Consider the following 1,069,804-nt stretch of genomic DNA (forward strand, 5'->3'; position numbering starts at 1 on the left):
TCTGTTCCTGGTTTTGGTGTTTGGTGCCCAGTCCAAGGGCCTTTCTCTCCCTTTTTTTACCCACACCCTGTTCTCAGGCAGGCTGCTGCACACCAGCTCCTTTCTGCTGCTTCCTCTCCTGCCACTGGGCCAGTTGTTTCTCCCAGGAAAATGCTAAAGAGACATTCTGCTCTCCAGCAGAATGGCACACTCCTATATTTAGCCACATTGTGTAATATGTGACAATAATACTTTGTACTCAGGGTGCACCTTTTATCAGAGGGACCCCATGTGCTCTGCAAACATCTCCAGCACAACATCTGTGGGTGGAAGGAACATGCCAAGTATTGGGATCTCAGGCTCCCAGCTGGAGAGACTGGGGATTGGGGAGGGGGGCATGGCCCACGTCTTCAAATCAGTCAGGAGCCAGCAAAGGACCATGGGCTACTCCCTAGGTTTTCATCAGATTTTCTGCTTTATGAACTTTTAGAGCCTGCAGCTCTCCTGGCACAGAAGCATTCCTCTGCTCACACAGACATCCCTGTGCCTAGACACACTTGCAACTTACCTTGAAAACCCACACATGCATCACAATAGAAATGCAGAAATGCTATCTTTGCTGTGGCCAGAATTTGCCTCACAGCGGTAACTCAATGCTTGGGAGAGACATTTCCACCCAAACCCGCCTTTCCTGACTCAGGAAGTTGTGGAGGACCCCAGAGAAAGTGTTCCAGAACTCTGTGTAAAGGAGATAGCCCAGATTTCATCTCTTTATAACAATGAGTGGCTGATCAGATGCTCTAATCAGGAAAGTAGCGGCACACAGCCAGTCCTGAGGTGAGAGTCACAAGGCTGGGAGAGAGGAGGCCTTCAGGTAAGTTGCTCAGGGATTTGTTGGACGCAAGCAGGATCTATTCTCTCTGAAAGAGCAAACCACATCATATGTTAGACATTCAAAACTAATTGCATTTTTGTTTGTTTGTTCTATTGTCATTGATCATTGACACCCTGTTGCAGGATGGAGAACAATATTTTTGTACTCCTAACCATGGATTTCAAACTGGGGATCAAAAATACTATTTTTCGATCTGCAGTTGGTTAAATCTGAGGACATGAAGAGCCAAATGGAAAGTAAAAAGTTATATGCGGATTTTCAACTGCACCAGGATAGACACCCACAAACCCCTGTGTTGTTCAAGGGTCAACTTTATAATCCATTACACAAGTGATAATTACCTACTTTATGCAGAGGTGGGATCTATGTCCTTTCCCCTAGAACCCAGGCAGATACTTGCAGCTTCCTCAACCACTAAAATGTGAAGGTGATGGGTGGGACTTCCATGGCTAGGGCACAGAAGGCAATAGAGCTTCCATCTGGGTGCCTTGGATTACTTCCTCTGGAAAAACCATGCTCAGAGGACACCCAGCAGCCCTGTGGAGAAACCCATGTGGAGAAGAGATAAGTGTCTCCCCTTCCAGTCTACAGCTGCTTCCCCAACACATGAGTGGGCCATCTTAGGAGCAGACTGAATTGCCCTATCAAGTCTTCAGGTGACTGCAGCCCCAGCCAACTTATGATTGCAACCACATGAGAGATCCTAAGGACAGATGCCAGGCTGAGAATGTCCTGAATTCCCGATCGACAGAAGCAGAAATTATTACTGTTTTTAAGTGACTATGTTTTGTGGTGATTTGTTAGATGGTAGTAGATAACTAAAACACCATGGAAAGTTTCTAAGCAGACGGGCCTATGAGAAAATCTAGATAGAAAAAAATCAACAAGGCCACTGTTTATAGAATGGAGCAAGGTTGAGGGCAGGATTTGACTAGTTATGGAGAATGGCCATAATCATACCTACTTTGTAGAGGCTTTATAGGTATTCTTTAAGATAGCAGATGGAAAGTGCCTGACTCGTAGAAGACTCTCCATAAGTAGCTATTATTGCTGTTATTACAAGGCAGGCTAGTCAAAGATGTTATGAGAAAGCAAGGGTAGGGGACATGAGCAAGGGAGAGCCACTTTTAAAGGTGGATACACATGCTCCTCTTCTATTTATATCTTCCTTGCTCTGGATGCTATATAGTTTAGAATTAAGTTTGGCTGAAAAAACAGAAAACCCAAAATAACAGTGGCCTGGGTAAGACAAATGTTTAGGTTTCTCTGTTCTAAAAAGGCTAGAGGTAAACAGTTCAGAGGTGGTTTGGTGACTCTATGGTGACAGCAACCTAGGCTCCTTATAATTTTTGCTTTGCTACATTCAGCTTCTGTTCTCAAGGTCATCTCATGGTCCAAAATAGCTACAAAAGTAACATCCATTACATCTGCGTTCCAGCCACTAGGAAAAAGGAAAGGACAAAGTAAAGCATGCCCCTTCCATTTAAGGACACTTACTAGAAACTTCACACTCCAATTCCACTTGCATCCTACTGATCAGAACTAAGTTACATGGGTACACCTATCTGTAAGAGAGGCTAGGAAATGTATATAGCCTTTATCCTGTGCAGCCATGAACACAATTATAAATTAGGGATTTGTTATTAAGAAGAAGAAGAATATGGACATTGGGGAAACAATAAGCAATCAGCCACAGATGCCAAAACCCCTGAATATTTCATTCTCAATGACTGAAGATGCCATGTTTCCAGCAAAAATCTAAGTAGAGGTTTGTATCAGACACCACTCATCAGATTCTTTCCTTTCCATATCTCTGAGGTCTTTGGTCACTTTTCCCATCACAGCTATTACTGTAAAACTGCCCTAATTTGCAGATGACATGATAGTATGTATAGAAAACCTTAAGGACTCCACAAAAAAACTATTAGAACTAATAAACGAATTCAGTAAAGTTACAGGATACAAAATTAATATATAGAAGTCTGTTGCATTTTTATATACTAATAACAAAGAATCAGAAGAAGGAATTAAGAAACCAATCCCATTTACAATTGCATAAAAAGAATAAAATACCTAGGAATAAATTTAACCAAAGAGGTGAAAGACCTGTACACTGAAAACTATAAGATCTTGAATAAATTGAGGAGGACACAAATAAATGGAAGGACATATTGTGATCATGGATTGGAAGAACAAATATCATTAAAATGTACATACTACCCAAAGCAATCTACAGATTCAATGCAATTCCTATCAAAATATCAATGGTGTTCTTAGAACTAGAATAAATAATCCTAAAATTTATATAGAACCACAAAAGACCATGAATAGCTAAAGCAATCTTGAGAAAGAACAAAGGAGGAAGTATCATGTGCCCTGATTTCAAACTATATTACAAAACTATAATTATCAAAACAGCATGGTATTGGCACCAAAACAGACATATGGATTGATGGAACAGAATAGAGAGCCCAGAAATACCCCCCCCCCCACTTATATGGTCAATTAATCTATAACAAAGGAGGCAAGAATATACAATGTAGAAATGACAGTCTCTTCAATAAGTGGTGTTGGAAAACTGGACAGATACATGGAAGAAGGAAGGAAGGAAGGAAGGAAGGAAGGAAGGAAGGAAGGAAGGAAGGAAGGAAGGAAGGAAGGAAGGAAGGAAGGAAGGAAGGAAAGAAGGAAAAGAAACTGGACCACTCTTTTAAACCATATAAAAAGATAAATTCAAAAAAGATTAAAAACTTGAATGTAAGACCTGAAACCATAGAACTCCTAGAAGAAAACATAAGCAGCAAACTTCTTGACATCTGTCTTAGCAATATCTTTTTGGGTATGTCTCCTAGGGCAAGAGCAGAAAAGCAATAATAAACAAATGAGACTGCATCAAACTAAAATCTTCTGCATCAACAAAACTAAAAAGTAACCTACTGAATGAGAGAAGATATTAAAAAATGATATATCCACTACAAGATTAAAATCCAAAGTATATTAGGAATTCTTACAATTCAACATCAAAAAAACCAATCCAATTAAAAAATGGGCAGAGGACATAGATACCTCTCCAAAGATACACAGATGGTAAATAGATGTATGAAAAGATACTCGCTGTCACTAAAAATCAGAGAAATACTAATTAAAATCACATATCACCTCACACCTGTCAGAATGGCTATCATCAATAAATCAACAAACAGCAAGTGCTGGCAAGGATGTGCACTGTTGGTGAGATTATAAATTGGTGCAGCCACTATGGAAAACAGTATAGAGTTTCCTCAAAATATTAAAAAAAAACAACTTCCATATGAACCAGCAATTCCACTACTGGGTATTTACCTGAAGAAAATTAAAACACATTCAAAGTAATATATGCACCCCTATGTTCATTTCAGCATTATTTACACTAGCCAAGTTATGGAAGAAACCTAGGTGCCCATCAACAGACAAGTAGATAAAAAAGGTGTGGTACATATATACATATACAAAAAAGAATGAGATCTTGCCAACTTGGACCTGAAGGATATTATGCTAAGTGAAATAAGTCAGACAAAGAAAGATTTCACTTATATGTGGAATCTAAAAACAAATCACTATGCTTTTTACTTGAAACTAATATAATATGTCAACTATACTTCAATAAAATAATAATGAAATTAAATTAACCATGAAAATGAAATAAAACTAAGGAAAAAATGGCCTTGCAAGATCAAATAACCAGTTGATCTTGACAAGAAGCTGGGGCCAGCTTGGCTGGGCATCCTTTTATTGGTTGTCCCTCTTCTCTGCCTCTCTGCCCTGCCCCCTCACTCTTCTCTCCTTGGGTTGGCATTCATAATGGAGTAGTAGACACATGATCTTGCCTCAGGCTCTGCTTTCCAGGGAAGCCAGGCTAAGACAAAGCCAGGGTGCGGTGTATATATCCCCTCCTTTTACACTCTGCCCTTCTTTTCCCCAGTGGGTACGGAGCAGATCTGTCTAAGGAATATGTAAGAAACTATTACAGAAGTCAGTCTTCTGGTAGGTGCAAGTGAATCCCTGCTTTGTCTAATGTGTCCCAATCTTTTCATCCCAGACAAACTCAGTGTCCCAAATTTAACAAGATTTCTGGTTATATTGATTAAAAAAAAAAAAAATAGCTTTGGGAATTAAAAAGTGGTTATCTCACATCAGCTTCTTTATGAAGAAAATTTATTTGCAGAGCTCCTTTTTAATAGACTGAATTGAATAAATGAAGAAATATAGGGATAGAGTCCAGATAGTTTTACCAAAAACTTCATTCCAATTTTTCTGCCATGCCCCAGCCCCATGCATTCAGGATCTGTCCTTTGCTGGGCTCATTTAGGCCCCCTGGTTGGGTCTGGGTTTCCTCACCTCTAAAATGGGGCTTATGTAACACTTAACCTTTTTCATTGTAATCTAATTCTCACTACTTCTGTTCCCAGGAAGGTAAACAACATTCTAATTTCTTGAAGAAGAAAAATCCAAGTTTAGAAATATTGGGCACTAGGTCCTACCCTGACATTTTTATTCATCAACCTACTTGTGATTTTAAAGCATATGGGGGACATCTGGCTAAAAAACATGAGTTTAAAAACAAAATGATTTTATTTTACAGGGATTACACTAAATGAGACCTTTTGTTTTCTGAAGAGTAGCCCAACTTGATGCGACTCGAGGAACCAAATATCGTTAATCTCTATGACCCCCATGGTGGAGACCCTACTGTTTGGAGCTACAAAAGTGATATTAAAAATTCAAGTCTATTAGAAGTTGGAAGTTCAAAATCTGATCCAGCAATGACCATACTTCTGGGAGTGCAGCATCCCACGATTGTTTTAATGTTGCAGTCACCCCTTTTCTTCTGTGAAGGCACCATGTCTTACTGAAAAGGCTTAAAGGACTTAACGTTGTTTTAAGAATATTTAAAACAAGTTCTTTAAACCCATTGGCAAAATCGAAACAATCCTGAAGCTTTTAAAATATAGATTGAGAATCATGAACTCTTATATTTATTTATTTTTTTAATATACATTTTTATTGATTTCAGAGAGAGGAAGGGAGAGGGAGAGAGAGAGATAGAAACATCATCATTGATCAGCTGCCTCCTGCACGTTTGCTGACTGGGATTGAGCCTGCAACCCGGGCATGTGCCCTGACCGGGGCTCAAACCTCGAACTCCTGGATCCTAGGTTGGTGCTCAACTGCTGAACCACGCCCAGCCGGGCATCATGAACTCTTTTAAAAAGGTACCATCTTTCTCTAAATTTTTCATTATCTGATTTATATACCTCTATTTCACAATAACTTATATTCTTTTTCTCTCACAATTTGTTTTCTTCAGTCAGAATGACCAAATCTAATTCCATCTGTAGTTCTGTAGCTTGTGAATTCACTCTGTCATTCTTTTAAATTGGCCACCATAGCATTAATCTAACAAGCCATTCCCTATGACAATGTCCATGGTTACATCTTTTGACTTAAGCTGCATTAAAATCTAAGGAAATATTCAAACTTTTGAAGAAAGCATTCATTTTAGTTCTTCCTTCTTTCAGATCTAAGGATTCCTAGCTACCTCCTGAATTACTCCCACCCTCCAAAGCTGCCATCTACTGATTATGTCATTTGAAGAAGCACTGTTATTCCAAGAAGTTATGAACCACTCCTAAATACGGCTTTTCTAAACACTCCTGATATTCCGATGACTTTCAGGTTGGAGGTTTTACCCAATCATGCTTGGTCAGTCATGGCATATTCAGAACACGTATTGTAAACAAAATTTCCATCCAGCTGCCAGCTGAGGGTGTGCCTCATAGGACTGGCGTCAGGTTCACTTCAGGCAGCAGGCATTGAAAAAGAACAGGGCAAAGCTATGTTATCAAGGCTAACAGGTGAAGTCTAGCTCTGACTTTTAAATTTATTATTAGAAAAAAACATTTTCTTTCCTCCTCTCTTGGCTCCCCCTTTGCTGGTATTTTTCTGAATCTGAAAAGTGTATTTGCTCTTTACAATGCCTACTTTCAAAACATAGTCTTTCAACTCAGCCAAATTTTCTGCTGAGCCAGCCAGTAGCAACAAACACCAGGGTTTATGGCAACCATAAACATGTGTGTGTGCATACGTGTTCATGGGTGTGCGTGTGCGTGTGTGGTGCCTCTAGGCTCCTCCTTCAGGATCATCAGCCAACACAATGCAAACTCCCTAAAACACAACCCACATCCCCACCCCAGCACAAGGAACTGGAAGATAAGCAAACCCTCATACCAAGGTCTCTCTCCACTCAGAGCCCAAAGAAAGGGATTGGCTCTAGATTTAAACCTGCCCTCCCAGGTCTTTATTCTCCAAGGATGAAAGAAGGTTGCCGTAATTGACTATCATGCTTCAGGCTTCAGTGTGTGATTCCTCTTTATTATTCCAGTTGTCCTGCTTTATAGGAAGAAAATGCTTCTCTGTGTTTCATGAGTGCCAGAGATTTGCAAATTCCAGACAGCTGGGTCCTAACTAGTCAAGTACAGTTTCCATGACACAGAGAGCTTGAAAGGAAGTATTTTGGCCATTCCCATGTCAGAAGCCAGAGCCTGGGACAGAGAGGAATATGGAGATGTAGTTTTGTTGTTGGTCATTGGGAGAAGCAGAGAAAGAGCTGTGAAACCCTGGGCTAACCCTTGAGTAAAAATGGCCTTGGTGGTCTCAGCTCCACCAGCCTCTCACTCACACCAGCAGCATTCACTTCCTTATCTGTAAAACGGGTATTCAACCTGAGTGCCAGCTCACTGACTGTGTGACTCTCTAAAGTTTGTTGGTATTTGATTGGTATTACTGGAATGCCAGGTTAAAAGACAACTTGGCAGCTTAGCATTGAAAATGTCTTCTGGCACAGCTAAGGAAGATGATAGAGCATTCATAGAGGAGAGGGGGACGTCTACCCTGGTCACTAGGTAAATTGATTTGTTTAATACAAGAAGAGTAAGTCCCAGGCAAAATTCTGAAGTAGCCAGAGTTTATGCCCAGCTCTGACATAACACATTTTTCTTATCCATCTGAGGAAAGGATTTAAAACCAGGGACTTCCAATTTAGATGGGTTTGAGAGTCATGTTTTTTCATCAAAGGCATATGGGCATTTAAGTTTTATTTTCAATTGTGGAATAAAAGCCCCCCTGCCCACCGAGCAGGAATTGCAGTTATGAATGAGTGGCTGGGGGAGTGTATATGCTCAGCAGATACCTTCAAGGTTCTCAAATCTGATTTCCTTATTTCTGGTGTTGGGGCTTTGCAGCTTTTAGAGGGGTCTCTCTCTTTCTCTCTCTCTCAGCAGATAAGCCTATGTTTTTCCTCAAAAAGCACATCTCAACTTTCTGTGGCCACACCATGCTGAATAGAACTGGGAACCAGATGTCCTAAGCCTTCGGTAGGATAGCTTCTTCTGAAGAAGGGCTCTCCTCCCAGAAAACAGGTGCCAGGAGTCCTGATGGTCAGAGGGCAGCTCTCTCTCCCAGAGAGAGAGCCCGAGGCTGGCACTGGAATAGCAGAGTATTATGAGCAAAGCAGGGCTCTCCTCTCTATTTGTTTGCATTCCATCTGATGAGACAGCTGGCAAACCCCTCCAACGTCTCAGCTATGTTGTAAGCATACTAGCTCAGAGGTGATGGCGTAAAGCTCACGAGAGCATCACCTGCCTCCAGCCAGGAATCCATCCGTCCCAGTGGCACCCAGAATATGAGGGAAGGATTTCATAATCCACCCCCAACCACTCCCAAAGGAATTTCCTTCTCCATTTGAGAGGAAGGCAGAGGGGAGCAGGAAAGACATGGCAGCACCAGGCACTGGGTATTTCAAGCAAAGAGAGGCTTCTTGTAAAGTAGAGAAGGAAAGTCTTTGAATCACTATTGTTTATGGCAGTCCAGGCTCATAAACCCAGCAAGAGAGAAGCGAGATATGGTCACCAGCAGGGGGTGCTGGACTGCTCTGGGCTCTGGAGAGAAAGGGAGTAAATAAGGTGGTTGGGTTTCTAGCCCAGGAAGGACTTTAGACTAGTTCTGACTCAGGTGCTGTTGTTGTTGAAAGGTGTTGATTAGAGGATTGGCTAAGACTAGAGAAATCCTGAATCAAGCTGAGGCACTTAGTTGGTCACGTGGTGCCATAATCATGTACTTAGTGAGATTGTGCCTATGCCCTGAACCATTTCCTGATATAAAAACAAATATTTGAGTTGGAAGAGCTGAGTAAAGCTGCAGAATGTTCTGTAGATTCTTTACATTTTCTTGACTGCTACTGGGAGCCTTGGAGAGCCTTATCAACACAAGAGCCTTCTTGCCATAGGTTGTTTGCACTGACAGCCAGGGACTTCATACATTAAGAATGCTCTCTCTGGCTAGCTTGCTGCCTCCACTTGCTCTTCTGTTTTGTTTGTGTAATTAGTACCTAGACAGAATTTTCAAAAGTGTCCCACTCAAAATTGAAGGGGCAGGGCATTATGGCCCAGGGACAACCCCTTAGGTCATTCTGACGCTAGCCTGATAATCTCCAGTTCAGAGATGGGGGTGAGCAAATACACGGCTATTGTAAGATTCAGGTACTAGTCCTGTCTCTGCCACAAGCATGATATATGATCTGGGCAACTTACTTACCCTCTCTAGGTATTAGTTTCCTAGCCTCTAAAAATTATGTCCAAGGTCCTATCCAACTAAACTTAAGCTTAAACATGTCTGAACTGAGCCCAGGGCATTTTTGGGTTGTGGGAACAGCTCCAAGTCTGATCTGGATGAGTCCTCCTGGGGTGGGTGTGCTATATCCTCTACCTAAGCCAGACTCAGGCTCAGGGCGAATGGAGCCAGTTCTCAGCACCACCTCAACATTTCACAGCCCTTTTATTCAGATGTTTAAGTCATGCTCCTGGGTCTACCAGAAGAACAACAACCACCATCAAACACCATCCAGATCTAGACTAAGGAGACAGGGAAATCTCTCAGAGCAATTGCTTCACAGCTGTCACTTACTATCAGATTTCCATTTTCCCAAAACCCAGTACACATTCCCTCTCTCCTCAGAGGTCAATTTTCCTCTGCCTTTTGGCATTATCCACCATGTCTCAAATTTAATCAGCCTTTTCTCCCTCCATCTTGGCAGTAGAACCACTGAGTTCGACTCTTACAATGAAGTTACATGAGTCTTGTAGTTCAAAGAGGGAATTGAGTCAGCAGGACAGGACTGACTAAGCATTCCTGGGTTGGACACACTGGGACCAATTCTCCAGTCCTTATTTTGACCTAATTTCCATTGAAATTCAATACCCACTAAGAACTACAAGCTTTATGCATATAATTATGAACAAAAGTTTATAAAAGGCTAGAGGGTAAGAAATAGGAATCTGTATCTCTGTATCAGCAATTACCCTGTGCTTATTACTATAATAGCCCAATTGTCCATGTTTTCTCTGCATAGCTCGCCCAGGCAGGCAGCCTGTCCCCTCTTGTGCCCTCTCCTAGGCCCTGCCCACTCATTGATGATGGAACCAAGGCCCCTCTCATAATGAGTTTGAGAGGAGCAATGGGAAACGGAGGGTTGGAAAGACTTTATGTGCTCATCATCCCCTGTGACTCATCACTACTTTGTGCTTTTATCACTTAGCATTTTATGCAGTAAGTTATCTTAAACAAGCACTTTACTATTATGGAAATAAAAAGGGATACCAAGTGGTATTCAAATGCTGAGTCATCATAGGTACTTGGAAGGGTTTAGAGAACAAGGGAAAATGGACAACTCTGGGTATCAACAGTGGGATATTCTGGAGATTGGTTCCCCCAAGATCGCAGCTATTTGCTCCAGAAATAAGGGCTGGAAGGGTCTGGGACAGAAATAGAAAACTCTCTAATGGTTCTCATCCCTGGCTCTACATGAGAAACACTTGGGGAATAAAAATTAGTGACGGCTGGGCCCCACCAATTGAAGCAGAATTTCCAGAATCTAGGCATCAGTATTTTAAAGGCTCCCCAAGTGGGCCCTGGTCTGGTAGCTCAATTGACTAGAGTGTTGTCCTGATGCATCAAGGTTGCGGGTTCAATCCCTAGTCAGGATACATACAAGAAACAACCAATGCATGCATAAAAATGTAGAACAACAAATCAATGTTTCTCTCTCTCTCTCTCTCTCTCTCTCTCTCTCTCTCTCAGACAATAAATAAATAAATGCTTCCCAGATGATATTGATATACAGGGAGGGCTAAAACACCAAACTATAGAAAGGCCTGTTTTCTTCGCTAAATAAGTAAGTGGGGAGATGCCTCAAACACTGAAAAGAGACTATTTTAGTACTAAGTAAATAAGGTACTGTTGATATAATACTGATAGTAGTAGCAATGAACACTTACTATGTGCCAATCTGTGCACTAAGCACTTGACTTGCCTAAGCTCTCTTCTTTTTAATACTAATCCCTATGAAGAATACATATTACCACATTTTATAGATAAAGATACCAAAGCTTAGGGAGATGCAAGGCCGACATACTGAGATCTAATATGTGGAAGGAAGATATGTCCAGGTAGCATGAAAAATGCAAAGGCAAGAATAGGCCTGACCCTTAAAGTCCTTCCTTCCAGAAGAGGAGCCAAGGGATACATACAAATGACTGAGAGTCCAGATCAGAATGTGCCAACTGCCATAGAGCTATAAAGTGTGATAGAACCTCTAGAGAGGATTAGGAAAGGCTTCACAGAGGAGTTAAACTGAGCTTTGAAGAATGAGCCCTGGGTGCTATAGACAGTGCTGGCTGGGGGGTTGTGGCAGGAAGAGGAAATACCTTGGGGGGAAAGCACAGTGCACAGAAATCCAAGAAAAGAGCTGAGAATTGGCAACTAGTCCAGCCTGATTAAGGTTTAAAAAAGCAGTATAAGGTGAGGAAGGTGAGTTGCCCTAAACTGTGGAATCTTAAATGGGATCTAGGAGACCACAGGGCACCCCTCAGGTGTCTGAGCAGGGCGTGTGATGGCACAGTGTTTCAGGAGAGCCAGGCCAGCCAAGGCCTTCAGGAGCCCTGGAAAGTTCCTCTGCAGGGAAGTGAAGCAGGCCCAAGCCACTGGGCTCTCTGTAGACTGATGAAGAACAAATGCCAAAAACACCTGGGAAAGAGTTTAGCATACAGCCCTGGTTTCTCTCACTGGCATGGAGCGACTCTGGACAAAACCTACCTTATTGTCAAGAACCACACCCTTGGCCAAGTCGGAGAATATCAGGGTACTGATGTGTCCTGTGTGCTTTGTCAGCTGAGGTTGTTGTTGTAGGTGTTTACTGTGAAAGAGAGGGAGCATGGCTTCCTCTATGTAGTTTGACTCCTGTTGCTCATGTATTTATTTAGATATTGTATGTTTTCTCAATGTCTGTGATGACTCATGATATTCAATTTTCCCTTCTAAGAAGAAAATGAGAACACGGGATGCTCTGCCTTCTGGAAACACACACCTTATGTTTCCAGAAGGCAGAGCTTTTCAGACTTTCTGCTGGAGAACTTCCATTGGGAATTAGAATTCTGGGGAGAGGGGAGTGGCCAATGTGACCAACTTAAAAAACACACATTTCTATGCAGTTTTGTGTTTTATCTTAAAATTTCATGTAAATTCTGCATTCCCACAATATATCCATCCCTTCCTGTTATGATGTACGGGGTTTACACTCTGGCTCTGTGGACCTCTGCTCACCACCATGGACCTCCCTTTAACAAGAAGCCTTGGTGATTGTTCTGTCTAGGATGAACTGGATTATTGATTTGGACATGAGTCACACAAAAGACAGCTTTAAGCTATCTATTCCACTATGATCAAAGAAAATAACTCATAAGTCTTACTTGTTTTTTGTTTTTTTTTACTGCATAGGTTAGCCATTAGCAGATGTTAACATATGTCATACTGACCAGTTGATGGGAAAATGCCCTTCAATTAAGGATCCTTTTGTTTACTACAAGGTCCATAGAGTAGATCGATATTAAAGTCTAATTACCAACTTTTCCATGGTTCGAAACCTGTGTGTGGGCAAACTGAGAGGAAAGTGGAGTTTCGGAGAGGAGAGGGGGCCTCAGTCATTCGACTGATACAGGTTGACATCAGGAAACTCCCTTTGATTGATTATCCTTTTGAACATCAGGTACAGTCTGCAGAGCTACATCTTCATATATAACACCACCACCTGCTCCAAAGGCTTATGGTCTCCCAAATATGCTTTAACTTGCTCCTCTCCTTCCCAAGGTCCTGGCTTTCTCGAAAATCTTCAGCTCCTGATCTCTAACACAGTCTCTTCAGCTTACCTTTTTAATTATTTTCCTCCTTTGAACCTTTTACAGCTCATTCACTTTTATTCTATCTTGATGAAGGAATTAAGAGATTCCATCTTCCCTTCCCCAAGTCCCAGCTTTTTTGTTCACTTGGAATGAATGAGGGCCTTTCTCCTTACCAGTTCTTGGCAGCTGGCACACCTGCCTGTGGAAGGTTGTATGTGGCAGGGCTAACCTCTCCTGGGAAATACTGAGGCTCCTCAATAACAAAGTCCTCTTGCCTGGGAGCCTCACCAGGCTCTTCCTGCCCCCAAACCCACTCTAGGGCACCTTATCTGACACCAATACAGCTTTTCCAATGACAGAATAGTATAAGGACCACCACAGTCGGTAATGGTTTGGAACTTAGAATGGCTTAGTTAATGGAAATGGAATGATAATGATTCATTCTAAATACCCTCCTTCATGTCTCAAATGCCAGCCCATCCATTTTCCTTCCTGGTCAAGCTAAGTTAGAGCAGATAAAATACATTAGTCACTTATTAAATATTTCTTGATTTTGATATGCCTCTATCAGAGAACCGTAGTCACAGAAACACTCAAACATGAGCCAAGGAGAAAAAAATGTATGGCAACTTCCCAACTCTAATATCCTACCATCCACTTCCTGTTTACTGTTCAAGACTTGATGAACCTGTATGTGCTATTGCCCAGGGCACATTAGAGTCACCAGAACCCCAGCTAATTGACTATTTGATATGAAGGGGAAGGAATTGCTCCTCTCAGACCTTGAGGACAAGTTTAAGACCACCACCTTCCTGGAGCTGGGAAGCAGCTGGAAGGAAGGTAAAAGAGAAAGTACACCTGGATTGCAAATGTAGTCTCTGAACGCAAAGAAAATGTCACTAAAGACAGTTGTCATCTGCTGGGATTTTTTTGAACATAATAAATTGTCTTGAAAGGAACACTTTTAGGGGGCCACTTTGGGGTCAGTTAAAGCCATAATTGGATCAGTTAGCTGACACCAGGGTCAATATAGAATAGTCAAGGAGAGGGGTTGGAAGCAGGAAGAAAAAAAAATGCTAATTTCTTAGGAGAGGGACTCAGGGCATGGGGAGAAGGGAAGAAGTAGTAAACTCTTCAACTCAAAGTTGTAAGTCGTGGGTTTGGGTCTGATCCTGTGCCCTGGCCAAGCCCTTCAGTTCCTTGCAGGAGACCAGAAGCCATTCCAGCAGCAGCTATTGCAACAGCAGCTCTCAGCACTGGCCCAAGTTCAAACAAGAGCAGGGAGTTTGCAGGGCACCTGATGACATCAGAGAGGAGCAGCAGAGCAGACCCTGCTTAGGAGGGCTTTCTCCAGACTCCATTTCCTACCAACTCCCAGAGTTCCTGCTAATTACAGTTGAAAATAATTTCCCAAGATATGATGGGGAGCAGGCTGCCTTATTTATACTGTAACTGCCCACCATCAGCTTTTCTAGAAAGCTACTTCAAAGCTTTCTACCCAACAATGAAAAATTGTGAATGGTCATTTCTTTCCAAAAATAAATGCAATTTCATGAGGAATGTATCCAAACTAACAAAGCTTTGTTTCTGAGTTCCATGCTTGTGCTGAATGGACCAGTTAAGTGAATCACATAGGGACAACCACTTAGAGCAGGCCCGTTGATAAACATTCTATGAAAAGGGGCCTGGAGTGACATTATACCAAGATTGTCTTGGGAAACCAGGCCTTTGCTGGTGCTTGTTGAAATGACTCACCATTCTCTACATGTGAATGGGATTTCTTGTTGTCTTGGTCATGGTTAACAGTAATTCATTTCAACATAATGCTATATGTATGTATGTATGTATGTATGTATATATATATCAATAGCGACATCAGATCTGACCCCTTTATGTCTGAAAAGAACCACTGATGACTCTCTTTGGAGGTCCTGTTAGGGTATTACGGAGCCCTAGGTTGCTTTGGGCTTGCTTTCATATAATCACTTAATCCATACTTATTGAAATCTACTATGTGGTAGATACTATGATCTATAGTATAGTATAGTATAGTATCTAGTGGTAGGCACTAGAGATACTTGAATGAGTAACTCAGTCCCTCCCCATAGGGAACTGAGACTCTGGTGGGGAAAATAAAACCCACTTTCTTGCCAAATAGCTGAGAGCGTTAAGAATTGGAAGGCACTACAATGCCAACTCTGAAAGGGTACACTGTTTAAATAAGCAGGTCTGGCTTGAGTTATAGCAAACAGAGTACCTTAGTTTCCTATTGCTACTATGGCAAATTACCACAATGCTGGGGGCTTAAAACAATAGAAATTGTCTTATAGCTCTAAAGGTTATAGTTCCAACATGGGTCTCAATGGTCAAAATCAAGGTGTTGGCAGGGCAGTGCCGCTTTTGGAGGCTCTAGAAGAGAATTCATCTCCTTTCCCTTTCCAACTTTGAGAGGCTGCCCACAGTCCTTAGCTTGTGCCCCCCGCCCCCATCTTCAAAGCCAGCAATGTGTTGCATCTCTCTGACCATTCTTCCATAGTCATGCCTCTCTCTGATCATGGCTAGGAAAGGTTTTCCCTTTTTAAGAATCCCTGCGATTAGATTAAGCCCACCACGATAAACCAGGCTACTCTTACCATCTCTAGGCTGTGAACTTAGTCACATCCACAAATTAAAATAATGTAGTCATGGGTTCTAGGGGTTGAGAAATGGACATCTTTGAAGGGGCATTGTTCTGCCTCCCATATTGGGGACAGACTTGGCACCATAGATAGTGTACATATTTATTTTGCTTTGAACTGATTTTTTTTGTATTTGTTTTACCAACCATTATCCCATGGAGACACTGTTAGATATGAAAAGACCATTTTCTGTGATGGTGGATGCAGAGATGTGCTGGGTGGAGCTAAGGGGTGGGTTGTTTCAAAATGTTTTGGTGGAATGTAGAGTTTGAAAAAGATAACTAAGTTTTAGATTTATATTTAAAAGAAACATTTAAAAAAGTTATGCTCCCATAATGCAAAATACAGAAGGAAAAGCTCAACTACATTTCCTTGGCCAGTGGAGCTAGGCAGAGAAAATGTGTGGCCTCTGTCATCTGTGATGGGAACAGGGCCAGGAGGGGTGGGGTGGACACTTTCCTGGGGGTGATATTAGACTCTAAAAGGAGATTGAAAAACACTGAGTTAGACCAGGATAAAAGCCTTCTAACTAGTCTCCCCACCCCCACACTCTCCCCAATCAACCCCATTTTCCATTTTTTCCATCTGGATGTGCTCTCCTATGAAGAGCCCTCTGCTAAAGTTTCTGATTCATGGATGTGGCTCCCAGGTTGTGTTTGGCAATACTGGGCTCAGGGCAGAGCCTCAGTAAATGTTTGCTGAGTGAATCAAATAAATTAAGTGACTATTGTTTATATCATTCCTGCTTAGAGACCTGCCATAACTCCCCATTATCCACTAAATAAAATTCACTTGTTTCAAACATGCCCCCCCCCCCCCAGTTACTTTCCTTCAGCCCCATATCCCCATGTCCAAATCCTCTCTTTTACAAGTCTACTAGTTTGTTAGGGCTGCCATAACAAGTACCACAGACTAGGTGGCTTAAACAACATGTTGATTTTCTCACAGTTCTGGATTCTGGAAGTCAGATGTCAAAGTGTCATCAGGGGTGGTTTCTTCTGAGGCCTCTTCTTGGCTTATAGATGTTCATCTTCTGTCTGTGTCTTCATGTGGTCAGCTTTTTGTGTCTGTCATTGTCCAGATTTGCTCTTCCCATAAGTTAACCAGTCAGATTGGATTAGGGCCCACCCTAGCAGCCTCATTTTAATTTAATCACCTCTTTAAAGGCCTCATCTCCAAATACAGCCACATCTTAAGACACATGGATTTGGGGGGACACAATTCAGCCCATATCAAAGGCCCATCTCAGGACTTTCTCTATCACATCTCTGATTTCTCTCTTTTTCTCATGTTCCTCTTCCCATCTTTTTCTCACCTTGTACAACACACATACACACAGACATCCTAGAAACCATCTCTTTCCTCTGAACAGCCATGGCAATGAATATTTTTCTTCTGGCACTTACCACTTTTACCTTGCATTAATATTCCCTTCTGTTATATTTTATCCCATATTATACTCCCTTATCTTATTATACAGGGTGGGACAAAAGTAGGCTTACAGTTGTGAGTATGTGAAACACAGATTTATTCTTGTATTATTTATTATTATATTATTTTCCATACAAACAAGTGTGAACCTACTTTTGCCCCACCCTGTATGTTTTATATGTATTATTTCCTCACCCAAAATGTAAACTCTTCTTGGACATAGCTTGATACAATTGAACATAGTATATGCTCAATAAATATCTGATGAATGAACAAAGATGGTGGAAGATGACTATGAAGCAGTCACTTGAGAATGAGATGAGTTAAATCTATTACAGATGAATTTATCACTTGCTTGAAACATAGTTCTTTGAAGACAAGGAACCAAAATCATGTGTGAGTTTGTGATTGATAAATGCTTTCTGACAAGACTAATGGTCATACCAGAAAAGCTAACTGGTCCCATAGCAATGTCACTCAGGATGGTTTAGGAACAAGAGATGTGTCATTGCCGAGCACCAGTTTTGGAGCTAGGCTGCCTGGGTTTGATCTCTACTCTGTGACCATGAAAAACTTGCATAACTTCTCTGTGCCTCAGTTTCCCCATGTATGAGGAATAGTTAAAAATTTTTTAAAATTCTAAGTGTCACTTCATAGTCTCTTGTGATACTTGGAATAGTGCCTGGCACATGGTCAGCATTTGGTAAATGTTAGCTATTATTATCTCCAGTAATTTCAGATGTTTTTAAAGTGCCACTCCTTCTGCCACTCAATGGATATCATTATATTTTGGAACATAAATATGAAAAGTTCTTCAAAAGCATGACACTTCTATCCTAGGACATGCAATTAGCATTGAGTATAATTCTCTTCTCTGCGTTTCTGGACATTATATGGAGAAAGCAGGTAGAACTTGTTGTGTCATGGTTGGGCCTTTGTGAAATGTGACAGCCAAGTCCTTAATTATTCCTAGAAATGTCAGAACTCACTAGAAGCAGTTGGGCTTGACAGTTCAAGGGCTAATTAACGCCAAACCCTGCTTCTAAGGTTGCCTCATTCGCAATTCTTGGTCACTTATTTTCCTAAGTCTTTTTTTTAAATGTCTTTTGCAGTTTTGTAGAAAGTGAGAATGCTGTGTGCAACCAATCAGTGGGTAGGGGGCCTCCAACAGGCCTGTGGAGGAGTTGTAGGTGTGCAGGGGTGTCCCTGCACAGGGTCTGACCTTCAGCTGAATAGGGGAACTGAAGTATGTGCAGGACACCTGCAGGAAGTCATGCCAGCCTAGTACTGAGTTTCTCCGTCTCAGAGGACACTTCTTTCTCCCCTCTCCCCTGACTGTCTCAAATGAGAGCATTTTCTAAGGCCCCACATTTTAATGCAAATGCCTCATTAAAAACAGAACAAAAATATGCTAAATGAAATAAGCCAGACACAAAAGGATAAATATTATATGATTCCACTTATATGAAATATCTAGACTAGGCTAATTCATAGAGACATAAAGTGGATTAGAGGTTACCAGGGGCTGGAGAAGGGGCAGTCGGGAGTTACTGCTTCATGGGTACAGAGTTTCTATTGGAAGTAATGTGATAAAATGGTTTTAAAAATAGATAGTGGTGATAGTAGCACAACATTCTGAATGTAATTAATGCCACTGATTGGAAATGGTTAAAATGGGAAATGGTTAAATGGTTAAAATGGGAAATTTAACCACTTAGAAATGGTTAAAATGGGAAATTTTATGTCATATGTATTTTAGCCCAATAAAAAAAGAATTTGAAAGGTGAAATAAAAAGTCACTGTCCCCACTCCTTAGTTCACACAGAGGACTGCCCAGGCTTAGGCTCGTTGATGAACAAGCAGCACCAAGTTACAAGTAGCTCAGACGACACGAGAAGCTTGCTGTCCAGCCTCTGTGCCACTGCACATGCTCTTCCCTCTACCTGAAAGGCCCTCTCCCTCCTGTCTCTCTGGAAACTTGTGTCATCTTTAGAATCCACAAGCCAATTGCCCCTTCTCTGCCTGGCTTCTCCGACCTCCTCCCTTTCCCTTCCAGGAAGAGCTGGTTACTCCTCCTGTGTGCCTCACATTCTACTGTAATTTATTTTCTTTTTAAAAACATGTTCACAACACATACAGTAAAATTTACCCCATTGAGTGTACATTTCTGCATGTTTTAATAAATACAGTTAGTAGCATAACCAACACCAACACAGTTGCATTACCTCCACAAACCCCAGCCCTTCACCCAGCTCTGACAACCATTGTTCTGTTTTTGGTGCCTCTAGTTTGGCCTTCTCCAGAATGGTGTGTATATGAAGTCATACAGTGTGTACCCATACCACATGGTCTATTGTGATTATTTTTTATTTTTGTATCTGTCCTTTGTTCTAGACCTGAGTTCCTAATATCAGGGACCTTGCCCTATTCCTCCCTCCGGGAACCAAGCATGGCTTGTGGTCCGTGGGACTGCCCTGTGCCTGTTGGTGAAATAAATGGATGAAAGCATGATGTTATATCCTGTTTCTAGTAGTAACAATCCGAGTATGGTGTCCTTGGCTGGGGGTAATGGGAGGTTCCAGGCAGGAGCAGAAGCAGCTGGTAGCAAGAAAGTCATGACTAGAAACCTCAAAAGGAGGTGTAGTCAGCCCAGCCCTTCCTTCCAGGTGACTGACAAGGAGCAGAATGTGGTGAGGCAATTGGCACCTGGCTACCTGGTCAACACTGGTCACCCCTGAGCCAGCCCCAAAAGGCCACACCCATCAGCAATGGCTGTAGACTGGACATTCTGGTCCCGACCCAGGTCACCTATTGCAGGGTGCCTGTGGGACTCCAGGTCAACCAGTCTCAGAGCAGCCCGAAGGGACCCAAACTGCACCCATCCTGGAGGTGATGAACATTAGTCTGGCGGGGCAGAGAACACCAGGCTGGGGAGTGGGGTCCTCAGAACCAGCTGACTACTCCTCTGCTATACCCTCCCCCGTTCTTACTCACCCAGCCCCATAGTCACACATAGTCACAACCCTTTGCTTGCTCTAAGACCAGCCCGAATCTGAGGGAATCAGGTATGACTAGTGCCATTTCAGTTACTACTTTGCACTGTAGTTTTCTCTTTGCCCTTCCTAGAAGACCCTCACCCCCATGTTCCAATGTTGGCCCTGTGGCCTTAATAGGAGCTAAAGTTCTGCTTTCTTATTATTTCTCCTTTCTTACACGCTTTATTAAATCTTTATTAGCTCTTCAATGGCAGCTCTTTGAAGGCAGGGGCATAACCAGGTCTTTGAGTCATTTTGCAAGCATATCCGTTATTAAAAGAGAGATCATAACAGACAAGGGCCACATGGTCAACAGTAAATAAATATCTGTTAAATAAATGAATTCAATAATTCATGATCAACAAGTATAGATCATCGAAGCTAACTACATCTTTCTCGGCCCTCTGTTTGGAATGGTTGCTACCTCTGGATCACATTCTGGGGCAGAGGAAGGAAGAAACAATTCACTTCTTATGGTACTAGTCACTTTGGGTAAATAATTAATGGGCAAGAGGTAGACAGTTATGATTAAAATGGCCTTTGGAGAATATAGTATGGATGCTAAATCTATTTCTTATTGTTGCAACAATTGAGAACTGCTCTTAAAATCACTTCATTAATTTTTCTGTAGAAGTGAAATTTTTAAAAAAACAATTCCTAGTGTTGGTCAGAAGACTGTTTTCCAGGACTTTCACAATTGAAGGGACATTTCTTTTAAAATTTGTATCCCCTGCTTCATCAGCTTCGCAGATGTTTTGCCTTTCTCTTTACTTTTTCAGAATCGTTCAGTCTGCAGAACTGAGGAAGTGAATCGCCACAAAGTGCGCTGATGGTCCTGACTTGGTGCTGCTGCTCCCAGAGGCCCTGCCCTCCCAGGCATTGCAATGCTGGAATAGAACCCAATCTTATTCTTGTGACCAGGCCACTGATCCAGGTACTCACCTCAGAACCACACCACTTGTGGGTGCACTTTATAGCAATGCGTTATACACATTAGATTTCATGTATGAATCCCACAAGCTTGGACATAAATCCCCTAGTCACAATCCTTAAAGGCTCCACAGGGGGAGAAGGCATGTACCAACAATCCCTTGAGCCAAAGGAAACAGGTGAAGATCCTTCCATCAGGATGCTGAGCAGGAGCAGAGACCAGTAGATGGTGATGAGTCATGTGTGGGATGGGGGAACAGCCGCTCTCACCAACATGGGGCAAGGGACCTGGCTTCAGATCCATATCACTACAGCTCCCACCACCCTCATGGGGCCTCATTTCTCAGTGTTGGGTCAAGTGAGCATCTTCGCTCTGCTCTCTCTTTGCTTTGTGCTTTTGACTGCTCAACTTGAAGGCCAGGCTGACCATTGAAAAGTCTTCATGTCCTCAGCCTGACTCTGTGGGTTATTTGTTGCACCAAGGAGACTGGTCTTATGCAGGGACCAGAAAACCCATAAGGCATGGGGTGATTGTCATCTCACTCACAGAACCCTGGTGGTCATGATGTCACTTCGATTTACCCCAAACTCAGACTTAATCATTATAAGCCAAATAACTGTATGACTGATAGTGTCTCTGCCTCATCAATCACACACATTCCAGTAACAGGCATGCACTTGTAAAGGGTGCCAAGGTTTTTTTGCTGTTTGTTTGCTTTTGCATTAACAATTCTGAATGGCTCGGAGGTAGTCCCAATAAGATTGATTTCCCTGGGGAAATTTTCTTCTGATGGTCGATATTGAGCTTGAAGCCTTCAGACAGATGCAGATTTTGAAAATTTCTTTTTTTCACCTGCAGCCATAGTTTTGTTTGTTTCACTGTGACAGTTCTGAGTGTTTATTACATTAGCTTGAGGAAATTAGCCCCCACTTTCTACAGTTATGTCCTTAGTCATTTTATCCTAAGACCTGAGATGAGACCACCACTGCCTCTGACCACAGCTCTGGAAGCAAGAGATGGCAACCCAGGGTGCTGCTTGCCCACAGCCTGGATGTGAACGTGTATGTGTGAATGTGAGAAGAGACAGCACTTCAGGGCTAGGACCAGGTATCAGCTCATAGGAAGTCTTCTCTTTCAGGGGCTGTTTTTAAAGTATAATGACTATTGTTCTCCAGGTAAGTCCTCGCTAGAAGCTAATGACTAAGCTGCCACTGTTATGTCCCAGATATCCTTAGGTTTGATAACGTACAGCTAGTTAGACAGATGAGAAGCCACAGAGACATGCTCTTCATTCCACACACCAAGAAAAAATCAGTGAAGTCCCATAAAATATTCAAAAAATTAAGAAATTCAGATACAAAGTAAATTCAGCCAATATGAGCCTCCTGAGTCCTTTAGCTGCTGATCTAGAGCAAAGTCAAACTGTAGGATTCCTGTAAATCTGTTCCACTTGCACAGCCCCGGGAACTCTGCCTACACTTGTCACACAATTTGGTTTGGGGTGCGCCACTGCCCATGGAAGCCGGACTATGTGTGAAATGGGTTTGGGAGCAGTAATGAGTCCAATGTGAGACAGACGGGCAAGGCTGGTCAAATGTAGTTTGGCTATAGTTTTCAACAGGTATCTTTTTGTTGTTTCTTTTCTTTTCTTTATTCATTGTTAATAGCACACTTCAGTGTCCACTTATAGGAAAGGAAGGCAGCAGGGTACAGTGGGAAAGCTCTGGGAGGGGAAATGGGCAGTGCTGGTGCTTATCCCCACCTGCCACCCCCAGCTGGGCTGGCCCCTCTGCAAGGGTCTGTTGGCTTCTGATTCTAAGTGAGCATCACATGTTTAAAAAGCAGCTTTGCAGATGAGCTCTCTCCAGTCCAATTGCTATACCATTTATTGTCAGAATTTAGTAAGTCATCCTTTTGGGTTGACTTGTGTCTCCCAAAAAGATATGTTCAAATCCTCACCTTGGGTACCCGCGAATGTGATCTTATTTGCAACTAGGATCTTGGCAGGTGTAATCAAGTTCAGATGAGGTCATACTGGATTAGGGTAGGCCCTAATCTGATGACTGGTGTCCTTATTACAAAAGCAAAATTTGGACACTGACACAAAGAGCAGGCCACATGACAATGGAAGCAGAGGAGACAGAAATTGGAGTGATGTGTCTACAAGCCAAGGACACCAAGCATTGGTGGCAGCTGCCAGAGCTAAGAGAGAGGCATGAAATGGGTTCTTCCTCAGAGCCTCCAGAAGGAACCAAACCTGCCATTCTGTTTTCCTCCCAGAGGGAAAACTCTTTGACCTTAGACTTATAGCCTCCAGAACTGTGAAAGAATGGATTTCTGCTGTTTAAGCCCCGGTCTGTGGTACCATGTTATGGTAGCCCAAGCAGACTAAAACAATGGTCATCTCACACACAGGCCAATATAACTAGAACAAGCCCTATTAGATCCTTGACATGTCAAGGAAACATACTTTGGTCTCAATGATGGCAACTTTTTTTATAGGACTAGTGTCCTCAACATTTTTTTTTCTTAAATATATCTTTATTGATTTCAGAGAGAGGAAAGGAGAGAGAGAGAGAGAGAGAGAAACATCAATGATGAGAGTGTCATTGATTGACTGCCTCCTGCACACCCCCAACTGGGGATCGAGCCCGCAGCCCGGGCATGTGCCCTGACCAGGAATCGAACCCCAATAGCCTAGATCCTAGGTCAAAGCTCAACTGCTGAGCCATGCCCGGCCGGCTTTCCTCGACAGTTTTTACTGGGTGTTTTTGGAATGCTCTTGAAAAGATTAAGTAATGTGTATGCACGCAAATATATATTCATCCAATAAGTTATATTTCTTTTTTTTAAAATATACCTGTGGAGGTTTTAATATTAGTGAATGAAATAAATAATTTCTATATTTCCCCCAAAAGGTGACCCATGTTTACACTTTTAGCATCATATTTATCAGCGACAATGTGGTATTACTGCGTCCTCTAAGAATGCTACCAACCCCCAGCCAGTGCCCTGTGCTATCAGAAATATCTGCTTACCAGCTCTGGATGGAGAAGGAAATTACCCTCTGACAGAACTGATGAGGCACCACTACTTAAAGGTGGTCTGAGGAAGAGTGGGAGGGTTAAGACTTTGATTCAGATCCTCCGGAAATTACACATTGCTATCCACACCAGAGGACACACCCACCCATCTTGGTTTATGCTTCCCCAAAAGAAGTAGACCGCTGACAACTATTTGGTGATCTGTGTAAATGAAGACTCACCAAATTTGATAACTTGGGCCTCAAAGTTGATTTTATTTTAGACTTATTATCAGGCTGAAGGATTAATTTTTAACTGATTGTTCTGATTTTTGCAATCATGACATCATTTTCATTAGCTCATTGGAACAGCCTTGGAGTTGGGCACTGACTAGGATTCAATGCTGCCTTTCACACTTTCTTTCCTATCATTGCTTTGCTTTGGACTTTTTATTTTGCTTTGTTTTCTGCTTGTAACGAATCCAAAGAAGAAGAATTAAAGGGAGATTTTAAAAGTAATTCTACAAAAGTTTATATTATCACTGGGAAATATATATAATATTTTTAAATGAAAAAAGTAGAATACAAAATCAGCTTATGATTCTAAGCAAGCGCATTTTAATCAGCTTTTTTAAATGAGAAAGTTTCAAATCTACAAATCAATTTTTAAACTAGATAGAGAGAGCTTCTGGCATCTTCACACCTGAGAACTTATGTGCCCTGGAATTAACAAGAGAGATTGAACTACCCCTCATAGTTCAGTTGCCTGGGCAGAACAAAAAAGATAGTCTTAAATAGTCTTCCTTTTCTGTAGAAAGTGTGTTTTGCAGAAGATACAGATACATATTCATCACACATATATTAAAAACAAACAATCCTGAGCATAGAAACTGAACTGAAAAAGAAATACACAAAATGTCAATGTTAGCAGAGTTATTTTGGGGTGGTAGGAATACAAGTGATTTGTCCCTTTTTTTCTACTCTTCTGTATTGTCTATAGGAATACGTCATTCTATTCCAATGCTAAGATGTAATATAATTAATTCTGATGCTATGAGTGGCCCAATTTGGTTGAAAAATGCTCACGCAAAGGCCAAAAGACAGGCCAGCAGCAGCAGGTGCTCCAGGTGAAGTCTGAGCTGGCCAATGGCCCAAAACCAGCCTTCGCAAGGCTGAAGTGTCATGGTGTCCAAACTGGCACCGTTATTGTAGCGTCAAGTTCATTTTGTCTTTAATCCTGCCTGCTTTGATGTTTTCAAATGAAATGCTGAGAATTTTTAGAGCAGAGAAAGCAATGAAGAGTATGGCTCTCCAATCTGTCCATCTGGATAGACACACTTTGAATCCAAAGAACTTCTGGCACCTTCACAGTTGAGAACTTCATGTGCCCTGGAATTAGCGAGAGAAACTAAACTGCTTATCATAGGGTATTAGCCTTGTAAGATGAAATAGATTGTCTTCAGATAGAAAAACAATACCCTTCCTTTAATGTAGAAGTATGTTTGGCAGAGGATATACCTATAGGACAAAAACATCAATCCTAACAATATCAAAGACCCTGCTAAGAACTTTCATCCATCCATTCATTCATTCACCCCTCACTCATTCATTCACTCCTCACTCATTCATTCATGCAAACAATCATTAACACCAGCTGTGTGCATAAATCCTCAAAGCAGTGGTTCTCAAAGAATGGGCCCTGGAACCAGCAGCATGGACATCAGCTGACAACTTGTTAGCAATGTAAATTCTCAGACTCAATCCCAGAACTATTGAATTACAGTCTCTGAGAAGGGGAGTGCAGCAATCTGTTCTAATAAACTCTCTACATGATTCCAACTGCTGCTAAAGTTTGAGGACCACTGGTCTTGTGATGGATGTGTGGGGTGAGGAGGAATTGCTGATAAATATTTCAAGTAAAAGAGACAAGAATAATGTGTGGAAGGAGCTCATTGTTCCAGGTAAGCACATTATGGGGGCTGTTCAAAAGCTATTTCCTTGCACTGAATGCTTGATTCTGTGTTTATTTGTGTGAGATTTAGTGTTATCACTCTCAGGATTTCAGACAATATGTGGTTTTCTCAGTCCAATATGGTATTGATTTGAAGTATTATTTTCAATTGACTTCTAGAAGAAGCCAAGGACCCAAATTAAAAATACCTCTACTCTTTCTTACTGATGTTCTCTGATCAGAATGTCTTTGTTGGTGCTCTTATGAAATGGTTATACTCCAGTCCTCACGGCCCAGTGTAGATTTGCCAAAATGTATCATGGGAACCCTAAATGGCTATCAGAGATGTCATTCGATAGGTGCTAGAGCTACACGGCTCACTTAGAGCAAACAGTTCTTACCTACTCGCAATGACATCTACTTATTTTCTCTTCCCTTCTTCCTTCCTCACTGCACCATCCATAGCCAAGACAGTAGTAATTCTGCAAAGTAGCCCTGCTGTCAAAATGAGCAGGCCTGGACACAGCTGCCTGGGAAGCAAGGCTTCCTGGGATGGAAGCCACCTCTAGGATCTCCCTGGTCAAAAGGACTTGTTCTGCTGTGGAATCAGTTGTGTCTCACATGTTTTCTGCCTCTCTGGAGAGGGATGTCCAAAAGAGCATGGCTGGGCAGTTAGCACAACTACACAATGATAGCTGGCTGCTTACTTCATTACCTCATAAGGAATTTTGGATCCTGTCCAAATAGCCATGTTTGGGATAGAAGGTGCACAAACAATTCATTTGAGGCTGCTTTTGTTGCCTCTATAGTGGACATCTTCATTGTAGGGTTCAACTGGAAGACTGAGGTTCTATTTCCACTGACTAATGCACATCTTTAATTTAAATTCCATCACAAGAGAGCCTAATACTTACAACTAGTCACAGCAGTGAAAAGTAATATAACAACTTCCATTTACTGAGTGCTTACAATGTGCTAAGCATTATGCTATTTCTTGATTTAAGCTCATAGCAACTCTGGGGTAGGTTTTACTGCCTCTTTTTAGAGCTATGGAAACTATAGCTCAGAGAGGTTAATTTGTTCAGGGTTTATAGCAAGTGAGGTACGGGACTGAGATTCGAATTCAGGTCTGACTGACCCCTGCATGTTATGAGGCCTCTCTGATGTGCCTATAGTAAAGGAACAGAACTATGACAGTACATTGGGCTGAAGAACACAATGATTCTATCATTTATAAATGTGCTCTGGCCAGGGCTCAGACAAAGCTATCTAGGTTAAATGACTGTTACTGAGATTTCTTACCAGCCTAAGATTACTTGAAGGGGAATTCACCAATGAATGATAGATTCTAGAGCTGGCAAATAAGTTTTCATCTCACCAATTCTGATTGTTAGTGGGCACCTGGATTGCTATGTTGAGAAAAAGCCTGAGGCCATATGTAAGGCCAGGAGTGCTCTGACGTTTGAGGACTATGGGACCTGGCCTCACGAGAGACAACTCCAATGAATCTATTGCAACGTAACTACCTATCTTTGGTGCATCCTAGTGGGTGTCAGAAGTCTTAAAATGTAGGCTCATATCTTGAATTTAAGTCAGTAATTATCATAGAAAATTAAGTATTATGAAGATGGGCTCAGTAAAATGTGGTGGTGTACACAGTTCTGTGTGACATGGGGACAATGGAACACCACAGTAAATGAGATTGAAATTAATGATATAGTCATGCCTTGTTTTTAGGAAGCCTAATTTTGAAAACCTGAATTCATAAAATTATAAATAAGGTTCTCAATTTTACAAAAGAATTGCTGAGATGCTTTTAAATAAGAGCACTGCTCCACCACCCATACACATCCAAGACTTTCTGGGGGGGGGGGGGTTCGAATTCCCTCTGTGAGGGAAGAGGGAGGGGGGAAAGGAGCTTCACTGTTGGGAGACATTCCTTATTGAAGAGCAGTCAGAAATGAGCATTTATAAAACTAATGCTGGAAGGTTAGACAAGGGGAACTGTGATTCAATGTCTCAAAATTTAATGTGCATGACTTTTCAAGAACACATCTATCAAAGAAAGGCTTAGCTACCAACATTCTTGAAGAGAAGGAAAATGCCAGTGTGGGCAAAGATTTTTGTACCAAATCCTTACAGTGTGTACAGTTAGGCTGATTTTCTCATATGCTCGGATGGGATGATGCAGTGTCCTCAGGGTAATTCAGTATCTCCAGGAAGCATTGACATATATGGAGCAAACCTGTCTCTGGAATCAAATCAGCACCTCAGGGACCTTTAAGCCAAGAGTGACCCAGGGCGGATGGCTAGCCCAAGACCACTTGGACCTCCTTGACCCATATAAGGCCATAGCCTGAGACAGGTTCTCGGGGACAAGACTAGAATTGGATGCTATCTATACAAGCATGCTGGAATTAACAAGAGTTTTGTGCAGTTTTGCCCAGGATACTGCAGGAAATTACTCCATTTTCTGTTTCTGGCTTTTGAATACTTTCAACTATTAAAACTATGCAAGGGTCACTGTTCACTGATTAAAACAATAATTTCATATTGAGAACATTTTGCACATTCAAAATAATTTGGGGTACTGTTTATATTTAATGATCTTTCAAAATATATCTGCAATATACTTTACTACCAGAAAAGGAGACCTAACGGCACACATCCAGAATTTGAATGTATGCAAAGCTAATTTGACATTTTATGTATTATTTACAGAGGTAGTTCTCTTTTGGATAACTGTGGGGTTCCATAACATCCTGGATGTATCCAGTGGGTCACCAAAGTCATCCTTTGAACCAGCCCTATGCAGGGACCTTCACTATATCATCATGGTCCTTAATTGCCAGGCACTGGAAAGCTCATGATAGCCTGATAAAGGAAGGAGAAACTGCATTTACCTGACTAAGAGTGCAAATGTAAAGATAGTTTATAATTGCCACCAGAATGTGGTCAATATGTACCTTTCTGCTCATGGCCCTCAGCCCAAACAGTACATTGCTGATATTTCAGCTTCACAATCAAGATGCAAATGGTTATATGCATAGGATTGACCTCAGGTTATTCCTCAATCTTTTGATACTTATGATACCTCTAAGATCAACTTAATAGAATCTATATTAAAGGATTATGCTTAGAATTATTTCATTCCTGTTTATTGTAATAAGGCTCTAAGAGATGGCATCTTGACTAGTATTCTAGTCCCTTAAATTGAAAGAAGTTGTATTTTAATAAATTTTTGAAAAGGGAGTCATAAATATATATATATATATATATATATATATATATATATATATATATATGCTTGATATCTATCTGAAAAAGCTTCATAAAATAATAAAACTCAAATTATTAATGTAGTAACTGAACTTTAGTGTTTTCATTTCAATTTTCTCTAGAGTATTTGACCACCAGGTAACAAGATTTTCTGGCTTTGTTCAAGTATGTATGAGGTAGGTTACTAACCAGGTAACAACTTAAATCTACCCCAGAACCCTGATTGTCCAGGTTGTGTGGTCAAGCCTGACCATTCCTGAAACATGTTGAATGATAGTGAATGACTCTTTTGTAAAATTTCATGGACTCCAGCAGGCCCTAAGTTATCACATCTGGCTCATTGGTGATCATGAGATAGATGATTAACGAAGTTTGGAGTGAGTACCAATGTCACTCCCTCCTAACCAATAAGTAATTGTTCTAAGGCTTGATCATAAACATTCACTACACTAGAGAGTAAGCTTCAAGTAATATTTCTTCTTAAATATATCATTTATAATTGAATGCATTTATTTAATATACATTTATAATATTAAATTTATAAGTATTTAAATATATAAATGCTCTCTCATATATATAATATGTTATATATTATTATAAGTATATAATAATGTAGTAACTGAACTTTAGTGTTTTCATTTCAATTTTAATGTGAGTTATCATGGGAACTTCTAATAGCTTCATAAAGACAAAACCTATGACCTATTTATGGTGATGGCAGTTAATCTTTTTAGAGCAAAGAAAAGTTGAATTAATTTAAGTAAAACAAACAAAAAAGGGGTTATTTTCTCTTTAAAATTCAATCCATAAACACAACACACAAAATATTGGCAGTAGAATTTCATGGTGTTTGCCATTATATACCAAGGTTGATACAGTGAAATGTTTTAAATATGTAATCCAAAAAGCTGTCACCTGATGATGTATAAGTTCTTGGTTTTCATCACACTTCCTTTGTTTTCAATTGTGTTGTTGATGTTGTCAGTTCAGTGATATCTATGGCTTACATGGGGACTGAGAATGGGAGAAGGAGAAGGAGAACGAGTTTAAACAAACTTGGCATCAATGATAACAGTAGATCTTTAAAAAATGCCTTCTTTGCCAAGAAAAGGGAAGAATTAAACTGTGAATAGATCTCATACAGAGTGTTGAAAATCAACCTGAAGTGGGGTAGGAAAGCTGCAATCAGTTGGGAAACAGAGAAGGTTGCTACTTCCAAAAACAGTATTGGTTCAGAGTCAAATTTAGCAATATGCCATCAGCCAGATCTAAGGCATGGTCACAGGCAACATTAGGCTGTTTGAGCAGATAATGGACAATGATCCCTTATGAAGGCTTCACATAAACCACCTTAAGCAAAAAGACAAGGACTGGTTTTGAACAATTGCCTCCATACTCATGGGGCTTAGGAAAGTCAGGAGCATCCTGTTCTGATCCAAATATCCTTTTCTTCTTCTCCTGATTTCCAACATTTTTTTATTGACTATATTCCCTATGCTGTACTTTACATGCCCGTGACTATTCTGTACTTTTTAATCCCTTCACTTTTTTCACCCAACCTCCAACCCCACACTTATCTGGCAACTGTCAAAATGTTCTCTGTATCTATGAGTCTGTTTCTGTTCTGCTTGTTTGTTTATTTTGTTTTTTAGATTCAATTGTTGATAGATATGTATTTATTGCCATTTTATTGTTCATACTTTTGATCTTTTTTTCCCTCCTTCTTAAAGAAGACCCTTTAACATTTCATATAATACTGTTTTGGTGATGATGAACTTTAGCTTTTTCTTGTCTGGGAAGCTCTTTATCTGTCCTTTGATTCTAAATGATAGCTTTGCTGGGTAGAGTAATCTTGGTTTTAGGTTCTTGTTTTTCATCACTTTGAATATTTCTTGCTAATCCCTTCTGTTCTGCAAAAGTTTCTGTTGAGGAATCAGCTGACAGTCAAATGGGTACTCCCTTGTAGGTAACTAAGTGCTTTTCTCTTGCTGCTTTTAAGACTCTCTGTCTTTAATCTTTGGCATTTGAATTATGATGTGTCTTGGTGTGGGCCTCTTTGGGTTCATCTTGTTTGGGACTCTCTGCACTTCCTCCACTTGTATGTCTATTTCTTTCACCATTTAGGGAAGTTTTCTGTTATTATTTTTTCAAATAGATTTTCAATTCCTTGCTTTCTCTCTTCTCCTTCTGGAATCTCCATCATGCAAATGTTGGTAAGCTCGAAGTTATAAGGAGTCTCCTTATACTGTCTTTACTCTTTTGGATGCTTTTTTTCTTTATGCTGTTCCAATTAGGTGTTTTCTGCTTTCTTATTCTCCAAATCCCTGACTTGATTTTATACTTCATCTGCTCCACTGTTGATTCCTTATATTCTTCATTTCAGTTAATATATTCTTCATTTCTTACTATTTCTTTTTTATGTTTTCTAGTTCTGTTTTATGTGTCCTGTTGAAGTTCTCACTGAGGTAATTGAGTATCATTATAACTAGTGTTTTGAACTCTGCATCTAGTAGATTGCTTGGCTCCATTTTGTTTAGTTCTTTCTCTGGAATTTTGTTCTGTTCTTTCATTCAAGACATGTTTCTTTGTCTCCCCATTTTTGCAGCCTCCCTGTGTTGGTTTCTATCTATTAAGTAGAGCTACTATGTCTCCCAGGCTTGGTAGAGTGGCCTTATGTCGTAGGTGTTCTGGAGGGCCCAGTGCATGACCTCCCTGATAACCTGAGCTGGACATTCCAGATATGACCCTGTGTGGGTTGTGTGCACCTTTCTATTGTAGTTAAGCTTTCAGTGCTGTTGGCATACCAATAGAAAGGATTTACCCCCATGCCAATGGGCTGCAAGGGCTGGCTGTGACCATTGGACCACCACTGGCCACTGTGGAGGATCAGCTGTGCAGGAGCTCACTCCTCAGAGCAGGACTTATTTCAGTTGGGTGCCCACTGAGTCTGCCCCTTGAGTGTGTCACTTGTGGAGGTGGTTGGGTGGTCTGAAGCTATCCACTGGATGTGCTGGCTCTGGAGCCTACTGGGAGGTGCAAGCCAAGGTCAGCTGCTGCCTCTGTTCTTCCCCAGGGCCACCCAGCATGAGCTACAAAGCAGTCTGCAAGTGGCTGCTACTTGTGCTGGGCTTGGAGGTACCAGGTAGAGGCCAAGCTGCAAACCAAGGTCGGCTGCTGAGTAGGCCTAGGGCCACTTAGCAAGAGGGACAGGGTACACTGAGGCCAGATGCTGCTTGTTTGAGAGATTTTAGGAAAGTCTGAAGCATGAGGTGAGAGAGGCCACTAGAAACAGCTTGGGTAGGCCTGAAAGTAGGGCGGAGAGGGTCTCAGGGAATCACCAGCATGGGGTAAACAGTATGAGTCAGGTTGATGGAGTCTCAGATATGGTGCCTGTCTGCCAGCTCTGTGTGTTTGGGGTTGCCTCAGAAAAGGAACAATGACCTCTCCTAGCACTTTTGTTTGGACAGAAAGCTGTCCTCCCCAGCTCTTGCCCTGTTTCAGATAATTCAGTTCTTCCCTGTATGTCCCTGGTTCCTTTCAAGCTGCTGCCCCAGTGCTGGAACTCAGAAGGAATGAGTCTGACTAAGTACATGCATGAGCCCTTTAAGAGGACCTGTTTGGGAGTCTAACAGCCCTTTCTCTCCCTCAGCCTCAATTCCTGCTGGTTTTTACAGCCAGAAGTTATAGGGATTTCCTTTCCTGGCACTGGAACCCTGGGCTGGGGGACACCTAGTGTGGGGCTTGGATCCATCATTCCTCAGGGGAACCTCAGCAGTCAAGGTATCCCTCCCAATTTTTATCAGCTACATGTGGGTATTGGACCAGCTGGTTCCATGTCTCGTTCCTTCTACCAATCTTGATGGGGCATCTTCTTTAAATCCCTAGTTGTAGGAGTTCCATTCAGCTAGATTTCAGGTGATTCTGAATGATGGTTGTTCTGTAGTTTAGTTGTAATTTTGGTATTGCTTTCCAAAGTTATTAAAGCAACACTGGAAAGAGACTGGTTAGCAATTAATATTGCATCCCTTTGTACTGGCATTCTCAAAGGTTTGTTGGAAGACTTTGTCTTCCAAGAGTGGAAAAGAGCTTCTCAAAGATGTAAGATTTTTAAAAATACATGTTAAGGTAAAAGATAGACGGAGATAAGGATGTACTTATCGCCGTAGTGAAGGACATAGATTATGTCTATACAGGACCAACCATATGGAGGAAAGAAATTAAGTCTTCCAGATGTTTTATCTGCATAACATGAAAAACTACTATGACTGAAATTTTCACTTTCATTTGTGTGTTGGATGTTGTATAGACAAACTCACAGATAGGAGAATATGAAAATAAAATAAAAGGTGTGCAAAAACACAGCATAAAAAATGCTTTTTGATGATAATAAAGTTCCCCTTTAATGTTTTAGAGTTTTCTTTCAAGCAAGATTTAATGAATTTTATTTTTATATAAGATATATATTAGCATGTTTTTGGCCTTCAGGAGCTGTTGATCTCTATGCCTAAAAACCAAAGAGGGGAGAGCCACAGACTAGATTTTCAAATGTCCTCATCATAAAACAGGCTTGTTCTTGGTGGTTACCTTAGAAAATAAGCCAGTAAACCAAAGCAGAAGCTAATGCAGGAAAACTAAGATTAAGGGGAAAAAATCATGAAGTAGAGAAAATGCATGTAGCAAACTCAGCAGAAGTAGGAAACTAGAGACATACAACTCTGATGGCCTGAAACGGTCAGTTGGTTGGAAACCTTACTGTAGAGAAATTTGGATGCCAGGCTCAGGAGTGTGTATTTATTTCCCTAAGCCCTGAGGAGCCATTCAATATTTATTTTTAATTTTTTTTATTAGACGCCAACAACAAAATCCACTCTGCTAGTCCAAGCTGAAGGATAATTTATCAAACAATGTAACTTATAGAATCTTTAGGTGAACCCAACAGCCAGGCTCTATAGCTAGATAGCAGGTAAACAGATACCACCAACACTCCTGAGGTTCGAGCACCATACTGCCTTTGACAGAAGAATGGATCCCTTTATGCAGCCACTTCCAAAGGTTATTCACTTTTGGTTTCACTTCTCTTGCAAAACCTGAGGTTCCCATGATTCATAGAACTGAAATCATAAATTTGAGCCTTAAATACAAGGGAGTCTGGGAGAGGAGGTTTCTGCTTTATGAAGATGTTGACCCAAAATATGCAAAGATGTTCAGTGATATTGGGCAGCCACTAATGACAAATGTCAATTACAAGGATGAGATGATGGTAGCTTTGCTTTAGGAAAATTAATTCAGTATGATTTGTATAGAAGGATAGAAGTGGGAAAAGGCCAGATGTGAAGAAAACAAACTAGGAGCCTGTTGCAATTGTCAAGGGAAGCAGTGATAAGGTGTTTCACTACAGCGCTAGTGGTGGAAACATAAGCAAGGGGGAAGATTCTGGAATCACTAAAGAGGTAGAATTGACTACATTTACCAACAATAGTGGATGCCATTAACAGAAATAAGGAAATCAAGAGGAAGTGTCATTCTGAAGGGGATGGTTGAATCCAGTCTGGGATTTATTCAATTCTGGGGAAAACAAGATATGCCCAGGTGGACAAATCCAGTGAGCAACTGGAAAGATAAATCTGGGGCTCTAGAGAGAAGTATCCAGACACAAGTAGTAGAGTCACCTACAGAGATATGATAATTAAAAGAATAGAGCTGGGAGAGTGTAGTTCAAAGTTAGCGTTTTTATTCCTTTTGAAATTGGTTTATTTTGGAGGACAATGTTCCTGATTGTCTGCTAAAGTGATTTAAGGAGACCTTAACCCAGAGCCTTTTCTCCTCCAACATAAAAGGACCAGTTGAAATTTTACTCTTACCAAATAACACCTTCTTTTCTGTTTTGAGGAACATAGCACCAGTCTTCAGATGATCTTCCAGTTCTCTGTATAACTATGTCCTGGGAATTTGAAGAGTTAGTTGTTTGTGTCCAGGTGACACGTTGTATCATGAATAAGGAAAGTCAAGCCTTGTTTTCATAGCAGTCATTTTTCACCTGGCCTGAGAAAAAATACTAATGACACAGTGGTAGATCAAGAGTACACATCACAAAGGAGAAAGTTTCTAGTCTCTAACCAGAATGAGCTTCTATGAGAAAAGAGGGGTTTGTTTCCAAGGATGTAAGTACCATAGAACTCACAGCACGGGGCCTCGCTGTCCCACATTTCCACTTCCCAGTCTCCTAACAATGAGGCCTTCTCTGAGGCCTCAGAGAAAGAGACCCTCTGCAGAGTGAATGGGAGGCTTGTTGCCCACAAAGAGTAAACTAAGTTGGGACCAGCATTTTCTTTTAAATCAAGGGACACTTTTGTTTTGAAGGACAAAACTGTCTCAGAGCAGCCTGAGCTGCCCTGTGGGGAAGGAGCCTCAGCCTCCTGCTCCACTCTTATCACACTGCAAGGTTCTTGGGACTGGCCAGAGTCAGAGTCACCAACACCCCTGGAAGGTCCTGAAATAGGGGCCAATCACCTGCTCTAGGTCATCAACTGGGGCACCATGTCACAGGTACCCTCCTTTCTTCTGAGAATTCACCTTCTGATATGGAATCCTCTGAGAAGATGCCAGAGAGAGATGGATCTATACATACAAACGGACACCCTACTGCACAACCAACCCTCCTAACATTGCCATTTGTTTTCTAGAAAGGAGGAGGATCTGCAGTTGCTAAGTGGGGAGAAACTCACTGACACCCAGTCACTGAGACCAGCTTCTCTGTGCAAACCATCCAGTTCTCTTTACGTTGAATAGTTGAGTTAGTCTTCAGAACTCTGTCTTCCCGAGAGCACTAGGAGAAGCAGGGCATCATTTAAAATCTTGGGCACCACAAATGTGTATTACTCTGAACAGTAACTGACATTGTCCCCAAGACAGAGAGAGTCCTTTATGGTACAGCTCAGGCAGGGCAAATGTGGGGGTTTCCTTCAGGAGATTGGAGGACTGAGGGGGTCCAAGATGGCTTCTCAGCTCTGATTAAACTCAAATGTCACACTGTCCCTGGGAAATGCATTCTGCCAAAGTTTTACAGATGGTTCTAGACGTGGCAACAGACTATTAAAAGGAAAAGCTGACTTGCTTGGCAGAATTTACACTTCTCAAGTGTTGACCTGGGTTGTAGACTTTGCCACTGTAGTTTTAGAGGATGTGGGACACTCACAAAGGCTGCCTTGGAGGAGCAGGAAGACAAAGAAAGAGGTGCTGCAACTCAGCCCTCAACAGAGAAAGCCAGCAGTAACCCATGGGGCAGATCGCCAGGAATAAGCCAGTCAGTGGGTATGAATCAGCATGGATTCTTTCCTTACAAATGGGGGCATATTCTCAGGCTTTTCTTGGGGCCTCTAGGGACCCCAGTAGTCACTACAGTAACACGTTGATCCCACGGTGTCCCAGGGCACAGGGTCTGAGACTCACAGTGCTTCCATTCAGCAGAGCCCTGGGAGGAGGATGCAATGTTTGCTGCAGAAACCTTTATCCTCATATCAGAGCAGTAAGCCCAAGGTGAGCTTTTCTGCCACTCAGGCACTTAGCTACAGGAAGTGAGTGCAAAAGATTTTATCTGCCTCATTTTCCTGAAAATCATGCAATGTATCCCAGACATGCTTGGTTGCATCCTCAGAGGAAAGCCAAGATTGCAAAAGAGATTGAAGGTGTCAGAAGACAGGAGTGAAAAGTCTGAGTTGTCAGCTTGCTCAAGGATTATCTAGGAGGAAAAGAAAGAGGGAGGCCTGGGGACTCTAAGACAGAGCTGCAGGGTGGTAACCCCTAGCTGCTCCTTGCTTCACACTGGCCAATATCCAACAAAGATGTCATCTACTCACCAGCTCTGAGCCAATGGCCCTTCATGGGTGGTCTGACCAAGTGGGAGTGGAGGAGAAGAGAATAAGACAAAAGATGGATAAAATGGGCCCCCTGACCTTTCATCTGATCATACATTTGAGGGTAGAGTGGTTCTCACTGGGCTTCAGAGAAACTTCAGTGGTCCCCTGCCCCTCCTAAGGATCTACCTTCTTTCCAGGACTGCCTGGAAGCCTTACCTTCATACCCATCTTTCTTCCTCTGACAGGCTGTTGATATCTGTAGAGGCATTTACAGACCACAGAACATTATCCTGTTAACCCTCATCAGAGCCCAGGGACTAGTAATTATCATCCTCATGTTCTCAGTGTAGCATCTGAGTCCAGAGAGGTTAACAAACTTGTTCAACATCATACCATCCAAAGAAAAAATTCCTAGGGTCTAGCATTTATTGAGCATTTATTACCTTCCAGATAAGTGCTTTACTTGGCTTTATGATTTCATCCTCATAACAGCCCAGGGGTATTATTGTCCCCAGTTTACAGAGGGGAAGCTGAGGCACAGGGAGCAGGCATGTACCTTGCCCTTGGCCTCAGCATTTGTGGGATGTCAGTGTTTATCATGTCAACCAGGCAGTCTGGCCCCAGAGCTCTGGCTCTTCACACCAGGGTATGCCTCTGCCACAATTAGAATCTGGTGAAGGCAGTATTTGAATGCACGTCCTAGACCACCTTTCCCAGTTCTGATCCCACAGGTCTAGGATATGTCCCATGGTTCTGCATTTTTAAGAAGCTCTTAGATGACATTGATGCTGATGGCTTGCCAACCCACTGTGAGTAATGGCCTCTGTACCACAACCATTTTTTATTGTTATCTGACCACCAACATCCATTCATTTCTGACAGCCACAGTCATTGCCCCCTCCCATACACACCACTGCCATAACTACTCCTAAATGTACCTTGTTCTTCCAATCTGACTTATTATTTTTTTTCTTTTTAAAAAATATATCTTTATTGATTTCAGAGAGAGGAAGGGAGAGGGAGACACAGAAAGAAACATCATCAGTGAGAGAATCCTCATTGATTGGCTGCCTCCTGCATGCCCCCAACTGGGGATCGAGCCCACAACCCAGGCATGTGCACTGACCTGGAATTGAACTGCGATCTCTTGGATCCTAGGCCTATGCTCAATCGCTGATCCACCTCTGGCCAGGCCAATCTGACCTATTCGATAGCTGTATCATTAGGACAGTGGCCTTTTACCAAGAATGAATATAATAATCATCAGGGAGCTATTTCAATACAAAAACACTTTCCCCTCAATTGCAGACACTGATTCAGTACATCAGGAGGGTTAGAGGTTTGCAGAGTGAGTCTTAGCCCTTTCTAGTATACAGCGGTACCTTGGTTTTTTAATGTAATCTCTTGTGGAAGACTGTTGGAGTTCTGAAACATTCAAAAACTGAGGAATCAACAGCCAACAGCTAGGCTTCAGGATCTTGCACTCAGCGGAAGCCGCATGTTTGACTTCTGAGGCATGTTCAAAAACTGAAGCATTTACTTCCGGGTTTACGGCCTCCGTAAACTGAAGTGTTCATCAACAGAGATGTTAGAAAACCAGCGTACCACTGTAAATCAATCCATCCTTTCTCTTATGCTTTCAATTTACCCATTACCCATGTAATCTACAGAAGCCCAGTAGCAAACCCTGAGCACTTGTTCATACCACACTGGATAGGCCAACTTCTCTGCCAATCACAACGTGTACATGCACAGGATTGGCTCTTCTGCCTCCACCCCACCCCCAGGGACACAACTTCCTAACCAAAGACTTTATTCTCCTGCCACAGGCTGGCTTGGCCAATAGACATAAATCTGAGCCTTTCTGAGAAGGATCAGAATCACTTCTAATCTCACAAGGGTAAGTCTAAAGGAGCAGAGATGTTTTTCTCTCTCCCTTCAATCTCTGAGCCCAGTTTTCTAGCTGTTCTGGGCCTTGGCTGAGAAATTAGAACTCTTCAAGCAGAGTTCTTTCACTATAAGGATTTTCAAAGACCACCTCCCTCTGTGATTAAGTTTCCCCTGACTTTTCTGCAATGCCAAAGAAAGCCTTGCATTGAGGAGAACTAGAAAGGCATGATTCGGGGATGTCAAATGCTCTAAGGAGTCCTTCTTCCAAAGTCTTTGTTAATTGTACCCAGTATCTATAGTGATAAATTTAAAGATAATGAAACAGCAGGAACCCAAAGACACTGGACTATTGTATTGTCCCATTACGTGGAAACAATGGGACAGAGTCTTGAGTCTAACTCCAGGGTAACAGAAAATGCCAGTCACAGTCAAGTGAACTTTCTGATGAATTTTTTAAAGTAGAGTTTCATATACTTTGTTATTTTAAAGACAGAAAGTTAACTCATAAGGGTTTATGTAAAATTACAAACTAAAAATGTATCTTTGATTTAATCCCAAATTTTCTCTTTAAGTATTTTGTTGATTTGAGATAAAATAAAATTTCATATCAGAAACAAAAAGTTACCAGGGAAAACTCCAAAACAACATATTAGTAAAAAAAAAAAAAAAAAAAAAAAAAAAAATTTATTTAAAAATCTATTTTAGCATTTAAGTATCAGCAGATCAATTGTTAACATACTGTAGTCTGCTGACATGCTGATGTATAGTCTTAAAATCTCTATTACTAAACAACTTCACTTTGCTTTGGACATCAGGCCTGGGCCTCCTGAAAAGGCCCAGGCAGTCAAATGCAAGTTAAGAGCTTTGTAATATACAGCTGAAGGCAAGGAGCACCAAATCTGTCAAAAGGAAACTGCCACAGCATCGACTGGGGACTCTAATGCCAGTTTCTCAGTTTGGCCCCATCTCTCCCTGCCTGGGTTGGTCCTCTGCACTCAGCTTTGGTTCCTTACCATCAACTCTTCTGCAAGACCACCCATTTTGGCATTTTCCTGGATGACCTCAGCATCCTCCTTTGGATATAATTTTAACTCCTTGTTCTCCAGACACATTTATGATGACTAGGAATAAAAAGTTCTAGAGCTGGACTATCCAGTATGGTAGCCACTAACCACATGGGGCTATTTCAGTGATTTAAAATTAAACAAGATGTAAAAAGCCATTCCTCAGGACCACTAGCCACATTTCAAGTGCTCAATAGCTATGTTTCCTTCATTGCAGAAAGTTCTATTTTACAGTGATTTAGAGACATTCCTCCCCTCATCATAACCCCAAGGAAATGACCAACTTAACTCAAGCATCTTCCCCCAATTCTTCAAACCAAGTAATATGAGACTGAAGTCACTGAAATCTGAGATAATTCTATTAGCCTTCTCTTGACATAGTTCCAAGAGTGGTTCAGTGTTTCTTCAGGTGATTCCAGGATGCCTGTAGCACCACTATTTCAATCTCCCATCAGTCACAAACACTGAACAGTGGGATCATCAATGAAGAAGGTTTAGGTTGAGGAACTCAGAACAGCATGGAAATGCTGATTCCAGAAAAAGAGAATACCACCATTATTACAATGTATTTGTTGTAAAACTATATTAGTCTGCTGCCTGCTTGTCTCTTTATTTGGCATAGTGCCTACCATTAGACTATGAGAGGTTTATTCTTTTGGGTTTCATGGGTATCTTCTTTAGTCTCCATCTTGGGACAGGGTACATGGACTACACCGGTGGCAGGAGAGAAAGAGACAGATCTATAGAGAAATGAAGGTAATTGTCAATGCTTTCACTTGACCTACCACCACCCACCTTGAAATAACCCTATAGGGGAGAGAGCAAGAAGGAGGTCGAGAGTGCCTTATCCTACATCACACATCATAAACGAGAAACATTTTTAAATGTTACCTCTTATATACCCAACCAGTGCTGGGGCCTATTAAGTTTTCAACACATACCTGATGGGCTTATTATAGATATTTAATTTTAAGAATGGTTTTAAGAATACTTCAACATTAGAATCCCTCCAAAGCATGTTCATCCATCATAAACTTTTAAAAAATTAACCAAAGACCTTATATGCATGTATGCATGACCAATGGACACAGACAATAGTGTGGTGAAGGCCTGGGGTGGGGGACAGGCGAGGGTGGGTGGGTAGAAGGGGTCAATGGGGGGGGGGAAAGAGGACATCTGTAATACTTTCAACAATAAAAATAAAATTTTTAAAAAAATTAAGTACCCAAAGCAAGTTTTCTTTTGCATTTTTAGCTTAATGAGCTAAAATCATCATTTCTACATCTTTACCTTCACTTCATTGACTCATTTGTTTATTTATTCATTATAGAGCTGTTTTGTGTGCCTACTCAGCATTTTCATCCCTGCAGAGGGTACAAAGTTGAATAATACCCCTTGGTCTAGAAACTTGAAAGGTGATTATGGACTCCTAATTGGGACCCACAGCTTCTAGAATAGAAGGTCCTGGCCTTGCTGTCTTTGATTTGTAATCTCCACCTCAAATCCTGGAACCCGACTCTGTCAATTAGATTTCATCTCAGGTGCCTAACTGGGGAAACCCTAAATAGCAGTGGTTTACACAAGATAGAACTTAATTTCTCTTTCAGGTGAGAAACCAGAGTTAGTCTCCAAGACTAATATGGAGGTTCCTCTGGACCCCAGGCTTCCCCCTTCTTCCAGTTTTGCCAATCTTACTTAATTACTTTATGATCTAAGAACTGTATCCTAAGCAGCAGAAAGAAGGGAAAGGAAAGAAAAGCATCTCTTCACACTTTTAGGAGGCTTTCTCTTAACTTCCCTGGGCTGAATTTAGTCTTGTGACCATACCTCACTACAAGAGAGAATGAGGTGTTTCATCTTTTTCCCATCAGGGTTCTGATCCAAAAGAGAAATTCTATCCTGGTTGGTAGGGTGATGCTAACAATCTCTGCCACCTGCCACATACTGTGTCTAGGGCACTGTCCTCCTGCAAATGTACCACCTGCAGATACAAGGGTGATAATCCATGTTCTTTGGTGAGGAAAACAAAAGCCATTAAGCTTGGAAGATATTATTCACATGACCAACATTCTTTCAACTGTATATATTGCAGGGTTCTAATCTCCTCTTTTGTATGCTTACTCGTTACTGTAAAATAAGAGTAAAATGGATGGCAGCAGACACAACTATTAAAACCTTTCATACATATTAAGACAAAACTCTTGCAGAGGCAATAACAAAGCCATAAAACACTAAAAGCTATAAAATCAGAACATCTACATTTTTATAAAATATAATAAAACTTCAAATTGGTCATGTTGACTATAGTATTTTAAATTTCCACTTATCCCGCTAATTGCAAAATCTTAGAATAGGAGATAGAAAATGGGGAAGTATATTAATATTACCACAAGAACCCAAATTTGTTAGACCATAATTTTAAAGTAACTTTGTGCCTTTAGTTTTGATGCATAAAAGGAAGAAACAGACCAGAGTGGAAAATGCTGGCATGTGTAATACTCATGGTGACAAAGTCTGTGGAGGCTTTGATGTTAATATCTGACAGAGTTAAAAAAGGACCAGCTCAGGCCTCACCTTCTGCTGATATTTGACTAGGGAAAATTAAACCACCATCAAGTTTCCCAATCAGAAAAGAGGCATTTTCTCAGATAAAGTGAAGTGCTTCTCTAAGTTCTGCCCAAACCATTCCCTAGATACGCAGAGAAAACTTCTCTTTAAAACTGGGATTAAGGAAGGTTTAATTGTTTGTAGCCAATGTTTCATTTGCTTTCACCCCAATGGTTAATGTAGGATCCTGGTACAAAGCAAATACCCTTCTCTGTCTCCAAGCACTTCTGAGAGTTCTGTGTTCCCTGTGCTCCTGGAAAAGCCTAGTTGAATTTTAGGCGGCAGCTGTGGTGGTGTTCCTTTTTTTTCAGGCTCCTCTGCATCCTGCCCTCTCCTCCCCCACAGAGTGCCAGTGACTGGTGGCCATGTCCATGAGTGCTGTGGCTCCTCAGGCACCCTGCCAGCTCTGATGGTCACTCACAGGCTCTCCAGTCTTCCACCTCGCTAACAAAAATCAGAGACTTCCAGCCAGCACTACCTATAAAATCAATAGAAATGCTGAGACATGACTGAACCCTAATAAAATCCATAAATAAAATCCATAATTTTTTGTAATACAAAATAAAGGCAGCACTGTCTAACTTCTCCTGCAGTAAAATGTAAGAGCACATGCCTAAGCTCTGACCAAAAAGATATAAATGAAAATGGAAGAGAGGGGTCATAGCCTTCTTTTCTCTTTTCTCCTCTCTGTTGGTGAGCAGGTAGATGCAGGAATCTTAAGCCATGGGATGGCCTGAAGAATGGAAACTATACATGCAGAAACAACCAAACAGACAAACAACAAAGAGTTTGGGTTTTTCTGAGACTATCTAGTAAAATCTAGCTCAGAAGTAATTGTCTCCAGACTTACAGAACATAAGAGAAAAATAATCTTTCTTGCTTAAGTCCCTGTTAGATGTTACTCGTAGCCAAATTTGATCTTAACTATATGCTACAATTATAGAGCTAGCCATAGTCAAATAGTGACTAATTGAATTGGTTTTCAACTTCTGGGCTCTCTTCCATGATCTTCTCTTAGGGCTCACTATCCTCTGATGCCTCTGTCCTGGCACTAATGCCCTCCATTGAAGCTCCCATGCTCTGCAATTTTTCTAATCACTTTTCTATCCGGATGTACCAATCCTATATCCAACCCCCCTTGAGATAAGGCAAGTAACTGACTAGGTAACATGATAATGAAATGTATATACTAAGTTACTCATGGGAAACAATGAATATTTTTATTCTAATAGAGCACTCTAATGGGGGTTGGGATGACCAGATTCCAGGAATGACTTACATGGCTCATCTAACAGATAATTATGGCAGGTATTTTCAGGCATGCAGGCTTTTTGACATTTGATATAAGAAATATAGTTCTGTAAACTGTCAGGCAACTCCAAGTTTATGTACATAGCGTGTCAGATTCAATTAAGATTCCGAGATACTTTTCTCCTTATATTGCTTATTTGTGTAAAACCATACCAGTGGTGTTCAAAATAAGACACGTGGGTGCTGGGTGAGAGAAGTGTGGAAGTGAACAGCTTAAGAACATTTCAAGTTTTCAGAAATGATATTTTTTTTATTTCCTACCATCAAAATTGGAAACAGTGTTTGTTAAAGACCCCCACATTAATGTGTGTTGAAAAGTCTGGCTCCCCCGGTAATCTCCACCAGCTAGCCCTCAACCTTGCAAATAAGCATACAGTCAAAGTAAAAACTGTGTGTGCCATATGGAAAATTGCTTCTGGACAAGTTCCCTGGCTCCAGATCTTCCAACAAAATTGCCATCCCAACACCCTTCGATTTGGAAATTACCACTGATTGACACAATATTATGTTTTTTGCTTCTTCAAACCATCAAAACCAAATCCACTAATTATTTATGAAATAATGATTTGTTGTTATTTCAGTAGCTTATATATTAATGGGCTTTTCTCTAACTTTATATAAGTCAGAGCTAGCTAACAGTCAGGAAAATATATAAAGAGGAAATACAGGAGACCACTTGAGTCATCGAATACTGCCTGAATAAACATCCACTTTTCCTTAGCTACTGTTGGTATCACTTCCACTAGAAATACAGTAACTTGAGCTCGTGTCCTGGACCCCAAAGGAACAGCTTATGACAGACATGTAATTGTAAACCAACTTCCTTAAAGATAGCAGTGCCTTGAAATGAAAGGCTGGCCTTGGAAAGTAGGGAAGCAAGTGACCTCATGGTAACCTCTTATCTTTCCTTTCACCGCCTCTTATCTTACCATCCTCTTCCGTCTCATTCTCTCTTTCTGTCCTTCTGCTGTTTACAACAATTGTTCCCTGGCAGGAAATGAGTTAAAAAAAAAAAAAAAAAAGCGCTATCAAAATATCCTGTTACCCATAATTCTTTTTAAAAATCTTATTACTTTATCCCATTAAGAAATGTCCCTTTACTGTATAATTGTTGTTTTACTGTATTTTTTTTTTTTTGTATGTGTGGTTTTTTTCTAAGCCTTTACCCTCTAAGCTCACCAAGTTGGACATCAAAGACCAGGACACAGAGTTCAGAGGCAGAAGCACACTTCTGGACTGACTTGCACTCTCCTAGGCATGTAAGGGAGTATGTCATCTGGTGACATGACTGCCACAACTAACTGGGAGTCTTCTTGTGGGAGGCAAGACAGAATGAATGAAACAATTAGAAAACAATGTCAATTGAAGATAATTAACAATGATGTCAAGCTAGAAGTCAGTTCTTGAAATAACAATGTACATGCCTAAAAATAGAGCTCAGGTGAGTAAGGAACTATGTGGGTGGAGAGGTACAAGAACTGGAAAGGTCCATTCAGGGCAAGGTGAGCCTTGCCAACTTCAGAGAGAGCTCTCAGAACTGCTGAAGGCAATTGTTTGGGCCAGAACTTGATCCTATTAAGGTCTTTGCAAAGTTTCAGTTTTGAGGAATTCAGCCCTATTTAAAAGGAAATGACTCTTTTCTATGGTCCTTCTTACTTCTCTATGAGTGGGAAAGCCACTCAGGTTACTGCATGGGAATGACCCTTAACTCTCTTCTGTACCCACCTGTAAGAGCACATGGGTTTTCTTCTTCAGCAAAACCCTTTGGGATGCAAAGAGAGGAAGGAGTGAGAAACACTTCCACTAAAAAGCTATTAGAGGGAAATAAGTGAAAATGAAATGAGGTTTTAATCTTACAGCTAAGCCACATTATGCATATATAATGTCTAATCTTTTTGTAAAATGAGCAATAATTTAGATGCACTGCAGTCAATATTTAATTACCCATGAGTTCAACATAATTTGTCCTTTTGAAAATGTAAAATTCTTGCTATGAGAAGAAAAATTCAATCTAAGGTGAATAAAATTTTGCTTCTAATTCTAGGTTTAAATAAAGCTTCCCTTTAAACATGGTTTAAATTGTTGGGTTCATCAATTTATGACTTTGTATTCAATGAGAAAATGTCCAGCACACTGGCTGACCATAGTGGGTAGTGTTCAATAAATGTTAATTTATTATTTTTAACAAAACTGTTTAATTAAGCTATAATCTGCAGTAATACAGATTTATTGAGTATTCCAAATTTTTCATTAACTCAGCCCATGTTTTTCCACTTATATGAATTTAAAATGCAAAATGGGAACTATATGAAAATGTCCAGATTTTTAATTATACTGGACCCTCCCTAAGACTCTCATCTAAAGGTTCTGTATTAGAACTAATTCTCCCTTGTGTACTTTGGTAACCACATTATCTCAGTCAAGATCTCCATTTACAACTTATCATTATCTCACCAGACAAACAGGTCTTCATTGACTGACAAGCCATCCTGCTTTTCCAAAGTGGGGACATTTTAGTGCATATGTAGTGGATGTCTGTGTGTCATTCATTTTTAAAGAAACTGCTGCCAACCTAGTTGATCTCTGTAATGGTTTTAACAGCTATTATCTTTCCGACTTTCTTTAGTGAGTGGTTAGCATCTTTGGTCTTATGCAGGAGATCGCAGACTCTCACTATAAATGTAGAGCCCTAACTGGTTTGACTCAGTGGTTAGAGCGTCAGCCTGCGGACTGAAGGTTCCAGGGTCCGACTCCTCAGGTATGTACCTCAGGTTGCAGGCTCGATCCCCGGCCCCCGTTGGGGCACGAGAGGGAAGCAAGTGTCTCTCTCACATCGATGTTTCTCTCTCTCTCTTTCTTTCTTCCACTCTCTCTGAAAAAGCAATGGAAAAAATATCCTCAGATGAGAATTAAAAATAAATAGATAAATTAATTAAGTGTAGATAACCCAAATTATTTTAAATGCAATGGAGCTTTCAAACAAATCCTCTAGCTGCTCCTTTGCAAATTGAAGTATTCTTTCACAAAGCCAATAATCACTTCCTAATGCATGGGTTTTGCAGATCTGGAATTTAATTCATCAGATTTGCCTAAACAGATAACTCTTCTTTATTTGCTTCTCTGAGGGTTGGTCTTTTGGCTTAATTTTAATTGAAAGAATAAAAGAATCAAGACCAGATTGCTCCAATCCATTTTGGTTTGGGTAGGGTTGACGACTAATGCGTAAAGAGCAATTTGGTATGAATGGGATGGAACAGAAGGTATGAGAGTGGGCCCCAGATCTGTAAGTTCAAGATCCTAGCAGAGTTGAAGTTTGAACACCTTATATTTCCTTTTTACGTTTACCAGTCTCTTTGCAGGATTACATCCTACAAAAACAAACAAACAAAAACCCGTTACTTCACAACTGATTGTGTACAAGGAGTGGTAGCAACAGAAGAGGAAAACTCCAGCACAAAGAGACATGTAGCTGAACAAGGAAATGTCTAAGCTGATGTTGTGAAACAAAACCACAAACGTGGAAAATGACAAATGAGTTGGAGAAGTATGTTTTCCCAAGCTGGAGAATAGAAAACTAAAAATAAGACCTCCTTCCTATCAAAAAAGGCTGGCCATGTCCTTTACGTTTCTCCTTTGTGCCCCTCACTCACATGCTTCTGTCTGGTGTGGCCGCCATCCAATCCTCCAGGGAGAAAAAGAATCTTGCTTTGTCCCTGCCAGACCTTCCAAGCAAATGCAGCCCTTTGTTTCAGAGCTCTTTCACCTTCACAAAATGCTGAGACAGTTTCTACAAGTCAGAGGAAATCTGATGGTGGGAGTGGGGGCAGGTTTTCAGAAAAAGAATTTCCCTTCCTGCAACCAAGATAGGATACATTTCAAGTCATCTCCCCTGGGATAAAAGCTGACGTGTAGGTGGTCTAGACCCTGCATGCTTTCAGGGCTCCTTTCAGGGACTCTGTGACAAGCAATGGAGGGATTGGGGAGGGGAGGGATCTATCCCACCTAAATGCTCTGCCCTTCTAGCTCTCTAAATTTTTCTCCAGCTTTTAGCTGAATGTTCTTTAAGGTGATGCATTTTCAAAAGGAAACCTCCAATTCTGACTGCTCAGCTCAGTCAACTCGTTTGAACTTCCTTTTCGGGTTCTCTGAATCCTCAGTGTGCCTTTCTGCTTGACATTGAGCATGAGGGCATTTCAGGGGATCAATCAAAGATAATAGAAGAGCTCTGAGCTTTTATAGTTTAAAAGAATGCTGTTTTCAGAAATTGTGAACAAGAGCACTATTATAAGCATTTAATTATTTCTATGAATGCATTACAAACTCCTCCATCACTAGAATGTAATAACTAAAAATGGCCTTATAATGAAATGTAAATGAATTTCATTCCATAAAAATGAGACTTTAAAGTCAGCCAGGCAAACAATGGCATTTTTTTTTTCCTGTTGGCTCATCAAATCTGCTGTTTCACCAAAACCCAGGAATGTTGTTCCTGTCATGTAAAATACAATATTAATATAACTTTCATCATAGTTCCAAGGCCCTAGTTATGTAATATTCCAGGGCAAGTCCAACTACTCCAAGGATATTGGAACCCCTCCCTCCTCCCCCAAAAAAAACCTTAAAAAGTTTAATATACTTCTACACCTCAATCAAAAGGTAGACAGAAGGCATGAAGAATTTTTGGAATCATCAATCACCAATTATACAAATATATTTGTTCTTTGCCAATTGCCAAGAGCCCAAAGCCCTTGGTTCTGAAGGATGCCAGATTGAGCTTTGAAGGCCAAAAAAGTAAATAAACATTTATATACATTCAACTTAAGGGTTAATTATACAATTTATGGACCTTTTGTTTTTCTTCCTGATTATACCAGGACCTTGGGCAAGATAAAATTGTAGGATCTTCCCAAGATGTTAGGTTCAGTAAGAGAGAGGATATGAGTGATATTCAACTATTCTGGCTCAGCTAGAAATAATATATATATATATATATATATATATATATATATATATATATATATACACACACACACATATGTATATATATATAGTGTATATATACAGTGTATATATATATAGCACATTTACAGTGTATATATATATATAGTGTGTGTGTGTGTGTGTATACACACACACACACACACACAGTGGCACGGTCTTATGATGGAACAATATGCAGTCACTCACTATAATACTTACAAAGCTGTGATGCTGGCAAAGTGTTTATGACCATGAAAAACAAAGGCAAGATTCCAAATTGTATATATAATATGAGTCCAAATATTTAAAAGAAATGTAGAAAACAAGACCAACGAGAGCGGGTAGTGATTAGGGTTATGGGTGGAATTTTTCTGGCTTTGTCTTTGTCACATTTTTCCTCTCTGGCTTTCTTTTCCACATTTTTCTAATGAGAATATATTACTTTTGCATTTGTGATTATAAACAAATTTTTAAAAGACGAATTCATTTCTATGACTTTTCTGGCCTCAGTTGTTCTTAATTAATCTTTTGTTGTTTTTGCAAAGCTTAGAGTTAAAGAAGCCCCTTAGGTTTTGGTATAAACAGAATCCAGAAGACCATTGTAGTCCTGACCCAGTTGCACTGAGTGTTGATCAGAGGCTAACTTAGGCAGGGTCTGTCCAGACACAGTATGTGATACAGTGTATGTATCTCTTAAATGGTCCTCACAATGATTAAGGGTTACCTTTGAATGGGTAAACAAAAGATACTTTTTTTTTTATATTTCTCCAGGAAAAGCTAGATGGCTTAGAGATGAACAACAGCTTAAAACAGAAACAGGCAGAAAATAGAAGACAGTTCCAGAAAAGAGACTTGGTGTTTATTTCAGTAGGAGCCGAGCATCAGAAGAGACCTCTTTTTTGGGTCAGAGAAGTTTAACTAAGAGCTCTGCCAAAACTGGGACCAGAATCGAGGGCCCAGCAGAAGCCCTGCTCTGGCACCCAGAAAAAACAGTTTGGCCAAGTGTAGGTGTGGACAGCGATGAGCGGGGCTCGCAGGAGTTGGGCAGAAATCAGGATGGTGGTAGATTAAAACAGTCCTGTCTCATGAGGCTGGACAGAATGTCCATGTCATGGGAGTTGAGTCACCTGAACCAAATCATACTCTTTTATTACCTCTGACCACCTGCCCGTGGACAGATTGCACCCTTGTCAATTATTATCTGGAGGAGAGTTGTTTCCGTCACCACCCTTGCAAAGATGGCCTGCGTGTGTGTTGCTGGCATGAGAACGATGACTTCCCAGGGAGAAAAGTACAGGGAGGATGATAGATTTTTGGCGAAGGGAAGAAAGAAGACTTCCCAGATCTTCAGGAGATGAAAGCAAGGACACAGAGGTCTGTGCTGTTGCAGCATACTCCTGGGCGTGGCTGCCACAAGCAGCAACGCTAATTAAATTGACATTCTTTATTGCCACTGTTGTAGCTCCTTAGTACAAATCGACACGTAAGTTTGTCCCTGGAATATCATCACTGTATTTTTTGGTAATCCTTTCCATTATATGACCAACTGTTGTGGTCCCTCTAGGGGGGCAATTTGGCTGGTCCGGTCAACTCTACCTTAGAACATATCTGGACTTCAACCCCATGTCCATCTCTGCCCCCTCCCTCCCAGATGGTCCAAGTCATCAATTATTCTTATCTAGTTTATGGTAAAAATCTCCAGATGTGTCTCCCTGCTTCTCAAGCCCCTAACATAAGGGCCCATTGTCCATATAGCAGCCAGAGAAATTTATATAAAACTTAAGTGAAATGTTGACACTGTTCTCCTTAAATCTTCCATGTTCCTCCTGCATTAACATCAAGCCACACTCTTTGCTGAGCTTCCAAAAACCTGCATAGACTACTTATATCTGGATTCTCTGGTTTCATCCTCTGCTAGCTCTTCCAGCTGAACCAAGCTCAAGAGCCACCAATCTTGTCTTTGTCTCTTCAACTCACCAAGCCTGGCTCCATCTCAGGGTGTTGACACATGCCTGTCTCTTTGCTTAAACAACTCTTATCCTTACTCATTTTTTTTCAGTTTGATTTCATCACAGATATTTTTTAAAACTGCAAGTTTTCAAATATAATTGCCATTCATAAATACTATGTAGAATGATAATATTTTGCTAGGCCAAGTGACCACAGTGCTTTGCAAGCATGTCAAAGTCTGCAAGACCACTCAATGATGTTGGGGGCATCAGCGATCTTGCCTAGGAAAGAACATAGCCAACTGCCCCCTCCATCCAAGAGGCCTCTCTGGTGACATCTCCTTAGTAACTTTACCAAAGTCCAGATTCTGGCCTTCACTTTTCCCTCTACTTTTTATGTTGTTTTTCTTCTTGCCATTAGGACTCAGCACAAATGCTCTTCCTCAGAGAGACCTTCTCAACCAAGCTAACCTCCCTTCCTTTCACTTTTCCCCATCTCCCTGTGTCATTTTATTCATAGCACTTAATGCAATCTGAATTGGCCATACTTATTTTAGCTATTGTATTAGTTTTTATGGGTTTTGCCACTCCAAGTTTCTCTGCTTCTATAGGCACTAGAAAGTGTCAGCTGATCAAAACCTCAAAATGTTACCGTTCTCTCAGAACCATGCTTTTCTTTACTTGTCTTTGTAAGTCAAGTGAGTTCCAGACTCGCCACTAGTTAGGTTAGTTGAGCTAAAAGCAAAGGCTGAAAGGAGACCATCTGCTTTAGCTAGAGAATCCATGGTGAATTGGCCATAAAAAATGATCCCTTCCAAATGGTAGGCCCCTATCCTTGATATGAAAGCTTTCTTATCTTACAGTTAGCAAAAAGTTTTTACAGAATGAAAACAAACATACCCATGGTGCTATCAATAAAGGGTAAATAGGGAGTCAGGTCAAAGACAAACCAACCCACTAAAGCATGGGGTTTACCAAACAGCTGCTCTGAGAACCACAGCACACCCCTGAAAACTAAGGTACCGATTGCTGATAATCAAGAATTTTCATTCCACACTTAGCTTCATAAAAATCATTGCAAATTCAATTTCTTTGTAAACTGGAGACTTCACATATTTGATTTACCACAGGAACTAGGACAAAATAGCATATGCCCATGTGAAAAGAGCATACACAATCTCAAATAATTGGAGTTTAAATACAGTATTTGGAAGAAAAAAACACTTCCAACAACAACAAAACCCTCCCCCAAATAGTTTTATAACTGTTTGGTACATTCCAAGGGAATCATCTTATTCAGAATGACCTGGACTGTTAATTTAATGACCATATGATATAAGATCCAAAGGACCTCCAGGTGGGGGGTAAAGCACATTCAAGCTTCCAGTACTCATAAGTCACTTTGTTCAATTTGCTTCTTGAAAGAAAATTTGAATTTAAAATTTGACAAGTACATCTTTAAAAAATGAGTTTTGGGCCACGTGCTTCAAACTTGCAAAAAAAAGAAGAGTAAAATGTCACAAGACCTGTTCAGGCCACCAAGCATTTCACAGCATCAGGACATGTGCTTAAGCTTGTCATCGTTTTATACTAATAATGTCAGTGGTGTGAACTGCTTTTAAATAAATGGTAAAATTTATTTTGATTTCTTTTACTATATCATGATGCAGAGCTGCCTGTAATCATATTTGCACAGAAAGTAGGAACACTCTTCCAGGAAAAAGAAAAACCCAAGAGTGGATTTGATGGATATTGTATCTTTAAAAGAAAGTAAACTCAAAGTTCAGCATTTTATTAAGCCAATAACTTATTTCTGGGTCACTAAAGTTACTTATCTGTTTTTTGCTGTTTGGGGAAGAAAATTATATATGCATGAGCTAAGAAGACTGATGCTTATGTTCTTCTAAAGTCTTACATCAACTCTGCATTAGTGAGTTGGTGCAAACTGTCACCTGGTAGCTTTTCTAATTGTTCCCTGCCCTGCTCCTTAATCCTTCTCAGAATTAAACAGACCTGAGTATGAATCCCAGTCACCTTGAGAGAGTTATCTAACTCATGAGCTCTTTTCTTCCTCTATAACAATGGACATAATGATATGACCTCATGGGGTTGTCTTAAAGATTGCATAAAGTAAAGTATATAAAGCTCCATATGATGCCTGACATATGGAGGTCACCTGGGGGAGGGCAATGCCATCCAGCTGCCCTTCTACCGCCCCTCCTTTTTCTTTCTATTCTCTTGTCCTTTCCTTCTCTTGTCCTTACCTTCTATATCCTTAAAACAAGCCGGTATGTGGCAGAGTACAGAAAGGTTTTGGGGAGAGATAGTCCATATTCTTTGCCCCTTCTGCTACCCCACTAAAGCTACAAGCAGTCTGAAAACTTTCAAGAGCTTCACAAATCCATTCATATCCATGATTTTGTAATTGCTATAATTCCCCTTGGGCAAGTTAGCTAAACAGCCTGGGACTAATTTACAAATGCAAGAGTTGGGAACTAGGAGGGCATGGAGAGGGTCAAGGACACGCCCTGGGCTCCTCCTCGGAAGAAGCAGAAACCCATGGGTTGCTGCCATGCTCTGCCCCTTGCCCAGGGCCTGGTGTCTGTTTTCAGTGGTCCTGCCTTTCCATTCACTCTTTGGCAAATTCTATGTCTGGGTGTTCTGCCTCTGTCTCTTCCATTTCTCTTCTGTTTATGTTTGACTTGTATATTATGTAGCACATCAAAGTATTTGGGATGAAGTGTGTTCTGGGCACCCTAGAAAGTAGTGAAAAGACAACTTTGCTAAAAATATCATGAATAATGGAGATTGCTGGGGTTCACCATTCAAATCTTCAGGCTACCACCCTGTATGTTGAGAACATCAATCAAGCACATCTTTGTTCAGTTGTTGCAGTGTTTTGAAGTTTTACAAAATAAAGCATTTGGGGGAAATCCTTCATCTTAGATTTTCTTTTTTCTCAACTTTGAAGCTGGTTTAGAACCCATGTGTGTTTTCATTTTCACACTCAATCTGAGTGTTTGTGATTTCAGTTGTTTAAAGATAGATGGCAAGATAAAAATTCCGCTAAATGGCATTGTGAAATGTGCCTTGGGGCTTTACAAGGTGTGATGAGATTACTGTACTACTCTCTCTTCCATAGGATCTTGATCCCTCTGAAGCACATATATTCCTACATTAATGTCACTTGGGCATAAGATCAGGGATGGGAAAGTGACAGAGGAAAAAAAAACAAACAGTAGGAAACATACAGAAGAACACTTCAGAAAATCCTAGCCACAAAGACAAAACAGAAAATTCCTCCCCAGAGCCCCAAAGAATTTAGAAACCATCAGGAGCCAAGGGCAGCTGTGTCTACAAGTCAGAAACACAGAAACTCCCCATTGGCTCTATTTTCCTGGCTTACCCAAGACAATTAGAATCTTGTAAAGCAATATTTTCTCAACAGAGGGAAGCTAGGAGAGTCCTAAAAGATGCAGAACCCAGCTCTGGAGCCTTTCCAATTTCTTCAGTTTAACAATCCAACTCAGTATTTATTGAGCAACTACTATGTGATGGACTCTGATAATATTTCAGGTAAGGTTAGGATTTTAGACATTTATACTGATACTTCCTTTAAGTGAGAAAAACCTAGAACCTTCTTCCCCTTAGCTCTTTACTTGGCTGGCTCCCTCTTTTCATTCAGGTTTCAGCTCAAATGCCTTCTTTTCCAAGACTTCCCTGACTATTCATCCTAAAGCCACCTCCAGCCTCCTGCCCTGTTACTCTTTATTTTATTACTCCATTTTAGTTTTATTTTCTTTAAAGATTTATGATGGTGTAAAATGGTCTTGTATATTCATTTCTTTACTTGTGGAGTTTATTGCCCATTTCCCCAACTAAAATACATGCTGCATGAGAGCTGGGCCTTACCAGGTGCCTGACACACAGTGTGTAAATGCAGGCAAAAGCAGAATACATACCTACCAAAGCAGTATCATTCAAGGGATGCCACATGGCCATGGCTGTTCCTGGTGTCTTCCCCTGGTCCTTCTGAAGCTGATACTATGATAGAGGTTTGGGTGGGGTCACAGACTACTTTGGAAGGGCACTGAGTTTCTAAGGATGAATAGCACTAGCCAGGTGATGACTCAGAAAAAAGAGACACCGGGTGGGAGAAAGAGCTCATGCAAAGGCATGGATGCCAGAAAGAATTCACCAGATTCTCAGGCTTGCAAGTTTTTTGTTGCAACTGAAGCAGGCATTTAAGGGTGAAAATAGGTTAAAAAAAAAAAAAAAAGTGAGAGAAAGCACAGGCCAAATACCAAGTGAGGCAATCTAAAGTACTTAAGATACCTTAAACTGAGAGGTTTGAAAGCAAAGAGACAAAAATATACTGGTGAAGACCAATCAGTGGCTTCTGAGTGAGTGGAACCCAGGTCCAAGTCTCAGTTCCACTATTTAAAAGCTATGTGACCTGCTGCCTTTGCCATCTCTAAAACAGGCATAGCAAAAGAACCCACCTCACACATTTGTTCTGATGCAAATTTACTGTGTCCTGTGCTAGACACATAAAAGTATGCGATCGCTTTGAACTTTGATGATGATTATTGAAAACATGATTCCTTTATACATTTTAGAGTCTTCTAGAATAAGTGCAGAAGAGATGTGATAAGCTTTCAGATTTCATGACCTGAAAAACATTTTTTAAACATTATTCAGGTACAGTTGATGCATAATAAACTGTACATTTAAAAATATACAGTTTGATAAAAACATTTTTAAAGAATATTTGGAGACCAACATAGAATGCTAATTTGTAAAAAAGGAAAAATAATGGTGATGAGCTACTATCAACCACTTTAAAAGCACTTATTTTAACACCATAAAAATAGGAAGAACACTCTCGCCAAACAAAGGGTGAACGTTTAAATTGGAAAAAAAACTACTTTATGAAAAACTCAATACATTACTTTCAATATTTTTTCACAGATCTCTGAAACTCCATCATGCACTGGCGTAATGGAACCTCTGATGTTCGGATTTTATTATGGGGTATGAGCCTGGATGTGGGAGGCTCTCTGGGTGGCACTTAGTTCCAGGAAGATCTTGTGAAGAGATGAACTAAGTTGTGGGAATGGGGACAGAAATGTGGGTGATGATTTAAAAAAACACTGAGAGGATAGAATCAGTAGGACTTGAGTATTGGGAGTGAGTGATGGGAAATGTCAAGGATAGACCATGGGAGAAGGTGGCACAACATGGGGGAGGGGGGAGCAAATGATACTTTAGTTTGTAAGGTGTTAGCTTTGGAGTGGCTGTGAGACATCCCAGAAGGGAGGTCTAACAGGACAGTTGGGATGGATGGGTCTGGAGCCCTGGGAAGCAGTCTATACTTGAGATACAAAATTGGACATCATCAGTTCAATAGGGTATTTGAAGACACTAGAGTAGAAGGTGTGCAGAGAAGAGAGAAAAGGGGAGGGGAAGGGAAAGGGAGAGAAAGAAGAGCCATTGGTATTTTGTACACACACACACACACACACACACACACAGGGAATTTTAATAAGCAGTCAGGGCAGAGAAGCACTGTCAAAGGGAGATGGTGAGATATTAAACTTTGGTAGGAACACCTCATGCTTGTAGAGCGATTTAGAGTTTACAAAGTCCTTTTGCATATATTTTTTTACTGATGTTTGCAATCATCCTCTGAGGTAGGAAGTATGCCCTGGTAAGAAAACAGGCTAAAATCAACCATTAAGAATCAGGTGTAGTATAGAAGTTGGTGAAGAAGATGGAAAGGGAGCAAAGAGGTAGTTGGAAAACCTGGAAAGGGCGATATTATAGAAACTGTGCCATTTTTTAAAATGTAATGATAGTCAGAGTTTATAGAGTGCTGTATCTATCAGGCATTGAGCTAGATGTTTTAAAACTGTTTCACTGGGCCCTGACAACAACTTCATGAAGCAGGTACTATTATTAACCATATTTTACAGTTGAGATGCTCCCAATTTACAGATTAAGTAAACTTGCTCACAATGCTATGACTGGTGGAGTTGGAATCAATCCCATGAGGCCTGACTCCAGACCCATCCAAGAGCAAGGCCGTGGCCATTAGTGCCAAAGACTCAGAGGATCAGTCAAGGTTGACCAGGCTTAAAATGTGTCCATGGAATTTGGCAGTTAAAAATCTTAGCTTGAGAGTCTGAGTGAAGTATGAGGTACAGGGTAGATAAGGCTTCCTTACCCATTCATCCATGTGTGGTCTGGATAACCATGCATCACACAACTCCAGAAGGCAACATTTGCCTCAGTTATGATGGGGGTCACCCCTTCCGGAGTTGTGAAGTATACAACCAGCACAGTCTTATGCAGCAGCCTGAGTGAGGGTTAAATGGAGTCCATGGGACATGCTCCCGTGCACTTTAAAGAAGCTGATATTAAAGGAGGAACAAGGCTGGGTAAGAGCTAGAGAAGAGCACTGAGAAATGAAACATCCTACCTTTTTGTTTTCTATTTGTTTGTGTGTTTGTTTAAAAAATGAGAGCGATTTGACGTATTTCCATGGTAAGGAGAAGTTTGTCTGAGATCATTTCAGCTTCCCTGAAGAATTATTTATAGTGCCCCCTTTCCTTTGACTTTCCCTAGTTGGGACAATATATTACATGGCCACCCTAAGTAGAACTTTATGACAGGGAGAGGCAGAAGATGTAAGAGAGAGAATAGTTTCTGGAGACAGGTAGCGCCCTGAGTCTTGGAAGGAGGGGTGTAGGGCTTCCCCTGAAGCAGGAGGGTGATGAGATAAAAGTAAGTATGGACGCTAATGAGTTAGGGACTGGATACAAATTTGTGAGATTTCTTACTTGACTTCTTTTCTGGCCGGCCAGTGTGGCTCAGTTGGTTGGATCGCTGTTGGTTGGAGTGCTATCCCATATGCCAAAAGGTGGCGGGTTCAATTCCTGGTCAGGTTCTCTCCCTCTCTCTCTGTCTCTCTCTCTCTAATGAAAAAAAAAAAAAAAAGATTCCTTCTCTCTGTGAAGTAAGAGGCCATGAGGTCACAATTAAGGGTTCAAATTCCATGTTCAATTTGCTCCATGAGGCTAACAACGTTTTCATAAATTCTACAACCTTTTCATAAATGTGGTTCCATTGGCTTCTGAAGAAAAGGGAGACAGTGTGGACAGATCTGAGCTGAGCATAAACACATAGCTGAAAACACATGCCTGAAAAGAAGCTGGTTTAGTCCTGTCACTATCACATAGGAAAATGTTAGCATAGCAGGAAAATAGTGAGACAAACCTATGCTACAAACCCTCGAAGCATCCATCACTGTATCTTATTTCATTATGGAAATTATAATAGTAGTTTATTATTGAGAGCTTATTTTGTGCAAGAAAGAGTTCTGTTTTAAATGTGTATATTTTAGTGTAATATTCTAAATGTACTCTACTTTTCTGATTCTTGTTCCTAGATGAGAAAATTGAGTAAGTCACACAATTTTACTCATCTAGTAAATGGCAGAGAAGGATTTAAGTCCAGGGCCCACATTCATAACGAATATATATTCTCCTCCTCCTCTCTTTTGCTATAATCTGTTGATTTAAGTTCATTTCAGGCCTTCTCTTTGAAGTCAAAGTTTGTCATTGTGATAATCACGTTTGAGTCCCTGCAAAAAGATGATACAGTAATCTGATATGTGGGCTCCTGGCATGGTGGACTAGACTTCCAGGCAGACAGAGCACTCCGTTTTCTTACTGCTGCTATCCTTGTAAGACAGTTAGGCATGCTGGAGGGGGCACCTGCTAACTGGATTACTCAGTTTAGTAAACATGATCATGAAATTCAACCATATGGGCAGTTGCCCAATAAGACCTGACTCAAGAACTGAATCAGCAGTGACAACTTCCCTGTCAATGTGACACATTGGAAGGCCGCAAGAGCAAACACAAGATTTTGGAGAAATCTCTCCTTGATTCCTTTGTCTGCTCTCTTAAATGTTAATATAATGTGCAGCATGATTATTGATAAACAGTGAAGCTCTTTCCCTTGGTGAATAGAAAAACACAATTTTTGCCCAGCTGGCTCAGTGGTTGAGCATTGACCTAGGATCCAGGAGATCAAGCTTTGATTCCAGGTCAGGGCACATGCCCAGGCTTTGGGCTAGATCCGCAGGAGGGGACGTGCAGGAGGCAGCTGATCGATGATTGACTCTCAACATTGATGTTTCTTTCTCTCTTTCTCTCTCCCTGCTCCTCTCTCTGAAATCAATAAAATCATATTTTTTAAAAAAATAAAAACACAATTTGAACACTGTGAAATAATTATGGATCAATGAATCAATCAAAAAACTAGTGTAAAAGATGACTGTAGTGAAGGCTATTAAGGTAGAAAAAACAGAGTTTACAGTTTGTGTCACAAGATTAGTGTTAAGTAGAGTTCTCTTGCCTCCACTGATGGAGATACCACGCTTATACAGGATTTTTTATTTAATTGGGATGAATTTTACTACTCTTGGCATTCAAAAAATGTTTTCTTTCATTGACTAACCCTACTATGGTGGGCTGATTTCTATGACAAAAACCAAGAATACTGATTGTGTTTTAAGATATCAGTTCAATAATACATTTTATACTTATTTGGGATATTTGTCATTTCTTATGACAAAATTATGTAATAATTTAACAATGACATAAAGCCATTAGGAACCATTCTGTCTTTTTATTTCTTGGAACACTTTAGAGGAAATTCATTCTCATGTACATTTGAATATTGCAGAGAAAATGTGGCTGTTTCTCAAGAACTTTCTATTTCCTCTTTTGTTCAAAAAGATGGAGACGACATCATGTGTAAAATTCCTTTCAGCCTGAGCATTGGCTGATTCAATAGTGTGGGCAAAAGTGGGGTCAGGTCAGGAAGGAAGGCATTGTGGGACATCAGCAAGAAACAAACACACAAGTTATTGTGGTGGCCTACGAATTTAAACTGAACAACATCCATGGTTGAATATTTGCAAAAAATTGCTTAAAACTTGTTGCCATTAAAAATATACTCTTATTTTTTCAAAAGTGAACTCCAGCATTCACACAAAAATTGTCTTCCTTTCCGTTGGTATATTCTTAGTCATGGGAGAACAACTGAGCTGAACCTTGAATATCATTCCTGTGTTCGTGAGACACCTCTAGGTCTGAACACAATATTAAAAGGTAATCCCTGATATTGCAGAATCACAGAACTGGGAAAAGACTTTAAAAGGCTCATCTCCTTAATGCACTTATTGACAAAGTTTCTTGGGTGTTATTGATTCACTATGTTAAGCTCTGGGGATACAAAGACCCTTGAAACTCCAGGGTCATGACAGTGAGTCTAGATTCTGCGAACAAGCTTCCAAATGAGTGATCTTATGAGGTTCATAGGGAACCAGCAGGAGAATGACGAAGGACTGCTGCTGCCATTGCTGCCAGCGTCTCAGATCCATGCCCAGAGGGAGCGAGGATGCACCCACCCCAGGTGGGGGGTGCCCCCGCTGTGTGCCAGGTAGGCCTCCTTGGTTTAATCTCACACTAGCTTGGACCTCACTGTGCTGAATGCCCCATTTCTGCTTGCTCAGGGTCAACCCTTCAAAAATGTTTATTTCTTATGCACAGAAAAAGGTTCAATCCTATAGAAATTATCAAAACGTAAAAAGAAAACAACCACAAAGTACAGGGGGTTGGTTTTTTTTAAAACCTAATAAATGAGTATACACAAGTAGAGACAGCTCCAATCTTTCTAAATATGAGGGGTTTCCTGTCTGGTTGGGGTGTGTGTGTGTGTGTGTGTGCCTGTGTGTACATAGATGTGGGTGTGTTGCTGAAGCTGTGATTGCACAGAAAACACTGTTTTTACTTGGACTGTATCTTTACTTGGAGGAGAGTTGATAAGATAGTTGTGGAGGGGCTCAGATCTTCCCTTGTCAGCACTGTGTATCACTACTGTATCAAGGGTTTATGTACATATTATAAACACATAGATGCAGCTATAGACATATAGAAGGGCTGGGAATCGGGGTGGGAATGGTCAAGTTGGCATTCTCACTTGTAGGTAGCATTCTAAGCAGGGAAACCCTTCTGGAAAATAAGTTGGTTGTGCCATTCAAGAGCTATAGAAATGCTCACAGACTTTGACTCAGTGACAACAGTTTCTGGACTCTGGCTAAACAAGTAATTCAAAGTCCAGAAAGATTTTAAATGCACAAAGAGTGTACAATTACAAACAATCTTCATGGCCTCCAAATGGACAATGATTGCATGAACTGTAGAACATCGATGCACTGGAATAGTATGCAGCCTTTAAAAACGAGAAGTAGAAGATTAGGTAGTCATTTGTAAATATGCATATGTTTTAATGTTTAAAAAATGAGTTTTCATTTAGTATTTCAAAGAAAAACAGTATATCATAAATACATGAAAACAAAAATAGTTTTTCGAGTTTCCAGAATTTCCATACCATTGATATTACTTTTTACTTTAAAAATAAAAGAGAAAATACAGACTGGGTTGAATATATATTATTCAGTAGAGTGATTAATAGTCTTCTTTGTTTTTGTAGAAGTTTATTGGCAGGGGAGGGGGGAGTGGAATAAGCTCTGTATTAGGAGTCAGCTTGGTCTCCCATTAAACTTGGTGGCTTCCTGATGTGTAAAATGAATAGCTGGGGTTTGATCATCTCCAAGACCTCTGAAGAACTTTCAAATTATTTGTGTCCAAGAGGTTCTACAGATGACAACTAACCCCTAAAATATAGACAAAAGGTAATGTTGGAGTTCAGAGGCCTTTTCCATCCTTCTAGAAAACAAATCTTATCATGACACTCCCCAGTTTAAAACCTCTTAGTGGCTCCCATTTGCTGTCAGAGTAAATCCAAACTAATTTGCAAAACCTAGATTGCAAAGCCCTTGGTGATTGGCCTCCAGTTTCTCTCTCCTGCCCTTTTCTTATCCTATTTCTGCCCCACTCCCTGCCCTTTTCTTATCCTATTTCTGCCCCACTCCCATGCTGTACTCTGAATGTCAGCCACTTCTCCTCCCTGCACCCTTTTCCTCTAGTCTAGGTTTTGGACCACGTGTTCTCTCTTCCTGACCATGCCATTGAATTGTGTACCTAAGAACATTCAAGATGGTAAATTTTCTATTATGTGTATTTTACCATAATTAAAAAAGTAGAAAATAAATTCCCTCATTTAAGGTGTTCAATTCAATGTCTTTTAGTATATTTATAGAGTTGTGCAACCATCATCATAATCTAGTTTTAGAATATTTTCATCACCCACCCCCACCCCTGAAAAAAAAACCCTCATAGCCATGAGTTGTCATTTGGGTGTCATGTGCTAATTTTCTGGAACTTGGCACTCAGAGACTCTTAGAAACAACCTTAGAGATTTAGTTCAACCTCCTCAGATAAAGGAATGGAGGCTCAGGGAGGCAGTGTCTTGGCAAAGGTCACACAGTGGATTTGTAACAGAGTCAGGCCTTTTGCTTTCCCTCGAAGTTATTTTTCCTAATACAAAAATGCCATGTCACTCGCTTCCTTCAGATTGACGTTGACAATAGATTAATGAGATCAAGAAGAGGCTACCCTTCCCTGCTGTGGACAATTGTGCTCTTTCTGCAGCCTCCTGTCTCACCTGTCTGAGTCTGGAGGCAGAGAGGAAAGATAAGAGAATCTACGCTGTGTTCGGTAATGCCCCCGTGCCCTAACTCAGGGAGGGAAGAATTACAGTGTTATTGCGAACAATGTCCCAGCTTCTCTTACAAGAGTGATGGAAACACAGCTAGGTGCAGTGACTTTACTCTTGAAGAATGTGGTCTCTTCTAGTGGTGCAGGGGTTACTGGCAGCAAACAGCAATGTCGCGTTGGAAATGCCAAGGCTGTGGGCTGGCCTTCGTGGTTGTTACACCCTTGCCATATGGCCCTTGGAATGCAGCAGAAGAGGTGTGAGTTGAAGCTTGTGTGAGTCCTGCCATGCTATGCTCCGTGCCTTTCTACTTAGAGCAGCATGGTGCCCAGCAGAACTTTGGCCAGGGCAGTTGTTGGATGAAAGTCAGTGTGAGGGGTGGGTTGGGGGACTAACTTTGTGAGCAAGAGCCTTCAAACTGTGTTCCAATATTCCTTCTGAACTCATTGGCCAATTGAAGCATTTTCAACTATCCTTAATTCTGGAGGACTGGGGAGGGGGCCCTGTGGTTGCCAAACATGGAGAATGAGCCACCAGGTACCAAGGCCATGGAAAATCATGTAGCTGTAGAACTCAGAAATGTTTACACAAAGTCGTGAGGCTTAATTGTGGCGTGATTTGGGCCTTCACTTCCTCTGTCGCTGGGTTCTCTGGGTATTTGCTCTGTCCCCCTCCCTGGTTACCAACCTGGCTCACCACAGGATGAGGTAGCCCCGAGGAGTGCTTGGAATTTGCCAGGCTACTCAAGAGACAGGCCCTCTACATGTCCTGTGAGTTTCCCTCCTGATGAGACAAACCTGACTGGAGAGGTTGCTATGGGAAATGACAAGCTGCCAGACAGTGAGTTCCCTGTGGACAGTGCCTGAATTACCCATTTTTAAACTCCTGATGCCTAGCAGTGCCTGGCACAGTTGTTTGCTGAATGGAGTAGTAACATTTCACATCAAATGATACATTATTACTTACAAAGCAATCTATTTCCACTGCATGAACGCATTCTACTTTTAACAGTGGAAGGTAGGCAACACTGTCTTACAGATGAGGTCACATAGCTATAGTTTGCAGAGGTGGCTTTCAGACTCTAAGTCTGCCGGCATTTTTACACAGGTGTCTTATTGAGACTTCCCTTCCTAAAAGACGCTGCCAAAGCACTGAGATATGAATATGGATTCAGATAGACATTTGTGGTTTCTGCATTTTGTTCCTAAATCTGGGGTAGACATAGTCTTCACGTGTCTCTGACTAATGGTATTATTTTGTGCTATTTGTTAATCACTGCAGATGTATAGGTTTTTTTTTTTTTTGGTTTTTTTTTTTAATTTACTTTTAATGTTGAAAGTATTACAGATGAAATACTGACCCCATTGACCCCTTCTACCCCGCCCCCATTCCCTGACCCAGGCCTTCACCACACTATTGTCTGTGTCCTTGGGTTATGTATATATGCATATAAATTCTTTGGTTAACCTCTCCCTACCCGCCCCCACCTTCCCTCTGAGATTCATCAGTCTGTTCCATGCTTCTGTGTCTCTGGATCTATTTTGTTCATCAGTTTATTTTTTTCTTTAGATTCCACATATGAGACAGATCATGTGATACTTGTCTTTCTCTGACTGGCTTATTTCACTTAGCATAATACTCTCCAGGTCCCTCCATGCTGTCTCAAATAGTAAAAGGTCCTTCTTTTATACAGCTGCATAGTATTCTGTACCACAGCTTTTTTTATCCACTCATCTACTGATGGGCACTTGGGCTGTTCAATTACATTTTGAGTTAAATAGAATTTAGAGGCTGGCCTGATAAACTAGTGAATCCTCATGTAGTTTGTAGTAGCTAATTTCCTGATGCAGATTTGGCACTATTCACTATTGTTTTTAATACAGTTTTTGATCATTTCATTTAACTAGATAGTAGCTTTATGACCCTGGGTCTTCAGGAAACACATGTTCAAACTGTTTCCCTCTTTAATAAGATCTGTGTCCCTTTTGAACTTGCATGACCTCATCGGAAATCAGTGATTGCTTCTGATCTTCCAAATGTAATGTTGAGACTCAGAGGAAATCACTATACAAAATGCTTTCAGATTGCAGGATGTGGAGAGCACGCTGTCATTAAAACAAATGATTCTGCTTAGAAGTAAACCATATTTTAAATCTCTATGTATATTGTACATGAGGGAACTCCTCTGTGCAGAATTCTTTCCCCCCAAATAATTTTCCTGGTCATAGCTAACCTCTGGGCCTCAGCTTGGCAAAAGCGAGCTTTTCTTTCCTAGCAACTGTTACTAGGAGGGGCGTGGCTTCGAAGTCGGGCGAGGGCGCTTGGACTACACTTCCCGTGATGCTTCAGGATGGTCTTCGTAGTGACGCACTTGGTGTCCGAGAGAGGGAGAGGGAGGGAGAGGGAGAGGGAGGGGGAGGGCGGGGGCGGAGGCGGGGGCCGCGGCCGCTAGGGGGGGCGAACTCCTTGTATCCTGGACCGCGTCCTGGCAGTCACCGCCGCCCCCGCCGCCGCCATGTTGGCTTGAGGGGCGATGACTGGAGGCGGCTGCTGCGTTTGGGACTGAGAAGTGGAGGTGGGGAGAAGAAGCCCTGAGAGGAAGCGGTTCCGGGCTGAGGAGAGGGAGGACCGGCCTCTTCCGGGGACCCGCCGGAGTCCGCGTCGCTGGAGCTCGCGAGGCCTGGGAGGGGAGGGGGAAGCAGAAGTGCAGCGCGGAGGAGCGGAGACGATGCACCCCGAGAGCCGCTGCGGCCCGGAGGTGCCCGCGGCCTGAGCCCGGAGGGGCAGTGGGTCCCTGCCTGGCCGGAGCTCCGCGTCTCCGGAGCGCCGCCCCGGGCTTCGGCCTTGGCTCCCAACGAGTTAAATGCCCTTGAGCGCGGCTTCGGGCGGCCCGGCCCCCGGCCCCGGCGGCGCGAGGTGAGCCGTTCCCCGGCGCCGGCCACTCAGCGCTCACGCGTCCATGTGTAGCCGCATAGTTATCCGTGTACCTACAGCCGGGGCATTCTGCTGCTTAATGAGGACTTGACTCGGGCGCGAGTGTGAATCACTGCCGGCCCGCGAAGGAGGAAGGCGCATTTAACCCCCTCCCACCGCTCCATGCCCGTGTGTCACTCGGCTTGGTTCACCTGGCGCGGCCGGTCCTGGGGCCACTGCTGCTGCTGACGACGACGACGCAGGGCCGCTTCCCTCCCGGAGTGCCCTCCGCTCCGGCCACCCGGCCCCTGGGGATCGCTCCTCTCCGCGCAGAACCTTGGCCAGGCCGCCGCTTTGGCTCCCAGATCACTTAGTTTTTGGAAAGCACATCACGAACTAATCGAGATTGTTAACGTTGATTTCTGTGGCTCGAAGATCTCTGCTCCTTTTTGTTTGTTGTGTATTTTTTTTTTTTTCGCGTGAACATCTGGGTGTATATCAGGCGGCAAGATGTCCAGTAATGTCCCGGCGGATATGGTGAGTGAGGGCTAAGTTACGACACCCTTTGATTTAATTGTGGTTTCCAATCTTACTTAATCAGAAAGGATGCAGACGTGGGGCGAGAGTTTGCAGGGGATGTTGAAAAGCCACTGTGCTGGGAGATTTGGAGAAGTTGAGGTTCGGGTTTCCTCCTTTTAGAAAGTACTGCTTTTAGTATGGGGTTTCTCATTTGGTTGCATTTTTTAAGTCATGAAAGGCAATGGAGAAATCGGGGAAATGTAGCGAGGTAGCTTTAAGTGGATAAGATCTCTCCTTGCTAGAAGCCTCTGAACAACTTGTATCTTGTTTCTTAAAGCTTCGGAAAACGTCAGTGACAGTGGGCAGAGCCGAGGGTGGGTGTCCCTACTAGATACAGAGGCAGACAGGAGGAAAACGGGAATCTTGCTCTGTGACACTGACTAGCTCATTAATGCACTAGGTACAAATTTGATCTTTGCGAGAACAGTGTTGTATATTTCGTTCAGAAAAAGTCCACGAGAATTTGCGGTGTCCTTTTTGAAATGTCTAGGTGAACAAGTGTGTCAACAGAAATATTAACATGTTTGAGAATTTTCACAAATATAGGCTGACCGTATTGGGATTTACAGTGAATATTCCAGGACTTTCAGTTCCAAATATTTGGTAGTACCTATTACATCATTGGACTTTTAAAAGCTAATAAAACGCATTATTGAGCCTTGATCCTTGAATGTTGAGAACTCGAAACAAAAAGTATTCTTGTTTATTGATGCTTTTCTTTTTGTTTGTAAACGTTAAAGTTGTGGGATTTTTGACTAACAGTAGTAACCATGTAGACTTACAGTGCTGGAGGTGGGTTTGTGTTGAGTGTGAAATTACACTTTGCAGTCATAGGGACAAACATAATGCAATTAACAAGATGATGATTAATCTTGTTTATGAAAAAATTGATACTAACATAGTTACATTTACTAACATTCAGTAAACATTTGAGTGTTCGTGTATTCCAGCCAAAAAAATAAAATTGAACTTTGCTGATTACATTTTAAAATGTCAGATGTTTCTGTAGGAGCAAACCTCATTTACAGACTTTAAAATAATTTTAAAAATAAGTGATTCTAAATGGTGTATTTTGACCTTGGTTTAAAGACATTTTGCTTATGGTGGATTCCCCATTTAATGTGCTATTTAAATGTGAAGAAACCACAACATTCTGTCTCTTGGGTGACCACGCAGCAACCTTACACTCAGCTTCCTGAGTCTTAAAACTCGTGCATTGTCCTTTTGGTTTTCCCTTTCCTCCTGGTGTGCACACAGGAGAATTGTCTTCTGCCCACTTAAGGAGATAGCTGGGCATGGTTTCCTCTACCCCTCTCTAGAAGTTGCCTGGAGAGGTCTCTGGACTGAGCTGGAAAATGCTATTTCTCGTTTGGTAAGTGCTTGGGCTCATCACCTCGAGCAAAAATTTGATCTCCATAAAGCCACCATTTTATATCATCCTGCACACTGCAAGATATGTGTACTATTATGTCACAGAGTTAGAATGAAATAGATTTGTGTCATTAAAACAGCACCACTACTTTCTTTAGGCCCGATGATGAAGAAAAGCTGGAATGTGCGTAGTAGCATCAGTCACAAATTGAAATGATTTGGGAAATACTGTTTCCAAGTCAGAGAGAAGGTTTGGAAGCTAATGCTTGGATCACGGGACTGGGAAGTAGGGGCAAGGTTTTATTAATAGCTGCAATTATAAAATGTAATTATTTCTGTTTTAAACCATATTTTAAGGCCTTAATGATTCTATGGTGCTTTGAGATCCCTTGATTAAAGGTGATATGCAAGGGCACAGCAGTATTATGTAATAAACATATAATATCCTGATGATGCTATTTCAGAGTGTATCTAAGGTACAGCTCAGATGAGATTGTTCTGCGTATTTTTTATGTCTTGTTTTCTAGCTGTTGAACTTGTTGAAGGTCTTTAGATTTCCCTCCCCCGTGTTAAAGCCTTTTAAACCTTTATTAGCTATTACTCGCATTTTTATTTAAGAAGTACCTTCATTTGATATGCTCCTAGAATTCTCGACTTTTTGAAATATGACATGGTTAGAAGTTGTTGATTAAGTGCTTCATATTTTTAAACTCTACATAGCAGTAATGACAGTTTGTGTTTTTGTTCATGACTTAAAGTGAGAACAGTTTTACCACTCTGAAAAGCCTCAGCCTTCTTACCCCCACCTCTTTCTACAAGCTGACATTTCCCTTTCAGCATAACTCTAAATTGACCAAGATACGTGCTCTTCCAAGTATGAATACTTACATTTTTGCTAGGTGCAGTAAAATTTTCAAGTTTCTAAGTGGTGACAGCTAGTATGTGCTATTTAGAAACAAATGTTGAGCTCTTTTCCATGTTAATAGTTCTTGTCAGTTGTATAGGAAAATCCTATTTGGGAGATGAGATGGGGCAGTGAAGTTACAGCCCTGTTTTGTTTTCATTAGAGATATTTATTCTTGAACTACAGTAATTGCTAAATCAATTGATGTTTTTGGAAAGTCTTATGGCAATCATTGTGACTCACTTTAAAATTGATTTTTTTAGCATCCTTTTTATTTTGTAAATATAACTCATATTTAAAATTTATTTTTAAACATTCAGTAAATTTTTGTTTTGACCATAAGGAGTCTCTTTTTATAATCCAAACTTAGCAAGTTGGTTTTTGGTAGGGGGAATGGAACCCCTAATGAATGTTTTTGCTGTACTCTTAAAAAAAAAATTTGCAGTTGATACTTTTCCAGTTAACATTCTGTAAATATGTCCTATAAATAATATAAATGTATTTACATAAAATATTGGCTTTTCTTTTGCTAAAAGTGATTGAGTTTGAACTAAGATTTTGCTACCATTCCAGCATAATAATGTACTTGTGAAAAAAAATCTGAGAATATCTGAACAGAATATCATTATAATACGTTGTATGTAAATGATTCACTTCCTTTATTATTTTTTTTCTCAGCCCAAATCATAGGTCATATGGGGTAGTATTCATTGTTTATAATTGTAGCATGAATTATGTTAATGACTGTAGGTTTTCTGGAAGATAATGTTTACTCTATCTGTTAGAATTAAGGCCTAAGGCTAGGTAGATAGGTAGTACTTTTATTTTCTGGATTAGGAAAGTTATCAAGAAATAAATTCTATTTACAAAAGTATTACATAAAACATTTGAGCTACTACTTAGAGCTTTAGACTTAAAATTGTACTTGATGATATGTATAAAATTGAAAACCCTACCTAAGAGAGAAATTGACAATTAGTGTGAGAATAATGGCAAAGCAATTTTGGTATTTGAAACATTTTAGATGATAAAACAGTTAAAACTGTATCTTTCTGAACTATTAATGCAGAAATTGTAGCAGCTGTAAACCTTTTTAGTCTGGGGTTAAATGAGATAATGATAATTTGAATTTTTTCCGTGCTTACTGAATTTATTATAATGTTATATCGCTTCCATTTGTGGAAGAAATAAATATTGGAGCCCTCTGGTGGACAGGATATTACTAAAATGAATTTCTTTTTGAAGTGAACTTTTATCACTTTTTCAAGTAGAATGACAGGTATAGAGTATACTAGGGGAAAAATGCCATGCTAGAAAAAGGTCCAGACAATAGAAAATTGTTAACTTTGACAAAAGAGTATAGTAAGATCTAGTGCCCCATATTTTCTGTTTACTTACAGCTCCTTTTAATTTTTCCTTCTCTTGCTAGAGCTCTTAAGACTAAGTTGAGAGGTTTTATGAATGAAGCTAAAGGGTACCACTTCCATCTATAAGTGTGTGACTTGAACAGCTTAATAAATTATGAGAATCTAACAGAAACTTTCTTTAAATTGTTTTACTTGAATGTGTCTTATATTTGGTGTTCTGAATTATTGGTTTTTGTTAAAGCAAATAGCAAATTATTTCCCTTAGCTTTCAGTGCTCTTTGTAGCTCCGAATCCTTCTCCAGCTCATGTCCCTCTCCTGTGAAAATAGTTTTTAGTTCATCCTAGCTCATAGTGATCTTTCCTTCCTGTGAAACATTTTCTATCAGTATATTTGAGATTCTTTTATGATGCCAAATTTGCATGGATATGTGTCTTATATCTCTTGTACTTTATAAAACAGAATAGACATTTAAAAACTGGTTCGGTGATTTCTTGACTCATGAAGCATTACTCTCTTTGTTACTTATGGAAAAAAAGTAGATATTGTTTCACACTACTACTACTAATGGTGTAAAATATGAAGTCTATGATGTCTGCTTCTATTACTACTTTGAATATTATTAAAAACACATTTTTAATATTAAGGTTTGAAGTTATTTAGTGGATAAAGTACTAATGGTTCCACTCATTTTCGTAATTGGAACAGTAAATATATTTTAGGAGACTGAAGTATGTTTCTTAAGTATGCTTTTTAAGAATTCCTCTCATTCTTGGGTAAAATTGAAAGTGTGACTGGAGAATTCGTGGTAACTGGGATCACTGGGTGAGAGATTCTGAATCAGTAAAATTTCTGAATACATGAAAGTTGTTTTTGGAAATATCCCAACCTAACAGTTTGAATTACTGTCCTGTTAATTGTAATATGCTATGCATAATTTAACTTATATTTGGTGACTTAGACCCATTATTTGAATATCATTGATTCAGTTCAGTTATCGTTCATTGAGTACTTCTCTGTGTAATGAAGTATCATTCTGTAAACTATTAACTGTCCTGCCCTCTGCACCTAATATAGATTGTGAAGCTTTGTGCTCCTTCACTAGTTTAGTAATTACTAACTTCCATGAGGAAAGTCAACTGAGATGTGAAAATAAAAATATTAGAACTTCTGTTTTGTGCTCCAAAAAGGGGGAAGAACTGAGCTTTTATATTAATTATGTATTGGCTCAGAGACTTTTTTGGGTCCATTATAGGTGGTTACGATGGCTGAGCGTGGTTTGTTGAGGGAAGGTGTGGGAATTCTGTAATGTAGAGGTCAACAGCAGCATCATGAGTTTCTCCAGGTTCTTGCAGTTTTTCTCTGATAGTATATTTTATAATTACTTTTAAAAATGCTTTTTAAAAGAATGTATGGTATTTGTATTGAGATGTGAACAGAGCTTCACTGTCAAAGTAATTTAAAGGAACTGTAAAACTCAAAGCTGAATTACATATTTTTATTTTACAAAAGATTAATATTCTAGATGCTGATTTTTTCCATGATGACAAGAAGCTATTAATAGTATGCTACCTAGGAGATATTTTTGAGAAATCAAAGAGTAGGTTGTTTCTTCAAGGCAAAATATACATTTTAACCAATAAATGAGAAAGTACCCACTTTTTAGAAGAAACTAATGTTATGGAGAGAACATTTTGAAAACATGTTTAGATATTTCCATTATGTTCAAAAATCTTCCTTACAGAGAATTTCAGTGGACTTTGGACCCATTTTTTTTTTTTTTTTTTGGAACATAAAAAAGCAACACATTTTGCTTTGTTTGCAAAAATATCTGACATCAAGAAAAATAAAATTTTAATAACATTGACATCAGGTAACTGACTTTTAATAAAAGCTTGTGCATATTTCATGATAGAATAGAAAAGTGATATGATTTAGTAAACCAGTAAGTGACACATTCTTTTACATGGATTTATGCATCTTTGTGAGCTAGGTTTTTCAGTTTCGACTATGACATTCTTAAAACCAAGTGTCAAAGTATATTGAACTTCACAAATTGGGAAACCAAGATTTTAGAAAACAGAATGGCATATTCAGTAACAGTGCTCTCACTTAATATAGTAATAGTATTTTTAGTGATGGCAAAATTAAAACTAATATTTTAAATAGTTAATATACATAAATATATGATTTATAAATGAATATGCATGTATCAGAGGTATATGCTCAAGTACTGTATAGTTGGGGTTTTCAGTCAAAAAAATTTAGAAGCCATTGCATAAGATAACAAGATTTCTGAGTATTTTAAGCTCTTGTGTTTCATAATTATAGTTTTTCTGTCTCCTGCCTTGTTGAGCAATTGTATTTTTGTGTGGTCAGTATGCCTACCTATCCCTCTCAACTATTTATAGTTGCTGATTCTTATTTGCTCTGGGTGTGGAAACCAGATTTTCGAAGTTTATTAAAGTGTGTTAAAAATGAGCAAATGGGGGCCGAATAGAATTTTCAGGAGATGCCCTGTGCAGAGTGTATAATCTTTATTTCATGGACAGCCAAGAGTTCTGTTTATTTGAGGGGCTTATTTTCTGGCATTTAGCATGTTTTGCAGAGATGTAGATTCTTGATAGTGACAAACTATGTAGATGATTAAAAAAGTAAAATTACATGTATAGCTTTATTTTGTGCTCATACGGGAGAAAGGCTGATAATTGTTTTGTACTTGCTATTCCCCAGGTAGATACTTGGCATTTTACATGGTAACATTTCATCTAATCCTCACAGTGACCTGGGTAAATACGTAGGTAAAACTGCTACTGCCCACCAAGGGAAGACCACCAGGAATGCATCTGTAGTGGAACAAGTTAGGTTTGTTGATTTGCTGCAGCAAGGAACAGCACATACCTGAGGAACCCTGTGTAGTCTCAGGAAGAGGGAATGAAGAAGTTTTTGGTAATGTTTGCGCAGTGCAAGATGATTCTAGTTAGAGACCAGCGTAAGTGGAGACTAGCTGTGAATGGAATACTGTCACACATGAAGTAGAAGGAGGTTAGTGATTGGATGCCTTAGCCGTCTTTGTTTAAGTGTCAGGAGAAATGAAGGAGGCTGGGGGAGATCTTTAGTTATTTTGGAGCTGTAGCGTGGCCCTGGGAGAAATTGTTATCTGTGGTCTTCTGTTTGTCTTTTAGAGACATCACAGTGTGATTATCAGCATAGATGATATTTACTTTCTCACAGCCTGAGTTCAGAGAGGGTAAGGAGCTTCCTTGAGGTCATGTAGCTAGTAAAACGTAGAGCTAGGAATAAGAATTTGGATCTGATGTCGATAGTGATAAACATACTAAGCCCTTACTGCCTGCCATGGCTGAGCAAATCTTGCTAAGTCCTTCAGGCACACTTTCCTAAACAGAATGAATACCTCAGAGTCCTTCCCAAGACCTTGTTCCATGCAGTCACTGTTGATTGCTCTGAGCTAGCATGGTCCAGTAGAGATGACATTTATTTAAATATGTTTGCAAAATACTATATATATATATATATAATCTCTGGGTTGCAATGATTTTTAATGAAGGTGGATTGTCTTATTAATTGCTAAAATTAACGGGAGCTTTCTTTATAGTTTTTGGAACTTTGAGTTGTCTTGTATATATATATCTCATATATGGAATAGAATTTTTTCACTATAAACTTACCACTTTGAATGCAGAAACTATATTGTTTTATTTGTGTAAAGCATATTGATGTGTAACAATTTAGTGCTTTTAGGGTATTTTGCTTTTTTCTTCATACTGTAACTGCTTGTATATGATGCAGATTCTCTATTGATTGATTTAAATCTATCTTATGGTGTAAATAAAGTACATATGTGAGCAATTTTCTCTGACTAGATTTTGAGAAGAAAATGTTCTTTCCACTGAAGAAAATTGTCCAAGTTAGGCATTGTATCTTTTGTTTGTGAACTTAAATTAAGATGGCAATTCTTCATGTCTAGACAAAATGTTCTCTCATAATATATGTTTAATTTTCTTTACTTTCAAATAAAATGAGTGCCTTTACCTTAGAAATATTCCTGCTTTTGTATCCTGAATCTTTCATTTAGTCATATATCATGAGCAGCTACCATACATGTAAGTATAGAACCATGTGATTTTGCACTGATTCTGATAAATTTGTTTAGCTGATTCCATATTCATAGGCATTTAAAAGCTATTATAAACACTGAAATAATGCATATTTTAAAACATATCTGTACTTGTCTGATAATTTTTTTAGGCTAAAATTCTTAGGAATATGGTTGCTATGTTTTGGATATGTGTTAAAACTTTGGTGGGTGGGGAAGATACATATTTACTAATTTCAAAGTATCCTTGAATTTCTGGATAAACCTCACTTCATTATGCATTATCCTTTTTATATGCTAGATTATATTTCATTTACAATGTTTGTAATTTTATTCATGAACAAGATTGACTAGTAATTTCAGTTTCTTGTAAAGTCTTTGATATAAATCAGGGTTATGCTGACTTCATAAAATAAGCTGGGAAATGTTTTTTATTCTCTGAAAGAGTTGGTGAAGATCAATTTTATCTCATCCATAAATGGAAGAATTCGCTAGTGAGGCCATCTGGAGTTTTCTTGGGGATTACTGATTCTATTTCTTTAATACATATAGGACTATTCACATTTTCTGTTACTTGTCAGTTTTGACAAGTTTTGGTTTTCAAGTGATTTGTCCATTTTATCTAAATTTTCCCATTTGGCTTAAACATTTTCACAATATTTTTTTATTATCTTTTTTATGTTTGTAATATTATCTGTTTTGTAAAATCTGCTTGTTGGTAATTTGTGCTTTCTGTTGATCTCAGTCAGCTTTTTAAAACCAACTTTCAGATTTGAAATTTTTAAAATTTTCTTTTGGGTACTGCTTTTACCTTTATTTCTTTTCTTCTGTGTGGGTTTTTTTTTAATTAACATGCTGTTATTTTTCAAGTTTCTTGAGATGAATACTCATCATTAATGATCAGACTTCTTTTTTTATGTATGCATTTAAGTCTGAAATTTCAATACTTTATCTAGATCTCACAAGTTGATATATTTTTATTTATCACTCAATTCAAAATATTTTTAAAATTCCATTGTCGTTTCTTCTTTGATCCATGGATTATTTAGAAATAGTATATTGTATAATATCTAAGCATTTGGGGATTTTTTTTAAGCTATATTTTTGTTGATATTCTGTTTAATACTACTGTGGTTTTAGGATTAGTCTTTCCATGGTTTTAATAGCGAGCAGTTTGTTGTTACTTGCTTTATAGTTAATTTTATAAAATTGAGTGTGGTGTGCTTAATATTTAAGTCAAATTTGTTAATTATGTTCAAAACCTATCACTACTGACTTTTTCAGTTTTTTTCATCACTCAGTTTAGAGAAGTGTGTTAAAATCTTCAACTGTATGAGGATTTTTCTCTATGTTCTTTTAGTTGTCTCTCATTTTGCCTTATATATTTTGAGGTTAAGTTAGTGTCTGCAAATAAATTTACGATTGTTGTACAGCATCTCTTGATTGCATAATTTTCTCTTGTGCCTGATATAATCTCATGTTATTTTGTATAGTAACATGCTGTATAGGCTTATGGCCTAAGAGCAGTAGGCTATACCATATAGCCTAGGTATACAGTAGGCTGTGCCATACAGGTTTGTGTAAGTACCCTTTGTGATGGTCACACAAGCATGAAATCATGTAACAACACATTTCTTAGAACCTATCCTGTGGTTAAGTGGCACCTGACTATGTTGTGAGCTTATGCGTGGCTTTTGTTATAATTCTGCATGGCGTTTGTAGAGTGTCTTGAGTCTATGGTTTGCTATCTTTTGTCACTTTGGGAATTTTCTTAGTTGGTATTCTTTAAATATTGTTTCTATCCAAATTCTCTCCTCTCCTTCTGGTGCTAAACTTACAAGTATGTTAGGTCATTTCACAGTTTCTATTCTCCGATGTTTTCACTGATCTACAGGTTCACTTATCATGTCTTTCCTGTCCAATATCCAGGTATACCTAATTATTGAGTTCTTAGTTTTGGTTTTTGTATTTTCAGTCTTAAAATTTACACAGATTCAAGTTCTCATAATGTTTTCATCTATTTTCTTGGTTATATTAATCATTGTAATGTTCTTATCTGATGAATCTCATACCTAGATCCCCCATGAGCCTGTTTCTGTTGTCTGGTTTATGATCATTTGATCTTTTTTTGTAGAATGCCTGGTAATGTTTTATTAACATTATGATGAAAAATTATAGAGGACCGGAATGATGTTATCTTTCTCCATATAGGATTTAGTATTCTCTGGCAGGCAGTTAGAAAAACATGGATCACTTTGATTTATCAGTGATTGATATGACATGAGGTGGAATTCAGGGCAATCAAGAAATTCAGATAGCCTCACTCCTAGTGCATGGCGCATCTGAAGTTTCACTTGAAAGTTTGGAATATTTACTAAGATGTGTCTTTTTGGCAAGCCCTGAATTCCAAGTATTGTGAAGCTGGTGAAAGCTGTGCTTAGCTTTTTTAGCCTCTTTGCAGCATCTTCTCACTGGGTTTTCCTGTCCATCAGTTCTCTTTATGATTCAGCATATTCCTTCTGGGAGGGCAAAAACTGAGCAGAATGTGGGGCTCATTCTTTTGTCTGGGAGCCTCAATTCCTGGCTACTGTGGTAGTACAGTATTCCAATTTTTGTCTTTCCAGCCTAGTGAGACTGATACCAGGGCCTGGATGCTGCTTTCTCCGTGGCTCTGTGCCCTAATACCTCAAGCGGAAAAAGTGGGGATCTTCTCAATGTGTTCCCTTCTTTAGGAGCTCTTAACCCCTAATGCCTTGATGCTCTTGGTTGCTCTCTCCATACCTTCAAGTAGCAGGGTTTTTTGTCTTTTAGTTTTGTATTTTAGTTCTCACTTTCATAGTTGTTTTCAGTGGGAAAGTTGGTCTGATACTGCTGTTCCCTCATAGCTTGACCTAATTGTCCTTTCTTTTTGAATAGCTAAAATTAATTAAATACTTAACTATGTTACTTACCATGGCACCATTCACCAAGTCAGACATCTAGGAGTCATCCTTGATTCCTCTCTTTCCCTCATGCCCCAAATTCAATCCATTTCAAAATATATCTGGAATCCATCAACTTTTCTTTATTTCTATACTACTACCCTATTGCAAGCACCATCTCTCCCTCTCTCTCTCTCGCTCTCTCTCGCTCTCTCTTGCTCGCTCTCTTGCTCTCTCTCGCTCTCTCTCTCTTGGACTGCTGCATTGGTCTTGGAACTAATTCTTCCACTTCTATTCACATTCCCCTGTAATACATTTTCCAGAAAAAGCTTGAGTGATCTTTATGAAACGCAAATTGAATTATCTTTCACTCTGAAGAACAGGAAACTTCAGCAGATTTCCATTGAAAAATAAGTTCTCATGGCAGAAGATCACAGATCCTTACCATGGCCTTGCAGAGTCCTGCATCATCTGGCTCTTGCCTGTCTCTGTGATCTTACCTCATTGGCTTACTATGCTTCCATTGTACTGGGTTCCTCTCAGTTCCTCAAATAAGCTAAAAGCTCTTCACATACAGTTCTTTTGCCTAAAATACTTACCAGTATTATTCTTTTGTGTGTGTGCAGTTTTGTGTTTTACATTTAGGTCTAGGACCCATTTTGAGTTAATTTTTGTGATACTTTCATACCCTCATAGGGATAATGCCTTCTGTCCTCAGAAACACTTTTCCTGACCACATCTAAAGTTGAATGTTCTCACTCCCTTGGTTTCTGTCTCAGGATCCTACTGGCTTTCTCCATAGCACTTGTCACACTTTGTAATTCATTTGTTTGTCTTTCCAGTAGGCCATAGATTCTGAGAGTAGGTATGTATCTTTCCTTTGCCACTATCGCCAGTACCTAAAATGGCACCTTTTGTGTAGTTGGTTCTTCATGAATATTTGTGGATTAAAGAAGTAAATGTCTGTGATAGGCACTGTGTCAAGCTTATTACTTAAAAGAGGTCTAATCCTCCAAAAAAGTCTCAGAACAAGCCTATCACATATTCAGGTGCTAGTGTTGGCTGCATTTTATTAATGAGGAAAGTGAGGCATAATCATGTTTGGGAATTTTCCTGAAGCCAACTTTTTTGTGTTCTTGGATTTTTTTACTTTTCTAACTTTTTGGCCATTCTTCACCTTCTTTATGTCATATCCTTATTCACTATATCTTAAAGCCAATGGCTGTGATTATACTAATATTCCAGTATTTCAACTTTAGCTTCTTACCTTCGCTTAGCAATTAATAATAGCCAAAATGTCAGAAAAGAAATTAGAAATTTGTGATGGAAGTTGAGAAAGTGTTAATACTTGAAGTGGTAAATTTGTGGTATGCCTATCAAGTATTGCGAATGATGTTCAAGATAGAAAATTATCTCATTATTTTGTAACTATAAATAGACTGTTACAATTAATTACATATATTTGAATATATTGTATCTATAAAATACATATTTGAAGAAAACTTTTTGAGCCTTTCATACTTAAAGGACTGTTTAGTTATACAGATTTTTAATTTTGGCACTCAAAATAATCAGTAGAATTTCCATGTTAGGTATCATTTTATATCCATAGTCTACATGAAATGATCCTGCTCTTTTTATTTCTTTGCATTATTTATCCTGTCAAATCAGCAAGTATTTATTGAACACATGCTGCATGTTAGGCACTGTTTTAGGCTCTGATGTACAGTGATGAATGAAACTAAATACATAAATAAAATGTATAGTATGTTAGATATTGATAAGTACTACAGATAAAAATAAAGCAGGAAAGGGTTGGAGAGTGCTTACAGAGTATGTCTATGTTGTTCAATTTTAAATAGTATTATCAAGGAAGACTACACTAAAATGTTGACATTTGTACAGAGGCCTGAAGGAGACAGGATCAAGCCATCCAGATATCTTGGGGAATCCCCCTACAGGCAGAGGGAATATTGCCTTATTTGATTTCTTTGTTCCTTTTAAGTTTCTCTCAGTTTCTTCTGCCAGTACTTCCCTTAAACTTCTGTACTTCTCATCGTTTTTGTTTTCTGCCCTTCTCTGTGATCTAAATGATTATATCTTATTCAATAATTTGTGCAACATTTATTGGATGCTATTGTGCCAGATAGATTCTGTCAGCAATTAGAGCCAATCACTTTTTCCTAATGTCTCTCAAATCAATTTCCTCCTCTTTACCTTCAACCTGGTCTTCATCCAGATATGTTCCCTTTATTTATCCATCACTGTCTGACTTTCACTCTTTCCCCAAGTTTGTCTTTTGAAAATACAAGCCTCATCATTTGTTGATTTACTTAATAAAGGTTGGCTGTCACAGGCCTGTCCAGGCCAAGTGCTTTAGGAGGTGGCATTAAGGCTCTTTGTAGTTGGGCTGAGATCCAGCCTCATCTTCTGCTGTTACCCCCTTGTATGTCCCTTATGTTTGAATTGTAATGAATCCTCTGCTTCCCCACATATCTTTCCATTAACTTTTATGCTTACCTCTTTCATCCTGGTTTCTTGACCTTCCCTTTCTGCTTAGAACGTACCTCTCCTCTCCCTTCTTGTTCCATTGGCACCTGAGTTTTGTTTTCAATTGCAGCTTTAATTTATTTCTTGGACATGACTTCACACTTTGTCAGGCCCTTGGCCACTGTAGGTATAGCACATGCTAATACAGGTATAGCACACTTTGAGCTCCAGACTCAAAGTGACAGTTGAAGCAAAGCTGTCTCCTAGGATGGATCTAAGGAAAATAGCCAGAGTGGCAGAACAGCTTTTTCCACCCCAAGAGCTGCCAGCAGTGTGAGACATCAAGTCCAGAGGGACAGAGCTAACTTAAACCCTGTTTAGGTCTAAGCATCTCTGGTTCTGACAGCCCAAAGATTTTTAGGTAGTGGTGAGTCTCAGCATTACTTGCTATACCATTGTAACACCTGAGGCCACGTCTTCAGAAAACACTAAGGAAAAAGATTGGAATCCTAGATAATTGGTCTGGAATTCAGAGCTGGGCCCCTTAATCAGTTACTCTCTCATAAATGTCATTACCTCTACTCTAGAACTTGTAAATGTTTTTGTCTTTCCTACACTATAGACAGGTATGTGCTCTTTGAAGACAGAGAGAGGCCTTTTCTTACTCATCTTTCTATATCCCTGTACCTGGCATGGTGCCTACATGTAGAGAATACTCAATGAAGGTTGAATCAGCACTGCAGCTTTGTCCAGTAGAACTTTCTGGGGTGGTCAAAATGTTCTTTGTCTCTGCTGTCCAGTAAGGTACCTGGGGCTTTTGAGCACTTACAGAGTGGTTAGTGTGACTGAGGAACTGAGATTTTTAGTCATGTGGCCAATGGCTACTATATTGTACAGTGCAGTTATACAGTTTAGTTTAATCTCTCAGTGGACTAAAGAGATCTCTGATTTTTGGGGGGGCTGGGAGGGGACCTGTATCCCAAATGGTCCCATATTGCTAAGCTTTAGGTTTTACATTGTGATTTTTTTTGTTCTCTCAATGTCAGCATCCATTTTTTGCTATTATTATTATGTATGTTGTCATCAGCCTTTTTTTTTTTAACTTTTCAGATCTTAGTCTGTATTACATAGAAAGATGTAATCAAGTTTATAGAATTCTCTTTTTTTTTAAAAAGCATATAGTCTAAGAACCTGGGAGTCATCTTTGACCTCTCTTTAACCCCAGTAAGAATGTGAAATTAGCCCTCAGGAAAGAAGAGAGGGCTAAAATTATAAATTAGTGTAGGCATTCAGTTGAAGAAAAAATAATACCAATATGAGATTACATGAATTCACCAAGAGAGGGAGGGCAGCCTAAGGGTACAATGCCTCTATTTAGAGATAGGAGAATTTTAAAAGAGACAAAAGGAACAAAGTTACAGGAAAAGTAAAATAAAATAATAACAACTAGTTTGATTATCTTGAAAGCCATTCAAGGAGAAACCCAGGGAGGAGGAGTGGTTGGGTACAGCAGATACTGAAGTGAGGTAAAGCATAAGGACATGGTGAAGGCTGTGTGGATCTTAACTCGTCAAGTGTTGCCAAAACAGTGTTTTTGTTACAATTCTCAGTTTTCTTCCATATTGAAGTACTAGGCATAGAAGAATTAAGTATGTCACTTTTTTTGAAGTTATTACTGTTTTTCACTTTCTGTGTCCATATCTAACTTTTCTCAACCCTTTCTATTTGTTAAAATGTTTTGCTTTGCTTCTGTATATAATCTGAATAAGCATTAATAATACTTGCTTTCTGCTCTGAGATTGATCAAGCCTTTTTAAATCCTGCAGAGGTAAATTTCTCTATTACCTAATAGTAGGATTGTTGGTTCCGTAGCAATCATTCAGTTCATGCTTTTATGCAGGATTTACTAAGAGATGTTTCTTGTTAAATTCTCTGTACCCAGAGAAAGACAGTTTTACTAAAAAATTGAGACATCTTTTCTCTCAGAAGTGTTGTCAGAATTCCAGCTGGCACAGGAAGCAGCAAAAGGCTCTTTTATTTCCCAGAGTATTTGTCTACCTTACTCTTTTGGACTTAGGACAGACAGCCTAAGAAGAATTAAAAGCCAGGAAAACATTTTCCTTAAATATTTTTATTATGAAGTAGAGCTAGACATGGGTTCACTCTTAGGTTGTATATAGTGCAGATGTAAGCTTGTTATTATATTTTTTATTTTCAAATCATGCTAGCACATGAGTCATTTCTGAAATCTCTCTTTTTAAAACAATTTATTGTTGAAAGTATTACAGATGTTCCCCTTTTTCCCCCATAGATCCTCTCCAGCCCTCATCGCCCCCACTCCCAGGCCTTCCCCATAACAATGTCTGTGTCTATGGATTATGCTTATAGACATATAAGTTCTTTGATTAATCTCTCCCACCCACTCCCCCACCCCCGCCTTCCCTCTGAGATCCCTCAGTCTGTTCCATGCTTCTATGTCTCTGGATCTATTTTGTTCATCAGTTTTTTTTGTTTACTTTCCATATATGAGTGAGATCATGTAGTATTTGTCTTTCTCTGACTGGCTTATTTCACTTAGCATAATATTCTCCAGTTCCCTCCATGCTGTCCCAAAGGATAAGTGATCCTTCTTTTTTACACCTGCATAGTATTCCATGGTGTAAATGTACCACAGCTTTTTTATCCATTCATCTACTGATGTGCACTTGAGAAGAATGTATATTCTGCAGCTTTGGGGTGGAATGTTCTGTAATGTCAAATTCATCTGATCTAGGGTGTCATTTAGGGTCACTGTTCCCTTTTTGATTTTCTGTCTAGAAGACCTATCCAGTGAAACCTGGGGTGTTAAAGTCCCCTAGTATGACTGTCTTGCTGTTGATCTCTCTGTAAAAGTCCTCTAGAAGTTTTTTTATAAATTTAGGTCTTGCTATATTGGGTGCATATATATTTACCAGGGTTATATCCTCTTGTGGGATCGATTCCTTTAATATTATGTAGTGACCTTTCTTGTCTCCTGTTATGGCCTTCATTTTGAAGTCGATGTTGTCCAATATGAGTATTGCTACCCCAGCTTTTTTTAATTTCCATTTGCATGGAAAATTTTTTTTCCATCCCTTCACTCTCATCTTGTGTGTGTCTTTTGTTCTGAGGTGGGTCTCTTGTAGACAGCATATATTTGGGTCATGTTCTCTTATCCATTCAGCCACCCAATGTCTTTTCATTGGAGTATTTAATTCATTTATATTTAAGGCTATTATTGATAGATACTTATCGGTTGCATTTTAATTCTTTATGCCTATGTTTCTCTCTCTCTATTTCTATTTCTAATTACAACAGTTCCTTTAACATTTCCTGCAATGCTGGTTTGGTGGTGATAAACTCCTTTAGCTTTTTTTTGTCTGGGAAACACTCTATTTCACCATCTATCTTGAATGATAGTATTGCTGGATAGAGTAGTCTTGGTTTCAGATCCTTGTTTTGCATTACCTTGAATATTTCATGCTATTCCCTTCTGGCCTGTAGAGTTTCTGATGAGAAGTCAGCTGCCAGCCTTATGGGAGCTCCTTTGAAGGTAACAGATTGCTTTTCTCTAACTGCCTTTAATCTCTCTTTGTCTTGAATTCTTGGCATTTTAGTTATGATGTGTCTGGGCGTGGGCCTCTTTGGATTCTTCTTGCTTGCTACTCTCTGTGCCTCCTGAACTTGTGTGACTTTTTCCTTGACCAGGTTAGGGAAGTTTTCTGTCATTATTTCTTCAAACAGGTTCTCTAACCCTTGCGTACTTTTGACCTCTTCTTGTACTTCTATAATGTGAATATTGTTACGTTTAATGTTGTCCCACAGCTCCCTTAAACTGTCCCTTTTTTTCATTGTTTTTTCTTTTTGGATCTCTGATTGAGTAATTTTTTTCTATCCTGTCTTCTAATTCACTGATCTGATCCTCAGCTTCCTCTAATCTGTTTATTCCTTCGCATGTATTCTTTATTTCTGCTATGTCATTCTTAATTTCCTTCATAGGAAATTTTCTTCATATCTCTTTTCATGCTGTTGAGCATACTTATGATCAGTATTCTGAACTCTATATCTAATAGACTGCTTATCTCCATTAAATTTAGCTCTTTTTCTGGAGACTTGTCTTGTTCTTTCATTTGGTGCTTGTTTTTTTGTCTCCCCATTTTGGCTGCCTATTTGGGTTCGTTTCTATGTATTAGATCTCCTAGGACTCTCGGTCTTTTTGGATAGTCTCTGGTGCACTCCAATGTCAGGTGCGGTTTGTTACTTGGCTGTGAGTACCCTGTTTGGGGCTATCAACAGCCCTTGGCTTGAGGTCTCCTCTGCTGGGGCTGGGTGCCGTTGGACAGGAACAATATGCAAACCAAAGTCTGTTTTTCTAAGGCCCAGGTCCAGAAGCAGATTAGGCAAAGACTCAAAGCACTCTGAGGTCTGCCTCTGGCTGCAGGCTGATTAATCTGATTCTCTTAATGAGCCTCAGGCTGTAGAAACTCCTCTGGGTAGGACAAGAGGTTTTCTAGCAGGGAGGGGCAGTTGCCGAGCACCCCCCCCCCCATAAAAAAGCAGCAAATTATCTGCCTGAGAACAATGTCCTCTGCAGTATGGGGGGTGACTCTGCATAGGAATCCAGATGGGTGCCTTCTGATCTCAATCTCCAGAGCCCACAACCCTAGGTTCTCATACAGCTCCAAACCACTCCGCCTTCCTTCTGCTAGAGCCCAAGGTGAGTGGCTGCACAAGAAACTTGGTGTCTTGGCTCTTTAAGAGAGTGCCTGCATTTCCAGCCATTTCGCCCTGGCAGACAGAAACCCTGCTGCTTTTCACAGCAGATGTTATGTGAGCACCTCTCTCAGTTCTGGTGCTCTGGGCTGGGGAGCCCAGCTTAGGGTTTAGGCCCCAGAGTCCTCAGTGGGAACCCCCCACAGCTGAGATATCCCTTGGGACCTTCAGCTGCTACCTGTGGGAGCCCAGCCAGCCCTCTTGTGCCTCTGCACTTCCTGCCAGTCTCTGCAGTCCCCACTTTCCCTCCTTGGTTATGAGGGTGCCCTCCAGCTCGTCTTCAGTTGCAGTTGATTATTCAGAATAGTTTCTCTATATTATAATTGTAATTCCAGTTTGGTCCCCAGAGAGTGTCAGTGTAGCTTCCACTTAGTCTGCTACCCTCTTCAATCTCTATCCGAAATCTCTTTTCTTAATTAGAACCACTGGATATACAGCTGAAGTCATCTGGAATAGTTCAAGTTGCCATCCCAGTTGGACAAAAGGGAGAGCAGTCTATCTTGAAATAATAAAATTATTTTCTTGTTTCCCAGGTGACTTGAATAACTATGTAAGTTATAGTTACCTGAGAAATACACCAAAGATAATCACAAGAGCAAAAGGGAGATGTCCCAGAATAGGTACATCAGATAGTACAAAGGCAATAGTACTCTATTTGAAAATATAGTCACATATGTGGTCATTTATTATTAATTTTTGCTAGAGTTGTTTCCTAATTTTAGACCATCCTTGTTTTGTTAATCTTAACATCTGATAGTTTTTTTAAAAAATAAACTATTTAGAAGGAAAGGTAATCATAATGTAATATCAAATAGGTTAATGTGATTGCCACTTAGCAGTGTAATTTTCCTCTATAGTATATTGAATGACATTTATCCTTTCTATGATTTCCCGATATACTTGGCCTTTTCTAAAGGGAAGTGTTGACTTGGCTTGTCTTATTTTGCCCTTTCTTGGCCATAGTCTACTTAATTTTATATATTTGTATTTAAATATCTAAACCTTATTTTTTATTGTTTTATTCTGATTGTGTTACTGATTAAAAAAGCAATAGGATTATTGTAAAATAGAAAATATTTTAAAACAAATAATGTCAGTTATAAAATTTTGTTAATATAAATGCTGTGAATGTTTTGTTTTCTTACCCTCTACAGTTGATAATTCATTTTGATATATTCTGATTTTGGGGAAGTCTTAAAGATCAAATTTGTATGAGGCAGTTTACATTAACTCATAATAAACCTTTAAGTCTTTGAGTTTTTCCAAATAAAAAACGACTTCTTTTTAGCACGTCTTATCTGTACCATTTTTCCTTTTTAAAGATGCCGTGTTCTTTCTGGGGATTCTATAGAGTTTAATATGAATGTGCCAGTGACAAGGAACATTTTACTAATTTTAATTCAGTAATCCCCCTAAAGCTAAAACAAAATAAAAAACTCGCCTAGAGTATTTTATTTCAGTAGAATCAAAAGGAGGAGGAGTTTGAGTTTATGTATATTTGAGATTTGCAGGAATGATTATTTAAAAGTCCTTGGTACCTCACAAAAGGACCGAACTTTTTTTTTTTTTTTTTTAAATATATCTTTATTGATTTCAGAGAGAGGAAGGGAGAGGGAGAGAGAGAGATAGAAACATCAATGATGAGAGAGTCATTGATCGGCTGCAGCCCACAACCCGGGCATGTGCCCTGACCAGGAATCGAACCCCGATCTCCTGGATCCTAGGTCGACGCTTTAACCACTGAGCCACGCCCAGCCGGGCCCAAACTTTTTTTTAAAGCTCCCCCCTCCCCCCTCCAATTAATACATTGCATTGTCTTATCCTATTTATAGGTTTGGAAATACATATATGGTATATAGATACAACATCTGTAAACATCTATATACAATATTTTAAAAAATAACCTTGTACTTTAAATTTTATTTATAGTTTATTTACTCCCCCTTCCACCTGTCAGAAGTAAAAAAAAATCTCTAAATGTCTGATTTACAAAATTTATACATTTTGTTTAGAAAGTCAACCCAAAAAGTTAGCATGTTCTTTTGGAAAGGACAGTCTTCAAGTTCCAGGTGAAATTAACTATCTGCAAAGCAATAAGTAGAACAATCTTACTTTATTTTCAAGTTTTTAAACGGGATTCAAACCTAGGTATTCTGTTTCCAAAGCCTATTATGTGACAATGTAGCATCTCTGGAATTCTGGGAAGGTGTACTTCGTGTATTAAATACTAAATATACTAGACATGAGGCAGTTCATTTTATGTACAGGTGATAAGATTATAGAGCAAAAAGGCAGCCTTTGTTGAACAAATTCTTGTAAATAAGCTAAAGGGTTAATTCTTTGGATTTAAAGTACAAGAAAGTAGAGTGGAAGACAACTCAAGGGGGGAAAATACCTTGAATATAATATTTTTAAATGTCTGATACTTTCTCAAATATAGGAACCATGGATGTACAATAAACTCCAGGACTGTAAGGAATCTGGGAGTAGTCTAAATCTAGAATTCATTCTGTGTTACTATAAAAAGTCAGTCAGATTCGGCTAATCTCCCGTATGTCCCTTTTGCAGTATTGCTAACATACAACTATCGCTAGGATCTTCATTAGAGAACCTTCTTTGCAGAAATGAAACAAAATACCATGTGTTGGAAGTTAAGAGACATTGTTAAGCTTATCTAAACACCATAAATCATTCTGTTAAGCTTATATGTAGAATCTGTTACATTTCTGAAGTGGTTGACATTTTATCCTTGCATTTGTCTGTAGAAAAATATGGGGGTTAGGGGATGAGGAAAAAGGATTGTTATCCTCGAGTTATCCCCTTTGACGGAGGTCTCAGGTCTTTTAATGAGCTTTGACATTAATAAGTGTTGCTCATTAATTCTTTTGAGGGAGGTTCTTGGATTCTTTCAAAATTGTCTCTCCAAATTGCTAATATGATCTTCCCCTTCCCCTTCCCCTTCCCCTTCCCCTTCCCCTTCCCCTTCCCCTTCCCCTTCCCCTTCCCCTTCCCCTCCTCCCTCCCTCCCTCCCTCTCTCTCTCTCTCTCTGTTTCTCTCCCTCTATTAAATGATGTTCTTTTTGGTAGAAAGAAGAACACATTTTATTTTAGAAAACTGCTCATAAAAAAATCTATATAATTTGTAGTTCACTAGTATTTTAATTCATTATTATAAGTAAACAGTAATTATCCAGGATTGGTTGCTGAAAACATAGCAGCTTTGTTAGACCAAATCTTCTAATTCCATGAATAGGTAGTTTAATTTTTTTCCAGGTATGTGGTAGTACCATTATAGCAGTCTCCTTAGTTTATGCATTTGGCTCACTCTTCTATTCATAGGCAGCTGTATTTCTTGTGAACACGATAACTTTTTTTTATTCCAGGATTTCTGCTATGGATGATACATACTGCAACCAAACAACCTTACTTGGCCTTTCTCTTCCATCTTGCATTGTTTATTTCTCATTTTCTGTCCCAAAGCTAAATGACCAGTTTTACAGTTGACTCAATTATTATTATTTATTTCTTTATAATTTACTTTTTATTTTTTCAATTACAGTTTACATTCAGTATTAGTTTTTATTAGTTTCAGGTGGACAGCATAGTGGTTAGACAGTCATATGCTTCACAAAGTGCTCCCCCCTATATTTCCAGTACTCACCTAACAGAATACATAGTTATTACAGTCTTATTGATTGTATTTCCTATGCTGTATTTTTCATTCCCATGACTATTTTGTAACTACCAATCTGTACTTCTCAATACCTTTACCATTTTTACCAATGGAATCAGCTCTTTTAGATTATAACATTGAGTCACTTGGGTGGGATTTTGTAAGCGCTGTTTTAAGTTTTATGAAAAATTTCAGACATACACAGAAGTGGAGAGAATAGTATAATGGAATCCGATGTATCCAATATCTCAGATTCAACAATTATCAGCTAGTGGTCAATAATGTTTTATCTGTAAAATGCTGCACTTGCTCCTCCTGGATTATTTTAAATCAAATCCCAAATATTATATATGATATTTGATGTATATGTATGCAATATATGACTCTTTAAAAACAACCACAATACTCATCAGTTTCAAAATTAATAATAGTTACCTAATATTATCAAACATAGAGATATAAAGCATATAAAGACAAAATCTTACGCTAACTTTTAGCAATATGAACTGAAGGCACTAAAAAATTAACATTTCAAAATGTGTTTAGCATTAAAGTGCTTTTATCTTATGAATGTTGAAAAGTGGAAAAGGTGCATAGTAAAGTTCTTTTTAAGTCCTACCTTAGACAATATTTTTTAGTTCCCTGTTTTTCTATATTACTTCTAAAAGAAGTAAAAAATATCTGGCTTTGCTTTTCGAATTTACAAGCTGTTAACATTGGACATTAATGTTGAGTACAAGCACACTTGCAACATACATATTATATGAAATAAGAACTTTTAAAATAAGTAACAAACTATTTTTGAAAGCTTAAAAAAATTGTGTCAAGATTTAAAGATAGTTTTTGAATAGAGAAATATTCTCAGGAGACTGGCTTTAATTTGGGAAATCACTAGGTTGCTGTCTTCCCCTTTTATTGGAAGGGAAAGGAAGAAAATAAATAGCATCTGTACCTCTGGTCAAGTGACCTAGTTCTCTTTTTCCTTTGCTCTATAATAGATTAGTAGTTCTTTAAATAATTGATGTTAAGTGTCTTTGAATTCCTGTGGTTTGAAGGCTCTACAGATACTATTAACTTTCTTTTCCTGACTAAAGAGGATGTTTTAGTATCTTTGTTTCCTTAAAGATACTAAATTTAAACTTTTTGATCATAAAATAGAAAGCTTGTGAGTGTGTTGAACTAGAGGTAAAATATGGCTATTTTCTTATTTTTTAGCTTTTTTTGCTTTTTAACTTCTTTTTTTCACTCCTTGATGCAAGTAAGGGTTAATGGAGAGCTAAAAATAAATGCTTGCAAACAGTTCAAGCTAGGAGTTATTTTTCTATTGCTCTTGAACTGAATAAAAGCAAAAGTTTAAAAAAATTCTCTGAATCAAGTTTCATTTTGAATCCTTGGCTTACAGAGAAAGCATTTCTTTATTTCAGGTTGTCATTTACTTAGCTGCCCACTCTCCCATGTCTTAAAACTCTGGTCCAGTTCTGGATTAGAGTAGGGATTGGTCACACACACAGGTTTATACATGCATTTATACGTGTACATGGGAATTTGTACTTCAGTATCCCTTTTAACAAACTTGATGATGATCTGTTGACCTGGAGTTTCATGTGTTTTGTTTTTAAATCTATGATTACTTTTTCCTTTTAGAATCGGATCACAGGATTGACATTTAGAAAATCAAAAATTTATAGAAACCCTGTCCTTTCTAATACATTTAAGCTATCTTGTTCATGGCCCTTTTCCTGTCCCTTCCCAACCCATTTTCTCATTCCCATCAATGCAATTAGCCTTATTACCATAACCCTGCACCCCTCAACCTTCAAGGGTAGGGAGGGTCTAAAGCAGTGATTAAAATATAAGAGCAAGCCTGGATGGATTAAATCATATTTTTAGAAATTCAAGGTTTCTGCTGCCTCTACAGATCTGTCAAACAGGAGGCAAAGTAAATAGAGAAATAAATTTAGTTGTTACCATTTATATTTTCATTTTAAAAGCTGTAGCATACTGAGCTATAGTAACTGGTTGCCTTTCCTCACATTGACATTCAGAATCTAAGTCTCAAAAATGCTTTTGAAATTCCTTTATTCCAGAATGAGTAAAATATAGCCAATAAGAAATTAAATTCAAGTATTCACCTTCTCCCCATGATTTTAAGGACTGAAGTAGCATTTAGCACTGTAGCTTGGAATTGAACAGTCCTCAGCACAACATGTTGGGAATAAAGAGGAAACAGCATAGCAGCATTGCCACAGTTTTGGCCTTGATCTTGAGGATTGTTACATGCAGCCAGGATAACTGTGTTTCATATCTTGAATCAAGGCATGATACAATTTAGAATAAATAATTCCTAATTTAGCTAGTGGTTATCTGTACAGCAATCCCTGCTCCCTAGAGCGTAGCCAAGACCAAGAAAATAAGACTACAGACAAGAAAAATTTTTGTAACCAACTTGATATACTTTATTCCTAGAAGATTTTCAGAATTCAACATTAACAGCATGGTTGCTCTTAATTTAGACACAATGTAAAACATTAACTCAGCCCATAGCAAGAGAGATGCTCCCTAAGTAGCCATGACTACAGCTTCTCTGGTAAAAATTTCTTACTATTAGTTGGTTTCAAAACGTTGTTGATAAAATAAAACTATACTAGTTGCTTAGGAACAGGAAATGTTTCTCTCTTGATACTGAGGCCTGAGAGAAATTTCTTGCATAGGCCTTTATTAGGATACATTGAGTAATATAGTAGCTTTCTCCAAGTAAATATAATAGGAAGTTTTTAAGGGTATAACTCCTAATCATAATGGGTAAAAAAATGATTCTTTAAAGAACAGCACTGTCCAATAGAAATGCAGTGCAACATATATATAATTTTAAATTTTCTATTAGCCATATTAAAAAAGTAAAAGAAACAGATGAAATTAATTTTAATAATATATTTCACCCAACATATCAAAAATATTATCTCAACCGGTAATTAACATAAATTATTATGGTATTTTGAATTTTGTCATACCAAGTCTTTGAAATTGACTTACAATACGTGACTATTCAGATGTTACATTTTTTTCAGGAATACTAATAAAAGATTTCATAAAATTTACAGTTGAAAAGTAAATATACAGACCCAAATTCCAAACATACTTAGTTTTCCAATAACTGAATCTCACATATCAAATTTAAATTTAATTTCAGGTGCTCAGGATCCACATATGGCCAGTAGCTACCATATTGAACAGTGCACCTGTAGAACACTAGAGTAGAAAAATCTTACCCAGAGGTACACATCAAAATCACCTGGGACCTTGAACATATGTGCCCTTGGAAACTATTTAGTCAGAGAGAATGAGTTGCATATACTTAATGAGTTGCATATACTTAATGTAACCGTGAGTAGTGGTTCCCACCACTAGGCTTTTGGTAAAGGTTTCAGCAGCAGGAATGTGAATACAGGTATTCTGCATTCCCAGCCTGAAAACTTAGAATTTAATTTTTTTTTTTTAAGTTTTTAAATTGATATTTAGAGAGAGAGGAAGGGAACGAGAAAGAAAAAAACATCTTATCGGCTGCCTCCTGCATGCCCCCTACTAGGGATCGAGCCCAAAACCCGGGCATGTGCCCTGAACAGGAATCAAACCAGCACCAGATGACCCCCAACCAACTGAGCCACACCAGCCAGGGCTAGAATTGAATTTTGAATTGGCTAAATACTGTGCCAGTTTGAAAGGGAGGGTTTACATAGGGAATAAAATATAGGAGGTGGAGAATAGTGAGTGACTATCAATAAATGAATGGAGGAAATTGTGGACTTCAGGACATAATTCCTATGGCTCCTTAGGAAAGGTCCTTGAGATTAGATGAGAGAACATTCCAAGGAAGGGACTAGTACAGTTTCAACTGATATTGGAGAAGACATTTTGAAATGAGATGCAAAGCCAGAGTAAGGGAGGAAATTTTGTTTATTCAGAGGGTAGCATGAAGACACTTGGATATTTGAGAGAGGTAGAGGAATGCTTTTAGCTGGGGGGAGGAGGGGTCTTTAAAATATAACAGTGACTATCAATAAAGGCATTTATCTTATATAACAAGAAATCAGGAGAAAGGCACTCTGGGTCTGGTGTAGCAGCTTAATGATGTCATCAAGCAGCCAGTTTTGGTTTGTTGTTTTTTTCATTATTAGAAACTGGATTTTCATTCTTGTGCTTGTTGCCCTGTGGTTTCAAGACAGCTATGTGGTTCTGGATATCACAGCCAATTCAAAGGCAGAAAGGGCAGAGGACAAAGGATGGAGTGGAGGGCATAGCAGGGACAGCTCAACTACCATTTTCCTTCAGCTCTCTTACCAGCAAAGGGTAAAATTTCCTAGAAGACCCATCAGTCTTTCTTGTACCCCGTTGTTCAGAACTAAATCACATAGCCACTCCTAGTTGCAGTGGAATTTGCTATAGTTCTGATGTCTTCTTGTATTAAACATTACTTCATTTAAAAATACTGTTACTTAGGAAGGAATGAAATGAACTAATATGACATACATCTGTTAGTATCCTTTATAGCACTTTCCCACAAGTTGTCTTGTTTGCTTGTTTACATACCTAGTATGTCCATAGCAGGTGCTAATTTGTTTTTTCCGAGTGTAGGATTAATATCATGGAGAGACTCTTACATTATTTGGGGGGAAAGAAAGAACATTTGTATACTATTGAGCATGATCACACTGTTTTAAAAACATTAATAGTCTTCAGATAGTGGAAATGTTTTCTTAACTTTTCTAATAGCAAAAGAAAACTTAAAAATTCTTCTTACTTGAGCTAACTACTAGATATAACTTTAGAGATCCTTGAATACAATTACTAACTCCCTAATAAGGGAACATGGACAATAGGATGCTACTTTACATTTTTACAGAAAGTGTACAAAATAGATTCTGAGCAGATAGACTGTTATCTATATGTAAGCCCTGTGACCTTGGGTAAGTCATCTGCAAAATGAGACAATGAGAGTGGTGTAAGTTGGATTAAAATATGAAAGCATTTTGCTAACAATGCTATGAAGCAGGTGTTGGCAGTAGTGGTGTTACAACTGAGAAACTTAGCTCCCAGAACAGTCAGGTAGGTAGTATGTCCAAGATGTCACAGCTATTGAGTGGTAGGGCTGATAACCAAACCCAGGCTGTACAGTAAACTGGAAAAATCTAGGGTTTTGGGTAATAGCATATTAGAATGTCTTCATGAACTTTACGTGTGTGCGGATGTGTTTTTAGACAGGCAATACCATGTACTTTTTTAGAAACAATGCAATAAATTTGAACTTATTTTCCTATGATAATGATATCATTGTTGCATCTCCAATTAAGGACTCAGCATAAACAAAAATATGGCCAGCAATATGTCATAAAGGCAAATATACAGCAATTGAAAGTCTATAATTATTTAAAATAGTAAGATCATGCTTTAAGTTTATTAAATGGACATATATATGTATATATATATATATATATACACACACACACACACACTGTGTGCATTGAGCATACATAGAGAAATAAACAGAATTTGGCACCATTTAATAAGTTTGATACAAAGTTAATTTGCTAGCTATACTAAATATTTAATATTAAAAGTTATGAGGGCTCTGGAATAGATCATTAATTAAAACTGCCCACACAGTGACATCTTTTCCCTTAGTTTTTTCTTTAGCAAACAGGCTTTCAGAATTCCATTATATACATTTAATACCTCCTAAAAGTACTATAAAAGTTGTTTAATGCACATTTGTTAATGATAATTATGGTTTTTAACCACTACAAAGAATTCATAAAGTAGATTATTAATTGCATAATCCATTAAAAAGCAATAGATAATTCTTTTAAATTTTTGGAAAATATAGAAAATATTTGTTAAAGTTGCAGAAAAGTCATCCATATTGTTCCCACCCAGAGATGACCAGTTTAAATATTTTGGTTTATTTGTTGTTAAAAGTAAGTCTTGGGATCAACTTTGCCATCTCTTCTTCAGAATTCCTCAGTTTTTTGTTTGTTTTTCAAAACTACAAGCAAAACTGATTATTGTTAGATCAAATACAGCCCTCCAGGAAGCGGTGATGCAAATTTCCACTTGGCAGTATGTTCACAATTACTAAACTAATTCATACTTAAATGAACAACAGTAAAAACAGTTATTATCACTACTGGAGAAAAAAGAGCTTCAAAAATTCATAGAATTCATATGGCAAACTGGATGTAGAAATGTGGTTAGAAACAGTAATTAGTTGAGGAGGAGAAAGTGAAGGGGTGAAGGCAATGAGAATTGAAGCATGGAATACTAGATCACACAACCCAGAAGCAGTATAGGGAGCTAGACCAGCAAGCTAGATTCTTGTCCAGCTCCTCATTTTATTATGGGCTGGGAGTCAGGCCATATGTAGTGTAAGACTATATAGCAAGTTAGTATAAAAGCCAGGGTTAGGAGAATCCAAGGCTGCTGACTTCCAGTTTATTTGTTATTCTCCTATACCCAAAACAGCAAAAAATCGATGAATTATATAAATGTTAACATTCATTATATGAAGTTTGTGGACCCATATTCTCTTTAACAGTAGTTGAGTCTCTGTGGAAAAGGAATGAGAAGAGCATAAACTTTCTAATTCAAACACCTAAATTCAAATTCTGACCAGTTACTTTTTGAAATCATTGATCTTTTTGATTTCATCATTTTAAGGTACTCTACATATTACAACTACTGTTTATTATAATTGAAATTATATAATACAGTATATATTAAAAATTAACTGGGAAATACTGCCTCACAGTAGGAAAAAAAATAGAGATTATTATTGTAAGACCTAAAAACTGTTCCACTGATGCACAAGCTACTGAATAAAGCATTACTAATCACACACACACAAAAAATAATTATGAGTATACAGACGTATCACTGGGTTAAGGAAGATGACAAAGCCAAGGCCAATATATCCTTTCAGTCAGTGGTCATATGATATACACAGAAGCAAATTTTGGAATAAAGAAAATGTTTTTTAGTACAGCCTGTATTTAAGCTAAAGAACTCCTCACTTAGTATCGCAATGAAGAAAAGATCTTGGTACAGTTTTAAAAGGCATTAGACTAGAGTCAATAAATGTAGTTTGTCCCAAAAAATGTATACACACACTTTGAATAATTATAAAGGCAGGGTTTATTAAAATATATTTCATTTTCAAAATTGAGCTATCAGTTGTTAAAGTATGTATACATTTTTGGGGGACGCCCTGTATATGGCACTCTTTTACCTTAGCTCTGGCCACCACCTCAGTCTCCAGCCCAACTCTTTGCCCATGACGGACATGGATATTAATCACAACTAGATTTCTCCAAGAACATCGTCTGTGTTTCAACAAGTTAAAGAGCTTAGTCCTGTGATTTATAACCAAGATGATTTTGCCCCCTAGAGATGTGTGGCCATGTCTGGGGATATTTTTTTATTGCCATGATTTGTTGAAGGACAGGGTGTCACTGACATCTGGTGGGGAGAGATGAGGGATGATATTACACATCCAACAACACACAAAACAGCCCCTACAACAAAGAATTATCCAGTCTGAAATACCAGTCATGCTGAGATTAAGAAACCCTATCAAGCCTAAGGTCTTGGACTCTGAGATAGTCAGGTCTATATTCAATCTTCCGGTTCACTTGGCAAGATTTTTTAATCTCAGTCTCAGTTTCCTCATCTGGAAAAAAAAAGATAATATCTGCTTTATATCATTTCAGTTAGCACAGTTTCTGACACACGGTGTTGTTATCACCACCAACAACAATAATATGAAATGTCAAAAATCATTAGAATGGTAAAGTTTGGTGAGTACTGTAAGAATTAGTTTTTCAATTTCTTTGCTAAATTACCCCCTTTGAGCAATAATTTAGATATACTTTGTGTAATAGCTGTGCCACAGCAGGATAAGACCACTTAGAAGTATTTTGTTTTCCATGTATTTTCTAATTATGCATGCTTCTGGCTTCCTTATTTAGGTTTAAATGATTGAAATAATAATGGTTTCAAGAATGAAAAATTTGTAGAATGATTGCAGACATTCGAGAACCTTGGGTCTTTGGAATAAGGATTATTTATTCATAAGCCCATGGGCTGAGCTGTAGCTGCTTCTTCCCAGGAGCAGCTCTTCAGTAGTTGCCGTGGCTTGTTAGAGACTGCGTTGTTGATCATGGTAATCATGGTATTTTCTCTTTCTCTCTAATTGCCCCCCGATGATGATTTTGACGCAATTAGGGAGGAGGATTAGCTGGTTCAGTACTAGCACCATGCCGTCATTAAACATGTATAATGATGCTACCACAAATACTAACTGAAAAGCAGGCTAATGGAGAGAGAAAACAGAAGGAAGTGAAGACATAGAAGGAGTACAAGGCATTGTGATTCCTGCCCTTGAGGAGTTTACCTTCTAATTAAGGTGATATAACTTACATGTATAACACTCAAAGAATTTATAGGCCTAAGTGAATGCAGACCTCCACATATAAGGTAGGAAATAATTGAGCAAGGTTAGGAAAAGGACAGATCAAGGATAACCATTTCACTTGATTGAAGCCAATTACTCTGCCTATATATGAGACTAAGTATGAGACTTTGGCACTTTAAGGTCTTAATAATTTACAGTAAATGTCCATACTTATTTTATTTGATCTTTGCTGTAGCCAAAAAGGTAAAGTTATTAAACTGTCTCCCAAATACATGTAGGTAATATATGTAATGTAAATTAAATTATAGATTTGAAAATATGTTGGGGAATATCAGTGTAGAATTAGAAAAGTAACAGTCTGTCTCCTGCACTATCCTTGCCAGTGGACATAAATGTGTTGGGAGACCTTTAAGAAGATTAGAGGTGTTCACTTGATGGAAACATCCTATAGAGATACTACACTCCTTTAATTCTAAGGTTCTGTCTGTACTCCTCAAACATTCTTTACTCAAAAACTAAATAAGCCTGTTTTCTTTACTGTCAGTATTATGTTTCACAAGTTAGTAAAGCATCTAGCACACTTTTCTCCTTTTTCTGACCTGAAGAAATGCCAGGGTGTTTTTTTGTTGTTGTTTTTAAATCTTCACCAGAAGATATGTTTTTATTGATTTTAGAGAGAGAGGAAAGGAGAGAGAGAAACATCAATTGGTTGCCCCCCCTACATGCCCTACTGGGGATAGAACATGCAACCTAGGTATGTGCCATGACTGGGAATTGAACCTGCAGAGGATGACGTTCCAATCAGCTGAGCCACTAGCCAGGGCTGAAGAAATATCTTTTTTATGGGAAGACAAAAACCAACAGAACACAGGTGCTGAACTATGGAAAATAAGAAAATTATATCATGAATTGTTTTTCTGTAGAGTATGTTTGATAGAAAGTTATGTTTTCATAGGTATTTGTATTAATTAATTTATAAATAATTAATTTATAAATATATTAACTGTTTATTCCATGGCATTATAATTGAAATATCAGTGGTTAAAGAAAAGAGACACTTAACAAACCATCTATAGGACTGTGCTCCAACCAACTGAGCCACACTCGCCAGGGCTGTATCATTCTTATTAAATGGAGTCACCGCCGTCCTTCCCCACCAATTGTTTTTAATATAGGGTATTTTCAAACAAATCCCAGATATCTTGTCATTTCCCCTTAAATTTGTAGGTATGAATCTCTGACAGATAAGAATAGATATAGCCATGACTTCATTATGATAATAATTCTTTAGTAACATTTAATACCCAGTCCATATTCAAAATTCTCTGATTAATAGTTTGTTCAAACTGACATTTAAAAAGAGTATGCGCATTGCATTTGATTGTTACTTGAATGTTTTTTATTCTTGAGGTTCTCTCTCTCTTTACCCCTCCTTTCTCTCTTTCTCCTATGCCATTGCTTTGTTGGAAGAACAGGACTTAATATCCTATAGAATATATTGCATGTTGAAGTTTTGCTTTTCCATAGTGTCTTTTTTTTTTTTCTTTCTTCTATTTCCCAGTTTTCCTGTAAACTGGAGACTCAGATTCAGGTTCAATGTAATTCCACTTCTTAAAAATTGAGGTATAATCCACATGCCATAAAATTCACCCTTTTAAAGTGTACAGTTCACTCGATGTTTAGAATATTCATATAGTTGTACAAACATCTGTTTAAGGTTATGTATTGATTGGTTGATGAGAATGTTGTGACCACAGACTCACAACCTAACCCTGTGTTTCCCTAGAAAATGTAATGGTTCAGTATTCTCTAATTCAGCCTTCCTGGGGCTGTGTAGACAGAACTACTGTAAATAACGAGAATCAACCGTACCAGGACTGGGATTGCTGGATCATAGGATAAACCTGTGTTTAGCATTTTGAGGACTGCTAAACTGTTCTCCAGAGTGGCTGCACCCTTTTGCATTCCCATCAACAGTGTTTAAAGATTCCAGTTTCACCACGTCTTTGCCAACACTTGGTTGTCTTTTTAATATAGCAGTCCTAGGGGGTTTGAAATGGTATCTCATTGTGGTTCTGATTTTTATTTCTCTGATGACTGACTAAATAATGCTGAGAATCTTTTCATGTACTTATTGATCAGTGTACTTTCCATTTAAAATATGTAATTGAGTTGTCTTAGCTTGTGATTTTTAGGATAAACACTTATAAGTTTATTTACACTGTTGTAATGACATGTACGAGGATTTAAGTTTCACCAGTTTTATAAGTTTATTTTATTAGTTTCATAAGAATTATTAAGTAATTGGAAAGATTTACCATCAGGTATAGTCAAAATAGCTAAAAGAAAAAAGGAATCTATTTAATTTATAATTACAGTTTAAAATCTAAAGAATTAATGGAAAGCTACTCATAAGTGATATATTTTAACAGATTTGTAAATTGAATAAAAATTAAAGCTAACGTTATTTATTTATTTAAATATATCTTTATTGATTTCAGAGGGAGGAAAGGAGAGAGAGAGAGACAGAAACACCAATGATGAGAGAGAGTCATTGGGGATTGAGCCTGCAACCTGGGCATGTGCCCTGACCGGGAATCGAACCCCGATTGCCTGGACCCTAGGTCGACACTCAACCACTGAGCCACACCTGGCCGTGCTAACGCTAACTTTAAAAGCTAGTACTAACTTGAATTTGTAACTTTCATAAATCCAATATTAATTTAATAAACCAAAACTGAAGTAAACTTCTAAATATAATTTTCTGTGTACAAAAACCATGGCACAAAAAAGCTGCCTCTGAGGGCTCAAAAGCAACTCACATTATTGTTTCTATTAGGCCAGCTCTAATAATGCCTCTTCCTTAGCAATGGATCTTTATCTTCTATTCTCTTTTCTGTCTATTCCATCTCTATCATAAGAATTGACCAGCAGAACTAAATTATTTTTGGTGCCATTGAAAATAAAAACTTTAAAAGTATTCCTTTTAAAAAACAAAACACCGACCCATCACTACAACCACTCACACACTTTTTTTTTTTTTTTAATTCAGAGAGAAGGGGGAGAGAGAGAAACATCAATGATGAGAGTCATTGATTGGCTGCCTCCTACCCACCCCCTTGCTGGGGATTGAGCCTGAAACCCAGGCATACGCCCTGACCAGGAATGGAACCGTGATCTCCTGGATGGATCATAGGTCGATGCTCAACTGCTGAGCCACACTGGCCAGGCATGCTCACACACTTTTAAAAAATGGCCCTCAGTATTGATTTTACATCTAATCGAAAGCTCTGACTTGGTAGGGATCTTGGAGTTTTAGTTTAACTTGTGCTAGGACCAATTGGCTTGGAACAGTATTGGACAAGTTATTTACTTGGTAGAAATACACTTTCAAGAATACCGGTATGATTCACAAGGAATTACATATTGTTTTTAGACATGTATGATTACTCTAAAGTCAAATTGCAAGTAAGGGGGAAAGGAGGTATTGTTCCTAATTTGAGGGTTCATGTAGTGTGAGCACAGCCCTGTGTTTACTGCTGTTCCACAGCTAGTCTGTTCACTTAAACCTTGGTCAAGGTCTGTATTTTTATTTCACACTCTTGTTCCCATACAGAGTGACTCAAGTATCCAGGATTGTTGACCTCAACTGTCTGCAAGTTATGGGGTCAACAAATATTTCATACTTCACACCTGGTCTTTGAGTCAAAGATTTTTCTTTTTTCCCTCTTACTTTGGAGACTGTGTGTTTTCATTTCTTTCACTGTAGTTTGAATCACTACTGAGCTTCCTTTTCTTCTTCTTCCAGTTTTTCACCCATCCCCAGTCTTGTCTTCACAGAAAACTAGTCCAAAATAGTCCCATACATAGCAGTGAATCTTTCTAATTTGAACCTATGTTAGTAGTTTCTTTGAATCTTTGTTTCTTGGGGCAAGGAGATGATGCTACCAAGATTGGTATTGCCAAGGTCAGTGGTGGAAGGAAATTGACAGAAAATGACCAGATGAAAATGTCAAGTTATAACTTTGCCCCAGTAAGTATAACATACAAGAAAACACTAAAAACTGGAATCAAAAGTAATTCAAGCCGTGGCCAGTGGTCTCAGTGGTTAGAGTGTCAGCCTGTGCACCAAAGGGTCACAGGTTCAATTCTGGTCAAGGGCATGTAGCTGGATTGCAGGTTCAATGCCTGGCCCTGGTTGGGGCCCATGCAGGAGGCAACCAATCGATGTATCTCTCTCACATCAATGTTTCTCTCTGTCTCTTCCCCTCCCTACCTACCACTCTCTCTAAAAAAAAAAAAAAAAAAAAAAAAATCAATGGAAAAAATATCCTTGGGCGAGGATTAAAAACAACAACAAAAAAGTTAATTCACTATATTTCTGGAGTGATTAGAAGTCATGGCAATATTTGCCCTTGCAGTTAACTTTCTGACTGAGATTTTTGTTTTGTGTTATTGTTTTGTTTTGTTTTAAGCCAGACAACTCAGATTTATTTATTTAGGAAGCATATGTTTTGGAGAAAAATGGGGCAGTCGAAATGCTTCAGTTTATCCAAGGGCTCTGACCATATAGACTGATCCTGAAGTAAATTATATGTATACATATGTGAGCAATTTATGGAATAATGATTGAGTGAAGTAATGAAACCTTAAAGTATGAGATGAGTCATTTGAAGTAAAACTGTGATGTACTTTTAAAATTTTGGATGCTCTACAGGCTAAACTACCTAAAGCTTTTTTTTCTTTTTAATAATTTTTTTTAAATCTTCACCTGAGGATATATTTTTTTCCATTGCTTTTCAGAGAAGGGGGGAGGAAGAGAAAGAGAAACATTGATATGAGAGAGACCCATTGATTGGTTGCCTCCTGCAGGTGCCCAGACTGGGGAGGGAAGTGGACTGGCAACCCAGGTACTTGCCCTTGACTGGAAATCGAACCCGAGACCTTTCGGTGCTTGGGCCCAAACTGTAACCACTGATGAGCAACACCAGCTACGGCTACCTAAAACTTTTTAATGGTTCTAGACAATTGAACACAATGGCTAAAAATCACAGATCCTTGACCCAGGGTTGTTTGGAGACCTTGCTCAGGTACTTCTTAGCTGTTGGCCCTTGGACCAAGTTATTTAGTCTCTCCTATAGTTTCCTCCTCTGTAAACATGGGCATAATAATAGTAATTTTTCTGTTGGTTGCTGTGAAGATTAAGTGAGTCAATTTATGTGAAATACCTAAAAGAGAATCTGGGTGTTTGTGGTTATTAATTATGTTACTGTTTTTCACTGTGTATTAGGTATATTTTAGTCATGTTATTAAATAGATTTAGGAATTCCCTGGGAAACTAACTGCTGTATATAGCCTTTTTCTGTAGAAATGTAATCCAGGTTACGGACGACAATAGATTTACAAATGTGAAGCCTGGGGACATAAAAGTTTATAAATTAGAATTGGTTAGAGTCCAAAATATTCAGTATTTTCTAGATTAAAGCCATTAATAGTAGAGTTGTTCCTGGAAGGCCTTAAGTCCTGTGTACATAAAAGGTTATGTATATGTGATCAAAACCACTAACTCCATTCATGAGTGAATAGTATGAATACTGGAATGTGAAATGGATGTTTTCGGTCTTATCACTTAGGCATGCCAAGAAAAGACTATATTGGCTCTAATAGGCAATAATCTTAACAGTTAACTTTGGGTGGAATTCTGCTTTTGTTTTTTTGCAGTCTGGATGCAGTTAATCTCCACAACTGCAGCAAGAAAACATAATCAGATGTATAACCAATTTCATGATTTCAGAAACACATATGGAACTTTACCTGCTGATTTCTATTGCTTTGGTAGGTCTTGAATATTCAAGCATTTACGTAGTAGGTCCACGATAAGTGCCTGATAAAGATTTGTTGCGTGAATGAGTTACAGTGCACAGGATCAAGATGCATGAGAGAAGGGGTACAGAATACCCAGGAAGACCAATAATGGTTTACTTAACTAGTGATAAGGGTCTAAACTAAGATGTTGACAGATGAATATGGGTGGGGGGAGAATAGATGCAGAAGGAAAAACTTTAACAACAGAAGGAAAAACATTAACAAAACCTGGTATCTGTGTAGCTAGGGAAAAATAGTTGTGATCAAAATACCATTTAAAATCATATCCACTAGCAGCCTCTCGTTGAAGAATCCATGTTCTTCATATCTTCTTCTAACTTCTAGAATCATTATTGTATTCTCTAAATTAAATTAACCTTTACCTGGTTATTTAGTTTACATCCTGAAAAAAATAAGCTAGGCCAGAAAGGTCAACATACACATAGGTATGTGCATGTGTGTGTGTGTAGTGTTATTATATATTCCCTTACCATTGTTGAATTGCTTTTGAAGAAACTGGGGAAAAATAATTTTATTATATTCCCGAAGAAAGCATTTTATGCTATAGTCATACTTTCTAAAACTTTGAAGATAGAGTAAGGAGTATAGCTTAGGGATTGATAATTGTTCAAACATTAATATCATGAATTTTCTGAAAATAAAAATCTAATTCTTTTAATGGAGAGGTCCAGAAACTCATTAAATATCTTTACCTGACTTGTATATCTGTTTTATGGTGTTAGTTATTCTGAGTTATAGTTGATATAAGTTAGCAATTTTTGAAATTCCTCACATATTCTTGCAGTTATGTTAATAGACATGAACGTAGGCTATTTTATTGATTAAAATTAGCACATTGTTCAACATATAGTCCAAGTCAGAGGATTGTCATACATAACTGATGTGCATCAATTTATTTGGATTTCCAGCTGTCTTCTGGTTTATTTATAACTTGAGATAATTTTTCTTTAACTTAAAACCTAAGTCTAAATTTGCAAAAAGTATAATGTATTTTCTAACTCAGTGTCATGGTCCTTTAGTTCCTGAATTGTTTCTCTGGAGACAGTGCATTCTGCTCTTTTCATGTCCATGTCTTTAGATAATTGTCTAATCTGCTCATAGCAATCTTTCCTGTTTGTAAATATTCCTTCTTTTGCTGTTTGTTGGTCATTTACTTTTCCCCAGGAGTTCATCTGTTTTTCTGCTTAACTATTTCTTTGTCAATTTTTTCCTTCTAGTTTTAATTTGTACTTGACTACTCTGTGGTTCTCTGTTTCCAATCTTTGAAGCCATCCGCTGCCATTTGTTTTGCTTTCTGTATTGTAATACTAAATGTTTTTGTGCTGCTGGATTTATATTCTGTAACCACTTTTTATGAGCATTCAGGGTTTTCTTGAAATGAATAGCATTCAATGATTATATTAATTAACATTCTTAGCTTAGATGATGGTATGTGCTGCGTAATTGCAGGATTTTATGCTCTAGTTTACTGGTAATTGTATTTAATATTATATACTGCTGCTGCCGATGCATTTATCACATTTGCCCATCTCATTCTTGCTTGTTGTGCAGAGCTCTACCTCTGAATAATTTGTCATGCTGATCCTAAGTAAGCTGATAAATTATTTATTAGGATTTTAAGTTTTAATAAATAATAATTAATATAACACAATTGCATTCAAGTAAGAATTCATGAGTATTCTAGAGACATTATTTTATAAATGAGAATCTCATTTTAAGAGCACATGAGGTCATGGCTATCTGGGACACCACCAAGGGACAATATCACTAGTCACAGGTTGATGCAAATTGTCTGTGCAAGCTGAATAGGACTGCAGAGCACAGGCAGCCTGAACAATCGTTTTCTTCATAGTCAAACAGAGTGTATTCTTCTTAAATAGGGGAGCTTGCTATCACTTTTGAATAATGAGTGCACTGACAAACATATTGTAAAGAATAGGATGATTAAAAAAATTTTTTTCCCCTTCTTCAGGTCAGCTGATTTTTCAGTATCACTGTGGTCTGTTTCAAGGCCTGTATTCCATGGTAGTTGTGTGTGGAAAATATTATGTCATCACCGAGCTCTGTATAACAGTAAAACATGTTACAGTATATTTTTTCTTGGTAATTGTTGGTAGGTTCACTTCCTGGTTGTACTTAAAGTATTCTGTTACCTTTACATTACTGAAATATTTTAGGAACGTTGGCTATAGTGGGATTATTCTGGTCCATTATTCACTCATTTTCCAAAATATTAAATATCTACTATTTTTTAGGCACAGGTAACTATGTAAGGTTAACTATATGAATTAATTTAAAATGTATATTTTTCCTCTTTTGATCCTAAAAGCATGATTTAATTGGGAAGCAAAACACAGACAAAAGCACCTCATCTCCAAAACCATTCTGTATCCACACATGCAAGGGACTGTGCTGTTGATGTAAGTTAGCAACTTCTGAAAGAAGAGAACTCTTAAGGAGTCTTAAGATTGATTTTCCACCATCAAGGAGCATGAGTTAATTGCAGAGTTAAGACACATACATAAACTGTCTTTTGCTTCAATAAAATGATATGATATGTTAGGATGGCTTTATAATTTATTATCTAGATTGAGATACTTTTGAGTGTAAAAGAGGGTCCTGTTTATAATAGTGAGAAAACATATGTAAATCAGAATTTTTCCCAGGCAAGCATGGACACATGGCGTCTCCCTGACCCTCACCTGTGATTGGATAGGAACTCTGAGGGAGGAATGAGCAGTGTAGGCCACAGTGGTCAGATAGGCCTCAAAGGAGGCATTAGAACTTCAATGAGAGGAAGTCAGTGGGGAAGTAAGTCATTCTTGTGATTCTTGCCAGGATAGGATTTATAATAGATATATCAATTTGGCTGGAATAGAAATTGGGTAGGGAAATATTAGTAGTTAGATTGGACCTAGAAGTTTGGGTTATGAACTACGTGATCTTCAGAAGTTACTTAATGTCAGTGTCCCAGTTTGTCATCAACACCATGGAGATAGCAATACCTATCTCATAAGATTGTACGACAATTAACTGTGTACTGCCTGGAAAGTACTGTGTTAACTACCTGTGGCACACTGAAAAAATTCTAAATTGTTGAAAGTGTTTGGCAATGTGCAGGATGGATTGGGGATGAGAGGAGCAGCAGAGGCGAATTTTAAAGAATTTAGTAAGTGATGAAGGGGAGATGAGAAAAAAGGGCAGAGTAAATTATGACTCTGAGCTTCTAAGCCTGAGTGACTGGGAAACGAGGAGGATTTAGCAGAAATAGTAAGTCAGGAGGGTTACCTGTTATTTAGGAAGAAATAAGTTCAAATTTAAACATAGATTTTGAAGGGAGAGCAGGCTATCCAGTTAGAAATGGTCAGCTGACAGTTGGAGGAATGAGAGTGGTACTCCATGGAGAATGAGTCTGGGAATGTTCCAGATAGGAAACAGTTGAAGCCTTAGCTGTGGATGAGCTCTCTCAAGGATAGTGTTGGGGAAAGAAAAGATTGATGAGGGAACCTTGGAAGCCCATAGTTAGAGTACAAGAGGGAAAAAAAAACTAAAAGAGAGGATCAGGTGTAGTACTTCCCAGAATGCGTTTTACCACACACTAGGTCTGTAGTGTAGTAACAGGGAATATAGTAAAGAAAATTGGTTCTCTGGTTAAATTCTACAACTCTATTAAAGTTAAATTAATTTGTTCACTGCAAGAATTCTCTGGGTTTTTAATATGTTAACATACATGGCAAATCTCCAAGAGGGGAATATATGAAGTAATGCTTTGCAGACTTATTCGATTTCTTCTCCCCTAGAATACTTCATAGAGGCTAGTGTTCCAGAAAACACATTTGGGGAATTATAGAAACCTAATGAGGAAAGATTTTCAAGAAGGAAGGAATTAAAATTGTCAAAGGTTGTGGAGAGACAGAGGAAGATGAGAAATGAGAAGTAGCTATTAGATTTTATTAAGTGGTCATACTGTGAACTTTAAGAATAAAGTTCAGTAGTGTGGCTTTAATAGGCATTGGTTTATAGGGAATTAAGGATGAGTTAGTGGTGAGGAAATGAAGGCAGTAGGTTTACATCATTCCCCCTGTATTAATGTGTTATTGATAGGAACAAATTGGTCATTACTGAATATTTATGTGTCCTATGTACATTTTTATTGTACATAATAAAGTTGTTATATTTCTAAATAACATGGCCTTTTGTTTAATGCTAATTAGATGATATGAGAGCTGGAAGGGACTTTAACAGTCATCTAGGATAATCCCTCAGAGAACCATTAGTTTTCCTTTTATAGGATAAAGGCACACATTAAAATTATTTTCTAACCACAGCCTGAGTCTAAACTAATTTTTCATGTATTTTTTTAAAAGTATATTGAAAATATAAGCCTTATCAAATGTGTGTTTTTAAGGTGTCCATCTCATGTGGATTTTAGTCTAATATCAAAGACCATATGTATACAGCAGTGATATATATATATTTAATTCACAGTTATGCTATAAAGGGGAAAGTCATTTTTACATCCTCTCATAGTTGGTATAGATAATTTTAATTACAGCCATTTCAACATTTTTTATGATAAAGTATTATGCCATAGGACTGATGACTGATTTTTCATTACATGTATGCCAGTTTCCACATCAACACACTATGCCCAACAAATTTAAAAATCAGAAGCAAACCTGAATTTTAGTGACCTGCTTGGGTTAGCCCCACTGCCTCCTAAGGTGGTTGAATGCTTTAGAGCAAAACCAGAGTACTGTAAAGTCAGTGATTGTTTTTTGATTATTGTATCTTCTGGAGCATCTAGCTTAGTACCTTGTTTAACAAGCATTTGTGCACTCCATCTTTCAAAGTATCCTCTTCAAGTAGACCCCTCTGGTATAGGCCTCTGTTCCCCTTGGAGAGTCACAAATTCATTTTTGGCAGATAGAAGATTCTGGGAAGTTTTGCAGTGAAGAAACTTTGGAATTTTTTTAAAAAATACTTTTTGGTTTTTAGATTGTAGTAAAATATATATATTTACCATCTTAACCATTTTAAAATGTACAGGTCAGTGGTATTCAAGACATTCATTCATAATCTTGTACAACCGTGACCACCACCCATCACCAGAACTCTTATCTTACAGAACTGAAACTCTGTGCTCATTCAGCAGTAACCCTCCCTTCCCCCTTTCCCTCAGTTCCTGGCAGACACCTTGTTTAACTTTTTTTTTTTTTTAATATCCTCACCCAAGGATATTTTTTCCATTGCTTTTCAGAGGGAGTAGGAGGGAGGGAGGAAGGAAGGAGGGGTAGAGAGAAAGAGAAACATCGATGTGAGAGACATGTTGATGTTTGCCCCACAGCACTGGCCCTGACTGCTGGGATTGAGCCTGCAACTGAGTTACATGCCCTTGGCTGGAATCAAACCCTGGACCTTTCAGTCTGCAGGCTGATGCTCTAACCACTGAGCAAAATTGACAAAGGCCCGTGTTTGACTTTTTTAACCTGGCATTTCCAAGACTCTCTTCTCTTAACGTTTGCTTATATTCCCTAGAAGTTCCATTACTCAGAGAAAAATGCAGGATTACTTTTTAGTTAGTATGTAGCAGATTAAGGAATATTTTTCTCAAAAAGTTCATGAATCCTAAGAGAAAAGCAAGCCCTTCTGAAGTGTCTATTTGAATAGGAGATGAATTTAATATTTAGAAAGATCTAAGGGGAGGTTGAGAGGGTGTTTTGGGGAGACATTGAGGTATGCTCGAGCAAACCCTGATGTAGGAGAGAGAAAAACCTGGGTTGCTGTTCTACTTTGCCACTAACTAGCTGGCATCGCAGGGCCTTTCCCGTCTATTCCCTGTGAACTGGGACTACTTGCAGTCTTAAACGTTGAATGATTGAGGTCTATTGTAAAAGGCATGGAATTTAAAGTAGTACTGAGAATTTGATACTAGCATAGAAGAAGTAGGAGGAAGAGAATCTGAGAATTGATGCCCACAGCAAAAGAGCAAACACTTAGCTCAAAGGGAATGTGGCAGAAGCCTCAAATAATGGCAAATCCAAGATAAATGAAAGAAGTATAGACATCTAAAAGATTCATCCTGTGTCCTACATGGATTTATTGGAGTAGCTAGGTGATTAGAGAGAAGAGAAAGTACTATATGGTAGGTGCCAAAATTGAATGTATGCTAGAACTACTCAAATGAGATAATATATGTAAGCAAAACTTCTGGTATATAGTTGATATTCAGTAAATATTAGTTTCCTTCCCCACGGTTTCAGGCTCTTTAGCCACAAAACTTACACCATCGTATTTCCACTAACAGGAGATGAGCAGAGAAAAGAGAATTGTCATCCTCCTGAAATACAGGAAAATATATTATGAATATAGAAAAGGCTACTCTCTCTCTTCCCTAGTGTCCTCTTTCTTGCTTTGCGTTTGCCATGTTCCTTTCTCCTCTCTATGGTTTAATGTTGTAGGTGCTTGGTTGACAAAAAGAATTGTATTGGACTTTTGTTCTTAATTAAGTGAGTCATAAAACCTAAAAATCCCCTTCAAAACAAACAAAGGTTTCCCTAGATACAAATCCTCTGTGCCAGAGAGTGCGCTTTGGTTTCATTTGAATGTACTGTTTAGTTAATAGTATGTATAAGAAATTAGACTGCTTCTGTTGCGAATTGAAATTTGATGAAAGCAGCTAGTTTATATTCTGTGTTCAAGTTATAAAGAATATCCTATAGTTAGGTTTTAGCATGATACAGAACTATATTTAATTTCAGAACCAATGTGTTTCCTCAGTTTACAGGATTTGGAACTTGAAAAAAATACATTGTTCAGTCTTCTGATGGAATTTTAATTTCATCAAAGTTTTCCAAACATTTTAAAGTAAATGTATGTTATAAAATATTTAAAGAGCATTATAGCCCGGCCGGGTGTGGCTCAGCGGTTGAACATCGACCTAGGATCCAGGTGATCGGGGTTCGATTCCCGATCAAGGCACATGCCCGGGTTGCGGGCTGCTGCCGATCAATGACTCTCTCATCATTGGTGTTTCTATCTCTCTCTCTCCCTCTCCCTCTCCCTTCCTCTCTCTGAAATCAATAAAGACATATTTAAAAAATAATAATTTTATTTTTAGACAAGTATGTATATGTAATATAGCATATTTTAAGCTGTAAATAGGAGTCTTGTTTCTAACTCATTGTTGATATGTTGAGAATCCCACTACCTCACAAGCAGAGGTTCTCTTAGGGTCTTTTATAGATTGCTTAGCTTGGCTTCAAAGAAGTAAAAAAGGTCTTTCATTATAAATATTTAAATAGTTGGTACATCATCTTTTAAAGGAAACTAGCTTACAGTTGGAACGATATCTGCATCTCCATATCACTGGCAAGAAGCTACTGTTATCCATTCCCATTCTACATAATACACTGGAAATTTGATAAAATGCCCAGAATGCTGAAGCCTAGATTTGAATCTTAGTGCTGATCTTTACAGTCTACAGTTCCTTTGTACCTTGAAACTAAAGAAACTGAAATATTAGTCAACAAATATTGGTTAGACACCTACTATGTTCCAGGCAATATGTTACTTCACTCATCAACTTAATTTTATGAGTTCATTGTTGTTATTTTAAATTTTGGACATAAGCTTCTTTCCTGAAACAGTTTTTATCTGTTATTATCAGTTTTAGGTAATTTTGACTATAAGATTTGGTCAGTTCTTAGATTTATGTATTTATGGGCTTATTCTTCTATTGTTGTATTTCCCTTCTTCCCCATTCACAGAGGTGATTAGCTTTCCTCTAAGTAGATTTTAAAATCTTACCCTGCTTTTTGTTCTCATTTTGTAGCCCAAAGCCACTTTCAAACTCTGCCACAAGCTACAAACTCAAATGTTTTCTGGGGCCACATGGGTATCATAAGTATATGAAGCAGACCAGTGTAAGTAAGTAGGGATTGGTAGAATATGTGTCAAACTGAAAAGTTCATACCCACCTGTAAACATTTTAAAAAATATTTTGAACCTGAGTCAAACACATCTAGGGCCCAGAAGTTTCCTACATTCTGAACATCTAGATAAACAAATTCTTTAGACCATTGATTTTCAAATATGAAAGTGAAATATCAGTTTACTGGCAACAGTGATGTGTACCAGTTTTAAAATAGGAAATACTGAGAACTTTGCAGCATGAATTCAAACCTCTAGATAGTGTTAACATATTTGTAGGGTGAGGTATATGTGCTGTTTTGTTTTAATATATTGTAGACATCTTTCCAGTCAAATCATATAATCTTTATTTCATATCATTTAACAACTATGCCAGTTTCCATTGTAAGGATGTATGGTCATTTCTTTTCCATTTCCATATTGATAGATACAAGGGAAAATCTAAAATGTGCTTTGATATCACCGTTACAGATTCTAAGGATTAAGTCATTTTTCTGTGGTATTTTAAAATATTATAATTTTGAATAAAAACCCAATGGAAATTAATTTTAAACTTAAAAGATTATTAAAAAAAAAAGGTAGGTTCATATAATTTACATAACTCTTAGGAAGCTTGAATTTAGTTATATTTCTTTCTTGTTAAACAAACATATTTGGCTAAACCATTTTGAGGTCACAGTTTCTTGGGCATTAATGACTAAAGGGTCTTTATATGGTAGTTTGAAGTCTTTAGGAGATTACATGTAAGTTCAGAGCATAATATATATACATATATATATATATATTAGTTTCACACCCAGAGAGATAGCCATGAATAATGATTATCTGTTAGAACTAAAGTTCACATAATATTGTATAGATAGACTTTGGACTCCTTGCTTTAAGAATCACTCATTACCCAGCAAGGCAGTCATTCAAAATAGATGGTGAATTAAAGAACTTCTGAGACAAAAAAAGCTGAAGGAGTTTAAATTACCACCAAACCAGCATTGCAAGAAATGTTAAAGGGACTGCTGTAATAAGAAGTTGAAACAGAGAGAAAGAGAAACATAGGCATAAAGAAATAAAATGGCAATAGATAAGTACCTATCAATAATAACCTTAAATATAAATGGATTAAATGCCCCAGTCAAAACATAGGATAACTGAATAGATAAGAAAACATGACCCAAATATATGCCATCTACAGGAGTCCCACCTCAGAACAAAAGACTCACACAGGCTGAAAAAACAACAACAACCAACTTCTGAAGGACTTGAAAGGGAGAGATCAACAGCAATACAGTCATAGTAGAGGACATAACACCCCACTGACTTTATTGGATAGATCTTCCAGTCAAAAAATCAACAAGGAAACAGTGACTCTAAATGACACACTAGATCAGATGGATTTAATCAACCTTTACAGAACATTTCACCCCAAAGCTGCAGAATATACATTCTGCTCAAGTGCACACGGGACATTCTCAAAGATAGACCACATGTTAGGACACAAAACAAGTCTTTACAACTTCAAAAAGATTGAAATCATATCAAACATCTTCTCAGACCATGAAATATATACACACCATGAAATAATATACAGCTGTAGAAAAGAAGGATCTCTTACCCTTTGAGACAGCATGGTGGGACATGGAGGGTATTAAGCTAGTCAGAGAAAGACAAGTATCACATGATCTTACTCAGATGTGGAATCTAATGAACAAAATAAACTGATGAATAAAATAGATGCAGAGACATAGAAGCATGGAACAGACTGATGAATCTCAGAGGGAAGGCAGGGCTGGGTGGGTGGGTGAGGAGAGACTAACCTAAGAACTCTTATGCATATATGCATAACCCATGGACACAGACAATAGTGTGGTGAAGGCCAGGAGTGGGGGATGCAGGGTGAAGGGGATCAACGGGGGAAAATGAGGCGTTTGTAATATTTTCAACAATGAAAATAAATTTTAAGATTCACTCATTGCTTGTTTACTATAGGAAATAAACAAGGTGTTGGTTTCTTACAGTTTAATCATTTTGGCAAACCACTACTTGAATTTAGTTCAGGTGGAACTTACAAAGTTTCTAGATCATATCACTTCTTTATAGCAGTATGATTTCATCAGATTTCTTCCTGTGTTAAGCTCTAATTTCATTCTAGTTAGGAAAGGCAGCAAGAAATTCATACTGGACATATATAAAGTGCTTTTCACCTGGAATATAGACTTATGTTTTTTAAAAAACTTTTTTATTGAGATAGAATGTACAATAGTTAGAACATAGTTTCTATTATGGAATCCAGTTCTACTTTATCTGATATGGAATCCAGTTACACCCCATTGAATGTAGAATTGTTTATGTGTAGCATTTTTCTAGATGAGATATTTTATAACTTCTAACATTTTCAAAGTGGTGAGGCGCTGGGAGTGGTACTGGCCATGCTGGTGATAGGTAGATCAGTGCCCTGGTGTCTTGATTGTGCTCTAGCAGGCACCAATTTATTCATTGTAGCCTTTGCCATATTAAGTATGTTTTGGTGTGTGTTTTTTGGTAAGGAAAAAATATATTGGTAACTGCAGATGAGAACTTGGGAAACCTGGGACCTGGCGCAGTTCAAACTGGTAAAGGCATTCTCTCTGTTCTTCATATATAAAGAAGCTGGGCTAGTCCCAGGGCTCAGCTCTGGACCAGACCCAACTTTTAGAAAGGTCATCTTTGCTCTCTTAACAGAGGGTCAGAAGTATAGAAAACCATGCTTGTATTTCTGTAACTTGTAGGGAAATGAATAGATGTGGTTTAAAATATATATAATGTCAAGTTAATTATGGATAAAGGTAAGAAAAAGTTAAGAATGGCATGTAAGCAAATATATATTTAGTGAGAAATGTAAATCCAGTGGATCTCAAAATTTTTTTTATTATTCACCTTAGGTTTTTCACTGAGAACCTGTGTTCTTTGTCATACATAGCTCCTCCTCCCCCTGCCAAGAAAATATATCATCATGCATTTGGGATTAAGTAACCACTATCATTGATTCCTCTATTAACCATAATAAAGGTCTTTAAAATTACAGTTTCTGGTTAATTTGTGTAGGTTTGAATAATTGTATAGGATAAAAAGTTTTATGTAATTTATTATTTTCTCTCTATTTTTCTAAGAAGATTATCAACTAAATTTTTCCTCCCATTTAGTGAGTGAGCTGCGAGTTGCCATTTTTTAAATTAGTTTTTCAATGGAAAGCATGCATTCTATACTATTAGTGATAACCTATAAAAGCCCAATTGTGAACATTGTTGGAGTAATTAAATTTAAAGGCATAATGAAGTTCAGTGTTCCTTTGTTCATGTATTGTGGCAAATATGTCTACTCCCCCTCATATATATTAAATATTGGAAATAAGATCATATGTCAAATTCCCATTCTCTAAAAAAATTGTTGACAGAGCTTAAGTAAATAAAAATGAAAAAATGGTATTATAATAATTTACAATGTGATCGAAATGAAAAACTGAGTCATTTTTTACTTCAAAATTTCAAGGTTTATATTAAAAGCATCATTGTCTTCTTTCAGATCAATTTGCGCCTCATCTTGGTAAGTGGGAAGACAAAAGAGTTCCTGTTTTCTCCAAATGATTCTGCCTCTGACATTGCAAAGCACGTGTATGACAATTGGCCAATGGGTGAGTGGTGTTTTTCCTCTTGAGAATGAAGAATGTTAATTCTCCATGCCCTCACCTTATTTCACAAACATTTTGTAAAAGTTTTAAATATATCATATGTAAAAGAGCAAACAATTAAGGGTATAGTCTCAAAGGTAAAGGGGACCACTCACTGTATGACCTTCCTTATTTTGCTCTTCAGCTACCTCACTGCAAAATGATAAAGGAGCCACTATTGCTAAGTTCTGGTTTTGACTTAGAACTGCTTGATGTAAATGAAATTTATTTTTAAAAGTAAAAAATGCAGCTAACATATACTTTCATATAAGTAAACTTATTTATATGAAGACACAAAGTGAAGGAAAAGAAAAAAAATACCTTAAATCATAATACCTTATCTTTGGTCTATTATATACATAGCCTATTTAAAATTGAGTTTGACACAAAGTTAATTTCTGATTCATGTCACTTCATGTGTTCTCTGAACTACTACAAGGTCAAGAAGGTGTAAAATCCACTTGTGCTTTGCATTTTTAAACCAGTATCCATGGGAAGGTATCACTCCTTCCTTTCTCTGGTTCTTTTCTGTGTAATAAGACATGCGTCCTAACGTGAGTCTTTAGCTTATGTGCTTCCTTTGAACTTTCCCCAAGTCCTCTTGACCCTTTTATGGCATGTACCATAGTGATATGACTATTTAAGCTGATTTCACTTAAATTTACTAGCCAAAGCAATTTGGACTTTTAAAAGACAAAACTTGTTTCAACAAAGAACACAGTATATACAAAATGAATCAATTAGATCACCGTCTCTCAACCTTAAATAATATATGGAACTCTTTTAGAGGAAGAAAATTCTTATAGATTCCCTAGTGCTGACTTAAATTATTTTTATCACAATGTCTATTTTTAAAGATAGAAACATCAAACCCAGTTAAAACTCTTTATCCTTATTAACTCATATACAACCATAAAACTAAAACAGATCTACGAGGAAAATGCAAACATAACTCTAAAATCAGTAATGTTCAAATTAACAACATTAATATGTCTAGTGATGTGTTTTACTAAAACCAATTCAGGGCTTGCATCATAAATATGGTACTGTTGAGTTGGCATGTGTGTGCTCTTGCTTGCTGAATGAGGACCCAGTCACCACAAAACCTTCATTCACACAGTGTACTAAATTGTCATTCAACCTTCATTCAGCAACAATGAATTGATTATGTATTAAGTCAACCTCTGTTCTTTTGTTGTTAGCCTCTTGACAATTAAAGAAGTTGTCCTTGGTGCCAGTTCAATCATAAACTTAAAAATATACAAGGGCGTTAAAATCGCAAGGCTATACTTGGTTATAAGGTGATTATTCGAATTGTCTAGATAACCTTTTCCAGATTATCATTAAAATGAAAACACAGTGTAAAAATTCTTGAAGAGGACTTTCAGACCCTAAGAACATGTCTTTGTGGATTCATAAATCTGAGTTTAAGAAACACTAATTGAGACAAATACTTTCAAATAACTAGATCTTTCTTCCCATTGGTAACCAAACGACAAGTCATTGTTAGTCCTGAATCAGGGAGCTACTGAAACTAAAGGTAAATATATTGATAAGAAGGAATTTCAGAAAAACTGAAGTGGGATAACCAAGGGGCTCTTGGGATATTGGAGGTTCATCATAGCCAGGCAGGAGAGATAGCTGTCAGTATGAGAAGCATTTTTAAAATACCTGTCTAGCCCTAGCTGGTTTGGCTCAGTGGTTAGAGCATTGGCCCTCAGACTGAAGGGCGCAGGGTTCAGTTTTGGCCGAAGGCACGTACATTTGTTGCAGGCTCCATCCCTGGCCCATCCCCTATCGTGCCGCATGTGGGAAGCATCCAATCAATGTGAGACTCTCACATCAGTGTTTTCTCTCTCTCCCTCTCCTTTCTACTCTCTCTGAAAAGCAATGGAAAAAATATCCTCGGGTGAGGATTATAAAATAAATAAGAGAAACCTTTAAAAAAAATAATAAAATACCTGTCTAGTAGTAATGTTTTACTAAGTATGATATAACATTACTTTTGTGATTTTTGGAGGGAAGCGAGGGTAAAGATAGCTTTTGACATATATGGATATTGTAGAAAAGATTACACAAGACAAAAAATGGTTAATCCCTCTCAAACATTTATTTTTTGATGGTAACATTATAACTTGAGGTAAAAGAAGTACTTTTACCTGTATAATTGTTTGATTTAGATATTAAAATTAGTTTGAATTCCCTAGAATATCCTGACTAATGGTAAACAAAGGTAAGACCCAAGTGCAGGTCTTTGCCATAAATAGTTGCCCAAATGAATGAACCATCTACCATTGGAAATTGATTGTATCAATCCCACGGTATTTATTTCCACAAAAAAAGTTTTTAAATATTTTTTCTTTTTTATTGCTTTTTAGAGAGAGAGGAAGGGAGAGGGAGAGAGAGAAACATCTATGTGAGAGCAAAACATAGATCGGCTGCCTCCCATGTGCCCTCTACCCAGGATCAAGCCTACAAACTCCTGCATGTGCCCTGATCAGGAATCGAACTGGCAACCTTTTGGTGTACAGGACAACACCCAACCAACTGAGCCACACTGGCCAGGGCAAAAAAGGTTTTTGAACCCTGCCTTTCCTCACTTTGTCAGTTGTACTCAACAATTTAGACAATGTAGGGAATAAAAATAAATAATGTAATTTTTATTTTATATAAAATATTTAAGTTAAAAATCTAGTTCTATATTGTATACATAATGCCCCAAAGGTCAGTAAATGTAAATATTTATTGGTGCTAATAATAAAACTGTAGTAAATATTAATTTAGTCTAATAAAATACTTTGTACAATATATTTTTTGGAAGGAATTGGATTTTCTTGGTATAGTCTTACGCAGTTTAGTTGAATATTGTTAATAGTTGGAATAGTGACACCCATAGCTGTTACTGGGTGAGAGGTCCAGAATATAATTTACTAAATATATGTTACTGGTGGCTGAAATTACTCCTTGAAGCATTGTTCTTCTACAGGTCTCTAAATTTCAGATCCTCTGAGAGGGAAGGGGAGTTAGCATATTAAACTAGTGGCATATGCGGAAATCAGGATACTGTATAAGATAATGAAATATTGGCTTCAAGTTTCTGTAGCTCAAAAATTCCTTTAATAGTTTTTAGACTATTTTTACCTGTGAATTAGATAATTACTGACATTTGTCTTTATATCTATAGTACATTTCCATAGAAATATAGAAATATTCTAATAAACCATAATTTGGGATGTGGTGGATTCAGAGTAATCCATACAAAAGTGTTCCAGGCTTATTTGACCTTTGTTCTAGAACAGGAGGAATCTGGGAGCACTAGAGTCAGAAGGAATGAAGGCATACCAGGGGGAGGGAAGAGGGACAGGAAAAAAGACAGGAGGTGCCGGGGGAGGGGGGAGGGGAGGAGGGAGAAACTACAGATTCATTTTTCTACTCACTTTTGTTGTGCTGAGTCACTGAGAGGCACTGGTTTTATCAAATTCATATTCATTATTTTGAACACATACAAAAAAGGCAAAAGGAAAGTGTTCTACTTACCCCCTTTCTCTGCTATCACTTCTGAATATTTTAAACTAGTTTTTGTGTTGACAGTTTTCATCTGATAATAGGAGTTTATAGGAAATAAACATGTCATATTAGAATTGTTGAGAAAGATAATGATGGAATTCTCAAATCTCTTATCACAATCAGAGTTTAAACCCAGCCAGTGTGGCTCGAGGGTTGAGTGTTGACCCACGCACCAAGAGATCACTGGTTTGATTCCTGGTCAGAGCACATGCCCAGGTTTTGGGCTCAATCCTCTGTGGGGGTTGTGAGGAGGCAGCCAATTGATGTTTCTCTCTCATCAATGTTTCTATCTCTCCCTCTCTCTCTAAAAATCAATAAAAACATAAAAAAAAAAAAATCAGAGCTTAATTTTATCCACAAGCCAGTGAATATTACTAACCCCATCCCTATCACATGCAGTGTCCTTACACCATCATTTTAACAGAGTAGAGTTTCATAAATTACCACTAAAATGAACTATTCTGCTACTCATCCTGCCCACCTGTATGTCCTTTGACATTCTTTGTGCACTTTCCTAGCTTCATAGTACCTTCTAATATATGGGGGGGGTTCAAGTTTCTTCTGAGTATTTGGGGTAAAGGGCATTAAAGTTGTATCTTCTGTTATGTTTATTAATGGCTTCAGAAAGACAATGAAGTAATAAGTTGCTGTTGTTCAAAAGTAAAACATTCTTTTTGCTATTCTCTTTTAAAGTGTTTGTTCTCCAGTTTTATTGAAGTGTGACTTTTTGTTATTCTCTATATCAATATATTAATTCTTTTCAAAATCTTTGTGAAACACCGTTTCTAGCCTCAAATATGTATTTTAACAGGTACAGATATTGGAATATTGGAATATTCTCTGTTAATTACTGGTAATTGAAATTAATTTTCAAATGACGTTCCTCTTTACCTAGAATTAGACTTTTCGCAGCTCGATTTTGTTTAATTTTTAAACTTCAGGGCTCTATTTTAACACTTGTTAGCGTTCTTAAAGAGCAAAAACTAGTCTTTCTGCAACTCTTACTGTTTAAGAAGAACTAGCAAGAACTGAGACCACAGTGACTGTATGAGCACTCCCTGTTCTACTTAAGCTGGAGCTCCAAGTGTCTTCCTTGATGTAGTCTGTCTGATTTGGATCAGAAGTGTAGAGCAATGCAACAGTATTTTAATTTTCTGTTGAAATACACCTAACAGTTCACTGGTTCTTTTCAGACTGGGAAGAAGAGCAGGTCAGCAGCCCAAATATTCTTCGCCTTATTTATCAAGGACGATTTCTACACGGAAATGTCACCTTAGGAGGTAATAGTCGCCTTTGTAATGGGATTTACTGTCTGTCTCGTGACAGCATTATCCATTTGTTTAATGCTAATGTCGGATTTTACTAAAAAACTGTAACTTCAGACTCAATATAAATTCTGCCTATTTTTTGATGTCCACTTCTTTACCTTTTGTATTCTGTTAAATTTAATTTTATCATTGTGGTGTTAACTACCTTGTGAAATAAATTCTATCCCATTATAGGTAGAGGTCCTATTTTATAAATGTTATTTTATTTACTTCTGGATAATATAATTTAGATGTAATATTTAAAGTTAAAGCCAAATACACAAAACTAGGAAAAGTTTTTTGATAAGTGGTTTTCAAATATAATGATGAAGGAATGTTTTCAGTTTGACTTTAACTGATGTAATGGCCGTTCATGCAAGAATAATGAGTAACATTAGAGAGACAGTATCTCGTAGTGGCTGAAAGAGCAAATTTTAGAGCCAGACTGTGCAAGTTGCATCCCAGCTCCACTGTTCACTGGCTGTATAACCTCAGGCAAGCAACTTAACTGCTTTGTGTCCAGTTTCCTCATAATAAAATGGAATAGCCATCGTGCCTACCTCCTAGGTGGGAGGGTTAAATTAGTTTATATACTCAAAGCATTTAGAACAGTCCTCATTACTACTAACAGTAATTACTAGTAACAGTAGCTATTACTACTCTTTACATGTGATTAGAGAAATGTAGCTCAATGGCGCCCTCTTATGGGTACATTTTCTACCATCAGCAGGGTTTGTTTTATTTTTAGCACGTGTATTTCAAAAGTATTCTGATCATTAGAAGTTTGTAGGCAAATGAATAATCTACTTTAATACATCTTTGTTTAAATACAGTCTGACTTTTATCTCTAAAACTAACATGAAATGCTTAGTGTGTTTTTCCTTAAAAGTAGAATATTTTCATTCATGAATTCAGCACATAGTTATTCCTATGTGCCAACACTGTGCTAAACAATTGGAGATTACAGGGTTAACAAGATGGAATCTTTCAAGGTGCTCTAGTGTTACATAGAAACAGATAAAATCCACTGCTAAAATGCAGTGTGAACAGGTCTGAATTAGATAAGTGCAAATGATGAGTTTAACAATATCAAGTAGGTAGAATATTTCAGGATACAATTTCACACATAACCAAGTTTCAGTGGCAGTGTAGTAACTGGTCTAAAAGGTGCTGCTATCTACTAAGAGATATCTGCCATTTCAAATACAGCTTTTTTGGTTTGTAGTTCTTTTTATAGCTCTTTGTGTAGTTACATGGACCAACTCTTAGTATAAGAATTGACTGTTAGCTCAATATATATTACACAGTAGGTATTAGCAATGTGTATTGCACATTCATTAAGGATGGGGCCATGCCATGTTTTAGTCTTTTTTTAAGTGTCTGTGTTTCATATAAGCTCTTGTACTGTTGATGGCTAAATGTTGAGTGAATTTTTTTTTTGTTTTTTTGTTTTTTTTTTTGGTTAATCTTCACCTGAGGATATTTTTTCCATTGCTTTGGAGGGTGGGAGGGGAGAGAAAGAGACAGAAAGAAACATCGACGTGAGAGAGACACATCAACTGGTTGCCTCCCACATGCATCCCAATAGGGTAGGGAGCTCACCCACAACCAAGGTACATGCCCTTGACTGGGCATCGAACCGGCACAGTGTTAGCCTTCGGTGTGCAGGCTAACACTCTAACCACTGAGACACATCTTCCAGGGCTGAATGAATGTAATCTCTTGACTACATGAATGAGTCTTGAGACTCCATTTGCTTTGAGTATTGATCTATGTGAGCAATTTCCCACCAACTGAATTCTTTATCTTTTGTTGTGGCCCCACAGTTCCAACTTCATATTAAAGATTGTGGAATTTGTGTTAAACTCAAACCATTGATTCATTCCTATTAAAGTCTAAATTTTAGTATTTTGGGGAAAATGTTTTGGAATAATTAACAGATTGACTTATTATAAGTATTGTCATACTGTGGTGCTGTCAGTGTTTTGAAAAACAAAATAAACCATCTCTGGCCTTAGTAGACATTCCAGTATATCTGGATGTTTGGTAAAGGTTTTGGTTGCAACTTTTCTTTTCAGTCTTCCTTTGTTCTTGAATGTGAATAATGAAGAAGACAGCACACAGAGTCATAGCAACTATCTTCAAATATTCTAATGGCTGCTGTGGGGAAGGCTTAGGCTTATGACTTGCTCTGTAGTCCTGTGAATTAGATGTAGGACCAACAGCTGGAAGCCAAAGGTAGAACAATTTCTGTTCAATACCAGAAAGAATATTTGAACAGGAAGAGCTGCCTAAAGAAAGAATGGAGCCCAGCCGGGCATGGCTCAGCGGTTGAGCATCGACCTAGGATCCAGGCGATCAGGGTTCGATTCCCGGTCAGGGCACATGCCTGGGTTGTGGGCTCGACCAATGACTCTCTCATCATTGATGTTTCTATCTCTCTCTCTCCCTCTCCTTTCCTCTCTCTGAAATCAATAAAGATATATTTGAAAAAAAAGAATGGATATCCATGGGAAAGAGTGAGATCCTTGTTATTGGTGACATTCAAGCAGTGGGTGAATGTGAAGTGGGGATACGGCCATGGGCGCGGGTCAGTCATTATGTGGATGTTAAACCAGGAGACCTGGACATTGTCTGCCACTGTTGAAATTTTGTGGTTTAATAAGTTTCAGGTTTAAATTTTTTGGTTATCAAGTTTCTTAAAACATAGTCTTGAATCCCCTTTTTTAATCTGTTGCATATAATTTCAGTCTACTAAAGAAAAGGTGTGATAACAGCCTTACTAATTGGGGGTAAAGAAGGTCAGCTACAGGTTTGACATTCAGTACATTCCAGATCAGTGTTTCCCAAAATGTGGATGAGCCAGTGAGCCTGAAACTCACTTGGACATTCATTTTAACAAGCAGATTTCTGCATGCCCTCTTTCCCCTCCCCCATCTCCCATCTTCTACTGAATTGAAGTCCTGGGTGATGTTCATGTGAAGGTTGAAAACCTCCCTTCTGGATATTATGCAGTGTCAACAGAAAGCAGAAGCATCCACAGTGAAGGAAATACAAAGCATTTCAGATCCTCGTACCCTCTTCCTTCAGCTCCTTTGATGCTGTATCAGTATCTTCTATTTCTAGTTAAAATTCAAATAGAGAGGAAAATCATAGTCCTCATCAATCCAAGTTTTAGCTTCAAGCGGCCAGCCTTCAGCAGCTTCCCAGGCCTGTCCAACATTTCTCTAAATTGCCATCCCAGTTCTCTGACCTGTTTCCTGAGATTTATTTTCCTGCTGTCTCAAAACACTGATGTTAATGATGACCATGGTAACATACGGAATGCTTTCTTTGTGTCAAGCCCTGAACTAAGCACTTTCCTTGGATTGTTTCATTTAATCAATAGAACTGTTAAGGGGCAGGTGATGGAATTACTATCTCCAATTTAGGTGGAGGAAACAGGCTTAGGGAGGGGGTCAATAACTCACAACCCCTTTCACAGTTGGTGAGGAGCAGAGGTGTGGTTTTTAACTCAGGTCTGGTGCACTAGAGTCAACAAGATGGTATGACTGTGATGCACAGCTGGGCATGTGTACATTTTAAATTCATCAGGCTTTCCCAGGACATTTAGTGAAATTTTTAATAATGTAGAGTCTGATTTGCATTTTAATGTTAAGTCAGGCCCGGAAGATTATCCAAAAAAAGCCCTCCTTTTTCTATCACCGTGTGTATTTGTGGGCCATCATGTTTCATTTGAACTTCAGAAGTTAAGAGAATAGACCAAATAATGGGCAGCTAATTTTTAAAAAGATGGAAACTCACCTTGATTACATGAAATATTAATAATATTGAAGATAATTGGGACTCTTTTTTAATCCACATATTGACTATCATCCAACAGAGCAAGATTGAAAAGGCAGGTAGCAGGAGGATCATACTTGCTAAGTAATGGTCATAAGCCTGCCTCCAGTTTGTAATTAGTGAAGAGCAAGTAGTTTGGGATGTCAGAACTCAAAGGTCACAACGATGAATAACTCTAGAAGTAAGATATGCCGGACCTTCTAATGCTAAACACAGAATAGCAAAGGAATCTACCATGAAACTAGATGTTTGTGTTTGCTTAAGTGGTTCATGGGTACATGGGTGTTTTATGTTACTCTCTCTGTCTGAAATATTTCATATTCCTAAACATTTGTTATTTATGAATGAGAAAAGCCTTTTAAAGACGTTATTAGAAAAGAGTGATTATTAATAAATCCAACATGATGATGATTCTTTTAAAGTCACCTTGTACAAAACTTATTTTCTAATTGAAGAATACAAGGTTGATATTAAACGTTTAAAATTGTGTCATTTCTTCTGTTTCTACATTATAATGGCCTGTTTGGTACAGTAATTTTATTAAGTGACTGGCACATGATTAGGTTTAGAAACAAATGTCTCAATATAAACTTTTTCCTGTATCTACAAAAAGTAGTCTTAATTTAAAAGAAGACTTTTTTTCATTCTGGAATGTAAAGCTTTTTTATTTTTTTAATCCTCACCCCAGGATATTTTTTCCATTGTTTTTCAGAGAGAGTGGAAGGGGAGGGAAGAAGAAAGAGAGAGAGAGAGATATCAATTGGTTGCCTCCCACACATGCCACAACTGGGCCAGGGATCGAACCTGCAACCGAGGTACACGCCCCTGGCCGGAATCAAACCCGGGACCCTTCAGTCCGCAGGCTGACGCTCTAACTACTTAGCCAAACTGGCTAGGGTGAGGAATGTAAAGCTTTTTAAAATTAAGGTATAGTTGGCATACAATATTATATCGGTTTCAGGTGTATACTATAGTGATTTAACATTAATATACCTTACGAAGTGATCATGAGAAGTCCAGTAACTGTCCAATACCTTACAAAGTTATTGCTATATTACTGACTGTGTTCCCTATTCTGTACATTATATCCCCATGATTTATTTGTTATAACTTTAAGTTTGTACCTCTTAATCCCCTTCAGCTTTTTGCCCATCCCCCCATCACCCAATCCTCTGGCAACTATCAGTTTGTAACTCTATATCTGTCTGTTTTGGTTTGATAGTTCAGTTGTTTAGTTTTTTAGATTCCACATATAAGTGAAATGATACAGCATTTGTCTTACTCTGACTTATTTCACCTAGCATAATACCCCCAGGTTCATCCATGTTGTTGCAAATGGCAAGATTTCATTCTTTTCTATGGCTGAGTAATATTATATTGTATATATGTACCACATCTTTTTTATCCATTCATCTATGGATGGACACCTAGGTTGCTTCCATATCATGTCTACTGTAAATAATGCTGCAGTGAACACAGAGGTGCATATATCTTTTCAAATCGGCGTTTTCATTTTCTTCAGATAAATGCCCAGAACTGAAATTGCTGGATTATATGGTAGTTCTATTTTTAATTTTATAGAACCTCTGCACTATTTTCCATAGTGGCTGCACCAATTTACAGTCCCACCAACAGTGCATGAGGGTTCCCTTTTATCCACATCCTCGCCAGCACTTGTTGTTTCTTGTCTTTATGACAGCCATTCTGACAGACGTGAGATGTTATCTCATTGTGTTTTTTACTTGCATTTCCCTGATAATGAATGATGAGCATCTTTTCACGTGTATATTTACCCCTTATCACATATATCATTTGCAAATATCTTCTCCCATTCATTAGGTTGCACTTTTGTATTGATGGTTTCCTTTGCCGTATAAAAGCTTTTTGTTTAATGTAGTCCCATTTATTTATTTTTCATTTTGTTGCCCTTGCCTGAGGAGACACATCCAAAAATGTATTTCTAAGACCAATGTCAAAGAGTTGACTGCCTGTGTTTTCTTCTAGGACTTTTATGGTTCCAGGTCTTAAATCAAGTCTTGAATCATTTTGCATCTATGGTTTAACAAAGTGGTCCAGTTTAATTTTTTTGCATGTAGCTATCTAGTTTTCCCAACACCATTTATTGGAGACTTATCTCTATTGTATATTCTTGTCTCCTTTGTTGTAAATCTAATTGATTATATAAGCATGGGTTTATTTCTATGCTTTTTAATCTGTTCCATTCACCTTTTTGTCTGTTTTTGTGCCAATACCATACAGTTTAGATTACTATAGCTTTGTAGTATAGCTTGAAATCAGAGAAAGGTTTCCAACTTTAATTTCATTCACTTCTGCTCTGGTCTTTATTACTTCCTTCCTTCTACTAACTTTGGGCTTTGCTTTATTTTTTACTTCCTTTAAGTATAAGATTAGATTATTTGAGATTTTTCTTGTTTTTTGAGGTAGGCCTGTATTGCTGTAAACTTCCTCCTTGTATTGGCTTTTGTTGCATCCCATAGATTTTGTAATGTTTCCATTTTCATGTGGTCAAGGTATTTTTTTATTTCCTCTTTGATTTCTTCATTGATCCATTGGTTGTTTGGTAGTATATTGTTTGGCCTCCACATGTGTTCTTTCTAGTTTTCCTATTACCATTTCAAGTTTCTTATCATTGTGGTCAGAAAAAGATGCTTGATATGCTTGACTTGTTTTGTGGGCTAACATGTTATCTATCCTAGAGACTATGCGTGTTCACTTAAAAGGAATGTATATTCTACTGTTTGGGGATGGAATGTTCTGTACATATCTATTAAGCCCATCTAGTCTTATGTTTCCTTGTTGATTTTGTCTGGATGATCTATCCATTGATGAAAGTGGGGGTGGGGGGGAACCATCACTTGTGTTTTGTTACAGTGTTTGTTACTCTTGTATTACTGTCATTCTCTCCCTTTATGTCTGTTAACATTTGCTGTATATATTTAGGGGCTCCTATGTTAAGTGCATAGATGTTTAAAAGTACTACATCCTCTAGTTGCATTGATCCGTTTATTATTATGTCATACAATTGTGTTTTGTTACAGTGTTTGTTTTCAAGTAAAGCTACCCCAGCTGCCTTTTCATTTCCGTTTGCATGGAATATCTTTCTTCATCCACTTTCAGTCTGTGTGTGTCTTTATATCTAAAGTGAGTCTTTTAGAGATAGCATTGTGTGCATCTTTTGTTTTAATCCATTCAGCCACCCTATGTCTTTTGAACGGAGTACTTAATCCATTTACATTTCATTATCGATAGGTAGGTACTCATTGCCATTTTGTTTTCATACTTGCTTTATAAGTGGTTGGTCTACTACCTTTATTATATGTTTGCCTTTATTAGTGGAATTTTCTTTTCTTTCATATATTTCCTTATTTCTAGTTTTGGCCTTTTCTTATCAGCTTAAGGAATTCTCTTTAACATTTCTTGTAATGCTGGTTTAGTGGTGATAAACTCCTTTAGCTTTTGCTTGTCTGAGAAACTCTCTCTCAATTCTGAGTGATAACCTTGCCTGGTGTAGTATTCTTTGTTATAGGCTTTTCCCTTTTATCATGTTGAATATATTATGCCACTCCCTTCTGGTCTGCAAAGTTTTTGTTGAAAAATCAGCTGAGAGTCTTTTGGGAGCTCCTTTGTAGGTAACTGTCTTTCTCTTGCTGCTTTTAATAGTCTCTTTAACTTTTAACATTTCAGTTATAATGTGTCTTTGTGTGGGTCTCTGGGTTCATCTTGTTTGGAACTCTCTCTGCTTCCTGGACTTGGATGTCATTTCCTTTACCAAGATAGGGACATTTTCAGCTATTGTTTCTTCAGATAGGTTTCCTGTCCCGTTCTCTCTTCTCTTGTGACCCATATGGTACGAATGTTAATACACTTAATGTTGTCCCAGAGGTCCCTTATGCTCTCCTCATTCTTTTTCATTCTTTCTGATCTTCCAATTGGGTGATTTCCACTATCCTGTCTTCCTGGTCATTGATCCATTCTTCTGCATCATCTGATCCGTTGATGATTCCCTTTAGTGTATTTTTCATTTCAGTTGTTACAGTCTTCAGTTCTGATAGGTTTTTATCATTTTCTCTCTGTGTTGAAGTTTTCTACTATCTGCAGAGTTTGATGAGCATCTTTATGATTGTTACTTTGAACTCTTTATCTAGTACATAGCTTACCTCCTATGTACTGTTTCCTAGAGCCAAAGGGTAAGCTACCTCCTTTGAACTGTTTCTGGGGTTTTGTCCCTTTTTTGTTTGAAACATATGCTTTTGTCTCTTCATTTTGTCTGTTTCTATGCATTAGGTAGATCAGTTACATCTTTTGGCCTTGAAAAAGTGATCTAATTGAGAAGGGCCCAGGGGTGGACTCCCTTCTTGTCACCAGAGCCAGGTGCTCCAGAGGTGTGGACTAGTGTGGCCTCCGGTTGTGGTTGGTCCACAGCTGTTAAGGACACACTGTCAGGCAAGGCTGATTCCTAGCCAGCTAGCTGTGAGGCTTGGCCACAACTGTTGTGGTGTGCAGGGCAGCTCTTTGGTGTGGCTGGCTGCGAGGCGCAGCCTCGACTATTGCAGACACGCTGCAGTGTGCTGGTGTCAGCTAAGGCTGCCCACCAGTTGTAGCAGGGCAGGAGCCCCTTTGTGGGGTGGGCAGCAGGGTGGGTCCTCAGGGAAACACCAGAGTGGGATGACCATTGTTAGCAAGGTTAATGGAGAGTGTCAGAAATGGCACTGGCCAGCTGCAGACCAACTAGCCCATCAGCACTCCTGTCCCTAAAGAAAGTTTCAGTAGATCTCTCTCTCTCCAGCACACGTGCCCTCAAATTAGTCATTGTGTCACCTTCACATATGACCCAGGTGCTTTTCAAATTGCTTTCTCTGTGCTGGTTTCCTATAGCCCTTTGGCTCTCACAGATGTAAGCCCCACTGGTTTTCGGTCATATTTTATGGGGGTGGCCTCTTCCTGGTGCAGGTTCTCCAGGCTGGTGCTCAGACCCTTCACTCTTTAGAGAGGGACCTCCACAATTGTGATATCCCTCCCACTTGTGAGTCACTGCGTGGTAAATGGGGGTAGGATAGGTCCTGACTAGACTGAGTCTCTGCCCCTTCTACTCATCTTAATGTGGCTTTTTCTTTATATGCGTAGTTGGAGAAAATCTGTTCTGCTAGTCTTCAGGTCATTCTCAGTGATAGCTATTTTTTATGTAGTTGTAGTTTTGGTGTCAGTGAGAGGAGGTGAGTTTAGTATCTTCCTACTTCACCATCTTGAACCTGGAGCCAGGAGCCTTGCTCTTGAATTCCAGTTTAGCTTGTCCATGAAATGTCATTCCTTGTGGTTGGTGCACTGCCTCTGTAACAGATGTGTCTCTGGATCACCAAGTCACTGCCCTCCAAAACAATTTTTTAATTCTTTTTCTCTTCTAAAGGTTATTTCCAATATTAAACAGTCATGCATTTTCTTTTGCCCCTTCCTTAAACAGTGTAGTTTATGTATCAAGCTAATGGCCATAGATGAACTTCTGAAATGTAAAAATTGTTTTTGGTAATATTAACCTAATTTTGTTTTTTAAGAGATGCTCTATCTAGGAAGCAGTTTAATCTGTTGAGGAAGTCACACAAAAAGCAATCAGTTTTTAAAATGGTTTCAGTTCTGGTTAGTGATTTCAATAGGTTGATGAATATGTAACAAATTGTTTTCTGTTTTCACACAGCATTAAAACTTCCTTTTGGCAAAACAACAGTGATGCATTTGGTGGCCAGAGAGACATTGCCAGAGCCAAACTCTCAAGGTAAGCCAGCCACTAGAGAATGGTCTCACTTGAGCCATAGAGACAGGCATTCAAAAATGGCTCAGTTTTTCTTGAACAAGAATTCTTAGGGAAAGGAAGTTTTCATAGTTTATGAGTAGAACATGTTAAGCATATAACCAAACATTCTGGAAACAAACTAAAATTAAAAGCATTTATTATAGCTTTTAATTGAAAAAATGCAAACATTTAAAAAAAAAACCCTATCTCTTATAATGCTTGGGTGTCTCCCTTCCCCCCACCGTCATTATTGGAGCATTATTATAAACAACACTTTTCTTTATTTTCTCTAGGTCAGAGGAATCGTGAGAAGACTGGAGAGAGTAACTGTTGTGTAATCCTGTAAACACTGTCTGCAAAGTGTGATGTGATGTCGTCTTTGTCTTTCATGCTGCTGGGACAGAAGAAACTCAACATTGCTTCAGAAACCCTTAGAAAGTCTGCCTGTAAAGCCATGGGACTGAATGATCACATGAACATTCTCATCTTCTCTCATGAAAGTAAAAAGAACCAAGAACATTTTTCATTATGATTTTCTACTCTTAGCATTTTTGTTTATATTGAGCAGTTTTAAAATATTGGTTTTCGAATGCAGTCAATCTCCAGGGGAAAAGTTAACAAGTTACCTTTCATAGCAGAAACCTTTCTGCCGCCACAAAAATTTTGTCATCAGAACTAACAAATCAAGTATTCCAAATACAGATTGCACTAGAAAAGTTTGACATTATTTTTTTCCATCAGCAGAATTTATATAGCATAGTTTATGGTACCTAGAAATACTCATGTATACAATTCCACACTGGAAAACACTCAGCAGTTAATGAAGTTAATTACTGGGCCAACTGGAGAGGGAAAAAATGGAAAAGAAACTAAAATGTTGGGTGAATTCTACCCAAGTCAGCCGTGGTTGCTGCACTGGCACAGACACTAACCTGGGTGTGATGATCTTCACCACAACAAGTGAAGAAACAGATGTGTCTGGTGTTTGAAGCACTCAGTGGTGAGCTGATGAGCGAACTGTTTTCCTTTAACACATGCACTCTTCAGTCATGAGTAACCGAGTGCTTGTTCACACAGCACAAAAGGGGTGAGTGCGTTTCTTAGCCTTAATGTGGGGGGGCAAGTTCCAATCACTCATAGACTTTCATGATTGGGCAGAAATATTAGAAAACCTCATTTACTGTTCAATTTTATGTATTTGAATATCAGTAGATGGAATTTTTTCATAATTTTTGCTCATCTATAATTGTGTCCAGTGTCACACTTACTCATTTGAGAGTTCAGATGAATTCTTAAAATTAAAAAATTATCCATAATAACTGACTTCTTTCTTTATGTAGTTTGCATTTGATATTAGTGCTTGCAATTGTATTAAAATCAATTCTTTTGTTTTAAATCAATAATTTAAAAATTGATATGCTAAAAACAATTTGCACAGCACTAAAGCATGAGCTAGTTTCATCTAAATCTGTAAAAATATAAAAGATTTTATATTTTTTCACTGGGAAGAAATTCTTCCTAGATGAAATTACAAATATGTGTAGATTATATTTAATAAAAACTTATAAAATACCTAACTATAGAACTTAAATATAGATTGGCGTGTAGTATATAGAACAATATTCCATATAAATAACTTTAGCCTTTATAAAATGAAGTTGCAGGCTGATATGTTCTGTATTTAAATAAGTGTCCACAGTCCTTACAAACATTAAGTGTAAAGGGATTGATTCAGATAGTCAGCTTTGTTTAAAGGTAATCAGGTTATTTTATTCATTGTTAATGCATTGATGAAAAGGCTTTATATGCAGTAGGTCTACAAAAATATTGTTCATACTGACAAATTTGTATAGAGCAGAGTTTTAAAACTGAATGTAAATAGCACTAAACATTTTCTTTCTGCAACCTGTACTTATAGATCCTTTCTGTAAACTAAATAAAAAAATATCGTAGTGCATTTTGGTGGTCATTTTAAAGGTCTTCATTATGCTGATAATTGTTTAAGCTCTGTCATTTATGTTACAGTTGTCTTTTATTTCTTAATCTTTAAAAATTTGTTTAATTACTATTCTTTTGTTAGTTTTGGGAGTTATTTACAGTGTATCTTTGATATTTAATCTGGTTAATTTGTACAGTCAAAACAATGGATAGAATTATGTAGTCTGTTATCACTAAACTGTTATATTCAGGAGATGTTAGATATTTATATGCAGTGTTGACTAGCTCAGATGTGAGTTCTGTTAGTGCTGACTAACTAATCTGGTAGTTACTTAATTGGGCAATTAAGTCATTTATGGCTCTATTCTTCTTTTGTAAAACAAAACTACTGGTAATTATTTTTAATACCTATTTTAATTCTACTTACTCTTCTGTTTTTCCATAGTTGAAGACTGTCAGCTGTGATTGAATTTTTACGACAGTTAAAAATATTCTCTACTGGTTTTCAATCTATTTTTCTGTGTGCTCCCATGTTATACATTTCCCTTTCACAAGACCTCAGTTTAAGAGTTTGCAAAATGGATAAACTTGTTTATTAGTAGAGAAATAATTGTCACTTAATATTTAATATTGTGCAAATAAAAAAAGAATAAAAAATAACAGTAAAATTATATACTGAAAACACCAAAAATATAGATGCCTTAATAGTGTATTCATGAAAATACTCAATTATCTCTTTAAAATAGTTCCTTGGACTTCCCAATGACTGAAATATGATTGGTCATAGCCAAGGCTACTACTGAAGGTCCCTCTGCTAAAATGACAGCTCACTGAAAGGTGGAAGCTGCATAGACCCAGTAAGGTAAATAAAGCCTGAATCGTGGGTCTGTGACTGCCCAGCGCTTGCTATCCGTCGCACCTCCTTTGCCTAAATTACCCTAGACTTCAAGTGTTCTGGACAAGGCTAAGCTTTCCTTCACCATTAAACCTCAGCATGTGTCCTTGATCTGAGCTATTTGCTTTCTCTCCAAGATAAGTTGTTTCTTACCCTATCATGAAAAACATAATATCTTACATCGCCATTCACATTAAATGAGGTTTTCTCATAACAAACATTAATCCTTAGTTTTATGTCATCTTGACCTTTGTTACAGTAATTTCTGTTAGCTGATTGTGGTAAACAATGTTTAATGTGAAAAGAAATTAAAAATTTCTTCATCTGTTGTAGAATACTTCTTTTAAATTATTTCTATTCATAATTTTGATGTATTTTCCTATTCTTTACCTCTCTACTGTTTTTCTTTTATCCCCTTCAATTTACTTTATTACATTCTTGAGTAAAATTAGTACTCTGTGTGCCAGCCTTTGTTCTTCTAGACAGACGAGCGATCAACAAAAATTGAGTGTGCCATCCTTAATGGTAACTGTCACAGACATGTCTTCAGTTTTTCCACTAACATTTCCATAATATAGTCGCTTGTTAGCCAAACAGTGATTGGGGTGAGATGAGGGCTTCAGAGAAGAGTATAAAATCTAGAATTATGGGGGACACCCAAGTGCAGACTGCTGCCTGTTATCCAGGCACACTCCCTGGCCGAGGTGGAGTGGGCTTCTTGGACGCAGGCAGTAGGTGACTGGCTGTGACGCTTCTGTTTTTCCCCGCCAGCCACTTGGTGCCCTTTCTTCAGAAGACTGTACCATATATGAAGCTCTTTTACAGACTTGGTGAGAGGGAGATGGCTTCTAAGAGAGTTCATGAACAAAATTAAGTGAGAAACATCTAATTCTAAGATAGTAAAATTTAAAGCCACAACTAGAATAGGAAGAGAGATTTATTTATTATTTGTTGGTCTTTGACAGTGCTATTAAAATGTTTGTTATTTTCATACTGTTTTTATATTCTGCTCCCCACCTCCCAAAATGACAACTTTCGAGAAATACAGAGTAGACATAGTAAATCAGCACTTGGGGAAAGGGAATGTCAGTCACTCCTGCAACTCAACCAATACCAAAGGAGTTGGGTAAGCACACATACCCATTTCTTAAAATGGTTCTGTAAGGGATTTAAGCCTTATGCAGAGATGAGCCTTATTTTGGTGAAAGACATCTACAATGTAGTGAGAGAAACTTCACTCTATTTTAAATTTGTTTTTAATGATTTTAGAGAGAGGGGGAGAGAATAAGAGAGAAACATGGATGGGCTGCCTCCTGCACACCCTTGACTGGAGATCAGGCCCACAACCCTGGGCATATGTTCTGACCAGGAATTGAATCGGCGACCTCTGGGTGCATGGGACATAGGATATTGCTGAGCCACACTGGACAGGACAGTTTTGCTCTATTTAAATAACAGAAGGGAACAGACTCTAGGAGGAAGTAGTGACTGACCATCAGCAGAGCGGGGACCTCAAGGTTCCATTTGATAATGTTTTCCCAGACATTCCATATAATCATAAAATACAGGGATTTATTCAGTTCCCAATGGACTATCTTTAAGATGGTTTTTCCAGCATTTTGCAGCCTGTCTTCCCTCACATTCCCATTCCTTATCTCACTGGTTTCTGTTTTTTCACTGGGAGCATTGCTTTCCTGAATTCCACTAATTTGTGTGCTGTTTCCCCCCACTGTTTCTCAGAAGCACTTTTTAAAATCTGATAACTTAATCCATTTTGACTGACACTCATTTGGTACTCAGATTTTAGAATCCCATAGGAATAGCTGGGCTTTGAGGTCAGGCCTGGTTTCAAGCTGAGTGACTCTGAACAAGTTGCTTAGTCTTTGGACTTCTGTTTTGTTCATATATAGAATAATACCTATTTTGTAGTGTTGTAAGGATTATTTTAAAATAAACATGTAGAGCACTGATATGCCCAAGAACCCATTTTGTTACTGGAAAGGGGACCTGGCCCTTAACGGGTCTGCCTAGCACTGGCTGACAGTGTGTGGGTTCTTGACTTCGTGTAGGACAGATTTCACAACACGGGTCCAGGTGATTTTTGAAAGTACGTTTATTAAAGCTGAGGACAGTGAAATATTAAGGGGCTTAGGATAGTGGAAGCAACAGGAGAGCCTAAGCAGGGCTGCCTTGGCTCTCTAGAAATGTTACAGGAAAGAAACGAGCCTTGGTGGGGCTGCTTTAGCTCTCAGAAAAGGGGCGTTGGGGACAGGTTCAGGGGGTTAGCCCCAGAGCAGTTGTGGCTGCCCGCTGCTGCCCTGGTTGCAAGCCTCCTGGGGTCCTTAGAGTTTAGGAGATGGGTGCCTGTGGGGAAGAAGAGGGGGACAGGAAAGGCTCTGGCATGTTCCTGGGAGGGAGAGCTCTTGCTAGGACCTTTGTTTTGAGGGTTTTCAAAGGCTGGGAGTTTAGGGGAGGTCTTAGGGAGGACCTCAGTAGAGTATTCATCAGCTCTATCCTGATGTGGCCAAAATGAGATTTATCCCTTCATCTGTCCCTGGATGTGGTTGGCAAATGGCACTAATTGGATTTCTGCTATCTCCCTGAGTGGGGTGATTTAAAGCTCTCTGCTTTCTGGTTGGGGAGAAGTGTAAGCCATTTACTCTTAAGTGTGCTTGTTTTAGGCAAGGTAGGATTTTGCAATTTACTGGATGGCTGTAAACTGCTTGGCTGTTTATCTGTCTCAGTTTCCCTATTCCAGTTGACCTTGGCTTACTAGCCTGTCTTAATTTGACAAACTGTCAAATCTGTCAAAGGATTTCTGTTAGAAATTAAGTACTAGGCATCAACATATACTCCAGACTTTACAAATATAGCTTACAAAAATGTCAGAAAATATGTATAGGGTCCCTGGCCACCCGAGTCCAAAACTCCCATCTTGGTACGAGCAGTCACAGAAACAGGAGCTTGGCAACCCACACAGACGCGGGAACTTGGCAACCTACAAACCCCAGAGTGACCACAAGCCCCAGCCAAACCACAACCAACCAGTGAGAACACCTGTACCTGACTCCAGGAACGACAGGAAGAACATGGAAAGAACAAACAAGACTGATTCTTTACCCAGCTCCTCATTCCCCACCCCCTCTCCCATCCAACTATGGCCTGTAAAAAACAGTCTCTTCCTCTCAGGGGAGGTGACTGCCCATTTAGCCTCACCCCACCTGCACCCAGGTGGTTTTCAATAAATCTGTTTTTAACTCTCTGCAAGCCTCGTACATCTCTCCTTTGGCAAATCCCCCTAACAATATGTGGGTGCTACTATGTTCAAAGATTTCTAAAAGGAAGAAAAGTGAGAAGATCTTAAAAATTAGCCTTAGATTAGAAGAAAAATAGAGGACCCAGTAATTCACTACTGAGACATGGCTACAGAAACATTATAGACACCAAGAGCTTGGACAATAAGCAAAGAACTGGACATGTTAACGCAAGAACATAACTGTCAACATTTGAGATGGGATTTGTTGACCAAGATACAAAAATACTCTCACAATGCATTGCTCAAAAGAGACAGGTCTGATGAGGGTAGGAAACGGCGCTAGGGCAAGAAGAGCCCACGCAGAGCTTCACAGGCCAGAGAGCCGAAGCAGGTGAGGAGTAGCTGAGTTGTGATGGGGAACAGAGACAGAAATAAGAGATGCTTCTGCATGTTTCCTCAGATTCAGGCATTGGCTTCTGAATCAGTTACCAGAAAGGGGACCTGGCTCTTGGCAGGTCTGCCTAGGGCTGGCCAGTAGTGTGTGGGTTCTTGACTTCATGCAGGAAAAATTTCACAGTACAAGTCCAGGTGAATTTTAGAGGGCATTTATTAAAGCTGGGGACAGTGAAACAAGAAAGGGCTGGGGAAACAAGCCCAGGCTGGTCTGCTTTGGCTCACTAACAAATCAGAGAAAAGGGGGCTATGGGGACAGGTTCAGGGGGTTTGCCTGGGACAAACTGGAGGGAAAAGCATGGTGTACTCCTGGGAGGGAGAACATGAGCTGGGGCCTTTGTTTTGAGGGGCTTTAAAGGCTGGACCTTTAAGGGAGGTCTTGGGGAGGATTTCAATAGAATATTCATGCTGATATACCAAAATGAGATTTATTTCCTTAACTTCATCTGTCCTTGGATGTGGTTGGCAAATGGCACTAATTGGCTTTCTGTTATGTGTCTCCCTGAGTGGGGTGATTTAAGCTATTTACCCTCTGGTTGGGGAGGAGAAGTGCAAACCATTTACTCTTAAGTGTCCTTGGTTTAGGGAAGATAGGGTTTACTAGGTGGCTGCAAACTGCTGTTTATCTCAGTTTCCCTGTTCCGCTTGCCCTGGCTTACTAGCCTGTCTCAAATCTGCCTGAGGAAGCACTGAGACAAGTGCTGTAATGATGAGGTGTTTTATTTGCTGAGAGAACCACTGACCCTTGACTGGCTGATAATGCCATCCTATAGGTTAACAGAAGTATCAGAACTGCTATACCTGGGTTCATTTGAACTCAGAGAGAATGAATGACTCCAGTGGAAATGTTAGGAGCCTGCAGAGGAAACAGTTGTGAGCTGGATTTTCATGATGACACAACTGATTAAGACAGGCCCTGGTGATTGCTTCTTCAACTTTCTCATTCTTCCTTGCTGGCTGAGCTCTGATTTTCTTGGAGGGAAGGGGACTCTTTGCCCTCCCCAATGTGGCTCAGGGAAGTGTGGCTTTAACCCAGCCCCAGGGACCAAGCCCATGTCCTTTGGTATGATTGGTTTAAGGGTGGGTCTGGGGATCTAACCTGCCCTTGACCGAAAATTGAACTCAATCTTTGGTCCCTGGGCCAATGCTTAACCACTGAACAAACCAGCCAGGGCTGCTCTAGACTTCTTGATAGGCAAGCTAATACATTTGTTAACATAAAAAACATTCAAACCTGTAGAGAATTTTTGTGAGTTTCTTTGAGCCAAACTGACAACAATTTCCAGGAAGCAATATCTCAATGGATTGAGAAAATGTTCTGGAAAAATGGCAGTTTTGCACCTTATTTTATGCATTACAATCAAAAGAGAAGGCGTAAGTGGGTTACGTGAAATCTCAGTGATAGGCTAGGGAGGCAGGAGAAAGCAAAGCGAGGAAGCCTCTGGGATTGGATAAAAAGTAAAATGATAGACATATTTCTCTTACATAGGTGGATACAGGATAGTTAACAGTCAACAATGAACACGACAACAGTAACAATAAGGAGACTTGTGGTCTACACTCTGATGCCGAGTCTGTGCTTTGAGGGGTCTGGAAAAAGGAAAATTACTTTGACATTCCAAAGGTATGTTATGGTAGATGCAAAAAGACAATAGACAGGCTCAATTAAGGTAAAGATTCACTTTTGTTGGAGGATTCTAGCCTAGGACATGACTACCTGCCATAAGCTGCTTTTAGATAGAAAGTTTTCATTTCAGACCATCCTATGTGCTTACTTTAGGTCTCTGAGTTTGTAAGGCCGCCATGCAGGCCTCCCCTTAGCTTGTCAGGTTCAGTATGTGGTCCCTTTTCATCCACACTTTCTTAGAGTTTTTTCCTACTTCTGTTACCAGTGCAAGTGGGGTTCTCACGATCCTCTGAGAAAAGGAATTTTCTAAGACTCGCACGGGAGGAAGAGATATTGTAGAAAGCTTTATTCCTGTGGAATCAAATCCCTAAGTTTCCAAGGTCCCCTCCCTCACTGTGCTGCCAAAGAAGTATGGCTGTGGCTGCAGCAGAGCTAAGATCAAAGCCGCTGTCCACGTTATGGCACAGTCCAAGGCAGAATCGGTCTAGCTTAGTTTGTGTTTCCTACTGCAGTCCACTGTGTGTGGGACCCACGCGGCTGTGGGCCACGCGGCTGTGGAGGAAACGTGGGCAGTAGCAAAGCCAAAGGAGCCAGAGAGCCAAGAGAAAGCGCTCCTTTGGCTAGATTATGTACTCCCAAATTTTCGAGGGTTTGCAATGTCCCTGCCCCCTCTGGCCAATGATCTTTATTCCCAGGTCTGACTCACAGGCATCTTCCCTATGTTATCACAACTTTATTCTGCATGTATCTATCTCCCCTTTGTCCAGTAATCTGTGGGGAATGAGCCAGTGGTTCCCTGGGGAGTGTGAAGTTGCAGCTTCCTAGGGAAGCTGCCCAAATGATATGCCTATAATGTCTGGCCTTCCCTTTGCTTCTTTACTATTATTAATAACTAGCTAATTACAGTGTTTCACTTCCACTCAGAAGCATCCCTAATGACACACAGAAGGAAGGGTTACATTTCAACACATACATCAAACTTTATGAAATTAGCTACAAAAAGATGAGAAAAAATAGGAAGATGATTCTGTATCTAGATCTCCCAATAATATATCTCACTGTATGATCACAAATTATCCTGATGATGAAGGAAAAAGACATCTAAAAAGACCATCGTGGCTATAAGTGAGCTCTCCAAACTTACAATTTTTAAAGGCATAAGCAGAAAATGAGAGTTTGGATCTCTAAATCAAGGATGAACAGCAAATGTCAAACACCTCTGAGAACAATGTTAGAAGAGCCTGGAATGAACTGGAGTTGACAGAAAATAATAAAAAGCATGTGTTTGCTGTGTTCAAAACAGAAGAGCAGTGCAGGGCTACACTACTGGTGGTCAGTCGCCCTTTCCCTTCAGCCAAATTAAATCTGAGCACTTGTGGCTTGCAGCAGTTGCATTGGTTTTTGCAGATGACCAAAACCAGAACCACGTAAATACCAAGAATCCAGGGGAATACAGTGGAAGGATGGGGATGAGTGTATTTAAAATGCCATTGGAAACCAAGAGAGATGACAGAGACAGGATGGTGCTGTCTAATGTGGGGTCAAGTTGCCATACCCAGATAACTTACACTTCGGGATTATAAGAGAACTCGTGCACTCTCCGACCAATATTGTCCTCTGCCCACCTCCTGGTGCCATTGTCAGGAGTGAAGGGGGAGCCCATACCCTCACCTTCCTATGACCCTTACACAGGCTCACCATCACCATCTACTCTGAGACCACAGACGGCCCAGACAGCCAGGTCCCCTCATGGTGTCCTCACCATGATCCCCATGTGGCCTTAGGACATCCACTGTTGGTCCCATTTTCCCCCATTCCAGAAACTCCAGATCCAGCAGAAACCTGCCATTTGACTCTGCCTTGTCTCTGGAAATCCCTTTCATATTTTTTCTCTGATCCCAACTCTACCATGAGGGCACTATCTCCCCTGCCATCCTGGGAGTGTAGTGTTTTCAAAGGCTATCATTTACTGAGTTCTCACTTGATGACAAGAATTGTTTTATGGTGATGACATAGGCCTATTTACAGGAGATAAAATAGGCCCAGAGAAGTACAGCATATATTTTTTTAACACAGGAAGTTCATTTTATCAGGCAGAAACTATTCTTGAAAATATTATTTCCCACCCCCCGCTTTTAAAATTGATATTTGTTGAGGAAACAAGACAGCAGCGTAGGTAACAGCTATACCCGCAGCCCCCCGCAACCACATCAAAATTACAACTAAAATACAGAAAAACCATCACTCAGAACCTCCTGAAATCTGGCTGAACAGAAGCCCTACAAACAGGGAACTGAAGAAGCACTGAGACTGGTAGGAGGGGCGGAGATGCGGGCGGATCGGGCCTGAATCGAGGAGACGGGGCTGCGGGCCCACACCTGGTACCTCGGTTTAAACCCAGGAGGGAATCTCGGCGGTGGAGGTTTCCCGAAGGAGTGAAGGGTCCCAGCCCCACATCAGGCCCCCAGCCCAGGGATCCAGGGCCCAGAAAAGAAGTCCCCACAACTTCAGGCTGTGAAAACGAGTGGGACTGTCCCTGAGGGTATCAAAGGCTTCAGGAGTCCCAGGCTTTCCTCTTAAAGGGCCTGCGCACCAATTCACTCAGAAGCGCTCCCTCTGAGCCCCAGCGCGGGCAGCAGCTTGAAAGAAACCTGGGACACTTGGGGAGAAACTAACCTGCCTGAAATCTGGGAGAGAGGTGGAGGGGCAGCTTTCTCCAAGGCAGAAGAGCTGGCAGAGGCCATTGCTCCTTTGGCTAGCCCCCCCACAAAGAGCCGGCAGGCAGGTGTCACATTTGAATCTCCATCACCTGACTCATGCCTTTGGCCCCACCCTGTGATTCGCAGAGGCCCCTCCCCTCCCTACCTGCAGGCTCATCCAGGCATTTCCGGTGGATTTTCTGTGCAAGTGGCCTCTCCTGAGTTATGCTTAGGACTTTCCTAAAATCTCTCAAAAAAGCAGGAGCGTGCCCCATAGGGCTTGATAAGTGGCCCTAGGCCTGGCACTAGTGGCAGACTGCATTGGTTTATACCTTGGACTCTCCTGGACACCTCCAAGCCCAGCACAAGTAGCAGCCAACTACGTTTTGCTGTGTAGCTCAAGCTGGGTGGCCCTGGGCAAGGCACTGGCAGAGGCTGACTTTGCACTTGCTGGGAGGCCCCAAAGTCAGTGCACCTGGTGGTCAGATTTGACTACGCTAGATTACAACCCTACCACAGCCATGAGTGACACATTCAAGGGGTGCACTTGGTGAACACCAAAGCTCCACTGAAGTATATCCTGCTCCATAGGGGTGTCTCCAGCACAGCAACTCTTTGGCTGTAGTTGCAGCTGGTCCTCACAGCTGATTGACCTGGAGGTCAACTCCTCCCAGTGATGCCAATAGTAACCAAGGATCAACTACAACAGGACAGTGCACATAGCCCACACAGGGGAGCACCTAGAAGGCCCAGCTCAGGTGACTGGGGAGGCTTAGCCACTGGACCCTATAGGCCATCTACTACACAAAGCCACTCTACAAATTCCAGGAGACATAGCAGCTCTACCTAATACATAGAAACAAATAGCAGGAAGCAGCCAAAATGTGGAGGCAAAGAAACATGTCACAAAGGAAAGAACAGAAGAAATCTCTAGAAGAGGAACTAAGTGAAATAGATCCAAGCATGCTAACAGATACAGAGTTCAGAATTTTGTTTATAAAGATGCTCAAGCATATTAGTAAGAGTATTACAAAAACAAGAGAAAATCGATGACATAATAAAGGAATAATTTGAAATGAAGGCTACATGAACTGAAATGAAGAATAATTCACAGGGAATCAACAGTAGAGTAGAGGATGCTGAGAATCAAATCAGCAATTTGGAACATGAGGAAACAAAAAACACCCAACCAGAGAGCAAAAAGAAAAAAGAATCCAGAAATATGAAGATAGTATAATGAGCTTCTGGGATAACTTCAAGAAGCCTAACATTTGTATTATTGGGGTGCTCGAAGGGGATGAAAGAGAGCAAGAAATTGAAAACCTATTTGAAAAAAATGACAGAAAAATTCTCCTTCATGGGGAAGGTAATAGACTTACAAGCCCAGGAAGCACAGAGGGTCCCAAACAAGAGGAACCCAAAGAGGGCCACAGCAAGACACATCATAATTAAAATGCCAAAGGTTAAAGACAAAGAGAGAATCTTAAAAGCAGCAAGAGAAAAGCAGTTAGTTACCTACAAGGGAGCACCCATACGACTGTCAGCTGACTTCTCAACAGAAACCTTGCAGGCCAGAAAGGAGTGGCAAGAAATATTCAAAGTGATGAAAAACATGGAACTACAACCAAGATTGCTCTACCCAGCAAGGCTGTCATTTAGAACTGAAGGTCAGATAAGGAGTTTCACAGATAAGAAAAAGCTAAAGGAGCTCATCACCACAAGAACAGCATTATAGGAAATGTTGAAGGGTCTTCTTTAAGAAGAAGCTAATGAACTAAAGAATCTGACAAACTAAATAGATCCAGAGACATTGATGCGTACAACAGACGATCATATTTCAGAGGAAAGAGGGAAGGGAGGTGGAGGGTGGGAAGAGATTAACCAAAGAAGTTATATGCATATATGCATAACCCGTGGACACAGTCAATAATGCGGTGAAGGCCTGAGGAGGGGATGGGAGTGAGGTGGAGGGGGTCAATTGGGGGGGGAAATGGGACACCTGTAATACTTTCAACAATAAAGATAAATTTAAAAAAAAATAAAATAAAAATAAAATTGATATTTGCTCATTGTAGAACATCTCATGATTATGGAAAAGTATACGAAAAATAAACTAATCCCACCGCTGGAATCAACTACTACTATCTTTTTTTTTTTTTTTTAATTTTATTATTGCTTAAGATATTACAGATGCCCCTTTTTCTCCCCAATGACCCGTTCCACCCTGTTCCTTCCCCCTCCCCAGTCCCTCTCCCCACCATTGTCTATGTCCTTGGGTTGTGTATATATATGCACATAAATTCTTTGGTTACTCTCTCCCCCTCCACCCACCCACCCTCCTCCATCCCTCTGACATTCGTCAGTCTCATCTATGCTTCCATGTCATTGAATCTATTCTGTTCATCAGTTTATTAAGTTCTTTAGATTCCACGTATAAGCGAGATCATGTGATATTTGTCTTTCGCTGCCTGGCTTATTTCACTTAGCATAATATTCTCCAGGTCCATCCATACTGTCCCAAAGGGTACAAGATTCTCCTTCTTTACAGCTGCATAGTATTCCATGGTGTAACTGTCCCACAGCTTTTTTATCCACTCATCTACTTACTGATGGGCACTTGGGCTGTTTCCAGATCTTAGCTATTGTAAACTGTGCTGCTATGAACATCAGGGTACATATATCCTTTCTGATTAGTGTTTCAGGATTCTTAGGATACATTCCTAGGAGTGGAATCATTGGGTCAAACAGCAGCTCCATTTCTAATTTTTTGAGGAACTTCCATACTGTTTTCCATAGTGGTTGCAACAGTCTGCATTCCCACCAGCAGTGTACTAGGGTTCCCCTTTCTCCACACCCTCGCCAGCACATGTCGTTTGTTGATTTGTTGATGGCAGCCATTCTGACAGGTGTGAAGTGATACCTCATTGTGGTTTTAATTTGCATCTCTCTGATGATTAGCGATGTTGAACATTTTCCCATGTGTCTCTTGGTCATCCGTATGGCCTCTTTGGAAAAGTGCCTATTTAAGTCCTTTGCCCATTTCTTAATTGGGTTGTTTGTCTTTCTCTTGCTGAGTGCTATGAGTTCTTTGTACACTTTGGAAATTAGCCCCTTATCAGATCCATCCTTGGCAAATATGTTTTCCCAGACCGTGGGGTTCCTTTGTATTTTGAGGCTGTTTTCTTTTGCTGTGCAGAAGATTTTTAGTTTGATGTAGTCCCATATGTTTATTTTTTTCTTTTGTTTCTCTTGTCCTAAGAGATGTATCAGTGAGAAGTCCACTACGTGCGATGTCTGTGACTTTACTGCCTATGTTTTCTTCTAGGATTTTTATGGTTTCATGACTTACATTTAAGTCTTTTATCCATTTTGAGCTTATTTTTGTGTATGGTGAAAGTTGGTGGTCTAGTTTCATTCTTTTGCATGTATCTGTCCAATTTTCCCAGCACCACTTATTGAAGAGACTGTCCTTACTCCATTGGAAACTCTTGCCTCCTTTGTCAAATATTAACTGACCATAATGGAGTGGTTCTATTTCTGGGGTCTCTGTTCTGTTCCATTGATCTATATGCCTGTTGTTGTACGAATACCAGGCCGTTTTGATTACAGTGGCTTTGTAATATAGTTTGAAGTCAGGTAATGTGATCCCTCCCACTCTGTTCTTTTTTCTCAAGATAGCTGCAGCTATTCGGGGTCTTTTTTGGTTCCATATAAATTTTTGAAATGTTTGTTCTAGGTCTGTGAAATATGCTGTTGGTATTTTCATAGGAATTGCATTAAATTTATAAATTGCTTTGGGTAGTATAGACATTTTAATGATATTAATTCTTCCAATCCATGAGCATGGTATCTTCTTCCACTTGTTTAAATCTTCCTCTATTTCTTTTTTCAGCGTCATGTAGTTTTCCAAGTACAGGTCTTTTACATCCTTTGTTAAGTTTATTCCTAGGTATCTTATTTTTTTAGTTGCAATGGTAAATGGTATTGCTTTTTTAGTTTCTCTCTCTGAAAGTTCATTGTTGGTGTATAAGAATACCATTGATTTCTGGATGTTGATTTTGTATCCAGCTACCTTGCCAAATTTGTTTATCAAATCTAGTAGTACTTTGATGGAGTCTTTAGGGTTTTCTATGTACAGTATCATGTCATCTGCAAATAATGACAGTTTTACTTCCTCCTTTCCAATTTGAATGCCTTTTATGTTTTCTTCCTGTCTGATGGCTATGGCAAGGATTTCCAGGACTATGTTGAATAAGAGTGGTGAAACTGGACATCCCTGTCTTATTCTGGTTTTTAATGGAAATGGTTTTAGTTTTTGCCCATTGAGTATGATGGTGGCTGTAGGTCTGTCATATATGGCCTTTATTATGTTGAGGTATGATCCCTCTATTCCCACTTTGCTGAGAGTTTTTATCAGAAATGGGTGCTGGATTTTGTCGAATGCTTTTTCTGCATCTATTGATATGATCATATGATTTTTGTCCTTCATTTTGTTTCTGTGATGTATCACATTTATTGATTTGCAGATGTTGTACCAGCCTTGCATCCCCAGAATAAATCCCACTTGGTCATGATGTATGATCTTTTTAATGTATTGCTGGATCCGGTTTGCTAGTATTTTAGTGAGGATTTTAGCATCCATGTTCATCAGGGATATTGGCCTGTAATTTTCTTTCTTTGTAATATATTTATCTGGTTTTGGGATTAGGGTGATGCTGGCCTCATAAAAACAGTTTGGGAGTTTTCCCACCTCTTGAATTTTCTGGAATAGTTTTAATAGAATAGGTGTTAATTCTTCTTTGAATGTTTGGTAAAACTCACCTGTAAATCCATCTGGTCCAGGACTTTTGTTTGCTGGGAGTTTTTTTTATTAATGCTTCAGTTTCATTAGTTGTTATTGGCCTATTCAGGTTTTCTGCCTCTTCTTGATTCAGCTTTGGAAGGTTGTATGCTTCTAGGAATTTGTCCATTTCCCCCATGTTGTCCAATTTGTTGGCATATAGTTGGTCATAATATTTTCTTACAATACTTTGTATTTCTGTTGGATCAGTTGTTATATCGCCTCTTTCATTTCTGATTTTATTTATTTGGGTCCTCTCTCTTTGTTTCTTAGTGAGTCTGGCTAAAGGTGCATCAATCTTATTTAATTTTTCAAAGAACCAGCTCTTGGTTTCATTGATTTTTTTGTATTGTTTTTTTAGTCTCTAGGTCATTAATCTCTGCTCTCATTTTTATTATTTCCTTTTTTTATTCCCTTGGGGCTTTTCTTGCTGTTCTTGTTCTAGTTCTTTTAGTTGTTGTGTTAGATGGTTCATTAGATCTTTTTCTTGTTTCTTGAGATAGGCCTGTAATGATATGAATTTTCCTCTCAGGGCTGCTTTCGCCATGTTCCATAGGTTTTGGGTTGTTGTCTGTTCATTTTCATTACTTTCCATGAAGTGTTTAATTTCTTCCTTGATCTCCTTGGTAACCCATTCATGGTTTAATAACATGCTATTTAGCCTCCATGTGTTTGAATATTTTTGAGTTTTTTTTATAGTGGTTGATTTCTAATTTCATGGCATTGTGATCTGAGAAGATGCTTGATATGATTTCAATCTTCTTATATTTGTAGAGACTTGCCTTGTGCCCTAACATGTGGTCTATTTTTGAGAATGTTCCATGTGCACTTGAGAAGAATGTGTATTCTGCTGCTTTGGGGTGAAATGTTCTATAAATGTCAATTAAATCCATTAAGTCTAGTGATTCATTTAAGGTCTGCATTTCCCTGTTGATTTTTTGTCTTGATGATCTGTCCAATGCTGACAGTGGGGTGTTAAAGTCCCCCACTATGATTGTGTTGCTGTCAATCTCCCCTTTGAAGTCCCCCAAGAAATTTTTTATATATTTAGGTGCTCCTGTATTGGGTGCATAAATGTTCATAAGGGTTATTTCCTCCTGTTGGATTGATCCCTTTAGTAATATGTAGTGACCATCTTTGTCTCTTGTTATGGTCCTTATTTTGAAGTCTGTTTTGTCAGAAATAAGAATTGCTACTCCAGCTTTCTTTTCCTTTCCATTTCCTTTCCATCCCTTCACTTTTAGCCTGTGTGAGTCTTTTGCTCTTAGGTGGGCCTCTTGTAGACAGCATATATTTGGGTACTGTTTTCTTATCCATTCAGTTACCCTTTGTCTTTTGATTGGCCCATTTATTCCATTTACATTTAAGGTTACTATTGATATCAACTTATTTAATGCCATTTTTCTCCTTTAGCTGATGTACCTTTCTCTCACTATTCCTTCTTTTTCTTAATGCAGTCTTTTTAGCATTTCTTGCAATGCTGATTTGGTGGTACTGAACTCCTTTAGCCTTTTTTTTTTTGTCTGGGAAGCTTTTTATTTCACCTTCAAATTTAAATGATAGCCTTTCTGGATAAAGCAATCTTGATTGCATGTTCTTGCTTTTCATTACTTGCAGAACTTCATGCCACTCCCTTGTGGCCTGAAGAGTCTCTGTTGAGAAATCAGCTGTCAGCCTTATGGGGGTTCCCTTGTAGGTCACTGCTTGTCTCTTTCTTGCAGCCTTTAATATTTTCTCTTTGCCCTTGACATTTGTCATTTTAATTATGATGTGTCTTGGAGTGTATATCTTTGGGTCCCTCTTGTTTGGAACCCTCTGTTCTTCCTGAACTTGTGTGGCTTTCTCCTTTGCCAGCCTAGGGAGGTTTTCTATAATTATTTCTTCCACCAAGTTCTCTATCCCTTGCTCTCTTTCCTCCCCCTCTGGCACTCCTATAATGCGAATGTTGTTTTGCTTCATGTTGTCCCAAAGTTCCCTTAGACTGTCCTCATGCTTTTTAAGTGTTTTTTCTTTTTGCTGCTCTGATTGTGTGATTTTCTCTACCTTGTCTTCTAAGTCACTTATTCTATCCTCTGCTTCACTGAGCCCACTTTTAATTCCTTCCAGTGCATTCTTGATATCAGATACAGCATTCTTTATCTCTGTCTGTGTTGTATTTATGCTATGTATCTCTTTTTTATGTTTTCACTAAGATCCTCCAACTTATCATCTATAGTTTTCTTAAGTTCCTTGAACATCTTCATCATCCACACTCTAAACTCCATTTCTGATAACTTGCTTAACTCCCTCTCATCAACGTCTTTTTCTGGCGATGTTTCCTTTTCTTTAATTTGGGGGTTGTTTCTTTGTCTCCCCATTTTGTTAGGTCTTAGTGCTTGTATCTATATATTAGATATATTTATTGTGTCCCAGTCTTGTGGGATGGAATTTTGTCTTGTGGGTCCAGTGGAGCCCAGAGGTGTATATTGTTGTTAATACTGGTGAAAATTTAGAAAATAATAATAAACTAAAATGTAAAAAATAGAGAAGCTACTGGGAGATAACAGAAGGAGAGAAAAGATTCTGAAAGAAGGGCCAGCACAAAATTAAGGGAGAGAATAGGAATAGGATAAGAGTTGAAAATGAAAAAACAAAAATACAATAAAGAGAATAAGAGAAACTAACAATTAGACAGGAAGACAGAAGGGGGCAAAATGAAAGAATGAAAGTAAAGTAGAAAAAGAAAGAAGAAAAAGAAGAAAAAAGTTATGCCAATGGATTGAGAGGAGAGAGAGAGATAAAGCCCAGGCAGGCAGGGAGTCTGGTAAGAGATTTGGGGGAAACTATAGAGGAAAGCAGTAAACTTGGTTATAATGATAAAGTCCCAGTCGTTAAGCAGGGATATCAAGAAAGTCTTGGTAGTAGAAGCAAAGATAAAACAAAACAAAGCAAATAACCAAAAGAAAACCAAAAACAAGCTAAGCAAGACAAAATTATTTTATAACAAAGAGAGAGAAAAAAATTTAGTTAAAAAAATGTTTAAAAAAAAATTAAAAAAGAAAAAAAAAAGATTATTATAAAATTTAAAAAAGAAAAAACAAATTATCTCCCCTTTCTCTTCTTCCTAAGGAAAAAAGAGAAAAAAAATAAACAAACCCACAAATAAAAAACAAACAAAAAAACCCCAAAAAACAAAAAAACCAAAACCAAACAAAACAAAAAAACAGCAGGAAAAAAAGGTAGTCAATCAGGTGAGTTTCTTCTGGGCAATTTATGTTGTCTGAGGGTCACTGTTTTTTGTGGTTTCAGTTGTCCTGGGAGGTACTTCTGTATCACCCCAGTGTACGGAGCCGTGTAGGTTTGGCTCTGGTGTCCTTAGGTAGGTGGTTGATCTGAGGCTCTCCGTGGGCCACCTCCTCTTGTCAGCTAGTTTGCAACCTTGTAGTTGCCTGGTCTTGCTCCAGAGTCTTCTGTAGAGTCTTTCGGGTGCAGGGTGGCTAGTGTAGCTCAAGATATCACTCCCCTTAGAGGTTTCGCTGTCAGGCGCTTACTCTGTGGGAGTTAGTCTCTGTTCCACCGCCAGCTCCTCATTCCCTACCCTGTCCTCTGATTCTAGTTCCCCAGGCTCTGACCTGCTACAGCTTCAGATTGATTTCAGCCTGTTGCCTTTTCTGTATGGGCCGTTTCAGCAGCCTGGGCCCAGTGAGTTTGATTAAGAACACATTCTGGTGGGCCCTTTGCCTGCCCAGCCCCCAGCAGGGGTTTTCAGCGTTCCCTCCAGCTCCCAAACAACAGTCCCAGAGAGTCTTAGTCTTGCGGTGTCCTCCTGTGAGCTGCTCTCCCTTCCCCCTCAAGACTGTGCCCTGCAGGTGTGTCTGGGGCTTCAGTGAGCGGGACCCACCCCTTTCCTGTTGGAGGGGGTCCTCCGGGCTGCAGGAGAGGTGGGCGGGCTCCACTCCTCCCTGCTCAGCTCTGGTTGGCTGGTCACACCAGGTCCGCCCTTCAGACCGTCTACTGTGCAGACCCCAATGGTAGCCTCCGCTGGTCTGTCCGGCAGTGCACGCCAGGAAGGTGGAAACCAGTTCCGCAATCAAACTCGAAAATGCACGAAGCAACACACAGGCAGAGAGTCCGCCCTGCAAGGTCCAGCCACCCTTGCTCCAAAGCACCCAGTGGGAGGGGACCCAAAGTCAGCTCCATGCAGCTCTCCGCACCGCTGGTCTGAGCAAAGCTGGAGTGGCTTCACGCGCCACCACGGGGCCCCTCAGGGCTGGTCGCAGATCCCAGCCTCTCGGCACCAGGAGCTCAGGGCGGGAGGGCTCCTCCCCTCCCCCACGCCACATAGATTCAGCACTTTCTGGGGCTCAACACAGTGCCCCACAGGGAGGCAGAGGGTCCCCGTGTGCGGGTGCTCAGCACAGTCCTCTGGTCCCTCACCACTTGGGTGCCACAGGCCTTGGGACAGCCTTCCCTATGGTCAGCACCCTGAGCACCAGACGCCGGTCACAACCGGTCACAGCTGCCCCTAGAGGCTTTGTTTCCTAGGAAGGCGCCATCCCCCCTTAGATGCTTTGTTTCCTAGGAAAGCACCATTCCCTCCAGGACTCACCGCTCTCCTGGGTGCCTGTGCCTTGTGCGCAGGGCGCTCCTTCCCCTCTCTGCTCCGACTGTGGGATCCCCGCTTTTGGATGCCGTCCGCAGGGCTTTGCAGCCTCCAAGCCTTCAAGCTCGGAGCCCAGCACTGGCTTCCTGGGGACTCCCCCTTCCTACGGCCCCCTTCTCTTACCAGACTCCGTGATGTGTCTTCAGTGCTCCCCATTCACACTTTGTCCACTCAGGTATGTTTCTCTGTTTTTTTCAAGCTGGTTACGTAGGATTTTAGGAGGAAATCAAGTCCGTGGCTGGAGCGGGGGCGCTGCTGCTTCTCACAGGGCCTCCATCTTCCCTCTTCTCCCAACTATTACTGTCTTGATGAATTTCTTCTAGTCCTCTTTATTGACATGTATACATTAAAATAAAAAAGTGTACTATATATAGAGTTTATATATTGTTTTTCATCTTTAACATATCATAAGTGTGTCCCTAATATTGTCTTTTTTAACAACACATTTGTTTATAGCTATGTAATACTCCACGGGCGTATCATTTTCATTTACGCATTTAATAAAAGTTTAGTGTTAAAAATGTAACAGCACTACATCCTCACTAGAATGGCTGAAATGAAAAGGATTGACAGTATCAAGTATTAGAAAGATATGAAGCAACCAAAACACTCACATATTCCTAGTGAGAATGTAATTGAGAACAACTGTTTTACAAAACCATTTTGTAATATCAACCAAATATATGTATATCCTGTGACCCAGGAATTCTTCTCCTGGATAAATATCCAACAGAAAAAACTGTGTCTGTCCATAAGAGACAACGTGTATAAGAATCTTCTCAGGCACTTTATTAATAAACAAGGAACATCCCAAATGTCCATCAATGGGACATTGTGCAACAACGATATTAAGGGAAGAAGCCAGACATAAAAGAATACATACTATGTGATAAAAGAATACATACTATGTGTGCTCATTTATTTTTTTATTTTATTTTATTTTATTTTATTTTATTTTATTTTATTTTATTTTATTTTATTATTTTATTTTATTTTATTATTTTATTTTATTTTATTTTATTTTATTTTATTTTTTTCTATAAATCTTTATTGCTTTCAGAAAGAGGAAGGGAGAGGGAGGTGGGGAGATAGAAACATCAATGATGAGAGACTCGTCATTGGTCGGCTGCCTCCTACACGCCCCAGACTGGGGATTAATCCCACAACCTGGGCATGTGCCCCGACTGGGAATGGAGCTGCGATCTCCTGGATCCTAGGTCGATGCTCAACCACTGACCCATGCCCGGCCAGGCTATGTGAGCTCATTTAAATCAAGTCCACAAACAGGCAAAACTAGTCTATTTCTCAGTAGTGTCAGAATAACAGTCACCTTTGGTGGGAAGGTTGTGCTACTAACTAGGAAAGAGTGAGGGGGGGCCTTCTGAGGTGCTGAAAATGTTCTATATTTGAAATGCATGGGGGTTACATGGGAATATACATGCAAAAATCAAGTTGTACACTTCAGGTTTACATATGTTATTGTATATAATTTCTGGATATAAGTTAGACCTCAAGAAAAACAAAAGAAAAACAAAGAAATATTTAATATGCCACGAAATATGCCCCCTACTAGAGATATAACAGCATTAGTCTAGGCCACTTCTGAGCTCACTGTATTTCACCCATTCACCTACTTTTGGACATTTGTGCTATTTCAAATATTTATACACATAAATCAATAGAAGAAATTACTAAGAAAATGTCAAATGACTGACTATATAAAAATTATAAATTTTAAAAATTTTCTTAAGTTTGTATTTGAAAAATTCAAAACCTCCAGAAAAGTTGCAAAAATAGTCTATTGGAAACTCATGTATCCTTTAGCTATATAGTCATCATTTGTTAACATTTTGTCACATTGTTTTCTATATGCAGAGAGAAATAGAGACAAGTGAAATATAAAGAGATAGAGATTTGGGGGGGGGGGGCGGGGAGTAAGAGCTGAATCCTTGGAAAGTGCAGATTTTATGTTTCTTTATCCCTAAATTCTACAGCATACACTTCTTAAGAAATATTCAAGAAATTCACCTCATATTCAAGAAATTTAACATTGATTCAAAATACATTATCTAAAATGTAGCCAATATTGAAATGTCCACAATTACCCTAATAATGCCTTTGAATCTGTTGGATCACAAAACTGGGCACACATATGGCTTGGGGAGCTATGTATGATGCTAATATTATGTGTCAAATTGACTGGGCCATAGGATAACTAGATATTATTCTAAGTATTTCTGTAAGGGTGGTTTTGGATGAGATTAATATTAAATTTGTAGACTGAGTCAAGCAGATTTTCCTCCCTAACATGAATGGACCTTATCCAATCAGTTGAAGACCAGAATAGAACAAAAAGGGGGACCCTCCTGGAGTAAGAGACTTTTCTAGCACATGCTACAAGGATGAGCCTTGAAGACACTATTGTAAGTGAAATAAGCAGACACAAAAAGTCAAATACTGTTTGATTCCACTTCTATGAAATACCTTCACTAGGCAAATTCGTAGAGACAGGAAGTAGAATAGAGGTTTACTGGGGCTGGGAGAAGGGGGCAGTGGGAGTTAGAGTTCAGATTGGGAAGGTGAAAAGAGTTCTGGAGATGGATGCTGGTGGTAGTTGTACAACAGTGAGAATGTTCTTAATGCCCTTGAATCATACAATGAAAAAATGGTTAACATGGTAAATGTCATGTTGTACTATATGTTTTACCTCAATAAAAATTATAATAATTTAAAAAATATGAGTGGTTATTATCCAAGGACAGGAGCACGGATGGTGGAGGGTCAGAGAGAGAGGGCAAAGGGTGGGGCAGGCAGAGCAAACAGAAATGCAAAAGGCCAGAAGTGAGAGTGAGTGAACTGGCCAGGAAGGTATGAGTAGCTCAGTGTGATGAGAGTGTGCAATACATGACTTTGATGGGGAGGAAATAAGAAAACTGAGGCTGGAAAAGTAAGTAGGAAGCGTGACATGAAGAATCTTGGAAGCCTACCAATGACCTTGAAGTCTGGACCTTTCTGAAGACAATTGCACAGCTAAATACCATCCACATTCACATCATGGGGATTGAACCCCGCACATCATCTGGGCATATCCCCCTCCAGCCTTCTTATTGTAATAACTTATAAATTACTTTTTTTTATTAAAAAAAAAAAACTATTATAAAGAATGCAAACACTCCTGAGTATGAAGAGATGAACATGTTGTATATCAATACAAACCCCTTGCTCATAAATAAGAACATAGTCTGAATACATTCTATTCATATAGATGGTAGAGATGGCTTATAAGCAAAATTGCTTTTGTAAATGTGGAATCATATAATGGAAACTGTTTTTAGTTGAATTTAACAAAAGAAACCAAAGTGAAAATGAAGAAAGCTCAATTATGAAGAAAAAATTAAAGAGAGACTGGGGTTATTGTTTATTTTTACAACTTTATATCTCAATTTCAGACAATACAAATTGATTCCTTTCTCCGAAAGATGAAACTCTTAATACTTCTTTCATTTTGACTCACTCTGAATTTTGTAGGTTATACAAATATTTTAATATTTTCTAGTTTCTAACTCATACACTGTGCTCTATAATTGTGTTCTCATAATTATTTAGTTTTAACTATTTAAGTGGACTCTGGATAGATTTTTGTTTGTTTTTCAATCATGATTCATCTATCAGTAAGTTTTTATTGTAAAAATAAATATATATTTATGTTTTTATTGATTTTAGAGAGAGGGGAGGGGAGAGGGAAAGAGAGAGAAGCACCGATGAGAGAGAAACATCAGTTGGCTGCCTCCTGCATGCCACTACTAATGTAAGAAATATTCAAACCTGTGAAGAATTTTTACGAGTTTATTTGAGCCAAACTGTCAACACATGCCAGGAAGCAGAATCTCAACTGATTGGGATAATGCTCCAGAGGCTGGCAGTCCTGCACCTTGCTTTATAGATTACCATCAAAGGAGGAGACACAAATAGGTGGGAGAAAGCAAAGCGGGGACATCTCTGGGATTGGATAAAATGTAAATTGTGGACATACACTTCTTTTACCGAGGTGGGTGCAGGATAGTTAACAATCGATAATTAACATGATAATAATTAGGGAATTTGTGTCCTCCGAAGAGCCACAGAGCCGTGCCTGTGCTTTGAAAGGTTTGAAAGAAAAAGAAAAATTACTTTGTCTTTGCAAAGGTATGCTACTCAGGTATGTTATTGCAGATGCAAAAAGGACAACTGACAGGCTTAGTTAAGGTGAAAATTAACCTTTGTTAGGGAAAAATACTGCCTTAGGACGTGACTACCCACCACAGACTGCTTTTAGTTAAAAAAGTTTTAATTTCATACCATTCTTATGGTTACTTTAGGTCTCTGAGTTTGCAAGGCCATCACGCAGGCCTTTCCTGAGCTTGTCAAGTTTAGCACGTGGCACCTTTTCGTCCACACCACCTACTGGGAATGGAGCCAACAACCCAGGCATGTACCTTGACCAGGGATCAACCAGATGACCTCTCGGTGCATAGAACAACGCTCAACCAACTGAGCCACACTGGCCAGGGCTAAATTTTTTTTTAAAAAGACTCATGATACTGTCTGAAGATGTTTGTCTGTTGCCTTTATATTTAAATGATATCTTGACAGAGTATAATGATCTCAGGTGGCACTTTCTTCCAGAGTTTTGTAGGTACCACTCCATTGTTTTAAGGCTTTGATGGTTGTGAAGAATTCTGGGGTCAGTCTAACATGTTTCTTTTGCAGTTGATTTGTGTTTTTCTGGGGGCCTAGAGATTTCTTTGTTTATACCTAAAGTTCAATAGCTTCTCCAGGTTCTGCCTTGGAACAGAACCTTCAGGATCAAAATCTCCAAGAACACAGAGAGTGCTTTCATCTGCAGATTCAATTCTGTCGGGGAAATTTTTGGTACCTATCTTTGAGTGCATCGCCTGCTCCACTTGTCAATACTCTTCTGCAGGGACACCAGCTTTTTTACGTTGGATTATCTTCATGTCTGCACCATTTCCTGAACATTATCTCCTCCATTTGCCTGAACAGTTGTCTTTTCCTTGCATTCACTAAAATTAACTCAGGTCTTCTATGTCTGCAGTTGGACTTTAAGCTATGTCTAGTTCTTTCACTGTTTTTTTAGATAGGAAGGAATAGAGAGAGTGGGAGACATCAATGTGAGAGAAATATCAATGGGTTGCCTCCCATACTTGCCCTGACCGGGGACCAAACCTGCAACCTAGGTATGTGCCCTGACTGGGAATCGAACCTGCCACCTTTTGTTGTGTGAGACGACGCTCCAACCAACTGAGCCACACTGTCCGGGCTAGTCCTTTGATTTTTAAAAATTTATACTTTAGTCCTCTAATTGTGATGTTCTGTAGTTTATGGAAATAGGCAGGGAGGCAGAGAATGGAAGGAAATAGAAAGAAACTCAGGTACAGCTGTGTGCATCTCTGTTGGAGAAGCTGCACCCTGCACTCTGACGACCAGTGGTGAGTGCCTGGAGGCAGGGCTCCGGCCACCTAGTTGAGGGGTGCTTACATTCCCATATGGGATTACACTCGGGTTAGAATGTCCTTTCAATTCAGGGATAGTCCTAGAATCCTTATTTCTGCTAAAGAATCATTTGTGTCTTTCACTTTCTCCCATTCCTGTACCCCTCAGTCTCCCCCTTGACTCTTTGTAAAGTGCTCTTTCTATTTCCTTTTCGTGTTACTGGTCACAAAGAGAGAAAAATAGCAAAATCTATCGACTCTTAATTGTTTTAAATAGTTATCTAATCAACTGCCTTTGATGATTAATTACATACTATCTTTGATGTGTCCTCATTTACTTGTTAGTCATTTATTGGGAGCCAACTACAAGCTGTGTATTGGGGGACTCTAAAAGCTCAAGGACACATGACATAGTCTCTGCTCACAGGGTTTATGGTTCGTGTCATTGCCCAGCTCCCCAGTTGGCAAAAACTCTCAATGTCCTGTTAGTCATTGCTCCCTTCCTCTCTCTTCCTACCCCGTGCCTTTATTGTCTCTGACATTAGTGTAGCACAGTCTCTTACTGTCGGGTTTCGGAGGTGAGATCGCCAGCGTAAAGAAGGCCCATGGAGCTGACATCGAGAGGATCCCACCTTTATTGTGCACAGTGCTGGTTATATAGACTATAGCAAGCAGCGTGCTAAGTGTCGCATGCGCAGTTGCATCATGCTGGATCATCGTTACTTAAGGGGGCCGAATATATAAGGCTAATGTTGCATGCCCAGTCGCATTCCACTGCCCATGCTTACATAAGGTCATCATCATGTGCAGGCACAGGATGGTCGGGGTCATGGACGGGACACCGATACCTACAAGCCCCTCCCTGAAACACCTGACATTCCACCCCCTAGATCTTGGAGACTTTCCTTTAGACCACAGGGCAGTGCCCTGGGCACAGAGACCACAGCAACAATAGAGGGTACAGCAAGGTATGACTAAACAGGCAGGGAGGCGGGCTATAACCATCAGGGCCCATCTCCAATTACTAGATAACTTGTTCCACCGCTGCGTAAGGGGATCCTCTTGCAGACCCTGTGTGGCGGAGACTTAGCGCATCCATTTCTTGCAGGGCCTCGGCTATTTGCTGCTGATGATCGGGAATGAATAGGCGGCATTCTACATGTAAGAGGGCACACATGCCTCCCTGTGCCACCGTGGGGAGGTCTAAGGCCATTCTGTTTTGCGAGACCACCTTTTACATTTGGGTGGCCTCGTCCAATAGGAGGTGGAGGGCTTGCTTCCTAAGGTTCAAAGCCTACGCTACATGTGCTAATGCTTCCACCTGCAACTCAATGTCTATAACCCCACCGCCAGGCAGGAATAGGGCACGAGGGTAGAACCACCAGATGGCTCTTTTGGACCTACACCATCGGAAATAAACTGGATCCCAGTTTTGGGGTGTACTGGATAGGGTTCTCTGTATCCGCCCAATTAGTGGGGAGGTAGGGCTAGCCATACCTCTCACAAATCAGTAGGAACCCAGTAGGTAAGAAATTCATGGGCTTAGTCCCCGTGAACTTCCTGCCATCCCACCAAAACCCTGGTGGGGCATTAATCATGGTGTTCTCTCAAAGGTTGGAGGCTACCCATTCCACAGTTCTATTGGAGGTGATGTGGTGGTAGCACTGTTCAATACAATGGGGGGCTACCTGTAACAACTCAACATGGGTTCCTCCCATCCATCCCCAGCTGTGTAGACAGAGTGGCCGAAGACAGATGGTGGGGCCCCTTGGTGGCTGCATAGAAGGCCCTCAATATGCCATCACTGGGCATCCCAGTCGGGACTACCCCAGTTCTGATTCCACTGCTGTAGGTAGGTCCAACTGGCTAGTGAGGCCAGGGTCACTCGCCAGGGCAAGCCATCAGCAGCTTCAGCAGACATCTCTGTGCAGATCCAGCAATGCAAAACATTGTGGACCCACGTGAATGTATGGGCTCAGGATATGAGGGTATTCCCAGCAGTTAACCTGGGCAGTAAGAAAGAGCAGACAGCGAGACCATCATAGGCAAATCCCTTCCCTCCAACAGGATGCAAGCTACTTGATCGTCCTGGGAGAGAATGGGAGCGGGAAAAGCAGAATGGCCTGGCCGATGGTACCACACCCGCATACCCATACCCAGTAGGTGGGCTTTTACATGCTCTTGAACCTGCAAAAGGGGAATAGGCCATAGGCGCAGAACTTCTGCGTCCTGCAAAATGGACGAAGGTGCTGTAGGAGGAAGGCGGGCCTTAATGGTAAGAGGCCAGTGTCCTATCCAAGGGTCAACCTCTAAGCCTTTTTCTACACCCTGTCCCCAGGCTCAGTTAGTACCAACCAGGGCAAATCACTTTCCAACCGCTCTTTCCATTGCCATTGGAATGAGCCAGAGGTGTAGGGGCTAATAACATCAGATCCCCTTGTTGGACATAGATGAGGGCAAGGACCGAGTGCGGCAGGACATGCACTCTCCAGGCTAATCCCGCAGTCAACTTGTCCAAAGGGCTAGCTTTTCCTCGGCTGCTCATTTAAGAGTCAAAGAGCAGTGGGGAGCACTTTACTCCATGCTTATCCCGTGGGGCGCAAGGCCCTCAGTTTTTCCTTTAAGAGGCCACTGTACTGCTCAATCGTCCCCGAGGCCTGCAGCCAATAAGGGACGTGCAATTTCCAGTCAATTCCTTGCTGCTTAGCCCACTCCTGGGTTTTCTGCCCTACAAACGGCGTACCCCAGTCACTATAAATGACCTGTGGCATCCCATATTGGGCTGCCAACCATTCTAGTGCACATATAATATGTTCCTGATCCCTCTGGGTGACCGGGTAAGAAAAACCCATTCCCATGGCTGTGTCAACGGCCATTAAGAGATATTTTAAGCCTGTGGCTGCAGGCAACGTAATCCACGTGGCCTGCACACCGCAGCACCCGACGTCTGTACGGGGGATGTTCTGCACACCAGGGACATTGGCTTAAGACGTCCCTGGCTCCCACCACGGTCAACCAGAGCCCCACCTTTTTGCCACCATTTCCATGGTATGAGCCCTGGTGTGGCCCAATTTCTTATGTAACCAGGGACCTATGAGCGTAGGCTCTGGCATCTGTTGAAGTCGTCGGACCTGAGTGGGAGCGTCCGCAGTGTCATCGACAGGGCTTTGCAGAGGCTTATGGCCTGCCATGTGATGTATTGTGGCTCCTGTCCTCCAACCTTGTTTCTGAAGGTCCTCCCACATCTCCCGACCCCAAAGTGGTCAGTGGCCGATCTGCCACTGTTGGGCAGCCTATTGAGGGAGCCACAATGTCAACCCCTTATATAATGCCCAACTGTTGGTGCACAAATGCAACCAACCTTTCTCATGGGTGAGAACTATCCAGACTGCTTGTAGTTTAGCCCATTGGCTAGAATAGCCCACTCCTGTCTCATACCAGAAAATTTTGGTTGATGGGTGCAAGGCCACTGTGGTCTAGGTCAGGGGAGTTCCACGACAGGACCCATCTGTGTGCCAAACGTCCCCGGGAGGGTTTTTGTCCCCTCCATGTACAGACTTACTCTCTCCAGTTCCGTCAAGGGAAACAGAGGGGACTTGTTGTCCAGGACAAATTGGATAGGCCCCCAAACATTCTGTAGATCCTGGGCAAGGGGGCTAGTCACAAAGCTCACCCTTTGCTCTAAATATGCTCCCCATTTGGTCAAGGTTGGGGCTTAGGCTACCTCTGTTCTGGGTTGGCTAGTCCAGGTCTGCAGACAATCCTCTATCAGGAAAGTGGTCTGGACCTGGACAGTCTGTTGGCCAGTAATGGCCTCAGTTGCAAGCAGGGCTGCATAAACAGCAGCCAATTGCTTCTCAATCAAGGAATAGCGGACTTCCACCCCTTTTCACAGTTGGGGCCAAAAGCCAATGGGAGCCTTCTGGTACCCATGCCGTTGCCATAGTCCCCAACTGAAGCCCGCATCGTCCCCATGCACTGTCAGTAGAAAGGGCAGTGCAGGGTCTACTACCTATAAGGTCTGGGCTTGGGCCACTGCCCACTTAGTTGCCACAAAGGCCTGTTCAATTTCTGGAGTCGAATCCCAGGTTTCCCCTTTCCGGACTAACCAGTGCAGGGGCTTTGGCAATTGAGCCATGTGGGGTATAAAGTTTCGCCAGAACCCTAACAGGCCTAGATAGATTGTAACTTTCACTGTCTCCAGATGGGGAAACACCTGGAATTTATCAGTAATGGCATCGGGCATAACTTTCGTTTTACCCGACCAGACAACACCCATGAATTTGACAGATAATCCAGGCCCTTGCACTTTGTCCTTGTTGACTGCCCACCCCCAGTCCGCCAGGGCTTCTTGGAGGCTCACACACCATATTCCAAATCTGGAGGAGTTAGAGGTTAGTAAGATATCATCAATATAATGGAGCACATGCACAGTAGGCGGTTTGGGCCAGGTGGCCAAGTCCTGTGCCACCAGTCTGTGACATAATGTAGAGCTATGCAAATAGCCCTGTGGTAGAAACCACAAAGGTCCATTGCCAACCCTCCCACATAAAGGCAAATTGTTCTTGACTCTCAGGAGCAATGTCAATGGAGAAAAAAGCATTGGCCAAGTCCACAACATAGTGGTAAGTTCCAAGTTCATGTGACAATCTATCCATAAGATCGGTAATGTTTGGGACAGCTGCATGCAAAGGAGGCATCACTTTGTTCAATCCCCGATAATCAACGGTCATCCGCCAGGAGCTGTCGGATTTGCAGACTGGCCATACAGAGGAATTAAACGGACTGTGGGTGGAGCAAATAATGCTGGCTTCTTTAGGCTTCAGGATAGTCCCTGATATCTCCTCATGCCACCAGGCAGCCAGTACTGTTTCACATTAACCACTCGCATGGCTTGGGGTAAGACCAAGGGGGTGTGATGCGAATGCCCCCAAATCAGGGTCTTAACTATGCGACAGGCAGGCCAAATTCCCCCTGTAAGGTGGCAACCGTTCAGGCCCCGGAAGACATCCACCCCCAGGATATATTCCACAATAGGGGAGATGTACACCGTGCAGCACCGGGGGCAGGCGGCCCACAAGGCACCACAGCTTGCTTCACCTGTGTCTGCCATCCCCGTACCCTTCAATGGTAGTAGCTTGTCCATGGAATTTGGCAGGGTTCCCATATATGAAAGCTGAGTCAGCTCCCGTGTCCGCCAGGGCCAAAACCCTTTGTACATTTTGGGGGGACCAATAAATGGTTAGTTCCACGTACAGCCTCCAGTGCTCGGATCCCCCAGTTGCTGGGTGCCTCGGCCTGTTCCCTAATCAGGGAGGTAATCAGCCAGTTGCACCTCCCAGGCCTGCAAAGCAGCGGGCAACGGGGTCTACGGCTGCTCTGGCCGCGGTTTCTTCCACACGGTCCGAGGGCTGTAGCGGCTGGCCATCTCTCACCGTATCCAGCCCCGCTGCCAGCAGTCACGCCATAGTTGCCGGCGCCTTATTTTCAGCGGCCCAGCAGTTCCTCAGTCTTTCAATTCGCCCTTTTCAGCTGCCCTCGTTTCTCTCTGGGGCGAGCTTTGGCCACTGTTTCACAGCCCGTGCCCCGTCGCCTTCCCCGCCGCGTGCTTCCAGGTCGCCTCTCGGGCCAGGGCGGCAGCTGCCTCGTAAGCCCGGCGGTCCGGGTGCGGCTCCAAGCGGGCGGCCACGCGCGAGCGTGCCGGGCGGCCCCTCGGCTGGCACCACGGCCCTCACCCGGGCAGGGGGCGCTTCCTCGGCAGGGCCGCGGTACCTCGGCGCGAACATCATCTGCCGCACGCCCATCTCGCGAGTGACTTGTCCCAAATGGAGGTACGTAGTCCATTCACCCACATGCTCCGGTGGGTCACCGGCGTTGTCCCAGACCGTGCGGGCGGCGGCCCTCGACCGGCTAGTCCAAGTCTGATTCCAGCCCCCGGGCTGGTCTGCCGCGCGTTCTGCAGCCGCTGCCGCAAGGATGGAATGGTCGTTCTACCCGCCAGCTGTCCCATTTCTACCGGGGACGATTCGGTATTGTCGGCCCCATCACCGCGCAAGCACAGCGGCCGCGCCAGGACGGATCCCCGTCGCCGCTCCCACTGCTTCGCCAAATCGCGCAGTTCCACAGCTGTGTCTGTGGTACACGTGGTATGGCGTGTGGACTGGGGCGGGGGCCCCTCAGTCTCCACTTTCTGCCGCTCAGCAGGACGCATCTGTCTCGCCGGCTCCCAGGACGAGACGCGGGAAATGGCACCAGCGACCACACCGTGCAAGCGGCGCCCCGCCTCACTCCAGCGCTGCAACTGCTAGACTTGCACCTGCAGCTCCTGGTCCTCCCGCTGGCACGTCGGAGAACAGACGAGACCAGCCACGCCCCCGGCCCGGCTGCCCGTGGCCAGTAGGGACGTGAGCCCCGGAGCTCCAGAGCCTGACGGACCTCCTGGGGCGGGGCGACAGCGCATCCCAATCTTCCGGCGGTGCCCACGCCGGTAGGCACGCCGCCGAGGGGAGACTCACCTCATCCTGCCCACTACGCCAAGTGCCGGGGGAGGGAGGCTGCAAGGGGTGTTTCCAGGCGAGATCCCCAGCGTAAAGAAGGCCCGCGGAGCCGGCAGGGAGAGGATTCCACCTTTATTGTGCACAGCGCTGGTCATGGAGACCACAGCAGGCAGCGCGCTAGCATCGCATGCGCAGTTGCATCACGCTGGCTCCTCGTAACATAACAGAAGGCTAAGGTCGCATGCGCAGTTGCATCACGCTGGCTGGTGGTTACATAACAGAAGGCTAAGTCGCATGCGCAGTTGCATCATGCTGGCTCGTGGTTACATAACAGAAGGCTAAGGTCGCATGCGCAGTCGCCGCCCACTGCCCCTGCTTCTATCAGGCACCATCATGCGCAGGCGCAGGGTGGTCGGGGTCCTGGCCCCGACACCGGACCTACAAGCCCCTCCCTGACACGCCCGACGCTTACATAGGCCTTTTACCTAAGACTTTACGGTGACAGATCCAGTATGAATAATGTAGATAACTCTTTTCAAAGTCACTTTCTTCATGGCTCTCCCCTGGCCAAGAACTTACCAGTGACTTGTTACTTCTGACCCCGTAAATCCAAGCTCTCATGCCCACGTCTCCGTCCTGTGGCCCCAGCTGCTCCTCTGCAGGGAATACTGAGGACTGGCTTGTTCGACGTCTCTTCCAAACCCTTTCTAGCATCCTTCATACGCTGCACAAGTGAAAGCAGAAAACCTCCTTTCCTGACTCCCATGAGCTAGAGTTCCAGCTGTAATTTAAGTGTCTCCTGTTGGCTGCACTCAGGTGCGGTTTTAATTCACACTAAGGTGTGCGGAAAGGGAAACTGGCCACGGAGCACCGTTTCACTGGTCTGGAGTGTGGCGGGGGCGGGGGTTTGGGGTTTGGAAGCAATGACTTCGGGGTTTGTAGGCAGCGTCTTAATCTGGCAGCTTCCTGACCAGGACAGAGGCCTCAGCCCAGTTTTGCAGGGTGGTTAAGGGACCCATTCTTGGAGGTTCACCTTAGAGACTGTTTATCTGTTCCGTTCTCTGTGTATAATATACTGCGAAGTCCTTTCTGCTTTAACTAGTTAGCATGGCCACTGGATATTGCACTCATTAACTCTGACCAATGTGCTACCCAGCTTTAATTCTCACTTTCCCCAAAAACCTATCAAGCTGGTCTCCTCTCTGGCCCCAGAAATGCACCTATTCATCCCTGCCTTGTGCCTTACTCCCCACCCCCTCACTCTCCCTGTGGTGTAGCTATTCCTCTGGGTCCTCTAATTCCAGACCTCAGGTGAGCCATGTCTCCCCTGGAGCATCTTTGACCCCTGTGGTGCCGGCTCCTCCATCTCACCAGGCAAGGCAGCACAGCTCTGATTCTGGGGGGCTGTGGTCTCAGCTCTTCTACTCCAACTGTGATTGTTGAAAAACTAGTCCTTCGTCTTCTTTGCAATAAAATGTAGAGGTTGTATCACATGAGCACTGCTTTCTCTTTCAATTGTAAAGTTAAGACTCTAAGAAAAGCTACTTCCCGATTCAAGAGAGCCCAGCTGCTCCTAAACACATTTGACTTCAAACTCGGGGCCTCTTTATCTCCTGACACCTTCTTCCCATGGTTGACCAAACACATGTGCACAGTTTATTCTTGTTGCGGGAAAGCAGTTGCTGCAGCTGACAGAGCGGGGCTCTAAGTGATGAGAAGCACCGACTCTCCTCCTTCCCCTTCAGCAAGGCAGCTCCTCCTCCCAGTGTGGTCACTGGCTTGTGGGCAAAGTAAACAAGTTGCATATGTTCAATTACCCAGCCTGTCTGCCGAGACCTCCCGGCCACAGCAAAGGCCTGATGGGTGAGAGTCCAAAGCAAGCTCTTGGCACAAGTTCCAAAGGAGCCTGACACAGGCCTGCAGCACAGAGCACTCGCAGCCTGGACTTCCCTGCGGCTCTGGAGCAGGGGGGTGGGGGGCGACTGCCCTGGCAGACTCACTAGGCCAGTGTGACAGCTCTTCTGCTTCAGAGAAAATGGCCGTCTGATTCCCACACCACAGAGGCTGTATCATCAGGAAGACCGGGCTCCCAGACGAGGAAACTGAGGCTCAGAGGCCACCCCAGGGCCTAGGAGTTCTGGGAGATGCTCAGCTGCCTCTGTACGCAACTGTCCCTGCTCTTAGCCTGCTCTTCATCCAACAGCTACAGCCCATTGCTTGAACCACGCACAGAAATGCCTTTCTAGAACGAGAGTGTGGTGTCACCTTTAATCAACAGGTGATGTAAAGAGTTGCCAGCTGACAGATGCCTCCGTTTATGTCCATGGCCTCACACACACACCCTAGAACCTATAGGCGCTGCTTTAAAAAACAAAGCACATAAGTAGTTTGCTTTTGAGTCAGGAATGACTCCAGGCTTACCCTGTTTCCATCTGCTTTGACCTCTTCAAGCACTCTTCCCTCCCTCTCTCTCTCTCTCTCCCTCTCTCTCTCTCTCTCTCTCTCTCTCTCTCTCTCTCTCTCTCTCTCTCTCTCTCTCTCTCACACACACACACACACACACACACACACACACACACACACAGGTCTCCTGGCTTGGAGACCTGACACTGACCTATTCATTTAGACTCTGGTCTGGCATCCCTTTGTTGCCTTGTTCCTAGTAATTGTTACTCACATTGCCCACACCTCTGGACACCCCCAAAACTGGACCCACAGCATCATGGCTCCCACTTTCCAAGGGAGGGAAATTAGGCAGCTCCTGAATGGTGGGAGACTTTGGACATAATTATATTGATCCCATAATTACAAAAAATCTTTGTAGCAAATTTTCCAGAAAGTTTCTTTTTCTTGATGAATTGCTTTGACTGATTTATCAGATGAGAGCCTGTCAGGCTGTTCCTTAGTTACCTGGAAACTCTCATCTCTGGTTTATACCCATTTGCAGCAGCTGCCTTAGCCTCCTTTTCTGTTTATTGTCTACACAGCTGCCCAGGCTCTATATGACCTCTGTTGGTAATGTGGAAAAGCACAAGCTCAAAGTCAGACATATGGTTCTGAGTCCCAGACCTACCATAAACTAGTCAAATGAATGTGGGCACGTACATGAACTTCTCCAAACATCAACTTCTCTGTGTGAAAATAGAGATATAATACCTTGTCCCCAAATGAGTTTTATTATTGTTGAGATTCTATGAGATCACGTCTGCACAGAACCCTACACAGGGAAATATGTGAATTCCCTTACCTTTTTTAAAAATTTTATTTAATGGGCCCATCTTGGTTTCTTTCAGCTTGTGGATGCATGGGAGGCAGGCCAGGTATCCATACTGAACAAAGAAGTAAACGTTAGAATTGGGGCTCTGTGGTGCCCAATTCATAGCTGCCAAAATGCCTGGATTTTAAAGAACAGGATGATCAGGGCCTAGCATTTGACAGGGTGGGTGGGGGGGGCTTGAGCCACAAATGCAAATTTGTTCTCTGGTCTGTCTGAGTTCCTGGAACTGCTCTGGGGATCCCCAAGACTAGCTTCCAAGTAATAAATGTAGCTGTCATTGTAAATAGCTGAAAGTGGGCTCCAAGATCATAGCAAGCATAAGAGCCAGAAATGAATGTCACTGCACCACTTGTGCCTGGCCCAGGGACAGGTGCTGAGTGCTTAAAAATATGTGCCTGCAAATAAGTTTGTGCTTTTAAGTTTGAGGTGCATAGTTGTCAGGCTTGTTTCTTCTCTTCTGAACTTTTATTTTGGGTGTCCATTCCTTTAAGCAAATGACAACTTCAGCAGCACTGAAAACAAATGAATTCATTGGAGGTAGACTGAGGCACTCTGTGCAGAGTAAGCAATAAGCTTTGTTCCTATTCTTACAAACCTATGCAGTCTTGTCAGGAGGAGACAATGAAAAGGGAACAAGAAACTAAAGAGGCTCAAATTCAACAAGTATTTTTTAAAAATATGTTTTTATTGATTTCAGAGAGAGGAAAGGAGAGGGAGAGAGAGATAGAAACATCAAGGATGAGAGAGTTTGATCGGCTGCCTCCTGCATGCCCCCAACTGGGGATCGAGCCCACAACCTGGGCATGTGCACTGACCAGGAATCAAATCATGATCTCCTGGTTCATAGGTCAATGCTCAACTGCTGAGCCACGCCGGCTGGGTTCAACAAATATTTACGGGTAGGGGAACCACATGTCCTAGTGATGGCTGTTGTCTGGGCAGAGTGAATAGTGCACATTTTCACTCTATTTATTGGTAACCACTCCATCAGTTTCCTAGAGCTGCCATAGTAAAGTGCCACAATCCGGGTTCCTTAACCACAGAAATTTGTTGTCTCACTGTTATGGAGGCTGGAAATCCAAAGTCAAGGTGCCAGCAGGGTTGATTCCCTCTGAGGCTGTGAGAGAGAATCTGTTCCTTGCCTCTGACTTAGCTCCTGGCAGTTTTCTGGTAATCTTTGACGTTCCTTAGCTTGTAGAAGCATCACCCCAATCTGTCTTCATGTTCACTCGGTGTTCTCCCTGTCTGCATGTCTGTGTCCAAATCTTCCCTGTTTATAAGGACACCAGTCATATTGGATTAGGGGGCCCAGCTGACTCCAATATGACATAGTCATCTGATTACGTCTGTAATGGCCCTATTTCCAAGTAAGGACACATTCTGAAGTCCTGGGAGTGAGGACTTTAACATATGAATTTGTAAGAAACATAGTTCAGCCCATAACACCTACTATGTGGCACACCTTTGCTAGATGCTGAGAGATGGAAAGATGTGTTTGTACACAGTCTGTGCTTGATTTACCCACAACCCAGAGTGGGCACACCCAGTAGAGTATTCTGCAAACTGGGATCTAGTTGGTGAGTGGGACATGGAAATATGAATCAAGTTCCACAGGAGTGTGAAGAGAGAAACCTTAGAGAAGTGACATTTGAGTATTGGGTTGAGAGGTAAGACCTTTAAATTGCATCCTAGTGAAGCTGAGAGAGATTTTTAGAAAGATCCGAGGCTTTGTTTACCATTTTCAAACTCTTGGCATTTGTTTGACATTTTCAGTCATCTTCAGTGTATCTTCAGCTTATCTATACTGTAAAACTGTACATATTGTTAAAACCAATATGCTGTGGAGCATAAACAGTCTGGCCTAGAATTTTAAAGGTACACAATTCTTTTTTATTGATGTGAGAGAGAAAGAGAGAGAGAGAGAAAGAGAAACATCAATGTGAGAGAAAAACATCGATCAGTTGCCTCCCTTACTCACCCGGACCGGGGCTTGATCAAACCCACAACCCAGGTATGTGCCCTGACCGAGAATTGAACCCTTGACCTTCCAGTGCATGGGACAATGGTCCAGCTGAGCCACACCAGCCAGGGTTGGCCTAGGATTTTAAATGAAAATACTTGAAGTTTTAAATAATAGGTCATGATGACATTTAATTCTAGTTTAAATTGTTTAGGAAATTTACTGAATTAAGTCTGCAATCAATGTTTAAATGTTCATGAAAAATTGTTCTCTTAATGTGGTTTATTAATATTGTATTGTGTTTAATAAAGGAAGTATTAATTCCCATAAAATAATGAAATGATATGAAAATACTGAATTATGGGCTGAATTGTGTCCCCCCAAATTCATATGTTGAAGTCCAAACCCCAGTACCTCAGACTGTGGCGGTATTAGGAGATAGGGTCTTCAAAGAGGTGATTAAGGCTAAAATAGCCTTTGGGATGGGCCCTAATCCAATATGATCAGTGTTCTTTTAAGAAGAGGAGATTAGAACATACAGAGAGAGACCTCTGGAGAGTGCACACGCAGAGAAAAGACCATGTGAGGACACGGGAAGAAGGCACCACCTGCAAGTCAAGAAGAGAGGCCTCAGGAGAAACCAAACCTACTGAAACCTTGAACTTGAACTTCTAGCCTCCATAGCTGAGAGACAATAAACCTCTGTTGTTTAAGCCCCAGTCTGTGGTGTTCCCTGGCTGCCAGAGCTGACCAATACATATTGCTATTCATGTCCAGTCCTTAGGGTTTCTGTTTGTTTGGTGTTTGCCTGTTTGCATTTGGTTTTGTTTGTTTCTTAATGTTTAATTCAAAATAACACATGAATACATCCCCTTCCTACCCAAACTTCATTTCCTCTCCCATGTGGACCTTGTTACAGTTTGGAGTGTGTGAGCATATACGCCTAGAGGATTCCTTTTTATACATGTTATGGTATGTTCCATATTATTCTGCAGCTCTTTTCTTCTACTTATAATATAGCTCTGATATATTTCTGTATTTCAACATTTTCCTTGTTGATATACTTTTAAATTGTTTCCAGTTTAAACAGTCTAGTTTCTTGGAACTTGTATAAGGAACAGGAATGGTTCTATCAATTTGAATAAACTGTCATTCCTCTGAGTATTGCCAAAATAAAGTCTTCAGTTTCTAAAGAATTCAGCAAAGCCATATTCCTTAATTTCAATGAAAAAAAAACAAAAACAAAAACCTTCATTAGACCAATGTTACTTTTTCCAACACAAGTTACACCCAAACCAAAGTGGGTTTCTGATTTGTTAGTGTTCAGTTGCCTAAGAAGTCGATTAAATGTTGCTGATAAAGTTGTAGGCCTTAGCTACAATCCTGGGAAGATACCAGACCTGTTGACGATTTGCATTTTATTGTGACTTGGTATGGATCTGATTCTTCCCAGTTAAAATCAACCCCTATGCCACGAAAGGCTGCCGTCATTTATTTTAGGCATTGAGTAACACACCAGATATGAAACCCCGCCAATTCGCTGTTACCTTTGAGAGATTTAACCGTGTTTCACAATGCTTTTGGTGCATACTATTGTTTTATCCTATTTGCAAAGAATTTTTACCTTAACTATAGTCATGAATGCTTTGTCAATTATTATTTGTTCATTTTACCTACTCAATTTAGCAGAAAATAGCTTTTATTTTAAGTCAAAAGCAAACACAATAATCTGAAAGGATGTGTGCTGATATTTAAAAATCTATGAATTTTATTTAAAATCAATTTGAGACAGTGTTCACAGTGTCCTAATGCAAGTTGATATTCAGTACCTATTAGGTTGTGGGTACAATACACAACTTTAAAACAGTGATGTGTAAAGATATTTTTTTCAGATATTTGCAGTACCAGTTAAAATGTGAACTCTATAGTTCTGAACATAAAAAGCAATGAAAGCTTTTATTTTAAGTTTCATCAACACTCTCACACTTCCCTCCAGAGCTCCATCAGGTTCTCCATAGATGACAAATCCACCACTGCTGCTGTTTAAGTCAGTGGAGTAGGTCTCTGAAACCCTTTACCCAGTAGCGGTAATAAAGTGGCAGAATCAACAGTAACAGCAGGAGTACTTGTTATCCAACTCAATAAATGAGACATCTGCAATTAAAATTACACAGGATTGTTGGTGTTTACAGGAATTTGAACTTGAGCAAAGCCTCCACAAATGTTCTCATAGTTGAGGTTCTCCTCTCTCCTCCTACTGGATCAACTGTCCTCACACACAAGAAAACCCTTCTCTAATTATAGGCCCACTGCAGAAGGTAGGGTGCCTCTGATTGATACCCACCTCACTTGTTGGGATCACTTTTCACCCTTTGCAGCCCTGGACTTGGTTCTGAAATTCCCGCACAGGTCTAGCCCAACACAAAATCACTGTGACTCTTCTTTTTCTCTTAGGAAGGTTGGAGCTGGGATTTTGCAATAGCACAATGTCTGATGGTTCCTGCCATGAGGTCGGGAGACAGTGGAAAGGCCTTTAGTGTCAGTCTGGCATAGGATCAGCTCTTGGGAGAGCTGTGGGATCTTGGGGAAATTACTTAACCTCTTTAAGACCTGGTGTCTTCAACTGAAAAATAGTCCCAATGCTACCCACGCCTCAGGGTTATTGTGATTAAAGGAGACATATACCACATGGCCCATGAAGGTTCATTTTCTTCCTCTGGATGAGTAAGCACACAGCCTCCATTTGGATCAGGATCACCAGCCCAGTCAAGATTGGAGCAGGCAGCCATGAACACCTTGATCATCAGACCTAATCAAGATCAAACTCCCCCCCGGCCAGGCGTGGCTCAGCGGTTGAGTGTTGACCTAGGATCCAGGCCATCAGGGTTCGATTTCCGGTCAGGGCACATGCCCAGGTTGTGGGCTGCAGCCTATCAATGACTCTCTCACCATTGATGTTTCTATCTCTCTCTCTCCCTCTCCTTTCCTCTCTCTGAAGTCAATAAAGATATATTTAAAAAAAAAAAAAAAAGATCAAACTCCCATGAACATGAAGTATCATGTGACAGACTGGGCGCCCAATGGCCCATCAGCCTCCACTCTAACTGCTCTTGGCTGTGGGTCCAGACAAGGGTAGTGACCACAGAACTAGAACAAAAGGACAATGTGGTCATGTCATCAATATCTCTTTAGATTTATAATGAAGTATTGACATAAACACTGATATTTTTATGAGTGTGAAATTTATAAAATAAAAAAAACACAGTGAAAACCAATATTTAATGTCTTACACATCGGATAAATTATAAACATTACAAATAGCAATGAAAGTGTTCATAATTGTTTATTTTATCATTCAAACATTGAATTATTAGACATTTCATTAAAACGAAGTGTTTGAAAAATAAGTGAAAATTACATAAAAGGAAAAACATTTAATCATAAATAATTAAAAATAAGATTATTTGCTCTTTTTTGCAGACCTCAATCTAAATAACAAAGTGGATCAGCAGTGCCATTGTTGAATGGTGAACATTTGTTGAAAATTTTGCAGCTACTGAAAAACTCTTTTTCACCTCACACTAGTTAAGGGGGTTGTGAGGAGGTAGCTTTAAGCTAACACCAAACATCTCCTTGGAATTTGCTCTCAAATAATCTTATTTTCTGCTTGATAATGCTGAAGAATAATTTTAAAATAACTTTTTTGGGGAAAGGAGGTGGTCAGGGGCTGAAACTTTTTATGGATAGCTTGTTGTAGTTTTGTTCCAAAGAAACAGCTCAGTTTTATCTTCATCCTTTTTGTCTTACCGCATATAGAAATTCCCATGCAGAGTGTCCATATTAACTCCAAAGATATTCCTCCTATAACCTACTTGCTAGAAAAATTTTTAAGTTGAAGTAAGAAATAGTCTTACCATAGACGTTTTCCTCCTCTAATGTTTCCTCAAGAAATGTAGCTTTGTTCTGTTTGAAAGTTAATGCAGAATGGGATTCTCTGAGTACATCTTAAGACATAATCTCAATTCCAGATGATTTAAATATTTCCAGAAAAAAATTTCACCAACAAAAATATCTATAGCTCAGTAGTCAAAATGAGAACCCTGACTGGCAGTTTTCAGTGATGCTACTTGTGTGCATTCACTCAGAAACCTTCCCCTGCACACCTTACCTGCCAGGTCTTCTGCTAGGCATTAAGGATGAATGGAGAACACGACTGAGGTTATGTTCCCTGTCCTTGGGGTGCTTATGGTCTAATTGAGATGTAATAAACTAACAAAGAAATAATTGCCAATGGTGGTGTGTACTTGGAGTGAGATAACTGAGTGCTAGTGTAGACAATAGAGTGATCAGCAAAGGTCTTTCTGAGGAGACATTTTAGCTGAGTCATAAATAATAAGAAAAAAGACAACAACAAAGCAATAGAGGAAAACAATCCAGGCAGAGGAAAGAGTCGAACAAAGGCCTTAAGGCAGGACAGAGCACTGGGCATTCCAGGAATTTAGGGATGGCTGTGAGCCTGGGGCAGTGAGAGGGCAGGAACCAGGCATGGATGAGATCCAAAAGTTAGGAGGAGCTAAAACAGGCAGAACATTGTGGGACTTGGAGAAGATGTTGGCCTTCATCTTTAGGGCAATGGAGCTCCATTGAAGACTTTCTAAGTAAGGAAGTGACATAATCTGCCTTTCAAAAAATGCTCTGTGGAAAACTGCTTGGAGGAGGCAAGAGAGGAAGTTGTGAGACCAGTTAGGGGACTGCTCGCTCAGCCACAGGAGCCACAACAGCAGCTTTGATCCAGGTGGCTGCAGTGGTGACGAAAAGAGAAGCTCACACCAGATACATTCGAAGTGTAGCTGGATGAACTTGTTATTGGGTTAGAGAGGGGAAAATGGAAAAACAAGGAGTCAAAGAAGGTACCCAGTAACTTGGGGTGTTAGTAACCACGGGGATGATGGTGCCTCTTACCAAGGGGTGGGAGAGAATCAGATTTGGACTCAGGGAGGGGCTTCCAGGGTTCTGGTTTTCTCTGTTCAGTTGGAGACGCCTAGGAGACATCTAAGGAAATGTTAGTAAGTGAAACTACGTAATGAGAGAGGACTAGAAGAGGACCCAGCTCCGAGCCTTGAGGAAGTCTAACATCTCGGGGGCCAAAGGAGGAGGAGACGCCAGCAGAAGAGACAGATCAGTGCAGCAGGACAGAATGACAGCGGGGTGTCGGAGAAGCCAAGGGAACAGTGTTTCAAGAAGGGAGAGTGACCAAGTATGGCCAATAGAGCCACGTAAGGACCCAACGCCCATTGGAGTGGGCGACACGGGTTGTTGGTGATGCAGCTACGCAGTTTCCAAGTCGAGGCAGGCAGGGACCGCGTCTGGGAGCTCTGAGAGTGGGCTGGTGAGGAGGCAGGTCCAGCCTCTTAGGCAGCTCTTTTTTTTCTTTTCTTTTTTTTTTAGTATTTCTTTTTTAAAAAAATATATCTTTATTGATTTCAGAGAGAGGAAGGGAGAGGGAGAGAGAGAGATAGAAACATCAAGGATGAGAGAATCATTGATCGGCTGCAGCCTGCAACACGGGCATGTGCCCTGACCGGGGATCGAACCCTGATCGCCTGGATCCTAGGTCGACGCTCAACTGCTGAGCCACACCCGGCCTGGCTAGCCAGCTCTTTTGACAGCTTTTCCTTTGTGTGAAGCAGGGGCGTTCAGGACAGAGCCCTACACCACGGGGCAAGAAGACAATCCTATTTCCCAATTAGCCACTCTCAACCCCTTAGCTCAGATACCTATCCCAGGCAGCAAAAGCCTCTTGCGCCAGCTCTGTCCCCACCACCCTCATAGTGGTATGGGTGAGGGTGGGAGTAAGAAGGACCCATTTGCTCTTGGCCTCTGTGGTGGGTATCTACTTATTTGGTTGCCCCGGACCTCTCTCCCCTCCTCCTGCTAACAAGCCCCAACCCCTGTCTCCATGACTTCTTCACTTTAGCTGGCTCAAGTTGAGCTTCTATCACTTACAACCAAGAGACCCTGACTCATACACCTTTTCTTCATAAAGGGTTCAAGGCTTTCCTTGGCTTTCTCCCTTAGTGAACAATGAGGCAGGACATGAAAATGGGTAGAAAATTAAGGGGAATATTTAAGGATCGTTAAAATTTTATCTTGTTAAACTAATCAGGTTCTGGAAATTTGCTAATGGAGGAGTATTGATTTATCAGAGCAGAGTTTTAGAAGAGATTACATGGCTTTATAGAAATTGCAGAATAGCTTTCTTTTGTCCATGTCCTCGGCAATGCCTGAGGGGAAAGGATGGGTGATAAATGTAAGAAAAAAACAGAAGGAATTTCTTTAAGGGTGAGATGCGAGAACATGAAGATTCCAGCCTTTACATAAATGCGAAGAGTAGAAATTAAATACCAGGAACAAAAGGAAATGGATGAACTGAAAAAAGATACAGCAAATTTAACCAGTTCTCCTATCACCAGTCAGTTAAATGCTCCTTTGCAGACCATACAGTTTTCTCTGTAGCAACACTTCAAGCTACAGGCTGGCATCAGGCCACCAGAGTGACTCAAAGTGCAGAAATGGCATTTCCTGGAGTCCACATCCCTCTCTCTCCTCATCTTCCCATGTCCTGTCACCTAAAACAAAAAAGGTTGTTACGGGAGAATAGTCTCCTTTCCCCTTCCAGGCTCTCTATGCCTCCCGAGAAGGTGACACCTCTCCCACCTTGCCCCAAGTCCCCACACCCCACTACTTGCTGGTGCTACAAGCCATGGGAGTCTGGTCAGCCTCAGAAGAATGCATGTCTTTTTCTCTAAAAGCCCTTGTGGGAAGTTCCCCCTGCTATGGGATAGAAACAGTGTCTGTTTTGTTCACTCTATATTTCCAGTGCCTGGCACATGATTGAAAGGAGAGTTTCTTCAGTGAATAAGTGGGTGAGCAAGTGAAACTTTCCAAGAGTTGGTGCTCACACGCCCACACTTGATCTCTGTGTTCACGGGCTTCCACTAGCCTCCACAGAAGTTTCTCCTGCTGCTTTTTGTATCCTTGTTCCTTAGGGACACTGAAATGACCCTTTGCTGGGTCAGGAAGCATGAAAGTAAGAGGACCAGAGCTTAGCGAATCTGTGAGGCTGATGACGCCTGGGATGTCTTATTTCCCTTCCGGGTCTCGTTTAGTCTCTGTCTCCCTCCCCGCCTCTCCACCTCTCTGGTTTCCCCGTCTTACTCCCTTGGTCTGACTGAACTTTCCTAGAATTACTTGAATTTTAGTGGAAGGTTCTTGAGAACCAGCCCAAAAGAATAACATGAAGCGGTCGAATTTCCAGAGCACGGAAGTAGGAGATTTGGGAGGACTTACTTTCCCCGCTCTAGTTGTCCCAAGTAGGCAGCCATATGGTCTGGCCATTCATAATGCCCCGTCTGCTCACTGATCACTCTGATGGGCCAAATTGGATTAGGACCCAGAGTGGCAAGATTTCTTTAATGAGGAATGACCACCTCTGCATCCATGCATTCATCCATCTGTCCCATTCATTCATTCACTGAAAACCAGTGGCGAGAACAACAACTACATATCAGTTCCTTAGCAGCTTACAAACTCAGGAAATGAGAGAGTTGTGAATGAAAAAGGGGCTACATAGCAAACCTGGGGGTTCAGGGGGTTACTTCGCAGGCCTGAGAACACCAGTGACTGACAGTAACCACACAGGATGGTCTGATCATAACTCCTAACTGGGCAGGCCATGGTGGGCAGTCGTGTCCCAGGCCTGAAGCTTCCTTAGCAAAAGGTCATTCTTTGCTTTGTGAGCCCTGTCCACTGTTTTGCATCTAGGATGATGAACCTTGAAATGCCAGAGTAATTTTTTCTTCCAAATCCCTCAGAGGCACAACCAGCCAACACCGGGTAGAGCACCAAAACGTCTCACTGTTATTTTGTTGCTGCACACCATCTCTATTTACTGTAAATGTTAAATATTAACTCTCCTGTACCACCAATGTAAAAGTATGTATCTCTCCATTTGGCTTTTTATCTGATCCTAGAGATTTTCCTGTTTTGCTTTCTCTCACCTCCTTAATCTACCACTAATAGATTTCATGTACCTGGCTTCTCTTCTTTAATTCTAAATGTACAAAAAAATGCAAAATACCATTCTCCAGAGCATTTTCTTCTTTCTTTCTTTCTTTCTTTCTTTCTTTCTTTCTTTCTTTCTTTCTTTCTTTCTTTCTTTCTTTCTTTCTTTCTTTCTTTCTTTCTTTCTTTCTTTTTCTCCTTCCTTCCTTCCTTCCTTCCTTCCTTCCTTCCTTCCTTCCTTCCTTCCTTCCTTCCTTCCTTCCTTCCTTCCTTCCTTCCTTCCTTCCTTCCTTCCTTCCTTCCTTCCTTCTGAAGGGACAGAGGGAAGGAAGGAGAGAAGGAGAGAAAGAGAGAGAGAGGGAGAGAGAGAGAAACATCGATGTGAGAGGGAAATATTGATCATCAATCAGTTGCTTCCTGCATGTGCCCCAACCCAACTGGGGATTGAACTGGTAACCTGGGTATGTTCCCTGACAGGGAATCGAACTTGCCACCTTGTGGTGCCTGGGACCATGCTCCAACCAACTAAGCCACATGGGCCAGGGCCAGGACATTTTCTTGATCTGTTGCTTGCTTCTAGGAATGTCCTCAAAGTTTTGGCTCAAATTAACTCATAAAATTTTTCTATAGGTTTGAATGTTCTTTCATCTACATAGTAATCAAATAATCCAGCAAGTGAAACACCTCAGATAAAAAGAGTAAGGCCATGGGTGTTTGTCACAAAGGATGCACAGAGGTTGCCTGGGTCTGGAGGGGCTTCCCAGACTAAGGAGGCCAGAAGGTCCAGGGTGCAGAAAGGGAAAGACTGAGTGGGAAAGGGAGTGTGGCTCATTCCACGTGCACAGAGCAAGCTGGAGTAGCTGGAGTAGCTGGAGTTCAAGTCTCCAGGTGGACAACTAGCTGAGAGGAAGATCAAAGCCAGAGCATTTGGGCTCTTTGGAACCCTGTTTAAAATTTTATTATTTATCTAAAGAGCAATAGGAAGATATTAAATAGTTTTAAGTGTTAGAGGGGCAGTGACATTACCATGCATGAAGATATTTCCAAATATCTTCATGTGTTGCTGTGCTTTTCTTCTTGGGCACTCCTCAGTCAGCACATTTGTTCCTGGGGAGAATTAACACTGTGCCTTCCTGGATAGTAAAGACAAAGACAGGGTCAAGGTTCCACTTCAGAGATAATAATTGTGAAAGCCAAAGCTCTGATTTGTAAGGCTTTCAGTGAATCAAAGCCAAAGTTCTATCAACTGATGGGCAGCCCCAATTCAACACCAACAGGAACCCCCAAATTGGGGTGCGGTGAAAAAGGAAACTTATCCATGGCAAATAGTGATACAGCATGGATGTGAAAACAGCACTGTCATGGAACAGCTCAACTGTGATGCAGCGCGACTGCTGTCCTGGAACCAGGTGGCCCTGGGGCCAGGCCCCTTTTCAGTTAAGCAGCTCTGCCCTGCTCTGCTCTGCTCTGCTTTGGTCCACTCCAAGATCATCTGGTCAGCTCTGCTCGGGTGAGACATCTTCATGGCTGGGGAATTGGCTTATATTGGTGGAAGTCCCGACCCCTGATCCCTGATTAGTCCATCCTCATACAAATGAGGGTGCCAAATCCTCACAGTCTGATTGGTCCAAAAGGCACTGTCCTGATTGGTCAGAATAGAGTCGCTCTAATTAGTCAGAGCCCCTAAGCTCTGATGGGATGGGGGAAGCCTCAGTCTTACTGGGTGAAACAGGATTCCAGGAAACCTTTCTAAGGGCTGGCTCAGATGGGAGAAGCACCGGGCAGGCAGTTCAGTGCAGGGGCAGAGGGTTTAGCACAGAGGCAGGCAGAGCAGGCTTCTCCGTGAAGTGCCGTTTCCATGAGAGGACTCTGTGCAGTAATAGCTGCTAGGCTCTGCTTTTTAAAAATTATTATTATTTGAGCCCAGTTAGCCACCAGGAGTCCTTCGTAGTCCTCAGGGTTCACAGTCCTAAAGAGAGCAGGGAGTGAAGTTCACCTAGGAGGAGAGGTAATAAACTGGCTGTATGGCAGGAGGAGGGAAGTGGATGAGGAGCGTGAATACCCTACTATCTACCCACTTACCCCTCCTTCTTTTTTAAAAAATATGTTTTTATTGATTTTAGAGAAAGGGAGGAAGGGAGGGGGGAGAGAGAGAAACGTTGATGACAGAGAAACATCGATCAGCTGCCTCCTGCACGTCCCCTACTGGGGATCGAGCCCGAAATCTGGCCATGTGCCCTGACTGGGAATCGAACCAGCGACCTCTTGGTACATGGGATGATGCTCAACCAACCGAGCCACATCGGCCAAGGGCTACCCTTTCTTCTTTAGTATGAGAACATCCCTTGAGCTGGGATAGTCATCTGACAAAATTTTAACCAATGAAATATAAGAAGTGTCATGTATGACTTTCCTAAGTCATCCTTAGTGGAAAGGCTGTGTCCTTCCTCTCGACTTATTCCTTCCTGCTGGCAGCAATGTGGTTGTGATGGATGGAGCCCAAGAAGTCATTTTGGACTTTGAGGTAAAAGTCAGTCTTATGTTGAGAATGGCAGAGCAGCAAAACAGAAGGAGACTAGTTTTACTAGTTCCCTAAAAAGAAATACACTTTTAAAAATATATGTTTTTATTGATTTTCTTTTTAGAGAGAGAGGAAGGGAGAGAAACATTGTTTGGCTGCCTCCTGCACGCCCCCTACTGGGGATCAAGCCCACAACCTGGGCATGTGCCCTGACTGGGAATCGAACCCGTGACCTCTCGTTGCACGGGACGATGCCCAACCACTGAGCACACCAGCCAAGGTAAGAAATACACTTTTATAGTATTTAAGTTACTGATATGTGGGGTTTTTTTGGCATCTGTAGCCAAACCCAATCCTAACTGTTACAAGTCATGGGATCAGAAGTAGGTGAAATATCTCAGGGTGACAGGATCTAGAAGGTCACTTATTGGGAGAAGATAGGGTGGAAGAAATTACATTCTACCAGAAATACAGAACTCAGAGTGCAAAATTTGCCATTTCTGACAGTACACCGAATTCACAAGTTTTTTCCTCCCTTTCTTGGGACAAAACCAGATCCAGTGAGAGAAGCACAGGACTCAGCAGAGCAGGGTAAGAAAAATTATGTTCCCTGGGGAAGATCTCTGATTTCTTTTACTTACGTTGCTAAATGTGAGGATTTTCTGTCCCAAGAGGAGACTGAGCACAGAAAAGATGACTTCAGTGTTAAAAATTATTTTCAGGGTTTTTTTTAAGTACATTCTAAAACCCAGGCTTTCTCAAGCTTTTAAGTTAAACTTAACAGATATTATGATTTTACTTATAAATCTATTTAAATTCATGTAATTGTTTACAAGAAGACTTTGGAATTAGTTAATTAAATTCCTTTGAACACTTACTTCATAGTACGTTTACAATGAAATTATATTTAATTTTTTTTTAAGCACTTCGGTTGTCTAATAAAGCTTTCCCAAGTACTTAAATAATGCTTGCAAAATTAATGTCAACACTTACACATGCGATGACAATTAAATTCTCTTAAACAGGAGCACTGGCTGCACCTGACAGCCTCACAGAGCCCAGCAGTCCAGGAGTGGCCTGTCATTACACTTTCAGGAGAGGGTGGGGACAAGAAGGTAGGTGTGCCCATAAAAAGGAGGACAGGCCTGGATAACCAAAGACAAGGTGCAAACCTGTCCAAGTTATCCATACAGTTGGCTCTGCCTCAGGGGTGGAATGGCCTTCATGTGCCTGATCCACACGTCAAACTTAAGGCGTCCTCCTGCTCTCCCCCTCTGTCTGTTCGGACTCTGCCCATCGCACAAGGCAAATTTAAGACCTCTGTCCTTGACTACCTAGGTCCCAGTAATGACCTCATTCTCTGCCTCCTCTCTAAATGTTTCAAATATATATATCTTCTCAACTAACTCACACATTTCTTAAAGGCCAGTAAATTTTACTTTTTTAAAAAAACCACATATTTTGATTGATTTGAGAGATAGAAACATCAATGATGAGAGTCATCGATCAGCTGCCTCCTGCACGCCTCCCACTGGGGACTGAGCTCACAACCTGGGCATGTTCCCTGACCGGGAATGGAACTATGACCTCCTGATTCATAGGTCAGTACTCAACCACTGAGCCACGCCAGCTGGGCTTACCATTTTTTTTAAAAGGCCCACAGTACTTACCACAGAGCTAGTCACATGGTAGAAACACTACTCAGCACACACTCATTTATTAATGGATCCCTTGGTAACCCTGTGGTGTAGTACCCATAATTCACATTAAACCAGCCCTGCCTAGTCTTGGCCAGTGTTGTTCAGTGGTTAGAGAGTCAGCTTGTGCACCCCAGTCAAGGACTAGTCAAGGACAAGTACCTGGGTTGCAAGTTTGTTCCCCGCCCAGTGTGGGAGGCAACCAATCAAAGTGTCTCTCTCCCTTGGATGTTTCGCTCTCTCTCCCTCCCTCCCTCCCTCCCTCCCTCCCTCCCTCCCTCCCTCCCTCCCTCCCTCCCTCCCTCCCTCCCTCCCTCCCTCCCTCCCTCTCTATCTAAAAATAATGGAAAAATATCCTGGGGTGAGGATTAACAAAAAGCAAAAAAAAAAAACCCGTCCCGCATAAAACTATATGACATTATACAGCTGTGATTAGTTCAAGCTTCAATGCTAGAGAAGTCAATTGTCATTTTTGAGAATCCACACTCTAAAAATAGTGAGTTGATATCCAAGCATTGATACCCAAATGCTTCTGGTACCCAAATCTTGAGCAATATCTAAAGCTTTATTAACAAGTGTAGTACATTTCTGAAAAGGGTTGATTACTAAAGTTAGTTGGTAATTGCCCAACCGGCGTGGCTCAGCGGTTGAGAGTCGACCTATGAACCAGAAGGTCACTGTTCAATTCTGGGTCAGGGCACATGCTGGGGTTTCTGGCTCGATTTCCAGTAGGGGGTGTGCAGGAGGCAGCTGATCAATGATTCTCTCTCATCATTGATGTTTCTATCTCTCTCCCCCTCTCCCTTCTCTGTGAAATCAATAAAAAGATATTTAAAGTTAGTTGGTAATCAATTAATATAATGAATATTAGAATGTGCCTCAGTGATAAAAATCAAGGTGTTAAGAGGTATGAGTTGGCCTAAATATTTTAAAGACGCACTCCCACCTTGAACAGAGGATATAAATCCAGAGGCATCTGTGGTCTATGCTCTTCAGGACAACACTCAACAAGACTGACCCATGAACAGGCCTGTGTCCAGCCATGGCTTTAGGCGCATCCCCGTGCCTGATGCTGGTCACAAAGGTCACAGAGTCTGTATCAGAACACTGCTGTGTGTGCCTTGGGATCTTGTCACTCAGATGGGGATCAGGACACCTAAACTATAGGGAATTGGGACATCTGAAAACTTACAAAACAGATTGGATGAACTACTTTGTGCCTCTTTGTTAATAAATGCTTTTTTAAAATAAATATGAGGCAGTATTTCATCTGAGACTTACTTTAATTAAAACCTGGTTGAAGGTTGTGGGGATCGCTAACCCTCTTCTCTCAGCATTTACTGAAAAGGCCCTAAGATCTGGGCATGATTGGGAGCTCACCCTCTCTTGGTTTACGTGAGCCCGCAATTGGGAGGGTCAGGCTGATTAAGAGGCACCTGTGTTCAAAAGAAGCTTGGCAGGAAGGCATTCATATTGTTCCTTTTCAGGTGCCACAGTCTCCTAATGAATCTCTCTGAGGGATCCCCTGTAAATACAGCAGAACTCCACAATGAACATGAATACCTTTGAGTCAAATTGCCTTCAAATGACAGCCACACAGCACTCCAGAAACCAACCCTGGGGAATAACTCCCAGTGGCTTCTCCCTGCTCCATGTTCTACTCGTGTTAACTAGCAGGGTTCCAGATCCTACAAACATCTGCCCGAACCTGACACTCACAAGGCAATTTCATTTGTCTCTTCATTGTTCTTCAGTAAAGCCTTGTGACAGATTTCACATTGTCACCATTCTGCAACTGAGGAAATTGAGGACCAAGCAAAGGATTTTTCTTTGCAGCAGTTTCTGCATCTGATGCTGATAGTTTGTTGACAAGCCTTCTCCCTCCCTGTCACCTCTGAGCAATGACGTACAATATTGCTTTGTCTGGCAACCAGAGGCCACCCATATCAAACGAGATTATGTTAGGACTAGGTGACATTCCTTCAAACTTATGAAAGTGGCCCAAGTCACAGAAAAGTGTCTGAAATCTGGTCCAGAGGGTTCCTTACTCTTTGGTAGAACAGCTTGGAGGTCAAAAGATGCCACAGGCGTGGACAGATGGTTAAGGCACAATAGCACCACCTCCAAGGCCAGCATGGAGGCCTTCCAGCTGTGGCCAGCACATCCAGCAATTAGTCACACTTAATTTACTGTTACAGGGAGAAGGTAAAAACTGGAGCATGCTTTGTTTTGGATGACATGTCAGACCAGAAGTCTGGAAGACGCGAATCCAGGGCATTCGCCAACCCTGACCCCGCTCCTGCCAACAGCCCTACTGTCCTGAGTGTAAAGCAATATACAAAGCTGGGTCCCCAAGCTCCCACGTTGTCCTGACTCTCCCCACAGAGGAGGCCCCATGCGTGATGGAACGATGATGGCATCCTCCCCGGGTGACTCCAGGGGCTGCAGAGGCCTGAGAACATGGAATGGGAGAGGCTACTTCCAGCTGAGTGGGTAGGGGAGGTGGCAGAGGCCCTGGGGTGAGTAGGGGAACTCTGGTCCCTGAGAAGGGGCCCCATAGGTTCCCCTTGGGCTCCCTGAGCCCTCGTCCCACTTCAGCCAAGTCCAGGCAGTGGGGGCAGAGCCATCTCTCTTACTTTGTCTTCTCCATTGCAGCCAAAGCCTGAGAATATGGTGGCCACTCTCCAGTGGCTCTGGCTGTGGAGCTGAGAGTCCTCTGTGGCGGAGGCTGACAGACCTAAAATGTTTATACTCTCACAGGGGGTGGAAGCCAGAGGGAAGCCAAATGCTTGTGCCCCAAGTCTGCATCAGGAAACAATGACCATCCCCCAGTCCAGCTGTTCCTGTTGATCAGCAATAGCTAAGTCTTAAAGCCATTTTACTAACCTGGACCCAGGCTGGGTGAAAGGGGTGAGCAGTGTGCTTAAGATCTTCAAAGCTCCCTTTGAGGAGTCGGTGTGGCTTGGCTAACAGGACACATGGGCTGTCCCTCCTGCTTGCTGAGGAGAGTCAGCATTTGGCTGTACTGGATGCTCCTCCTGCTGCAGCCCAGCAGTGCATGCTCAGCTCTGGCTTCCACCATCACTTATTTGGCATTCACTTATTAACAGGAATCTGTGCTCATGCCTTTAAGAGGGGGGGAAAGGCACAGATGGAAACATTTGTTTGTTACAACAAAAACCAGAAAAGGTACTAATAATGTGCCTCCATGAATGCTAGCTTGCAGGGTTGAGAGGAACAGAGCTATGCCTCTTTATTTTCAATGTGCTTATAGATCACCTGGAGATCTGATTGAAATGCTGGTTCAGGAGGTGGGGGGGGGGGCTGACCTGAGATTTTGCATTTCTAATATGCTCCCAGGGGATGCTAAGGCCACCATTCTGTGGAGCACACTTTGAGGAGCAAGCACTGTCTTACACAAGGTCTTTTCAAATGCTCTTCCTTCCCATAGGAAGGATGCCTGCCTTGGAGCACACTATAAATGTTCCTTAAATCATAGCAAATGATATACATAGAGAATCTGTAAGTAGTTATTGGCAATGTTGATAATCAATACATGAGAGCTAGTTTTACTACAGAAGGTTTTACTACAACCTTCAGGGTTGACCTATGGTGTTGGGACAATAGCTGGTGACGTGAGATGCCTCTCTTTTCCTCAGACCCTTGAGCCAAGGGCTCCTCTGGGGTGACTTGGGTCAGAATGGGACTGTGTTTCTCTGCCTACATGCCACCTGGATGGGGGGAGCAGTGCTCTATGTGCAACCTGGGGGCAGCATGAAGAACACCGTGTTGGCAGCTAAGCATCCTGTCAAACAAAGGGAGACCATGCCACAATGTGACTTCCTGCACCCAGTTCACCTGGGTGCTTGCGTGCAATGTAGATTCCTGGGCCCCTCTCCCTGCCTCACTGAGATACGTGGGGCAGCTGGGAGTCCTTTTGCATGCTGGATTTTGAACATTGCTTTCCTCTTGGGAAGCCAGGGGAGGCCTTGGTGAGAGCAGGAATGGCAAGGAGGCGTCTGCCTGTGGGCAGCTTCCCTGTTAGCAAGGAACCCTGGGGCACCTGTATTTTTCCCAGTGGCACGCACACCTGCTCTGTAAGCACTCACAGAGCTCCAACCAAGGACTCGGTATTCTTTCCTGATGGTAGGTGACAGAAGCTCTTTGTGGAATGCTATGCCCACTTCCTGGAGCTTTAAGATGAGGCAAAAGATGATGGTCCCATCTTAGACATGCCACCTACACCTTGAAAATATTGAGGCATTTCTACAGACAGCACCCAAACAAGCAACAAAGTGGGGAGCATAATACTGACAAGAAAACCCCAGCTTCTCAGGCCAGAGGGATCTGGTGAACAAATGCTGCGAGGCCTCTCCAAGGTGCTGACCGTGCCCAGAAGTGGTGTGTGACCAGCTTATAAGGAACGAATGTTGTCGGCAAAGAGCTGCATAAGATCTAGGCCAGATCTCCTGCTGCAGGCAAAACTGGGTGCTTTGACCAACATCTAAGGTGTTTTCCACACTCATAAGAAGTCAGTGCTCCCCTTACCCCATAAATGAATCCGGGGACTGCGTCAGGATCAAAATGTTTCTGTGGATTACTCCTAGAGTTTTAAGGGTCTGAAAATCCTGCAGCTGGCTGGGAGCCAACTTCGATTACTTTTAATGCTGAAAAGGATGTATTTGAGCATCTGGCCTAGAAATTGACTTAATCTGTCTATAGCATAATTGGTTCAGGAAGAGCTGGAAGACAAAATGAGGCTGGTGGTTGTAAATAGAAAAAAAGGTGGCAGAAGGGGAGCCAGATGGATAAGCTCAGGCATGCAACACACAAACAAAAGCCGTAGGGAGAGTAGAGGATCTCATTTGCATCTGGGCCCAGAACCGGACTGGCGTGAGGGGCTTCCTTGGCCTGGAAGTGTCTAGACCCAGTGTCTGACCCTTAGGACAGAGCCTGCCCCCGAATAGCAGGAACCAAAATCAGCTTCCACACAATCATGCAATCCCTGAGCACATTGTGACAGGTGGCCCCAGACTGCCCTTGTTAGTGAATCAAGAACATAAACAAATCATAAAAATCACACGGTTCCTTAGAGAATTTAGGTTCAAGGCTAAGGCAGGGGTGTGAGCAGAGCAAAGATCAGGGGAAGATGACTTTGTGGTCACTATATATCATTGTTCCTTTTGCATGTGGTTCCAAGGCAAAGCATCTTGTATGTGGCGGGCCATCAGAGCACATTGAAGACAGTAGACCTGTGTTGGGTGGTAAAGGCATCTCCTTGTCTAACAGCCTCAGTGCAGCAAGGAGGAAGCCAGGAATTAAACACGTCAATGGCTAAACCAAAGCTCATTTATCAGGAGAAGTCAAACAGGTGTGACTTCTACCTCTATCCAACAGATAACTTTTAATGGAAAATAAAACTTTCATTTGCTCACAAACACTGAAAGCATTTTCCAAGAGTATCAGGACAAGCCTGGGGAAGATCGTGGCTTGTGTTGCTCAGTGGTTAGAACCTCGGCCTGTTCTCTGAAGGGTCATGGTTTGATTCCCCATCAAGGGCACGTACCTAGGTTGCAGGTTTAATCCCCGCCCCAGTTGCACATGCAGGAGGCAACCAGTAGATGTGTCTCTCTCACATTGATGTTTCTCTCTCTCCCTCCCCCTCCGCCCCTCCTTTCCACAATCTCAAAAAAATAACCACAGCAACACAAAATCAGTGGAAAAAATACCCTATAGTGAGGATTAACAAAAAAAAAAAAACAAGAAAAGTCTGGGACAGATCGTGGCAGTGAGAGAGGACACTGAGCCAGGGGCACTCCACAGCATAGCAGTAAATAACAGCACTGCCTTTTCAGAGCCCAGATGCATGACCCACCCAATTAAGCCTCCGAGCGTCTCCTTCTGATGGCCCCTACTTCATGACATCCCTTCCACATTTGTTATGACAGCTTTGTTTTCTGCTTCTGCTTTCTTTTGCAGTTTGCACCCCATGCACATTTCATGCTTCCAAAGTGAAAACTCAAACTTCCAGTTCTCCTCTCTTTAGGGGAAATTAGTCTTATTTCTCCCATAACTCACAAGCAAGCTTTGGCTGTAAACAGCATTAGTAACTCCAGAGGTAAATTAACTTCGGTTCCTGATGAGGCCTGAGGTTCCTGAGGGAGATTCAGCAGTTTTGATTTGGGGAAGGGGAGGTAGACAGCTTCAGAGGGGTGCGAGGTGCAGGTTATTTAACCATCTTCAGTGGAAGGATGTCCGTACCTCTGCCAGGTGTGCCAGGATGGACCCAGTTCGTGCTAGTTGTCACAGGGTAATCATTAAGAGCACCCTCAGTTTGGTTGATAAATAATATCACCACTCTAATGAAAGTGAAAATGAAATAAGGAGCAAAAGCTCATTTTGTGAAAGAAGCAAGATAAAAAAAAAAAAAAAGGCTACATATTACATAATTCCATTATATGAATTGTCCAGAATAGAAAAACAATGGAGACAGAAAGTAGATTTGTGGTTGCCAAGGGCTGGAGGCGTTTGGAGAGAAAAGGGGAGTGGCTTTGAATGGGTAAGAGATTTCTTTTGGGGGCAAGAAAAATATCCTAAAGTTGATTGTGGTGATGATGGCAAGACTGTGGATATACTAAAAACCACTGAATTATAGACTTTAATTGGTGAATTGTACTCTATATAAATTATAGCTTAATAAAGAAGCTATATTAAAACAAAAGTTTAAAAAAAGTTAAACTACAGAAATAGAAGGGAAAAGCAAAAAAGCTTGCACTGTCTTTATGCCAGCGAGCACTCTATGCTTTAAGGGCCACTGGTACATCCAGAAAGAGGCTACTCTTTTTGAGGGGTGTGGTAACTCTGCTTGGCCTCTGGAGGGCCCCTTGCACACAACTCCTGCAAGTTCATGAGACTTGGAGCAAGAAAAAGAGTGTGAGGTTCTCCAGGGTCATTGCTGAAAATCAGGGTATGCCGAATGGCCTTTCAATGGCCGAGGATGTCGGTGGGGGACCAGCATCCTCAACATGGAGACAGGCAGGTGAGTTAGGAGCAACGGTGATTAGCTGGAGGGAAGATGGCAGAAGGTTCTGAGTGGGACTTGCCCCACCTCAGTCATGGTCATGCCCATTGTCAGTGGGCCCCCATTTATGGGAGAAGGGAGAGGTTACAGGGTGAAGGTGGAATGAGGTATGAGGGATAGGGGTTTGTCCTCCAGAGGAATTAAGTCCGATATCCCACATGTAGCCCAGAGTGAGGACAGTCCTGCCCACTTAGGTCGGGAACTCTAGAAAGCAAAGGACAGCCACGAAGGGTTCACCTGAGAGGAGTACCCCTCAGCCAGGTCCTTTGAAAGAGATTATGAACCTAGATAGCACCCCATTCCCAATCTGCCTACTAGGACCAGGATCCTCATTCAATGGGAGGGAATTGAAGTTGAAATTTGTGAGAAGACAAAAAATGTACTTTACATTTTATATCCTAAACCCAGGAGGAGGGCCTAGCACTCAGAAGGGGTTGTTTGGGTGGATGGGTGGGCAACGTACACAGCTCAGATGAGCAGAAAAGGCTACCAATGCAGTCCAAGGCCAGAGTCACCGACAGAGGGCGCTCTGTGCCTGAAAAAGCATGGCCAGGTCTAGGGCCAGAGAAGTAGGTGATGTGGCGGTGACAGAGGTCTGGGCTCATTGCAGATCAGAGGCAGAGATGGGGAGTCCTAACCTAGGGCCTGAGGCAGGCACTGAACCCCAGTGTTTACACACTTAGGGCAGGGAGAAGACTGACCTGCTCTCCCGTGGGGTCCCTTTGTCAGCTTTGGGAAAGGAAAACCTAGCCCTTGGGTGAGGGCAAGATCAATGCGAAGTTTGTTCATCACTCTACTTCCAAGTGTCCAGCACAATGACCAGCACAGGGAAGGCACAGAGTGAGTGCTTCTCAAATAGAATGAGTCAGTGGATGAGTCTAGGAAAACTAGATCTGAGCAGGGCCATACTATTCTTAGACAGCATCTGAACACATACATTCTTAGGCTATATCTCTGGCCTTTGTCTGTCTCCCAAACCAGGGTTACACATAAATTCCTGAAAACCACCCAATGGTTTTTCTACAGGACACAGCTGAGTACTGACAATGGTGAGCCTAACTAGCTTCACAAGGAGGAAGGTTTCTGGGAGATCCATCCCCATTCCCCACACCATGTGTACAAATACAGAGTAGCAATGCAAACAAGGAACAGTGTGGAAACTCAGAGCACAGCTCTCCACATGGGCCAGTATGTTGGGCCACAGTGAGAGTGTCCACCTGACACTTGGAGAATCAGATGGGCTGGTGGGCTAAGAGGTGAGTCCAGGAATGAGTGACATGGAGCTGGAGAATCTGCAATTGAGCAGCTCAGGAACCCTGCCAAGAAGAGGGCTGGATAGGAGGGCCAGCAAGAGGAGCCACTATGCTGCCCTCCAGGCCCAGCAGCTCAGCACAAACCCACCTTTCAGCCTCCCTCTGTGGGCAGTAGTCTTGTCTCCTGGGAGGTCTCTCAAGAACAAATATAAACAAAGTGAGTCTCTCATAGCAGCCTACTCTGCCAAAGGGTTGGTGAGTGCAGACCATGAGCTGATGAGGAAGGGTATCTGGAAGGTTTTTTTTCCTCGTGAGTTTGGAGTTCTCTGTAAGCTCAAGCTATTGAAAGCACTTCTGAACTCATTATTTCTTGTTTTAAATGCTTCTGGGATGAACTCCCCAGAATCTTAGGATTTTAGAGCTAAAGGGAAAAAGGATTAGACCTTCAAGGTCTGTCCCGTTATTTAGAGTTAGAGAAAGTGGTGGTTGGTGACTCACTCCCACCCCAACACAGACATTCAACCTCTCTCTGTGTCTTTCTATCACACACAGAGAGAAAGAAATGAGTAGTAAGGATGAACCTGTCCTATGTTAAACACCAACTAAAAGACATACATCACTTTGGTATCTTGTTTATGACTGCTCAGCTCGTGCCTAGAGGATCAGCTGTCCCATGGTTGGAGATCCAGTGGAACCCTGTCAGTATTTTGTCCATGAGTGTGGAGTCCCAGCCATGAGGTGCCTCCCTGACTCCTGGAGAACTGGAAATTGTTCTTAAAATTCACACATGAAGGATGGAGGTAGCCATCTGTGGGAATTATTGGTCAAACGTTACCAAAGAAATTGGAATCATCCAAAACTCAAGGTGACTCGTGAGGAAATTGGCCTGTGATGATCATGTAGTAAGCAGGAGGAAGGGCGGTAGAATCCCCAATGACTGCATAGGCCAGAAGCCCCATCGAAGGAGAGGAGGCCAGGAAGCCAAGCTGGCCGTGCACCCCAGTGTGAGGGAGGTGCTCCCAGACATCCTGAAACTGCCCAGCCAGGCTGCCCCTGGGGTCAGCTAAAAGGAGCTCTCTCTCAGTGCCTGAGCTGGTGACCTTTCTGAAGATGGACCACCACCTGCATTATGTTGTCTGTTCTTGGTCTCTGCCTACACAGGGAGGATGCACTGGGCCAGTGACAGCCTCCTTTTCTTGGTTGTATTTCTCATTTTGAATAGGTAACCTCTTACTCTGGGGGTGGAGACGGGTGGAGTGTAACTAGTAAGAGAGAACCCCAGACAAGGAACAGCGGTCCCTCTCTCAGTTTCCTAGGGAAGCCTTCACAAATTACCACAAACTTGGTGGTCTAAACCACAGTCATGTATTTTCTCACAGTTCTGGAAACCACAAGACCAAAATCAAGCTGCCGGCAGGGCCATGCTCCCTCTGAGGGCTCTAGAGGGGAATCCATTTTTCCTCTTCCAGCTTCTGGTGGCTCCAGTGTTCCCTGGCTTGTGACCACATCCAGTCTGTCTCCAGCTTCATGTGGCCCCTTCCCCTGTGTATCTGGGTCTCAAACCTCCCTCTGCTTTTCTCATTAGGAACCTGTTGGTGGCTTTAGAACTCACCCTAAATCCATGATGATTTCATCTCATGAGCCTAAACTTAGTTACATATGCAAAGACACTTTCCCCAAATCAGGTCACATTCACCGGTTCTGGGGGTTAGGACTTGGGCATATCTTTTGGGGGTCACAGTTGAATGCACATCATGGCCCCAGGCCTGCAATGTGGTGCCAGCCTCTAGAGGGCACACATTTTCTTAGGGAGGGCCAACCAATGGGTCCTCCTGGGGTAGACTGCCTTCACCAAGGAATCCCCTCGCGGTCCCAACTTGCTCTTATTTTAAACCCATTTTGCTGATCAGCTCATTTCTGTCATTGCATTGGAAAAGCACCTGTGAGGACCTAACTGACCCCGGGCCTCCCCTCAGCCTTGAGAACCACTTCACCCAACATCAGGGCCTACTTTAACAAAAAGTGAGGGAATTACTCCCTCTGTAGTTACCACCTCACCAACTACCTACGCAGAAGACTCTAGAGAAGGTTGGGTGTGCTTGGGTGTAGAGTCAAAAGAAGCCAGGTTGAACTCGTTCATAAAAGCCACAATTTCCTCACTTTTTTCCCCTGAGGGAAACATAAAGAGAGTTTGGCCAAACCTAGATTTACCTCCTGCTTTGGCTGTCAGCCCTGACAGTGTAGGCTGGTACCTCAGGAATAAGAAATACCATTCTGACTTATGTGTGGGGAAGTGTTGAAGTGGTTGGCTGGAGTATAACTGTCTGGATCTCCTAGAAGGTCAGGTGAAAATTGGACTAAAATAAATGGTGGTAGAATTAGGAATGAGTCCTAAGAGGTCTTTAATTGTGTGGTGTGGGTGAAAGGAATGTTGTTCAGGTCAGTTGAGATTCCTGATGGGTTATTAGATCCTGTTTCATGGAGAAATAGTAGGTACATAATTACTAGGGCAGAGATGACGAATGGAAGGATAAAGTAAAAATCAAAGAATTGAAAGGGAGTGGCTTTTAGCTGACAGCCCCCTCAGATTCAGTCAAGGAAGCTGGTGCAGATGTAAGGAAGAGCTGTTGCACTTCAGAAGGATGTTTGTCCCCATGGGAGAGCATAACCTATGAACACTATGGTTATCGTTGTGAGTAATAAAAAGATCCCACTATTTCATGTTCTAGAAATATATAAGATCCATAAGACAGGCCTCATCTTACAGGAATAAACTACCAGATACAAAATATAGATTTTCCACTGGTGTGTAAATATCAAATAATTCACCCATAATTTACATTTCACGTTACAGATGAAAAGACAGCTTGTATCTGATGTGTAGTGTATGACTAGGAATAGTCCTGTTAGAATTTGTAAAATTAAGCACATTCCTAAGATGGAGTCAGAATTTCATCATGGTGAGAAACATGGGGCAAAAGTAGGTTTACAGTCGTATGTGAAACAGAGTTTATTCTTGTATTATTATTTATTAATTATTCTATTATTTTCCATATGAACAACTGTAAACCTACTTTTGCCCCACCCTGTATTTGATGGGACTGACAAATTCATGAATTGCTAATAATCTCGATTAGTGGGTGAAATTTTTAGATGTTGATCTTTAATGCTCTTGTAGTTAAAATGGAATGATGATTTTTCATGTTATTGGTCATGGTTAAATTTCATGTGAGAATAATGACATATATTGTATTTATTTTAAGTATTGTTTTTGTGATAGTTTTGTAGGTTTTTCTTCAAGATTTTCACCTATTTACAGTCTTCTAGGGTTGATTGTAAGTGGTGGAATTCGTTGTGGTATTGCAATGAATTTTGGTGGGTCTTTTTAGGTTTAATAGTTTTTAAGTTTACTTGAGGGAAATGTTGGTAGGTTTTGGTTATACAACGGCTATGGTCTATGGTTATACAATGGTTTCTGGGCAATATCTTGAGGTTTTAGTTTCCACTGTAATTGTCTTGAGGATGTTCTTTTGGGATTGTTGGTGAAAGTTATGGTAGTTTTATATATTTTGAAAATGATGAGGTAGAAAACGTGTTTAACTTTAATGGATTAGGGGGCTGAATAATTTACGGTCTAGAAATTCTGGGGCTTTTTTTTAGTGAAGAGGCTATAAGCATCACTGCATTATATAATTATGAGACTTGAATGGCTTATTATTCTTTTATGGTTATACCAAAACTGATCAGATGTCAATTGTCTTATTTAGTACTAGAAGAATGAGATCATCTTCAATAGATAGAGGCATATAGGAATAGTCAATTACATCTATAAAATGTCAGTATCAGGTGCTAAATGATGGCTAGATGCAAATTGGAATTTTGGTTGGTGGAGAAAGCTGACCATGAGAAAAGTGGAGCAGATCATTCCATGCAATCCGTGGAAGCCTGTGCTGTGGAGAATGTTAAGCCATAGACTCTATCTGGAATTATAAATGATATTTCATAATATTCTGAGGTTTGCAGTAATGTGAAATAAATTCCTAGGAAAGTTTAATGAATAGGGCTTGAAGTAGCTGCCATTTCCTTCCATTACTGTGGTGAGCTCAGGTGCTGGAGACTGCATGCTAACAGACTGCAGTATTAAGAAGGGGCACTTCCAGGGGACTGAGATGGTAAATGCCCGGGGGTGGTCAACAGCCACCTAATTTGGGTGTTGGGGCTAGGCTTGAATGGTAAAGAGCTCAGAGGAAACAAGAAAAAAAGAGGACTTCTGAAATAATTAGTAGGACTATTCCATATCAGAGTCCTTGTTGAACAATTGGTATATGGTGACCTTGACCTGCTCTTTCTCCAATGATGTGCTGTCCTCATTGGTATATGGTCAGTCTATTGGTTAATAATAAGGGTTATTATTTAATTCAACAATAGGAATGTTGAGTTAAAAAGGAATCGTGGAGCAGAACGGATGTCATGAGTAAAGCCAAGAGGGCTACTGCATCAACAGGTCGCAGCTTCTGGGGCTGCTGCCAGGCCCAAGGAGCAGCCCCAAAGGAACCTGTTCCAGTTTCATGAGTGCCTGGGAAGCCTGGAACAGACATGAGAAAGGCACCAGCACTTAGAGGCAGGGCAAAGAGGTTCAGACCTTAGACTCCAAAATCAGGATGGGTTTGAATCCCAGATCTACCCTTGACCAAGTGTGTGATCTTGGGCAAATTCCTTAGTCTCTCTGCGCTTCATCTGAAAAAGGGGTGGTTGTGATGGTTGTAAAATTTCCACGTAAACTGCTTACCATTTTACTCCTTAACTGGCTCTCAGTGTGTGCTCAGTAAGTGCCAGTTTGGGTTATTATTCAGAGGAAGGAAATTCAATGATCACACCCCTTTACCTGACCCCTCAAAGCCCAGGGCTAATGGACTGGAAACAGGACTGTGAAACAGCCACCCTCACCCCATGAACTCCTCCCCTTTCCAGCCTATTTGTCATTACAAATTTTTTTTCAGTCACTTAGAGACACAAACTTTCTCTTGATGATCTAATTTCTGTAAAATAAAGGGAGCCAGGTGAAGAAAGTTACTAGAAAATGCTCTGCTTTGTCTCCTAAAAATAATCCTGGATATCTGGAAGAATTTATGACTATTGCCTTCTCAATCCGAAGCTCACTCATTATATCCTCTGAATAGGAACTAATTTCATTCCAACAAAACCGCCAGTGTGGCCTGTGGAACATCTGGCGACTTGCCTCTGCTCACCTCCCACACACTCCTGTGGGAATCTACCTACCTGGTCGAAGATGTGACCAGGTGGTGTACACTGGAAAGTTCCTGAGTGCAGAGCATAAAGGGACTTGGGAGGAGGGAGGTGCAGGAGAGATTTCACGGCATGGTGGACACTGTTTGGAGAGCTGAGGAAGAATAGAATGCTGTTCCAAGCAAGGCACCCGCAGAAACAGGCTCCCAGGCAAGAGTGACAGTGCAAGTGTTTGTAAAGCACAGCAGATTTATACTGGGGTTCAGCAAATGAGACTTTATTATTATTCTAGCAACATCAAGTGCTGCTGAAGGCTCAATGGGAAAGATGGAGAGGAATGCACCTGGAGGGCTTTGGTGGAGCCCAGGAAGCTAGTGAGAGGTTAGGAAGCAGAGACGTGGAGACTGGGGTTCCTGCTTCATGCAGGAGCCAGTCTGGGAGTAGAAAATGAGTCACCAGAAGCACCTGGGCCAGTGGGCAGGACACCTTTGAAGTGAGAGCTCCTGCTTTCACTGACAGGGAGGTTTTATTCAATAACTGTTAAGCTGAGTGAGCTGGTGGGCTAGTCCATCTGAAAAGGTGGGCACGCCCAGATCTGGCAGGGCTGATCCCAGATCCCCAGTTCTGGCAGGGCTCAATTGACAGAGGCATCTCTGTCCACCAGGAGCCAAGATGCCTGCAGCTCAGCCACAGGCTTTTTCATGGTTTTTGTGAGATGAGGCTGAACTTCTCCCTCCCTCACCTGTCTCCTAAGGAAACTGAGATGATTTTCTGTTTCATCTTTCCAAAGCTGTAGGCCCTCTACAGAATGCACCAGAGGTTACTGTAATAATGCTAATGTGCTTTGAATTTACATGGCTATACTCTCTTGAAAACCTTGGGCAGCCTTATTGATGATGGAGTGGATTTCCTTACAGTATAGTTTAACTTCCATTAATTTGTCTCCAAAGACATATGAGGTGAACTATGCACTCAGGATCTGAATTGGAATCATTTACTCACTCACTGTGTTGTTAGCCTTTTTATTATTGAGTTGCAGGAGTTCTTGATAGAAATCCTTTATCAGTGATAGATAGATGATAGATAGATGATAGATAGATAGATAGATAGATAGATAGATAGATAGATAGATAGATAGATAGATATAGCAAATTTCTTCCCAATCTATAGCTTACGTATTAATTTTTTCAGTGGTGTTTTTTGATGAGCAGCACATTTTAATTTTATAAAGTTCAGTTTATCAATTGGTTAGTGTTCTCTGTGTCTCATCTAAGTAATTTTTGCCTATTTTAAGGTTGAAAAGATACCCTCCTATGCATACTTCTAGAGGCTTTACAGTCTTGGTTTTTCCATTTAGGTATGTAGTTCTTAATTAATTTAGGGAGTATGGTATGAAGTAGCATCAAAATTTTGTCTATATGGACATCCAGTTGTCCAGCACCCTTGGTTGAAAAGACTTTCCTTTCCCCCACTGAACTGCTTGGGCAGTTATAGTGAATACAAATTGACCATGTAATTTGGGGATCTGTTTTTAGACTATATTTCATTCCATTGTTGTATAAACATACCCTTCTGCCAATATTATGTTTTTTTTCTTTTTTGACTTTTATTAGCATTTATTTTATGCTGAATTTATTCCCCAGGCCATTAGTTTCTGTTTCTTCAGTTCCTTCTGGGATACCTTTTTCTTCTGTGCAACCGCCTCTTTTTGTTTAGGAACCATCTGCTCTTTTTCAGGAAGGATCATCTCAGCGTGGCAGGGAGACCTCCTGTGTGGCCTAATCCTAGCCCATGAACTCTGTAAGTTCTATGCTGCCTCTTGGGGACTCTGTTCACCTGGATGAGCTCAATGACCAGAGAATCTACATCTAAACCCTTAAGTTCAGCATTACTCTGCATCTGAGGGCAGATGAGGCAAGTCAGGAAGGTAGGCTGAAACTCCGGGCATGAGCTAAGGCTGCTATCCTCTGGTGCAATGTCGGCTTCAGGGAAACAAAAGCTCTGCTCTTCAGGCCTTCTGACTGATTGAACCCAGCTCGCCCAGAGTATCTAGCTTTACCTCCTTTACTTAAAGTCAACTGGCTCTGGGCTTGGATCACATTTATAAAACACCTGCCCAGCAAACTTTGTGTTTGATTAAATAACTGGGCTATAGTAGCCAAGTCAACACACCAGAAAGACTGTCAGTGTCATGCTGGCCTCATTAGGTGAATTGGAAAACATTTCTTTCTATATCTTTATGTTATTATTATTTTTTTAATCCTCACCCAAGGATATTTTTTTCATTGCTTTTCAGAGAGAGTGGAAGGGGGAGAGAGAGAGAAAGAGAGAGAGAGAAACATCAGTGTGAGAGAGACACATCAATTGGTTGCTTCCCACACACACCCCAACCAGGGCCAGGGATCAAGCCTGCAACCAAGGTAAGTGTCCTTGTCTAGAATCGAACCTGGGCTGATGCTCTAACCACTGAGCCAAACCTGCTAGGGCTCTATATCTTTTTAAAAAATATAACTCATATACCATAAAATATACCATTTTAAAATGTACAATTTTGTGGTTTACTAAAGATTTACACAAGGTTGTACAACCATCACCACTACCTAACTCCAGAACATTTTCCTCACCACAAAAAGAATGTGTGCCTCCTCCACACTTCCCATCCCATGTGGTAGAGTTCCCTGGAGTGAAGGACTGATGAAAAAGTTCTGGGGATGGATGGTGATGGTGGCTATACAACAGTGGGTACGGGCTTAATGGCACTGGATTATACTCTTAAAAATGTAAGCTTTAGGTTAAGTATATTTTATCACAGTATGAAAATAATAAATGTCAGCAAGTGCACTTCATTCTTTATTTTACAAATGAAGGACACAAAGTACAGATATCAAGGAACTTGCTCAAAATTGCTCTAGGGAGGGACAGAACAAGAATCTGCACACTCAGAGTAAATTCAATTCGATATATTGTCTCTTTGCAAGATATTTACTGGGGCAATGTTTTAAAAGCATTAAGTTGTGGGAACAACTTAAGTTCCTGACGTGACTCAGTTATAGATAACCCAGTTAGTATGATATGAAGCCATTAAACTTATACTTCTCAAGAGTTTTTTAAAGCCATGGTTAAATTATCTACTATTTATTTATACATCAAGTGGAAAGTTGGCATATACAAAAATGAAATTACATATGACAACAGTTTTATGTTTTAAAATTACACATATGTTTCGTTTAAGTATGTTTAAGCATAAAAATAAGGGATTATATCCAAATTATAATGAGGCTGTTTTGAGATTATAAGACTTGAAGTGATTTTTTTTCATACTTTTCCTAGTGTTTCTGTATTAGTTATCTAACTGCTGTATAATAACTTACCCCCCAAACTTAGTAACTTAAAAATTACACAATGAATATTCATTGTCTCTCACAGTTTCTGTGGGTCCAGAATTTGGAAGCAGCTTGACTGGGTGGTTGTGGCTTGTGATTTCTCATTAGGATCAGTCAGGTGTCGACATTGGCTGCAGTTATTTGAAGGCTTAACTAGGTTTGGAGGATCTGCTTCCAATGCATCTCATTTACATGGTCGGCAAGTGAGCATCACCTTGGAGGCTACCACAATTTCAAACTTTCAAAATGAACTATGTGGAAAAATGGAGTATCGTGAGTAGAGAGGTAGATTCTGGGGCCAGATGGCTTAGTTCAAATCCTAGTTCATCTACATATAATGGTTTCATAAAATATCAAAATGTATATAATCCTGAGTAGATAATTAACTGATGTGTTATACCCTCTTCATCTATTAAATGATAATGAAAATAGTAGCCAGCTTACAAAATTATGTAAGCATTCAATGAACTGATATATGTGAGGCTCTAGAATACCATCTGGTCCATAATAAATGCTTTATAAGCATTAGCTATTATTATTATTTTAATATTATTTTTAATCCTCACCCAAAGATATTTTTTCCATTGCTTCTCAAGAGAGTGGAAGGGAGAGAGAGAAAGAGAGAGAGAGAGAGAGAGAGAGAGAGAAACATTAATGTGAGAAAGACACATCGATTGATTGCCTCCCACACTCTCCCTGTCTTGAAGACTGGGGCAGGGGATCAAGCCTGCAACTGAGTATGTGCCCTTGGCCAGAATCGAACCTGAGACCCTTCAGCCCACAGGGCGATGCTCTAACCACTGAGCCAAACTAGCTAGGGCAGCTATTATTTTTTTTTAATTTTAGAGTCAGAAAACTGATTAATGGAACAATTATTTAATAGTTGGTGATATAGTATGATTACAATCATGTAAAAACCTATATATGCATAAAAGAGTTCATTATTTTGTTAATGTCATTTGTCTCTGGGTCATGGTATTATGGGGTGTGACTTTTAATTTTTTCTTATTCTTCCTACTTTTAAGGTATTCATGTTTTCTATTGAGAGCATTATTCATTTTATAATCAGAAAAATAATTATTTCGTAAACACTGTGTAAACAGCAAGTGCTCAACTGTTTCATTTGTTTACTTCAACAAATATGTAGACTGGCTACTTTGGAAATGATCTAGTTAAAAAATGTAAATACTACTTCCCTTCATCTCAGACTTAAAAGAAAGACCCAAAGCCAACATCAGAAAAAAAAGCCGAGCTTTATCTGCTTTGGCTGCATTTTTCCCCATCAAGGTAGGTGTAGGCAACCCTGAACTGGGTTATAGTGCCGCAAAGTTCAGCAAACATTCAGGATACACCACAGTGCAGAGTACGGTGGTAGTCACTGGAAGGGAATGAGGCTTAGTGCTTATTGTGATATTTATTAGAAGAAAAGGATTTGATGCTGTGATGCTTGTGACTCTCTATGCCCTTAATTGCTGAATCAACCCTGAAGAGGTTGTTTCACTTCCCCAAAGCTGATTTCACACTGTAGCTAGCCACCTACCCATTCAGCAAAGCCACACAGATGAACCAAGTTTAAAGGAGATCCTAGCTGCAAACCTGGTAAAGCTATGTGACCCAAATAGTCTGGATCAGGCCCCACGTAGGCCTTCCAACAAACACTAATTCCAACAAATGTGGGTTCTAGATGGGCTGTTATGCTCGCAGGCATGATTTCCCTTTTAACTTTTTATTTTATTTTAGAGAGAGAGGAAGGGAGAGAGAGAAACAAGCATTGATGTGAGAGAGAAACATCAATAGATTGCCTTCTATACACACCCCGACCAGGGATCGACCTACAACCTGGGTATGTGCCCTGATCAGGAATGGAACCTGAGGCATTTTGGTGGATGAGATGATGGTCCAACCAACTGAGCCACTCCACCTGGCCAGGGCCTTTTTATTTTTGATTTTATAATTATCAGGATCAAGATTCCTCTTTATTTCTAAAACAAATCCAGTAAATAAAATATTTACCTTTACTTTTTCTTATGATAGTTTCACAGAAAAATTCTAAATATGATATAGTTTCTGTAAGTCCTGCATGCAGTTTTTATTAATACTAACATCTTTCATTGCCATAGTACATTTGCAAAACTAAGAAATTAACATTACTCCAAGTATCATCCACTGAACTCAGATGTATTTGTGTAGTAGGCAGTTAGGCATGAGCAGGGTAGGAACTATACATAGGCCAAGTACAGAGGGTCACCAGGGTGGAGAGTTCCAGGTGCCTAGCAATGTGCAAAACTACAAGCCCTTGCATGACAACTCCCTTAAGCACTGACTCCTGGAGATGATATCTAGGTTTCATCTGTGTTTCAGCTCCAGGCCCAGAAAAGCAGCAAAACCAGGTGGAGTGACGCCATGGCTGACATCAGGACCAACTCTGATGACTAATGACCCCTTGCCTTGGCACAACAGTGAGGACCACAACCCTGAAGAGACACACCTGAAAAGCTGATGAATATCCTGTTGAGATCCTTCCCTGATACCTCCAAATAAAAGCCCTTAGGACAGAGGACCCAGTGTGGCTGTCTCTAAAGAGCACGCCCATGACTTTCCCCATCCCCTTTCCTCTCTCTTTCTCCTAAGCTCCAGGGGCCCTTCTTTTGCCTCTGTAACTTGTTTCCTGAGCCCATTTATTCTACAGTTCACTTCTACCTCTGTGACTTTCTAAATAAACTTTCTCCTATGGTTTGAGTTTTGCCTCTGAATTCTTTCTTAGCCAGAACTCAAGTATCAAGGTTGCTGAACAGAGGTCTGGTCTGATCCCACCTGCCTAACACCTGGTGCTGTTTTGCTGCCAATAATTGCATTTCACCAGTTTTTCCACTAATGTCTTTTTTCTGTTCCAGGATCTTATTCAGGATCCCACACTGCACTTAGTCATCATGTTTCCTTAGTCTTCTCCAACATTTGACAGTTTCTCAGTCTTTCCTTGTTTATCATGAACTTGACAGCTTTGAAGAGCACTGGCCAGATATTTTGTAAAATGTCCCTTAATTTGGGTTTGTCTGATGTTTTCTTTTGGTTAGACTAACGTATGGGTTTGAGGAAGAAGACTCAGAGGTAAAGTGCCTAAGAGGAAATTTATTTTTTAAAGACTCCTAGATGTCTTTAATGCTAATGGGATGAATTCTCAAAAGGAAAAGCTATTTCTTACAGAATAAATTTCAAGGAAAAGATATCAAAGGTTAATTTTCTTATGTATCCTTTGTTCTCCTGTATGTTTTCACTCCATCATATTAGCTAATGAGATGTCTGGGTTTGTTCTCAACACTTTAAAGCTGACTCAGCAATAAAAGGTCATGGCCTTTTCTTTCAAGGCTCTTTTTTTTTTTTAAATTCTGAGTTTTATTTATTTATTTATTTTATTTTTAAAAATATATCTTTATTGATTTCAAAGAGAGGAAAGGAGAGGGAGAGAGAGAGAGAGAAACATCAATGATGAGAGAGTCATTGATAGGTTGCCTCCTACACACCCCCGACTGAGGATTGATCCCGAAACCCAGGCATGTGCCCTGGCTGGGAATCAAACCCGGGTCACCTGGATCCTAGGTCGACACTCAACCGCTGAGCCACGCCCGGCCAGCTGGGCTCTTTCAAGGATCACGTATAAACAGGTACCAGTTTTGATTTTATTTCATCATATTAGCCTACATGACACATCAACATGAGAAATGCACAATTTAACCATTCAACAGCTTGCCTTACTCCAAAAGAATACTATATTCATATTAAACATTTATACAGTCTTTCCACTAAACTTTATAAATATCCCAAACCATTTCCCAGGATTTCTCACATGGAAATCTAGTTTTGCTCTTTAAAATCATTGTTCTATATCATCCCAGCAGATTCCAGGGCTTCCCTAGGATCATATGCTGAGGAGAGCAGGCCACCGTACAGCCTGCAGATGCCCAAGCAGATTTAGGCCCTGCCTCCCAGCTGCCCCCTCAGCACGGTAGTCTTGATTCCAAGAACTGAGTATTTGATATTAATGGTCAAGGACTAAAGGTTGTAGTGTATGACTACATCACAGTCACAAGAAGGAGGGGGACCATGGTCAAGGGAAATCCTAAGTGATGGATGGCAAATTTCTGCCCAAATATCTAAACCAAGTCCCAAACCCTCCTGAAACATACTTAACATTGGAGCTACTGCTTTCATTTCTTAAAAATGTTCAACAGTTGTGGACAAACTCTGAAAACAGTGAGCTGTTACACATTTGTGTGTGCATACATATCATATCAAAAATTACTGTGTGAAACCTTGAGAATGTCTGATTACATCCAAAATGTAAAAGTATAAGAAACACTAACTCAGATGATTTAACAGAACTTTTTCAATATGGTAACAGTGTAGTTCACTCTCTCTGCCTTCATCGTAAACACACATCATAGCACATTATCTGTGCACAACCAGTCATGTTAATTGTTACTATCAAGTCAGTTTTGAATCATGTCATTCTATGCTGGTTTTAGCAGTCACCATAGGAAACATTAAGTCACATCCTAGTCAAAAGACTGTCCATTTCTCAAACACAGAAAAACCTGAGATATGAGTCAGCAACTAGCTACACTTACAGTAAAGAACAATACCCCCCCCCCAAAAAAAAAGCTGCTGACATGAATTAAGGCTTCAAAAGAGGACCATACTGTAGCTAACAAAACCCAAGCCAGGGAGTTTAAAAGCAGGGATGTATGATCACGTGTGTACTTGTCCTAAGCACCTCCTGTTTTCAGCTGCCAGGATTGATTCCATAGTGATTGTAGGTCGTGGACTGAGAGGCCACCTTGGTCCCACTCCATTTCGATAGGTCCCGTCTACTAAAGAAATGCTGGGGATAATTTCTGAGAATAGCTTGGCTGTGGCTTTCCACTTTGCTCACAACGAAACAAAATTCAACCACATTCTCCTCACCTCCTTACAGTTTTATTCTGAACATTCCTTGCTTACTAAAGCCTCTCTCAGCCCGATTAGTAAATCTGAAAGTCTAAGGAAATTATAGAAATACTACCACCCTCCTCACATGCTAAGGGGAAAAAACGCACTGAGAAATATGTTTCCTGCTTCTCCTCAGCAACTGTACAAACTTCTTTAATCTTATCATAGCTTTTCTCCCTCTTGATGGTTTCCCTTAAAAGTCTACCTATTGTTGCACTTTCACAAAATGTACCAGTGCAATGAGACAAGTGGAAAACATCTACTCCAGCTGAGAATCTGAAGGTGCTGCTGCTCTGCTACAACCCAAATAAATTCACATCTGGCTTTAAACCAAGTTAATCTTTATTTACAGGATTACCAACCCCGTTTTGAACAACTCTTTGATTTATAAAGAGGGAGGTAGACTTGTTCAGCCTCCCAACTTAGCTTAAATCATTATGCCGCCAGATTCCTGGCTGTCGCACTGAATCCTAGAGGGCTTCCCTTCTCTCTCTTCATAAAGCTGAGAAAGAAAGAAAATACTAAACGCCTCCATCCAGGCCCAACTGGAAGTCTGTGCATAGACAGTTTGAATTGGTCTGAAGAGTGTGACCAGCTACCTACCTATTCACAATGCCGAGAAAATGGGCTCCCAGACATGGTAGTGGTGAAAGCCCCGACTCTGTCTGAGGTACTGGGTTTGCTCTAAAATAGATCTTGGCAAGGCCCCTAATGGTCTGAGCAGGAGAGTGATGCGTCAGTCACTCGGCTGTGCGGTGAGCTTGGATCTGAATCAGCTTTGGATGTGATCATTTCTCTTGAATTTGCCATTAGGTTCTGTCCCTAGGAGGGTCTACCCACCCGACCCACAAGCTGGCTCAGTCTCAGCGCTAAGGTGCACTACGGAAGGACGGGACACAGACTAGAACTTGAGATCTCTGTAGCACATGAAAACGGGAGGGGATTTTGCCCTCCAACACCAAAACGTGACTAGGTAAGAACGAGAGGATGTGCAATTCACTGCGTGTAACTGTTCTGTCTACAGGGAACTCTAGCATCTGCCCTTCCACTTTTGTGGAGAGAAACATTAGCTGGTCTCTCAGATGCAGATGTTTAGAACAACTGTGTTGATCCATCTTTTGCTTTTACACCATAGCTCCATTTTCCAAAAAAAAAAAAAAATATATATATATACACATATACATATATGTGTGTGTGTATATATATATATACATATATATATATATATCAGTGTATATATGTGTATATATATGTGTATATATATATATGTGTGTATATATATATATCAGATTTACAGGGAATATTTTTGTGTGTGAATGAGAAAAAAACTGTCAACAGAGTCACGAGTGTCCTTCTTCTCAGGAGACCTTAATGATTTCCATGCTGCCTGAGAAGCTAGACTGGCTGCCCACTTTCCCTAGTTCTTCCCGTGACCTATTCTCAGACATGATGCCCTCTCCAAATTCCATCTGGCAGCTTCTGCGTTTAAACTGCTTTTCAAAGGGGCTCTCTTCATGCCAGCTCCCCTGGGAGGGGCTGGAGTCACAAAGATGGTGAACATAGGTTCCTGCTCTCAAGATCACCTTTAGTTGAAAGACAGGGTGTTACAAAATGATCTAAACCAACTTGATTTCATGATCAGCATATCCTTCTTGGTGGATGACAGTAGCTTCCAATAATTAGAGGTGCATGGAAGAAAACAGATGCCTCCTGCCCACCACCTCCCTACCAGGTGGTGTGTGATAATTACAGCAAGTAATTACAACAAACACCTTGCATGAAAGTTTCACCAGAGGCAAATGTGACTGTGCCCTCACAACAGATCAACTCAATCACACCAAATGGTAGCAGCCTCCAATAAGTGGAAAACCCAGGAATGAGTGGGGTTAGACCTCGGGTTCTCTTTATTCTGCCCAGGAGAAGACAGAACTCCTGTACAAGTCTTTCTGGTCCATTTTACAATCTAGCTTGATCACCACCCATTCTTTAAGTGGAAGATGACTTCTACATCCCTTACCGAGGAACAAGTCCTCTGGTACAGATTTAAATAAGGATGTTTGAAGTTGTGCAGCCCCCTCTAGACTGGTGAAACTTGCTAGGGTTTTAAAAATGTTCGCTAACCACCCTTGACATATGAGTTTCTCATTAAGATACTTCAAATACTAACTAAAAGCTCCAGGTTGTGGATTAAAATTAATTTCCATGCATACTATACTGCTAGAAAAAATACAACACAAAAATTGAAGTAATTATAATATAGTGTGATAGGAACAGATAAAGGTATGTATGAAGCACTCTGAGAGCCCAAATATGGAGCTGGGTGGGGTAAGGGTGAGGTTCACAGTAGGGATGTTGGAGGAACTTCCAGAGAAGGCCATCTTAACCACAGCTCCAAAAAAATGACAGAATATTCATCAGGGAGGCGAGGAGAGAAAGGAATTCTGGATGGAGGGAGAAAGCAGGAAAGGGCACAGAGGCAGGAAGAGGCTTAGAATAGGCATGGTGTGGGATCACAGAGAAGGTGGCAGTGATGGAGATGGGAAAGGTAAGGGAATGCAAGTCTTAAGGTCACCCCAGACTGAAAAGTGTGGATTTGATCCTATGGGTAACAGGAAACATTAGAGGATTTTATTATTCTTTTTTTTTATTCTCATTGCCATCACCTCTCCCCATTGGCAACTATCATTTTGTTCTCTGTATCCATGGGCCTGTTTCTGTTTTGTTTTGTTTGTTCATTTGTTTTGTGTGTTTTAATTCCACTTATGAGTAAAGTCATAAGGTATTTGTCTTTCTGTCTGACTTATTTCACTTAGCATAGTGCCCTCTAGGTCAATCCATGTTGTGGCAAATGGTAGGATTTCCTTCTTTTTTATGGTTGTATAATATGCCATTATGTATATGTATCACACTTTCTCTAGCCAATTTTCTATTGGTAGGCATCTAGGTTGTTTCCACGTCTTGTCTATTGTAGATAATGCTGCAATGAACATACGGTGTGTATATCTTTTCAAATTAGTGTTTTTGCATTAGAAGACTTTAAGTAGGATGTAAACTACATGATCAGATTTCTGTTTTCCAGGGATATATCTGGCAGCCACACAGATGGAAGGTGGGAGGGAGAAGGAACTGGAATCAGAATGGCCAGTTAAAACTTAGGGTAATGGCTCTGGCAAGAGACGTAGACAATAGTGTTGGTGAAGGAGCTGTAATGAAGTTACCTTATTGAGCACTTACTCTGAGCCAGGTTCTATGCTAAGCACCTTCTGTATATTAACTCATTTCATCCTCATAACCTTATGAGGTTGGTACTGTTATCACCCCCATTTTAGAAATAAAGAGAGGCCCAGATAAGTTTGCCAGATTAAATACCAGACACCCAATTATATTTGAGTTTCAGATAAACAAGGACTATTTTTCAGTATAAATATGTCTTATACTTTGCATATATAAATATGCAATACCTTTTGGAATCTGGCACCCTTAGAGCCAGAAAGATGAAGTGAGTTGCTCAAGGTGTCTTAGCGCCAGGATTGGAATGGGGCAACCTGGCAAGAGCTGAGCTGGGCTCCAAGGTGCCTGCACTAAGCCACCTGCAGAGTAAAGCAGGGCGGAATCTCCGCCCACCAGAAGCTTGCCTAGGCAGTTGGAGTTAATCACCAGGCAGCCCTTCCTTTGCCCTCTTAATCTTCCTGTTCTCTCAGGGCATATTTCTTAGGAGAGGTCTCAAAACTTAAACCTTAATGCTTAGAACAAAACCCATGCCCTGTGACTAAGTAACCGCCTCTCCCGACTTTCGACTTTCGCTGCCCGGAGGGATCTGAACACATGTAAGGATTTCCATTTCCCCTGCCAAGTGAGCGCTGTAATTAGGAGCTTACTCAACCTGATCTTCACTCACAATGTGCACTCACTGCTCTGCCTTCTTGTTGCTACTGGCCTGGGATTAAAAAAACACGCAATTAAACAGAAGCATTTAACAGATTTAATAAGGTTTCTCATCTGAGGCACGAAAGACAATTTTCCTTTCAACATTGGAATGTTTCAGACTTTCAGCAAATGGATCCTAGGTGTGGGCGGTACAATACGGTCCAGGCCGAGATTACCACCCTCACGAGTTTCCTGAAAAAGACAGATGTGAAAAACTCCTGTAAGAAAGGGATGTGGAGGGGGCTGTGGGAGTCCAGAGCAGGGAGCTCATGTGCCCAGGAGGAAGGTGGGATTATGAGGGCCTGGCTTCTCACAGCGTGGTCCTCAGACCTGCCCTATGGGCATCACCTGAGAGCCTGTTAGAAACGCAGAACGTGCCCCATGCCCTAGACCTACAGCATCAACCTACATTTTAAGATCTAAGAATGACTCCTATGTACTTCAAAGTCTGAGAAGCATTACCTTAAAGAACACCAGAAATAACACGTAAAATGAATCAGGTTTTCCAAGTGGGGTCTAGAAGAAAGGCAGTGAAGGGAGGGTACAGCATAAGCAAAGGCATGGATCTGTGAAGAGAAATTACCCTTCCCTCCCCCCCTTTATCCATGGGGAAATATTCCAAGACCCCAGTGGACACCTGAAACCCTATATATACTGTATTTTCCTATACATGCACATCTTTTCACTTAAAGGGTGCACTTTATGGTTTCTCTTGGGTGAATTCAAATTGCCAGCATCACTACTCTTGTACTTTGGAGTCATTATTAAGTAAAATAAAGGTTCCTTGAACACAAGCACCGGGAAACCATGACAGGATGGAAGGGAATGGTACGAGAATTCATCAGGCTATTGAGAACAGAGCACAATTTAAAACTTAAGAATTGTTTATTTCTGGGATTTTCCATTTAATATTTTTGGACCAGGGTGAAACTGCAGAAAGCAAAACCACAAATAAGAGGGGACTACTGTATTCAGGAAACAACACAAAGCTTTGGTATGTCTAGTGCCTAATGGTACGTGGGAAAAGATGGGTAGGGGGACTGGAAAGGCCGGCAAAGACAGCCTCAGAGGGGCAAGATTGTGGGGGGACTTGTTGGAGGGTGGGAAGCAGAGTTTGCCACCTCAAAATATGCCTTTTTGAGGATATTGATTGTTTTAAGTTGGTAATTTTAAGAAACAAAAGAATCAAGAAGAACCTTTTACCTCCTGAACGACCTAGAAGAATTTAGATAGAGGATCTGTGCCAGGAAGGGAGCCATCCTCATAGATAACTATATTTTAATATAAACCAGGTGTGATAAAAGGGAGGGATCTAGCAAGGCCCCTTTGATCAAAGTCCTCACTGTGTCCTACTGTTAAAATAAGCTCAGGAAACATTTGTTTGGCAAACATTTGCTTTCCATCTCCATGTGAATTACCTTCCTGCCCTTTGAAGTCTCACATCACAGCCACCCCCCACATCCCTTTCTCCTTAACTCAAGACAACAAATAAGCCTTAACTACCCCATTTGGCCTCTGGGCACTATCTTTTTATGGAACCGCTATACATATATATGCAATAAATTTGGTTATTTTCTCCCATTAACCTGTCTCATGATTAATTTGATTATTAGACCAGCCAGAAGAACTTAGAAGGGTAGAAGGAATATTATTTTTTTCTTCTCTATGCTTTATTACCATGAGAAAGGGTTTGATATTTTTAAATAAAAATTTTCAAGCATACAAAAAAATAAATTAAAAATATAAAATAAAGAATGTAAAGTATAAACTAACCATTACAGATACAGCCTCCTGTGTATTTCTACTCACCTCCATTCCATTCACCTCCCTCCTTCCTGGGTCTAACAACTATTTTGAATTTGGTGCTTTTCATGCATGCTTTTAGTTTTTATACAATGTTTATATACAGAAATAATATCGTTTTGCATGCTAGTTAATGACATGTATTTTACTGCAACTTGATTTTCTGGCTCATTTTGTTTGAAATCCATCTACGGTCATACACAAGGCTCTGGTTAATTCATTTTTAATTATCATATAGTGCTTCTATGGATGAATATATCACTGTTTATCTGTCTAGTTTCCTAATGATGGATATTTTTTTTCTGGTATAAACAATGTTTAGATGAGGGTGTTGTGGATCTCCTTGTGCACATGCTTGAATTTCTCTGGGGAACATTTCTAAGAATGGGGTTGTTGGGTCGTAGAATGTACATTCCTACAACTTCACTAGAAACTGTCAGATTGTTCTCTAAAATGCTTGTACCAATTTAAAGCATGAAAGCATGAAAGTTCCTGTTTCTCCACATCCTCTCTAACACTTGATATTGTCATATTTTAAAATTCTTGCCAATTTGATGAGAGTGGAATGGTATCTCATTTTCATTTCCTCAGTTACTAAGTAGGACATGTTATTGTATATTTATTGGATACTCAGGTTTCTCTTTTGTGAATTTCCAGTTAATACCCATTGCCTGCTAACCTACTGGGTTGGTTGACTCATATTGATATGTAGAGTTATTAATATATTCTAGGCACAACTCCTTTATTAGTTTTTTTGTATTTACAATTTTTCTCCCAGGCTTTGTTTGGCTTTTTCATGCATGCATGGTATCTTTTCTTGCATGCAATTTTTCAAATTTCAGAGTAATTGAATGAACTTATGTTTTCCTTTTTGTTTTGTGTATATATCTTGGACTTTATTTCCTTCCTTGATGTTATAAAGATGTCCTGTATTTTTTTCTTCTAAGAGTTTTAAAGTTTTGTTTTCCACATTTGAGTCTAATTTTATTTTCTCATATTGACAATCAGTTGTCCCATGGTCATTTATTGACTAGTCCATCCTTGCCCTCTGAGTTGTAGTGTCACTGTTCTCATAGATCAACGCTACCTGGGTGCATGTTCCATTTTTGTCCTGTTCCACCAGCCTATGTGTCTTTTCCTGGTTCTATGCCAGATAGTCCTATTGACAGAACTTAATGATAAGGGATGACATCTGGGAGGGTGACATTTTCAACAATCCTGGTGATTTTGACCTTGTGTTCTTGCACATGTATTTTAGAGTTATTCTGGCAAGTTACACACAGCAGTCATCGAAGTAATGATTTTCATTGTACTGAACTTACAGAATAATTTGAGAGAGATTTGACATCTTTAAGATGGTCATCCCATCCACAAACATGGAATAGCTTTTCATTTATTAGGTCTTATGTTTTTCTATGAAATTTTATAATTTTCTATGTAAAGGTCATGTGAATTTTTAGATTTCTTTCTTAGATACCTTACCTTATATTTTCTACTGCTATTATAAATGATTGATTTTAAATTATGCTCTAGTTTTTGTTGGAGTTGTTTTGCAGATGGTTTGTGCTTCCAGAACAAGTAACTTATGAGTTGACCATTATTTTATAAATATGAGTTGACCATCACCAGGTCTTGCTGGTTTTCCTCTCCAGTGCTCAACGAATGCAACAACCTTGTACTAATTCATTTACTCCTGCTCATTTTACAATTAACTATCTCCTGGTTCTGCTGAGTGGCTGATGACCCCTTCTAACCTGTAGCAGTTTCTTCTTTCATCTTAGAAAAATCAATATTGTTTGCTCTGCTTTGTGAGTTCTAGATACACCCAAGAGTCATCTGAGAGAGCTATGCTGGTTCAGTGAACCTGCTCAAACAGCAAGGACTAAGTAAAGAAAACATCTAGGTGGCTCCTTCCATCTCCCAGATCAGCTCACAGGCTTACAGCACATTCTAGTTAACTGCCCCGAATCCATATAGTCACGTCACTAAAACAAATATTGAGAGTTTTAAACAGAACTTTATCTTCCTGTGAGTCTTTGATATTCACTTTAACTTTCCTGAGAATAGAAAACACTAGAGGGAGGAAAAGTGGCATTTGAATTGGGGATGTGACCCTATCTTAGGAGGCAACTTGGACTCTACATCTCTCAAAAGGAAAGGTCCAATGAGAATATCAAGTCCCTTCTTATCCTTCCTTCCCCACATTGATACTGCCTTCATTCTGACTCTCTTCATTTCCCTCCTGTATTAGTTTCTTACTGCTGCTGTAAAGAGTCTCCACAAATTCTACAACTTAACACACATTTATTATCTGACAGTTCTGGAAGTCAGAAGCCCTATGGATCCCACTGGGTAAAGTCAAGGTGTCAACAGGACTGCATTCTTTTGGAGCCTCCATGGGAGAATCTGTTTCTTTACTTTTTCCACCTTTTAGGGGAATGCATTCCTTGGCTCATGGATCCTTCTTCCATCTCCAAAGCCAGCGATGACCTGCTGCACTGCTCTGACTCTGCCTCCCTTATCACATCTTTCTCCTCCGTCTTTCCCTCACAAGGGCCCTGTATTTACCTTGGGCCCACTTGGATAATCCAGGATAACCTCCCATCTCAAGATCCTTAACATAAGCAAATCTGCTAAATGTCTTTTGCCATGTGAGGTCACATATTCCCAGGTTCCAGGGATTAGGCCATTGGCATCTTTAGGGGGCATTAATCTGCCTACCACACTCTTAGACCAATGTTTATTTTAAACTAAAGTTGGACTCATTAGTGACTCAGAATCCACTAAGTAGGTTGAAATCAACATTTTAAAATAAAATCAGAGCAGTTTGCTTCTAGTAAGGTTAAGTATTGTTTCATTGAGTAAGGTTTCATATTATTTCATGGACTTCGGGTTTTGTGTGTGTGTCACTGGTTAGCAATATAAATAGGAAATATGTTTCTTACTGTGAGCTTTGATATTTTTAAAAAGGAAAGCAACTGTGGAACTATCATCATAGCCTCCTAATTGCTCTTTCTGCTTCTGGGATCTCCAATCCACCCTCCACACTACTGCCAGAAAGTTCCTCCTAAAAATACATTGGACATGTCACTTTGCTTAAAATTCTCTAATGGCTCTCCATAGCTGAGCTAGACATTCTATGTTTGCTCCTCCAGACCCGCCGTGCACTTTCCATCATGGGCTGCTGACCAGGCTCCTTGACATTGATTTCCACATGGCTGTGGACATTGGGAGGTATTGACAAAGGTCAGAGGACTGGAAGAGAGAGAAATTTAGGGCACTTTTCCTCAGTTTCTTTGCCAGGCAAGGCCTGAGACCTGTATAGCCCACAGGGCCCCTGGTGTTCAGAAAGGCTCTGGGCTTGGTTTAGTGCTCTGCTGTCACCATCTTGGGATTCTTACTAATTTTTGAACAAGGGCTTTCATTGTCATTTTGCACTGGGCCCTGCAAATAATGTCACTAGTTCTGTTTCAGGCCACATGTAGCAGTGACAGTGTTCTTCTACCAAAGGCACAGCTCTTGTCTGAGACCCACTTCCTACAACTGCAACTTACCCACTGGCCTCAACAGTTCTACCCATGACTGTTGCTTCCTGCTGTTGCTGGCCCTGGGGCACTTAACCACCATTGTTAGTTTTCTTTAACTCTATCCACTTTCTTTCTTTCTTTCTTTCTTTCTTTCTTTCTTTCTTTCTTTCTTTCTTTCTTTCTTTCTTTCTTTCTTTCTTTCTTCCTTCCTTCCTTCCTTCCTTCCTTCCTTCCTTCCTTCCTTCCTTTCTTTCTTTCTTTCTTTCTTTCTTTCTTTCTTAAAATTTAATTTTTTTTTTGTTTAAAATATTGCAAATGTCCCTTTATCTCCCCAATGACCCATTCCACCCCGTTCCTTCCCCCTCCCCAGTCCCTCTCCCCACTATTGTCCATGTCCTTGGGTTGTGCATATATGCATATAAATTCTTTGGTTACTCTCTCCCCTTCCACCCACCCGCCCTCCTCCATCCCTCTGACATTCGTCAGTCTGATCTAGGCTTCCATGTCATTGAATCTATTCTGTTCATCAGTTTATTAGGTTCTTTAGATTCCACATATAAGGGAGATCATGTGATGTTTGTCTTTCTCTGCCTGGTTTATTTCATTTAGCATAATTTTCTCCAGGTCCATTCATGCTGTCCCAAAGAGTACAAGAACCTTCTTTTTTACAGCTGCGTAGTATTCCATGGTGTATATGTCCCATAGCTTTTTTTATCCACTCATCTACTGATGGGCACTTGAGCTGTTTCCAGATCTTAGCTATTGTAAATTGTGCTATGAACAGAGGGGTGCATATATTCTTTCTGATTAGTGTTTCAGGATTCTTAGGATATATTCCTAGAAGTGGGATCACTGGGGCAAAAGGTAGCTCCAGTTTTAATGTTCTTTTTTTTTTAAGCCTCATCTGAAGATATTTTTTCCATTACTTTTCAGAGAGAGAGAGAGAGAGAGAGAGAGAGAGAGAGAGAGAGAAACATCTATGGGAGAGAGATACATTGGTTGGCTGCCTCCCACAAGGGCCCCGACCAGGGCTGGAGATCAAGCCTGAAATCAAGGTACGTGCCCTTGGCCAGATGGAACCTGGGACCCTTCAGTCTTCAGGCCAATGCTCTAACCCCTGAGCCAAACCAGCTAGAGCCCTACCCACCTTTTAAATAGTTCCTTCATTAATCTCTCTTCACCTCTTCCCAAAGTTACATCTGTTTCCTCTCAGAACCCTGACCGATAAAATAGTCTACTGGACAATGTACAAAGTATTGGCATTACTAAGACTATTCACAATTTAGTCCTCTCATCTTTGTAGCTGGCCTAGCATGCTCCCTCCTTCTGCTAGGATCCAGCTCCATCAGTCTTCTTGTTGTCTCCACAAATAGGCTCTTCCTTTTCAGGTCTGTGCTACAATTGCTAAAGTTTCCCTATAATAATAAAATTTTAGCTGAGTGCATTGCTACCCACATTAAGACAACATGTTCCAATTTCCCTTGTAGAAAGTGTGGCCATGTGACTAAATTCAGGCTAATGTTATATAGGTAGAAGTGTTCGTCTGGGGGGCAGATCCCAGGAATCTTCCCTAACAACTCCTGGACCATTACTTCTGTTGGTTCTTCTCTGTCCCTTTTACTATCTTGTGGCTTGAAATGTCAGCCTTCTTGGACTATGAGGACGAGGAACCTTGCTCAGGGATGGTAACATATGATGTGGCAGGAATCTGTGTCCTTGAAGATTTTACAGAACACAGCCTTCTTACCAGCTCTGGACTAAATGCCTAAGGAAATAAGGACTTTGACATAGGGAGAAATAAACTCTTTTTACAACACTGATATTTGGGTTTTCTATTTCTTTCTAATGAACTTGATCCTAACTAATGCTATGCTCATCATTATTCACTAAATAAACACCTCTTTTCCCAAGTGCAGGGCAAAAGAGTGAGAGGGACCAAGAATACGGGTCTTTTGACTGCTTGAGGTCACTGGTGTGGTCAGAATGGTCCTGCCCATAACATATCAGAAGTGCCCCTAACTAGAGCCCTAATCTCCACCTAAGTTACCAAAGAAAAATATTCATTACATTATTATAGATGCACAACTTTAACCAGCCTCTCTAATCAGTTTTTAATTTACAATTCAGAGTAATCATAGTGGCACATTTTAAATTAAGCAGAGGAAGACATATAATAAGTGCATATATTTTTAGAAGTCTTCTTCTGTTCCATGGGGAAAAAACAACCGAAAAACATAATTAGAAAATAGGTAAAATTCATGGTGTAGGCCAGAAAATTAAATTCATTCTGATACAAATAAGAGAACAATGCCAAGGCTGAAGATTTCCAGCTTCATCTTGAGTGATGTGTACACTGACTCATTTCAGTGCGCTGCTGGTTACATCAGGGACGGGTTCTGAGGAGCAAGGTGCTGCTGTGTACAGTCAGAATGAATAAAGTTCACATCTCAGATTCTATTACGAGGCTTCTGGCTTCTGTGGAGCTTTGTGTGCAACCATGAAGGAGATGCTTGGGCAACGGGGAAGGAGCAGAAGCTTGCTTAGAATGAAAGCCTCACATGTCTGAAATGGAATATTATGGACTCTAAAAATAAGTGCTAAGAAACTATTCTGTTAGGAAATCATGTATCACAAAGTTAAGCTTTCCATTTATGAAATTTGAAAAGACTTTTCTTTTTCTTTTCTGTGATCTGTCTTAAGGGGGGAAAAAGCCCTTCAGAATGTGGAAATGTGAGAACTCAGAATTCAGACTCAGGGATTCTGTGCCTTCTTCATCTAGGTCATTTTCTTTCTTTCCTCTTCCTTCCTTCCTTCCTTCCTTCCTTCCTTCCTTCCTTCCTTCCTTCCTTCCTTCCTTCCTTCCTTCCTTCCTCCCTCCCTCCCTCCCTCCCTCCCTCCCTCCTCTCTCTTTCTTTCTTTCTTTCTTTCTTTCTTTCTTTCTTTCTTTCTTTCTTTCTTTCTTTCTTTCTTTCTTTCTTTCTTTCTTTCTTTCTTTTTCTTTCTTCCTAATGACATTGAAGTAGTGAGAGCAATGAGATCCTTTTATTCAATGAAGAGTCTATGTCATATTCTTGGGCCAGGGTTCTGGGGACTGCGTTCCCAGAAAGCCAGTACCTTCAACAAAATACCCACTCCCCATCCTCACCCCCACCTTCAACAGTGCTTTCATCAAAGAAGTGCTATAAAATTATTCTTTGGAGTTAAAGATGGTTCAAACATAACTACTGTTGATGGTGCTGGAGGGAAGGAGCATAAGTGAAAGGATAGGGTGAGGGGAAGTGTTAGGACTGAACTGTGTCCCCTCAAATTCCCATGTTGCAGCTCTAACCCCACAATGTGACTGTATTTGGAGATAGGGACTTTAAAGAACTAATTAAGGGTAAGTGAGGGCATAATGGTGGGGTCCTAATTTGATAGGGCTGATGTCCTTATAAGAAGAAGAAAGGAGACTAGGACACTCAAAGAGGAAGTGTGAAATCACAGCAAGGGATCAAACACATGCAAGCCAAGAAGAGAGCTCTCAGGAGAAACCAACCTGTCAGCACCTTGATCTTAGACTTCCAGCCTCCAGAACTGTGAGAAAATTAATATCTGCTGTTGAAGTCCTCCAGGCTGTGGTATATTTTGCTTTGCCAGCTCCAGCAGACTAATACGGGAAGTAACATTTATTAGTCATCCACTAAGCAGCAAACACTTAACACATGCCGTTAAGTTAATCCGCACGACAGCTCTGGAATGTAGGGAAAAGTAGAGAGAACCAAGGTTCAGAGAGCAGCAGCTTACAGAATGGTGTGCTCTAAACCTGAACTCATGTTTATTTAATTTCAAAACTCAAACTGTTTTCACTGTATTAGAGGTTCTGAAGTATTGGTGTGCTTCACAGTTACCTACAGAGTTTGCTAAAATTTTTGAGGTCTGTATCCCACCCCAGATCTACTGAATGAGCACGAGGCATGGGACCCTGGCCTTTGTGTTTTTCATAAGCCCCTGGGGGGTGCTGACACCCCCACTGCCCCAGCTCCTGAGGTTTGAGGAAAGTTTTCCTGCCTGGTGGTTTTTCAACATTGCACGGCAGACAAGCAGCTAAGACTAGTAAAGATAATATAGCACATTTCTTAACCTCTCACCTTCACTGGAACTCAGGAGCTACAATTTTCATTAGCTTGTTATGGGGGAAGTTTCCAAAACAACTCTGATTTTGCACGATATTTGGCGATCACAGAACCCTGATAGCCCTCAGTTTCCGGGGTCCACCTTGCTCTACAGTCTGATGTATTTGTATATGAGTCTCAGAATTTTTACCAGGGAAATCTCTATAGTCTGCCAGCCATTTCTTGTCAACCACATCCAGTACAACAAATCTCAGCAGAATGAAGTGCCAAATTGTTTTGAAAAGCTAACAACTACTCCTTAATTCTTAATGCTTTATGAATCTGGGATTCTGTGTATTGTATTCTCCTAAAATTATGTGCACCCGGAGTTATTTCTGGCCACTAGATTATCATTTTGTGCAGGAACCCAGACAAATTCTAGATATTCCTTCCCTGACTAGTTTCCTGAGCTGTCTAATTAACCTTAAGGAGAAAGATGCTTGTATTTTCTTAACGTCAGAGAATATCCTTTCTCAGGATGCATATCCCAAAGGTGGGATTAGCTGGGCTGCTTTGCAACCAGACGGGATCATAATTTGCTTCTACATGCTATTTATGATGCCCGATTGTTGATTTCTTCACTCTTTGAAGAAAGCAGTAAATGCAGAAAGTCGGTTTGGCTTCAAAGATTGGCACTTAGTCCCTGTTTCTCTAGGGAACAAGTGGGAATAGAGGAAGAGGGAAGACACAAATCAGTGGTGTCTGCAGGAATGGGCTCTGTCTCTCCATCAGGTATGAGCCTGAGCCAAGGACCTCTCTGCAGGTGGGAGCCTGCCGGCCCTGCGGGGCACTGCCACCAGCTCGGATGGAGGCTGGAGGCAGCCGCAGGGCAGGGCAGACCCGGCAGACCGGTTCCTTGCAGCTCAGACGGAAACAGAGAGGAGGAACACATCCCTCCAAAAAAGCCTCTGCCAAGAAGAGCCTGTAGCACTGGCTCTGCTGAAGGAGTGTGCACGTTCCTCTCAGATACAAAAAGGGGGGAGAAAGGTGAGGAAACACACATGCTCAAGGAAGGACCTGGAAAGAAGAAGAGGTAGAAGATGGCCGGGGTCTGAACACAGGGCCCTTGGCCCCAAGTTCAGTTTGTGTAGTTTGTGACCACGGATCCACCTTATGTTAGGAGCTTCCTAACATACGGAGCAGAAGGAAGAAGAGCTTTTGTCCCAAAAGCAGCCACAAGATGGCAGGGCCCCAGATTTGACACTTAAATCTCCACTACTACCATGGAAATAAGGGACCCCTCTTTAGGGTGGACCACAGGGCAAGTCTAACAAGCCATGGTTCTCTTCAAAAATTTCCCACTCAGAGCATAGCTATCCCTCTAACCATTCAAGTTTTCCTTTCCAACACTCCTATCCCATCTAACCCAGGACTTCCATTCTTTCCTCTTGTTGACCTTAAGCAATCAATGTTCAGAAAAGATGCACAGATCAAAACTGACCCTACATTTAGAAACACAATGTGTAAAAATATGTACTTATCAATGTAGAAATGGTCTGGAAGGATATGCACTGAACTGGGCAGAGTGGGTGCTTTTGGGGAGGGGAGTGAAGCTAGAGCAGGGGCCCCAGAGAGACCGGTGCTTCGTCATTGTTATTTGTTTCTGTGTATATTTTTATAATTTTAAAAATACCAAGAAATGTTTAATGAGTGGAAAAAATTTTAATTGAATGAAATAATTCTTGCCCGAGAAAAAAAGGGTACACAGACAATAGCTCAAGCGGTTTGAATTCATTCCCAACACCCTCATATTTGATTCTACTTTTCTTAAAAATAATATACTATGCCATAGTTAAGATGCCAAAAAAGAGAATAAAAAATAACACAATGGCCCTTGCCTGGTGGTTCAGTTGGTAGAGGCGCTGTCCTGTACCCCCCAAATGGTCGTGAGTTCAGGGCGCATACCTAGGTTGTGGGTTGGACCCCAGGTCGGGGTGTGTATGGGAGGCAACCGGTTGATGTTTCTCTCTTACATCGATATTTCTCTCTTCCTTCCTCTCTCTCTAAAAAATAATCAATAAGAACATATCCTCAGGTGACTAGTAAAAGAAAAAAAGAGAATAATACAATGGCACCCGTCTTTGTCACCTAGCTTAGGAAATCAAACACTGCCACTACAGAGAAGGTGCCCCGCACACCCCTTTGTCACTTGCATGTGACGATTCCATGAGAAGTAAGAACTGATGTAAGAGTTGTCCTATGTTTTCCAGATGGGAATTCCAGAAAATGCCTCTGAAGAAGCACAGAGAAGAGGTTTGAGGAAAGTCTTAGGCTGATTTTTTACCGTATTGTGTCGCCTGAGATACTGCTTTCTTCCCTTGGTCAGAGGATGTCCGAGACAAAAGCTGCAGTGTTCTGTGGGCAGCAGCCCCTCCGAGCTGTGCTACGACTGGCTCCACTTCCTGGGAGCATGTTCCCTGTGACTACTGTGTCTGCCGTGCCTGTGGCAATGAGCAGCTGGCTGTCATTCATTCGCTATGCGTGCATCAGGGCAGGCTATCTAACCAGTATCGGCTTTGTGACACTTGCTTTCTGCAAACTGTAATCAAAGGGGTAGAGAGTGCTGGTGAATAAAATCTTTTGTGTTCTTTTTATTAGCACTTGAAGTTGAGTTTTTTCTGATACGTTTTTACATCCTGTGAGCTCAAGTGCAATGGGTGTCTGTGGACATTAGTGAGGTCATTAAAGACTCCGATCCCCCTTGATCACTTGCGGGTGGTTACAGATGCTCTTCACTCCTTTTTCTCAGCAGAGTTGAAGCCCAACTTGATTTTATGTAAATAAACTAAGGAACGCTCACAAGATAAGTTATAAATGAGAACCACAAACTAAACTTTTTCCCAATGGCTAAGACTCTGTTTTCCATTATTCTAGCCCCTTGCCTTTTTTTCTTTTTTTTTGGATGGGGGAGCAATTATGTTTCACGTTTTTGTTGTTGTTTGTTTTCCTGAAAGAAATGACATTTAAATAGTGCTGAGTATATTAACTTACCCGTATGGTAGTGCCAAGTGATAAGGCTTGCAATACCCCTCAATTTTATACTTGTACATAGGGTATGACAGTTTGTACTTTGTCTAAGGAAGTAGACAGTGCTCTGTCAATGGGCAGCATCAGTTTTACATGTATGTCAATCCAAGTAGATGTGAAGGGATGGCAAACCCACACCAGAATGCTCCCTCTCCTGTCCCTATAATTAGAGAGAGGCACTCACTGGGTCTGCCTCATCCATCCATCCAGGAGCCAGGATGGGAGTGGAAATGTCTCATTGATCAAAACAGCAGAATTAGATCCATCTGTTTCAGACCCCTCACCTTAACACCATCTAGAGAGTTCTTCTAACTGGAAAAATTAAAAAGACAAAAGAAAACCAAATGGGAACTAAAATGTTATCTACCTATCATTTATCTAAAATCATAATACATGATATATATCATAATATCTAATTAAATTTACTGAAATGAACTAAAATATAACCAAATATACCATGATTGTAAATAACAGCTACATTTTCAAAATTGCTCTGCAGCCAGCCTCTCCTCCCTGATCCACACCTTGGCGGCCTTCAGCCAGGTGTGGGGATGGCACTGCTGTCCTGGTCTTGTCACTCTCTTTTCACCATCCTGATTAAGTGTATCTGATGTACCTCTCAGTCTCCATCTCATCCAAATTTCATGCCGATGTGGTCATGACATTTGTCCTAACAAATCAGATAACAGACTTGAGCCATAATTATTTATCCTCGTTTTATAGACAGAAAAAATGAGGGCAGAGATGCTCCAACTTGCCCAAGATCCTGTTAGTCAGTGTTGAAGTCGGAGCTAAGATTCCAAATTTTCTAGCCCCCAGTAACTTTCTTCACCCTAGATGCTCTTATAAGAATGACTGAAAGATGCTAATTAACAATGCTAATTAACCAGGGCACATTGGGAAACCAACATCACATACAGGAACGTCAAGAGAAAACGTACATTTGCACAGACATGATGTATATTCTTAGAGATAGTAAAACAATATTCTCAGGATGTTTTTATTGAGATTTGAGGAATAACACTTGCTTAAGATGACTGTTTCAAGGGATCCCCAGGAACCCTGAAATCCCACGGATTGTGCTGTGTTTGGATTTGCCATTCGTTTCTTAGCGAATGTGTTAGCATTTCAAGCCGGCGGGAGAAAAGCCAGAAAATGAGAAAATTAGCTAGAAGAATCCAATGCCCTTGATTTAATAGCTGCTTTCATGAAGTTAACATCAGGTTTCTTTTTGGCCAGCAATGACTAATTCTTGTAATGATTCAGTTTTCTTTTGCCACAGCTTGTCGAATACAGTTTTCTTACATAATCTTTTGCCAAAACTTTTCTGGTCAAAACAAAACAAAAAAAAGCAAAAAACCAAAAAAACCCCAAAAAACTAAGACAACTAATAAATATAAAGGAAAATTTTTAGCTATTTCTGAGGAATGAAATTAAACTCAGGGCCTGGCTTCACCTTCACTTTGAACTGGACTAGTGCCAATGAGGCACAACTCTAAGAGCAAAACAGAGAAATATTATTCTATCAGAATGAAGCCGATTGTCCTTTCCCAATTGAGAAAGGGCACTGTGAAGGCAGCTGTGATATGCTATGTTTGCGTTGCTCCGAAGGTAATGGGTTGATGGGTCCCCATAACCAGTAGATTCACAGCTCACACTCTGCTAAATTCCCTTAAAGCTGCACTTTGAAAGGTAGGGCCTGAGATGGAGACATTACTTCTCTGCTTGAACACAGAAAGGCTTTTGGTGGGAGAGAGTGGGTATACCCTCTGTGATTTGTTCCCCCTGCATCTAATGCTAGTCTAAATTGTATCTAGACTCCAGGGAAGGGTCAAGACTGAGCCTGCTGCCTCCTGCAGGCTCCCAGGGCTCTGGATGATTCCTGAGCTGCCACACCCTGGGCTGCATGGTCTCCTTCCTGACATGCATTATGGTGTATGGTGTTGGTATTTTCCCTGGCGAGGAAGCCATGCATATATATACATTCAGAAGGGGACTGAAGGCTGCTGGAGGAAAAGAGGCCTCGAGTTTACAGATTCCTGTTCCCACTTGGAGTCCACAGTCCTCACGTTGATGAGGAAGTTTAAATAAACATCTGGCATGAGACAGACAGATCACATTGTCCGTGGCATCAAAATAAATCCAGGCATTTTCAGCCCTCGAGATCTACTTCTCACTCATGTTTTATATGAATTAATGTTTGATTGCAGCTCTGCCGTTCGCGTCCCCCCTTTGGGACAACTGCCACTGCATCCTCTGCTCAGGACACTGCAGGCTATCACACCTGAAAGGAGAGAAGACTTAGAAAACCATTAACCTTAAAACTGGAATCAGCTCTCCAAACTTCGCTCACATTTCATTGGCTAAAGCAAGTCAGGTGGCTACGCTGATTATCTGTTCGGTTGAGAAGTATAAGCCTCCCCCAGGCAAAGCTAGTGCATATTTGTGAACAATAAAACAATCAGTGATGCCAATTAAATGTTAGACCCATAATTTCCAACACTTTCAGCTCACAAACGTTTTGGCAGGACAGAGTCCACCCAGCCTGCCCACTTTCAGCTGTCACCAAAACCACTATTTACTTGGGGCTGGGTGTCCTTTGAACTACATCTATCTCAACTAATTTTTTCCTTTACCCTTAATTACATACATAAATAATACATAAATATACTCTTCTTGTGAAATATGCAGATAATAAAAATAGAACGAGAACAATCTGATAGTTTCTAAAACAATTAAAAATTGAACTACCATATGACCCAGACATCCTACTTCTGGGCATATCTCCAAGAGAAAGGAAAGCCGGGTCTGGAAAAGATATTTTCACACCCATCTTCATAACAGCACTATTCACGAAAGGCAAAAGTAGGAACAACACAGTGTCCACCTGCAGAAAAATGAATAAATAGAATCTGGTATTTACATTACAATGAAATATTATTCAGCCTTAAAAAGGAAGGAAATTCTGACACATGCTATCGCACAGATGAATGTTGAAGACATTATGCTAAGGGGAAAAAGTCAGTCATGAAAAGACAAATACTGTATGATTCCTCTTGTATAAATATCTAAAGTATCAGATTCAATGAGACAGAAAATAGAATGGTTGTTGTCACAGGCTGAGGGGAGGGAGGGAAACGGGGAGTTGTTTTATGGTCAGAGTGTTTCAGTTTTGCAAGATGAAAAAGTTCTGGAGATCTGTTGTTGCACAAGGATGTGAACATACTTAACGCTACTAAACTATACACTTCAAAATGGTTAAGATGGTAAATTTTATGTTAATTTTTTTACTACAACTAAAATTAAAAAAAAATTTAAATTAAAAACAAAGCAAGAGTCTCTTTGATGACCACTTTCCAATCTCATTCACCTCCCTAGAGATAATAGAGATAATATCTGCTTATTAATTTGGAGTGTATCTTTATACATTCCTACTTAGATAAAAATAGACACAAACAGTTTGTCCACACAAACTGTTTTTTCTATTTTACATATATTACATAGCATTATATATATTTTCAACAGTATGCTTTTTGCATCTGATAATACAGGGTGGGGCAAAAGGTGTACAGTTGCTTGTATGGAAAATAATACAATAATTAGTAAATAATAATATAAGAATAAACTATGTGCTTCACATGCTCACAATTGTAAACCTACTTTTGCCCCAGCCTGTATACGTCAGAAATATTTTAATGCTGGTATATATTGATCTACCTTTTTAAAAATTGCTACAGTAATTGATAGCATGAAAGTATACCACTTATTTAACCATTTTAATGCACATTTAAGTTGGTTTACAATTTTTCTCTTTGAGCCTATGGGAGAGTATTTATCTTAGATAACTAAAAATGCAGTTTTGGAATATCAGGTATGTGTATTTGGTTTTTAAACTTGTACTGCCATGTTGCTCTCCGAAAGAGCTGAACAACCCATAGTGCAGGACAATGCCATTTCCCCACTTTCTCAACACTTGCTTCTATCAGTTTCTTCAATTTTTTGCAAAACTGATGTTTGGAAATAACATTTCTTTTTTTTTTTTTTTTGCTGGTCAGATTCCTCAGAGAGGAATCCTTTTATTTCTCACCTGGGGGAAGGATGGCGTTTGTAGTGGAGCAGGGTATAAGCCTAGTGGCCAACATTCTTGTGGCTAACTGGAGGAAAGGGGTTACAGATCCTAGTATTAGTATGTGACCTTCACATAACCTCACTGTTATTACTGCATCCCAGGCTCAGCTGTCTGGTGTCTCGAATCCAGTCCTTCTGGTTCGAATCCTCTGGAATGAAATCTCTCTAGTCTTCTGCCATGATGGAGGTGAAGTACTCACCTGCATGTACAGGTGGTGGAAGGGATGTAGAGGGCAACCCTCCTGTTCAGCCCACCCACCATCCTTCCTCAGAGGTGGGGCTGATGCCTGTTCCTGCCCAGACCTTCCTAGACTCACTGGACTAAGTGAGCTTGCTTTTGGCTTCCCTCAGTACAGGCAACTCAAGAGAGATTTGCACACCCACGTCCACAGCAGCATTAGTCACAGCAGCCGAGAGGTGGAAGCCCGTGTCCATGGACGGATGGAAAGATACACAAGACGTGGGCTCTCCACACAGTGGAATCTTACTCGCTCTTAACAAAGAACTCCGACTCCTGCTGCAACACGGATGAACCTCGAGGACACTGTACGGAGTGAAATAAGCTGGTCCCGAAGAACGAACAGTACGCGGCCCCACTAGTACTCGGTCCCTGGAGCCCAGCGCATAGGCACAGAGTAGATGGTGGGAGTGGGGCCGGGGGGGGGGGGGGGGGATGGGGAGAGCTTGGCGGGGGCCGGGGGGGGATGGGGAGAGCTTGGCGGGGGCCGGGGGGGGATGGGGAGAGCTTGGCGGGGGCCGGGGGGGGGATGGGGAGAGCTTGGCGGGGGCCGGGGGGGAGGATGGGGAGAGCTTGGCGGGGGCCGGGGGGGGGATGGGGAGAGCTTACGGGGGACGGCGGGGGCAGGGAAATGGGGAGAGCTTACCGGGGACGGCGGGGGCCGGGAAATGGGGAGAGCTTACCGGGGGCGGTGGGGGCCGGGGGAGGTGAGCTGGGATGGAGGCGGTGACGGCCGCACCGCGGGAACGTGCCGAACGCCCCGAGCTGCAGCTGCACGTGGTGGAGCCAGTGGCCCTCACGTGCGCATCTTACTACCGCACGAATGGAACCACCCCGCGGAGGCCCCACAGTCACTAAGCGGAGCCCCAAGTTCTCATCTCCGAGGCCGCCTCTCCCGACTCCCCTCCGCTCCCGCAGCGCGGGCACCGGGCCCCGCGCTGGCCCGGCCGCAGGGCGGGGTCAGCGCTGGGTCGCGCCCCTCCGGCGCCGCGGGAACACTCGCGCTCCAGGGCGCAGCGACTCGCTCACACCCGACCCTCGGCAGGCACCGGGCCACGGAAGCCCACTCACCTCGCGGCTGCGCCTTGTTCCGGAAACTGGAAATAACATTTCATTCCCATTTAGTTTGCATTTCCTTAATTGCTATAGAAATTGAGGATCTTTTCATTCAATTGCTTGTCATATATGTGCTTTCCTCACATTCTTCTCATATTCTTTGCCCACTGCCCACTTTTCTTCTTTTTTAAAAAAAATCCTTACCTGAGGATATGTTTTATTGATTTTAGAGAGAAAGGAAGGGGGAGAGAGAAGGGAAACATCAATGTGAGAGAGAAACATCGATGGGGTTACCTCCCGTAGGCTCACCAACTGGGGATCGAACAGTCAAATATCTGATGTACAGGATGACATTCCAACCAACGGAGCCACCCAGCCCCGGCTCATTCTTCTTTTTCACTCACTCTTTACTGATTTGTAAGAGTTACTTATATATTCTGTCTGTTCATCCCTTGTCTTTTTTTTTTAAAATTTATCTTTATTGTTGAAAGTATTATAGATGTCTCCATTATTTTCCTCCCCATTGATTCTCTCCTGTCCCCATCTGCCCCACTCTCATAGTATTGTCTGTGTCCCTGGGTTATGCATACACACATATAAGTTCTTTGATTAATCTCTCCCCACCCACTCCCCAACCCTGCCTTCCTCTGCGATCCCTCAGTCTGTTCCATGCTTCTATGTCTCTGGATCTGTTTTGTTCATCAGTTTATTTTCTTCATTATATTCCACATATAAGTGAGATCAGGTGGCACTTGTCTTCCTCTGACTGGTTTATTTCATTTAGGATGATACTCTTCAAGTCCATCCATGCTGTCTCAAAGGGTAAGTGATCCTTTTTTACAGCTGCATAGTATTCCATGACCCACAGCTTTTTTATCCGCTCATCTACTGATAGGCACTTGGGCTGTTTCCAGATGTTAGCTATTGTAAATTGTGCTGCTATAACCATAGGGGTGCATAAGTTCTTTCTGATTGGTGTTTCAGGTTTCTTAGGATATATTCCTAGAAGTAGGATCACTGGGTCAAATGGCAGTTCCATTTTTAATTTTTTGAGGAAATTCCATACTGTTTTCCATAGTGACTGCACCAGTCTGCATTCCCACCAGCAGTGTACTAGGTTCCCTTTTCTCCACATGCTCGCCAGTGCATGTCATTTGTTGATTTATTGAAGGTAATCATCCTGACAGATGTGAGGTGATACTTCATTGTCATTTTAATTTGCATCTCTGATGATTAGTGACTTCGATCATTTTTTATGTGTGCTTTGGCCATCTGTATGTCCTCTTTGGAGAAGTGCTTATTTAGGTACTTTGCCTGTTTTTTAATTGGATTGTTTGTCTTCCTTTTGTTAAATTGTATGAGTGCCTTATATATTTTGGATATTAACCCTTTATCCGATGTGTCATTGGGAAATATGTTTTCCCATACAGTGGGCTTCCTTTTCGTTTTGTTGATGGTTTCTTTTGCTGTGCAGAAGCTTTTATTTTTTTAAATTTTTTTAAATTTTTAAAAAATTTATTTCAGAGAGAGAGGAAGGGAGAGGGAGAGGGAGATAGAAACATCAATGATGAGAGAGTCATTGATCGGCTGCCTCCTGCAGGCCCCTGACTGGGGATGGAGCCCACAACCTGAGCATGTGCCCCGACCAGGAGTCCAACAGTGATCTCCTGGATCCTAGGTGGATGCTCAACCGCTGAGCCATGCCCGGCTGGGCCAGAAGCTCTTTATTTTGATGTAGTCCCATTTGTTTATTTTCTCCTTTGTTTCTCTTCCCCTAGGAGATGTATTGGCAAAAATATTGCTACAAGAGATGTCTGAGATTTTTCTGTCTATGGTTTCTTCTAAGATTGTTATGGTTTCACATCTTACATTTAAGTCTTTTATCCATTTTGAGTGTATTTTTGTGTATAGTGCAAGTTGGTGCTCTAGTTTCATTTTTTTTTTTTTTTTTTGCATGTACCTGTCCAATTTTCCCAACACCATATATTGAAGGGACTGTCTTTACTCCGTTGTATGTTCTTGCCTCTTGTTTCAAATATTAATTGAGTTTAATGGCTTGGGTTAATTTCTGGGTTCTCTGTTCTGTTCCACTGGTCTATATGTCTGTTCTTGTGCCAGTACCAGGCTGTTTTGATTACAGTGGCTTTGTAGTATAACTTGATATATGGTATTGTGATCCCTCCAATTTTGTTCTTCTTTCTCAGTATTTCCGTGGCTATTTGAGGTCTTTTTTGGTTCCATATAAATTTTTGAAGTGTTTGTTCTAGATCTGTGAAATATACTGTTGGTATTTTAATAGGGATTGCATTGAATTTATAGATTGCTTTGGGTAGTATGGACATTTTAATGATGTCAATTCTTCCAATCCATGAACACAGTATATTCTTCCACTTGTTTATATCTTCCTCTATCTCTTTTTGCAATATCCTGTATTTTTTGAGTACAGGCCTTTTACTGCCTTGGTTAATTTTATTCCTAAGTATCTTAATTTTTTTGTTGCAATGGTAAATGGAGCTGTTTTTTAAGTTTCTCTTTCTGATAGTTCATTATTGATGTATAAAAATGCCGTCAATTTCTGGGTGTTAATTTTGTATCCTGCTACCTTGCTGAATTCATTTATTAAATCTAGTATTTTGGTGGAGTCTTTAGGATTTTCTATGTACTATATCAAGTCATCTGTAAATAATGACAATTTTACTTCTTCCTTTCCAATTTGGGTGCCTTTCGTGTTTTCTTCTTGTCTGATCACTGTGGCTAGGACTTCCAGTACTAGGTTGAAAGAAGTGGTGAAAGCAGACATCCCTGTCTTGTTCCTGTTCTTAGGGGAAATGGTTTTAGTTTTTGCCCATTGAGTATGATGCTGGTTGTAGGTTTGTCATATATGAACTTTATTATGTTGAGGTATGATCCCTCTATTCCCACATTGCTGAGAGTTTTTATCAACAATGGGTGTTGAATTTTGTCAAATGCTTTTTCTGCATCTATTGATATGATCATGTGGTTTTAGTCTTTCAGTTTGTTTATGTGATGTATCACATTTATTGATTTGTGAATATTGTACCATCTTTGCATCCCTGGAATAAATCCCACTTGGTCATGGGGTATGATCTTTTTAATATATTGCCGGATCCAGTTTGCTAATATTCTGTTGAGGATTTTAGCATCCATGTTCATCAGTGATATTGGCTTGTAATTCTTTCTTTGTAGTGTTTTAATCTACTTTTAGAATTAGATTAATGCTGGCTTTGGGAAAAGAGTTTGGAAGTTTTCCTTCCTCTTTGATTTTTTTGTAATAGTTTGAAAAGGATAGGTGTTAGTTCTTTGAATGTTTGGTAAAACTCCTCTGTGAAGCCGTCTGGACCAGGGCTTTTGTGTGCTGAGAGTTTTTTGATTATTGACTCAACTTCATTAGTAGTTATCGGCTTATTCAGGTTTTCTGACTCTTCCTGATTGAGTTTTGGGAGGTTGTATTTTTCTAGAAATTTGTCTATTTTGTCCAGGTTGTCCAGCTTGGTGGCATATAGTTGTTCATAGTATTTTCTTACAATCTTTTGTGTTTCTGTTGGGCCAGTTATTACTTCACCTCTTTTGTTTCTGATTTTGTTTATTTGGGTCCTCTCTCTTTGTTTCTTGATGAGCCTGGCTAAAGGAGCATCAATCTTGCTCATCTTTTCAAAGAACCAGCTCTTGGTTTCATTGATCTTTTGGATTTTTTTTTTTTTTTTTTTTTTTTTAGTGTCCATGTCATTTATTTCTGCTCTGATCTTTATTATTTCCTTCCTTCTACTTACTCTGGGTTTTTTGTTGTTGTTCTCTTTCTACGTCTTTAAGTTGTAGGGTTAGAGATTCTATTAGAAGTTTTTCTTATTTTTGAGGTAGGCCTGTACTGCTATGGACTTTCCTCTCAGGACTGCTTTCATTGTGTCCCATAGATTTGGAGTTGTTGTGTGTTCATTTTCATTTGTTTCCAGGAAGTTTTTGATTTCTTCCTTGATCTCTCTGGTAACACATTCATTGTTTAATAACATGCTAGTTCACTTCCATGTGTTTGAATGTTTTTTAGTGTTTTTATTGTAGTTGATTTCTAATTTCATGCCATTGTGGTCCGAGAAGATGCTTGATATGATTTTAATTTTCTTGAACTTGTAGAGACTTGTTTTGTGTCCTAACATGTGGTCTGTCTTTGAGAATGTCCCATGTGCACTTGAGAAGAATGTATATTTTGCTGCTTTGGGGTGGAATGTTCTGTAAATGTCAATTAAATCCATCTGATCTAGGGTGTCATTTAGGGTCACTGTTTCCTTGTTGATTTTTTTGTCTGGAAGACCTATCCACTGAAGTCAGTGGGGTGTTAAAGTCTCCTACTATGACTGTATTGCTGTCAATCTCTCCCTTAAAGTCTTCCAGAAGTTTTTTATAAATTTAGGTGCTCCTATGTTGGGTGCATATATGTTTATCAGGGTTAGATCCTCTTGTTGGATTGATCCCTTTAGTATTATATAGTAACCTTTCTTATATCTCGTTATGGTCTTCATTTTGAAGTCTATTTTGTCAGATATGAGTATTGCTACCCCAGATTTTTTTTCATTTCCATTTGTATGAAAATTTTTTTTCCATCCCTTCACTCTCATCCTGTGTGAGTGTTTTATTCTGAGGTGGGTCTCTTGTAGACAGCATACATTTGGGTCTTGTTTTCTTATCCACTCAGTCTTTTGATTGGAGCATTTAATCCATTTACATTTAAGCTTATTATTGATAGTACTTATCTATTGCCATTTTAATTCTTTATGCTTATGTTTCTCTCTCTCTATATTTCTACTTCTTATTACAGCAGTCACTTTAACATTTCTTGCAATGCTGGTTTGCTGGTGATAAACTCCTTTAACTATTTTTTTTTTTTTTTGTCTGGGAAGCTCTTTATTTCACCAGCTATTGTAAATGACACCCTTGCTGGATAGAGTAGTCTTGGATTCAGGTCCTTGTTTTGCATTACCTTGAATACTTCATGCCATTCCCTTTTGGCCTGTAGAGTTTCTGATGAGAAATCAGCTGACAGCCTTATGGGAGCTCCTTTGTAGGTAATAGATTGCTTTTCTCTTGCTTCCTTTAAGATTCTCTCTTTGTCCTGAATTTTTGGAGTTTTAATTACGATGTGTCTGGGCATGGGCCTCTTTGGGTTCTTCTTGTTTGGGACTCTGTGCCTCCTGAACGTGTGTGACTTTTTCCTTCACCAGGTTAGGGAAGTTTTCTGCTATTATCTCTTCAATCAAATTCTCTATCCTTTGCTTATTCTCTTCTGCTCCTGGTACTATTATGATACAAATATTATTACATTCCATGTTGTCCCACAGCTCCCTTAAACTGTCCTATTTTTTAATTGTTTTTTCTTTTTGGATCTTGGACTGAGTGAATTTTTTCTACCCTGTCTTTTAATTTACCTATTCAATTCTCAGCTTCCTCTAATCTGCTGTTTATTCCTTCCAATGTATTTTTTATGTCTGCTATGTCGTCCTTCATAGTTTCCATATCTTTTCTCATGCTGTTGAGCATCCTTACAATCAATATTCTGAACTCTATACCTGATAGATTGTTTATCTTCATTTCATTTAGCTCTTTTTCTGGAGACTTCTCTTGTTCTTTCATTTGGAGCTTTTTGTTTTTTGATTCCTCATTTTGGCTGCCCGTTTGTGTTTGTTTCTATGTATTAGGTAGATCTGCTAGGACTCTCAGTCTTTTTGGAGGGTTTCTTGTGCAGGCCAATTTCAAATGCTCTTTGTGACTGGCCTTGAGTACCCTGCTTGGAGTTCTCAACAACCCATGGCTTGTGGTTCCCTCTGCTGGGCTGAGTGCATTTGGATAGGACCAAGATGCACACCAAACTCCCCTTTGTATTTTTTTTTTTTTAAATATATCTTTATTGATTTCAGAGAGAGGAAAGGAGAGGGAGAGAGTTAGTAACATCAATGATGAGATAGCCATTGATCTGCTGCCTCCTGCATGCCCCCCACTAGGGATTGAGCCTGCAACTCAGGCATGTGCCCTGACTGGGAATCAAACCTCTATCTACTGGATCCTAGGTCGATGCTCAATCACTGAACCATGCAGCAAGACCCCCCTTGTCTTTTATTACATATGTTGTAAATATGTTTTGTGCCATTTTGTTATCTGCATTTTTTGAGTTTTTCACTTATTGGTCCAAAGTAGAACCTTTGTCATTTACTAAATTTCTATATATACATATATCTTTCTGGACTAACTATTGTGTTCCACTGATCTGTTTATTCTTTCCCTTATATGTCTCCCTTTTTAAATTACTATAACTTATTGTGCACTTTGTCACCCTCATTAATCTTCCACTTTAAAGTCAACCTTGTTGACTGGGTGCAGACTTTTCCAACTGAAATTTTTACATAGATTATAAGATTTGGGTTGGAGAAGTGAGTTTTGACTGGTATTGCAAAGAAGAATATATAGATTAATTGGGGGACAACTGATATTTTAAAAATATTGATTCATCCACCCTAGTGCGTTTGCTCAGTGGTTAGAGCATCGACCCTTGGACTGAAGGGTCTTGGGTCTCGAGTTTGATTCAAGTCAAAGGCAAGTACCTCAGTTGCAGGCTCGATCCTTGGCTCCAGTCCGGGCATATGCAAGAGGCAACAATTGATGTGTCTCTCTCACAGCAGTGTTTCTCTGTGTCTTGCTCTCTCTATCTCTCTTTTTCTCTTTCTCTCTTCCTTCCACTCTCTCTGAAAAGCAATGGAAAAAATATCCTTGGGTAAGGATTAAAAGAAATATATTGACTCACCCAAATTAGGAACATGATTTAACTCTCCATTTATTCAGATGCTCTTTTTGTCCTTTTATAGATTTTATTATTTTTTCTCATAAGTGTTACCTTTTGCTTGTTGGGTTTATTCCTAGGAATTTTAGAGGTTTTGTTGGTGTTGTGAATGGAATTTTTTTCAATTATATTTTTAAATTGCTTTTGGTGAACATATAGGGAAACTAACACTTTTCATAAATGATTTTATACTCATCCACACTGAAGCACTCCTATTGATTAAATAGGTTATAATTTATTTTTTTTGGATTTTATGGCTGAATAATCACGTAGTCTTAAATCAAAGACATTTTTGTCTTTGCTTCCCAATATTCATGTCTTATTTCTTTTTCTTATCACATTGTCTAAAGATTTCTAGCACAATAAATGGTACTGCAGCCCTTCCTTTTTTTTAATAGTAATGTTTCTAATTTTTTATCATTCAATATGATATTTGCAGATTTCTGGCATATACCCCTATAAAATCAGACTCTTAATAAGATACCAATTACAATTTGAAATAGCATAGTAATTTAATTTAATGATAATTATTTCATAATTTTAAATAGCATTTGTAAAAAGACTACAGTCAATCGTCATTGTCCATTATTCTGTATTTACAAATTTATAATCTTAAAATAAATACTGTGGAGAGATTCCAAGATGGCAGTGGATTGAGTGGAAGCTATACTGAAACTCTTCTAGGACCAAACTGGAATTACAACTAAGCATAGAAAAATCATCCTGAATATTCAACTGAAGACTAGCTGGAGAGCACCCTCATAACCAAGGACATAAAAGTGAGGATTTCATAGAGACTGGTAGGAAGTGCAGAGGTGTGAGAGGGCTGGCTGGGCTCCCACAGGCAGCAGCTGAAGGTCTAGAGGAATATCTCAGCTGTTGGGGGTATCCAATGAGAACTCTGGGGCCTAAACCCCAAGCTTGGCTTCCAAGCCCAGAGCACCAGAACTGAGAAAAGTGCCCACATAACATCTGGCTGTGAAAAACAGCCAGGTTTCTGTCTTCCAGGGACAGATGGCTGGAAATGCAGGTACCCTCTTAAAGGGCCAATGCACAAAGTTTTATGTGCAGCCACTCACTTTGGGCTCTGTCAGAGGGAGGGAAGAGTGGATTAGAGCTGTGTGAGGAGAATCTAGAGATGCTGACTTGGGGGACAGAGCTCAGAAGGCAGCCATCTGGATTCTTGTACTTTAAAGGAGAGATTGAAAGCAATACAGTCAAATAGGGGACTTTAACACCCCACTGAATTCACTGGATAGATCTTCCAGTCAAAAATCAACAAGGAAATAGTGAGTCTAAATGACACACTAGATCAGATAGATTTACTTGACATTTACAGAACATTTCACCCCAAAGCTGCAGAATATACATTCTTCTCAAGTGCAAGAGACATTCTCAAAGATAGACCACATGTTAAGACACAAAACAAGTCTCTACAAGTTCAAGAAGATTGAAATCATGTCAAGTATCTTCTCAGGCATTTACACCATGGAATACTATGCAGGTCTAAAAAAAAAGGATCCCTTACTCTATGAGACAGCATGGTAGGACCTGGAGAGTATTATACTAAGCAAAATAAACCAGTCAGAGAAAGACATGTATCACATGATCTTACTCATATGTGGAATCTAATGAACAAAATAAAATGATGAACAAAATAGATCCAGAGACATAGAAGCATGGAACAGACTGATGAATCTCAGAGAGGAGAAGAGGGTGTTAAGGGGATGGGGAGAGATTAACCTAAGAACTAATATGCATATATACATGACCCATGGATATAGACAATAATGTGGTGAAGGCCTGGAAGGCGGGGTGCAGGGTGGAGGGGATCAACAGAGGGAAAAAGGGAACATTTGTAATACTTTCAACAATAAACATTAAATACATACATACATACATACTGTGGTATTTTTACAGTTATTCAAAAATGTATAGAGTGGTCAAAGCTTGTCACTGACATGCAGCTGCCTGGCTGAGGTTGAGCAAGGTGACACTGCCTTCTGGCTTCAGTCCTTGTCCTGTATACAAAGGTCTTTTTCACAGTCTACTTAATGACATATTTTTCATATTTTTGTGCTTTGGTTGGCAATTTTGGTGTTTAAAATGGCCCCCAAGTGTAGCACTGCCATGGTGTCTAGTATTTCTAAACGCAAAAAGGCTGCCACGTGCCTTACAGAGAAAATCTGTGTGTTAGATCAGCTTCGTTCAGGTATGAGTTATGGTGCTGCTGACTGTGAGTTCAATGTTTATGAATCAACAATATATATTATATGAGGTGTCTTTAAACAGAAACACATGTAAAATAAAGTCCTGTTCATCAGTGACAAAAATGTGAGCAGAGGCTCACCGGAACCTAACCCCATATTTCCCTAGGAACAATGGTTCAGTATTCCCTGATTCAGGTTCTTGACAACTTTATAGAAGAGAAGGTCTGTGAATAACAGGAATCTGTATTGATGAAAACTTAAGTGCAGGGTGCCTCAAAGGGTAGTGCAGCAACCCAGGGCTTAGGAGCAGCTGCCCTTTCACTGCCTCTAAGTCCAAGGGATAACAGAGAGAGCCATGCCCAGGACCCTGAGGGTGAGAGTCCATGGGGTCAGCTGCCCTAAGAGCCACAATGACAACTCGGGTCACTTTTCAGGAAGGGAGACGGGAACAAATACCCTGGCTTCACTCTCACCTTCCTCAAACTTCTTGTCAAGGCTCCTATTGGTCCCAGCAAGAGAGGAGAGCACTTGATACATCTCTGCAGATAAGTGAAGACTGAAATTTAAGAACACAGGGAATATAGTGGCATGGCATATCAATTGAACAAAAGGTCCCCACATTCCTAATTTACTAAAGAGCTTTTTGAAGATGCATTAGGAATTATTGCTGAATTTTACCAAATTATTTTTCAGTATATATAGTTTTCCTCATTAATCTGTGAAGATTGTAAATCACATGAATAGATTTTCTAAGCTACTTTGTATTACTCGGATCATTCAACTTGATTGCTTTTCTTACTCTTTTAATATACTGATTCCATTTGCCACTATTTTCTATTTTAGTGTTGGTATCTTGGTAAATCTAGCCTCCAAAACTTAAATTGAAAGATTTTCATTTGTCTTATGTTTTGTCTTAGTTTTTGTAACATGGGAATTATTACTTCCTTGAAAATTTTTGAGAATTCATAGCACTCTCTGGGCAATTTCTCCTTAGAGTTTTATCAGTTTGTTCTTCATATTTCATTTTTCTTTCTTTTTTTTAAATCACTTTTGGCATCCTGCTTCTTTGCTATCAGGGAGAGAAGAGTTATGCACTATAGTAGATATTGGCAGACTGCTTTCCAAAACACATAGCAATTCATACACCTGCCAGCAGTAGCTGAGAAGGCTTCTTTCTCTGAATCTTTGCCAGGACCACTTGTTTTAATTATTGCAACTCTGAGAAATAACGTTCTGTTGTGGTGATTTGCTGCCCTCAGTGCACAGACAAGATCAAGTTCATCACAAAGGGACAGCAATTGGAAGCTGGATTGTATGAAATTACTGAGGTTCAGAGAGACAGAGGGCATGTCAAGGCCTCAAAGTGAATCATTATTACCCTGTGGGAGAACAGCTCTCAGATCTGTGCCTTTTGTTAGACACAAAATTCTTCCTAGAAATCCACCTTTTAAAAAGAAGGATGATCTACTACTATGGCCCTAAAATTCCTGGCAGGATGATCTCATCTTTATCAAGATCATGGATGCATCCCAATGTTTGGTGCTTTGATGAGCACTAACATCCAGATATATTTCATGGTTTCTCACAGACTTCTTGCTGAACTTTTATTTTTTAGCTTTCCCTATTTTAAATCCTCATATTTTCCACTCTTCTTGAAAATGAAGTTAGGCCTGTTTGTGGTTGGACAAGTAGCAACTGTAAGAACAAATGGCCATCAAGGTATGCAGCTTTGGATAAAAGTAGCTACCTAAGAAGCTGTAATGACAGCCTGGCTGGCGTGGCTCAGCAGTTGAGCATCAACCTAGGATCCAGTAGATCGGGGTTTGATTCCCAGTCAAGGCACATGCCCAGGTTGCCGGCTCGATCCACAGTCAGGGGCGCGCAGGAGGCAGCTGATCAGTGACTCTCTCATCATTGATGTTTCTCTCTCTCTCTCTCCCTTTCCCTTCCTCTCTCTGAAATCAATAAAGATATATTAAAAAAAAAAAAAAAAAGAGCTGTAATAACATGCTATGTCTAGCTTACTGGATTTTGCAACTTGGTGTTGCATGGTTTCCAAAGCCCTTTATGTGTGTCTAGCAGGCAGCAGGAGAGGAAGATCTGGCCCCCAGCACCTTCCTCTTTCCATGGGTCAGAATATGCCAGCAATCGCTCCAGAAAAACAACCAGAGAAGGTTTTTGAAGAGCATAAAGTATAGTAATTTTATTCTTACCCAAAGAAAAGAAAAAGCAAACACCACAAGAGACACCCAGTGTGTCTCCCTCAGCAGGAGCCTGGCTGCTGTTAAGTCCCTTGTTTCTCTCCCCAAAACACAAAATTAATTCCAGTTTAGCTGGGTTGAACTCTTAGGATACCTCTGTGCAGCACACAGAGGAGGACTGTACCAGCCTTGCCTGGGTTTTGCGGATATTTTACACAAATTGCATGCTTGTGGCGCGATTTCCTCAGGAGAGTCTTCTTCAAATCGGCCATGGTGCTCTCACACTTGGATTCAAGAAATACACATTTTCTCTTCTCTAATGACATTCACTCCCTTCCATGGCAAAAGTTAAACCCCAAGTTCTGCTGAAGAAACTAGAATAGTAGAGATAAAAAGAGTCAACTTGTTTCAAAGGGTCATTCATTACCAATCACATTTGCTGTGGCACAGGTGGCCTGGGGCCGTGGTTTAAAGAATATGTTTCTAACTGAAGAAAATGGTTTTCGTTTTCACAGAACTGCAATCACTGGTACAGTTTAGGGGCACCCATCTAAACATGAGAGCACTTTCCATTTCCTGTGGCATTTATTCAGTACCCTCTCCATGCTCTCTGGCTGGAACCCAGCTTTCGGTTCCCTGCTCACCTACAAGCAATCTCACAGTTCCCACTTCTCCCCACTCTCTGCCCCCTGCCTCTCCTCCCGGGCAGCCAGGCGAACACCGTCCGTTTGGGCACAGCCCATGCGGCTCCCCCAGGACACGGGAGGTGTTACCCACATCCTCTACCGCCCTTCGGGCACCCGTGCTTACCCAATCTTGCAGACACCTCCCTTTTTCCTTCTGAGCTTTAAAGCAACTGCCTTTCTCTCCCCTTCCCTTTATTGTCATATATGTGTTCTTTTTTTTTTTTTTTTTTTTTTAATTTCAAGCTTATAAAAACATCAAAAAGAACTGAAACATATACGTCAAAACCTCCCCATTCCATCTCTGCAGCCTCCCATCACTCGCAAGTGGTGGCCACTGTTCCCAGCTGAGTGTATATTTTTTATCAGACATTTATAATACATAAACAAATGTACACCTATTTTGTAGAGTTCTTTTACCCTCATGGGAACATATTACACATATTTGTAGTTTGTTTTTCTCTTTTTTGTTGTTTTTAAAATCACTTGAGACATGTAAACGATATAGAAGTCTAGGTTATAAACATGAAAGTCCCTCTTAGGGTGTACTTACCCATGAAGCTGAGCTGTCCTGTCATCACTCTGGGTCAACGAGAAAAAAATAAGAGTAAAAGAAAAATAGTTCATCATCCAAAATAAATGCAAAGCAATTTGAATGTTTATTGCAGTCTCTTTTTACTCTCTGTAACTCCTTTTCTCTTTGTACACACACACACACACACACACACATCCCAGTACTAACAGACATTCCGTGCTGCAATAAACTGCCTCCTGCATAGACACTTTTGCTCACATATGAATAGTCTACAGCACAGATTTATAGACATGCAAATGCTTTATTAGAATGAAAAACATTTAGAATTTTGTTAGATCCTGCCAAATGCTTCCCCAAACAGCTCTACCACTTGCATGCTCACTAACAGGAAAGGAGAGCGTGACTGTGTCTTCCCATCCACATTCACATGGTGCACGATCAACCTCTTAAGAGTCTTTTTCCTTTCCCAATCTAATGGATTAAAAGTAGGATCCCACTATTTAATTTGAATTTTCTTCTGCTGTTGCATATTTTATGAGAATTTTTATTTGCCCATTGTTTGCCTTTGATTTTATTTGTGGTGACCTCCACCATGAGGAACTGTTTAACTTCTATGTACTCAAATTTGTCAGATATGTCTCTATGTTTTCTTATTTTCATGTGGACACTCTGTTGTCTCAGCACCGTTTATGAAAGAGACCCTTCTTTCCTATTCTACAGCAGTATCATTTGGGTTGTTACCAAGTGTCCATATATACCTAGGACTTGGCTGGACATCACGTTTTTTTCCATTGTTTGACATTGTCCATGCTGGTGCTGATACCACACTGGCTTGACTGGTATCTTTTTAACTAGCCTCGACATCTGGTAGATCATGACTGTTGTATTTTTCTTCTTAGAGAATGTCTTGGTTATTTTTGATCTATAACATTCCATATTATAGTATCAGTTTGTCAAGTTACACAAAGTGCTTTTGCTATTCTTTATTGGAACCACAAAACTCTACAGACTGCTTTGGGAAGAACTGATGTCTTTACAATGTCAAGAATTATGAAGGGTCTGAGAGTTTATCTTGTGTGAAAGCTAACATTAGCCTGTCACAGTTTTATGGATGCTGGCAGAAAACACAAGACCTCTGGATCAGAGACAAAGAACTTTACTACTCACAGGACATTGTAATAGTATAAGTGTACTTGTTGCCAGTTCTGCGTCCCCATTCTCACAGAGCAATACAAGTAAGGCCACGAGACACCTAAACACCTAGTGGGTTGTGCTGAGGAGAGGAACTTTGAGTTTAGAGAACCCAAATCTTCTATAACGGGAACTAAGCAAATTGTCTAATATACACATCCTAAGAAGCTAAGTTAGTGACTTTTCCTAATAGATGCAGAAAATGAGGGACCCATGGAGAATGGTCTCCAAGCATACAATATTGAATCTTTCACAGTACATCCCTTTATTATTTAGGTCTTCTTTATCTTTTTATTACTCTTCTTCTTTATCTCAATAATGTTTTTATAATTTCCTGTACACACTTCATTAGAATTATTCCCAGGTACTTTATATTTTTAAAAATTGTAAGTGGCATAATTTTTTAAATTGCACTGAAAAAAATTCATTTGCCAGTACACAGAAATGCAACTGATTTTTATCAATAGATGCTGCACCCAGCAATCTTGTTACGTTAGCTAATTCTAATAGCTATTTATCAATAATTTAAAATTTTTCATGGATATAATTATGCCATTTGTGAATAACGGTAGTTTTGTTTATTTCCTCCTAATATATATAAAACTAGTTTCTTTTTATTGCTTTACTGTACTGGCTAGATTACCCAGTATAATGTTTAATAGAAGTAGTGATGATGGGCATCCTTATCTGAGTCCTGATCTCAGAAGAAAAATTAATGCCTGACCAGTGAGTACGATGTTGGCTATAGGTTTCTTATAGATACACTGTATCAGCTCCTTTCTGGTCTTAGTTTGGTGAGAGGTTTTTTCTTTATCATGAAATATTGAATTTTATCAAATGTGTTTCCTAAATTTATTGAGTTGATTGTCTCATTTACCCCCTTTACTCTGTTAATTTGTGAATTACATAGATTTTACAACCTTTAAGTTAACCTTCAGGGATAAACCTAACTTAGCCATCCTATATTGTTCTTTCTTATAATATCCTATCAGGTTTTGGTATCAATTTATGCTGGATCATAAAACTATTAGATGGACCCCTATGAAATTGCTGATATTCAACCATTCTGTACTTACACAAACAGCCATTTCACAAGGTTCATCCTATTAATGTAGCATATTCCTACTTTTTTTTTTTTTTTAAATCTGTAAGAGATTTTGATAAGTTAGCACTATTGTTTCCCTAAATGTCTGGAAGAATATATTGACAGATTTATTTAGGTTTCCAATTATAAATCAAATTTTTTAATATTTATATGACATTCAAATTTTCTATTCTTGCTGGATATTATTTTAGTAAGCTTTACTTTTATTTAACAAATTTAACATTTCCTCTAAATTTTAAAAACATTGTAAAATTGTTTAGAATATCTTATGGTGTTTTAATGTCTGTGGGCTCTGTGGTATTACATTTCTTTATTCCTTCCTTGGTTATTTGTATATTTTCTTTTTTTTCTTAATCAGTGTTGCCATTAGTATATCAATATATTAATCTTCTCAAAGAATTACCTTTTGATTTTTTTACTCCTTTCTATTTTACTTTTTTACTTTCTATATGATTAAGTTCTATGTTTATAGTATTTATTCTTTTTTATAGAAAAGAATTTTTATTTATTAATAAAAATCATTTTCTTCATGAAGCCAGATGCCCCTTGATTCCAGTGTCTCTTGGAATATGTAGTGTAGATTTTTCTATGGTGAATCTAGAAGTTGTAAGAAATGAGAATGTGTTTATCATTTCTTCCTTCTGCTTACTTGGATTTAATTTATTGTTCTTTTTCTATTTTTCTCGTGATATTTACTTAGCTAATTGAATTCCTATCATTCTTCTTTCCTAAATATTCACGTAAGCTTACAAATTACCCTCTAAATACATTTTAATTGCTTTCTACAAATGTTGATATGTAATATTTTCATTATTTTTTAGTGAAAAATATTTGAAAATTCCTATTACAATGTCTTTTCTGACCAATGGGTTATTTAGTTTATTTGATAATTACCTCTGTAATATATTTCTAGTTTTAATGAGGATAATAGAAGAAAATATCTGTATGATTTCACTTCTTTGACATCTTCTGTAGCAATTTTTATAAATTTTTTGTACATTTGAAAATACTGGATAGTTTGCTGTTTGACTCAATAGACTTAGAAAAGACATTGAGCATGACTGCTCTATATTTGAAAATTAAATCAGCTTGGTTAATTATGTTGTTCAGACTTTCTGTGCCCTAACTAAATTTTCTACGTTTACACCTGGGAGAGGTGTGCAAAGCATCCTACTATAGTTGTGAACTTCCCCTCTTAGGATCTGTCAACTTTTACTTTACATATTTCCAAACTATATTATTCGGTACATACAGATTTAGAATTATCACATCTCCTTGGTGAAGTATTAGACTACTTCTCATTATGAATTTCTCTCTATACTCATAGTACTCCTTTTTTGTGTGTCAAAGTTTGTTTTGATAGTAATGTAGCCAGGAGACTTTTGATGGGTGATACATGGTATATTTTTTTCCATCCTTTTACTTTTAGTCTTACGTTTTCTATACCTCTATTATACAAACAATAAATGGGAGTTGCTTTTATTTTAATGCAGTTTGGCAATCTTGTATTTTAGTAAGAAAATTTAGTATCTTCTATGTATTATAATTACTCATATATTTGGGTAAAAATGTGCCATCTAATTATTTGATAATTTGTTATCCTCTTCCAAAAAGACTTTAGAATATTTTAACTTCATTTATTCCTTACCCTGACTTCTATGCCACTGTTATATGTTTTGTGTATATTTGAAAAATCACAAGACATTATTTTTATCCAGTCAATATTCACGCCGATATTCACAAAAGGCACTTGTCTGATTGTCCTTTACTCTGTTCTGCATCTCCGGCTTTCCATTTGGGATCATTTTTCTTTTGCCTGAAAAATACCTTTTACCATTTTCTTTAGCTCAGAACTTCTTATGATGAATTATCTCACCTTTTATTCATATATTTAGTTTTTATTTCACATTCCTTCTTGAGGGATGTTTTCACAAAATTCTAAGATACGTGTTATTTTCTTTTATAGTTTAATGATATTTCATTGTCATTGGTTATTCCATTCTATTAAAAAATAAGATGCCAGTCTAACTATTGCTCCTTTGAAGTAAATTGTTTTTCCTATGGCTACTTTAAAGATTTTTGTGTCTTTCTTTGGTTTGGAACAATTTTACTATGCTTTGCCTAGGTATAGTTTTTATTTTATTTATCTTAGTTTGAGTGTGCATAGATTTTTAAACCTGTGATTGAAGTCTTTCATTAGTTTTAGAAAATTCTTGGCTATTACCTTTTCAAATATTATTTTGACCTCATTATAGATCTCATTTCCTTCTGGGATTTCAATTAATTAACCTCACTCTATCCTCTTTTTCTCTCATTCCTTTTTCTGGATTTCCCATCATTTGTGCTAGAAATCTATCATTCTAGATATTTTCTTCTGACTTATCTTCCAATTCACGAATTCTCTCTTTAGTTCTCTGTCTAAATTCCTATAAAATCCTCCCATTGAGTTCTGAAATATATAGTCATTGAATTTTTCAGCTCTGGACCTTCCATTTGGTTCTTTTTATATAGTTTCTAATTTTTTGTCAAAAATCTACATCTTCTTAATTCCTTGACTATAGTAAATGTGGTTATTTTAAAGTTGGTATCTGATATTACCAATATTTGGTATTAGTAGGCTGTTATTTCTGCTGGTCTGCTGTCTCTGTTGATTTTCTATCATGCTTTGTCTCTTTCTATTCTAAAAATATTTTGCTAAGTCTTGGAAGTTGTATTTGTAAACTATCATGTAGAATAAATCGAGGTTTGCATCTGCCAAGTGCCTGGGAGCAGTAACAATCTGGAAACATGTTAATGTAGTTTCAGGAGTTGACATGATTCAAAGGGGACTTGGAAAGGACTCTCTATTTGTATTTAACTCTCGTTCTTAGGATTTAGCCCTCCAGGTTGCAACTCAAAGCAGGAGAGGGTCACTGAAGCCTGCTTCAACCTTGATAGCACCTGGAACCCAATTCTTGTTTCATCAATTTCTGATGCTGTGAAAAGACCCTCTCAATCTCTCAGTGACCTCACTATAAAACTGGAAAATGCCTCCAAGAAAAAAGCAGCCTAAAATGCAAAAGAAAAAAATAGGTTCACCTCTCTGGGCTTCCCTTTTCCCCCTAAATCATGACCTAATACTCTATCTCTTGCTTGTGTTCAAGCAAGTTTTTATTTTGTCCACCTTATTATCAGCAGACCAATAGACCTGAATAATCTACTCTACTATTATCAGAAACTTCAATTAAGTTTTTAAAAATTAATCAATTTGTTTATTTTAAAATTGTGATGAAGTATATGTAACATAAAATTTACCATTTTTAAGTGGATACGTTGGTGGCACTAAGTATATGCACATTGCTATACAATCATCACCACCATCTCCAGAACTCTTTCCATTTTTCCAAATGAAAATTCCATATCCATTGAAAAAGATCCCATTCCCACTTTCCCCCAGCCCCTGGCAACCACCATTCTACTTTCTGTATCTATTAATTCAACTACTCTGGACACCTCATATAAGTGAAGTCATACAGTATTTGTTGTTGTTTTTTGTGTGTTTGTGATCAGCTTATTTCACTTAGTGTAATATCTTCAAGGTTCATCCATGTTGTAGCAAGTGTTAGACTTTCCCTTCTTTTTCAAGGCCGCATAATATTCCATTGTATTATACTGCCCCACATTTTATTTATCCATTCATCCATTGATGGAAACTTGGGTTGCTTCCACCTTTTGGCTGTCGTGAATAAGGCTGCTGTGGATATGAATTCATCTATGCGAGTCCCTGTTTTCCATTCACTTGTATATATGTCCAGAAGTGGAATTTCTGGATCATATGGTAATTCTGTTTCATATTTTGAAGAGCTGTCATGTTATTTTCTATAGTAGCTGCACAATTTGACATTTCCACCAAAAGTAAAGAAGGATTCCAATTTCTCTGCATCTTTGGAAACACTTGTTATTTGCTGTTATTTTAAAAAATAAGAATAGCTATTCAAACGGGTGCAATTAATTGAGTTTTTAGTTTCAGTGATTATATTCGCTTGCAGTGTTTTATTCAATTTTTTTCAATTTCTACTTGATTTTATTTAATACTGTTAAATGTGGTTATTTGCTATCTTGGATGTGGTACTTTGCTATCTGAAGTTTCTGCATATCTTTTTTACTTGTCCCTTTATATCTTACTTCGCTAATGGTGCATTTTTCTTCTGTGATTAGTTATTTTGTTTTTCTTATTCTTATGAGTCACTCATTTCCCTTAAACATTTTTCTGTGGGAATTTGAGATTTCAGTTGATGATAAATTCCTCCAGGAAGGACTCATGTTTGCTTTTCCCAGCTCCTGAAAGGCATTGCTTTAGGTTTAATCCTGGCTTGATGTCATTTGGACCCACAAGTAGTAGGAACTTGTACCAACATCTACATGGGAGTCAAGTTCAGTTACAAACTCTAATGAACAGGCAGGTTCCCCTTGTTTCCTTTGCATGTGAGTTCGTATTTCTTTTTCCCTCTAACACAGTATTACTCTTGGGGTCCCAGTTGAGTGTAGTAGGGAGTGTCTTCTATTAGATTTACTAATGTTAGAAGCTCTCAGATTTATTTACTTGTTTGAACCTTAATTAAGATGGGAGGTGTTTTACATTCCTTGTGGCAAAATGGATGACAGGAAAAGTGTAATTCTCCTCAAATTAATTTGTAGTTCAAAAAAAATTTCATTCAACATTCCAGAATAATATGTGTGGCAGAAAGAAAATGTTTTAAAATGAGTCTAAGAATGAATCGGTGTGAAGAGTAAGAATATTAGAGAAATGGGAAGAGGGAAGTATGTACCTGCTTAATACTGAGCTCCATCCATTATAAGGGTGTCTGAGGGAAATGGTATAGTACGTAATCACTAATAGATCAGCGGGAGCCCGGCCAGCGTGGCGCAGTGGTTGACCATTGACCTATGATCCAGGAGATCAAGGTTTGATTCCCAGTCAGGGCTCATGCCCAGTGGGGGGTGCGCAGGAGGCAACAGACTCTCTCTCATCATTAATGTTTCTATCTCGCTCTCTCTCCCTCTCCCTTCCTCTCTCTGAAATCAATAAAAATATATTTTTAAAAAAATCAACAGGAGAGTCTACATGTTCAGAGGTACACCCTATAGATGTAAACTTAAATAATAAAGGACTTATCATAAATCAATAGAAAAGGGGTGAATTATTCAACAAATGATGCTGATGAACTGACTATGTGGTGGGGAGATTTATATTCTCACTTCATTGCATTCATTAGAATAAATTTGGGATAAATTAAACAATTGAATATAAAAGAAACTGCAAAATCATATGTTGATAAATGAGTGACTCATTTATCTCTGGTCAGAAAAAGCTTTCTAAGAACAAAAGGAACTACAGAAATAAAACAAGGAAAAATACTAGATAAAAATAGATACTGGAATGTTTGGACAGCAAAAGCCATAACATTAAAAAACTAACAATCATCCAGGGAAAAATCTTAAAGAGTACAAAAAAAGAAAAAAATCAATTCCTCTCTCCTTATGATGCACATCGTTTCATTACTTTAAAATATTTTAGTTTCTGTCCCCCCCCCAAACTGTCTTATTCACCACTCAAAATGCTACCTGTAGACCCAGAATTACTTTCTGCAGACCCAGATCTCATTGTTACAACTTCCTCTCAGCCTGAAGAAGTCTCTAACCTCAAGAGATGCTGGCATAGTTCTACTGGCAACAAATTCTGTCATTTATTTGAAAATGTCTTTATTTCACCCTTAGGATATTTTTGCCAAATCCGGAAGTCTGGGTTGACTGTTTGCCTTTTGGTTTTTGTTTGTTTTTTAAAAAGTCATCTATTGTGTTGTGGCGGCCATCGTGTCTGCTGAGCATCCATGTTTCCCAGGTTGTGATGTGTCTTTCATCCTCTGGCCGCTCTAAAGAATTACTTCAGATTTCTGCAGTTTTGATGATGGTGTTTTTCTTTGCATTTGTCCTGCTGCTTCTTTGCTGAGCTTCTTGGATCTGTAAATAGAGATTTTTCATCAAATTTGGAAACTTTTGCAATTATTTTTTCAGATATCTTTTTCTGCTAAGTGTGTTTGAGGCAGAAAAGAGTTTATCTTCGGGCCACATAACACAGACCTCGGTTTAGAAATGTGACGCCTTTTGGACAAATCATTTAAACATCCAGGACTTTTATTTGAGAGTTAAGTGGAATTGTGCTTTTAAGGATTTAAAAGGTATAAGTAAATGATGGGATTTATTTGGTTTAAAGCATTTCTCCAGGAAGTTCCAGTTCAAATGCATATACAATCAATAATACTCTGCTAACATCCTAAGACTCATTTGTTGAATTACCTGGCAAAGAGCGAGGAATGTGTATCATCTTTGGTTGTGTCTGGAGGGAGGAAGCACAGGAAGTTCCCAGCATGGGCATCAGGGTTCCTGGAATATTGTCAAAGGTCAGGGAACATACATATTCCAACCTCTATTGGTCAGCAGCCTGCTTTTCCCCAGCCACTGACCTATGGGCAGAACTGGTTCATTCATCCTTATTATCGAATGTGTGCCACACATGAGAAAATGCGCAAAATTAGTGATCTCCATGTTGTTATATACTCTGCTATAGCAAAACAAAACAAAAGAACAGATGTACTGTCAGAATGAATGTCATTGGTTTAATCCGACAAGCATTGACTTTAGACGTTGGTGCTTAGTTTATGCATAATTTTCAGGACCAGAAAAGCAAGTGTCATAACTGTTAAGAGTAAACAAGTCTTCTAATTTACCTTTTTCATTTCTTTATGCTGTTTGGAATGCTCACGTCAGTCTGGAAAGGTGGCTCATTGTGAAGGAATGTGTGTGTGTTTTGGAGTAGAGGGCTCCTGAGTTGCTGTTTCCTGATGATTCTTTGCAATGGGCAGATGGAAAGCACTACTGGAAATGAGTGGGACTGAACTAGGTCTGCTCAGAGGAAAGATGAGCAGATTAGGAGGCTAGTGATGACACAGGTTAGAAGGCTGAAAAAGAAGATGCATCTTAGGGAAGAGAATGGGACCCTAGCTACAATATGAGTCTGCAAACTCGTTTGCTCACTATGGTCAAATGAATGTGAGAATGTGTTGAAATTCTTCCAGTGGTATCAGCCAACATCTATTTGCACATACTTGTTCCTTTTGATTGCAGAGTGTCCCATTAATGTGAAGAAATTTTTGGCACAGACAGAAGTTCAGGCACCCCTGCAATATACTTAGGTCACTGCAGAGTCTATCAAGGTACTTTTCCTTAAAAAATTCTGCCTAGAGTCAATGAGTAAGTCAACAGTTACATTAACTATTACACCAATATTTTATGTATAGAGCTTTACAAGCTTAACATTTCTACATGGGAACAGAGATAGGAAAATAGAAGCACCAAAGAAAGAAAATTTCAACAGGAGAAATCTGTACTTTTGGGTCCTTGTGGTAACAAAGGACCCAGTCAACCTGATAGATGATCAATGGTGGGATAATGGTTGTTTAGGACAACTAACAAGTCTGATGACACTTAAATAGGAATCTAGTAAGAATAAGATATTCTTAAAATAAGCACAGCAGTGATTCCAGCTGTATACTATGCTGAGTTATTTAGCTTGATCTGGTGGGAGAGCATGGGATTGACCTGCCTGAAGCTTGTTAACATGAGAGACTGAGGAAGCTTCTGAAAAGGAACTGAACCTAAGGGGAGAAAGTCCATGCCCCCAAGTTTGGTTCAAGGTCAGTACTGAAGGGAAATGAAATTCCTCATTATAGCTGGTTGCTCATATTGCACCCTTCAGTCTAGTTCCCAGGATTTCATGGGGAAAGAGGAGAGATTAATTAAAAGAAGGGGTAAGAGACCCAGCCATCCCACTTCTGGGAATATATCCTAAGAAACCCGAATCACCAATCAGAAAGAATATGTGCACCCCTGTGTTTGTAGCAGTGTTATTTACAATAGCTAAGATCAGGAAATAGCCCAAGTGCCCATCAGCAGATGAGTGGATAAAAAAACTGTGGGACATTTACACCATGGAATACTATGCAGCTGTAAAGAAGAAGGTTCTTGTATCCTTTGGGACAGTATGGATGAACCTGGAGAAAATTATGTTAAGCGAAATAAGCCAGGCAGAGAAAGACAAGTGTCACATGATCTCGCTTATATGTGGAATCTAATGAACAAAATAAACTGATGAACAAGACAGACCCAGAAACACAGAAGCATGGAACAGACTGAGGGATCTCAGAGGGGTGGGGTATTGGGGGGAACTGGAAGAGATCAACCAAAGAACATATATGCATATATGCATAGCCCATGGACACAGACAATAATGTGGTGAGGGCCTGGGGAGGTATGGGGGCTGGGTGGAGGGGGCAAAGAGAGGGTAGAGGATGGGGGACACCTGTAATACTGTCAACAATAAAGAAAAAAAACAACGAAGAAAGACGGGGTAAGACATGACAAGTCTCTCCAGGAAAGAGAGTGCAGGGCAGCACAGGTGTGTGGTGTTGTGCTGCTGTGTGACAGATTTAGCACAACTGGACAATATGCTTATTATCCCTATCTGGGAAAAGACTGGAGCACAGTACAGTCTGGCTGGAGAGCTCACCGGAGCCAGGTGGGAGATGCGGTAACTAAGAGCACATCTAAACTCTGGGTGCCCTGGGAATGGGTTGGGAGATGTTTGAGTGAGTGGATGAATAGGAATGGATAGTGGACACCAGTTTCCTTTCTGTCTGCTCACATTCCTTTCCTTTGGGAACTACCTCTTCCTCTGTTTCCATGACAATTGTGGAACTGCCCATCAGCTTTCTCCCTGCATTGCCCCCATGACCCAAGCTAGTCCACAAGAAAATATCATTCTGCTGGAGTCTGCGAGAGGTGCATAAGCTTGGGCATATGGCCCAAGCAGAGCCTACTGGAGTCCTTTTGTAGGATTGAAGTGGATGCTAGAAGGGATATCCTCTTAGGCCACACTTTGAAGACCATTGTTCCTTTCTCCAGAGAGCTTGGCAGAGATACAGCCATCAGGAAAACGGTGAGATGGAGAGAACAAGACTGATTTTGAGGAACCAGCACCAGCCATGTGTTCATCTGGCAAATCCTAAACTCTTCAGTGACATACAATGAAATTTCAAAAATTTCCTACAGTTACTTAAATCAGATGTGAATTACTTGCAATTGAGTGATCCTTGATTAACACAGAGAAATGTTTCTTTGTTTCTGTTTTTGCCCATTTAAAATTGTGGTTGGCTGTGACCTGTGAAAGCAGGAATCTCAAAGAAGTCAGGAACAGATCATCCTTTCCTTAGTCTCATTCCCAGTGTCTCTTACTGTTTTAGGGAAAATGTTAATAACACCAATAGTTATCCTTGGAAATTTTCAGTAGCTTGTGGTCATCATTCAGGTCAAGCAGTCTGAAATACCATTCTGTACTATAATTGGGAAAGATGGGTGAGAAGGTAATGGTGGGGGACCACCCATATTGGCACATTGTTGGAAGTCTTTGAGGTAAAATAATTGCCACATGACTACTTTCAGTCACCAAGATGCTAGTTGAATGAACTTTGTCTTTGATACATGAACAGCTAAGATCTGCTTTAATCTTTCCTTCTTTAAAGAAATATCAACCTGAAGCTCACCAAGATGCAGAAGTTATATTAAGCACATTTAACAAAATTATGGCACAGGCACCAAGCAATCAGAACAGGTGCTAGACTATAAACAATGGTTTGGTGTTAACCAGTTGGATCTCAGCCCTGCCTGTTGTGATCATATAGCCTCTTTTTCACCCAAGGAATATATTCCTCATCTAATTGTCTTCCTCAGTTTCCTCATCTTAAAAATGGGAAATCTAATGAGCTGTAAGAGTTTAGATGAAACTTGAAAAACCTCTCTCAGTGCCTGACATATCATAATAATAATGCCTCCATAAAGGCTACTTATCATTATTAGCCAGTGTAAGACAATTAGATGTCCCTCTGGACCAGTGGCTCTCAAAGGAGTGTGATTTTGCCTTCTATGAGCCATTTGACAATGTTTGGAGACATTTTTGGTTGTGGGAGGGCATAACATTTTGGGTAGGTGGAGGCCAGAGACCCTGCTAACCTTCCTGTAATGCACAAGGCAACCCCACAACAAAGAATTATCTGGCCCCAAATGTCAATAGTGGAGAGAGAGTGAAGAACTCTACACTAGGTAATACCCTGTCTGAGTAATAGCAGCCTGTGCTCTGAATTATAATACACCTTTTGCAGATGGTCTTGTTGGCACAGTTTTTCGGTCAATGTAAGAAATGTCCAAACCTGTAGACAATTCTTTGAGTTTATTTCAGCCAAACAGGTGACATATGCCAGGCAACAAGATCGCAAATGACAGTTTGGCCTTTTCTTTTATGTATTTGAGATTAAGGAGGGAAAGTAAGAAAGATTACATGGAGGTGGGAGAAAGCCAGGGAGACTGGATTACAGGCTAATTAAGAGTATGTGCTCTCTTGAGGGTGGTCATGTCTTCAAGGGATATTCTGGCATTTTGAAGGTTTGAAGGTTTGTGTTAACCCACATCCACGAAAGCAACTGACAGAGCTTGCTTAAAAACCTCCCACTAAAGAAGCTACAGGCTTGGGTGTGCCTACTCACCATAACCTGCTCAATTAGGAACTTATGATTTATTATAGCACCCCTTTTTTTTTTCCACGCTACCAGCTTGTCAACTTGGGTGCAGGGGCGCTGTCAGTTCACAGTGAAAAGCTATTTATAAAAACCACTGCCCCTGTGGCTTTTTCTGCACTAAGCCTATAAGTAGTCAAAGACTAAAATAACTAGACACTGGTGAAGGTATTCTACTGGTATTTTCCTGTGTCAGCAGAACATGAGTTAGGTGAAAATTATTGATAATTATAATAATAATGATAGGTAGCCTTTGTGGAGTCATCATTATTATATGTCAGGCACTGAGAGAGGTTTTTCAGGTTTCATCCAAACTCTTACAGCTCATTAGATTTCCCATTTTTTAAGATGAGGAAACTGAGGCCTAGAGAGGTGAGTTACCTGCTGGAAATCCCACCCATCATTCTGTCTCTGTTCTTTGTGTTCTCAGCCACTGCTTCGGGCTTGTTGTCCGCTGTTGTGGGAGGAACGTTCAGTGTAAGATGCAAACATAGAGACTTCATTCAAAGATTGTGAGATCAGAGTCACTAAGGACAAGAATGGGATAACTAAGGAACATGGGCAAGCTGTTTAGAAGCCCAAAAAGTCTTTGCACACAGGTTATATTTTTGCTTAACAAGTAGAAACTTCTGGGGTGTTTGGGTGAGTTGAGATTTCATACTTATTATTATTTTTTAATCTTAGTGCAGCAAGAAAGGCTTACCTGTAATGAACTTTGCCGGAGCGCAAGAACCGCTCTGACTGGGATTGGCTAAAGCTGGCATATCACCCAAATGGCATACCTTTTTAGAAATCCAAAGGAAGGGACAGTTTTGCCAAATCACATTTCCCTGTAGAAATCAGCTGAGGCCCACAAGACATGACGATCTGGTGAGCTGTCCTCAGGTGCCACAGAGCCCTCAGCTCAGCATGCAGGCCTTCCCTGGTGGAGCCAGACGGGTGTGTTTTAGTGGAAAGGGCAGTGGAAGAGAATCAGAAACCTGGGTGCCAAGGTTGGTACCCTTTCTTTGATTTCCCTTCTTCCCACCAGAAGGGAAGAGAAAGGAATAGTAGGAGGAGAGAGGAAAGAAGGCAGGGTAGGAGGGAGCCTGCTTGTTGACCCCCTCCTTCCACACAGCGTCTTATTTAAGCATCACAAAAGTCAGTCAAGGGTAGTCAGTAAAAATATTGTTGTATTCTTTTTTTAAAAAAGATTTTTCTTAATCATCACCTGAAGATACATTTTTAAATTAATTTTAGAGAGAGAAGAAGGGAAAGGGAGAGAGACAGACACATCGATTAGTTACCTCCTGTATGTGCCCTGGCCAGGGATTAAACCCACAACCTGGGTATGTGCCCTGACCAGGAATTGAACCCACAACCCTTTGGTATATGAGACAATGCTACAATCAACTGAGCTACACTGGCAGGAGACTCTAAGAGTCTTGATCGAGGTCACACAGTTGACTAGTGGTGGAGTTCAGATTCACACTCATGCCTCTCTGATGACGAAAATCCACTTTCTACTCCACCCTCCGCTCACAGTGGGAAGTGACAGCCTTCTGAAGTCAATAGCTCTGTGCTCGCTCACATCAGTTCAGAGAAGTGGACTGCTTATGTTGGCGTCACAGCTACTAAACTGCAACGACACAGACAAGGCTGACCTGGGGATGTCCCAGGCCTTCCCATCTTCCATGTTGGGCATGTGAGCCCAGCGGGAGGAGAGCAATTGTGGGAAACACCTTAACAACGGCAAATTGATAATAAGTGAACGGGGGCCTCAGTCTCATGTGAGGAAGAGTCTTGTACTGTCAGTCCCAGGACCTGACTGTGCCTCTAATTGGTCCTGAGACCCTGAGGACAGCATGTTGCCCCCTGCTGAGAGACCAGAGGTTTGCTCTGCTTGTGCTTAGCTTGTGTCTTTTTCAGCTCTGACAGTCAATCTTTTCAAATATGAGTACCAACATATACTGGTTTACTAGGGCTGCCATAGCAAAACACTACAGACTGGGGGCTTAAACAACAGAGATTTATTTCCTCAGAGTTCTGGAGGATGGAAGTCCAAGATCAAGGTGCTGGCAGGTTCAGTTCTTTTTTGAGGCTTCTCCTCTTGGCTTGTAGATGACTGCCTTCTCCCTGTATCCTCACATGGTCTTTCTTCTGTGCCTGCACACCCCTGGTGTTTTTCTCTGTAGCCTTCCTTATCAAGATACTGGTCATATTGGATTAGGGCCTCATTTAATTTAATTACCTCTTTAAAGGCCCCCTCTCCAAATATAATCACATTCTGAGGCACTGGGGGTTAGGGCTTCAACATATAAATTTTAGGACACAATTCAGACAGTAATATACTATATATTACAAAATGTTCTCCTGTGTTTCCTGAATTTAAATGTCTATGAGTATAGCACTCATATGTTAAAGAACATAACAAAGGTATGGAAATTAATTAAAAGCTTTTTCACAGAACATAAAATACTTCCAAACACTATGGAAACCCACTAAGAGATGTATACCATTGGCCTTCAAATTTGAAGCAAATTTAAACTGAGGAGGTGAGTGAAGAACATCGTCTCTCAGTAGTGACTCTGGCCAGGGCTCAGGTTAGAGCTCACTGTCAGTGCTGGGGTACAGGCCTGGCAAACCAGACCCATGTGTAGGGCTCCGGGTCAACTGGGGCCACAAAAGATTTTTGTTCCAAAGAATGTGACGTTAAGGAAAAAGCATTGAAAGGAACCAGGACAGCATGGAAAAACAAGCAGAGATTGTTGGATTTCCTCATACTTATTTTATTGTATTTATTTTGAATACTTATAGATAAGGGAAGGTAGGGCATCACTATCTTTGCAGAGTTCATGTCCTGGTTACCTGGTGCTAGTGGCCTAAAAATCTTGTCAATAGTTGCATGCCAGGCCTTAGCTGCTGCTTTCTTGACAAAACCCTGAGGGAGAGTAGAATTGAGGGTAAAGACTTGGGTGTTCTTTGGCTGTACAGATTTTGGGGGAAGGATGGGGCTGGTGGCAGAATTTTAATTTATGTTATTTGGGGGCAATAACTCTGATTTTTAACAATATCTATTAAGTTAATTGTGAATTTTCAATGTAGAAATTGAGGTAGGTATACAAAAAGATTGGAACTCCTTCTAGGGACATTTTTATGCTTTCAGCCTGACTATATATAATACATAATGTATATATGTCTGCATATAATGTATGCTCATATATTTAGATAAACGTGTATATGTGTATATATATAAATTGGAAGTACATGCAGAAAGTATAATACCCCATTCTCATAACATAATCTGAGCACTTTCCACAACATTAAATATTATTTGAAAACATGACATTTAATAGCTGCTGAATATTCTATTCCATTTATGAGTGGATCTGAGTGTATTTAACCATTCTTTGTATTCAGATATTTATGAAGTTTCTTCAACAACCTTGTGATAAATATATGTGTGGGCATGCAACTTTGTGGTTAAATACCACATCATCATTTTCTTACAGCTGTATTTTCTTACAAAGTCCATTGTAAGGAAGACTTCCTTTTAGGGGTAGGCACACTTTCTACCATGACACAGCCAAGCATACAGCTGGTTTCAAAGGTCTTCTGAAAATTTTGGCAGGGGTTTAATTTTACTCTTTATCAAGGAACCAATAGTCAAATCTTCTAAGTTCAAGGGCAACACTTTTCACACTTAATGGACATCAAACATGTTACTTGCTGTCTCTTTGTCTGGCAATCCTTGTCAAGTGTCATAATTCTCCCCAGAGTGGAAAACTCCTAGAATAGAAAAGCTGTGTGAGTCAGAACTGGTTTTGCTGTAAGTGACAGAAACCCAAGACAAGGGGCTTTGGCAAAAAAAGAGCAACTCACTGGCTCCTATACCCAGATGGGTGGCCTCAGTGAGCCTGGAACGGAGCCTTGAACCCTAGGAGCACTCACTTCATCTCTCCCCATTGATTTCTCGGGCTGTGTGCCCACATGGTCCTCTCAGACTGGTTAATTCCATGCAGCTGCCACTGGGGCTACTGGGGGCACCCGGCTGACATTTGTCCTGCTCTGCTGACAGTAAGGAAAAAGACTTCTCTTCCAATCCCAAAAGGACTTGAGAAGGCTTCTGAGGCGGTCTCAGTTTAGGTCATCTGCCACACACCATGTGCCCTCACTGTGGCCAGGGTTGGTAGAGCGGCTTGGGTCTAGGGCCTACAACCCCAGGAAAACGCCTTTGCTGAGGGAGATGGGGTTTAGTGAAATGGCAGTTCCTGTTGACATGGTAGTAGATGTTGGGAGTGACAAGAGCAGAATCTTCCAGAAAAGGGGACAATGCTGGTTCTGAAAGAATGGGAAGGAGCTAGGCAGGCAGCAGTGGAGGTCCTCTGAAGAATGTCAACTGTGTTCCCGCCTCCCCTTCTTGATCCTGGGAAAGCAGGATGGTGAGGTTCTGCCACGCAGTCTTTACAGGGCCAAAGTACCTGGTGATAAGAACACCCTTTATAATGTAAGAAGCAGTGCTCTCATCTTAGCATTTCATGGTCTGGTGTTGAAGTCAATAGCGACGTCCTCTGGGCCTTCCCCATGTGCCAGGCATGGTGCACGTGCTTTACATGCACATTGCCATTTATTCATCATAGGCACTATAATTCCCATCTCAGAAATGAGGAAAGTGAAGCTGGGAGAAAAGCGAAGGATGTTGCCTAAGTATATGTGGCTTAGAAGATTCGAAGCCAGGAGCTGAAGCCATGTTTCTGACTCCAGAGCTCACATGCTTACCTGATCCAATTTATTGCCTTGAAATGCTTTAGAAAATAGAGTGGCTCTGTGATCTGCTGAATAATAAATATTGTTAACACAATTTTAGGTTTACAAAGACATTGAGGAAAAAGTACAGTTTCCAGATGCTCCCTTCCCCACCCGGTTTCTCTTATTATGAACACCTTGCATTGGTGTGGTACATTTGTTACAACTGGTGAGCCAATATTGCTACATTATTATTAGCTAAATTCCATAGTTTATGTTGGAGTTCACTCTTTGTGTTGTGCATTCTGTGGGTTTTGACAAATGTATGACATGCACCCATCGTTCAGTATCAATCAGACCAGTTTCACTGACCTAAAACTCTCCTGTGCTTCACTTACTCATTCCTGTCTCCTCTAGCCCCACAAAACCCTGGCAACCACTGATTTTTTTCCTGTCGCATAATTTTGTCTTTTCAGAATGTCATATGGCAGTTTGCATTTACGGTCCCTCCAAGTCTTTTCATGGCTTGATAGCTCATTTCTTTTTACCGATAAATAATATTCCATAGTCTGGATGTGCCACAGTTTATCTCTTCACCTATTGAAAAGCATCTTGGTTGCTTGTAATTTGGTAATTATGAATAAAGCTGCTATAAATGTTCATGTGAAAGTTTTTGTCTGGACACAACTCATTTGGATAAATACCAAGAAGCATGATTGCTGAATGGATATGGTTAGACTGTTTAGTTTCTAAGAAAGTGCCAAACTGTTGTCCAAAGTTGCTGGACCATTTTGCATTCCCACCAGCAATGAATAAAGGTTCCTATTGCTCCACATCCCTACCAGCATGTAGCAGTGACAATGTTTTGGATTTCAGCTATTGACTAGGTGTACAGTGGTATCTCATTGTTGTTTTAATTTTCAATTTCCCAAGAACAAAAGATGTTAAATATTTTCTCATATGTGTATTTTCCATCTGTACATCTTTTTTATTGAAATATATTTGACATATAACATTGTGTAAATTTAAGACATACATGTAATTTGATACATTTATATGTTATATGATTGCCATTGTAGTGATAATTAGCACCTCTATTATGTTACATAATTATCCTTTCTTTTTAGTAGTTAGAAGAAAAATTAAGTTCCAGTCTGTTAACAAGCTTGATGCTTGCAATACACTATTATTGTCTATATTCACTGTACTGTGCATTAGATCTCTAGGGTTTATTTACTACCCATTGTAAGTTTGTATCCTTTAACAACACCTGTCCTGTCTCCACCCCCTATCTTCTGGTTACCACCATTTTATTCTTTGTTTTTATGAGTTTGGTCTTTTAAAATTTCACATATAAGTGATGTCACAGAGTACTTGTCACTCTGTGTTTGACTTATCTCACTTAGCATAATGTGCTCAAAGCTCATCCATGTTGTCTCAAATGGCAATATATACTCCTTTCCTATGGCTGAGTAATATTCTATTGTATACACAGTCATCCCTCTGTATCTGAAGGGGATTAATTCCAGGTCCTACCCTACCCTCAGATAACAAAATCTGAGGATGCTCAAGTTCCTTATTATAAAATGGCATAGTATTTACGTAAAACCTATGTACATCTTCCCTATATTTTAAATCTTCTCTAGATTACTTATAGTACCTAATACAATGCATGTGCTGCATAAATAACATTATACTGGGTTGTTTAGGGAATAATGAGAAGAAAATAAGGTCTGTGATGTTCAGCACAGATGCAGCCTTCATAGGCCTGACTACATACTACACATCAGCAATAATATAACTTTTAAAAAAAATATTTTTGATTCCTAGTTGGTTGAATCCTTGGATGCTGAGCCCATGAATACAGAGGGCCGACTGTACATAGCGCATGCTCTTTATCCAGTCATCTATTGGTTGGACTTATGTTGTTTCCATATCTTGGCTACTATGAGTAATGCTGCAGTGAACATTTCCAGTTAGTGTTTTCCTTTTCTTCATATAAACACCCAGAAGTGGAATTGCTGGATCTATGGTAGTTCTACTTTTAAGTTCTCAGGTTTTCTGCTGTTTTCCATAGTGTATGCACCAATTTACAATCTCACCAACAGTGCACAAGGGTTTCCCTTTTCTCCACATCCTTGCCAACACTTGTTTTCTCTTGTCATTTTGATAATAGTCATTCTAGCAGGTGTGAGGTAGTACCTCATTGTTGTTTTGATTTGCATTTTCCTGATGATTGTGATGTTGAGCATCTTTTCATGTACCTGGTGGCCATTTGGATGTCTTCTTTGGAAAAAATGTCTATTTAGTTCTGCCCATTTTTAATTGGATTGCTTATTTGTTTCTGTTACTGAAAAATTTATTCTTTATATATTTGGATATTAACCCCTTATCGGATATATGTTTTGCAAATTTTTCTCCCATTCTATGGTTGCCTATCATTTTGTTAATTGTTTCTTCTGCTATGCAAATTTTAAGTCCCATTTGTTAATTTTTTCTTCTGTTGTTTGTGATTTTGTGTAACATCAAAAACTCATTTCCCTCATACAACTTAAGAAAGACACTCCAATTAAAAAATGGGCAAAGGACCTAAATAGACACTTCTCCAAAGAGGACATACAGATGGCCAATACAGGCATGAAAAAATGCTCAGTCACTAACCATCAGAGAGATGCAAATTGAAACCACAATGAGGTATCAGCTCATACCTGCCAGAATGGCTACCATCAACAAATCAATAAATGACAAGTGCTGGCGAGGATGTGGAGAAAGGGGAACCCTAGTACACTGCTGGTGGGAATGCAGACTGGTCCAGCCACTATGGAAAACAGTATGGAGGTTCCTCAAAAAATTAGAAATGGAACTGCCATTTGATCCAGTGATCTCACTTCTAGGAATATACCTTAAGAAACCTGCCCGGCCGGGTGTGGCTCAGCAGTTGAGCGTTGACCTACGATCCAGGTGATCGGGGTTCGATTCCTGGTCAGGGCACATGCCCGGGTTGCAGGCTGCAGCCGATCAATGACTCTCTCCTCATTGATGTTTCTATCTCTCTATCCCTCTCCTTTCCTCTCTCTGAAATCAATAAAGATATATTTAAAAAAAAAGAAAAAAAGAAACCCAAAACACCAATCAGAAGTTATGCACCCCTATGTTCATAGCAGATATATTTACAATAGCTAAGAACTGGAAACAGCCCAAGTGCCCATCAGTAGATGAATGGATAAAAAAGCTGTGGGACATTATCCCATGGAATACTATGCAGCTGTAAAAAAGGATCACTTACCCTTTGAGACAGCATGGATGGACTTGAAGAGTATCATCCTAAATGAAATAAACCAGTCAGAGGAAGACAAGTACCACCTGATCTCACTTATATGTGGAATATAATGAAGAAAATAAACTGATGAACAAAATAGATCCAGAGACATGGAAGCATGCAACAGACTGATGAATTTCAGAGAGAAGAGGGGAAGGGTGGCAGGAAGAGATTAACCAAAGAACTTACATGCATATATGCATGACCCTTGGACACAGACAATTGTGCAGTAGGCCTGATGGGGGGCGGCAGTGGGGTGTAGGAGGTTAATGGGAGGAAAAAGGAGATACCTATAATACTTTCAACAATAAAGATAAAATAAATACCTCATCGCCAAGACCAATGCTGAGGAACTTTTTCTCTATGTTTTCTTTTAGGAGTTTTATAGTATCAGGTCTACGGGTTGTTTGTTTGTCTTGTTTGTTTTTTAAGCCTCACCCAAGGATATGTTGTTTTTACTGATTTTTAGAGAGAGAGGGAGTGTGAGAGAGAGAAACATCGATTGGCTTCCTCCTGTACTCACCCTGACAGGGGATCGAACCGGCAACCTAGGTACGTGCCCTGACTGGGGAACTGAACCCAAAACTTTTTTGGTGCATAAGATGACACTCCAACCAACTGAGCCACCCTGCCAGGGCAGGTCTATGTTTAAGGCTTTGATCCATTTTGATTTAGTTTCTGTGATTGCCTTATGTACATTTCCCAGCTTTATGTTTATTGAATATATATTTTTTCATTCTTACCATGAAGTTCATACCTATCTAGCAGGTAGTAAAATCCTTTCTAGCTGAGGCTAAGAGAGGACAAGCACAATTCCCGTAGGCCAGCAGATGGCAGGAAATAGAGTTCAAAACCACATCTGACTGATTCTGTGTACTTTCTATACATACATGGTGCCTAATGGTACTAGGCTGTGACTTGGTCTGTCAACTTTAACTTTAGATGGTACTCTCTTGGGCCTAAATTCTAGCAACTCCATTCCTTAACCTTCTTTGGAATCTGGGCTCAATTGCTCTTTGATTCTAATCAAGGTTACCTATCACTCATGGTTCTGCTGGACCTGCAACATGAATCCTAACCTGGCTAAAATATAGCTTTACTTAAAATATACAGCCAGGTTTTTTCCCCCATCTTTTTTTTCTAGCTTTTTGCAGAGCCCTTGAGCATAATTATTTTTTCCCTAGTTCACACTGAATCCTTTTTGCTGGGAAGTTGCTTGCTTATGGGCCTTGTCAATGAGGGTCTCCTGTTATCTTTCTGAAGATGAAGCCTGCTGGGTGGATTGCTAACCTGAGCACAGTGCTAAAAGTCCTTTTGGTAAAGTTCCACTTACACTCCCATCAAAGCCTGGAACACTTGCTCTCAGAATTTACAACTATTAATTCTATGTTCCCTACCTCTGTTGCCCAAACAAAGTAACTCCACAATCTACTAAATTTTATCTATTGCCAAAAGTTTTTTATTAAAACTCACAATCGTATTTCAAACATATTTCTGATAAGAATATAAGGTTTATGAGCTCCAAGCACAGGTGAAATAGCTTGCAGACGACCACACGGTAAACAAGGTGGCAGAGTTCAGATTGAAATCCAGATCTGGTGTTAAAGTCAAAGTAGTTGGTCCTTGAGTCACACTGGTTGAGAAGGGGAACATCCTTTGCTGGCAGTGCCAGAAGGTAAAGAAGGTTGTGTGAGATTTAGAAAAAGCCCCAGCACGTAGATCTCCTTAGTGTAATTTTGGAGCAAAATTTTACCACTCTATAATTGAAACTGGAATGTATAGTTTTAAAACAAGGCATAGTCGGTTATTATGATGCCAAGCACTGTTCACTGTGCTTTACAAATATTAGCCCCTTTTAATGTTTCATTATAACCTTTTCCCAAGCTAGCACCGTGTGATTATATGCTGTATAAGTTGCTAGAGTAATTATAAGGGAGTATCACGTCCAGTGGCTGACATGAGCCCCCGTTACTGACCAAAGACATTGGGCGGGTAGGAGGTGTGGAAAGGATTCAAAGGCCATGGCCACTGACCGACCTACAGGTTTTCCTACGAAGCCGGAAGGAGGCTGCGTGATGAACCTGGCCGGCGCTCTCCCTCATGTCACAGATTACTGGATCTCTGTAGATTGTGGTCCTTGCTTGGTTTTTGGAGCAGAGAGACACCACAAAGAGGCTGCTCGGTGAGGAGAGTAGAGTGGGATTGGCGTTCAGATTTCTGCGGTCCCTGGGACAGCGACTCGGGAAGAAGGCCGCTTGAGTAGCTCTCCGGCCAGGTGTGCAGGTCCTCCCGCCGGCGGCAGAGGCGGATGCAGGCTTTGGGGCCCTTCCTGACAATGGGCAAGATATTTACAAAAAGCAACGGATTGCAATAAAATAAAAGAAAAAAAAGATGTGTAATAATTTTTTAAAAACCATTTAAGTTTCTCCCAAATCTTTTCACGTTTGGAAAAGGAAAAGTGGTGTCGGCTAGCGGGGCTCGCGGGTCAGGTCGGGGCTTGGCAAGGTCCTCGCCCCGGCCCACGCTGTCCGGGCTGCAGGGGACCTAAGAATGCGTTGGCGCGCCCGCTGGGGTTGACTGAGAAAAAAAAAAAACGAGAGAGGCTGAACCACCACACGAGGAGCCCGGCTGAGAGCGCACTCCCCGCGCCACCGCCCCGCCCGGCGGCCTGCGCGCGCTCCCATTGGTGCACGGCGGTGACGCGCGGCCGGCCGAGCGCGCGGCGGAGGACTGACGCGGGTTCCGGCAGCCACGCTCCATTCAGCGGGCGCAGGCGGGGGTGAGCGGTCCACGCGCGCGACGGCGGTCGCGGCCACGAGCGTCCTCTAACGGCAGCCCTGCTCGAGCCCCCGGCCGCTTGCGTCCGAGCCTCGGTCCATCCAGCGCGGCCCCGCTTCCCGCCGCCCGCCGGCGTTGGTGAGTACCGGCCCCGCCGCACCGGGGCAGCCCCCGGTTCCGGGTCACCTTGGGGGGGCTCCGGGCCGCGTGGGGCCGTGGGAGGGCGGCGCGGGCCCCCACACCGGGACGCTGGCGTCCTCCGGGTGGCGAGGGCAGGGCGGCCTGGCGTTGCGCGGCCGGTGCCCATTATGGCGCGGCGTGGTGCATGATGCAACAGCGAGTGAGCGCGCGTGGCCCACCTGGCGGCGCGGGCAGGACCGCCGCCTCCCAGGGGACCCGGCGCCTGGACGCTCTGGTGGTCTACGGGTGGGGGGGGCGGGCACTGGGCTGGACAGAGCTTCCAGCTACTCTCTTGTGCTTGGCGCGGGGCGTACATAGCCCCCCAACCCTTCTAGAGGTCTGCGATGTGTCATCCGCCATGGGGCGCCAGTCCACCCGGCATCCCGGAGGGTGGTCCCGCGGCTGGTGGCCGGCCGGGGGACTGCACCGCATCCACCTCTCTTCTCCCCCGAAACCCCGACATGCATGCCCTGGCTGTCTACACCCCTTACCTTGGGCCTCAGGGTTTTTTCCTGGGGAAGTCCCGCCTGGGTGGGCTTCTTGTGACCAGACGTGGCGTCAAGCATCCTGAGTTTGGAGGGGGAGGAAGTTCTTCCGGCTTCATAAAGATCACGTTTTCTCAGTGTGTTCCTTGCGTTCCTTTTAGAACATGTGTGTACACAGAGCGGTTGTACTATGGTAGCTCCTTCACCTTTGCAGTGGGTGTGGGCACCAGGCAGGAGTCCTGTTTGACTAGTATGAGCAGGACAGCCAGACGTGCTCCTTCTGGAAGAAAATTATGCATCTCAGTATGCGGGGTCAGGCTCTGATGTGGAAGTCACCTGGAGATGGATTTATTCCAGATTTAGTTCCAAGAGGAGAGGGTTAGGGTTTCTGCCCCAGCTCTATGTCCTAAAATGCGCTCTTAAAAATTTGACCAGTAGGACTGAGTATGTTGGCCTCGGGCTTAATTTCCTATTTGTGTTTAATATGAATTACAAGTTGTTTATTATTTGTTTTGACAGTTCTTGCCTTTTATGTTTGGATCCGATAATAGGAAACCATGGTATAGTTATCCCCCTGATGTTTTTAGTTGGTGTGAGCGGAAGTTATTTTTATATGAACACACTCTTCTGTATTTAAAACAAAAGGTCTTATTTAAGTCACACAATTAGAATACAAATTTAGGGGCTAACGTCAACAATGGGTTAAAATAGTTTTTAAAGGTTTAGCATATTAAGGTTATGTTTAATCATTACACATAAAATTTAAAGGATGTCAAAGGAGTTTGACTAAACAAACAGGACAAAACTTAATTGAGATCAGAAATCTTGTTTGAATCTGGAGTTGAGCCACATGGGTGCTCTTAGGTGTTATAATTATTTGCTTTAGAGGGAAAAAAAGCTTGAAAGTCAAGATTGCTGCCCTCAGGAGCTTGAATTCTAATTATATTTGGTAGAAATTTCCATTCCTTGGTGGGATTAAATACATGTTTTTTTATTGGCTTTTCTAGTCTAGTTTCTACTAAGGCCAGTAAAAATATGTAATAATGTTGGAGGACACAGCATTATGTCTAATTGAATTAATCCCTGTCATGAGCAAGGGAGCATCCCCAAAAGGAGTCACACAAGTTTATCTTTCCACAATGCCAGGCTTATTAGGGAAGACCTTCTCAATACTCAGTAAACCAATAGGGTTACACACAGATTACACACAGAAAGGGGGAGCTTACTGGATAGAACTCGAGGTCCAGATCATTGACAGCCTCTAGGGATGGAGAGGTGGGCATCCACCTCAAGCCAGGTGGCTGTGTGGCAGCTTGTGTCTGGTGGAGCGGAAGTTCCATTGGGTTTTGAGTGTGACCCATTGTCCAGCCAAACTCGAGTGTGGGATGGTCAGAGCTCTTAAGTTCTTATAGATAGCCCACAAAGAGTGTCCAGATGGAGTCCTTACCTGAGTGTCCAGACTTGTAGTTTTGGATGTTCTGGGCCCTTCCAAAGGTTGTTCCCGTTATACCCCATTACCTCCATCTTGGGCATATTGCCATTTGACATAACTGTCATGGCTGACAATGACTGCATTACTGTGTATTTGGAGTTATTGGCTTATTACTCCCAGACAGATTTGAAACAGGCATAAGTGTTTTTTTTGTTATGGAAAGGAATATTGCCTGGAGTTGTCTGTGCCAGAGACACTTTCTGAGACTTCCATCATTCTACCTGGCTCTTAATTTTAGGGAGAGGAAGAGAGAGACAGTGATGTAAGAGAGAAACATCGATTGGTTGTCTCTTTTACATGCCCCTACTGGGGACCCACAACCAGGGCATGTGCCCTGACCAGGAATCAAACCCACCACCTTTCCTTGTACGGACAACACTCCAATCAACTGAGCCACACCTGCCAGGGTGCCTATCTTTCTCCTATGTGATTGGCCTCTTCCGACCTGGGGGCCCTCTACCACCGTGGGTCCCATAGGCCACGGGGACTTTGCTTTTACTTTGAGTGAGGGTGGGGAACCATTAGAGGCTCTCGTGATTACTTCCAACTCTGTGTAGAGAAGAGATGTGTGTGTGTGGGGGGAAACATGGAAGCAGGGAGACCAGTTCAGAGATGTGTAACTAATTCTGGAATAAAACCTTAGTCTAGGCTATTTCTACACAAGAAAGAGTGACCGTGAGTAATTTCGGTGTGAGGTGAGGGCAGTTTGGACTGGGGTGGAAGTGGTAGACGTGTGAGAAGGTTGAATTCTGCTTCGCTGTAGATTTTAAAGGTAGACTCAACAGGATTGCCCAGTGGCGTCTGTGTGAGGCGTGAACAGGGTCTGCTGTGATTCTAAGAAGAGTAGAGTTGCCTCATTAGTGAGATGGGGGAGGCTGAGGAAAGAGCAGGTGGGGAAGGACTGAAGTCATAACTGCCACTTTCATCCTCAAGGGACAGGGCTGAAGGAGAGCTACCCTCTTGGGGGCCCTTCCTAGGTTTGTGACTGCCTGGTAGACACCCCAGATTGGAGACATCCTTTTTCTCACCTAGCTTTCATGCCTCCTCATACCTGAACAGAGGTTCTCCCGGTTCCTGCAGCCTCCCTCAGCTCCCCTGCCGCCTTTCAGTGGGTAGCCCGGCCATGGGTTTGTCCCGTTGTCAGGATGGAGACCCTTTGGCACTTGGGATTCTAAGGCCATGGGGTGTTCCTGCTTTTTCATTCCTGGGCTTTTGGGATCTACGTTCCAGGGGTTCTTGGGCCTTAAACGGGCATTGGATCCCAGGTCAAGGTTCTGTCCACCCCAAGGATCTAGGTGTCTTCTAGTCAAGAAAATATGGTAGTAGGATCTTCAGTGGCAGAACATCAGCCTTGTAAACTATAGGAATTCTCTTTTTCTTTCTCCATAATCCCTGTCAATCCTGCACCACAACTCCAAAGCAACTTTGAAAATAACAACCCCTGAAATTTAAAGGGAGTCATAATTTATCATGGAACAGTTAGTGAGCTTGCCACCTGGGAATTTGCTAGAAGGACAAGCAGCAGGTTGGTTAAATGATTCAGTGGTGGACAACTGAATATGTTCATTGTACTCTGAAGGCACTTCTTCAGACACCCTGTGTTGGCCGAGCTGTGGGTGAAGTATGTACCTCACATGTCACTCAGGATTTGTTCATCCCAGGAATACAGGCTGTAGGAATGACATTTCTGGACATCAGAGTAGGTTCTAGCATAAGGCTCGCCCATCCTGTGACACCCATTGTCCCTCATTTGGCTTTCCCCCCTGTTTATTGTTATTAGCAGATGTGCATTTGCTGCAGGGCCTGGAGTTAGAGTGGTGTGGTGAGAGAAGAGGCCTTCACAGCTTCCGTGGGCCTTAGATGAGCTGCCATGGGACAAGGATGCTTCTAGGAACCAAGGGCAGGTGCCACCCAAGCTGGGGACAGCACAACCTTAGGCTTTGCATCTATCTCTGTGTACATCCTCCTGAAAGTTGTTGAGACCTTCTGAACCTGGTAGACCTGTTCTGTCGTAGACTGGGGAAGCCTTCCCTCTAGTCAGCAGGATTCTGTGAAAGAATAAAGGGACTAAATCAACACGTTTCGATTCCTTTCATGAAATGAGTTCTCTCATATTTATTTATTTTATTTTTTTAAAATTTATCTTTATTGTTGAAGTATTACAGGTGTCCCCTTTTCCCCCCCAAATGACCCCTTCCAGCTCCCTCCCACCCCCTCCCTAAGCCTTCACCTCGTTATTCACTGTGTCCATGGGTTATGCATATATGCGTATAACTTCTTTGCTTAATCTCTTCCCACACTCCACCCCCCTTCTTTCTTTCCTCTGAAATATGATTGTCTGTTGCATGCATCAATGTCTCTGGATCTATTTAGTTTGTCAGATTCTTTTGTTCATTAGCTTCTTCTTAAAGAAGGCCCTTCAACATTTCCTGTGATGCTCTTTATCTGACCTTCAGTTCAGATGATAGCTTTGCTGGGTAAAGCAATGTTGATTGTAGTTCCACGTTTTTCATCACTTTGAATATTTCTTGCCACTCCTTTCTGGCCTGCAAGGTTTCTGTTGAGAAATCAGCTGACAGTCGTATGGGGGCTCCCTTGTAGGTAACTAATTGCTTTTCTCTTGCTGCTTTTAAGATTCTCTCTTTGTCTTTAACCTTTGGCATTTTAATTATGATGTGTCTTGCTGTGGGTCTCTTTGGGTTCCCCTTGTTTGGGACTCTGTGCTTCCTGGACTTGTAAGTCTATTTCTTTCACCAGGTAGGGGAAGTTTTATGTAATTATTTTTTCAAATAGGTTTTCAATTTCTTGCTCTCTTTCTTCTCCTTCTGGTACCCAAATAATACGAATGTTGGACCTCTTGAAGTTGTCCCAAAGACTCCTTATACTATCTTCATATTTCTGGATTCTTTTCTCTTTTTGCTCTTCTGGTTGGGTGTTTTTTGTTTCCTCATGTTCCAAATTGCTGATTTGATTCTCAGCGTCCTCTACTCTACTGTTGATTCCCTGTAAATTATTCTTCATTTCAGTTCATGTAGCCTTTATTTCTGATAGGTATTTTATTAGGTCATCGATGGTCTCACTTGTTTTCTTAATAGTCTTACTAATATGCTTGAGCATCCGTATAAACAAAATTCTGAACTCTGTATCTGTTAGCTTGCTTGGTTCTATTTCATTTAGTTCCTTTTCTGGAGATTTCTTCTTTTCTTTCCTTTGTGACATGTTTCTTTGCCTCCACATTTTGGCTGCTTCCTGCTGTTCGTTTCTATGTATTAGGTAGAGCTGCTGTGTCTCCTGGAATTGTAGAGTGGCTTTGTGTAGTAGGTGTCCTGTAGGATCCAGTGGCTAAGCCTCCCCAGTCACCTGAGCTGGGCCTTCTAGGTGCTCCCCTGTGTGGGCTGTGTGCTCTGACCTGTTGTAGTTGAGCCTTGGTTACTGTTGGCATCACTGGGAGGAATTGACCCGCAGGCCAGTCAGCTGTGAGGACCTGCTTAAACTACAGCCAAAGAGCTGCTGTGCTGGAGACACCACTTTGGAGCAGGATTTACTTCAGTGGAGCTTTGGTGTTCACCAAGTGCACCCCTTGAGTGTGTCACTCATGGATGTGGTAGGGTTGTAATCCAGCATGATCGAGTCTGACCACCAGGTGCACTGTTTCTGGGCCTTCCGGGAGGTGCAGTCAGCTTCTGCCAGTGCCTTGCCCAGAGCCACCCAACATGAGCTACACAGCAAACCGTAGTTGGCTGCTACTTGTGCTGGACTTGGCGGTGTCCAGGAGAGGCCAAACTATGAGCCAATGCAGGCTGCCACTAGTGCCAGGCCTGAGGCCACTTATCAAGCCCTATGGAGCATGCTGCTGCTTGTTTGAGAGATTTTAGGAAAGTTGTAAGCATGGGGCTCAAGAGGCCATTTGCATAGAAAAGCCACTGGAAATGGCTTGGATAAGCTTGCAGGTAGGGAGGGGTGGGGTCAAAGGTGTGAGTCAGGTGTTGGAGATTCAAATATGGCACCTGCCTGCCGGCAGGGTCTGAATGCTTCTTTAGTTCCCTGGTTGTAGGAATTCTGTTCAGCTAGATTTCAGGAGGTTCTGAGTGATGGTTGTTTTGTATTTTAGTTGTAATTTTGATGTGATTGTGGGAGATGGTGGGTACAGCTGTTACCTATGCCACCATCTTGTTTCTGTTCTAAGAAATCATTTTTATAATAACTTTATCTTGCTATCCCATTTTGACAAGTTGTTAACATGTAGTCCCATTTTCTCGGTCTTGTTTCTGCATTGCAGGGATGGTGGAGTGCCAGGGTGTTGTGGGGACGTCGAGCCTCTCCTGATCTCGGGCCAGGATCTGTGGATATGGCTCTAGTTCTTGTACCATTGTCCCCTGTAGGCCTCTTTACCACTGACCGTTCACAATAGAGGTCATGGAGGGCTTTCTGTGGCCTTTTTGCCACAGTGGGGAAGGGGAACACTGGGGAGGAACCATAGTCTTTTGGGCTCTGTTGGTTTTGACTGCCTGGATGACCTTGAAACCATTCTGTCTTTGGAACCAGGTTCCTCCCTGGGTGTGGAGGACAGGTTACCTTAGCTCTCAGAACCACATATGTTGGGTTGGATCTCTTGAACCTCTGGAAAGCAAAGCTCATAGCCCCATTCTTTGTGCTTCCCTCCCTATGTGTGGGAAAGTGTGTGTGTGCGTGTATTTGTGTTTTTTTTGAGGGGTTTCTGCCCTGGTCATAGTCATCCTGATCCCCAGCCATTTTGTCCAAATTACCCTGAGGGCTTTGGGTTTAAAATCCAAAGCCCAAAACCTAGGACCATCTCTGTTTTCCATCTGATTCCTCTTTCTTGGAGGTTATAATGTGCAGTCCTCTAGTGCCTTGGGGTGGGGAGGGAGCATCACCTGGGCAGCAGGGAGAAGGGATGGGGGAGCAAAACATTGTCTCAGTATATTTCTCCATGCTGTTCTGTTACCTCCCTTCCTGTGATGAAGATGCTAGAGTTGATCTTGTAAGGTTGCTGTGCAGATGTTCTGTTGCTGGTATCTTCTGATCTGCCTACCAAGCGCCATTAACCAGAGTCCGGTACACAAACGAGAAGGAAGGGAGTACCCTGGGCCAGGGAGATCAAGAATCACAAGAACAAACTTGCACTTTATATGTTTCCATTTAATCCTCACCACTGACGAGGAGGTTGGCGCTGCTGTTTTGACTGATGGGGAAATGGAGGCACTGAAGGGCTGTAAGCTTCCCGCAGGCACACAGGTAGGAAGTGAGTGGCAGAGCAAGTTGTTGAACACAGGGGCCTGGCTTGAGTCTTACCCACCAAGTGTGCTGCCTGGTCATGGGCGTCAGCCTCACCTGGCGCCTGGGTCTTCTTGGGACCATGTTCTGTACGCCATGTGCACCAGGCTGGGCCAGGTGCCCACTTTCAGTACAGGAGCATGAAGGGGCTTGTCCCCATCCCCCTCTTCGTTTCTGAGTGAGAGTCTGAGGTGCAGGGGCCTGCTGCTCTGCCGCTGGACAGCGCCCTGCTTTTCCCCTCTGTCTAGATTTCTCTCAGGTCTTTGAACACAGGTCTGTGCTCCCTAAGCCTGAGCAGCAGAGCTCTGGGTACAGCTGTCACCATTGTCCCTGGGACAGCGGTGCTGGGTAGTGGTCAGAACCTGGAGCTGGTGTGTATGACAGAGGCTGGGCTGCATTCTTTCTGGGTCAGTAGTTTGACATTCACATCCCCAGAGTCAGGCCGGACCAGTCTATAGGGGAGCCCCGTTCCATTTGTCTACACCTAGTCATCTCCACATGGGGACAGCCCTGTGCATGGGAAGTGGACTCTACTTATAGGGAAAAGTCACTTCCAGATGATACTCCATTCTTCTCAGGACTAGTGGCAGGGGTGGCCCTGTCTCAGACCTCTGCCTTGCTGATTGCTGTATGTAGTGCGGCGAGGTGGGGAAGTGACTCCTTCCTTGGAAAACACTTCTTTTACCTCCTACAGCACCTGCCATCTGTCCTGGACCAACTCCACCCCTTCCTGCATTTCAACTTACTATCTTTTTTCTTTTTTGACTTTTATTAGCATTTATTTTATGCTGAATTTACTCCCCAGGCCATTAGTTTCTGTTTCTTCAGTTCCTTCTAGGATACCTTTTTCTTCTGTGCAACCGCCTCTTTTTGTTTAGGAACCATCTGCTCTTTTTCAGGAAGGATCATCTCAGTGTGGCAGGGAGACCTCCTGTGTGGGCTGATCCTAGCCTATGAACTCTGTAAGTTCTATGCTGCATCTTGGGGACTCTGTTCACCTGGATGAGCTCAATGACCAGAGAATCTACATCTAAACCCTTAAGTTCAGTATTACTCTCTGCATTTTTAAGCATGTACAGCAAAAATTCAGCACTCTTTTTGGGCGACCAGCCCTGTGACCAGCCTCCGTGTTTGGCTTGGGTTCACCTACCAACTCCACCATTGTAATGATGGAATGGCACACATTGCTTCTGTAAAGTGACATCCTTCGGATAATTGGTGACTTTTCAGATATGCATACCCTGATGGCCTGGGCAGTTTCATGATTGTTCTTAAAGTGAACACGAAGATTTGAACCTCTTGATTTGCATGATTTTGTGGGTTTTTCTGGGTCAAGCGAATAGGGAATCATTTTCAGAGGTCACCTCAGGCAGCTTACGGGAAGAGCTCTTTCAAATTTCTTTTGGGTAGCATTTTAGGTTTAAACATTGCAGGCGTAGTACAAAGAATTCCTATGGACCCTTTTCTCAAATTCACCAATTTTTCACACTTTGCTTCCTCTGTTCTTTCTTTCTGTTGATCAGTCTATCTCCATACATACATGCGTTTTTTTCCTGAACCATTTGAAGGTAAGTTGAAGACATCATGCTTTTTCATTTACCCTGACATATTTCAGTGCGTCTCTCTAAGAATAAGGACACTCTCTTACTTAACCACAGCACGGTATCAAAATCAGGAAATTTAACATTGAGTGACATTGTTAACTAGCCCACAGTGCATATTCAACTTTCACTTGTCTAAATAATATCCTTTATTGCCATTATCTATCTATCTATCTATCTATCTATCTATCTATCTATCTATCTATCTATCTATCATCTATCTATCTATCATCTATCTATCTATCTATCTATCTATCTATCTATCATCTATCAATCATCTATCTATCTATCTCTATCTCTATCTATCTATCTGTCTATCTCTATCATCATCTATCTATCTATCATCTATTATCTATCTATCTATCTATCTATCTATCTATCTATCTATCATCTATCTATCATCTATCTATCTATCTATCTATCATCATCTATCTATCATGTATCATCTATCAAATTTGTGTTTTTTTTGTTGGGAGTAGAGCTTTCTAAGGAATAAACTATGGTCAAATTTTCTATCTCAGTAGCCTCCTTAAGAAAAAAATGTTTCTAAAGCTTAGAATGCTCATTGTGAAAAATTTGGAAAGTACAGAAAAGTACAGAAGAAGAAAAGAAAAGCACCTGCAATTCCAGCACAAAGGCTTAGTGCTGTGCCAGCTGGAGGGCTTGTGAAAGGTGCTGGAAGACTCCAGCTCAGGGTGTCCTGGTCACTGTGACCTGCACTCATACACCCAGGCAGCAGCCCAGAGCCAGTCCTGTGAGAAGGAGCAGGCTCCCATCTGGAGCCAACTGTATTCATGCCCCTGCCTACCACTTGGGCAGCTGCCCACCTGAGCAGGTGAGCTGAACCACCTTGTGGTGTGGAAGGATGGAGGTCATTATTATGTGACCAGAATGTGTTCAAGAGAAGTGTTACAGGTCCTCTCTTGTCTGCTCTATACCCCTGGCTCCCTAGACTTAGTAGAGGACAAGGGTGGGCATGGGGCCTTGGTCAGGAGAAACAGCACTAACTCTTGGTGAATATCTCGTGGTTATTTAATACTGCTTTTGTTGACTCTCTTGGCCTCTTACCAGTGGGCCAGTGGAGAAAGAAGAGGTGAAATTCTAAGTTGTGAATTTTTTGTTGTTGTTGTTAGTGACTGCTCCAAATTTCCTAGGGGAAGGTTTCAGAACTGTGTTTGAAGTGTGGGCTTCCTCTGTCTTTTATGTATCAAGGCCCTCCCCTTTGCCATCACCTGCAATAACTGAGCGGGGCTCCACTTTTTCCTAGCCAGGAAGGGGTCTTCGCTGAGTAAGTCTGGTTTCTAGAACGATTTTGTTCTTAGAAGCTGCTATTGCATTGTCCACGGCTCCCTGTGGTCTGTGCCTCAGTTTCCCTGAGCTGGGAATGTACACTGTGTGTGAAAAGGGACCTCTGAAGGTTGTGATCAAAAGCCTGAAGTATTTTTCCATGTGTCATTTGTTTTTTCTTCCCCTGCACCAGACCCTCCCCTTGAAGGAGCTGGCCTTGAGAGTGACTGTGGCCGTGCACACCCCGCTGGGGCAGGGAACGGAATGCCTAACCTGGACAGGCCAGGATGGCAGGGCTCTTCTTCAAAGAAGTCCTTTGAAGTGCAAACATTTCCTTTCCTGAAAAGAAGGGAAATTGAAATTGTTCTGTACAGACAATGGCTCTTAGATCAAAGAGGGAGTGGGGCTTATAAAGGGAGATTCACAATAGACCTAATATGGCACGGTGAAGGTGTGACTGTTGATGTCAATGTCCACTGTCCGGAGTGTGAGTTGGTGAGTTGATACTTCCCTTTTTTTTAAAAAAAAAATTTTAATTGTGGTCCTAAATCTAGGTCGGACATGTTATATTTAACGATTTCTCTCTTTTGTGTTTTTATCTTGTGTTAAGCATTTAAAAAGGCCTTTTGGGAAATTATGACACCTCCATGATGGAAAATTTGGTAGCTAATAGAAATGGCGTTTTAAAGGACATTTGATCTAATGGGAAAAGCTTTACTATTAAAAGCGAAAAATATCTGGATGGAATTTTTTTATCTTGAGTGTTATCTTAATATATATATTTACACAGAAAGAAAACACTTTGGACTTCATTTTGTTCTCTGCGTTGTATGCAGCTCCTAAAATAGTGTTCAATAAATATTTGCTGAGTGATCCGCAAATATTTGCTGAGTAATCTGTGGAACAACAGAATATTTTGAAGGAAGACTGTCTTTGAGCTAAATAGTAACATTATGGCAAGTAGAAAGAACCAGAAATTATTTTAAATTTGTCCTGTAATTCTGCCCTGGCATTTCACTTTGGGGGTTATTTTATTTGTTGGTACAAATATGTACCACCCTTTTGTACTTTGTACAAATCATTCCATGAATGAGTGACTCTGACGTTTCTGTTTTAGGAATAATTGGTCTTGAAAATCAGTGTCAGAAAGTTAACAAGTTTCTCCTGGGTTGGCCACTAGGCTCTTTTGCAGATGGGGTAAAATGACAACTCACATACTCTACGGCTCATGTACCAATGGATCAGCTTGTCCTGTTTTCTTGTGAGAGAACTTGTTCTGATTTCTAATGTATGAAGTTCTTTGCAGACCCAGCCTCTCATTCTGACCTGCACTGTGGCTTAGCTTTGGAAACGACCCTGGCCTCTGACTTCGTGCCTGGAGGATGAATGTCACAGCAGCCCTACTTGTCTCTGGTGAGGCCACTTTGTGGCTTCTTCAGAAGGACACAGGCACTCATGTCTCAGAGCCTGAGCAGCAGCCTGTACATTAGTGCAGGGTTCTGGAAGCCCACTCTTCAGGAACCCTTGCTTTGGGCTGTGTTTGGTGGGTCGTTCTCCACACAAGTTAGCCTACGGTGGTGGCTTTCATACATCTTTGGCTGCAATCTACAATAAGAAATACATTTTACACTGATTAAGCACACACAGGGACATCCATACTTCTATGGAGATTAAAATGAGAGTTTTCAGGAAACAGGACTCATTCTTGTACCAGCAATACAGTGTGATAATTTTGACTTTTTTCTGTTGAGTCACTTGCAATTTGCAAATGCTGCCAGGCTGGGACATGCTGGCCTGTTACCCACCTGCCGCCCCCTCCGCTGTCCTGAAGGTCAAGTTTGCTGGATATGGGGGTGGGAATAATTCTCTGTCCAGCCTAGTTTGGACAAAGATTTTCAGGAGGGTGCAGATTTCTTTTTGTGGTGATTTGAGATTTCTCACTGAGGTGGTCATTAATTATTTCTTGTGATGGTTCCCAGGAAGGCAGGCAGGCAAGCGTGCAAGGGACACCTGTGTGCGTTCCCTGTGTGGTCCTTAACCACCTCCCACACTGGTGTTGTGAAGGTGGCCTGGTCAGGCTGCCTATGATTTTTCAGAGATGGGCCAAATGTTTACTAATTTCAGCACTGACAGTTTTTTTGCATTTCTTTTATTCAGTGTGATTTGAGGGAGAATCTATATGAAAGGCGAGCCTTCTCTTTCAGGATTAAGGGTTTATGGGAAGAAGAGAATGAAAAGATATTCTTATAGAAATATTAATTTGTGGACTCTAAAGTCTTGACTGATGCAAGTTGAACAGAGTATTTAAAACTTAATATAGCAACCAAACCACGGAGTAGTTCTCTTTGAAAATGTTGAATGGATTTTACATAAATTTAAATATTGCTTGAGAAGTGTTTGAATGGCTTTTTGTTTTGCTTAGAAAACAAATGTTCTTTAACAAATCTGTGTGTATAATTCTGAAAATAATTGTAATGGAATTGAGTCTACAGAACAAGAGCACAGGGACATAACAGCTAGGATCAGATATATTGCCTCCTTTATTGAAACTGTACAAATCTCTCCTTGTTTCTCATAAACTTCTTTTATTTAATGTACTTCTCAATAAAAATGTAGTGTAAGAATTCAGAGCACTTAATTTACAGTCTCTTAAAAATTTATTCCTAAGTTATAAATATCACCATCACTGTTAATATTTGAGAAGATTCCTCCAGAACTTGATTTTATGCTGTTGTTATGTTAATATTCTGTGAAATAAAGGATACTTTGTCATTCTCATTACATAACATGTCCCCCTTAACCTATAACCTCAACTTTTTAGCAGCTAGCTTGGTTTTTAAAAAAACAACTTTTGTTGGAAGATGTCTTTCTCCCTAACGGCAGTCTTGGGCGACATTAGGCAAGAACATTCCTTAATTTTTTTAGTAATCTCTACTGAACTGGGAAGAATGCCTCTCTAGACTGAGTTTGATACAATCAGAATTTGGGAAAGTTATCAGATGTAGTTTTCGCTAGGATTTGGGCCTAGTCACTGGAAGACTCTTGGGTCTGTGGCTTGGTGAAGCTAGGGCATAGCTTCCTTGGACCGTTTTGAGTGAGGGCAGTGCCTACTCATGGGTCCATACAAATTTGGGGCACTTTCCTATTGCTCTTGCTGCCTGTTAACATCCTGCCTTGAGGATCTGCAAGGGAGTTCTTGCTGAATCATCCTGGAGAGCCTTTGATTTGGTGGCAGATGTATGTGGAACATCCTGGGTTGGCTGGCTCTGACTTCCCAGCTGGCCCCCCAAAGGCCCCAGCAGGGGTCTCTTTCCTGCTGGGTGAGTGACTATGTAGTATGGAAACACCATTTGCCCTGGAGAGCCCTGGGAGCCCCGAGAGAGGGAGAGGAGCATTCCTTCCACACTTAAGCAACTGTACCCCAAATTTAAATGAGTGGATGACTCCGAAATTGTAGTCCTCTTCCCTTCTTCTGGAATAGCCCTGCTGCTAGACTGTCTGGAGCTAACAGGCCTTCATTACTTGTCTGGGCATGGGAAAGACTCCTTGAAAATTCTGTGACCTGAGGGCCACATACCTGCTAGGTCGGGACCTCATAAAAGGCCTGCACCTACACATGCAAACTGTACACTGATAAAAAACGTGTAAACCCAGGGACAAGACTAACCATGTCATATTTTGTTTCTGGAAATGCAGCATACAAAACAAGACATTTTCACTATATAGTGCATCTTGGACAACTTTTGTGATTTGCCTCATTATTATTGCTCTCCATCAGTATCTAAAAAGCATATAGGTGGGTATACACATGGGTTGGACAGACGTGGCAGTACAGGCAGGCTTTAAGGATAGAGAAAAGGAATACATTTTAGTGAGTCTATAAGTTCAAGTAATTTACATAACGTAATAGAGCCTTTTTAGTCCTAAAGTCAAACTTCAGATGTCTTTAAATAACCTAGGCCAGGACATGCATACACTCACAACCTCTTGGGGGTCTCCCTGAACCCCAGAGGTGACTCATTGGGTCTGGGTGGGGCATTTCCAACCTGCTTCCCTGAGCTCTTGGAATAGCAGCATCATAAAACTGCCAGAATCTGGGATGAATGAGGGACACCTGAGCTGCCCGTGGGACTGCATATTCCCTGCAGATAGTGCCTGGGCGCATTTGTTCGAGTGGCTCCTGTACATGGAGCAGTGCCTGGTCTAGAGTAGATGCTGGAAGGTATCTTTTCAACAGAACTGAAGCCAGTGAAGCCCTTGGCACCCTTGGTCTGGAAGGGGCTTTGGACCCACTTGTGTGTTTATTTCTGAGCAGCCTGTTATTGCCTTGCAACTGGCAACTGATGGGAAGTGGTAAGTTAGACTGCAGAGGTGGGGCTCCTACCAGTGGGGAGAAGTGATAACCAAGGCCAGAGGCCCTCAGGCAAGGACAGCCAGTGAGCAATGCAAACAGATGTAAGAACTAACTCTGCTGAGGTTTGGGATTCTTGGGTGGAGGGCCTGCCCCCCCATCTCAGGAGGTCTGTGTGTATGACCCCTGCAGCTCTGTGCCTTAGGTGCATTGCTGGGATCATAGTGGGGTTGAGTAAATGCCATCAATAATTAAGATTGGTGAATAAAGGGCTAAACTTCAGCCTTCAGGGAGGTCCCTGCCAAGGGAAACATCCTATCTCTGAGGTTGTACCTGCATGTGTTTTTCCTTGGCTAGTGTAGGTGTAGGTGTGAATTAACATGCAAAGTGATTACTCCAGATGCTGAGGAGGGTGAAGGGGCTCTGGAGAGGTTGCTGCTTGCCCTCTCTTATTCAGGAAATTGTAGTGGAAGAGGCAGATGTCAGAGTTTTCTAATTAAGGGGGGGTGGGGAATGGCAGTTCCAGAGCTGTGGCAGAAGGTGAGGTTCCAGGGCCCCTGCTCAGAAGGCCTGAAACCAGGCTGCCATGTAGCAAGGCAGGGCACACATTTGGGTGGACGCCCTGCTTACAGTTTACTCACATTGGGTTCTGGAGAATAGGGATGGATGGCTAAAGGTAAAAGGGCAGGCCCATGTAGGTCCCAGGAGTGCTGGATTCAGCCAGTGGGAGAGACCTGCCTTTGAATAGTCAGGGAAAACCTTGGCTGCATTTGACTGTCATTCAATTAAAAGGTTTGAACCTAGTATGTATATTTGCACTGGGAAATTTAAGGAAAGAGAGAAGTTGGCAAAGCAGACAGTGGTCCTCTTTCCCCAAGTGCTTTACTGCAGATGCTCTGAAAGTGATGACAAGTCCCCCGAAATTACTTGATCTAAATGGAATCCTTGTACCTTCTCACAGGGGGAAGAAGAAGAGTAATGGGAATGGAGCGCTACTACATTCAGTTGTATAGGATTTTTATTTTTGCTGGGGTGTCTGGTTCCTTAATTCACATGCCCATTAGAAGGCTTTCTGTTAAGTGACATGGAAACATCATTGATATTGTTCTTCAAAATGTGGGACTTGTGATCCCTTCTGTAGAGGATCGAGAGCCAAGACTAGAGCTTCTGGGGAGAGCTTTGTTTGGTGGGGTCAGGTCGCGGCCGGTGTGGAGGGGACTGGCTGTGCACTTTACTCTGTGCCCTGCAGTGGCTTTCACATTTTGCATCCTGGTTGTAGCACCCTTATGAAATCCCACCATAGCATTATTTCTTTGGGAAAGTCAGATATAATTTATGGCACCTCATGGGGAAATGGAGAGGGTGGCTTATAATCACTTGTTTACACCTTTTAGTCTCTAGAAACTCGCACTTTTTAGGTTTGTCTCACCATGTGTTAAGATGAGCAGTGTGTTGCATGGGTGAGACCTTGCATTTGGGTCTGTGAATAATCACACTGCTTGTAACACTCACCTTGGCAGAGGGCAAAACCCATCAGCTAAGGGAATGTGTCTTGATAGTTTAGCAAAGCAGCCAGGTGAGGAAATTAAGACACATTTTAAGGTGTGAAAAAAGCCTATAAAGGAGAAGACTGTGCTGTCCAGTACGAGGAACCCCCTCCATTCATGTTTGCGGGTCATTTGAGCAGGACTAGGCGTACCCTATAAAGTAATATGTTTTGTGAATGTGCTGGGAAGTCGGATGTGGTGAACATGGCTTGATAAAAGGTGCTTAGAGCTTGGAGTCCTCTGTCCCCTGCTGCCTGGCCCTGAGGTCCTTCTGGGACCCAACACCTCTTTCTCTCTGAGTGCCCCCAGACTTGCTTCCTCCTCAGTTAGACACAGCCCAGGAGTGCAGAGACCTCTACTCCACCAGCCTGGCTACAGACTAATGTGATGCTGGGCCAGACCTAGTTCTCAGGGTCACAGGTTTTACTTTTGGACTTGGAAGACATTGCATTAAGGTTCTTTTAGGGTTTCCAGCCCTAAGCAGGAAATTGGTGACATTCCATGATTTTGTATGATTTGGTGTCCACACTATAAAAATGGATGCTAAGTGGGGAACATTACTAATCTGATGTAGTAGAAACAGAAAGTCTGGTGTTAGGACGATAACAAAGATTTTGATTGAGAAGTGTCACTTTGCCTGTATTAGCTCAGAAATGTTGAGCAGGGCTATTGCAAAAAGTAAAGGCCCTTGGCCCAGTGTCCAGGTCTGCCCCCCCTTCCTCAGAATATTCCAGAAGAGCCATGCTGGTCAGAACAGTACATTTCCTCGTGCATCTTTGCCAAAGAGTGATCAGTCTTATGCAGTCCCATGGGTGCTTACCCACAGGTGGGGACAAGAACTTCCTCTCGGGGCAGCCGGTGGCAGGTAACAGGCCTTGACAACAGGAATCTGTGTGAGGCATCTCCTGCTGAGGTTTTGGAAAATTAGGATAGACCCTGAGAAGTTTGAGCCCCAAACTATCTCACCATGGAGAAATCTTGAAAGAGGTTATTTTTCCAAAAGATCATCTAGGCATATACATAAACATATATACAGGCTCCACCAAAGGGAAAAGAAAGCAAGCTGGCCTGTGTTAACCCCCCAGCTGGAATTCTACAGCAGTGCTTCTAGAAAGAGTTGTTTTCTGCCAGAGACATTTCTTTTGGAAAATCCTTCAGTGTTCCTGCCTTTGCTTCTCCCTTCCTCCTCTGAGACACATACCCTGCCTGCCTAGTGGGATAAAGACACAGGTGCTGTTAAAGGCGTGAAAGAGAAAGGAAAGGGTCTTGCCTGCTACCAGGTACGCATGCAGAAACAAGGGCAAACGGGACTCCGTGAAGTTCACTGCTTTAATGGACTGAGACCGGAACCCATCCCAGGAATGTTGAAGGATCACTGCTTTTCTGTATTCTGGGTTAGACCAGCCTGGAGACAGAGGGTGGCACCCTGTTAAGGGTATTCTGCCCAAGTCCTTTAGATTTGCCTTATTGGACCTTACCCCCTGATAGCAGAGCCACCTTATTTAGATATGCAGATGCATGCATATAAAAATAACACACCCTTGTATTGAGTTCAAGGAAGGTTCAAAGGAAGACAAAGAATGGCAAATAGTCAGATTTGCAAAAAAGACTTCAATTGTGCAGCCGAAGTTCAGATGTCTTAAATATCTGCTCTGTGGACAGAAACCCGATAAGGGTTGTATTACAGAAAAGGGGAACTTTTTGGTCTGCCAGTCCCAAGGAAACCTTTGCTTTTGGGGGGGATGGAGGAGAGTTCACCTGAGGGGTGACTGGAAGATTTGGGACTTCCTGGTCTGGCAATACCAAGAGAAAGAGAAGTGACCACAGTGTAAGACTCTTAGAGGCTGTGGTGGGTCGAACCACAGATTTATCAACCAGCTCTGGAAGTCAGAGCCTGTCCCTTGTCTGGACTCTCAAATGTTTTAGAATAAATAAAAAGCAAATAGTGCTTTCCACAACTGCTGACAACCAGACAACCAGAGGGAGGAAAGATGTGAAAGGGAAGAGGCTCAGGAAGAATGTCCTTATTGGTAGCACGGGGGAGCCATGTGTGTTTGGGGTTTATCTTCTAACAACACTATATGTGATGTGTCTGCTCACAAAGATTGCTTTGTGAGCTTTTTCCCCAAAGATAGGACTCTTGGCTAGAACAGACTATGTTTAACTGAGATTTTGTTATGTTCTTGGCATTTCAGAGAGGAGCAGGATACCCATCCAGGTTTTCATTGTAAAGTGAGTTGTAGCCCCAGGATGGACACAACCCTCTTGTCTGAATTTGGAGCCCCACTTGGAGCTGAATTCCTGGAGCTTCCTGTGCTCTCTCTGGGATGTCCTCTTCTACCCCATCTCCTTCTTACTCAGGACATCTTAGGGCCAGCCTTTAGCTTCTTCCAAGCCTGACATTCTGTAGCTCCATGAAATATATTTTTGATCTGAAATTCGTATTGTTGGTGTCAGCCTTTAGAAAGTGGGGAGAACTGGGGACCCCAGGAAACAATGACATAATGCCAGTGACACCAATTTTAAGGCCATGCTAATCGCAGTAACTAATTCCCTGCTACTGGAGAATTGGTCTGTCTCATCTGAGATAGTTGTATGGTGCTTTCTGTCTGCAGAGCGCATCTTGTTTCTTGACTGCCAGCACCAGGAGGTTTGCTCTTGTTCACGGGAGCATTAGGCAGCACTGAGCATGAATGATGATTGGTGAGAATTAATAATAGGAAGTGTATCTTCAGCTCTGAAGGGGGAGTCATGGTCGAATAGGTCCTTCCTTGGAAGTTGCAAGGCAGCAGCAGGTGACCAGCGCTGGTACCAGTATCCCCACACGAGGCCAGAGATACATTCCTTTGGGCCAGGTTTGAAAAAATTAGTGCTAAGAACATAGACTCCATTTGGAATTTAAACTTTTCAGGCATTGGTAGGAAAAACCTTTGGCTTAATTTGTACATATAGCAGATCCAAAAGCTCTATACAGCTTTTACGTTGGCCACCCTTAATCTGTTTGCAGAGTCTAAATTTGGGGCCTTTTAGCAGAATGGAAAGTTGACAGTGGCAAAGCAAATCAAGTTTATTTTATAAAAATTCAAAATATACTGGGGATTTATCCAGAGGCAGGATACAGTGCTGTATTTTTAAAAATGTAGGTCGTCGTAGTTTTTTGAAGTTTATTGTTTTGATAAGGCGTCCCTGGGATTTCTTCCAGCACAGATCAAGGGAAATTGGTGCAGGGTTGAATAGTACTTTTATGTATAAATAAGAAAATTGTGGTATTCTTAGATGTTTGTTTGATTAAGCACTCCCATAACTAAAGAACAGTTGCAACTGTTACACAAAGGGGCATAGAAAAAATGTGTCTGAACTGGCTTGGCTTCAGTTTGGAGGTGGTAGCCTTTCTCCTTAGCTCTCTTTCTGTGAATTGGATCATGTGCTTCTTTGGGAGGAATGGCAGGTGTTTTTGTTCATGTGCTTGCTGGAGCCCCATACAGAAACTGGTGATTCGTGCTACAAATAATTAGCTGGCAAACTGGTAAAACGGCAGTCTTCGCTACTGTGGTGAGTGCCGCGGAATGTGAAGATACACCTGAGACTGTCGTTTTCGAAAAGTTATATAAGATTACATATTTCAAAGCTCTCCAGGAAGTATAGCATTTATTCATGTATTCATTCATTCAGCAGATACTGGTTGAGTGCATAAGGTGCTAGCACTGAGTTATCCAAGTGCTCACTCCTGGGGGTCATAACTTTGTGGGGTCCCCTGCAGATGCTGTGAAGGTATAAGCAGTTGGCTGAGAGCTCCATTCCTTTATGATGAAGCCAACTAGAGAGAGTGCTAATCTCTGCCCACCTACCTTCATCCCCCTGAAAACTAAGGTCCTACTGTTACATTAAGCCTGCTCACAATTGCTGCTTTTACTTAGGCAGTCTTGTGATCTGTCATCAGTCCTCACCCCATCGTCTCTCTGAAATATTTCATCTTGTTGACCAGAATCTCCCTTTTTTACAGCTTTCCAACCCTCCATCTTTCTGAAGTGCTGCGTGTTTGGATATGACCTTTTTTGTTGTTGTTTATTTCCTTTCTCTCCTGTTAAACTACACGCCTCTGTAGGGCAGGGGCCACCAAGCTTTTTCTGTTAACCTGCAGTTCCTAATAGTGTGTGTGCGAGGATACTCAGTATGCAACTCTTGGATGAAGGATCCTAGGGATCCCAGTAGATTGGGTTTCTCTGGGTAGGGTGTGATCTGGCATTAGGTCAGGTGGTCCAGCTCTGGTGCCCTTCCCACTGGCCTTTGGTGCCTGTGCCACGCATGTTGGCCTTTCTTTTGAAGAAGCGTTTTGAAACAGCATTGTTCACGTAAAGATCAACAAAGAAGAGTGGATGATTCTCAGACAGAAACCCAAGTTAAAAGGCAGGAAGTGAGGTTGCTTAGTATAACCAGGTTGGAGGAGATGAGCGGAAAGAAGTGCCCTTGAAATTCTTCTTTAATCATTTGTCTTTAGAGACGGAAAGTAGGACAGGGAAAACAAACATTTTTTATTCAATGTATACACAGTTTGGTAAAACAAATAACTGGGCTTTGTGAGTGTCCAGATGGTTGGGCAGCCTTTTTCTGTTGAGTTCAGAGTAGAATAAGTGGGAGAAGCTGCCCCTGTGGCAAAATACAAGGTAAAACTTCCACATTTGGGACTGAGAGTCAGATGCCAAGGCCTCTGGGTGGGGTTTTGTCATCCAGGGAGTTACCTACAGCTTGCAGTGTGTGACCAGCTTCTTTTTAAAGGAGGCACGTCAGTGAACAGTTTACAGCACACGCTGTGGTTTAGGACTGTGGTTGCTGCCAGCCCCCGGCACACCTTCTACAGAGGACTGTGATTGTTAGTGCTACAGGAACTGGGATAAATATTCACACACAAAAATCTGGTTAAAAACCCAGTCATTTCTACAGAAACTGGGATAGTTAAATATTCACAAATAAAAATCAGTGGTTAAAAACTCAGTCATTATTAATTGTACTGTTTATATATATTATCTTTATAGTTTTAATAATTTTATGTCAGTTTAAGCATTCCTATGCAATTGCCCTCAAATCGTCTATCTGAATTAGCACAAATGGGAAATAAATCAAACTAAGCTTATATTTGTTCTTTAAGCTATATATTTGTATGGTCCGTTGTCAATTACAGAACACAGTCATATAATAAAAATCTAGTTATCATTTTGAGTTCCTGCTTAATCTCCACAGTACTTTATGAGTTGGTTATTAATGAGATTTCTTATAGATTAACAAACTAGTAATAATAATAGCCGCAAACATATAACACTTAGTGTGCCAGGTATTTATTCATTTGAACCTCTCCAAACTCTGAAGTAGCTATTACTGTTATCTTCACCCTGCAGAGGGATAAAAGGAAGCTCAGAAAAGTCAATTAACTTTCCAACCAAGTTTTGAATCCAGTTTTATCTGAGATTTTAGCCTTTATCTTGCCTTCTTTGATCTTTCCAGTAAGGAACACACAGGGATGGGGTGGGGAGGTGTAGGTGAGGGTAAGTATCATCTAGTTTTCAGATGATAAGACTGAAACAGAAAAGTAGAGTGACTTGCCCAAGATTGAACAGCCAGGGACAAGCAAGTCTCCTGATTCCTTATCAGATCAGTGAGCAGATATAAAATTAAACATAGGAAAAAAATGTTTCATTCATTGTGTACTTAATTCAACAAAATCAATAACATAGCTTGATACAAGTGGCCAGGCCTTCCCAGCCAGGTGCCTGGAACTATGACATTCTTTTTCATGCCAAGTTCAGGGCATAGGAAGGTCAGAAAAGGGAACTTTTCTATTATGTCAGAAAACCTGCTCCTCTCCACCTGGTCCTGCCTGACCTTTTATCTCATTTAACTGAATTAGTGTTATCTGACCAGAATGTCTGTGGACAGACTAACAGGAGGCCTTGCTGTGTTCACAGCCTTGGTCAGCCACAGAGGTGGATCGTGTGGGGAACTGGCCCAGTGAAAGGGCTTTGGGACGAGGCCACATCAGCCACTTAGAGCCCTAATAAGCATGTTTGAGATTCTGTGAGGCTCAGTCTTCTCATTTATAAAGTGAGGATTGATGGTTGGTTTTCTGTGCATGTGGAAGACTTAGCAGTGTCTGCAACATACCAGTTGCTCAGATTTTACTACATTGAGGACTTTAAAAAAATGTGTTTTTATAATGCAGTGAGTTGTAACTATTCACTAGAATCTGTCAGGGCATTTTGATACTAGGGGAGGTCTGTGTAGCTCACTGTAGAGGGAAGAGGGCAAGTCACTAGATGGCTCAAGGCCCCATCCAGCTGTGTGGATATATAATAGAGGCATTGTACTTGGCAGTGGCCTGGACTGCCTGAATTCCTCAGGTGACAAGACAGCAGCAGCCATGAACATCCAGAGCTCACTGCCGGTAAGGCTGTTACCATTAGGGCCCCCCAGGGAACAGATTGCACTCTCAAATTAGGTAGTCTGAGGTGAGTTAATAAAGCTGTTTACAAAGTCTGTTGGTGGTGAGGGGGGACTCTGAGCAGCCTTGTGTCCTAGGCCTGGATGGTGCAGAAGAGAGTTGGTAACCACAACTTCCATCAGGGAGGCTGTTCCCCTCTCCTGCCTGTGTACAGATTGCTCTGAGCCTTAGTGAAGAGTGTCTCTGGGGCAAACGGGATATGACTTCAGGCCTCGGAGGTCGAAGACCAGCTACACGAGTTGTGCTGCCCCACATTTGGGTTTATTTCAGACAAGTCTCAGTTCTTAATGTGTAGTCCAAAGGATCGGACAGAAGCCCATTTTGAAAGTGTTTAAGTTGATGGCTTCTTTGGTAAAATTCATTCAGTTACTTGGAGCAAGTTTGTCTAAGTCATTCGAGTATTTGGACTTCCATGGCCTCATTGGTAAAATAAAGGCATAGAATAGATCAGGGTTTAGGAAATTGGTCTGAAAAGGGCCAGATAGAAAATATTTTAGGCTTTTTGGGCCACATGGATTCTCTGTCGAACAATCGGTCTCTTCCTCTCTTTCCTCCTTTTTTTTTCCTCTTAAAAACAAACAACAATAAAAACCATTCTTAACTTGTGGTCAATACAAAAATGGGCCAGGTGCCATAGTTTAACAACTCCTGTACTAAATATTTTGTTTCCCTAAGTATGATGTGTGCCAGGGGATTTTAGGGTGAACACAAGCATTTTTATCTTAATAGTATGTTAAGTGCAAATGCATGTTGGAAAAACAGGTGCCAGGTGCATCCAGAGCCCAGTGCCCATAAGGCTGTGGCCACAGGGACCCTGTAGAAAACAGATGGCCTGTTTTCATATCTGGTTTCAGATCACTTTGGTAGTGTTCCATTTATGAGAGTAATGGAGCAAGGTTTTCTCAAAGAATATTTAAATTATTCAAAGGCCGGTTCCTTTAAGGAACAGTATGAGGAATAACTTTGCATGCTGTCTCAAAACAGTAAAAACTCATGAAGGTGGTATGCAAATAGACTGGTTTGGAATGTACTAGATTGTTTGTAATTCCTTCTTACCAGCACTGGTGTTCCTTGATTATTTCATATTTCATATCTAGCCTGTTGGTACCATTTCAAGCAGGTGAAAATGTTTTCAAGGAGAAATCTTGTGTGAGTTTAGAGGAAAAAACAGGAGGATAGAACCATCTTTAAATTGAGTCCCTACTGCAAAGTGGCAGGTGTGTGCAGTTCCCCGCTTGTCCTGTGCCTCCTTCCGCGGGGGAAAATGATCTCCTTGGGGGAGCCCTTTGGCATCATAAATCACTTCCTGCACATTGCATTTCCCTGACTGTGTTCATATGTAGAATTGTAGTGACACAGCCAAGTGAGTTAGCCCCAGGAGAACAAATTAAGTCTATCAAAGCATGCAAACTCAGAATCCAAAGCTTGCAAGTGCTTGCTTCATTTCCTTTGGTAATCGCTGGGCTGGTGCAGGCAGGCTCCTCCGTCCTGAACCTGGCTGCCCTTCATAGCTCCTGGCCACATCCAAGGCTGCTTGAGAGCAGCCGCACCCTGAGGACATGTCTATCCATGGGAAGATGGGGCAGGCTGACACTCGCCTGCAGGGAGTTGTCAGTGCCCAAGAGAGTAGCATGAACTCACCTGTCAGGTGTGCCTGGGGAGACAAAAGGCTCCCAACAAGCCTCCTGAGACCTTCAATGCAGGAAGCATTCCCAAATTTGTCTCCTGTACATCTTACATCTTTCCTTCCCACTTCCCAAGCTGGGCATGTCTTTCCCCTGCCTCACTGGATGTGTACCTTGCTGGTCTTAGAAAATACTGTCTTGGTGCTAAGAGACTTTGTTAAATTTGTTACTGTCTGGTAATTGTTTACCATCTGATTAACTATGAAAGATGTCCCGTTTCCCCTGAGATCCTGGACCATGTGTACACAGAGTGAGAGGGGTCCCTCTCCCTGTCCCCTGTGTTTGTCATTTATACCAGCGAATGCTGCAGTCTTTCTCAATTTCATTATTCTTTGCTCTGTTGCTCTGTTGCCATGGAATATTTAAGCAGTGAATTATAACCGGAGCTTATGTTCACACTGGAACCGGACAACCAGAGATGCGGCAACATGCAGGAGCCAATTTCACATTCCTGACAGGTGAAATGCTTGTTCCAAAAAATAGCTGGCTGTGCAGCTAGAGTCGAGACCTTCTCACAACTGCACCCAGAGCTGTAATGATTGGTTTGGGGGGAGGCGGTAGAGTTTGGACTTGAAGCAGAATTAAAATATGTGAGAAAAAGTGCTCCTTTAACAACTGAACATGTGTGGAAGTTATTGTGTCTGTCCTGGCACCTCATAGAACAACCATACTGCAGACCCTTATGGATTGGGCATCTGTTTGCTTTTTTTTTTTTAAAAAACAGTATTATTGATTATAATTTACATACCATTAAGATCATGCATTTAAAGTATAAATTCAGTGGTTTTTATCAGGGATTGAAACCAAAGTCCTCTTCAGAACCTATTTGTTAAGTGGGAGGCTGCTCCCTGTGTCTAATTAAAGTTTTACTGTAATGACATTATGGCCCATTTCCCCAGGGGACTGATTGTAGGTCTCCTGTGGACTCTCAGTCATATCAGAAGTCGTGGAGCATAAGAGTGGATTTTAAGTTAGACATGCTGAAGTCTGAGCCAGCGTTCCACTTTATACAGCTGGTGTTTCATATATGAGCTGGTGTAAAGCTGTATAAGCTTCAAGGGCTAAGTTTGAGTATTAAATGACATGACACTCAGTCCCTTACAAGAGAGCCCTGGTATGTACTAGGCACTTAATATAAATGTTTAGCCATCATCATCATCATTACTATTGTTGTTATTGTCATTGAGGACATGTCTGGCTCAGGCATGTGCTTATGGTGGACCAGATTCGGAATTCTGAGGATAGTTGGTGACAACATTTAAAGAGTGGGGGGCAAGGACTGAATGGAAAAGCAGCCTATTCTTCCATACCACCCCTCCCCGAGCACCAGTCCTCCCTTTCTCTTTCTCTACTATTTTCCTGCCCTAATCATTTTTGCTTTTTACAGTCTGAGAGGATCTCTGCATTAGATGACTCGTCAGTCCTTTCTCTTAGAACCTATGATTTTGTTTTTCAAATTCTCACGCTTTAAAAAACAAAGAGATTCATCCTGGCCAGTGTTGTTCAGTGGTTAGAGCATTGGCCCACCCACCAAAGAGTCCCAGGTTTGATTCCTGGTCTAGGGCATGTACTGGAGTTGCTGGTTCAATCCCTGCCCCTTTAGGGAGCGTTCGGGAGGCAACCAGTCGATGTCTGTCCTCACATCGATGTTTCTCTCTCTCTCTCTGTCCAGATTCCTCCCCCCTTTCCCCCCCGCTGCCTTCCACTGTCTCTGAAGGGCAATGAAAAAAATAACCTCAGGTGAAGGTTCACAAAAACAACAACAAGAAAACAAAGACGCTCACGGATCACTGGTAGGCAGAGCCTTTCTGGGAAGGAGGCTGCAATCCTGGTCCCTGGACACTGCCTCATCCTTGTGCTTCTTCAGAACCACAGAGCAGAGATGTCCTTCCATGTTAAACACTGAAACAGTGGGTTTTCATAACAAGAGGAAATTTTTTTTAATGCTTTTTATTGATTTCAGAGAGAGGAAGGGAGAGGAACAGAGAGATAGAAACCAATGATGAGAGAGAGTCATTGATCTGCTGCCTCCTGCACACCTCCCCACTGCCTATTGAGCCCACAACCCAGGCATGTGCCCTGACTGGGAATCGAACTGTGATCTGGATCATAGGTCGATGCTCAGCTACTGAGCCACATTGGCCGGGCAACAAGAAGAATAATTTTATAAGATGGCAGTGGAGCCTTAATATCAAGGTTGAGGTGCACACCTTTTCTGTGAACTGGGGGTAAGGGATCCTCTCCGGAGGCTGCTGTGTTAGAGGGATACAGGTCACAGGTGCTCAGCACAGGCTAGTTCCTTTGTCTCCCAGGAAGCCCCACCGGCAGTCGCCTCTCTAGCCTTTGCATCTACGTGTTACACACAGGAATGAATCTCAAGCAGTTCCGGGAGATGCTCGAGTCCCTCTTGGAAATGAGAACGCAGCTGAGTCTGAGTTGGTGAAGCTTGTCTGTTCACACTGCGCTTTTTAATCTTTTACTTTTTCCTCATTTGCTTGCCTCTCGCTTATTCTTTTTTTTTAAAATATATCTTTATTGATTTCAGAGAGAGGAAAGGAGAGGGAGAGAGAGAGATAGAAACATCAGTGATGAGAGAATCATTGATCGGCTGCAGCCCACAACCCGGGCATGTGCCCTGACAGGGAATCGAACCCTGATCGCCTGGATCTTAGGTTGACACTTAACCACTGAGCCACGCCGGGCTGGGCCCTCTCGCTTATTCTCAGTCCTTGTTTGGGGGACATTGAGTGTTCTCCAGGGATGTGGTAACATGGTTTTTGTGATGAATATAGGCTCATTTGCAGATATTGTAGTGTTTTGTGTTTTAATAAAACATCATTTAACTATACTTTTTAAGCCAGTTCACTTAAAAAAAAATTAGCTCCACACAGGACAGCAGGTTTCCTCCACCTTGCTGCCGGCCACCATTCTTTGTTGTGGGGCTGTGCTGTGCCCTGTGAGATGGTCAGCAGCATCCCTGGCCTCTACATATTCGATGCCAACACCACCAGCCCTCAGCTGTGACAGCCAAACGTGTATCAGACATTGCGCAGTTTTCTGGGCTTGACCACAAGGACTTTGATGACTTCACTCCCAGCCTCAGCAATTTGACAGTTCCCAGGCTTGTCTCTACATTTAGTTTTATTTTTTATTTTTAGTTGTTTAAAACAATGCAAATTTATTGCCTTACAGTTCTCAAGGTCAGAAGTCTGAAATAGGTCTCAGTGGGTTCAGATCAAGGTGTTGGCAGGGATGCGTTTCTTGAAGGCTTTTGAGAGAGAATCTGGTTCCCTGTGTGCCAGCTTCTACGGGCTGCCTGCCTTTCTTGGCTCGTACCCCTGATAGTAGTGGATGGAGTCTGTCTCACATTGCATCCCTGTGACAGACTCTCCCATTCCCTCTTCCATCTTTTAAGGACCCTGGTGACTACATGAGGCCCACCCAGGAAAATCTCCCCCATCTCCAGGCCAGCTGATAAGCACCTACATTTTTTTCTGCATTCTTAATTCCCCTTGCCATGGAACCTAACATAGTCACAGATTCCTGGAATTAGGATTTGGCCATTGGGGGTGGGGCATTATTCTGGCTGTCACACTCAAGCCTCCATAGTTTTACATTTAGCCCCCTAGCCCCCAGCCCTCATATGCTGGATAAACTCATCCTCTCTAAACATTACCTTATTGCAAAAGCTTTTACCAAAGGCTCTAGGTGGAGCCAACTCCTTTCTCTTCTACCAAGACAGAACTTCACTTATGAGTCAGCACCTGGGCTCCCATCTCTCAGTAGGGTGTCTGTATGCCAGTCACCTCAGCTGGACTGTAAACCTGAGCCTTTTTCATCTTTGTTTCTCTCAGTGCCCTGTGGTACTTGGCACATGGTAGAGCATCAAGAAATAGCAAAATATTGATGATTTTGGACATTTGATTATGGGCTATATTTGAGTAAATGTTGGATTTCTTTGTTGTGATAATGATGTCACAGTTATGTAGGACAGTGTCTTTCTTGGGATTTACCAAAATATTTAGAGGTCAGGTATCATGGTTGCTATTATAGCTCACTAGCAAATGGTCTACAAGAAAAGTGTATATTTCTATAAAGATAAAGCAAGTATGGCAAAATGTTAAATATTGGTAAATGTCAATGAAGAGTATGTAAATGTTCACTTAACTTTTCTGTAGGTTTGGACATTTTCAAAATAGAAAGTGGAAAAGAATGAAATCTTAATGTGGAATGAATTGTATGGATGGCGCCAGCTGGGATGGAGTAGGGCTCCCATTGTCAGGAAGCTGGTTTGCTGCTGTTGAAGTGATAAAGCCGGCGCTGATTGCATCTGCATTGCACTTTTGGCATAGTAATAATAATCCTTTCTGGGTTCACATTAGGTGCAAGTCATGTTCAATATTCAGGAAGCTTAATGAAACCTCTCTACCTCCTGGGTGAGTGCATATGTACAAAGTAGAAATGATAAGATTGAGAAAGCAGAGGACTTTCTGTGCCACTCATCTGGAAGTTTCTTCCTAGCATGCCCTCAGGGAAGTTTGACCTCATTGCATCCAGACAGTGGCACCTCCAGTCACTGACCCCATTCCTTCTGGGACTGCAGGCCACTCCACCAGGCACATGGTGCACATACTGCATTTAGAACAATCTGTGCCCTGTCTGGGTGTCTGCTCGGTGCTCATGTGTCAGTTGGTACAGGAGATCTCCCTCATGAAATGGTTGACTGTACAGATTGGAGTATTGGAGTATGACTGTTTCCTGAGGGAACCAGCTAAGGTCTTCTGCCCCCACTGACCTTGGTTCTCAATCCCAGGGTCATGAGAGGGTTCACTCCCTTTCGTGGTCCCTAGCAAGGGCCTCAGAGCTCTCACATACCCATCTCTATGCCCTAGATTTGTGGAAATAGCCTGTGTGAAGGATGCTTTGATAGCTTCCTTATTTAAAACTTCCATTTGTAGAGGTGATGTGGTAAAATTTTGGGGTTTGAGGCCATCTCTTCTGGTTTCCTATCTTCTGAATTCTGTCATCGATGCCCCTGCCTGGTGGTGCTTCGCCTGTGTCTGCTTGTTCCCTGTGACATGACCCTTGCCTCCCAGCTTTCATTCAATCTTCAGTTGGTGTTACAGCTGGGGGTCCTTCCTGGAATCATTCCAATCAGTGAATGGAATGATTGCTCTCATAACAGCCACAGGCATGGAGATTCTGGGGCCAAAACAGATCGTGTGTAACGTTTCTTCTTTGCCTCTCAGGAGCCTAAAGCCCCCAGCTCATCCCTCCTGAGACATCTTTGCTCCAAGAACTAGGAGATCGTTGGGTGACAAGGTGACAAGTCCTCTCATCATATTCCAGGTACAGTCTGCCCATCAACACCTCAGCAGAGTGGTCGTCACTTTTGTGCCAGAATATATTATTCACTTAGACCTTTAGTCGTTTTTTGACTTTTTAAGTGAACTGACAACTAAAACCCTCAGTTGTCGTTCTTTTAGAATTTATAGCTGCTGTGCTTTTTCAGAATCATCTAGCGCTTCCATCTCATCAGAAAATAGGTTTGTCTTTTCATGGTGGATTTCTTAAATTCCTACATTTCCTTCAAACAGAACTCTTATTTTTTTTAAAATATTTTTTTAATTGATTTTTTTTCTTTAGAGAGGAAAGGAGAGAGAGACACACACACACATCAATGTGAGAGCAAAATATAGATCAGCTGCCTCTTGCATGCCACTTTACTGGGGATCGAGCCTGAAACCCAGGCACGTGTGCCCTGACTGGGAATTGAACCTGCAACCTTTCAGAGCATGGGATGACGTCCATCCACCTGTGCCACACTAGCCAGAGCAAACAATTCTTTTTTTTAAATCCTCACCAGAGGATATTTTTTCCATTGCTTTTCAGAGAGAGTGGAAGGTGGAGGGAGAAAGAGGGGGGAGGGAGGGGGAGAGAGAAACATCAATTGGCTGCCTCCCACAAGTGCCCTGATTAGGACTGGGAATCAAGCCTGCAACTGAGGTACTTGCCCTTGGTCGGAATCGAACCCAGGACCCTTCAGTCTGGCCAATGCTCTAACCACTGAGCAAACCAACTAGGGCTAAATAAACAATTTTTTTTTTTTTTTTTTTTAATTTCAGAAAGAGGAAGGGAGAGGGAGGGAGAGAGAGCTAGAAACATTAATGATGACAGAGAGTCATTGATTGACTGCACACTCCCTGCTGGGTGTGGAGCCTGCAACCCAGTCATGTGCCCTGACCAGGAATCGAACCTCAATCTCCTGGATTGTAGGTCGATGCTCAACTGCTGAGCCATGCTGGCTGGGCTAAACAAACAATTCTTAATACCTACAGATTGTAAGGCCTTCTGCACAAAGGCCCGGTCCACAGGGTGTGCTCCTGTTCAGACGCTGAGTGCCGTGTGGTCAGCAGCATGTGGAGGGGCGTGTGCCCTCTGCGGCGGCCTCTGGCTGCTCCATGATAGTGTGCCAGTGATACATTGGGCTGCATTTCTGCCTTTGACTCTGGGGGCTTTACATTTCTCAAGGTCAAGGTCAGGTTCCAATTTCTTTCCTACTCCTAAACTTTTCCTCTTGCTCCTATTTCTTTCCCTCTTCTATTTAAGAATCTTCTGCAGCTTGTTCTGGGGTTTAGGTGCCATAAGGATCTGCTGTAGATCAGTGTGTGTCAGGCAGGTCCTTGGGTGCCTAGAGTCCTGAGGGGGCATGGGAGCCAGGTGAGGGTGGCGAGGTTGGGGGAATGCAAGCCTAGCTAGTAGGGCTTGTTGTACCATTTCTCTTTAGATTAGAGTAGCTCCAGTTTTATCTGACTCTTGTATTTGGTTTTGGCGTAAGATGTAGTGAGGGAAAAAAAGTTCTACTATTAAAATACTTGAAAGCTTTGGTTTCAGTTATTTTTCAATAAAAAAACAACAACCCACAGATTTACCACATAGAGACTTCATCATTGTCAGTATTTTATTCATCACAAAATAGCAGCGGTCGTTTTTCAGGGGTGTGTGTTTGTAAAGAATGTCACCTGACTTTTGTCCTCTGCTCACGTTCTTACACTCCTCGGGGGCCACTCATAGGCAACCCCCGAGTGCGAAGCTATATTAAGAATGCTCATGAAATCAGGGATCAGCAGCCCACACTGCCTTTCATCAGAGGAACTTTGGGGGGGATCTGGCCAGTGCCCTTTGCCACATGTCAGCATCTCCCAGCAGGTACCTTGAATAGAAGGAAAGAGGAGGGGGCTCCCATAGTTCCTGGTCCCCCGGGGGTTACAGCTATAAGTAAGCACCTTATTTTTGAGGCTGTTGCAACCTTGTAAATGTCAGAAGCAAAGGTGCAGAGTTACCAGGTCTTCTTTCACAAAGACAGTAAAATTAGATCCTTGTCAGCAGGGAAGTGGGAGGAAGGTATTCAATGGAATGCCAGAAGCCACTGTAAGCCTCGAATATTTTTTTTCCTTTTTCTTCTCAGCAATTATTTAGTAAAAGTGCTTAAATTAGAGTGAGTTTATTCTGCATTCTTCCTCCTCTTGCGGCCATAATCAGACATGTCTCTGCTGTTGCAACAGACTATTTAGAACCTCTTCCTCTGTTACCTGATACTAGGCTAGGTGGGGGGGGGGCGAATGCTCACGTCTGAGTGAAAGCCTCAGTCAGGCTGTTCTGTTTCTCTGGGTGGACAGTGCTGGGATAAAAATGCATGGGAAAACCCTGGATGGTCCTTAGGTCCTTGGACACAGATCCTGAACTGTGTCTAAATCAGAGGAAGCCGCAAGCTACCAGACACCACCATGATGCTGTCCTTCTTGGGTGAAGAGATACAGACCAGGTGCCAAATGTTGACAGAAATGGTGCATCTCCTGGAAGCTTTGTGGTCTCTGCCACGCCTGTTTGTGCTCTAGGTTGATCACATTGTCTCCTCCTTCAAGAGGGTAGGGAGCTCTCTTCCACTCCCTGCTATATCCTCATGAGGCACCTAGAAGGGGTGGCACATAGTGGGTGTAAGACAGTATTTGCTAATGGGATGGATGGTTGCTTGTGTCTTCCTGTGCAGCTTGTGAGTACTCTGAGGGCAGAACAGTATAGTAGAGTGGCACAGGATAGACACAACTTTTAAAAAACAAAATAATAGCCATTTACTATAAGCTATTTTTCCAGAAGGAGGAAATTACTTTCAAATCATTCAGCCATAACCACGAAAAAATAGTTTCAGGTGAAGTAAAGCTTTGTTCAACCATTGAAGCAGAGATGGTTAATGAAATGTTGGGGCTCAGGTCATTATCTCCTATAACCCATGTTTGGACCATGGGTTAGTCATGACAATTCTCCCCAAACTTAGTGACTATGACAACACGCAGTTTCTGTGGTCAGGAGTCGGAGCACAGGGTAGCGTGTTGTGCTAAGTCCCATGTGGCTGCCGTAGGAGCTGATTGGCACCGAGTTCTCATGTGGAGGCTCGCCTGGGGTAGAATCTGCTTCCACGCTCCTTCAGATTGTTGGCCAAATGCATTTCCTATGGTTGTAGGACTTAGTGCCCTGGCCTCTTGCTGGTTGACCTGGAAGCCAGCTGACAAGGAGAGTCAGCTAGCAGAATGGAACCTCACATAACAAAACGTAGTCACAGGAGAGACATCATCCCCTCTGCCATAGTCTGTTGAATAGAAGCAAGTCCCAGTTCCCACCCACACTCACAGGAACAACTGGGGGTGGGGCTCATGGGGCCACCTTAGAGTGTCCACCACAGGTCACCTCTCCTCCCCCTTGAGAGGAGGGATTTAAAAGTGGTTCCCACCTGCTGTCCATGTTTGTGAAAAATTTGCTTTCATTTTTTCTTTTTTCCACAATTACCCACAATTTTAAATCTATTAAAAGATCACAACTCTCCAGGATCCATTTATCCTTCCTGCCAACATGGAGGTGCTTGCACCCTCTCGGACCTGCTGGGTGGTGCATGGCTCCAGAGGCCTCCATTCTGCTAGGGGATGTTGCAGGTTAAACTGCTTTTTGTGAGCTGCCTTAGCACCAGTGACAGCTTTGTCATGTTGATTGTGTAGGAAAATGTGCCCTGAGTCTTAAGTGATATCTCAAGTGACATGTCAGTGAACTTCCAGGAGGAAAGATGCCCTCACAGTGTTTTTCTTTGGAAAAGGGGCAAGGTAGAGAGCATTTTGGGGGTGTAAGTTGCAATGTCTGTTTTCAACCTGTGAGAATTTCTTTAAAAAAGCAGAAGTCTGTGATGTGTCTTCTGATTCTCTGAAGACACAGAGTTGTAAAGCAGTAATGGGAGGGAGAATTTCAGTTAACTGCAGTCTGAATAACTGAGGGTTGGCATATTGAGAGCTTGGGGGTCAAGTGCAGGGAACATTCTGGAATGATAGTCTGTGGTTGGCTATTGCACTGGAGCCTTCCATTAAGGCAGAACAGGTGTCACTGCTCATGATGTATGGGGCCACTATCGTCCATGTGACATGCTGGAAGTCCCCTTCGCACTTATGCCACCACCTGCTGTCTTGTCTAGTGGAAGTAACTACATTTGCCCATCTCTGGCTTCAGCCCCTCCCTCTGATGCAGCCCTTTCCGGGTCTGTGATTGTTACGGAATTCGAAGGCCCTTGTGTGGTGAGCCATTTGCTTCTGATGCCTCAAAGTCATTTCAGACAAATTGAGTCCCATTCTACCCTCTAATAAAGACCATTCTACGACCACCTACCAGGATGTTTCCTCCAAGTATATTACATAAAGGGAAACCTCACAGAGGGAAAGCGCCACAGGTAGTTGTTGGGCTGAAGACAGGCAAGGTGGTCAACCTCAGCAGTAGGCTTTGAAGCTTTTCTTAGGGTGTCTGCAATCTTGGTCACCTGTGAAGTACGGTTACAAGTAGGACAGTAAGACCTATTATCAAATGTGGCATTTCCTGCCTAGGGGTGGTGTGTGCATGACTTGCATCATGGAGATAATTCCCATGGTAACCACAGGGGTGTGCATTACACATGTCCCTGACACCTCAGGGACAGGGAACAAATGGCAGGTAACTGTGAAAAGTGGAGGCACTGGCTTGTGCAAAAGGTGCTTTATTAGTTGGACTGATGTACCATGCTTAAAGGTGAACATATTGACTTGCTACCCAAAAAAGAAGGCTAAGCTGTGAGACCTGGTGGTTCTGGTGTCTCTTGCTCCTCCAGTCTGTCCTTCACAATGAGACCAGAGTAATCCTCCCAAATATTATTTTGTTGATGCCCTTTTTTGCTTAAAAATTTTACATCTGAGTAAAGTATAAACCTCTCAGCTGACCATTTGAGACTCCCCTGCTCCTCTCTGCACACCTTTTCCAGCCTCACCTGTTATTGTCTGATGGGTGTTACCTGTGGCTCAGCTATGCTTTATTCCCCTCCATCTTCCCCTTAGGGTGTATCATGCTGAAAAGTGAAAGGTCAACCACAAAATTCACTGTGTCCCTCATGATATGTAACACAAAAATGTGTGTGTCTACAGATTTCTCTCTCTGAGCAGCTGCTGGCTTTTGAATAACCTATGAACCACTCCGTTCTTACATCTGGCCTTTGGAACTAACATTGTCTTTTCTGATTTCAGTCTCATTGCCAAATGATAGAGTTAGGCCCAGAGAAATGTCTAGGGATATGGCCTGTGAGAGGTGAGACTATGACTGCCCATTACAAATTCTTTATTCTTGCCATTTTTCTAGGTAAAAAATGACTGAGCATTGACAATTCCATATGTTTCAACCTAATTCTACATAAAATACTATGTGGCTGTGGCATACAGCTTTATGGGGCTATCCTGGCCTGGGGGGCTGTAGGTTATAGAGGGACTTTGCTCATTGTTTTCTGGGTCAGCGCTAGATGAATTTCTTTTCACATTTACTTCTGGAAATTTTCAAACATGCACAGAGAGAGAGAAAGCAAAATGAACCCCCTGTACCAAATTTTCCATGTCTCCTTGATGGACCTTTGGCATGGGTTTGACTTGTCTGTGGACCCTCTTGCCTTCATTTTCCCCACTTGTTTCTTTGTTGTTTCGTTAAGAGAGATTTTCTTCCCTTTAATTCAGAAACAATACACGCTCATAGAAAAAATACTGTCAAAATGCTGAAAATAAAAATGCCCATAATCTCCTGTTTAGACACAACCACCTCAATTCTCCTTCTGGACCATTCTTTACATACACTTATATTCATATGTTGTTATTTTTAAGGGACACTATACATGCTATGTTGACACTTCCTTCACTTTTATCAGTGACATAATATCTCCAACATTATGTTTAACTTCTCTGCTTTGGCCAGCTCTCCCTCCATGTACCTTTTCCAAGCTTCTGCTCTCTCTCTATGCTTTCCAGAACCCTCCACCGCAGTCTTGGTTGGGCTCTGCTGCCCAAATTATAGTCAGCCCTCCATATCCGCGGGTTCTAAATCTTTACATTCAACCAACCACTGATTGAAAATATTTGAAAAAAAATGTTCCATTTTTTGCTGATGTGTACTATGTGGTATGACAGACTTTTTTTTTCACATTATTCCCTAAACAATGTAGTATAACAACTATTTACACAGCATTTACATTGCATTAAGTATTATAAATAATCTAGAGATGATTTAAAGTGTACGGGAAGATGCGTGTAGGTTAAATGCAAATATGACACTATTTTATATAAGAGACTTGAGCTTCCTCGATTTTGTTATCTATGGGGGTTGGAGGGAAGTCCTGGACCACCCTGTTGGATACCAAGGGACGACTGTACCTACTTTTCCTTGGTCCCAAATAAAGCCGCTGTGGCCTCAAACCTAGTGGACCTTGTTCAGTGGCTGGAGAAAAGTGGTTGGACTACATTGATTAACTACACCTTGTGAATAATTAATTGACTTAATTTTTACAGGAGTGTTGGCATTCGAGAAGAGATTGTCACTTAACCCATTTCACCTTTTATTTGTAGGATTTCAGACAGAGTGACAAACAAAGTAAGAATTGTCAGGCAGTGGGGAGAGTAAGCCTGGCTTGGGTCAGTGTTGAGTCATTTTGGCACCTGGTGTGGAATAGTGCTTTTGGAATTAGATGACCTAGGTTCTTTCAGATCCTGGCTCCACTAGTTACAGGTTTGGTGACTGTGGGCAATATTAGCTTAATGGTTTGTTAAGCTGAATATGAATGGTGGGCACTATGAAGTTCAGCCATCATGTTGGATTGTGTGCCTACCTGTCTGTGCCAGTGAGAAGCCACATTACCTGTAGGATATAGATTTTAGAAAAACATTACATGTCTTTATAACTGAGGCTGTGACTAGATGCAGAGATGTGCCTGGGTGGATTTTCAGACTTTCTGCCTCTGTCCTCACTTGATGAAATTGACTGTTTTTCCCCATGAAAGTAGTAGCCTCTGAGACAGACAGTTAAGCCTTCTCCTGGTCCCACACTCCTCCCATGGAGCTCATCACCTTGTCGGCCACCTCGCCCTGACACACTGCTTCCTGGGGATAGGACTGTGGGTTTATGCATTCCCTTAAATGCTGGCTGTGTTGAGTACAGGTGTGAGAGGAGTGAATTTTGTCCCTCACTGCTTGGGATTGGGGTCAGACACATGTATACCCTGGGGGGCTTTTAAAGAGTCCAGATTCTCACACCACATTTCCCCCGAGGCAGATGGACTTCTGCTGCCTAGTGAGGACACGTGGGTGTGAGCTGACCCTAGTTTCAACTCTAAACCTTGGCCATTGTTTTTGTAATTTTATTCTCTCCTCCCGACTCCCATACTTTTGGTTCAGTTCTGTCATTTCTTACCTCTTTTGACAACGGCATGCCTACTTCTTGGGTCTTCATCTTTAGTGTCTACCAGTCCTGTCTACACTCTTTTTTATTATTTTATTTTATTTTTATTTTTATTTTTATTTTATTTTATTTTATATTTTATTTTATTTTATTTTATTTTATTATATTATTTTATTTTATTTTATTATTTTATTATTTTATTTTAATTTAATTTAATTTAATTTAATTTTATTTTTTAAATCTTCACCTGAGGATATTTTTTCCATTGCCTTTTCAGAGAGACCGAAACGGGGAGAGAGAGAAAAACATCAATGTGAGACAGACACATCGAATGGTTGCCTCCTGCACATGCCCGGACCAGGGCTGGGATCCAGCCTGCAGCTGAGGTACGTGCCCTTGGCTGGAATCAAACCTGGGACCCTTCAGTCCACAGGCTGACGCTCTAACCACTGAGCAAAACCAGCCAGGGCTACACTCTTTTTAAAAAATTTAAGTTCTTGCACCTGGGCCCCCTAACATCTGGGGGGAAGTGGAGATCCGGCTTTGAAAACACTTCCTTCAACACAGGTTTTTTTCCTTGCCTTGAGTCTCTTCCTCTCTATAATGGCCAGTGTCCTAGAATGTCCTTTTTTGGACACCATCCTGCCACCTGGTTGCAGATCACTCAGTCACAAAGATTCTACTTCCTTCCTTGTTAAAGTTATATGAGCTCTAGAGCCCTCCGGGTGCCTTAGGGCAGCCACCCACAGGCTGCACGTCCTCCATATGGTTGGCCAGCTGCTCCTGCTGTAGGGAGCTAAAATGACTTAGTTAGCCCACTCATTAGTGGGGTCCCATAAGGCTGGCACCTGAGCAAAGACCTGCTTTTGTTAGCCTGGTGAGATGTAGACCACAGTGTACATCCTGTTGGAATGATAGATTTTACTCTAGCTGGTTTCCACAAGGTGCCTGGTGAAAGGTGACTGGGGCCTGGGCCCTTCTAAAAGATCATTCATTTCAAGGAAAAGCCAGAGTTATGACTAGTAAAATGTCAATATTAAGATTTTGTTCAAAGGATGACATTCATGAACTCAATATATATATATAACAGCCTATGTCAGACTCAGGCCATTGATCTGGATTTTTTCAGTCGTGGAACTATCATTAAATATGATTTAAAAATTATACCATTCACACCTGCCCACTTTTATCCGGAAACCTTCAAAATAGAACATAGAAAAGCCTTTATCTCTAAAATCCTGACCATTGATTGCTGAATTTAATCCTATTGTTATTATATAGTAATTACTAGGAAAAAACTTGAAGTTAGAATTTATGTGGGAAAGGAACAGATTTTCTTAGCTTTTCTAGGAGGATCCCATCCAAAGTGAATGTTCTTTTAGTGATAAATGAGCAGGGAGTACAGTGGATCGGGGACTCTTGCTGTTGCAAGATTTCTATCAAAACCTCAAATAAGAGTAGGCGTCAGCTACTGTACACATTCCTCCTCATGAGAAAGGATGACCTGATTTCCAGCTCATGCTTTCAGAACCTTCTAGCAACTTTGTGCATGTCCCCTGCCAGCAGGAGTCTGTGTTAGCTTGGCAATGCTGGGGTTGGACCGTGGGCTTCATCTGTACGGAGAACTTTCGTGCAGGCTTTCTGCTGACGGAACCTCCAGCTTTGAAGTACCAGCACAAATGTCAGTGGTGGCATGACATGCATGGAAAACTGACACATGATGCCACTTGGGGGACATGGTTTTGCATTACTTCCAAGGAGACAGAAAGGCTTTCTTAAAAACAAAGCCAGGAGAGTGAATATCTCACTTTTTCCTACCCTGGAGGTAGAAATGAACACCTAACCCGAGACCGTTGCGTCCTTCTGATGATCATCTCTGCACCTCTCAACAGCACTCGGTTGCCTTTTTGTTCCAGTGTCTTTCAAAGAAATTGAGTTTGCCCTTTCTGCAGGTAGCAAGCAGTACTTGCAGAGGAACCAAGGCAAGAATAACGGGAAGTTGATCTCCTGTGAGGCTCCTGCCCTGCCTGCCCCCACTTGGTGCACAGAACACTTTGCCCCAGCGCTCCTATCAGGGAGCAGTGGGCCAGGCACTGATCCTGAAGAGACTGGGCCTCTGTGTTCCCTGTGAACTGTGTTGCATCTGTGCAGTCAGACAGTTTGTAATCTCAGAATTGTCTTTTCATGTGATGTTTGAAAACCAATTATCTATATCTAATTTATAGAATCCAATAACCTGCCCCCTTCTTTTGAAAATGGTGCTGGGCCCCCCATTATTAATAAGTGGGTTCTGTGAGTGAGTTTCTACTGGTGGGAGCCCTCCCCAGGCTGGCAGCACACAAGCACACGTTGCTATGCACGCACAATGGGTCATTTCTGCCTACAGTGAGGTCACTGGGCTTCCATTTGCCTTCTCTCCTAAGAAGTCTCAGAAATCAGTTCCTGATGAATCTGGGCTTCAGTGTGCCCCTTTCTAAGAATCCCAGTGTGCTCACTCTTCTGCTTTGGGCAGCAGCACACTTTTGAGAAGGGAGTGTGAACTGGACCGGCCCTTCTAGAGCCCAGGACAGAAGTTTTGTCTTTCAGAGGAAGGCAGATGACTCATTTAGCCTTCTGGGTCCTTAGTTCACTTTACTCTATGAGGCCTAGCAAGGAGAATGCTACTTAATTACATCATTTTTGTCTTGCACTTGGCTTTTATTGTTTTGGGAAGAGAATCTGCTTATTATTAACCAAAAACCACATCTCCTAACCAACTTAAAGCAATGCAAGATAATGAGTGTTCACACTCCACTTCCCTTTAAAATTCCTATATACTTAAAATACTGCCCTTCCCACCAAAAATGATGTTGAGAAGCTATTTTGCTGTGATTTTTCACACATACCCTAGCAGAGCCGAGGGGTGTGTTGAAATGTGCAACTTCCCTTTTAACATGTTATTCAGACAGTAGTTTCTAATGACATTGTTGCGATTCACAACTTGTTGGAATAAATCCTCTAAGGAAGAAAAGTAAAGGCAGTCCCTGGGCTCTCTGGGACAATGCTTGGGCCTTCCCCTCACCCTGGTGTTTCATGCAGGTCCTCACACACCTGCTCCCCCTGATGCCACTCTTGTCTTGAGAGGATTCTGTCTGGGTAACCTGCTTCCCCCAGAATCTGCCTCTGACCTGAGAACTTTCAGGAACAGGCCGGTGTGGTGCTGAAGACAGCTAAGGAAGCCATTGACCTCTGTGCTGTCCCTCTCTTGTTCTGGTCACCTGCCCTCTTTTGCTCTTATCAAACCCTTGTGTCTGATTTTCCTGCTGCACAAATACATCATCTCTCCTCATTTCCTCCCCATTTCCTCCCCATCTACGACACAATGAGATCATTTTCTTCCCACCTGTAAAGCCAGAGCCCTAGATGAGAACTTGAGCCACTGTGTCATTAGAGCTTCGTGACCTTGTGTGACACTTGGCTCTTGTAGTTACTTTTTCTCATCTGTGTAATAAGGGGGCCATATCGGATGATTTTTATTCCCCATTGTACTAGAAACTGGTGAAATGCAGAAAGGACCACCCCTATTTCTCCATAACCCAGAGCTAGCCAGTGACATGACCCACGCAGAGGGCCCTGTCATTCCAGGAGGATGTGGCAGACAGGCAAGTCTGGGTGGTTCTGACTTTGCTGCTCTGTGATCTCCATTTAGACTGTTTTGTTTTCCAATGACTTTGTTGCAGCAAAGTTAGGTCAGTAGGTATCAACTGATGACAAAGAAGAAAAATCGGTGATATTCTTTGTATTTCGGTAGGCAAAAATGATGATGGTTTTTGCCTTCATATCTGCACTTGTGGTTTTTTTTTTAATAAACTATTTTAGAACAGTTTTAGATTTATAGAAAAATTGTGAAGATATTCCAGAGAGTTTCCATATACCCCATGCCCAGTTTCCTGTTATTAATATCCTACATTGGTATGGTATGTTATAATTAATGAACTGGTATTGATACAAATAAAGGCCATACTTTATTCACATTTTCTTAAGTTTTTCCTAATGTCCTTTTTCCCATTCAGGATTCCACATGACATTTAGTTGTAATGCCTCCTCAGGCCCCTCTAGCCTGTGACAAGTTCTTGGACTTCCCTTGTTTTGAGGAGTGTTGGTCAGGTGTTTTGGAGAATGCGCCTTGTCTGTGATTGGTCTGGTATTTTTCTCATGATGAGACTGGGACTATGGGTTTGGGTATGAAGATCACAGCGGTGAAGTGACCTTCTTGTCACATACCATCAACATGACTGTCACTGTTGATGATGACCATTAGTTTCTCCATTGTAAAGTGACTCTTCTCCCCTCTCCAGACTGTCCTCTTTGGAAGGATGTCACTGTGGGCAGCCCACACTTCAGGGTGGGGAGTTTTATCCCACCTCCTTGAAGGTGGGGGCTGGCCCATCCTGGTCAAGGACTCACAGCAGTGCCCCTGGAATGACCCAAGTAGGCAGGGTTGGCCCGTGTGTTACAGAAGAGTCATTTAAATGCTGTCCTGGTATCCTGGGCCTCAGTGGGTGTGTCCCATGCGAGGGATGGGTGACGTGAGCCACATGTGACCATGTGCTCTTTCAGTACGTGCTCAGGAGTATGTTGTACACATCAGGCTAACATTTGGGTCCAGGAAAAAACCCTAACATCTAATAATTCAACATTTTTCTGCTCTGGACCACCTGTGTTAAGAGTGGGAACAGCTTGGTCCTTGCCCCCAGGATTCCAGAAAGATCTAAAAAGCATCGCTATTTCTAGTCGGCCCCTCTGAGTTGAAAAATTCAAATGTGGTTTGGTTTGCCTTCCCTGACATACACTTAGAGTAACATCTTGTTTTTCCTGATAAATTACATGATTGTCAAGGGCAGGAACAACGTCACCAATGTGTGTTTCCCGTACTCCATAGTTCCTGCCCATACAGCGTTTTAGTTGGGAACTGAAAGAAATGTAGGTGTTCAGAGACCTCAGGTAAAGTCAGCTGGTGTACTGGCCCCGGGTGTGTCTGCGCTCAGGTGAGGCTTCAGGCTGGAGAGGTCCTAGGTGTGTGTTCTGGTTGGGGAATTCTGAGACTGAAATCATTTTAGCAACAAATGACAGTAAGGGACCCGGTCACTGTCTGTATTGTGATTAGAGGGGTGAAAGGGTGCAAGGAGTGGCAGTGGTGAAACACCCTTATTCTTTCTCTTCAGCAGATTTCATCAGCAGGATGGGATGCAAGGTGCTGCTCAACCTTGGTCAGCAGATGCTGAGGCGGAAGGTGGTGGATTGCAGCCGTGAGGACAGCCGGCTGTCCCGCTGCCTGAACACTTTTGACCTGGTGGCGCTGGGGGTGGGCAGCACGCTGGGTGCTGGTGTGTACATCCTGGCCGGAGCTGTGGCCCGTGAGAACTCGGGCCCCGCCATTGTCATCTCCTTCCTGATTGCCGCGCTGGCGTCCGTGCTGGCTGGCCTTTGTTACGGAGAGTTTGGTGCTCGTGTCCCCAAGACTGGCTCAGCCTACCTCTACAGCTACGTCACTGTTGGGGAGCTCTGGGCCTTCATCACAGGGTGGAACCTCATTCTCTCCTACATCATCGGTGAGTCCCGCTCTTCTGTTGTTCCCACCTCCCAACCGTGGGCGAATGCCCTGCTTTGCTCCCAAACAGACCAAGGCTGGCTTCTTCCCAGGAGCTCCCTCCTTGCCTGGCCGTTCCGTTTTCCCTTTTCCGGCAGGTGGAAGCAGCCTTACAGGCACCGCTGCCCCGCCGCGCTGTGCTCTGGGTGTTCACGGTCAAGTGTGTTGGGGCTTGGTAGGGACAAGCTGGGCCAACAAGAAGGTTGTTCCTATTAATACTGAGACTGGAACCAATGGGACATTTCCAATTAGTTAAAAAGGATTTAGTCTCTTTTAATTGTTTTGTTTTGTTTAACTACTAGAGTAAATTCATCATGGACGTAGAAAGATGGGGGGATATAGAAAAGCAGGAAGAAGGAAGTAGAAATTACCCAGTCTGAGAACTGGGAGACATTCTCTCATTCATTCATTCTCTCAACATGTATTTATTGAGCACTTGCTCTGTGCAAGGCATTTTGCTAGATATTAGGGACACAACGGAGAAAAAACTCTCTGTTCATGAGAGTTTACTGTATAGATAGGGATTTAACCATTGTTCATATTTTTGTGAATTTAAATGCATGTTTTTGGCACAGTATGTCTCTTAACTTATAGGACAGACAATAGATAGTAAACATTTCTCACAGCGTTAAGCATGCTTCCATAGTAATATCCCTAATGGTTGCATACCATTGCATGTAGACAAACGCCTGAATAAAAGAATAGCCAAAGAATCTGAAAGACCAGTTCACAGTGGTAGAGATCCAAATGGCCATTAAACATTCCATTTGTATTTTATCAGACTTTCTGTAGTATTATCAAAAGAGAGTAAGATGTGGTGAGTTGAGCCATGTGAGTCCTGGGAATATCATGTGTGTGACCTGTTGGGACCGCAGGCCTGGCCTCGGGGGGGGGAGGGCACTGCCACACACCCAGGCCTCCTTCCCTTTCAGCCCTGTGGTGTCTGCTCAGAGCTGGCCTGGCTTACTCTTCTAACTTCCAAAATAAAATTCGTAACTGATTTTCTCAGCCCAACACTGAAACTTGTGAGCATAAGTGCTCACACAATCTGAGATCTCTCAGTGGGAATGCAGCTATTTTAGACAGGCTGTTGTGTTTCCAGAGGATTTGCCTGGGCACAAAACAGGAGAGAGCGTGACGCCCAATACTTCCAGGCCACAGGTGACACTTCTTTGCCAGGGAACCACGAACCTGTGTGGGATCATGCATGTGTCATGTGCTACTGCAGGAACTTCTCAGCCTTAGCTGCTGGGGAGGGCAGTTTTTCTCAGCCCACATGGGGTTTTAAAGCCCTGACTCAGAGCTGGGGGTGGGGGAGGCCAGGCAGCCCCCCTTAGCCAGCAGCGTGGGGTTTGGAGCCTGGTCAGCAGTGAGCCAGCCTCTGGAGATAGGAGACCATGTTTCTTCAGTGGGTTGTGGCCTTGATGGACATATTTCATAATAGGCAAGCTGCTCAGCACAGAGAAATGTGGTTAAATTTTTGAGTTGTTGGAAAAATATGTAGCATGAAACCAGAAAGCAAAATTGAGTCTCTGCAGATCACCCTGGCAAACTCCTGGGGGTGATCTAGACTGCATTCATCCACAAAGCCATGTTTGAGAAAGTAAAGGAAAATGCTGTATTGTGAATATTGGAATTTTATCAACATTCCATAAGGAACAGTGCTGGAAAAGTAGGGACTTTATTCAGATTAAGAGTGAGAGAAAGAAAGAGAGAGAACAGTCAGGTGCTGTTGGCATTGGGAGTGCTGCCTTCATTTGCCTTCCTCATGGCCAGGGTGCAGGGAGAATGAAGACAGCTTTGTCTGCTATCAGGTGCTTGGGGAGCTGTGGGTGTGAGCCCAGGGTCAGGCACAGTGGCAGAGGTGAGGGTCAACTGTGTGCAATGTCTCCCTGGTCTCCTGTTGCTGGGAGAGCAGTGTTCACCAGGAGGGACTTGGCAAAGGAGCTTCTGAGAAAGGTTTACACTGCTCACTGCCAGCTGTGAGAGCATTGTACCATCAGTTTCATGGCTTGTCATCAATGTTTCTTTTGGTAATGAAATAAAATAGGTAGAATTGAATAAACACTATCTGAGTGCCTCTCAGGTGGCAAGGGTAACATTGTTTTTTAAAACTTTTATTAATAATTCAGTTATATATATGTTGACAAGGGTAACATGTTTAGTAAAACTTTTATTAATAATTTAGTTATATTGAAACACACGTATACATGTGTATATTGGGTGGTGGTGGAAAATGCATTTTTTTCCCCAGGCCCTAGAAGCTCCCTCGAGCTTTTCACTTCACCGTGAACACTGATTGACCTTCTGAGTGTGCGTGCTGAGGCCTGGCTTCTGCTGCTGAATCTCATGCACTGTCTGTGATCCCACATGGATGCTGTGAACGTCCAGGTTGATGACAAAGCTTTCTTTCACACTCCTCTAATGTATGTGTTTTGTGACAGGTACTTCAAGTGTGGCAAGAGCCTGGAGTGCAACGTTTGATGAGCTGATTGGCAAACCCATTGGGGAGTTCTCTCGGACACACATGGCTCTGAACGCCCCTGGAGTGCTGGCCACAAACCCAGACATCTTTGCTGTGATCATAATTCTCATCTTAACAGGTACAGCCACACAGTGAGAGAGCCATCAGGTCGGAGGGACGGGTCCAAGGTATAAGGCAGGCTCCCATTACGTTTTCTTCCTTTTCTCTTTCTCCCCCCTATCTCGCACCCCCAGTTTTCTTTTTGTAATTAATGCAAACATCTTTTTTGTCTTAATGGCTTCTGATAGATTCACATAGGGCTGGCCTATTTAATAGTTGTGTGTCATTAGCTAAAAGAACCTTAGGTGTTTATGTGACTGGAGTAAGATTTTGTTAGTACATCAGGCTTTTTGTGCAAGTGACCCGGGAATACACAGTTAACTTATGATGACTATTTGGGAAGGAAAGTTGGTGTTCATCAGACAGGTTAATGTGGAGGAACGAGGTCTGTCTGGAACATTAACAGGTGTCTGGGGTGCCAGAGATGTCTCCGTTGGTTTTATACCTACTGGTAGTCAAAACACCCTTTAAGTAAATAAGTTTCAGGACAAAGTTATGGGTACAGAATTTTAAAATTCCTGATAGTGCTTGCCCACAGTTGATGGTAGCCTCTTCTTACTGACATTTATCTGTGTTTTAGCCACTAGGGTGAGAGTTTTGTTGACATAAACATTAAGCTGAAATGCAGACATATTAATTCTCTTTTGAGGTTAGAAAACCTCGCATGGGTTTTAAAAACAACCTGTCTAATTTTGTCCATTATGTATGCACAGGCCAGTCTCAGCAGTATTTGTGGTCCAGTGGCAGGAGCATGTATCAGAAATTAAATTTCCACTACTCAGATTTTCATAAACACAAGAAGGAAGGATGCGAAAGGAGAGACCAAGGAGTGTGGTGTCATGTTCCCTGTGATGAACTGCTCCATTCTCTCCTAACGCTTGCATTTCAGAATTCAATCTATTATGTAAGCCTTTTTTCTTATAAAATGTGTAAAAGACATACATGGCGGAGCAGTGATCTCAGATCATAAATTGTGGTCGTGTGTCCCCTGGGCACCTTTCATGCCTCTCTTCTCACTGGCAGTTTGCCACAGAACTCCCCAAGTGGCACATTTACCCCAAGGTGGCCCTGCACTGTTGTGCGGTTCCTGGGCATTTTTATCACTTGGTATGTTTTTAATGTGAGTTGACAAACTAGAGCTAGTCTGGCCTAGTGTTTACGTGGTGGTTCCACAACCACAGACACTTGTCATTTCTGATATTGCTAACATCCCCAAGTCAACCTGAATAATTTCCTGATATGAAAAACTCATTCTACCAAGAAGTTGAGCAAAGTGCCTCCTCCTTGGAGAAATTAAAATCCTGCTCCTGAGTGTGGTTCTCAGTAAAACACTTTAGTGAAGGGGAGGGTATGGGAAGAGGCGCTCACTTCATCTCCTGGGGGGCTTGATGCCCCCATCTCTGCAGTCTCCTGGTGCCCCCGGGTGGCGTCCTCAAGCATTGTTACACACCCCAGGGCTTTGGTTGTTTTGATCACTATTTCTAGAAAGATCATGAATTCAGCCCCATCCCCAGAGGTTCACAGAAGTCTTCAGAATTTGATGCCATGTGGATTCTTCTTAAGTCATCGCCCTCATCCGGGTCCCCAACCTGGGAAGGATTTGCCTGGTATGAGGTTAAAACTCAATGTTTCCTTTATATGCACATTTTCAGGACTTTTAACTCTTGGTGTGAAAGAGTCAGCCATGGTCAACAAAATATTCACTTGTATCAACGTTCTGGTCCTGGGCTTCATCATGGTGTCAGGATTTGTGAAAGGATCGCTTAAAAACTGGCAGTTCACAAGGGAATATTTGCACAACAACTCTGGTCACCTGTGCTCAAACAAGTGAGTTGCTTCTCTCTCCATCCCTTGGCTGTGGCAGTTTGTGTATTTGGGGGATGTAATTGGCTAGAACCATACGAGTCTTTTTTTTTAAATGTGATTTGAATTTGAACATTTTATTAATTTTTTTTTGTAGTGATGTAGCTGAGGGTGTTTTATTGGTTTGAAATTTGTGTTAAGTTTTATTGCCCTCTACTAGACAGAACATAGTGTGACAAAGGATGCCTCCTGGGGAAAACAGAGTGTTCCCTCTAAATCCAACATGTACACAGTTGAGGATCACTGTCAGACTCACTGAGTAATCCCTTTTTCTCATATTCTGTTTCACGACCTTCTGAGTTTTGTGATCAGAAAAGATTTTCTTTGCAATACCATGATGATACCACTTTATGTTGAAATATTTAATAATATGGAAAAAGATATACGTGGAACTTTTATCAAAAATTTTTAGAATTAACTAAAGTATCAAAATGTGATTGTAATCTCTTTCTCCACACTTGACTGGGTTGCATCAGCCCTGAAAAGCCGTGGCCCCATCCCCCTGACGTGTCTTTGGCTCAGGACATGCATGGTTAGAGGCAGGTCATCGGCCAGCTGTCCACCCCCTGCCTTCTCAGGCCTCGGAGTGAACCCTCACCAACAAACTCATATTATCTAGGACACAAAAGCCAAATAATTGTAATGTATCTTTTTGTCAGGTTTTCAGGTGAAACTTAGGGTTCCAGGATAGAGAACAGGGAGTGTGATTTTGCCTACGAGTCTATTTTAATTACTGCTAATGGTTAAACTGCTCAGATTAAGAGATTCTTCTAAACTGCGGTAGCTTTAAAATGATGTTTCACATCCTGAAATGAGCAGTTTAGTTGGCTGGCCTGTGAAGATGTACTTAGGCTTTCAGGGACCCAGGTCGCTCACCTGGTTGTTCCGTCATCTCTGAGGATGTTGTCCTTACCTACATGGTTAGAGCTGGGCTGTGGGTGCTGGCATGATTCAGCTGTCCCAGAAAGGGAGCAGGTGTGGAGCAGTGTGTTCCCAGAGCTTTTAAGGACAGATCCAAGAGACACACATCCTTTCTGCCCACATTCCCCTATGGAATCCAGTAGGTGGCCATAACTCGCTGCCAGAGAGGCTGAGACACTGGGGGTCTGAGTGGTCACACGTCAGCTTGATTGCTAGTTGCTAAGGGCCAGGTTCCCAGTTGTCTGATTAATGGACAACTGTTGATGTGTGACTAATTCACGACCAGAATGCAAACAGGAACTATTGAATTAAATGCATAAAATTTCACTAACTCTAATATTATGTGGTCAACAGTTCAAATAAGAAGAGCCTCTCTTTTGGGGACTAAACCCTACTACAGAGCAATGAGGATTTTTAAAATATCTTCCCAAGCATTCCTGAGTCACATTTATACCCAATTTCTTGGTACCCATTCACTTAAGGTGGGATAAAACCAACTCTTATTTGCTTTGAAGAAACAGTTGACTTTGAAAGCCTTGGGCACCTGTCTTACTGGTTGCTATTTACAGGTCAGGAATTAAATGTTTCCTGGTTGTCAGTCAAGATTTAATTTTATTTTTATGAAGAGGTGGTTCATGCCAGCTGATGGTATTTACTTTTTTTTTTTTTACCAGTTATAGATTTGTGTTTCTGACAATGGCCACACAGTCTTCCATGAAATTGTCTCTCCGAAGTACTAAAGCATTATCCAACGAAACCATACAGCATGGAGGGGCTTCATCCTGAGTGGGCTGGGAGGCAGTTCCCAACCACACCATGCTATGTGCAGCTCCCCAGGGTGTCCGTGTTCTTTGTGATTCACAGAGCCCGTGGGAGCAGCTGTAGCCAGCACCCAGGAGGCAGTGTGGACTGTGGACTGCACCTTGCTGACTCACCTGTCCCTGGGTTGCCATTTTTGTACCTGGGTTGGTGGTTCATTTCAGTCATACTTTAAGATGACAAACTTTCCTTTGAGTCTGGTGACAATTTTCCCCACATCTAGCACTTGTACGTTTCTTGGGGTTTCCCCCACATTGCTATTGAACCACAGTAAGTCCCACAATTACAATCTTCATGCATCACATCTTGTGGCTCCATGGTAGCTTCTGGAACTGAGAAATGTAATTATCCCTGAGGAATCAGTAAAAGACTTAATCCCCATTAGAAAATAACTGGGTCCAAATTGTCTGTCTGTTTCATTAGCCAGCTGATAAATCCCACCGAAAGCAAATTTGCCAAAATGAGTTGCTAACCTAACCTCAGTGCACCAACGCTTATAGGGTTAGAATATTCTCTCATTCCTGTTCTCATGTTGGGAGGGAAGTGGTCTGGGGGAGGGGGTCGTGGGGAGGTATGATAGTCCTCTGGGGCTCTGTGATAAGTGACAGGGAGCCTGCAGCCATGCAGTCAGCACAAGGTGTGGCTGGCAGAGGAGGGCTGGAGCTACACTTCTCAGACAGAAGGAGTGGGGCTGCTCTTCAGGTGGCTGGGGCTTAAGATTACTTGGTGAGAGGCAGGGCCCAAGGTAGTTTGATGTCAGAGATGGCCACCCAGTTGGGTCTCGGCAGGGGCTGAGTGCCCACTGTTCAAGCTTAGACAGTGTTTACTTTAGAGTCACAGGTTTTGATCCATTGGGACTATTTTCTAGATCTTCAAGGACTTCAGGATGCACAAAATGTGCTTGACTTTGAGTTCATTACTTCAGCAAACTGAGACCCACCCATGAGCCCAGCTGTGCTGGGTACCAGTCCCCACCAGAAGCATCCCAATTGTTTAACTTATGTCCATGGGTGCTTAGGAAGCATTTTTGTTGACTGAAACAGAGCACTTTTCAAACCTCAGTATCTTTGGAAATGCTTGTTTTGAGACCTGAGTTACTGGAAATATGGAGACTTCTTGCGTTTTGTTCCTGAGTCTGGGGCCCTAGCACTGCCTGTCTCCATTTCTTTCTATACGGTTCTTGGGGAGAGGCTGCAGTTGTTGGTTTCTCCTTCTTTCCTGTGGCCACTCTGTCACAGTCCCTATATTCTATTCCACCCCCCACCCCAAAGTCTAGAAGATTCTTCTGGAAAATGCACCATTGTGCCCTGGGCCACAGCAAGGGGGAAACCTCTTGTCCACAGTCTGACGCATTGGCTGGCGACAGCTGTCAGGATCAGTGGTCATAAATCAGGTAGTGACTGTTTGCAGTGGCTTGTCTGTCAGACTATGAAGTTGGTGGTGTGATCTTTGCTGTGGCTCTTATTTTTGTAGTGAAACGAAAGAAGGGGATCCTGGTATCGGTGGGTTCATGCCCTTTGAGTTCTCCGGTGTCCTGTCAGGAGCAGCAACCTGTTTCTATGCCTTCGTGGGCTTTGACTGCATTGCCACCACAGGTATGTCCACCCACTGTTGGGAGCCCATATCCAGCTCCTCCTGCTCTCCCAGACAGGCCAGCCTGATTTTACCCATGGGTCACTATTTTCCTTCCTGTGGACATGTGCCGGTTGCTGAGCTTCCATACATGGGTAATGCGTAGGTTGCAGCTTCCTGCTGATCTTTCCCGCCCTTATCACTTCCCCAAGTGGCAGTTCCTCACAGAAAACTGAATCCTGAGCGTGACTAACCATTTACTAGATGGGATGACAGCCGCGGCTACAGCCTGATTTCATATCTGTGCATCATCTGGGAGAAACGAGGCCGTTAAAAATATTGTCATCCTGTGAATTGAATAGTCTAGGCGTCGTTGGGCCTCCCAAATCTCCCTGCCAAAAGAAACAAGTCTTTTCCTTGGCAGAACCATGATGTAAAGGCCAGAACACCACCTGGAGCCTAGGAGTCATCTGGTCTGTGTTGCAGAGAGCCACCCCCTATCTTCAGAGCCCAGGAGACCCTGGTCCCCACAGGGCCCCATACTGTGGGAGGCATTTTTGGTGGTGCAGACTCCCTGGACATGGAAAGGCCTGGGGCCTCGTGGTTTGTGGTGCGCCCCTCACTGTCTTACCCTCTTGGTTGCTTCTAGGTGAAGAAGTTAAGAATCCCCAGAAGGCCATCCCCGTGGGCATCGTTGCTTCCCTCCTGATTTGCTTCATTGCCTATTTCGGGGTGTCGGCTGCCCTCACACTCATGATGCCATACTTCTGCCTTGACAAGGATAGTCCCCTGCCTGAGGCCTTCAAGCACGTGGGCTGGGAAGGCGCCAAGTATGCAGTGGCCATTGGCTCCCTCTGTGCTCTGTCTACTAGGTGAGGATTCTCAGATTCTCTGGATGACATCGGGTTGGTGGGCCAGGTGAAGCTGGACACATAGGTTTGCTGTTAAAATTACTCTTTTCCCTAGAAGTGGAACCAGTGCCTCAGCTCTGATTCTCTGGTTTCTCCCTTGTTGCTATTAATCACCCAAGTGTCATTTGTGTTACTGATCTTGAAGAACCTGAGGCCCACTTTGTAACATTATCTGCTCAGCAAGGGACTGGCTTCTGCCCCCGACTTTGGCCACTGGACCAGGCCACCTCTTTGAACACCACATTTTAGCCTTAGTTTGGCTGTAAAGTGGAGGCAACCTTGAAAAATCCCCCTTAATGAGGGGGATTTTGCCCCTTGTATTTCCTACATGCCCATATGAACAGTAACTATTTGGTGAACATCAGTTTACCACAGAGACATCCTCATGAATGCTGAGATGCTTTTATTTTTTGTTTGATTCAGCTGGAAATAACTATAGGAATAAATATAAAATACCCCTTCCAGAAAAACGATGACTAGGCTTGTGCTGGTTTGTTAGGCCTTTAGCATTCTTACATTTATATATACTCAGAGTAAGTGCTTTTTCTGGGGTTGTTGTATGCAATTCTGAGGTTAGCCATGAGCTTCACACAGCTTGGCAGGTGGCAGTCCTTGGTGAGAGTTCAGGGCTTCTGCTTCTCAGGCCAGCTGGGCCTGGTCAGATTTCGGGGCCTAGATTCCTGGTAAGCTCGTCTTACTGATGCCTTTTGCTTTTCCTTCCATGCAGCCTTTTGGGTTCCATGTTTCCCATGCCTCGAGTTATCTATGCCATGGCTGAAGATGGACTGCTATTTAAATTTTTGGCCAAAATCAACGATAGGACGAAAACACCAGTAATTGCCACGTTAACCTCAGGTGCCATCGCCGGTAAGAACTGGAACTGATTTCACACACCAGTGTTTCCACATTGAGTTTTATTCCCTAGGGGATACCCTGAATTATACTGTGGTCTGTGAGAAATTTTAACTGTTCTTTTTAACACTTAGTTTTTACCATTAGAACCTGGTTTATTGCAAGGTAACTGCCCTTCCGACAAAAGGCAGAGGCCAGTGCTCCAGAGGATGTGATGGAATTCCCCAAAAGTTTAAGTTCTGTTATTATCCTCTCATTGGCCAGAGCTTAGGACACATGGTCCCTCAAACCCATTAGTCTCTTCCTTTTCTGAATGACCCTGAGTAGATTTTGGTGAGATTACATCTTGCATTTACAAGCCAAGTGAGACTTTGTTATTACTGGAAATTTAGGGTCCTTGTGTCTTAGCTCATGAATTCTCTGGGAAATGAGGGTCCCTTATGATTAGCATTGTATAAAATGTGCCACCTTGCTCTGGCCAGCATGGCTCAGTTGGTTGAAGTGTCCTGTGCACCGAAGGGTGATGAGTTTGATTCCCAGTCAGGACACATACCTGGGTTACGGGTTCAATCCCTTTTCTGGGGGTGTGCAGGAGGCAGCTGATTGATGTTTCTATCTCTCTCTCCCCCCTACTCCCTTCATCTCCCTCTAGAATCAGTAAAAAATATCTTTGGGCGAGGATTAAAAGAAAATGTGCTACCTCTTCCTGAGGGGATATTGAGGGTATTGCTGGTGAAGCCATCTGCCCTAAGTGTACAAATAATGGCAGGCCCAGAGGAGATTTTTCTTACTAAGTATGAGGTTCCTCATCAAGAGGATGGTTTTGACAGATGGCGTCAGTGGACTGAACGCTTTATGTGATGATCCAGGGGCCTGGGATTAAGGAATTGGCGGGGGTGGGGGGCAGGGGAGCCCCCGGGGGGCTGAAACTTAATTTGCACCGCATGCTGTTTGTTGTATAAGTTTCCCCTTTTAATGATTGCATTTTTGTAGCTGGAGAGGCAGTGTGATCCCACTGTACAGAGGTGGTGGCATGGAGAGGTGAAGGCAGGATGCAAACACATAGTGTAGAGCTGGCCTGTGGTTCCTGGTTCATTTTTATGCCAAAGAGTCTGGCTCCTTCCAGGGTGTGAGTAGAGCAGCGGGTCTTTTGGTAAATTTGGACACATGACACCAGTTAGTTTGTGCTACAGGGACTTGTCAAGTGGCCATCTGACCGTCTTAAATGAATGAGTTGTTATTAGTAGTATTTATGCCCTTAGCACAGTGTGCTTCGTTTTTGTGGATTAATATTATATAATGGAAGAAAGCAAGTTTTTTATTATTTACCAAATTTGTCCTATAGTTCTGTGTTCTTTTTTATTTTGTTTTGTTTTGTTTTTTGTTAATCTTCATCCGAGGATATTTTTTCCATTGATTTTTAGAGAGAGTGGAAGTGGGAGGGAAGGAGGGGGAGGGGGGGGAGGGAGGTAGAAACATCGATGTGAGAGACATACAGCGATTGGTTGCCTCTCACGGGCGCCCCATCAAGGGTGGGTATTGAACCTGCAACCCAGGTATGAGTGCGGCCGACACTAACCCTTCGGCAGCACTGGCCAAGGCTGTAATACTACATCCTTGAGAGTGATCCCAGTGGTCAGGTGAAGGGACACCACATATAAAAATAACACCAGTATAGGCCCTGGCTGGGTACTCAGTTGGTTAGAGGGTCATCCCGATATGCCAAGGTTGCGGGTTCGATCCCTGGTAAGGGCACATACAAGCATCAAGCAATGAATGCATAAATGAATGGAACAACAAATAGATCTCTCTCTCTCTCTCACCCCCACTTCCCCCCTCTCTCTAAAAAATCAATAAATAAAAACTTAAAGAAAAGAATACAACCAATATATTTAAGGGATTAACGCATTGGAAACAGTGAAGATTTTTTTCAGTATTTACATGTAATTTGATTATATTAAAGACTGGCTTTAATTTCCTTCCTGTGCCAATTAAGGGAGATGAAACTGTAATCATTAGAGTGACTACAAAGTACATTCACTAAACCAAGGACTTACTCTTTCTTTTTATTTGGTGGGAGTGTAAATAAGTATTAGGTTTTCTAAAATCACCTCACATTGAAGAAGCTTGTTTCTATTTTTTTGAGCGGGAACGCTGGCGTTTGTAGTGTACATAGTTGGTCACTGTTTTATTTATCCAGAAAGTCCTCTCTGCTCCTAAATTCTATCACTTTTCACAATTTACATTTGTTTTAGCTGCAGTGATTTAGAGGGGCTTGAGAAGTATTTGGGGAAAAGCAATGGTTTTGTGTTTGTTTTAACTTGTCTCGGTTGTGAATGATTTGAAAATACCCCAAAACAGACCTAGCCAAGTTAATGTTTAAATGAGAAATGAGTTATATACTCACATAAATACACATACACACACGCACAAAAAGTACAGAGAATTTTCAAGTAAGCATGTATGTGTTATTTTTTTTTTTAAGTGTTGTCATGGTGAGGGGACTGAAATTGTGTGGGAACAACACTGTTTTCCATGCTCAGCTGTCTGGGTCAGGAGCCTCACCTGCCTCGTCCCCATTGCTGACCGATGCATGTGTTTTGGATGATATGCAGAGACTGTTCTTACCTCTTCAGTGGTGTACACCATGCCCAGTGAGTGCTTGGGGGAGGCTGGATGAGTGGATGGATAGATAGATGATGGATAGATGATGGATGGATGGATGGATGGATGGATGGATGGATGGATGGACGGACGGACGGACGGACGGACGGATGGATGATAGGTGGGTGGGTAGATAGATGTATGTGATTTGTGTATGAGTCAGCATAATGTAGAGGAAGAAACACTAAACTCAGAGTCACAGGAACCTAGTTCAAATTCTGAGTTTCTACCTACTGGCTGTATGACCTTAGATGATTCTCCCAACCTGTCTGAACTGAGTTTTTCCATCTGTAATGTAGGGATAGCTGCAAAGTTACTACCTGTTGAGGACTGTGTATGTGATTTAATCCTGAGTTTTCCTTCCTTTAAGCATCTTTCCATGGAAAGGGCTGGGGGTGTGTCCTCGCACACAGCACCTCTTGTATGCTTTGGATCACAGGTGGGTGGTGTTTCTGGATGTCATTATGTATTGAGGGCCATCTGTGGATCCTGATGTTTGTCTCCTCCCCAGCTGTGATGGCCTTCCTCTTTGACCTGAAGGACTTGGTGGACCTCATGTCCATTGGCACCCTCCTGGCTTACTCTTTGGTGGCTGCCTGTGTGTTGGTCTTACGGTATGTATGGCTTTTCTGGGTCCTGTGACAGAAATGCACATGAACCCTGCTAGCCTCTTAGCAGTTCAAATTAATGGTTTATACAGTGTAAACTTTAGGCTGTTAATAACTCCTTTGGGAAGTGCCCAGGAGAGGGTGGGATATGGTGGTTGAGAGCCTAGTTAGAGAGAATATCCTTGAAAAGAGTCAGGGTTGACCCCATCACCCTCTTATCACATGCCCTCATTTTTCTGGCTGAATGTTGGGAGAATAGAGACAGGTTCTCAGCCCAACTGCTGGGCCTAGATCCTGGAATCAGATTTTTTAAAGGCTTGGGTAATGATTTCAGTGTGTTTCAGCTTCTTGGGACAGAGGAGACTGGGGACCGGCCCTGGCGGGAGCTGGGAGAGTCCAGTGAAACTTAGGTCACTGTGATGACCTTTGAAATGCAGGTTACTGTGATGTTTTAGTGCACTGCCGCTGGAGAAAGGAGTCCCATTATATGGTGTGGGGTGGCTGAGTTTGACATTCAGAAAGACATTCCAGGTGCTGGCAGTAACAAAGCAGCCTCAGGCTTAGGCTTGGGGTCTTGGCTACTCCAGGGCACCCCCTCCAAAGCATACCTCTGGGCACCTGTTTTCCTTTGCTCTAGAAGGACAGGGCTCTGCTTCCCAAGTCCCAGAAATGGCCTGAGGAGTTCATCATGAGAACATGTACTCATGAAGACTCTTGGTGTTGGTCACCTGGCAAGAGCCTCCTTGTTTCTTTTTAAGTATTTCTACTTGCAAGGCTACTGATCCCATTTCTAATGTACTCAGCAGCTAATGTGTATAAAACCTGAGTTGAGCCTTGGTAGTGATTGTGTAGAATCAGCTAAAACTAGTTTGCTAGTCTTCCTACCACTTATTGCTTCCCAAGGGCTCAATGCTAGAATCTTGTCCAAGGTCCCACCACTTTCATAATTGACCTAATGGTATTACATGAACTGAATCAGTGAAAATATGGCGAATACTTTATGCTTAGATATTCTTAGACTGTATGGAAAGTAATTCATAAGGCACCCTGATTTTCAAGACTAGTGAAAAAGATTTGAGCTCCATTCACTTTGGGTAGGAGGATAAGGAGCCTCATTTAAAATGACTGTTCCATTTGCAGGTTAGCTTGAATCTTGGAAATCATGCCACAGGCTGAGTCCTTCACCCAGCTCTGTAGATTTATTTATACCAAGGCATTGTAGTTTTAAAATAAATTGATCCAATTAAGTCTCACAAACAAGATCTCAAAGCCATCAGCCCGCAGACACATATCTCCAGCTCTTTGTTCCACGTAGGACCCTAATGTTATTGCTTTCTATTTCTGTCTGTGCATTTAGTGCCCTGTGGCCTAGTTTTGTTGGTAGTGGCCTAATATCTTAAGCTTCCAAGGGCTAGTGCTACTTCTCAGAGCCAGAGAAACCATCTCAAGACATTTCTCTGGGCTGGTCTATGGTGGAAGTCAAGTTGTCTCATAACAGACACACCAAGGAGGGTGTTGCCAAAAGCAGGAGCAGAAGGCGAAGACCCAGGTCTCCTCCTCTGTTTCTGCTTTGCCAGAGAAGACGTTATTGTGACCATCTTCTTCCCATTTGATGCCTTATGTCCTGGGCAATTTAACCGTTGAAGGCTTACTAAGAATGTGTATTATTGCTTGTTCTTTTGCTTAATGAAAGCCTATCATGTTGGTCACATTTGTGTGCAGGTATCAGCCAGAGCAACCTAACATGGTATACCAGATGGCCAGAACTACTGAGGAGCTGGACCAAGTAGACCAGCATGAACTGGTGAGCACCAGCGATTCCCAGACAGGCTTTTTACCAGAAGCAGAAGAGTTTTCTTTGAAAACCATACTTGCACCCAAAAACATGGAGCCCTCCAAATTCTCTGGGCTAATTGTGAACATTTCAACCAGCCTCATAGGTAAGAGCCTGCCCTTCCCTGTAATGTGTCTGGGGTCCTGCTTCTTGGCATTGCATGGTTTCTTGTCACTGGGTATGGGGGTGGGTGCCAGAAGGGATATGCATCTGTCCTGCTGCTGGACTGTGCTGTCTGTCAGTTATTCTGTCCTCATTGTAGGTGATGCCTACAGAAATAGAGCCTCCCTTTCCATAGGTTTTGAGGAGAGCTGAGGATATCATGGGAATTTGAGAAATGGTTGAGCTGCATCCCCTCTCTCCCTCTCTCTGTCTCAGCAAGTCTTATCATCATCTTCTGCATCGTGACTGTGCTTGGAAAGAAGGCTCTGGCAAATGGGGAGTTGTGGGCAATCTTTGCGCTCATTGTCTCTGCCCTCCTCTGCTCAGTGGTCACAGTCATCATCTGGAGACAGCCCGAGAGCAAGACCAAGCTCTCGTTTAAGGTGAGCAGCTCTGCCTGGTGGGTCTGCAGGGAACCACCTGATGGGAAGACCCTGCATGGTCTCCCCTAGGCCTGGGTGTCTGGTGGGAGGTGCTTGCTGGCCAACCTCAAGGGAATATGGACTCATGGGCACAGATAGTGCCTGCTGGGGGCCTGACCCTGGCTCTCAGGTGGTGTAGTGCCACCTCACCCACAGGGGCTTCTCACAAATGCCATCCAGGTGGATTGTGTATCATCACCAAGCCTCGGGGGTGACCAAGGCCTCTGCACTTGTAGGTTATACAAATAATGGAATAGTTCAACCTTAGTGGTAAAGTGGAATTCTTTTAGCCTGTCCTTAGTGGGAAATAGCAGGAGTGGAAAATAAGAATAGAGCTTACTTTGGCAATTGGCTGCTAAGACCCAAGCTCCCACCTGTTAGGATTTGCCTGCATGTGGGTGCATTTGTGTTGGAGGGGGTTGGGGCCGCAGGGGTGGGATTGGCACTCACTTCCTCTTCCCCATATAAAGATGGCAGTCTGTATTAATCTCAGTGGTCCATGTTTTCTAGGTAGTTTTGCTAAATGACGCAAACAAGTGCCAGCTCTGTCTCCGCTCTATCAGATCTGACACTGCCTCCTTGTGTCTTTGCAGGTGCCCTTCCTACCTGTCCTTCCAGTCCTGAGCATCTTCGTGAATGTTTATCTCATGATGCAGCTGGACCAAGGCACATGGGTCCGGTTTGCAGTGTGGATGCTGATAGGTAGGTCAGGTCATTGGTTCTGCTGTGCCCAGCATGTCCCATACTCCAGTGTCTCCTGAGGCCTCCCCACTCCTGCTGCTCACTCACATCTCTGCTACTTGGCTGGATGGCTAATGTCTTTGACCGTTCCTCGGTTCAGATTTCAAAACACTGTGTAAACACAGGTAGTCAGCAGTTTTCTCTCAAACAACAAGGAGCTCCTGGTAGGTTGTGGGTCCTTTCCTCTCTTTCAGGTACTTTTCGTTTTAATAGCCTCTTGCCTGAACTAGTTTTGTCATTGGGCAAGAGCTTGAGGTTAACAAGAACAAGGATATAAGTCTGCTGTCAATAAAGCATAGTCTGTTTCACCCCCAGTGGAATGTTGGGACCTTACCTTTCCACGTGGGCTATGGGCACTGGCAGGGCCTGCAGAGGCTTGGGTGTCACCTTGTGAGTGCTAGTCCTATCTCGGACCGACCGTGACCTGGGCTCTCTCTGGGCCTCTGCCTCTGGGGGCTGAAGGAGATGGATTCAGGTTTCTTCCTCAGTGTCCAGGCTGATTGCTGGTATAGGGGAGCCTGGCCTCGACCTATGTCCCTCAGTGTTCCTGACAAGAGCAGAAATCTCAGGATGAGGTTCTGCTAAACCTCTCAGTCCTGGGTTGCCACACTTTGGAGTAGATGGCTGCTGCTGTACCATCTTTAGGGTGGTACTCTGCTACCCTGCTCTCTGCAGACCCCTCACACCCCTCAAAGTCTAGCCTATGTCTAGCTGGACAGGCATCTACCGTAGAGCCTTTCTGTGAGAGAACTGGCTCAGTCTGCACTCAGCCTACTGTGGCCATTTCTAGAGACTGCGGTGCTAAGCGCTTGCTTCCTGCCAGAGGTGCAGGGCCTGCTTCTGAGCATCCCTGGTGTAAGCTCCTGGCTTCCGGGCATTAGCTACTTCCTGTACTTTTAGTAGCTGAGACCTTCCTTGAAGGCCCATTCTTCTTATGTCACCAGCATAAGGGTGGCCCCAGGGCCACATGGGCCATGGTCCCTGGACAGTAGTTAGAAGCACAGATCTCTGGACCCATCCACAGACTTTGGAGTGCTCAGCACTGGACCGGACTGATTCCTATGGTACATACATTTCCAGGTGACCCAAATGCCTCCTGCAGTGGGACGTCTCTTGCCCAGAGAAAACAAGCAGCTGGGACTGTGCAGACAGCATGGAGATCCTGCCCTGGCAGGGAGCAGCCTAGCTTCCTGTGTCTGTTCTGCCCCCGTCTGGCGGCCACTGACCAGGTGGTCAGTGGATGAAGCTGAAACCAGGGCCCCCCACCTGAGTTCTTCCCCCTGCTTAGGAGCTTCCCTGGTGTGAGGCTCTCCAGAGGGTCACCTTTGTTGGCCCTGTTTGAAGAGTCATGTTGTTTCTTTAAGTGTAGAGAGTGCGGGCTCAACTCAGGGCAGGCAGCATGGTGAGGCTTTGCCAGGCCCTGGGCTGCTCCACCTGCTTCCTTGGACCCCACCTGCTCTGTTCAATGCTCTCTGCTCTTGGTCTGCAGGCTTCGCCATCTACTTTGGCTATGGGCTTTGGCACAGCGAGGAGGCATCCCTGGCTGCTGACCAAGCAAGGACTCCTGATGGCAATTTGGACCACTGCAAGTGACATACAGCCTCATCCCCCAGGGGTGACAGCAGCCCTGAGGGTTGCCCACGGAGGACACGGAAGCACCTTGCTGTCTTCACCAATGCGTTAGGACCCATCCACAACCACAAGGCCCCTGAGCAGCAGAAGGTGCACTGCCTGGACAGCAGTCTCAGCCCACAGCTTGCGGAGCCTGCCCAGTCTTGTTCTGCAGAAGGCTCACCAGGCCCTGGTCACCTCTGACAGCTCTCTTCCCAGGGCACTTAGCTGTGGCTGGCCACTGCACCTCCTAACTTCCCTCTGAACAAAGAAAGCAGCTCCTCCCCTGCCGTGCTGCTGCAGCCCCAGGCAGGATGGAGGCCACCTTCTCTCTCTGCTGGGCATCCAGGGCTCTGTCCCCAGGTACTGTTCTAGTATTGAAAATGCGCCTATTCCAGACTTGTAGTAGCCATCTCCCTGCTCAGCCCCAAACAGCTGGCTGTAGATGCAAGATGAGTACCACAAAATAGTATGTCCCGACAGGTCTACCCCTGAGCCAAAGGACAGCAGTTTACTCAAAAAGGAAAAACAGAGTGGTTTCCTTCTCCTGTACCTGCCCTTTCAAGTTGCTTCCAGAAGGGGTCTTAGGACTGTGACCCCTTCTCCACTCCACCTCCAGGCAGAGGCTCTGGTCTGCCTGCCACCTTGACAGAGCCCAGCCCACTCCGCTGTGGGACCGAGGGCAACTGGTTCTGGGCAGACAAGCAGAGGGAGCGCCACTGTGGGAACAAGGCGGGGCTGGCCCCACCCCAGGGCACGTGTGCACAAGGGACCTTTAGCCACATTCCTTCCAGGCCTGGCCTCTTCTTGCTGCTCTGGTGGCTTACTATTGGCTGTGTGTCCTGAGTAACTGGAACATGACACTGTTTATGTAGGATTGGCCTCAAATTAGCAGAGCTCAAATACGCTTTTCTGTGGATCTCTGCTATTCATTAAACCCTTGGTGTGTATTGCTGTCCCTTGGGTGTATCCATCATCCTCTGATGCTTGCAGGTCAGTGTCTGGGGTCTTGTAAGGTTCCCAGTACCAGGCGTATACTCGTTCTGAGGTGATGGTTACAGGTCCTCCTGCCACCTGTCGCCCCTGCCATGATCTCTTTGGTTACCCTTTTAAGTGTGATCAAATTCAGTCCTCCACCAAATAAGTTGGTGCTTAACGTTAACTTGGAAAATGGCCAAATAATTAGTCTGTGCCATCAGTGTATTGTTCAGAGTGTGGGACCCGCACACAAGACAGTTGGGGTGTATTGCTGTCCCTCGGCTGTATCCATTGTCCAGATGTCCTGGATTTGTATACGGGTTTGTAACCTGGCCAGACCCCCACCTCCATGAATCTCTACACAACTTCCTCCCCTCTGTGGTGCTCACAGATAGAAGCCGGAGGAAACTGGAACAGTAGTCCCTCTTCCTCCCATTAGAGAGTAATTCAGGATACAGGAGGACTCATATTGATGGAGGCTGAGGGAGACAGACATTTAGACTACACAGAAAATGTAAATGTTGCTTTCAAAGCTTAGTTTCCCATTCCCCCCCCCCCCCCCCCCCCGCCTTTGGCACAAATCTGGTAGAAAGAAGCCTGGTAAATTGACAGCACTTGTCTTTTCTCCTGCCCCAGAAGGAAAGTTTAAGAATTTTTGAAACAGCCAAATGTCCAGGTGGGCCAGTGGAGGGCGGGCAGGCAGGCAGACCAGGGCTGGGCCATCATTTAGGCCCCAAATGGAGGATCCCAAGAGCTCAAAGCTTGGATTTCCAAAGAAAGGTATTTAAATTTATGTAGATTGGTGCTGTAAACTATTTTGATAAATATTAACTTATTTTGTTTGAGTTTGGTTGTCTGCTGTCTTCTTGGGGCCTGTTAGCTGTTTGCTCCACGTGGCTGATATTTTTCCACATAAAGAACTGGAGGGAGTGTTTAGAAGAAGAGAATTTTTTTTTTTTTTTTGCTTGCTTTTTCTGGCTGAAATTTCCATGAAAGACAGTGCCCAAGAGACTGTGATTACAGTTGACCTTTTCACTAGCAACACCCATCATTCTGCAGACTGAAAAGGTGCATTTCCCCTGCACTGCCTCATGTATGAGGACCTCCCTACAGGTGCATCCCCTCCTTCCTCAGCCCAGAACCAGACGTGCTCACAGGGTGCAAAGCTTAGTCTAAGGAGAAGCCCCTCCACCCTCCAATCAGAGCCAGAGCCCCCATATAGGGAAGAGCCCCTGAGAGTGACTCGGACCCAGTGCACAGTCCCAGCGCTCTTGTTGAGAGTAGTTTGTTCTCTCCCATGTTTGAGGGCCATGACATAGGGATGGTATTGGGCCTAACCTCAATGTGAATAGACTTCTTATCACACTCCTCATCCTTCCCCTGAAATACACAGGCTAAAAGAAAACCCACCCAAAGTGCCCCTCCCACCAAAGAAGAATGGGATTGTCAGTTTCATGGCTCAGTCAGCATTTTCCTACAGTCAGAAATTCCACACATCTAGAGACACACCCTTTGGGGATATTGTGTCTACTCATCTGTGCCCCAGCCCCAAATGCTCATGATGGAAAGACCTATTGTGATGAGTAAGTGCCCCTTCTTGCCTCCGAATTCCCGCCTGCAGGTTTTCATGACCTCGAGGACTCCTAAAAACTCAAAAAGATGCAAATTGGAGCTCCAGGACCTCTGCTGAAGAGGGAGGGTGAAGGGGGTTTCCAAGGAAACAGGCCCCCAGGACCTTCCAGGAGGGGGGCACCCTTGGCCTCTGCACATGCCCACTCCCACCAGCTCATACTGCCTCACCTCGACTTTTGGGCCCAATTTGTTTTTCCAAACCAAGAGGTGGTGGTGATAGAGCCATCTTTTCCAGGCTGTTTTGGAAGGACTGTTAAATTTAGGCTGTTGCCACAACCCCTCATATCTCCCCCACCTTTGGTTTTATTCCATTGAGTTTATCAGGCAATGAGCCACCTGGTCCCATGTGCTAATGTGTGGTTTGGACACCACAGGTCTGCCTCCTGCTGTGTGTGCCCACCCCCAGCTCCCAAGGCCCTGACACACACCCCTTTGAACCTGTGGCATGGCCTATGTTCACACCTGGAGGAGGCACCTGGCCCTACCTTACTTTTTGCCACTGAGTTTGCTTTGCTGCATATGTGGGTGGGAAGTTGGATTCTGCCAGGTATCCCCTGCACCCCCACCACTAAGCAGGCATTCTGAATTGATGGGTTTTGCTATCCCAAATAGGATGGCCTCTAGCTTAAAATTGGAGACAGACCTATGAGGTCAGGGTAGGAGGCTGGGTTCCTTGGGTGAGTGTGGACACACCTCATAGCGGCCTTGCCCAGATGGTAGGTAAAGCTCCTGGCATTTTGGGGACCTCTGCCTGGCTCTGTACCAGGACCCATCTTTCCTGATTTGAATGCCCCACTATTACACATCTAAAAAGAACCATCACCATGAAGACAGGCCCCATGACCGGTGTGTTCCACGATGGATGGAGAGGAGTGTTAGTGGGCATGTCCACACTGCTAGGTGTAGGTGTGTGATGCGTGTGTGGGGAACTGTTAGCTCCCTTCTGATGGAACTAAATATGTGTTATGTATAATTGTTATGTATAATTTAAAATACATCTGTTTGCCATCATAAGGAGAGTATTGTATGTAAGGTTCCTTGAGGAGAGTGAGATGTACATTTTGTCAAACTCTCATGGACTTCTTTTTTCGTAATGAAATGCTTTATTGATCCAGTGGTGTATTTCATTATTGTAATTATGATGCCCGATGGGGTTTTAGGCAAAAAAAATAGTCAACTGACTTTCACCTTCATCACTATAATCCAGAGTCTCTGTGCCCATTGCTTCGTTGAGGTAGCGCTCTCTTTCAAGGGGACATGGACTGGCAAAGGGTCTCAGGGCGCAGTTATCAAGGAGCCATCCTGGATCGCGTTCTCTGGATATTGAGCTGCCAGCTGGAACACCCACATGAGATAGACGACCTTGGCGATGAAGTCCAAGCGATTTTCTCAGGGCGTTAAGAGTGTCCAGCAGGCTCAGGAAGCAGGGCTAGAAAGATGCACTCAGACTTTGTTAATTCAGTGACAAGGTATATGATCTTGTGTTTCTTGATGACAAACTTTAATTTGGGGACTTAATCTCCCATTTGAGAAGTTATATATTTAAAATAAGTTTCCTGTTTAAGTTGTGCCTTTCAGCGTCAGTGAGTGGGAGGAGCACCAAGGGCGATGATCCCTGTGAGGGCAGGTTTATTACCAAACCTGAAGAGCTGTGGTTTCTCCAGTAAACTTTTTCTTCTATTGAACATGGAGCCATTATTAAATGAATTCTGTTTTTTATTATGTAAATTGTAAAATATTTTTTGCTTGTTTGATGCTCTATTTTTCTAATAGTTTTCTTATAGTTTCTTACAATTGTGATACTAGATTTAGATTTTGAATCTAACTGCAAATCAGGTTTGTCTCTGCTGTCTCTCCTGTTTTCACTTTATTTTAAGAACAAACATAGATGTTGTCCATCGCCTTTAAAAAATGTGAAATTCTACTCTGCATCCCATTTTTGCTAACAACACTGTACGTCAACCACTTCCTACCATACTTTATGTTATAAAATCCAACCATTTTGTGGTACCTTATCTCATGCTTCTGCAAATTGTAATAAATTCTATCTGTGACCTCATTGTGTACAGTGTCCATCTCAAGAATTCTAGCAGCTCTTGTCCAGGTCCTCAAGTGTGGCAGTGCCCCAAGGAGAGTTCCAGGTCCCACGCTTTGCTGCTTTAGTATCTTCCTGCCTCCCCACAGGCAGGTGTTGTATCACCTCCTTCAGCCCTTTGGTGGAAATCCTTATTAGCTGGAGCAATTAGCTGGAAAACCCACAACCAGGGAACTCCTTGAGCCCTCATTTAGGATCCTCTGGTGCTGTCTCCCCACCTCCCACTTTCCAGACTTGGCTTGGGTTTGGGCCACTGAGGTCCCATTTGCTGAAGGACTTGGGGTGGGGCGTAGCAAAACCCCTCACACCAGAACATCCCTCCATGCCCACCATTCTTGGGGAGGGTGGGTACCTGCAGGGCAGAGAGGAAGTAGGGAGAGGATTGTAGCTGTTCTAATACTTGATCTGTCTCTCCCCATTCCTCCTTGAGAAAGAAGCATTTTCTTGCAAGGGAGGCAAATTCAGTCAAATTGGCCTTACCTTACAGGGGAAGATCTGTCACCTGAAAGATAAGGCCTAATCTTTGTGACCTCTCAGCTGATGACAGTCCTGCAGGGGACATCCAAGAGAGCGGAGAGAAGGGCAGGGAGTGCCGTTGGGCCTGGCGCTGGCCGCTTGTCATGGGGAATAAAATACCACCAGGCACATCTCATGGTGGTCCACCAAATGGTAAACAGACAGCAAACCCTGCCGGTATGGAAGTGTTCCCAATACGCCCCCAGTGTGTGCAGTGTCTCGGACATGGGCAGGCAGGGCCCATTGCACCCCCCAGACGTCTCTCAGGGCAACATCTCAGAGGTCGCCAGTGAGCCAAGTCCCTGGCCTTCAAGACCGGCTGGCGTCACAAAGTGTCCTAGAGAGCCCAGAACTGGGACAGGACCATGGGGGCAGGGGATACACGTGTCCCATACCAGCCTGGGCTGAGTGCACAGTGAAGCCTGTTTCCTAAGTGCCACACTGCCACCTGGTGGCCCACAGGCAGCAGGCCGAGTCCCTTTGCAGGGTCCCAGCCTTTTCTTAGGAAACCCTGAGCCCCAGAAGAGATCCAGTCTATAGGCCTGAGGGGAAGTCACATGGAGCACCTTCTTCCTGCGTGGTTTCGTCATGATACACTTCTGGTGAATCCAGAGCTGTGCCAATAGCTTGGCATTCGCAGTAACGAGGAATCCCATAAAGGCTCTTCACCAGATTACAGCCAGGAACTGTCGCCACCTTGCACACCGGCCAATCTAACCCAACCTGGCTCAGCCTCCAGAGCTGGGGCAGGGTTGGAATACCTGTTGGGGGTAACACTGTTAGCCCCTCTTCAAAGGGACCAGTTTCCTTTGAGCAAATCAAGCCTGTCCACCAACCCATCAAATACAGCCATTGAAAAAACGCACTGTGAAAAAAGGCTCAGGGACCAAAACTGGCAGTGCCATTGCTAATGAGCTGAGCCCTTTGGCCTACTTTTCAGCATGCTCAGCACCTAATCCCAGGGGAATCAGGTTGAGTTGGGGAAGGGAAAAGCTGCGCAGGTTACACTTTCCCATGGATGCCTTAAAATTTTACTCCTTAAAACAATGAACTTGGCCCTGGTGGAGTGGCTCAGTTGGTTAGAGCTTCGTCCCAATATGCCAAGGTTGTGGGTTGATCTCCCATCAGGGCACATATAAGAAGCAACCAGTGAGTACATAAATAAGTGGAACAACAAATCAATGTTTCTCTCTTTTCCTCTCTCAAATCAATAAATAGAAATTTGAAAAAACAACAAAGTTACTTGTTGAGTGCCTACTGAGATACCAGTGGTCTGTAGTCATGGGAGAGGGGGGATGCTATATGTACCCTGCTACATTAACCTGGGTTTAGGAAAGACGGGAACCACCACACAGAGCAGAAGCTGTACGAGGTGGCCTGCTGGTTGTCTGTGCAGTGGGTGCCTCGGCATGCTGCACCGACAGGGCTTTTAGTCACATGCGCAGGTGACCCTAGCTTAGAGTTGTAGAGCATTCCATCCCTCTGTGGTGCCTGGGCTGGAAAAGCCTGGCAGACTTGGTGAGCCAGGTGAATTAGTAGCCCCCCACCCGGGGTGGGGGGAGAACAGGGCTGGGCTTGCAGAAACTCCTGTTTTTCTATTTTGTTTTTAAGAGGTTTGAGAGAAGTCCAGTGGTTAAAAAAGATATTAAACAAGCTAAAGTGATTTAATTGCCCTTGTCTTAACAACCAGGACAGCATATCAGCTTTTGAGTTAAGCATTTGACCCAAACTCTCCAGTGGACAGAACGCTGACTCTAGATAACAAGGTGCAGTCGAGAGATCTGGTTGGATGCCTGTACTCTGAGGCAGCACAGCTGTGCAAACAGGTGAGGGGTACAGACAGGCACACCTCATTTTATTGTGCTTTGATTTATTGCACCTCACAGATGTTGTTTTTTTAAAAATTGAAGGCAAGACCCTCCACTGGTTAAAAGGTTACAACTTACTTTATTGCAATATTTGCTTTATTGTGCTCTGGACCTGAATCTGCAATACCTCCGAGGTACGCCTGTACCCATTTCTGGGTTTCTACCTGATCATCAGTCCTTCCTGCTGAGATGACCCAAGTCCCCCATGCAGGGAGAGCAGGCTGTGCAAGGTTCCTTGGCACAGAGGAGGTTACTGAGTGGTTGACTTCAGAGGTGGTCTCTGCCTGCTGCAAATCAACTGTGGGAGGGGACAGTTCTCCAAAGACAGGAGGAAGCGGCTCTAATGTTGCTTCCTGTATATGCCAGTGGCTGAGTCACCCATCTGCTCCTCTGTTCAGACAAGGTGAAACCTCATGTATGGGGGAAAGGAAATGAAAGGTAGTTGTTATAAAAGTGGAGAGTACAGGACACCCCAAAAGACACTAACAGGCTGGGATAGGTTGATAAGTGAATCATTAATAGGTAGGTGCCACCAATTATCTGGAAGCATGGGTGACTTAGAAGGCATCCTGTGGTCCTTGCAGATCTGCAAGTGACTGAGGGGATTTATCATCCTTGTAAGCTCTCTTGTTCAGCAGTTGTTCAGGAGGGCAGACTTGCTGTCTCCCTAAAGTTGCTACCGCTCCTGTATGCCCTGCAAAAGCACCACAGGGAACTGCACAACTAAGCAGGGGCAGGCTGGCCAAACTGGCTACAATGCAACCTAAGGCTAGGATGGTGGCGGAAGTGCTTTCAGGTTGAAACAAGTGTGCTGGCTGCAGAGTGTTACAGGAAGAGCCACAGAGCTGCCCAGGGTCCTGTGTCCCCTTGTTGGCATGAGAAAGCCTGTCCCATTGTCTGTGCATAGGAAACTGCTGTGACTGGCTTCCACATCAGGAGGGCTCCTTCCTTGCTGCCTGTGAGAGCTCTGTGGCCATCCAGGCATGAACTGGCAGAATTTAGGACAGATCAAGCTTTCGTTGGAGGTAGAAACATACCCTTGTCTAGGTCTGAATTTGAAATTGACGGTGAAGGGACTGTACTCAATCTTTTGCACCCCTTTCCCACTGACTTCAGCCCACCCAGCCTACTGGAGACAGCTGGGCAGAGCAGAGTCACTGAGTTCCCCAAAGTCAGGGGTAGGCTGCTGAAGATCCTAGACTGCGAATATGGGTGTGGGGACCTTGCACCTGCTGAGTCAGTGCAAGGGGGTCTGGAGACTCAGTGGCTGACCCTGGCAAACACAGAAAAGAAAGCCAGCCTTCCAAACACCTCCCTGGCTGCTTCAGATCCAGCCTGAATTTCCTGAAGCCTGAGCTAGCCAGGCCAAGAGTTACATCAAGTGCGTGTCACAGGAGCTCCCTCAAATTAATTTTAATATTCAAACACAAATATGCAACACAGAAAGTGTAGGGGCTGGGTAAGGAATGTGTGACCCCATTCAAACAATCACACCCAGTGTCCCAGTCCATCAGCCCTCCCCTGCCCTGACACCCAGCCAGAATCCTGCCCCAGACTGGGGGTCTAGGGGTGGGGAAGGGCTCAGACTCAGCTCTCAAATACCAAGAAAAGGTTGATGAGGTTTGGTGGGTTTGTCTGAGGAAGGCGGGGGGGCTATAGCATCTGCATGTGGAAACTGCCCCAGCCTGGGAGGTGGATGACAGGACTTCCATGTTGAGAGAGGTCTAAGCCCTAATGGCATGTGGGTAGAGTGGCAAAAGGGTGCACAAGGCTGCCATCACTCGTGTTCCAGGATAAGGTCCAGATGTGATGAGTGTCCATGAGGAATAGAAGAAGCCAGGGCAATGTAGGAATTAGCTCAAGTGACCAAGGTGAGGGCTGGCGCTGGCAGAGCTCCAGTCCACCTGGTGAGGGATTATTTAGTGCTAACATCACTATACTTTTGGCTGCAATAGGCTAACACGCTGTAGCACATCCTAACAGAACACTGAAACGTGTATTGCTGTGTAACTGCATTCAGCAGGTGCCCTTATGGACACAGTCCCTAATTTGGAGAGCTGAGCTACTGCTGAAACTGCATTTGCAGGTGGTACCTGCTAAAAGAAGACATAACTGTGTACTTTGTCAGTGTGGCGTGATCTACTCTAATGGAATGCCCAACTCAATATCACAGCATCATGCAGAGCCACGAAAGGAAAAGAGAAATGTTTGTCCAATGCGTATCCGCTGTGTATGTCCCCAGGATGGGCGAATACCCTTGGAGGTTTGCTAGAAACGAGATGGACATGAGGCCAGGAAGCCCAACTTCGACTCAGGCAGGGAACACAGACCAGGTCTATCTTCATGCCAGACAAGCAGGCAGGCCCCTGGGCAAGCCGACCCCTCCCTTCTGTGGGCCATCTCTTCCCCACCACAGGTGTCCCTGCGTGAGTCCACTTGCATTGGTCATGCTCAAAGACAGCCCCGTGCTCAGGACAATTTTCAGGGGCCTTAGGGAAGAAAGTGCAGGGTCTCTGTCACAAACAGGAAACATAAGCATCATTATCATCATTATATCAACTGTTAAAACTACTTCTCTGTTGGGTGTCATGCTCCTAACCTTCCACAGCACTACAGGAATACCTTTCACATTCTAATTCTACCATTTCAGAGACAGATGCCAGTCCAATAGCCAGTAACCACTGGCTGGCAGTTTCAATGGGATCCTCTATGTGGAAGGGCCTCCTGGGTGTAAGATGGGAGCACTGTCAGCTGTGGCATTGCTCAACGATCTGGCAGAAAATACACCTGGGTTCCTGGAAGGTCATGTGAGGGTCTAGCACAGCCTGGAACTGGTCTACCAGGATGGAAGAATTGGTTTTCTGGAAGCCCCTGCTAGAACCCCTGAGCCATCTCAATGCATGGTGATGAGACTGAGTTATTGATCCAAACTGAAGGGTGGTTGCTATGAAATGGGGGCCTAAGGGTCATATCAGTGGGTTGACCATTTGCAGCATCAGATCGGAGCAAACCACATAGAATGCCAGAGCTTCCTTACTCTGTGCTTAGTCAAAGTACAGTTCCTGTCAGCAGTTTTCCTTATTGAGGTGGGAGGGCGAATGGTCTTGGTCAACTCCAAGGTCATCCTTGCCTTCACTCCAGAAGGGCATGCTCTTCCGTATTTTCCCCAAGGGTGCAACAGCTGAATGACAGATTCCAATATGCCATTTAGGAAAAAAGCAAAACTTATGTTTACAAGACTATAGATGATTCACCGTCATGTCGTAATGTCCAATAAGCTGCTAAACCCTGCAGGGTTTCCCACCGCTCTCCCTTATCCACCCACGACAGGAGACAGGAGCATTAATAATTAAAACCTGTGAATGGAATGATGGTGACTTCGCATCATGTTGACTAAGAAGCTGATTGTTCCAAAGGCAGTTACTGTTCACAAGTCGCTGGTGTTTGTGTTAAATACAGTACCACAAGGTGGTAGGTCGAAAGGCGCTTCTTCTCTGTATTTTTTTTTCCTTTTTCTATTGTGGGTAGAAATATTCCTGGGAAGCTAGACAGAAATGCATTTTCATTTCCCAATTATTCTTAGGCACAAGTTAGAAAACTGCTGACCTTCACCAAAATATGTCAGCACTTCATGTTATAAAAAATGCAATTCAGAACTGCCGCGTGTGCAGATATGTACATTTAAACACACATACACATCGGTGCAGCACACAATGATTATTCAGTGGAGTTTCCAAACGGAACTATTTGTCACTAACCTGAAATTCTGCAGTGAAGTTCATCGCTCAAGAACAATTGGCATTTCTTTCTTTTGGCTCTATCTATGGTCAAATGTGTTTGCACATCAGACACTACAGTGAACACTTTCCTAAGTGCCAGCACCAGGACAGTCTCACACCGGGATCGGGATCAGGATCAGGATCAGGATCAGGAGAGGACCCCGGGAGGATGCCCAGTGCAGCTGCTGAGCGTGCACTCGGGGCGGGCTGGCCGGCGCAGGTGGAGGCTCCCTCCGGGTGGAAGCGCAGGGTGCGGGAAGAGCCGCAGCTCCGGAGGGCAGCGTGGTGGCGTCATCTGGGCGTCGTGCTGACTTTGGCGGGTGAGGAGGGCCCTGAGGATGAGCCCCGGTAAACAGGGGAGGTGGGGGAGAGTTTAATTGGGCTGGTTGGGTCCCCAGTTTGGAGCTTCCAGAGCAACTCTTCGTTGGTCCGGCTCAACCTCTTCTTCTCCTGGGTCTCTTTCTCAACATACTCCTGCAGATTGGCGTTCTCCTCGGACAGCTGTCTGCACGGAGAGAAGACACCATCAAGGGGCAGTCAAGCCAGAGGGCCTTAGCTTGAGATTCGCCAGGCCAAGGATGCTTACGGGGACAGCAGAGAAGTTGGGCCACCATCACCCACAATCTTGGCTGAACCATGATGACCGCTTGTCCCACCAACACATCCGTTCCCAGAGCCTCCCTGCCAACACCGAATCTGCTCACATCCCTCTGTCCCATTAGGGAGGTGCTGGCTGTCCAGTAGGCAGAGCAAAAGCCAGAGGAGGGAGAGGGAAGGAGGGGAGGCCAGGGAGCTGGTGCGGGAGGGCTCAGGGGGCTTGGAGAAAGTGGTGTTGACAACAATGGCACAGGCATGGTGACTGTGAGCCCTAAAGGAAAGGGGTCAGAGATTGCCTCTTTGAAACCCCGGCCAGCCTGGTGCCTGGCACAGGTCTCCTGGAGGTGGCTTAGCCCTCACGGACGAAAATAACCTCCAGCTGCCTGTTGAAACTGCAAACCCTGTTTCACTCCACACTGACAGCAGAAGGGAGGTATCTCTACATCCTTCCTTGGAAGTTGGGGGACGTCAGAGCAGGCGGCCAAGAAGGAAACAATGTCAGTCAGGAGCAGCTGCTTTTGGCTACATAGCTTCTCTCTGGCACGTGCCATCCCTGCTGTCCGTTGGCCAGGGCTAGCCCTTCACCGCCTCGGCCAGGCTGGCCCAGAACGACAGCTCAGTGGCCGAGGGAGACGTGGGCCTGCACCGCTGAGCTAGCAGAGCGCAGAGTCGGCACGCACGGTGGTTCCCTTTTCTCTGGGAACACCCAGCTGGCACCCTCTCCAAAATATCCTCCAGGAACAAACCCGTTCAGCACTCAGCTGTGTCGGGGGCTCCTGCCACAGGCTTTCAGACTGTCAGGGAAGCCTCACAGCTCGGAGGAGTGAGATCAATTGGACCTTGAGACAAAAACAGAGCCCTCAAACTCAGGAGCAAAGACACTTTGTGGGTGACACACGATTTGTAAGTTTAGACACCCAGGTCCACCTACCTCGTGACAACGGTATTCTGGTCAATCCTTGCTTTCAGATCTTCGTTCTGCTGCTGGAGAACTTGGATCTTCTCCTCCAGGATAATGTTCTTTTCCACCTGGAAAGGGTGCAGTGTTAAGAGGTGCTTAGCAGGGCCATCTGACAGGAAGGAGCCCAGTGGCCTTGGAGAATTATCAAGAAGAATGTTTTGCAAACTACAGTTTATAGTGCATTGGTGGGTTGTAGAATCAGATTACGGGGATGTGGCCAGCATTTTTTTAAAAATAACATAAAGCAGAAGAGAAAATACCAGAATGTACTATAGACAGTAAAAATAAGCATTGTAGTATATATCTTAGATATATAGTTCTATTCCAGATATATTATGCACATGTGTGTATGTATACACTGGAATCCTGTGCGGGATGTATCTTCTATAGTGAGCATCCCCAGGCCCTTGCCATTGTCGGAGATAAGCCGTGATCAGCACCAGGACCTAGTCTGGCTAATGAGTCCCACAGTCCTTCCCTGTACTGCATCACCCTCCCTTGCTGGGGGTGCATGCACCTTATGACATTCTAAATTAATGGAAAGATGGAAATATAATGTGGATGCGTTTTTCCTTCTGAGGCTACAAGCCGCCAGGAACTCAAAGCACACGACCAGCTTGTACATTATCAGAAAATCACATCGTCCAAGGCTGTTACTGCCCCGCAGTTTATGCCATTCTCTCTGTCAGGGGGTCTTGCAGGGCCGAAGATCTAGCTGAAGTACAGTTTCATTCTAAGATGAATTTTAAAATAAATTATTTTTTAAAAAGAATGTGACAAATTCACTGTTAGTGTCATGTAGAAAACTGTCACGTTTCTAAGAATAAAGGTTAGGAATCAGAGCCAAAGAATTAGCTTCTGTCCCTGCTCTTCATCAAGGCACTTTCACCCCAGCCCTCTGCTCCCAGGACACGGGAAATGATTAAATCAGCTTTTTTTCCTTCCGGGAAGGGTTTCTGGAATGAGAAGTCATGCATGCCTGCAGAATGCCTGGAGCATGGCCAAAAACTGCCACATCAACCTCAAGGCTTATTATTGGTATTGGAACAACTGGATGTGGATGGCCCAGCCTGGAGGAGAAGGGTTGCCATCCCCATGTTGGCTGGACTACAGGCAGGACCAGGAGGGCAGGGCTCTGTCCATGAGCCACCCACTGGTCTTAGTTGTAGTCTTGCTGGGAAGCTCTGGGCTGCTGAGGGCCACTGAATGGTGCCAGGTGGCTAATGTTTGCCAGGATGCTGATAACAGACACTCATACCCAGGTCTGTCCCCTCCTAACTGATAAGCACCAGTGCAGAAAGAGATGTCTGTAGAAAGGGACAGTGCTAGATAAGAGAGGGACAGGACAACTGAATGCAAAACAGAGTTCTCCATCAGCTCCTGGTTTGGATAAACCAGCTTCAAGGAAATTTCAGAGACAAATGGAGAACTTTAAAAGTTAAACCAGATGACTGACTACTGAGGTGGTATGTTAAAGATCTGCTAAGTGTGTATGTGTGTAGGGGGTGTATGGGGTATGTACATGTGTACAGAGAAAAAGCTCTGGCAAGTGTTAAAAGTGGTAGAAATATTTTTGCTTTCCTGATTTTTGTTTATCTTATCATTTCCTATAATGAGCACATTTTTCTTTTATAGTATCAAAAGTTTGTTTTACATATAACATTTTTAAAAAGGAAAAAAAGCATAAGAATATGAGAGCCTTGGGCCAAGTTCTGCATCAGGGTGGTATCTACTTGGAAACAGGCTTCTCTCCTACTAACTTTAGACAACTGTCCCCAACTCTAGCCCTGGCATGGCCCTTGTGCCTGCAGGTAGGGAGTGAAAGCTGGGGTGCTCTGTTCCCCCAAAGGGGAGCCCTTTGCTGGTTCTGTGGGAGCCAGGTTGAAAGGTGAGGAAGACAGTGTGGTGAGTGCTGGGCTGGGGCTCTTGCCTGGGCTTGGCCACTGATCGGCTGGCTCTGGGGAGGTGCCCTGTCCCAGGCCCCCATCCCTAGGCTGTGAAAGGAGGCTCTTGACAGCCCCTCCTTCACAGCATTGCTGTCAGAGTTCACAAACAAAGGCACAGGCATGGAGAATGCTCTGCGTGGTGTCTGCACACGTCAGCGGTGCTCCTCCATGTGGCTCATTACATGTCCCCAGGGAGCAGTGAGGAAACAGCACCTCACTCCAGAGGATGGGGTAGGGATGGAGGGCAGCAATCATGAGGCTCCAGAGCTGTACAAAATGAGGCTACTGCTGAGATTCCTCATCAGAACTCCTGGCTTCCTAAGAGAGGCCTTGAGACTCAGCAGTGGAATTTTCCACTCAGGTGGAAGCAGTGGGTAAAGGGCCCACGAGCTGAACTGAGTCAGTGTTGACACCAATGAGGACAGTAAGGCTGTTGGCCTCTCCCCGGGAAACAGAACCAACTCACCAGCTTTTCCAGCTCAATGATCTTCTTTTCCTGCTGGTGTATTTGCTGATTCTTCATCGCTAATACCTGCTTCAGACTCTTCATGTCTTCCTCCAAGTGCTGGTAGGGAGCCAGTGCCACCTACAGGGGTAGAGAGCAGAAAGCTATTTACCAGGCTCCTGGCAAAGGCCAGTGTTCACAAAGGTCATGGATTTCGCTAAAGCTAGTCTTTTTTAACAAGCTTCCCAGTAAGGTACGAGAGAGAGAGAGAGAGAGAGAGAGAGAGAGAGAACATCAGTTCACACAGCCTTCCCTGGTGAAGATGCCCACTAGTGTCCCACTGGGAATGCTACTAAAAGCCCAGCTCCCTTGGGAAAAGAAGAGAGAAAGCCATCGCCACTGAAGAGTCTGGATGCTGGAATGGCTAGATACTACCAGCCCACCCCCAAAGGGAATTCATGGGGTGAAAGAAATAAATTCAACATTGGCTTTTGACAGTCACACAGACCACTTGATTCAGCAGACTGGTGGAAATTTCCAGGTCCCACCTGAGCCCATGGAGAGCCCCACCCAGCATAGGAAATGAGCAAAGTGGTTTAAAAAGCAGAAAAGGCATTTTAGAAAAAGAAATGTTAGAGTGGGGTTGCCAGATATAACAAAAAGAATACAGTAAAGTGCGTTAAGTTTGAAATTCAGACATTATTTTTTAGTGTAAGTATCGAAAGGGACATACTTATACTAAAACCTTCACTTGTCTGTAATGCAGATTTAACTGGGTGTGATGTGCCTGATAAGGCAACCATACGTCAGAGGGGAGGAATTCTGCCAGCTTTTCAGGAAAAACTCCTCAACCTACTAACTTGGGCTTCAGTGGAGCCGCCCTGTCCAGCCTAAAGGGAGCTGGGGAAAACGAGTGGAGAGGTGGTCCTGGTCAGGGCAAGGGTCCCAGGCCAAGCTCGTCACAGGAGCTCAGGGGCAATGGCTGGGGAGCAGCGTGCAGTGTGGCAGGAATAACATTTAGATGGAGAAACTCCCAGCTGTCCTATGTCTGAAGAGAGGTGTGGACAAGAATGTGTTTAAGATTCCAGGGCGGCCTGCCCAGCTGTCACTTCAGTAGTAGATTAGCACAGAGGCCCTGTCACGGGGCAGGCTGCTGAGGAAGCCACATGGCTCCCTGGGGGGAGGCTCCACATTGACCCCTAGGGAGCCCCGTGATGCTGGAGGCCTGCAAAGCTTGACCACCTCCAGCTGCTCCTCAGTGTTCTTCCTCAGAGCCTCCTCGAAGCGTCTGGCTCGGTCCCGCAGAGACTGGCTCTGGAAGGTCAGCGTGTCCACCTGGTCCTGAAATTAATGACACAAGAAGTCCAGCTCTGTCCGCTGCGGACACTGCAGCCTGGGGAGCCGCCATGAGACGGCCCCTAGGTGCACTGCCACAGGCGTGAAGCTGAGGCGCGGGCCTCCCGCATCGGCCTTGCTGTGTCCCAGCCTGGGCTCTTGCTGCTGCTTCCCCGCCTCACATCCCAGCTCTCCCAGTGGCTCCATCGGCCAGCTCCCTCTCATTCCAGGACCACTTCTAGCTCCACTTGGCCTTGCTGGGCCTCAGGGCTGGGGTGCATGTCCCTGATGTGAGCTGAGGCTGTCCTCCTTTTTTAGACCATCTTTCCCCTCAGACCTTCTGTTTAGACCATGCTCCTGGCCCTCAGCACCACCCGCCACAAGGCAGCCCTCTGTGTGCAGGCACAGGAAGGTGAGTCTGAGTGGGCACCACAGCCCTTCCCTGGCTCACCCCTCCCTGGCAACCCCAACAATGACTGATCGCCAAAGTTCTCCGCCCAGTGACACCATTTCCATAACATTAGACTCTACGGTCTTCCAATGAACTCTTCTCGCAAGAGAAATGACCTCATCCCAACCAATGTGAGGAGCTAAGTATTGTAAATTATGTAATTCTACAGGGCAGTCCTGTAATGTATGAAGCACTTGGCCTGGCTTCAGACGACCCTGTTTGGCAAACCATCCTTGGCAGGTTTCTCGTTCTCTTTTTTGGTTTGTTTCTTTGTTTCCAGTTACTTCTATTTCAGTTTAAGAAACAAAACCTCCATAATGCCATTAAATGCAAAGGCTGGTATATTAGGGCAATGGAGTTATCAGTGGGCATTTGTACCCACAGGGGCTGGCAAAAGTAGGCCAGAGCCGTGGGAGCCCTGGCGGGGCACAGCCCACGCCCCAGGGCAGTGGCCTTCTAGAACGAGGCTATCACGGCGCCAATGTCACCACAGGCTCTTGCACCAACTTCGTCAGTGCTGTCAGCGGAAGCATTTCTTTCAAGCCTCTCCTCCTCCATTAAAAAACAGAACAGCATAAACTCATCAGGCAAATACCACCTAGGATGGATCTCAAATATCAAACTGGGTTTTCTGCTCTGTTCTCAGTGACTCAAGACCGACCGACAGGCACACACGCGTGCGCAGCAGTCGGACAGCACAGGCTGTTCTCCAACTTGGTTGGCTCCTGTATGTCAAGTACAAGGCACAGAGACCCAGCTGGCGACCTGGCCCAGCACCGGCTACTTAAGAGCTAACCACTGGCATGATAATATCAGTGATGATGATAAAAATAAATATAACAAATAATAATACATGTAACTATTAGAATAGCAATAGCTGCGACGTATTAGCATTTGCCACGAGCCAACCTAGTGCTGCACACTTTACATATGGTACTTCTTCAGTCTGCCCACTCCTGGAGGAAGGTGCTATTATAGAACCATTTCACAGATGAGTAAACTAAGGTTCTACAGAGCTTATGTATTGTCCAAGGTTTCAAAGCTAGTAAGAGGGGGTGCCATGGGATTTAAACCCAAGAGCTCAAATCTCTTACCATCAAACCTGCTTCTCCAGCTGCCAGTCACTCGAGGAAGTTGGCTCTAGCAACTCCACCCTCCTTGCACCAAATAACCTCCAGCCCAAATGGATTCTGCTTATGGGGCATCACAGCTAAAATTTGTGCAATGTGTGACCTCGAGATGACAGGGGCAGAATGAAGACTCACTCACGGATGAAACAAAACTCTACTTCTTTGTGGTTTGGGGCTGGATGGGGTTTCTGTTACCACGGTCTGGCTTTCCCTTTCCTGGTGTGCGTACCTCGAGGATGGCACACCTGATGGTATGAGAGGTGGGTGCACGAGGAAGGCAGTTTGGGGTAAATTTGCAGAGGATAAGCCACATGAGGACTGAGTATTGTAGGCCCATTGATGGGTGGGTGGTGGGTTCACTGCAGGCTGTTTCCCATTTAAAAATTTTTGAATAGTACACTCAGTAGTTGTGACATTGGTATCTCACAATCCCGATTCTTGTCTAGGCAGGGCCGCCTCTGTGCAATGAAGGCTGCCAGGGGAAAGTGAGCCATCGAAGAGGCAAAATTCCTGGCTTCGTATTAGTTATGGGAATCAGTGGACGTTCACTGTTATTGTCATCACAACTCCCAGATGTGAGTGTCCCCAATATTTAAAAAACAATTTTGCTGTGATTGAGATGCTCACAGCTGGGAAAGGAAGCAGGGCCAAAAACCTCACCCTAGCTTCCTAGGCAGCTCCTCCCTGGGCTGGTCATCATCTTTTCACAAAGCAGCTTGCCCGGGTCTCTGGAAGGAGGAGGGAGGTGCAGGTGATCTGGGGGACCCTTCAGAAGCATGTCAGGCTGCTCCCTGGCATGACCCACATTTTCTGTAGGTTGGCAGTGGGAGGCATAGGAGGTTCTTTTCATCCCATCCACCTCCAGATGACTAAAGTCTTTTTTTATAATTGCAGACATGTCCCATGGGCTTCTGCCCTTCACAGCTCTCCATACACCATTCCCTAGCCCAGAATGCTCTTCTCCCAGGTCCTTCCCCCTTTCTTCACACACAGCTCAGTGACTCCTCTGACCACACAGCGAGTATGGGGCAACCTCTCGGGACTCCTGTGGCACCCACTAAAAGTAATATTCACTTGGTGCAGTATGTGTTACCTTTTGTGGTTGTCTGTCAATGTTTGTGTCACAACTCTCTGAGTAGATAGTAAACTCCTTAGAGTGGGAGAAAGTCTTATCTCCCTCTATATTCCAATGCTTAGCACAGGATCTGGAACTTAGTAGGTGCTGGATAAATGTTTATGGACAGGACCAATGATGCTGCCCTTAGCTTGACATCAGAGTTAAGAAGATATTAACCTGCAATGACAGCCGCAGCTTTTCAAAATTGTCTTCCAATTCTTTCTTTTCAAGCTCGTGGGTAGACATCAGTTCTGGGGAGAAGACATGAAATTGTTAAGTCGGTCTTTCCTCTGAAAAGGGTCAAACAAGACTCTTTGCCACTTGGCTGATAAGAGACATCAGCACATAGCCGACTTCGGCCTAGAGTTCTCCATTACTTTGGAATTGTGTGTGGTGTTATTCAGAAGAGAAAGAAAGAGGAAGGGAATAGGAGAAAGGGAGAGAAAAAGAGGGCCCAGCCGGGGTGACTTAGTGGTTCAGCGTCGATCCATGAACCAGAAAGTTAAGGTTCGATTCCCGGTCAGGGCAAGTGCCCTGGTTTTGGGCTGAATCCCCAGTAGGGGGAGTGCAGGAGGCAGCCGATCAGTGACTCTCATCATTGATGTTTCTCTCTCTCTCTCCCCCTCTCCTTCCTCTCTCTGACATATTTTAAAAAATGAAGAGTCCTTTAAAAAAAAGGAGGGAAAGATGAAAAACGAGGGAGAAGTAAAGAGAGCACACACACACTCAGAGTCCCCATCCACAGTCCTCATTGACTCTCCAAGTTTTCCTAATGGTAAAACAACTGGGTGATCAATGTTAAGTCTCCGTCTCCATCTCCTTCCCCTCCCAGGATCACTCTTTCTTCCCACCACAAAGCAGCCATCTGGGCTGAAGGAGGGAGCGTTCAGAGAGAGCTGAGCCTTGAGCAGCTGCCTGCCGGCTGGGCTGCTGGAGAGCAATGGGTGCTGTGTCTGCAAGGCCTCTGAGCCCACTCTGAAAACCACAGCTCTCTAGGATTTGCTTGAGCAAAAAGTCGATGTGAAGACACTCAGACAGCAGGGAGGACTAATTGGATTGGTTCCTCTTGGAGGGTTTAGAACCATTCTATTCTAAGCAAAGTGTCATTTGAGTAATAATTTGCAAGTGAAGCAGAAAGAGATGTCATGTAAGACTTATTAAGCAAATGGATTTTCTTTTCCTCCAGATGGGAACAGTCTTATTAACTGGGTGAAGCCCATCTCACTCTGGCTACACAAGCAATTTGTTTGCATGCTATCGCTGGAGAGAGGAAAGGTCTCATTAATCAGCTTGGGTCACACATGCTTCAGACAGGAGAGTACTAGAGACCAACAATTATCATTCCAGCTGGCCAGAGCTGCAATTAGGAAAAACTTTGTAGTTTCCATTGATCCAAATCTTTGAACTAATAATGGAGAAGAAGAAGGTCTCTAGGAAATCCAGTTGTTATAGCTGAAATTTACATTTGAAAAATAATAGTTTGTCTTGATTTCATTAAGATAAAACCATGTGGCCTTCTGTCTACCAGCCTCTGTCTAAATGATTAGTTTTAATAGCCATTGAGAACATCGTCTTGGCCATAATAATGATTTTTTTTTTTGGCTATTATATGCATTATATATAATTCAAAGGCCTTGGATGTGGTGTCTAAGCAAGGCTTTGCTAGTGAGAAAAATCTACCGGGACTATTTATATGAAAATCCAGAAACAAAAGGCAACACTGTGGCTCACTGCACCATTTCCATTCATATTCCCTTTCAGAGACCATTTTTCTATAAAAAACGGGTTTTAGGACATTTTCAGATGATCCCAATACCCCTAGAAAAAGGCAGTCAGCATCTATTTGGGACATCATAGGTATAAATCATGGCTGATACCTATGTACCCATAATGTACTTAATTATTTTAAGGTTATGACATTCTGTCCCATACTCAATGCTGTGCTCTAAGACAATAGTTCTAAAATTGCCCTGCATATTAGAATCACCTGGGGAACTTTAAAACGACCTGGTGCCCGTGTCTTTGTTGCCAACATTTTTCTTATATATCTAATTGGCTATAAGGCTATTTTTTCTGTAAACAAGATAAAATAGCTGGTTGACAATTTGGGGTTTTGAGGGGTTGCTGTTCAGTTTCATTTCTCCATTGGTGATTCCCACTGTTACTCCCATATTTATATTCTATATAAATGTTAGCAAGCCCTCATAATGGTCTATATAGGGACAAGTGGACACATGGTGCTAGTCTTAAAACAGTTAGCATTTCTTCCAGATGAGATGATTTGCCCCAGAGTTGGTTTCCTATTTTGAAACAGTACATTGGGAGGAGAAACGGAGACTGAGGGCCCTCTAGAGGGATCAGAGGTGAACCCACATAGAAGACAAGGGCTTAGGTACAATCTTTAAAATAAAATCAGTTATTTGAGCAGCATTGTTATGAATTTATACACATTTTAAATAACATCTTAATTTTGTTTTTCCTTTTTTTATGTTTCATTATGTCCTTTTTAATGTCCCTCTATTTGCTGTGATGTTATCGGTTTATAGCAAAATCGCCTTATAGCCAATTAGTTATGTGGTGCAAATGTGCCAAAAATGTCTTGCGTCAAAGATGTCTACAGCAAAGATGTGAAAATGTCTAAACAGGAACTGGTGCTGTCCACGTGAGATGTGCTGTTGGGACAACCCTCCCTGCTTGGGCTTCTTCCTGCCCTAACAGCTCCCAGAGGTGGTGGGGCTGGTTTTTCAGGGAAGCCTAACATGAGTACTGACTACTGCACAATGGGCTTGATGTTCACAAAGAACATTTAAAAATAGTAAAACATGCCTTGGCCGGTGTGACTCAGTTGGTTGGAGCATCATCCCATACACAGAAAGGTTGTGGGTTTGATTCCTAGTCAGCGTACACACTTAAATTGCAGGTTTAATCCCTGGTGGAGGCAAGTACAGGAGGCAACCAATGGATGTTTCTCCCATATCGATATTTCTCTCTCTCTCTCTCTCAAATCAGTAAAACATATCCTCTGGTGAGAATTAAAAAAATAAGTAAATAAATAAAACATGACGTTAATTTTTAAAATTAACTTATTAATTTTAAATTTATTAATCTATTGTTAACTTTCTGGCTGGGGGAAAAGTGAGGGGAGGGAAACTGAAAAATAAGTTGTATATTTAGTATAAATGCATGTTAAATGTATAAAAAGTTTCTTTCACAAAGTCTGAATCTAAGTAGTGTTTAGTAAGTGTTGTTATAACCTATGTAGAATCCTAAGGACCCAAAGATAATTCCCTCCCTGGAGTGGGACCTGGGCTGTTGCCAGCCTCCCATTACAGTGCCCAGGGTTTCCAACATCGAGTCGAGGCCGAGAGTAACTGCATCAGAGGAAAGAAGTGCTACCTGGATCCTGGTTTTCCATCTCTTCTTGCCATAGCAAACAACACAAAGGACACACCAGGATTGAAAGGAAGGAAGAAAGGAAATGGAACAGAGAGCAAGAGGTGCTCTTGCGTCTGCAGCAGGGAGGTTCGGCTCCCATGGCCCATCCCTGGGGGCCACACACATCCAGGGTGGTAGCTACCTTGGACTTTGTGATCGTGGTCGTCCTGTAGGATTGCAATGGCCACCGTATGGTTATTTTCCATCTCTAGGAGAGCAGCCTCATGGCTGGCAGTGATATCTTCTACCTGTGGGAGAGTCACAGTTACGGTTACTCAGAGCTGGGATGGGTGGCAGTGACATCCTCACTGCTTGGAGAAGAGATGGAATTCGATGAATAGAAAGGTCAGTAGTCCAAAATGTCAAGGAAACGTCATTCTGCTGAGATGACAACTGCCTTCATCCTTGTGCCAAGGCAAGAGAGCCAGTATTCGGTGATGATGTGGCAGCCCCTGGAGTCGGGCTATCTGCAGGAGGACAGTAGCTCCAAGCAGGGGATGGCTGCTTGAGCCCCCTCTTACCATATTGGGCCTGGCTTACAACCATCCACTTCCCACTCCCATTCCTTCCCCTCACACCAATCACTCTATGGGGTGAAGATTAAGGAAAAGAAGAGAGACCTTCTTTCTAGATGGTCTGCTCTGTTTTCCAGTGGCAGGTGAGAGCCACAGTGCACAAGGTAAATGGAGGGAACGAACATTTACTAAGCTTCCTGCTATCTGCTACTCCACTTACCCTCCCAGGAACATTATAGTCAGTACTTATGCCCATCTTACAGGAAACTGAGGTTTATAGAGGTTTGAAACATTTTGCCCAAGGTCTAGTAAGGGGCAGAGCCAGCAGTCAGCCCAGGTCTGTCTGACTGCAAAGGTGAAGTGCTTTCAAACACACCCCTGCTGCCTTCCCAGCAAGACATAACCAGTGCCTTAGGAGCCTCTCACCAAGGCCAAGTCAGCTGGCACCTGCTTCCCAGCCATCAGCTTGCAATCTGGGCCTCCCATCCAGAAAAGCGAGGCTGCTCCTGGAAGGGGCTGCTGTTCATCTGGCTGCAGGTCATTTCCAGGGGTTTAATCACTAACAGCACGACCAGCCTAGGATTTTTTATTTTCACTCTTCCTGGTCTCTACCCCCTACTTCCCGCCATCACCATGTGTACTGTTTTGTTATTCTGTTCTTGTGCTGCTGTTTTAACTTCAAATGTATGACTTACAGGAGTAACTGCATAAAATAACCTCTCCCTACACTAGCAAACCAGAACAGTGTTTTTCCAAACTCTTTGTCAGGGACCTTTGCAAAAAGTACTATTATTGTACACCGTAACACAGCACATACACATAAAACAAAGTGTCACAAAACAATACTTCCCCCTCCTACTTTGAATAATCTGTTTTTAACATTTTGATTCCATTTAACTTTATTTCAAAATGCTCATCGGCCCACTAATGTGTCAAAACCTGGCACTTGAAAAACACTTAAGCAGGAATTGTGTCCAGATGCTGAAGCCCCTGGTGGACCAGTTATTACTGCTTGTAGATGGTAACATTCAGCCACTGCTTAGGGTCCTTCGTTTCTCAGGAGATAATTCACAGGCAGACCTCTGATCTGAAAGGGGAAAGGGCTCTCCACAAGAAAAGAAGCCCACTTGTGGAGTGGATGCATGAGATTATTTTTATTTTAAAATGGGGTAGATTTTTATTCTGGATACTATAACTGCATGGGAAAATGTGCCTGACTTCTCTCTCCTAAGGTAAATGAGAACTTCATCCATGAAAACAAATATCACTGGCAAAAGCAACAATGAACTCCACAGTGTTAGGAAAGCTGCATCACAATTTTAAAAAAACATGATATGCAATGGTTCACTTTTATTTACTGGCCATTCTTGATGAAACAATGTTTTACTTAAGGCTCAGAGCTATGACTCCTTTTGGCAGAAAGGCTGATTACCACAGTATATAATTGTCCAATTCTTGTTTATATGAGTATTTTTATAGAATCTTTGTCCAAAGAATTTCAGTCTCTTGAAAAAATAAATCACTCATTTAAAAAATGGAAGTATATTTTCTTTCTGCTTCATTGCTGTCAATCGAGCCTAGAGCACCTTGTCTGTAGACCCAGGTACCCACACAGTATTTGGATTCTTGATACCCAGTTCAGTCTGAAGAAAAACCTTTGATCAGTCCCTGGTGTGATTCTGATTTTGCTCTGACACAAATTGCCATGTTCCAGAAGAGTCTCAAGCATCCCTGGTAGTGAAGACACCCTGACAGGCAATACGAAATTATGTCTGAAGCTGAACGGACTCTCTTCTGGTTTATTGGGAGGCAGGTCTTTGATTTAGTGGTGACACAATACCAGAATCCAGGCTGGCCTGCACTGCCTTTCCTCCCCCACTGCCCGCATGCTCTCTGCCGGGGAGGCTGCACAGGCTCTCAGCCAAGGCTCAGCAGCAGGGGCCAAATCTGGGTCTGAATGATTCACAGATTTCAATCATCCATCCCAATCAGTGGGTGTCTACAGGCAAGGTTTACTCAGACCGACGGCACTCAGATGTTATTTCTACCACAAAGTGTTCCCTATCCTCACAGCTAGAAGTAAACTCTCAATTCCTAAACACATCACCTGTGCTTCTCACTCAGTATCAGTTTCTTGGGCACTTCCTGAGAACTTCCCCTGGTTATCGCCTGAGGCATGGACCAAGCAAGCCCACAGTTTATAAATCTTGGTATCTCTGGCAGGACCCTGACATGGTGCCTTGTGTACAGGGAGCATTACCTCAGTATTCTTGGCATAGGTGAGTGGATAAATAGATGAATTGCTTTAGCTTTTGTGAAGGATCTAGAGGAACAGAACTCAGAGTCCTCATAAGACACAGCCCTTTTAAAATATTCATAGGCAGCTCCTTCAACTCATTCTCAATGTCAGGGCCTTCTTTCCTTCAACAGAGCCCAGCATGAAATCTCTAAAATGCTGCTATGTCCCAGCTTAAAGGTGAGGCAAGAGATCATCTCCTAGGCATGCTTCTTGCACACACGACGCTGTGGGAGGCGCTCTGCCCCAGCAGAGCCCCACTGCTGGACCGGCTCTGCCCAGCAGTGCCTCAACTCTGTAGTTTCCGTACACGGCACCTGCATGGCAACCTTCGCTCCGAGGGTCCCTTAAAGCAGCATCTTCTGCCTGGCAGCCACCCCCTGCCCTCGATCCCCACCTCTTGGCACTTTCTCAATCAACCCAGATCTTTGGACCAGAAAGTCTTTTAGTGAATACAGGTATAAACATGTTCTCTGTGCAAAATTGGGAGTGAATGGCCCAGAGGCAGAGCTCAGGCTATTTGCACCAGGTTTGGGATGTAGCAAGGGACCATGCTAACACTGCAGACAGCCGCAGGGACCAACGTCTGCTTACTGAAGTTATGCTCTGAGAGCTTAGGAGGCAAGATGCTGGAGGTTCTGGTTCTCATATTAGCACCAGCAGTAACTTGAGCTGGAACCTATTCTGTTTCCTGGTCTCTAAGTCTAAGCAACCTCAAGCATGCAGGTGTATCTGGTTTCTACAGAAAAGGAGATGCTAAATACAATAAAATGCGTCAAATAGGGGATTTTTATTACAACAGTATTACTCTGAATCTCTCCTTGTGCCCCCTAGGATTCACAAGCCTCTGGGTGACTATTTGGAAGCAGTCCGAGGAGGGCAGCCAAAATGTTCATGATCGTGAAGGGCCACCCAGCACTAGCCTGAGATTTAGAGTACTCTTTGAGAATGCCATTAGGAATATCATAAGCAGACCACAAGAAACAATACACCACTTAGAAGGCCAGTATTAAGGCAACATAGCCTTGGGAATGTAAAAATAAGAGAAAAGAAGGAAGCAGAGCTAGTTCTCATGGAAGCAGTCTCCTGCCAGCACCCACAATAGTGATGGACAAGGCTACCCACTGTCACCTGACAGGCTCCCTGGGAATTATTCTCTACTCATTCCAGATGGAGGGCCCTCTCTGTAAGACTACTGGGCTAGCCAGCGGCATTTGTGCTTCCATTCGGCAAGTTCAAACTGACAGCCTACTCCGTGCAGGCACATTCAGGTACCAAAATTCTATCAGTAAGCCTGGCAGACAATCCTCACTTCATGCTTGAGGGCAGGGCCTCGGCAGCCAGAATGCGTTCAGCCCTGGCTTTCCCGTGACTAGCTCTGTGAATTCTGGCAAGTTATTTAACCTCCAGGTCTCAGTTTTGTCACCTGTAAACTGGGGACAATAATGATATATACCTGTAGGGTGATTGTTAGGATAAAAGGTACATGTAAAGGGTTAAGAGCAGAGCCTGGCACACAAGTGCTAAACACACGTTTGCCTTATCACCCTTCTCTCATGGAATATGCAGACGATAACTAGGATGCAAAAGTAAAATTTATAATATGTTAGATAGTGCTAAGTGTTGAGGAAACACTACAGCAGAAAGTGGGACAGGAAGAGTGTGTATGTGGTAGGTGGAGGAGTCATAATTTGAGACCAAAAAAAAAACCTCATTGAGAAAGTGACTTTTGAGAAAAGTCTGGAGGGGAAGGACAGAGGGAGCCATGGAGTGTCTGGAGGGAGAGCTTTCTAGGCAGGTAGGGGGAGCATGCCTGGGATGACAAGAAGAGGGAGACCAGAGGGGCTGGAGGGGAGGAAAGTAGGCAACAGAAGAAAGAAATGAGGTGGGAGAGGGAACTTTACAAGAAGCTCACCTATGGACAGGACTTCTGGCTCAAGTCGCATTGCTCCCTGCCACCTTCCACTGCAAGTCCCGGCAGCAGAGACAGCGCAGCGCGCACACTGACCTGCTCCTGGTGCTGACACCGGATCCGCAGCAGCTGGGCGCTGTGCTCCTCCTGAAGCTGGGTCATCTCTGCCTCGAACTGCAGCTGGAGTCGCCCCTGCAGGTCCTGGAGCTCGGCCCGCTGCTGCCAGCCCAGCTTCCTCACCTCATCCTCAAACCGCCTCTCCAGCTCTTCCTTCTCCTTCTGTAGTTTCTCACATTTGGCTGTGTTGAAGGCTGGGGACAGAACAGCATCTTTGTAAAAACTGGGAAGCACCAAAAGGCTTCACACCCATGTGTAGGGCATCCAGGTTAACGTCAGAGCCGGGAAAGACCGTCTCGCTTTGGAAGAGCCTCACAGTTTGTAAAGGGCTTGCCTTCTACTGCACTGAACATGTGGGGAAGTCCGAGGTCACCTGGTGCGCAGAGAGGTGTGAAGGCAAACTTGAGCTTCCTGACTGCCAGCCCCATGGTCCTGCTGCTAGAGCAGGGCTCCTCTGAGGGCCCCCGGACCACGCGCATCAAAAACATTGGGCATTGGTTCAGCAGGCACTCTCCCAGGCACACCCTGGGTGGGGCAGAGCCCGAGGCAGCAGCCCAGGACCTAAAGGTTTCACAAAGTCCTCAGTGACCCCTCTTCCAATCAGGGCTCAAGACCTGTGCACCTCTGGGAGCTGAGACAGGACAGGGGATGCACCAGGCTAAAGGCTGTTCTCTCCAGACTGAAATGCCGAACTGGACAATCACAGAGGAAGTGTGGATTTCTTTTCAGGGGCCCAAGGCTGCACAGTAACCATGCAATACCCCCTTGCATAAGCATGTCACCCTGTCCCTGTCCTGGTGTGCTTCCCAGGCCGCCTGCAGGGGACAAACCACTGACAGCATCCTGCTGATCCACCTCCTTCGGATCTGTGCCTGCCCGGGGCTGTGGGCAGCAGCGGCCTGCTTTCATTTGCAAGATCTCTTTCTCAACGGCAAACTGCTCTCACAAAGGAGAACAGCATCTTGACGACCTACTATGTTTAGGTGAATAATGCTGATGATACACACGTGCGGCACAGGTGTCCAGTCGCAGGCACACGTCACTCACGGTTCCCAGGGACGGTGCTGCCACGGTCTCCACCCTGTGTGCACGCTGGGCAGACATCGTCATTTACTTTAAAACTGAGTGAGCAGGGATATGGGCTGGTTCATGATAACCTACTTCTAAGGTAGTTACACAGCCTTTGAAACGCCCTGATCAGAAGTCCTGCCCTAAAGAGGAGCTAATTCAAGGGTTTCTTGGCCACATTTGGCTCTAAAAGAGTTTGTTAATTAGCACAAGGTATGTTTCAAAGTATTTTTCCCCTGATGAAATGAGTTGTGGGTTGGATGGATAGGCACCTTGCCCTGTGTGGACAGTGCAGCAGCCTAACACTGTCCCCAGTGGTCTTTTTGGTCACTTGTACCAGTGTCCCACGTCCCACCCTTGCGTTGGGGATTCTGGTGCAGAGTCTGGTGAAGTTGTGAGCAGGGTCTGCCACTGTAATCAGGGTGAACTGAGGGGCAGGGTGGTGGGCGCTGCTTCCCCCCAGGGGTAGGCAGTAAGCAGAGGAACTATCTGCAGAGAATTTCAAAGCCATAACCACACAAAGGTTATTAAAGCCCTCTGCTTTAATTGCCACCTTGTGCCAGCAATTCTAAAGAATGTTTGTGAAAAATACTCCTCAAAACACTCATTTGGCCCTAGCAGGTTTGCTCAGTGGTTAGAGCATCGGCCTGCAGACTGAAGGGTGCCGGGTTCAGTTCCAGCAAAGGGCATGTACCCTGGTTGCAGGCTCGATCCCCGGTCCTGGTCGGTGCTCCAGCGGGAGGCAACCAATTGATATGTGCCTCTCTCTCCCCTCCTCCACTCTCTCTGAAAAGCAATGGGAAAAAAACAACAAAAAACGACACTCGTTTGTTGGTCTAAGTTATAAACGGTTACTACAATTACTGTTGAGGCTTTTAACCATAATTTTTGTATTTAAAAAAATCACAAAGTTGGAGGTGTGGTACAAGAACATTATTGTACAAATGACTTTTCCCGTTTGAACAATTTGAGAATGAGATGCTGACCTGCTGTCCCATCAACCCCAAACTCCTTAGTATCTATTCCCTACCCACAAGGACCTTCTTCTACATAATCGCAATTCAGTCATCAAAGTCAGGGAGTCAGCATCAATCCAACAGCGCCACCTGATGCTCAGACCCATTTAAGTCTCACCAATTGTCCCAATAATGTCCTTTCCAGAAAAAAGACCCAGTTCTGAATCACGAGTGGTCCTGTCTCCTTACTCTTCTTTTATCTAGGACAGTCCTCTGCCTTTCCTTGACTTTTAGGTCCAAGACACTTTTAAAGATGACAGGCCAGCTATTTCACAGAATGTCTCTCATTTGGTGTATCTGACGTTCCCTCATTATTAGATCCAGGTCCTGTATGTTTGGCAGAAATGTCACAGAAGTGAAGCTGTGTTGTACTTTTCTCATTTGAAAGTTAATAAATTTTAATAATCTTTAAAATGGAAATTTCTTCTTTTTAATTGTTTATGAGGTGAGTCAGGAAAACCATGCTTAGTATAATCATCATTATTGCAAGATTATATTGGAAATGATTTTGTGATATAGAGGAGGGAGTGTTACAAATGGTCCGCCTGGGTATCAAATAGGTTAGATATACCTATGAATATAAATATTATTGTCACATCTCTTAGGTGAGGGGCAGATGCTGGGAGTACACTAAGCTTCCCACCATAGGCAGTTTAACAACACTTTGCTGGTTTACTAATAAATATGAAGGTGCCTAGCAGAGTCAGGCTGAGGCTTTCTGATACCTGGCAGCGAGGTCATGGTGGGGGAGGTCAGCATTCTCCTCTTCCTCTGACCACTGGAGGCTACATCCCTACAACAAGAACCCACAGTAATCAATGGCCAGAGTGGCTCAGGCCTGGTGGCAGGGGTGTGGAACGCCTGTTCCCAGAAGTTCTGACCCACGGGCTTTAAGGAGTTCCAGCTTTTCCTAAAGACCTAGGGAAAGTCTAGGGAAAGTCACCAGAGATTTCACCAGCGATTTTCGCTAGGGAATAATGTTACCAGGATTTGTAAACTAGTTAGGTATACACATGTACAGGCTTGTCCTGGGATGACTGGATTTTAATAGAACAAAGGCCATGAAATATCCATTAAAAAATTAGTGACAGAGACAAAGTCAAATTGAGGCAAATAGAGGAGTAATAATTTCACCTAAGTGGGGGAAGGCAGAGAGTCATCCTATAGACAACACCAGGGAATGACTGGGGAACCCCTGGTAATGAGCCCCAGAGTGGGTTTCTGGGTTTCCAAGGCCTCTTCGGAGGGCACTTTTGTTTCTATAATTCAGGTTAACTGACTTCATAGTGATCTTTGCCTTGTGTATCATGCCCTGGTCAATGGAATCAAAATAAAGCAATGACAAGAATATGTCTGCTTGTGTTTAAAATAGTTCTGCAACATGGTCATGCTTTAGGTACACTAATATTTTACTTACTTGTAGGTCAAACTTTGGAAACAGAGCCCAAACTGGATGACTATGTCTAAGAGGCCTCAAGGCCCCAAATACATGTCAACATGTGGCACTGAAGGCCCAACCCTGACAACTGAGCCTTTCACGTTGAGAGTGAAGTTAAATGGCTCACAGTATACTGAGTCCTGAACGTCAGGGTTTCCAGATAATGTAGATTAAAAGGGGTGAATGGGGAGGAGGAGGGAAAGCCCAGGAAGGAAGTGGTCAGGTGACACCTGGAAAGGAGGGGAGACAAAGACAGAACCAGGAAGGCCAAGGGGGCAGCTGCAGCAGGGCCACCAGGCCTGGCCTCTGTTCCAGGCTCGTCGGCTCTCTGTGGGCATTCTTTTACCTGTGAAGAGAGGAGGTTGGGCACTGCCATGGGCCGAACTGTGTCCCCCTAAATTCACATGTTGCATCCCTAGTCCCCAACACTTAGAATGTAACCATATTTTGAGATGAGGTCTTTGAAGAGGTGATTAGGTTAAAATGAGGCCTTTAAGGCGGGACTCTAATCCAGTCTGACTGTGTCCTTATATAAGACAAAGAAAAGACAGCAGGGATGTGTGTGCTCAGAGGCCCTGTGAGGACACAGGGAGAATACGGGCGTCCACAGGCTCGGAGAGAGGCCTCAGCAGAAACTGGCCTGAGGCAGCCTGACCTGACTTCCATCTGCAGGACTGCAAGGACAAGTTTCTTTTCGTTAAGCTCCAGACCGTGGTGCATGTCTCAGCAGCCCTCACAGACTGATGCAGGCACCTGACTGCAGGCCGCCTCTCTGTTCTACGTTCTAGGATTCTATGGACATTGAAACAGCGACCCAGGTCATCAAGAAGAATGTCTATTACATCCACAGTCTTCTCTTAAAGAAGACAGGCATCCCGTTTTTTATTGATTTCTTTCTAAAGCGGACCCCTAAAGAGATAAGCTTCACCTACAGAGAAAATGTGCTTTTAGTAAAAGCACTCATCCCCCAGTGATGCTAGACATGAGTAGTGACTGTGCTTGACATGTGTATGTGTTTAGTTTAGAATGTTCTTCAACACACAATATACCCTGTTTAATCTCCCCAAGAAAAGATGGGTAAAGCAGGCATCTTTGTTTTGATTTTATAGAATAGGCAACAGAGGCTCAGAGGGGTTAGTCACTTGTCCAAGGTGACACAGCTGGAAAGGGAGAACCAGGACTCCACTCCGGTGTTCTGAAACTCGGCAGAGCCCCTTTGAATAATAGGACTCTAATCTGCCTCATGTTTTGGAAGAAGCAAAACAAAAAAAAAATGAGGAAAAACAGATACAAAAATCCCAATTAGTTTAAGGTTCCATTTTTATAATAAATACTTTGTGCCATTTCTACATATTCTTTAAGACAAAGGATGAGCATTTCAACAAATGGTTAATGACTGACCCCACGTGTGAATGTAACTGTAATGCTTCTGAGTAAGCCCCTTCTTGGTCTGGGAGGAGAAAAATACATGGATAATTTATGGGGACAAAGGAGGAAAGAGGAAATGGATTTAAGAGGGTGGTTATTAATGATAAGTTTTGAAAAGAATAGAAAATGCTGCTACATGAGAAGTAATAACTACTGCCCATAAATAGGAAATGGCTTTATGGGGAAATGGCTTTGGATGAGCGTGTTTCTTCCTTTCCTCCACATTAATTTGGGCTTGCAGAGTTTTAAAAGCATCCCCAGGGCACCTGCTCATCCAACACACTGCCCGGGGTCACCCTGAAGGCCAGGTTATGGCTCCATGTGAGTACACTGAGTATTTACTGTTCCTAAGATTTTTCTCCTGTAAAAAAAAAAAAAAATGGCATAAAACGGTGACTTTATTTGTTACATAAATTTTACCAGTGACTTCATCCCCATGTTGAACATTCCTATTCCAAGGAGCTTTTAATAACTTCTTCTAAAATGTTTAAACAGAAATGTAAGTGGAGGTCCTGGACCTCTCTCCACTGTAGAATTGACACTACAGAGTTCTAAACACTGAACTCCCATGGCCCTCTCATTTAACAAGCTTCACAGCTTGGAGTCCCATCCCACAGCACACTGCCAACCTTCACCCTTCATTCCATAGTTTGCTATCTGGATAAGGAGACCAAAAGGCTGCTAGATAATACATTTTAAGGCCTTTGAGGGTTGGAGGCTTAAATGTTGTCATTCCTTCTTTAAGGATGTCAAAGGCATGGCCCGAGTGTTCTGTGCTCTCCCTGAAACTGTTGTAATTAACCTAGTTATTAATAACAGGAAGGAGCAAAGGGAAGGCCAATTATTATAGGCATGTCATTAGGGCAGCTTTGCCAAGAAGCTGCAGCTTTACATTCCCTAGGGAGCCACTGGTCCATTCCCAGCAGATCACTGAGGGAAGGGACTGGACAGTGGGGAGATAGATACGTGCCCACTAAAGTTGGGAGGACTAGAGAAAGTACTTGTCTATCAGTCACACCTGAGAACAGATCATTGGCCAGATTGGGTGTGGCCACTACAGGGGTGTGAAATTTGGGATATTTAACCCCCTAAACAAAGGAGGTTGCTCTCTTGGCTCTTGGTTGACTCCTGGCTTTCAGGGCTCTTGCTCCTGCCTCTTGGCATTCTCCCATGTGGCCCACGGCCATGTGGCCCCCACATGCAATGGAATAATGGCTGCAACTAGCCCGATGCTGAACTGCGCCTGGCTGCAAAATGGAACGGGAACTTTGGACACTGGCTTTGCTTTTAGATCTACTGAAACTCCAGCTATACTTCTTCCAGGACTGGACTAAGAGATATGGGACTTTGGAAACCCAGGGATGTAATTCCACACAAATAAGTCACTCATCCTCCCGTGTGAGTCTCAGAAAATTCTTTTTCTCGAGATACTATATGGACTCCACCCCCAGTACTCAGTGGGGAAAGGGATTCCCAACTTCCCAATGACATCCTCAGGCCTATGACTGGTTTTTGTACAAGGGTTTACTGCTTTCAATTTTACACAGGAATGAAGGATTAATATTTTCAACCTACAAAATCTCATTTTTTAAAAGATGTGCATTTCTCCATGAATGCATCCCAGCCTCTCTCCATAACTTCCAAGTACATCAAATTGATTCCAAGGAATGAAATGGATCACCTGGAATGGTTTCTACCCATTAACTTTCAGGCACAGACTCAGAAGAAGCAGAGTTTATAGGCAATCGACAACATCCCTAGTGTGTTTATGACTAGCAGAGGTATTTGTCTAACGCCCTGCTGGACCCTGTGCTGCCTTCATCTACAGAATCCCATCACTTAGCACAAGGCCAGGATGTTTTCCATAAGGATGCGCGGATGGGACAAAGCCAGGCCATCACTTTCAGCCTTTGAGGAGATAGGCCGCTGGGACCGCAGTATGGGGAAGCACACCCCTTTCAGAGTTCCCAGAGCTTCTCACCTATGGATGTGGGGTTGTTCTGGTTGACGGGTTTCAGTCCCGACTGCGGGGCAGAGCCGGTTTAATTGGTAACCGTTTCTCCCTGGGATGCCTCTAGAATAGAACAGCCACCTCAGAATCATCCCATCCATAGTGGCAGGTTCTTTGTGGAGCCCGGATTCCTGCCAACAGCAGACTATTCTAATGTACACAGTCACTAAAACCAAGTGAACATTTATAGAAGTGACCTGAGTTTCAACTGAAAAGTGAAGGCAACTAAATCCCTGAATCAGAGTCTGCATGTTAACAAGACCCCCATAGGAGAAGACTTGTATGAGAAGCACTGTTCTGAGGGACACGGGGTATACTGATGGCACATGGAAGTAATACTCCAACCCATAGTGACTCCCTCTCTCTAAGCATGCACCTCGAGGTGGGTGAGGCACTGGCTTCAAGATTACTGGTAAAGTAAATTTCTCCTTACTTGAAACCTATGAGGATGTCCTTTGTGCCCAGTGAGCATTCAGTAGCCACGTGTGCTGCTGGGCAGCCTGTCTGGACCAAGACACCTGTACAAGTTGAAGGCTGTGAGATGGGCTTCGGATCAGTGTGGAGGGGTAGGGCTGGGTCTGGCTTCATGAGATGGTCAAGGGAAAGGGGGAGTGACTGATGAGTTTTAGAATGTGGGGACAGAAAGAATAGCAAGTTAGAGAAAATAAAATAAAATCCACCTGAGACCAGATGAGGGATCATGCTGACCCCTTTTCAGGGCAGGAAATAGCAGCCAGACATGCAGTCCCACACAGAGCCAAAACAACAGTGCAAGATTTTCGGGATAGCCTACTTGGTTACCGGGTGTGAAACATAAAAGCAGAGACACCTGCACCTGTGGCATTTCCTGGTGCTATGCAGAGAAAACCACGACAACTGTGTTGCTGGACAATGTGATGTGAAGGGACCGATTTTTGTTTTGGCTTATTGCCCTGCCTCCCCCTGCTGCTTCGAGATTGGGAAGAACCCATGTGCAAGGGTGCAGTTCCTTCAATTACAGATAGACCCGAGGGGTTACAATCCCTGGCAACAAATCTGGAGGGAGTCAGGAGCAGCCTGCACAGCGCTTCTGTGGGAGGCATCTGCCAGATGTAGGTGGTTTGTAAAGTGACTTTGGGCAAATTCAAACCAGGGGGTGCTGACCAGAGCTTGTAAGGAAAAGGGAGTCAAAGCACACACAGGCACCGGGATGGCATGGTGGCCTGTGCACTAGTTCAGCAGGATCCTAGCTATGCTGGAGGGCAACAACAGTGCAAGAAGATTTTCAGGGTAGCCTACTTGGTTACCGGGTGTGAAACATAAAAGCAGAGACACCTGTACCTGTGGCATTTCCTGGTGCAACAAGACTGTAGGTGTCCTCAGTAGGGGACATCTGGAGAATCATATCAGAATTCCATCTCACAGCTCTTAAGACAAGTTACAATGTATCTGCAGTTAGGACACTGATGATTTGGGAGAAAAGGCCTAGTCACTCCTGTCGTCTTTACACGTGCTGAGTCGGAGCTCCTCCAAGCGCTGTGGCCAGAACATGGGGTGCAGTGTGAAACAGACATGGGCATGACACTCCTGTGCAGGGGATGAACCCCTGAAGCTGCGGGTCTCCTCATCTGTTAAGTGGGGATTGTGCCAGGACTTACCTCCTAGGGCTAGGAGGGTTAAATGGGATAATTCAGAGTAAGTGCTTAGCATTGTGCCTGCCTCGATTAGTCATTCAGTATGAGCTGTGGAATGTTTTTGAGGGTAAATAGAATCAATGCAGTTTTACAAATGGAACTATTTCCCACCCTTCCCAAATGCTAGGGTGGGACGAAGCATAAGACACACACGTCACACACGTGCATCTAGGTGGGCCCAGTCTGACTGCCGAAGTTCAGGCGCTGGTACTCAGTGCAGTAAAGACACTGCTGCCAGGGCTAAGCATTGTCAGTGTAGTTGGTTCGCTCTGTCCTGCCGTACTTCCAAGCACACGTCGTCTGAGGAAACAGTTATTGCATAAAGACCTGTGACCACTGTCCCAAGTCTTAGAGACTGAGGAACGACTGCTTGTGTCCAATACAAAGCCTGAATTAACTGTGTCCACCTTACGTCACGGGCACAAGGGTGGCCAAAGGTGCTGCTTGCCTGCAATGGCTTGTGTGACAATGACTTCATCAGAATCTCTAAGAGGACAAGTTCTCCACTTAGTTACTGGCTGGTTAGAACAGTACAGTCTGTTTTCTAAAATATAATCAGAGAAGCAAGAGGGGCCTTCATATCACACTAAGTACCAGAAGATGCAGACATTTCTTTCTCTTCTATAGTTTTCTAGAAAAAGGCCTCAGGCAGAGAGGAAGGACAACAGCTTCACTGCACAGAAGGTCTGACACTCTCCACCTGCTGGACACTCTCTATTGAGCACTCCGCATAGGGGATGTCACCAAACATCACAAACTCTTTGAAGCAGGTGCATTTCCTACTCAATGGTCCCATTTTATCTATGGGGACCCTGAGCAGCAGGTCAGTCTAGATCCATGGCTTTTTCAAGGTCATGCTCATAATGGCCATGTGGTCCTGCCTTAAGCCAGTGGTTCTCAGACTGAGTGGGCATCAGAATCGGGTGTGGGTGTGTTGAAATGTAGCCTGCTGGGCCCGCCCCAGAGCTTGATTCCATGGGTCTGAGAATCTGTGTTTCTAACAAGTTCCCAGGGGATGCTGCTGCTGGTGGTATAGGGACCACATACTGATAACCAGTCCTATAAGCAAAGACAGTGCTTCTTAAACTTTAACAGATTGTCCTGTTAAAGTGCAGACACTGATTCAAAGATTGGGGTGGAGCCTGAGGGTGTGCATTTAGGACAAGCCCCAGCTGGTCCACAGACCACTGTGTGCATCGAAAGGCCCTCGTGCTCAGTGCTCAAGCCCCCAGAGCCCCATCTCCCCTGGTGTGCAGAGGACCAGCCGCCTTCACAGCCTGCGTCTGGAGCACAGGGCAGACAGTGTCTGTCACTGACCACAGGACCTGCTGTTGCTGCCGCTCTGAATTCTAGGCCTACCTGCTCTCTCTCAGCTGGTGTGCGCTCCCAGTGCCCACACGGTGCCTGCGTGTGCAGACTTAGCTCTGAGGGTGTGTCTTTCTGGAGAGTTCAAGTCCCAGGACACTGAATTTCCTTCAAGGTTCCTGTGTGTGGCTTCCCATCCTCACCTTTTAGTTGGAGTCATATATATATATATGGTGACACCCTGGCCCTCTGGCCCCATCATGCACCCCGGTCAGAAAGGAGGCTGGCACTGCTCACAATCATTCTCTCCTTCCTGGGTCCTTTGTGGCTCCACTTCACTGACAAATGAAGCCCTCATGAGCTCCCCTTGCCAGGATAATTGAAGAAGAAACAGGGTTTGGGGATAGAAAAGGGAAACAGAGCGGACAGCAGAGAAGAAATAGAGGCGTTTGCATTGACGTTTTGATGGGTGCGATAAACTGAATAAAAGTAAATTTGGACCTAAATTCTGAGCTGTTGGGGGCAGGGAGCTGAGACACAAGAATGAGGAGCTGATGCCTGAGCATTAGGGCCGCTCTGGGTCAAGGGGTCACCAACAGGCCTGGTCATAATAGGGGAACCACTACCTTTTGGACAGAGAGGCAGACATTAAAACAGAACAAAACAAAAGCACTGTCTCTGAGCAGGCATGAGAGGCAGAGCGCTTATAGGAAAAACAGGCAGGGCCCTCCGTTCAAATGCCTGTTGGACAGCTCATGACGTTGGGCAACTCAACAACAGTTTTTCTGAGCCTCCATATTCCCATCCGTAATACAAGCTAATTTGTAGCAGGGTTATTGGGAGAATTAGAAGCCATGTATTTACACTTCCAGACATCTCGTAGGCATGCAATACATGCAGCTTTCATTATGAATGATATATGCGTAGTCCTCAAGCATCTGGGGAAAATCCCAGGGCAGGAGAGCCTGGAGTACCTCTAGTGAGTAAGGGATGGAAACATAAATTAATTTAAATGTACAAAATGGCATAAAATTATCTTTATTTAATCTGCTGTATTATTTTATTTTAATAAGTACAAAAGTGTTTTTAAGAGTTTTTCTTATAAGCTCTGTCTTCCCAAATAATTTTCCCCCTGTGGCCTTAAGTCCCTGGAATACCACCTCTTGCACAAGGGATTCAGGAAACAAACCTTGACTCCTAAGCACAGCCCAACCCCTGAGGGGCCTTGGTCTGCTGGCAGGAAGGGAGAATCAGATGGATAAATGGACGATGACAGCAATGTGACAACTGCTATGACACTATGTGTATGGAAGCAGAGAAGCAGAGAAAGGCTATGAAGCAGGCATTCCTCTAAGGCGAATGGCCCTGCTAGGGCATTAAGGAGGTGATGGCCAACTTTAGTTTTGCAGGAAGCTTGGGGAGGCTGGCGGGTGGGGAGAGGGAGAGTCCACTTCAGGAGGAGCCGGGGAGTGGGCAGAACTCCTGCGGAGGCTGTAGAGTGGGGGCAGCAGGGGTGCGTCTGGGCAGGCAGACGGCAGTCCCACCACAGCATGCCAAAATGTTTGAATTCTACTTATCCTAAGAATGATATAAAGCCATTTAAGGATCTTTCTTTATCATAGTGTTTTGATTTTTATTTTCTGCATGTGGAAAAAAACCCCAAGCAAAGTGGAAAGGAATGTGGTGAGCAGTAACTTCCCCTCCCACCTAGACCCCCTAGCTAGGGACAACCACGTTCTTGTCACAGGCAGACATGCTTCTGGTTTCTGATGGATTTTAATCGCCTAAGTGACAGAGGATGGGCCTAGGGGCAAGAGGAGAGGTAAAGGGACTAGTGAGGAGGTTTTGGTAAAAGGAGAGACTAAGTCACTACATGAATGAGGAGAGCACAGAATCAGGACAGACTTCCAAATTCTAACCAATGGGACCTGGTGACTCACTGGACATCGAGCATGAAGAAGAGGGAGAGGTGGGGTCGATGATGACCCCCAGCTCTCTGGGTCAGTTTACTCTGTGGATTGTGGGATCAATAACTGAGCTAAAGATGGTGGTTGAGCCTGCTATCTGTCTCCCATCTCCTTTTCTGTCTTTTATTGATAGTATTCTTCAAGTTGCAACTCAAATGGCTGCCCTGCTGGAGACTCCATCTTCCAGCCTCCCTAGTAGCTTCTTGTGGCCCTGTGACTCTGCTTGTGTCAACAGGATGTGAAGCAGAGCCACGGGGACATCTGAATCCAATTCTGTAAGGAAGCGGCTTGCCCTCCGCTTGCTCTCCCTCTCTTTCCCTCAGGCTGAAACGTGCGCCTGCCCACATCAGCCTCAAACCCACAGGCAGGGACAGAGGCTTTGGGAACAGTGGAGCAGAGATGCATGGCCATCCCTGGGCCTCTCATTTTTGAACTATTACATGAAAGACAAATATCCCTCTATCTTATTTATGCCATATATAAACTCTATACATTCAGAACCTCTTTGTTACAGCAGCTTAACTTGTACTTGAACTATTTGAGGTATATAGGAGAAGCAGAGATTTTGTTTTGTTTTGCTCTGAGGTGGGGAGTGTTCAGTGGGTGGAAATAAAACTGTTTCACCATGAAGAGTTCTATTGCCTGTGGTTCACCAAGAGATGACCTCAAGAGAGACCAGGGCTAGGGATGTGGCTTTGGGAGGGAGTGGCTTAGGTGGTAAAGTCATGGAGGTAGATGAGATCGACAGAGATCATGAAAAATGAGAGGAAAAATAGCCTAGGACAACATCTAGGACAGCCACTTGAAGGAGAGAGACACTTACTTCAATTTTATGTTACAAATATTTGTTAACACACCTGTTTTTCCAACTGACTATAAATTCTCTGGGTTTGTGCTTACAGCTTTCTCATACCTGAATAAAACATCTGGGGTGCTTAGGCAGAATAGGTATTCAACATTCTCTTCAGAACAGTGCTTGTGACAATTTTCATATTTTACCAACAGATGTACTTCCAATTTTCCTGTTCATGACTTGGCCATCAGAGTCTGTCTTAGGTGCTGGCATTTAGAGGAAAGAGCAGGTGGGCCAGGTAGGGCTGTGGCAAACCTGAGAGAGCCTGTGCCCAGGTGAAGGAGCACTTGCCACTCAGTCAAAAGAAAAACAGCACAATAAAAAATGGGCAAAAGACATTCACAAAAAGAGACATCCAAATAGCTAGTTAGCACATAAGAAGAGCTCAGCGTCACCAATGACCAGGGAAATGCAAATTAAAACCATAATGAGATCAGACTGACGAATGTCAGAGAGAGGGAGGAGGGCGGGGGAGGGGGGAGAGTAACCAAAGAATTTATATGCATATATGCACAACCCAAGGACACGGACAATGGTGTGGAGAGGGACTGGGGAGGGGGATGGGATGGGGTGGAATGGGTTATTGGGGAGATAAAGGGACATTTGTAATATTTTAAATAATAATAATAAAAGAATAATAAAAAAAAACAAAAACCATAATGAGATATCCCTCACACCTATGAGGATGGATAAAACAATAACAGCAACAACATTACTGATAATACCGAATGTTGGCAAGCATATGGAGAGACTGGAATTCTCAAACACTGTTGGGGACAATGCAAAATGGAACAACCATTTTGAGAACTATTTGGCAGTGTCCCCTAATGTTAAACTCACATCTGTCTTCTGACCCAGTAATTTCTCATGTAGGCATTTACATGAGAGAAATGAAAACATCTCTTTCCATAAGAAGACTTGTGCAAGGATATTCATAACAGCGAAAAAATGGAAAGAGCCCAAATGTCCATCAGCAGATAAATAAATTTTGGTATATTCATGCAGATAGAACACAAGTCAAAAATAAAAAAGGAACAGACTACTACTGATACACTCAGCAACATGGATGAATCTCTTATGCGGAACAAAAGCATCCAGATGCAAAAGATTCTACACTTTCTAATCCCATTCATATGAAACCCAAGAACAGGCAAAACTAATCTGTGGTGCAGGAAATAAGAAAGTGGTTAGACTAAGGAGTATGTAGAATTGCCTGGAAAGAGGCATGAGGGAACTTTCTGGAGAGATGTAAATGTCCGATATCTTGTTTGGGTGGTAATTACATTGATGTATTCACAGTCAAAGATCACCAATTTTTTAAAACTGCAAAATAGTCTTTTATATTATTTCTCCATATATCTGCCATTTTGATCATCTTAATTCTTTCCTATAGATCTAAGTCTCTATCATTTTAAAAGGATATTTTCTTTGAATGTAGAGTTCCAGGTTGACATTTCCCCCCTTTTATAGCGCTTTAAAAACTTCATTCCACTGCCTCCAGTGTGTTTCTGATGGCGTTAACTGTCATTCACATCTGTGTCCCCTGTATATAATGTCTTTATCTGGTTGCTTTAAAAAACTACTTTTACTGATTTTAGAAAGAGAGGAAGGGAGAGGGAGAGAAAAAGAGAGAGAAACTTTGATGTGAGATCGAAACATTGACTGGCTGCCTCCTGCACGCCCCCCACCCGGGGTCAAGCCCGCAACCTAGATATGTGCTCTGACTAGAATCAAACCTGCAGCCCTTCAGTGCATGGGACAAAACCCAACCAACCTGAGTCACACTGGCCAGGGCTTATCTCGTTGCTTTTAATATTTTATCTTCAATTTTGCTTTTCAGCAGTTTGACTATGATGCGCTCAGGTGTGATTCGTCTAGTATTTATCCTGTTTGAGGTTCACTGAGTTTTGTGGGTCTGCAGGTTGCTCTATTAAAGCCAAAAATTTGCAATGTTTTGGCTATCATTTTTTTTCAAATATTTTTTCTCCCCAATCTCTCTCTTCTCTTTCTGTCAATCCAATTACGCATCTATTAGACTGCTTAATGTAGTCCTGCGGGTCACTGATACTCTGTTCATTTTTAAAAAATAATTTTCCCCCTCTGTTCTTTTGATTAGATGTCTGTTGATGACCTTTTCTTCTGCAGTCTCCAATCTGTTGTAAAGCCCATCCAGTGAGTTTTCATTGCAGAGATCCTACTTTGGGTTCTAACATTTCCATTAGGTTCTTTTTTATAGTTTTAATTTCCCTGTTTACTCATTATGTTCCTCTTTTTCTAGGAGTGGTTGAATATGTTCATAATGGTTTTTAAATTTTCTTAGCTACTAGTTGCAACGTCTGGGTTATTTCAATACCTGTCTCAACTGACTTCTTTTTTCCTTCATTATGGGTCCTGCTTCTCTGCATGTCTAATTTTTAAAAATTATATGTTCAACATTGTGGATGATACATTGTAGGAAGTTTGTATTTGATGTCTTTCTTTAACATGTATTGGATTTGTTGACAGGCAGGTAAGTCGCTGGATTCCTTTGATTCTGTCTGGTGTGGTTTTAGTCTTTGCTGGGGTCAGTTTTTCTTTAGTCCTAGAGAGGCCCTATTCTAGGTCATTATCTCCCTTCCTTATCCCTGGCCTTTCTCATGTCTTAACTGATTGCTCAAGGTGCTCAGGGAGATAGATCTCTCCACCCCAGCTGCTCTGGAATCCCACCTCCTGGCATTGCACTTCTGGTACCTCCATCCAGCTCACAGTCCTGCAGCAGCCGCCCTCTGTCTGGCCTCTCTGTGCACAGCCCACCCCTCATCTAAGAACAAGGGGGACTCCCCGACCCCTTGCAAATTCCTAGGGCCCTGCTCTGCTCAGCTACTCCTCTTTAGTGGTTGGCCCCACAATTACTTTAATCACCTTGAACTCTGCTATCTGCTTCTTCAGATCAGCGAGATGGTGGTTATTTCCTAAAGCATTTCTCTGTGCCATGGTCTGGTAAGCGGCCCCGGGCAGAGAGCTGGGGCTAACGTGGAACTCACTTAGTGTGCGTCCCTTTTCATAAGAGTAACAGGTCTGTGGTGTCCGTTGCCAATGCTTAAAAACAGCTGCCTCATATATTTTGTCTGTTTCACAGCTGTGTAGAGTCCGAGTTACTCTATTATGGCTGGAAGCAGAAGTCTGGACATGGGTAGTTGGTAAGAGCATCCAGGTGGTTCTAACAGGCTTCCATCTCCTCCCAAGGGGATCCCTAAGAATTAAGGTCCTAGAAAAGCAAGTCATGCAGATGGCTGCCCAAAGCTACCTCAGTAAAATGACATTATTATTTACAGCACATGGTTGATTTTGGACCACTAAGCAGTCTTCTGATTACAATTTTAGCTTTCTAGGTAGATCTGCCTATAAGGAGATCTATTTCTCATTATAAATTAACAAATCGGTATTTTCATTTTCTACATCAGGCTGTAGTAAACACAGTTAAAAGATGTTTCCTTGACAGAGCCACTCTTGGTGTACTAATGACAAAAACAAAAGAAGCTGGACCACAATGACTCCGCCAAGGTCAACACCCACACTTTGCTGCCTGCCTGGTCTCTCCATCTGGAACCATTATCAGATTAACTACACTCTCACTACATGCTTCATCACCAGCTGTTTTTGTTTTTTCTTTTAAGAAAATAGTTGTTTTAAGGAGCTCTGAGATGACGACCAGAATCATTATTGCTGAAATTTAAGTCTTTACACAGTTACTTGCAATGCAGAACTGGTCTAGTTATCATCTTTTTCACCAGAATTAACTTCCCAAAGACCTGACATTTGGCTGAAAGACTACAATTTCGGTAGAAAAAAAAGTGTCCTGCATATTACACAAGCATATATTGCAATTTACATATTATTTTGTTCAAATAAACTGCCAAATTAAGCAAACAGATTGACAGTACTTGTGAATACCTGCACATGCCCTTGGTGCTATCTGTGGCTATCTGAATGAATAATAATAATTCGTAATGGCATTAGACAAGAAGAATCAGATGTAACCCTGACTGGGTTACAAACCCTCCTCTGAACTCCTAGACCTCCAGTACCTTAAATTATCTGGTTATGTGTCCATCTCTCCAACACACAAGTGTGCCCTGAGGTCAGAGACTGTGTCACGTCCCTGTTACTCCTGGCACACTAATGGGTATGTCTCCTGGTTCACTCATGTTTATAAAATGAAGCAGTAAATGTTCCACATTCAATGTGCTCAGCCCTGGGCCGGGGCTCAAGATACAAAGAAAAATAAAAGGGGATCCATGTACATGAGACACTCACAAGGGGAGGCGACTGTATCTGCATAATTTGTGTGTGATTGTCATTGAAAATACATATTTTGCAAGATGCTCTTCAGCAGTTTTCGAGTTAGATGTGTATAGCATCTCATGTCTTTCTCTTGCTTTTTATTATCTTCCTGAGACACCAGTTGAGACCTTACAAAAGGAGGGCAGCACATGGTCATGGTGGAATGAGATAAGGACCCAGCTCTGCGATTCCTCACAGTTATAAGACATAGGGTTTGCTTTTACTCTCTATAAACATGATTTATTCATCATTAAGGTGGTGGTGGTATTATCTAGCTTACCTTTCTCCTAGGGTTGTTGTCAGGATCAAGTGAAATAATATGTGAAAAGACCTTGTAAACTGTACATCACTGTAGAGTTATGAGTCACCATTTTATGGAGGCAGCTGACTTGGAATTTCAAGAAGCTGCTTGTCCTCAGAATAAGTTAGTGGCAGCCCTTGGTATCCTGAGTTATTCTAGCAATCAATTCAGTCAGGTTAGTTAAGGATAAAACCCACAGATTTAAAAATATCAATATTAACATATATCAGAAGGCAAAACTATCCTTATTCACATAGGAATAAATATTTAGGAGGATCACAAAAAAGATATCTCCACATAAAATAACTAAAATGAGCCATGCTTATAGACATCAAAGAATTTTATAAATATCAAAAAATGTGTTGCTGCCAATTGGAATAAATCATTATCTCAAAGAGAGTAGCAGTTTTATAGACTTGTAACTGATAATGTATTTCCCATGGCAACCGCACCCAGGCTCTGATACATTTAAGGGAGTTTGTAGTTTTGATGTTACTGTGCATGGGTGAGCGCTTGTTCGGGATAGAAACTAAAATGACTTCAGAAATTACATTTACTGAAATAAATCTAATCATGGCAGTCGACATCACTGGATTGAATTTTTTCCAGCTTAGAACAAATATCGTTTCCCTGTGGGAGAGGCAGGTAATTCCCAGACCTAGTCATGCTGAGTGGTCAATCCTGAGAGGAAGGCAGTATGTTTGAAGCTACACTGTCACTCTCAGATTTCTGACAACAGACTAAACCTACTAGATCACACCTTCTTTTAAATAACACTCCCTGTCTCCCCACAACAGAGGTATTGCACCCTCCCTGCCCCTCACCACCTCCACCAGTGCTGTTGCACAACTGAATGACAAGATTCAACTCTGCTGATCAGAGAGAATTTTGCGTTCCACAGATTTTGATATGTTGTGTTTCTATTTTTACTCAAGTCAGCATATTTTCTACTTTGCCTTGGGGTTTCCTCTTTGAACCAAGTATTGGTTAAAATTATGTTAATTTCCAAATGCTTGGAGTCTTCCAGGTATTTTCATATTATTGATTTATAGTCTAATTCTGTTATAGAGGTATAAACATTCTGTATGATTTCAATTTTTTTATATTACCTGAGATTTGTCTTATGGTTCAAAATATGGTCTATGTTGCTCAAATGTTCTGTGTGCATTTGAAAAGGATGCTGTTGTTGGATGGACTGCTCTAAATGTCAATCAGGTCAAGTTGGTTGATACTACTGTTCAGGTCTTTTATATCCTTCCTGACTTTCTGCCTGCTTGTTCTATTGATACTGAGAGAGGAAAGCTGAAGTCTCCAATCATAATTGTGAGTTTGTCTATTTCTCATTTTAGTTCTACCAGTTTTTGCTTCATGTGATTTGAAGCTATATCATTAGGTACATAGATATTTAGTATTGTTATGTATCTTCAGGAAACTGATTCCTTTATCATTATGTAATGGCCATCTACATTCCTAGTAATATTACAGATCTAAAGTTTACTTTGTGTGACATTAACATAGACACTCCAATTTTTCTTTTGATTGGTGTTAGCATAGTACATCTTTTTTTCCTATCCCTTTACTTTAAAGTTATCTGTTGTTATAGTTGAAGTGGGTTTAACTGGTGCCCTTAGAAGAGATATTTTTATAAATCAGGAAATGTCCATTATTTTTATGACCCCAAGATTAGTTATTTTTTTCTGGGGTGTCTTCTTAGTTTTTGCATCTTGACTCAGCTTTTTTAAAGCTACGGGAGAAAGGGAGATAGAAGAATCTAATTTGAGATAAGGGAATTAATACATATTAATCCCCCTCTATTCTGCCAAATACTCTGCTAGATCCTTTGCTCTCATCACAGAGTGTGACAGAACTATTCTCCCCAACTTATGACAGGGCAATTCTGGCCCAATAGCACAGGCTGCTGGTAGCCTCCCATTTCATTCTCCCCCTCTTCCAAAGCAATACAATAATATCTGGGCACGATATTAGAGCACATTTCCCAGTCTCCTTTTTGATGAAATTTGCCTTGTGACTTAGTTCTGGTCAATGAGATCTAAGATGAACTGTAGTTCCTGGAAACTTTCCCCCATAGAGAGCTCTGTTTCTTTGTTCATTCCTTCCTCCATCCTACTAGCTTAAATACAGACGTGATGACTGTAGCACCACTGCCCCACTGGACCATGAGGAAAAGGGCCACAGTCTTGGGCGGTGAAACAGGGAGCTGTAAGAAGCCTAGGCCCCTGTGCACTCTGTGGAGCAGAACCATAGCTGCCCCTGGGTGTTCCTCTTGACTTTTATGAGAGAAATAAAAATGTACCTTGATTAAGCTACCACTATTCATAGAGTTTGTTTTTTGTCCCTGAACCCAACCCTAATGGATTAGTCTAGGATCAGTTAACATCATAAGTGTTATATAATCACACTCTACTCCATGTTTGGACAGAGTCATACCAACATCTTTTATTGTTTTGTGTCAAAGTCATATAGAATTGGGAGAAAAGGCTATTTTATTTATCTGATTTTTCAATTTACTAAATTAAAAATTATAAAAATAATTTGGTGGTGGAGATGGGATGCCATGGAAAACATACATACTGTGTGTAGAAGACCTAGACTTGGGTTAAGATCCAATTCTGTCCCATACCAGCTGTATGCTCCTAGAGAAGTTGCTTAATCTATCTGAGCCTCAACTTACCATAAAATAAAGATACCAACACCTACTTCATTGAGTTGTTGGAATGAATAAATAAAATAAGGAGTTATGATCATAAAATTGGAAGACAAATTATATGTATAACCCCGAAAGGTAAAATCATCTCACAAATATACTTACAGAGGTGCTTGTGTGTATGTGTGGGTTGCTAGTTATAAATGAGAATAAATTTAAAAATCCATTCTAGTTAGTAACTTACAAACATAATAAACAACAATTTGTGGTGTATTGCCTCAAACGGAGATTCCTAGCGTACCTTCATTTCGAAGCTTTCAGAATTCTTTAATATCTCTTATTTTATATTATAGAACATCCAGGTTTTTTGGGTTTTTTGTGTGTGTGTTTTTTTTTGCTTTGTTTCAATAGACTGACTTTAATCAAAATGTGGATTTAACCATTTAGCTTTCTGTATAATACCCAGAAACTGCCAGAATGAATACTTTGTTCAAAACTGCTTTCTGTTTTAAAACTATATTTCATGCTAAGTGGTTTTTGTTTGTTTTAATCTTGAGGATATATTTTCCATTAATTTTAGAAACACTGGAAGGCCGGGGGGGGGGGGGCGGGGGAAGAAACATTGATGTGAGAGAGACACTTCGATTAGCTGCTTCCTGCACATGCCCCGACTGGGGCAGGGATCAAACCTGCAACCCAGGGATATGCCCTTGACTGGGCATTGAACCATCAACCTTTTGGTGTTCGGGCCGATGCTCTAACCACTGAGAAACACTGACCAAGGCTCATGCTAAGTGTTTTTAAAGTGTTCAGCAGAGATAAAAAGAAAAGTCCATGTTAAGTCTGAAGCTGGCAGAAAGATAAAAACCCAATGGACCTGGCTTGGGGTGGGAAGTCAGAGTACAGGTTGTAACAAATTCAAAAGAGGAAGGGGGTAGAGAGGGTGACAGAAACCACATATGAAAACAGAAGACAGCCTTGTCCATCAGCTTTGGGGACTGGGGGCAGTGGCAGGTAAATAAGACCAGGAGGAGGATAGTTGGGTGACTAAGAACTTTAAAGACAAGAGGAAATTTCACACCAAATTCAGGTAGTCGTAGTTGTGAGCATCCTGGAGGAAGGAATCTGGCAGGAGGCGTGTAGTGGAGTTAGTGCTGGTCCAGCTCAAGTCTGCATGTACATCTCAACAGGACTTCTGGCTGGCTGGGGAACACCAGGGCCACCAAGGAGTGTAAGCCAGAGGCTCCATCTGAACCTAGCTATGCACTGCATATGTCTTTCTGTCCCGTATAATTCATCTAATTCATATTTTTTTAGGCTCAGATTTTCTAATACAGCAGTTTTGCTGGAGAGAGGATCATAAGCATCCACCTGATGCAGTTAACAGCTTGAAGCCTAAGGTCTCAAAAGGAAATCTGCTTGTAGGAAGAACATCTTATAAATCTATTTCAACATTTACACACGTAAGAGCGAACCTTCACTTATTCAGTATTTGACTTCCAATTTGAGGAATGACACTATCCAAAAATCAAGGCTCACATTTCAAGAATTACATTTTCTGGAAAATTCTAAAGTATGATAAAAAACCAAATATTAAACCTCTAATTAGCGTTTTTGCTTCTCCTTCCCTGGATGTGTTACTGGATTCTGGTTTCCTAGAGATCTGCTGTGCCTTTCACCCCTCAACCACTGGAGCTTGGGAAGGCTTTTCCAGGGACAGACCCAGTGAAGGCCAACTCCAAAGACAAGGCAAGAGCCATCATTCCTGGAGGGTGACTTGAAGATGAGAAGCTTTCAAGGGGATGACCAGAGATTTCTGTCCTCATAGGGCAGGGATGAGGAATGTCTGGCCCGCAGGAAGGCCCGAGAAATCATTTGGTCTAGCTCTGCCAAGTGCCAAGGCAACCACAGGCAGGACTCGAAATTCAATAGATCTAGGAGCTTTTCTCATAGCTAATTTTTTAAAAAATATATGTCTTTATTGATTTCAGAGAGAGTAAGGGGGAGAGAGAGAGATCGAAACATCAATGATGAGAGTCACTGATCGGCTGCTCCTTTGCGCCCCCTGCTGGGGATCAAGCCCCCAACTCAGACATATACCATGGTTGGGGAATCAAACTGCGATCTCCTGGATTATAGGTCAATGCTCAACTCCTGAGCCATGCCAGCTGGGGATAGCTAATTTTTCAGTTGATTATTTTGTATGGCCTGCGAATACTGTTATAAATATTCAAATGGCCCTTGACAGAAAAATGGTTTCCCACCTCTGCCATAGGGGATACAACATAACACAACTGACAACAATTTTCAGCCACTCTACAAGGACTCTACTCTTGAACCACAAAAGCTCCATCCCAAACTACACCCTGGTACGTGTTTGGACATTATCTCTCTCTTCTCAGGGGTGTGTGTGTGTGTGTGTGTGTGTGTGTGAGAGAGAGAGAGAGAGAGAGAGAGAGAGGGAGAGAGAGAGAAATTGATTTAATTTTCTCTTTATATGGCAACTCTATATACAATGCGATTAAATCCACCATAATCTTTTACCTTGATTTTTACAGAATAAATATCAAGGACATTTCACATACAGCTGAGGTTAGAACAAATGTCAAATCCTATCAAAACTATTGGTCCACACTTTTGAGACTATATTCCAGGAAAATAATAGAAGAGGAAAAAAGTAATTTGCAAATAGTACATTTGTTGTTGCATAATAGCAAAAAGTGGTAAAAACCCAAATAATCAAAGGGGAAGAGTAGCCTACTCTAATTTATCAGAATCATAGAATGTTTTAAAACTATTAAATGTCAAGCATGGAAAGCTTAACTGCTTTTCTTTTTGTAGGTGTGCAGACCGAGTAATACCTGGAAAAGGACCGTGGCAGCCACTGGTCCAGGGCACACACGTGGGGGCAGCGGGCTTCGCTGTGTGCTTGGTAACGATGCTCTTCCCCTTCCTACACGCATGCACCCAAACCTCAGCCATCCGACAAGGCCCGCCTCAGAGAGTCACTCTTCCACGGAGCCTCTGGTTGTAAGCTCGAGGGCATGAGTTGAGTTTTATTCCCCATCCCTGGTAGGGGTAGGTACACAGTGCTGGGTCACAGCTGGCCACACGGTGCCTTGTGCAAAGAAAAAAAAGTGCTCCTGCACTTGGGTGGCAGCAGACCCATGCCAGCTGGGGCACACTGGGGCTTCACTGGTGCTGCGTGTTAGCCCCCGTTTAGAAAGGTGCCCTGCTGCAGGCTACAAGCTACTTTTTGTAGCTTCTTACCCTCTGCCATGTCTGAATTTACCACCTTTAGAAATTCCTAATTTTTATTTAGAGATAGGCTTGACCATCTCTCTTTGTCTATGAGCATCTGCAGGTCAGGTTTGTAAGCTTAATGCTGTTTTCCTCTCAAGGGAATACATTTCAGGTCAAGACACCAGAATTTATGGACGTTAGTTATTGTTGAGCCCGTATGCCCCTGGCTTTCTTCTCTCACAAATGCAGTCTCTGCAGTGGCTCAGGTGCTTGCCGTTGAAGTATCCGCTGGGGCTGGAGGCTGGGCTGAGTGGCCCAGGCTGTGGGGCTGCCGAGGCCATCCGCCCTCCCCCCACCCATGGCTTTTTCATTTGGCAGGCGATTTCTGCTTCTATTCTTAGCACTAATGCAGAAATGAAATAAGACTTAAATACAAAAAACCCAAAGTAATCTTTGTGTGGTTCTTGCTGCATTCAGAGCTCCTGGAAAAGATAGAGGGAAGCTGCAGTGGGTTTGACCCACCATATCCAGCTGGGTCAGGGTGCACCCCCCCATACCTGAACCTTGGCCAGAGGGGTGTAGGCATCTCTATGGGGAGGGATTCAGCCTAGAGTGAAAGATTTTCCCGTTTTTGGATGGAAGGCTCTATAAACCCAATAGTTATGAGAGTCACCCTTACAGGCTCCTTCCTCACCAGTATCTTCTTTATCTGACTTTCCTCTTTATGAAGGGGAACAAGGGACAGAGAGGTAGCCCACTCACCCTATGTGACCAGATGGGTCACGTGCCTCCAAAGGCCACGCTTGGAACCACGCAAGAACTTACCCACTTCATGGAGAAGCATGCGCCCTGTGGACCGTGGCTTCCTAAGAGCATCCCCACAAGCTCTGCCTTGCCACTCCTGGCAGCCTCTTTCAGAAAACCTGTGTCAGGTTCGTCCCTGGGCTCCCCACCCAGGGTGGCCCAGGTGGAGGCTCCCTGCAGCTAAGGCTGGGAAGAACTGTTATTTCCTGCTTACCCACAGGGGCCCCACTCTCCTTAGAGGGGAGAAGAGGCCATTGCTGACCCCTATTGATGAAAAGAAATCACAAAACAGTGAAGAAAAAAAAATTTAAGTTAAAAGAAAGGGGGTGGGAAAGTTATGTTTGCACATCACTACCCTGTCCTCAAGGCCAGGTTTTCCCAAAATGTCTGGCCTTCAGACTCAATCCCACATGCATGGTTGGCCTGGAGGGAAAGGTGCTGGGATGGCTCGGGCTGTTCTGATCCCTTTGCTCTTGGCAGGAACCACACCTACAGAGCAGACTGTTCCCAGGACCCCACGGGTGGAAGACAAATGCGACTGGAAAGAGAAGAGTAGCAGGCCAAGGGGAACTGGCTGTTTATTTCACCTTTGCTGACTGCTTCTGGGGGAAAGAGAGTAACAGGTCCTCAAGAGGGAAATGGGATCAAGAAAGAGAAGCTAGCAAATACCTGGGCTGATCTTTGGCTTCAAGTGAAAGCCTTGGGGTCTGGGGACTGTCCTGCCGTTTGTGAGGTCTCTTATGGCTCAGACTGAGCACCATTCTATCAGCAGAAGAGCAGGAGTTTCAACATGAATCTCAGATTTTAATCCACCCAAATTTGTGTTATTGACCCTGTGCTATAACAGAGAGTTTTTCGGGGCGGGGCACACAATGGCAGGCAGCCACGGAGCACCTGCATCTTTCAGAGAGCCCCTCGTGTAGCCCACCACAGCGGGGCTGCTGCTCTTGGCAGCTGCTCTGCCTGCCCAAGGGGTGCCTAAACGGAGGGCTACTTGTCACAGCACAAACACAGATGGATGGATGGGCTGCCATCTGCGAGAAGCAGAGTCAAGGTCTGATTAGCTCCACCGTGCATTGTTACGAAGCTGTCTTTATAACCACAGAGACGTAAAAATTATGGCTCCCTGCAAGGCTGCAACAGCCCCCTGCTGTGTGGGGTATGCCACTTCATTTGTCTAGGCAGGTTTGCTCTGGCTTATTGCATGAGACATAATTGCTTTTGTTACACAGTTACAGGTATCAGGAAAAGACATTCTGCACGTTCCTCATTTTCAATGCCCTACTTACCAACTTCATCCCTGATGTTTGCAAGTTCGATTGACAGCTCTTTCTCTTTCACAAGGGCACTTTCATTCTGAAAAAACAAAACGGACACCGAAAGTCCCCTAGTTTTATGCTAGATAAGCACTTTCACATGGTTAATTAATGAATCATATGAAGCAAATATTTATAAGCCTAACCCTTGAGAAGAAAATTTTCTCATTATATAAGCATATGGAAACTTACAAAGCCAAGTCTGACTCATTCACTTGGATCACACCGAAAGCGCAAAGCTTGCAATATACTATTAACAATATCCATGGTTGTGCTTTTCTCCATATCGCTCTTGTACAGATCATCCTTCAATGCTTCTTTGCATATCTATGTCCTTCACATTAACTTACTGTCATATATTATTATACATTGGTACTTATCACTATTATGAGATTTTGGACCATGAAAATATCCACATCATATTGCTCTGAGGGGCAAATGCTTATTTTACCAACCGTCCTCTTAAACTTACCTTTTTATGCAAACGGGCACGGTCAGCTCCCTAATTAATAATGAGCACAAAACATAACATAAAACATTTCTCTTTCTAATAAGACCAACAACAAAACGTAAGGCTTCAGAGTTGTTTTGGGTTGAATTCTGTATCAAAAGAAGGAATAAGAGGAAATCTCGCACTTGAAGTGTCATTTAGTGCAAAGAACATCATTTGTAACTAAATAACTGCTAAGTTGGTTGCAAATCAATATATTTTGTGACATAAAAGAGTAGTTGAAGCAATGCTGCATATATAGTCTTTGTTATTGAGCCAGCATAAACATTTACCTTTCTTATGATTTTATTACTACTATAATAAGTAAGAAAGAAGTGCCATAGAAATTCTCTTCAAGAGAGGGATCCCAAAAATATAAAGCCTCTGTCATTCTGTAGAATGTACTCCCAAAGCAGGCATTTCTAAAGCGGGGATACTGGCAAAATGTGTACCAAATATCTAACATGAAGATCATCAAGGTCTTGTGAATGTTCTTTCTTTATTAATTCCCTTTTACTTTGATTTTAGCACCTCCAACGAACCTGTGCCAAATTTGAATAGACAGTTTTTACAACCTTGTTTCTGTGTCTGCTGTGTTTTGACCTGGGTAACACATGCATCACTTTGGGTTAAGGGAGGGTCTCAGGTTATCCAAAAGGCATTTGCTAGGCAAAGTCATCATTTCATAATGCCAAAATAAAACTCTATTTTCAGAGTAAACTGAGAGCTATTTTAGTCCCAGGCACCAACAGTTATTAGCTCATGGTTCTCTTAGGAACAATATAGAAATGATACATCCTTTGAGGGACAATGGGCCCCATCTCATTCATGAAGCTCTCTCCTTCGATCCCAGCCGAGAGCATCCTTGCCTCCCCTGAATTAAAGGCTAGAGACTCCACTTGGGGGGGAGGGTGTTTTCCTAATCCTTAAGCAATGCTGCTTCTAATGCCATGCCTAATGCACAGGGTTGTCACGAGGGTTAAATTAATATATGTGAAGTAGTTAGAATTGTGTGTGGCACTTACAAAGCTCTCTACAAGGGATAGGTGTTATTATAACTCTATTGTTTCCTTTCTTTTATTTGTAACTGGATAACATCCTATAGATAATGGGTGCTTTTCAAATTAACTATCAAAATGTATTTAACATTGTTATACCAATCTTATACTCTGTTTTTAATTTATTATTATTATTTTAAAATATATCTATTGATTTCAGAGAGAGGAAAGGAGAAGGAGAGAGAGAGAAATATCAATGATGAGAGAGTCATTAATCTGCTGCCTCTTGCATGCCCCTCACTGGGGATCGGGCCCGCAACCTGGGCATGTGCCCTGACCGGGAATTGAACCCCGATTGCCTGGATCCTAGGTTGACGCTCAACCACTGAGCCACACCCAGCAGGGCTGTTTCTAATTTTTTATTTTTTATATTAATTAATTAATTAATTTATATATATCTAATTTTTTAAAAGCACCTTCATGCCTCTGCCCTGACTCTAAGTTCAAAGACAGAATAAAACAGGGAACATATTCTAATCAGACTGGTCACTGGAATTACATGCTCGTTCTATACAATATGTCCAGCTGACATTCAACGTGGTACTACTAGCTAAGAAAAGCTGATATTCTGGAGAGGGTAAAGTTCAGTATTTACCCAACAATAATCTTAATCTAGAGAAGAAAACTAACTTGTTTCTACTACCAAGAATAATTTTGAACATTAAAATTCTTAGTTCTTAAGCAGAGCCAGGGGATCAAAACACCGTACTTATCAGACCAGAAGCGTCACTAAGATACTCACTCTCGGATTGCGGAGAGGGGCAGAAACTGAGAGGAGGTCGGGCAGTGAACAACCAGGACCTCACAGAAACAACAAAACCAACTTGTATTTCTAACTCAAAGCCCGTATTTCCCTCTGCTCCAGGTAGTAGCCTTGGAAAAGAAGCCTCGAGGGGAAAGTTAACATGCCTGGGGATCTCCCTGTCATAAGAAATCCCTCGACCACAGGAGAATCAGAGGTTTTGGGAAGGAGAGGCCTGACTGTGCTCAGCAGGGAGGAGGGTGGGCCTCAGCTCGAGACAGTGCTGACTACAGTGGAGACTGTCAACGAAGACTCTGGGACTTGATTGCTTTGGTGAAAAGCTAAATCTGATACCCGGGGCCAGGCCTGCCCGACTATCTTTGTTGTAGGAGAAACACAAGTGAGAAGCGGGATGACCCATCCCACCAGGTTTCAAACTACAGTCATCAAATGACTTGGCAAGGAGGGTCAGCCTCCCGAGGTAAGTAACAAACCTGATGACTCAAATGTCAATATTGACATGAACCTTCCCCAAACACTTTCTCCAAGCCAGGCACTGTGCCAGGTAAGCCCTTTACCTCATGATCCTCCAAATTCTGTCAAACGGGTCCTGGGTTATTTGCCTTTATGGAGAACAAAACTGGGCTGTACAGTTATGTAACCAGCCAAGAAATGGCAAATGCAGGAGTTTTAACCCAGAATTCAGTTTTCATCACACACAAACACACCGAGATTATCCCCTCCCACCCATGCTTAAAGAGATGTAACAGCAAGGTTTCAACTGCAGTGCTCCTCAGATGGGCTCTAACACTTCTTACCATGAAGATTTTCATGTCTGATGGGAGCGAAGCAGTGTCAGCTTCTGACCACTGTTTCAGTGAAAAACTCCCTGACTGTATTCACACCCCACCTACCACCTGAAGGACTCGTAGTTGTCCTTGGTGTTGATTTGTCTGTTGCCTCTCAGGACATTTCAGTGTAGCCTGCATGGGGCTGTAATTTCTGAGCAGGAAGCTCTTCAGCTTTCCCTATGGGCTTTCCCTAATCCTAACCCTCTCTGATGGCCTCTGAATGACTATATTGCTGCTTGGATCCTGGCATGGCCGAGCTCTGCCAGCTTGTACAGTTTGGTGACAGATCTTCCTTAAGTGCTGGGTCTTGAAATATCAACCTTTCTAATTTCTGAGTTTTTGCATCAATGAAGTTACCTTTTGTTTCATGCTGGTCAAACCAGAACGGTGGGTGCTGCCCTGCCATGGAATGAGTCAATGCCCTGAGGGCAGGACACTGCTCCTCAGGCGAGAAGTGAGCTTAAAGGGACCTCACTCTCCACTCCTTGCCTCAGAAAACTGCCCTTCAACCATTGTGGTTAACAGATCTCAACAGCTGCCTTGTTAGGCCCTATTGAACACCCAGGACTGAGGCTGTCCCAAAGGCTCCCTTGGAAAGGATCTCATGCCACCATGCCCCTTCGCCCCCCACCTAAACCAGGTCCCGGGTGATGACATGGGGAATGACTGGAATACTGGCCAGGCCTCCTCTGTTAGGTCAGTGCTTCCTTATATGTGGGATGACGGAAAATTCCCAACTGGTGCCAAGCACATGGGCTCCTGCTTTCACTCCAAAGGGCTGAAAATAGAACTCAGGATTAACCATCCAAACCATCCTAGTGATACAGCCCAGAGTCCAGAAACCACCAAGTCTTAGAAGGCCGCCCTCTAACATACTGTTTATTCTGTGACAGGCTTATCTGAAAACGGACCCCTGGAGAACATTCGTCTAAGCCCATACCAGCAGCTGTGTCTTCTTAGCTACCTCTTTTATTGGTCACGTAACTCTGCTTTGTACTCTGAGGTCTCTGTTCTCTCCAGTGTGGCACATTGCAGTTAAAGAGGAGTCCAAAATGGGTTGTCCCATGAGACCTCCAGCTGTCCCCTCCACGAGCCCTCCCAAGACCCCCGCAAGTCTGCTACAGTGAAGCTTACAGTTCTCAGACACGGCTTCCATGCTGGGGCTGCTCACAAACTCTGGGAATGCTGCCTTTAACCTTCCCTAGCTACAGAAGCCTGGCAAAGCAGAGGACCTGCTAATCATTTCATTAACTTCAATCAACTGGCTGTGTGGCCAAGCCCAGGCAAACCTGCCACACTCTGTTATATTAACATGGCTGGTCAATGGGAGCCATCTGTTCAAGTGGCTGATGCCACCATGTGAACTTGGTGTAACAGGATGTGAAAACGCCTCTCCTTGTTAGCCTCATCCACACGATTCTTACCGGGCATCAGTCAGCTTGAGTTAGAAACCAACAGAGCAGCCTGTTTATTATTAAAACTGAATGTTGGGTGAATCTGAGGTGCCTTCATCCCAACCAAACCGGAAATAGGAAATTTATACAAAACAACACATATTTACTCTGTGCCAGGCAGACATGCCAGGCAGGATATTTCTGCCTTCAGGGACCCTTTAATTCTCCCAGACTTAGTGAATGAATGAGCAATTTTAAAACAACATGATATGGCTCGATGAGGCAGGGCTGGCATGAAGTGAAGATGTCCTGAGAACAGAGGATGAACAAGTAGGAGATATGAAGGGAGCACCCCAGGCAAAGGCCAAAGGACCTGGTGCCAGAACCAGCAGCTGGGGCTATTTCTGGGAACCTGTAACCCACATCAGATGGGCCCTGCTCTTTTCCTCACCAAGTTTCTGCCTCTGGTCTGATTCCCCCTGCAAGAATTCTTGAATGTTTACAAGGGACACTGATGACAATTTCATAAAATTCACTGTCCTGAGTATTTTTGTAGCTCCCTCTGCCCTACCTGATATATTTTTTAAAGGTGGCGTATATATGTAAAATTACTATATATATGTGTATATATATATATACATGTAAGCCCAAAGACTGCCGACTAATTTCTCCTATCTTTTTAACCTACCCTGAAATCAGTGAAGATCAGGAAAATTTAACCACATAAGCTGGGCCACCTTTTCCAGGCTAAACAAAAGATCCAACACAGGGAGCTGAATAAGAAATCTACAGAATTCTGGTATTTGAGGTAACGTCCTGATCCTTTTTGTTGTGGATTTTTGAAATTCAAAGGGACATACATACTCATGAAATTACAAAGAGGTTAAGAAATTTTTCGTTCTTCCCAGAAACAATACTGCCTCTCACCCTGGGTTCCAGGAGTCCAGGTTCCAGTTTAATTCTTCACGGTGGAACTGGGTCACGGAGGTAAACATTTTCTTTTGTAGTTCAAAATGAAGCAGCCACAAGGTGACATGAACAGAACGTCTAAGTCTTCCGAGCTGTTTTCATACCACCTTTGTGAGTGCTGCGTTCATCTACAGTGCAATATTGTGGAGAGTGGCCAGATTCATAACATAAGTATGGAAAATTCCTTTGGGAGGTGCAGGACCTTTTGTTTTTCATTTCGGTTATTATGGCTTTAAGGCAGCACTGATGCGGTGCTTCGACTTAATCAAAGAGTATTATTTCTTTCACATACAATTAACACCGGCCACTGTGTTATTGTATCTGCCTTTCTTTGCTGAAATGAAATTTAATATAGGCTGTTCAAAGGGAAGGTTTCATTCATATTTAATATTCTCAAGTTAATGTCAGTGTCTACTTGTGTGAAAAACGAGCAAAGCGTATCCTGCTTTAAAAATCAGAATAACTGAACTTAAAGGCGCTTTGTTCTAGCCTTTGCCCTGTGCACAGTGGGGAGTGTCAGTGGTGATAAAATGACCAGCTTACCCCCCCCCCCCCCCCCCCGAGGCTGCAGTTAATGAGGGATGTCATGCCACACCTGGATTGCTGATGAACTATTAGAGGACAGAGACTGATGGGGTCCAAGGAGAAGGAATCTGAATCCAAAGAGGTAATGCTGGGAAATTTTGGATCTCACAGTGAGCAAAAGAAAGGAAACTTAGCCAGTACCATGATTTTTAATCCACTTATGTATCACTTAAGAAGTTGCTTGACCCTTCTGGGCTCTATCTTCCTCTAATCACCTTCCCAAATTCACTATGGTCAGATCACCCACATATACCTGACAGGAACAGTGAGGTGCCTTCTCCCAACTCCCACCACTGCTAAGAATTTAGAGAAAAGGTATATAAGATTAGCATCTGACACTACAGTCCACACAGTAAAGGTTAGGGTAGAGATATGCAAATTAACTCAAAGGGACAGGGCGGTAGCTAAACCAGCCAGGTGAGTTGTAGGGAAAAGAGCAAATCAAAGGGAGCTTAGAAAAAAGAGTCACCAAGGTAATAACAATCATAAAGCCTCTCAATTGCATTAATTTCAGGCTAGATGGGTGATGGGACGCGGACACACTGGACTCTGAGGCCACTGAATGCCTAAACAATGTGGCTCAGATTCCATTCTTATCAAAGCTTCTTATGAAGCTGGACATTGACTCGAAAAAGAAATGACACATTTCTCAGGCAGATGATCATTCATTTGCTTGTTTCTTGCTGTAAAAAAGCAAGGTGGCATTCTGTTTATACATCTAGTTTATTTCTCTTAATAACTCAATGTCCCTAAGAATGACCAGTTCTGGCAGGTTAAAAGTAAGGAGCTCTGAACATGCAGAACTGCTGGTTTAATCCAGGAACAGGCTGAGTCCACAGTTTGCAGGCTCTTTGGGATCCATCTGGGTGTCCCCAAATCCTTCCTGTGTCACACCTTTCCTTTCAAAATACCCGTAGAATCAGTCTTTCTACAGATTGCTGCTCTGCTCTGCTCTGTGGATAAAAAAGGGGCTTTGTAATAAATCTATCTGAAAGTAACCTCATAAGGTGAGCTGATCATAAATTCCTAACTGAGCAGGTCACGGTGGGAGTCACTCCCCAAGCCTATAAAAACATTTATCTGTGCCTTAAGCAAGCCCTGTTCATTGCTCTTGTGCATCTATATTAATACATGCTCCAATTACTGAGCCACCAGGCCAGGGTGCATAATCCTCTTTTTAGGGCCCCTTGGAGACCAAACCACCCTCGAGGGAGCACATTATCTTGTTTACTATCCCATACCTGGCTTTCTCCCACCTTCATGTGAATATGTTCCCTCCTTAATTCCAGCTGCGAAAGGAAAACTGCAAAACTGTCATTGTCTGGAGAATTTGAGATCTTGTTTCCTGGCAGTGTCTTCAGTTTGGCTCAAATAAACTCATAAAAATTCTCTATTTGTTTGAATGTTTCTTAACAGCTCAAAATCCCAAGATGGACCCCTACTTCTTATTAACTCAAGTTAAAAAACCTAGGTCTGGCTTTCAGCCTGGAAAATATTTTCCCACACTCCCTATGTGCTCAGATTCCCACTGTATTTACTCTCAGCTTTCATTACACTGGGCTCAAACACCTTTACTCAGGGAGGCACTCCTTGCTTAGAAGTCCATTCCTTCTCATCAACAGTTCATGAAAACTCCTCCACATTCTTCCAAGTGAAATTCATGTTCCACTTTTTCCAAGAAACCTTGCCTATAATTCTAGCACTAACTTCTCTTTTCACTAGATTACAGAACATGTATGGTCAGGACCACAGAACCTCAATTATATTCCACTCTTGTATTACTACTGTTTTAATTGTATATATGTTACTGCTAACTACCCCACTTGTAATTTCTCTGGAAAAGGTAGAAGTTCAACCAAACAAGTAACTGCTAAACTCCACTGGGCAAAATGTGCTTTTTAAGAACTCTTTGATAGTCCCCACAATAAGTAACCACAGAGTAAATGAGCAATAAATAGTCAATGGGTAGGTTTTAAAAAGTTGAAAACACATAAGCACAATCATCTTTTAATAACCATTTGTTCATTTAACACACTTTTATTTATTTATATTCTTGGCAAGATTCTATAGTTTCTCCTAATAAATTACTGCTAAGGAAGTATTTTCAGATTTCTCTTTCTTGGCCCCATCTCTGAAACTGATTACTTAAAAGTATCTTTCAGTGTCCCACCACTCTTTTCAGAACCTCTTTAGCTGCACTATGATCAAACTGTTAAAAATTATTTTTATTTTTCAAAATTATGTTTTTTATTTTGTACCCATATAAAATTCTGAGGAAAGGTTTCTTTTTTCTTTTTTTAAGGGTTATTAAGCTAGGCTAAGGTAACCAGAAACACCTTTACCAACAATTTTATCAACCCTCCTTCAGTGGTGATGCTGGGATTCTTAGAGCTGATGGAGGAACTAAAGGATTTTATTGTGAGATTTAAAGGAGTTTGATTTCCAGATTTGAAGATAGGAGTGGAATCCCACAATACTGCTAGTATTCAGTGACTGGCCCACTAGGTAACCATTGAGTAAACAGGTGATTTTGGCATACTGCCTGTGAAGTTATCCTGAAAAGTGGGCAACTAAATAAAACAATATTTTTTTTTAAATTTAACAAAAGAAAGCCTTCAATTCCTAAAGTGAGCACTCTACCTATGAATACATATCTACAAAACCTCCATCAGGAATACTATTCTAAACTATGGCAAAGAGAAATCAAGAAACGTGGGTGTAAACACAATGAGAAAGTTCATAGATGCAGCGTAAACTTTAAGTTTTCATCAGTAAAAAATAATTTGTATTAGGTTGGAGGTTTCAAGGTTAGAATGTTTGAAAATTACTTAAATATCCCACTGCTAAAGAGATGAAATAACTTTTAATTATCTTCCCAAACCCCCAAACTAAGAAAAATGACAAAGGGTTAATTATTTTCAAGAACATGATTTGAAACAAGAAAGAGTGGTTTCACTTTAAAATAAATTTCTCAAAACAGGTCTGCAAATTATAGTTTCTATTTTTAAAAATTTTGTATCAGGGTTTAGGAATATGAACATAATAGTATACATGTAGCAAATCATTCCCTTTTATTATAATTATTGTTATAAAGCTTTCTGCAATGCCTTTTTGTGACCACTTCAATGTTGGATTTGCAAACAACTAAGTGCAAACGTCTTCTATTTCTTGTTAAAAGCACATAAATATGTATATAAATATTTTAGTTCATACTCATGGTAGCAATAGCCAAATCCATTGAAACACTTATTTCTATTGAAACAAAAGTACTAGGTGACTTTTATGGTAACAGTTTAATTTTCGTAGGTGGTATGTAACCCGACTTTAGGTCACAGTTGATAACTGAGAGGTTTCCAAGTGACCCCCTTGTAATGGGTTTTATATTAAGTCATATATTTCCTTCACCTGGTCACATACTATACCTCGAGCTATCTCTATAGCTGATGTCCACGTGGGTAGAAAGGAGGCAATTTCAACCCCTCGTTAAATCCCATTTCATGCATCTTTGAGAAATCCCAAAGAGCATGAAAATAAAATATATCACAAAGACAAGATTTCTGGCCAACATATTTCTAGTAGTAAAATTAAAAGCATATTTTTATCCATCTGCAAGCGCACAGGCAAATGTCAAAAGCAAAGAACAGCTTTGTGCTGGAGCTGCCACACAATTCTCACTTGCACTGTATTTCCAGTTCCCTGGCTGTGAATTTCCTGCCACTGAAGACTCCAACACACCCGCAGACTCTGGCTCTTAGTTTTCACCTCTATGCTGGTCACCCCATGGGATGCAAAGAAGCCCACAGAGAATAAATGTACTGGTGCTTTCTTCTCTGAACTTAAGAAAATAAAGGATGGAGGCTGTTTGTAAAAAAGAGTGGTAAACTTTCAAAGTTAGCAGTTGGCAGAGAAAGACATGTCTAGCTAATCTAAACTCCCCACGGAAATACCTTAGGTCTCACAGGTACATTAAAATGCACGGAGAATATCCTAAGGATTTCTTAGCAGCTTGGGTTTCAAGATGCTTGAGCAGAACCCGACTGCTTCGGGGAAATGCAACAGTTCCATGAGACTGCAGGACCCAGGATTACGTAAAGCTCTGCAGAGCGGGCGAGCCCCGCGCGCGGGACCCAGCGCGGGCAGCCTCCCGCTCGCCAACAAAGCCGCAGGGCGGGAGAGGGGCAGGGCCGGCTCCGGCTTTCTCTCTGCCCTTTCAGAAGAAGAGAGGGAAGGAGAGAGAGAGAAGGCAAAGTACCGTCTGGTCCAGGCACTGAAGGCAGATATAAGGCTTGCAGCAGCAGTGGCCCATCCCGGCAGGCTGGCTGGCACAGAGACCTCCTTCATTCACCGTGTCAGCGGTAATTCCTAAGGCGAGGCCACGGCTCCTACGGAAGGGGCGCGCTGCTGGGAGCTGTCACAACTTCCACGCGGCCCCCTCGGCTACCTTATTTCTCCTAATAACTTCAGGAATCCCGGGGCCAGAAGAGCGGGAGGAGGAGGGGCGCCGAGCGGCAGCCTTGGGATCCTGTTGCGGGAGAGGCAGGGCGGGAGCGGGGGAGGGCGGGGAGCGGCGGAGGGAGGGCCCCTTTGCCGCGGGGATCCTCAGAGTGAGGCGCGTCAGTTGTAGCATAACAATCAAGCAGATACCAATTGCCATCTCCCCAGCGGGCCGGCCAGCCGGGCCTCCCCGCCAAGGGTGGGGCGGGGCGGCCGCCGCTCCCAGCCCCCCGGGGTGCGGATGCGCCCCTGCGCCCCTGCGCCGCGCACACGCGCCCGCAGGACGCAGGACACAAAAGAGCGCGGCGCCCGGAGACTCGGCGCAGACCGCGGCTCGGCTCCGCTCCGCCCGCGCCGGCCGCCCGCTCGCCCGAGACGGGAACGCACGGATCGCGAGGTGGGCTGGCCTTCCCGCCTCTGCAGCCTCCTCCCGGGGCGTCGTCGCCTCTGGGGACCACCAATTGCTCGTTTTCATATTGGAGTGCCATGAGCAATTTTTGCCTTACTTGATGAAATCTTTATAGTTGCAATATAATGGTGGAATTGCTTGCCTAGGCAGACATTCACAGACCTTTCAAGTGGCTTAATAATTAAACGTGGAGTTGGGGGATGTCTTCCCCTGGGGGCCTTTCAACAGAAAAGCCTTAGAGGACTTGATCTTTCTGGGCAATTTGTAATCTTTAAAACCGTTAACAATCAAAAAGGGGAGGGACAGGAAGCAAACCGTCTTTTTACGTTTTGTTTTTTGTTTTTTGTTTTTTTTTTTCAAAAGAAGCATGGCATTTAAAAATACACATTTGTGTAATCTTAAAACTAAACGATAAAATTATCTGATTTTACTAACCTGAGAATCTCCAAGCAGATTTTAATTAAGTAGCACAGGCTATTTAGATTTGCTTGTAAAGAGGGCAAGGACATTTGGTGATCAAATAAGAACAGACTGGAATGTTCACCCTAAACTTGAAAGAATAAACTCAGATCTTTCTTTTAAACTAAGAGGAAATTAGCATAGTCCATTAGGAGGGCAGCGTGTCTGTCCCTGTCAACATTTTAAATGTACACACACTTTGAGTCATCATTTCCATTTCCATCCTACACTAATATTCACAAAAATATGCAAGGATGTATGTGTGAGGATGTCCAATTTAGCATTGTTTGTAACAGCACAGAAATGGAAAATTCTATAGATAGGCAACACCTTCCCACTGTAGGGAAAGGTGACACATTGTTGAGAGAGAAAATGAACTGTTATAAAACACAAAGCAAAACTATACTCATATATATATTTGCATGTGTCTAAAATAAACCTTTTGGAAAGATACACACCTTCCATATAATAGCAGCCACCTCTTACGAAATGAGAAACAGGGGCGAGGGAGTGAATTTCCATTTTTTACCCTCTTGCCAGCAATATTACTTTTATTGTTTTAAAACAAAGTGTACCAGGGAGAAGGAGCAGCCACTGCCTTCTCACACAGGCTTGCCCTCTTCAGCAATGAGCTTGGGCAGATCTCTCTGAGGAGAGAAGCTCACAGTACCTGGAGCTTGAACCTGGTCTGAGAACTGTTCCGGAAACTTTTGAAACCATGGGACAAAAATTTTATAGAGCATGAAGCAGTGCCCTGGCACACTCCTGTTCACAGCAGCGTTACTCACAACAGGCAGAAGGTGGAAGCAACCAGTGTCCATCAACGGAGAATGGACAGGCAAAATGCGGTTTTTCCATACAACGGAAATCAATGGACTATCATTCAGACATAAAGGAAAGAACATCCCCACACATGCTGCAACATGGATAAAACTTGAGGACATTATGCTGAGTAAAGTAAGCCAGTCACAAAGAGACAGATACTATGTGATTCCACTCATATGCGGTACCTAGAGTGGTCAAATTAATAGAGATAGAAAGTAGTATGGTGGTTGCCAGGGGCTGGGGGGAGGTGGGAAGAGAGAACTATTGTTCAATGGGACAGTTTCTGTTTTGCAAGATAAAAAAAAAGTCTAGAGGTTGGTTACACAATTGTGTGAATGCACTGACTACTACTGAACTATACCCCTGAATGATTAGAAGGGTAAATTTTGTGTCCTGTTTATTTTATCACAATTAAAAATAAAAGATGTGGTGGCTTGCATTCATCTGTAGGCCACAGTCCCAGCACGAGAGGCTACATCAAGATAAAGCAAAGCCCTACGGTGGAAGGGGCCAGTGGGAGTATGGAGGCCCTACAGTCCTGTAAGCAATGGGGCAAGCTGACTTTCTGCACCTTAGGAAACTGTTTCTAAATTAGGATTTAGATTGCATGCTACTAGAAATCTGCTTGCTCTTAGACAGTGTACACAGAACACAGCTGCCCACAGGTTAGGGTGAGGTCAGGGAGGCTCCCCAGAGAAAGGTGACATTCAGCCTCACTGCCTGTGCGCAGAGGGAGCTATGGGGCATAGGATCAGGCTTGGCTCAGTCCATCCTAGATGGCATTGCTGAAATCTTAGCACATGAGGTGCTAAGATCTCAGTGCACATAACCCAGATTTTGAGAAATACAATGTCCCAGGGTTGTGCCATGTTTGTTTTCTTTATATGTTAAAAAACTTTAAACATACAAAAAAATAGAGGGCTCAATACAAAGGACTTTTCTATACAAGTTTCCATTTTCAACAGTAACCAAGATTTTGGCACATGTGTTTCATCTGTGCTTCTTTTACTCTTTTTCTTTTCATATACCCATCACCCAGATTCAATGATTATCAAGGTTTTGTCACTTTATTTTTGCTTGTCCCTTTTCTATTTGTTAAAGTATTTGAAAGCAAAACCCTACATACGTTAGTAAGCATTGCTGAAAATTATGGACATTTTTATATAACCACAAAGCCATAAAAACATTGAACAAAATGACAATATTTTCTTGGCTCCTAATACCCAGTCCAAAACAAAATTTTCCTGGTTTCTGAAAGAAAATTATTTTACTGTTGTTCTTTTCATATTTCTGTATGATGATTTTATTAATGTAAAATATTTTTTTCCAACTGGTAAGTAACCAAGGTTAACTTAAACTATGAAAGCAGAAATAGTGGTCAGAAATTGGAACATTTCATTGCATGTAGAATAATGATGTAAAGGATTGTATTAAATTTTAAGGTTTGAAAGCACCCACATTAAAAAAACTTACTACTTTTTTTAACACACATATATTTTTTTCAGTTACAGCATATATTCAATATTAGTTTTAGGTGTACAGCACAGTGGTTTGGTAATCATATACTTTACAAAGTGTTCACCTTGATAATTCCAGTACCCACCTGATACCATACATAGTTATTATAATATTCTGGACTATATTCCCTGTGCTGTACTTTACATCCCCATGTCTATTAGGTAACTACCAATTTGTATTTCTTAATCTGTTCAGCTTTTTGGCCCAGCCCCCTAACCTCCCTTCCCTCTCGCAACCATTAATCTGCTCTCTGTATCCATGAGTCTGTTTCAATTTTTTTGTTCATTTATTTTGTTCTTTAGAGTCCACATATAAGTGAAATCATATGGTATTTGTCTTTTTCTAACTTATTTCACTTATCATAATACCCTCTAGGTCTATCCATACTGTTGCAAATAGTAAGCTCTCATTCTTTTTTCTTGCTGAGCAATATTCCATTGTATATATGTACCACAACTTCTGTATCCACTTGAAGTTGTGTCTATTAATGGGCAAGTGTGTTGCTTCCATAGCTTGGCTATTGTTAATAATGCTGCAAAGAATATAGAGGTGCAAATGTTCTTTCAAATTAGTGTTTTGAGTTTCTTCAGATATATACCCAGAAGTGGAATTGCTGGGTTATAAAGCAGTTCAATTTTTAATTTTTTGAGGAACCTCCATACTGCTTTCCACAGTGGCTGCACTAGTCTGCATTCCTACCATACTGTTGGTTTTCTTGAATCAGGACTCAAAACTAGGTCCCCAAATATCATTAAGTGTGAAGTCTCTTAGGCCTCTTTTATCAGCAGCAGTGTCCCCTCGCCCCCAACCACTGACTTGTTCAGAAACTGAGTGGCTGGCTTGGAGAATGTCCCACACTCTGGATTTGCCTCTTAGGTTTCTGGTAATGTTATTTCACTTTTACCTACATCCCTAAAAGTGAAATTTAGTTCCTGAGGCTGGATGAGACTCAGGTTCAATTTATTTGGGCAACAATACCTCAGCTGTATGAGCATCACATCGCAGCACAGCAGGAAGCACGCCGGTCTGGGCGTTGCATTTTTAGCACGGCTGTCGTGGATCAGGTGTGGGCACCTCCTTTCCTCCCTCATAAAGCTCCCCATGAACCTTTCGTCTAGTGATGTCACTTGTCAGTGACTACTACCTGAATCAGTTATTTCATGGGGCTACAACATAATGCTCTGATTCCATCATCCTTTTGCATTTATTAACTGGGATCTTTCTATAAGAAAGGAATGTTTTGATATCAACTAGGGGTGATGTCAGTTCCCTGCAATACAGTTTATACAGGACAGATATGACTGCTTATTCCTTTAAAGTGCCAATTTTTTAAAAGACTTGGTGTTGCAATGGAATCTGATGAGGTGGTTTGCTTTCTCCCACTTTTTCAAAACATCATTATGAGCTCATTTTTTTTTAAAAAAAATCTTTATTGATTTCAGGGAGAGAGAGATAGAAACATCAATGATGAGAGTAATTGGTCTGCTGCCTCCCGCACACCCCCAACTGGGGATCGAACCTGCAACCCGGGCATGTGCCATGACTGGAAATCGAACTGAGATTTCCTGGATCATAGGTTGATACTCAACCTCTGAGCCACGCCAGCTTGGCTGAGCTCATGTTTTTATGTTAATATACACAATGTGTTTTAATCAACTGCAATTATTATTCTTTTTAGATGCTCAGTTTATTTCATCTTTGGCCAATGGGAGTGCCTTCTTGTTGGTCCATGTGTCTTGTTAGTGCACCTTCCTTGCTTTCTGACACAACACGGTATTCTAGGCTCATCTTGAATATTTCTTGCTACAGATCTAGGACCAATCTTCTTCTCCAGGATCCTTGGTTTCTTCTAGTTGAGAATGGAAATTAGATACCACAATCTAGGGCTGTTTTCTGTCTTTTGAGGGCCACCTGGTAGGGGTGAGAGGTCCCTTGTAGGAAGTGATTTTTCCCACAGACAAAATGTCCTTGGAAAAGGTCACTGAAGAACTCAGGATGGGACCTGAGTTTTAGGATGGAGTGAGAAAGTAATAGCTCCTTCTCTGGGGCCTTTAGAAGTAGGAAAATGCTCAATGAAGCTCACTTTGAAGGAGGTAAACATGGAAGCAAGCGAAAGCTTAGGTGGGAAGATACCTTCTGACAAATGTTTTCTAAGGAGGCCCCCAAGTGCTTAATTATCTGAAAACACACACACACAAACTGAACTTCTTGACAACATATAGAATGGAGGTTTAGACTATTGTAATTTGGCATAAAAGGAAGCTGTGACTTCACAGGCTGATGAAATCTGGGACATTCTGGTTCCTAATACTTTTTAAAATTTGAAATGGCCCTAGCCAGTTTGGCTCAGTGGTTAGAGTGTCGGGCCTCAGACTGAAGGGTCCGGGGTTTGATTTTGGCCAAGGGTGAGTACCTCAGTGTGTCTCTCTCACATTGATGTTTCTCTCTTTCTCCTTTCTACTCTTCTGAAAAGCAATGGAAAAAATATCCTCAGGTGAGGGTTAAAAAAAAAAAGTTTGAGATGGTTTTTATTCTTGGCACGGTTTATTGCACTGGAAGAGGAATGAGCATTTAGAATTTATATGAAGGGCTATTGGTATATCTCATCAGAGTAAGCCTTATAAACACTGCATGTTTTGGCGCAATGACTAATAATGAACATTAATTGATCATTAACAGATGCCAAGCACCATGCTTAGGTCTTGCATGTAGTATCTCATGTAACTCACAAAACAGTGTGAAATAGCCCTACTGTCACCCCATTTTGCAAATAAGAAAACTGAGGCTTGAAGACTGCACAACCTGTAAGGTGTACACAAAGCTAGGAAATGATTGAGTGGGGTCTTGAACTCAGATCTGACTGAGAAGCTTGTGTCCTTGGCCACTGTACTTACTAATTACATTAAAATTATTGAGCTTTTTATCTACAAGGCCTACGTAATTGTAAATTTATAATCTGGATGAGGAATCTGAACATATGAAAATGTAAAGGAAATTCAAACATGTTCATGAAATTGCCCCACATTTTCAGATCTTGGAATAAGAGCCTCCAACTACAGCATTTTTGGGGTTTTTTTGTTGTTATTTTTACTATACATTTATAAACCTATGTACAAATATCTTTAAACTGACACAGTAGAAGCCATGTGCATAAGCCAATGTTAAAATGTTCAACTTTATTATATCTGTTTCTTTGTCTTCAACTTGGAATTCCTTACCCATCCCCACCCTCAATCGCCCCTGTCAGACTCAAGTCTCCTCCTGCTCCAACTAGCCCCCTCGGTCCATATCAACATCATTTCACCTCCTTTGCCTGAGCTCATTCGGAGTGAATTTTCTCCTTTCCTGTGATTTCCTGTCATTCTGTATTGTCCTTGCGAATGACATTCTGCTTCATGTAATAATAATTGTTTACATCTGTTTTCCCCACTTCTCACAGCCCCCTTGCTGTGCCCCACTCACCTTTGCACCCACAATGCTAGCCATCTGCCCTGAGAACAGGTCTCAGTGATTCTTCCTTGAGGTAATGAGGGACCTCAGAGGAGTTGAACTAAGTAAAGATGGTTCTTGGCAGGGGAACTTTGGTGTTTCATGTAGCTTGTGAGCCAGGCGGTCATTTGCAGGAGGTCAACAAGATAAAAACTGTATTTATGTCTCACCATTTATTTCAAAAGAAATCCAGGAAAAACAATCATAAGAGAGCCTCTTACAGATTGTCAGGGCAGCCATGTGTTTACTGTGGTTCACCTTCCCCACCCTCCTTTTTCCATGCACCTCAAATATGAACTGGAGTCTTGCACAGGAGTTTAGCAAAGCCAATCACCAAGAAAATCTGTATAGCTTTTACCAAATAGGATCCACCTAGAGATTTTAATGAGGTGGGGATGGGCTGGAAAGGGAAAACACTGAGCAGAAATCTTTAAACTGGAAGTGACTGGTAGCTACAGTCACCTGCATACTGACGTAGATATTCTAAAACACCTCTGATGTGATCACCAAGATTTAAAATATTAAGAGAATAAAACAAATGACATATGTACTGTTTTGTTCTTAGATACTTGTCAAAAGAGAACCACAAAAATGTCACTTTTCTGTAATACTCAAGTAGAAGGCTACTACTTATGTAGGACAACCTTTTGTTCTTTTTGCAGTCTGTCAGGCTTTGACAGTACTTTTTTAAAAAAAATTGATTTTAGAGAATGGAAGGGAGAGAGAGAGAGAGAAACATTGATGTGAGAGAGAAACATTGATCTGTTTGTTGCCTCCCACACATGCCCTGACTTGGAATCAAACCCACCACCTATTGGTGTACAGGATCCCACTCCAACCAACTGAGTCACACTGGCCAGGGCAACAGTACTTCTGTTTTTTTCATTTTAGGTTAATGACTAGGATGATTGCAGGTGGAAATCATCTTTAAGTTTCTGCATTATATTCAGAAGAATTAACTACTCATAAGAGAAGTTAACTTTACAATGAACTTTACTAGCTGGATAAATAGGTTGGACAAGATTGGATAACTGACAGGTAGACTCAGATGCTGAGATGGGCAGCACTTGGTAAAGCTCTAACGTGCATTTGCCTATTTGACATATACAGTGGTACCTTGGTTTTTGAACGTCTCCGTCGACGAACATTTCTGTTTAGGAACACCGTAAACCTAAAAGGAAATGCTTCAGTTTTCGAACACGCCTCAGAAGTCGAACACGCCACACGGCTTCCGCTGAGGGCAAGATCCTGAGGCCCAGCTGTCGGCTGTGGATCCCTCGGTTTTCAGAACTCGAACAATCTTCCAGAACGGATCACTTTCGAAAACCGAGGGACCACTGTATTAGATGAGAAAGATGATCACATGGGCTACTAGCTGAATATCAATCAACAATGTGACTGCCTTTAAAAGAAAGGGAGAAAGGATAGGGACACTGGAGTGCTCTATGCCCAAACTAGGTGTCTCTTCCAGTGTCCTAATCTCCTTACAGCCCCTGCTGAAGCAGTGGTCTCCCCTAGGACAGACTGGGGTCACAGCAGAAATGGGAGTAACATGTCACTGATCTCAGCATATGGTTTCTTACCAGTCCCCAACCCCTCAACCAGGTTAAGGCTCTCCCACAAACCTCTACCCTCCTTCTGGAGCATTTCTCACCACGGCAATTAAATAGCCATGAGATCTGTTTGTTTAATGTGTGTCTTCCATGAGAGCAGTGACCATATCTGCTTACATCCTTACCACTTGACACAGTGCTAGGCACACAGTACCAGTTAATGTTAAATAAATATGTGACTGGGTAAGTAGACTTACCCTAGTTCAAGTTGAAGAACTTCAGGACATAGAAACCCTGCTAACATGCAACAACACAGTGGTCGTGCTAACATTTGGAGGGTGTTTAAATGCCCAGAGGGACTGAAATCCTTGGGCCTGAATGCACAGACACTGCCCAGCAAAGACGGAGAAACTGCCTGACACTCGCACTCTCTTTTGATTGGGAGCCCAGAAAGAGCCTAAGATTTTAAGGGGGACACTTTCCATTGTTATCTTTATAAGACTGAAAGAAAGCTGATTCTCACAAGTACTTTACCATTTCTCTCTCCTTTTCCGACTGATGGTAAGAGCTGGACGTTTATCTGTGTGGGCCTATCACTTGCTAGTGAGGCTCACTCTGGATTGCCACGTCGCCTCCAGCCAACAACCCACACGGCTTTTATTCTGCACCACATGCCCAAGTTCCCAAATATGCCACCACTTCAGGGAAGGAAACAGCAGGTGTCCCACAACTAGTGATTACATCTGATGTTTGCAAAAGTCTACACTTACAGTGAAAGTGACCGTAATTCTTTGAAAATTATATAATGAACTATAATCCTACACATAATCCAGCAGCTAATCCTGTCAGCTCCACCTTAATAATAGATCAACAATCTTACCACTTTTTACACCTCTGCTGTAAGTATCCTGGTCTGAGCCGCCATCATATTTCACTTGGATTATGGCCACAGCCTCCCAATTGATGTTCCTATATCTCCCCTTGACCCTCCCTCCAGTTTAGTCTCAACAAATTAGACTGGGGCAAATTTTATAAGTAAAAGTCAGAGTATGTCTCTCCCCGTCCTCTATCCTCCAGTGACGTCTCTTACTCAGAATGAAAGCCAAAGTCCTTTCAGTGGCTCGGGACTTGGTCTTCAGCGACCTCTCTGATCTCATTATTCAGCATCTGCCCATCACTGACCACACCCAGCCATGCTGGCCTCCTCCCTGGACTTCCAACACAAGTGTTTTCCCACCTGAGGCATTTGTTCTCACTGATCCTTGTGCCTGGAGTACCCTTTCCTCAGACACCCATGCCTTGCCCCCTAGCCACTGCACCCAGCAGTAAGCATTCCTTAACTTATGTACATTTATACACACCTTCACCTACTCCAGTACTCCCTATTCCTTTTTTCCTGATTTTTTCCTTCTCCAAGGCACTTAAAATAGTCGGCTTGTTTGTTGTTCATCTCCCACTAGAATGTACTTGCAGTTAGGTTGGGATTTTGATGGTTCTCTTGCTGCTGCATTATCTACTTTATACAGTGTCTAGCACAGAGTAGAACTAGATAAATATTTCTTGGGTTAATGAATAAATGACTGAAGTCCAACAAATGTTCTAGAGGTAAAGGAGGGCTATGCTACAAATACTGTAGAGATTTAGAAAAGAGAAAGAAGGAAGACAACAGTATCTACTTATGCCCGTATCTCCAAACATTTCTTAATTGAAAAAACTCAAACTACTAGCTAACTTGAACAAGCAAAAAGAGAGAAAGCACAAACAAACAAAACAAGAAATAACAAGAGGGAATCAGAAATAAAATTAAATCATAAGCTACAATGCAGAGCTCTATACAAATAAATTTAAAATCCTATATTAAATGGATAATTTTCTAAAAAAAATTGATTACTCAAATTGAGCCCATCAGAGAGAGAAAGTTTAAACAGATCAAATCTCCACAGAAGATACTGCAATAATTATTTTTTAAAATATTTTTATTAATTTTTTTTTTTAGATAAGGAGGGAGAGGGAGAGAGAAAGAAACATTGAGAGTAGAACATTGATCAGCTGCCTCCTGCATGCACCCTACAAAGGACTGAGCCCACAACTCAGGTTTGGTCCCTGACCAGCAACCTTTTGGTGCACGGGACAATGCCCAACCAACTGAGCAACATTGGCCAGGGCAATACTGAGACAGTTATTAAAGAACCAGCACCCAGAGAAAGCATCTGTCTTCTACTAAAGCTTTGAAGAGCAGATAGTTCCAGTGCCTATATATTGCTCTGGGACACTGAAGATTGTGGCAGCCAGAATGAAGCCTCCGTTTTCCTGAAAGACGTCTACCTTTGAATCCCCAGAACCTATGGCTATGCTAGGTTACAAAGCAAAGAGGAATGAATGTTGCAGGTAGAATTAAGTCTGCTAATCACCTGACCTTGAGATGGGGAGAGGATCCTGGATTATTGGGGAGGGCCCAGTGTCTTTAAATGTGCAAGAGAAAGGCAAGGAAGTTGTTGTCAGAAAGATGTGATAAAAGAAAAACTGGACCATTCCCAGCTTTAAAGATGGAAGGAAGCCATGCACCAAGGACTATGGGTGGCCTCCAGAAGCTGGCAAAGGCAAAAAAAAAAAAAAAATTTCCTTAGAGCCTCCAGAAATGAACACAGCCTGCCAATATCTTGATTTTAGCTCAGTGAGTCCATTCTGACTTCTACAACTGTTAGATAATAAGATTGTGTTGTTTAAGTCACTAAATTTATAGTGATTTATTACAGCAGAAAGTAGAAAACAAGTACTAAATACTAATACAAGTTAAAGGAAAACTTTCTAATTCTTTTAATAAAATGAGTATGACCTACTTTTGATACCTAAACCCGATGGAGACTTTCCAAAAAAGTAGGAAAAAAGAAAAGAAAACTGCAGACCATTGCCACTCATGAATACTGATGCAAAGGACTAAATAAAATATTAGCAGAGTCCAATACCACATAAAGAAAATAATACACCATGACCGGTTAGGATTTATCCTAGTAATTTAAGGTTACTTCAATATTAGGAAATCAATGCTGATAGATCGAAGGGAAAAAATATGATCACCTCCACAGATGCTGAAAAAGCCTTTGACAAAAATTCAATATCCATTCCTGTTACAACACTCAAGAAAACAGAAATTGAAAGACACTTTCTTAACATGCTAAAACACCTTAATATGATTTAAAAATAGTACTAAAGCTATTATTTTGCTTAATGTGGAAACATTAGAAGAATTTCCATTCAAATCAGGAACAAGACAAGGATACCTTTTATCCCCATTACTGTTCAGAACTGTTAGTGGTATTGGCCAATGCAATAAGAAAAGAGAAGTTAATTAGCAGCAAAAGATTTGGTAAAGAAGTAGAACTCTATTTTTACATGATAAGATAGTATAACTGGAAAACTTGAGAAAATCAATGGTCAATGATAAAACTGACTCAAGCAGTACAAGAATCCAGTAAGGTAGCAAGATTTAAAATTAATAAGCAAGTCAATAGCCTTCAAATATAAAACAAACAGTAACTAGAGAAATGATGGAAGAGAAACCCCAGTTTACAAATGCAGAGTAGGTTTCTTCTGGGGAGCCATGGCCCTAAGATCATGGAGAGGTACACAGGGGGCTTCACCTTACCTAAAAGTATTTTATTTTTGAAATGTAAATGCAGCAAGATGTTAACATTTATTAAACTTAGATAACTAGCACATAGTTGTTATAATTTTTATACTTTCTGGTATGTTGCAGTATCTCACATGCAGGACAGTGCTCTCCAGTGCTTTACCCCCCTGGTGGCAGGACATTTTCTTCAGCCAGGGCAAACCTGTAGCAGGTGATGGTTCTGCTCTCTCACTACTAAATATACCAGGTCATTTCTGAAAGCATTAACAAGTCACTTAACTCTCAGCAGGATTAAAATACAGAAAATTCAGAAGATAACTCTTTCGAGTGGGTTGTGCTATGCAATTTGGGTTTCTGTAACGATAAACTAGAAACAGTATTGAACTTGACATTTTCATTTTAAAAACTGTGATGCTTATAAATGTTCTAAAAGCCCTCATATTTGGATAATAAAGAAGCCCAGATAAGGTTGTCAATATTATTTAAAGCTGAAAATTTTTTATAGGTTCTGGTAAAATTACTTCATTAAGAAGCAAATCAAATTGCTTAAGCCATAGCTACTTAACTTGATTATAAGTGCTGATTATTCAAATGAAATTAATTAGTCACAAATTCCCCAAGAACATTAAATTACTCCCCAGTACTAGAAAACTGGTGATTTTACTCTTTCATTGAATATATGCTGGATTATTTTCTTTTCTGGGAAGTATGGAAAGCAATTGAAGATTTATTGGTCAGTGTCTAAAGAAGATCAGGAGCCCTGTAGTTCCACAATTGACATAGGAATAGTGAGCAATAAGAAAAGCTTCTTGAGGCTTAATAACTATATCTAAATAAATAAAAAAAGAAATTGTCATTACTGAGCATGTCTGCAGTGACCTCTCATTTGGGGTTAAGTAAGGACTCCAGAAGGCAGAAGAAAACCCAGCTTTTCTGTTTATTAGACATTTAGATTCAAATGCTACTTTCAGCATATCTTCTTTTTGGTAATTGACTAGCCTTTCTGCCCTGCCTATTCTGTTTTGTCATGAGCACAAGCTCTAAGGGGAAGAAGATAAGGCACATCTTTTTTCTACCCAACCTTTATCCCTCCCACATTCTGTTTAAAATCTAGGTTTAAACTCTAAAGGTGATTCAGAAAAGCTGATGAGGCATGAGACTGACACTCCCCACCCCCCGCAAGGGCAGTTACTGACTGGTGTGGGAGTACTAAAGCGCTTTACCTCTAGACAGGAAAACTCTGTGAGGTGATTGGAACATAAATCACTCCAGAGTTATCCTGTGTTGTAGAGCAGCATTGTTGCTTTGGAGACAATGACAGATCAGGACAACCAAACATTCATCAAAATAAAGTATGAACATGCCTTCTGAGGGATGTAGGAGACAGGACTGTACCAGGCACTGACACCCAGTATCTGGTACTAAGCACTATCATGCAGCCCCTGTGAGAGCAGGAGTATAGGTGGGGTCAGGTAATAAATGGAGCCCTGGCCCAGGTTCATATCAAAGCAGGTCCACAGAGTCCATGGAACTCAATGATTATCCCCTTAATTCATAAAGGTGTGATCAGAATGGATGTACTTGGCAAGTGGCAGAACCCTCACAGTGGTTCCTTCACCTGTGGAGTAACAACTATTGTAATAGGAAAGCTGAGTAGCAGTCCATAAGACTGTCCCCTCAGCCTCAGGTAAGACAGTAAATTACAAACACTTGTATCCTAGAAGGAATGGCAGAGGTTAGTGCCACTCTTAAGGACTTAAGGATATAAGGCTGGCAGTCCTCATCCTATCCTCATGCATCCTCTGTCTGGCCCTTGAGAAAACCAGATGGGTCATGGTGGAAGGCACTGCTCCATCACAAACGTGACCAAACATCAGGCTTAGTGTTCCTAATGTGCTGACCTTTACTAGAGCAGCTGAACACTGGCTCTGGTGTGTGCTTTGTGGCTATTAAGTTGGCAACTGGATTCTTCTCCATACCAATCAAAACGGAAGCTAAAAACAGTTAACCCCACACAGGATGAATATTACTCATTGCACCTTGCCCCAGGGCCATGTTAACTCTTCAGTTGTCTGTCATAGTCAAGTCTGAAGGAGCGTAGGCCATCTGAACATTTACAGAGTATCACAGTGGTCCACCACATTGATGAAATCATGTTAATCCAACTGGATGAGCAAAAAGCTGGCAAGTGAACTGAAGGCCTTGGTAAGACACAGAAGCTCTAGAGGTGAGTGACAGACTCTTCAATGACACAGGGGCCCAATACATCAATCAAGTTTTTAGGGGTCAGTGGTCTGAGGCAAGGAGAAAACTTCCTCCAGAGTAAAGGACAAATTGTTGTACCTTGCACTTCCTAACACTAGGAAAGAGATATAATCCTTGGCAGGCAGCTTTGCAATTTGGAGGCAGTATAGTCCTCACTTCAGAATACGACTGTGGTGCATTTGTCAGGTGATGGGGAAGAGCTCTCCAGTAAGTCTCAACTATGGCCCCAGCAGCCCTGCCAGCTCCCTATCTGCTTCCCTTACTCCCTTAGGGTTTTCTTAGAGCTCAGTTCTCCAGTAATTCATGCACTCTGAGATCCCTGTTTCAGATTTTGCTTCAAAGGAACTCAAGCTCAGACAAGTTCACAAAAGGGAACAGGTAGTCAAGGTGAGGGAGTGGGGGCTGGTTTGTCTTTGATGCCAGGGACTTCAGGAATGAAAATGAAGCATGGTTCAATGGGAATGGTCTTGTGTATCCTAACTGGATGTAGGTCCTAGAGAGAGGCTTCCCCATGGCCTGGTTGAGGGCTGCCTCACAGGGAGCTGACCAAGGATGAAAACTGTGTTGCACTCTCTGGTCTCTGGCTTATCATCTCCCCAGAAATGTCTAATTTGGGGAATTAGAGGCATGTGTCATACATATTTGGAGAACATATTTCTGACCAGAGGCACTGCAAGCCACCCAGACCACACTAATAGAACAACTGTCCTGACTTGAGTTCCCTCTTTGGATTCCATGCAGGCACCACAGTGGCTACACAATAAATCCTTCCTGAATTTAATTTTGTTATAAAGTAGAACTCTGTCATTTGTGGGATCTCAAGTTGGTGCAGCCATTATGGAAAACAGTAGGGAGGTTCCTCAAAAAATTAAAAAATAGAACTACCGTAGGACCCGGCAATTCCACTTTTGGGTATATAGCCAAAGAAATCCAAAACACTAAGTCAAAAGAATTTGTGCAGCCCTATGCTCATTGCAGCATTATTTACAATAGCCAAGATCTGGAAGTAACCCAAGTGCTTATCAACAGACAAATGGAGAAAGAATATGTGGTACATATATACATGAAATATTATTTGGTCATAAAAAGAATAAAATCTTACCATTTGCGACAACATGGATGGTTGTGGAAGGTATTATGCTAAGTGAAATAAGTCAGTCAGAGAAAGACAAATACCATATGATTTCACTTATATGTGGAATCTAAAGAACAATATAAACGAACAAACAAAGCAGAAACAAACTCATAGATACAGAGAATGGACTGATGGTTGTCAATAAGATGGGGGTTGTGGGGCTGGGTGAAAAAGGTGAAAGGAGTAAAAAGTACAAACTGGCAGTTACAAAACAGTCATGGGGATGTAAAGTACAGCAGGAATATAGTCAATCATATTGTAATAACTATGTATGGTACCAGGTGGGCACTAGACTTATCAGGGGGATCACTTCTTAAATTATGTCAATATCTAACCACTATGCTGTACACCTAAAACTAATATAAAATAATGTTGAATGTCAAACTGTAATTGAAAAAAATAAAAATAAAAAAATAAAAAAGTAGATCTCTATCAAGCAATGCGATAGCTACAATCTTAAGTCCTAATATTACATTTTTAGATGTATGTTAAAAAAATGTATGACTCTTGTAATAATTCTTTTCATACCATGAATTCATTAAACAAATTTGTTTAATGCAGATCTAAATGCCAAAGGACTGAAACATACACCAGGAGTTGGTACACATTGTGTATGTGTCCCTCGCCTGTGTTTGAGTGACCCCTGGAGAAGGCACTCTTTCCTTCTTTGGATTATGAGCTTCTAGATGATGTAAACCATGTGATCATTCTTTTAAAAAGTCTTTTTATCATGGTCTAGCAGTGTCCTGTCCCCAGTGGGCGACTAGTGATATACTAATTACAGCTGAGCACAAGCACACAAATATACAAGTTCCTTAGTCCACAAACAACTGTAGTCAGTTTCATGAAGCTTATGAAGCCAGATCCTAAAACTGTCTCAGTGTAGGAGTCCCAGTAGGGTGTTATTTTCTTTCAGATTTGGCCGCAGGAGAGAGAGACAAGGATTTTTTTTCTCTTTTTCTCAGTATACTGATACATTTTGCAGGGCTCCAATTTTAAAAGATCTGAAAGACATCATATATTGAAAGCATGACAATGTTTCCCCTATATAATAAACCTATTAATGAATTCTGACAAAAAGAATTATACTCTTGTCTTCTTAAAATAGCCATTTAAGCAAAACCAGCAGAATCCCAGAAGGGTTAAGCTGCAGTCCAGCAGAGCCTAGTGGACTGATGTATAGGTCTCTGTCCTGGCTAATGATCCTGGTCCCGCCATGCATAAATGCTATGGGTTTTCTCCTTTTCCTTAAATTTTTATTGAGGTATAATTGACATATAACATTATATTAGTTTTGGGTGTACAACATAATCATTTGATATCTGTATATACTGTGAAATGATCACCACAATAAATCTAGTTAACATCTATCACCATCCATAGTTACAATTTTTTTCTTGTGATGAGGACTTTTAAGATTTACTCTTAGCAACTTTCAAATGTGCAACACAGAATTATTAACTATAATCACTATGCTGTACATTATATCCCCATAACCTATTTGTTTTATAACTGGAAGTTTGTAACTTTTGACCCCTTTCACCCATTTCATCCCCCACCCTCCATTTCCCGCCTCTGTATGGCAACTGCCAATCTTTTCTCTGTACCTATGAGCTTGGGTTTTTTATGTGTTTTCTTTTTGTTGTATTTTAGATTCCACATATAAGTGAGGTCATACTATATTTGTCTTTCTCTGTCTGACCTATTTCTCTTAGCATAATGTTTCCAAGGTCCATCTATGTTGTCACAAATAGCAAGATTTCATTCTTTTTATGGCTGAATAACATATATATGAACTAAGGAACTTGAATATATCATATATATAGGATGGGGCAAAAGTAGGTTTACAATTGTGAGTACACAAAACACAGAATTTATTCTTGTATTATTATTTATTAATTATTGTATTATTTTCCATATGAACAACTCTAAACCTACTTTTGCCCCACCCTGTGTATCAAATTTTCTCTATTCATTCTTCCACTGATGAACACTAAGGTTGTTTCCATAGTTTGGCTATTGTAAACAATGCTGTAATGAATGTGGGGGTGCATATATCTTTTTGAGGTAGTGTTTTCATTTTCTTTGGATAAATACCCAGAAGTGGGATTGCTGGGCCATATGGTAGTTCTATTTTTAAAAAAATATGTATATCTTTATTGATTTCAGAGAAAGATGAAGGGAGAGGGAGAGAAAGAGTTGAAACATCAATGATGAGTCGTCATTGATCAGCTGCCTCCTGCACGCCCCCTGACCGGGAATCGAACCATCTCTGAGATCCTAGGTTGATGCTCAACCGCTGAGCCATGGCTGGCCGGGAGGTAGTTCTATTTTAAATTTTTTGTTTTCCACAGTTACTGCACCAATTTGCAATCCCATCAACAGTGCATAAGAGTTCCCTTTTTTCCACATTCTTGCCAACACTTGTTGTTTGTTGATTTATTTATAATATCCATTATAACAAGTGTGAGGTCATATCTCATTGTGGTTTTGATTTGCATTTCCCTGATGATTAGTGATACTGAGCATCTTTTCATGTACCTGTTGATCTGTATGTCTTCACTGGAAAAATGTCTATTCATATCTGCCCATTTTTTAATCAGTTTTTTTTTTTTTCTATTGAATTGCATGGCTTCCTTATGTATTTTGGATATTAACCCCTTATCAGATATATGATTTGAAAATATTTTCTCCCACTCAGTAGGTTGCCTTTTCATTTGTTGATCGTTTCCTTTGCTATGTAGTGTCTGTTTTTATGCCAATATCATACTATTCTAATCACTATAGCTTTGTAATGTAGTTTGATACAGTGTGATGTCTCCAGCTTTGTACTTCTTTCTCAAGATTGCTTTGGATAGATTTTCTTGATAAAGCAAAACTCAGCTGTGACTCTATATGTACTCTTAGAGTGAAGAGAGCTTAGTTTTTCAACTGGCACCTCCCCCAGTTTTCCTCATCACACTTCACTTATTGTCCAGACCAAGAATCAAGGTAGTATCTCCAATTCCTCTTTTTCCCTTCACTGCCTCCCCAATCGAATCCATTAGCACCTTCAAAATACACTCCAACTTTTGCCACTTCCTCTACTATTACCCTGACCCAAGTCACCAGACCTCTCACCTGGGTTATGTATGCACTCTCTGAACTGATCTCATGTGTCCATCCTTTTTTGTTTTTTGTTGTTTGTTGATTTTCCCTTTTTATTTTTTTGACATGATTTTGAAAACTTTTAAAGTACAGTTGATGTACAATATTATATTAGTTTCAGGTGTACAACCCCATGATTAGACATTTATGTAACTTAGAAAGTGATCACTCCAATAAATCTAGTATCCATCTGACACCAGAGAGTTATTACAATATTATTGACTATATTCCTTATGCTGTATTTTACACCCCCATGCTTATTCTATAAGTACCAATCTGTCCTTCTAAATCCCTTCACCTTTTTCACCCATCTCCCAATCCCTTGCCCATCTGGCAACTGTCAAAATATTTTCTGTATCTATGAATCTGTTTCTGTTCTGCTTGTTTATTTATTTTGTTTTTTAGATTCCAAACATAAGTGAAATCACTTGGCATTTGTCTTTCTCTGTCTGACTCATTTCACTTAACACAATACCCTGTAGTCCAACTATGTTGTTGCAACTATGCTGTCATGATTTCATTCTTTTTTATGGCTGAATCATATTTCATTGTATATATGCACCATTTCTTTACCCACTCATCTATTGATGGACACATAAGTTGCTTCCACATCTTGGCTATTATAAATAATGCTGTAATAAACATATGGATGTATATGGTTTTTTTTAAATTTAGTGTTTTGGGTTTCTTTGGATAAAAATCCAGAAGTGGAGTTGCTGTGTCCTTCCTTATCTCTTGTTATAGCCTTTGTTTTAAAGTCTATTTGGTCTGGTCTAGGTATTGCCACCCCAGCTTTATTTTGCTTTATTTTTATGAATTATCTTTTTCTGTACCTTTACTTTCAGTCTGCATGTGTCTTTGGATCTGAAGTGAGTCTCTTATAGACAACATATGTAAGGTCTTATTTTGTTATCCATTCAGTCACCCTAAGTCTTTTGATTAAAGAATTTAATCCATTTGTAATTAATTGATAGATACATATTTATTGCCATTTTATTATTCATATTTTTTTTGTTGTTCTCCTTCTCCTCTTCCCGTCTTTCTCCTCCTCTTCCTCCTTCTTAAATAAAAGGCTTTAATGTTTTCTGTAATACTGGTTTGGTGGTGTTGGACTCCCTTAGCTTTTTCTTGTCTGGGAAGCTCCTTATCTGACCTTCAATTCTAAATGATAGCCTTGTTGGATAGAGTAATCATGGTTATAGGTTCTTGCATTTCATCACTTCAAATATTTCTTGCCACTCCCTTCTGGACTGCAAAGTTTCTGTTAAGAAATCTTCTGACAGTCTTATGGGAGCTCCCTTGTAGGTAACTAACTGCTTTACTCCTGCTACTTTTAAGATTCTCTCTTTGTCTTTAACCTTTGGCATTTTAATTATGATGTGTCCCCGTGTGGGCCTCTTTGGGTTCATCTTGTTTGGGACTTTCTGTGCTTCCTGGACTTGTATGTCTATTTCCTTCACCAAGTTAGGGAAATTTCACATCATTATTTTTTCAAATAAGATTTCAATTTCTTGCTCTCTTTCTTCTCCTTCCAGCATCACCATAATGTAAATGTTGGTACACTTGAAGTTGTCCCAGACGCTCCTTACACTCTCTTCATTTTTTTGGATTCTTTTTTTTTTTTCTGTTCTGATTAGGTGTTTTCTCCTTCCTTATATTCCAAACCGCTGGTTTGATTCTCTGCTTCATCTACTCTATTATTGATTCCCTGTAGTTTATTTTTCATTTTAGTTAGTGTATCCTTGTAGTCTGACTGGTTCTTTTGTATTTTATGGTATCCATGTCCTTTTTTATGCAGTTGAAGTTCTCATTAAGTTTCTTGAGCATCTTTTTAACCATTGTTTTGAACTCTGTATCTAGTTGTTTACTTGCTTCCATTTCATTTAGTTCTTTTTCTGGAAATTTCTCCTGTTTTTTCATTTGGGACCTGTTTCTTTGTGTCCTCACTTTGGCTGCTTCCCTATGCTTCTTTCTATGTATTAGGTAGAGCTGCTATATCTCCCAGATTTGGTAGAGTGGCCTTATGTGGTTGGTGTCCTATAGGGCCCAGTGGTGCCCTGGTGTGGGCTGTGTGCACTGTCCTATGGTAGTGGAGCCTTGATTGTTGGCATTTCACTGGGAAGTGTTGGCCCCCAGGCCAATTGGCTGCAAGGAAAGGCTGCGACTACAGCAGAGGATCAGTTGTGCAGGGACCAACCCTACGGAGCAGGACTTGCTTCAGTGGGACTTTGGTGCCTTCTGAGTCCACCCTTTGAGTGTTGCTCATTGAGGTGGTTGGGCTGCATTCCTATATGGTCTGAAGCTGTCCACCAGGATCACTGGCTCTGGGGTCTTCCAGAAGGTGCAAGGTTAGCCACCACCTATGCCAGCTCAGGACCACCAGACATAAGCTACAGAATGATCTGCAGATGGCTGTGACTTGTGCTGGGCTTGGAGGTTCCCAGGAGAAGCCAAGCTGCTAACTGAGGTCAGTTGCTGCTAGTGCCAGGCCACTTAGCAAGAAGTACAGGGTATGCCAAAACCAGATGCTGCTTGTTAGAGAGATTTTAGGAAAGTCTGAAGCATGCAAGAGAGGCCATATGTATGGAAAAACCACTGAAAAAGGCTGCAAGTTGGGTGGGGTGGGGCTTCCAGTAATCACCTAGAGTTGGGCTAACAGCTATAGCCAGGTTTTTATTATTGTTTTTTGACTATTAGCTTTTAAAATTATTGTTAATTTTTTTGATGTATAATTTTATATATTGCAGTTATTTTTTAAAATGTACCAAAATATATATTTAAGATAATAAGTGGGACTTCAAAATAATACTTTGTGTGGGACATAGAGCATGTTCTCAAATGACATTGTTTTGTGCAATGCCATTGTGTTATAACTTGATGAGATGCTTAGGAACTTAACTTGTTTGTATCAAGTAGCTGATAGTAAAATTGGCTTCATTATACATTGTTTCATTTAAAGTCACTGAACCTATGGATGATGATGCTAAGTGAGGACTTACTGTACTTCAATATAATAATGTGGGGGTGGTTAGGTAGGCAGACATATAGATTGGCAGTGAGTGGATAACCATTGATGCTGTTGAATAATAGAGTGGCTATGAGTTGATAATTTGAATCTGGGTGATGGGTACACAGATATTTTACTATTTTACCATTCTTTCCAATTTTGTGTTTAAAATTATCTGTAATACAAAGTTAAAAAGAAATCAATAAATCATCATGTAAGGGTACCTGCTAGTTATGGGCACAGACTATCTCACTCTATAATTTCCTCAGGCCAGCTCCCTGAGATCTGAGGTATAAAAGTGTGGATGTAACACTCATAGCTGGAGAAACAAGGCACTTTAGCTACACTTACACATTTCCCAGGCAGTTTCACAGACACAGAGATACTCCCCCAGGAAACCCTCCCTGTGAGTGCAGGTGAACACACACACACATGCAGAATCCTACCCTCCAACTCCAGTGCAGTCCCCTCCCTGGATCATAACCCCTTCTGTGTGAAGAGCAACAGTAGGCAGGTGAGAACTTTGAGCACCTCGGCCATCACCACAGCAAAGAAGTAGACCCCAGGCAGCATGTGGGTGTGGCAGATGCTGAGGATGAGGGAGGCATTCTGGACCACCAGCATGGCTAGGATATGTATTTGAGGTGCTGGTGAGTCACACTCACAGTACCAGGTTCCAACACCCCTGCAGAGATCACTTGTGGCCCAGCTTTGGTGGTGGAACCGCCAGATACAACTGCTGCCATGATGATATCTGCCTGGCCCTTCCCCTGGGCAACAGCAGGCCACTTCCATATCCTCTTTAGCCAGATTGATGGAGACTCAGATATGGTACCCACCTGCTGGCTCTGTGGTGGGAACATGGGGTGACTGCTGATGGATATGGGGTTTCCTTTTGGGGATGATAAAATGTTCTAAAATTAGATAGTGGTAATGGTTGCACAATTGAGAAAATTCTAAACAATACTGAATAGTACACTTTAAAAGGGTGAATTTTATGGTATGTGAATAATATCTCAATATAGCTGTCATTAAAAATACACATTTAACCCAGCTGGGCGTGTCTCAGTGGTTGAGCATTGACCTAGGATCCAGGAGATCTTGGTTCAATTCCCGGTCAGGGCACATGCCTGGGTTGAGGGCTTGATCCCCTGTCAGGGACATGCAGGAAGCCAGCCGATCAATGACTCTCTCATCATTTATGTTTCTCTCTCCTTCTCCCTTCCTCTCTCTGAAGTCAATAAAGAAATATTTTTAAAAAAATATTTGTAAAAAGAGCAATTATGTTTTATGAAATTACATGACATTGTGCATGTGTTTATGTCTTCCCCACTAGAATATAAGGTCATGAGGAAAAGAAGTCTACCTTGGATCTCCAAAGCCTAGAATAATACCTAATATATAGTAGATATTCAATAATACATGTTGACTGAATTAACAACATGGAAAGAATTGTTTCAAAGTATCATAAAATTTGTAACATACATTTAAAAATTTAATATTAGGAATCGAGATGGCAACAATCACAGTGCTTAACAGAGATCTACTTTTTTAATGGAATTAAATTCAGGAAGGATTTATTGTGTAGCTCCATGTGTTCACCATGGTATTGACCTTATGGGAAAAAATCAAATGGGAACACATCCTGAGTCCATCTTAAGAGTCATCCAAGAACTGGGGTTTTTACTCCAGGTGGCTCCTGGGTCTTGGTGACTGGTGGGCTACAAGGGGAGGGAGGGAAGTACTCCACATTGTACAGAGATTCCAGGCATCATTGATGGGAGAATGGCTGGCCCATTGATATTAATTAGGAAGTTATGGGGTTGGGTGAGTGTCCATTTGGAAAAGGAAGCTAATGTAGAAGTTGTCAAAGGGGACAGTTCCATTTGGTATCCAGGAAACTGAGTGATAAGATTTGCTCGCGGTCACTCCAGGGATTACTGTCAGAGAAGGAAAAACAAAGGGCATGTAGCCTTCAACTCTGTGATATTTTCCAGATAGAAGTTTGCCAAGAATGTTCTGGGCAACTCTAGGAATCAGTAGAAACTGCAACATGTCAAAATGATAACAAAAGCATTTGGAGGTTTTGTTTGGCTCTGATTGTGTTATCCTGCCTTCTCCACCACTTTGCTCACCCCTGGCCCTGGAAGGAAGAGGTGTGGTGCAGTCATGTTCCCATCATTCCTGCTTCCCTGAGGGGCTCTGTGACTCTTTCCTAAGTATGGAGTCCTCCAGTTCAGCCCCAGAAAAGAAATAAATTTCTTTTCTTGTGATTAAAACCATTCCAGATTCCCAAGCACCTGACACCATTGCACAGATATTACACTTAAAACCACTTGTAAGTGTACAGTTCAGTGGCATTAAGCACATTCACATTGTTGTATAACCACCACCATCTCCAGAACTTTTTCATCTCCCCAAGATGAAACTCTGTTCCCATTAAACATTAACTCTATCCTCTCTCCCCAGGCAGCCATTGTTCTACTTTCTGTCTTTATGAAAGGGACTAGTACAGGAATCTCCTATATCCACTTATCAGTTGCTGAGCTAGAAACACTTTGAAACACCAGTGCCTCAAAACTTATATAAATGTACACCAAAAAGGGTGAATTTTACTGGATGTAAAGGATTCTTCAATATACCTGACAAAAATTACTGCTTCATTTCCCCAGGGCTGGGTAGTCCAGAGAGGACTCGTGTCAGCTGTGTGTCCCTGCAGTGTTGGGTTCAGCTCGGTTTTCCCAGCACTCTGCACAGGTCTCAGAAACCAAGAGTGACCATGATGCAGCATGGATGGACCTGCGTCAGCACGCCGAGTGAAATCAACCAGGCACAAAAGGACATATAGAGTGATTCCACGCATAGAAGTTACCCAGAGTGGCCAAATTCATAGGGGCAGGAAGTAGATTGGGGGTGCCAAGGCTTGGGGAGAGGGAAATAAGAAGTTATTGTTTAATGGGGACAGAGTTTGGGAAGATGAAAAAGTTCTGGATGGTGGTGATGGATGTATAACAATATGAATGGTTTTAATAGTACACTTAAAATGGTAATTTTGTTTTATATTTATTTTATTACTTCTTATATTTATATTTTAACACAATAAAACTGGAAAAATTAAATGTAAACACACACACTTACACACAAAGAAGAAAAGTCCCTAAACCTCTCAAGGGAACCCTCCTTCTGAGACACTTCCCTTGAAATCTGGAATAAGGAAGTAGACCTATCCAACTCAACACTCCTCCTCAACACTACTCAGGGTACCTCACTATAATAGGATTCCTGTCACACTGTCATCGCAGCAAAGAGCTAGGGAAGGTGGGAACACCTGTATTGTGAACACCTGCTCAGGTGTAACCAGAGCCTTCAGGCTTCCAGGGAATCTGGGGCGAACTGGAAATATAAACAGCTTGTCAGGAAGTTCAAGAGTAATATGGTGGAGCAATGGGCAGTGGCTCTGTTCCTAGCCAATGCTTACTTCAACCCAACAGGGACTTCAAAACACCTTTTCAGGTTCAATGCAAATACATCATACAAATTCATGATTTGTCCAACATATCAGCTGATATGACTCATAAGCTACACTTGACCCCTTATATGCTCCCAACCCTACAGATATTTTGGGTCTCATGATTCCTTCCTCTTCTTTCCTTCCAGTAGTTTCTCATTATTTAAAAAAACAGTTTATTGTCAAAACAACCTTTGGTTTCTCCTTTCTGTCAATAAAAGGAAACTATGATTAAAACAATCCAAATCTCATTGCAGTATTATTCACAACAACCAAGACATGGAAACAAGCCAAGTATCCTTCAATGGATGACTGGATAAAGAAGTTGTGGTACATATATACAATAGAATAAAGATGAAATACTGCCGTGTGTGACAACATGGATGCATCCACCACGCTAAGTGAAGTAAGTCAGATGGGAAAGAACTGTATGACTTCACTCATACGTGGGATATAAAACAGGCAGCAAATAAACAAAACAAAAAGACAAACTCATAGGCACAGACACCAGAACAGTGGTTACCAGAGGGAAGAGGGTGGGAGGGGATGAAGTGATAAAAGGGGCCAAATACAAGGCGACAAGAGTACACTAGACTTGGGGCAGTGAGCACAAAACACAGCACACAGCTATCATATTATAAAGTTGAATACCTGAAATTTATGTAATGTTGTTAACCAGAATTAACCCAATAGATTTAATTTAAAAATTTCTAGTGAAAAGCACACACACAATCCAGATGAGCTTCAATGGGAGCAATGGCATCAAGAATGTAACAGTGTCTCTGAGATGCTATTGAGTTTAATTTACAGGTTATCACTGCTTTGAAAAAGCAAGGTTGTGGATGGATGCTGGTGGCCCTCTGTAATGGCAGTTCCATGAGGAAATACTGCCGAAAGACAACAGCCTTGGGCAAACTATATAGAGTGAGACATAAAATATGAACCTGTCTTTTTCAGTTCAAATGGATACAAAGGCTGAAAATGTGCCCATGAAAAATCATGTACCAATGGAGGCAAACTCCAATTTTACTCAGAGGTGACAATCTAACATAAGTCATTCACAAACCATGTGTCATAAAACACCTCCTTAGTTTTTAGCCCAATTTGCAATGCCTACAAAGGTGGCTTCATTATTTTTCAGTTTTAAAATAAAATGATTCCCAACAGTAAAGTCAAAATTGACTTTGATTAGTATAAACAATGAGCTTAGCACTTAACTGTTTTGATAACTAGGAAGTCAAAATAGATAAATATTGGATCCCAAGCTCTGGGTGTGCAGACAGACTCTGGATCCTGAAGAACAAAGTTGGATCTCAGTAATCCTCCTGCCTGAGAAAATGACAAAGGAAGGAACTGGGCGCTGCTTTGCTGGCCTCTTTTGCTTAGAGAGCATTTAGACATGCTGCATTTTATCAATCGCACTTTATTTTACCCACAGGTAAACCATAAAAGTTGATGAGAACAAAGCCACCCTTCCTGATCTCATCACAATTTTTTCACTGGTGATATCAGCAACTCACAGCAGCCTGCAAAGTGCAACACTGAATGGTAACTAAGGGAGACACACTGGGGCTGAGAATAGAGTGCGGATGAGCTACAATCTCACCATCCTGGTTGTCTCTCCAATCGCTGGGTTAAGTTCATACAGGCTGATGATGTTGGGGGACACTCCATCTTGGGCTTCAGGGCAGGGCTGTGTGGGGTCTTCAAAACCATGTGGCTACCATTTCACAGGGCAGCCTGACAAAGGTCTCCGCTCCAGTAACACATGCTGAGAGGGAAGCGGGGACGCCATCACCAATGTGCGCACGCTGTATTTCTAGTGGTGATAGGCTAGGGGAGTTACTAGTTTTCACATGAATAGCTGAAAATATCACTAACATGATTTGAAAGTGCTGACTGCGCTTTAAAGTCTCTTACTGACAAAGTACAGCCTGGAAGCCTGTGTTGGTTGTGTGCCCCCTGGACCTGGAGCCCCAGCATTGTGCCTGCTACATCATGGGCCCAGAAGAAAAATGTAATGAATGGATGAATCTCTCTGAGATTGGGATTAAAATGTGGTCCCAACACTAATGTTACAAACTGATATGGTAGCCCCTGCCCTATATTTTTAAAACTACAGCTAGATATTCTTAGGGCACCAGCACTACTAAGCAGAAGTTGTGGTCTGTTTTCTGATGGAAATAACTGTTTAAGATTAAGTGGTTTGAATTAAGACAGGCTGGACACAGGATCAAGGCTAGGAGCATTGCTGGCAGGGGTCCAAGGAATGGGGCTCTGTGTTTGAATGATTTTCAGGCTGAGCAGAAAAGGCTGTGTGTTGTGGAGGCTCTTGGCCATCTGAGGTATGTGACCTGGAAGTGATGTTAGCAGGTGTGGTTGGGTGGGTCCTGTACCCAAGCTATTGCCAGGACTGAAGATAAGAGAACCTCACCAAACACTGTCCTTGGAAATCACAAGTAGCAGAGACCTTTATTTCATCCTGTAGTTCTCAAGACACTCAGACTGTTAATGGACATAGGAATTCAGAATTCAGTTTGGATGAAGCTCTTGTCATCCACAGCCTGGGTTCCCTCTCTACGGGCTGAAGCAGTATCCAGAATGAGAACACGTGGAGTTCTGCATCCGAAGCTACCTTCTTCTGGGCAGAATGTCACCGGTCAGACTCTGGGTTACAGAGAGCTGATGTTTTTATCAAGTGGGGGCATAAACCATGATTGTACTAAAAAGTGCAGGTAATGCCATGAATTTGATGGACAAAGGATCTCCAGGGCTTGCTATGAAGTTTCCCCCCACTGTCCACCTCTCACAAATATTCACGTGAAGAGGATTTTTATGAATACACACCAATTTTTTTTCTCCTTTTCTTTGGGGATTTTGCTGTGGTGCATTAAAAAAAGCATTTGTTAGCTTAAAAGCATTTTTCAAAACACAACTCCACTTCAGGTTTAATTATATAAATATAGGTCAACTTATTTTAAAGGGGCCCCAAAGTGGCTGCTCCTGAACTGTTTTGTAGGTTCTGCAAGAGTACGCTTCCCTATTACTGAGAAAAGTGGACGGTTGCAAGTTAAAGATAAATGCTTCCTCTGTGAAAGTCACCCATGGATGATCTTCCTGGATGTAAGAAGCAGATGGAACTGGAAGATGCTGATTCTCTGGGTGCCGTGTCTTCTTTTCCAGCATATTCAAAGGCCAACCCCCCCTTAGCCCAGCCACAGCCCTGCCGCCCTCTCCCTGTGCCCTCACGTGCGCACCATCTCACCTCTGACAGGCTCTACAAGGACAGGGGTTGGCCCTTACCCCCGAAAGAGGTGGGGGAAGATGGTGGGCCTGACATGGCAGGAATGCAGAACAAAAGCCCCAGGACAAGTAATCTTCCCTATACGGACACACTTTTTATTAAGATCAGAAGACATTTTTCCATGTGAACCAAAATTTGAGAGGTCATTTATGCATCTCCTTTTAGAAACACGTTTCTGTCTTGGCTCTTTGACTGTCAACTCCCTCTCATTGCAGGGCCTCCAGGTTAGATTATGGGGTCACCCCAGCTTCCCCTAATAGCTGACACTATGAGGCAGTGGAAGTAGACATTATTTCCTTTAGGGCACTCACATCTATTTTAAAATATCATTTTTACTAAGATGGCTATCAGGCACTACACTGCCTAAAGCCTTGCATGAGGAAAAAATACACACACACGCATACACACATGCGAGTGCACACACACACTCAATTTTCATGTCATGTAAATTTGTGTTTGCTATGACTTATCTGTCCTTTAATAAGACCAGAAGCCAATGAAATAGCCAATAATTCAAAGAACCCATGTCGTATCTTAAATACATCTCTGTGCTAAGTGGCTGAACTCTGTGGCCCAATGAAATCTAATACATGCACTGCACTCTACAGCCAGTGTCCCACCTCACTGCCTCCGACACAGCATTGGGCTTTTTCTCTCCTCTCCTGCTCATGGTTGTACCACTGTCTTCCTTCCCACTTGTCCCTTGGCTGGCGAGGTGGCTCCCAGGTGAGCCTCTCTTTTTCCAGGAAGCTTCTCCACTCATTTCCAGCACACCCCGATCTTTGATAATCATACACTGACTCGTGTTTACTCTTAGTGTCATGTACTCATCTAATTTCACAAATGAGACTTACTCGTTAAGGGAAGGCACTGTGTCTTACACGAAAGAAAATCTGCTTTGCACCTACAGCAGGTGCTCTGTCATTTCCTTTTAAATGTCACACAAAATGTACTAGTTAGTGGTTTTAAGAGTGCCAGGTCTGTTTAGCCTACTTGACATCTCCACTTGATGTCTAAAAGGCACCTCTAACTCTACATGTCTGCGATCCCAACTCATGAAGCTCCGTGGAGCCCACCAGTCCCACCATCTTGATCTCAGTGAGTGGCACCCTGTTCATCTGGCTCCTCGGCCAGAGACCCAGACCTCATCCTTGGCAGCTACTTTTTCTTTACCCCTTATTCCAGCACATCACCACCGCTTACCCAAATTACCTTTTAGACATCTCTTTGACCACCTATGGGCTTCTCTGCATCTCCCCACCCACCATGCTGCTCCCATGTGGACTATGGCCATAGCCTCCTATTTGGTCACCCTGCCCATCTGCTTTCAAAACATGAGTCTGCTCAGATCACCCTCCACACAGAGCCTTCTCTTTGCTCTTAGGTAAGGACTAGGATCCCCATCACTGCTTAGGGGGCTCTGCCATGTCTTGCCTATCAATCCCTCCCCCAACCTAGAGTTCTACTGGCCTCCCCTGGCCTCCTTCAGCTCCATGGCATGCGTGTCCCCCGCTCCACAGTGATTTTTATGTGCAGCCACCCCCTCCCCCACTCTGCTAGCAATATTTTTCCCTGACCTATTTCAGAGCACAAGTTCCTGATCTCCCAGACTAGGTCGCAGCCTCCAATATTGCTTTTTGTATTTATTTTTGTGGTAACTTGATCAATCCCTCTTTCAGAGTCTGAGCTCCATGAGCACACAGACCGTGTCTGTTCTGCTCTCTGCTGTGTTCCTAGTACTGAGCACAGTTTTTGGTCCAGAGCAGGCACTCGAACAGTCATTATCACAAAGTGGTGGGGTACTCAAAGCATTCTCACATATGTGGTCTCAGTTCACTCTCATCAGTCTCATCTTACAGATGAGGAAATGGAAACACGGATTCTGCCCATTTTCCAGGTCACAGAGCTGATAAGGATCAGAGTTGAGTCAGGTTTTCAGAACCCCAATTATGTGCTTTCTCTACAGTGTGTTTTCTCACATTATTGTTAAGTAGCATAGCGATGAACATGTGCTTGAATGGTAGGCAGAGTTTGCCTCAGATCCCAGTTCTGCTCTGATCTACTTGTGTGACTTTAGGCAAAACAATTTTGTTGCTCTGACTAATGACAGTGCCCACCCATGGGGTTGTGGTGAGAATTAAACAGGACAGGTGCAGTGAGCCCCATCCCACATGCCTGGCACAAGGTAAGCACACATAAATGTTAGCTAATATTAATGATGGACAGACAATGTATGAGTGCCTCTTAGTCCCAACCCCTCTAGGTAATTCTTATTCTCTGGCAGGTCATTTTCTCCACTGTAACTATGCTCGATGCTATAGCACTGTAGCTTCCAATTATATAGCATCAAACCCTTTGCTTCACTGTGTTAAGGAATTCTAGCCATTTTTCTCCCCTGCTCACTACAGTTGCAAACCTTTTCCTAGCTCTGTCTAGTCTACTTTAGATGGCCCAGATTTTGTTCCTGGCACAGAGCTTCCTCGTCTTCCTCAATTCCAGCACCACCTGTACCTGGGCAGGAGCCCGGAAACCTGCCCCGGGGGAACCAGCTATAGATTAACAGTGGCAAAAGGATTCTAGTCAGCTGCGGACTGCAGTGTGGGTTGTTCTATCTCTTTCTTCTCTCCTATGCGCAATCCTCCTAAAATCAATGTCAATTTACTTAGAAGGGAATGTGAAGGCAGACAGCCACTGCTGCCCCAGCCTGGGATCTGATGTACAGCAGCCTGAGCTGACCTCTGTTTCTTCTTTGCTGAAAAAGGCAGAGCACCCATGAGCCCATCTCTGGTACATTCTTTCTTCTAGATCAGCAGTTTTCAACCTTTTTTTCTTTTCTTTTTTTTTTTTTTTAATCTCGTGGCACACATAAACTAATTACTAAAATTCTGCAGCACACCAAAAAATATATTTTTTGCTAATCTGACAAAAAACTAGGTATAGTTTTGATTCATTCACATCAAAGGGCTACTGTTGTGCTGACTGTTGTTACTTTTTAATTTGACGCTTTAAGGGAAAAGAGGTGAGTGCCCCAACTAAACAGTCAGGTATGGTATGTTTTAAACATTCTTGTGGCACATGGGTTGAAAAGCACTGTTCTAGCAGAACAACTTAAATGGCTGGAAATGTAGTTAACGAGGCCACCAGCACATTGCAGGTCACTGGGCAGGCAAATTCCATCCAACTCCCAGAGAAGAAAGCAGGAGTGGGTAGCCCTTCCTCCTGGGAACTCCCCACTTTAAACTCCTTGTCACCTTTCAAGATACAAACAATATAACAACACAAACTCACTGCAGCAAGTCGGTTCATGGTCTGAGACTATTCTCTACTGACAGCTGAGGTTCACAGCTGTCCAGTGCCAGGGCTGGTGTTGGCCACTCCGATGCTGCGTTACTGTGCCCCTCTCAGGTTCTTTACCTGCCCTGCCATGGGACAGGGACATCCTGTGAGCTGAGTGACTGGAACCCTTGTGTTTCCTCTGTCCCAAGAGGTGGTGTGGAGCAGAATGGGGAAGAGCATAGCTGAGGGCAGGTGCCTTCAAACCCTGGCTCTGCCATGCGGCCTCGTCAGCCTCTCCGAGTTCGTTTTCCACCTGCTAAAAGAGACCAGCTCAAGTCCAGGCTGGGGCCTCACCTGGAGGCTGGAACATATTAGCAGCTCAAAACCATGACGACCCCCATTCCGTCCAATGTTCAGTTGTAACATGTTTTTTAAAGGTATGTTACAGACAGGAACTACAAAATTTCAAAAGTATAATTCTCTTATTCTCTCACCTTGGGCCTGTTTTTCTCAACAGCAGAAAATGTAACCTAGCTGCTCTTAGGTAAAGAGTTAAATCCTTAATTTCTCAGTTTAGGTTACATAAATCAACCACTTTCTAGTTTGAAAGTTCCCTGCTGGGTTTAATTCTCTCTGACTCCACCCTGGGTGGATTCCAAGCCCCAGGGGACTCAAGTCTCGGGTCACAGTGAGAGCAGGGATTTGCTGGTTTCTGGCTGTCTTCCCATCTTACTCCTGGGCTGGCAGCCTATGAGCTGAGGTCATCTGGAAGGTGCGGTCCTCACATCTCTGCTGCTGCTGTGTCCAAGTGTATCTGCAGGGCTCCCTGGCTTTGTCCTCACAGAGTCCTACAAGGACTGTGGCCTCTGGTTGTCAGGTTCACGCAAACCCCTGTGTCATCCTCCATCAGTGTTGTTCTTCTTTCTCTGAAACTTTCAGGAGACTTGGTCTGCCCTCACCAGCATCTTCGGCTCTGCCTCTCTCAACCCACTGTAACTTATGGAGCTCAGTGGGATGGGCAAGGGAAGGGTCCCCACCACTCTGGGATCCTCCAAATTATGGGGGTTCTATTGGGTTTGAGTCCCTCCTCTAGGACCCGGCAGGAAGCAGGTACAAACAGACTAAGGCTGAAATCTTGAGATTCTTCTGGAATATTCTTTCCCCTTCCCAGCTTAGATAATTTCCCTCTAATGGATGGATAATGGGAGGCTACAGATTAATTTCTACCCATATTAACTGTACTTCTCAAATCTTTTTCTATCTCCCCAGCTTTTCAGGGTGAAGCTGAAAACTTCACCTTGTTGAGCTCTGTGGCCATGCAGCAAGGGGTGCCCTGTGCCTGGTGCCTGAGGCAGAGGTTGGGCAAGAGCACACCCATGGCTGCTTTGGATATTACATATTACCCACCACTAATTAACACTTCACACAGATCCTGCCACAGAGGCAACTTATTTCCATGAAGAAGTGAGAACTCATCCCACCAAACACTAAAAATATCTGTATTTCTTATAAATTTCAAATGAGTGAGGCCCAAAGGACAACAAGGAAATGATCACATGAATTGTGACCTTTTTTCAAAATTTATTTTAAAAATCAGTAGACAGTGACACTTTGTTGTGTGTATGATTTTTTTGTGCATAGGTCTATAAATTTTACAACAGATATAGATTATGTAACTACCATCACAACCAGCAACAAAACAGCTGCACCACTCCCCTAAAACTCCTCTGCACCCTCCCATCCATGACCCCTGACAACTACTAATCTGTTGTCATCACTATATTTTGTTCTTTGGAAAATCTCATATAAATGGAATCAAAGAATATGTAAGCTTTTGAGACTAGCTTCTTTCACTCAGCACAATGCCTGTGACAATCATGCAAGTTGTTATGTGTGTCAATAGCTCATTCTTTTTTAATATCTGTGGGGTCTGTGGGGATACCCCCTTTCATTCCTGATACATTTGTCTTTTTTCTTTCTTTGTTCTTACCATAGGTTTATCAATTTTATTGACCATTTCAAAGAACCAGCTTTTGGTTTCATTGATTTGCTCTATTATTTTTCTGTTTTCAATGTCATTGCTTTCTCCTTTTATCTTTATTATTTCCTTTCCTTTGCTTGCTTTGGAGTTATTTTTGTGTACACTGTAACTATGCTATATGCTGTAAGCATACACTGTTGTCCCTCTGTATCCACAAGGGATTGGTTCCAGGACCCCTGCAGATACCAAAATGTGTGGATGCTCAAGTTCCTTACATAAATGGTATAGTATCTACATATAACATACACATCCTCATTATGCTTTAAATCATCTCTACATTACTTTAGTACCTAATACAATGGAAATGCTACGTAAATGGTTGTTATACTGTGTTGTTTAGGGAATAATGACAAGAAAAAGTCTGTGCATGTTCAGCACAGATGCAGCCATCATAGGCCTGACTACATCAGCAATAACGTAACTTTTTTCTCTCTGAATATTTGCATTCTGCAGTTGGTTGAATTCACAGATGCAGAACCATGGATAGGTAGAAGCTCAGATTATTTATTTGAGTCATTTCTTCTTTTCTGAGTATTTAGTGCTATAAACATCATCCTAGCCACATTCCACAAATTTCTAAATGTTGTATTTTTATTTTCTTTCAGTTTAAAATATTTTCTAATTTCCATTGAGACTTCCTTTTGACCCATGGATTATTGAAAAGTGTGCTATTTAATTTCCAAATGTGTAAAGAGTTCCCATTATTGATCTTTCTCTTACCGATTTCTGTTTAATTTCATCCAGGTCAGACAACATACTTTATATGATTCCAATTACAGTGGTACCTCGGTTTTCGAATGCCTTCGTTGACGAACATTTCGGTTTATGAACGCCGTAAACCCGGAAGCAAATGCTTCGGTTTTCGAACACGCCTCGGAAGTGGAACAAGCCACACGGCTTCCGCTGAGGGCAAGATCCTGAGGCCCAGCTGTCGGCTGTTGATCCCTGGGTTTCCCAGCGTTTCAGAACTCGAAGGGTCTTCCGGAATGGATCACATTCGAAAACTGAGGCACCACTGTATTCTAAATTTGTCTTATGAACCAGAATATGGTCTACCCTGGTCAATGTTCCACGTGCACTTGAAAAGAATGTGTGTCCCGCTGTTGTTGGATGAACCATTTTATAAACACCAAGAAGATCCTGTGGGTGGATGGTGTTACTCAGTTCTTCCCCGTCCTTGCTGCTCCTGCCTGCTGCTTCTGTGTATCACGGGGTGGGGGTGGAGGGTGTTGAATTCCCCAGGTATAATTTTGGACTTGTCTTTTTCTCCTCTCCTCTCTCAGTTTTTGCTTGATGCATGTTAAGGTCTATTGTTAGATTCACACAGTTAGAATTGTTATGTCTTCTAGGTGAAATGACCCTTTATCCTTAAATAAATCCTCTTACTCTGGTAATTTTCTCTTCTCTGAAACCTTCGATGTCTGACATCAATACAGCCACTTCAGCTTCCTTTGACTTGCGCTTCCATGTTTTATTCTTTCCTAACCTTTTACTTTTAAAAGACATGTATCATTCTGTTTTAAGCAAATTTCTTGTTAACAGCATAGAGTTGAGTCATGTGTTTTTAATCCACTTTCCATACATACTCTGACAATCTTGGTCTTTTAATTGGTGTGTTCAGACCACAGGTTGGCAGACCTTTTTTATAGTAACTATTTTGGACTTTGTGGCCCATAGGGACTGTTGCACTGCTCAACTCTGCTTTCACAGTGAAAAGCAGCCAGGCTCGGGGCACTCGGGAATGAGTGTGGCTGTTTTCCAACAGCACCTTACTTAGACAAATAGATTTGGCCCACGGGCCATGGTTTGCTAAAATCATTACATTATATTTAATGTAGTTATTGAATTTTAAAAATGTAAATATTTGAACTCAGACCTACCATTTTATTGTTTTTTTCTTTATTCCCAGTTTTGTTTGTCTATTTTCCCTTCTTGCCTTTTTGGGGTTATTTGACTATTTTTCAGTATTCCATTTTAATTTGTTTATTGCATTTGGGCCACATCTTTTTGTATAATTTTTTAGTTGTTGGTTTGGGAATTGTAATATACAAATTTAACCTTTCATGGGCTAATTAAAATCAATATTTTACCACCCCACGTAGAATGCACCCCACCAGATAATGCTATAATGTTGGCTTCCAGCTTTTTAATATATTTTAAAGAACTCAATAGGAAAAGAATAGTTTATTATATGTCCAGGTATTTACTACCACTATTGCCCTTCATTTCTGTTGCTCCAACTTTCCTTCTGCTACAATTTCCAGATAACTTCCAAATGAAGTTCTGTCTGGAGAACTTAACAGTTCTTTTAGACCAGGTCTGCAAACCTTAATTTTACATTCTTTTAATATTCTTTTAGTTTTCCTTTATCTAAGCATGTTGTTATTTCACCTTTAGTTTTAAAGAATATTGTCACTGGACATAGACTTCTAGGTTGATGGTTCTTTTTTCTAGAACTTTGAAAATATTTCACTGGGTTCTGGCCTTCATGCTTTATGATAAAAAAACCGAGCACATTTGAATTGTGGTCCCCTTTTAAGTAATGTGTCATTTTCTCTGACTGCTTTCAACATTTTGTTTCTTTGTTTTTAGTTTTCAGCAGCTTGATTGTGGTGTGTCTGGGCATGGATTTCTTTGGGCTTATCCTGTTTGAGGTTCACTGAACTTCTTGAATCTGTAGGTTTAGGTTTATGCCTTTCACCAAACTTGGTAAGTTTGGGTCATTACTTTTTCAAAAATTTTTTCAGCACAGTCTCCTTTTTTCTTTTTATATCATCTCTCAGGTCCCTGGGTCTTCTCTTTTGTTGTTGTTCTTTTAAAATCTATTTTCTTTCCATTGTTCAGATTGGACAATTTCTAATTTCTGTTGCTGAAGTTTAAATTTTTAGTGACTCTTTGTCATCTCCATCCAGTGAATTTCTTATTTTAGTTATATTTTTTGGTTCTAAAATTTCCATTTGATTCTTCTTTATATCTTCTATATTTTTGACGATACATTCCATGTTTCCATTCATTCTCAGAGTACTTGCCTTTACTTCTTGGAGCATTTTAAAGACAGTTGCATTTAATATCTTTGTCAAATAAATCCAACATCTGTGTCATCCTGACTTTATTGTCTGTTGGCTGGCTTTTCCCATACAAGTTGAGATCTTTGTATGCTGAGTAATTTTACGTTGTGTCTTGGGCATTTTGAAGATTACATTATGTGAGTCTGGATCTTGTTTAAATTCCATAGAGAACTGATAGTAGGCAACTGATCAGGTGGAGTGCAGGCTATTAGTTCCACCTAGCCTTCTGTGGGCTGTGCTTTGGTGTCAGCTCAGTTTCAAAAGCCTTTGAAGGTGCTATTGGGATCTCCCATGTGTGCACCAAACAATGGCCAGTCTGGCATTGGTGGTGGGCTATCCTGTAGTTCAGTTCAGAATCTAGTATGCTGTTAGGGTGAGGCTCACACATGTGCAGCTCAGAGGTAAGCCAAGGGCTCATAAACAATTTTAAAGGTTCACTTTCCAAGTTCCCCTCTCTCCCTAATTTTTGCAGTCCTTTCTCCTTTCCTGGGGCTCCCCTTTTTAGTCCTCAGTCAGAAGGCTGGGACTTTAGTACCCCACCAGTGGTCCACTTCTCACAAATGTGCTCACATCTGTGGCTGAACAGCAGGAGAAGAGAGAGAATAAAAGCCATGAGGTTGCCCCACCCTCGTGGGACACAGCTCCAACAGCAGAGAGGAAGGTCCCCTCCCTCGGGGTTTGGCTTTGGGAGGCTCCCCGGCTGTGACCACCATCATAAGGCCACTTGTATGTTGGGGGTATGAGAAAATGGAGAACAAAAGGGAAATTTACTTGGTTCTCTCTGGATGCTAAGGGTTTCCTTTCCCACTCCTGGAGCCAGAAACAGAGGGCTTCTCGTGGAGCTCCTTCTACCACGTCCAGGTGTCCACTTCTAGGTTTCAAACTGCACTGAGTTCAGGCCAATAAATATCAGAGAGAAAAACTTGTAAATCCACCACCAGTGCTATGATACTCCCAATTCTGACCTTCCTTCCAGTCTGCCTGCCACCTGTTCCTGTCCAGAGATCTCAAATCGCTGCTCCATGCTTTCTGCTCAGGTACATGGCTGTGTTCTGTGGCGGAGATGGGGGAGTGTGCTCCCTCCATCACACCCAGAACCAGAACTCAACTGGGACCTTTTGGACCACCTGAGTGGTTTGTGTGTTGTGTTTTCATTAAAAAAAAAAAAAAGGTGTGTGGGAGGAGCTGCTCATTGGCAATAATATACATTAAGATCTGAAGGAGAAAAACTTTCTGACCATATAAAGAAGGAAATATTCTCAATATCTCAGGTCTGAAAACTTGCTCAGGCTTTTACTTTTGGGAAAAACCACAGCATTTTGTGGCTCTCACTCAATAGCCACCTAAATCTGTTTCATGGCTTGCCTGGGGCATGGTGAATGGTCTTCTATGGATGGGTATTTGTCCCAGAAGTGGGGCAAAATACTGAATTTTGGCCAAGCTCATAGTTAATCTCAACAGAATTACAATTGTTACTTAGGATTTGGCAATTTAGAGCAATACAAAACCAATATGGTACCAGTGCTCCCTGTCCCATGGTGCCAAATTGTTGAATGAAGCATGGTGTTTCTCTGCAGCCACTGAATACTGCTCTCCACTGAAGTCAGAAGTGTGACTTCACAGCATGAGGTCAAGATGCGATTTTGCATTGAGATTTTGGTCATCTGGTGTTGCTAAACTGATGCAAGAATAAGGAAAATCAAAGCAGAAACACTCTCACCACTGCCTGAAACAGGTCCTGTGTTAACACCCTGATGGCATTTTGGAGAACTGTCCATGCAGCCCCTGTCAGAGGCAGGGTTTGAAATAAATGCAGCACATGGCTTCATCCAGCTGCAATGTTGATAGTCTAAACCCATCTCTGCATCATTCTGATCACAATAAATCAATTTTGTATCTTTGTCAGTAAAATACCATGGTCAGAATAGTGGAAGGAGCACTGGATAGGAGGCAGGAGACCTGCATGAAGTCTTGGTTCTACTGCTTACCAGCCATGAGATTTTAGACCAGGAACATCCCCTTTCACTCTGCTTCTTTATCTGGAAAATGGGACTACTAAGAGCTTTCCTGCCTGTCTTTGACAATACTAAGAGGAGCAAATAGCTTTACAACTATTAGGTGAGATATTTGACTGGGATCTTCTTGAAGAAAGATGCTGCATCATATCCATTTTATTATTCTGAGACTTAGCAAGTGCTTGCTGAATAGAGGGTGGGGTAAAAGTAGGTTTACAGTTGTTAATCTTCGAAACAGTTTGTTCTTATATTATTTATTAATTATTGTAATATTTTTCGCATAAACAACTGTAAACCTATCTTTGCCCCACTCTGCATTTGATGAATGAAATAATCAACCAAATATTATTCGATCAAACAATCTGAGTTATCTATAAGATGGGCACAAAAACATCTGCATCAAAAGGCTAATGAGAGCATTAAATGAGATCATGTATATAAAAAACATAACAGGCATAGAGGTGCCAGGGCATATCAGGAGTTCACAAGTACTTTGTCCCTTAAACTCTGCAGGTGTTTAAGCAGATTTTTTACATTAAAGCACCAGAGTTCTCAGAATTGCAGCAACTGAATATTACCTGGATGTAAAAGTCAGTGGATCCAAACAAAGTCAGCCTAAAATATCAACAGCTACCTTCATGCTTTCTATGTCTTTGGGAGAACTGACTCCTTTGTGACTATGTAACGCCCTCTTTGTCCCTGATAATCTTACTTATTCAGAAGTCTGCTTGTCAAACTAAGATAGCTATTCCAACTTTCTTTTGATAAGTGTTAGCCTGGTATATCTTTCTCCATCTCTTTATTTTTAATTTGAGCCTTTATATTTAAATTGGGTTTCTTGTGGACAACATATAGTTGGGTTTTTAATAAATCATTTATGACTATCTGTCTTTTAATTGGTATGTTTGGACCACTCACATTTAATGTGATTATTGATATAGTTGTGTTAATATCTACCATCTTTGTAACTTTTCTATTTACTTGATTTCTTCTTTGTTTCTTTCCCCCCCGTCTTCCTCTGCCTCCTCTATGCTTGTAAAATAAACATAGCTTTCTGGCTGTGTTTCTTTCCAACTGAAACAAAAAATGGGGAAACACTATTAAAGTTTCAGAAATGATATCACCTCCTACCTGTTTTGTCAGCACTGTACTTAGGACAGTCTTTGCTTTCCAGAGAATACTGTCATGTAACAGAGTCTCAATACTTTTTGAATTTTAAGTCTTTCTCTCTGTTCTTGGTAGAGCAGAGTGATGGACTTTCATCTCTCCAGGGGCTGAATTACAGACATAGATTGTCTGACTCTTAGGTTTGAACAACACATAATTGCTTTTGTGAATTATCTCACAGGCAAACTGCTTGCAGAGTATGACATCAATCTTATTCTTGCTGTCTTAGTAATTTGATTTTCAGGAATAAAATGAAAAATGAAAGTAGTTGTGTGTGTTTTATTTCAAACCTAGTTTCAATTATGTTTGGGCATGGGCGGGTCTGTAGCTCACACTTTAGTGAGCAAGGGGAAGGGGACCAGCACACGCTCTATGAAAAGTTCCCTGGAACTGAAGGTAATGCTTGGCATATGCTCTTCTCTCCGGGTATAGACTGTCAATTCCAGGCAATGCCCTGTAGATGTCACCATTGCTACTTCTCACAGGGTAAAGTGCCCGCTTCACAGCCAGTGGGCTGAAGGGAGTTTGGCTGAACTTTGCAAAACCATTTGATTATCAAGGAACCAGGAAAATCTGGCTGCCCTTTCCCGATTACAACCCAACCTGCCAAGTTCTAGGGTATTTCCTCATTCACTTATGTTCATCCACTGACTGGCACCTGGTCTAGCAAAGGACTCTCACCTTTTGGCAATTCCTCTCTCCCTCGCTTCGAAGAGGTGGGATTCTTCCAGTTCCAACACCTTCCTCACCAGCCGCTGCTTCCTTCTCCTTTGCTCCTCTCTGGCCCCTACAGGGCCGTGTCCTGTGTCTTCTTCACTCCTCCGTACACGCTATCCTGTCAATCTCATTCCTTTTCGTGTCAATTCTTCATAAATGGCTCCCACGTCGGTTTTTCTAGAGCTTTCTTTTTTTATCCTGACATCAAACCACATGTTTAACTCCATAGTCATAACTCCCCAGCATCATAAAGCAGAAAGAATCTTGTAAATCATCAGGGAGGGTGGGGGCTGGAGGCTACACCAGGCGTGAAGGATGCTGCTGGAACACAACCAGCAAGCAGCTGGAAGGAGGCATAAAGTAACAAGAGCAGCAGAATTCCAGAGCCACAGCGTAACTCTAAAAAATGGGAGCTCCTCCCACCTGAGATTCCTGGGAGAATGGAACACAGGACACCCCTGAAATGTGGGATGAAAGTCTAGATAATTTCTTCTGAATTTCAAAGGGGCAGGCAATATTTGAGTTAAAAGATTTTTTTGTTTTTTGTTTTTTCTTTTTAATGCCTGTCTTGCCCTAGCTGGTTCAGCTCGGTGGTTAGAGCGTTAGCTCGTGGACTGAAAGGTCCAGGTTCCATTCTGACCAAGGGCACATACCTCGGTTGGAGGTTCTGCCAGAGTCAGCCGGGGCACGTGTGGGAGGCAGCCAATCAATTTGTCTCTCTCATGTCAATGTTCCTCTCTCTCCCTCCCTCTCTCCCCCTTCCACTCTCTCTGAAAAGCAATGGAAAAAATATCCTCGGGTGAGGATTTAAAAAAAAAAAAAAGCCCATCTCTACAGGTCGACTGGACCTGGACCTGGAGAGTTCGTTCATGCACAAAATGTGTGGTCCCATAAAAGATATTTAAAAAGAGGACCCATGGCCCCTTTAAATATTTCTGAACTATAAATACACACAGGTCCCAAGTTCTTAACACTTGCTGTTCCATAGTTTTGTGATTCTGCTTGGGAGTTGTTGGGGCGAGGGCTTGTCACTTACTACCTGGAGCACCTTGTGTCATTCAAGCCCCATTGAGCCCTTAACCTGGACCGCACATCTTGTATCTGCCTCTCCTTTCCATCAAGACCCCTGATCCCCCTTCCGGCCCTCCTCGCCACTGGCCTGGATTGCTAGTTACTCTAGTAGAACCTCCTAATTGTTTCTCTGCCTGGAGTTTTCTTCTTACCATCCATCTCAATCTGCCGCCATGTTCATCTTCCTCACATGCAGCCTCAAACACTTTTGTATTACGTCCCAAACTCTCGGTGCCTCCTGACTGCCCTAAACAGAGTCCCTTCTCTTTACTTTGCGATGCAAATCCCCAAGCCCTTCTGCCTAATTTCCAGTTACTCTCAGTCCCACACTCCAACCTTTAGGCAAACTGGACTCCTCCCAGCACTGCTCTGCCCTTTCCAGGCCCTGCCACCTGCAGTGCTGGATCCCTTCACCTCTGGCGACTGAAATCCTACTTACTCTTGAGGGCCAGTTCATCAGCGTCCATTGTCACTGAAGGAAACCCAGGGACCCTGGCTGGAGGAAGCCCTCCTTTCTGCAGTGCTTTAAACAAATCTCTGTCTTCCAGACTTGGAAGTCAGGGTCTGAGACCTAGTTTTCAGATCTTCCAAATAACAAACGGGTGTTGAATTAAACAGGATGGTTAGGGTGGGCAATGATGTGCCTGTGGATCAGAGATAATTCAGAGTGCATGATACTGAGGGGTGGTGGGTGGGAGATGTCGAAGGAGGTTCTCAGCATAATTCACTACAGGTAGCCAGGTGCCTTACATAAAGAGACCCACGTTCCCAGTCTAGCCTGCATGAAAAGGTAAGCACAACCACTGCATGAACCTTTCATAAAGCAAATGGCAAAAGCGGGCGAGAAGAGGACTCAGCCTCACCAAGCAGCTGCTCCACAGCCCTCTCTCCTTCTCTCTGTGCTGGCAGTGTCCCTGAGAAGCTGCAGGAGATGGCGATACCCTTAGAAATTCACTCATGTTTTAAATGCTCCACAGGAGTTGGCTACTTAAAAATGGTTTTCCCAAAGAGAAAAATCTAACACATTTTCTAAGCTATGATGGTCGTAGCAGGTACACTGAAAGTGCGCTATACCAATTAGCAGGCGTCCTCATCATCTGAGGAGGAACTGGGCATTTTCTGGTGTTTAAGTGACAGCATTGCCATAGGACTAAATCAAATCACAGACGCCAGGGCCCCCTCACTCTAGTCTTTGTTCCTGAAGTTTATAGTGAGAAAAGGGTGAAGGTAGGGAATATATAGAATAGAATCACTAACCAAGCTCCTAAAATTATTATTAGCATTATGAAGGTTGAAGCATGAAGAAAGGCTCCATTCTTGTTCTAGTGAGCCTAGGAACTTAAACTTATCTGAACTTTCCAGTCCTGCATCAATGCCTGGGTCTACCTATGGACCTGCAGACAGCCTTTTAATTACCCCCTGAAGGACTCACTTTTATATCCACTTGACATCCATTTTCCAACCACCAAATATGATCAGACCACCTGGCATCCATCACTCAGACCACCTGGTGTCCATCATCCAGACAGCCTGCCATCTGACTGATAACCATCCTGGACCATCCTAAGGCTAAGAATGCAGGACTCATAATTCTCAAGAATGTACTTTTTACTATAAGAATTTTTAACTTTTCTTTCTTCTTTGGGATACTTCTGTACTGTACTTCCTGCTTGCAAAATCTAAGACCCTTGAATAAATCTCTATCATTTTTTTCTAGCAAAGCCTCTGGACTATTTGAGTTCCTTTGACAATAAAAACACTGAGGACTAAGAAAGTTAAGAAAAATCTCTAGGAGAAAAAAGATGGCTGTGTAGGTAACAGCTGTACCCGCCGCCTCCCGCAACATCAAAATTACAACTGAAATGCAAAACAACCATCACTCAGAACCTCCTGAAATCTAGCTGAACAGAAGCCCTACAACCAGGGAACTGAAGAAGCATCAAGACCGGTAGGAGGGGAGGAGACACGGGCAGATCGGAGCTGAATTGCTGAGACACGGTGCCACAGTTTAAACTCGGGAGGGACATCTTGGCGGTGAGGGTTTCCCGGAGGAGGAGGGGTCCCAGCCCTACTTCAGGCCCCTAGCCCTGGGCTTCAGGGCCAGTAAAAGACGTCCCCACAACTTTAGGCTGTGAAAACTAGCGGGGACTATCCTGAGGGTCCCGGAGGGTGTGGGAGTCCCAGGCTTTCCTCTTAAAGGGCCCGAGCTCGGACCCACTCAGACTCGCTCCCTCTGAGCTCCAGAGCCAGGCAGCAGCTTGAAAGGAACCTGGGACACTTGGGGAGAAACTAACCTGCCTGAAATTGGGGCGAGAGGTGGAGGGGCAGCTTTCTCCCAGGCAGAAGAGCTGGCAGAGGCCATGGATCCTTCGGAGAGCCCTCCCCCCACAGAGCCAGCAGGCAAGTGCCATATTTGAATCGCCAGCACCTGACTCACATCTTTGGCCCTATCCAAGTGATTCCCGGAGGCCCTGCCCCTCCCTACCTGCAGGCTCATCCAAGCCATTTCCAGTGGCTTTTCTATGCAAGTGGCCTCCCTAGCCTCAGACTTAGAACTTTTCTAAAATCTCTCAAACAAGCAACAGCATGCCCCATACGGCTTGGTAAGTGGCCCCAGGCCTAGCACTAGTGGCAGCCTGCATTGGTTCATAGCTTGGCCTCTCCTGGACAACGCCAAGCCCAGCATAAGTAGCAGCCAACTATAGTTTGCTGTGTAGCTCATGCTGGGTGGCTCTGGGAAAAGCACTGGAAGAGGCTGACTTTGCACTTCCTGGGAGGCCCAGAGACAGTGCACCTGGTGGTGAGATTCAACCACACTGGATTACAACCCAACCACATCCACGAGTGACACCCTCAAGGGGTGCACTTGGTGAACACCAAAACTCCACTGAAGTAAGTCCTGCTCCATAGAGGTGTCTCCAGCACAGCAGCTTGTTGGCTGTATTTGCAGCTGGTCCTCAGTCGATTGGCCTGAGGGATCAATTCCTCCCAGTGACGCCAACAGCAACCAAGGCTTAACTACAACAGGTCAGAGCACACAGCCCACACAACACAGGGGAGCACTTAGAAGGCCCAGCTCAGGTGACTGAGGAGACTGAGCCACTGGATCCTACAGGACACCTACTACACAAAGCCATTCTACAATTCCAGGAGACACAGCAGCTCTACCTAATACATAGAAACAAACAGCTGGAAGCAGCCAAAATGTGGAGGCAAAAAAACATGTCACAAAGGAAAGAACAGAAGAAATCTCCAGGAAAGGAGCTAAATGAAGTAGAGCCAAGCAAGCTACTAAATACAGAGTTCAGAATTTTGTTTATAAAGATGCTCAAGCATATTAGTAAGACTATTAAGAAAACAAGTGAGACCACTGATGACATAATAAAGTACCAATCAGAAATGAAGGCTACATGAACTGAAATGAAGAATAATTTACAGGGAATCAACAGTAGAGTAGAGGATGCTGAGAATCAAATCAGCAATTTGGAACACGAGGAAACAAAAAACACCCAATCAAAAGAGCAAAAAGAAAAAAGAATCCAGAAATATAAAGATAGTATAAGGAGCCTCTGAGACAACTTCAAGCAGCCCAACATTCATATTATTGGGGTACCAGAAGGAGAAGAAAGAGAGCAAGAAATTGAAAACTTATTTGAAAAAAATAATACAGAAAACTTCCCCTACCTGGTGAAAGAAATAGACTTACAAGTCCAGGAAGCACAGAGTCCCAAACAAGAGGAACCCAAAGAGGCCCACAGGGGGACACATCATAATTAAAATGCAAAAAGTTAAAGACAAAGAGAGAATCTTAAAAGCAGGAAGAGAAAAGCAGTTAGTTACCTACAAGGGAGCACCCATACAATGGTCAGCTGATTTCCCAACAGAAAACTTGCAGGCCAGAAGGAAGTGGCAAGAAATATTCAAAGTGATGAAAAACAAGAACCTAAAACCAAGATTACCCAGCAAAGCTATCATTTAGAATTGAAGGTCAGATAAAGAGCTTTGCAGACAAGGAAAAGCTAAAGGAGTTCCTCACCACCAGACCAGCACCACAGGAAAGGTTGAAGGGTCTTCTTTAAGAAGAAGCTAATGACCAAAAGAATCTGACAAACTAAATAGATACAGAGACACTGACGCATGCAAGACGATCATATTTCAGAGGGAAGAGAGAAGGGGGGTGGAGGGTGGGAAGAGATTAACCAAAGAAGTTATATGTATATGTGCATAACCTATGGACACAGTTAATAACGGGGTGAAGGCCTGGGGAGGGGGTGGGAGCAAGGTGGAGGGGGTCAATTGGGGGGGAAAATGGGACTCCTGCAATACTTTCAACAATAAAGATAAATTTAAAAAAATCTCTCATAGGAAAAAGGTTTTGGAGCGGAGGCAACCTTATCTCCTATCTCCTTGGGTAGTAATTATTTTTTAAAGCTATCATTCCTTCAACTTGTTTTAACTTTGAGAGGAATTTACAGAATTCAATTTATTTGAAAATAAATTTCCAGTGACATTTAAGTAAAGACATTGGTATTTGTCAGAGGGCATGGGTCTAGATGGGTAGAATTTTTTGGCCTCTGAAGGTAACATTCCCACTATACTCTACTGCGTTCCTCGCCTGTAGGGAAACTACACCGGCTTCTGCATATTAGAATATTTTAAAAGCATGAACTTTTATTACAGACCACTTTTCCACTGCCAACGAAGGTCTAGGGAAAGCCTGCAGGCCTCCTTTAGAAAGGAGTAGAGGGAACTTGTCTTTCTTTTCCCATGGTGTCCATCTGTACGGTCATGCACTGCTTAACAAAGGGGATACCGTTCTGAGAAATGCGTCTGTAAGTGACTTTGTGGTTGTTTGAACATTATAGAGTGCACTTACGCACACCTAGGTGGTAGAGCTTACTACTGTAATTGTATGCACTATGCTTTTATACCACCGGCACACAGTAGGTTTGTTTACACCAGCATCAACACACACATTGGAGCAATTGTAGTGCTAGCCTTGATGGTTGGCATTTGTTTTTGTAACACAAGTGCCTGACTTAAGCTTAGATTGTGGAGGCATCCATTTCAAGGAAGGCTATCTGAATAAACACATTGCCAGACACTCAACTAGATCAAGAGCCAGGCTGCCTCCCCACAATGAGGCTCTTTGTTTTTGATCTTGGTTAACTTCAATAACTGACCATTTGGGCTACTTGTTTTTTTCTCTTCCCACACTTTAAATTCTCACTCTTATTTTTAAATACACAAATAAACAATGATCCAGAGGAAACCTTAGGCCCTCCCTCAATGCCAACATAAGTGGAACCCCAGGCACCCCTCTCCACACCCCTTTCTCTTTCTCTCTCTCTTCTACCAGTGACTTCAACCTCATGCACCCCAGAACCTGCAAGCAATAGACAATTTTTTCCCTACAAAGTTTCCTAATGGTTATCACTGGAGGGCTTCTTGTAATGATAAGAACCATAAGGGTCGGCCCAGTTACAACATTGGTTTATAAAGGAGAGGTGTCAGTGAGAAGCTCCTGGTCCAGGTGAGTGCCCCCACCTATTGCTAGAATGAGACACACAAAACAGTAATGTGTTGTACTATGGCTGACAATAGCTATGAAGTCACTAGGTAACAGGATTTTTAGCTCCATTATAATTTTAAGGGACCACCATTGTATATGTGGTTCATCATTGGCCAAAATACCATTATGCGGTGCATGAATGTATTCAAAAAGGGTGTCATTTAATTAAAAAGAACAAACACTTATGACAAAGTGTAAAAGAGATGAACTGAATGGGGGCAACTTGTTTCTATCTTAGTCAAGCATCTATTCTTAGCTTATTACCTCATGAAATTTATATTGTCATCAATGAAGTTGGGTCTTATCAGGCCCCAGTATTGGGGATCTTCCATAAAAGTTGAGAAGACTCTGAAGTTTTCAGTTTTATTTTCTACCTCTACAATGTTTTCCATTTTTGACACCCCAGGCCAGGGGCTCTTATTACTTCAAAGCCCTGCTTGACGTAGCTGGGTGTTGTGGTATTTGGGGGATTATGCTAAGAATTTCCTTAAGTTAGAGTTCTAAGAGTAAAGGCAAATACTCATGGTTCTCCCAGCCAGGTAGTGTGGCAACATTTACTTGTGTTACATATAACATTCTTTCAAACAACAATTATTGAAACAATTTACTTCACTACCATTTCCTACCAGGTTATATGCTGAAGAATGGTCAGAAATGCCAACTTAAGTGCTCACACTTTCTCTAAGGCTTTAATTATTCAAGGTAAAATCAAGGGAAGAGAAGATAATCACAGGACACTGCTTATAAGGGGGAGGGGTACAACACACTATATTTAAATGGCCTTTTTTAGGATTTAGAGAGCAACAAAGAGCTTACTGTTTTCCATTTTGATCAGGTATAATTACTGCTCTGAGAGCTGCACTCAGTGGGAAAGTCTCTGAAGAACTGAGTCCTTTAGCTGGTGGACACAATGGTTTCTCTGCTGCTTTTGGAGCTCTATGGCAAGCATTCATGCTGGCGAATCTCTGAGTTTAAAATCTAAATGTACTAAATGGATAAAGCAAGCATTCATTTTACAACAGGATTCTGTCTCTGTCTCTTCTCTCCTCCTCTTTTGCACACACAGACTTCTCTGACCAATGAATCCGTCCTAGGACTATTACACAAGGACAATGAAGTTGGGCCACCTTCACAACCAGGAGCGAGCAATTTGTTATAGAAGAATCAATGCACTTTTAGAAACAGTTCTCATGTCCCTACAACTCTACTCATCGAGCATGAGTTCATTTACCAAAAGCTTAAAGACAAGGAGGGGGTACCACTTTGCAAACATCAGGCTCTGGGTGTCCCCTTCCTACACATGTTCTTCCTCTTTCATTACTCATCCCAAATCCTGCCCATCTCTCCATCCCAGCTTTCCCAGGTCTCCTTTCCAGACCACTCCCTTCCCACTCACAATAACTGGGCATTCACCTAAGCACATAACTTTTTATGGCCACAGGTGAAAATTCACCTTAGGTCATTTTCTTTTTACATCCTGTGTGTTTAACTTCTGGATTATTGTTTCACTTTATGTTTCTTCCCCTTAACTATATCAAGAGCACCTTGAAGATTGAGGGAAAGGATGAAGTAGCACCATAATATTGTAGAAAAACACGGGTGTTGGATATGGACTAACCCGTGTCTGTATTGTGGCTCTCACTTTGTAATTATGCTGTCTTTGGAAGCCTGAATACAATATCCCTGAGCATCAGTTTCCTAAACTGTGCCATGATAATAATATCTACACCAGGTAGGGTTGTTTACATATAAAATAATATATGTAAAGTGCCCAGGATGTAGGAGATGGTCAATAAGCAGGAGTTATATTATCATTAAAAAGCTCTGCCATCTATTTTTTTTTTGAACACTCTATAGAACCTTTTATATGGTAGAAGCAGGGCTAATAAAAAGCTTCTACTAACATAAGTGAACTGAAGTTGAAAAGTTGAAGTTGAAATATAGAAACTATGTACCCCCATAACTAGCAACAAAAACACAGATAAATTGAATATGGCAAAGTGTTCATAAGTATTGAGTATAGATGATGGCTATTTGGGTATTATTCTTTCTACCATTCTATGTTTACAAAATTTTGTAATAAAAGGTCAAAGAGTAAAAGTATACACACACACACTAACTTTGGGAAGAAGGGGGCCGATGCATTAATTTTAATTAAACTTAGAAAGTACACAAATGTTTGACATTAATTTTCATGCTTTTTCTGCATAAACTATTTAATAATAAATAAAAACAAAACCATCATCCACTATCATATTCATAAAGTGAATGATAAAAATTACACAGATTAATATAAAATATTTAATAAATATAAATCTTATTAAAAATAAAATGAAAATAAATATATCCTCAAATGTAACTTAGATAAAAGTTGATGCTGCAGGGCGAGGTATACCACTTAGTACAGGACTACCAGCTGGATGGTTTTCAGGATTAGCCACTAGGGGCTGCTAAAGAGTAGCATTCTTAGGAGAGGGATCCAAGATAGAGGCAGAGTAGGACCAAACTAGAATTACAACTGAAATATAGAGAAATCAACCTGAATAACCAACTGATGATTAGCTGAAGAGAAGTCTTACAACCAAGGATTTATAGAAGGAGCCACAACAGGACTAGTAGGAAAGGCAGAGATGAAAAAGGCTGGCCCCACTCCTAAGGGCATTGGCTCAGGTTCCAGAAGGATATCTCAGCTGCAAAGGCTCCCCCTGAGAAACATGGAGTCTCAACCCCAAGCTGGGTTACCCAGCTCAAAAACCAAGAGCAGGGAAGAGGTGCTCACATAATATCTGGCTGTGAAAATCAGTGGGGATTCTGTCCACCAGGGAGAGACAGCAGTCTGCTAGAGACACAGGTGCCCTCTTAAAGGGCCAAAACACAAAATCTCATTCACAATCAGTCCCCTGGGCTCTGGCAAAGAGAGGGTGGAGTGGACTAGAGTCGTGTGAGGAGAGACTGGGGTTTGTGGCTCTGGGAAGAAAGCTGAGGGACAGCCACCAGGATACCTGTGCTGAATCCCTCTCGTACACTGCAGATACCATCTTTATTGGGTGGAGCAAACCCCTCAATGTGGCATCAGCTTGGAGAAAAGCTCCTCCCTCTAGACTCCCCATAGCCCAACACTACAGAGCTTGCACCCTGCTCAGGAGTCAGTTGCCTGGGCCAGGGTGTAGAGGTCTGAAAAGACTCAGGGGGTCTCAGTGACTGAGTTGTATGGCATTGGGGTGGCGACCATTCTTCCTACTTTCTCATGAACTTTACAGGTGCCTCCCCATCATTGGGGAGCTTCTAGCCCCACTCTCTGGGCTCCCGATGACCTCACCCTCCCAACTCCTAGTGGCTCTACCTTGCTGAGGTCTGGGCAGAACCTGGGACAGACTCAGTTGTGTGGCTCTGAGGTGGGCACCATTACCCCAACCTTTCCCCAAGCCTGACCAATACTTCCCACTCACAGGTAATCCACTAGCCTCATTTCACAGACTCCCAGTGGCTCCACCCTGCTGAGATCGGGCTCCTGGCAGAATCTGGGACAGACTGAGTTGTGTGACTTTAGGATGGGGCCATTTTGCCCTTGCACACCTGAGCAGTGCAGAGCCCTCCCTTCACATGGCCAAATATTGGTCTGTTCAGGCCTGGTAAATGCTGGTGGACTCACCTGGATTACTCCCTGAGACCCTGCCCCACAAAGGTGTGCAAACACTCAGGGGGTGGCAGCTAGACTTGGTATATCCTGGGACATTTGCTGAGTGTCCTCAGACCCACACTGGCACCTAGTTTGAATCTGTATCAATCTGGTGAACACCACTGGCTCCTACCTGGTGACTCACTGAGAACCTACTCATGCAACCACCAGAGGCTCTTTCAGTGACTGAGTCTAAGAGGAAACTGGCAGGTAGAGGCAGATCCTGGGGTGATTTGGGACTTTTGCTGACCTGGCCCCAGGCTTGGTGCTGGTAAAAGCAGGCCTTGGTGTGCAGCTTGGTCAATCCCACACACAACCAGACCCAGCAGAGGCTGCCACAAACTGTGGATTGCTTTGTAGCCTCAAACAGGTTGCCTGGGGCCAGCCATAGGCAGTGTCTGATATTTGCCTGCACCAGAGTCCCTCCCAAGAGGCCCAGAACCAACATACCCAGTGGCCAGCTGCAGACAAGATTAGAGCAAGATCCAATTAGCTTCACAAGTGGCATATCCAAAGGGGGATGGATCTCGGTAGGTACCAGACCCTGCTGAAGTAAATTCTGCTTTGTGTGGTCAGCACTTGCACAGCAGTTCATACACTAAGGTACAAGTCAATCCTCAGTAAGCCAGCCTGATGGTCGACCCCACATACGAACAGGCCAATAGAAATCAAGACTCACTGAAAACAGGAGGGTCCACATAACTCATATAAGGGACATTCCTGGAGCATCCATCTCAGGTGATCAAGGAGACTGCATCACTGGGCCTCACAGGACACCTAATACATAAGGCCACCCTACCAAGACTGGAAGTCACAGTAGATCTACCTAATATATAGAAACAAACACAGAGAAGCAGCCAAAATGAGGAGACAAAAAAACATGCAACAAAAGGAAGGAGCAGGAGAAATCTCCAGAAAAAGAGCTAAATGAAATGGAGGCAAGCAATTTACCATACAGAGTTAAAAAAAAAATGGTTATAAGAATGTTCAAGAAACTTAGTGAGAACGTAAACAAAGAGATAGCAAGCATAAAAAAGGACATGGAATCCATAAAAAAGAACCAGTCAGAAATGAAGAATACACTAGAAGGAATAAACAGTAAGTTGGATAAAACAGAAGATCGAATCAATGATTTGGAAGACAAGGTAGCAGAAAATACCCAATCAGAAAATACACAATCAAAGCAGCAAAAAGAAAAAAAAGATTTTTAAAAAATGAGGATAGTTTAAGGGATCTTTGGGACAACATGAAGCATAACAACATCTGCATCATAGAGTACCAGAAGAAGAAGAAGGAGGAGGAGGAGGAGAGAGAAAAAGATCAAGAACCTATCTGAATAATGACTAAAAACTTTCCTAACCTGGTGAAGGAAAAAGACGCACAAGTTCAGGAAGCACAGAGAGTCCCAGACAAGAGGAACCCAAAGACACCAAGACACATCATAATTAAAATGGCAAAGCTTGAAGACACAGTGAGAATCTTAAAAGCAGCAAAAGAAAAGCAGTTAGTTATCTAGAAGGGAGCTCCCATAAGTCTGTCAGCTGATTTCTCAACAGAATCCTTGCAGGCCAGAAGGGAGTAGCATGAAATATTCGTAGTGATGAAAAGCAAGGATCCACAACCAAGACTACTTTACCCAGCAAGGCTATCATTTAAAACTGACAGAAAAATTAAGAGCTCCCCAGACAAGAAAAGCTAAAGGTGTTCATTACAACCAAACCAGTATTACAGAATATGTTAAAGGGTCTTCTTTAAGAAGAACAAGTAGGAAGAAAAAGAAAGAAGAGAAAAAGAAGAGGAGGAGGACAGCAGTAAGAAGAAGAAGAAAGAGGAGGGGGAGTTGGAGGGAGAGGAAAAGAAAAACAGAAGAACATAGTTATAAAGAATAAAATGGTATTAAATACATAGTAATCAATAATCACTTTAAATGTAAATGGCTTAAATGCTCCAATCAAAAGACATAAGGTAACTGAATGGATAAGAAAACCACCCATATATATGCTGTCTACAAGAGACACACCTCAGAATGAAAGATACACACAGACTAAAAGTAAAGGGATGAAGAAAGGTATTTCATGCAAGTGGAAGTAAAAAAAATAAAAGCTGAGGTAGCAATACTTATATCTGACAAAATCAACTTTAAAACAAAGGCTATAGTAAGAGACAAGGAAGGACATTGCATAGTGATAAAGGGAGCAATCCAGCAAGAGGATATAGCCCTTCTAAACATTTATGCACCCAACATTGGAGCACCTAAATATATAAAGAAAATCTTGGTAGACAGTAGGGGAGAAATCAACAGTAATAGTCATAGTAGAGGATTTTAACACCCCATTGACATCCATAGATATATCTTCCAGATAGAAAATCAACAAGGAAATAGCAGCCTTAAGTGACACACTAGACCAGATGTATTTAATTGGTATCTTCAGAACATTTAACCCCAAAGCAGCAAAATATATATTCTTTTCAAGTACACGTGGACATTTTCTGGTATAGACCACATGTTAGGCCACAAAACAAGTCTCAATAAATTAAAGAAGACTAATATCATATCAAGCATCTTCTCTGACCATAACGGTATGAAACCAGAAATCCATCACACACAAAAACCTGAAAAATGCACAAAGACATGGAGGCTAAATAACATGTTACTAAACAATGAATGAATTAACAATGAGATCAAGGAAGAAATAAAAAAAATACTTTGAAAGAAATGAAAATGAGAACACAACAACCCTAAATCTAATGGACACAGCAAAAGCAGTCCTAAGCTAGAAATTCATAGCATTATAGGTCTACCTCAAAAAACAAGAAAAATGTCATATAATCTAACTTTACACTTAAAGGAGCTTGAAAAAAGAACAAACACAACTTAAAGTGAGTAGAAGAAAGGAAATAATAGAAATCATAGCAGAAATTAATAAAATAAAGTCTAAAAAAATACAAAAGATCAATGAGACCAAGAGCTAGTTCTTTGGAAAGATAAATCAGATTGACAAATCTTTAACCAGACTCATCAAGAAAAAAAAAGAGAGAACCCAAATAAATAAAATCAGAAATGAAAGAGAAGTAACAACTGACATCAAAGAAATACAAAGGATTGTAAGAAAATGTTATGAACCTATATGCCTACAAATTTGACAATCTGGATGAAATGGATACATTCCTAGAAATATACAATCTTCCAAAATGGAATCTGGAAGAATCAGAGAATCTGAATAGACAGATTACAACTAGTGAATTGAAGCAATAATCAAAAAACTCACCCCCAAATAACTCCTGGACCAGATGGCCTCACACAAGTTAATTTTATCAAACATTCAAAGAAGAACTAATGCTTCTCAACTATTCCAAAAAGTCAAGAGGAGGGAAGTCTCCCAAGCTCATTTTACAAGGCCAGCATTAACCAAATTCCAAAAACAGATAAAGATACTATAAAGAAATAAAAATTATAGGCCAATATCCCTGATGAACACAGATAGTATAATCCTTAACAAAATATTAGCAAATTGGATCCAGCAATACATTAAAAAAATTATACACTATGATCAATTGGGATTTATTCTGGGAATGCAAGGTTGTTACAATATCTGCAAATCACTAAATGTGATACACCATGTAAACAAAATAAAGGATAAAAATAATATGATCATATCAAATAGATGCAGAAAAAACATTTGATAAATTCTAGTACCTACTTATAATAAAAACTCTTAGCAAGGTGGAAATAAGAGGGAACATACCTCAACATAATAGAGGCCATATATGACAAACCCACAGCCAACATCACACTCAATGGGCAAAAACTACAAGCATTTCCCTTAAGATCGGGAACAAGATAGAATGTCCTCTTTCATCACTCTCATTCAACATGTGGAAGTCCCAGTTACAGCGATCAGACAACAAGAAGAAATAAAAGGCATCCAACTGGGAAAGGAAGAAGTAAAACTGTCACTATTTGCAAATGATATGATACTGTATATAGAGAACTCTAAAGATCCCACCAAAAAAACTACTAGAACTGATAAATGAATTCAGTATAGTAGCAGGATACAAAATAAACATCCAGAAGTTGGTTGCATTTTTATACACCAATAATGAACTATCAGAAAGAGAAACGAAGAAAACATTCCCATTTATAAATGTATAAAAAACATACCTAGGAATAAATTTAAACAAGGATGTAAAAGACCTGAGCTCTGAAAATTATGATGCAGAAGAAATTGAAGAAGATATAAATAAATGGAAACATATACTGTGTTCATGGATAGGAAGAATTAACATTGTTAAACTACCTATATTACTCAAAGCAATCTATAGACTCAATGCCATTCCTATCAAGATACCAATGCGTATTTCACAGAACTAGAACAAATATTCCAAACATATATATGGAACCACAAGAGACCCTGAGTAGACATGGCAATCTTGAGAAAGAAGAACAAAGTTGGAGGAAACATGCTACCTCATATCAAACTATACTACAAGGCCATAGTTACCAAAACAACTGGCATAAAAACAGATCAATGGAACAGAATAGAGTCCAGAAAAAAAAACCACCCACACCTTTACAGTCAATTAATATTTGACAAAGGAGGCAAAAACCTACAATGGGGTAAAGACAGTCTATTCAATAAATGGTGTTGGAAAAATTGGGCACATATGTGCAAAAAAATTGAAACTAGACCTCCTTCTTACACCATACACAAGAATAAACTCAGTGGATTAAAGATTTCAATGTTAGACTTAAAACTATAAAACTCCTAGAAGAAAACATAGGCAGCAAAATCTTGGATATTTCTTATTGCAATATTTTTTATGATATATCAACTTGGGCAAAGGAAACAGAAGAAAAATAAACAAATGGGACTACATCAAACTAAAAAGTTTTTGCACAGCAAAGGAAACCATCAACAAAATGAAAAGACAACCCATTGAATAGAACATATCCATCAGTGATATATGTGATAAGGTATTAATATCCAAAATTTTTAAAGAACCCATAAAATTCAACATCAAACAAACAAACAATCCAATTAAAAAATGGGCAGAGGACCTGAATAGACACTTCTTCAAAGAGGACATACAGATGGCCAAGAGACATATGAATAAATGCTCAATGTCACTAATCATCAGAGAGATGAAAATTAAAACTACAATGAGATATCACTTCAGACCTGTCAGAATGGCTGCCATCAACAAATCAACAAATGACATGTACTGGCGAGGATGTGGAGAAAAGGGAACCCTCATGCACTGTTGGTGGGAATGCAGACTGGTGCAGCCACTGTGGAAAACAGTATGGAGTTAACTCAAAAAATTAAAAATGGAACTACTTTATGACCCAACAATTTCACTTCTGGGAATATATCCAAAAAAACCCCGAAACACTAATTTGAAAGAATATATGCACCCCTATTTTCATTGCAGCGTTATTTAAAACAGCCAAGATATGGAAGCAGCCCAAGTGTCCATCAGTAGATGAGTGGATAAAAAAACAGTAGTACATTTACACAATGGAATACTCCACAGCCATAAAAAAGGAGGAAATCTTACCCTTTGGGACAGCATGGATGGACCTGGAGAATTTTGTGCTAAATGAAATAAACAAGGCAGAGAAAGACAAGTACCATATGATGTCACTTATATGTGGAATCTGATGAACAAAATAAAGCAACAAACAACATAGGAACAGTCTCATCAATACAGAGAATAGACTGACAGCTGTCAGAGGGGAGGGTGTTTGGGGGCTGGGTGAAAAAGATGAAGGGATTAAGCAAGAAAAAAAAAAACTCGTGGACACAGACAACTGTATGGTGATTACCAGAGGGAAAGGGAGGTAGAGGGAGGTAGAAGAGGGTGAAGGGGGCATAGATGGAGATGGAAGGAGACTTGACTTGGGTGGTGTGCACAATATAATACACAGATGTTGTATTATAGAGTTGTACAACTGAAACCTATATAATTTTGTTAACCAATATCACCCCAATAAATTCAGTAAAAATTAAAAAAAAAAAAAGAGTAGCATTCACAGGGACCAGGCAGCAAGAGAAAAATAACATCATTCCATTTGACCCTCAAAAGTGTGGGTCCCTGAGTCATGCTCATTACTACACTGCCTGGTGGTCTGGGACTCGGATTTTAGTGGGTGGCGAGGACCGTGCCTAGACGCAGGGGCAGAGCTGCCTCGAACCAGTACAAGTGTGCGGCTGGTGCTGGCACTTAAATGTGGCATATTAGAATTTCTGGACAGGCTCAGGCTGTGTCACAGCTGACAACTATCACAGCTACCCTGCAAGGAGCTGTGAAGCATCAGGCAGAAATGAAAGATTCTTATCCAGCTTCTGAGTCCTTTTTGCTAGTGAGTTCCATACACTGGGACTTACTTCTGATGTATCCTTAATGGCATCAGCACATTCTGGAAAAAGTATAAAGCAGCAGTGAAATAGCTGGACTAGAAAATTACTTCTATTCTTAAAGTACACCCAGGCCAAAACCCGCATGTACACATGGGAGAAAATCAGAGTGGTTCGTGCTGTGTTTTAACTTTATGTATTGTATCTCATCAGTGTCTCATTCATCCTGCTCGAGAGTAAAATATTTGAGGGTAGAGCTTTGTCAGATTTCCTTGTACAGAAAAAGAATGTTTTATTGAATATTCGTTCAAAGTACCGTCATCCATTAATTCACATTATCACAATACCCTTGTGAAGAGTTATTAGTCCTATTTGAAACTGAGGAGACTGAGACTGGCACAGAGGTGACTGAGTTAATGGGAGTCCGAACAAAGGCAAGGATATTATGGTGATGACGACAAGACTTAAAGAGAGGCAGACGCTCGCTGCAGATCCACAGCTAGGCAGAGGCGGAGGCGGGGCTGACTCCTTGCTGGCCCCGAGCCCTCTCTCCATTGTGCCCTGCTTTGCAGACAAATATGTTACATTGTAGAAAAGATATATGTGTAAGAGTTCCAGCAGCATCTTCTAACTGGAAGAGTAAAAAAGATGTTGCCTTTTCAGGCTGGCTTGAGAGGCCATGGTCTTCATAGTGGGCATGCCTGGCCATGCTCGTTTCTCATACATAATAACAGTGCATGGCTTCCCACATGAGTGACACTGAGCACCACAGGATCATTGACCCTTGTCACAGAGGCTCCATCACTGGAGGCTTCCAGGTTCCTCTGTCTCTGCTTTGCAGGTGCTTCACCCCACATCATACCTCCTGGTCTCATTTGGTATTACTGGCAAATTCTCAAATTGATCACCTTAAGCCACGTAGGATGTATGACAACCTGTGAGAAAGCCACTTATGTTCAATTACAGACTTTTTTTTTTTTAACATGTCCATATTTTCTTTTGGGGTTTATCTGGAGAAGAGTTGAAAAGAACACATTGTGTGGGAGGTAAAATGCCTCATCTGGGAGGCATGCCTGGAGTTGCTGGTTGTGATTTACTGAAAGGAAAATGAAATTCATGTCCGCCATCCGTCTTGCTGCAGTGCCAGGCCGCGTGCAGCTCTGGCAGTAGGGAGGGACAATGGGGATCTCTGAAAACCAGCTGCTGGCCCTGTTGGTCTCTGATTTAAGAGCCATGTGTATGCTGCAGAGAAATAAAACTCCTGGGCAGACATTTCAGAATCTGGCCGTCTCATCTCTGCAGTGCAAACAATCATGGGCTCCATTGTCTCCAAAGACTTCACCTTCAAAATGCTCATTTATGTTCTTTTCTTTCTTTTTGACACAATTTCCCCTTTGGAATCAGGTTATTAAATCATTCTTCCCAAACTAATTTCTTTCACAGGTAACTATAAAGTTGGATCCCGAACATGCTGCCGGATATTTTTTGACCTGAAAATCAAAAGCCAAACCCAAACACACACACACACACACACACACACACACACACACACACACACACACACACCCATCACTATGACCATCATTCCACCCAAACAAAAAGCCCTTTAACTTTCACCCAACGTGGCCTCACCTTTCCAAAGAAGTGCTGAGTGGACACGGCGAATGCCTGGAAGCCGGAGATGGCCCGTCTCAGCTCCGCCTGCATGAGACCCAGCTGCCTGGCCTGCTGCTCACTCCTCTCCTTCAGCCGCTGAACCAACTGCCGCTCGGCTTCGCGGGCCTGCAGGTCTGGTTTGGGGGAAAACCCATTTCGGGGAGCCGTGCTTCTCTGCTTGGGGTATCCTATTAAAAAAACAAACAGTCACCTATGAAAAAACACTCAGCTCAAAAGGGACAATAGCTCCTTATTACAGGATTTCATCAAGAGCAAGTGGCCAAAAAGGAACTGCCATGGCTTGTCATTGCAAATATTAGAAAAAACAGACAGGGCCTTCAAATATTTGCTCTGCCTATGTGGTTCTAAGTGCAAGTTTCATGCTTGGAAAAAGAACAGCCCAAATTGCCAAATTCCTTCCTAAGTCTGCTTAGAGAGACGGCAGCAGATGTTTTATCTTCAAGGGAATTACTCTTTGAAAACATCTAATAGGAAATAAATCAATCAGTTCAGGTCAAAGTCATAGTTGTAACCTAGCAACCTTTTAATTGAGCATCAGGGAATACTGCCCACGTGCCCTTCCCTCCCTTTCTGCGGTCCTTCTAGTGACCCTTTCTTCGATGTCAGGTTCGAGTTACGCCTCTGATGACCTCTGATCCAGGGTTTTCTGGCTTTAAATTTCTACAGCATCAATGTCCTCCAAAACATTTCTACTACTCACACCACCATGTGACTACTCACACCACCTCCATGACTCAAGGTCCAGTCCAAGCCACCATGACCTGTCACCTGTCCCGGGAAGCCCAGTTTCTTCTCATATTTCACTGCAGTGACCAGGATGATCTTTATAAGTATAAAACGGCTTAAGACCTGTGTGGACACCTCCCTCCAATTATGATCCACTGCAGTAAGAAAGTACTCCTTCATTCCCATGGCCCAGGAAGCCTCTGAGGTCTGCTTCCTGCCAGGCAAACAGTAGGGGTGTGTATGGGGCGGGGGGGGGGGGGGAAGGAATCAGAAACTCTGCCTGGCGTTGGGGACAGGGTGGGGGAGGCTTTAAGAAGTGACTATTAGGCTGGGGGAGGCTTTAAGGAAAAGTGACTATTAGGCTGAAGCTCGAAGGCTAAAGGCAAGGCCCCAGAAAAGAGCACAGAGAGAAGTACTGTAAGACCCACGGGAAGTGAGGGTCTTCCTCGGAACTGCTGTCCTCGCAGAGCTCAGGCAGGCCTGACACCTAGAGAACCCCTGTGGTACCCAATGGGCTTACATCCCAGAGGTGAATTCTTTCCTTTGCCCAAGTAGGTCCTGGAGGACATGACATAGACACTGACCACACAATCATGAATAAACTTTAATACTTCAAACATTCTTTTGTCTCCTCCAAAATACCAGGGAGTAACACAGAACAAATCAGAAAATGTAGCATCTTCAATGCCTGACAGACAGACAGAGCAGAGTAATGGGCTTGGAGCACGCAGGTGGCCTCATCTTATAAGGGGAAATGATGGTTAATTGTTCCAACTACTTCTGATTGGTAATTTAATAGTGACCATGAAAATTTTAATTAAATCTTCCTTCTATTAAGCAAGCATCAGAGATTGTAATGTGGCCTCACATATAACATATCTTAAACTGTATGGCTTAATAGAATAGTAGGATATGAACTTATTGCTTCTTTAAAACTGTCTTTATGACAGTATCATATATAATATTCCAGAAAATTCACTTGCATGTTGTAGGCAAATCAATCTTAATATGTACTTAATCCCAACATTCTCTACACTGAACACAAAAGGAAAATAACTACCAACAAAATATGAGAGATTTACTGCATGCATTGAACTCTAAGACACAGCCTGAGACCTCAGGTGGATTTTTTTCATGATTACTGTTTGCCATTTTATTGCTGTGGCTGATGATTTAATCAAGCACTCCAGTGCTTTAATTAATGTATTGAGGTACCAGGTGCCTGACACCGATACAATAGAAGACACTCCTTTTAGAAATCAGAAGGAAATAATAAACACACTTCTAGCTCAGTGAATTAAAGCTAATTGCAATCTAGGGCATACAGAGTCACATGTGAGCTTGTGGAGAGTAGTAAGCACTCATGTTGTCATGCAGTTTTGGCTGTCAGATTTATTCCCTGTTATTATTACTATTACTATTAAAATCATCATCATCATCATTGTTAGGTTCGCAATTATATTCAGTGGTAAATGGACAATATAAAAGGATTTGGTGAAATCCTATTCTTGGTGCTGAAGGGAAGCAAAGTTTGCCACCCCCAAAAGATGCCTTTGGAATATTGATTATTTTAAGTTGGTTATTAAGGAACAAAAGACTCAGAAAGTACCTTTGACCTTCTCCCTTTACCTGTCTAAGTCTAAAGGAATTTAGATAGAGGACCTGCTCCAGGAAGGGAGCCGTCGTCATAGATAACTATAGTTTAATCTGAACCAGGTGTGATAGACAAGGAGGGACCTAGCAAGGCCCCTTTGATCAAAGTCCTCACTGTGTCCCACTGCTAAAGTTTAGCAAACATTTGCTTTCCATCTCCATAGGAGTTGCCTTCCTGTCCTTTGAAGTCCCAAACACAACCCCGCCCGACAGACACATCCCTTTCTCCTTAGCTCAAGATGACGTATAAGTCTCAGCTGCCCAATGCCTCTTTGGGTCTCATACCTTACAGCACCCCCAAATGTACATCTGTAACATAACCTTCTGACACTTTCTCCTATTAATCTGTCTTGTGTTGATTGGATTATTAGCCCAGTTAGAAAAACTTAGGTGAGAGGAAGGTTATTTTTTGTGACCCCACAGTGCTTGCTTTGATGATGATATTATTCCATTGCTTTTATTTCCACACTTAATTTCAGTGCTCTAATGGACCAGTACACTTGGCCCACATTTCCATTCCTGGGGCCAACAAACGAATGTTTGAGCTAAGGCAGAGGCTCCCCTGAGAACATCAACTTTTGGTATCAACACACCAAGCAAAAGTTTAGCTGATTTGTGACACCAAACAAATACTTGCTTGAGACTCCTGGCTGGCTGCACATGTGACACCCAACCAACGTCCCAGCATAGACCAAAGCTCAAGACACAGTGCTAAGACTATAGCAAGGAAACATGAAGAAACAGGCTGGGCGTGGAGTTCTCTGTTCTTTGAGATAAAAAGGGTCCTGTCATTTTCTAAATATATCAAACAAAACTTTACCCAGGTCTAATAATCATTTTACAGTCAGCAGCATTTATTTGGTCCTCACTAAAAAACAGTATTCTTCCTTGTGCTATCAATTCTTATTAAGTACTTCTTTAGTTAACTCCATGAGGTATTGTTCTGTCACTTACTTCCTTGTGTGCTCTATGTGAGGCCATCCCCAGGATGCTATACAAGGACAACCACCCAGGTTCACCTACTGTCTTGGCAACAGAGAGCTTATGTTGAAAGATGACTGACACACAGTCAGCTTCACCTGTTTCATTAAAATTTAAGGAGGGTTTTGCTTACTTCTGTTGTCTTCTTAAAAGCCAGCACCTACTTAAGCTAAATAATGATCTGCTTAGGAAGTGATGGGCTAATGGGACCATGAGACGAAAACTTCTGGACAGCAGTGAACACGGGGAATGCGTGGAGCACATGGTGGGCACTGAATGGGATGTGGTGACGGGGGCTCACTTCTCACTTCTGTCCTCTTACACACACATTTCTCTGGAAGAGCCACCATGCACTTTAAGTGAGGGGCACATCATGTCCCCTGAGGTACTGAGAGGTTTTGTTATCATTTCGCTCCCTGCTCCTCTCGGTATTTTCATTGCTTCCAGGGTGGTGAGGCTCCGAGCAGGCAGGCCAGCCCCCGGCCTCCCCCTGCAGTCAGCCAGAGCTCACTTATGCGTGTTTAGTCTCCTTTCAAAAAATCAAAGCTTTGGCCTCCTACTCTAGCTTCCTGATTTCCACCCAGTTAAAATAGGACACTGACATTAATGAATAAAGGCCTTTAAAATAGGGCTTATTGATAGTTTTAGTTTATTTATTTATAAATATATCTTTATTGATTTCAGAGAGAGGGAAGGAGAGGGAGAGAGAGATAGAAACATCAATGATGAGAAAGTCATTGATCAAGCCCGCAACCCGGGCATGTGCCCTGACTGGGAATCGAACTCTGATCGTCTGGATCCTAGGTTGACGCTCAACCGCTGAGCCACGCCCGGCCGGGTAGTTTAGTGTTTTTAATTGAAGTGAAAAAGAGAGTAGAAATACCAGTTACTTTGCTGTTTGCCCGTGTAAACTTCGCAGCTGTTGCTGAGGCTTATCTTCAGTGCATCTCTTTGATATGAAATACAGGAGCAGAAATACCCAGGCCAGTGTCTTTCCATGACCTACAGACAGAGCTGATTTCATATGTACATTTCATGTTACGTGCTTTGGAGGGGACCAAAATACTTGACAGCTTTTATGAGTACATACTCTAACCCCAGGGCTCTCAGCCTGAAGCCCTCTGCTGGTCCCCTCTACAACATCTTCAACAGATCTCATGGGTTTAGGGAACACGTTAAATCTAGAACATCACAATTTCTTCTAAGCCATCCTACTGGCTCCATAACTCTGGTTAGGGGCAGATCGACTCTATGATGGCCCCAGTGACAACTGGCAACTCAGAGGGAAAAGCCAGTAACCTTGTATTTTCACAAGGCTGAATACAAGCCATGTGCGTGCAAAGGCTGAGCACTGGGGAGAAGAACTGCCCTGGAAGGTGGAAAAGGAATATTAAAAATTCATCTGCAGCCATCTGGTCACTATCCAGAGAGCTCTAATGGATGTGAAAGCTTGGCTTAATCTTAAAGCTGGAAGTTTAACTCACATGATAACAAATAAAGTGCAGCATTGAAACCTGAATATTTACACAAGAGAAGGCCCATAACCTTAGTACTTGTAAACAAGAAAGAAAGAAATCACAGGACACAACTTTGATAGCCACAGGGAAAGCACTTCATGACTTTGGTCAGCTTCCTCACAGAAAGCCAGTCTGTTTCCCACAGACTGGCACCAACAGGACAGCACAGGGAGCACATGTGCTGAGTTCTTTGTGGTCTTGGATGGGCTTCATGTTTCTTAAACTGATCCGAATTTATTTCAGAACATTTGCCCAGTAGCACACTCTTTTCCTACTTAGTACTGCACCTGTTTGCCTGAGGTTGGTTAATGGTGGAGAAGGTAAAGAGAAGATGACGGGGTGGAAATGTCCTTCCAGCCGGTCCTGAGCCTGCATGAGGCCAGGAACAGCTGAGCTGGGCAGCCCCAGCCCTACAGTAACTGACCTGCTACACTCTAGAAAAGAGAGGAATGCATTTCCTGTTCCAAGGAAGAACATTCTTTTCTATTTTGACATACAGGAGAAAAGAAAAAACGGGAAGTTACAATCTGAGTTTCCAAAGCTGACTATGAAAAATTAGTTACCATGGTCCACTTTCTAGACAAAATAAACATTGACATAAGATATTCTCATCTTCAGAAATGTTTTATTATTCACAAGAAGTACAGATACTATTTATCATGGTAAGTCTGAACTTTTTTCCTCCAAGGGTGAAAAATTGTGGTTTAAAAAAATGTAGCCTCTTCTGGCCAAGATGGAGTAAGGATCAGACTCCTCATATGAATCTACCTGCAGAAACTTGGCCAAAATATACAAGACAATGGTTTTTAAGGCATTAACATCAGGCAATGAGGCACACTGATCTCTGAGAGCTGGAAAATGAATAATGTGGCCCCTACGATTGCCTCAGCCTGCTGCGCGGGGTGACTTTCCAGGCTGTCACACAGCAAAGTTAGCCAGGTGAGGCCTGGTGTTCCACTGAGATGAGGAAATGGAGCTGGGGCTCAGGGAGTCGAGGGATCAGAGGAGACGAGACAGTTGGCAGAGAGGACAGAGCTCCATAGACAGACAGGTCTGGAGACATGCTGAGGGTTCCTCAAGTGTTCGGCCAAGTTCTGATGAGTGCACGCCTGGGAGGGCAGGATCTGAGGCCAGGGAAAAAAATTCCAGCTGGGATCAGCGGGAACAATCTCCAGAAATCCCAGAAGGCCAGAAGTAGCTCCCATTCCCATCAGCCAGGGTGGAGCACCTCACAGCTCATGGGCATCGGCAGTGCACCGGGAAGGTCTTCGCCAGCAGCTGGCGAGATGAGCCGCCACCTAGTCCCGGCCTTCCTAACACAGCTGCCAGCAAGACCCAAAATGATCAAACTCTTTCCAAGTGGCACAGTTTTGTCCAAGAAAAAAGCTCGAGTATTTATAGGAATAAAAATATCCAGTACCCAACAAGAAAAATTCACGTCTGGCATCTGAAAAATCCTCAGGCATGCAAATTAGCAGGGACATACGGCCCACTTTGAGAAGATGCCCTGAATGGAAGCCTACCAAAAAATGACACGGATGATTAAAAGTTATTACAACTACATCCCGCATGTGCAATAAGCTAGAGGAACAATTGAATATGCAAGTAGAAACAAAGAAGATAAAGAAAAAAAGGCCTAAGAAAAAATTCTGGAGATTAAAAACTCAAATATCTGAGATGAAGTATACACTGGATGGGATTAAGTAGGTTAGATATAACCTAACTAAATTAGATACCACATAGGAAAAGATTAATGTCACCTGAAACTAATATAATAGTGAATGTCAACTGTAATTGAAAAATAAAAATTAAAAAAAAAGATAAACAGAATGAAGTTCCATAGCAGCATTACTCATGGTAGCAAAAAATTAGAAACAACCCAAATGTCCATCAATTGATTAATGGGTAAAGAAAAGGTCCCATATCCATGTAATGGAATATTAGTCAGCTAAAAACAAGAGTGAATTACTGATTCATGCTTTGACATGGATGAACCTCAAAAGCATCATGCTAAGTGAAAGAAACAGATACAAAGGCTACATATTATATGATACCATTTATATGAAACGTCCGGAATAGGTACATCCAACAGGAAGTAGAATTGTGGTTGTCAGGGGCTGGGGGAAGCAGGGAGTGGGGAATGACTACGAATGGGGATGGGTTTCTCTGGGGAGTGATGAACATGTTCTGGAATTAGTGGTGACAGTTGCACAGTCTTGTGAATATACTAAAAGCCACTGAACTGTACACTTTAAAAGGGCAAATTTTATGCTACGTGAATTATAGCTCAATTAATGAAAAGACTCAATAAGGATGGTTTTATAGGCTTCCTTGAACATGAGGACATTTGGTTGTCATTTTAGCAAAATGCCCGTGTCAAAACAAAACACCTGCACCAGAATGTCCTGTGTCTTCTTAAAATATAGTTTTTGATATTAAGACACATGGAGTCTTGGAGAAGAAATACCCTGTACATGAGTGCTTTACATGCGTTACCACTAATCTTCACCATACCCTGTTGTGTGGACATAATTCTCATTTTACAGAGGAGAAAACTGAGGCTCAGATAAGTTATGTTATTGGCCCAAGGTTATATATCACATGAGCCAGGGAGCCAGGATTTGAACCCAGTTCAATCTATTCTTTTGGCAACATTTAGAAAGCGAGAATAGCTTCTAGTGAAGACAATTAAGTACACATATTGGCAGATGCAAGAAGAGAACTGGCAGAGGGGGCTGTCACAGAGTTGAAGGAAGAAAAGTATCAGGAAGAAGGGAGTGATCAATAATGTCAAATGGCACGGAGATAAGATAAGGAAGGGGACATGTCCATGTAGACTTCATAACCAAGAAGTAACTCATGGCCTTTGCAGGAGCAGGGTCAGTGGGACAGTGGAGTGGCAGTGAATGGAGGGGTCATTTCTAAGCAAAGAGGCAGAGACAGAGAGCATGGGCTCTTCTTTCCCAAGCCTGGCTATGAAGATGAGGAGAGAGATATATCAAAAATATGTGCGTCAGGGGAAGCTTGTTGTTTTGTCTTGTCCTGTTTTGGGGATGGGATTGATGACAGAAAATATAGTCCCTGTCCTCAATGAACTTACAGGTCAACATGGGAGGGAAGTGCTCCTCAAATTCACCACCCAGAAAGCACTCCTGAGCCAAATGACATTTGAGGGTTCAAAGGCCTGATGTAGACACCACAGTTCCCACTGATCTCTTGATCTTCTGTAAGCTAAAGAGAGGAGAGTCATCCTCATAAATGGACACAGGAAGCAAGAGGGTAGCTTGAGAACAGGAAAACTGCCCTCCAGGTCTCCCCACCTGGTTATGTGGCATTTCCAGGTTTTCATTTGCCAGGGCTAGCTTGAAATCCACCTGTGGTAACCTGGATTCCAATTTTCTGCCACCCCATGTATATACCCTGATGCTATGAAGTGAATTTCATGTCCCACAAAATTCATGATAATCCTCTAATCCCCAGTGTGATGGTGCTTGGAGTTGGGGCCTTTGGGAAGAACGAGGAATGAGGTGGAGTAGTTATGAATGGGCTCAGTGCCCTTGTCAGAAGAGACAGGGGAGATGACCTCTCTCTCCCTCATGTGAGGACACAGCAAACAGGCATCCATCTGCAAGCCAGGAGGAGGGCTCTCAGCTCTCACCAGGAACCACATTAGTTGCCACCTTGATCTTGGGTTTCCCAGCCTCCAGAACTATAAGAACTAACTTTCTGTTGTTTAAGCACACCAGTGTGCTATTTGTCACAGCAGCCTGAGATGAGATCCTTGCATAATGTCCTTGAGTGTGAGTGAATCTGTAACTGTGATGAGATACTATTCCCATAATTATGTTACATTATACAGCCATGCGTCACTTAACAATGGAATATGTTCTGAGAAATATGATTTTGGTTTGGCGTTTTTCTTGTTGTGTGAACATCATAGAGTGCACTTGCACAAACCTAGAATAACCTACTACACACCTAGGCCATGTGGTATAGCCTATTGCTCCTGAGCTATAAACCTGGACAGCATGTTGCCATACTGAACTGCAGGCAACTGTAACACAAGGTAAGTATTTGTGTATACAAATATATCTAAACATAGGAAAGGCACAATAAAAATACAACATACAATACTGTCATATGACTGGCAGCACAGTAGGTCTGTTTACACCAGCATCACCAAGAACACGTGAGTAATGCATTGTGCTATGACGTTATGACAGCTAAAAAGTCACCAGGGCATGGAAATTTTTCAGCTTCATTATAATCTTATGGGACCACTGTCATGTATGTGGTCCATCATTGACTGAAATGCTATTATCCAGCCCATGACTATATATACCAAGAGGGAGATTATCCTTGGTGAGCCTGACCCAATCAGATGATCCTGCTAAAAACAAGTTTTCTCCAGCTAGTCACAGAGTAGAAAGTCAGGGTTCTAAGGCTTGAGAAGGATTCAACCACCCACACTACTCTGAAGATGAAGAGGCCACATGGCAAGGAATGTGGGTGGCCCTAATTGCTGAAAGTGGTCCCTGACTGACAGCTGGCAAGGAGACCTCTGGACAGAGACCTCAGTCCTACAACTGCAATGAACTAGTTCTATCAGCAACACGAATGTGCCTGAGAGTGCTTTTTTTCTCTCAAACCTCCAGTCAAAAACTCAGCCAAGCTGACACTGTGATTTCGACCTTGTGAAACTCTGAATAGAGACACAGTTAAGCCACACTGGATGTTTCACTTATGGTACTAACATATGGGTATTTTTTTAAAGGAAAAGAAAAAGATTAATGAACATACAGCAAAAGAAACTATCTAAAATGAAACACACAAGAAAAAAGACTCAGATAAATGAACAGAATATCAATTTAGACAGAAGCTGTGAGACAACTTCAAGTGGCCTAATTATGCATAATTGGAGTTACTGAAGAGGAGAGGTTAGGACTAAACATTTTTGAAAAAATAGTGGGCACAAATTTTTCAAATTCGATGAAAACTGTATATCCACAGACTCAAGAATCTGAACAAACCTCAAGCTCAAAAAGCATAAAGGAACCAGCATCAAGGTATAATGTAATTACGATGTTCAAAACCAGCCATGGAGCAGCCAGAGAAGAGAAAGACAGATATGTTCCGAGAAACAAAGATAAGCATAACAGCTGATTTTTCATTGGAACCATTCAAATCAGAAGACAGTGAAACAACATCTTTAAATGAGTAAAGTAAAAAATGAGTGAAGAAAAAAATGCTCACTTGGATTCTGGACAAAGTAAATGGATCTTTCAAAAATGAAGGTAAACAAAAACTAAAACATTTCATCCCCAGAAAACCTCCACTAGAAGGAATGTTAAAGGAAATCCTTTAGGCAGAAGAAAAATGGTATCTGAAGGAAATCTGGATCTACATAAAGAAATGAAGAGCACTGGAAATGGGAACTAAATGAGTATAACTGAAATACTTTTTTTCTTTTTTTATTGAAGTATAATTGACATACAATATTATGTTAATTTCATACGTATGACACAGTGATTTGACCTCTGTATAGATGGTGAAAAGATCACCACAATAGTCTAGTGACCACTGTCACTGTACAGAGTTAATACAATATTGTCCACTGTATTCCCCACACTGTACATTACATCCCCGTGACTTACTTTTTTTATGGAGAAATACTGATTTTAATCCAACATAAGGTGAACTCTACGCATCCATCGTCTTTCAGCCTAAAAGTTCACTTGTTTTTAACTGGAGTTTTGTGCCTCTTGATCCCCTTTCCCCCTTCCCCCCCCCCAATCTAACAATAATTCTATTTTCTCTATCTGTGAATCTGGGCTTTGTTTTGTTTTCTAGATTCCACATATAAGTGAAATCATGCAGTTTTTGTCTTTCTCTGTAAAAGATATTTTTTCCTATTTGAATCTTTTTAAAAGAAGACTGAGTATTGATAATCAACAGCAGCAATGTAGTGTGGGTTTATAATCTATGTACAAGAAAAATGCTTGATATTCTAGCACAAAGGTCAGGAGGAGGGGCATGGAAGCACACTGTTGTAGCATTCTTATACTACGTGAACAGTTAAAGATACAGATTGTGAACCTTAAAGCAACCACTAAAATAACACAGCAAAGTACAGATAGGTAAGACATCAACAAAGGAGACAAATGAAATTATAGACGATATTTACTTAAGGCAGTAAAATAGGGGGGGAAAAATATGTGGGATAGATAGAAAATAATAGCAAGGTGGCAGATTTAATCCTAATCAGATCAATAACATTAAATGTAATCAAAGGCAGAAATTTTAGATGGAATAAAAATGCAAGAGCCAATTATATGCTGCCAGTAAGAAGCCTACTTAAATATAAAGAGACAGACAGATGAAAAGGAGACATATGGAAAGTGATATACCACGCTGGAACTAACAGGAAGCTGGGGTGGCACTATTAATATGGAAGAAAGTCAATTTTAGGGAATGATATCAGGGATAAAGAGGGTCATTTCATAATGACAAAGTAGCAATACATTAAATTGATAAATAATCTTACGTGTTGATGTACCTAATAGCAGAGCTTCAAAATACATGAAGCAAACAATGACAGAACTGAAAGAAGAAACAAGTCCACAGTTATACCGAGATCTCCACAGCCTTCTCTCAGTTACTGATAGAACTTGTGGACAGAAAGTCAGTAAGGATATAGACAACTCAATGCTACCAGCCAACTTGACCTGGGACATTTGTGGAATCCTCCACAAGGAACAGAAGAACAGACATTCTTTTTAAGTACATATGAGATGTTTACCAAGACAGCCCTTGTTGTTGGTCATAAAATAAGTCTCAATAAATTTAAAAGGACTGAAGTCATTCAAAGTATGTTTTCCAACCATGATGTAATTAGAAATAATTACTTTCCAGATCTCTGGAAAATCTCAAACATTTGTAAACTAAACAACACACCTCTAAGTAATCACGGGTAAAAGAAGAAATAAAAAAGGAAAATTTGAAAATATTTAAAACTCAATGAAGCTAAAAATCCAAGACCAAAACTGGTGGGTTATAGCTAAAGCAGTGTATAGAGGGACATTTACTGTACTAAACACACACATTTGAAATGAAGAAAAACTTCAAACTAATGACATCAGCCAATCAAACCCAGTGTAAGCAGAAGAAAAGTAATAATAATGATGAGTAGAAATCAGTTGCATATCCTTCTGCAAAGAAATAAATTCAAGTCATACCTCACACTATATACGAAATTAACTCAAATGGGTCATAGACTTAAATATAAAACCTGTAACTCTCAATTTTTCAGAAAAAATGTAGAAGATAATCTTGTGACCTTTGGTTATACAAAGATTTTTTTAGATAACACAAAATACATGGTCCATAAAAAAAATTATTAATGAGACTTCATGAAAATTAAGAACATCTATTCTTCAAAAGATACTGTTAGGAGAATGCAAAACAAGCCACAGATTGTGCGTGTGTGGGGAGGGAATTGCAAATCACATAGCTGAAAAGTGGAATCCAGAATATGTAAACACTCCTAAAATTCAATGTAAAAACAAAAAACAATTAAAATGGAAAAAGGTTTGAAGAGATATTTTATCAGAGAGTATACACAGATGTCAAATAAACAGAAAAAGATGATCAACACCATAACATCATTAATTATGGAGGAAATGCAAATTAAAACCATAACAATACACCACTGTGTCACTGTGCTTAGTTACAATGCCTAAAATTAAACAGACTGATCATACCAACTGTTGGCAAGGATGTCGAGAACCCGGGGCTCTCACATACTACTTATGGGAACATAAAATGGTATAACCACTTTGGTAAATAGTTTGGAAAACATTTAAACATTTTAAAGAAAGTGAAGCACACAGCTACCATATGACTCAGGCAATCTACTCCCAGGTGTTACCGAGAGAAATGAAAGCAGGTGGCCACGCCAAGACAGGTGCAGATGTGCATGGCAGCTTTATTTATAATAGCCAAATTCTCAGGAAACCCCCTAAATGCCTCCAAAGGTGATGGATCTCAAAATAATCATGCTGAGTAAAAGAAGCCAGATAAAGGTAGAGTAGATATTATATGATTCCCTTTTTTTATAAAACTTTAGAAAATTCAAACTAAGCTAGTGTCAGAGAGGGACTGGGGTAGGGCGCAGAGGAGCAGGCGGGTAGGATTACAAAGAGCATGGGGACACGTTAGGGATGGGATCTGTCTGCTATCTTGACAGTGGTGAGGGCTTCACAGGTGTATACCTATGTCAAAACTTTAACACTGTGTAGTTTAATATTTGTGAATTATACCACAATAGAGACATTCCAAAACTGCAGCACCACAAGCTTTCTTCTGTTTAGTATTTCTTGGTATAAATATCGCAGTTCTTTTACTTTCAACTTTTTATTACTCCTTTATCTTAGGTGTACATTTTGTGAACACTCTAAAGCTAGATTTTACTGCATACAATATGCACTTACTACATACTTATTGACTATTCGATAAACAAATCCAGGCTGGTCATCTGGATCTCTGATTTGGTCTAGAATTGTGTTCAGGCCCATTTATTCTGACATTTCTGAGCTCATTTCTAGCATCTTACTCTTTCCATTTCCCCACCTCCCTCCCTCCCTCCCTCCCTCCCTCCCTCCCTCCCTCCCTCCCTCCCTCCCTCCCTTCCCCTTCCCTCTGTCTGCTGGTTCTTTTCTCCCCTCTTTGCCTTCATTTGCACTGGTTGAAAATACTTTTACCCCGCATTCCAACTTTTCCCACTCTTTTTGTTTTAGAACTAGATACTCTATTTTATTGGTTAGCCTAGAAATTTTAACACATAAATTTTAACTTAAAGTCTAAAACTACACAATATCTCTACTTCCCCTAGAATATAAGGACCTTACACACAGTAGCTTATTTCTTAGTGTGTAGTAATTTCACTTTTATTCTCCTAAGTGGACACAAGTCCTCTAGCATTTTAAATGGAAGTTTCAGACCACAGGGGTAGCATGGAATCCAGCCCTCAAGTTCTGGCAGGGCGGATATGGGGCAAGGGATTCCTAAGGGGGCGCTGGCTCCCCTCCCTACCTCATCAAAAACCAAAGCTGCACCGGGCCAGGCTCCTCCCGCAGGCTGGGATTTCTCTTTCTTCCTAATTCATCCAACAGGGTGCTGCTCTTCACAAGTTCCAGATTTACCCAGGGTCCTCCATCTGACCCCTCACCCCGTTAGGCACCTGGCTTTGTCTCCTGAACTTTTTATGTGTGGCTTTGGCTTATTTCCTATACATTTTTTTTTATTCCTCATTTCAGGACACATTTTTATTAATTTTTAGAGAGAGAGAGAAAGAGAGAGAGACATCGATGTGAGAAACATCCATTGGCTACCTCCTGTACATGCCTGAGTGGGGATTGAATCCACAACCTCTTGGTGCATGGGACCATGCTCCAACTAACTGAGCCATCTGGCCAGGGACCTATACATTTTTAATTAACCAGAAATATTAATAAATTTTCTATTCTCCAAGCTTTCTGATTAATAGTGGAGCAACTAAGAATGCAGTTTGTGGATTTTGAGTGTGTGGGGTTCAAACCAAGACTCTACTACTTATTTCCTGTGATTTTGGAAAATTTAATAAAATTCTGTGTAGCCTCCCTCACATGCAAAGGGAGGGGCAGTGATAGCACCTGCTTCACAGGTTATTGTGGGCCTCAACTACATTAATACAGTTAAAGAGCTTAGGGCAGTGCCTGCATACAGTAAGAACTCAGACATGAGCTGTTGATATTGCTATTTTTGTGCTTGAAGAAAATGTTCTGATGTTATATTGCATTTTATTCTACAAAGGGGTTAATGCCTTATGATATTAATTTCCACAATAAATAATTTTCAACTTTCAAGTGACATTAGGTAGCTTATTTATGTCTGAATGTAAAGAAATGGCTTCCTCTTGACAAAAGAATAAGTATTTCATATACATTGTTGCTCTGTTTTTCTTTTTAGAAAATATCATCTCTTGAGGTTAAAGTTTCAAAGTCTGTTTTTCAATTATAAATTATTTCTATGTGCTGTTGCAATAGCAGATAGTCCTACACAGAGAAGATTCTACCACTTAAACGTAGCATGATAACATTTTGTTTTTGAAGAGAAAAATGATGCCAACAGCTGGTTCATTTCATCTGGAGTCAGAACACATGAGTATATGTATGTTAGGCCCCAGAACAATCCTGCCTATCACATGGGCAGGCATTGCTCCATTAATAACCCTTGAACAAATAAATTCCAAGTTCAAGCTTTCTCCCCAAATAACACAGATCTCATTTCCTGAATACCTGGCGAATGAAGCTTGGTGGCTGAAGCTGCCACTCTCTTCGGAGATGAAACAGCAGGTTTATTAGCATCTTGATCTTTTTGTAGTTCTTTCTTTGTTCCTATATATAGTTTAAAAAGAGAAACAGAGAGAAAGCAAACTAGTTACAGTTGGAACAGTAACACAAGCTGTTTGTGGACAGGAAGGTTTCACAAAAACCAAATAGTCATATTTGGATGATTTGTTGCTCTCACCTCCCCCCCACCCCCCCCACCCCTCCGGTCCTTCAGAAGGACACACTTGTTTACAGTAAAGGGAATTCAGCTGTAGTGGCCAGGGGAATAGGCACACTGCTGTCTCTGATTTGATGAAAAACTCCCCTATTTCTGGAGGTCATAGCACCCCAATGACCCTGATGAACTATCTGGGAATTAAAATTGTCCTGTCCTTAGCCACCAACATGACCTGCCAGCCTCTTTCTGCAGAAACAAATTTTCAGAAGGCAGAGAAGGAAGCTGTTGCTGAACTTAACTACTAATGACTTCAGCATCATCGAGGGCCGAGCCACGGGGGACGTGGCCTGCCTTTAATTAATATCCGTGCAGCTGATCCACAAAGGTGACCTAGGAAGCCTCTGTGCTCTCTCAGCTGCAGCTGAGCCTTCGTGGAACCAGAGCTGGCCCCAGCAGAATGGGGTGTGAGTGATACGTCAGAACAGCAAGTGACATCTAAGAACAGCTCCTCAAATTAATCCAGAGGCACATGGAGCAGTTTCTCCCTTGTGTGCTGGATACTTACCTTCACGTCACCTTCATCAGAAACTCAAAGAGCACTGGATGGAAGATTAGAGAAATGACACAGACCTGGATGGCCCTAGCCCTGCCTCTACTTCAGCACAGTTTGTTACATCATTTTAAAACAAACCTTGGTGATGGTTCCTTGAGATGCAGAGCATGAACCTCCAATTTCCCCCCAAGCCCTGTGGCCTCACTCTTCTTCCAGAGGTGACCGCTGCTGGCAATTTGCACTCCCAACCAAGAGTGTGTGAGAGCAGCTCTTTCCTCATGCCCCACTCCCTGCTGACAGTGAAGTCTCAATCATTTTAATTTTTGCCAGATACTTAGAGTCTTTTCATATTGGTCATGTGCATTTTCTTATTTGAAAATTGCCTAATTAAGCCCTTTGCCCATTTTTCTTATTTTCCAGACTTTCACTTTTTAAAACTTATTTATAGTATCTTTCACTATACTATAGTTTTATGCAGTTTTAATGCGTTCAAATGTTAATTTTCCCTGTTCAGCTTTCAGACCAATATCATAGGTTATTTGTGCATCTGTGTGCATACAAGTGTGTGTGTGTGCATGTGTGTGTGTGAGAGAGAGAGAGAGAAAGGGAGAAAGAGTGGCTGGGGACAGGGATCATTTCCAGAGTTTGGGGAGGGAGGCAGGCAGGTATTTGGATCCCGCCTCCTTCTCTCTTGTTCTCGGGCCTGACTGGGCCACCACCTCTCTCAGCCCCTCTCCATCCTAGTCTACCTGCCTTCAGCTTTTCCATCACAGACCTGTATTCATCTCCTCTGTTTTACTGCCTTTGGACAAACTGTTTTACTCTTGTTGATTTTTTTTAAAGCCTGAATTCTCTTTTGTATTCCCCCATTTTTCTTTCACTGTCTATATGCTTTGTGGCATGTAGTTAACATACCCCAGGTCTTTCACACCTCAGTAAGTGGCACCACTCACTCACTGTACTCAGATCAGAAACACTAGGAATTACCTTCATCCGTTTCTTTGCTCCTTGCCCCATTCAGCCTATCAGCAAGGCTTGTTGACTCTCCTCTGAGGCTGTCCCCCAGGTCTCACCACACCCCTGCCTTGCACTGCCTCTGCAGAGCCCCTGTCACCAACACCCCTTCTGCCTTCTACAGCCTCCTTCCTGCTCGGATGCTTCCACTCCTGACCCCCCACAGCCCATCTCTCCCCCTCCCCCAGCAAGAGCTGAACTGCTTAAAATCTAAGTTAGAGCAGATCATCCCCAATTTCGAAACCTTCCAACCACCTCCAAAGGCTCTCAAAATGAAATGCCAACTCCTTACTGCACCACAAGGCCCTGTAGACCAACACTCTCCAATAGAAATATAATATGAGCCACTTATACCATTTAAAATTTTCTAGGAACAACATTTAAAAAGTACAGTGAAATTAATTGTAATAATGTATTTTATTTAACCCAGCATATTCAATGTCACTTCAACATGGCATAGGTCACTTTTCAAGTGCTCAATAACTGCTCATGGGCAGGAAGCCACCATAGTGGACAACACAGCCCCAGATGACCTGGTCTCTTGGCTACTTCACAGATACACTGTGATAGTTAATTTGTTGTTGTTGTTAATCCTCACTGGAGGATAGCATTTCCATTGATTTTTAGAGAGAGTGGAAGGGAGGTAGAGAGGGAGGAGAAAAGAGAGAGAGAGACATCAATTGGCAGCTTCTAGCATGTGCCCCAACAGAGGCTGGAAATTGAACCTATAATCCAAGTATGTGCCCTTGACTTGGAATCGAACCCATGACCCTTTGGTAGGCGGGCCAACACTCTAACCACTGAGCACACTGGCCATGGCTGTGATGGTTAATTTTATATGTCAATCTAACTGGGTAATGAGGTGCCCAGACATTTGGTCAAACATTATTCTGGGTATACTTGTATTCTAGGTGTTTCTAGATGAAATTAACATCTGAATTGGTAGACTGAGGAAAGCAGATTGCCCTCCTTATGTGAGTGGGCCTCATCAACCTGTTGAAGGCCTGAGTAGAACAAAAGGCTGAGAAGGAAGGAACTTTGCTTGCTTGATTGGTTGAGCTGGGACCTCAGTCTTCTTCTGCCTTCGGACTTGAGCTTACCCCATTGGCTGTCCTGGGTCCCCAGCTTGTTAACTGGAGACCTTGGGATTTCTCAGCCTCCATAATTATATATATATTTAACAAATATATAATACATAAATTCTTTAAAGAATACATGTTATATATATATATATATATACACACACACACATATATATAATATATATATATATAATATATATATAATACAATATATGCAAATATATCCTATTGATTGTGTTTCTCTGAAGAGCCCTAACTAATAATACGCATGCTGACATCACTTTGCCCCCTGCTCGCACCTCCAGCCATACTGCCAGCCTTGCTGGTGCTGAAACATGCACACTTCCTCCCATTCTGGGCACTTTAGCTGGAGTCCTCTGCACAGAATATGCTTCCCGTAGCCCTGGCTAGTGTGGCTAGGTTGGCTGGAGCATCAACCCATACACAGAAAGGTCATAGGTTCGATTCCTGGTCAGGGTGCCTGCTGGCCAGGGTGTGTAGAGGAGGCAACTGCTCAATGTTTCCCTCTCACATCAGTGTTTCTCTGTTTCTCTTCCTCTCCCTCTCTCTCTAAAATCAATAATAATAATAACAATAATAAAGAATATCCTTCCCCTAAACCTTAAGCATGGTTCCCTCATCCATGCATTCAGGTCACTGCACAAATGAAAACCTTCAGAGAAGCTGTGCCTGACCCTCCAGGTGAAACAGTCTTGCCACCTGCCACTCTCCCTTTCAATTGCTTTGTTCTTCTTCCCAGGGTTTGTCATTACCCGCAAGTATATTATATACTCATCTACTTGTTTATTGTCTACCCTCCCCACTAGGACACAAACTCCTACCAGTGGGCCACACCCCCTGCACTACCTGGTGGTTTAGTTGATGCCCCTGCCCCTCCCCCTCCTATTGGGCTCTTTTCAAGACAGGTCCTGGCCAGTCATCCCAGGGCTTACAGAGGCTGGAACTTGGGTGCTGGAAGCCCAGTCAGCACTGCACGCAGCTGACTGCACTCACCCTTCAGAGTACCAATCTGCACCAATGGCTAATCCTGCTCTTCCACTCCTTCCCTCTGCTGTGATTTCAGGTATCAACAAATACGAAAAGGTACCAAGGCCCCTGGAAGCTGAGAAGGGAAATGTTAAAGGCCAAAAGTCTGCACTCAACACAGTACTTTAAAAGGAAACTAAATATGCATATTTAGTCAGAGTTTCAATACTTTCCTTCCCATGGGATGCAATTTGGCAACTTCTAGCAAATATTTAAATATGGATAGACTTGACTTGGCAATTCTGCTTCTACACATCTTTCTTTTGAACACTTGCACAAGTGTGAAAAGATGTATGTTCAAAGATACTTCATACACTATGATAATAATAAACAAGTGAAAACAACCAAAATGAACATTGGGCAATAGGCAAATAAATCATGTTGCATCTGTACTATGAAGTGCTATGCAGCCCTTAAAAAGAATGAGGTAGCTCCAGATTGTACTGGATGGAGAGCTTCCCATGATAAATAATAAGGTGAGTTGTTGAACAGAATGCATTTGTGTCCCATTTTTATCACACAAAATGTCATCTGTACTATGATTGTAAATATGTAAAAAGATTTGAAAGACAGGCATCAAATTTTAAATAATAGTGACTTCTGAGCAGTAGGATTGAGAGGCTTTTACTTTTTATTTTATATGCTTCTGCATTATTTCCATTTTTTATGATGAATCACACATTGCTTTTGTAATAAGAAATAAACAATAAAGGAAGAGAAACTAAACCAAAATGAAAATAATTTGTCTGGTCCATGAAAGGATAAGGAGAGAAACCAGCCTAGTGCAACCAATTCTGCAGAAATTACTATGATCAAAAATTTCACAAGCCCTCTTCCCCCAGGAACACAACCCTGCCTGGAAGATTCCTATGTGGTACTGGGAATTCTTAACAGGAAATTATAGCAATCAATCAAGGCTTTCAGTTCTTTTTGCAGTTTTCTTGTCCTTAGTCCAAATGTTTTTAAGTATACGTATCATCAGCTTTCATTTAACTCTAAGATCATGGAGTTGCCAGAGGTGCCAGTGCAGTTTTGGTCTCATTGTTTCCCTGCTGCCCTCTGGCCACTCTCCCTCAGTCTCCTTGGCTCCAGCTCCTCCTTACCCTACACCTATGTGGCACTGTCCCAGGATTCTGCCTCGGTCTTCTCCCGTCCACTCTTCTGGATGAGCTTGTCTACTCAACATGCTTGTACCACTGAGCTGTATGCATTGATGACTGTAAGATCTGGCATCTCCAATCCAGGTGGGCCCAGACATCTCTCCTGAGATCCACACCTGTTCATAGCTGCCAACTAGGCATTACCACTTACTACTAAATGACTGAGTCATCATGCCCCAAACGGGACTAATTATCTTCCTCTCAAATCCACTCTCCTTCCCATATTTTCTTTTCTAGTCAGTTGCTTCCCTAGTCACTGAAACCAGGAACCAGTGGGTCCTCTTCTTATGCTCCCAAGTCTAATTAGTCACCAAGTCTTCCAGATTCTGCCTTGTATGCAGCTCCTGAATCTGGCCCTTCATCCACTCTCACTTTTTACCTTAGCTCAGTCCCTATCGTTTCTTGCTGGGACAACTGGAAACATTTCCTGAGTGATTTCTCCCATCCTGTGCCTCATCTTCCCCATCTTTACCTAACCCACTTCCCTTACCACTGCCAAAATGACTTTCCTTAATCATTAACCAGGTAACATATTATCCCTTTTTCTTTCTTTTTTTTTTAATTGGCTTTATTGGGGTGACACTGGTTAATAAAATTATATAGGTTTCAGGTATAGAATTCTATAATACATCATCTGTATATTGTATTGTGTGTTTACTACCCCAAGTCAAGTCTCCTTCCGCCACCATTTATCCCTCTCTACCCTCTTCTCCTTCCCCCCACCCCCCTTTCCTTCTGATAATCACCATCTTGTTGTCTGTGTCCATGACTCTTTCTTATTTTTTTCTTTGCTTAATCCCTTCATCCAGCCCCCAACCCTTCCCCTCTGACAGTTGTCAGTCTGTTCTCTGTATCCATAAGTCTGTTCTCTACTTAGCTTATTTTGTTTGTTAGATTCCATATATAAGTAAAATCATATGGTACTTGTCTTTCTCTGACTGGCTTATTTCACTTAGCATAATACTCTCTGGGTCCATCCATGCTGTTGCAAAAGGTAAGATTTCCTTCTTTTTTATGGCTGAGTAGTATTCCATTATGTAAGTGTACCACAGGCTTTTTTATCTACTCATCTACTGATGGACAAGAATAAACTCAAAATGAACTAAAGACTTAAATGTTAGGCTCAAAACCATAATTTTCTAGAAGAAAACAAATGCAGTAAAATCTTGGACATTTCTCACTGCAATATTTTCTGATATACCGCTTTGGGCAAGGGAAACAAAAGAAAAAATAAATGGGGCTACATCAAACTAAAAAGTTTTTTGCACAGAAAAAAAAAAATCAATAAAATGAAAAGACAACCCACTGTATAGGAGAACATATTCACCAATACACCTGATAAGGAATTAATATCCAAAATTTATTAGGAACTTATAGAACTCGATACCAAATAAACAAACAATCCAATTAAGAAATGGGCAAAGGACCTGAATAGACACTTTTCCAAAGAGGACATACAGATGGCCAAGAGACACATGAAAAGATGCTCAATGTTGCTAATCATCAGAGAGATGCAAATTAAAACCACAATGAGATATCACCTTACACCTGTCAGAATGGCTACCAGCAACAAATCAACAAACAAATGCTGGAAGGATGTGGAGAAAAGGGAATTCTTACGCATTGCTGGTGGGAGTGCAGACTGGTGCAGCCACTGTGGAAAACAGTATGGAGTTTCCTCAAAAAAAAAAAAAAAAAAAAAAAAAAGAACTGCCTTATGACCCAGCAATCCCACTTCTCTGGGACTATATCTAAAGAAACCCGAAACACTAATTCGAAAGAATATATGCACCCTTATGTTCATGGCAGCGTTATTTACAATGGCCAAGATTTGGAAGCACATGATTGTCCTTTGAACAGCGTTTCCAAAGCTTTCTGTGATCTTCAGCAGGAAGACCCAATTCTGTGGCATGGGATAAGCCACCAGCAGGGTGTCGTTTCCTCTGCCACTCGCCCCTCTGTGACACCAAGGTTCCTGGTTGACGCTGTGTCTCTGCCTATGCTGTTCCCTTGGCTGGACTGCTCAGGCTCTGCCTTCTTTGCTTGGTCCACTTTTGATCATTCCCAAATTTAGCTCATTTCTTATTTCTGAAGCTTCTAGATTAGTTTTCTGTTGCCTCTGGAACAAATTACCACAAGCTTAGTGGTTTAAACAACACAACTTTATTCTCTTAGAGTTCCGGGAGCCAGGGCATGAAGTCAGTCTTGCTGGGATGACTCAGTGTTTTGGCAGGGCTGGTTCCTTCCGGAGGCTCCAGGCGAGAATCCGTTTCCTTGCCCTTTTCAGCTTCCAGTGTCCCCTGGCTTGTGGCGCCTTCCTTCTCTTTGAAGCACATCACTCCTGTTTCTGTTTCTGTCACCACCACTCCTTCTCCTCAGACTCTTCCCACCTTCCTCTTCCAAGCACTCTTGTGATTACCCTGGGTCTATGCAGATAATGCAGGATAATCTCCCCATCTCAAGACTCTTAAGAGTCCCTTGGCCATGTAAGGTGACATTCATGGGTTCCAGTGATCAGAGCATATTTGGGGGCCATTATTCAGCCATTTCTAACTGAATTAATAAATGATGAAAACTTTTACTCACCAAAAAGCACTAATTGCTTGGCCTACAGTGGTCCCCTGAGTCCCTATCACTTATTTATGTAGCTTTTCCTAAACTTGCCAACTCCTCTTGAACAGCAGTGTCTTAGACACCCCTCAGTTATCCCATTTTCTCCCCCAGTGCAGACTACACTGCTCTAGTGGGGCTCTCCTGTTTGGCCTATTCACCTTCTTTTAATGGTACCTGTGCAGACCTTGGGGGAACCAACCCTTCCCTCCTCTTGTTCCTTGGGGATGCTGACCCACCTGGATCTGGGGGTAGACATGTGACCCAGGCCTGCCCAGTCAGAGCTCTGCGTCATGTTAGTCCTGGTTTGAGAAGGAAAGCAATCAGAGTTGGGATAAAAAGAGACCTACCTTGAGAATTTTGCTGGAATTATTGGAAGAGAATTATTTTTGTAAAAGATGACTAAGCTGGGAGGATGCAAGTCTGAATTGCTGTTGACCATCTTGGTTCCCTCTGAGGGAGAGCCTTTGTGAAAAAAATGCCAACAGAGGGAAAAGAAGATGGAAAAACATTTATGGCGACACTGTTTAAGTACCTAGGTTCAACCATACCTCACTTTAGCATTATCACCTGAACTTTTCAGTTACATGAGTCAAAATCCCTCTTGCCTTTTGCTTTCTTTACTGCCTAAGGCAGTTTGAATTAGGTTTCTGTAACTTGCAACCAAACAAGACCTGAATTAGACAAGCTAGCCAGAGAAAATAGCTCCTTAGTAAACATAAATCCATGCTCCTCTCTCATGGATTTGTAATGAGTCAGCACTCCTCCTGGTGTAACCTTAGTGTACCTTATGCACAGAGCTATATAAAGAATATATACATACAAAATCCAGAGCCCCACCACTGTGGCTTTCGGGGGTGGTGGAAGAAGGCAGTGGAAGGGGAAGAAATACCAGCCTCACTCTGGTGTCAGAGGAGAAATCCATAGCATTTCATTTGAAACACTGTCACTAATAATATTCACCCAATTCCATATGCTTACTACAAACTGAAATGGTCCTAAAATATTTCATCATAAGTAATGCAGCAAGAAGCATCCCAAAGGCCTAAAAGTTAAAAGATGCTCCCTGGTAATCCATCCATAGTTCCTCAGAAAAGAGGAGAGGAGAGGAGAGGAGAGGAGAGGAGAGGAGAGGAGAGGAGAGGAGGGGAGGGGAGGGGAAAGGAGGGGAAGGGACGGGAGGAGGGGAGGAGAGGGGAGGGGAGGGGAAAGAAAAGAAAATGTATAAGCCTAGCTTCTCACATGGATGAGGGCCTTCCACAGTTACATGGGTGACTCTGACAACTGCTGGGAGAAGACCCGTTTTCGTGTTTTATTCCTGAACTGGACATCACAAAAATGACTAACAACCTGTTCAACGTGGATGCTTAGAGCAGAGACCTCACCTCGCGCAGGGAGCCTGAGGATGAGGAAAGCTGCCTATCCAAGGGTCATGGGTTCGCACTGAGGATGAGGCTGCCATTTAAGGAAACAATGTAATGACAAATGACAGTGGCTAATGCTGGACCCTCGCTGAGCACATCAAAATGGGGAAAGAGTTAGATTTAAATCATGGTTAGAAGAATGTTATATAGTTGTTTCATAAAAAAAATAAGCACATCAAAAAAAGATCAAGGGGAATATTTACAGGCTCTTAACCCCACACACAATAGGTGGCAATTCCTGCAAGTAAATGCAGTGTAAGTAAGGAAAGATAAGGGACAAAAAGAATAAGGAAATATACACAGCAACAGACTTTACCTGTGTGCACCCCATGTTCTCACTGCACAGGGCTGCGGGAGCGCAGGGAGGGGTGACCCCGCCTGCAGGCCTGTGCCCCCCAGGGGCATGAGAAGCCTCTGAGGAAGGCGAAGAGGGAGGAGGAGAGAAGGGAAACACAGAGGGAGCAGCACTTTCATTGCTACCCTGCCAGTGTGGCTGCAAGGAGGTGAGCAGAAAAAATAACCGCTGCAGTCAGGACCTCGGGATTCTGCTGCCACTGATAACACAAATAGAACAGGGAAATGCTTCAAGAAAAGATTTATAGGGATTGAATAGAATGAAGAAAGAAAATGTTATCTAGATAGCAATATATCAACTAAAAGAGGAACCTGGATGACTGAGAGAGAGAGGGAGAGGGAGGGAAGGGGAAGAGAGAAGGAGAGAGAGGGAGAGAAGAAGAGAGGGAGAGAGGGAGAGAGGGAGGGAGAGGGGGAGAGGGAGGGAGAGGGAGAGAGGGAGGGAGAGGGGGAGAGGGAGAGAGGGAGAGAGGGAGGGAGAGGGGGGGAGGGAGAGAGGGAACTCCAAAGGAGTTGGGGAACAAGAGGAGAAGGGTACAGTTTTTAGCTGCCAATAGTAATTTAAAAAAATCAAAAGGAATATCTTACATTGGTGGGGAATGGAGCTAATGAGGGGAATCTGAATATTGAGCTGTACTTGAGAAGAGGCTGGATTTTAACCTAGTTGAGCTTCACTCCATTTCAACAACCATTTATTTCATGATTGCGGGCAAACATTACAGCTGGGATTATAAAGGAGAGTAAAGAAGGTTGTTTTCCAAGAGGCCTATGAAAAATAGACTTATAACACAGACTTAATCATTCTCCAGCTAAGACTAAGGAATGATGTAATTCTGAAAATTGTTAAAAAAGGTAGGGACAGGAGAATGAGGAAGTGGGTATATATATATATACACACACATATATATACATATGTGTGTATATATATATAAAATGCCAAAACTACAAATATCTTCTTCTTCATTCATTTTTAAGCACCAAGTACGCATCAGGCATGTTTCATTGAAAGAGAGAGGGGTGAGCTGGCATGGAGGTTACATTTTCATGGAGTGTATTTATCTCAAGCACTTGTAAATTCCAGGCACCAGCTTCTGTGTATATTACCTCACTTAACCCCACTCCAAACACTGTTGGTGTTATTATTGGTACTGTTACTTTACAAATGAAGAAACCAAAGGTACGGAAGTTGTAACAAAAGCCTTCTTTATCAGTATGTGGCTGAGCCAAGATCTGAACCTGTGACTTTCTGCCACAAAATGGCCTCAGTGAGCCATTTGTAAGGAATCCTAGTGCCTGCCTGCGCACCTACATTTGGAAGCATGACAAATCCCGGTGAGTCTGACTCCCTGGGAGGGTTTATGAGGGGAGTGGGGTGGGGCAGGGCTGAGAATGCTCAGAGCAGGGTTGGGAGGGCAGGAGAACACACATGCTTCTATTTTGGGGTGTGACCATGAGGCCACAGATGGCTCAAGCCATTTGCCTTCTAAAGCTGGAGGTCAGTGAATCCCTAAACCCTTTCCATCCCTGGCCCCAACCTTCCGCTCTCCGACTCTCAGTCCACACTGCACAGGACCTCTGATCCTTTGGTAAGCCACCTCCCTCTTCCACTTGCCTCTTCAACCTCTCTCAGACCACCTGTCTCCAGTGGTTGCCACTTGTCCTTACCCTTGTATCTCCAAGTGAGGAAGTCCCCTGCAAACTATCTGATACCCCACCACAACCTGAAGCTCCCACGCTCATGTAAAATTGCTTTTCCACTGAGGTCCTGAAGTTATGGCTGGCGTATTCTAACACTGTCACCTGCCATCACCAAACATGCTTACTGTCCCTCACTTACCCCCCAGGGTGGTCTTCCCCTTACCCCAGGCCCTGCCATCATCCTGGCGAATGTCAATGACCCCATGCATAATTCATCTGACATTCCAGGCCTTCAGTCCTTTGACATCTGCTACTCCTGCCAGGAATTCTTAATCAGGACCCCTGGGCATCACCCTGGACCTTGTTACCACCTGGAACTTCACCTCTGAAATTCACAAGCCCCACTTTTGAAACACAACTTTCTATCCTCCAGCTGTCTCACCCGGCTGTCACTACTGCATCAGTTCGTTTCTCTAATCTAGACTACGAATCCCTTTTTACACAAACTACAGGGCTCCTGCCTTCACCCCTTTCTAATCCAATCTAAAGTTGATGCCAATGTCCTCCACCTCTACTGTCCTCTCGTCCACACTTCTGCTCTAGTATCACAGAGGCAGCAGAAGCCACCATGGTCACACCTGTCTGCAGAACCCAACCCCGGCTTAATCCGGCTGTCACCTCCTTCCTCTAACCCAGTTGAGCACACGACACAGAGGGGGCCACCAAACTTACATTCGCCAACTGTGACTGTGGCTACAACACAGCCCAGCAGTTCTCTTATTTTTCTCTTTATCTTTTGCATTCACTTTTTAAAAGAAGATTTTCTTATTTTAAAAACAAAGTTCTACATCTATATATTTCTAGATCATTCTGTAAAAGGTTTGAAACAAAAACAGTATTTTGTCCCACCCTCCAAATGCCCAATCCATGCTCATCATTTTGAACATTTTTAAGAGTTTTTTCCTGGTGTCTATCTCATATTTAAGTAATATGTTTATACTGTTATTTTTTTATATCACATTTTAGACCTATTTTAATAGCTTCCTATTATGGAAAATGACAATTTTGCTCTCTATAGGCTCTGTCATCAATACAGTTGTACAGTAACTTTCGGTTAAGTCAAAATTCATTGCTCACCTTGTTATAGCTACATACATATCATTCACAACCGAACGATTTCTTTATTTGTGTGACTTTGTTTTCCTTGGACTTGCTGGCTTCCTTGAATTTTGTTCGCTTAGGTTCCTATATATATTTTGCTAATTCTCTTCAAAACTCTCTATCAGAGCATAGCTTTCTTCTGACAATTATGCAAAAGGCTTTATTTGGTTTTCCTGGAGCCCTCAATTCTCCATCTTACTCTGGACTGGCTGCCATCCTGGAACGTCCACTCGCCATCATTCTGAGAAGCTCTTTTGCCTTTCTCCTGTGTTGGGTCCCTTTTTGCTGGAGCCCTCATACTTTCCTCTTTCTTGCTCTGCCTCCTTAGTTTTGGTAAAGCACTTCTCTTTGTTTGTTTCATTTACAGAGAAAGGTGTGTGGGAGGTAAATTATCTGACATCTTCCATGGCTGACATCTTCATACAATTGTTTGGCTTAATCCAGATTCGAATGTGGCGATCATTTTCCCCAGATCTGGGAAGGTATTTAGCTTTTCTTTTAGCTTCCAGGGGTGCTACTGAGAAGCTCAATACCATTCTAAATTTCAACCATTGGTATGTGACCTGTTTGCTCTCTTGGGAAGCTCTTGGTACCTCTCTTCTTCCTCAGTGTTGTGAAGTGTCCTGCCAGTGGGCCTTGGTGTGGGTCCTTTGTCATTTATTATACTGGGCACTTGCAAATCCTCATGCTATAGTTCTGGAAATTTCCTTAAAATGTTGCATTGAGAATTTCCTCCTCTCTGATTTCTTTTTATGGAACTCCTATTATTTGTGCCATATATATCTATATCTCCAACCTACATATATATGTCTCCTTTTGGATGTCTCCCATGCACATGACACTCAATATGCCCAAGATTGAACTTGTTGCCTAGCAAAGCTTCTTCTCAGTTCCATCTTTCCTGTCTCAGAAAAGTATGCCTTTGGCCCAAGCCAGAAATGCTGCCCTTGTCCTTGTCGCCTCCCTCTTTCCTGCTTCTCTATATGCACTAAAATGCCAAGTGTTGTGAAATACACACCTTGTATCTCTCTTAAATTCAGTCCACTTTTTTTGATAGTCACTGCAGCTTGTTAACGCAGATCAGTGTCACTTCTCTCGTGGAGCTTTGCAGCAGCTCCTGTTTCTTCTTTTCTCCAGTTAACTCTGCCCCATCTCATCCTTCAGAGATCAACCTAGAGGTCTCTGGATGCTGCCACTATGCTCTGTGGTCATGATTTTATTACACATCAGCTGCATGCCTTTTATCTGTCCATAGTTCTCATTAGGCAATACCGTACAGGAGAATTGCCCACTCAGTCAATGATAGTAAATGAATGAGTTGGTTATTATTACTAACTAACCATGTTCTTCCTTGCTGGAAAATGAAATCATCCTTGCAATGAGGTGAGTTTCTGACATTTGGAAACCTCTTATTGTTTTCTCACTTCTCCTCTAGGACCTCTCTCCCCCGCATAATAAACAGGCATGTCCTAAGTGAGTAATGAGAAACCATGTTACACACTGTTAGCAACAAAATGAGAGGAGTCCTGAATGGGATGGATTTGTAGAAAGAAAATAATCCAGTCCTTCAGGGGAATCAAGACACTGTGATCTATTATGTCTCGAGAAGATGTACATAAGTCATGGTGGGAAGAATGCTTTGTACATTTGAAATGACACCAATAGATACTGGGCTGTTGCTCGCTGTGGCAGCCTTAGCTTGGTAAGCCACAGTGAAAGGAGTGGTCAGGATGATTTGTCTCATTCTACCCAAGCATTTACTTTCACAATAACTCAAGAGCACAATCAAATAGTGCTGTTCAGAGCTGACATTTTCCCATATAAGTAAAAAAACCCTAAACTAGTCTATTTAGTATTAAATAAGTGCCATCACGTTAGCATCCTATAGTTTTACTCCAAAGGCTATGTCATCCCTCTTATTTTCTGAGCTATTCATTCTTTGAAAGCTCCCAAGCACCCTTTTATTTATTCATTCATTCATTCATTCTGTACTTATTGGGTGACTCTGTTGTACTTGATATGGTATTAGCTGTTGCAGAGTTCAAGGTGAAAAGACAAAATCCTTATCTGCAGACATTCACCAATTAGTGGGTTGTGTAAATAAGCCATGACAAAGTAATGTAGCAAGTGCCAGCCCAGAGGTCCGGATAAGGATTTCCCTCTGGAAACACGGAGGAGGAGTCAGGTAGGGCTTCACAGAAGGTTATATTTGAGCTCAAATGTGAAATATGCAGAAGAATCACCAAGAAGAAAAGGGCACAACAGGGAGGAAGGTCTTACGCAAAGATACAGGTGTAAAGGGACAGCACGTTCAGAAACAGGAGGGGGGTTATGAGATTGGGGGAGGGTTTTTATCTTGAGACCAGGCTACCAGAGCCTCTAGCCCTCTACGATCCTGAACTTCACCAGACCAAGGCAAATTTCTTATCTGAATTCCCCTGAAAGTCCAATTTAAGGCTAAATAAGACTATTATTCAATTAAATACTTACTGTAGTACATTATTTATATAGTTTTTTTTGCTTTCTTTTTTATAAATGGGAAACTGCAACTGAGGTTGCCAATGAATTGAAGTGATGGTTAATGAAAAAACAGAAAGTAACCAGGAATTTAACCTGTTTTTGGCTGCTATTATTTATAGTTCAAACTAAAGTATCTGGCTAAGATGACAGATGAAGAGTCAGTCATCAAATGGGAGCAAATATTTAAATGTCATTTGCTTTTTTATAAAAAGGACATGTACTCAATGTGGAAAAATGAGAAGATAATTTTTATTCATTTTACCATATCCTCACCTAACTGTGAACCCACTGAAATGCATTATTTCAGGTCATATTACGTACAGATTTTTTCTTAATAAAATATTATAATACAGTTTTAAACACTTTTTACTGTGAAATATAATACTTCAAACTTATTTGTATAGTTTAGCAAATAATTATAAAGCAAATACTCATGAAATTGTACCCAGATCAAGAATTAGAACATTCAAGTTAATTAAGAATTAGAACATTACTGGCACCCCAGAAGCTTGTGGTGTCTCAAGCCTCTTCTCTCCCATTCAAGGAAACCACTGTCACTATGATTTGGTCATTTCTTACTTTTCTTCAGTTTTGCTACTCCACAGGCACCCTTGAACAATTCCCGAAGTCTGTTTGTAAACTTTGTATCGGTGAAATAATATCTTGTGTATCTTTTTGTCTTGCAATATTTACGAAACAGTGCATCTGTACTATTCATCTGTACTGGGGCAGCATGCAGCCCTAGTTCCCTCTCATTGCCAAACAGCGACCCACTGTATGCATGTATCACAACGCATCTGTTATTTTCCACTGATGGAAGTGTGAATTGCTTCCACTTCCAGTTTTTAACAATTATAAGCAATGCTGCTTTGGACATATTTTTGTGCATCTCCTAATACACGTGTGTGTGTGTGTGTGTGTTTCTTACGTATCTACAAGCAGAATCCTTAATCTTGGTCTAACTTCAAAGCTCTTGCCTATTTCCTCTGCCATCTAAATTCTGTGTGATAGAAACTAACAATTCACTGTGGCTTATTAATACAGTTGTTCCACTCACTGAAACAAAAACCATCATGTGTTTTGAAATATGTCCAAGGTGCCTCTTGTTTTTTTAAACCTAAAAAGCTTTAGCCAGTTAAAATAAAAGAGAGGATCCTATAACTTGTCATCTTTTTCCCAGGTCATGGGCACAAAAGTGCTGTACCCTGGCAGCTGGAGCAGGCTGGTCCTCTGCTGGGTGACGTCGGTCACAGCAGCTGTGGGAGGATGGCCATCACTGTCAGAATCACCTGGTTCCAGGGCTACACCAAGAGCACTGGGTGCAAGTATGAGCTTGGCAGTCGGACGCCCAGGCTTCATTCAGTGTCTAACCCTTAAACCTCCTGGGTTTGTTACCTTGGGAAAATTACTTGATCTCTGTAATCCACAGTTTTCTAATTTATAAAATAAGGTTAATAATAGTGCCCGTGCATCATAGGTCTAAAAGCAAGGATGAAATGAGATGGTGGGTATGGCTAAGCATACAGTAAGTATTCAGAAACTTCTGGCTATTATTATTCTTACAGTTGCTCATCAATGAGCCGGCATCTCAGTTTTGCCTGTTTAATATTTATCCCATTGTCCCCACTCAGATACACAGCATGATGCTGTCACATCGCTTAAAGATGCATATACTAAATAATTAGGCATTCAACTCTTACTTGCCCCCATCTCTTCCCTGCCTTGTAGACTGTTTAATATTGGAGCTACTTCTAGGCCAGAGGACTCTATTTCAGGGCCCTGTCTCTGGTGATCATATACTGGCTTCCAATGTTCAGTATAGTGTCCAGGTGACCATGGTGAAGCCATAAAGAAACAAGAGAACACATCGTTGCAGGCAACTTGCTTTTCTTTATCTGACACAAGAAGAGTTCTAATCACATTTGGGCTTCTCTGGGGTCTCATCTTCTACTGCAACACTTCACAAACTAACAGGCTTCTCTCACAGGAGGAATCCTGCTCCATCTTCTCATGATATGATGTATTTTGGAGTGTTAGGTCAACATCATATTCAGCGGTCTTTCTTAAGTCATAATCAATGTCATATTGATTCAGCCAATCTTGCAATTGGTAAATGAATGTAGGCTATTAGAAAAAGAAGAAGCGCTGGAGAAAGACAGACCTCCATGCAAATCTTGGGTCAGCTAAGTAGTAACTGTGATTCTGGGAAAGACACAGTTAGTTCACGTTTAGACTCGGGAGAAGAGGGACTCGACCGTGCTGCTCTGGGTGCAGAAAGAATGTGGTGAGTATAAAGCACTTAGGGTGGAGTCCAGCACATGCCACTAGGTAATAAAGGTAGAGATCATGCTCACGGTGATGGTGGTGGCCTTCACAGTGGTCAAGGGCCTGGGCTAGTGAAGGACTTTTCACAGCCATGCAATCAATCAATAGCCTTTCTGCATGAGAATCAGATGTCTGGTAAGTGGCTGGAAGTATCAGGGCAAAGAGAAAGGTATAACACAGGGACAGTGAGTGAGGAAAGACACAGGGACATAAGTGCCTTGGTTTATTCAGGGAACAGGAGGTGCAAGGTAGTAGTAGGACCAGAAAGAAAGTGAAGTGGTAGACATGCACAGCTCAGAAAGGGCCTTGTGTGCCAGGTGGGGTGTCTGGATCTGTGTCCACAGGCAATGGACAGCCACTGAAAGTTCCTAAGAGAGGGAGTAACAGGACCAGATTTGCATGTGAAAAGGTGGGGAAAGGCCACTGCCAGCACTGAGGAAGGGTAGGTTGGAAGGGTTTAGACGCATCTCAGGTAGGCTGGTTGGGATTTATTGATTAACAAAGTGTGGGGCCCAAAGTGGTTCTCAATAAAAATATGCTAATGGATGGGTTAAAGATGAAATATGTGAAGACTTTGCAAAGGCCAAGGAATGTGTCCTTCTTTTCTACTTATCCTAGAAAATACATGACTGGCATTAATTTCTTTCTATTATGTTTGCATTTCTTCTACCCTTCACCCTGCTCCCCATGATGAAATACATTGTACCCCACTCCCCTGATGAAATACATTATACCCCACCCCCCATGATGAAATTCACTGGTATGTATTGCTCTTAGCATAACTGTAATTAAATAATATAATATATAACTATGACTTCTATGTTTCTAGCTCCTGTTTTACCATCAGCTCCATTCATCATGACTTCCCGGGTATTCAGCACACTGCTCAACTTAAAGAAAGTGCTCAGTAAACATCTGCTGAATGAGTGGAAGCCCACCCAGATTTCACCTGTCTTCTCTCCCTGAGATGACTGAGAGTTGACTTTGGCGTCACAGCTCCTGATTCACAGTGCTTCCTGGCCTGCTGTGAGTGGCTAGGAACCTCCCTACTGCTGACCAGATAGAACATTATTAAACTATTATTATTATTGGAATTTCATTAATGTAAGATAGCCAGTAGAATATATAAGAAGTATGGAAAGAAATGAAAAGTTAAAAATAGTGACATGTAATTAAAAGTTCCAGGCTCATCATGTTAAGAGACTGGGCTACATCGTGGTAGAAATTTGCTTAACAATGCATTTTGTGCAGTAGGCAGAGCTCTAAACACACAGCTCTAAAAGACCACTTGCATTAATTACTGCTGGACTAGCTCCCACAGCTCTTCCAGGCTGACAGACAGAGTGGACAAAATGCCAAGGTGTAACGTTTCCCATACAGTATGTGTATGAACTGCCTGGCTGGCGTGTCTCAGTGGTTGAGTGTCAACCCATGAACCAGGGGGTCACGGTTCAATTCCTGGTCAGGGCACATGGCTGGCTTTCGGGCTTAATCCCCAGTAGAGAGCATGCAGGAGGCAGCCAATCAATGACTCACCATTAGTGTTTCTATCTTTCTCTCCCTCTCCATTCCTGTCTCTGAAATCAATAACAATATATATATATGTATATATATGTACTTGTGAGGGAAACTTTGGTTTTTGTGCCCTACTTCTATGGAGCCACCATGGAATGAAAGGTTTCCCACCAGCCTGAAAGCAGCTTAAGGGCAAGGTGAGTCCAACATTTCACGAATTCTCCTCTGGTACTCTGGGTGTGTCTTACACTGCTCCCCAAATTATCTAAAATACTATTATTCTTGCTGTTGTTTCAGTGAAACAATTTGAAAAGCAGAGAAGAAAAAGAGAAATGTTTCTTTCCTCTTACTTGGATCACTCTGCTACATTTCAATTATAATTGCTAAATAGCACAGTAGGTCATGAAACTGGTAACAGAGAATGAGGTTATTAGAGTTTTAAACTCAAGTGCCCTAAAAATAAATCAAACTGTCTCAATGAACTGCTGAAGGGGCAAGCTTTGTGTAAGGAGTGTAACTAGGGTGCACCCACCAGTAAAACTAGAGCCTGGCGAAGCAGCTGTGATCCTGTGCCATTTTTTTCAAGCTGCCTTATGACCACTTTACAGCCTGCAAGTTCATCCATAAAAGGGTTAGAAGGGGGAGAGGGTTATATTTTCAAATTGACATGGTATCTAACTGTTAGCAGCCCTAGTCCAAGGCTGCAGGGGAGGGAGCCTTGGGAACCTGTACTGTTTACAAGAGGAAATTTATGTTGCTCACTGCATGGAACGCTGTACTCGCCATTGCTACCTGGCAACTTCTACTGACCCTTCAGGTCTCTGCCTGTGCATTTTCTGGACACTACCTTGGGTCTATACAACATGCCTCTATTGTACACTCATTTCCCTTTCACAGCTCTTCGCATAACTATAATAATTGAATATATAAGTATGGCTTCTATGTTTCTCTCTCCTGTTTTACTATGGGCTCCATTCACCATGATTCCCCAGGTATTCACCACAGTGTTCAACTTAAAGAAGGTGCTCAGGAAGCATCATCCAGACTTCACCTGTCCTCCCTGCCTGGATAGCTGAGAGTTAACTTTGGCGTCACAGCTCCTGATTCACAGTGCTTCCTGGCCTGCTGCGAGGGACTAGGAACCTCCCCACCGATGGCCAGGTAGAACAGCAAACGGGCGTGACTCTGAATGATAAAATGCATGGCTCCTCTTACCACATATTCCATACACTGACCCCACTGTATTTTTCTCCCTCTGTGACCTCATGCAGAGGATGGGTCTCAAAATGATTGTTTTAATTTTTCTCCCCCAAAGATTCTTTCTAACACATTTACTCTCCTATTACCTCCTTTATCCCAACCTATTGCTGTTTCCCCTGTTGGCTTCACGGTGACAAATAAGTTAAAGCTGTGACTGCAATTGAGACTCAGCCTCAGGAAAAACACAGTTGCCACCACGCAATAACACGAAGAGCCCAGTGCAGCCTGACTGCTTTGAAGTTGCCTCCTGCAGGCCCCACTCCCGGGAGGCTGCTGCATGCTCCTAATCAGCAGGGGCTTCCACACTGTGAGGTGCCACGACTCTTTCATTATCAGGAAAACAACATGCTCTTAGAGCTAGTAACCTGAAAGGAGCATATATCACATTCTACGGTAAAACCGCCCCAAATTATCTAGACCCAAGATTCCAGTGGCAGTTAAAGGGATCCTTTTACTGGTCCTGTCTTTTTCTAAAGCAGAATATTTTAGGTCAGCAAGCTCTTCTTCAGTTCCTTCACTTAAGATGTGCCCAGCCAGGGGAGATGCATGGCCAGACTGCAGGGAGGGCAAGGAGAGTCTATTCCAGCAGCTCTTCCTGACCCACGTGCACACCAAAGCGAGCAGTAAACACATGTTGATGACATGGACGAGCTACCTGTAATTTTAAATTATAATATTTCCCCAAATACCAAAATGTGTGGAATTTAATGAAGAAATAAAAAGTTGCTTTTAAAGTAGTAAAATTAATTTTTATGATACAATGTTTCCTGTAGTCTGTAGCATAACAGGCTCACTATTCCCAGGGATTTTTTTCCCCCTGAGGTAGAGAAGAACCCAAACAATAAGACACCAGCTGTTCAGTTTCTATGTAACCACAGGAAATCCTTCATACCTTAGGCTGAATAAAGGAATTTTATTTTCTATAATCCATCATGTCAGCATGACAGAATCAGAGGGCATATTGACCAAGAAGTAATCTATCTTCAGATCAATATTTTCATCTGAAAATATTTTCCTATTTGTTACAACAACTAAAAACCAGTTTGAGGTAAAGCCAACTATTCATGTAAAAGTATATGGATCAACGCAATGGGAGAGTGTGTGTTTGACATGTGAACAATAGGAGAGCTTTTCATGAAAATGTGAAAAAAAACCCACAGAAAACAAAAAACAAACAAACACTGAAAGACCAAGGCTAAGTTTCTAAAATTCTTGGGGACCTTTTGTTTACATAGCTGTGAGTAGGATGTTTAATATATATTTTTACCATTAGCACTAAATCCACATTTTCCATTGTCATCATATTGATGTCAATGAGGCAATAATCATTATTAATTTACAGGAAGATAATATTATAGGAGTGGGTCATATTTTACACCTGCAAACATGTTTAAACACAGCTTTCAACTTGTGTCTGAAAACCCAGGGAAGGAGGGACTTGGACAGACTACAGAATTACTTTAGGGGATCTGGGAAACCATATGTGAAGTCACCAGCATTGTCCTAGAAAGAACTCAGTCTCTAAGAAGTATTTCCAATGGTAGTTATTTCAATAAACTGTAATTAATTGGCCTCCATCTGAGTAAGAGCATTTAAGCAGCATCGAGCTGGCCGAGGTTAGGTATATAGGTTTTAAGTCAAAGAGACCTAAGTGGATGCCTGCTGTGCTACATAGAAGCTATATGACCCTGGTTGGGATGATTTACTTAATTCCTCTAAACCCTAGTTTCCTCCAGAATAAATGAGGTAGAGTACACAAATCCCTAAGCATAATGAATGGTACACACAGACTCCTCAGATGGTTATGGCCATCCAACACTCTGCACTTCCATTGTGTGAATTACCCATGCATATCTTTACCCATTTTTCAAATTAAGTTGTATTTTTTCCTATTGATTTTCAGGAGTTCTTTCAATTGCATGCACATTAACACTTTGCTGCAGCATTTTCTATCAGTTTATCATCCTTGATGTCTTTTTACGTCTTTAATAAAAATTTAAAATTTTTGTGTAGTTGAATCTATCATTTAAAAAAAATGTTTCCAGGTTTCATGTCATGTTGAGAAAGGCTTCCCCTACTCCAAAATTTTTAAGTAATACTTTTCAACATGAATTTTTTAAAGTCACAGATTTAAAATCTTAAAAATTTGTGCTAGAAAAGAAATTTCTTTTGATGAAGTGACATGCTCTTCTTCCCCTGATTATGTTTCTTTTTCTTTTCTTTTTTTTAAATCCTCACCAGAGGATATTTTTGCCATTGCTTTTCAGAGAGAGTGGGAGAGAGAGAAACACTGATGTGAGAGAGACACTGGTAGCCTCCCACACGTACCCGACGGGAATGGGGACCTGAGAACCTGCAGTCTGAGCAAACCGGCTGGGCCCAATTGTGTTTCTTATTTTGCCTTGTAGCCGGGAAGCTCTGAGTCTTGTTTTATCAGGATTTTCTCTTTTGTGTTAATTTCATTTTTATCCTGATACCTATGTTATTCTGTGTCCTTTAGTGCACGCTACCTTGGATCTTTTCTGAAATTAAAAAGCCATTGAGTATAAAATAAATTAGAAAATAAATAAATAAAAACAGAAAGGGATGAAATAAATAATCAACAAAACCTATTTAGTTTTAATTTAAGCTTTCTCAGGTCACTTGTTTCTCAACCCATCTTACTATGAATTCTTGGTCTGCCAGAGTGAACTGGTCCTCAGGGGGTAAGATTACAAATATCTTGCTCTCACTCTAATTATTCGTTTACAAATCTGTTCACCTCATTGCGAGCCCCTCCAGGGTAAGGATGGTTCTAATTACCCTCAAATCCAAGTCACCTGTGGCTTAAAGTGAGCAGGTGTTTGCTGAATAAGTGAACCAGAAAAAAGTCACTCACAAAAAGCTCACATCAGGAATCTGGTTTAAGGAGGCAGCCCCAGGACTCCCAGGGTGTGTCCCACTGTGGGTACATGTGGCATCTATAATCCTGATGACAGCAAGCAGATGACCCAAAGGCTCAAGAACTCGCCATCACTAGACTGGAGTAGCCCAGGGAAGGCAGCAGAGCCCGGCAGGTCAGCTGGCATGACCTCCGTAACTAAAATAACACAAACACCTCACGGTCCTCGGAAATCCAATTATTTGGGATTTAATTGCACCCTGCTTGCCTACCTTCTAATTTTTAATTAGCTTGATGACAAACAAACGTGGCAACGTGGAACCTGACTTTGTTTTAGAAACTAGGTTTCATTTAAATTAGAAATTCAAACCACTGGCATAAATGAAAAGCTGAAATTCAGTAATAAAATTTCTTTTAACAACAATAGCTTTGGAATACAAGGAAGCCTTAGGTGCTGGAGTTAGATAAAAGACAAGTCCTGAAATCTTTAAAGTGAGCGTTCTGCTTCATTTTCCCTGTTCACACCTGACAACTCAATTCCACTTTCTCTGGGTTTTTATGCAATGTGTGTGGTCTCCTTATCCTAGACAGGGGAACAAAACAAATTATTGCCTCGACTTCATTGATCTTGTTCTGCAGTGGATTAGGATCCAGCATCCATTGTCCCCTCCTGTTAGTGTGCCTCCCAGTGGTGCGGAAGGTTGCAAGCTATGAACTGCACGCTTGGACATCCCTGCAAGTGAACAGACACCTGTGTGAGATACGGGAGGAGCCAGCGGGGCAGGGGCCACACTTGGGTGGCTTCAGCAGTTTTCGCTGATAAGCACCTTTGCTTCTCCCATGTTTGCATCAGCTGAGTTTCCTGTGTCCGGTCACTAGCTTCATGGGTGTGAAGAGTCATTCACTTTGCTGGTCTGGATCCAGCAGGCAAAGCATGGCTCTGGGTCTGCCTCTTTATGGTAGCTATTGATCCCAGGATCCCAGCTTTGGTGGCACAAGTCTGGAGCCAGCAGGGGAAACGGCGTTCCCAGATCCTTGGAGAGGCAGCAGGTCCCCTGGGGGTTCTGGGACTCACTCTAGGAGGTGCAGCCTGGAGCTTGCTCCTACGAGTCCTTCCAATGATTTCCTCAGTACTGCTTCCCTAGGACAAATGCCAATCTGGCCTAAAATAGTTTGATTCTTGTTTTTTTACAATCAAAAGAGTGAGAGGCAGTTGTAATAATTTATGCATATGAAACGTGAACGTGCATGAAAAACAATGGCATTATAATTATTATTAACTTTAAATGCCATTTAAAACTCATCATCTCATTTAAATAACTCATGTACACAGGGACTTTCAAAAGACATTTAACGCAGAAAGAGCACTCCAAGAGAAAGTCTTACCAGCGGGTGTGGATGTGGATTTTGGTGCTGGAAGCAAACTCCTGCGGGGTGTAGTGACACTGGAGGATGCCGGAGGGGCCACCCGGCCGGCTCCCTTGGGTGCGTCTTTAGAAGGCAGAGCTACCTTCAGGGCTGGCTGGTCTTCATTCCCAAAGGTTGAACCTGTGGGAGACAGTAGGTTAATTATAACTTCATGAAAAATGGATGGACCCCTGTGCCATTTGCAGGTGCCAACCAATCCTGCTTTAGAACTCGACCTGCTCTCAGTGAATAGCCTTAAAAAGCAATTTTCTGGGACCAGATGTGGAAAAGAGCTCCCTTCAGACACCACATAAAAGTCTTTCATTTAAATCTCCTGTGCAGGGGGCTCCACAAAAGTCAAGAGCAGCCTCAGTCCAAAGATTTAACACACATGCACACACAAGTCACCCTACCCCCCACCCCCTACCTCCTTATGTGGATGTGTAACTGTACATGTATGTGATGTGCACTTATCTGATAATTCACAGAGGAGGAGCAATGATTTCTTGGAAACTCATGTGAATGACTCAGGAGGGGTGAGAATAAGAATTTACACGTGCCACCGCTAGTCCAGAAAGTTCATTCAGGGATCCTGGGACCCAGATAATTCTACCTTCAGAACAAGAGGCTTGGGATGAAGGGAGATGGGTGGGAAGCATGAACACAGAGAATCTTTTTGAAACCCATGAAGCTTTTGTTTGAAAAGCTGAGGTCTCACCAAACCAAGAGGACCCTAAATTAGAGTCTAATTTATTTCAAAGGCAGAAAACATTTATGAATAATTTCAGTTTACTATTCAATACAGAAACAGTCTCTGTGAGACGGCTGGTTTATGATCGACGGCTCTGGCATGCTGAAGGTGTGGCAAATTGGGATATGTGTCAGGTTGAAATGCACAGTGTGGTTGTGGCCCAAACTTTTCTTCTAGATCTTTCTAAATCTACAGACAACGATACCACCATCTCTTTCCTGTTAAAGGATAAGTCCTCTACATACACCTCTGAGTACAGCTGCCAGGCCTAATTTACTGAATTAAATAGAGAGCCTTAAATACTAAGATTGCTGCTTGTTTGGGATAAAAACCATCCAGTCACAGGAATGTGACCATCTTCCATGGGAAATAAGCAATGACAACTGGAAGAAGTCTACAGAATTTTAGTGAAAGATCAATTTTTTTTGTTTGTTTTCATCATTTTAAAAGGATAGTCATAACATTCTATTTAGAATAGAGCCTGCATGAAAATGATAACATTATTAAAATGGCTTTAGTGTTCAAACCATCCAGGGGTTTTATTCAACCACTTAGAGGAAGAGATTCAATCACTTTCCTCCTTCTGAAGACCTGAAAGTCTGTTTTAAAATGGGTGAAATTTGTTTTGCTTCTAAAGAAAAGTGTACTTAGGAAAAAAAAAAAAAGAATGTGCCATTTCCTAACACAGAGCTTATGTCCTATATACCTCTTTTAAGATGCTGTGCAAGGATTTAAATAGCTCTGAAGAGTGCTAGCAGAATGCATTTGATCTATGCAAACAGAACAAATTCACTGAAGCTCCACCAAAAGGATCTGCACTGTGTGCTGGATGTCAGATAAAAAAGCAAGCACATGTTTGATCCAAACCTTGTCAGGAAAAGGGGTACCGTGCACCTGTAAAACAGTGAGTCTTAGCTTCTGAATCATAGAGCAGGCTCCCCAGTCCATCCTGAAATTTAGACAATCTCTAGGGGTTTGTAGGACATTTCAGATGGGCGGGGGCACTCAACCACTAGAAATATTTCACATGGGATTACCTCATGTTTAGCCTACTGCAAACAGTACTGCCAGAATAATCTACTCACCAAAATGTGTAGTAGAAGCTGAATTGAGCACAAAGCATGTCATGCAGTCTTTTATTTAACAATCTATTAAAATTTCTTAAGAAGGAAAATATTTTGTATCATTTGTAGAGTTCAAATGCCCTTTTATCAAATCCTCTTGCACCCACCATTATTCTCTTACATGAAATTTATTATTCAATAAACATGTCAATTTTGAGATTTGGCCACTTGGAAAGTAATCTGTCTGTTAGAAGTATGAAGTGTTAAGGAAGCTGTGTACTCCCTTATGAGAGAGGTCTTGAATTACCAAAAAATAAAATAACATAATAAAATAAAACTCTATTCCTATCCATTATTGTGGGGTACAGCTGGCAATAATCAGTACCACTCTTTGAAAACCAGCTTAAATGGGCCAATAGTGAAAAAAATATTACTTGGCAAATGAAAAATACCCTAGATACTTCCGGTCAAGATGATGGAGTGGTAAGCGCTGTGCTCACCTCCTCCCATGACCACATAAAAATTACAACTAAATTATAGAACTGCCACCCTTGAGAACTACCTGAAGACTAGATGGACAGAGCTTCTATAACTAAGGATATAAAGAAGAAGCCACATTGAGACTGAATATTGAGTCTCAACTATAGTTGAAAAATTTTTTAAAAATTAAAAAAATACTCTAAATTTGGAAGTGGTACTGAATTCTATAAATGCTTTGGGTACTTCACAACAATGCAGACAATGGGAAACCATTGTTTAATAAGAGGAAGAAAAGAACTGCAAATAAACAAACCGTGCTTTGTGAGCCAGAAAAATGTTTTTCTGGAGAAGTCAGCCAGTGGAAGTGGTTTGTGTGTCTATTGAGTCATCTCATCCCCAGCCAATCTGAACCTAACTTTGCCTGCATGAGCCAGGTGGTACATGGTGTAGACTCGGGAGAGAGCCAGGCAGGTTGTGGAAACCTGCCTCTTCCTCCCACCTCTCTGCACCTCTGTTCCTTCATTTGTAAGTGGGAATAATGGTAATTGAACTCACAGAGCTATTGTGAGAGTTACAAGAGCTAATGCAAGTGGATTTTAAAAAGCTGATACAGGAGTTAGTGCAAGAAAACACTTAAAGTGTCTGATACATGGGACACGGATATGTTATTAACACTTACAGGTTCCTTTTAAATTCAGTGGTTAGTCATCAGAGCAAATCAGTTTTTCATAGGAACTTGGAAAGTGTTTAAGGATTAACATCAGAAGAGCTGCTCTCAGTGAGAAGAAAGGAAAGGGCTGAAGTAGATCTGATAGCAACTGCAGCATGAAAGACTGAAGAGAGTGGCAGTATGACTGTCTTTACAAAATATGATGAACTACTCCAGACAAAGGGAAAGGTGAGACTAACAACATAAAGAACCACCAAGCTAGAGAAATATAACACATCGCCAGTTCCATTACCAGGGAAATGGCCGGGACAGAGGGCCTGAGAGATTCAACTTCCCTACAGATTCATAATTGTTTTTCAAATTGCTAGTTGCAATTTATACCAACCACAGGTAGTGACTGTCACACTTTAATTAATTAGTAATTAATTTATAAGTCTCTGACAGATAGTGAAGTTGAACATTTTTTTCACATAGGTATGGGCCATTAGTTTTTTCTTTTATAAGATGCCATTCATAACTTTTGCCCATTTTCCTACTGAAGTGTTTAGTCTTTCAAACTGACATGTAGGAGTTCTCTGAATATTCTGGATACTGATGCTTTATTGGTATATATTTCAAATGTTCTCCTGGTCTTTGGCTTGTCTTCACACTTATGGTACCTTTATTTGGAAGCCTTCCATTTTAATGCAGTTGATTTTTCTCAGTCTTTTCTCACTTGGTTTGTACTTTAGGTGTCTTAGCCTTTCATTCCCTAGCTGATGTCATATAGATGTCCTCCTATGTATTCTATTAAAAGTTTTACTTTTCACATTTGGATCATTAATTCACCTGGAATGGGGCACAGGACAGGGATTAGATTTGTTATTGATAGCCAATTGTCCCAGCCCTGTATATTGGATAGTCCATTTTCTCTGCCATATCTGCATTGCAAGCTGTTGTATGTCAAGTTCTCATATAGGCATGATTATTAGGGGAAGCTAACTACTCCCAAATTTCAGTAACTTATAGCAAAAGTTTTTTTGTTGGCCACAAATCATCTAACACAGGTGCTCTGGATGGTCTGCTATTCTGGGGAGCTCTACTCCAGGCAGGAACTCAGGGATCTAGGAAATAGTTTCTTACATATGACACCTAAAATGCAAGTAACTGAAGAAAAAATGTATGCTAGACTTCATCAAAATAATAATGTTTGTGCTTCAGATGACATTATTAATAAAGTGAAACAACATTCCATAGTATTGAAGAAAATATCTGCAAATCACATATCTGGTAAGGGTCTAGTATTCAGAATATATAAAAAGCACTTAGAAGCCAACAATAAAAAGATAAGTCAATTAAAAATGAACCTAGGATTTGAATAGACATTTCTCCAAAAAAGGTATGTAGATAGCCATTAAGAATATGAAAAGATCCCAATGTCCTTAGTCATGAGGAAAATGAAAATCAAAACCATGCAGTACCACTTTAAACCCACTAGGTTGGCTATAATAAAAAATACAGATAATAACAAGTGTTGGTGAGGATGTGGAAATATTGGTGGGACTGTAATATGATGTCCACTGCTTTGTAAAACAGTTTTGAAGTTCCTCAAAATGTTAAACATACTTACCGAATGACCAGCAGCTCCACTCTTAGGTATGTGCACAAGGGAACTAAAAATATATGTCCACACAGAAACTTGTACACAAATGTTGATAACAGTATCATTCATAATTGTGAAAAATGGGAACAACTCAAATGTCCATCAGCTGATGAATGGATAACCAAATGGGCTCTACATGTTACAATACGGTTGAATCTTGAAAACATTATGCTAAATGAAAGAAGACCAATACAAAAAGCCACATCTTTTATGGTTCCATTTATATGAATGTCCAGAATAGACAAATACATAGAGACAAAAAATAGATCAACGGCTGTCAGAGAAGGAGAATGGGGAGTGAGTGCTAATGGGTAAGGGGTTTCTTTCCAGGGTGATGAAAATATCCTGGAACTCAATAGAAGTGATGGTGCATAACTTGGTTAATATGCAAAACTTATGGATTGTATACTTTAAAAGGGTGAACTTTATGGTATTTGAATTACATTTCAATAAAAAAAAAATCTCCTCCGTAAGTTTTCTTTCCTGGATCCCCTGGCTGGAAAAGTTCCTTTAACTGTAATTCAGCTCTCCCTTCTTCCCTTGGGGACTCCTGATATTCTTTTCTCAGGCAGTTATCACTTTCATTTTCTGTACCACATCCCTGCATTGGAGCTACAGTTGTTCCCTACCAGTCTGTTCCAACAAGCATGTTCAAGAGCCACTGGTCTCCTGATGGCATACTCTTGTATAATACAAAAAGGAATGTTCCTCAAACCCATTATTTCATCCCATGATTACAGCAGAATGACTAAGCTCCTATGTGAGGAGGATACTCAGCTCAGCGCGAAACCCCTTTGCCCTGCTCATCTGCTCCCTTCAGCTGGGTGTGAGCCTGAGCTGCCCCAATCCCACTCCGGAGTGAAGAAGACACATGCAGATCTGGGCCAGAAAGGACTGTGCTGAAGTAGGGTCCTGGGCAGAGGACATTTCTAGGACATCTGATCTCCCTGTACAAAGTCAGCAGTGGTGCCTACTCAGCCTTCTCAACAGGATAATTCTGACTACAACTGAAGTCGGGATAAAAAGTTAGGGTTTCTGGTCCAAATTCCAATTATCTTTCCATGATTTCATTTATTGGGAATGCCAATCACTGGTCCTGGATTTTAAAAAAAGGAAGAATGGCAATGAGGATACACACTAACAGACCATAGTGAGGTTCTTAACGGGAGGCTGGAGAAGAGAAGCTAAGCAGCTATCAGTAGTGTGAGGCATTACAGCCAGATTTTAAAAAACATGGTTCACTGATTTTGAATATGTATCCATGTTATAATGATTAAATGATCCTCTTCACTGGTCTTTTAAAAAACAATCCCAGGCAATCAAGTCGTGTAATGTTCTGGTTGCATGATTGCCTAACTGATGCATATTTCATTGATTTGGAAGCATTTATCACTTGGCGGCAAAATTCAGTTTAATTATTAACATTATCTACTGAATGTTTTATTTCCGATCTTCTGCATATTTTAACTCAGGTGTTTGTTTTATTTCTTACAATAAAGAGCTGAAGTAAACCTGCCATCTTCCATTTCAGCAAAGCTCTTTCCTTGTCACAATGACACAGGCTGAGCCTCCGATACTCCAGACTCTATACCATGCAGGGGCACAGGATGGATATGGCTGCTGTCACATGACTTACATTCCAGTGGGGGTGACACACAGGCCACAGACAGACAAATAGCCAAATAAAATCATCACAAACTGTGATTAGGTAGAAAGAAACACAAGGGGTAGAGCTACAAGAAAAACTCCAGGGAGAAGGAGGGAAAACCTAGGTTAGACCAAGTGGCTGGGGAGGACCTCTTGGAGGAGGTGGCGTTGAAGTAAATGGTTCTCTCAGCTGCACACTGGCCCCCAATCTCTTTTATCCTTTACTATTAGTGGCATCATCATTGTTCTAGAAAATAAGAATTAAGTGTCAGAATCATCCTTGCAGCTCTCTTTCCCTTGTTTCAAGCAATCTCCCTAATGGACTTCAAAAAGAGGCAACTGAAGAGAACTGCTGTTCTCCACCATCTTTCCTGGTAGCCCATGTCCTAATGAAAGGAGGAACCTGTGGCATGCATTTCACTGCTCCCATGTCACCTGGAGCAAACGGTAACTTCTCACAAAGTCATGGTGGCCCAAGAATCCTTCTGAATGCAGCACCCCAGGAGTTCAGTAAAGGATTCCAGCCCTAGACCAGGGACACATCTTCCTCTATGCTCGGCATCCTTATTAGATGACAGGACACACTTCTACAGTTGGAAGACAATTCCTCTGGGTCCACAGGAACTTGCTGCATTCCTGCTGTGAGGCCTCAGCTGCTGAACTGGTCCAGCCAGACAAGACAGCAAGGTCTCATCAGTAATAATACAAGTACCACACAGGAGAGTCATGGATATCACAGGTTCTACCCCAATTCAATGCCAGATTTAAAAATTATTAGTAATATTCTCTTTAAATAAAAAGTTAATTAAGCCTCTGATGAAATGCCTTATTATTTATGTATTTATTTACCTTCTGTCATTAGGTTAATCTGATAATTAAATGAGAAAATGCACATAAAGCACTTTGAGAAGTGCTTGTTGTTCAACAAATGTTAGTGGTCATCGCCTGGACGAGCACCAGCATCAGTGCAAGCAGCTCTTTCAGCAGCTGTCATTTCTGCAAGCTCCCTCTCTGTCCCACACAAGCCCAAATGGCACTACACTTTGAGACCTTGTTCCATGGAAATACCCTCGAGACATCTCCAAGGCCACCAGATCAATGACGGAGGTAGACAGTTTCTGCAAATAGCTGATACTGACTCCACATCATCTCTGTCTTCACAAGGTCCCACAGCCTAGACTGGTGGTCTTCCCAGTGCCCAGTGCATCATTCCCCAAATTCCCTTCTTTTGATAATGATCACAACTAAATCATCACTAGAAGGAAATCTTTGTCTCCCTACTTTCTGTCCTGCTCCCTCCCAGGCACTCTCCTCTTCTAATATATAGCAAAGAGGGTCTTCATTTTTATTTCCACTCAGGAAATAGGGGGTATGGATACAGGTAAATGGGTAAAATGAGAGTCACAGTCCAGGGACATAAATGTGAAAGGGAGATTAGACCTACATGAATGGTGCCCTCCTTCATCTGAAAGAATGTGACATTCTGTGGTGTGGGCAAGTCTCCCAGTCCCTCATGGCCCAGTCAAATGCCATCTTCTCTACAATACCATCTCTCAATTCCACTCTAGGTAACAGAACTACTTTAAGAAAGACCAAGCTGATTAACAAAGAAAGCAAGGGCCAGGGGTGATAAGACCATCTCATAGTCATGGACATAATCACAAAAGATGAAAGCCTGCACCACCCAGCCCAAGACTTCTGAACCTTCACCACATAAATGACTCAAAGCTTCCCTTTGATTTGACAAATTCCCTTAATATCTACCTAGTCACATTCCCAAAGCAGAGAACATAGTCAAATATTGATGGAGCTTAGTTACTTAAAAGGCCAAAGGCTAATATATCAAAAGAAGTGTGAGTAATTAAAAGCAACTTTTTACCATTCCTCTTTTATCAATGAGACCAGTTGCAATCAACCCCTTCTCCCCATCCGAAATGCTTAAAGCTTGGGCCATCATCTAGAAAACTGGTTCATCAATGTGTGAATCTTTTAGTAGTGGATACCTTGGAGAAAATATTTAAACCAAAGAATTTTAATTATATACTTAATATGGAAGTTGTTAAAAGATAAGAGCATCTGATTCGAACTCAATTTAAGCTCTGCTGAAGTTATTAATAATGCATAAGAAGTGAGAGAAATGATCAAGGGCTTACATATCACCTTTTATTGACAATAAGCAATAAAAGAGCAATACAGAGCAATAAGAAAGTTTAGGGGTTCCACTTGCATAGTTTGGACTTGGTGGTCTAATATAATCTCCCTTTTGGGTCCCAGAGCCATTTGATTTGTTTTTTTGAGGCGTCTGAGTGACTCATGGATTATTCTGTGTCAAACATGGCTTCATGGAGCCACAATTTAGCAGCAAAACCTAAGCAGTTCAGATCCTAAGAAACCAAGTCAAATCTTGCAAAGTGGATCATTGCAACTGAGCCCCAAACTCCCTTTCCGTATAATTATAAGCACTGCAGGGCTGCTGGAGGGCAGTGGATCATACCATCCAGCTGGGACTTCTTGCAGTCTGAAAAAGAACCCTTTCTGCTTGGGAACTTCCTGGGAACGTGAAGGGAGAAGTCAAACAGCATTTTAGGAAATGAATGGCACAGTGGCTTTAAGAAGGTGTCATCTTGTGAATCAAAATAATATTCATCACTTTGAACTCTAAGAATTTTCTCTTCCCTCCTGGGAGCTAGAAACTCCCTCTCTTTCTTCAGGGTCCAAGAGAACAGTCATGTTTCTTTTTGTTTTTCTCAATACATGGGCTTTATTTCTAAAAAGAAACTTCAGGACTCTTTACTTTTACCCCAGAGTTTTTCAACAGGGCAGTATCCACAGTATTAGGAGAGCAAGCCCCAGTGGCACTGAAAAAATCACGTACATAGCACATGATACATGGTAAGTACTAAATAAATGGTAGGTCTCTCCTGGCCTCTGAAAACCATGTCCTCCCACCTCAGTTTATAAATATAATTCTTTTTTCAAGTCCCTTCTAATGCAAAATTTCAAGGAAAGCCCTACTTTCATTCTTTTTTTGCCAACCATCATCCAGGCAAAATAAAATTGCAACTGTTTAAAAATCTATCATAAAATCACTCAAGTGAACATTATTCAAACTGGGTTTTTTTTGGCAAATGATTGTAAGCAGCCTAATAAATGAAGTTTCTAACCCTTTTTAAAGACTTCAAGTTTTTGTGAGATAGAAACAAAGGTTTAAGGTGATCATTCCCTTGAAAAAGGGTCAGCAGCTTCCACATTGAGCCTAAAGCAGGAAAGCCAGGCCTGTGCTTGGCTGCTGGTTTTATGAATCTCGGATATCAAGCTCAAGCCCTCATGAGCTTCATTTCGTCTGCACGTCCCTCTCCTTCTCCCAGTGCTTTCCCCTCCAGGCCCTCCAACAAAAGCAAGGTCTTATGCTGGGTGACAGGAAGGACGCAAAGCAGGCGCAGGCAAGCGCCTGGTCTCACTGCATCGCAGGGCGTGGAGCCCTGTGCGGCACAGCCACCCTGCAGCACACACACGCCTTCCCTCCACTCCCAGTGCAGCCTGAGCAAGGCCAGCTAATGAGTTCTTTTTCACTTTGTTGTTATTTTTTAAAAAATCCATAAAGTTGAAAAATGTTTGTATAAGTAGAAAGTGACTATCCATTATTATTCATAGAGTTTAAAATTCATAAATTAAGGTTTATAATCAGAAGCATTTTAATCAAATAGCAAAATCTGGATTCTTCATTAGTCAGAACTTGTGGCTAAGGGCACAGAATTTTGAGAGCTTCTCCCTAACTAAGTGGCAGTAGTAGTTTGGGCCAGGTGGGCACAACTAATGATGACAGAAGCCTTCTTTGTTTTCCATCCTGAACAATAAGATACCAAAGGGTGTGTGCACAGAAAGGAAAGAATGGGCCAGGCTGCTGCCTTGGGGCTTAAGCAAAAGTGGAATAAATTGTTTCCTAAAATATTTATGAAATGCAATATCTGCTAAGGTCTCCTTCCCTAAGACTTCTGGTAAACTGTTTGGCAGCAGATATCAGGAAAACCCTAGGCTACTCAAAGGAGGAAAATTTTTATTTTAAATAATGGCAAATTCTGAACATAAGTGTAATGAAGGCATGTGTGGGAAGCAAGATTCTATGATGCTTCCCAAGAGCCTGGCTCCAGGGTGCACACTCCCGGCACAGTTGGCGGGAGGATGAGTATGGATGACTTGCTTCCCATGGTTAGGTTAGGTTAAAGCACAGACTTAAGAGAAGAGCGATTATCTGGGTGTGCCTGATCTAATTACATGATCCCTTTAAAAGCACAGCGTTTTATCTGGCTGGAGGCAGAAGTGAAAGTCAGAGATTCAAAGCACTAGAAGGATTCAGCACACTGTCTCCAGCCTGAAGGTGGAGGGGACAGGCAGCAAGAAATGTGGGCAGCCCCTGATTGCTGAGAGTAGTTCCTCACTGACAACTGGCAAAAAAAGGGGGACCTCAGTCTTATAATTGTAAGGAAGTGAATTCTGCCAGCAACTGAGTTGGGATGTAGATTCTTCTCCAGAGCTTGGACATGGAACCTGACCCAACCAATACCTTGAATTCAGCCTCTGAGACCCTGAGCAGAAGATTCAGCTCTGCTGTATGTGAGCTGATAAAAAGGTGTTGCTTTAAATCACTAAATTGGTGGTAATTTGTTAAGCGGCAATAGAAAACTCCTACAGGCTAATGGTGCTTCAGCCTGGGGGGTGTGAGCAGAGCTGGTCCAGCTTAGTGGTGAGGAAGGTGAACCTCAAGGAAAGGGAAGCTGCATCAGAGGCAAGGACAGACCAGGAACATTTAGCCACAGATCCCCACAGACTCACGAAGGCTGTGGTGAGCCCTGAGGCTGGCTCCCATAGTAGGAAGCACATGGTTCCACCACATACATGTTAGACAGTCTCAGGGAAATGTCTCAGTCTTCCTGAATCTAAGTTCCCTCATCTGTAAAGTGGATCCTGGTGCAAAGTAAAGAAATAACTCAGATAACATACCCAGCAGAGCCCATGACACATAGGAGACACTCAATAAAGGTTACTTTCTTCTCCCTTCCAGTCTCTTTGCCATCTTCCTCTTTTGAAAATTTAAAACGATTCTTTGCCCAGATGACAACCTTTCAGTGATTCCCCACCTCTTATAAAGTGAAATCCAAGCCCCTTGGAGATCAAGGAGGCCATTCTCTCCTTGCATCTAAAGGTCAAACAACACTGGACTATTGATCATGCTGTGACTGTCATGCTGGGTTTTGGCTTTGTTGCCTTTAAACGTGCAGTTCTTTCTTTCTGGAATGCCTTTCCCACTCCCTTTCTGCCTGATGGAGTCAGCTTCATTCTTTAAAATTAAGCTCAGGCGTTGCAACCGTAGTCAAATATTCTGAGAAGAGTGCAGTCAATGGTAATACCATCTTGCTCTCCTGTACTGGCATCCTCTGCACATATATTTACATTTGCACTTGCCATATGGCAGTGATAAAGACTTTGGAATCAATCCTGAAGGCACCAGAAAGCCACTGAAGGGTTTCAATACAGGAGTGATGTGGGTGTGCACGATCACCAGGGCTATGGAGTGGGAAGATGGATTTGAAGGGGGCAAGGCTGGAAGTCAGGAAATAATCTGAAGCCGTGTCAGTCTATCAATGAGAACAAGTAAGGGGCTCAGCTAAGGAATATCCATTGTCAGTAGCACCACGTACATCAACTTTTTGCCACAATAAAGACCTGACCAGAAGAACACAACTTTAGAGAGAAAATGTTCAAAAGAAGGTGAGAGGGGCCCTCATTACTGTTGAGGGACCATCACGGTTTGAGAATACCTGTTGCATAAGTCTTAAATGGGCTAAGACTTGCTAATGAGCCTGGATTTGGACCAACTCTAAGTCATGGTAGGATTCTGACTGAGGTGTGAGGAGAGTTCATTTCAATGTAGATAAAGCTGGTTTAGGATCAATTAGGAGTGGGACAAATCAGGGAATGGCAAACAACTTAATTGCCCCTTAGTAGTGGAGATGCTGGTTGTTTTTGCAATGTGTCAAACACTTTGGAACACCAGAATTAAATTTTCTATTTCTTTCCCTCTCTGTTTATAGCAAGTGAATTACCAGTTTATTCTGTTCACAATTATTTTCAAAGCCAGACACATAGATCCAAAGAGACCTAGGACATGAGCATATAATGATGACAACAAGAGGCATTGCCCTCTCCCCTTGCTGGTGCTCTGCCCTCCTCACTCCCTGTCCAGGCCTCCTGCCCTGAGCAGTCAGCACTAAGTTCGCTCACCTCCCCCTGCAGGAGCTGGCCCGAGGCTCACTTCAATGCCTCAGAACTGATCAGCACTTCCCTGAGAAGCTGGCCTAGGGCAAGATGTCACAAGGTTAGCCACCAGATTCCTGCCCCCCTGGTTGCTATCTGGCAGGCACAGAGACACACCCCTGCCAGTCCAGTCATCGGGTTCCCCTTGGTTCGCTGTCTCTGACTGCCATTTTGATAAACTCTGGACCACAGCTGCACAGCTGGAATATCCAGCAAGTACCTTCTGTTTTTGATTTATTGCTTGATCTTATGCTAATACACCAGTCCCCTTCCAGGAGTAGGCCGCTGTCACTCCCCTGTTGCCCAGGCCTGGAAGAAACAGGAACTGACACTGACCAAAGGGCTAATACCTGTCAAATACTTTTATTAAGTACCTACATAGGTGAACTCGTGTAATCTTCGGCTCACTTTGCAAAAGCAGAAACTAAAGCTAATTTGAATCAAGCTAGAATAAAAAGGCAGTAACTACAAAGTCAGCATTCAAATGCAAGTCTGTTTGACTCCAAAGTTCAAGTTCTTTCAATGGTTCAACACAGCCTGCCTGGAAATGGAAGGCTGCTCCTGACCCCCAGTGGTCTGGTGGCTGGGACTGGTAGCTACAGATTTACCTTCTAGAAATCATTCTCCCCTCTCCTGGTGCTCCCACAACCTCCTAGCCCTCCCCAGACTCTGGTTGACAACTAACAGACAGTTCTGCCACCCAGACAGGAGTTGTGAGTCCACTACCACGGAACTGTGCTCAACTGTCTTCTTCAAACACCAAAGGGTAAGTCCTGGGATCTCCAAAGTTTGGTCCTCAGAGATGACTTTACTCTGGTATATTTCTTACAGTGTTAATTAGTCTTTGATTTTATTTTCTAGACAAATGTAAAACCATGATAGAACAATGCCATCAAATGACCCCAAAGAAGTTTAGAACCAGTACAGAATATGGGTGAGCTCCTTTACCTTTGTGTGCAAATAGTCAGAATTTCCATTCTGGGATGACAGTTGGACAGATGGACCAGAGGGGGCTGCATGCGGTTTTAATAGAAACCATCTAACAGAGGAGGAAATCCTCATTTAATCTCGTCTGAAATGGAAAAGCCCCAGGATTAATCTCGGAAACAGAGGCTGAGGCTTACCCCCCTTTCTCACCTCCCCCACCTGGACCCTTCCATCTCTACTCTGCTCAGAACACTGGAGATGTGCCCCCCCCCCTTAGACAGGTCTCCCTACTTCTGCTTCCAGCTATGTGGGGTGCAATTACAGTGGCTGCATTTGGAAATGTTGACTGGGGAGACACTTAAACCTGATGAAAGTGGGCACTGGGAGCAAAAACCATTTTGCTTGTAAGCTAGGAGACACTCAGAACTTGGTATCTTTCAGGAAAAAAATCAGGGCACATTTAATTCAAGTAAGCAATTTTGTGGGGAAAAAAATTTAAGTGGTGGCATGGGTATTATCATTTTAAAACTACTGAACGGGAGAGAGAGAGAAAGCAAGGAAGCAAGTGGCCCATGATTGTATAGTTTGATTACTAGCTCAGCTGGTGGTTATATATTTCTGGATCAACAGCACGAAACGTTGAAAACATGCAGAATGAGGTGAGGTGGAGGTAATCTGAGCTGGCAGTGCTTTCGTATTCCTGCTAAGTGCCACTCTATTTTTTGTCACAAGGAAGGAATCGCTGGTGCAAACAGAGAAAGCTAAATGGATCGGAGGTTTAGGAGACGAAAGAGGCACTTACTTTTAAACTGGGGTGGGATTGGAAAATTCTTCCTTGAGTAACCTAATGGTATGTTTCTCAGGGTGGAAACCCCATTGCCTGTGTAACTGAAACACTGAGAAGGCTGAGTGCTCTCGACACGTCCTGCTTCCTCAAAGCATCAGCCAGTGTCACGTGGCCCCAATCTTCTCAATAAGAAACCTCAGTGTGATAAAGACATATAATTGTGTAATCACTATGTTGTACACCTGAAACTAATGCCATATTGTATGTTGACTATAATTGGAAAATAAATGAACAACAAATAAGTACATAAAGGAGTGCTTCTGCAGTGCACCCAACCCTATCACACCACCTGATAGCCAAATGCTGCTGCTTGTTCCTCTTAAAGCACTTCCCACATCCATTCTCCCATTACGCTCATATCACTCCAGAGGAAAAAGGGGTCTCAGTCCCATGCCGGGACCCCCAACCCAGAACACCAGGGCCTGAAAGAAGAGCCTGCATAACATTTGGCAGCAAAAATAAGTGGGGAATTGGCCCACTGGAAAAGGGAGGGAGTCTGCCTGAATCCTGGGTGTTCTTGGTAAAGGCTACCACACCGAGACTCACTCTCAGGCACTCACCTGGGGCTCTGGTGGAGGGAAGGAGACTCAGGGCACACAGAAGCTGTAAGGAGAAGATTGGGGTAGCATACTACTGGAGACTGGAAAGGCAAGCTTCTGAGGTCCCAACATGGAGCCAACATCCCCACCACCCTCAGACTTCATCTCCCAGGGTTCAGCATTTCTATTCTTACAGCACCAGCTGGAGAAAGTGCACTAACCCTGTCCTCCAAATACTGGTGACATCACCCTGACAAGCTTGAGTATGGCATAAATAACTGTTGGCTGTGCCCCAAAGGGACGTGAACAGTGCTTTTTCCTCTGGAGAAACTACAGACTGCCTTAGATAAACATTGAACTCAGTAGTTTGGGAACAAGAGCCCATCTTCCCCCTCACCCCCATGGGTAAGGCAGGCACAATGCCCAATGGATGGCACCCTGGGCAGGGCCTCAGGCTGTAGGCAGCTGCAGGATTAGGGGCAGGCATGCACTTGCAAGCCTTCCTTCAGTCTCTTTGGTCAGGTGCTGCCAAGCTAGAAAGCCAGCAGCTAACTAACCAGCTAAATTCCTGCCCCCCCCTCCCCCCCCTCAAGAGGCCACCTAGATTTGAATTCCCAAAGCCTGGTTTTGTATTCCAAAACCTACCTGCATGCAAGCCAACCACAGATCCACAGCAGGAACAAAGTGCCTTCAGCGGGGCCCCTGGCAGTGAGCTGCAGGGATAGAGGCCAAGGGGCAAGCTCTCTACTCCCCCCACAAGAGGTGGAGCAACCCAAAGCAGAGGGGGCATTCCCAAAATCTATCAGTACCACCAGCCAAGTGCAGATTATAAGGGGGGAGGAATTGCAGGTCATAACTGGCGTATCTGGAGTCACCCCCTTGGAGGTCTACATCAGGGCTTCTGGCAGTGAGCTGCAAGGAGAGAGGGGGTTGACAAGCTCTCTCCCACCCCTAATAAGAACCTGTGAAACCCCAAGCAGAGGGGGCAGCCTTGATCTATTTACTCTAAGCCCCACCTGCACTGTCTTGCAGGTGTAGTCTCACAGGGTAAAAGGGTCACAAATCAGAACTGTGAAATCTGGTGTGTCCCTCTAGGAGCCTCCCTTCCCGAGCTCTGGCGTGGAGCTTAAAGGAGAGCACTTATCTCCTGTCTTGAGGGCTAAGGACCCGTGCCACCTCAATCAAAGGGTGGATTAGACTAGCATCCTCAGATTCTGCTGGCAATACCCTACTAATATCACATCCGCTGGGAGAAGGGGGCACAAATCAGAGCTTGGACATTGGACCTGAATCAACTGGAGCATTCCAACAAGGCCTCTGCAGAGCACTGCAGAGACAGAAGGAAGTGAGTAGCTCTCTCTCTCCTCCCAAGGGCAGGTGACACCCCAAGTGGAGGGGGCAGCCTTGTTCTCTTTCTCCAAGCTCTGCCGGCCCATCCCTGTTGATGCAGGCTCAAAGGAGAAAGGGGACATATTTCGGAACTTAGTCATCTGATGTGGCCACCTCGTTGCCTCCTCTCAGGGTTTCTGATGGCACCACTGAGCTAGAAGGCAAGCAGCTAGCTCCTCAGACCTCACCTCAATCAAAAGGAGGATTGGATTTGCACTCCCATCTCTAGCTGGCCCCATCCTGCTAAGCTCAATTCTGTGGGGCTAAAGTCAATCCCACCCACGAACAGACCAGCAACAATCAGTTCCTATTTACAACAGGAGGGTCACATAACCCACACAAGCGACATTACTAGAGTATTAAGCTCAGGAGCTCAAGGAGACTTTACCACTGTGTCCCATAGAACACTTACTACATAAGACCACCCCATAAAGACCCGGAGTCATAATAGTTCTTTCTTACACATAGGAACAAAAGCAAAGAGACAGCTAAAATGGGGCAACAATGAATCACCCCTCAAATGAAAGAAAATGAAAAATCTCCATAACAAGAACTAAATGAAATGGCAGTGGCAATTTATCAGACACAGAGTTGAAAATAATGGTTATAAGGATGCTCAAACAACTCAGCGAGAACTACAAAAAACTCAGTGACAACTACATCAATGTGAAGGAGATAGAAACTCTAAATAAAAGCCAGTTGGAAATAAAGAATATCATATCTGGAATCAAGAACACACTGGAAGGAATTAAAAAGTAGGCTGGACAAAGCAGAGGATAGAATCGGTGATTTGGAAAACAAAGTAGGAAAATAATACCCAAAAAGAGCAACAAAAGGACAAAAGAAGAAAGAGGACAGTGTAAGTGAATTCTGGGACAGCATGAAACATAACAACATCTGCATCATAAAGTTATCAGAAAGAGAAGAAAGTAAGCAAGAGATAGAGATCCTGTTTGAAGAAATAATCACAGGAAACTTTTCTAACCTGGTGAAAGAAAAAGCTACACAAGTTCAAGAAGCACAGAGTTCCAATCAAGAAGAAACCAAAAATAGCTACATAAAGACATATCATAATTAAAATGGCAAATGCTAAGGACAAAGAGAGAATCTTAAGGGCCACAAGAGACAATCAGTGGGCTAAAAGGGAGCCCCCATAAGGCTATCAGAAGATTTCTCAACAGAGACACTTCAGGCTAGAAGGGATTGGCATGAAGTTTTCAAAGTAATGAAAAGAAAGAACCTGCAACCAAGACTTCTCTATCCAGCAAGGCTATCATTCAATATTGAAGGCGAAATAAAGAGCTTCCCAGACAAAAGAAAGCTAAAGGAATTCAGTAGCACTAAACCAGCATTGAAAGAAATGCTAAAAGAACTGCTCTAAGAAGAAGAAGAAATATAGAAAGCAAGGTGCATAGGAATAAAGGGGGAAAATGGTGTTAAATAAGTACATATAAATAATAACCTTAAATGTAAATGGATTAAATGCTCCAATCAAAAGACATAGGGAAGCTGAATGGATAAAAAAACATGACCCATATATATGCTGTCTACAAGAGACCCACCCCAGAACAAAAGATTCACACAGATTGAAAATGAAGGGATGGAAAAAAATATTCCACGCAAATGGAAAAAAACAAACAAAAAAAAGCTGGGGTAGCAATACTTATTTCTGACAAAAAAGACTTCAAAATAAAGACCATAACAAGAGGCAAAGAAGGTCACTATATAATACTAAAGGGATAGTTCCAACAGAAGAATATAACCCTTATAAACATATATGTACACAACATAGGAGCACCTAAATATAAAAAAAATTCTTGGTGGACTTTAAGGGTGAGACCAACAGCAATACAGTCATAGTAGGGGACTTTAACACCTCCACTGTCATCATTGGGTAGATCATCCAGAAAAGAAAAAAAATCAAGGAAACAGAGACCTTAAATGACACACTAGATCTAATGGATTTAATTGACATTTACAGAACATTTCATCCCAAAGCAGTAGAATATACATTCTTCTCAAGTGCACATGAAACATTCTCAAATACAGACCACATGTTAGGACACAAAATGAGTCCCTACAAGTTCAAGAAGACTGAAATCATATCAAGCATTTTCTCAGATCACAATGACATGAAACTATGGGTAGCAATCACTATAAAATCACTACAAAATCAACCACTATAAAAAACCCCCACAAAAATATTTAAACACATAGAGGCTATATAGCATGCTATTAAATAATGAATGAGTTACCAATGAGATCAAGGAAGAAATTAAAAAATTCCTGGAAACAAATAAAAATGAACAGACAACAACCCCAAATCTATGGGACACAGCAAAAGCAGTCCTGAGAGGAAAGTTTATAGCATTACAGGCATACCTCCAGAAACAAGAAAAAGCTCTAATAAACTATCTAACATTAAAACCAAAAGAATTAGGAAGAGAACAGCAAGAAAAGCCCAGAGGAAATACAAAAAGGAAATAATAAAGATCAGAGCAGAAATTAATGACATAAAGACCAAAAAAAAAAAATACAAAAGATCAAGGAAACCAAGAGCTTGTTCTTTGAAAACATAAATAAGATTGATGCACCTTTAGCCAGACTCACCAAGAAACAAAGAGAGAGGACACAAATAAATAAAATCAGAAATGAAAGAGCTGATATAACAACTAACACCACAGAAATACAAAAGATCATAAGAAAATACTGTGAGCAACTATATGCCAACAAACTGGACAACCTGGGTGAAATGGACAAATTTCTAGAAACATACAATCTTCCAAAACTAAATCAGGAATAAACAGAAAACCTGAATAGGTCAATAACAACTAATGAAATTGAAGCATTAATCAAAAAACTCCCAGCAAACAAAAGTCCTGGACCAGAGGGATTTACAGGGGAATTTTACCAAGCATTAGAATTAACACCTATTCTCCCTAAACTATTCCAGAAAATTCAAGAGGAGGAAAGACTCTCAAGCTCTTTCTATGAGGCCAGCATTATCCTAATCCCAAAACTTGATAAATACACTACAAAGAAAGAAAATTACTCACCAATACCCCTGATGAATATAGATTCTAAAATCCTCAACAAAATATAAGCAAAGCAGATCCAGCAATGCATTTAAAAGATTATGCACTATGACCAAGTGGGATTTATTTTGGGGATGCAAGGCTGGTATAATATTCGCAAACCAATAAATGTGATACATCACATGAACAAAATGAAGGACAAAATCATATGGTCATATAAATAGATGCAGAAAAAGCATTCAACAAAATCCAGCACCCATTTTTGATAAAAACTCTCAGCAAAGTGGGAATAGAGGGATGATCACACCTCAACATAATAAAGGCCATATATGACAAACCTACAGCCAACATCATACTCAATGGTCAGAAACTAAAACCATTTCCCTTAAAAACAAGAACAAGACAGGGTTGTCTGCTTTCGCCACTATTATTCAACATAGTAATAAAGGTCCTTGCCACAGTGATAAGACAAGAAGAAAACAAGGCATTCAAACTGGAAAGGAGGAAGTAAAACTGTCATTATTCACAAATGACATGATATTGTACATAGAAAACTCCAAAGACTTCACCAAAGTACTACTAGATTTGATAAATGAATTCAGCAAGGTAGCAGGATACAAAATTAACATCTGAAAATCGATGGCATTTTTATACACCAATAATAAACTCACAGAAAGAGAAACTGAAAAAACAATACCATTTACCACTACAACAACAGCAACAAAAGATACCTTGGAATAAACTTAACCAAAGAAGTAAAAGGCCTGTACTTGGAAAACTACAGGACACTGAGAAAAGAAATAGAGAAAGATACAAACAAATGGAAGAATATACCATGCATATGGATTAGAAGAATTAATATCATTAAAATGTCCATACTAACCAAATTAATCTATAGATTCAATGCAATCCCTATTAAAACACCAACAGCATACTTCACAGAAGTAGAACAAATATTCCAAAAATATATATGGAACCAAAAAAGATCCCAAATAGCCACAACAATCTTGAGAAAGAAGAAAAGAGTTGGAGGGATCACTATACCAGATATCAAGCTATTCTACAAAGCCACTGTAATCAAAACAGCCTGGTACTGGCACAAGAACAGGCATGTAGATCAATGGAACAGAACAGAGACCCCAGAAATTGATCCAAGTCATTATGGTCAATTAATATTTGACAAAGGAAGCAAGAGCATACATTGGAGTAAAGAGAGTCTCTTCAATAAATGGTGCTGGGAAAATTGGTCAGATACTTGCAAAAAAATGAAACTAGACCACCAACTTACACCACACATAAAAATAAACTCAAAATGGATAAAAGATTTAAATGTAAGTATTGAAACCATAAAAATCCTAGAAGAAAACATAAGCAGTAAAATCACAGACGTCTCATGTAGCAGAATTTTTGCTGATACATCTCCTATGGCAAGAGAAACAAAGGAAAAAAAAAAAAATGGGACTACATTAAACTAAAAAGCTTCTGCATAGCAAAAGAAACCATCCTCAAAATGCTAAAGGAACCCAAGGTTTGGGAGAACATGTTTGTCAATGATACATCTGATAAGGGGTTAATTTCCAAAATATACAATGAATTCATACAACTCAACAAGAGGAAGACAACCCAATTAAGAAATGGGCAAAGGACATGAATAGACACTTCCTCAAAGAGGACACACAGATGGCCAAAAGACATATGAAAAAATGCTCAAAGTCACTAATCATCATAGAGATGCAAATTAAAACCACAATGAGGTATCACTTCACACTTGCCAGAATGGCTACCATCAAGAAATCAACAAATGGCAAGTGCTGGAGAGGATGTGGAGAAAACGGAACCCTAGTACACGGCTGGTGGGAATGCAGACTGGTGCAGCCCCAATGGAAAACAGTATGGAAGTTCCTTAAAAAATTAAAAATGGAACTGTCATTTTACCCAGTGATTCCACTTCTAGGAATATATTCTAAGAATCCCAAAACACCAGTTGGAAAGAATATATGCAGTCCTATGTTCAGAGCAGCACAGTTTACAATAGCTAAGATCTGGAAACAACCCAAGTGCCCATCAGTAGATGAGTGGATAAAAAAGCTGTGGGACATTTACACCATGGAATACTATGCAGCTGTAAAGAAGAAGGATCTCTTACCCTTTGGGACAGCATGGATAGAACTGGGGAATGTTATGTTATGTGAAATAAGCCAGTCAGAGAAAGACAAATATCACATGATCTCACTTATATGTGGAATCTAAGGAACAAAATAAATTGACAAACAGGATAGGACCACGGACATGGAAGCATGAAACAGACCGACAGATCTCAGAGGGAAGGCAGGGAGGAGGGTGGTAAGAGACACACCAAAGAACTTATAAGCATATATGCATAGCTCATGGACACAAACAATAGACAGGGGGAGAACTTGGAAGGGGTAGGAAATGTGGGGAGGGAGGTAAACGGGAGAAAATGGGGGACATCTGTAATATTTCAACAATAAAATTTTAAAAAAAAGAAGATATATGTTCAAGAGAACAAATAATTTGTGCTCTAACTAAGCCATCACTTGGGAGGACCTTTCAAAAGGATTCCAAAAGTTTTGTTCTAATTTCTCATTAAAACCTCAAAATAGCATGAAATTAAACATAGAATTACCATATGAGCCAGTAATTCCACTTTGGAATGGAAAACGGCGACTTGAACAGATATTTGTACACTAATGTCATAGCAAACCCTGGCCACCTTTCTCCAGGCTGCGTTCAAGAGGAAGATTCTTAATGAAGACGAGACAGAGCCCCATACATGACCAGTCTGAAGACAACACCTGGCTATGGCTTCCTTTCACTCCAGAACCCTTATTTTATTAGGAACACGTTTCTGAGTAAGTGCAGCTGAAGGGCCCAGGGGTTTTTAAGAAGTGATATCAAGCAAAGGCAATATTGAGAGGTTTGTATAGGGAGAGGGGAAAACAGGTGACAAAACTGTCTCTGGTTCTGGAAACTCTCTTTTGGGGAACTCTGGAGGATCTGAATGATCTGGGCTATCTCAATCGCATTCTCAGTCTCCTGCCTCTCTGTTCCCCCTGCATCATAAACCATCCTTCCCAAACCTCAGTCACTCCCATCCCACCTTGGCTGTTTTTGCCACATCGGCTGGACACTCTGCCCATTATTCACTCAATATTTTAAAAGTAAACTCACATTTTAAAAATTTAAACACATTTTTAGAATTGATTTTATATTGCCACATAAACACATCAGTATCATTTTCCACAAATACAGGGTAAGTATTAAATGCAATGTTAACAATACCATATTAAAATCTAGCTTTAAGCCTGAGGTCACTCTCCTTGCTGAAAGAAAGATTAGCAAGTGTTAGCAGGGTCTCTAAAGAATGGCAGCAGAAATAAAGACTTTCTCCTGATTCATAAGGATGAAAGCAAAGTGAAGCAGGAGCCAAGTTGTCGCATTGAGAGTCCCTGTAACCTAGTTGGGTTGCCGGTTCCTCAGTGCCAGGCTTTGAGAAACACTTCCCTTCAGCTTTGCCTCTACCTGGAACACACTTCGGGCTTCGTGACTTACCCCAAGCTGACCTCTTCCAAGGAATCCTTTTTTCTCTGCAGCCTTCTGCCTAAATGTGTATTCTTCCAAGACCCAAATACCATGGAGTTCAGTTGGAAGAAAGTTTTGCCATCTCTGCTCTCCTCGTTCCAATCCAAACCATTAATTAACACCATCTGCCTGTGAAATCTTTCCATCACTTGAGGCTCATGACTGAGGCTCTACCTTTCCATGTCCTAGGAATCCTGTCCCACTCCCATGATCATTACTGTTTATTCATCAAAAACAGTGCCATCTGGTTGATCTTTGAACATTCCAAATTAAGCCTTCAACAGAATGCTTTCAATATCCAAATAGATGATGTGTCCAATTCTCTAGTGTAGTAATTTCTTTAAATCTTCAATTCAACCAACATTTACTTTTAATATACCTCAACCATCTTTAACCACAATCAAGAGCTGCACCTTGGAGCTGATCCATATCAGGTACCATAAGTTCCAATATCATAAGCCAAGCCTAAGTTCCCTTCTTTCCCACTCTCTCATGCCCCTCGCCTCACCAGTGCTTCACTTGGATCTCCAGGGCCTATTCAGTCTCTGTCTCCTTCATTTTCTCCTAACCAGCCTCCTCCTGCTTTCGGTTGCTCCTCTACTTATTCTGACATCCACATTTGAACAGCTGAACTAGTCCAACAGTAGGATCTTCCACATCCGTGTCCATCCTTACTGAGCCCCTCCTTGGCCAGCCCTGGATCATGAATATGATTCTCTTTCTCTCCTGCCAGAAGAAATGGCTCTTCCATGTTTGTATCTGCAATGGGGCTGCATTAGTGCTGTGCATCTCCAACGCACAGATGGGCTGTTATCACTAGCTAGCCCATCCCTGTCCCTTCAGCATGTATTCCAAAGTTTTACCTCTTTTCACAAGCCATCTAGCCTCAACTCCCCTCACTTCCCTACAGCCTTGGCCTTTAGTTTAGTAAAGTGAGGTTAACAGGCAGATACTAATTCAACTTCTACAACTATAGACCTACCTACAAATATATACATCCTCGCCTCTGGTCTCAGAGATTCACACACCCTTATCTTTCGGTAAAGGTGTTATTTACCCCATCTCCTCTGGAATATCATTCTATCAGTTATTTCAGTGCTTTTCAACCCTGGCTATAAATTAGGATCACCTAGGGAGCTCTAAAATGTTGTGGGTGTCTGAGCCCCACCGTCAGGCCAACTGAATGAGAGCCCCTGTTTTTCTTAAGCAGCATCGTCCTTCTCCCCCCAACCCTGGAGCTTTTACTGTGCAGTCAGGGCTGAGAACCATGGAATTAACACTCTTAGACCTTCAACACTCTTTCTTCCCTGGCTCCCTGCCACACACTTATATTCTCAAGGCCATGATATTAAACAGAAAATCGTACCCTGATGCTCTGAGTCTTCAAGAGTTTAGTTCTTGAATCTCTTGTAGCTCCCACTTATGGCCCCTACAGATCACGGTCCCTTCATTTCTAAAGCCACTGCAAACTGGATTCCAGTCTCTGCAGTGCTGGGAGAGCAGATGTAATCAATAGCCTCCACCTTCCCATACTCGAGAGACACTTTGATCTCACCTGCCTGGGTCTTGATGCTGCATTTGCTGCCTTGATGTTCTATCCATAGACCTATGTGGCTCCACTCTCTTCTGGTCCCCCTCCTCGCTCTGTCGTTTCCTCTCTGTGTGTAGTCACCGCCCTCCTGCTCTCCCTCACACAGGCGTGCTCAGCTTCAGGTTTTTCTCACTCTACATACTCTCCCACCGTGACGTCACCCCCTCATGACTTCACCTCCTCTCACATGCTGATTCTCAATTTACATCTCTAGCCTTGACTTCATAGCACAACTCTACATGAGTACTTGCCTAACACTTCTCCCTGAGTTTCCTATATCATCTTAAATGTAAACTGTCTCAAACTCTCTTTGTATCTTTTCCATTCTTGTCCCCTAAGAATTGTTCTTCCTGCATTTCTGATTTCCATTCCTGGCTCTTCCACCCCAGTCTCCTCAGCCAGAGCAAGTTACTAGGGCAGTTATCTAAACCCTCTGGGCCAGTTTCATCTATAAAAGGGGGATGATATGATACTATCCTCCTCGTACATGAAGACAAGGATTTAATGAGAGAACTCGTGTAATGCACTTAGAAGCATCCCCACCAATGGGAGGTACTCAGTAAATGGTAGCTATTGTCACTAGATTATAAGTTCTTCAAAGGCAAGGATGATGGCTTATTTATTTTTGTGTCTTCCGGGCCTAGCACAAAGGTACTCCACAACTGCAGATATGAACAGAAGTTGAACTAGTGTGCTCCCTAAGGGTTTCCACACAGCAAACCACCCACAGACAAGTCCAACTATAGCCAGGGTGATGATATCACCCAACATAATTCAGAGAGAGAAAGGAGGCACTAAAATAATTAAATTATGCGGTGTTTTTGAAATATTTATTGCGCCCAGTCAGGCTTGGCTCAGCGGTTGAGCATCGACTTAGGACCCAGGCAATCAGGGTTCAATTCCCGGTCAGGGCACATGCTGGGGTTGCGGGCTAGCCGATCAAAGACTCTCTCATCATTGATGTTTCTATCTCTCTTTCTCCCTTTCCTTTCCTCTCTCTGAGATCAATAAAGATATATTAAAAGAAGAAAAGAAATATTTATTGCCTAATAATTGGTTTTAAATGATAATACAGTTCTCTTAACTGGAGAGATGAAATGTGGTATATCCATAAATCTGAGTACTAGTCAGCAAAAACGGAGTAAACTACCACTATACTATGTAACATAGATGGACCTCAAAAACGTTCCTTGCTGAAGAAGCCAGCCACAGGGGACCATGTTTTGTATGGCTTCATTTATGTGAAGTTTCAGGAAAGAAAAATTTATACAGACTCAAAGTAGATTACTGGCTGGGGTACAAATGGGCATGAAAGAGCTTATTGGGGTGGTGAAAATGTCCTAAAACTGGATATGGTGACGGTTGAACCCGTCAGTAAGTTTACTAAAAATCATTAAATTATACACTTCTAACGGGAGAATTTATGATATATAAAATATACCTTGATAAAGCTGTTAAAATTATGCAAATATAATCAATTTTATATTTATAAAAAAATAAATAATACAGTTTTATGAAAAACTACCTTCAAAACTCAAACTATAACTATATCTTAGATATCAAAATCGCATATGTCTGGGATGACTACTAAACCAAATGGGACACCAGCGTGAGTGGACATGAAATGGGACTGTTCCAGGTGAGGTAGCAGGGACAACGGCCTGAACCATAGCACCCCTCTCAGACCCAGAAAGAGGCCAGTGTCTGAGGGCAACAGCACAGAGTTCCAGGGAGTAAGTCAGCTCACCTCCTGGGCCGAACAGCACAACCGCAATTTTAATGTTTTCATTCACTTAAAAATTAAACATCTAGCCTGGCTGGTGTGGCTCAGCGGTTGAGCAGTCACCTATGATCCAGGAGATTGCGTTTGATTCCCGGTCAGTGCACATGCTTGGGTTGTGGGCTTGATCCCCAGTCGGGGGCCTGCAGGAGGCAGCCAATCAATGACTCTTCTATCACTGATGTTTCTCTCTCTCTCCCTCTCTTTTCCTCTCTCTGAAATCAATAAATATATTAAAAACAAAATTCAGCACTATTATAGATGAGGCACTGTCCTAGATGCTAGGAATAGGAAGATGAATAAGAAAGGGTCCTTGCCTTAGAGAGGCTCAATGAGCTGTAGGAAGAAAGAGCCTTAAAACAAAACAAATGCAGATAAATGCATCATGTGCTTTTTTAAAAGTCTGTACTGGGTAGGTGGGGTTTGAAGCGAGACTGAAATGTCACTTCTACCTATCAGGAGAGAGGCAGGTCAGAAAAAGCTGTGAAGGGGATGTGACCCTAGAAGGACAGAGGGTGGGCTAGCATGTGCATGTAATCCCTATCCCCGTCAAGTTCAAAGGCAATACACAAGTAAACACCCCACTAATACACATTCACAATGAGATAATTGCCAAGAAAGGAACAGATTTAGGTATTAGAGGGATGCTATACTCTTAGGCATTTGATTTTCATTTAAAGTCACAATAAAAATGTTATTTTTCTGGACAAGAAAAGAGAATCTGATGGAAGGAAGTTAGCTCAAGGACACACAGATGGTGGTAAGGCCCAGAGCCTGAATGGCCTCTTGTCAACCCAGGTCTGAGTCTGTCTCAACTATGTTGAAAGGTCGTCTCCTTTTCATCATTTCAGATTTGGGCAACCCGTGTTTGATTTATGTTAAATTTAAAATGTATTTTAACTTTTTCTTCTCTCCTTTGTCAGTAATTGTAATATAAAAACAAACAGGTAATGTCTTTAAAGAAGCTGGTAGAGAGAAAGGAGGGATGAGGTATCTGTTGTCATTTAAAAGAATTACAATTTTTCTTTTCTGGAAAATAGGATTTTATGTGTACAGTTTTCATAAAGCTGCCATATCTATTGGTTCAATAAAAAAAAAGCAAATTAAAAGGATAGATTTGAGATAAAAAAGAAAAAACAGTTCATGGAAAATATTCTTCATAAAGTAAAATCCTAAAAAAGGTAAAAATTGCATTTGTTTGCTGAGAATGCTCATTCCACAGTCAAAACCTCACCAGCTGTAATTTTAATCATACAAGGTTACTTAGAACCCAACACCTACAGATGATAATGCACCAAAATTTTTATATTGCATGGAGAATCCAATGAAAATAAATGTTTTATTCATTTTGACCTTACACTGACAAAAGCTTGATTTTTCTAGCATTACAGCCATGATTCAAGCAGTACAAAGGCTACTGAAAAGCAGAAGTGGGAGCAAATGTCCTCGACTTTGTAAACAAAGCTCAGATCTTCAATGTAACACTAAGAGTCTTTCCATCATCATTACAAACAACATTAAAAATGCAGCTCTCCACAGGGTCACATTAGGCAGTTGAGACTTTCTATGCTAAAATTCTTACAGTTGAAAAAGATCACTAATTAGGTCAGAGTTGTCACCATCCTCAACCAATGTTGGGACTGAGTTTACAAACACCTCTGTTATTTGTCAGTCACATTGCTGGTGACCATATTTAAACAGTACTAGGAATAACAACATATATCCTGATGAAACCAGGGCCATGTTAACTGGAATTCTTGTGGCACCTAGGATGTCTGTTTACCGATTGTGTGGTAGAAACGAAATTACTCCTCTTTCCAGAAACACTTGTGGTCAAACCTGAACAGGGATAGCTTACATGGACTTCAACAGTTTCAAGCTCTGAGAGGTTTATAGAGGGCTTTGGGAATTCAGAAACCATGTGCAAAATGAGTATGTTTCTGAGACCAACGTCCTTAGGTATATTTTTCAGATTTTCAAAGGAGTCTAGGAGCTCCCCCAAACTTGAGAACCTTTTGGGCTGCACTACATCTCTCTGTTCTGGTTAGTTCTGCCCCCAGAATCCAAGCGGCCTGACCCCTGAGTTACCCTGAGCACCACAGAGAAAATACATGTGCTATCCATTCCATGCTCCAGCTGGATGTCCCATTCACTAGATGACAATGGCCGCTCACTGGCCATCAAGGCCATTTCTCATATAGCACCCAATGGGTAACTGCCCTGTATTAGATTCTCAACAAGTATTTGCCGAACCTAACTGAAGTGAATTAGTAGAAGAAGGAGATTTGTTATGTACAGGCCATGTAACTATTTATAAATTGAGGTCCTGAACTGAACCATTGACATGAATGAGTATAACTAATCATCAGTCCAGACTCCCAGGCAAAAATGTGGGCAGACTGGCACTCAGGGGTCCTCTCCTACCTCTTCCCCTTTGTTCTGCACACATGAAAATTCTGGATAAAATACAGCAAAATAATTTTCAATTACATAGCTGAACCGAAACCAAGAATGGGAAATCTCCAGCTGTAGGAAATCAAGAAAAAAAGCAAAGCCACAGAAGTGAGTAGGAGTGGAAGCCAACCAACTCAGGGGACATGCCCTTAATGTCTGGGGTCCTAACAGCCTTGTGGACACTGAGTGCAGACTAGAGACCACAGGGAGCTGGAGACTGGTCTACTTGCATAAAGTCAAGACATGGAGAGGTCAGAGAATTCCACCCTTGGCCTGGAGAGTAGTACAGAAGCTTGCCATCTGCTTGGGGCCTGGGTATCAGGGTCACCTGAAAAAACAGGAATCCCCTTGGGCTGCAATGAGGTGGATATTGGGGCACAGGAAACCCAGGCTGAGAAATGATCGTAAAATGGATCCAGAATGAGTGAAAGCCCCTAGGGCCTTATTAAGAGACGCAAAATCATCCTCAAGGATGAGTCTGTGGCCCAGAGCGCATAGGACTGTGCTGGAACATGAGAATACAGGCAATCAATTCTAAAATTTTAAAAGCCTTTAAGCTGCCTCCGGTGCTCACAGTGCTATAAAACTAGACATAAATATCTAAAATTAAAGCAAACCAGAGCCATTGGAGGTGTAAAAAGTGGCTTTCTAAATAATTTTGGATCAAATAAACTATCACAACCACAACCCAAAAAAAGAAAAATTTAAAGAATACAAACAAAAAGTTTGCTTCCAGGAATAAGTTTATTTTCTGTGCTTCATCTGTCTGCCTGTCTCTTGCTCTTCCCAATGGAGAACGAGACTCGACAACTGGCCACATTCCAGGAATCTGATTGGGATACATCTTCAACTGACCAATGTTAGACACAGACCTGTAGGTCTGACAGCTCTGCACCTCCTTCTCAGAAAGCTGGGGTGCAATTCCAGCACTGGTTCCTGCCTGGAAGAAGACAGGGACACCTAGATTTCTCCCTCTCTTCTCTCTTCCTCCATTGTAAGCACTGCTATGGCCCAGACCTGCCCAGCACCAGACATTTTGCGCCAATGTGCCTTGTCTTGCTCAATACCTTTCTCTGTCCATTCCTCATAGTGCTGGTGGTCATGTACCATCCTTTTTCTAATATATTGGATTTGGGTTTGCATGTTGAAAAGGGTAAAAGACAACAGGAGTCACTAGTGCTATTTATCAGAAGCTATTTAAGTCCCCTCTGGCTAGGAGAAATTAGTGTCCTATGCCACGTGTCCCAGCTTTCCTGGTTCTGTACGCTGGGGCTTGAGCTCTCAGGGACCCTGTAGGAAAAGGTGACTGGCTGAAGTCAGGATTCTGTGTCCTTGTAGTCCCAGAAAATAACGTGATCAAACAGAACCAATCTCACCCAAGTTATTCAATAAAACCTACAGAATACAGTCAAAGATATATTCAGAGTAAAATATACCTTCTGTGCCAAGAGAGAATAAAACAAATGAAGTAAACAATCAAGAGAAAAGGTTATAAAAAGTGCAAAGAAATTGCCCCTTAAAAGCAAAAAGAATGATATAAAGATTTAAAAAGTAATAAATTAGGAAAAAGAAAAAATGGTAGATTAATAAATTAGAAAATTTTTTGAGACAACCTCAATATATCAAACAAACCTTTAGGTAGTCAAGAAAAATGCAAATATGTAATACTGGATATAAGGGGGAGAGACAGAGATACAGATAAAACTTGAACTGTGTGCTAATGAATTAGGAAATTTGGGAGAAGTGGATAATTTAGTAAGAAATTATGCTATAGAAATTAACTTGAATACCTAAATGGGCCAAAAAAAAAAAAAAATCATTGAGAAAATTTCCAATTGCTGATTTTAATAAGCTCCTGGCTAAGATGGTTTCATGAGTGAATCAGAAAGAATTAGTATGTCATCAGTTAGTTCCACAGTACAGAGAAAAATAACTCCATATTAGAAAATCTATTTAATTTACTGTATCAGCAAATCAAGGAGAAAACTCACAGGAGTCTGTCAAATATTGGTTTAAAGAACCATTTGACAAAAGCCAACCTTTATTTCTGATTGAAAATAAAGACTGAATAAAAACAGAATAGGGATAATTCCTTAAAATGATAAAAGCATGCATTTCATACCCAGCTAAACCATTAAGATTAACAATCACCAGAAGCATTCTTAGCAAAGCTAAAAGTTAGATAAAAGTATTAATTAACACCATTATTATTTAATATTATTTAACAACTGCAGCTAAAACAAGAGAATAAAAGCAAAGTTTAAACATTAAAAATTTATTTTAATTATTTAATAATTATTTTATTATTTTTTTAATAATGATCATTATTTGCATTATTTGTTAGTATATCATTATTAACATACCCAGTAAATCCAAAAAACCTCGACTGAAAATATTATAATCAATAAGCATTCAATTAAATGACCAATTAAAAATATAAATAATAATAGCTCTATTAGTTTAAGAAAGAAATACAAAATCTCACTCAAATTATTTACAAGCAAATACAAAAACTTATATACAAATTTAACTGAAATTGTGAGAGACTAATAATAAAAGAAGTACAAAACTCCTATATTGTGGGGAGGTGACCTTGAAAAAATTATTTTGAAAAGCCATCTTGAAAATAACTTTGGGAGATTAGCAGGGGATGTGAGGAATAGAAGAAGAAAAGGTAAAGGGGGCATACCGTCACCAGAGAGAAGTGCTGTATAAATGCCAGAGCTGAGGGTATGTTATACAGCATGAAGCAGACAAATCCATGAAGTAGAAAGGCTGGGAGGAGAGCCCAGCAGGTGATAAAGGTGGCATTACAAATCAGTGAAATATAGAGCTATTTCCTAACTGTTTGTACAATTGGCTAGCTGTCTGGCTACAGATCAAGCTCGACCTCATTCTCAGGCTTTCCACCAAAATACATTCCAGGTGAACCAAAGATTTATATTTTAAAGACTAGAGGAAAATAAAATGTGCTGAGCAAAAACCAAGAACAAAATCAAAACAAGTAACTAAATATACCAGAAATGGGAAAATATTTGTTAGCAACATTTAAAAAACAAAACAAACACAAAATTAATGATAAAACTATGTACATTTTACTCTAAAAGGTAAAAAAATTAACAAAAATCCTACTATAAATAAAGTCAATGAAAACAATATACACATGGAAAAACATGTGCAAAATATAAGGTACACAAAGGTTTACTAACTCTAAAATAAACTCTTTATAAATTAATAGGAAAAAAAATGAACATCCAAATGGAGAAATAAGCAAAGTATAGGTAATTAATAGAGGAAATACAGGGGATAATAAATGTTTAAAGAGAGACTGATGATTGATCAAAGAAATGCAAGTGAAACCCTGAGATTGCACTTTCTCTTGTCTAATTGGCAAAGATACAAAAGTCTGACAGGAGTCAGTGTTGGTGAGGGTTTGTGGAAAGGCAAACTTAGCCACGCTGGTGGGAGGATAGTGACCTTACATTAAGGAAATTGGCCCAATGCGTCAATTAGCATTTTGTATAATCTTTGATCCACTTTGAGGAATCAGTCTGCAAAAGGCAATTGATCACATATGCAAGGTCACAGTCTTATTAATAATAGTGGAAACCCCGCTCCTGATACACACACACACACACACACACACACACAAAATCAAAAAATAAAACTTAAACAGCGACTTCAGTTTCCAGTCTCGAATGTAAGGAATTTGGAAGCCATCATTCCCACTCACACAACAAGCAAAAAACTGAACAAACTTAAAATCAGCAACTCTTCTTAGATTCATCAGAAAACTGAGGCCACAGGACAAACCTCTGCTCCCCAAACTGGTGAGACAGACTAAACCACAGTGCACTGGAACAGAAGCTTACAAACAGAAACATCTGTAGAAACCAGTATTGGGGGAGAAAAACCTACAGTGTAATGGAGGAGCTGCTGGAGGCTCAGTGGGAACATGTTTGAGAGTCAAAAATTCCAGGGGGGCTCAGTCTTAGGGGGAACCCACACTTTTGTGAATTTTACCTCCAGAAGCCCTACCAGGGTTTCAGAGTGAAGATCAGAGAAAAATCCTCTTGTGCTTCTGGCAGAGGAAGGGAAATGTAGGCATTCTGAAATAAGCCCAGAGCATAAGACCTGCCCTCAGAAGAAAGTATTTCATCAGAAACTAACCAACTGTTGCTAGAAATATAAATATTAAAGGGGCTCTTGGTAGGTCTCAGGTGTAAATGAGAAACATTATTGGAAACTGGAGGAAAAGTGGTTCTTGTTAGAAAGTGGCAGAGAACTTGGCTTAATTATGTTCTGCTATCTTCTGGAAGGTAGACCTTGTAAGTGATGAACTTGGATATTTAGCTGAGGTGATTTCTAAACAAAGTGTTGAATGTGAGGCCTGGTTTCTCTTTGTGGCTTATAGAAAAATACAAGAGGCGAGAGATAAATTGAAGGAAGAAGTGTTAAGCAAAAAGAAACCAGCACTTGAAGATGTGAAAAATTCTCAGCCTATCCACATTGCAAAAAATGAGAACACCACGAGAGTAGCTAGATAGCCACTGGCTAAAGAGATTAAGCAGGCAACCTGTAGATCCAATCAGCAGAAATACTGCCAGCTTGGAATGAAAGGGCCAGAGAAGGGAGACCTGAAGGAAGACTGCTGGATTTCTGGGATTCTAGAGGCAAGAAATGGGAGATAGAGTTACTGAGCTGTGAACATGTACTAACCTTCAAGAAAAAGGAAGAATGACCCCAAAGGCAGTTCAGGAGCTGGTTCCTCCTTGATTCCAGAGGGTAGGGACAACTCTTTGGTTTCAGAGAATGAGGCTGTCACCCAAGTGGGCATGGAGGGTGAGGCTGCTACCCCAGTGAGCCCAGAGCATGAACCAAAGAGGATTATTCTCTAGTCTTAAAAAATCTAATAATCAGTGGTGAGGGTATACAGAAAGAGGTAAATTCATCCACGGTAGAGCTCCTGGAGGTAAAACTCACAAAAGTGTGGGCTCCCCCTAAGATTGGGTCCCCCTGGAGTTTTTAGCCTGCTAGGTTTCAGACTTGCTTGGTAGATGTGACACTTTTTTCTCTTCTGATTTTTTCCTTTTTAAAGTGGAAATGTCCATACTATGCCTGCCCCACCATTGTATTTTGGAAGAATATAATGTATTACCTGGTTTCGTACATTCACAGATGTAGGTGAATTTTGCCCCAGCATAAATCATACATTGAGTCTCACTTGTATCTCATTTAGATGATATTTAAATGAGAGTTTGGACTTAAAGTTGATGCTTGAATGGGTTAAAACTTTTGATGATTTTGGGGTGGGGGAGTGAATGTGTTTTATGTATGAGAAGGATTTTGGGGGCCAGAGGATGGACTGTTATGAATTAAACTGTGTCTTCCCAAAATTCATATGTCTGAAGCACGTTATTTGGAAATAGGGTCATTGCAAATATAATTAACTAGGATGAAGTCATACTAGAGTAGGGTGGGCCCCTAACCCACTCTGACTGTTTCCTTATAAAGGGTAATTTGGACACAGACATGCATACAGGAAGAATACTGTATGAAGATGAAGACAGAGCTAGGGGTGACGACTACCTGGATCTCAGACTTCTAGCTTCCAGACCTATGAAACAATAAATTAAAATTAAGCCTCTCAGTTTATGATACTTTACTATGGCAGGTCTAGAAAACTAATATAATGATCAAGCGGGATTTATTCAAGAGATTCGAGGATGGTCCAGCGTTAGAAAAATCAATTAACGTAATTTAACACAGCAACAGGCTTAAGAAGAAAAATCATATACATATAGGAAAGCATTTGATAAAAGTCAACAACCATTCATGATAAAAACCCTCAGCAAACTAAAAATAAAGGGGGGCTTCCTTAATTTGATAGAGAACATCTACACAAAACCTACAGCTAACATCATGCTTAATGGAGAGAAGATAGGTATTTTCCTGCTAAGATTAAGAACATGGTAAGGGTGTCTACTCTCACCACTTCTACTCAACACTGTACTAAAAGTCCTAGCTAATGCAATAAAACAGAAAAATTAATAAAAGATATACAGATGGGGATGGAAGAAGTAAAACTGTTTTTGTACGCAGATGATATAGAAAATCTCAAAGAATCAAAGTAACTTCTGAAAGTTATGTATTATAGTAAAGTTGCAGGATACAATGTTAATATACAAAAGTCAATTGCTTTCAATACCACTGGGATTTGAAATTAAAAACACAATACCATTTACATTAGCACCCACACAATGAAATACTTAGGTATAAATTAAGCAAAATATGTACAAGATCTATATGAGGAAAACTAAAACACTGATGAAAGAAATCAAAGAAGATCTTTAAAAAATGGAGAGATATTCTATAAATAGGAAGACTCAACATTGTCAAATGTCAAAATGTCAGTCCTTCTCAGCTTGATCTATAGAGTCAATGCAGTACCATTCAAAATCCCAGCAAGTAATTTTGTGGATACTGACAAACTGATTTTAAAGCTTATAAGAAATGGCAAAAGATCCAGACTAGTTAACACAATATTAAGAAAGCAAAACAGAGGACTGACATGACCCCACTTTAAGACTTACTATAAAGCTACAATAATCAAGACCATGTGGTATCTGAGAAAGAATAGATAAATAGATCAATGGAATATAAAAGAGAGCCCAGAAATAGACCCAAGCAAATAGAATCAACTGATCTTTGACAAAAGAACAAAGACAATCCATTAGAGAAAAGATAATCTTTGCAGCAAATGGCACTGGAACAACTGGATATCCACATGCAAAAAAAAAAAAAAAATGAATCTAGACACAGACCTCCCACCTTTCACAAAAATTAATCCAAAATGGATCATAAACCTAATGCAAAACTATAAAACTCCTAAAAGATAATACTGGATAAAGATAACATCTAAGTGACCTTAGATTTGGCAATGATATTTTAGGTACAACAGCAAAATTAAGATATAAGAAAAAAATTGGTAAGTTTTGGGAGAAAATATTTGAAAACACCTATTCATAAAGTACTGGTATACAAAATATACCAATAACTCTTAAAACTTAACAGTAAGAGAATAAATGACCCAATTTAAAAATGGACAAAAGATCTGAACAGACACCTCAATAAAGAAGATACACAGATGGCAAATAATCATATGAAAAGATGTTCAACATTGTATGTCATTAGGAAACTGCAAGCTAAAACAACAATAAAATATTGCTACACGTCTTTTAGAGTGGAAAAAAAATCCCAAACACTGCCAACACCAAATGCTGGTGAGGATGTGGCGCAACAGAAACTCTCACTCATTGCTGGTAAGAATGCGAACGGTACAGCCACTTTGGAGACAGTTTGTCAGTTTCTTACAAAATTAAACATGCTCTTAGCATAGATCCAGCAATTGTGCTCCATTTATCCGAGTTGAAAATATGCCTACCTAAAAAAATCCATAAAATATTTATAGCAGCTTTATTCATAGTTGCCAAAACTTGGAAGCAACCAAAATGTCCTTCAATAGGTGAATAGATAAATAAAATGTGGTACATATTTACAATGGAATATTATTAAGCAATAAAAAGAAATCAGCTATTAAGCTACAAAATACATGGAGGAACCTTAAATGCATCGCTGAGTGAAAAAAGTCAATCTGAAAGGGCTACACACTGTATGATTCTAAATATATGGCATGCTGGAAAAGGCAAAACTATGGAGGTAGTAAAAAGTTCAGCGGTTGCCATTGTCTGGGTGTTGGGCAGGAGAAAAGGATGAACAGGTGGGGCACAGGGTGTTTTTAAGGCAGTGAAAATATTCTGTATGACACTAATGGTGGATACCTATCATTACATGTGTCTCATATACACAGAATGTACAACACAAAGAGGGAAACTTGATGTAAACTATTAAATTTAGTTAGCACTCTTTCAACATTGGCTCATCAATTGTAACAAATTAAAGCAAGGTCTTCTACCCTATGATTAATAGAGTAAATGAGGGCAAGAGTAAAGGGATACAAGGGAACTCTCTGTACTTTCGGTCCATTTTTCTGTAAATTCCAATCTGTTCAAAACAATGTACAGTGTTAATTATTTTAAAAGAGCAAAACAAATTAAGTAAATAAGATAATTAAATAACTCTGAACACAATCTAAATTTTTTTCAGTAAGGACTGTTTTCCTTAGGCAATGGTGGAATCACACAATGGAACGCTACACAGTCATTAAAGAGTGACACATGGTTATAGTCATCAGTGAAGAGCACCTACTGGACAGATTCATATAATATGAGCTGATCTCTTACACAGCTTTCCATCAACCTCTGTTCATTTGTACAGAGCAATGTCAGCCAGGACCTGCAGTGAATATGCAGGCGGCGGTGAGAGAGCAAGAACCAGTCTGTCTGCACACTGCTGAGTCCCCAGCACACAACCTACACACAATAGGTACTCAACAGATACCTCCAAAGTGGAAAATTGAAGTCGATTCTTTTGTGTGGTTTTCTGTATTGTTTGATTTTTAAAAAAACATGAAACCATGTTATCCTTATAATGGGACAGGGACCAGAAGCTATTTTCACTCTAGAAAAGTCAGCCTACATACTTCAGGGCAAAAACCATGATTGGCTCTTGACACTGTTTGAAATTCACGTAATTACTGCTCAATTCCCCATTTTATCTGATGAATGTGGGCCCAGTCCTACATAGCTTTTCTTTTGAGCTGCACCTACCAAAATAATTGCCTATTACTTCTCTCCACCATGTGAGGGACAGCGGTGGCAATATTCCATTTCAAGCTCTCAAATATCCTTTTCAGATGAGAATAACTTCTGAAATGGGAATGACTAAAATGGCTCATTTTTTTTCCTTCTAAAAGCATTCAAAGGAGTTGTTTTCCTTCTTTTCCTGTCACCCTTCTGGCCATATGGTAGATTTACCTCTCCCATTCTGAATTATAGTGGAAATGTTTCCTTGGAAATAGCAACTTCTTAAACAGAATTAAAAAGCTGAGATTGGATCACCACTAATACAAAATGCCTGTGGGTGAGTGAAAACACAGAGCCCACTTCTCACAGCGCACACTCTGAATTACAGCACTTCATGGCCTCTCCAGCAGAGTGCTGTTAACCATCAGTGGCAACAAAACTGTTTAGTTTTGTGCTTCAGATTATCAAATTTATATAAAAAGAAACCGAAAAGGGCATCAAAGTTGACTACAATTTTACCTATTTTACTTCTGGGTAAACTTACATTGGACACACTCACTGACTCAGTCTCAAGAAGCCAGTGGGGTTAGCACCACTGTCTCCGTCAGTGATATCACTTGTCTGTCCTCCACCCGGGTGCCTGAGCCAAGTCCACATTTTTGTCACCTACCCACCACCATGCCGGACTCAGGATGCTTCCATATCACCAAAAGCTTTTTTAAAAAACATGCAAACACCAAAAGCCTCAGTATGTTACCAGAAAGGGGACCTGGATCTTATGGTTCTGCAGAGGACTGGCTGGTAGTGTGCAGGTTCTTGACTTCGTGCAGGACAGATTTCACAACACAGGTCCAGGTGATTGAGAGTATGTTTATTAAAGCTGGAGACAGTGAAACAGGAAGGGCCTAGGATAGAAGAAGCAACAGGAGAGAGCCTAGGTGGTGTTGCTTTGTTTCTCTAGAAATGTTATAGGGAAAAAATGAGCCTTGGTAGGGCTGCTTAACTCACTGGAAAGTCAGAGAAAAGGGGGCCTTGGAGACAGGTTCAGGGGCTTAGCCCAAGACAAGCTTCCACTGCCCATTGCTTCCTTGGTTGCAAGTCTTGTGGGGTCCCTTCAAGTTTAGGAGATGCATGCCTGTGGGGGACAAAGGGGAAAAGGAAAAGGCATGCATGCTCCCTGGAAGGAGAGTGTACACTGGGTTTTTTAAAGGCTGGGAGTTCAGGGGAGGTCTTAGGGGAGATCTCAATAGAATATTCATCAGCTTTTCCAGTAGTGCCCTTTCAGGGTCATGGTCTCCAATGATTGGTTAGCACCAAGGCAGGGGGTCATTAGTCATCGCAGCTGGTTCTGGGGTTGCCTGCCTGGTTTTGCTGCTTTTTTGGGCCTGGAGCAGAAATACAACTGAGGCCTAGATGTTATCTCTATGGAGGAAAGGTTAGAGGGTCTAAACCACAGGACCAGCAATGCACCAGGGGAGAAAAGGCCACCCTGGGGGCGAGGTCTGGAGCCAGTTTTTCCCATTACTAGGCACCCAGGACTTTCCACCTTGGTGATCTTTTGCATCTGGCTGTAAATTGGGTAGTTTGCTCAGCTAACTGTCTCAGTTTCCCCATTCCACTTGCCAAGGAATTTTCCTAGCTTCTTACTATCCTGACTCAAATAAATGGCCCTAGGCAATTGTTGAACCATATCACAATGGGAAGAAACAGAGTAGAAAGAAAGGTTACCTTGCTAACCTCATTTCTAACAAGGCAACAGCAAGGCTGACGGACTGACCACACTTTTCACGTGATGCCAGTCAGCTCTGCTGTGAAACAACTTCAGAGGCATTTTGATGTCCCTTTTCTTCATGTCCAGGTGCCATGCCTTCATGTTCTCTCTAGCCAGGAGACTCAGAACTTTTAGGACATTCACTGTCAAATCCCTTCAAATTCAGTGTTTTTAAAATGCAATTCTAAATTCAAACACTTAAACTCTTGTGAGGAATGCTTTTTCCCCACATTTAATATGGACATTTCTTTTGGAATAGTAAAAAAAGAATTCTCTACCTACTTGAAAGAAAGCAGACAGAAAACAGTAATTAATTCTGAATCATAGGTAATATGGGGAAGCCCAGACAGTACTAACACCCTCTTACACCACCCCCCACCCCCCATCATATCTACTGAGGTAGAAATGAGAAAAATGTGGATAGAACTGCTCAGTTACCTCAGGTAAAAAAAATCTGGCCACTGACATCCAACCAACCACCATTCCTTGAATTCTTTCTGCTTTGACTAGCTGGGTATAGCTGGACTTTGCATTAATAGTGCAGCTCAAAAACATTTTCTATTAAACAGATTAGAAACCTGTAGCGTCCTGAAATGGGAGTTGGGAGCCTGGGTTCTGGTCTGAATTCTCAACAGCTGTTTGTTTATAATAAGCCCTAAGATTTCTTCCAGCTCTAACGTTCTTGGAGTCTATAGTCATATAAAACTGGTTCCAGAATAACACCTGCAAACCCAAACAGTCCTACAGACATTCTCTTTGGCTCATGCATTATTTTCAGAAATCATTGAATCAATTACCTATATTCGAAAATGAGGGATTTCAACAAAAATCTGAATTTCTGGCTTTTGTTTTTAAATAAAAAGATCTGGAAATACCTGGTTGGGTATGGCTTCCATCTTTAGACAGGGCACTGACTCCTCGGTTTGCCAAAGCCTCCACTGTTCTCTAATGTCTATACAACTTTAAGGTCAAATGTTCTCATCAGTCATCAAGCTGTGTCACTGTTTCTCTTACACTCCATTGAAAAGAAAGTGAAATATTTCATAGTAAAAGCAAAAAAATGAAAAGCAGGGTCAAAAAGCTAAATGTGCCATAAAAAATGTGAGAAAGTAATATTCTTCACTTCTGCATGAAAATACGTTGGGTATTTAATATGCAGACGAGCATGTCAGCACTGAAAGCATACAACATAGGACGTAATTCTGAAGTAAGCGACAATAAATGCTGGCAAAAGGAAAGATCTGGGGTGAAAACTTAATCAAATGAAAAACCAATTTTGTTTCTATTATAAACTATCAACTTTGTTTCTGCATGTGAATGAAATAGCTGCTGTAACTGAATAATGAAATAAGTGAAAAACCGCTCAGCATCAACCTTTTAGGAACGGTGAGTTTATAAACCTATTTATTGAATATAGCTACAACCATGTATCCTGAACAGGCAGAAATAGCCTTTTGAAACTATAAGTATAATCTAAAGCATGGTTGTTCAGGGTATTGAAGAATTGGTGGGAAGCTTACAGGACAAGTTGCATGGAAAGATAACTCGAGATAGTCTCTGCCACAGCGGAGAGATGAAGCCGTACTTAGCGGCGAGGTGGAAAGAACCAACTTGATGTGACTGAAAAACTGTTGGACACCGTGCCCATTAAGTAGACAGCAGCAGGAAATTGTTTATTTTGGTGGATTAGGAAACATTTTTAAGGGTTTTTTTTAGAGCCTTTAATGTAGTAAGCATGTCTACAGGTAGTTCTCCTTTGGTGGTACTTTCACACTTTATAACGTTTCACACGTTAAGTTATATAACATTCAATAACAACATTTATAAGAATCATTTAAGTCAGTTCATTCAATCATTCACCAAGCAAAGTTTTGCACTAAAAATTAAAAAATAGAACATAACAACATTATGAATTATGTACACTGCTATGGCTTAAACCACACCGATTCAATGCTTGGCTGGCTGGACAGGATGTACAATATGGTATTCAGCCATACTACATAATATATCAGCTGATGGTGCCAGAGATCTTTTTTAAGTGTTACAAGAAAAAAAAATTGCTCTCTTCATGCAAGCAAAATCCTGATGTTGAAAAAGTGTTTCAGGGACTTGGAATTCTTGGATGCTGCCGCAACCTATCAAATACTTTGAATACTCTTCTGCTTAGATACTTCCAAGTGTTTCACAAATGCAGAAACTGGTTGGAAAAGTCATCTGGCATGAATATTTTGGTTCACTTTCCTATACTGAAATGAGTTTTCAAAAATGAAAATGAGGGCCTGAATTCTAGTCCCCAATTTGTGAAGCCTTAATTCCTCAGAATACTGAATTCTTAATTAGTCCAAAACATTATCTGATTTCAAAGTTTATGAAAATAAATTATCAATGTTTCATTGACATTTCTCATTACCATGTGTGTTCAGACTGCTTCTGATTATGAAGGAGTAGCTTGTATCAGACCAACCGTCCCACTGAAAATAGCAACAATGACAATACCGCCCCCCACCCCAACCCACCCACCCACAAAATACAAAAATTGACTTCTTGAAAGCATTGGAGAGCAACCTGAGCAGTCAGCATACCAGCATGAAGCAAAAGATACAAGATGTGAGCCAGGCCTTTCCTGCTACCTTCTTCCTTGAAAGCCTTTGCTGATTTGCAACACAGGCACTGGGGCAGCAACATAAACTTCCAGAAGTCTCACAAGGTGATATTATCAGGTTATTTTTCCTCTTGGTTTTCAGTTATTTGGTCCTCTCTTCTGGAATGATTGGTAATTGTTTAATGTAATGCTACATGTTGTGTATGACACATTTTAGAAGGTCTTCATGATGTTATCTCTATCAAGAAAACTAATTTCTACCTGGCTGCCAGTAAGAGTATGGGCATTTCATTGGTCAGATTTAAACAAATATCAATAAGAAAGAAATGTGCACAGATAAAAATGAGTCACCTCTGGAAACAGTGAGTTTCCTATAGTGACAGGAAAGTGTTTGGCCAAGCACTCTATGGAAGTGTTTCAGAAAGGATTATTGTATGTGAAGTTGGTTGGATTAGATGACCTTCAAGATTCCCATCTAAAATAGATTTTGTGGGTTTATTTTTAAGGCAAAGAAAATACTATGCTAAAGGGAGACAGAGTCCAAACCAAAACATCCACATTCACCCAATATAGAATTCAAGCTTCTAAAGAAGAAACATGAAACAGATTACAGATCCATCTGAATCTCTGTTGTCAATAACATAGCAGTTTCAGAACTTTCTATGAAAAGTCAATGGGAAAGAAAACTGCATTCAATAGAGTTCACATTAAAAGTATCCTTGATCTGGGTAAAGTGGATCAAAGGACAGGCTTTTCTAAGTAAAGGCCAAGAAAAGAATGAAGAAAAAATTGAAGAATAAAGCACCTTACAAAAAGGGTGGTTCAGACGTAGATACTGCATGAAAACTAAAGGCAGACCGCAGCCTGCCTTGGTCAAGCAGCCCGTTCGTGTTACATCACGGCAGAACCAAGAGAACCTCCCAGCCGCAGGCACTCTCGCAGCCAGAGGTGGCTCGTACCCCTCAGGTCTCTCCACCAAGGATGTTGTCACGTCCATGTTTCTCAAGCAGATGTACCACTGCTCCCAGGGCTACGCTGTTATGGGACAGGGAGACTGCAAAGCTACTTACCACATGCCTGTGCACTTTCCAAATTTACAAGAAGAGAGGCGATTTGTTTATTTAAAATTTGTATTACATATATATCTACTTTCACATGATTATAGAAATGCAATCTCTCTCTCTGTCTGTCTCTTGTTCTTTCTCTCCTTTTTGCTTCCCTCATCCTCTATTCTCCGCGTATCCCTTCTCCTGCAGGTAACCTGGCGAGCTACTTCATATTAATATCATTATTTATAAGACACATAGATAGACATGTATAGGATTATTCTGTTATTGTTCGTCTGTCTTATAAAAGGGCTCTTATATGCACTTTCTTGCATTTTGCTTCACTCACAGGAAATCTCTCAAGTCTGGTGGATCTCCAATGCATTGTCCTTAGTGGTTGCACAATTTCATGCTGGCCCCATGATTTGTAATGTATTCAACCACTTCCTTGTCGAATGCCATTCAGTTTATTCCAATTTTTGCCAGGACATGTGGTCATAAATATACATATATCTTCATATACTGATGCAGTTATTTCTATGAGACAAATTCCCCAGAGTAAGATGGCTGGGTGAAAGGGTACATGCATTTTTAACATTAACAGAAATTGCAAATTGCTTTCCAAAAATGCTGTAATAATTCACAAATGTAACATTATAATTCTATTAATATAAAACTAGATATATTTTGGAATAAAATGCAAAGTTTGCACAATTGTTTGGAAAACATATAAGCCTTCAACGAAACATGGGACTTTCAGCCATCCGCACCTTACCATTCTCTAGGCAGTGGGTTTTCTCTTCTCTGCCAAGTGTGAGAAGTCCTAGATTACATGAAGACACAGTACATAACCTGTGGGGATAGTACGGAACTTCTCTGGTGGCATATAACAGCTAAGCCTGACAGCAGTCCACTCCAAGGAGAAAGGAACTTCCCTCCCCGAGGTTGGAGCGATACAGCCATGTCTATAATTTTATCCTGTTTTCACAGAAGAAAAGAATCCCAACCCAAGTAGCACTAGAGAGTCCTCAGATTCTCCTCAGCATTCTGGGGAGCAGGCTATCTAGGGACAACTTCAAGAAGTTGAATGGCTGGAATTCTTAGCTCCTCCCTGGCTGGAAGAGAAACCAAAAGGCTCCAGTCTCTTGCTGCAGCTCTAGAAAGTAGGCCCCTCAGCTCACATGCCCTCGGGTTACAGGGGTTACAGATACATCCTTGGGGCAAGGAGACAGTCAATCATGGCTGACACCCCCAACCAGGGGTAGCTCTCTCTCAGTATTTCCCGACATAAAGGGGACTTTTTGTTTGGATTGGAGCTGCCTCTATGACCTCCAGCTTAGGGTTCCGGATACACAGGAGAAAGACAAGACTCAGGAATCCTACTATCATTCGAAAACCTGTAATTGCTCTTCTTGAAAGGATTCTAAGGTTAAACATCATCTTCATAATTGCTCAACATAGGCATGTAAGCGACACTTTAAGAGTCACAAAGCTTATCTGTTAGGTTATTTCTATTTATTTAAATTACTTTCTTTGGCTATTTAAAGGGTAGAGAAATCCCTTCTCCACAAAGATTTTAATATTAAAGAGGTTTTAAGTGTAAATAAAAGCAATTCAAATTTTTAAGACTTTATTTACACCTTCTATGAATTCTGATGATCCCAGTGAATTCTAATCTTGAAAGCTCTGGGAAAAAAAAGTTTATTTCATATTTAAAATTTTAAACATAAAAAAAAAAGAATCTAAGTCTTCTTTTGGGAATTCAAATGGAGTTTTCTTGAAATATGAAGTGATGGTGGCCTCAGAGAGTGTGTGTCTAAATCTCTGAACTCTTCATATAAAAAGCTCTGATATTTTAATATTTAAAATCCAGTGCTGTCTTCTTCTCTTGATAGTATAAATGCGAACATGAAAAGCCACTTATTAGCACTTAAGTTTGGCCACAATGTCAAATGTTATTGGGCAGAACCCAAAATGAACTATCCCCAAGTACTTTATACCCTTTTCAATTTTGAAATACACATCTTTTGATTTAAGCTAAAAATGAACATAACCTAAAAGGTCCATTAAGAATCGGTAATGTTATCTTTTTAATCTGAGAGAGGATGTTTCATTAGCATGTTCCAAAATCGGAGAGCGTGATGACGATGAAATACGAGCTAATATTAACTCTGCGGAACACTGGGAAGGTACAGCCAGCACTAACCTAAATTTAATATGTCATTTTGGGAGACACAGCTCTAATTCTAAAGGACATATCAATTCCAGGTTGACTCCATTCTTACACTAGAAGCATGAAGTAATGAACCCAGAATTTATTAAAGAGAAGGTGCAATTTCTTGCTTCCTTAGACTGTTGACAAATTGTTGAAAAAATTACACAGAATATAGGATATCACAGATATTAATTATTCTTAATTTGTACCATACTATCATTCTTGTTTCAGAAGGCAAGCTAGTTATTTTAGTAACAGAAAGTATTCTTTCAGTCAGCACATGAACACAGTGACAATTTATAACCAGCAAAGCAGTTAAACTTTCTGACATTGCCTAACCAAAACTGGTAAAATCATTTTGATGCTAATTTGGTAAGACAAGAAAACTAAAGAGAATTCATTTCAGTTATTTAAATCCTGTCACTGATGTTCATGCCTTATGGTTCGGAAAAACTACTCAGATGTCTCTTTCTAATCATGTTTCCTGAATTAATCTTTCAGCTGGTGGATCATGACATGACTCACTGGAAGAATATTGCCCTCAATTCTATGATCATAAAGACAGATGGGAACAGGGGTTGATAGGGTACAGAATTGCACTGTTATGATAGGAAAACATTAGGATAATATCACACAACTTTGAAAATTACTATTTTTTTAAATCAGGTTTGAGGACTAGTCAAGATGCAAAATATGATCACACTTTGATGTATATCCTCTGCTGCAACATATGCCAATGACAGATTTAAAATATATATAGAAGTAACCACGGTCATCTTCCAAATGAGGACAGACTTGTGAGTCAGAACTGGAACAGAACATGAAGCCATGGGAAGAGCCCACAAGGCTCCCAGTTTGGATGCAGGCTCCTATGGAGACAAGGGCACATTGCACTCCACTGTCCAAGGCGACCCCCAGGGAAGGAGCAGCCCTATCAAGAACATTGGACAAACTTGCCGCTCACTGCAGACTTAGAGAGGTTGGAGGAAGCAGACACAGCCTGGTCACCTTCCACTAATACTCAGAAAATGAAAAAAGGAAACATGGTCACCTCTACACGACAACCCACTACATCTAGCACTGTGATTGGATCAGAGTTAATGTCATCATGGCAAAGGAGCTCAAATTGTTGGGGGCAGAAATATTAATCATGCTCTGTTGACCATGATTGTTAGCTATAGTTATAAGAAATATTAATCATGTTCTGTTCTAATTAGAAAAAGCACTTTCTAACCTGGCTGGGAGTTGTATACACAGGGGAATGGGAGTCAACCTTGGAATGTGAGCCATTCTCCTTAACTGCTTATCATCATGGAAAGATTAACAATCTTGTTGCAGAAACAGAGGAGTCCCCGAGGCACCCTCACCAATTTACAAACCCCCAGGACGCATCCCCTCCACCAGAGGTGCCCCACCCTTTTGTAACCCCCAGCCCACATTTGCATTTCCTATAAGCTGTAAACCATTCTTATTCTTTTTGCCCACTTCTACCTAATATAAGAAACTGGCTGATGGGGAGCAGTTAGAGCAGTTTTTATGTGGACAAACATCTCTGCTCTCCCATTTTGCTGGCAATAATGGAATAAAATGCTCATATATGATTCAACCTTTTCTCTGCTTAACTGGCTGAAGTAGTGACAGGTAGCCTGGACCCATTGTGCCTGGTTTTAAAATCACCTGTGAAGACCTCGTTCTAGGTTGGAGGGCCCAAAGTGTGGAAGACACAACCCTTAAACAGTGAAAGTGAACATGGCAGAAGAAATAGAAACAACAGTAACAACAATATGAGCCTGTACACAAAAGCTGCAAAACATACAATGCTAAGAAAGGAGGACAACAAAATCGAAATAAATTCACTGTGAATTAATTCATTTTATGGACTAGTCTGACAAAAATTCTAAAATAAGCGTATTTAGAATACTCAGAGAATATATTAAAGCATATACCCATTTAAAAAAACAAACACAACCCAAGACATGATGGAATGAAAACAAGCAGAAATGAAACATATGGATACAGAAAAGAACTAATTGGAATAAAAGAAAACTTTGGAAATGAAAATTTGGTCACTTAAATAAAAACAGTCCAGATGGGATTAACTCTAGACTGGACAGTGGAAGCGAGATTTAGTGAACTGGAAAAGTTCTAAGGAATTTACCACAATGCAGTGCAGAAAGAGGTACAAAGAACAGTTAAGGAACCTGGAAGATAGACAAAGAGTAGGAGAAATATTGAAAAGATAACAGCTGGAAAATTATAAGGTGCCCAGGACTAAATTATACAAAGGATGTGAAGGACGTTTTTGAAGTAAATTACAAAATGTTACAGAGAAACATAAAAGAACACTTGAGTAAATGCAAAGATATAGCATATTTCTGGAAAAGAAAACTTAATATCATTATTAGTTTTCCCAAAATCATTCTATTAAGCCAAAAAATAATTATAACAAAAGTCCTAAGGTTGATCCTAAAATTCATATGTAAGAACAAAAGTCCAAAAATAGGCAAGATGATAAAAAGAAAAAAGAGTAAGAAATCTCTCTGCCAGATCTCAAAGTTAATATAAAGCTACAGTAATTAAGATGGCGCACTACTAGCACAAAGAAAAATGGAGAATGTGGCAGATAGAGAGCTCAGAACAACCCTACGCACATGCGGAAAGCAGTGAGGTGGTGGCGAACCTTGGCATGTACAGAAAATTTAATAAGTAGTTATCTCTAAAAAAAGAATGAAAGGAAGAAAGAAGTAAGACCTCTACCTCATGATAGACATAAAAATCAATGGATAATTTGCAGGAGAAATAAAAACTGTAAAGGAAAGGTGAAACTTCAAACTTTTTAAAAAATATATCGGGGATGCCCGGCCGGGTGTGGCTCAGTGGTTGAGCGTCGACCTAGAATCCAGGCGATCGGAGTTTGATTCCCGGTCAGGGCACATGCCCGGGTTGCGGGCTCGATCAATGACTCTCTCATCATTGATGTTTCTCTCTCTCTCTCCCTCTCCTTTCCTCTCTCTGAAATCAATAAAGATATATTTTTTAAAAAAAACTAAATAAAAAAATATATATATTGGGGGGAAAAAAGTGTCGGGAAGAATTTCTAAAGAAATGCAAAGAAAGCAAGCCAGGACGGGAAAGAGTAATACATTTGATTAAAATTAAATTTAAAAAAAATCTTATATCCAAAAAATGTACCATAAGTCAAATACATTTTTGATATTGATATAACCAACAAAGATTAACCAGAATATATAAAGAAGCCTAAAATAAATAAGAAAAAAATAAAACTGAATAGAAAAATGGGAAGTATATAAATTGACAAATAGGAGAAATCTTAATCACAAATATATATATATATATATGTATATATATATATATATATATATATACACACACACACACATATGTGTATATACTTATATATATGAAATAGGTTCTCACCCAAATAATCAGGAACATGAAATTAGAGCAATAAGATACTATTTAACACCTCTTAGTTGGCAAAAACAGAAAAATATGACAATGAAAACTGCTGGCAAGGATAGGGAGCCAACTGCCTACACAGAACCAGGTAACATGAATTAGACCATCACTTGGACTGGCTTTTGGTCAGACCTGGTTAAGAAAGAACGATGCACAAACCCTATGACCGAGCAATTCTGCTCAGAAACTTTCTCAATAAGTGGTTCTCATCAGAACCATAACACAGAAATGATTTGTGGGATTATGTTCTCAGCTATCCCAAGGATAGTGCATAACTTGCACCGTTCTAGATGCATCGGTGAGGAGCTAATTCACACATACAATGGGTGATGTGGGTGTTACGGCTTCATTCTCCAGGGACACCCTGAGTGAAGAAGGCTGTGAGGGACGTTCACAGCCCCATTGCTGGAAATAGTCTAAAGCTAAGTAAGCTATGTGTCCATCAACAGGAGAACAGAAATACATATTGCAGTACAGACTGGAACACTGTGCAATGTCATCAGGATAAACTCCAGCTGTATGATAAATTTTGAGAGAGCTATGTCTCAAACATGATGGAGAATTAAAAAGTTGCAGAATATTACATAGGGTGATACCATTGGTGTAAAAGTTCAAGATATGTAAAAAATACTGTATTTTAAATGTAGGTACAAATATGTGTAGAAAAATATAAATCAAATGCAAGGGACAGTTAAGCCGTAAATTTACACTGGGAGAGGTGATTGGGGTTGAGGAGAGGTTCACAGGAAAATTAGACTCAACTGTAATGTGTTACCTCCTTATACATCAAATTATGGAAAATATTAATATCTGTTAAACTTTTGTGGTTGGAACATGGGTGTTTGAACTATTTCTGCATGTTTATAATACCTCTTACATAAAAACACAGACTAAAGAAATCCACAAAAAATAAGCCTTCAGACTTCTCTGGACCTATAATATCTACAGTAGTTGAGACCTGTGTCATCTCACTTGGATCATTTTGAGTCTCTGTGAGTCAGGGTTTATGCCTCTCAAATTCATCTTCCTTCCTTCCTTGTTGCCAGAGTGATCTCTTTAAAATATAAATCTGATCACACCAGTCACCCTTCAGAGGCCCCACCTTCAGTCTCCACAGCCAGGATACAGTCCTTCTCTGATGCAGCCCAGAAACCCACATCCAGCCTTCTCTCTCAGTTCCCCATCTCATTTCATGCTTCTGAAACACCAATTTCTTTTTGTTCCTTTGAACACATCACACTGTTTTTTTGCTTTTGTCTTTTTGTTCAGGTTGTTTCCCTCATGAAACACTGCTCAGGCCTTGCCTCCACCTGGATGACCTCCTTGATTGGACCAGGTTGGGTTGGGTACCCTCCTCCAGCCTCCCTGTCTTTCATGTCCTTTGGAACTGGACCCTGAAGGATTGTGACTATTGTAGCTCTTAAGAGTTAATACAATGCCTGGCCCAGAAATACTTAGCTGAATTGAAAGGTGTGTTCTGTGTTTACTACTATTTCTCCCTTTATAGTTCTTCCTAACTGATATAGTATTTCATCTCACTGTGTAAGAAAACAAGAAATAAACTCAGGGCACTCACCTATCAGCTCCTGTACTGTTTAGTAACCGTAGAGAGGTCACCGAGGTATATGTTAATAGAAATTCTGCAGTTAGAAAGCTGGAAACAATCCCTTCTCAACGTTCTGCTTCTTGGCCTAAAATGTAAACTTACACTATTGACTCAGTCTCCCCGAAGAGTTTATCCTGGGTGAAACTATAGCAAGCATTTTTAAATTGTATTCTCTCTTTCAGTACTTCCCGTGGCACCCTCCTCCCCAGTCCTTCCCCTCATGCTCAGGGTGTCATACTCTCATTCTCTTACATTTTAATTTATCATCTCTGCTTTTCATCCACTCTGGATCTAAATTAATAGGTTTAAACTGTAGAGTGGTGTTCCTAGGTATACTGTAGGCTGCTTGCCTACTTCCCAGAGATAATGTACCAGTTTGGGTTTAAAAATAAATGATAACAAACTATAATTACTTAATTTGACTAATTTACTGCTCAGTAAATTTTTCCAAGTACCATCAGTGCTGTATTAAAATATTTTGGCACAAAGCAAACTTTGAGATTTATGACACCCTTGTGGACTTCTATGCTGTTAATATCTCTTCCCAGCTTTATTTACCCCTTGGGAAATAACTCACAGCGTTATCCTCACCACATCACTAACAAATCTTTTTCGCAGATGCCCCATTCTCCATGGTACTGGAGACTTCGCTACGGGAAAGGGGAACGTATGAAAACAGATAATTGCCTAACTTCACAGTCATTACCAGCTACCACACAACCACATCCATTCCAAGAGATCAGAGAGATGCTCAGAGAAAATGTATCCTGGGCTATTTATCTTTCTTTCTAGGCTTGAATATGAAGGCTCTCGTGAGGAGGGAACGGTAGGGTAACAATTAGCTCCACCTCCAGGATTTCCTGGGATCATGGGATGAAAAGCCTGGAGATTCAGCACTGAGTCAGTCCAGCTGTGGTCTCTTGGGCACAGCAGCCTAGTCACCCCATTGTCCTCTGCACTTTGGGTAGCTCTCACAAACACTGCAAAAGAGCGTCCAGAGGCAGAGAGAACACAGACACATGTTCTAGCTGCCAGGATGTCAAAGTCGCATTGTGCCAGTACCCAGGGACACAAGTTTTAATTACCACTTTTTACCTAACAACTGTTTCTCATCACTGTTTTTATACCTGTAATTCTGCTCCTAAATCAGATTCCCTGTCAGCTAATTATGTATGGAAGACAAAAACAAAAGACCACATGTACATATTGGAAATTCTAGTGCCAGCTATGGAATGTTGAAGTCACCAAGAAACTGACATTCTTCCTGGCATTTCCCCATTTTCTACTGCTTATAGCAGTCTAAAGAGACAGTCTCAAACTCAAACTGGATTTCTGAACCTCCAGCTACAGCATGACTAACAATGAACACAACTTGGGCCAGCTGTAGCCCTGCGAGATTCTGGAGGAATGGGTCTGGAAGGCATTTCTGAGAATGCCTGTGACCCAAACCTCCTCGGCTTCCCCACACCCCACCATGTGGCATCTGTATGATGGTGCTCCCCACGTCTCTGCAGGAGATTCCAAAAGGAGCTCTTCTTTAATGAGTGGGCCTAGACTGGCAAGCTGAGAGTATAGTATCATAGGGTATATCCCTTGAGTCTAGTTGTTTGGATTAAAAGGGAAAAACATGCAGTTACCGAAGTCCACCACGGTGATGATGCAGGTCACAGTGATTGCCTCCAGACCAACTGGTAGTCAAGGTTCACAGTCCAGAAATGCCTAGAAAGCAGCCTTTTGCCTACACAGTGCCACCACACTGTCACTCTGATTACCTCCAAAGTGCTGGAATGACAACAAACTAGCTTATAGACATGAAATGCTCCAGATCAAGAATGGCAGCAGGAAAAATACCAAGTGAGTACATCTCCATTCAGCAGCACAGAACTTCTACAACCAATCTGTGCACCACAAGCTAACGCAGTGTGGCTCTCTGTGGTCTCCTGTGCCTACTACCCACAGGCCCCTCAGCTCCCCTGGGAGTCACTGCCAAAGCCACAAAGAAGCCAAATCAATTTCAAGCCAGGCTTCTTTCCCAACCACCTCCACAGCATGGAGCTTGGTAGAGGTGGCAGAGTGTGTGGACCATGGAATCTGGAGCTAGATTACCTGGGTTGCAATCCCAGATCCAGCACTTGGTAGTTCATAAATCTGGGCAGCTTATTTCAGCTTTCTTTGCCTCAGTTTTTCCATTTGAATGATGGGGTTAAAATACTATCTACCTCATTGGTGGTATAAGAGCTGAGTTAGTATGTGAAGTGCACTTGGTATTATAAGTGCCATTATGTATCAGGTATCAATCACTATGTTGCTTTTCCTATTATTAGAGCACATGGGAGAAGAAAAAATAGCTAGCCCTTCTGAGGCTATTTCTCTCCATAAGGACAACAGCTTAGGGTGCACCTCAGTTGTGAGATGGAGCTTCTCAGCTTAATTCAAGGGGCAATCAATCATAGTTCAAGTGAAATGAAATAAACAAAAGGCATGTGGTCAAGCAAAATAAAAGAGCAAAAGGTTAGTCCAGTAAGTTGGCAATGTAAATAATTAGAGGTGAGAAATCTCTTCTCCAGTGAATTTACTTTTTTAACAGTCCCCTTGGCTGGGCTAGAGAAAATTATTTTCATAGTTTTAATGGCAAACTAAAACAAAGATAGCTTTATAGCCTTAATATTGTGAGGATAACATGAAGAATGGTTATGGGAGTTGAACACATGGGAACATGTCTCTCTGTGGTGTGAAATAAATATTAACAATTGTAATTGTCTCTTCCTTAGGAGCAAAAAAGATCTCCACAACAAAACAAATCACTTTTGGTTTTCTATCCTCTGAATAAATTTCTGAAGTTCCCAACAATGAATTTTAATGTTTGCGAAAGCCCTGAACATTCTTTCTCATCATCCTGTGTGCCACAACCTTCTAGAATGAGATAAACATATAATTGACAAATGCAGCCTTGCAGCCCAGGCTTGTGTGAGGACCCATGGGGATTCCAGAACCTCTGCACTTCCCCAATTCCAATGGGATCTTGAGCTCTGGCCTGCTGGACACAGAGGTGCTTCCCCAGAGTCAGAGCTGACTTGCACCTTGTCTGGCCACTGGTGCTTCCCATTCTAATGTTTTCCGAGTTCCAGAATCTACCTGCGGTCCATTTACCCTATAGTGGCCGTGTTGGGGGTTCAAGGAATTTCAGGGCTGAGCAAGGAAAAGATGGAACCACAAGGTGGCAGTCACACACACAAGGGTTATAGGATGATGCTTTTTGACAGGCTGGCATGCAGGGGAAGTCCCTCACAGCATAATATGGTCCAGAAGCTATCATACAGTTTTACAGGGTATGCAAAGCAGGCAGGCTTTATATGGCTAAAAGTCTACTTATTTGGGCTATGCTTAAAACAACTGGACATATAAATATTTGAATTTGGTGTTTGTGGGCTTTTGAGCTAATAAGTCTCAGACTTTTTGGCTCATTCATATAACATGCCTGTCAGGCCAAATGGAATCCAAGACATATATCTTCTTGACTAGTATTACTTATGCTCAGTGGTGAAATTATTTAACCTAAGAATCTAATGATAATTTCTGATTCTTTTGCTACTTAATTGCTTCATTTTTTTGAACTTAGTTGCCATGTCTAAAAAGTCGACCATCTACTAGTATTTACTGCACTTCTCCTTGAAACCTTGACTCTGAATTGAGTCCCAGAGAAGATGCACGGGAAACACCTGAGATTCTTGATAAAGCATCTGCCCTACCAATCTTACATTCCTGGGGAGTGCAAATCAGTAATCTGTAATTTTTCAAAAAGCTCTCCAGGTGATGGGCAGCCAGGGTTTGAGCCAAGATTCTGAAAGCTTTCATGGGGAAATGCAAGATGTGATCTCTGCTTTTAAGAAATTTCCTTGTTGTTTATTTAAAGAAGACAATAGCACTTTGGGGAACAAAAGGGAGAGGTTTAAGCAACCAAAAATCATGAATGAAGCCCAAGGACAGGTCAGCACAGTGTGTATGGGGCAACAAGAAAAGTGCCATGAGCTCTCTCAGAGGTGTTTGTTGAGAGGTAATGAATTCAGGTTGGATGAGCAGCATGGGCTGGAGTCAGATATTATTACAGATATTTACATATAACATACATGTAAATCTCTCTAAATAAACTATAACATCTAGTCAAGATAGCAACAAATAAGACAGTTTAGCAACAAATAAGGGAATAATATCTTCCATTGGCAGAGTAATCAATTATTTTTTTCAATTACATTTAATATTTCATCTCTTCAAACCCTGTGAGATCTACAATCTAATTTTATTGATGAAGCAGTCATTGACTTGCTCGAGGAAAGGAAGAAAATGAACACTTGTGGAAACTCTTAATGAGAATATGGATGAAGCACTTTCAGAAAATTATTTTATTTAATCATATCTAATTTCAACAGCTTTGAGACAGGTGAAATTGTTAATTTCTAGTTGATGATGTAGAGTCTCAGATGGCTAAGTAACTTGTCAGCAGCCACATAATAGTGAGGAAGTAAGAAATTACAGATATCAGTTCTTCTTGCTCTATATCTGGCTCTATTTTCAGTGCAGTGAAACTGAGCACATTCAAGAACTGTATTAACTCTTAGGTTCAACAACAGTACATAATATGAAAAGGAAAGTAATCAAAACTAGAAGATAGAAATGAACTAATTTGGAAATGAATCTGTGTATGCATAATAGGGCTTTAAAAGTCTTTATTTGAGGGATAGCAGTGAGATTATTCATTTCTATGATTCAATGGTTACTAATGGAATGAAATAATAGGGAAAAAAAGATAAAGAAACAGATGAGGCAGGAAAGCATAGAAAAGAAAAAAATGCATAATAAAACTGTGGAGGGAGTGTCAATGCATTCAGAGGTGGGCCTATAGAAATGGGAACCTTGTCGAATGCAACTGTGGAATGTGGTAGAAGGAGGCAGACGTTCTAGTTTCTTCTAGTAAATAGTAAGCCTATTACTGAAGATTTTAGGGCAAAAGAGTTTAAACATAAATTTTTAACCTTTGTATAATCGGGCCCAGAAATTAAACTAAATTAATTTTGGTGACAGGCCAAGTACTCTGCAATAAGAACTTAGGTATCTTTATTAAAATGTTTCTAAATTTGTGGCTTGAGGAAGGCTAGGAATGAATAGGCTTAAGTATAACAGTGACTAACATTTATTTAATTACAGCTATGGACCATAACTATAATTATTGCTTTACAAACATCTCATTTAATGGTCAAAGCAGTGTTCTTTCTAGGAACAAACTTTTGGTTTCACTGATGTTCTTTATTGCTTTTCTGGTCTCTATATTATTTCCTCTCTAATCTTTTTTTCCCTCCTTATTTTGTTTTGCTCTTCTTTTTCCAACTTCTAAGCATTGAGAGCTCTTTTACATTTTTATATAGACACCCACAGCTATAAATTTCCCGTTACACAATCATTAGCTGTAGCCCATAAGTTTTGGCATGTTGTGTTTTCATTTTAATTAATCTCAAAATATTTTCTAATTTTTCCCTTGTGATTCTTCTTTGACTCATCAGTTATTTCAGAGTGTGTTTTTCAATTTCCCAAGTTTCTTTCACTTGTTTATTCCTATTTTTTTTTATTATAACTGAATAACAAACTTTGTATAGTTTCAATCCTTTTAAATTCATTGAGGCTTATGTTATGGCCTAACACATGGTCTGTCCTGGAAAATGTTCTATGTGCACATGAGAAAAATACGTGTTCTGCTATTTCTAGTAAGGTGTCCTATAGAAGTTTATTAGCTCTAGCTGATATAATTGTTAAAGTTTCCATTTCCTGTTGATCTTCTCTCCAAGTGCTCTATTACTGAAAGTGGAGTTCTGAAGTTTTCAACTGTTACTGTTCAATTTTCTATTTCTGTCTTCAATCCTGTCAATTTTGCTTCATGTATTTTGGGACACAGTTGTTTGGTGCATATATGATTATAACTTTTATATATTCTCAATAAATTGACCTTTTAAAAATCATTTTATTCTTCTTTGTATCTAGTAATAATTTTTATTTTAAAGTTGATTTTGTCTGATATTAATAGAGATACTCCAGTTCTTTTGGGTACTGTTCTGTATAGTATACCCTTTTTCATCCTTTTATTTTCACCTATTTGGGTCTAAATTAAATGAGAAGTACGACTCTTGTAGATAGCATACAACTGGATCACTTTGTTTTTTTTTTTAATCCAGTGTTCAATTCTTTTAATTGGAGTGTATTTTTATATTTAACATAATTATTGACAGAATGGAATATACTTGTTTTCTACATTTCTTATATCCTTTTTTCCCTTTCCTCCTCCATTACTGACTGCTTTCTTTTGTGTTAAATAGATATTTTCTAGTTTACCATATTAATTCACTTGTCATTCCTTTTAGTAAAGGACTCTTTTTTAGTATTTCTTGTAGGGGAGGTCTAATAGTGACAAATTCTCCCAGCTTTTGTCAGTGTGAGACTGTTTAATTTCTTCTTCATTATGAAAAACAGTTTTTCTAGATATAAAATTTTTGGTTTACAGTTTTTTCTTAGAGTACTTTGTGTCACCCATTGCCTGCTTGACCCCATAATTTTGGATGAAAAATAAGCTGTTAATATTTATGAGACTCCTTTGAACTTGTGATGAGTTGCTTCTCTCTTTAAGATACTCTCTTTCTCTTTGAATTTTGTCAGTTTAATTATGATGTGTCTAGCATAATTAATTCTCTTTGCATTTATCCTGCTTGAAGTTTGTTGGGTTTCTTTGGTGTACAGCTTAATGCTTTTAATCAAATTTTGGATATTTTTAGCCATTCTTCCATCAGGTCTTCTTTCCACCTGTTTTTCATCTCCCTTTATGGAGCTTCCATTTGCACATGTTGTTACACTTGATGATGTCCCACAGGTCTTTGAGACTCTTCATTTTTCTTCATTCTTTTTTCTTTATGTTCCTCCAACTAGACAATCTCTTTTGATCTGTCTTCAAGTTAGGTTATTCTTCTGCTTCCTCAAATCTGCTGTTGAGTCCCTTTAGGAAATTTTCCATTTCAGTTATTGTACTTTTGAAATCCAGAATTTGTATTTAATTCTAGTTTTTATAATTGCTATCTTTTTTATATTTTATATTTGTTTGAGGCATTTTTTTCTCTTTATGTATTTAGACATGGTTTCTTTTCATTCTTTGAACATTTTTAAAACATCTGCTTTAAAGTCTTTCTAGTACATTCAACGTATCATCTGCTTTAGGGGTAGTTTTTCTTAACTGTCTCCTCCTCTGTGCATCCTCTGCACCCCATGTTTCACAATGTTTTCTTTATTCTTTGTGTATCTCATTATTTTTTTATTGAAAGCTAAGTATTTTAAATGACATAATTTGGCAATTTTGGGAAATAAGATTTTCCTCTTTTCCCAAGGTTAATTTTTGCTGTTGTTTGTTTAGTGACTTTTTCTCAATGAATTCTGCAAAATCTATATTCATTGTCATGTATTATCAGTGAAGTTTCTGGTATGTTAACTTAGTGGACAGCTAATGATTGAATAGAGATTACCTTAAATGCCGGGAAATAATAATTTTCCCAGTATTTGCTGAGTGGTTGTGTGTGTGTTGGTACATCCTTTTAATATTCAACCTGGAAGTTTACAACTCCACCTTAACCTTTGCTTACTACTTGCCTATTGCCTCAAGTTTAACCAGAGGTAAGAGCTTAGTGCCTCCTCAGGTTTTCCCTGAGCACTTTCACAGTCCTGGGAATATGCTCACCCCTAAGTATGAGCATGACCTTCTAGACTCCCAGGAACATATCAGAGATCTTCAAAGGCCCCTATAGACACTTCATTCCCCAAGTTTTAATCTGTAAGTATTGTGTTAGCTCATTGTTTGTCCAGCTGTAATCCTCTGCCACAATGTTCAAAAATTTTCTCTGATTGCTTTCAATGAATGTCCTCAGAAAAAAATAAGCTGTTTGTATTGGGCAAGTTCTGAGTTAGGTCCAATAGACAGCTTTGTGAATGGGGTCTTTCAGAAAACAGTAAGATGGGTTAAATAATGACAATTCTCTGAGAATGTGACTTTTAAGGAGTTCCAACCTTGTTTTACTCTTTCCAATGGCTGCCAGGCTGTAGGGTTTTACCAAGACTGCATATTGTTGGTTTCAAGTCTATCTAACAGCTGGGGAGGAGGAAATGAAATTAGGGGAGGTAAAAAAGTCACGAAATTCACTGTTCTTAGAGACTCAGCTGCTTTTCTTGAATAAACACTCCTCAGATTGTTGTAAACCTTTCATCAATTTACAAAATCCTGCAAATGTTGATTCTGATCATTTTTGCCAGTGTTTTCATTGCTTTTATGGAGGGGAATATTTTCAGTGATCTCTCCTCCACAGTTTTTGCTGGCATTGCCCAGTCAATTGTTTACAAAGATACCAGAGCAATCCAATTGAAAAAGTAAAGTAGTACCAAAAATAATGCTAAATCAACTGAATATTCCTATGGAAAATAATGAACCTTAACCCCTAATATTTACCATATACAAAAATTAATTAACTGAATATTTTAAAATATAAAGTTTACAAAAGAAAACATTAGAGAATATCTTTGCAACTGGAGATAACAGAGCTTTCTTAGACTGGATACAGGAAATGACCATAAAAAGTTATATATCCTCAAAATTTTTAAATTCTGTCATCAAAAGACACTGGTGAGAAATTGAAGAGGCTAACTACAGAGTAGAAGAAAATATTTGTAAAATATTATCTGACAAAGAATTTGTATCTAGAATATGTAAAGTCTCGCAACTTAATAATAAAGATAAAAAAAAAAAATAACAATGGGAAAATGTTTTGAACAGTTACTTCACAAATAAAGATATATGAAAAGCCACTATGCACAAGAAAAAGTGCTGACATTAGTCACCATGGAAATACAAATTAAAGTCTCAAGATAATACTATAAAGTCACCAAAATGACCATCACTAAAAAAACTGACATTTCTCATTTATATGTGCAATCTAATGAACAAAATAAACTGATGAACAAAACAGATCCAGAGACATTGAAACATGCAACAGACTGACGTATTTCAGAGGGAAAGTGGGGAGGGCGGGAAGAGATTAATCAAAGAACTTATATGCATACATGTGTAGCCCATAGACAAAGGGTAGTGTGGGTAAGGTTTGGGGAGGGGATTGGAGCTGGAGCAGGGTGGGAAGGGTCAATGCAGGAAAAAGTTGTAATACTTTCAACAATAAAGATTAAACCTATTAAAATAAATAAATAAATAAATGTTGACAACAACAAATGTTGGTAAGGGTTTAGAGCTACTGGAACTCTCATATATTGTCATTGTGATTCCAAAAAGTCTGAAAATTTTTTTCTAAAACTAAATTATACCCATTCTGTGACACAGCAATTCCATTCCTATGGAATTACTCAGGAGAAATAAAAGCAAATGTCTATCAAAAGGCCTGTACAAGAATGTTCATACCAGCTTTATTTTTAGTAGCCCAAAATTGGAAGCAATACTGGTGTCCATCAACGGGAGGGTGGATAAATAAATTGTGGTTTATTGATGCAAGGAAATAGTACTCAACAATTAAAAGAACAAATTATTGTTTCAGATTCAACAACATAGATTAATCTCAAAAACATGCTAAGATAAGTCAGACACAAAAGGTGTATATTGTATCATCCCATTTAAGAACAAGCTCCACTAATCTCTAGTGAAAGTTTCAAAACAGTGACAGCCTCTAGAGGATGAGACAGTTGGAGATTTACTGGGAGGTACACAAGGGAGCTTTCTAGGGTATTGTTTTATATCTTAGTGAGATTTGGGTTATATGATGTGTGCATCTGTCAAAATTAACTGAATGGAACTCTTCAGACTTGTTCATTTCACCACAAGCAAATTTTACTTAAAGAAAAATGAACAAATATTGAAATCTACATAATGATATGCATGATGAAATGTTTAGAGGTTAAGTGTACTGATGATTCCGCTTTACTTTGAAATGTGCAAAAAAATTAACAGACTGATGATACATGGAGAGATACATGATGAAGCAAATATAGTTAAATGTTAATTATTGAATCTAGATGGTGGGTTAGTAGGTAAAAACTGTAGAATTACTTCAACTTCTTAATAATTAACCAATTTAAAAATAAAATATTAGGGGTAAAGGAGAGCAGCTGTGTAAAGTAGTATATTTCCCCTTTTCCTTAAAATCAGACAAAAGAAATAGACCTTGGAAATTTCTTTTGTAGTAAAATTAGGAGTCCAATAATGTGGAAAAAATTAAGGATGAAGAAGACCTAAAGAATATTATTTGTAAGGTCAATAGATCAATGTCATTTGACCCAAATGATCACTTTCTCAATAGTTTCATTTAGCTTTCAAGATCCCATATTCTCCTGGTTTCTCTAATTTTACTTTGATTCTTCTTGGTGTCCTTTGCAGCTTCCTCCTCTTCTCCCCAACCTCTTAACATTAGAATGTCCCCAAGGTTTGGCTCTTGAAAATCCTCTTCTCCTATACTGGTTCCCTCACTGATGTCCTCCAGCTTCATGGTGTTAAATACCATCTATTTGCTCAAAACCTGTAACTTTATATCTCTAGCCCCAACTTTCTCCTCTGAACTTCAGATTCCTTAGTTGATGTCTCCATTTGGAAGTCTATAGATAATTTCAAATTAACAAGTCCAAAATGGTATTCCTGATCCCCCTCTCCCATAAACACATCTAACCTGCTTCACTTTCAGTTTTTCTCTTCTCAGTTGATGGCAACTCCATCATTTCAGGTGTTCAGGTAAAGTCCCAGGCAATCATCCTTGACTCTCTTTCTCTCATGCTTCAACTCTAATCCATCAGGATATCCTGTTGGCATTGACTACAAAAATATAACCAGAACCTGGCTATTTCTTAACACCTCCACTGCACCCACCCTGGTCCAATGCTCAATCACCTCTTGCCTGGATTATTGCAATAGCCCTGTTGAGCTAATTCTCAACAAAAGTAGCCATTAACACATAATCCTCTTTATGCTATATCTCTGCCAAAAACATTCCACTGGCTTCCCTTCTCACTCCGATTAAAGCCTAAGTTCTTTTTGAGGTGCCCAGGTCCTAGACGGTCCCTTTCCTCCATCTTCCATTTCCTGCCACTCCTCTCCTTGCTTACTCTCTTGCAGTCACACTGGTCTGTTGCTACTCCTGGAACTCACAGAGTTGTTCCTGCCTTCAGATCTTAACAGTGGTTGTTCCCAGATACCTGCTTGACTAACTTCTCATTTTCAAAATCTTTGCTTAATTCAACCTTATCACCTAATTTAAAATTCTAACTTCTGGTATTTCTGAGTCCTTGCCCTCAGTGTTTTCCCTTCATAATGATCACTGAGGCAGTATAGTAAGAAGCTAAAAAAATTCCTTGATAAGTGGAATAAGGGAAACTGAAACAAAATAATTAAACAAGGCCAAACAATTTGAGCAATGTGCAGCCAGGTAATAAATCACAAGGTTTTATCTTCCCTAACCAAGGACACTTGGGAGCAAATGGTTTATACATTCCAGATTGGCCCAGGGTAGACTGTTCTAGGTCTGGTCCCTCTTTGATGAAGTTCTTTAAAAATGAAACTAAGCAGAAAATAACCCTGACCACTCTATACTCACATTTTGATCAGCATGTTGAAGGACACCCCTAGAAAGCTAATGAATATTCTATTAAGACCCTCGCTTGAGACCTCCCCTGGGATTCCCACTGGCTAAAGAAAGATAAAAAACCTCAAAGGACACAGCACATGGTCTCTCTAGAGCATGCCCACACCTTTCTCTTTTAGGTTTTCTCTCTTAGGCATGTATCTCTGCTGTCTTTCTCCTAAACTCTAAAAGTTCCCATGAGACTGGCAACCAGGGGAGCAGCAAGCAGTGGCAGCTCGTTCCAGGCTTACACCCCGAACCTGTCTCCAAGGTCCCCTTTTTCTCTGACTTCTCAGTGAGCTAAAAGCATCACCACTTTAGATCATTTCTTTCCTATAATGTTTCTAGGGAGGCAAAGTAGAGCACTGCCTAGGCTCTCTCCTGTTGCTTCTTCTACCTTAAGACCTTCGTTTCACTTTCCCCAGCATTAATAAACGTACTCTCAAAATCACCTGGACTCATATTGTGAAATCTTTCCTGCATGAAGTCAAGAACCCACACACTACTGGCCGGCCCGAGGCAGACCTGCTCTGGGCCCAGTCCCCGTCTGGTAAAGTCACCTACTAACATGTACTTATTACATTTATTACTGCCTCCTTTTGTTAGAAAGAGAAGTACCTGCTGTTCTCTCAAAGACCAGAGCCAGTCCTGGGTGGGACTGTGTAAATGAAGATATTAAAGCCTAAGCAGAACTAGTGCCAAATAGCCTCGTCTTGCTCTGTTTTGCAGTCAGTGCCCACATATCCCGTGGATTGAACGTTGGGTGTGAGGAAAAAGCATTGATGATGACTCTAAGGCCTTTGTGTTAGCAGGATTTAGCCTCAAGCTCAGTTCATTCTAAACTGCAGACATCTGAAACTTCTTCAGAGATATTAGGCCCAGCTGGGCGTGGCTCAGTGGTTGAGCGTCGACCTAGGATCCAGGAGATTGGGGTTCGATTCAGTCAGGGCATATGCCCAGGTTGTGGGCTAGGCAGCCAATCAATGACTTTCTCATCATTGATGTTTCTATCTCTCTCTCCCTCTCCTTTCCTCTCTCTGAAATCAATAAAGATATGTTAAAAAAAAAACACACAAAACAAAACAAAAAACCAAAAACAACACACAGAGATATTAGAACCATGATGAACATTCCTATTGTCAGTGATCTGGGAGAGGAGCCTCAAGGATAAAGCAGTAGACACATCAGTGAACCAGCTTAAGCAGAGGCAAAGGAAGGCTAAGGAAAATGGAATAAATCATGTAATTCTTCTTCTTGACACACTACATTACCATAAAAATGTGTACAGTGTGAGAGCACTTTCTTAGGAGTATTTAACCACAAAGCAAGAATGCCTATTACAATTACTTTCTATTCTCAGTAAAAAAAAAAAAAAAAAAAAAAATTCATTGAAAACTCCCTGATCACAACCTTCAGTACACACATATACAGATATGTACACAAACACATATATACATAGTAGTATACAAGTTATAATGATTTCTGAAAAAGTTCCATATCTTACAGAAATTTCAAAATGCCTTTTAAAGTCCTTTACTAGAAAACCCATTAAAATTATTCACATGGGTTTTATTGTTACAGTAAACATCCCTGGCAAATGAATAATGTTTTATTTCTATCCCTTAATCACACATATTAAACAAAGCTCCTTAAAACCACTAAATTCTAAACCCTGAAGGCAGGAGAACAGAGAACCTCTTGCCCAAGAGTTGTCATTTGGGGATTACAAACAGCAATGCTCTGTCTGAAGCATTGGGATTAAGAAGCCAGCTTTCTGCAGTTACAGTCCCCTCCCATCCAGGCTGGGGTCCTGTGTGATAACAGGCAGGCTCGGGGTCCCCGGGAACCCAGGTATGATGTGGCACATGCAGCAGCTGGTCTCCCTGCTCTCACACCATTCTGGCCAAGTTGCCCATTTGGTGGGTTCCTGAGGAAGATCACTCACTCTTGTCACCTGTGGACTCTTGTCACCTGTGGTTAGGCTTAAAATCAAGTGGATATACGTAAAGATGCTTTTCAATGAGGCTCCTCAGTCCTGTTATGGATATCTATATACTACAGTGAGGTGAGCAGGATTTATGGAAAATTATACTTTCATCAGAAGATGGGGCCATGGGTGCTCTAATGAGGTCAGAAGGCCTACCCTGAGACATCCTTTCTCACAGGGTGCTGCCCCACCAACAATGGCCAAGTCTGGTATCATATGACCAACTCTGCCTCCGTTTATAACAAATTGGACCAGAGGTGGTCCCTGGCCAGTGACCTGTGACCTAGAGCACAACGATGAATGGGGATAGCTGGAAGTCGAAGAATAGAGAAAACAGGTGATAAACCACCCTGTCGAATGCTGCAGATTTATCTGCAGATACAGACACATGTCCATGGATGCCCATAAAAGTCCAGTCTCTCAGGAAAAAATTCAGGCATGTCCTTTCCAAAAGGACCTTAACACCTTAAGACTTGCTAATGTAGGACTGCAACTGAATTTGCTTTGAGTGAAACACAACTTTTGCCTTTGCCCTATATCCCACTCTTCTTTCCTTACCTTAGGGATGTTTGTTTCTCTCTAATACTTGTATTTGGCAATTAATATCAAATTGTGACTCTGTTTTCCTGTGACCCACTTCTTATGTACTTAGAGGTACTGGGATTACGTGAAACACTGGCAGCGTGCTGCACAGGCGAGTATCTTCGTGAGCGGAGAGATCAATGAGCCAGGGCAGAGTGGCTGTGAAAGCAGCCTTCGAGGAATTACTTCCCTCTCCAATATTAAAGATAACATAAATTATTCAAACCCCTTAAAAGAGGGTTTTACAGAGAAGTACTCAGAGTCATCACAAATCATTTTTCTTTTTTGAACAATGACTTCCTTTGGAAACCAACCAAAGAGAAAGTGGTTAATAAACCAAATTTAGGACCAAAAAAGTTATCATGTCATTTAACACATTATGTTCCCGTTTTTGGATAAAGTTGTCCACCTTGAACGCTTACATGGTACTGATGCTTAAGAACAAGGCAACTATTACTAGCTTTTAAAGAGTTTATTTACAACCCATCCAAAAAATTTATCCTCAGCATAAGAAAACTATTCCTAAAAATATTTTAAAATTAAGGGCCTAACCGTTTTTATATATCAAGTGAGATAAACCAGGAAATATGGAAACCTAAATAACCTGGTCAAAAATCATGGGCACAATTTTAAGCAACAGCTTACCTGTAAGAATCATAGTGCAATCAAATGTATTTTCAGATTTTCCAAACAAGAATGAAAAAATGACCACATTTTTAAAGTTTGCTTCTAATTGTTTAAGAAAGATATTTACTTCTTATGCTTTTTGTTCTAGAAAATCCCATGGGTTGAGTACACAGAGCATTCTTGTGCAATTTTTACTTTGCTGAAAGTTAGGAATTCGAATTTGAAGAGACTCCTCTGGAGAGCCGTCCTGTACACCAAGAGGTTGCGGGGCGGTTCCCGATCGGGGCACACACCTGGGTTGCCCGGTCCATCCCTGGTATACCGGAGGCAAGCGACCGACATTTCTCTCCCTCTCTCCCTCCCCCTCTCTCCAAAATCAATAAACATATCCTCCGGTGAGGGTAAATAACAAACAAAAACCCTCCTCAGTCATGCAGATGAGCGCTTCCCTTTCTCTCCTCTAAGGAGGAACCTCTCCATGGTTATTATTGCAGCTGCTGCTAAATATTTCCAGTAGCATTGCCTCCAACATCTTTTGACAAAATGGAGGCCAGTAATTGATCTACTAAAATCTTAACCGCCTTGACATTTAAGTTTACTCATTTCTTTCCCATTCCATACAATTACTTTGTGTCTTACTCCACTAACCCCTGTTAAGCAATCCCTGGCATGTGGTCGATGTGGGGATGTTTTTTGGACTATAACCAAAGGCATATTCTTTCTTCTTGGGTCTTTTCCTTCAAGTTGGGTAAAACTGACTTGACTGCCTCTTTATGAATCAGTGATCAGTACCCATGTGTTATGTTATCTTTTGAGCTTTGTCCGACCTTATATTAAACTATTGAAAATAAAGTACACTACCGAAACTGAAATTTCAGAGTGTTTGTGTAAGATTCTCAATCAGCAGCACAGTTTTCTATCATTAAACAGTGACCCAGGAAGCTCAGGTTGACTGGAGAGGTCATATACCTGCTGGAATCATTACATGTATCTCAGAATCTACTTCTTCTGTGGCTGAGACCTAATTCCTTTAGATTTTAGCACTCCTCTCTAAGTTACTGACCCTGATTGAATCTTACTCCCAGAGGACCACCAGCTGCCACACAGTCCTACAGGACCAGATTTCCCTCTATTATCATGTCAAGTGTGATTTGGTCAATTAAACCCTTCAGCCCATGGTGCTTTCCACTGTGCAGGGAAGAGAGACAGTATTGGGAGATTTAAAATCTACATATATAAATAGGAATGTCTTAAATACATCTCCTATAGCAGTAATTTTCAACCTTTTTCATTTCATGGCACACATAAACTATTTACTAAAATTCTGTGGCACACCAAAAAATATATTTTTTGCAGATCCGACAAAAAATTAAGTATAATTTTGATTCATTCATACTGGTCAGCTATTGTGTTGGCTGTTATCATTTTTTATTTGACAATCTAAGGGAAAAGAGGTCAGTGTCTCCAACCAAATAGTCAGGTACTGCATGTTTAAAAATTCTTGTGGCACACTGGTTGAAAATTGCTGTCCTATAGCAATACAAAGTCTTTTTATTCCATTAGACCAGTGGTTCTCACCCAGGAATGATTTTGCCCCACAGGGCAATGTCTGGAGAAATTTTTTATTGTCACATCTAGGTTAAGAGTGTTACCAGCATCTAGAGAGTACAGGCCAGGATGCTGCTAACCACCCTACAGTGGGATGTAGGACAGCACCCCACAACAAATGTCAATAGTGCCAAGGTTCAGAAACCTTGCTTTACAGAATAATTCCTCATTCTAGTTTTGAAATTCTTAGAGTATCTCTTGGGAGTTCAAAATTTTTTAAATTCTTTAAAAAACTGCAACTTATTTTGTTGAAAAAAGATAAGCAATATGGTCATTTGTCAGTTTGAGTTTCATAGATATTAATGTGTTAGCCAGCTAAACAATTTAATATTGTATAGGATTTGTGTTGCTAAGCATTCAATGTGATTTGACCTGTAAGCTAAATGTCAAATAGTTCATTGTAAGTTCTATAAATACAAGACAAACCAAGTGGCTGAATGAGCTCTCACAAAGGACCACAACCCAGCATCTGGGCTCTCCAGGTGAGAATACAGCACTAGGACTGTGACCTTTCATGTGTTACCAACACACCTGGATCCTAGAAGATCCACTGTCATCATATTCAAGGTTTTGAATCTTTTTTATCCATAGAAGGAAAGGAAAACAAACAGTATATAATGGGACTCAAAAGATTCTGGGAGGCAGTGGCTGAAGGTGTCCTTGTCTTTGGATTCCTCTACAGAAGATGTACCTAAGGGTCTTCTTTTGAGCATATGTTAGGGGTTCTCCACTATGCCGTAAGCAGTCTTGTGACAGCAGTTACATTGCTCCAGTCTTGAACTAACAGGGACCCATTCCAGCCTGTGTGTCATGGTTGGATATTTTAAGTACTTTAGGACCAGAAAATTCCAGGAAGGAAATTTATTTTTATTTAAACCAATTGCTGCTCCTCCCACTTTGAAATTTGTTTCAGAGTTGACAAATAAGTTTCATTATATGTGTCAGTTTCACATACACTAATGTGAAATTACTAATAAACTTACTAATAAATCATTGCGCAGAGTAGTGGAGGATTCCAAACCCTGTAGGAAAGAGTTCTGAGACCAGTTAATGAAGGATTGGGATAAGAGTAATGCTGATAGACCTATTCCCTACAACTTACACAAATAAGAATTTAACATAGCACCCAGCCTTAGAGCCTATATTTTTCTTTAAATTATGATCATTATTTACAGTAGCTTCTTTTCCATTTTTTCCCTCCTTTAAGTGAGACCATTTTCTCTCTACACTCTTCTACCTACATTTACTCTCCTTGTGATCATATCCAGTCTTACGGCTTTAAGTATGACCTAAAGATTAATGACTTTCAAATTCTTATCTCCAACCCAAAACTCTCCCCTAAACTCTAGACTTGTCTATTCAACTGCTCACTCCACTCTTATATCTCTTAAGCATCCCAATGGCAGTATTTAAAAAAGCAAACTTCTGATTTTCCCCTTGAACCTGTTTCCTGTCCCAACATGATGGCCATAGGACAGTGAGGATGATATCTGGGCAAGTCATGGGGTGAGATGACCCACTGCCCCCTGCCCTCGAACTTGGGCATGGAAGAGATCTGAAAATCTTCCCACAATTTCTCTAAGGCAAACAGAACACAGCTGAGAGGAGACAGCCACCATGCCTGCTGGCAGCCATGAAGCTCCTAGAGAAGACAGGATGGCCTGAGGGAAGCAGTAGTACTGCTGAAAGCCAAGACATGGAGACGGCCCCACCAAGCCCTGAAGCAGGGCTATATACCTCCTGCATCAAGAGAACAGATGATGGATGCTACCTGGGGGATGTATGACAATAATGCTGATATCAAACACCAAGCAGGACAAGACAGCTCAGAAGACGGGAGGCCTGGAGGACTGAGTGAGGCAGGCACTCGTGCCAGGATACCCGCGCTCTGTAACCAGAAGCCAAGTGCAGCTGGAGGAAAACCTTTTAGTTAGAGAGTTTTAAATCTTCACTGCAATAAAATGAGGGGAGGGGGATTTTTGAAGTAAATGAGTATTATCCAAAAAACATTTTCAATCCTGTAGAAACTGAACTATCAGTTTCTGTTTTTTTAATCCACAGAAATGGTGGCTCATGACTAAGCTAAGAAAGGTGAAGAAAAATGTTTCCCTTTAGGACCAATTCGAGACTGAAAGATTCAAAGCCACTAAATACATAAAGAGAACATATAAATGCATGTAGCTATTGCATGAAAAAGCCAACCTGTCTCTGTTACAATTGTACTTTAATGTTTAAATAAATTAAAATATGTGTGATATTTAAATAAATGTTCATCAGCCAAAAGAGGATTTAAGCAAGTCTCTGATGGAAGTTTCAAGAAAAAAATTTAAAGCACATTGCTGAGACCTGCACAATTGATCTCTGTACAGCCAGACAGTGTTTGCTGGCCTCCTGCACATAAAGCCATAGGTCTATTTCTGTTGGCAACACCCTATTGTCTTGCTCACAGATAATCATTAGTGAGTTCAATATATCCCACAATTTAACAAAACACTAGAAATACTGTAGCCCTCCAGTACCACAATGCTTCCCAAAGTCACCAACACTGCACAAAGCAGTCATGACAGATATCTACCCAGGCTGCTTTCTTTGTTACCATCCCAAAGCAATTTTTTCCAGCACACATATCTAGTAGAGAACATACATTGTCTAATGGCTACTACAATGGAGTATTGTCATTTTCTCTTCTGTTACCACCTATAGACATTTCTAATGAAAATGACTATAATTATAAAGGGAAGGACAGCAAATCCACCTCCCTGAGGGTAAATTGAATCAAAGCCCTTTCCTTTATAATCACCCATACATATTTATGTTTTACTGTCCATTAGTCTTTGCATTCCAAAAATAATACATATATTCTTATAATACATCTTTCATTATTCAAAGAAAGAATTTAGACTTTGTGTTTACAATGTATGAATAATACTGGACATCAGCATCAGTTTTTCTTTCTAAATTGTTTCAGCTTGTAATAAATGAATGTAAATTTTCTGAAAACAGAATTAAATAATGATATATTAAGAGCCTCAAAAATGAGGTTGTCAGGTCCTGGATATGTATAAGACATAAATATTATACTCAGATTCAAACTATCCATTTGATTTATGGACATGTTATCGGCTGAAAATGTAATTGAGGGATAAAGAGGCTGGATGATTGTCAGCAGAAAGAATAGTGGGCTGCTTCAATTTAGGGGTTGGAAAGAAGCTGGCCAGCATTTTACATTTACTCTGCAAATAGCTAAACTTTATAAAACATAAATCTCACTGAACTTAATTTTCATGAAATACTGACTTTAAATAATCACCATTTGCCCCACTCGGACAAAGGAACAAGCCCTTCAATTTATTCCACCCAAGTTCTGCAATACTATGAAGAAGGGAAATAGGTCCACATGACCATGTGTGCGTTAGCAGAAAACAATAATTTGCTGCAAACCAAATTAAACACAAGTCTCTAATCAATGGGGGAATTTTTTTGTTAGGCAAATTGAGGGTAATTCTGGAATGCAAAACAGAATGATACTTGGCTAATCTTTTATTCATATATCACTCATTTCCACAGTCCAAATCCAACCGTTTCCATAGAATAAAATACTTTCAAATTCCATAATTCAATATGGACAACCATGACAAACGCTAATGAACAGAGCATGCTAGCTGCCCTTCTGGTTCTATGGCTCACTGGTTTTTTCAATGTCCAGGCTTAACTAGTGTGAAGGATTTCTCAAGGGTAAGATGGTAAATACAAATGTGCAAGCTACCATGGGACCCTCCTTCTTTTGTTGTCAGGAAATTGGTTTCTTGATTATCTCAGAGGTAAACAGAATACATTAGGAATGCACTGAAACATGCAATATGTCATATTATGCAAAATAAACGGTGTAGGCATATCGTTCTGTGCCCAAGTAGCATGAAAACATCTGGAACCAATGAAGCACATTTTCCAATAAAATTTTTTAAAAAAAGTTGACTTAAGGAGAAAATGAGAGTGAAACAACTGTTAACTTGTAGGCATGTTGTTTCAAATTAATACAAAATCAAATGAAATTAGACTGCCTTTACAAGTACAATGTCATAGTTCACAGTACGCCTTAGAGGGAAAGGAGCTGCAGAAGTCTGTATTCCTGCAGTAGAATAAGAAAGTATCTTCTACATATTCATACGGGGAGGGGAAATAAAAACATCTAGATTAAATTCTGACTTTAGGTCTAACGGGCTATCATAAGGCAACACATACAAAAGATACATTTTTGCAATTTTAATTGCAAGAAAGACAAATGGAAGTTTTTAAAATATGTAAGTTTATTTGAGCCACAAAATGAAAGCAAGAAGAGCAATATAATTTCTTTGAATGTAGTGCCAACCCGGTCATGATATTCTCAGGAGGGTTCAAAGAATTTATCATCTCGACCTTCTCTGCGAGAGAATCAATATGCTATTTCCATCCTAATCATTCACTCTGAACTACAATTTTTCCTAAGGAAATAGAAGATGTTTAACCCAGTCCTAAAGGCCCTGATATCTCAGCTTACTAAACCCTCTACTCACATGTGAGAATTACAGACAGCTGGACAAGAGACCAAAGCCTAAGCTTCATAAACAAATACATAAATGACAATGTGAGGGTAAAACCAACACATAAATATTTAGTATCACACAGACTTCTGAATTTAGTTTATTTATTTAAGATAGTTAACATTTAGGCCTAAGGAAAACAAAAGAAACTTTACAATTAAGCAAGTGACTGGAGAATTCAGGCCAACAAGTATTTTTGACTTAGTTAGTCCCATATCCTGGGCTTGTAACAGCATCCTTCCCCAATTTTTATTTGCAAACAGACACATCCTTAAAAGTAGAATGGCTGATTCTAAGAAGTAAAGATTGAGGATACAGATACTGATTTTAATGCATTACATCAAAACCAATAAAAAAAAGGAAAATAAGTTAAAAAATTTTTACAACTAAAACAACAGGTGCAATTATTTTGCAACCAGCACAAACAAGTCCCGGAGAAGGGTGCCTGGCACCTAGTCGTTATACATTAGATATCTGCTGGGTAGAAAATGAATGAAAGAATGAGGAGGCAGGCCTATAAAAATGTGATTCAGTGATTTAATAGCTCTCACCCAGGCCTGGGACATAATTTGCAGGTCCAGTGCAAAATGAAAATGCAAGGTCCCTTGTTTCAAAATTATTAAAAATTTCAAAATGGTGACAACAGAACCATAGAGAAAGTGTGGGGCATTCTGAGTGCAGAACTCTGTTAGCTGCATGTGTCATGTGTTCACTGAGCTGGCCTGGCTCATGCCATAGCAGTCTGAGCTGACTCATGGTGCTCAATTCACACACAGCTCTCCTCTTCCTTCCCCTCAGGCTCTAAACACACACCTCATTCCCTAATGTGCCCCTTTCTGATGGGCCCTTAAGTATCTCAGCTTCCCCTCTTGTACCAGAACAGTGTCATTATGATATCTCCACTTCCACACCCCATTCATTTCTCACATTCTCCAATGTTGTCTACACCCACCTCCACAGCTTCAGTCCCCTTCACTTTTTAAATACAATGGACACTTTCTATTCCTGACTTATATTTATACACATTCATTTGTTCAGCATACATTCATTCCTTTATTTAATATATGCTTAATAAAGGCTGCTATAATCCATATATTTTATTATGTTAGACACCTTACAGTGTATACAGTGGTAAAACAATATCTCACACACACACACACACACACACACACACACACACACACACACACACACACACACACAGAGCCTGCTTCTCATGGAGCGACTGCACCTTGACTTCTATGAAGCGTTGATCTGAATTTCCTCCTTCCTGTCACCTCCCAGCTCCTCCTGGACTTTCTCCATTGATTTTTCTCTACCCTAAATGTTGCTGCTGTCCTGTCTTCTCAGCCTAGGCCCACTTCCTAGGTGGGCTCTGACAGTGCCATGATTCTGTCCAGCACTTACACAGTGATGATTTCTAAACCTACATATTTGTCCTGCAGATCTACCTGCCATTGGCTTATGTTCACTGGATGGCCCATGAGCATCCCAGACATATCCTGTCCCAATGTGAACTCATTACAGTTGACTCTTGATCAATGCAGGGAGATTAGGGGCTCTGACTTCCCACAAAGGCTACAACTTTTAACTCCCCTAAAACTTAGCTACAGTTGTGCCCCTGTATCTGAGGGGGATTGGTTCCAGGACTCCCTGGATACCCAAATCCTCAGATGCTCAGGTCCCCTTTATGAAATGGTGTAGATCAATGGATGCAGTCAGCCTTCCAGATTTGCAGAGTCCCAAACATGGATTAAAAAGATTACAGATATTTACTGGAAAAAAAAATCCATGTATATAAACAGGCCTGCACAATTTAAATCTGTGTTGTTTAGGGGTCAAGTGCACTTTGCTCTCTCCTCCATTTCCTTCTCCACTTTGTACACTTCAATCACTGCATGGATCACACCTTATCGTGATTCTGTGTGCTTGTCTGTGACCCACACTAGCTTGGAAATGTCTCTTTGTCCCAATTACAGTACCTGGTAATTAGTAGATACTTAAATTTTTGTTGAGATAAACAATCCCCTTGCCTGGGGCTCTTTGTGTAGTTTTATCCCCTTGAATGATTTCAAGCTTGAGTGTGCAATTGAATCTTATTATAATAAATTATCATGCTAATTTCAGTCAAAGTCAAGAATGCTAAATTGAAGAACACACTGAACTGGACACTGCCAACATTTAATTCCCTGTGAAATAGCAGGTCTGACTAACCTTTTAATTCATTACACCATTTTATTCAGTTTATTAAATGCTTCAATTTGCTGAGTGACTTTTCTTTTCACAGGCCAAAGAGCATTCACACAGTAAATCTCTGAGGTATTAAATGCTAAATAACTAAAATCATGAATCACTCTGGTTTCGTTTGGACCAACCCCCTTCAGGAGGCTAGAAGGCATTGTGTGTATGAGGGGGAAGTGATCTTATAGACGAGCAGGCTCTGTACCTATACTTTAAAATGACAGGACCAAGGCTCAGTGACCTGCCAGTGTCACACATGGAGTCCATAGCAAAGCAGTCATGAGATTCCAGACATGGATTCCTACTAATAGATGTTGTTTCCCCATGTGCATTCTCTCCTTCCATCTTAGTACTATTACCCCTAATTTAGTGGAGCATGTGGCCACCTGGAAGAAAGAAGACACTTCGCAGCCTCCTTTGCAGCTAGGTAGGACCAAGTCTAAGTTCCGATCCTGAAATGTTAGCAGAACTGTAATGTGCATTTTTTGGAAACTGTTTTGAAGAGAAAGAAACTAGCCCATGTTTGGGCTGCTCTTCCTTCCTACTGACTAACATGTTGGCATAATGGCTGGATTTCAAACAGCTATTTGGACCAGGAGGAAGGAGCTTAGAACTTAAATTGGCAGAGAAATGTAATAGAAGGAGCTTGGGTCCTTAACAGCAAGTCCCTAACATACAAACACTCCAGATTCCTTTTCCATTAGAGAAAATTTATTCTATCTTGTTTAAGCCATAATTATTTTTTATTTTCTGTGGCGCACAAACCTAATCCTGACAGATATAACCCATATGCTTTCTTTTCCTCCATTTGGCATCTTTTACTTGTAGATCTCACCTCCACTACTACTACTAAGTCTACTCTCTTCCTCAGGACTCTGAACAAGTTGCATCAGTGCCTGCTCGAAACAGGAAGTTTCCCCACAGGCGGGCAGGGTACGTCTGCTGACGCTGAACAAGCACCTGCATATTCTGCGAGATTCTTACCAAATCAGGACTTCATTGTACTCAACATTCTATATTTATAAGGCAAAGGAGTACAATTGGAGAAAGACTTTTGACTGGAACCTGAACAAAAAAAGATTGTTAGCTCTACATTAACCAGAAAATTTCATTCACTAGGGCTCTCCTTCCCCAGTTACCACGCCTCCCAGCTAAATGAAGATCCCGTGTTTCCAAATTTCCCTCTAAGAACATGCACACAATCCACAGTTTACAGATGGCAAAGAGGCAGTTGGAGAAGGTACAGATTTCTAAAAGCCAAACCAGCAGTCAGGGAACATCTTATTTCCTGATGCAAAGGCTGGTGAAAGAATGAACCCGGTTCCCCCCAATTCCAGCCTGGGATGGTGGCCACAGTTTAGAAAGATTTTTTTTTTAAAAAAGCATTGGTCCCTAAATACAGAAAGCTGTTTCAAAGAACTCCATTACAGAATAACCACCATGACAAGAGGCACACATTTAATAGAGGGAGAACACCCATCACCTTCCAGGGAGGAGACACTGGGCTCTGTAGCATTTCTCCAAACTGCTCGTCAGCCCGAACATGAGGCATGAGCCTCACTCAGGCACAGCACGACCTGGGAACAAGTGCCCTTCCCAGCTGGGAGACCTCAGGATGGAAACCAGATAGGTGGCCTCCATCAAAATGGACTTACTATTACTAACATTAAATTTCATTTTACAGTGCATGAAGCATTTTTATATATATTATGTCATTGATTTTTAAAATTCAGTCCCGGAGTTTCCTTTTTTCCACAGGTCTCTTAGAAACGGATTCTGAAAAAAAGTAGCATATTACTAGGAGCATGGGGTTGATGACCCTCAAGCGGAATTAAGCTGTAATTCATCAGTGCCCAATTCTGTTTGAGGTTGTCAGTAGAGTTAATGGTAATAGAGTAATAGTCATACTAGTAATAGAGTAATCAGACAAGCTTCCTTGCATTTTAGAAGTTCTCGTTAAGAAAACTCTTTGTGCACTCACCTAAGTTTTCCTTTTCTTGAATTCATGGCATTCTTCTACATTTTCCTCTCCCTTTCCTAAATCAGTTGGTCCCCTCACACTTGAGTATCTCCCTTCCCTAGGTTATCTGACCCTGTGTCACAGTTCTCATTTCTACAGGCAACTCCCAGGAAGCCTTAACTATTTCTCTATGATCTGACTAGTCACTGCTATGGCTCTACTTTGAACGTTTTTAACATGCCAACATGCTCCTCACAGTAAGGATCCAGGGGTCTCTCTACAGAGAAACACTCACTTGACAGGACTGGGGGATCCGGCTACAAGTAAGGTACTAGGAAAGGCTGATGTCAGATGTCGATTCTTGGTTGCGGGCCTGTCTGCAACTCTTGGCATCTTCTCCACTTCCTGCAGATTTGGTGAGACAGTCCTTGTGATGTAAGCCAAGCTGAGAGCTGCCTGAAAATGTCCTCACCAACTTACCCAAGTTCAGGAGGACAACAGAAAATTCAATATGTGTAGAATCTCAAAATTAAGAATGGGATATGTAACTATATTTATAGGTATAAAATATACACACATAAGAATTATCTATCTCCCTGCCTACCTACCCATGTCACCCCAGTCCCAGCGCAGTCCCCTCGAACACAAGGCAGATGCTTGTTTGATGCTGTGCACTCTTATAAATGAAGCGGCCCCCTTATTCAGATAAAAGCTCACTGTACGTGCCACCTCTTATATTAAAATATAAAAGGATGATTCATACACTCAAATCCATTTATTTTGTACACTAATTTTATGTTACTTTTAAATGCTAAGACACTGTGTTACCTAGACACACTCACCCTATCTATGTGCTGCACTTTTTTCTGTAAATGAGGTGTTTCACCAAATGCCTTTAGAGCATCTGTCCTTGGGCTAAATTCTACTTTACTATTGAATTCCACTTTTATAAACTGCTAAGCATTAGTGTTCATTCTCTTCAATATCTATGCAGCTTCGTTCGAATTAGAGAGGTCTAATTTGGAGTTCATTTGCTTTTTTACCTCGACAAGCCTGGAGTGCAGAAGACTGAGGCAGATATGCCCTTGAAAGCTCTGGGCAGGACACAAACCTAAAAGGAAAGTCACCTCATTGGTGAGTTCTCTGTATATCAGCTTCAGCTGCTGGTATCAGGGCAGAATTAACATGTGCATGACCTAGAAACCATACTGATGACACAACATATTCCTTTCACATGTATACTTGAATTAACAGAGTGAAAGGAGTCAAGTGTGTGTGAGGGTGTCTGCAAAACATTAGCATTCGCTCTGAGGGAAGGCTTAAATTGCAGAATCAGGATTTCCCAACTTGAATACTTCCTCGGCCTTGAACTGTGATATAGTGATCTTGGAATAATGGTATAAAGATTTAGGGAGGAATAAAGAAGGGGCAATTTGTTCACAAGGCTGGAAATAAAATATTTTGACTGTCAGTAGTATCATGTATGAATGGCTAGACCATCTTCCTGCCTGAAAATGAGGCTTCCTTGTTTGTTCTGGAAATTCACAGAAAATTTCAGTAAGCAAAGGCACATAAAGCGGTTTTAGAATCGTGGATTCTGACCTTTGCTCGGGCACTGCCTATGCATTGGTAGGTTATTTAATCTGTTCAACTATAACACGAAATGAGGAGCAATTACCTGCCTTGCAAGAGAGGATTCACAAAAGAACACCAACTGCTGGACTGTCAGGTCCAAAGCTTTTCACAAGAACACAGGACTCATCTAATATTATTTATTGAGGAACAAGGTACTTTTCAGTGTGTGCACACACACGTGGGGCTCAGCTGAGATCTGAGACGCCATCAATGGCCATAACAAGCAGAAGACATCCTCAAGGGCTACGGCAGGTTTGAAAAGTTCTGTGTTTAACGGCCTAAAGTCAAAGGCAGTCATCTGGGTAACATAAAATCATTCAGATAATGTGCAGAGTAGGTCCTCCTCTACAGTTTCTGGGATTTCACTAGTTGTTTTGGCTTGTTTCAAATTTCCTTATTAACATAAACATCAAATTTGTCATAATAGATACACTAAATGCTGCTGTATAATTTAAAATGACATTAGCTCAACAATATTGTGCATATCACCGTGTCCCTTTTCTACTCTGCTAAAAAGAACACAAAAGCACTGTTTTTGCTCCCCTCTGGTCCCTCTGCTCAAGTGCCCCTTCTATTTCTTTCAGTATCACACACACACGAACTTGAGAGGTCAAATATAATATTACTTGATTAGGTCCTTTATTGTGGTTTATTCCTAAATATATATCCTGATTTTTACTTTTCTGGTTAAATAAGACAGTTTAAAAAATGAATTTTTTTTCTAATGATCAAATTTAGAAGCCATGCAGATGTTCTTAGACATCAATACTGGGAGAGACAGCATTACAATTCAAATTACATAAAGCACTAAGCTAGTTTGATTTAGAAAGCAGTTTCTTTTAAAATGTGTGATTAGGTTATCAGAAGTACTTTATTTTTTAAAAGCCTAATAATCAATCCTAGAGAATACCTGAGAATTAAATCTTAAGAACATAAGAACCATTTGTGATACTAAATGTAAAATACTTGGCTTGGTAGAAGCTCCTGTTCTTCCACAGAGTCACACATATTATATTCTTGGAAAAGCAGAATTAACTACATAGAACATACAGAAAGGCAATTAAAATTCATTTACTTTTTATCATCAATTGAGCTAGACTATTTTAAAACTAAATTAAGCTTTATGGTCAAATGGTAAGCTAATGATCTGATAAGTATTTAAATGTCAAATCCTCAAACAACTTTTTACAGAAGCTAAAGTCTAAAAATATGTCTGTATATTTGTTTTAGAAATCTGTATGTAAATACTTACAAAAATCATCACTGCAAACAGCTACTAGTCTGACTTCCTAAATAAAAACCTATCTATTTAGGTATGTTATAAACACAGAAAACATAAATTATATACATTTAAACCTGGACATTTATTGCTGAGAATTACTAGAGCAAGAAGGAAGTTTCGAAAAGTAGAGGTTGAATAATGGGCCCAAAGCAGACACCCATCAACAGCAATGAGACTCAAGGGTCGTTCCATATCTAGGCCTGCAGAAGCAAGGGAGCCCGCATTATATTCAGTAATAAATGACATCTTGGGAAGCTTTGTTCAAGGGTTCACTACTTGTTAGAAAATTCTTATATGGAATTTTCCATATGAGAAAATTAGGCTGGTCTTTCATGTCAGCCTAGTTTTTTATCTTTAACTATGGATCAATAAAATTGTGTTTCAAAGCCAGAAGTATTGATATTTACACATAAAATCCTAGTCCTAGAGCAACAGATGTTGTATGAAACTTAAAATCCTGTGCCCTCTTCTAATTAGGACAAGTGGCCAGGCCATTCTTTTGACAACAAGAACAGAGTTCAGTTTTCCCCAGTAGCTATACCTGAGAGTGTTTGGGTAGAAAATATGCTTTATCAGTATATCACTCTTGTGGAAATTCAAATTTTCAGGGCATTTAACTATTACCCCCTGTACTTAGTGGGGGGAAAAAGCTTCAGAGTAGCAGGAACTGCATCTCAAAGATTTTGCTTTTACCCAGAACACAGTGAACATGTTGTTAATGTTGCATTGATGGTAGAAATGTAGTGAGAGCCAAGTAAATATAGAAGAAAAGAATTTGCAGTGAGAAAATGAGTAAGTTCTGGATATCTAATTCACAGCATGGTGGTTATAGTCAACAAGATTGTATTATATACTTGAAATTGCTAAGAGGCTAGATCTTACATGTTCTCACTACAAAAAAGAAATGATAATTACGTGACATGATGGAGTTGTTGGCTATATCATATCAACACCTTAAACATAGACAATATTATATGTCAATTATATCTCAAATATTTTTCTCCACAACATTGTCTACTCATCAAAACACAAAACATCTGAAATACAGCAAGGATTTTAAAAGAAATTTATTTATAGCAAATAAATTAGGCATTAAAAAAGGACTGATCTCACAATGATTGTCTTAAATTCCTTCCAAATTTTTTATTAAGGCATCTAGATAGACAAAAGGGATATCATGATAAGCAAGGCCAGGCTTACGTCTAGCTCTTAAGCAACTCATGGGCTATACAGAGGTTGAAAGGGATTATTAAACATATTAAGCAACTCATGGGCTATATAGAGGTTGAGAGGAATTATTAAACATTCTTTTTAAAATATATATATATATCTTTATTAATTTCAGAGAGAGGAAGGGATAGGGAGAGAGAGAAAGAAACATCAATGATGAGAGTCGTCAATGATTGGCTGCCTCCTGCACGCCCCTGACTGGGGATTGAGCCCGCAACCTGGGTATGTGCCCTGACAGGGAATCCAACAGGGATCTCCTGGATCCTAGGTCAATGCTCAACCACTGAGCCATGTCCCGCCAAGCTAAACATTCTTAAATGTAACTATAAAGTGCAACTGTGATAAGAGTTCTGAAGGAGAGCAATGTGAAGGGGGTAGTGTGTGTGTGGCTGACGTTGTGGGGGTGGGGGACTGAGGGTTGATCTAGTCAAGAAGGTCAGGAAAGGCTCCCTGGAGATGAGGTGCTTTAGCTGAGATCTTCACTAGTGCGAAGACTGAAGGGAAGGATTAGCCTGGGGTGGGAGCAGAATATGCAAAGGCCCTGGGTCAGGAGGAAGCATGCAAGCACCTGAAGGATGGTGAGGGTTATGCCAGTGGAGAGAGTGAGGGCAGCCTGGTATGTTAATGACAACAGAGAGCAGAGAGGAAGTAGAGGTCACTGTACCTAATAGCTCTGGTCAAGCAGTATAGTTTTTATCTAAGAACCATAGCAAGCTATCTACATTCAAGTTTTTCAATATTTTCCTGATTACAGAGAAATATTCATCCGTATTCTTAAAGTAAACCCTAAATTTTGTCAATATTTTCTAATGACACATTTCTACCTTAAATAAAATTCCTTTTCCATAATTTCAATGTTTAAGTAGAAAAAATATCTATATAATTATTTTAATTTTTCATTTATTACTAATAGTAGAGTACTTGCTTTTAAATTATTTTTTCTTAAGGTGAACAAAAATTATTTCCTACTTGAAATTATTTCATAGACCAATACATAATTATTTGTAATGTCAGAATCTCCCAGAAAAAAAAAAGTAAAAGTACTCTTTACTTTAAATATTCTGTAAAAGGATCTTATCTTCAGTCATTTCTTTTTGTGGGTTCCCACTCCAGTGCAAGAATGCTGGGAATTAATTCACATAAGTGTTAACCCTAGACAAAGGATAGGACTACCTCAAACTATATTACAGGACAGACTGGCACCAGAAAGGCTCTTCTCTGAGAACTCCATCAATAACCAATTTTAAAGAGATCATCTTTGAGTGCCATTGCCATGATAGTTTCTAATCATTGAAATCATTAAGATTTGTGTAAGGCATCTGTCTTCCCAACACAGTGCACATTAGTCAAAATCGCTGTCCAAAATGTATGCTCAGTGCACAGTGCTGCTAAATTTAGGACAGAAATAATGATGCAAACAAAATGAGCAGACAGAAAAAATATCACCAGGTAAAACAGTGCTGAATGGAGCCTGGATGGCAAAGGAAGAGGGATCCTGCATTTCATCACAGGTGCAGGGTCCCTTCCAGTGTGGATTCACAGAGCAGTGTCTGCGTGCTGCTAGGGCCTGCTCTCCACTTCACCGTCCATTCAGACAGTCTAACCACTCCTAGGTGGGTAGAGTAGATTTTATGGTGTTGGGAAGGGGAAATGCTACATAACAATTCTTTTTCCTAGATTCTCTTTCCTCTCAGGGACACTAGGGACTGGTCCTATGGACTTGCTCTGGCTTCTCTGAGCGACTTTCAGGGCAGTTAAGAAAGACCACAGCTTCAGGGCTCGTGGGAACAGAGCAGTTACCCACAGAGCTGGACAATAAAACCACAACACCCCCAGCACTCACTTCGCTAAAAATGACCTCTAGTCCCCCCTCAGCAAGACCCAGCTCACCTGGCAGTGCTCTCCCCACCAGTGCATGCTCGACTGTAACCACTCTGGTACCATCTGAGCTCATCTCCACTTCACCCACCACACAAAACAATCATGTTGGCATAGCATCTGAGCCACTTGGGGTGGCCCAGTGGAGAAGGTGGGATCCCAGCTTAGTCCTTTCACAGAGCTTAATCCCAAAGCAAACTGCAGCCACAGCATTGCAGGGGGCTGTTGCCAGACCAGAACTCGAAGCAAATGCTGCCACAGTCTCCGGACACAGTAGTGAGCCCAAAGAAATCAGTGAAAAGTCCAAAACCTCAAGCCAGAGAAATCCCTGAACGGACGAGCCAACTGTGGCTTCTGGAAGTGTGGGAAACAGACCTGGAAGCGGTCCTCTCGCCTGCTTCAGCCTCCAGCTCTACTAAAGGTCAGCGGTGGGCTGTGGGTGCTACTTGTAGGTCAAATCGAAGGATGGGGTCCTTTTCACAGCAGCAGAGGACTTTGTCCTTCATCTTTGCATCAATTCTTTAAATTTGTCAAGTTAAAAAAAGGTGGGAATTTGAGTTTTCAGCAACATCCAGCTAAAGGGGTGTGAGCTGTGGGCACACACATTCGAGACAAAGCTTTCCTCACCCATGTAAGGGTTCAGGACTCACGATGCCTGGCGTGGAGAAAAAAACTGTGAAAACTGTTTTTCCCTAATATGTATTACTGTATCTCTCTGTTTTTTCAATTACAGTTGACATACAATATTATATCTGTTTCAGGTGTACAGAACAGTGGTTAGACATTTAGGAAGCGATGACCCCAATAAGTCTAGTACCCACCTGGCACCACACAGTTATTAGAATATTATTGACTGTACAGGGGTGGGTAAAAGCAGGTTTACAACTGTAATACAATAATAATTAATAAATAATCATACAAGAATAAACTCTGTGTTTCCTGTACTCACAACTATAAGCCTACTTTTGCCCAACCCTGTGTCCTCCGCGCTGTACTTCCCATGTCCATGACTGTTTTGTAACTACCAATTTGTACTTAACCCCTCACCTTTTATACCCACCACCCTTTACCTCTCTGTTCTCGGTATCTACAAGTTTGCTTGTTTTTAGATCCCACATATAATTGAGATCATATGGTATTTACCTTTCTTTGTCTTACTTATTTCACTTAACATAATACCCTCTAGTCCATCCATGTTGTCTTTTTATGGCCAAGTAATATTCCATTTTATGTATGTCCCACTTCTTCTCTACTCAATTGTCTATTGATGGGCACTTAGGTTGCTTCCATACCTTGGCTATTGTAAACAATGCTGCAATGAACACAGGGGTGCATGTCTTTTTGAATTATTATTTTGAATTTCTTTGGATAAAATACCCAAAAGTGAAGTTGCTGGCTCATATGGTAGCTCTATTTTGAAATTTTTGATGACCCTCCATACTGTTTTCCACAGTGGCTGCACCAATTTACAATCCCATCAACAGTGCCCGAGGGTTCCCTGTTTTCCACAACCTCACCAACACTTGTTGTTTGTTGGTTTATTGATGACTACATTTCTTGTGAAGTCCCAAAGTGTCCCATGTATGGATTGCAGTGTCGATTATGATAGGCTAGAGAGATAGCTGCATGTCTCCATTGGGGCCTGCTCAGGAACATCCAGGGCCACCTAGGGGTCAGCAAGGATGGACCTGTGCTTCAAGTGGTGCTGAAATGAAGTCAAAGCCTAGCAGATCCTCTTAAATGAATCTGACCAATCATCACATAACCATCCAGAGATGCTTCAGAGCGAAACCCTAGATGGAAAGTGAACACACAAACATGCACACACGCATGAACACACATGCACACTGGCGTGCTGATGCATATTGGAGTGTAAGGTAAAAAAAAAGTGTTCCTACAGGCGCTTATCAAGGCATCCTCCCATATTGTGAACCAAATACAAAAGGTAATAAAAACTCTACAATAAAAGATGACTACATGCAGTACCCACTTTGCTCAATCTGTTCCCACACAACTGCAAGCCCTTATGAACCCACTCAAAAGGGGATGGGACGACTGGCCACACAGACGATGGCTGGTTGTTCCCCATGCACAATAATGCAGGGTCATATTGTGGATATGTTTTATATTATTTTTAAAAACATTGCATTAAAATATTACTTACTTGATTACTGAGATTTTTGGTCCCCAACGTGAAGGCTTCACTCTGACCCTGTGACATACATGCCCCACACATGTCCACATGCAGAAACACACACATACACACACCACACAACAAAGGTTGGAGTGGCCAGGTCTATCTCGTAGGGAGTGAGAGAGACAAGACAGAGTGCCTTCTTCATGGCCTTCAGATTCCACTGGGCTCTTCTGCTCACTTCATAGCCCCCAGAAGACAGAGCAAACCTCCTGGTGCATCAAGGAACAGCAGCAAGCCTCAGGCACACCGGGTTTTATTTAGATCCTTGGGGATTGGATCTGGCTCCAGTAACTCCACAGTCCATCAGAAAGTAAGAAATAAAGCAGCTATCAAGTAAAACTCTTTGTTAACAAGTACATATATACTCTGAATGAGACTGACACAGTTCCTTATCTCCAAGAATCTTCTCAATTATTATAAAATTTTCACTAAAAAGGAGCCAGAATAATTTTATTTATAAAACATAAGAGTTATCCTAACTGGCCAAATAAGGTCTCTGTTTTAACTTGAACACTTGGTAGTTTGTATTTGTCTATTTGTTCAGTAAACATTGTCTAAGGAGTTGACTTTGTCCATATGTAGTGCACCACTGAAAAGTGTCAATAAACCCCTCAAATTCCTTATATGATATGGAAGCGCACTGTTCAACTTATTATCAGCAGTAGACTGTTTCTAAGTTTCTGCTCTGTCATACTGAGGCCCCACAGCTTCCAGGCTCTGCTGATTTCTGCCAATGTCCTCCTGCTGGTGTGCCTTCTCTGCAAGTGGAGGAAAGGGTGATGTGCTGATGGACAGACCCAGGTCCCCATCCTTCCTTGTCATATTGCCATCCTTGGACAGAGGGTTCCCAAAGAGTCTTGAAACTTAAAAAAATTTGAAATCCCTTTGGTAAAGAACTGGGGGAAAAATGAGGAAGATTGGGAGTGCAGACCTTGGGGCAGGTTTGAGAGCCACCAGCTGGAATGAGTTGCCCTTCCACGTCTCATCCCTTCATGAGAAGTGAGCACAGCATGTAGGAGAACCAGTGGACAGAGGTAGGAGGGCAGAAGCAGGTGTGCCCCTTACTTCTTTCAGACTCGCTGAGTGTGACAGAAACCAAGGAGGTATTTTTTCTTCTGTGCCTTTCTTGCTTCACAGAGAACAGCTCTCCTGAATAGCTCTAGACTTTTCTTTCCTAGGCCGGCCCCTGCTGTGGTCCTGATGCTGCTGAGGTCTGGAGAGACAGCAGTAAGCTCAACCTTTCCAGGCTGCCTTGGGCTCAGCTCCTGCTCTGCATTCCTGCTTTCCAAATGGCAAAAATGGATTCTAACTTGTGGAACCATCCTGAGAATTATGCTCTGTCATAAATGAGAAAACGTGTTGAAAGCACTTGGTGCTTGGCATAGTAGGTCCTCTAGAATGGATAATCTTTTGTCCCATTCTGCAGGGGATTCATCCCAGGGATCAAAGTGATCAACTTCGCAGGAACAGGACAGGTGAGGGAGTCCTGGAGGGCCAGGGCCTTAAAACAAGCATTTTGATTGAGAGTATTTGCTAGTCTGTAAGGCTGTAATATTAAAATCTACCACGAGGAGGCACTCACACCGCAAGTCAGTGTTTAGTTGCTTGATTTTTAATCCCTATTATTTATTTATCTTATAACTAAAAATTTGTACCTTTTTTCCTCATTTCTATTTTTAATAAAATATTTAAGCATATAGGAAAATGTACAGATAATATCAAACTTTTCATATATTCACAACTAAGCTTTTCTTTTCCTTTCCCCCTTCCTTCCTTACTTCATTTTACTTTTTACATTTTTAAATTATTTTTATCCATATCCCTCCTCCCCTCTCCTTTTCCAATAATCAGCTTGTTCTCCTTGTCTATGAGTCTGTTTCTGTTTTGGTTCGTTAATTCATTTATTTTGTTAGATTCAGCATGTAAGTGATACCATACAGTATTTGTCTTTCTCTGTCGGACTTATTTCACTTAGCAAATTACCCGCTAGGTCCATCCATGTTGTTGCAAATGGCAAGATTTCATTCCTTTTTATTGCTGAGTAATATTCCATGGTATATACATGTACCACATCCTCTTAATTCATTCATCTATCAAAGGACACCTAGGTTGCTTCCATATCTTGGCTAATTTATTTTTTAAATTTATATTTAAATTACTGTTAATATACAATGTTATATTAGATTCAGCTGTATGACATAGTGATTAAATTTCTTTCTGTTTTTATTTAATTTCTTTGACCCCTTTAACAAACTTTTTGAATTAACACTGAGTGATGTTATGTCCAACTCTGGTCTCTTCCACCTTGTCTGAGGAGTCAGGGTTTACCTATGCTAACCTAGCTATAGAGATTCACTCTTGGAGTGTGTTGGAAACGCCTCAGCTTTGGTGATTCTGACCAGCAGACACATACAGTATTTCATGTATTCCTCCTGGCTTGGGGGCATCAGCTCCTCCCAGACATAAAGAGATGCCTGGAAGCCTGCAGTGGTCATTGCCAAGAGCAGCAACACTGGGGTTTCAATCAGCCTCAGAACTCAAGGTCGTGGGTATACTTTCTATTTCTTCATGGTAGGTGTTTAGTTTGCGTAACATAGTTCAATGTTAAAATAAAAATATTATTACCACTTTCTACATCAAGCCAAATTCTAATATTTATTTATGAGCCCAGTTTTTACTTAAGTGTCCATTCTGAATAGATACTGTCCACGCCTCTTGTGTCAATATCGGTGCTATACCAGCTGTTGAATGTCTTTAACGTCACCCTTCTTACGAAGCAATATTAAGTGGGAAAAAGCAGAAGTCAAATTATATTACACCATATATTACATTATATTAAATCATAGAGATATGTATACATATAAAAATACACACACACACACATAGAGGTAAGGTATCCAAATTACTGGTGATTTTCCCTCTATACCACAAATTTTCCACAACCTTATATAGATTTTATAATTTAAGAATTAAGCATTGGAGTCTTTTCTTACAGTGCACCCATCCTGAGTTTGCCACTCAATGATCCTATCCTACATTTGCACTTCACTCTGTTCCCCCGGCCCCTGGGGCACAGTTTCTGTGGGAGGTAGGGGGGTGCTGTGTATTGCTGAAAGAAGACACACAATAGAGCCAGTTTGTTTTCAGTGATAAAATCAAATGCACTCAACTTATTTTATATGTTCCTCTTTTGCTAAGGGTACTACAAATTATACAGAGATGTGGAAAGACCATACACTATCAGCGCCTTTTAATGAAATCCTGATCCTCTTAAACCCCAGCTCACTCAAGTCCTATTTTCCCTATTGGGATTTGACAGAAACCCACACACTCTTCAGGGTTAAGAAAGCATGCTTAGTGCTATCAGACAAGTACAGTTTCATCAAAAGCAGGTAAACCTTTCAAATCTCAGGAACCTTTGTGATGCTATTATATTTTATCTTTATCAACCTTTCTAACCATGAGAATTCTCCCTTACAATTCAGAGGAAGGAAATTGGAACTTGAAACACTGGCTGGGGCTTCCCATTACAGATCCATGAGTGTTCAGGACACTTACTCGTGGCATTTTATTCCACCCACAGGCACTGGCATCGGCTAAACTTCACTTCTTTCCCATTGACCTTGTTGAAAGGGGCTCTTTTAATGTGACTTACATCTTTGTACCAGTAGCTATTTCTTCATTTTTTTTTTAAATGATCAGTTTCTTAAAAAACTACAGGCTCAAAATATCAAGGAAGGCAATGAGGTTATGAATTGAAAAGCAGAAACCCCAAAACAATGGACTATTTCATATAGGTAGTAGTTAACACATAAAATCCACTTTAGCTCAGCCATATGAAATAATTTCAAGTGTAATAAATCTGTCAGACAATTAAAAGACATATGCAAGAGTTGTAGCATATGGCATAATGACAGGTAATTTGAATTCTTTTCATGCACTGCTTTTCTTGCAGAAGTATCTAGCAACATCCCCAACAGTCAACTTTTTATTTGGTGTTCTAGTATTAGCTGTACAGAAATCCCATTTTGTACTATTATTGCAAAAATATAATATTTATGAAATTGATTCCTGACATGTTGTGTTGTGAGAAGGTTAATGGTTAATTGATTTAGCCAGTGGTGGGATTTATGTTTAATAATACAGGAGATAATGGCCTTTTAATTTGTTTATTTTTCCAGGAAGACTGTACATGTCTGCAATATTAGAGGCAAGATATGTAAAATGATTAAACGGAATTGTTCCTGTTGCTTCTAAACATTTGAAGAGCATTTGCAACCTGATGAGTAACCAAACAAATGAGTTCAGATATTTAACAACGGTGTAGTTCATTATGTCAAGCCAGAGTTTAAAACTTAGTTTTCCCATAGATCTTAAATGTTCTGAATGAAGAATTTATTTTCTATTGAGTTAGTCTACGAAACAGAACCATTTTTTCCTCTTGAATTTTGGTCGTCATCACCAGTGAGCAACGTGGCCGCAGAGCCAGAGTTGGAACAACATGGGAATAATACACTGACATCCCACACCTACCTGCCACTCCTCACCTCCTCCGACAGGCTAAGCTCTCTGAGGTGCCCAAGGCTGGTTTTGCTTCCAGCACATTGATAACCTTTTGACTCTCAAAACTTCTTGACTGAGCAACAGAAGGTACAAGTGGGTATTACAACTGTGTCCATTTTCTTTCCCACCAAATAAAACTCAGAGACTTTAAAGTGGTCAAAGATGTAGTATCACCTGAACCTTTTTCAACCCAAGTGAAACACTGTTAAATGAAACCAAAGAGGAAGAAGAGGAGGAGGAGAAGAGGGGAAAAATAAATCATTGTGCATTTGAAGGCGGTCAGTTAAAAATTCTCAGTTAAATTATATCATGCAAAACTGGAAATGTGAGTTTTTAAACTACTGAGATGTCTTCAGGCTGTTAATAAGTTAATGATAGTGACAAGGCGATTGTCCTGTCCTGTCTAGGCAGACAGCTCAGCTTCAGTTTGGACAGCACCTCTATAGTGCACTGAAGGGTCAAGAGCCACCAGAACTGCTGATTTGTCCAAATTACACAACTTACAAAGACTATTGGACTGTTTAAGTGGAAGGCACTATGGAGTTCATCTGTACAACTCACATTTCATGTGTGTAAAGTCGAAATTCAGAGGGTCCAGGGATTCTCTTAAGGTCACACAGGTGTTCAGCATATTCTGAGTCCATCAAGTCCTTTCCCTTCTTCATATGTTAAGGCTCCCAAATAAGAAAATGAAAGCATCTGGATCACACCTTTAGGAAGCTACGTCTGTCCTAATGCCTCAGAAGGTATTTATTCTGGAGATGTAGCACTGTTCTTTAAGGAAAATTCACTGGAAACAATTAATGGGGCCTAGATAATATTAGCACTGTGCATATAAAATTCTACTTTCACATATAATATGACCAGGAATACAGGAGGTGTCTGATTTCAAGCCGTGGCTCTGACAGATATTGTGACTGCAGAGATCATACACAATCAGCTAGCTGGTAACCTCCACTGTTGTCAGCTAGAAGAGTGGTCCAAGGAGAGGAGTTGATATGAGAATACTATAAGGTGTCAACCATGAATTCAATCTGAATTATACCATAAGCTTGTAAGAGAACATCATTTCCTCTTTAATGTACTTCATTGGTGGTTAATGAGTGTGGCTTAGAAACAACTGGGTAATAGATTCAGCTTTGACCTCATAACATATAGCTGTATCTGAATTTCTTCTACGTACAATCAGTATTATAGCCACCTTGCTAAAGTCCACAAGAATATTTGCAAGCACTGCTGTTACCTGCTAGTCCTTGGTTTGATATCTCATTGGTTTTTCCATCCTGATTGAAAACTGTCACAACCATTATTCATCAGTTTATTTGTTCATTCATTCAGCAAACATGTATTACATACTTAGTATATCCTGTAGTGTGCTAGGCACTCTGCATTGATTATCTTTCATCCATAAAACAATCCTGTAACACAGATGTTACTGTGCTTTACAAGTTCCAGAGAGGAGGGCAACGAACTCAGGGCTGTAGCATCAGTACACTCCTGTCTGTAGCCCAGGAAATGGGAGCACTAGTCTTCATACGGGCCTTCAGTCACATGTGCATAGGTAGTTAAGTAGCCTTTCTCATTGGATAATTTATTTCTCTCACTTGTCAAGTAAGTAGTTAGCTGCTAGCACGGTTACCAAACATTAATGAAGCGGTCTGATTTGAGTTTCAGAAATGGCAAACTCCGTGTGACTCCAAAATAGTGATGGTGGCTGCTAAAGTTGGATGCATGATGATCTGTAATATGAATTGTGTGGCCATTTTGTTTTAAAGCATTGTGTGAAAAGTTGAAATCTTTAGATTAAGAAATGAGGGTGTAAATCTCTACATTTTAGTAACTGCCTCTCAAAACTTTAATTCTTAAAGTTTTTTCTCCAAATTATCTTGTTTTAATTGAACAAGCAGGCCATGCACAGATATCAGTATTAAGAATCAAATGCTTGATCTCCCATTTCTGATGTTCTGATGTGTGCAGAACATATACATCTCATGTTGTGGCTGCACATGCAGTCAGAGCAAAGGAGAGACTCTCAGAAGTTAGGGTGTTCCCTTTATGACAGAAGAGCTGGCATCCTTTGGGGATGGTAAAGGTTTATTGGATACTTTTTTTGACATAAATTTTTATTAAAAGCTTTATGTAATTAACTGAGAAACATAAAACCCACCACTAATAACAAAGTTTTACAACAGATGCAGAAGCCACATTTCCTATGACAGTGGAGGCACAGTGGGTAAGAGCATCACCCACTCCAGTAAGGAAGGCATGTTTTTTGTTTGTTTGTTTGTTGTTTCTGCTACCATAAATTGGTTATTCTTGCTTCTGAAACTATTTATGCTAATCATACTTGCTATTGTAATTATGTAACTTAACTAAAATATACCATAAACTGAAATACAAATGCACAAAGAGAGATATTTCCATAAAGAAGAGTTTGGAAGCTTTAACAAAAATGATAGTGGAAAGTTGCTTGAAAATGTTCTGAGACTCTTAGAAGACTATGGTGGCAAGGGCTGGGACGGTGGGAGGTAACACTCTAGAACTACTCTTCATTTGTCTGCTTCAAACATGTCTTCGAGAGACCGCTCGGCTGAAATGAAAACTAAACTGGGAATTGTAAATGGCCTTGGTCTCATAAGGTTAACATACTCATATTCTTGAATTTTAGATGAAAAAATAATTTGCCCTTTTTTTGTCAAATCGTTTTTGACCAATAATTACAAAAATATGTAAATTATGTCCTTTCTTGACTATTAATCACAATAGTAGTTATTCTTATTGCTATTATAATGTTAACTTTGATCTAAATTAACAGCATAACAAAGTACAAATTAATGAAGACAGTCCATTAACCATAAATGCTCCAAGGATGTAACCAAAAGGATCAGAGAAGTAGATGAATAATGTGTCTGATAACCTCCCGAATTTGTCTCAAATGTGTGCTTTGCTAGGAAGAGCCTAAGGTGTGATGTCACCCCCATAATTTCCACCTCCTATTGTTTATGCCCTGTGTAATCCCTTCACTCTGAGTGCAGCTGGGGCCTATGACTGGCTCATAACCAACAAAACATAGCTAAGGTGATGGCATGTCATTCTCAAGATTAGGTTAGGTCACATAAGTCTCCAACTTAGGCCAGAGCAAGAGATTCTCCTTGCTAATTTGAGGAAGTAAGGGGTCATGTTGAGCAAGCCCACATGGCAAGGAACTTCAGGTGACCGCTGGGTACTGCAGGTGACTTTCAGAACTGCAGGTAATTGGAAGGCACTGCGGGGGTCTCTGGGAGCCGAAGGGGACCTCCAGACCACAGTAAGCAAAAAGCTGGGACTCTCAGTCATACTGCCATAAAGAGGCATACCCTGCCCACAGCCTAAGTGAGTCTGGAGGCGGATTTGTCCCCAGCTGAGCCTCGGAGGAGGGTGAAGCCAGTGGACACCTGAATCACAGCCTGAGGCTCAGCAGGGGCCAGTCAAGCTATGTCCGACTCCTGACCCACGGAAACCAAGAGAGAAAGTGTGTTGTTTTAAGCCATTAAGTTTACGTAATTTGTTACAGGGCAATAAAAAACTGATAAATTTACTTTTTTGGTGGTTTTAGAGCCACATCTGTTTACTTTCCAATCCTTCTCACTGGACCCTGAGCAAGTTTAAACACAGGGATTGTTTTGATCGACTTTTTTCCCTTCTTCCTCCTGGTGCTTAACAGCCTTGTCAAACACACAGAAGATCAGTAAGCATGTGCTCGATGAATCATCTCGTGAAAGAATGAATGAATGAAAGACTATGGCCCTTCAGCATTCCGGGGTATATATTAATACCATGATATATTGCTTTTCCCTCTAAGATCTCTTGGTTAATCAACATGCTGAGAAAACTGAAATGATTTCCTTTCTAAGCAAGCCATTTATCTTTGTTAAAATGGAGCTGCTTTCCTATTGCCTGATCATACTATTTGATTAGATCCTTCTGGAATATTTTGTAGAATTCTCTGTGGTTCTTACTAGCCTACATAATTTTGTGACATCAGCTACTTCAATGAGCCAGTTACTTTTCTCCAACTAATTATTTCAAATTCTAGGCACCAATTCCTGAGGCACTCCATTAACTTCTTTCTATGAAAGGAATTAGGCCAAATTTCTTTTCTCTGAACCAATTTAAATCCACATGAGCACTTGATTTCTCATTCTGTCATTAGCAGTAATAATCACATTCAGACTTTTGGATGATGAAAGTACTTTATACAGTCTATTTTGTTTATCCATGCAATACCCAGGAGTAGCCTTTCCATGTAAAATCCCCATTTTTTAGATAAGAAAATATTTTTTGGCATTAACCTATAAGTTACTCACTCAGTGAACAATTTATTGAGAATATATGGAGCACTGTATCTAGAAAAAATGAAAGGAATGAAGGCAGACATCTGTCTTGTTTAATTTTTTTAAAATATGTCTTTATTGATTTCAGAGAGAGAGAAAGGGAGAGGGTTAGAGAGAGAGAAACATAGATGAGAGAGGACCATTGCTTGGCTGCCTCCTGCACACCCCCTATTGGGGATTGAGCCCAAAACCGAGGCATGTGCCCTGACTGGGAATCAAACCAGTGACCTATTGGTTCATGGCTAACGCTCAACCAATGAGCCATGCTGGCCAGGCTTGTTTAACTTTTAAATTATGTTCTCTAAAGTTTTATCTGTTGTTTTGCAACTTAATATTTTTCTACTAATATTTCCACACACAAAAGCTGGGCATAAACCTTCATCACCTTAAGCCTAAAAAAGTACAACAGACTTCTTTTGTCTTAGTCCACCTCAGGACATAGAGAATGTCTTGCTAAGCTCTATCTTATTGCTTCTGAGAATCCTACAGTGACTTTATTGTGCCTTTTATTGAAGATACAAACATTTTCACTTTGTTAAACACCCTTTTAGATACTTCACTCACCCTTCCTTCCCAATCTAGTACTCTCTGTTAATGTTTTCATTATTTAATAACCAGAAATTCTCTGTACCAGCCAGGATAACCAACCAGGCAGGATAACCAACTATTGTCCCTTTAAGTAAAACCTTTTCTCTACTTGTTTTTTTATTTTTTTCCCCCACTGAGGATATGTTTATTGTTTTTTAGAGAGAAGGGGGGGAGAGAGAGAGAGAGAGAAACATCAATGTGAGAGAGAAACATCAGAACCGGACCCAACCGGAGATTGAACCAGTAACCCAGTTATTGGCCTGACTGGGAGTCGAACCTGCATCCTTTTGGTGCTGGGATGCTCCAACCAATTGAGCCACTCAGCCAGGGCTCTACTTGCTTTTTTATATGCCAGCCCTTCAAGACAACATGTTCTTCTGGCTCCTGTTTGACAGCCCAACTTTTCTCTCCTTTTTTTTTTTAATCCTTACCCGAGGATATTTTCCACTGCTTTTTAGAGAGAGTGGAAGGCAGAGAGAGAGAGAAAAGTAAAGAGAGAGAGCAAGAAACAGAGAAACATTGATGTGAGAGAGACACATTGATTGGTTGCCTCCCACATGTGCTTGGACCCAGGCCAGGGTTGAGCCTGCAACTGAGGGACATGCCCTTTGACTGGAATCGAACCAGAGGCTCTCAGTCTGAGAGCAAATACTCTAACCACTGAGCAAAACTGGTTAGGGTTCTCTCCTCCTTTAAAAGCAGGTGCAATATTCACCTTCTGATCCACATTATTCTGCTCTGATTAAGTCTTAACGCTTTGCCCCTCAAACACCTGGACTTCATTAATTTGCTTGCATTTATATCAGCACAGATCAGCATCCTGGGCCAGCAGCATCACCGAGGAACTTATTAGAAACACAAACTCTTGGGCTCCACCTCAAATACATTAAATCAGAAACATTAAGGGTGGGTCCCAGCAAATTGTTTTAACAAGCCTTTCACATGATTCTGATGTACTCTAAAGTCTGAGAACCACTGACTGGTTTGTGTAAATATATAAGTAAAAATATGTACATACACACATATGCATACTGTTTCCTAAATAGTACGTCATTTTGAAAAAAGAGTTAGATCTCCATTTAGATTGTAAGCTGTTTCAGATAGCAGGAGGCATATGACAAAATATAACTATTCTATTATTATTTTTCTAACACCTGCAGCACTTAGAACAGCGTTTAGCACAAAGTTTATACTCACTACTAGCATGGCTAAATACCACTTGTCTCTTGATACCATCCCAGTATAATAACGTTTAAGCACCTTTGACCAAAATGGTACAAAGGAAAGAAAATAAATGAAGCACATTATTCCAATTAAGTATGTATTTGCATCTCTGATTAAAGCTGAGGAGACCAAAATTAATTCTGCACACAAAGCTATTCGCCACAGCGCTCCCATGTACTTCTATAGCTGTATCTCCCTCCCAAGTCTCCAGGCATATGCAGCTATCTGCACCTCCCCAACAGCACCTCTAGGTGGCAACTTCTACCTCAAATGTCTTTCTCTGTTCCTTGCCTGCCTGGATAACTCCTCTGTGTCCTCCAAGGCCCACCATCAGGAAGTTTCTCTGTTCCCCATGCCATCATAGTGAGACCCCTCTCCCTTGTGCTCCCAGGGTTTTCTCTACCTGCCCCTCTCCTGGCACCTTCCACACTGTCTTATGAAAAGCACTCTCACCTGTCTGTCTGCCCTACTACACTGCATTGAAGCACCTGACAGCAGGTGTCTCATAGTTGTATTCCAGTGCTTGTCATATTAACTGGTGCTCAATATTTGTTGACTGGGGAAAAAATATTTGGGTAAGATTTAATACTGTGTAATTGCCTCTTTTATGCTTTCATTTCCTCAACAACCAAACATGAATAGATTTTATGCTAACAACAAATTTAGTTCAGAATTAAAATGAAGTTCACCTCTGCTGGTTCTTGAAGGCATCAGGGGGCATGCAGGCTGGCTCTGTAGACTGCAGGTATACCAGCAATCCAGAAGCACAATGCCAGACATGGGATAGCATGAATGTGGACTTTGATGTATTTTCAAGTACAGCCTGCAGCTTCCATGGCTACTTCCAATGAGAACTGCCTCCCAGACTGTGCCCCACGTGGGCTCCCTGTAAGGTGTGCCAGTGATGGGCCATCCTGCTCAGCAGAGGAAAGGGTCATTTTCTAGTGATTGGTGTTGCCTAGTCACCTATCAGGTCATTAGGCAGGCAGAGGCGAAAAATACAAATAAACAAATACCGTTGGGTGGTCATCTTCCAGGCCAGTCATCTCCCAGGACAGAGAAAATGTGTGCGGAACAGCACCAAGCACTAGCAACATGGTTTCCTTCCAAGACTAGCTACAGCATTTGGGGCTGATTTCTGTTCTCCTTCACTGTCTCTGGCATGCCACCTGACAGGACATGGCACTATAGAGGCCAGCGTCACAGCAGTCATGTGTGTGCTGGCCACATGTCTGAGAGCAGTGCCAGAAAAAACAGTGATGCTGAGAAAAGCCCAGAGACCCTTTAGGAGCTGCCATGCTTTTGGTTTTCCCACTCAGTGGGCATCTGAGTCTGACAATCTAAAATTTAACATTTCCCTCATTCATTCCAGAGTGAGGATATACCCCTCCTTTAAGAAACCACTTATTTCAATGAAATCAGGGAAGCTCTTAGACATGTACACATAAATAAATTAAACCTCTTTGTTTTGATGGAGAAAAGTTAAAAGGAGTACAGTGGTCCCTCGTTTTTCGAATGTGATCCGTTCTGGAAGCCCATTCCAGTTCTGAAACATTGGAAAACCAAGGGATCAATAGCCGACAGCTGGGCCTCAGGATCTTGCCCTCAGCAGAAGCCGTGTGGCGTGTTTGACTTCCAAGGTGTGTTCGAAAACTGAAGCATTTACTTCTGGGTTTATGGTGTTCATAAACCAAAATGTTCATCAACAGAGACGTTCAAAAACTGAAGTACCACTGTATTTAAAATGGCACCTGGTTAACAGCCCCAGAGCAGTTTCTCATCCGCAAAAACTCCCAGAACACAGAAAACCCTCTACACTGACAATCTGACTGCAGATAACCTAACATTTCAACTGAATGGAAAAACAGTTGCTAATTAGAGGGCAGGTTATGCTTGATAGAAACTCCAGCCAAAGCAATGCTGCTGGTGGAGTGAAGGCCAGGGGAGGGCAGGGGAGCCTCTCTCTGCACCCACCATCCACTGTCCTACAGACCCAGACCTGAATTAGCCCGAAATTTAAGACCACAGAATGAGGAAGGCATGACACAAAGGGACTAGAGCTAAGTGTTGAAACCAACAAAAACTTACGAATCTAAATAACTGTTGTACATATTTGCAAAACGGGGCAATTTCTCCTATATGGTTAAAGGAAATGTAATGATTACCCAAATCTGAAACCACAACCACCAAAAAGTAGAGTGAAAAGAACAAGAAAATAAAAGGGTAAAAATACCCTTGTCTCTAATAGAAATAAATAAAAAGAACAGTCAATAAAGATATATACATGTACATAAGAATTTGGTATGACAGTAAACATCTTAAATGAGTAGAGTGGGGAATGGATCATTTTATATACTGTGTTAGAACCACTAGCCAATCATTTATTACAAATTAGAATTAGAGTCTTGCCTAATTGTTCCCCCATTTTTTTCCCAGATAGCTCAGAGATTAAAATATAAAGAATGTGATGTGCTGGAAGAAAACAGAAGAGAAGGATGCATAGAAGAGCTTCCTGAGCATCACCCAACACAAAATCCAAGGAGAAAATAATATTAATGTGTGGTCCTGGGCTGAGTTAAGCTCTCTGTGCTTGCTCAGCTGTAAGCTGGGGTGTAACAAGGGAACCTCTCTCATTAAGGTAGGAAGTGTGTGCACGTATGCAGCCTCCATGAGACAATACACGCAAGGCACCTAGCACAGGACAGGCACATGGGAAGCACTCAAATGTTAGCAAAAAAAGGACAGGAAGAAATTAGACATGGCCTAAAGGTCCACAACTGGAATTTGGCTCCGTACATTGGGTAAATATTATATATCTGTTAAAAATTGTGCGGTAGATATGTATTTATTCACATGGCTAGGTATTGTAAACTCCCTATAACAGTTTTCCAAAGCAACTAGATGATCCTTTTTTAAAAAAATCAAAATGCCTCAGACTTATTATAATACCAACTTGATTTTTAAAAATAAATTTTCATTCTACTTATTCCAAAATATGTTTCATATACTTTTGGCTCATTTCCAGCAAAATAGCCTATGCATTTGCATTTATAAGGGATTTGTGTTGACTGTGGCTGAGTTTTTAAAACAGCTTTATTGAGATATAATTTATATACCATGAACTTCATCCATTTAAAGAGTGCAATTCAATGATTTTCAGTATACTTACAGAGGTGTGCTACCACTGTTGTAATTTAATTTTATAATATATTCATCATCCCTAAAAGAAACCTCATATTCATTAGTCACTGCCCTCAATCCCATACCAGTTAATTCTGGTTCCTTCTAGGCTTGTGCTTGAGTTATAAAGTTTATATTTATAGATATTCATTTTAAAACACACATACATATAAAGTACATGTTCTGCAGTAATTTTAATATGTGGGTTGAAACTCAGGAGCACTTACTAGTAATGTAGTCTTGAGAACTGCTCTGTGCCTCACGTCCCCATCAGTAAAATGGAGGAAATGATGCTTACCTCACAGGCTTGTGGTGAGAACTTTTTAAATGAGAAAATTCACACAAAGTGCTTAGTGCAACACCTAGAACACAGTCAGCACTCAATAAATATTAGCTATCATCATTTTGTCATGAACATCTCAGGGTGGTAGAATTATGGATGACTTCTATTTAGTACTGGGTATGCACTGGTATTGTTTTAGTGAGTAAATAAGAAAAAACAACAGCATTGTTTCAAGCCATCCAGAGGGATGGTCAAGCAAACTGGAAGTGAGCAGGGAGGCCCAGCTTCTCCAGCCAAAGGAGCAGTCCAATATCGTGCAGGGCAACTACCCCCAGGAGCTCCCAATGAGCTTGGTCCCAGTCCTGATGCTATGCCTCAGATGTCAAAGGTGGCCTGTGTCCCTTTGAAAGGGGAAGATGCCTCACTGCCCTGGCACTGCCATGGCCATGGAGGTAGCAGTTGGCCCAAACACATCAGGTCAAACTGCCCTGTGCACCTCAGCTCGGAGCCTGCTGTTTGAGCTCTGCTACAGCACTGCCCACTGTCTCAGGTGTGACATCACCCCTGTCCAGGAGGCACATGTCAGTCATAAAGATTATGGGCTTCTGAGTCAGTAGGGCTTGAGTTCAAAACTGTGCTCTGTTACTTTCCAAACCCTATAGGCTTCAGCTTCCCTTAACTGTAAAATAAGGGTGACAACAGTTTCCTCCGCCCTGTACAGTGATTAGCTAAGGTGGTAAGAAGCCAATATTACTATTAATGGTGCTGGCTTTGTCACTGTTACTTAATCTAAAGAATTATAATCTGTGGCCTCAAGGACTTTAAAACAACCCCATGCTTCTCTGTTCACGCATCCTCAAGGCACACTATTTTAGGCAGATGGGGTAACTGATGGACTGAGTGTAATCAATTCCATTCCACACCTGTTTGAGGGCCTACTGCGTGCCATTTCAGGCACATGAGATAATCAGTGAATAAAAAAAGACAAGGACATTCCCTTCTTGGGACAGAGGGAGATGTATAATCAATGAACACATATAAAAACCAGTTAAGCATATGTATACATTAAGTACATATTATAGATAAATGTGCTAGATGAAAATTCTAGAGCTAAACAAAGAAACAAGGTTTGGGAGTGCTGGGTGGGATCCACAGGCCTCACTGGGAAGGAGAAAGTTGAGTAAAGGCTGAAAAGAGGAACTGAAGGTCTGGGTGAAGAGCCCTGGAGGCTTCAAGCAGGAGCGAGCCTGGTATGTGGGCGGAATGAACGCCAGGAGGTGGCAGGGGCTGGAGCAGAGTGACGGGGAGACAGCCAGAGAACAATGAGGGTCAGGTGACGTGGGGTGGCCATTTGAAAAGGGCTTTGGTTTTACTCCAAATGAAAGAAAATTTGGAGATTTTCAAATGGAGGAAAACTTGATCTGACCTCAATGAGTTAAAATGATCACTTTGGCTGCTATGTTCCTCCTCCAATGGCTTTACATCTGCCTGTTTATTGAAAAGCAAAATTGTACCATCCTCCCCAGCAGTGGTCTACAATCTGTCTGCCAACCACAGCTGCTGTATGATGACAGATCCTGGAGGAATTAACTACATACTCAAAATCTAGCCATGTGCCTGTGCCCTTCATCAGGGCTCCTGGGGAATGGCCAAATCCTCCCCTCTCTTTGGATCCCATTTTACCCTCCTTACGATGGGGGTGAGACTCTAACTTGATTCTCCAACAGACGGCCAGGCAGAGCTCATGGTAACAGAGCACTCTGACAGCAGGAAGGGCGACGGTCCCATGTTAACCAGCCAGCTGACAGGGGCTGGTTAACCCTCTGGAGAGGGTCAGGGCTTCATCTGAGTGTAAAAATAAAATCCACGCTGTTCTTACCAAAATGGGCTATGCATGACTTCCCCTACCCCCGGTGCCCATTTTCTTATCTTTTAATTACATCCACAGAGTGAATTTTTCTTTAATTAGAAGTTTGTACTTTTTGATCACCTTCACTCGTTTCCGCCATTCCCCATCCCCCACCTCTGACAAACACCAATATGCTGTTTCTGAGTTCTGTTTCTTTAGATTCAATGTATAAGTGAGATTACATAGTAATTTGCCTTTCTCAGTCTGACTTATTTCACTTGCGCAATGCTCTCCAGGTTTATCAATGTTGTCAAAAATGGCAGAATTTCCTTCTTTTTCATGGTTGAATAATATTCCATTGTATATCTATCCCACATTTTCTTTATCCATTCATCTGTGAATTGGCACTTAGTTTGCTTCCATGTCCTGACTACTGTAAATAATGCCAAAATGAACAAGGGGGGTGCAGATATTTCTTAGAGGTGGTGACTTCATTTTCTTTGGATATATACCCAGGAATAGGATTGCTGGATCATAACATAGTTCCATTTTTAATTTTTTGAGGAACTTCCATACTGCTTTGCATAGTGGCTGCACTAATTTGCAGTCCCACCAACAGTGTACAGAATTCCCTTTTTTCAGCATCCTCGCCAATACTTATATCTTGCCTTTTTGATAACAGTCATTCTAACAGGTATAAGGTAATATCTCGCTGAAGTTTTGATTTGCATTTCCGTGATGATTAGTGATTCTGAACACACTGTCATGTACCTGTTAGCTGGACATTTGTATATATCTTCTTTGGGAAAATGTCCATTCAGTTCCTTGTCAATTTTTAAATCAGAATGTTCATTTTTTTTCTATCGAGTTACATGTTTTGGAAATCAACCCCTTGTCAGATAAATGATTTGAGAATATTTTCTCCCATTTCATAAGGTGGCTGTTTATTTTGTTGATGGTTTCCTTTGCTGTGCAGTAGCATTACAATTGATGGCGTTCTACTTGTTTATTTTGCTCTTGTTGTCTTTGCTTTTGGTTTCAAATTTAAAAAACTCATTGCCAATACCTGTGTCAAGGAGCTTACCCCCTATGTTTTTTTCCAGGAGTTTTACGGTTTCAGGTCTAACATTCAAGTCTTTAATCCATTTTGAGCTGATGTTGTGTATAGTGTAAGATAGGGGTCTGGCTTCATTCTTCTGCATGTAGTGATTCAGTTTTCCCAACACCATCTATTGAAGAGACTGCCCTTTTCCTTTTATATTCTTGCCTCCTTTGCTGTAAATTAATTGACCATTTATGACCCTGTTATGTTCTGAAAAGAGTATTTTCTGCATCACAAAATCAGGACCCCACCCCACACGAAGCGAAGGGGCTGCCGGAACCGGCATCTAAGCACATCACACCTTCCTCTACCAGCCATTCCCATTTCGTCTTCCTCTGCCGCACAATCATGTTCCGTCAGCTACTGAAAGAGCCACCCTCCCCGACAGGCCAAACCTCCTTGTTGAAGCAATGACAAGGGGAAGACAAGGGGAATGCATCTAAACAGAAAGATCACCTGTTGTCTGTTGCACAGTGAACAGAATTGGCCTTCAGAAAAGCTTGCCAACACAACCCCAAATTTTTTGCTTTATAACTCCAATTGTGAAAAGACTATCAGAATATTATTACACAAAACCTGGGCCCTGGCCCAGTGACAGAAAAACGGAACCACAGTTCTCCCAAATAACAGAGCAAAATGACAGCCAGTCCTTTCTGAATCTTAATGTCATTCCAGATGAAAAAAACAGACTGCCAGGGAAAACAGGTCCATGACAATCCCTGGATTCATGAGTAATGATGGTACTAAATATTTATGAGCCAGGGAAAATGTACAGCGTGTCCATCGTTCTGGAAAACTGCTCACTGCAACATTTAATATCACCCAAAAATGCTCTACAAGGCCCATGCTGCAGGGCAGTGGTTTGAACAATGCCATTGTTTTATCACTTACAATTTCCTTTCCAACTGGGGTCATCTTTTGATTTCGAATATAAAGGCATCAAAGATGAGGGTAGCCTCTCTCTCGTTTCCCATTTAATCACTGAGTACATTTTTATATATGAGCAAAACATTGAGGCATAGAAAGAATCAAGGTGGTAAGAGGGTCTTTTTTGATACGCACAGATGAAGGCAACCTGTTATTCTTTTACATATGTACTAACTGCATAAGTATCACAAAAATTGTGGCTGTCATCACAATTTTTTTTTTAAATATATCTTTATTGATTTCAGAGAGAGGAAAGGGGAGGGAGAGAGAGAGACAGAAACATCAATGATGAGAGGGTCATTGATCGAGCCCGCAACCCGGGCATGTGTCCTGACCAGGAATCGAACCCCGATCGCCTGGATCCCAGGTCGATGCTCAACCCCTGAGCCACGCCCGGCCGGGCTGTCATCACAATTTTTAAATAATGGGAAGAAGAAGAAAAAAACCTAAAATTGTCCCAAGTGCCACCATCCAGAGACAGTGACTTCTGATGTAGGGAACTTTGCGAACCCAGACAGTCCTGTTTTTCTTTTTTATTGAGGCATAATTCACATATCATAAGATAGCTTAAAAAAACAACAACAGTATTGAGATTTAATTTCCCTGCAATTATATTTGTTTCTAGCCATATATTTTGTGGCACTCTACAATTTAGAAAGTGAGATAATCCTAAAGACCGCATATACTCAGCCCCTCCTCTCCATCCTGCCACTTGCGCGACTACGAGCCCCTGTCACCTGTGACTGCACTACCCCTAGCAGGTCTCTTCCCCTCTAGATCCACCTCCCAACCACTCTCCATACTGCCCCTCACATGGTCTTCTTCAACTCACAAATCAGTCACTCGTGCTGAACCTTCTTTCACGGTCTCCAGAGCATCCATGCATTGCCCCCACACCCTCTGAATCCACACAGCTGTTCCGTCTGTCGCACCTGATAAACTGCTGTTCCTTCACATTTGTCTCCTCTTCTTCCACTACATTCTCTGATGTTCCAAGGAAACTACAGGCTTTTGTAATAGGATCACTTTCTCTGTACACAGCTCCATTACAGAATCTTATAAATGTTTGTTTCAATGTTGATCTCCCCATCAGACTGCAGCTCTTAGAAAGTAGGGTGGGGTCTTTTAGGTTGGGATCTATAGTCCTTTACAAGGTATGTGGCATGTAGCAAATAAATAATAAAGACATTTGTTAAAAACATTCATCTTTCCCCCCAACCTTATTGAGAAATAATTGACAAATATAATTGTATATATTTAAAATATACAACATGATAATGTAATGTACACATACATTTTAGAATAATTACTAAGATTAATATAATTTAAACACCCCTCATCTCACACGGTTACTCTTTTTTGTGCATATGCTAACAATGCTTAGAATCCACAGCAACTTACATTTTTTTTTAATCCTCATGCAAGGGCATGTTTTCCATTGCTTTTAAGATAGTGGAAGGGAGAGAAAGAGAGAGAGGAACATTGATGTGAGAAAGACACATCAGTTGGTTGCCTCCCACACGGACCCTGACTGGTGCCGGGGATTGAGCCCACAACCGAGGTACATGCCCTTGGCTGGAATCAAACCCAGCACGAAGGCTGACACTCTAACCACCGAGCAAAACTGACTAGGGCCACAGCAATTTTCAAGTATATAACACTACATTAATAAATATGGTTACCATACATTAGATCCTCAGAACTTAGTCTTATAACTAAAAGTTTGTACCATTTGACCTACACTTCCCCATTTTCTCTTCCCCTCAGCCCTTGGTAACCAAATATATATAAGTAATATCATATAGTATTTGTCTTTCTCTATTTAGCTTATTTCACTTAGCGTAATGCCCTCTAGGTCCACCCATATTGTCATGAATGGCAGGATTTCCTTATTTGTTGTGGCTGAATGATATTCCATTGTATATATATACCGTATCTTCCTTATCCATTGATATGTTGATGGATACTTAGGTTGTTTCCATATCCTGGTTATTGTAAATAATGCTGAAATGAGCAGGAGCATACCAATATCTCGTCGATATCTTGTTTCCATTTCCTTTGCCTATACACCCAGAAGTGGAATTGCTGGATCATATGCTAATTCTGTTTTTAATTTCTTGAGGAACCTCCATACTGTTTTCCATAGTGGCTGGACCAATTTACATTCCCACCAACAGTGCACGAGGGTTTCCTCCCCTTCCCCTTCCCCTTCCCCTTCCCCTTCCCCTTCCCCTTCCCCTTCCCCTTCCCCTTCCCCTTCCCCTTCCCCTTCCCCTTCTTCCCCTTCCCCTTCTTCCCCTTCCCCTTCTTCTTCCTCTTCTTCCTCTTCTTCTTCTTCTTCTTCTTCTTCTTCTTCTTCTTCTTCTTCTTCTTCTTCTTCTTCTTCTTCTTCTTCTTCTTCTTCTTCTTCTTCTTCTTCTTCTTCTTCCTCTCCTTCTTCTCCTTCTCCTTCTCCTTCTTCTCCTTCTTCTCCTTCTTCTTCTTCTCCTTCTTCTTCTCCCCCTCCTCCTCCTCTTTTTTCTCCTTCTTCTCTTCCTTTTCCTTCTCCTCTTCTTCCCCTCCTTCTCCTCCTCTTAAAGACGACCCCTCAACATTTCATGTAACACTGGTTTGGTGATGAACTCCTTTAACTCTTTGTTGTCTGTGATGCTCTTTATCTGACCTTCAGTTCTAAATGATAGCTTTGCTGGGTAGAGTAATCTTGGTTGTAGGTCCTTGCATTTCATCACTTTGAATATTTCTTGCCACTCCCCTCTGGCCTGCAAAGTTTTTGTTGAGAATCAGCTGACAGTCTTATGGGAGCTTTCTTGTAGGTAACTAACTGCTTTTCTCTTGCTGCTTTTAAGATTCTCTCTTTGTCTTTAACCTTTCACATTTTAATTATGGCGTGTCTTGGTGTGGGCCTCTTTGGGTTCCTCTTGTTTGGGACTCTCTGTGCTTCCTGGACTTGTAAGTCTATTTTTTTCACCAAGTTGGGGAAGTTTCCTGTCATTATTTTTTCAAATAGGTTTTCAATTCCTTGCTCCCCCTCTTCTCCTTCTGGTACCCCCATGATGTGAACATTGGTACAGTTGAAGTTGCCCCAGAGGCTCCTTACACTATCTTCGTATTTTGGGGTTCTTTTTCTTTTTGTTGTTCTGATTGGGTGTTTTTTGTTTCCTCATATTCCAAAATTCCTGGTTTTATTTTCGGTGCCCTCTACTCTACTGTTGATCCCCTGTAAATTATTATTCATTTCAGTTAGTGTAGCCTTCATTTCTGATGGTCCTTTTTTATGTTGTTGATGTTCTCACTAAGTTTCTTAAAGTTCTCACTAAGTTGCTTGAGCATCCTTATAACCATTGTTTTGAACTCTGTATCTGGTAGTTTGCTTGCTTCCATTTCATTTAGTTCTTTTTCTGGAGATTTCTTTTGTCATTTCATTTGCAACATGTTTCTTTGTCTCTGCATTTTGACTGCTTCTCTGTATTTGTTTCTATGTATTAGGTAGAGCTGCTATGTCTTCTTGAATTGGTAGAGTGGCTCTGTGTAGTAGGTGTACTGTAGGGCCCAGTGGCTCAGCTTTCCAAGTCACCTGAGCTGGGCACTCTAGGTGTGCCCATGTGTGAGCTATGTGCACTGTCCTATTGTAGTTGAGCCTTAATTGCTGTTGGTGTCACTGGGAGGGATTGACATCTCACCCAGTCAGCTGTGAGGACCAGCTGTGACTACAGCAGAAGAGATGCTGTGCAGGAGATGCCCCTATGGAGCAGGCTGAGTCGTCCCCCCCTCCCCCCCCCCCGAGGGTGCCACTTGTGGATGTGTTAAGGTTGTAATATGGGATGGTCTGAAGTTGACCACCAGGTGCACTTGCTCTGGGGCCTCTTGGGAGGTACAAAGTCAGCTACTTCCTGCCCCCTGCCTGGGGCCACCCAGCCTGAGCTATGGAGCAGTCTGCAGATGGCTGCTACTTATGTTGGGCTTGAAGGTACCCAGGAGAAACCAAGCTATGAACCAAGGCAGGCTGCTGCTAGTGCCAAGCCTGGGGCCATTTATCTTAAGTTATGGTGCACACTGAGGCCAGCTGCTGCTTGTTTGAAGCCTGAGCCAGGACAGGCAATTCATATGGTAAAAGCATTCATATGGTAAAGCCACTGTAAACAGCTTGACTGGGCCTGCAAATTGGGTGGAGCGGGGTGTCTGGGAATCATAAGGGAGGGGAACATAGTGTGAGCCAGGTTGATGGAGACTCAGATATGGTGCCTGCCTGTGGGATCTCTGGGGGGAGGTCTCAGCAAAGGAACAATAACCTCTGCCAGCACCCTTATCTGAGAGAAAGCTGCCCCTCAGCTCTTGCCCTGATGCCAGGCAATTTAGTTCCTCCTCATATGTTCCTGGTTCCTTTCAAGCTGATGCCCCAGTGCTGGAGCTCAGAGGGAGTGAGTCTGAGTAAGTCCGTGCACTGATCCTCTAAGAGGAACTGCCTGGGACTCCAGCAGCCTCCCTGTCACTCAGCCACAACCCCTGCTGGTTTTCACAGACAGCAGTTATGGGGACTTCTCTTCCTGGCACTGGAACCCTGGGCTATGGGGTCTGGTGTGGGGCTGGGACCACTTGCTCCTCACGGGAGAGACCTCACAGCCAAGATATCCCTCTTGATAATAAACTGCCACATATGGGTATCCAACCAGCCCATCCATGTCTCTGCCCCTCCTACCAGTCTCAAAGTGGCTTCTTCTTTAATTCTCTAGTTGTGGGGCTTTCATTCAGCTAGATTTCAGGTGGTTCTGAATGACGATTGTTCCGAAGTTTAGTTGTAATTCTGATGTGGTTGTGGAATGAGGTGAGTGCTGCATTTACTTACACCTCCATCTTGCTGTTTCTCCTGGAACTTTTCTCTTAATTTCTCTTTCAGAGAGTTCATTGTTAGGGTATATGAAAAAGCAACTAATTTTATATGTTGATTTTGTATCCTGCAACTTAACTGAATTCATTTAATTAGCTCTAACAATTTTCTGGTGGTGTCTATGGTTTTCTATATACTGTATAAGATCATGTCATCTGAAAACATAGATTATTTTACTTCTTCATTTCTGACTTAGATGCCTTTTATTTGTGATTTTTTCCCTAGTTACTATGTCTAGGACTTTCAGTACTATGTTAAATAGAAATGGCAAGAGTGGGAATCCTTGCCTTGTGTCTGATCTTAAAGTTTTAAGTTTTCACCACTGAGTACCATGTTAACTGTGGGCTTGTCATATATGGCTTTTATTATTTCGAGGTACATTCCTCCTCTACTTAATTTGTTGAGAGTTTTTAACCATGAGAGGATGTTGAATTTTGTTAAATGTTTTTCCTGAATCTATTAAAATGATCACATAATTTCTATCCTTCATTCTGTTAATGTGATGTATCACACGTATTTATTTGAATATGTTAAATTGCCCTTGATTCCAGAGATGAATCCCACTTGATTATAATGTATGATACTTTCAATGTGCTCCTGAATTCAGTTTGCTGGTATTTTGTTCAGGATTTTAGCATCTATGTTCATCAGGAATATTGGCCTATATTTCCTTTCCTTGTAGTGTCCATCTTTAAAACTACACTATGTAGCAGGAAGGATGCAACTGTTATTATTATTAATTATTCCCATTTTACACACAGGTGATTCCACAGCTCTTGAGTGATGTGGTTGGTATTCACACCGACACTGTCTAGCTCTAAGTCCACATTATTTCTGAGACCAAAGCCAGCCTAAGCTGCTGCTAGGATGGGGAAACTCAGCTTAATATACTGGCTCTCTTGTGGACTTTGTATGGTTTTTGAGTAAGTTATTCTACTAACAATTGGTAACTAAAAAGATGGAAGTCACAATATCTATCCCTTGTCAACTTGCATGGGGTGACTAGTGCACAAAGCTCACATTCTAGTGGGGATAACCTTATTTAATGTCCTAGTCAATGAAATAAGTTCAAACCAAGGCCACCTCCCCATCCTGAGCCTTTCTTTGCTCTTATCCTCATAGCAACAACCTCACCTCCTGCTCACTCAGTCCTGGATTGATACCCCTCTCTAAAGCCCAAATGGTCCCCTGCAGTTCATCCCTGCACTCCTTTTTGGCACTGAACCCTTCTCATCTAGGGCCAGGGAGCCACAAAGACGGGAAAGGATCCTCAGAGAACACAGGACAATGACCTCCATTGTCTGATGACACTGTGGCTCCCCTGGGACTAGAAGCAGAGACACTGTTTCCCAAGAATCACAAGATAGAGTTCCTTCCAAAAGGAAAAGTTCCCAATACATTTCTCTCCCTGAGAAGCTATTTTTAGTTCCTTCAAGTGTCTCTAAATCCAAACAATTCAAGGAACTGCCTGAGTTCATAGTTTCAACGTGTTCCAACTTTGACAAAATACATTATGTCATGTGGGAAGAGATCCAACCAGTCCGAATTGCCTTGTGGATCCACAATGCCAGTTCAGAAATAGGATCTTTATCAGCCCTACCAGTGTCTGGAGATGATTTCTGAGTACTGGTGGCCCCCTCAGCAGTATCAGAAAGAAAAACAGGGCTTAGATTTGTACTAGACCAGATCAGTCAACTAGGAAAGAGTAGAAACAATTATCAGTGCAATGCACTTCCATTCTGAAAAGAAAAATCTCCCAAGATGACATTAAAGAAAAATGTGGACTTTAGAGTAAATGCACATCACAAGCCTATACCAGCATTTTCCTGAGCATTGCTGGCTTCAGCCTGGGTTTCAAAACAAATCTGTTGCCAGAACTTTCAAAGAATCCTGTTATATAAAAAGAGAAAAATTCTAATGAAGGATGAAGTAGGGAGAAAAAATCACTCAGCTCTGAACAGCTGTTTATAAATTGTTCTCATCCAAATGATGCACATGTAGGAAAATTAAAGAGCTAAGGCCCAGAATGGGTCGTACAGAAGTAAAAAGGATTAATCATGAACTCAAGTTGTGGCTGATTCTATCTCTGAAGCCAGTGGGCAAACTGGAAGATGATGGTAATAGCAGCAGCCCTTAATGGCCTAGCAAGGAGACAGGGGGAAAACAGACACCGTCTGTGAGGGCTCCATCTATAGGGGTGATGAGGAGTAGCCCACCCACCAGGAGAGTTATTCTGCTTTAGAGAACCACCTTTATTATGCTCCAGGATGTGGTGTTATACATTTTGACTGACTTTCTCCAGTATCATTCATTCGATATTAACTGAATTGTGGGACAGGCACAGCATCAGAGGTGGAAAGGGCGGCTCACACCTGAGCATAACTGTCAGAACAGAGGACATTCAGAAAGCAAGCAGGGCACAAGGAGCATGTGCCAGGAGATCCTGCATCAGTCAGGCTTCTCCAGAGAAGCAGAATCAGTAGAATATACACAGATTTATATTCATGGGTATAGTAATATATATGTAGTCACACGCACGCGTGCACACACACATGCACACATGTGCACACAACTATAGAGGCTGGCAAATCCAAAACCCGCAGTGCAAGCCTGCAAAATGGAAACTCTCAGGTATGAGCCTATGTCGTCAACTTGGGGCAGAATTTCTTCTTTCTCAGGGAAGCCTTGGTTTTGCTCTAAGGCCTTTGAAATAACTGAGGCCCACGCAGAGTACACAGGATAGCCTCCTTTACTTAAAGTCAACTGATCGCAGACATTAACCACATCTACAAAATGCTTCTGCAGCAACACCTGGATTAGTGTTCAAGTGAATAACTGTGTCTATAGCCTAGCCACGTTGACTCAAAAAACTACCCATCACAGAGGGAAAGGCCAGGGAGCTGAGGGAGGACCGGGGCCCAGGGTTGTGAGCAGTGTGGATAGGAAGGAAGTGCATACACGAATAGAATCCCAGGTACCCCAGGGGAGGAGCCCATGGCCAGCATCAGAAGCAGAGAAGTGAAGATGCTGATGCTGGGATCATGGCACTGAACCCTGACCTTAATGACCACGTGCCAGGCATGTCCAAGGTGCTTTACATGCATTGCCTCCTTCAACCCTTACCATTACCCTGTGGTGTAGGTACCCGTAACCACATTTTGCTGATGAGAAGTTGGCATACAGAGAGGTCAACTAACTTCCTAAGGGCACACAGTTCCTAAGCACACAGCCAAAATCCTAACCCAGCCTTCTAACTATAGAAAAGGTCTGCAGGCTGTGGAAGGAGCTAGAGTCAAGGGCACAGATGGAGAGATTATTTTAGCTTTGGACAGAAACAGGAAAGAAAGAGCTAAAGATGAGTGTAGAGAGGGGTTAGATAGCAGTTAAACAGAAATTGCAGAGAGTGGCAGGGGTTTGGAGTTGGCCCTGAGGAAAATGAGGTGAAAGAAGAAAGGATGAAAGTAGGGCCACAGATTAGCCTACACAACAAAGATTTCAGAGGCTGATCCCTTCCTGGTATAGCCTCAGGTGGAAGCTGTTCATATGGAATTGAAGAGGCAAGGGACCAAGAAGACCAGGTTCCAGATGGGCAGCCACGTGGGCTCCCAGGAGAGGACAGATTAAAGTGAAGAAGTCCAGGTGGTAGGACTTCCCACCAACGTGGCATTTGGAGAAAGTGAATGTCAAAATAATTCACATGCTTAACTATATCCCTCATTGGTCTGCTCCAGATACAGTCAAATAACAATGAAGGCCGCATTGGAGTAGAACATTCAGATCTTGCTTTAGAAGGAAAAGAATCCCCTTTCTTCTGTGGGTATCCTTCTGTGGGTAGCTGAATCACTTCAACTTTGTATATTTCTTACTGGCTACATTTCTGTGGCTCATAGACATTAGTAAGGGAATGCCTCAGACAAAAGCTCTCTCCCTTTTAAGTCTGTTCTGTTGCTCTGTGCAGAAGTGCAGTAAGCAATCTAACTTTTTTTCCTAAACTGAACCAAAAAAAAAAAGGCTTCTGGATTAAAAAAAACCAAACACCATCATTAAAGAAAAAAGTTTGCTATTTGATGCCTTTATTTTGCTGAGTGATCTTAGAAGGTCCTCACAGTGTGAATCTGGTAGCAGATATCTACACGTTGCCTCTAGTCTCCTGAAGACTGAGTGTGCTCTGGCAAAGAAAACGGACCGTAGGGGGGATCCTCCTCGTGAAGCACTGTTCTTGTAGAAATAGCACAGCATTTGACATCCAAGTCTTTATGTTTTTCAGTAGAGTAGATAGAAATGAAAACATTTAGATTCAATAGTTCTCCTCTCTCTTTAGGAGATACAAAATTAATGTTAGACTTGCTCCTGTTGACAGCAGTCATGTATTGCTTGGCAACCCCAAGTGTTTCTTGAGTTGAATTGCAAACTACTGGAGCAGCTTTGCATTTTTAAGCCAATGAATCTGTTCAAGAAGCTGAATGTGATGCCTATCACGTGCCCAGATCTCACATTTAGACAGGATATTTATGCAAAAGATGTGCCACTATTGGTATTGGATTTACACTGATGCCCCACTGGCCCTACAAGCTGGCCCAAGTCATCAAAATGACATCCGGGCCACTGGATCTAGTTTTCTATTTCCTTAATAGTTACTACATCACTGGCTCTCATCAGGTTCCTTTTAATTTATTTTTTTATTGTAGCAAAATACACATAACATAAAATTTACCATCTTAACTATTTTTTAGTCTACAGTTCCATGGCATCAAGTACATTCACTCTGTTGTGCAACCATCACCACCACCATCCACAGAACTCTTCTCATCTTGAAAAGCTGAAACTCTGTCCCCATTAAACGCTAACTCCCCATTGCTCCTCCCCAGCCCCTGGCAACCACCATCCTACTTCCTGTCTCCATGGTACTGGCTACTCTAGGTACCTCATGTGGAATCACACAGTATTTGTCCTTTTTTGTCTGACTTATTTCATTTAGTGTAGTGTTCTCAAGGTTCATCCATGTTATAGGACATTGTAGAATTTCCTCTCCTTTTAAGACTCCATTATATGTATATACCACATTTTGCTTATCCATTTGGGTTGTTTCCACATTTTCACTACTGTGAATAATGCTCCTATGAACACGGTTGCACGAATATCTCTTCAGGACCATGCTTTCAATTATTTGGGGTATATACTCAGAAGCAGAATCGCTGTACCATACAGTAGTTCTATTTTTAATTTTTTGAGGAAGAACCATACTGTTTTCCACATTGACTGCACCAATTTCCAATCTCTCCACATTTTCACATACGCTTGTTATTTTCTATGTGTGTTTTTTAATAGTTGCCATCCTAATGGGTATAAAGTGACAACTGGATCTTATATATGCTTTATTTTTTCATATCTCTACTTATGTGGGTATTATACTGTATTATAGTAATTTATATTAAATAGAATATCTGTCTCCTTCTCAATCATCTTTGACAAACCGCGTTAATGGCAGGAACCAAGTTTTCTTCATCCTAAATACCTCTCACTCAAAACAGAAAGCCAGCAACATGCTGGTCCTGAATATGCTTCCTGAGTATCTGCCCCTTCCTCAAACCAATGCATAACATGGCTTTGAGCAGGTTCACAGTAGATGGAGGAAGACCTTGAATGCCAGGCTAAGAGGTTGACCCTAACAACAAGGGAGAGCAACTACTTGTTATTTCTGCAGGATGCTATGATCATCACTCTTTGGTGATGGCATGGTGATGAGGGCACCTGGAGTCATGGAGTCAATTCCCTGGCTACGCAGACACATCTAGGGAGGGGGCAATACATGAGGATGAGGGTGGAAGCCTGGAGAATGGAGCAGGAGGGTCCACCAGAGGGCTGCGGCTGGGCTCAGGACACTATGGTTTTATTCTCTGGAGAAACTCCCAGCTTAACACAGAGGGTCTCAGTTCATGGTCTAGAAAAATGGACTTACCAATTTTTTTTGTTCTCAATATTAAAATAAAAAATATTAATGTGTTAAGTGAACAAATGACAATAAAACCTCAAAGTGAGATGAACAATGAATATGAAAATAGAAATTAAGAATACACTGTATTACAGAGTAAACTATACATGAAAAGTGAAAATATGAAATTAAATGATATAAACAAAAAATAATTCCTAAGTACATTGAAAAGAACCTAAAGAGATCCTTATTAAAGAAGCTAAATCAATGAATACTGATTGTAAACTTGAATAAAATACTCCAAGTATTAATAAGAGAATATTAATATAAATAGGCAGCTTTAAAAAAACAAACCATCCAGTGATCAAGAATAAAGAAAAGAAAGATACTAATGTTTGCATCCTTTCATGACACATTTTATGCTTCCACTCTTCATGGTTCTTCTTATCCTGAACAATGAGTACCCGTAGGATCTCAGTATCCTTAGCACGAAAGGAAGGAAGGAAGACTGAGAAAGCTACTTGTTCATTCACTCATTTATCAACATACAGCTGAGTCTCCTCTATGTATATTACAATACCTTGTTTTAAAAGGAGTTATGGCAACCTACAAAAATATATACAATGCAACTGTAGAAAAAAGATATAAATGAGAATGTGGGACAAGGACAGGGTGGGCTAGATGACAAAAATACAAAAGGAGATTTTCCTGACATTAACTTCTCATTAAAGATGTGGAAACCTGCATTTTCCTCAGCTTCTCAAATGGGATTGCTTCAATTTCTGTAGAATTCTCCTAGATTCTACCCATTTGAGTTTCCTAAACAAGGAGACAGAAATTAGCACACACATATTATCACAAAATATTTAGCCAAATATCTAATGAACTTACAGAGTTGTTTTAAAAATACCTGACATATGGCTAAATTCAACCAGTCACTGCCCCTATGACTCTGTTGTGTGTGGAGAACTACCTGTGGCCTTCCACACAAAGGAATCTCTTCCCCCTCGTTCTACTATTAGGATGAGTGAAAGAACTGGGAGGAGGGGGTAGAAGAGAGCTAAAATTCTCCTTTGTCATAAAAGAAAAGAATAATATCTAAAATCAACAAGAGAAAGCAGCACACTTCCGTCGCTGAGAAGGTGAAAGAACTGGAAGCGGTTTCTTCTGGGGTGGGGAATGCCAGTAGAGCACCGGTTGTTTTGTGTAATACTTGTGGACTTTATTATTTTTATGTATTATAAGCATGTATTACTATAATAAAAGCTAAATTTAAAAATAAAAATAAAGAAGAAAATATTTTAGAGATTATTATAATTTTTATCTTTACCGTAGTTTCTTAATTACTTCCAATTTTTGAACATTTACTTAGCACCTGGAATAGAGCAGGCACAGAACTAGGCATTGGGGTCACTGCAGACCCAGCGGTTGAGAAGCTGACAGTCAAGCTGGAGGACAGTGAGCCACTGTCCTCCAACACACTTTTTATCCCTTCTCAATATGATAGATCCTTTTCACAGAGTTGAAAGGGAATGAAGGAAAGATACAGTGATATGTGTTGGGATGTGAATGTGTTTAGATAAAGTCACATCACTTAGTTTCTTTTTTCTATTTCTGATGCTTAGACAGGTGGAAATGTCAGCTTCTGCCAAAGGTAATCAAGCAGGTCTCTTTTGGGGCCTGATTCTTTACTCACCTGCCCATCTCCCCTCAGCTAGACTTAACAGGAGTAAAAGTACATGAAATCGATTCTAGACAACATTGCAAAAACATATTGTCTTTATTATAGAGGAGGAAGTAAAAGCAGCTTGTATCTTCCCAAAGTAGCTATGAATATGGCTGGGAAGAGTCTTGCATGAAATAGTAGGAAACATATCCTCAGTTTAGTCATCAGCAAAAGGTCAGTGTGGTTAGTGAGAAGGAAATGCAGCCATAGCTAGGGACAGAAGCCACAGCATGGGGACAAAGTTAGACGGCCTCCTCATTAACTATGTATTCCTGGTGGAAGTGTTCCTGCCCTCACTCCCATCAGCCCAAAGCCCACGGTCCTTTGACACAGCTCATCCCCTTCTCCCTTCAAAAAGCCTCAACTGCTAACCTGGGGTGACTGCCCACACACAGGGGTTAGGGGCTCAGTGCAGGGGCTGTTTTGGCATCAATAGAGTGCAGCTTTCTACTCAGGATTTAGTTATATAATAAGTACCCCTATTTACACTACATTTTATGTCCTTTAGCCCACAGGGAGCCTTGGTTACATGCTCTCAGTCTCATAGTACCATGGAGAATGAGATGTGGAGAAGTGAAACAGTGAGTGAGAAAGTTGCAGAGTGGGGGCTTGAACTACAGTCTCCCCAGGGGAAGCCCTGTGCTCTTCCGTGCCCCTGCACCAGCGTCAAATACGCCCTGGGATGGAATTTAACTTTATTACTATAGTTCTTTATAAAATTCCCCATATTTTATCTGTATGGCGTTGCCTGCACAAAATTAATATATGTAATTCCTTGTATAAAATTAATTTCACATAGAGAAGTCTTTTTTAAAACAAAAACAACATAAATGTAAGATCAGACCCTCATCATCCACATATATTTCTGCCTTGGTACTCAAGCACCCATTACAGGAAGAAAGCAATGCAACTCTTATCAATGTTTCTGAAGTTTCTTTGAATATAAGAGTGATCCATGACTGATAACATCTGTCAAACTTGTACTGAGACAGCTTTCTTAAGTATAAGAGATAGTAACTTACAGATTTCTCATAAAACATCCATATTGTTACCTCTTGAGAAGTAGTAAGGAATGATAGGAAATTTTATGATCACTGAAACAATATTCCCCTGAGAAAGAGAGAGAGATGGGAAATTTCAAATGCTCTCCACTTTGTTAGAAACGTGATCTGCCATTTGGTTCCACGCATTGTCTGTTCCATATACAACATCACTTATAATAGAGGCTTTTATCAAAGTCTTTTTTGAACACAAGCAGACTCTGTTCTTTCTTGCTATACTAGTTATTTTACACAGCCTTCTTTCTTCTTCTAATTTTTGTCAGAATGTTGAGGAGATTTTTTTCTGCTCCACTCTGACCTCTGCTGTCCAGGGAACTGTAATCCTCCTGGACCCAGAGCATCCTGTAGGTGGCAACTGCCCCTCACGCCACAGTGAAGCTTCACCTCCTTCTTAGGTCCCTGGGAAGGCTGGGGCAATTAACCAGCTTCCCCTGCCTTCCTTTCTGCTCTACTTTAAAGATGCGATATCTCCATCTCATTTTTCCTGCTCCTGGCTTTTTTTTTTCCTTCTCTTTTTTCTTCTCATTACACTCCCTCCACATTTAGAAAATATAAGTGAACAATTTTTTTTTTAATTTTGATAATCTTATTAAAGTATAAAGTTATCTAGGCATATATCTTTTTAAAACTGAGATATAATTGACATATAACATTGTATTAGTTTTAGATGTACAGCATATATATTTGATATATTATATATTACAAAATGATTACCATAGTAAGTCTACGTATTACCATTCTTTTCTACTTCTGTCAGTCTAAGACAAGGAAAAATTATGTTGTGTTTAATTCATTTTATTCTATCAACAGTGAGGCAAAAAAATTACCTTAAGTTTGTTGGATATTGGCTTCACTTTTCTAATGAATGTCCATTTATGTCCTACAACCATATTTGCTATTGAGAATTGTTCTATTTTTTACTGATTTATGAGTATTCTTTACCTATTAGGGATAATAATCACTGTTCATAATGGTTACAGGTTTTCCACTTTATTGTTTGTCTTATAATTTTTAGGACCTATAGAAGTTTTAAATTGTATTTTAACTGAAAAATTGAAACAAACTCTCCATCTTTTTATACAGATTGAAGTGATCAAATATTCTTTTAATCTTTTCCTTTACAGTTTCTGTTTTGGTTGTTATGATTGAAAAGACCTTTCTCCATCTTGACATAAACATTCACTTGTATCTTCTTCCAGTGTTTTATGGTTTTATTTTTGTTTTTTATTTACATTGGTAATTCATCTTGAAGTTATGTTATAGGATGAATATAGAGATCTAGCTTCTTTTTCCTCCCAATTCTACTTACATTAAATCTGATTTCCATACCAAATATGTGCATTATATGTTATATAACATATTTATATATGTATATAAAATATATGTACATATAGTATATTGACTTGGGCTTATGTCTGGATTTTCCATTCCACTGACATGACTGTTTATATTTCAATAATTTCAAATCTTTCAAAACATTTTAAACTGTAAGAGCAAATGTCCTCTTATGACTTTTCATTTTCAAATATTTTCTGGTACATTTATTCCTACAGATGAATATTAGCATCTTTGTTAAGTCCTACAGGGGTCCTAACTGGCACTTCAGTGGGTAACTCCTTTAGGTTAAGGGGAAGAGGGTTTTCCCAGCACCTTCACTATACTGAGTCTCCCATCAAGGAATAGGACACCATCTTCATTTGTTCAGATTTTCTTTTCTATCCCTTGGCAAATATCTGCAGTTTCCTTCACATATCCTTATATTGCTCAGTTTAACTTTTGGATTTGTCTCTCTGTTGCTGTAACCCGTGGCTCTTGATTCCGCCTTACCCTTTCCGGGGTTAGAGAGGAACACTGCCACTTTTTTATCCTGTATATGGCAACTGGCATCCTTACTAATTGGCTCTGAAAATTTTTCAGTTTCCTTGATTTTCCATGAACAGCACCTTATCATCAAAATGATCACTCTGTCTCTTCCTTTGCAATAGTTGCACCACACGCCTTTTCCTTGATGAACTGGCTTTGGCCAGCATTTTAAAACCAATATTAACAGTGGATTTTCTTGCCTCATTCCTAACCTTCATAGCAATGATCTGATCATCTTCTGACATTCGCTATTTGCATGTTTTTATAAATTTGATTCATGTCCTTGGGCTATAAATATTTTTTTGATAAAATTTTACATGCCATATGCTTAAAAACTAGACGAGACACAAACATTGGTCCATCGTCAGTCACAAAGGTAAGTGAGGGTCTGAGGGACAGAATGCTGAAATAGAAATAAGGAAACTTCTTTCTGTTTGTTACTTTCTTACAGATTTTAGTTAACTGTTTAATAATATCATCATGTAATTTCTACATATCAATTTGTAAGTTATAAACCTTAATAAAGTTTTTAAGTTCCTAAATACCATAAAAAGAGGTATTTTTCAAAATATCATATAAAAGAATACTTTGTGTCATACGTGATTCTTAAATTCAAAATTTATAACATTAGATCTGTAATTATTTCCAGCACACACTAGGCCATTCATCACTTTTTAAAAATGAAGTACATATGAGATAGAGCACCAAAGAAAACTGCATGGCATCAAGATTACCTTACTATTATTTATTTTTTTAAATATGTTTTTATTGATTTTAGAGAGAAGAAGGGAGGGGGGAGAGAGAAACATCTATGCGAGAGAAAAATATCAATAGGCTGCCTCCTGCACTACTGGGAATCGAGTCCAAAATGTGGGCATGTGCCTTGACTGGGAATTGAATAAGTGACCTTTTGGTGCACAGGATGAAGCTCAACCAGCTGAGCCACACTTGCCAGGGCACCTTACAATTATTTAGATTTTTAAAAATTAGTTTTTGAGCAATTTTTTCCTCAATTAAAATGGCTTGATGTATAGTCATGTACCGAGACTCTGGATTTCATTCTTAGCAATATTATCAAAAGAGCTTAGATTTTCTTAAATGGGCAAATGCAACATTTTTATGTTTTAGGTATATAGCTGTAATTATTAATCTTCATTAACAAGCATAACTTGTATGCCCTCCAATTGAGATAAAAGAAAAATACATGGGAAATAAAAAGGATCTTTCCTTACAGTTTCTGAATGAAAACGTGAGAAGGAGCAAAATCGTGTTCAAGGCCCCCGGGCCCCCTGAGAAACTTCTGCTCTGGAATCTTGGGACCAGGGACACAAGATCCATAGAAAGCATTTCAGAAACCAGAGTCCCATCCCTCACTTGACAGGGAGGACACTGAGCACCCACAGGGGTTATATGGTTTGTCCAAGGGGTGGCCCAGGTCCGTTTCTAGGTCTGTGTTAACCTGGACTCCTAGTCACTCTTCCTTCCACATCACTGCCTCTCTTGAAGTCTTTGAGGAGCACAGGATCCTGCCAATTTCTGTGCTCAGCACACAATACTCACACCCCCACCTTCGTTTGTCTTTGAAGAACCCTGACAGTGGCACCTCCTCATCCTGAGACTCAAGCTACACATGGAACAAGTGCACCTTCCTCCCATAAACCCCAGAGCAACGTTTAGTGTCTTTTGCCCTGGTGTATGTCACAGGATGACACCAGGCCTTTGCTCTAGCCCCAGCTCATCACTGGGATGGTGGTAAAAGTCATCTCCCCCATCTGACATCCACCTCGCCCTCTGGGGATGATCGATGATCGCGGTCACTGGGACAATATCTAAGGTGCCAGCATAGACAGTCCAGGCTCTGCGATGGCGAACATGGGCTCCGGAAGGAACAGACAGCTAAGGACCTGGGGAGGAAGCTGGTGCAGTGCACGAAGTGCCCAAGGAATATAAAGAACTGTCCAAAGGGAACTTATATTTCCTGGACAAGCAAGCAGTCTCTAGTCAGTGAGCATACCTTTCCTCAACTGTAATAACAACTAGGAAGCCGGGCTGGGCGTGGCTCAGGGGCTGAGTGTTGACCTAGGATCGAGGAGATGGTGGTTAGATTCCCGGTCAGGGCACATGCCTGGGTTGCGGGCTCCATCCCCAGTCGGGGGCGTGCAGGAGGCAGCCGATCAATGACTCTCTCATCACTGCTGTTTCTATCTTTCTCTCTCCCTCTTCCTTCCTCTCTCTGAAATCAATAAAGATATATTTAAAAACAAAAACCAAAAAAAACTCGGAAGATACAGTTTCTTATGTACTTTTAGAGCCACTGTTGGACACATACTATTAGCACCTGCTGGAAACAACACCCGCTCCTTGACCTACAGAATAATTAGCATATCAATTCAGTGAAACTATTTTGACAGGTCTGTCCAGGCTCATTTGCCTTCATTAACAAACCTGGCTGGTGGCAACAGAAGTCTCCTATGTCAGCACCAACTTCCGAGGCACACCTTGGGGTGACAGGGCCCGAGATGTGCTGGCATTTTCCATTTTCTAATCAAAGGGTCAGAATAAATGGGTGTTGACAGTTGACAGCTGAGGCTATCTGTTGTGTCAACTCCCTGGCAGAGCGTTTCTAATAAAGAGTGCAAGGAAAAGATTCAAGCCTCAGATTTCTGTCACAGTGGCCTTGGTGGGACTCCCAGGTGTCTGTTATTCTGTCGAACTTATTTGTGGCAAGGACAAGACACAGAGTGGGAAGACTTCATGGTGGCTTTGGCATGCGTGTGGTTAGGGTGTGTACCTATACACCCATGTCTACATATAAACACACACACACACACACACACACACACACACACACTCACATACAGGAATGTTAGGAGGACCCCTGCGTAACTGCTGTCACATTTTTAGTGAGTGGGGAGGGTCACCAGCACCCCATGCCTCCTCAGCACCCTCTGGACAGTTACCTACAGAAGTAGAGGAGAGCAGGGTAACCCCTGTCCACACCAGGCCGTGGGAGCAGCTGCTCTCCTTCCATTGCTACACGCTGGTGTTAAGAGTGACACAGCCCTGTGCCTGCTCAGGCCAGGGCAGAGCATGCTTAACCTGAAGTCCCCCAGAGTGACTGCAGGCAGGGAGATGAAAAAGCTGTGGCCACAGCATCCACTTTCCTGCCAGAGAAATCCATCCTGTTTACCTCCAACACTTATTATGAAGCTGCAGCTCTAGCTGGTGTGGCTCAGTTGGTTGGTGCATCATCTCAAACAATAAGAGGTAGTGAGTTCCATTCCTGGTCAGGGCACATACCCAGGTTGCAGGTTTGATGCCCAGTCAGGTGGGGTGTATATGGGAGGCAACTTGTGGATATTTCACCCCACCCTTCCTTTCTCTCTCAAATCAATAAAAACATGTCCTTTGGTGAGGATATTTTTTAAAAAGAAGTTACATAAGAAAGATTGTAAAATATCCCATTCTTTGCCCACAGAAATCCCCACACAGAAACAGAGTAAAGCACTAAATTAGGGAAGACACATGGACAGTAAAGCACTCTCTCATGCAGAAAAAAAGCGAGGAAAATTTTCAGAATGTTTTGCAAGAAGTAACCATCCTTAGCAACAACACTGTGACAACACACTTTGCTTAGAGTCAACTTTTAATTGACATAAATGGAACCATGACTAAGGGCCCTGATATAAGAAACTGAAATCACAATGTCATAGCTGTTCTGGCAGAAGGTTCTCATCAGTTCCTTAGAGAGGAAGAACTAGACATTTATAGCAAAACCTATCACATACAAATTTATTGTGTATATTTGGGGTAAAAGTAATACATAGATACATAGTAAATGTATCTAATTCTATGTTATGAATCTAATTATTCTCAGTATATCCCTGTTATCTTCACAAGTTCTGCACTGCTTGGCAAGTAGATATGTGAACTGAACTGCACACAACCCTAACACAACAGAGATGCTGCCTGGGGTCCGCCGGTCAGGTGCAAAAGCAGACTTACGGGCTCTCTATGGCGGGGTGCTCCACATTAAAACAGAATGTTATGCACAGGTGTCTCCACACCGGCAGTAAAGAGTAACACCCCTCTAATGCCTGGTCGGTCCAGTTGACACTAAACTTTGTTATGGCCCCACAACCATTCACTAGAATAAACACACACATTCTATCTCCCAGTGTGAAATTATGAGACTGTTTTTACAGAATCATTTAGAGGCAGCATTGAGTATCACCAAATCTGAATTCCTCTCTTCACCCGGGAAGAACCTGAGGCCCAGACAAGTAAAATGGAAATCGCGTAAGGCTTCACAGCTTGTCAGTAAGAGAGCAGACGCTAGGGGCCCTATTCCTGCCTACTGGTCCCTCTCTCCTTACAGGTCACTTGCTAACTTACAGGGAACCAATAAAATGAATTTTCATCTATTATTATGAAAGATATATTCGATACAAAGATACAAAAGATACATTATCCCCAGAATATACAAACAACTATTCCAACATTTAAATTTGTAATTTTTACAAGACCAACTAAATTAAAAGGAAAACAAAGAACAACACCTAGTTTTTAGTGACTCTGGTTTCTGGTCACCCTGAAGTATGTGGTGATGGACATGGAGCCTGGTCAAGATCATCCTTATATAATAACACAGCCACAAAGGAACTTCCAGATGCCAGTGCCGAGTTCACAAGAGCACACACTGCTGCTCAGCAGTATTCAAACCCCGCTGGTGAATCCATTTTGCTGAAATCACCAAAGCTACCCAAACTGTCTCATACACAACCTGCATGCATTCAACGGTGTAAGAACATTCAATGAATGTCAACTTAGTGCCCAAAAGTCACCAAGCTCACCAGAAAGAATTGTTTATGCCTCTTGATTGAATAGACCCATATTAGTAGCAGTTATAGCATTAATGCAATCTACTTAATCACAAAGTCTATATCTCATTTCAGCTGGTGGTACTCACTAGCAGATAAAAATCTACATTTCACTTCACTGATACTGTGTGTTTCTCCCCATCTTGTCTTGCTTTCAATTCAGGCTGCTCTTATTCAGGAATGTACAATAAAAGTGCCTGAAATGATTTAATAATTGTATTGTCTGCAGAGCAAATTCACAGGGTAAGATTTGCATTTCAAAGAAATGAAGTTTTCTTTTTACCTATAAGCACCCATTTAAAAAATGTATCTGACTGGCTGAATAATATGTCATCAATAGTCTGGCATTTCCCTTAGTTGAAAATATAAATGTTTGCATCTCAAAAGATACTAAGGATGACCTTGACCTTGACCTTAGGCTTTCACTTTAGCTCTCACTGTGCCCCTACCTGGCGTGGGGTGGGGGTAGTGTTCAGGGCAGGAGAGCAGCTGTATCAGGAGAGCCAAAGGAGCTCCCTGTCCCTTTCTGTTATTTCCTCAGCAGACAGGTTACCATCTGTACGTTGCTCCCCTTGCTGTCCTTCCCTGCTCTCCCCTCCATCTTTCCTTGGACTTTATATATTTCTCTCCTCCCCACCTCTTCCCTTCTAGCTTTGATATTGTCCCACTTTGTGTAGATAGAGTGGGACCAAGTCATTATGTCTATACTCCATGAAGAAATCTTAATCAGAATTCTAAATGATAAGCACTCTGCTGTTCTTGTGCATGAGGATAATGCTCTCTGTGCAGGGTTCAATCCATCTCCTATGACCCAGTCTGATGGTCAATGGTATGAACTTACTAAACAATCAGCCAGGATCAGAGCCAGCATCCATGGTTTTAGAAAGTCTCCCCAGCCCTAACCCTATACAAGACTTCAAAGGGATCAAATATGAGATATTCATTAGTTCTATGTCACTAACTCAGGAGCTAAAAGCTCCAGTCTTCATCAGGGATTTGTGTGGGATACCTCTTGTGAATGAAGAAATAAATGCCTGCCATATAAGTTTTAAAGATCTTATAATCAGAAGCATTATTATATCTTTTAGAAAATCTAATCTGGTAACACAATCTAGAATTGTGTTGTCCAATGGGGTAGCCACTAGCTATTGTAGCTATTTAAATTTAAAGTCATTCAAATTAACCAAAATTAGAATTCAGTTCCTCAGTTAAATTAGCCACATTTAAGTGGTGAAATGGTCCTAATGGCTACAGTACCAAGAGTACAGATATGGTGCATTTCGTCATCACACAAAGTTCTATTGGACAGATGACACACAGGGGCCCTACTGAACAAGCATGTGAGGAAATGCCTTTTTGACAATGGCCATTAGGAATTTAAATTTTAGAATAGAATTTTACTCTTTTGACCACAGTAGTGAATTGTCCCCAAGTCTTGAGCCAACTAGATATACTTGCTATAATCCAGTGATTGCCACAGGAGTTGGTAGGGCAGGGCAGGGCAGGGCAGGGTGAAGGCAACGAGGGCTCAGGCCTCTACATCCCTTGTCAACCAGCACCTCTGCTGCACGGGGTTGTTTTTAAATGTCCATTGACTCAGAGCTCCTGATAAACATTATATATTCACTCTGGGATTTGAAATGCTTTAATTTACAGTACAAGAGGGACTATAAGTGAGAGAAGGTGATCTGCCACAATCACTAGAGACAGTCCTGAAGTCTGGGAAATTGCTTCCAGTATAAAATCATGCTCGCCAGCCTCCAATTGTATGCAGCTCTCCAATTCTCCCTTCACCTCCCATTGACTCACACTCACACTGTATCACTCCATTAAAAAACCTTTTACTTTACAAAATCCCAACTCCATTATGTTGGCTCTGCCAAAACCCTTCTTTCTAATTATGTGGGACAAATGAGGTTAACTAATGTGATCTCCTTGGAGCTCTCTTCCTTTTGTCCAGCATTTCTCTCTACTTCTCCTCTATTGCTTTCTTTGTCTTCATGGCCACTCCCCCCATCTGTGTACTTCATATTATTCCTGCTTACATGCTTATGGAAAGGCTCTACCCATCATCTGCACTTGCATTCCTCTCCTCTTCAATCTCTCCTTCACTACCCAGCCTTCTTCTCTACTGGGCTACAGTTCTTTGTCTTTCTTCCTCCAAAGTTCTGAACATCCATCAATATTCTTCACCCTCACCTTCCTTATGCCCTGGTAACCCGATTTCTGCCTTCAGACATTTGGTTTAAGCTAACTTCAAAGCTCCCAGTGGCCTCCTAAATCACCAAGTCTGCAGACCTGTTTTTCTCAATACTGGACCCTCTCAGCCCCTGCAGCACAGAACGTTGACTGGCCATCTCCTTTCCGGCAATCTCTCCCTTCCCTGGGCTTTCCTGATTCTCCCCCCTCCTCGCTGATCACACCTCCCCTGGTTGTGTCAGTCCCACTCCACACCCTGCAGAATCTGTCCACACCCCTCTACCAACCTTTCCTATTTGCACATCCTTAGTTTTCAGTCATGGTTCCAAACATCATTTATTTCCATGGCTGCTCTCCTTAATTTCAGTCCAGTATTTCTGTAAATCTGCTGGATGCATTTCTATGAATGCTTTCCTGTAAACAACCTGACCCTTCAAATCCACTCCTCCTGAACCCACAGTTTTGCCAGTGACAACCTTATGCTTCCAGTCACCGCACCCTCTCAGGAGCTCTTGACCTGTCAGTTCTGGCTCTTTCACATTTGGTCCTTTCTTTCCATCCCCACTGCCACCCCCTATTTCAGGCTCCCACTAATGCTCTCCTCCCAACTGCTGCCGCTATGGGAGCCAAAGGACCTGCTGACATCACCATGAAATGTATTCTCTTTCTCACTGAAAGCAAAAGGAACTGTCAACCTGTGACCCCTGCCTTCAGCCTTAAGGAAGACACTTTATGGAAGGATCTTTATGAACCTTCCCAAAAGACAGCTTGTGTGTGTCTCAGACACAAGAAAGCATGTCCTGCTGTAACAGTTCCTATAAGATGTCAACATGAGCCTGGAAGTTATGCTTGCTTGCTTTTTACCATTTTTTCCTTGTTGTCCCCAGTGATATTAGAGTTGTGACAGAATATTACCTCTGACCTATCATTTCTGCTAAGCCCAAAGTAATAAAAACTATGAAAATCCTGCTCCTCCTTTCCTGTTTGCACCTCCAGTCTCTGCTCTGGTCCTGAACCAAGAAGCCAAGGTGTCCAGCGTTAGGCAGGTGCAGGGGCAAGAAAGTGACTTCTAAGAATCTCTTGCTCCACATTTTATGGGGAAAAGCAGAGCAATAAAACCTTTGAGCTGCGCATTGTCTGCTGGTATCCTGAAATTTCCAGCTCCTATGACAGGGAAATAATAACAAAAGTAAGGTCTGGCCAGAAGGGAAGCATTCCTAAATTTGGCAGAACCAGATCTCTCACCGTCAGTTTCTCTTCTCCAAACGACTTTGCTCACCATCACCATATTAATTTTTCTCAAACACACTTACAATGATTAATTAAGAACCATAAGTGGCTCCAAACTTTTTACAGAATAAAGTTATAGGCTTCCAGCTCTTGAGAGCCTAAGTTGGTCATTTAGTTCATTTAGTTCAATCCCTTACAACTTTATAATAAAAATCTGAATCCAGTGAGGTTAACTGACTTTCCAGCAAATTATTCTATTAGCATAAAAGCTGATTTTGATGCATATTACACGTGCAAGTGTGGCATATTTCTTATATTAACCACATTCCCATAGTTCAAAGTATCCTTTCTCCATTAAATATCTTAAGTGAGCTAGAACACACTAGAATCTGGCACTTATAAAACTTTTGAGGAACAATGTAATTTTTAACAGTTTTGTCCACACATTTGAGTCAAGGTGGATAAACGAGGTGCTACTTAAGCAACAAAGACAATATTTTCACTTACAGGCAGTGACTGGTACTCAGAGGAGCTACATTCTCCTCTGCAAATGCGTGTGAAGGAAGCAGAGGGGGGAAAGCAAGAGCTGAACGTGTGGAAATAACTGGGAAAATTCCTGGCATGATTCAGTGAAAATGATTCTCTTTTTTCCTTATAAAGAATAGTTTAAACTGCATAATCACGGATTCTGGGGAGATAGGTACTGAAATTCATCAGTGGCGTGTGCTTGGCTCCCTCATCTCCAGAGAGGATCGGAGACTTATTGTGGTCTTTGTTCTCACTCTTCTCTTTCCCCCACCCACCAAAGAGGATTGAGATACCTGATAAAGTAAAATCCTAGTACAATGGAATCAGACTCTAGCAAAACAAGCAGCTCTGTGAAGCCCTTATATACTACAGAATCTAATGTTCCCATTGTTCCCTCAGACATTAGAAAGGCACAGAAATAAAATCAGAGCCAACTCAGTTTCTATTTTGAGCAGAGGTTTGAAATGCCATCAGCTTAGATTAATGCGGTATGCATTAGTCACCTTGCATAAATATCTTTCATTTAAAGGGAACCCATCTGAACATATTTTCTAAACTAATACATAATACATGCTAAGGACATGGCAGAGCCCCTTTAGGTAAAGAAATCACAGCACAACTTTCTTTGCCTATATTTTACAAATTTCCAAATAACTACAAGCGCATACTTTAAAAGTAAGAAACTCCCATGAAAGTCAACTGATCTACTTCCAGAACTGCCTGCCTTAAGGTTTCATAAATGATATGTTTTCATTTAATGCTCAGAAAGGTACTTACCATACAGAAGAGAGGTGATTATAAAAATTTAGAAATGGAATGGCTGTCATCTCCCTGACTTAAATGTATGTTATCACTATCACTTTCCTTACGCCATGTCAGACACAGTTAATCCCTCATGGCCATTTTCCCAACTGAGCTTTTAAACCCTTCTCAACATAGAATGTTATGCACACAGCCAATGAATGGAAATGGCCGTAGAAACATCACTATTATTATTGTGCAAGGCCCTGTTCGAAGCACTTTGCATTTATTAATTCCACTTAATGTTCCCGTAAATCCTATGGTGGTTTTTTGCACTTACTTCATTTATTATCATTAATATTATTATTTTACAATTAATTTTACACATTAATTATTTTACAATTAATAAGTAATTGCCCAGAGTCACAAAGCTAGGAAATAGCAGAGGCAGGATGCAAACCCAGGCAGTCTATTGTCAGAGACCACGTGCTTCATCACTATGTTATGTCATCTCTTATGAATTAAAAGCCAATACGGTGAGAAGATGGGATTTTAACTTTCTTTTTAGAAATTTTCAAACATACAAAAAAGTGAAGTAAATAGCTGAATGAACTTTCACAGTTCCATCATCCAGCTTCAAGGATTATCCAAAACTTACCCATCTTTTATCATGTTTTTTTTTATTGTTGTTTTTGTTTTATTAGTTTTTTTGTTTTGTTTTGTTTTGTTTCTCGGCTGGAGTATTTTATGGCAAATCAAGAACACTGTCATTACCTAAAACCAGTGGAGAATAATTAGACCCAAAGGTATAATGCAGTAGCGCTGAGATAGCCAGGAGAGGACCCGAGGGTCACGTGGCCTCACCCTAGTCAGGAAGCTTAGATGCTTCCTCCTTCAAGTACCTCCTGCCCCACCCGCCCAACAAATGCTGTGCAGTCATCAAACACAGTCATACTAACAGCTCCCTACATGCTTCCATAGTCCTGTCTCCCCACTGGCTTCTACCTTCACAAGGGTGAGAATCACAGTGTCCAGGTCACAACAGCTGCCAGCACCAAGCTCTCTTCTTGCCCAATAACAAACTGAAGTGTGTAGGACAGGGGAAAGCAAAATGGGTAATCTGATCTTCATAAAACAGGAGAGCCAAGAAAAATAACACAGTTCAACTAGACATTATTTATACTTTAAATAAAAATATCCTAAAATTACAGTTGATTTTACTTACAACCATAAATATTCAGTTTTCTTAAGAACAAAACAAAATACATTTCTACTCTAATCTCATCTCTGGATGGACCTAATACTGAGTGTTTTGAAAGAGAATGTACAAAGATGCCAATAAGGCTTTATCTCAAATAGGCAATAGCTCCTCTGAAATTTGAGTCCCGTCCAGCTCCCTTTTCCATGAATAAAAAATGACTCTCTCTCTGCCAATGAAATATCAGATAGGTTAATGGCTGTTCAGTAGGAGTTATTAATAATACTTCTAGTCAACTCAGATCTTATTTAGAATGCATATCCAATATAGAAAAACAAACGTGTTATGTATTTAAGTGTATTTTATAATACCTATGAGCATAAATGCTGAAGTTAACATTGCAAAAGGCTTTCATATTAACCCTGATTTTCACTGATTAACCTTGTAAAAACGCTAGTGATTTTCCAGTTTAGATTATATCCCCAGAACCTAAATCCTGTTCAGTAATTTAGAAAATATTTACTTATTTAAGTGCTAAAACAAGAAATAAAAACTCTAGAATTTAGTGAGAATATCTAACGTCTCCAAGTTGAGATATCTTATTCTGGAAACTCTGAAATTCTCTCATGAAAAGCCTCAACAGTAGGGTTTTAGCCCAATTCTTTTAAAATGGCTAATTATATGCAAGGAGATAAATAGGTTCTTAGAAATTTGTGAGACTATTAGGTCAGTCTACATGATAATTTATCTCTGAATATAATTACAGTCTAAATGACCTATTATCTTTTCTACTCTTTAAGTTGTATAAATTACCTATAGGTACACCACAGCCAATGGAAGAATATTTTAGAGACACTAAAAAATTGTGAAAACCACAATGATAAACTTTACCAACTATCAAGACTTGAGAAAGTCTCAAAGTGAAAATGATTCCCAGTACAAAATACTTCCAAAAGCTGCCCAAGTTACTCTTAAGGGTCTGTTCCATACTCACCTAAGCAAAAATGTTTCTGTTGGGAGAGAATGTCTCTTGCAAGTCTACTACTGTAGATGCCATGCAAAGTAATATGAGAGATACTAAAACTGAGACATAAACCCTATCCTCAAGAGCTTATAATCCATAGGGGAGACAAGACATAGGAACAAGTAACTACAATGAATTTACAATGAGATAATATACATGTGAATTCGCAAAAGTGCTAAAAGCAAGAGGCCGTAGAAGTTCCCAGGGTAAAAGATAATTTCAGGTTCACAGATAAAGGAGACTTTTTAGAGGAAGTAGTAGTGGAATTGCACTTGAAAACGACACAATCTATAGAGAGGTTGGAGGGGAGGGGAGAGCACTGCAGATCTGAATGGTTCACACCAAGACCCAAAGGTAGGAAAGCGTAAATCCCTCAGGAAAATATGAACAATTATCGTTGGCTAGTTGAGGGTATTTGTCAGGAGATAGGGTGTAGGGAAGATGAGAAGAGGGCTGGACAGGTCATAGGCGGCCTGAAAAACCCAGCAGGGAATAGAACAATCCAACAAGGTCAAAGGGAAAATTAATTAGATCAAGTGCCTTATGGATTAGAGTGAAAACATTTGGGGAATAGTTTGGGTGTGAGGTACTAAGATGATGAAGATGAAAAAAGAGAATAGAGTGAAGGTGAGAGAAAAAGGCCTGATGGGATTTGATCACAGAATACAAAAGAAAGCAAGGAAGACAATAGAAAATGCTGATTCCGACACATCCAGCCTCAGCAGCCAGGAGATCAGACATTGTTAAAAGATAGCAACTTGGAGAGTAGGCGATGGTTTATAAAAGATTCATTTAGGGAAAATGTTCAGTTTGAGGTAACTTGAGTGACCCAGTAGAAGGTACTTGGGAGGTCATTTGAAAGGTAGGTGAGTCGTTCTAGAGAGAGACAGGGGCTGGAAATATGGATTCAACATCATATCCAAAGTTCTAAGCACTGAAGCTGTCGATAAGATGAGCAAAGGGAAGACCAAAGAATTGAAATAGATGCAGTCTAAGAACAAACCACAGGGAGCTCAAACACATCGCCTCAATAGTCAGGAGACAGACAAAGCTCCGATGAACTGGGGGCTGCACTAGAAGGGGCTACCCCTTAGATTCAGGATGCTTTCTGGATGCACCCTCTGCCCCACCAAAGATCTCCTAGATCCCATCTCCACCTCCCAAAATACTGTCCAGCTTACAAGCCCTCTGAGAAATTCCCTGATCACCCTAAACAGAAACCAACCCTCCACCCCAACTCATGAACTTCCGTCCAGCTTTGTGTCATTTTCAAGGCTGTGGCATATCCATCCTGTGTCATGTTATTCATACAAGTGTCAGCCTCCCTGTCCCACTCCTCAGCCATATCCCTACCTTCCCAAACATTCTACTACTTCCTGCACCAAAAAAAAAAAAAAGAGAGAGAGAGAAAGAAAAAAAAAAAAAACACCTTATTTGGGGGAGGGTGAATTTCTCTTTTCAAATTCTCTGTCTTGTTATTTCTGGTCTTAGTTTACCCCATAGAGAAAAATATGATGGTATCTAAACAGAGAGGAAGTTGAGGACAAACTGGAAAGGACAGCTGCAAATGTTACCTTCTGCATATTCTTTCCTGAGATTTTCTGTTTCTGAGCACCCTGTAGGTTAGGTGCTATGCAGAATACACAAGGAGATACGCTCCTCTACACAAATTATTCTATCCTTGGGTGATAGGATCCGTTTTCATTAATGATTAATTCATGAAACCATGTCTTCCTCTTCCCCCTACCCACACACATACTCTCAAAGGTTTTAACTTTAAATTACACCCACTTACCCACTGGGAAAATCAAGTCTACACCTAACTGCTGATTAATTAGACAGCTAGGTATACGTCAGTCTATAGCAAGTTACCAACACTAAATTCTACAGGAATTGTTTTTCTCTAAGTTTCAATTGCCTAAGGCATATACTGGAGATTTTTTTCCTTCTCTGAAAACTATGGAAAAAAAAATTATGAGCTACATCCTAAGTCAGATCTGCTCAAATACTATGATTTTAAATTTATAATTTAAGTTTCAAGTTAGAGAATTATTTTTTTTTCTGTTCAATTTCAATCTTAAAAAAGCTGTGGGTCATTAACTAGTGTAATTTCAAGTTTTACTTGAGGTTCTAAATGGACCTACCTCCTAACCTTCTAGCGGTGAATATGAAAAGGAAAGGGATGGCCAAGGGCTGTCTCCTGCAGCACAATGGAGATGATAAAGGTTCTGAATTCATCCAGAGGAACTGGCTACTGGTTGGGAATCACAGGGCGGCAGCTTGAATCCACACCGCAAGCAGCCCAGCCTCAGAGCCTGCTTCTTTGCAAGACAGACTGCTCCCCACCACTTACAGAGCCCACACCCTTAGAGCTCCCTGGTGATGACACTGGAAGGGGTAGGTAAGGTGGGTTTGGCCTGAGGGGCCCCTCAAGGCAACTCCAACTCTATGAGTTGCTTCACTAGTAGAAAGAAAGGGCTTTAAATTGTGGGTGTATCCTCACCCTGTCTGGCAGTTTAAGAACTAAATAGAGGAAGAACACTGGCCCAGGGCCCCAAGCGAGCCATCCTGATTCAGTTTGCTCAGATATAAAATGGATGCTAAGATACCCTTGGAGTCAAAGGACCTACAGACATGATCCACCTCCCTGTGCCTGCTCCATTTGTAAAAATCTTGTGGAAAAGGTAAAGAGAGGTAGGAAGCCTCCACCCAGTGGGGCTACAGTGGTGGCGTGGAGCCCGGGCCCAGGTGGAGCGTGGATTCCTCACAGAACAGCTGAAACCCATGTCCGGGGACTCATGGGCTTCCCCTTGCCACACTCATCATCACCTCCCCTCAGAACCCAGGAATACAGCACAGAAGAGTTGCAGCTAAGCCAAGGTACCCAGGAAACACTATGGGCTTCACAATGAATCACTTACATCATTCTGCAGTCACTGTGGCCACTGTTCAGACTTTACAAGCACATGAGTACCTAAAAATATGAGTTGCACATTTATAAGTAGTCCTTTTTATAGTCACATTTCAGATTTAAGAGATCTTCTGTGCCCCGGGGTAATCTCTAATGCCAGTGGTTTTCCCGAAATGAATCTGACGGGAAAGTAGTGTCTGAAGAAAGAACAACATTCCAAGAAGAAAGAAGAAAGCCACTCTGATGTCATGGTAGCTGCTCCTATGAGCTAAGTCGACCAAGCTCTGCTCGCAGGATATGATCAAAGGACTTTCGGGCTTTCAAGAGCTTCATATTTTACTTAATCCTTGTCATCAAAGCATCATCTCTCAGCTAAGGAACAAAAACAAAATTTTCCTTGACACTAAATCTAATAACAACTATAAGAGTAATGGTTAATGGTATTAAGATGTCAATTAAAATACATATGAAGTTTTTCTGTGATTCACTGGTGAAGTACAGATTCAGATAGAGGCAGATGGCAAATAATTAAAAATAAATTCTAAGATACTATTTTTTAAAAAATAGAAAATTCTGAACAGCAATATTAAATACTGCTTTTAGTATGAAGCCTTTAAACTAGGATTTATTTCTTCTGGCACATGACCCCTGGGTGCTCAGGGGGCGCCTACCTAGTGTCCTTTGAGGCAGAGGTGATTAGAAATGCCCCAAGTACACCTGGAATCATTCTGTCCACACCTGTCAGCTCTCCTTTAGCAAAAGCTGCTGCCATGGGGACATGGCTCAGTTCACCTTGAGGTTAATTTTCTTAAGGAATCAAAACCTTCCATAGAAAGATACATACCACATGAGATGTTTTTCCTTCATGCTCCCTCTAAAAGAAATATGTCACTGGAAATTTTACTACTAAAAATGATGACAAAGAGTTGCTTCTGTATTTTAAAATCTTCAGATTGTTATGCACATACATATCTAAAAATATGAGTTACACATTTGCAAATAGTTTCTTATTATATTCCCGTTTCAGATTTTGAGGCATCTGCTGTGCCATGATGTAATCCCTAATTACAATGGTATTCTTAAAATGAATCTGAGAAAGTAGGACTGAGCCACAACACTTTCAGGAAACCAAGTGAGCAAAGAACCTCTTAGAAGCTGCTTACAAACATGGCAAGATGAAGGAAAATGTCATGCACATCTTCTAGGAATAAGTAGGTAGACCAAAATTTAGAACTGTAAGTGTACAAGTGCTCCACACATCACCTCTTAAACCCAAGACAGAGAAAGAACAAGCTTGGAGAAAGGAAATTGAAAAAAATAAAATAAAAATCAATCTTATTCTCAATCACTCTTCCTCAGCTCAATATCCCTCTTCCTCTCCCTCCTCCAACTTGATCTAACTACTATAATCCCTTCAGGATAGCTCTCCAGATAAAAACCTCTAAAACTTTCCTGGCCCTCAGGCAGATTCTTGCTAACCAATATCTGAGATGTCATGGCTTCAAATGCAATAACAATAACTTTGTAGTTGATGAGGCTGAGATGGGGTTTGGTCATCAAAGACTGCCAAATGGGGCAGCTTCTGGATCTTCTTTAGGCACACTGGCTATTGTGGCTTGCTCTGAGGTTATTAATTCATGCTTTAAAGTATAGTTTACAACCTATGTCTTAGGAACCAGGCCTGGACTGCAATCAATCAGCTAATTGGGGGTCTTCCTGGACACTGACTTGAGAAGCTCAGCTGTGCTTTCCTATTTTAACAACTTTGAATTAACTTTTAGGTATCCAGTCAAGTGCTCCACCAATATGAAGGCATTATAGGTAATACAGGTGACTAAAATTACTTTTCCACTAATATTTAATATCTAATATGTTTCATGATAGCACAACGTGGTAGTACCTTTTAACACCTTATGGATTTTGGACTTCTTACTTGGAATCCACGAAGCAAAAGGTTCCAGGAATCAGTCCTTGGACAATTCATTTTCTAGATTTAAGGCTAATTTTAAAGTCTTTTTTCCAGCACATCAATTCCCCATTACTGAGAAAATGATAGTATAAAATAGGCTACTTTTCTACAGTAGATTATTTTTTTAAATCCCAATAATGGTAAATTAAGCTAGTCAACCCAAATTTTCAGCTTATGACGTAAAGAAAAGGAAACACTGTGACACACACGCACTGATTCGCCTGCTCCTATCTGGAGAGGTGCATTCCTGCAGGAGAACCGAGCAGGCCACCCCCACTCCCTGCCCAAGGCCCCACTTACGGTTGGCCAGCCGGCTCTGCTCTGGCTGTGCGCTGTCCATGGACTGGGTGCTGGAGACCGAGGACACACTGGAGCTCCGCACAAAGCCCAATGCCGCCAGCTTGGCTGCTGGGAGACGCGAGTATCCAGGAGGGCGAAGTCCAGATTTAGGTAGACAGGATTTGGCAGCATTCGAACTGGAAGTTTTCTTTAAATCTGCTAAAATGAACCCAAACCAGAAATAATTTCTCAGTTGAAAGCAAGACAGAGACTACACGGAGTGTGAATATTAATCCTGTTCTAGCATAAACAGTCTATGAGTAACCTTGAGGGTCCAATTTAGCACATTCACGAATACATCTTTATGAGAAAGCCCCTCACTGTGGGCAGGGGCTTTAGAGAACTCAAAGAGAAGGAGACGCAGAAGGTGTATAGGAGAGGCAGAGGGTGGATGAGACTAAAGCAGACAACTAACCTATTATAGGGTCTTAAAGAAAGATACAAAGTGCTCAGGAAGCTGAATAGAATGAGAATGCTTACTGGTGCAAGTTACCCTAGAACTGTGTCATTAAGATGCACCTAAAAATCCTACTTACAATGGGCAAAGGACCCTTGTGGCAACTATTCATTAGCAATTATAACCACCACATAGTAAGTCATAGAAACAGGTACAAATAATTCATTTTACTAACCTTTTGTTGGTTGCAGGAATGAGTGGAAAGGGCATAGACCAGAGCTGGCCAGGTTGGAATTTAGGCTATACCAGTTACCAGTATTGTAACTTTGGGCCCCTTCCCTAACACTAAGAAGCACAGTTTCCTTCCCCAGAAGGAACTGAGGATTAGAAAACTGGCCGCAGGTTTAGTATAAGTACATATTCCTGCTTATAATACCGAATTTGATAGGTGCTCAAATGAATGTCAGGCTTCTTTTCTCCTTTTTCTATTACTTGTTTTGATGTTAGTGCAAACTTCAAAACTAGTTCCCAGATATATGCAAATCCAGCTATTGAAATAATAAAACATCATGCTATAAATCCATCATCTCAGCACCATGTCTGAGCCAGGCTCCCATGATAATCACACTACAAGAAGCCTCACAATACCAGATAGAAACAGTATGTTATTAAGACCCAAGGGCTCTACGATACCAAATTTTAAAAGAAAAAGGGCCAAGTTTCCTCGTATTCTGTATAATTGTCCAAGCCAAGCCATTTAACAACTTTCCCCTGTAGCCATATTTACTTCGAATGCTTATATCCAGATCCTTCAGTGATGTCAACTCATTATTATCCAGTGAAAGATTAATCAGGATGCGGATTAAACATATTTTTTTAAATGGCCCATTTGTAAAAAAATTCAATGTCTAAAAATCAATGAAGAGTCTACATATTAGAAAGTTTCTATGGGTGGAAATATAAAAAGAACCAATAGATGCCAGACTGGGTATACAGTGCCTCTTCCTTTACCAGCAACTCCCCCTAAGAGTGAAGTTGTGGACAGTTGCATGTGTGGTGAAAGCAGAATCTACACATCTGTAGTTTCCTGATGCCTGGGTCAGGACTGGGAGGGGGAGGAATCAGGTGAGTGCAGAAGGAAGAGGAAACAGGGAGCTTGGGCTGTAAATATTCCCAACTCAGATCTGTCATAATGCTTTAAAAAATGCTCAAATATGACAATAAAGAAAGAATCACTGTTTAATAAATAGCAATGACCCCTTTGCATTAGCAATTAAATGCCGTTTCCAATGTCTTTAAATTGTTTTCATATCATTTTGCTTACTTTGAAATGATATCCCCAGAACAATGAAAGTGTCCCCATATATCAGATACCATTTTCACAATAAGTTTATATCAAAGCAATTTTGGATTATGCCTGTAAAACAGTAAAAAAGTTGCTAAAAATGAGATGTAATTTCATCAACAATCATACACTAAACCCATCACATTTTGATACTGTTTTCAGTCATAGATAACCTTCTTCCTAACCCAGTTAATCAATAATTGACTTAAGATTACACAAGATCAAGTGAGAAAAATATGAATAAAATATTTTTGGAGGAAAAGCAAATTCGTATTTGGAAATGAAGGAGAAATCAGAATTCCTAACAGAGCACTTTGGCATGTGGTAAACATTCATTTAATATTTATTTAAGAATAAAAACTAAGTTTATTAAATCATTACATAAGGCAATTAAGTCATTGAAAATGTTCAAAGACAAATGTGTAGGTCTCTAAATGACTTTCTAGTTTTCACATTCCCTTAGTCCAGCTCTTCCTTTTAATAAAGGCACATATGGGGTGGGGTGGGGTGGGGTGGGGTGGGGTGGGGTGGGGCTATTTGTGGAAGTATGTCTTGTCCCAACTCTGTGTGTATACACTTTTTCTAAATTTAATATAACCTTTAGTATACATCAAGTCTCTACACAATGGTCTCTCTTTCTACCAGATAAATCTCACAAATAGTATACACCATCAAGGTTTAGAGAAGCAAGTCTTGTTTCTTTTATACCATCAGTCCCTAGCACCAGTAGTATAGGTTAAACCTACACACTGGGTTTTAACAAGCTATTGTTCAATAAAGTTTACAAGATGCCAATTTATCCTGTGAAATGATCTCATTCAGAATGTTCTAACTGAATATGCCTCAGTTTAATCTTAGTTTCTTATAAAAATGGGCTTAATTATAAAAAATATGTAGTCCTTACTCTTTTTTCAAACTAGTCCAGCATGTCAGAGGAACATATTTTTTCAAGCATTTTGTATCCTTGGAATATTCAAGAATATTGACTTTGACAGAAATAATGTGTCAAGGTGTATAGTAAGCCCTCAATAAAATAATGATGTTGATTAATATTATAATAGACTGAGAGCATGTAAGAAAGACAACTTCCACAATAGTGGCATGAGAAGCTCCATGGATACTTTTTCCAGAGAAATAAACAAAATTGGTAAAAATTATTTAAAACACAACGAAAATTTAAAGTCTATGGAAATTGTTCTAAGGACATACAGCAAATAATGAAACACTTATATAAGAAAATCTATTAAATCTCAGTAAGAACAGTGATAGTGGATGGCACTTGAGCCATGACCTACTCCCTTCCTCCCCTGTACCCTGTCCATCTCAGCATGATGAAGATCTACTCTGGGTGGGTCTGGCTAAAATGACAAGATTCCCCTTCCTGTTAGAGTATGGTACCTTAGTGGGAGACATAGGCCACCACCATTTCCCACCCACATCCAAGAGAAACACATCACTATTTCCACTCCTTAGCAGAATCATGACTATGAGATTTTGCCCAAGGGTAGAGACAGGCCATAAGAACAAAAATGGCTGAAGTGCTGTGCAACGAAACTGACTTTATTTAGAATAGAGTATGGGAGAAATTCAAACCTAAGGGCACTCTTGAAAACAATGCAGATTCTTACGGTAGGCAATGAAGAGGAGGCTAGTAGCTCTATGGGAGCAAGAAGATAAACTATAGGTAAGACAGTTTACCAAAAAGAACCCAAAAAAGAGCTAAAAAAGAGCTTTCTCAGACTCAGGACTAACTTCAAAGAGACTTCAAAAACCACCCCTGAAAAGGAGCCTGAATTTAGTTGGATCACAATGTGCAGTAATTTATGTCTCAGAGCACTGTAGAAAACAATAAAGCAATCAGCCAGTAATTAGTGTAGCCTGATAGCTGGGTGTGTTATCAAATGGAGGAAGACAGAGTAACAGGGAGATCAGGAAGAGAGACAAAAAAAGCTCTGCTAAAATACTGTCAGAGTGACTATGCACATTCCCACAGCTGTGTCATCTATGAAGTGACATCAGTGGTTTCACACTGCAAGGGAAATAGGCTTCACTGCCTGGCTGGTGTGGTTCAGTGGTTGAGTGTCCACCCATGAACCAAGAGGTCATAAGTTCAATCTCTGGTCAGTGCACACACTTGGGTTGTGGGTTCAATCCCCAGTAGGGGGCTTTCAGGAGGCAGCCTATTCATGTTTCTCTCTCATCAATGCTTCTATCTCTCTCTCTCTAAATTAATCAATAAAAACGTATTAAAGAAATAGGCTTCACTAAAATAGGCCAACCATGTCAAACAAATAAAAAAGCAAATAACAAGCCCCAGACAGGAAATTAGGTAACCAGTGTCCACAGATGTGACAATATACTATATAAATGTCCAGTGTACAACAACAAAAAATTTGAAACACGCCAAAAAAAAAACTATGACTCAGACAGGGGAAAATAAACAGACAACAGAAACTGTCTGTGAGCGAGCTCAAATGTACGTCTTAGCAAACGAAGACTTCAAAATATCTGTTATAAATATATTCAGAGAACTAAAGGAAACCACAGTTAAAGAAGGGAGCCTGGCCAGGCATGGCTCAGCGGTTGAGCGTCGACCTAGGATCTAGGAGATCAGGGTTCAATTCCTGGTCAGGGCACATGCCCGGGTTGCAGGCTCAATCAATGATCTCTCATCATTGATGTTTCTCTCTCTCTCCCTCCCTCTCCTTTCCTCTCTCTAAAATCAATAAAGATATATTTAAAAATAATAATAATAATAATAATGAAATAAAATAAAATAAGAAGTAAGGGAGATATTATGACAGTGTCCCATTAAATGGAAAATAACAATAAAGAGATTAAAGTTATTTTATAAAGAACAAAAAAGAACCCAACAGAAATTGTGGTGTTAAAAAGTAAAATAACTAAAATAAAAAATTAACTGGAGGGGTTCTAAAACAGATTTAAACTGTTGGAAGAAAGACTCCATGAACTTATATAGATCAACAAATATGTAATTCAAGGAACAAAATTAAAAAAACAAAAAAAAAACAGAAAAATTAACAAAGCTTCAGAAAAATGTGAGACACCATTAAGTGCAATGACATACAAGTAATGGGTGCACCAGATGGAGAAAAATGAAAGGAGCCGAAAATATATTTGTAGACATAATAGCCAACATTTCCCAAAATTTATGAAAAACATTAATCTACACATCCAAGAAGCTCAACAAAACCCAAATAAAATACATGCAGAGTTCTACACCCACACATGTTATGGTAAAAATCTTGATCGCCAAAAACAGAGAAAATCTTGAAAGCAGAAAGAGAAAAATGACTCTATGTGTGAGCAAATACTCATAGATTAACAGCTGACTTCTTATCGGAAACAATGGAAGCCAAAGGACAATAGGATAACATATTCCAAGTGCTGAAGGAATAAAACTGTCAACCCAGGATTTTATATCCAGCAAGACTATGTTTTAAAAATCTAGAAAAAATAAAGACCTTCCCAAGTTAACAAAAGGTGAGAAATTTATTGCTCACAGACTCAATTTATAAAAAAAATTAAAGAAAGCCCTTCAGACTAAAAGCAAGTGATCTCAGATGATAATTCAAATACACGCACACACACACAACAAAGAAAACTGTTAAAGGTAATTATGTAATTATAAAAGATAGTACAAATACACATTTTAACAGCTGATGGTTATTACATTTTGAAAATGAAATGTATTTTAATAAGCACTACCTTTATAATTATTAAAATACAGGGTGCCCCTCCAAAATGTATACATTTTGGAGGGGCACCCTGTATTTTTTCTCTTCTCATAACTTAAATTGCAATTGTATAAAATAATAGGTATATAACTATTATTGGGTCTAGAACATAGAAATGTAAAATATTTAAGAATAATAGTACAAAGGAAATAGGTAGAAGTAAAGCTGTATGGGACTAAGGAAATGATACCATATGGTAAGTTCATTACACAGGAAGAAATGAGGAAAACCTAAAATGGTAAATAAGGTTAATATAACAAACTGTAGAAATATATACTTGTTCTACTTTATTCATTCTTGACTTCTTTAAAAGACATAAAATTATGTGAAGATATAACTAAAAATATTTATTACTGGGTTTGTAACAGACACAGATATAATATATAAGAACAATAGCACAAAAAGAAGAAAGAGGGAATAGCGCTACAAAGGAGTAACATTTCTATAGCTCACTGAAAGTAGTATAAATACTAAGTAGATTCTCACAGGTGAAGATGTATCTGGTAAGCCCTAGAGTAATAATAAAAAACTCAAAATATATAGCTAAAAAAGTCACTAAAGGAATTAAAATGCTACACTAGAAAATATTTGGTGCAAAAAAAAGCAGTAATGAGGAGCAGAAAAACCAAAGACATTAGTCAACAGAAAGCAAAAAGTAAAATGGCACATGTCAATCTAATTTCTAACTCTATCAATAATAACATTAAATGTGAAGGTATCAAAAATCCAATCATAAGGCAGAGATTGTCAGACTAGATAAAAAAACAAGATAAAAATATATGTTGTCTTCAGGAGAGACACTATTAATTCAAATTTGTAACTAGTTTAAAAGTAAAAGAATGGAAAAAGATATATCATGGAAAGAACAACCATCAGACAGCTGGAGTAGCTATACTCACATGAGACAAAATACATTGTAAAACAAGAAAGAAATAAGAAAGACTTTTTTTATCATGATAAACAAGCCAATCCATCAGGCAGATATAACAAATATAAATGTATAACTCCTAACAACAGAGCCTCAAAACACATGAAGGAAAAACTTACAGAATTGACAGGAGAAATAAATAATTCAAAATAATAGTTGGAGACTTCAATACTTCACTTTCAATAATGAAACAACTAGGCAGAAAATCAGCAAGGAAATAGAAGACTTGAATATTATAAACCAACTAGACCTAACAAACATCTGTAAAACACTCCATCCAATAGCAGCAGAATACACAGGGTGGGGCAAAAGGAGGTTTACGGTTGTGAGTATGCAAAAGTTTACTCTTGTATTATTATTTATTACTATGTTATTTTCCATATGAACAACTGTAAACCTACTTTTGCCCCACCCTGTATAGTGCACATAAAACATTCTCCCAGATAAACTATGTATTAAGCTATAAAACAAGCATCAATAAATTTAAAAGGATTGAAATGATATAAATATATTCTGTGATCATAATGGAATAAAATTAAAAATCAACAGGAGGAAGTTTGGAAAGTTCACAAATATGTGTAAATTAAGAAACATGCTATTACATAATGAATGGGTAAAAGAAGAAATCACAGGGCAATTAGAAAGTACTTTAAGATGACTGAAAATGAATACATGCCTGGGAAATGAGGAAAGAATATAAAATAAAAGGTATGCATATTGGAAAAAAAAGCAAAACTTTGTTAATGGTGTTGTTGTATATAGAAATTCATATGAAATCTAAAAAACTAATAGAACTAATAAACGAGTTCAGCAATGTTACTGATTTTAACATAAAAAGTCAATTGTATTTGGACCCACTTGCAATGGATAATCCAATGAATGGACCCAATAGCCTCAAAAAGAATAAAATAATTAGAAACTATAGTCAAGTGTCAGATTCCATTTTTTTTTATGTTTGACTGCTAACAGCTATCATGGCTCAAATCCCCTTCTACAGTCCCCACCCTTTTCTGCCCCACATCTAGGAAAGTTGATGAGAAAGCCCAGTGTTCCTTCCTTTGGCACCTGCAGCAGATTCAAACTACATAAGCCACTGCCCACTTCCCTGGGAACCCTCCCCCGGCCCCACCTCCTAACAACAACAACAACAACAAAAAGCTAAGCCATGTCCTTTCCTTGCTCCCTCAGGCCATTTCAGAGATGTTAGAGAGACCTCAATTATTTAATAAAAGTCCTCTTACTTTGTGTATGGCTTCATCGGTTCTTACAACTGAATTTTGGGTGGGTCCACCCTACCTCTTCAGGGTAGTTACAACAATAGGTTCTGTGATCAGGATACTGAGACAGTGCCCTCCTCATGGGGAGTCCTTCTTGCTTTGCTTGTTTACTGGCTCTGCTGCCTAACAGCAAGCCTGCACTCTGAGCTGCTACCTGCTGGCGAGCTCCTGCTCTGAGCTGTGCAGCTCAGGGCTGCATTAGTGAGTCCTCCAGAGCCTCTGTGATGGATTTACCTGACCTAAGTTGTAAGTTTCAATAATTAATTGGATTTTAAGAACAGGATATGGGATTCAGGTGGGGCCCTCTTTAGAGTGGCCTTGGGTCAGGTATTTTATAGGCTGGACCTATCTGTGTGTCTTAGAATGAAGTTGTAACTAATGCTGAGCTCAGGGAAAAGACTACCTTATGTTACACACAGGCTCACTGGGCGGTCACTCATGAAAAAGCAGTCATTATCGGAAAAGAGAAGAAAGCAAAAAGGAGCCATGTGAAGTGCTGAGGCTTGCACTCCAAAGAACAGATGGCTCAGCAGGACCCTTCGTTCCTACGTTGCTGCTACTGTCTACATCTCTGTCCCAACAAAAATGCTGACCCACAGGGCTACAGCGAAAAACTCCGATGGCATTTCTGTGGCACACTGAAGGGGTTAATTCAAACCCTATTTAAGCCCAGGGTCTTTAAATCCTATAAAGCAACCACTGTCATGGGGGAGGACTGGATAATGATTTGCAGCTCTCTGGAGAAAATTTATAAATATAAGCAGAGTAGAGAGAACCCCCAGTAAATACAACAAAAGCTTAGAAAGAAAGATGGGGGGGGCGGCTTGGAGAGGGGAAGAAAGAGAAAAAACCCTGGATATAGCAGAGTAAACAAAAACTAAAACAGATGTCTACAGTTGGACCTAGTTTCAGAACTAGAAATCCAAGATTTCCTAAAGAATTTATACAACAGAAGAGAAAAGGGCACCGACTGACCTTTGTACCTCTACATCTACAAGACAGCTTCTGAATTAACAATAACATCTGCTTAAATGCACCAATTAGCAAACTTCATGGCCTTAATCAATACTGAGGCTCAAATTACAGTCATACCTGGGGATCTCATTAAATTTAAGCAATGTATCCCCTATAATATTCTATAATCTCAGAGAAGTTACTGAGCAAAAAATAGAGGACACAGGTATGCTTCACTTTAACCACAAGAATTATCGTCTTGCTTAAATTCCCCACTCATAGCACATAGCATCCATGGCCCTAAAATATCCCAGAGTGAACATGGACACTCAATGATGAATAAATTTAAATAAAATAGTTTGTAACACATACAAATTGGCTTGACAAAATGGGACCCCTACAGACCTCCAGTTAAAGTAGTTAATATGGCCCAATGTAAATTAAATGAAGCCTGCAAGGACTGAAACCCATTATACAAGCCTACTGCTTCTCCACTTAACAATCTATTTGACCTGTTCTTAAACGTGAAATCAATGACAGTTCCCAGTGGATTATGCAACCTTAAGGCTATGGTGCTACTCATTAAGGCCTCCAGACACAATATTATTAAAATTACTGACTCCATCAAATAAAAAACTGGAAAATATTTTTGCTCTTATAGATCTGGATAACATGTTCTGTCCAGTGCCTCTCAGTCACAGTTTTCTTTTACCACCAAAAGGATACAATACACCTTTACATGGTGGCTACCCATAGGGTTCCTCACAGCCTTACCATCACACACAGTCTTTGCAAGCTAGATCTTACCTGGATCCAATTTTCTCCAGGAGCTCAGGTCTACCATGACATTGATGACATCCTCCTCTGAGGACAGTCATTTGACACATTCATTCAGGACATACATACACTCACATAGTGCAAGGCTCTGCCACCGTAAATTCCTAAAAATGGTTTGGTAAACTGTGGGGTATTCCATCCCTGACACTGCCAAGAAACAGCTAATGATCTTATAAGCATCCATATATTAAAAAACTCCCAGGATCTTTTAGGTTCTTTAGGGTTCAAGACGCAAAATATTCTTCATTTGCAAATTTGCTTAAGTCCATTTATGCTGTTACTTGCAATTCATTCCACCTTCATTGGGGTCCCCTTCAACAAAAAGCTCTAGAGTCTGTCCATATTGCAACAAACACACATTTCCATCAGAGCCCTCAGAGACTCCCTCACTGTAGAGGCCTGACCAACCTCCTCTCGTGCCTCCTGGAGTTTCTAGACCACCCACAATGGCTATAAACTGCCCATGGGCTTCTGATGCAAGAAACTGCCCTCCTTGGCCCTGGAGACTACAGCATTAGAGTGGCAACTGCTGGCCTCATGCTGATCTCTCCTGAAAAGAGAAGCTCTCATAGGCCCTCAACCTGGGACCCTCTGCACAGATAGTGAGTTTTTCTTGCTACAGGATGGAGCCAAACCAGGGCCCTCTGGCATATCCCACCTGTAGGAATGGGTGGCCTCCCTGTCCTCAGTCTCTTGCCTGATGTCACAGTGCTGAAGATCACTCCTCTCCCAGACCCCCTGGCTACCTGGGAAGCCCTTTGGGTCAAATGATGAACAGCAATGGGAGCTTTACAAATGGAACCATGACCGTCACAGACAAAGCCTGTTGGAGAGCCACTGCCTTTCATCCCTTAACCAAGATATCCCTGCTAAAAGATGGGACCCAAGGGTCAGCACAATTAGACAAACTTCAGAAAGTCATCTAACACTGGGTGATCTGGTCAAAAGTTAGTCCCATTGGCACATTTTTACTCTCTGAGCCACTGCCTGGCTGTCTGGTCCATTCCCTGCTCAAGGTTACCCCCCTTGAGGTAAAAAACAAACAAAAATTCTGGGAATCCTATGTGTCGCAGATACCCAAAATATAAATCAAGTTTATATATGTCTCCACACCTACTATAGCCACGATACGTGACCTCACCAAAGACAGTCCTTATCCACCTTGCAGTTCCAACTATTACTGACAGTGAACAAGGCAATCATTCTGCTTCTCAGAACACATAGTGCTGGGCTCTTGAACAAGGTGTTCGATGGAACTTTCAACTTTCTTTTACTGGCCTCAGGCTGCAGGCATCACAGAGCACCATACTGGCTTACTAAATAAGTTCAAGTTCAATTAAATGAAATAGAGTACATTTTAATCATTAGTCAAATATCAGGGCTCTCCCTCTTCCCAGATCTAGGAAAGCTCACAAGAAAGCCCGGTGCTCCCTCCTTCATAGCCTATGGGAAAGCCCAAACTCGCAAACACCTACGTGAGTCTGGAACACTCACCCTGCCCCACACCATGATCACAATAAAACTCCAGGTGAATCTCCTTTCTCTGCTCTCTCAAGCCATTTTGCAGCTGCTCGGGAAGCCAGCCCTGCCCTCCCCAGAGAGCTCAATTACATACGTTTCATACTCTCTGGAGGTGTATGGCATCATCAACCACCAACCTCCCGTATGAAGGTGACTCAAGTGAGGTTTTCTATTCTGGCGTTGAAGGTAGCTGTGCGATCGCCTTGCTGGTAAAGTTCCAATAACGTGAGAACCAAAGTAGAGGGGTTTTGTTTTTTTTATTTTATTAATCTTATACCAAAATGTTTGGAAGTAGGAACTGCATTGCTTCCAGACCACAAAGCTACTTCATAAAAACGCTGCTCTGTAATATTTTACTTTGCTTTCAAAACTTTAAGTTTCAAAACTTAGTTTAAAGCTACAGTAATCAAGACAGTGTAGTACTAATACAAAGATAGCCATGTAGCTTAATAGAATTGAGAATCCAGATATAAACCCAACATTTACAGTTAATTAAATTTCAACAAGGCTGCCAAGACCGTTCAATGGGGAGAAAGACAGTCTTTTCCACAAATGCTGCAGGGACAACTGGATACACATATGCATAAGAAGGATGTTAGACTGCTACCTCACATCCTGCTAAAAACAACTCACAGTGGCCCAGCTGACATGGCTCAGTGGTTGAGCATCGACCTATGATTCAGAAGATCACAGTTCCATTCCCTGTCAGGACACATGCCTGGGTTTCGGGCTCAATCCCCAGTGGGGGGGCGTGCAGGAGGCAGCTGATCAATGACTCTCTCATCACTGATGTTTCTATCTCTCTCTCCCTCCCCCTTCCTCTCTCTGAAATCAATAAAAATAAAATGCATGTTTTCTAATTAATAAATAGTCATTGATAGCTAATAGTTTTAAAAAAAAAAACTCAAAGTGGATTAAAGACCTCAGCATAAATGCTAAAACCTCAGTAGAAAACACAGGTATAATCTTCACAACCTCAGATTAGGCAGTGATTTCTTATATATGACACAAAATGCATAAGCAATGAAAGAAAAAAACAGGTAATTGAATTTCATCAAAATTGAAAGCTTTTACGCTTCAAAGGACACTAACAGCAAAGTGGGGGGGAAACAACAACATAAGAATGGGAGAAAATATTTGCAATATATCTGATAACTTTTTAATATCTAAAAGCATATATATAAATAACTGCATAACTCAGCAATGGAAAGAAAAATAAGTGAATTTTTAAATGGGCAAAGGATTTGAATAGACATTCCTGCAAAGAAAATATACAGATAGTTAATAAGCATATGACAAGATGCACAGCCTCTTTAGACATCAGAAAATGCAAATAAAATTCACAATGAGATACCACCTAACACCCACTAGATGGGGGATATCTGTAATAATGTCAACAATAAAAAAAATAAAAATAAATAAAAATTAAAAAGACAGACATTAACAAGTGTGGGTGAGGATGTGGAGAGACTGGAACCCTCATACACTGCTGGTGGGAATGTAAAGTGGTGCAGCCCCTGTGGGAAACGGTCTAGCAGTGCCTCAAAAGGCTAAACCTAGAGGTGTCATATGACAGAACAATTTTACTTCTAGGTGTGAAATGAAAACATTTCTCTACTTCTAGTGGCATTACTCATAAAAAAGAAAAGGTAGAAACAGTGCAAATGAACACAACTGATGAGTGGATGAACAAAACGTGAAATGCCAATTCTCTAGAGTACTTTTCAGCCGCAACAAGGAATGCAGTATGGACACATGCTACAATATGGATGAACCTTAAAAACATTAAGGCATGTGAAAGAAAACAGACACAAAAGGCCACATATTCTATGACTCCATTATATGGAATGTCCAAACAGGCAAATCTATAGAGGCAGAAAGTAGAGTAGGGGTTGCCAGGGGCTGGGGTTTGGGAGGAATGAGGAGTGCCGAGTAATGGGCACAGGGTTTCCTTCCTCATGGAGTCATGAAAATGTTCTAAAATTGACTGTAGTGATGGTTGCACAATTCTGTGAATATACCACAAACCACTGAATGATATCCTCTAAAAGGGCAATTGTATGTAATATATGAATTATATCTCCATAAAGCTATTATATTAAAACAAAAGTTTAAAAGAATAAACAATTCCTGTTCTCAGTTCAGTAACAGGCTTACATTAAGCTGGAGCAATGACTGTTTTTCAAACTCTCTCAAAGGGCCTGTGTCAGATACAGAGCTGGTCTGTCATTGTGAGCCCTCCACAAAATGCTTTCAACAGGCAGGTGAAAGAATGTTTTATACAGCACATCAAAGACCCTACCAAACATATATAATCATAGTGGAGAAAGTAATTAAGATAATTTCAAAAATTAATAAATATTAAAAAAACCCTAGGATCAAATATTCAAATCCCACTTCTTTTATTTTTATCAAGGCTTTATATTTTGGCAAGATTTTACAAAAAAGAAAAAAAAAAGATAAAAATTCCTGTTTGAATAACAAAAGAGATTTTGCTGCTATTGAATGTTTTAAAAATGCATTGCTCTTTTGAAGTAATACTGTTTTTCTTTTGAATGATAAATCCTTTGAAGAATGCAGACCTTCACATTTCAAACCTGAGGAATTTTATTTGTTCTTGTTTTTGCTTTTTTTATTGACTGTTCTTTAAATATAACTCTAAAATACTAGAAATATCTCAGCCAACTAGAATTAGATTATAGCACTTCTGAAGTTTAATGTTATATTGACAAAAGATCCATCCATCATTGTCTAACATTACTGACATCCCAAGCAGTAAAATAAAGACTTTAAGAAAGTGCATATTAATACAATTCAACATACATTCACAACCTGCTATTGGAAGGCCCTTCTCAATGTGCTGTGGGATGTTCAGAAGCAAGGATGGACTGGTCCCCAAGTGGTGCTTCCAACCTGCTGGGGTAGAGGCACCATCCAAGCAGAAAGGGGAGAGTAGGGCCAGAACAGAGCAAGACCTGCTGCTATGGGAAGAAAATAACTAAATGAACACAAAATCAAGTAGACTAATTCAAAGGTCTTATTCAAGCCCCTGTTTTTCTAACAATTCTATATTTAAAACATTTTTTTCTAGTGTATTTACATGTACAAGGCAGTACATTATTTGAACCAAATTATTTTTAATGTTACTACCGTTCTTCCTCATTGCTTTTAAACACTGTTTCTCTCACAGATATTTTGTAGAGAGGTGGTGTGCTTTGTTAAACGGCTGAGAAACTGCTCCTCCCTCGCCTTGCTCAGGACTATGAAAAACAGCAGCTGTTTTTACCAAGTTCCCTTCATACTGGGAAACAGTGACCACAATTCTTTAGTATGAGGCTATACCCCTCCCACAGGAGAAAATAAGGACACGATTAAACAAAGCAAGGGAAGTGGCACCTTTCAGGATTGTGCTGAAGAACTGGGTTTGATACAATTACCATCAAGCATGTAATCTCAGGCCAGACGCAGACTCTCTGAACCTCAGTTTTCTCACCTGAAAAATTAGGATATAACCATCTACCCATTTTAGTGACAGAAGAGAAATTGCATCTAAAGTGCTTACCATATTGCCTGGCATGTAGTAAACACCCAATAAATGATAGGCATTGTAGAGTTGCTATCATTAATGCTGCTGCTGTTCCAACTGAAAAAAGAACACAGGTCAAAGTACATGCTAGCTAACTCCCAGGATGGCTCTCCAATGGTCCTCACCTGCGAATCAGAGCTGACTTATGTGACAATAAAATACTGTTTAAGTGATAGACTATTAGACTGTGACTCCTGAGTCTAGGTCAAAAATGATATATTGCAGATTCTTCTCTGGACTCTTGGATTGCTCTCTCAGAAAGAAGCCAGCCATGTCATTGGGATATTTAAGCAGCCTGGTGAGAAACTGGGGACTCAGGCCAACATCCAGCACCAACTCATCACCCATGTGAGTTAACGACTTCATATTGGAAGTGGGTCCTCCATCCTCAGTCAAGCCTTCAGATGACTATAGACTTAACCAACCAACTATGATTCAGCCTCATAAAAGGCTCCAAGTCAGGAGCATCCAGCCAAGCTGTTCCCAAATTCCTGACCCACAGAAACCATTAGATGGTAAATGATTATTATAGTTTTAAGCCACTATGCTTTGGGGTGATTTGTTATCAGTTATCAGCAACTATAACTGATACAGATCTTGGTACCTGGAAGAGAGGTGCTACCATAACAAGAATATAATTATGGGGGAGTGGCTTTGGAACCAGGCAAAACAGAAGCTGTAAGAAACTTAAAAAGAGTATTAGTGAAAGCCTAAAGAGCTTCAAAGAAACTTTTAGCATAAGCCAATGGCCCTTGAAGAAGCTACCAGTGAGGGCTTAAAGGAAAGTGAGAAAACCGATGGGACATGAATCCTTGTTAATCAGTTGCAGGAAGTTTAGCAACTAACCCACTGTGTTATGAAATGTAGAAATAGTATCTAATAAATTAGTAATTCAGCTACTGAGATTTCCAGGTAGAGTGCTGAAGGTGCTACCCAGCTTCTTCTTGCCTTTCTGGTAAAATGGCAAAGTAGAGGGATAGGCTAAAGATGTTAAAATAAAGGAGTTGTTAATGGAGCTAGAACTTGTTGAAAATCCCCAGCTTCTCTAGGTGGCAGGCAATACCAAAATAAGAAATGGCTTCTAGGCAGAAATCATATCTAGACTACTGTAAGGGTACATGATCTAGTGATGAAGCGAAAGATGTGACCATAGAATACTTTGATAAGACTTCAGAAAGACCTAAGACAGAGCCTCAAATAATTGTTAAATAAAGCCTCAAAGAGGCTTAAGGTTATTGTCCCTCGGTAGCCTCAGAAAAAGCCCAAGGTAGAGAAAGGTTTATTTCCAAGTGAATTTTGGGGTGGCTTTTGTGAAATGAAGTTAACCCAATAATATTCATAAAATACATAACAAATTTAAGAGAATTATATTAACAGGAATACTGCCAGCTTATACTGAAATAGTAAAGAAACGATACTAAATAAAAGGAGGTCTTTAGACATCCAAACTTCCACATGCAGTAAGCAGGCTGAGAAAGCCCTGGCAACGCAAACCTTTCATGGAAGAGGAAGACAAAGAGCGAACCAGGAGCCTGAGGGTGAGGCCAACAGCCACACACAAAATCACTACCAGACAGTAGTACAACTTAGTCTTAATCAAAGAACCACAACCATGTACCCTGCTGCACTTTAGGGCTGCTGTGGGCCAGCGACTCTTCTCACAGTGTGCCTCACATTATGCCCCTTCTTTTAAAAATTGGGAGAGTCTATTGAAGTTTTCCTATGCTTGTCCCACCACTGTCTATTGGGTGGCTGGAGGGGAAAATTTATCTCTTTAGATCACAGATTTTTATTTCAAGAGGAACTGTACTCAAGGATCTGTTCTCAATTATATCTAAGTATTTTCATTCATTCCTGGGCCTGATTCAGATTATGACATTCTGGATGTTGAGCTGATGTTTTAAAGGATGAGATTGGGGGGGGGGCATCAATGCGGTGAGTGTTTCTGGCCTGTGGGAGGGGCATAAACCACTGGAAGCTAGTTGCAACCAGCCTCCAAGATGCCCTCCCCTGCAAAGATCTTCACCTCCTGGTATTCACACCCTCGTGTGGTTCCCTCCCACAGAGAGGCAGGGCAGGCTTCTGTGACTAGTAGAATACTGAGGGTATGAAACTTCTTAGGTTATATTGTAAAAGGCATTGCAGCTTCTTCATTGGTCTCTTGGGCTGCTCACTTTGGGGGAAGCCAACCTCCATGCTGTAACAGCTTTGTGTAAAGAGAGACCCATATGGAAGAAACTGAGGCTTCGGGCCAAAAGCTAGCACCAACTTGTTAGCTGTGTGAGTGAGCTACCTTGGGAATGGGTCCTCTAGCCATCAGCTTTCAAATGACAGATGCTCAGCTAACATCTGACTCTCAGGATTTGAGGACAAGGCTCAATTCAATGGCATTCTCTCCATCAGGACAGTGATGTCTGTACAGAGACTATCCTCATTAAACTCTTAAAGTGCCACATCTTGGGAAATCCCTCAGCACATAACCAGACTCACTTCAATGGCTGGTCACCCAACAGTTATAACTCCCAGGCTTAACTAGCCACTTCAACAATATATAATAGACTTGCTATAAATCTGGATATAGGTGGGGAAGTCCCTTAGCCTGAAGAGTGATGAAAATAAAATGAAAGACATGCCTAGAATAATAATATGGAATGAGCTGCCAACCAGAGGGTAAGATAAATTCTCTAACAACTGGTGATAATTTCAACATCTCAGCAAAACCAAATCATTAACAGTTAAAAGAGAAGCTCTAGTTCTGGGATAACAGAATAGCCACATACAAAGAAATGTAGTTGAACCCCCACCTCACTCAAGTCAAAATGGAGGACAGATTTAAATTTAATTGATAAAATTATAAAACTCTTAAGAAAACACAGGCATAAATCTTCATGAACTTGAGTTAGGGTAAGACTCTTAGATGTGATAGCAAAGGCATAAGCAACAAAAGGGAAAAATCAATAACTGAACATTATCCAAATTAAAAACTTTTCTATTCCTTTTTGTTTTCTTTTTCGGGGGCTCAAACAACAGACATTTATTTCTCGCAGTCCTAGAGGCTAGAAGTCCAAGATCAAGGCAGAGTCAGTGCCTGCGAGAGCCCGCTCCCTGGGTTACAGATGGCCACCTTCTCACTGTGTCCTCGCATGGTCTTTCCCTGGTGAGTGTGGGAAAGTCTGGGTACAGACCTGTTTTATTTCAAAGGGCTCAATTAATAAAGTGAAAAGACAGCCACAAAATGGTAAAAAATATTGTAAATATTATGTGATAAGGAATTTGTACTGAAACTATACAAAAAACTCCTGAAACTCAACAATAGAAAGACAATCCAATTTAAACATGAGCAAAGGATCTGAATGTACACTTCTCCAAAGAAGACATAAAAATATCCAACAAGCACACGAGTTTTCCAAGAAGCATATGAACACCTGCTCAACACCATTAGCCATCAGGGAATGTAAATCGAAACCACAGTGAGATGCCATTTTCACATCAAGAGGGTGGTTAGGATGAGAAAGCAGATAATAACAAGTGTTTGAGGGGCTGTGGAGAATCAGAAGCCCCAGGCACTGATGGCGGGAACACAAAGTGCTGTGACTACCTTGGAGAAGAGTCAGGCAGCACTTTAAAAGATTAAATATAGAATTACCTACCGTGTGACCCAGCAATCCCACTCTTAGGGATCTATATAAAAGAAGAAAACCAAATAGCTACACAAACACTTGTACACAAAAGTTCATAGTGACATAATTAATAATATCCAAAAAATGACTAAGCAACCCAAATGTCTATGATCTAATGAATTTATAAATAAATTGTGATATACGGAATATTGAGCAATACAAAGGAACTGTCACGAAATGAACTGTGTTCCCGAAAATGTATATGTTAAATCCCTAACCTAATTATGACTGTATTTGGGGATAGACCTTTACGGAAGTAATTAAGGTTAAATGAAGTCTTATGGTAGAACCCTAATCCAATAGGACTGGTGCCCTCATAAGAAGAGGAAGAGAACCCAGAGATCTCTCTCTCTCCACACATGCAAAGACCATGTGAGGGTGCACTAAGAAGGTGGCTATCTGCAAACCAAGGAGGAAGGCCTCACCAGACACCAATCTTATTGGTACCTTAACCTTGGACTTCTAGCCTGCAAAACTAGGAGAAACTAAATTTCTGTTGTTTAAGCCCCCTAGTCTGTGGTATTCTACTGTGACACCTGACCTGACTACACAGGAATGAAGTACAGACATATGCTACAAATTGGATGACCTTTAAAAACATTACGGCAAGTGAAAAGAGCTAGACACAAAAGGCCACGTATTACATGACTCCATTATATGAAATATCCAGAATAGGCAAATCTATAAGGACAAATGTAGCGGGTCAGTGGTTGCCAGGGGCTGGGGTTTGGCGACAGTGAGGAGTGACTGATGATGAGCACAGGTTTTCTTTCTTTTTAAAGTCATGAAAATGTTCTAAAATGTTCTGAGTGTGGTGATGGTTGCACAACTCTGTGAACAGGCTTAAAACCACTGAACTTGCACTTTAAGTGGGTGAATTGTACGGAACATGAATTATATCATAGTAAAGTTATTATCTAAGAGAGAGAGAGGCAGAAAGTGCTGGAGTTAGCTAGCTAGTTAACTAGCTCCCAGAAAGAAAAATAAAGAGATAAGATAGAAAATACAGACAATTAGGTGGAAGACGGATGACTAGATTAGCCCTTCGAGACCCAAAAGACAGATGCCTAAAATAGAGAACTTTGTAGTGTCAGCAGTAGCACAGCCATTGAGACCAGCACCAGGGGCAGAGGGTGAAAACCGCCTCAAGGAGAGTAGAAGTGAAGGAGCAGGACAGAACAGCAGACCCTCTGGCTTCACTCAGTTCAGCTGAATTCGAGACACACCGAATGTGCACCGGGTGTCCTGATCTTGCAAAATAAAAATAAATAGGGTCCAGTCCCTGCTAACATCAGCATCAGATGCACATGCAGAAAATCACAGTAAGGTGTGCTCAGTGACATGACAGAGGCAAGAACCAGAGCTGTGGGAGCTAAAGTGGGGCAGCCCTAAGCCCAGACTGGGGGGAACAAGGAATGGGCTGTTGGAAGGGGGAAGCTGAGCTGGGTCATAAAGGAGAAACAGAGCAAGTGAAACTAGGAATAGAGAAGGGAGGAGGGTGTGTCAGGGAGGAAGCTACTTGAGGAAGGCAGGAGAAGCCAAGTGCGGAGGTGGACAGGTAGGCTGGAAGAACTTGACAGACGTTAAGGTGGTTGGTTTTCTCTCCCGACAGCAGTGTAGCACCACTATAAAATATTAAAGGCAGGAGACTAGGGCTTGATTTGCCCTGTGGAGGACGGGTCTAAGAGGGGCAAGACTGGAGGCAGGGAAATCAACCAGGTGCCAGCAGGGAGGGAGAGAAGTCCATGTCTGAGAGCAGGGTGGAGTGGGGCCAATGGATTCAAGTTACAAAATCATCAGGTCTTGCTGGTTGATTGGGGTGGAACAGGGGTTGGGGTGGGTGATTAAAGAGAAATCCTCTTTGTTATAGGAATAAGAAAAGGCCTACATACCTGAAACTTTTCGGAGGAAACCATTATAGTTGAGCCATACCCCCACTGAGATCATACACCCCTGAAAATACAACAGTTTGTGGGACCCTTAGAAAAATCCTCCTCACTTCAAAGAGAACATCAGGAAACTTTGGTCAGAGGAGCCCATGGAAACCTCTTCCACAGACTGTCTGGGAATCCCCGGGTCACTCCCTGTGATAAGCACAGCAAACCCCAGAAAGGCGCCTAAGAAAGAAGAGCAGAGTGGACCCAGGATGCCTGAACAGAAAGGATGCAAATGAATGGGAGGGAGGCTTAGAGCCCATGTTTTTGATAAAAACTTAGTGTAGCCAGAGGTAAAGGGCAAAAGCATACAAAAAAAAAATATATTGCTAACTTCATTACAGATGTGTTCATAATCTAGGGATGATGAGCAGAGGAAACTTAGCTGAGAGCGGTGACTCAGTGGCATTATTTAATATCCAGACCAGAAAAAGAAACTAGTGGAAGTTGTTTTGTTTTATTAATTTTTTGGAGTTACAAAGAGATTGGTCCAAGGTAAAAACAGAACCCTGTGCTAAATGAGCAATGCATAATCTGCAAAAACAAAGAAACCTATTTATGCAGTATCTTTCATTGAAGACCAAACCTTGAGTTTTACTTTCTTATAAAAATCTAAAAAACTGATTTTAGAACTGGATTATTAGAATAATTGGGATCTGAGGATCTTCATTTAGATCTTGTTTAACACCTTAAGTGACTGCATTTAATCCAGAGATTCACTAATAACCACTGCCTTGTTTCCCACCGTACTAGAATAAAACCCCCACCAGGAGACTTGACCTGTACATTGCAGATTCGGTCAGTGTATAAATGAATCAAAGTCTGTGTAAAAGGGAAGGAACAGGAGAGGAGTGAGGAGGAAAGAGCGCTACACACAGAAGGAAATAGCAGAAGGTACAATAATGTAAATACTGCCCATGTCATACTTTTATTGCTGGACAGATCTAATTATAAGTAGAAGCTGTTTAAAAAGATATGTCAAATCCAGGTGACCTTGTCCTGGCACATCTGCCAGAATTAGAAGAGCTGGTCAGTTATTTTGAACTGATTGTAAATCTACTGATGCTCCTAATCTGCTGTGTTATAAACGTGGGTTGATAAAGCCCAGGATCCTGATTATGTTAGCGATGCTCAGAGAAATCATTAGAGGCTCAAACTCATCAAAAGAAACAACATTTTTATGAGCCACTGCAGTTGAATAGTCTGTTTTCTGATGAGTGGCTTTAGCATTTCAAAATAGGAGAAAAAGTAAAAGACTTGCTCTATTTGCTAAGGAAAAAACCCATAACATGTGTTGCCCATGTTTTTACAATACTAAACAGACCCCAGAGAGATGCTAGTAAGCAACACTGACTAGATTTAAATAGAAGAGGAGATCGCAGCTCAAGGCAGGAGACAGAACACATCTCTAGCCAAAGATGCCTTAAAATGAGGATAATTCAATTTTAAGAGATACAGCTAATAATAATAGCTAAATATTTATTGAGTTATTTCTGTTAAGCACTTTACGTGTTTGAACCTAGAAAAACAGAGACAAAAGAGACAGGTATATGCTGAGCCAGCTATTCCAGCAGTTTCTGGAACACAGAACACTGATGGCGGACCCTGGATGACAGGCCGAGGAGGAGTGCAGCCCGCCACAGATGTGAGAGCAATGGTGCAGGAGAGCAAGCAGCCCGCTGACCTCCAGCCTGCACAGCCAGGGTGCAGAGGACAGATCTGAGGGAAGGAGCAGGAAGAGTAGGCTGAGAAATGCAGTGTCCAGTACCAAGGTATTTACCTCCCACCTCCCCACCTCTGCCAAGCCCAAGGAGAAAAAGAAATAGAGTTCTAAAGACTTTGAATGCAATAGTGCCATTTGCTACAACGTGGATGGATCTTGGGAATGCTAAGCAAAATAAATCAGACAGAAAAAGTTAAGAACCATGTGATTTCACTCGTATGTGAGATATAAAACTGAAAGCAACAAATGAACAAACAATAAAAACAAACAAAAACTCATAGACACAGACAACAGTGTGGTGGTTACCAGAGGGAACTGGGTGGGGAGTAGTAAAGGGGGTCAAATACATGGTGATGGAAGATGATTTGACTCTGGGTGGTGGACACACAATGCAATACACAGATGATGTATCATAGAATCGTACACTTAAAACCTATATAATCTTATTAACGAATGTCACTCCAATAAATTTAATTTAAAAAAAGAATGTGATTTTTAAAAATATATCTTTATTGCTTTCAGAGAGAAGAAGGGAGAGGGAGAGAGAGAAACATCAATGATGAGAGAGAGTCATTGATCGGCTGCCTCCTGCGCGTCATCCCCTGCTGGGGATCAAGCCCACAACCGGGGCATGTGCTCTCCCTGGGAATTGAACCACAATCTCCTGGATCCAAGGCTGACGCTCAACCACTGAGCCATACCCGGTGGGGCAAGAAAAGAATCTGAACAAATGAACTCCAAGTTCATCTAACTCAATAAGAGTAAATGATCACTAAGAATTTGAGAAAACCTTCCAGCACAAAACAAACAACAAAAAATTTTAAAACACAAAGAGAAAAACTTCCCCCGAGGATATAGAGAGAACTCAAATAACAAAATATATCTTTTTAAAAAATCGAATCTAATTAGTATCCTCAGAGAAATTTAGAAAGAAATTGCAACAATAAATAAAGAACAATATACTATGAAAAAAGCAGTCAGAAACTATGAAAGTATTCTTAAAAATACCAGAACAGCCCAGCCAGCAGGGGTAGGTGGTTGAGCATCAACCTAGGATCCAGGAGATTGAGGTTTGATTCCCAGTCAGGGCACATGCCCAGGTTTCAGGCTCAGTCCCCAGCAGGGGGTATGCAGGAGGCAGTCGATCCATGACTCTCTCATCATTGATGTTTCTCTCTCTCTCCCCCCTCCCTTTCTCTCTCTGAAATCAATAAAATTTTTTTTTTTTTAAATATCAAAACAACAATTCAACAGAAGTGTTAGAAAGTAAGTCCAGTTAAATTGTCTAAAATGAAGAAGGAGCACATGTGGTGAGGGAAACCACGTAAGACAAAGTTGGCACAAGTAATCACTCTGAGAGGTCCAACAACCGAACAGTAGAAATTTTAGGAAGAAACAGAAAACAAAGAAGTAGAAGTTGACAAGTAACAAGACAAGATGGTTTATTGCCCAAAGATGAAAGGATACTCAAGTCTCAAGCTGAGAGTTTCACAATTGCTTAGCAAGATCAATCAATCCTTCCCCCTCTCCGAGTCTCCGCTCTCTCTGTCTCCCACCCACTCTCCTTCTCTGTCATCTCTCAGTCTCTCCCCCCCCCGGCATACATATACACGCGTGTGCACACACACACACACGCCTGGGAATTTTTAGTACACCAAGGACAAGAGAAGATTCTAAAGCTTTCAAAAAGAAAAAATATCTGGTCTCCTACAAAAAAATATTTCTCAGACTGGCATCAGCTTTCTTTTGAACACCACTGGATATCTTTATGTTTTGAAAGAAACTCATTTTCAATCTAGAAAATTATAATTAATCTAGTAAATGCAGACTAAAGACAGTTTGGAAAATGACAAAACTGCTAGTCTGCATTCCTTGAACTCACTCTTGGGTAATTACTGAGGATATACCAGCAAAATGAACAAGGAAACCAAAGTGGCAGAACACATGGATCCACCCAAGGAGGGAAATGAAAGGAGTTCCAGAAGAACAGCATGTAGTTGAGAAGGCCAGCAGAAGAAGGCACCTTGAAATAGAAAGCCTAAGACATAGAGGGTGAACAGAAAATACTCACTGACTGATTCCTGCCCTCACTCCAGTTTGAGGCTCTACCAACCGAAACCACTCAATACTCTCCAACGTCTGAACCTATGCTTTGAAGTTATGCTTTTATATGGTTTTGGATTAAGGAAGGAGAAAAATGCATACAGGTAAGGATACAGCCCCTTTCCATGCTTAAAAAATCCAGGAAGACAAGCTCTGTGCAGGGTATTCATACGCAATGGTAAATCAGATGGACGTCTTAAGATTCCACGACAACCAAGGTGAACAATAACAGGACAAAAATATCTAGATTATTCATCTTCCTCTTTACTACCATTTTAAGAAGCAAGCAAATAAATCAGCAAATCACAAGTGTCATATTCTTCAGCTGAGTCACATTAGAATTAGTAGTGGATTTTTGCCTGCAGAGTTGAGCCAAGGCTGACATTACTCTTCCTTGATTTTTATTCTTTGTTTTCCCTCCCAATCTATTCTGATGTGAGCTTCACTCACAGGGTTAGGGAGTTGGTCAAATCCACCTTCTAAAACCCATCTACTTCTCTCCATCAACCCCCCCACCCCCCACACAGACACAACTACCACCACCACAGATGGACTATCATTCTGGTTTACTGCAATAGCCTCATAAAGGGTCTCTGTCTCCAATCCTTCTACCCCACCCCATTCCTGTCCCTCAATCCATTCTCTAAACTTTAGTCCAACTGATATTTTTTTAAAAATGAAATGATCATATCAATCCCTTGTTTAATACCCTTTGAATGAACCATTTTGCTCTTAGGATAAAAATGCAAATTCTCTAATACATCTTGCCATGTCATCACAATCTTCTATGTGTTCTCTCATCCTTTCCTGGTACTCTACATTTCTGTCACACTAATCTTCTCCTGCACCATTGCTTCTGCTTGAAATAACCTTTCTTCCACTCCTACCATTTCCTCATCCTTCACTCCCAAACCTCAAATTTTTAGCCCTTCATACCATACTACATCTGAGAAACTTTCCTGGACCCCAACTTGCGGTAAGATTTCCCTCCTATGTTCTCCTGAGCTCAGAAGACTTTTCCATCACAGCATTCAATCACAATGTATCATAATTGCCTAAGGGATCTCTTCTATCTCACTCATGGCTGTATCCTCAATGCCTAGAACAACTTAACCATAGTAGGTGCTCAATAAATATTAATTACTATACAAACAGTTTTTGTCCAAATAAAGAAAAGAATAGTTGTTATGCCTGTTCCACCCCAAAGCCACTGAAGCTGACTCTCTGTGTCTGGGCTGAGGAAACTTGCATTTTTTAATAAACTTCTCCAAGGCATTATTAGGCATGTTCAGTTGCAATGAAAGTAAGCCAAAGATAGAACAGCTTTGTTTGCTAAATGTGCAGTGAAAATACAGGCATTGTCAATGTTCATTTCAACAGTATGTAGAACAAATTGAACAGTGCCTCTGTAGCCTCCAAGATAGGTCCCAAGGTCATCACTGTCATTAAGGAACTACGGTTAGGCCATATTCACTCTTACCACTTCAGTAATTCCTCTTTTTGTCTTATGGGGATGTTTTCCCATCTGCTTTAAATCTCTCCTGGTAGATGCTATAGTTATCATAAAATTAAGTAAAATAGTGATGAAAATAGTGAAATGGCTCTTAGGTGATGTCAATAAACTGTTCTCACTCAACATAGAAATCAACACTTCACTCATCCTGTTTTCTATCTATTACTCTCCTCCTTGGTCTTAGAAGAATCAATGTTCGACTTCAGTTCTAAGGTTCACCCTTCCATGTGATATCTCGATTTCATTATTTATCACCCTCCTGGAGTTCTTATTCTAACAGTTACCACCACCACATGCTCAACTTCTCTCTACAGCCCACTCTCTCTCTCTCACATTTCCAACCAGTTCTAATCTCTCCCACCACACTCTAAAAAACAAAACAAAACTCAGCCCTGCCTCCCTTCCAGCTGGCACCCATGGCTGTTTTCTCCATCAGTACATTTTTAGAAACAGCAGTCTATTCTCATTGCTTCCACTTCCACACTTTTCATTCACTTCTCAATCTACTAATATGTGACTTCCACCCCCACATTTTACTAAAATTGTTCATTCAAAACTAGGTCACCAACTGCTTCCTAATTTCCAATCCCAACAAACTGCATTTTTACTTGTCCTTTCTTTTGTGAAGCAGTTTTGACCATATTCTAATTTAGAAACTCCCTCTTCCTTATACTCAAAACAGTACATTTCCCTACCCCTCACCCACCCACCCATCCTACAGTGCTCTGTCTCTTGCAGGGTCTTTTCTTTAGTTACTCCTTAAATGTGGACATAAAGTTCTCCTCTTGATCTTTTCCTTCCCCCATGTGCCTCTATCCCTGAATTGGCTCATTCATTTTCATCTTCCATCTATGGAGTAATGACTCTTTATCTTTGGTTCTGCTTTATCTCCAGCCCCAAATCCTGCCTTTTGGAAAATTTTACCTAAATGTCCCCTAGGAATCCCAAACTTGGCATGTGTCAAATAACTAACTGTCCACCACCACTCCAATCCTACAAAACACACCCTCAGTGCTCCCTATAAGAAGATACAAATCACCTGAACTGAGGACTTCTCTCTCTGTCAGGTATACATTCAAACTTTATCCCTTTTCTACCTGGAAAACTCCTATTTATCCTTTAGATATCTAAGATGGCATCAGAGTAGGTGAAAGTTATACTCACCTCCTCCAAGGACCAAACTGGAATTACAGCTAAAGTATAGAATAATCAACCTGAATAACCAACTGAAGACTAGCTTAAGAGAAGTCTTATAACAAAGGATTTACAGCATCAACCTAGGGGAATACAATAGCCCCACCCTCTGGAATCCCTGTCACCCTACACTGCAGAGTTCACACCCTGCTGAAGAGTCAGCTTCCAGGGTAGAGGTATAGAGAATCAGGGATGTAGAGGTTGGGAAGACTCAGGGGTGTCAGTGACTGAGTTGTGTGGCTCTGGAGTGGGGGGCCACACCTCCCTCCTTCCCCAAAGTCTGACTAGTACTCCCCCTCCCACAAGATCCACTAGTCCTACCCACCCAACTCCAGGTGGCCCCACCCTGCTGAGTTTGGGCTCCAAGCAGAATCTGAGACACACTAAGTTGTATAGCTCTAGGATGGGGGCCATATTTCCCCTGTATGCCCAACAGGTGCACAATCCTCCCTTCACATGGCCAAATCTTGGTGAGTTTGGAACTGATAAACTCACTGGCTTCACCCTGATGATTTCCTGAGACCCCTTGCCCAACCACAAAGTACTGTGGACACCCAGTGGGAGGAAGTTAGACTTGGTATACACTGGGACTTTTGCTGAGTGGCCTGATACCCAGGACTGGCTCAAGATTGAACCTGTATCAGTCTGGTGAACACTACTCACCTCTATCTGGTGACTCACTGAGAACGTTCTTCATGCAACTCAAGTCCAACCAGAGGATATTTCAGTGACTGAGCCTAATAGGCAGCTGGCAGAAGGAGGCAGGCAAAGGCAGATCTCAGAATGCCTTGGGCTTTTTGCCTGACCTGCCCCAGACTTGGTGCTGGTGGAAGCCAGTCTTCACTCATAGCTTGTTCCTTCCGAGGCACACCCAACCCCAGCAGAGGCAGCCATAAACTGTGGTTCACTTTGTAGCTTCAAACAAGTTGGCCAAAGCCAGTCACAGGCAGCATCTGACATTGATGTATAACAGTCCTTCACAAGAGTCTCCAGAACAGACACAACCAGAAGCCAGCTTCAGACAACATCAGAGCAGGATCCAATTAGCTTCACAAACAGCATATCCAAAGGGAGATCTTGGAAAGCACCAGACCCCACTAAGGTGAATTCCTTTTCATGTGGTCAGCACCTGCACAGCAGCTCATACACTGAGGTATGGAGTTGATCCTCATAGTCAGCCAGCCTGAGGGTCAACCCACCTACAAATAGGCCAACAGAAATCAAGACTCACTGAAAACAGGAGGACCCACATAACCCATAAAAGGGACATTCCTGGAGCACCCAGCTAAGGTGATCAAGGAGACTGTGACACTGGATCCCAAGAGACACCTACCACATAAGGCCAACCGACCAAGACTAGTAGACACAGTAGATCTACCTAACAAATAGAAACAAATACAAAGAGGGAGCCAAAATGAGGAGACAATGAAATATGTCCCAAATGAAAGAACAGGAAAATCTCCAGAAAAAGAGCCAAATGAAATGGACACAAGTAATTTACCAGATGTAGAGTTCAAAGAAATGGTTATAAGGTGGCTCAGTTAGTTGGAGCATCCTCTCGTACATCAAAGGTTGTGGGTTCAATTCCTAGTCAGGGCACATATTTGAGTTGCAGGTTTGATCCCTGGCCAGGGCATGTGCAGGAGGCGGCCGATCAATGTTTCTCCCTCACATGGATGTTTCTCTCTCTCTTCGTCCTTCTCTCCCTCTCTTTCCCTTCCTCTCTCTCTAAAATTGATGAACATATCCTCAGGTGAGGATAAAAAAAAATGGTTTTAAGGATGCTCAAGAAACTTTGAGAACTACAAGAGCATGAAAAAAAAAAAAAAAACATAGATGCCATAAAAAACAACCAGTGAGAAATTAAGAATATATCTGAAATGAAGAACGCTCTAGAAGAAATAAACAGTAGGTTGGATGAAGCAAGAACTGAATCAGTGATTTGGAAGACAAGGTAGCAGGAAAAAAAAAATTATAAATGAGAATAGTTTAAGGGAACTTTGGGAAAACATGAAGCATAACAATACCCACATCATAGAGGTACCAGAGGAAGAAGAGAGAGCAAGACATCGAGAATCTACTGTAAAAATCACTGAAAAACTCCTTAACCTGGTGAAGAAAAAAGACACACAAGTCTGGGAAGCACAGAGAGTCCCAAACAATATTAACCCAAAGAGACCCACACCAAGACATATCATAATTAAAATGGCAAAGATTAAAGACCAAGAGAGAACCTTAAAAGCAGAAAGAGAAAAGCAGCTAGTTACGTACAAGGGAGCTCCCATAAGACTGTCAGCTGATTTCTCAACAGAAACATTTCAGGGGAGAAGGGATTGGCATGAAATGTTCAAAGTGATAAAAAACAAGGACCTACAACAAAGACTAATTTACCCAGCAAGGCTATCATTTAAGGTTGATGGAGAAATGAAAAGCTTCCCAGACAAGAAAAAACTAAATGAGTTCATTACCACCAAACCAGTATTACAAGAAATAGGTTTTCTTTAAGAAGATGATGAAAGAAGAAAGAAAAAGAACAACAACAATAACAACAAGAAGTAAAAGACAAAACAAAAGGACATGGTTATAAAGAATAAAATGGCAATAAATATGTACCAATCATCACTTTAAATGTAAATCGCTTAAATGCTCCAATCAAACAATACAGGGTCATGGACTGGGTAAGAAAACATGACCCATATATAAGCTGTCTACAAGAGACCCATCTTAGAACAAAAGATATGCAAAACTAAGAGTAAACGGATAGAAAAAGATATTTCATGCAGATGGAAGTGAAATAAAAGCTGGGGTAGCAATACTTATATCTGACAAAAGACTTTAAAACAAGGCTATAATGAAAGACAAAGAAGGACACTATATAATAATAAAGTGAGCAATCCAACAAGAGGATATAACCCTTGTACACATTTATGCATCTAGCATAGGAATACCTAAATATTCAAAGCAAATCTTGTTAGGCATGAAAGGAGAGATTGCCAGTAATACAGTCATAGTAGAAAAGTTTAACACCTCATTGACATCAATGGGTAGATCTTTCAGACAAAATCTCAACAAGGAAACAGTGGTCTTAAATGACACACTAGACCAGATGAATTTAATTGATATGTTCAGAACATTTTACTGCAAAGCAGTAGAATATACAATCTTTTCAAGTGCATATGAAACATTTTCTAAGATAGGACACATGTTAGGACACAAAAGAAATCTAAATAGTTTTGAAAAGATTGAAATCATATCAAGTATCTTCTCTCACCAGAATGTATGAAACTAGAAATTAATCATACAAAAGAACCTGAAAAACACACAAAGACATGGAGGCTAAATAACATGTTACTAAACAATGAATGGGTTACCAATGAGATCAAAGAAGAAACCAAAAGATACCTTGAAACAAATGAAAATGAGAACAAAACAAACCCAAATCTATGGGACACAGCAAAAGCAGTCCTAAGAGAAAAATTCATAGCTTAACAGGCCTACCTTAAGAAACAAGAAAAATGTCAAATAAACAATCTAACTTTCAACATAAAGGAACTGGAAAAAACAACAAACAAAGCCCAAAGTGAGTAGGAGAAATAAAATAATAAAGATCAGAACAGAAAGAAACAAAAAATAGAGTGTAAATAAAAAAAACAATATGAAAAAGATCAATAAAACCAAGAGCTGGTGCTTTGAAAAGATAAATAAGACTGACAAACCTTTAACCAGAATCATCAAGGATGAGAGAGGACCCAAATACATAAAATCAGAAATGAAATGGGAGAAGAAACAACTGATACCACAGAAATGCAAAGGATTGTAAGAAAATATTACGAACTATAGATCAACAAATTGGACAATCTGAACAAAATGGATAAATTCCCAGAAACATAACATTTTCCAAAACTTAATTAGGAAAAATCAGAAAATCTGAATAGACTTATTACACCTAATGAAATTAAAACAACAATAAAAAACAAAACAAGAACCTTCCAACAAACAAAAGTTCTGGACCAGATGGCTTCATAGGTGAATTTTACCAAACATTCAAAGAACTAACACCATCCTTCTCAAACCATTCCAAAAAATTCAAGAGGAGGGTAGGCTCCTAAGCTCATTTAACAAGGCCAACATTATCCTAATTCCTAAACCACATAAAGATACTACCAAAAAATTTATAGCACAATATCTCTGATGAACACTGATGCTAAAATTCTCAACAAAATATTGCAAACTGTATCCAGCAATACATTCAAAAGATCACACTCTATGATTGATTTCTGGGATGCAAGATTGGTATAATATCTGCAAATCAATAAATGTGATACATCACATAAACAAAATGAAGGATAAAAATTGCATAATCATATCAATAGATGCAGAAAAAGCATTTGATTAAATCCAACACCCATTAATGACAAAAATTCTCAGCAAAGTAAGAATAGAGTGAACATATCTCAAAGTAATAAAGGCCATAAATAAGAAACTCATAGCCAACGTCATTCTCAATGGGCAAAAACTAAAAGTGTTTCCCTTAAGATCAGGAACAAGATGGGGTGTCCTCTTTCACCACTCTTATTCACCATAGTACTGGAAGTCCTAGCCACAAGCCATCAGACAAGAAGGAGAAGTAAAAGGCATCCAAACTGGAAAGGAAGAAGCGAAACTGTCACTATTTGCGGATGACATGATACTGTTTATAAAGAACCCTAAAGATTCCACCAAAAATATTACTAGAACTGATCAGTGAATTCAGTAAAATAGCAGGATGCAAAATAAATATTCAGAAATCAGTTGCATTTTATACATCAATAATGAACTATCAGAGAAGGAAACTAAGAAAATAATCCCATTCACAATTACTTTAAAACAAAAAACAAAAAACAACACCTAGGAATAAGTTTAACCAAGAATGTAAATGACCTGTACTCAAAAAATTATTAGACACTGAAGAAAGAAATTGAAGAAGACACAAATAAGTGGAAGTATATACCATGTTCATGGATAGGAAGAATTAACATCATTAAAATGTCTATAGTACCCAACGCAATCCATAGATTCAATGCAATTCCTATCAAGATAACAATGGCATATTTCACAGAACTAGAACAATTATTCCAAAGATTTGTATGGAACCACACACAAAAAATAGCAACAGCAATCTTGAGAAAGAACATACTTGGAAAAATCATGCTACCTGTAGCTATACTACAAGACCACAGTAATCAAAACATCATGGTACTGGCATAAAAACAGACATATACATCAATGGAACAGAATAGAGAGCACAGAAATAAACCCATGCCTTTATGTTCAATTAACATTTGACAAAAGAGGAAAGAATGTACAACAGGGTAAAGACAGCCTATTCAATAAATGGTGTTGGGAAAAATTGGACAGATACATACAAAAAAATGAAACTAGGCCACCTTCTTACAACATGCACAAGAATAAACTCAAAATAGATTAAAGACTTAAATGTAAGGCCTCAAACCATAAAATCTTAGAAGAAAACATAAGCAGTAAAATCTAAATCATTTCTCATAGCAATACTTTTTCTGATATATCTCCTTGGGGAAAACAAAAGAAAAAATAAACAAATGAGACTACATCAAACTAAAAAGGTTTTGCATGGCAAGGAAAACCATCAACAAAATGAACAGATAGCCCACTGAATGGGAGAACATATTTGCCAATGATACATCTGATAAAGGGTTAGTATCAAAAATTTGTAAAGAACTTATACAACTCAACAACAAGAAAACAAACAAAGCAATTTAAAAATGGGCAGAGGACCTGAGTAGACACTTCTCCAAAGAGGACACACAGATGGCCAACAGACATATAAAAAGATGCTCAAGGTCACTAATCAACAGAGAAATGCAAATTAAAATCACAATGAGATATCATCTCACACCTTTCAAAATGGCTATAATCAATAAATCAACAAATAACAAGTGCTGTAGAAGATATGGAGAAAAGGGAACCTTTGTGCACTGTTGGTGGGAACGCAGATTGGTGCAGCCACTGTGGAAAGCAGTATAAAGTTTCCTCAAAAAATTAAAAATGGAACTACCTTTTGACCCAGCAATTCCACTTCTGGGAATATATCCAAAGAAACCTAAAACACTAATTTGAAAAAATATATGCACCCCTATGTTCATTGCAGCATTATTTACAATCACCAAATCCAAGTGCGAATCAGTAGATGAGTAGATAAAAAAAAATGAGTCATGCGTTTACACAATGGAACACTCCATGGCCATATAAAAGAAGGAAATCTTTTTTATTTTCATATATTTTAATTGATTTCAGAGAGAGGAAGGGAGAGGGAGAGAGAGATAGAAACATCAATGATGAGAGAGTCATTGATTGGCTGCCTCTTGCACACCCCCTGCTGGGGATCGAGCTGCAACCCAGACATGCGCCCTGACTGGCAATCGAACCTCAATCTGCTGGATCATAGGTTGAAGCTCAACCACTGATCCAAGCCAGCCGGACAAGAAGGAAATCTTACCTTTTGTAACACCATGGATGGACCTGGAGAGCATTATGCTAAGTAAAATAAGCCAGTCAAAGAAAGACAAATACGATACGGTTTCACTTATATGTGGAACCTAATGAACAAAATAAACAAACAGAACAGAAACAGACTCATAGAAACAGAATAAGACTGACAGTTGTCAGAGTGGATGATTGGGTTGGGGGATGGGTAAAAAAGGTGAAGGGATTAAACAAAAAACAGCAACAAAAACTCAAACACGAACAACAGTATGGTGATTACAAAACAAGGTGGGAGAGGAAAAAGAAGGTAAAAGGGTGATAAATGGTGATGGAAAGAGACTTAACTTTGGATGGTGAACCCACAATACAATACACAGATGATGTATTATAGAATTGTACACCTGGAACACATAATTTTCTTAACCAATATCACCCCAATAAATTCAATAAAAATTATAAGAGAAAAACAACTCCTATTTATCCTTCAAAATTCACCTCAACTCATCTCATTTAGGGAATCTTTCCAGAGCCCTCGCCGGCCTGGGCTGAGTTGAACATCCCTCCTCACCTGTCTATCACATACTTCGCTCTTCGTGTTTAATTATTAATTTATCTCTTTATTCCACAAAGACATGGACTATATATTTAATGTGGGCATCCTGAGCACATAGACCAGCGCCTGGCCCATAATGGGTCCTCGAAAAACCTTTGTTGAATAGCTGAATGAATACTGAACAAAGAAATCAAGAGTGGCTCTGATCATCTCAAAGACCGGTAATCCTCTGAAATAGCCGTTAGTTGGTCAGCAAACTACAGCCACAAGCTAGCCACTTGTTTTCCTAAAAAGAGTTTCACTGGAACACAGCCAGACTCATTCACTTACATACGGTCCGTGGCTGGTTCTGCATTACAAAGGCAGAACTGTGTGGTTGTAACAGAAGCTGTTTGGCCCACAAAGCAAAAGTATTTACTATCTAGCATTTAATTTGCCCTCTCCTGCTCCAAAATATCTCAGGACCTTACCAACTTTCCATAATGATGAAAAAAACTACTATTACTTCCTCTGCTATTAACATTTATTCAATAGATATTGATGTAATAAATCCCTCAGTTCTCATATACTATATATTATAGTGGGTTGGGAGATAATAAATATGTAAAAGCAAAATAAGAAAACTACAGAGCCTGATAAAGACAGTGAAAGAAACAAACAGGATAACCTGTTAGAAAGTATCCTGTTGGGAATGTGTCACTGTAGAGAGCGGGGATCAGTATAGCCTTTCTTTCTGGGGCAGTGACATTTGTGTTAAAACTTAAAGAAGGAGACAGAGCCAGTCTTGGAGAGTACGGGAAAAAGTATGTTCTAGGAGGCATGGTGGCACAGAGACCCCTAGGTCAGGAGGAGATTGGCATGTCTGAGGAACTGAACGGAGGCCACTGTGGGTGACATGCAGTGAGAAGAAAGGAAGAGACTCAAACAAGCCTGAGAGAGGAGGTAGGAGGAGACCTGGCCCTGGAGGCCTCGGAGGCCAGGGGAGGCATTCTGATTGGCTGACACATTCTGACTGTCAGGTGCTATTCTAAGAGCTTCCATTCAGCCCTCTCAACAATCTAATGTCTTAGGTTCTGTTATTATCCTCAATTTAGAGAGGTAGAAACTGAGGCTCAGACAGGTGTGGATTGAGTAACTAATGAATCAAGAGTCTGGGATGAGAACCTGGTCTGTCTGACTCAGAGCACAAGGACTGCCCAGCAGACTGCACAGCCTCCCATCTGCTCCACGTGAATTCTGCAACGTAGACCCTCAACTTAAAAATGATCATGATCACAAATCTGACCCCAATCTACTCATCTGGCCTTGTTTCCAGCAACTCTCCTCAAACTGGTCCCTCTTTCCTAAAGAAGCCACACACTTCCATGTCTCTGCCATATTCTTCCTGCACAGACCTCACTCTGTGTTACTCTGTCCATCCATGAATTCTTCCAGGAGTTCACTTGCCCGCTAACCCTCTTCCCCCTGTATTAACACCTTGCAGCAGCGCTTCACAGGCTTTGCACAGAGCCAGTGCTGGACCGTTTACTGGATGAATCAGTGCTTCACTAGGCCTCATTCTTTCTATCCCCGAGTGAGGCTAGAATGGGAAGAGGTGAGGCCCTACTGCTATCTGAAGATATCCAAAAAATGTCCTAATATCTCTCGGACGCCAGTCTTCCAGTACAATTCAGGAGATGCAGAATTATTACATGCTTCGGCGCTGGAAAGGCAAAAATATATGGGAAAAATAAAAATAGGGCTGTCACCTTAGAATTCTAACTTTAGAAATATTGAGCATATGCTGACATTTTGCTGAATTTCTGACATTATCATGACCAGTCAGACTTTTCAACAAGTACTAACTGTGCTTGTATTTAAATTGTTCCAATCAAGTTTACTTGCTCTTCAAGACATATTTCATTAACTTAATTGTCTAAATTTTAAAATTTAGTAGGATTTATCCTGTCTTTAAAAAAATTACCTAAGAGAAAATTTCATACAGTATGTTGAACTCTAAAATAAAATTTATCTTAATAAGCGGAATTCATAACAAAACTGGATGTAATTTGAGAAAAATTATCCCAACTTCTCTTATCTGGTTGAATTTCTCTGCTTACTTATATAATGGAGTATTCTTATCTAGTCTTTAAAAAATTTCTATACTGACACTTTAACTACTCTCACAAAATATTAGAGTTCTTTTAGATAGCATTGCCGACAAGAAAACATGGGTATATTCATCTCCATGTGCACAAATGACATTCTAACATGCTGTACACTGTATAGGTTAACATTTTTCACACAATGCTTTAGGACATGAGAGATGTTTTTCTGAATAAATAACATAAAAATATGCAGATCTACTAAAAAGAGTACAAAAAGATACTGCCTTTTTACTTCTCAGAATGGAGGTCTCTAACAGCAAAATTGTGTTTATATACACAATCTTAGGTTTCACTAATACAGATTTTCTGTCCACCCAAAGGGAGGCAAGAGTCCTGCTCTACGTTGAGCACTTAAACAGCTCCTGAGTGTCATACCCAGGCCTGATGACAGTAAAACTTCATGGTTTTAGGCATGACTGTGGAGTGAGAAAACACTGTAAATAAAAACACAGGAGTGATGTAAGAAGCAAGGAAGTGCTTAGGCTAGTTTATTCTTCAGCAGACACAGTCACATCAAGATCTGTAAGACTTAATTAAGAGTCCTAAGAAGTAGCATTAATTTACGACAGAGAATCTCTGGAAGAGTCTCATCTGTGGGGTGGCACACATTTACTGCATATCCAGTCCTTTTAGGCCACTCCAAAGCTATGAAGTACTTAATGGTACCCATAAAACCAACACAGGAGCGGAAACATTAGGAATATTTCCCAAGGTCTAAGTCACAGTTCACTTGCCTGTTAGATACCTAAGAGTTTTCCTACCTTAGAACTGAAAAAATGCAATATATGCAATTCACATATCAAACCAGATCCTAGAAATCCTGAGGTTGGAAATGTGCAAACGCTAAAGTGCAGGGTCAGCATTAAGGGCTGTTCCTATCTCCAGTTCCCATTTGCCAGTGCAATGGTGCTCAGAGCCTCCAGTGACCACATAACATAAAGACAGGAGTATAATCAACGTGAGAGTGAGAATCCCGGCTTGCCGAGTACAGAATACCAGTTAAATTCAAAATGCAACCAGGTACAGACACATTTTAAAAGTATTCTTGCCTGGCCGGGCATGGCTCAACAGTTGAGCATCGACCTAGGATCCCGGCTATCGGGGTTCGATTCCCGGTCAGGGCACATGCCCGGGTTGCGGGCTCGATCCCCAGATGGGGGCGTGCAGGAGGCAGCTGATCAATGACTCTCTCATCATTGATGTTTCTATCTCTCTCTCTCCCTCTCCTTTCCTCTCACTGAAATCAATAAAGATATATTAAAAAAAAGTATTCTTAAAATAATAACAAACAAACAAAAAACAACTGCTACATAAATAGCCCAGAACTAAAGGAATAAACACAAAAGGTGAGAAAGTTTTTATTAGACACAGCAAACATCTGATGTTAACAATCTTTGAGGACCATGTAAAAGAAATGCCACCCATGAAGACCTAATTGATATGGAAACTGCCATAAACAATTAGAAAACAAAGCAAAATATAGGCAGGTAATGCTTTCAGAAACTGTACAACAGGCGGCACAGGAACGTGAGCCCTTGGAGGAGGAAAATAAATGAGGGGCGCCCACCATCACCCATCTCACCACCTGAGGGCACTTTCTAGACCAAAGCACAATATGGTGAATTCTAAACTAAAATTGTTTTTAAGATGCAGAATTCATAACAAAACTGAATGTAAGTTGAAAAAAAGATTAGCAGGTTGGGTTTGTCTGGAAAGGGGAACAGGGAACACGTGAGGGATAATGGAAAGGTTCTGCACTGTCCTTGTGGTTACAAAGGTATATAAAGGTGTATTAGCCTTGACAAGCAAACCTCCCCAAACTGGGTCCTGCCCATCTGCCTGGGGAAAGAGTGAACTGGGCCCTCTGTTTGCAGCAGAATGGCAATGCTGATGAATAATGTGAATCACTGGCCACACAGATGTCAATGTGGGATCTGTGCTGCTGAGTGACTAGGTTTGTGACCCTATGAATGTTACTTCATCACCCTGAGCCTCATCTGTAAAACAATTTCCTCACCTCTGAAACAGAAAAAGCAGGAAAAAGAAAACCTATCTCCTCAATTTGTTTACAGGTTAAATAAGATATTTTTATAATAATCACTCTGCAACTGCAATTAATTATCTTCATCATCTCTGTTCTTTGGTGGTCAAAATAATTTTGCATACAAGCTCAGCCTTAAAACAGGCCATTAGTCTCACTAAGCATGACGGTCACTTTTCTTCCCGCAGCCTTGCAGAAGACATCTTTCGCTGGGGACAACAGCTTTCTGAACTTTTATTTACCCTCTGAAATTCTGTGGCAGGAAGCTATACAGGTACCTTGTTCACTTGTCTGGACCATTTTCATGTTCCTTCCCTAGCTAGGCCTTCCCTCTTCAGCTGTTTTGATTTCCTAAAAGCCGAGAAAATAGACCTGAGACAATGACCCCAGCTAATATTTCACATATTGACAGCAATAAGATAAAACTGTCAATTACTACCTGAAAAGTTAGTCGATTTTTGAAACCCATGACACGACTGAGGACAGCTAACAGTGCTGTCTCTGTTCAGGTCATATTCATTAGAAAGGCTGCTGTCAATGAAATTCCATTAGTATACTCGCTCCAAACTATGTCAAGTGTTTCCCCGTAACCCTGAGTATAACAAAGTCACTCTCATTCTGTAAGTCTCATCTAGCATTTCTGCTACTTGCCTCTGTCCCATAAGCTTGAGCTGGCTACATTTCCGTGTCAACTTCTTTTTGTCTATCTGGCTAATCAGGATTCTGGACCCATCACTCCATTGAATTGTTCTTACGAAGATAACCAATGATTTCCATGTTGTCAAATTCACTGATCCTGTCTCTGTCCTCAAACTACCCAGTTCCTCAGAAGCACTCCAGATGGCTGACCACTCCTTGCTTCTCTGGGCTTTCTGGCCACCAGGTTCCCCTAGGCTCCCCCACTTCTACTTTAGCTGCTGCTTCCCATCTTTGCTTTATAAGCAGCAGGTATAGACTAGACTCCTTAGTATCCTCTTGGTAGCTGAAATGAGCTTTTTAAAATTACTGTGCTGAAACTAGCCCTTCTGGAGCCCAGGGTTGCTAAAGGGAGAGACCCAGTCTCTGCATACCATCTTAGAGCAGAACAGGTAGAAATCGTTCCATAAAATTTTATGATAATATGAAAAATAAGAAGCATAATGGTAAAAATGGTACAATGGTAATAAAAGAAGGGAGATAAACACAGAAGAAAACAGGTTTTGTATTTCCTGGGGACACAGGTTCCCACTGCCACTGGGGCCTGGTGTGTGTTAGTGAGGAGGGGAGGGGGCAAGAAGAGATGGGGATTTTGATTCTGTAAGGTAAGTTCTCCCCATCTAGCTATCTGCATGAGGTCCATGCAAGAGGCCAGAGCACAGTTCACAAGAGGCAGGCATTGTTTGCTCCAGAGGTGTCTTGGCCTGAGGTTGTGTGTTAAGCACAGACTCTTGTTTTAACCTATTTCTCTCCAGACAAAGTTGGCAGCTATAGGGCTGCTTATATCTTAGAGTCTCTTGACACTCAACCTTACAGAATGATTATTGTAAAGATGTTTGCTTGTCAGTCAGCCCTGCCTCCCTAAAGTTGTGTGGTGAGAAACAGGGCCACGGACACTCCTATCTCCTGCCATGACTTACCCCACTGCTCCAGTCAAGGATTCCTCAGGGTGTGCCCCTGCCCTGTGGGCTCTACTGATCTGTCCCCACTGCAGCTGAAGGCATCCTCTTTAGGAGTCATTGAAATAGTGTTTGGGAAGAAAGGGGATATATCTGAGGAAAACATGAAGAAAAATGGAAGGATTTCTGCAAAAAAAAAAATATAAGTGAGGAATACTGCCAGAGCAGGTCTTGGAAGCTTGAGGACTCTAGCAAGTGACCAGGGCAAGCAAAGGGCCATGGGCATGGCTCTGGTACCCAAGAGCCAATCAGAGCTGAGCCATCATCACCATCTAGAGCTTCCCACTGTCTGGAGTGAGAACTTCTCATTTTCTGTCCAGAGCCCCTGCCAGGCAGTCCCGTCCAGCAGCACTAAGAAAGGATTTCACATCTTCAGCGTCCTATACGAGTGACACCTGTCGTTGTCACAGGCTTTGCTGGGTTGCCAATGATTACCTATGTGAACATACACCTTTCTCTCAGTGAAGACACCTAGAAGCCCAAGAAAAAGGGTTGAGGTCCTGAAGGAGTAGGGCTGGGGGAGTCCCTACTCTGTCCTTGTGAGGTCTGAACTGAACTTTGCAGAAGTGTCAGCCTCACCACAAATGTGAGAGCACAAGTAAGGCAGCCTCAGAAGGGGCTACCCATCTCCTGGGAGCATGCAAGTGCTGTCCTCTAAGAGACCTTGCTTCACTTGAAACTTGACTTTAACAAGATGAATCTCAACTAAGTTTATATTTAGTAATTTTAATTTTTCCCAAATTATGTACATAAAGTAAAACTATTAACATTTGTTATACCATGCTATTTCCAAAGTACATAATCCAATTTTACATCAAGTTTATGACTCACTGATGAAGGGGAAGGTGAAATGGTGCTGGATAGCAACAGCCACCAGAGAAGGGGCATGATGGCTTTAAACAGGGCCCATCTGCTGACGACTAACACTGTCGTGTCTCCAGCTGGGTCCTTTCCTCCCAACCCTCGTCTCCTAGATCCAGTGTTTTATTCCATAGGATAACTGAAGGCATTTCAACCTTCACATGCCCTAAATTAGCTCCTATGCCCCTGTGTAGTGGCTTCTCCCTCTCTACATGGCAGCCCCATCCTCCTATTTGCTCAGGTCCCAACCCCTGCAGTCGCCACTCATTGCTCTTTTTCTCTCCCAGCTCGTGTCGGGTCAGTCAGGAGCCCCTTTGTGCCTGACCTCGCTGTCTCTCATCACTGTCCAAGTCACTGCATCACCTGTTCGCCCTGCTTCTGCCTGTGTCCCCTTAGAGTGTGCTCTTAACATGGGACTCAGAGAGATCCTGTTTACACAAAAGTCAGATCACACTGCCCAGTTTCAAATCCTCCACTAGTTTTCTTACTCAGAGTAAGAATCAAATCCTTATGATGGCTCTTAGGCCTTATGCAACTCTCCCAGCGCCAGTCACCACTCTGTTCGCACCCCCTACCATTCTCCTGCTGACTTGCTCTGCTCCAGCTTCCCCGGCCTTCTTGCCACTTCAGGGCCTTTGCACTGGCTCCTCCCTCTGCCTGGAATGCTCCACCAGGATGCCCACAAGGTTCCCTCCTTCACCTCCTTTGGAGCCATCTGTTCAGGGAGGTTTTTTTCTGACCACCCTTTTTAAAATTATAATCTTCCTCCTTCATGTCCCAAACCTCTTATTCTCCCTTCTCTAATGTTTCATTTTCTTCAATACTAGTTATTTATCCCAATACACCATGTAGTTTGTTTACTTACTTATAAAACAGTCTGCCCCCATTCTACAATTTCAGCTCCTCAGAGGCAAGGATTTTTGTCTGTTGTTGCTGCTTTATTTCCCTTCCCCATCTACAGCAGTGCTGACATGTGAAAGTCCCTCAGCAGTAATTGTTAAATGAGTGACAGAATACATAATTACCTTGTAGCAGCTCAGATAACAACAAATAAGTCCATCACAATATACATATATCATGGGAATCATCAAAAAATAATTTGATCTTTTAGAGAAGTGCTTGTCAAAAAAACAAATCATTAAGACCATCAATAATTACCTCAGTAAATTACAATTCACAAACTAATATAATGGCAAACAGATGAAGTTCCCTTCCACTAATGAAATAAAAGAAATGCAATAACAATAATAGTAGTGGTAATAAAACTAATATTTAATACTGGCAAAGGTATGGCAAGAAGAGCAAGTTGAAGAAACACTCCTAGGAAAATAACTGTTACATGTTTTCTAAAAAATTAGCCTGTAAAAAGTTTGGATCTGCTTTATCCAATAATTACACTTGAAATAATCTATCCTAAAAAAAAAAAACATGAAAGAAGATAAATATGCACAAAGATTCAAATGGCAACATTATGGAAAATAGTACAGAGTAAGTAGAACCCAAGTGCCAGTAATGGGACGATGGTTACATCAGTTCTGTGACTCTTCCCCAGTTCCCCATTTTTCCCACACCAGAGACACTCGCTGCCAGCGACGCACCTGTGTCCCATCCACAGCACTCTTCAGGTTGCAATTTCTCAAGCACTATGTTCCCTGCTTTGGTGACATTTATCACACTTTGTAATTGTGTATTTATTTTAGTGCCTATTTCCTGCTTTAGTCCATAAGCTGCATAAAGGCAGGAGTGCTCTGTTTTGTTCACTGCTGCTGTCCTCAATTTACAACTTTTGGCACAAAATAAGTACCAAAATTTGTTGAATAAATAAACAAACAATATTATGCTACCATTAAATATTTCTGAAACATTGATGGCATAGAAAATGCCCACAATATGATACTCATAGGAAAAAAACAAAGTTCACATTAGTGTTATTTTAGCTACTGAAAAATGCATAGAAAAAAAAAAAAACACACACCATACTGAAATAAAAATGTCCATAATATTAACTCGGGATGGGTGCTAAAATATAAGTAGTATTACTTTCTTCTTCCTATTTTTCTATATTGGAAAAAATTTTAAATGGGTATGTGTTATTTCTATAATAAAATAATACATCAAACCTAGAGGAAACCACACAAACAGAAGCATGAAGAGAAAAATGAAGTGCAGAGAACATCAGGAGGTGACACTGGCCAGCCACTGCAGAGCAGAGTGACAGGGCCAGGAAAGGTGGCAGGGCCATTCTGTGTTCCAGATTTGTGAGCAGGTAAAAGAGAGTGATATGGTCAGTGTTGTCCTATAGGAAGAGCTCCCTGACACCGCCACCCACGGGCACGTCCAGCCCACTGAGGCTGTACTGCACACGGCTGCACCAGGCACTCAAAGTCTTGCCTGTGGCTGCTTCCATGCTAAGCAGTTACAACACAGACCATCATGGCCCAGAAAGCCTACAGTACTGACCACCTGGCCCTTTACAGGTAAGTGTTTCTGAATCCTGGTCTACGGGATGTACTAGAAGAAGGAGGAACTACGAGAAGTGAGCAGGTGGTTACAAAGGCCATCATTTTAAAGGTGGCATGAAGGGTGACAGTGCAGATAGATGAGTCTTGATAAATGTCAGACGGAAGGACAGAAAAAGGCTTCTCTTAAGGACAAAAGGCACTCATATTTGGACAGTTGCCACATTTTACACCATTTCAAAATGCAGCAGGAAAAAGCAGTCATGTTGGATCCGTTACCTGTGGGATCGGAATTGTAGAGACCAGCAGCTGTTGCTATGGGTCCTGGCGGGTGGATGGTGCTTGCTGAAGACCTCTGGCTCGCGATAAGGATCCTGCTCTTTGCTGACGGTAAACGGGACATCGCGCCCAATCCCAACTGGGGCTTAAGGAGCATGGCGGAGCGGTAGAAAGTGGGAGGAACTTCGTAGTGCGCATAGGGAGGAGAGCAAAATTCTTCTTTTCCAGGGCGTTCTGTAACCTATGACAAATGAGTGGAAGCTCAATCAGAGAACCGCACATCCCAGGATGAGAACTGTACCTGCTCAGGTAAGCCCAAGACTCCAGTGATGACCACCCCTTGGAAGCTCTCTGAGTTGCTCCATCCCTCATCACTTACCTTCTTGGGGCCCCAGTGTCTTCATCTCTGAGTTGACAACAGGCCTGGATGACGTTTCAGGTCTCCTCTAGTTCTAATAGTCTACAAATCTACAACTCACTTGGTAAGATTTTTTAATTTGATTGCTACAAAATCATTGGAATTTGTGCAAGTAGCCAATCTATAAATAAACAATGTCCATGAAGCAAGGAAAAAATTTGCAACTGTTTATAGGACTATGAGTTTCATTATTCCTAAGGACAAAAGGCACAGTTTTTAGGCTAACATAGTCTTATAGTAAGTAAATGAACTTTATCAATTTATGTTGTCTTTTTCTAGGCTACTTAGAAAATAAAATATGCACTGTTAATGAGGGAGAAAAGGCTATTTGAAAGAGCAAAGAAGTTAGAGGAAAATATGTGTTTTCAGATCTTTGTAATCTATTTACATCATTAAAAATAAGAGAGCGATTTACCTCCTCTGATTGTCTTCCCTATTAAGGGGGCGCTGCCAGGAAGGTCTGAGAAAGTTTCACCAGAGAGGAAGTTCTAGGGCAGAGGCTTGTTGGCTGCTCAATCACAGTGCCCAGAACCGTGTCTACACAGAGCTGACATCAGTAAGTATTCAACAAATAAAACAATCATGATTCTATTGTCTCCTAAATTTAATAACACAACATTCCTGTGACTTTTCCCATAGCTGACAGTTTAGACTAGAATACGACTTACAGCTTCCTTTCGTATATGCAAGTCTGGGCTCACAAAGCCTACTCATGTTACCAGTGCTGCTTCATACTAAAAATGAAAAAATAAGACAACTCAATAATCTAGTTCCTCTCAGTTGAAAAAAATAGCGCCAGAGGCTATGCATAAAAAATACATTTGTTAATTAATTCTGCTCTAAATCACAATACATTTTATGTGTCATACATATTCAGGAATCACAAGCGTTTAACATTTTTTAACAGGGTCTATGAAACTTTGATCCAAGTAGTTGGAAGAGATAAATCCTTAATTTGATACTCTTTTAATGCTGAAATAGATACAAAGTTCTCCTTAAATTGACATTATTGAAACAAAAGATTAGGCCTTTAAAGTTTTATCATAATCACATTGTAAAATATGTATGATTGCTATTGTAGACAGATTGAACTCAGGCCAGAGCAAATTACATTCCTGTGAAAGAACATTCTACATTTGCACTCCGATAAAAAATTTTACCATTTTCTACTTATTCTCTTCCTATCAATCTTTGGCTTTTATATTATACTCATATTTACTCTATTTTTAAATTTTTGTTTCTAAATTTTTGGTGCCATTGTACATTGTGTTTAGCAGGTGCTCACATGAGAACATTATAATCATTTCTAAACTACACCTGTCAAGTTTTAGGACTGTAATATGCTGAGCTCAGTAATTACTCAGTTCTTTGAAAATGGATAGTTTTCAGGGATCAAAACCCACCATGGTGTCTGTCACTGGAAAATGATCATCACGATTTCAGTAACTTCAATGCCTGTCATTTTGTTGGGTAATTTGTCTCCAGTAAGAAAACAAATTCTTTACAGAGGTGAAAAGTATGCCTCAGATGCCTAATCCGTGCATTTTTAATAAAACAAGGGAATCTACAAACAGCTTCACACTCTTTCCTTTCATCTTCATTGACAGAATACAATAGGGATCACTGCACAGCCATAAACACATAGCAATCCAACTCAAATGGTATTTTTCCTCCTTCTCTAATGGAGGATTTTTTTCCAATTAGCAATAATCGTACCTTGGATAAACCTCATTGGCTACGACACTGCCACTGCAAAGCTCCACTGGAGTATTTTTAGAGAAACAATTCTGAAAGCAAACTAAAGGATGCTCATGATTTCAAACAAACTCCTAAACTCAAACAGCACACGAACACATCAGTTCTTACTGGGTTGTCCCTCTTTGATTTGCCCCATCCTGTTTTTCAAGGGATCATGGACTGGGAAGATGTGGGGTAAGTATGGGGGCTTCACTGAGAAGCCATTGGGACAGCTGCAGGGAGAGGACTTGTGATGGCTAATTGGGTCAACTAAGTTGGGCCACTTTACCCAGATATTTGGTCAAAGATTATTCTAGATATTTCTGTGAAGGTATTTTTTTTATGAGATCAACATATAAATCAAGAGGTCTTAAATAAAGCAGATTGTCCTCCATAATGTAGGTGGGCCTCATCCAGTCAGTTGAAGGCCTTGGAAAAAAGTCTGACCTCCCTTAAAGAGGAGGGAACTCTACCAGCAGACAGCTTTTGGACTTGAACTGCAGCATCAACTCTTCCTTAGAGCTCCAGCCTGGTGGCCCAACCTGCAGATTTTGGACATGCCAGACTCGACAACTGCATGAGCCAATCCCTTAAAATCTTGATAGACAGACAGACAGATACATACATGCATACACATACCTATATGCATGTTGTGTTTCTTTGGAAAACCCTGCAAAAACAGTGTTCTTCAGAGATGAGGTGGTACCAAGGAGCAGGAAAGGAGAGCAGTCCAAAGCACATATGTATATATTGTAAACACATTACCTGACCTCTGTCCTCGCACCCCTGCTCCTTTCTTCCCACCTCTCTACACCAAAATTTAAAGACTTCCCCCAAGGCATCAGTAGGAGAGAGTGTCCCTGAGACCTCAGGAGAGCTGAAAGCAGAAAGGAGCAAAAAGACTAAGCAGGTTTTATTGCCCTGGCATGACCGGACCCAAGACTGTCTTCAAGGCCACTTCTTGGAGCTCTGATGTCTGTGTTGCTCCCCTCTCTCAGAGGAGCATCCACCCTTGACTCCCCATCTCTACTCATGCTAACAGGCAGTGATCTGGCAATAATGATGGCAGATCTGAGGCTGGTTTGGGTTTTTATTGTAAGAGTTTCCCTTTTTATTAAAATGATATATAACTTCTACAATTGAAAACTATTTCTGTGGCAACTGGTCAGAAAAATTTTCCTGTCCTGGTGACTGGCTCAGGCACCCTGTGGTAAGCTGGGGGCACAATGGCAGGAGGCAGCCCTCAGATCTCCCCGCGTCGAGCCTGACCATTGGACTGGGACTTCCTGAGCTATATAGCAAGTCACAGAGATAGGACCAAAGGCTACGGGCCAGCTTAAGCCCCACTTCTCATTAAAGAAGATTATCACAGAAATTAGACCATCATAACACCTGGGCTTCTCTGCTCTAACTTGTAGCCTGAGAATAAGACCTGAGTCTTAGAGGTTCTGATTGTGGCAGAGAACCGTCCCTAGATAGAGTAGCTGGCACAGGGCAGGACTGCTGTCCCCACAGCAACGGGGTCTCTCTAAACCCCTCTGAACTACTAAAGCCACACAAATACCACTGCTGCCCCATTTCCTTAACACTTGGGGTAGTTTCTCGACAATTGAGTATAGAAAATATTTTGGGGGAAATGTGCATATACTATAGAAATTATTCTATATTTTATAGAAGGAGCTGAAGCAATACAGAAAAGAAATTCACAAAAGAAAAATTAGGAAGGATCACAGAGGAAGAATTGCAGACAGTAAGTTTTTGCCAACATCTCCAAATAAAGTTTCTGATGAATTTTTTTTTTGTGTGTATATGTTTCATTTTCTGTAGAGAAAAATCTAGGGGATCTTTTCTTTGGGGGCTGGGGAGAAAATACATCAAATTACTTTATTTGGAGAAATGGAATCAATGAAAGAACTCAATCGGACGTTTTGGTACAACGAATAGAAAAGGCTAGGGTACCCCCATATGTATGAGCTGCCTTGGTAACCAGAGAAGTCACCCAGTGGCTACAAGGAAGCCAGCCTAAGGCTTGGCTTTCCCTATCACTATCTTACAAGGGTATGCTTGTCAAAGAGATCCTCTACCATGCCAGATTTGGGGGCCCTATCTTGCACAAGTTGGTTACCTCTGCAGTGACACTTTGAGAAGAAAGAGGTTCATTCATTTAGCCAGCTCTGGTATCCAAAGCCCTGGGGAGGGTCATGTGGCTGCCTCTCAGGGGCCTTAGAGAAGAGTCCAGGGTCACAGCCTGACCCTGAGCCTCAGAGGCCCAGGGGGATATGTCTTTGGAAATTTGAGAAAGACTCACATTATCCCAGCTAAGAGACTGACCTATAAACCAAAGCGGCAAACTGTCCATTGTTAGTGAGATGGCACTGCCGAGGGCCAGACTCTAAGGTCCTCTGGCCAGGGCATGCTCTCACTGCACTTAGAATAGGACACCATACAGCCTGCACAGGGAGTTGAGTCCCTAACAAGGAGACTGGACCCCTGAACTCTCAGGTCAGCATCCTCTCTCTAGAGATGTGAGGGGTGAGCCTCTCCAGGCGCAGAGTCAGAAGACAGGGAGCCAGCACTGTGATTTGGTGCTGACGGCAGGCACCATGGCAGGTGGATGGGCAGCTTGCTGGACACCTTGTCAGTGCCAGCCTTGGTCAAGATCTTCTGAGAATGGATCGACTGCTTGCTCTGTGCCAGAGATGCTATGATCAATACAGTCTGTAAAACTGTTCATACAGTCAATCAAGTTTGAGTCCAACTTGGGAGTCGATCATTCTATCTCTAGGGAGCTTTGGTTGACTTCTGTTTGGATCTGTGAGTTCATAATTCAGTTATCATTCAACGTTTTTTGAGCATGTATTTATGCCAAGCACTGTTATGAACACTGGGATCACAGTGGGGAATAAGAGACAGAAAAAGTCCCTACTCCCATAGACTTCACATTCTAGTTAATGCAGCAAAAACAAAAAAAGTTATGTATGTCAGGGGAGATAAGTTCTAAGAAGAAAGAAACTAGAGAAAGGGGTCTCAGAGGAAAGGCGGCCTTTCCAATGAAGCGACATTTGAAGAGACCTAAAGTGAAGGAGATAGTCATTCAGGTACCTGGGAAGAACATTCCAAGTAGAGGGAAGTGCAAAAGGCCTGAGGCAGCAGAGGAGAGAGGAAGGGTGGAGGAAGGAGAGGCAGTCAAGGAGGTAATGAGCGATCCTACTGGCTCCAGCCTTTGTACTCAGTGGCTTCAGAAGACCTGAAGGGTGTTAGGGAGAGGAGTGACCTGAGCCAGCTTTCCTTTTAATTGATCAGTCTGCCTGGCAGGAGATTGCTTCAGAAGACCAATCTTCTTCATGAGCTCTGGGAGGATCATTCACCATAACACCCAGTTACTCACAGGGGCAGCACCGTGAGGAAACAGCAAGGGACCGTCTCAGGGGAGTATCCCAGGTGAGCATCACAGTGCCGCCCTTATTCTGTGGACCTAGGTGAGTTACTCAGGCTTCTCCACGTCTGTGTCTTCATTTATAAAGTGATAAAAACAGCAACCCAATCTCCAGAGGATTATAGTAAGGACTGCTGAAGATTGACAAAGGTTAAATATGTTACATGGGCCCAAGGCATAGTAGGTGTTCTACTAAATGTTAGTCGTAATTGTTATTTTGACTTAAAAATAACACCAGCCCTGGCTGGTGTGGTTCAGTTAGTTGGAACGTCATCTCTTACACCGAAGGTCACAGGTTCGATTCCTGGTCAGGGCACATGCCTAGGTTGCAGGCTCAGACCCTGGTTGGGGCGCATGCGAGAAGCAGAGCACCAATGTTTCTCTCTCACATGGATGCTTCTCTCTCTCTCTGTCTCTCTCCCTTCTTCTCTCTAAAAATCAATAAACATATCCTTGGGTGAGGATTAAAAACAAGATCAAAAGAAAAAACAAGAACCCACGTCTAACACATTATTTTCTACTCACTGTGTTCTTCACATATGTGAATATGTGATTGTCCCAAAAGGGAAATACCCCCCTCAGAGGATGAAGTCTGACCAATTTGAACAATGTATTTATTTCTGATTTCTTTTTCCACTAATTTGGCTTATAGAAGAATTATGCTCACTTATTTAAACATGAAAGCCAATTTAAATGCATGCTTGTCTAACTTCATGTGTATTATATTGCGTGGAATTTAAATGAGCTTCCTCAAATGGTAGATTCATCTCATTATGATTATCAAACTTTTCCAGTCAAAAATATCCATTTGTCTACAATCTCCTCTGTTAAAAACATTCATTTTTGTACAAGTGAATCCAGCAAAAGATTTCCCAATGGAGAATATTCTGTTTTCACAATTAATGGAAAATACATGACAAAGTTTAGGGTGCTCAACTTATAGATTGTATCACAATGACATTCTCTTACCTCCTGTAGAAACTTTTCACTAATTTGACTGAAATGGTGTCCTGGGGGTTTGATCCCAGATACCATCAACCCAGGGCTGAAGACCCTTGGCTTCTGCAAGTCTGGCTTGAACTTCTCGTAGAGGCTGGCAGTCGGCTTCAGGTCACTGCCTGCCACCTTCTCCTCTTTGGCAAGAGGTGTGTTACATGTGGGCGGGGCATATGGAAGCCCCACTGGGACCAGCGAAGCGTCCACCTGGCCGAGGGCCTGTGGACTCCTCCTGATGTAGGTGATGATCTTGGGCCTCACGTGCTTGGGCTTGGGCAAAATGATGGGCTTGGGTTCTGTCCTTTCTTCTGTTCTTTCAACCTGGTGGTTCTCCAGCCCCTCCTGTGAGGAAGGCATATCCTCAGAATGTGTGGAGACAGGCTTGGGGATCCCACTGGGGCAGGGGTTCTTGTCAGGCACTTTTGGGGAGGTGTTCGACAACCGCCAGCTGTCAGTGGGAGGTGGGGCAGCCGAGGGTGAGCCCGCATCCACACTCAGCGTACTCAGGTCCTGAAGACTGGTACTGGGTAATGTTTGCTGGTGGGTCACATTCACAGTTTTCTCTGGGTGGAGAGAGTTTGGGACAGTGAGAAGAGAATCTGTTCTTGCTGGGGAACTTTCAGGCTTAACTGCATTTTCTAGAAGGTTCCTAGTTTCAGCAATAGATGTTGTGACCTCTTTGCTTTCCTTTGCTTCTGAGCTGCTGCTTTGAGGGTCAAGGGGCTCGGTGACCCCAGTTTTTCTCTCTTCAACACAAGGATCTGAAGTAAAAACCGTAGCACTGCCCCTGCTCCCACTGTTCAGCACCCCTCTCCCCTCATCAGCATCTGAGGGCCTGCTGTCAGCTGGGGCTTGAGGAAGAAGAGCTGGGTGACCACCACCTGGTGAGATGCTGCTAGGTGAACTTTCACTCAGTTTCCTAGCTGCAGTTGGTGAAATTCTACCAGGGGGCTGATTATCAGCAGCTCGCAAGGAAACAGGGCTGGGTCTGGGGGTGGTCTGAAGAGACCCCTGCTCACCTAGGTGGATGGAGCTCTTGTCCTGCACACTCCTGCCTCTTGCCATGCCAAGCGGGTGGACACTGCTGTGAAGCAGACTGCTGACTGCCCTGGTGGTGACTTCTTGCTGTGCTTCCCCACCGGGCCACTTTCTCTCTTGGAGTAACACACTGTCTTCCATGGGACATCCCAGACACTCTGCCCCAGTTGATGTTAATTCCTGAATGGCCCAGGGTTGGACAAATTGCAGCTCCAGCTTGGGCTCTCCCTTTTCCTGACCTAATTGTGCTTCTGGCTTACTCAGGACTTCCTTGGATTCTGAAGTCAGAACACACTCTGAGTGGGCAGAACGAGCTGTGCCCTCATCCCTAACTCCTGGTACGTGTCCCCCCTCCATCTGGGCCTCTAAGCTGGTGGGCTCCTTGGTTTCTGAGGTAGATGGTTTAGGATGACACACACTCTTTCCCTGTGAGGTGATGTCAGCTGGAGTAAAAGCTGTCCCTGGGGAATGGGTTGTCACTGTCTTCTGTGGCCCCTCGCCACCCTTGGGCACACCATCTAGGGCTTCAGGGGAGCCCAGTGGGGAAGGCTGTGGAGGTGGCTGAGTCAGGCTCCCAGCACGCTCCTTTGTGAACTTGTCCATTGCACCAGCAGAGCTGCTCGTCCTTTCCAAAGCATGCCTTCTTAGTTCCTCATTGTCAAGGGTCTTTGCCAATTTATCCTTGGGAGCATGCCGGGGAATTTCGGCATCCCTTGGAGTCAAAATGTCTGGACTGGCCTCACCTGTAACATTCCTCTGGCCTGCAAGACTTGGTCCCTGGCCATTCCTCGGGGGCTGCAGGAGAGTTGGGCCCCTCTGCATTGTGTGCTCTTCACTTAATTCCCCACAAACAGTTGAAGAAAACTTTAAATCCTTCAGGCTGCTGGGGCCAGCTTGCAATCCCTTCCTGAAGTCCTGAAATGAGTGAAATTCCTTTTGGAAACAGGAACTACTTTCTAGCTCATGTGAATTTGCATTTCCAATTTCATCTGTCAGGTCACATGTCTGAGACTCATCGGTAGAGGGACTACCCTCCACCATGATTTGATTGGCATTAGTATCACCCAGACTTAGAAGACCCTCATTATTATTTTTCGCCCCCTTTCTGTTGTCCTGCAATTGAGTGTAACATGATTTCTTGGGTGCCAATGGGACACTCATCTTCCACCTTCAGTGGGGGCTGCTCTCCATGCAGCCCTCCTAGACAGAAAAGAGCTTCCCCCAAGCTGCTGCGTGATTAACAGGAAATTCTGAAGCTGCTTGTCGCCCCCTGACAATGTCACATTGAGATGCTGCTTTTCATCATGTTCAGAGCAGCTTTAAAACCGAACCTTGTCTTGATATATGGCAGGATGACTTGTCTATTAGGGGCCTGCTGAACAAGAGCCAATTAGTCCATGAGACCTAGAGAGAAATCAAAATAAAGTCATGTTAGATTGACAAGAGGTTTTCAGGAGAAAAAGGCAAGGTAAACACAGATTGATTCATCACTTTCATACTATTATTTCATTCATTCAATCCATTGGTTTCTCAAAAACCTTCCAGAGAGGGGCTTCTACTGGGCAAATAGGGAGAAATTGAAACTTCAGAATAATTGTTATAAATGGATAATAAGCACATATTAAATCTTAAGTTCAAATTTTAAAAATCCACAAGTCCATACTGATACTGACTAAAAAGGGTGCAGGAGAAAAGAAGGCTCTTCACAGAAGACTACTGACAAATGCAGGAAAAACTACAGTTAGAAAAATCACCATTTTGCAATCAGCAGAGTCATTATCATCTTGGACAAGAGACACCAAAGTTGCTAGTGGGTGAAAGATTGTTGGGGGACAGAATATTAACAGAACCTCAAGGTACTATCCTCCAGATTACTTTATTTCTTACAAAAGAAAAATTTTATCTTTACAATGGAGAAAACTGGTGGACATCTCCCTAATTAAAAGATCAAATTTAACGTCATCAATAAGGGAAACTGATACCAGTGTTCCTGAGTTTAAGTAGTTCTCAATCCTCCTATCACCTGGTAATATTCTTGCTATAACAGTTCAACTTGAATTTCATCAGGAAGAAATTTAAGTTGATGGATGTTTTACACAATAACTGGCCTAACCTTGGCTGAAAATGTAAATAGATATCTAAATGCAGTGCATGACTCTTGACTGGACCTTGAATTTAAAAAATAAAGTTAGCAAAGTACATTACTGGGACAATTAGAGGTTTAAATATGGACTATATATTAGGTAAAAGTGTTTATCAGTGTTAACTTCCTTGAATGTATAATAATATTGTGATCATATCAGAGATAATTTTTGAATTTGGAAGATACATGTTTTTAAACATGATACGCTTAACATGACATGTTGTCTGTAACTTACTCTCAAATGGTTCAGCAAAGAGAAAAATACGTGTGATCGTGTGTGTGTGAAAGAAACAGAGAGCATGCAACTATAGCAAAATGTTAATTTCAAAATCTAGGTGATCCACTCTACTATGCCTGCAACTTTTGTATAGGTTTGAAATTTTTGAAATAGAAAGTTGGAGAATTCTATTCCAAACTGTAAGGCCTGCATGATCCAGTCCCTACACCCCTTTCTGGCCTCCTCCCCACTAATTGCCCTCTTACTCTCTAGGCTACAGCTACACTGCTCTCATTCTTAATTTTGCCATGATCCTTCCTCCCTGCTTCAGGGCCTTTGCACATACTCTTCCATATAAACGGAAGATGGACTCTTCCCCAACCTCATCCAAGTAACTCATTTATATTCTTCAGTTTGCAGTATAAATACCACTTCTTCCAGGAAGCCTTCCTGATCCACTAGAATGGATTAGGCACTTCTATGATGAACTTTCACAATATCCTATATTTTTACTCTTGAAAAACCTTCAGCTGTGCAAGACACTGAAGAAAATATTTTTACTGCTAGGCATATGTACCAGGCTCTTAATGTGAATGGACAAATGACTGAATGAGCTATAAAGATCAATGTTATTTCTGTCCTCATAGAGCTTAAAATCCAACAGAGTATTTAAATTTCCATCAAAGTGAACTCACAGATCATCAGTAAACAATTTGATTCAAAGCTAACATTGTTTTACCTACACTATCAATGCATTTTATTTGGCCGTGGGTGGGAGAGTTAAAAGTAACAAGGTTCTGCCTCATCCCTAATTCCCCAAATGGGGATTCAAAGTGAATAGTCTTCCACACCTTCCTCCTCATTCATACAAACATGTGAGCTTGTGTGCACGCACACACATTCACACACACACATGCATGCTGTGTATATTACCTGGGAGGCTCTTGTGATGTTTCTACTAAAATAGGTTACATGGCAACCCACTTGTCTTCCCTTCATCACTGTTTAATGTGTGGTTTCATATATTCAAAATAATACATACATGTACTATATATTTATATTCACACATATATAATTTTATAACATATATATGATATAAAACAAAATAATATAATGAACAAGAAACACAAAGGGTGGAAAAATCACCAATAACTTATAGCTACCTCCATGCTCCTTTTCATCCCTCCTCTACTTTTCCAACTTAATTTTTCATGTGACAACCTACCATGGACATCCCCAAATGCTCAGCTGATAGAGCTCTCTCTTCCTCTCATTTATTTTGCATCTATACATAAGCATGTACTTTGCACATAAATGAGATCATTTGCTATAAGCTGGTTTCTTGTCAGTAATCAAAAACAAAGAGAAAGCTCATACAAAATGGAAAAAACAAATTGAAATTCAATTTCTTTTTATTCGACCCTTCTCCCCCTCTCCCCAAGACACATTCACATTCTGATCTAGGTCATCCGCATGTTCAATCCGCCCCACATGTCAACACCTGCGCACGGGTGCACTTTTGTTTCCCGGCCATCCTGCCCTTCTGTTCTTCCCATGCTGCACTCGCAGCCCTCATTCCCCCACTCCCTTCAACCCTGGCTCCCTTATTGTTTCTCCTTCTCTGTCTCCTTCCAGGCCTTACTTCAGCAAGCCAGTGGTACCCCAGGCCCAGCCTGACCCCAAGGTGCTGGTATTCTGATCCCAGCCTTGGTCCCTTGACAAAGGAGATTCTCTAAGAACCCCCTTTCTGTACTCAGATTCTTTCCTTATTCAATTTTAAAAGTGTCCTTCTTGAAGATACACATGTCCTCTAGGCACAAATACCAAAAGCATGCAGGGAAATCAGTAAGATGGCAGTTTAAAAGAATCCTGTGTTCCCTGGGTGGGAAAATAGGTGTTCCAGAAAGTCAGGGAGAGCAAGCAACTACACAGACTTGGGCCATGCACAGAAAAAGGGCATCTCTGATTCTCTGGGGAAAGAATTAGGAGCATGAAGCTAAGAGCCCTGTTTGGTTTGAATTGTCAAGGCTGGGAGAGACAAATAAATGAATCCTTCTCCGTAGTGATGAGCAAAACCACATACACCACAATCTACAACCTGATGCTAGAGAGTGACAGACAGGTGCAAGATCAGGGTCTTGCTAGAGAGTTGTATTTTAACTGTTAAAGAATTACATAATGGGTGTTCTTTGTCTTTGTCAGTAAACAATAAATGTTGCTCATTGCTGATGGCATGGAAAGCTAGAACCTCCTAGAGCCAAGAACCATTCTCAGCATTAATAGATATTTGTAAAATTTAATTTTAAATCATATTTTATTTAATTTTTAATTTAAGCTATTTAATATTTGTAATAACTTCCAAACATAGATCTTAACACCTCTTTGTGCTTTTTTTGTCCCTCCTGGAAAGGAAATGAAAGCAGAGATAAGGTTACATCCCCCAGATCACACAACTAAGAGAAGGACAGAGACAGGACAGTAAAATCTGAGCAAAAAGGGGAAGCTGTAAGAAGCAAAGCTGCCTATTGGTGAAACTGTACAGAGCACACAGGAAGAGTAAAGGACAAAGTCACCATCATAAGAATAAGAATAGAAAAGTAAAATCAGAAACCAAAGAGGGATAAAAGCTCCCACAAGACAGGAAAATCAAATTCCAAACCACCTCCAGTGACAGAGGCAGAATTACATATAGAGGTGTGTTTCCTGCTCCCTCCCCCTCTCTGGCTGCACCCCTGCAGCTCTGTGGCTCCACCGGAGGACAGTCACATGAACAAGTTCTTTTCTGAACCTGGGTTTCAATCCAGGGTACTCAATTAAGATAAAATGTTTTTCCCAATATAAACATGATCATAAAAATTCAGACTCATAATACAGGAGTGTGTGATTAAACAAAAATGCAAATGTGTCAACCAACTGTGTTCACTCCCCACTGAGGTGCATTTTCCCAGTGTGAGAAGCATAACTTTCATGTGCTTCACATCCATGACTATAGAAAGCTACGAACAATGGCCTTAGAAGTAAATGGTAATTAATCTTGAAAAACAAAAAAAGAATCAATTTGTTAAACCCTAAATCCAGAAGGAATTTAAAGATTTTCTAAGCTCATGGCCTTATCCAATGTTTAATAGTGTTCTGAGGGGTTTCCCCTGCTGGTAGGGTGACAACCTTAGTGTCAGGAAATCCACCAGCTCCTAGGCAGCCCCTCACACCACCATTCAACTAGTCAGGAGCAGATGTCCACCTCCCTAGAACAGAACAATGCAGCCCTTTGTAAAGAGCTGTGCCCTGGCCAGGTGGCTTAGTCGGTTGGAGCATTGTCCCATACAGCAAAAGGTTATGGGTTCGATCCCTAGTTAGGGTATTTATGAGAAGCAATCAATAGATATTTCTGTCTCACATCAATGTCTCTCTCTCTCCTCCCACTTCCTCTTTCTCTAAAATCAGTAAAACACATGCTCGGGGGAGGGTAAAAAAAAGAAAGGGCCATTATGCTTCTTTCCTCCCTCAAACTTGTTCTCCTTGTAGAACTCAGATTCTCCGAACTATCGGAGCAGCTTTTGAAAACTCCCACCATCTAAGCACACACACCAGGGAGCCTGATCCCTCTTACGTAGGGTCTCGGAGCTGTACAGAGTACTCCAGTCCTCAGTACATCACCCAACATTATGGGGAAATAAGACTTCCATTCTCTTAGTTATACCACACAATCTAAGAAAGTAACCTCTTCATGTGCATATAAATCACCCTGTTCATTCCATGTCATCAAATAAAATGCCAAGTACTACATGAGTTATTCCTAAACTACAAGGACTCAATCCGAGGAATTCATAACTGGTTTTTAGCACCCATGGGTAGGACCATAAAAATGTAGCCCTGAATTTCACGTTGCTGATCTAGGCCCATTGTTCTATCTTATTCAAAAGTTTTTGGGCCAACCCTTAATTTTTCATCCCAAATATATGCAGTCCATTCTCTTTTCATTCCTCTTCAAAGAAGTAAGTGTACCCTCCACATTATCATTCATTTCACTAATACCAATGTCAGCAGAAAAGGGTAGGGAGAAAGTGGCAGCATCAGGTGGCAGGAAGAAGTAACTCCATGATGCTCCTCATCTGCTTATCAGTATTTCTGGGGCACGTTCACACAGGCACTCCACCACCCACCAGGCCCTGCAGCCACTGCATGTTTCCCACCTTGTCCACAATGTCATAAGAAAAGAAATTTTGAGTAATAGCCAAGATATGGAAGCAACATAGATATCCATTAATAAATAAACAGATAAAAAAGATGCAGAATATTATCTATAATACATGTATTATCCATTCATCTATCAATGGATATCTACGTTGCTTCCATATCTTGGCTATGATTCAAAGTTTTTTTAATTAGATAGATGATAGATAGATGATAGATGATAGATAGATAGATAGATAGATAGATAGATAGATAGATAGATAGATGATAGATAGATAGATAGATGATAGATAGATGATAGATAAATAACAATGGAGTATTATTCAATAATAAAAAGGAAGGCAATCTTGCCATTTGCAACATGGATGGACCTAGAGGATATTATGCTAAGTGAAATAAGCCAGACAAAGAAAGGCAAATACCATATGTTCTTCTTATATGTGGAATCTAAAACTAACTAAATAAATGAATGAATTACTCAGAACAGAAACAGACCCTTAGACATAGAGAACAAGCTGATGGTTGCCAACGGGGAAGGTGTGGAGGGACAGGAATAAAATTTTTAAAAGTAAAAATAAAATATTGGGGGGAAAAAGAAACTTTGTCAAACGTGTTGCTGAAATAATTATAACATCACCTCTCATCTAAAAGAGAAAGAAAGAAAAAAAGAAAGTGAAGTAAGAAAAGACAAAGAAGCTGATCTACCATGACCTGTTTGTTCTACATACTACTCACCACTCTTCTAAGGATCAATGTTTATTTTTTTCAATACTCATAACTCACCAATCACAAATGCTTTTTAAAATCCAATGTGGCCTCCACATCAGACTCACTAGCATATAATTTGCGCACTGCACCCTCTCCTTACTAACAAATAAAATTGTCTTTGCCCACCTTTAACAATCACACATGCCTTTAGCTCTCCCCAGCTCATAATCTCTGGTAATGGTTTGACCATCTCATCTAAAACTTTTCAGTTGAATGCATAAACATTTCTGAATCATTATGCAGACTGAGGGCATCTATATGCTCAGATACAATCAATTTGCCCATCTTGTGCTTCAATCTCTTGTTCCCATATTTGTTCTGTCCAGGATAGCGTGAAAGGCATTCTCAGAGAAAGAGGAAGAGAGCAGGTCTACCATCTTCGTGCCACCCACTAACATGACCATGAGTTAACCTGGCTGAGTGACAGCTGTCTCTGCTTGACATTGAAGGTCTGATGAACACTGGGCCCACGTATGTGTCCAGACTTAATCGCCTCGACTCTTCTACTTAAAACACACCTGCCCTGTAAAGTCATCCTCCTTATCCAACAGGGAGCTCCACCTTCTGCGCTCAAAGGACAACTCCTCCATGAAGACTGTCCTAAAATTTCTCCTCCCTCCTCACCCCAAAAATGGTGCAGAAGGAGCTGGATATTGTCTCTTCATATTCTGAATCCCCAGATCTTTCTTTTTGATACTGTCATGTTTTTTTAATTATAGTGATGTGCATCTTATTTTATTATAGTTGAGTGTCTCTTTATTACAGATACATGTGTCCTACTTTTATTATAGTTACATGTGTCTTATTTCCTTTATTAAATTATATGCTCACTAGGCTGGAGGGTAATGGATCAGGTACTTACTTCTGTTTCCCAGCTCCTACCATGGGACAGCAGTTTGCACATAGTAGGCACTCAGGATGAAGCAATCTCCTCCCAATTGGCAAATATAGACACCACTTTCAGTACAGCACAAGCCCAATTTTTTCAGTCTTCTAAGATGCAGATTTTTAAAATTTTTTTTTTTAAATATATCTTTATTGATTTCAGAGAGAGGAAAGGAGAGGGGGAGAGAGAGAGAGAGATAAAAACATCAATGATGAGAGAGTCATTGATTGAGCCCGCAACCCAGGCATGTGCCCTGACCGGGAATCGAACCCCGATCGCCTGGATCCTAGGTCGATGCTCAACCGCTGAGCCACGCCCGGGTGGGCTAAGATGCAGATTTTTAAGCCACACCTCCTAACTGAGTAACTGGGGAGACACCTTCTCCTCCTCACTCCAAAAGGGCTGCCTCAGAATGTCCAGGGGAAATTATATGGAAAAATACATTCTGACTGTCATTGTCTGAATTACATTTGTCATGATATTTAATTTACTTAGAAAATAAACAAACTAAAAGAAGCTTGAGGAATTTTTATGTTATTGAAAGGGGGCATGGGGTTAGAGCATCGTCCCAATACACCAAGGTTTTGGGTTCAATCCCTGGTCAGGGCACATATATGAATCAACCAATGAATGCTTAAGTAAGTGAAACAACAAATTTCTCTCTCTCTCTTTCTCTCCTTTCCTCTTTCTTTCTGAAAATCAATAAATAAAAATTTTTAAAAAGGAAAAAAGGTGGGGACATGGATTTTAAATACTGAAAATTAGTGTTGTACAGCCTCCCTTAGCTGCCAGGTCTGCTGTGTAATGCTTTATCAGTTATGGATTTTCATATAAATATTCAAGCACTGTTCCCTCGTATAATGCAATTCCATCCAGTGGCAGCTCCTACCATGCAATAAATTATTGTTCAGGAGAATTTTAGACACAGAAAAATGTACAGGATATAAGTTGAAGATTTAACAGTAAGTATAATAATGCAAAAAAGTCAAAATCCCCACTTTCAAATTTTGTTGGCATTTTTACTCCATTTATATATTTGGGGTGTATAATGTTCCACCACATTTAATAAAATAATTTTATATTAAATTACTTGCAGGTTCCAAGATGAAGGCAGATTGAGTGGAAGCTACACTGGCACTCCTCCAGGACCAAACTGGAATTACAATTAAAATATAGAAAAACCAGCCTGAATAATCAACTGAAGACTAGCTGGAGAGCGCCCTCAGAACCAAGGATGTAAAGCAGAGACTGTTTCTACAGCCTGAGGCTCATTAAGAGACTGAATAACAATCAGCCTCTGGGTACTTTGAGTCTTTGCCTGATTTGCTTCTGGACCCAGGGCTTGGAAAAGCAGCATCTTGGTTCTTTCCAAACACACCCAGCCCCAGCAGAGGGAACCACAAGCTGTGGAGTGCTAAAAGCTTCAAACAAAGCACTTAAGGCCAGTCACAAACAGTGTCTGACATTGACTTGCACCACAGACCATTCGAAAGACTGGGAGTCCTAGCAGATCTACCTAATACATAGAAACAAATCCAAACAGGCAACCAAAATGGGGAGACAAAAAACAAGCCCCAAGTGAAAAAACAAAAGAATTCTCCAGAAAAGCTAAATGAAATGGAGATAAGCAATTGATCAGGTATAGTGTTCAGAATAGTGATCATAAGGATGCTCAACAGCATGAGAAAAGAAATGGAAACTATGAAGGAAATTAAGAATGACAAAGTAGAAATAAAAAAACACTGGAAGGAATAAACAGAAAATTAAGGGAAGCTGAGGATTGGATCAGTGAATTAGAAGACAGTAGAAAAAAATCACTCAATCAGAGAACCAAAAAGAAAAAACAAAAAAACAGGAAAGTTTAAGGGAGCTGTGGGACAACATGAAAAATAACAATATTCATGTCATAGGAGTACCAGAAGGGGTAGGAAGTAAGCAAGGGTGAGAACCTGTTTGAAGAAATAATGGCAGAAAACTTTCCTAACCTGGTCAAGGAAAAAGTCACACAAGTTCAGGACACAAAGAGTCTCAAGCAAGAATAACCCAAAGAGGCCCACAGCCAGACACATCCTAATTAAAATGTCAAAAATTCAAGACAAAGAGAGAATCTTAAAGGCAGAAAGAGAAAAGCAATCTGTTACCTACAAAGGAGCTCCCATAAGGGTATCAGCTGATTTCTCATCAGAAACTCTACAGTCCAGAAAGGAATGGCATGATATATTCAAGGTAATGAAAAACAAGGATCTGAAACCAAGACTACTCTATCCAGCAAGGCTATTATTCAAAATAGATGGTGAAATAAAGAGCTTCCCAGGCAAAGAAAAAAAAGGCTAAAGGAGTTTATTGCCACAAAATCAGCATTGCAAGAAATGTTAAAGGGACTGCTATAATAAGAAGTAAAAATAGAGAGAAAGAGAAACATAGGCATAAAGAAATAAAATGGTAATAGATAAGTACCTATCAACAATAACCTTAAATGTAAATGGATTAAATGGTTCAATAAAAAGACAGGGGGCAGGTGAATGGATAAGAAAACATGAGCCAAGTATATGCTTTCTACAAGAGACACACCTCAGAACAAAAGACTCACACAAGCTGAAAAAAGAAAAAAGAAAGAAAAGATTTCTGGAGGACTTTAAATGAGAGCTGGACAGCAATAAAGTCATAGTAGGGGACTTTAACACCCCACTAACTTTACTGGATAGATATTCCAGACAAAAAAGGAACAAGGAAACAGTCACTCTAGATGACACACTAGATCAGATGGATTTAATTGACATTCACAGAACATTTCACCCCAAAGCTGCAATATATACATTCTCCACAAGTGCACATGGGGCATTCTCAAAGAGAGACCACATGTTAGGATGCACAAGTGTCTACAAGTTCAAGAAAACTGAAACCATATCAAGCACCTTCTCAGACATTTACACCATGGAATACTATGCAGCTGTAAAAACAAAGGATTCCTTATCCTTTGAGACAACATGGTGGGACCTAGAGAGTATTATGCTAAGCGAAATAAGCCAGTCAGAGAAAGACAAGTATCACATGATCTTACTCATTTGTGGAATCTAATGAACAAAATAAACCAATGAACAAAATAGATCCAGAGACATAGAAGCATGGAACAGATTGAGGAATCTCAGAGGGAAGGCGGGGGTGTGGGTGGGGAGGAGAGATTAACCTAAGAACTTATATGCATGTATGCATAACCCATGGACACAGACAATAGTGTGGTGAAGGCCTGAGGGGGCATGCAGGATGGAGGGGATCAATGTGGGGGCGGGGGGGAAGAGGGACATTTGTAATACTTTCAACAATAAAGATAATATTTTTTAAATTACTTGCAAATATTTACATACAAGCCAATGTATTCACCTGCTTTAGAAAGTCTCATGGCAAGTAGTCCTCTTTTCTGCCGTTGTAATTTCTTAGGAATAGCCAGGTTACTGGTCCAATTCATACTGTTGTGTAAATTTATTCTCAACAAGCTCAATTCTAGGTATTCTAAAATGTGGTGCACTGCAGATTAGATGAACTTCATGAGTTCAGCTTCACCACAGCATGATTAAAGGTTGACTTGCTAGTTGGGAGATGGTAAATACCTGTTTGGGACCATAGCTCTCTGTGGTGCTGAACTCCGTGAAAGCGTGCCAGATAATGTAAAACATAACAGCTCTCTGGGTCTTGCTTTACCTCTTTATCCATGTACAGAACATGAGTATGTCACATTTCAGTCTAATGCAGAAACAGGACTGTGCTCAGCAAGAATGTCTTTTGGCGGAAGGTGAAGAAGAATATGAACATAAATGAAATGCTGCTGTTTCCCCTTTATGGAAGGCCAGGAAAAGTGGTATTGATTTCCCTAGGCCCATCTGACAATTAAGCAAAATATTACATTAATTAATATTTAAAGTCTCACCAAAAAAAAATATTGCATGTTTCTCCAAAAGAAACCTCACTCACATTTGCTAGCAAAAAGTATTTGTTTTCCCCTTTAAAAAACAAATCCTTCCTTCCAGGATGAAATTTCACATGGAAAATACAGGATATTAATTCCTTGCCTATTGTGCTTAATATTTATTTTGGGTTTTTTTCTTTCTTGGATGGAATGTTTCTTTCAAAACTGCCAATATAACAGAAACGGATCCCCACTGTATATAAAAAAAAAGTAAAAATACCAAAGTTCCCTACTCCCAACCCAAGAAATACAGTTGATGTGTAATATCCAAGTTTTTTTTACACTCAAGGAATGGCTTTCTATAACTTTGATTTTTCAATTTGATTGTCATGGACACCTCCCCACATAAATACATGTAATAAATTTATAATTTTTAATGGTCACTTTTACCATAATTTACCCACCAGTCCCCTTACTGCTGATTGTATATCTTTATTTCACCCCATATTTCTTTAAGATATGTTCCTAAAGCTAGACTCACTGCGGAAATAGGTATGCACATCTGCATTTTTACACAAAATGCTAAGTTCCCTGAGGAGTATTTTTTGTTTGTTTATTGACTGATTTTAGAGAGGATAAGGGAGAGGCAGAGAGAGAGAGAATTTGTTATTCACCCATCCATGCATTCACTGGTTGATTCTTGTATGTGCCCTGACCTGGGATTGAACCCACAACCTCGGCATATTGAGACAATGCTCCAACCAACCGAGCTACCCAGCCAGACCTGATGGGGGGCAGTATTTGTTTTGTTTACAGGTGCATCTCCTGTGCCTAGACTACATGCCAGGGCCTGGCACATAACCATTTGCTGAATAAACACGTCCTGCCCTCAAAATAAAAAGCATTACTCTTCATTCTATCCTTCTGTTCACCCATTTCCTACTCCATTTTCTCTCTCTCAGAAGTCTTCCCAACTAGAATCACCAGATCATTTACCATTCAAATAGGCACAGTTTCCTCTTGCATAGGAAATTTTTACAATTTTCTATTAAGGTATAATTTATATATGGTAAAATTCACCCTTTTTGCCTTATAGCTCTGCAAGTTTGGGCAAATGTATAGTCTTGTGTCTACTACCACCACAAGCAAGATACCAAACAGCTCCATGAGCTCCAGAAATCCCCCAAGCCCTTCTGTAGCCCACCTTTCCCCAATCCCCAGCCCTTGCCAACCAATGATCTGATTTCTGTGCCTACAATTTTGCCTTTTCCAGAATGTCCTTTAAATGTAAGTGTACAGTATGCAGCCTTGTCTAGCTTCTTTCCCCTAGCACAGCAATTTTCAACCTGCATGCTGCAAGAATTTTTAAAACAGGAGCTACCTGACTATTTCGTCAGGGGCACTGACCTCTTTTCCCTTAGATCATCAAATAAAAAATGACAACAGCCAACACAACAAAAATTGTCTGGTGTGAATGAATTAAAATTATACCTATTTTTGTCAGATTGGCAAAAAAATATATTTTTTGGTGTGCTGCGGAATTTTAGTAATTTGTTTCTGTGTGCCACGAGACGAAAAGGTTGAAAATCGCTGCCCTAGCACAGTGCATATGAAATTTGTCTAACAGCAGTTCGCTCCTGCCTGTGGCTAAATAGGGACATTTAGGTTCTTTCCAGGTTTTGGCAATCATAAATAAAGCTACTATAAACATTTGTGTTCAGGTTTTTATATGAAACTGGAACACTTTTGAGAGTTAAAAAATGCAAAACTAGGCAAAATGCCATGACACCAGGTATCAACTGGATATATGGTCACCCTGTTTAGTACATACTTCTCACCACCCAAGGTGACCTGATGCTTGTACTTATTGCCTCCCCTCATCCTGCCTAAGCTCCAGGAGAGCAGGCACCTCTTCCTCTGTTTACCGTTCAATTCTCAAGCCTAAACAGGAGCTGGCACATAAGGGGAACAAAAACATTTTTTAATTGGACAAAGTTTAATCAACACTGGGAAGTTATTTTCATCAACACCTGAACAGCACTAACCATTACCAGGCTTTGTTTCCAGTGCTTTATTGAATTTAATCTATATAACAACCCCATGGCTAAATATTATTACTGTCCCATATTATAGATGAAGAAATTAAGGCAGAGAAAAGTTCAATAACTTCTGATAGCAGATGGAAGAGCTGGTATTTGAACCTACAGTCTATGCTCTGAAGCCACCATTCTGAGCTTCCATTAAATCAACCATTTTTAAAGTTGATAGGTTAAAAATTTTTATTTTAGCCTGGCCAGTTGGGTGGAGCATAGTCCCATGCATAGAAAAGGCTGCCTGTTCAATTCCCAGTCAGGAGACATGACTGGGTTGTGGGTTTGATCCCTTGTGGTGGTGTTTCTCTCTCACATGTCTCTCTCCCTCTTTCTAAAAAAATCAATAAAACAGCCCGGACAAGTGTGGTTCAGTGGTTGAGCATTGACCCATGAACCAAGAGGTCACCAGTTCGATTCCTGGTCAGGGCACATGCCTGGGTTTTGGGCTTAATCCCCAGTAGGGAGAGTGTAGGAGACAGCTGATCGATGTTGTACTCTCACATCAATGTTTGTCTCTTCTCCCTTCCTGTCTCTCTAAAATCAATAAAAACATATTTTTTAAATTAATTTTAAAAAATCAGTAAAACATATCCTCAGGTGAGGATTTAAAATTTTTTTAATTTATTTTGTCTTTACCTCTAGTGAGGTTACAGGTCATTGCATGTGATTTTTAGCTATTAGTAATGCTTCTTTCATACTGCATATCTCAGACATGAGATTGTGTTTAACTATTGTTTTTAATGGCAAACACTGGAGGCAAGCTATTTCCAGAATTCAGGTTTTATCAAGAGAAAATGAGATGTTAGAATTTGAAGGACTTGTTTCAGGGAGTTACAGTGGGATAGAAGACCTCTTGCCTACTGCCCACCCCACACCGCCAGGCCCCAGCCCTCACAGGTCTCCGCCACCTGGTGTGGTGGTGCCACTGTCTACTTTATCACCAAAGCCAGAAATCTCAAAAGCTTCCTGGACCCTTTCTCCCTTAATTCACACCGAATCCATTAGGGGCGACTGTGATTGGATGGATTTTCAAAGTTCATGCCCAGCCCGCCCACTTTTCTCCATCTCTATAGCCACCACCATCTCCTACATAAGCCACACACAAACCTCCTACCAGATCTACTGACCTCCACTCACATTTCTGTACAGCCATTCCCCTTTCACAAGGGAGCCAGAGTAATATCTTGACATATTAATCAGACAGGGTCGTTTCCCTGCCAGGAACCCTCCCAGGGCTTCCTTGCTCTGACCTTTGGGGCTTGTGAAACCTCTCTCCCCTTCCCGCCCTCCACCCCCTCTCTGCTCTCCCCACAGTGGCCTCTCCAGCAGCCTGCAGGCTGGCTTTGCATGGCTGTCACCACTGCTCTGCATACGCGATGCCTGGCTGCTCACATGGCTGGACTCCTCTTTCATTTCAGGCTTCAGCTTCAATGTGTCCTCTGGCGGGCTTCCTTGATGGTCATCCTCTGTCCCCAGTCGCAGCCCCCATCTCTTGCACAGCCTTCCTCAAACAACCTTGTGTGTTTACTGGTCCTGGTCTTCACCTCCCTCTGCAACACCAGCTCCAGGAGCGTATGGATCAGATAAGGCCTGCTCGCCATGGATCCCCAGTGACCAGAAGCATCCAGTACATTGTAGGCACTCAGTAAATATTGGCTAAATTAACTAATATGGTGGCATAACTGAACTTTCCTACTTTATTTAGCTCTTCGAGTCTCGCTGAGCAATCACAGCATCACTGAGTGTTAAAGGTGGAAAAGAAGTGAAACATTAATTAGTTCAACCCTCTTGTTTTATGTGTGAAAACTACAGCTTAGAGAGGCGTTGTGACTCAAAGTCCCCCTGCTAAGACCTGTCACAGCAAGGTGGGCCCAGCTCCTTTCACCCCTGTCTGGGGCTCAGCCCCTTTGCAGACCGAAGCCCCCAGACCAAGCCTCCTGAGTCAGGAAGGTAAGAGAATCCAGGTGAGGTGGCTACGGGACTCAGAAGGGCTGTGAAATGGATCCAATTCATTGAGCATCAACCGATAAAACAGCACAGTACAAAGAACAATAGGAAATAAAAGATAAATGTAAGATCCTAACCCTCAGAGAAATTAAACTCTCCTGAGGGCAAAGGGATATAATGTATATAAAGCTAACAACTCTGGTAATGAAAGCAAGGCAAGGTGGAGTAACATATGCTGTTCAGCAGAAATGGAAGGCACCACATGACGAGGAGGTAGAAATTACAACGGAGGGGCTAGGAAAGTGAGAGCTTTGCCCCTTCTGGCAATTTGTGTGTGTGTGTGTGTATAGTTTTGCACAGACTCCAGTGGGCTCACCCACACTCATATACACCCAGGTGTGGCATCAGCCAAGGCAGGGTATTGGATTTGTAGGTGATGCTTCCTATCACCCACTTCCTTCCGATCCCTTCAGTGGGGGGATGCTAAGGAAAGGAAGCCAGGAAAGGAAACTCCAATCTGTAAAGCACTGCTTACTCTAAAAAGGATTTCCTGAGGAAGTAGGGCAAAATAACAGCTAAAATGAGACATGGGATTATCTGTGGATTTCATTTATCTTTGCAAGCCCTATCTGCTCACCAGAAAAACTGAGAGTTATCTGTTCTGGCCAATGAAGAAAATGTCGGCATGTAGTTGAAAAGATTAGCAGTTTCCAAAGGCAGCAAGAACACTGACTTTGACTCTCCAGAGCTGGCAATAAATTCTCTGCCATCACTTCCTGAGACAGGTGGGAAAAGCTGATATACTGACGACTAATATTCTACCTACAGAACACCAGATAAGATCCATGCTCTTTCAATAACATTATTATGTGCTAGTGTTTATTAACAGGAGACTAAAAAGAAAGGCACTTCAAATCTAGATAAAAGCAAATACTTCTGATTTACAGAGAAGGAAATGTATTTCAACATCGGCATTTCCACTGGCATCCGAAGGGCTGAATCAGACAAGGTTTCGTTATGTCTTGTTGGGAGAGGGCAGCACTTTTTAGAAGCTGAATTCGAGTGCATGTTTGCCAGGCATGCACTCCTTCTCCAGTAGCTCTCTGGCCTCTTAACCTGTGCCTAGCTGTGTCAGCCTCTGCCACCTGAGTGGCACCTGAAGACAATGGAAAGCCCACTCTTAGATTTAGAGCGTCTCTGATTCATTCACCTGCCCAAGTGTTAATACAATACTGTACTATTTCATTCATCTATCACCTTCCTTATGTGAATATTCCCAACAAACCCACCCCTCCCATCTTTCCTACCACTAGTCCTACGGTCCAGTCAGTTTCTGTAACGTGTAAAATGGTATATGCTGGGGAGAATCCGTAAATCTACCTGAACAGGTGGGGAGGGAGGCTGGTTCCTGGAGGGAGGCAATTCCCAGCTAAGTGCAAGCTCAGGGGCAGCACGGACATTTTCTCAAGTGCCTCAGCTAGGCCCCACTCATCTAGCTTCTCGAAGTGGTTAATTTCACAGCAATAGGCACACTCCAGTTGTGCCTCTCTGACCCTCCTCTGTGTGCATTAGACCCTACGAGTGGATGAGGTGGCACAAGATTCCCTTTATGTGCGGGACAGCAAGCTGTAAACTCAGGGACTGCCTGCTATCTGAAAGGAAGAAATAAATCATCAGGGATAAAGTCAGAATCACCTCCAGCTTGAAAGCCTGCACAGGTCACTCTAAACAGTCTCCTTCAAATCGTTTTTCTTGTTGGGGGGGTTCGTGGGGGGAGGATTAATTTCTTTTATCTTCCCGCAGAAGCATGAAACCTTTCTTCTGTCACATGAACTAGATACCTAGAAGGATAAAGCTAAATATTTAATACCATCCTGTAGTCAAAGCAAAACAGTCTGTAACAACCAGAAAGCATGTACATAAAGTACATGGGTGACCGCAAATACCTCCACTAAGTGGAAGGGCACAGACTTCCACAGCCCAAGGCCTTTCGTGAAGAGTCTTATTCTCATTAGTTGTGATACTGTGTAATGAACAAGGCATTTTGGATCACCATGCTTGAATGTCTTTATCGCTAAGGAAGAGATAAAAAAAATAAAGATAAATAGAAAAAGAAAAAATATATTACTTAGGAACCTATTTGGCCTAGAAACATATAATAAAAATAGATGATATATACTGGGGAGAATTACTGGTTTTGTAATACACCTGAGATAAGTGAATAATATTGCTTTAGTTAACTTGTAGGAATCCTCCAACATTTTGCCAAAACTTAAAAAAAAAGGTAAAAATACTTATATTCCCAACATAATTCAAGAATGTTATTTTTTTAAATATATTTTTATTGATTTCAGAGAGAGGAAAGGAGAGGGAGAGAGAGAGAAACATCAATGATGAGAGAGTCATTGATCGGCTGCCTCCTGCATGCCCCCGACTGGGGATTGAGCCCATAACCTGGGCATGTGCCCTGACTGGGAATCGAACCCCGATCGCCTGGATCCCAGGTCAATGCTCCATCGCTGAGCCATGCCCGGCCCGGCAAGAATGCTTTCTTAAAGAGCAACGTGTTGACATGTGTTTGAGTAACACCCAACCTATACCTCCAGAGTGGAAAATTGGCTTGCTAGCATTTCTAGGATGGGCCATAGAATTCATACATCTTAAATACCAAAATACACAACTTCTGTAAGCAACAAGAATCAAACATTCCAAGAAAGCACAAACCTGAATAAGTATGAATTCTAATGAGCATGTTTTAAATATTTAAAATCATAGTTTAGAAATTCACTGTAAATAACATAAGATACTCAAACATCCATTTTAATCAAAGACTCTCAAAGAAATGTCATCTCATGTTTCTTATCTTTTAAATATGACAGTAAAAAAGCTAGTTAGTGGACTCCATTTCATGATTCAGTCACATCCTCTTATATGTGATAAATGCATATGTTTAGGCACGGACATGGGAGCATGATGCGAATCTGCCCTCCCTAACGTGTGGTCCTGACAGCCTCCAAGAAGGCTTCTGACCTCAGGACCCTGGGACTGCTCCTCTGAGGGCAGCTGTCCAAGTCTGCAGCCCAGACTGTCCTCCATCTGATTTCTGGACCCAGCATGTTTACACACTGACTACCCTCCTCCACCCAGAGAAATCTGTTCCAGGTTTACTGTTAGGGGCTCTTTCTCATTAAAGTGTGAGAACAGCTCTGAGGGGAGGAGCAAATAAGATATTATAGTGACACAGCTCTCCGTGGGAGCACTCTCTGGTGTCAACAGGAGTAAATCAGAGGAAATCTCCCTAGCAGTGGGCAGAGCTTCTTCACCAAGCAAACGGGCTGGGTGCAAGGTCCTGAGAGAGGTGGCAGTGGCCCAAAGAGGCTCAAACCCCGTAGCCTAAGAACCTGTCAGGCAAGAGGGCAGGACAGTGGTAGCCTGTACCCCATACAACAGGTCCTCTGATTCATGTGATAAGAATAAAGGACTACTGGAAAGTTAATGCAAATTCTCCACCACCCACCAAAAGCTAGGGGGCTAGAGGAGAAAAGAGAGGGAAAAGGAAAGGAAAACTCAGGGATATTAAAGTAGAAAAAGGCAATGCATTTTAGAAAAAGGAAAATGATCAGCAGTGATTTACCACTTTTTGCTTGGAATTCCATGTGTGAGCATGTGTGTGCATGGGAGTGCATGTGTGAGAGTGTGCATGTGTGAGTGTGCATGTGAGCGCATGTGTGAGTGTGCATGTGTGTGTGTGCATGTGAGTGCATGTGAGTGCATGTGAATGCATGTGAATGTGCATGTGAGAGTGTATGTGTGAGTATGCATGTGAGTTCATGTGTGAGTGTGTGCATGTGAGTGCATGTGTGAGTGTGCATGTGCATGTGAGTGCATGTGTGAGTGTGTGCATGTGAATGCATGTGAATGTGCATGTGAGTGCATGTGTGAGTGTGCATGTGAGTGGATATGAGTGTGCATGTGTGTGCATGTGTGTGTGCATGTGTGCATGTGTGTACATGAGTATATGTGGAAGTGTGTGAGTGCATGTGCATATGTGAGGGTGCATGTGTGAGTGTGTGCACATGAGTGTGTATAAGTGTGTGTGTGTGTGTAAACATTTGATAGCTTTTCATCCCCCACATTTTCAATACCTCAAAAGAGCAAAGGCAAACAACAGGCACCACATGGCTCCAGATTCCAGTCTCACTCTTAAATGTGAGTAAACAGCTAAGAATTACCAAATATGTAAGCAGGCCTTCAAATGAAAAAAGATAAAGCATTAAAAAAATACAAAAAACAGGAGAAAACTGGTTTTTAATTTATATTTTCCTTTACATACAATAAAATTCACTTTTGGGTGTACAGTTCAACGAGCTTTGGCAAATGCATAGAATAATCACCAACACAATCAAGATACAAAACAGTCGTACCACCCCCAAAACTTCTCACATCAGCCCTTTGTAATTAGCCCTGCCCCCCACAAACCACTGATCTAGTCTCCATCCTTGTAGTTTGGCTTTTCCAAAATGGTATATGAATACAATCAGACAGCATTTGCCCTTTTAAATCTGGCTTCTTTCACTTCTTTCACTGGATGAAACTAGACAAAAACATTGTTGTATTATTGTATTAATATAATTAATTTTCATTATCATTAATAATATAGAATGCATATTGCATTCTAGATTCATCCATATTATTACATGTATTAATAGTTCATTCCCTTCTATTGCTGAGTAGCATTCCATTGTATGTTTGTATCACAGTTTGTTTATCCATTCACCAGCTGAAGGACAGAAGAAATCATTTAAAAATTCTAATTAATTCCCTCAGAGATAGAAGAGTGTCCATAAAACAAAAATATGGTGCTATAGAAAGGATAACCAGAGGACAGATAAGAACTCAAAGAAATTAAAAATATGACAAAATATAAAAATGAAAGAAGGTTTTAAGGATAAAATCTAGAAATTCTCTCCTCAGAACCCATATTAGAACCCCCCAAAAGGAGAAACTAACAAAGACAGGATAATTAGTGTCAATGAATGCAGGAACACTAAATTCTAAAAGAAATGTGTGTGTATGGAGGGGGCAAAGGAAACAAGAGGAGAAAATTACCGAAGAAACAAAACAAGAAAGTTCTTAGCACTGACGAACACAAGTGCCCAGATCAGAAGGGCCTGCTGAGGGCCCAGAAATAAAACTTGGCATAGCATCATGTAATTTCTGTGCCCTAGGAATAAAGAGAAGTACCAGAGAGATAAAATAGATCACAATGAAAGGAATCCCTTGCAACAGATTTCTGAACAGTACTAACAAATATTCAAAGTCAGAGGAGCAATGGTAACACTTGAAGACATAATGATTCGTCTAGAATTTTACATTTTGCTAAACTATCAAATCAAGTGTGAGTACAGAATTAATTCATTTTCCAATACTCAAAAGTTCAATATATATATTTCCCAAATCTCTAAAGAATATGCTTCTGCAAAATGGATACATAAATGAGTAAGATGGGGAATCCAGAAGAGGGGGACAAGAAACCCAAGAAAACAAGAGCGCTCAGGCCTAGAGATCAGCCATCTGACTGGAGCAGAACAGAAGGCAGATCCCGTGAGAAAATGCAACTGATGGCCCTGTTGTGTTTAGTAAGTGTTTCTGGAACTCTTTTCTCCAAGTGATAGGGGAGGTAGTTCCTTCCACGTTTGTTTAAGAACAAAGAGCCCTTCCCCAGAAGCACCCCCTGCATGGTGATTGCCTTGGCATAATTAGGAGTTTACCAAGTCAAGTGGCGAAGGGATAGACATCAGAACAAAACTGGCATTGTCCCATGTGGCAATCACTGACTTAGGGGTAAAACCGAAGAAAATAAGTTGCATTTGAAAAGAAAATGAATCATCCACTATGAGATCATCAGTAAATTACATGCAATGTAATAGTGTAACTAGTCACTGCGAATTTACCCATATTTCAGGCAGCTGGGAAGGGAACCATGGGAGTATGCAGTGAGAGACATGAGTTCCCCACTGCTGGGTGATGTGCTAAAAGAAGTTGTTAGAATGGGGGAGCTCTGTAATGGAAGGAACAGCAAAATTATCTGAAATCTGCTGCCTCTGAGGAGCAGGATCTGGGGTGAGAAAGGGGCAGAAGACTGCAGTGTCTGGTCATAGCCCTTTATCACCATAATAAAAGTGAACACTTTGAAGCCACTGTTTCCTTCTGGAACATTTAAAGAAAGCTGAAGCAAAGTGTGAAGATTTAGATCATTTTAATGAAAATCTAATGGTACATACTCATTAAAAAGATCTACAGAGTGACTTCTCAGTTTAAATTTAAATTTAAAATTTAAGAGATCTCAGGCAATCACAGGATTGGATGCCTGGTTGTTCTTACGGAAATGACAGGGCATTGGAGGCTGCTTGTTTCTACAGCGCCCAGGACAGAGTGCCCGCCAGCACCCGACCTTCACAGGAAGCTTGAGCACCCTCCACTTTCACCCTGCTCTTCACTCTGCCCACTGCCCAGCTCAGCTCCAGAGCCGCTCCCAGTCTAACCTACCATTCAGCTAAGTTGTCACCCTTCTCTCCATTCTAGAATTTGCACAGCCCATCAACACAGAACAAATATGAGCCTTTTTCCAGAGAGTGACTTCCTTATAGTAAGAGATTGTTGCTTAGGCAGAACTTCATCTTTAAAAGAACTTGCTATAATCAAATAAGAAGAGTTACTATGAGCCATCTGCCAGGACACAGAAATAGTTTCATTTTGAAAGGACATATGACACAATGCTATTCCTTTTCAACATTCTTTCCATGGTGATTATCCTAGAGAGCAGATTCTAGCCTTCGCAGTCTCAACAGTACACAGAAGTACTTTGAAGTGTACTAGGCACTAAGCTAAGAGTACTAGGTGAATTTTGGTTAGGAAGAAGCAGGGTTACACGATACTGGTATCATTATTAGAGACCTGAAACACATAGACCATAACATGCCCAGTGCGCTCCTATCGAAGTTCCCTGCTTGGCTGTGGCCAGAGGCCACTGGCCTACACCTTCTCTGCCTGTGCGTCACCCCCTTCTGTGTACTGATCATAGTTTTTTTCTGTATATGCTCCAGCCCCCAACTGCGTTGTTCAGAGTCTGACTGCTCTTTATGCCCTTTAGCATCTGTAGATCCTTTTACCAGACCCTTGCATAACAGGCACTCAATAACACTTTAATGAATCACAGATAAAACCGGTGATCACTGACTGAGGGATGGGCAAGCACTGCCACAAAGCCATGTTTGTGAATTCTAGCCCATTCTGGCTGCTGGGCTCGGTACCACTACCACCCCAGCCCCCCCGGTTCTCCCACACCCTTTCAGTCCTGCAGAGGGCTGTGAGGGATCCTTCTGCCACTATGTTCAAGGCTGAGCTCTCACCACAGCCCACAGGAGTGCTGTTGTCAAAGCCAGGGTAATTCATTCACCTCATATGTATTGAGCATCTACTTTGTGCCAAAGGTGGCACAGTGCTAGGAACAGAGGAACTAAGGTGGGAATCCTCACTGCAACAATGCCCTCTGGCTGTAAGCCTGTGCCGATGCCCATGGCCTCACCAGCTGCACCAGTGACAGGAAAATGCCCCTTCACCCTCTGAGCTCCTCCTTGTTCCACAGAACCTACTCGTCAGGAACTGGGCACCAACCACGCTCTCTGCCTTCCTGTGCATTTTCTGTATTCCTTTCTCATGATCCTTGTCAACTTGTACCTGGTTCAACTATTTTCTGCCTCCTGTCTTTTTTTCTCTACTAGACTTTCATTTCCTTGAGATCAGGATCCCAGCCCAGCTCAGCTGTGTATCCTTCATAATACCCAGGGCAGCTTCTCAGTTCATCGTTGTTGAAAGAAACATGCCTGTTTAATAGGCACCAAAAATCAAAATCCCATCACTTTCATTGATTTAAATTTTCCTGGGAAGCTATATAAACAAAGATGCTGAACTATTATATTAGGTACTTCCTGGTGATACAGTGGGTATTCTGTTTGGACAGTACAAAGTTGTTTTTCTTTCTTTTTCTTTTTAATCCTCAACCAAGGATATGTTTATTGATTTTAGAGAGAAGGAAAGAGAGGGAGAGAGAGAGAGAAATATTGATGCGAGACAGAACATTGATTGGCTGCCTTTCATACATGCCCCGACCAGGGATTGAACCCACAACCTAGGTATGTGCCCTAATCTGGAATTGAACTCACCAAACTTTGGTGTATGGGATGACACTCCAACTATCTGAGCCACACCGGCCAGTGCAAAGTTGTTTTTCATTGCACAACAGTTTCATATTTTCTTCTTTTTTTCTTTTGCCTACTTTGTTGTCAAGATAAAAGTGCCATTCTTCAAGGATCTATTTCACAAACATTTCTTTAAAGGCCAGCATTGAGGAAAAGGTTTGACTAGTATATAAATAAGCATTTCATGCATAAAACCACTCATTGAGAGTATTGTGAATGTGCTACACAGAGATTGCTGTAGGGCAAGACTTTCAAACTGGAATCAATTTATTCATGACCTGCATATTTTAAAATGAGACTATAATAAAAAAGATCAGTTTATCACATTTCCATGGATAAGTAGTGTTTCTGGAAATCATTTTTAGGTGTGTGTGTGTGTGTGTGTGCTTGTGAGCAAGCATGCACATGTGCATGCATGTATATCCTTTCTGGGTTTCAGACGAAAATGTTCAGGCACCACTGTTATAGGGATGTCTGTCATTGTTTTTGGCTGCCAACAACCAAACCAGCTTCCTCTTTTGGGAGATTCTCAATGCTGTCCTGTGGAAGGCAGGTATTCTCCATCCCAGTAAAGAAGCAAAAAGGAGGGAAGCTGCCCATCCTCCCTTCCCCTAGGGAAGTGAGCAGGGCTTGATCAAATGAATGATTTCACTTGGGACTTTGAATCTTCAGCACCTGACACAAACTGAGATGATGGGGAGATGAGATGATGGTGACATGAGATGTGAGAGGGCCCCTGTGAGCAGCAGCTGCAGCAGTTGTAGCCAGTAGTGGAGGCTGTGCCTGGGGCAACAGCAGGGGCTGTGGGAGCATCCTGCCTCCCTGTGCCTGCTGCCAGTGCTCCTAGCTCTTGCCCATCACTCAGGCATCACTTTTTCTGCTCACAGTCACCAGAGTGGGTTTATCGTGCTCACATCCAAGAATCTTGAGTAATAGAAATGTCATGATAAGGAGTTTTGCTGCTGCTCTGCAGGAAATGGGAAACTTTGCATAATTTTAAGCAAGAAGAATGACATTAGGTTAGGCAGTCCTATAAAAACTGGATTGGACACCAGAAAAATGGGGCAGAAGAACAGTTGGCCCAGACCAGGCAAAAGATGTTAACTCAAATTAGGACATAAAGTGTTAAAGAGAAATTCCATTAGCACCTTCTGCACGAACTCCACTGGAGAGGGCAGAAGCATGAGAGGCCAAGAGCAGAGCCAAAAGACCATGAGGTTAGAGCAGAGCACTGTTAGGGGTATGGACTCTGGAGCCAGGTGCCTGAATTTGAATCTGACCAGCTGGGTGAACTTGAGTTAGTTAACTTCTCTGTGCCTCATTTCTACCATCTGTAAAATGGGAACAGTAATATTACCTAACTCACAGAGTTATGGTTATGAAAGTTAAACTAGTGAATATATATATGAAGGGTTTAGAAGAGTACCATGCACCCAGTAAGCAGAGTATGGCTGTTTGGTAAATTTAAAAAATTAAAGGAAAAAACCCTCTCCATCTCAGTTGTCATAGCAAAGCTGTTGCTTTGAGTCTAACTTGGGGATTGAACTTCTAGTGCATTGCTTTCTTGAGGTACTTTTAGTTGTTTACAATTTTGTAGGGAAAGGCTCACAACAGGGTCTATGCACAATTAGAGCCTAATCTTTAAATATCTCACTGACTCTCATGACAGTGTGTAGATTTATCCTCAGCTAAGTTCAGTGACAATTATTATCTGGCCTCGCTGGGGACCTAAGTGTTCCACATAAGTTAATTTTCTAGCACCTGAAGCAAATCTAAGAGCTGCTGCAATAAAAGTTAGAATTATGTTAACAGACAGCTTGCAAAACATATTGTGCAATAAATTCCTATTTTCTTAAACAGTGCATCATGAATAATTTAATACAGTATTTCCCTGTTGAGTCATGTTGGTCATTTTGAATGACTAATGCTATAATATAGTCGTGGTCTTAAGGATTAATTAATAGTGTTTACATATCTGTTTGCTAAACTATTGGCTCAAATACAACTGTACTGGAATCCTGGTATCTCTCTTTTACTTTAATGTTCCTGCATCTTTCCCTGCCATTAGTTAAATATTAGATCTTGCAGCTGTCATTATTTCTGCTGCAAAATATAACTTTTCCAGTTTTGTTATAATATGAAACTACATTGCAATATAAAATAAATTTTGTACAAAGCAAAAAGTATGCAAGTAAATGAGTACATAGTCTGTAGGTTGTGGTGTGGGCATGAGACTTCAACAAAGGGCAGGAATCTTACACTGTGCACTTTGCGTAATCTATGCAGCCTACTCTCTATACACTGTCCCTGGGTTTGTACTGTTAAGGACAGCTGAGGATGCCAAACGAGTGTTGTCAGTTTGTTGTAAATTTGTGACAATTAGGGCAGTACATGTCCCCAGGAGGCTTACTCCACATCTCCACTGTATTAGTTTCATTTTCCTTGTGTAACAAACTACCACAACTTAATGGCTTAAAACAACATATGTTTAGTATCTTCTAGTTCTGGATGTCCTAAGACCAAACTGGGTTTTATAAACTAAAATCAAAGTGTCAGCAGAGCTGCTTTCCTTCTGGGGACACTAGGGGAGAATCTATTAATTTGCCTTTTCTAGCTAGAAGCTGGAGAATATATTTCAGAAAATGTGCAGAGGCCACCTGCACTCCTTGGCTGGTGGGCCCCACCCTCCATCTTCAAAGCACATCACCCTGACCTCTGCTTCAGTCATCACAGCTCCTTCTCTGACTTTAATGTACCAAACAATCTCCCCATTTCAGGATCCTTAACTTCATCACATCTGCAAAATCCCTTTTGCCACATGAGGTAACCTAGTCACAGGTACTTGGGATTAGGACATGGACATCTTTGGGGCCATTATTCTCCCTACCACACACATAGAGATGTTGGACAGATCTCATATTTAACATGCACAAAACTGAGCTGCTGGTCTTCCCACACAATCCCACCACCTCTGTCCAAATCTGTTCCATCCACAGTCCACCTGAATTCCAGTTGACAGCAAGTCCATCCTTCCATGGATCAGGGCAAGTAACTCACAGTCACCTTGCCTCTATTGTCAAGTTCTGTCAGGTATTCTTTCACAAACAGGTCCATCTGACTACCTCTCCTACCTCCACAGCTGCCACCAGTCCAAGCCACTGTCTCTCTCAATGGGACCTCTGGATGGCCTGTGTGGTCCCCCAGATCCTACCCTACCACCTATTCTCAACTCTGCAGCCAGAGGGAAATTTAAAATACAAATTAGCTCCTGTTAGTGCTCTCTTTAAACCCCTACAGTGGCTCTCCATTTCACTCAGAGTAAAAGCCAAAGTCTTTAGGACAAAAGACTTTGAGCATGGGCAAAGCTCAGAGGCGAAACAGTGCAGTTTTTTAGGACTGAAAGCCATTCCGTGGCCTGAGCAAGGACCATGAGAGGGAAAGAGGACAAGGGCCTGGTACCCATGGTAAGCGGCCTGACCCTAGCAGGGGACCATGGGAAGCTGTTGGTAGGTGTTCAGTGGAGCCAAGCACGCAGGTCTGCACTTCGGGAAGGCAGCTCTGGCTGCAGCCTGAGATGGGGCAGGATGGAGCAGGGTGGAAGGAGGTAGGCTGTTGGAGGAGCACAGCAGGGGAGGGACTGTGGCAGCAGAGAAAAGGGGGAGTGAGCAGATTCATGGCCATTTAGGAGGCCAAAGAGCAAAAATTGGTGGTGGCTCAGAGTTGCAGTCAAGGATGGCCCCCGGGTCTTGACTTGAAAGCCTGGGTATCCGAAACGGCGGGAAGCTCAGCAGAAGGAAGGACTGGGTGGGGTATTCTGAGACCACATGTGGGAGGTGTTCAAGTCACAGTGGTGGACAGGGACTGGCCACATGGAATCTGGTGATGAGAGACACTAGATGGAAACATGTATTTGGAAATCTTCGGTTTGTAAATGATTATTTAAACCATGAAAACAGATTTTTAAAAACCCATCCAGGCTGAGCATACAGAGGGAGAAAAGGAGAGGGCTCAGGATTGAGTCCTTTAATGGGAGGAGAAGTCCTCAAAGGAATCAGAAGGGACCACTGGCTGTGTAGGAAAAACACAGGAGCACCTGGTGGTGAGGACAGATGAGAAAGAGCCCAGCATTTGCATGAGTGTCCACACGTCAGATGCTGCGGATGAACTCAGCAAAACAGGCCTGAAATGTTCACCGGTTCAGCATCGCGTAAGTTGTTAGAGACCCTGACGTACAGCTCCAGTGGAGTCCCAGACGGCAGTGGGCGGGAACAAGGGAGGGAAGAGAGCAAGAGAGCAGAAGGCATTCAGAAGTGTGGCTGGGCGGGGAGAGAGGCTATCGGGACGGTGTCAGAGGACAAAGGGGGTCCCCTTTTTGCCTCTTCAGTCTTCTTCCCTCATTTCTTCCTTACTTGTCCCTAAGGAGTCAAAGCTATACCTGGCACAATCTGATGGGAAGGAGCTATCTAGGAGAAAGGAGGCTGTCCACGTGGCAGGGCTCTGAGAAGGGAGGAGAACCTGGGAACCAGGGCACAGGTAGACAAAGTCACCTTCGAGTCTCCACTCAAGTGCCACCTTGTCAGCAAGCCATTCTTTGATGCTGTAAAATACCTCACCCACCTCTGCACAAGGCCCTGGAGAAAAAATGGAAAATAAGATGGCATCCCTACCCTCTAGGAGCTCCAGCCACATGGGGTAGTGGAGGCCACAACCAAGTAACCCTGACATTTTACATATCCGTAGTCAGTGCTCTGCTGGGGTAGCCGGATGCTGATAAAAGCAGCCAGGACTAGAGTCTCCCAAAGGCCCAAGAGACACCAGAGGAACAGCTAAATGGAGTTCTAGAAATGTCCCGGCATAAGCCTAGCTGTGAATTACCGAAAATAGGACTATAAGAAATGTTTTTAGCGCCTTTCTAGAAATGTGGCAGGTATAGAATCTGTCTGCAGTTTTCAATGCTGCTGCCATCAGTGTCCAGCTTTCATCACGTCCTATGTACAGGAGAGGCCCTGTCAAGGCCCTGCTTTCCTCTCCCAGCTCCCACGGGTCCTCCACCCACAGCACACGGCCCTACCCATACTGCTCACTGGGGAAGAGCAGGGCACAGGCCCCAGGAGGACGCTGAGCCTCTTCCTTTCTTAACTGAAAGCTACAAGCACCATCTTCAGAGCTGGACATCGTCCTCCAGGAAGCCCAGGTCCTAGATGGTGAGAAAATCTTCTTACTGGGGCCAGGAAGCTCAGGGCACTGGCCTGCTCCTAATGGGCAATTGCACCCAGTGCTGAATCTTCTCCCACTTCTGGTCCCGGCACAGGCCGCAGACACCACGTCCTTCCCCTCTGCCTGCTCCCCTTCCCTCCCACCCACTGAAAGGTCCTGATTCCCTCTCCTCTGCCACAGTCCTCATATCTGCTCCCTTTTGGCTTTGAAACCAAACAGGTGCATCAACATGCATGGAAATAATATGTGTGGAAGTATTAATTTGTTTCTTCCTTCTATTTTCCCTTTCTCTGCCTGCTTCCCCCGAGCATGCAGCTGGCTCCGTGCTCCCAGTTTCAGAGGAGGCCTGTGACTTTGAGGAGAGTGGGCACTGCCAGTAAGTCACTTCCTTTCCTGCTTTTGTTCCCAAATCCTTAGACCCACGGAGGGAAAAAGGGATTTCTGGCAAAAGGATGAACCCCTGTGAAAACTATAGAGAAGTGGGAAGAACTGAAAGATTTCCCAACAGTAATTTTCCCAGGCTCCAAAAGGAGAGAGGGACTTGGTTCCTAGAGGCAGCTGGGCTCTACACTGGCCACACCACAGCCAGCAGAGCCTGGTACCTAGCCGGGCTGGATCCCAGGCTGCACAGGTTCTTGGTGCAGAAGAGATATAGTGGATGGCTAACCTGAAGAGACTCTGTTGCATCCTGGAGGTAATTGATTTGGACCTGAGACTCATAACCAGAGGGATGTCTCTCCTGTCCAGGTGCTGCCTCCAACCCCAGGATCTTTGCACACAAGAGAAAGAGGGAAGAACTATAAAAATAGCTAAGATGGAATCTCCAGCCCAGAGCAGGAAGAAGGCTCAGAGTCACAATTAAACTAAGTTATAGAAAATGAAGAGGTATACCTGAGTTTTATAACTGGTACACCACCTTAACAGAAATAAACAGAGTACAGTATGCTTGCTAGTCAAGTAAAGTATGTGTCCAGCTTGTGGTGTACAGCACAGGCAAGGATAACTCACATAGGGCTCCACAGTGTCATGTGCATCCTCTCTACGTGACCAACAGCAGCACAGAACCTAACTGCACAAGTTAACATAGTTGCAGTCTTAAATAAACCAAAAGCTAATTTTTCAAAATCTAGCCCCTTAAATTAAACTTGCACCAGCCTACCTGCTGACAGGTAGCCAAGCTCTCTCATCTTATCTTGTTCCTCTGCCCACGAGCAGCCAAAATCATCTTTTAACTCAAATGTGATCATGTCACCTCTCTGCTAAGGGCTCCCTTTTGCCCACACAGTACTCTGGAGTAGCCTTAAAGCCCTTCACCAGCCATAGTTCCACTTGCTAATGACACACCACCACCCATTCTCCCAGATGAGTGCTCCCTATCACATCCCATGCATATACTAGCTCCTTTCAAAGTCCCAGGTGTCTGACATCTCTCCTGCCTGGGATTCCTCATGTCCCAGCCACCTTGTGCTTGGCATAGAGTGGTTAGTCAACACATGTCAAATGAATGAATCCTTACCCCTCACACTGTCACCCCAACAGAAGGTAAGTCCTTGTCCTCCCAGACAGCCTCACCCACTTGAACTCCCTATCTGGCCCCTCTGGACACCCACATAGAGGCCTATGGAGCAGCAGAACCAACCCCCATCACGTGGTGACCCAAATTCATTGACCCCTCCGTTTCCATCATCAATAAGCTGAATTCAAGCCTCTTCAGACCCTGTGATCCCCACCCGCACCACACTTCTTAGAGTTTGCTGGGGGATGTATTCCCTGGAGCAGAAAGCAGTTGATGGGCTCTGTTAATGAAGCCAGTGTTTAAAAATTTTCTTAGCTGTGTATCTGAACTCCATATGCTTCCCTAAAATTTCCTCATATGTTTACCCCGTATCTTGGCCTCATTTTCATCAGCTTCTTTCTCTGGTTAGCTCTTAGACAAGATGTGAATTCACCCCCAAAGATCCCAATTGCCAAGCCATGATTTTCCTGTAGCTGCCTAGCTCCCCTGCTGCTTCTCAGACCAACAGCTGACCCAGCCAGCAACTCTAGCTCCTGGCCCTTTCCCAGCCTCCAGAATTTGATAATACACCCAACAGAGCATCTTAAATTACAGGGAATCAATATACATTTATCTCAGCAGATGCAGCTCAGCCAATGAAACTGTTGACAAGAAAGCATTTGCATCTCTTGATGAAAATCTGGTCCAAAACCAATGGAGTCAAAGTACTGCAGAGCTGTCCCACAAATAATTGCTTCTGATTACAAGGAAAGCTGAATGAGCAATGTCTTCATGCTGTACAGGGGCTTGTTCTCATATTAAACTAATATTTTAGGCCGGAGCTTACATCACTTCAAACTACATTCAATTCAGGGGGGGCATGCAACTTCATTTGCCTCCTGAATTATTCAAAACCTCCTCTAATGTTTAGTACACATAAATACACTCCCATTTAATAAATATTCTGCCTCTGCCAAATGCCTCAGGTCTCTATCTACACCTAATGCTCTTCTTTGAATATTCAATAATTAATGGACTTCTAAATTTTTGTACTAAAAGTGATAATTATACTTTTCTAAGCAATTGTTCTTATTTGGTAAATACTTTGGACTTGTCACTAAAAGCTTTGTTGGGGACAATATACAGTATATTTCATCTTTTTTTAGATTTCCAGCAACACAAAGGTACAAGGTGATGTGGCTGGGTGAGTACATAAATCTTCCCCTCCTGGAGGGAGGAAGGAAGGGCTGGGCTCACGCTGCCATTGCCTTGTGCTCCTGATCTTAAACATGGTCTACATTAGCCTCACTTTTGTCCCCCCAGAAGCAGAGGCTTTCCTACACCTGGTCCTTACGCTACTCCTTCCTGCCTCTGCAGGGGCTTTTTCCTCCAATTACTTCATCTTCTACACCAGAGGCTCTCAATACTGGTTGCATACGGGAATTACCTGCTCACTTTAAACAATACTGATGGCTGGGTACCCTCCAGGACATTCTAACTCCATATTCTGGGACATGGCCTGGTCTTTAGGACCCTTCTGTTCAGCCAAGACAGAGATCTATCCCCCCAGCCCACGAGTCACATACTCAAAGTCTGTGTGTCAAAATGGCCCAAGAATATATGTGCACTCACGTGTGTGTGTTGGTGAACAGAGGTTAAAATATACAGGACATAAGATTTACCATTTTTTTGGTCTTTTTTTCCAGCTTTATTGAAGTATAATTGATAAATAAAAATTGTATATATTTAAGGTGTACAAAATATTTTGACATAATATATATCATGAGATAGAGGATTACCACAATCAAGCTAGTTAACACTTTTCTGCCTGTGTATGAAGAGAACACTTAATATCTGCTCTCTTAGAAAATTACAAGTATACGATACAGAATTATTTAACTAGAGCCACCATAGAATATATTAGACCTGCAGAATTTATCCTAAATAATTAAAACTTTGAACCTTTTTAAAAAATATATGCTTTTATTTTTTTATATGGGAGAAAACCGATCTCTCTCTCTCTCTCTCTCTCTCTCTCCCCCTGTCCCTTCCTCTCTAAAATTAACTTACCATTTTTAAATGACATTATTTTTCTGCAATGGAATATGTTTTGTATGAAAAGAGTACTCATATTATTTTTAAAGTGCTTATAGTTAGGGAAATTTCACATAAAAATAAGATGTCTGGAATCTGGCAACAGATAGTTAACATGGCCTCCCAGCAACAGCCAGCTGGGCAGCATGGCAGCTGCCCCTTTGCACGTGTGTCAGGGCTGCCAGTGTCCCCACTGCTCCCCTCAAGTTACTCCCAGCCTGGTCCCCACAGACAGACTTCATCTTAGTCCATCAACAGGGTCAAGCCTTCACAACTCTAAAAACATCTGGTGTCTTTTGATCTCTTCCTAGCTACACCTCTATCTCTTTCCATTCCCTCCCTTGTTTCCCATTCACTACTCAAAGCCCTGCCACCCAGCTGTTTTCCCTCCCACTGCACTGTCTTCCTGACAAAGATAAACAACCTCAGCCCACCAAATCTCAGGGACACCATGTAGTTGGCCCTAATTCCTCGAACCGCACTGATTAATGCTGCGTCCCTCTGGAACTCCCTGTGTTTCCCTCCTCACTCTCTGCCCTCCTTTCTCCCCTGTTGCCCAGGGGTTCTCTTCTTGGCCCACAGTGAGGCAAGACTCCCTGGGTGTCATGTCACAACCACCCACAGGCTGACAAGTCCAAACACACAGGGATACTCAGGGTCTCTAGGAGAGGCTAAGGGAACACAGAGGGATACTCAGGGTCTCTAGGAGAGGCTAAGGGACTGGTTTTGAGTTTCCAGCTCTGTCACTTATGAGCTGTGATCTGGGGCCAGTTATTCAGCCTAAGCCCCAATATCTTTATCTAAAAGATGGACACAGTAATTCCCACTCCAAAACACTACAGTACATGAGTGAATGCATACAAAGCTCTAGGCCAGAGCACTGCTAATAGAACTTTCAGCAATGATGGAATGTTCTGTATCTGTGCTGCCTAGTACGGAAGCCACTAGCTATATATGGCTGCTGAGCAGTGAAATGTGGTTGGTGTGACTAAAGAATTAAATTGTAAACTTTATTAATATTAATTAAATAAATCAGGGTACAATCTTTTGTTCTATACAAGCCTTCAACTGACTGGATGAGGCCTACCCACTCAAAGCCTACCAATTTAAATGTTAATCTCATCCAAAAATACCCTTCCAGAAACATCCAGCGTAGTGCTTGGCCAAGCATTTGGGCACCATGGCCCAGTCAAGTTGACACAAAAAAAATCAACCATCACAGAGGGTAAGTGACATTGCCATGGTCACTGAGAAGAACTAAGGTGGAAAATCTAAGATAAGCTTTAACAATAGAAGAATATAATTTCTTCCATTGCTAAAAGTATTTTAAAACATAGGGAGCGATTTTTTATAAAAGCTTTTTATCTGGCATAAGAATAGGCAGCACTACCTATTATTAGCATCTGTAATTATTATAATATAATACGAAGTTAACATTTCCTGGGTTACTAAGGACTATGCTCTGTGCTATCTGCTTTACATAGAGTATCACAATTATCACAGCAAATCCATGACATTACTGTGTATTTCTGAAAGTACTTTTGGTTATATTTTCAAAGAAATAAAACTTGGCATAGCATGCACGTATAGCCATACTCAAGGATGTACTTGGATTGGGATTCTTTTTTCTGTCTAAAAATCAAAACAACATCAGGCACCAATATCTGGGGATGTTGGTACCTCACTCTGACACTAAAGCACAGTACTCAGAGGTTGCTGGCACCAATATCAACTACAGAAGGTAGACACAGGCATCAGCTCTTTGGAATCTTCTCCCACTCCAGGGAATTCCTCAGGCATTCCAAGATAAAGCTGCATATTTGCTAATCTGAGTTTATTCCATTATTTTAGACACCACGGTCACTACCAAAGTCCACAAGCCCTTATCCACAATTCTGATATCAAAAGGTCTGAAAGCCAAAAGGTTGTTTTTATAATTCATTTAACAGCAAAATTTTAACTAAACTGATATGAAGCTATATACAGTCTTTTTAACCCCCCACTTAGTGAGAATGTCCACATGTTTTATTTCAGAAATATTAATGTATTTTCTTGCAGGAGGCTATCCCAGACCCTACTAGGAATGCTGTATCCTGCAGGGTATAGGTATAATCCAAAAATCTGAAAAAAATGTCAATTCCTGCACATTTGGTCCCAAGGGTTTTATAGAAGGTATAAAGGACCTACATTATCCTCACTTTACAAATGAGCTCACCAAGGTTCAAAAAGAACCCAAACAAAGCTCATCAGATGTCAAAGCCAGGATGGAGTCCTGATCACCAGGCCGTCTGTCAACAGCACTTCCACCTGCAACTACGGAGAGGGAGCTGTGCACCTTCACACAGTGCTGGAAGCCCACCTCTGCTTTGTGGACCAGGAGTTAGTAGCACTGCAGCAGAGACAAATGATTTGTTCAAATACCCGTGGTCTCATCAAAAACAAATGCAGAACTCTCATAAAGACCCCTTTATTGATCCTAGGGAAAAACACACACAAAATTTCCCCCAAAAGAGGGAGGGAAGAACATATTTGGAGTCTCATTTTCCCCCAAGAGCTTCTGAATACATGAAATTTCAAAATCCACAGGCAATTCAGCACCCTTCCCCTGATTTATTCTTCTGAAGGTCTTTCCCTCCTGTCCATCTAACCAGAAGGAAGACTTCATTCAGGATGCAGCAAAGTTCACTTGGTTACTTGTCAATCACCAACTCCAGTGCATCCAGGGGCAGAAAGAGCCCTGGAAGAGTGCGAGCCTTTGTCCCAGGGAGCAGGGAAAAGGAAAGCCCAAGCCTGTCACCGGGTCTGAGGAACACAGGGCCACAAGAGGGAAAAGACACAAAGTGGGTCAGAGGCCAGAGAGGCAAGAGAGAAAGGGAGAGAGCCCAGAGCAAAGCAAGAGAGTGCAGCAACCGCTGACGTTCCTGAGAGCCCATCCCGCAAGGAGCTGTGGTTCAAGGACAGTGTCTCTACAGCAGTCCCATACAGCAGTCTTTCAGTCCTGGTAGTGGTTACAGGGCTACCAGCTACCGTAGCACCATTCACTGGTTCCAGAGGGTTCTTACTCATTCCCTCTCATTGTAAACGCTTCCAATAAAATAACTGGTGACAGGAACTGACTCAGTTGGTGGCTCTAATGTCCTTGGTGTCAAACTTGAGCGGGCACCAGAGTCATCTGCAGGTTTGTGAAAACTGTACTGGCCCACCCCAAGTTTCTGAGGTCCTGGTCCTGGGGATGGATAGAGTCTGCATTTCTAACAACCTTCCACGTGGTGCCGCTGCTCTAGAAAAATGCTGACCAACAGCATTATGTGAGTCATACTTGTAATTTTAATTTTCTAGTAGCCACCTTTTCAAAAGGTAAAATCCAACAAGTGAAAACAATTTAAATAATGTATTTTATTTCACCCAATATATCCAAAATGTTATTTCAACATATCAATATAAAATAACTAATGAGGTATTTGAATGTTTTTCATACTTAGTCTTCAAAATTGGAAATGCTTCTTACATTTACAGCAAATCTCAATTTGGATGAGCTACCCTTAAAGTACTTACTGGCCACGTGTTGCTTCTGACCACTGCTTTGGACAGAACAATTATAGAGATGGCCACTGTATGGGAACAACAATGTGTGTAGCAGGGGGATTTGTTTGAGCCCAGTGACAGTCACCCAACAATAACACAAGTTAGGCATCAGTGGAGGGCTGCAGTGGTGGACCTACAAGGGGCCTCTAGGTGAAAGCCCACCTCAGAAAACACATCCCAAAGGACAGAAGAGTGGAGACACTCACACTTGTTCAGTGTGAGACAGGAGGGGAACCCTGGGTCCTCCTGAAGTCTACAACTCAGAGTGCTGTCTAGTCTAACCTCTGGCCCTCCTGGGTTCCAGGTAGAGGATGATTATGCTATAGAATAAGTGAACTCTAATAGAGGAACTTTGTTAAACAGCACCAGGGGCTCAAGGAAGCCCCACTAGGTAACCCATGTGGCCAAGAGAGGCCCAATCCACACTGTTTCCTCCCCCAGGTCCCAATGCAGGGAAAATGAAGGGGGACATTCTGCACTGGATGTCTGCAGGGTGGGCACAGGACCCCTCACCAGCCTCAGGCCAGACTCAGTGACTCGGTGGCAGGACTCACTGCAGCCGCCAGGACCAGGACCTGGAACCGAGCAGGAGCAAGAAAGCCTCCAGAACTCTCTGCAGTTCACAAGGCCCTCCCTGCCAGGGAGGCGGGGATGGAGAGGGCTTGAGTAGGACCAGGTGACAACTTGTGGTGCTCTAAGGAATGGAAAAAACAACTCTACAAGCAGATACTGACTGCTGGGTCCATTCTCAGACTCAGGTCTCTGCACACACTCTAGTCAATGAGAAGCAACCGGCATGACTTCCACTCCCAGGAAAACACACAGAGCTACAGCACGTTTACCTCTGGTGACCGTGGCCCTGTGTGAACAAGCGTGAAAGACGATGTGCGCAGGTGTGGATGCTGTCCTGGCCACTGCAGCGGCTCCCTCTTCACAACCGCCTAGGGAGAGGGCGGGCCACCTGCCCTTGGTTGGCTGGCGAGGCCTGTTTGCTTTAACTCACTGCCCTTGGATATTTTTGTAAGATTATTTTTTATGATAAAATATACATAACATAAAACCATTTTAACCATTTTAAGTTTACTGCACAGAGGCAACAAGTACACTCACACTGTTGTGCAGCCATCACCACCATCCATTCCAGAACTTTCCATCTTCCCAAAATGAACTGTGTCCTCGTTTCTCCTCCCCGGCACTCCAGCCCCTGGCACCCACCATTCTACTTTCTATGTCAAAGAGTTTGACTCCTCCAGGCACCTCATATAAATGCAATCATACACTGTTGGTCTTCTGTGACGGGCTTATTTTACTGAAGTGTAATAATCTCAAGGTTTACCCATGTGGCAGCATATGACAGGATTCCCTTCCTTTCCAAGGCTGGATAACATTCCACTGGATGGACAGACCACGTTTTGTTTATCACTCATACGTCGATGGGCACTGGGCTTGCTTCCACTTTGGTGTCAGTGACTAATGATGAACGTGAGTGTACAGATATCTGCTTGAGCCCGTTTTCAGTTTTTGGGGGTTATATACCCACAAGTGGGACTGCTGGATGATATGGTAGTTCTATTTTTATTTTTTGAGGAATGGCCACACTGTTTTCCCCAGCAGCTGCACCATTTTATATTCCCACCAACAGTGCACAGGGTTCCAATTTTTCCATATCCTCATCAATACTTGCTATTTTGTTTGTTTGTTTGTTTTATAATAACCATCCTAATGGGTGTGAAGTGGTATCTCATTGTGATGTGCTTTGCATTTCCCGAGTGGTTAGTGATGTTGAACATTCCTGATTTTTACTCTTGACTTCTTCTGACTTGAGCATCTGCTCTCCAGTCTGGGCCCACAGGATCTCCCTTTTTCCATGTCTTCACTGTCTTCATGACCCTGGACTTCACTTACCTATGGGACCTTTTGTTCTTGCCCATCTACACGTTCTAATTACTTGATCCAAATACAGCAGATATTCACCTTGGCCATCAACTGGCACCCTCTGTCACAGCCAAGGTTGGTTCACTGCTTGAGAATTCTTTCCTTACCCCAAGAAGAAATGAGATTGAATTCTCAGGGCATGCAAAGAAGGGCTGAGCACTGGGAAGCAGTGGGGCCCTCTTCACACCATCAGAGGGGACTGCCTTAGCTGTGCTGGTAAAGCCCAAAGCAGAGGGCTTTCTCAATCCTCCAGATGGGACAAAGGACAGAGCTATTAGTGCCCACTTGAGCCTTGCAGTGACGCACCAGTGAACCAGACTAGCCCTAGACCCTGATGTTGGCATTAGCAAGAGCCTGAGACAGGCCAGACAAACTCTCACAGTGCCAGAGTTTGATGAGGCAGCCTAGAAAAATGCAAGTAACACAAGTGGTCATGGGCAGGAGGCCCTCTGGCAAGTGCCACTCAGGTCACATACACGTGCCCAGGAAGGAGAGCCAGCTCAGGCATGCCATCTTTCCCAAAGCTCAAGGGAAACAATACTGCATGGATTTACTTTTTTAAAATTTATTTTTTGTTTTTGTTTTTTAAATTAAGGTTAATTTACATACCACTCACCCAGTTTCTGTTTCTATACTTTCACCTTTTCCAGAATATCTTATGAATAGAATCATATAATATGTGACCTTTTCAGACTGTTCATCAATGTGGCTCCATGTATCAATAGTTTGTTCCTTCTTTTTTCTTTTATTGGTTGTGGTAAAATACATGTAACATAAAATTTACCATTTTAGCCATGTTTACATGTACAGTTCAGTGGCATTAAGAACATTCACATTGTTGGGCAACCATCATTGGTAACTTTACTTTTAAAGACTGGCCTCATGAAATGATTATTTTTTAATCTTAATTCCATTCAAAGTCCCTTGAGAAAACTGAGAGTTGACAGCACATTCTGTTGGCAAGACTGTAAGTCAGGATACGTCCCAGATGGCCAGCACAGTCCTGGCTCATGACTGTTGCCCCAGTATGATTATTAATAGAGTCACTAATGCTTCTTAAAAGTGTCCTGGTTTGAACTATAAACCACTTGGTCACAGTAAAATCATTTCTCTCACACTTTCCTGGTGGAAGACCAAAATTAAAAAATAAATAAAAATTCTATGGTCTATCAAATTACAAATGTCTGTCAAAATTACAAAAACATTTACCTCAGACCCAACAATCCCATTTCTGAGATTTTTATCTTATAAATATATCTGCAAGTGCATATACAATGATACAGCAATGTTTGTAAAAAAAAAAAAACATTAGCAACCATCCAAGTAGCCATCCACAGAAAGCTGGTTACATAAACTATGGTGTAGCTAATCCCTTCAAAAGAATTACCATGTAATTCAGCTATTAAAAAGAGAGAGAAACTATCAGTGTCCTGATATGGAAAGAGCTTTAGGACATACAACTGAAGTGAGAAAAACAAGAAAGAATGCATGTAGTGTGCTTCCTTTTGGAGGGGAGCATTATAAATTTGCATTTATTGCATATGCATAAAGAAACACTCCCACAGATGCTAGGGGATACAAGAAAACTAAGGTGTCTATCTATGGGGGGAACGGGGTAGGAAGAATTTTAATAATTTTAATAATTTCAACAGTGCAAATGTATGACCTGTTTAAAAATAAATTAATATTTTTAAATATAGCAATCAGGAGAAATGTTTCTTGGGAAAAGAACTGCTAAGTTTAATGGCATGGACTCTTCATTATAATCAATTTATTTCCAATATTCACAAAATCAATAAATTTACCTTTCAAACACTGTATATACCCAAAAGCCCTCAAATATCTAGAAAGTGACTTCCTTTTGGAAATTCATCATGTAGTTTGACTAAGTATGAGAAAGTCCCTACTGATAATGAGCTTTAAATTTAAACATGTCATCACAAAAGAAGAGGTGTGCCTCCCTGTCTAATTCTCTTCTGGATGCCATGTTCAATTCTTTTGAGGGAGCAATGTATCTTCATAAGTAGACTCATTTAAAAGACAAAAAAAAAAAAGTTGCTCCAAATTTAAAATATTTCCTTAATAATCTGTTTCAATTTGTGCGTTAAATGTTAGCATGAAAATAATTTTTAGCATCATGAATGCTCTATGAAGTGGTGAACACAACAGATTCCTTGATATTTGATAAGATCTAAACAAATAAGTATGTCTGGAAGCAAGAGATAAGTATATTAATTTTCTATGGCTATTGTTGCAAAAACCCACAAACTTAACTTAAGAACACACACACATTTTTTTTAAATATGTTTTCTCTCCTGGATCCTAGGTCAATGCTCAACCACTGAGCCAAGCCCGGCCGGGCTATAACAATGATTTTTGAAAAAGGATAGCATGGTTCTAATTAGGCAGAAGCCTAGTTGAATTTGTAAATACAAATACAAATATAAATACAAATATGCTATATATAGGGTGTCTCAAAAATGTATACACACACTTTGAATAATTATAAAGGCAGTGTTTATTAACATACATTTCATTTTCAAAATTGAGCTATCAGTTGTTAAAGTGTATATCCATTTTGGGGGACACACTGTATATGTCTATATATCTATATCATGTCTGTATATATACCAACTTGGCCATGGAAGTCACACCTCTCGATTCAGAGTACTTAACAAAAGGTTTTATTTAAATCCTCAACTATGACTGCTCATGTTACCTACCTCAGAAAAAGTCTCTCTCAATTAAGTTTCCTTCTAACCTTCAGTTCCTGGGATCTGGAGTCATCTAAATGCCCACTGGTGCTCTTGGCAATGTCTCAGTCCAGAGTCTGCCGAAGCTTTGGGGAATAGGAGAAGGAAGGACTTGCCACCTTCTGAATGGTTCATGGAATGATGAGAGAGTTGCTTTCCACAGCCCAAAGGTAAGGAGTTGTTTTGGAAAGGTCATATTAAATAGAGTAAAATGAAGAGGTAGAACCCAGGAATGGTGCCACCCTGGCTGGCTGTCCTCCAGTGGTCTCAGCTGTCAGAGCCTAACGGCCTTTGCTAGTGTCCCTGGAAACCACATGGGCAGATGGTGGGGGGGTCCACACACGGTTCAGGAGAGGGGCAGTGACAGGCTAGAGAGCCGGGAAGAGGGCCATGCAGCCACTGGAGTGAGGATGTGCTGCTGTCCACGGCAAAAGAATATTATCAAGAGTCATCACAGTGCACAGGACACACCTTCCTGTCATACAGTCTGAGTGCCCATTTTAAAACAGACTATAGACACGACCTTCACATCACAGTCATTTCTAATAGACAAGAGGATAATGCTCAGTTGAGTTCCCAAATGAGAAAGATGTGCTGCTAAGTGGACAAGAATTCCAAAGACTTCACACAGCCCAGTGTAAGTAATATTCCTACATCTTAAGAAGGAAACAAAGGTATAAATGTATGTCCCCCGTCCCACTCTTCTTCATGTAAATGATGTTATTTAAATTCTTCATTTTTTGTTGATTAATCTAAACTTACATTCCTGAGTCTTCTTCCTCAGATACTCTATTCTGTTATTAATCAAAACTGGGCCTACACGTGAGGGGTCGGGGCTCAGACCAGTTCCTCCTTGTCTGAACTGTCCTGTGGAGTCAGGCAAGACCTTCTGATGGAAGATCTTTAAACTACAGGGGAAGTTTTCACCAGTGGTAGCTAAGACATTTGACTATTTCACTAAACTTTCTATATTCTCAATATACTTTAATGAATGTCAAATGCAATAAGAATGCTTAAAGAAAGAAAGAGCACACATGGCAAGACAAATATAGGAGAGAAAATAGAGCTCTCGAATTTGGCAGAGAAATTCTATCTCATGGAGCAATGTCACCATACTTTGTGCAAGGTTGTGATATAAAGGTCATTTTTCTATCTTCGGGACCATCGCTTGCCTATGAATCTCCTCAGGGAAGGGGCTGTGGTGGTTTGAAGGGAGAGAGCAAATATATTACAACTGCCATTAAAATGTGATACTGAGAGAGTGCAAGTTTGCAAATTAGTATTTTAAAACTAAAAACAGTAAACACGCAAAAAATGATAGCTTTCTAGATGTATAATGTTTGAATTTCCCATTAATAAAATAAATCCTGAACTCCACCAGCTCAAAACTGAATTAGTACAGTACTGCTTTCTTAATTTTCTTTTTCTCTGCCTGCATCCCAGTGAATGGAAACAAACATTTATTTATCATTATTGTATAATAAAGGCTTTCCTCTCCACCCAATAATATAGCAAAATAATATTCCGATGACTAATGTGAAGCTACTAACAGCCTATAAATGTCTGTTACTCAAAAAATTATGTTCTACCAAGTAACTCCTTAATAGAAAGCAAGTAAAAATAGTTCCCCTCTTACCAAATAGGTTATATTCTAAAGATTTAAGTATAATTGAGACTTCAGGAACTAAGAAAAAATTCTCCCATAAAAAATATAATAATGTTTAACAAATTTTCAATTAAAATAGCATATAAATTACAACAGTATTTTTTATTTTTTATTTTATTTTATATTTTATTTTATACTTTTTTAAATTTAATTTTAATTTTATTATTTTATTTTATTATTTTATTTTATTGGGAGAGGAAAGGAGGGGGAGATAGAAATAGAAAATCGATGAGAGAGAAACATCTATGGGCTGCCTTCTGCACGCCCCCTATTGGGGATGGAGCATGTGCCCTGACCAGGAATCGAACCGGTGACCTCTTGGTGCTTGGGTCAATGTTCAACCACTAAGCACCACTGGCCTGGAGCCCCAGAGTCAATTTAACTCATTAATGGCTGATTATAATAAGCCATTGAGTTCTGGTCATTAAGAAAATTTTCCTTTCCTTCTCCTAAGGACAACATGTTTAGAAATGCATGTTTGTTTTCTTTGCTTTCCCCTGAGCTCACTTTGTCTGTCTCCCAACTCTCCACTCCTAGAGTTGTTCTACACCTCCTACCACGGCCATCCCAGCAGGTCTGTCCATTTCTCCCAAACTGGTCCATCTTTCAAGTGGCCCATCTCTGGAACTTCTTAATCCCAGTGCCAGGAACCTGATTCACAAAACCCAGATTCACAAAACCTTGGAGATGAAGGAACCTAGAGATCTTCTGACCCAATCCGCCCCCAACTTTCCTCCCCCAAAAGTTATCCATACCAATGTAGGAATGCCTCATCGATTCATAATTTATCCAAAGACATTTGCATTGGTTAAAGCTGACTAGTAACCCAAAGGAACATGTAATTTGTAGAATTCCAGGAATTGTAAGTAACAAAAATGAAAACATCTAAGTCATCAACAAGAAACTATTTCGAACCCAGGTCCCCCACGACAGCAGGCTGCCATCTCTTAGGTCTGCCCCAAGGATCAACCCTTCTAAGCTAGCACAGCTTTCCACAGCTTCTCTCTCCTCCACTTGTGAACTTACATACCAGCTAAGAGTCTTCAGGGGTTCACAACAGCCTTCCCAGACCTTCAGGAAGGATGAGCCAGAGCAGAGAGATGGCGGGCAGGGCAGTCTCCTGCATTTAATTCTGGAGTTTACCAGGGGACGAGAGGTGGGTGTGCTGGTTCTGTTACTATAGTTAAAAGAGCAGCTCAAGAACTTGTGATGTGTCCTGTAGAAAAAGGAATCTCACTCATCTAAAATTGCTACTCTCGTACTGGTCTCAATAAAGGCCAACGGGGTTGAAATATCTTAAAACAATACTTTGGGCAATTTTAAATGAAAAAAAGACAAAGTAATGAGATTTCTGATCATAAATTTCTTAAACCTACTGTGAGAAAAATATATACAGCTGGCTCATAATCCCCTCCCCCCTCCTCCACCCACACCACCATCTGACAAACCTGCTTCCTCACCTGAGTCCTGAACCTCCTCTCCCTAACTCTTCACACCCAATTCATAACCAGACCTTTGTAAAGAATAGGTAACCCACACCCACGGTACCAAGTTCAAAAGATGGAAGGGTCCATCTGGTGTTCATGAAATCCAAGTCCCCCAACGGCCCGTGTGTCCTCGCAGAAGCAACCACACTTCCTTCCAGAGTAGTTTGCGTTCACTCTTTTTTGCAATCAGGATTAGCACAGTAGCAAATAGTTGCTGCACCTTTCTCCTCACACAATCTTGGAAGCTGGTCCTGCCACTCCACGTGCAACTGCTTTTTTCTTTGTAACAGCTGATTATATGCCACTGTATATATATGTAACACAATTTAATCATTCCTTCATCTATAGTCATTCCAATTACATCAATATTTTGTCATTATTAAAATGCCCCGGTGATTTTAACTTCTAAATTTGTCTCCTATCCACTCTCTCATGTATCGTCCTACTCTATATCCCCACTGACTTTATTCTGTGCTGTATCATCCCTCCCCTGGACTATCATAATATCCCTGTAATTGATTCCTCTTGATCTTACCCTCCCCCCACTATTCATCCTCCAAAATGCACAACAACCTACTGAATTTGAATTCTGTCCACATCTGTCCCAAGTTTAAAATTCTTCAACAGCCTCAATGAAAGCAAAGCTCATCAGCACAAATATAGAGACAAAAGAGACGGTGAATTTCAACCTGGAGAAGGTGATGAAGATGTGCCTTAGTTTTCTCACCACCAAAATTGAAGATAATGGTTGAGGGAAAATACTATTAAATGAGATAACATGTATCAAATACGTGGAACAGTGCCTGGCATATGGTAAGTACTCAGTAGATATTATTATGGTGTCAGGAAGAAAAATAAGAATTGAGAAAAGATCGCTAGGTTGATTGGTTGATGACCCAGCTGTCACCACAGTCTTCTGAAGAGTTTCCCTACAGTGTGAAAGCAAGGCAGGAGGGGGCGGCTGGCCATGCATGAGCTTCTGTGGCCCAGGCCAGGAGGAAAGCAAGTCAACAGGATGAGTGGTCAGAGAAGGATCAGGACCTGGGGTGGGGGAGGGCTGAGGACTGGCGAGAAAGGAGAAGTAAGGATCGCATTGAGTGACTTCTTAGAATCAAGACACTCCAATGTTATGCCCTGATAGCTCTGACCACTAGTGTTGGAAAGGGCTGTGACTAAATTCCAACCCACTCAACACTAACAATTTCAATAACATCCTGCTGCAGCCAATGCAATCGGCTGCCCACTGAGTTAAGTGCAGAAGAGTGTTACATGTTCTCGAATTTCCTCAGCACTGCAATCTCCCGGGCTTGAGCAAATGCCCCAGCTGGAACTTCATCTCCTTCTTTTATGACTGAAGGATTATCACTCAGTCCTCTCATTTCCCCTAGGGAAGCAAAGGTTCCAGATGGGCCAACCCCTGTTACACGATTTTCCAATAGCTATGCATATTTTCTTTGTATACATAGCTTTGCCATTTATTATTCATTCTACTGACTCTCTAACCTATTAATGTGCTGAGCTGTCTTTATAAATCATGAATTAGCTACCTGGCATTGTGGTGAACAGTAAAGCTGTCGGGATGTGACATGTGGAGAGTCTTGTGCAGCAGAATTTTCCTTCTGCTATTAGTCCTAACACACAAAACTGAACAAACAGTAACTACATTTTTTAACTTTAAGACTGTCAATTCTAAAGGAATATAGGCACTGCATGTTTCCATCATTCGTGTACTCACTCATTCGACAAACATTTATTATGAACCTACCATATAATAAGCATTGTGTTAGCTGCTAAGAAACAGAGACAAATGAATGTAATTCAGTATTTCACAGCTTCTCCAACACCCATTTATACACCCAGGAGGAAACAAGCAAAATGACAAATTAGGTCACAAGGAATCAACCTTAGTTTAGTGATTTTTAAAATTTAAACCATTACACAATTCTGTTCTCCTAACACAAAAATTACAAGTAAGTGTTCTACACACTAAATTAGGACATGTATTGATTCACCAAAACTGTTTTTTAAAACATGGGTCTACATTCTAAAAACAAATCAAGAGATTTCACAAAATTAAACTAATTTTTAAAAATTAGAGAGAGGAAGGGAGAGAAAGAAAGAGAGAAACATCAATGTGAGAGAGAAACATTGCTGTGAGAGAGAAACATTGATTGGTTGCCTCCCGCATGCATCCCAACCAGGAATCGAACCTGCAATCTGGGTATGTGCCCTGACCAGGAATCTAACCAGCCACCTTTTGGTGTATTTGGCACTCCAACCAACTGAACCACACCGGCCAGGGCATATTAAACTAATTTTTGAAAATATTTCCACTTCCTCTTGGAAAACACATGAAAACATCTACCAACTTTGGATTCACAGTGCCACAAAACAAAAATCCCCAGAGCAGAGTCACAGCTGTCCCTTTAAATCAGTGACACCCTCTCCAGGACTCACCACTGCCCTTTGCCTCTCAATTTGGAAACCCACTGTCAGCCAGCACTTGACCATTCCCATTAGTTCTCTGTATCCACACAGGTATCAAAGGAGGAAATAAAAGACAAAAAAGGTAGTTGACTCAAGAAAACTGGGAAGGAGACTAATTCTTTGAATCAGTGAAGAACTACCCTGTGTGTTAAACGTGCAAATACATTATGCCCAGCACACTGTACTCAAGTATATAAAATTGCAGGCTGCTGGCAGCATCTACCTTCACCCTCTTCCCAAGCGTGACCACTATTACACTTACAGATATCATTCCCCCCCGAGGAGAGACAACAGAGAGCACCATAACCCCAGTCTCCTTCTGAGGCTAAAGCCCTTAACATCAGATATGAAAACATTAGATATTTCTCACCTTCCTTCTTTCCTGTTGAACCATTCAAGACCTTACCTTCTACTTTTCATTTGCCTTGGTTATTTTTCTCATGATTCTGCAATACTTTGCCAAAAAAATATATAAACTTTCCCATTCATTTCCAACACTTAGAGATGTTCTCAGTCAAACTAAGATTACAATTAGAAACCCTTGTCACAAAAGCCCAGCACTAGAATGTGGTGAAACAGGAATGAACACTACAAAATAATACAGTCACTTCAAGAGTAACTGTCAACAATCAGTGAAGTTGAAGATGCATACACCCGGTGACCCAGCAGTCGGACATACAGGACAGGCCCTAGAGTGCTGGCTTTCAACCTTATTTTACTAAGGCTCAGTAAGAAATATATCTGACGCCATAACCCAGTGCACCTACATACATAAACATTGAAGTAAAAGAAAACATTAGCAAAACTTACCCTTATAATGTGCAATAAATTTTCATATTATTTATATAACACACAATTTGTAATTAATCTTTGCTATTATTTTTTAATGTGCTTTGCAATACAGTAAATTGATATCATGACCTATTAATGTGTGATCGCTTGAAAAACAGTGACCTCCAGGCTACCTCCGCATGGGTCCACACAGTTATCCATCAGGAATCTGGGTGCGTTACTTTTACAAAGAGTGAAAAATTAAAGATAATCTCAATGTCCATCAGAGCAGACAGGAAAAATAAAATTTCATATTCATATCATGTTCATATCATAAAACAGTGAAAATGATTAAACTAAATCCATATATTTGATAAAGCTTAAACTTAGGTTTTCTTCTTTTTTAAAAAAGCAAGTCACATATGCAGGGTGTATCTAAACTTTAAACACAAAAAAATAGAACTAAAAACTCCTTTGAGTACACACATGTACAGAGAAAAGATAAAGCCATGCAGGAAAGGACTCACACCTACTTCTGAATAGTCATTTTCTTGCAGGGAGGGGTTAAGATAGGGGTTTGAGGCTATAGCTGTATCTGAAACATTTTCTTTAAAAAAAAAACCCTTCAGCAAATGCAAAACAACAGCAGCATCTCTTAAATGTGGATATACATGAGAGATGAATTATTTCCAGCATTTTTATGTTTTTAAAAACTCCACAAAATTAAATTTAAATAATTTTTAAAGAATTACCTTCTCAAAGTACACATTTCTCCCAGGAGACAGAAAGCAAACCTCAGAGGATGCACAGGTCATTATTCCCTGACACCCTGCAGCTCTCAGGGTAGGGGGTGTCAGCAGGAGGCTTGCTCTTTAGGATTTAGGTCGTACATGGCCCAGAAGGCAAAACAGCCTAAGTGCTTGCACTTTTCAAATTATTTTCAACTGAACCCTTTGAAAAAACGAAGCTCATTTGGGATTTTTGAACATTAAAATGTTCTACCCCCAAATGCTTAGTGCTTATTCTGAAGCTTTGGTAGTTGAAATGCTGCCTAGTGCTGAATAGTCATGATTTTAGCTGACTCCTCGCAAGGCCACCTGCTAAAATAATGTAGAAGGACTTGGCAAGGCCAATTACTCTGTAGATTAATAATGCTGACTATTTTCTGTGGTGGAAGATTCTGAAGAATAGGTGGGTCACTTGATCAGAGAAGCCTTTCATTACTATACCTGGGATTGCTGTGATCCCACGGGTTTGGCATTGTCCCCACACACCTCCATCTGCAGGCAACACTCTCACACCCTCCGGAAATGGTGGGGATTTTTTGTTTTGTCTTTTTGCACAGATCTAAGATGCTGAGCACTGTTCAAAATGGGTTTGATTTAAGCAAAATTTTTTTTCTCCTCAATTGTCAGTCTGTATGTCTAGTTTTAACATCCCCATCCTCAATCCTGTCTATATCTTGTGAAATTTGGTTGTTCTCATTAATGCTAACATCACAGCGCATATGTTGAACTTCACCCTTGGCTATTAACACTTGGCATCCGTGAATTGTCTAGCACAGCTATTTGCATGCAGCACATAAATTTCATCAATTATTACTTACAAAGCAAGCTTTGGTATCAAAGAAAGAACACGACATGGGATAAGAACACCAAAATGTGAGTCCTGTTTTGGCCACATAAAAGCATCCTGAACTTAGCCAATTCCCTTCACTGTTTAGGACCTCAGTTCCTTTGCCCATCTTTCTCACACATTAAAATGACAACTAACTAGCCCCGACCAGTGTGGCTCAGTGGTTGGAGCATCATCCTGTGAACCAAAGGGTTGAAGGGTCATGGGTTCGATTTCCAGCCAGGGACATGCCTAGGTTTTGGGTTCAACCTCTGATAAAGGCGAATGCATGAGGCAGCCAATCCATGTTTCTCTCTCACATCAGTGTTTCTCTCTCTCTCCCTTCCTCTCTCTCTAGAATCAATGAAAAAAATGCCCTTGGGTGGGGATTAAACAAATCAATAAGAACGAAATAATCCCATGTGGGAAGTTCTGTATAAAATAAAAAGCTTGAGCCCTAGCTGTTTTTGCTCAGTGGTGCGGACTGGAGGGTGCTGGGTTCAATCCCAGTAAGGGCACGCACCTTGGTTGCAGGCTTGATGCCTGGCCCCGGTCAGGGCACGTGCAGGAGGCAACCAATCGATGTGTGGCTCTCACATCGATGTTTCTCTCTCTCTTTCTCCCTCCCTTCCCCCTCCCTTCCACTCTCTCCAATAACTCAACGGAAAAAATATCCTCAGGTGAGGATTAACAACAACAACAACAAATAGAAAGCTTTATGAAAACACAAAGGCATGCTATTATCAGTGGTAACAGCAATAAATGTAATACCATACTCCATTTTATACACAAATGAAAATCTGAGATTGCTATTTCTACATTTGTGCATTGTGGCCCACTCAGTTTTTCTATAGCTCTTTTGCCTATAGTCCTACTGAATTTAATGTTTCTTTCAACTATTAATTTGAACTTTTTATTACACTTTCATTTTCAGCTTGAGAAGACACTAAGTTTAATTCTTAAAAGGAAAAGCTGGGGACCCCTCTGGAAGTTTGCTAAGTCCCTGGTCCACCAGAGATGATATGTGGAGTTGCAGGCCAAAACCACAGGATTCATATTCCTCAAGAATTGTTCATTTTGCTGTCTGTTAGTGGCCCTGGGCCATGTGTCTTACCTCAATTCACCAATATTAAAAAAAATAATAATACTGATAATGAATCAGTATAGTGTTCCTGTTTTTTAAATTATACTCTAAATCCAAATGTCTTTAAAATATTTTCAAATGGTTAAAGTGATGTTTTCCCACAGCATTTTAAAAATTCCAAATTCAACACCTATCTCTACTTTCTGGCATTGTTTCTGTGTGTGTGTGTGTGTGTGTGTGTGTGGTATGCACGCACAAGAGTATATGAGTCCAGATTAGAACAAAGATTATTTAACAATATCAAGAACTGTTGTTATACCTATTTGCATTACATACCCTCACAAGTCACACATCCACAGGATAAAATGCCTACGCGATGCCTCATAACTCTGGGTCCTGCCCTCAGCACTCCCCTGGTCAATGACAGCAGTCAGGCCCCAGGGAAACACGTTGGCCCAGCTCTCACCCTGCAGCCCTGAGATGAACGCACTAGAACACAGTGCAGGTGTGTGGGCTGTACCTTTGCCAGCCTGAGAGGTGGTGCATATCACAGGGCTGGGGCACATGGAGAAAATACTCAATTTCAGTTTTCAATCCTTCCTCTCAGATGATACAGACGTAATCAATCTTCAAATTACAGGTACCCCAGTAGGGTCAAGCCTCCATGTTCCTGCTTCTCTTCATGTTGTAAGTCATGGGTCTAAAGTAGAGGCAGGCAAGCTTTTCCTGTGAAGGGTCTCGTAGCCAATATTTTAGGCTTTGCAGGACACGTAATTTCTGTTATGACTACTCTGCTGCTTTATTGAAAAATAATTTTATTTTAAAATTATATATGGTGAATTGTAATTTGTAACTTGTATTTTGCGTTTTTGCTTTGTTTTGTTTTCTGGCACTCTATAGTGCTTTCCTCTCCCCACCCCCCAGCTTTATTGAGATATAATTGGCATATAGCCAATACAGATATGATTATGCAAGTTTAAAATGTACTACATGATGATTTGATACACATATGTACTGTGAAATCATTACCACAATAAAGTTAGTTAACACCTCCATCATCTCACTGTTAGGCAAAATGATTCCTGGTACTTAACGTGTACAATGCTATCTTACAGAGCACGCTAACAACCAGTTTAGCCTGGGAATGGTGGGCCTGTATCTCCTGAAGAGAATATCCTTGCTTAGTGGGCCCATTAAATTGTTTACTGCTGCCCTAGCCAGTTTGGCTCAGTGGTTAGAGCATCAGCCTGCAGACTGAAGGGTCCTGGGCTCAATTCTGGCCAAGGGCATATACCTCAGTTGCAGGCTTGGTCACTGGCCCTGGTAGGGGTGCATGTGGGAGGCAACCATCGATGTGTCTCGCTCACATTGATGTTTCTCTCTCTGTGTCCCTCTCCCTTCCACTCTCGCTGAAAAGCAACGGAAAAATATCCTTGGGTGAAGATTAAAAAGAAAAGAAAATAAATTGTTTACCACTTTGGATAATACAGCTCTTAACATGCATGGGCCATGTGTTAGCCCATACCACACTATATAACAAGCCCCTCCTCTTTGGGTGCAGAGATCTACCACCTTGCTGCCGCCCCAAACCATGATTCTGTTCATAAGATCCCTTAATAAACTCTTGATGTAATTCTGAAGTTGTGTGCCTCTTTCTTCAAAAATTTTCTTAACACTCACATAGCTACATGTGTGGGGGCTGAGACTATTTAAAATCTACTCTCTTAGCAACTTTCAAGGATATGATACAGTATTATTAACTATAATCACCATGCTGTACATTAAATGCCCAAAACTTATTCATCTCCTAACTGAAAGTTTGTACCCTTTGATCAACACCTCCCTATTTCTCACAATTCCTAGTCCCTGGTAACCACCACTCTACTCTCCATTTCTATGGGTTTGGCTCTTTTAGATTCCACATATAAGTGGGATCATACAGTATTTGTCTTTCTGTGACTGACGTATCTCACTTAGCACAATGCCATCAAGACCCATCCATATTTTTGCAAATGACAGGATTTCCTTCTTTCTCATGGCTGAGTAATATTGTTATTAGAAACAGAGACAGAAATAGAGATATCACACTTTCCTGATCCATTCATCCACTGATGAAAACTTGCTTCCATGTCTTGGCTATAGTGGATAATGCTTTAACAAACACAGGAGTGGAGATACCTCTTTAAGATATTGATTTCATTTTCTTCAGATATATACCCAGAAATGGGACTGCTGGATCATATGATAGCTATATTTTTAATTTTTGAGGAACTTCCATACTGTTTTCTACAGTGGCTGCACCAATTTATACATTCCCCCCAACAGTGCATGGGGTTCCCTTTTTGCACATCTTCTTCAGCACTTGTTATTTCTTGTCCTTTTGGTAACAACCATTCAAACAGGTGTGAGGTGACATCTCATTGGGTTTTAATTTGTATTTCCCTGATCATTAGTGATGCTGAGGATCTTTGCATGTACCTGTTGGCCATATGTATGTCTTCTTCGGGAAAATGTCTACTTTGGTCCTCTGCACATTTTATTTATCTTTTTAAAATATATTTTTATTGATTTCAGAGAGAGGAAGGGAGAGAAAGAGAGAGAGAGAAACATCAATGATGAGGGAGTCATTGATCACCTGCCTCCTGCATGCCCCCTACTGGGGATCGAGCCTGCAACCCAGACATGTGCCCTGACCGGGAATCAAACCTCGATCTGGTCTATGCTCAACCGCTGAGTCACGCCGGCTGGGCCCTCTGCACATTTTAAATTGGATTTCTTCTGCTATTGAGTTGTATCAGTTTCTTATATATTTTGAATATTAACCTCTTATCAGATATATGGCTTGCAAATATTTTCTCCCATTCAATAAGCTGTCTTTTCATTTTGTTGATGGTTTCCTTTGCTATGCAGAGCTTTTTAGTTTGATGTAGCCCCACTTGTTTATTTTTGCTTCTGTTGCTTGTGCTTTTTAATTTTACTGCATAATTTGAATATTTTAGAGGAGAAAAATAGTTCTTAAAAATTTTAGATTTTTACATTTACTTTTATTTACACTTGATTTGATAAAAGTATATTTACATTTTGCATACTCTGGATACAATTTGTATACAATTACTTTTTATTTTTTAATCCTTTAGATTATTGAGAAATGAATACATGTAGAGATTGTTTTAGAAACAAAAATCATGAAAGTAAAGCTCATGAAAGAAAAAGTTTAAAAATTAAAAATTTTTCTAAGAAGCAATCAGCTTAAATTTTTTAAATGTTAAAACTGAAAGTGAGCAGGATTCTAGAGAGTGTGACCCACATAAAATTTATTAACAAAACATTACAAATTCTTTATTTAATGAAGATCCAGTTACTGATCAAAGACTAAAAATGAGCAAGAAATGTATCCACATCAATTCCAAGATCTGAACTGGTAAGATGAAATCCCAGAAACTTCATATTCCTTAGTAAATCAAAATTAAATTATTTTGCATATTCTGCAAATGCACTGGTCCATTATTCTGCATATAATGACATAAAATAATAAATAAATTTAATCAAATCTGTTTTTTTCCTGATATTCACTCACATAAAAATCATAGCATTACAGCCCTGGCCTGGTGGCTCGATTTGTTGGAGCCACCAAGGGGGTCACGTCAACACCAAAGGGTTGCATGTTCAATCCCAGTCAGGGAGGGTCCGGGAGGCAACCAGTCTGTTTTTCTCTCACACTGATGTTTCTCTCCCTCACTGTTCCTTTCTCTCTCTCTCTCTCTCTCAAACCAATAAGATAATAGCCCCGGGTGAGGATTAAAGAATATCATAACATTACACATTTTTCTTTTACCATCACAACAATACATTTGTCAAGGTAGGGGAACAGATCATATTTTATTTAACAGGTTGTTACTTCAATTTATAACTTTTAAATACATAAGCATATGTTATGAGGCCTTCATTTGTATTCTGCCCCAGCCTCATGATATAAAGTATTCTTTGGTTCATCCAAATAATAAAAATGTTCAAACATTAAAAATTAATTTTTGAATATCATTTTTATCGAGAAACATATTCAAGGTGCAATATTAGCTTTAAAAAAGTAATCACCGCAGTAGGTACTTTATATATAATTATGCAGTAAAAAGAAACCTGAAGAGACCTGAAGGTATTACAACGTAGCTGGGAGTAGCTGAATGGGCATCATGGATCACTTTTATTTATAGCATTTTCAATTTGTGCAGACAATAAGCCACTATTTAGATAATAAAAAAGCAAGAAGTGTTATTAAAATAACAGAGTGAAGTATAGTTCATTCCATGTCACCAAAGTTTTCCTGTTCATGCGTGTCTTTCTAAATGATGTTTATAATATACAGAACCATGGCCACATGCTTCCTTTGGAACAAACTGTTCTCTCCATCTACCCAGACTCATGATTCCTGGAACATATGCTGGCCTACTCTTCCAGCGATGACAAAAGTTGTGCATAGATCATGTCATATGGTGGAAAAAGAAAATGGGAGTGAAGTGGGTGGCTTGGAAAGGGGAAAAAAGAATAGCACAGGGCTCAGGCGCAAGATCCTGCCTCTATTCTTACCAATTCCTAATGCCGGGAGCCAACAAGACATGGCAGTGTTTTAGGTGAAGAACATCCGGACTGTCACTCAAAATACAGCAGAGGCTTTTTCATGATGATGACAACGACGACGATGACAAGGACAACACAGACAGTGATGCTCTACTCCTCCCAGCACGGCTTCATTGGATGAATCGAGAGTTTCACAATAGACCAGAGTTTTCCTTTTCCTTCTTGGAGACGATGAGTACAAAAGGGAAGTAAAATACACACTGGTTTATTCAACAGCCACAATTACACTTTGTTACTTTAAACCTTCCTGGAAAGTTCCTGATTGATAAGGCGACAATATAAACAAGTGCCTCTCTCCCCCTTATAAACAGGAGCATGTTGAACATGTGATATTAATAGTAGTCAGGCTCAGCGTGTGCTATATGCTGAAAGTAAAAAATTATAAATTTAGTTTGTATAATACTCAGCTTCGTGACCAATGGTGCTACTGACTCCTGCCTGTGATGGGATTACGGCAGCAACAACTTCTTTGAACGACATTATCCACACGTGAGAACAGTGCCTGAGATGTCTTGTAGGGAGTTTCATGACACAGTTCATGATGTCTAGTACGAGGAACGGCAATTGCAGTGCTGTTACTGACAGACCATGGTTATGACAGTCAGCATTTACCCACGTTTATCACACCTAATCAAGGGGAATTTTGCTACCGTTCTCAACACATTCATCTCATATAAACTTCCTCTAAGGTTATTTCCCAAATCAAGAAATACTGTATAACTTGTAAACTTCCTAAATATTTCAGAATTAATATTATTTCCCTAGGGCATAAGAGCAGGTTTGTGACGCAAAGCATTAAACAACTTAAGAGTTTGAGAAATGTTCAAAAGAGGATGATAAACTCTTGAATTAATAGTTAATTACAGTATTATTAACTATACTCCCTGTGCTGAATATTACATCCCCATGACTTATTTTATAACTGGAAGTCTGCACCTCTTAATCCCTTTCACCTGTTTCACCCAACCCTAAACCCCTCTTCTTCCCTCCAGTAACCACCATATTGTTTCCTATATCTGTGAGTCTGCTTCTGTTTTATTTGAGGGCTTTTGGTTCATTTTGCTTTTTAGAGTCTACATATAAGTAAAATCATACAGCATTTGTCTTTCTCTGACTTATCTCTCTTAGCATAATACCCTCTAGGTCCATCCATGTTGTTGCAAACGGCAAGATTTCATTTTTTTTTTTATGGCCGAGTAATATTCCATTGCATATATGTATCACATCTTTCTTATCCATTCATCTATCCATGGACACTTAGGTTGCTTCCATACCTTGGCTACTGTAAATAATTCTGCAGTGAACATAGGGGTCCATAAACCTCTTCAAATTAGGGTGTGCTTTTTTTTTTCCATTTTCTTCAGATAAATAACCAGAATTGGAATGGCTGGATTGTATGATAGTTCCATTTTAAATGTTTTGAAGAAACTTCATACTGTTTTCCACAGTGTCTGTACCAATTTACATTCCCACTAACATTATACAAGGTCCCCTTTTCTCTACATCCTTGATAACATGTTATTTTTAGTTCAATTTTTAAAAAAAAAAAAACTTGTAACTCTAATTATATTTTTAAAATTTAAACAAATTTGTAACTAATGTTTAAATGTACAAAACATTAACTTTCAAAGTTTTGAAATTAAACATTAAGTATTTAAAATAAAGAGTTAATTAAAACACTAAAATCAAAGTATCTAAGAAGTTTTTTAAAATCTGATAATTTCCAAGTCAAAGATGAGCACATAAACTGAATGTCTTCAAGCAAGTCTCTAAAATAAAATAGAATCCACTCTTCTAAGTAGCTACAGGGTTTTCTAGGAATTAGTAATTTTTTGCTCACAAAAACAATGAGGTCATCTCTTCGATTTACTAAGTACTATTTGTAGGACATCATTAAAATAAGTATATCATGCCCGACCAGGCGTGGTTCAGCGGTTGAGCGTCGACCTAGGATCCAGGAGATCGAGGTTCGATTCCCGGTCAGGGCACATGCCCGGGTTGTGGGCTCAATCAGTGACTCTCTCATCATTGATGTTTCTATCTCTCTCTCCCTCTGCTGCCCTCTCTCTGAAATCAATAAAGGTATATAAAAATTTTTAAAAAATAAAAAAATAAAATAAGTATATCATTAAAGGCTCTTGCTTCTAATTATTAATTTAGCTCTTTATTATTATTATTATTTGGTTAACAATATTGGAGTAAATATAAACATTTTGTTTTTATCAAACATACTACAATTTTCTTTGTAACAATGCCAATTTTAAGCACTGTCTAGTTAGTCAACATAATGGTTAATTTTATGTGCCAGTGTGGCTGGGCCATGGTGCTCACTTTTTGGTCAAACACTAGTCTAGATGTTGCTAGGAAGGTATTTTTTAGATGTAATTAACATTTAAATCAGTAGACTCTGAGTAAAGCAGATTACCCTCCATAACGTGGGTGGGCCTCATCCAATCAGTTGAAGGTCTTAAGAGAAAAGACTCAGGCTCCCCTGAGGAAGATGAAATTATGTCTCCAGTCAGATTTCAGACTCAAGCTGAAACATCAACTCTTTCCTGGGCCTCCAACCTATCAACAGATGGACAGGAGTGAAAAATGCCAGAAAGTCCACTGGTTACACATGATGGAACCTGAGCCAATGATTGAATGGCCACACTGAAGTTGGCCTGTACACTGAATGGGCCCCTGCTACCTCTGGAGGCTCTAAAGAAAATTAGATTTACAGAAAATACTCTGTAAACTGTAAGGAAGTGTAACACTGACAAAAAGGGCTAGAAGAGCACACATGGTAAATCACAACCACCCATTGAACCTCATTATTATAACATGGTTATTGCAAGTGACTCTCCCCACTTCGTTACTAAAATGAAAAGTGACACACATTTGCCATAGGGTGACAGCAATTACTGTGCTGCTCATCAGCTATAAGGAGCAATTGTACAACCTGCAAGTTACTAAAATGGGAGCCACATCAAAACTGAGAGAACATATGGGACTATCAGATATACATGCACAGCATGGGGCCCTGCCAACTTGAAGTAGGTTTGAACTCAGGATGCAGGGATTCTGTTCAGAAATGTACAATCAAGAGACACTAGCCATTACTAAGAGGTCTGGGATTTGGACCTTGGACATTCTTCTAACCCCACACCAGCGGTTACAAACACGGGAAGGCTTCCTGTGCATGACTAAGACTCAGGCAGACTGGAACGCTGACCTCGCTCACTTGAGGTCCCCACAGCAGAGCACAGAAAGTGGCAACACAACTGTTTATCTCCAATAGCAACTGTAACTCATACCTGCAGTTACTGTCCTTAGAAATTTATTCACCAACTATGTGAGTATTTCCTAGATGCCAGGTACTGCTTAGGTATTGTGGTAACAGCAGTGACCAAGACTGGCAGGTTGGAGAAACATTTTGCCAAAGATGACATACAAAAGGGCAACAGGTACATGAAAAGATCCTCAAGATTACTAATCATGAAAGAAATGTACAACCCAGTACAATCTACTGATTTCTTCTTCTCTTTTTTCTCTGTTGTTTAGGCTGAATCTCTACCATTCTATTTTAATAATTCCTGGTCAGTGACTCAGTTCACTGATATTTTTCCTCTGCCCCCTCCATTCTTCCATGGAGCCCATCCATTCAGTTTTTTGCTCGTTATAGTTTTCAATTCTAAAAATCTCCATTCGGTTCTTCTTTATATCTTCCACTTCTTTGCTGTGACTTTCTATTTTTTTTATTTGTCTTAAATGTGTTTGTAATTGCTCTTTGAAACATTGTTTGCTTGGTGAGATGTAATTCATGTACCATAAAACTCACCCTTTTAAACTGTACAAATGAGTAGTAGTGTTAGTATAGTCACAAAGTTCTGCAACCATCAACACTACCTAATTCAGAACATCTGTATCACTCCAAAATGAAACTCCACAGGCATTAGCAATCATTAATTTCCCTCTCTCTGCAGTCCCTGCCAGCCACTAATTTACTTTCTGTCTCTACAGATTTACCTATTCTATACATTTCATGTAAACGGAATCAAACAATATGTGGCCTTTTGTGACAGATTTCTTTCACTAACTGTGTTTTCAAAGTCCATTCATGTTGTAGCATGAATCAATACTACATTCCTTTTTTGGCTGAATAATGTTCCATTATATGGACATATGACATTTTGTTTATTCATTCATATTGTTTCCATTTTTTTGCTATTATGGATAAAGCTATGAACATCCATGTACAAGTGTCTGTGTGGACATATGTTCCAATTGCCCTGGGTACACACTTAGGAGTGGAATTGCTAGGGCATATGGCAACTCTATGTTTAACTTTCTGAGGGACTGTTGAACCGTTTCCAGGTTCCTTACTCAAACTTCTCTGTCACACCTGGCAGAGGTGTTGGGGTAAAGTCCAGGCTCTCACTTGGCCTTTGCTGGCCTGGGTGGGAGTGGGGCTACAATTTTTTCCTGGTGTTTGCCTGAAGCACAGTGGTTATTGTCTAGGAGTTTTCTGTCTTGCTAACCTGCTCCTTCCTGGCCCTCTGGCTAGAGAAAGCTGGCTTTTGCTGGGGCTTTTTAATTTGCCCGTTGCCTATTCTGGGTTGCTGGTTTCTTCTTCTCCAAGTCCGTGATATATGACACCAGAAGAAAACCCAAGAATTCATCACTGTGTCATCCTCAAGTCCCTAGCCGGCATGCCTTCTTCTCTCCACCTCTGAGACCCTTCTCATGTGTTATTTTTTAATTGTTGAGAGTATTACAGATGTCCCCCATTCCCCTTCCCACCCCCATCTCATATGTGGAATCATGTGTTATATATAAAGTACAGAGCTTTTAGTTGTTTGGGGAGAGAATAGGGAAAAATATGCCTATGCCATCTTCCCAGAGGCAGAAGTCTTTTTAAAATTGCAACCTGTCTTTTAAAACACAATTTTTTTAAAAATGTTTTGGTTAAATCTTAAACATAGAAATAGCTTTCAAGCAAACTATGAATTTCCTTATCCTTCTGAAACACAGACCACTAAAATTAATTCCACCTTTTGACAAAGTTCAATAATACAAACATCCATGGCTATGCACGTATTTATTCCCCAAGATTCCAGTTTCTATGTGATAAGAACTCTGCCCTCACATCAAATGGCACCCGCTGACCCAATTCTGCAAGTTCCCATGACTGCCTGTTACTCTTTTCATTCCTCACACTTGTCAATGTGACTGCTTCTGAGAATCCCCACACCTCTTAATCTGTTACTCCTAATAGACAGCAGGCTGAGAAACTGGGCAGACAAATTTTTTAGAGAAAGTTTTAATCTATAGTAAACAGACTAAGACTCTCCACTTTACACACAAATTTCCCAACATATATTTGGGCTACTCTGATGTCCATTTGGCTCACTTACACTTTCCTCATCATGTTCCAGTTAGTTAAGTTGGACAATAAGTGACCTCAAATACCACGTTGTGCTACTGCATTTAAGGATTCATTTCCCCTTCACTGAGATCAGATCAAACAAGCATGTCTCAGAGGCATGTTTTTTCAAGATGCCTTGTTAAAGGCAGACCTAAGGTTTAGTGTCCTAAACTCTGTGACATTTGGCCTATGGGCACAGAGGAGTCCCATGTCAACCACAGACCGCTGGGAAAATGTCCTCCTAGTGTTTCTACAAGTCCACTGTCCAGGGGAGAGGTCTGAGATGACAGTCAAGCTGGACACTGGGGCTCCCACACTACTGTGATAATTAAGTAGGAGAAGCACGTTAAATATGGATACCTAATAAGCACTTGGAAATTTTTCTTGCCTTATTACTATTAGAGCATAATCAGAGCTGACAATTCTCACACAATTGTAGCACCTGTTAGTTTCAGAAAATGTGCTGGCCTCATAAAACATGTCCCAGAGACATATTTTTTCAAGATGCCTAGGTTAATAATTGGTTAAAGGCAGATATTAGGGCTTAGTCTCATGCCTTCTACCACATGCATTTCACAAAATATAGAGCACTGTGTTCCTGAATTCAGTGACATTCGGAATCAGGTCCTACATCGGACTCCAGGCCCCATGCCCATCTCTGCTCTTGAGAGAGAATACTTGGTCTCTAAGCAAGAGTCTAAGTTTAAAGTCAGAGGGTTCTAAAGTCACCCGTGGGCACTCGGCAAGTTACCTGAGTATTTCCTCATCTAATATAAGGAAATACCTGTTCACTGAGTTTTGATGAACTTTGGAGAGGAAAAAAAACACAGTGCAAAAGAAATATGAATATTCAATGAATGGCAAATATCATTGCTGTTATTGATTTTTATATGTAAGGAAAAGTTTGCCTCTCTATAAAGAAAAAGACCAAATACAACCCCCAACCTATGGACCAAAGTACTGAGTTCACTTTTGGTCTGGTTAGAATTCGCTTGTTCTCCAAATGCAGAGCTCTCTGTGTGGTGTGGTCCATCTCTTAGCACAGACAAAGGGCAGATGCAAAGCCCCAGATCTTAAGATCACTGCATCTTCTAGAGGGTGGCTTCTTCGCCCTCACCCCAACTCACCTTCTTTCTACCAGTCCATCCACCCAGTCTCCCCATGACCGCCTCCCACACTCCCTCACTCACTCCCCCTCTCCGCTTTCATCTTCCCAGTTATGATGTCTGGTTTGTTGGTGTTTTTTCTTAGCCATGCATACTCTCCCTTAGAGTTTGGGTCTTTGTTCTATGTTTCCTACCTACCAGTCCTACCCCTTTCATTGCAATCCTCCCGACATTTCAAGTCTCCCATTCTACTGGATTTCCCTTCCTTTGAAAAGAGAGTTTGGTTGTGAAGCCTACAAGTCTTGGTGGGATGCTCCACACACAGGAGAGAAACTAGCACATAGCAGGGGTAGGGTAGAAAGAGAACCAGAGCAGCGGGGCTGCTGCAGCCACACTGAATGGATGTGGAAGGACCGACAGCCTGTGGTGGGAGGAAACCCATGGGAAATTACTGCCCAGGTTGGGGGTGGTGGTTGGCAAAGGCTGGTGAGAACTATGGCAGAGAAAATCTAATGACTGAGTCAAGAAGATTCATTGACATCTAGAGCAAAGCAAGGTGTCTATCTTCCCATAACAGACAGAGCAGACAGGAAGCATGCCAACAGGGCCCAAATGGGTCCTCTTAAGGGTTCAGGCTGGGCCCTGGTGGGCCCTACTCTTCGAGGCCAGGTTAAGTGGGTGGTGGGACTGTGACTGGGATGTGAGGGTGACAGAGTGTCAGCTATGACCTCCCCACAGAGGAGGCTAGAAAGGAATGGTAGGAATGGTGGAAGCAATGGGATCTGAAGGTAGGTGGGGGTAAAAAGTGATTGGCTTGGAAATTAAGCCTTCATTTCAGCAGTGAAAACTATCTCACGCATGGGCATCAATAGCCACCTAGAAAACATCATATATGGGTCACTCTGAGCTCCTCAGTTATATCAGTCTTTTTATGGCAGCATCATTAAGCTATTTATAGTGAGCAATTAAAGATAGCCTAAGTGGGCCAGCACAGTCCTGTCTGGTGGCTCCGGCTGGGGTGGTGTAATGCTAGCAACAAGATAAAGGCTTTGCTTAAATGCCAGGTGACACAAAGGCCTTCTCTAGAAACATAAACCTGCCTTGAGTTTATATTTATATTTTACTTTTTACAGTCAATTTAATTATTCATGGGGTGTATTAACCATGATGTGACCTACATTGTGGGAAACTTCACAAAACTTGTTCAATGCCAGCAAGTGGCCAGTATGTGGATGAAACATGTGTGGTAGGAGACGGTGTGGGAGGGCACAGGGAGTACTACCCTGGGACTCAAGCAGACCAGAGTCTGAGTCACAGCTCCACAAATAAACACTGGAAAAGTCAGTCTCTCAAGCCTATTTTCTCACCTGTAAAACAAGGACCTATCAACTGACTGCAGTATTTTTTTTTTTTATTCAGGAGAGAGGGAGAGCAAGAGAAAAGACAGAGAAACATCAATTTGTTGTTCCACTTATTTATGCATTCATTGGTTGATTCTTGTATGTACCCTGACCAAGGATCAAACCTGCAACCTTCAAGCCCACAACCTTGGTGTCTCTGGATGACACTCTAACCAAATGAACTACCTGGCCAGAGCCTCTGCAATGCCTCACGAATTTGGGCACCTGTTTTAGGGACAGTCCAACGAGCACATGACAATGAAGTAAAGATTATAAAGAGACTTCTAGATACAACACTCCACTCCAACCACTCTTGAGGTGAACTTTCAGAAACAAACTCATCCCTTGTGTAAGGGTCCATGCTAGGAGCCCAAAGCTGATCACTTCCTCAAACCACATCACTCCCACCCTCTTCTCACACCCCCACTCCACCAAATGATTTATGCTGCTCATGTTCTTGGAAGGCTGGCCTCCCCCATGTGCTTTAGGGCCCCACTCAAATGAGACCTGCAGTCTTCAAGGAGATTCCAGCCCACAGCTTCCAGGACCTCGCATCTCAGCACCAGCCGTGTCCCCACATTACGAGAACATTAATGAGTAAATGAACATATCCTCCCTCCTAACCCAGTCCAATGTGTTCATTCGGAATGCGCTGCCAGGGTTCTGGGTTCAGGGAATAACGGATAGAGAAACTGATGGAAGACAATGATTTCATTTTGCTTTTAAGAGAGAAAACTTGAGCAGTCTGTGTCATTTGCAGTGCTTTGAAATTAAGAAGTGACACACTGGGATCTTAACTCAGAAATGTCATGACTCATGTGAAGTCATAAAATTTCTGTGAATCAAAGGATACAATAAACAGAGTGAAAGGCAACCTATGAAATAGGTGAAAATATTTTCAAATGATATATCTGTTAAGGGGTTAATATTCAGAATCTATACAGAACTCCTACAAATCAATAACAACAAAAAATTATAATAATCCAATTTAAAAATGGGCAAAGGACTTAGACATTTCTCCAAAGAAAATATACAAGTTGCCAGCAAGTATATAAAAAGATGCTACACATCACTAATCATCAGGAAAATGCAAATCAAAACCACAGTAAAATATCACCTCACACCCATCAGGATGGCTACTGCGAAGGCAGAAATGTGTTGGCAAGGATGCAGAGAGATTAGAACCCTTGTGCACTGTCAGTGGAAATATAATATGGTGCAGCTGTGCAGAAGTTCCTCAGGAAATTAAAAAGAGAATTACCATATAATCCATCAATTATCACTCACTATGTGTATGGATCTAAGAGAACTGGAAGCAAGGTCTGGAAGAGATATTCGAATACCCATATTCAAAGCAGCATTGTTTTCAACAGCCAAAAGGGGAGCCGAGTGTCCATCGACATGTGATGGATAAAGAAAGTGTGGTGTTTACGTACAATGGAATATCATTCAACCCCCAAAGAGGAGAAAACTGTGACACACACTGCAGCAGGGGTGAAACTTGAAATAAGCAAGTCACTGAAAGATAAATGCCATGATTCCACTTATATGTCGTATCTAGAGCAAATTCATAGACAGAAAGTAGAATGGTGGTTGCCAGGGGTTGGGGCAGGAAGAAATGGAGTTTGTGTTTAATGGGTACAGTGCTTCAGTTCTGCAAGATGAAAAGATTTCTAGAGACTGGTTATACAACAATATAAATGAACTTTACACAGTACTGAACTGATGCTTAAAAATGGTTCTGATTGTAAATTTTATGTTATGTGTATTTGACCACAATTTAAAAACACTAAAAAATAAGAAGGTGGGTGAGGTAGTGGTAAGTTAGGCTGAAAACTGAGAAGCTCTGGAAAAGTGAGAAAACCCAGAAGCACCATATAATCTGGGACCCTGGGGACCCAGTGCAGGAAAGTGGCAAAAGAGTCCCTTCTATGCAGCAAAGATTGAACAACAAGGTACATTCTTAATTTTTTTAAAAAGTGTGAACATATATATCCTACTACCTTATTACTGTTCTCTTTTATATCCTATAAAATATACTATATTCTATAAGGTAAAAGAAAATGAAGCAACTTGCATGATTTATAAGTTGGAAACCCAGTAGGGGCGTGGGGAGGAGGCCCCCAACCTGTACTGAGCTTATGACACAAAAGCTCCAGTCAGGAAGGTGGACAGCAGGCACCTGCTGTAATACAGAGCGCAGTGTGTGGGCCCAGGGAAAGTAGGTTCCACTCTTTCCCACACCTGGGAACCAGCAATGGCTGATAGCATCATAATGCGAGCTACGTTACATAGTCCACCGTGGTGACACAAAATATATCGCCAACAAAGTCATAAAGCCTTCTCTGACATTTAAACAGATTAGAAGCAGCAATTTTATGAGATTAGGAAAATAAGCAATATCGAAATGAGGAAAAAATCTCAGAAGCCAATAGACTAGTTTCCTACCTAATGGAGGAATCCTGCCCACAGACCCTGTCGTCTGCACGAACACTTCCAACTGTAGGCAATGTCAATACCAAAGGAGGCCACCTGCTTGAGATAGCCCACTTTCATTTGAACAGCCCTATAGAGTGAAAAAGTTCCTAAAAAGTTGCCTCCCTGTAACTTCTACTTCATGGCCTGAGCCTTATCTTCTTAAAACTAGAGAGGTTATTTTGAATTATTTAGGTGCTTTAGGATCATTTGAAAACACTTCTATCCACCATGATGTAACGTATTATTTGCTTAGAGGTACACATCCCCCACACAACTGGAAAACAGTCTAGTGGGCACTTGGGCACAAAGTTCAGCTCTGAAGGAGCTTAGATTCTGGAGGTCAGAGTAACAGTAAAATTATTTTTCTAGTGAAAAACAGTTAACATCATGATCAATAATCTGTCTGCATAAATATGCTCACTGTGAAAATGAACTGTCACCTTTGAAGAAATAGATGGTCTATGAATTCTTAGAATTCCAAAAGAAAATTTCTCTCAAGGCATAATCAATATACATCAAACTATAGTCCTAATCAACACACTGAAATTTCCAACTGTCAAGAATTATCCTAAACAAATTAATATTATAAAGTTGTCTTTAACTCCTGGGTAAAATTTTGGCCAAATGGTCAATACATCCCATTTAAAAAAGAAAGTTAATAACCCTGGCCAGTGTGGCTCAGTTGGTCCGCCGTCCTGTACTCCGTGAGGTTGCAAGTTCGATTCCTGGTCAAGGGCATATGCTTGGGGTTTTGGGTTGGATCCCCTTTAGGGGGCGTGCAGGAGGCAGCGAATTGATGATGTTTCTCTCTCATCTATATTTCTATCTCTCTATCCCTCTCTCTCTAAAAAAATCAACAAACTATTCCTTAAAAAAAAAAGAAAAGAAAGAAGTTAATAGGTCCTATTTCTAAAAGTCCCCTCAACTACACTCTGGAAGAAAGAGTGGTATAGCTCAGCGGTTGAGCATTGACCTATGATACAGGAAATCCTGGTTCAATTCCCAATCAGGGCACATGCCCGGGTTGCAGGCTCAATACACAGCAGGGGGCATGCAGGAGGCAGCTGATAAATGACTCTCATCATTGATGTTTCTATCTCTCTTTCTCCTTCTCCCTTCCTCTCTCTGAAATCAATAAAGACATATTTTTAAAAAAGAAAGTGGCATACATACAATTATTTATTTTCCTTTCTCTGATGAAAGATATGAAATGTAAAATTAAACCAAAACTTGACTTTTTATCTTTCCCTTAAAGTTTTAAATGTGAATCAACCAGCTCTGGGAAAGCCTGGGAGGTGCTATGGCACTGGATTCCTTATGCACGAGGCGTGTACTAAAAAGTGACTTTAGCCCGGCCAGGTATGGCTCAGCAGTTGAGCATCAACCTAGGATCCAGGAGATCACGGTTCAATTCTGGGTCAGGGCACATGCCAGGGTTGCGGGCTCGGTCCCCAGTAGGGGGCATGCAGGAGGCAGCCCATCAATGACGACTCTCTCATCATTGATGTTTCTATCTCTCTCTCTCCTTCTCCCTTCCTCTCTCTGAAATCAATAAAGATATATTAAAAAAAAGTTACTTTAACCAGGAGGCTGCTTTGAGTCCACAGTACGAGCTCACTCATGATTTGTTTCCAGTAGCAGTCACAAACTTTTTTTTTGGTAAAAACTAAAAGATCTCATGTAACTTTGGTAGCTGCTTTGAGAACTCTTTTTCTCAATGAATAATTCACAAACATGCTGTATAAAGTTAACTTTTTTGGTACTTCATCAAAATAAAATCATAAAATTACATTCACGGATTTTTTTCTCAAGCAATTTCCTTCTATAAAATCAACATTGGCTTGTGCATTTCAAAGCCATAGTCCAACTCCTCTGGTCTTTAAGTCTCAGGTGGTGTAATCATCACTAAGCACCCTCAGAGTACCGGGCCTTTGAAGGCAGCTCCTGCTTTTCAGAAGCAGACACTGCTTTCAGCCACGTTCCTTTATACCCAAAACATAAAATTCCAGTAAAATGTTAATTAATAAATTCAAGGCTCAGGTTATGATGCTCTTAAAAAGTAATATATTACCTTACAAAAGCCATGGTAATGAGAATGAACTCAATCACAATAAAGAAAGATATTTAGTTAAGTAAAAAGATTTCAATTATTGCTATTTAGAGATGTATATAAGTGGCAAAGGTAATTCAATATCCTCATAAACCGAAAATTAACTGCAAAGAGACGCTGCATATTTCTTTGCCTTACCATCCTATAGCCTCCAATTAATTGTCTTTCCCCAAATAATTGCTCACAACTTGCACACATAAATTCTTCTCCATCTCAAAGGAAGTCTAGTCCTTTGGCTGTATCAACATCTTGGGTAAAATGACCAAGTGAGCCATACTTGCCCAAGGGTATCAGTTTGGATCCTTGACATGGGCTTTACCTGGGAGCCTGTTCAAAATGCAGGCTCAGGCCGGTGAATCAGGATCTCCCCTTGTGTTCCTGTTATCCTGGTTACATGTTTCATGCTCTATTTGTCGATGTGTTTATATCCTTCACTAAATTATAAGCTCCTTGAGGGTAGAAATATCTTACTCACTTTATATTTTATTGAGCACATTTAGTCCCCTAGCAAATGGACATAGCAGTTACTTGCATATTTTCTGAAATTATTTATAATTAGTGAAAATAATGTAAAAATTATTAGGAAACAACAGCAGCAGCAGCAGCTACCATTACTGCTTCCTGAGTGCCGGACACTTTAAGCTCCCTCCAACCTTATAACAAAACTTCCTTTCTGGGAGGAATTTGTGTGCCTAGCTGACAGAGTGACACTGTTATCCAGTTCTGGGGTTCTCAGGGTACAGTCCCCAGATAAGCATCATCAGCCTCGGCTGGAAACTTAACTCGGGCTCACAGTAAAATATTGGGCTTGAGTATCAGAAAGATTTTCACCAAAGAAATGTCATAACTGGGGTCCAGTAGCCTATCAGTCACCTGCACAGCAGTTTTGCACACTGAGGGGTACACGTATTATGCATTCATTAGGCCTATTTTGTTTATCCTTTGTCACAAAGAGACTAAACTATCTTACACAGACCCGAAGGTGCTGGTAAGAAAATTAAGATTTCCTTCTAAGAGAGATTTTACTACCTTGTTTTTATTTGCTTCTCACTTGCCATGCATTTTCTGTTGTTGGTGTGTGAGTGTGTGTTTTCAACTGTATTAACTCTGAGCATTATCTAAACCATGAAGGTCAGTATTTATACAAGATATGAAAGGAACAGGTCCATATTCATGGGCTTTGGGATATGTTCATTTATCTTGAGACCCACTTCACAATGTCCATAAGCAAATTCCATGATCACTCAGTACAAGAATATCAAAGTGGACATTCAGGCACAATGAAGAGCGTCAGTCACGGCGCACGGCAATGCAGCCCCCTGAGAAGGAAAAGTGTGGTAAAAAGTAGTAATGTAAGTAATAGCAGATTGAAATTTTCTAAACAAAAGTGAGAATGTGAGCAGCCTAAAATCATGTGTTCCTTTTATTGGAGTTGGTTCAAGTGGGCATGGAATTCCTTTCCTGTTGCCTCCGGCAATACAAATACTTTCCCACCAAAGACAGAAAGATGGTTATGGGGATCCACCAGATTACTCTGGTCAGTTTCTGAAAAGTCTAGAAATGTGAAGTAGAATGAATAATTACAAGTGCAGAAACTGATTTCACAGTTTGTTTCTTATTACTATATACCTGCACTATGGAAACAGGGCAGAGTTCAATTAAAAAGCAGTTTCAAACTATGATCATTTTTATGGATTCCCATTTTAAAGTAAATAAAATGATCTCAGATGCCTTTCAGTGCCTTAAATTGAAATTTTTAGTAGCTCAAAGCACTTAACCCACTGGCTGTTTAGTATCTAGGGAGAAAGGTGACAGCTACAGTTAAGCAAAACACTTGGCCTTTTTGTGGCTCTCTGTGCCTCAATTTCTCCAATAAGAAATTCCTTTCTATCTTTGGAAATGAAGACCCCATAGAGAATGTTCAGGGGAACCTTAAAGTTGCATATTACATATGCTAGTAAAAAGGGGAAATAAAGTAAATTATTTTTCATATGAAATTTAATTTTTTTGTTTCCTTTAGACTACACATTCTAAAGATTCTAACTTACTTTGTGATATACCAATTACTGATTTTAAAGAGGGCAAGAAGCCTGGCCAGGCATGGCTCAGCAGTTGAGCATCAACCTAGGATCCAGGAGATCATGGTTCGATTCCCAATCAGGGCACATGCCCGGGTTGCGGGCTTCATCCCCAGTCAGGCGTGTGCAGGAGGCAGCTGATCAATGACTCTCATCATTGATGTTTCTATCTCTCTTTCTCCTTCTCCCTTCCTCTCTCTGAAATCAATAAAGACATATTTTTAAAAAAGAAAGTGGCATACATACAATTATTTATTTTCCTTTCTCTGATGAAAGATATGAAATGTAAAATTAAACCAAAACTTGACTTTTTATCTTTCCCTTAAAGTTTTAAATGTGAATCAACCAGCTCTGGGAAAGCCTGGGAGGTGCTATGGCACTGGATTCCTTATGCACGAGGCGTGTACTAAAAAGTGACTTTAGCCCGGCCAGGTATGGCTCAGCAGTTGAGCATCAACCTAGGATCCAGGAGATCACGGTTCAATTCTGGGTCAGGGCACATGCCAGGGTTGCGGGCTCGGTCCCCAGTAGGGGGCATGCAGGAGGCAGCCCATCAATGACGACTCTCTCATCATTGATGTTTCTATCTCTCTCTCTCCTTCTCCCTTCCTCTCTCTGAAATCAATAAAGATATATTAAAAAAAAGTTACTTTAACCAGGAGGCTGCTTTGAGTCCACAGTACGAGCTCACTCATGATTTGTTTCCAGTAGCAGTCACAAACTTTTTTTTTGGTAAAAACTAAAAGATCTCATGTAACTTTGGTAGCTGCTTTGAGAACTCTTTTTCTCAATGAATAATTCACAAACATGCTGTATAAAGTTAACTTTTTTGGTACTTCATCAAAATAAAATCATAAAATTACATTCACGGATTTTTTTCTCAAGCAATTTCCTTCTATAAAATCAACATTGGCTTGTGCATTTCAAAGCCATAGTCCAACTCCTCTGGTCTTTAAGTCTCAGGTGGTGTAATCATCACTAAGCACCCTCAGAGTACCGGGCCTTTGAAGGCAGCTCCTGCTTTTCAGAAGCAGACACTGCTTTCAGCCACGTTCCTTTATACCCAAAACATAAAATTCCAGTAAAATGTTAATTAATAAATTCAAGGCTCAGGTTATGATGCTCTTAAAAAGTAATATATTACCTTACAAAAGCCATGGTAATGAGAATGAACTCAATCACAATAAAGAAAGATATTTAGTTAAGTAAAAAGATTTCAATTATTGCTATTTAGAGATGTATATAAGTGGCAAAGGTAATTCAATATCCTCATAAACCGAAAATTAACTGCAAAGAGACGCTGCATATTTCTTTGCCTTACCATCCTATAGCCTCCAATTAATTGTCTTTCCCCAAATAATTGCTCACAACTTGCACACATAAATTCTTCTCCATCTCAAAGGAAGTCTAGTCCTTTGGCTGTATCAACATCTTGGGTAAAATGACCAAGTGAGCCATACTTGCCCAAGGGTATCAGTTTGGATCCTTGACATGGGCTTTACCTGGGAGCCTGTTCAAAATGCAGGCTCAGGCCGGTGAATCAGGATCTCCCCTTGTGTTCCTGTTATCCTGGTTACATGTTTCATGCTCTATTTGTCGATGTGTTTATATCCTTCACTAAATTATAAGCTCCTTGAGGGTAGAAATATCTTACTCACTTTATATTTTATTGAGCACATTTAGTCCCCTAGCAAATGGACATAGCAGTTACTTGCATATTTTCTGAAATTATTTATAATTAGTGAAAATAATGTAAAAATTATTAGGAAACAACAGCAGCAGCAGCAGCTACCATTACTGCTTCCTGAGTGCCGGACACTTTAAGCTCCCTCCAACCTTATAACAAAACTTCCTTTCTGGGAGGAATTTGTGTGCCTAGCTGACAGAGTGACACTGTTATCCAGTTCTGGGGTTCTCAGGGTACAGTCCCCAGATAAGCATCATCAGCCTCGGCTGGAAACTTAACTCGGGCTCACAGTAAAATATTGGGCTTGAGTATCAGAAAGATTTTCACCAAAGAAATGTCATAACTGGGGTCCAGTAGCCTATCAGTCACCTGCACAGCAGTTTTGCACACTGAGGGGTACACGTATTATGCATTCATTAGGCCTATTTTGTTTATCCTTTGTCACAAAGAGACTAAACTATCTTACACAGACCCGAAGGTGCTGGTAAGAAAATTAAGATTTCCTTCTAAGAGAGATTTTACTACCTTGTTTTTATTTGCTTCTCACTTGCCATGCATTTTCTGTTGTTGGTGTGTGAGTGTGTGTTTTCAACTGTATTAACTCTGAGCATTATCTAAACCATGAAGGTCAGTATTTATACAAGATATGAAAGGAACAGGTCCATATTCATGGGCTTTGGGATATGTTCATTTATCTTGAGACCCACTTCACAATGTCCATAAGCAAATTCCATGATCACTCAGTACAAGAATATCAAAGTGGACATTCAGGCACAATGAAGAGCGTCAGTCACGGCGCACGGCAATGCAGCCCCCTGAGAAGGAAAAGTGTGGTAAAAAGTAGTAATGTAAGTAATAGCAGATTGAAATTTTCTAAACAAAAGTGAGAATGTGAGCAGCCTAAAATCATGTGTTCCTTTTATTGGAGTTGGTTCAAGTGGGCATGGAATTCCTTTCCTGTTGCCTCCGGCAATACAAATACTTTCCCACCAAAGACAGAAAGATGGTTATGGGGATCCACCAGATTACTCTGGTCAGTTTCTGAAAAGTCTAGAAATGTGAAGTAGAATGAATAATTACAAGTGCAGAAACTGATTTCACAGTTTGTTTCTTATTACTATATACCTGCACTATGGAAACAGGGCAGAGTTCAATTAAAAAGCAGTTTCAAACTATGATCATTTTTATGGATTCCCATTTTAAAGTAAATAAAATGATCTCAGATGCCTTTCAGTGCCTTAAATTGAAATTTTTAGTAGCTCAAAGCACTTAACCCACTGGCTGTTTAGTATCTAGGGAGAAAGGTGACAGCTACAGTTAAGCAAAACACTTGGCCTTTTTGTGGCTCTCTGTGCCTCAATTTCTCCAATAAGAAATTCCTTTCTATCTTTGGAAATGAAGACCCCATAGAGAATGTTCAGGGGAACCTTAAAGTTGCATATTACATATGCTAGTAAAAAGGGGAAATGAAGTAAATTATTTTTCATATGAAATTTAATTTTTTTGTTTCCTTTAGACTACACATTCTAAAGATTCTAACTTACTTTGTGATATACCAATTACTGATTTTAAAGAGGGCAAGAAGCCTGGCCAGGCATGGCTCAGCAGTTGAGCATCAACCTAGGATCCAGGAGATCATGGTTCGATTCCCAATCAGGGCACATGCCCGGGTTGCGGGCTTCATCCCCAGTCAGGCGTGTGCAGGAGGCAGCTGATCAATGACTCTCTCATCATTGATGTTTCTCTCTCTCTCTCCCTCTCCCTTCCTCTCTCTGAAATCAATAAAGATATATTTTTTAAAAATAAATAAAGAGGGCAAGAAAACATTTGTATGGTTCTAATATCACAAAAATCAGAAGGATAGATATATCTTTCTTTTACTAAATTAAAAAAACACACAAATACATTTTAATGAAGTCAGTCACGTTTAACACTAAATTAAACTTTAATGTTCATATTCTCGGGGCTGGCATGCATAATGGTTTGGATTTGGGAGACTTCCTTATGCCTGGGCATACAGGCCAGTTGGATAAACAGGAAGGTGTGGATCAGGCCAGAATCTGTGAAAGGTACTCTTCTTCTAAAGGAGTAAGGTGGCTGAGACCCCAGCCCATCACAATGTGGTGTCTTCTTCTTCCCAAGACATATTCCAAGTCCCGGCCTTCAGTTCCAGGGCTCAGCAGGCCCAAGTCCTGGTATCCCTGACCACAGGCGCTTCCACTGCCCCTCAATCAGCAACCAGAGCGCTGCAGCCACGAAGGCAACTGCCCCCCACACCCAGGCTGGCTCTGGGCTGTGCTCCCAGAACACACAGATGTCTACCTTCACCAGCCCCAGGACAATTGGGAAAGCTGGCCTGGTGCCATGATGATGTCAGCAAAGGAGAGCTAGGGAGTCCATCAGGGGGCTAAAATTGCCTTCCTCCTCTTAGGCACCAACTTCGTGTCATTTTTTTAATCCTAACCGGAAGATATTTTTTCCATTGCTTCTCAGAGAGAGTGGAAGGGGGAGAGAGAGAGAAGCATCGATGTGAGAGAGACACAGCAATTGGTTGCCTCTTGCACGTGCCCCAACCAGGGCCGATGATGGAGCCTGCAACCGAGGTACGCGCCCTTGGCTGGAATTGAACCCAGGACCTTTCAGTCCACAGGCCAACATTCTAACCACTGAGCAAACTGGCTAAGGCCCAACTTTGTTTTTTGATCTAGAGCCACAAGAATCTGCTTCCTTCAATTCTCCTTCAACTCAAACTTTACACCCATTCTTTGCCCTACCATCGGGGAAAAGGCATCACATGTAGAAAGCCACATCATATTCATAAGCACAGAGGAACAAACTGGAATTGCCATGAAGGCAAAGTCACATGACATTCTGAAATATTAACAGATGGGCGCCACTCTCCCCCTCCACACTTCCGCTGGCACAGAATTCCCGCTCAGGGGCTGGGCATTGCGCGTCATCTCCTAAGGATCAGTGTCTCAAAAGAAAGCAGAGACAGGCGAGTCAATGCTCAACCCTAGGGTTTCCAGAGCCCCAGGAAAATGCCTGAAGAGGAAGAGACTAGTTTACCACCCCCTCAAAGCACCGCAGCACAGAACAAGTCCTCTGCGCTGAGAGAGTCAAAGGGGAGGGCAGGAGTAGGTACTCTGGTTCCTGAGGAAGCTCTCACTCTTCCCACAGGCCACACTGGGCATGCTGGCCTCCTGCAAATGAGCTCACCAAAGGCACAGGCCCATGAAGACGGGGCATAGGTCACACCAGCACTTTCCTGGCTGCGAGCCACAAACATCCCCGAAGGCTCCTGGAGATAACACATACAACTGGAGGCAAAAACCAAATCAGGACAAAAGTCAGAGAAATCATTTTTATCTCTAAGTAAAACACATAGCCAAGAGAAATCCATATAACAATTGTGAAAGGGAAATAAGTTACAAATCAAGTTGAATTTCAGGCTTGTTAGAGGGACTGGAGCTGGTAAAGGTGCCAGAGTTCCCATGCACCCCACCCACTTTCCTGCTAATGTCACAGAACCTCTCACAGCATCTAACAGTCTCTAGAGAGGCTGTAAAGGACACAGTGAGAAGTCATGTCAAGTCTGAGAAGTTCTTTTTATTCCTCTAATACAAGATCTGGCCTCAAAAATTGTGTCTGGTCTTGAGGCATGGCCCAGAAGGAAAGAAAATACAATTATAAACACATTAACTCAGCCTCAGGATCCAAACATTTGGAACGTCCAAGCAAAGGTCATCAGAGAATAAACTGTGGAAATTAAAAGAAAGGGGTGCCAAGACAACATAAATTCCAGAACCTAATCATAGGGGACAGCATGTGGTAATTATTACTGTCACTAGAGTCACTTAAGTAACTCCATAAATGTCTTCAAGAGAACTTGCCTACAATAATTTAAAAGCAAATGAAAAGCAGGTGCTTGTGAGGATGTAGAGCCACTGGAACTGCTGACCGGAGCACAGACTGGAACCACCACTCACAACACCAACTGGACAGCATCGCCTAAAACTAAACATGTACACACAGGACCCAGCAATTTCAGTCCTGAGTATATACAAAGAGAAATGAGTTCTTATGTTCACCAAAAAATATATGTAGCAAATGTTCATAACAGCATTATGCAAAATAGTCAAAAAACTGGAAACAGTCTAAATGTCCCTCAACAGTAGAATGGATAAAGTGTGCACTACTCCTACAATAGAATACTTCACAGCAAAAAAGAAAAAACTGCAAATGCCATATGCTGCCAACATAATGTATAGCAAAAGGAACCAGGCACAGAGAGAACATATTCTGTGATTCCATTCCCACGAAGTTCAGGCCCAGGCAGACGATTCTATGGGAACTGGAGTGGGGAAGGATGGGCAGGGCACAGGGAGCTGGCTGGAGTGCTGAAAATATTCTGTATCTTGATGTGGATGGTGGTTACAGAGATTTATACACATGTAAAAACTCACCATGCCGTACCTGTAAGGTGTGTGCCTTCATTGTATGTCAGTTATCACTCAACGCACAAGTAAGCTTTAAAAAGAGCAAAACACAAAACGCTCACCACAAAGGAGGTCTGCTACGGTGAGCATTAAACAGTACGTGTACATCCTTATACACTGCGCAATGGTGAATGAATCAGAAAGGGCCTTCTCTAGAAGTATAAGCTGCGAAATGACATAAGAACACTAACATATAAAACCAATTAATGAGTATACAAGAGGGAGGAAACATAAGAAAACGGGATGCAACTCTAGGAACACATGAAATAAACTTCACAACCAATATCTCTATTATGTACAGCACTGGGCTGACTTTTGTGCTACAGTCCACAATTAATCTACTGATTGCAGGCATGTGTGATAGGTTTATTTCATTTTCTAGCAAGAACCTTAACTTAATTATGATATTTGGCAGAAGACTAATGTCTAGTTCTAACTCCACTCCTGGGACATGTCATCTGATAATATAAAACACGTACAGGTAAAAGTGTTCAGCATTTGTTGCATTTTAAATTTTTATCAGTGAATTCCCATTTCTTAGGTCCAACTGTCTAGTAGCCATCCAGGCGTGAAGTCAAGGAATCCCATATAAGCTGCATCGCACAGAACGGTGGTCACCGTCATCTGGGATATGTTCCCCCGGAGAGGCAGCACAGGGAACAGAGAAAGTAAGATCCCTGGATCAGACAAATATGCAGCCTTTTAGGTGAAGGGCATATTTCCTAGAACCTTGGTTTCTTCATTTGCTAAATGGTGAGAAACAAGGCACGTCTGTACAGAGTTACTATAAAGGCAAAACAAGGAAATGGTCACTGGACTCTAAGCCCCATGCAAGCAGAAATCCTAGTCATACATGTTATGATGGTTAATTTCATATGTCACCTTGGCTAGGCTCTGGCACCATCTTGTTTGATCAAACATCACTTTGATGTTGCTGTAAAGGAATTTTTTAGATATCATTAACCTTAAGTAAAGCAAAATAATCAGGTGAAGGCCTTAAGGGCAAAGACTGAAGTTCCTCAACAAGGAAAGAATTCTGCCTTAAGACCTTGCCTGAGTTTCCAGCTTGCCAGCCTACCCTACAGATTCCAGACTTGCCAGTACCCACTATCCTCAGCCACTTCCATAAAATAAGTCAATCAATCTCTTTTTAGAGAGAGAAGAAGAAAGCCATACACACACACACACCACACACACGGGTGAGCAAAAATAGGTTTACAGTTGTTTGTATGGACAATAATACAATAGTTAAATAATAATACAAGAATAAACTCTGTTTTGCATACTCACAACTGTAAACTTACTTTTGCCCCCCCCCCCCGTATAAATCTCATGTTGGCTTTGTTTCTCTGGAGAGCCGTAATACACACATTGATTGCATAAAGCACCCACAACCATGTCAAGTTTACAGTAACACGCAGCACAATGTTAGAGCTTCACCTTCCTCTTCACATGGTTAATTCCTCACTCTGCAGAAACTGTGCCCTTCTTTTGTTCGTATATCCTCTATTTTAATTATTAAAAATAGTACAATTTATTTATTGTCTGCTCACTATGAATGGATCACTTTTATTTTAAGCGCAGACAACAGTGTGAAAGGAAGGCGATGATATTCCCACTTACAGAAGAGATCACAAGCAGAGTGTTAGTTCACTACTGCCGCGGGGATATTACAGAACAAAACCCCCACTCGAGGGGCTTGTGACCACAAACACTTCTTTTCTCACACCCGAATGTGCGCATCAGTTTGGACTACAGTGGTCCCGCAGGCTCCAGGTTGAGGGGGGTTTAGGTCTGTTCTGCTTCTCAATCTGAAGCCTATTCTCAGTGCAAACCCCTTGGGCACACAAGCACAGTCACGCCTCCTCCTGCTTCCCACTCTCCTATATTTCACTAGCCAGAGCAACTCATGCGCCCACACTTAAAGCCAAGGCCCTGAGGAGTACACTCCCACAGCCAGAGTGTGGAAGGACAACACTGTAAGAGGGTGAAAGGTGAGCTCGGTGATTCAATCTACCCCAAGTACCTGGTCCAAAGTCATAGAGCACCAGTAAAACCAGGACCCAGGGCAACCAACTCCAGGTTGGCCCACTTGACTGTCCTAAGTCTTCTAAAAGAAACAACTATAAAAAGGCAGAGGCCTTGGCCAGGTAACTCCCATTCCCAGCCCCACAGCAAGAGCAAGGCAAGCAGAGCTCCGCCCCGCCTCGCATCATTCTCCTTGTCCCCAAGCCAGTCCAGTGGACCCCCCAGCTTCTAGGAAAGGCCCTCAGTCTACCTTCAGGATAAATGACAAAACTGCCTCCATGCTGCTGCTGGCCCATTATGCCAGGGCAACCACATTTTAATGGATAAATCACAAGACAATCTTCTACTTAATAGATAATTTCACTTATAAACACACCTACTTTTAGTATATCAGGTAAAATAAGTTATTTGAAGAGGGGACAGCCCATAATTTTTTTTTCTTGAAAAGTTTCTCAGTGTTTGTTAAAAAAACACACACTCATAACTGAGTTAGCCCTTCAAAATCTCAGCTCCATGTGGGGTTACCCTCTCTCCCCTCCCTCTCATCTTGCCCCCTGATCTCCTCAGGTTTCTCTCTCCACCCTCACTGCCTCTGTTTCCTCCTCCTCCATCCAACCTTCCCCTCCACAGCTCACTGGACTTTTCTGCCTAAAACCCTCATCAGATCATATAATTCTCATCTTCAAAAACACACAATGTGCCCTGGCCAGGTGGCTCAGCTGATGGAGCATTGTCCCATGCACCCAAAGGTCATGGGTTCAATTCCAAGTCAGGGCAGATACCCAGGTTGTGGGTTCAATCCCGAGATTCCTGATCAAGGTGCATACAGGAGTAATCGATCAATGCTTCTCTCTCACACTGATCTTTCTCTCTCTCTCTCCCCCTTCCCCTTCCTCTCTCACTAAAATCAATGAAAACATATTTACAAAAAACCCACAATGGCTCCCTAACACTAACATGCTCCACATTGGGACTTTCACCTTCCTTAATGACCAGACCCCACTCCCCATGAAAGGAGGGCCATGACCACCATGGCTGCCTTGGTGGCCCAAGCAGCCAGCACACACCTCACTCCCAGTAGGTGCCAAGAAGTGAGTAACTCTGGCTTTGACTTATTTCCTACTACATACAGCTCTCCCTCCCTCACCCGCTATGGTACCATAGTTCTCTGGCCACTGCCTGAAAGCAGCATGGACTCTCCTCCACACCTTTCTCCTCTTGGCTCTCAGCCTGGGAGGACATTTCCACCCATTTTCTATGCACTGAAACCCTTATTTCAGGCCAAGCTCAACTGTCAAGTTTTAGAATTTCTCAGATTTTTTCCATTGAAATCATTTCATCTCTATCTAGAACTAATTTCCTAGTGTTTTATACTATTGTTTATCTGTCTGTCTCTTCAATTTTAGGGAACTTAAAAGCAAGGCCTTTTTAAAAAATACATATTTGTATCTTCCTTGTGCTTAGCACAGTATTTTGCAGACAGTAATACATAAAAAATGTTGATTAAATCCAATCTCATAGGCTGCTGCAAAATTCACAAATTATACTTCTATTTATATCAACCAAAAAATAATTTCATACTATACATGCTGTACATTTAAGTAGAAGAAAATTTCACAAGTACAAGCACTACAACACTAAGTTGTATCTCACAAGTATCATAAAATCCTGATTATCTGGTACCTTCCTGCCCCCAATATCCTAGTAAAACAAAAATCTAATGAACACAGGTCAGAATCCCATTTATACCACATTGCAAAAACAAATGAATGAACAGTAAACAGCACACAGAGAACTGAAAAGGATTTAATGGTCTTCAGAAATCATATCCTAGAACACATTATGGCTATTTCGGCAACTAAACAATTTCACTGATCTAAGTCGTTTACATCAGATCCCATTTTTCATTGCAAATTATACTGCATGATTTTCCAGTATATTTGAAAAGATGATTTGTGGGAACTTATTAGACTAAATTTCAAATGCTGAAAAGATGGCTGACAATTTTAATTAAAGAGGTTAAGTCAGAATGCATGATCAAATACAAAAGTTAAGTTTATTTTTTAAAACTAACAGGAAAAGAGACCAGAGTTAGACAATAAGGTGGCTGGCCATTTGCTTCTACAGCATCCATGACTAAGTTTATGTGATTAAAATGTGAAGGGCAATTTACCTAATTAAAATCAAGTACAAGTTATCTTATTTGATTAGCTCTCTCCTTCACACTCCTGGATCCTGTAACTAAATGCCCTGGTGATGGCTCTTACACACAGCTGTCATTTTAATGGAAATATACTTCAGTAAATTCAGCACATTTCTGTATACCACCAATTGTTAATCCATGTCAATCTCATTTAACAACCAGAAAGCCCCATGATGAACTTGTCAGCACTTTAATTTCCCTAAATGAATTTAATTGGTTTATCTCTCATTTGGTATTAACATCATCTTCTCTTAATAACAAAGTACAACAAAATTAACTGTCATATAAATGCCCATTATTCTTAAAGCCAGACCTTTTAGAAACAGATTAGATGGGGATTTTGTGTATTTGATAGCTTGTCTCCAGTTTGACTGTTATGAAGAACATCATAATGAGCAGTGAGGAGAATTCCCACCCTCGGGAGGGAAAGAGGACAGGGAGCACCAGATGCGGTGGAAGGCAGCATCCAGCTAAATATCAGTACACAGGATTTATTATTTGCCCAGAAAATCAAGATCCTGGCAGTGAACAACCATGCCAGTGTGGTTTTATCTTTAAGTGTTTAATTCCCACAGTCCTGCCTACTTTCTTTGGGTTCCTAAGAACAGTAACCACTCACCACAAGGAAAGCTGCCACCTGTTATGCATCTGCTATAATCAAAAGAGTATTCTAAGTGCTTTGCATATATTGTTCCATTTAGTACTCATAAAACCTCTCTACAGTAGTACTATATTCCCCTGGTGTATACACGAGGAAACAGGAACTGAAGGTGAGGAAACTTGCCCACAATCTGAAGTTTTTAAACAGTGGAGCCAGGATTCAGAGCCATGTCACGGACTCAGCACCAGGTCCTCACCAGTGTGAGACACCCTCGGTGACAGGAGAGCAAGAGCACATGACCCGGCCACAGAGAAATGTGAGCCCCAGGGAGTCATCCCCATGGAGGTGAGAATTTTGAAAACATAATACTAGACATTCAGCAAAACTTTAAATAGCTTAAAAGTAGCTAATGATTTGATGCAAGGCTGTTACAATATTCACAAATCAATTAATGGGATACATCACATAAATAAATTAAAAGACAAAAATCACATGATCACATAAATAGACACCGAAAAAGCATTCGACAAAATCCAACACTCATTTTTGATAAAAACTCTCAGCAAAATGGGAAGAAGGATCATGCCTTAACATAATAAAGGCCATATACAACAAACCTACAGGCAACATCATACTCTGGGCAAAAACTAAAACCATTTCCCCTAAGAACAGGAACAAGACAAGGATGTACGCCTTCACCACTCTTACTCAACATAGTACTGGAGTCCCAGCCACAGTGATCAGACAAGAAGAAAACATAAACGGCATCCAAATTGGAAAGGAGGGGGTGGAACTGTTGTTATTTGCAGATGACATGATATTGTACAAAGAAAACCCTAAGGACTCCACCAAAAACCTACTAGATTTAATAAATGAATTCAGAAATGTAGCAGGGTAAAAAATTAACACCCAGAAACTGATGGCATTTTTATACACCAACAATGATTTCTCAGAAAGAGAAACTAAAAAAACAATCCCATTTACCATTGCAACAAAAAATTAAGATACTTAGCAATAAACTTTTAACCAAGGAGGTAAAAGACCTCCTTGGTACTCAAAAACTACAAGACAATGAAAAAAAAGATACAAAAAGATATAAACAAGTGGAAGAATATACCATGATCATGGACTGGTAGAATTAACATCATTAAAATGTCCATACTACCCAAAGTAATCTATAGATTCAATGCAATCCCTAATAAAATACCAATGGCATATTTCACAGACCTAGAATAAACACTCCAAAAATTTTATGGAACTAAAAAAGATCTCAAATAGCCACAGCATTCTTGAGAAAGAAAGACAGATTTGGAGGAATCACAATTCCGTATATCAACACTGTATCACTGTAATCAGAACAGCCTGATACTGGCACAAGAACAGGCATATAGATCAATGAAACAGAACAGAGAACCCAGAAATTGACCCATGCCAATATGCTCAATTAATATTTGATAAAGGAGGCAAGAGCATACAATGGAGTAAAGATAGTCTATTCAATACATGGTGTTGAGAAAATTGGACAGGCACATGTAAAAAAATGATACTAGACCACCAACTTACACCATACACAAGAATAAACTCAAAATGGATGAAAGACTTAAATGTAAGTCGTGAAACCATAAAAATCCTAGAAGAAAACATAGGCAACAAAATATAAAATATTTCATGTAGCAGAATATTCACAGATACATTGTCTAGGGCAAGAGAAACAGGAAAAAATAAACAAATGATGCTACATCAAACCAAAAAACTTCTGCACAGCAAAGGAAACCAGTATCAAAGTGAAAAGGGAACCCACTGTATGAGAGAACATATTTGCCAAGGATACATCTGAAAAAGGGTTAATTTCCAAAATATATAAAGTACTCATACAACTCAACAAAAAGAAGACAATCCAATTAAAAAAAATGAGCAGAAGACCTAAAAAGACACTTCTCCAAAGAAGACATACAAAATACTCAAGTCACTAATCAACAGAGAGATACAAATTACAACAACAATGAGATAACACCTCACACATTCCAGAATGGCTACCACCAATAAATCAACAAACAAGTGCTGGCAAGGATGTGGAGAAAAAGGAACCCTAGTATACTGTTGGTGGGAATGCAGACTGGTACAGCCACTATGGAAAACACTGTGGAATGTCCTCAAAAATTAGAAATGAAACTGTCATTTCACCCAGTGATCCCACTTCTAGGAATATATCCTAAGAAGCCTGAAACACTAATCAGAAGGAATATATGCACCCCTATGTTCATAGCAGCATTATTTACAATAGCTAAGATCTAGAAACAGCCCAAGTGCCCATCAGTAGATGAATGGATAAAAAAGCTTTGGTACATCTACATAATGGAATACCATGCAGCTGTAAAAAAGAAGGATCATTTATACTTTGAGACAGCATGGAGGGACCTGGAGAGTATTGTGCAAAGTGAAATAAGCCAGTCAGAGAAAGACAAATATCACATGATCTAACTCTTACGTGGACTCTAATGAACAAATTTAACTGACAAACAAAATAGACCTAGACACTGAAGCATGGAACAGAGTGACGTACAGCAGAAGGGGTAGAGGGGGAAAAGAGGAAGAGATTAACCAAAGAACTTATATCCATATATGCATAGCCCACGGACGCCGATAATGGTGTGGTGAAGGCCTAGAGAGGGGATGAGAAGAAGGTGGAGGGGGGCAATGGGGGAGAAAGGGGACATCTATAAAATTTTCAACAAAAAAGATAAACTTTTTTTTAAAAGTAGCTAATTATTAGTATTTCTTGATGAAAGAGAAGCAAATGTTACTTTTAAAATATTGATTGTGCTCACATACATGTATTAATAGCAAACTCACTTTTATTTATTCAATAAAAATATTAGTCTTACATAAAACATTAAATATAGGAACTTAACCAGGAATTCATTAATTTGTTTAATCATCAGATAAGGATTCAGAATCAATATATTTCAAATTTTCCTTCAAGAACCTTCAATCCCATTGACTCTTGCAAGGTTAGATATGGGCAGCAGCCTGTGTGTCAGACTAATTAAGCACAACATTCCATTTGTGAGTAAAATGCAAAGCTGATCCAAAATTACCTTGCTTGTCCCAAACCATCCTATGAAACAAAAGCAATCATGGAATTTCTCATCTCTCTGTCCACTCAGCATTAGAAAAAATACCTAAGATAAGAAGCAGGAATAATATTTTCTTTGCAAATCAGTATATAACACAATCAGTCTTGCTAATGGAATTCATCTTGACTGACATGACAAATTTGATGATAGTTTATCTTCCCAACCAGAAGTCAATGTACCTGTCATTTTCTACAGGAAAACTGGCCATCAGGTAGAGATCTCATCTGCTTCTCTACTAATTCCCACTAATTTTAAAGCGGGAATTCCCACTAATTCCCACTAATTTTAATTTTCCTCATTTTTCCATTCCTTTTCAGTGCCCAAAGTACAAGAATTACCTCAAGATAATCCAAAGACTGGGCACTATACTTCAAGTGACTGCAACTTATGACCAGATGGCCACAACCCACCCCTTCAGTCATGACAAGCACCAGCTATAGGCATGGTGCCAGAGAGGAAAGAGCAGTGCCAACTTCGCCTGTAATCTTCATAGAGGGGCAGCAACAGCTCCTTCTCTTTCATGCCCTATGCATGTGAACTTAAATTTTTGTCTTTACATTAGTAGAATGTCATGACTCCACACAAATAAAATAAATTCAGCCTACTGGAGTTTTCACCTTGGTCAGATACAGCAGAGCTCCATGTATCTGTGCCCAAGAGTGAGAGGATACCCTGCTTAGTTACAGGAATTAAGCTTTTCATGCAAAAGGTGGGAAAAACAAATCCGAAAAGAAATGAAAGCTGAACAAAAAATATTTGAGTCTAAACAAGATGGCAAAAATTCATTTCTCCCTGTCCCTCATTACAAAGTACAACTACAAACCCTAGAAATAAAGTATGTGTCAACCAAATAATTCTGAAAGGTATACAGAGAGGAAAGCAAAAAGGCCAGGGACCCCAGGGCTAAAAGAACAGAAGAGCAGCAGAGTGCCTAAGGATCTCCCACCCAAAAGTAGAAGACAACCTAGGCCTGGAATTTCTTTATTCTCAACCTAGCACCAAAGGCAGCCAGGTAGGTTCATTACTCCCCTGAATCAAAAGGAAGTTCTGTTGACAACACAAGGTAAGCCAAGTAAGGGAAACTGATCATTGTTTTGCTCCTCTCACATCAATGTTTCTCTCTTGCACTCTCTCTTCCACTCTCTCTGAAAACAATGGAAAAAATATGTTCAGGTGAGGATAAAAAATAAATAGAAATGGGCAGACCTAGCTGGTTTAGCTCAGTGGTTACAGCATTGGCCCATGGACTGAAGGGCCTCAAGTTCAATTCTGATCAAAGGCATGTACCTTGGTTGCAAGCTTGATCCCAGCCTGGGTCAGGAGGCAACCAACTGATGTGTCTCTCTCACATCAATGTCTCTCTCTCCCTCCCTTCCACTTTCTCTGAAAAGCAATGGAAGAAATAGCCTCAAGTGAGGATTATAAAAAATTAAAATTAAAAAAGGAGGCAGAGAACCTGAACAGACACTTCTATCAGGAAGACATACAAATAGCCAACAGATATATGAAAAGATGCTTACCTACACTAGCTATTAGGGAAATGCAAATCAAAACTACAATGAGATATCACCTCACACCTGTTAGAATGGTTGTTATTGACAAGACAAGTAACAGCAAGTGTTGGAGAGGTTGTGAAGAAAAAGGAACCCTCACTCACTGCTGATGGGAATGTAAACAGGTACAGTCATTATGGAAAAGAGTATAAAGGGTTCTTCAGAAAATGAAGAATATGGCCATATGACCCAGCAACCACGCTTTTGGGTATCTATCCAAAAAATCTGAAAACATTTATTTGCAAAGATCTATGCACTCCCATGTTCACTGCAGCATTATTCATAATGGTCAAGATATGGAAACAACCAAAGTGTTCTTCAGTAGATGACTGGATAAAGAAAATGTGGTACATATATACAACAGAATACTACTCAGCCATAAGAAAAGATGAAATATTGCCATTCGTGTCACCATGGATGGATCTTGAGAATATCACGCAAGTGAAATAAGTCAGACAGAAAAAGTCAAGGGCCATACGATTTCACTCATACGTGGGATACAAAACTGAAAGCAACAAGTGAACAAACAAGAAAAACAAGCAAAAAAAAAACCTCAAAGACAGACAACAGTATGGTGATTACCAGAGGGAATGGGGTGGGGGGAAAAGATAAAGGGGATCAAATACATGGTGATGCAAGAAGATTTGACTTTTAGTGATGTGTCATAGAATTGTATACTTGAAACCTATATAATTTTATTAACCAATGTCACCCCAATAAATTAAATTTTAAAAAAATTACCCAATCTTTACAACAGAGAGAAACAGATGAAATAATAATAATAAATAACAAAGATTCAGGAACATGTGGGACAATTTTAAAAAGTCCAACAATTGTGTTGTTTTGAGTCCTAGGAGGAAAGGGAAAAGAGAATAGGCTGAAAGAGTATTTCAAGAAACAACAGCTGAAAGCATTCCAAATTTGGAGAATGCCATAAATCTACAGAATCAAGAAGCAAAATGAATTCCAAACAGGATAAACTTAAGGAAATCTACACAAGCCCGGCTGGCATGGCTCAGCAGTTGAGTACTGACCTATGATCCAGGAGATCCCAGTTCGATTCCCAGTCAGGGCACATGCCTGGGTTAAGGGTTCAATCCCCAGTGGCAGCCAATCAGTGACTCTCTCATCATTGATGTTTCTATCTCTCTCTCTCTCCTTCTCCCTTCCTGTCTCTGGAATCAATAAAGATACACTTTAAAAAAAAAAAAAAAAAAAGTAAATAACTGAGATCTCAGGGGGAAAAAAGAAGGAAAAAAAAGAAATCCACACCAAAACACATAACAAATTTCTCAAAACTAAATAAATACAAAGAAAAATCTGAAAAGCTTCCAGAGAAACAACAGATTACCTATAGGGAATGACCAATTCAGATTACTCCTCTGAAACCATGGAGGCTAGAAGGAAGTGGCACATGTTTTTCGAGTGCTGAGAGGAAATAACCGTCAATTGCAAATTCTTTATCCAGCAAAACTATCCTTCAGGAATGAGAATAAATAAAGTCATTCTCACAGAAGGGAAAACTAAAACAATTCATTATTTTAAAAACCTACCCTTAAAAAGTGGCTAGAGGAAGTTCTTCAAATAGAAAAGTCATAAAGTCATAAAAGAAGGAATCTTAGAACAAATTATACCTATTCCTCAAAAACTGCAAACTACCACAATTCACCCAATATGAAAGAGATCATTTGAATAGCCATTTAACTATTAAAAATTTTAATTCATATTATAAAAACCTCCCAGGAAGGAATTACCAGGCCAAGATGGTTTCACTGAAGAATTCTACCAAATATTTAAAGAATTAACACCAATTCTAAAAATCTCCCTCAGAAAACAGAAAAATGAGGGACCACTTCCCAGCTCATTTTAAAAGGCCTATATTGCTCTAATATCAAAACCAGACAAAGACAGTAGAAAAAAAATATTACAGGACAATAACTCTCATGAATTTGGTCACAAAAATCTTCAACAATATATTAGCAAATTGCATCCAACAGCATATAAACAGAACTATATACCATGATAAAGTATGGTATTCCAGGTATACAAAGTTAGTTCAACATTTGAATAATCAATTAATGCAGTCTGCTATATATACAAGCTAAAAATTAAAACCAGACCACTTGATGCAAAAAAAAAAAAAAAAAAGAAAAGCCTTTGACAAAATCCAACACCCATTCATGACAAACTCTCAGCAAGTTAGGAGAGGAGGAACTTCCTCAACTTGATAGAGTGTACCTACAAAAAATCTGCAGCAAACATCATACTTAATGATGAAAGTCTGGATGCTTTCACCCTAATATCAAGAACAAGTCCTCTTACCACTTTTATTCAACACAGTACTGAAAGTTCTGGACCACACAGTACGGCAAGAAAAGGAAATAAATTTAGATTAGAGAGGAAAAAATAAAACTATCCTGATTTGAATATGACATTACTATGTAGAAATTCACAAGAATATTACAAAAAGAAACCTCTTAGAAATAATGAATTTAACGAAGTTGCAAACACAAGATCAATTCACAAATATCAACTGCATTTCTATATGCTAACAAAGAAGACACAGTAACCAAGTTTAAAAACCATTTATAATCCTCCCAGAACAAATTAAATACTTAGGGATGCACTTAACAAAACATTTGTAAGATCTTTATGCTGAAAATTATAAAATGCTGATGAAAAAAAATCAAAGTAGAGCTGACTAAATAGAGAGACATATCATTTTCAAGGACTGGAAGACTCAATCTCCTGAAATTTATCTAATACAATTACCATCAAAATCCCAGTAAAGTTTTTTCTTGCTGACATAAAAAAAAAAAAAATCTTATTCTAAAATGTATATGAAAAGACACAGATCCTACCATAGGCGAAAATCTTTGGGATCTAGGGCTAACCAAAAAATTCTTAGACTTGACACCAAAAGCTCAATCACATAGAAGAAAAAAATGATAAATTAGGCTTCATCAAAATTAAAAATCTTCTGTGAAAGACTGTTAGAAGGATGAAGAGACAGTGAAGAGACAAGCTACACTTCCATAACTTGCAAAACACATATTTGGAAATGAATATGTAAAAGTAAAAACTCTTAGAAGTCAATGAACAAACTCCAATTTTAAAATGGACAAAAGACATGAACAGACTTTTCTCCAGAGAAGACATACAGATGGCAAGCACATCATTCATCATCAAGGAAATACATACTAAAACCACAAGGAGATATCATCACACACTTACCAAGAATGGCTAAAATACAAAAGAGTGACAACACCAAATGCTGCAAAGAATTCAGAGAAACTGGATCACTCACGCATTTCTGGTGGTAATGTAAACTGGTACAGCCACTCTGAAACAAAGCGTGGCAGCTTGAAAAGAAACAACTACACAACTTAGCAATTATACTCTTGGGCATTTATCTCAATGAAGTAAAAACTGGTAGTCACCAGTTTTTCTGTACATGAATGTTATGGGTTTACTTGAGTTCCCCCTACCTCCAAATTCATATGTTGAAGTCTTAGCCCCCAATATTTCAGTACTTGACTGTATTTGGAAATAGTTTCTTTAATAAGGTAATTAAGGTTAAATGAGGTCATGGGGGTGAGCCTAAATCCAGTATGCTTAATGCCTTTTCAAGAGAAATTTGGACACAGATAATATACAAGTGGAAGAATATGTCATAATATATGAAGAAGGCCATCTACAAACCATGCAGAGAGGACTTAAAAGAAACCAACTCTGGCAACATCTTAATCTTAGACTTCTAGCCTCTAGAATTGTAAAATAAATAACAATAAGTCCCTGTTGTTTAAGCCCCAGAGTCTGTGGTACTTTGGTTTGGCAGCTTAACCAAACTAATACAATGAATGCTCATAGCAACTTGATTTGTAATAGCCCCCAAATGGAAACTTCCTAGATATCGTTTAAACTGTTGTACATCTATTCCATGGGATACGACTCAGCAGCAGTAAAATAGTATATATAAACTGATATGCCCAACAGTTTAGACTAATAATTGGAGAATATGTTAAGTGAAAAAACTTAACCCTATATGATTACATTTATTTTGTCTTGAAATAACTCAATTATGGAGAAGAGATCAGTGGTTGCCAGGGATTGGTGGGTAGGCAGAGGGTGTGGTGATAAAAGGGTCGTCCAAGGGATCCTTGTGGTGATGAAACTTCAGAATCTTGACCTTGGTGGTGATACATTAACCTAGGCATTTGATAAAACAGCACAGAATTAAACAGACACAGACACAAAGAAATGCAGGTAAAACTAAGGGGACCCAAACAAGATTGGTGGATTGTATCAATGCCAATATCCTGGTTGTGATATTGTACCACAGTTTTGCACGGTGCTATTACTGAGGAAAACTGAGTGAAGCGTACACAAGAGCTTTATTATTTCTTACAAGTGCATGAGAATCTACAGTTATCTCAAAAACAATGAAATAATGACAAGGGGAATGTATTTGTTTTCTAGAGAAGTAAAAAAGACACAGCCCTTGCTGGGACAGGGTGACTGCGGTAAGGATTGAAGTAAAGGTAGGAATCAGAGGAATCTGATTTGCTAAATAAAAGGTGTGCATCTTCACCAAGTCTTATTATTTTATTGTTATTCTCCTTAACTACCCAGGTAGTAGACAAATATTCTAACTAATCATTACCTCACAGAAGAAAGGGTTGTGCAGACTGATAAGACATTTAACCGAAGACAACACCACACATTGTCTCTCATGTGAAGTCAGAACTCAAGTGCCCAGAATTTCTAGCCTGTAATATAGCACTTTTTAGTATGTCTAAAATAAAAATATCATATCTCCATGGTAATTTCTATTTTGCTTTTTTATTTGGCATGATAAATCCCTGTGAGGCATTTAAACTGAGAGGGGAAGTTTTTAGTATGCCTGGCACTCGGCTTTCTAAACCCCATCATTCATTTTCCTTGAAGAAATAATGTTTGCAGTCAGTAGGGATGAAGAAGTTGGCCACACACTATGATTTTCTTTGTGTCCAGAAAAATAACCCTATCTTCAGTGTCATGCTCCAGACACTGGGAGAACAGGGAGCTCCAACAGTCCATGATGAATGTACCAAGCCCTGAGATGGTGCAGCTGAGACAAAGAAATGCTTTCAGGTTTTAACAGTGCTTCTGACGATACATCTCACTCGTGACCGTTAGGACTCATAAGAACCCTGTCAATTTGACTCGCCATCCCTCAAAGCAGGGCCCGCTGCATGGGCGCACAGCCTGTGCAAGGGCCCCATGCTTGTTAGGGTCTGGAAATTCTTAGTAATTTTTTAACAAGAGACCCCACGTTTTCAATTTGCTCTGGTTCCTGCAAATTACACAGCTGTGCCTGCCTCAAACAGATCTTACCCTCTCCCCTCACTCCCTCCTCAACAGGACTCTCGATCCATTCTTACAGAATGTCTCCCACTTCATCACTGCCTGTCAGAATCCTACAATTATATTAACACCCAATAAAAATCACAACTCTTTCCTGACCACCTCAGCCTAACATCTTGGATCATTTATTACCAATAAAAATACTCCAATAATTAATCATACTGTACTGAGACTCGGCTGATAAAATGTTAATAATGTTTCATTTTGTCATCTCCTTTTCCACATCTTTCTGTCCTGGGTATCAAATAGATTAAGATTCGGTGAGGGCAGAGAAAACGGTCCCACGCCACACTGATAGAACTCGCTGTGACAGAAGTAGTGTGTCTGTGGAGTCTCGGAGGGAAGCCACTGGCCATCACCATGAACACTGGAAATGGGTCAGCTACAACTAAGTTGCTGAATTTTTTACTGTATTTAACTTTAATTTCAATTGAAATGCCTACATGTGCTAGTGGCTTGTGTCTCGGACAGTAGAGATCTGATGTTTCCATAGCCTGGCACACAGATGTGCGCACAGTGGTTTGATTTGATTTCTCAAGAATTTAACACTCACCTTCATGGTTCCTATAGAAGGTCAACCAAAATTTATAAGAGTACAAATTTTTATTAAGTTACATACTAAATCTCCCTACTGCTTAAACTATTCCTGGTAGATAAACACTATCCATTAATATTAGTTAATCTAAAAGAATGAATGTAACTCTGTAACTGCCTGAATTAATATTGGAACTTATGTTGCTCCAAATTTAAGACATTTAGTTATAACTTTCTTTTAATTACAAAATTCCTCAAAATATCTTTCTAGGTCCTAAACTCCAACAGAAGCACAGTTCATTACTGCATAAATTTGAGGAAAAAAAAAACACTCAAGTAAAACCCCTGAAAATTGCCTAGATACTATCAGCCTAGTGCAGTGATTTTCAGCCTTCTCCATCTCATGGCACACATAAACTAATTACTAAAATTCTGCAGCATAGTAAAAAATATGTTTTTTGCCAATCTAACAAAAAAATAGGTATAAATTTTTATTTAGTCACACTGGATGGCCATTGTTGTGTTGGCTGTTGTCATTTTTTTATTTGACAATCTAAGGGAAAAGAAAGAGGTCAGTTCCCCTGACTAAATAGTCAGGTACTGCATGTTTTCAAAATTCTTGCAGTATACCAGTTGAAAATTGTTGTGCTAGTGCAGTGAAAGGCTGATGTAATGTGTTGATCTCTTCTGGCAAGGCTGCAGCCTCAGAGACCCATGAAACCACTTGCTGGAGGAGTCCCACTGTATTTCAGATCTGGGGGGTACACAGCACAGCTGGGACCATCCCCACATATGAATATGAGCTTATCCTTCCATCTCTCTTTTTCTAAACATAACTTGGTGCACATGAGGCTGGCCTTCAACTGCTATGAATGAACGATTTTTAAGAGTTAAAACTGACAGACTTTGAGCTCTCTGAAATGCTTTCATAATTCTCTTGACTGTTTCTCTCTTTTAAACTGTTTTGTCTTAGGTCCTTCTTTCATTGCTATAGGGCTGTGGCATCCAAAATTGTATTAATCATAAATTAACCAATTTGTCAATCTTATTGTACACCCGAGAACTTATATTTTAAACATTAAGCCAGTTAAATACCCAAATGGTTCCAAGCTTCCCTAGTCACAGTATAAAATGTCCTAGGCTCCAAGGATTTTATTGATTTTAAGCAAAGTATGCCTCCCCTTTACTAGAATTTGTCCCACAAATACACTCCAGTTTTTACCTCCACATGTCTCTCTCAGACATTTATATGTCAAAAATGAATTATGGAACATAACCTCTAAAAGGAATGGTGCAGCACTTCTATGTAGTAAACACATGGTCTTGAACCCTCAGTTGTACTTTCACAAGTTTTGCTTGTGGTGCACTGTGTTAATCAGCTCAGGCTGCCACAACAAAACATAGCAAACTAGATGGCTTAAACAACAGAAATCTATTTTCTCTCAGTTCTGGAGGCTGGGAAGTCCAAGATCAAGGTGTCACCTATTTGGTTTCTGAATTCTCATTCTGACTTGCAGACAGCCTCCCTCTCACTGTGTCCCATGGCAGGTAGAGAGTACAATCAAGCTCTATGGTGCCTCTTCTTATAAGGGCACTAATCCAACCATGACCTCATATAATCCTAATCGACTCCCAAAGGCCCCATTTCCAAATATAATCACATTGGGAGTTATGGCTTCAACACATGAATTTTTGGGGGACATAAGTCAGTCCACAGGAGGGACCATGATGAAGAGAGAAGTTAAATAGGGAGGAATGACCAGGCAGGCCCTAAAGAGCCAAATAATCAACACTAAAATCTCTCAACAACATCTTAATCTATGTGTCTTCACCCATCACTAAAAAACAAAGTGTGGCTTACTTGCTGTAAATGCAAAATCCTAAATCGTTAGTTAAGGCAAAATGATGTCTCTCTGGATCCTAGCTTTACAATATATTTCTCTGACTCATAAAAATCTGCAAATTTGTACATGGCAGAAACTAAGCCTCACAACTCAAGGACATAAATTATAATAATCATGTTCTATTCACATGGAAAGTCTGTCTTCTCATTTAGGCAGCTGTAGCTCTAAAATGCATTTAGAGGGTATCTCAAAACTCATAGTCTCTCTGACATTTCTGAAGTATGAGCTCCTCCAGGGAACCAGCAAAGCACAGTGTCTCAGGAAGCCCTGTGTTTTATGTGGCACCTTTGTTCCTATATTTCAGAAAAAGTTTCAAAATCACTCATCATCAAACCCTAGAAAAATTACTGGCCTACCAAAGCTAACAGAAATGCATAAAATTAACTCATAGTGCAGCCCCCACCTAGCAGTTCCAAGACTCTTCTAACCACAAATCAGATTAGTTAATCAATGGCTTTGCCTTTTGCTCTCAGGAAGAGATTACCATTCTTACTGTTTCCTTGGCTCAAATAAATAACCTAACTTTACCTCTCAAGGAATTAGAAAAAGAAGAAAAAGCAAAGCCCAAAGTTAGAAGGAAGGAAATAACAAAGATCAGAAAAGCAATAAATAAAATACAGACAAAAAATAATAAAAAAGATCAATGAAACTAAGAGCTGGTTTTTTTAAAAAAAGATAAAATTGACAAACCTTTAGCTGTACTCACCAAGAAAAAAGAAAGAACTAAAATATCTAATATCAAAAATGAAGGAAATGTTACAACTGATATCACAGAAAACAAAGAATCATAACAGACTACTATAAACATTTATATACGAAAAAATTGGACAACCTAGAAAAAAATGGATAAATTCTAAGAAATATAAAACCTACCCAGACTCAATCATAAATAAAAAATCTGACCTTGCCAGTGTGACTCAGTTGGTTGGAGCTTCATCCCATATAACGAAAGGTTGCAGGTTCAATTCCTGATCAGGATATGTACGTAAGTTGCATGTTCAATCCCCAGTTAGGGAACATCAATGTTTCTCTCTCTCTCTCTCCCTCCTCTCCCTCTAAAATCAATAAGCATGTCCTCAGGTGAGGATTTTAAAAAAAGAAAGAAAAATTCTGCACAGTAAGGAGATTGAATCAGTAATCCAAAACCTCACAACAAAGAAAATTCAGGACCAATGGCTTCACTGGTTAATTCCACCAAACATCTAAAGAGAATTAGTACCAATCCTCAAACTCTTCCAAAAGTTTTAAAAAAAAAAACAGGAGAGAACACTTCCAATTATTTTTTTTTTTTTTGCAGCCAACATTACCTTCATACCAAAACCAGACAAAGATTCCATAAGAAAATAAAATTATATGACAATATCACTGATGAACATACATGCAAAAATCCTCAACAAAATAATAGCAAACCAAATTCAGCAGTACTTTAAAAGGATCATACACCATGATCAAATGAGATTTACTCAGGGAACACAAGGATGGTTCAACATCCATAAATCAATGTCATACACCACATTAACAAAAAGAAGGATAAAAATCATATAATCATTTTAATAGCATTTGACAAAATTCAACATTGATTTATGATAAAAATTCTCACAAAGTGGGTATAGAAAAAACATGCCTCAACATAATAAAGATATATATGACAAGCCTGGAGTTAACATCATAGTCATAGTTAAAAAGCAGAAAGCTTTTCTTGTGAGGTCAGGAATAAGACAAGAATGCCCATCCTCACCACTTTTATTCAATATAGTATTGGAAATCCTATCCATAGCAATTAGTCAAGAAAAAGAAATAAAATTAGAAAAGAAAAAGTAAAACTGTCACTATTTGCATATGATATGATACTATATCTAGAAAACCTTAAAGACTCCACCAAAGAAGTGTTAGAACTAATAAACAAACTCAGTAAATTTGCAGGATACAAAATCAATATACAAAAATCTGTTGCACTTCTATACACGAATAATGAACTAGGAGAAAGAGAAATTAAGAAAACAATTCTATTTACAACTGCATCAAAAAAATAAAATACCTTGGAATAAATTTAACTGAGAAGGCAAAAGACCTGTATACCAAAAACTATAAGACACTGATAAAAGAAATTGAAGAAAACACAAGTAAATGGAAAGACAGCCTGTGTTCAAGAATTGGAATAATTAATATTGTTAAATGCCCATACTATCCAAAGCAATCTATATATTCAATGCAATCCCTATCAAAATTCCAATGTCAATTTTCACAAAAATAAAAAATACCTAAAATTTCTATGGAACCACAAAAGACTCTGAATAGCCAAAGAAATCTTGAGAGAGAAGAACAAGGCTAGAGGCATCTCATTCACTGGTTTCAAACTATATTATAAAATTACAGTGATCAAAACAGCATGGTTTGGACATAAAAACAGACACAAAGATCAATGGAACAGAATAGAGAGCCCAGAAATAAACGCCACAAATATTTAGTCAATTAATTTACAACAAAGGAGCCAAGAGTATAACATGGGGGAAGAATAGTCTCTTCAATAAATTAAACTGGACAGCCACATGCAAAAGAATGAACCTGGACCACTATCTTATAACATGCAAAAAACCCCAAAAACTCAAAATGGATTAAGGACTTGAACATAAGACCTGAAACCATAAAACTTTAGACAAAAACATAGGCAGTAATCTCCTTGACATCAGTCTCAGTGATGATTTTCTTTTTATTTGACACCAATACCAAAAGCAAAAATTAACAAGTGGTATTGTATCACACTAAAAAGCTGCATAGTAAAGAAAATCACCAACAAAATGAAAAGGCAACCTATGGAATAGGAGAAAATACTTGCAAATCATATATCAGATAAGAGATTATTATCCAAAATTTATAAAGAACTCATACAATTCAATAACAAAACAAAACAAAAAACCTATCCAATTTAAAAATGGTCAGAAAAGCTGAATTTTTACAAAGACAGACAGATGGCCAACAGATAATGAAAATGTGCTCACTACTACTAACCATCAGGAAAATACAAATCCACAATGAAATATCACCTCACACCAGAGAATAGCTATCATCAAAAAGACAAGAACTATCAAGTGTTGACAAGGAACTGGAGAAAAGGAAACCCTTGTGCACTGTTGGTGGGAACGTAAATTGGTGCACCCGCTACAGGAAACTGTATGGAGGTTTCTCAAAAAATTAAAAATAAAACTACAATATGATCCAGTAATTCCATTTCTGAATATTTCTCCCCCAAAATGAATACACTAACTCAAAAAGATAACACACACACCCAAGTTCCCTGCAGCTTTACTTACAATAGCCAAGATATGGAAGCAACCTCAGCGACCATCAATGAATTAATGGTTAAAGAAAATGTGATGTGTGTGTATATATATATATATACAGAGTGTCCCAAAAAATGTACACACTTTAACAGCTGAGAGTTTGATTTTGAAAATAAAATGTATTTTAATAAACACTACCTTTATAATTATTCAAAGTGTGTATATACATTTTTTTGGATACCATATATATGTGTGTCCCAAAAATACAATGGAATTATACAATGAATTATTATTCAGCCACAAAAAAAGAAAGAAATCTTGCCATTTATGACAGCATGGATGGGCCTTGAGGGTATTATGCTAAGCGAAGTAAGTCAGAGAAAGGAAAACACTGTGTGATTTCACTTGGGAGTAGACTCTAAAATAACAAGAGTTGCCTGGCCAGGCGTGGCTCAGCGGTGGAGCATCCACCTAGGATCCAGGCCATCGGGGTTCGATTCCCGGTCAGGGCACATGCCTAGGTTGTGGGCTGGGCAGCTGGTCAATGACTCATCATTGATGTTTCTATCTCTCTCTCGCTCCCTCTCCTTTCCTCTCTCTAAAATCAGTAAAAATATATTTTAAAAAATAAATAAAACAATAAGAGTTCATAGGTAAGAGAATAGATTGGTGGTTGCCAAAGGTGGGTGAAATGGGTGAAGGAGGTTAAAAGGTACAAACTTCCAGTTATAAAATAAATAAGTCCTGGAAGTGTAATACACAGCATGGTGACTACAGTTTATAGTACTATATTGTATATTTGAAAGTTGTTAAAAGAATAGGATCTTAAAAGTTCTCATCACAAGCACAAATTTGTAACTATATATGGTGATAACTGTTAACTTATTGTGGTGATAATTTCACAATACATACAAATATTGAATCATGTTGTACACCTAAAATTAATATATTATATGTTAATTATATATCTCAGTTTTTAAAAATTGGCCACAGTAAGTAGAATCATACAAGTCTGGAAGCTGCAGAGGGTGTTCAGGAAACAGCCTGGGGGAGACCCTGGCCACAGCGTGGTAGAAAGGGTTAGGGCATAAAAGGAAGCTTCCCAGGGGGAAATAACACCTGAGCTGCTCTTAAAGGAGCAGTAGGAATTAGCCAGACCAAACAGAGTATGCAGGTGGGAAACGGGAGGGTACAACCTAGAGATGAGGTTTTGTTGTCATTTTTATTTATTTTATATTCTCCTTTCAGACCACTACACCTATTTATTATATTTTTGTTCACTTAAGAACTGATCACTGACAAAACTCCTTCATATTATTTTTTAAAGATATGTCCCAGTTCCAACAGTCTGATTCTACTTTTCTTGTACGTGCATGTGAAGTTTTTTTAATAGGTAACACACTGTACGATATAAAATTTGAAAGATAAAGGTATACAGAAAAGCAAGTTCACCTGACACCCAGTTCCCTTTCACAGAAGAAACCACAGGTACTAGTTGTCCAAGTCTTCTTCAAATAAACATTTCTGGCTCTTAATGAAAATGTTGGCTGTATGCAACTTTTGCATCTGAAAAGGGGGATGCTTCCTGGCTCCAAGTGCTCACAGGATTTATAAACATTAATTAGTACCAGCAAAGTGTATCCCAGGTGCCCTACGACAAATCTCCTGCAGCTTCTTTCCATGGAAAAGATTAACATTAGACAAGCAAGGCAAGCTGGAGCTGGTGCAGAGGAAAAGCTGACACGCTGTAAAATGAAAAAGAGAAGCCACCAGGAGACACGGTGGCTTTCTTCAGTTTTCTAAAGGACTCTAATGGAAAAGAGACATTAGAGTTGGTCCCCATGTTGTCAAAGGGGAAACCAGAACTGATGGGAGGAATCTCTGGGGCCCCATGAAGGTGGCCTGTTCTGTCAGAGCTGCCTAAGGAATGGAAAGTACTAAGCACAAAAACGGCATAAGACTAAATGACAAGATCAATGGTTCTTAAAGCAAAATACATATCCTGTAAGTAGAATGCCATCTAATTTTAGCTGGCATAAGAGTGAGTTTTTAAATGGTTAAGTAGTTTCATGTTTATTAGAAAAATACATAGCTAATAACAATAGTTAGCATTTTGTGAGCACTACACTACTGTAATCGTTTTACATCCTTTCTCTTCATTTAATCCTCACAAAAACCCTATGAGACAGATACTCCGATTATCCCATCTTGCACTTGGAGAAACAGAGACACAGAGAGATGGAGGTTACTGTTCTAGTTAGAGGTGGAGCTAGGATTTGAACCTACACAGTCTGGCTCCAGAGTCCAAGCCGCAACATTATGAAATCCAGACATTATTCTTAGGACAAAGCTAAACCCAACATATGATCTTATCTAGAAAAAAAATATTAAGTAAGAGTGAGGGTAGTGCTCAGATATGGCAAAAATCATGAATATAGCACTGGAATCACTATGCTTGAAATATACCTGTCTAGATGTTTTAATAAGTTCCCTTCCAAGCCATCTTCTAGGATTATGCTAGATAACCACCAAGAGCTCCTATAATTGAGGCCATTCTGTAGTTACAAAGTAAAAATCATTAGAAATGAAGCTACATAGCCAAAACAAAGGATGTTTAAGGGACAATACTATGCTTTATAGTGTCATAAAAAGCTGCTACATTGCATAGAAACTTGCCCGCTAAGTACTCCAAAACAGGTGCTGGAATGCAGGTGTGGACAAATATAGCCAAGACCCTAATTAAGTATCGCTGGAGAACCCCTGGCACCCTGCATCCCCTCTCTGAACCTCCCCACCCCCACTACAATGGACTGTATATGCCTTTCACACTCAAACACCACATAAGAGCAGGGAACACAAACATACACGAAAGGAGGAACTTCAGTGAGGTCATGCCAAGTTTCTATTTGCTACTCCTTGGGGCTCTTATCCTTATTGCTACTGGTTGTTTATTATGCAAACACTTAGAATCACAAGTTAGAGCATCTTAGAGTATAATGTTTTCCCCATGTCTCCTCAGCAACAGCTACCCTCCCTCCAAGAGAAAAAAATCCCTCACCCCTTCTTTTAAAATGCAAATCCCAGCATGGAGCATAAAGTACTGTTCCATGTTTAATAATTATTTATAATAAATACTGTACATAAACTGAGGGAAAGCATGGGAGTCTCAAGCACAAAAGACACCAGTGCTCAGTGTGCACGTCAGATGCCCTACAATAGAGTAATGATCTAATAAGTAGGCAGCTCACCCAAATCTGTGATGACTTTGCTATAATTAGGAAGTCAGAAATAATGAGCATGTACCTGCAAGCCTGATGCTGGCACTGAAGAGAAAATGCTACTGTGCGAATGAGCTGAAGTACTCTGGGGTAGGCAAGGCATGTCTCAATTCAATCATCCTTGCAAGTCAAGTGAACCCCTAAACGCTGCTGACTCTTCCCCCCTGAGTGGAATGCCACCAACTGAGATGCTTCCTTTCTGTTCTGAAGCTGCCACACAGAATGGGAAGCACGTGAAGAGCCTTCCCTCCTGGGAAGCATCGAGAACAAGGGAACAAGGAGCTTGTCACCTCCATCATCACAAAGAATTAAAAAGAAATGAAAATAAATGGATTATATGCAGCACCCTCAGTAAATGCCAATTACTTCCAAGTACATTCTTGGTTATCCAACTTCACTATCAATTACATTATTTTCTTGGGGAGGGGGTGAATTAGCATACAATTTATTTCTTTTTCTTTAATTAATCTTTCCAAACAATGTAGTTTGTGCCTTACCCTTTGCCCTAGGCATCGACAATGCAATTTTAAATGTAAAGGGTGAAACCCAAAGGTTGACTGTAATATCTCAAGGGGCCAATTTTCTCTAGAATGGCCAGCACCCCCAATTCAGATGCCAAGGGGAAAACCAGAGGTGGGTTTTCTTCACGTGATACATTCTCATTCTGTATTAGACACATGGTTCTTCCCCTTCTCTCTACTTTCATTATCCCATTTAAAGCATTTTCATCAGTATTTCAATATTCATTTTAATCTGCTCATAAAAGATATTTGCTAAAAGTCCCACATGCCATGCAAGGTACCAGGGGAAAAAGGTCTAGAAGGACTCAATCCATCAAGAACACAGACAAATATACAATGGTCAATAGTACAAATCAATAATGTTAATAGAGCCATGGATAGTGTTTTATAGGATCATGGGATTAATTCCTCTGCCACAGAAGACAGAGGTAGGGGGTAAATGGGTAGAAAAGGTTTTGCAAAAGAGTAACATCTCAGTTGTGTTTTGATAGGAAAGAGGTAGAAATGGTGTTTGGGACAAAGAGAAAAGCATGAAGAAAAGTAGAGCCCGAGTTAAATGTCTGGTATTTACTTGAGAAAAGGCAATTGAGAATATACTTCATAGAGTTTGGGACATGCTAAGTGTATCATGTCTTTAGGACATGCAGGTGGAGAAGCCTGGTGAGGAGGAAGTTTGGATGTCATGGGAGAGGTGAGAGGCAGAAATAGCTGCCCAGATGATAGCTGAGGTTAAAAAAAGATGAGATTCCCAGAGAGAAGAGGTCCGAGCTCAGACCTCGGAGGACCCTCCCTCACAGCTCAGCAGTCGCACCCACCTTTGTTTTTTTCCTGGGCTCACTCCCATCACAGGGCCTGACCCATGGCCCTTGGGCCTGAGTGCTCCTCCCCTTTCCTATTCCCCAACGTGACACAGGCTTCAGGCCCCAGCTGAAAAGCTGCTTCCTCAGGGGTCCCACCCTGAACTCCCTTTCTCTGTGCTCTGAAGTTTTCCTTCACAGGCATAAGAAAACCGAAATTACGCAGTGGACTGGGTAACTTATTTAAAGCCTGTTCCCCACGAGACCGCCTGCCTTGTCCTCCAGGTCCAGCACGAGGTCTGCCACGAAGCACTCTCAATAAATACTTCCTGAATAAACGAGGAAGGTACTGTCATCAGAGAGACTGGAGGTGAATCAGAAATTAGTAGCATCCAGGGGTCAAAAGGCACAAATGTACCGAGAAAACTGTAGTCAATAATGAGGAAGCTGCCCAGAGAAGAAGCACAATTAAAACACCAAAGAGGCCTATGTCTGAGAGCCCTAATGGGGATGATTAAACTTCTAAGGAAGTAATTCAATCAGGTCAACTACATAAATCAAGCCCCTTTGATTATGGCTCATCTACAAAATGAAGGCCAGACTCCTTAGCACGCCCCAGAGCCCCCTGCAACCTTAACAACTCTGTTCTCCATCTGAAACCCTCATGCTGGCCATCATGGCTTAATCCCTGTTGCTGGGCATCCTGACTTCTGTGCCTTCCCAGCCCTCTAACCTGCCAACCCTACAAACACTTCAGAGTCAAGGGAAAATGCTCGTTTCCCACCCAGTCACCCTAACCCTAAACCACTCCAGCCCATAGTGACATTCATCTGAGTTCCCAAGTAGCTTTGGTCCGTATCACTTATAAACTTCCCATACTTTTTAAATTGTGTGCAGTTTATTCTCCCTTAATTTATCAGCAAGTTCTTGAGAGGAATAACCACATCGTATACTTACTTCTGCCTGCTCAAAGGTGCTGCAGAACTGATTTACACACAGGCAACACTCACCTCCCTGGGGAATTCTCATATCCAAATCCAAGCTCCTGCTTTGCCCCTCCCATGCTCTGCCCGGCTCAGCCAATGGCATCTACCATCTGCTTAGGCCAAAAACTTCAAGCCCTTCCCAGTCTCTTGATCTCTCATGCCTCATATCTAATCCATTAGCAAGTCCTGTAGACCCAACCAGAAAAACAGAACCAGAATCCAACCACTTCTCACCACCTCCACAACCACCAATCTGATTCAAGCCTCCGTGGTCTCCTGCCTACTTTTACTACAACCACCACCTAACTGGTATCCCTGCTTCCTACCTGAGTTTCCTGCAGCCTCTCTTCTCCACAAAGCCCCAGAAATGATCCTTTTGACATTAAGTTGAACGGTAACACCCTCTGCTCAAAACCCTCCAACCTCATCCCACCTCCCACGGTAAAGCAAAAGTGCTAACGATGGCCTCCAAGGCCCTTTCTAAGTGGCCCCTATATTCCTCTGATGTCATCCCAACCACCCCACCCAGTCACTGTGCTCTATACGCACCTGACTCTCTGTGTTCCGTTCCCATTTCAGGGCTGTTAGACTTGCCATTCCCTCTGTCTGGAATGCCCTTCCCAAGTAGCTCTGCAAGCCTTACTCCTCACCACCTTCAGGTGGCCCTGTGAGGCTCTCCCTAATGACCTTGTTCAAAATATCAACCGCCCCAACACATGCTATCACTCTTCCCTTCTAATCCCTGCCACTATCTAACATACATATACAGCGTGTCCCAAAAACATGTATACACACTGCAACCACTGATAGCTCAATTTTGAAACTGAAATGTAATTTAATAAACATTGCCTTTGTAATTATTCAAAGTGTATGTATACATTCTTTAGGAACATCGTATATTTTACTTATTTTCTTTGATTTTAGTCTGGTTTGTCCACTGCTATATTCCCAGGTCCAAAATATTTCCTGGAACCAATTAAGGACTCAATAAATATTTATTGAATGTAAATTAATCAACAGATATTAATCTACTCTCTGAATAATATTTAATACTCATCTTTAAGACTGATCCATGTGTGTGTGCTATAAACACTTCCTGCTTATAAACCAGGCTGTCCAGAGCCAAAGATGCATAAAGGAGATAAAGACCAGCATACACCTAAATTTCACCCAAAACCTGCCCCCAGCTGCACGCTTCGCTGCCTCTCCCAAACAAGTCTGGATCTTGGTTCAGGGACTCATCAGCCCTCTGTCCTTGGGGAAGACCCTGAATGTTTCTGGGTTTCAATTTCCTCTTCTGGAAAACACTTAATCCTCCTACAAAGGGCAAAAGTAGGGCAATAAAAAATCAGTATAAAAGTATCTACCGTAGTAGTTCAATAAATGCTGACAATCAATCTCAGTTCCTTTTCTCCCTCTTTATCCACAAAGTGAACACTACTAATGCTCACCTCCTTGTTGGCCTCCTGGCATAATTTGGTTGCCAAGAACACTTTCAATCTAGTTGAACATGGAAGTCTGTATTCTTGCCAAATTTTCTTACTAATATTTACTAGATGATGTATTTAAAAAATACAATCACTGCAAAGCAAGGTGAAAAGCAAACTATGAATGATGCTTTTCTTAAAACACCCAAGTCAAATCTGCTAAGATAAAACCTGGTATACAGAAATTCATTCATTCAGTCATTTGAAAAATATAATTTCCTGAAATCAAACTCAAGTAGTAATGATAAATTTCAGTATAGTCATTTGGAATGGGCACAAAAGCAAAAGGTGCAAACGGAAAAGTCTGCTAAATCTTAGAATTTTAATTCCTATATATATGTGGGTGAAAAAATCTAACAAAATGGCAGTCTTCCAATGATTACAGATAGTTTTGTCTATTTCTTGTACACCAGGAAAATCTGTGGCTTGTCTTTAAAATATATATTTTTTTATTTTTCAATAATTATAGATTCACAGGAAGTAGCACACACACACACACACACACACACACACACAATACAGGGAAGCCCCATGGATTCTCACCCAGTTTCCCTCAATAGAACACCTTGCTTAAGTTAACTACAGCAAAAAATCAAATCAGAAAGTTGACACTGGTAAAATCTACAGATTTTATTCAGATTTAACCAGTTTTAAATACTCATTTCTCTGTGTGTGTGTGTGTGTGTGTGTGTGTGTGTGTGTGTGGCTCTATGTATTTTTTTTATGGTAAAATACACATAAAAAATTTTACCATCTTAACCAATTTTAAGTATACAGCTCAGTGGCATCAGTACCTTCACACTGTTGTGCAACCATCACCACCATCCATCCACAGAACTCTTCTCACTTTGCAAAATTGAAACTTTGTCCCCATGAAACCCTAACACCCCCTTCTCCCATACTCTCCTTCCCAGCCCTAGAAACCACCATTCTCTATGAATTTGATGCCTCTAGATATCTCATATAAGTGGAATCATACAGTATTTGTCCTTTCATGTCTGGCTTATTTTACTTAGCACAATGTCCTCCTCAAGGCTCTTCTATGTTGTAGCACGTGTCAGAATGTCCTGCCTTTTGCCCAGCTGGCGTGGCTCAGTGACTGAGCATCAACATATGATTCAGGAGATCGAGGATCCATTCCCAGTCAGGGCACATGCCCGGGTTGTGGGCTCGATCCCCAGCAGGGGACGCGCAGGAGGCAGCTGATCAATGACTCTCTCTTATCATTGATGTTTCTATCTCTCTCTCTCTCCCTCTCCCTCTCCCTTCCTCTCTGAAATCAATAAAAACATATTTTAAAAAAATAATAATTTCCTTCCTTTTTTAAGGCTGAATAATATTCTACTGCATGTACATACCAATTTTGTTCATCCATCCACCCATCAATGAAAATTTGAGTTGTTTCTACCTTGGCCTACTGTGAATAATGCTGCTATGAACATGGATGTACAAGTATCTGAGTCTCTGATTTCAATTCTTTTGGCTATACACCAGAAGTGAGATTGCCGGATCCTATGGTAATTCTATTTTTAATTTTTTAAGAAATCTCTATGCTGTTTTTCATAAAGGCGGTACTAATTTGCATTCCTACCAGCAATGTACAAGATTCCAATTCTTCCACACGCTCAACCAACACGTTACTTCCTGTTTATTTTTTAAATAATAGCCATCCTAATGGGTATGAAGTCCTAATGGGTGGTTTTGATTTGCTTCCCCAAATGATTCATAATGGTGAGCATCAGTGCAATGCAATTTTATAACATTTTTGATTCACGTAATAGTTGCCACACTCAAGATACAAAACTGCTCCATCACCACAGGGCCCCTTCATGCTACCCTCGAAGCCACACCTTCTCCAGTCTGAACCCCAGGCAACCACTAATCTGTTCCACATCTCCATACTTTGGTTATTTTAAGAATATCCTATTAATAGAATATTCCACCTAAGAATATCCATCTAAGTTGTATGCATCATTTGTTCCTTTTCACTGCTGCACAGTCCTCCATGGTATGGCTATACCACAGCTGTTTAATCATCCGCCCAGTAAAACACATACAAGTAGTTTTCACTTTTTTGTGATTCTAAATAAAGCTGCCATGAAATTTGTATACAGGTTTATGTGTGAACATAAGTTTTCATTTCTCTGAGATAAATGCCCAATAGTGCAATTGCTAGATCGTGTGGTAAAGACATGTTTAGTTTAGGAAAACTGCCCCAGTGAATTCTAGAGTGGCTGTACCATTTGACATTCCCACCAACAATATGTCAGTGGTCTAGTTTCTCTGCATTTTCAGAAATGGTATTGTCACTATTTTTATTTTAGCCATTCTGATAGGTGTGTAGTGATATCTCATTATGGTTTTTGTAACTGATTTTAGAGAGAGGAAGGAAGAGAGAGAGAAACATCCATTGGTTCCCTCCCAAACCTGCCCTGATCAGGAATTAAGCCCTCAACCCAGCTATGTGCCCTGTCCAGGAAGCGAACCCACCACCTTCTGGCGCACTGGACGGCGCTTCAACCAACTGAGCCACACTGGCCAGGCCTCATTATGGTTTTAATGTGCATTTTCCTGACGGTTAACGATTTGAACATCTTTTCATGTGCTCATTTGCCATCTGCATCTCCTCTGCAGTGAAATGTCTGTGAAGTCTGTTCACGTCTTTGTCCTTTGCCCATTTTCAAAGTGAACTGTTTTATTACTGTTGCATTTGAGATTTCTTTATATATTCTAGATATTGTCCATTTTAAGATATATGGTTTAGAAATATTTTCTCCCAATCTGTAGCTTCTCTCTTCATCCTCTTAAGAGGACCTTTTGCAGAGCAAAATTTTTAAATTGTGACTGTCTCTTCATTTCTTATGGTGTCTTCAAAAGCAGAAGTTTTTAATTTTAGTGAAGTCTAATTTAGTAATGTTTTCTTTTATGGATAATGCTTTGGATGTGATATCTAAGAACTCTTTTCTAATACAAAGTCACACACACAAAAACTAACTTCAGGAATTTTAGTTTTAACTCTTGCATTTAGGTCCATGATTCACTTTGAAATCATTTTTGTATTTGGTGTGAAGAGTCTAAGTTCACTGTTCTGCATATGGGTAGCGAATTGTGCCAGTAACATTTGCTGAAAAGATTATCCTTTCTGCATTGAAATACTTTGGTACCTTTGTCAAAATAAATTACATAAATGTGTGCATTTATCACTGGACTTTTTATTCTGTCTAATTGATCTTTATGTCTACCCTTAAGCCATTGCCAAATTTGGTAGTGTAATCATTAAACTATATTCTTTTTCAAAATTGTCTTGGTTATTATAGGTCTCCACTTCCACAGCAATGGCTGTAATTTTTACAGCCATGTCTTTATTAAAAATATTTAATTATAAAAACAAGTATGGAACTATAGTCTATTCCAGAACTCCACCGTTGGTAAGATTTCTCTCAACAACAGACCATACTGTACTGTCAACCACGAAATCAAAGTGTCATCATTCTCTCCATCAACTATCCACCTTATCTTTTCAAGTAACATAAATATTGAAAGTTACTAAAAATAACCCCAACTATAAGAAAAGGAAAGAATCTCTACACAGAAAAGAACAAAATTTGGAGTAAAACACTCAAAATAATATCTGTGATTACAGTTGAGTAGGATAATTTATGGTAACTAGTTTTTCCTTTCATTTTATTTTCCAAAATATGCACATTACATTAAAATTTATTTTTCCTATTATGAAAAACATAGATCTTCAATACTTAATTCTCCTTTTCTTCTGACTTTTGCTTTTTGGTAGATAAATAGTGTTATCATGTAAGTTGTTAGTATGAGTACCTCAGAGTTTTTACCTGATTTCCGGACTTTGCTTTTCCAATTTACAAAACCCAAGATAGAACAAAATTTATTAATGCTTTACTTTATTCATTTATTGCTATGTTTCATATATACTCAGGAATCCAAGTTGTTAGATTTATTCTGATCTTAATAAAATACATTTTATTCTCTCTCATTACCCTAAAGTAATATGCAAATAAGCAGCAATAATGAACAGACAGAAGGGAAATGAAATTTCAATTTCACCAACAGTAAATGAGTTTTTCCCCCATATTTTTCAGAGTTGGTGTGAGTTGAGCACAATCAACATCTTCCTTAAATCATATTATTAACCAAAATGTGAACAAAAAAGATCAAATATTGATGAAATGAAGTTTCAGAAAATGTGCCTAAATGTTTAATGAAGTGATGAATGGAGCCTTTCAGTAGCTGAATCTGTCTTCTTTTAATATATCGAATTCTTCCTGGCTTCAATTCTTTGCCTCACCCCCATGATCCATCACTTCAGATATTATTAGTACAAATACCTTCAACTTCTTGCCCTTTTGTCTCCCAACTTGAATCAATTCATCTACCTCTGTCTGCTCTGTTCTCTCATGTGTTGTTGAGCACTGACCCTGAAAACCACATAACCACACCAATGGTGCTAGGATACATCCCTAGTGTCAATGTCAACTGGACACTCAATACTGAAAAGAAAGTCTTTCTCCTCACTTTGAAGAGTTCTCTTTTCACTCCCATCAATTTTCAACCTCTGCTAGATCATCAAGGGACTCTACTATTCAATGAAGGTCATTTTACACTCTCTCTTAAAGCACACTAAGCAGTCTACCCTGTTCAGGAGAAATTCAGTCTCTCAAATTTGCAGCAATGTTTCAAGAATGTATTCAAACAAGGGGAGCCCCCAGGTGAAGTTTTTAACACCAATATTTTTGTATCACTAGTGCATGAAATAATGGGCCAGGAGTAAACGGTATCACATAGACCCTACCTTCAAGCTCTAAAATTTGAACTTCCTAGTTGGGATTAACAACATAGAGGAACATGACAGTGGGCTAAGAAAAGAAGGTCTTAAATAATAATTAAACTTTATTCCCCACTGGCTCTAGAAACTAATATTTTTTAAGCCACAAAGCTCAATGTTTGAAAGTATTCTGGGTCATTAGCCTAAAGGCTACCAAATTTGATCCTCATATACATCAATTAAAATCCTTTAGAGCCACGAAGCATGCACCCTAATTCACCAGCCATTACTCAAATGATCAAGCGCAAACCTTGCACATTTGGGGATGTGATGAAACAGAAAAGCCAGCACCTCTGAGACCTGTGCTGCCTACAGACCGAAAAGAACCATGGCCAAGAATCAGAATCCGTTATCTGGATGCTAAATTTACTTTAAGCAAACCAATAACAGCCCCAGCAATATAAGAATTTGATTATAGTTTGTAACATAAAGAGATAAAATATACATATACCCATATTATTACAGATCAGTGGGAAGCTTCTGAGTATCTTCTTAGTGATTCATTTACCAAAGCATCATCATCACTACGCTGGTTACAGGATTTATAGTAATCTCACACTAATTCACTTCTCTTCACTGAACAAGTGTTGACAAGTGATGTGAGATTTTATGGTTCCTACAACATGCCATTATTATAACATGACATTTTCTGTTAGACTTCCACTGGCTTACAAGTTATAAATAATGGATCAGATTTATTTTCATGGTTTTACTAAAAATGAGCCCTCAGACATAAATATGCTAGCCAGGTGTCTAAATATATATCTACCACATTGTTTTAATCATAAGTTATTTTTAATAATTCCATTAATTGTGAAATAGCAACAGTCTATTTAAATAAGTATTTTTTAATAGCACAATGATAATAAGCAATATATAAACATTTACCTCCCTGGAAACAAAAATTATCATAGAATTTGGGAAAGAAAACCAGAAATAAAAGAGCAAATTAATTTAATAAATATTTACTGACAACCTATTACATGCCAGGCATTGTTCCCAGGCATGGGGAACGCAACAGGAGTGTATGGGATACTGTTTTGGTTGTCCTCCCAGCATGTATTTCCTGTTTCTTAAGAAAACCTTGATTTTTTTCAGATGTTCACCTCTCCTTCAGTGCATTCCCCCAGAAGCTGGCCCTACCCCTAGTTCCATAGGTAGGCCTGACTGATCCAAGGGAAATTCCACTCCCATCACCAGGGAATAGGATCAGGAATGGGGCTGTGACTCAACCTGGGCCAAAGACCCACAAAGACAGCTTTTCCTGGGGCCTTTGGAAATAATCTTCCTCGATCTTCAGGGACCTCCAGAAAGTAGCTCTCTTCCTCTAGACAGTGTGTTGAGATAAGAGGCCTGGAAGAGCTGTGGCCATCTTTAGAATGGCCTGAGGACATGGGGGAATGTACAGCCAAGAGGCTCACATGGAAATGGAGCTGGAACCTCTAGGCCAGGGGTGGGGAACCTTTTTTCTGCCAAGGGCCATTTGGATATTTATAACATCATTTGTGGGCCATACAAAATTATCAACTTAAAAATTAGCTATGAAAAAAGCTCCTAGATTTATTGAATTTTGAGTCCCGCCTGTGGTTGCCTTGTCAGGGCCAGACCAAATGATTTTGTGGGCCACATAGGGCTATCGGGCCAGACATTCCCCACCGCTGGTCTAGACGATGTCATGCTGAATTCTAGCCTACCTCTCAGCTTCCATATCTATGGGTGCTAGTAAATCTCACTATTTAGGCAATCTTAACAGGACGTGCTGCGCAAGTGTCTACAGGCAACTCTTCATGGACAGACAGTCTCTTTGCTCACATTTATAATCTGGTGGACGGGGTCACAGACTCATTCATTGTTGAAAATTGGGCTCCTTAATTGTGAAGGAAGGCAGAGATGGGGAGAAAGTTAGAAGGGCTAAACCCTTCTCAGAGAGTCCTGTTTCAGCTGTTAGGTGAACCACTTAAATAACGACATCTCAGAGTAACTGTGCAGGTGGCGGTAGGAATTTGGTCCTTTCTGGTATTCTGCCACCCATCCAACGCTCATCAATTTTTAAATTTAAAAACATTTTAAACAGGTTTTAGTAGGCAAAACAAGCAATGAATAAAACAAATTCAGAATATAAATAGCAAACCTATGAAATAATCACTTAATTGCTGTAAATCCCTTAATAAAAATAATTCTAACTTACTGATACATTCTTAACATCAATGAATAAAAAAACCTTTTTTTTCCTTTTAAAAATAGTTTTATCATTCTTACTAATCTCAAGTTATCAAAATGGTCACTAATATTCTTGAGTGACACCAAGTGCTCAATTATAGAATTTACCTGAAAGATTTTCTCCCTGGGAAGAAGCTAAATCCACATCAGTCCAATAGCATATAGTCAGCCTTCTGTATCTGCAGGTTCTGCATCCAGGGATTCAACCGATCACTGATGGAAAATATTCCAAAAAACAGTTATGTTATTGCTGATGGGTACCATGAAATTAGGCCCATGATGGCTGTGTCTGTACTGAACTTGTACAGGCGGTTTTTCTTATCATTATTACCTAAACAGTACAACAACTATTTACAAAGCATTTACATTGTGTTAGGTATTATAACTAGTCCAGAGATGATTTAAAGTGTACCGGAGGATTGCATAGGTTCTACGTAAATACTACACCTTTTTATATGAGATTTGAGCATCTACAGATTTGCAATTCACAGAATTCTTAACCAATTCCCTGAGGATGCTGAGAGATGGCTACTTTTACTTGTGGGTCTTTTTCTTCCACAATAGCACAGACTAAGTAAATCTTTTAAAAATTAAATATTAACATGAATACAGAACACTCAGCATGTAGGCTTATTACAGCAGCAGCGTAAAGGCATACCCAAGAAAACAAAACAACAGAAAACAAAAAATATATTTAACCTAAGTTTGTAGTTTCTCTAACCAGGAGCAGATAACCCCTACTGGATTCATTTACTCATCCATTTAATACATTTTTACTGAGTATTATATGCCAGGTACGGTGGGGTCCATTGGACCCTTCCTTCATAAAACATTGTTGAGGCAGAGACAACAAATAGCCTCATGATAGGAACAAAACAATAGTTTAGGAGGTTCGACTTATCTCAGGATAATTGATACCAATCATGGCCCTTTGGAATGAATCCACTTACAACCAAAAAAAATTTTCATAATAAATTGTGAAAGAAAAATAACTTATGCAGCAGCTAACCCCTAAGATTACCTACAATGATCCATAATTCCTGGTATTCTTGTACTTAAATAGTTCCATCCTCCAGTGAACCAGAGTTGGCTCTCTATGACTAATAGTTGGTAAAAGTTACAGTATGTGACTTCTGATGCTAAGTCATAACAGGCATTAAAGCTTCTACTTTGACCTCTTGAATGACTTGCTCTTGAGGAAGCTAGCCACCGTGCCATAAGTACACTCAAGCACCCTCATGAGGAGAGCCACATGAGGAGAAAATGGGGCCTCAAGCAAACAGCCAGCCACACGAATGAGCCATTCCAGTCTAGTCACAACTATAGATGAATGCTGTCCCAGCTAATAAATGACCCCAGCCAGCTGAGACGCCCCCAGAAAGAACTAGCTAGCCAATCCTTCCTGAATTCCTAACAGAAACCATGAGGGAGAGATAATAAATGCCCCTCGTTTTAAGTTTTGGGATTTCCTACACAAAATAAATTGAATGTCTTATTTTTAAAATGGTTTTAAAAAGAAGTTTAGTTCGCCTGGCCAAGCATGGACCGACCAGTGGCTGAGCATCGACCTAGGATTCAGGAGATCACAGTTGGATTGCCAGTCAGGGCACGTGTCAGGGCTGCAGGCTCAATCCCCAGTAGGGGGAGTGCAGGAGGCAGCTGATCAATGACTCTCTCATCATTATGTTTCTATCCCTTTCTCCCCCTCTCCTTTCCTCTCTCTGAAATCAATAAAGATATATTTTTAAAAATTAAAAAAACATATATATTTTTAAAATCATTCTTAAAACAAAAGTATGAATCGAGTGTTAATTAGAGAGATGGATAACAATTCCCCCAAAATAGTGTACAACAGCATAATGCAAAACCCTTATTTTCACTTTGAACTTTTACAGGACAATAATAAAGAGGGTGATTCCTGTAAAAAATAATAATTAATTTACTTAGAGTAGCTCTTTGATTTCCAAATTGTTGTCCGTCGAAGGTCACTCATTGTCCATTACATCTTTTTCCAACTATGAACTCATATAACTCTATTGGCTCTTACTTAGTCATTACCATTTTACATGGTAGTAGTAATTCAACATCACTATAATAAAATTCATGAAATTCTGCATAGCTGGCAATATGTGTAATTTTTATTTGGAACCAATTAATACTACATTGTTGTAAACATCCAACTATTAACTAGAGATCAAATAATAAAGACACTAAAAGGATGAGTGGAGATAGAGGCTAATGTTAAGGCAAGAGGTTTTTTTAAGTGAGAACTAATTTTATGTATGTCACCAGTTCACAAATATTTTTAGATTGTGATGATAATTACTTCCCTATTCAACATTGTAGAAGACTCTAACAATTAATATTTGTATACATATGACAGCCTTTACAGAAGGACTTGACCTCATTCCAAACTATATTGGGTATCACAGAAGGCTTCCAGAAAAGTGGCATTTGTGCTTCTATCTAGATAACCAGAGTAGGTTAACCTAACAAAGAGAGATGAGAATAACATGAGGCAGAGAAAACAGAATGTGCCTTAAAGATTCTTTGGAGGAAGCAAATGTTTCCTCATAGCATGTTCAAGAATCTCAAAGATCTGTCATTGAAATATATTAGTCCTTGCTGTATCTCCATACTTCCATTTTGGTATGCTGGCAATATATTTTTTCAGTTTTCATTTGTCTAAAAATATCTTTGTTTTACTTTTGTCTTTGAAGGATATTTTTACTAGACATAGAATTTTAGGTTGGCAGTTATTTTCCTTTAGCTTTTTTAACACATCATTTCATTGTCTTCTGGCTTTCATTGATTCTATTTTAAAAAGTCAGCTGTAAGTTTTGTTGTTACCCTGATGAAGTTATAGTGTATTTGGGGTTTGTGAAATTTTCTGAATCTACGATGTCTTTCATCAGATTTGGAAAATTCACCCCATTATCCCTTCAAATGTTGCTTATGCCCCACAGATCTCCCCTTTGATGCCTAATGTGGCTCTCAAACTTACCACATCCAAAACAAAGCTTTAGATTGTCTCCCCAAACCTACTATTCTCCAAGTCTCCCCAACTAAGTAAAAAGCATCACATCTATACAATTGCTCAGGCCAAAAACCTAAAAGTCGTCCCCAATTCCTCTCTTTCCTTCACACTCCCCTTGAATCCATCAACACATCTTTTGAAATGTACTCTAACCTCACCCACTCTCTCCCTCAGCTGCCCACCATTACCAGATCCACACCACTTGTCTCGGATGCAGACTCCTTGTACAGAAGTCTCCTGACTGGACTCTGCAGTCTATTCTCCACACATAGTCACAGTCATCATTTTAAAGCATGAATTAAGTCACATGCCTCCTTTCCTTCCTGAAAATCTCCGATGTCTTATCACCTTACTATCTTTCTTGTGAGTCGCTCCTACAAACTCCTATGTCTTCCTAACCACCATTCTTGACTAACCACAAATCTAACCAAACTTGATAAATCCAAACTAATCAACAAGTTTTATCATTACCAGAGGTATGAACACTGATAACCATGGCAACCAAAGTGAGGAGATGGTGAATGGTCCAGCAAAGAACTTCACTGAAGATGAAAGAAGCTGTGATGTGGAATTCCACTCCAGAGGGCCTTCCTTCCTCCTCCTACATTCTGTCATCTGTCTGTTTCTCCAGGTGAGGCCATTTGTGCAATCATTCAGACAATGGAAATAACACCAAGATTGTTGTTGTACTACTCAAACAGTAAGAGATATTTCATTTGGATTCCTCCTTAAGATTTAAGTCTTTTTTAAAAGTCAAAAATGTCAATCTAATAATATTCTGCATAGCTTTTAACTAATGTATATAAAGAAATCAGAGTCTACATCAGCCTGAGAGTGAACATTTTAAAGTGATTCAAATATTTGATAATAACCAAAACCATTTCTGTATATTGCACAGAATGCAGACACAAAATACAGTGATCTGCTCCCTCAGTGTTTTCTTCTACTTCTTTTTAACAACACTCTATGAATATTACTGAAATGAAAGAGTCTTTCTTCACAATGAAAACTGACTTATAAAGGGACCAATGAGAGTGCAGCCATTAAATTACTTTTAAGACCCAGTTAATATGAATTAGAATTTAATAGCTTTGAAAGGGCCCTATGATCAATGCCAATGTGAAGTCATTTGAACAATGAGCTATCCAGTTAAACTCACTGGAAGTTGGCTTTAATTATTTAGCTTTGAGGACCCAGAGCAAGTTAAGAGAATTAAGTCCAACTAGGGCAGGAGTTAAAGCCAAAGTCAAGATTCTGAAGAGCTCTTCAATAGCTCTAAAGGTTCCTTTCCTTTGAGAAGGATTTGCAGTTGATTTGCAGATAATTAAATCAACCCTGTGTAAACATTACAGCTGTTAGCTCTAAAAGAGAAGTTTCTGACAATTTTCCTGGATACTACTAATGTTCACCAGCCTTCTCCTTTCTGCTTGCACCAAGAGTTAATGGGAAACCAAGAGTATCCTGCACAAACACACATCATGGAGTGGAAGTACTGGGAAAACTCCTAGAGATCACCCAGCCCAATGCCTCCCAAACTCTGGTCTGAAATAGTTATCAATTAGCCCATGGTGAAGTTTTTTAAATGACATATAGTGAACTTTTTATAAAGCTGAACTTATTCCATCTCTAAAGGACAGACAGTCTGAGATTATAGCTTTCCTTCTTCTCCAAAGTTAAGATATCCTTCCTTTATTATCTCTCTATTGGCAACAAAAGCAAGGAGAGAATGACAATATGGTGGTGAGTGATAACTGATGCTTTATTTTTAACTTACTTGGTTGAAAAATTAAATTTTGGAATATTTTTCTCAGGACTATCCAATCCCTGTAATCCAAAAAGCTACCTGAGACCTGCTAATGAATGAAAGTCCAGCAGGAGAAATACCAGCAGAAGCAAACTGAAGAGAAGGATCACCCTGGGGAGATGGAACCCAGGACCAGCAGTATAACACTGTGAAGAGTCACCCATTCTTCCCCCTACAGGTCCAACCGGAAAGATGAGAGGAGCTTACTAGAACTCCAGCATAAACAAACAGAAAACCACCAATGTTGTACCTTTGATGACTCTGAGTGAGTTAAAGCACCACAGAATGTAGGTTCCAAGACAAGGAACAGATAGATGAATTTGTCATACAGGACAACACTACTGTAAGGTAGTAAACTACACATTATTATACCACAGTGTGAATTTTCACTTGAGCAGGCGAAAATGCAATTCCAAAACTCACTAGGTTGTTAACATGGGAGAAAATGCTGTTTTTCCGACATCTATTTCCTGCTATTTTTTCCTTAAAGCAATCCTATGATCTCTTCATCTCTGCTTAGGCAGATAAAAACTAATCATATGAACAGAAAGTGCTTCAAGTTTCTTAGAAGTAGGTACAAAAGTAGGCAGTTGTCTAATTATTTGTGTTGGTCTTTCAGGGATTTCTTTCAAAGGATCAGAATGTCCAAGGATTTCAAACCACGGGGGCCCTGAAGTATGAGCAAACAACTCATATCTTGGCCATGACAGATGTGCAGAAAGGGCCTGGAACTTGCAATCACTCCCGTGGGTCCTTGTACCAGTATTTAAGAAGAAAGAAAAGAAGCTTCAACCATCACTATGACAATACAGTAAGCACAAGACACAGGTGCGAGAGCTGCCTACATCCTCATGACAGCTGAGCAGTTGCACTCCTGGGATCACAGTCAGTTTACAAGAAGACGCCACACTCTCTGCCTGACACAGGAACATCCAATGTTCTTCCTCTCATTACTGAAGGAAACCCATATGCACTGATAAACAGTGACAGCTGAGTTTAAATACAATGTGCATCTTCTGGTATGAAAAGCTTTAACTTTTCCTCCCAATGGGTATTTTGTAAGCAATACAAAGTGATGTTTGGCAGAAAAGATAAGAAAATCAGTGGCGAGACCTTAAATCACACTCCTCCTTCTCTAGAAGCACCCGGCACCACTGGCAGCTCCAGACCTTCCACTCTGTATTGTTGGTCAGTACAGTCTTCCTCCATTTTTTCTTAAATTTTAAAATTTGTATTGAATCAAATATGAGGGGGAAGTGGGAAGAAAAGAGAGCAAGCTTTGGTTACAAACCTCCAAGAGTTAGAGCCATGAGCCAGTTTTATTTAGTAGTAACAATGACAGGAGTATTTGCTTAATATAAAGAGCAAAGGTCTCCTAGAAGCTAAAAACTCTGCCTTTCTTGGCAATGGTCTTGCACAAGCATAGACCAGCTCAAACTCTTTCCCCACCATTCTACCCTCCTCCATCTACCCTCTACAACTGAAGTACGGCAGGCAGGATTCAGGCTTGATTTCTGTTGTCATGAGTTTGCAAGAGCTTGGAGATGAGCGATGTAATGAACACTTGCTTCAGTAGCAGGTGTAAGATGCATTTGATTCCTTCATGATCCTATTACTGTCCTTAAAAACTTTACCTGCATTTTAACGTTCATTTCACAATTTCACTAGATCGTCAATTATTAATATGTTTTTTAAGAGGATGGAGCAAACTTAAAATGCAGGTGTAGGAGCCATATTCAGAGAGATACCCAATAATCCTTCTATCCATCCTTGTACCAATTACTACAAGACAGAGAAACCCAACTGTCAACCCAAAATAAAAACTAAATTAAAACTATTACAAGTGAAAATGAAAATTATATATACTTTCTCTAAAAACCATTCTTTGCAACCATTCACTGAATCTTATCTAAAATCATCTTTAAAATAAGATAATTACATGAAGAGAGTTTATAATAAATCTAAGTATTTTCTTCAAACCATTCAAAATTAAATTTTGAAACCTAAATGAAAACCAAGAATCAGTCACTTTTGTATTTTTAACACAGACTATTTCTAACCCATAGTTTCAGCAGTCAAGAAGTACACATGCCACAGGAATCAAGGATATAACCCATTAAGTGCCACATGCCAGAAAGCAGGAGGCAACACACAGCTCTTTGTTCCTATCATGCCCTTACCTGCACACATCTATAATCATCTGTGCTTACCAACTATTTGAAGCTCAGGAAAATGAAGTTCCAATCATCTGAATTTCATCAGAAGGAAAAGTCACACGGCTTAAGGTCAGCTATAGGTAAATTAACATTTAAGCTCAAACAGGGTCAAAACACGGAGACAGTGCAGTAAACAGCACCAGCAACAGCCACGGTCTGGGGTCCAGACACAAAACACAGTGCACACATGTGCTTCATGCATATAGCAAACATCTTCTCGCTAATTAGCATCAGAACCACCTAGCTGGAGAAGCACTAAAATGCACTCCTCATGAAAATTTAAACACATCATCGGGGACTCCCCTCCTCCTCTTTTACACTTGGCCTTTTAAAGACAAGTAAGAAACCCTTAAAATATTATATTAGCTTTTGAAATGAAGAGAAGTAGGAATCCAAACTCTAAGCAGAGTTTTCCAATAGCCTCAGATAGTTTGTTTCCAATTTTCTTTTCAAGAAAACAGCTTGGCTTCTTCATCAAGGAAATCACGAGAAAGCAATTACAAAATGCAGCAGCAGCTGAGCATCCAGGAGACCGTCACTCCAGTGCACCCCACCCTCCCTCAAATGTCACCATGGGGAAAACCCACTGTTCCCGATGACACTGCTCTTTCTGAGCCAGCCCAATCAAGGGGCTAATTTTAAGTGGAATATTCTAGAAATACCATAATCCATCCTACGGTGCAGGAGATTCCACCATCAGTCAAAACCCTGCATGTTACACAGCACAAGCTGTATTTTCTCCCCGTTTGAAATGTGCAGCTCGCGTGGATACCTGGTGCTAAAATAATCTGCATAACTAATCTCGACCTCTTATTATCGGGCACTAACAGAGGAGTCACTAAGTCACTTAGAAGCGCAAATGGCTGAGAACAGCCATTTGCCAGCTTAAATGTTTCTCGGGGGGTTTTGTTGTTGTTTTGTTTAGGTTTTTATTATGTTTTTCATGTAAGACTGAGAACAAAAGTCCCTGATTCTTTGCAGGTAACCCAAAAGCTAGATTATGAATTACAGAACAGTCTAAGCTTTATTCTAAGAAACTGGATTCAGGATTCCATGCTGCAAATCCTAAAACATGAGTTGAACCCCCCACAAAAGTTTCTCACCTTCCCCCTATCACCCCAAACTCCTGCAAGGAATGTACAGGACACGGTAGGATCACTTTGACATGTCTCCACCCTGTAACTGTCTTCTTTGATATTTAGTCCTTTTTTATCTATCTCATCCCAAGAAAGGCACTGAGGCAGCTCACACAGGTCATTATCAATCTGGTCACCTCAAACAGACAATAAGCTAAAACAATGCCTGGGGCTCTCAGGTTTATTTTGGCTCAAAATATTTTACTGAGCCCCTAGAATGCTGTCCCCTCCAGTTCTTATTTTTCTACACACAGCATTGCAGGAAACAGGGTTTTATTTTCAGGAGCTACTTCAAAGAGAAATGAACACCTTCCCATGTTCTTTTCTGTACTGAAGACCTCTGCTGTGTTGATGGTTGGCACTCTCCCGTCATTCTGTGCAGTTCTGAGGACACAGCAAAGACCCACTTATTTCTTCCAATGTTTTCATGAGATACTCCATCAGGCAGTTTGGCGTTTACTCATTCAGAGGATAAATTCTTATAGAAACAAATCCAACAGAACATTAAGCCGTATTCCATTACATATTCTGAAGTGGGACACCAAATCAAACAGCTCCCCTTCTTGACACAAATTAAGAAGCAACAGAAGCTTCAACTGTGTTTTCTAAAGATGGAGATTAACTGGACTAAGCCATCCACAATCCAACTTGGGTTTCTTGGTAACCGACAGTATTCAGTGACAAGACAGCCAGCTGGAGTCAATGGTACTCCCTGCAACACAGCACAGTGGTTTAAAATGGGCCACATGAGGACCAAATATAGTTCCCATGGTTAATCAATCCCCTTCCTAACTACGTAGGTTGGCCTGCTTATAGCTGGGTCCAAGATATGGGAAAGAAACACAAGGTCAGCAATGTCATATAACAGGAACTCAATGAATATATACTGAATAAATGAGTCCGTATCTCCAACACCTGAGTATGTTCAAGTGCCTCCTGTGCCTGTATCTACCCTCTCGGCCTGTCAGTCCACTGAACCACCCAGCTGCCGAGCGGGACCCAGGCAGCAATGACAAGGGCGGAAGCAGAACCTGGTAAGTTACAGCAGGTGCACCTCGCTCACCAACCTGAACTGCCTGTGACGAGCCAGGAAACCTGGGAAGTTCAGTCACTACAGGTGCCAAGCACTAGTCATGATACACTCTTGAAGCATAGCGCTCTCCCATCCAGACATGGTCACGGCTCCAATTTTCATCTGTACGGGTTAATCGGATAACCTAAAATCAGGTTAACATTACCTTCCCTAGAAAATAGTGTAGAAAATAATCCCACTTGCCTTTTATGCCGTGTGGACCCTTATAATACACTTGTTATGGTTACTATGTAGTTAACAATGGCGAGCTCATAATCGGCATGTTTATAGGAGAGCTTCCTGCATTTGTGAATATGCAGTAGAGAGAGGCAAGGACGGGTAGAAATTCAGCCACAGATTCACCTTCATTGCTTCCCAGAAGTGAGCAAAGTGGCAGAAGACAAAAATCAGAGTCATGGGGGTATAAGCAGTGACCTCTGAACTCCAGAGAAGGCACTGTCTGGGGGCTAAAGGCTGGAAATCAACTTCATAGTAAAACACATTTGTTCTCAGCAGAACCTAAGACTGCTGGTGGCGCCCGTGAAACAGTCTTCTGCTGTAATGAGTTCTCTTTCCCTCCCTGGGAGGCCTACCCCAAGCAAACACAGAGACGGGTGCGCCAGGCTTACGAAGCGCCCACAGCCCAGGAGCAGAAGTGGCTGCCTGTTAATACTAACCTCTCCTGCCTGAGGTCAAAGTCCCTGAGCCTCGGGCTGTTAGATGCTTGCCAGGCTAGGCACATAACCGCTTTAATGACACTGTGGGCTTCTGTGTGAAGGCTTAGGGAGGGGACCACTGGGCTACATCACAATTTGTATAAATCTCCCAGGTTTTCCAGCAGGTAAGGTGTGTCACTCAGACCAACAGACTGTAACTGAGTGGGAGGTTGGGGATGACTGAAACTTGTGAGTCAGAACAGGGAGTGAATTTTGGTAAGGAATCAGCCGCGTGTCTGTGGGGCAACAGAGCCTGTAGACCAGCTCTTGGGAGTAAAGGAATCCAATTGCTTAGGAGATGATGGGAGAGCTGGAAGAAGGGGAAAAGCAGAAAAGATGCTGAATGCGATAAGCTTGGGCTCTGATTTAACTATTGTAGATAAAGCTGAGGCTTAATTATCAAAGCTCTCTCCTATACAGTTCTGGAACATTTGGGAACAGCAGACAAGACAGCATGTGAATGACTTGTATATGTTCACATTTTCTCTACTTTCTTCTTCTTTTTAATCACCCTTAGTGATGATAATTCCTTAAATAATACTGTTTGAAATTATAAAACATGTGAGCACCATCACTCATAGAAAGTATCTATTATTACATATTTCTTTGTTACTCATAACATGTTTAGCTAAAGTCATTTTGTATATAAAATGTTTATTCCTCTTTCTCAGTTAATATTGCATTAAATTTAGCAACCCGCCTGCATGTGGGTTTTGTCTGCTGCCTCTGGTACTGCATTATACCCGTTTCCCTGGAGACCAGAGTTATCACAGGCAAGAAGGATTTTTTGACATGCTAATTTCTGTAAGAGTGAACATTCTAAACTTCTAACTCTGTCTTCTTCAGCCTTGTCTGTCAGTGGGCGAATCTTCAGACTGGCTCAAGCAGCTCCTGGTAAGGAGAGAGTATGGAGAGAAGGCGTCACATTGGGGGATGAACTGGAGCCTGGCTTCCAACCAGCTTGAGTTTGAAATTTAGTTCTGTCTGCTCCCAGCTATGACCCAGGGTCTATTTCTGATGAACTTACTTGTAAAGTGTTAGCCTCTCTCCCCTAGATTAAGAATGAAAATTAAAAGGGTTTTCTTTCCCACCACTTTTGGACGCTGGGTGTGTATGGGAAAGAGGTAAGCAGCAGAAGTCTCAGGGGATAACCTGTGGGGAGTTGTCTGAAAACCTCTGGGAACAGGATCAGGGAAATCCAGGCACAAGCTCTTTCTCACTCAGTGTTCCCAGTGGTCACACCACTATTCAAACCTCTACAGCCATTCCTCTCACACATGCATTGCTCAGGCCACTGAACATGGAGAACACTGGCCTCCTAACTGTCCCCAAACTGACTGAGACACCAGGCACTGCTCCAGACCCAGCAAATACAGCACAGAAAAAAGATCCTAGACTCCTGATTTGTTAAGATTATTCCCAAAGATCACATTTTAATATACATAATAGCAACTATTGCCTACTGACTGCTAAGTGCCAGGCATTTTAAAATTTATTAATGTACACACACACACACACACACACACTCTCTCATCCTATTTAATTTCAAAGCAACCCTTTGGCCGGCTATTGTCACCATTTTAGAGTAAAAGAAACAGGCTCCGAAAAGCAAGATGCCTGCACAAAGCTAGCAAGTGACAGACTGTATCCACATCAGGCCTGTCCAGCCTCACAGCCTCCCAACTACACGTACAGCAATATTTCCTACAGCCCTATGTGAATGTGCAGGCTACCCGCAATTAATTCCCTAACTCAGTTCTGGCAATCACTTATTAAATAGGCAATTCACCTACATAATCTTACACATACATTTTAAAAGTATAAATGCACTCTACTCCACCACTTATTTCTTCCCATTTTATATGTCATCCTAAGGCCAGGGGACCACTTTCTCTGTTTATGCCTTGGCACTGGGGAAAAACTCTCTGTAAGCACTGACACTCAGCAGGGAGCACAGCCCCTGATTGGCTCTGACCCTGAGTGACAAAGGTTTAACCATCTCTGTCAGCTGGTTCTCTGAGACTGATAAGATTCCCTAACAGACTGATTACCTGATAAGAACATCATTTGTTTCTGATGGAACTGGCAAGGGATCATCTGCCTGCCGCTGGGGAGGAGGACTCCTGTTATCAGGCCAAGCTACAGCTGTCCAGCCAGAGCTCTAAAGGGCACAACACAAACCGTGAGATGCATACATTGAATCACTGCCACACCCCTCCCCATGTGTGAAGCCAGCATTTACAAAGAGCGAGTGTGCACAGGCTAAGATTTCACAGATATGTTTAGGGATTCTCTTAAGCAATACAAGAATGACTTGGCCTAGTTTCTCCAGAATCCAGCATAGAGGAGAGTGAGAGAGGAGGGAGCAGTCAGGCTCCAAACACGGACTCGGCATGAAGAATGAGCACAGCTCGCGTGCCCGTCTAAGCTGGAGTGTGCAGCACACAGCAATGCCTGTCAAGATGTGCTCCACTGCTTGCTTCTCCTTCGGACCCAGGCAAGACAGCCTCCCTGGTCAGATCGTCCACGCTCTCGTAATTAAACCACATTTCTCTGCTGGTTTCACAGGGGGTGTCTGGAAGTGTCCAAGGTCCCAGTTCCAAACCTCTTACTCTAGCCTCTCAGCACAAGTGATGGATGGTACAGAGATCACCAGGTGTTCTCTGTTCACATCTCTTCAGACAACATCCTTTCAGGAGGAAGAAAACCAAATTCCCTGATTCTTGCAAAAAGCCAGCAAAGGGTTGACTGGGAGAAATGCTGACTCATTTCGCCTCTAACAAACGGGCTGTTTGCTTCTTTTCACAGAAAATGAAAAGAGTTACCTGGAAAGAACAAGCATATTTGTACAAGACAGAAGGATGCTTAATAAAATCTAGAAGTATTTTGATTAAACAGTTGACCCTTGAACAACATGGGGGTTAAGGACACTGACCCCTACCCCACCCATGTGCAGTAGAAAATCTGCATATAATTTCGGACTCCCCCAAAACTTAACTACTAATAGGCTACTGTTGACCGGAAGCCCTAACAATAACATAAACAGTTGATTCACACATATTTTGCATGTGAGATGTATTATACACTGTATTCTTACAATAAAATAAGCTAGAGAGAAGAAAATGTTATTAAGAGAATCATAAGAAAGAGAAAATACATTTACAGTGTTTATTGAAAAAAATCTGTGTATAAGTGGACCCGTGCAGTTCACACCCGCGTTGTTCAAGGGTCAGCTGCCTGTCCAAATGGAAGCTTTCCTTACAGGTGGCGGAACACAGTAGCAGCGAGCACTGAAGCAAACTCGAAATCATCTTGTCAACGATCTCTCCCACTTTGTCTAACTGATCACAACCAAATGCAATTCTAATCCCTCCCCCCGACTCTGCCTCCCCCAGGCTCAAGGTTTGGTAACAAAAGTAGGCAGAATGAAGTTTATTGATCAGCATGATTAATTCTGCAATGAAACCCAATACTTCTGGAGCTCCAGGGGGAACCTGCTCCCAGAAAGGCTTGCACCCCTCCCCCACCGGATCAGCGGGAGTTTCCCTTGGATCCTGATCATCCCACGCAAGCATTTTTCTAGAAGCAGCATACGCATTTCCCACGCTACATCTTTCCTCTATGTGTGATGTTTTGCCATGAAGCTCCTTATATAGTCTTTCTTAACATCAGTTACAGGATGATTTACCCCATGCCTTTAAAAATTCATTATGTTTTATGAAAATAAGGTTTTACCTCCATAGTTACGTTTAATAGTAGCTAGTTGTACTGAGCATTATGTTGAGGGCTGCTAACTCCTATAAGCCTTAATTCCTATAGTTTAGAACCCTGGCAATCATCACACACATGGGACCTCAGGAAGCCAGGGTATACCAAAGAAATAGTCCTAGGGAGCAGAGCATCGCCCACACAGACCTGGCTTACAACGGACTAGACACATGATTTTTCCATGGAAGTGACTATGTTGGAGGGATGAGATTCCCCAAGCAGTCCCTAACATCCTTTGTGCATCATGTCTCTGAAGCATTCAGCTATGCCAGACATTTGTGGGGACTGTCTGCAGACATCCAACCTGGAACAATACTTTCCTCTCCTCTAAAAGGCAGCCTGGTCCCTTGTACTTGCTACCTCTAGATATGAGTTGAGAGCCCTCTGCGTCCTGGTTCCTCCCCTCCACATGCGGCTGGCTGTCTTTACCTTCTCCCACCTTCTCCCACCACCTCCCCACCTGAATGGAGCTCAGTTCGGGGAATGAGCACTAGAGATGGAATCTGAAGACCTAGCTCCAACTCCAGCTCTCCCACCCCCTCGTCCAGCAAAGTGCACCCTCTTTCTGAGCTTGCCCCTGGGACCACCCTGTCCTCAAAGATATTTATGGAAAGGAGGAATGAATGGATGATGTCTGCTAACACTGAAAATACCAAAGTGAAACTGTGAGGGGCACAACCCTGGAGCAAACCTGACCTGAGGCAGGCACCTCCCCTCACCTTGACTTCTTTACATTCTCATTCCCTAAATACTTTCCCACACACTCATCATCAAAACTCCGTTAACAGGTCCCTCGCTCATTGCTTTCAGATGACTACACCTAATGTATTTTCTTTTTTAAGTTTTTTTTTTAATCTTCAGTTACAGCTGACATTCAATATTATATTCATTTCATATATTACATATATGGTTAGATATTTATATAACTTGTAAAGTGTCTACCCTGATAAGATAGTACCTACCCAGCACCATACATAGTTATTACAATGTTATTGACTGTATTCCCTATTCTGTACTTTACATCCCCATTACTACTTTGTAACTACTAATTTGTACTTCTTAATCCCCTCACTTTTCACCCGGGCCCCACATGCCCCTCCCCGCTGGCAACAGTATTTGTCTTTCTCTGTCTGACTTATCTCACTTACCATAAAACCCTCTTCACAACAGCCAAGATATAGAAGCGACCTAAGTGTCCACTGATAGATAATTGGATAAAGAAGATATGGTACATCTGATGTATTTCATCCATTACTTATTTAAAAACTTGAAAGAGATAGTTCTGTAGTTTGACTTCCCAACGATTACTACGTTCCCTTTTTCCCAAAAGGCAGCCTGGTCCCTGGTCCTTGCTGGCCCCTGGTATTAGTTTAAAGCCTGCTGGCATCCTGGCTACCCCACTCCACACGTTTGGTGTCTTTACCTTCTCTTTCAGGAGCCAATTTTGTTCTTGTCTGGGTGACATCTCCATTCCCCATGTGACATCGTCCTAAAAACTGATCTTTGATCTTAAATCCCCCAGAAACCTCACAGACTGCATGACTTTAATCATTTAGATTTTTAGAAAAGAATTATTAGTTACAAGTTCAAATTTCTAAGTTTAAGGAGGTTTGCCTTTATCTGTCAGTTAATAGCTTCCCAAATATTCTCAATTGGTACAACACTTCCTGTAAGAAATCACCAATTCTACACCCAGGGTGGGAGGAGGGACTCATTGCTATAAATTAAATTTAACCTTGTCTCAATACACTCAACACCAAGGTCCTTCCGTCCCAGGTAATCTAGGCCCCTCGGGAAACATAGACACCTTAGAGATTTTGTCGCTAATGTACCCTGTTGCTCAGCTGTTTTGATTTAGTGGCTAAGAAGTTGCATTCCGGAACCAGAATGCCTGGTTCCATTCCAGCTATGCCTCTTATTAGTTGTGTGGCTCTGGGCAAGCAACTACATGAGTCTCAGCACCACCATCAATAAAATGGACTCAATAACAATATGCACCTGATGAGTTCATGATGAAAATTAAGTATGTTGGAGAACATGTGCACTGGGCACAATACCCAGCCCAGCCCAGCTGGCACTCTATAAATGACAGGGGTCTCTCTCTGAGTAAGTGCCTGTTTGGTTTGGGGTTTGGGGGGGGGGTATTTTAAACTCTACTTTCATTCCACTTTAATATGAATTGAAGTTGAGGATATACTTGCAACTTAAAATCACAGCAAAAAAGCAAAGATGCTAAATAGTCCTCTTTTGGGGAAGGACTCTGTTCTGTGACCAATGAATGTTACCCTTCTATAAACCCTCAGCCTATTTTCAGATTCGTTGTCTAGCAAATAAATGCACAAGCTGACAATCTGTAAACAAATTTGTCAAAGAGATTTCCCCAGATGAGTGGCAGAGCTCCAAGCCGGCAGCAGATGCACACAAGCACAAACAGCAGGGCGGCCGCTGCGGCTGCTGACAGAGCGAGGACGGCAGCCACGTTTCCAGCTGATGGTCCTGACCCCTGAGCTCCCTCCCTGCTGCCTGCTGCTCCAGGGGTGCCGCCAAATGCCTGCCTTGGAAATGCCCTGTCCAGCCAGCTATGAGCTTCAGCCTGAGCATGCGCCTGACCTGGCACCGTTCCCTTAGCTGGACTGAGACTGAGCCCCTGCTGGCAGCTAGAGCAGGTTTCCTGGACACCAGGGATCTGGGTACGAAGACAGCCACCCACTTATCCATCTCATGAGCCGGCTTCACGCAGGGTGCCTGCCTGGCTTTGCAAGGCAGCAATCTTCAAACTGGGGCACACACAGACTTTCCTGTAAGGTACTCACTTTAAGGGAATCAGTTTATATTTCTTTATCTCTTATTTGTACTTTCCCCCAAGTGGTTCTGCCTGGCAACATCTTTTCTCCTCTCACCTGCCCTTCTCCCATTTTTTAAGAAAAGCACAGCCCGACTCTTCCTATGCTGCACTGATTTAAAAGCTTCCAGTGACAAGGTGGGACCATTTCAAATGTTGGCATTTCAGTAAAAACCGAATGGCAGTCAAAACCTCATCTGGAAAACACAATCCATGTTAAGTATTGGCCGCAGAGGGAAGTAATGCAGGGAACTGGTCACACATGAAAGAAAAGCTGAGGAAGGGACTGGGAACCGGAAAGCAAAGCAGAGAGGAGCAACAGCTGGAAGCCACACCCACCCTGCGCTGAAGGAACAAAGGGAGAGGTGGTGTGACCAGAGCTGCAGGACCAGCGTCCCCAGAAGGAAGCCAGAACCACCAGGAGCCCGAACTGCCCAAGGGCTCAGCTGCTGCTGGAGACGCGACCAAAGTCTCAGGGGGTCGGGGGGAAGCTTTGGCTCCTTCACTGACAGGCTATCAAGTCACCTGGGGTTTTTATTCCATTGGCTAAATTGAAGAGTGATGTAACCAGTTTTATTTAAAAATATCAATATTTACAATAACCTAGGGATTACTTTGCAACTTTTCAAACTATGATGAAACTTTTCGACATTAACTTTTTAAAATGCGAGGGCATAAATAATTTTTCAAAATTCTTTTAGGAGTTACATGAGCAAAAAGTTTAAGACTGAGCAGGGAGATATAGATAAGCTATATCTACATCTAACCACCCCCATGGGTTTACAGACTAACAAGGGACAGGGCAGGAAGGAGGGACTGAACCACCAGCTCCTGGGCTGCCCCTCTGTGCTTCACATACATGCCACCCTAAAGACACCTGGGAGGCAGGTGCTGCCATCTCTGTTACACAGATGTGGAAATAAGACCTCGGAGGTTCAGTGAGCTGCCTGGTCAGGGTGGTAAGTGACAGAACAAGATTTAAAGCCAGACTTGTGGGGCTCAACATCACTAATCACAGAGAAAAGCAAGTCAAAGCAAGGGATCACCTCACACCTGTTTAGAATGGCTCTTATCAGGAAGACAAGAAACAACAAGTGTTGGTGAGGATGCGGAGAAGAGGGAACTCTGTGCACCATTGGTGGGCATGTAAATTGGTGTAGCTACTGTGGAAAACAGTGTGGAGGTTCCTCAAAAAGTAAAAAATAGAGCAACTCTATGACCCAGCAATTCCACTTCTGGGTATTTATCCAAAGGAAATGAAATCACTATCGTGTAAAGATAGTGTCCCTTTTATCGCAGGGGAGATGTTCCAAGACCCCCCAGTGGATACCTGACACTGGAGGTAGTGCTGAAGTCTCTGTAACTATGTCTTGTCCTGTACATACACATGCCTTTCACTTAAAGGAAGTGCTTTACCACGCTTCTCTGTGGCATATGTGAATTGCCAGCATCACTAGTCTTGCACTTTGGGGTCATTATTAAGTAAAATAAGGGTTCCTTGAGCACAGGCACTGTGATACCCAACAGTCAATCTGATAACCCAGACAACTACTAAGTGACTGACTAATCGGTGGGAGCATCTACAGCGTGGAGACCTGGAAGCAGTAATGATTCCTGTCCAAGGTGGGACAGAGCAGGACAGAGCAAAATTTCATCATGCTACTCAGAACAGCTCACAATTTAAAATTATGAATTGTTTACTTCTGGAATTTTCCACTTAATATTTTTGGACCGTGGTTGACTGTAGGTAACTGAAACCACAGAAAGCAAAACCACAGATAAGGGAGGACTATTGTATCTGCACCTCCATGTTCACTGCAGTATTATTTACAATACCCAAGACATGGAAACAACCTAACTCCTTCGGTAGATGAACGGAGAAAGATGAGGTACATATACACAGAGGAGTGGTTATTCAGCCATAAAAAGAGGGAAATCTTGCCATTTGGGACAACATGGATGAATCTTGAGAGCATTATTCTAAGTGCAGTAACTCAGAGAGAGAAATACAAATACCACATGACCTGCTTATATGTGGAACAAAACAAACAAAAATAATAATACCAAGCTCATAGATGCAGGGAATAGATTGGTGGTTGGCAGAGGCAGGGGTGGGGGATGGGAGAAATAGGTAAAGGGGATCAAGGGGTGTAAACTTCCAATTATAAAATACTTAAGTCATGGGGATGTAATGTGCAGCATGGACACTATAGTTAATAATACTGTTTTGCATATTTGAAAGTTGCTAAGAGAGTAGATCTTAAAAGTTCTCATCAGAAGAAAAAAAATCTGTAAATGTTTACTGACCGATATTAACTAGACATACTTTGGTGACCATTTCACAGTATATACAAATAGCAAGTGTTGTATACCCAAAACTAAGACAATGTTATATGTCAGTTATACCTCAATTTTTAAAAAAACAGGTTAATTTATTCCCACAATTTCTTGTGTAGGAAATCATTTCCTGATTTCAAAAACACAGGAGGAGTATGTTATCAAATATGCCCTAGAGCAGCATTTCCCAAACTGTAACGTGCCAACAAATCACTAGGAATCTTGCTGGGATGCAAACTCTGATTCTGGAGGTCTAACGTGGGGGCCTGAAATTCTGCATTTCTACCAGGTTCCCATGTCTGGGGACCACATTTTGAAAAGCAAGACCCTCAAGCTGTGGGCAAGAAATTTTCTTGAGGGGACACTCCTTAACAATAAAACATTTGAGCATGCATCCCCCAACACACATACACTTGTTTATTTATAAAGTGTATATACCTGTATTCTGACCAGTAACTAATATAAGAAGACATGCTATCCAGTTAGAACAAGCAAGGTACATTGTTGCAATAACAGCTACAAATCCTCATTTCTAATAAGCTTCCTGGTGATTTTGAATTTTGGCCAACTTCTTGTCCAACAGGATTTGGTTATCATTGCCTTTTACTTGGCTAAGAAAATTCTCATAGAAGGAGTAGTAGGAACAACATCAAATCTGCCATTTTCTTGACGTTTATTTGCACTTTTACTTGTTAGTATGATGGTCAGTTTCTGGTGTTTAAGCCACATATCTATTTTGTGGAGGTTAATTTAGCTAAAACTAGATCATGTAATTTGTAAATCAATTTACCCTGCATACATATACTGCAAAAGGGACAGGGGTCACTGCTTCCACCCAGACGTGACCTCCCACTGCTTCCTCAGGATGCCTCAGTTCAGAATGTTACAGGTGAAAAAATGAAGCTGCCTGTGTCTGTCCTTATAACAAAACATAATAAAGCTTAGCTTCTGTCTCATCCTGCATCCCTAAAGGAACTTTAGGAGCCTCCCCCCACAAAGCACCCACTTTGGAAAACACGTCCTAGAGAAGAGGTGGCAAGAACGTAAGGAGCAGGAGGTCACTCCACAGTCAACATGCTGCTTTCATGATCAAATACATTTTCAAGTAGTTTACCAAACGCACAACCAACAGTAGAAGAAACTGCACGTGAGACTTTTAACCCCTTTAAAATTATACTCCCTCCACCACACCCTTCGAACTTTTCCCTTTTTCTACTTCTCAAACTTAAAGTCTCTTCTAACCAAATCCAAATGAAGAATCTGAAACAACAAGACATTCAGTGTGGGTGTTAATGACAGAGGAGTATTAGACATATCTCAGGTTATGATTATCTGATGTTGTCTGTCCACAGGCATGTGGCAAGGATATTTTTCCAGAGAATTTAGAACTTCTGTACATTTTTGTTGTTCAGAAACATATATATTTGTAGCCATTCAAAATATTTAGAGCCCTAGAAGAATGTTAACTTTCCTTTGCACAAGACAAACCTCCCAACTAATGCTGTCCCCAAACCATGTTTCTCTCCCTTTTTTTAAATTTATCTTTATTGTTGAAAGTATTACAGATGTCCCTTTTTTCCCCCCATCGATCCCCTCCATTACCTACAATCACTTTTTCATCTAACAAATATTAAAGAGGGTCTCCTGTCCGCCGCAAACAAATCATCCTCCCAAAGCTGACATTCCAGTTGGGGAGACAAATGAGTATGTAACAGAGTGATGCTCCAAGGAAAACAAGTTGAAATAAAGAGAGCAGAGAATGTAGGGGTGCTGCAGATGGCGTGGGCAGGCAAAGCCCTTCCGAGGCCACACTGCAGCACACGGAGGCAGCAAAAGAGCAAGCCATGTGCTCTACTATGTATGGGGAGGGGTCCTGCAAGCAGAGGGGATGGCACGTGCGAACCAGACACTGCAGGTGACTGACACTCCAAGAACAGTGAGGCCAGTGGCTGGTGCACTGGGAGCAAGAGCTCAGAGAAAGAAGGGTGTGGGTTTTATTCTGAATGTGGTGAACAGCAAGTGGAGAATTGTGAGAGGGGACTGACGTTGTCCGAACCAGGTTTCAAAGGCTCATTCTGGCTGCTGTGCGGAGAATACACTTAGGGGAGCAAGAGTAGAAACACCACACACCCACAGTGCTGCCTCCTCTGGGAAGGGGTTCCCAAGGCCCAAAGATGGGCACTGGTCCTTCTCAGGGGCTCCCAGCAGCCCGCCCGGACACTGCCCAACGGCCATGGGTGGGAGCTGACAACTCAGGCTTCCTCACTTACACAAGCCCCTTCCAAATAAACACTCATTTCTCCCCCGAATTCTTTTTGTAATTTTGTACATTTTTTAAGAAGGGTCTTCAGAATTGTACATACTTCAGGCTCCTGGTCAGAGCCCTTTTCACCTGCACCACAACTGCTTGCTCGCTTGTCCATATCTCCTCCTACACTCTAAGTTCCTAGAAGCTGAAGATCATATCATTTACCTTTGTATCCATGACACCTGTAGAGTACCCAATACATAACAGTTGCTCAATGAATATTTTCTGAATATATATGTATATATACATATACATATAAAATCATTTGGACCTGAAACAAGTATTCTGATTTCCTATCTCTGTAGATTAGCAACCCAAAGGCTTCAGGTGCACTTGTTCATTTAACATAAATTCCACCAATGTCACTGTCCAAATGCATTTGCTTAAATGGTAGTATTTAAAAATACAATTTAGGTTTGTAATATATGGCCTTATGTTGAGACCACTTTGCTGAGAGTTTTTATCAGAAATGGGTGTTGGATTTTGTCGATTGCTTTTTCTGCATCTACTGATATGATCATATGATTTTTTCCTCATTTTACTTATGTGATGTATCACGTTTATTGATTTGAGAATATTATACCAGCCCTGCATCCCTGGAATAAATCCCATTTGGTCACGATGTATGATCTTTGTAATGTATTGCTGGATCTTATTTGCTAATATTTTGTGAGGATTTCAGCTTCTGCACAGCAAAGAAAACCAGTATCAAAGTGAAAAGGAACCCACAGTATGGGAGAATATATTTGCCAAGAACACATCTGAAAAGGGATTAATTTCCAAAATATACAAAAAACTCATACAACTCAACAAGAGGAAGACAAACAATCCAATTAAAAAATGGGCAAAGGACCTGAATAGACACTTCTCCAAAGAGGACATACGGATGGCCAAGAGATACATGAGAAAATGTTCAACATCGCTAATCATCAGAGATGCACATTAAAACCACAATGAGGTATCACCTCACACCTGACAGAATGGCTCCATCAACAAATCAACAAATGACAAGTGCTGGCGAGGGTGTGGAGAAAGGGGGACCCTAGTACACTGCTGGTGGGAATGCAGACTGGTGCAGCCACTATGGAAAACAGTATGGAGGTTCCTCAAAAAATTAAAAATGGAGCTGCCTTTTGACACAGCGATCCCACTTCCAGGAATGTATCCTAAGAATCCCAAAACAGCCCGGCTGCACGGGGCTCAGTGGTTGAGCGTCGACCTAGGATCCAGGAGATCAGGGTTTGACTCCCAGTCAGGGCACATGCCAGGGTTGCGGGCTCGATCCCCAGTCGGGGGGGTTCAGGAGGCAGCCGATCAATGACTCTCTCATCATTGATGTTTCTATCTCTCTCTCCCTCTCCTTTCCTCTCTCTGAAATCAATAAAGATATATTTTTAAAAAAATAAGAATCCCAAAACACCAATCAGAAAAAATATGTGCACCCCTATGTTCATAGCAGTGCAATTTACAATAGCTAAGCTCTGGAAACAGCCCAAGTGCCCATCAGTAGATGAGTGGATAAAAAAGCTGTGGGACATTTCCACCATGGAATACTATGCAGCTGTAAAAAGGAAGGATCTCTTACCCTTTGGGACAGCATGGATGGACCTGGAGAATATTATGCTAAACAAAATAAGCCAGTCAGAGAAAAACAAATATCACATGATCTCACTTATATGTGGAATCTAAAGGACAAAATAAACTGATGAACAAAATAGATCCACTGACACAGGAAGCATGGACCAGACTGGCGAATCTCAGAGGGAGGCCGGGGGGTGGGGTGGGGGGGATTAACCAAAGAACTTATATCTATATATGCATAACCCATGGGCACAGTGTGATAAAGGCCGGGGGGGGGGGGAGTGGAAGGAGTCAATGGGGGGAAAAGGGGACATTTGTAATACTTTCAACAATAAAGATAAATTTTAAAGAAATAAAATTGAGAATCTTTCCAAAGCACTAGCTCTGCATTTAAATTGTGCAAAGGTTAAGGGTTTCTTACATCTCACAGGTCCATGCCAGGTACACTTCCTCACCCTTTTCTACTTCCTGTACCAACCTGAGTCAGGGCTTTGGCTGGGACAGGAGTGTGCCTTGCTGCTAAGACCCAGGAGAAAGCACAGCATAGAAACGACCCTCAGAAACCGCACAGCCCTCAAAGAACAGACAAGCTTCAGGCAAGAATAAGCTTCCCTCCCTTTCGGAATATATTTTAACTTGCAAATAAGGGATCATTCTCACTTAATAGCTATATTCCTTTCCTCTGGCAACCGAGAGCCACACTCAGCTGCACACAAAAGGGAGAAATTTCATCCAGAAATAAATGGAACCATGTTAAACAGGCAATTGAATATTCTGAATACAAAAATCAAGGTAAATTTCTCTACTCAGTGGTCTCATATAAATAGAAAACAAGTGCTTGTAATAAGGACAGGTATGATAGTAAAATTTTAATACCCAGCATGTTTTAATTTTACTGTGTCTGTCTGAGTTTTTGCTGTAAAATGAATCAACTGTCTAAAGGCTCCTGGATGGTCTAGAGACATCTTTAAGAAATGCTATACAAAGCATGAAAGTTCTCTGTACTAAAATTAAACTTCATTTTTACAAGTCTCTTCTCCCTTCTATTGCTTAACACTTTACTATTAAGCATACCTTCTGGGAAATTTCTGTTTTTAATATTGCTCTTCTAAACACAGCTGATCAAAACCCACTGCTGCTGGGAATTTCACACAATATTATAAAGTTCCAAGGTGAACCTGGGGGGAGGGTCCCCAATAAGACTGACAGGGCTGCCTAGCCCAGCAGGGTTGGCTCTGGCCAATTAGCAAAGCGTGTCCTCTCTCACTGAGCTTGCAGCCAAGATCGGGCACAGCAAGAGACATACACACCTTCCACGTTGTATCTGGACCCTGAGAAAACAAGGACTGGCTGTATCCCAAACTACACTGAGGGGACCTTACCTCTGCCTAATGTTAGGATGGCATGTACACTCCTGCCTGCCTCTAGCCTTCAGGCCAGCTACAAGCACTCCTTCACAGCGCTCTGTGTCCAGGCGGGCACTGTCGCTCAGACCCTCAGCAGCAGGTAGAGTGCTGAGCGCAGACACTGCCCAAAAACTCCTTGCCTGGAGGGCATCGTCCAATGGGCACTTGCTAGACAGGAGGGGGATGCTTTCCTATCCTTACTGTCTGCTTCAATGACTGCAAAAAGGTGAATTTTTCCCCAGTGGATTTTTAAAAAGCCACAGAGGTTTCCAGAGAGCGGAGGCCCCCAGTGCTGCCCTCATCTCTCCCGGTCCTCGCTCTGGGACTCGCACTGCAGATGCAGCGGGCTGATGGCTGTGCCCCTTGAGGCCTCAGGGGTAAACGAGGACTGCAGGTTGTTTCCTGAACTTGGAGGAATACGGGCAGGGAGGACTCAGAGGGTTGAAGATCTCTGACGCAGAAAAACTTAGGAAGGGTTTCACAAAGGGCATAGAACCTGAGCTGAATCTTGTGAAAGAAAACACAGAGGTAGAGAGGAGAGAGAAAAGGGTGTTCTGCATAGAACGTGGGGAGCAAACAGGCAAAAGCAGCACAAGAATAAGCAGGGAAACCTGGCTGGAGCAAAGGGTTCACAGAGGAAAACTCAGAACCTGGGCAGGGCTTTGCCCAGCAGAACTGCACAGATGGCGTCCGGGAGGCAGGGCAGGGCTGCCTTGCCTGCACACGCGCTCGTTCTATCAGTCTGCGCCCCGAGGTAAGCTGTTTCTCCTCTGAGGACCCTGAGTTATGCCCCTGGCTCGCCTATGCTAGGTTTGTGTTGACTCTGCTCTTCAGTACAGCTGTTTGCGTATACCCTACTCCTCTGTAGCTCCAGACCAAGAGGGCTTTGGTGAACTTCTGCTGTGTTTCTGCCTGTTCAGCTTTTCAAACAAGCTGATGTTAGAGCTGATGACTTTCTAGCTTCTCCATTTGGAGAGCCAGGTGTCTTATTTTACTGACCTAACACTCTCTTTGAATCTCTGAAATGACTTTCATAAACTCTGGCAGCACACTTTCCCCTTAGCTAACAATGAAAACACAAAAGGAGTATTTGGAAACAAAATATACCATCTCTGGGAACATATGCATTTATGCGTTCATGCATTCATCCAACAAATGCAACATTAAGTGTGCACTATGTTACCGGTCTGTGGGAGACAAAACGATACATCAGTCAAGTTCTCACAAACATGCTAAGCAATAACCACAAAAAACAACTTATCTTATGGATTCATTAATTAAAAACAAGCTTGTTATGTTTTTAAAAGGCATGCAGCAAAAGCCAAAATAAAAGAAAAGAGGTCAACAGTGAAAAATCACTAATAATCATCTCATCTCCCACCTAGCCCTCCAAACCCGTTTTGTTCAAAATCATCTATTTTTAATGAACTTTCTTTTTTTTTAATGTTTTTATTGATTTCAGAGAGAGGAAGGGAGAGGGAGAGAGAGACAGAAACATCAATGATAAGAGAGAGTCATTGATCAGCTGCCTCCTACATGCCCCTCACTGAGGATCAAGCCCGCAACCTGGGCATGTGCCCTGACTGGGAATCGAACAGTGACCAGTCATCCAAAATCATCTTTTTAAATACCTTTATGGTCACACTTGATTCTGGATCTTGTAAATATTCTAGTGAATATGAACAGTATAGGCTATTCAGGGTTTGTCAACCTTGGTACACCTGACATTTACGGTCAGAAAATTCTTTGTGGGGGCTGTCCTGTATATTATACAGTAATGGGCAATATTCCTAGCTTCTACCCATTCAGCGTCTTCCCAGTTGTGACAACCAGAAATGTCTCCAAACATTGCCAAATGTCCACTGGGAAAAACAGGAAAATCACTCCCACTGAGATCTAGACCATTCGGGTCAAAAACAATTCTCTCATCAATAGTAGAAGGATTGATGGGAAGGAAGGGTAAAAATATTATAAAATGGTAATTAATAGGAAAGCTTACTGGAAGATTTCTAATTTAATTTTCTTTTAAATTCAGTAATCACACACCCCTTTTATTGAAAACATTTCCAAAATTCCAAAATATTAGTCTCTTGTCCAGCCAGACTAGATAGCATTAACGAAGTATAATTTAATTTTTACTATCATAGTTCTTACAGTAAAGTTATTTTCCAGTACAGAAATTATTGTCATACAATACTACAAATATAAAACAGCAATATCAAACCAATACTGATTGACCCCCACAATGACTGTCAGTGTCCTAGGAAGGATGGAGAAAAGGGGCCTGGGAGTATCCCCTCCATGCTTCCCTGGAACAGTCCTTTAAAGCACTGTTTACATATTGGGCTATCACATTAGATTGTAAATTCTTAAAAAAATATATTACTTTTATGTTTTCAGCACCTAGCATAGTAAATATCATAAAGCAAAGCAGGCATTCAATAAATACTTATACACCTGCACTAAAAAAGGAACATGTAGCCAGAAACACAGGTAAAACACGGCATGTGTGAAGGACCCTGTATTTCTGCTAAGAAATCCGGGCACTATCCTGTAGGTAAATATACAGAGTGGTCAGATAACACGGGGGCTAAGCCAGGCAGAGGCAGGAGGCCCAGGTAACTGCCAGGCTGTCACGAGAGCAGGCCTAGCTACACTCTGCCCACACCCCCCGCCCTCCTCCTGAGGCCGAGCTTTGCAGACCATGAATGCCCGGATGCTGTAGTGCTGGAGCTATACGAGTCCCAGCTGGCATCAGAAAGTGGAACTCCAAGGTGCCAACAATCTCCAGGGCTGCTGCCTGGTTCCTCAGACAGTGCGGATTGAGGAATGAGACCATGCAGGGAAGGAAATGAGGCCTGCCCTGCAAAACCACCCCACCGACTCCTCATCTACTCATTGTTTGCCAAAGCAATGAGACAAGACAGTGCAGACAAGAAACAAGGAAGAGGGACAGAGCCAAAAAGAGTCTTAAAAGTCTTCAATGTCCTCTATAATCTACTCTAGGCCCGATATCCCACTGACCACCTCTCCCTGCTCCGTGGCAGTGGATCTTCTCGCCTTCTCTTTTAGAGCACGACTATCCTCCATCAGAGCTCCTGTGCCCCGTCCCTTCCCTCTGAGAGGCAAAACCACAGAGGCCACCCTCACCGTCACCTTCTCAGATCCAACAAGGAAAACCAACGTGCCACCAGAACATTCAAGTGATACTGGCATCATTTACGGAAACTCCAAACCGTTTATGCCTACTTCAATATAGTCCCACTTTTCAAAGAGAGTTACCTTAGGTGGTTTCCTGGCAGGCTTTTCCTGTCACCCCACACACAGTACAGGCAATGCTCAGCCAGGGCCTAGGGAGGTCGTGAACACTTCCACACATCCCCGCCTTAAATGATGAGAACCTCGAACCATGAATCCGGCCCTCCGTGCTTTCTCAATGCTGTCATTCACCAAATATGGATGGAGCCCCATTATATGTAAGGCATTTTGTCAAATAATGTTGGGAGTGAATGGGACATGGATCACACCACTGAAGAAGGGTAGAGTTCAGTAAGAAACATAGCCTGTGTCAGAAAAAACTACAGCATGAGGTGGACGAAGATACCACACAGGGTCCTGACAAAGTGCTGCAGAGCCAGGAGCGACAGTTGCTATGTCTGCCTTTCAGGAAGACAACGAGTCCTAATCCACTTCTCGTGTTAAAATTCATTGGTTTTGTTAAGTGTGCGCTTTCTTAATAAATGAAAGACGCTTTGTTTTCAGAATGCATAGCAAGAACTGATTCCTCACGAAGCGAGGAAAGCCTGAGCCCTGACAAGCAGGCTATTAGAAATCCACTGTAAGTGACATATTATTTGCACATTTATAATAGTCTGTGGAGATTAACCTGTCCAGATCATTTAATTTCCTCTGAAAAGAAAAAAAATGAAAACAACTCAAATATTTAAAGGACACAGACAGCTTTGGCTCGATGGACTCGGAACTGTGTCCGTCCATTTTTGGTTGATGTTAAAATGCTTGAGTGAACTGAAACGCATCTTAGAATTTATAACTAGCCAAGTGCTTCCAATCTAATTCTTTCGTGCATTTTAGTTATTACAGAGAACTATCATTCCTTTCTATTAAACTCCAAGGGGACGCTGCCCTGGATTGGCAGACCTCAAGGTTCGGATTCCCGGTGGCCTTCTCGCACATGCCTCCATACTTAAGAATGTTGGTTCATTAACAGACTAGCTCCGATCAATGCAGTTATGTAAACGCCTAGACTTGGTCCTGAGGCCAAATCAAAACCCCAGCAGCCCTACTCCCATTTAGGGCTGTCTTTAATGTGCCCTATTTTGAGGGAGGAGTTAAAAACCTGCATCTATGTTATAAAAAAATAGTACAACAACAAGTCTAGAAATGTCAGCTTCTGAAGGCGACTTTAAACGTGGCGTCATTTGGAAGGGAGAGGCAACACTTCCTCGGTGCCAGGCGCTGTAACGCGGCTGGTGTCCTCCCTCATTACCTTCTTGGTCTTTACAGAACACAGGATGGGCTGCCCCATTTTAAGGTGAGGAACCTGTAACGCAAGTCAGGTCACACATGCAAAAAGGCAAAGTGGAGACATGACTCAGAGTGTCCCCAAATTCCACATCGTCCTTCATCCTGGCTGCCTATTAACCTGTCTCCTCCCGAGTGACAAGGATAACAGCCGTCGATGTAACAAAGCCTAAAGACGCACCAGCTTCCCAAGGATGCTACTGCAGGGCCAGTGCTTCCACTGAGTAAGTTTCTTCACCGAGTCCGTCTTGCCCTGGTCTCTCAATACGTGTTTGCTACAGAAAGAAGGGTGACGTGAATCTTGCCTCGATCATTCTAGAAGCATTCACAAAGCACCCAACATGTGTCAGGCGTGTGTTGTTCAAGGTACTAGGAAGACACCATAAAACAGACAGCCAGCACCAGTCCTCACAGGGTCACCATTCTGGCCGCAGACTGGACCGACAGGAGCAAGACGAGAGCCTGCTGCGGACCCCGCTTCTCTCTGCCACGTGCCAGGCGGCTCCCCAACCCACATGGGCGACGACCACTGCTGAACAGGCCCTGCTGTCCATGGGGGCCTCTCAGGGGAGTAGCCCCATCTCAGCAGCTGAACAGTAAATACACATGTAGCACATTTTTAAAAAATCAGGATGCTAACTACAATGAATAATAACTAAAAATATGATGAAACATTAAATACAAAATTCTTCTTAGGCCAAAGTAAATCTTAAAAAGCCGTTTTTAAAAAGCCACTTAATTCATTCTCCTATCATGGGATGGAACCAAGCTAAACCTTCAAAAGAAGAATCAGAAATGAATCCCCAACCGATTCCCTTGTACAAAGGCCCAAGCTTCTGCCCCAGGAAATCTCTGCCGAACGGCTGCTGTCAGCTCAGGTTCGCAGTGTTTCTAAACCGAGAGGGGGAAAAATCGACATCGTACTAAGGATGTGCAAGTCAAAGCAATAACTCATAAAACATTTGAATAGCTCATTCATTTTTAACTGTGCTGTAATTTCTGTGATAATTTTAAAGACAATGAACTCATCTGACAAAAGAGGACAACAAGGACTTTTCCAGGAGCCGCCCTGCAATTCAGCATCCACGCGACGCGTGTTCAAATACTGCACCGCTCCCCACTCTCTGCTTCGAAAAGCAGAGCGAAGCCGTGCCGTCTGCCCACTGGTGTGCTTGCCCATTTAATCAGCAATGATGACACAGTGCCAGCATGGTCCAAGCCCCGTGCGTGTGCCCCGATGACCTAGTTTAATACAATCTGGCCTCGCATCAAACAGAACTCAGGTTTAATTCCTGGCAAGAGGGGCAAGGTCACAGTGTGTAGCCAACAGGATGAGGGAAAATTGTGCCTCCTTGTGCACCATTGGAAACGGACAACAAGGATGCCTCTGTGGTTTCTATCGTCTTGAACGACCATCCCTGCGACATTTACTGACTCTGCCTCCCCCACTCCCAGCAACCAATTTCCTAAAATTCTGGGCTCTGGATCTATGGATTTAAATATAGTACATTATGTCTGGACTCTTTTTTTCCTGTTTTCTACCGAAGGAAAAGATGGATTGTGGGAGAAATTAACCTCACCATCCACAAAACATGGACTCGAGAATCCTGCTGGTTCAAATCTACTCCTGAGGATCATTCTAAAGCAGAAAATAAGACACACACACAGCTGAGTCTCTGCACATACTCAGAATCTTAGGGTATTTCAGTCCTATTTGAGATTTTGATATTTCAGACTCACAGGTCCTTCTTTGGTGGAAAAAAACAAATATAGTCTTTTAAAAAATCTCAAAGGTCTCTGAGAAACCAACTGTAACCAACAATTCCCTCACATCTCATCATGTGGTACAAATTTATTTCTAGGATTGCTCCAGCCTCGTTCAGCTGGTGCCCTCTAATGATAAAATTACCTGCTCAGTTTTAAAGCAGTTTTTTCTATGAAGACATCAGGCTTGATATTTATGGGGTGAGATAGGCTACTTGAAACACACAGAATTCAAGAAACAAAACAGACTTTTAAAGGGTGGATGAAGTCTAGTGTTCAAAGGGGCAGTAAAGCCAAGTGGTTAAGGCATTCTGGCTGCAAATCCGAGCTCTACCCTTCACCACTTAGCAGGTGGAAAACGAGGGAGGTGGCAGCACCCACCTCATAGGGTGTAATGAGATGCTGAGTGAGTATGTGGCTCAGCACAGCACTGAAGTGAGCACTCACCACATGGTAGATACTATTAACACTGACATTTGTAAAGCCATTCCGTCCTGTCAAGAATGCATTAAGTACATGGCATTATGTACCTAAGAACCTCCACCAGACGATAGCCCACTAACTTCCCTTTTTAAAAAGCTACTGTGTGTCTACATCTCTCTTGCTGCAGAGTATGTACATCTTTACAATCAGCATAAAGGATCTCATTAAAAATAATCAAGACAATTATTTAGGTCATATAGTGATATAATGTTGCAATCCAAAAATTATGACATCAGTGATGAGCATGCTAGGTTGTTGTAAAATATCATTGTTTCATTTTAACATTTATTAACCTAGTGAAAACAGAAATCTTTTCCAGTAGCAAATATCTTACTCCCTACTGAAAAGTAAGGCAAAATGGAACACCAAATTATTAGCTCAATATCACAGTTGCCAAAAATGAGACCCAGAACATCTTCAGACTCTCACTCATTCCTTCATATTCAAAGGCAAAGAAAAAAATCGGAAATAATATGCAAACAAAGTGAAATAGACAATTATCTGGGAGGGTGGGGGGGGACATTCATATAAGCCTCCCTTATCCTCTCTCCCCTTTTAGTTCTGCCCCTTTAACTTGTTTTTTTAAAAGATTTTTAATTGATTTTTAGAAAGAGAAGAAAGGAGAGGGGGAGAGAGAGAGAGAGAAGCATCCATGTGCAAGCTTAACATCACTCGGCTGCCTCCTGCACACCCCCTACTGGGGATCGAGCCCACAACCCAAGCATGTGCCCTCACCAGGAATCCAACCGGCAACCCCCAAGTGCACAGGACGACGCCCAGCCAACTAAGCCACACCACCAGCCAGGGCTTAACTCATTTTTAAAAATACATCCACATCATTTATTTCTTCAAAACATAGATCACGTTTGTGTGGTGGGGGTGGGGAGAGAGGTTTCAGATGTAGTAACACGAAGGCCTGTTCCCCTAAATCCCATAAATGGTTCTCTTAACTGACCAGGTGTTCCTTTACGTCTGTATTTAGAGCATCACACCTGTCCTGGCCGGGGTGCTCGGCCTGCACATTGGGTCGTGGTTCGATTCCCAGCTAAGGACAGTACCTGGGTTGCAGGTTTGGCCCCCAGCCCGTCAAGGTGCATGAGGGAGGCAACCAATCAATGTGTCTCTCTCACATCATATTGATATTTCTCTCTTTCTCTCCACTTCCCCTTCCACTCTCTAAAAATCAATGGGGAAATATCCTCGGTGAGGATTAACAAAAATAAACAGAGTATCACACACACAAAAGAAATGTGGGCCTCGAGCAGGAATATGGGAAATAAACATGAAACTCCCCTCTGAGGTCTTCTTACTGTTATTCCTCGGGTGAGGTGATGCCCTCTGGGATGAAAGGACGGATAAATAATACAATAGTGTTCCACAAGGAGGAGCCCCTTAAATTTCCCTCTAATCAATTCTGCCATCAGCACCTAGAGGAGCAAAAGCTTTTTCCCAGGCATTATATTTTGTGTCTATGGCCTGGCATCTCTTCCATCTCCCATTTCCTCCCTTAATATGAGTCATCCAGCTGCTGCTAACCCTGCCACCACCATCCTGACCACCCCTACAACCACTACCACCTCCACCCATGACCCCAACTACCATGACCACCACTGCCACCTATCCCCACTGCATTGTTTTTTCCCATATCTGTTCTTTTTTTCCTCAGTAACATGTCATATCACATTTTCCACCTGCAGCCCTATCTCTGGCCCCAAAATATTGCTGTACCTCTCCTACCCCGTATTTGTCAATCAATATCTACCCATTAACAACAACATAACAGCTGCTGTCTCATCAGAAGATTAATTACAAAAATTCACAAGTAGGTAAGAGCCATCCACTACAAACACACTAATGTTCTGAACACAACTCCCTTTTACTGGAGGAAAAAAAACCCCAAGTATAAATAGTCTTTGAGAACAAGAACATCACAGAGGTGGTGATGTACAGAGTAAAGCCACATAAGTCGTCTTAGGAATCTGAAAGTACATACTCTGTACCTCTAACTTGCAGGAACTTGGTCACAGATTTGGTTTAAAACATACTTTTGGCTTTCCTTTCCTAGCTTTACCCCTAGAAAGCTCAGGCTTCCCCTTCTGGCCTCCAACCTACAGACACTGCTACCTCTCTGTTAAGTTTCTTTCATGCAACCCAAGTGCCCAATCAAAGCCAGATCCCAAACTATCATTTCTATCCTCTGCCCCCAATGACCAGAACTTAATAAAAGCCTCCCTTCCTTAGAGTCTGTCCTGAGTTGAATCCCAACAAAACTAAGCCAGCCTAGCAGTTGTTCAGGGTGTGAACATGCCCCCATCACATTTAAGGGGGCATCAATCACATCATTAGTATCTCCATTATCTTTAAAATTGTGTTTTTGTTATAACTTTGATGATTCAAAGATGCGTAATTTATTTAAATTGCAATTTCCCTGCATATGGCAATAAAATATCTTATTTTAAAACTCAGCAAAAATTCCTTTCCTCTAAATTGTTTAACAATTTTCCATCAGATGGAAGTAGAATATCTGGGAAGGCGTGACTCTGTCTAATTTGCACAAAATGCCATATGGGCTTGCAGCAGCCCTCAGAAAAGTTTCTCGCAAATGTTTTCAACTTTCTGGGGTCTTGGCTGTTTGCTAAAGCTTCTACTCTTAGTTTAATAAACTCTGTTTGCACTGTATTAACTCCCCCACACACACCCCGCCCAAACCTTGTCTTTTTCTCAGTAACTTCCTCCACTCGAAGCAAGCCCCTAAATGCTACTGCATCCCCTTGTCCTATTTCTGTCAGTTGATGTTACTACACACGTGTTAACAAGAACACAATAACCTTTTGTTGCAGTGGAAGATTAATTACCATGAGGAAAGAGATGGCCATTACAGACACACTCCACCAATTTAATATCCTTAACAAAACATGTTGCTTGAACTTGTTTCAGTCAATATCTAAATATATTCCTCACATTTGAAAAAAAAAAAAAGCAAAATTAAATTAGGCTTTCATGTGAGAATTCATTTCAATGTGCTTGTTTCATAACTGATATTTACAAAAAATTACCACGTTATTACTTCGACTACCAGAAAGTATTACACATTTAAGAGACAGCTGTGTACCCACGTCAGATAGAACAACAAACCAAACAGGTTCCGCATGCACTCACCCTGACCCCCAGAAAGCAAGTTTCACTGCCACTGGTGACAATTAGCCCTAACTGATAATTCAAGCGTGGAAGCTTTAAAAAGAAAAAAAGACAGAAAATTTCAGAAAAAAAGAGGAAAATTCAGGGAAGCATAAACAATAACTTAATTACAATACTACTTCTCACTGAAAAACAAAGTTAGTTCAGGAGTTCTTAAATCTAAGCAGTAATTGTACCACAAATAAACTCTTCAAAATGAGAATTGAGTCATGAACTCACTATTTTTCCACTGGCTGTGTCTAGAATTTTAGAGATACTTAACCTTAGTTTCAGATTAATCTTCAGTGGATTACACGACTTCAATTTTCTTTCTGTCTTAATCCCTCAAGTCATTAATTATGTGAAAACTGATTCTTAAATACACCATATAAATTATGTATCTTAAGGACTTCAGACTTGGCTTTTGTCAGGGGACAAATACCTCTGATACATGAATAATCATGTCCATTTTGTAGAACTGAATTTTCCTAAATTGCACCAAATTTAGAGTAATGATTCTTATTTTATTCTAATTCAGAAGAAATTCAAAGCCAGAGGACCCATAAATCCAATAATATTGACAATATTAATATTAATTAAATCCCTAATAAAACTGTATTTCAAAATAAATCAGCAAAAATTCCTTTCCTCTAAATTGTCCAGGAAAATTAGTTGTTAGATAGCTGAAAAGAGTCAATTTTTCCTCCAAAATGCTACTGCAATAGACACCATAGAATGTCTGCTATTATTAGGCGCATCATATAAAAGTGCTGATATCCAACCAGAAATTTCATCATTTTTCCAAACAAGAAAATAGATATGATTTTAAAACCCAGTGATCATGAAACAAATCTTCAAAACCACCAATTGCTCAGCACAAATTGTTTTTCTGTGCAGCATCAGTGGTTTGAGCATTAACTGTTTCCATTCCAAACCAACATATCTTCATGGCACCTGAAAGATAATAAATGAACTCCAGCCTTTGGAAGGGCTTGAGAGTCTCTTTTCAATTCTTTTTTCCCACCCGGACTCTAATTACTGCTAACTCCCTCTCAGCTTCCTCCCTGCAGCATTAAGTCTTTTCCAAGAACAAAGTGGCAGAGAGAAAAGCTGAGGGCTGGAAGCCATAAAGGTGAGAGTAAGAATGCAGATCTCCAAGAAGGGAAGGCTAAAGGGAAAGCACATCAAAATGAATCAGAAACACATTGGCGGGGCTGGGTGGGGGGGGGGGGGGGGGACCAAAGAATTTATATGCATATATGCACAACCCAAGGATATGGACAATGGTGGGGAGAGGGACTGGGGAGAGGGAGGGGACAGGGTGGAACGGGTCATTGGGGAGAAAAAGGGACATCTGTAATATTTTAAACAAAAAAAACAAAAAACAAAAAAGAACAAATCTTACCTTGTGACTTCCTTTTTAAGCTCTTAGGTGGTTGCTCACTGCCTATATTCTATACTCCTTTGCAGGTATCCTGCAAAAACATTACCCCTAACTCTAATTCAGCCACACTACTCCTCCAGCCATTCACATCCATGCTCCAGGCACATCAAACTTCTAAGCAATTTCCTGGGCAGTACTATATCGAGCCTCCCTCACTGCCTTTGCCCTTCCTCCACTTCATGTTCCGAGATGGAGCTCAACCCCGCCCCTCTTCAGGAAGCCACTGACCACACTGGACCTTACCCAGGTAGCACTGACCCCTTCCTTCGATGGTCCTGCAGTAATTAGAACAGTAAAAGAACATTTCACTTCTTTCCAATATTACATGTCTGATCGTAGAAATAAATGACATAATTTTTGAGATTAGATGACAGTAAACATTTTAAGAATAAATGCAGTGCTGAATAAATTTGGCCAAAGCTGAATCTAGATTCAAGTCAAAACCAGTACACCACGCTGTGTCTCTGGAGGCTTGAGTCTGGTTTTATAAAATAACTCCATAACGATCAATTCAGTAGCCACACAGACTCATGTGGTGACTGAACACTTGATGTGGCTCATCAAACCTGAAATATGCTGTAAGTGTAAAATACACACCTGATTTTAAAGATTCAGTGTGAAAAAAGAATGTAAAATATTCCAATGCATTACATGATCCTTTGGATATATTAGGTTAAATAAAATATATTAAAATTAATTCCATCTGTTTCTTTTTGCCTTAATGTAGCTACTAGAATATTTTAAATTACATTGTGGCTTACGTTATGTTTTTATTAGATGATGCTATTTCATAAAGTATAGCCTTTCTCTACCTTATTAAAAACCCACTAAGATTTTGTTAACTTTTCCTATTGATTATAGAACCATGGACATCAGAGACTGTGGGCAGTGTTCTACAGCATGGCCGTGCTGGGCACACAGAATCTGCTCCTACATTAAGCACTGAGACTACTGCATTTATTTTTTCCCCCCATTATCATCTATCCCCCTTATACCCTCTTTGACCAGCCCCCTCCTCCACACAATCACCACACTGTTGTCCATGTCCATGAGTTCTTTCTACCTTTTTTGCTCAATCTCTCCACCCCCACCAACACCCCCCCACCACAGCTGTCTACCTGCTATCTATGAAGCTTTTCTATTTTGCTTATTAGTTCAGTTTGTTCATTAAATTCCACATATGAGTGAGATCATACGGTACTTGTCTTTCTCTGACTGGCTTATTTCACTTAGCATAATGTTCTCCAGATCAATCCATGCTGTCGAAAAGGTCAAAATTTTTCTTTATTTTTATGGACGAGTAGTATTGCATTGTGTAAATGTAACGCAGCTGTTTTATCCAATCATCTACTGATGGACACTTGAGCTGCTTCCAAATCTTGGCTATTGTAAATAATGCTGCAATGAACATAAGGGCACATATATTCTTTCAAATTAGTGTTTCAGGTCTCTTTGGTCATATACCCAGAAGTGAATTGCTGGGTCATAAGGCAGTTCCATTTTTAGCTTTTTGCGGTAATTCCATACTGCTTTTCACAGTGGCTGCATCAGTCTGCATTCCCACCAACAGTGTACAAGGGTTCCCTTTTCTCCACATCCTCACCAACACTAATTGTTTGTTGATATATTGATAACAGCCATTCTGACAGGTGTGAGGTGATATCTCATTGTGGTTTTAATCTGCATCTCTCTGATGATTAGTGACGTTGAGCACCTTTTCATATGTCTATTGGTCATCTACATGTCCTCTTTGGAGAAGTGTCTATTCAGGTCCTTGGCCCATTTTTAAATTGTATTATTTGTTTTTCGTTATTGAGTTGCATAAGTTCTTTATAAATTTTGGATATTAACCCCTTATTGAATGTATCACTGGCAAATATGTTCTACTATTCAGTGGGTGGTCTTTTAATTTTGTTGATGGTTTCCTTTGCTGTGCAAAAATGTTTTAGTTTGATGTAGTCCCATTAGTTTCTTTTTCTTCTGTTTCCCTTGCCTGAAGAGATATATCAGAAAAAATATTGTTAAGAGAAATGTCTCAGATTTTACTCTCTCTGTTTTCTTCTAGGATTTTTATGGTTTTGGGTCTAACACTTAAGTCTTTAATCCATTTTGACTATATTCTTGCATGCAGTGTAAGAAGTTGGTCTAGTTTCCTTTTTATTGCACCTATCTGTCCAATTTTGCCAACACCTATTTATTTAATAGACTATCTTTAGTCCATTGTATGTTTTTGCCTCTTTTGTCATATATTAATTGACCATAAAGGTATAGATTTCTTTCTGGGCTCTCTATTCTGTTCCATTGATCTATATGTCTGTTTTTATGACAGCGCCATGCTGTTCTGATTACTATGGCCTCATAGTATAGTTTGATATAAGGTAGCATAATTCCTCCAACTTTGTTCTTCTTTCTCAAGATTGTTGTGTCTACTCAGGGTCTTTTGTGGTTCCATATAAAATTTTGGAATATTTGTTCTAGTTCTGTGAAATATGCCATTGGTATCTTGATAGGAATTGCATTGAATCTGTAGATTGCTTTGGGTAGTATGGACATTTTAATGATGTTCATTCTTCCTATCCATGAACACGGTATATGCTTCCACTAATTTATAGCTTCTTAAATTTCTTCAGTGTCATAATTTTCTGAGTACAGGTCTTTAGATTCTTGGTTAAATTTCCTAGATATTTTTTTTAAGCAACTATGAATGTGATTGTTTTTTAGTTTCCCCTTCTGATACTTCATTATTGGTGTATAAAAATGCAACTGATTCCTAGATATTTATTTTGTATCCTGCTACTTCACTGAATTCATTTATAAGTTCTAGTAGTTTTTTTGGTGGAATCTTTAGGATTCTCTATAGACAGTATCATGTCATCTGCAAATGACAGTTTTACTTCCTCCTTTCCAATTTGGATGCCTTTTATTTCTTCCCGATGAATCACCTAAATTCTGTAGGTGACACAAGTGGACTAGAACAGATTGATATGTTTATACTTGTATACACCCTTGAAGTCAAGATAAAAGCGTTCAGATTTAACTCCAGCAACGTTGAAGTTGGCTACCCAGAGGAGCCACTCAGGGAGTGGCTGGAGATCTCCCTGCTGACCAAGAATGACCACCAATACTACATTTTCGTCTTTTAAGTCTGGTGTGGACCAGGCACCCACCAAATGGCATGGTCACACTTGCAAGTAAAGTGTTTCTGGAAAACCAAAGCTAGTGTTGCAGCCACTGAAGGAATTATGACCTCCAGAATTATAAGTACGCTATGCAACGGGGCATGGATGGTTGTTTTTTTTATTTTATTTTTTTGTTTTCAATTATTTCCTCCGTAGCAGCTACATTAATGTATTTGTGAGTTGGTGACTTAACCTTGTTCATACGGGCTGTGGTCACTTCCCACAATGCAGGTCCTTTAGAGCATGGGAACATTTAATTTGCACAAGAACAACAGCAGGAAAAAATAAGGACGAAAACGAGCAAGGAAAAAGACTAACCTAAAAACAATAACATTTCTTTGTCTCAAACTTTTGCTTTCTTCATTAAGAATCTTTGGTTGGCCAGGCCAAGTGTGCCTCAGCAACTGAACATCGACTTAGGACCCAGGAGATCGTGGTTTGATTCCCGGTCAGGGCACATGCCGGGGTTGCGGGCTCAATCCCCAGTTGGGGGCGTGCAGGAGGCAGACGATCAATGATGACTCTCTCATCATTCATGTTTCTCTCTCTCTCTCCCTCTCCCTTCCTCTCTCTGAAATCAATAAAGATTTTTTTTTTTAAATATTTGCTTGATTTTGGATCCTCACAAACATGCATTATTTTATAAGCATTACCTTCCCAGGAATCTCTATGGTATATTGATTTTCTAGAACCACTTAACTGTAAAATTATGTGTATGTGTGTGTATGTAAACACACACACATGCACGCACCCATATGTACACATGTATAGCTTTATATGTACATAAACACATACACACAAATAACCACTACTTTGTTAAGTTACACAATTTGTCTTAAATTTCTTTATGTTTTTTATTACTATTGCATCTGGCCAGTTTAATACATTTTACATAGCTCAAAAATAAATAAATTCTGTAGATTAAGGCAACGGAATGACTATTATTGAACTGTCATGAAAATATTAAACTGTAGTATATTGACACGTGCAAAGCGTGGTGGGTAGAATCATTCTCCCTCCACATACACACACTACTTTCTCAGAAAGATGTCACATCCTAATCCCCAGCACTTGTGAATATATTGGGTTAAAGGTCAAAGGAAAATTAGTTGCAGATGGCATTACGGTGCTAATCTGCTTGTTATAGGAAGAGTATGCTGGGTTCTCCAGTTGAACCCAATAAAATCACAAGGGTCCTTAAAAGTGGAAGAGGAAATTGAAAGAATGTCATAGTCAGAGAGAAATGAGAAACCCAGAAGGACAGTAGAGAGATGCAACATGCTGGTGTTGAAGATGGAGGAAGGAGCCATGAGCCAAGGAATGCAGGCGGCCTCTGGAAGGTGGAAAAGGCAAGGGAATGGATGCTCCCCTGGAGCCTCCAGAAAGGAACACAGCCCTGCCAATGCCTTGATTTTTGCCGAGAAAGACTTGTGTCATACCTCTGACCTCCAGAATTGTAAGATAATATATTTGTGTTAAAGTGCTAAGCTTGTGGTAATGTGTTATAGCAACAATAGTCAATACTCAGGCAAACTAAATTTTGGTCATCTTTATTTTGGAAATACTTTTCTAGTTTCTTTTGGTAATCTTTATTTTGAATGTACTTCTCTAGTCTGTTGTGAATTTCAATAAATACAAACTAACTTTTAAAAAGGAATGGAACTTCTAGGTCATATTGTAGGTCTACGTTTATAATTTGAATAACTAGCAACTGTTTTGCAAAGTGGCTGCACCATTTCTCAATCCCAACAGCAATGTATGAGTGTTCCAATGTCTCCACACCTTTACCAACACTTGTTATTATCTGTATTTTTTATGTCAGCCATCTTAGCAGTGTGTAGTAATATCTCATTGTGATTTTGATTTGTATCTCCCTAATACCTAATGATGTTGAACCATATTTTCATATGCTTATTGGTCATTAGTATAACTTCTTGGGAGAAATGTCAACTCGAATGCTTTGCCTGATTTTTAACTGGGGTTATCTCTCTTTATATTATTAAGTTGCAACCATTTTTAATACATTTTGGATGCACGTTCCTTATTAGATATATGATTTGCAAAAATTGTCTCCCCTTCTACGGGTTATCTTTTCTCTAAAAAATGTTTCAAAATTTTTATGAAGCCCAATTTATATGTTTTGGTATAGAAGTAATACTAGCCTCCAAGAATGAGCTGAGAAATCTTCCTTCCTTTTCCATTTTCGGGATGAGATTGTGCTAAATTGCTATTAGTTTTTCTTTAAATGTATGGTATAATTTACCAGTGAAGCCTCCTGAGTGTGGACTTGTCTTTGCGGGAAACTCTTTGATTACTAATTCAATCTCTTTACATATAATAGGTCACTTCAGATTTTCGATTTTATCTTCAGTCATTTGGACAGTCTATGTCTTCCTAGGAATTTGTCCTTTCCATCTAGGTTATCTTATTTGTTGACATAAAATTATTTATAATATTCCCTTATGATCCTTTTTATTTGTCTAAGGAGGGTAGTGATGCTCCCTCTTTCATTCCTGATATCAGTAATTGAGACTTATCTCTATTTCTATTGGTCAGATAAAGTTTTGTCAATTTTGTTGATCTTTTCAAAGGACCAATTTTTGTTTCATTGGTTTTTCTCTATTGTTTTTCTATTCTCTATTTCATTTACTTCTGCCCTAGTCTTTATTATTTCCTTTATTCTTCTTGCTTTGAGTTTAGTTTGCCCTTTTCTACTTTCTTAAGGTAAAAAGTTATGTTATTGATTTGTAATCTTTCTTCTTTTGTTAATATAGGCATTCACAACTGTAAATTCCCCTGTGAACACTGATTTACTGGCATCCCGTAACTTTTAGCACATTTTTGTTTGCATTCACCTCAAAGTATTTTCTAAGTTCCCTTGTGATTTCTTCTTTGACCCACTGGTTATTAAGAGTATGTCATTTAATTTCCACAATTTGTGAATTTCTGAAATTTCCTCGCCATTAATTTCTAATTATCACTCCATTGTGGTCAGAAAACATACTTTGTATTATTTCAGTGCTTTTAAGTCCCCTGAGACTTGTTCTGTGGTCTAATATATGTTTAATGACCTGATATATTCTATTTTGAATAATTTTGTATGTACACTTGAGAATTATATGTAGTCTGCTGTGTTTTGGTGGAGTGTTCTTTAAATGTCTATTACTTGTATGTAGTTGGTTTACAGTATTGTTCAGGTATTTATTTCCGTGTTGACCTTTCATCTAGTGGCCTAACTGAACTTCTGTCTACTTTCAATTAATTATTGAAAGCAGGACATTGAACTCTCCAACTACTATTGATTTTTTATTTCTCCCTTCAAATTTTGTCACTTTTTGCTTCATGTATTTTGGAAATTTGTTGCAAGATGCAATGTTTGTAATTGTTTTATCTTCCTGATGAATTGACCCTTTTATCAATATATAATGACTTCCTTTATCTCTTGTAATAATTGTTTACATAAAATCTATTTTGTCCAATATTAGCATAGCCATTCCCAATTCTCTTTTGATTATTTTTTCCATGGTATATTTTATTCCATCTTATTTGTGTTTGAATATAAAGTGGATCTATTGTACAGAACATATAACTGGATCATGTTTATTAATTCATTCTACCAATCTCTGCCTTTTTATTAAAGTGTTTAGTCAATTTACATTTAGTATAATTACTGATAGGATTTACATCTGCCATTTTACCATGTTTTCTATATGTCATGTCTTTTTGTTCCCTTATTCATCAATTACAGCCTCTTTTTGTGTTCAATATTTTTAAATACCATTTTAATTCCCTTGTTGTTTCTTTTATTGCATTTTTTAGTTCTAGTTTATAATGTGTTTTACATTTACCAATGTAGTTACCTTTACTGGTACTCTTTATTTCTTCTGCGAATTTGAGTTACTGTCTAGTGTCCTTTCATTACAACCTGAAAGGTTCCCTTTAATATTTCTTGTAAGGCAGGTCTGCTAGTGACAGATTATTTGGTTTTTTAAAATTTTAAACAAATTCTCTTATTTTGTTAATACATCTTAATTTTTTTCTTCTAATTTTGAAGGATAGTCTTGCTGGATATAGAACTCTTGATTTTATGGTTATCCTTCCAGCACTTTGAGTATGTCATCCTATTACCTTCTGGCTTCTGTGATCTCTGATGAGAAGTCAGATGTTAATCATATTAAAGATCCCTTGTACATAATGATTCACTTTTCCCTTACTACTTTCTTTGTTATGGCTTTCAACAACTTGACCACTGTGTGTCTAGCTGTAGCTCTCTGTGTTTATCCTACTTGGAATGCATTCAGCTTCTTGAATGTGCAAATTAATGTTTTAAATGAAATTTGACATGTTTTGTGGCCATTGTTTCTTCAAATATTCTTTCTGCTCCTTTCTCTTTCCTCTCCTTCTGGGAATTCCATTATGCATATTTTGGTACTCATGATTAATAGTCTGATGTTCTGTTCATTTTTCTTTATTTTTTTGGCTTTCCATTCCTCAAGTTGTATAATTTCAATTGCTCTGTTTTAAAGTTCTCTGATTCTTTCTTTTGCCAATTAAAATCTGCTGTGGAGCCTCCAGAGTGATTTTTTTTCCCATTTAAGGTATTATACTTTTCAACTCCAGAATTTCTATTTTGTTCTTTTTTTTATAATTTCTGTCTCTTCATTGATATTCTCTATTTCGTGAGACCTCCTTCTCCTACTTTCCTTTCTTTAGACACAATTTTCTTTTATTCTTAATACATTCATAATTGTTGACTTAAAACATTTGTTTAATAAGTCCAATATCTGAATTTTCTCAGGAACACTTTTTATTGTTTCTTTTCTATGAAAATGGGTCATACTTTCCTGTTTCTTTATGTGTATTCTAATTGTGTTGAAAACTGGATTTTAAATAATATGGCAACTCCAAAAATCAGATTCCACCACTAGCCACCAAAGGTTTCTTCTTGTTGCTGTTTCTTTTTGTTGTTCCTAATGCTCTTTTCATTTCCTAAACCAATTCTGTACAGTCTATTTTCTTTATCATGAGCAGCCACATAAGTCTCTTCTCACTTTGCTTTAGTAGTCAGCTAATGATGGAACAGAAATTTCCTTAAATGTTTTTAAACAATATGTCCCACAGCCTTTGCTGGGCGCTCTGTGTGTATATTGACACAGGTTTTCTATGCTCTCATAGGCAGTTTACAACTCTGCCTTAGCTTTTCTTCCTGCTTGTGTAAAGTCTCAATATCAGCCAGAGGTGACAGATTAGGGCCTTTTCAGGTCTTTCCTGGGCATACACATAGACCTGTATGTGAATATGGGCCTCGTGGGTTCTAAGAAATATGTCAAAGCTTTTCAAAACCCCCTATGGATATCTTCTTTTCCAATTATTCCTTTTAAGTTTTTTGGTTAACCCCAACTCATGTATCCAATTCCAGCAACTGTGAGCTTAAACAATTGCCACTGATTGGTTTTAATAAATGTCCTAAAGCTATTTACATAAATGAATTCTGAGTGATGAATGATTTTTAATTCATTAGGTGAAATAAAAACAAACTCAGAGAATAGAGCTTTACAGAGAGCTTCCAGATAATTCATCCAGTAACAGTTTTCTGAGAATAGGATATTTAAAGAGCTCTAAACCTGTCTGTTCTCTCCAGTAGTTTTTAGTTTTCTAAGTTCCTGTGGTGCTAGAAAGGAACAATGGGAATAAGTTTAAAGGCCACAAAGTTCACTGTTCCTACCAACATTCAATCTCTTTTTCTTGAATAAACTCCTTGAATTGTTAAAAGTAGTTTAATTTCCAGATTTCTAAAATAGTTTTACAATTTTTGCCTCACTTGGTGAATTTTTGTTCTTACTGATGCTTTGGAAAAGAGGATTTACAGAATACCCTCACTCCAAAATTCTAGATATGGTTCCAAGATAAGTGGTACCTTAAAAAATAAAAAATAATTCAAAAAATCCATTATGAACAAAATATCAAAATTTTAAATTAAGATATGATCAGCAAGCATCATCCTATTCCGTCTGAGAGTCTAACACAAGAAGAAAAATCAAATACTGATGCTGTCTTTTCAGAATTTGATTTTTTGTTCATTGTGGATTTTTGCACTAATTTTTATTTTTTTAAACCTCATTAAAATATTATTCCTTTTTATTGCTCAATTTTTGGTTGTCCCCTTAAATTTTGTGCCTGAGGTAAGTGCCTGACAAGCCTCTCAGTCTTAACCCCAGAGAAGGGTGATTTCAGACCACACCTCTGTGTTTTTTTTTAACTCTCCAAACTGACATACTAATTCTAACTCACATTTATATTCCGCTACAGTATTTTGGGTTGTTGTCAAAATGATAATCTTAAAATCAAGCAGAAAATTTTCAGTGAGAAGTTTGGGAGTAGAGAACTAAGTAGTCATATTAAACTAATCTCTTAAAAATGAGAGTAGAGGCAAATTAGCTCACTCAATATTAAACTCAATACTAGTTGCCAGTTAAACTAATATAACATGGTTTTGCGGTTTTTGTTGTCTTTTAAAGAAATATATGCTAGAATCTTTAGAAAATTAAATGTAATGTTTGTCATGTATGCCATACAAACTTCGTAAGATATTATGCAACATTAACAGAAAATGCTTAGAAATAACAATTTCAACCAAAATTATTCTGTTGCATGATTTCAGTCCTTAAATTGGCTTCCCTTGAAAATTAAAAGATAGAAATAAAAGACAAAAACATTTGACATAGTATGCAGCAAAAATTCCAACCTGAGAAGACAACTGTGTGTAGAGAAAGATTGCCTATCTAGAAAGTTATTTTGAGTAATTTCAAACAGTTCAGCACAAAGACAATTAATTCTAGGTGATTTGAGATTACTTCCCCTATACTGTCATTTAACAGAGATATTGTTCATATTAAGTTTTTAGATTACTGCTTTGCAATAACAGTCTGGTGAACTGTGGAAATTTAACTTCCCTATTATGTGTTCATTATTTGCTTCTGCTGTTTTATTGCCTTTTCTTGTAATCCATGGCTCTATATCCCATGCTCTTTTCCACTACACTTTTGTAAAGCATTTAAAAATCACTGTATCAATGTTAGCCTATTTCTGGACAAATGTATTTGCCTTATCATAGTCTTTATAGAAGCTAAAGCACTATGTTGGCTTTTCATTTCTGTAGGTGAGTCAAAGCTCCCAAAGTCAATATCATCTTGTCATTAATACTAACTTAGCCCTAATCACAAAATGCTGATGGACCTTTAGTAATTGTGTACACACTGTTTTGTTTTTCTAAGAAAACTGAACCTACTGGTTCAATAGGTCTGTAAGTGAACAAAGGGTGGCAAAACTAATAAGGAGAAGTCTTGAGGGGTCATATAGTTTATCCTCTCTGCGCCCAGGGAAGTACATCTGCCTGAAAGACAATAATCAATCTTATTTTTAAAAGTCCCTCAACAGACTGAGTTAACAGTCTCTTCTTCTATCTAGTCTACAATAAAACATGAAATAGAAATAAGAAGAGAAACTTAAATAATTGTTTTCTGCAGATGACATGATTGTCTACCTAGAAAATTCAAGGGAAATAACCCAAAATATGTTAGAATTCATGAGTTTGAAAGGTGCCTGGTTACACAACTATACCTTAAAATTAATAACAGTTTTCTGTATATTAATTATTGGTTTTGTACATGCTACAGTCTGAATATCTGTGTCCCCTCTAAATTCATATATTGAAAACCTAATGCCCAAGGTAATGGTATTAGGAGGTGGGGGCCTTTGGGAAGTGATTAGGTCATAAGGTCAGCACCCTCACAAGTAGGATTAGTGCCTTTATATAAGAGGCCCCAAACAGCTTGCTTGCTCCCTCCACCAAATGAGGACACAAGAAGAAGCCATCATCTATGAACCAGAAAGCAGGCCTTCACCAAGCACCAAATCTGCTGGTGCTGTGATCCTGGACTTCTCAGACTCCAGAACTATGAGAATAAATTTTGTTGCTTATAAGCTACCCAGTCTGTCATATTTTGTTATAGCAGCCTGAACAGACTAAGACAATACAACATAACCAATACATATTATACATATAACCAATTATACAACAATAACCAAGAATTAAGACAATATAATATAACAAATATGTATAATATATAAAACAACAACCAACTACAAGAGGGTGCATTCACAAAAGCTAAAGAGTATAAAATACCCAGGAATAACCTTAAATCCCCCATTTTCTACACATGGTAGGGCATGTGAGAGAAGCCTACAAAGTGAGAGACCACACAAAGCAACGACAGCCATAGAGGAGGCAAGAAAGACAATCTCCTAATATGCCACCTTCCTAATGCCACCTGCTTGTGTCTCATTTGGCTGCTGTTAGGCTCCTACCTGCCAGCAAAAAATCCAAAGAACATTTGTCTACATGGAAGACTCCTTCTTTGACTGTGTGAGGGATAAACATGGTTATAAGCTAATGGCTTGAAAAAGTGCACACCTATCCATCTATCCTGTCCCACACCCCTGTTCCCCCAACACATCCCAGAAGGTTAGGCCTTTCTAACAGCAGGCAGGTCCTGGTTGTGGCTCCCACTGGCATCTCACCTTTCCCAAGGGACCTGTGACAGACTACTGTAAGGTCCACATGTGTGTTTTCCTTGTTAGATGTCAGGCAGCCATCTGGACACACAGGAGCCAATGAACAATTTCCCCTCCTCAAACCCTAACTAAACCCAGATACCTCAGGCTATGGGGTTCTCTCTGCATTAACTGCACCTAAGAAGTTGCTCTAGGTTCTTGACATTTTTACTTTCCCCAAGAAAGAATAGTGTGGTTCCCACTGTCAACATCCTTTATTCGTCACAGTTCTATTTGTCCCTGGGGGACTTCAGGAAATCCAAGCTAAAATGGAACTTTCCTGGTGACCCCTTTCCTACAAGTCAAGGGGAACCATCGGTGAAAATACACAACCTCCTCCCTACTTCCAGTTTATGTAATGACCTAGACTGAATTCCAGATGCCCTGAGAGGCCCTTGGTTGTACCTCGTCCCAAGCAGCAACATAAGGCCTCCTAAGGCCCTAAGAGCAACATCACCATTCTCTGACACAGCCTCAGGTTGCTGGAGAGCAGGGTCCAAGGGGAGACACAGGAAACCACCACCACAGAATTACAGAGGCGGGCTATTGTGGAGAGCACTGGCCACTAGCATGGGAATCCCCCACAAGCGCCTGCAGCACCAGGCCTCCCTGCTCTCCTCTTAAGTGCCAGCTGAGCTCTGGTCTGAAATTCCCTGAACTGGCTGTCCCCCAATGAGTGAAATGCTCTTCCTCAGGTATCCATATGGCTCACTCTTCCATCCCCTTCGGGGCTTGGCTCAGCATCCCCTCTCAGCGAGGTCTTCCCTGAGGAGCCTATTTAACGCAGCAGTTCCCGGCCCTACACTCCTCCCCCTCTCTGATTAAGTTTTCTCCACAGCACTATTCCTACCTGATATATTGAATATTTTACTTCAGTTTATCCATTACACTGTAAATTCCTCAGGCACAGTTTTTGTCTCTTTTGTTCACTGCTCTATAACATCTAATGCGTAGAACAGCACCGGGCACACACTCAAAAGTATTGGTTGGATATTGTTAAAAACAACACTGGACATTAACTAAAGGCAGTAAAGACCGACCATATTCAGTATTTACTGCAATAGGGGAAAGAAAGTAAAGTATAGAACTGAGCTCAACTTCAATCCATGTAGAAGCAAAAGGGCATCTTAAACGAAGATGAAGGAATAGGGAGGGAACAAGCAGAGTCAAGGAAATGGAAACTTACCGAAGACAGCATGCTGGGTGGCTGTCATGGTCAATGTGATCAGGCTAACAGGCTAACTGCACTTGTCAAAGTTAGGTCCCTCTCCTCCCACAGAGCCTAGGAGACAGGCACTCTCTTTCCTAATGATTGCATTTCAAAGGAATGGCTGTCAGGTCCTTGAGAAAGACATTCCTGGGTTGTAGGACACATGCATACATTTGAAAATGAAGAGAAAGGATTATAATTCTAAGTTGCTCAAATAAATACTTAATAAAAGGAGAGTTTGCGGCAGAGGAGGGGTGTCCTATCATCAGGTATTGGCTGGAACAAAGGGTAAACTCTTTTGGCAACCTTGAGATTTTTCCAACAGGAATGCAAAGGGGCTAGGTCATCCCAGGGACATGGACTTAGGCAGCTAGAAGCCATGTGGGAGTTTTTTCAAGTCTCTTAGTGTGGGGGTGGAGGAGTGTTATGAAAGTTGCAGTTTTTACAGAGCTTCCAAGATGGTGGTGGACTGAGTAGAAGGTACACAGACACTCTCCAGGGACCAAACTGGAATTACAACTAAAATACAGAAAAACCACCCTAAATAATCAACTGCAACTGAAGATGAGCTGGAGACCACCCTCATAACTAAGGAGGAAAAGTGGAGACCCCATACAGACTGGTAGGAAGTGCAGAGACTTGAGAGGGCTGGCTGGGCTCCCACAGGCAACAGCTGAAGATCCAAATGGATATCTCAGCTGTGGGGGGTTCCTACTGAGGACTCTGGGGCCTAAGCTCCAAGCTGGGCTTCCCAGCCCAGAGCTCCAGAACTGAGAAAGGTGCCCACATAACATCTGGCTGTGAAAAGCAGCAGGATTTCTGTCTACCAGGGAGAAATGGCTAGAAATGCAGGTACCCTCTTAAAGGGCCAACACACAAAGTTTCAGGTGTAGTCACTTGCCTTGGGATCCAGCAGAGGGAGGGCAGAGTGGACTAGAGTTGAGCGAGGAGAGTCTGGGATTGCTGGCTTGGAAGTGTAGAGCACAGAGGTCAGCCATCTGGATTCCTGTGCTGAGTAATTCCCCCAGATGGCAGAGGATATCTTTCTCAGGCAGACATTTACCATCCAAGCAGCTTTAGCCTGAGAGGGGTTTAATTGCCCCAACCCACTGAACATCTCTCACCCCACCCTCTGAAGTTTATACAACCTAAGGCTCATTAAGAGACTGAATAGCATTCAGCCTCTGGGTGCTTTGAGCCTTTGCCTGATCTGTTTATGGACTCAGGGCTCGGAAAAGTAGACCATGGTGCACATCTTGGTCCTTTCCAAATGCGCCCAGCTCCAGCAGAGAGAACAAGCTGTGAAGTGCAGAAAACTTCAAAAAGGGTACTCAAGGCCAGTCACAAACAGCATCTGACATTGGCCTGCCCCAGAGACCATCTTAAAGACTAAGAGTCCAAGCAGATCTACCTAATACATAGAAACAAATCAAACAGGCAGCCAAAATGGGGAGACAAAAAAACAAGCCCCAAATGAAAGAACAAAAGAATTCTCGAGAAGAAAGGTTAAATGAAATGGAGATAAACAATCTATCAAATACAGAGTTTAGAATACTGATCATAAGGATGACCAACAGCATGAGAAAAGAAATGGAAACTATGAAGGAAATTAAGAATGACATAGTAGAAATGAAAAATATATTGGAAGGAATAAACAGCAGATTAGGGGAAGCTGAGGATCAGATCAGCAAATTAGAAGACAGGGTAGAAAAAAAAAAATCACTCAATCAGAGAACAAAAAAGAAAAAACAATTGAAAAACAGGAGGACAGTTTAAGGGAGCTATGGGACAACATGAAACATAACATTTGTATCACAGGAGTGCCAGAAGAGGTAGAAAGTAAGCAAGGGTTAGAGAACCTGTTTGAAGAAATAATGGCAGAAAACTTCCCTAACCTGGTCAAGGAAAAAGTCACACAGGTTCAGGAGGCACAGAAAGTCTCAAGCAAGAAGAACCCAAAGAGGCCCACAGCCAGACACATCACAATTAAAATGCCAAAAATTCATGACAAACACAGAGAATCTTAAAGGCAGCTAGAGAAAAGCAATCTGGTACCTACTAAGGAGCTCCCATAAGGCTGTCAGCTGATTTCTCATCAGAAACTCTATAGGCCATAAGGGAATGGCATGAAATATTCAAAGTAATCAAAGCAAGGATTTGAAACCAAGACTACTCTATCCAGCAAGGCTATCATTCAAAATAGATGGTGAAATAGCGAGCTTCCCAGACCAAAAAAGGCTAAAGGAGTTTATCACCACCAAACCAGCATTGCAAGAAATGTTAAAGGGATTGCTGTGATAAGAAGTTGAACTAGAAAGAGAAATATAGACATAAAGAAATAAAATGGCAAGAGATAAGTAACTATCAATAGTAACCGTAAATGTAAATAGACTAAATGCTCCAATAAAAAGGCATAGGGTAGTTGAATGGATAAGAAAACAAGACCCAAGCCCAGCTGGGCATGGCTCAGCAGTTGAGCATTGACCTATAATCCAGGAGATCGAGGTTCGATTCCCAGTCAGAGCACATGCCCAGGTTGCAGGCTCCATCCCCAGTCAGGGCCATGCAGGAGGCAGCTGATCAATGACTCTCTCATCATTGATGTTTCTCTCTCTCTCTTTCTCCCCCTCTCCCTTCCTCTCTCTCTGAAATCAATAGAGATATATTTTTTAAAAAGAAAGAAAAAAAGAAAACAAGACCCAAATATATGCTGTCTACAAGAGACACACCTCAGAACAAAAGACTCACATAGGCTGAAAAAAAACAGCTTCCGGAGGGATTTAAGGAAGAGGTCGACAGCAATACAGTCACAGTAGGGGACTTTAACATCCCACTGACTTTACTGGATAGGTCTTTCAGACAAAAAATTATCAAGGAAACAGTGACTCTTAATGACACAGTAGATCAGATGGGTTTCATTGACATTTACAGAACATTCCACCCCAAAGCTGCAGAATATACTTTCTCCTCAAGTGCACATGGGACATTCCCAAAGATAGACCACATGTTAGGACACAAAACAAGTCTCTACAAGTTCAAGAAAACTGAAATCATATCAAGCATCTTCTTGGAAGTTTACACCATGGAATACTACGCAGCTGTAAAAAATAGGATCCCTTACCCTTTGAGACAGCATGGTGGGACCTGGAGAGTATTATGCTAAGCAAAATAAGCCGGTCAGAACAAGACAATCCTCACATGATCTTACTCATATGTGGAATCTAACGAACAAAATAAACCAATGAACAAAATAGATCCAGAGACATAGAAGCATAGAACAGACTGATGGGTCTCAGAGGGAAGTCATGGGGTCAGAAGAAAATAACCTAAGAACTTGCATGCATATATGCATGGGCACAGAGAGTAGTGTGGTGAAGGCCTGGGGGGGTTCAGGGTGGAGGGGATCAGTGTGGGGTGAAAAGGGTCACTTGTAATACCTTCAACAATAAAAATAAAATTTTTAAAAAAAGAAAACTTGCAGTTCTTCTGGCCAAGTTTGAGGCCAAGTCAAGAAGAGAGTTCAGAGGAACCTGACTAAAAATGTGATCAAGGAGAGAACCTCTGTGGGTGGATGGATGGGGTATAAGGATTGGTGGAAAAGGGGTCAAGATAATAAGATCTGAAGACATCCAAATTCAGTTCTAAGTAGAAATCATTCCAGAGAAAATGTTCCACTCTTCAACAACTCCCTTTCATACATTCCTGTGGTGAACATAATATAGCTCCATTTACTCATAAAATCTGCTAATGGGAACAAGTCCATTGTTCATCCTAGTCCTCTCAACCTGCACTTGTTTCCTACAGAATTATTTTCCAGACCTGAGTTTGCTCACTGTTTAAAATTCCTATTAGAGACAGATACTAAGGAGGCTAGAGAAAGATCTCCTATGGAGCTGATGCTACCTGTTCCCATAACTTTTTATTAATGAAGCATCTTTGGGTAATTTTCTCTTCCTCTCCCCTTGGCAGCCCACCTCTGAGATGTGGAAGAGCTCTAATACACTTTCCTCCCTTCCTTGTTCCCAACTCAGTTCTTCTCTGCCTCCTGAGCTTACACTCAGATCAAAAAAGTCCTGTTTCTGCAGAGTTGGTTCTCCAGGTGAATACCTAATCTCAGTCGCTGCACACAGCCCTAGATGATAGCAATCTGCATTTCTCTATCTGGGCTTTCACAGTCTAGTACTGTGTCAGCTACAAGACTGGCCAGAATTATTTTTGTCTTTCCATAAGACTACAGATATTAAAGTTTTTAAAAAGCATCTTTATAAGTTAATATTTGAATGTAATTTGAAGACAGGGTGGATTCAGTGTTCCAGGAGCCTTATGTTTATATAATGGGAGGTGGGTGGGGTGGGGAGAGTGTCCACTCCAAAATTAAAAACACAAAATTAGGTGTGACCATGTGAACACATTGCTAGTGGCCCTCCCAGGGGCTTGGAGGTAGCCTGGGTGAGGGGGCCTGACGCTAAAAGATTCATTAGCTTTCCAGTCAATTCGCCTCTGCTGGGAGATATAAAAGACTAGAGAGGTTTATACCACAGCACTAAAATATAGAAATCCACTAAGCATAACAGTCTCATATCAGTCCTCTAGATACTATTCTTATCTCTCTTTCACAAACCTCCATCCCTGCTGTTCCTTCTAATTTGACGGCAGCAATTCATTATGAATTTGTGGACTGGGCTGGGGCTGGGCCCCCCTGTCCTATCTGGGCCTTCACAGTCCAGCACTGTGTCAATTCTGTAATGGCCAAAGCAGAGAGGCATACAAAAAGCATGGCTGGAGTTCTTACATAAGCCTTCATAAGCCGTCCACAAGGTCTGCGCCCAGGCTGGGGTCTGTGGAAGTACATAGGTAGATGGAAAACACTGGTGCAGCAGCCAACCTCAGAAACAATCAAAGCATTCTGCAGTTAATTTACCAGTCGACATTAACATAAGAAGTTTTGAATTAGATAGAGAAAATAATCTGTAATAAGACGTGCTTATCTTTTCATGTAAACAAAAAGGAATCTCCTGACACTGCTACTCAACTTCCCCGTCACCTCTGCACAAAGAAATGTCCCACTTAGGATGCCCCTCCATATTCTACATGAAATTACCGGTCCCTGATAAACATCAACTATTCTTTACACGTTTAAAAAATACCAAGAAAGATATTTAGACAAAATACAAAAGTGTACATGCTCTAATTCTTCAACACATCTCCTTCCCAATAGTAGTTTTCTCTCCCCATATTTCTAGCCACTCATTTTTTTATTTACCTTAAACCACTGTAGCCACACCTGGGGCTATAAAGTGACAAATTTAAAAACAAACAAACAAAAAACACACACAGTGCTATACAATGGCTCTCACATTAGAACCACCAACAGAGCTTTTAATGTTACAAATGCTATCACATCACCCAAAACCAATTAAGAGGAAATATTAGGGAGCACAAAAGGGGGTGCCTAAACATTAGTATATCTGATGCTTTCTACTTTTCCTTCTTACCTGAAAAAAATTACCATAAATATGAGAGGAGATTTTTTTTGCTGGGGAGATCTTTAATAACTGGCAGCTCATAATTACTAAGTTTCCATCAGGTATAAAAATATAATTCTATAGTTTGAAAGCCATAAAGGATATCTGTGGGATCTTTTTTATTACTATCATAATCAAAGAATTTTCACCAACTTTCTTTAGCTTTTACAAAACCTATTTTATTGTTTAATGTTTTTGCAATTCCACCTAATTAGTTCAAAGCAAGGGCCCTATATTATCTTAATGGGTATCTCAAGCTAAGAGCCTACTTATCCTCAAGGAAACTTAAAGCAGAAATGACGGTTCTCACTTATCTCAACCTGTCTTCTTGAATGTCTGGTAATCACACCTATAATCCACCAATGAGCGAATTTTTTTAAGCCCTTACATAACAGAAAGTACAGGCGCCTTTGGTGTCCTGCCAAGAGCACTTCTTTCCGTGTTTGTATTTAAAATAGACTGGTAGTAACATCACTTGTCTGCAATTCCTTCTGTGCACCAGCTCCGAATGAAAAAGAAAAAAATGGATGTAGCAACCTGCCTCGCTGCTCTGCCATTATAAAGCTCAAAGGAAATAACACATTCAGGCTAAATTAAGGCGAAGACACGGAACAAATCATCCAAAGCTGGGGGTGGGCGGTGACTCGGTTGAACTAACCTACCATCCTTTCCAAGACGGAGAATGTTTAACCTGGCAGCAGGCAAGGTGCCCACTGAGCTGCAAACCTTGGCCCGACAGGGAAGGTGGCAGGCAGAGTGAGAATCGCGGAGACAGAAAAGCCAAATAAACGCAGCTCTGCCAGACTCAGCTGCATTCGCTCCCCAACTCCGACACCTGTCTCCCCGCAGGTTCCAGGAGGCAGGACCAGAGCCCAGCCCGGCCCTGCCGGACTCTGCAAAAGGATGCGCTCACCTGGGCGGGGAAGAGCCCCGAGAAACGTCCGAGAAGCCGCCACCGCCTCAATGAGAGTCTCACCCGGACCCGGCTCCGACACGCTCCCTCCTCCGCCGCCTCCTCGCCCGGCTCGAGTTTTCTATTTAACGACAAATCTTGACTCCACTGACCGGCCGAGGACGTCCGCAAAGAGGGGAGACAAAGTTGCCGAGAGAAGCGGGCATAAGAGGCGCAGGTGGAGGCGCCGGGGACGCCCGCGCACCTGGGGCTGGCTCGCCCCCGCTGCTCCCCGCGCCCGCGCCCGCACCCGCGCCCGCACTCCCAGCGCAGGCCCCGCCCAGGACGCCACCCCGCTCGCGAGCCGGGGCAGCGGGGGACGCGCGCGGGGCGCAGCCTGGACGTCGGGGTGCTGCTCGCCTGCCGCTGCCGCACTGCCCCTCCGGCCGCCTTGCGGGGACAAAGGGAAGGCGCGGGGCGGCGGCGGCGAAGCCCGATCTGGGAGCGGGCCGCGCAGCGCGTGAGGTCCGGACCCCGGTGACAGCCGGACGGCGCGCGGGCCCCGAGGAGGGTGCCGAGGGCGGCCGTGGCGCGCCCCTCGCGGCCGCCCGAGGACGCACACACGGGGCCGGGCGCCTCCTCCCGCCGCGCGGCCCGCAGACCCACAGCCGGGGCCCGTGGCGCCCTCTGCCGCCCGCTGGGCCAGCGCCGGCCACCGAGCCGAGGGGGCGGTGGGCGCGGCGCGGGGTCGGCCCGGCCGCACCGTCGCGTTCCCCGAGCTTCCCCACGACCCCGAGGGAAGGAAGGGAAGACAGAGGGCGGGGGCCACAGGGTAGGGGTGTGTGAGGAGAGGTTCTGCTGTTTCCCTCTTCAAGCAGAAGGGGGAGCCCCTGTGAATTAAGAGCAGCGGGAGGAATTGGGGTTCATCCATGGGAAGAATTGGGCGGGCGGGAAGATTCCGGATTCACAGGGAGCCCAGAGTTGATCTCTGGAAATGTTTGCGGAAAACGCAGGAGTCTCTAGAATCAGGTTTACATCTGTGCTCGGTAAGCACCGTATGTGCCTGACACTGTTCAGGGGCTTCTAGAGAGCCTCGCCTTCTCTGATGAATAAATATATTAATGACTGCTCAAGGGCCTTTCCGGTCCCAAGCACTGCTCCTGGAGGTCTGAAAAGGCGGCGTTCAGAGAGCTGCTGTTGCCTCTGGTTCCCACGGCAGCAGAATAAACGTTTGTCATTATAAAAACGAAAGGGGGGCTAATCCTTGCACTGGTTAGGTAATGTTTTTTAAGGGGAGGGTGTCCTTTTCCAAACTACCATGTTAAGCAATATTTTATACTAGCTAAGTTTTTTTTAACAAGCTGGACTGCTCAGTGAATCAAAGTCATGAAACAGCACCTTTATTCCCCAACCACTGTCTTTTTAAATTATTCTATCAGATGTCCCTTCTCTGCTGGAAGAATCTAGGGCAGATTTCATAGCTTTTCCTGTCACTTTCAGGTGTTAATCAACAGTCTGATTCTCTGATATTAAAAAGTCCAGTCCAATCCAAATCAAAATGTCAGTCCCATTCCACTTACGCCTTCCCCACCCGGCTTCCACTCCCGCCGCTCCCAGCCTGATCCAAGCACAGAGCCTGCATGGGGAAGAGAAATGTCTGCTTTTTCTTCCTTGTTCTATACCCTCCCAGCTAGCTCTGTGAAGGCTGGTACCTCCAGGGTGGCAGCATGGGAAATGTCCCCTGCACCAGGCCCTGGTCCTCCATTCCAGGTCAGCTCCTCTGGTGGCCCACCTCACTCACACAGACCCTCTGCAGGGTCAGCATGCCCTGAGAGGCAGACCCTGCTACTTGCTACCATGTCCATGCAGGTCACTGTCACAGCAGGGTTCCCTAATTTTCTGGTAACAGGCAGCTCTGACCAACCTCTCTCCTTGTAGGTTTTCATGTAGGATTCAAATAACCCTCTCTGGGCTAATGCATGTATGCAACCCCAGGCAATACGCCAAGCTCTCCGAACACTTTCCAGACTCTCCCCTTTCTTTGCATGACATTGTGGGACACTCCCTCCTCTTCCTCGCAGCACCTTATAATGCTCACTACCAAACTTATCCTTAATCCCTCCCACATTTTCTTTTTTTTATGTTCTAATTTATCTTTATTGCTGAAAGTTTTACAAATCTCCCCTTTTTCCCCACATTGATTGCCTCCACACTGCGCCTCTCCCCGCAGGCCTTCACCACACTATTGTCTGTGTCCATGGGTTATGCATATATGTGTATAAGTTCTTAGGTTAATCCCTCCCCACCCACCCCCGCCTTCCCTCTGAGATTCGTCAGTCTGTTCCATGCTTCTATGTCTCTGGATCTATTTTGTTCATCAGTCTAGTTTGTTCATTAGATTCCACATGTGAGTGAGATCATGTGATACTTGTCTTTCTCTGACTGGCTTATTTCACTTAGCATAATACGCTCCAGGTCCCACTATGTTGTCTAAAAGGGTAAGGGATCCTTTGTTTTTACAGCTGCATAGTATTCCATGGTGTAAATGTCTGAGAAGATGCTTGATATGATTTCAGTCTTCTTGAACTTGTAGAGACTTGTTTTGTGTCCTAACATGTGGTCTATCTCTGAGAATGTCCCATGTGCACGTGAGGAGAATGTATATTCTGCAACTTTGGGGTGGAATGTTCTGTAAATGTCAATGAAATCCATCTGATCTAGTGTGTCATTTAGAGTCACTGTTTCCTTGATAATTTTTGTCTGAAAGCTCTATCCAGTAAAGTCAGTTGGGTGTTAAAGTCCCCTACTATGACTGTATTGCTGTCGATCTCTTCCTTAAATCCCTCCAGAAGTTTTTTGTTTGTTTGTTTTTCAGCCTGTGTGAGTCTTTTGTTCTGAGGCGGGTCTCTTGTAGACAGCATATGTTTGGGTTATGTTTTCTTATCCATTCAGCTACCCTATGCTTTTTTATTGGAGTATTTAATCCATTTACATTTAAGGTTATTGTTGATAGATACTTGTCTATTACCATTTTATTTCTTTATGTTTATGTTTCTCTTTCTGTTTTTACTTCTTATCACAGCAGTCCCTTTAACATTTCTTGCAATGCTGGTTTGGTGGTGATAAACTCCTTTAGCCTTTTTTGGTCTGGGAAGCTTGCTATTTCACCATCTATTTTGAATGATAGCCTTGCTGGATAGAGTAGTCTTGGTTTCAGATCCTTGCTTTGATTACTTTGAATATTTCATGCCATTCCCTTCTGGCCTATAGAGTTTCTGATGAGAAATCAGCTGACAGCCTTAGTAGGTAGCAGATTGCTTTTCTCTAGCTGCCTTTAAGATTCTCTCTTTGTCTTGAATTTTTGGTATTTTAATTATGATGTGTCTGGCTGTGGGCCTCTTTGGGTTCTTCTTGCTTGAGACTTTCTGTGCCTCCTGAACCTGTGTGACTTTTTCCTTGACCAGGTTAGGGAAGTTTCCTGCCATTATTTCTTCAAACAGGTTCTCTAACCCTTGCTTACTTTCTACCTCTTCTGGCACTCCTGTGATACAAATGTTATGTTTCATGGTGTCCCACAACTCCCTTAAACTGTCCTCCTGTTTTTCAATTGTTTTTTCTTTTTTGTTCTCTGATTGATTTTTTTTTTCTACCCTGTCTTCTAATTTGCTGATCTGATCCTCAGCTTCCCCTAATCTGCTGTTTATTCCTTCCAATATATTTTTTATTTCTACTATGTCATTCTTAATTTCCTTCATAGTTTCCATTTCTTTTCTCATGCTGTTGGTCATCCTTATGATCAGTATTCTGAACTCTATATCTGATAGATTGTTTATCTCCATTTCATTTAACCTTTCTTCTCGAGAATTCTTTTGTTCTTTCATTTGGGGCTTGTTTTTTTGTCTCCCCATTTTGGCTGCCTGTTTGATTTGTTTCTATGTATTAGGTAGATCTGCTTGGACTCTTAGTCTTTAAGATGGTCTCTGGAGCAGGCCAATGTCAGATACTGTTTGCGACTGGCCTTGAGTACCCTGTTTGAAGTTTTCTGCACTTCACAGCTTGTTGTTCTCTCTGCTGGAGCTGGGTGCATCTGGAAAGGACCAAGATGTGCACCATGGTCTACTTTTCCAAGCCCTGAGTCCAGAAACAGATCAGGCAAAGGCTCAAAGCAACCAGAGGCTGAATGTTATTCAGTTTCTTAATGAGCCTCAGGTTGTATAAACTCCAGAGGATGGGTTGAGAGGTTTTCAGTGGGTTGGGGCAATTAAACCCCTCTCAGGCAAAAGCTGCTTGGATGGTAAATGTCTGCCTGAGAAAGACGTCTTCTGCCATCTAGGGGAATGACTCGGCAGAGGAATCCAGATGGCTGACCTCTGTGCTCTACACTCCCAAGCCAGCAATCCCAGACTCTCCTCATTCAGCTCTAGTCCCCTCTACCCTCCCTCTGCCGGATCCCAAGGTGAGTCACTACACCTGAAACTTTGTGTGTTGGCCTTTTAAGAGAGTGCCTGCATTTCCAGCCATCTCTCCCTGGCAGACAGAAGCCCTGTTGCTTTTCACAGCCAGTTGTTATGAGGGCACCTTTCTCAGTTCCGGTGCTCTGGGCAGGGGAGCCCAGCTTGAGGTTTAGACCCCAGAGTTCTCAGTGGGAACCCCCCACAGCTGAGATATCCCTCTGGACCTTCAGCTGTTCCCTGTGAGAGCCCAGCCAGCCCTCTCAAGCCTCTGCACTTCCTACTAGCTTCTATGCAGTCCCCACTTTTCCTCCTTGGTTATGAGGGTTCTCTCCAGCTCATCTTCAGTTGCAGTTGATTATTCAGGATGGTTTTTCTATATTTTAGTTGTAATTCCAGTTAAGTACTGGAAGAGTGTCAGTGTAGCTTCCACTCAATCCACCATCATGTTCCTCCCCCCCTTTTCTTAAATTTGGGTGGCAAACAGCAGAACCCTTACAAAGCAAATCATACAAAGATGGTCCAAGGACTCTTTAAAATGTGGATCCCTGGGCAGTGTAGTTCAGGGGTTGAGCATCATGCCATTCACCAAACAGTTGCTGATTCCATTCCCAGTCAGGTCACATGCCCAGGTTGGGGTTTCAGACCCCGAATGGAGTGCATATGGGAGACAACGTATCTCTCCCTCTCTCCTTCTCTCTCTCCCTCTCCTGCCTCTTTCTCTAGAATCAATAAAAACATAGTTTTAAAAAATAAAATAAAAATGTGAAGATACCTGTCTCTGTGGTATTCACTGAGGCATGGCACTCAAATCTCAAGGGTATAACTAACTGACAGCCTCCAGCTGTCATACCTTTGGATCTAAACAACAGTCACACCGAGGTTGCACATCCCCCCCAGTCCGTGGCTATCCATGGTGGGAGTGCCAGAGCTGGACCATTTCCCCCTGATGAAGGACCCCCCTAATAGGCAGTGTTTTTTCCAGAACTCCCTGTCACCTGCCAAGGCTCTCTTAGGGTTGCCCTGTGGTCTGAGGCTCTTCCTACCCCACCTTCCTCCCTTCCCTCTCCTTTCACAGGTGTCAGCCTTGCATGGCAGTCAGAAGGCTCTCCTCACCCTCATGCCAACCTCCTCCCTCCCCTACTACCCTATACAGGTGTTTTCTCAACGTATTTTGCACCCATCTAATCCTTCTTGGCATCTGCCTCTCAGAGGTCCCAAACTAGCATAGTCATCTACTGTTCCCAGTAGTTATTCCAAGTACCATTTTAACATTTGGTTATGCCTATATTTAGAAACTGAAAAAAAGAGTAGAATGTTCTTTTGAGAGAAAAAATGATCAGCAGGTATCTCTGTATAGGTTTCCTCAAAGCAGGGCCTGATAGAAGGATTTGGAGGTAGGGAGATTATTTTGGTAGATAATCCCAGGAAGCAGGAGCGGTGAAATTGAAATATTGAGACAGGAAAGTATGAAGAAGTGTGTTAATAAGGTCACTGCTATTCACAACAGGTACTCAATACATCAGGATCTCTGAGAAGCTTACAAAAGTCCTCCCAGAATTGTCATTTCAAAGATGGGGCTAAACAGTGACCATCTGGCTCCTAGTCTCTGAGAATGGGACTTATTTAACTCCCTTACACTTCCCGACACGCAGAGCTTTAGAAAAGACCCTGACGCAGAAAAGCAGAGTGACTGGTGGCAGCATTATGTTGGGGAGGGGGCACTGTTCACTTGAGTCCCAGCTTGCAAGGGAGGTCCATCAGAGCTATGATTCAAGGGCAGCCCAGATGTGAGAGAGGCCATCAAAATTGTCTGCCACAGCAGGTCTCAGGAATATTTCCCCATTTCCTTCTCAGACTGAGGGCCACATAGTTAGCCAAAGGCACCAGCCTTGCGCAATTCCAAATTACTGAAATGCTGGGGGGGGAGGGGAGACAGAGGAAGAAAGGGTAGAGCAGTGTTTCCAAGTCATAAATGACACTTGGCAGGAGACTGTGTCTTAGTCCACCTACACCGCAGTAACAAAAATACTGTAGACTGGGTGGCTTATACACAACAGACATTTACTTCTCACAGTTCTGGAAGCTGGAAGTCCAAGATCAAAGTGCCAACAAATTTGGTGTCTGGGGAGAGCCAACCTTCTAGATAGCTGTCCTTTTTCTGTAACCTCACGGGGCAGAAAGGGTAAGAGCTCTCTGGGCATCAATCCCATTCATGATGGCTCCACCCTTAGGACCTAATCATTTCCCAAAGGCCCCCACCTCCTGATACCTACCACCACATTGGGGGTTAGGTTTCAACAGCTGAATTTGAGGGGACACAGCAGGATGTTATTAGGGGTCAATGCCCATGGGGAGGGAAGAAGAGAAACCAGGATTGGACGGTGGGAGTAACTGGATTGTGATTAAAGCCCACCAAGGGCTCAGCCAGAGCTGGTTGCTCTGCAGCACATACTGAGTGGTGTGCTAGAGCCCGCTGTACTGGCTTGCCAGCATCAGTTGTTAAATATTTAGACATTTTGTGAGGCAGTTGTTACATATAGCCATCACTGAAGATTGACTAAACTTACAATTTTATATATATTTTATATATATTATATATATCATATATTTTTTATATATATATATTTAAATATATCTTTATTGATTTCAGAGAGAGGAAAGGAGAGGGAGAGAGAGAGAGAAACATCAATGATGAGAGAGTCATTGATTGGCTGCCTCCTGCATGCCCCCGACTGGGGATTGAGCCCTCAACCCAGGCATGTGCCCTGACTGGGAATCGAACCCCGATCGCCTGGATCCTCGGTCGATGCTCAACCACTGAGCCATGCCCAGCAGGGCTATATATATTATATTAAAAACAAAGTTAGCAAAGTGAACAAATCACTTCCATTACTTTGCTGCATTTATATATGCTCTTGAGTCTGTTTACAACTTGAATGTATATGGTGGCAATACTACAGGGTGGAGCAAAAGTAGGTTTACAGTTGTGAGTACTAGAAACAGCTTATTCTTGTATTATTATTTATTAATTTTTGTATTATTTTACATAAGAACAACTGTAAAGCTAGTTTTGCCCCGCCCTGCATGTGATAATGTACTATTGGGCATCTCTTTCCAACTCCACATTCATGGTATGTATCACTTTGGTAGCTCTAAGTCATCCATGGGGAGTGTATTTACACCACAGAAATTGGGAAACACTACAAATCAGGGTTTACTCAGCCAAAGAACCAGGTGTTAAACATTTACAAACACACCACTGCATATATGACATGGTAAGAGCTGTCCCAAGGTGAGCTAAATGCCAGATCTTTATATCCCCACCCACATCGGTCACTGGATGTGAACTCTCTGGGGAAGATGTGCTCTTGGAGGAGGGGGCTTTCTGCACGTGAGGCTCACAGCATTCCCCCCAGCTGAGGCAACATGTCCCTCCTTGAAGGGGAGTCTGTGCCACGAATCTCTGGAGCCTCCACAACTGGCATAAAGTCAGTTATAGTATTTTCTTATTAATTCTAAATACTTCCTACTTCTAGTTACATTCATTATGTTTCTATTGTTGTTTAGATACACTGTTTTTTTCTCAATCTTTTTTTCTTAATTTATTCTTTCTGTTTGTCTCTGTTTTGTCTTTGTAAAGAACCGTCTTTTGACTTTGTTGAGTCTATTTTATTTACAAGTTTACTAATTTCTGCTCTGGTTATTATTATTTCCTCTCGTTTGTGTTCTTTGGGTTTATTTTATTGTTCTTTTTCAAACTTCTCAAGTTGAAAGCTTAACTCATTAATTTTCCACCTTTTTTTCCTGATAAATTTCCCATGTATTTTTCTATACGGTGTTTTCAATATGATTAAATTGTAAATTTTCATTACAATTACTTTTTGACCCATAAGTTATTTACAAGTATCTTTAATTTTTAAATGTATGAAGCTTTTTGAGATATCTTTTTGCTGTTCATTTTTAGTTTACTTGCAGTGCAGCAAGAAGACATGGTCTGTTTGATACAGACTCTTTAAAATTGGTTTAGAATGACTATTCATAAATACTCCTTGTTCCTGAGAAGAATGTATATCTTCTAATTTTTAGGTGTGGGGTTCTATGTGTGTTCATTAGGCCAAGGTTTTTAATTTTTTGCTCCAACTATTCTATATCTTTTCTAATATTTGTCTCCATGACCTATCAATTACTGAGAGAGGAGTATTAAAATCCCCCACTGAGATGCTGAATTTGTCCATTTCTCTTTGCAATCCTGTCAGCTGTTGCTTATGTATACTGGAGCTATGTTATCAGGAGCAAACAAATTTTGAAATGTTATATATTTTTGGTAAGTTATATATTTCTTCATTATATAGTGACTCTATCACTATTACTTTTTATGTTAAAATATTTTTTTCTTCTGATATAAATATTGCTACAGAAGCTTCCTTTTGGTTAGCAATAGCCACATATGGGTTTTCTATCTTTTACCCTTTCTGTGTTGTGTTGGGTGTGTGCTCCCCATAAATTTGTAAAATCTGCTTATTTTTATGCAATCTGACAACACCTTTCTCTTTTTTTAAATATGTTTTTATCAACTTCAGAGAGAGGAAAGGAGAGGAAGAGAGAGATAGAAACATCAATGATGAAAGAGAGTCATTGATGGGCTGCCTCCTGCACACTCCCTCCTGGGATCGAGCCCGCAACCCAGGCATGTGCCCTGACTGGGAATCGAACCCACAGCCTTTCGGTGTACGGGACAGTGCTCCGACCAACTCAGCCATTCAGCCGGGGCTTATTGTGTACTTCCTATTGGTCTGCATGTTTGTTTGTTTCTTCTTTTCTGCCTCGCTTTGAGAGAAATTTCCAATTGTTTTATATTACCTGTTACAGAAGTTACACACCCTCTGTGTTTCTTTTAGCCATTATCCTTAAAGTTGTAACAAGCACAAGTAACTGAAAATTCTCATTTTTATACCTTTGTGCTTCTCCTGAACAATAAAGTACATTTGAGCACTTAAACTCTGATTATTCCCCGCCCATCTTACATGATATCATATAGTATTTCACTGGGGTTTTTTACTCTGCAAATTAGACAGTGTTATTATTATTTTATTTTATAGTCAGTGTTTGCTCACTGTTCCTTCTGGAATCTTAGATCTTTTCTCTGGGATCAGTTTCTTTCCGGAGCACATCATCAGAACTTCCTTTGTGAATGCTCATTGGAGCTAAACACTCTCCAGGTGGGTTTCCTAACCGTGTCTTTATTTCCTTTCCATCTTTACACAGTAGTTATCCATGTATGCAGTTCTCGGTTAGCAACTATCCTCTCTTCGGGCTTTCGTTGCTGCTGCCGTCCCGTCCAGTGTTTATCCTGTGTGGGTGACCTGTTTCCTCTACTCTTCCTTTAAGACCTAGCTTCCTATTGTTTTTGTTGCTTCACAGTTCGCTTCATTTCTAAGGTTTGCATTTCATTTTTTCCTGTTGTTTGTGATTTGTTGTGCTTCCTGTATCTAAGAATTTAAGAATTCTTATCTTTTACCAATTTTGGAAAATTCTCCAATACTATCACTTAATATTGACATTTCCCCAGCCTATCCTTCTGAAATTCCAATTAAATGCATATTATACTTTCTTATTATATCTCTTAGTCTGTTTTTCTTATTTCCCATCTCTCTCTCTCTCTCTCTCTCTCTCTCTCTCTCTCCCTCTATTTCCCTCTTCCTTCCTCTCTCCCTCCTTCCTTCCTTCCATTCTACACAATTCCTTTACATCTCTATTCCAGCTCATTCATTTCTCTTCAGTAGTCTCTAATCATTATTTACCCATTCATTAAACTTTTCTTGATGTCTTCTTTAGTTGTTTTCCCTTTCTTTCTTTCTTTCTTTCTTTCTTTCTTTCTTTCTTTCTTTCTTTCTTTCCTTTTTTTTTATTTTTTTTATTTTTATTTTTTTTATTCATCAATGAAACCATTTGGACCTAGAGTTTTCTTTGTGGAAATATTTTTAATTACAAATTTATTTCTTTAATATATAGAGAATATCTATTCTTAATATATTAAGAATATCTATTTCTTCTTGAATTTTGGTACTGTGTGTCTTTCAAGGAATTTGTCTATTTCATCTAAGTTGTTGAATTTATTGGCATGAGGGTGTTTATAACGTTTCTTTAATATTCTTTTAATATTTGTAGGCTCTAGAATGATGTTACATCTCTCATTCTTAATATAGGCAATTAGTATCTTTTTAAAATATTTTTTTAATTTATTTTATTTTTCCCATCACCATTTATCCCCTCTATGCCCTCTTCCACCTCCATTCCCCCTTACATACACCCTGAAATCACTTCACTGTTGTCCATGACCATGAGCTCGCTCTCTCTCTTTTTTTTGCTTTTTTGTTCAATTCCTCTACCTCCAACCTCCGCCCCCCCCCCCCCCACACACACCAGAGCTGCCTGCCTGCTCTCTATCTATGAGTCTGTCTCTATTTTGCTTATTAGTTCAGTTTGTTCATTAAATTCCACATATGAGTGAAATGATATGGTACTTGTCTTTCTCTGACTGGCTTATTTCACTTAGCATAATGTTCTCCAGGTCCATCCATGTTGTCACAAAAAGTAAATTTTTCTTTACTTTTACGGCCAAGTAGTATTTCATTGTGTAAATGTATTACAGCTGTTTTATCCACTCATCTACTGATGGACACATGAGCTGCTTCCAAATCTTGGCTACTGTAAATAATGCTCCAATGAACATAGGGGTTCATATATTCTTTCAAATTTGTGTTTCAGGTTTCTTTGGATAGATACCCAGAAGTGGAAAAGCTGGGTCATAAGGCAGTTCCATTTTTAATTTTTTGAAGTAACTTCATACTGCTTTTCACCGTGGCTGCACCAGTCTGCATTCCCACCAACAGTGCACAAGAGCTCCCTTTTCTCCACATCCTCATCAATACTTGTTGTTTGTTGATATATTGATAATAGCCATTCTAATAGGTGTGAAGTGATATCTCATTGTGGTTTTAATTTGCAATTCTCTGGTGATTAGTGATGTTGAGCACCTTTTCATATGTCTATTGGTCATCTGTATGTCATCTTTGGAGAAGTGTCTATTTAGGTCCTTTGCCTATTTTTTAATTGTATTGTTTGGGTTTTTTGGTGTTGAGTTGCAGAAGTTCTTTATAAATTTTGGATATTAACACCTTATCACATGTATCATTGGCAAATATATTTTACCATTCAGTATGTTGTCTTTCATTTTGTTGATGGTTTCCTTGGTTGTGTAAAAGCTTTTCAGCTTGATGCAGTTCCATTAGTTTATTTTTCTTGTTTCACTTGCTAGAGGAGATATATCAGAAAAAATATTGTTACGAAAAATGGCCGAGATTTTACTGCCTATGTTTTCTTCTAGGATTTTTATGGTTTTGAGCCTAACATTTTTAAGTCTTTAATCCATTTTTAGTTTATTCTTGTGTGCAGTGTAAAAAAGTGGTTTAGTTTCCTTTTTTGCATGCGTCCGTCCAATTATCCCAGCACCATTTATTGAATAGACTGTCTTTATCCTTTGTATGTTCTTGCCTCCTTTGTCATATATTAATTGACTATAAAGAAGTGGTTTTATTTCTGGGTTCTATATTCTGTTCCATTTATCTATATGTCTGTTTTTATGTCAATATCATGTTTTGATTACTATGGCCTTGTAGTACAGTTGATATCATGTAGGGTGATTCCTACAACTTCGTTCTTTTTTCTCAAGATAGCTGTTGCTATTCAGGGTCTTTTGTGGTTCCATATAAATTTTTGAAACATTTGTTCTAGTTCTGTGAAATATACCATTGGTATCTTGATAGGAATTGCGTTGAATCTGTAGATTGCTTTGGGTAGTATGGAAATTTTAATGATGTTAATTCTTCCTATCCATGAACATGGTATATGCTTCCACTTATTTGTATCTTCCTCAATTTTTTTTCTCAGTGTCTTATAATTTTCTGAGTACAGATTTTTTACACCCTTGGTGAAATTTATTCCTAGGTGTTTTTCTCTTTTTGAAGTAACTGTGAATTGGATTGTCCATTTCTTAACATTTCTGTTTTCATTTCTTCAAATTCTCATCATTCTTTTTCAAATGTGTGTGCTCATTTTATATTCTCTTATTCTTTTCTCATATTTTTAATTCTCTCTTTAATGTCAGTAACCTGTTAGGAACATTTTCTAAATTTTTACATTTGATTATTATAATACTTAAAGTTCTCAAGGGTCTAAATTATTTTCTGCTCAGCCTCACTCATTGTGAGCAGTTTCCTCCCATATTTGGTAATTTTTTATTTAGAAATCATATTTGGTTTTCTTCCAGACTCCTTTTATTGTTGGACGGGTCTTTTTATAATGGCATTGCCCTTAGAGCCTTTGTGCAAAGGTCTTAGTTCCAATATTTCTCCCTGTGTAAGCCAAGACTTAATCTGCCACCCCCAGAGAAATCAACACCCTATATTATAGGAAATCTCCTTACTGAGTCCTTGCTCACCATTCTGGCTTCCATCTCTCCTTTCTTTTAGTCCCTGGTCAATTCCTCTTACTCTCTTATAAGCTCAGTGGTGAATTAAATTGATGTTAGTAAGGCCTGGGTTCTTCTAAACACAGAACATGAGAATCTCATCTGCAAGTAGTTTATTTGGGAAGTGATCCAGAGGACAGCAAAAATAGACAAAGGAAGGAGGGCAAAACAATATAAAAATTCATTACTTAAAAAAAAAAAAAATGAATTCATAGATAAAAAGAACAGGTTGGTGGTTGCCAGAGATGGGGTGGCAAGGCTGTGAAATGGGTGAAGGGGTCAAAAGGTACAAACTTCCAGTTATAAAATAAATAAGTCATGTACAGCATGGTGACTGAGATAAATAATATTATATTGCATATTTGAAAGTAGCTAAGAGAGTAGATCATAAAAGTTCACATCACAAGAAAAAAATTTGTATCTATGTGAGGTAATGGATGATAACTAGACTTAATTGTGATGATCATTTACAATATATACAAATATTAATATTTTAATAACTCATATAATTAGCCACTGTTCCAGAGGACTTATGCTCAATCTTTCTGCATTTTATAAAATGCATCTCAGTGTGTTTCACTGCATCACTCATCTCTGGTTTGGTGCTTGGGCTGGACCCCACAGAGGTCCAGGGTCCAGGGTTGCCATTACAGTGAGGACAAAACCAACCCTACCTCCAAGCAGTGAGGCTGTACTGTCTTACAGAAGTCATAGAGGCCAAATCTGGGAGATCACAGAGGTAATACAATCTTGTGATTCAGCATCCTCTACTGCAAAATAGTAGAAAGACCTTTCCAGAGAATGCTTCTGTAAAAGGGATATTTATGCCTAGACAAAGGAGATGCAAATACCACGAATAACACGGTAACAAGGATGATGAGAGAGAAAATGAAAAATCCCCAGGAAGCAAGCTGAAACACATGAAAATATGTGATATAAATGACAGGGACTTTAAGATTGCAGTTCTGAAAATACTCAATGAGATGCAAAAAAATACAGACAGGCAATTCGGTGCACTCAGAAAACAAATCAATGAACAAAATCAGTACTTTACCAAAAAGATTGAAACTTTAAAAAAGAACCAATAAGAAATCCTGGAAATGAAGCATGCAATTAGGGAGGTTAGGAATGAGCTACTTAAGTAGGAATAAGCTACTGAGCATAGAAAACAGAGCCAACCAGGTGGAAGAAAGAATTAGTGATATTAAAGATAGGAATCTAGAAATGATGCAGAGGGAAGAAGATAGAGACCTGAGAATAAAGAAAAATGAACCAGCTCTACAAGAACTATCTGACTCCATCATAAAAAGCAATATTAGAATAACAGGTGTTGTGGAAGAAGAAGAGAGGGAGAAGGGACCAGAGAGTCTATTCAAACAAATACTGGATGAGAACTCCCCAAATCTATGGAAAGTACTAGATTCTTGAATCTAAGAAGCAAACAGAACACCTAGTTACCCTAATCCAAAGAGACCCTCTTCAAGGCACATTGTATTAAAACTCAAAAATTAATGACAAAGAAAAAATTTTCAAAGCAGCCAGAGAAAAGAAAGAAGTGACCTACAAAGGAAAACACCTCAGAATTTCATCCAACTTCTCAGCAGAAACTCTACTAGCCAGGAGAGAGTGGAACCAAATATTCAAACGTCTGAAAGAGAGAAATTAACAGTCATGAGTAATATATCCAGCAAAATTATCCATTAAATAAGAAGGAAAAATAAAGACATTCCCAGACATACAGAAGCTTAGAGATTTTATCACCATAAAACCTCCATTGCAGGAAATACTCAAGGGAGTTATTCTACCTGAAACAAAAAACCTAAAGGCATAGCACTATGAGTAAGATCACCAAAAAACTTACAGCATACACAGAGATAATTTGTGACAACAAAACATAAAAGGGGAGGAGGTAAATGTCTGAACTGGCAAAGGAGAACGAACATCAGATGCACTCAAAAGAAAAAAAAGAAACTATTGTATATATGCAACTTTATTTTTTTATAAACCTAGTGGTAACTACACACAAAAATCCCCAAACCAGGACACACAGCTTAGAAAGAGGACACAGAGGAAAGAAGTATGAAACACCACTAAACAAAAACAACACAGAAGTACAAAGGAAAAGAACAAATGGAAGAACAGAGCTACCAGAAAACAAAAGATAAAAGGGTTATAGGAAATCCTCATACATCAATAATTACCCTAAATGTAAATGGTCTACATTCACCAATAAAGAGACACAGTAGCGGAGTGGATCAAAAAACAAAGTCCAGCCATATGCTGCCTACAAGAGACACATCTAAGCTGCAAAGACAAAGGTAGATTCAAAGTAAACGAGTAGAAAATGATTCTCCAAATAAATAACATCCACCAAAAAGCAGGTGTAGCCATACTTATTATATTGGACAAAATAGATTTCAAGACAACAAAGATAACAAGAAACAAAGATGGGCACTTTATAATGATAAAGGGGACACTATATCAAGAAAACATAACACCTCTTAATATATATGCACCCAACCAGGGAGCACTGAAATATATAAAGCAACTACTCGTAGAACTAAAGGGAGAAACAGATCAAAACACAATCATAGGTGGGGACCTTAATACTCTATTGACATCTCTAGACAGATCAACCACACAGAAAATAAATAAATACCTGCCTTAAATGAAATGCTAGACTGAATGGACATAACTGACATTTATAGAGCCTTTCGTCCCAGAATATCAGATTATACATTCTTCTCCAGTGCACATGGGACATCTTCAAGGATAGACCATATGTTGTGTCACAGAACTAGCACCAATAAATTAAAGACTGAAATTATACCAAGCATATTCTCTGACCATGATGCCTTGAAATTAGAAATCAACTGAAAAAAGAAAGTCAAGAAACCCACAAATGCATGGAGATTTAACAACATACTACTAAAAAATGACTGGGTCAAAAAAGAAATAAAAGATGAGGTCAAAAAATATGCAGAGACAAATAAGAATGACAACACAATATATCAAAACTTCTGGGATGCGGCAAAAGCAGAAATAAGAGGGAAGTTTGTATCATTACAGGCCTATCTCAAGAAACAAGGGAAATCCCAAGTAGACAACCTAACATCACATGTTAAAGAACTAGAAAAAGAAAAACAAAAGCAACCCAAAGTCAGCAGAAGAACAGAAATCATAAAAATTAGAGCAGAATTGAATAAAAGAGAGAACGAAAATACTATACAAAAAATTAATAAAACAAAGAGCTGGTTCTTTGAAAAGATTATTAAAATTGACAATCCCCTGGCTAGACTCACTAAAGAAAAAAGGAAAAGAAACCTTAGAAACAAAAAAAATCAAAAATGAGAAAGGAGAAGTCACCACAGACATCACAGATATACAAAAGATCATACTAGAATATTATGAAAGATGACATGCCACCAAATTCAATAACCTAGAAGAAATGGATAAGTTCCTAGAAATATATAATCTTCCTAGACTAAATCATGAAGAATTGGAAAATCTAAATAGACTAATCAGCAGTGAGGAAATTGAAACAACCATCAAAAACCTCCCCTCAAAAAAAAGTCCAGGACCAGGTGGCTTTACTTTGGTAGTGAATTCTACCAAATGTGCAAAGAAGATTTAAAACCTGTCCCTGTCAAACTCTTCCAAAAAGCTGAAGAAGAGGCAATACTTCCTAACACATTTTATGAGGCCAGTATACCCCTGATACCAACACCTGGCAAGGATAACACAAAAAAAGAAAACTACAGACCAGTATCTCTGATGAATACAGATGCGAAAATCCTAAGCAAAATACTAGCAAATCGAATACAGCAGAACATCAAAAAAATAATACATCACAATCAAGTGGGGTTCATTCTGAGGGCACAAGGGTGGTTCAACTTAAGCACATCAACCAATGTGATACACCACACTAACAAAACAAAGGATAAAAGTCATATGATTTTATCAATAGATGCCACATGGTATTGGCACAGAAACAGACACATAGATCAGTGGAACAGAATAGAGAGTCCAGATATAAAACCACATGTATATGGGCAGATAATTTTTAACAAAGGAACAAGAAACACACAATGGAGTAAAGATTGTCTCTTCAATAAAATAGGAATAGAAGGAAAATACTTAAAGGCCATATGTGATAAACCTTCAGCTAATATCATACTCAATGGTGAAAAACTGAAAGCTTTTCCTCTAAGATCAGGAATAAGACAAGGATGCCCACTCTCACCACTCTTATTCAACATAGTTCTGGTAGTCCTAGCCAGAGCAATCAGGTAAGAGGAAGAAATAAAAAGCAACCAAATAGAGAGGAAAAAGTAAAACTGTCACTTTTTGTCGATGACATGATTCCACACAAAGACTCCACACACAAAACTATTAGAAACAATAAACAAATACAGCAAAGCTACAGGATACAAAATCAATGTACAAATATCCATTGCCTTCCTATATACCAGCAACAAACTTCAGAAAAAGAAATGAAAAAGAGAATTTATTTTGCAATTGCAACCAAAAAATAAAATACCAAGGAATAAACTTAACAAAGAACGTGAAAGACCTATATACTGAAGATTACAAGGCATTATTAAAAGAGATTGAAAAAGACATAACAAAATGGAAAAATATCCCATGTTCATGGATTGGAAGACTCAACATAGTTAAAATGGCCATATTACCCAAAGCAATATACAGATTTAATGCAATCCCTATCAAAATTCCAATGTCATTTTTTTAAAGAAATAGAATGAGAAATCATCAGATTTGTATGGAATCACAAACGACCCCTAATAGCCAAAGCAATCCTTAGAAAAAAGAACGAAGCTGGAGGTATCACACTACCTGACTTAAAATTATACTACAGAGCTGCGATAATCAAAACAGCATGGTATTGGCACAGAAACAGACACACAGATCAGTGGAACAGAATAGAGAGTCCAGATATAAAACCACATGTATATGGGCAGATAATTTTCAACAAAGGAGCCAGAAACACACAATGGAATAAAGATAGTCTCTTCTGTAAATGGTGCTGGGAAAACTGGAAAACCATACGCAAAAGAATGAAACTGGCTTGCAGTTTGTCCCCATGTACAAAAATTAACTCAAAATGGATCAAAGACCTAAATGTGAGACTCAAAATAATAGGTTACATAGAAGAAAACATAGGTAGTATACTTACGGACCTTGGTTGTAGAGAACATTTTATGAACTTGACCCCAAAGGCAAGGGAAGTAAAGGCAAAAATAAATGATTGGGCCTATATCAAACTGAAAAGCTTCTGCACAGCAAAGGAAACTGACAACAAAACAAAGAGGCAGCCAACCAGATGGGAGGTGATATTTGCAAACAGTAGCTCTGACCAAGGCTTAATTTCCAAAATATATAAAGGACTCATAAAACTCAACACCAAACAGACAAACCAATCAAAAAGTGAGTAGAGGACTTGGACAGACACCTCTCTCAAGAAGACATACAAGTAGCCAATAGATATATGAAAAGATGTTCAACCTCACTAGCAATTAGGGAAATGCAAATTGAAACTACGAGATGCCACCTCACACCTGTTAGAGTGGCTAAACAATAACAATTGTTGGAAAGGTTGTGGAGAAAAGGGAACCTTCATTCACTGCTGGTAGGAATGCAGACTGGTACAACCACTGTGGAAGGCAGTCTGGCGATTCCTCAAAAAATTAAGAATAGAGCTACCATACGACCCAGCAATCCCTCTCCTGGGTATATACCCAAAAAACTTGAAAACATATATTTGCAAAGATATATGCACCCCTATGCTCATTGTAGCATTATTCACAGTGGCCAAGGCGTAGAAGCAACCAAAGTGTCCTATGATGGCGGACTGAATAAAGATGTGGTGCACGTACACAATGGAATACTACTCAGCCATAAGACAGGGTGAAATACTGTCATTTGCAACAACATGGATATTATGCCAAGTGAAATAAGTCAGTCAGAAAAAACTAAGAAACATATGGTTTCACTCATATATAGGATATAAAATTGAAAATCGTGGACACAAACAGCAGTATGATGGTTGCGGGAGGGAAGGGGGTAGAGCTGAAGAGGGTCCTAATATATGGTGATGGGAGAAGATATGACTTTAAGTGGTGGGCACACAGAGCAATATACAGATCTTGTAACATAGAAAACCACACCTGAAACCTACATGTTCATACCATTGTCACCCCAATAAATTTAATTTAAAAAAAAGAAATTCTAAGGTTGGAAAGCTATTCTCTTACATTTTGTTCTAAAGGTATTAAAATTCTGCCTTTCACATTTTACATATGTAATCAACTGGAATTGATTTTCGTCTTTTGTAGGAGACAGGAATCTTATTGCAATTGTATCCTTGTGAATACTCAGATATTCCAGAACCATGTATCAAATACTTCCTTCTTCCCCCAATTACCTGCAATGCCACTTCTATTATATATCAAAGTTCCATAGGGATGTGGGCTTCTTTCTGAATCCTTATTTTGTTCTACTGGTCAATTTGTCTATCCCTATTCCAATATCCAATGCATGAAAGCTACACACTTACAGTAAATCATTACATCAGCCTGAGCAAGACCGTCTACCTTGTATTTCTTGACTATTGTTGACCCCTTTCTCTTACGTATACATTTTAGAACCAACCTGTCAATTTCAATGAAAATCCCATTTGGCTTTTATTTGGAATTTGGAGAAAATAAACAACATTATGATACTGAGTATTCCTCTCTGAAAACATGAATATCATTCCATTTTCTTGGGTGTTTTTTAATGTCCTCCATCCAATAAGGTCTTGTGATATTCTGTATATAGATCTTGCACATCTTTTGTTAGAGTTATTTCTAGTGTGGCAGGTTGTTGATTATCTCTGAAAATTCTATCTTTCTCTTCCTGTGCACACAGCCCCCAGGAGTGATGGGTGCAGCTCCTACTTAAACACTGCTTTCCCTGCACTCGGCTTTTCCTCACATTGCATTGATCTCAACACTGATGTGGGAGTGGCCCAGCTTTGATCATTCAGGCAAATAGAATAGTCTAGGGAATGACCTCGAGACAAAGTGGAAGGAACCTAGGTCTTGACACAATTTGTTGAAGCAGAGCTGTCCCTCCAGCCTGGACAAACCAAGCTAACAACTTCTCTTTTATTGAATGCAATTTGGGGCTATTTTCTATGGTGTGCTATCTTTTTTATACACTGTTAGATTCAATTTAGTAATATTTAGGACTTTTATAGCTATGCTTAAGAATGAGATTGAACGGTAATTTTTCTTTATTCTAGTGTTATTTTCTTGTTTTGATGCCATAAAATGCATTAAAAATATTCCCACTCTTTCAGTCTTCTGGAAGAATTTACATAAGCTGAAATGATGTGTTTCTAGAAAATGTAGTTGAGCTATCTGAATCTCACGCTGTTCTTGTTTGGAGGAATTTTTACTATTGAGTAATTTGATTTCTTTAACATTATCTTTCTTTGTTAATACTAATAAGTAGTAATAAGTGCTATCTCAATGCAGTTTTAATTTCCATTTGTTATATCGCTAAAGAGGTTGATCACCTTTCCATATGTCTATTAATTGTGGGTTTCCAATTTTGTGGGTTTGCCAATTAGTTTCCTTTTACCATTGTGATCATTTAGATTAATTCCACTTTTCCTCCCACTGTGGGTAGAATGCCATTCCCTCTCCCAATGATGTCAGCTTGGCCATACAACCAGCTTTGGCCAACAGAATCATAACGGACACAACAGAAATAAAAGGCTTCAACTCAGATTGGCTAATCTTGCACTTTTGCCATCACCATGAGAACCCCAGCCTTGGGTGAGCACTGATCTTAGAGCAATGAGGGACACTGGGAATATACCTGCACCCAAGCCACATCCTGGAGCCAAGCCCAGTGAACTGGCACCTGAAGCAGTCACCCAGCCCAGTTCAACCTAAGTCAGTCAAATCAGAGTTGATGGCAGATGTGTGAAAATAAATGCTGTTGTGGGAAACCATTGATTTTTAGGTGATATGTTATGCAGTATTATTGTAGTAATATCTGACTAACACATCTATTTATCTATTAGGGTGTTAGAGAATTTCTGATCAATTTTTATGATTATTAAGTTATATAATCTTTATATATAATTATATTTAATATGTAATTAATTTTATATAATGATTCATGTATTTGATATAATTATTTCCCCCTGTGCTAGAGCTTGTCTTGTACTTTGATGGTGCTTCTTAATTTTACATAAGAAAACTCACACTTTTAGTTAAAGTGCATTTTTTCCTCTCAACCTTATAATACTTCTCTCTTTTTTAAAAATCCTCACCCAAGGGTATGTTTATTGACTTTAGAGAGAGAGAAAGGAAAAGAGAGAAACATCAATTGTTTGCCGGCACTACTCTCCCCAACCAGGAATCAAACCAGCAACCTCGGTATGTGCCCTGACAGGGAATCTAACCCTCAGCCTTCTCGGTGTACAATGCTCCAACCAACTGAGGCACCTGGCCAGGGCAATCTTATATTACTTTATAATTTGAACAATCTTTCCCAATTCTGAGATTTAATAAATAATCAACTCCATTTTCTGTTTTTCTAAAACTTTAAAATTATGTAATTCTATAATCTATCTGGAATAACAAATAGATTTCTAGATCTTAATTTTTTCCTGAGTTTAGTGTAATATATGTGGGACCCTAAAATTAATCCTATTTCTTCTTTTTTTTCAATCCTCATCTGAGGATATTTTTTCCATATTTATTGCTTTTTAGAGAGAGTGGAAGGGAGAGAGAGGAGAGAGAAACATCAATGTGAGAGAGACACATCGATTGGTTGCCTCCCGCAGGCACCCTGACAAGGGATGGGGATCGAGCCTGCAACCGAGGCACATGCCCTTCGCTGAAATTGAACCTGGAAACCTTCAGTCTGCAGGTCGACGCTCTAATCAGTGAGCCAAACCAGCCAGAGCAAATTAATCCTATTTCTAACTGGAAAAACGTTTAAATTGAAATCTCTTTAAGATTATATATAACTGTCACTCTTTAGCTAACGTGTTTGCTTTAAATTTTTAATTAAATTAGGATACTAATTTAACCATTCTAATTACACTGTGTTTAACGAAGCTAAAATAGGGCTTTCATTTGCTGCTCAGTTCCTTTAAAGAATTTAAATTGGCCACAATCTTATAGTAATCCACATCTCTGTTCCTTATTATCCAAAATGACTTAATTGTTTCCCCCAAATTTTACTTTTCTTGTTTCTGGATGCTCTTATGATCCTCTTGTGTGCATGAGTTGGAATTTAAGAATGTCTATTTCCTTGTAAAAACGACTAGAGAAAAGTGCGAGCAGCATTGCCCTATTGCGAGCCTGGTGGGGGGTGTCTGCCCCTCAGCGGGTCTCCCCCGGTTCTCCCAGGTGGAATTTGTTGCTCTTCTTTCTGTAGGCCTGTAACTGTGTTTATAGGACTCGAGTTGCAATGTAGTGTTGTTTACGTGTTTGTTCATTTCATTTGACTCTGATTTCCCTATTGGCAGTTACACCTCTGGTTGTCTCGTACCTAACTTGGTACTCGGCTCACAGAAGATGCTCAGTGAGTGCTGGCTGGTTGAACAACTGATTGGAAGTTTGCACTGGGTGATATTAAAGTAACAGTGAGCAGCCTATGAGGTTAGCTTCCTTTCTCTTTCCTTCCTCAGTATGTGATTCATTTAAACTATTGTACCAGGTCATTATTTTATCTCTCTCACTCTAGGTAGTTATTGGAGGGCCCAAACACCACATAGAAGATAGGAAAGTGGGAATAAAAAAGGTTATCCCCAGTGTCTAAAACTGATTTATTCTATCAGTGTGATACAATGGAAATAGCACTAAACTAGGGGTAAGGAGACTTGGGACTAAGTCCAGTTCTTCCCCTTAATACTCAGCTTGGGGCAGTCACTTCAGTCCTTGGGACTGCAGTTTTGCCCTCTGTAAAGTGTAATGTGTCACTGCATTACAAAATCTGTTAAATCCTTACAATGTCAGTACTCTGCAAAATGAATGAGGGCTGGAGTCAGTCACTGGGCGGGCGGCCACACTCCGTAGTGAAGCACGTGGGGCTCGAGTTCAGGCAGATCTGGCACTGAGTCCAAACTGCCAGCTAACTAGGTTACCAACCTTGGGAATGGTATTTAACTTCATTGTTGCTCAGTTTTCTGTAGGAAGTATAATACCTCTCTTGCAAAGTTGCTGTGAAATTTAAATGAGACAAGGAAGACAAAATATATCCCATGCTGCTTAGCACACAGTAGAGTCTAGACAGGGACTTCCATTGTGTTAATCACAGCCCTGTCCTCACATACGGAGGCAGCTCATCTTACAGACATGGCAGAGGGAAAGACAACAGATATCCACCTATTTTTAATGGCATTTTTTCCTAAGATTTTGGCACGATCATTGCCAAAAAGGGACTCTCTCAGAAACAGTGGTTAATGGTTAAATATTAAATGCTTGATGTCTTACAATCATTAAAGAAATGTTCCCTAGGTCATCGTCCCTATGATCAATGAAAGGGAAAATCTCCAGGTATATAGAACTTGAACATTGAAGTGATTAGATCCTTTAAATCCTGAACAAAGGTATCATTAACTCAAATATTTTTTTAATTATAAAGAATATTTCGTACACAGTAAGCAATATTATATGATAGCACAATCAACCAGCATCACCAAATGTTCAAAATGAATACCTTAGATCTGGATACTAAGGTTTTGTTTTGAAACAAAACTCACCTGCGTACAAGGCAATTCACTTTGGAATTTGCTATTCAAAACTGTGACAGCCTTCAGAAGCCCAAAGGGAGAACATCAAGGATGAAACCATCGTCTAACATTGAATTTTGATATTCTTTTTTTTTAATATATTTTTATTGATTGCAGAGAGAGGAAATGAGAGGGAGAGAGAGAGATAGAAACATCAATGATGAGAGAGTCATTGATCGGCTGCCTCCTGCACACCGACTGGGGATCGAGCCCCTAACCCGGGCATACGCCCTGACCGGGAATCGAACACCTATCACCTGGATCCTAGGCCGATGCTCAATTGCTGAGCCACTCTGCCGGGGAAGTTTTGTTATTCTTGATTTGGGAGCATTTTCTGCATAAGCCCTGATATAGAGCAAAAGCCTAGTCTGCCCAGCAGAGGGCAGCAGCACCCAAGAGAAAATACCAAGAGTGTTGGGGTTTGAAGTTAGGCTCCACTGGAGAAGCTGTTAGGCTCCACTAGAGATGACATGGCTTAGGGTGTAATAATCCTTTCTGGGCCACAAGCAGCACCAGAAGCCAGTGCAAAATGAAAATACGAGTCCCTTGTTCAAAGAGCAAGAAAAATAGCTTTCCTTTCTTCTGCAGTCTACCTTCTTTTATTTGCTATTTAATGTCAGCTCCCTCAGGCACAGGCAGGGTGGTTGCAAACCCTCAGGGACCCACCCTGTGACTGTGTATGCAGAGGGCACAGCCATGCCTCCATTGGCCCTCCTGCTACCGTGCCCAGGCCACCCCAGGCAAGGGGAGCAGCAGTCCTAGGCAGGGATGTGAGCTGGTGACTCAGAACCCAGTGAGAGGATGGCAGGAGGCAGGGCTGAGCCTGAACGAAGGTTTTGAGCCCCTGGCACAGCCTCCACCAGCTCATTGGACTTCATTTACAGACTACAGTGCAAAAGTAAAATTATTCAGAATGTCAAGATGCCTACCACAGAGCCTTAAAGCCAAGTGGGACCCTCCTTCTGAGCATGGGGACTTGTGTGACGACACTGATCACACACCTGTCCAGAGGACTGTTCTTCTCTCTGAGTCCAGCCAACACTAACAACCTGGGTAACTCTAAATCTGGACTGTGCTGTCATCTCCATGCTTTCCATGCTCCGGAAGCAAAAGGATAGCAACTCCCCATGGTCCTTCTTCTCTCAGAACAGAAAACATCACCAGTCTTGTCTTTCCCTCCTCATTCCAGTCACATCAGTCTTGATGTTTCTTGAACACATGAAGCTTACACTGCCCTCAGGACCTTTGCCCTTAACTGACCACTTTCCTGGACTGCACTTGCCCAGGGACTGTGGGGATACGCCTCCTTCCCTTCATCTAGGACTCTGCTCAGATGTTACTTTATCAGGGAGGCTTCCCCACCTAAAAATGGCAACCATCTCCAACAGACCTGACCCTTTAACCAACTTTGTTTTCCTCAAGCACTTGTCACCAACAGTTGATGTATTTATTACATGTTGATTTGCCTGCTGTGGTGGGTGTGCACTGATGAGAATGTCCAGAGGAGCAGGATATGTGTGTTTTCTGGTCCATGACAGTCACTCCAGCTCCTAGAACAGTGCCTAGCCGGCGGACACACTGGAATGTTGAGATGAGCATGCATGTCTTGACAGCCCACTGTCTGATGGTGGTAGTGCCCACTGGTGAGACAAAATTGAAAACCAAGGAACAGGTAGGGCAAGGTCTGCAGGACACACCTGTTGGATCAGCAGGTAGGATGGGATGGGAAAGAAGTCCCCTTCCCCTGCATGCAGTTTGCTCTAAAAGAAGAATGCTGACTTTGCACTGCGCCTTTATATTTTCCCATTGCCTCATACTTGTTTTTTTACAACGTGATCACTTCATTCCTTTTACAGGATAAATAAATAAGGCTCAGAGAAGTAAAAAACCTTACTTAGTCACAGCTTGCAGTGGCAGTGCCAGATCTAGAAGACCAGCACCCAAGATTCTTGACTGCTGTCCTTGTGCCCTTTTCTGTGATCATGCTGTTCTGAGCACTTGGTCTGCAAGCTGCGCTTTTCATTTTAACCCAGGGTCAGGGGTTAGACCTACTGACTCTATCAACCCCCTAGACCTACTAGACCCCTACCAACTCTACTCAATGGCCTACCACCTTGGGAACTTACTCAGCTTGTTTGCAGAGATTAGTCAGCTTCGCCTTGGATTCAGCTCAGGGTCCATATATCAATAATTTATTAATAAGCTCAAGCATATGATGTTTCCAAGCAATTGCATATTGAATGTCAAGAAAAATTATAGGGGGTGCATTATGTGTTAGTGCCCACTGGTGAGACAAAATTGTGAAATGTTGCAGTAGACAGGCATATTCTGAGTGACGATGTTCTAAGTGTTTGCTTCTTGAATGATCATTGATCTCTGGGCCCTGAGAGTCCATTGTCTAGCCCTGAGCAAGGCACTTGTTCCAGCCCATACACTGTAGCTAATTAGCCACATCTACATTTCACATGAGGGTCTCCTTTATGGTGAACTTTAATATTCAGCAGGGGAATAGACACTCTTGATTCCTTTAATTGTGTTTTCCTAATTAAATTGCAAATTGTAATTGCTTCTTGCTCTGGAAAGGAAGATCTTAGGTTTCATTGTTGAGTTCTTATGCTCACATTTCATCATAACTATTTTTAAAACCTTGGTACAACTAAGTAACCAAATAGACCTTACACCATAGATATCGTTTGGATAAATATAAAATTTCCTGTTTGACAATAATCCTCACAAGATTGTTATCTAATAGTGTCTGCTGTATACTTATTACAAAAGGGGCAGGGATAATACACTTCAGTGCAACTAGATGAAATAAAACGCATTGTCCCCTTCTCTGTGAACCATTGTTTCTCATTTCCTAATCTTTAAAATAGAAGAAATTTTATCTGACTCTTCTCTACTTAAAGGAAGATTATGCAGATTAATTTAACAGTCGAGAAAAAAATATTATAGAATAAGTTTTGGCAAACAAAGGTACTATGTTAATAATAATATTATTTACAAATGTTAAAGAAACAAAAATTCAACCAAATAAACTTAAAGATCTAATTGAAGGATTCATGAATCAGGCAGCATCCCATCTAGTAAACAGAAAGGTGTTCCAAGGAGCTGTACAAAATGGAAAGCTTTTATGGGCAGAATGTGAAAGCTAAAAGTGTAGATTTTTTCAGGCAAGGTCAGCTTCAGATCACCTCACTAGTGCTGACCAGGGAATTCCAGACTGATTGGTTTAAAATTCCACTCCTATGAAAATTAGGTTGAGTATTAAGTCTTGGTGGGGCTCAGCACAAGTGACTCTATTTGAGGTCTACTGTTTCTTTTTAACACGATCCAGCTGTATCATAACAGATTGGTAAAGATGATGAGATTTGCAGAACATAGAATTTTAAAACTGAAAGAGACCCCAAAGGTTCAAATTCATTTTACAGAAGGATAAACAAAAATAGCAAATTATCATAGTTTGAGACACCTGTTCTAAAGTTTTCCTTTGATAGACTAAGATTTTATAATAAATTATGTTTAAGGAGGGAATGAAATTTGCTATTTAGCTCATTTGGAATAAATCAGAATAGTGAAACAACTAACACCTCTTTCAGGGGCTCTAGACTGTTTACAGCAGCTTCTGTAACTATTCTTCAGAGATCAGGCTGTCCAGATCCTTCACTATCCTCACTACCCTCAATAATTTTAAATTGTCAATGTCCTTCTCAAAATGACTAACCTTAAACCCTCAATCCTATTCTCACCAGTAGAGAGAACTGTGAGATTGTTGCGACCTTAAAACCCAGGTGGATCTAATTAACCCAAACCAAAATCATGTCCATTTTGGGAACACCTGCATAAGCCAAAACCCCTAGCCCTTTTCCATGTAAATTCCTTTAAAACCAGGGACATGTGTTCTTTTTGTCTGCTCAGTATCTTTCCTACTTCTGCAACAGCAGCCCAGTTTTGCTTTGGGGAGTTACCACTCTATGCATTGGAGAGAAGCTTGGAGGGACTGTCAATCCAGATGGCCTGCCCTCCCAGGGCCAAGAATTGGTCGTGTGACTCAAGCTAGACCAACCAGCTGCCCTCTCTCTGAAGTCCTGACCCAGAAGGAGATAGAAGCAGGAGCTGACTGATTCGAGTGCGAATGCTTTTCAGGGACCCTGTCTGTCAGTCACTTCTAGTTTCCTAGATCCTCAAAGTTATTCTGGTTTGGAGCTTCCAAATCTTGTTTCTTCAGCCTTTCCTTTGATTTTGTGAATACTCCTATATCTTGCCAGTAAAATCTTTCCTCTTTTCCTTTTGTTAAAGTCAGTTTCTGTTGCTGTTAACCCAAATCTCCACCTGATACACCTGCCCTCCAGCTATTTTCTGGTTTATCTCTTCCCTTGTGTGCTTCTCTTCTATCAGAGGAGGGGCCTTGTCTGCCCTGTTCTTTGCTGGATCTCCAGAACCAAGAACTTTATTTGTAATATAGGAGGCTCTCAAGAAATCTATGTTGAGTGAATGAGTGATACAGGATTCCTAAATAATCCAGTTGTTGAATCCAATTACCTTGTGATAAACTGAGGAAATGAGATATTTTAGTTAATCTATTGCTTTGTAAACATGAACTCATAAAAGAAAGGGAAAATGATCTGGAAGAGAGTATTTAAGACCTGATCCTCATTCACTAAAATGCAAGTCCTGTTTTCTGCCAAATTAGCCTCAGAATTGAGCAGCTGGGCAAAGGGTAGACAAGACCTTGTAACAGAGTGAATGGTTCACTCACTCTGCCTAGGAGAAACTGAGCCCTGGGGAGGGACTGCAGCTGTTGTGGCCACAGTCACACCCCTCCCCCGTGCAGCCCAGCAAGCAGGGAGAGACAAGCTGACTGGAAGTGATCCACATGGAAATAGCTTTGCATTTCTGTACTTGCTATGTAACCTGAGGTGAATGTAATATGGGCCTAAAACTCTTTTTGGTTTAAAAAGATTGAGGAAGGACAATAAGAAAGGAAGAGTTATGATGATAAGATTATTGTGGCCAATGTTTACTGACAAAGAGAATTGGATGGAGACTGAAGACACAAGCATAAGAAAATGCTCACAGCCCTGGGCAGTGTGGCTCAGTTGGTTGGAATATCATCTCATACACCGAGAGTTGGCAGGCTTGGCTTCCAGTCAGGGCACACACCCAGATTGGGGTTTGGTGTGGGAGAGGATCAATGTTTCTCTCTCACATCGATGCTTCTCTCTTTCTTTCCCTCTCTCTAAAAAAAATCAATTAAAGAAAATGAAGAATTATAATATCTTTAAAAAGAAAAAGGAAGATGCCCACAAACTTCTCACCCAAAGGTATGATATAAAAAACTTGAATTATTAGTTCTTTGGAGGCCTTTAAAAACCTATAGAGAGAATGTAGAGGGAGAGCCCTGTATTACGGAAGTGTTCATTGGCTCTTACACCTCATAAAGGCCTCACCAGAGATGCTCGTGAATAATAGCCAAGGCGAATGTGAATGTCTGTTGTGTAGCAGATACTAACTGTGCTAAGTGATTTGCATGCATTTTCATATGTGACATCACAGTCTTCTGAGGTAAATACTACCATAATCTCCCATTTTACAGATTAGGAAAGTGAAGTTGAGAGAGATTAGGTAACTTGCTCAAGGCTGTGCAGCTAGTAAGATTTCAACTGGAATCCAAACAGCCCTGTTGTAGATCACCTATGGAGAAGGCCATGTGGCAGGGCACTGCAAGTACCTCTAGGAACCACAGGTGCCTTCCATCCAGAAGCAAGTGAGAGACTAGGACCCTCAGTTTATACAGTAAGAAAGTGAATTCTACCAATAACCATGGATCTTGGAAGAGGACTTTGAGGTCCATATGAGAACACAGCCCATCTGATTTCATGATTACAGCTATGTGGAGCAGAAGAACCTGCTAGGCCATGCTGAACCCTGATCCACAGAAATGGTGAGGTAAAAAGTGGGTGATGTTTTAAGTGGTAACTGGTTACACGGCAAAGAAAAGGAATACATACTTGATGATGAGGTTTCCCCTTACTGCTAGGAGAGAAGGGAACAGGTGACATCCATAGGACTCCAGGCTAGGAATGCTCACTGGAAACTCAGGAATGACATTAAGCCTGAAAAGAAAAGGGGAATGAGTAAAATTACGCAATTCTCTACCACCCCAAGCACCCAAACACGTTTTTCTCTCAAGGTTTGACAGAGTAAACAACAACTAGGATAGTATAATTTGAGGAACACTAAAAAGCTGGCAGTCCAAAAATATTTGTCTCCCCCGAACCCCTGTCTCGACATGTAACATATCCATCTGCGGGGGTGGGGTGTCTTTATATAATAAGAAGTGTTTGGAGTCCTTGTTTAAGATGCACGTGCCTGAGCCCCACCCCACACCCACCAACCAAATCTATACTTTTATCAAGGGTACTTCTGGTATTTGCATCTGGGAACTGTCCTTTGAGGAATGTGCCTCCACACCTTCAGGAGACATGGACAGCAAAACTAGAGAAATGCATGCAACAGTGGCTTGGAAACTTGATTTATTTTAATGATCTCAAATAGAAAGCTGCCCTCTCCCTTCTCAGTCCCAGAGCCCATCCTGGAGCTACATATGGCTCCACATTCCGTGCCAGGATTTGTTGCCAGGTTTCAGGCTGCCCAGCCGGCTGTAAACCTCTGCCCAGCCCAGGCAGAGTGGACATGCTATGGCTGCTCTGGAGCTCTCTCAGCCAATGCCTGGTCTCCTTGTAACTGAAACCAAAGTTTGGTTGCCTACTGCCACGAAAGCCAAACTCATAAGACAGGTGCTAGTGAGAAAGGAAAGAGGTTTATTCGTGTAGCCACCTGAGAAGATGGGGGACTCCCGTTGCAAAGCCTATCTCAAATTTTAGTGCAGTCAGAGGTTTTATAAGATGAGAGAGGGGAAGCAGAACAAAGAGATCAAGGGGAGGGGGTTGAAAAGTTCTCTATGTGCCGACCAGCACAGTCTATTCTGATAAAGACCTTGAAACATGTCAAGTAATGGTCTAGTGTGTGTCATACTGGTTTTCATCACCCTGGTTTTATGGTTGAAGGTCAACAATTCTCCTAGAGCTGGAATGACTGAAGGTTGGAGTCTGTACCCTCTGAAGTTAGTTCCTAGGATTTTCATACAAACATGCTGTTTATCTACAAGTTATACATAAGTCAGATACCACATTTACAGAAACAATGTCAAAAGAACGGTGGGGTAGGTTATAATTCCCCACCTGTATAATTCCCCACTGTCAATTTTTCTTCCATTTCCACTGAAGTTAGGGGGTTGTAGCCAAAATATTTCAGAAAGCTAGAAAAATTCAGGATCCAGTCTAGTTCATAGGTGAAAAATAAAATTTTACAGACAATTAAATGAACTAGAGTTTAATATCTATAACTGTGTGTTATAGATTCTATTGAAACACAATTTTTCCCCTAAAATCACCCTCATTTTTTATTAAAGAGCCAAATCAAAACCAATTTATTTACTGCATTATGCCCAGTTTTAATTTGGCCTGATTATTTGCATAAACACAACCAGAATAGCAACTGATTATATAGGCTTTTTAAAATCTGCTTTGCTGAAATTTTATAAGGACTTTTCAGATTGAAGTTTAATTAGCCTCTCAGGGCAAAGAAGCCAAGTCACTCAGTTGCCATCAGGCTTTGCCTGCAATACCTATAGGTTTGGGTAAATTCCTCAAGTTCTTGAGGTCCTCAAAATGTCTTGAGGTTCTTTTCTTGCCATCTCCCAGGAAAGCAACCTTTGCTCCTTACCTGGAAAAACTGTCACGAACCATGTAAATAAGCAAGGGACCAGGCCATTTTTCCAAGGGGTTTTTATCAGCTTCAAAGTCAATCTTCAAGAGCTTTCTGCTGACATCCAGAGTCTAAACATGTCTTTCTCTAACATGACATTCCAGTAAAAGTCTTGATTAATAAAACTACAATTGGAAATTCTCTTTATGTGTGGAAATTCTCTTTAAGACATCAGATTCCTAGTGGATTCATGCAAACAAACATACTGCCCTGAAAATAAAAATACTCACTCATTAAGAGTTTTTAAATTCTGGAGGGATCAAGTAGGGAGAAAAATATAAATGTTTTAATATTGCTTATCAAGGTACAATTTACCAAGTTGCTGTAAGAAAACAAATACATTTTTAAAAATCAGCAACATTTTGAACAAAGTCATAAGAATAATAATTATTTTCATTTCATTCAGCCATATAATCAATTTTTGTTTATCCTAATTTTTTGCTGGTATTTCTATGAATAATTAGAGTTTTATAAGTTTTTATATATTTTAAAGATATGTTCTGAAAATTTATTCTCAGAAATTCATACTTTAGGAAGGGAGTGGGGGTGAAGAGGATCCTAATATATGGTGATGGGAGATTTGACTTTGGGTGGTGGGCACACAATGCAATATATAGATCTTGTAACCTAGAAACCCACACCTGAAACCTATATGATCATATTAACCAATGCCACACCAATACATTTAATAAAAATAAAAGAAAAAATTCACATTTTAAAATAAGTCAGAAGGTGTAACATTTTTACAAATGCATCAGAGTAAAACAATGACCGTTTCTAAATGACAAAAAAAAATTTTAAGTGACATGGTTATAGATCTGATCATAATGCAATTGATATAAAAAATTGCTTATTTTGTAACAATATTTTAAGATAACACTCAGAATTACAAATGAAAGTATATCAGACTAAGGAATTCATTAATGTGTTCCCCACTGTCAATTATACCTGGGGTTCCTGTGGAGAAATTACAACTGGTTTTGACAAATCAAAGGAAGCTTCTCAGCTTTTTCATTTGTCATTAAAATTACTGCTCTGCTTTACTATCTATCTATGCGTCTTTCTTTTTTCTTCTTATTTCTTTTTCTCATTTCCATTTCCCTTCTTGAGGATTCCTCCCCCAAGGCCCGTTCTTCCTGTGATGTGCGTTTCCCCTTCCTTTAACCTCTTTCATCTTTTTTTCTCTTCTTCAATTCTTTCTCTTTTTGCTTCTTCCCTCTACACAATCCTTCAACTTGCGCAACCCTCTGTGATGTACACAAACCCTCAGCAACTTAGACAATCCTTCTGCAACTTTCCCAGTCCCTCTTAGCTTGTTTCTATTTAACTCAGAAATAACCAACTTTAGAACAACCTACTTTCAATTCTATATTACCAAAATCATATACTTTTTTCCAACTTAATTAGAATACTTAATTCTTAGAAACCTTGATTTTTGGTGACAACCGAAAGTAAGTAATTAGTGTTCTTTAGATTGGCAAGTTTATGAATACATTTCATAACTTTTAGAAACAGGTTTTATCTATTGGCACATGCACTTACATTTTTAAAAGGTGTAACAGAAACAACATAAATCTGTTTTTGTAAACCCAGACAAAAATGAACATATTTTATGTTAATAACTTTAAAAGACAGAAATTAAACTTAACTTATCCATTTGGATTGCTGATGATTGCTCTTTTTTTGTAGTGTGCTCAAAAGTGAGCTGTTTAATTATCTAGTGTCCTTGGCAACTTCTAAGGAGGCTAGAGAAGAGGGAGGGAAGATATCAGGCCCTGCTGCTTGAATTTTAAAGTGCCACGTCTTTCCTTTACATTGAGGTGGTGCAGTGCCCTGCTGCTTCCACAGCCTGACCAGGGTTTTGGGGTGGCATTGATTTTCTCAGTGTTCCTGGGACTGCAGCAGCTCCCAGCCCCCCAGGAGGAGGATTCAGTGTCGAAAGACTTATTTCCTCATATTTTCATTTTGAGTTTTACTGTCTGGGAGGGGAGTGAGATCTTTTTACCCTGTTTGAACCATCAACTTGATCTTTCTGAGTAGAATTCTTATGATGTAACAACAGGAAAGCTTGCATATAAGAGATATTATCTTATTTACTAGAACTTTGGCAAAACAATTTTAACTGTGTTACGATAAAAGATCATCTTTTTCTTGGTCATTGGCTCATAACCATAGGTGGACCAATTGGCCAGAATGTGACTCAGGGGGCTGCCACTGGGTACTGACGCTGAGCACACCCCCCACCAGTGCTTAAGAGACAAGGGTAGCACACAAAAAAAAACAATTAGAGCAATAGGAAGGAGAAGCAACTATATAGCACTATGATTCCTATGCAAATTTCACTAAGCAATAATATCCCAAATTAAAAACACAACTAATAAGGCACCCCACAAGATGTAGGCAAGAAGAAAAGCAAACAATATTCCAAAATCCACATACCCAAACCTAAAAGGCACTCCAAATCCCACACGAGGGAACTGGTTTTTTTCTTGTCACTGAGCCATGCCTACCACCAAGCGGCACCTATTGATTCCTATGGAATCCCAAGTGGTTCAGAGAACCCAAATGGCAGAGCAGAGAGCTCCTGATCGTGCACACCCACCCCCACCCCATCATGTTCAACTATAGTGGACTTCCCATTGCATGGAGCCTGCCCTGGGTCCAGATCACTCAAGTGTCCTTTTTCGAAATTTTACTTGTATGCTCCTTAGTTAGATACTGCTTCCCCAGCTTCTTTTCCCTCAAATCCCCAGCACACTTTCCCTGGTCTGATCTGAAGGAACCCAGCTTCCCTGGAACTTCTTTCTCTTTGATGAGGCCTGCCAGGCCCATGACAGAGGCAATGTGATATAGGGAACCCACAGACCTCTCAGTGATTCTATTTGTCAAAAGCTTCAAAAATTTCTTTGAACCAAACATGACATTGCTGGTCTTGCAAGGGGGCCCTGCCTGGCCACAGTGAAGCTGTGGCTGCACAGAGGGGCCACTCCAATCTTCTGCCAGTGTGTGGCTATACCAGCGTGTCTGCCCACACAGGCAACTCTTCAGCATTTCCCTGCACATGGAAAATGCTGCGGAGAACAAAGGAGCAAATGCTTCCCACTAGGACTGTTTGTTTCTGAGTGTCCATAGCCAGCATTCTTCCTCAAAACACTTAGTGCCAGAATTTTGAGAGGAGTAAAATTAGTACCTGAACCAAGAAATTTGATTATATGTTTGTAATAGTTTAAAAAATCAAAGGAGCTGCTGTTTTCATAATGAATTTATTTCTATACCTACATATAGTTTGAGAGACCTTTTCCATACAGGAACTGAGATAAATGTGGAGTTTCTCAAAAGTGTGATGTAACAATTAATAATGTCTGCCTAATTCTGAAATATGTGGAGAGTTCAACAAAGAAGTCTTGTAATGCTCTTTTGATAACTGTAAAATAAAAAAACAGACCTAAATAAGTATATAGGCGAGAAAAACAAGTCACTGTGGTCTAAATATATGATATAAGGCAATTCTTTTAAATTCCAGTATAAAATATACCTCAAGCCAAAAATAATGTACTGAATTAACCCAAACAATTCCTATCTCAGATGTCAAAGCTATGCAATTTCTGGCATAGGATCAGGGTGTGCAAGAAAACGCTATTGTCGAGAGGTGGGTTATAAGGGCTAGTGAAGCCTCAAAACTATTTTTCCCATTAAAAAACACTTGTTTTTTTGAGAACTGTTGGTTGAAAAAATAATTCCTGGGCATTGCCTTGTTGACAGCCAACATAAACACCTCATCTGCCTGGAGCCAAGATTCTACCCCATCAAAGAAAAACAAGACAACACCAGAAGTTCTGTCTTTCAAACCATTAGAGAAATGTCACCAAAAGAAGAGAAAAGCATAGGATGTTTGGAAAGGGAGTGGTAGATTTCTTTAAATACTGAAATTTTTAAAAATAGTAATAGTGAGGTAAAATAACATTTATTGAGCATTTTATATGTCCCATGCTTTTTCATTTTAGCCTCACAAAACTCCTGTGAGGTAAGTACTATTATTCTCCCTATTTGACAGTCAAAGAAACTGAAGCATAGAGAGGTCATTAACTTGCCTAAGGCCACAGAGGCAGTTGGCCACCGTGGCCTGTACTCTCAGCTGGGCTATATTGCCTGCTTTCTGGGCTAGTCAGGCTGCTAACACTTCCTAAGTGCTTATTGTTTCCCAGGCACTCTCCTAAGTATTTTACAGATGTTAACTCATTTATTGTTCACAACAATAGCCAATGAAAGATACACTATTATAACCCATTTTATAGAAGGAGAGGAGGAAGGTAATGGCAGGGGCCTGCTCCCCAGAAGGAGAATACCTGCTGGGTCCTTTGCTGTTGAGGGTATTTCTCTCTCTCTCTTGCAGGTGGGGAATCTCAGGGGAGGTCTCAGGGGAGGGTCTTTATAGAATATTCAACAGCTTTCCAGGTGTGCTCTTTCAGAGCCATGTTCTCTACTGATTGGTCAGAGCCAAGGCAGGAGGTCATTAGTCAATGCAGCTGGTCCTGAGGCAGCCACAGCATCACTTGTCTGGTTTCGCTGCTTTTCTGGGCCTGGAGCTGAAATACAACTGAGGCCTAGGTGTTATCCTTAAGGAGGAAAGGTCAGGGGGTCTAAGCCCCTTGACCAGCAATATGAAAGGTCAAGAGAAGAAAGGTTATGCTGGAGGCAAGGTCCTTGTTTTCCCAGTTTTGCCCCTTGCTAGGCATCGGAGCTTTCTGCCCTGGTTACCTTCTATACCTGGCCCATCTTCCCAAAAATGGCCCATGTAGCCAAAAAGAAAAAAAGTTCAGTCTTACATCTTTGGTTTCTGAATTGCCTCCTACACAAATAAGTTAACAATTTAGAACAACAGGAAAAATGAATATTTTCTTTATTCACATTAATTTCAAACCCAGGAAGGACTGAAGAAGAACATGGCATGGAATGCCCAATAGATGGCTATGTTTTCATTATCAAATACTGGAAATGTCAGCAGAAATGAGATATGGTGAGTGGGAGATTTGGGGAGGAGATTTTGGCCATGAAGTCAAAGAAGTGGCAGGCCATGAAAAGAAAGAAGCAAAGCAGGACCTGAGCTTTGGCACTGGCAGGGCTCCAGAATTAATTACTAAATGGAATGGAAATAATAAAATAACCAAGGTATTGTAGTACCTAATTACACACACACACACACACACACACACATGAAATGACCTCGATGCACTTGAGTTCATCCCCCTTCCAGAGAAGAGTGCTACCTGACTCTGGTTTACTACATGTGCCTACCTTTACCAGCTTTCATTGAAGACTGGATATGTCTATATCCAGGATAGATGTGCCCTGCAGAGGGTGTTGAAAGAATGAACAGACAAGTATTATAAACATTTAAACTTTCATTTATTAATAAACAAATATAGATGGAGTCCTAACAATGTACAAAAACTAATTTCAGCTCTTGACTGAAGTATTTGGCAACTGTTTGAGAAGATGAGGAAGTGATTCCTTGCGGTGGCTGTGATAACTGTTTACCTAAACTTGAAAGAACTCGCCCCTCCTTCCCACCTCCTATTCTAGAATACAAATTGAAGCCTATACCAAAGGGTCCTTTCCTAGCAGCTCTGTACTTACAAATAGTGAATGACACCACCTCCCAGTGGATCAGTCAGGACAGAATAGGTTAGGCTGCTGTAACAAACACACACACACACACACACACACATACATCTCACTAGCTTAGCACAGCAAAGGTTTATTTGTAGCTTGTGCTCCATGTACACTACACATTGCAGTATGTGATGATGGGGGTGCTCTTATTGTAAACATCCAGGGGCCCAGGCTGATGGGAACATTTCTAGGGGAATGTTTCCATGATACTGGAAGAATGGGAACAGATTGTGCATAGCCCTTAATGACGCCTCCTGGATGTAACATATGACTTGCACTCACATTTTATTGACCAACACAAGTCACATGATATACCTAACTTTAAAAGCGACAACAAAATACAAACTTAGAGCCCAGAAAGGAGGACAATGGGACTGTTTATTCAGGTACAGCCCTAATGACTCAGATATTGAGTAAGGGAAATTTGATGTCAGAATCAGGAAGTTGTGATAAATAAAAAGTTCCCTTTAACTAAAGTTAAAGACCTGCATGACTAACAATTCAAGAATGATGCTAAGTCATGTTTCAGTAGGTAGCTGTCTACATAGGGGACAGGCTGGATGGAGCTGGTGGTGCCACTGAACACAGAGACAAGGATGGCAAACACCCACTGCTCAGTTATCAGTTTGAGATTTTGCAACTGAATCCAGAGACTGACAGGTGCACGTGGGCCATGAGGTCTCAGAGGGAGTGGCATGTGTAGATTTTAGGAAGCGGAGAAATTTGAAACTATTTTGCCCACAACCCTGTAACTCTTATTTAAATCTAATTCTTAATGAAAGCAATCGTGTAAAAGGTAAAAAACAGCCCTGGCCAACTTCGGGATTTGGCTACAACCTCTCCACACAGGACTTTGACTTTGGCCTTGATCTTTGACTCACTGAATTTCAAAATATCCCTGATGTTCTCTGTGCCAGAGCACTAGGGGAAAAACACCTTTCATTCCTGATAAAATTTAACCAATGCTTTGCGTGAAATTAAAATACAGGCAAGATCAGGAATATGGGAAGAAAAATGAGAGCTCATCATGAAAAGGAAATGTTCATGGCGCCATCCACCCCCCTTCCTAGGGCTTCCCCCAAAAGGAAGATGTCTGTAGGGCCTGGCCATCTCTGTACAGTGGGGACACTCTTGTCTCTGGTGAAGCTATTGAATCATCTACCATCCATACCAATCTCATTCGCACTCTAAAACCCCACCAGAAAGTATAAAGCACACTTTTTAAATCTCAAAACAGGGACTCAGTTTGATTAATAATAGAGCCAAAGAGGTTGACAGTGGACAGGGCTACTGTTATCAGCTTGGGCTCCTTCCTGTCGTCCGGGGCCTCTGCTCCACAGCTGTGAGACAATGCAAAGCTTCTCAGGCTGCCATGTTGATGGGGTGCAAATTCAATCTGCTCCACAACTGCCAAGAGAGAGAACAGTAAGAGAGAGTCCAACAAAGTGCTCCAATTTCAGAATCGCAGGCCCACCCCAGACCTGCTAAACCACAACCTCATTTCAGCATCGTCCTCGGGTGGTAAGTGGCACATAAACATCTGCATAGCTCTGTTCTCTTAGCCTACCAACGAAAGAAGCCTTCCCTACTATTTTCTATTGAACAGGAAAAAAGAGGGGCCAACTTTTCCCACCTTGCCTTTTTTCCAATCTTGATGTCAGACAGTCAACACCAAACATCCATTCATAATAATTTGCCTGCCTTAGAGCCTTTAAAAAATAGCCGGTGTTTGCATAAAGGGCATTGCACTTACTGTGGACAATTCCGTTTCAGCGTGCCCCTGTGGAAACTGAAAGTATAATTTATTTTTTCTTTAAAAAATCAGTCTTGAAACCTATATAATTTCATTAACCAATGTCACCCCAATAAATTCAATAAAAAATTTTTTAAATCAGTTTAAATACTTGCTTCTATAAATTAGTATCTTTATTTCTCCCAGACTACTGCTCAGTCACACACATCTGAGCATTTCATTTCTAACTTTCCTCTCGGCCCTCATCAACATTGGCCAAGTACAGACGAGGGTAAGTGACAGTTTACATGACATGCATTTCTACTTACAGATTTGATGGAATGTTGCCTTTTTTGTTTTGCTCGAGACTAGTTGGGCAGTCTGGACTGTGTCTTGCTTTCTATACATTCATGTCATCTCATCTAACAACTGTGTCTGAAGGCTTAAGTTGAATTCCAAGAGATATCACAGGGAGAAAGCTCAAGTGACCTATTCTGTGTATTTTTAAAAAGTTATTCACTGTCACACTTTACCTTAAAATATCAGTGCTTAATATTGTGCTAAGGAAAATACTATCAGGATGTATGTATTAATTACATCTCTACCTGCTTTGGGAATTTAAATGAAGCAAGTAAATAGATATTGTGCTCAAACTCAAGGTGCCTGCCTGCACTGAAAAAGGTATTTGGCTTTTTATTAATATTTACTTCTTAACCCAAGACACCACTTTCTGTTCAAAAAGATGAAGTTGGTACAATTGATACAAATGTGTATTTTAACATTATTGGTGGTACCTCAGAAACTGTTATCTGAATGGTCTGTGTGACACACTGTTCTCAAAAGCCTTTAAATAATTTCTAGTAAGACGGTAGAGGGAATAATTCCAGGTGACAATGGAGCTGAGCTGGAAGTGTATGACGTTTGTACGTGATGGATACTCATTTTTTCTGAAATAAAGAACCTTGTGAAATGAGGAATTATGACTGGTATTCACAGAAGCTTTTCATAAACATCCCCAAATTCCAGGCACAAGACAAAAGACGTGACTCATATCACAGCAGGGGTTATAGCCAGGGAAGTGGCCCTTGTGGAGATTGCTTCCCTAATGCCTGAGAATGGCTTTGAGGAGGTCTGTAGGAAGCTGATAATAGAGCGGTTCATTCTCCAGGATCACCAGTAAATATCTGGTTTTTGATCAAGAGCATTTCCTCAGCTAAAAATGCCATGTTTACAGACCTTGAATTGAGTTCTATTAGATTGTAATTGAAAGACTGAAAACTTAAAAAAACAATATGAATAATTGTAGTTCTTTCATTTATGTTGTCATCTGACTCCATAGAATGAGATGATCATGACGGGTATGGCTCGGGTTCTCAGACACGTTGTGGTCTTCAAGGGGTGGGGCAGGTCCTCTCCCGCCCAGGTCTCCCTCCCCACGGCTTGTGGGCAGGCCTACAAGGCCGCCTGTGGGAGGCGTTCCTGTGAGTGAGGGGGGCAGTGTGCACAGGAGATGCTTAAAAGCTCTCGCTCAGAAGTCCCCCTTGGTCCTCGGTGGGGTTAGGAGTCTACAGTTTTGCAAACAATCCAGATGATCCCAAGGAGGTAATCTTCAGAATAAGTTTAGAAAAACACTGACTAAATCCTAGTTAAGTCCTCATCTTTTGAAAAGCTCATAGCAAAAAACTGAAAACAAGTTGACGAGTATGTGGAAAATTGAAACCCTTGTGCACTCTTGGTGGGAATGTTAAATGGTACAGAGGCTGTGAAAAACAGTATGGTTTCCAAAAAGTTAAATGTCAAATGACCACGAGATCCAGCAATCCCACTTCCAGGTATATCCCTAAAGAACTGGGAGAGGATCGGAGAGATATCTGTGTGCCTTGTTCACGCAGCATTTTCACAAGAGCCAAGGGTAGAAGCAACCCATGTCCACTCACGAATGAATGGATCAGCAAAATGTGGTCTATACATATGCTGGAATACTATTCAGCCTTGAAAAGGAAATTTTGACACGTGCTACAACATGGATAAACCTTGAGGACATTATGCTAAGTGAAATAAAGCAGATGCAAAAGGACAAATATAAGATTCCACCTATATGAAGTACCTAGAGTTGTCACATTCACAGAGACAGAAAGTAAAATAACCATTGCCAGGGATTGAGGGAGAGTGCAATGGGGAGTTTCTGTTTTATGGGGACAGAGTTTTAGTTTTTCAAGATGAAAAAGTTTTGGAGATGGATGGTGGCAATGGTTGCATAATAATGTGAATGTATTTATTAGCACGGAATTGCACACTTAAAAATGGTTAAGATGGGGAAAACTTTGTTATGTGTATTTTACACAAATAAAAATTATAATTAAAAAATTCAACACCCCTGAAAGGAAAAAGACATTAGGCAAATAACAAATTATTGGCCCTGTGCATTTGTGTTTCAGGTAGAGGACGGAAGAACATGGGTCAAAACCCACCGAAGGAATCCAGGATTCACAGACGGTTAAGAAACTTGCTCAAGGCCAGGCAACCAGAGCAAGCCAGAGCCAGGATCCAGAAGTCAGCTGGCCCTGATGCTGCCACTCCCAGCCCTGGTGCCCCCGGCTCGTCTCTGTTGGACGTGAGTGAGGACGGGAAGAGAGCCAGGTGCCTCTGAGCTTCAAGTTTGGGCCACCGAAAGACGCAGCAGAGGTTAGAAAAGTGGGCAAGCCAGAAGAGGACACTACTGGAGAGAGGACAGGAGAAAGATAAAGGGTTCACTTTAGAATTAGTTACCTCTGAGCAGATGAAAGGCAGCAGGCCGTGGGAATGCTAGCCTGGCATTGAAGAGGGCAGGTCTGGCAACTGTTGTCAATTGAGCTAATTAGTAAAAGTGAAAGCAGAAAGTACATAAGCTCAGGGGGAGACGAAGGCAAAAAGGCAGAAATGGGGAGAGTGAGAGAAGCCAAGAGTCAAAGCCAGAACCTGGAAAAACACCTGCACTGTGTTTAGGAAGCAGACAAGGGAGCGGGGCCAGCGACAGACAGGAGAGGAGGAGGGTGGGCATCACGGCAGCCCAAGGCGGGGCCTCGCCGCCAGGCTCTTCCATGGCAAACCGCAAGTTCAGGAGCTCGTCATGCAAATTAATATTTGTATACACATCACAGGCTCCATATTTATGGACTCTTCATAACAACAATTTGAGGTCAGTAGAGAAGTGCTGTTATTTTCGTTTTATAGATAAGCAAAGTGAGCCCCAACAATTTTGGTCAATTTCTCAAAGTCAAATCCTCTTAGTTCAGATTCCCTTTTCTTTCCATTATGATGGGGAGGAGGGAGTGACAGCCAAGTAGGACAAAAAAGTTCACAATAAAACCAACTAAAAGTCAATCTGTTTTTCATATCAGCGTGCACCAGCCATTTTAAACAAAATTCACCTCCCTGAAGAATCTTCTAGGGGTCTAGGTTCTCAAAAGTTGCTAGAGTTATAGGTGAGTTTTACTAACATATATGCAAGTGTCAAATACACACAGTTGAATTCCTTAACCTTCCACAATCATTGCATTCTATATGGAAGTTATTCAGGACAATCCCTAGTTAACCTGACTTACATGGACTCACGTACACGCAGACATTTGGGGAGTAAATTGGTAACACTATGGACTCGATCCAGTTCACTTTGGGCCCATTTCTTGTCTCCCACCCTATGGCTGGCAATTATTGTGTTTCAAGAGCAGATTCGAGATGAACCACAATAGCACAGAGATGCTCATGATGAAGAAACAGAAGTTGGGTTACTTTCATTTTGTCAATTTATATGACCGCTTGGAATTTTTCTTTGTGTTTAAAACGTAAGAGAGTGAAACAGTACCAACAGAGAAGTACAATGTTTTTGTCTGGTAAATTTGTTTTAGTTCACACCTGAAATAATTTAATGACTTCAATAATATCTTTAAAATGAAAGTGTATTCTTCTTTAATAGAAAGAATAATGGTTACTACTGACCAGTGATCAGTACTGGAAATAATTTTATCTTGTAGAGGGCACCTGTCTTGGTGTGAAATACTCAGGTCTACCACTGTACTGCCCAAGATAGGTCAGAAGCCTCCCCCACCCCCAACGCCCCATCACCACCATGGGGAAGTGAAAGGCAGGGCCACGGTTGAGCTCCAGCACTTCTTCCTCTGCTCGTGTACTCCGCTTGCAGGGATCCCCAGCAAGGAGGCAGATGGTGCAGCTGACTCCCAGGCACTCAGGATTGTCTCTCTCACCTCCACCCTTCTACCTCAAGAGCAGAGTGCACAAAGCTTGAGGACGTGCAAAATAGCTTCTCCTCTCAAATAGGCAGAGACCCATATTCTGGGCTGGTTAAAAATAATCCCAAGGCCTAGGGGGAGAAGTCGATCTCAGAGAAGGGAGAGTCCCAGGGAGTTCTTGCAAACAGTGGTCCATTTCTCCAATTGCTATTCTTAAAATAGCAATTGAGGAAGTCGATAGTTTCAAATTCAGTATTAAAAGAGTTCCATATTCTGTCACAAACACATTATTTGGTCTTGGATACAACTGACATTAATGTTCCTGTGCCATACTTTGCTTAAGCTTTATAATTATATATAACACACACAAACACACACACACTCATATTTACCCACCAATGTTTATATATATACACAATACTACAGATTTCATATATATATGAACACCCATATTTAATAACTACATCTTTATATGTGCATAGTAATCTGGTTTCATATGTGTACTTATATACATATCCACTTATGTCAATAAAATCAGACAGATGATGGGTGGGAGTGATGGTTGGAAGAAAATTCTGACACATGAATGCAGTGTATTTTCATTATGCACCATTGGGTGGATGAACTGCACTCAGTTCTCCTCACAGAACTTCCTGCAAAATGCAGAAAAGAGTCCACTTTCCCCTAGAGGTTAAAAGAGGGCCCACTTTCCAAAAACAAATAAAAGGAGATAACTCCTAATAACAGAGGACATACAGACAAATGTAAGTCATGAAAAAGAACTGAATGCATTTTTACATAATCTTCAGCTGAGTATTAAATAGTCAATGGTCTGGGGTAAGTACATTCTAAGCAAAGATCCAAACACTACCTAGCAACTACCTAGGGAATGTTCTAGAGCAGTGAACATGGATTGAAAGGATCTAGATCAGTTCCAATGCCCAAGGAGGGTCCTGAACTGGCTAATACTTGATCAGTCAGCCAGTCTTGGGCCACTCTTGGGACAAATCTAGGTCAGACCTTGAATCCCAGGCGGGAATCAGAGTTGCTGTAGGAAATCCTAGAGAGAGAGCAGTTTACAATCTCTGTAGAATCTCTTTAAGCTTTAAACTGACTTTAGAGCATAGAGCCCAACTCAGCTCAAATCTCTCCTGGCCCCCATATGAAGCCCTCAGTGGACTTCTAGAACCTCCCCATGCCCCAAGGCCTAGGACCTTGACCAAACCCAAAGAAAGTACTAGTGGTCCATGCAGGTCGGTCTTGCCCAGTGAGAGCTCCAGAGTTCTGGATTCAGAGCTGTCTCAGAATTCACGCCAAGGCTCCCTGTGGTCTTTCATCAGACTTCGTGCCAAGTTCTGGAGGATGGTTAATTCTTCCTCAATGTTTCACTGCAGGTGACACTCCGGAGAAGAGTGGAGATAGATGCACATTGTTTGCTGTGGTTTCACTGAGAGGCAGCAGAGGCAGGGACTGGATTCACCAGCTAAATCCTACCACTTTCCCTCTACCTGATTCTGAGAAGGCTTTCTTCTACATTTTTTAGAATTTCCTGTGCTTATTATGTAGGTTACATATTTGGCTCAATGTGATTTTTTTCTTAGGGAAGTATATAGGATTCCTAGAGGAAACAGTACAGACATAAATATACGAACGTTTTGTTGAGGCTGTGGGCTCTGTGAACAATAGCAGTTGCCAGGATGAACAGAACAACTGAGAAATGTGTTAACCTTTTTGTATTAATAACGCAAACAATTATGGTTTACTCCATAGCTGTTTCTGAAGCTCTCAAAGGCTTTTCAGATAATTTGTAAGAGGTCCCCAACCCACTGGCTGCATCAACATAGTGTGGAAAAGGTTGGTCTAAGGTAGCTGGAGGAAGAGCTAGTCTTCTACATCTCCCCCAAAACCACATCTTGCAAAATCAGGACAAATGGCCATAGATCCTTACCCAGATAAAGAGAGATAAAGAGATCCTCATGCTGGGGTTCCCATCAGTCACAGGCTGTAGATTTCACTTTGATTTCCAGAAGCATGGCCTCTATCAGCAGGTCCTCCCTAGAGTGGACAATGGCCTCCTGTCTGGGTACATCTCCCATGACAATGACGAGTTTCAGACTGAATATAACTTGCATCTCCATCTGCTTTGTAAAGACTTTAGAACAAGATTTTTTTTTCTACTTTTTTTTCTATTCCCCATGGTAGAGTGCTCTGCACAATATAGAAGCTCAATAAAGAATAGATCTCAATTAAATTCACTCCATTGTAATTTTCATTTCTGTGATTTCTGTGACCTGGAATTCATTCTTAGTTTGTATAAGAAAGGAAGGCAGGGAGAAAGTAAAACTGTTTTGGGGCCACTGGGAGCTTGGGCAGGGAGCTACTTTTGACCTAAGAATAGCAGAATATGTAACTTTCACCTTTATTTGGGCCTCTGTGCCCTTCGACTATTTAAGGAAGAGCTATCAGGTGACAATAAGTTAGAACAGGGAAGTCTTATAAAAGGGGCCTTGGAGATCACCTAGTCAGACCACTTACCCCCATGACTCCCCTCCAGTGGTGGTCACTCTTTATCGTGGGAAACTGCATTTTGAGGAAGCTACATTTGTAAGGATAGCTTTCTTGATATGCTGCCAAAGTCATCTTCCCCAGAAGGAAAATAAAGGAAAGGTAGGTGAGTGTGTAGTGGGTCTGGCTCCCCAGGAAACAAGCTCTGCGACAGAGATTTGAACATGGGAAGATTTTTGAGGGTGCTCTGGGCTGGACACCTAAGGGTGGGGCGTGAAGGCAGCATGACTGGGCAGAGGGAGAACTGGTAGCAACAAAGGCCTTGGCTGGTCTCCAGGAAGCTCTGTAGCCAAATGGTCCTTTAGGGTCTGGGGTGTGCCCTCTTCAAATGCCTGTGTTGAAGTCCTAATCCCCAGTACCTCAGAATATGACTGTATTTGGAGACAGGACCTCTAAAGGGGTTCTTAAGGTTAATGAGGTGATGTGGATAGGCTCTAATCCAGTATGACTGGTGTCCTTATAAAAAGAGGAAGAGATACCAGGGATGGGCGATTAGAGAAACAGCCTTCTGAGGACACAGCAAGAAGACATTCCATCTACAAGCCAAAAAGATAGGTCTCAGAAGAAACCAACTCTACTGGCACCTTAATCTTGGTCTTAACAACCTCCAAACTGTGAGAAAATAAATGTTGTTTAAGCTGCCCAGCTTGTGGTGCTTTGTTATGGCAGCCTTAGCACACTAACAATACATACACCCCTGGCCAGCGCTTGAATGTGTTGTCTCCAGAAAAGGGGTGAGTTGTCCCTTGGCCTGAAGCATTTATTTCACAGACAGAGTCACAGCTGGCAGACCAGCAGCCAGGGCTGGGGCCTGTGGGCTGTGGGCTGTGGGCTGCACAGTGTGGCACTTTCTACAGCAAGGCCCCAGGACAGTGCACTGAGCCAGGTGAAGGACTGGGAAGATTATGAGGAAAATATTGCAGGGCTGAGGACACTATTGCAGGAATCATCTCCATGATTTGCCATCCATCCGAGCCTTTAAAATCTTGAGTAGATTTGCATTCATAGAACAGCACTTCAGAATGGGAAGGAATCTTAAAGGTCGCCTGTCAAGCCCTTGGTTTCAAAGCTGGGGGCAAAGAGGCTCAGGGAAGTTGAGATTCTGCCACAATCTAGAGGCAACTTGAAAACCAAGCTGGACCCAGGACCCTGGCTCCCAGTGCTCTCTCCAAGATATCCTATCTAGCTAAAAGTGATTCTGTGGTCACCACAACTACAGTGGCTCTAAGTACAATTTTTAATTAAAGGTCCCAGCTTGAAAACAAAGCCAGGTGTAAACTGCACTGTCAGTGAACTTGGCAGTGTTATTCAGAAGCCGTGATGAAAATCCACGAGGCCTCGTGATGGTTGTGCAATGCGCTCCAGCTGACCCCACACAGCAGAGGGAGCGAACTCCTTTATGTGAACTTGTTCCCAGTGGGAACGGGACAGAACAGGTCTCTCTCCTTCTCTCTTTCCTTATTTCCTCCTCTCTCCCCTTCTTCTCTCTCTATTCTATCACATTATCTGTCATCTTAAACCATAGAGCTCATTGTTTAGTGGATAGGACCAGAGTTTCAGTCCCGAGAAAATAAAGGCAATGTGCCAAGAAGCTACCAGTACTTCAGTAAATGTTAATTTTCTTTTTTGTTGTAATTTGCACATCTCCTTTATAAACAATTTTTTTTTCCTTTTCTAGATATTTGCCCAAGGTAACTAAGAAATCCGGATTGAAGCAGGATTCTGCCAAATCCTACTTTTAGACACTCTGGCCAGCTTGCAGGCATACTGACAGAAATTCCCCCAGAATGGGATAGATGTCAAGAGCAGACCCAGTTGGCTGAAAGAAGCAGAAAACCCTGACTCAGGAGAAACAGAAATGAATGTCTTTTCTTACATGACAAGGACTCCAGAGGGAGAGTAACCCTCCTCATGAAAAGAGCATTTTCTAGATGAAATACCAAGAGCATCACCTTAAATATCAAAGAACTGATAAGCTGGTAGCAAATACCCAAAGCTGAGGGAAAGTCTGAACCCAGAGAGGTTAAGGGAGCAGGAGCTCAGCCTCTTTGCTCCAGGGCCTTTTCTGCAACCAGTACAGGAATTCTTGGACTTGGATCACCAGCTTCCCCAGAAAAAGGGAGAAGTCAGTGCCCAGGCGGGGGCTACTGCAGTCTCTCCTGGAGGTTGACGATATTCCAAAGGGTCCCTCTGTTGAGGTAAGGGTGAACCAGAAATAAACCTGCCCTGTCTCCATGCCACTACTGGACCTCGAGGAGATTGCTGGGTGCTAACAGACTACAGCTGGAAGAAAAAAGCAGGAAGAAAAAACAGTGGAGGAGTCTGTAGCCCTACCCTCATTGCCTTGAGCAGACTGGCAGGACAGGTTCCACTCTGAAATGGCAAGCCAGGTATGTGGTTTTGGGTGTCCAGGACCAGTAGAGCCCCAGGCACCTGGCAGAAGCAAATGCAAATCTTCTATGGAGGAAGCACCTCCAGCCCAGGCCTCTGGGAAGCCCCACATACCATTTTTCTAGGGCAATGGCCTCTGCACAAAGTTAAATGGCAATCTGGGAAACTAGGCTCCATGAGAAACAGCCAATGGAAACAAGAAACAACAGAAATAGACCTACACAAACTTTAAAAACTTACCAGATGCAAACTATTAACCAATTATGTGGCTATATTTCAAGAAATAATCAAAACATCTAGAAGAAAGGTTGTCTCACTGTTGCACAGCTCAGCAACTCAACAATCCAATTTAGGGGTCTGAATTCTTCCTCAGCAGCTTGTCTATCCTCCACTAGCTCTCCTCACGATCATAAGATGGATGCAGCAACTCCAGGTTTCACAACCACACAACTTCCAGAGGCGGGGGGGCGGGGGGCGGAAGGTTCCCTGTAGCCCCTTGAAAAAGTGGAGCCTCCAAGCAGGCTTCTCTGCCTACTTCCCAGGCCGGGATTACATCATTCACCATGGCTGAAGTCATCATCAGGGAGGGATGTAGCTGGATTAGACCAGCAATGTTTCAGTCTCTGTACTACCAATGTAATTAGCTAGTTATTAATAATAGAAAAAGAGCAAAGGGAAGGCCAGACATTAAAAGCATGGCCATTTGGGCAGCTTCACCAGGAAGCTACTAGTCTATTTATTGCAGATCACTGGGAGAAGGGACTGGACAAAGGGGAGATGGATGAATGTGCAGTAAAGTCAGGGTGATGTAGAGAAGATGTCTGTCAGTCTAAGCTGGAAACAAAAGTAATTGGTTAGAGTGGGTGGGGCCACTGCAAGCCCACAAAAATTTCAAAATACAGAGTTCCCCAGACAAAGGCCAAGAGTGGTAAGCAGAGCCCTGAACAAGGATCCCAGAGACTGTCTTAAGTCCATATCCAACAGCATGGCTTCCCCAGGGATGTTCCCACCTCCACCCCCCAGGAAAGCTGTGGGATAATGCGATAGTTGAAAAGTAGATAAGGAATAGAGTGTGCAAGCAGAGTCATAGAATGTCAGAGATGTTATGATTCTGAGGAGGGTGACCATATAATTTCTCTTCCAAACCTGGACACTTCTTAGAGTGAAAGGGATGCTATTAGTAATTATACCAAGATAACAAGTACACAGCAGGAAACTGGGAAGCATGGCCACTCTAATATTACAGGGTTATTGCCAGGGAAGGCTCAGTGGATGAGTGTGGGGCATATATAGAATAATACAGAGATGGGCCATGGGTGGAGAAGATTAATGAGATATACCTTTGAAATGTCAATCTCTGTATTATTCTGGCACCCCTGAAAAGGCCACCGGTACCTGTCCCTCTTCTTTGAAACCCACCCATTATTGTAATTCTCTTCTCCAAGCTTTTAGGTTTTGACCTTTCAATAGTCAAAATTCAGTACTTGTCAATATATACTTGTTACTGATTCGTGCAGAACTGAAACTCGTCACCAAATTCTGTGCTTTGGCAGTAAATTATACAAAGTGGCATTTCCTCGTAAGAATATGAAAAACACAGCTAGTAGAGTGTCACATTAGTGGAACCAATCAGCACAAGGACAAAAGCAGACACTCTCTCTAGATGCACCTAAAAATCCTCCTTGGCAGGGAGGACAGGTGGTCCTCTACTGGGAGCAACTGTCAGAGGACCGGAGGCCCAAAGTCGTAGAAATGTTATCAGCAAAGGGCACATTTTGAAGACCTGGGAGAGGGAGGTTGCTGCAAATGGGTTCCTCCCTCTGTCCCCATTCCTCCCCACCACATACACATTTTTTTGGTGTTGTTTTTTAACCTTGCTATTAGAGCTTGAGTTTCATCCAGATAGTTCTCTTTCACAAGCCCTGGGTTGGTTCACCATTACTCATCCAGGTGTTATCAGTGGAGTATGCTCCATGTCCCCACCTATTGCAGGGGAAAGTGGGCTTCTTGGGATGTCATGAGAAAAGGAATTTTCTGAGACTTGCACAGGAGAACGAGTGGTAGTTATCTGTACATAATTACACCCCTGAGTTTCCAAGGCCCATTTCCCTCCGTCTTGCCACAGAAGAAGTGTAGTTGTGTCCTTAGCAGAACTAGGATTAGAGCCATGGTCCAAAGTTTCTGTCCCCTACGTGTATAGTCCAGTCCAGCATCAGGCTAACTTAGCTGTGTTCCCAGCTGTAGTCCCGCAGTCCATTGCATGCGGGGTCCGATTGGTCCAAATAGCACTGTCCTGATAGGTCAGATTGTGTATTCTATTTGGTCATTATGGAGCCTCTCTGATTGGCCAGTAAAGATGCACATGAGGATAAAGCTAGGTGTGCAGCTCCAATTGGAGGGTGCAGGTCTCGACTCATTGGTTAAAAAACCATAGAGGAGCTTCTTTACAAGGAGCACAGTAGGGGAGGCTTGGCCGCTCAGCCTGTGGCTGTCCTTTGAAGGGCAGTGTTATAAGAGGTCTCTGTCAACAATGGCTATTAGACTTTGATTAGGAACAGAAAGTTTTTAACCACAGAAAGTTCTTGGCAGTTAGATTCTTTCTTGAGATCCACAGAACCAACATACAGATTTGGGGGGAGGGAGATGTATTTTATCGTTGATGTTGTTTAGAACTGCTAGTTCTAAACAAGCTGATGATTAAAAGCAATTATCTTTAGTTGTTTTTGTTATGTCTTTTCATGCCCCATATTATCTGCATGTGAGGTGTATCACGAAATAGAAAGGAAACATATATGGAAAGATGTAGGGTGTTATGAATTCAATTCTGTCCCTCAGAAAGGTATGTTAAAGTTGTAACATGGTGTATTAAGACATGGTCCCTACAGTTAGAGAACCCACAGCCTAGTCCAGGGCAGAATGGTCAAGAATGTGTGATTATGATAGAGTGGTAATTGCTCTGGTAGACAGAGAAGACATAACTGACGTGCTGGGAGAGAAGGGAAGGCTTCCTATGGCCATTGATCTCTGAATTGTGTCTTGGGGATAAATTAGATGGCTAGGCAAGGCCAGAAAGGGAAGAGGAGGACCATTCCATTAAGAGGAGGGAACTAGATCAGAATGTTAAGTTACTGAACCGGAGTACAGCATGTCTGTGCATAAAAGTCCAGGTAGGGAGTTGTAAAAATTTCAGGTATACAAGTAGGTAGAGGTCAATGCTGCATACCTTGCTTAGGAATTTGGAATTTATCCCAATAGCAACATGTACCCTCTAAAGCAGAGAGAAAGCAGGTAGTTTTATATTTGAGGTTTTGTGGGGTTTTTTACAGCAATGCGAAGAATCCATCGGCATGGGGCAGGATTGAAAGGTAAGAAGACCCAATGTGAACATGTTAGTGTAAGTGGGAGATTTCAAAAAAGGCCAAGGTCAGGACTGGGATGGTATTGGGCAGCAACGATGGGAGAGACAGGACAGAGGCAGACTTGAGATGAATGAATGGAGTGAGGCAGCTCTGGGGGGACATAGGTCAGCCTGTCTTGTTCACTAGCGCCCAACACAGTGTCTAGCACAAAGAGACACTTGATAGATTCTGATCTGTCTTCAAGAGCACTGGTTCTCTTCTTGGCCTTGTCCAATCTACTATGGAGCCCGTTACAGACAACCTTCATTTCTATTACAGTGTTTCTGATGTCTAGCATTTCCTTTTGATGACTTCTTAGTATTTCCATCTCTTCACTTACATTACCCATCTTTTCTTGCAAGCTGTCTGCATTTTCCAAAAGAGCTCTTAAAATATTAACCATAGCTGTTTTAAATTGCCTACCCAATAATTCCAAAATCTCTGCCACATCCACAAATGGCCCTGACACTCTTCACATTGTGTTTTTGCCTGCCTGTTGGCATGCTTTGCAATTTTTTGTTGAAAGCCAGACATGACTTATCAGGTAATAGAAGCTGAGGTCAATAGGCCTCTAATGTAAGCTTTTATGTTAACCTGGCAAGGATGTCAGGCTGTATTTATCTTTGCTGTAGCTGCAGGTACCAGAGGCTTCAAAGTACATGGGGCCTGTGCCTCACAGCTTTTTCTGGCATGATCCACTCTGCTTCCCTGGAGCTCTGTAGGTGGCAGTCAGGTGTGGAGGACAGAAAGCATTCTTATACAATTTTATAATTAAATATCAGTCTTTTAGCAGCCCCGTGTCTCTGAGCTGTGACCTTCACAAGTATTTATTAGCTTTTTTTTTCTCCCTCAGGTGAGACAGGAAGGCAAGACTGGGCTGGAGCCAGGTGGAACAAGTCTTTTCCTCAGACAGTAGGTCTTTGTTATGAGAATGCTCTAGGCACATTTCAAAATAGTAAACATTTTCCTCCCCTGCCAGAGCCTAAAGATGGTCATTCTTGGCTCTTCATTGTGAGAACCTAGTGAGGTTCCTGCAGACAAAACAAAAAAAGTGTAGAGCCCCTGAGGCAGCAGATCCCAGGGCTTTCTCATGCTCCGGCTAGTCCACATTTGGCCTCCAGCAACTTATCAAAAGTGCTGTCTCAGTGTCCCCTCCAGCACGTGGCTCTAGTTCCTTCTTTGTATTTGCCCGTCTCCAGATCACAGGGTATAGCTGTGACCTGTGACCTCAATCTCTGATGGGTACAAGATAAGGCACTGACTTTCAGCTTGGTCAGCTTTTTTTTGCTCTGAGGTGGGGAGTTATGATTTTCAAGCTCTTTACTCATCAGAGCTGGACTGGAAATCCCTCAGTACATTCTATTGAATTAATGAATCACAAGAAATGGGTCTGAATGAACACTTATGGAGGGAATGCACCGGAAGGAGGAGTCGTGGATAAAGCTGGGGCTGGCTGGGAGAGAAGTGGAACGCTAGGGAATACAGTGCGATAGCAGATAATTGGGGAAGGAAAAATACTTTTTAAAATCCCATTAATAGAGAGTTCTGCTTAATAATGTTCTGAGTACTTGCAGATTATGTTCAGGTTACCTGCCGGTTTCGTACATATTACCAGAGGGACAGGGGGATAGACATTAAGTAAACCACAGTCCAGCTGGTCAGGGTTCGTGTGAATGCTCACAACACAAGATACCCAAGGGCACGGCTTCCCATCAGTGTCCCATCCCAGGTGGCATGACTGTGCTGTTTCTGTAACCTTGGGGAGTACAGTGGCCTGGAGGACACAGTAGTAAAAACTGAGTAATGGTGGGAGAATGTGGGAGTGAAAAGATAAGAGGGTACATTTTATCTTCCTGGGGCACATGCATAGATCGGAGCTTCTCTTCCTTAAAAACTCCTTCAACTTCTTAACTGCCTTCTTAAACTCCTCCTTAGGAAAATGAAGGAGTCGAGACGGGCGGCAGCAGGGCCTGGATTCCAAGGAGGGTCCTCCCACGTCTCTGTGACCACAGGACTATTATGTGGCAAATATGTCCTGTGAAGAAAAACACAATTATTCCTTTTGGTTTCAGTTTTCTTGTGGGTAAAGTTCGGGGATTGAACAGGAGGATTTCTATGGTCTGTGAGTCTCACTGTTTTGTGAGTCTGGTTTTAAATAGGTTGGTTCCAGCAGCCCAAAGGTTCACCCAGGTTCCTTCTTTCATTTCAGAACAGCTATTTTTCCCTTCTTAAGTGACTCTTCTAGATAAAGGGCTCTCGATTGCCTGTCAGTAGTTGGCTTTCCATCCTGTTTATCTAGGGCCACCTGTGACAATTCAAGAAAGTCGGTTTGTCACACGGTTGCTGATTCAACTTTAAAGCTTACAGAACCACTTGGGAAAAAAATCAACCTTTGAGGTTTCTGAGGGGGTTTTTCCCTAATGCTGTGTAACAAATATGAATTATTTTGCATATAATTGTTCTATCATTTCTCTCTCTCATTTCTTTCTAAATAAACCTTTTTTCTGATTATAAATAAGTACATGTTATTTTTGAAAATATGGAGGATACAGAAAATGATACTATGGTATTTAATAAACAAATAAAAATGATTAGTAATTCCACCACTCAGAGATAATTGCTATTAACATTTGATATATTACTTTATGGGCTTTTTTCTATGCATTAATATGTATACTTATTTTTAATGATGTTGGGATATACTATATATTTTTTATTTCCTTTTTTCTACTCAATATCATAGCATGAAAACTTTTTCATATCATTAAATATTCTGTGAAAATATAGTGCAGTGGCCTTTCTAGACATTTATATATATGTGTGTGCATATATATATATATCCTCTGTTGTTTTATACATATAATTATATAGTTACATAGTATTACATATTCAGTGTTATATATTCAAATTATAAACAAACATGTCAATCCAAGTAGCTAAATTTCTATATCTATTCTTTATTATTTCATCAGTATGACTTGCTGGGTAGACAATATGTGCTCAAACTGTTAATGGTTTTATGCATGTTAAATTATTACTCTGAAAAAAAATTTAACAATTGACTCTTACTAGCAGTGTATGACAATTTGTTCATTTCACCTCAGGCTGGTCAAATGGATTTTATCTTAAAAACAAACTCTTGGCTCATTTTGAATGTGGAAAATGACACTTTAATAGCTACTCCAATGTGAGTTCATTTCATTACTAGTGGGATTGGACATTTTCCCTTTTTTTTTTTTTTTTTTTTGGTACAGAATAAAATTTCAGACAGGATTACAATTAGTTTGGGAGTTACACATTTTAGACTGGCTTTATGAATTAAAACTTTTTATTTCTCAGCTAGGAGCTGAGGTCCAGGAGGTGGCAGCCAGGACTTGGTGGCAGTAGTGACAGCGCCTGCCACCCTGGAGCCCTCTGAGTTGGATTTGGGAGCCGGTGAGGGCCACCACCTGCAGCACACCAGTGACCAGGAGATGCCCTAAGACTTAGCTTTGGAATCAGATCCTTCTGACCATCCAAGGCAAGCACAATATTCCTGAACAAATCTCAAATGGATGTGCAAGGAGAGAGGAAGAGAGCAACCATTTAAACTATGTATTTCCAGGGCCACTTGCTAAAAAGTATAGCTCATGCTCAGCAATATTTCTAGATCCCAGCACAGCCAAACCTAATCTTAGAACCCCATTAAAACATGTGTGACCTTAGCAATGTATTACCACATAAAGAACAGAGATGCAAATAGGTCCTTGGATAGTTCTGATGAGAGATTACATCCACTCACAAGAGTAAAGCTTCCAGAAGAATACAGTAAGCATGATCTTGAACACAAATTTATTTACAAATTTATTCATGCTTTTTAGTGCCCACAGCTAACAGCTGACTGTGCAATAGTAGCTCTGGTTTACTTAGAAAGGCTTTAACTTATGCTCAGATCAACATTTGTCCCTCTATCTGGAAAAGAATAGATTTAGGAGCCATTCTCTTGCCTCCAGGATTTGGGACAGTCAGGATGCATGGAGTGTGCACCACTGCTAGATCCTCGTGAAAGAAATGCAAAGGCATTTTTTGGAGCTACTTCAGTTTAATATTAATGTTCCTGTCAGTGTACTTTGACCTTTGCTCCTTAAGAGATGACAACCTAAATTTTCTATTTGCTCTTCTTAGCAAAGAAAGAGCACAGAACCTAGTGGCCATTTCTAGATTGTGTGAAGGCCATTGCAAAGACCTGTGTAGAGCTGCTATAAGAAGGTCTTTCAGTGCTGATCATTTCATCGGCATTCAGTGCTCTAATGCTGTCATCCTTTCTTGAGGGAAAAATGAGGGCTTGTAACATCATGAGCCCCTCATCTACGAGGACTGGAGAAATATCACCTCCCTTGCTCCAAAACCTGCAAAGTCAGTATTTTCATCTAAAAGACAGACACTGCATTCAACAGTCTCGTGGACAGCAAGGACTATGCTCATAGGAAAGAATGGGACCTTGTCGATGCAACATACTCGTCCTTTTAAATGTAAACAGTTACAAAAACCGCTCCAAAGCAAAATCTCCCAGCCCACACACAGATATCTGCTTACGATGTAGGCTGATAGCTGTCAACGAGGTGAGGGTTTTTTAATTGAAGTTTAAATTTTTAGACTTTAAAGGCACTATATACTTTTTATGTCTTTCCTATTTTCCTGACTGCCCCCCTTCCCAATATTGCTGCATATCCTTTTAGAACCAAAGCAATATTACCATTGAAACATGGGGCTCCTAACAACTCCTAAAGCTGCTTAGGAAGAAACTGCAGCGTTGTTAGCTATTGAAGGGTTCTTCCTTCCTCCTACATCATTGAAGTTTCTAGTCATCACTGGCAATCAGTTTGAACCAAAAAGCTGTTGAATAATACTTCATTCAACTTCTCTGCAAGCATGGACTACTTATTAGCATATGAGCATGTTTGAGATAATAAGAGAAAGTATCAGTCATTGATTTTCTACTTCTATTGGGTCCATGCTGCATATCTTAAGAAATAGAATGGTGTTTCTCATTGTCTGCTGATTCTCCTTTGTTAAGTAAATGCATCAAAAGATATTTTCATAATTCCAACCAACATGGTGGTCCAGTGATAGCAAGCAGGTAATGGAATAGGAGGTGTCCTGTGAGTCTTGGTGCAATTTTATGCACTGGTGTAGTGTGCTTGGGCCTCTGGGGAACTGCTGCAGAAGTGTAGCTGCTGTTGGTTTGCAGAGCATCATTTGAAAGTTTAACTAAATTTATCTTGAACTTATTTAGTTTTGTAGATTTGGGATACGGGGCTTTTGATCTTGACTTTTTGTTGTTGTTTTGGTTTTTTTTTTGTTTCAGCCCTTTGCAGATGGCAAACATTGGCTGAAACAAAAAAAAATGAATTTTAAATATTTAACTTCAAGTGGGGGCTGAGGCAAGAAATTAAAATTAAAAGCTTAATATTTGGAATTTGCAGGACTAGATAAGTTTAAGAGAAATCTGGACTTTCAAATGATGTTTTGTGAGTTTATAGCCTTTATACCTCTACAAGTGCCGAAGCTTAAATTGCTAAGACTTTAGGGAGATCCCTTGTATCTTCATAGAAATGCCCTCCTTTTTGTTTTGTTTTTTGCAGGGCTTTGCTGTATATCTGCCTTGATCACTAAACTCTTTTTCCTAGATTTGGTAAAGGAATCTTATAAGAAGCAGTATTAATTCACATGTAATCAACTGAAAGGAATTGGACTTGAATAGTGATTTGAAAGTAGGTGAATGAACCAGCTTTCCTATCCCACATGTTTACCTGGTTTTAGGTGTCCCCTTTAAGTCTCATTATCTAAGGGGAAACATAAATCTTAACAACCTTTACCTCAGGCTTTTAAGGGCAGGAAGTTAACTAATCTTTTAGGAAATTGGTAAAAGCTCACCTAAACTTCAAATATTTTTTAAAATTAATGTTCTCAACTATATGAAATTTTTTCCTATCTTCTCAAATGTATTCCTAGAAATTTTGCCTATAAAAACATTTCAGAAACAAAGCCAAGGAATAGTTTCTCTCAAAATAGCAAGGCTTCACACTATATTAAGTGCTTCAGGTGCCACTATTTTTAAAGGACAGAAACATAAATGATAAATAATGGCACATAAAATATTACAATCTACCACCTTGAAAAACATTGTTTATGGAGTTCAGAGTGCAGGGATTCGAGTATTGATTGTAGTTTTATTTTGAAAAGAATGCTACAACTTATGTTATTTTTCTTCCTCATGTTTATATTAAAAGAAAAACGAATAAACTCTATTTTAATAAAAACAACTTTTCACTTCTGTCATTATTATATATCATAGTTGAATATTATTTGTACCCATAATTTTCTGAATATTCTGGTACATATTTCTTTTAAGTGACTCAGCATGACAAAGCATGTAGTCATAAACTCAGTCTCTTAGAAAAATATATCAGATAATTATTCTCTGTGGTTCTGAAGGACAGAGTCAGTGTACAATTCCATAATTTAGGAGCACTGAACAAAAGCACCTTGTTTTATTCCTTCGACAAAGATTAGCAGTGTTCCAGCCACTGCTGTGGATGTGTACACAGTCTCAAATGAGTCAGCCATGGTCCTGTGTGCATGGGCTTACAATTCTAGCCCAGGGAATAGATGACTGAAAAAAGTAAACATACAAATAAATAAAATCATATAGAATGTGAAGTATTAACAGAAATCAAAGAAGAAGCTGTTGAGCCCAAGAATAGCAGGAAAGGACCCACTTTCCTAGTTTGGGTAGGATGCTCAGGAGACACTTCTCTAAGGTGACATTTAAGTTAACGCCTGAAGAAGTGCAGTGGCCTCAATAGTGGGAAGGGAGTTCAGGGGCAAGGAGAAGGGTATTGGCCAGATCACTGGAGCCTTTCAGGCCATGGCAAGAAGGTGGCATTTTATTAAGAGTTCAGTGGGGAAGTCGCTGAAGTGTTTCAGGGAAGAGAATGATGTGATCCTATGTCTATGTACAGATAATCCTGCTTTGTCACCCAGGTAAAGAGCTGCTGCAGCAGCACAGATGAGAGACAATGGTGACCTGAGGTAAGAAGCTGAAGATGGCAGGAGCGCTCACCTTCTAAACATGGTCAACATAATAGAGTCATGTGCACATGAACTTAACTTACTCTGCTGACTTTAAACCCCTCCCTACTCACACACCCAACCCCATTAGAAACGGAACTGATTCCTTTTAAAAGCGGAAAGTGATAGTTGCTCTATAGGGTCCCAAGAGGAAATGCCAATTCAAAGCAGTGGCCCGGCTCTGTAATTTCTCCAACACTGTAGTACATGTCTGATCAAGAAAGTCTGAGATCCAAATCGCAGCAGTATTGAATCCCCACCAAGTGTCAGAGCCTGCTCTAGGAGCTTCACATATATCCTGCTTCACTTGCTGTGGTAGAAAATAAAGCCATATTTAAGTTATTACACAAAAAAATCTAATTTGAGCTTTCATTCTGATTGTGAGAAGTCCATTCGTTATCCTTTGAGCTCTCCTTTCCTTGGAAAGTAGAACCCTCACGTGCTTACTTTGCTCAAATGTCAGTCCTGTTTACTGCTGTTGTGCAGAGAAGAGACTGAGATGTCTGATTTGCCTACCTACGATTCCAGCCTCTGCTCTGGTGACAGTGGCACAGAAAAAAGGAAGTGAGCTCTTAGGTCAAAGGTTTGAAGGCCTCACCACTACAGGCAGCTGCACAGATTGGAGGGAGAGCGATGAACCATGGTTAGCACTGGTCTCTCCACACTATAGGAGACTGGGTTCCCAGTTACAACTCTAGTGACAGATATTTCCATTTACAGTTAATCAACAATTTCTCTTAAAGAACCTCAAGATGGTGCGTCAGGAGAGAGTGCAACATCATGGCTCTGTTCCCAACTGGCCTTCCCTTAAGACAAGATCTGCCCTGGTCTGGGGCATGGCTCACTGGCCCAGAGTTTTCACTCCAGCACCATCACCACCATCCTGATGAATTTCTTCTTGAGGGCCATCATTGTCCATTTCTGACCACTCAGCTTAGTTGGGGCCATCCCAGCACATCAAAATAGTTATAATAACTTGAAACCCCAAAGGAAAGGAGTTAGGATTTCTGATTTACCAGGGAAATCCTTGGTCTTTTTGCATAGTTGCCCACCTCCTCTTCAGCAACCATCACATTCCATTCCCAAATTTGCTGATGGCAAGACAGAGCCCCTTGCCTTAGCCAAGCTAAAAAAGGTCTGTTCAACTCAACTGCTCAAGATTCAGGGGCTTACTGTGCCTTACAGCCACACATCTAAAAGAGGTATAAGTAGTACCAGTTATATTTATGACATAAAAGCTATAGCATTTGGTGACCAAAAAGCCAGGTGGAGGAAATGCTGAAAACCCCTGCTGGGGGCTGGGCATTCAAAGGGCTCACCAGAATGTTTTTTTAATCGAAACCACTGAGCCCAGGCTGCTGAAATGGCCCATACAGAAAAGGCAACAGGCTGAAATCAATCTGAACCTGTAGCAGGCCAGAGCCTGGGGAACTAGAATCAGAGGACAACGTAGGGACTGAGGAGCTGGCTGTGGAGCAGAGACTAACTCCTGCACAGTAAGTGCCTGTCAGCAAAACCTCTAAGTAAGGGGAGTGACACCCTGAGCTACACTAGCCATCCTGCACCTTAAAGACTCTACAGAAGAGTCTGGAGCAAGACTAGGTAACTATAAGGTGGCAAAATAGCTGACAAGAGGAGGTGGTCCATGGAGACCCTCAGATCAACCATCTACCTAAGGACAACAGAGCCAAACCTAGATGGCTCCTCACATTGAGTGATACACAAGCACCTCCCAAGAGAACTGAAATCAGCACACAAAACAGAGAGCCTCAGACAACAAAAGCTGCCCAGAAGAAATTCACTTGATTGACTGTCTTTTTTTCTTCTGTTTGTTTTTGTGTGTGTGTTTTGGTTTGGTTTTGGTTTTTTGTGTTTGTTTGTTTGTGTTTGTGTTTGTTTATTTGTTTTTTCTCTTTTCTCCTTAGGAAGAAGAGAAAGGGGGCAAAATTTATTTGTCTTTTCTTCTTTTTGAAATTTTATAATAATTTTTTTTTTAATTTTTTAAAAAACATTTTTAACTAATTTTTTTCTTTTTTTTAATAAAAGAATTTCATCTTGCTTAGCTTGTTTTTAGTTTGTTTTGCTTATTTGCTTTGTTGTGTTTTATCCTTGCTTCTACTATCAAGACTTTCTTGATATCCCTGCTTAAGGACTGGGACTTTATCATTATAACCAAGTTTACTGCTTTCCTCTACAGTTTCCACCAAATCTCTTACCAGACTCCCTCCCTGCCTGGGCTATATCTCTCTCTCTCCTCTCGATCCATTGGCATAACTTTTTTTCTTTTTCTTTTTTCTTTTGTTCTTTTGTTATTCTCCCTTCTTTCTTTCTGTCTTTTTGTTCAATTGTTAGTTTCTCTTATTCTCTTTATTGTATTTTTATTTTTCTCATTTCAACTATTATCCTATTCCTATTCACTCCCTTAATTTTTTGCTGGCCCTTCTTTCAGAATCTTTTCTCTGCCTTTGTTATCTCCCAGTAGCTTCTCTATTTTTCACATTTTAGTTTATTATTATTTTCAAAATTTTCACCACTATTAACAACAATATACATCTCTCTCTCTAAGGGACACTTTTCTTTCTTTTTTTTAGCTTTTTTTGTGTGTGTTCTCCCTTCACTTTCCCAGTTCTATTTTCACGTGGGCTGTTTTCATTGTCACTGTCAAGATAGTTTGTAATATACTCCTGTTTCCTGGAAGTTTAGTTGTGTATTGTCCTGACTTGCTAGCACCCATACAACAACTTACATGACGAGGTTAGGGCTGAGACACAGTTAGCCAACCTGAGAGAAGAGTCCTCCCAAGGACTGATCAATGACAATCTAGACCCAACCACAACAGGAGAGCATAAAGAAACCACAAAAGAAACACCCACAAGACGGACATTCCTAGAGCAAAGAGCTCAGAAGTATAAGGAAAACACACATCGGGGCTCCACTGGACCCACAAGACAAAATCCCATCCCACAAGAATAGGAGACAGCAAATATATCTAATATATAGATACAAACACTAAGGCCTACCAAAATGGGGAGACAGAGAAACAACACCCAAATTAAAGAAAAGGAAACATCTCCAGAAGAAGTCTTTGATGAGAGGGAGTTAAGCAAGTTATCAGAAACAGAGTTCAGAGTATTGATGATGAAGATGTTCAAGGAACTTAAAGAGAAAAACAAGGCAATAGAGGATAAGATAGAGGACTTTAGGAAAAACATGAAAAAAGAGATACATAACATAAACAAAAATCAGAAATAAAGAATGCTGTATCTGATATCAAGAATACACTGGAAGGAATTAAAAGCAGGCTCAATGAAGCAGAGGATAGAGTAAGTGACTTAGAAGACAAGGTAGAAAAAAAACACTCAATCCGAGCAGCAAAAAGAAAAAACACTTAAAAAGCATGAGGACAGTCTAAGGGAGCTCTGGGACAACATGAAGTGAAACAATATTCGCATTATAGGAGTGCCAGAGGGGGAGGAAAGAGAGCAAGGGATAGAGAACTTGGTGGAGGAAATAATGATAGAAAACTTCCCTAGGCTGGCAGAGGAGAAAGCCCCACAAGCTCAGGAAGCACAGAGGGTTCCAAACAAAAGGGATCCAAAGAGACCCACTCCAAGATACATCATAATTAAAATGGCAAATGTCAAGGACAAAGAGAAAATAGTAAGGGCTGCAAGAGAGAGACAAGCAGTGACCCACAAGGGAACCCCAATAAGGCTGACAGTTGATTTCGCAACAGAAACCCCTCAGGCCAGAAGGGAGTGGCATGAAGTTCTCAAAGTAATGAAAGGCAAGAACATGCAACCAAGATTGCTTTATCCAGCAAGGCTATCATTTAAAATCGAAGGTGAAATAAAGAGCTTCCCAGACAAAAGAAGGCTAAAGGAGTTCAGTACCACCAAACCAGCATTGCAAGAAATGCTAAAAGGACTGCTTTAAGAAAAAGAAAGAATAGTGAAAGGTACATCAGCATAAAGGGGGAAAATGGCATTAAATAAGTTTATATCAATAGTAATCTTAAATGTAAACAGAATAAATGGTCCAATCAAAAGACATAGGGTACCTGAATGAATAAGGAAAAAGGACCCAAATATATGCTGTCTACAAGAGACCCACCTGAGAGCAAAAGACTCACAAAGGCTAAAAGTGAAGGGATGGAGTAAAATATTCCATGCAAATGGAAAGGAAAAGAAAGCTGGAGTAGCAATTCTTATTTCTGACAAAAGAGACTTCAAAATAAAGGCCATAACAAGAGACAAAGATGGTCACTACATAATACTAAAGGGATCAATCCAACAGGAGGAAATAACCCTTATAAACATTTATGCACCCAATATAGGTGCACCTAAATATATAAAAAATTTCTTGGTGCACTTTAAGGGGGAGGTTGACAGCAACACAATCATAGTGGGGGACTTTAACACCCCACTGTCAGCACTAGACAGATCATCAAGACAAAAAATCAACAGAAAAACACAGACCTTAAATGACTCACTAGACCTAATGGATTTAATTGACATTTACAGAACATTTCATCCCAAAGCAGCAGAATACACATTCTTCTCAAGTGCACATGGAACATTCTCAAAAATAGACCACATGTTAGGGCACAAGGCAAGTCTCTACAAATACAAGAAGATTGAAATCATATCAAGCATCTTCTCAGATCACAATGCCATGAAACTAGAAATCAACCACTATAAAAAAACTCAAAAATATTCAAACTCATGGAGGCTAAATAGCATGTTATCAAACAATGAATGGGTTACCAAGGAGATCAAGGAAGAAATCAAACACTTCATGGAAAGTAACGAAAATGAACAGACAACAACCCAAAATCTATGGGACACAATGATAAGCAGTCCTGAGAGGAAAATTCATAGCATTACAGGCCTATCTCAAGAAACAAGAAAAAGATCTAATGAACCATCTAACACAACAACTAAAATAACTAGAACGAGAACAGAAAGAAAAGCCCCGAGGAAGTAGAAGAAAGGAAATAATAAAAATCAGAGCAGAAATTGATGATATAGAGACAGTACAAAAAATCAATGAAACCAAGAGCTGGTTCTTTGAAAAGGTAAATAAGATTGATGCACCTTTAGCCAGACTCACTAAGAAACAAAGAGAGAGGACCCAAATAAATACAATCAGAAATGAAAGAGGCGATATAACAACAGACCCAACAGAAATACAAAGGATTGTAAGAAAATACTATGAGCAACTATATGCCAACAAATTGGACAACATGGGGGAAATGGACAAATTTCTAGAAGCATACAACCTTCCAAAGCTGAATCAAGAAGAGGCAGAAAACCTGAATAGTCAGATAACAACTAATGAAATTGAAGTAGTAATCAAAAAACTCCCAGCAAACAAAAGTCCTGGACCAGATGGATTTACAGACGAGTTTTACCAAACATTCAAAGAAGAATTAAAACCTATTCTATTCAAACTATTCCATAAAATTCAAGAGGAGGGAAAACTCCCAAACTCTTTTTATGAGGCCAGCATCATCCTACTCCCAAAACCAGATAAAGACACTACAAAGAAAGAAAATTACAGACCAATATCCCTGATGAACAATCCTCACTAAAACATTAGCAAGCCAGATCCAGCAATACATTAAAAAGATCATACATCGTGACCAAGTGGGATTTATTCCGGGGATGCAAGGCTGGTACAACATCCACAAATCAATAAATGTGATACATCACAGAAACAAAATGAAGGACAAAAATTATATGATCATATCAATAGATGCAGAAAAAGTATTCGACAAAATCCAGCACCCATTTCTGATAAAAACTCTCAGCAAAGTGGGAATAGAGGGATCATACCTCAACATAATAAAGGCCATATATGACAGACCTACAGCCAACATCATACTCAATGGGAAAAACTAAAACCATTTCCATTGAAAACAGGAACAAGACAGGGGTGTCCACTTTCACCACTCTTATTCAATGCAGTGGTGGAAGTCCTAGCAACAGCCATCAGACAGGAAGAAAACATAAAAGGTATCCAAATTGGAAAGGAGGAAGTAAAACTGTCATTATTTGCAGATGACATGATATTGTACATAGAAAACCCTACAGACTCCATCAAAGTACTACTAGATTGATAAATGAATTTCGCAAGGTAGCTGGATACAAAATCAACATCCGGAAATCAATGGCATTCTTATACACCAACAATGAACTTTCAGAGAGAGAAACTAAAAAAAATACCATTTACGATTGCAACTAAAAAAATAAGATACCTAGGAATAAACTTAACCAAGGATGTAAAAGACCTGTACTCGGAAAACTACATGACACTGAAAAAAGAAATAGAGGAAGATTTAAACAAGTGGAAGAATATACCATGCTTATGGACTGGAAGAATTAATATCATTAAAATGTCCATACTACCCAAAGCAATTTATAAATTCAATGCAATTCCTATTAAAATACCAACAGCATATTTCACAGACCTAGAACAAGCATTTCGAAAATTTATATGGAACCAAAAAAGACCCCAAATTACTGAAGCCATCTTGAGAAAAAGAACAGAGTGGGAGGGATCACATTACCGGATTTCAAACTGTATTACAAAGCCATTGTAATCAAAACAGCTTGGTATTGGTACAACAACAGGCATATAGATCAATGGAACAGAACAGAGACCCAGAAATAAACTCATGCCATTATGGTCAGTTACTATTTGACAAAGGAGGCAAGAGCATCCAATGGAGTAAGGACAGTCTCTTCAATAAGTGGTGCTGGGAAAACTGGACAAATACATGCAAAAAAATGAAACTAGACCACCAACTTTCACCATACACAAAAATAAATTCAAAATGGATAAAAGACTTAAATGTTAGTCATGAAACCATAAAAATCCTGGAAGAAAACATAAGCAGTAAAGTCACAGACATTCCACATAGTGGAATTTTTACTGATACATCTCCTAGGGCAAGAGAAACAAAAGAAAAAAATAAACATATGGGACTACATCAAACTAAAAAGCTTCTGCACAGCAAAAGAAAACAGCCTCAAAATACAAAGGAACCCCACGGTCTGGGAAAACGTATTTGCCAAGAATGTATCTGATAAGGGGCTAATTTCCAAAGTGTACAAAGAACTCATACTACTCAGCAAAAGGAAGACAAACAACCCAATTAAGAAATGGGCAAAGCACTTGAATAGACCCTTCTCCAAAGAGGACATACAGATGGCCAAGAGGCACATGAGAAAATGCTCAACATCGCTAATCATCAGAGAGATGCAAATTAAAACCACAATGAGGTACCACTTCACACCTGTAAGAATAGCTGCCATCCACAAATCAACAAACAACTCCTGCTGGCAAGGATGTGGAGAAAGGGGGACCCTAGTACACTGCTGGTGGGAATGCAGACTGGTGCAGCCACTACGGAAAACAGTATGGAGGTTCCTCAAAAGATTAAAAATGGAGCTGCCTTTTGACCCAGTGATTCCACTCCTAGGAATGTATCCTAAGAATCCTGAAACACTAATTAGAAAGAATATATGCACCCCTATGTTCATAGCAGCACAGTTTACAATAGCTAAGATCTGGAAACAGCCCAAGTGCCCATCAGTAGATGAGTGGATAAAGAAGCTGTGGGACATATACACCATGGAATACTATGCAGCTGTAAAGAAGAAGAATCTCATACCCTTTGGGACAGTATGGATGGACCTGGAGAAAATTATGCTAAGTGAAATAAGCCAGGCAGAGAAAGAAAAACATCACATGATTTCGCTTATATGTGGAATCTAAAGAACTTAATAAACAGATGAACAGAATAAATTCAATGACATGGAAGCATAGATCAGACTGATGAATATCAGAGGGATGGAGGAGGGCGGGTGGGTGGAGGGGGAGAGAGTAACCAAAGAATTTATATGCATATATGCACAACCCAAGGACATGGACAATGGTGGGGAGGGGGACTGGGGAGGGGGATAGGATGGAGTGGAATGAGTCATTGGGGAGAAAAAGGGACATCTGTAATATTTTAAATAAACAAAAAAAAATAATTAATTTAAAAAAAAAGGAACAAAGACACAAAAAAAGTATGCAGTGGTTTTTAAAAATAGTCAGGTGGAAGCTCTGGATGTCAAGTTCAAGAGAAGAATGTGAGCTTGAGATTTGGGAATGATTGGTCTATTTGTGGTAGCTGAGACACAGTGTGATGTGATTGGGGGGAAGAAGGGAACTGAGATGGAACCTGAGGGCCATTTGAGAAGCAAGCCCTCCAAGGAAACTGGGAAGGAGCTCTTAGGGTAGTAGAAAGACAGATTTGTGTCACAACCCAAACGGAGAGAACATTTCTAGAAGGAGGAATTTGTTCAACAGTGTTCAAGGCAACAGAAGTCAAGAAACAAGGGCTAAAGTCAGGCTATGAATTTCTCAGCTAGACAGGACCTATTCAGGTCTGTTTGGCATATTATTGACCAAGGTCATGTGAGTAGATTACATTTCCTTTCAACAATTTGTATTTGGAGTTGTATCATTACATTCTTATCAACACAGTATTGACAATTACCTACTAAGCAGTAATTGGTGTAACTGAGGTCCTTTCATCACATCTTACTTTGTTGATTTTATCAGAAGCCAAAAAAGTCACTTGCCTTTGATACAAACAAAATCTTGTAGCTACTATATTCTGTTTTTAATTTAATTTTTCCATCACCATTTCTCCCCCCGATAGCCTCTTCCACCCCCACCCACACCCCCTGGCCCCTGCAATCACCGCACTGTTGTCCATGACAATGAGTAGATACTATATTCTGTTTTGGCTTTGACACTTGACTATGGCATTGCCCAGTACAGCAGGCATTCTTCTGAGTTCAGTATGTCTGTTTATGTGTCAGGTGATGGCTCAATTCTCCAACTCTTTTTATTGGAATACTAGGAAATCTTATTTTAAACAATATGTTATGACAGTGTTTGGTCTCACTTAACTGGGCATATTGTTTATATATTTAGTCCACTTATTTTCCCTTTTCTGACATTAAAGTATTTCTTCTTGGAGCCAATGTGATCATAAACAGAAATGCAGATACAGGCAGTGAAATCAAGTGTCAGTACTTGATTAAAAGACAATTCAGAATATGCTTATGTTAACACTTCTAGGTCATTGAACTGAAAACATAAAATGTCATAATTCTCCTGAAGAGCTTGCCCAGGAGAATACACCTTGCTGACCCACATTTCAAAAACACTGCCAGGAAGACTGTGCCCAGTGAATGGCTCCTCCTTTCATGCCTAGATTTTATTTTCAATGTCAGAGTCTTTGAGGGAAGAAGGCATGAGTGTCAGCCTTCGAGGAGCAACAAGAGTCGGTGGTAGTTACTGGTTTGTGCTGACTCCCATAGACATGGTTTTAGAATCATTTTTACTCCTTTCATATGTTCCCTTCTTTTCTTACCATATAAACGGAAACTTCTTTGATAATTAACTATGGCGTGTTAACTTTTGCTTCATCTACAGTGCCCAGTACAATGACAGATTCCAACGACAGTTGGTTAAGGCTTCTTTTGTTTAATACATACTCAAGCAGTTAATATGATTTGGAAAAAAAGAAAAAGGCTTGGATAATGATTATCACCATGGAGATATGCATTGAAATAAATTAAGGAGACCTGGCTTTCTCCTTGTGGAAGAGTAGGGGCCGCAAAGCCTCGAAGTATATCAGATACTAATTCTTACTGCCCCTAAGAACAAACATCTTCTAAAGCCCCTTTCTTTCTACAGACTTTCATGAGAAGCCCTGGCCTGGGGACAAGGAGGTCACTAAAGCTATTTACTGATATTTTCTTCTCCTTTTGAGCACCTGATAGGATTGAGCTTCTCTGCAAGGTCCCGTGACTTGCTGGTGGGCCAAATACCAGCAGAAGAGGCATACATAGTTCCTAGGGGAAACCTTTAAAAGCCGGTGTCAGGTCCACTACATTCTCCTCTCTGCCCCAATGCCAGCAATAATATTCAGATGATGGCTCCATTCATCTGTGCCCACGAGTGAAAGTGATAGGGGGTAAAGCCCCCCAGTGACCATAGATGGACAGGTAGTTCAAGAAATAAGTAAACCTTTGCTGTTTTAAGGTATTGAGATTTGGTGCATGATGTTGATTTTATAGAGGTCAAACAACTGAAGTGGTCATTGTACTCCTGACAGTGAAGAGAGTTGACCAAAGGGTCTCAAGCCAGCCAAAACATTTAGCCAGTGGGTTCAACTAGCACAAACCTAGGTTATTTTAGTGACAGTAATTAAGATTACACAGTGCCTTACAATTCTCAAAAGCAGTTTTGCATAGATTATTTAACATACTCTTCCTTGTGTTCAGGGGGTAGTCAGACCTCTACCTCTTTCTCCCAGACCAACTCTTCCTCCTCAGTCAGGTGCTCTCATTGTTCTGTCCTACTTTGGGTATGTAGGACACCGCATCGTGTTCATTTCTGGACACCTTCTTTCCAATATCCACACTCCACAGTTTCAGATTCATAGTAAGTGCTTTATAAATCCTCATTTGAAGAAGTGGAGAAGTGCGTTAAGCAGCAACTCCAAGGTTACAAGCTGATAAGCAGTGATCAGGATTCAAATCTAAGACTTCACTGTCATTTACCGAGCGCTGAGGAGGAGAAAGCAGCTCTGACATCCAGGTGCTGGCCTGGATGTTGCTGTGAGCTCTTCTGGACTGTCACCACGGTGTTCTGTGAAATAAAAAACAATTTCACAGAACACCAACATCAGAGAAGGCTATTCTGTGACAATGATCCCGACAAAAACAAGACCACTCCATATTCTTGTCCGAACAGAGACAGAACCTGAACATTATCTAAACCAAAAAATTGACCCAAAATGCGATGGCTTTTGCTTCTTATCAATGATGGCTTTAGCCTCCATCTAGTCTTCACTCCTAAGTAAGATTCATTAAGACGTCCGGTCTCAGAATTACCCCATGCCCTAATAGCATCTGATCCAGTGCAGGCTTTGCTTTCTCGAACTCTTCTCAAATCACAGAACGTAGGTCCAAATCCCAAAATAAATTCTAAACATCTTGCGCTGCGATACTCCATGGTTCCCCATGAATGCACTCCTCCTCGCTATGAGCTACCCGAGGTGGCAAACCCAACTCGGTGAGTCAGATGTGTTCCCGGTGGGCTCAGGGCAGCGCTGTATGTACACGTGGAGGGTTTTGTTACAACAATCCCGAAAGACTGTTACCCCCACTCGATAAACAGAGAAATGGAGGTTCACATAGATGAAATACTTTGCCAAGTTCACACCGGCAGGAAGAACCAGAGAACGCGTTTCAGCCGAAGGCTAACGCAGCCGGGCACTCTGTCCTGCGCCCCGCGCCCCCACGCGCCCCTCCTCTGCGTTTCTTCCTAGGACCCTTGCCCCGCGGGCCGCAACGCCACGGGGAGGTGCAGGGCAAACATGCTATTTTGCAAGAGATCCCCGGTGTGCTTCTGCGAAAACCTGCACCGGGCCCAAGCTTGCCCGGCAGCCGCAGAGCCGGCGAGCGCGCCCGGGCGAGGCCGAGCGCGGAGCCCAGCGGCCTCCCCGGGCCTCGGAGCGGGGCGGGGCCGAGCGGAACCCAGCGCTAGACCGGCCCCCGGGCCCCGCCTCCTTGCGAGCGGTGCGGGGTCAGCGGGGGGCGGTGCGGGGGGCGGTGCGGGGGGCGGTGCGGGGGGCGGTGCGGGGGGCGGTGCGGGGGGCGGTGCGGGGGGCGGTGCGGGACCCGCCGCGGGCGCAGGGCCTCCGGGAGTCCGCCGGGCCCGGCCGCGCCGGGGACCGTGGCCGCGGTCGCTGCGGACGCGGAAGTGCGATTTCCTGCCTGTGCTGTCGGGTGAGCGCTGCAGTCTCCCTGGCAGGGGCACCGGGTCGGATTCCATCGAGACTGCCCTTCGTATCCGGGGCGCGGTCCGCCTCCCGGCGCCCGCTGCCCGCGGGGCCCCGCCGAGCGCAGACCGTCCCGGCGGGGAGCCCGCGCCGGACCCCAGGCCCTTACCCTGGCAGGAAGACTAACCGTGCGGTGAGTCAAAAAAATTAAGGCCCTGTAAGTTTGGGAGCTGCTTTGTAAAATTGTCGCCTCCTGCCCGCTGTCAACAAGCAGCCAGATGACAGTAACAGTGTCGCAACTGTCATGTCTGAGTAACCTCACTGCCTCCCTTATGAGAACCGGCCCGCAGTGTACCAGATGGGGACAGTAGTGTGACCACTGAGTCACCAAAATAGTGACGATTTGTCCTTTTATAGAATTGGCCCAAAGACAGTATGAGCCCTACAAGGTTCTACTCTTTAAAACGAGAAGCATGACCGTCTCAGGCTCACCGAGCACCCTATTCCAGAGAAAAACTTACTCACTTTGAAAGTGTTTACTGCTTTCTGTCCCCTAGTTTGCTTACTTACACAACAGAACTCCTCTGACTTTCCCGTCAGTAAAAATCTAGCCTCTTGGAGAAAAATGTGACTCATTATCTCATTCCTTTTTCTTTTTTGAAGAACTCAGCGACCTACCCAAGCAGTATGAAGATTTTCCTTGTAGAACCTGCCATTTGCCTCAGTGCGTTTGCCCTGACTTTGACCACCCCACTGACAACACAATACGTGTACAGGAGAATATGGGAAGAAACAGGCAACTACAGTATTGCACCTGAGAGCAATGTTTCTGAGTGTGAAAAAAACAAAAGCAGCCCGATTTTTGCATTCCAGGAGGTAAGAGATTAAAATACCCCTAAAACATAAGAAGAAAAGTGTAATGGGGTTTTAAACGGGAGAGTACATCACACTCATCACACACTGATCTCTCGAGGGCCATCATGAAACTCCTAACCCACACCCAAGTGCGTGTCTTCAGCTCTCATCCAGTTTGAGGTTTCCTGACACCTTTCACCTGCCTCTGCCACTTAAAATCCCCTTCTTCTGTGACACTGGCTCTTCTTCCTCCTGTCAGAAAATGTCAGAGCAGTCTCATCTCCTCTGTGGCTCTCTCCTTCCTCCATCCCCCTTGAAGTCCGCCCAAAAGCCTAAGAGTTGGACCAAGGCCAGCACGAATGAGGGTTCTGTGGACAGAGAGGGCGGTGGTGAAACATGGTGATTCTGCCCTTCCCTTGCTCACTTCCTCCCACCCCCTTCCATGGCACATGCATGACCCATCACTGAAGACTGTGGGGCCAGCCTCTGTCATGGGGTGGGAGGTGGGACAGCACTGGTCACTCATCATTTGGTGACATCAAGTCAGCTTTGACCCCCATGTGCAGGTACACGTAGGGGGAAGAGCACTCAGTTTTGCTCTGAGGACACCTGAAAATATTTAGTCAGATATTATAGAGCCTTTCCTTCTTTCTCTCCTCCCCCAATTTTTTATCCATTTAAAACAAGAGGTCCATCACCATTCTCCTGTCCCCTCACGCAGTTTTTAACAGAGTCTACCAATGTCCAAATGCAAACGACATAGTATCCCGATTTGGTATTCCCCTCCCCCCTAATGCCTCAAAACCAGACATTTATTAACTTCGAACTCTTCCCCTTGAGGATATTTTGTGATGGCAAAAGGGTGGTGCTGTCAAAGGACAAGGAAAGTTTATGGGAATTCAAGTCACCTGCCTGCTGGCTCTAAGAGTGTCCTCTGAGGAAAAGAGAATTCAGGCGTGGCTGAGCCGGTGTTGCTCAGTGGTTGAGCATCGACTTATGAACCAGGAGGTCCTGGTTGGATTCCCAGTCAGAGCACATGCCCAGGTTGCAGGCTCGATCCCCAGTAGGGGGTGTGCAGGAGGCAGCCAATCAATGACACTGTCATCATTGATATTTATATTTCTCTCTCTCCCTCTCCCTTCCTCTCTCTGAAATCAATAAAAACATATTAGAAAAAAAAAAAAAAGAATTCAGGTGTGACTGGGAGAGGAGTTTGAGTGCTGGAAGAAATGGCAAAGTGCCCCTGAAGGAAAGCTGCAGCTCTTCCTGAGGTGGTCTCCCAGGCATTCCCTTGCTGTGGTGAGGACTGGCTCTTGGGCATGGCCCCTACTGGTAACTCATTTCCTCATTTCCATGGGAGAAATTTATTGGAACTGATAATTTCTGGACAGCCATGCAGACATCAAGGTTCTAGCCTAGGGTGAGGTCATAAAAATAGAAGGGCCCAGGTCTCACCTCATGGTTTAGTCTTCCTTCAAAAATGTTTCCTATGATCTATATGTTATTCCTAAGTGAGTGAGAAGGTTCAGTAGGCTCACCAGATCTCTGGGAGCACTGGAGGGGAGGGAGAGGAGAGGACCGGAAAATCAAAAAAGTCGGCTGCCCTTCCCCTGTTAGAGTGAATGGAGACAGGCCTCGGTCTAGCCACCTTGGTTGCTTCTGTGACTGTGCAGGTGATGGATATTGGCTGAGAGCCCCTTCTGTCTGGAACAGCAGTCTCATTTTGAAGATTTTTGCCAAATTTTTTAATTGACTATTGTTTAATTTATTGTTTTTCATTTGGATTAATAGTCAAGAGAACATACTGCCCTAGATCCCTTCCCTTAAAGTTGGTGATCTAGAGCCACAGGTGCTTTTTCCAGCTTGGGGAACTAGAAACCAGCCCTACCCCCATCCACAACTGGAACCAGCCATGGAGGCCCTCTCGCCTCTTGCTCCTTCAGACAGAGGAACATTTTTGCTTCTTAGGAGCCACCATCACCGTTAGCACTTCTTTCTAGCCCCTTTTTTGTATACTGTTCCTGCTCAGCTTCTCAGAGAATATTCTCATCCTTTCAAATCCAAAAACAAATGTTTCTGTTTCCTGAGTTTCTGTCCCAATACCCAGCTCTGCTGAGTGGGTTCTGGCCACTTGCTCACTAAAAGAAGTGTAGCGGTGTGTTGACTGTCCTTATAACCCTAAAAATAAGAGATGTCCTAGCACACGGTCAGTCCCTGAATGAATGAATGAATGAATGAATGAATGAATGAATGAATGAATGATTTTTCCAGCTCAGATGTTTTTTGCCACTCCCACAAAAGGTCAATTATGTGTGAAAAGAGTGCATAATACAATAAAGTGTTGAACTTCTTACTGTTACAGCATATTTCTTTATCCTTCCTACATAACAAATACATATACATGTACATGTATTGGAATGAAAAAATACTGTGAATTTCAAGGTACAGCTATAAGAGTAAACTGAGCTATTTCACTTCCATTTAACATTTAAAAATCTGTATGGATGAGTCTTCTTTTTCAACCCATTTGGTATTGAGATATATACATAATATATATACAATTACAAAAAAATTGATCTAACCTATTTTTCAAATCTTCAAGTTTTCTGAGCCCTGTAACAATGAGGTTCATCTACACACTGCTCTCTGGCAATGAGAGAAATCTCCAAAGGAGCTCTTGACAAAATGGGGAGACTGTGGGGAGGAAACTCTTGGCTAAGGGTAAAGAGGTAGGAAATTCTAGGTGTGTTTGTTGACTTTTGTGGAGAAATGCATTAATTTTTAATCCCTTTACCACTCCCTCCTTCCTTTGTTAAATGTTCAGTTGGCCATTGGGATCTCGTTCCCTTCAAACAACTTTCAAGATAGGGACTTTGCTACTGGAGGGGACAACTTAGGGTTACCAACAGATCACAAAGTTATTCTTGCTCAACAGTTTATATATAAACCTTTTTTAAAGAAAAATATGTTTTTATTGATTTTAGAGAGAGAGGAAGGGAGAGGGAGAGAGAAAAATCAATCAGCTGTCTCCTGCACACTCTCTACTGGGGATTGAGCCCACAATCCGGGCATGTGCCCTGCCCGAGAATTGAACTTGCAACCCTTTGGTGCACAAGACGACGCTCAACTAACTGAGCCACTTGGCCAGGGCTATATATAAACCTTTTAATAACACAATCCCTTGTTATCAGCAGACAAGGAACATTTTCTATTTAATTGGAATTAATACGTACATTTTGGCCTATGAAATTGTGACTGCTTTAAAATTGATATTACTTTCCTTAATTTATTCCTGTCTCAGTACATTGTCATTCTGTCCAGTCTTAGATAAGAAATAGCACTTTTTTTTTTACTCTGATTTCTCTCATTTACCTTTTAATATTATATAATTGTAATTCTCCCATGTTTCAAAGGTACACAGACGATTTATGTCTTAATTTTGACTTATAATTGAAATATGCTTTGAGTTTGTCTTTTTTTAAATATGTATTTTAAAACATAGGCTAGAGGCAAGGAGTGTGGTCTGAGTGAAAGATTGGGTCAGGAATGACAGCAGATAGAAAGGAGAAGACAGGACTTAGGTGGAGGGGGGAAATGGAAGGAGGAACCCCAAACCAGAACATCCTGTTGAAAAGTTGATTAAAAGGTAACTGTTTCATTTATTTATTTAATTATCCAATACATACCTGATGGCTGCTATATCTGTAGGAGATACAAAGATGTGCTCAAGAAGCCTGATCTAATAAAAATGAAGCAGCTAAAATTGAATGAGCACTGATCATGTACATGGGCCTTGTGCCCAGCACGTTATACGTACTTTAACTCACAACAGCCTGCAAGGTAAGGGCTGTTGTTATCCCCTCTTGTCCAATAAAGAAGCTATAGAAAGAAATAATTTGGTCAGGATCACAGCAACTTCCAGAGGCATATTTTACTTGCTGATTCATTCACTGATTCATTCAGTCACGATTAAGTATCTACCCTGTGCCAAGCACTGTCCCAGAAGCCAGCCAGCGGTACTGTGGTGAAGAGAGTAAGGTCTGGCTCCCCTGGAGTGTGGGTCAGAGTGGAGGAGGCACACAGAGAGTGGGTCATTGAAGCTGTGTCCTGTCAGGGAGTGTTAAGTCTAAAGAAAACTAGGTGGCAGGATAGAGCCCTTGATGGGGTTAGTGGAATTGCTTTGGGTTAAGTGATCCATCATAGTAGGCCCTCCAAGGAGGTGACATTTGAATTGAGGAAATGAGCTGTGTGACAGTCGGGCAGAGGGAACAGCAACTGCAAAAGCAAATGAGCATGGAGTGTTTGAGGGGTGGGAGGGGTGAGGAAGTGCATGAAATTGGAGGGGTCACGATTTCAGGCTGCCCCCACAACCGCAAGGAGTTGGATTTCTCCCCGCACGAGGACAGCCATGAGGGGATTTTGAGCGGGGAAGCGGCAGGAGCCGATGTTTGTAAAGTCATTCCAGTTGCTGTAAAGAGCATTCTCACTGGCTGGATCAGAATCGGATTCCTCTGACACCAGAGCCCAGTCTTAGTCATTATGCCAGAAAGTCCGACTGGGCAGTGATACTCGTGAGAGAAGGTTCAGAGGAAGGAGAGGCTGCATCTGTTTGGGACTTTCAGGGAGATCCAAGTTGCACTGTGCCTGGCACTTACAGAGCATTTGGGGAGTAAGTGGGGACAATGCTGACAGATGAGGTTGGAACGAATCTTCCTGGCCTTAGCACGAGACTGAGGAGCGTCCCCTGTCTCTAACAGGAAGTGGGGAGAGCCTGGAGCTTCTGGGCAGGCTGAAGGCATGCCTATGGGGTGTCTGTGATCTGCAAATGAGAAGACCGGCACTACTTACTGAATTGAATAGAGACCAGTCAGATGCCAGAGTGGCCCAGGTGGACACTAATGAGAGTTGTTGCTCCATTGGCAACTACTACTGGAAGGAAGGAAAAAAGGCCCGAGAAACACGGGGTGGGCAGAATGGAGGGTGTCAGTGGGGCGCCAGCGAAGGAAAGGCCACAACTAAGATGCCGAAGTTTTGAGTCTGAGTGATGAGAACATTTCCTGGCCACATGGAATTGTTTGAATTACATGACTGTGTAAAAATAAAAATAGGCTCACTATTTTAAAAAACACATTAATTCAGTGTTTGATAGCCTTGTGGTTCATCAGTTGTTTGGGGTGCTTTCTAAATATTACTTGAATAAATCGCTTTTAAATGAGCTTAGTAATCTCCAATATAAAAATGGCACATACTCTTTATATAAAATTTGTAAAATACAGAGAAGTTGCAAGCAGAAAATGATTTTAAATCCCCCCAAATTCTTTCTGTCAAATAACCAGTGTAACAGTTGTGACAGCTGCCAGTCTGTGTGTGCACACAGTCGTTTTGGTTCTCGGGAGAACTGAGTTTCTCCCACTCGGTTTACCTCACACCTCCATTTTTAGTCAGTGCAAAGTTCCTCTTTGGGTTTTATCTTAATTTTTAGTAAATAAAGGAATGTTTCTCACTAATCTGTTTGTGAAGTTACATGTAAAAAGGATATAGGAGCTCTTCCTAAATAAGGTCTACCAAATGTGACATTTACACCTGACATTCGTTCCCCCTTAGAGCGGAGGGAAAGACGTATCACGGGAGGGGACACTGCTGTGGTGTTAGAGCAGCGACCTGATCTCTCAGTGCCAGCTGCTCAGACAGGAAAGAAAACTCATTACAGGGCCAGTCCCCCAGGCCTGGGGCCCATGGATCCCCTATGTGAGACACACACATATTAATACACACGGTTTTATTTGTATGGGTTAAAGTCCCCACCATGGAACTTGAATGTTATGACTGAGCAACAATGATATCACCTTTTGACGTGTGGTTTGTGAACTGGACGAATATTTAAGCTGTATAAACCCACACACCAGATTCCCCATCGCTGACCTTCTGGCAATGTGTAGTAAGTATACACCATGCTATTTTTATATGCATTATACAAACCTCTGTAAACACATTGTCTTCTTTTTATTTCTTTGCAGGAAGTTCAGAAAAAAGTGTCTCTTTTTAATCTACAAATGGACATAAGTGGGTTAATTCCCGGCCTACTGTCTACGTTCATACTTCTGTCCCACAGTGATCATCATGGACGAAAATTCCCTCTGATTTTGACTTCTGCTGGAGCTCTTGTGACCAGTGCCTGGCTCTGTCTGCTTTCCTATTTTGCCTTTCCATTCCAGCTTTTGATTGCCTCTACCTTTATTGGGGCCCTTTTCGGCAATTCTACAACATTTTTGGGTGCCTGTTTCGCCTACATAGTTGATCAATGTAAAGAAGAGAAACAAAGAACAATTCGAATAGCTATCATTGATTTCATACTTGGGCTTGTTACTGGATTAACAGGGCTGTCTTCTGGCTACTTTATTAGAGAACTAGGTTTCGTGTGGTCCTTTTTCATTATTACCATGGCTCTTACTGTTAACTTGATTTATATTTTATTTTTTCTTGGTGACTCAATGGAGGAGTCTTTGTCTCAGAATGTTTCCATATCATGTAGTGAAGGCTTTAAAAATCTATTTTACCAAACGTACATGCTTTTCAAAAATGCTTCCAGTGGGAGACGGTCTTTGCTCTGTTTGTTACTTTTCACAATGATCACTTATTTTTTCGTGATAATTGGCATTTCCCCCATTTTTATCCTCTATGAATTGGATTCACCACTCTGCTGGAATGAAGTTCTTATAGGTTATGGGTCAGCTTTGGGTAGCATCTCTTTTTTGACTAGTTTCCTAGGAATCTGGGGTTTTTCTTACTGTATGGAAGATATCTACATGGCCCTCATTGGCATTTTTACCACCATGGCAGGAATGGCTATGACTGCTTTTGCCAGAACAACATTGATGATGCTTTTAGGTGAGTTACAAATGTAGCCTTATAGAACTAGCTGTGTATTTGGGGTTTATAGCAAATGACTGTAGTCTGTTGGGTGAGAAACCTTAATATAAAATCCTCTGCTTACTGCATTCTAGTTCAATTAAAGGTAATTTGTTAAAATCTAGTTTGCCAGAAGCTGAGCACCAATTTGCTTTGAAAAAGTAATTCAGATAATAACTAGTTTTCCAAATTTGCATATTTTCCAAAAAATTGTTCTGAGGAATATTCTTCTTATGAATCAATTCTTCAATATAGCTTTCACCAAAATGAGTATTTCTTAAAATGCTGCTAAGAAGCCTACTTTCCGTAAAAAAATAAAAAATAAAAAAAAAATTTTAAGACAGTTATGTAAAGTATACTCTACAGATTTAGAAGAAAAATTCACACTCACTGAATACATTCAAGAAAAAAATTCTCTACGACAAGGGTTTGCATACTGATCTTTTGACAGATTGGTCATTTCATAAATTAGCTTTTGATGAACCGCTTTTTGGCAAATTGGACTGCTTCCTTAACTACCTACCTCATAAATGGTTTTTGTAGGGCTTGAGTGAGATTCTGCATTCGAAAGGGCTAAGGGACCTGCAAATTGGGGCCTCGGGAAAAGTCCAACCCAGTCTTCCTCTATAATAAGGCAGTGTCAACCTCTTGCTACCTAGCAGGGAAACAGGGTAATCAAACAGAATGGGGCTTAATTTCCATCTCTAGCACTAGGTGACCTTGGGCAGGTTAATTTAATACTCTGAGCCTTCATTTTTTCATCTGTAAAATGGGCATAGTATTACCTAATTCAGGGGATTATAATGAACATTAGTAGAGATTACTAGAAAGCGTTTAGCACAATGCCTGGTTTCCAATAAATGCTAGCTCTCCCTTAGAGTTGCCAAGTCCAAGTAAGTTCATCTATGTGGAAACATGTTCAAAACTTTAAAGTGATCTGCAAATGTAATATATTACTATTTTATCATATTCCTAAAATTAATACTGACTGCTCAGGGTCATTTATGGCCAGATGCAGTTTGTGTCCATGAAGTTATTCAGCCACAATGATGAACAAGCAAGAAGATAAAGAACCAGTGTATCAATAAAAGAAACAATATAATAAAAGAATGCTAACATTATAAATGCCAAGTCTGAAACATAAAAACTAAAAAAGAAACAGAAAAAACTAATTACTTGTCTCAACTTGCTATGCAAGAGGTTACTACAATGAGTAGGGAGATAGCAGATCAATCCCAGTGGGCCTAAGTCTTCCATGAGCTCTTGTTGCTAACACTACAATTAAGAATTTGAGAGTAAACTAACCTTAAACTGACCTGTGTATACTCTATCTTAATTCATTAAATAGAATTCTATAATTCATTCAGTCTTTAAATGCAATGACTTAGGATGCTTATAGAAATAAAATAGTTAGAAAATGTTTTACATAAAACTGACCGTTAGTTTTCTGATTTCTAACATTCCTCTCACAGTCAGGCTGTTCTTCCTCTTCTCTATTGTGCCGCTCTCTGTTCTGCGGTCCATGATGTCAAAAGTGGTTCGTTCTACTGAGCAAGGTAAGTTTAATTTGCTTAAGGAATACGAATCGAAAGCCTACACCGGCTCAAATCTCTGCACAATCAGTGTATGCTTCTTCAGAGTATTCTGTAGCCTTTTTTCTGCACAGACTTCTTGGAGTTCGTGGTAAGTTCTATGTTCGGCAGAGGCTCCTGTTCAGACAAGGGAGCCCCTGCCCTGGGCTTCATGCTTTTGAAGGCTTGCCCCCGCCCAGGCCCCACCCAAGAGGGGAGGAGACCTCAGGGCCAGGTGGATCTGCCCTCCTGGAGCCCACAGTGCCTCTCCCCTTCTAGACTATAGTCTTGGGTATGTGGGTCCTCATAATTCCCAGCCAAACAGCTCTGGGCTCATACCCAGTGATGCCTGCATGATCTCCTTCCCCAGACCCTTCCTCTTGCAGGAGGACTTGACCCCAGTGTGCTCACCTCAAGACCACAGGAGTAGCCAAACAGTGACTCTTTATGGGAGACCTGGCCCGACCTTGGAACTGGAGAGCAGGGTGTCTATGGCCATGTGTAAAGGCCCTTGCTGAGCAGGATGGAGCAAGACGTAGAACACAGGGTGGGCTGCAGCCTACAGCTGGGGATGGAGGGCCCAAGGCCAGCTCTCCCAGAGCTATCAGGTTCCTCCATGGAATTCTAAAAGTCTGAGAATTCTGAATTTATGTCTGACCTTCCAAATCATTAACAAGGTACATTTCTCAGAGGAGGAAGACAGAACATATTTTAGTTAACAGTTTGTTAGTCAGAACTATAACTTTTAAATAGTTAGAATAGAACACGTAGGCCTCTAATTGTATTCTTATGCTGGGCCTGCATCAGAGTCCTAGAAAAAACAGGACCCCACTCTGATGGTTCCCTACAGAGATGTTAATGGAGTGCAGTGGAGAGAAGGGGCGGCCCAGTAGGGAGGGAGCAGAGGAGAAGCCGTGACCTTTCCTCCTGTCCATCCCACTGACCAAGTGCAATAGGAAGTGGGGCCATCGAGGGAGTCCAGGTCATGGAATTTGTGGGGTGCGCCTCCTAAGCACAAGCAGGGCTAGAAGAACAGACAGTTCACGGGGAGTGCAGCAAATAACTGGCACAAAAGGAAAATGAAACTTAAATTTCTGGCTAGAACCAGTTACCTATTAAATATCCGCCTATGGAGTTGCCTGCCCCCCGCTTTGTATCATCTGAGTATCACTGGACTTGGAGCTTTCTTTTGTTTCATGTCTTAGCCTAGTGCGCATGTTCATATTAATTGTTTACAAATAATGCATAGTTATGCTATCCTATTTATGGCAGTTTAGTCACCACTGGGAAAGGCTGCATAATTCAAGAAATTAAAATATATATTTCTTGATTCTGTTCCACTCGTAAGATGTAGCTGTGTATTCACACAGCTGTTTATAGATTATATGATCATAAGTGGAAAACCACTTAAGAATATAAAAATTTGTAAGTATAGCATGTAAAGATCTATTTGCTTCCTTGAATTATGCTGTGGTTATGACACAAAAGCACAACAATAAAAGAAAAAATAGATAAATTAGACTTTATTCAAATTAAAGCCTTTTGTCCACCATCAAGAAAGTAAAAAGACAACCCACAGAATGGGAGAATATATTTGCAAATAATATGTCTGACAAGGAACTTGTATCTAGAATATATAAGAATTCATAAAACTCAACAGCAAAAAGACAACCCAATTGAAAAATGGGCAAACTATTTGAATAGACATTTCTCCAAAGAAGATATACAAATGGCCAATAAAGAACACGTGAAAAATGTTCAGCATTATTAGGTATCAGGGAAATGCAAATCGAAACCACTAGTTGGCTGAAATGAAAAAGACGGTGTTGGTGAGGACCTGGAGAAATCGGAACCCTCACACACGGCTGGTGGGAGTGTAAAATGATACAGCCACTTTTTGCAAAATAGTTTGGTAGCTACTCATAAAGTTAGAGTTAATTACCTTGTGACTCAACAATTCCATTCCTAGGTATGTACCCAAGAGAAATAAAAACACATGTCCACATAAAGTTCTGTTCACAGATGTTTGCAGCAGTCTTATTTATAAAAGCCAAAAACTAAAAGCAATGCAAATGTCCGTGAACGGACGAATGAATAAGCGAAATGTGGTATATCAGTCCAATGGAATATTATTTGGCAATAAAAGAAATAAAGCACTGACACATTACAACATGGATGAACCTTGAAACCGTTATGCTAAATGAAAGAAGTTAGTCACAAAAGGCCACATATTATCATACAAATATGATCACGTTTATATGAAACATTCAGAAAAAGCAAATCCATAGAGACAGAAATTAAATTAGTGCTTTCTAGGGGCTAGGGAGAAAGGAAGTTATTGTTAATGGGTACAGAGTTTCTTTTTGGGGTGAAGAAGATGTTCTAAAATTAGATAATAGTGATGGTCACCCAACTCCAGGAACACACTAAGAGCCGCTGAACTGTACAGTTTAAAAGGGTGAGTTTATGGTATGTGAATTATATCTCAAACTGTTCAGGGGAAAAAGAAAAGTCTACCTGTGACTTAAAACCAAAATAGACTTGTCAGGATGCATAGTTTATTTTGGTTTTTATTTTATTTCATTTACTTATAAAGGCTTTTAAAAAGTCATTTCACATTTTTAAATGTAGTGATATTTTAAAATGTTTAGTTTACATTTCGGAATTTCCTATTCTGAATTGTGATAACTTTTAGCATTATCCTGTTGTCACTGGAACTGCTATGCATTGTTCTAGGCCACTGTGTATAAGAGACTTGAGAATCCGCAGATTTTGGTATCTGCGGGGGTCCTGGACCCAGTGGTCCTCAGATACCAAGGGATAACTGTAGTTATGTTTATGGGGGGGGGGGTTAGCAGTGCCCTTATTCACTGTGTTGTTCAAGGTCAACTATTGTGTTTTCAACATCTCTCACATCAAGTCCAACGAGAACTCTTGACCTCAGTTTTTGTACCCACAAAATAGGCTACTGACTTCTCAGGGATTTTCAAGGAATAGCTTTCACTCACCAAGTAGTGTCTCCACTTTTGTTCTTTTCAATGGATAACAGTTTTGTCCACTCATTTTTGTTTGTTGTTGTGTAACTCAGCCTTTTCTTTTTCTCCCCCTGTACCGTGACCCTGAACAGGGACCCTGTTTGCTTGTATTGCTTTCTTTGAAACACTTGGTGGAGTCATTGCAGTTTCTACTTTTAATGGAATTTATTCAGCAACTGTTGCGTGGTACACAGGCTTCACCTTTCTGCTGTCTGCTGGTCTGCTACTAATTCCAGTGGTCAGTCTATGGTATGTACTTATTTTTAATCAGTTTATCAAAGGATAGCTGAATTAAATGAACTCCCTAACCTCACCAATAAAAGTGCATAGGTCTGTAGAAGATTGGCCTTAGAATGTGCTTTTTTCAAAAAATTTAGATATGAAGACATGTCAATAATTTCGGACACTTAACAAAAAAGCAGCAGAGACAGAGCTGACCAGAACTAGGAGAGAGAAAGACTGGGTCAGATAGAGACTCTGAGAAGTTGCCCTGTCTCTTTAAATACGAACAATTGATTAAATTAGCATCTAAGAATAGATACAGATATAGATATAGATATAGACGATATAGATAGATATAGATGATATAGATATAGATGGTATATACAGATATAGGTATATATATATAGACATAGATATAGATTCAGACTATGATTTCCTGGAGTGTAATAGCCCTTGATGGTCAAAGACACACTTTAATCTGGATTCTAGAATAATGACAAGGGCAGATAGCAGGCACCGAATGTTAGGAGCTCTCTTTCCAGCGAGTTGGTTCATTTAGTGACTCCCTTTTTAATTGTCAATATCCAAATAAATACAAAGTACAAAACGTTTCTGATGAATAGTATATAGAATGAAAAGATAGACCAGAGGCATAAACATAAGGGAAATATTTATTTCTCCTTTCGCCTTTTATTTAACAAAACAGCATACGCCAGTTAGCTAAGTGGTTGCTGCAGGGCCCAAGCAGAAATATTTGACACATTCTTTGGGGGAAAACCTTGAACTGAGAGCCCATTCACCTGTCTCGTGGGGCTTGGCCCATCCCACCAGGTGACAGCATGACCCTGATGCGTCAGGAGAAGGTGGGGCCCGGCCTTTGGGGGCAGGAGGACAGTACCTCTGTGCACAGGCTGCAGGCAATTTCCCAGGACTGTGAACTCCTTAGAGGGCTGGCCCATGTCCATTCATAGCAGGACCTCAGTACATATTATCTCAACTGAGCTCTGATACCTCGGTCTGTGTAAGACAGGGTGTGATAATATTTACAGTTCCTCGGTAATTTTGATGAAAAGTGATTTTTACTACACATCTTTTTTTAAAAGAGATTATTCACCTATTGAATTGGAAAAATTAAAAGTACCTGCTCTGCTCGTGAGCACACGATAAGACAACCTTATTTATACACTGCTGGTGGTAATGTTATTGGGCACTCTCATTTTCGGAAAACAACTCATAAAAACATGTATCAAAAGCTTTCTTAAAAGTTCATAGTATTTGACCCAGTGATTCCTTTTAGAAATCTATCCTAAGGAAATGATCAGTGATGTCAACATTTATATATACAGTTCATTATGGCAGAATATTTTTTAAATGACCCAAATGTCCAACGGTCGTTAAATAAAGTGCATCCATATCATGAAAAATGATATAAAAATTGCCTACATAGGGAGTAGAATAATGGGTTATTTTCATTTTAATCTTCATGTACTTATAAATATTCTGCTATGAGCATATATTACTTTTATAACTGGAAAAATCTGTGCAGCTCGATAAAAGGTTGTTATCCTTTTAATAATGCTTCTAATATTGTCATTGTAGATGGTCTTCTGAGATTTTTTTTTAACCTTGTACTGTTTGATATTTTTAAAATTAAAATTACATGCTATTTTAATTATTTCCAGATGGCTTCTTGTCCTAGTTTCAGTTATAGCTATTGATCATGAATTTCAGTCATAACCTTAATCATAACTAGTTTTTGTGGACTACACAGAGTAGACAATGGGCCAAGTACATGTTAGAGATCTGGAAGAGAAAGAACTCATGTAGATTTTTAATTCTTTTCAGAATGTTATGTTCTTTCAATGCATACTCTGCATACTTTACAAGAAGCCATGTAACCAGGGAAAAGGTGGAATATAGACTACTTACTTATATGTTACCTTAGTGACAATATTAAAATGTCCTGTTTGCTTGCACAGTGTTGTCAAGTGCAGCAGTTGGAACAAGAGAAGCGACGCACTTCTTATCCAAGAAGAATCCAGTGAAGACACGTCAGACTCATGATTCATTATGGTTTCAAAGCAATGCCCATGCCATGTACTCTGACCTTCTGAGATGTCCAGCTGAGCTCCATAATCAACACTTCAAGAACGATCAATGTTTCATGTCCTTTCTTCTAGCTGGAGCAGTGAGAGGAGCCCCGGCTCCAGTTCTTGCAGGACCCTGCACTTCGAGCACTTTATGCACACCATGTGCTGTGTTTCTGGTACGGAGAACAAATCTCAAAACGCTTCCCCTTGTTTGGATTTACAAAAGAAACTGAAACTAAACAGTATCAGGAGGGATTAAGACTCCTGATATGATCAAATACAATAACCTCCCTGGCATTCTCCAGTCTCTCACACTGAGATCAAGGAGAGCGCTTTACCTCAGTTTCTTCTTCTGTAAAATGGGTTCTTGACCTCTCACCAGGATTTTGAAGACAACTGTTGAAAATTATGATGACTTATTCACTGATAGGAAAATAATAATAGAAGTTTCAAATATTTATAATTTTACCTCTTCTTAGGTAATGCTTTGTTTTAGAGATCCCATCAAAGTGCTATGGACAGTGAAAGCTTTTAATAGATGCAAAACCCTTAAAACAGAGGCACTTTAAAGAATAGAATACATATTTTCACTTTCCCTAATATGTTTCATCAGTGATAGGCATGATATTTCTGTATGTAACAAAGGGGTAACTGGAAAAAATCAGATTATAAATAAAATTGTTCCTAAAGAAACCTAAAAACTGAGTAAACAGCTAACCGTGAAGTAAAGTAACATAGCGCCAATCTTCGTTCCTTATTTCTCTCAAAGGGTATCCATTTCTTACTGCCTGACAGACACCCATCCCAGGCCTACCCTGGTCCCTGAAAACACCACATGCTTTCATCTTTTACACACTGTTCCATTTGCCCTTCCTTCCTGGCGACAATGCAACTTCTAAGTCTCAGCCAAAATGTTGCTTCCTCTGTGAAGCCTTGACATTTGTCCCTGCTCCTACCTGCCCCTCACCCCACTGTCCTTGCAGAGCCCCACAGCTCTTTGTGTCTCCTTCCATCCTAGCATTTTCTGTCGCTTTGTAGTGTTTGCTTCCCCTATTGGACAAGGAGCACCTTAAGGAGAGGGACAACCTGATTCCTCATTATATCCTCAATAAATGTTTGTTGAACCAAATACAAAATTTTGTTTTTACTTGTAAAAATAATTTAAAGCTATATATTTAATGCATCAGGATAGTAATTACTGATATTCTATACTTGTTATGCCAGCCTTAAAAATAGATTTAAATATATGGTAGCCCATCTGCTTTTTAAATTGGTTGATAGTATTTTCACAGGTCCTTCAATCTCTCCCATTTTCTGAGTTACCATATGTAATAACACAAATGCCTTGAAGCACAACTAGCTGATTAACTTCTTTGTAATCTCTTGAAAGCAGACAGAGTCTTCTGTTTGATAGCACTGCTTATGGCTTTTTCCTAGAGGGAAATCGGCCGATGGCTTAACCAGCAAACAGCACTCATCATAGTGTGGTGAAGGGCTTGGAGGGGCTGGGAGTGGGGGAGGCTCACGGGGGGGGGGTAAAGGGGACATCTGTAATACTTTCAACAATAAAGATAAATTTAAATAAATAAATAAAAACATAAATATAAAATAAAATACTAGGCATTCTTGCCCTGGCCGGTGTGACTCGGTTGGTTGGAGTGTCGTCCCATGTGGCTTCCATTCCCAGCCAGGACACATACCTAGGTTGTGGGTTTGATCTACGGGATGTCTCTCTCTCACATAGATGTTTCTCTCTCTGTCTCCATTCCTCCCTCTCTGAAAAATAATAATGATAATTAAATTAAATACTAGGAGTTCTTTCCAAGACCATTCCTTTTAGGTTTGGGAGCCTGTGTAAGTACTGAGTGATACTCAGATTTGTTTATTTTTGTTTTCCTTCCTATGCAACACTTTTCCCAAACCAAAAGAACCAGCACTTTCCTGTTTACAAAGTGCTTTCTGTATCACCTGACTTTAAACTCTTAATGACCCTGTATCACAGAGCAGCTTCATTTCCTCATTTTACAGACAGGTAGGGTAAGTCCCAGAGAGATGTGACTTGACGGGTAAGCAGTAGCCCTGCGCAGGGATGGACTTGGCCCCGCTGAGGTTCTTCATAGTGAGGTGGACACCTGACAGGTTGAAAATCCAATGTCAAGAATTGTCAGCTAGAGTATGAGGTGCCCCCCACAAAAAAAACCACATTAGCATGATCTGTACCCAACCAAAATGCCTGCAATATTGCCCTTTTGAAGTTAAACAAGATGGTCTATAATAAACTCCCTTCCAGCTCAGCCTCCCATGATTCTGCACATTTCATCTGAACTGAAGAGAGCACAGATGATACTGTTTAATACACTGAACGACTGACAGATGACTCATAGTTGAGCAAAAACTATTTGAGATGTAGTAAAGTACACTGGGGGACAGGACTGAGGTGGCCCAAGGTAAAAATATAGCCTGAGTGAGCTTAGCTATCTCCAAAGTGACTATCCTAAGAGATTAGTGAATGTGATGCTGAAGAGACTGGAGAAACACACCAGCTGATGGGGGTATATATGGTCAAGAGAGAACTGGGAGGAAAGCTACCATCTAATCTCCCATAATGTAACCTGTTTATCTGATTATCAAAAGAAAGAAAATTAATGGAATTACTTATTCTTATAAAGTCCATAAAAGAGAAACAGAAAGGAAAAACATGTTCCTTTTTATGTGGCACTGCACAAGGGGGGTTAGATATACCGTATCTAATAGGAATGGATATTGTCATCACTGGAGGATGCATTTCTATAAGGCCGGACTATTCAATAGGATCACTATAGTATGCATTACACTGCCTCAAGAAATCTCTTTTCTCCACTCTTACACTCACTAAATAATCCTCTGGTTATTCAATCAATAACCGAAACTCTTGCTAATAAGAACAGGGTGCCCCAGGTTCAGTCCTCTTTTGAAGAAATGCCTGCATATCAGAACTGCCTGCGGAACTTAAGTCCCTGGAGATTCTAATTCAGTCAGTCTGGAGTGGGATCTTGGAAGCTAGTTTAAAAACCTCTGCAGGTGACGGATACCCATCCAGATGTGGAAACTACTGCCCTAGATGAGTGCCTGTCAGCCCTAAATGCACATGAGCACAATTAGAGTGGAGTGGAAAGTAAAACAAACACAAATAGCAAGCCAGGGATTCTCAGGCCTGGCAGCCAGGTGGAATCACCAGGGGAGCCTTTAAAACCACCTGTGCCCAGGTCCCAGTCCAACCCAACTAGGTAAGAATTTCTGAGAGAGGGAGTCACACATCAGCACTTTTTCAAATGTTCTCCTGGTGATTCCAGCATGTGGCCAGGGTCGACAATCACTACTTTAGACGAGGGGCCAGAGAGTACATATTTTAGGCTTTGTGGGTCAGCTCACACAGTCTGGCACAACTACTTACCTGCCATCCTAGCACAAGCAACCTCAGGCCATAGGCAAAGAAGAGGCTTGGCTGTGCTCCAACAAAACAGCAAGCTGAATTTGGCCCATGGGCAGTAGTTTGCCCAACACCTGCTCTACACAGAGGACACACATATTCTGGTTACTGGAGAGGTTTGTCCCTCGATGTAAATATTGGCATTTTAGATCACAGAACGCATAAAATAGTGTAAATATAAAATTCTTGGTACAGTGCTTGGCTGAGTGGGGGCTTGAAGAATAAGTCTCATTTGATTAGCTTGAGACAGTTTCCTGAACCAGGTCGATTCTAGCTGCACTGACACAAGTAAGTTTCTGGACCTACGTGGCGTCCGATCATTCTTTAGGGACTGCTTTCTTGGGGACATGTTCCTAGGATATGATCAAGATGGGACCTAGAACAAATGGTTTCATTGCCAAACATCTAGGAAAAACAAATCAATCCTACACAAGCGTTCCCACTCGCGTAGAAGTGAGGAGTTCTTCTCAACTCATCTTATGAGGTCAGCATTATCCTGATGCAAAATGAGACAAAGAAATTACCAGAAAAGTAAAGTACTGTTTAAAAAAAAAGACAAGTAATGCAAACTAACTTTAACATTTTGTGATGGTCTCCACTTGGAGAGCTGTGTGATGGGATGGAAAAGGAAGTTTCTATAGGACAGAGAACAAGGGACAAGGAAAGAAGTATAGGACCCGGAGCTGGTTTGGCAACTGGAGATCAGCTGCCTGGGTCACTGTGTTGCTGGTCAAGCGGAGCATCTACAGGGACACAAAAGTTATTTAAGTTTCCGTTTGATGAGGCAACCTAGGCAGGGGCAGCTCCATCTTGGGCCTAGCAAGTTATTTCAACACTACAAACTAATATCCCTCTTGAACATAAGCAAACAGTTCACAACGAAATACCAACAAAGCAATCAATATGTAAAAAAGAGAATACATCTGACCAAGTGGGGTGTATCCAGATAATACAACGCTGGCTCAGCATTTGAAAATCACTTAAGGTAACGAACCATATTAACAGACTGAAGAAAAAAACTCCACATGATTGTATCAAAAGATGTAGAGAAAAATATTAGCACAATTCAACATTCACTCATGATAAAAATTCTCAGGAAATGAGGATCAACCTGATAAAAGGCATCTACAAAAACCAATAAAAAAGAACAACCGATACAGCTAACACAGTATTTAATGGTAAGAATACTAGATGCTTTCTCTAAAACTAGGAATTAGGCAAGGATGTCCATTGATTTTATGTAAATTATACCTCAATAATCTTAAATTTATTTTATTTTTTATATCTTTATTGATTTCAGAGAGAGGAAAGGAGAGGGAGAGAGATAGAAACATCAATGATGAGAGAGTCATTGATCAAGCCCGCAACCCGGGTATGTGCCCTGACCGGGAATCAAATCCGGGTCGCCTGGATCCCAGGTCTTCGCTCAGCCCCTGAGCCACGCCCAGCCAGGCAATAACCTTAAATTTAAAAGACTACATTGGTGCTTTGAAGCCAGCACTAATACGTGCTTAAGGCCCTTGATAAAGGTACAGTTATCTAGCTTATGCTAGGAAAGACAGTTAGGTAGCTAATTGATAGGGATTTACATAGGCTAGCTTTCCTACCTGGTTTCACGGCCTAGACTATCTCAGTCAGATAACTAATCCAAAGTTCCTGTGTCTGGAAGTATTTTATCTCCTCCCTCTACACCAGGGGTTCTGAGTGTGGTCCTTGGATTAGCGGTATCATCATCATCAAGGACATGTTAGAAATGCACATTTTCACATTTGTCTCAAACCTCTAGAATCACAAACTCTGGGGATGGGGCCCTGCAATCTGTTTTTAAAGCTCTCCCGTGATTCTGATGCACAAGAAAATCTGAGAACCTCTGCTATACACTATATGAAGGACTTGTGGCATCTCGGCTTCACTTAGTGTGGGCCTGTGTTGAATCGAATTTTGCAAAGTGTTAAAGCCACATCCAGCTTCTTGAGTTCAGTGAACCTAGAATTGTCTTGCCAAGGGCATCATATTGATATCATAAAAGCACATTCAAAATCTACTCCTTCACATGTTCCTGAAATTCTTGGAGATACAAATTGGCAAAGTCCCCAAATTCTTTCTATATGTCAGACTTCTTTGGATTTGGTCTCCAGGGGTGGCATGCTGCTGGGCTCTTAACACTAACCGTGTTTGGAAATAAAGAGTGTGGTGGCAAAAGGGGAGCTGGCTTTCTCTTGTAAACTTGACCCCCTCAGGTAAAAAAGTCTTTAGGAAGAAGCTGCCTCCTTTTGCAATCTACAATATTCCCACTTAATTCAATCTCAGGGTCCTGATCAGTGTTCCAGTTTTCATACATTGGATCTCGTAGGGCAGGGACTTCAGCAGCGGTGCTAATTCAGGAGACTCAGATTTGTTTTTGCAGAGTACTGTATCAGTAAGAAATGCCATTCTTTAGGCTTCTGTAGATTGGTTTGAGGATTTGAATTTACCTACTTGCCTTAAGGCAGGAGCCACCCCACCATTCTGACTTTTTCATATCCTGGTTGCTCAGAACTTTGCTATGAGTTGGGCATGTGATTTCATGTGACCAGGTGGGAGAGGTGTTTTACAGTTGCCTGCCAGACAGCTAGCTTTCCTACCTGGTTTCACAGCCTAGACTATCTCAGTCAGATAACTAATCCCGATTCCCACAATACTCTGAGGACGTGTTCCCTACAACACAAACTCTCAGGTGCCAATTACTTTATCACTCAGAAATCCTGACTGCAAGCACCAATTCAAACAAAACAGCTGGGAAAAAATGACACTGAATACTGACTGGACATTTAATTATAAGGAATTATTGTTAAGTTAGGTATGATAATAGTACTGTGGTTATGTTAGATTTATAAACTAAAATATTTGCACATAGAAATGTGTAACACCTGGAATTCCTTTCAAAATAATAGAAGGGAAAGTGGGTGAAAAATGCAGATGAAATAAGATTGCCTGTGAGTAAATTCAGGGACCTAGAGGATGGGAAACATGAAATTATATTGTATTTTTCTATCTACTTTTGGATGTTTGAAATTTTCTGTAATAAGTTTAAACAGAACAACGTGCCCCTCTTTGTGCCTTTTCAGTTCCCTTTGTCTTCTCTTAAATTTTCATAATATAATGCCTGCTTGTACGCCACAGTGAGGAATGGAGCAAGGCTATGGCTGCCCTTGCCGGTCCTGATCTCTGACTTTCTCACATCATCAGGTGAAACATGAGTAGTATTAAGGTCAGCAGTGTTTCCCCTCCAGCTAACATAGCACTTCTTTGGCAACAACTTCTGTGGTAACTATGATTACAGTAACTACGATAACTAAGGTATCTCAAGCATATTCAATATTCTGTGAAACACCATTAATTTTTAGCATTAATACCATTAATGCCAAAAGTTAAACTGAGCACTTTAACCCCAATGTAATTTCATTTTCAAATTGAAGGTCTTAAGTATTCATAAAAACAACTAGGTTTAAGGAATCAGAGAGTAATGACAGAAATGCATTGTAAAAAATTAAGAATCGATGAGTCCATAGGACATCTTAAAGAAAGAGAAGTGGGGGGAAACCTGGCTTTATAAGAACTTGCCAGACAATAAATGTAGAATAATGAAATATCACATTTTTTCAGCCCTATCCTGTCCCCAACCATGTTATAAATGATTTAAGCAAAGATTTTTTATGGACACTCAAACCTCTGGGTGAAAGGTTCTTGGGGAACAGGACATAACATAAGGTCTCAAATTATTTACTTCACAGATTACTTACTAATTACAAAAGGCAAAGAGGCAAACTGTACTTTAATAGAGAGCTCTGGTGGTCACTTATTGACCAAGTGATCACACTTAGCAACACCAATAAACAGGACACACCTGTGGATCCTGACGTGATGCAGTAAGAAGTCCATGTCACCGCCTTTGTAGACTTCTTGCCAAATATATGCATCCTGAATCTACTCATCTTCTCAGGAGGAAATTAGAAAAGATGCTAATTGGTGAGTCTACATGGTTATTTCAGTTTTTCTTTGTATTGTTTTTTCAGTTTTTCTCTAAATTTGAAATTTTTCACAATAAAAAGTTGGTGAAATATATTGTGGTTTATTGTTTTGCAAAATTTCTATTTAATACAGAAGGAAAAAAAGAGGGGGGGAGTGGGTGGGCAGGTTAAGTATTGAGTTAAAATCAATCCATCTTTCCAAAAGTAAGGAAGCCTAGCCAAAGTTAAAGCAGAGTTCCACCTGGTCCTTCAATGACTCAAAGCCATATTCTCTACGTGACGGCTATTTCATCAGAGATGAAAAATAACAGCCCTTCCTGTTTCCACGAGGTCAAGAAGCTAAAAAGACAGAGTACAACTGACAAAGCATGTCTACTGGCTCCAGAAATAAATTCAAGATCTGGAAGCAAACCCTAAATTTTCAAAACTTGATTTTTTTATCTTTAAAAGAAAAAACATTTTAAAGACTCTTCCATTTTTTTTCAACTGGGGAAAAAACACACAAAAAAAACCCTGCTGAAATTCTATTAAAAAATTAACAGTATGTTCTCATTCTTTAATATGATTTAAGGATCCATAATAGGACAAACTAAAAGTACAGATCCTTAATTAAGCATTTGTTGTATGCGAAGGAACCTGGATTTCAGCTTTGAAATCATGAACTAAACACGTCCAATGAAGGATCATGGCATTGACCCTTGGTTTTGCTTAATTTAAAGAGAAAGTCAAAATTCATACTTATATTTCATGTGTTTGAAAAAAAATTTACCAATTGCAGATTCCAGTGGAAGATTATACACTACAAATTCCTTCCATTTTTCAAAGTAATCTATTTGTTCAGGCGATCATTCACATTCTTGAAAGTCTGCATTCAAAGGGATAACAAAATGCAGGAACACTGGGTCATGCTTGTGTGTACTCCTGGGATAGGTAACATCTACTGCAAAGGGTGAAACTAACGAAAATAAGCCTATCATTTGTATCTTACACAGACGGTAGGAGTGAAGAGGTGTGTTTAGTCCAAGAGCCACATGGTATGCCAAATAGTGCCACATCCCAAACACTTCAGACAATACACACACATTCTTTTATTCCCATACAGATTAAAAGGCTTAATTAATATAGAATTTGGTTGCACCTTCATTAGGTAAGTTTCTATCTCTTTTATTGTGAATTTTATCACTTTAATGTTAAAAAAATGAATTTTAATCAGCCACCAACCTATAAACTTCCTCTTGAATACAAAAATTAGTATTTTATAAGCAAAACAGACAAGGAAAATAATAATTCAATAAAAATCATAGAATCTAAAAGGAAAAAAATGCCTAATTGAAGAGTTGGCACCTAGGCAAGTATTTCAGACTTGCAACTGACTCTTCAGAAAAAAAAAATACTCAATTCCCGTAGATTAGAAATTTTTCAAAAAAGTTGGTGAAAATATAAGGTGGTTTATGTTTTGCAAGATTTCTACGTAATACAAACAACCAAATTATAAGGATAATCTAAGCCTTGAGTTAAAATCAATCCATCTCTCCAAAAGTAAGCCTTGCCGAAGTCAAAGCAGAAATCTACCTGGTTCCCCAATGACCCAAAACAAACACTGTAGAGTACAGACATTAAAAAGCATTAGTAAACTTCTCAGCACCGAGGTACACCAGAAGAATTAACTGATGCTAAAAGTTGTCACTAATACAAAAGCAAAAAGAAAGCAAGCATATAAATCAAAGGTTCTCAACCCTGGAGAGCTTTTTCAAAAGTACACTTCCTGAGACCTATTTCTGAATAGTCCTATTGGAATTTCTGAGATATTATACCATGACATCAGTTTCTTCACAAGACTCTCAGGCGATTTTATGTGCACCTAGGGATGAGGATCGCTGGTAAGAGCAGAAAGAAGGTGAAAGAGAAAAAGGAGGGAGGAAGCAAAAAGACCTTCAGAAAGTAAACACCAATCATGATTCTTAATTTCTATTTAAAAGCATCAGCTTTTCCACTGTCATTAATTTCACAGTACCCTCTACTGGTCAGTAAGGGTATCTACTATTCCTAGAACTAAGGGACATTTCCAACTTTATTTTGTTGAAAGCAAATATATCTAGAAACAATCAGTTAGTGAACCTTCATTTTTTCCTCTATTTCCTCATAATTTAAGTGTAAAACAGGTTGGAAAACAGTGTTGCAGACGGTTTTAAACTTAATTCCAACAATCAGGAACAATTAAGATGTGTCATTTGGTTTATCTCAAGCTTTGCCAACACTGACACTACTGACATTTTGAACCAAATGACTCCTGGTGGCAGAGGGCAAACTCTGAGTGTAGAGTTATGTAATATTCAGTAGTAATTTTTTTTAAGATACAGAGGGCTATTTCAATATAAATTAGGAGTATCTTACATTATCTTCCTTTAGTGCTTTCAATTCTTTACATGACCATTAAGTCTATGTCCTATATGTTGTAGGATGCTTAGCAGCATCCCTGGCCCCTACCTACTACGTGCCAGTAGCAGTTCCATCTAAAACTTTGACAACCAAAAATATCTTCTAAACATTTTCAAATGTCTCCAGCCCCTGGAGGGGAGGGCAATATTGCCTTCACTTACAAATTGATGACTTATTCAATAAACATGTTTCTGGGGACATAAGAATGCACAAGAATGTGAGGTACGTAACATCTCATTGTGGTTTTGATTTGTATTTCTCTAATTAGTGACACTGAACATCTTTTCATGTGCCTACTGGCCATCTGTATCTTCCTTGAAAGAATGTCTATTCAGATACTATGTCCATTTTTCAATTGGGTCATTCGTTTTGAGTTGTATAAGTTATTTATATACTTTGGATATTAACCCCTCATCAAAAAGATATAAAAACTTGATAATTAAAATGTTTTTTAATTAGTGAAAGGATATCCTTTCACTAAATTTCAAAATCTTTAATTTTTATATACCAGGTTCATAAAGAATACCTTATAAGAAAGAACCACCATAGTGAAGATTTCTTTTAAAATAAGTTATAATGTAATTTGTTCACGGAAACATAGTATTTATGTATACTTGAATGTTCCGATCTTTTAATTTCAACATCTTGTGATATATAAATCTATGCAGTACAACACTGACATCTGCTGGTTGCTTTAATTTTTCACTTTAAAAATAAGACTAAAATAAAAACTAGTGAACTTATACTTTTCAACGTGAAAGAATCAAAGAATAGCTGTAATTCCAAAATAGCTTCAATAGCAAATACTATTCTTATGAGTACTAATGGACTATATTGAAACAAGGTAAATTATAAGTTATCTGATTATGTATTTAATTTGTGTTATTACTGAAATGAATTATAGATGTTTACTCTGAAAGAGGCTATGAAGACTACAGACTCAAATACTAATAATGGTTATTCAATATTCAATTTATGGAATACCTAGAAAATAGCTTCAACTGGAACCTGTTGTCGGTTTTATAATATTCATTAGCAACAATTTTTAAAGACATAGAAGGCTACTGTTTCAATATAAATCAGTAATTTTAAAATCATCTCTAATGCTTTCAACTGTCAAATGATGATACTATGTAGGCAACAATTCTCATGTGTCAGTACTTTTAATGTTGTATACATAAAATTATAGTAAAAAGATGATTATAAACGAGATGTAGTCCCTCCATTTCCATGGTCAGCTCACTGCATTACAATAAACCAAGTTTATATTCCACCATCAAGTGTGGTTCTCCCATTAGTTCACTTTGTGATGGGTCTGAAAACAAACAGAAACACATATTAAAGATGCTCAAAACAAGATAAATTCAATGATTCCACTCACATAAAAATCTAGAACAAGCAAAACTAATTAATCTCAAGGGACAAGAAAACAGACCAGTGGTTGCCTGGGGCCAAGGGTGGGGGGACTGAATGCAAAAAAAAAAAACCAAGGAATATTTTTGGCTTCCCAGATGCCTCTAGGAACAAGCTCTAATTAAGAGATGAGGCAATCTCTTAATCTAAATTGCAAAAACATTTTATTTCTATTGTTTTGTGCTCTGTTGCATTCACAAACACAACACACAAGCGTAAATCAGAATTCTAGAACAAAAAAATCCTAACAATCTTCATCTCTTGTTTTTATGGATCAGTCAGATAAAAATTTTAACTGTGATAATAGATGTAAAAGAGCTTTTAAAATTAATAGCAAGAGTAAGGTTCCTAGAGACAAATAAAGCCTATTTTCTTTTTTGCGTCCTACTCAACATTAGACTGGAAACAGAATAAAAACCCCAAAACTATATAATCAGTTGGTAAAAATAAATGTCCATTCACATTAAAATAATGATTACCAAGAGTTACTGATCAATTTGGATGTTCCTCACTGGGTCTCCTAAGAGACTGGAGGTTATGCAGACTGTATCAGTTCAGCAATCTAATCTATACTCTCCACACTTGTCACTCAACAAAGTAGCCTTAGCAACAACTGATACTGCTACAATTACTAATAAACTGCTAGGTATATAAGAGATATTCAAAATCTAAACTTAAATGTCTGCACATGGGTAGAATAAGCAAAGATGTTTACTACAGCCCTGTTTTGTGTTAATAAGTGAGAAAAATGCAAGCACCCATCAACAAATGTACTGATGTACCACGTATACTGTGAGATACAGTATTACACCAATGTGTTAAAAAATAAACACTAAACAATGCCAAATATCTTCTGACTACAAGTTTGTCTAAAGACAGACAGGAGGACATACACTAGCAACAGCAGGTAACCAGAGAATAAGGGAGAGAAATGGGTCTGGGGATAATCATGGAGGACCTGAATTTGGGCTACATTGTCTTAAATTTTTAAACAAATATCATATTCATTTAGATAACAATTTCTTTTAAACTCTGTTTTAAGCTTTTGCCTTTAATAAAATATACACTTGTTAAATATGCACTTGGTATGCCTGAGAAGACAGCATACCAAGTAAGAAAAGTACTGGCATGTGGTTCCAGCACCTGCTCTGCCAGGAGCTCACTGAGAGACTATGGGGCAGGGCTGAGCCTCTGACTCACTCTGCTACTCGTCTTAAAGTGAGGGTCTGCAGTGAACGGAAGGTTCCTTTCAGCATTAAGGAAGAGACTATTTTTGACTTTACTATTGCCCTCCTCACATGCCCCTTCCCTTCCTTGTAAAATGTAGACTGTTCTTGGCAAAGCACTTCACAGACGAGTGACCAATACCCTCATTATCTCCAACACGTCACAAAACATAAACTGGAGAAATATACAGATTTCCACTGTATATTTTCCAGGGTTTAACAGTCCTCATGGAGTTCAGATTAACGAACCACTCCCTCATTACAGACATAAAATGTCCTCCTGGGTCAGATGATGAGAAGAATGTGATGAGCAAGAGCTTGCAACACTTCCTAGGGATCAAGCACTTCTTGAGGCACTGGGGACACAAGAGCTAAGGAGATAAAGGCCCCAGCTCTCACAAGGTGTGTATTTAAGTTGAAACAAGAAATAAGAAAGAAAAAAAATAGCAGATAATTGCTATGCAAAGAATTAAAGTGAGGTGACAGAGTGACTGAGGACTACTTTAGACTGGGTAGTCAAGGAAGGCCTGTGAAGCAGTGCCATTTTAACTGGGACCTGAAAATGGGGGGCGGAGGAGAATATTCTAAGCAGAAGGAATAGCAAAGGCACAGCCCCTAGGGTGAAGCCATAAACTACCCATACATTATGTAGTCACAGTTCCCACAAAGAGGAAATTACCCAAAGTGCCATGCAGTGGTCTCATCCTGACAAAAATCACCTACCTAATCACGGGATCTTTCCAGCTCATATCTACCTTACAGACACGCAAGGAATGAATATAAAAGAATGTCCAAAAGAGAGTAAACTTTTAAAATGTGAAATTGTATCACATTACTGATTAAAACCATTCAACAGCTTTCCACTGCATTCTGAATAAATTTCTACAAAGCTCTGGCTCCTCCTAGCTTTTCAAGCTCACCTTATTCCACTCTCCACTTTTCTCAAAACACTCCAGCCACATGGGCTTTCTTAACACATTCATACATGTGCTGGGAGACAATTGTCTATGGGTCTCTCAAGATTCTTAAGTCTTGGATGCAGATGCACTGCATGCCTTTGTTCTAACCCTTTTCAAGGCCATTTCTAAATGTAAACAGCCTCAGAAGATAGAGATATGTCTTTCCTGGAGCACAATACAAGCAGGCTAACTGCCTATTATAAGATTCAGGTGTCCTGACCTGGGGTGAGGTTCCTCTTCCTGTAACAAAATATGCGGTATATACAGGTGTCATCTGACACCTTCTTCCTGCCTTGTGGGAACTGGGGCTCGGGACACCAAGAGAAAAGCTGATACTCTGGCTACTGCTATTGCTGTGATAAATTGCCTTTTGTCTCTAAGAGTCTTGCCTTCTGCCAATATCCACGAAACCATAACAGACTAACTTGTTAGCTTGTAAGCAGGATAAGCATCTTAAGCCCTTCAGAGTACTTCAGCTGTTCTCAGGCAGGAGACCCCCAACATAACTGCTTCCCCCTGAAATATTCTCCCCTCTACTTTTAGATCAAACAACTTTTAGGAATCAACTTATGTGTCATATTCCCAGAGGTGCCTGCCTCTTCTACCCAAAAACAAACTCTATTCCTATCCCTTCTATTCCTAGAATGTAATCACAATTTATAACAGTTTGTGTTTTATCTGTTTAATGTTCACCTCCTCCATAAGAACACAGATGTTGGTTTTTTCAACACTGTCTATTCAGAGCCTAGCCAAGAGCCTGACACATAATAAACATTTGACTGAATAAATGCTCAGTAAATTCCTCTCCCTTTCTTTACACAGAATCACAGCTGATTTTTAAATGAATGCATTTTATAGCTACTTAAAAGATAAGAATATACAGACTTGAACAGTCACCTTACTAATTTTAAATGGGGACTAAGTTTAATGTCCAAGCTTAGGAATTCCAGGTTTTCCTGCCCTCACAAAGCTCCCTCAGGGAAGATGCTCAAAGAGGAGGCTCGCTAGACTTCTGTTGTGTCCACACCATTTCCTTACCGGACATCAGCAGCCAAGCAAAACTAATATAATTTAATCCTGTTGGGTTTTGTGTTTCTCCCAAACTGCTGAGGCATAATGAGTAGAGGCAATACTGGACAGAATTATATTTGTTTACCTTCCTCAGAACCAGAAAAATTAGAGGATGCTATTATTATTAATAGAGGATGCATGTGTTGTTTTTACTTAAAAGTTATGTATCTTGTACATAATACAATTAATTATCCAGGGAATTTTGTTAAAGATGACAGAGTCTTCTTTCCTACACACCATCAATAGAAGCACAGAAAATATTTGGGGGGGATATTCTTTAAAGAAAACTTCTATTTTTTTAGTTGTTTTAAAAACTAGTCATATCCCACAAACACTGTGAATACTGAAACAACAATTCTTGTTTAAATTACCTTAAGTATATTGTATTGGATTCACATATCAGACTTTATCCTCAGGAGAGGAAATGAATGATATGACTATAACCTCAGAACTCCACAAAAAATTTTCACTTTTAAAACCAGTTAAAAAACAGTTATCACCATTAAATTGTATCTAAGTGCTGTGGATAACACAACTGAATCCAATCAACAGTCAGCCTCATGAGGACAAGGATGCTGTGGGTTTTGTTCGCTGCTGTTGCCTTGCACATTACTGGGGTTCCAGAAAAGGTTGCTGAATGACACTTACCATTAAGAATATCTTCAAACCCAATAGTCTCATCATTACCCCTCAAAATATCAAGTGAAAGGTTTGAGCTTGGAAGAAATGGAAGACGTTGAACCTTTGGGAAAAGTATGAAAGGGCAAAATTAGAACAAAAACAAGGAGGGAAAGTTTAATTTCATGTTCTTTATTCTTTATTTATAAAATCCACAAAATTAAATGTCAATTTAACCAGTGGAGAGGAAAAAAAAAGTTCATATTTTAGACCCAAACCAAGTTTTTAAAAATTCCTCAAAACTTACTCAAAATACGTAGACACCAAAAGTGTACTTTTATTAACAATAATCCTATCAGGTTCACACACATTTGGGGGCTTTGCTTCTGTTCAGGAAAAGCACAGTATATAACATCTGATGAAATGTAAAACCTCAGAGCCTAGCACTATATCTAGTTTCTAATAAATGTGGGACAAATTCATAAAGAAATTCCAACTCAGTGAGAGCATTATTCTACTCAGCAAACTGATTACTTCACTCTGTATGTAGTTTTGTATTGCTCATAGTACAACGCTAAGTCACAACCCTTTCAAACAGTAGTGGTAATTGGAAATGAAGATGAAACTCATTTGTGGGGCCTTTAAAAAACACGTCATTTTGAAAGAGTGTTATGTACTTTTTTCAAATATTAAGTAAGTACACACCACAGACTGGTACCTAAGTATAGTGGAGAAAGCACGGGTGTGGAGTCAGAGAGATCTGGATTCCAATTATGATTCTAATTACTCCCCAATCCTTGGGCTTTAAGTTACCTCATCTGTCTCACCCTCAGTTTCTTCACTTGTGAAATAGGATTACACCACCTCTCCCTCTCAAACTTGTAGTATGGTGTGGTGTAAAGTATGTATATAGTATAGTCACTGGCACATAGTTGGTACTCAACAAACTTTAATGTAGCCAAAACAAATTTTCAATTTTTTCTGTTAATTGTCTAGTAGTTATAATTTCAATCAATGCAGACAATTTTGGATATTGCTGAAAGAATACCAAAAAAGCAATAGGTGGTCAGTGACTAAATGATACTAGTGTTTTAAAATAATCATAACTTTAGAATCAAAGAAGGCACTTAAGATTTTTTCCACCAAAGAATTGTATTCAGACTAAAAATATTTTTAATTACTAATGGCCTATAGAGTTATTTAAATCTTTGTGGCATGGAAAAATTTCTCTAGGTTGTCAAGACCGGAAAAACAAACAAACTGCGGGAGGATAAAGATAGAAGAGAAAGAAACAGAAATGGAGCCTGTAAATTAAACCAGACAGTAGGGGGATGGTAGGTACAGTTTGACCAGAGATACAGCCTTGTGAAAGCATCCAAAGCAGGGATGAGCAGACAGTGGTTATATATCCTGACGAGCAAGAACTACAACACAAGGATCAGGAAAAAAGGGCCAGAATTCTGGACAAAGATTTTTTTGGATTAAATGGGATTAAAAGCGTAGGCCCAAAATATGAGCAATATGTAGCTGGAATCTGTAAGAGAATAAAAAGAAAAGCTAACAATTTTGTGCAAAAGTATGTATTGTATTTAATCTGCAGAACGATCCCAATAACCCTACACTGTTCTCACTGCTAATTCCATTTTGCATTAAAATCAAACACACGATCTGAGGCTCAGAAAGGTTTCTAACATATTTAAGTTCTTAAGACTAGTAGGTGGTGGAGTCAAGATTCACATCCAGGTTATTCTGATGTAAAGCCATGCATGCTGTTTTAAAGCTTTATCCCTGGAAAAAATTCTAAAACAGCTTCCAGAATGACTCAGTAATGGCATTAATAGAATCGATTGAAAAAGACACAATTTTGGCCAGGTGAGAGAAAGGAATTCACAGTAGAAGGAAAAACATGTGCAAAGGCCAAAAGGAGAGAGAACAAAATTAGTCAGGACACTACAAGTAGCTGAGGAGATGATGGAGCATGGTGGAGAGCAAGAAAGCAATTCATGACCAGAGCCATGTTAAGGAGGCGAGTTTACTTTGAGGGCAAAGAAGGGAATGACATGATCAAATTTGTGTTTCACAAAGATTATTCTGGCTAGAGTGTATACAATGGAATGGCTGGCAGGAGGGGTGGATGTTGCAGTAATCCAGATGAAGCACTGTCGGGGTCAGAACCAATGTAGTTGCAATGGTAAAAGAGGTAATTGACTGGATGTTGGAGGGTGGGAGTGGGGGATAAGATGCTAGGTGAGATAACCAAGGCTAATGTTCCATTTTCTACCTTAGGAAAAACTTGGTTCGTACATGATAAGGAGTATGTGAGAAACAACGTGTTATTTGGTACTTGAGTGAAATTTGAAGTGCCTGTGGGCATCCCAATTAGAGAAACCTATAGGTTTACAGCTCAGTGATACCTAAAGTCATAGGAACAGATAGGAAACAAGAGGACAAGGAGAGGACCAGAAATGGGTACTAACAAATCTAGTATTTCAGAGAACTGACGAAACCAAAAGGAAGCTACACAGCAAACCTGGAAATAAGGTTTCAGAGAGGATAGGAACACCAGGAAAGTGCAGTGTCCTAAAAGCCAAGGGAAAAAGGCAGCCGCCACTAGTGTTACACACCACAGGGAGATCAGCAAAATGAGGGCATAACAACGTCCACTGTTCAGGAACAGTTTCGGTGGTGTGACGAGAGCCAGAGAACCATGGATTGAGTGAATAGGAGGTAAAGAAATATATGTAGCAATGTAGGGCAATGTAGGCAACTTTTTTAAGAAGCTCAACTTACAAAAGCATATTCAGAGAGAAGTTGCTATAAAGGGATGAGACTGATACAATGTTTCTTTGCTTTAAAGGACAGAGGTTCACATATATGTAAAAGCTGCTGAGTTCCAGCAAGTAGAGAGAGATTGAAGATATCAGCTATAGAAAGGATCCATGAAAAGGGAGCCATAACACAGGTGGGGGACACTTCTTACATTCTTGGAAGGCATTTCTGAAGATCTTACTCCTGAGCAACAGGTACACTCAGGTATTTACAAACTGCCTACTTGATAGCTTCACTTGGATAGTCCTACAGGCATCTCAAATTCAATGAAACCCTCCAAAAGAAAAAACATGAAAGTGGATGCAGGTAAGTTTTCAGACACTGAGCCCATAATTTGAAGCAGTTTTCCATCTAATGGCTTCTTTTTTCTCTATAAAATAGGAATCGAGGTCATGCCCTAAAAGGGGGAAAGTAGAATAGGTTGTAGGGGAGGTCAGGTTTGTACAGCTATTATTAAAATAGAAGAGTCATTCCAATCGGTATCAACACACATGGGATGCACACATAACTGACACACATACACTTACCTGTTGCACTGCCTTGAATTCCATTTGCAATTTTAGAGGAGCAAACAGACCCTGGATGTTTCTCAGTGTAGAAAAATTCATTTTATCTTGGTTGAGCTGGAACTACAAAAGACAGCAATGTAATTTTATTTTTACTTATTTTTAATCCTCACCCATGTTTTTTTTTAGAGGAGGGAGGACAAGAGAGGGCAGGAAAGAGAAACATCGATGTGAGAAACATAGATCGGTTGCCTCCTGTATACGCCCCGACCTAAGTATGTGCTTCAACCTAGGTATGTGCTCAAAACTGAACCAATATTCCATATCTAATAACCAAATTAATACTTACAAAAATGGAGGGGATAATCTCCCCTGATTTGAACTCCATCTTATTATTAATAAAGTCCAAGACTGCATTAACTGTTCTTTTCAGTAGCTAACAAAATCCGCTGGCTTATAATAACCATACAGTCAATTAAAATCAAGTTTTATTATCAAGACAGGTTTACCCCATCTAAATGTGTATAGTTCATCTTTTGAACCCAAATGCAAAACTTCACATTCTCCTGTGTAAATGGTTTTTTAACTTTTGGCTTAGTCCTTTGACCTATTTTCTCATCTGTGATGTAGTTCGCTTATTCATTAAAATGAGCTATCCTTACCAGCTTTTACTTCCATAAATCCAATTTACATGCTTTCCTTGGTTAGCCTCATCTGTGAAAAACACTTAAGCTTCCTCCAACTTCTGAGCATGAAATCAGAATGCACTTAAACTAAGAGCCATTTTATTTTCTCATCTAATTTGAAATTCAATTTCACCACCACATTACTTGTTCTACTCTTTCTTATACAAAGATCCTTCCCCTTGCAAGAGAGGAAAAAAAAATGGAGGAGGTCAGCTTTCTGGGTAACGGTGCACCATCTTCCTCAAGTAACAGCTCTTTCTTCTTGCTCTAAAAGTGTAATTAAAAGCCCTCTACACTGTCTAAAGAACATCTGTACAGGCTATACACTCTTTGATAATGATCTTTCCCCATCTATTTACCTGGAGAACATCGGTCTAAAACTACTCAAATGTCCCCTCCTCAGTAAAGCCTTCCACAATCCCTAAGCACAGGTGGTTGCACCATCCTTGGTTCTCTAAGCATCTTATGATGCCCTATCCACTGCTTGTCCTCCCATTAAATTTTCAGTCCCTTAAGGCTGGGGATTATGTCATATTCATCTGTGTACATACTGTGCCTAGTATGTGGATATGTCCTTTTGTAACTTGGAGAAGCAAGGCCTGAGAAAGAGGTCAAGGCTAGAGATAGGGATTTGGAGGTCTACATCAAATACCAGGAGAAAAATATAAATGAAAATGGGATTATAAAATGAAAAAAAATCAATGAGAGGAATGGAGAGGTGGACTAACCTTTAGAAATATCCATAAAAAGATAGACATTAATGTTTAGAAAGGGAACTTTAGAGAAGCAGTATAAGGATAATTCAAAGCCTACTCTACAAAAATATTGAAAATAAGGCTTCATACTCTTCGTGGTCAATTGCTCCACACCAGAACTGTCTCAATAAATGTAACCACAAACATATTATTGAAAGCATCTTTCTACTAGAGGACAAAAATAAATATACTGTTAACATACTTACATTTTTTTCTGATAATTCAAGAGGATGACTGGGCAAAAGTTCATTTTTCACACAAGAAAAACTGAAAATAAACATTTAAAAGAGAGATTACATTATCACTCAATACTTAAAGCTCAAAATCACAACTATCAAAGGAATAACTACAATGGAATGGCACAAGGGGAGTTTTTTGGGGATGGTGAAACTTCTGTATCTGACAGGAAATGATACATGTATTAAAATTCATATAACTACCCACCAAAAGGGGAAAAAAGTCAAATATTAAAAAGTCAAATTTACTATATGCTAATTGTTTTAAAATGCATCTAATATAGATACTTGTGGTCAAGACTGCAATTCACTAGAGAGACGCCTCTAAAAAATGGTGTTAAATGATGCCTGATATCTAGAAGAAATTTCATAAAGCATGTTTTTTACTATTATTCTGATGACATGCTTTTGTGTTATATAAAATACCTAAGTCTCTTCTGCTCAGGTCAAATGTGTATTAAATATTTAATGTATCTTTAATAACACACATCAAACAACATGTACGACATTTACTGAACACCTCCTACATAGAAAGTACTATGTTAAGTGATACACAGCTAGAACCAGACCACTGGTTTTTATTATACCTGATATATAAAGATGAATATCTTATTGTCCAAAACAGGATTTGAGAGATAAAAGAAACCTTAGAAATCACACAATAATAATTTACTGAATGTAAGTGGAATCTGAAAATGGTCCTGCTCATGGAGATCTTAGTCTAACCAGTAAGAAAAAGGAGCATTCATGTGATAAAATAAAGACATAACAAATTATCAGGATTTGGTTACTGGCTACCTTATGAATTTGATTATACTATAAATCAAACTGTATCTCCAATTTCAAAGGCTATATACTCAATCTTTCACTACAAAATAGAAAGACAGTAATGAGGCTTTCTGTCTGTCCCCAGACACCACTAAAATGCCATTCTATTATAGTACAAACTAAACACCTTAAAATTAGATGTAAAATTCAAAACACAAAATGTTCATGATGGGGAAGACATTATTCTTGATTAAGCAGAAAAGCAACCTACCAAGAAAAAGAACTAGTACCAGAAATTGAGACCTAGACATATAGAAACATAAAGGAAACTGAGAGGACTACAACTGTGTGCTAAAGCTAGAAAAGAAAGAGAATAGCAGCTAACACTGAGTGCTTACTATTGTCAGGCACTGTTCTAAGTATTTTTCATGTACTACTAACTCATTTATTCCTCAAAAAAGCATATACACTATTAATAGCCCTATTTCACAGATGAGGACAATGAGACTTAGAACAATTAAGTAACTTGCCCAAAGGCATACATCTAATAAATAGCAAATCCAGGGTCAAAATCCAGGAATCCGGAGTCAAGTCCATGCTCTTAACTGCTATGTTCTAGAGTTTCCTCCCATAAAGTGAATCAGTCTAATAGTTAATAAAATGGCCCTCCAAGTTATCAATAGCAAAATAAAGAATCCTATCAAATCATGCTACTGGGTAATGTCTCCTAGGAGGATGCCCTAACCTGGGAACCTACTACGCTGATAAGGCACTTCTTTGGCTATAGAAAATATCTAAGCCCTCACTCCCCTCCTCCCCCGATCTAAGGTATATTACTTGCTAACTCCCAAACTAAATATATATTTAGGGCCTAACAAAATATTTATTTATTTATTTATTTATTTATTAAATATATCTTTACTGATTTCAGAGAGAGGAAGGGAGAGGGAGAGATATAGAGATAGAAACATCAATGATGAGAGAGTCGTAATTGATCAGCTGCCTCCTGCACGTCCCCAACTGGAGATGGAGCCTGCAACCTGGGCATGTGCCCTGACCAGGAATCGAACCGCAATCTCCTGGAGACTAGGTTGATGCTCCACTGCTGAGCCACACCCAGCCGGGCAAAATATTTAAAGAATATCATGAAAAATAATTTCCAGGAACAGTTTATTATAAAAAAGTCAAAGTCACAACTCCCACATATACCCTTTCCGAAGAAGATCATGACTTTCAAAAGGTCCACTTGCTGACAGCTCAGTAACTGGAATACTGTCCTTTAGCTGAGATCCAAGTCCTCTGGTATTCTACAATACAAATAAAGAGCACTATTAAATACAAAAAATTCAAAACACCCCTACTGAACTTCTAAGTAAAAATCACGGTTTAAGCACTAGAGAGAAAAAAGTAAGGTCTCTGTCCTCAAAGATCCCATTCTAGACAATCACAATGAGCCTTACTTAGCGTTATGTTAGAGTGACACACATGGTACAGTGAATATCAAATCTGTGGGTAGGAAGGAATCATTTCTGAATGCTGTCAGATAAAAAGGCATTCGGGGAAAAAAAGAACATGGCTAAAGGTATAAGAATATAAATGATCATGTGAGAAAGTCAGAATTAAAGGCTGATGAAATGAAAAGGCTTAAAGGTGCAAAAAAGTTCAGTTTTATTATGAAAATGACAGAGAGCCTCTGTCAATTATAACATAGCATAATCAGATTTACTTCCAATGGACAGATTCCTCCCTTAGGTTGGATGATGAGGACAGAATCTTGGGTAACACCATTCCTTCAGGACAAGGAAGAAGTATAAGAAAATGGGATTAACAATGAACAGAACAGCTAGAATAGAGTGGTAACAGAAGCTTAAAAAGGGGGGAGGGATTTCAGAAAGTGGCTTTTATAAGAGGTACTACTTATGAAAAATAAATATATCTAGTCAGGGTAGTGTCAAACAAAAACAAAGACAGACTCAGTGCATTTGGTTCTGGTAAATAGTCACCCTATGCATTTATACAATAATACATTTAATCATCAAATATTTATTATGCATCTACTATATGGCAGGTACTCTGCTAGATGCCAAAGATGCATGTCTACTTTCCAGGGCTTAGTCTGGTGAAGATAAATGAGACAAGCAAATACATGTAAAACACAAGACGCTGACTTTAAATCACTAGTTGCTCAAGTTCAATATCCCCACAATTCTGAATAAAAATGTAAAACAGCTAGAGGTGGTTTGGCATCACTCTTATACTGTTCTAGGAAAAACTATTCTGAGAAATCCAGCCTTTCATTAATTTCTAAAGTCATTCGTATATTTTATTTGGTTAGGTACCTTATCCTGTCCAGGGCTTCTTCAACCAACCACCCTAGTCCAGGATCTCATACCTGGATAACTTCTTACACAACACTCTACTGGGTCTTACTGCCTACACACACTTCCATTTTCCACTTCTGCATATCAAGGTTTTCCTAAACATACAATCTCCCCCACAAACACTGTTTAAAAACCTTTCACTGATTCATCAATGTCTTGTCTGAAGAATAAAGTCCAAGGTGCTTAGCCTGGAACTCAAGAACCTGCACAAGAGATTTCAGCTCCCTCACACAGAATCATGGGGTAAATCAGGAAAAGGATCTGGAATCTAGTGTGGACTGTCACTAACCCACTATGTGACTGTAATCAACCCATTCAACCTCTCTGGTCCTGTTTACTCATCTTTCCAGGTACCTTCCCAAACGTACATCCTTTTCTGCATGAACAGTCTCCTCCTCCCAGGCTGCTTCACTGTAAAGTGACAGAGGAAAAGTTTCTTCCATGCACAAAGAAAGAGGGGATTCTGATCTCTGTGTTTTACTGAAACCATCTTCCCAATTACCTTCTGTAAAATATCAGGATTAGTACTTGATATTTCTAATACCACTAGTTACAGTTGAGGGTGTTTATAAAACCTCTTTACAATGATCAGCAGTTTTCTAGATCCGGACGGCCTAGGAGAAGTACTGGTATCAGAGGCTGGTGAGTCAGGAGTCCTCCCCCCAAATTACAATTTTAAAGTTAAAAAGAGAGAAAGAGAAAGGAGACAGAGGATGGAGGAGATGCACTAACAATGCTGACAAACGTTAAGTAGCAACTATGTGTTTTTTCCACTCCAGCATCTGGCAAACAAGTTCCCAAAACCGTTGTAGAGTAAAGTTAAGTGATAAAAATGAGACCTATTGTTGTGGGTTTGTTATGAAGTCAGTTCCAAGGGTCAGGGGTGGGCGAGGAGTTTGGGGATCTTGGGCTCCCAAAGGTTTCCCCTTAGGGGAAGGGCAGGCGGCAACGCCACACCACAGAGGTTGCACTTTCGATATGTCCTTTCCAACTCCATGCCAACTACAAGGACGGGGTCGGGGTCTGCTGGGGGGGAAAGAGGACACAAATCGAAAGAAGAGAAGGAGATGGAAAAGGATGAAGCCGAAGCGCTGGCCGCGGGACCAGCACCGGAGCGCGGCCCGAGCGGCAGCCGCGAACCCCCGACCCCATGACTCGACATATCCTGGCGCCTGAGGCCCGTCTCATCCTCCCACCAAAGACGCCGCTACAGGAGACCGGCTGGGAGGCGGTGGCCTGGTCCCGCCAGGCCACGGTCCCGAGCACGCCGGGAACTCGGGTCGCCGGGGGGTTCACTCACCATCTTCAGCTCACTCTGCGAAGAGCCCCTCAACCCGTTACGGTCAGCTAGCCCCGCCGCTCACTTCCGTTTCCGGGGCTGCTCCCCCCCACATCCGCCGGAAGTGCGTCCGTCCGGCGAGGAAGGAAGGAGGGCGCGGGGCGCCGGGAGGGAGCAGCGCTGGGCCGGGGCTCCCACGCCTGCAGTCCCGGGGGACCGGGGAGCAAGGGCGCCGTAAGGGTGTGGGCTGAGAGCAGGGCGGGCCCGGACGAGCTGTGCCCCGAGAGGGAAGACGCGGACCTCCGCTCTGGTAGTAACAAACATCCAGCGGTCGTACATCTGACGTGTTGCGATGTGCTTCAGGGGATGCATCGCCTTATTTAATACAAGATCTCTTGGATAGATACTATATTTTTCATAAGGGTAAACGAGGCATAGGTGGGGTGAGTGATTGGCCTGCAGTCGTTCAGCCAGTAAGGCAAAACTGGACCACAAGGCATACTAAGTTTTTTTTAAATCATATATTGAAGGCCTGCTAGTGTTCAGGACCCTGTGGTGAGGCTAAGAAAGTAAACGAACCAGGCCGATGTGGTTCCTGGGCTAGAGGAGAGGAGGGACTGTTGGGGATCGGAAGGGTGAAAACTAAGTGTGATAATTACTGTCATATATAGGACTCTCACTTTATAGTTACAGTTGTAACTGCTTAACATGAACTGTTTCCTTTAATCCTTTCAGTAATCTTTTGAAGTAGGTACTACTGTCACCTCAGTTTTACAGGTGAGGAAAGCAAGACAGAAAAGGGGTTAAAAAAATATGCCCAAGGAGACCTGACCAGTGTGGCTCAGTTGATATGAGTGTAGTTCTGTATATCACAGGTTCAGCTCCCAGTCAGGGCACATACCTAGGTTGTGAGTTCCATCCCTGGCTCCAGGGAAGACCTGTGCTGGAGGCAACTCATTAATGTTTCTCTCTCTCTCTCCCACCCCTCCCCCTCTCTGTAAAAATCAAAGAAAATGTCCTTGGGTGAGGATTAAGTATATATGTATACATATCCAGGGACCCAAAATCCATTGTCATAATACTGTATTGCCTAACAAATATAATGTGATAAGATGGACTTAGGCTCTGTCCTCATATGATGGAGCTAACTTAAAGAAGGAATCCTCAGGCTGATAGCCAAAGGACAAAGAGAGAACTAGTTTTAAGTAGCGGAGTATATGAGAGAATATTACTGGCAGATTTGCTTGTGCAAAAACTGAAGTGGGAAAGAAGGTCTGTGTGGCTGAAGTAAGGGAGAGAGTAGTGTGAGCTGACGCTGTAAGGAGATGGAGGCAAGTTTATTATGGAGGCATTTGTGCACTAGATTAAAGATGAGACTTTATCTTTAAAAGGTCATTGAAAGCTTTTAAGGAGGGAGGTGATAAAGTTTCGTATGTATATCCACTGCCATGATCTTACAACCTTGAAGTTCTGCCATAATCCAGATTTTAAGTATTGTGCCCTGCTGTCCTTATGTCTTCTGGCAGTTCAAAATGTCCATGTTTACCTTGAGATTTGAGTTTGAGTGTTTCATTTGCACGTTTTTCCTTTCATCAGTTTTATCTAAGGAGAATTTTAAAACTGCAGCTATTTTAGAGTCAGTTTAATGTTTGTTGATTGCTTATAATTCAGTTATTAAGGATTTGTTGAGTATTTGCTTGGTGCTAGAATCTAGAGCTACAGACAAGAAAAATGTGTTTCCCTATGCTTGAGATGCTTTTGCCCAGGGGAGTAGACATGAAAACAGACATTTAAAATGCAGTGAAGCCCTGGCCCGTGTGGCTCAGTTGGTTGGCGTCATCCTGTGCACCAGGAGGTTGCTGGTTCAATTCCCGGTCAGGGCAAATGCCTGGGTTTCGGGCTCCCTGGTAGGGTCAGGGGGGAGGGGGGCATGCAGGAGGCAGCTGATCAATGTTCTGCTCTCACATCGATGCTTCTCTCTCTACCTCTCCCTCTCTCCCTCAAAAAATCAATAAAAATACATGTTTTTTTAAAATGCAGTGTAGTAAATACTTAATAGAGAAAGGAGCTGGGCCAGGAAGTGATTGGGAACAGGGGAAAATGGCATTTGAGGAAGAGGAAATGTGGAAAGGCAAGATTTGCAAAAGGGCATGTTGTAATCTGAACAATGAAGGGCTCTTGTGTGTTGTGCTGAGGTTTGGGGCTTTTCCTTGAAGGAAACAGGAGATAATGGAGGTCTTTTCACATACATTTGACCTTAAAAAAAAAAAAATTATCTTGGTGGCAGCATGAGGGATACACTGGAATTGGGAGAAACTAGGAGCCAGGATACCATTTAGAGTGTTGCAATAGTCCAAGCAAGAGATGATAAAGGTGTAAATTAAGGTAGCACAGCATATTGGAAAGATTTTGAGAAGCAGTGAAAAGTAGGGATGAACCTGAGGAATAGTAGAATTCAAGAGGCAGCCAGAAGAAGGGCAGCCTGCCAAGGAGACAGAAAAGAAATCGTCAGAGAGGCAGAGTGAAAACCAAATCCAAGTGCTCTGTTAGAATCCGAAGGGGAAGAAAGTGTTGAGAGGTTGATGAGTAGTTCAAAAGAGAGGTTAGGAAGTAGTTTTAAAGTAGCTTCAAACCCTGACCAGTGTGGCTCAGTGCTTGGGCTTCAGCCCGTGCACAGAAGCGTCACAGGTTCGATTGCTGGTCAAGGGCACATACCTGGGTTGCAGGTTCAGTCCGGCCCTGGTGGGGGTACTTGTGGGAGGCAACCAGTCAATCAATGTGTCTCACATCAATGTTTCCCTCCCTCCTTTCCACTCTAAAAAAGAAAAAAAATCCTCTGGTGAGTATTAAATAAATAAATAAAGTAGCTTCAAAAAGATCATGAAGTTTTGAAAATAGACCTTTGGTGACCACCGTGAAGGCAGTTTTAGTAGTGCAGCAAGGAGGAAAAATCACTTTATTTTGAGCGGTACACACCCATATTTATATTCATTTAAAAGGGGTTGTTACAGAATTAACTAATACAAGGCAGCCTTGACTATGCTAAAGTCATTTTAAATAGCTATCTATTATATACTTTGGAGAATAGAATATTAATAACAGTTAATACCACCTATATTTCAAGCCCTGTTCTTAGTTCTTTACATACATTGACACATTGTTCCAGTTAATCCTCAATTATTCTATGAAGTAGGTATTACTGTTATCCACATTTTACTTAAGAGACAGGCTTGGGTGCATTGTAGGGGAACAAGTACCCTATTTTTCTTTACTTTTTGTTGTCTTCCTTGACTTTACTCTTAAGCTTGTGGCACAAATATCTGTTGAATGCCTGTAATTCAACACAGCAGAAATGCCCATCTAGGTGCAGACTGGTAATGAAACATCGGTGAGAAGCAAGTGAATGACCACAGCCATTTTGATCATTAGGAGATGTAAAAGCATTCTGAGGTGACAAATTCTCCAAAAGTGGAGAAAGGGTAGTATAAAGCAGATGCATGCACTTCCAAGAGGAGATGGTTAAGTGATAATAAGTGGTACTGGTGGGTAGCAAGAGGCTGTGCTGACATTTGCTTGCCCTGTGAGTCAGGGAAAGTTGGAGAAAGAGTAGACACCACTACACAAGCTTTTGAGGAAAGTGGCATCATTTATGAGAAAGCTAGGTTTCAGTTAGAGCTAAGATGTGGAAAGAGAACTTGTGGCAAAGTAAGAAATACATACTGGGAAGGCTCATTGCAATAGACTAGGGAAGTTTAATTGTGTGTTCCTAGGAATATAGTGGCAGGGGTTTGTGAACGGAAGACGAGAAGCAGGTTTTAGGGCTGACCAGATAATGGTAGCAGAGGAGTGCGTGGGTAGAGAAGTGTGGGAAAGAATAGATGAATGGGTAGTTGTGCGTAGGAGGCAAGACCTATTAATATAGTTGGGAAATAGACTAGAGGTAGATATGGGCAATCCAAGGTAGCTTATTTGGCGAAGTTTCAGAAGCACCCTCCTGGGTCTGGATCCCAACCCTGAAGCTTAGCACTAAGCCAAGGCCCTAATTTCTTGTCTAATTGCAATGATCCCTTTCCTCTATGGCTAGACTCAACGAAAAGTGGCATCCAACCACAGAGTCTACAATCCTGACATCCACTAACTATAAAGAGTCACAGGTGTACACGCAGGTGTGTGTGCGTGTGTGATGTGCCCAGCCTTCCCTTCTCCCTGCCAGCTACAAATTCTGGCCAGGCCTGCTTGGTCTTTTTTCCCCCCAGTGTGAGGACACTTCTCAGCCAGATGGGTTCTTTTCAGCTTTGAAAGCAGAATTAGAGGATTTGGAGAGAGACTGTTGGCAAGGATTGATGGTGATGAGTTTCCTTCAGAGTTTAGGGCAGGAGGTAAAAATAATGTAATTAGTGTAAAAAGTTTATAAAACGTATTCTCTCCAAGACCTAATAATTAAAATGTATGGCAGTATAAGTTTCAGAAATTGTGCTCACCTACAAGACGGGAAGGGAGTTCATGCGAGGGGGTAGTACAAGTCTCAACTAGTAAGAAAGTTACTATGTTTCAGAAAAGAATCTGTAAATTATAAATAATACATCCAACTCTTCTTTAAATGATCTAAATTCTTGTAATGCTGGGAAAGGTTCAATGTGCTTAATTTATGATAAATTATATTTACACATCTTTCTTTGCAATTCCCTTCATAAGTGTTAAGGGACAGAGAAATACTTTACATCAAGTTTATTTGACAGACCCCTTTCTTTAACCCTAAGAGATGAGTGTTTCATATTTCTTTGAAAATTCTTTGCTGGCTGTGATTTCAAATGGAGCTGTTTTTAAAAGAGTGTCCTCTGATTATGAAAAGCTGGATTTTCAGAAAGCTGGAGTGGACTCTTGATCCAGGTGTTTTGTTTTACTATTACATCTGCACTGCATCAGACACAGCAGAGGTTAGCATTCAGTTTCTATGCTTTCATCGCCCTACTTCAGGTCTGTCTGTTTTTTAAAAGTGGTTTATCATTTCAGCATAGAGTCTTTATCCATTTGCCTCTGGAGGGTACAGTTTGTAGAATATATGCAATGAATTTTAAATGATAGTCCTGTTTCTTTTACCAGAACCTTCATTTGCCAGCCCACACGTAGGAGCATAGAGTCATTTTAATGTTGGCTAAAGAAAAACTTAATTCAGAAGTCGCATTGCCAAAGACAGTGTACAGAGCCTAGTATAATATATGTGTATGCCTGATGGTACAATTCCCTTCTGTTTTCAGATACTATTGTCAGAATTCCCCTCCACTGGTGTGAATAAATGAGAGGGACGTTATTGTATTTTTAAAAATTCAAAATTTATTCACAGAAGGCAAAGGCTTGAGGAGAGAAAATTTGCCTGTTTTCCAAGCACACTGAAAAGCAGTTTACTGTAATTTTATTCAGAATCAGAAAGCTGGTTTAGAATCTAAAAGCTGAAAGAGACAGCCTAAGTCATCTGATTGTGCAGTTTGCTCTACTGACTTGTTTTACCTTCTAGAAGCAAAGCATGCTGTTGTAGAAAATTAGAAAACACCAAAAGGCAGAAAGAAGGGAATAGAAAGCAGAGATCAGCACTGTGTATGTGTCAACTCACAAACATTCTTCTATATGACAGAATATATCTATTTTTAAAAAATAGATTGACTCCATTTTCTAAGTGAGCTGAGAAGTTTTTTATGACCATGATATTGTTTAATAAAATAGGTCATTCTGAAGCCTTACAAAACATCCTTTACTTCTTGAAGAATGGCGAATTACACATAGGCTATTTACTCAACATTTTTCATCCTGTCAACGTGGTTGAATGCCAAAGGGCTGTTTTGAATAATTTTCAAGGGTACGTTTTTGGGGTATTTTGCCAGGGAAGTCATAACTCTTAAAATGCTCCATAACCCTAACCATATAGTTAGATTTATGGACAGATACCATGTTCCATTTTTTCTCTCTCACTATTTCAGTATCAGATTGATGCCAAAGGCTATTCAGCCTTGTTCTACTTATTAAATCAAAGTGTAAGACTAAATTTACATGGGAATTTAGAAGGGGGAAACATGCTTTGGTTGCTTATCATTCTAGTTAGGTGTCTTTTACATGAATGGGAAAGAAAATTTATTTCTAATACACCTCAGTAAAATTTAAATCTCCTGAGAAATCCCTATCACAGTTAATGGAATTAATCAACTGATGCCTGAACCACAAGAAGAGCTTGTGCCTTATTTCAAACCATCTTCCATACTGCTGCCAAAGATGTCTTATCCCTTAAAATTCAAACCTATTACTTCCTTCCTTAAAGTCCTTTAATAACTCCTTGTTGCCTGCCCTACAGGATTAATTCCAGACTCTCTAGAATGGCAACAGGCCTTCTGTGATCTGACTGCCAACCTCATTCTTAATTCTTTTACTCTAGTCATATTTATATTACTTGGAATTCTTGGGAAATGTCGTTGGTTTTATGCCCCTGTACTTTTATTCCTGTTTTCTCCTCTTTCTGGAATGTTCTGTTGTACCATCTCAGGTCAAGAGTCACTTCCTCGATGAAGCCTCTCTTGGCATCACTTCCCCTATGAAGCCCTGTTTGCCCCACCTCCAGGGAAAATAGGCCTTTGTGCCCCATTGTCTATACATACATAATTGTATCAGCATCTGTAACACATTGCTGCAGGTCTTGCTTTTCCCTGTAAATGCTGTTCACTTTCTTTTTGGAGATAACTATCCTTTTGTAACTCTTATCTTTCTTTTTTTATTTATTGTTGATAATATTTCAGATGTCCCCTTCTTGCTCCCTACCCCACACCTTCACCATAGTATTGTCTGTGTCCATGGGCTATGCCTGTATGCATATATGTTTTTTGGTTAATTCCTTCCTGTCCCCTCCACCCCACTCCCCTCTAAGATCTGTCATTTTGTTCCATGCCTCTTGACCTATTTTATTCATCAGTTTATTTTGTTCATTAGATTCCACATACAGGTGAGATCATGTGATATTTGTCTTCTTCTAACTGGCTTATTCTGCTTAGCATAATGATCTCCAGCTCTAGCCATGTTGTCCCAAAGGGTAAGAAATCCTTCTTTTTTAGAGCTGCATAATATTCCATGGTATACCACAGCATTTTTATCCACTCATCTACTGATGGGCGCTTGGACTGTTTCCAGGTCTTAGCTATTGTAAATAACACTGCTATAAACATAGGGGTGCATATATTCCTTCTGATTGTGTTTGGGATTCTTAGGATATATTCCCAGAAGTGGGATGGCTGGGTCAAACAGCAGTTCCATTTTTAATTTTTTGAGGGAACTCCATATTGTTTTTCTCAGTGGCTACAACAGTCTGCATTCCCACCAACAGTGTACTTGGGTTCCCTTTTCTTCACATCCTCTCCAGCGCTTGTTTGTTGGTTTATTGATGGTAGCCATTCTGACAGGTGTGAAGTGATAACTCATTGTAGTTTTAATTTGCATCTCCCTCATGATTAGTGTTGAACATTTTTTCATATGTCTCTTGTCCATCTATATGTCCTCTTTGGAGAAATGTCTGTTCAGGTCCTTTGCCTATTTTTTAACTGGATCGTTTGTCTTCCTGGTGTTGAGTTGTATGAGTTTTTTGTATATTTTGGAAATTAACCCCTTATGAAAAGTACCACTGGTGAATATGTTCTCCCATACACTGGGTTCCATTTTCTTTTTGTTGGTGGTTTCTTTTGCTGTGCAGAAGCTTTTTAGTTTGATGTAGTCCCATTTGTTTATTTTTTCCTTTGTTTCTCTTGTCCTAGGAGATGTATCAGTGAAACTACTGCCACATGAGATGTCTGAGACTTTATTGCCTGTGTTTTCTTCCAGGAATTTTACGGTTTTGTGACTTACATTTAAGTCTTTTATCCATTTTGAGTTTATTTTTGTGTATGGTGAAAGTTGGTGGTCGAGTTTCATTTTTTTGCATGTATCTGTCCAGTTTTCCCAGCACCACTTATTGAAGAGACTGTCTTTACTCCATTGGATGCTCTTGCCTCCTTTGTCAAATATTAAGTGACCATATTGGCTTGGGTCGATTTCTGGGTTCTCTGTTCTGTTCATTGGTCTATATGTCTGTTCTTGTGCAGATACCAGGTTGTTTTGATTACAGTGGCTTTGTAGTATAGTTTGATAATCCAGTATTGTGATCCCTGCAACTTTGTTCTTTTTTCTCAGGATTGCTGAGGCTATTTGGGGTGTTTTTGGAATATCGTTCCAGATCTGTGAAATGTGCCATTGGCATTTTAATGGGTATTGCATTTAATCTCTAGATTGCTTTGGTTTATATGACCATTTTAATGATGTTAATTCTTCCAATCCATGAACATGGTATATATTTTCACTTGTTTGTATCTTCCTCTTTTTCCTTTTTTAATGTCCTGTTGTTTTCCCAGATATCTTATTTTTTTGTCGTTGCAGTGGTAAGTGGTATTGTTTTTTCAGTTTCTCCTTCTGAGAGTGCATTATTACTGTATAAAAATGCCATTGATTTCTGGATGTTGATTTTGTATCCTGCTACTTTGCCAAATTCATTTATTAAATCTAACAGGGTTTTTTTGGAGTCTTTAGAGTTTTCTGTGTACTATATCATGTCATCCTTGAGTAATGACACTTTTACTTCCTCCTTTCCAATTTGGATACCTTTAATTTTTCTTGTCTGATCACTGTGGATCCAGTACTATGTTGAATGAGAACTGTGAAAGCAGACATCCCTGTCTTGTTACTGACCTTAAGGGAAACACTTTTAGTTGTTGCCCATTGAGTATGATGTTAGCTGTAGGTTAGTCAAATATGGCCTTTATTATGTTGAGGTATGTTCCCTCTATTCCCACTTTGCTGAGAGATTTTATCATAAATAGGTGCTGGATTTTGTCAGATGCCTTTTCTGTGCCTATTGATATGATCATGTGATTTTTATCCTTCATTTTGTTTATGTGATGTATCACATTTATTGATTTATGAATATTGTACCAGCCTTTCATCTGCAGAATAAATCCCACTTGTTCATTATATATGGTCTCTTTAATGTATTGCTGTATCAAATTTGCTAATGTTTTGTTGAGGATATTAGTATCTATGTTCATCGGGGATATTGACCTGTAATTTTCTTTCTTTGTACTGTCTTTATCTGCTTTTGGACTTAAGATAATGCTGGCCTCATAAAAAGAGCTTAGAAGTGTTCCCTCCTCTTGAGTTTTTTGGAATAGTTTGAGGATAGGTTAGTTCTTCTTTGAGTATTTGGTAGAGCTCACCTGTAAAGCTCTCCAGTCCAAGACTTTTGTTTGCTGGGAGTTTTATTATTACTGCTTCAATTTCATTGGATGTTATCAGACTATTCAGGTTTTCTGATTCTTTTTTTTTTTTAATTTTATTTTTGTTTAAAATATTACAGATGTCCCTTTTTCTCCCCAATGACCTGCTCCACCCTGTCCCTTCCCCCTCCCCAGTCCCTCTCCCCACCATTGTCCATGTCCTTGGGTTGTGCATATATGCATATAAATTCTTTGGTTAATCTCTCCCCCTCCATCCACCCACCCTCCTCCATCCCTCTTGCATTCTTGATTGAGATTTGGAAGATTGTATGTTTCTAGGAATTTGTCTATTTGATATATAGTTGTTCATAGTATTTTCTTAAAATCCTTTGTATTTCTGTGCTGTTGTTAATTCACCTCTTTTATTTCTGATTTTATTTATTTGGGTCCTCTCTCTTTGTTTCTTGATATGTCTGGCTAACGGTTCATCAATCTTATCTTTTCAAAGAACCAGCACTTGGTTTCATTGACCTTTTGTATTGTTTTTTTAGTCTCTATGTCATTTATTTTTGCTCTGATCTTTATTATTTCCTTCCTTCTACTTACTCTGGGCTTTTCTTGTTGTTCTCTTTCTAATTCTTTTAGTTTTAGTGTTACATTGTTTACTTGAGCTTTTTCTTGTTTCTTGATATATGCCTGTAATGCTATGAACTCCATCTCAGGAGTGCTTTTGCTGTGTCCCACAGATTTTGAGTTGTGTGTTCATTTTCATTTGTTTCCAGGAAGTGTTTGATTTCTTCCTTGATCTCACTGGTAACCCATTTATTGTTTAATAACATGCTATTTAGTCTCTGTGCTTTGGAATATTTTTGAGTTTTTTTATTTTAGTTGATTTCTGGTTTCAAGTCATGTGATCTGAGAAGATGCTTGATATTTTTCAATTTTTTAAAAATATATCTTTATTGATTTCAGAGAGAGGAAAGGAGAGGTAGAGAGAGAGAGAGAAACATCAATGATGAGAGAGTCATTGATCGCTGCCTCCTGCACGCCCCCATCTGGGGATCCAGCCCGCAACCTGGGCATGTGCCCTGACCGGGAATCAAACCTTGATTGCCTGGATCCTAGGTCTATGCTCAATCGCTGAGCCACCCCTGGCTGGGCAAGATACTTGATATGATTTCAATCTTCTTGAACTTGTAGAACCTTGTTTTGTGTCCTAACGTGTGGTCTATCTTTAAGAATGTTCCAAGTGCACTGGAGAAGAATGTATATTCTGCAGCTTATGAAATATTCCATAAATATCAGTTAAATCCATCTGATATAATGTGTCATTTAAGGTCCCTGTTTCCTGGTTGATTTTTTATCTGGAAGATCTATCCAGTGATGTCAGTTGGGTGTTAAAGTCCCCTACTGTGACTGTATTGCTGTTGATCTCTCCCTTAAAGTCCACCAAGAGGTTTTTTAATATACTTAGGTGCTTCTGTATTGGGTGCATGTATGTTTACAAGGGTTATTTTTCTTGTTGGATGAATCCCTTCAGTATTATGTAGTGACCTTCTTTGCCTCTTTTATGGCCTTTGTTTTGAAGTCTGTTTTGTCAGATATAGAATTGCTACCCCAGCGTTTTTTTTGTTTCCATTTGCGTGGAATATTTTTTCCATCCTTTCACTTTCAGTCTGCGTGAATCTTTTGTTCTGAGGTGGGTCTCTTGTAGACAGCATATATATGGATCAGGTTTTCTTATCCATTCAGCTACACTATATCTTTTGGTTGGAGCATTTAATCCACTTACATTTAAGGTTATTATCGATAGGTACTTATTTATTGCCATATTTTTCTTTATACCTATATTCCTCTCTATTTCTTCTTCTTACAGCAGTCCCTTTAACATTTCTTGCAATGCTGGTTTCATGGTAATGTACTCCTTTAGTTTTTTGTTTATTTTTTGCCTGGGATTCTCTTTATTTTGCCTTCACTTTTCAATGATAGCCTTGCTGGATAGAATAGTCTTGAATTCAGGTCCTTGCTTTTCATTACTTTGAACACTTTATGCCAATCCCTTCTGGCCTGAAGGGTTTCTGTTGAGAAATCAGTTGACAGTCTAATGGGAACTCCCTTGTAGGTAACCTCCTGTCTCTCTCTTGCTGCCTTTATGATTCTTTGTCTTTAACATTTGTCATTTTAATTATGACATGTCTTGGTGTGGGTCTTTTTGTGTTCATCTTGATTGGAACTCTCTGTGCTTCCTGAACTTGTATGACTTTTTCCTTCACCAGGTTAGGGAATTTTCTGTCATTTCTTTAAATAAGTTCTCTATTCCTTGCTCTCTTTTTTCTTCTTCTGGTACTCCTATGTTGTTACGTTTCATGTTGTCCCAAAGTGCCCTTTAACTCTCCTCCTGCTTTTTAAATCTTTTTTCTTTTTTGCTACTGTATTTGTTGTTTTTTTCTACCTTGTCTTCTAAGTCACTGCTTCAATCCTCTGCTTCATTTATTCTACTTTTAATTCCTTCCAGTGTATTCTTGATGTCATATGTGGTGTTCTTCATTTCTGACTTGTTCTTGTTGACGATTTCTATTTCATTTTTCATGCTGTTTTAGTTCCCACTAAGTTTCTTGTAATTCTCACTAAGTTCCTTGAGCATCCTTGTAACTGTTACTTTATAAATTGCTTGTCTCCATTTCATTTAGGTCTTTTTCTGGAGATTCTTTTTTTCACTTGGTGGTTGTTTCTTTGTCTCCTCATTTTAGCTGTCTCTGTGTTTGTTTCTCTGTATTAGACAGAACTGCTATGCCTCCCAGTCTTTGTGGGGTGGCCTTATATGTAGTAAGTATCCTGTGGGACCCCGTGGTGCAGTCTCTTTGATCTTTTAAGCTGGATGCTCTAGGAATGTCCCTTGTGTGGGTTATTTCGGCTCTCCTGTTGTTATTGGGTCTTGATTGTTTTTGTCCTGTTCAGGGGTGGGCTCTCCCCTCAGGCTGGCTGGCTGTGAGGCTCAACCTTGGCCTTGTCATGTGAGCTTTTGTGCAGGAGCTGACAGAACAAAACATAACAAAACAGGAAACAATAGAAAAGCACACAAAGACCCCAACAACAAACACAATCACAAAACAAAAGAGAATTAGGAAAGAGAAAAGAGAGCAAAAATAATAAGAGTAAAGTAAAAAAATACAAGAAGAAAAAAGGGGGAAGAATAGAGAATACAAAAGGAAAGAAGGGAGAGGAAAAAAAGAATAAATAATAAGAAAAGGAAAGTGGTACAAAGGAAAAGACAAAGGAAAATAATTAGAAAAGGAAAAAGAGAAAGAAGCAAAAAGAAATTAAGGGGAAAAAGAGGAAGAAGGAGAAAGAGAAAAAAATAAAAGGATAGAGAAAAATAAGAGATATGAAAGAAAAAAGAGAGGCCCAGCCAGCCTGGCTCAGCAGTTGAGCATCAACCAAGGATCCAGGAGACTGAGGTTCGATTCCCAGTCAGGGCACATGCCCAGGTTGCAGGCTCCATCCCCAGTGGGGGGCATGCAGGAGGCAGCTGATCAATGACTCATCATGAATGTTTCTATCTCTCCCACTCCCTTCCTCTCTCTGAAATCAATAAAGATATATTTTAAAAAAAGAAAAGAAAAAAGAGAGCCAAGAATAATAACAGTGCAATAAAAAAGGAAAATAAAGACAGTGATTAAAAAAAAAGCAAAGTGGAGTTCATCTTAGCAGAGTTTAGTTCCTCTGGGGAGTCCCCTTTGGATCCTGCTGGTATGTTGACTGGAGCTGACTGTTTTGTCTGCCGTTTCTGGGCTTCCCAGGAGGTACTTTGGTGCTGTCCTCTGTCAGAAGCTGTCCATGTTTGGCTCTCAGTAACCTGTTTCAAGCTTCAAGCAATCCAAAGTTTGTAGCTGCCACCACAGGGCTTGGCTGCACTCGGGAGGGGCCAAGCTGTGTTCTAGGGCCAGCTTGTTAGCATCAGGGAAGCCAGGGGTGGACAGCAAATATCCCAAGGCACCTTGGGCTCTGCCTCCACCCACCTCTGCCTGCCAATTATCAGACTTAGTTACTGAAAAGGCTGTTTCTGAAAGTGCTTTTGGCAGAATTGGGAGGATGAGACCTCTGGATCTCCCATGAAGGAGAGGTGCCACTCAGATTTCAGGGAAGGAGGTGCATGTGTTCCCCCATCCCACATCCACAGTCAGAGTCTGTCCTGGAATATTTCCCTTACCTCGGGAAATATGCAGAGCCCCCTTGTATTCAGTCCGGTGGAGCCTGCTGGAAGCCAAGAGTTTCTGTCTGCTCTTCCGAGAGGGAGAACCACCAGCCAGGTTCCCAGGACAGTAGGAACGGCCCCACTCCAAAGCCAGTCACTGAGGCCCCCTGAGACACTCGCAACCATAGGCTCTGCCTCTCCTGTAGTTTCCTCAGCAGGGTTAGAGATGCAGGGTGGGGAAGCTGTATCCCCGAGGGCAGGGCATTTGCCTTTCCCTGGGCTGTTGCTGCCGGGTGGGGCTTGCACCTCTCAGGACAAATGGCTGCTGCAGCATGGGGGTGTGGATGGCTGAGCTCATGTCTCCCGGCCGCTGTTTTTCCATCTCTCTCTCCAATGCCTCCCACCCCAGATTCTCCTCAGGCAACTCTAGTCCGCACCACTCTCTCTCTGAAACCTCGGGTGTGGCTGCAAATGAAAATGCTGTGCTCTGATTTGGTTTTGTTTTTTTAAAAAGCGGCTTTCTCTCCGACAGGCTGTCTCTCCCAGGTGGGTAGAAACCCCGATGCCTTTCATGGCTGGATGTTATGTGGGCTGCTGTTCTGGGCTTTGGTGCCCCGCGCTGCGGAGCGCAGCCTGGGGTCTGGCCTCACTCCTGTGGGGGAACACCCCACCGCACTGCACCGCACTGCACCCCACCGCTGAGATCGCCCCCCTCGCCTCCTTCGTCCCCTTCGCCCCCCTCGCCCTCGCCTGCCTCCCCTGGGAACTGGGCGCGCTCCTCTGTGACGCTGCCCTTCGTGCCAGCCTCAAGGTGGTTTCTGCCCTGTCTTGTTAAAAGCCTCCTCTTCAGCAAGTCCTCGGTTGGTAATCCAGGGTTCTGGGAGGAGGTGCAGGAAGGCTCCGCCTCTACCGCCACCTCGAGCGGCCCGGGACCCACCTTCCCTCGCCCGCGGTGACGGCCTTTCAGCCGCCGGCCGCGGGTCCGCCTTCTCGCTCTCCTGCCCCTGACTCCTCTGCACCTCGGCGCGCGTTTCAAGGCCTGGCGGTGGTGACTGGGTGAAGCCGGCTCCAGGGCACGACGAGCACGGGGTCTCATTTATTTCCTACGGGAAGTATCAACACTGCCTTGGCCCTCATCCCCTTCGGAGAGATGCCAGGAAAGGGTGGGGAGTAGGGAAAGAGTGAGGCACAGGTAGAAAAAGTGAGGGCTGTGAGAAACTAGGTGGAGTTAGGCACGGCCAGCCATAAAGTCACAGGTCCAGAAAGGTGGTATATTAGCCAGAGTTCACCCAGGGCTGCCACAACTTGCATGGTTGGGTGTTCAGGCTGTGTTACCAGGGCTTCCTTGTGGTCCTGGGTGGAGTGGTAATGAAGTTAAAAAAACATAAAACACTCTCCAATGACCATAAGTAGTTGCAAAATCCTTTGTTTAGAGCTGAGAGGGACATACAGTGTAGAAGGTAAAAAGAGCAATAAAAGTCAGGTTTGTCGAAATACATTCCACGAGAATCTGAAATTTCAGATTCAGTGTAGTTTATGTATGATTAATTGCAATAAAAAGTAAGTTCTTCCTTTACCGATATTATTTATGAAAGAATTGTTTTGAGACACCCTTTTTAAAAACAAATGTAGAAAGTGATTCAGATTGCATTATTGTTGACATTTCTGTCAACAATTAAAATTTTTGTTGATCTGATGAGTGAGAGGTGATAGCTCATTGTTGCTTTAGTTTGCATCTTCCTGATTGCTGGTGAGATTAAACTTTTTTTGAATTAATTTACCATTTAGATTTGCTTTTCTGGAAATGCCTGTTACCACATTCTTTGCTTGTTTTTCTGTGCAGTTTTTCATTTTCCTATAAATTTGATGGCAAACATCATGTATAATAGATGTTAACCTTGTCTATGCATTACAAATAATTCCCACAATCTGTTGTAATATTTTTGTTTATGGTATCTTTCTTTGACCTGCATATTTTTAATAAATGTCTCTATTCTTTTACAATTCCCTAGTTTACTATTTTAGTTGAAAATGTTTTCCTAGCCCCTAGTATATGAATTTATCCTCTTAAATTGTTCTAAAATATTTTTTATTGTTTTCCACACATTTATTTTAATTCCTATGGAATTTATTTTTTACTATGGATTAAGATAATCTAATTTTCTTTTCCTCTAGATGGCTATAGTAAAATTCCATTTGTACTAAGATACATTTTGAGGCTCTCTATTACAATGATCTAATTATTTTTCCCAATAACAAAATTACCTAATATTGTGCATATATGTGCCAAATACTGTTCTAAGCACTTTACATATTTTAGCTCATTTAATTAATCTTGGCAGCAATATTGTAGGTCAATTCTATTATTCCACATGAACATTAAAATGCTTTTATCAAAAAGAAACCATTGAGATTATGATTGGAATTACATTAAATTTATACATTGATTTTGGTAGAATAGCCATGTTTTAGATCCTTCAATAACATTTTATAATTTCCTTCATATGTCTTAAACCTATCTTATGGAAGTTAACCTTAAGTATTCCATATACTATACTTTTGGTATACTTTTATTACTAATCCAAGTGGAAATATATGTTTTTTCCATTTTTGTCTGGCTCTTCCTATAAGCATTCTTACTGATGCATTAAGGGTAGTATATGCATATTAACCAGCCTAGAGTAAGTTATGCTGCAGTGTCAGTCTGAGATTCTCAGTGGTGTGTAATTTCCTGCTCATACTACCATGCCCATTCCAAGCTGGCAGCAGCTCTGCCTCATACCCTCTTCACCCTAGGACCAGGCTAACAGTCACTGCTGTTAGGCATATTGCAGTGCAGCCTGTAGTAGAGGGAAAGGAAACAAGGTCAGCACCTCATGGCTCATAATGCTTCTACAAAGAAGTGTCCTACATCACCCGCCCCACCCTTCATTTTATAAACCAAAGCAAGACACGTGCCCATATCTGACATAGAAGTGTCAGGGATGCATATCCTCAAGGAAGGGCCCTTCGTGCCACCATGCCAAGCCTGGCATCAATGAGGTGGAGATGAGTAATATTCCAACAAGGAGGACAGCAAATATTTTAATCAGTAATACAGTTTTTCACAGTGTTTTGTTTTTAAGTTGGCAAGATTGAGACATCCTAGAAAATGATACATGTATGATATACATTTATCACTGTTTAACAACATCCTGTTCCTCTCTACTTCCAGGTACTGTTTGCAAGAGATTATATATTTTTGTGTCTTAGAATTAGACATCACCATGTGTCTAATCCTGGCCAATGAAAATGTGAGTGGATATGATGTATTACATTCCTGCATGGAAGCTTTGAGAAGCTAGAACATGATTTTCTCTGTTATCTTCCCTGCAGTAGTGATTATGGAAGTATGTGTAGCTGTGGAAGTACCCAAAGACCAAAGTAGCTAGAATGCTGAGCCATCGAATAGAAGACAGTTGCCCTGGTTGCCATCCAGGTGAAAGTCTGTGGTTTTAAGTCACTGAGATTTAATGTTGTGTTGTTTTGTTTTGTTTACTGTAGTATAACCAGCCTATCCTAATGAATACAGCACACATGTTTAAAAGTGTGTATGTGTGTGTGTATCCATATTATTACAAAGTCTTTTTTTTTAATGTATGGGGACACTGATTTGGAGTACCATGATGTCTTTCTTGCACAAATCACATTTATAATGCACCCTATACAGTTTCCAGTTTGGATTTCTCTACCATGGATCAAGAACTTAAAAATACTTATAGAAAAATAAAAATATAGAATCTTACAACTACCCCCTCATTTTTTATAATTGTCACACCCAAACCAACAGCATTATATGTAACTTGCCTTCTTTTTTTTTTTAATCCTCACCCAAGGATATTTTTCCCATTGCTTCTCAGAGAAAGTGGAAGGGAAGGAGGGAGGAAAGGGGGGAGGGAGAGAGAGAAAGAGAAAGAAAGAGAGAGAAACACATCAATTGGTTGCCTCCCACACGCACCCTGACCACGGCGGGGGACGAGCCTGCAACTGAGGTACGTGCCTTTGACCGGTGTCAAACGGGGCCCGTCAGTCCCCAAGCTGACGCTCTTACCACTGAGCCAGACCTGCCAGGGCATAACTCGCCTAAAGCAAAGGACTTAGTTTTTATAAAACAACAATTTGTTCTTTTCACATTATTGTTTATTGGATTCAGTAATATTTATTTAAGTTACTTGGCTGTAATAATAGTATAACTCATAAAAATGTTTAGGAGCAAGCACTTGATATTAGTAAGCATACAACTCAACTGGTGGAAATGGAATATATGGTTATTGTAAATATATGGTTATTTATCCCGCCGTATAAGTAATAGTCTGTGAGTTTTACAGATATAGTTGACAGCTTGTATAAACCCCAAGAGTCATTTAGATAGACGTGAATTAAGAGAGCTTCAACATAGAGAGCAGCTGGCATGCACACACACGTCATACATTTTTGTGTGTGTATATATGTATGTGTTGTGTGTTTATTTATCATGTGTCCAGCCACATTACTCAATCATCTTACTAATTCTAGTAGGTTCTTTTTAAAAGCATACTTTGGAGTTTCTAAATATTAATCATATTATCAGTAAAAAGATAATCTCTTCTTTCCCAAATTTATATTAATTCCTTCTCTTACTGCACTTGCTACATCCTCCAAAATGTTAAATAAATAATGGTGATAGTGGATGTCTCTGTCTTTTTCTTGATTTCACTGGAAGTGTATTTAGTGTTCCACTCTTCAAGATAATGTGTGCTATCAGCTTTTTGGTAAAGGCCTTCAGTATTTTTAGGTAGTTACTTTCTGTGGCTGAGACTGGTTAGATACTCACCCAACCCTTTTCCTTTTCTCCTGTGATCACAGCAAAGCCTTGTTTTCCAATCCTGCTTGTGATTAATTTTACTTATAATTAAGGAAGCCCAGTCTTATTAAATTTAGGTCAAAAAAATGTGGGTAGCAGTGATTTACTACACTTCCAGTCCTAACTGAGCCTCTGACATGATTCTTCAGTCTTCCCTTCTCTGCCAGTCAGATGCAGAGGACTTGGTGGAGAACTCGGAGATCCTAGAAGAGGGCAGAGCTGCTGATGAAAGGAGCCCAAATCTCTGAATAACTGTAGGGGAGCTCCATTGCTGGCTCAGCTTGGATTGTAATGTGATGAGGAGTAATTTATGTTAAGCTACTGAAGTTTATAAAATAAGCTAGCCTATGCTAGTAAATCTTCTAATCAGACCTTATATGGTAAGTTTTTATTGGGAATGACTGCTCATTTTTTTCAAATGCCTTTTTATCATCTATTTATATAATCACTATTTTCTCCATTAATTTGCTGTTATAATGAATTATAGTGACGGGTTTTTAATAATGTACCAGTCCTGTATTCCTGGAATAAACCGATTTGGTTGTAATAAACTTTTATTATTCTAAAATAGTCTATTTCCTAAAAATGTATTCAGAATTTTTGCACTAATAATCATAAGTGAGGTCACTCGATATTTTCGTTAATTATACTGTTTTTTTTAAATCAAATATTCAGTTAAGACTTTGTTGGCTTTATAAAATTAATTATATAGCTTTCAGTTCTTTTTTCCTGTGGTTTGGAATAATTTTTAAAACATTGAAATATCTGATTCTGATGTATGATAAAGAATTTTAAATCATCCCCTTGATTTTATTTATAGTTGTACTCAATTTTGCTGTAACATAAATATATATTACTTAGTCTTGCCTGTTTTTAACCTTTATAAAAACAAAGTCATAAGGTATATTCATATATTCATCCAAAACTTCCAATTGTTACTCTACAATGTTTTTGCAATTCATCCATGTCAATAAACAGTTGATTCATGTTTACTGTTGTATAATATTCTATTGTATAAACACACCATTTATTTTTAAAAATCCATTCTACTGGGTTCATTGGATTGTTTCCAGTTTTTGCTAATATAATATTTTTCATACATCTGCTGGTGCAAGAGTTTCTCTGCCAAGAGTGGAATTGCTGCATTCACAGCTACTATTAATACCCACATGTTAACCAAACTGGTCAAAGCAATTTACACTTCAACTAATAAGACTTCCCATTTCTCCACATCCTTGTCAATACTTGGTCTTAATCAACTTTTACATTTTTCTTATTCTGTTTGGTACAAAATTGTATCTCATTTTAATTTTCATATCTTACTATTGAAATTGAATATATTTTCAGATTCTTGGCCAATACATGTTTTCTCTCCTGTGAAATGGCTGTTCATGTAGTCTGCTTGTTTGCCTATTAGTTTGCTCTTTTTACTGATCTGTAGGTAAACTATAGATTTTTAATAAAGAAACTTTAAATTTAATGTAATCAAATTTATCAATATCTTCAGAAATTTTCAGAGGTTTCACATTTATGTTCCTAATGTAGCTGTAGTTGTACACACACACACACACACACACACACACACACACACAAATATATACACGTATTGGGTGAGGTAAGAATCCAATTCCTTTTATTTTCCCCATGTAGATTATCCCAGCTCTTTTTATATTGAGAAATTTATCATTCCCCCCACTCGCCTGCAATGCCAACTTTGCTAAAATATCTAGTTCTGGGTTTTCTGTTCCATTGGTCAATTTGTCAATATTTTTGTAAATTCTATATTAATTGTAGCTTTATAATAACTTTTAATATTTGATAGGACAAGACTTCCTGCTTCCTTCTTCAGAGTACCTTAGCTATCTTTGGCATTTTGCTCTTTCCTATAGATTTGAGTTAGTTAAGGAGGTTATTTAGATTTATATTGAATCTATAAAGTTTGGGGGAAATTGATAACTTTAAGATGGAACTTTTCCATTAATATGATATATTTTTTCATTTACTTAAGTGTTTTTGCACATATTTCAGTAAATTTTGTAGTGTTCTACATGAAGTTCCTTAAAATATTTTTCTTAGATTTATTCCTAGATACCTTATTTTTTTTGTACTATTGTAAATGGCATCCTTTTAAAATGAAAATTTGCAGCTGTTTTTCTGCTGGCATATGGAAATGCAATGAACTTTTGTCTATTGATCCTATATCTAAAAATCTTGGTACATTTTATTTTTCTTATCATTCGTGGCAGATTCTGAGTTTCTACATAGACAGTCATTTAGTTTGTAAATGGCAATTTGGTTTCTTCCTCCCCTCCTTGCACTTCTTTGTTATTTTTCTTGGTGCTCTCAGTGGCTAGAACTCCAGCACAAAGTTAACAGGAATCATAACAGTTTATCTCCTTGTCTTAGTCCTTATTTTTAAAGAAAATGCTTTTTAATTTTTTTACTGTAGAGTATTATATTTGCCAGAGATGTTTCTGCAGATACTCTTTATTGGGTAAGCTAAGGATGTTCTTTATTCCTTTTTGGCTATGAGTTTTCTTGTTTGTTTTTGTTATAAATGGCTTGTGAAATTTTTTTAGTGCTTTTCCTACCTCTTTTGAAATGACCATATGTTTTTTCTCTTTTAATCTGTTAATGTGGTAAATTATATTAATAAATTCTCTAATGGTTCAACAGCCTTCCATTCCTGGAGTAAATCCAATTGATCATTGTCCTCATGTATATTTTGCTTGGTATAGTTGCTAATATTTAAAGATTTTTACATCCATGACCACAAATGAAGCTGGAGTATAATTTTTTTTTTTTTTGGTCTAGTTTTTGTATAAAGTTACACGAGCCTCATAAAATGAGTTAGGGGATGTTCCTCCTTTTATACTCTCTTAATCTTAAGAGATTAAGATTAGAATTATCTGTTCCTCGAATCTTGGTAAACTTGCCTATAAAACTGCCTGGACCTGGTGTTTTCTTTGCAGGAAAAATTTTAAGTACTGATAAAATTTTATTAATGATTACAGGCTGGGTGGTAATCAAACTATTTAACAACCAATTAGAATGGTTGCACAAATCAGAACTGACCCTGTCTCCAAGCAAACAGTATGGCTGTACAAGCTCTGATATTTTAAATGTCAGATTTTAAATTTCTTCTTAAGTCAGTTTTGTAAATTAGATTTCCAGGAATTTGTTCACTTTACTTAAGTTTTTAAATGTATTGATATATTGCTTGTAATATTTTATCTGTGTAATTGCTGTGGCATTTATGATTCCTTTTCTATTCTTACAGTTTGTATCCATGCTCTTTCTTCATCAATTTGCTAAAAGTTCATCAGTTTTATTAATTTTTTCTTCAGTGAACCAACATTTTGCTTTGTTGATCCTTTCTACTGACTGTTGTGTTCTATTTCATTAATTTTTGCTCCTATTTTTTATTATTTCCTTTATTGTACTCAGACCTTTTGTTCTTTTAGTAATTTCAACTCTTCTTTTTTTATTAAAGTAGGTATTATAAGGCTACTCACTTCCTCTCTCACGTTAGCTGTATCTCACAAGCTTTCCTATATAATTATTATTGAGTGTTCTAAGTATTTTTAATTTCCCTTTGCTTTCTTTTTTGACACTTGAACAATTTAGGATTATGCTTTTAAATTTCTAAGTTTTTCGTTATTTTGGTTATTAATCATGGTATGGTCAAAGAATGTGGTCTACGTGATAGTGATCTTTGACAATTGTTTCTTTTGCTCTATGGGCTAGTATACTGTCAGTTTTTATAATTGCTCCTGTGAACAGAAAGTACATTGTCCAGTTATTGGTAAGGGCATCTATATATGTTCATTAGACCTGGTTTGTTTATTGTGATGGTTAAATCATCCATATGCTTACTGATACTTTTATCTTGTCAATTTCTGACAAAAATTTGTTAAAGTCTACCTCAGTAATGATGCATTTGTCAATTTCTTTTTCTTATTTTGTCATTTTTTGCTTGGTATTTTTTAAAGCTCTGTTAGTAGAAGTATGCAAGTTTAGAATTGTTGATATCTTCCAATGAATTGGACTTTTCTCAATAGGTAATGAACCTCTATCTCTAGTAATGCTTTTGTTAAAGTATTTTTATTTATCTGATAATAATATATTTATACTTACTTTCTTTGGTTAATATTTATTAAATGTTTTTGATCTTTTTTACTTTCAGTTCTTCTATGAACTTATTTGTTTTACATGCATTTCTTGTAAACAACATGTAGCAAGCCTTTACTTTTTATATAATCTGATTAAAAAAATATAGTCTTCTTATCCTTATTGTTATTTTAATATATTTGGATTCTATTGCTACCATCGTATATTTTATGTATTCTGCTTTTCTGCCTTTTCTATATTTTTTTATCTTCTTGACTTTTTTTGGATTAAGTTTTGTGTTTTATCTTTTTCTTAACCTGTTATTTCCCTTTATTAGTTTCGAACTTATATGTTTTGGGGGTTTTGTTGTTTTAAATATTTTATGGGGTGTCCTAGAATTTTCAACATTCATATGTGTGTAATTTAGTGAAGTGTGTAATTTATTAAATCCTTTAAAAACATTTTTTTCTTGATTGATTTGAGAGAGAGAGAAACATGGATTTGTTGTTCCACTTATTTGTGCATTCATTGGTTGATTCTTGCATGTGTCCTGACTGGGGATCAAACCCACAACTTTGGCATATCAGGACAATGCTCTAACCAACTGAGCTACCCGGCCAAGACCTTAACTCATTATCGATAGCTTTTTCCAATAGTCCCCATTCCTTTGCTAGTGAATAACTGCTTTATTCATTGGTTCATCAAATATTTATGATTAAAGTATCTACTATGCTAGCTTCTGGGATCCTAATGCCTGCCGGTTATGGTTCTTGTCCTCATGGAGTTTTAGCCATGGGGAAGGGGGAGTACACATCAGTCAAATAGTCAAACAACAAAAAAGTACAGCTCCAGAACGTGCCACCAAAGAGACATGACTGGTTCTAAAAAAGGAGATTTGAACTAGTCATTGCGTCAGAAAGGACTTCTCAGATCTGATAAGTAGAAATTAACTGAGTGCTGAAAGACAAGCAGACATGAACTGACTGAAGAAGGAAGGAATGGAAGTGGGCACGGGAAAGGTCCCAGGATGAGATGGAACCTGATGAGTATGAAGGACTGGAAGAGGCGAGTGCTCTGGAACAGAAGGATGAGACTTTTGGAGGTAGGTATAGGGCCAGAGCAGGCAGGGTCTTACAGGTAGAGGAACCATAACAGGATGTGGCATAGAATTGTGAGGAGGCTAACACAGTGAAAGTAGCTTGAAGATGGAGAGAAGGTGGATTTGAGAGCTACTTAGAAGTCAGTAGTCACAAGCTCTGGTGATGGGTTGGCTATGAGGAATATGGCAGAGGAAAATGTCAAGGATGACCCTTAAGTTTATAGCTTTTGCAACTGAATGGGTATAGTGGCATTACTCAGATATGGAACATTGGAAAGATACTAGCTTTGTCAGGGGAGGGTGCCATGAGTCCCTGCTTAAGACCTGTTGAGTTTGCACCTCTGAGATATCCAAAAGGAAATCCCAAGCAAGCTACTGGATTAACAGGCTTTTGGTGCCCAGAAGAGATATATAAATGAATGAGATCTGCATAAAGGTGGTAAGTGGAGCATGGGCATGGGGGAGATCCCTCAGGAATAGCATTTTAAGAATAAGAAAGAAACAGAAGCTAAAAGGGAGAGTACCTATCACCTAACAGCACTTCTTAGATTCTCCACTTAATAACTTCAAAAAGCAGAGGGAAGTAAAACGCTGACAAAGCCAGACTCTCATGAGTCCTCACCAGTGTTCAATCCACTAGCAAACATCAAATATCAAACAAAAGTTGATAAATATTTATCAGATACCTACTAAGGTACCAGGTAGCCTCTCCTACTACACCATATGTGTGTCAGACTTAGCAGGAGTTTTAGGACCCAGTGATGCAGTCTAAGACGTGAATACATGGCTCTGAATCATTAGGTCTGCTCCGCACTCACTGAGACAAATCATTCATTCTTAGGGAGAGGGAGGCAAAACAGGTAAATCAAGATTAATTGGGTGATCCAGCTTGAGGGAGTTGCAGGTGTAAGTGGGGAGCAGGAAAAAGAAGAAACGGGAGGGTGAGAGAATACAGAATGGGAGAGACATTAAAATAACAAGTCGCTGTTACTCTTCTCTCTCCCAATCAGCTCAGCTGTCTTTGTAAGAAGTAGACACGTCTTTCAAGAAGCAGCAGCTGCGGGTGGGCGTGGAGGTAGATCAACCATTGATCCACCTGTGGAAGGTTGCATCCTGGGAACAGCAAATGTACTTTTAAGGTGTCATTTGCTGAGACAGGGTGTGATTGTGTCCTATAGGAGGACACAGAGTGCCAGCTTTCCAGGGAAGCTCTGAAAACATGTCGTAACTTCTTTCCCCATCACACAGATGCACTTTCCACAGAACTTAAAGAGCTGGGCTGCTGCAGCAGCTGGCAAAGCCCACATATGCTTGAAAAGTGTTTCTCTAGGTGAACACTGCAGGGTTTCCCCTTCATTCAGTGTGGGGAATCCCATTTCAAGTTTTGCATAGAAAGAGAATTCTAATGGCCAGGGGAGTCACTGTAGACTTAATATGTCTCTGTAATGAAGACATGGAAATACAAAAGCCTGTAGCCTGACTAGGGTTTGAGAGCTACTTCTACAGTTGACCAGGTTTCTCAGTCCCCGTGACAGACGCTCAAGTAAGAGGACTCCCGTTCCGTCTATCTCATGACCCCTGATTGATGGAACTCACCCTTCTTACTGGGTCCAAATGTCACCACACTTTTAAACAATTAAAATAGTCACATCCTAAAACAGGAGAAACAGGAGCCCAGCTGAACATGCCTCTAGCAGCCATTGCTGTCATCAAGTGAGCTTGTAGCTTGACCTGTTGGTGAGGAGAGTGGCTGCCACTGGGGTGTTTGGATTTCCTTCTGTTTCCACTATGTCCCTTTTCATTAAAATGGGGGATCTCCACAAAGTTAAAGGTTATTTTACATAGGAAGCACATTCAGTATTAGTACAACAAATGTTTTCCTCTCTCCAGCCATGGAAGAACTCCACTCACAAGGAGTCGTGATAAATCAGAGCATCAGCCCTTTCCGCTCGGATACCAATAAGTCTTGCACTTCAAAATTGCTGACCTAAAAAGGATACTTGAGAAGGAGCATGTCTTTTAAAGAAAGCAACACCAGAAGCAGTCTGACTTCCTTGTACACTTAGATGCATACAAAAAAAAAAAGTGAGTCACTCTGTGTTTCTAACTTTAGTTTATAGAAGCAAAGCACTGAATCATAAAACTTGTCAGGAAAGACCTAGATATAGTTTTACCCAGATAATGATTATGTTAAAAGTAACTATAATTCTATTTTGGTGGTAGAATTATGGGATTGGAGCTACAGATGTCTACTCACTAGTAATTCGGCAGATCAGGATGTGATTTTCCAACAGAGATAAGGTAAGACCACCTCATAACAGTCTGTGCTCATTAGGATCAGCCACGCTCAGGTCAAAGGTTCTCCACACTCAACACTGTAAAGGAACTATGAAATTAGCATTGGGAAAAGCATTGTCTTCTCAGTCCAAATGCTGACATTAATCATGCGGTGGATGAAATGAAGGGTTTTTAAAAACCACCTATTCAAGTCAATTGGAAACTAAATTAAAACCTATGTGTAAAACATATTGAATAGATATGATCCAAATTCAAGTCTTTCTGCAAACCAAAACAATTCTCTTAGAAGCCTGATATAACCCAATTAGTCTAACCAAAATAATTAGTCCTATTTTTGAATCCTCCAATATAAAAGTAGTCCCCTACCCTATCTTCAGTACTTTTAAACCTTTTTATTATCTCTATTCCTATCTGTGAACTACCTTTCCTGTGCTTCTGTTGGGTATGTAATTATACAATGTCAGTCAATCACAAGCACTTACTGTTAACAATACTATGAAAAGGTTTTTAAAAAATAACAGTTGAGCTACCTTATTTCACCACTCTGCCATACTGCCTCCCATTAAAGTAAATTAAGCAAAACAAAGTAATTTGCTTGCTGACTCAGTTCGTTCCAAAGCCATGATTTTGGGAGCATCTGGTGTTTGGAACATTTGCATTACTGCTCTCCCAACCTTGAGAAGTTTTTAGTTGTTTGTTTGTTTTCTGTAAGATTTCCTGAAGTTAGGGACATCATTTATTACACACTGCAATTAAGTTCAGTCCCATGTAGAATGTTAAAGAATGATTGGCTCAGCAAAACCCTCTTCAGCATGAACAGTCTGTCATACCTATAATTATCGGGGCACTCTTCGCTTCAAGACCTGCCTCCTTTCACCCCTCATAGCATGAGCTGTTGAGAGCTTTCATAAAAAATAGCACACATATTTTGAAACTGTCTGGAAGAGCATATACAAGATAAACAGAACTGTTGTTTCTCTTTGAATGGAATTCTTGAAGTACTTGATCAGGCCCATATGATAGCTGCTGGTTGGAAATAACCAGCTATTACCCCACGCAGAGTTGCTTTGGCTGATAACAATGGCCCCCAATGAAAGGGACCATTATTATACAAACTCATTTCTTATAGGCCACACAAATTCAACTGAGGCTATATTTCCATCTTGTCTTATTCTGACCTTTCAGTCCATAACTGACTTAAAGAGAACGCAGATCTGTAGGTACTCATGGGACAAGGGTTTCCATTCGCTAAAAGCTTATTTGTCCCATTCTTTGTCAAAGGTAGCATTAAAATCAGAGAAGTGGATGGAATTTGGAAGCATTTGCATTGACGGATGCAGCAGCCCACACAATTCACTCCTACTTGGTGCTGCACTGAGAACTTACTGCCCATACTCCAAATAAATCAAAGCCCAAGGAAGGTATTGTCTCCTTCCCCAATAATTTTAAATAAGATTGAAAGGCATGCTCAAAAATGCCATTGTCTTGATTCATATGCTGTCTTCAAACAAATATCAGCATCTCATTCTAAGCACACTGCATGTCCTTTCAGTGTCAGTAAGTAAATTTCTAGCTCTGTGAATAGGAAGGGCAGGCAGCCTTTATCTTGGGGGGGGGGGGGCTCCCTGAATCACCATCAGAATCCCTCAGAGTGAAAGTACTTGTTATTTGTCTTCAGCAAATCAAACAAACAACAACCCCTTGATCTTTAGGAAGCTCTTTCTTGTTAAGTAACATTCTGTCTGACTTTTATGTTTTAGCATTCATTGTATATTTAATTATTTTTGAAAGTTTTGTTTTAAACGGTTACACTTTTTCATAACTTAAGATAAACAGGAGCATGCTTTGTTAAAGATTAAAAATAAATTTCACAGAAAACTGTAAATTGTGGCAAAGATAATACCACATGGGGTCGGTATGTTCCCAAACACAATTCTCAGGGGACCCCCTAAACACAGCTTCATTCGAATTCTTTTTCTGAAAAGTTTCAGGAAGCCCCTGACTCTAACCCACCCTTTCCTGAAACTGGGGAAAGTATGGGAAAAAAATTACCCCTAAAGTAAAATAAGAAGAATCACAACACATCAGGGAGGCATGTTCTGTCTTTTTTTAGACTGTGTTCCAAAAAAACATTGATGCTAACCTCGTAACAATTTTCCAACAGAGAACACATTGGGATGGCAATTATAAAAACAAGTGTATTTACATCTTCTAATAGATATGTTACCAAATGACTGCTTTTAATTCAATTTGAGAATGATTAGTAGATCTTATTACATGAAAAACATGTCACTTGAACCTATTCTACTTTGGTTGTAATCTTTTATAAATAGGGGCTCCATTTTGGAAATATCAAAATAGAGATAGGAACAGGTTTCCCTTGGTGACTCATTTTTCAGGCTATTCCCCAGAATCTTTGAATGTTCATTCTTCCATTTATTCTTTCTTTCCATTTCAATACATTTCCTCTCTGGAAGAAGGGTAGATTTGGGACTAGGATGTCAGAAGTATTAATGCAGTTCTTGAAGCAGGCGGTAGGTGGAGTTGAAAAGCCATGCGTCTTAGCAACTCTCCTTCCTGGAAGCTCTAAGTCAGAAGTGTGAGAAGTCTGATGTAATGAGATAGGCACGGGAGAGAATGCTGCCTGGGAGAGAGAGAGGGGCTGGGACAGAGAACATGGGTGTCTACTCCTCCCCAGACACGCACATTATGACTGGGACCCAGCTTCCTTACTTTCAAATGGCAAACTATTCTATCCCAATTTAGAAATTCTACCCCAATTAAAGTAATTAAATATTTAGACCCAATTGACACTTTGCAGAAGGGTTTTACATACTCAGTGACAATGATGTTACATCTTCTAATTTGCCAGTTCAGTTTTTGCTAAAACTGAACAATGATGTACATGTGAATTCAATAAAGTATAAAAAGTTTTTTGTTGATTTATTTTAAGTTTAGAATTATAAAAGTCCTTCTACAGATCTATCCTAGCCCCAGATTCCTGGAAGAAAATATTTTCCATTGGGAATAGTGAAATCGAAAGGTTTTCTAGGGTTTCGCTAAGAGAACAGTTAGAAAATAGATTACCCTACGATGTAAAAGAGAGCTGTAGCTACAGTACTTAGCTCCAAGTGGAATGTGATAAGCCATCACAAAGGAATGCCATCTGGGTTCGCTGGAATGAAGTGGGGCTCATTCATTTTTCTTTCCCAGGACCAAAACATTGACAACGGGTTGGCCTAAGTAAAATTATTGCTATTTGGACAGGGTTGTGGGAATAAGAAAAAAAGACTTTAGAAAGCTACGAGTTTAAGCACATTATTGTCCTGGCATCAGGCCACTGCACAGTCTGTGAAAACTAGAGCTAAAAGCAAAATAATTTAGGGTTAAATCTTCATAAAAACTGAACTCATATAATCTTGAAATTATCAAGATCATGTGTTCTGACCTCTCTCCAAAGCAAAAATCCCCAGAAGAACATCTTTGAAAGATGACCTTCCAGATGTTTTCTGGACACTTTGAGGAGAGGTGCTCACAGCTTTGCAGAATTCCCCATTCCATTCTCAAACCCGATTTCAGCATTTCTTAAACTATGGTGAGGAGCCTGAAATACACATATTCTTTGAGGTCTAAGACTTCCATATAAGATCAGTAAATTTTTATTTTTTCATTTGGATGAAAATCTAAAAAGAACTAATGTAAGCATGTCACAGTGACCACTTTTTGAAAATTAGTCAACTTTCAGTTTTTTGAACACTTTTAGGTTTACAGAGAAATTGAGTGAAAAGTACAGAGTGCCCTTATATCCCCAGACCCCTCTACCTCCCATTTCCCCTATTATTAACATCCTACATTAGGGCAGTGCATTTGCTGCAATTGATGGGCCAATATCAATATATTATTAATTAAAATCCATACTTCATATTAACATTCACTCTTTATGTTGTACAGTCTCTAAGTTTTGACAAATATAGTGACACTTTTTATGTGAGGACCACCAGAAGAGACTTTCAGTGCTTGCTTTTGTTTATGTTATGAGAGTAGTTCTATTTTAATTGTTTGGGCTAATAGTAAAAAAAGAGCACAGTTTGACTAAATGGGCAAGAAGATTTTAGTGAATGTCAATTTTAGTGAAGGAAAGTGACATCATATAGCCTGCCTCATACATGAAAGTTTCTCTATGGTTCAGAAAAAGAAAACAGTTCGGTTTGGGTTATCACAGTTTACGCAGTGGTCTCTGCCTGGTAGAGACAAAAGCCGTCAGTGCTCTGAAGGGTGGTTTTGTTCTAGGAAAACAACATCATCCCTCATTAAAATAAGATTATTTAAATATTGTTGACATTGTAGCTTTGCTTGCATTTAATTTATACATTTATAAATGTAGTTTGTAAATTTGTATAACTAAGCATAAGGACTTTATATCTAGTTGTGAGCCCATAATTAAGAAACATTATAGAAAAATATTTGTGAGCCCTTGGGGAGTTGCAGGAATATTTTTTGTCTCTATCAGGGGGTCTGTACATGACTCAGGTTAAAGAAACTCTGTTTTAGCCCTGGCCAGTGTGGCTCAGTTAGTTGAGCGTCCTCACAGGCACTAAGAGGTCGCCGGTTCGATTTCCCATCAAGGCACGTGACTGAATTGTGGGCCCCATCCCCAGTAGGGGATGTGCAAGAGGCAGCCAACCAATGTTTCTCTCTTGTTGATGTTTCTCTCTCTCCCTCTCCCTCTCTCTAAAATCAATAAAAACATATTAAAAACAACAAAAGAAGCTCTGTCCTAAGCATTACGTAGTTTCTCCCTACATGGGATGCCGAAGTGTCTCCCTGTGATTTGCACACTTATCCTAGTTCTGCCCTGTGAAATCTAATTCTACACAACAACCTCTACATTTACACATGTAACAGTTGCTCAGTTTGAAGCTTTCTCTTTTATATTTTAAGAAGTTGAAACAGATTGAATCTATGTATGATTCCTGGAGGGCAAGTTGTGAGTCTACTCGCCCCTTCCACTCTTGTGACACACCGGAGATTAAGAGTGGAGGTAAGATTTGCTGTTCTAATTTACCAGCTCTCTCCAAATAAAAAGGCCAGCCTGGCCTGATTCATTCATAGTGAATTCATGATGACTCTTAGGGGTTCTTCAATTTCTTTTCTGAAAGCTCAAGGTCATGTCCAGGTGGATTAAGCTGAAAGGTTATTATTTCTGTAATTAATATAGCCTTCTCCCATTTAAAAACCAGAACAATGTTTTCCCATAATCAGTGTTCCGTAAAGTCTGTTATTCTACATGACTTCTCAGTGAGAACTGAGAATGGTTCTTCAGGCAAAACCTGGGTCTAGAATAAAGGATGAGCAGTGCTGGAGAGTCTTATCTGGTTGAAAATGAAGAGTTGGGGAGTTATTGCCTGGAGGCTTTAAAACTCCAGCTGAAGTTGCTACATTGAGGGTTGGGTCAAGGTTGGTGGGAACTAAAGACCCAGAGGAATTGGGAAAAGTGTTAGTCAGTTGCTAAGACAGAAAATAAGGACTCTTTGTGAAACAAGCCCATCCTTCTAGCACAAAAATTACAGTGTCTTAGGCCAAAAAGTGAGAGTCAATAGGAAAAACTAAAGAGGAAGCAGAAGCCAGTGACAAGAGTTGAGAGAAGGTTGGGATGAGGTTTGGGGAAAGGTTTCTTCAAATAGGAAGTTGAGGAATGAGCATAGGGAAAGAGAACCTGTCCAGAAGCATCATTTATGGTGCCATGTGTGTGTGCGTGTGTGTGTGTGTGACAGAGTGGAACTGGAGGGAAGGCAATCTTGCAAGCAGTCTAACCTACACAAGCTAACCTTAAAAGGGTAAGAAAAATAGTAAATTACCTGCTACCTTTCAGTAATGTGATTTTGAGTCATGTTTGTAATTAATTATGAGGCCCTTAAGAGAAACTACAAATTTTGATCACTCAAATTGAGGAGTTAACTCCCATGGGAGTCAGTGCTGATGAGTAAGGCTGTATAGAAAAGCCAGTATCTCCCAAGGCCGACCTTTGCTACTGCAGGCATGATGCTCGGATATACTTCTGGCTACATAAAGACAGGCGTGGATATTCTGCGTATGACAGGGGAGCATAGATCTTGGTGACACACAGCCTGGGTAAGAGTTCTTGCTCCAACATTTACCAGCCATGCAACCTTAGGAAAGTTACTTGTATCATGCGGCTTCTTCCTCAATAAAGCAGAATGATACCAGGATACCTAGTTCATAGGGTTGTCTGAGGATTAAATGAGTTAGTATATACATAAATACTCGCAGTGGCCCGTGGAACATATTGCATTGCAAAAGCTAGGTATCTGGTTTCAATACCCCTTTTTGGTACAAAATGATTTGGTAGTTTTGTGCTTCCTTACTACCGTAGCCCTGGTTTTGATATACAAAAGCTATAGACCTTAGAAATTCTGCAGAACAAAGTATAGCTATTGCATGAACACATACCAGCAATGAAAGTGTCATTCTAAACAACAGTAGACAGAGCCTGTGCTGCAGGGACTACTTGGTCATGATCCTCAGGGTTGTCTTCACCTGAAGTGCTCTGCTTGGCTCTTTTAAATGGAGAGCTTCTAAATGGAGAGCTTCCAGTATCTTTAAGAACATGTTTCCATTCCCCAGTATCTGCTCCTGCTTTTAGAGTTTAGACAGAAATGAGTTAGCTATTTTTTGCCAACCCATTCATTTCATTTTGAAGCAATGTAGATGTCCAGTATCCAAGGGATAAATTATTGTTCCATTATGAAATATTATGATGAAATTAATCTCATGGATATAAATACTGTGTAGCAACAAGGAAGTGTTGGTGTTGTAATTAATGCTAAGTGAACAAAGCAGTGTAGAAGGCTCTCGGTTCCGCCCAAGTCACTCAGGTACCTCAGTTGTTCCAGCCAAATTTTAGCTGCATCTCTGAAGTTGGGGCTCTTTCCCAACCACCCCCAACTGTGGACACAAACACAGCTGAGGAATTAGCTTCCCTTCACCCCCACAGCAGTTCTCAAACAATGGCCATGGGGCGCTCCCCTAGAGGAGGATCATTTTGAAGTGTGTGTTTTGCACTCTGGGGATTAAGCTTCTATCACATAATAAGCATGTTCTTTATTGGCTGCTTTCCCTTCCTGGTATTGCTTCCCCATGACCTAAGTGTTGCCTTCACTTCCCTAATCAATATCCTCGTGTGAATCCTTGTCTCGAGGTCTGCTTCTGGGAGAATCTAAGCTAAGATATGCAGGGTAGGGAAGTGTAGACACAGCCCTGTTTGCCACTGTAAATGATGTGTCTACACATAGACAAGGCTGAAAAGGAAACACAGCGATGGTAAGAGCTGATTGAGGATGGAGGGAGTATGTTAGACTTTTTCCCTCTATTTTCTAAACTTTCTGTAAAGTTGTTATACGAATTTTTAATATTTTGTTTTATATTTTAAACAATAACAACATCAGTATGCCCCAAGTACACATGCCCACAAGGCTGGAAATGGAAGTGAGAAATAGCTGTTGAAGAAGTGGGTTGACCCCAGTATAGTCTGTTATAAGGAAAATGGGTGAGGGCACAGGGGGTGGTGAGGTTTCTGAAGCCTGTCGGAGGCTGGGGGACATAACCTTGTAGAAAAGAGACCTCAATCTGGTCTACACCTAAGGTCTACATAAAGTCAAAGTTTATATTATTTAGTGCCCCCAAAGTACAGAAATGTCTATTTTTTCAAAGATCAAACTATATAAATGCAAACATTGTGTTCTATTTTTTTCTAAATTCTAAATAACTAAGCACTTTTTGGAAAAATTTCTTCATAGATAATTGAAATCATTTCTGTTTTAAAATTGTGATCTACAGTTTATATGATCAGAATTTACTTTATTTTACTGAGCAATTTTCCATGTAAAACCTATTTTTTAATCTGAAGAGTTGAGTTTAGTTATGTTATCTTGCTTCTAAGAACATCATAGCAAGCTGTAGAAACGAACGTATTTATTTTTCCATCATTTTCTTCTTTAGAACTTTTGATTTAACAAAATATGCACACACACACACACACACACACACACACACACACACACACACACACACACACTTGGTCCTACTGCAAAGAAAATTTAGGCCCCAACCAAGAACTAAACAGATTATAGGTGTAAAGTCAAACTTTTTGGACGTGTGATCTCAGATAAATATTGTACCCAGCAATGTCCCATTTTGAAGTAAGGAGGATTGGATAGCAACTGTATCTAGAGGGTAAGTGATTTTATTTGAAAGGCTAATTAACTCAACTTACAAGTTTTTCTTCTGTAGACAAAGAGAGGGTGGAGTAACTTTGTACCAGCAAAATGAGAAAGGAAAATTTGCTTTTTACCTCCTGTTATCTTTTCTTCACAGGGAGATTGATAGAGGACATCTAGACCAGTGGTGAGAAAGAGCATGTTGTAGAGCTAGAGAGGTCTAGGTGCAAGTCCTGGTTAGGCCACTTACTGACTGGGAGATCTTGGGTAAGTTATTAACTTCTCTGGGCCTCAGTTTCTTCCTTTGTAAACTCAGGATCATACCAAAAAGAAATGGCCCTTTGTAAAAACAAAATGGAAAGCAATTGAAATGCCCATCAACAGAAGAATGTATGGAAAAATGACACAGCAGAGAAACGAATGGGCTGTGGCTACTTGAACAAACATGAATGAATCTAAGGAATATAATGCTGAGAGAACAAAAGTGCCACCTTTTTATAAAGTTTAAAAATAACTAAAACTAAGGAATAAAGTATTTAAGCATACAATAGGAAAAAAACAGGAAATGTAAAATCCTGGGTAGTGATTATATATGGAGAGAGTAAGAGAATGGGGTGGGAGGAGCACATAGATGGATACAAGTTATTGCTAATGTTCTAGTTTGGGGGTAGGGCAGTAAGTTCATTGACAAAGTTTGTTTTGTTTTTTAAAATATTAATAAATGAATAAAGATGAACGAGAAGGGCTGTGCCTGGAACAATAACAGTGTGCCTTGAACCAAGGATTATGATTAACCCAGTGTTATGCTAGTGCACCTGAAGTTGGACAAAGAAATAGACAAAATAGTACCCACTTCATAGACTTGTTAAATGGGGGGGGAAATGACACGAAGGACTTAACACACTGCTTAGAAAATCATGCATTTTTAATAGCTGATATCTCAAAATGCAATTTTGTGAAACCATAGTTTTCAGACAATTTAAGATTTTAGAAATGCCTCATATTTAGACTGTATCAATGTCAGCCAAACAAAATTAATTATAAAACTATTCATGTTGTCAGTGCAATTCTGCTTTTTATTACAGATGAGTGGAGCAGATCCTTGGGTTCAGCCACTTGCTTTCATGGCCTACACTGTGCCAGGTATCGTGCTAGGTCTTGGAGAGCGTAGTGAGTGCAGCAGATCTAGACTCTGCCCTTGTGGAGTGCACAGGGTGGTGGAGAGGAAACGGTAATTACATGGTTATCAAGGTGATTAGGGCAAGGAAGGAGAGAAGCCCAGCCGGTTGTGACCTCACATTGCTGGTCCACAGAGAAGCAGCCCAGTGGAGTTCAGAGTGGCACCAACGTGGAGGGGTCCGCAGTCCATCTCCACCTCCTAGGGCAAGTGACCAGCCTCAGGGTTGTTATGAGGAGCAAACAAGTTCGCCTGAGTCAGGCATTTAGAAGAGTGCCCAGCACATGGTAAGTATTATGTTAGGATTATAAATAAAACAAAGCAAGTGTATAGACTTAAGGATTCAGCTGCTCACTTCCATTTTTATATACCACACACAAAGACCTCTTATCTGTTCAGGCTGCTATAACAAATTATTATGCTGGATGATTTATAAACAAGTTTATTTCTCACAGTTCTGGAGTTTTGGGAAGTTCAGGATCACAGCAGCAGCAGATTCAGTGTCTGGTGAGAGCCAGCTACCTGGTTCATAGATGACGCACTGCAAGGAAATGGTGCTGGGTTCCCTCGAGTGTGTAAAGGTCACATCACCTGGGGGAACTATAAGCAGAAAGTACAATAAACCTCCCCTTTGGCTCTCTTGTCCTCAGCCTCATTCATGAGTTCATAGACTGAGCACAGACCCCTCCTTCCTAGCTCCCAGGGCCTGATCATTCAGGATTCATTTTTGGCTGCTTATTGTGGACATAAGAACAAGCAGAGGATCACCCCATAACCTAAGACCCCAAGATTATTCATCATCCTCCCTTCTCTCTCCCCTCCTCTAATGCCACCCCTAAAAGGCCAGTAAGAACCAATGTGACTGGGTGAACTGGGTTCACAACCTTGAAAATTGTTGCCTTATAAGAACAGGCACACATTAGATATAAGTGACAGATGTGATTAACATAATAAGCTTCGAGTTAGCCCATCCAGTGAGAGTGATAGAGGCATTTGGCTATAATCACTGGGATACTTTTCATTCAATAAGTGCTTCTTAAACACTGTAGTGCTTATTTAGACATGGTATAAAGAGGTATTTGCCTTCTCCAAGCACTTGGAATAAATGTTCTCATAATAAGCTTATGAGATTACTCATAATAAGCTTTTAAATACAATTCTTTGCTTCTGTGCTACACGGTTGATTCTGTGGGGAACACGAGGCATTAACATATGGAAGATGAAGTCTTAATTGTGGCAGAATGATAATCTGTGACTCCTTAATTCAATACTTGGCTTCAAAGCTGACAGGGAGATGGAACAGCACTGTCCTCAAACAAGCTAAGCCCAAGGTGTGTTTGCCACTTCTCTGTAGCTGTGCAGCAGTGTTGGTAACTGTGAAAATGGGTATACTTTTTTGGAAAGCACTCTTCCAATAAAAAGTAAAGCATGTGTCCTTTCAGTGAGAAATAATTAAAGTTTAACCTTCTAGCTGCAGACATGCCCAGAAGGGACCTACCACTTCAAACCTGTCAGGATGGTGACTCCAGGTGCCCCACCTCCACCCCAAGTCACCCAGGCCTGCTCCACCTTCATTTTGATGTTAAAGAAAAAGTTTCTCCCCGCACTCCGCATTCCCATATGATCTTCACGTTCCTGCTCTACACATGGCAATGTGTTTGGAATTAGAGTCCTTTCATTGAAGCCTATGTCGTATTAAACTTGACCTGTCTCCCCTTGTTACCCTAAGTGTGACGTCTGGTGTATTGGGAGGGCAGAGCTAAGCAGAGAGCGAAGGTGATGGAAAGTGCCTGTCCAGTGGTGGGGGAGTGGTCTCCAACAGCTGGCCACATCCCCGCTCCTCCATGGGTCCTGGGTCCTTTTCACTAAAATGACAGGCTCCACCTAAACCACCTCCAAAGCTCCTGCCAGCCCCAGGGGCCTGATTTTACAAGTCATACACTTGACAGGCTGCTTGCTAGGTGCATAATTTGCACAGAGGAGAGGAAGTCCACAGACTTGGTAATGAAGCCAGCTCAGCTCAGATCCCTGTTTCCTCTCAGTGGTAGAAGCATGGCTCTTGCCAAGTGGAGTAACTCAGTCATTTCCAGTTTAATCTTTGTTGCTTTGGGGTGACTCCCTCGGTTATTCGGGGTCCTCCCTTTCCTCTCTTTTCCTTTCCTCCTCTCAGGCTAGGCTCTAGATTAAGGGAAGCTTATTTAATGTTTTGTTATGTCTGTGACAGGTGAGGACAAGAGCAGGTTGTGTCTGTTCTGTGGTTTTCTTTGGCTTCCAATGAGCTGGACTGGCCCCTCGGGTTCAGAGTGTTGCCCTCTGTCCTGTGGATGCGGAGGCCTCTCCCTGGCTGTGGTGTCCTCTGCACGGCAGCCCTTTCTTCTGGCCCTTCTGTACATCCCGAGCTGGGGCAGTGGTGCTGGGAAACTTTGGGGGTGTTCTCTTGACATCATGCTGAAGTGTGGGGCTCTATCAGACCGTCCAGGGGCCTTGTGCCGGAACCTCTTGGCTTAGCTCCAAACCTACATGGAGCTATCAGACACGATATCCCCAGACTTAGCATAGCAGGATCTTTATCAGGGCTTGTTTTGCTAAAAGACACTGCACCTTCTCAGGAGCTCATCAGCATTGGGACCCTAGCCCCATTTCCTCCAATTCTTCATGGGCATTATGACCCCATTAAACTCATCGTGGCCGGAGAACAGCTCTTATATTATCTTGAATCCCTTCTCCCTGATTTCTACATGGTATAAGGAGTCATTTGGGAATATGAAGAGCAGGCCTAGTTCATTCTCAAAGGAACTTATGTAAAAAGAAAGGTAAAGCAATATATACTTTAAAAAAATATTTATAGAGAAACAGATTAATTATATTATAGTCTGAGAAAGTTCAGAAATGAAAAACAAGAGAATATGGTGGAATTCATCTGATTGACTGCAAATTGCCATCCAAACAGGGAGGGAGAAGATGGAGGGCTCACCTCGGCAGTGGAGCCAGAGGAGCCCCAGATCGGGGTGGTTTAGGTGAATGTCCACAGGTTGCAAATGACTGTGACACACGTGGATTGGAGGTGGAGTCAGATAATACTCTGGACCAGAACAAAGATGCCCAAGGAGCGTGTAGGTGAGGATGTGGGAAGTGGTGCTCAGCTGGGGAAAGATTCGAGCAGGTCAGTGTTGAGTATGATTTGTTAGATGACTCCGGGGGAGCCCCGAGTGGTAGACTATCTGCCATCAGGCGTAAGTGGATGGTTCAAGGCCACTCTCGGGAGGAGTGGGGGTTGGGGGGGGTGGGAGAGTGGCAGGTGGCAGGGGTGGGTATGAAGAGCAATGCTGCGCTTGTAAAGCCGTCAGGCCTGGTCAAAGGACATGGACGGGATTCTGGTGAGGGGGAGGATATGGGCAGATTAAGGTAGGCTGTAGAGAAGGAAGCTGCTGGCCTTGGCAGCTCACAGTGAGTGATGAAAGCCAGAGAGGCGGCAAAGATAATCGAGGCTTCAGACTTGCAGACTCAACAGGACACTGGCCCAGCCCACAAGGACAGAGAAGTTGGGCAACAGGGAAGGCTGGGTGAGGAAGGGTGGGGAGTTTGAAGTCTCAGGGCTATTTATATTCAGCTGGAGATGTCCTGGAGCCCTTGGTACGTGACTTACAGAAGAGGAAAGGCCAGGGCGTGTGCTGAGTAGGAGGGTGGTGGGAGGCAGTGATGGGTGTGTGGGTGAATGGGGAGTGGAACGCCGGGCTCTGTCTGAGGAGAAAGAGTGGCCCACTTAGAAATGGTAAGCTGGCAAAGGCCTTGTCAGCCCTCTGTCCCTCCATCTCAGGGCACAACAATGTCATTTCACTTTTGTTTTGCTTCTTATATATATTTTTATTGTTGACAGTATTGCATTCCTCTCCCCTTTACCTCCTCACTTTTGTTTTATGTGGAATGTAAAGTTTATCATTCTCTTTAATTTAATGCACTAACAAAGTAACACAGTTTACTCACAAGAAAAGAGCATGGGATTTGGAGCCTTACAAACTTGGATTAAAATCCTAGCTCTGTAAGGAAAATGTGGTATGTACATACAATGGAATGTTTCAGTTTTGTAAAATGAAAAAATTCTAGAGATCTGTTGCACAATATGTGAATATAGTTAACAGTCCTGAACAGTACACTGAAAAATGGTTAAGATGGTAAATGTTATGTTGTATGTTTTTACCACCACCAAAAATAAAAATCCTAGATCTGGTCCTAGTAGCTGTGTAACCTTGACCTTGTACAAACCAACTAATTTCTTGGAGTCTCGGTTTCCTCATCTGTAAGATGGGCATAGAGCACCCACCTCATACAGATACTCTGAGTATTAAATGAAGGCATACATGAAGCTCCTGACATACCACCTTGCATAAAAAAGCATTTACATTTTGATTAAATACACTAAATTTAGTTCTTCCATCATCAAAACCTGAACAGTTGTTTTTTTTAAGGACCTAAACTTATTTGGGCCCTTGAAAGCATGTCACTGTGCAGTCCACACAGTACTGAGGATGAGATAGTTAATAGTCACATTGTGAGCTACTATACCCAAATGGTTTCTAATAGGGCTCTGCAAGAAGTGTCCTGTTATCCATGGTTTTGATTGGAGGAGGGTCCCAAATAAACAGGTCACTCTTCCCACCAAAAAAAGCTGAATCTAATCCCTCTGACCACACAAACTGGGCAGAATTCAAATGCCACTGGACTTTCAGATTTGCATGACCCCAAAACCAGAGAGAAGCCCTTTGCATAGAAGTTGTGAGCAGCAGGCATTCGGGGAGCCTATGGGAGAGAGCAAACCACCCTAGGAATATCATTCAAGATTTGGTGTGTAAAGTGAAATTTGAACAAGTACCGATGTAAAGACATGAGCCTTACTGGAGACATATGACAAGGTCAGTGTGGAGTGTGCTTAGGAGAGTCACCAGAACTTGGAAACCCAAGACATAGAGGAATTCAGACCACACCAAAACATTCCCTTAGCCATCCCTGGCCAAGAGCTTCTCTTATACCTTAGAAGAATTTGGGAATTTATGCCAATATGCCTTTCTACATTATGTACAGTTTGTTGCATAAACTTATAAGTCACCTGGAAGTAACAGGATCTGATTCCAGCACCCTCAATACTTTCTTTTGTTACCTTCATAGAGCCCTGGGTTACCAACAGCCACTGGCTATTATTGTAGCAAGATACCTTCACAGGGTGGACCCTTTCTGACTCTTACAGTTAAAATCCTGGTGCCTGGAGTTTCCAGGTGAGCAGCAGCCCTTGTACAATATTGCCTTGATATTCGGCCTGTAACAATAGTGCACCACACCCAGAAAGATAATATGTCAAAATATTAAAATATCCTACTCAGGCACTATGTCACGTAGAACAGGCATGACCCAGCACAAGTCAGTCTCTCTTAGGATGTGAGGACCCTGGAGAGGGTCAATCAGACTGACTTGGTACGTTCATATTGCTCTCAGCTTTCTTTGGCTGTTTTTTAAAGGTGTTCATGGTAGAGGAGGTGGTGCAAAGGGCTTTGGCATCAGGCAGAACTGAGTTGAAATCTCATCTCTACCTCCTTTAATGCTGTGCAAGCTGATTATATTACTTAACCTTTCTGAGCCTCAGAATTCCTCATCCATAGAGGGAATCCTAGAAGCGACCTCAAGTGTATGGAGAAAAGAGATGACACAGCTAAAGGGTGTAGTACACGGCCTGGTCCACGTGAGCTGCTCCCTAAATGTGAGTTTCTGCCCCTCCACTCTCCCTATGTCACCCTGTCATTGTCCCTGATTCTTTTCTTGCTTCATTCTTTCTAATCCCTGGAACCTGCTTTTAGGTCTTGACCTCTTTCTGTGATGAGCACATTCACTGTGGACACTCCCGCTCTCACACACACTCTGATAAACAACCTCTCGTGTGCATGAAACTTTCATCTTCTTTTCTCCCTTTAAAATTTTCCTGCCTTTAAAAGAAGACTGACTGGCCCCTTAATTTCATAGTTGTCTCAAATGACTTGTGTGTCCAAATACAACTGGTTGCTAACTTTCTAGCATTTTCTAGTCTTGCTCCTAGTGGGACAGAGATCTTTTTCAGGGAATGTTCCCAGCCCCTGTGTGTGAGAGGGAAAGCACGTGTGTTTTCTCGAATGTGCCTGTTTTTCCCTCTTAAACGCCAGTACCACTTTTTAATTTACACCCTGCATCCCATTTGTCGTCAAAGGCCCAGCAGGACAGTTCAGCCAGTACGTGCGCTCTGGCGAGCCTCTCCTTCCACGTTGGAATCCTGCTTGGGAACTTTCTCCTTCACAGGGCTGCTAATTAACTCGACTCAACCCCATGTCCACAGCTACGTGTTCAAATGAAAGGGCTGTTGAGAGCCCGAGGATCCCCCTGCTTCCTGAGGAGAGAAGGTCAGTCTGTCCTTTCCCTGTAACGTGCAGTAGACTTCCTCCAGGGAAGTGGGTGTTCTTTATTTTCTAACATGTCAGAGGTACCAGTTAAATGTTGCATTTTTTATTTGAGAAGTTAAAGGGTTTCAACACGTGTTCAAAAGCAGGTCCTTTTTCACTTTATAATTATGCCCAAGTAATTATGTCAGGCCCTGTTAACTTAAAACATGTCTCTGCGGTTTGCAGCTTTTTCCCTCATCCACAGCACCGAGAACAAAGCAGTGCGCACAGCTTATTTGTTCTCTTTTCATGCTAAAAACAAACACACTGAACTGTTTTGGCCGAGCTCTGCCCTGACATTGAGAAACCACAAGATGGGCTATGGGTCCCCTGCCATGAGCTGTGGTAGAACCAAGGGGATAGATGGAGGAGGATTTTGGAAATGAGATTTGATAAAACCTGGGGCTGGGCACCCTGCAGCTTTTAAAGAGTGAGCTGAGGCAAACTGCTGTTAGGATACAGGAAAGGCTGCTTGTTTATCTTGAGTTTCTCCACAGACATCTCTGGACACATATGGTCACTGTTTTTGTTTTGACTAATTTTGATTTTTTAAATGCCCTAATGCTTAAAAGAAAACACAAGCTTTAAAAATGACCTAATCTTTGTCCACTGTTGCTTCATGGGGCATCATGAGCCTCCAGGAAGCCCAGAGTGGAGGGGCTGGGCGAGGAAAGAAGATTTTGGAATTTGAAACCTCCCAGGCGGTGCTGAATAGCTATTGAGTACCTTGTGATTCGGACCTCGGTTCCCCATCCTCAGACTGGGAGTTACCATGTGTTGGTCGCCAGGCTTAAATAAAGATATTTCGGTCTAAAGAAAGCCCCTGAGGATGGTACTGTTATTACCCCCTGCTGACAGAGGAGGGGATGAAGGTTTGGGGAAGTAGAATCAGAGGGAATGTTCGTACGCTGTCCCCTTGGTCAGACCACCACCTTACTGGTGATACTTACCTCAGTGCTGGCTCTTATAAATTATAAATTACAAATATAACTCAAGTTCATTGTGAAAAAATCCAAACAACAGAAATATTTAAAGTATTTAAAACAAAAAGTGATAGGACCACTTCCTCAGAAGGGCGTTGGCAGTTTGATAAACATCCCCTCAGACCTTTTCCAGGCAGGCACACTGAGGGCTGTTTCAACAAAAGTTAGATCATGCTCTGTGTGTTGTTCTTTATTTTTAAGTGGAAGTAACGTGGTTATTAGATAGTGACGGCCTCAGCATCAGAGCTGTGTTCAAGCCCCAGCCCCCTCCATTGCTGGCTGTGTGATTAGGGGCAAACTGCTTAACTTCTTCCAGTTTTACCCTTAAAATTAGTATCACACTAGTCATCTCTTAGAGCTCTTATGAAGACTAGAGGTGGCATGTGTAAAATGCCAGACACTCCTCAGTAGTGGGGACTGTTATTTCTAATACACAATTTAAATTCTAGGGTATTTTTCATTATTGAACTGTTAAAATACTATACTTTTCTCTTGATTTGGACAAGATTGGTTGCAGTTTATAAAGACATTGTCTTGGATGCTTTATTTTAATAAATGCACAACAGGGTTCATTTCTGTTTAAAATTGGTGGTTTTCAACCTTGGATGCACTTTAGAATTACTTGTAAAGCTTGTAAAAACCCCAAACCAGGCCACACCTCAGCCCAACTACTACACTAGAATCTTGGTGGTTGGGACACAAGTATCAGTATTTTTCTAAAGAGTCCCATGTGATCCCAATATTCAGCAAGACAGATAATCATCACTTTATATAACACTTTGTGTGCTCTCGAGTAATAAGCATACGGCCAAGAAAGGAGTGGATTTCACTTGCTCAATGTATTTGTATTCATGGAAGAGTTTATTACCTTTCCTCTTTTAATGCAGTATCATGAATGTTCAAATATGCATGTGGAGTGAATGCCAGATAAATAAGATTAAATCAATAAAGTATGTAATGGCAAAGCATATTTTACAAATTGTTACATATATATTTTTTTTATTACAGAAGCACATTAAAGAATATTTAGAGAATAGAAAAAAAAGAAAGAAAACAATTCACTGACAGTCCCAACCACCTTTATATATATAAATTTCTGCTGGTATACTAGCATTGATGAATTTATTTTTTTATAAACAGGCTCTAAAATATATAATTATCATATTAAACATTAACATTCTGTTGGCTTTTTCATTAGTGAGGAATTATAGTGAACAATTGCATTATGGAGAAATTGGTTTCAGGCTCAGCATGGCAGCCAGGAGGGCCCTGCCTTCTCTAGGCCAATACAGTTCCTTATTACATTGTCCATTCTGTCGGACCCTTTTTGTTACTGGGACTCATTTTCTCTTTCAGATTGGAATCAGTCGATACCCTGGTTGATGACATGCATTGGCTGGATTTGGGAGGGAGGAGAGGATCATGTCCACATGTGACTGTGATGCCAGATTACAGTACTTCATTCTCAAGTGAAGCCTCACTTTCTAAGAAGCTCTTCACATACCCTGTGGAAGGCGGACAGGCACAGGCCACCATGGCTGCTGGTGGTGGGGAATGTGGGGCTGGGGTTAGGATTTGTCCTATGTCCTTTAGAGAAGTATTACTTCTCCAAAGTAGTAAATGCAGAGTAAAACAACCTATTCTTTAATACCAAGAACTACTTTCTATTGTCCCTTCTCTGGAGCAGGTGCTGTGCTGGGCATGTTTATATGTTTCTTCTCATATGCTTTGTTCACAGATTTATCTTGTAACAATAATTGTGCAAATAAACAGATAGTTCTTGACCTCTGGCAGCTTATGCTAAGTCTGCCCACAGGTATGCGAAGGAACCCAAAGGCAAACAACAGACAATTCACTCCATGTCAGCCACAAGGCAGGTGAATTGGCGGGAACAGGTCGTGGGAGGAACATACTTAAACAGGGTGGAGCAGGGGGGAAATAACCTTTCTTACAGCAGAGATTCCATGGAAGGAAGGGAGATTTCAAAGGTTGTTTCCATGGTGGGAGAGGCATTTGTGCTGTGTGAGGGAGGAAGCAGATTCCAGATACAGGTGCAGGCTGAGAGGTCCCTTCCAGAGCAGCACCAGGGCTGATGAGGGCCATTGAGATGGGTGGGGGCCCCTGGCTGAAAACTCTGGAACAGACAAAGTGAGGCCCATGGGAACCATAGGATGAGTTTAGAATGGTGTCAGAGGCAATGAGCCCTTAATCAGTGTGTGCTAACTGACTGCACTTACCCAACCTCAGGAAGAGTGGAGCCCCTCATTTGTAGGGCCCTCTATTCTGTGCATAGCACTGTCTATGGAGATGGTACATTTATACCTAATGGCTAAGTGGATTGAGGAGAAGGAACATAGAGGTGACACTGGAAAGTAGGCTGGGACAGTTGAGCAGCCCAGAGCACCAGGTGAAGGGCGTGGAGACAGAAGGGGAGGCTCTTGGAAGGAGAAATGGGGAGTGATTAGTTAGAAAGGAGGAAAGGTTTTAGAATAAAATGATGTCCCCAAAATAACCCACCAGGGAAGAGTCTCTGGTCAGGTCCTCACTGAAGCATTTCTAGGTAGTATCATCAGCAGCAAGAGTGAAATTAGGAAACACAACTTGGACCATTTTCATGCCCCTTCAGCCCTCACAACATACCTTGTCATCTTTTTTTTTATTATTAATATGTCTTTATTGATTTCAGAGAGAGGAAGGGAGAAGGAGAGAGAGAAACATCAATGATGAGAGAGCCATTGACCAACTGCTTCTTGAACACCCCCCACTGGGGATCGAGCCTGCAACCTGGTCATGTGCCCTGACCGGGAATCGAATCTTGATCTTATGAATCATAGGTCGATGCTTAACCACTGAGCCACGCCAGCTGGTCATACCTTGTCATCTTTAAGTCGGCTTCTCATAGGACTCATACCATTTGCTGCATGGAGGTGCCCTCGGTCTTGCTTCTTACTTACTTCCAGAGTTAATCACCCTGTGACTACATAGTGCCTGGCACATATTTGCTGGATTAAAATAACAAATTAAAAAATATTAAAGAAGAAAGAAAGAAATGGAGTTTCTTAACTTAGTTTGACACAGGATTAAACTACTAATTTTTCTTCTGTTTTTTACCCTGTCTCACTCCACTCCAGCCTCAACCTGTGGCTTCTACTTTAATCCCAGCACTTCAGGTCACTACTCGATTGTAACTTATCCCAGAGAGCAGGGGGGACACCAGGACTAGAAAGCCTGCCCCGCTAACCCTGCATGACCTAGTCCCTCTGGCTTCATCTCCTGTCCCTTTCTAATATGTTCTCACCGACCCGAAGGCCTTTCAGACTCTCGAGCACACCACACTCTTTCGTCCAGGTCTTTGCACACTGGTTTCTTCTGTCTTCCTTCCTGGCCCTGCTTTGACTCCACATCTGAGTTAAGCATCCTTCACATGGGCTCCTATAACATCCAATTTCATGCTTAAATCATCAGCCTATAACTGAATGTTTAAATATTTGTTTTCATTTACTTATTTATCAATATTGAGCATTCATGATTCTTAAGCACTGCTCTAGGTACTGGGGACTCCATAGTGAATAAATTGGACAAACTCCCTTGCCCTCTGGAGCTTACATTTCAAGGAAAGAGATGAACAATTAACAAAATAGAGACACAGCTATATAATGTACATTCATAAGTGCTATAAACAAAAATGAAACAAGGAAGGCACATAGAGAAGAATGAGGGTGTGAAGGCTGTTTTAGATAAAGTAGTCTGGAAAAGCATCCTGATAATGAAAACATTTTATCACCTGCTCGAAAGAATGGGGGGAACAAATCACAAAGATGTTTGGGGACATAGTATTCCAAATGGCAGAAACTGCCAGTGCAAAGGCCCTGAGGCAAGAATGTGCTTGACATACTCAAGACATTGAAGAAGCAGAAGCTGTTACGGCTAGGGCAGAGTGACTGTGCCACCCTCCAATCCAAGCTGGACGCTCCATGAGGTAGAGATCATGCCTACCTGGCTCAAGGTCATGTCACCCAATTTTTAGCACTGGGGCTGGCACATGGTCTAAAGGTACAGCATGAACTCATGTCTTGAAACAGCTTCCCCATTGATCTAGTTTTATCAATCAGGTCCTGAATGGGATAGACAGGAAGAAAGACATTGAGCCTTTGCACAAGGACAGGTCTGGGCAATAGAGGAACTGGGTAAATACAACAGAAGAGCAAAGAGTTGAGGGACTGAGAGTAAATCTGAGGGATCCTGCCTGATGCTCCAGTAAGTATAGCTGACCATGGGAGAGGGCTCTGGAAATGATGTCTTATAACCATATCACATTGTTAAAACTGCTCTCTTTAAATCACAAGTGATTTCATACCAGATAAATCCAGTAGCCTCTACTTACTATGTGTCTGACACTGCACTAAATATTTTACGTAGCTTATCTTGCTATGGCTGTTATGAAATTTTATATCTCTATTTTACAGATGAGCAAAATGACATTTTGAGAGGTCAAGTAACTTGCTAATGTCACACAATTAGTGGTAGAGACAAGCGGCCAACCCAGGCAGAAGGATTCTGAAGGCTTTGCTCTCAAATTTTGTCCCATGAAAGCTTCCCTACCCTAGGTCCTATCTTGTTGTTATGGGATGACCTTGTTATTGTGGTGTAGGCTTGAAACTGGATGAAGGGATTTGAGTTAGATTTGACCCCAGATTAGCACATTTCCAAACTAATGATAGCAACTACCCCATGGTTTTCTTCTGGTTTTGGGGTCTAGCCTACAGAAATGTGTACTAGAATGAACTACAGTGAGAGAGAAGTCTTACAAGAAATCCAGGACCTGTGAGGCTTGAAACTGACTGAGGACAGTACACCTCACTGGGAGGAAGCTTGGTGATGAAAGGAACTTGTGCCTAACTAGGGAATGTGTGGAGTTTTTAATGAAAAATGGCAGCACAGTCCTGGAAAAACCCCATCATGCTCTATCTTTCCACAACAGATGAGATGTGTGGTGCTCCCACTGGGACAAGTACTGACAGGAATTCTGGTGACAGGGAGAACAGCAGCACCCACCATAGGGATCAAGATATGCCTCTAAAAACAACAGCTAATGATTCATTCACTGGCGACGTAAAGGACACAGTGGAATGTTGTGGCTGCTAAAACATGGCCTCATCATCCAGGTCCTACAGTGTTAATTAGGAAGGAAATGGTCGAGTGGAAGTTCATTAGATTGCTCTATGTGACCTCTAACACTAGCATAACCCTGTTCAAAGAGCACATGAAACTTCTTATAATGACTAACTCAGGCCCTGCTCAGAGTGGCAAGTTCCCTGAGAAGACCTTTAAGAGGAGCAATGTGGGCTTTTCTCTCTCTGTCTGCTTCCCTCTTGAGCTTTTCTAAGAAAGAAATCAAAGAGACAAGGCAGGAAGTAGCTTTATCCTGTGATCTCACCACATCCCACTTGGTGCTTTAGTACCCTAAGGAAAGCCTTTTTCCTGAAGTGATAAGAAGAGTTGCTTTCTTGAAGATCTCAGTGGTCATTGAAACCTAGGGCAGTCTTGTCAGCAGGACGTTGGCTGCTTGATCAGGAGCCTAAGTCATAATCTCTAGGAAACTCTGTGGCTAAAACTGTGAAGAGCTGACATAAGAGCGAAAAGATTGATGACTCCATGCCCCAGATTGCAGGAAGATGAGCAGAGGCATGGAAGATGCTCAGGCCAGCCCCTTACAGTATCATAAAAGATTTCAACACCAGATTAGATATCTTTCCTGCCCTTTAACTCACTTTCTGGATTTTCTGTGAGAACGCTGACATCTTTCTCAGAAAAGAGGGATTCGTGAGCATCAACCTCTCAGAGGAGAGAGATCCCATTAAAACAAATCAAGGTGAAAACAGAACACATCGGTATGAGCTATAATGGGGAAACGACACGATCCCCTGTATCTGGTCTAAAGGCATAGCAATTAGTGCAGCACATGGCACCACAATTAAAGCTCTACATAGAGCAAGAGTAGAGTGGACTTTTTGGACATCTTTGACAATCCAATATAAAGTCACTGTCAGCCATGATACTTACGTTAAGTGCTATGTCAAGACTGAGGTAATGGGGTATAACAGGATGCCCTTAGGAGGGGCCAGGAACACCCAAAACCATGTCTGGACACTTGGATAAGGACTCCATCTGGACACTGATATAAATGACGCCTCCACCCCTGGTGAGCTATAATAACTCAAAGCTCCAACCTCCCCATCTGTGAAGGCCGCCAATGACTGGGACTTCAAGCTGGACACTCGCTGTGCTCCCTTCTATCCTGTAAGGTCCCCCCCTGCCCTGCGTGTGTAACCTGTGTGTGACTCTTTTGGCTTATTGGGGAGGTCTCCTTTAATAAACCTGGTATTATGGAAAGACACAAACATGTGTGAGTGATTCTCGGGGACACTCCCTTGATCCTGACAAGCTCGTTGCCAGAAATCCACTCACTTGTCTTCATGAACTCTGAAAGCACAGAGTTGTTTTTTTAATTGTAAATATGTTAAATAAGAAATTGAGAGGCAGTACTGAATGACAAGAAGCCAGATCTCATTTCTAAACATAACACAATGTTTTTTGTTGTTGTTTTGGTTTTTTTGTGGGTTGGTTTTTTTTTACGTGGTTCCAGTGTTCCTCAGCAGCAGAAAGAGTTAGGAAACCTAGGCCTGGTTTTGGTTTTGCCACTATCTGGATTTCAAGTCATTCAGGATTTTAGAGCATGCAACGCAATTCCTTAGGCTAAAACAATGGGAGACACGAAGATGAACAATCCAAGGCATTAGCTCTCAAGGAACTTTCATCCAAATTCAGGAGACAGGCAGATAAAACATTTAAGAGCATAAGTTGGGGAGATGGTGGGTGTTAAAATAAAAGTACAGAGTGTTAACATAATACCGAGGAGGAGGTAATTAATTTCAACTGGACAAGATAGTTCGTAGACATATAGAGAAGGCATTCTAGGGGAGAAAATGGCATAAAAACCACAATGAGATATCACCTCACACCCATTAGGATGTCTACTACAATTTAAAAAGCAAAAACAAAAACTAGTAAGTATTGGTGAGGATGTGGAGAAATTGTGACCTTTGTGCACTGTTGGTGGGAATGTAAATCAGTGTAGTCATTTTAGAAAACAATGGCAGTTCCTCAAAAAATCAAAAATAGAACTACCATGTGATCCAGCAATTTTACTTCTGGGTATATACCTGAAAGAACCAAAAGCAAGGACTCAAGCAGATATTTGTATATCCCTGTGCACAGTAGCATTATTCACAGTTTTTAAAAGGAGGAAGCAGCCCAAATGTCCATTGATGGATGAATAGATAAACAAAGTGTGGTCTATCCATACAATGTTATTTTATTCAGCCTAGAAAAGGAGGAAATCCTGACATGTGCTATAATATGGATGAACCTTGAGGACATTATGCTAAATGAAATAAGCCAATCACTAAAAGACAAATGCTGTATGATTTCAGTTATATGAGATAGTTAGAGTAGGCAGATTCACAGATACGTAAAGTAGAATGGTAATTGCCAAGGGCTAGGGGACAGGGATGGGAAGTTATTGTTTAATGGGCACAGAATTTGAGCTTTGCAAGATAAAAAGAGTTCTGTGACTAGATAGTGGTGACGGTTGCATAACAGTGTGAATGTACTTAATGCCACTGAACTATCCACTTAAAAATGGTTACAAGATGGTCATTCCATATTATGAGTGTTTTACCACAAGAAACAAGAAGAGGCAGGTGGATTGGAAAGAAGGGTCTGTGAGCAACAGGCTTGGGAGATTCATCAGCAGATGAAGGCAAATCAGTTTTGAGCCAGCCCAAGCCAAATCCTTTGCTATATGAAAATATAGCAATTTACTAATATGATAATGAGAAGGGAGGGGATGAGAAGAAGAAATTCAAGATAGGAAAGCTCCTGGGAGAAGCAAACTTTGTTTTGAAAATTACACAATAAACATCATGATCATGTTTGGCATAAATAAATTTTATGCTCATTTGCTGTAAATATGGTATTTGGAACTATCTCAGAGTCATTCCTGCTACTGAGGTTGGAGAGCAGATGGATTCTTATCCCATGTTAGAAACTCCCATAGAGCAATGTTGTGCTCCTTACCCATCACCTAGACAAGCACGCCTCCATCTGGGTGAGTACCAGGTGAGTGTCCCAGGAGGCATATCTAAACTAGGCTAATTAGAGGAAGGCCAAGTAAAAGGACCTTCACAATGATGTGGGTGGGATGTAGAAGAGCCACAAGGGATAGAAAAATATTTTGGAGCCAGTCAAAGGCACTGTTACCATCCCTAGACCTACAGAGTAAGGGGAGAGAGTGATTACTGGTTCAAGAAAGAATGAACTATATGACCCAGAGGCTGCCTTAAAAGGCATGGTGCCCTTTGGTGCATGGATGCAGCTAGACAATCCCATGTGAATCTGAAAAAAAATACCCTCAAATCACTGTCAGTGTTTTCCAGTGGTCAAGGCTAAGGAGCCCATCTGATATTATCCAGCATCTCTACCTTGAACAAACGTTAGCATTACCTGGAGGCTTGGTAAAACACAGAGTGCTGGACCCCACCCAACCTTTCTGACTTAGTAGGGCAAGGTGGGCCTGAGAATTTCCATTTTTAACAAGTTCCCAGGGGATACTGATGTTGCTGGTCTGTAGACCACATTTTGAGACATATCCCATACAGGACAGTCCCCCAGAACAAAGAGAGGAGAACAGATGGACAGTAGACCTGGAAAGGAAAACCACCTGTTTAACTTAATGAGAGGTGTTGTTGGACCTCATATTAGTGTCACAACCTTTGCACACCTCAGCTTCCCCTCCTATAAAATGAAAGAGATCTGTTAGAACTCTCCAGCCCATTCTGTGATCCCATGGATCCCAGGCTGCAGCATCTTAAGCCATGTTCTTTGACCATGAAAATTTCACTTCTTACAGGTGAAGCAGCTTCTGTCATAGGCTGGCTAGTGGTAGACAGCAGTTCATTGAATTGTGCTATGAGTTATGTGGAAGGAATTTTATGTATGTTTTCTAATTGTTTTTCCTGTTTCCCAAATGGGAAAGAGCATAAACAGTTGACTTCTCCACATCATTTCTCTATAGATGAAAAGAGGTGTTCACTATTTCAGATAAACTATGTCCCTAAATAGGGAGGCCCCTTTGATTTGTGTAGAATTAAACATCTGGCAGATCATTTTAAATTTTACAGGAGAGTACACCTAATTAGGAAAAACCCAGGGGGGTTATACTAATTATGCCTATAGAATTACTATTTTGTGTAGCTGAGGAAATCCTTTTCTCTTTTCAAGAGCTCACTTGTTAAAATCAAAAGACACCAGTTGTCCTCAGGTTGTCAGTGGCAGCACACACGGGTGAACACATGCACTTGCACCAAACATTTATATGTCTCTTCGAGGGGGGTTGTTTGTGTGTGTGCCCTGTGCATTTACAGTAATACAGATGATGTATGAACATGGCTGGCAGGGTTTGGAAAATTCCCATCTGCTCTTTGGTTCCCCTTTTGTCTTCATTTAATTTAAAACAAAAACATATCTTAAATTCTTAGGCAATGGCTGGTTAAAAATAGACTTCCTCACAGCAGTCATACAACTGCAACTTCCAGGAATTTTAAAGCATCTTTCTAGCAACCATTTTGCTTTCTCTTCAGGGCATCTCTGACCCAGAGATTAGGGCTGCTCTTAAATTACTGATTCATGCATTTGTGCACCTATGTGTGACCATGAAGTCAAGCCATGGCTGAGGGATACGTTAAGAAGTCATGGGGAAGATTGCAGTAAGGGAAGTTGTGTCCTTGTTCCGAGAGGTAGAGAGTTTCAAGTTTCTTTAGGGTAGATTTTCATTAGCAGCTATTGGAGACCTGGGCCCATGGAATATTCTGCCTCCACAGACTGGTGTCATTCATTTGACAAACTTTATTGAGTGTCTGGAGCCCTGGCTTGGTGAGCCACGTGGGCTCCTTGTGCAGCAGACAGACATGAGTGTGTGGAGCTGTCATACAAGGCTATGAGTTCCCCCAGTAGACTCCTAAGGCCCCTGAGGACAGAGGCTGAGGTGATCATCTCATGCCTCTATCTCCAGTTGCCTAGCACATACAGGGTGCTCAGTAAATATTTGCTGACTGGGTACAGTAGTAGAAAAACAGACAAAGAGCTGTGGAAGCTCTGGGGTGGGGGGCTGATTAATCCTGTTGAGGGTCCAGGATGAACACCAGCTCACTAGGAGAAGGGCGGGAAAGAACACCCACACCCCTGCCTTCCTGGGAGGCCCAAGAGCAGCCCACACTCTATTTTTAAAGGGGTCCTATTTGTTTTAACAAATACATAAAAGAGACAAACTAAACAAGCTGGATTCTGTTCTAATCATCTTACCTCAAGCTGTGAGGGCTAACAGCCTGAAAATGTCTACAGACTTGTTCCAGGTGAATTCCACTCTTTGATATGTTTCCCTGGACTCCAAGGCGGCTGGCAGGCTCAAGCCAAACATCTTCCAAATTCGCTCATTGCGAACCGAAGGGACCTGAGCACCACCTTCTTGAAGGGCACAGAGACGATGTTAACTCAGCAGCAGAGCCCGCAGCCCCCTTCTCGTTCCCTTGTTACCCCTCCTTGGGCAGGGCTGGGGGTCAGGGAGAATATTAGGCGACGCAGGTGACTATGGTGACTAGAATCAGACACCAGATATTTCATTGAAATAGGGAAAAAGAGAAAACTCCCAATTGCTTTACAGTCTCCCAGGAATGCCTGATTCTGGGTTAGGCGGGCGGGGTGCTCTGTTCAGCTGTGTGGGGGCAGGGTGGGGATGGTGGTGTAAGAGTCACCATACTCACCTGCATCCCCTAACATTTGTCGATTTGTCTCTTCTCTTCCTCTGACCAGCTCCAGACTGACATAAACTAAGGGATGGGTGGTTGCTGGAGCCACCTTATACCAGCTCTTGAGGGCCAATTGTTAAATTTTCAGGAATATTGTAAATTGGCTGATAAACACATCCATTATTAAAAATTAACTATGCAAACTTTTAGTTAAGTAGATTATATTAAAAACAAAGGTATTAAATGCTCAAAACTTGTAACTTTCTAATTTAACTACATTTTACTATTTGTTATGTCTTTGCAGGTATTTACATCTATTACATGTGTATGGTGGAATTACTATATAATGCTGCAGTATCGCCTGTCTCTTCTCCATCTCTATATTCAGTGACACCATGTCGATAGCTTGAAATTGTCCACTGTGGGAATGTTTATACCAGGGAAAGTAGCAAGTGCTACAAATCAGAGCTTTTTTCCCTACCAGAGTCAGCTGTTAAACATTTACTAGCACATGGGCTACAAGGGACCTCTGAAGTTTCTTAGGAATAGACTTGCTTAAGTTTCCGCAGGCCTTGGGGTGCTGTGGATGGTCCAAGTTAGTGATCTCCAAGGATAGGGTGGGTATCCTGAGTAACGTTTGCAGACCATAGTACTGGGTCTATCACTTGCCACCAGTTGTTCTGTACTACTGGGCATAATATCATTCTGTAGTTGGACATATATAATTATATCATCAAATAGAATATAATTCAGAATAGATTTTGTTTTACTCCTCACATGTGCCCCGACAAGGCCAGGGATCGAACCTGCAAACTGGGTACCTGTCCTTAACCAGGAATTGAATCTATGACCCTTGGGTCCACGGGCTGATGCTCTAACCACTGAGCACACCAGCCAGGGCAGAATAGATTTTTAATAGCTTTATTGAGATATAATTCACATACCGTACAATTCACCCATTTAAAGAGTACCATTCAATAATTTTTAATATATTCACAGTGTAGTGCAACCATCACCACAATCAATTTTAAAACATTATCATCACCCCCAAGAGAAACCCTGTACCCATTAGAAGTCAGTCACCATTTTCCCCCAGTCTCCTCTTTCCCCTTCAAGTCCCAGGCAACCTCAATTTACACTCTATCTCTATGGATTTATGAATCTGAACATTTCATATAAATGGCACCATCCAATAGGTGGCCTTTGGTGACTGGCTGCTTCCATGTGACATAATGTTTTCAGGGTTTATCTGTGCTGTACCGTTATCAGCATTCCCTTGTGTGGCTACACTACAATTATTTGTCCTTTCATTTATTTATCCTGATGAACACTTGAGTTATTTCCACTTTTTGGCTACCATAAATAATGCTGCTATGAGCATTCATGTACAAGATTTTATGTGGACATAAGCTTTAATTTTAAGAAAAGAGGGAGGAGCTCATGGAAGTGGCACAAATCACTCCTGCTCACTGTTGATACCCCCAAACTCAGTCACATCACCCCAAATTGCTGCAAGAGAAACTGAGAAATTAGACGTACTATTTGCTGGGAGGAAAAGGAGAATTTGGTGAACACACAGCACCTTCTGCCATATCACCTGTTTTAAGAATTGTGTGTGTGAGCTTGTGTGTGCACGTGTGTGTGTGTGTGTACTTCTAACTCCTGCACAGAACCCTCCACTTCCAACCTCCTTGCTCTACATTCTGTGACGAGGACACCTCTCCTCTCTGCTACCTCATACTCAGTTGTGAGCCTACAGAGAAGGGAGTCGCTGGGTGAAGAAAGACAGAGTTCTGTCTGAGTGGAGGAGAGAGGCAAGAGCACAGCGAAGTCCACGGGGAAGCTGGAGGGCACACAAGTCAAGGGAGAGTGAATGGATTTCCTGAAACGTGAGTCAAGAGGGATCCGAAACCTATATAAGGCAAATCCTTGGGTATTGGTTATGCTAAGTTTCTGTTCTACATTATGAATTCAGATCTAGAAAATGTCATAAAGTGAGGGAGCGTGAACACATGTAGCATGAGGATAAATAAGGTTTTGTCCTTCAGAAAGAGCTCCTGGGAATTAAATTTTATAGCTCTCTGATCAAACTGTTTCTTTGCCTCATTATCATGTGTATCGCTCATTTTTCCTACTACATTTAGCTGAAACAAAATAACTTTCTTCTACTTTGCCACTAAATGGGAACTCAGGAGATGCAGCCGCACTGCTCCCAAAGCAATCTGAAAAAATGGAGACACTTCAAGTCTCTCCACAGCCACCCACTGTCCAAGTTAACTAGTCCTAGTGCCTCTGGCTTTTCTTCAGGAGGCTGTCAACAGCTGTCTCTTCAGAATGGCTCCAAGTCCCCTGCACCTCACTCTACCTTTGGGCCCTAAACTGAACCAACACTCAGGTTAGAAGAAACATTTCCCTGCATTTCTGATAGAATCCCTTTGCCACCAACTTTCTAGAAACCTCACCCGTTCGTCCCATCTGTCTTTGTAGGCAAGAGATTTCCTCCCTTTCCATAATGTCGGCTGGGGTCTCCTCTCCTCTCCAGCAAGATCCTCTCTGTCCTTGAACTCCCTCTCAGGCCACGCCCTGTTCCTAAAACACCCTTCATGCCTAGCTCGAAACTCCCTCCTACCAATATTCAAATAATTCTAAAATCAGACCCCGCCCCCACCCCCCACCAGAAACAGCGTTGTCTGGACTTGCCATTCACATAAACCACACCAAAAACTCTTGCACCATTCTTTTAGTCATTTCACTAATGAACACATTTGTCATTTGTCTCAGGCTGCTTTGCCCAGTCACAGCTGTTAGTCTGAGTCGGTGAGTTCCCTCTTACACAGCAACAGCGAGAAGAAGGAAGCTTTCAGTCCTGGGTTCCACTTACAGAAAACAGTATTCGCTTTCAGGGCAAAGATCTTTGATTCAGGCTCTATGGGCTATAAAACATCAGATCTGAATGTCTGTGTTCCTCAGGGCCTCCTTCAGCATGTATGACAGGTGTTATTATTATTCACTGTACTTGTTTAGAATAGAAGAGCCTCAGAGCTTTCTTTAAACGCATAGGCGAGTAGTATCATTTAGGTACAAGAAAGATAGCAAGTACAGTGGAATGTCTATACACATTTCAATTTATAGACAATTAAATGTCTACACAATGTGTGTAGACCTCCCATTCTCCCCCACAGCACCGTTCCCTCATGATGGTTATATGTGGTATTTTCAAAGAGAAAAGCCACATGGATCATAGGAACAAATTTGGGACACAATTCTTTCTTACACGATGGAGAAAGACAACAGGTTACTAGTGTGGACTAAGAAACCTTGAAAGGGTCCCTTTCTCTGCACATTGCTGTGAAGCTCTGTTGCAGCCGACACAGGAGGTGTAAAGGTGGGCGAAAGGGTTTTAGGAAAGATTCCATTAAGGCCACAGTGAAAGGTCTTTTGCTTCCTGATTATTAGCAACTGAGAGTGAGGCACAATAGAAAGAAGTTAGGGAAAGCTCCCAACAAGTGGAATGACGAAGTAGGAGTGGACATCACAGGCTGATAAGCTGCTAGGTCCTCTCATCAGAGCCTTCACCTCTACCCATGATCAAAGAGAAAACAGGAAACTCTTTCCCTGGCCACAGAAATCAACAACAGGGACTGGCTAAAACCAGGTCAATCCCAGATGGAGGAAAAATTGGCCAGAGAACAATCCCAAAGCTCATTATGCCATCATTACAATAAAAACTGACACCACAAGTAGCAGGGCCCCAACCGCCCCGCCCCCAAGGGGATGAACACGATAGCGCTTCCAGAACAGACCATATTAGGAACCAGAAGGCAGAGTCAGAATTTGGTGCAACAAAGTTCAGAAACAACCCAGCCTTGGAAACATAAAATCCCAAGAACTGAGGGATGCGATTGTAACTCACTTGAGAGTTCACCCAAATCTGCTTTCTCTTCTTTCACAGTGACACCCTGTGAGACTTGCAAGCGGAGGGTGGGAGGACAGGGGGGCGACTCAACCCCTGACTCTGTCTCCAGGAACCCACATTCTCCTAGTCTCTTTTTTCTACCTGAATAAAACTTGCTTTTGCTCTCACTCGGACTCATTCTTGAACTCTTTCTTGTGTGAGTTAAGAGCCTGGAGGTCCCAGACCATGCTGGGGTAGGACCAGCCCCAGGGTGGAACTGATCCAGTGACAAGAGAGCAATCAGGACATGTAAATGGGGTGTAGCTTATGCCAGATGAGGCTCTTTCTATCATCTTCAAGTCTCTTTCTCCCAGTTGGGTGTGGTGGCAGATGGAGAGGTAGGAGGTGAGAGGACATGGAGGGGAAACAATAACAACTCTTTTGACCTCCTCCTAATGATTTCACCTTTGAGTTTTCAAATTTTTAAAAGTCTGCTTTTTAGTTTAAAATGAAGATAATAGTCACTAAATTTTACATGCACTGTGAATGAGTTTAGACCTTTTCTTGATAGCATGTTTTGACAGGAAAACAGGGGGATATTATACAATGTGTGGTGGGCAGAGGGGTGGGGGTGGAGGTGGGATTTAAAAAGTAGCCTTGAGGCCTGGAGCTTAAGTTTCCCTTGATTCTTAGGGACAGAACTTGGCACAGAACAATGGCAGTAATTGACAGTTTTCTCAGTAACCGGGAAGGACACAATCCAATAGAATTATAATGTGAGCCATAAACATGAGCCAACATATAATGAGCTATACTTTGTCTAGGAGCCACATTTAAAAAATAAATTAAACAGATAAAATTAAATTTAATAATAAACTGTATTTAGCCTACAATACCCAAAATATTATCATTTCAATGAGTAATCAATTTTTTAAAATTAAGGCACTATTTTACATTCTTTTTTTTTAATGTGAAGCCTTCAGAACCCCCATGTACATCACATCTCAATTTGGATTAGGCACATTCCAAGGGCTCATTAGCCACATGTGACTACTGGCAACCATATTAGATAGCACAGATCCTGAAGAGTTATTTCTTCTGTGACTCCATGACTACTTCTGTGATTTCTCCCAAGCCAAAATTAGACAAATCATTGCATTCAAATATATCAGATATATATTGCTGCCTAATAAACTATCTCAAAACTCAGTGGCTTAAAACAACAAGTATTGCCCTAGCTGGTTTGGCTCAGTGGTTAGAGCATCGACCCGCAGACTGAAGGATCCTGGGTTCAATTCTGGCCAAGGGCATGTACCTCAGTTTTGGGCTAGATCCCGCGCCCTGCTTGGGGCCCATGAAGGAGGCAACCAATCAATGTGTCTCTCTCACATCAATGTTTCTTTCTCTCTCTCTCTTTCTCTTCCGCTCTCTCTGAAAAGCAATGGAAAAAATTCCTCAGGTGAGGATAAAAACAAACAAAAACTACAACTATTTATTTGCTCACTAATTTATGGGTCAGTAATTTGATCTGTGCTCAGCGGGGATGGCTAATCTATGTTCCCAGGGCTGTTGGTAGTGTTCACTTATGTCACTGGGCCTTGACTATGGTGACTGGGCTGGCTGGGTCTCTCTTCATGTGTTCCTTTACCTGCCAGGGCGCTTAGACACATGGCAAAGGATAACTCTCCAGCAACATGAAAGGGCAAGTCCCAATGTACACCTGTTTTTCAAACCATTGCTTGCATCACATGACCAATATCCTGTGGGCCAAAACAAGCTGCGTGGCCAAACTCAGAGTTCATGTGAGACAGAACTACTCAAGAATGTGTGTTCAGGGAGATGTGATTCATTAGGAGTCATATCTGTAACAATCTACCACACTATACTTTATAGAATATAGGATGTTCCCCAAAAATGTATATACACACTTTGAATAATTATAAAGGCAGTGTTTATTAAAATGCATTTCATTTTCAAATTGAGCTAACAGCTGTTAAAGTGTATATACATTTTTGGGGGGTACTCTGTATATGCTACAGTGTGTTTCATACTCCCCATATGAACATCCTTTTATTTTGGAAATGTGAGTTCTTACTGTGCCTTGATTACATGGTAGCCAGCTTTGAAAGTGGTCTCCAGTGATTCTTGTTATGTGGTTTTTATGTCCTTGTAAGTTCCTTTCCCACTTTAAAAAGGGTGACCTGTGTAACCAATAGGTCACTGTGGAAATGACAGTGTGTGACTTTTGTTTTAAATATATTTTTATTGATTTCAGAGAGAAGAAGGGAGAGGGAGAGAGATAGAAACATCAATGATGAGAGTCATTGATCTGCTGCCTCCTGCACGCCCCCTGCTGAGGATCGAGCCCAGGAATGTACCCTGACAGGAAATGGAACCAGGAATTGAACCATGATCTCCTAGATCATGGGTTGATGCTCAACCACTGAGCCATGCCAGCTGGGCCACAGTGTATGACTTTTGAAGAAAGGTCATAAAAGGTGTTACAGCTTCTGCCTTGCTTACTTGGATCACTTGCTTTGGGAAAGTCTGCTACTGTGTTGTGAAGACACTCAATCAGCCCTATAAAGAGGCCCACAAGATGAGGAATGGAGGCCTCCTATTGACAGCCAATACTCACTTTCCAGTCACATGCACAAGTCATCTGAGGCAGGTCCTCCAACCCCCCTCAAGCCTTCAGGTGAGACTGCAGCCCCATCAAACACCTTAACTGTGATTTTATAAGAGAGCCTGAGCCATTCCCAAATTTCTGACCCACAGTAAGTTTGAGAGAATAAATGCTATTGCTGCTTTAAGCCACTAAGCTTTAGGATAATTTGTGATGCAGCAATAGGTCACTAATACAGTTACCTAATACAATTAGCTTTATTTAGGAAAGAGATAAAAGGTATGAATTGATCTCTGTCATATTTTGATTATGTAGAAAAATTAAATTTATTTGTCTTACAAACCAAATCTAAATGTTTTCCCTAAAGTTGAAATGTGATTTGCAGTTTATATAAATAATATTTAAAATAAAAAATTAATGTCACCAAATGTTACATCTTGTGCCAAACGTAAACAGCATTATGAAATGTATAGTTCCCTCTAGCAAATGAAAGTAATAACCCTTTACTTTGGTTTTTCCTTGAAAGAGATAGAGTTTTAAATATTTTAAAATATAGGGAGCTAGGGAGTTTGACTAAATTGCACATGTATGAGGACTTCTAAATTTTCTTCAAACAAATCCTAGATATAAAAATGGCTTGTGGAGATTCCCTTGGGGATTCCCCTAAATCCTACTTTCCTGCTTGGTACTTGGTGTGCTCTCAGTAAATAGCGTTGAGTCATCCCAGACTTAGGCAAATGGGCTTGTTTTGTTTCCTTTAGTCCCCATCTCCACCTTCTCTGATAATGTCAGGAAACACATATACCAATGCAAATGATCTTCAGAATTATAAAATCCGCCCATATATTAAAAACTTAGGCTTTCAAATATCTGAAACCATATAGTTTCATCTTTACCTGCAACAAGTTGTAATTCACCTTAACTCTTCCTTTCAAGTATTGTCATAGCTATTAAAACACAGCCTAACTTGTAGTGTATATCAATTGCTAACGATAGAATTTATACCATTGACTTATTTTGATGGTCCTCCTAATGCTATAACCCCTTCTCCCATTCGATGTCTCTTTTCCTGTTTTTTCTTAGGCTACCTCTTGCTTCTAAGAGGGATCCTCCTTTTATATCTTCAGTATCCTATTTCCTCTTTAGTAGAGACTTCTAAATCTGGAGAAATTCAAATTCCAGTTAAGCATTCTTAGCTATGTAATGAATAAAATCTTATTTATCTGATCCTAACCATGAAATAGTCATATCTTTAGAAACTTTTCTTTGGAAACTTCTGAAGCTCTTTTTTAATGTTTTTCTGAGCCATTGTCTTTACTTTTGGTCTGGAAACTAGGCATTCTGCATCTTCAGAGCTATTTCTCTTTCTCTGTTCTGATTTCAGGTAAACTGGGTACTTCAACTCTTTCCCATTTATGTTTCTTTTTCTTTAAGAATGCCTTCTGGGGTTCAGCACTGTCTACTTTGGAGCCCTTAGGTGTGGTCCTGGATCTTTTTGTTTTACAGGTGCTCTCGCTGTTTGTGTCTGTGTTTAACTCTGGCCCTGACATATTCTTCCCTCTTCATTACTTATTTTTCTTTTTCCTTTCTCTTTAAGTGCTATCATGAGTTTCATTTTATTTCAGCTACATCTGCTTAAATATTAAATAAATAACTCATCAGCTACTCTTCAGGCAGGAAGGGATTTATTTTTTCTGTCTAAGGGAATATACAAGGTTTTCCTGGTACTTCTGGTGGATGTTAAGAAACCAAATGGTAGCAAAAAGTTTGTTGCTATTTAAAGCATTTGCTAATTTTTTAAATCTGAGCTTACTCAATAGCTTTTGCTGAGTTCTTGTGTTTCAAATTCCACTAAGGCAAATCCCATTCAGTCTTCAGCAGACTTATAATGATCAGTACTTACATAAACAACCCTGCCACACTTCCCAAATTCTCTGCAATCCAGCTGTGATTAACATTTTTTTGAAACTAGTTCCTATGACAAATTGGAAGCAGTGTTAAATATGTAAGAATTCAATGACTATATGGACTAAGCTTTTCACAAATCCTATATCTTAGAAGGTCAATAAATTTTAACTTGAATATTATATATGTAATATCTATTTATCATCTATATATCATCTCATATGTATATCTACCTCCTAACTGGGTAAATGTTTTTAGTGTTTTATTATAGGTGGCACATGGAGATTAATACCTCAACTTTTGGAGTCAAATGGAGATGAAATTGAATCCTGGCTCCATCATTTACTAAAGTAACATCTCTGAGCTTTGGTTGCTTCATTTCTCAATGGAGATAAAAGTGCAAACCATATGGGGTTGCTGTGGGGATTGTATGAGGTATCATATATAAAGTACTTAGCATTGCACCTGTGCTAATTAGTGGTATCTGCCATTATCTTCTTAGTTGGGACCTGCTATATGTGTTTCTTTGCTCTTCCATGCTGTGCATTTGTTTTGTGCTGGGAAAAACATTTTTAGAGTGGGAAATTTATTCAAGCACTGCACTGATGGTCTATCATTAACTTTATGTTCCTAGGCATGATTACAGCTCTTTCTATCTGTAAAATAAACCTAAAGGAATTTGAAATGCTTAACTAATTATTAGAGTCTTTCATGAAACACAGAATCATTTAAAGAAAATAAACAAGCTTACTCCAGTTGCCAATTCTATATATCACATGAAATCCAGATTTCTTATTTGGAGTACCTGGGCTAGTAGAACTTAATGGCAGGCTCAGTATGGCCATATTTTATATGGAGCTTTTTTATCGTTCATTCATTCATTCATTCATTCATTCAATAAATGAAAGAGTGACACCAAGATAATCAACTGTAAACAGTGGATGTGCCCAACCCAACCCCCAACTCCAGCCCCTGGCTTGTCTTTTGTTTACAAGTTGCCCAGACATTGTCTGATGCCACCCTGATGTGGACAAAGGGGTGGGAGAAGCAGCCAAGACAGAATGTGACACTGGGACAGTTTTCAATTCTTCCATGTGACACAAAAAGGACCTGTGAATTTCCTGTGGGTTTTGTAGACAGCTCAGTAGATGGCTACACCTAAGCTATATTCAGGTCTCCCACCCAAGGTTGCTGTCTTCCAGGCAGAGGCAACCCTAGGAGGTGTCGTGGGGACTAACCTCCACGCCTGGGAAGATCATCTAAAGGCTCATCTGGACAACCCACAGGTGTGTTTGGCATGTGAGTCCTGCACAGAAATGGTCAGGTTGTATGAAGAGGCTACAGCAATCTAGAGAGAGGAAATTGCCTCACCCTGGGCATCCCATCAAGAATGTTCTGCCTGCCCTGCCCCACCTCCTGCCCCAACCCAGGAGGCCAGGTGCAGGAGAGGGAGGCGAAAGTGTTTGCAGACCATGACCCATCCTCTATGCTAAACTGCTGGGGGAAGGCAAGGGTGGATTTGAGTGGAATATAGGTTCATATTTTAAAAGGAAAACTTTTAATTATGGAAAGTGTCTAGCATAAAATTGAAAGAATAGTGCAGTGGTCCCACCAACCAGCATCAATAGCTGTGGACTCACAGCCAATCTCGTTTCACCTACAAACTCCAACTTTCTCATCCCAAATTATTTTGAAACAATTGCCAGATATTATACTATTTTACCCATAAATATTTTAGTATACATCTCCAGAAGATAAAGACAAAAAAAAATTAATTCCTGAATAATATCGAATATCCCCTGATTGTGTCACGCTTTTTTTTTATAGTTTATTTAAATCAGGATCCAAATAATTCCATTCATTGCAATTGGGTTTTATGTCTTTTAAGACTTTTAATTTATGGTTTCCTCCTACAACTACCTTTTTCTTATAATTTATTTGTTGAAGAAATGTGGTTGTTTTTCCTGTAGAGTTTCCCACAGTCTGGATTTTGCTGATTGCTTCCATGTGACGTTGTTTAACATGTTCCTCTGTCCCTGTGTTTTCTCTAAATTGGTAGTTAGATCCAGAGGCTTGATCAGATTTAAATCGGTTTAATTTTTTTGCAAAACGATTTCATAGGTGATGGTATGGTCCTCCTCAGAAGGAATTCTTTCTCCTCTCTCTCTAATTGTAGCAAATATACAGGGTGCCTCAAAAAATGTATACATACTTTTTTCTGATAGCTCAATTGATGTTTCTTTCTTTTCACATTTAACTTATTGGAATTAATAATTATTCAAAGTGTGTATACATTTTTGGGACACCATACACACATATATATAATATATATTATGTTATATATATAATAAAATTTACAATTTTAACTATTTTTAAGTGCACAGTTTAGCAGTGTTAAGGACATCACAGCATTTTGTAGACAATCTCCAAAACTTTTTTATCTTGAAAAAACTCTCCATTTCCCCTCCCCTCAGCCTCTGGCAACCAGCACCCTAGTCTCTGTCTCTGTGAATTTGACTGTTCTAGGTACTTCATATAAGTGGGATTATACACTATTTGTCTTTTTGTGGACTACCTTATTTCACTTGGCACAATGTCTTCAAGGTTCATCCATGTTGTAATGTGTGTCAGAATTTCCTTCTTTTTTCAGGCTGAATAATATTCCATGGTATGTACATGCCACATTTTCTCTTCTCATCTGTCAATAGTCACTTCCAGTTTTTAAATAATGCTCCTATAAAATCATGGATATGGAAATATCATTTTGAAATCTTACTTTTAATTATTTTAGGTATATGCCTAGAAGTAGAATTGTTACATCATATGGGAATTCTATTTTTAATTTTTTTTGAGGAACTGCCTTACTGTTTTCCATAGTGGCTGTACCATTTTATGTTCCCACCAACAATACACAAAGTTCCAATTTCTCCACATCCCTCACTAACACTTGTTATTTTCTGGTGGATGTTTTTTGTTTTTGTTTTTATAACAGCCATCCCAATGGGTACTCAATGATACCTCATTGTGGTTTTGATTTGCATTTTCCTAATGTTCAGTGATATTGAGCATCTTTTCATGTGCTCGTTGGCCATTTGTGTATCATCTTTGGATGCCTTATCCATTATATTATCAGATATATGATTTGCAAATATATTCTCCCATTCCATAGGTTGTCTTTTCATGGTGTTTATTGTACTTTGATGCACAGAAGTTTTTTGTTTTGATGTAGTCCAATTTGTGTATTTTTACCTTTGTTGCCTGTGCATTTTGTCTTATCCAAGAAATCTCTACCAAGTCCAATGTCATAACACTTTTCTTCTATGTTTTCTTCAATAAGTGTCTCTCTTCTAGTCACCATTGATGATCATTGCCAAGAACAATTATTTCATCAGAGGTTCCAATATTCCAATTTAGTCTTTCATTTGTTAGCTAGAATACTTCTATGAAGAGAAATTTACTTGGTTACCCTGACTCTCATTTTAAACATGGAAAATTTATTCATTCTTTACAAGTTGTTAAAATAATATGTTGATTCCCTAGCATTTTTTAAAAATGACATATGAGTTGAGAATTTTTTTGACTCATTTGAATTTACAGATTTAATAATTTTAATGTTCAATCCACTCACATTGTTACCTTTTATTGCTGGACAAATGTTTCTATGCTTTGACAGAGGGAAACTCTTCAAGCTGTCTCCTGAGTTCTTTTGGCATGGTCCCCAAATTCTTTGACCAATTTCTTGCTTTCTAGCATTTTAAGAGGCTTTAGGTCTATCTTACACATTTCCTGCCCCAGGCGGAGACTTGGCCATTGAGGGAATATTTAAATAGAAACAGTACCGAGATTTTGAAATCTAGAATGAGACTGTTTTAATAATCTGAACATTATGCAATTGGACTGAGCTATCCCAAGATTCTTGACTATCCAGACAGCATAATTGGGCAGCCATGGGAAAACATGAAGTGATTTCATGTTTACATACCTCCAATGAATTGAAGGGTCCCAATAAACTGGTAATAAACACCCAAGTGGCGTGGTTGAGGAGGCAGTTGGAGGCATAATATTAGAACTTAGTGGAAAGGTCCAGGCTGAAGGTACAAATTTGGTAGTTACCCCTTATGTGTAAATCTAAGGGACAGATGAAATGATCTAGGGAGAAAATGCTAAGAAAAGAGAAAGCCAAAGATAGAGCTCAGGGTTACACTGACTTTTAACCATTGAGAAGAGGCAGAGCCAGCAAAGGGATCTAACTGTTTGGTAAATTAGGAGGAATTTGGGATATTAAGGTGGTCTTGAAACCAAGTGAAGAGTATATTTTAAGAAGGAAGTCACTTATGTCAGAGAGTTTGACAGAGAAAGAAAAGAAGTGGCCCTTAGGTTTGGCAAAGTGAAAGTCATTGAGACTTTGACAAGAGAGTTGCTGAGGATTGGTGGGGATGGGACCATCAGCGGAGTGGGTGGAGGAGACGGGCTGTGTCCTCATGGAGACTGCAGAGTACTGGGCTCTCAGTTTGCCCGTGCCACCAAAGGAGAGGCCAAGCCTCCACACAGGGAAGCAGAGCTCCTTCTTCGAGGGGCTAGGCTGGAGGAGAGAGTGGAGGCAGACTGGGCAGACAAAGCTCACCACTTAACTGCTTATTTTTTAATTGTAAAAATACATAGTATAAAAGTTACTATCTTAATTATTTTTAAACATACAGTTCATCAGTGTTAAGTATATTCACATCGTCATGCAACAGATCTACAGAATTTTCATCTTGCAAAACTAAAACTCTGTCCCCATTAAATAACAACTCCCCATTTCCCCATCCCCCCAGCCCCTGGAACCACCATTCTATTTTCTGTCTCTGTGAATTTGACTACTCTAGGGACCTCATCTCAGTTACCTGCCTATTTAAGAAGGCGGAACTCAGATCCCCGAGAGCTATGTGTATGAAGGACCCTACAGAAGAATACCTGACTGCACGAAGGATACGTCAGCTCAGGCGGGCAAGAGAAAAGTCCAGCCAACCAAGAGCAGCATTTGGAGAACCCAGAGATAAAACAGAGACCACTGAGTAAATGGGCTGCTTCCCCAGCTTGCAGCTGCCCAAGTGACAAGCCAAGGAAAGCTGAGGATGGACTGGGAGAAGAGTAAGGTTCCAGTGTCCAACACAGAGAAAAGCACCGGCAAGGGGCTGTTGTGACACCGTTAGGGAGCAGAGAAATGCAGGGTGGCTTCAGCAGCAGCTGGAAAAGGCTCAACTGAGAGGGCTAGGTTTAATCAAACAAAACTGAATGGTGAAAGAGCAGATGAAGTCCAAAACAAATGTTGCTGACCGGAAGCAGGACGTTGCTGGGCCCAACAGCCCGGCTGGAGGCAGTAGCTCTGTCTTGGAATAAGTGCGCAGTCCTACAGCTGTGTACCCAGGGAGGCGGGCTGGCAGCTCTTTCAAAAGAGAGGCAGGTTCCAGCACACTTAGGCCAATCTTTAAAAAGGTACCTGAAGTGTAAGTGCCAAGAGTTACAACCAAAGTCTCAGATTTTCCAACGCTGGTGCAATCCCATGGAGTGACAAAGACCGAGGTCTGTAGTTACTTCCTTAAAATCCTGTATTAGGGGGAAGTGATGACAGGAGAGTTTATTTCTTCATTCAATTGACTCATATGGTAGGAGTAACACATCAGTTTTAGCCACCATACCCACTAACTAACATTCAGCATTGCAGACTATTTTTAATTTTCATTCCTAGTAATATACCTAGGACACTGGAGCCCTAGGTTCTTGTTTCAGTCATGGCACACATTAGCTGAATGACCATGGCCAAGTCGCTCAACCTCTCTGAGCCTCTGTAGTAGGCCTGTGATGAGGATAGATAACACCTGCTCCAAATAATTGTTTTATTAAGTGAAATCACATATGTGAGGTTAACTTTTTAACTGTATATAATGGTCCCTCAGTTTTCTAACGTAATCCCTTCCGGAAGACTGTTTAGGTTCTGAAACGTTGGAAAACAGAGGGATCAGCAGCCGACATCGAGGCTTCGGGACTTGTCCTCAGCGAAGCACCATGACATGTTCCACTTCCCAGGCGTGTTTGAAAACCGAAGCATTTACTGCCAGGTTTCCGGTGTTCGTAAACCCAAATGTTTGTCAACGGAGACATTCGGAAACCGAGATGTCGCTGTATTGCCAAAAGTTTAGATTTTATTTTTCATCCTTAAAAAATCCATTTTATCAAATTATCGATGAAGTCCTCCAATGGCTGCACATTACGCTAGGATAAAATTCAGCCTTCTTACCTGGTTTAGGAGCCTATGTAATTTGGCCTCTGCTTAATTCTCTGACCTCGCTTCTTATCCCCCTCTCACTTTCTCTCACACACAGATTCTCACCACACTGCACTTATTTCTGTTCCTTACTCATTCCATCTTGTTCCCACCTCAGGGCTTTCGCACTTGTTTTCCCTCCTACCTGGAATGCTTCTCACGTGGCTCAATTCTTCTCCCCCCCCTCTGGTCTCAACTCAAATATAATTTCATCAGATCAGTCACCACATCTAGCGTTGTCCCTTGACCTGTTGACAGTCCCTATCACAGTAAACTATTTTCTTTCTTTATGAAATTATCACTCTCTTATTTATGTTTTATTTACTATCTAGGTTTCTTACCAAAAGGGACATAAAGAATACAATTTGTCTTAATCACGCCTGTATCTCTCACCAGGAATAGTGCCTGGCTCACAGGAGGAGTTTAATAAATATTCATAGAACAAACTAAATTACTGCTAGGAAAATTCTTTATGTTACATTTTTAAAGTAGCCACATTCATGGACACTAAATAAATTTCAAACTTAGTAATTTGACATCACAAAGAATCTGTTTTTTCAGGCTTTTATGTAGTTTTAAATCAAAACTTATATTTGGCCCTAGCCGGTTCAGCTCAGTGTTAGAGAGTCAGCCTTTGGACTGGAGGGTAATGGGTTCGATTCTGGCCAAGGACACATACCTCAGTTGCAGGCTCGATCCCTGGCCCCAGTTGGGGACCCATGCGAGAGGCAATCAATTGATGTGTCTCTCTCATATCGATGTTTCTCTCTCTATCTCTCTCTCCCTTCCACTCTCTCTGAAAAGGGATGGAAAAAATATCCTCAGGTGAGGATTGAAAAAAAAGTTATATTGAACAGGTTATTTTGTAATCTACTTTGTAATGAGTGACACGGAATTTTTTTCTACGACATCATTTTTAATAGTGACATGTGGATGTACCATAGTTTATTTAACAAGTTCCCTGTGAGGTACATACTGAGGGATGCTGGGTTAAAGGGCCAGTGATCAATATCCCAAATTTCTCTCCGGAAAGGCTTTGCCAGTTTACACACCTACCAGTAGTATAAAAGATACGTTTTCCATAACTTCTGCCAATACTGAATTTTGTTATTAATAAAACAAAACAAAATATTTGCTAATTTAGTAAGTAAAATAGTATCTCATCTTTGCTTTATTTTTCATTTAATTACTTGTGAGTTTAAATTGTTTTTCTTTGCTTTTGATTCATGTTGTATTTCTTCCCTTATGAATTATCTCTTATTTTCTTATGTATATTTTTGTTTGTTGTAGCTGATTTTCTATTGTATTCAGCTTTTCTTGATTTGCAATAACTTTTTTATATTAAGGTAATTAACTCCTGTTACAAAACAATTAGCCTTTGTGACAAGGGTTAATGGCACATATTTTCCCAATATGTTGTCATTTAATTTTGTCTTTAGACCTCATGTCCTGGCACTTAAGCAACCCAGAAGAGAAACTTCACCTCAGTGAAATCTAAATCCCAGAACAGCAGACCTGGGGTCCTGGATAACACAAGTCCTGGCCAGAGTTTCTGAGATGTCAAAATAATTCAGAACTAGAAAGACCAACTACTATTTACTTACTGATGGGCTTATGGAATACCCACTATTTTTCCTATTGCTTTTCAGAGTGGAAGGAAGAGAGAGAGAGAAACATCGATGTGAGAGAGATGCATTGATTGGTTGCCTCCCTGCAGCCCAGGTACGTGCCCTTGACCAGAATTGAATCCGAGACTCTTCAATTCGCAGGCCAATAATCTAACCACTGAGCAAAACCAGCCAGGGCTCAAATAGGAACTTTAAAGATCCAAAGGAATGAGCTACAATGGTGACAGGTATTAGAAACATTTTTTAATGTTAAACTATTTTAATTATTTTAAAACAATTTTAAACTATATAAAACTATATAAAAATTCTATTAAAACTATTTTAACTTTTCTCCATAAAGCACCCTTTCTCTGTCCTCTCAGAAGGCCATTGTGGCATAGTGGCCAGACCTGTGGAGAGGTTCCCAGTGAGGAATATTCAGTGTGTGCTTGTGCTTGTATGTATAAAAGAGAGAGAGAGAGAGAGTGTGTGTGTGTGTGTGTGTGTGTGTGTGTGTGTGTAAGGAGGGAGGGGAGTACATCCTATTACCTTTCATTCTCAAATGATCATTTTTGACAAAGTGCTTTTCAAATAAGTACATGAGCGGGTGTCCCCTCACAGGTGAGCTGCCTCTCAGTGCCACATGATGGCCAGAACCCATTGCCTGTCTTTCGTCAGAGACTTCTGGAAACTTGGTGAGCCTTTCCCTGGAATAATCTCACTCCTCCTGGAAGGTAGACCTGCTTCTCTTGTTCCCTTGCATGTGGACACTCCCTCTGCCCGTTTTGGGGACTGTCATTCTTCCCTCTCAGCGCCCCACCTCTGGATGAACTAAAGCCTGCTGCTGCTCTGACCTTCCCGCCTGGCCCGTGCTTCCAGCCTCTCACCAGCCCTTTTCATTTGCAGCCGTCTTTTCTGCTTGTTCTGCTTTGTGTCAAAAGTGTCGGCAAAGGGGGACACAGATGAGTTATGGGGTGGTGGGCAGGGGGAATGTGCAAAAACAAACAGCTAAGGGTCCAGCAGTGACTGTTCCCCTGGGTCAGGTTCCAATTTGCTCTTGCTCCCTGTGGCGTCCCCAAATGAAAATGCCTCAATGGCAGCGTCTTGTGCTAAGTTTGGTTCCCTTCACGAAGCAGGAAGTAAGAATGGTCAAGGAGCTTCATCAACATGGAGGAACATAAATACTCGATACGAGCCTTTTAACAAGACCGTGTATTTAGACAGAGGCTAAAGTTTAATATGAGCCCAATATTCTTAATACATCTCCCTCCCTCACTATTCTGTTACTATACCTAGTGCATCTGACTATTTGAGACCTGTTGTAGGATTTGCATGTGTGCATGTATGTGTGCTACAAAGTTCTAGCAGAGCTTCAGAAAGCTAGACCTCTTTGCCCTGTCCGGTGTAGCTCAATGGTAGAGGGTCGGCATGCGCACTGAAGGGTCACCGGTTTGATTCCCAGTCAAGAGCATATACTTGGGTTGCGGGTTCATTCCCTGGCCCCTGCTCAGGGTGTGTCTGGGAGGCAACCAATCCATTTGTCTCTCTCACATCAATGTTTCTCTCTCTCTCCCTCCCTCTTCCTCCCTTACACTTTCAAAATTAATGGAAAAAATATCCTTGGGTGAAGATTAACAGAAAGGAAGGGAGGGAGGGAGGGAGGGAGGGAGGGAGGGAGGGAGGGAGGGAGGGAGCTAGACCTTGTAATTAATCTACTTTGCCTTACTCATTAGTTATTTAAAAACAGATATTACTCATTGTTCATGTTCCATTCCCTCCTCTTCCTTGCATTTCCTGTAGAAGCCAGCCCATCAGCCCTGTTTACTAGGTGTAAATGTGTTTCCATCTGTACCCCAGCAAAACCCAACCCCAACAGCTCACTTGCATTTGCTATTTTATTGTCTGTCACTTGTGCCCTGCATCATGGTGGCCTTTTTTTTTCTTAAGGTACAATGAGCAATGTTTTGTCCACTCATATTTCTCTTTTAGCAGACATGTAGCAGGACATCTGAACTCCTGTTGGAACTCCTCCATCATAAAGCTATTCAGACCCCACAGAGCCAACACTCATGTCACAGCATGTAACAATCTTGAAAGCAAAATAAATGTTACTCTTAATTGTACAAAACACAACTTAATGTGGCAATAGGAACTGAAGCCACCAACAGTCATACATGACTTTCATCAGTTCAAAACATTTTATTGGGAAACTCCTATGTTCCAATCATTAGTTGAGATTTGGAGGAATCTCATTTTGTAGAAATTGAGATCCACAGAAACTGACAGGAAAGGAAAACCCTTTTCTGATGTTACTTCTTTGGATAAGCAGGCCCTATATTTTTCAAGTTCTTCAGAACAGGAATAACCTCATAAGGGGGCAGCCACCAATGTTTCCCGGAGCAGCCTGCTCGCTTCCCAGATTTCTCAGATCACCCTGTCATCTTTGGGATCTGTCACGGCCTGGATAAAGAGAGACAAGAGGAGGAAGGACCTCAAGCACAGAACAGAGAACGATGCCACCAAAACCTCATCCAAATCCCCGTTTTTGCCCATCTTTTCTCCTTAATCTCTAGTATGTTTTTTATGACATTTCCAAAGATTCCATCCATCTCCTCTGCCAACAACATCCTTAATATTTATCAAGTTTGCTAGTAAAGCCACAAGCGAACTTAGATCATAACAGAGAGTGTACTTGATCTTTGTTGTGGTCTATTTTATGATCTTTTAGAGTTTGTAGTATTGGGATTTGACTTGTAATAGCCCTGGAATGTGGCATCCGGTTCAGTTTTGTATTGTAAGTTCCAGAACACTAGAGACCACAGTATGTGGTTTTGGTTGCCTGCTTTAAGTGACACGGCACTTTAGTGCTAAATACATGTTATTCCAGGGTACGGTCCATGGGACACTGGCTTAGATAGTCTTTCCACACACCTCTTGGTAAGTTAACAGAAGGAACTGTGTAAGGTAAAGGCTCTTTTATTCATTGTTAACATATTCGATATGTGTTTGACTGTTTTTTGTAGTTATATTCAACCCTTTGAGCACTTACACACGCAGGGCAGTCTGCCAGGTGCTGAACGTGAGCCAGTGGAAATGGCCTGGATTCTGCACTCAGGGTGCCTGGCTCAGTGTGGAATCAATGACAGGTGCCCGGACACCACAATGCCAGACAGAATGTGGCAAGTGTCACAAGAAATGTGTAAAGGACATGGAGTAGGAGTTCAGGGTGGGACAGGCCGGGTCAGCTGGTGTGAGGAGGGCCAGCTCTGCAGAGGAGAGGGCATGTTATAGGTAGGGAGAGGGAAGGGAGAGATGCAGGGCCCACAGCCTCCATGGCTGGACTCCAGCTGTGAGGCCAGTGAGAAGGGCCTGACAGGAAAGAACAGGAGAGGAAGGACCTGTCTGGTGATGTGACGCAGAGCGAGAAGAGGAGGCTCGCTCTCTGTAACAATAATCATAACAATGACCATTTATCAGACATTTAATAGGTACCAGGCGCTTCACTTCTCACACATGAATTCTAAGTAACCCCCCTCACCCCCTTTTATAGATGAGGCCTAAGTCACCCACTGCTACAAGCTAGAGCTGGGACTTAACCCTTGGCAGGTCTGACCCCAAGACTGTGTTTCCTCCACTGCATTGTGTTACTGAGTGACTATGAGAGTGATTATTTCTGAGGAGACTCAGTAAAAGGAATTTTTTTAGAGCACTGCCATGGTATTATATCTGTTTATTTACATGTCTAGACCATTCATTCTTTCACTAATTCTCTTCAGTCATTTGGTTTCTGCAATGTGTCTGGGCAACAGAGTCTCTCTACTGGCCTGGCCGACGTATCTGAACACAGGACAGGACACCGCTGAATCCCGAGACCGTGTTTGCTTAACCGAAAGCACTGCATCCCTCTGTGTCCTTGTGCACACTCACAACTCTTGGGCCATGTCAGCCCACAAAACATTCCCCAAATTTACCTCTGTTCCCTGGTGAGTGTGTGAGGCCTTGAGGTGACCTAGATTTCTCAGTGTGTTTTACAGTTTCATGAGGGCTGAATTTTGGAGGAGTCCACGGCTCTTGCCAGCTCTACCTCTGCGGAACATCCTCTCCTCCAGGTGGACCTCTCAGGCTGCATCCGACTATGATGGCTTCAGTTCTGCCTGCCCCTGGTGGACTCACAGTCCAGGTAGGCAGGCCCTCTGATCAAGCCAGGCCCTCAGCATTTTCCCTCTTTCTTGGATGGTTTTTCCCCTCGTTCTCAGGTGGAGCCTGGCCTGCTCATCTACCAGCACCTGGGACCTAGCACATTCCCTTCAACACCACTGTATAATCCGCCTCTCCCCTTAGACGGGGGGCGTTCCTTGAGGGTTGAACTGTTTCTAATTTAGCTGAAATCGGGGCCTAGGCACAGGATTTGGCACTTTGGGAGTTCCATACATGTTTGCTGAGTGAATAAACAAACGTGTTTGGTGAGGTAAGAACAAGCCCTCCAAGTGGACAGTTTGAAGGCTGTGTGGATCTGAGCCACTAGCCCTGGAAGAAAATTCAGGCCTAGGGATAGAAATCTGCAAACAACTATTGAGAGAATATCTGAACCACTGAAGGAAAGTGGTGATTAAGCAAGTCAGGACATCTTGGGACGTCCTGGGGAGAAGTGCACATGTAAACAGCTCTGGATTTTTAGGTTTAGAGGTGATCAGGTAGCTGTTGCGACAGCTGCAATGCAGGGAGAGGTATGTTTTCTAGACACTAGCTGTCAGTGCTGCACTAAGTACACGTGCTGGAGATCTGGAAATACAGAACGGATTTGAATCTACATTTCTTAACACTGCAAAGAGGAGTGACCAGGGGAGCTGAAACTCACTGGTTCCTATTCCAGTGCAGGCTCTTCTGAACCACTCATGCCCTGTCCTAACAATGAGCTAAGGTGTTTGCTTTTCTCATCTTAAACACAAGGAGATTTATTCTCAGGGAACTAAAACCATCACCCAGCGTCGCTCGAACATGAAGTCTGCGATGTGGGACTTCAAAAGGCTGGGTGGAGCCTCTTCATTTTAAGCTTCACCTGCAGCCCTGCCCGTGGTGTCCCATGCTCCTTGTCTGCCCATCTCTGCAAGCTGCCCCGGGAAACCCTAGCTCATTTCAGCTCAAGAGAGACAAGACTTCAAACTTCCTTGGGGATGTTACCTCCTCTGCTCTTAGGTCTAATGCCGTCTTTTCATTGTCAAAGCAGTCTCTCTACTCGGAGGCTGTTTGTCCAGCCCCAGCTGGTCTCTCCCCACAGAGGCAGCACCTTCATTGTCTTCCCTCTACTTCCCAGGCTCCAGGGGCCTCTCATTCCGCATATTATGCCGCTTATCTGTGCTCTTTAACAAGTGGCCTCTTCACCTTTCTCCAGTTCTCTTGCTTCTTGAGACTGAAACTATCAAAAAATAAAAATAAAAAGTAAACACTGGTTTGAGGCTACATAAAAACCTATTAGAAAAACCAAATGCCTTTGCTGAGTAATCATACATAAAAAAGGGGTTGCTTTTATGGCATGATAAGTGCTGACATGCTGGCCTAGGGTTCACAGATGACAACATACACACACATCCAAACCACACTGCCCATGGAGAGGGACAAGGAGGCCAGCTGCCCTGTCCTGCTGACAGCACCATAGGGGGAAAGAGCTGTGCCCCCCCCCTGCTTTCCTCCCCACTGGCTCAGGACACTGGGCCAACCTGTAACCTCACAGAACTGTGAGCCTCCAGGACCTGCAGGGTAATGGAGTGAGGGCTCTTAGTAACTGGTAAGAAGTTTTCCTCTTTAGACCTAAATTCTAGTTAACACCTGCTTGTTTTCTTAAATTCAACTCAAGTCTCAATCCCCCAGCAGTCTTCTCTGGGTCCTTATTCTGAATGAAATGCCTCTCTTCTGGGCCCGTATGTCACTGAGGTATTCTCCTGCCATGGGGCTTACCAACAGTGCTACATAATAATTATTTACCTATCTGCCTCTCTCTTGAGCTGTATTTTTTCCTTCCATGCCTAGTATAGTGTCTGGCATATAATAGGTGTTAAATAATCAACTGTGTAGCAGAGTTGCTAATTCATGTCATGTATGACACAATTTAATGTGTAAACAAAAATTATTGACTTTGGTTTATAAATGACCTTATTATTTATCACACTCCTGGAAAATTTTAATTGAATGTCTAATGGGAAAATTTTAATTGAATGTCTGATCTGAGTTAAAGCTCAGTCCATCTGATAATTTAAATTCTTTCTTCAGGTTGTGTTTTGTTTCTCTCGTATAATTGCTCAGCCTCTTCCCTTCCCCCTGCTTCTTTCTCCAAGATAGTACCTGATGTTTGGGAGAGGAACATGTGGCTTATTTGTCCTATAGTAGCAGGGAAAGAGTGGTCCCCTGAACTTCCTCAGGTACTAGGGTATACACTCTATGACATCACTGGCCTTTGGTATGAAGTCCCTTATTGGTCTGGTCGTTGCCTGCCCTGTTTGCCCCTGAGTCAGAAGTGACACCATTGGCGGCAGGTTCACAGTCTGCCCTTTTGCTGTGGGCAGTGATCCTGGAGGTGCTCCTAGTTAACTCTGCCTCTCTTATGTCCCATTACATCTTAGTAACCTCCATAGGGAAACTCAATGATTGCAGTTCCCAAGATTCAGTTATTGGGCTCCCCATAATACCTTCTTACTCACAGTCAGTCTCTCTTCTGCATGTTCACCACAGGAAACAGTTTGTTCAGCCTTATATTCTGTGAATTTGGATTACTAAAACAGTACTGATAACCGGTGCGTTTTTAAAATCTGGTATTCCCTCCCCACAAATGTTGTTGTGTCTGCCCCCATTGAGCATCCTGATAAAGTGAGCCCATCAACAGCCTTAGCAGGTTTTGCTCAGTGGTTAGAGCATCAGCCAGTGGGCTGAAGGGTCCCAGGTTCAATTCCAGCCAAAGGCACGTACCTGAGTTGTAGGTTCCATCCTTGGCCCTGGTTGGGGTGCAAGAGGCAACCAGTCGATGTGTCTCTCTCACATCAATCTCTCTCTCTCTCGCCTCCTTCCCTCTCTGAAAAAATAATGGAAAGATATTCTCGGGTGAAGATTAAAAAAAAAAAAGTGAGCCCATCCCACATGTGTGCTATCACGCTTCCAATGGTGTTTCATCTGTGTTAGGAGGACCAAACACTTCCTGTTCCCAGGGGAAAGGATTTTACCAAATGTTCCCAATAAAATCTAGTAACTAGATGTGTGAGTCATTTCATTGAGGCCTCTGAAGAAAGGGTTAATGAATAAAGACTCATTTATGAGTCATCTCATTATGCTGCTAGACCAGAACTCTAAAAGCAGTTTCCACGAAGGTGACCTAAGATTTGTCAGACATTTCCTCTTCCCTTGGAACTTGCGTTAGAGGAAGTTCACGGCCTGGACATACACAAGGCTGTGGTTGAACATTTGCTCTTGGGCCCATTTTTGCATCTACATTTGGGGGTTTCCTATCTCGTTGTGGGTCCAGGGTCACCTCAGCAAGGAATTCACAAAATGGACCCTGCTCCAAGCAAATTGGAATAATAAGACAGGAGAAATGACCTGAGGTTAGAAATGTAGAGAACTGAGCAATACAACAAAGTCAAAAATCAAAGGGACAGTAGCAAAGAAGTGAAGTGGAAGCAATGGTTGGAGCATCACTTCATTCGCTGGCTCTTCCTGGCCTCTAATAAACCCAGATTACCCCCTAATATCCCACTTCCCTGCTGCCCCTTCTTCACACTTGCAGGATAATTAGGACTTGTAATTAAAATCAAGTTTGGCACCAAGAAGAGTAGGACCTGGAGATAACAGGAAATTTTGGAAAGACCCATATATATCCGGGACTAGAATTAATGTTGGCCATATCTAGAAGTGTCAAAATGCTGGAAGGAAGGAAGGAAGGAAGGAAGGAAGGAAGGAAGGAAGGAAGGAAGGAAGGAAGGAAGGAAGGAAGGAAAGAAGGAAGGAAGGAGGGAGCCAAGGATAATTGAACAGAGCCCTAGAGAAGAGCAGAAGCTCTGGAGAGTTTAGGGAAGATGAAGAAGAGAATGCCACCAGCGTCTCTCAAAGCTGTTTGTCTATCCCGATGAACACAAGGCTGGCTTCATGGGCTAGCAGATGACACCTACCCAGAGCCCTGCACTCAGAAGGGCTTGTACTTGCTTTAATGCTCTGCTGTGACCTTCTTGAAATTCTTAATAATTTTTAGCAAAGGGCTTGTCAATTTTGTTTCGGACCAGGTCCCACAAATAACATACCAGTCCTGGGTGGGGGCATTGAGGATTCTGTCTGCACATGCTGGAACAGCCCTGGACTCATGACAGAGTATTTCCCAGCTTTCTACTGAGCATGGAAAGGGGAGTTCCTCAGCTGTTACTGTTCAAGCAACTTCAAAGGCACCCTTACACCTCCAATCAGGAAAAAGATGCTTGAGAAGGATGCCTGTGAATCTTTCTATAATATCAAGGGCCTTCTGGCAGTTGAGAATGATTATGCCGATGATAGAAGTCATCTTTAGCCTAGATGTGAATGGGCTCCTTTTTAAGAATTCTTAGTAAATAAGTACGTCCTTTGCAGAAAAACCTTCCAAAGAAATATTAACAAGGTTACTTTTAAGTGTTTGGTTTTACATACTTAATAATAAATATAAAATCACATATTTGTGTTCTATTTTCCCTTGCTTTTTGATATTAAATTTGAGTGTTTCTATAGTATGAAATGGCTTTCCAGGAATTTATTCTCTATAATTTTATGACCAAAGGAAATAAAGACATAATGGCTTGAATTGCAGTGTGAGCAATTAAGGCATTCATTCAAGGTAAGTTAAATTTTCAAAATAATCAGAAATAAGTATAGCAAAATTCCCAAAGACTCGCTGATTTCCTTGTAACCTTCAATGTCTCACACATGCAAATACACACACACACACACACACACACACACACACACACACCCCTTCCCACTAACCTAAGCCAAATAGGTATATTTCTTTTTTCTTCCAAAGCACAGTCTAATTAGATAATGGGCATAAATAGTCTCACTACACAGGTAAAAACAATTTATCTGTCTTGTTCATTTTTATATCCCCAATGCCCAACACAGTGTTAAATCATATTTGTTGAATTTATGAATGAAAGATATTTGGCTGAATGTGTAGTAGGTGTTCCAAGGTTTCAGTGCCAAATGTTGAAGTGAGTTCAAAGTGCCTGAGGGTATACAGAGGAACACCCTACATGTACACATGAAGAAGAAACGTAACGTCAGAGAGACACGGGCAGGGAGGACACTGGGAGAAAATCATAAGAAGACAATTTTCTTTTTGGTATCTGCATCTTCACAGTTTTGCTTCATTTTCTCCCCAAATTCCCTCTCCTAACGACACATCTCTTTCTATCTTCCCATTTCCCAGGGGCCCATGCTTTTCATCTGTTTCTTTTCCAGTGAAATCTAAGAATAGCAGAGTAACTGATAAACTCATAGGAAAGTCTGAATGGATGCTTCCATTTCTTGAATGAGTGCTCTGAATGAAGTGTAGTCATATTTTAATAAAGGGTAAAGGGGTGGGTTGCAATCTGTGCAATCCCCAAATTAAGAAATGCTATAGAGATATCTGCGAGGGTGGGGAGAAGAGAACATTTCAGCTAGAAATGACTCTGCTTAAGAAACAAGGATCCTTCCTCTTTAGGACAGAATAACTGCCCTTGTGGGAGATATAGTATAGGAACACCCATATCCTTTCCTCCTTTTTACGTGCCCTAAATAAGCTCAATGTCTTTGAAAGAGAGAGATGGAGACAGAAAGAGACACAAAAAAAGTGAGGCAGAGAGAGAGAAGCAAGCAATACAGGAACCTGAAGTGACTAATGCAATTGAAAAATCATATCAGAATCTCAAACCCTTGCAGGGGGTGGGCTCTGCTCTCTTCTCAAAGGAGGAGGCAACCAGGCCTGTGTGATCGAGGCAGGACAGGCCCCCGTGGCTGTCTGGCAGTTGCACGTTAGGACTGTTTCAGGCTGGGCTCAGCACATTTACCCCACCTTGGGCTGCTAAGATGGCCAGACCTACGCTTCAAGTCAGTCTTGGGTTTGTCTTTTATTCTCAAGGTAGAAGCTTCCGAGTCAAGTTACCGTCTTGGCTCTGAAGGAAATTGCTTGGCTGAGAAGGAATCAACCAACCAAGCAGTGTTTTATTGAGCCTTTCCTACCCAAGATCCTCAAGCAGGGCCTGCAAGCCATGCAAAGGTAAGGAAAAAGAGTGCACAATCTGGCTGGGGGCTGTAGACACAGGCATGGTCAGGTGGCTAACAAAGAGGAACAGATCGAGGACCCTAGCCCCCTTTGAAGAAAAGATCTCATCACTACTACTATCCTTCAAAAGCAAGAGAATTGCATTGTACCAGAGGCTGTGCTAAATAACTGAAGAAAATGGTCCCAGATTCCACTCATCCTCAGCTCAGTTTTGCTTGTTACCATAACTTCCTTTCAAATTATCCAAATGAGTAAATCACTTTAATACACAATATAACATAATGCATTGTGTGTGCCCGTGTGCACTCACGCCTTGAGCAAATACCTCTTTACCCCAAAAAGAATTTTGTTTTGCTGCCACTGTCTCTTAAGACTTCATAATTGTTGACATTTATGGCCCATTCATTGTCTGCATTCTCTTCATTCCCTGTGTGTGAGTAAATGCACAGTGCAGACAGTTACTCATCACAGCAACTTTCTCTCTTATTATTTCCTTATGTTTTCCTCTTTTTTCACCAAGGGGCAAACGACCTCCCCTCAGTAAAGGTAAAAGCTGCATTAAAATCATTGGCAGCAGTATCTACACAGATTTTCAATGGCACCGCTGTCTCCTTTCTCTTCCTGTTTCTATTTGCATCCCTCCATCCTCTCTCTTCTCATATTCTATACTTTTCCCCTGTCTCATCTGAATCTATTTCCATTTATATCTTTTTTATCTGGATTCAGAGCAAAGAAGTTGAGACTATATGTGTGTGTGGGGGGGGGGGGGGGATGGGATCTGAGGGAACAGGGACTCTTTGGAAAGCTGGACCCAAATTCTGGCTTTGTGACTTGGCGGTGGGACCTGCTGGCTCAGTCGTCCCAGTGGTTGCGTCACCGTTAGCCATAGGGCTCATTTAAACTTTTGTTCACTTAAGGTCATCGGTGGTCCTGGGAAAATCAAATGGGGTTTCAATTAGATCAAGGAAGTTAGCTGTGCACACGTAGCAGACATGCATCTCTAAGATGTATGCGGCATGAAAGAAGGGCTTCTGTTCCTCTTGGTGATCATATTACTCTCTTAACTTAATTAATCTCAAGTACTAAGGGTTTCCACCACTTTAAGGCTCCTCTCTCCCAAATCTAAATGAGTCACTGCATTTCCCTTAAGCAAACAGGATCCTGGGTGTTAATACCAAACAGCATGAGTAGCTATCTCATGCTTTCTCATCTCACTTTCTGGACAATCAATTGTCAAGTAACTATCTGTATAATTTGGACAAATACCAACCTTTCTGGCCTCCCACTTTGTTGCCTACCGTGTGAGAGGGTGGACCACATTCTGTCTCACCTCCCTCCCAGCTCTCAAAATACTTACCCTCCTTTGCAGCAGCACACACATGGTGTGTTCTGCTGTTAGCCAGAAGGCGAGGCATGTACCTTCTTGGAGCCATAATTTTGAAGACAATGGCAATGCCTGAGAGATATATTAAAGACAGCAAGAGAGACTCAGGGTCTAAAATATGGATGAAGATGGAACTCAGAATGTGGAGGAATTTAAGATAATCATCAGTGAAAGGAAAAGCAGATAGAGAAAAGAGCCAATGAAGAGCAAGGAGGGGAAAATGTCAGCTTGTGAGTGTTGTCCAGGAGCCATACACGAGAAAGACAAAGAACCACATGCAATAAACACTGTGGCTTGAGAACTTGAGGAGACCCGGGTTGATGGGTCCTGAAGTGTCCTATAACTTGGTGTCTGTAGAACGACTCCAGTTGAAAAGAGCTGAGAAACAACTCTTGGGCTTAACCTAGTGATGTGCACTTCATGCTGGAAAAAGAAAGAACACGAGTTGAGGGCACAAAAGAGCAAAAGCCGAACTTAGCCAGGGAACAAAGCAAAGGGGACTTTGCTTCCTTAAGTGTTGGAGGATCTGAGATAAGGTCCTAGTTTGGACTTGGCATAAAAGCGAAGTACAGCCTGGAGAGTGTCAGCGAAGACTCAACTGCTGGAAGGAGGAGGTGTGGTAGTGATGATAAGAGAATCATCATGTGTTAGCAAGGCCTGAGCCAGGCACATCACATGGACTCTGGGCCAGCTCAAATTCACTGGAGCGGAGCGAAGCAACTGGCTCCTGAGAACTACAAAGCTCAGTCTCAGCACAAGTTTCTCGTGCTTCACTCTCAGCCAGACCCTCTCTGCATGGTGGCCTGTGGTAGCCTAAGAACCACATTCCTATGTAGGTCCATCCCAGAGAAAGGGGTTTCTCCTCCCTGTTGTCTTAGGAGATGCTCTACGCATGAGGCTCAGTGGACCAGGTTGACTCTGGTTGACCCTTGAGCCCCTCATGATGGGATGGAATATGTTCATAAGGCTGAGTGATCATACTCAGCCCAGGAGTTGTGGGCAGGAGGCAGCAGCGGGGAGATAGAACGGACCCCACCCGTTCTCAGATGGAATGAGGGTGCTAAAGTGTGGCTTCCTAAACAACCAAGAAGCTGTTATCAGAGGAAGGAATTAGGTAATGGGCAAGCAGAAGCACGGGATGGCGGCTGACCCAATGTGTGCCCATAATTAGCCTTACTTGGATGTAGCAGACACCTAGAAATTTCTACCAAAGGCAAGAACTGACTAAATCCACATTGTATTGTTGACCCATCATGAACCCACAACTTTCCATGTGAAGCAAAGGAAAAAGGTGGGCACCCCAACATGGGGGGGGGGTGAAAGGGGTCAGGGACAGAGTTAAGAGGACACTTCTTTTCAGTCTATTCTATTTCAAAGCCACAAACCCTCCCAGAATGATTTGAGTGCCTATGCTAACAACAACTCCAGGAGTGGCATAGTCCCCTTGTAACCTATTGTCCTGCTGAAAGTCTTTTCTTCTCTGAGGGTATGATTCTAACCCTTATTGTGGTTTCCCAGCTCCAGCCTCATCCGGTGCCACACTCCCCATTGTTGTCAGCATGTCAGTCACTCAGGCCCCCTTCAGTCCTTCAAATGCACCATGCTGCTTCAGACCGCAGGAACTTTAAATGGTTTTGTTTGTTTTTTTTGACTGAAATGTCCTGCTCCCTCCATCTTCACCTGGATAACACCTTGCCTTTCTTCAGACTTAGCCCAGTCTTAACCTCCTTAACTGACCTCCCTGGCTACGGTTATGAGCTCTCATGGCACCAGGTACCTCCCCCAGATACCAGGCATCACAGTTGTAATTTACCATTCATCTCTGTGATTCTTAAATTCTGTTTCTCCCACTAGGTTGTAAGACCCATGATAGCAGAAACTGTTTTTTATTTTCTTTTCACCATAATTTGCTAACATAGCTCCTGGTATATGGAAGGAATTTAAATATTTATTGAATGAATAAATAAATGAAGATATTTATAGTCTAACTGAGGCACACAATGGCTATGCACATTAAGAGGCTTTCAATTTCAGGGTGATTTCAAAATATTTAATTAAAGGTATGGTAAAATCATCAGCCAACCAGAACTGATCCTGGTGTGACGTCCCTGTGTGCGCCAAGGGAGCATCAGCCCTGACTGACTGATGTGTGAAAGTGCTTTCGACCGTCAATCCATGATAAAACAATGTGTCTCAGTGGTTGCAAAATCTCAGTCCACAAAACCCAGAGAAGCAAAAACTGTACAACTTTATTTTTTTTTAAGCTGAATTAATTTTATTTCTTGAGCTATTCTGTTGGTAGTAAAAATTTAATCCTTTCAACACAAACCCAGCTAAGACTTTCCAGGTTAATTCGCAGTTTTCCTGCCCTGCCCATGTACCTTGGGATAGGTCTAAGTTCTAGGGGCTAACATAGTGCCATACCTTCAAGGGATCAGATCACTGATTGTCATCATCTACCCATGATGGCATCTGCCAAGATGCTTCCTTTACTACCAGGTTAGTTGTCTTCTCCCAACGTTGGCATTGGCTGAGATGATCGCATTTTTTCTGGCCTCTGTTAGTGTGTCTGTACCAGTCAAGCTAGTCCTCTTCTGCCACAATACTGACTCTCCCTCAGTTATCTCCTTTCCTCTCTCCAGGAAGAACAGAATGTTAATTTTGGATGCTTCACACTAGGGACAGAGGAAACTTGGTAGGGCTATCTTAGACCTTCCCAACATAGATTGGCCCTGTTGTCATTTTTACCTTACTGCAACTCTATCCCACCAGCATGAGAAAACCTTGCCACCAAATCTGGCTCCCCTGAGGTAGAATCACAGCTTGCCTCTACAGTCCCTCGACTTACCTAGGGGGCTCTTTCATTTCCTGCCTCCCCTGATGTCTTCTTCCTACCTGCCCCCCCATTTGGTCTGGATGACTCCTTTGGGGTGCAAAACCCATTCTCATGTGATCATTTATTCTCCTAATTATGTCATTTATGGCACAAAATCTATGCCCTAAGTCTTTCAAGACCTTGTTTTTTGAGACAAATACTTTTTGTATCTTCTCTCTGGTGTAAGACTCAAGGTCCATTTTGAAATCCAAAAGCTGAGTATGCCTTTATGTGTTCTCTCTATATTTCTGCTCTAACCTCTTGACCCTGAAGGCAGTGAAAAGAGTTTCTTACTGTTGTCTGATTGGATTGGAGGCCACAGAAAATACCAGAGAGAGAAAAACACAGACAAACCCATTTAAGAAGATGACACCTTCACATTGCTGTCGATGGTGTTGATAATTGCTCGCTGAGTAAATACACAGTAAATGCTAACCAAAAACAAAAGAAACAATAAACAAACAACAACAACCAAAAAACACACTTAAATTAGTATGTGAAAGATCAGCAGTGCTTTGAAGCAAACTACAGAAAATGCTAATTTTACTGCTTTATACCGAATGTAAGTTTCCATATATGTTTTCTCATTTAATCTCCTTTAATCTCTTTTTTAATCTGATGTTTTTAGAGGGGGAAACTGAAGCCCGGGAGAAGTGGTCCTGCTAAAGGGGCAGAATAATAACAAGGCCCCAAATTTCCTGGCTCCCAATCCAGAACTCTCCATGACATCACAAAACAAGAGAGGCAGAAGAAAAGATGGGCCAGAGTCAAAAGTTGTTATACTGGGGCTATGACTTGGCTAGGCTGGCCTGCTGCATCAGAGAAGCAGTTTTAATAGGGTGATACTTTTGTATTTTGTCAGTAGCCACTTGCCTTTGTCTGGGTTATTTGTGACAGCCTTCCTGTAGCAAGGCCATTTCATGAACAGAGCGTGGTCTATAACCAAGCCATGTTTGAACTACAATTCCCATCAAAATGAAGCCTCTTGGATCAGAAAGTATGAAGTTAAAGCTGAATTAACTGAGTGGCCAGACTCTCAGGAAACAGTCCTGGAGCTGCCAACCTCCTCCATGCTGGCTCCACACAACACCAATCAACCACATTTGGTAGGTAAGTCCTCCGACATGCAAGGTCCAGAAGAAAACTTGACATCTCATTTAGTCCTATACTTAGCTCCTCTAACTGTCTACTAAAATTAGCTGCTTCTGTGATCTTTAGACTGGCTCAGATTCCAGCTATTTTCTCGCAAGCGCAGTCCAGTCTTGGAGGGTAGAGAGGGGAGATTGACAATACAGAAGAGTCTTGGTCAAACATGGGTCTGAGCCAGGGGTAGTAGGGAGAGGCTTACAGTTGCTCTAGCTCCGTGCTGGTGCTCATGTAGCCCCAAGCCTTTTTGCCCACCTCAGGATAGCCTTAATAGCCTTAGATTCCTTAAAAAGGCCAGAGTGTGCCTTCTGTCGGTACAGACCTCAGAATAAGCCAGATCCACTGAGATGTTTAATTTAAATCTGCCAGCCCCAGGCAGAACTGGCCCCAAATAGGTTCATATGAGACAGATCAACCAGCTGGGAGCATGATTTAAGACAGCAGGATGGTGGCTTCTTGGCTAGAATGAGGTGCTTTGCCTGGAGGCTAGGTGATTTGATCAAGGAAGCTTTCAGCTGGAGTGGAGGAGAGAGAAGAAAGCTCAGAAAACTGGTGGAACCAGTTACTGTGGAGTGCAGCTTATGAGGGAAAATGAGTGTGCGGGAGGCGCCTGGTGATTCCCAGGCAAGGGAACCAGACCACACCTTACAGCCTCAGCCTCAGCCTCAGCGGATGCTCTGCCAGTGCCCAGAGCGAGAGAAACAAAAGGATCCCAGATCCCAGGATGGCCACTACATTCTCATGGCTGTCCTTGGCAATTGTAAGGGAGTCTCATGGCATGCTGGCTCAGTTGGTGTCTACTTTAATGGAGCATGACAAGAGTACCCATCATGGGCCCTTCAGAATGCACCTGGCCACAGCTGAACCATCGTCTCCTTCATCTCCTTACTTTCCCCATCTTGAGAACAGTACCAACGTATACTCAGTCCTAAGTCAGAAATCACACTTCTTTTTCCCTGGCTTCCAAAGTTGATCAGTACATTGATGCCTCTGTAACCTCTTTCCTCTTTATCCCCACAGTCATTTCCTCATTTCAAGACCTCATTCTATTTTGCCTGACCACTTCCCCAGCCTCCTCCCCACAGGCCCTCCTGTCCTACCCCCACCCACCCAGCCCCTTTCTTCACAAGGCTGCTGAAGAGATCTTGCTGAAATGTGAGAGTGATCATGTCATTCCCTGCTTAAAACCCTTCAGGAGCTTCTCATTGCCTTTGGGGTGAAATACAAAGCCTTGGCATGGCATTCAAGGTTCTTCATGACTCCATCCCACCTGTCCCTCCAGCCTCACTGTGTACCTCTCTGCTGCAGACTCTGTCCTCTGCTCATCCTGAAGGGCCAGCCATGTCCTCTCCTGCCTCTGTGTTTGCTTTCACCCCTGCTTTGCATGTTTTACCACTCCCACCCCACTCTCCAAAGTCTAAAATGCTTGTAGTACTCCAGGACTTTGTTCCCAACCTCAGTTTGGGTTAGGAACACCTGCTCTGGGCTCCTGAGCCTCCTGGTTTACCTTTGTGGGGACTTGCATATTATACACAAGACACTTGGCATTTGGCAGCCTTCATGGATGTCAGAATGCTAGCACAGATGCCCAGCTTTTCCCAAGTTGTGTTTTTAGTGCTGGTCCCCAGAGTACAAAATAACTTTATTTATTTATTTATTTTATTTTTTTAGAGAGGGAGAAAGGGGGAGAGAGAGAGAGAGAGAAAGAGAGAGAGGGAGAGAAACATCGTGGTGAGAGAACCATGGATAGGTTGCCTCCCACACACACCCCAGCCGGTAATCTAACCCAAAATCTGGATATGTGCCCTGACCGGGAATTGAACCCATGACCTTCGGGTGCACAGGACAACACTCAACGAACTGAGCCACACCAGCCAGGGCCAAAATAACCTTTACTTAATGACTATTTTTCACAAAGAGACAAATCTTTTCTCATACCCAGGTGTTGCTGCCAGTGCCAAACTCACTTATGGAAAGTACTGGGCTTTTGACCAGGCCCCACGGTAGCTGAGTGGCAGATAGAGTTTCAGGCATAGCAGAGAATTAGGCAGACTTTTCTCATGGTCACTGGCAGTCTTGGACTCTTGCCAAACACCCTGTCCCTAGGGTAAAAACCTGTCCCGGGAAGCTCCCTGCTTGGCCCACCAAGGTTCTCCTTCCAAATCATTGATCATCTGATAAATTTTATAAGGCACTCCCAATAGTGAGGGGGGCGGAGGCAGAAAAAAGCTGGACAGGCTCTTCCTGTATTTCCCTCCTGGGAAATGGAGTGGAAAGTCCTACCTTCTATGGAAATGTGAAGAGTGGAAAACAAGTGTGTACCAAGGGCCTAGGTTTCTCCTCCCTTAATCTCTGTATTCCTTGGGTTCATCACAATGCCCAGCACATAGCAGTTGTTTAATAAATGCTTGCTGAATAATCTAATGCATGAATACTCGGCTATGTGGTCAGTAAAGTGGTAAGATTGTGAGGTTCTGAAATCAGATAGCCTGGGTTCAAAGTCAGGCTCCATCACTTACTGTGTGCCCTGGAACAAATTGTTTAGCCTCCCTGTGATTTGATTCTTTATCTGAAAAATGAATATAATAGCAGTGTCTATTTTTTAGGTTAATAAAAATTAAATACTTTAATATACAGTGTCCAAAAAATTGTATACACACTTTGAATGATTATAAAGTCAGGGTTTATTAACATAAAGTTAATTTTCAAAATGTAAAAGAATCTACAGAAATGAGTAATGTTTTTGGTCAATGCCTTGTTTTCAAACTGGTCCAGGTACTACTGATAATGTGAAGCAATGGAATCCAAACATCAAGAATCATTTTGTTCAGTATTTGTGAGCCCTCAACTTGTCGACTGTTGCCTGTTTTCTACTGTACACTTTCTTTTATGTATCCCCATAAAAAAATTCTAGTGGCACTTTAGGATAAATTTTCTTCGTTCAAAGTTTAGTCAGGCTTCACCCATTATTTCAAATCAGTTAAATCTGAAAGGGAATGGAAATTAAGTGAGTTATCAGCTGTTAAAGTGTGTATACATATTTTTGGAACACCCTCTATTTAATCATATTTCTTTTTCCTTTTTCTAAGAAAGTTCTTGGACTGCCTCGCTTTGAATCCTATGTACAATGATATTTCCAAGAAACTTATACTAATTGGACCTTTACTATATGCCAAGCACTTGTCTAATCGGTTTACACATAGGGTGCCCACACTTTAACAGCTGATAACTCACTTAATTTCCACTCCTTTTCAGGTTTAACTGATTTGAAATAATGGGTGAAGCTAGACTAAGCTTTGAACAAAGAGAATTTATCCTAAAGTGCCACTAGGCTTTTTTATGGGGTACATAAAAGACAAAGTTTACAGTACAAAACGGGCAACAGCCGATGGATTGAGGGCACACAAATACTGAATGAAATGATTCTGGATTCCATTGCTTCATGTTATCAGCAGTGCCTGGACCAGAATGGTCATCAGTTTCAAAACAGGTATTGAGCAAAAAAAAGTATTCATTTCTTTTAAATTTTGAAAATGAACTGCATGTTAATAAACACTGACTTTATAATTATTCAAAGTGTGTGTACGTTTTGGGACACCCTGTATATTGTTCCCACAAGTGCTTTTTGAAATGTTACTGATCTGTGAATACGAGAGCCTGGGAAGCAGTACTTGGTTGTTGGCCTCAATATCTCCAGGGAGTCTCTCACCTTTGATGTTGTACAGTTGAGGGCAATGGTTCTCAGCCTTGGCTGCACATTAACATCACCTGGTAGTTTACAAAAGACAAAACAAACTGATGCCCGATGTCTCACTCTTGGGGATTCTAATGCAATAGGTCTGGATGTCAGGACTTTAAAAATTGGCCAATCTGTTCCATGCTTCTATGTCTCTGGATCTGTTTGTTTATCTGTTTATTTTATTCTTTAGATTCCACATATGAGTGAGATCATGTGATACTTGTCTTTCTCTGACTGGCTTATTTTGCTTAGTATAGTACTCTCCAGGTACATCCATGCTGTCTCAAAGGGTAAGAGATCCTTCCCTTTTTTACAGCTGCATAGTATTCCATGGTGTAACTGTACCACAGCTTTTTTATTCACTTATCTGCTGATGGGCCCTTGGGCTGTTTCCAGATATTAGCTATTGTAAATTGCACTGCTATGAACATAAGGATGCATAGATTATTCCTGATTAGTGTTTTGATGGAAGAGATTAACCAAAGAACTTACATGTTTATATGCATAACCCATGAACACAGACAAGAGTGTGGTGAAGGCCTGGGGCAGGGGGCAGGTGAGGAGTAGAAGGGATCAATGGGGATAAAAGGAGGACATTTGTAATACTTTCAACAATAAAGATAAATTAAAAAAAAAAAAAAAAAAGTTGTCCAAGGAGAGCCTGGTGAGTGAACTGAGACAAGGAGCCAGACAATGGTCATTTATTTCCCTTTTTGGTTATCTAATCAAATACATTGGGAATATGGTGTTGGAGGAGAGCTCTGTGGATACTCTGGAACACCAGAAAGAGGAACCAGTAGGTCCTAGAGCAAATTAAGCCTGAAAAGTCGCTAGAAGAAAAAATGACATAACCGAAGTTATCCTACTTTGGGCACATCATGAGAAGGCAGAGTTCTTTGGAAAAGACAACAATGCTGGGAAAAACAGAAGGCAGCAGGAAAAGAGGAAGACCAAAGAGGAGATGAATTGACCTTATAAAGGAAGCCATAGGCACCAGTCTATAAGAGCCGAGCAGGGCTGAGGACAGGACACTACGTATGTTACTCACTCTAGAGTCACCAAGAGTCAATGGGATGTAAGAACAATCAAATACATATTTCCTTTTATTATTAGTCCCAGAGTAAAAAATGAACTAAATAAAAACAAGTAGTAGTGGGAAAGGGAAGAAAATTGAAAGAAAAAGTAACAAAACCTTTGTTTTATCATTGATCGGCATTTGAAACCATATTTTATCACCCACCTTTTCTCTTTGAGTCATTTAGGTTTAAGAACCTCTTTATTCCTGATTATGTTTGACAAAGTCTCATTCTCTCCCCTTCTTATTTCATTGTAAATAACTTTTCATCAAAACAACAGAACAGCATAAGGAGAAAACTCTCAGATATTGCTGGACACTGGTGTTCCTCTCCATGCCATGGCTGTGACATCATCCAAAACATGTGGTCACCCAGAAATGTACTTCCTCTCAGCTTTTAAAATTCCTTATATTTTAAGATACATTTCTAATTATATTTCAAATAAGAACCAGATGTTTTGAACACTTAACTTTGAAATCTCTTTCTGAATCTTGTTTAAAAACTATTAGGAGGGTGGCCACTTGGCTCACTCTTCCCTCATTCTCTCTGTGTATTTCTCAAAGGTTTGACTTTCTCAAAGGTTTAACTTTCTCAAAGACTTTCCCTGGGAATTTACAAATTTGTCTCTAATGGAAAATTGTTTAGTTCAATTGACCTTTCACAAGTCTCCCTGTGAGTATTAAGAAGAGAAAAGGGTTAATTTTGCAGGTAATGGTCTTGCTAGGATTTTCTGTAACATTCTTAGGATTAGAGAGTGGCTGGCTGGCTGATTGCTCCTTTCTCTCCATCAAACGCAAGTTGCCTTTCACCTTCCTGTAAGTGGAACAAGCTTGCTTTGCTTTAACACTCACGTTAACTCATGCTGTATCTTGCCTCCAGCAGGCTGACTGCTCATGTAGTAGGAAGTGCAAAATAATACGGGAACAATTAGCCTTAACTTAGAATACAAATTTCTTTCCCTCCTGGCATCTGGCCAAGTCGCTACTCGTTGGAGCTCACACGTTAGCCCGGGTGAGGTTCCCACATCTGGAACTGTATTGATCATTCGATTCTCACCCTTCATGGGGGCAGCTGCTGGGGTCTGGGTGTTAAGGGTGTCCAGCTAAGCTGGGAGGAATAGAAATAGAGGCTTCTTGTGTTTTCAAAGATCAAGACCGGTGCTATGTTTCTTACCCTCAACCAAGGTCACCAAAAAGGAGAAGTGACCAGGCAAAGGGATGGGAACACCATGGGACTGGCTTCTGCTGGCCGATCACTCTGCCCAGAGGTAACTTCACGAGGACGCAGGTTTGGGAAAGTCACCTTCAACTGGGTCTTTTTCTTTTCCTTGTGGGAGCCTCCTGTGCAGAAAGGCTACAGGAGACTAGACCATTCGCTTATCTGGCTGGTGTACAAAAGTGGAGTGAACTGTTTGAGTCTTGCTCTATTTTCCTCATAGAAAATGACAGAACAAAGTAAAGTTGGACCCCAACTTGTTTTCCACCTCCGCCTTCGCCCCTCACCTCTCGCTATGCCTGGGACACGCTGTGCGCTCCAGGCCTCCCTCTAAGGCTTTCCTCCTCCTCCAGTGAGCCTGCACTCAACCCCTGAGACCGAGGTCAGAGTCACGTCAGAACAGCCTTCCCAGCTCCCACTCAGCTAGTTGCTGCCACTTCCTTGTACTCACACCATTTTGATGTCTCTCTTTACATTTCGTCTTTTTGTTATATAACTTTTGGTTCATGACTGTGAACCTCACTAAGCTGTAGATCCTTTGAGGGTGAGGACAGTGCCTTTTCTTTGTGTCCCCTGGGCCCAGCACAGTGACTGACTCCTAGGACAAGGAACATATATTTGCTCAAGGAAGGAGGGGAGGAGGGAGAACACATGGAGTCCTGGTACCTCTGCCCCTCAAGAGCTACCACCCTGGGTGAGTGAGAGACGAGAGATGAGAGACATGACGCTGTTAGTGCTCACTTGCTGTGACCCTATAAACATGTGAGCATCTTTCTTGAGTGTGATTCTACATTATGAGCCCCAAACACTTCTAAAGACATGGTGATCCCTTCCAACACCAGAGGTAAAACTGGCTGTTAGGCTAAAAGACGCTGGTAAAACAGAACAAAGCCTCACTACCTCCCAACAGATCTTCCACTTTTTTGTTTGTTTGTTTTTTTAGACAGATTTTGCCTTAGGTTATTTTGTACAAAAAGCACAGGACGACACCAACCCCAGGCAGTCCAGCTGTTACACCCATCCTTTCGGCCTTCAGTCTTTACCTTGGCAGACAGGGGCCTCACTGTGGAGCCTTGGGGGGGGGGGGGGGGAGGCTGGGCACCTCTGGGAGCCTGGACTGGAGCTGGACTTGGAGCCAGAGCCTGAGCCTGAGCCTGAGCCTTGGTTTGAGCTGTGGTCATGGACTTTGCTGGTAGAGCCTGAGACCTGTGGGAATGTAGGAACATGCACATTCCCAAGCTTGGGGTGGGCAATACGGGCAAGTTGGTTGAGCTTGCAGCCAATGTCCTGTGGGATCTTGGGCTTGACCTCCTTGGGGTCTGTGAGGCCTGATGCCCTTGCACATGCACTCACAGCCTTGGCATTGCTGGCCTGCATCTTCCTCAGGCCCTGCTGTGCTTCTTGGCAAGCTCATGTTCCTCAGGAAAGTGGGGTCCACGCCCTTAAGGGGTTCATATCTTTGTGGTTGGTTTTCTTGATGCTGTTTCTGTGCCATTTGGAGCATGGTGTTGCTCTTGGTCTTAATCATGTCTGCACCAAAGTCCAAGGCCCCCAAAGTGCCTGGACTGGAAGACAAAGAAAGTAGCCTTCACAGGGATTCGCTCTCAAAGCAAATTCTGTTCTATGAGTTTGTGAATTAGTGCAACCTGTGCTCTTACTGGCTTGTAGATTTGTCTCCATTATCAATCATTTACAACTTCCTAAAGCTGCTAATTCAAGAATAGCAGGGATTGTGCCAGGATGGTTTTCCCCAAATAAGGGCTTTACCAAAAGATTTCTGCCCCAACCAAACTTGTTTCCTTGGACTCCATTTCCTTTTTTTCATATCCTTTTATTATTTCTTTTATTCAACCAATGTTTACTGACACCTGATAAATACCTTCTTGCTCAGCCCTGAGAGACTTTAAACCAGTGATCACAGAAGAGAGCTGAGGGTGCTGTGAGGAGGGCAGGTGCTCTCCTAGGATCATACGGAGCCCACCTTCTCGCTGAGCCTGTTTCTTTTATACTGTAGGCATCATGATATTTACCTTGCAGGGTTTGTTTGTTGTTTTTTGTAAAGCATAGTAAATGTAAAATATCTAACAAGTGCTAAAGATTTGAACTATTATTTAAGAGCCAGGTTTAAAAAAATGTTTTTTATATTTATTTTTTGCAGAAACAAAAGTTTATTTCTCATTCACCATATGTCCACGATATGTTAGCAGGTAGTCTAGTCAAGGTTTGGATTTTTTTTTAAATCCTTTTACCTAGCCCTGGCTGGGTGGCTCATTGGTTGGAACATGATCCTGTACATCCAAAAAAGTCATGGATTTGATTCTAGTCACAGCACATACCTAGGTTTCAGGTTCAATCGCGGGTCAAGGTGTGGTCAGGAGGCAATCGACGATGTTTACATCTCACATCGATGTTTCTCTCTCTCTGTCTCCTTTTCTCTCTCTCTAAAATCAATAAAAACATATCCTTGGGTGCGGATTTAAAAATAAAAATAATAAAATCCTTTTATCTACTCACAAATTGGAAAAGCTAAGAAAATAGTGTAAATATTTGTAATGTGTAGTTCTATTGGATGCCAATAAGCTCTAGCACGAAATAACTCCTCAGAAAACAGGCCTATGAACTTTCTTTTCTCCTCTGTTCTAAGTATTTAACAGCTCTGTAGTGGGAACATATGTGACAGGACCCTTGACTCTCTATGGCTATGCTGGAGGTGTAAAAATGGTCAGCAACGAGTGACTGTGTGGAGACATTTGTCCTAAGTGGCCAGAACAAAGGCCATTTCTCCTGTGTGGCCACCTCTCATGATGCTGCTGATGGAACCAAAGCTTTGCCACCCCAAAATATGCCTTTTGGAATATTGATTTTAAGCTGGTTGTTTAGAAACAAAAGACTCAGAAAGAAACTTTGACCCTCCCCACCTTACCTGCCTCAAGGAATTCAGAGAGAAAATCCTGCTTCAGGAAAGGGCATCGCCTCAGCAGCACCACATAAACCAAGTGTGGCAGTGGGGAGAAAGCCAGCAGAGCCTGTCTGTTGGACTCCTCTCTGTGTCCCATCGTTTCTGGGTGACCCAGCAAGAATTTGTGTACCACACTTTGCTCCTTTTCATCTACGGGGAAGTTGGCTTTTTTCTTTTTGAAATCCCAGACCCCTGCCCTCTTTCACCTCTTCCAAAATGGTATGTAGAGCTCAACTGCTCAGGTCCTATATCTTATGGCACCCTCTCAAATGTATATCTGTAATAAATGCTGGACATTTTCTTCTGTTAATCTGTCTCATTTTAATTTAATTATTAGGCCAGCTAGGAGAACTTAGAAGGTGGGAGAAAAGTTATTTTTTGTTCCCCCACACTGTGCCAGCCAACTACCTAGTAGGTAATTATGCTGAGAAGGAAGGAGCTACCTCCAGGTCAGGACGGTGCCCTTTGCCTTAGAGAACTGTAATATTTAACACCAAAGGCAAAGATGTCCACTCAATATAGCGGGATGTGACTGCAGGTTTCCTTTTCCGACTTTGGCTGTCATACATAAATATCAAGTGTTCATCTCCCAAATTCCTAACCCCATAACTATTGCAAATTTTAATGGGGGTACAGGGGATGTAGTGCCCTTTGTTCTCTTTATGCCACGGAAATGTATTTTTGAAATGACTTTTGAACCTGAAGGTCCTTATGACTTTGATTAAATTTAGTTTTGAATTTTAGCTCTAGAAATCATCTTTCTCTCTTACTCGCCCTCTCTCTGGATAGTTAGCAACCCTCGAGGCAGTGGATGACAGTAACCCTGACTAATGGTCACACTGTCTGGACCTCTTACAGGCTAAAGATAACATCTTTTTTTTTAATCTTTATTATTGCAAGTATTACAGATGTCCCTTTTTTTCCCCCATTGACCCCTTCTACCCCACACCCCCCTCCAGGCCTTCACCACACTATTGTCTGTGTCCATGGGTTATGCATTTATGCATATAAACTCTTTAGTTAATCCCCCCTTTACCCCCACTTTCCCTCTGAGAGTTGTCAGTCATCTTGATCTCAGTTATGTTTCAGTTCCTGAGCCCTAAGGTGGACTGACCTCCTGCTACTTTCCCATGAGACCAGACAGAAAGATGCCGGGAAAAGACCTCAGATCTGTCCTCCAGACCTGAGGAAGTGATTCATTACCTTTACGTCACCTCCGATCAATTAGCTCCCAGCAAGATCCCTAAACCTTAACCTTGAGTGTCTTCTGATTTTGCCCTGTATAATCTCTAACCTACATGGCATTGGAGAGTTGGAGCTTTTGAACATTAGCTTCCTGTTCTCCTGGATGGCACCATTCATCAATAAAATAGCCAATCTTTCTCCATGGCAATTCTTGGTGTTTAGTGTTTGGCTCTGCCTACGCCGGGTGGATGGGCTCTTTCTGTTCCATAACATTTTTAGTGAGCCTACATTCTAGACTGTGCTCCTCTGTTTCCCTGCCCCTTTATTATATTAGGTGGGTGAGGATGGTTAGAAGGGGGCTAGAGTTGGGTATTTGTCTTCTCCCAGGTCAGTTAGGCTTTCATAAAACCCCAGCAGGTTAGGCGCTGGGTAACTAGTTTCTTGAGCACAGCCTTGCTAAGAACAGAGTGCTCTGTGCACCCCCTACTCCCTGCCAGGAGCACCAGGGACTGTCACTGATACTCACCTTGCAAACCTGGTAGAGCTCCAGGAGTTAAACTCCCCAAAGTGTGGATGGCCCTGATGACTGGGTGCCCCGCAGTTGCTGTCTCTCAGACTTGTCCCCAATAAGCCTCTAGAAACCACAGTTCAGGTTTCCTCCCTCAGCACCAGTTCCCAAGCAAGTCTCTGCCTGTGAATTGTCACTCTCTTTATCTGCTTGTGTGTTTCTCCAATTTCAGGGGCCGGTGGTTTACCTTATAACTTCATGTCTCTTACAGATTTAAGATGAGTGGTTGATTTTCCAGTGTTTATACTTATTGGGATGGTGTATCTAAGCTCCCATGCTGGAACAGAAGCCAAAATTTTCCAATGGATTCTTCATCTTGCCTATCCACAAAACACTCCTACTAGATTCGAGAATTTGAATAACTGAAACTGTGGTCCTTCATTTCAGATAGTCCTAGAGATCTTCATGGTTCAAAAGAACTTTCTAGAAAAAGTTAACTATGTATTTGAAAAGCAACTAAGTTCTCCAGAGTTTTGGCAGAGATGAGATTTTAAAGCTTGGGGGTGGGGAGGTTTGCTTCTGGTTGAGCCTCGTACCGACGGCACAGCTCCTTTTTAATTTCAACTTGATGTGATGAAATTGATGGCCCCAATTTGAGGGGAGGGAGCTAGGATTTTCCCTCCTACCTCTCTAAGTCACCAAATCCCAAATTCATGTTCTCCTGGATTGGATTTGTCCTCTGAGCAAAAGCGGCTTCAGGACACACTTAACTCTGGGCTCTACTTTCCTGCAAATTTCAACCTAGTTAAATTCTATACTATCATATCTGACCTTTTAAGAAGGCTTCCTAAAAATGTATTTTACCCAGCATTTATGGTTGATTTCAGTGGGACAGCTATTCCAAACAACCTATTCCTATTCCTGGAAATGGGAGTGCACTCTGTTTTATTTTTTAATAGAACTTAGTAATCTAAAAACTTCCTTGTTACTCTTATTTATTATCTCACCACTTCAAGAATATACCCCCCTTTACATCTGTCTTGACCTCTTTTGTATCCTGAAGGCTCAACTAGTGCCTGGTATGTGGCAGTCATCTAATAACTAGTTGTGAAAGGCAATAATAATGATGATGATGATGATGAAATAATAGCATTAAAAGACGTTTAACATGGGACATATGTAGTGTCTTAGCTGCCAGCTCTGCTCCAGTTTCCCCTTCTCCAAACCATCCTTCATGTGCTGGAGGTTTAACTTTCCAGAGTATGTGATCTCAACTTTCAATACCTCCCCACTGCCTTTCCCATAGAGACCATATTTCTTAGCTTAGTATCCATACAAGTCTGGCTGTGACCTAATTTTCTATTATTTTTGTGTCCTGTGTTCTCCCTAAATCAGTCTACCTGGCATTTCTCAAATATACACCTCAACTTTGTTCTCATGAACTCTCCTGCCTTGACTGCTGTGCTCATTACCGCTTCTTTCTGTCCCAAACGTACTATTCCTTTGACACACCACTCAGATCCCACTTCCTCTAAGATTCCTCCTCTCATTCCCTGGCAAGAAATAATTCTCCTTTCTTTAAACTCCCAGGGCTTCTTATATCTCTTATCATATGAGCTTTGCATTATAACTATTTATTTATGTGGATTAATGTTTCCCCTAAAAGCTTGATGGTGCCTTGCTTGTAGCAGATACTCTACATATATGGGGAAAAAGATGGAGCATCAAAACAAACTTAGATTATGGACCTCAAACAATATCAAAATGAGGGAATCTTTGTCGACTACACTGAACATAGTAAACAGGGTCAGGCAGCAACCATATCAATGGACACCTTACTTTAAATGATTACTATGCTCCAGCTGTTTGACTCCTTTTACAGAATGATTGGAGACCTGTTTAGTTTTGTTGTTGTTTTAATTCTAAAGCACATGGAGAATTTCCTCAGAGAACTGCTCTTGTTTAAGAAAAATAGAACCAAAAGTTAATGCTAGTGACACCCACACCAAATTGACTGTGACTCATATCTTCTATCAGCAGTTCCTGTAACCTTACTAAATTTCTCCTTTGTACTATTACTACAATAATGTCACCACCCTGAAAAACAGAAACCCAAGACAGCATTTCTCTTGTTTGCAGAGGTTAAGTTCTAAAGATGGAAAATTCCAAGTTATAAAACTGAACATTTAAAATCCTATGTCTTCTGCATAATGTGGTGGCATTTTTTTCTCTGAAATGGGATTTGACAGCTGTTATATTACCAACTATATTAATGCAACAAACAGACTGCATTATTGTATTTGGCTAACTATTAAGAATCTTCTGAGTTCTGCAGAAAAATACTTGTGCTCCATGTATTCCCTCTGGAACAAGAGACTCCAGAAGGCAATAGGACTACCACTGATACTACTACATGCATCAAGGAGATTAGACTGGCCCGGCTGGGCGTGGCTCAGGGGTTGAGCGTCGACCTAGGATCCAGGCGATCAGGGTTCGATTCCCGGTCAGGGCACATGCCCGGGTTGTGGGCTTGATCAATAACTCTCTCATCATTGATGTTTCTGTCTCTCTCTCCCTCTCCTTTCCTCTCTCTGAAATCAATAAAGATATATTTAAAAAAAAAAAAAAAAGGAGATTAGACTGGTCTATGGGCAATGCTTTTAGCCTCCCTTTTGTTCAGGCAGAGTTTGAATAATCAAAGAAAATGCCCTGGAAAGTAGTTTGTTTTGAGTTAACCTAACAACTAAGAGAAACCAAATCCTATAAAAGAAACAGTTTTACAGATCACAAATGGACAGTTTTAGGGAAAGAAAACAGAAGAGGACACAAAATATACTTGAAATTAGATTTCAGAGAGAGAAGCTCTCTAAGGCAGGAATTGACGTCATGGGCCTGCAATCTCAGTTGAAGGCCAGAAATCTGAATAAGAACACAGGTGGTCCTAACCGAAGGCAAATGATGCTTGATAGAATTTCAGGTAACATCTCATAGGATCTTAAGTCTGGAATCTTGCTGATAATTTTGGAGGCATATTGGTGTGGAGTGTGTTGTATCCAAACAAGGTTACCTGCTCAAACCCATTGTGACCACAGTCACTGCCAGAAATTCAGCCCTTCTGCTCACCCGGTGCTGCTTCGTTCATCTCTAATCAGACCCAAGCCCCAGCCCAACCTCCTCTCCAACCCTCTACTACCCCCCTGAAGACCCTCCACTTTGCAATCAGCAAACCCCTCCAACTCCCCCTCCATTCCTCAGGGGCACCTGGCTCACCCTGAGAATGTTCCACTGCAGTGGGAGCAATTGGGTTGTTTCGCTCTCATACACAGCTTGGATCTCAGGACCAGAGGCAAAAGTTGTGTTGTCCTGAGTTGCCATTGCCACTTGCAGACCATGTCTTTCCCTCTCCCTCTCTGTTGTACAATCCCCTGCTTTTTGAGACTCACACCACTCATGTGTCACCTGCTCATCCTGATAGCTGTCATACATGGACTTCCAGAACCCTCACCCCCCTATACACACACACACACACACACACACACACACCCTCATACACTGGAAGCTTTAACTCCTGGCTGCTTGTCTTCCTCTCCACCCCAACTCCTGCAGCATTTTTGGCCACTTCAATGTACATGGAGATGACACATCCACCATGCTGGCCTCTGAGGCCCTTGACTACTCAACAGTCTCTAGAGCAGCCACCCACAAGTAGGCCACACCCTGGCTTAGGCCGTCACATTCCCCCCAGTCCCTAATCCTAGCATGCCTCTCACCCACCACACCTTCCTCTCCTCTGGCTAGAGTTCCAGTGCCTTCCCCACACAACCCTCCAACTCCGTCAGCGCCGTAGTCCCCTGACCACTCATTCTCTCCATGGCTGTCTCCTGTTTCACTGAGAGACAAGGAGCCTGGGAAGGGGCCCCCTCCTCTTTCCACCCCATATTGGCAAACCTACAGCCCCTTGCACCCCGTTCCCTCTACAGCCGCCTCCCATTTATGCCTTTGCTGTCCTGAAGCCATGCTCTCTCTTTCCCTTCGGGACTGTGTTCCACAGCTTACCAACATGTTTTCGTATGAACGCTCCTGAGAAAGAACTTTCCCCTGATGCAGTGACACGCTGGAGCTGGTCACGCTGGCTCCTAAGAGCTGATTGTAAATCTTTCAGGGATTTTGCAAGCTGTGAGACATTACGCTGGTGACCTGGAAGGGGCCATGCCCACGGAAGGCACACCACTGGAAAGAAAGGCTTCGGTTTCCCGAGGGGCTGCTAGACACCGAGCAGCACACGCTGCTTTACCGCACATCCTCCTGCCGCAAGATGTGTTTCCCTGGGGTTCCTCCCCGCTTTGCCCAGGTTGAGCAAAACTTCTCAAGACCTGTCCACAGTGGGACTTCCTCAGACCCATTCACTTCTCAAACAACCAGTCTAGCTTCTGTCCTTGTCAAAGCCACTTTACATGTCCTTATTGCAAATCCCAATAACACCATTTCTGTTTTTATCTGACCTGACCTTTGCATTCAGCTGGCCCACTTCTCATTCTTAAAACATTCTCCTCCTAATTGCTCGGATACCTCACCTTTCCTAGTGTTGCTCCTGCTTCTCTGCTGTTCTTTTTCAGAATGTGTTGCAGGCTTCTCTCTGCCTTCTTCCCCTCCCCCCCAGCCCCCCCCCCCACACACACACACACACGCCATCTAAATGTTGGCTTCCTGGGATGCCGTCTGGGCTCCTCTATACTTTCTCCCCAGGTGACCTCACTTTGCTCAGGACTTCACATGCCAAGGGTTCCTAAAAGGCACCTCCAACCTCTCCAGTCTCTCGATCCTCCACCTAACTGCCCAGCTGACACCTCTATTTGGAGGCATGCTTTGCTTTCAGAGTAGCATGTCCTAAGTGGAACTCTTGATTCCTTCAGCACCCAGAAAACCAGTTCCTCTTCCCAGTTTCCTCATTTCAGTAACTGGTTCAGCCATCTGCTTAAGCTGACAACGTGGCCACCACCCAGGATTCCTCCTCATCTCCACCCCCCACTCCCAAGGCCTGTCTTTTCTACCTGCTGTGTACACATACATCTCAGTCCTCCTGCCTCTCTCCAGGGCCAACACTGCACTATCTTCGAAGCCACCGTCACATCCTGCCTGTGTTCTCCCAGTGACCTCCTAACAGGCTGTCTCATTTCCACAGTTGCCCCTGCTTAATATAGCCTCCACCAAACAGACAGACTTTTAAGAAAAAAATCCTAGACATTAAAATGGTTTTTAACTTTAAAGATACATAGAAAAATCATTATTTCATTATTGAAATGGCCAATTGCAAGAATGTGTATAAAATAAACTACCAATAAAATAACTTTTTTAATTGCATAGATTTCAAGTGAGAACATATAACAAAAATTTGATGGAAATTACTCATCTTTTGATGAATCAGTTCAATGGAAATTATTCACCTTTTAAATTGATAGAATTTGCACAGGCAACATTTTTTCCACTTTTGTTTTAAAAAATTATTTCCATTACCTTAATTTAGGTTTTGAAATAGTAGCTTTCATTTTAAAAGCAGACATACATGCAAGTAGAATTTTAAAAATTCAAGGCTTAACAATATCCTTGCAAATGGTGACCAAAGCCTTTTGCATATATGCTCTCAAAATAAAACTTCTGATATAAGAACTGTTTGAAATGATCTAATCAAATACAAACTACTTAACTAATGTTCATCCTTTGCTACTGTACAAGAAGAAAATTCAGATCTTACAAAGGTTTCATATACTTGTGGACTTTGCAGATTTACTTTTTCAAACAAACCCTTAACCCTTAACCCTTCCTGTACCACCCTGGAAATTAAAATGGCTTTTAACAATTTCAAGGATACATGGAAAAGTAATTCCCTCACCCTTGGAACTGTCAATAATTTTTCTTTTGAGCTTACAGAAGTTTCCCTAGTAACATGAAAGACTCCAGAGTCCAATAATCTTTTAAAAATAGAAAACAGATTGCTTTGTCACTCTGGCTAAAATCTTTCCATCACATCTCAGATAAGATCCACATGCCTTCTCTAGAGTCCCTGCGTGGCTGGACTTTACACTCCTCCCAGCTCTAGCACGTCCTCCTGTTCCTCTAACTCCACAAGCGCAGGTGCCCTGGCTTCCTCTCGGTCCCTCAGACACTCTCTACGTTTCTGGTTAGTGATGGTGCGGGGGGGGGGGGGGGGGGGTTGATTTTTGTCTCTGAGTCTTTGCACAACCTCTTCCTTCGGTCCAGGGGTACTTTCCCTTCCATTTTCTGCTGACCTCATCTCACCTTCTAGGGCTTATCTCAAATACCACCTTCTAAGAAAAGCCCAGCAGGCAGAGGGTCTGGTGGAGGAACCTGGGCAGATTAGACAAACAGTCAGCAAATCATCTCTCTTTAACGTAAGTAGATAAATATCTCAAACTTACTGTCTGCTTGGTAAAGTAGCACTTCCTTGTGTTTGTTATCTATTCATCAATTCTTTGAGAGGTGACTTTGCTGGCCAGTGCTTGGCTGAGCACCTTGGGACCAGTGGCAATTGGCAGAGAAACTCTATGGGGTCCACCCAGGTCCTTTCATCTGCCAGGGCCTTGGCAGTGTTTGATTGGTCTGCCCAGGTTCTTTCTCCCATTGACAGATGTCACTCATGCCCAAATCTTACATCAGGCTCCCCAGAGGCAAAGCTGAGATGGGGACTCTTGCACAAATGGTATATTGGGAGAGGGTTGACAGGAGGAATCTGGAGGTTGGTGAGGGAAGCAGGAAAGGCGAGGGGAGCACATAAGGAAAGATTCGGTTTCCTCTGAAGTCTAACTTCAGCCTGAAAATGACACTCTGGAATATGAATAGCACCACAGAGCTGTCCCTCTTTAAAGCAGAGGCTCTGGGTTTTTGTCTCCCTCTATCAATTGGTAATTGGCTGAGGGCACCTTGGCAGTGGGGATACAGGTCACCTCCCAGACATTAGGTGGCTCCTGTCTGCACAGTCTGGTGCATCCTCTGGATAAAAGGGATCTGGGTGGGGAATCAAAAACTCAGGACCATCTTAGGGCAGGATTTCTCATTCTTAGCACCATTCACATTTGAGGCTGGATAATTCTTTGTTGTGGGGCCATCCCCCCCTTATCTCTAGACATTGCCAAATGTCCCCTGGGAGGCAATATTGTCCTTCCTTTCCCAACCATTCCACTATTCTGTGCCCTCAGCCAATCTGGAGAGGGCACCCCCAACCACTGAATTGCCTGTTCACAAGGCGTGTACAATCCTGCACATACATTTCATTGCACTTAAGAGAGGGTATGTGTATGTGTGTGAGAGTGTGTGAGTGTGTACATGCATATAGTGGGAAGCCTAAGCTTCTCTGAATATGACTTGCTAAACTAAGACTGGGTCAAGCCAGAATGAAAAGAAAGATCAGTTAATCTGATAGTTATTTAACAAAGGCAGTTAACAGAGTTAAATGACTGAGTGAATGCTCAGGTTAAAGGAGAGGCTGACTGCCAGATTTCTGGCTTTGGCAAATGCAAAGACAGGGCAAGAAGAGCAAGTTTGGAGGAGGAAGAACCAGGTAAAATTTGGATATGTTGAATTGACGTGCTGTGACTGCTCCCACACAGTCCATTGTTGCTTAGAAGAACCCCACAATGCAACCCACAAAATGAGACAAAATACTTACAAATGACATTCTGACAAGGGTTTAATATCCAGAATATATAAAGAACTTCTACAACTCAACAACAACCCCAAATCCCCAAAGAACCTGATTTTAAAATGAACAAGACTTGAATAGGCTTTTCTCCAAAGAAGAGATACAAATGGCCAATAAGCATGTGAAAAGATGCTCAACATCACTAATCTCTAGGAAACGCAAATCAAAATCACAGTAAGATACCAACACATCCATTAGGGTGGAAAATATTAAAAAAAACAACAACAACAAGAAAAAAAACCACACCCTGGCCAGGCGGCTCCGTTGGTTGGAACATGGTCCCACACACCAAAGGTTGTCAGTTCCCAGCCAGGGACATACCTAGGTTTCAAGTTCAACCCCCTGGTCAAGGTGCATACAGAAGGCAACCATCAATGTTTCTCTTGAACATCCCCTCTCACATTCATATTTCTCTCTCTCTTCCCCCCTTCCTTTCTCTCTAAGGGTCAATCAATATATATCCTAGAGTGAGGATTAAACACACACACACACAGAAAATGGCAAGTGTTGGCAAGGACATGGAGAATTGGAACACTTATGGACTATTGGTGGGACTGTAAAATAGTGCAGCCACTGTGGAAAACAGTATGATGTTTCCTCAAAAACTTAGAAATATGACTCAATAATTCCACTTACGAATATGTAAATGGATACACAGATAGTATTTCCAATAGGGTTGGAAGCAGGGTCTCAAAGTGATATCTGTGTGCCCACGTTCACCATAGCATTATTCACAACAGCCAAAAGTGGAAGCAGCCCAGGTGTCTGTTGATGGATGAGTGGGTAAAGAAAATGTGATGTTTACATACAATTGACTATTACTGAGCCTTAAAAGGAAAGGAAGTTCTGACACATGCCATAACATAGTAGAATCTTTTAAAAATTTATTTATTTATTTACATTTTTTGTTTTTCAATTACAGTTGACGTTTAATATTATATTAGTTTCAGGTGTACAGAACATGGAAAAATCTTGAGGACATTTCTACTTTCTGTCTCTATGACTTTGGCTGGTCTAGATACCTTATATGGATGAATCTTGAGGACATTATGCTCAGTGAAACAAGCCAGTCACAAAAGGACAAATACTGTATGATCCCACTTAATATGCAGTATCTAGAACAGTCAAATTCATAGAAACAGGAGGTGGACTTATGGTTACCAGGGACTGGGTTCAGGGGAGAATGGGGGTTGCTTAATGGAGACAAAGTTTCAGTTTTGCAAGATGAATAGAATTCTGGAAATTAGTTGCATAACAATGAAAATACTTAACACTACTGAGCTGTACACTTAAAATGGTTTTACTGATTTAAAAAAAAAAAAAGAATCCTATGATATTCATAGAGAAAAAAAGTTGTTTGACAAAATACAAGTAAAGTAACTGGTCTATATAAACACAAATTGGCATATTTTTCCTATTTTTCTAAAGCCAGTTACACTCTTATATTAATTAGCAGTATATTATTTAAACTGGGGAGGGGGTTGGTTTTAAGATCTATTTGTTCTAGAATAGATTTTAAAAGACAAATGCTAGAATAGAAACTTAGATGAATAATCGATGAAAGTATCGATCCTCTGGGGTGGCACTTTCATTTTCCGAGTCCTCCGCTGCCCTGAGAGGGTCACTTCTTCAGGCGTGTCCCAGCGGCCCTTCCACGCCGACGCCCCCAGACAGCGGTTGCGTGTTTCAGTATTGGGTTGGCAAGAGGGTGCTTCCTGAGTAAAGTTCCCACGTCCAGATGAATAAGACTTCCTCAGAAGCCCGACTGCGGGGTGGGAGCACCGCTTCCTCCTGCCGTGAGCACAGCCTCTTACGCCACCTCCGGAATGAGGGGCGGTGGGGGGCGGGCCCTGGGGCCCAGAGCCGCACCTGGGAGAGGACCCGAGCACTTACTCTTTCCCACGATCAATTCCGTCCAATCTGACGTCATTGAAAAGCAAAACTTCCATACGCATGCATTCATTCGCTCCGCAAATATTTATTGAATACCAGCTTTATGCAACTCTCTGGAAGGTAACCATTAAAACTAAGAACAGAGCTTTTTCTAAGTCCATTTTATTAAGGTATAATTTACATACAGTAAAATTCACCATTTTAAGTGTGCAGTTCTATGACTTTGACAAATGCATGTCTTATGAGCACCACCACAATCAAGATACAGACTATTTCTATCACCCCCCGAAAGTTCTCTTGTGCCCCTTTGTAGTCAAGCCCTTCCCTGGCAACCACTAATCTCACTTTCATCCCTATTGTTCTGCCTTTGCCAAATGTCAAAGAAATGAAATCATACAGTACGGAGCTTTTTTGTCTGGCTTTGGAGATTCATCCACATTGTTGCATGTATCAGTAATCCATTCCTTTTTATTACTGAGTAGTATTCCATTTTGTGGATATACCACAATTTATTTATCCATTCACTAGCTGATCAACATTTAAGTCGTTTCAAGTTTTCAGCATTGTGAATAAAGCTGCTACAGACATTTGCATATAGGTCTTTGTGTGGACATACGTTTTCATTTCTTACTGGTTAATACCTAAGAGGGGGATTGTTGAGCCATCTGGAAAGTGGATGTTTAGATTAATAAGAAACTGTTCAACCATCTTCTAAAATGGCTGTATCCTTTACATTCCTACCAGCCATATATGCAAGTCCCAGGAGTTCTGCATCCTTGCTAGCCATGCAAACATCAGCATCTTAATGATTTCAAACCTGCAGTAATCACATCCATTACAACTTCAGCTTTAAAGTTCCTACTCTTTAAACTGGGGCTCAGAAATATGCACTGCCTGGTTCTTTCCACAGTGCATACTTTTCTTTATAAAACAGTAATACAAAAGTGCCTTTATGATCTCATTGAGTTTAAGGAATTATAGCAAGGCAGAGTTAGCCCTTAGCCAGATGCAAGTAGACAGGTAACAGGATTATACCTATCAATGTTAAAGGGATCTCTAAAGCCCTTCTTTCCACCCACTCCCCACTATGGGATGCTTGAATCCTGTCTTATTCTGTTCCTGGCAAGGAGTTACCCAGGTTCTGCTGCATCAAGCCTCTGTTGGGACTCTCACTTCCTCCTGGGCACTGTATTAACCAAGAGTCTGTCTGTTACCAAATGATACTGTCACCAGGAATTGTGTCAGCTGTGGTCACTCTCAACAGACTCCTTCGGCTCATTGCTCTTCATTTGGGTTACAGAAGCTGACATAATTCCAAACCCTGTTTTTATCAGACATCTCTTCAGATATTTTAAAGCAACTCTCATGTCTTGTAAAGTATCTTCTCTCATCCAGACTAAACACCTCTAGTTCTTTTGACCGTCCTTAAACATGATTGACAGTTTCTTCTCCAACCTGTCTATCGCCTCGCAAAGGTTACAGCTGTATCTAATATTTGCCCAAAATGGGGAGCTCAGGACTGAGTCCAGACCTAGACAGGTCTAGCAAACATGGAGCAGATTCTCATCCAGGGTCTCTACTTTTAAGGTACTCTAAGGTCACATTCCTTTTTTTTGACAGAGACCTCTGCTGCCTCCTACTGAGTTTTCCACCTGTGTGTCTGGCTACTTACTCGTGTTTTTCCCCATCTGTATTTGCAGAATCAAATGTTCGGTGGCCCAAAAGAAGGACCTTAAGTGTTCTCATTATAGATTTACCTGTTGCTCCAATTTGCTAGGACTTTGGCTGACTCTGATTTTATAATCATGTTTACTATCTCAACCTCCAAAGTTGATAAGCAGGTCTGCAATATCTTTGTCCAGCAGTGTTCTGTTCTATGCATTCGGCCAGGCACTGGGAGTAAGACAGAGATGAACCAAATGGGGCCAGTCTCTAGAGGAACTCACCGTCCACGTGGATGACTGGCTGTGTGGTTTACTACAGTGAAAGCTTCCCATAGGCCTCCATCAGCATAGACATGAGAACACTGTGGGTTCTATCTTCTAACCAGTCACTAACCCATCTGCTTTCACTAGCATCCAACCAAGATGTCTGCATTTTGCCCACATGTCTGGCATGAGAAAGCTTGAAGAACATCTAGAAATCAATATATGCTATGTCTGTGCATCACTGCTGAGCTAGCTGCCAGAGGATTGAGAGGGACGAGCCCATCAGTCAGCTCTGAATTGTATTTAGTAAGTGGTCAGCCCACACTCTGACCATATCCCTGCTGTCGTTGTCTCACGTTCCCTAATCTCAAAACTTTACATGAACTTATTTGCATGGAAGTAAAAATAACTCAAAAGGTCTAACAGAAAGAGGTCAATGATGAGCTCCTGGAGTGGCCCAGCTTCCACAGGCAGGGAAATATTAAGTGCATAAGTAATGAGCGAACACCCAATGCGAGGAAATTGTAGTTTAGGGTCTAAAACTTATTCCAAAGTAATAAATCTCAGGCAGTGCACTTTGGGCAGTGTCTAAGAGGCTGCTGGAAATACAGGCCTGCAGCTGAACCTCTTAAGAGGTCCTCTTAAGCAGTGGAGACTAGCAGTCTAGGTGCTAGCTGAGTTTTGCAGGAGAAAGAGAGGAGAGAAAAGGCCCAGAAAGGTCCTCAGCACTGACTCCCAGAGACCTGGGCCTGACTCCCTCACTGAAGGCAAAAGACTGCTTTAGCCCTCAAAGTCCACGTGAAAGAAAGGCACACCCTTTAGGTGTGCATTCTGAACAGGCACTTGTACCCACAGCACTTGTAGTTCTCTGCTTGGAATGTTGTTCCCCTCTGATCTGGCAGAGTGTTCACATGGGTGATGGTGAGTTCCTTTACTCCTTTATATTAGGAAAGCAGCATGAAATCACAGATGGGAAGGAGGGGTGGGCTGCTGACAGCTATGGTCCCAAGGAGCAAACCTTTGGAAAAGAGTAGTTTCCTCAGGAAATTCTCTCTGGGCCTCCCCTCCCAGAAAACCCCTGATCTCAACCCCTGCTCCACAGAGGTTTCCTGCATTGCCCCGGAAGCAGGCTCCTTACCCAGAATGTGACAGTTGCCAATCAGTGTAAAGGACAAAGTTTGAACCGCGCGTGGCTTATTTCTTATTCCCCAACCCGGCCCTCGCGGGTGAGAGAAGGCGCGGGGGCTCTGCGAGCGCTTTGGGGTTCTGTTGTTTACTTACTTGTTCCCGAGCTTTTGTTCAGCCGGGAAAGCTGCGCCGCGGCTCCTCGCATGTTATTTATCTTTTCCTGCGAGGGACTTGTGACAGCCCAGGGTGTTGTGTATCCTGTGAGATTGTTTATCACCCAGCCCCTGCCGTGGCCGGAGCAGCCTCCTTGCCGGCACTTCACGTCCCCAAACCCGACTACGTGAGCGAGCGCGAAGGGCGGGAGGTCACGCTGGGTGCTGGGATGAACCTGCGTCCTCTGGAGCCTGGGCAGCGTGTCCTCAGGCGGAGGCTCTGACCCCAAGCGCCCAGGTGACAATAGCCAGACAGCTGCGCCGCCCCGCCTGCTCCGGGAAGTCACCTTCAAGCGCCACCCCCCCCCCCCCCACGGTCTTCCCTGCAGATGGGGACCACCCAGAGGCTCGGGGCTCCCCGCCGGTCCCGCCCTGGCTCCGCGCTGCCGCGGCCGGGCGCAGACCAGGGCGCACGGGACTCGCTGTCCCGAATCATCCGAGTCACCCGCGGGGGACCCTATGGGAGAGGCTGGCTCTCGGCCTGCGCCCCACTAGTTCAGCCAGAGCCCCGCGCACTGGCATCGCCTGGAGCCACGCTGGCTGGGGTTCGAGGGGTGCGGGCCTGGCACGGGGTGCACAGGAGCGCGGGAGGCTTTCCTTTCTGGGTATGACCCCGGCCATGGGGAACTTGAAATGAACCCATAGGGTGACCTCGGGGTGAGTCTTGTCTCTCCCCTCCTCCTCTCCTTTCCCTTCTTTACATTTCTCTCCCTTTCTCTACCCTTCCTTTCTCTTTTTGCGTTTGGAAGTCGCGGAGGGCGCGGCCTCTCTCGCCACCTTTCGGAGCGAGCGGAGCAGGGCGCGGGACGGAAAGGGGCGGCGCCCGCCTCTGCCAGCCTGACCAGCCCTACACCACAAGCACACGCGCGCGCACACACTCACACTCACACTTATGGGGAAAGATCAAACGCTCACGGCGGCCCGAGGTCTGTTTTCTCAGGCGTCCGTCCCCCATCACCATATTGTTAGCGGGACAATGGGCTCCTGTGTCAGTCTTGTTGGCACCAGTTTTGTACGAGGCAGGAAACAGCATTTCCTCTCGGTGCTGGAAAATTAACTTGGATCGTGCTTTTCCCTTTTTATTGAGAATCCGCACACACCCCGGGAAACCCGAGCTCCCGGAGAGGGGAAGGAGCGGCCGCAATAGACATCCTAGCGTCCTGCCCCGGCGGTCCCCTTCCCGCTCGGCTCCGGCCCTGGTCCTGCCAAAGGAGGAAACTCGCAGCCCTGAACAATGAGATGGCCTGGTGTCTCAGCAGTGACCCTCCCGCTGGGGCTGTCAGGATGCCCGTGCCAAGCCTCAGAGCCCGCGCGTGGCCCGCTCTACTTGGAAGGGGAACTTGGCAGGAGGGGCTCCATTGCCAAGGGGCCCCACCTTTGGAGGTACCAGCAGTGTGCTCCAAGGTGACCAAGCTTGCGCAATGGGACAGTTGCCCAAAACTTACAATTTGGAACGATTGTTAGGCTCACAAAGCGCTAGTTCACATTACCCTTTCCCACTCAGCACTTCTACTTGGGCACTCATCTCATTTTGCTCTGAATTCTATGGTGTTGCCTGTCTCTTGGAATAGCACTGGACTGAAGAATCCTGGAGACTGGGAAAGGTCTTCTGTGTCTGCGTTTATCACTACAAATGTTCATAAAATATGTAGATATGTGTACTCCTCCTGCTACCCCTATCATCTCCTATTGTTCACATTTGTGGGAATACTAACAGCTGACTGCCGACATTACTTGTAGAATGTATGTGTATATAATATATATACTCTTTTCTCTACATGACACACACTCATACACAACATTTCTACAATATGTGTTTAGTAGCTGCAATACCACTACCATCCCTCTCTCCTTCGCTGGCTTTGATGACCATCTGGAGAGAAAAAAAATAGGAACTCCATTTCCAGTCTACTATAGGTCTACCTCTCCTTCCCATTAACCTTCTTTTGCAACCTGCTCTTCAAACATTTTATGTAAATTTTTGTAAAGCTTTTTTCCTTTCAATTTTTAAACTCTGAATTATTAATAGACTTTATTTTTTAGAGCAGTTTGAGGTTCATAGCCAAATTGAGTGGAAGGTACAGAGATTTCCCATATATCCCCTGCCCCCTCATATGCATAACCACTTCCATTTATCAACAACTTTCACAGAGTGGTACATTTGTTATAATTGATGAACCTACATTGATACATCTTAATTACTCAAAGTCCATAGTTTACATTAGGGTTCAGGTGTGGTATTTGTACATTCTATGGGTTGGATAAATGCATGTAACAAGTATCTGTGGTAGGCAGTTGGACAGACATAAGCAGAGCAAGGACAATGGCCCAGGTACAGAGGGTCATCAGGGTAGAAAGCCCCTGGCACCTAGCAACTGGAGAAACAGGAAAAAGAAGGGCCTCACCCCCATGGTGACCTTTTCTCCCTTAGCATATTGCTAGTCATGTGATTTAAACCCCCCTGACCCTTCATATGGCTGGTCATGTGGGTCGGGCCTTCCTCTGACTTTACTCCTTTGGCAAGTCACTAGTCATGTGGTAGAACCCCTTGCAGGAGGAACAAAAGGCCAAAGAGTGGCCTCATTCAACACCTATGCAATTGTATATATTGCTTGGACTAGAACATAATTAAGGAATCTATATAAAGATTTCCTTGACTTTCTCCAGATCCTCTGTGGATTCACACACAAAAAAATTAACTGTTAGAACATGTAGTCCTGGCTATTCTGACCTATTCCTACTTGTTTCTGGAACCAAAGCAGCAAAATTATTAAATAGGATCTGCTGAAAACACCTGTAGAGAAGTCTGCTTTTATTGTAGAAAGCCATCTCACCTTAAGAAGGGTTGTAAAAAACCTAAATGGAATTTAAAAAGAGAAAAGAAAGAGAAACAAGCATAGGGCCACTCCAAGGACTGTGACAGGGTGTTTCCCCTTCTCCTTACTGATAGTTTAGGAGCTATTGAGATTATTATATATTCTGGGACTACTTTATCTGTTCTTAACCACACTCAACTAAGTTGCCTCCTCCCTCAGAGTAAAGCTTCTATACAAATGGTAGGAATATCTAATCAACCAATGTCTATTTTTTTAATCAGAACCTATTCCTGGGACTTCCAGTCAAGATGGTGGTATATGCAGTACTCGAATCCTCTCACAACCACATCAAAATTACAACTAAACTACAGAACAACCATCATTCAGAACCACCTAAAATCTAGCTGAATGGAAGTCTTGCAACTATGGATTTAAATAAGAAGTCACATTGAGATTGGAAGGAGGGACGGAGACATGGAATGGATGGTTCCATACCCACATGTGGCAGATAAAAATCCAGATGATGCTACTTCTCCTGCAAAGGGAGCAAGGGGTTCTAGCCCCACACCAGGCCTCCAAGCCCAGGGTTCCAGTGCCAGGAGAAGTCTCCATTGCTTCTGGCTATGAAAAACAGCAGGGATTGTGGCTGAGTGAGATGGAGGGCTGCTGGAGTCCCAGGAAGTTCCTCCTAAAGGGCCCTCACACAGACTTACTAAGCCTCAGTCCCTCTGAGCTCCAGCACTGGGACAGTAGTTTGAAAGGTGCCAGGGACATACAGGGAGGAACTGATTATCTAGCATCAGGATGAGAGCTAGGGGGAAAGCTTCCTGCCAGACTAAAGTGCTGGGAGAGGTCATCGTTCTTTCTCTGAGACCACCATTCCCACAGAGCCAGCAGGCAGGTGCCATATCTGAGCATCCATCAACATGACTCTCACTATTCTTGCCATCCTAGTGATTCCCTGAGATCCTGTCACACCCAACTTGTGAGCCCAACCCAAGCTGTTTCCAGTGACATTTCCATATAAATGGCCTCTTTTGCCTCATGTTTCAGACTTTCCTAAAATATGCAGCATCTGGCCTCTGCATACCCTGTACCTCTTGCTAAGTGGCCCCAGGCCCAGCACTAGTGACAGCTGGCCTTGGTTCTCAGCTTGGCCTCTCCTGGGGTCCTCTAAGCCCAGCATGAGTAGCAGCCATCTGCAGATTGCTCTGTAGCTCATGCAGGGTGGCTCCAGGCAGGGCATGGGCAATGGCTGACTTTGCACCTCCTCAGAGGCCTCTAACCAGTATACCTTTTGGACAGCTTCAGACCAAGTCAGACTACAACCCTACCACCTCCATGAGTGACTCACTCAAGAGGTGGACTTGGTGAGCACCAAAGCTTCACTGAAGCAAGTCATTCTCTGTAGGGAAGGCTCCTGCACAGGTACTCCTCTGCTGTAGTCACAGCGGGTCCTTGCAGCCATTTGGCTTGAGGGTTCAATCCCTTCCAGTTAACCAACAGCAATCAAAGCTCTACTACAACAGGACAGTGCACACAACCCACATAGGAGTGCACCCAGAGCACTAAGTTTGGGTGACTGGGGAGGCTGTGTCTCTGGCCTTATAGGATACCTACTACACAAGGCCACTCTACCAAGTCTGGGAGAAAGAAACACAGGGAAACAGCCAAAATGCAGAAGCAAAGAAACAACAGGTCCCAAATGAAAGAGCATGAGAAATCTCCAGAAAAAGAACTAAATGAAATAGAGGCAAGTAAACTACCAGATACAGAGTTCAAAACAATGGTTATAAGGTTGCTCAAGAAACAGTGAGAACTGCAAGAAACTTAGTGAGAACTTCAACACCATGAAAGAGGACATAGAAACCATAAAAAGAAACCCCTCATAAATGAAGGATACACTAACTGAAATGAAGAATTACTTATAGGGAATCAACAGTAACGTAGATGAAGCTGAGAATCAAATCAGCATTTTGGAATATAAAGAAGCAAAAAACACCCAATCAGAACAGCAAAAAGAAAAGGGAATCTTAAAAAATGAGGATAATGTAGGAAGCCTCTGGGACAACTTCAAATGTTTTAACATTTGCATCACCGGGGGGGGGGGGGGCGCCTGAAGGAGGAGAGCAAGGAATTGAAAAAAAACCTATTTGAAAAAATAATAATAGAAAACTTTTCTAACCTGATAAAGGAAATAAACATACAAGTCCAAGAAGCACAAGATGAGCCCAAAGAGGCCCACACCAAGACACATCATAATTAAAATGCAAAAGATTAAAGACAAAGAGAGAACCTTAAAAGAAACAAAACAAAAGCACTTAGTTACCTACAAGGGAGCTCCCATAGGACTGTCAGCTGCTTTATGAACAGAAACTTTGCAGGCCAGAAGGACTGGCAAGAAATATTCAAAGTGATGAAGAGCAAGGACCTACAACCAAGATTCCTCTACCCAGCAAAGCTGTTATTTAAAATGGAAGGACATTTAAAGAGTTTCTTAGACAAGAAAAAGCTAAAGGAGTTCATCACCACCAAACCAGTATTACATGAAATGTTAAAGGGTCTTCTAGAAGAAGAAGAAGAAGAAGAAGAAGAAGAAGAAGAAGAAGAAGAAGAAGAAGAAGAAGAAGAAGAAGAAGAAGAAGAAAAGATTAAAAATATAAACAATAAAATAGCAATAAATACATATCTATCAACAATGGAATCTAAAAAAACAAAATAAACAAACAAGCAGAACAGAAACAGACTCATAGATACAAGAACATTTTGACAGTAGCCAGATGGGAGGGGTGTTGGGGGGCTGGGTAGGAAACGTGAAGGGATTAAGAAGTACAAATTGCTTGTTAAAGAATAGTCATAGGAATGTAAAGTACAGCATAGGGAATATAGTCAATAATATTCTAATGACTATGGATGGTGTCAGATGGATACAAGATTTATAGGAATGATCACTTAGAAAGTTATATAGTGTTTAATCACTGGGTTGTACACCTAATATAATATAATATTGTATGGCAACTGTAATTGAAAAATAAAAAATAAATCATAAAAAAAGAACCTGTTCCCTTCCAACTAGAGAATGTTATGGAACAATATATTTGCTAATCAAATCTGCCCTGATTCACCTGATAAGGCAAGATTTTCTTGAAATCAGTGATGCCTACTTATACTTTTTCCAGAAGGATGGACTGTTTTAAACTAAATGAACCAGATACTGAACCAATTAGGGGAAATGTTTTTTTTTTAAACTTCTACAAGAGGAAACTAATGTTGAAACTGACTGAACATTTGCTAACCATCTTTTCTTCATTATTAACTTCCATGAGACCCTCAGGGACAGCTTAACAGGGGTAGCTGTTTCCCTTGAAGGGGTGGCTGCTCTCTTTTTTCCTAGTCCTAAAAGACCAGGGCTCTTGGGAACATGAAAAGCACAGAAACAGGTCACTAGCCCAAAAACTAAGGACCAGAATTGTAGAATGAGTTTTCCATCTGAGGTGACGGAGATATCAGGCATCCCTTAGGTGAACAGACATGATGGGGTGGGGTGGAGCTCCAGTAAGGCTAGCTAAGGCCAGAGATCAACAAGCAGGGATGCCTCACTTGGGACAGGCATCCTGTAGAGTCAAGTCCAACTGTCTGAGTAGAGTAAGTCAATCTAAGCAGTACCCAGCCATCACTGTGACCATTGGTAAGTCTGCCCTCAGAGCACAGGGTAGCAATCTACCCCTGGGTGGCACCCAGATGGCTGGGTATCCCTGTGGAATGGAGTCTACCTACCTGAGCAGAGTAAGCCCATCCTTTCTGTGACTGGCCATCACAGTGATCATTGGTAAGTCTACCCTCAGGTCATGAGGTATGCACTCCACACCCCGGGTAGTTCCCAGGCAATAGGGTACCTGCCTTACTGTAGCTCTCAGACCACAGGACAGCCCAAAACAGCCCAGAGACTAGCAGAGACTCCTCTAACTCTTGGATCTGTATTAATCTGTCTCTCCTTAGATAGGGAACCAGTACACAGTGCCTCGAAATACCCCTTTTGGGATACATATTCACCAACTGGGAGGGATTTGACCCTGAGTCCCTCAAGAAAAAGGCTAATATTCTTTTGCAACATGGCCTGGTCACAATATAAAACTAAGGACCGGAAAGGGGACCTGGCTCTTTTTTTTTTTTTTTTTTTTTAATATATCTTTATTGATTTCAGAGAGAGGAAAGGAGAGGGAGAGAGAGAGATAGAAACGTCAATGATGAGTCATTGATCGGCTGCAGCCGGGAACCCGGGCATGTGCCCTGACCGGGAATCAAACCCTGATCGCCTGGATCCTAGGTCGATGCTTAACCGCTGAGCCAAGCCCAGCCGGGCAGGGACCTGGCTCTTGACAGACCTGCCTAGGGCTGGCCAGTAGTGTGTGGGTTCTTGACTTCATGTAGGAAAAATTTCACATGAGTCCAGATGAATTTTAGAGGACACTTATTAAACCTGGTGACAGTGAAACAAGAACCGGCTGGGGAAATGAGCCCAGGCTGTTCTGCTGTGATTCACTAAGAAATCAGAGAAAAGGAAGACTTTGTGACCGGTTCAGGGGCTTTGCCTGGGACGAACTGGTGCTGCCCATTGCTGCCCTGGTTGCATGCCTCATGGGGCTCCTTAGAGTTTAGGAGATGGGTGCCTGTGGGAAAGAAGAGAAGGAGGAAAAGGCACGGGCTTGCTCCTGAGAGGGAGAGTGTATGCTGGGACCTTCATTTTGAGGGGTTTTAAAGACTGGGAGTTTAGGGGAGGATCTCAATAAAATATTCATCAGATGTTTTTTTATTGTTTAAAGTATTACAGTATTTTCCCCCATTGACCCCCTCCACCCAACTCCTGCCCTTCTCCAGGCAATATTCATCAGTTTTATGCTGATGTGGCCAAAAATGAGATTTATTCCCTTAATTTCATCTATCCTTGGATGTGGTTGGCAAATGGCACTAATTGGATTTCTGTTATCTGTCTCCCTGAGTGGGGTTATTTAAGCTATTTACCCTCTGGTTGGGGAGGAGAAGTGCAAACCATTTACTCTTCAGTGTCCTTGGTTTAGGAAAGATAGGTTTTACTAGGTGGCTGCAAACTGCTTGGCATCTAGATTTTCTAGATGGCTACAAACTACTGTTTAACTATGTGTCTCAGTTTCCCTATTCCACTTGTCCTGGCTTACTAGCCTGTCTCAATTGAAGAGGTTTGGCTACTTAATGGCACTGTTCATTTCAATACTATCCTGCAGCAGGACATGTTTTGTGGGTCCCAGGGAAACAAATGAAGGTTCCATATATCCAAGCCTTAATCTCTCTCAGGGATGACCCTAAGTTATGTCCTATCTGTAAACTAGACCTCAATCGCTATAGAAGTTGAAAGAAAAAATGTACCCAGAATGGGCGAATGAATTTGTAAGTCCTTTGACAATATTTGGGTGGTAACCCAATCTTTGAGGTATTAAAAACAACTGTCCTTGTTTTATAATGTAAGTCTTTCTAGGGCCAGAAGTATGGCTCCAGAAACAATTCAAAGCCCAACAATTCCTTCTACCTTCCCCAAACCTTCCCTATTTATCTCAAAAAGTTTATAAATAATGGACTTTATGAAACCAAAGTCCTTCTAGGAGAACTTACATTTCTTCTCCTGAACTTTTGAGAGACATATACCTGGTCTTCTTTAAGAACTCTCATCTTTTAAAATGCAAGTTTCTGAAAGGCATTGTTATTGAAAGAAAAAATACCTTAGCCATCTGAGCAGATCAATTTAACTTATTTCAACTGTTCCTTTCTAAATTAATATTTTGATAGAAATTATTAAATATCTAGATATTTTTAAATAACATGAAATACTGAAACATTGATTGCTGGTAAGTCTTATGTTCACCTACTTTTGGCTCTTTATTACAGAAAAGCTAGAAAATATATTTGGAACTGTTAATGAATGTCTTATACTTGATTAGAAGTATGTTCCTTAAGAGTGTGAATGTGTTTGCCAATGAAGAAGCCCATGTTTCTAGAAGCTATGAAATGTATTTGCCAATCTAAAGAATGCTAGTTGCTTACTTTTCAGTTGTCACTAATAATTAAGGTTTCTAAGAGTTAAGAATTCTAATTACATTGGAGAGATATTGTATGGTTTGAGTAATAAAAAGTATAAGGTGTAGAGATACTTTTTGAAGGAAAAGGAAGAAAGTGAGTTGTTCTAAAGTTGGTTATTTCTGAATGAGTTAGGAAGAGGTAAACTGAAAGGGACTAGGAAAGTTATAGAAGGTTTGTGAAAAAAATACTGAGACAAAATCACATGGTTAACCTGAATAATGGATTTAATTAAGTAAATGAATTTAAAGATCAAAAGTAAGCTAATACAGAGTTGGGGTTTGGTTCTTTTCCATTCTTAAAAAAACAAACAAACATTTTTCTCTTCCTTTCTAGATATAAGGAGACATATTTTTTTTTAAAGCAATTTGGTAAGTTATATATATTTTTCTCCCTACTTGATCCCTCCAGAATTTGGAAACTCTTAATGAGTGAGTATTATCATGTTCATGGCAATATGTTTGTTTGCATGGATCAAACAGGAATCTGATTTATTTATAATAGTACACATAAAACCAGTTTCTGATTGTGTTTTATTCATCAAGACATTGACTGGAATGTCATGTCTGAGAGAGACATGCCTGGACTCTGGGTGTCACCAGAAAGTTTTAAGGAATGAAGATTGACTTTGGAAGCCAATAAAAGCCCCTTGGAGAAAGCCTAGTACCTTGCTTATCCCCATGGTTCATGGAAGTCCTTGCAGGCAAGGAATGAAGGGTGTTTTCCTGGGAGGTGACAAAGAAAGAATTGATATGGGAAAACTCAGTCTACAATGGCCGACATTGTGCCATCCTGCTATGTTCTCACACTCACCAAACTAGAAAGGGCTTTCCCCGCCCTAAGCAAGGTATAGCTGCCACGTAGGAGGAAGCATGGACTGTATATATCTCCTTGCCCCATTGTATTTGGGGCTCAGACTTTGGACTTGGACTCCTCTGGGCCTGTTGGGGTAAAATAAGCCTCCTGAACCCTGAGCCTCCGAGTGCCGCTTGGTCTTTCCGTAAGGTGAATGTCCCCGGGTCTGCAACAGAATCTCAAGACATTTTGGGGACCTCAAGAACTTGAGGAATCCACCCAAATCTATAGGTATTGCAGGCAAAGACAGATGGCAACTGCGTGGCTTGGCTTCTGTACCCTGAGGGGCTGGCTAAAGCTCATTATGAAGATTCCTTGTGAGTAAAATTCCAGCAAAGCAGAGTTGAAGGAACCTGTATGATCAATTGCCATTCTTGTTGTCTATGCAAATAATCAGGCTAAGTTAAAACTGGACTTAATACGGTCTTTTTAATGAAAATGACGGTAATTTTAGGGAAAAAACGTGATTCAATGGAAATCACAATACCCAACTGTGGATATTGGACTCTAGTGAAGTTGATTATCTTCAATGTTTTGTCTTTACCTGTGAACTGAACTGGTTCCTGAATTCTTCTAGTTGTCTTCAACCCTCCAACAGAATGTTTTTTTCTCCCATCCTTTAACTAAGAATTATTGAGAACTACCTTCCTGGGAAATATGTCCACTCTGATTTCTTACTGCAAAGCTCTGTCTACATTTTCAGGTATCATTTTGCTTCACCTTAGGCTTCTTTCCTCATTGCCGATTTAACTCACTGGATCTGGACGAAAGATTATGACAAGCTGTAGATGTGAACATCCTCAGCAGGTTAACTCTCCTGGCCTCAGTTCCCCTGCTTTCTAGGGCCTTACTCTTCTTTTGCTTCAGCTTATCACCTGACCATTTCCGCCACTGGACCCAATGACTGCTCAAAACCTTTCTGAAAGGAGGCAGGGTTAGTTATTTTCTTTTTTTAATCAATAGAGAGTCATAGTTGTGGCATCTGAAAAAAAAGAAACATGTCACTCACAACAAGACTTGAAATGCCCAGTGAGGTTTGCAGTGACCTTGCAGGTTTTGGTCTACAGGGCGAATTGCAAGTCTGTTAGTTTCCTCTCGGGTTTTTCTGCTCACATTTTAAATAAGCTGCTACCCAGTGAGCAGTGGTGTCTCAGATTTTCAAATGACTAGATCTTCCCTCAAGTAAGATTCACTGAGTCCAAGAGTATAGCGTGATTCTAATAAATTACACATATATAAGAAGAAGTTGTCATTACAGAGACTCTTCATGTGGAAACATTCTTTAAATATCTTAAACCTGAGTATTAAAGAACAGTATGCTGACTTCCTATTGGTAATGACTTATAATACCTTAAGATTTAATTTCTAAATGGCTCTGCCTTGTCCTAAGTAGTTTAAGATATTGTAAGTAAATTTAAACTTGTTTTGTTACTTAAAGGGTGATTTAGTTAAATAAAGTGTATGGATAAAAAGTGGTAATAAATAACATTCAGTGACTTTATCACCCATCATCAGCTCTGTTCAGTCACTGGTTTGAGGTACATGTTGGGTTGATTACAGCTACGTAACTCAGTTCAAACCTTTGGGCCCTATACCCACCTCTCATACAAGCCTCTTTCTTGCGTTAACTCTGGGTTCATAATAACAGAACGTCTGTCCTTCACCAATGCAGATGGAGCTTTTTAAAAAATAAAAATGCCTCCTCTGCCTCTCTCTTGCCTTCTGTTTCCCTTCCAAAGGCCCTGAATGAAGGAGAAAAAGTGACAGAGCCCATGCAGGCCAGTGACGGGGGCGCCAAGGCTGCCTTGTTTCTAACCAGAGACTTTAAGTTTGGCCATCTTCCTTTTTTTTAATTCTCACCAGAGGATATTTTTTCCATTGCTTTTTCAAAGAGAGTGGAAGGGAGAGAGAGAAATATCGATGTGAGCGAGACACACCAATTGGTTGCCTCCCGCATGTACGCACGTACCCTGAGCAGAGCCGAGCCTGCAGCCGAGGTCTGTACCCTTGGCCAGAGTCGAATCTGGACCCTCCAGTCCCCCGGCCGACACTCTAACTGCTGATCCAAGACGGCTAGGGTGGGCATCTTTCTTAACTAGGCTCTTTGCCATAGAGTTCATGTTGGGGCCTCAAATATGCTGGCACACCTCTCCACTCATGTGCATACACATACATACACACACGCACTCATACACAGGCACACATAGCAACACACACCTGTCACCACACCACACCAGGGCAAACCAATCCACAGGCTTGGCTGAGCCAACAAGACTTAATCTCTTGAAAATTTAAATCAGAAAGAAATTGACAAGAGAGTCATTTTAATGGGGAAGCCGCAGTGAGCATTTACAGTGGGCTGAGTGTGTGGTGCTAAGCTCTTGCGTGCCCTTTCCTTTATATAGCCCAGGCAAAGTATGCACTGGTTTTATCCTTGTTTCACAAATGAGGAAACTGAGGCTCAGAGCAGTTAGACCCCTTGCCAGGATCACATAAATGGTCAGTTCAGAGGTGGGACCCAAAGCATCCTCATGTCCTGGTGGGCCAGAGGGAAGGTCCAGGGCACCCTTTCTGAAGCCAGAGGTTCAGTTTTTCTTGGATCCCATGGGATCTAAATCCCTACCATTCCCAATTCTCTGCCACTTCTTTAAGCTGACCAAGTTGTTTGGGTCTCCAGTTGGTTCTAAGAACCCTTCAGAGCTATCATAGGGAATCTGAGGTCCACTCTGTGTCTGAGGAACTAAACATGCTCTAACTTTATTAATGAAAACATTAAGGCAAACTTAGGAAAGGAGCTTAGGAAATAAAGGAGGCTCAGTACAGAAAATTCTCGAAATGAATGAGGTGAGTAACTGTTGCTAACACAATGGAATTGGTATGAAAAAGATTATGAATCAGGATTAATTCAGAGTTACAGTAAGTGTAGTCCAGAAATAGTGAAGCTGTATCTATGGAGTAGTTGTTTTCCTTAAGCTGCTAAATTACTCACCTCTTTTAGGTTAATGTTTTCCTCTTTTCGTTTCTGTGATTTCCCACATATGCCCTCTAATTATTTTATTTTTACATGCAGTGACATTTTGTAACTTCACTTTATGATAGTAATATTTAGTTGTACCTCTTTGGAACAAAATTAGGCCTCAGATTTCTGTGAGTGCTAAAAATAAGGAAGAGCCAAGTTTGTAATACCCAAACATTGGTCAAAAGAAGCTGAAGTTTCACTCTTTTTTAATAGGTTAAATTTTTTTAAAAAATAGACTTCATATTTTAGATCAGCTTTATGTCTACGGAAAAATTAAGCAGAAATTACAGAGTTCTCCTTTACTCCCTGAGACCCTCCCCCAACACAAACACACCTCTTCCTATCAACATCCCACATGAGAGTGGCACATTTGTTACTCAATGGACCTACATTGATGCATCTTAATCACCCAAAGTCCGTTGTTCACATTAGTGTTTACTATTGGTGTACATTCTATGGGTTTGGGCAAATGTAGAATGACATATATCTACCATTATAGTGTCATACAGAGTATTTTCGCTGCCCTAAAAATCCTCTGTGCTCTGCTATTCATTCCTCCCTCTCCTGTAAACTCCTGGTAACCACTGACCTTTTTACTTTCTCCATAGTTCTACTTTTTCCATAATGTCATATAGTTGGAACCATGCAGTATATAGCCTGTTCAGACTGACTTCTTTCAACCAGCAAAAGAGCCTCTTCTTATCAAGCTCCTGTCTTTGTACTTTGCCTCTGAAGCTCGATCTGATTGTTTTCTTCTGCCCTCTGATGGCGAGACACACAGCCACTTCACTCAGCGTCTCTGGAACATTACCTCAAGAGCACTGAAATGGCGCAACTTTATTTTTTTAGTTATAAAAAATGGGACATTCATAATACAATGGGACATTCATAATAAAACATACTCTTGCCATTTAAGAATGATAAATATCTTGCAAAAATAGTTCCATGCAACATGCAAAAAGAGTCTGTGTTGAAAAACACTGCCTGTGCTCATGTAGTTAGAAAGTATTAAGGCTATTATGCCTAAAGGGAAACTACTGTGAAATTTTTATTTTCTTAGATCTTGACCTCAGAGATTCAAAGTAATTCTCTACCACAATAACTTAAGACTCATTACCCAGGTAACCTTGAGAATTCATAACTCGGGAGTAAAGCTGCCAAGGAATCCAGAGCCTCTTCTCCAGGGGGCTTCAGGTGTGTATAGATGATGGAGCTCAATATCACTATGGAGTTCTTTGGGAGCACCATGAATAACATGTTATGTTACAATTAAAACAGTAAGGTCAACAATGAAGATGGTGTTCATAATAATAGTTAACATTTACTGAGCACTTACCATGTGTCATTCACTGCGCTATTCACTTTGCAGATTGTCACATATAATTCTCACAATGAGGTAATACTATTTATTATACTGTGATTATCCCCCTTTTACAGAGGAGCAAACTGAAGTTCAGAGAGGTTAAGTAATTTGCACCAAGTAAAGACAGAGCTGGGTTTTCAGGGTCAGCTGAACAGGCACCAACTTAGTTATGTGGCTCTGGTTGGATACACCACTGAATATTTGGGAGCTTCATTTTCTTCACTTATAAAAGATGAGTCAGTGGGGCTTTTCTAAACTGAAATTGTATGGTTTTTAATTATAACTGCTGCTCTTTCTAGTCACTGAAATCATAGGTTTCTGCATTTTCCTCCATCACCACTTAAAAAAATTTTACACTAAATTTATTGGGGTAACTGGTTAACAACAAGAGGCTGAGAACCCCTGGCAGGCTGACCCTAGAAGATGCAAAATGTACCCAGCTTACTAGCAGAAGCTCTTTGTTTTCTGCTTAGTTTTATGTTGCTTTCCGGGCAAGGGTGACTCTCTGCCCAAAGGCAGTGATCTTGACCTGAATGAGATATGAGCTGACCTGCAGACTAATCCTTCCTTCATTCTACAGAATGATCAGATCATCCAACACTGATCCAGTGGATGAAGCAATGGGTTTTTAGGAACCAGCTCTCTCATTCACCTCTAATGGGCTTGGTATTAAGAGACCAGAGGGGCTGGGTGACTGCCCAGGACAGTCTAAGCTGTAAAACCAAGGAGGCCATTTAGATTCGAATTCACAGTGGGCAAGGCACATCACCTCTCTGCCTGTTTCCTGATAGTAAGATCTGGTGGCTGGACTAGGTGTCCTATGAGGTTCATCTATTACTCATACTTTGTGATTTTATGTTTTATGCTCACCAGTCTTCTGGAATCTTTTTTTTTCCAACCATTGGAACTTCTCTTCTTCATAAGTTGTAGGAAAAAATGGCCAATTGTCTTGCAATATCCTCTTCCTGTTCTTAAAATTGCCTAGGATGCTTGCCAACGAATCTTGTTTTTTTAAACATAGTTTTTGAAAGTCCTTTTAAATAATGTCATTAGATAATCAAACATGGGTTTCTATCCTTTTACCCGATTTATTTTCTTTACTTAATGATCACCACCCACAATTTTTAAATAAATATGACAGAGAAGAAAAACGATTTTCAAAGCTCATGCACATCCCTCCTCTCCATAGACAGAGGATTTTTCCTGATTCTCCTTTTAAAGAACTTTCTTGTTTTCTTTTCTCTTTTTCCTTCTTGATCTTGTCTCTACTCATCTGTGTTTCCTCTTAACACAGCAGTACTTGTCAAATCAAGTGGATTTTTCAAACCCTAAGTTGCTCCCCCATGTGATTGATTGCTTTAACCTATTCCTACTTCATCAATGCACTGTGGGTGGATTTGCCAAAAACTAGTGGGAAGGACACATGTTCTCATGAAGATCAGTGAAACTGAGGCTGTGGTCACCACTGAGGTTGTCTCCCTTTTCTCTCTAAATTTATTTTTTTCCTAGGCTCAGATCCTAAAATTTACTTTGGGCTGATAGTTTTGCATTTTCAATTTCAGAGTAGGAAAGAAAAGTGTGCTTTAGTAAGAAAACATTTTAACCATATACATACAAGAAATATATATATTATACAGCTTCACCATTATCAACATATGACCTATCTTGTTTCAACTTTACTCCTTTTGTATAATTTTGAAGCAAATCTCAGACAGCTTATCACTTCATCTGTAATTCCTTCAGGATATGAAGAAAGAATTTTATTTAAATAAGAAACTATTATTTGATTGGATTTTTAATTTCTGCAAGAAAAACCACTAATGTGTGACTTGGTGTTTCAGACATTGATAGGTTTTATGTCTAAAAATTAGATTTGTTTGTCATATCTTGACATTAACTTGTTTTCGTTAATGTCAATCAACAGTTGTACTCCAAAATACAGAAACAGTGATTCTGATATTTTATACAGGTGTTGTGAGGGAAATTTGAATTATAAAATTATAGAAACAAAATTAATTAGCAGTCTAAAACTGAGATGAAAGCAGCTGATGATGGTGTGTCTTTCAGGTCGTAATTAGAAGCAATGTTCTCAGGGTAGGTAGAATTTGATTTTATGGAATATTATTTTTTTCAGCAGAATAAACCTAAGGCCACTGATACTCAATTCTTCCTTCCATGGTAGGGTTAGGTGAGCTTAAGGACTTAACTTTCTTACAAATGCCAGACTTCATAGATATTGCATCTGATGATGGCTTAGAAAGCTGCAAGACCAGGCTTCTGCCTTCTGACTCAGATGGGCCTGCGGTTGGGGCGACAGTGGCTAGGTTTCTCAGTGACTCTGCTGCTGCTGATACACAAGAAAAGCACATCTGGGAGGGGCCTGGAAGAGGTGCAGGAAGGAAAGGGATGGTCTTCCACTGAAGCCGCCAGGAGACCTGCCCTGGGGCTATGTCTGTAGTCAGGGGAACTTCTGAAGAAGGAAGGTTGAAGATGGAGAACTCTGCTGGGCACCCTTACTCAGAGGTGGAAATTAAATTTACAGCTTTTAATAAAGTTCCTAGTCATAGCCCAGCCATTACACAGAACTCAGACATTATATATATATATAAAAGATTTCTGCCCAGGGTCAGAATACAGCAATCTGATGATGAATTTCTACTTCCTTAGATGTTTGGACCTGAGCCAGACTATCACTTTAAACCCTCCATTGGCTCAAGCAGGAAAATAAAGTAGGTTGCTAATTGCCCACTCACTGCAACCTGGCTGAAGCCTAGTGCTCTCCTCTCCTCCTCTCCCAGAGCCTCCCCACCTCCCCATCCTGACAGTGCTCAGCAGCTCAGAATGCTCCTTGGAAACTTGGGTTCTCTTGGGCTCCTCCCTCTCCCTCACCTGGATCCCAAAGTGAATTACTCTCTCCATCCCTTCCCTGAACTACTAACAAGAGTTCCTTCCCATCACTGTTCCAGTCTTATCCTCTCACCTCATAATAGTTTGTTTCTTCATAAATATAATGTCAGTCTCCTCTTTAATCACCCATATGCTAGTCTAACCATCTCAAACCATCCTTTTCCAGTCCTGGCAGGATCAAGCACATTTAACTTTATCTACCAAGTCATCAAGGGCCCTCAACCTTGCCTACGTGAACTTAATGCCCCAACCTCCCGTCACCTCCCTCCTCTACTGTCCCTTTCTCAGACACCTCCCCCTCCCCACCACTAGTTTTACTCCCTTCATCTTCTTTTCAGAATGCCCTCTCCTCTCTGCTGATACAAATCTGTTATTACCTTCAAAATCATTTCTCAGTTTTGTAATTAACAACTTTAGTACTCACAACTATATCTTGTTCTTGGTTTAATTGCAACAAAATTGTTTCCCAATGTTTTACGTAAGCCTGGCCATCTCAAATAAACTTGAAGGCCTTCTAGAACAATAATTATATCTCCCATGCTATTAAGGCACATGAGTGTGGAATGGATATATGCGCAAAAACATTAACTGAAAGAAAAACTACACTTTCTAAATCGTGCACCATGACAAGAACCTCTTCCTTCTAATTGTCCTTCAAGTGAAGCAAGAATTTTGATATGCCTGTGTATGAGTGTATGTGTGTGTACATGTGTGGATGAAAGGGGCTTGGAGGAAGGAGAGGAATGGGCAGAGTGTGTGTATGTGTGGGCCTAACTGACTAAAAAAAATTCCAATATCAAATTAAATTTATTTTGGAATTATTATAATGATAAAATTGAAATGTCCAGCAGTAGGGTAATGTTTTGCAACTATTAAATATAATAATTATGAAGGCTATGTAGAAACATGAAAAAATAAGAGCACTCTATGTGAAAAAGATTGACATGAACTATACCAAAGTGAACATGGTCATTATATTAAGATGATTCAGTTATGACTCATCCTCCAGCCATCTCCCTATCTTTTCTTAGAATAGTTTTTATTGATTTTTTTTAGAGAGGAAGGGAGAGGGAGAGAGAGAGAAACATGGATGTGAGAGTGTGACATTGATTAGCTGCCTCCTGCACACCCCTATGGGGGATGGAGCCACAACCCAGACTTGTGCCCTTGACCGGGAATTGAATGGGCATCCTCCAGGTGCACGGGACAACGCCCAATCTACAGAGTCATTCGGGCCAGGACTCCCTATCTTCTCATCTGTCTAAAATGTTTTCTAACTAAAGAGTGTATTTAAAATAATAAAATATTTTTTAAATAAGAGAAAAAGTCAATAGCTGACAGTTATATGCTAGGATAAAATTAATCTTTGGCAAAATTGTTAAATATAATGATTAGATGACCCATATACAGATTTCCTTAGTGAACTACTTTTCCTTTAGCTTTAGTCCCTTCTCTGCTTTGCCTTTTTCCTGTCCCAATCTTCTCTCATGATCTAATTCTGGACTCTTAAAAAACTTTCCTAGAATACCTTTAATAAAACTTACCTGTCTTATTACCTCTTGCTCAGACCATCAATTATTCCTAAATAATAACATGGGAAATGTTAACAAGTTAACATGCAGCCTCTCTTGGTGAACATACACCTAAAGATAATGACACAGACCCTTTGGTTTACTCAGCCTCTTCAACTCCATTCATTTATTCATTCTTTCATTCAGCTCTGTCCTAGTTAAGGATTTTGGTGATGAGCCAGAAGTCACACTTATCCCATTTGTGGATAATTTGAAGCAGGAGATAGAGGAAATGCACTAAATGGCAGAACTGGAGAGCGGAAAGATTTCAGCGAGCCAGCAAGATGGACTAAGTCAAACAAGAAGTTTAATAAGAATGCGTATCAGGGTCTGCAATTCGAGTTGTCAAGCTAGGGCTGTACAAGCATAGCTAGATCACAGCCCTTGTGAAAAAGCCTCAGGGGTGTTAACCCAGAGTGAGTTCTCCTAAGAGTGCAGGGTATGAAGTAGCCAACAGAAAAGGCCCCTTTGAACTTGGGTTGTAGTAACAGAAGTATTATGTCACAACCCATGGGGAATATCAGGAGATACAGGGCTAACTAGGAGTCCAGCACTGGGATACGGCCTCAAAAAGAAGCTGAGACCCCAAATAAATAAAAATGAGATAAATAGCAGCAGCACTAAACTGTGTGAGGAGCAAGTAGTCAGGAGCAGAGTGGGGCTTATGGAGCAGAAAGGAGATAGCCCTAAGGAACTCCATCAGCAGAACTAGTAACCCAAGGTTTGTGAGTATGTGCTTCTTAGACCAAGGAGCCTGAGTTGTCAAGTGGATGTGTATTGTGAGGTGTTTTTTCCCATAACAAGGCAGGGTTTTATAAGATCATTTGGTTCCTGTGGCCAATCATACATACTTATGCTATGCAGTGTGTAGCCACGGAGTATATTTTTAATTTGGTCTGAAGCTACCTAGCCCATGTGGGGTTGAGATTCCTCATTAAGTCCCAGCAACTGAAAGCTGAACCTGCTCCACCCTTGGTTGACTGCAGGAAGATGAGGGAAAGGGTGTTCTCCTG

At 41.2% G+C, this 1,069,804-nt stretch overlaps 5 protein-coding genes and 1 pseudogene across 11 annotated transcripts; 4 read left to right on the forward strand and 2 right to left on the reverse strand.

Annotated features, from left to right (window-relative positions):
• Positions 1-65,234: 65,234 nt before the first annotated feature.
• UBL3 (ubiquitin like 3) lies at positions 65,235-131,617 on the forward strand. Its single transcript, XM_081130788.1, has 5 exons — positions 65,235-66,268; positions 113,780-113,888; positions 118,685-118,771; positions 128,352-128,429; positions 128,741-131,617. Exons 1-5 carry the CDS (start codon positions 66,242-66,244, stop codon positions 128,791-128,793), a joined length of 354 nt encoding a protein of 117 aa, XP_080986914.1. The 5' UTR covers positions 65,235-66,241; the 3' UTR covers positions 128,794-131,617.
• Positions 131,618-258,304: 126,687 nt separating this feature from the next.
• On the forward strand, positions 258,305-319,698 carry SLC7A1 (solute carrier family 7 member 1). 4 transcript variants are annotated; one of them, XM_081129727.1, is made up of 13 exons: positions 258,322-258,505; positions 288,033-288,132; positions 300,762-301,148; positions 303,631-303,789; positions 305,423-305,597; positions 308,847-308,968; positions 309,595-309,817; positions 310,584-310,723; positions 313,884-313,986; positions 315,703-315,920; positions 316,193-316,359; positions 316,992-317,100; positions 318,629-319,698. In XM_081129727.1, exons 3-13 carry the CDS (start codon positions 300,779-300,781, stop codon positions 318,730-318,732), a joined length of 1,890 nt encoding a protein of 629 aa, XP_080985853.1. In that variant the 5' UTR covers positions 258,322-258,505; positions 288,033-288,132; positions 300,762-300,778; the 3' UTR covers positions 318,733-319,698. The 4 variants fall into 4 exon arrangements, with proteins under 4 accessions (XP_080985855.1, XP_080985853.1, XP_080985856.1 ...); XM_081129729.1 differs by lacking the exon at positions 288,033-288,132 and having other exon boundaries at positions 258,305-258,505; XM_081129730.1 differs by lacking the exon at positions 288,033-288,132 and having other exon boundaries at positions 258,445-258,505; positions 300,765-301,148; positions 318,629-318,819.
• Positions 319,699-327,238: 7,540 nt separating this feature from the next.
• Positions 327,239-831,403, reverse strand: MTUS2 (microtubule associated scaffold protein 2). 3 transcript variants are annotated; one of them, XM_081129725.1, is made up of 16 exons: positions 831,105-831,403; positions 776,140-776,244; positions 664,172-666,640; positions 657,612-657,852; positions 614,327-614,521; positions 480,114-480,275; positions 455,973-456,071; positions 440,717-440,928; positions 371,260-371,326; positions 345,855-346,069; positions 341,178-341,283; positions 337,778-337,851; positions 334,810-334,908; positions 333,589-333,708; positions 331,147-331,244; positions 329,355-330,123 (listed from the first exon to the last, which is right to left on the reverse strand). In XM_081129725.1, the coding sequence occupies exons 3-16, from the start codon at positions 666,395-666,397 to the stop codon at positions 329,910-329,912; spliced, it is 4,128 nt and encodes a 1,375-aa protein (XP_080985851.1). In that variant the 5' UTR covers positions 666,398-666,640; positions 776,140-776,244; positions 831,105-831,403; the 3' UTR covers positions 329,355-329,909. The 3 variants fall into 3 exon arrangements, with proteins under 3 accessions (XP_080985852.1, XP_080985851.1, XP_080985850.1); XM_081129724.1 differs by having other exon boundaries at positions 614,327-614,524; XM_081129726.1 differs by lacking the exons at positions 440,717-440,928; positions 455,973-456,071; positions 480,114-480,275; ... (3 more) ...; positions 776,140-776,244; positions 831,105-831,403 and adding an exon at positions 381,628-382,093 and having other exon boundaries at positions 327,239-330,123.
• A 40,066-nt stretch (positions 831,404-871,469) lies between these two features.
• On the forward strand, positions 871,470-887,010 carry LOC308552488 (cyclin-Y-like protein 1; annotated as a pseudogene). Its single transcript has 4 exons — positions 871,470-871,476; positions 872,557-872,732; positions 878,591-878,603; positions 886,059-887,010. The product of its transcript is annotated as a cyclin-Y-like protein 1 (transcript).
• A 14,560-nt stretch (positions 887,011-901,570) lies between these two features.
• Positions 901,571-917,477, forward strand: SLC46A3 (solute carrier family 46 member 3). The gene is made up of 6 exons (XM_081127682.1): positions 901,571-901,861; positions 902,332-902,544; positions 908,541-909,411; positions 910,905-910,988; positions 914,131-914,287; positions 916,240-917,477. The coding sequence occupies exons 2-6, from the start codon at positions 902,356-902,358 to the stop codon at positions 916,322-916,324; spliced, it is 1,386 nt and encodes a 461-aa protein (XP_080983808.1). The 5' UTR covers positions 901,571-901,861; positions 902,332-902,355; the 3' UTR covers positions 916,325-917,477.
• A 9,935-nt stretch (positions 917,478-927,412) lies between these two features.
• On the reverse strand, positions 927,413-941,205 carry POMP (proteasome maturation protein). Its single transcript, XM_081128081.1, has 6 exons — positions 941,017-941,205; positions 938,545-938,642; positions 936,538-936,598; positions 934,912-935,013; positions 931,586-931,679; positions 927,413-927,583 (listed from the first exon to the last, which is right to left on the reverse strand). Exons 1-6 carry the CDS (start codon positions 941,017-941,019, stop codon positions 927,516-927,518), a joined length of 426 nt encoding a protein of 141 aa, XP_080984207.1. The 5' UTR covers positions 941,020-941,205; the 3' UTR covers positions 927,413-927,515.
• Between the last annotated feature and the right edge of the window lie 128,599 nt (positions 941,206-1,069,804).

The sequence above is a fragment of the Miniopterus schreibersii genome, assembly GCF_964146895.1.
Source record: "Miniopterus schreibersii genome assembly, chromosome: 2".
Lineage (NCBI taxonomy): Eukaryota > Metazoa > Chordata > Mammalia > Chiroptera > Miniopteridae > Miniopterus > Miniopterus schreibersii.

Coding starts and splice junctions, on each gene's coding strand:
- UBL3 (XM_081130788.1), top strand. CDS start 66,242: ATGTCCAGTAATGTCCCGGCGGATATG. Junction 66,269..113,779: donor GTAATGTCCCGGCGGATATG/GTGAGTGAGGGC, acceptor GTCTTCTTTCAG/ATCAATTTGCGCCTCATCTT. Junction 113,889..118,684: donor GTATGACAATTGGCCAATGG/GTGAGTGGTGTT, acceptor GGTTCTTTTCAG/ACTGGGAAGAAGAGCAGGTC.
- SLC7A1 (XM_081129729.1), top strand. CDS start 300,779: ATGGGATGCAAGGTGCTGCTCAACCTTGGTCAGCAGATGCTGAGGCGG. Junction 309,818..310,583: donor CTCTGTGCTCTGTCTACTAG/GTGAGGATTCTC, acceptor CCTTCCATGCAG/CCTTTTGGGTTCCATGTTTC. Junction 313,987..315,702: donor GCCTGTGTGTTGGTCTTACG/GTATGTATGGCT, acceptor ATTTGTGTGCAG/GTATCAGCCAGAGCAACCTA.
- MTUS2 (XM_081129724.1), bottom strand. CDS start 666,397: ATGAGTGTCCCATTGGCACCCAAGAAATCATGTTACACTCAATTGCAG. Junction 614,525..657,611: donor CTACAATTCCGATCCCACAG/GTAACGGATCCA, acceptor GGTTCATTTTAG/CAGATTTAAAGAAAACTTCC. Junction 456,072..480,113: donor ATCCACATCCACACCCGCTG/GTAAGACTTTCT, acceptor AACTATATATAG/GAACAAAGAAAGAACTACAA.
- SLC46A3 (XM_081127682.1), top strand. CDS start 902,356: ATGAAGATTTTCCTTGTAGAACCTGCCATTTGCCTCAGTGCGTTTGCC. Junction 902,545..908,540: donor CGATTTTTGCATTCCAGGAG/GTAAGAGATTAA, acceptor ATTTCTTTGCAG/GAAGTTCAGAAAAAAGTGTC. Junction 914,288..916,239: donor ATTCCAGTGGTCAGTCTATG/GTATGTACTTAT, acceptor TTGCTTGCACAG/TGTTGTCAAGTGCAGCAGTT.
- POMP (XM_081128081.1), bottom strand. Junction 936,599..938,544: donor CATGATCTTCTTCGGAAAGG/GTATATGTGGGA, acceptor GTTTATTTTCAG/TTTTTCTTGTGTGAAAAATG. Junction 927,584..931,585: donor GTTTGAAGATATTCTTAATG/GTAAGTGTCATT, acceptor GTTTGTTTTCAG/ACCCATCACAAAGTGAACTA.